The sequence below is a fragment of the Lissotriton helveticus genome, chromosome 1_1 (genome assembly GCF_964261635.1).
Source record: "Lissotriton helveticus chromosome 1_1, aLisHel1.1, whole genome shotgun sequence".
In the NCBI taxonomy this organism is placed as follows: Eukaryota; Metazoa; Chordata; class Amphibia; order Caudata; family Salamandridae; genus Lissotriton; species Lissotriton helveticus.
In genome coordinates this window covers 1,466,904,522-1,468,057,954 of record NC_136057.1, presented here as the reverse complement: position 1 = coordinate 1,468,057,954, position 1,153,433 = coordinate 1,466,904,522, and the positions used below count along the sequence as shown (strand labels likewise).

The window sequence follows — 1,153,433 nt, the reverse complement described above, 5'->3', positions numbered from 1 at the left end:
TTACTGCGAGAACTAATACCTAGGTACGGGGTTCCAGTCACAATTGAATCAGACAGAGGTGGGCATTTTCAGAATGAAATAATTGGTCAGATCTGTGAAGCATTCAAACTTACTCAAAAACTGCACTGTGCATATCGTCCAGAGGCTTCTGGAGTGGTGGAACAACTAAATGGCACTATCAAGTCCAGACTAGGAAAGATGTGTGAATCTACTGGTATGAACTGGATAGAGGCTTTACCTCTTGTCCTGATGGGAATCATAAGCATTCCAGACCGAGAAACAGGTCTGAGTCCCCATGAGATTCTGATGGGAAGAGTAACGCGACAAGCATGGGTACCAGGACACAAACTGATAAGCATTTCTGATGATTTGGTACTAGAGTACTGCAAGCAACTGGGTGACCAAGTGCGTTCTATCTCTCACCAGATTGGGGAAGACGCCGTCGCCAGCCCAGCAACTCCAGTCCATAATCTGAATCCAGGTGATTGGGTGGTCCTAAAGAAACACACCCGTTCAAGTTGCCTTGCACCGAAGTGGGGAAAACCAAGACAAGTGATTCTGGTGACCACAACAGCGGTGAAGTGTGCCGGTGTGCCAAAGTGGATCCATGCCAGCCATACGAAAAAGGTAACCGAAGACGAAGTAACTGACGCTGAAGGTTGTCCAGCTGAGGGGTCTCCAGACGTTGGTCCTGAGGTAGCTGATGACGAACAACCGAGCACCAGTCAAGATGGATGGATACCTGTAATCGACCTGACATTTGATCCCATAAGAACCAGAAGCCAAACATACTCAGACAGAGAGTGGGATAGTGAGGAAGAGACAGGAATAGGAGGAGACAATCAGATTATCGAAGTCCATGTCAAATCTGATGAGGAAGAAGATCATATAGGGACAGAACAGGTGATCGACACACCTCCAAGAACTCCTGAGATTGAAAAGGGACAGATAGAAATTAGGGCGAAAGTTCAAGCGGAAGAAAATCAAAGGTTCGAAGTGCTTGAACAGGATCAGATAGAATTAGACGAATGTGTTCAGGACACAGAAGTTGAAACATCTAAAAGTCAAATCCAGTCAGCACCTGAACTAGGCCAGCTTAGCAACCAGGCAGAAGAAACGGAAATAAGACCTGGAACTAGTCAGATAGAAAGGGAGGAAGCAGAAACAGAAGTGCCACAACAAAACGAAAATAAAAGAGCATTAGAAGAAAGCCAAACCACAGTGCCAGTTAAAAGATTCAAGAAAAAGAATAGAGAACCAAGGTACATCAAAAGACTGAGGCTAAGACTAAAAACAGTAGAAGAAAAGATTGAGCAAAGAAAACAGGGCTCCAGTAAAACAGAACAAACTGGAAAGAACTCCAAGCGAAGAAGTGACAGAATAAAGAGACTAAACGAAAAGTATCGGGGTCCTGAATGGACTTACCTGGTGTTGGAGGAATTTGAGGATCTTGAGATAAGTGACGAAAGTGATGAAGAATTGAATGCTGACCAGTCCGCCGAAGAAGAAGAACCAACCTGAAGTTGCCCAGTGTAAGCAACTTGTGCAAAGTTACAAAGAGGGGTTGGAAAGCTTCTTTTGAGCGAAAATGTCTGATTCAAATGTGAATGAAAGACCGAGATGAAGTTGTTGTAAAACATGCTGCCACGTATGTTTATGTAGTGTAGCAATAGTACTGATCCTTTGGATAGGACTAACAGTAACCCTTCCTTCTATAATGAGTAAGAACCCAAGTTTGTACCCAAATAATAATTTACCTGATGACACTGTAGAATCACACACTAGAATTACACCACGAAGAGTAGACACTTTGGACAAACCACTTAGTCTGAAACGAAGACAGTTGGATTTAGAAGCACCAGATGAGGAAGTATTACACTTTAACAAGATTAAGAACAAGACTCATTTAAACGTTTTCGCAAACCTGTTATTGCATTATGGAGAAACTATGGAAATAGACGACTGTTATGTCTGCATGAAGCTACCTACTTCTGTAGCTGAAGGCGTGACTTATCATCACTTGCCCTTAACCTATGGAATCTCCTGTAGTATACTAACTAGCTTATTTTACAAAAGAGGACCTTTACAGTATTACTATTCAAACTTTGACGTAACATTTTCTGAACTTCCTGTTCGAAGAAACCTGAACCCTGTACATACGACTAGAGATGTAGCTAAATTCATGAGTGATTATTTTCTAACTGTAGGAAAAATTAATATAGATGATGCACATAAAAATAACTTGACCTGTTCTTTACATGAAAAGGAAAAAGAATTCCTGGACATGGTAGAGAAGAGAAGAGAGAGTTTCCAAAAGAAGGCCAAAGACAAGAATCACAAGGTTCCTAAATGGGCAGAAAGTATAGGGAGCACCTCAAATGGTGGAGGAAATGCTGCTATGCTCCTTGATTTCGAAAAGAAGGGGAAGCTCTGTCTTAAAAGGGAAATGACTAGTTATTATAACAATGTTTTCATTGGTTCCAGTGAATGCGAACATAATTACAAGGTAATTGGAGGTTGGGGTTTCAAAGATGGGACAGAGCCTGTGTTTCCTGGAATTTATTTTATTTGTGGGAACAAGGCTTACTTCAAATTGCCCGACCATTGGTACGGGAGTTGTTATTTTGGTATTGTCTTCCCAAAGATATACCATGTGGGGAAAAACACTGGAAGCGCTGAAGAAACTAACCAATTAGTACGCAATAAAAGAGAAAGTGCTGGAGAGATTGTAGGAGATTTTTTTAGCGCAATAATACCTGCAGTGGGAGTGGTTCTGAACGCAAACAAAATTTGCAAATTGTCAACAGTAGTAGATCGGTAATCTACCGACACTGCTGGAGGTTTCTTGATGGTCAATACCGAACTGGTTGCGATCAGATCAATGGTTTTACAAAACAGACTTGCTCTTGATACTCTATTAGCAAAAGAGGGCGGAGTCTGCAGAATGTTGAAAGCGCAACATCGTTGCACTTACATACCTGATAAAAGCGTAGGAATCCAAAGGTATGTGAGGAACATTACAAATTTGGAAAAAAAACTTAAACCACTGGAGGTTGACAGTGCCTGGAAGAGACTTACTGATGGTCTCTGCTGTAGGTCATTGGTTTGCAAATTTAGGTAGAGGTTTATTGTTTAAGGTACTGATGCCAATTGCAGGAATAGGTTTTATCATATTCCTCATATTTGTCTGTTGCAAATGTCGCAAACACCAAAAGAAATATACTGTGAACAAAAGAGGAGTGAAACGGAACGTGGATGAACTTGAATTAGAGGAACTGAATAATCAGATTTATAAAAGGGTGAAGAATTCTCACCCTAACAAAGAAACAAAAGAGAAGTTGAATCGAATGTTGGAAGAGATTGAAATGGGCAAATTGTAAAAAGTTGGCATCTGATTCTATTGTTTTGTGATGATAGTAAATATCATCAAAGAGGGGATTGATGGAGCAAGAATTCGCACGTAGCGCGACTTGCTTGTACTCATGAACCTCGAATAACAATAATAGATTAACTCAACCTGTTTGTCTTACTCATTTCCCCGTTATTATGACATTTTGGGTGTCCCAGAGACGCTTGCCTATGTGTTTATTAACATTAACAACGCTTGTCATTAAAATGGCCGCTGCTTCGCGGGGTTTCTTCTGCGCATGCGTTGGTCACACTCACGTGACGTGACGTACTCGCAGTTCTGGTGGGAAATGTTTTCTCATGCGCAATACAGCTAAAATAGCCGCTTTGTTTCTCATATGCTCCGTGCTTGCAAAGCTGCTTTCGCAAAGTTGTTTGTTCTGCACTCACCCTAATGCTATAGTTATTATAAAGTAAGGGGTATAGAGTAGCTATTCATGGTATACAGTGTATTCATTTTTTCTGTATTTCTAAATTGTTTTTGCTTACTTTTCATGTATCGTATTATTTGGGGCCCGAGGAACACTCGTGATTCCATATTGAACAGCCTTTCTGCGCATGACTGTCTTCTGCCAGTGGCATTGAAACTGTGCCAACCCGAAGTCCCAGCCAAGATGTGCCTGGGAAGATGCACCTTCGCCTAGCAGAAGAAGCTGAACTGTTCTCAATGTATCATAATTCATAGATGCGCTATTGTAATATAGAAACTTAGGTCATGGGAACCCCAAATTCAATAGGCGGTCCCAGAATATGTTGCTTCCAAACTGCGGGTGCTGGTCTTACCTTGGTGGTCCTGTCCTGATCCTAATCTGGTTTTCCTGTCCTGTCCTGGGGGTGTCCCTTCTGCACCTGCTGGCCTACTGGCGATTGTCCTTCCTTGGGGTTCCTCCTGTCCTTAACTGACCCGTGGCCAGGGTTGGTCTTCACACCGTTCTAGGTAAATATAATTCTGAGGGAACCTGTCCATTTGCATTCTCCATTTCTTGCTTTTTGAATAAATCGCATTTGCATATTGTTCCTTTTCCTTACCCTCCCGTTGCTGACAAATGTTAAAATCCTACATTGTAGTTGTTATACTAGCATGTTCCAATTTTTCCCCATCCTATAAGTACTGTTCTATATACTACTCATACAATATATAGATGTTCCTTATCTTTACCCATCCTTTAGTAGATTCAAGTAATTGCACCGTTTTATTAGTATGGTCTATTCTCACTTTACCTATAGTTCCTCTTCATGGGGAAATATTTCACTGTGAAATTCTAGTATGTTCCTTATTTTTCCCGTCCTTTAGACAACATACTGAGTCCAAACCTTGAAACCTATATTAGTATGTTCTCTGTTCTTACCTTCCTTTATACTTATAAATAGTTGGTTTCCTTTACTTCCTTTATGGATACGTGCTCTTTATAATTTTAGTTATTGACAGCTTACTTGTTGTAAACCTCATGCTTACTGAACTTGATGAAAACTAGATAAAGATTTTAAAACTTCCAGTGTCTCTGGTTATTATATGGGTGCAAATAGAGTAAATAGTATTGTTGTAATTTGGTGTCTGCCTTTCATTTACAGCTAGCTCCCTGATCCATTGTGAGCATAGGTACCCGTAACGGTGGATTGGTAAGTCGGGTACAGTAGGAATAAATAGGAAGGAACAAGGGATACTGGTAGTAGAGTGTAAGGTTACCCGATTAATAAATATGGTAAATTGAAATATATGGGCCCGATACGTATGTGGTAAAATTGTTGGTCGGGTGACCTGCGCGCTCTATCAGTAGCAGGTATAAAGGTTGTACCCCTGAGCTATTTTTACCACATAAGATCCTCGAATTGGAAAAGGGATAAGCATTCCTTTATGCAGCCCATTAATAAGTGTACCTACAATATAGAAGTAACAAACAGATTTAGGCCCCTTCAGTCTCTAGATGAGAATGATTGACTCGCTGATATTAGCGATCATTCTAGTTGTGTAGATAATGCTGTACATCTACATCTCTGGGTGAATATGCTAATGACTAATGCAGGAGAATACAACGTTGCTCAAAGAGAGATAATTGATACTAGGGATGAAATGGCAGAACCACTGAATGTAGAAATTAGCGATGCATGCTTAAACGATGCTGTAGAAAGGGGCGAGACGATTGGACAGGCTCTGAGTGATTATGCTATTGATATTCCCAATGTTTCTGCCTCATAGAGAATTAGAGTTCTTTTCTGGAATATCGCTGGTCTACAATCAAAACTAAATAACTCTATCTGGACAGATTTTATATATAGTTTTGATATTTTATGCTTCCAGGAGACTTGGATATTGGACGAGATTAATATAGACGGCTATAAGACCTTTCATACGTCAGCTGTTCAGTCAGTGCACGGAAGACATAAAGGCGGGTTATGTTTATACATTTCGAATTTGATAAAGGTTACAAAAATTGAAATGATAAAATCAACTAGATACTATAAAAGTCTGGTAATTCATTTGAACTCAAACACAGCAGTATGTGTAGTTAATTTTTATAATAATATTGAAAAGGGGCAAATGGGTGATACTTTAAATTCACTCAGTAATGAACTAAGCAAAATAAGGGTCCCAAAAGACACTGATATGATTACCCAGTGGGGTGGGGATTTTAATGTTAGCATCTGTTCTCACGCTGAATGTGGGTTGTGTGGTGTATATGATGAAGAAAATGTACCTAGGCCATATTTTATACATACTACGAGGGGGGAGAAGTTCAATGATCTAATGGCCTCACATGACCTGGGTTTTGCAAACATGTTGTGTATTCCGCCTGTGGATTTTACTCACACGTTTATTGGTAGAGGATGTGCTTCATTAATAGATTTTATAATAATCCCTAATTGTTATGCATCATGGTTTGACAATTTCAAAACTCATTTTAACACCTTGAGTGACCACCTGCCCCTGAGTATTAATGTAGTCATCCCCAAACGAGTCGATCAAGCCAAGAATAATATTCTGGCTTGGACACAAAATATCGCTTTAGTCCGCCAAAACGGCTACTCTCTACGCTGGGGTAAGATAAACCCCGAGGCGGTCACCAAACGGATCATTGTTAATGCCTATGACCAGATAGCAGTATGCCTACAAGATAGTACCGATCATGATGACATCTTGAGGGCTTTTTCGTGTGTTACGGAAGAGATCCCAAACTCTTTAAGAGCATCAAATAAGGCAGCCCCGTGAGGATTAACAGTTGGTTTGACTCAACATGCACAAAAGCTTATACCCGCCTGAAAGACGCACTACATAAGATAGAGAGAAATCAAGAAGAGATTAAATCATGTAGGAAGGCTTACAGTTTGGCCAGGAAAAATAAGAAAAAAGAAATGAAAGACCAGGCTTGGGACTCACTCTATGAAGCATCACTGAGAAAGGACTGCACTTCATTTTGGCAGACAGTAAATGCTCCATTTCTTTCCAACAATGATGGAGCCAAGATCGAGGTTTCCATTGATGAAAACACATGGATCACATTTTTTTCAAATGTATATAGTATTAAGGAGGTTGATGATTCTCCCATTGATACAAATCCAGTGGAACAGGGAGGCACTGTAAGCTTTACTCCTATTGAGCTGCATATCACATTGGACGCAGTGACAGCGGCAATCAATGCAAGTAAAGATGGTAAAGCTCTGGGGCCATTTGGTGTGCCGATGGACCATGGTCCCTGTTGCTGACTCGGGTGTTGGAGGCTTGCTATGTGAAGGGCTTTATAAAGTCATTGTCTGAATCGGTAATTATACCAATTTTTTAAAAAGGGGAACGTAACAATCCTGCATGCTACAGACCCATTTTCCTTTTAGATTCTTTAGTAAAGGTAGTAAGCAGGATCGTCTTAAATAGATTACAAACTTGGGCGGCGGATAACAACATTTTAAGGCTGGTACAATACGGTTTTAGGCAAGGGCTGGGCACAAATGAGCAGGTCTTAAATTTCACTATTTTAATGGGTAAATATACCCAAGCTAAAGAGGGGAAACTTTACGTAGCATTTGTGGACCTCACAGCCGCATTTGACTGCGTTAGTCATAATAGACTCTGGGGTATTTTGCTGGATTTAAAGGTTGACCCACTTTTAGTTCAGTTATTGAGTCAACTGTATGCTGGGGCTTCTGCTAAGGTGAGACATGGATTGAGGGGCGAATGCACGGCGTCATTCCCCGTAGAGAAGGGAGTGAGGCAGGGCTGTGTCCTGGCCCCGTTCTTGTTTTGTTTTCTTTATATACTAATGCTCTAGAGCAGTGTTTCCCAAACTGTGGTCCACGGACCCCCCGTGACACATTGCCAGGGGGTCCACAGGCAGCAGTTGTAAAAGCACTAGAAAGTATCTTGTATAATTAGCTTTTTTCAAACAACAATAAAAGTGTCAAGATAACACCAGTGATTAATGTAACTGCTGGGGAGAGATGAGAGTTTTGTCCAGTGGCAGCTTTGAATTATCTAATTTAGCACAGAGGGTTAACATGCCTACTGCAAAGAACATGTATAATGCATTTTAAAAAACAGAGATTATTTTGGTACTGTGCAGTTCATAAGTGACAATCGTAATCTAGCACAGTGACCTATAAACTGTCACCAAAGAGCTGCTTGCAAACTGCAAGGTACATGTTAGTGACATGTTTTTCCCAGTCTTTCATTATCCTGATACTGCTAAAAAGGTTTATTTGGGTGGAAATACATTTTTATTGTTAAAGTCAATGCTAGCCACTGTTATTTTCTGAAACCTCAGTTTGTGCTTTTCCAGACCAAGCACTATTTAAAAATGCCTACCAGTATGAATGACGTGAATGCTATACCTTGTAGCCCCCTTTGCCTTATGTGGCATTTTCTGTACACTGATTTACATGTATAATTCACTGTCTCTATATATATGTGATATAAAGTGCTCTCTCTCTCATACAATGGTATGAGAGATGCTATAAAATATGTCATACATGTGACAGAGGGGTTATGGAGAGATGAGAGGTACTGTTGGAGGGTGATAGTGGGGGAATTATTTAAGAACCCCAAAAAAGATTGTCGTATTCTGGTGCATAGTAGGGACTTAATTTACTATTCTGTAAAAGCTAATACATTTCAATATGTAATGATAACTGTGTTGTAGACTGCACCATTGTTTCCTAAATGTTTTTTGGGGGGAGCATCCCAAAGCCCTCTTTGTAGTGGTCAGGCTCACTCACTGCACTTGGTGTGCACCCTATGGGGACTGGTCTGAAAACATTTGCCAGGGCTGCTTTGGGTTTCCAGTCTGGCCTTGGCAGGAGCAGGAGCCTCATACTGCGAAATAAAACCTACCATTTAAAAGTTAGTCACGGTGATGCAGCACCAACCTTCCCATCAATTTTCTTCATTTTTTCCAAATTCTTTCAATATAAAATACAACAGAAGTGGCAAAGAGAGTCATTAGCCTCCTTGGCTTCGCTCCGCCACTTTAGAAACACAGAGCTGCATGTTTATTTACAAGAATATGAAGCAGCACTGTGTTTCCCCTACGCTCACGCTAAACTTAACTTTGTGCCGCCAACACAGGCACCCTTGCACCATAGTGCAAGGGTGTCTGCATGCAGGTGAAGATTGTTTATGTACAGTAAGGTCCCCTTCCTGCACATAAACAATTTTGAAATGCCGTTTTGTTACTTCTATATGTGCTGCTTAATGCAGCACACATGGTAGTTATAAAATGTCACTTTTTAAAAAGATTGTTTATGTGAAGGAAGGTTTATCTTCCTGAACATAAACAATCGAAGGTATTTCGCAAAAACGAGGGGAATTAATGCATTTCTCCTTGTTTCGCCAAGTTGAGATCAGGTTTTCTCTGGTCTTAATTTTGGCGCTGCCTCCCATTTACGCTGCCCTTGTTAATAGGGGGCAGTGTCAAAATCAATGGGTGTTGCGGTGGAACACCCACCACAACACCCACTGCCCACCCCTTTCACTCTAAGCATTGGGTGAAAGGGGGTGTTATTGACAAGCCAGTGTTCAGCCATGTTAAGTGGCTTAACGCTGCCTTGTAAATAAAGCCAAGGCCCTGTCGCCATGGGAACGTCGCAAAAAGTGACATACTCATGGTGATAGGGGCTTGTAAATATGCCCCTAAAATACTTACTAATCTGAGTATTTGTTTTGTGGGCACACGTGTGTTTATTTTTTCAAATTACTGTTTTAATGTCTGAATTTTAAACCCTACAAATTGCATGGGGGTTCCCGGCTTCCAGTGGTGACTCAATGGGGGTCAGCAGGAGTCAAAAGTTTGGGAACCACTGCTCTAGAGGAAGAACTGGTGGCCAGGACAAGAGACCCACCATACTATAACAACAAGCCTATTGTTTATCTGCTCTACGCGGACGACGCAGTGCTAATGGCCAGAACCCAGTTGGGCCTACAAAGCGCCCTTAGAACATACATCAGTTTTATGAATTGTCGGGGCCTAAAACTGAACGTCAAGAAAACCTTCGTAATGACGTGCGGGAAGGGGGGAGTCAAATGTAAAAGCCTGCCACTGGGGAATGACAGCATAGATGCAACTAATACGTTCTCCTATTTGGGCATCCTGCTGGAACATACTGGCTCCTGGAACCCGGCGGTTAAGAGCAGGACTCTTCTTTTTAAAAGGTCAATTGGGGCTGTGGTCAATTTTGCTTAACAATTGGGCAAAAGGCCTCCCGGGATCCTACTTAAAATGTACCAAGCCAAATGTCTGAGTATAGCGATGTATGGGGCAGGAATTTGGGGCTATCAGGATGTATCCCAATTACAAATTGTTGAAAACATGTTATTAAGGCTTTTATTAGCAGTCCCACAGAGTTCGTCAGATTTTAATTGCCACAATGAATTGGGGATTTCCTATATGTCCGATATGATTAAAATGCAGCCCCTATTATTATGGCATAGAGTTTGGACATCTATTAGTACAAGGCTAAATTTAGATATCATTAGAGATGCCATGAGTTTATGCCAAGCAAATAAGATCATCTGGTTGAACTATATTAGAATGAAAATGTCAGTGCTTCCAAAATTGACATACATTTTAACGCAATTCCGCTAACCTTCCCCCTAAAAAATATAAGTAGGATTCAGGGAAAGATAGGTAGTTTTATCTGGGGGCAGAAAAGTGCAAGGATGTCTTGGAAAGGCTAAGGAGGAAGCTGCTCAAAGGTGGGTTGGCTCTCCCCGACATTAACTGGTATCTGATGGCCTTCCAATTTAAAGGTGTTAGGATGCTGCTGTCCAGTCCAGAGGAAACTGCCTGGGGCAGGGTACTGGGGGAAATGGTGGTGGCAGAAGGTGGCAGTGGGCAAGAAGGGTTTTTGTATAAATTTGGTGCCCCAAGGTTTTTTAAACGGGTTCTCCTAAAGGTCTTGAAATCCGCTTTGTCTACCTGGTATAAAATCAAGCGCATATGGGGCATGGGTTATTCTTCTGACTTCGCCCCTATTTGGAACTCACCTGGGACCCCGCCCTGCCTGTGTGATAGTTTGGCGATACCGATTAAAAATTCTGGGTTGGTGAGGTGGTCGGACCTGGTGGATTCAGAGGGCATTCTTCCCTGGGAAGTCCTGCAAGCCAAGATAGGTCCTCTTTTTTCTAGGTTGAAATATCTCCAAGTAAGATCATGGTATGAGGCAGAAGTTGGTGACATCTCTGGGAGGTGGGAACTTGAGCAGTTATTGCAAGACCCTCGACCTAGGAAGAAGGAGATATCTCTTTGGTATGCAAGAATCCAAGAAGCAGAGGAAGAAAAGCTCCCTTCTCCAAAACTATTCTGGAACCAAACACCATTCGCACCTCATATCGAGGAATTTTTTGAACTATCACTCAAGATATTGTATAAATATATAAAGCCGGCTTCCCTGAAGAAAAATCTTTTTTTGTGGTCAATAGGCTATATTATACCCCTGCCAAGATTGCAAAATTTGCCCCCGACCCGCCGCCAAGATGCCCCAGATGCAGTTTAACCAATGACAACGATATACATATCTTTTTCCAATGCCCGGAGTTAACTCTTTTCTGGAAAAATGTGGGAGACACGTTAAGATCTATTTTTGAAATTAACATCGAAGCAGATCTGCATCTGGTAATTTTTGGTAAGAATGATTTTACCAGTGTGCTCCCTCAGGTACAAATGGACTTGTTGTTATATTTAGTGCTCCTGGCAAGGAGAGAGATTTGTATTAAATGGAATGCCACTACTCCAGTGAGCGAAGACTGGCTTAAAGCTGTCCTTAAAATGGCATGTTTAGAACGAGATACAGGGGAAGATAGTCCACCCAGTGTCTGGCTGCCTTTTATAAGCTGGGAACGTCAACGGCATCTGATTAATGAGTAACATAGCAGAACGGCCCCAAATCAAAAGTCCTATGATTACACCAGTCCTCAAATACGTGAGGAAGGCCTGGGAGCCTAGACGGATGCAGTGAGCCGCAGGGCGTTACCCAGAAGCGGATAAATCGGCTTGTCAAACCTGTGAATGTCTTTGGTGAGATGAGGATAAAAAAAGGGTTCCACTAACAGCTTGGCAACACCAAATATGGTTTAATGGCGCCCTTCCACACCCAATAACACTGGTCCGTTTAGGCCCCTTATCAATTGATGGGGCCACTTGGCCAATTTTGGCTGGGTACACCCCACAACCAACTTATCTCACTGCTACGGTCCTTGAGCTTCGCGTATTACATATTTCCTTAATACGTATACATAGAGCTGTTATTCAGATTATGTCGCGTAACTTCCAGGTGGGACCACTTGAGCTGCTGCACAACCACCTGCACCTGGTGTTGTGACCGTCAGTCCTTTGATGGTTAATTCCATAATGGGCAAGCGTCCCCAGAATAAGGATGCACTTCCTAATTGGCTTGCCGAGAAATTTGGGCAACTTGAAGCTGTTTTTCCAAATACCACACCTGTGGAGAAGCACAGGATTTTGACAATAGGTCTACCGAAAAATCTGGTTCCCGAATTAGCTGATTGTGACACAAGGGGTAAAGTGTTTGCAGCAGTATATTCAACATGTTTCGGCACTTCCCCAATGACCGTTCTCCCATCCATAACCAAGAGTGTTCAGGAGGAACATGGGGCCGAAGTGGCCCTGGAGTTGGGAATGAGCATGTGGGGGTGTTCGACATTGTTTCCGATATGATCCTTGCTAATGTTAAGGGTGTTGCTGTATGCTTACAAGTGGCACAACGCTTGGAGGCTGTGGCAGACGCAGAAAAGCAACGCAAATTGCCAAAGATTATTGCTAAAGCTTATAAATCCATAGGGCGCAATAGTCTGGGAATCAAGCCTGTTACTCAACCACAAAATCAAATGCAAACTCAAAACCAACAAAAGGCACAGACTGATAAAGATGGGTGCCCGTTCTTTCCTAAAACGAACTGGAGAAATAAAAAACAGGGGCAGCAACAACACAGCAGGGTTTGCACGCTGGTTCGCCGACACCTGAGTCTTCTGAGCGTACTTATGACTTGCGCGATCGCGTGAAAATTAAGACGCCTGACAGAGTTCAAATCCCTGATCAGCGCTCTCCTCGTTCTTTATAGGACACATCGGGCTCTCAAGTCAGTGGTGGAGAACGCCAGGATTGTGGCAAAGGTCAGACCACATGACAGGGACGAGATCAACTTCAACAGTTTTACGTTAAAGCCAAACAAGAGGACCTGCCTCGTTTTAGACCCCCGTATCAGAAGAAGAAAGTCGCAGCTTTGACAGCGAAATATGCCTCAGACGGGGAGAACACAGCTTCTAGACTGGACATGGGTGGTGACTCTGCTAGCGCAGCGGAGGTTACCATTGTGCCGGAAGCACTGCGTCCCTGTCTGGAGGCGAGAGCAACTGATACATTCTTTACAGTAGAGACAGCAGATACATGAGTTGCCCCCCCACCCCCCCCCCCCCGGGATAGACTCTATGAAATAGTCTTGCAAATTGAATTTGATCTACAGCGTACAATCACAGCAGTTTTCTGGGAAAATCTAACCTCTACATATGACATTTTGTTAGCAGAGGCAGATTGGCCACCTCCATTTGTGCTAGCCGCTCCCAAAGGGAATACGTGATACTTCAGAGTTTATTGCGTTATGTCCCTGAGGAACATGCAAAGGTTTTTGCAGCCGAGTGTGCTTTGACATTTGCTCTAGCAGAGTACCGTAATCAGGTGGGCTGGGATAGGGATTCCGTAGCACATGAGATCCCGTTACGGTGTATGCCACGGCAACAGCCGCAATATCCAATCAAACGAGAAGCTAAGGCTCCTGTTTGTGATATACTGACTTAGTTGGAGTATCAAGGAGTGACTGAATTCTGCGTATCATGATGAATAATCCAATTTTTCCTGTATTGGAACCTGACGGATCATATTGCATTGTCTTAGATTATCGAAATTTGAAAAGTCATTGTCGTACATTTGTGGTACAAAATAAGCACAGCTCTGCGTTAGTGAACACACTAATCCGTAAAAAATATAAAACTACACTGGATATATCCAATCGTTTCTATAGTCACAACTTGGCTCCTGAGAACAGTGACTGGACAGCCTTCACCGCCGTCGGAAATTAGAAAAAATTTACATGTTTGTCTATGGGGTATAAGAATAGCTACATAGCATAAACCCTGATGCGTTCTCGTACGTTGATGACATTTATTTGACGGACGATGAACTGATGCCACATCTTGTCCGTGTCAACCGCATTATTTTGTAGTTTGCCGACTATGGATACAAATTCAATTTAGCAAAATCACACATCGCACATTTTGCGGTGCTCTTTCTGGGCTACGAGCTCAACAATGAAGGTAGGGGGTTAGCTCCCCACTTTCTGGAGTCATGTGCATAATTGCAACCTCCTTCTACGCTGAAAAAGATTCAGTCTCTGCTGGGATTTTTTCATTTCGGGAGGACATACATTCCTGATTATGCCCAGCATATCAAGCTGCTATACGCGTTGATACAACCTACATTTTCTTCGGCCATCTGGCTTCCGGAACATACTCAATTCTGCAATCTTTGCAATCAGATTTGCTTGCTACTAACTACTTGTTGACACGCGATAATGCCACGAACCTGGTGATATGTATATTACCGGGGACGGTTGGTTTCACTTACTTGACATTCAATGAGGGAGACACAGTACCTATTAGTTACAAATCACATTTATACACATCGGGCTGAAATGCGGTTTTCCAATACTGAAGAAGTTTTGTACCGATGGCGATTCTGAAGAACGCTCTCTGGCGCAAGGTAAATGCATTCTTATGGTCACGGATCTCCCTGCCTTAGAAGCAGTGACTAAGATGAGTGTACTAAACTCTAAGGCTTTACATCCCCGTTGGATTCAATGGGCTGCATCTTTGTCATCGGCTGATGTCACTTTTATTTTTGATCCTGCTCTTTAGACACTAGAGTTCTTACAGTATGTCAAAAAAAGAGAGAAAGGGACCCACCAACCAAAGGGAGGGGTACCACAAAAGACCTGAGTCAAAGAAAAACCCCTTTGGAGTAATGCACACTTACCACACCACTTATACACGAACAGCCTCACACCAGTAGAATGACAGTGGACACAAGGGATGCAATCAAAAAAAGACAAATCTGGAAAAATACAGATCTAAGAAAATACAAATGTATTCATAAATTAAAAGTACCATACATATAACATATGTATGGTAGTTTTAATCTATGAATACATTTGTATTTTCTTAGATCTGTATTTTTCCATATTTGTCTTTTTTTATTCCATCCCTTGTGTCCACTGTCATCCTACTGGTGTGAGGCTGTTTGTGTATAAGTGGTGTGGTAAGTGTGCATTACTCCAAAGGGGTTTTTCTTTGACTCAGTTCTTACAGTATGAACATATTCATCCTCCTCCTCTGTTCTTTCTTCCTTTGATTGAATATAAATGTATCATCTATACTGATGGATCGGCTCAACCGGACTTCGGTTCTAAACACTCTTATTCAGTGGCTTGCGCTATTGTGGATGGCACAGTTGTGAATGGAGAATTTAAGTCTCCCATAGTACATACATAGGCACTTGAATACTGTTATTGTATGCGATTCTTACTACTGTGTCCAGTCTTTTAATTACTACTTATTCTTTTGGTCACAAAATGACTATAGAGACTCTAAAGGCATAAAATGCTTTGGGTTCGAGTGGCGGAACTTAAAAAACGTCTCACACAGGTTATCCATACTCTTGGCCATCAGCGTATGGGAGCACATACTGTGGGTAATTCATTGGCTGATGAAGCAGCCAAATCTGCAGTAGCTACATGTTCCGTAGCAGCAGTTACAAGGTCCATGACTAAGATTAATAATGACATTTTGGCAGCTATTGCAGCCACGAAGGATGGAACTGCTCCTCCGCAGGGTTTCCCTTCAAGGTAATTTTATCATTTATCTCCCGAACAAGTTCCTTATGCTAAAACTCCAAATGTTGGGAATCTGCTGATTTGCAACATGGACCACAGACCTGCTTTGATCGTTGCCACACAAAAAGGCATGGCTTCTGCACATGCCAAAGTGTCAGCGACAGTTTCTATTTTACACAGCAATGTTACTGGTGGCGTGGTTTACATAAACAGACTCGTAATTATGTACTTTCATGTGTCATTTGTCAACAAATTAAGCCATCTATGGTCAAACTGCATAACTGATCTTAACTGATTCTGACCATGATATAACACAGATATATCATTCTGAACAATTGCAGGTGGAGCATGCATGGGACTGATCAATCTCTGGGCGGAAGATAGTATTGAAATCCCCTCCAATTATTTGGTGGCCCATAGACCAGTGTGCTGTTGTAGGCATGATTTTAGCGTAAAACTGCACTCTCACTTCATTAGGGGCACATCATTGACGTATGGTGAGGTGAAGTCCCCACAGTCCTCCCTGAATTCCCACAAGCCTGCCCTGATTATCCAAGTATTTAGATTGAAGCTAAAACTCTAGGCCTTGTCAAAGCAATATAGCAAATCTCTTGGTTTTTGTGTTAGCAATTACATGGAGGTGTGCGGAGAACAAGTAAGAGCAGACCATTTGCAAGTGAAACTGTTGAATTGTTTGTTTAGTCTTTGTTCCAATTAGGCCTTGCAGTGGGCACTATTATAGGTTATTTGTTAGCTTTTTCAGCCTTGTTATCTTTACTGGACTAACCGTCCTTGTTTAAATCACTGGTTGTGATGCAGTTTATTAAAGGTTTGGCAAAGTTTCCCTCCAAACCATTTGTGATGCCACAGTGACTGGATGCTCATGTTCTTTATGGGTTTGCCCATTGAGCCCATGTACAGCTGTAATTTGTGGCTGCTTAGATTGAAAACTGTATTCTTGATTGCCATTTTCTGGGCTTGGTATATTATTGTGCTGCGGGCTCATCCTCCTTTTACCACATTTTTTCTGCACAAGCTGGACCTTCAGACAAAGACATTTTTCTTGCTGAAATTGGTTATCCTGCGTCACGTGGATGAGTGCATCACCAAAGAAAAGAAGAAACTGCACCACTGGATCCTAGCATGGCCCTCAATTTTTACACTAAAGGATCTACCAGTACCAGATTGAGTAGGTTTTTCCTTGGCTATGCTTATTTCTTGAAAGGCAAGGTGATTCAGATGTAGAACATTTACAACTGGATCCTGCTGTGCATCAAATTCTGCTACACCCTTGCCAAAAAGGCACGTCCTGAGGACCTCTAGGCCCTATCCACCAGGGTAAGAGGCTCGTCTTCAGCAGTGTGCAGGGGTGTTCCTGTACTGCATATCTGCCAGGCTGCAACAAGGGCTTTGGTCCATATCATCACTATCACTCGGAAGTCTGCAAGGATGGTTCTTTTAACAGAGATGTGTTGTAGTACTTCTTGGTTTGATCATCTCCTCAGACCTGTCACTTTGGTGGTATTGCTTGAGAACTCATTCAAGAGGTGAGGATCTGCATGTACAGGTATCCATCAGAAAATCAAGTTACTTGCCTTCAGTAATGATCTGTCTGGTAGATACACAACATAACTGTAGTTCCCTCACTGATCCCGCCTGCCTAACTGTTCTGGAGAAGGATCATGCACCTTTTAATAAGGTCACAAGTTACTTTGGTACAGTGGAGTGTCAGCCCAATCTAATCTTTACTTCTGAGAGTTTGGACAAAAAGGAGGACAAGATAGGGATGTTCATGTGCTGGGGTGGTGCTTTTACACAGCTTCCTGATGTTGTATCTAGGGTGGTTTCCAAAGTTAAATCAGAGCAGAGGCACCACCTATTGGTGCAGAAGAGCTATTTAAACTTTCCGGATTCAGTCTGACACTTGGAGGTAGTTCAAGAGGCGACGACACATATTCTTCAAATTAGATTTAACATAATCTGTTTACAATTTAGTACTATTTTCAACAGTCCTAGACAAAATCATAATTTGCTGAAGAATGTCATGCTTTATGCATTCTCCACAAGTTTCTCTAATGCCGAACACATCGTAGTAGGAGACTTCAATACCCATTGGGGAGATAGAGCCAAAGCATCAATCAATCAATCAGACAATTTATATAGCGTGCTACTCACCCAAAAGGGCCTCAAGGCGCTGGGGGGGAGGGGAGTGTTACTGCTCGAAAAGCCAGGTCTTGAGTTGCTTCCTGAAGGAGAGATGGTCGTGGGTCAGGCATAGGTGGATGGGGAGGGAGTTCCATGTCTTGGCCGCCAGGTAGGAGAAGGATCTTCCTCCGGTGGTGGCTCTGCGAATGCGTGGTACTGTGGCGAGGGCGAGGCTGGTCGAACGCAGCTGGCGTGTGGGCGTGTAGAAAGTGAGGCGGTTGTTGAGGTACTTGGGGCCCAGGTGTGGAGAGCCTTGTGTGCGTGGGTGAGGAGTCTGAACGTGATCCTCTTGATGATGGGGAGCCAGTGCAGGTCTCTCAGGTGGACGTAGATGTGGTTGTGGCGGGGATGTTCAGGATGAGTCGTGCGGAGGCGTTCTGTATGCGCTGGAGTCTTTTCTGTAGTTTGGCAGTGGTTCCTGCGTAGAGGGTGTTCCCGTAGTCCAGTCGGCTGGTGACGAGTGCCTGGGTGACCGTCTTCCTGGTTTCGGTGGGGATCCATCGGAAGATCTTACGGAGCATGCGCAAGGTGTTGAAGCAGGATGATGAGACGGCGTTGACTTGTCTGGTCATCGCGAGGGAGGAGTCCAGGATGAAGCCCAGGTAACGTGCGTGGTCTGTTGGCTTAGGGGCGGTGCCCAGGGCAGGGGGGTCGTCCCAGGCGGAGGGAGATGATCCCAGGATGAGGACTTCCGTCTTGTCTGAGTTCAGTTTCAGGCGGCTGTTCTTCATCGACTCGGCGACGTCTTTCATTCCTTCGTGTAGGCTGGCTCTGGCGGTGGCGGGGTCGTTGGTGAGGGAGAGGATCAGTTGGGTGTCGTCGGCGTAGGAGATGATGTTAAGGTTGTGTTGGCGTGCGATGGCTGCAAGGGGGCTCATGTAGACGTTGAAGAGGGTGGGGCTGAGTGAGGATCCTTGTGGTACGCCGCAGATGACTTCGGTGACCTTGGATCTGAACGGGGGGAGGCGGACTCTCTGGGTTCTTCCGGCAAGGAATGAGGTAATCCACTCCAGTGCCTTCTCTTGGATTTCGATGTTGCTGAGGCGCTGTATTAGGGTGCGGTGGCAGACAGTGTCGAACGCTGCAGAGAGGTCCAGGAGGATGAGGGCAGCTGTTTCCCCGTTGTCGAGCAGGGATCTGATGTCGTCGGTGGCTGAGATGAGGGCGGTCTCAGTGCTGTGGTTGGCTCGGAAACCGGACTGTGAGGGGTCGAGGGATCCGTTCGCCTCGAGGAAGGTGGCGAGCTGTTTGTTGACGGTCTTCTCGATGACTTTGGCGGGAAAAAGGAGGAGCGAGATGGGGCGGAAGTTCTTGAGGTCGGTGTGGTCCGCTGTCGGTTTCTTCAGGAGGGCGCTGAGCTCGGCATGCTTCCAGCTCTCCGGGAAGGTGGCGGTGTTGAAGGAGATGTTGATGATGTCCCGGAGTTGGGGTGCGATGATGGAGTCGGCCTTGTTGAAGACGTGGTGGGGGCAGGGGTCGGTTGGGGATCCGGAGTGGATGGTGTTCATCGTGCGGGTGGTGTCTTCGCTGCTGACCGGGGTCCAGGCGCGCAGAGTGGTGGTGGGGGGCGTTGGTTCGGTGGTGGGGTGCGTGGTTGGTGCGCCGAAGCTGTTGTGTATGTCGGCGATCTTGCGGTGGAAGGAGGCGAGTGAGTCGCAGAGGTCTTGCGAGGGAGTGATGTTGTTGCTTCCGGCGCTGGGGTTGGAGAGCTCTTTGACGATGCTGAGGAGTTCCTTGCTGTTGTGGGTGTTGTTGTCCAGTCGTTCTTTGAATGTTGTCCTTTTGGTGGTGCGGATCAGCTGGTGGTGTGTGCGGGTTGCGTTCTTGAGGGCAGTCATGTTTTCTGTAGTCTGGTCGTGGCGCCAGGCTTTTTCAAGGGTGCGGCAGTTTTTCTTGGATGTTTTGAGTTCGTCGGTGAACCATGAGGATTTCTTGCTGCCGGGTCTGCTGGGAGGGTTTTTCAGTGGTGCGAGGTCGTCGGCGCAGTTGGTTAGCCACTGAGTGAAGATGCGGGCTGCGTAGTTGGGGTCCGTTGTGCTGGCGGGAGGGTTCTGGCTGAGGGAGGTGGTGAGCTGGTCGGCGGTGATCTTGCTCCTGCTCCTGCGGGGAACTTGTTGCGGGTGGTGGTGGGTCGTGGTTCTCCTGAAGCTGAAGTGGACGCAGCTGTGATCAGTCCAATGAAGTCCGCTGAAGTAGCTGAAGGAGATGTGCTTGTTGGAGAAGATGGGGTCGAGCGTGTGGCCGGTGTAGTGGGTGGGGGTGTTCACCAGTTGCTTGAGTCCGAGGTTGGCGAGGTTGTCCAGCAGGGTGGTGGTGTTGCTGTCCTTGTTATTCTCCAGGTGGAAGTTGAGGTCCCCTAGGAGGATGTAGTCAGAGGAGGTGAGGGCGTGCGGGCTGATGAAGTCTGCGATGGCTTCGCTGAATTGTGTGCGTGGTCCCGGGGGTCTGTAGATGAGGGTACCTCTGAGGGTGGTCCTGGGGTCGGTGTGTATCTGGAAGAGGAGGTGCTCGGCGGCGGTGATGGTGTCGTCGGAGTTGGTCGTGATGCGGATGGTGTTCCTGTGGACGATGGTAATGCCTCCTCCGGTCTGGTTGACGCGATCCCTCCGCGTGATCTTGTATCCGTCCGGGATGGCTATGGCGATGTCGGGTGCTGAGGAGGCGTTCATCCAGGTTTCCGTGAGGAAGGCGACGTCCGGTGATGTTGTGTCGAGGAGGTTCCAGAGTTCGACGGCGTGTCTGTGGACGGAGCGGGTGTTGAGCAGGATGCACTTGAGGTGGTTGTTGTTGGTGCCTGGCCTTTCGGGTGCGGTGCAGGTCCGGAGGCAGGTGAACTTGCAGGCTTGGCAGGTGAAGGGTCCGTGGGAGCGTTTCGGGGTGGCTCGGTAGCAGGCGGGATTCTGGCCGGGTTTGAGTGCGTTGAGGGTGGCGGCGTCGTAGGTCCATCGTGTGGGCTGGCATCGACGGGGGCCAGGGGTCCTGGCGCTGGGCGCGGTCCAGGCGCGGACGGGCGCAGACGGGCTTGCCTTTGGCGTGCCTTCAGCGCACAATCGGCGCGGCCGTTGCGCGTGACCGCTGCGCGTACGCGCGTGCTCCATATGAGGCGAAGTGGGAGGGAGAAGCAGCTGGGAGGCGGGAGCGGGGCGGCCAATGGGGTAACAGAAGAAAAAGGGGGCGGGCCGCGAGGGAGCAGCGGCGGGAAGCGGGGAGTGGCGCTGGGGCAGAGACGCGCTACAGCTGTGGAGCCGCGCGGCGTGGGGGGTGTCCTGGGACACCCCACACGCATCAGCTAAATCTTCTGCACCATGCCTCATAGAAAAGAACCTCACACGCAGCATGCATCCCACCCCATCTACAAGAAAGGCTCCAATTTGAAACAACCCTACTTAGATGAAGGTTTGCTCACCTACAGATCCCATTTGAAATCCATTTCTCCCTCTCTTCAGCACAAAGGTTTTCTCTTAGGTTGCAATATTTATAAACTCCAAAACCCTAGTCCAGACCATAATTAATAGCTTGATTCGTCTCTGATAATGAAATGTGCTTAACAAATTATGAAAAACATTGCTTCAGAAGCCCTCAATTAAATAGTACCACTGGTTCTCAGGAGTGAAAAACTGTAAAAATCAAACTCATGGTTCTCTAAAGAACTTAATGAACAAATAAAAACAGTGAGGAATTTGGAAAGGGTCTGGAGACAACAATCAATGATCCTCAGTTTAAATGCTCTCAAATTCGCCGGAAAAAATAATTTGATCCAAAGCCCTCTCCTTCCAAAAAAAGAAGATAAAGGTACTTACCTTTGGTAACGGTATTTCTTGTGGATACTTTATCTTTCTGATGATTCCTCACCTTATGACTTTTCTCCATGCGCTAGGCTGGATCCAGAAACGTTGTACCCCTGCAGGAGTTCTTCAACAAGTTGCCCCATGCTCCCACCGCACCCTCACCTGCCCAAGATGTACAACATCAAAATATGTAAAGTGATATCTGGCATGCTGTCTTTAAGTCATGTACTTGTCCGAGCCCGGTGGAGGTGTGCAGAGACAAGAAGAGAGTACAAAACCAGCAGCAATTAATTAGAGGATACATTTTCATTCCTTGGAATCATATGAAGTACAGCACTAACTCTAGGGGGCAGTGAGGAACATGTAGTAAGACATACTATCCATCAGAAGCATTATTACCGAAGGTAGGTAACTTTTTCTTTTGATGGATACTGTGTCCAACAAAATTGTCATCTTATGAATAAGTCTTAATCAACGAGCACCTCAGAAGGTGGTATGAAGTACTTCCAATTAACCAAGGAAATAATGTAACTCCTGCCTGAGCCTGTGAGGCAATAATATTTTTGCACATGTATGCAAGTACATTGAAGTAACTGCAAAGCAGATATCAGCCACCGGAACGCTTCTGGTGGGAGCAGTGCAAGCAGCCGTGGCCCTCGTGGAATTTATTTATTTATTTTGAAAGTTTTATATAGCGCGAACAAGATCCTTGCAGATATCAGAGCGGAATGTGCAGGGATAACAGCCAGAGGATCTTTCTTGGTCAAGGTGTAACAGATTTTTGTACAGGGTGTAACCCAGCACGATATTGTATACTTGGTTACAGCCCTGAACTTCTTTGTTTCAACAAAGCCCACAAAGAGCTGATCATCCACTCTGTCCTATTATGCAGTCTGTGTAAGAAGATATGACATTCCAGGGGTCCACCTAATGCAGTTTCTCCTCCTCCTTGATGGAAGGATGGAAGAGTAATGGACTAACGCACATGAAAAGCAGATGCCACTTTTGGTAGGAATGAAGGGCAGGAAAGAAGGATCAGTTTATCAGAGTAGAACATAGTGAAGGGTTAGCCTAGGGGCCGAAGTTATTGACACCACTAGTAAAAACTTAAAGAAGACTGGTTATGGAATCAGAGAGGACCATTTGGAGCAAAGTGTAAGGACTAAAACGCTTCCTCGGAGTGTTGTGGCTCATGGTGAAACGTTCCACCTGTGAGTATCCCAATAAGGAGTAGACTATTTCTGTCACTTTGGGATGAGGTTCCCACTAGCAGTACCGTAAGGACAGGTATCTCAGTCCTCATGTTAAAGGGTATCTGCTATATGTGCCACTGCTGGGAGGGTACCTACCCTGTTGCAGAGCTCACCATCCGAGGCGTATCTCCTAAGATAAGGACCACACATCACATTAACTGTTTGTATAATGGATGGCTGTCATGTTGCCAATAAACTTGAATGGTGCTCCCTAACATAAAAATTCCAAAGGGTGTTCAAATCAAGATGGACTACACTGAACTCCAGCACGTTTTTAGGCCTCGGCCTGCGTAGGCTGCGCTTGCGCAGTCTCGCTGGCGAGATCTCATGTTTTTCAGAGTGGGGCTTGAACCCGCCCCTCTTCTCCATTGGCTGGCTTTCTAAACGGAGGCCAGCCATTGGAGAAGAGGGGCGTCTGTCCATTTAAGCCCCGTCTTTTTGGGATTGAGGGGGGTGTTTTTTCGTTTCTTTCTCTCCTCTTCCCATTGGCTGGAATTCCAGCCAATGGGAAGAGGAGAGAAAGAAAAACACGGCCCCCAGTCGGAAAATGACGAGGCGTTTCTTCGAGGCATTTCTGCATGACCTCGGAGGAAGATGATGGTGTTCATGAGCCGCGGGAGTTCAGATTTCACTGAACCTGGTTGCAGCCCGTCTCCGCCCTCATGTTTACATTTTCCCTGGCTTGCTTGGGTTTGGCAGATTTAAAAGTCCCACCAGAGCTCGTTAAATAAAACTTTTTGGTCTGTCTTTCAATCCATCACTGGTTTCTCTTACGGCTTTTACACTTCCGATTCACTCTACTCTTTTGTATATATGACGCACCTACGTCGTACAAGCCACGCCCTTACCGGAAGTTTATTACCATTTGAAGGAGAGCGCAGGAGAGAAGGCCTTTCGGCACTCCAAACGCTGGTCATCAGGCAAACAGGTAAGCCTTATGATGCGCAGCATCACGCTCCCCTTTACCTTCTTAGGATTCCCGCTGATTGGGCTTAAATAGGATTTCACTTCTGTTCTCCTTAAAACTCCAGTACAACCATTACTTCCCTGAACGTATGTGTGCTGATGTGCTTTTCCGACATTGCTTATGATTACGTAGCGACACACTCACCTTTTCACTTTAGGACTCCCACGGAACGGACGTATATGTGGTTTTAAAATTTGTTCCCCTTAGATTCTAATACGGTAATACTTCCCCGATTTGAGGCGCGGTGACGCACTTTTTCAAATCTGACTAGGATTTTAAATGGCTCCCTTAAACTCTAATACGGCTGTAATCGATTGAAATGATGCACGGTGTAGCACACCTCCGACATGGCCTAGAATACAAACGGGCCTTTTTCATGATTGGATTTATACATAGCCATTCCCCTTGCGGTTGCGACTGAAATGATGCGCGGTGTAGCGCACCTCCGACATTGCCTAGAATACAAACTGCACTTTTTCATGAGTGGTTTATCCATAGCCATTCCCCTTTTGTTCTATTACGCCACACACCAATGTACATGCTTCTGCCTAAGCATCATTTTCACCTTTAGTGGTCGATCACCTCACTCTTAGCACTCCTTATGGCGCACACTTATCAAGGCTCTTTGATACAGGCTCCATTATTATGGAGACCTCACTGACGGCTTTCCCGTAATGGTGCTAATCCACCTAAGTGCACGGACGCAGGCACTGCCACTTATGTCAGCATAACTTGTGGCCCTCCTTCTGCTTTCTGACTATATTGTAAGAACCAATTATTGCTACTGTTTAACAGTGATAAAGTGCTTAAAGTCCTAAAGCCAGCAAAGTAGTGTCCAGAAAAAGGCAATTAATCTAGGGTGAATGTGCTGAAAATGCAAATTTGCATTAATTTGCTATTGATTTGTATGATTGGCTTTAAAAGTTGTGGCTGGTGTGTTTCTGCTTAGTCAGGACTCTATTGCATTATTTATTACTTCTGTCACGTGTGTGGCAAGCTTTTCCAGTGGGGCTGATATATTCTAGTAGATGTTTTTCCATGAAGGACGTCTGAATGGAAGACATTCTAGGAGTTTGTATCAGTCGAACTGTGAATTGCTGTAACATTTCTAGTTACTGCAATACTGCTGCAGAATGGATTTGTGTCTGAGTCCAGGACCTCTAGTAGTACCCGGATCTACAGGCAGGGTCGGATTGGGAAGGCGGGCACTCGGGCATTGGCCGATGGGCCGGTGCTCCAGGGGCACTTGTGGGCAGTTTTTTTTTGGCCTCTGCATACTGGCCCAAGAGACTTACAGTCTTCCCTAATCCACGACAGGCCACGGCACTTTAATGAGGCGCCAGCATCACGCTCTCTCCTGACCTGCTGCAATTTGAGACGGGAGGCCTGGTGTTGCTCTGGCCTTTAGAGCATTCTCGTCTCGGCCCCCTGCCTCGTGTTTCCTGCCTGTCCAGAAGCAGTGTCATCCCCTGCTGGGCCATAGTCTTCAGGTTATGGGGGCACTGGGGAGGGTGTGAATATGCGAGGGGGTGATTTGTAGCCTTTGTGCCATTCTCACCTCAGGCTATGGTGGGCTGGGAGGGGGGTAAGATAAGCGGCCTTCCTAGCAGCCAGGTGTTGTCACCTCAGCCCAGTGTCTTTTAGGCCTTGTTAGGGGGGGGGGTTGGGTGAGTGGCTTAAAGACTGGATATGGCATTAATGTCATACCTGAAGCACTGCACAAAATGTGTGTCTATAAAAGTACAGAAAACACTGAGTGGAACAGTGTCAGTGCTGTAAACGAACATTTAGAAGAGTTAAATGAACAATGCAGAACAGTAAGATGTCAGCGAAACATAAAGCAAGTGCACACATGTGGCAAAACCTGTTGGGCTCCTCATTATAGGTAACTGAGTAAAGCTGAATAGAGTATTATATCATGAAATGAGAGTCACCTGTAAACCATGAGCTTCTGTAGGACAAGCTTCCTAAATAGTAATTATCAGAGACTTCTCTGCTGTCAGAGAGAAAGGGTGTTAGGCAACCACAGAAGGGCTTACCGAACCAGTGTGTTATAAGATATTTGATGCAAAGGAGGGGTATTCCTTGCTTGTGAAAGGTCTGTGCAATTTGCACTTCTTGAAAAGTGGGGTGCGGTTTTTTTTTTAATGTATTATTTTTTTAGGATTGAGGGTTTCAGGAACGTTCAGGCATGGAAAACATCAGAGAATGGTAAGGGAGTGTTGACGTGTATCCAGATTTCTCATTGTTTAGTCACAACGCACATTTGTGACTACATCGAGGCACTGAGAAGGTCAAGGGGTGGCACTGTATAAAACAAATACATAACACATCAGCCCTTTGCATTTATAAAGAAGACATTGGGACACAGAGGGGGGCTTCCCCCAGCACATTTTCAGATTCTGTTCTTTGCAGCCTTGAGCAGTCCAGGGATATTGCTAAACCAGAAATATGAGTGCCCCAGCAGTACTCACTTATAGTGTTTATACCACTGGGGAAACGTGAGAGAAAGTTGTCAGTGGACTACTTTCCACTGTTTAAGAATAACACTATTACTGAGTTTTCGTATTTTTTTAAGTCCAGAGCCGCAACTGAAACCTAAAAAAAAACCTCTTTCCGCCTTGGACCATGTTGAAAATTTGAAAAGCAAGAAAAAAAGTGCAAAAGATATGGAGGGAGCAGCAGGCAGGGTAAGTTGGAGGGGGAGAGAAATAGTATCTCAATCAGTCGTGAGCAGCAGATGGGCATAGATTAACTTGAATCAATCTGTACCTCTGTCCCTACTCCACAGAAATGACCAGAAGTTATGTTTGGCCTGGTCTGGCCAATTAGGGAGCCTGTAAAGAAGACTGACATCAAATGCACAAATAGTAAGCAATGCCCGGGCTCCGAGCACTTTTTGTAAACAATAGTTAGGGCATGCTCTCACAGGCTCGACTCTAAAATTGAATTTAATCTTGTATAATGTATTGGCATAATCTTGTATACTGTAACTGGTGGCCATGTACATTGCTTTAATGACTCCAGGCCGAGTTCACACTATATAAAACTACAAAAAAATAGTAACAAGAAATAAACAGACAGATTCTGCAAAGGCTGGACAATTATGATTAAAGAGAACTCTTTATATTAAAAAAAGTCCCTATTCGATTGTAACGTATTTTTTCAGCTTTTCTTTTTTAAACTATCAGTCACAGAGTATTAAGCCAGCTTTAGAACACATTTTAAAGTGCTTTTGCCTTACATTTACTACTCATAGTAAATACCTGTCAGATGAAAAAATACCGGCTTTGGGTGATTTTCTTCTATTTGGTACCGTTCATGTGGCAACCCTAGCCAGATCAAGTGTTGTGGACCTAGGTTTATTTTATTTCTCCTCGCCAGTATGCAGAGATTCTAGTTTTGCCAATCTCAATGCTTCTAGAAGCATTAAAATATTTAATTTTCCAAACATTTCTCAAAAAAAATTAGTCTAAGGAGACTAACCAGATGGTGATCCATAAAAGGGACGATCCGGGAAAGTGGGACACTCCGGGCCGAATTGTGATCCCAATCCGACCCTGTCTCCAGGATATTGTGGTATCAATTACATTTGGGAAACATTTTTTGTGGCACTTAAGTCAATGTGTGTGTGTGTGTGTGGCTCTGTGTGTGTGTGGCTCTGTGTGTGTGTGTGGCTCTGTTTGTGTGGCTGTATGTGTGTGGCTGTGTGTGTGGCTCTGTGTGTGTGGGTGCAAATGCAATGTTTCGCATTTGCGAGAGATTAAGCTATTGGCATTGTAAATGACAATGCCATTTATTTACCTGTTTTTAAAACCTACTCATAAATAAAAACATTGTCATTTACAATGCCAATACCTCTAACTTTTGCAAAGGCGAGACTGTTGTACAGGCGCTGCTCAGAAGGAGACTACGGGCCCGCACCGTGAAGTCGCATAACTACGGTATCCTGCAACTACAAAGGGTTGAAGAGATGACCCACTGAACTCGAACGACGCTATTCCTCGTAAACGCATATATACACCCATGCAAAGTGAAGAAGGCAGTGAGGACCTCAACCCTTGTAGAATTAACAAAATCCGTGCAAAATCTATATCAGAATTTGCATGTTATAGTCATGGGGACTTCAATACCAGACTTTAAGGTCCCCTCTCCTTAGCTCGACTAGTATTTCTTAGCGAAGCTGGCTGGAGAAAATATTTTGAAAGCAACAACAGCCATAATAACGACTGACGTTGCACGCGCCAGTCTTCTGAGCAGTGTAGGTACAAAACACAGGAAGAGCCTCTCGTTCCCGGAAGTTCAAAGGGTAGATCTTAGCTTTCACTTTCACTTTCTGTATAACAGAAACGCTGTCGAGGAGTGACTGCAGACCTTGCTTCAGGCGTGGCGAGGGCAGCAGACGAGGAAGAGCGGTGCTTCCGGGGTACTGGGGCGACAACTGTCCAGGGCACCAGGGAAGCCCCGAAGGCGCAGGTACGTGCTGGAGAGACCCACCTCTAAAATTAGAACACAATAAGCCTACGATAAGCTCGGGAACGGATATTGCGGGCTACGGGCGGGGCTGCCGATTGGCTCCCAGTATTTAGCCACGCTTGGCTTCGTAGCCAACAACGATTTACCTGCCGGGGTGTTTTACTTTAGATACAAAATAAAACTGCAAGCCAAAAAATCCAAGAATGCACTTTGAACTTGATTAAAAAAAGAAAATAGTAATGGCGGAAAGTGTCACGCATGACGTGGACGCTTGACAGCTATCGCACGGGGTACGCAGGAGATCTTTAGGACGCGGGGGCCATCGAACCTGCAGGGCTTTAAGTGGGCCGGGTCTCATCGGTGCAGAGCACCGGAAGTATTTTAAAGGGGGCCTCGAAACGGTTCTCTATAGGGCTCGGTGTTGTGCCCTGGCGCTCCGTTTTTTTCTTCCGGACTGCTGTGACAGCAGGCACATCGATGTGCGCCTGCTCACACTGCTCACTAAAAGTTACAGCATGACGTCATGCCAGGTGGGCGTTGTAGGGGTAGGAAATCCTTTAAAGAGTAATTTTCTCTTTGGATTTCCCTTCTCTTTGAAACTCAGGAGCAGCAACATTGTCCTGGTGTCACCAGGGCTTTACGTGGAAGCTTTTTTAATATGATATACAAGTAATAGTTGCTGCTTATTTATCTTATGCAACTAACAACCATTGACAAAGCCAATTGTCCTGACATGTAGGTATGTTTTTTCTTGTTCTTTCATATATCTGGATGCAATGACAGAAACAGCAAAATCCAAGTCCGGCAGCACACTATGCTAAGCACAGATTTTTAGCTTGCGTGTTTTTAAGCCATAATTACATTGACCATGCCCCTTTGAGAGACGCCCCCCAGTTTTGCACCCCAGTTAAAGCCCTGCGTACCTGACAAGCTATATAAAATAAGGGGTAGTCTTCTTACTTGGACCAGTATGCCACGAGACAGCGGACTCATCTGAATAGTTATGGGGGCATACTTCAGCCCAGAGTTGACAAACAATAGACTTATAAAAGGACGTATCACTACCCTTCAGTTGCATATTGCGTGTAACTCTACTTTTTTAATCACGCAACTTACAGGCATACAACATTTTTTGATTACAACCTTGCACAGATTAGGAATGGAGGACTACCTATTTTGAGAATCGACTCATGAATTGTGACGAGTTCATGCCCATATCCTACGCTCTCTCTGACTAGCACTTTAATGCTTTAGAAGTATAGACTACATAAACTGCTGAGATAGTTTCTCCCTGTGGCTGTTCCGCGACGTTTGAAAGACATCAACAGATTTCAAACACCACATATAAGGACTTATTTCTTGGCTACTCTTTTTCGTTATAAAGACAACACAACATTGGTCTATTCTCTATGAACATTTGAGGATCGCTCCCCTTACATAGCTCAGCCTTGAAGAAGTTACAAATGTAACGAAACACGTGTCAGCTGTTAACTCTCTATTTCACTGTGCTACTCTGTTCTTCCGGCAACAAGAACTGGACCTAGAAAATATAACTGTATAAACATGAAATGTTTTTGAAAAAATCTTTTTCTTGTATGAATGTATGTACAGTATGTATTGACTAAATGTCACATTGATAGAACCCCAGTACAAATCAAAATATTGTCATATGCTGTGTTTTGAGCGATCAATAGAATACATTGATCTTGTGTTTTGATTGGAAAAAATCAATGTTGTAGTAATATTGTTGAGTGCCGGGATACACCTGTCTGTCTAAAGTACCTGATAAGCAACTCTAGCTCCTTGGTACACATTAAGTCGACATGGCGTTTTAGTCAAGAGTGCTTTGGACTCAGGGATTTTTGAGGCCATGTTTGCAATGTTAAAACATAACTTCAAGTCCCACAATGGAGAGGGTGTATAAGTTAATAGCAAAGATTAATCAATATAACAAAAAAGTATCCCACCAGAGTTCAAGGGGGGTTATTGCCTATAATGCATCGGACACGGTGAAGGGGGGTGGTTGGTCACCCCTCGAGCGTATGCTAACTCCGCATGACTTGTGCGGGGAAGGAAAAATCCTTTATATATATATATAACCCTCGCTTACCCTAGTCGTGTCATGCTTCATCATCGGGTTCACCCTGACTCCTAGAGGTCAACTTTTTAGGTCTCGCCTGTCGATGCGCATGCGCATCGAGCTTGCGAGACTATGGGGGCTTAAACAGTCTTTAACCAACTTGCAAGGAATCGTGGCGATTCCTTGCAGTGCCCGTGAAATTCAAGCTCAATGCGCATGCGCTTAAAAGCGCGTGCACATGCCCCCAGCTGCCTGCCTGCCCCTGCTGCTTTCACACCCTCTCCCCGCTCCGCCCCCTCCCCTGCCCGCCGTGTCGCATTTCTCCTCCCCCCTCCCCTTCTCTGCCTTCCCTCCGTCTTGTCTCTTTTGGGCCCCCTCCTCTTCCTACTCTCCTCCCCCTCCTCCTCCTACTCTCCTCCCCACTCTCTCTCTCACAGCCTCCCCCAGCTCCGCGCCCTCACTTCTTGGTTGCACGGCCGCTAGGCCGTGCCTCCCCTACTCTCCTCCCCCCTCCTCCTCCTCCTACTCTCCTCCCCCCTCCTAGTGCGTTAAAAAACAAAAGAACACTGCCATCACCTTAGCAACCGCACCGGGGCAATTTCTCATTGCATTCTCCTCGTGTCAGATCCTCGCAGCCATTGCACGCTGGATCTCTTACATAGTAAATTGTAATTGTATTTATGTAGTGCTTACTACCCCTAGTGAGGCGTCGAGGCACTTTACGCTGGCCAGCACGCAGCTCCAGAACCCAAGGTTAGTCCAGTGTTATGGGTTACTGTTAGTTATTGAACGTAGTCTTGTGCGCTCAAAGCAAAACATTCCATGTCGTCATTTCCGTTTCTGTGCAATGCTCTTTGTTTCACAGACGTCCTCACACGCAACTCGGCCAGCTCGGGCCACACTTCTGTCGCACAGTCCTTCCACGCCCCCTCATGCCACTGATCCGTCGTGCACACGGCAAGAACTGGCACGGATCCCAGGCACGCCCCGTGCCAGCCGTCGGTTACCAAGCGGCGCCCGGTGTTTAAATCAGGAAGATGAGATTATCTTAATTGCTGTTTACTGAGCTGCGCGGCAGGTGGTGGGGGGGTTAATTACAGCCCTTGGAAGGGGAGAATGTGTGCTTTACTCCTGCCCAGGAGGCGTGGGCATGCTTACCTCATTTTACACTGAGTGTTCCATTATTTCACTGCTGCTGGCTGTGTTTTTTTTCTTGACGTGTTTTGGCCACCCCCTCTTACAAAAGCGCACCAAACGCACGCCTACACCACCCTCAAGCTACAGATTTTGAAGGGGCCACTAATTAAGCTGAACAGGTCACGCAGGCATCCTTACCGCCATCTCTGCTTTAATTGGATGTATTTTATTGTGAATAGCGCAGTAAGGCACAGAGTTGGTGTGATCTTGCGTCACACATATAACCCAGCAAAGGACCTTGGGAAACATAACTTAGAATGACATTGTTATGACATAACAACGAATGCAATATGGGGGACAGAAAGGTGTTATCGATGCATAGGGTCAGAGGTCAAACCAGTTTTGGGCTACCTCTCAGCGAGTTATATTTGCGTTCAATAACACATCACACACAAACAAGCATACACTTCATTTAAAATAAAAAATAAAAGCCCGCCGTGTCGCATTTCTCCTCCCCCCTCCCCTTCTCTGACTTCCCTCCGTCTTGTCTCTTTTGGGCCCCCTCCTCCTCCTACTCTCCTCCCCCCTCATCCTCCTACTCTCCTCCCCACTCTCTCTCTCACAGCCTCCCCCAGCTCCGCCCCCTCACTTCTTGGTTGCACTCTCCTCCCCCCTCCTAGTGCGTTAAAAAACAAAAGAACACTGCCATCACCTTAGCAACCGCACCGGGGCAATTTCTTACAATTCTAGGTTTCCTTAAAATTAAAAGTGAAATTCTACCGGTGCTATGCCCATAACCTCACAGCAGGGCAACCCGTGCCAATATCAGAAAGGCTGACTGAAGCACAAACAACAAATATATATAGAATGAGCGAGTCTGCATGATTCAGACTGTTCTACTGTGTCCTTTCCTCCGTTCTACTCTCAACATTTTAAAAGTTTCCGAATGAAGCTCTGGTTGGAAATTCTTAGTACGAACCCTTCAGGTGGGCTGAAAAATGTGTGTGAGGGTTGCTCTGAAAAAGGTGCGACCCACAAATTGTAACTAGTAATGACGTAAGTAATTATATGTTTGGCTTACACGTGACCTAAAATACTGTGCATTATATGCTGTGCCACACGACCAGTTTTGGGCTACCTCTCAGCGAGTTATATTTTGGGTTCAATAACACAACACATCACACACAAACAAGCATACACTTCATTTTAAAAAAATAAATAAAAAAAGACAAACATTTTGGAATGTTTATGGCTTTTTTTATTTGTAATTCTTTACCATTGGCTACAGGAAACAAAAATGCTAAAGATTTACAACAAAAACCCATAAACAATTCTAAAAGCACTAACTCTAATGATGCGAGACCTATTGCATTTCCAATGCTTGTTTGTTATATTGATTTATCCTGGGAGGATGTATCCCTCCACTCCCTTCATAGTCGAAGGGCCCTCTCAACCCTCCATATCCGGAAGGCTCCCCTTGTTTGGATCCTTTTTGTTTATCACTAATAGCCAGGATTGACTGCATTCTCTGAGGCTGCTCAGTGCACGTGACGTAGATGTTTTGGTCAAGGAATTAGTAAACTGGAAGTCTCTAAAATGTCCGGGGGTGGGCTCACATGGTGGGGAGTCACTCACTGTGCTATACCAGTAGCGGTTCTTTGATAACAGCAGTTGTTTCCACCCTGCTGCCAATCAGAAGATAATGTTCCTGATTTACGAATTCATGCGCAGGCGATGGTGTGATGCCAAGCACCGTCTCACAAGTCAAAGTGGTGCAAACAGTAGTTGTCAACTTTTGTGAGCCAAAGATAATTTGTGCTGAAATACACAAGTGCAGCTTGGAAGTCGCTTTATGTCCGTAAAAGCGCAAACTCCATGACGCACATTCAGCCAACCTGGCATGTCAATCAACAGTGCTTTTCATTCTGGGAGTTACGTTTTAGTTATAGATTTTATGCAAAGCACTATCCAGTATAGTAACATCATCTAGCATGACAAGCTTCAATGAAATATCTGATAACATTACTGTGCTTGATGTGTATTTTTTGTGCATCGAGATCGGGTTTCCTTGAATTGAAAATTGTACTGGATCTGTACCCAGTAGTAAATCTCGTGCAATGTGCGCAAATTTACTTTTGTGACAAATAGCAGTGGTGGACGTTGCACTAAAACTACCTTTTTTTTGGTGCAAGCACGGCCAATGGCATCGTTGGTATATGCGACAACTTTTCGTGCAACGCTGCACTGCATAAATGCTACTTATTCTGGGCCCATGTATACAGTCAGTGTTTCTGTGCTTTTACAAACAGTTGCCCTCAATTGCAGTAGTCCAAGTAGTTTAGTACAAGCAACCGAGACTACGAGTACCATAATGCATTTTTTCTCAAAACCATAGCTCAGAACTAGAAATAACTGTCAATGTAGGCGCAAACATGTGTCTGAGCAGGGGAAAGCTCGAATGGGGGGGGGGGGCTGGAGGTGTGAAACAACCAATCTTCCTTTCAACGTTGTGGAACAGGCAGTGTCTTTAGGGAGGGGCAGAGATTCCCCCAAAGTGGGTGTATGTATGTGTGACTGTATTCACCTGCAAGGGGATGCTGTTTGCTCCCTGGGACCTACTGTCCTCATCTAAGTGGCACATTTGTGCTGTGATAAGCCACGACCACAGGCGAAAGTTGTTTCCTTACTTGCATGTGGTCTGGCCCCATTGCAAATGACAAAGCTCTGTCTTGCACGTGCACAAAATGTCTGCTATCAAGAGGAATATTATAGACAGGGCCACACAAGTGTCTGTGGCCCATTATCTTATCTTATACTGGAGTTCCTTTGGGTTCTCCCCTTTCGTCTCAGGTCTCTAGCTGTATAGTACAGCCCAGGGTGTGTTATAGTAACTGGGCCTGGGCGTAGTTTGTGTAGTTCAGCGTAGCGGAACTTCGCAAATTGACGAAAAAAACCCAGCGGAGTTCCGCAAGCAGAGGAGTGCAGTGCGAACTGCCGTTCATGCTGATCTTTTTGCCGCTTGGGTGCAAATTCTACCCGAGCGGCAGCTTGCACTCACCAACTTACCATTGACGTGTGTGAGCGGTGAAAAATCTCTGCTACACGAGCGGAGTTCTCTGTACTCCCGGAGTGCAGAGTGCAGAAAACACCGTGAACAGAGCGGAGTTCACTGCCCATGCTTAATAATAACTAGCGACACAGTGACCCTAACTATTGAGCACATTAATTATTTATGACCTCTGGTGGTTGTTCTGTAAATCGGAGGTGCCTAGATGTGGGAATAAACAGTGCACAGCGCTAAAATTAGAATCAACATACTAGAACAAGCAAAACCAACATGTCTCGCCTATAAGAGCTAATGGCTTTGCTGTGAAGCATGGCAAAAAATATTTTCTAAACAAGCATTGGCAAAGCCAATAGTTCGCGCTCATGCCAGATCTATTTGCTTTGTCAATGTATTGCAGCCGAGCCCAGTTGCACAGCAGCTCGGCTGCCGTACAGCATGGCTGGAAGTAAAGAAAACAATTGTGATGACATGGCCAGCATTGACCGCTTCATAATGCGTTTATTTTTTTACTTTCAGCCATACTGCACAGTAGCCAAAGCTTCTGTACAACATGGCTTAGGCGAGACATCTTGGCTTTGCCAATGCTTGTGCACATTAACACACTGTTATCTGCTAAAAGAAAATACACTTCCAGTTAAGGCCTTCATGATAAAACGTGCGTTTGTCAGTTAAAGTATGCATGCCTGCATCTTATCTACATGCCTTGATTTTGGGGAGGGATGATCCCTCCAAGAACGCATGCATAAATGTGTAATGTACACACTGTTATGGAGTGCGGACTGTGTATTTTGTGCCACTCACGTTGTTTTTACTCTTAGTGGTGTCTGTGGTTGTTGGACAGCTTTGAGATGTCTGCCTTAGACATATTCATTTTTTAGGTGACAATTGTAGGAAGCTGGTTTTGTATATACTATACCAAAGTAAGGTATACTTACTCCCCCCCCCCCCACCAGCAACAGGGATTTTCTACATCAGAGGGTGCTTCTGTGAGCTGTTTAAACTGTATTTACCAGGGGCCTGTGCACTTCGTTTTTTGGCCAGCAGGGGGAGTGAAGCTTTATTCAAACAGTATTGTTAGATTTCGAGTTAGTGAAGCCTTTACCTGCTGAAGTCCAAAGTTGTGGATTGAGAATGTCTGTCTCCTAGGAGATTCTGAACAGGAGTAAGCAGCTTCCCAGACCCCACCCCCAGGCCAGCAGACCATTGGCTATTCAGCTACCAGGCAAGTCTGAGCCCTCCTCTCATACCTGTCCAGGCCCCTTAAGGCCTTGCTGGGTGCACCCCAAATCATTCTCCTCCATCTTGTGTGTTGCAGCCTACATGTGCCCCAGATGGCAGTGAGAAGAGTCCAGGAAGTGGTAAGGAGACAGACCAGTGCTGTCTCTTCCCAAGACAAACAAGCATTTGCAATGCAATAGGTCTCGCATTAGTAAAGTTTGAGCTATTGGTATGGTAAATGACAAATTTTTTATGTATGTGTTTTTAAAAAAAATAACGTAATTAATAGCTTTGTCATTTACAATGCCAATAGTTATAACTTTCACAAATGTGACACCTATAGCATTGGTAATGCAACATGTTTTGTATTTACGTGACTTACATGTGTTGGTATTACAAATAACAATGGCTTTTATTTCTTTTTAATAATTAATACTTAAAAGTGATTCTAATTTATAATGGCAATAGCTTAAACTTTTGTAAATAACTTTTGTGAACATTATGTTCAGTGTATTTTATTGTGACGAAAATCCAAGAACAGAAGTGAAATATTAACATCTTTTTGTGACATTTGTAATAAAGCTTGAAACATTGAGAGAACATATTTGAACCAGTGATGCTGTGGTGGTGCTGAGTGATGCTGTGGTTGCGCTGAGTGATGCAGTGGTTGCGTGGAAAGTAAAGTGTGCCATACTGCGATTTCTACAATAGTTAATTGTGGATGCGTTAACAATTGATGTGTGCACTGATGGCTGGTGGTGTGTGTGCCTGTAGAAATGGTGCACTGATGGCTGGTGGTGTGTGTGCCTGGTGGAAGTGTGCACTGACGGTTGGTGGTGTGTGTGCCTGGTGGAAGTGTGCACTGACAGCTGGTGGTATGTGCCTGGCTAAAGCGTGCACTGACGGCTGGTGGTGTGTGTGCCTGGTGCTCGCTTCAAGTGTGTGCTTTTAACGAGCCCCAAAGAACACTCCGGGGGGAGGGTGGATTACAGGGCCTCAGCAAAATGTAATTCAAATGTACTTTATTAGTCATAGCAAGTCAGAGTCAGAGTCGGAGTCAAAAATACTTTATTCGATTAATTAAAATCATAAAAGTATACTACAGGCACAGAGAATAAGACATTTCTATTCAATACAAAATAAGCTATTTTAAAAACATTAAAAAACAATTAAGAACATTTATGCAGTGAAAAATCAGGTTCAATTTTGTTTTTTGTTTTTCTTTCTTGTAAACAATAGATCATGTATCTTAATTAATCCATCACTTTAAGTTCTTGTAGAAAATTTCATTGTCATTCCCCTATTACTTTGATTCCTCAGGGAACAAAAATATGCAATACATAAGGGAAAAGGTTGATCTAAACCTTACTATTTACAGAGTACATTCAATTGTTGAAGTATTCAATAATCTAAGCCGTTTGGCTCTCATTGCTGCGACCAAAAAGTTGGCAACCCCAAACATTACAAGAGGGGTCTCCATAAGTTGTAAAAACAACAGGGCGGGTTTCACTTGCATAAATCCCTTGTTCCTCAAAAGTGGTAAAATATATTTTTCCTCCCCTCCGCAAAAAAAGGACAGAAGAATACAAAATGAGTTAAGTCTTGGTCTTTAAAAGCATCACATTTGCATGGTGCGTGATCCCTTGGCTTATTCCATTTCAGGTATTCACCCAAAAGGAGATGAATCTGGTTAAAACGGAATTTCGTGAGAAGCCACCGGTGATATGGCCTGTTTACTACCATCAAATAAGGCTGGATGGACATAGTTGAGAGTAAAATGTAATGAGCCCTTACAGTGTTTTTCTCAATTTCCTTGGCTTCACGTTGCATGTTTCTATATTTTGGAAAGTGAGCTTTAATCCATGTAACATCATCTTTACATAGCTTTTCCGGATTACTATACAATTCAATACGGCCCAATTGAGTAGCAACAGATTTGATATAGTTCAGCCATTTTATATCTTTAACTCTGTCTCTCCCCATGCAGTCCCTGATGATTTGGCGGTTTAGAGTCAAGCTGGGGTTCAGCCATAGTTTCACCCAAAGAAGTAGAGGAGCCAGGTTAAGGGTGTCCTCGATGTATCCTTGCCCTAATTCCGACAAGACAGAGAAAGTGGGTGTAGACTGTGGTAGACCCAATAAAGAGCGCATGGACCTATTCTCTTCTTTCTGTATCGGGACTAGATCCCTATATCCCCAAATCCCAGCCCCGTATCTAGCCAGGGCCAGGGTTTTGGCTCTATACAGGGTGAGTATGGCTTCAGTAGGTTTCCCCCCCAATCTCTTTGCAAAGCCCAATATAGCTGCAAATGACCTTCGTATGGCCATCGCTTTATTTACAATCTGTGGGGTCCAGGTGCCCAAGTCATCAAAAATAACACCAAGGTATGTAAATGTTTTGACTTTGGTCAATATCGCTCCATTACATCGCAGGGTTTTTGTAATTTTCTTTCCTTTCCCAATGGACATAACGTGCGATTTTTCCATATTTACAACCAAATCTAATTTTAACATAAAAGCCCCAAAAGAATCAAGAAGCAACTGTAAACCATTAGGGGTTCTGGCAATGAGGACCGTGTCATCGGCATACATCAGTACAGGCAGAGGTGACCCACCCATGTTAGGTATATCTGGGGTAGCTGTTGATAAAACTGAATACAGGGAGTTGATATACAATGAAAATAACATGGGGGCCAAAATGCACCCCTGTCTAACCCCTCTTGCTGATCTAAAACCAGCGGTGCATTTACCATCCATTGTCATACGCACTGATGCAGTCAAGTCACTGTGCAGGTAGGCTAAAAAGTTTACCAATGCAAGGTCCAAACCCAACTCTGAGAGAATCGTCCACAGCTTCGACCTATTTACTAGGTCGAACGCTGTGGACAAGTCCATAAAAGCCAGATGGACCGACCCCCTAGCAGCGACAGTATATTTACAAATGGTCATGTGTAAATTAAGACACTGTTCCTCAGTGCCCCTTCCCATTCTGAATCCATATTGGGTGTTGCATAAAATTTCATTTTCCTTTTCCCACATGTTAATTTTATTTAAAATGACCTTACCAAGAATCTTAAATGACGAATCAAGTAACGATATCGGTCTATAACACCTAGGATCACCCCTTTGCCCCTTTTTAAAATTGGGATGATGACCGAGTGTGACCAAGAAATCGGTATGTCAGACGTGTTCATACATGCTAAATTAAAAACATTTGCAAGTACTAGGGACCAAATATAAGGGTGTGCTTTGTACATATCAGCGGGAACCCCATCCGGGCCAGGGGCTTTCCCGCCAGCAGTATTTTCTATGGCATTAAGTACTTCTTTAACCGTTATCCTTAGTGGAGTGTCTGTAGTTAAGGAATCTACAGGGGTAAAAGGAATAGTGGTGATCTTACTTCCATAGATGGTTTCAAAATGGTCTAGCCATTGTTTCTCGGTGATATTCACCTCTAGTGATTCATTCTCTCTACCATTAAACAAAGGAGAGTTCACTATAGACCAAAATTTGGCACTATCCTTTAATGTTAGATTATCATATAGTGCTTCCCAGGCTTTATCTTTTATTTCTCTTTTTCGAGCCTCGGTCGTACTTTTATATTCTTTCCTTAATTGGGACACTTCTATCGGATTACGTGGCTTGCATTTTAGGGCTTCTAGAAGGTTTTATGTGCCTTGGTACATTCAGCATTAAACCATCCCTGTGCTTTGCATAACTTATTAGAGGATTTGCATGTAAGAGTCACTGACACGTTTTTACATATGGTTTCAAAGGCTTTGGTGACATTCCCTCCTGTGGTCAATGGATCTCTGCATATGTTTAGTTCAACACTTAGTTTATCACATAAGTCATTAAAAAAGTCCTCAACATTAATCCTGGACCATTTAACTCGTCTACCTTGGTCGTGAGCCCGGATTGCGGTGGGGTAGGTTGACTGCTGACCAGTATTTATTATGGTAGGATTAATATTAGTCAGTTCCATAATAACTGGATTATGGTCACTAAATGCTGACAAAATGGCGTTATATGAGATGACATTTTTGAGAATACTAGGTGACCCAAAGATAAAATCAATGATAGTATTACTACCTCTAGCACTATAAGTTACCACTCTATCTTTTGGATTTGCAAAAGCGGGTTCTGACATATCCAAATTTATCAGCAATTCTTCTAGAGCACCCCCTTTTGCAGAGTGTTCGAAGTGCGGGTGAGTCAAATATTCATCTTCCTGAGGACCACCATTATAACAATTTAGATGACAAAGGTGTGTGTTAAAATCACCAAAAAATATATAGTGAACAAAAGTAGATTGACTCTTTGTAATTATTTAAAAATTCAGCCAACATTAGGATATTTTCACTTCCTTGTGACCCTTCTGTTGAATTATAAAAATTAACGTAGAGGATTTTTTCCCCCATATTCATCAAAACCTCTAGGATTAAACAGTTAGGAGAGTTGACATTAATAATTTTCATCGACCCCATATGACTTACCGAGATTAGGAGTGCTAAGCCTCCCTTACTTCTGCCCCTATTTGACTTTTGTGCTGCTACAAAGAAGGATACATATCCATCTACCCAAAAGTCACAATCAGTGTCCCAGGTTTCTTGTAATGCAACCACATCCTGTTGTTTAATAATTTCCAGCCATTGTGCATCACTCCTTTTGGCTTGTAGACCGGCGATATTCCATGTCATTAATTTCACAGTTCTGTTGACCACATTATTTCCTTGCCGTTCCTCCACCTCCCCCTGGGTGGTCAGTCAGATGTTAGTGTCAAAGTTTGTTAGGACATCAAAGCGGTTTCTTAGCTCCAAGCCAGGGGTCAAAGCCACTGGGTGTTTGCTATCTTGGGTCAGTTGGAAGCTTAGTGGTTGGGTTGCCCAGTTAGCTAGTTGTACTTTGTGTCTTGGGGTATTTTTCCTGTGTGTTGTGTCGTAGGTGATAAGTTGTGTTGTACGGGGGTAGAAAAAGCCCAGTGGGACCGCACGTATTTGTCCTTGGGTAATGTTGGTAGCGTCCCAGAAAAGCCTTGAGCAGACATGTGGATTTCTAAAGTTGATAATAACACAATCATCAGAGAAGCGTTTGGCTGTCGGCCCCAGCCAAGTAACTCTTCTCGCCAGGCTAATATGTGCGGAAACATCACTAGGGCCTGAGCAGTTTGTATCGCACCAGCTCTTAACGTTTTCCATAAGAGTTAGCTGAGATTCAGGTACTCCCGGAGTTAGCCTTGGAACGTTAACCAGTACTGCCACGAACGGGGTTGCCTCTGGGGGTAAATTTACCATAGGTTTAGGATATTGACCATTACCCGTTCTGTTGTTAGAAGTATTATCAGCAACCTCAACATTTACCTCGTTAGTGTGAGTAGTTTTAGAGTCCGAGGTATTCTGTCGGATAGAATACAATGTTTTGTCAATAATTTTAGAATTGATTGAAGAACTCACTTTTGGAATAAGTGGCAAATGTCCTGTGTTGGGCATGGTGTCAGCGCTATTAGTCTCCTCCATAGGTTGACTATGTTGTTCTATGGTCTGTAGTGGATCTAGAGCAAGGCGCTCTGTTACCTTTTGAAGCATCAAGGAGTTCATCCTCTCACATCGACTCATAATACCTGATACACAATCTTTTAGGGTTTCTACTATATCACTTGAGATCTTGATCAGTGATGATTCGATGGTATCAGTTAAGACCCTTTCTATCATATCTTTAATTGAGCCTTCAAACTTAATTGATGATTGTCGTGATTTAGTATTGGCTCTATATTGAATGGATCGTATTTTGTGATTTCTTGCTCTTTTTCTGCTTTTAGATATTTTAGGATCCCCCACCAATGTTTGGACACACACAGGGGTGTCAGATACTACTATAGGAGGCTCACAATGTACTGGGTTGTGGTCATCGGATAGAATATCATGGGGACTAGTGATGACAATGTTAGGTTCTAGGGGTATCCTTGACTCGGTTAGGTCGATAGATACCCCCTCCAGGCCGAGTTCGCGTTCTTTCTCAGCGATTTCTTTATTAAGCTTCCCCACAGCAGATGTTAGGTAAGTCAAGATACTTGCAGGTGCATTAGTTTTACGTGCTATTTTAACTTTACTTGTGCCCCCTGTGATCGAAGTCTGTAGTTTTCTCTTACCCATTTTTGTACTCTGGATGTTAGGGATCCGGCCTGTCCTGTCCTCTGACGTCCTCTGACGTCCCCTGACGGCCCCGCCCTTGTCCCGGGCTTCTCCCGGCGCCCTCCCGCGCGCGACTCGCGGGTGCGAGAGGCGTTCCCTGCTAATGAGGCGCCTCCTGGCGCGTCTCCGTCGTCACACCCGCCGCGTCCACCCCCGGGGCAGCTGGGTGATGTAGTTCCCCAGCTGCTGCTGCACCGGGTGGATGGCGGTGGATGGCGGTGTGAGCGCTGATGGTGAGAGCGCTGGCCGTTTCCCTCACGGCGCGGTTCTGGAGCTAAGCAGGGGTGAGTGCAAGGAGCGAGTTGGCCGTTCCCCTCACGGCAGATTAGGCAGCGTGTGAGTGTCCCCTCACGGCAGATTAGGTGCAAGTCAACTGGGACAATTCCAAGAACACCGCACTAGTCAATATTACTTATTTATGTATGCGATTTTATATAGTGCCTGCACTACCAGAGGCATCAGAGCACTCTAGATTGGAGCGAGGAGTGCTACATGAGAAGGTTTAAAGTAACAAGGTAGTAAGGAACCACATTTATGGCTACTACGGTTATTCGAGGTGAGAGTTACATATTTACAGATTACAAATTTAGGTGGCACGTAGCCTGCCCCAAGGGGAGAACCACCATGACTGACAGACGCCCCTGCTAGGATGCTATTCAGCAACGGAAACCGAGCTTAGTAGAGTTTGGGGTCAATTTGCGGCTAGGCGTAGAGTTAAGTGTGAACTTGATTTAATTTCAGCAAGGCTCGTCAGACTTCAGCGTAAGTGCTCCCAGCCCTCACGTTGATAAGGAAGCGTGGAACTGGAAATTACAGAGATTTGCCCAGTGTCAGACACTTTAGGTGAAGGGAGGGGAGCGCCAGGATTCGGCGGCTGGTGCCCTGGCTCCAAACTTTGAAACTGCAGGGCACCGCACCATCTCTGGAAAGAGATGCGTTTGGAGCGAATCGCGCCCCCCCCCCTCCCCCGTTCTTCTTTAATGTTTACTGACGATCCCCCGCTGAGGAGACTGGCATAAGGCGTGTCCCACCCAGTCGACCCACCATGAATAGGACAACTGAAAGGGCAGATCTCGGGTAAATACATCGCAGATATGCCCACAGGAGACAGACCTGAGGTCAGATGCACAGGACAGGGCAACTGCGGCGAGCCGACAGAGAAGGAAGGAGGGCAGCCACATTGGGCATGAGGGCACATACAACGGGAGTGATACAGCATGGTGGCGAGGGCACCCTCATGGTATAGGGAAGAGGGTAGCATCAGGAGTTGCAACAAAAGCTGAAAGGGCACAGGAATGGAAGCATAGAAATCCTATGACAGACCAGGGGGCAGTTTCGGGCGAGGAAAGGGGCAGCCTTGGGCGCCACCCTGAAGTTGCTGCTGATACCATGTGCCGTGCCAGGGCGCCTGCTGCCAGAGAGCTCCCGAGTCACAGGTGAGGAGTTTGCCAACTACGCACACTGTTGCATGCACTGATAGGGAAGGGCTCACCCACGCCACGGGCCTCTACATGAACACTTTCACCCTTAAACTACAGATGCATCCTGTGCCCGTGCACCCCTTAGCTTGGCAGAGGCACAGTTAGCACTGCAGGGGCACTGTTGGCAGTACAGGGGTAGACGACGTCCCATGTCACCGGTTCTCTGCTGCAACAGAGCATCAAGCAAAATCACAACAAGGGGGCTGCCCGCCCCCCAGCACCCAGATCTGTCCCATCCGCAGCTCTCCTTACCTGTGTAAGTCTCGCCTTCCCGCACCGCAGTCACAAGTCCAAGCAAAGTCCCAAGGATGGCAGCGAGCGCCCGCGCCATGGCTGCCGCCGCCAGTCTGGCGTTAGGGGAGCCCGGGAGCTTCGTCAGTGTTACAGGGGTGTCGGAACAATGCTCGATTTCCTGTATTCAAGCACAATTTAAAACGAGGCAGAAAGAGCACGGTGAGTAGGAGGGAGGGGGGGTTGTATCTGTGTAGAGGGCGCGTGACTGCAAGAACTGCTGAAGGCTGGGCGGGCTGGGCGGGCTCCCGCTGGATGCAGAGCGCGCGCAGCTCTAACTGTACAGGAGGCGCAGCGTTAGGGGAGCCCGGGGGCTTCGTCAGTGTTACAGGGGGGTCGGAACAATGCTCGATTTCCTGCAGTTCTGCAAACCTTCAGAACAGTATTCAAGCACAATTTAAAACGAGGCAGAAAGAGCACGGTGAGTGGGGGGGGGGTTGTATCTGTGTGTGTGTGCGCGCCCGTGAGTGGTAGGTGTGCGTGCGTGGCTGTGTGTGGGGGGGGGGCATGTGCGTGTGTGATTGTATGTGCCTGCGTCTGTGTGGGTGCCTGCCTGCGTGTGTGCCTGACTGCGTGTTTAGGTGAGAATCAGAGGCAGGGGATGTGCACGGCGCCGGCTGGGCGTGCGCGCACACGAGGTCCAATCTCCGGCAGGAGAAGCTCGTGACAGTCTGCTGTCTACATTCCCCCAAAAGTGATTACATTAGTTGTCTCGCATAGACCGCAAAAGCTTCGCTTTTGCTTTCGTCTAGCGAGACCTAAAAAGTTGTTTAAAAAACGATTTTCACTTTCTGTGTTTACTGTCTATGCCTGTGGTTGTTACAGTTAAAAATTGTAGTTTTAGCCAGCCTGTAATTGCATATTTTATCACCTGTGTTGTGTTTTAAATGTGTGGTTTTCTCTGCCCATGATTGCCTTCATTTAGTGTGTTGAATTGTGGGATTTGCAGTCCAACCTCTGTAGTTTGTCTCTCTCATTCCTTGGTGACAAATCGGTTTTCCCTCCAAATGTATCCTTTGCTCTGTGCTTAGGCCTGTGTGCTCAAACAGTGCACCCCCAGCCTCCATTTTGTGTTCACAAGCCAGTGAGGCCAGCCCCCTGCCTCCCACCACCCGCCCCCCCAGCAACAGGGATTTTCTACATCAGAGGGTGCTTCTGTGAGCTGTTTAAACTGTATTTACTGGGGCCTGTGCACTTCTTTTTTTGGCCAGCAGGGGGAGTAACGCTTTATTCAAACAGTATTGTTAGATTTCGAGTTAGTGAAGCCTTTACCTGTTGAAGTCCAAAGTTGTGGATTGAGCCTGTCTGTCTCCTAGGAGATTCTGAACAGGAGCAAGCAGCTTCCAACTCCCTGGCCAGCAAACCTTGTCTGAGGTTGCTGGGACCTTATATGGTGTGCTAGTGGTTGGCACATGTGTACACTGATTGGTGGTTGTATCTGGTGTTTCTATTGGGTTAGGGTTAATGTCCTCATTGGTTGGGTATTTGAGGGTTCTGATTGGTTTCTCGGTCTGTGATTCAATCATTGCAGGGTTGGGACTAGGGCTAGGGTTAGGATTTCTATTGGAAGTAGGGACTAGGGCTTCCTATGTTATTGGTTGTTGGGAGTAGGGTGGGACTAGGGCTAGGGTTAGACCTTTAATTGGAAGTAGCTATTTAGGGCTTCTGGTGTGATTGGTTGTTGGACCAGTTGTGGGACTAAGAGTAGGGGTAGGCTTTCCATTGGAAGTAGGGACTAGGGCTTCCTGTACCATTGGCTGCTTGGACTTGGGTTGGGACTAGTGGTAGGGCTAAGGCCTTTATTGGTCGTAGAGATCGGGGTTTTTGAACTGATTGGGTGCTTGGACTAGGGCTAAGATTGGCAGTAAGGTCCTGGTCTCCTATTGGTTTTAGATGTTAGGGCTAGTGTTGTGATTGGATAGTGTTGGGGCTACGGTTCCCATTGGCTGAAGGAGTCACCTGATTACTAGGGCTACAAAAAAGGCCAGGCTTAGGGCGTCTCAGCCAAGGGTGGAGAGGACAAGGGTAGTTGCCTGTTAAGGGTGGAGAGGACAAGGGTAGTTGCCTGTTTGAGCCTGTTAAGGGTGGAGAGGACAAGGGTAGTTGCCTGTTTGGGCCTGTTCGAGACTGGTCGGGACTAGGGTCAGAAATGCTGCCCTTTTTCTCATTTAACAATACCCAGCCCACACCATCCACAAACAGAGCAACACACTCACACCAAATATACACCACGCACAACACTGTGCACAGATTAATGTACCCGCATGCACCACCAACCCAACCAAACCACATCTACACACCCTACTATCCCAACTACCACACATATCCACCATCACCCACAAACAGTACACAACTCTATCCTATACCACTAACCAATACACTCATTACTAACACAACGCCAATCAACACCATAAATAACTACATCCCACTCAGACACACTCTCCCTGCTGTAATTACACCTAACAGTCCACCTTTTATCACTAACAAATATATAATGATCCTTCCATCAGTTGTCCAACAAACGCCCTCCTCTCCCTTCTACCATAATAACATTAACACACAACACACACACTGCACACAACCACACTTTGTAACTCTTGAAACAAACCAGTCTAAGATAAACACTCTCACCTCTACTTCATTCCCTCATACACTTTACACATAAACACATCACCACCCCCTCTACGTCACAACCTCCTCTCACAAACCATACTACACAACCAAATCAGGTGCATGAAACATATACATAAGCACCCCTTTTCACCACACCTCAAAAGCAAAACATATCACACACACCGGCACAACAAGATCTTCAGAGCGCAACACCTCATAATACTTACGATCACAAAATACATACATATACCCACCTTTCAAAGCACACAAAGGAACAAACTCCAATGCCAAGCTTTCACTCTTCCACCACACCAACACAGATACAGCAATACAGCACCTCTCTTCTAACCGCCGCTTATCCATTGTGCATCTATCTACCTTCCATGTACTTGGATCTGTGTGTCTGTTACTTTTCTCCTGAAAAAGCATATCCAATGCACTACCCTATTTCTCATCCTGTGCTTCTATCAATATATTTAATCTAAATATACTTACTTCTTTTATGTATCTATATACTTTCAATGTACTTCTGGATCTATATATTTATCACTTTCTTCTAATTTAGCATTTCCATTGCAATAGCCTATTTCTCAGCCTATACTTCGCTCAATATATCTTCTAGCCCAACCTTTCTGGCTCATCTCAAACTTCTTTCTACTACTCCTTCTAATGCACTACCCTATCTCTCATCCTATAGATCTATCAATATATCCTCTACATCCACTCTCTCATTTATCCCAAACCCCATACCACTACTATGATCGCCAAAATAACCTTTTCTAGACTCTCTCCTGCTCTACCCCTCCTTGCATCATCTGACACCTCTTTTTACTACACCGATCCCCTAAAACAAACATTTCTAAACTCTCCCCTCTGACTCCTTCCCTCCAAAACTCCTTTTACTCATCCAAAAGCCTCTTCCTACTGCTAATCCTTCACTCTTTTATCCCTCCACTATCCTTTTTCAATCAAAATTAACAGACTAACATGTTTCACTTCTCAAATTCCATATTCAACTATACTAATATACTGCCCAAATAACTGAATAACCTATCTACTACTCAAATTACTTCATATTTATACTATACTAATTTTCAACACTAATCCTATATGGGTTCCGGAGTGGCGTGCTACTCGCCAGAAAAGGGCTTCAACACTCATCAGGGGTAACAAGTGCTATATAAATGCAAATCTTTCTTCCCCTTTTATCCATCCGCTATCCTTCTCACATCAAGTAACAAACTAATATCCACCACTGAAATTACCTCATATTTCACCATATTAATTCACCACTAATCCTTTATGGGCTCCCTGAATAGCATGCGTCAACAAGCGAGTGATAAATAAATACAAACCTTTGTCCTACTCTATCCTTCTGCTATCATTCCAAATCCAAATAACTGACTAACCTATCCACCACTTAAAATGTACTTGCATGTTTCACTATACTAATTCAACACATCCTCTGTGGGTCCCGGAGTAGCGTGCTACCCGCCGAAAAAGCGTTTTGACGCCTCGTCAGGGGTAGTAAGCGCTATATAAATGCAATTACAATACAATACAATACAATACAATACAAGTACTAACAGCTCTTTTTGTGGTAGTGTGGGCGAGCAGTTGGGCTTATCAGAGGGTGTGTTAAGCATGTTTTGTATTCACTCAAGCAAGGACTGATTACACACACTCAGTGACAGAATCCAGACCAATTAGGTAAGTATAAAAAGGCATACTGATATTTTTAGAACCAAGCAGGACTTGGCACAGGTAAGTGAAATGTACTCTCAAATGCAAGGTTTTACAAGGAAATGCAGTTGTGGTTGAATTTGTAATCGTTACAGGTCTGTATTGTTAAAAAACAGTTTAAATTACACAGTAATTACTTTTGGATTACTTTTATATTACATCGACTACTCAGGGTGGTATGCCTAGATACCACACTGGGGATCTCACAATACAAGGTAGGTAAGACTTTTCTTGATTTAAAGCACAGTTATCTTCTTTTCATACAGAAGTTCAACTCGACAACATTTTGGGAACAAAACTCATAACATTGGTTCCTATGGTATTAGTTTCACAGGTAAGTAACAACTTACGAGTGGGAGTTTTTGTGGGTTAGGACTAAGGTTCCCCAAGGTCTAGGTAGTCACTCAAATTGCACCACCATTGGTACTGGGGCCGGCAACCTTTATAGGATTGCATTGGGCTCCCGACCTCTCCTAAGCACCTTGCGGTTTTGGATTTTGGCTGCAGGCTCGATCCAGGAAGTCTTCCGTGAGGAACCAACAGCTGCACAGGTAAGTTGGAGGGCTCAGAGACGTAGGTGCACCTCTGGTCGTCTTCTCCAGGACGCAGTGCGGCCAGATGCAGGGGTGCCTCTTGAAGTCTGATTACATCTTACCGGGCCACTCATGGTTGGGGTGGGTTCAGGGCAGAAGCTGCTGGGGATGTTGGGGAGTCCTGGAGGGGTCAACCCATGGTGCACTCAGACTCTACAGCGCTAGGGGACCTCACTGGGACCAGTGGGCTTCTTGGACTCGGGCTGCAGGCGATAGGTGAAGTGGTGGTCCAAGGCGTCGGGTTTCTTCATCCTCAGCAGGCTCAGAGCTTTTCTTTGTAGTTTCTTTTGAACAGAGCTGCTGTTCACAGGAGATCTGGTCTTTGTTGAAGGCAGTCAGTCCTTCCAGGGGTTCTGGAGGTCGTTGGCGGCAGTACAAGTCGACTTTTGGTGTAGGATCTCCGGACACTGCAGACGGCCGATAGGGCTGGGGCCAAGTCAGTTCTTCTCTGTAGTCTCCTCTGCTGTGTGACTTCTTCTGGGCTCACTGCTGCCCTCTAAATACTGTATTTGGAGAGCGATATTAGTGGTAGGGTGACTACACTCTTGGTGTGCTCACCCCACGTGGAGGAGTGGGCACAATCCCTAACGCTGATTGGAGAGTGTCTGCCGTCTGCAAGATGGCGGACACAAATAGTAAAACACACATTCTGGCTGATGACGGCTGATAGCCAGAAACCGGTCCTAGGATGCTTGATTCCGGTCCAGGGAAGACATGGCTTAGCAGTTCGGGCTGGATTGTTCCCATGAGGCACAGGGTCAGGACTGATTTGCAATAGGCCATGTCTGAACTGGGGTGGCTTGGCGAGCAAAATAACGATGGATTAAACCCAGATCTGTGACTGGGGGTGAATATGTTGCCATTGTGCAACATTCCGTCCATCATCTTGTGTGTTTTGCTGGACACTAAATAGTGGCCTTCACCTCTCCTCCCCCACCTCAGGGGTGGGGTTAGCAGAGCTGGGCACACCTTCTTGCTGTTATAATTTGTCTTGTCTGTCTTCCCACGGAAAAGGTGGTGAGAAAGGAATTAGGCCTGCTCCTCATAGCAGGAGAGGCTTGTGGTGGCAGGCTGGTGTTTACCCATCAGGGAAACCCACCAGAGGCTGGTGATTTTTCAAGGGGCATCTCTAAGATGCCAACTGAGTGCATTTTATAATAAATCCCACACTGGCATAATTGTGGGCTTGTTATGCTGAGAAGTTTGCCACCAAACTTCCCAGAATTCAGTAAAGCCATTATAGTTTTGTGGAGTTTGTAATGACAAACTCCCAGACCATATAATCTTTATGGCTTTACTGCACTTACAATGTCTAAGAATGGACTTAGACATTGTTGGTAGGGGTACAGTGCTAATGGGACTGTACCTCACCAGTGGTATAGTGCACCCAGCTAGAGGAGTGACTTACCTATACCATAGGCAGTGGGTTGCAGGCAGGTCAACTCTTCACTTTTCTCTACACCAAAACACGCAGCCTGCAATGGCAGTGTGTGTGTGTTAAGGTACAGGGAGGGCCTCTAATGATGGCACGATATTTGCTGCACCCCTGAGAGGCCTTCCCTGGCCCCAGTGCCCTTGGTAACCATGGTATCTTTTATAATGGACTTACATGTGGCCATAGAGGTGCCAATTGGGGGTTCAAGGGTACAGTTTTGGGAAAGAACACAGGCCCAGGGAACCTGATTGGCAGGGAACAAGGGCACATCAAGTCAATCTGCATCAGAAGTCTGGCAAAAAGTGGGGCGGTTACGTCAACAAAAACCCACTTTCCTACACAGATGTCTTTAGGTTAACATCATTCTGGGCTTTTTGATGGAAGCAGAAAGTAAAAGTTCAAAAGCACGTCCCAGCCCCCAGGCACTCAAACCTACTTAATACCGCTTTTGTCTTGATTTTGTTTTGGGTCTGTGTGGTGTGATGCGTTTATGCACACTGGGAACATTTTCATTTGTAATATCATCCCCAGCTGAGAGCTGGATTGGTTTAGGGGGTAAGATGGAAGGTGGGGAAAAGTGTACCTTTATTCTCACTTGCCTCCCCATACCTTTCGCAGCTCCAGGAACCATCATCTCAGATCTTGAAATGGAGTTAAAATTCACACATTTCCCTGAGTGTCAGATGTGATGGCCTGTCTGTGCCATGAAGTGAATGACGGGCCTGGAGTCACGATGGATAGATGAAAACTGTTCCTTTCTAATGACCCTGCCTTTTCCCACACAATTCCTATCTTTGGCTTGACACACACACAGGTATGCTCAGGGAAAAAATAAAATAGATTCAGATATTTACAAAGGGGTGAGCATGTACACATGAGCTTGAGAGCACACAATCATGACACGTGCCTTAAAACACAAGGAAGGGCATGAACAGACTGGCACAGAAGAGATCAAGTCTACTTTTATCCCCTGAGGGTTAACCATCCTTATGGTGAAATTGTTGTTGATACAAAATACAGCAGCTTTAAAACCTTTTAGATCAATGCATGGAGTTTTGCTATGGTCCTCGTGGAAAAGTCCAGTAGTCAAGAACAGTCAGTCTGATTCAACAGACATGACGGGAAAATACAAACAAAAAGGGTTATTTTATAGGCTTGTAAATTGCTCATAGGATGGGCCCGAGCGGATTCCATGGGGAAACTAATCTGCATTCCTCTATCCTAGAAATGCTCTCAGTCTCTCACTATGAAGTCAGCCGAAAGCAAAGTAAACGCCAAGTTCCTTCAAAGACACAGCTTGGCATTTGACCTCTGTCTTTGAATAAACAGCAAATGTGGCGAGATAACAACAAGATTTGGAGGCCTGTTTACAGAAAAGGAGTTCTCAGAAGGATACTGATAAATAAGGTTTTGGCTTCAGGAGGGACAAAGTGAACCTGGAGAGTGTAAGCCAGTAAATAGAGAGCAAGAAAATATGAGTGACAAACCACAAAGCCAATGGTAAGCAACAGGCAGAATGCATTTCCATGTCAACTTTCTGAAATTCCCCAAGATGACTTTCGCATATCAGACTAGGCTGCGGCCTAATAAGTGCTTGATGCGATCAGCGCTAAAGCTCTAGTGTCCTCGCTCTCTCTCTCTCTCTCTCTCTTTTTGTTTTTAAGCGCAGTAATGCTGGATTGCCTTGTTCCCAACCCACCTTCTTCTCCCACTCTCACACCATGTTGCCATGGCTATGCATCACTGAGGGAGGGTGGGAGAGAAGGATACAGGTGCAGGGACAGAATAGACTAAAGGGGATGAGGGAGCACACAGACAACGGAAGGTGAATGGGAGCGTCTAGGGCAAACACATGGACAACGGAGGCTGGTGGGATGGGCTGGGGCAAGCAAACGGGCAACAGCGTGGACAGGAAGGGCTGGGGAAAGCAAATGGACAGCAGAGGGTGGATGTGAGGAGCTAGGGCAAGCATGCGAACAACGGAGAGTGCATGGGAGAGGCTGGGGGAAGCACACGAACAACGGAGAGTGGACCAGAGGGGTCGGGGAAGCGCATGGACAGCAGAGGGTGTGTGGGGAAAGCTGGGTCGAGAACACGGAAAATGGATGGTGGGCAGGAGAGGCTGTGAAAGCTATTGGAGAAGCACAGAGACCGCAGAGGTTGGGTAGTAGGGGCTGGGGGAAGCACACAGACAATGGAGAGTGGTTAGGAGCAGCTGGAAAAATAAACAGACCATCTAGGGTTGGCAGGAATGGCTGGGGCAGCACACAGACAATGGAGGGTGGACTTGAGGGAAATAAGGACAAATACAGAGTGGGGAGAGTACACAAGGGAGACAGCTGACAAATACACTTATTTTCCTAGTGTGCCTACTTAAACAAAACGAAAAAAGTAGCCCCAGAAAAACCGAAAAGTAATAGGACACAGTAATTTATCTATGTTCCAGGCGGGGAATACACACATGAAAATTAATGAAAGCTTACGGAACTTGACAAATAAGAGCAAGTAAACGAGAGTGACAGTAAAGCCAACCAATGGTAAGCAACAGGCGGCCTCTTAGCCCAGTGTGAGGTAACAAAATGTCTCACAGGAGGCAGCACATGACCTGTCTTAGGAAAGACTTACTTATACTTAGAAAACTCTTTTTTGAGTAGAGTCTGCACCTGCCATTTCACATGTGTATTGTTTTTTAAATATCATCTACGTGCTTATGTCTAATTGACTATGTAATTTAATCGTTTTTTATTACATGTATGTATGTCTGCTTTTATGAGTAATACTCGAATAAAGCACTTTTTGAATTTGAAATTTGAGTAGAGTCTGCAAGAGGGGATTTAAAGCAAGTTGCAGACCTTCAAACTGTCACTCATTTTGTGCTAGACTAAAATATTTAGGAACTGTTTCTGTTGCACAGCAGTGTCCGTGATTAGAAATCCAAGTCAGCTGAACTCAGAAGCTGAAAGAAGGCTGTATTTAAGAAACTAGTTTCTAGAGTCCAAGTTTGGAGTTTCCATTTCTTCCTATGTCGTAAGGACACTGTTTCTAGTACTGGGCTTCATTTGACACCATAATGCATTCTGGGAGTTGTAGTCTTCCACTGAAGTAATTGGAAGAATGCGCATCTTGGCACCCCAGCACTGAAAATGTGAAGTCCTGACAGCTTGGAGTGTGGTGAATGACCTTTCAACCTAGTCCCTGCAGAGAAGGGAGTCTTAGCATCGCGGATGAAGCAGCAGTGCCCCCACAACCCCCACACCTCAGATAAGGACAACATGAAATATGTAAAGTTTTTCGAGCTCTACCTTGACAAACATGAAGTTCTGGTTCTCTGTTTCACCTTTGTCGTGGATGTACCTGTAGTGAACAATATATGCTGGTTGCCAGGATCTTGTGGAGGAGAAAGGGGATGAAGTGGTGTATCCACCATCTCTTTGAACTGTTACCCTGGTTTATGTGTGAAGAATTCCTTGTCGTAAAGCGTGCGGGGGACTCCTTTCTCCCATCAAGGGAAAGTGGCTTGATTTCCAGCTAAAACAAGATAAAAAAAGAACTGCAAAAGCCAATAGGTCTGGTGATATTCCCAGCCTTTTATCTTTGTCAATGCTTGTTTTGGCCTGGTTTTTGTACAGTTTTATTGTTGGATGAGCCGGCAGGTCTAAAATAAAACAAAATGTTTGGTCTCAAAGAGCATTCATTGCTGCAGTCGTCCCTGGCACTGAAGATAACTATTTTATGTGTGGATGTGCTCAATGTAAAATAGCAGAGTCCCATCACTCAGGATTGCCAATGGCTGAAGTGGACTTCTACATTGTCCCATGCTGTATTGCTGTAGTGGATGGAATTGCTGATTCTCCTAGCCAGTTTTGAAGACGCGTCCTGATTTTATTGAGGAAACGAAGCAAGTATTATCCATTCTCTTAACTCGCTGCTTTATTGGCAGCATTTTAATAGAAAAAAACGGCATTACTCATAATACATTTCTTTACACTGAGGCTATAAAAGGCCAACAACCCGTCCCCCTCCTCTTTTCTTGATGCATAAAGGACTTCAAGCTAATGAGTAGTAGTCCGAATCCAAACCAGATTGCATCGTCCCTCTAGGATTCAGGGTCGCTTGAGGAGTCCATTGGTGATCCAGAAAGCACTGTTCCACATTGACCTTGTTGATGATCAAATTGGAGTTAGTTTTTTTTGGTGGGCAAGGAAAGAACACACAAATTGTTAGGGTGGGTAAAGCAGCGAGGGATAATACTTGCCTAATGTATTTAATAAAATCATGACTCTCCTTCACAACTGACGAGGAGAATCTGCAGTTTTATAACAGGACAAAAGGCTTACTATTATGCATGTTTAAAGCAGATCTGCTACTTAGGGTAGTTGGAGAATAGGGTCTGCGCAAGGCTGTGTATAGGTGTGGCTGCAACGCTAGGCGAGACCTAAAAAGGATAGTCTGCCACAAACCTCTGCAAATGGTAGCGTGAGAACTCTTACTTGGGTTCTCCCTCCCGTTGCTTGTCTGGAGAAAGGCCCAAAGCATTATCTTCTTTGGGGAAAAAGGACAGATCTGGTGAAGCCTGTCTGATGTCCCAAATAGGGTCTGTAATAGGTCTGTCGACTGGCGAAATGGCCCCTGTATCCACTCGCTATGGGAGAGGCCTGACCAAAGACTCTGATGCGGAAGGAATGAGCTTTATCTAAAGTTGTAAATGCCTGTATGTATTTGTTAGTATCTTTAATATACTCGCTTTCCTGCAGCAAACCGCCGCAAATACGTACATTTTGAGCAGCAAGAGCGGAGTGGCATGTGGTTGTTGCTCCTTTTATAGCCCCAGTGTAAGAAAAAGCATTATGGGTAATGTCTGTTTTTTCTCTTAAAATGCTATCACTAAAGCAGTGAATGAAGAGCCTGCATTGTCGGAAACCTCTTGCTGTGTTATGAAGTTAAAATGTGACTGACACAACTGATTAATTGATGAATAGGGCTGACTGACAGCTCCTATGAGTAAGTATATTCTATATAAATGTATATAATTTTAGTAAAATCAAAAGTTCTGCCTTTAGACCTTGAGATGTAAGTTTCTGTCCCACTAATAAGGCATGGTGATAGCCTAAATGTGAGGGTGGTGGTGACCGTGCATGGCACATATAACATCCACAACGCTGGCATTATTATTATTATTATTATTATTATTATTATTATTATTATTATTCGATTAGCCAGTCTGACTGAGGTGGTGGAGATACCTCCTGTGGAGACACCTCTGGTTCCGCAAGGTCCACAGTTTACTCCGCCAAACACGGTGACAGAAGAATCGCCCTATCTACGGTGACAGGGCTGATACTATGTCTGGAGGAGTTAAGTCCATGACAGTCCACCATGGAAATGGTGGTGGACCTTCAAAGTAAAGTAGGCATGGGGCCCTTAAAGCTAAGTGTTGGCATGCATAACCCCAGCATTTGAAGGAGGTAAGATTTGTAGATCCTGAAAGTCTAGTCTCATCCCCCTGCCCCCCACCTCAAGAGAGAGCCCAGTTTACTGTTGGAATATCCACCGGCATTGATTGACATTGGTAGATTTTTCCAATAAAACTTAGTTGAGTACAGCAACTTCGGTGCAGGAACCACTGCCATCCTGGCAGACCCTCCCTAATATGGAAGTTTTCCAAGTCCCCTTATAGGGCAGATGGAAAATCCGCCAACTAAAACTCAAAATCAGGCTGCTTCTATTGTGGCACTTGCTCCCAGAGACTGATGATTTCGCAGAACGTTCATTCAAAATAGTGGTGCTCCTGACATCAGTTTCAGACCCAAAACTCCCTCCTCAGAACAGTTTGACCAGGCCAATGTTTCATATTTTTCTAGTAGAAATTTGGCTTCGATCTTCAGCAACCACATTTGTTTGTGTAAAAGATAGTATGCGTATATTCATATGCAGCAGTGCATTGCTGGTCACATTAAACACATCTGCAGCCTGTGCCAGAAGGGAAGTACATCTAGCCTGGATCTATGGCAAGTTCCTCTATCAATGGTCTAATGAGATTTTAGTTTAAAGATGGAAAACAAATTCCAACCCGACTCATCATTTGTTTTACCCTAGCCTTTCAACCCAGACAAATATTAATGCGGTGGGGCGGGGCAGAGATTGTAGATACAATAGACATAATCTTAATTATTTATGAGGACGTATTGTGGTATGAAGCGGCTTACACAGTTCAATCAGACATAAGGTGATGTCCGTGTCCCTTCACATGTCGCTGGGCCGTGGCAGAGGACATCTAAAGGACATCACACCTGAAACCCTGGAAACAGCTTTCTGGAAAATCCGAAGTCCCAGTCGGACAAGCAGTCGAGGCCTAGGCACATAACTAAACCCATTTTGGAATTTGATCTTCTGCAAAAATTGGGGAAATCACAGGGAATCGTAAAAAAAATGGACTCCCAGCTATTACTTGCCCTGTATATTCAGTTGGATACGAAATGTTGCCTTAACCAGCTTGGTTTATTTTCCGTATTTTACCCTTTCAAATTTTCCTTTCAAGATCATGATTGTGATTCGCCCCTGTTTAGATTTCTGTCATTCCGTCTTTGCCTTCATGAGATAGCGATGCAGAATCTGCAACACATCAAACATGCACCAGGCAGAACCAGTTTCGGTCTGAAAAAAATGACCACTTGACCTCTAAGTTAAAACAATTGCACAGGTTGTTTTTTACGAAAAGTACTACTCTTAAAGCGGCTTGTATTCTCCAGAGAATTTACCATCCAAACACATTCACTAAACATGTTTTTTTTGTGATCCCTTGTTTCTGTTTTCAGTTCTTAAAGTGAAAATAAACTCTTGGGTCTGCGTAGTTTTAGATTCAAATGTGTTTCTATTCAAAATGTCCTCATATTTATTTGACCTATTTATTTCTTCACAACATTGCTGAATGTTCCAACTTCAAGCTACTTGAAAAATGGAGGGTGTTGGTCCTACTGCAAATTCTCTGTCCCCCACTCTCCTCCTCCCCCGTCTTGTACTTTGTGTCTCAATGCTCCCTCCCACCCCTTGCCTCAGCCCACCCTTTGCATGTGTGACCCTCCTGCATCCAGTCATAAGGGATAGGCGAGCACCCTTACTAAGTGAATGTGTAATGCAGATAGATTGTGCAGACTCACTAAGCAAGCGCCCACAGCTCAGCCCAGCGCACAACTCAACTGGGGTGTCATCACAATCAAGAATTGGCAGTTGGCTGACAATCTTTTTACTTTGTAAATGATTGCTTTGTTTGGCTATGTTTTTTGCAAAACGTTATTAGTAGGGAAGCTGCCTGGCTCCTCAATCTAAAAAGAGCAAAATTGGCTAAGATCAAAAATAGATATTTTTTTGGTTTCAAATGGAGCACATTGCCATAATAATCACTGCCACCTAAAGGAACTACTTTGCATGTGGATGTGCTTCTTGTGAAAGGGAAGAATGATGTCAATGACAGTGAAGTTAGTGGCTGAAGTGGGCGGTCCCATTCTCTTATGCTATATGCTGCAGTTGGTGGTAGAAAAAATGTGATTGACACAATAATAGACCAATGGATTAAGAGGGATGGTTGAAACCCCCTATAAGTAGATATATTATATATTGAATGAACTAACCCCCGGCATACATGATAAGGATATTGCAAGTCACTGATGAGTTTTATTACCATATAGAGAAATAAGGCCAGAGGCCCAGTTCTTTTATAAGGTTACGGACCTCCAAGGTGACTTGCAATATGCTTATTATGTACGGCAGAGGGTAGTTTACTCTTTATAACACATAATACATGGTTGCATTATCACCTTTCCCACAAACCCCTTAAATTCTTGGTGCGTAGCTCTTCAAAAGAAAGAGAGAGCAAGTATGCAAACCTGAAGAATAAAAATAGAATCTCTTTTTTAAAATGAAACCGATCAAAATGCTGTTAGATATTTGTTGCAAAACTGTAAAATCGGTTTAATACAAGACAGATTTGTTTTTTTTAAACAGTGGCTCAGAATGTGCAGAATCATGCAGAAGATTCTTTTCTATGATTACCTAGGGAGTGCAAAAAATAAGCATAAAGGAGATATTTATTGGCAACATGGTTTCCAGTGTACAGTTGGAAAAACAAAGGAGAAGAAAGAAAAGCCATGTTGTTTCGTTCTTTTTAAACAGCTGTTTAGTAATGCGCTGTGGCATGGCCTGCCTTTCTCCTCCTCGGCTACTGTCTCTGGCAGCGGGCATTGCGACGTCAGTACTCAACTGAAATAAATTATTATAGTTGAGTTATAATTTCTTTACAATAGGAGACTGGGTGCTTTAGAAATTCCCTAATATAAAACAGTGTTTTTTATACAGGGATTAAAGAATCCCATAAGTTATACGTATAATTATAGTAAACCAAAATGTCGTAGCTAATGCCTGATCTAAAAACGAGCATTGGCACAGCCAATAGGTTTCACCTATGGGACCTACTTGCTTTGCCTATGTGCTTCTACCTTGCTCTACAGCAATCCCAATGCTGTGCAACATAGATAAAAAAAAATGATGCAGCAGTCGTTTCATTTTGTAGGTGTGAGCACCACATAAAATGGAAAAATAAATAATGTAGTTAAGGTTTTTTCCCCCAATATTTATCCTATTTTGATTTGGGGTGGCAACAGGGTGGGGGGAAGCAACTTGAGGGCGCGGGGGAGGGGAAACAATGTGGGTGGGCACAGAATTGACACAGAGGGTGGAGCTGTGAAGGAGATACAATGCGCGAGAGAAATGGGGAGGGGAAGCAACACCAAGGGCAGGGGAGGAAAAGCAACATCTGACAGAGGAGGGCACGTGTGGTGGAAGCAAAACGGAGGGTGGGGGTGAGGTGAGAAGCAACTGGTGAGAGAAGGGGGTGCAAGTGGTGGGAAGCATGGGCGCGGTTAGGAGGAGATATAACGGGGAAGTAAACAACATGGAGCATGCGGGAAGCTGAAGTACACGGGTGAAAAAGCAAAGAGGGAAGTACACAAGGGAAAGTGCAACATGAAGGGGTCTGAGAAAAAAGAACACTGGTGAAAGACAGTAACTAAGGAGTGCGGAGGAGAGAACTACACAAGGAAGCCAACTGGAAAACACATCCACTCCCATGGAGTGCTTAACCAAAAAGGAAAAAAAAAGTAGTAGTTGAAAAGCAAGAAGTGGATGCACAAATGCCTACCAGTCAAAAGCGATGGTAAAGAGGCTGTTCGCCATAGGAGGTTCAAACTTGACAAAATTGACAAGCAGGAACACAAATAACAAGCATTTGCAATGCAATAGGTCTCGCATTAGGAAAGTTTGAGCTATTGGTCTTGTAAATGACACCATTTTTATTTATGTGTTGGTTTTGAAAATAGCGAAATTAATAGCTTTGTCATTTACAATGCCAATACTTTTAACTTTTGCAAATGTGACATCTATAGCATTTGTAATGCAACATGTTTTGTATTTACATGACTTGGATGTATTGATATTACAAATAACAATGGCTTTTAATTTTTTTAAATAATTAATACTTAAATAAAAGTTATTGTAATTTATAATGGCAATAGCTTAAACTTTTGTAAATAACTTTTGTGAAGATTATTTTCAGTGTATTTTATTGTGACGAAAATCCAAGAACAGAAGTGAAATATTAACATCTTTTTGTGACATTTGTAATAAAGCTTGAAACATTGAGAGAACATATTTGTACCAGTTGTTGCTGAATGGTTGCACAGATTGATGCTGTGGTGGCGCTGAGTGATGTTGTGGTGGCGATGAGTGATGCTGCGGCGTTCAGTGATGCTGTGGTAGCAAATAGTGATGCTGTGGTGCCCCTGAGTGATGCTGTGGTGCCCTTGAGGGATGCTGTGGTGGAGCAAAAGATAGATAGAGTGACGGCGATAGATAGATAAATAGAGTGACGGCGATAGATAGATAGACAGTGAGGGCGATCGATAGTTAGAATGATGGCGATAGATAGAGTGAGTGCGATAGACAGAGTGAGGGCAATAGATAGACAGATAGATAGAGTGAGGGTGATAGAGTGAGGGCGATAGATAAGAGTGAGGGCGATAGATAGAGGGTGATAGAGTGCGATAGATAGATAGAGGGCGATAGACAGAGTGAGGGCGATAGACAGATAGATAGATTGAGGGCGATAGATAGAGTGTGGCAGTCGTGTTTGTGGTTGTGTGTGTGTGGTTGTGTGTGTGTGGTGATGTGTGGTTGTGTGTGTGTGTGGTTGTGTGTGTGGTTGGGTGTGGTTGTGTGTGTGGTTGTGTGTGAGATTGTGTGGTGTGGTTGTGTGTGTGTGGTTGTATGTGTGTGTTTGTGCGTGGTTGTATGTATGCGTGTGTGTGGTTAGAGAAGGAAGTATGTGGAAGAGAGCAGCAGATCAGCACAGCAGAAGAGAACTGGGAGTTAAAGAAGGAGGCGGGTGGGTGGAAGAGAGCAGCATAACAGCACAGGAGAAGAGAGCAGGGAGTTAAAGAAGGAGGTGGGGTGGAAGAGAGCAGCAGATCGGCACAGGAGAAGAGAACAGGGAGTTAAAAAGGAGGCGGGTGGAAGAGAACAGCAGATCGGCACAGGAGAAGAGAACAGGGAGTTCGAGAAAGAGGTGGGTGGAAGAGAACAGCAGACCAGCTCGGGAGAAGAGAACAGGGAGTTGGAGAAGGAGGTGGGTGGAAGAGAGCAGCATAACAGCACAGGAGAAGAGAACAGGGCGATAAAGAAGGAGGTGGGGTGGAAGAGAGCAGCAGATCGGCACAGGAGAAGAGAACAGGGAGTTAAAAAGGAGGCGGGTTGGAAGAGAACAGCAGATCAGCACAGGAGAAGAGAACAGGGAGTTAAAAAGGAGGCGGGTGGAAGAGAACAGCAGATCGGCACTGGAGAAGAGAACCGGGAGTTCGAGAAAGAGGCGGGCGGAAGAGAACAGCAGATTAGCACAGGAGAAGAAAACTGGGAGTTAAAGAAGGAGGCGGGGTGGAAGAGAGCAGCAGATCAGCACGGGAGAAGAGAAGAGAACAGGGAAACGGTTTCAATCATAAATGTCCGGAGATTTCTCTTGAGGCAAGATTTCGACTATCCAAATGTATGCTCCTTTGCAAATATTTAGTGATTCTATCTTGCTTTCACAGAAACACTTCTGCCATTCAATTAAGCATCCACAAAGTAGCTAATGCACCTACCTGTAGGTTTTAACCCAGTATTAAAACACTGTTGAAATAATTCAAGAATATGTATGTAAAGACCAGAGAGCAGAGCAAAATCAAGTACTGCAGGATCAGAGAACCACTGCCCCCTGGCTGGACTGAGGTGCAAAGTCTGAGCCAAGTACTAGAGAATTAAGGACTCCCATTGTCCAACAATGTGCCCACAGCAGGGCAAATAGTTAAGGGCCTCTGGGAAGCCCATTGCCACCAGGCACCTATAATGGCCAGCTGCCTGAGAAACAAACAGACTATCACTCTCTCAACGAGGCACTGGGTCTTTCAATACAATCGCCCGCTCCACCACAGAGCTTAAATGTCATTGGTACTGCTGAGCGTTGACTGCAAAGCCATGTTTGGGGGCGGCTTCCTGTCAAAAGAGGACCTTCAAAATTGTAAACATCTTCCTTGGTTTATTACTGACCCTGTTTTCAGGTACAGCACACGTTTTCATCAGGGGTGATAGTAACAACACGACTACTAACCATCACACTCCAACAAGTGTGATCATTCGGACTATTTCAGGCCCCCAAAGCTAGAAGAACGGCTAATAGTAATTTTTTGAATTTGGATTACATTATTGATTACCCGTTGCTGTGGTCATCTTTAAATTATCAAGATAGTGCCCCCTTGCGGCAGACTGTCACAAGCTCCGGTGTTGATAATTAAGAGCCGGTGCCGAGCCCCGGAAACCACCGACTCAAATTAAGCACTGTAACCAACCACATTGTGGCCATCCTTTTGCATTTGACCAGTGCACTTTTCCAGCTCTGCTGTCTACACCCACAACTGCCCCCTCCCGACAGCCTGGTCCATCAGCTTGACTGGAAGGCGCGCTGCCAGCTGAGAAGGGTTTCAAGGCCTCACTACTGGCGTTATCGGTGCACGTGCTAGCAGAGCCCCTGTTTCTGAGCGATGGGGGTCGGGGAGATGGCGGCTTGCTTCCCGGTTGCTCGTTTTATTTGCAAGATTCCAGAATTAAGTTTTCAATTTATATTTAACATATTAAAAAATGCCTGAATGTGCTCAAATAGTGGAGTGCTAGACAGGAGGGGCGCCAAAAGAGGTGGAAAGATACGGGGAAGGGAAGGCGGTCAGTAGTTTGCATCATGGTGGTCAGCAGGGAAACACCAGGCTATTACCTTGAAAAGGGTTCACAAATGGAGTAGCGGTGCAAACTGCTTCTCTGGCAAGCCCTTGCAACAGTACAAAGCTGGATGTGTGCCGCGGGAAAGGGCCACATAGGAGCATGCCAAACAAGCATTGGCAATATGAAATCATTTAAAAAAAATAAACGCGAGTTGTGCGAGGAAGAGGGGAGAGGGAGAGGGAGGGAGGGAGAGGGGGAGGGGAAGGGGGCAGGCGGGTTGTCAAGTCAAGTCAAGTCAGGAAATGTATATAGCGCGCTACATACCCAGAGGGTCTCAAGGCGCTTGAAGAGGGGAGGGGAATTACTGGTCAAATATCCACGTTTTAAGTTGCTTTCTGAATGCTAGGTGGTTCTGAGTAAGGCGAAGGTGAGTGGGAAGTGAGTTCCAAGTTTTAGCTGCCAGGTAGGAAAAGGATCTACCTCCCATGGTGGTTTTGTTGATGCGAGGTACAGTGGCCAGGGCTTGGTTGGATGATCGTAGCTGGCGTGAGGGGGTGTAGAAGGACAGTCTTGCGTTGAGGCATTCTGGTCCGATTTCGTAGAGTGCTTTGTGTGCGTGGGTTAGGAGCCGGAAAGTGATCCTCTTATTGACGGGGAGCCAGTGGAGGTTTTTCAGGTGACCAGAGATGTGTTCGTTGCGCGGGATGTCTAATATGAGCCTGGCTGAAGCGTTCTGGATTCGTTGGAGTTTTTTCTGGAGTTTAGCGGTAGTACCGGCGTAGAGGGCGTTTCCATAGTCCAGTCGGCTCGTGACCAGAGCGTGGGTGACCGTTTTCCTAGTTTCGGTGGGGATCCAACGAAATGTTTTTTTGAGCATGCGAAGAATGTTGAAGCAGGATGAGGAGACGGCGTTGACTTGTCTGTTCATTGAAAGTGAGGAATCCAGGATGACGCCCAGGTTCCGTGCGTGGTCTGTCGGGATGGGTGCTTTTCCAAGGGCTTCTGGCCACCAAGAGTCGTCCCATGCGGAGGGGGAGGTACCTAAGATGAGGACTTCTGTTTTATCTGAGTTCAGTTTCAGACGGCTGTGTCTCATCCATTCGGCTACTTCTTTCATACCTTCGTGTAGGTTAGTTTTGGCGGTGCTAGGGTCATTGGTGAGTGATAGGATCAGTTGAGTGTCATCCGCGTAGGAGATGATGTTGAGGTTGTGTTGGCGGGCGATGGCCGCGAGGGGGCTCATGTATACGTTGAAAAGGGTGGGGCTGAGTGAAGATCCTTGTGGTACGCCGCAGATGACTTCAGTGGCCTCTGACTTGAATGGTGGAAGGCGGACTCTCTGGGTTCTTCCGGTGAGGAACGAGGTGATCCATTCTAGTGCTTTTCCTTGGATTCCGATGTTTCTGAGGCGCTGTAGAAGGGTGCTATGGCAGACTGTGTCGAAGGCTGCGGAGAGGTCGAGGAGGATGAGGGCGACTGTGTCTCCATTGTCCAGTAGAGTTCGAATGTCGTCTGTTGCTGCGATGAGGGCGGTCTCAGTGCTGTGTTTAGCTCGGAAGCCGGACTGTGAGGAGTCGAGGGATTTGTTGGCTTCGAGGAAGGCGGCGAGCTGGTTGTTGACAGCTTTCTCGATGACTTTGGCCGGGAATGGAAGGAGCGAGATGGGGCGGTAATTTTTGAGTTCGGTGGGGTCCGCTGTGGGTTTTTTCAGAAGGGCGCTGAGTTCAGCGTGTTTCCAGCTTTCCGGGAAGGTGGCGGAGTTGAAGGAGCAGTTGATGACGTCACGGAGGTGCGGTGCTATGATGGAGTCTGCTTTGTTGAAGATGTGGTGAGGGCATGGGTCTGTGGGGGATCCTGAGTGGATGGAGTTCATCAGGCGGATGGTGTCCTCAGTGGAGATTGGGTTCCAGTCATTAAGGATGTTCGAGGGGGGTGAAGGTCCAGCAGATGGTTGGGTGGGTTGGTCTCCGGGTTGGTCGTCGAAGCTGTTGTGGATGTCTGCAATTTTGTTGTGGAAGAATGAAGCTAGGGAGTCGCAGAGGGCTTGAGAGGGGGTGATGTCGTTAGAGTTGGCCGAGGGATTGGTAAATTCCTTGACGATGTTTAAAAGTTCCTTGCTGTTGTGGGCGTTGTTATCTAGTCGGTCCTTGAAGGCGGTTTTCTTGGCCTTTCGAATCAGTTGGTGGTGTATGCGGGTGGCGTTTTTGAGGGTGTCCTTGGTGTTGGTGGTTGGGTCTTTTTTCCAGGCCTTCTCAAGGGAGCGGCAGAGTTTCTTGGATTTCTTAAGATCATCGTTGAACCATGAGGCCTTCTTGCTGCCAAGTTTGCTTTGTCGTTTTTTCAGTGGTGCTAGGATGTCGGCGCTGTTGGATAACCATAGGGTGAGGTTGGTGGCGGCTTGGTCGGGGTTTGAGGAGTGGGTTGGGGGTTTAGAAGAAGCGATGAGGAGATCTGGTCGATGGTGATTTTGTTCCAGTTTCTTTGCAGAGTTGGTTGGGGGTGGGTGTTGGGTTTGGGCTTGTTGTAGGTAAAGTGAACGCAGCTGTGGTCAGTCCAGAGGAGAGCCGTAGTGTGGCTAAAGGAGACATGGTTGCTGGAGGTGAAGATAGGGTCGAGAGTGTGACCTGCGATGTGGGTGGGGGAAGTGACCAGTTGTTTAAGTCCGAGGTTGGCGAGGTTGTCCAAAAGGGTGGTGGAGTTGCGGTCGTTGTTATTTTCAAGGTGAAAATTGAGGTCTCCCAGAAGGATGTAATCTTTGGAGGGGAGCGCGTGTGGAGTGATGAATTCCGAGATGTCCTCACTAAATTGTGCGCGGGGACCTGGTGGCCTGTAAAGGAGGGTGCCTCTGAGTGTGGTATTGGGGTCGGTGTGGATCTGGAAGTGAAGGTGTTCGGAGTTGGCGAGATTGACGTCAGAGCTGGTTGAGATGTGGATGGATTTCTTATGGACGATAGCGATTCCTCCTCCTGTGTGGCCGGTACGGTCCTTGCGTATGATCTTATAATTTTCTGGGATGGCAATGGTGATGTCTGGGGCGGAGGAGGCGTTCATCCATGTTTCTGTTAGGAAGGCGACGTCCGGAGAGATGGTGTCTAGTAGATTCCATAGGTCGATGGCGTGCCTGTGGACCGATCGGGTGTTGAGCAAGATGCATTGTAGGTGGTTGGGGTCGGGAATCTGTGGTGTGATCGTAGCGGAGTTGTTGACGGTGCCGATGAATTTGCAGGAGTAGCATGAGAAAGGTCCATGGGTGTGTCCAGGAGCGGCTTGGACGCAGTTGGGGTAGCGGCCGGGGTTAAGGGCTAGGAGGGTGGTGGCATCGTAGGTAATGCGGGAGGGCTGGGCAATGCGAGGGCCAGGGGGTCTGGCGCTGGGCGCGGGCCAGGCGCGGACGGGCGTAGACGGGCTTACCTTTGGCGCACCTTCGGCGCGGATTGGGCGCGATCGCTGCGCGTAAACGCTGCGCGCGGGACCGGCTTTCATATATGGAAAGTGGAGGGGGAGGGGCGAGGGCAGCTCAGCTGGGAGGCGGGCGGGTTTACTCGGACCACAACAACAAACAAAATGGCAGCGGAGCGCTGGGGGATAACGCGCAAACACAGACAAAGTTACACTGGCAATTAATAATGAAAACAGAGCAAAAGCGGCAATGTAAAATGTCTACAGAGCAAAACGCGGCAAGCAAGGCAGATTGCAGGCAATAACAGCGAGGCGCTGCACAACGATACCAGGTGTCGTCAAAGACACTGGGGAGCGACCACTCAGCTCGAGAGCGAAGAGCGAGTCACAGCGCTTAGAGGGAATGGAGCGCTGGAAGTAGTCTGTGGGAGGGCGGCTCAGCTGGGAGGCGGGGCGGGTTTACTCGGACCACAACAACAAACAAAATGGCAGCGGAGCGCTGGGGGATAACGCGCAAACACAGACAAAGTTACACTGGCAATTAATAATGAAAACAGAGCAAAAGCGGCAATGTAAAATGTCTACAGAGCAAAACGCGGCAAGCAAGGCAGATTGCAGGCAATAACAGCGAGGCGCTGCACAACGATACCGGGTGTCGTCAAAGACACTGGGGAGCGACCACTCGGCTCGAGAGCGAAGAGCGAGTCACAGCGCTTAGAGGGAATGGAGCGCTGGAAGTAGTCTGTGGGAGGGCGGCTCAGCTGGGAGGCGGGGCGGGTTTACTCGGACCACAATAACAAACAAAATGGCAGCGGAGCGCTGGGGGATAACGCGCAAACACAGACAAAGTTACACTGGCAATTAATAATGAAAACAGAGCAAAAGCGGCAATGTAAAATGTCTACAGAGCAAAACGCGGCAAGCAAGGCAGATTGCAGGCAATAACAGCGAGGCGCTGCACAACGATACCAGGTGTCGTCAAAGACACTGGGGAGCGACCACTCGGCTCGAGAGCGAAGAGCGAGTCACAGCGCTTAGAGGGAATGGAGCGCTGGAAGTAGTCTGTGGGAGGGCGGCTCAGCTGGGAGGCGGGGCGGGTTTACTCGGACCACAACAACAAACAAAATGGCAGCGGAGCGCTGGGGGATAACGCGCAAACACAGACAAAGTTACACTGGCAATTAATAATGAAAACAGAGCAAAAGCGGCAATGTAAAATGTCTACAGAGCAAAACGCGGCAAGCAAGGCAGATTGCAGGCAATAACAGCGAGGCGCTGCACAACGATACCAGGTGTCGTCAAAGACACTGGGGAGCGACCACTCGGCTCGAGAGCGAAGAGCGAGTCACCGCAGCCCTAAAAGGATGTTCTTTGAAGGAGAACTTCAAAGGGGCGCTGCTAAAGTGATTGCGGGGCAAGCGAAGGGAAAACAAGCATTGGCAATATGAAATAATTTTAAAAAAGAGTTGTGCGAGGAAGAGGAGAGACGTGCGTGAATAAAGGGTAACAGTAAGGTAGGGAGCGAAGGGGGGGTTGAAGGTGGGAAGACTGTCAATGGAATGAGTGATGCAGGGGAGATTGTGGAAGAGGGAAAAACATTCGGCGAGAAAAGAGAAATTAAGGATAGAAAGATGTTGCAAGGGAAGTAGGAGAGAGTGGGGAAAAGAGTGTAATTCCAATCAGTTTGAAATTGTGTCCCTTGTAGTGAGTGCCAGTGAGGAGAGGTAATACGGGGGCAATGGAAGGCTTTGGGAGTAAATAGAAAGGGAGAGTGGCGAGTAGAGGAGATGCTTCAATAGGGATAAGCAATGGACGAGCACTGGGAGCATAAAGGCGCCATTACAAATGTTGCTTTCCTATTTTAATTTGAATGCACATTGCTTCTACAGTTCGCCTTTTTGGCGACTTCGACGCCTCGTCAGGGCTAGTAAGCGCTAAATAAATGCAATACAATGCAATGACTCTGGCAAATTCAGACTACTATCGTGAGAGAGCGCCATGACCATTTTCCGCCTCCCCGGCACACTTAGTACCTGTGTGTGCATACCATCATCATGACAATTGCGATTTAACACCCTGCGGCTAAACAGTGAGACAGAAAGAAACACACAGGCTTTATCTGCACATGCGAGCATGAAAAAAGAAGTTGAACACAAAACAGCATCAATGTAATTCTGAATTCGGATGCTATATGTAGAAATAGTGAATATAAACATCTTCTGTGCATTACATCCACACGGCTCCACTGGCAGCTGAAAAATTCCTGCACACATCCACACAAAATGTGCAAAGTAAGTTTTCTCGTTTTACAAGGATGCAAATATATTCATTACCGACGTCAGGTACAACAAACAGCTTAAAGCCACAGCTAAATAATGCAGGGGAGGCTGCGTGAGATCCACTATTTGCTAAATATGTGACTTTCAAAGTCTACTACAAATCGGGTGGGGTTAATTGCATGTTGTATGTATGTGTGTGCGTGCGCGCATTTTCCTGGCAAATAGAAGGTGCGCGCATCAGGGGCCTAGTGGGCCTCTGGAAAAATCAATATTTTCCTACATTAACATCACTATCGTCACGGAACTGTACACTTAGAAAAGGGTACTGAGAAGGCTGCAAAATGGTTAAATTAGCCAAAAACGTGTAGCTTGACAAGTCTAAAGCGTCTTCGTCGCTGCTCCCAAAATGTCACATTAAAGTAGGACACGAACGCCTACCTAAGGAACCACGTCATTAACAGAAGTGAGCATGTGGCAGGTGTTATATAGCTTCTGCGACCCCTGTAAACAATTATGGATACGTCATCACAGCTCACTCTGCTGCCCTTTGAAGGATGAGAGTCTGAGTCGAACAGCGAGGGCCTGCAGGTGGCGCTAGGTTTGTTGCAGCCGGCTCAGCTTTCTAATTAGCTTTGGAATGCGGCAGCGGCAGTACTACACACAAGCCGGCCCCAGAGAGTTAATTGCACTGTAATTGTTCACTATCCTTTAATATGAGTCTCCATTTAACGTATATGTAGACAAGCTCTGCGAGGGTTCGGCTGAGGCCCTCATTAGGACTGACCCGAGGGTTTGCGATACTTATCTCACCTGAAAATAATCCCTGATTGCAGGGTATGGAAATTATCAGATACAATATATAGCACCCAGGGCTCAGCAACAGAAGTTGTAACAAGCTTAAAAGGAGGGATAGAAAGGAAAGAAGAAAAACAAGCATTTGCAATGCAATAGGTCTCGCATTTGCGAAAGTTTAAGCTATTGGCATTGTTAATGACAATGCCTTTTTTATCTGTTTTGAAACCAACATATAAATAAATGGCATTATCATTTACAATGCCAATAGCTCAAACTCTCGCAAATGCAAATGCTTGTTAAATTGTGGAAATAAATAGGAGCTGAAGTTGCAGCCCTTGCGTGTCCGATTATTACCCAGCAGATGGCACTAGAGGCTTGTTTGTGAACTTTGTCTAATTTATTGTTCCATTTACAGTTTATTTGAGCAAATTAGCTAATCTTTGGTGGCGGCTTTCGTGTGAACTATTGGTATGGGCTTCATCGTCTGTTGGTTGCTGGGGCTGAGGGCTCATGGAGAGTGGACCAAGTTTAAAAACACCCGTGTGTGGATTGTGGAAGTGATAGAGGGGTGACCAAAAGGAACCATGAGTGAGGTCGCCCTGGGAGAGAACGAATCACACAAAGGAGGGGCGGGAAAAGTTGAAGGCGATCCCAAAAGTGGGAAAAAAGCCCACCAACACATATGAAAATAAACTGAAGAGCACAAATACATGTAATCGAGCCAGTTGCAGCAACGGAGCAGGCTGTTGGAAATGTATTTGTATTTGTATTTGTGAGTATTTATTAAGCGCGGCCTATCGCTCCGGAAGGAGCATCTTGGCGCTGAGAAATTGTGTGTGGATGAAATTGGATGAAGGAAGCTCTAGATAGCGGCCATAACATAAGCATCAGATTGCTGATAGACCCAGGTCTTCAGTTGTTTCCTGAAAAGACTCTCAGTCTCGACCAGTCTGAGATTTAAAGGCAAGTTGTTCCAGGCCCTAGCTGCGAGGACTGTGAAAGTTTTTCTGCCCCTGGTTTTATATTTATACCTCGGAATCCTGGTAAGGTTACCACCGGAGGATCTCAAACTTCGTACAGGGTCATAGTGAACAAAGCGGTTGATAAGGTATTTCGGACCGATGTTTTTTAGTGCTTTGAAAACTGTTAGTAGAAGTTTGAAGAGGATCCTCTTGTGCAGGGGCAACCAATGAAGACGATTTAATGCTGCTGAGGCTGAGGATATCCTGGGAAGTTTTAACACTAATCTTGCAGCTGCGTGCTGTACACTTTGCAACTTCTTCAGTGTGGACTTTTTCACTCCAGCCATCAACCCATTGCAGTAGTCGAGTCGGGAGAGTATTAATGCGACCACGACCGATTTCCTGGATGCAATGGGGAGGAAGTCAAAGAATTTTTTTAAAGATTTGATAAGTCCGAAACAGCAGCCTGCCGTGATCCTGACGTGATCATCAAAGGATAGAGCTGTATCAAATTGCACGCCAAGATTACGTGCAGAGGTCACTGCACTAGGCGGGGCCTCTGAGTCTTTGGGCCACCAATCCTTAGGACAGAAGGGCAGATCTTTACCTAATGGTATGATTTCAGTTTTCCCACTGTTGCACTTCAAGTGGTTTTTGTTCAACCACTGAAATACATCCGTGAGACAATTCTGGAAACGCAGCTCTGTGTCCGTGCAGTTTTTGTCGATAGAGACGACAAGTTGTGTGTCGTCAGCGTAAGACGTGACTAGGATCCCATGGGACTCTATCACAGCTAGGAGGGGTGCCATGTAGATGTTAAACAATAATGGACTTAATGTGGACCCCTGCGGTACTCCCGATGTAATGGTTTTTACGCTGGATAGATGGGGGCCCAGTGACACAGATTGGGACCTATTGGTCAGGAAAGATGTTACCCATGCCAAAGCTGTGTCTGTCACGCCAATCTCACGCATCCTGTCAATCAGGATAGCATGAGAAATTGTATCGAACGCTGCTGTGAGATCAAGCAGGATGAGGACGGCTTTCCTCCCCTCATCCTGCAGGAACTTGATGGAGTCGGAGAGTTCTATAAGGGCTGTTTCAGTGGAGTGGCTGGGGCGAAAGCCAGATTGCTGTGGATGCAGAATGTTATGGTCCTCCACAAAGGCTTTCAGCTCCCAGTACACTATCTGCTCCGTGATCTTTCCTAGGGCAGGCAGGAGTGAGATAGGGCGCATGTTGGTTAGGTCTGTGGGGGATTTATTTAGTTTTTTCATCAAGGGTTTCACGATAGCCTTCTTCCATTCGTTGGGCACTACCCCTGAGTCTAAAGAAGCATTTATGATAGCGTTGATATTTGGATTGACTGCATCAATTAAGTGATGAAGTATACGAGGGGGACAGGAGTCAGTGGGTGCTCCTGATTTGCAGGCCATGATCGCTTTACGGGTCTGCTGGAGGGAGACGGGTTGGAACCTGCAGAGAGAAGGATGGTTATCGGCTACCTGCTTCTGGGGTTGTAGAATGGGAATGGTCAGGGGGGGCGGGAAATCCTTTTGAATGTTGGCTATTTTTTCCCCGAAGAAATTAGCAATATTGTTGCACAAGATTTCAGAGGGAGGGATTTCAGGCTGTAGGGCTTTGGGGTGGGTGAAGGATTTTACGATTGAGAAAACCGTTTTTTGTTTCTGGTGGGCATCGTTGATGGCTTTAGTATAATACTCTTTTTTAGCGGATTTTATGCTAGAGAGGTATAGTTTCCTCTGTTGAACATAGAGGGCTTTGGATGCCTCATCATATGTTTTCCTCCACTTCCTTTCTTTTATCCTGCAAAGTAGGTGGCTCTCAGTTAAGGCCTGGGTATACCAAGGGGCGTTCAGCTTCCTTCTGGAACACTTCACACGGTCACCTTTAGGATTGGAATTGTCTGAGATAATTTGATTTATCCAGAGATGAAAGTTACATGAGTCGACCGACACATCGCACAGTGAAAGCCCCTTCTTTTTATGCCCAACTTGAGTTGAGGAGTAGGTGGGAGTGATGCTGTTCAAACAAGTCCGTCCGTGAAGCAGGGGGCGGGGAGCGAGCCTGCTTAGAGGAGAAAAACAGATGGCCTGAGAAGAGTCCGAGAAGAGAGAGCAAGAGGAGAAATAATCAAGGTAACAGAGAGTCAATGAAGGGGAATGAAAGAGAGAAAGAGAAATAAGGTGATAGAGAGAGTAAATAAAGGGTAAAAAAAAAACCGAGAGAGAGAGAAAATGAAGGGGGAGCAAAAAGAGAGTGAGAAGATGCAATAAACAAGAGAATAATTAGGGGAGGAGAAGCCGCAGAGCGCACGCTGGGAGAAGCCCTTTGATGTGGTGGCGGCCGTGAAAAAATGCAATTAGGAGGGAGGGAGGGAGGCCGATGCGCGTGTTTGTTTGGTCACGTGATTCACGTGAACTCGAAGAAAACCGCACAGAAAAAAGCCTTAGTTTGACGAGTATTTTGAGCACTAGAATTCTCTCCATTTTCCATTCCTGCGGAATGGAAAAGGCGAGACCTAAAAACGCGATGTCAACAAACATGGGAAAACACGGCCGCACGGCCGTGAAAGTAATCGATGGTGACACGGCCGCGCGGCCGTGAAAGTGAAACAGCCTGAGGCCGAGCGCACGCTGGGGGAAGCTTCAGATGCCTGTGGGAGGGAGGCTGATGGCTTTGATGTGGACGCGCTTTCCGCTTCAGTAAGCCACACAAACTGTCTGAAATCCGCTGGTTTCAGAGCTTGGTTTGCCCACAATACTCTCGTCTATTTATTCCTTGCGGAATATAATAGTCGAGACCTAAAAAGCAGGCAAATTAGAGTGACAGGAAAGCCAATCCAAAGCAATAGGCAGGCTCCAAGCTTTTGTATGTTCTTGATAAACCCACAATCTGTTTTGCATCATTAGCTAGCAGGCTCCACCTAATCAACAGTATGAAATGTTCCAAGTGAACTTACCAGCAGTTCTCATGGTCAAACATTTGAAACCAGAGCTCATTTGGCATTCTACAAATAGTTATTGCAGGAATCATGCAGAGCAGAGCAGACTTGTGTACCAGGACACATTTGTCAGAAACTAGTCTAAAATTGCTGATGAACTGTTTGTACTGAGTTTCCATTAACACCCAAACTATCCATGGAGACCAGCATATTATGCAGCACTCTTACTAATATGTCATAAACACCATGTGTTTTTTTAGCTCAAAATTGTGAATGAGTGATGACAGAGTGGAATGCTCATTGGTTACATCCTGAAAGCAAAGGTCTGCCTCTAAGGGAATCCTTGTCATCAGTTTAAGCAGAGTGTTTTTTAAAGTCGAGTCCTTTAGGATGCATTTTGTGCAAATAAGGCTTTGCACAAGAACTCCAAAAATCTAAACAAACTGCCTTCTATTTACAGCAGGAAAGTAAGTTCTGTGACGACTTACTGGCTATTGCGATGTGTAGTATATGCAATACCAACTTAAAAAAATATAGGAAGAAGCAACACAGACTAGGGGGTGGGAGGAGGAAGAAGCAACACGGACAAGATGGAGTGAGGATGGTAGGGGAAGAAGCAACATAGACAAGTGGGAGTGTGTGGGGAAGAATTTACACAGACACAGGAGTATGGGGTTGGGATGGGAAGAAGCAACACAGAAGATGGGGGACGGGAGGGGAAGAAGCATCACAAAGTGGTGGGAGAGGAAGAAGAAACACAGACAGTGGAAGAGGGTGGAGGGGAAAAAGCAAAACGGACAAACAGGAGACCGCAAGAAGAAATAAAATACAAAATCACAATGTGATCAACAGGAGGATAGCATTCAAGTTGAAGCAGTCAGTACTTTGTACATGCTCCAGCCAAAAGGAGAGGAAGTGAGGCCAGCATGCTGGCCAATTAGAAGGCATCAAACACGAGTGGCAGTGAAGCCAATGAATGGTAAGGAATGGGTTGGCTGCAAGTGCCATGTTGAATACAATATCTCTCGCAAGCGAGAGGACATGCGGCGCATGAACTTTCTCAGGCAAGACCTAATGAGTGCCCCTGTGTGACTAGACTGAGCTGCTGCTAAGGCCATACTCCTTGGCGCCCGATCAGGTGACTACCTCACTACACCTCATTATGGATACATTCCCCAATTCTGAACTTTTCACATCATCTAATTCTAATTAGCTCCATGAAAGCAAATCAAGACTACAACATCCAGAAAGTGTTATACTGTTAAACAACTGAAAACAGCTGCCGTAATAATCAGGCGGGAGGTGGTCATCCATGCCCCTATCATTCTACCTTCTTATCTGAAGCTTTTTCAGGCTTCCTCTTTGCCTGAAATGCGATGTAGAAAGAGACAGGGTGAGAAAGGTGTTAAAGTTTCTAAAACCAGCAGCAAATTGTGAACATTTCCAAATATCTGTAGAAAATGAAAACACCTGTTGGGAATAAGGAAACTGATGTTCGTCATGTAAAAAAGCTTGTGCAACCGATTTCGACTATCATTAGTTATTACCACTGTTCATCTCAATCTGATCCCTTCGAGAAACAGGTTGCAGAAATAGACGAAGAAGAGTATGACGACCTCAGAAAGATGTACAAGGCGGCCTTTAGGTTGCTCTCAGTGTTAATGCATTCTGCCTTGATGATCTCTTCCAGGGTGAAACGTCTTTCTTCTGCCCTGCTTTGAACTTCAGTAGTAGAGTAACGACTGTCACTATTTTGACTGTTTTGTTGGGCTTTATTTAGAATTTTGTCTTGGATATTTAGAATTATATTTCTAAAATACTTCTGGATATTATCATCCCAGCCTGGAGACCAGTTATGGGGAAATTAAAATTCCCAGGACCTGCCAATGTTTTAAAAGTTCTACAGATCTCGGTCTTTCAGTTACAGTCGTTCTCTCTGTTGGGGGGAAATACAAGTTTCACTTCGTTGCATCTGTGTTTCTATGGCTTTATGTGGTCTCTTTTTTTTTTTTTATATATATTTTTATTGATTATAACACAAGAGTAGAAATGTACATTTCGGGCATCATTTAGTGAAACACATTACAGTGGTGAACGGGCAAAGGAATTGAGGTAATACACTACAATTATAGGCATCCGAAAATTATCAATACCAACGTAGAGTTGGGGCAAAACAATACAATGCAGATAGCCATAAGCAAACATTATCAAAACCCGCCCACCAAAGATTCAGGATATAAAGATTGAACACTCGACACCCGGATATGAGGAACGAAAAGCTCAGGAGAATCTGCCACATCTCTTGTGAAGAAGGGAAAGGGGAAAAGTAAGGTCATAGAACAAAATAAAGGAAAAAAAAAAACCCTCAACCCCCCACCCTGCACCCCTGCAAAGGGCTACGACCTAACCCCACTAGCAGCGTGCCTGTCGCCCCCTAAACTACACCCCAAGGAAGGGAAAAAGACGGAGGAGGAAATATCCTACAATACGAAATGGGCTCCTGGACTCCCCTCCCCCCCACCAAAAGCGGACAGCCCCTACCGTAGTACTAAGCGATGTAAAGCAGACTAATGAACAATCCGATAGGGGAGTCACCGAAAAAGGGAGAAAGACCTTCCCGCCCAACCCCCAGCACCACAGAGGCAGCAAATCTCTTTTCGAACAAAGCCATAGCACAAAACCCAGTCAATCAGAATTCTATATGGCCCGTACTCCCACAGATACAACCCAGCTGAGCCAAAAGAGAGTCACTGTACTGAATTCAGACAGTCAAATTCAGCCCTGGCCCTTACGATCCATCGCACAGACCCCATCCAATAGGACAAATATAGTAGCAAAAGAGTCAAACCGTTGTAGAAAAAGAAGAGCAATGTAGGCTGAAAAGGTAAAAAAGGTTAAGTCTCGAAGTCCTCAAGATGTACGAAAGTCAGTCCAAAAAGTATCGATGGAGGTCTCCAGAAACAAAGGAAGAAATGAGTCCTGTACGGGCGATAACGTTGTCGATCTTGCTGGTTGTTCAGGGGCTCCAGTAGCGTACCGCTGTAGTTGCGCAGATACAATTGGCACCAGGTCATGATTATGTTCGGGGTCCTCCTCTCGAGTTAGATCGAGCTTCGCGGGGGTCACCGTATGTTGCAGGTCTGACATAAGGCTGGAGTCCGGTCTCAAACAAACAGTCTCGATGCTTACAGTCAAGTTGTGGAGAGCAGCCTCCATTTGCTGATGAAGAGCCCCGATGGCGGCCATTACGGTTCCCAGTGTCGGTCCACACATCGTCCGACCCATCGCCGCTTGAATGATAACAAAGCAAGCCCTCAACCCCGGAGGCCGGCTACTCCGGGGAAACCAACAGGAGCGGGGTGGACGGAGGCGACTGGCGACTTGCTGGCTTGGCGATCTTTACACCGCTGCTGAGAGCGGGGGCCCACCCGCGGACCCCGAGGGATGCAACAGGGTCCCGGGACCTGGCCCCCCACCCACCGCGGCAACCACGTCACGTCGCCGTCTGTCTAGTATTCGCCGGGACCAGAGACCACCACCAGGATCGAGAATACGTTCCACACGATGAGACCGGACTCCGCCGGGTACCCGCGGCCGATGTTGTTCAACTGAAACCCGGCTGGGTCAGTACTCGAGGCCCCGGCTCACACACCGGAGTAGGCCCGAAAATAAAAGACGGTGTAACTTCGTCGATAAAAATTCCGGGATTGCCCCCCTGGGATCAGCAACGATTCAGACACCCGGGAGTCTGGCGGGAGGTCAGGATGGAGTTCAGGATAGGTTCGCCAGCGGCGGAGGTCGACGGAGCCGGGAGCTTATGCGGCCATCTTGGTTGCTAGCGTAGCTCCTCCTTATGTGGTCTCTTAATACCTTAAACTTTGCAGGCATATCCTGTCTGCCTTTAGGGTGCAGCTTATCATCTTCATTTTATTAATGGCATTAAAAAGCTAGTTATTCTTCTTACATTTGAAAATGACTTTCTAGAGTCAAAGGAATGCACTTTGTACCCACATGTGAAGTCAAAATTTGGTTCTACCTTCCCGCAACCTAAGGCACATTTTCTTTCAGCTTTATGGGCTGATGCCTGAGAATGCCATAGAATGTATCCTCTAGTTTCTTAATATTTCTATATTTTTAACCAATAAATCATTTTAATGCTATTCTTCGAAACATCATGATTGATATTGAATAAGACTAGGATAGGTTCTGATTCCATTATGCTAAATTTGATCAGGTTATTGATAAAGTTAACTTGTTATTTGTAAGGATTGAGTCTATTGTATGGCCCTTCTAGTAAGTGGGGTTTAAAAAATTAGTTTAAAAGCCTACTCTTGCATTGAAATTGAAGGTTTGGTATGAAAGTGGAAACAGGAACACCCACGTTTTCCTTATGTGCTGTTGATTACCTGTTTGGTGTTTTGCTAAATTGAAATCTCTTTGGTGTGTACCGATGCTGTTCTGAACTGAAGTCTATTTGCTGTTGGCGGGTGCAGTGCTGAAAATGAAATCTTTAGCATATCAATAGCAATCAAATGTCATTCCATCCATAGTAAATATATTCTCTTCAGCATATCACCCAGCCAAAGCAAACACAAGTCCTTTCAGCACTCCATCCATGCATAGAAAACATATCTCTGTTGGACATATCCATAGCAGATTTTGATTCGGACACAGCAGATTTCAATTCAGCATGTTATTCTTCCACAGCAGATTTCAATTCAGTATACAGCTCATCCACAGCAGATTTCAATTCAGCGTACCACTCGTACACAGAAGATTTCAATTCAGCATACCACTCCTCCACAGCAGGTTTCAATTCAGCGTAGCACACATCCACGGCTGGTTTCAATTTAGCATACCACTCAGCCACAGCAAATTTCAGTTTAGCATACCACTCAGCCACAGCAAATTTCAATTCAGCATACCACCCATCCACAGCAAATTTCAATTCAGCATACTACCTACCCACAGCAGGTTTCAATTCAGCATAGCACCAATAAACAGCAGATTTCTTTCGGCATACTACCCAGCCACAGCGGATGTCTTTTAGCATACTACCCATCCACAGCAGATTACTTTCAGCATACCACCCATCCACAGCAGATGTCTTGCAGCATACCACCCATCCACAACAGATATCTTTCAGCATACCACCCATCCACAGCAGATTTATTTCAGCCTACTACCAATCCACAACAGGTTTAAATTCATCATACCTTTCAACCCACAAATTGCAAAGTAAACACCCAGCAAACTGCTTTCATTGTACAGGTAAGCAAAAAAAGACTGACCTATGGTTTGCTGTGGCATTATATGGTTATGTACTTCCATATAAAACACTAATGGCCCACAATAATAATGAAACATTAATACACAACAGTCAGCAACAATTTGATACCTATTAAATATAGATCGTACATATCTGCTGTGAAGGTTGTCCATCCCCAGTACTGTACAGCCAAAAAACAAATATCACCAAATGAACAGGCATGAAATAACTGAAGAGATCTGTCACACATTACTGGAAGATTTTGAAGGACTTTAATACAGTTCATTCACTGCAGGTTCCAAATATCTAAAAAAATCTGATTGCTCTTTTTGTATCTCACAAAGGCACTCCGATATGGGATGATAATAAAAGTGCCCATCACTCTACAGATATCTCCACTTCTCTTTTACTCCAACCATGCCAGCTCAGGACCACAACTGTACACAAAATTTCATATTGGACAATCCAGTGCAGTAACCAGCATAGCAGACTATATCAGATGACATACCATAAAAGACCTGCAGAGCTGTTCAAAGCTAATAGCTTACTGAAAACCATAAAACTGTGCGTCTGTCTCTTCTACTTTAGCATCCAGCACACTGCTAAACTCTGCATCCCATAATACGATACCTGCATGAACCGCTGTTGTCACCGCACACAACATGGACACATTTCCCATATAGAATCATAACAAAAACAACACCCTTCCAACCACACACACACTACATGGTTTAGCATGCTACTCAAGTAGTCAAGTGCTTCAGCGCCCCACATAGGGGTAGTAAGCGCTATATAAATGCTGCAGTACAGTACCAACCAGCAGACTTCAATTCAGCACACTAGTCATCACAGCAGATTCCTCTTCAGCATACTACAACCCTTCAAAGCAGATTTCTCTTGAGCATACCACCCTACAAAGCAAATGGATCTCAAGCGATCCGTGATAAACATATCTCTTTGTTATGGATGGCTGGTATCCTGAGTTGAAATATGTTTGATGTGGTATTATTTAAACTAATTTAAAAAAAGGAGACCTTTTTGTCTATTTCAGCCGGATGCCTTGCTAGGGGCTAACTTGAAGAAAAGACAAATGCATCATGTAATGGAAGGCAGTGACACAATGAGCTAGTACATAACATTCGTTTTAAGCACTTGGAATGGGTGTGGCACTGGGTATGTTTGTGACGTATGCTTTTCTACTAGCGAACTTTGTATATTGTGTAACCTATTTTTGTGCAAATAAATTCGTAATGGCAAAGCGGAAAATAAGCATTAGGCTCCAGAAAGTTTAAGAAGGCCGATCAGTTTGTCCCCATGTTTTGAGCCTGATGCTTGCATTTTCTGCACACTCTGCAGTAACCTTCATAACTAGCTTGGTAATCAATGCAAGGGTGAAAATAGAGTTAAATCTGCGGAATATTCTCCAGCCTCTGTTTGCAGAGGAGTTTCAAACTCTCTTGTCTTTGGGCTGATGTCTTCATATATGTACATTTCTTTGGGACCGTTCCTCCCCTCAGCCGTCTCTTACCCTGGCATCATCGTCTCCATTAAGCAGAGCTCTCTCTCTCTCCTCCTCTCTGTACGCAGGGCTACTGAGGCGGGGAATATGGCAGCTGCTCGGGGTGCTGATGATGAATCCACACCAATGGTGAGTCTAAAATATCGTCTTCTTTGGAAAATCATGTTAGCCTTTGCCTCGGTTCTTTTATGTGTGGAATTCAATTTTTCAGCAATTAGAAACCGCCTATCTGCCAGTTCAAAGCGCTATAGTAATCCAGCATCAGCATCTCAGTAGTTTGAAAAAGGGTTTTAACCCCTTCGGTGCTGATGACAAAGCCAGCTCGTCATCAGCGTTACCTGCGCTGCGCGGATGACGAGCTGGCTTTGTCATAAACAAGCCATTTTTTTTTTCAGCGCACAGCGGGAAAACGCGATAGCGCGGTAGTGGTTAATCGAGGTTTCCTCATGCAAAGAATAGGCACCGGATGGATGGCAGCAGCAGTACAGACAGTACAGACAGACGTACACAGGACAGTAACGGTGCAGGCAGCAGCAATGCATTCCACCCCCACACACAGCATGTACAGGTGCAAACCAGTCTGCCATCACATACACAGGACAGTAACTGTACATGTAACTGCAGCAGCAATGCATCTCTCTCTCTCTCTCGCCATTGACCGAAGTGAAGTGTGTATTTACTATTCTAACTACTCGCGCGCTTTGATTGTAGCTTAGGGTACAAAGCATGACAGAGGCAAATAGAACTGCACTTTTAGTATTTTTGATACACTTGCTCAAAAGTACCTTAATGCACTACGGGGACAAGTTGTCCTAACGCAATTAGTGTTTGTCTGGATCTGTCAGGGTTTATACGCGCTATGAGGACCAATCTGGTCTTCGCAGCGTGGGAGATATCCCCCCCACCCCTCCACACACCATGTGCAGAGCAGACTACCATCACATACACCGAACAGTAATGGCACAGGGGCAGCAACGCATTCCACCCCACCCACCACACACAGTATGGACAGGTGCAGACCAGACCACCATCACATACACCGAACAGTAAGGGCACAGGGGCAGCAACGCATTCCACCACCGGCCACCACACACAGTATGGACAGGTGCAGACCAGACTACCATCACATACACCGAACAGTAAGGGCACAGAGGCAGCAACGCATTCCACCCCACCCACCACACACAGTATGGACAGGTGCAGACCAGACTACCATCACATACACCGAACAGTAAGGGCACAGAGGCAGCAATGCATTCCACCCCACCCACCACACACAGTATGGACAGGTGCAGACCAGACTACCATCACATACACCGAACAGTAAGGGCACAGGGTCAGCAACGCATTCCACCCCACCCACCACACACAGTATGGACAGGTGCAGACCAAACTACCATCACATACACCGAACAGTAAGGGCACAGGGGCAGCAACGAATTCCACCCCCCGGCCACCACACACAGTATGGACAGGTGCAGACCAGACTACCATCACATACACCAAACAATAAGGGCACAGGGGCAGCAACGCATTCCACCCCCCGGCCACCACACACAGTATGGACAGGTGAAGACCAGACTACCATCACATACACCGAACAGTAAGGGTACAGAGGCAGCAACGCATTCCACCTCCTGGCCACCACACACTGTATGGACAGGTGACAACCAGACTACCATCGCATACACCAAACAGTAAGGACACAATCGCAGCAACGCATTCCACCACACACAGTATGGACAGGTGCAGACCAGACTACCATCACATACACCGAACAGTAAGGGCACAGGGGCAGCAGCACATTCCACCCCACCCACCACACACAGTATGGACAGCTGCAGACCAGACTACCATCACATACACCAAACAGTAAGGGCACAGGGGCAGCAACGCATTCCACCCCCTGGCCACCACACACAGTATGGACAGGTGAAGACCAGACTACCATCACATACACCGAACAGTAAGGGCACAGAGGCAGCAACGCATTCCACCCCCTGGCCACCACACACAGTATGGACAGGTGCAGACCAGACTACCATCACATACACTGAACAGTAAGGGCACAGGGGCAGCAGCGCGTTCCACCCCAACCCACACAGTATGGACAGGTGAAGACCAGACTACCATCACATACACCGAACAGTAAGGGCACAGGGGCAGCAACGCATTCCACCCCACCCCACCACACACCGTATGGACAGGTGAAGCCCAGACTACCATCACATACACCGAACAGTAAGGGCACAGGGGCAGCAACGCATTCCACCCCACCCCACCACACACAGTATGGACAGGTGCAGATCAGTCTACCATCACATACACCGAACAGTAAGGGCACAGGGGCAGCAACACATTCCACCCCACCCCACCTCACACAGTATGGACAGGTGCAGACCAGACTACCATCACATACACCGAACAGTAAGGGCACAGGGGCAGCAACGCATTCCAGCCCACCCTATCACACACACAGTATGGACAGGTGCAGACCAGGCTACCATCACATACACTGAAGGGCAACGGTACAGGCAGCAGAATCAGTGAGTGCTGGCTTCTCCAGACACGTACGCACACTGAACCAACAGAGCGTGTTCAGCAGGCTTTCCATACATACGCATAACACAGAGGTGTGACCACACGCAGACATTACTCTCTGTGCCCTGACTTCCCTGAATGCTAAGCCCAAAATCCCTTGGAAGGAAACGTTGATTGTAAAATTCTAGATAGTTAAGTAAATCCTGTCGGATACTTCTGGGTAGTCTAACTCATTCAAATTGTTTATTGACTTCTCATTCTTATATTTATTATTTAAATTATTGACTGTATATTTAGTAGACTTACTATGTTGTGTTCCACACAGTATGATATTGACTCGACTCGTAGCAGTGGTTGACTAACAATGCATAAGCGAATTACAAATATAAAAAGTCTACAATAATTAGGTATCATTATCTTTGATACACTAGAGGACTTAAAAAGTCATCTTTTTATCTTCAGGGCAGCGAATCATACATCTCATAAAATTAGCGAAATATTTGTCTCTCCATACCTCTAAGAGGGGCAGTTTGGTTGGTTGGGCCAACGACAGCAAGACCCGTGACTCCAAATACAAGTTATAACTCACTGAAGCAGACCCAATTTTTTTTGGCAAATATAGGGATTTTAAATACTCCTAATCATAATGTAAGAAAATGTTTTCTGTAGGAAATTGGGCGTATCTTCAAAGTGAAGTTGCAACTGAAGGAGTCTTGTTTTGTAGAAACCTTGTTCAACATCGGGAAAGCCTCAGTTTTTCTTCAACTTGTAAGACGGTATAAGATGCATTTAACACGTCTTCATTGTACAGACATGTTGGATCCTTCGTTGCTGGGGTGTGTAGCAGTATAATATTTTTATAGGTGGGTTCCCTATAAAGAGCTTAAAACCGGATATAAGTACATATTTGGTACGCTGATTATGGCAATTTCAGTTGGGGCATTCTAGTGCAGGGTGGCAATGCCAGTACTTGATCGGTGAGAGACAATTGTTCTAGGAGTTAGATGAAAGGATTGTAAAAATGTACCTTAACTTATTATATACAGGCCATAGAAACTGCACAGATGATGACGTATTGAGGCAACTGACCAGTATTGCAGCAGGGTACTCCCTATTATTGTTCCAGTATTGCACAGTATACATTAGCCAATCCCATGCTATTAGCCACATTATTAGAGATCCATACCTAAAGCCCAGGCGAAACTCTTAAAGGACTAACTCAAAACACTATTTAATTAAGCTATGCCATACAAACCAAACGTTCCCGGGATGTTCTACACTCCCATTGTTGGGGAAATATACATAGATGACCAGGAGGAAGAGGCTATTTAGGTTTGAAGGGATAACATCATTGCTACACACTATAAACCATGAGGCAAAATATAATTGATGGCTGAATTACCGAAGAGCGAAATATACATTAAGGAAGGGGTAAAATCACCCAGGTAACCACCATTCAGCGTATAAACTGGTAACATTGAATAACGGAGGGTTTTTAACCAAGGGGATCCCAGCAACATCAGATAGACCACGAGAGCAAAGCTCGAGTTATTTATGATGTCACTCAGATCCCAAGATGAAAAACAACCCTGTTATTCACCGTGTACCCATCAGAAATGTTATGTAGTATATGCCATTCCCCCTTCCACCCAAGAATTATCTGCCCTGACTTTCAACACCTATGCAGGGGCATAGGAGTAAGAGGGGAGCCATCTGTATAATAGTTTCCTCTTCCAAATATAAAAAGACACTGGCCCCCTGCCACCCACCCCACACCACATTAAAATGCATTTCATACAGCATACTACATAGTACATATTTCATATCATATATTATTAATTATTAAAGGTGGATTTATAAAATACGATCTATGGGATAATAATGATGAAGTAGCCTCCTTGACATTCCAGGTGAAATATACCACATATGAGTAATGCACATTTTCTATAGCACTCTGCCCCATTGGCCAACCTATTTTCAAGTTAAAAACATTTATGTTACATCATGACTTCTTGCTCGTTTTTAAGATTGAAACCTCCACAACAATGTATACTTAGAATAAGAGCCTGACCTTAAAGCATACCTCTTTGCCATTCCCTCAACCCTGAGCATTTTATTTAACCACTTTGGAATGTTGGGGTAGATTCTGTTCGCCAATTCTGCAATATTAAAGATCTGGCAGCTAGTTTAATAATACATAGCCATTTCTCCTGTAGAGGACCAGTGCGTATATCTGGAGAGTATCCTAGAGCAGCGGCCTGCGCATCTAGAACTGATCCTGGTTCCAGATAGACCCAAGCCTGCTCCTTGAAGCTCTGGAGCAAGCACTCCTCCATGACCATCTCTGGAAAGTGTGACTGAGGTCTTTAAGAATTAAAGCTTCAGACTGGGGAAGTAACTCTCCCAATCTTTGTTTCATCAGAGCAATCTTAAGCATATCTTCCTGCAGAATAAGAGATTCTGCAAGCGTGAGGCAGACTTGCAAACAAATCACTTTCTTGAAAAGCAACTAAAGTCTTGGCAAAGTTTAAATGATATCTTGCATGCTGAACTGCAAGTATCCGGTGTTTGCCATGAATATACCTTCCTTTCCTGTTATGCTCAGGTGCTGAAACATGGAGGATTCTGTCAATGAGGCTCCAATAAACACATTGCGTCAGAATAGAGAGGGGTATTTGTCAGAAGTGGTAAATACCATGACCCCAGGATAAGGTATTTATCACGTGTAGTAAATACCTCAGATTACGTGTTTTTAAAAGTAAAATGAAGCAGAACCTGTGGGATCGTGTTTTTTTTAACAACTGTGCGGGTATGATAATTATATCGCAACTCGTAATTCTGGTCCCAGTGCAAACTCGTGTCTTCATAGGTATCTAAATGGAGCACTTGAGGGCCAAAGTCTTCCCTGGGATGTGGGGGTCATGATGCACTTGCCTGTAGCCCCAGCAGCAGCTAACTGTACGAGTGTGGCCATAACTGCAGCACTGGCTGTCCTAGAGGTTGAGAAACATAGTCCCATTAAAAGACCGTGATCCTGGGCACTATTTCCTGATTACTTTGTTTTCTTTTCAAAGGGGACTTCCTCAGCCAAATGTGTGAACTTTTAAAAAGAAAAAACACATAAGAATTTTCCTCCTGTTACATTTATATGATCAATTTGTGTAATACAAATGTGCTCTTCAAATAGGCAGAGCTATTCTAGTGTTTATGAATTCAAAGAAGATACACTTAAGGGAGAAATAGTAGATCCATCTTCACAACAACTTGTCAGACTTTTCTATTCAAGTCAAGCCAGCGCCCACATCTGACTTTGGATAACTTATGAAAATATTGTGTGTATGTATCTACACCTGCCTATATATACCTTGGTGATATACTAGATGCAAGATTTTTGTAGATCAGTTTTGTAGACATCACTATAGTAACCTACAACCAGGAGGCACTACTGTACCCTTCTGCTCAGTTCACATCAGTTTAGTGATGGGCCTCCTTGTAGTCCCCCTTGTTCTCTGTTTATCCTAAGCTCTATTTAAAAGGAATCATCCTACAACAAACATCCCCCTTCCTTTTCATATGGGAAAGGGAGGGATCAGTGTCTGCTCAGTAGTACGGAACCAGTGCCCTTTACTGTGCTGAAATGGTCAGGTGACTGGTCTCCCATGCAGCGATGCACTGGATCAGGTGTTATGCGGTGTACATAAGAGGGTCCTCACTCCATCATGTAGTGCTTGCATGATTGGGTGTCTGTATGTTGTACAGTTTGAGGGTCCTTACAGTGTAATGCAGTGCTGCAGTGATGAGGTGACTGCATAGTGCAAAGTTCAGGGTTCCCCATGAAGTCCTGCTGTGCTGCAGTGATGGAGTGGCTGCTTGTGGCACACTAGGGGCTCTTCACTCCTCCATGCAGTGGTTGGTCTACTGTGCAGTGTATAATAGAATGTCCTCACTGTGATTATACAATGCTGCTGTGGGTGTATAATTGCGCGGTACACAATGGAGGTTATTCATACTTAAAGTATGAAAACAATAACTTTAATAATACATATTTGAATTTTATATTAAAGAAATAAAAACATACTAGAAATGCGTGTTAGTGAAATCAACCTTGACCAAGAGAAAGAGCAACAGCGCAAAGGTATCTCATGGATGAGCGAGATGATGCTGCGGTGAAGGTGTATATCTGATTCCTGTTCTCTTGTCTCCACCTCCAGGACATGGATACCGACCAGAGTACACCCCAACCTGCATGCGGCAAGTTGCACCGTCTCGTGGTTCGAGGTCTCCCAGCTACGGATAGTCCTAACCGTAAACTGGAAAAGACTATTGGAAGTCTCTGCAACGTGCTCCAGCTAGGAGAGGTAGATGTGATATCGAAGGGGGTGAAGCCGGGCTGCCTACAGTTGAAGTTTACCTGCAGCAGAGGTAAAGATGATAATGTACTCTCTGATACCAAGAGTTCACTAAGACATCTATCATTTTCTTCACCTCATCTTTGGAGCGCCACAATCTTCCACTGAGACCAGTTCTCAACTAATCAGCCTTAAATCTATTCCACACCGTTAACGATCACCAACTCGATCACATGCAGTTTAAAGCACAAAACAACATACGCTTCCACTTCATTTAACTTCATACAATCCTTCAGCCAGATTACGTCCAACAACAGACCTCATCCACAAAACACCATCTATTTCCAATCCTACCATACAACAATGTTCTCCAGCTGACTCTCCAGCTCGAATTCAAAGCACCATCACCTTTCATCCAATCCCACAGCTCAAATTCAAAGCACCATCGGATTACCTCCGACCCCACTCCACTCCTTCCAGCTTCACAACTCATCCACATGACACCACAGCCCCTACAGCCGTCCTTGCAGCTTTCTATAATGCCCCAGAACTCATTCTCACAATGCCATAATTCTACTTCCAGCGCCACATCTCTACATCCCACCTAACAAAGCATCCAGCTAACAACCCTCCGCGCAGCCACACAGCTTAACATCCGACCCCATAGATCATTCACACTCCCACAATCCTCAAGCCAAGCACCGCAACTTTTGTCTTGCCTCAAAAGTCATTTACATGATGCCCCAAGTTGGACCCATCATTAAAGCTTTGCACCCTACATCCCATGAACATAGCATTTGAAAGTTCTACCAATCCCATAATTCAACCTCATAAGACCATTATCCTCCAGTCAACCAAACATTTTTCCAGTAGACCCTCACGACTCATTCACTGGATCCTGCAACACAACAACCCAGTGCATACCAACTATACAAACTATAGCTTTGATTTAGCATCAACTCATTCAGCTTACTTGCATCTTACACATGTAGCCATACACATAACACATCCACTTACTTTCACTCTTCTTCCATCACAAACGTACAACAGCGGGTTAACACCTCCATTTAATACATTCAACCAGCCCAGAGCCTTACATAAAGTGCAACACTTGAAATTAATTAACTAAAATACATCCACCTATCTTTTAACTCCTCCACTTAATCATAGCCCTCAAATAGCACCAAATGTCAGCCACCAAGTGCCAAAATGAATAGCTATGGCTATACAGATCATGAGGCGGACTCGCTATTTGCCTGCTTAGCTGCAGAAATTCACTAACCAGTCCCTTGAGTAATTCACCCAAGCTTACAACAAAAATAGCAACTAATTCATCAAGGGCAAAAAAGTACTCACTCAAACTCTCAGCTAATCCATCACAGCTCACAACTCATCCAACTGAACTGAGCAACTGTCCACCAATTACATGCCATCCAATCATAAACACTATTAACCCACTAAATCTCACAGCTCATCCATTTAATCCTGCCATTCACCCCCCAAAGTTCTCAATTTATCCATGCAAACCTATAAAATAAACGCTCAGCCTCCAGATTACAACACATCAATGACAAGTGTTTTAATCAAGGAACGTTTTAGCAGGTACACCACGCTTAATCAGGCGCCCACCTTATCAAGCCAAATGTATGCATTATCGACTCATCCTTATTGATCAGACCTCCATGAACCCCATAACCCTCTCTTTCCCGATTCTCTGTTTATGATCAATTTTTCATTTTGTTCACTAGCTGACACATGTGTAAAAAACATCACCTTGGAAATTGATGGAACGCGATATGAACCTGCTTTCAATAGAGAAAATGATCTTCAAGGTGCAAGAGCTGATGACCCAATACAAAAGACTCAAGACAGTCAAGTCCAAGAACTCCAAGATGTTCCAATGTCTGCGAGCCAGGGGTCTCAGGAACCCGCTAGAGCCACTGAGTATGCAGCTCAAAGCCAGCTAAGTCACAGCTGGCCCTCAGCGGCAGCCTCCACAGTTCAGGATTGGCAAATCCAAGGATGGTCCGGTGTCTCAGGGATCCAAAGTCCAGATCATAAAGCCAAGGTAAGCTTTAAGTACTGTTGTCTGTTAAGCCTTCTGCTGTTGAATTCGATAATGCGTTGGTATCTACTGGAAAGGCCAGAACCGAAGGGAAAATCCTTAGTCCCAATAGCTTTACAAATGACTGCTAACTCATGGTCAGAGCTGCAATCAACGACCTGCATTGAAGCCCAGAACCTTTGAGCCTATTTTAAAAGTCTAAATCCGCTGTCATTACTGTGATACAGTGGTTGCAGCCAATGGGGTAAGACCCAGTGGAATACTGTGATACAGTGGTTGCAGCCAATAGGGTGAGAGCAGTGGCTGCAGCCAAAGTGAATGATCAGTAACTTGGGGCTTGATTCACAAACCCGTTTGCGCATGTGTGTCAAATGTATGTGCTCAGCTGCCTAGATTTATGAGTGTAAAATCACATTGCACCAGTATGGTTACATTTCACATGAGAATACTCAGCACTTTTGGTGAGATATATGTAGGTGAACAACACGTTTGTGGGTATTTACAATCCGCTTTGGGAAGATTTCCACCCAAAATATGCTTCTAAATTTACTCTTGTCAAGAGTGTGAATAAATACGCGCTCCAAGAGAAGAAGTGGAGAGAATCCACTGAAACTAGTAGGACGACAGGGAAAGAGGATTTTCAGCAGGGGAAAAACAAAAGAATGCAAATGAACATTCGTGTTTTGTTGTCGTGTACGGAGGTGCATCACATGCATTAACACATGCGCAAATGGTAACGCTTGTATGTGACATGAAATTCACAACAAATTCTATGTCAACTTCTGGGAATTTGTAACTGCTGGGGATTCCCATGAGGAGTTGTAGAATCCTTTGTGAATATCCTAGTAGCTGGAATATTACTCCAAACATAGAAGAGAAACTAAGGAAGCACATTTTTTGAATCAGGTCCCAAGTGCTTAGATGCCAGCACCAAATACCCACAGAATGGCTTCCTGACCCATTGACTGCTGAACACTTCCAGTGATTCCTTATTACAGCATATGCCTGATCTTCTTAGCCAAGACCATATGTTTTTGAGGTTCTTCAGTTTCACGTCCAATACAAGTAAAGAATAACACAAAAGGGAGGGTCACTGTATGTGTCACATAATAATTTGCTTTACTCAAAGCTCTCAATATTCAGTGTTTGTTGTGATGTATTTCGGGTGGAGGAAAGTGGAAAAATGGAGAGAGTATCTCGGGTATAGATTGGTTTCGATGCAACACGTATGGCTGAGCGAAGGATGCAGAGGGTGGAAAAAGTAATCTAAGATGGAGTGGAGTGGGTGCCCTAATGCATTGCGGGCATCAGGTTGACATTGGGGTCACACTAAAAGACAAAACAAGCGTTGGCTTAACCCAGTAGGTTGCACCTTTGGGACCTATTGGCTTTGCCAATGCCAAGGCATAGCCAAAAGAGAAAAAAGGGCACCATGACGCAATCTCTACTGGCAAGCACTTAATTATTTAGGCATGTACATGCTTCACAACGCATACGCACACCTACAAAATGTCACAGGTGCCTAATATATTCATACATATACACACACACCCGATTCAAGAAGTAGTGAGAACGCGTCGTTTCTATGTAGAAGGTCTCGCAACAATCTGCCGCATATGCCTCTAAACAGTATACAGGTAAAATAAACACCACGGGTGTCAAGTACACCCAGTGGAGGTGGGAAACAGCACGAGGTAGATCAGCACCGGGCGGGAGGAGAAGCACATGAGGGAGAAAGCATGGAGCCTGAGTGCAGGGGGAGGTTGGTGGGAAGAAGCACACAAGAGAGGCAGCAACACCAAGCGCAGGTGTGGTGGATATTTGTTTTGGGAGGGGGGGCTGGAATAGAAGCCCAAGGGGGACAACATTAATGGAAAGTACATGTACTTTAATGGAGTGCGTGACCAAACAAACAAAACTCGGTCCCTAGGAGTGAGCAGTGAAAGATACAATTCAGCCAAACAACAGGATGGTAACGAGGTTATGCTCAGGAACAAACACAAGACGGACAAGCAAACACATAAGAAGCAAGCAAGCAATTGAGAGTGACAATAAAGCCAACCAATGGTAACCGGTGGGCAGGTTGTAATTCCCTGTAATAAGTCTTTTGCTCTGTCTGGTAGGCTCGACCTAACATAGATTTCTAGAAACCCACCATGTGCACTATTCCGAACCCAACACTAGTTGACAGGAATATGCAGAGCAAGTGAATCTACGACAGAGCAAGGTTATGGTTAAGGGATAGTAACATTCCCTTTTTTAAATTCGAGTTGAGAGTGAGATTTTTACTACTTTTTTGTTTGGTATATATATTTTAACTATTTACTGCATGCCTAATTATTGTATTTAATTTTGATTGATTTGATTTGCCCATCACTTATAGCTGTATTGCTTTGCATCTGTTTAGTGCTATGTTGTGTACATTTTAATGTGAAACAAATATGTATTCGCTGACCCAAAAAATCAAATCCATTAATATTTTCTTGTTTTGTCTGTCCTTAGTTTCACATGGTAACAGGTGTGCAGCTCGATCTCAAAGCCCTTCCTTCTAATCTGCACGAGGCAGTGTCTGAGTTGATCAGATTGAATGACCTAAGAAGGAGCTTTCCAATAGATGGGAAGATCACAATCGAAGGCCCATTTGAAGCTGTGGAATGCTTTTATCGTGGAGTGATTGCTCTTCAGAACAGTGTTCCAGGTGAACTTACACCTAGTGAAATACAGCAGAGAACACTGAGCGAGAATGAACCCATGACAGGTACTCACTACAGAGAGCAGGACAGCACCAAGGAACAAGACACAAACATACTGAGACTCCCCTTGTTCCACTATGAATACTTGAACAAAGTCTGCGCAGACAAGATCTCTGCAATACAGCAACGCCACCAGGTGGACATTCTACCAGAGGTGGTCCTCAAACTTCAGGACAAAGGGGGCCAAGGCTACGCTCAAGTCGAAAAAGCACTGGATGCCCTCACCAATGCCATCCAACCACTGATTACAGATTTGGGACAAACTAAGTTTTCTATTTCAGAGTCCGAGAGACAATATGTGGTAAACGCTTTCAGGCAAATTCAGAAGAATAAACCTTTGTACACATTAATGGAACTGGAAGAAGAGGTTGCTATCACTGGGCCGAAAAGCAACCTAAAGCAGGTGAAAGATGAGCTGTTGGAACTTGTAAAGTCGAAAACCATGCCAAAAGCAGTCCTGAAAATTGAGAATAAAATGACCACAATGGTGAAAGAGATGGATGTCCCAAAACTTCATTGGGAGATTCTGGAAAACCTCTTTAGGAAGGAACTGGATACCATTAATAGCATTTACCAGGTTCTAATAGAACCGGAAATCCTGTCACACAAAGGTAGTGTCAGGATCCTCATGAAGAATCAGTGTGCCACACAAGACCTCTCTGGAAATGCCCTTCAAGCATTTGTCAGCCTGTATCAGAAAGCTATGACCAGTTGCATTGTGAGGGCAGTTGATGGCAGGCGCAGGGATCGCGTCAGAGTGCTGTATGATGAGATTCGATTTAGTCACCAAGGAGTACGTTGCATCGTTCCAGAAGGAGGTGGTCTTGCTCTGATAGGCCTGCCACAACATGTAGAGGTGGCTGTCCGGGACATCGAAGAAAGGCTGGGTGAGAAAATATTCCCACATCTACCTTCTGGATCAGTGGGAGCTAGTGGCCTGCTCAGTTCAAGTGTATCAGCACAGCCAAAGAAAGAAGCAGCAAATGGCCTAAACGACGAGAAGGAGAATTGTTGTATCTGCATGGACAACTTCGAGGAGAAGATAACCACACCGTGCAATCACTCCTTTTGCAAGATGTGCTGGGATCGGGCTATGGCCTCAAAACCTGAATGCCCTATCTGTAAAAAAACATATGGGAAGATTGAGGGGAACCAGCCTGAAGGAACAATGACACACAGGCCGCTGAAAGACCAGCTCCCCGGATTTGGATATTGTGGAACCATAGAGATTCAATATCATTTTCCAAGCGGTATACAGTCGGTAAGTTTTTAAAATTGATTCGAAAGTACTAGAAGTGGTTGCTTGGTCCATACTTATACTGTATACGTAAAAAATGGTTTAGTAAGTGATACAATAAGTAATTTAGTTTGTTTTGTAATTTTATTGAAATATGTATTAGTCTTTCAGTTCTCCTGATTTCACATTTGATAGCAGAATTTCCTGTTCAAGCACCAAAAAGTTCCACTCAATAAAATGCGAAATGCTCGTTTGCCAATAAAATTGTTTATTATCAGTAAAATTCACACATGAGAGGGAATGAAGATGGGATTACGAAGCCACCAAAGGATTAAACTAACGACGCCTTTGCCAAGTACTTACAATCCTTATTAAAGTGAAAGAAATACAAATATTTCTGGTTGCATAATGTGGAATATTCTCTGCAAGAGTATGCAATAACAGTCAGGAACTTCAGAGGCAACTAAAACAGCATTCACATCTTTCAAGTAACAAGGGAGGTAGGTGGTAGAGTAGAATGCCTTGCAGCAGACATTTCCAACTTCTGTTATCAGGCGCAAAGGTTTAGGGTCATCTACTGAAGCATGTGTCGCATATAGCTTTAAGAAAATTCTAGTATTGCAAGTATTTGAAAACCGCTTAAACAGTGTCGTCAACAACAACGATAACAAGGATGTTTTAGTCCAATGAGAATGAAGTGGTAACACCCCACTGAAAAAGGTTCAGGCAGACATCTTCGATTTCACCAACTACAGGATGATTTCTATTATACTTTATCGATTCTAAACATTAAAACAAATTGCTGATGACCAACTGTAGAATTTTAAATGGCATTCTTGATCATAAGCAGGTAGAGTCCCTTCCCCTGGACTCTGTGATATCTTCGATCCAGGATAACAGCTGTAAAGCAGCAGTGTCAGTGCCTGGATCTTGTGTGACCGTTGGACACAATTGGACAATGGTGCTGTTCTTGGACTGCTCAAGATCAGAGGTTCTGTAGTTGAGAACTGGGTGAAATCTTTTCTTCACTGTAGTACTTCTATTTTGATCAGACCTCGTCTCTGGTGTAAACGAGAAACACAAAGCTGATGGGGGCCCTCAGGAACTGGCCTTTTGATGAGCCTTTTTAAGATTCCATTCATGAAAGTGCTACATTCTCAGGGAATGCCTCAACATTTTGCAGATGTTGCTGGTACTTCATCAGAAACTTGGGCATTCCTACTGCGGGAAGCCCAAATATCTGAACATTTAGCCAAACACTCATAAATCCATCATCCTCTCAACAAGAACTGGAAAACTTGCCAACTTTTAAACAAGATGGGGGTGCTAGAGGGCGCACGTCAAGATGGCTGCGCTGTAGTGCAGCTCCACCAGCCGATCTGCCAATCCGTCATTTATCCTGCTCCCTAAGCGCCATCCGAGCTGAATAACCGGTGGCATCTGATGCGGAACTGCATGGCGGCTGGCTGAGAATTATTTTCCGCGACCACCGACCCAAAGTGAGCGGATCTGCCTGCTGGGGTGGAGGCGGCTCCGTGAACAACATGGTGGCCGCATGAGCAGACTAGCGACCGTCTGAGTCCTACCGTGACTCAGCGTCTGCATCCCGAGGTACCGCTGGTTATTTCTTTGCCTGCAGGCACCTTGTGTGGCTCTGCTACTCTGCTGAGGCCTGTGTGGAGTGTACCGGGGCTGAATCCATACGGGCGGCAAGGAGTTGTGAGGAGAACCGGCCACCCGCCCCAGTGAGTGCTGCACCGCCCTGGTGTGACCCCGCGAGCCCACTGTGCGCTGCCGGAGTGCAGTGGGTGAACTGCTCGGCGGAGGGGGAGTGGGCTGATCCCGATTCTGCGGTGACCTCCATCTGGAAAGCTGCGGGCGCTGGTTGAGACCGCAAAGTGGGTGGACCTGCGACACAACATGGCAGCTGACTGAGAGGTCTCTTTGTTGTCGGAGGCCTGGGGCTGCCTGCAAGCCGGCGTCCACTGTGGGAGGTGCCGCTGAACAATGCCCTTGCCTGCAGGTACCTCGAGTTGCCCCGCTCCTCTGTGGAAGTCAGTGCGTAGCGGATTGAGGCTGGGTCTAGGCAGGCGACAGGGGGCTGTGGTGAGGGCTGGTCTCGCATCCCGAGCTGAGCTGTACAGCTCGGGTGTAGCCTGCGGGCCTGCGATGTGTCATCCGAGTGCTGCGGCGGGCTGATCGGAGGACTGGGGCAGTTCCCAATTTTGCAGCGTCTTCAATTTGGGAGGCTGCGAGCCCTGATTGGGATTGTGAAGCAGAGTGGGCCTGGGACATCGGATTAACAACGTGTTGCCTGCTATTGTGCACTGCAGATGTGGGCGCAGGGCCTGGAGGATGCGCAGGGCAGCAAAGCTGCACTGATTCACTGTTGTGGACCTGCACTCTCACGCAGGGTGTGGAGGTTCACCTGTGCCTGCTGTATGGATGGCGATGCCGGCACGGTAGCCCCTTGGCGCAGCACATAAGGCAAGACACTATGACTCTCTGAGAACTACATCAAGGTAGGCCCAGATTGATTGCTGCAGTGAAGGGCGTCAGCTAGAGTACAGTTCAGTTCAGTACAGCTCTGATGACCGCGCTGCATTGAGATGCTACATATATAGAACGTCGGACCTACTGTAGAGACATTCAGGAAGTGGTGTGTGTCAGGAGCGCCCTATCGAAGAGAGAGTGCGTGGGCAGGTGGCAGGTTCAGCTGACGTGCTGTCTTACAGGTATGCTGGACACGGCCGTGCTGCAGGCGCATATTCATCATGGGTAAACCAGACAAAAATCAGCCGTGCCTCACTTTTGACCTGTGGGGCCGAACTGTGGGGGTAAAGCAACCTTGCCCCATTGATTAATGCGCAAAATAAATGTTTAAGTGGCATACGGGCCTTCCAGCATCCACTCCCTTACTCCCCCTCTTCTATGATTTAGGATGTCAGCGCCTGGAGGATTTGGCTCGGTACAGACCAGTGGCATACTGGAGAAGATTGTGGGTCACCCCTGATCTCTCCCAGTACGCACAGGCATTCCTCGAAGTTAGAAACGCAGACAGGGCACACAAAATAACATGGATGAGGGAGGCAAGGGCAACATATATTGCCATGGGTTTAGTCTGTTTGTGGGAAGATCCAACAGAAAACATATTCCCGCCCTAGGAACATTTTTAGAGAATTGTATTGGAGTATGGTTTCCCTGAGACGGTTTAGTAGCTCCACTAGCCCGTCTTTAGCAGGGGCTTTTTTGGAACTAACATTTACTTGCTCTAGAGGGGTACTGGGATTACATTACTGTTCCTGGGGACAGGAAGAGGTACCACCCGTTTAGGATTGGGACCCTGCCTATAAATTCCTTTATTAGTAAATGGAACAGTAGTGTTAAACCCAGTTGTCCCTTTTGTCCTACACAACGGGAAAGTATTGCCCACATTCTATTTGTCTGCCCAGAGTATAAAGCACCAAGGCAGAAGTGGTTGAAGCCTATGTGCTTACAGATGGGTCTCACCACTGGCTGCGAGTCCTTGAGAGTTCTTAAAACTAATAGCTCTCAGCCCGTGGTCATTGCTGTTGCAAAGTTCTTACATTGGATGTGGATAATTCGAGCACGCTAACTAAGTTTACAATGATATACATTTTATGATCTTGCTGCTAAAAACATCATATAGGATATTAATACCATATGGACCTTTTGTTGTGCTGTTCTTATTTTTAATTCTTTAATAGTAATCAACATTGTATATAAATGATGTTAAAAAAAATTTTTTTACTCGCTTATTGCACATAAATTATTTTTTTAGATGATGGACGGATTGACTTAAACTAACTCTTTCCCCTGAGTGTAATGCAATTGGGCAAATGTAATGTAATGTATTATCTCTGGTTTTAACTTGCTATTTTTAGATTTACATTGTGTCTTTTATATTGTAAAAATCGAAATAAAGACTTTATGAATGAATGAATGACCTGTGGAAACCCGTTAGGCAGCACCAAAGAGCCACCCTGACTCTGAATTGGACGCCCCAACAGAATCTCCATCCTCACTGGAAACAACGCTAAATGCCATACAAGCAAGTCTGCAGTCCATCGATGGCAAAATCGAGGTCCTCAGTGGACGCATGGACCATATCTCTTCAAAACTAAATAAACAGACTCACGACTGGGAGAAGCTGAAAATCGCGTTTTGGGTGTGGAGGATGGACTGCGGCATGTGACTTCCAAGTCTCAGGAAATAGAGAAAGTGCTTGTGGTTATCAAAGAAAAGAATGAAGACTTGGAGTCCAGATCCCGCCGCAATAATTTACGCATCACGGGCTTGCCGGAGTCAACCAATGTTGGCAACCTGGAGACCTATGTCGAGAATATGCTGCAGAAGATCTTCGAAGCTGAAAGCCTGTCATAACTGCTGATAGTAGAGAAAGCGCACCGTTCCTTGGTGGCCCGCCCTCCCCTGAGGGCACCTTTTGAGGCCTATTATTGGCCGCCTACTGAATTATAGAGACTACAACTCGGTGCTGCGCTTGTCGCGCCAGAAAGGCACCATAACTTATCGGGGCAATGTGTTGGCTTTTTATCCTGATTTCAGGGCCATGGTCCAAGCAGCAAGGAAGGAATACCAACAAGTAAAAAAAATACTACTGGCAGAAAATGTACAATATGCTATGCAGTATCCGGCCTGGCTACGCATTGGATCAGATGACAAGTCCACGATTTTCACCAACCCCAAACAAGCCATGAAGTATGTAAAGATTATTTGGCGTAAGAAGCAGGCCGCCGAACTGCATGAGACGATGAGGGTGAAGTCAAGTGGAACACCTTTATGGGGGGTTTTCTAGTGGGTACTGTGACCACATTGGATATGTTTGACAGCTTTAACAACTGTTCTGCATTACGTATGTATGGGCAGGACCCCTCTGCTAAAAGATTAAACTACACAGGCACTATCTATCACAATGTATGTCTTTCTTTAGGTCGGGGGCATCGCACACTGCCAAAATGGGTGAGCCCCTCTGGCTGTGGTGTATCAATATACCTGTACCTTTTGTCATTCTGTAGGCCTTTCGGGGTTGGGGGTGATGTATATTGACAAGTTTCACTGTTTGACTAACTGAATGTTCCGCTATTTAAAGATATAAGGCGCTTTGAGAGTGTATTTCATACTGGTTGGCTACCTCCCTGTCAACCTAGGGAGTTAGTTGTGCTCCGGTGTTCCCAAATGGGTGCACCCCACACTACATTATGTTTGTGTTTCGCACTTGGGGTCTTCTGTTCAGTTCACAGGATGGCTTTGGCAAGATGGGTACGCTAAAGTGGGGGGGGGCTAAGGGGACCTGGTTACTGGGGTTTGTTGCATGTGGTTGGCTGGACGCTAAGACTGCTGTTACTACATACCTGTTTGGCTTTGCAAAAGAGAGAACTCTGCATCTCATTGATCAATACACGCAATGTCGATAGATAGAGACAGGGCCACATGCCTAACGTGGAATGTTCGAGGGTTGACGAACTCCCCTAAAAGAAATCAGACAAGTCTTTGCCTATCTAGACCTGCATGAGGTTAAGATTGCTCTTCTCCAAGAGACACACCTGACCAAACAAATGGAAGCCAAGGTTGCTCTCAAGTGGGCAGGTTATAAACTCGCTTCTTCATATGCGCGAGGGATCCTAACACTTGTAAAGAGAAGTCTTGTATTCACTGCAATTAAAACATGTATAGATGATGAAGGGCGTTACGCTATTGTGCATGGCAAGCTGGGTATCTCGCTTTTAACTATTGTCAATGTGTATGGGCCCAACACGGATGAACCCAATCTGTTTACAGGTATTTTTAAGATACTACATGATTGGCCGGAGGCCGAAATTCTTTGTGTTGGGTGCGGGGGGGGGGGTGATTTCAATACACACTTAGACCCTAGCAAGGATAAATCCAGGAAACACGGTGGGCGCATGCCCGAAACTGCCCAGCGGGTCAGCGATGGAATGCTTGAACTTGGTCTGGTAGACATGTGGGGGCTTTATAACAGTAATAAACTAGAAGGTACCCATGCCTCTGCTGTGTAAAGGAGTTGGTCCCGGCTTTATCATTGGTTATTAAGTGAAGGGGCAAACGCCTGGGTAACTGATATCACTGCACTTCCTCGCACTTTATCGGACCACACTCCGGTTAAGCCCACTCTACATGTCCCAACGAATATACCGCTCCAGTTCACATGGAGATTCCGCTGTGAAGCTCTACTAGACCCTGTATATGCCACCGCGATCAAGGAAGCCATAGTGAAGTTTTTTTTAACTTATATACAGGATCTGTAGACAGCGCTGCAACTGTTTGGGAGGCCTTTAAGGTCACTATTAGGAGCACGTGTATTAGCACAACGGCAGGTATTCTAAAGGACATTAGGTGACAAATAACATACATTGAGAAAGCACTGACAGAGCTTGAGAGAGAATATGAGTCGCGTCCATGTGCACACACACTGTCTCGAGTTAAAGATTTGATATTAGAACATGATGAGATGGCGGCGACTGAGATTTGCTACCTGTCCAGGAGACATGTGGCCCGTGCATATGGAGAGGGCGGCAGACCTGGCTATAATTTTGCGACAAAGCCATCAGGCCATAACAAAATTCACAGATGCTCAAGGTGAACATCACTATACACCGCAGGCCATAGTTGAACAGTTTTGCAATTGTTATGCCAAGATGTACACATCGCAGGAGAGGGCGGACCCACCAGTGCTGAATGAGTACCTGACAGATGTAGCCTGTGCATGGCTAGCTAAAGGACACCAAGAATACCTGAGCCAGCCGATTGAAGCAGCTGATATTTAAGAGGCAATACGTGCCCTGCCTATTAAAAAAAGCACCAGGGCCAGATGGCTTCAGAGCAGGATTTTATAAGGAATACGCAGAGTTATCGGTACCCCGTTTACTGGAAATGTATGGAGAGGCAAACGAGTCGAGCAGGCTTCCACCATCGCTAAGACAGGCACTAATAATAACTCTATTAAAAAAAAGATAAGACACCTTCTCAATGCGAGTCACACCACCCCTTATCTCTTATTAATCTGGACGCAAAAATACTAGCGAAAATTCTGGCCTCCCGACTGCAACTTTTAATGCCAAAATTGGTCCTACTGGATCAATCTGGTTTCATACCAGAAAGGTTCACGTCCCACAACTTAAGCACTTTATTTGTGATGTTTCATCTACTTGATCCTGCCCTCCCTGCTGCCGTTGTCATGCTGGACGCAGCGAAGGCATTCGACTCCATCGAATGGAGCTATATGTTTCAGATCCTCAAGCAAATGGGGTTTCCTGAGGTTTTTACCGATTGGGTGCGATTGTTATACACCAACCCCACTGCATGGGTATGAGCAGGCGGACTTACATTTGTGCCGTTCCAAATTAGCAGAGGCACTAGACAGGCGTGTCCTCTCTCGCCACTACTGTTCTCTATCATGCTGGAGCCACTGGCTTGCATTATCAGACAACGGCATAGAGAGACAGCCCTCAACTTGCGCACCGACCAGTCGGCATATCTCTCTAGGCTGATGACATGGTCCTGTTCATAAAAGAGTCGCAAAGATACCTAGCACCTGTACTGTGGGAATATATCAGATTTGCCCAGTCACAGTTTCAACTACTCTGGAATTTCCGCTGGTGTAGTTCTCTGACCCAGTTAAATACCTGGGAATCTGTCTGCATCGTGATCCCGAGATAGTGATCAAAGAAAATATGGAGGGGTGTGTGTTTTGTTGGAGCAGCAGGTGGACAGCATTGCCGTTATCCTTAGCAGATCGTATTACCCTCATTAAAATGATTGTTCTGCCTCGCTTTCTGTACCCGTTTAGCAACATTCCAATACAACTAACTAAGCATTCTTTTAACACTGTACGCTCGCTACTGGTGCGGTTAATTTGGGTAGCAAAACAGTCTCGTGGGCGGGAACACACGTACCCTGGATTGTGTTACGGGTGGCTTCTCTGTGCCAGATTTATATTTGTATTATCTCTGCGCACAGGCGCAATACGCATAATATTGGCACAGTCCTCACACTTTTATTCCACATGTGGCGGTGGAAGATGGTGACGCACACCCGATTCCTTTAAAATGCATCCTTACACACTCGCAGAGAGGCACACCAAAGCATGAAATCAATGCGATAGATACCACCATTGCCGCTTGGCATTCCATTGGTAGACTTGGGGCGAAACTCCCACTCTATGCTCCATCGCTCCCTTTGGCTTACCACGCTGCTCTCTCGGTGACGCAGGAGGAAGGCGTGTTGCATTCCTTGAGTAGTCGGGCATATACGCAGTGCAAGAAATATACCCAGGCGGGAGCTTTTTCACAACAGAGGAGCTGCGATACATTCATAATTCAACGCCGCTATTCAGGTTCACATTGCATAGATTAATGCTGGCGATACACGCGCATTGTGGCACATTCCGCACAGAACCACCAATCTTGCACTCTTTACAATTGATTCTGGTCACTCCCACACGTTGCAAACTAGTCACTAAACTGTACAGGGCAGCAAGGGAAGAAAGGGTTGGCAGTGCAGACAAAAGCCTCACTCGTTGGAATGTCTAACTCAATCCTCCGCTAACACAACTGAAATGGAAGCGCTGCTGTAAACTCACCAGCGCCCTCAAATATATCCATCAAGTTTACCACACACTCTTTAAATTACATAAGTACCGGCTCCAGGATAATAGCAAAAGGTGCGGGAGGCCGGATGCAGACTTCTGGCACTTGGCCTGGGAATGCAGGCTCGTGTCTGAGTTCTGGGAGGAAGTGTTGCGGCATGTACAAGCTATGTCACTGGTCCTTGTGCAATGCACACCGCAGGTTTGCTTACTATGCTACATACCACAGCTGAAGGGGGCGGTGGGCAAATTTATTAGAATCGCACTGGTGCTGGCGAAACGCTGGGTGGCACTAACTTGGGAGAGTGTTCTGGCCCCACAACCAGAGCAATGGATTGAGGATCTAGTATATTGTAAGGAAAACCTCGAACTCTATGCGGAAGAGCTGCCATCATCGTCAAAACCCAAGGATATCTGCAAACCTTTAAGACAATATTTGCACTCATATGACCAGCCATTGACATTGCAAGATGAAGTTTGATATTCTATGCATGTATCTCCGAGGTATGTTAAAGTCACTTAACAATGCAGGTGTATCCACAAGCAACGGGTCGAGGGATCAACCAATCACATGCTGTTTGTCTGTTTGGTATTGTAATGCTGTATATGATCCCACTGTTGTGTCTCTGATATGAAAATCAATAAAGAGAATTTAAATAAAAAACAACTATTAGACAAGATGTTTCTAGGCCAAATGGGTATGGAGGAGAGGCCCTACACTATCCATCTCATCTGGATTCATGTTCACATAGTTGTTCCTCTATTTTTAGATCAATAATAGCAAACATGTTACAAATTGTTGGAGAAAGGCAATTATTTTCAGCATAACTTGGGAACCAGTATCACCAGCCTTTATCAATCCACACTTTGTCTGTTGGGAAACGGGTGGCTATCTACCTTTCTTGAACTGGTTCTACAGTTCAAGAAAGGTAGATGTTCAAGAAAGGTAGATGGAGTCATTGCTTATTCTTAGGGCAGGCTGTCCACCCATAGAACTCTGATCCCCACAAAACTCTGACCCTCACATATAATGAAGTTAGAGGACCACCTTACTACAATCGATTCAATGGCCATTATAGTTGGGGTATTAGTCTCCATTGCGGCAAACCTCATCTCAATAGCAAAGCTTACGCATACAAAAACCTGTTAACATAAGATTTCTACTGCAGGCCACAGGTTCCAAAAATAAAGACAAAAATCACAGCAGCAGTGCAAGACTTTGAATCTTTCAGGAGTTTCTTTGCATATTTAGTAGATTTGAGCACATTTTGGAATGTTGTAACTGTCCTGTTTTGAGAAAATGTGAGCATCCCGTCATTAACTTTAGCCCTAATGGATTTTTTCTTCCCAGAATCCTTCCTGTACTCAGAATAACTGCACTATAATACTTCTGAATGGGAGGTCCTCTAGGACTACTTGATGATATTATCATAGGACTGGCTCGGTGGATGAACCTAATATCTTTGGCAATGAGAAGAGCAACCCTTTTCTAAGAAGCAAACAGAAAGAGAACACCCTGAAAACCATAGACTGGCGAAACTTTATTTAGGTAGATAAACAGAATAGAGAAGAATATTTCTTGAAAACTGTAAAGATTTTCACCACAAAAAGACTTCAACAGTATACACTGTAGATAAGAAAATGGCACAATTGAACAGTTGATGAGAAAAATAAACAAGGAAGGAAAAATGTAGTTGGGAGGTACTGTAGTAAACATAGGGGGTGAAGATACTTTGGTCTAAGAATAGATAAGCGGTACTAGGGGTAGCTAGAAGTTGAGGTACTAGAGTACCTGCAGAGATAGAGATGCTAGGTGATAGCTCGCTGTAGAAATACTGGGGCATACACAAAGGTAGATGAACTGTGGCATAGGTAGGATTGGAGATACTAGGCTAAAGGTACTGCACTTATCTAGCATTTCATATCCCTGACGGGTTGCCAAAGCACGTTATCGGACAGGTAGCATCCTACCTCGGGTGGGGGAGGGGTTGTTGGAAGGGTGTTTTATTACAGTGATGTCTATGTTAGAACTTTTTTGGTGCCATATGCGAATCACTAGAGTGGTGCTCTGAAACTGTCCAGGGTTGCAGCGCTTGATAGTGTGTTGAGAAAGAGCCATGAAAGTTAGTGAGGATGTAGTATGCATTAATCTTACTCTTTGACCTATTTGGCAGATCACTTATAGAGTTCTTGGATGACAACTGAACCACCAAACTTACATCCTGAGCTGGAATCAACCAGGATAGAAATTCTGTGTAATCCTGGAGGGGCTTATAAGATGGACTGTGTTAGTCATCCATGATACAAGACATTATTGTTGTGGGGGTGTTTACTGGCAGGCATAGAAGTAATTGGGTATAGGAATAACCTGTGGTCTAGGGCTTAGGTCATAGATAGAGGTATAGGTAGGAGTAGAGGTACTATTGTATTGGTAAGGGTAAAGGTACTGGGGTATAGACATTTGTAGAGGATGGAAGGAAAGTAGACAAGAACATATATGGGTTAGTCCGAGGGAAATCACCTCGGAAAATAGAAAAAGGGCAGAAGCAAGGACCAAAGTGGGAGTTGTGAGGGGAGGAAAAAGGGCAGAAGCAAGGACCAAAGTGGGAGTTGTGTGGAGAGGGGGGAGGGGGGGCGCGTTCTGGAGTTCTCGCCCCCACAAACACATCGAAGAGAGGATTCTCAGGAAGTCCCTTACCACATTCCCATAGAAGAGAAATGAGGGATCTATTTGATCATTTCCCAGGGAATTGTTTTGATATTAAGAATTCACACTTAGATGGATTCAATTTCCTGTAGTGCCATATGTTTATAAAAATAAATTAGAGACATCTGGTTCATGTTGAAAGTGTTTCCTGAAACAGTTTCCTGTACATTTTTATCCAGAATCACTTAACAGCCAAGAAGACCATGTTCTCTTAGACACCCTAACAGACCTAGTTGTTGCTTTCAGCACCTCTTCTACCTGTGAAGAGGATGCGAGATTCGCAGAGATACAGAGGAGGCTGAGAAAGACTGACATGGCCACTGGAACAAATGATTTTTTCCTCTTTGGCAATGTTGCTGTTATTTCTCTCTAGTTGAGCTTCCTAAAGAGTAAGTCAACAAGCATTAAAAATGCAATAGGTCTCGCCTTTTATTCAGTTTTTTTTTAAACCTTTATTTATAACATGTTTCAGGTTTAGACATACATTTGTACTTACACATGTGCCGAAATATATTCAACATTACCATTAAGGGCAAGCAAATACAACAATACAGGTGGTATACATGATCACGTAGCATCCGGACATTCGCCAATAGCGTTATTCTCGATAGTTATAGGCTGTACAGGGCAATTAGACAATGTAGCATAAATAATAATGACAGGTCAGAACATATGAAATAGAATCAAGACGGAGGAGCTGAGAAATAGTACATGTTCGCAAAGGTCTTCATTGTTACAGTCCGCAGTAGTGTGCAACATGTCTGTTATATCTCCGCATTACATAAAACACAATTCCACAAGCAGCGTGTCTACATGAAGTATAATGTGTGTGAGGTATGTTCTCCGAGTCTGAATCTGCAGCACACAGATGGTATGTTTTTAGTGGACCCATATATCTTTAGGCCTACAAGCCATCAGTTGTGTTTCAACGTAAATGACATTTTGCTCCTGACAATGTATAACATCATTGAACCAGTCCTTAAACTTCGGAGCCCTGCCCCTCCCCCAGCGACACGCCAATCGTCGCTTGGCCAACAATAAAACTATATCCACAAATTTTCTATCTTGCTTGGGGATATTCATGGTGTAACCTAATAGCATCAGTAGGGGGTTTCTCTCTATTGTGATCCCTATCATGGCCTCAAGGGCCACATGCACTTGTGTCCAATATTCCAGAATTGTAGGGCACTCCCACGCCAGATACAGAAACCCAGCACCCTCTCGTTTACATCTATCACATCTGTCAGTATCCGATAACTTGAACCTATATTTTTGGGCTGGAGTGTAATACATCAGTTGCAGGAATTTATAATTACCCACTTAGTGTAAAATTGGGCTCTCCTAGAGACCCTGCTCCACCTAAAGTGATGGGCTAAAGCTTGGATATTCTTGAGCCATTTATTAGACATGTGTTGGATGAAACGAGCCATTGTTCTGCCTATCATGAAGAAACCGAGTGTTAGTCAAGATATCCCAGAAAACCTGCGACCCATCTCCCTTCTGCCATTCTTGGCTAAGGTAGCGGAGAAGGTGGCGAATCACCAACTTATGACTCACTTGGAAAACGCTAGTCTCCTTCATCCCTCCCAATCGGGATTTCGGGCTGGCCACTCTACGGAAACTGCTCTACTACGTGCCACGGAAACTATCAGACAGGGGGCTGATGCGGGGCACACCATGGCACTGATTATGTTAGATCTCAGTGCAGCTTTCGACACTGTGGCTCATTACACTCTGCTACAGTGTCTGGACAAAGGAGGCGTCTCGGGGTCGGCCCTGAGGTGGCTAAAATCTTTCCTAGTAGAGCGCAGTTTCCAGGTCAGACAGGGTGCACACTACTCCGATGATATTAAACTGGAGCAGGGAGTTCCTCAGGGCTCTGCCCTTAGTTCCACCCTGTTTAATCTATTCATGTCCCCTCTGGCGGAGATAGTACAGGTCTTTGGAGTAGATGTAGTCTCCTATGCTGACGATACCCAGCTGTTGATCTTCCTATCCCAGGCACCAAAGGTTGCGGCATCTAATTTCAGAGCTTGCATGCAGGAGCTTGCCTCCTGGATGGATAAGAACTGCATGAAATTGAACGGCAGCAAGACCGAGGTGCTGGTGGTGGGTGGTGACACCTCAAGCAGGACCTCGGAATGGTGACCTTCGAGTCTGGACCCTACCCCAACACCTTGTAACGAGGCAAAAAATCTGGGGATTTGGGTAGACTCCACTCTCTCCTATGACGGACACATTCGGCGCATAGGTGGGAAATGTTCTGGAATACTACAAAAACTGCGGAAAACACTGGATCTCCTCCCTTAAGGGGCTCGGAAGACGATGATACATGCTCTTATTACATCTCGTCTTGACTATGGGAACATACTGTATCTGGGAGCCACGGCTAAGGGCCTTGGGAGATTACAGGTTCATCAGAATGCTGCCACACGGCTGTCTCTTATGCAGCACAGGAGGGCGGCTTCAAAAAAGGCCCTGGACTCATTGCATTGGCTCCCAGTCAAGAAAAGAGTTATGTTCAAGACACTACTGACCTGTCATCGTATTTCTCAGAATGCTAGCCCGGCATATCTGAGAGTCTTGGTCACCAGGTATGTTCCAAGAAGGTCTCTTAGATCCAGCGGGACTGGTCAGTTGGTAATCCCTAAGGTAAAGAAGGCTAAAATGGGAGGTCGTTCCTTTCCGGTCCTGGCTGCTCAGAACTGGAATAAACTCCCTCTAACACCTGTGTTCGAGGCATGTGGGCTGCTGAATTCATATCTTGTGCATAGATCGCCGCCTAGTGTTGGGTCCGGATGATTGCACATTGTTGTCCTGGAAGACGCTTCGAAGTATCACGAGATAGGTGGCTCCTCCCCCGGACTACAGTGCGCATGGGCATCCTCTCCATCCTCAGATTGTTTATTTCCGCCATTGGGTTCGGAAGTACTTTTCTCTACTCAAGTTCGGAAACTTTTCTACAAGGCCAAAAGGCCTTGGGGGTCGTCGGTATTGTTCTTTCGATCGGTGCCGAGTTCTTGTTCCAGTTCTTTTCCAGCAGGACGTCTAAGAGAGCCGCGTGGCCTTTTCGACACCAGAGGCCCGATTGTCGATGGAACGGAGCCCGTTCAAACAATGCCCCCTTTGTAACTCAAAATACCCGCACATCGATGTGCACCCGGTGTGCAAAAAGTGCTTATCACCCGACCACAATGAGGACAACTGTCTAGCTTGTGCTCAATTCCGGTCAAAGAAGACGCTCAGGCTCCGACGTGCAGCGAGACAAACAATGACGAAGCCAGCGCCCGACCCGGTGAATATCTTTGATGAAGACGACGATGAGGTCGTCGAGACTGAGGATCCAGAACAGCCGTCGGATCCGGGTTCGGAGCACGACTCCAACTATTATGAAGACGACGAAGAACACGTCGATGAGGAAAACGTCGACGAGGTAATGGATGACGCGTCCCCCATTGAAGCCGTCGATGACGACTCGAGCGATGAACCAGGCCCAGCAATGGGTACTGGGCCCGAAAAAGACACTATAAAACTTCCAAAGGCTCAGGTCAAGGCATTGCCAAAAGGCCTTAGCCAAGATCATGTCAAACATCCTATAGCCCCGCGTCTCGGCCCGGCTAAGAATATATCACACGATCCATCGGTCGCACTACTGAAAGCGAAACCGCAGCCAGGGCCATCAACACAAGTGTCATGCTCAGAAGGCATACTTGGTTGCGCATCTCTGGGTTCAAACCTGAGATTCAAACGACATTATTAAATCAGCCTGTGAACCCTGATTTTTTATTTGGTCCTGATGTGGACACAATCTTAGAGAAGATTAAAAAAGACACAGACAGCCAAATCTATGGGTGCCTTGCAGTCACAACAATTCAGAGGAGGCTCCTTTCGTCGCTCCAATAACAGAGGAGCTACAAGAGGCCAGGCTTCCCAGCAGACTCAATACAATAAAGGTAGCACGCAAACCACCTATAATAAAACAGGCAGAGGTGGATACCGTGGCAACAGCAGTAATGGCAGAGGACAAGGGAATAACAACACCAGATCCTCCGCAAATACTAAACAGTGACTCCTGGTCACTGCCCCCGGACCATGTAACACCGGTCGGGGGCAGGTTACAACAGTTCCTGCCAGTCTGGGAAAGCATTACCACAGACAGGTGGGTGAGACAACTTATTCAGTACGGCTATTGTCTAGAGCTAACCTCCACTCCACCCAACATACCCCCAAGACACCGTCCTATGTCCGCAGAGCACATACACTTATTGCAGCAAGAAGTCATCAGCATGCTCCAAAAAGGGGCTATAGAACTCGTCCCTATACAGCAACAAGGTACAGGGGTGTACTCGCTGTACTTCTTAATCCCCAAGAAGGACGGGTTTCTCAGGCCAATACTGGACCTCAGGCCCCTAAACCAATACATCTTGTCAGAACACTTTCACATGCTCACTTTACAGCAAGTTCTACCATTGCTCAGTCAGGGAGATTTCCTCGCAACACTAGACCTAAAAGATGCGTATTTCCACATACCAATACATCCAGCGCACAGGAAGTATCTCAGGTTTACCATCCAAAATCAGCACTACCAGTTCAAGGTACTGCCTTTCGGGGTGACAACAGCCCCCAGGGTGTTTACCAAGTGCCTAGCGACAGTGGCAGCGCATCTACGGAGAAACCATATTCACGTCTACCCCTATCTGGACGACTGGCTCAGCCAAGCAAAGTCAGCCCAACAATGTGCCAGCCACATGTCCCGCACTATTCACCTCCTACACAGCCTCGGATTCTCATTCAACTACCCAAAGTCTCATCTTCAGCCCGCCCATGTACAACAGTACCTGGGAGCAACAATAGACACTCTGGCAGCAAAGGCGCAGCCAAACTCAGCAAGAATCAACAGCATTCTACTACTGATTCAGAAATTCAGATCCCAACACTCGCTCACGGCACGGGTGTTTATGCAGTTGATAGGCATGATGGCCTCCTGCATCTTCATAGTCCCTCACGCGAGACTACACATGCGTCCGCTTCAGGAGTGCTTAGCACGGCAGTGGGACCAGGCTCAAGGACAATTAAAAGACCTAGTGTTGGTGACCGGTCGCGCATACAGCTCTCTGCATTGGTGGAACCCACAAAACCTTTGCAGGGGACGACCGTTCCAAGAGCCTGTACCACAAATAGTGCTAACAACGGACGCATCTCTCCTAGGATTGGGAGCTCATGTCCTCCATTACACAGCGCAGGGACTATGGACTACACAGCAAAAAAGGATGCACATCAACCTGCTGGAACTGATGGCAATCTTTATGGCAATGAAGGCGTTCAAGGTACATTTGTGCAACAAAGTCGTGTTGATCCGGACGGACAACATGACTGCCATGTACTACATACAGAAGCAGGGAGGGACACACTCTCCACAGTTGTCCCATCTAGCGCAAAGCATGTGGAAGTGGGCCATTCAGAGAAACATCTTCCTCATGGCGGAACACCTCCCAGGCAAGGACAACCAGATGGCGGATCTGCTCAGCAGACACAGCCACCAAATGCACGGCTGGGAGATACATCCCTCAGTGCTGCAACCGTACTTCCAGCGGTGGGGTCACCCAGAAATAGACTTGTTCGCCACAAGGAAAAACGCAAAATGCCAAAGCTTCGCCGCCAGGTTTTCACATCCGCAGTCTCAGGGCAATGCGATATGGATGAACTGGTCAGGCAAGTTTGCGTACGCTTTTCCCCCAGCCCCGCTCATACCACTAGTGGCACGCAAACTGCGACAACACTCGATGACACTCATCCTGGTTGCTCCAACGTGGGCGCGGCAACCATGGTACACCACGTTCCTAGAACTTTCCGTGGTTCCTCATCAAAGGCTGCGATTAACACCCAGTCTTTTAACGCAGAGCCATGGCGACATTCAGCACCCAGATCCGCAACAGTTGAACCTTGCGATCTGGCTCCTGAAGTCATACAGTTTGGTTACCTCAACTTGCCTCCTGACTGTATGAATATTATCAAAGAGGCAAGAAGACCTACAACCAGAGCATGCTATGCGGCGAAGTGGAAACGATTTGTCATCTATTGTAACAATAATGACATAAATCCGCTAGATGCATCTACTCAAAACATCATATGTTACCTGTTACATTTACACAGATGCAATCTGGCTTACAGTTCCATACGTATACATTTAGCTGCGGTGGCAGCTTCTCTTCAGAACAGGCAGCACCTTTCACTCTTCAGAGTACCTGCTATTAAAGCTTTCCTAGAGGGACTCAAACGAATCATTCCTCCAAGACACCCATCTTCACCTGTCTGGAACCTAAACGTGGTTCTAACCAGACTAATGGGACCCCCTTTTGAATCTCTACACTCCTGTGAGATACAATTCCTAACCTGGAAAGTGCCTTTTCTAGTGGCGATTACATCACTTCGAAGAGTTAGTGAGCTGCAAGCCCTAACTATTCAGGAGCCATTCATACAAATTCACGCAAATAGGGTAGTACTGCGAACAAACCCTAAATTTATGCCAAAGGTGGTATCCCAGTTTCACATCAATCAAGCTATAGAACTGCCAGTATTCTTCCCAAATCCAGAATCCGTGGCAGAAAGGGCTCTACATACCCTAGACGTTAAAAGAGCTCTCCTGTACTATATAGACAGAACAAAACTTTTCAGAAAGACTAAGCAACTGTTTGTTGCCTTTTCACCACAGCACAAAGGCAACCCCATTTCCAAATCAGGTATAGCCAGATGGATTGTTAAGTGCATACAAATTTGTTATCAAAAAGCTAAGCGCACATTAACAGTTCCCCCAAGAGCGCATTCAACACGCAAGTTAGGGGCATCCATGGCTTTCCTAGGAAACATTCCTCTAGAAGACATATGTAAGGCAGCCACATGGACTACCATACATACATTTACCAAACACTACTGCGTAGATGTACACTCCAAACAGCAGGCAGCTGTAGGGCAGGCTGTACTCAAGACTCTTTTTCAGACTGCTGCAGCTGGCACGGGCAACCGCCGCTAGGGGGAGACTGCTATACATTCTATGCACAAGATATGAATTCAGCAGCCCACATGCCTCGAACGGAATATGCTACTTACCAGTATGCATCTGTTCTTGGCATGTAGGGCTGCTGATCTTCATATCGCCCTCCCACCTCCCCGGTGCCTGTCGCAGCTGTAGCACTCAGAATTAATCTCTAGCATGGACATCACTTACTGTATCATACTCCATCCCTGCCACAATGGCGAAAAACAATCTGAGGATGGAGAGGATGCCCATGCGTACTGTAGTCCGGGGGAGGAGCCACCTATCTTGTGATACTTCGAAGACTCTTCCAGGACAACAATGTGCAATCATCCGGACCCAACACTAGGCGGCGATCTATGCACAAGATATGAATATCAGCAGCCCTACATGCCAAGAACAGATGCATACTGGTAAGTAGCATATTCCTTACTGCTTAGCACCTTGTGGCGCACTGCTGTGGTAATTGCCACCCCCCCTCTCACTTAGCGCGGGACACGCCGAGATGGCGTAACCAGGTGCTTTATACATTTCTTTATTATTATTATTATTATTATAATGAATAATCTTGAGTCTGCAGCTAGCTTCTATGTTCTCCGTGACCCCACAACAGTATTTCCACTGAGCGTCAGAAACCTCCTGTCCCATGTCCTCACTCCATCGCACATGAGCTGAACCCTCAACCCCCTTTTTCAGTGTCCTGATACCTCCACACAGTCTGGAAACTAGATGCTTTCCCTCCCTCAGACCTAACAGGTCCTGCAATGGGGAGAAATTCCCCGGCTCTTGAGGAAAGTTCGGTAGAACAGTTCTCATTCCCTGTCTCAGTCGTGCGTAGTAGAAAATATCTAGCGGCGTGGGATGAGTATCTTTAAAAAATGAATCCCTAGTACGGAACTGCCCCTCTGAGAACAAGCCCCCCCAAGTAACAACCTTGAGGTGTTGGCACATTGTTTGGAACCCCTTCTCCTGCAAGAGCACCATTTTAGGATGATAGGCGAGAGGCATCCGTGCCGAGTACAACAGTTGTAATTGGAACATCTTCGCTATTCTCTTCCAAGCATCTATCGTGCATGTCACTGTTGTAGGCGGGGTCTCAATGACTGCAGTAAAGCCATGAATCATGCCATTTAAGGGGAGGGGGTGCGCAACCCAATCTTCCACCGTTATTTGCGGCATGAAAGGCGTAGGTGCCATCCAATGATAGGCGTAATGTGCCTGCGAACTCAGATAGTTCCCTTCAAAGTCCGGAATAACAAATCCGCCTTTATCGTAGGGCTGTGTCAGTATCGACCACCCAATCCTCGGTTGTTGACCACCCCAGAATAGTCGTATCCGTTCGGTACGTAGTGTTTTAAAAAAGAACGCACCCGGGTGGTACGGGATATTCAGGAAGAGATACAAAAAACGCGGTAGGACTACCATTTTAATAAGTGAAGCCCTGCCAGCCATGGACAACAGCAACGATATCCATCGTGTAACACTAGAGTTCAGCTTAGTAATCTCGGTTCCATAGTTAAGCCTCATTGTCTCGTCCCTGTCCCTCGAAACTTTGATCCCTAAATAGCGAAGATCATCATGACACCATTCAATAGGATAGTCCAGAGGGAACTCTGATACTGCGGGGGTAAGCGGAAAAAATTGCGACTTTCCCCAATTGATTTGCACCCCGGATAGCCTACCAAATACCAAAAATTCACGGAGCAGTGGGTTCAAATTCTGCTGTGGGTCTACAACATATAGCGTCAAGTCATCGGCATATAATGAGATCGCAATTTGTTGCTGAAAACACTTAAACGCACTCTGGCGATGGAGTTGGCGTATCCGGCATGCTAACGGTTCAATTGCTATATCGAACAGCAAAGGGGAAAGCGGACACCCCTGCCTGGTGCCTCACGTTATAGTGAGTGGGGCGGATAGTCGGCCATTTATTAATACTCGAGCAGTAGGTTGAGTATAAAGGAGTTGTACCCATGAGATAAACAGTTTGGGAAATCCCATTCTCCGCAGCACGTCGAATAGGTAGCTCCACTCAACCTGAATGAAACGCCTTTGAAGCGTGCCTTTTATTAAGTTAAAGCCATTTGAATGCTATACAATACCATTAGCAAAGCAAATGGCTTTAACTTAACCAAAGGCGTGACCTGTTGCATTTTCAATGCTTGTTATATGTAGTTACCCGAAGGTGAAAGACCGAATCAGTTACCGATTATTTTGTTTTTTAGGCACGTCTCTGCCCACGCCCGAATGTTCACTCACCCCGCCCCCATTGCGTGCGGTATCCTAGTTCCCATACTTTTTTTAATGCACTTGGACCACTGCCCCTAAGACACACCTACAAGCGTCTCCACCCAACAAATAGCTAGACATCAGTGGCAAGGGGCTGATCTGTGTGTGAATCAGGAGAGCTGGGGGAGGTGCAGAGATGTTTGTGTTCATAAGCCAATCACTGCACTGATGTAATGAGCCAGGGGCTGACCTGTGAACTCAGAAAGGGATCCCAGTTTTTACATTGCAGATTTACATATCGCAAACAGTAGGTATTGGAGCACTTTACATAAGCACCAGTTACCTTACACAAGGACACATTCATTTTTTAGTAGGCACGGGGAGATTAAGTGATTTGCTCAGAATCACAGTGTTGAGCCAATGCCGAGGCTCCAACCTGGTACCCCCAGCTCCAAAGTCGGCAGCTCTGGCCATTATGCCACACGCTCTCCCCAGTTGCCTTGTTTATGCAGCGGCGAGGGCACCTTATTTCTTTCTGCCCAATGCGCCATCAGAGCAAGGATCGGTTCCTGTGGACGGTAGAGACCAGGAGCGGTGCGAAGGGTGATTGTTTGTGTCGTAGAGTGGATGCATCAAAGCTCCCAGGTTTTCAGTATTTCTTGCAATGAAAACATATAAACACAACTCGTAAATTCACAGGAAGTGATGGTGTCACACAAACGTTGACATCACTGATAACCAGTCGCGGCATGCATGACTCACGGGTAGGGGCCGTGTGGGAGGGTTCGCGCAGGCGATGAGGGATTTAAAACTATTTTTTTTAAAAACCTCACCTTAGCGGGTCCCCCGCCACATCCGATCCTGGCCGGGCCCCACATTTTCCTGATGCTTTCCTGCTCTCCGGCCTCCGGCAGGAACAGGAAGCAGGCAGCCTCCCTCCCCTTCCTAAGCCAATCACAACGCTGCAATAGCAGCTTTGTGATTGGAGGGCAAAGCACCCAGGCGGGCGTCTATGGGGAGGCCATTTTCTCCATGTATGCTGCATGCAGCCTACAGAGAGAAAATGCAGAGTGCGCATAACTGGTTTGGTCGGCCCCGGAGGGCCGGTCAAAAAGTCAGGGCCCACAAAATTGGGCAAGCCACTCCTTCCTGACCCCCCCAACCAGGCATACCCTTTTGCTTTCTTGCAGCGCGAGAAGCAGAAACATAATATGGTATATAAAATACCATTTTATGCTTCTGCTTCTCGCACTGCAAGAAAGAAGTGGAGCTATGCTCCTCCGCCCTAATGGAGGAGCCGCCCCTTCTGATAACATATGAAGAGACTGATGAAATAAAAAGTAATTTTTAAAAAACTAAAACGATGAAAACAGCAAAACTTCAGTAGAGTAGACACGTTGGTTCTAAAAGTAGTGGGCTAGGACTCTGCTATTTCTTAACCAGCTCTTCCTGTGAATCGAGAACTTTGGTAGGAGGACTTACTTTGGAATGAAATTGCCTTCTTGAGTATTCAGAGCTAGTATTAGCTGGTGTTGCGGCACTGGCTGAGAATATGTGACCTAAGGTCCAGGGCTGCTGAATTAGGAGTTGGGAGAACCAGGTTCGAGCCTTGGTGTGGGATCAACAGCCTGTGATTCTTGACAAATCACGTAATCTCCCCGTGCCTACCAAAAAAGAATGTGTCCTTGAGTAACGTAACTGGTGCTCGTGTAATGCGCTCCAATACCTTTGTGTAGAGTTTGCGCTATATAAACCTCACCCCCAAAAAAAATGCCAAGCACCCTATCAGCAATGAACCTACACCAAGGAGCAGCTGTCTGTACTCTAAAAAATAAAAATCCATTCCTGAGTGCGGAACCACAGTCCTCACTAAAATTAATACATTCTTATTGTTATGTTACATTTCTTTGTTATTCAATGTGAAACACCAGCATACGCGTTTCAATGAGTATCAAAGCTAAGGTCCCAGTTGAGGGGCGTGTCCTTTTAGGCGCTCCTGAAAGACTGGCCAGCCCCCGGTGCTTGGAGGGGTATGGGGACATGCTTCCAACAGATGCTACAGCTGCAGAGACGTGCGCTGTACGGGTTTGACATGGCTGCAGGGGGGTCTGCACAGAAATGTTGGACGCGAAGGCCTGGTGGAGCCCAGGGCGAATGGGGGTAGGGTGGGTTTAAAGACCCATTTCATAGACTCGCCCTTTGAGCTTAGCCCGCTACCAGCTGGGCCTGTGTTGTGCTTGTAGCCTGGGGCCATGTGCTCATCTGCAGCCCCCCTCCCCCCGCCAGTGAGGATAAAAACATTGAACGTACACTCTAACAGTGCGATCAATATACTCACTGATAAGAGGCCCCTCCCTGCTGCCCTCCCCTGCCACATTCTCCCCCCTGCCCCCCTCGACCCCCCCCCAGGTACGGGAGATTAGCTATCAGTAACTCCTGCGGGTTCGTTTGCCAACTCGGATAAGCAGCGCAGGGGGTTAATTAGGCTTATATGCATTTACATCTTAATGCTACTAATTTCTGATTTAAAAACAACCGCAGTGAAATATAAATAAAGAAAATGTAAATAAATGCATGACTGAATTCGACCCCATTTAACACATGCAAGGAAAGACACATATTAATAGCAACTTGTTCTTCTATCTAATAATCGCGATAACTTTTGCTATGGTTAAAGATCAGAAATCATTATGGTTGGCCATGATTGCTGTTTAAAAACAGCACAACATTCAAATGGTCTGCAGAAAATCGAGTTAATCGACGTCGACGATAATATGGTATTTTAGGAAACATTGTGAATGGAACGATCTCTGTTGACATCTGGCTGCTACATGGTGCCACAGGCTCAACCCGTAACTTCGCATTTCATCCTGCTGACCATCCATTGTAATTTGGGAAACAGTAACTTCTCTGTTTAGAGGAACCAGGGCTGCTATTTCAGTCTGTGAGGAAACCTACCTAGGTTTTTTGTACCAGGGGGTGGACTAGTTGGCATTGTGGGATATCACGGATCTGGTGAGGGGAGAGGATGTGGTCCGTCGGCTAGACTGCCGACTTTGGTGATGGGGTACCCGGTTCAAGCCTCAGCATCGGCTCAGCATCCTGTGATTTTAGGCAAATCATGAAATCTCCCCGTGCCTACCAAAAATGAATGTGTCCTTGTGTAAGGTAACTGATGCTCATGTAAAGCGCTCCAGTACCTTGGGGTTGAGTTTGCGCTATATAATATCAGCAAAAAAAAATCATGGAGGGCGGTGTGCCAATCTGGACGGACTGTGCCTATTCAAGAGACCTACTGTGTGGGCCAATCGGGGAGAGATACAGGGATCTTTCTGCAGAGCAGTGTGATTCTTGAGAGTTCAGGAAGACGGAGCTCGGGATGACGGCCTATACCCGCCAGGCTCAGGTGGAATCAGGGCTAGCGAGGCTGTCTGTGCCGATATCCCAGGAGCCCCCACCTTCACGGTGCCCTTATAACACGTAGTTCACGATCAGACCCCTTCTGCTTTAATGTCTGTGTGCCTCCGCCCCCACGTTGGGTATTTTAGTTCCTCGCGACGGAATGCCACCTTGCACCCTCACATAAAATATGCTCTTATGCAGGAGAGGTTCATCTCTCGGGCACATATCTTTATGGGGCCATGTGTTTTGAAACACATGACCACATAAAGATAACAAATCTTTTGCAGCAGAAGGAAGGCAGACAAACCTTTCCAAGTGGGCTGTCTGTAAAAGAGAAAAGTGTACGTCATCAACACCTCTTTCCCAATGGCTGACCACCGGTTGGCAGAAACGGTGTTGCCGGCCAATGGCAAAGTGGGGCGGAGCTTGAATCCCGATACTAAAGCTCCCTCTAAATCATTAAATCTCGCCAGCGAGACTGCACATGTGCGCAGCCTTACGCTAGCCGAGACCTAAAAACAGCAGGGTTAAACTTCTGTTTGTAGCATGTGTGGCTGTTGATACATATGCTCTGCATACTCTTGCCTTCTAGTGTTGGGCTCGGATGTTTGCTACTTGTTTTTCTTTGAAGACGTGCGGCGTGATGGAGAAGCAAGGAAGGACTCTAAAGTACTTTTGGTGCAGGATTTATTAAATTAACAAATGATGTCAGGATTGTTTGTCCATACAAAACAAATGGCAAAAGAAATGGTTCTCTTGGGGTCATGTAGGGACAGGCACCGTCTTCTTTTTCTCTTCCGTCAGAGGGTTTTTCTTTTGCGGTGGTTCAGTCCTTTCTCTTCTTCTTGGGCTTGTCAGGCGAAGACTCAATAGGAAGTCGGCCGGTTACCCATAAATAAAACAAAAAAAATGCCCCGTAAGGAATGGATTTGTGCTATACAGTATTGTGCTAAGGAACAGGGAGTGAAGGGAGATGCCATCTAATACAGCCACCAGTGTTCTCTAAGAGCCCAAAACACAGCGTTAAAGACTGGAGATACACCGCGTAAGGTTGGAGACACAGCACATAAGCATGAAGGCACAGCGTGAGCGGGGCAGAAAACTCCGCTCCCTCCACCCGCCCGGTCTTTGTTGGCTCTAGTCCCCCTTCCCCAGACGGCTTCCAACCTCCCTCGTACCTTATGGAGCCACGACCCTTGAGGGACGTGGCTGGCCTCAGCGTGGTACCGGAGAGGGTCCGCTCCCGTTCTGGGTCGTCCACATGGTTGGTGTCCTGGTGCTCTTGAGTCAACGTCGTCTCCTCTCCAGACTCGCTTCGTGCAGGTTCTTGGAGTCCGAGGCCCACAAAGAAGGTCTGGACGCTCTCCTGGTGTCCGCACAGCTCCTTCCACGGTCAGGCTTCTTTATACGAACACCAGCTTAGTGCTTCGTCTTCCGCTTTGTTTGACTAGGCCATCTGACCAAGTCACGTGATCCGGGAAAGAATCACCAAGCGTGTTTCCCTTAAAGGGATGGTCCCTGTTCTTCAGTGTCACATTCTGCGAAAAGAGGAGAGGATAAGGAGAAATAAAGGGGGGAAGTTCTCTGTGGCATTATCCGAGAATAGGGGGGAAGAGGGTAGCAGTTTGTCACAAGAAGCCTTTTGAGTCCTGCGATACAGTGACTCCTCCTTCCTTAGTTGGCAATAGAGATGGGCATCGGCTTCATAGTTCGATTTTTTTTTTTCACCATCATCAGGTTCCAATCGGGTTCTATGTTTGGCGCCTAATGGTGGTTGCCGTAGGGCCCATTTGATCGATAGACTCTATTGCTAACAGAAGAAATCACTGCATTAGATCTTCTATCCTGTTTTCCTTTTTCATTGCCACTCAGTGGACACTGAAATCCAGCCTCCCTTCAGTGCCTCACCACAAGGGCCTCTGACCACTTCTAGGTCCTTCTACCCATTGCCTGTTGAGCCCCATCAACGAGAATGCCAGGTCAGGAATGGAAAGGATTCCCTTGCAGTAGTGCCCCCGGTGCAACTCCAAGTTACCCTGGTTGGACCATCATCAAGTCTGCAATCTCTGCTTCTCCCCAGAGCACAATGACCTCACACACCAAGCCTGCCTCACCTTCCAGCTGAAGAAGACTCTTCCGTACTGATGCGTTTGGAGGTGGGCCCATCATAAAATGAAGAGGCAGGAGGCCCAAGACTCCCTGACATTTTCGAAGAACACAATGTCTAGGTGGAGGAAGAAGCCGGTCCCTTAGAGGCCCAACTCATCCATTACAGTTCAGAGGCGAGCTAACCCTCCGAGTCTAAGATAGAACAACATCAAGACCCAAGCCTTCACAATCCCGCAAGACTTAGTCTGTGAGTATGGTCGGCACCTACACATTATCAATGACCGCACAGCATCAATGCGTACAGGCTGACAGGCTGAGCACAACTCCAGAGAGGGCTCAGCTTTGAGTTCAGAGTCTCAACTGCAGCCTGATGAGCCACACTGCCGCCATGATTATCATTGATCAAAGGCTTCGGAGCTGACCCCTCCTTCCTACTACCACAAATATCCTGCATAATCCTTGGCTGCCTTCGGAGCCGACAGGGCCCTCAGCTCCGGCACCGAAGCCAACATGGAACCGAAGATGACATTGGCACCAAAGCCCATTTCAGTGCAGAAAACACTTAGTATTTCGAAGGCTCTCTCAACACTGAAGACACATTTGGTGCTGAAAACGCATTGAACACCTATTCTGAAGATTTGGGTCAACTGTTTATTCAGCCCTTACAGAAGGAATTAGATGCCCACAGAAAGTAGCTGTTTATTCATTCACAGACTGGCAGAATCTCCACAAAGCTACCACCGAAGCTGCAAGACACTCTTTCCACTAAGGGAAAATTGACTTTTGAGGAGCAGATCACTTTGGAGCCTCCTCCACCTGATATATATATATATATATATATATATATATATATATATATATATATATATATATATATATATATATATATACTTGGCATCTTTAGTCGTGTTTCCCCTGTTTTTGCTTTCTGACCTCCTGATTTTTAACTGTTTTTGCTAGCGTAGCGTTTCTGCGCACTTTTCGCACTGCTGATCAGTGGTAAAGTGCAGGTGCTCCTGTAGTAAGTTATGTTATGGATTGGTGTTTCCATGATTAGATATTTGATTTTATGTGTCAGTCCCTAGTAAAGTGCACTGCGTGTGCCAGGACCGATAGATCAAATGCTGTTGGTGGGCTGCAGCGCTGGATTGTGCCACCCATCCAAACAGCCCGTAAATGTGACTCTGGCCTGCCATTGCAGAGCCTGTGCGCAGTCTGGTACTGCGATCTCGACTTGGCAAGTGCACCCACTTGCCAGGCCCTAACCTTCCTTTTTAGGGCTCGGCTGAACGCGCGGAAGCGCGTCTCCGCCGAGAACTTATTGTGGCCGTGTCTCCTTTCCAGGAGACATTCCTGGCCGCGCGCATCGCCTTGGAGGCGATTCGAAACGAGCACGCGCACACGAACGCGCTCGCTGCATTCACAGGGCTCGGCTGAAGGCGCGGAAGGAATGGGGACTGTAATGCTATGCCCCTTGTCCTGCACATGGAGAAAGGATCTTTGCAGTACTTGCTTTGCAGACCAGTTGCTGCAGCCTGCACTGCATGCATAGCGCTGAAAAGTTAACTTTTCTCAGGGAGTCTCTATACGTGCTCCTTGTTCATTAGCAAAGGTACTACAAATTAAACGAATTAGTTATATCTGTCCTGTTGATATATGAGGTGCAATAATGCAGGAACCCTGATTGAACACATAAAAGAAACGAAGGGTTGCAATAGGCAGCGCCGCGATGGGAAGAGCTTCCGGGGAGGAAGAGGTTCCTATATTTACCCACCCTGTGCAGACCTCAGTGCTGAGGGAATTTGGTGGGCAGGGTGACGAGTGAGGGGCCTGTGCGGTGCAGCAGCAAAGGCAGATTGCTGTTCTCTTTCACAGGCGCGTCCTGTGCGACCTGTGCCACCAGAGGGGATGGTGCAGTCACAGCACAGCTCACATGCAGTGTTTACCTTTCGCCCGGACCCTACACTGCCGCTCCTCATGTCCAATCTATAAATGCGCAGAGGTGACCCCGCCCCATTCTTCTTACCTTGGTGAGCTGGGCGATCTTTTGCACATTTTCGTATGTATTTCGTGTCCGTATTCCTCGGCGGGGTCCGGGTGCTCGGTTTTCGAGCCGTTGCAGGTCGCGGGCGGGTGCACCTTGCCCGAAGCCATTCTATTTTCCGAGGTGGTTTGCAGTCCGGCTTCTGCCCTGTCCTCCGCGGGCTGGCAGCTGCTGGAAGGCTTCTCGCCCAGTGGCGGGCGAGCGGAGGCGGGGCAGGTCTCGCGCACAGGCTCGCTCCTCTCAGCAGCCGCCGTCTGACGCCCCTCGCTCCGGCGCTGCAGATCTCCAGACCCTTCATCAAAGCAGCCCGGACAGGGCGAAGCGTGCGCGAGGCTTCGTGGTGTGTTTTTTTGGTCCGCTCTCTGACAGAAGATATGCCTCCGATGGCCTGCGTGCTGCGAATTCCTGGGAGCACCCACTGCATTACTGTGCCCGAAGCCATTCTATTTTCCGAGGTGGTTTGCAGTCCGGCTCCTGCCCTGTCCTCCGTGGGCTGGCAGCTGCTGGAAGGCTTCTCGCCCAGTGGCGGGCAATGAGCAATGCCAATAACTCTACCTTTAATGATGCCGAGACCATTGCATTGTAAATGCTTGTTCTTACATGTCAGCCACCCCTAAGGTAGGCCCAAGGTACCCCTGTGGGCAGGGTGCAGTGAATGTGAAAGGTAGGACATGCCCTGATGTGTGTGGCATGTCCTGATAGTGAATTACTGCCAATTTAGTTTTTCACTATTGCAAGGCTACCTGTTCCCCATAGGACAGAATGGGAAGATTGTTAATCACATCTTATAAACATAACTGGCCCTGGGAACTAGGTATGAAAATAAAGTTTAGTATGCCTGAGCTCAGAATCTAAAGATGCATCTTTTAGGGAAGGTGATTTTTACATTCTGTGTTTGAAAATACCACTTTTAGAAAGTAGGTATTTTCTTGCTCAGTCATCCTGTCTGCCTCTGCTGGAGTGTGGATTGCCTGCAAGGGTTTTGGATGACCGAAGGCTGGGGAGCAGGATTGGCTCCAGATAGTCTAAGTGGGTCAGGGAAGGGGCAGGAGATTTCCTCGCACCTCAAAGGGCCTGGTCTGCCTCTGACAATGCCGTCATCACCTCCTGCCAGGAAGTCACACCAGTGAAGGCAGAACTGGCTCTGGCTGTGCACAGACACTCTCTGCCTAAGAGATCAAAGGATTTGGGGATATAAATATTGGGGCCCAGACCCCTGAACTTTAGAACTCTTTTGAATCCAGAAGACTGCCAAGAAGAACAGCTGGAGAAGCTGTGAGGAGGAACTACCACTTTGCTGTGTGCTTTGCTGTGTTGGCCTGCAGTGGCTGCTTCTGTCTTGGGCAGTGAAAGGACTGAACTGAACTTTCTGCAATATACTTTTGTAAGTTTTTCCAAGGGCTTGAGGTAGAGCTTACCCCCTGCTCAAGAAGTCTCAGGAACAGCAAAGACTTTAAGCTCTTCTGCCCTCAGCACTGGGGTCTTTGTGTTTTGTGCTGCAACAGAGGAAAAAGCAACACAACGCCGCTGCCGACTCCGTGTCCTGAAGGCACCGCAAAGGGGACCACTGCAACATCGCACCGCAACCCTGGTCTCAACGTCGTCGCCTGCTGACGCCGCCACCGAGCCGCTGCTCGCACTGCGACCTGTAGGCACCGTACTCCGCAACGCCTCGCTTCACCACGACGCCTTGGTATCCCCGATGACGACGCTCCATGCTGGAATCTACGCCGCTGCTTGCACCGTGGTTCGAGGGCACCGCTTGTAAAGTTACACGACGCACCGCCCTAATCCCGCACCGCAGCCTTGGCCTGCCAGCGCCATCGACTCCAGTTCCTCAGCCGATGACAGCGGTTCAGCAACAATGGCGCCTCTGCTTGCACCGCGACCTGCCAGCACTGCATTCACTTCGCACCGCGACCCTGGTCTCACCGATGCCGCCATCGGATGCTGCCACCGAGCAGCTGCTCGCACCGCGACCTGAGTGCGCCGCGCCGCTGCACTTCACACCTCGGCACTCGACGCCTGCCTACGCCAGCACTCCTGACTTCATCAGAGAGGAGTTCGATCTGCAACACGTGTGACTTCAAGGGCCCGACGACTCCTGCACCGTCCTCCGGAACAGATGCCTGCGGACGCCCTGCTTTCGGAAGCTCAGCGAGAGGTCGCCAATGCCGCACATTTCTAAAAGTTACTGTTTGCGGGTCTTCCCGACACCGCAGCTGGCCCGCAACGCTGCGGTCATCCAGAACTGATTGGATTTGTTTGTTCACGACTCCGCAATAGCCCCGGACGGAGCTATCGACATCAAGGAACTGTTTTTCAAGCATATTTTGATAACTGAAGATTTTTACGTACTGTATTGTGGATTTTTATCGTTTATGGTCTTGTCTTAAGTATATAAAAATATTGGATATTTTTCTAAACTGGTGTGGTGTTGTTTTGTAGTGCTTACACTGTATTATTGTTGGTTATGTGCAAATGCTTTGCCCACTGCTTCTAAGACAAGCCTGACTGCACGTGCCAAGCTACCAAAGGGGTGAGCAGGGGTTATTAGGGATTTCTAAAGTGGTGGTTTCTGCCCGACTTTGACAATTGCCTGAGCCGACCAAAAATCACATTTCTAACAAAATATATATCCATCCCCAAGAATCCGCTTTCCCAAAGTTCAGTTACATGGATAAACACGAACCACAATTGCAGCGCTTGGTATGTTTTTGCATCGAGATGTCCGTCATTACGTGTTTTGGCTGTCCTCAGTGTTGGTCACGTGACAACGCTGCCTATAGGGATCCGCATTTTTAATGTGACAAGTGCCTCATTCAAATTAATGAGTATCGATAACAGACTTTACAACTTCAATGTCTGAAATTACACCAGATTTTATATAAATATGTATCTGTGTATTCATAACTGTCACACAAACGTTAAAGCAACAAATTAATAAATAAATACTTAAATGTATGATTTCATTGTTGAAAAATGCTTGTCTTGGTACCATAATTGATAGTTGAAGCTGTGCAAAAATGTATCACTGTAAAATACCTAAAATCCAGCTCTGTCCATAATAGGCCATTAAAATGACTGCTATATAAAGTGAAAAATGGTTCATCCCTATCCACGTAATCTTATGGTTTACTATAAAGTGCCTAAGTTCTATGTGCTCTCTAAATATTCGTTCGTGCAGCAGCGGAATTCTTATTCATAAAGAAAATCTTTTCAACATTTACATTCGTCACAGGTTTGCACGGTAACGTCATACACTAATTGTGAAGATATACTCCTCTTTTATGATTTGATTAAATAACAACGTTCATGATTAGAGCAGCTAGTGAGAAATATATAGAATATAATAAAGGCAAAGTATATATATATATATATATATTACCTACTGGAGGTCGCCAGTAGGTAGTTATAGTTAGGACCTAGTTTCCATAGGAAATCCGCAACATTCTATTGAGAATAACTTTGGCGCCGGTGGACGAATCTTTGGGAATTTCTCAAAGAAGATGGCCTGCTCCGCTCCGCTTCTTCCCTGAAAGTTTGGGGGGGAATCGTCAAGTGGGGGCTGAGATAAAAGGGGGGTCCCAAAACGTGTTTTCCCAATGTTATTTTCCAAAGGACGTTTAGACACGGCTACAGCTCGAATGGCTGAATGGATTTATAAGAAATTTGGAAGAAAGGTAGAGTCCGGCTCGCAGATTACGCTTTTCTTTGAATGGTGTAAATCTGTTCAGTAGTTGCTGAGAAAATTAACTTTGAAAAAATATATATTGGGCTACATTGGGCTATATATATGTTAGAGCCCAAATGTAGCCCAATGTAGCCCAATGTAGCCCAAAGATGGCCACCAGAGACAAAAAAAAACAAATGTAGCCCAAATATCAGCCAGATGTAGCCCAACTATAGCCCAATGACAGAATGTCCCAGAGTGTTCTAAAGAACAACTAGAGCGCTAACAGTCTTACTTATGACAAAAGTATGGCACACCTGAAGTCATCTTGATTGGAATAAAGTGTTAACACTTAAAACATTTAATTTGCAAAGGAACAAAATGAGGGGGTTCATTTTGCCATAGAAATTATGATTAGTGCTGAAGAAAGACAAATTAGGGCACATTTTGAGTGACTTCTCAAATCCTCTCATATTTCATTAAAAAAATTCTGATATGCAGTCTCCCAAGATGGCCACCAGAGACAAAAGAGCCCAAATGTGGCCCAAATATCAGCCAGATGTAGCCCAACTATAGCCCAATGACAGAATGTCCCAGAGTGTTCTAAAGAACAACTAGAACGCTAACAGTCTTACTTATGACAAAAGTATGGCACACCTGAAGTCATCTTGATTGGAATAAAGTGGTAACACTTAATACATTTAATTTGAGAAGGAACAAAATGAGGGTTTCATTTTGCCATAGAAAGTTTTATATATATATATATATTCACTGAAAAAACCATAGGTTTTAAACACGTTATAGTTAGGAAGTAGCATTTAAAAAACCTATGAAATTCACTGAAAAAACCATAGGTTTGACACCAGTTATAGTTACCTGGAAATTTTACTCGCATAAAACCAATGAAATTCCCACGTTATAGTTAGTTGGACTCACTATAACTTGCGCGTGCAATGCACTGCTGATGACGTCACATATTACATCACTCATGACATGGTCAGTGACATCAGTCATGACATCACTGATGACACCATCCTTGTGACAGACCTCTTTTCACTGTAATGTAACCCTTGAAACACATATTCAAAAATAGAAACTAAAAGTTTTTTAAAAAATGGAGATACCCATACCAGTTACAACAACCAATTCAATAATTCCACCTTCTATATACACATCCACTCATTGATCAACAGTTCTATATAGTCACTCGTACATATACTCACTCATGATATGTAGTGATACACCTATACATCCTGTTACACACCGACAGTCATCCAAAAGATACTCTCACACATATTCACACATGCAAATAAACTATTGAACATCCATTTATTTGCATATACAGCTATACACACACAACCACCTTACTTCTAGGGAGACTTACACATACTTACTCTCTTAAACAATCACTTATAGAAACACATACTTATCTAAACAGGAACTCTTACAATCTCTTTCTCTCACATATACTCACTTATATACATCAATATTCACATATATTAGATTAAAACATATGTAGTTACTGATAAAGACACTAGTGAGACAGTCATTCACTCACTAACACACACATATACACACTCTTCCACCCATACAGTCCTGCACATATGCTGTCTTCAAAACACATACAAAGAGAGAGTCAGTCATTCATGCATCTATGTGTTAAGTAATACCCCCACCAAACCATACAAACACTCATACTGATACTAACAAAAACATCTAATAACCCATATACATACACATGTAGCTACTCACCAACCCATGCAACCACTTATACACAAAGTGAAACACTAATACATATATTTAAATATTTAAACATTACTCTCTAATATATGTATTCACTAAGATACACTTAATAAACCAGGTAACCAATCAATTAAAAAAAAAAACATCCAAGTAATCACTTATTTAAACATTTATTCTTCCATCAACTTTTACATATACATATATAACACATATTTATTTTTTAAAAAGACACATTCACTGGATAGTGTCATCAGTGATGTCATGACTGATGTCACTGACCATGTCATGAGTGATGTAATATGTGACGTCATCAGCAGTGCATTGCACGTGCAAGTTATAGTGAGTCCAACTAACTATAACGTGGGAATTTCATTGGTTTTATGCGAGTAAAATTTGCAGCTAACTATAACTGGTGTCAAACCTATGTTTTTTTCAGTGAAATATATATATATATATATATATATATATATATATATATATATACATATAATATATATATAAAACTTGAAATATTTCATGGTCTATTTACAATCAGCTATATAGAACTTCGGTGGTATTTAGTCCCCCATGGCTCTTGGTATCTAAATCAAGAATAAAGCGTGTTTCTAATCTTCTAAGTTTCACTTCCCTGTTACCTCCTCTTCTATGAATAGGGACTGAATCAATTAAGAAGTATTTAAAATCACTCAAATTGTTGTTGTGGGTATCTTTAAAATGCCGTGGTACAGGGTACGTAGGGTCCGAGTTGGAAATAGCCCTGATATGTTGGTGTATGCGTTTAGTGGCTTGTAGTTTAGTACTCCCAACATATTGTAACCCACATGTGCATTGCAGTACATAGACAACAAAGTCTGTTTTGCAGGTAAGATGTTTGCTGATCTTCTTTTCTCTCGCAAAATGCAGTTACATAAGAACTTTTATTCACCCCATACTTGCAAGCCTTGCAAGATGTACATTTGAAGAAACCGTTTCTGGCATTCATGCCCCCTTCCTCCACTACCGGACTGCTCCTTAACAGAGCATTGCTCCTAGATACTGTCTTCCTGTATGAAATGGAGGGTGCTTTAGGTAAAAGGTGTCCTATAACAGGATCATCAAGCACTAGGGGCCAATTTCGTTTAATAATACTTCTCAACTGGTGTTCCTGTTTGCAATACGTCAATATTAGTCTAATGGGGTCATTGCTCTGATCTGTATTAGTTGTCAAATCACCCCCAGGGACTCTACTCTTGCCAAATAGCAACGCAGATCTACTGTACTGTCTTGATTTGGCTATGGCTGTGTCCATTGTTTTAGGCAAATAGCCCCTTGCTAAAAAAACTATTTTTGCTCTTCTCTTGTATTGCAGTTAACTCAGAGTCTTTACTGCATATTTGCCTCAGCCTCAACATCTCCCCGTAGGGTATACTTTAAATTAGATGGATTGGGTGGGAGCTAGTGGCATGCAGAACTGAATTCCCTGCTGTTTATTTACGGTGCTGTGATGTTACCAATTTGTTGTTAATAATACTAACTTGGACATCAAGGAAATTGACTGTATCTGAGCTAACTTTAGCTGTAAAATGTAGGTTAATGTCGTTCTCATTAATCATGGACACAAATTCTAGAGCACTTTCTTCAGTTCCATGCCAGTCAACAAATAAATCATCAATAAAACGTAGCCAAGTTACTATATGCTCTCGTATTTGATGACTGTATTTGCCCCTGAGAACCAGCTCCTCCGACCAGCCTTTGTGTAGACATGAATAGCTGGGAGAAAAGCTGCCTCTCATTGCAATTCCCTGTAGCTATTGATAGACCTAATTTTGGAATAAAAATACATTATTTTCCAAACAAAACAAAGTCATATTCACAAGCATCCTGCTATGTTGTGCCAGACATGGCGGCCTGTTGCTGAGAACATTTTCCAATGCCCAGATGCAGTCTTTGTGTCGTATACTAGTATATAGTGATGTGACATCCAATGACATCAGAACATATCCTTCATTCCACTCTATATCATGATCCTATGCAGGAAATCGCTGGTGTCCTGTATGTAGGACGGGAGACTTTTCACATAGTCCTGCAGAGAATAGTCGATGTAACAGGATGTGTTTTCCAGTAACCCGTCACATGCAATATTATTGGTCTCCCTGGTGGCTTTCTAACATTTTTATGGACCTTAGGTATAAAATAGATCACTGGCATAACAGGATGTTCCTTTTTTAAAAATTTAAAAATATGACCAATTCTTGGTCATATTTATCAAAGGCTTTGCTAGGACTGCGAATCCCACAATCCATTGCCTGCAGTAACCTACAACCCCAAGAAACATTCTGATCTCTTTCTGAGTACGGGGTAACTGCATCTTTTGAATTATTCTGACTTTCTCTGAGGTGACTTTTCTGATGCCTTTTTCTATCTGGTGCCCCAGATATTTCACTGATTTTGAACAGAACTGCAATTTTTCAGGGGCCACTTTATGTCCCTTTTCACCTAGGTGATTCAGCAAGGCAATGGTGTCAATCACACAATCTCTATGACTTTTAGACGCCACCAAAAGGTCATCTATATATTGTACCAAAACAGACTTTCCAGGTAAGACTAGGGATTCGAGGCACTTTTTCAGGATTTGATTAAAGATAGAGGGGCTTTCTGTGTACCCTTGAGGGACCCTATTCCAAACGTACACGTGAATATTAAAAGCAAATGAGAAAAGAAATTTGCTGTCTGGATGCAATGGGATCGAAAAAAATGCGTGACACAGGTCTATCACAGTGAACCACTCAGCATCCCAAGGAATCTGATACAGGATCACTGCGGGGTTCGGGACAATAGGACAACAAGGAACAACGATCTTGTTTACCTTTCTCAGGTCCTGTACTACTCTGTACTTGCCACTAGGTTTCTTGATTCCAATTATGGGGGAATTACACGGGCTGCTCATCACCTCTTGTATGATGTTTGCTTCTAGCAATTTCTGTATTTCAATGGCAACTCCTGCTCTCACTTCGGCACTCATTCTGTAAGGCTTGGTATTGGGGTAAACTGCATTTTCTTTCATGGCTATTTGTATGGGATCTACATTTGCCATTAATCCTACATCCTTTCCAGTAAAGTCCCATACTTCTGGTTTAACTGTCTGTTGAAGTTCTTCGGGTAAGTCTTGTACAGTCATTCGTTTAATCTCTGAGTCAGGTCTGATTAACATTAACTTATAGATGCCATCTTCGTCTGGGGTCTGAATTTCGACGCCCTTTGGTTTGCAAAAGATAGTACAGTTCATTTTGCACAACAAATCACGTCCCAGTAAGTTTACTGGACTGGTGTCACAAACGACAAATCTATGCATTTCTTTAAAGTTCCCTATTGTAATCTCCATGGGCTCAGTAACTGGGGTACTAATCAGTTGATTAGATACACCTACTACCTGGATTGGTTCTCCCGAGAGGGGTAGGTTTGGAACGTCCGCTGTTCTCACAGTAGAACGGGTAGCACCAGTGTCCAACAAAAAGGTGACATCATTTCCATCAACCTTTCCTTCAATGTATGGCCCTGACTGGTCTACCGGCAAGGAGGCGCCAAGTACACACTCCTCGTCCTCCCCTCTCAGGCCCCATCAGTACTGGTCGTCACAGAGAAAAGTGTCATTTAACAAATACTGCGAAGTTGCTGCATTTCTGTTCTCATTGCCTCCCCAGATCTCTATGTCGTCACCCTGCGGTGATTTTCCCTTAAAATTAGGTTTTGGCGCTCGTGGCACTTGGATTGTTTTTACCTGCTGCTGGGTCTTTCTTGGTTTTTCATTCTGCGTCTGTGGAATTAAATCAGGGGTTTGGGTATTATCATGCTGTAAATACGGACACTCGTCTCGCCAATGTCCAATTTCCCCGCACTGGTGGCAGGGAAATTTCTTTTTAGCTTCTTCACTGCTCATTAGGTTTCGTAACCTGGCGAGGGGCGAAGCCCCTCCCAGATCGAAATCTGTTGTTTTTAATAGTGAGGTTAGGACAGCCTCTGTTTCCAATTGGCTAGCTCCATAAATGGAGGCTAGCCATTGGGAGGCAGAGGCTGTCAATCGCGTTTTCTCTCGAAAACGCGATTCGGGGGCGTTTCTGGTGCTTTTTTTAAGCCCCGCCCCTTTGTCCCAGGCCGCGCTGCCATTGGCTGCCGGCCCGGGACACCCCCGTGACGTCATTCCCGGGCCGCGCTGTGATTGGCTGCCGGCCGGGAAACCCCCGTGACGTCAGCCAATCACAGCGCGGCCCGGGACCTGACTTGTTATAATTTTCGAGGCCTGGAAGAGGGGTGATGTTATGTAGCCGTAAAGTCAGTGTTTTGCACCGCACCGATGGAATTTGCATATGTCATTTAGAATAATAAACAGGTCTGCTGGATTGCTCCTTCGAACAGCCACACGAGGGCCTCGGCTCCCTAATAACGGCTTGGTTTACCGTCTTTGTCCCGTTTGTACAAGAAGGTCCCTGGGAATATTCGGCATATATAATACATGACAGAACAACCCGTGCGGAGTCTGTTTAGAAAAGAGATACAGGGTGACGCGAGAGGAAAATGACGTCATCGACATGCCCCGTCCAGGATCCTCATTGGCTTTTCGTGCGCCAGTAAAAGCGTCCCATTGAAAAATGGACGCCATGTTCTTAGATTTCTGTCCTTGTATGTCGATACCTGATGTTAATGAAGTCCTTCCTTTACTCTTCCTTGGTCGTGCCTCTAGCCCTTCGAACTCGTATCGATGGCTCTTCCTGATGACGTCACATCCGTTGCAGCGGCTTGCTTCTGTTTGGACGGCGCTTTCGTTGGAGGCGGTGGAGGCTCGGGAAGGAAGAATGATACTCGGGGCCTGGAGGGGTGGACCACGGGAGGCCGGGGACCGGGCCTAGCCTGAGCAGGAGGCCGACGTCAACCAAGTGTACGTGACAAAGGGAGTCAGAGACGGCCTCAGCGGAGTAAAGAGTAGCGTAGGTACCGGGCATTCAAAGGGAGGAAGAAGAGTCCGTGGGACGAGCAGGCCACTGGAGAAGGTGAACGGTCTGCAATTTTGGGTCTCCACAAGGAGCTGTTTAAAGGAGACGGGTAGAAGCTAACGGTGATAGAATAATTAGAAGAATTTAAAAACACGCGTTTCGTGTGTGACCAGGGTTATGGGTAGTGAATTTGTTGACAGAAGGTGTTTTAAGTGTAGATATATTGTGGAATCTGTTTAATAGAGAATTGGAGCATAGCAGGATCTATCCGAAGAACGGATAAATATGCAGTGATCACTAAGTTCGATGAGGTTTAGTCTTTTTGGGACTGTAACAGTGATTAAAAAGAGTAAACAATTTATAACTTGCTCCATAGAATCCTACTTAGGATCACTTACTAATTTACGCCCAAGCGATACTTGCGCTTTAAATTCACGTTTATTGAAAGCTGAATACTCATGAGTTTTTTCTTTTTTCTACAATTAATGTTTGGGGAGCATGTGATTACAACATTTTAAAGAAAGAAATGATATCGGTCAGTTTAATGGTTATTTCTGCATTTTAAGGACCTGTATTTAGTTTGCTGATCTGTATCAAACATCAAAGGAATTCTAGCTGTGATGAGAGCTAAGGACTTCATTAAGATGCGACCTACAGTGATGATTTGGAATGTGTCCGTAAAATATAGTAATTGGTCCTCTTTTCCACCGTAACACCATAAATCCCTTTAATTACATCGTAAATCTTCTGTCATTGATGTATTACTACACAGTGCATACTCGTTGAAGCTGTGGGGTGTGCATATATAAGGTGACTACTCACTGAGAGAAACTGTAGTCCAGACAAGTACTTCATCATGGTTTTAAAGTAGGGAAAAGACTTCGAGAAATATCCGTAGTGTTAACATAACCAAAACTAGATACATCCTTGTTTTTAGTACACAAACCAATGTCATAATAACGTTCATTTAAACTTATTTTATTATGTCGCTTAAGTCATTTTTATATGATGACCTAGCCACAAGGGCAGTGGAGCGCTTCTAAAAAAAAACTGGCACAGTATGAGACTGAATAGAAATGAGTGCAAGTCAGATTGGATAGTCCGGTACGTTTTGAGCCGGTGTTTCATTAATGTTCTGGAACAATTGCGGTTGCTGTTAAAGCTTAGGTATACTTCTAATGTGTTTATGACCTCAAGTAAGATGTACTTTATTCTTAAGCAGTTGGGGTGCCGAAGGCTGAGGGATTTGTCTATGATGCATTTAATTTTGAAGTGAGTAAACATTTCTAAGGGTAGCCAGTAAATGTCTGCTTGAATCGGTGTGGTATTCTAAGTGCTTGCCGTCTGAAACAGCATTCGTAAAGTCCAGGCTGTGTAGCAATTCTGCTGTCTAGATGGTAAAGTGCTTTGGGCAGTGGCACCATAGCGGGAGATATAACAAATGTTGGAGAGGCCGCTCCAAGCTATTCTTCAACGTGGGAATTTTTGAAGTGCAGGCGGAGGAATTTAGTTTTTGTAGTGTTTAATATAAAATAGAAGATCCAGTCATGGGGTTGTCTATGAAAATTTTCAGGCTTACAGTTTGAGCAATTTTAACTTTTGTGATACAGGCGTGTATCGTCTGCAGATTGCTCCCGGTAATCGTTGTACTTTGCAACACTGAGCCTTGTGTTTGCATGTAGTGATTTAAAGACGGTGTGTGAAATAAAAGTGCCATAGGGTTCTGAGCATTTAATTGGAAAGGAGAACGATGTGATTGAGCCAATTTTTATTTACAAATTTGATTCTAGTTGATAAGAACCAGGTGAACTATTTCAGCACTTGAACGTTAATTCCCTAAGTGGATACTAAGATTTTGAGTAGGGTCTTCAAGTTGTTTCTGGAAGATGCTGAAAGGTCTAGTAGCACTATTGTTTGGGAATCCCCTTCATCAACTGTTAGACTATAATCCACATTTGTAAATGGTGCTCACGAGGTGCAACCTACACCCAGGGCAACTGGGATTGTGCGGCTGTGACGATTTTCGCATAGTTAAAGATTTGCCGCATAAACCATAATTTGCTGGTGTAAAACAAATATTTGTAGCTCAAACAGTTCAAAAGTTACTAAAAGCACTGCGCCACATGTTGTGGAAGGCACTGTGCAAACTTTAAGTGGTCACCCTTCTGTGGCTTATTGGTATATTTGGAGTTAAACTCATACTAAAGAGGTGCAACTAATGCCCAGACAGTGGTACATTTTTAAAAATTACAAAATGATGAACTAATACTGTCACAAAATGTGTTGCGCTATTCACCTTTTTCTTGCTGCATAATCTAATTAACCCTGCCTATACCTCGACAGTATTATCAAGTGTAAAAATATGGAGTAAAACTATCACAAAAATTGCCGCCCAATTAGGCTTTTCTTGCCCAATAATTTAGTCAACCCAGCCGCCGCATAATTTTAGTTTTCCTCCTTGGTTGTGGATGATGCCTCATTTGGCATCACAATCGTTGTCCGGTATGAACGTTGGATTTAGAATCCATTAGCAAAATAGTGTGGTTAAACATCCAGCAGAGCAGGTGCAAATAGGCCCACCTGTTAACTTCTTACCGAAATTAGACTCCCTTACAGGTATGGTAATACAATATTGTGTTTCGTCTAAGAGTACTTTAATAAAAGCTTTACAATTAAGAGCGAGAGACTGCAATCGGACAAAAAGGTGTGATTTCACGTGCCCCATCAAGTGCACGAGCAAAGAGAAATTAAGTGGAGATTGTGTTGCTATGGCACTGGTGCATTTTACTACCACATGGGAGGAATAGGCATCTCAATTTTGAGACTCGAGAAGCACTTCGAACATTATTTTTTAGCTCATTGAAATACAGTCAAGACATTTGTAATCTTCGCTGTTTTAACGTCTTTGAAATCGGACCCACGGTCTTGTGTGTTAATTCATGTCCCCCTGTGGCAAAAACAGCATATATAAATAAGTCTGTTCGTGTCTTTTTGCAGACACAGCAGCTGAAGTGTATCATTTGAGCCTGTGGATGTTCACAAACAGTTAATTGGTTGTTTCGTTAGTCAAATCAAGTAGCCTTTTCCAGGAGTTCTTTTAAACATAACTGAGATTTCCTACAACCCAGTCGGTTATTATTATCCTTTCATTGACACACTCCAAATGTATCCTCTAGCAAACCATGTTTGAGAAAAAAAAGGGGGGGGGGAAGAGGGAGTCATCAAAGTAACAGCTGCCACCCACTAGCTTACCAACTGTTTTATTTATGGCTGTCCTTGGCGACATCTAAAGAATGTTTCCACCCCCAAAGCTTTTGGGCGTGCCAAATTGTGAAGATTTTTATTCGGGACTGGTGGGTTTGTTCCCGGGAATTAATTGCATCTAACTTAGAGAAAAAGACGAGCTCAAATTCCGATTCTGCGGTGATCTTAACGGTACTTGAAAAAAAAAAGTTAATGTCTTGTTGCAAAATTAGATGAAATATTTGTCGGGAAAATGACATGACGCTTCCTGGAGAAAAATAAAACAATTATGTGGGCTATGAGGTTATCCAGTGTAATGTATTGTAGAAAAATAAGCTTTCCATGTGATTTAACTACATCCCTCAGACCTAGCTTTCAGTGACCTTCGTTTATAGAATTTAGTGTGCATTTAGACTGTGGCAGCAAGGACCTTTTTGAGCATCCTTAATTGTAATGGAAAAGTAGTTTCTGCACAGTGGCAAATGTGCTTATGACGTGTGTAGAGCCCTCATCTGTTTGGTTTGTCATTGCCCTGTCTTTAAAGGAACATTCAGTCGCTTTAATAAATATGGTGCCTATATGAATCCCACTTACTAAACACTGACTGTCAAGCCAATTAAAGATCAGGGACCGCTCGAGAAAAGTTTATTCAAATTCGAGGTAATGGCCATTCTGCTTACATGAGGGCCAGAGAATAACCGAGCTGTATTTCCAAATTATGCAAATGTTTATACAGTGAAGTAGGAAAACAAGTTTTCGGTTGTGCTGTCTGTGAGCAAAAATTGGGAAAATATTATCACTGGATTGAACCTACTGCTTCACGCCTTTTTGCATTACCAGCTGTCAGAAATGTGCAGCTGTTGAGGGTCATCAAGGCTTTCATCCTTCGCAGGTGGAACAGTTGGCACCATTTAGTTATATATTTTGTGAATGATATCCGTAATCCAGTTTGTGGCTGTGCACGGTAAAAGGCATATCATGTCATCATTCACTGCAATGTGGCAAGGTTCGAGTGAAAGTTCTGTGGTTGCATCTTTAAGTTACCCGTTTAGAATGCTCTGGTTTGAAGCATATAACCAACTGTGCAACAACCCAGTAGGGCAGTGCCGTAGATGAGCATTGGCATCTTGGAGAAGTACTACTGGTAGTTTAAACAAGCATTTACAATGCAATAGTCTCGGCATTATTAAAGGTAGAGCTATTGGCATTGCTCATGACATTTTTTTTCATATAGTTTTAAAAAAAACATAAATATATGGTATTGTCATTTACAATGGCAATAGGTGAGCATTAGAGAGTATTCGCGGACACAGAGACACACACACACACACACACAGAGCCCCACACACACACACACACACAGAGCCCCACACAAACCCTGGTATTTTGGATTAGAGTCCGGGTTCACACTCCCGAACCTCCCAGCCACCTCCTGTCTCATAACCTGACAATACTGCTGTGTCCCTTCTATACACCGAGACCCCAACACTTTACTCCTGCTCCCCTGCCTGTGTCATGTACAGAACACAGGCATCTCCCTCCAGCACGTGCATGGACAAGTTACTCACGACCCCTTCCACAGCGCTCATTAGCTGATCTTACTGATGTGTGCCCCTATACACCGAGACCCCATCACCTTGCTCCTGCACCACTGCCTGTGACGTACAACACAGAGACATCTCTCCGCAGCACGTGCATGGACCCAGGGAGTCGACTGGGAGCTTGTTATTAAAAAACATTTGCAACCATTAATGACAAATGCAGTGTGTTTTTCAGTCACTTTATTTGCGTTCCTTTCAGTGCTACATTTTGGGTCATTTCTGCCTCCCAAGAGGAAGGACTTTAAACAAGCATTTACAATGCAACGGTTTCGCCTTTGGAAAAGTTAGAGCTATTAGCAATGTAAATGACAATGCCATTTATTTATCTGTTTTCAAAACCAACACATAAATACAAATTTTGTCATTTACAATGACAATAGCTCAAACGTTTCCAAAGGCGAAACCGTTGCATTGTAAATGCTTGTTTTTACTTTGGGCTTTCCCCCACCCCCTGGGCCTTGATTTTGGGTACTTTTACTCAATTTACTTAATTGCTTTTCCTGTTGTTCTGCGAGCTTTACTTGTGCCCACATCACCTTTTCCTTGAGTGCTTTTTTCTTATCTGCCATCTCGTCCTCACAGTATTTTGCATACCGTAGGACCTCATCTATTTTCTTGGACTGCCAACAAATTTTATTATCTTTGATCCACTGACAAATTTCAGGTCTTAAACCGTTTACAAACCTGTAAATGAAGTGAGTCATATCCTTCATCTCGATGTTATCTATGCCACTGTATGTTTTAAACACCTGTAACAGTCTTTCATAAAAGGAGTGCACAGTCTCGTCCTTTTCCTGTGTGGTTCTATCTATTTTTGTCCAATCAGTTTCCTTTGCGGGCACTTTTAGCTTCAAATGTTGAATTACTTGTTCATATTTTCTCATCACTTCTTTAGAGGGTTCCCCTGTTCTAGAGTCCCTCGGGTACTCCTCACTAGGCCAAGCTATGGCTATTTTACACTCGGTCCATAAGTCTACCGGAACCACAATATCAAAGAACCCATCCAAATCTTTCCACATGCATTTTTGAACCTTTACAAACCTTTCCACCTGCCTGTACCAGTCCACAGGCTTCTCTCGTAATTTTGGGAAATCATTTGTAAAGGACACAATATCCTGTCTGGACCATGGAACATGTACGTATTTTCCACCTGGCACTTCACGCCTAGGACATAACTGTTCTGGTTTATCAGCTTCTTTTAGAACGAACTGAGGAGTCACTTGTTTAGATCTAGCCTCCTCTTTCTTTTTGGCCCACCTGGCTTTCCACCTGTCCACATCTCCCCATTTCTGTAATACTGTCAATAACTCTTTGACCTGTGCCTTTTTCCCTGACATGTTCAGGTTTTCCAAATCCTTGTCTGAGAAATCTGCTCTGTACGGTTTTTGCAAAGGTTTTGATTTCGAGATATCTATTCCCATACTAGCTGCAGTGTCAGTTAGTTTTTCATGGAGTACCCTGGCATTTCGAGTAAGGCTCTTGCAGATGAACAACAGCTCTTCTTCTGAGTAGGTATTTAATCAATCTAAACCTACATTTCCTGCCATAAGTTCTTCTATTTCTACTCTCAGTTTGTAGAGATCTAGAGGTTTCGACTGAAGAGTTTGTTTTTCTAATTCTCGACTCCATCTCTCAATTTCTTCAGGAGTTACTACCGTGACACTCTTAGTACCCAAAGTTGATTCCATTTGAATCTCCCTCGCATTGAAAGGATTATGTCTTTTCTGCATCCTTTTTCCTGGTTCCCTAATGGGCAGATCCATTAGCGACACTTCAGACTCACATTCACTTGTTAAGTCATCTACAATTAAGGGCTCTGATCTCGGTTGGACTACAACTGGGGTAATAACTGGAGTTCTTGGACTTCCCTGTCGATCCCCATACAATGGAACCACTGGTCCAATAGTAACCGGGATTGTTAAGGACTCAGGACTTGCATTTAACTGGGAAATCTTCTGAATTATTTCAGCTCTCTGCTTAGCTAGTGCCTCTCGTTCTCTGTCCTCCAATATCCTTTCGACTGAATTGTCATGTAATACTTGTGGGGTTAAAACTGGAGCACAACTCGGGGCAGTGGGAAGTGTCTCTCTGGGTCCTTCGTTATTACTAGGTCTTGAGGACAAATTACCTGTGCCTAGGGATCTTGGTTCTTCCTCATATGGAGGGTTTAGGAACGGCATTCCTGAACTGGATGGTCTTGCCTCACCTTCGTAGGGAGATCTAGAGCAAAAGTCTCTTTCACAGGAGTATCTTGCGTTCCCACTAGCTGGCATTCTTGGATAAATATCCCTTACATCTACGGGACCTAAACTCTCGGTATAGGGAGGTATGAAGCAACCCCCTCCTACACTGGCAGACCTGGCCTCTTCCTAGAGAGGAGGTCTTCGAGAATTATCCCCCTCACTGGAAGGTCTATTTCTTTCATTGTAAGGAGGCGGACTTCTCATAAACAGGTCATCTAATAATTCATCATCCGACTCTCCAATAGGTACCCAATGTTTGCATTTTTCTGTTTTCTTTTCCCCCTCGGGAGGACCACCCGCTGGCATCATTGGAAACAGTCCCTCTACAATCATATTCTGTCTCCACTGTTTCATCTTTTTGTCTCGGGTCTCTTGCTTCAATTTCGGATAATATTTTGTTAACCCTTTATCCATTCGGGGCTTGTCCCTTTGAAAAGCTTCGATTTCCCATTCTTCTAGTGCTTCGTATTGCGTTAATCTAGGTCTGGGATGTAAATCATTCATTCGGGTTCTCAAATTAAATAGAATCCTGCCATTAAATGTACCTTCTAATGGAAAAGCCAATACTCCGTCATCTTTCGTGTACTCCACCCAATTTTCCAACCATACACACGAGTGGTACCCTTTATCGAACATCATGAAAGATGCGGGAGTATTCGGTGGCGGGATGACAACACCTTCTCTGGTTCTAATCGGCTTGTCTTTTTTGAAATAATTCTTCACCTTATTTACAAGAGATAATTTTCTCTTATTTCCGTACATAATGCTAGTGTTATGACCTTTCCACTGATCGTTTTCAAATCCTAAATGTCTCGGATCTGGTCTAGTATGCGGTCTGTACGTATGCCACATATAATTTCCTTCAAGCTGGCTCTTTGTTTACAAATTACTTCCAATCTAAATCCGTCTCTTATTTTCGTGCAACCAATAGAGTGCACAAGTTCAAATAATCTCGACCAATGGGTGCGCGGCCTTTTTTTCGCGAGACAGTTCTCACGCTTCGGCACTCACCCCTCCTACAATTCCCGCTCCGCTACACACCCGCTGCGTCTACCAAGGTATACAACGGTAACCACGCATTTTTTACAACGCGGTACCGTTACCACGCTACTTTTACCACGCAAGTCGTTACCACGACTTGCGCTGGGGGGCGCTCCAGGATAGTAAATAGTTTAATTTACTATCCAACTCCTTTCCCTAGAGTCCACGGGGACTGGAGTTGGAATAGTAAATTTAAAAAATTACTATCCAGCGCCCCTCCACGCAAGTCGTTGTAACGACTTGCGTGGTAAAAGTAGCGTTGTAACGGTACGCGTTGTAAAAGTACGCGTGGTACCGTCATACATCCGTCTACCAATCCCAGCGCGGCACAGAGTGACGTCAGAGCAGCTTCGCGACTGACTCCCTCCTTCACAAGGTAACGGAAACTTTATTTCTTTTTAAAGTGCTAGTGCTTGGTTATTTAACAACGAATACACATTCGCCACTGTACTCAAGTGTCTGGACAGGAAAGATTTGTTTCACTGCAAGTAAACTACTTCCATTTACTTTTCACACACTACGGATAGATCTCTTCTGCCTACCCTTCACACAAGCATTGGAGAACCTGCTACTTCCCTAGACTCATCCACCTTTCCGGGATATATCCAAGTCTAAAGTTTCACCAGTGAACCCCTTTTGCTTTCACCCAAGCTCCGATGAACCTGCTACTTTTCCGGTGTGACCCTCACTAGGTTATGCCACAATAGGAATTTTGCCAATGAACCTCGTTGCTAACATTTATTCAAACATACATTCAGGAAAAAACCATAGTTAGTGCTTCCAGTTCTGCCTAACCTGCACTAACTTTCCTTAAAGTCAGTGACCTCAAAGCAAGTGGATTCTCTTCACCACTCGCTATTCAATTCCCCGGGGATTCCCAACAACATAGAAGACGTTTTACGAACGAATGGATTAATACATATAACAGTATAATAACAAGAATAACGATTTTAAAACATTTCATAATATTTCAAAGCAAACATTTCAAGTGAGTGATCAAATCACCTGAACTGCCTACCCTCTTAGCAGCAACAAGGTTTGTTACTTAGCAGCATCCAACGTATCTAACTTATCTAGTCCTACCTAACTTTAACTATTCCCTAACCATCCTCTGTGCTACCAGTAAATTACTGATAGAGATCGGGGTCACCTGACCAATAATTTCACCATATAGTTTTCGGGCCCATAAATTTCAATTCACCATATACATTAATCAGGTGACCTCACAAACCTACCATCAGCAACCCTAATTCCTTCCTATTATATTCTAATGTACCCGACTTACCATCCACCGTCACGGGTACCTAATGACCATGATAGATCAGGGAGCTAGCTGTAAAAGAAAGGCAGGCAAAATACAAACCCAACTTTAAAAATACCTTTGATTTTCATAAAATGACCACGGACAACTGAGAAGTTTTAAAGGTTTTATCTAGAAATCAGTTTCTGTGAGTATTAGGCTTACAGTTAAAAGGCAATCGATAATCATGATAACAAAAAGAACATAACCATACAAGAAAAGTGTAAGGGCAATCATTTAAGTTGTAAATAGTGCGACAGGGAACACTCTAAGTAGACTTAAACTGAAACTCAAGAATGGACATCTATAAATGAGCAAGCTTATTGCATGTACTAGAATTATACTATTGGGACGTACTTCATGAAAATGAGTGGAAAATTTGAATCCTACACATCTATCGAAAGGGTGAGAAGTGGAACACACTATAATTCAATTATTATTACTTCAAGAATAGAATTCAGGAGAAACTATGAACCACCTTTAAATTCATAAACAGTATGGAGAGAATTGTGCTAAAAAAAGGTAGGGTAACATAGGAACATGCTATAAAAATGCAATGATCATTCAGATTGCGAAAAACATGGAAATTATAACATGTGCAAAGGTATGTCTTTATTGAAGCAAAGGCAGAAAATAGAGAGGTGCAGTATAGAGTTCTCAGCCCTATCTATATATTTACCTAGAATGGTGTGAAAGCCAACCCTGGCCACGGATCAGTCAAGGACAGGAAATACCCCAAGGAATAGCAGTCATCAATGGGGCAGCAGGTGCAGAATGGACACCCCAGGACAGGACAGGAAACCCAGATTAGGATCAGGACAGGACCACCAAGGCACGACCAGCACCCGCAGATTGGAAGCAACGCCTGCGCTCCACCCTCTCTGCAGCTATCAGTCAGAACCCCGATTGGGTTAGCGAACTCCCCAGCAAAGTGCTCCGCCAGCACTTAAGGTTTAGTAAAATCTTTAAAGTCTAAGGTCAAATTCGGACAGAGTGCTCCGCAGCGCTCTGTATTCAGAAAAGGGGGTGGTGATGAACAGAGTGCCTGAATTAAGCAGACCACTCTTACCCAGTCCAAAGATCAGGGCTTGATCCATCACCGTTTTTTAGCTCACTGCACCATCCCAGCTCAGAACTTGGCTATATGCAAATTAGTCTGTTCCTGTCCCAGTGCATGATGGGAACAGGGCAAACCAAACTACCAAGCCAATTCTTATACTGGGAAGGAAACAAGCTTCCGGGGACCGGTTTCTGCCATTTCAGGCGTCGTCGGCCCGGTTTGCTTGAATCCTGATGGTGCAATGAGCAAGGGACTCACATCTGAGTATACCCTTCCACGCTTATGGTGGACAAAATGTTTCAGAAAAGGGGGTGGTGATGAACAGAGTGCCTGAATTAAGCAGACCACTCTTACCCAGTCCAAAGATCAGGGCTTGATCCATCACCGTTTTTTAGCTCACTGCACCATCCCAGCTCAGAACTTGGCTATATGCAAATTAGTCTGTTCCTGTCCCAGTGCATGATGGGAACAGGGCAAACCAAACTACCAAGCCAATTCTTATACTGGGAAGGAAACAAGCTTCCGGGGACCGGTTTCTGCCATTTCAGGCGTCGTCGGCCCGGCTTGCTTGAATCCTGATGGTGCAATGAGCAAGGGACTCACATCTGAGTATACCCTTCCACGCTTATGGTGGACAAAATGTTTCAGAAAAGGGGGTGGTGATGAACAGAGTGCCTGAATTAAGCAGACCACTCTTACCCAGTCCAAAGATCAGGGCTTGATCCATCACCGTTTTTTAGCTCACTGCACCATCCCAGCTCAGAACTTGGCTATATGCAAATTAGTCTGTTCCTGTCCCAGTGCATGATGGGAACAGGGCAAACCAAACTACCAAGCCAATTCTTATACTGGGAAGGAAACAAGCTTCCGGGGACCGGTTTCTGCCATTTCAGGCGTCGTCGGCCCGGCTTGCTTGAATCCTGATGGTGCAATGAGCAAGGGACTCACATCTTAGTATACCCTTCCACGCTTATGGTGGACAAAATGTTTCAGAAAAGGGGGTGGTGATGAACAGAGTGCCTGAATTAAGCAGACCACTCTTACCCAGTCCAAAGATCAGGGCTTGATCCATCACCGTTTTTTAGCTCACTGCACCATCCCAGCTCAGAACTTGGCTATATGCAAATTAGTCTGTTCCTGTCCCAGTGCATGATGGGAACAGGGCAAACCAAACTACCAAGCCAATTCTTATACTGGGAAGGAAACAAGCTTCCGGGGACCGGTTTCTGCCATTTCAGGCGTCGTCGGCCCGGCTTGCTTGAATCCTGATGGTGCAATGAGCAAGGGACTCACAGGGGGGCGTGGCTACGCACGCAATGGTGGTGGACGTGCACGGGTAGAGCTCCGTGCTGAGCTCCCCTTCCCTGGGCCAGTTATCCGCTAAAACAGCACGGAGCCGCCTGAAACTTTCAGCGGACCTTCCCGGGGCGATTCTCGGCACTGCGGCTGATTTTGGCATCGGAGACCCGACGGGCCGAGCCCCGTCCTTTCCTGAGACCCGCCTGCGGGGCCAGCGGTGACGAGGTTGGTGGAGTGATCACGGGAGGCCGCGGCTTGGGCCTACCACACAGGCCCCACACTGCGCACTTCACCGGGGCGGGACTGTACCCCGCAGAGCCCTTCACCGAGGAGCAGGCACGATAGCCACTAGACGCCCTGTCTGCCGCGTGGCTGGATGCCCACGGGGGGGCTGCTGTGGGTACGGAGCGGGCGCCTGGCGGGACCTGCCTGACCGCGGAGCTGCCGGGACCCGGGAGCGGAACACCCCTGCACGGCTGTGCGGAGACACACCTGGCGGAGTAGCGACCAGGGCCAGCAAGCCGGAGAACCAACGCGGCCTGCGGCGACCCTCCCGGTGGCTTCCGGAGACAACGGACTCCCCCCCGGCCGGGAGGGGAGGCCGGGGGTACAGGCCAAAAACTTGCAGATCCCGCACTGCGCTGAGCGACCCGCACGGCGGCTGCTGCTGCTCGCGGGGAGCTTTTGAGTGGAGCTGGGCTCGCCCTCCGGCACGGACCTGCCTGGCCCCCCCACTGCCGCGATCGGGGAGCAGCGCCCTGGAGTAGTGCTGACGGGGCTGCTGGGGGTGCTGGGGGGGACCCACGGGCCCACGTGGCAGATCTGCCGGATGACTGTTGGTGCTACCCTGGCCCTACGGACCCTTGCATAAAACTGAACAGCCTCGTACTTCGCTGCAGGGCGGCAACACCTGACTGCCGGCTGCTCACTACCTGGGCGCTCACGCCGGTGCCTGCGGCGCGGCCCTCACACTCCCGGCGAGGAACATTACCGCCCGCCTGGCGAGGCGAGCGGACAGAGGGCAGGGGCCGGGCCGGGCGACTGGCACTGAATGAACGGCTCACAAACATACCTGCCGCGGAAGGGAGCCCGCAAATAGTCCAGGCACACACTGAGAGCGGGACGGCGAGAGCGGCCCTGGGGAGGGACCTGCTGAGCCCACACACGAGACGACTGAGCTGTGGAGCCGCGTGTGACGCTGGAGGGACGCTGGGGAGGCGCCATTTGATGACAGGACCTGCCATGCGAACATTCCTGTCCTACAACATCTAGGACACTGGCAGAGAAGACCTGCACATGTCCGGTGGAGTGAGGACGCGCACCGGGACAGGGGGAGCCCCTCCAAAAGGAAAAACCGGCAAGCTACTGGACAAGATGGCCGCTGATCAGGTCGCTGCGAGGTTGGATAGCGTGCTTGCAGCTATGGAGCGCATGGAGCACTCGCTTCAGCAGACCAGAACCTCCCTGGAGTCGAAAATTGACAGTGTCGCGATTGACCTCACACACCTACGCGATGACCACAGGAAGCTGGCGGACCGGACCAAGACGCTGGAGGGTGCGGTGAAAGACATTGAACCCAGGGTCGCCCAGACGGACAAAGACGTACAAGATCTCCTCAACAGAGTGGATTTCTTGGAGGACCGGGCTGAGGATGCGGAAGGGCGGGCGAGACGCAATAACATTCGCCTGGTGGGAGTCCCCGAAAAATGGGAAGGGACCCGACCCGCACAAAGAGTGGAGGACTGGCTCAGGGAGCTGCTTCCTGCGGACACGCTCTCACCGCAATTTGTGGTGGAGAGGGCACACAGAGTCCCAACGAGACCCCACACCACGGGCATGAACCCAAGGCCGCTCCTCTTCAGGATCCTCAACTACAGAGACAGAGATGCAGTGCTGCGGGAAACCAGGCGTCTAGGCGAAGTCCGCATTGACAATGCACACGTCATGTTTTTCCCGGACTACACAATCCGAGTTCAGCGTCAAAGACATGATTTCCTGGAGGCTAAGCGGAGACTCAGGGAGGCGGGCTTGAAGTATTCCCTCCTATTTCCTGCCAAACTGAGGGTGGTGGCGCGGGACAAGACTTACTTCTTTAACACCCCAGAGGAGGTCGGTGACTGGCTGAACAGTGGTACTGATACGACGCCGAGACAGACGCAGGAGAACGGGAAGCGGCCGCGAAGGCGCGGACCGAGACGCCACCGTGGGAACAGGGACCAGCGGAACCGAAGACCGGAGGAACCGTCGCGTCACTCCCCACCAGCTGACCAAATGCTTATGGAACAACAGGATGCGCTCCGACGTATCTCTCAAATGAGCAACTCTCCTGGATCGGAAGTCGCCGTGGACCCTGGCCAACAGACCAATCTCAGCGATGAAGAAGCCATTTATGGACTGCCGGACTCCCAGATGTCTGTGGAACTCCCGGAGGTCGCACCGCAGACGGCAGACTTGCTCCACTGAAGGAAAAGTCGCACGTAATATGAGAACTCTGTTGCAGAGACGAGATCGGCATGGTGCCGAAGGGTCGCTTGGTGATGCTACATGCTGGGCATCTGTCGGGGGGGCCCCCACAGCTAGGTTGGCGGTCGGCCTCACCAGCGCACCGTGAGTACTTCTCCTATTCCAACGACCCTCGAGAAGGTAAGGTGCTGATGGAACACTAATGCCACGCTTCCCACTCCCCCCCCTCCCCTGGTCTGTGGCACCGTCTCCCTGGCTTCCCTACATGGCCGGGGATTGCATTGACCCCCAGCAGCATGTGACTTTCTCGCACTGTGCAGGCAATGTGTCAGCAAACATTTATATACCCAATCCAAAGACAGGCTGCAGGGGTGGGCCCCCCATGGAGCTAAAGACGTCCAGCTCTGGCGCGCTGACATTGGCTGTAACTGGACTGGCCTATGAGGCCCAGGGAAGGGATTAGACCATGGGTACTCACAAACTTTCTCTCGGGGGCCAAATTTACAGTGTGGTTTGTGTCCAAGGGCCGCACCAGTGGGGGCGGAGCCAGTGGGGGAGGGGGCGGGGCTAGACTAACCAAAAAAAACTGACCATGAGGTTGATCACTGGTCCCTGCAGCGGACACCTTCGTCCACTGAGCCACCAGACAACTCTCTCTCTCGCTCTCTTTCTCTCTCTCTCTCTCTCCCTCCCTCTCCCTCCCTCTCTCACTCTCCCTTACTCTGTCCCCCTCCCTCTGTCGCCCTCCCTCTGTCTCCCTTTCCCTATCTCACTCCCTCACTCTGTCTCCCTTTCCCTATCTCACTCCCTCACTCTGTCTCCCTTTCCCTCTCTCACTCCCTCACTCTGTCTCCCTTTCCCTCTCTCACTCCCTCACTCTGTCTCCCTTTTCCTCTCTCACTCCCTTTCCCTCCCTCCCTTTCCCTCCCTCACTCCCTCACTGTCACTCTCTTTCCCTCCCTCACCCTCCCTTTACCTTCCTCCCTTTCCCTTTCCCTTTCCCTCCTTCCCTCTCACTCCCTCACCCGGTCTCCCTTTCCCTCCCTCACTTTGTCTCAACTTCAGGGATTCCGCACTCCTTGATTTGTTCCATAATTTGCCTGCAGTAAGAAGAATTCACATTTATTACCAGTGTATTAGTATTAGGCAGAAACTATTCTTGAATCAAAGCTAATAGGATCTTGAATGCAGTAGACTCAAGTGCAAGGGACTCTGCAGTAAAGCACATGGCACCCTCCTAAACTTCACATAGTTAAATATGAGTAAAGATAAGCATTTTAAAATTCGTAATGCTGCCATGATAACTTTATCGCCTACTTTCAGCACTAATTTACCAATCCTGCAGGCTATACCAGTTATAGTTCATTCTTGTTCCAAACCTTTAACTTTGGTTGAGGGTAGCCAGTAAAGCCACTCCCTTTCCCTCCCTCACCCTCCCTTTCCCTTTTCCTCCTTCCCTCTCTCACTCGGTCTCCCTTTCCCTCCCTTTGTCTCACTTTCTTTCCCTCTCCCTCTGTCATCTCACCCTGCCTCTGTGTCAGCCCGGGCTGAGACAGCTTTGGAGCACACACAGACAGCCGCACCGAGCGCATTAACAGGTCTTTAAAAGACCATTAACATGTTAATGAGGCTCTGTTGTTCACCTCTTAACGCCCCTGCTCCACTCTAACTACGGCAGGAATCGCCCGGCCGGCCCCCACAGAGCAGCAGTCTCCGAGTCGCGCTTCTGCAACTTGTGTTGGCAGACACTATTTAAAAAAAAAAAAAATAATTAAAACGCCGGTACAATATGTGCAAGGTCCGCGGGCCGCCAGGGAAGGCTTGCCGGGCCGCTGTTGGCCCGCGGGCCGTACTATGAGTACCCGTGGATTAGACCTTTCCTCTTGCACACCTTATAGAACTGTCAGGACTGTGAGTAGCACACGATCCCCCCAGATTTGAATAGTTGTCCCTCTTTTTTATAGAGTATGGACGGTGGCCCGTTCTGCTACTGCCCTTTTGGTATTTCAGGGGTGTTTCCCTACAGTTGGGTTTTGTTACAATGTGTTTTGTATCCCCTTTTTGATGTCTTCCTGACCTTTTATGGGCGCGCTGAGGGGGGTGGTCGGGGGAGAGCTGGCGGTGGAGTTGTTGCGGATGGGCGCTGGGCTGCAATTGAGGGGACGGGATGGAGAAACACACTGCTGTTTGATGGAGTCTACCAAACTATGCACCTGGAACATTAGGGGTATGCACACACCAGCACGCCGCTATCAGATATATTCCTACCTGAAGAGACACCAGATACGCATCGCACTTCTGCAGGAAACGCACTTGAACAGGGCAGAGGTAGTCGCACTGCGGCGTAGATGGAGGGGGCAGCTGTATGCTACCGAGTACTCATCGTATGCCAGGGGGGCGCTCATATGGGTGCAGCCGGGTACTCCCTTTGCGATGTCCGAAGTGCAGACTGATCCAGAGGGCAGATATGTGCTAGTGAAGGGCCGCCTGGATGGGCAATCTATAGTGCTAGCGTCCATATACTCTCCAAATACGGAACAGGGGGGCTTCCTGGCGCGCGTTTCGGAAAAGCTGGCACCCTGGCATGGCATCCTCTGGGTTCTGGGAGGGGACTATAACACGGTACTGGATCCCGCACTGGACCGCTCGGCCCCGCCTGGGCCCAATGCCACCTCTCAGGGGGCAATTAAGGCACTCACCCAATGGGCGACACAGTGGGACCTACGGGATGCATGGCGCGCACACAACCCTAACATTAAAATATACTCCTATTACTCAGGGGCACACTCGTTGCATGTCCGCCTGGACAGATATATGGTGTCATCGGAGCTCTTGCCGCACATAACAGATACACAATACCTTGGTCGGACGCATTCTGACCACAACCCGCACACACTGCACATAGCCTGGGAGCGCCCCCACCCGCCCATCCCCATGTGGCGCCTACAGCCGGCCCTGCTGCTAGACGCCCCATTCCGAGACTCCCTGCAGGCACGCGCAGCAGACTATTTCACTGATAACGCAGGCACGGCGTCCTCCCCGCAGGTCGAGTGGGACGCATTCAAGGTGGTGATGCGGGGTCACTGCCTGGGGACACAGGGCGGTATACGGAAACAATTAGAGGCCGACCTATGCCGGGTGGAGGCTGAATTGCTCCGCCGGGAGCAGGAGGCGGTGGAGGGGACGGGCGCCGAGCTAGATGAGGCCCGCGCGGAACAAGGGGCGCTACTAGAACGCCTGCGACACATCAATTTTGCGGCACACTCGGCGCGAACGCACCAATACAGCGACAAACCCGGCAGATTGCTGGCCTGGCTAGTCAGACAAGAAAACCGCGCTGAGCCAATATCAGCCATCCGGACGACCATGGGGGACGTAGTGCACACACAGAGTAAGATACATCAGGCCTTCGTGCAGCATTATCAGGCACTGTATAGGTCACAGCTGAGGGCTTCGTCGGCGACCATAGCTGAATACTTGGAGCACATCCCACTACCAACTCTTACGGAAGTGCAGCGGGGGGAGCTAGGGGCACCTTTCACGCGGGAAGAGCTGCGTGAGGCTATCTTCGCACTGTCCAATGGCAAAACGCCAGGCCCAGACGGCCTGCCTGCCGAATTCTTTAAGACCTGTTCAGATATACTGATCCCGGAACTGCTCAAAATGTACAATGCTGCAATTGAGGACTCGGCGCTTCCTGCCACGCTGAATGAGGCTAACCTGGTTTCTCTTCTGAAGCCTGGTAGAGATGGGACCAGTATGGGCTCTTACAGGCCCTTGGCCATGTTGAATACCGACTATAAAATATTCACCTCTTTGCTAGCTCGCCGCCTGGCTGCGGAGGTCCCTGCCCTGGTTCATTCTGACCAAAATGGCTTCGTGCCAGCGAGAAGCACCTCGCGTAATATTCGTCGACTCTTCCGGGTACAGGTGGAAGCAGTACCCCAATGGCCGAGGTCGGGTTGTCTGGTCTTAGACCTCGAGAAGGCCTTCGACTCGGTGGAGTGGCCTTACTTGGGGGCAGTACTGGACCGCTTTGACCTGGGGGGAGCGTTCGAAGAAATGGTGGACCTTATCTATCGGCGGCCGGGTGTCAGGGTGCGTACGGGCAGGCTACTCTCTGAGGAAGTACTGGTGCGCAGAGGTACCCGACAGGGTTGCCCGCTATCGCCCCTACTTTTCTCTTTGGCAATTGAACCCCTGGCGGCGCTACTACGGTCGCGGGGGGCGGGATGGGGAATCCCGCTGGCGGATGGTACACATATAGTTTCACTATACGCAGATGATTTACTTCTGTATGTACGAGACCTCGCAGCAGTGCCAGATGAATTGTCGGACATTTTCCAGACCTTCGAAACAGTGTCAGGACTCAGGGTCAACTGGGTGAAGTCCGGAGTGTACTCCTTCAGCCAAGAAACGCAGGAGTGCGACGTGACCCTTGGAGGTGCCAGGCTGACCTGGTATCCCACCTCCTTTAAGTATCTTGGGATGCACATCTATAGAGACCCGGAGACCATATTGGAAGGTAACCTGGGACGTGCCGTGTCCTCTCTACGTGCGCAGATGGCTTTCTGGAAGACACTGCCCCTGAATGTACCGAGCAGGATTGCTCTAACTAAAATGATAGCATTGCCTAGACTGCTCTATCACTTTGCCAACATCCCGTCCTTCGTCCCCGCTAAACTCTTCCGCGAACTAGAAACAATGGTCCGTAACCTGATCTGGAATGGGGGGCGACCCCGAGTGGCCCTGTCGAAATTATACTCCCCGACAACAGAGGGCGGGCTGGCAGTTCCTAATATGGAACTGTATTATCTGGCTGCGCAGCTGCAATGGGTGACACACTGGCTGAGTGGCACGCACCTGGATGACACGGCCACCGCTACGTACACATGGACACACGCGCAGATATGCGCGCTGTTCCACCCCCTAACTAAAGGCCCACGCCCGCTGCCCCTGCATGTGGCTGTGGCCCGCAAGTGTTTCCTCCGCAGTTTAAAACTGACCGGGGAAGTAAAGCCATATGCCCCTGCGATTCCTCTGCTGGGCACGCCCAGGAGATGCGGAGCGGTAACAGCGCGCATCCTAGAGTGTTGGACGGCGGCTGGAGTAGAGACACTGGGTGACCTTTATGCGGACGGTGCTCTGCTTCCATTCGAGGAGCTGACAGAGGGCGCAGGTCTACCGGCGGGGCAGTTCCTGACCCATGCGTCCATACTAAGGGCATACGCGGAATCCTGGGGGGGAGTTGGGGAGGAACCGCAGATGCATCATGTGATGCAGTACCTACATGTAATGGGCAACGGCACCCACATAATCCACTGGCTGGCGCAGGCTCTCCTCCTACACACGCAGCGGTCCACGCAACCGGCGCGGGACAAGTGGGCGACCCACCGACAGCGGGAATGGACGGATAAGGAGTGGGCAATGATCTTAGCCAGCCCTATGAACATCCCGCGCAATGCCCGCTTCCGAACCATCCAATTTTATATAATACATCAGGCATACTTATCACCAGATAGGATCAACAAATACTTCAAGCTTAACACCGCCGCCTGTCCCAGATGCGACTTGATAGGTGCGGACATTTTACACTTGCTCTGGAATTGCCCCTCACTGGATTCATACTGGGGGGAGGTGGCGTCTCTCCTAACGCACAGCGCTGGCCCTGGGCTACCACATACCTGGGAGGCATGCATACTTGGTTTATATGGCAGGAACAAACTGAATAAGACGCACGCCAGGTTCTGGGATTTAGGCCTCATCACGGCCAAGCGGCTGATTACTAAACATTGGAAGGAGAGGAGGCCGCCAATCCCTAAATACTGGTGCGCCTCCTTTACTAACTGGGCTAGGGTGGAAAGCGTGGCTTTGCACAAGGAAGAAGTTGCGGGCTTGAGACAATTCCCCATTGCGCAGATTTGGGACGGGTTTGTGCGATCCCTACAGGAAGAAAGGACGGCCAGAGGGCTCATATAGGGTCAGTAATAAGCGCGTTGACACGAGCCACATAGCTGTAGGGAAGCTGGGTGTATGAATAGGTGTTCTCTCCCCCCCCCCCTCCCCCCCCACGTCATACACACATGGAGGGCACTGGTGGTGTGGCGTCTCTTGACCAGTGGGGACTGCCGCCTTCCCAGTTGTTTCGCCAGCAGGCGCTTGTGAGCACCCCATGTCCAATAAGCTAATCGATGGTCTGGATAGTCATTCACAAGCAGACGCATTACAGTACAGGCCTGCTGCGATGTCTCGCAGACCGCTCTCCGTGAGATCGCTCCCTTTAGCGCGCCCGCTCTCCCCACGCCCCCCCCCCCCCACACAACCACCCCCGTTTATATGTTCTGGACTCTTACCTCCCACACGTAGTCTGTCAGCTGGGATGCGCAAGCGATCACAGACTTAGGAGAGGGGACTGGCGCAGGCCATGTCTCTCTCAACAGCTGCATGTCAGTCTATAGAGCCACCCGCACGAGTCGCTGCACGAAGTAGAGATGGGAAGTACAGCTCTGCTATTACTTGGCAGGTGGAGCGATTCGCAGCGCAGGTAGGCCGCACAAGTGCCTCATCCGCATCCACATTATTGACACGCAGCTGAGGTCAGCGAGTACTCCTCCTGGGCTTGGTACCGAGGGTGCGGTAATGTTCGCTGAAGATACAACCGACAGAATGGGACACACAGATGAGACTTGTCCAGGTTCCTAAGTTGCAATGTTTTGCATATATATACATAATGAAAATAAAAAAAAAAATGACGTTCATTTTACACATGTTGTGCGCAGAGGCACCTATACCGTGAAGGATATTGTACATCATATGCAATGATTGTTGGCCGGCACGAAATTACATGCTTCTTGCTTGTGCTCATTTATCTCGTACATGCCTCCTCAAGTTGCGGCCGGCCCACAGGGTTGTAGGCTGCGCCATCTGTACTGTGCTATGAAAAATTAATAAACGTCTTTAAAAAAAAAAAAAAAAAAAAAAAAGGAGCAAGGGACTCACATCTGAGTATACCCTTCCACGCTTATGGTGGACAAAATGTTTCAGAAAAGGGGGTGGTGATGAACAGAGTGCCTGAATTAAGCAGACCACTCTTACCCAGTCCAAAGATCAGGGCTTGATCCATCACCGTTTTTTAGCTCACTGCACCATCCCAGCTCAGAACTTGGCTATATGCAAATTAGTCTGTTCCTGTCCCCGTGCATGATGGGAACAGGGCAAACCAAACTACCAAGCCAATTCTTATACTGGGAAGGAAACAAGCTTCCGGGGACCGGTTTCTGCCATTTCAGGCGTCGTCGGCCCGGCTTGTTTGAATCCTGATGGTGCAATGAGCAAGGGACTCACATCTGAGTATACCCTTCCACGCTTATGGTGGACAAAATGTTTCAGAAAAGGGGGTGGTGATGAACAGAGTGCCTGAATTAAGCAGACCACTCTTACCCAGTCCAAAGATCAGGGCTTGATCCATCACCGTTTTTTAGCTCACTGCACCATCCCAGCTCAGAACTTGGCTATATGCAAATTAGTCTGTTCCTGTCCCAGTGCATGATGGGAACAGGGCAAACCAAACTACCAAGCCAATTCTTATACTGGGAAGGAAACAAGCTTCCGGGGACCGGTTTCTGCCATTTCAGGCGTCGTCGGCCCGGCTTGCTTGAATCCTGATGGTGCAATGAGCAAGGGACTCACATCTGAGTATACCCTTCCACGCTTATGGTGGACAAAATGTTTCAGAAAAGGGGGTGGTGATGAACAGAGTGCCTGAATTAAGCAGACCACTCTTACCCAGTCCAAAGATCAGGGCTTGATCCATCACCGTTTTTTAGCTCACTGCACCATCCCAGCTCAGAACTTGGCTATATGCAAATTAGTCTGTTCCTGTCCCAGTGCATGATGGGAACAGGGCAAACCAAACTACCAAGCCAATTCTTATACTGGGAAGGAAACAAGCTTCCGGGGACCGGTTTCTGCCATTTCAGGCGTCGTCGGCCCGGCTTGCTTGAATCCTGATGGTGCAATGAGCAAGGGACTCACATCTGAGTATACCCTTCCACGCTTATGGTGGACAAAATGTTTCAGAAAAGGGGGTGGTGATGAACAGAGTGCCTGAATTGAGCAGACCACTCTTACCCAGTCCAAAGATCAGGGCTTGATCCATCACCGTTTTTTAGCTCACTGCACCATCCCAGCTCAGAACTTGGCTATATGCAAATTAGTCTGTTCCTGTCCCAGTGCATGATGGGAACAGGGCAAACCAAACTACCAAGCCAATTCTTATACTGGGAAGGAAACAAGCTTCCGGGGACCGGTTTCTGCCATTTCAGGCGTCGTCGGCCCGGCTTGCTTGAATCCTGATGGTGCAATGAGCAAGGGACTCACATCTGAGTATACCCTTCCACGCTTATGGTGGACAAAATGTTTCAGAAAAGGGGGTGGTGATGAACAGAGTGCCTGAATTAAGCAGACCACTCTTACCCAGTCCAAAGATCAGGGCTTGATCCATCACCGTTTTTTAGCTCACTGCACCATCCCAGCTCAGAACTTGGCTATATGCAAATTAGTCTGTTCCTGTCCCAGTGCATGATGGGAACAGGGCAAACCAAACTACCAAGCCAATTCTTATACTGGGAAGGAAACAAGCTTCCGGGGACCGGTTTCTGCCATTTCAGGCGTCGTCGGCCCGGCTTGCTTGAATCCTGATGGTGCAATGAGCAAGGGACTCACATCTGAGTATACCCTTCCACGCTTATGGTGGACAAAATGTTTCAGAAAAGGGGGTGGTGATGAACAGAGTGCCTGAATTAAGCAGACCACTCTTACCCAGTCCAAAGATCAGGGCTTGATCCATCACCGTTTTTTAGCTCACTGCACCATCCCAGCTCAGAACTTGGCTATATGCAAATTAGTCTGTTCCTGTCCCAGTGCATGATGGGAACAGGGCAAACCAAACTACCAAGCCAATTCTTATACTGGGAAGGAAACAAGCTTCCGGGGACCGGTTTCTGCCATTTCAGGCGTCGTCGGCCCGGCTTGCTTGAATCCTGATGGTGCAATGAGCAATGGACTCACATCTGAGTATACCCTTCCACGCTTATGGTGGACAAAATGTTTCAGAAAAGGGGGTGGTGATGAACAGAGTGCCTGAATTAAGCAGACCACTCTTACCCAGTCCAAAGATCAGGGCTTGATCCATCACCGTTTTTTAGCTCACTGCACCATCCCAGCTCAGAACTTGGCTATATGCAAATTAGTCTGTTCCTGTCCCAGTGCATGATGGGAACAGGGCAAACCAAACTACCAAGCCAATTCTTATACTGGGAAGGAAACAAGCTTCCGGGGACCGGTTTCTGCCATTTCAGGCGTCGTCGGCCCGGCTTGCTTGAATCCTGATGGTGCAATGAGCAAGGGACTCACATCTGAGTATACCCTTCCACGCTTATGGTGGACAAAATGTTTCAGAAAAGGGGGTGGTGATGAACAGAGTGCCTGAATTAAGCAGACCACTCTTACCCAGTCCAAAGATCAGGGCTTGATCCATCTCCTTTCTGGTGAAGAATTGGCTTGGTAGTTTGGTCTGCCCTGTTCCCACGATGCACTGGGCCAGGGACAGACTAATTTGCATATAGCCAGGTTCTGAGCTGGGATGGGGCAGTGAGCTAAATAACGGTGATGGATCAAGCCCTGATCCTTGGACTGGGTAAGAGTGGTCTGCTTAATTCAGACACTCTGTTCATCACCACCCCTTTTTCTGAATCGTTTTTGGCCACTATAGGTGTGGCAGGGTATACTCAGACATGAGTCCCTTGCTCACTGCTCCATCAGGATTCAAGCAAGCCGGGCCGACGAGGCTGAAATGCCAGAAACCGGTCCCCGGTAGCTTGTCTCCTTTCTGGTGAAGAATTGGCTTGGTAGTTTGGTCTGCCCTGTTCCCACGATGCACTGGGCCAGGGACAGACTAATTTGCATATAGCCAGGTTCTGAGCTGGGATGGGGCAGTGAGCTAAATAACGGTGATGGATCAAGCCCTGATCTTTGGACTGGGTAAGAGTGGTCTGCTTAATTCAGACACTCTGTTCATCACCACCCCTTTTTCTGAATCGTTTTTGGCCACTATAGGTGTGGCAGGGTATACTCAGACATGAGTCCCTTGCTCACTGCTCCATCAGGATTCAAGCAAGCCGGGCCGACGAGGCTGAAATGCCAGAAACCGGTCCCCGGTAGCTTGTCTCCTTTCTGGTGAAGAATTGGCTTGGTAGTTTGGTCTGCCCTGTTCCCACGATGCACTGGGCCAGGGACAGACTAATTTGCATATAGCCAGGTTCTGAGCTGGGATGGGGCAGTGAGCTAAATAACGGTGATGGATCAAGCCCTGATCTTTGGACTGGGTAAGAGTGGTCTGCTTAATTCAGACACCCTGTTCATCACCACCCCTTTTTCTGAATCGTTTTTGGCCACTATAGGTGTGGCAGGGTATACTCAGACATGAGTCCCTTGCTCACTGCTCCATCAGGATTCAAGCAAGCCGGGCCGACGAGGCTGAAATGCCAGAAACCGGTCCCCAGTAGCTTGTCTCCTTTCTGGTGAAGAATTGGCTTGGTAGTTTGGTCTGCCCTGTTCCCACGATGCACTGGGCCAGGGACAGACTAATTTGCATATAGCCAGGTTCTGAGCTGGGATGGGGCAGTGAGCTAAATAACGGTGATGGATCAAGCCCTGATCTTTGGACTGGGTAAGAGTGGTCTGCTTAATTCAGACACTCTGTTCATCACCACCCCTTTTTCTGAATCGTTTTTGGCCACTATAGGTGTGGCAGGGTATACTCAGACATGAGTCCCTTGCTCACTGCTCCATCAGGATTCAAGCAAGCCGGGCCGACGAGGCTGAAATGCCAGAAACCGGTCCCGGGTAGCTTGTCTCCTTTCTGGTGAAGAATTGGCTTGGTAGTTTGGTCTGCCCTGTTCCCACGATGCACTGGGCCAGGGACAGACTAATTTGCATATAGCCAGGTTCTGAGCTGGGATGGGGCAGTGAGCTAAATAACGGTGATGGATCAAGCCCTGATCTTTGGACTGGGTAAGAGTGGTCTGCTTAATTCAGACACTCTGTTCATCACCACCCCTTTTTCTGAATCGTTTTTGGCCACTATAGGTGTGGCAGGGTATACTCAGACATGAGTCCCTTGCTCACTGCTCCATCAGGATTCAAGCAAGCCGGGCCGACGAGGCTGAAATGCCAGAAACCGGTCCCCGGTAGCTTGTCTCCTTTCTGGTGAAGAATTGGCTTGGTAGTTTGGTCTGCCCTGTTCCCACGATGCACTGGGCCAGGGACAGACTAATTTGCATATAACCAGGTTCTGAGCTGGGATGGGGCAGTGAGCTAAATAACGGTGATGGATCAAGCCCTGATCTTTGGACTGGATAAGAGTGGTCTGCTTAATTCAGACACTCTGTTCATCACCACCCCTTTTTCTGAATCGTTTTTGGCCACTATAGGTGTGGCAGGGTATACTCAGACATGAGTCCCTTGCTCACTGCTCCATCAGGATTCAAGCAAGCCGGGCCGACGAGGCTGAAATGCCAGAAACCGGTCCCCGGTAGCTTGTCTCCTTTCTGGTGAAGAATTGGCTTGGTAGTTTGGTCTGCCCTGTTCCCACGATGCACTGGGCCAGGGACAGACTAATTTGCATATAGCCAGGTTCTGAGCTGGGATGGGGCAGTGAGCTAAATAACGGTGATGGATCAAGCCCTGATCTTTGGACTGGGTAAGAGTGGTCTGCTTAATTCAGACACTCTGTTCATCACCACCCCTTTTTCTGAATCGTTTTTGGCCACTATAGGTGTGGCAGGGTATACTCAGACATGAGTCCCTTGCTCACTGCTCCATCAGGATTCAAGCAAGCCGGGACGACGAGGCTGAAATGCCAGAAACCGGTCCCCGGTAGCTTGTCTCCTTTCTGGTGAAGAATTGGCTTGGTAGTTTGGTCTGCCCTGTTCCCACGATGCACTGGGCCAGGGACAGACTAATTTGCATATAGCCAGGTTCTGAGCTGGGATGGGGCAGTGAGCTAAATAACGGTGATGGATCAAGCCCTGATCTTTGGACTGGGTAAGAGTAGTCTGCTTAATTCAGACACTCTGTTCATCACCACCCCTTTTTCTGAATCGTTTTTGGCCACTATAGGTGTGGCAGGGTATACTCAGACATGAGTCCCTTGCTCACTGCTCCATCAGGATTCAAGCAAGCCGGGCCGACGAGGCTGAAATGCCAGAAACCGGTCCCCGGTAGCTTGTCTCCTTTCTGGTGAAGAATTGGCCTGGTAGTTTGGTCTGCCCTGTTCCCACGATGCACTGGGCCAGGGACAGACTAATTTGCATATAGCCAGGTTCTGAGCTGGGATGGGGCAGTGAGCTAAATAACGGTGATGGATCAAGCCCTGATCTTTGGACTGGGTAAGAGTGGTCTGCTTAATTCAGACACTCTGTTCATCACCACCCCTTTTTCTGAATCGTTTTTGGCCACTATAGGTGTGGCAGGGTATACTCAGACATGAGTCCCTTGCTCACTGCTCCATCAGGATTCAAGCAAGCCGGGCCGATGAGGCTGAAATGCCAGAAACCGGTCCCCGGTAGCTTGTCTCCTTTCTGGTGAAGAATTGGCTTGGTAGTTTGGTCTGCCCTGTTCCCACGATGCACTGGGCCAGGGACAGACTAATTTGCATATAGCCAGGTTCTGAGCTGGGATGGGGCAGTGAGCTAAATAACGGTGATGGATCAAGCCCTGATCTTTGGACTGGGTAAGAGTGGTCTGCTTAATTCAGACACTCTGTTCATCACCACCCCTTTTTCTGAATCGTTTTTGGCCACTATAGGTGTGGCAGGGTATACTCAGACATGAGTCCCTTGCTCACTGCTCCATCAGGATTCAAGCAAGCCGGGCCGACGAGGCTGAAATGCCAGAAACCGGTCCCCGGTAGCTTGTCTCCTTTCTGGTGAAGAATTGGCTTGGTAGTTTGGTCTGCCCTGTTCCCACGATGCACTGGGCCAGGGAAAGACTAATTTGCATATAGCCAGGTTCTGAGCTGGGATGGGGCAGTGAGCTAAATAACGGTGATGGATCAAGCCCTGATCTTTGGACTGGGTAAGAGTGGTCTGCTTAATTCAGACACTCTGTTCATCACCACCCCTTTTTCTGAATCGTTTTTGGCCACTATAGGTGTGGCAGGGTATACTCTGACATGAGTCCCTTGCTCACTGCTCCATCAGGATTCAAGCAAGCCGGGCCGACGAGGCTGAAATGCCAGAAACCGGTCCCCGGTAGCTTGTCTCCTTTCTGGTGAAGAATTGGCTTGGTAGTTTGGTCTGCCCTGTTCCCACGATGCACTGGGCCAGGGACAGACTAATTTGCATATAGCCAGGTTCTGAGCTGGGATGGGGCAGTGAGCTAAATAACGGTGATGGATCAAGCCCTGATCTTTGGACTGGGTAAGAGTGGTCTGCTTAATTCAGACACTCTGTTCATCACCACCCCTTTTTCTGAATCGTTTTTGGCCACTATAGGTGTGGCAGGGTATACTCAGACATGAGTCCCTTGCTCACTGCTCCATCAGGATTCAAGCAAGCCGGGCCGACGAGGCTGAAATGCCAGAAACCGGTCCCCGGTAGCTTGTCTCCTTTCTGGTGAAGAATCGGCCTGGTAGTTTGGTCTGCCCTGTTCCCACAATGCACTGGGCCAGGGACAGACTAATTTGCATATAGCCAGGTTCTGAGCTGGGATGGGGCAGTGAGCTAAATAACGGTGATGGATCAAGCCCTGATCTTTGGACTGGGTAAGAGTGGTCTGCTTAATTCAGACACTCTGTTCATCACCACCCCTTTTTCTGAATCGTTTTTGGCCACTATAGGTGTGGCAGGGTATACTCAGACATGAGTCCCTTGCTCACTGCTCCATCAGGATTCAAGCAAGCCGGGCCGACGAGGCTGAAATGCCAGAAACCGGTCCCCGGTAGCTTGTCTCCTTTCTGGTGAAGAATTGGCTTGGTAGTTTGGTCTGCCCTGTTCCCACGATGCACTGGGCCAGGGACAGACTAATTTGCATATAGCCAGGTTCTGAGCTGGGATGGGGCAGTGAGCTAAATAACGGTGATGGATCAAGCCCTGATCTTTGGACTGGGTAAGAGTGGTCTGCTTAATTCAGACACTCTGTTCATCACCACCCCTTTTTCTGAAGCGCTCTGTATTCAGTCACCTATTGAGTGCGTTGGGTCAGTGACAGGTCAGCTATTCAGACAAGTCGGACAATTTCTCTAGCTGAACCTAGGCTAGATATACTGTTTTGGGTCAATGTACCACCCCCAAATGTTACAATGTGTCAGAATCCACAATTTCGATTGGTCCCAAAGTAGGCTAGGTTAACACACCAATCAGAACAGACTACTGTAAGCCTAAATTTACATTCTAGGGATCCGCCTAGCAAGATTGGGGTTCCCACGAAAAGTTTCACAGAATACAATGAAGAATTACATTTGTTACAACCGAAGAACACATTCTGCTCCATCCTCCTAGGTCAGAGGTGGCTTTCACAGGAGCATCTTGACTGTGGGTGCCAGCTGGCTGATTTCCACTGTTCAAGGACATTTCTCTCTGGCTGCGCGACATGCGCAGAAGGGACCTTCAAGATGGTTCTCGGTTTTGGTCAGACCCCCCAGTTATCATGGTACATGAAAAGTAAGCTAAAACAAATTAAAACATAGAAATAAATGTATGTACTACATATCATGATCTTGTACTTATGGTTTACCACTAAAAAAAATATACTATGCAGTTATATATTAGTGCAATACACAATAACACGAGAGCATCTGCACAAGCTTCACCACATTATTACACAAGCAGCCATCTTGTGGCTATTACGCATGCGCACCCTTTCCCTCCAGAATTACAACTACGTCACGTCACGTGAGTGTGACTAACGCATGCGCAGAAGCAATATTCTAAACGACGGCCATTTTAAAGACACAGATTAATCGTATTAGTAAAACACATAGGCAAGCATCACTAAGATACACGCGCATTCAAAAGTGAAGGAAAATTAGTACAACATACAAATTGGATTACCGGGTTATAACAGATTCGAGGTTCATGACTCAAGGAAGTCGCGAAATATGCGAAATCTTGCTCTATCAAGCCAAACGGTCGAGGCAGCACCGAGGGGTGCTGGGGGACCTGAGATCATACTAGAAAGGAGTTTGCGGCTCCAGCGACAGAACTGAAAACTGATATGCCATGAGGATTATTGCACATTTCCACTGTAGCTACAGATTTTGAGTAATGTGGTAATGCCCGTTTCAAGTCTTGCGTATTCAGTGAGTTGTTGCTACAAGCAAACGCCTAATGATAATGTGCGCATCACTGTCATTGTTAGCAAAAGTTATACCTCCTTTTTACACTGAAATTGTAAGTACAGTGGTAATATTGTGCTGTACTGCTATTTACGCATCAGAGCATTACTTCTAGATTCACACAGGGCTTAGAATGAGCCTGCTGTATTAGTTGTATCCACGTTTCCAGAAAAGGCCAATTATGCTGCTGCTGGAAGATTACCTCCCATAGAGCCCCCCCCCCCAATCCTAACCCCACATTAATCTATGAGCACTGACACTTGTCCGTCTTTTATTTCTCCTAGCATAAGCACCCATACCCCGGCAAACCGTATACGGGAGCAACCAGATCTGCCTACCTCCCAGATAACACTGAGGGCCAAGACATACTGAGGATGCTGCAACAAGCTTTCAACCAGAAGTTAATTTTCACAATTGGGGAGTCACGGACAACGGGGGTTGAAAACACGGTGACCTGGAATGACATCCACCATAAGACCAACATATATGGTGGACCCACTGGGTGAGTATCCGAATATTCCACTTGATATTAGCGGTGTTTTTGGTGAGTTTGGGAAAAGAAAGGGATACTTTACGTATTTCAGTTCTCTCACAGTGCTTACCTTTGCAAAAGAGGATCTAGCGTTTTTTATTCAGGTTCTTTATAAAGTTTTGATTGTCATCTCACAATAACATCAGAGTGCTGAAATGGACTGAAATACAGGAACGAATGTCAACAACAGTAAACAAGGTAAGTGTAAGTCGTTAAAGTGCTGAAGGTTAAGGGGAGCATCCTATCTGACATTCTTCGTTAGAGACTTCTTATAAGAAGGCTTCAGTCACATTATTGCCTGAAAAGTTCAGTAAACTAGTACCATGCCTTCGACCATCATAAGTGTTTGTTCTGCACACCTGCAGAATATGGACCCACATTGATTTCATTTTTGCTGTGCTTCTGAAGCTTTACTTCCGTAGTTCTCTCCATGCACTGGCAGGCACAGGTACTGTTTCATGTGCCACTGGCCATGGTCTCAGTTTAGTATCTCTCGGTATCGGTAGATGTTGCTGATGAAGCACAAACTACAGATTTCTTCATAGACTGAATCACAGAAACATCTGTGTGGCTAGAATCCTTGCTGCTTCTGAAAGAATTTGAACCGAAAAAATGCTGCCCAGTGGCTAAGTGTTATGCTTGCCTCCATCAGCTAGTATGAATTTTGTTTAGCCAAAAAGCAACTTGCATTCTGTGGGCTGGAGTTAGAGTGGGTCAGGACTTCAATCCAGAAAATTACAGAATTCATAACCACTCACCTCCATTTTAAATATGGCCTGCTCTGCTAGCGTGAACAACACCAGGCAGCCATGACCTGGGGTTTCCATCCACTTAAGGCGTGCTACTCCACCGTCAATGTCAGCAGCACTTCCTCTGTGCAAGATCAGCATGTAAACCAGGATGTTGTTGGGCAGAGATCCCTTCAAATGTCACAGACATGATCGGGGAAACCCCACAACACATAAGAACATTTGTCACATGGGCACCAGAAGGATACAACGAGTGGCTGGTTATGCTGTCTGGAGTAGGACATAGCATTTAATGTGTAGTTAAGCCCATGGTCACCAACATTGAACTCCCCATTTATATTTCAAAATTAAAGTCTGAAATAGTAAGCAAGGGAAGGGGCAGAGGGAACTGCTACCTCATTTCCTTACATCCAGAGCTAGACATGTCATGGACACATAATGTTCTTGTTGTGGACGGTACCAAGATCACATGGGAGGTGCTCTTGCATTCACAAAATGCTTCTCAGAAGAGGACATGTTTGAGAGGCGGGAGAGTTTAGTAAGCAAGAGGAGGTCATTAAGGCGCAAATCTTTGCCTAACGGGATTCCGCCATTTTGTGTCAGGCAAAATTCTGAGGGGTTTTGGTGGTTTGAGAGCACACAATTTCATAAACCTCTGACTTGAAGAGGATAGAGATAGATCGATCGCACAATGAAACTAAACCTAGAGACTGGATATGGTTTCTATAGGTGCAGCAGCAGGTGGGGGAAATTTGTAGACTGAGAGATGGCTACAAGCTTACTTTTTGCTATTAACCAGAAGTGTCTAACCTTTTCTGTAGCACAAACTTCTGTGGGTTACTGAAAAGCATCACAAGCTACCACCTAAAATGTGAGTGTTAGATAAAGTCCACATAACTCAAACACTTTCCCTAGAGTATCACAGTCCTGCTCCAGTGAGCATACAACATTAATGCCACATGAGCTATATAGCAAATATTAACTTGTGGGGACTCTAAGGATGGGTTTTGTCCCTTGTTTATAAATCATACCGAGAGGTGAGTGTCTAATTTAGACTTTTATCATTGTCATCCGATTCGTAAGTTGACACTGCTCATTTTGAGAGTTAGGTTACGAAGGCTCACTGGCAATAATGCATTTTGTGAGGCCCTGCAGAGGTCCTAGTTATGTGGAAGTAAACATATCTTGGCAGTAACCTGTACACTGTATACCAGTCAGACAATAATGCCCCACAAATGAATGTATGAAGAGATTGCTTTAAGAAGGTAGGCACTCCTTAAACAAAGGTTAGAGAGAACAGAAGAAAGACAGAAATAAAGCAATTACGAATAGATGGAAAAGGAAGAGAAAGGAAGGAGAGGAAAATACATAAAAGGAATTAGCGGGACAAAATAAGGAAAAGTGAAAAACAAAAAGGAAAGGAAAGAAGCAAGCAACAACGAGAGAAAAAGTAAGGAGAGGTAGAAAGAGATGCAAGGAAGAAGGAAAGAAATAAAGAGACCGAAAGCCAGTGAAAGAGTGAGAGAAATAGAAAAGGATACAAAAAGAGAAAAGCAGTTAGAAAAGGGAGTGAATGATAGAGTAAGGTAGAGTAAGAGAAAGCATGAGAGAGGGAAGAGAGAAGAGAAAATGAAAGAAAACAGGAGCGGAAGAAAGAAGACAAGAGAAAAAAATGGGGAAATGAGAGAAAGAAAGGCATGGGAAAAGGCAAAGAAGTAATAAAGGAGAAAAGGAAAAATGAGTATAATAAAAAAGCAGACTAAGAAGTTTAAGGAGATGAAAACAAGACAAGATAAGACTGAAACAAAGAAAGAAGAAATCAGAAAAGAGGAGTGAAAAAAGACAAAAGAGCAAGTATAGTTCAGGTCGAGAAGGAACGGTCGATAAAAGTGGAACAAGAAAGAAAAAATAGAGTGAAATAAAAGGAAAACCAGCAACACAAGTAACACAGAAAGAGGGGATACCCTTCCATTATTTTCCTTTCTGTTATCGCTTCTGCAAAGCTGCGACTGCAGCCACCGATCATTCCTGCCATTACTGCCAAGCTGCCACCGCTTTGATTTTCCCACCGGCTGTTTACCGCTGACTGCCCCAGTCCATAACTTTCAGGGGGCATAGCGAACCTTGCAGGAGGAGCCGCGTCGCACCTGGGCGCCAGCCGGCGCATAAAGCATCGTCAGGGCTCTCGCCGCGCGGGACTCGCGTGGGATCGCCCGGGCAAAGCCCTGGCCAAGGGCGGGCCCGTGAGGGGCCGGATAAGGCCGGTCCGCCCCCTCCCCCCTCTCATGGTTTTTCATTGTCATAACTATGGAGTAATTAGATGCTAAGGATCTAGTGGTCTGGGTTATTGTATCTTGTTATTGCATCTGTCGAGCTGTTTGCCCGCAGAAGTGTACTGGTGTAGCCCCATTTCGTGGATACAGTAATACACCTAAGGGGTTATTCTATTGTCTTTTCTAAATATTCCGTTGTGGTCTGTTCAAATCAGGGCCCTAGGTACTGTGCTGATATTTGGGCTGTTATCTCATTGTGGGTGTAGGGGGCTTATCTTGGGTGTGCACCATGGGGAGAAGGAAGACTCAAGCATGTCAGGACCGGGCGACGGTCGCTACGAGGTCTAACGTCACTACTATGGATGACTTTCTGATAAGAGCTGCCTCAGTCATCGATAAGGAAATCGAACTAGTGAATTGGTGTCTTTCTAGATACCCCTCAAAAGGCCTATTCTCTCTCTCTCGGGGGGACCATCAATCCACCAAGGGAAGTCATTACAGAACTACAGAGTATTTTTTCATCCCCTGGGTCGGGTAACACCTCTGTTTACTGAAACTCAATCTCCTATGCAGGACGTTTCTCGTGAGGCACCCCATAGAGTACTTTCTCCCACTGTGATCATCGTGAATAGGGAGAGTGGTGCCTCTGCCCCAACGACAGGGATTGATGGGCCTGGTGGTATCTTGGACCGTGTGCCCCTGGAAGCCCCCAGCAATGCTGGCCTTTTACAAAATCTTAGGGGGGCCCCTAGGGCTAGTGAGAGCGAGTCAATAGGGAGTCAGGCCAAAAAAGTTAGACCAAATGTACTCCTTAAACCTGTCCCCAAAATCAAGGCAGCTCCTTTGCCAATGGTAAATACAGTCAACCCGGACATGATGGAAGCTTTCAAATCAACCATGAGCTGTATGCTGGAAGATAGGCTGAGTCCCATTTTAGATAAACTAAATCATATAGAGAAAATTCTAGTAGAACAAAATAAGCTTCTAGAACCCTCTTATACTTCGCAACTGGTGTCCCTGAACTTGAATACAGTTAATTTGGCGCCAAGATGTATTTCTCTACCTGGGGAAGTAGCAGAATCTTCGCCTCCCAGGAAGTGTCCAACATGGTAGTGTAAACGTGGTTGCCAATAACACAGATGGGCTGGTTGGTAGTGTAAGTGCAAGACCCTCATCCAAAGGGGACCCACCCATAATTCCACAGGGACAGGCTCCCCGGAGATCAGGAAGTACTTTGGTTGAATCGCAGGGAGTCGCCATCTCTGACTGCCAGAATTTAGCAGTTATCGATCTCTCGCCCCAATCCACGCCCTTGGTGGTAATCTTGGCAAACGTTCCGCCACTTTCCCAAGGGTCCAAGGAGAATTTTTCTCAGCTTAAAAACAAGGTAAATTATTGGTTATCAAGCAATACCTCCGTGGGCCCAATGGTGGAACGTAATATCATCCCGGTCCGCCATGTGGGGAGGATAGGGAGCATAAGGAAATCTGAAGGGGATGACTGTATCAGTGTGAATTTTAATAGTAGTTTCCTTGTGGATAGAATCCTCAGGGATGTTTATCTTAATTCTACTCACAGTGATGTTGGTACAAAGGCTCTGCCCCTGGGTTTTTTCTATAAGGCCGACCCCAGAATTCGATTGAATCCACACTTGTTGTATAACAGGCAGACTCAAAGACCCTCCGAAGTGTTGGGTGTGGGTCACTCTCAATCCATCGGAGTGTGTTGCGACCAGCTGGACACCAGCCGGTTCCACAGCTGGAGCTTTTGAATAGATGTTTAGCTCTTTCAAGGCTGGATGAGTGTAATTGACTGCATATGAATCCTGAGGCAGTAAGAGACCAATCTCAACAGCAGGAGTCTCCCCGCCCATCCACCCGGGATGTTGTGTCCTGTGGTATGGGGCAGTCTGGGATGCCAAGCCTTCAGCAGCAGTTGACTCCACTGGCTGCACATCAAGGAAAGCAGCTCAGTCTAGATACTTACAATGTCCTGTTGTGGAACATTGCAGGTTTGGCAGGGAAAATTCCGGATCCTCTGTGGGTGCAGTTCATCAGGCAGTTTTCTGTGATTTGTCTCCAGGAGACTAGGCTGGTAGGCTGTAACCGGTCTTTGGAGGGATATAAAGCCTTTCTTGTGCCGGCTTCCCCGTCAGTGCAAGAAAGAGCTAGTGGAGGGGCCTTGCTGTGTCTGAAGGTGACAATGGTTGTTCTTGAACCCTCAGGAACCCTGTGGGTTCCGACGTCAACATAATTCAGCACTCTGACCTTTCACCTCACAGACCCCACGCCAAACGCATGCTTTTTTAAACGACTCCAGCTAGAGGCCCGCCTAGTTCAGTGCCTTAATGCAGGACGAGTTCGTCTTATGTTCGAAATAGACCCTCTCTTGTGCAGAATAACCACTCACGCTTCTTTAACAAGCGGGGGTTGCTGTGATTCCTTCCCGTAATCACGGGGCTGTCATTGAAAATTGGGTTACTCCCATACAGACAGACCTCGGCAAAGATAAAAATAGGTTTGCCTGGACCCCAAAAGGCGCTTATGTATGATTAAACCTGACTGTTAGAGGTGAAAAATGCGCATCACACAGCTGTCAAAGTGACAGCAGCCCCCAGAGTGCAGAAGCAAACAATAGAAGGACTAACCTGGAGAAGAGCTGCCTCAGAAAACCGGGTGTGAGTGGCCATTTTAGAATGATAAATGTTAAGCAACACTGATTGACTAGATACTCTTACAAAGTAGAAGGAGGTTAATAGATACATGAATGGCAATTATTGTTTTTTCCCACTTCCGAAAATAGTCAAAATTACTGCAGTTCATTATTTCTTCAAAGCAATATTTGTAAGCATCTTAATGTGCACAAGATGATATTTTGCTTTGTGCACATATGTTTTCCTAGTTACCCTTCTTGTTGAAAGTGCAACGTTTCTGACAAACAACATAGCTGTTTCAAGTGAGCTGCGCTGGTGATGTCACACCACTGGCTGGCTGTGATCTTGCCAAAAGGGCATCCTTCTATTATGTCTACTTCAGAAACCTTTTTGGAATATGATAAACCGCCCGACTCGGAGTCACGTTTTTTTCTGCAAAGGGGCCTCGCTGCCCTTTTATAGCACCGCCTATGTATGAATATGTAGAAGCACCATAGAGAGCATGATCGGAACTGCGGGCAGCAATATATGTAAGCACCTTAATGTACATGACATTTGTTTGCTTTGCCCACATTATGATTTTCTACTTACCCTTTTGTTAGAAATGCAACGTTTCTACTAGCATGCTTCTGATATGCTGCTCAGCTGTTTAAAGTGAGCTGTGCTGGTGACATCACACCACTAGCTAGCCCTGCAATCTTGTCAAAAGAGCGTTGTTTTTTTATGTCTACTTCAGCAGCACTACTTGGATTCACGTTTTTTTTTTCTGCAAAGGCACCTACTTGCCCTTTTAATACCGCGCATATGGCGAAGAGCAAGCAAACCTTATAAATAAAACAAGTATTAGTGGAGAGGCTTTGGCGCTGCTGACGCGAGAGTGGGAGATCCCGACTCGAGTCTCTGCTCCGCAACATCTTGTGATTCTGGGAAAATCACGTAATTTCTCCTGGTGATAAGTTGTCAATATACATGTGCTGCAAGACAACAAAAGCACGGAATGAGCCGCTTTTATGGACGCTCTATTAAACAAGTGGAGGTAGCGGGAAATCAATGAGGGATTTACAGAATGGCTGCAAAAGAAGCAACAATGAGCGAGGCGAGGGGAGGACACTCCGGGAGAGAGAGGGGTGGCAGGGATGGGGACAGAGTGTGGGAGGAAACAGAGAGAGACAGGCAGAGATAGAAAATGGGAGGGATTGAGAGATGGAGAGAAAAGGAGAACACAGGCAGAGAGAGACAGAGGAGGCAGGCCAAGGGAGTCTGCGAAAGAGAGAGGCAAAACGAAAAGGAATTAACAAGGGGGAGCGGCATGCATAATCCTGATCTAGGAAGAAGCCCAGGGGAGCTTTGAAGCTCTCGGAGAATGAAGTGTGAAGCAGTGGGCGGGGAAGCGGAACCCTTTGAAGTGGCCTGGCGGCCTTGAAGAAATGCTGCTGCCAGGGGGAAGGCTCATGCATGAGAGCAGGTCACGTGATTGTGATTCACGTGAACTGTCCAAAATCCTCTGGAGGAGAGCCCTTGGCCTGAAGTTTGGTTTAACTGCATTAGGGCTCTTTTCCTATTCCTGCGGAATAGGAATGGGGCGAGCCCTAAAAAGGAGGCATCAAATATAATATTCAGTCAAGATTAGGGGGACAGCGGGAAAACAAGTACAACTGATTCAGGTGGCACACATATATCTCCTCTATAGCGATTCCAGGGGGCCCAGATTTTATGCCACTTTCGGGGGCGACCCGAGCCACATATACAGTCTTTTCCCTGAACATACACCAATCCATGTCATCCATCCAACCCTCAATAGTAGGAGGCCGCTGGGATCCCCACAATTGTGCAATATTGCGTTTAGCAATCATTGTTCCCAAGGTCACCCACTGAGTTTGGGCTACATTATGATCAGTGGGCTCCCAAACATTCAACAGGCAACGCCTGGCTTCAGGCAAAAGTGCAACACCCGTAACCTCCTGAAGCACCTTGTGGATCCTGCTCCAATAGTCGGCGACTTTCCCACACTCCCAAATGATGTGCAGAAACGTGGCCAACTGGCCACAACCCCGCCTACACAGACCCTCCTCCGAAAAACCCATTAACATGTCCCTTAAATACGGGGCAATCCTGTCGGGCCGAAGCTTGTATAACTCAATCGGCAAACCATTGGGGCCCATTGCTTTACCCGAACGCAAGGAACGCATAGCTAACACTATTTCATCCGCCGTGATCGCCGAGTCCATTAGATCCCTATCTTCCTCAGAAAGACTTGGAAGGGCTATATCTCGAAGCAGTAAACGAGAATCCTCCTCCGGTCTATCGGACACAGAGGAGTACACAGTGTGAAAATGATTGGCTAAGCACGCCACTATCTCCTGCGGGTCGGTAACCAGGGCCCCATCCGCCGTCTCAATCTCTGGCACCACACGACTCGCTCTATCTTTCCTATCCAACCAAGCTATCAATTTGCCAGCCTTATCTCCAACATCATAGATACGCCCCTGTTGCTCCCGGCTAAGAGCCTTTGCCGCATCCGACACCAATGACTTGTATTCAAGCTGCTTCAACTGTAAGACATGCAGTTCCGAGTGGGTCACCTCCTGCTCCAAGGCCAATTCCAAATCAGTTATTTCCGTCTCTATCTTTACCACTTCCTCCTCTTTCTGCTTTTTAACTCCAGCGATCAATGACAGGGCCTGACCCCTCAGGACGGTCTTAAAAGCCTCCAATAAAGAGACCGCGGAAGTAACTGAGCCTTCATTCTCTCGGAAATAATGATCCAGAGCCTTCACAAGCTCACTACGAATTTTAGGGCTACGAAGATACCAAGGGTTAATCGGGGCAACCCGACCCTCGGCACCCGGGACTAAGTCCAATCGGAGCCATAGTGGGGAGTGATCAGAAATTCCCCGAGCCATATGACGGACCTCTGTAACACCAAACCCCTGTGCAGCCGGTACTAACACATAATCAATCCTGGAGAGACTACCATGGGCTCCCGAGTGAAAAGTATATTGCCGCTGAGTAGAATGAAGCAATCGCCAACAATCCACCAGACCCAATGCATCAATAAAATCAGGCAGCCAACCATGCATCCCCTTGACGTCTCTGGGTGGATGTCTATCAAGCCTACCGGAAACCACTGCATTAAAGTCCCCACCCACGATCAGGGACCCAGCCGGGAGATCAAGCAACACCCGCCCCAGATCAGAAAAAGTAGTCGACTGTAAGCCTGGAGGAACATAGATAGATACCACGGTAAAAGTACGACCCTCCCACTGCCCCGAAATCGCAACATAGCGTCCCCTATCATCAATGACAGTGGATTCCACCTCAAGGGAGAGCAGTTTTAACAAGGATCCCAACTCCATGAGATCCAGAGGAGAACCCAGCATGGGCTACCAAACGATACCCCCTCCTGTTCATGGCGTGACACGTATGCCCCACCAAGTGAGTCTCCTGAAGGAGAACAATATCGGGGGAATGGCGTTTCAGGAACTGTAGTACCACCCCACGCTTTATCTTGTCCCCCAACCCATTGACATTCCAGCTCATCAACCTCAATCCCCTACCCCCATCTTAAAAGATCCAACCACGAGCTAGGTCCAATGCTTCGATGAAAATGTCCTGCAGTATAGCACCTTGCAAAAACAACGAATAAAACATCCACACCCCCAATCGCCCACCTCCAAACAACCCATTACAACACCCCCCACCCTGCACCCCTGCGTACGACTAAAAAGCCACCCCAACTTGTAGTGTGCCTGTCGCCCTCACACCCAACTAAACTACAAAAAGTAAGGCTGAGGAGGAATCAACCCCAACGATATCCCCACAACCCCCCGTGCAAAAGAAAACTGACAGTAATAAATCAGATCCGGAACCACCACATTAAAAGTCCTTTCGTAGTCCCCGGAGACCTGGGAGATGGCGCTCATTCCTGCTCTTCAAGTCCTCCCTCTGCTCCACTAGGCTGACTCTCAGGATCCTGTCGGGCAGACAGAGTGTCCAACCAATCAGCCACCACTTCAGGCTTATCAAAAAAGTGCACCCTTTCATTATATTCAATCCTCAATTTGGCAGGAAAGAGCATGGCATACTTAAGGTCCATATCTCGAAGTCTCCTTTTCACACCCATAAAACTGAGCCGCTGTTTCTGGACCATCTGTGTGAAGTCCGGGTAAAAACTGATGGAGGAGTTTTCAAACTTGAGAGGACCACCCGCACGAGAGGCATGAACGATAGCGTCTCTGTCCCGAAAGTTAAAAATCCTTGCTATCAGAGGCCGCGGCGGGGCTCCCACTTTCGGTTTTCCTACCGGGATCCTATGGGCCCGTTCCACCATGAAAAACTTGCTCAGTCCCTTAGGTGATTGATGATAAGGTCCTCAACAACAGGTCAATAGCTTGCTCCTCCGCCTTTTCCGGAACGCCAATTATACGGACGTTGTTCCGCCGGGCCCGTCCTTCAAAATCCTCCAAGAGACGAACAACCATGTCATTAGAGGCCCAAAGAGTACGGACTTTGGTTTGTAACTCAACGACGTCGTCCGTAAGGCTCAATGTTTTAATATCCAGCGATTTAACCCTTTCATTGGTTTTTGTGAGGTCTGTCCGGATGAAATTCACATCAATCGCCACCGTATCCAACTTGTGAGCAAGAGTCTCCATTTGCTGCCCAAGGGAAGACTGGATACCATCAATGGCGGCCATCACATCCTGTAGCGTCGGCTCCACCGCCGGTGTCGACGAAATCTTCACCTCCTCCAGCGACCTACCGGTCCCGCTGGGCGACCCCCGAACCTGAGCATACCGATCCATGACGTTGGTTTGGATATAGCTGCCCCTTCTGGTATTCTTCACCCTCTGTTTGTCTCCATCAGGTTTGCCTGCCATGTCGGGACAGTATCAAAAATTGTCCAAAGCAAAAGCGAGGGGAGGGGAGATACAGCATACCGAACAGGGAGGAAAGAACAAATTCCACCCGGAGGGACTGCCAACCAGGGCGTTAGAGCGGAAGGGGGCCGAGAGGGCGAAAGTCAGTGGGGCGTCACAAGCCCGAGGCAACAGCGATAATCAAAAACGAAAGTGAAATTGAACTGAACCGGGGCTCTTCGCTGCCCCAAGCCGTTGTTGTTCAATTATGCCCCGGGCACCATGTCAACTTGTGCGCCGGGCATCCAGGAGACAAAGGCCGCAAACTTCTCAGCGCCAAAATTCCGGCCCCCGGGGTCCGATCGGAACGGCGGAAACGGTTTCAGGATCACCGGTGGTTCATCCGCACAAAGATGTCAACTGCAAACATAAGTGACAGGATATATTCGGGAGGTTACGTGGGTCTCGGGAGCCCCTTGCTCACGCGGCCATCTTGGTTGCGGGCGAAGCTCCTCCTCCCTTACTGGCTTTGTTGGGGGCATTGCTGAATCGCCGCAGGACCGACCAAGCTCCACGGAAGCACCGCCAGTTTCGCCGCGGCTGAGAACTTCATTTCCCAGTGCGCCCAGGGTTGCGTACATCGATGACGTCACAGACAAGCACCCGGAGGCGCTTAAATCAAAACGCGCGGGACGCGCGCGGGCGAAGCCCGGGCCAAGGGGGGGCCCGTCCTTGCCCGTCTGTGGCTGGATGAGGCTGGGCTGGGCCCAACCTCTTGGTTTCCCGCCGCAACAGCATCGATCTTCTACAGCCAGTAAGACCCCAAGTATTGTCGTGTTTGTACTACTAAAACTTGTTGTGAGAAGTGAACTGTGATTAAGGACTATTCAGCTCACCAGAACTAGTGGTCTCTGATCCACGGGGAGGGCTGGTCCACAACCTTCATTGTATTTTGATTGTACACATTACGATATTTTGTGTTGTGTTAAGATAGGTACCCTGTAAGGATGATGGGGAAAAGAAAAATGTTAAGCCCAAAGCCTCCCTCTGGTAAAACAGGCACAGCTGCTACGCAACAATCCCTGTTGAGTTATCTTATGGGGCCTATGGGGGCCTTAAATAAGCAGATCATCTCTGTAGAAGAATCTTTCGAATCAGGCTCTTCGCGGCTATCTACAGAATTAGAACAACTAGCCGACCAAGTTTAACCAAGGCAAACTATAGGGCCTAACCCCCCCAGGAACGGTTGCATTCAAAACATTGATGACGAGATCTCGATAACTGATTCGGACTCCTACTCACAGCCCCCCCAGAAAAAACACAAGATCCCATCTGGTACTGACACCTCACGCAATGTAGCGCAAGATAAGAACTCCCCAGACGCAATCACATGCACAATACCGAAACCTACCCATCAAGGGTAAAAAAAGACATCTGTGAGAAAAGGTCCCTGTAGAGGGAAGGAGGATCCGTTAAAGAAATTAGAGGCACTAAGTGGCGATGTAAAGAGACTATCCACATTAGTGGAAAGATTAGATATTTATATAAGATTGAACCTGGAGCAAGTGCGGGCTAGATTAACTCTCATTGAGGATCATGTGTCCACCAACAAGGAAAACATTTCTGTCCCCACACCTAGCGTCCACAACACAATAGCGGAAAAGGAGGGAAACCATCCTCAGATTAGGAACCGTCATTATTTAAGAAAAACTGATTCTAATCTTAAGGACAATGACCCCTCGTTAAGTATCCCACCTACAATAATCGCTAGTGCAAGACATCCTGTAGCTGTCCTCATCCATCAGAACAAGAGCCTTTTTCCTACCTCTGTCATAGATGACAGGGATGGGAGTCCAGCCAGTCACCAAAAACTCATAGGTCATACACTTTAACTGTGCACCCTGCAGCCACGTCAACATCTACTCACCACCTCACTAGGCCAAAACTGGGCAAATTCAGGGACAGATCCAGTTCTCGATCTTCCACCGTGTGCCACACCACACGTAATTGTATTAGCAAATGTGCCAAGCAAGGGCCCAACAGAGATAGAATCCTGGGAATCATTAAGGAATAAAGCCCTTTATTGGCTTGGCTGGAGGACAGGCCAAGATGCCCAATTGTTTGATGAATTCAAGATGGCGAGAAGGGTTCAGTGGGTGGGCAGTACTAGGAAAACGCTGCCGGGAGACTGCATCGTACTTGCATTCAGATCCCCATGTTGGTTAAGAACATACTTTGGGGGCGGTAACAACGTCCTAGCAGTTGGTCGGATTAATATTCAACCTCTTGGTTTTTTCTACCCCCCTCGCATCAATCATACAGACATGTTGGGGACCAGATAAATCGCCCCAACCCCAGCCGACCATTATGGCGTCCCGACCTTTAACAGATTTAATCTGCTGTCCGGTTTGGAAGGCATTGATTGACTGGACAAACACAACTGTATAGACTCAGGGTTGGAGGAACCTGCGATTGTGACGCTTTAAAAAATATATATAACCATGTTCCCCCTTTTAAAACTTCCACCCAAAACAGGGCACAGAACATCAATTCTAAAATAGATACTTCAATCCACGAGCCTATAGTGGAGATCTCAGGATCACCTTTACTCGTGCTTAACAGTAATAATCAAAAAGAGATCAAATTTACCACAAATTTTTATTTTTGGGAAGGGTCCCCTAAACAAATCATCGAGCCCCTTTTACCCTCGTCTGATCCAGCCCTCAAAATAGTTTTCTGGAACGTAGCTGGTCTACGCTCCAATCTAACGAATGACATCTGGATTCAATTAGTGGGATCTTTCAATGTCCTTTGCCTCCAGGAGACCTGGACCTCGGCTCCACGTCATATAGAGGGCTACAAAACATTCTTTTCTAGTGCACTCCCCTCTGCTTCGGGAAGGGCAAAAGGTGGTTTGACAACTTTCATCTCCAATCTATTAGTCATCGAGAAAATCGTGCCACACAAAATTTAACCACATTTTCAAATAATCACACCAGACTTGAACCGGTTTGATACATAAGTTCTTGTCAATTTCTACAATAATCTTAATCAGACAGACTTGATAGTGATCCTTAAAAAAATATCGTCATTCTTACAGGATCTAAAAAATAACTCTGCCAAAAATGTTATCATTATTTGGGGGGGGGGGAGATTTCAACCTTACCTTATGCTCTTTGAATAACAATCGCAATTGTGACCTTTTAGATGAAAATGAAAATACACTAATACATTTTCTCCACACAAACACAGGTAGCAATTGAATTTAGTCCTTTGTGCCTTGGAACTAGGGTTGGGGAGCGAACTAGTGGTACCTTTGGTCCCGCTCACTAGAACCTTCAATGGAAGGAGAGCTTTTAGCATCATAGATTATATATTTGTTTCAGTCAATGTAGCGTCCCGTATTGTAAATTTTAACACCCACAAAATCTCTATCAGTGATCATTTTCCAAACAGTGTTACAGTATACTTTCCTTCTAATCGACATAAGCGGAACCCCGTGAGTATATATAGGTCAGGAACTTTATCCATGGAAAGACCGAACGGGTACTCGCTTAAATGGGCAAAGATTGACCCACTAGAAATAACTACTGAAGTAGTAAAAAAACTCACTACACTCGCTAAACAACTGTCTGGATTCTAATACTGCTGACATAGAGATCCTGAAGAGTTTTACTAATATAACAACAGCAGTAACGGTAGCCTTGCATAGGAATTTAAAAGAAAGAAAGGTGAAAAGTAAAGGATGGTTCAATAAAAACTGCACAAAAGCCTATTCAAACTTAAAAGCGGCCCTTCACAAAACCAAAAGGGATAAACAGGAAATTGCTCACTGTAGAAGGGAATACAATCAGGCCATTAAAATAAGGAAAGCAGAACTCAAGGAAGATCTTTGGGCCCAACTGCATAGTAGCTGCACTACCAAAGATAACATTGCTTTTTGGAAAGTTATCAGGTCACCTTTTTTGTTAGAGGATACCAACAATCCCAACATAGAAATAGCTATTGATGAAGCAGCATGGGTACAGCATTTCCTGGGCATTTTTGGCCTTCCTTCTCAGGTTCAGCACCTTTTCCCAACAAAGACAATGATACCCCGCTCACATCTAAATCAGTCTTTCCTATCTCCTTGGCAATAAACCATTTAGAAGTAGAATACGCTCTAAAGGTTAGCAAGGGAGGAAAGGCACCCGGCCCGGATGGGGTTCCAGTGGACCTTTTTAAGTACAATCTGGACCTCTGGACCCCCATACTGACGAGATTCTTGGCAGCATCATGTGCTGTGGGCCTCCCAGATTCTTGGTCAGATTCAGTTCTGGTGCCAATTTTTAAGAAAGGGGATCGTAACTGCCCATCGTGTTACTGACCGATATCTTTGTTAGACTCCCTGGGGAAAGTAGCGGGTCTGGGCAGAAGACAACAGAATACTTTCAGATCTTCAGTTTGGATTTAGAGAAGGACTGGGCACCACAGAGCAGGTGCTCAACTTGTCCCTGGCAAGTACGTAAATGCTAAAGGCGGCAACCTTTATATGGCTTACGTCGACCTGACCGCAGCCTTTGACTGCGTAAGCCACTCCAAGTTATGGGACATTCTAGTGGTCATGGGGGTGGAGCGCCCGCTGTTAGATTTCTTAAGGGAACTGTACACCAATGCCACCGCCAGGGTCAGGTTTGGAAATAAGGGGGTACTCACAGTCTCATTCGGCGTAGAGAGGGGAGTCAGACAGGGTTGCGTTCTGGCCCCCTTCCTTTTTACCCTTTATACGAATGGGTTGGAACAAGCCATGCTAGAAGGGTGACAGGCCCTACCGCTTATTAAAGGACAACCAATACCGGCTCTACTATACGCCGATGACGCCTTGATCCTGGCCCGCACACCAATAGAACTTGAACGTGCCCTGAAGAGATACCATCGCTATATGGCCAACCTTGACCTTAAAATAAATATCAAAAAATTTTTTACGATGTCCATAGGAAACAGACACAAGGCAATTAGTGACACCTTTGTTGAAAACACTAAACTTGAGACAACAAAGACTTATCCCTATTTAGGTATCCTGAAGGACGATAAATGTTCATGGAGACAGGCCATAGAGGCAAGAAAATTGCTCTTCATGCGGGCCACAGTAGCATTGGTTAATTTTACACAGAGGTTAGGCATAAGACACCCGGCGGAACTGATACAAATCTACCGGGCAAAATGCATAAGTGTAGAAATTTATGGAGCGGGTGTGTGGGGTCATGCAAAAGTTCAAGCACTACAAAAAGTTGAGAACAGTTTTCTTAGATTCCTACTTGCTGTTCCTCCTAATTCTTCCACCTATAATTGTCACCTAGAGCTTGGCCTTACCTATATAACCGACATAGCCAAGCTCCAATCTCTACTCTTGTGGCATCGCATTTGGTCTTCCACTACCGCTACTTTCAGTCGAGGGCTATTGGAGAATTGCCTCTCCCTCGAAAATGGCCCCAAGATCAAATACCTTATGTATATCAAAACATTTCTGCACGATATAGGTATGGAAAAGTATTACTATTCCCCAATACAAATATCCAAAATACCCAGAATGGAATTTAAATCACTATGTCTGTCCCACCTAGAGCAACTGAGGCTGGCCAACGAGGCAAGTAAATCTTCCGTCCAACATGTATTAACAATACAAACCACTATGGCCATTCAACCTTATTTGAATTTCAACCTAAGTGGTTATGAAAGATTTCTGCTGACCCGATTGAGGTGGAATATGTTCACCGTCTGGTTTCTTTTCCAGAAACAAATAATTGGGCCACTCATTTAATAACCTGTCCCTGCGACGATATTTCAACCCAATCCACCTTGCATACGGTCCTATTTTGTAAATTCTACAAGGAGCCTAGGATCCGTTGGGTGATCCCGTTACTAAAACTTCTGGGATTAAGTAGATGTCGTCCTGGGGCGTGGATTGCAGGGCTGCGAAATGGCCGCTAACTAGGCGAGCTCCGCCGGCCAAGCTAATTATCCTGCCATAATCCTTTGTAGACCTTCACTCTGAACGGCGCAAGTACTAAAACTGAAACCGGAGACATGGGCGCACCGGCTGATCTAACTTTCGACCAGTATGCGGAGGAAGGGAGCAAAATATAACCAAATATAGACGAGCGGGACGGAGATACAGCGGAGTGCCGGAGGCGGAAACCGGAACTCGGGCCCTGAGCTGAAATCGAGCCCGGGGCTGTGCAGGCCGCGCTGGGAGGCCACAGATGTGATCTGCCGTGCGAGGCGCAAAATCTACACGGCGTGAGTGCTGATCTCTGCCCGAGAGGTTAGTGCCGAGACCCCGCGGATTGCACTGAAATAACGGCCCAAAGTTGAAATCCTGCTCAAAGACACTGACGAAGAGGATCGGTGAGGCAGCCAGTTTCTCTGAAGCCCGGGCACAGCGCTGGTCTGATCCGTACAGAGCTGAGGGTGGGATATAATATGTGGTGCACCGTGTCTTCCCCCCCGGTGTCTTAGACTTGCTAGGGCTCTGCTACTAATTGCCATTGAGCCCCGATACGTTCCATATTGGGCCGATACTGTCCCGCTGTGTGGTGGGGATATGCCTGACTGCCTAATGGAGCATTGACGCTGTGGAGACGATCGCTAAGGCACAAGTGTCATTTATGTTGGAACTTGTCGTGAAATGATCACACGAACCCGGGGCCTGCGTGTTGGGCGTGATATTCCCTGCCGTTGTGAGCACTGGCGAGACGCCGTCCTATAAACTGCAATATACAGTGCCGCCATTTTGTCTGCTGAGGCGACTGCTGCGACTAACTCTGACATTGCCCTCCTTCCTGGCTAATTGGGCTTGGGTTCTGTGGTCGTGAAGATATCGTGACCCGTGCGGACAACACCAGCCGATACAAATAGGGGGATTGGTGGATTATGTGGCAGCGTCCTTGTTGTGGGACTTTTCCATGTGTTGCAGACATTAATTAACGCACGCCCATGATGTGACGACGGCTACTGACCGCTACCGGCCCCATTTCCGTGCGGAGTCCTGTGTAGCTGCCTCCTGCTGCCTAATCACGTGGCTGACTGCGGAAACCTGTGATAACGGGAGGGTGAGATTTTGGCCCACGTCCTGTTTGGAGATTTAGCTAAAGAAGCGCTGTGGGTACCTATACTGTGAGTACAGCGTCACACTGCGGGAACATCATGGGCAGGTCAGATGCCAGACAGTCCAAAATACCATTCCCGACTGCAAAGGGTGGGAAACCACCCGAACAGGACCAAGGGGCATCCGGGGATGGTGAAGCTATAGACGACCAAGGTGGAGACTTAAAATCACTAATGCTGGAAATGAGGTTGGGCTTGAAAAGTATAGACGCAAAACTAGACACCTTGACCTCGCAACTCGATTTGGTAAAATCACAGGTCACAACGCACGAAACCAGACTGGATTGCCTGGAAAACAGGCATACCGAATTCCATGAGTTCAGGCAGGAGACAAAGGAGCAACTCCTACAAATGGATAAACTCCTCACGGTCATCAGGGCGAAGAATGATGACCTTGAAGCGTGCTCTAGACGAAACAACCTTCGCCTCATAGGGATTCCAGAGACTACAGCTATGCCTAAGATGGAAACTTTTGTAGCTAATCTGCTTCACGAGTTATTCGACCCTCATCTGTCCCCGGTGTTTGCAGTTGAAAGAGCGCATAGAGCACTGGGTCCTAAGCCACGAGTTGGAGGTACGCCCAGGCCCATCCTCGCGAAGATTCTGAACTATCAGGACAGAGACACCATCCTGAGGCTGTCCAGAGAACGTGGCCTTATCACCCATAAAGGGAACAATATATCGCTCTACCCTGATTTCACCCCTGCGGTGCAAGCTGCGCGCCGGGAATTCCTTCCGGCCAAACGATTACTTTTACAAGCGCAAATTCCTTACTTTATCCAGCTAAGCTTAAAGTGTCACATGAGGGTACATCTCATTTCTTTGTGGATGCCAAATCAGCACTCCAGTTTGCTAAACATGTCTGTGGGCCCACTGCGAAGTGAAAAGGAGCCGGGGACGACCCTCTGGTGCACCGTCTAAGTGACAATGACTGAGTGCTGTCAGGGATCATGTGAGATTTGGCTGTGCTAGTCTAACTGCTTATAATGCCTTCTGGCCACTGAATATGTTGCCAAAAATTTTACATTAATGTTAATATACATTGAAGTTGGTTTTGACACTATGCAAATATCCTCTCCTTTCGTTTAACTGTGCGGGCTTGTTACATGTGTTCTATGTCTACATGCTACTATAAATGATTGGTCTGTGCTGCCGCTGGGGAAGGTCTGCTGCTTGGAAGCTTGGCCACCCTGTGTAAACGGTGGAGTATGCCTCTGTAACCTCGCTCCCACTGGAAATTTCCCATTCTTTGTAAGTTTCCACGCTCTGCGTGTTTATGGGGGGATTCAGACACGACCTGATTGGGGGGTTGATGTGGGTGGGGGAGGGTGGGATTAGTTGGGTGTTTGGTAAGATGTCAGTACGATAACAATATGTTTAACGTTGTCACGCATTGCAACGTTATTGAGAGCCATGATGGGGACGGAAGCGTTCAGTTTGCTAATTGCTCATGGGAGTGTCTAAAATCCTGACATGGAACATCCGAGGTCTAAATGATGGTAGAAAAGCGAGATTGATGCATGCATATTTACAGAGGCATGCCATAGATGTTTGCTTTATACAGGAAACACACATTAACTCTCAGCCTTCAGTAAAACTCAAGCATACCCGATGGGGGGGCCACATACTCTGCCATATTTTCGAATTATGCTCGAGGGGTAGCAATATTGATACGTAAGGGAATGGACTGGCGAGAACGTTCCTCATACATTGATCCGGACGGTAGATATGTTGTTGTGAATGGTGTGCTAAGTGGTAAGCTGGTAACTCTAGCAGCTGTGTATGGTCCAAACGTAGATGACCCTGAATTCTTTAGAACTGTCTGGGCTTGGATTGCTGGGATGGACTGTGCTACCATAATCTGGGGGGGTGACTTTAATGTGGTCCTTGATGATTCAGTTGATCGCAGAGGTGCATCTAGACCGCTACATCCACACGCCAACCAAGCCCTACATGACATTATGCTGGAAGGGGCCTTAACAGATATTTGGAGAGTGAGACACCCTAATGCGCGAGAGGGTACATGTATATCTAGTCACCATGCCGCCTGATCCAGATTTGATTTTTGGCTAGTCACCCCAGATGTGGCCGCCTGGACTGCACGTGTTGATGGTATGGCCCGCTCCCTATCAGATCATGCCCCCTGTTTATTGGAATTGAACGTTCCTGATGCTCCAACTCGTGCATTTAGTTGGCGACTGCCGCCGCATGCACTCCTTGATGAAGCCTTCAAGGAAGGGATTAGGAAGGATATCACAGATTATTTTGAGACCAACTCAGGCTCGGTGTCCACGGACACAGTACTTTGGGACGCCTTTAAGGTGGTTATAAGAGGACAATGTATTGCGCGGCAGGCTGGGGTCCTAAAGGCCATTAGAAGTACTATCAGTACAATTGAAGGCAAAATAAAAGATCTAGAGACTCTCAGATTCATCAAACAAAAGTCAGCTCGCAAAGGGCCAGATTCTGAGAATCTGGCCCTTTGCGAGCGGTATTTTTGCATTTGGGATGCATATTTGCATTTAAGGAATCTCAATTTGAGATTCCTTAAATGCAATGCATGAAAGTGTTTAAAATAGCGAATTCGCTAATAGGGCACGCAAATTACCATGAAGTACAACTTCGTGGTAATTTGCAAAAACTTTGAAAAATGCACTAAAGTGCATTTTTCAAAGTTCCATGTTGCGCACACACACATGCGCAACATATGTGCACATATCAATTTCAGGGGTGCAACAGGGTGTCCTTTGGACACCCCTGCACCCTTGAAATCGCAATCTCAATTTGCGAATCGCTAATTGCAATACGCAAATTAAGATTGTCTTCCCATTCATTCCTATGGGCCTCTAGGCCCATAGGAATGAATGGGGAGGTATTCCTTAATTGCGACTCGCAATTTGCGAGTCGCAATTAAGGAATTCTAAGAAATCGCTATTTTTGAAGTGATTTCTTGATGCATTCCATTTTGCAATTCCTTAATAGCGAATCGGTATTTTTCGCTATTAAGGAATCGCAAATTGGTTTGTTGATGCATCTGGTGGTCTATTCTGTGCGGACCCCACGCCGGAAATAGCAGCAGAGCTGAAGGCGAAGTTGCTGGACTTTTCGGAGGAGGCACAGCGGGAACTAAAATTCCTGGGTAAACATGCGGAAGCCAGGCGCTATGGAGAGGGTGATAGACCGAGCCGTACCCTGGCGAGACTGCTTGGCAATACCGCAAAAACTGAATACATACACACGATCAATAGCCCCACAGGAAACATCTTCGTAGGTCAGAATGACATTCTGCAAGAGTTCAAAAATGTTTATGCTGACTTGTACACAACTAAGCACACTACCTCTCCGGAACATCTTGAGGGCTTTCTTGATTCAATCGCGCTGGTTTGGTTTAGTGATGTTCACCGTAAATACATGGACCTCCCAGTGTCAGTTGAAGATATAGCGAAAGTGATTAAGGGTTTACCGTTAAATAAGGCACCAGGCCCGGATGGGCTCACCACAGCGTTTTATAAAACACTAGCAGCCCGTTCCGACGTTGTCCGGGTATGAAATAGAATGTGTGTAATGTGTGTATTTGGCAAGGGAAATTTATTTTAAAATCTCGCGGTAGACAACATTTTTTTGTTTCATTAGAATAGGGACGGAGAAGGGCCAGCTGCAGCCCAGGTTGATGTTAGCAGGCGCGTGTAATTGGTGTAGTGATCTGCCGCCTGAGCCCAGGTACAGCCCTGGTTGATGTTAGCAGGCGCGTGTAATGTCGTTGAATGAGAGAGTTCAGTGTCAGCGAGTAGGAGAGGCTGCAATAATTGTCCCAGCAGACACGCTCATTTGCGTGTTCCCCCGCTTGAGGCCCAGATGCAGGCCTGTTTGATGTTAGCAGGCGTGTGTTCCCCCGCTTGAGGCCCAGCTGCAGCCCTGTTTCTTGAAAAGTTAATAAAAACAATTTGAAAAAGAAAATGTATATGGTGGCCGTCTGCATAGCCTATGTCCTTCTGCTGCAACTGCCCTTTCCAACCCTGTATTGGGTGTTGTGATTGGTGCTGTGGTTACTGAGATTACCCGCCTCAAAGGTTTGGGCTCTCTCTTTATAATATTAGTATGGATATGTGGAGGAATTAGCACCTCGGTTACACGAGGTATTTGTGGAATCATTGGAATTAGAGATCCTCCCTGCATCGATGAGAGAAGCCCTGATTATTACTTTGCTGAAGCCAGACAAAGATAGCCAATCTCTAGACTCTTAAAGGCCCCTTTCCCTAATTAATGTTGACGTAAAAATCTTCGCGAAAATCATAGCTGACCGTTTGCAACCTCTCCTTCCAATGGTGGCCCTGCCGGACCAATCGGGATTCATACCTGGTCGCTCCACATCCCATAACCTAAGGACCATATTTTCAGTATTGCATTATCTCGACCCCACTGTCCATCCGGCTGCAGTGTTTCTGGATGCCACAAAAGCATTCGACTCACTTGAGTGACCTTATTTATTTCGCATATTACAACGTATGAGATTCAGCACGTTATTTATTAATCAGATACGCCTCCTATACACCAAGCCGACAGCACGAGTGAGAGTTAACGGTATGATATCGGACCCATTCGAAATCTCCCGGGGGACGAGACAGGGATGTCCCCTGTCTCCTTTGTTTTTCGCCATAGCTATGGAACCACTCGCAGCCCGAATACGGCAACACCACACTAGCAGGGGGATCGGTTTCAGCTCACGCAGTTTATTAATTTCCCTCTATGCGGATGATGTCACACTCTACGTCCTGAACCCAGCCGATAACCTGAACGCCCTGCTACGGGGGTTTGTAAAATTTGGTGGCCTATCTGGAGTGTCCATAAACTGGACCAAATCGGTACTATTCCCCCTAACAGACAACACACCGGAGGTGCATTCGGAGTTCCTGCTGCGCTGGGAGGCAGAGGAAGTAAAGTATCTGGGGATATGGATAAGCCAAAACCTCCAGAACATTTGGTCCTTGAATTTTGGACGGGCAGTAAATTGGCTCGAGGGTAAGGTGGCAATTTGGTCAAAATTACCGCTCTCTATTGCTGGTAGGGTGGCACTGGCGAAAATGATAATCCTGCCAAAGTTTCTATATTTATTTACTAACATCCCGATCCCGCTAACGAAACACTTCTTTGCTTGCCTTCGTTCTCATCTTTTATCCTTGGTATGGGCAGGCACACAGGCCAGAGTTTCCTGGGCCTTGCTGACCTTACCGCTAAGGCAGGGAGGGTTGGGTGCTCCGGACATGCATTTATATGCGCTATGCGCGCAATCCTAATTCTTGCATTTCTGGGCATACCCGACACCCTATCAGCCGTATGTGACGGTTGAGCTGGACTCGGTGGCCCCATTGCCCTTGAGTGTGGCGCTTTATCACAAAACTCCGTGACCCACAACAGACGTTGATTCAGCCGACACACTGCGCTGGGTATGGCGCGAGTTGCAGCGGCGAGCTAGACTCCCATTACTGTATGCACCGGCCATTCCACTGAAACAGAACCCGATGATTCCCTGTTTGGCGGAGAGTGGGGGTGAGTTGTCCCTGGCTAGCGTTCCGTTGCGTACATTCGCTGATGTGTACCCCAACGGGAAATTTAGGGACTCACAAATTGGTGAGGAGGGATCGACTATAACGTTCCGAGACATGTTTACCTATCACAAGTTGAAGTCCTCCTGCCGTGCACTCTGGGAGGGCTTTCCGGATGAGCCTCCAGCATTGCTAGCACTCCAAGACATATTAACTCGGGCTTCACCCAAAAAATTAGTGACTCGCATATATACCACCATGCAAGACCAAGCTCCGATCACACTGCCCACGTCTATGCAACTTTGGAATAGAGAGCTGGACCCGCCATTGAGCGAGATACAATGGTCCTTCTACTGCAAACAACTCCTAGAACTCTCACTAAATTACAAACTGCGCCTGATACATTTTAAATTCCTACATAGATATTACCGTACCCCTGTCAGCCTACAGCGCATGGGTTTGAGGGACGATGCTAGTTGCTGGAGGTGTGGAAAGGAAGATGCCACGTTCCTACACGTGGCTTGGGATTGCCCTTTACTAACTAATTACTAGACTGCAATTTTTGAAGCTATCAATCAGATAGTTGACAGATCAGATGACCCAACACCGCATATTGGTCTTCTGGGATTGATCACTGACACGGAACCCAAAAAGCGCAAACTACATCCTTGCTCCTGTTATATGCCAGGCGACAGGTGGCTATAGATGGGGCGCAGGGTCTTACCGACATTCGTAGCCTGGCTATCTGATGTTACATATGGGCACACACAACTTGGCACATACTGGGAATTGATGCCTACTGCATCTAGGCCCCGAGATATATGGGGACCATTTCTAGACTGGGCACGAGCCAGAGCGACTTCCACACCCTCTATACAACAGATGCCCGAAGTAGAGGATCATGTTAGTCAAATCGCTGTGCATGATTCAGGTTCGGAAAGAATGGAAATGCTGCTTCAAATGTATTCAGATGAAAGTGGCCTGTAGATTGATCACATGTTGTTGACCTGTATACAGGCAAATTGGCCTGCCATGTCTTGCAACTTTCCATGCACTGTTTATCTTTATATTTGCTTCTTATGATATGCGAACCCGTTCCTCTCTTGTGTTCTTATAGCTCATTAGGCATTAGATATTCTAAAGCGTGACTGATGCATACTTTTGATTGAGATATTGATTAGTAGTGCTGACAAATACCGGTTTCGTTAATTTGATCCTGATAAATGTTGCATGTCTTATGTATAACTCAGTGATATACAGATTGCATATATCCTATTTATGTGCTGTTTCAAACGAGATGTGTGCACTGTGTTTATATGAAAACTTTAATAAACAAAGTTATAAAAAAAAAAAGTAGATGTCGTCCTGCCTACCTTTCTCTACAACTACTGGAGGCTCCGCTTATGGCGGGAAATATTGTACGATTCTTGAAGTTCTGGCTTAAACACAGGGCAAACTTAGGGTAGTTTAACAAACAGTATAGTATTATTGATGTTAATAAGGTCATCTATTACATTCTACTTGTACAACCAACTTGTATTATGTTTTTCACATACTTGATGTGTTAGAAAGTGTCATCTATTAGCTGCTAAAATACTTGCCATTGAGCCTATAACCACCTACAGTGTTCCTTTCCCAATATTCACCATGCACTGCCACACTTTAATCACAGGATAAATACTTAGTTTTATAATATTGATATCCCTTGGGATATTTTATTCTTATAACCAATTTTTTTATTTTATGATGAATGTGTACTTTTATGGTTTTAAAATTTATAATCCGAATAAAGAAGTTTTGATTTATTTGATTGATTAAATAAGCAGGATATAACATATTCCCCTCCTTTTAAAAATGAAAAGAACAATAGAACATGAGAGGAACTATACACAAGAATGTACAACAGCAGAGAAAAGTTTAAGACTCAGACGCAAATTAAAATACAACTTCACAAGAGAGTCTGAACACTAAGTAACCTGAAAAGAAGGGTAAATATACTGACAAGCTACAATAAAAAATTGACAAGCAATATATCACATCCTGCCCAATAAAACAATATAGAAAAAATACCTAAAATGTAGCAAAGGGTGGACCACTCCCCTAGACAACAATCCCACCAACAAAGGAACCAGATGTGTAAACAAGGTTCCTAAAGTCAGGAACATGAAATACACTCGGAGAATGGGACTAAGAAACACATTGTGAACACACCCTGTGTGGGGGTTTAATGTAAATCGTGTAAATGGGGCTAGCACCCATACCCTACCCCTGACGTAAGGGTGAAACTTAATGTGAATGGAGAAAGACCCATCAGACCTACCCTATGTGAGGGAGAGAAACTAATGTATACGTGTAGCACCTGGTGGATTAGACACCGTATGTGCAAGACGTGTGGCGCAAGGCGAATTACACACCGAATAACATGCATTGCTTGCGGTTGACTAAAAATGATCCAACCCAGGAAAACCATTACGAGATAGACCGCAGACCCTCTGCTTGTGTAGTGCCACCATTTTCAAGATGGCAGCATGCTGGTACGGCAGCGCTGGGTGGTTCCAGCCGCATCGGTGCTGGAGAACGTTCCGCGGCAGCTCAGTGAAGGTGTGGATGAAGGAGCAGAGAATCCTCAAGAAGGTAAGACCGCGCGCACTGTAAACAGTACACGCCTCTTTTCCAAACTGCAACACTGCAGTTAAACTGACACTTGACATGGGGGGCTGCCAGTGACAAAAAAAAATGTAAAATAAGAATTGGCTCATCGCCAAAGATCCAAACCAGTAGCAGCCGGAATCTGGCAAATTTTCCCCTGTAGTACAACTCGTTTAGAAGTAGTATTCACTGTCATGTACTCGGGCAAAAGTCTCGCAAGTGCCATAAAAGCACTGCAAGCCCAGAACAAAGCATCAACAGTATTGTTTCACCGACGACGCATAAGACAGGCAATTAAAAACAGCATAATGGACAGCGTGCAGCATTTCTTTGATCTTGAGCTGGCGTTTTCCAAGTACAATCCCAGTGCCTTGTAGACCACAAATAACGCTTAAAGTTGTACTTTACTCCCATTTATGCTTCACCATTGCTGATGACACTTGTGAAATGCCATACCAATTATGAACCAACAGTACTTTCTTTAAAAGCCCTTGGAATTGTGGTAAACACCACAAAACCAGTTGATCCATCCAGATGTAGAAAGTAACCAAATTGAGATATAAAAGTAGTGAAGCTCATGCCACGTATGCACTTGCATCAATGTAATTTTTATGGTTTAACTCTTTTATTGGTTTTTAAACAGAGACCAAGAAAACAGGACCTCCTGCTCCTTAAAGACAGTGCAATACAGACATCAAATGTCATTAATGGTAGCATTACTGAGTAATATGCATGGAGCTAGTCTACAGGAGAAAACGCTCAGAAGGAACAAAGGAAACAGAATAACAAATACAACCCATCCCCACCCTCATCCTCCCGCCCCCTGTCCACAAAACAAAAGAATAGGGAAAGGGGGAAGTGCTAGATGTATGGGGAATCATCGTGGCCGTTTGGGTTTACATTCTTGTGGGATTTGTGTGTCTGCTAGGTGGAGAAGCCTAAGATATCGAGGGCATGTTAATTCCCAGAATTCCGTCATGAGCAAGGTTAGGAAGGGACGCCACAACTCTGGAAATTCATCCCCCTTGCCCGCTAGTGTGAGGGATAGTTTCTCCATATCCAGTACCATCCAGAGTCTCTGTAGCCAACCTGAATGTGGTGGGGTCTGGGGAGAGCGCCAATACGCCAGTATGTTCCTAGGGCAATGGCGATTAGGCAACTCCTCCGGGATTTCAAGGGATATGTTATCGGATTGGGTAGACCTAGAAGGATGTATGCTGGGAAGCGCGGGAGCTGTGTGTCAAGATGATAATCTATTTCATCGAGGATTGGTGTCCAGTATGGCTGGATGCAGTCATAGCTCCATAAAAGGTGCTCCAGGGTGCCCACATCCTCCCCAACACAGAGCGCTAAGGTGGGAGTCAAAGTGATGAAGGCGCTCCGCTGTATAATACCAGTAGGTGGCAAGCTTGGTCAGTGTCTCAGTAAGGCCTGTGTGGTATGCAGAGTGTCGGGCCCTGTAATATATGCCGACCCGTTCTTTGTGGGATAGAGTCCTGCCCAACTCCTGCTCCCAGCGTACTCGTCCTGCATTGTATGTAAGTGTAGTAATGGTTAGTAAGTGTTTATAAAGGTCAGAAATGAGTTTTTTGTCGGAGGATCGGGTAACCAGCCACTTCTCGTATGGGGTTAGGAGACGCTGAGCGCCAGGTTAAACTTGAGGCTGAAGTGCCCAATGCCTGAGTTGTAAATAGGGCAGGCGTTCCGTCTCTGTTATACCATAGTCTGTTCTAAGATGTGGGAACAGGATGGTGCCCTCTAGATCAAACAGATGTCCAAGGGACCGGCATGGGGTAGGGCGCCAGTTTGTGAAAGCCTTAGGATCCCCTCCTGGGTGGAAATCAGGGTTATTAAACAGTGGTGTAATGGGGTAGGGAAATTGTCAGCTCATGAGTAATAGCGGTGCGGTCCCAGGCCTCCATAATTGTACTTGTGATGTAGGACGCTTATAGATTAGGTGGTCTATGCTTCTTCCGAAGGAAGGGGATACCCTGCAGGGGCATGGCTGCAGCTGCCTGGTCCTGGAACAGCCAGTGTTTTTCGGATTCTAGGCAGCTCCATTCCACCAAGTAGCGAGCTGTACAGCGTAGAAGTAGAGCTGTAGGTCCAGTATTCCAACGCCTCCCCGTTCCGGAGGCAGGACCTCGATTGCGTGCTTGAACCATGATTTGCGACCTTACCATATAAATTGTGCCAAATCCGACTGGGTTTGCTGAATCGAGCCTGTAGGGGGGCGTATAGGGAGGGTCTGGAAAAGGTAAAGGATCTGGGGGAGGATTGTCATTTTGGTGGCTGCAATACTGCCCAACCAGGAGAAGGGATAGTGTTTCCATTTGCCCAGTTCCCTGCGAATATGGGTGCGGAGCCTTTCATAATTAGCAGTGACAGTGGCTTGTATGGTGGAGCCTAATTACACCCCAAGTAGGGACCGTGGTGACAGACCGCTGGATAGGTGGATAGGGTGCTCTTCCTGTATATGGGCTAGCATGGTCGCAGACAGTGAGATATTAAGGACAGTCGATTTGTCGATATTAATTTTAAACCCCGAGGGCTGCGGGAAGCTGTGCAGTTCAATAAAAAGAGCCCGTAATGCCTGGACAGGGTCAGTGATTGAGAGCAAGATGTTGTCCGCGTATAGGCTGATCGTGTGTGTGTCTCCACCAAATTGAATCCCAGTGATAAGGGGGTGGTGTCTGAATCTCAGCACCAGTGGCTCCATATAGAACGCAAAAAGGAGGGGAGAGAGGGGGCACCCCTGCCGAGTACCTCTGCTTATGGGGAATTGGGAGGATGTCTGACCATTGACTCGGACAGTGGCTTGGGGCGATCGATAGTAGTTTAGGATGCGAGTGCGCAGTTTTTCCCCGAAGCCAAATCTCAGTAGGACTTGTTCTAGATAGGGCCAATGAACCCTATCAAAGGCCTTCTCTGCGTCAATAGCCAATAGCATATATTTCCCTTGTGGGCAAGACGCTTTTTCAATAAGGTGTAGGACTCTCTTCGTGTTATCACTTGTTTGCCGTTGGGGTATGAAGCCTCTTGGTCCGGCTCCACCAGTTGGGGCATGTAGGGTGCCAGGCGTGTCGCAAGGATGCTCGTATATAGTTTAATATCTATGTTTAAGAGGGAGATCGGCCTATACACGCTGCAGAGGGTCGTGTCTTTTCCGGGCTTCGGGATAACTACAATCGATGCTTCCAGTATTTCCTCAGGAATAGCTCCGGATTATGCAAACATGTTAAAGAGGTCCGCAGTAAGGGGGCCACCTGATTGCAAAAGGTTTTATAGAAGGCTGCGGAATAGCCATCCGGGCCAGGTGACTTACCGAGCCGGAGTCGGGAAATTGGCGTAATAACTTCTTCCGTCCCGATATCTCTGTCTAAATGGGCGGCCTGTGCTGGGTTGAGAGTGGGTACCTGCGTGGCCTCTAGGTATTCGAAGCAGTGGAGCGTGTCGAGGGAGTCACCCGAATAAAGCTCAGCATTGAAGTCTCGAAAGGCTTCCGCAATGGCTACATCATCCGAGGTGGTATCACCCCCAAAAGGTCGGTTGGCTTGTACCCCCTGTCGTTGTCTCGCTTCCCCCAGTTTATGGGCTAGGAGACGGCCACACCTGTCTCCTCCAGTATAGTAGGAGTGGCGGAGACGGAGACGGAGAGCCGCATATTTGGCTTTGTCCTGATCCAGCGCCGCGAGCTGCTTCCGCTCCGTGCAAAGTTGGTGCCAGGCCCTGGCTGCCCCTGTGCGTTGGTGCATCTGCTCTAGCTCAGCGACCCTCTGAGTGAGCTCAGCCCTTTTCTGGCAGTTTTGTTTGTTTATGTTGATGGCCGAGGAGATGGCTATGAATACTCCCTGCAAGACAGCTTTAAGGGCAGTCTACTGCATCAGTAGTGAGTTGTCTAGGTTGGCGTTAAGGACTAGGTAGTTCGAAATTGTGGTTTTAATTTGATCAATTATGGAGGCCTGGTGTAATAGTGAATGGCGAAGGCGCCAGTGTCGCAATGGTAGCTGTTTATGTGGAAGCTGGAAGGAGGCTATGCCTGGAGAATGGTCAGACAGGGACGTGCTGAGGATATCGGCGTCAGTGGCTAGCGCCTGTAGCGGAGTGGAGCACAGGAAGTAGTCTAGTCTGGCATAGGTTTTATGGGCTCCTGAGTAATAGGTGTATGCTCGACTGTGGGGGTGGAAATGTCGCCATAGGTCAAGTAGATCAATTCTTGGATGCAGGCCAATCCTGATTGTGAGAGAGCTCCTACCTGGCCTGTGCGTTGGCAGGAGCAATCAGTAAGTTTGTTAAAGACAAGATTCAAGTCTCCCCCTAGCAGCAGGTGTCTTTCTGAGTTAGCCATCGCCTCAGTGAGTGCGTCGTGAAAGAATCTGTCCTGACCTTCATTGGGGGCGTACACCGAACCTATTATAAGGGATACCCCAGCCACTAGAAATTGGTATGTAAGCAGACGACCCCTGATCTCAGTGCTTTTCTGGAGTACCTTGCCCTGGAAGGAACGGGAGACAAGTATAGCCACCTCTGCTGATTTAGTAGAGTTGGAGGAGAACAACTGTGTGGGGAAGGCTCGGGATTTCATCCTGTGGTGGTCTTTGTACAGCAAATGTGTCTCCTGTAATAGGCAGACATCAGCGGTTGAGTGTTCCAAATAGTTAAGGACAGCCCTTCGTTTGATGGGGTTATTGAGGCCTCGGACATTGAGGGTCAGATTCTTAAGCGGTCAACATGGCATCTAATGTATGGGAGAAGCGTAGGCTATAATGAGCGCAGTATGAGCAAGCCATGTGAGCAACACTAGGAGGAGGGGGTCGTGCCAGGTCATCAGGTGATTCGTGCCAGTGAGATGAAGGGGAATGTGGACAAGGAGGACCCACCCGAAAAAGAAAAAAGGGGGAAAAAAAAACCCATGAGTAAAAAGTCACCATAACTGTCCCCAACAGGGAACAGTTTGAGCAAGTACAGTTAGCAAAAATAGTCCGTCGTCCCAGGACGACTGGTCAGTCAACAAAGTGGGGGCCGTCGTGTGACCAAGATGAGGGTTCATTCCCCCCGCCGCCCCCCCCACAACCAGCCAAGATGCAAGTAGAAGGTCCGGTGTTTGGCAGTCGAATCTTCTCCAGCAAGGGGCCCCGTCACCTGCCTTGACGCTGCCATCCCGACGGGGATACTTCGGGTCTTGAGATGGTGCTGTGGTTGTCGTTGTCTTCATTAGGCTCCGCCAGGCCCAGAAGGCGGCAGGCTTTTATGAAAGAGCGGATCTGGTGGAGCTTCCCATTATGACAAAAGATGAGGTGAAAGGGGTGTCCCCAAGAGTATGAGATCCCTTGTTGTCGAAGATGTTCAGTCACTGGGCGAAACTGTCGGCGTCTTTGCAGCGTGATCAGGGCTAAGTCCTGGAACAGTACCGGAGAGTGACCCTGGAATGAGATGGGATGGAGGGATCTCGCTTTAGTGAGTATGGTCTCTTTTGTCTTAAAGCCTTGGACGCACACCATGATGTCTGCTGGCGGAGCATTGGTAGCTCGCGGTGGCCCCACTCTATGTGCCCTATCCAAGACAACATTGGTATCGTGCGCGTCCCCCAAGATGTGGCAAAAGAGGGCCTGAGTGAAAGCGAAGAGGTCGCGGGTGTCATCCGGAGGCTTGACCCCGCGGATCAGGATGTTGTGCCTTCGGGATCGGTTTTCTAGGTCTTCCATCTGAGTCTGGATGTGTCACATTTAGGCAATAGGGGGTATGCATATGGTAGTTGGTGGGACAACATCTCCCAGAAACCCTATAGATGGCCTGTCCCACCTCTTTCTTTTCCCTATCTTAACCCCTCTCTCCCACTTCCTGGTGCTTGTCACCTGGTCTCGATGTTTTATTGCCACAGAGGAGTAGTTCTCTTAGTCCTGGACGCTGTTGTTTTGATAATTCAAAGAGAACTCGCCGCCAAGATTGGAACAGTTACGAGGTAGCGCTGGGGCGCGACCGCGTCAACCTTCACTTGTGTTTTCATAAAAAAGAAAGAAAACAGCGGAGCCGGTTGTTTTCGTTAATGCGAGGATATCCCCTGAAGACGCTCTCGGGAACAGAAGCTTGCTAACGTTGGAGCGCGAAGCTGTGTTTTAACCCCTTCCGCGCTCATGACGAGCTGAGCTCGTCATGAGTTGTGCCGCTCGCACGCTCACGACGAGCTCAGCTCGTCATGTAACGCGGCTTTTTCAAAACCGCCGCGCACAGCGGGAAAACCGCTAGCGCGCATGCGGTTAAAGACTTTGCCCCGACGGAAACCTACGCGCTGGATTGCGAAGCATAAATGTTATTTGGTTCAATTTCCGTGAGCCGTTGAGAGGCTCGGAGAGTCAAGGAGGGTGCTAGTCTTTTCCGCGCTGGAGCGCGAAGCATAATTCTTCATTTATTTTATTGCCGCATTCAGTGAGCCTTTGAGAGGCTCGGAGAGTCATTTTGCCTAAAGGAATACTGCTGGTTTAGAGCTACCTCAGGAATGCATTTTTACCAATGGACATTGCTGAGTCAGTAGTCGTCTGGTTGCTCTTCGAGATTTATGCCTCTGCAGAACTTCCAATTGCAGATAAGTACATTACCTTGAGCTCCTTTATTTTTTCTTAGCCAGGAGGATTAGGCTACTATTTTAAGCTTGATCTCTTACTCTTGGTACAGCAAAGACTTATTTGTTTCTTTACTTTATTTTTCCTTTCGTGCATTTTTTCTTGGGACATGTGTAGCAGCCTTTACTTGTAAGTGGGGCATATAGTATACATACATATATATATATATATATATATATATATATACATATATATATATATATATATATATATATATATATATATATATATATATATATATATATATATATATATATATATATATATATATATATATATATATATATATATATATATATATATATATATATATATATATACACACACACATATGAGGGAGGGTGAGGGCTCCACTCATGTGTTGTGTCTTATCTGCAGGAAATACGGGCCAATGTAGGAGTGAAGACTACAACTCCAAGATGCACGACGTTGAGTGATTTTGCTGCAACAACTTTATTGTTTCGTTTATCTCTTTTTTCCCTTTCCCCTGCAGTGGCATAATCTGTGGAGGTTATATACATATATACTCGCAAGTGGTGCCAGAAACGGGGAAGAGGTCACTTAGCATCAGTCATCGCTCCTGCTGTATCTGGCTTAGAGGTTAGTGAATCGTCTGTATTCTGACAGGATGTCTGCGTTTTGATCCTGGAGCTGGATTACCTCCTGCTGGAGTACGGTTATTTCAGATGCCGTGGCGTCGCTTTTCTCCTCGAGGGAATCCACCCGTTCTCCCACGCTGTGTACATCCCAGCGGATTTCTTTGACCTCTGCAGCAAATTCAGTCTTTACCGGTTGAATGTCCTCTCTAAGAGTGAGAAATAGCGATTCAAGGAAGGCTTTCGTTATTGGCTCATCACCGGTGGTCGAAGGGCGCTTCTCTGTCTCAGCCTCGGGAGTCGCGGTTGCCATGTTAGGTATGGATTGAGAGCGGCCAAAAATGTTTTCAAGGGGTTTCACTTTGTTGGTTCTAGTTTTGGACATGCTTTCAGTCTTCGTCGGCGGGTGTTAGTTTGAGGCCTAGGGTCAGGGGAGTAGCCCCCAGTGAGAGGGCCGTCTCCGCCGGTCAAGCAGATTCTCCTCACAGTATCCCTCAAAGCTATAGTAGCCCTTTATCGTCAGTCCAGAGGTAGTGCCCCTGTCTGGGCAGTTACCTTGTCGGTTGCGACCTCCTCTACTCGGTGTCTCCTCTAGTGGATACACTCCTGCCACATCCCGCCAGGAAAGGAGTTGATGTGGTGCTCGCCGGTGTCCCCCTGATCCCCGACCCCAGTAGTGTCTCCAGCGGCCAGGGCCTTGCTACTTCTTGAGCCAGGGGGCTGGTCTCTGCTTTCGCCTTTTAATTTGAGCCCTCACTGCACCCCATGGGGGGAGCCTCTCCGCTCAGTCCAGGAAAAGCGTGGTTCTCAGCAACGTACTTAGAGTCCCATTCAGGGCAGGCGCCGAGTGCAAACAGTGATGCTGGGGAAGAGCCCAGGGAGCACCCTGTCCTCCTCCGAACTGTCCAAAAAGGGCCCGGTAGCTGCAGTGGACCTAGCCCCCCGCCTTCTAGTCGCTGCGTCAGTCAGACCTGGTCACCGGGCACCTCGTGGCTGCTGTGGTGCTGTCCCAAAGCCACACCCGGTCCGTAGCAGCCTCTGCCGGCCTGGGGGCTTCTTCTGCGCTGTCGGCGCGGGCAGCACAGTCCTACCACGGACACTCCGGTGTGCTATGCAGGATAGCGGAGTTCGCCCGCTCTGGTGACACGTGGGCGGCTGGTCTGGCTGGCCGATAGGGAGGGGTAGACCACTGCATCCATGGGCGGGGGGGAGGGCCCCAGGGATCTCGGTCCCTCGCGAAAAGAAGCAAGGATGGTACCTCGGGCCCTCCTCGGAGCCTGCGGGCTTGCTTCAGCCGTCTCCGGTCTCTTCGTGTCCTCGATGGGCCTTAATTCACCCCAGACCGGGGATCGCTGCGGCCTAGGGCGCCGGGTGGGCCTTGGGCCCATTCTGCGTGCAGTCACAGTCGCGGGTCTTGCAGGCCCTCCCTGTAGCCTCGGAGGGCACTCGGGGTGTCGCTGAAGCAGGGGAGTCCCTCCACTCCCAGCGGGGACAGCGGGAGGATCTTACTGGCAGCATCCGCTTCAGCCTCTCCGGTGAGCAGTCCGGTTGTCTGCTACTGTGCTACCGGCAGGTCACTGGCCGATGGGTCGATAGAGAGGAGGCCGGGAGAAAGGAAGCGGCCTCGGTGGACCAGCCCTGGACTACCGCGTTGTCGGGCCGCCCTGGTGAGGGACGGCCGGGTCTATCTCCCCGCGCTGCCAATCCAGCTCCCAGATTGGATTCCGGGCTCAAACCGGGTCCGGTGTGTGTAGCCGGAGTTCATGGGGCCAGCTCATGCTTTTCGGACCCCCAGGGAGCCGTGCTGTGCTGTTACGGGCGGATGGCGGGCAGGAGACAGAAACAAAGCGTCCTACCTCGCCACCATCTTGGCCACGCCCCCCTCAATGTCATTTTTAAAATACCAATGAAGCATATCCAGGCTGGGGCTTTCTGCTGAGAAGAACACTGGCTGGCTGGCCTGGAGCTGAAGTCTTCTTTTTTTTTTTTTCTTCAATTTTATTAATATTTTCCTTAAAGCAACGTTAATACAATTAACATTTGCATGTGTTGGAAGCAAATTCTTGATAACATTAACATATAGAGGCATTGATACTTGCGACAGCGAAACATGAGTCACAGTTTTGTTCCCTTCAACTCCACCACGTCTCTTCCCCCCCCCCCCCCCCCCCCCCCCCCACCACCCCCTGCATCCTTTTATGCTATGATTGGGTGGCCAATTGTGAAACTTCCAGCTCAAGGCCGTAGTATTGTATCCACAGACTCCATATTTTCAGGAACTTTTTTGAGCAACCCCTGTCCGCATATGTGGTCTTTTCTCCTGTCATATACATATCCATCCCCCCTCTTCCATTCATCCAATGTAGGTCTGGCGTTGACCCCCTCTTACGCGCCAAATCTCTCTTGGCAACCACCAGGCCAAGGTTTGTTAGTAGTAGCTTTGGCTTAGGGAGGTCTACGTCTGTATGAATGCCCAATAGCACAAATTTGGGGTCTCTAGGTATAACATCGCCCAACACAGCCTCCAGCTCAGTCAGTACCTTCGCTCAATAGGCTTGTATCTCCCGACACACCTATATTGAATGGAAATATGCTCCAGATTCCTCGTTGCATCTGAGGCAATTAGGGGTTTCTGCCCTCCCCATTCTATGTAAACGAGATCTGTCGTAATATGCCCTGTGCAGGTGTTTGAATTGAATAAGTCGAAGCCTCGACTTAATGGCCACTTCCCTTGAATGCATCAGCGCAGTCTCCCAGTCTGGATCTTCTAGGACCCCTAGCTCGGTTTCCCACTTAGCCCTAAGTTTTAGGAGTATATCTGGCTGATTATCTATTATAGTTCGATACGTTAATGAGACTGCTTTTTCTGCTATCTCGCCCATGAGGAGTCTGCCCTCCAATGGGGCATATTCTGGGAGTTTCTCCATGTCTATACGTTGCGCCGCCCATGCATGGGCCAACCGCAGATATTTTTAATATAGCGTCTGGTGCAAGTCGTATTCCTTCTGCAGAGCGGGAAAGGTTACAAAGGTTTTTGTGATCTAGTATGTCTTTGATTTGGGAGATACACAGTAGATCCCATTTTTTAAACCCAGTCAATTTAGCAAATTCTTTGAGTCTTCCTCCTACCCGAGGGGGGTTTCTAGTGATGATATTGGTCCATTTAATTTGCCTTTCTGCTTTTTTCCAGGCGGCCACCACCACATGCATGGCGGCTAATAATTTTGCGACTCCCTTCCCTCCGTAAATGTAGTAGGTGTTTTTAAAATTGCGTCCGCTCTAACGCATAGGTCAGGTGATCCCCAGGCATATGTTCCCAGTCATTAATTACTAACAGATGGGAGGTCCAATAGTATGTTCTAATATCTTGTAGCGATATTACACCATTATATTGGTTACGCTGCAGGGTGGCTAAGGCTACCCTGGAGGGCCTTCCGTCCCAGAGAAATGTGCGGAGAGCATCATCAATTTTGACAAAGACGTCCTCTGGGATTGGGTAATAAGTGTTCTGAAGGATATAAAGGAATTTGCACAGTACTACCATTTTATATAAGGCGGCCCTACCTAGCAGTGTCAGAGGTAACGTCTTCCACCTCTCAACATCTATTTTGAACTCTCTGAGGACTCTGTGGTGATTACGGCGCAGGGCCTCCTGTCTGTCAGCGGTCACGTAAATACCCACATATTGCATCCCATTTTGTTCCACCTGGAGCTGACTCACACAGGTGAGAGGTCCCCATCCCTGATTTGCTGAATATAAGCAAGATTTCTCCCAGTTAATGTTATACCCGGCATGTCTACCATAGCACTCAAAACTGTCGTGGGAGTGTTACCTCGGGATTCGTGACATTGAGAACAATGTCATCCGAATATAACGATATTCATTCGTCCTTAATCTCAGTGTTGTTACACCAAAACCCAGTCATATCCGGATGCGCTTCAATGACGCATGCAAGGGGCTCCAATATAAGAGCAAAAAGAATGGGGGACAGGGGACATCCCTGTCTTGTCCTATGCTCTATCGGAAATTCCCCAGAGAGCGCTCCATTGACCCGTACCCAGGCTATTGGCTACTCGTATAAAAGAGTTATCCATTGCCTAAATTTGGGACCCAAACCTTTCCAATGTGGACATGAGATTAGGCCAGTGAACAGTACCGAACGCTTTTTCAGCGTCGAGTGAGAGTATTAAGTGTTGCTAGTTACCTCAAGCCAATTGTGTACTCTTCGCAGGTTTAATCTCGTGGACCTACTTGGCATAAAGCCAGATTGGTCACGGTGAATAAGACTAGATATAACTGTTGTGAGCCTGCCAGTGAGAATACGCACCAGTATCTTCGTCTCTGTATTTAGAAGCGCGAGAGAGCGATACGAGCTGCACTTCTGTGGCAGTCTATCTTTCTTAAGTATCACTACTATTGTGGCAGTGCGGAGGTCTTTTGGTAAACTGCCCACGTCTCGCGTCTCCAGGTATAGGTTCAACAGGTGAGGGCCGAATAAGGCAGCGTTTTGTTTGAAGAGTTCTGGCGGCAGTCCGTTGGGACCCGGAGCTTTCCCAGACTTCAGGTAACTGATAGCTGCCCCTACTTCCTCTAGTGTTATCTCAGCTTCCAACGCTCCAGCATTCTCTTTTCCTAGTCTGGGGACCTCTATCGCCTCTAAATAGCTTTCAATCTGTGACAGTCCGCCAGGGGACGCTTGGCGTAGAAAATCGTATAATAATGAGCGAAGGTCTCGGCTATCTTAACGGGGGTCACGTGCATCTGACCATCATCGGTCTCTATCTGGGTTACCCATCTGCTGTCCAGTTCTTTCCTACTGAGCCATGCTAGCAGCGTACATGCCTTATCCCCCACATCGTAGAGGCGCCGATGCATAGCCTGAATTGCCTGTTGTGCATCTTCCCTGGCCTTAGCCAAGTATTCCTGGCGTAAAGTCCTCATTCTCCGTAGCAATACGGGATCTTCGCTTGTGAGGGCCTGCTTTTCTAACTGGAGGAGCCTAGTTTCGATCTCCGAAATATCCTTCTGTGCCTGCCCTTTTTTATGTGCTATTATGTTCTGGGCCCTATCTCTTAGGACTGTCTTGTAGGCCTCCCAGATGGTTACAGTCGACTTCAACGAGCCCACATTTTCTTTGAAATAGAGCTTCAAATCCACTTTAATTTCATGAGCTACCTTGGGATCCTTAAGTTCCCAGGCGTGAAGACTCCAATCGTTACCCAAACGTTTCCTATCTTTTCCTACTGTTAGCCAGTGGGGCGAGTAGTCAGAGAGGCCTCTTGCTAAATATTCTGCCCTTTCAATCTCCTTCTCCTCTACCGCCCGGACAGGGATGTAGTCTATTCTCGAAAACGTTTTATGGGCTTCGGAGTAAAAGGAATACGCTCTAGTACCTGGGTGTTGCCTACGCCATAAGTCTGTTAGTGCTAGGGTGTCTGTGAATCTCTTAAGTTGTGCCTCGCTAGAACCTGCAAGAGGGACTGTGGTATGATCGCACCAAGGGTCCATTACGTCATTAAAATCTCCTCCGACTAGGTGGGTACTGGAGCCTGCCTCCAAGAGGATACCTGCCAATTTATCCAGCGTCTGCTTTTGTAGTCTTGGAGGAGCATATACGCTTATAAGAGTAATGTCCCTCATAATCCATATGCCTTTCTCTGCCACATATGTCCCATTCGGGTCTGTCCATGTGTGTTCAATTGTAAAGGGCTGGGCTTTCTTTATTAAAATGGCCACCCCCCCTTGCCCCGGAAGAAAAGCCGGCATGCACCAGTGTCTTGTAAGCACCTCTACGCAAGAACTTACACTGCGTGCCTTTCAGATGTGGTTCTTGCAGAAAAATGATCTCGGGGTTCAACCTTTTAATGTACGCTGAGACTAAGCCTCTCTTTACTTTGTCCCCCAACCCATTGACGTTCCAGTAGAGGACGAAGTGTCTGTCATCATTCTGTATGGCCATGGTGTGATTTTAGAAGGCAAGTATCAGTGTTGTGAACGCCCCGTATCAGTCCCTGCAAAAAGTCCAACACAACTTTACCCCAAAACCTCCCCCGAACTCCCCTCCCTTCCCACCCTTCCCACCTCTGTTCCCCCACCCCACATCCTCACATATCCTACACTTAACCCTACAATCACCAACATAACAACAAGCATAGGTGTCCTTGAGGTGTCTGTCGCTCATACCCTTCCCCTACCCCCTAGCCCCCAATAACAACCAAAACTATAAAGGATATGTCTCTAGTTCCGGAAGATGGTAACACAGTCTCTTCCTTGACTCAGGCACACCTGGGCGGGGTGGCCCTGTTGCCGTTGCTGAGTCTCCGATTGGTTCTTCCTTCTCGCCCAAGATTTACATTTTTTCGCCACTTTTGTGTTGCTGTAGTTGATGATCCGGTTCCACTTCCAGGCCCGCCGTCTCTGACCCTTCTGCCTGGTGTATTGCTTTGAGGAGAGGGTGGTCACCATCAGTATCCTCCGGGGAGTCCTGATCAGATTGGTCAGCATGCGTGCTGTCTCCATGGGTTGAGTCTCCAGTGGCAGCCCTAGCCCCCCAAGTCCTCTTCTGGGGTTGTCCCCCTCCGTCTATACGGTATCCCTGGCTGCATTGACCCCAGGCATCTCAAGTTTCTTGCCGTGAGACGTCGTCGTGGTCTCACCCTCCGTGGTGGAGGCTCCCATTTCGATTGCAAAGCTCCTGAGCGAGAAGCGTTACCGCTGGCCTTTGATCCAAGTCTAGGGCGTCCTTCAATCCAGGCCCAGGCATCCTCGGTTGTCTGGAAGAACTGAGTCGAGTCTTGAAAGATCACCTTGAGCTTGGCTGGGAATAGAAGCACATATTGAATGCATAAGGCCCAGAGTTTGACTTTCACGGAGTCGAAAGACCTCCGCATCTTCTGTACCTCCCTGGAATAATCAGGGAAGATCATGACCCTGGCATTGGCCAACTTAAGTTTACCCATTTTCCAGACTTCCCTTGGGATTACATCTCGGTCCTGATAGTTCAAAAAACGGGCAGTCAAGGGGCGGGGTGGAGCCCTGGGTGGAGGTCTCGCAGCCGGCATCCTATGCACCCTTTCAATGAGAACGCAGGTGGAGAACTTAGCCCCTGGGAGGGCATCACGTAGCCATGTCGTCAAGAAAGTGACGGGGACGGTGTTCTCTTGTCCTTCGGGTATACCGATAAAGCGGAGGTTGTTTCTCCGTGCCCTGTCTTCGCTTCGTCGACCTTCCACATGATGGGGGCGCACCCGACTCTGTTGCCCCCAGGGTGTCGCTTCCGGCCTACGTGGGAGAGCAGTCCGCTGCGGTCCGCAGGCACCAACAGGATATCACTGCAGCGGGAACGGAACAAGGGAGGCCCCACCTCGGCACACAATCTGCGACACTCCGCCGCCCTCCAAGCCGAGGAGGGCAGCAGCACCAGTCTTGTGCGCTCAGCACGCTCCCCTCAGCCTCCGGACTACACACAATGCCAGATCCACCCAGAAGGCAAGGTATGCGGCCACCGCAGATCGGCTCCGGGATGACTCACCCCCTCCGGGCGGGCTCCCCACGGGCCGTTATCTCTGCTAAAACCAGGCGGCCATCTTAGTGGCCGGGCTCTGTCGTCTCCTCGGCCATGCTGGCCTCGTCGCTCCACCTGTGGCGGCGTTTTGTGGTGTTTCTCCTGTGGGCCGGGGGTCAGTATATAAGCGGTCAGCAAACTTTAATCCTCAGCTGTGACTAAAAGACAGGATAAAGACCAGGATTTACAGAGGGCGGCCGGAGCTCCAGCAAACGCTGCTAGTCAGCCATGGTGTTGGCCACGCCCCCCTGGAGCTGCATTCTTGATGCTTTACTCTTTGTTTCTCTTGATTTCTTTGGGTTCTTCATGTCCATACCATTGACAAGTTCTTAAATCTTGTAGCACACTTAAGTCGTGGTCCAGGTCGTCACCAAAATATGTTGTATCTTAGCAGACATAGCCAAGTTGAATTTTAAGTATTACTTTATTAAGTTTAGGTTGCAGGATGGTAATAATGTACATCAGTCAATAAGCCTGGTGATCCTTATACGCTGTCAGCCCCACCAGGAGCAGCCTGCCTGCTGCTCAGCCCATCTTCCAACTGTCACCACTCATCCACACAGGTACCCAAGCATACCAAGCATCACAGTTACACCAACATTCCACTGTCAATACTCACACTGGCTGAGCAGCTAGGAGAAAGGTAAACTGGTATACATATGATTAAATCAATCAATTAATCATAGTATTTGGAAAGCGCACTACTTACCCATGAGGGTCTCAAGGTGCTGGGGAGAGGGGGGGAATGCTGCTACTCCTCAAAAAGCCAGGTCTTGAGTCTTCTGAAGGTCAGGAGGTCTTGGGTCTGCCGTAGGTGGATGGGAAGGGTGTTCCAGGTCTTGGCGGCGAGGTGGAAGAACACTCTGCTGCCAGAGGTTGCGCTTCGGATGCGGGAGACTGTGGCGAGGGCGAGGTCGGCAGAGCGAAGCTGGCGGGTGGGGGTGTAGAAGCTGAGTCGCCTGTTGAGGTACGCTGGTCCTGTGTTGTGGAGTGCTTTGTGTGCGTGGATGAGGAGCCTGAAGGTTATCCTCCTGTTGACGGGAAGCCAGTGCAGGTTTCTCAGGTGGGGTGTGATGTGGCTGCGGCGAGGGATGTCGAGGATCAGGCATGCAGAGGCGTTCTGGATGCTTTGAAGTCGTTTCAGGAGTTTGGCTGAGGCTCCTGCGTAGAGGGTGTTTCCGTAGTCCAACCGGCTGCTGACAAGGGCCTGGGTGACCGTTCTTCTTGTTTCGGTGGGAATCCACGTCTAGATCTTGCGGAGCATGCAGAAGCAGGAGGAGGAGAGGACGTTGACCTGCTTTGTCATGGAGAGTGTAGAGTCGAGGGTGACCCCTAGGTTGCGTGCGTGGTCGGTGGGTGTTGGAGCTGTTTCCAGTGCGGTCGGCCACCACCGGGAGTCGTCCCAGGCGGAGGGGGTGGAGTTGAGGATGAGGACCTCCGTCTTGTCCGAGTTCAGTTTCACTCCGCTGTTCTTCATCCACTCGGCAACAGCTTTCATTCCTTCATGGAGGTTGGTTTTGGCTGTGTGGAGGTCCTTGGTGAGGGAGAAGATCAGCTTGGTGTCATCGGCATAAGAGATGATGTTGAGGTTGTGCAGTCGCGCGACGTGGGCGAGTGGTGCCATGTAGATGTTAAACAGTGTTGGGCTGAGGGATGAGCCCTGGAGTACGCCGCAGATGATGTCGGTGGCTTTGGAGCGGCAGGGGGGGAGACGGACGCTCTGTGTTCTGCTGGAGAGGAAGGAGGTGGTCCAGTCCAGGGCTTTCTCTTGGATCCCGGCGTTGTGGAGGCGTGTACGTAATGTGCGGCGGAAGACCAGAAGGATGAGGGCGCAGTTTCCCCGTTGTCTAGCAGGGCCCTGATGTCATCGGTGGCGGTGCTGAGGGCAGTTTCGGTGCTGTGGTTGCTGCGGAAGCCGAACTGGGACAGGTCCAGGATGCTGTTCTCCTCGAGGTAGCGGGTCAGTTGTTTGTTGATGACCTTCGCCGGGAACGGGAGCAGGGAGATGGACCGGAAGTTCTTGAGGTCCTTGGGGTCTTCTTTTGGTTTCTTGAGTAAGGCGTTGATCTCGGCGTGTTTCCATCTCTCCGGGAAGGTTGCTGTCTGGAAGGAAATGTTGATGGCTTTCTGGAGATGGGGTGCGATGGCGGTGTTGGCTTTATGAAGATGTGGTGTGGGCATGGGTCTGACGGAGATCAGGAGTGGATGGTGTTTATGATTTTGATGGTGTCGTCGTCGTTTGTTTGTCCAGAAGAGCAGGTGGTTGGTGCGGATGGTGGTCGTGGGGGCTGAAGTCTCATTGGCTGTCGGGCGGTCGTGGCGTTGAAGCTGTCGTGGATGTCTGCGATCTTGCGATGGAAGAAGGTGGCAAGCGAGTCGCACAGGTCTTGCCAGAGCGGGATATTGCTGGTGTTGGAGCTAGGGTTGGAGAGTTCCTTCACGATGTTGACGAGCTCTTTGCTGTTGTGTGCGTTGTTGTCTAGGCAGTCTTTGAAGGAGGCCCTTTTAGCGGATCTGATGAGGTGATGGTGTCTGTGGGTGGCGTTCTTGTGGGCTGCGAAGCTGTCCGGTGTTCATTCACGGTGCCAGTTCTTCTCTAGCTTTCGGCAGGTTTGCTTGGAGTCCTGGAGGTCTTCAGTGAACCAGCTGGCTTTCTTGCTGGATTTCTTGAACTGGGCGAGGGTGTTGGGGCAGTCGTCGATCCAATGTCTGAGGTTGCGGGCGGCGGTGTCGGCGTCAGTGGGGTCGGCGGGGGGGCTTTGGGCAAGGGTGGTGGTTAACTGGTCTTCGGTGACTTTGCCCCAGCAGCGACAAGGGATCTGTTGGGTGCGGTGGTGCGTGGTGGGTTTCTGGAAGGTGAGGTGGATGCAGCAATGGTCGGTCCAGTGGAGTTCGGTGGAGTAGTTGAAGTAGACGTGGGGGCTTGCGGAGAAGATGGGGTCAAGCTTGTGGCTGGCGGAGTGGGTGTTGTCCGAGGTTGGCGATCAGGGTGGTGGAGTGGGTGTCGTCGTTGTTCTCGAGGTGGAAGTTTGGGCCCCGAGGAGGATGTAGTCCGTGGAGGCGAGGGAGTGTGTGCTGACGAGGTGGGCGATGGAGTCGCTGAACTGTGGTCGGGGTCCAGGGGTCTGTAGACGAGGGTTCCTCTGAGGGTGGTGTTGGGCTCGGTGTGGATCGGGAAGTGCAGGTGCTCGGCGGTTGCAAGGGTGTTGTCGGTGTTGGTCGAGACTCTGAGGGTGTTCCTGTGGACAATGGCGATTCCTCCTCCTACTTCGTTGGTGCGGTCCCTGCGGGTGATCTTGTAGCCTTCCGGGATGGCTAGGGTGATGTTGGGTGCCAAGGAAGGGTTCAGCCAGGTCTCTGTCATTAAGACGACGTCTAAGGAGGTTGAGTCGAGTAGGTCCCAGAGTTCCATGACGTGCCTGCGGGCGGAGCGGGTGTTGTGGAGAACGCATCTGAGGTAGTTGGGTTCTTTCCTGGTCGGTGGGTTGGCGGGCCGAATGCTGGTGAAGCTGCAGTTCCAGCAGGAGAAGGGTCCTTGGATGCGCTTTGGAGCGGCCAGGCAGCAGGTGTGTGATTGTCCGGCGTTGAGAGCGTGGAGGGTGCTGGAGTCGTAGCGGAGACGGGCGTCGTGGCATTCGCGGGGGCCAGGGGTTCCGGTGCTGGGCGCGGTCCAGGCGCGGACGGGTGCCGAAGGGCTTACCTTAGGAAAAACAGAACAGGGTGGCTGGACAGGATTATTCGTGAAACAATTCACCGGACACACAGTCAATCTGTATCGTGGTCACACGGTACAGATTGACTGTGTGTCTGGTGAATTGTTTCACGAATAATCCTGTCCAGCCACCCTGTTCTGTTTTTCCTATTGTTGAGATCCGGGTTGGTCAGATGTAGGATCCAATACCTTTACTGTTTCACAGAAGGGCTTACCTTAGGCGTGCCTTCAGCGCCACAGCAGGGCGCCGGCTGCACGGCCGCATGCCGCCATAAGAAGGGGAGGTGGGAGGGAGAAGCAGCTGGGAGGAGGGAGCGGATGAATGGGTGAGCGGGGAGCGGGCTGCAGGGGACGCAGCAGCGGGAAAACGGGTAACGGCAGGGGAACAGAAGGAAAAAGAGGGCACAGAGTACAACGGGAAGAAGAAAAATGAGTTAAATTAAACAGTGAAAACAGAGGCGATACAGTTTGGGACGGGATGCGGGGCAGGGGCACAGAGGCGGGAAAAACGGGGCAAGGAGCGGCGAGGGAACAGAAGGCAAAAGAGGGCACAGAATACAAGGAGGAAAAACGGAGTAAATTAATAGTAAAACAGGAGGAGGAGAAACAAGACAAAATGATTAGACAGTAACACAGAGGCAATCCAGTACAAGCATAAAACACGACAAGCAGTACAGTACAAGCAAGAGTGAACCTACAGCCAACCCAAGCCTCGAACTCGTGGCAGAGGCAGCAGTGACAGGGAACACGGGTACAACAGGTGGTGCTGTTGCAGCATGGGGAGCGACCTGCCTGAAGCAGGGTCAAGGGTCGCTGGATATAACAGAATGCCTCAAAGCATACACCATAGTTAACTTTCCAGAAGGCACGAGCTTCACACTCATGGTCTTTAAACCCCCCTAAAAAACAGAGAAAAAGACATACACTGTTGTGATATTTACTGTTATTATTTCTTACGGTGCATCAAAAGAGAACAGGGTGAGGAGGATCCTCCACTAGTTCAGTTCAGTTCAAAAGCTTTATTCGAAATGTTAAAAACAATTCATAAAAGCATACATACAATCAGGAAAACAGAAAAATTAATTCTTGTTACAAAAACAGTATAAAAAATCCATGTATATGCTAAAATTGAAACGACATGTGGGAATTATAAGTTCAGTAATAAATAGAGCATAACCTCGAGCGGAACCGTTGTATCATCATTATCCAGGGATCGCAATTTATTGTATGATTCTCTCGATTTTCTTATGCCCCACTTTAATAAAAGGGGCCGTAATATTTGTCGCCTCGGAAGTGCGTATAAAGTGCAATATAAAGTGCAGTGAATAATGGATTGGACTAGATAAGACCCAACTAAAAATAGTTTGGCATGTAAGCAGTTAAAGAAATAAAAACCCCAATACACAGAATCCCCCCTTTTCACCCGCTGTTATTGTGATTCGGTGCTCGAGGGCCAGGATAAAAGTCATGGAGGTCCCAGATACGAATGGAGCCATCACCAAGTTTTGGCTGGATAGAACGCAAATAGGGGGCAGTATTCCTGTCCTTAAACCTAACCAGAATCAGGTCCCCCGGAACATTTTTGGGCAGATGACCAAGCCACCCCACCCTTCTGACGCTCTGTATCCCACCGTCTAGCAGTGAAGGTAGTGGTCTATTGTTTTGGAGCCAGTATATGGCTTTGTTCAAAAGGTCCCGATGCAGTTCACGTTTTCCTGGTCGGAGAGCAGGGACCCCAGAGAGAATGGTGACATATGGGGCAGCTACGGGGGGTAAATCTATGCAGTGTCTTCTATCTAGTGCGATCACAGGTGCTCTTTGAGGGACATGCTCGTGAATACGGGTGATATTGTGATCACTTTGAGTCGGTGGTGTAACAGGGGAATCACATGTTTGTAAAATCCTGGGAGCATTGTCTGTAGGCCTTTTGTGGGTATTAGTGGGGGGAGAGCGTATGGGAGTAACAGTGATTCTAGTCGGTGGGTATGACTGAGATACCGTTTGTTCAATCCTGCACAGTCTATCTCCCAAATCATGTATTTTAGCAACCAGTGGAGAAAGAGCAGTAACAAGCAGTCGCTCGATTTGGGCCAGAAGAGACGATTGTAGGGGGGATCGAGACTCAGTCTTGTCCACAGGTGATGAGGCTGTACTGGGTCCGGGTACTGTGAGGCTGCAATTGGTAAGTGGAGGGAGGGTGGTAGCGGGGGAAGCCTGGGGGGAGCAGATAGTTTGAGCAGTGTCTCGAGACACTATGGGGGGGGATAGAGCATCCGGGATGTAATGTGTGCCACAGAGGGCATTCAGTTCTTCCCAGATGGACATTGAAGTTGAGTGACTGTGTACAGTTATCCTGATGATAGCTATCGGCAGTTCAAGGCAATAGGGATGGAAGTAGAGGAGCTTGACTGTACCTTATCCAAAGCAGGAGCCAGAGGGGGTGGCCCGTCCCGTCCTCCTCGTGCCTCTGAGGGCCACAGAGGGCCCGCCCTTTGCCCGGGCTTAGCCCGGCGCAGACCCGCGCGCGTCCCGCGACGCGGAGGGAGTGTCCAGTACAAGTAGCGCCTCCGGGCGCGCTGTGGCCGGAAACCGGAAGTCGGAAGTGGGCGAAAAGCACCCTGGGAGCTGTAGTCTCCAGCCGCAAGGTGGAAAGCGGCGGCGGCGAGACTACGGCGTCAGGAGCCCAGGAGCCCAGGAGCAAGAGAACCAGCGTCTGCCCACTGGTAGGTGTCCCTCCAAATGCTGATACAGCCCCCGCTCCACCGAGGGAGCGTCCAGTACAAGTAGCGCCTCCGGGCGCGCTGTGGCCGGAAACCGGAAGTCGGAAGTGGGCGAAAAGCACCCTGGGAGCTGTAGTCTCCAGCCGCAAGGTGGAAAGCGGCAGCGGCGAGACTACAGCGTCAGGAGCCCAGGAGCCCAGGAGCAAGAGAACCAGCGTCTGCCCACTGGTAGGTGTCCCTCCAAATGCTGATACAGCCCCCGCTCCACCGAGGGAGCGTCCAGTACAAGTAGCGCCTCCGGGCGCGCTGTGGCCGGAAACCGGAAGTCGGAAGTGGGCGAAAAGCACCCTGGGAGCTGTAGTCTCCAGCCGCAAGGTGGAAAGCGGCGGCGGCGAGACTACAGCGTCAGGAGCCCAGGAGCCCAGGAGCAAGAGAACCAGCGTCTGCCCACTGGTAGGTGTCCCTCCAAATGCTGATACAGCCCCCGCTCCACCGAGGGAGCGTCCAGTACAAGTAGCGCCTCCGGGCGCGCTGTGGCCGGAAACCGGAAGTCGGAAGTGGGCGAAAAGCACCCTGGGAGCTGTAGTCTCCAGCCGCAAGGTGGAAAGCGGCGGCGGCGAGACTACAGCGTCAGGAGCCCAGGAGCCCAGGAGCAAGAGAACCAGCGTCTGCCCACTGGTAGGTGTCCCTCCAAATGCTGATACAGCCCCCGCTCCACCGAGGGAGCGTCCAGTACAAGTAGCGCCTCCGGGCGCGCTGTGGCCGGAAACCGGAAGTCGGAAGTGGGCGAAAAGCACCCTGGGAGCTGTAGTCTCCAGCCGCAAGGTGGAAAGCGGCGGCGGCGAGACTACAGCGTCAGGAGCCCAGGAGCCCAGGAGCAAGAGAACCAGCGTCTGCCCACTGGTAGGTGTCCCTCCAAATGCTGATACAGCCCCCCTCCACTAATAAAATCACTTTAATAGTGTGCATTTTGGAGTTAACATTTAAGCAGGGGATTGACTTGTACTTTCTAAAGCCATTGCCTCCACACGACTTTAAACATTATTTCAAAGAGCAGCCGAACAGTATAGAACAGTATTAGAAGAGGAGAAAGAAGAGTCATGTTCCCTAAAAAAGTTCTTTATGCCAGAGCAGACCCAAGGCACCTCCACCTTTGATGCGGAGAAGGTAATAAAGCCAGCTAGGGAAGTTTCTAAAACACAGCATTACAAATGTGAAACTTCGTTGACTACAAAACAGGTAGGAATTTAACAATATAGCAAACTCAGATCCTCTAATATACACCAATGTGAAGTCCAGGAAAACCTCTTTAATTTAATTTCCATAGGAAACTTTAAAAAAAAAAGTAGAAGTTCTACTTCCAGGGGGCAAAGTCATCTTAAATGAAATGTGTTAAAGCTTCAGTCAGTGCAGAGGACGCAGCTTGTTTACAGGTGGCCACAGGGCTTGTGCTATGAAGGCATGCCTGGTTGAGACTGTAAGCCTGATTCAGAGTTGGTTGCTCTAATTTTTGACAGAATTCCTAAAACCGGAGGCGAGTGCACATTAAATTAACTTCTCTATTTTATCCCTATGGTTGATGAACATATACCAATGGATTCTCCGCCAGATTTAACATTTCCTCGCGAAGCTGGAGGAGTTTCCATTACTGCCAATCTCCAAATCATGCCCGGGCCTTTAACCTGAAGCATGGGCTCAGATCTTGAATATGCAATTTTATGTCAAAAAATCTTTCTGATAAGAAATGTGATATTCCTTTTGAAACAAATTGATACAGATACAGCAAGATCAATAGGGGGATTAAATATATTTCATACTTCTGATCCTAAATCTTTGCCCTCTGAACAGACATGTACAAATGCAAACAAGCATTTGCAAGGCAATAGGTTTCACATTTACGAGAGTTTGAGCTATTGGCATTGTAAATGACAATGCCTTGTATTTATGTTGTTTTTAAAACAGATAAATAAAAGGCATTGTCATTTACAATGCCAATAGCTTAAACCAGTGGTTCCCAAACTTTTTTGACCTGTGGCTCCCTTGACCTAATCGGCAGTTGGCCGTGGCTCCCCACCATTTTTTTACCGGTGGGCGGGATGTAAGCCGACCACGAGTGCCTGAAAAATTATGAATATGTCACACAAAGCAATCTGAAACCATGGCAGCTATGAGAACCGGACTATAATTTACCCTCACAAGTCACTTTTGTGCATTTTAGTTCAATGAATCACGAGTGCCGGCAAAATTATGAATATGTCACACAAAGCAATCTGAAACCATGGCAGCTATGAGAACCGGACTATAATTTACCCTCACAAGTCACTATTGTGCATTTTAGTTCAATAAATCACAAGTGCTGGCACAATTATGAATATGTCACACAAAGCAATCTGAAACCATGGCAGCTATGAGAACCGGACTATAATTTACCCTCACAAGTCACCTTTTATGTGCATTTTTGTTCAATTACGGCGGCGGACTTCACTTACCAATTTCCTAGAGCTGAGCAGAGGGTCTCCACAAGGCACGGCGGGCAGGCAGCAGAAACGAGGCTCAAACGCTGCTCACAACAGATATGGCCGTATGGAGACTATACCTTCGGAAAGCACGTACGACATGTACGTACGCACGCCACTCATGGCCCAAATCATCATACAGGATGATGAAAGGGGGGCATTTCTAACTCCCCCGTAGGTTCCCAAAACGTGCGCGGCGCCCCTGGCCACTCATTGCGGCGTACCGGGGTGCCGTGGCGCACAGTTTGGGAACCACGGGCTTAAACTCTAGCAAATGCGAGACCTATTGCATTGCAAATGCATTCGGCGCCCGTGCTATAAATATATTTTTTTAAGCAATGCTCATGGTGGGGGCAATAGAAACAGAGGTTTGTTTCTCACATGAGCCGAAAGCGGCATGTTTCGTACAGCCATCACCCCTCTGGTGTCGACACAATAAAATCCAATTCCAACCCATGTGTTAATGTGGGTTTCAGGCTGAAAGGAGGCGGTTAGGGTTTGTGAAAGGCAGATTCAGTACAAACACGATTCCGCAACTGTGCCAACCCCTCTGCCATTCGATGACTGAAAGAAGCTGTGAGTAACGAAGCACCATTTCTCTAGGGCACTTGCTTGAGAAGGGAATGTTACACAAGTAGGTGATGGGAGGAGAGTTGCAGAGGCCACCCCTGAAGGGGACCTCGAGGGCCGGCGCCATAACAGACGTAACAGCCGCGGAAGGATCCGATTCTAGCCGCCGGTAAGCGCCCCAAAGCAGAAGGGGCACTTCCATCGCGGTAAAACTCGTGCCAGGAAGGCGCCCAGTCGCCTGGCAAGTAGGGGGGCCAGGTGAGGTTCGATCCTCCCCCAATAGCAGCAACCACCAGTTCATGGCGGGAAAATTGTGGGGGGCTTATAAGACGCCGCTTCCCATACTGCAGCTCGTCACTACATCGTGGAGCTGGGGAGCGGCATAGAAGGATTTTCAAGTTTGGCAAAAGAAAATATGTCCTTAGAAGGAAGATATACGGATCAGTTTATCGGTTGAAAGCAGAAAACTTCAGCGCGAAGGACCCATTGCGCCGTATGGTGTTGGTAAGATCTCTCCCCAAGCTCCACGAGGGGATCAAGCGGCAGGAGAGGAGTGCCGCAGCGAAGCCCAGCTGGGGCAGAGTTGGCGAAGCACGCGGAGTCAGAGGAGCGCCCGGACAAGCCCTCGGCACTGACGTAGATTGCAGGTCGGAGAGGGGAAGTGTGTCACCTCAATGCCGCTGCCGCCTCCCGCCTCAGAAGAGCATTCTGATGTAGAACGGGGCGCCCAACGGGCGAGGCAAGAGATCCGAGATCACTGCTGCAACCTGTGAGCAAAAATGGTGCCCGATCAAGGAAGAATCACTCCCCCAGGCCTGTGGAACGGCTAAGGCAGCTGGGCGACGTTGGTTTAAGGCCTTAGGCAAAGAGCACGACTCCCCTCGCCACCCAGGGGCAGAGGGAATCCGGATGGCGGAGGACAGCAGCGGTGGCAGTGACGTAACTCTGCATGGCCGGCCACGAGGAGCCAGTGATTTTGGCGTCGCCGAACTCCCGCGATCCGAAAAGGAGGCAGAGCCCAGCTGCCTACGGAGAACACCATGAAAAGGCGGGCGGCGACAAAGGCGAGGTTGAGGTGAGCAATGGCCTGGGTCATGCGCAGAAGGTAATAGAGGAGCGTAGGGTGCTAATTTGATGTTGCTACATAATGAGTTTTTGGCCTTCCAGCCTGGGGTAAATAGTTTGCAATGCATAGACACTGGAGCTGGCAGAACGGGGGCCATAGCATGGACAGCGCACGATCGCTTACGAACAGAGAGATCAGGTGCGAGCCTCACGTTGGCCCAACGTCCTGGGATAGCTGTGTAATTTCCGGAAGTCATTCCTAAAAGAAGGGATGAAGTGTCCATGGAGGCACGGGCTCGTCGATCTCTCTGCAATGTTGCAAAAATGATTAGGAATATGGTTTAAAGCACTGAATATATTGTAGTGCACCATTCTATAGCGCTTTTGCTAGGCCTCGAATGGGCCTCAAAACTCTTTACAGATGGTAAGGGAAATAAGCGTTTTGTGGCACATGATGAGTACAATTGTGGGTTACAGTGCCAACAGTAAGCACAGGGTATTTGGTAGTCAACGCGAGGTTGGGAGATTCCGGGCAATTCTCATGCACAGAGCGAAAGGCAAGTGCCAGCAGATGAATAATTTGTATCAAAGAGTTTGTTGAATCACGGTTTCTGATAACCTTGTTTTAGGTGTAAGCGCAACAAGGAGCGCACGCGAGTTGAGAAAAAATGTAAAAGATACTTTCATTTATGTTGGACATGAAATATGCGTATCTAGTAGTGTTACCAGTTGGCTTCAGGTAACTGAGATCCAGACCGGGTCTTTCATTTTACTACCAAATGCACCCTTTGACTGGTAGACCTGGCGCTCGTTGATTTAATTTGAGCGAAACTGTCCTTCCTTGCATAACCCAATGTGCGACCTTCTAGATACATTTTTATGAGGGTTACTTGATGACTCAAGGGCAAGGGGAAATTGACTCCTCAACCTTACCTCGCTGTAAAGGTGCTCCAAAGGAAAGTCCTGAATTCAGATGTGCGGCGGTAGACTAAAGTGCCTTAGTGTTGCAATATGCACCCCGGTGGGGATTAAATGCAGCACTTTGCAGAACGTGTACAAAAAATCAAAATGCATAAGGTATTGAGTGACCTGGATCCGCTGCCTGCATGTGAAGGCTGAAGACGGGCCCTTCCCACTGTACCACAGAAGTTTCCGGGTACTGCAGACTTATTTTCACGAGGGCTCCTATTGCAAAGAGCAGGTGGAATGTAGCATTGAGGTTTTCGTGTAATAATATGGTAATATTATTTAATTTTAGCAGACAAGTACTCTGCACGAAAAACTATGCAAATAGGATATTTCTATGTAAACAGATCAAAAGTAGGTAGAGGTCCCTCACAAGGGAGTTAGTAGCCTGCATGGCGAGGGACGTGAAGTCAGGGTACTTTTTGGAGCAGGGCGGGCCCTGCACCGGCCTGGTGCGGGAGCAGGATGAGTTCAGACCAGCTACAAAGTCGCACATGCCTGCCAATATGGTTAGCCCATTCATTTAAACCGAGTACTTTTGGTAACAATGCTGGGGGATGTAAGTATGTGTTACAAACGTAGGTCGAAGCAGTCAGGACCGGGAGGGAATGACTTGCCCGTAATTTTCTGATTTATAAAAAAACGCTTCCTTATTTTTATGAAAGACAACCAGTTCTGGGACGGTTCTGCGTGGCTGGCTTCACATCCCACGCGAGAGGGGTACTCACTTGGGTTAACCCCAGATCAGGTCTGACATTGCACGATAAATAGATTGATCCTAATGCAGGGTTGTGGTGGTCAGGTGTTGTGCCGAAGGGTTTAGGGCCAGACTCGTGAACATATACGACCCTAATTATGACGATCCTCAATTTTCCTATCAATGGCGGCACGTCTGCTCAAAGTAGATGACCTCCCGCAAATCTAGGGGGGATTTTAATTGTATACTAGACCCCAACAGTGACGGGTTGAGGGGTCAACCTAGGAGACCGGCAGCGGCCGCTTGAGCTATCAGGGACTTAAGGGAGCAGCTGGGCCGAGCAGATGTCTGGAAGCAGCGCCCTCACACATCCCAGGGGTTCACGCATTGCTCAGCTCCACATGACACGCACACATGAATAGACTATTGGTTGGCGTCTAAAAGTTTTCTCCCTCAGATCACGAATTGCGAGTCTTTTCCCAGACCGATTCAGCCCACTCACTAGTTTAGCTGGAATTGGAAATTCGGGTAGAGCGCTTTGCACCATTCACATGGAGGTTCCCTCTTAATCTTTACTTGACCAGGTGTTTCGCTCGGAAATGGCAACGGCCGTTGAGACCTTTTTTAGGGAAACTATTGTGTCGGTCCCCTCCTTCTCGATGGTCTGGGAAGCTTTCAAGGTGTTTATCGGGGGGAGGCGATATCAAAACACGCAGGCGTACTGCGTTCGATTCAAAATAGGCTTACAAGGCTATGCATACCTGGAGCGGGAGCACCTATGGTCCGGCAACATCAAACACTTAGACACCATCAAAACAACCCTAGAAGAATGCCACAATAAAGCAGAGACTAAAGTTAAACATATGGGCAAATATGCAACAGCTAGAGCGTACGGGGAAGGCGAGCGTCCTGGGGCCCTGCTAGCCAACTTGCAACGTCCCCCTAGGGATGCCAGCACCATAGCAGAGATTCAGGGGGAGGATGGCAGACTGATATACAATTCGGCAGGAATAATAGACAGATTCCGCAGATACTATGTGGAGCTCTATAGATCCCGCATCCCACAGGACGGTAAAGCCACGGAGGAATCCTTAGCTCATATACAGATGGCGTGGCTCACAGACTCCCACAGAGAGTTTCTCAAGGATCCCCTAGACCCCAGGGAGGTAAGGGTTGCACTAGCATCAATGAGGGATGGAACGGCTCCAGGCTCGGACGGACTGACTTTCGCCTTTTGCAAAGCCTTTCAAGATCAGCTTATTCCACTCCTCATTTATTTGTATGAGGAGATGGCCGAGAGTAAAGTGATGCCCCCCTCGATGAGAGAGGCTATAATAGTCACCCTTCTCAAAGCGGGGAAACCCCCAATGGCTGTTCATCATACAGACCCCTGTCTCTGTTAAACGTAGATACAAAACTATTCTCTAAAATACTGGCCAACCGTCTTTCGCCCTGACCCTGGATTGGTGGTAGCAGAGTAGGCTGGTTTTGCTTCTGCGCTTAATTTAACATCCAATCTTAGGACAGTCTTTGCTGCAATTAAGTACATAAACCCGACAGTCAAAGCAGCAGCAGTCTTCTTAGACGCTGAGAAGGCTTTTGACTCGGGTAGAATGGTCCTTTATGGAAGCGGTACTGAGGCATGTTAGTGTGGGGGAAATCTTCCTCCAGCTAGTGAAAGGTTTTTATTAGGCTCCGGTAGCCAGAGTCAGACTGGGAAACAAAGTAACGTCTTCTATCCCTATCACTAGAGGCACTCTGCAGGGGTGCTCCCTGTCCCCTCTATTGTACAAACTAGTCGCTGAGCCGCTACTATGTGCTCTCCGGGCGTACCATAGCCATAGAGGGGTGCGCTTCCCAGGTTACCATTTGATAGCTTCAGCATACACAGATGAAATGCTTCTATACGTAGGCCGAGGTGGTATGCTCTGGGCAGCTGTCCGGCTTAAGGATCAACTGGACCAAGTCCCTGATTTTCCTGTTGACCCTGTCAACACAACTAATTCACATGGAATTCCCACTGCATCTGGGTATACAGGTACACACGGACTCAGAGGTAGTTCTCGCTGACAACTATGGAAGGGCTCTGGGAGGCTTGAGGAAGAAGTGGCCAGATGTATAAGATTACCCCTCTTGTTAATGGGACGGATCTCGCTAATGAAGTTGGTTGTCTTTCCTAGACTGTTATTCCTTTTTCAGAACATCCCCATGGTACTTCCGGCGCACATATTCTCCAAGATGAGATCACTCTTGATTAAGCTAGCCTGGGCGGGTAAGCAACCGCGTGTCAAATGGGAAATTCTCACTTTGCCATATTCTATGAGGGGGCTTAACGCCCCAGACCTAGATCTTTATTATGGAGCAGCTCGGTGTTCACACGCTTATGCATGGATACATGGTCCAGTGCCCCTTCCGCACATACACATAGAGAAAATGGCAGCTGATTCAGACATTCTCCCGTAGGTACTTTTTAAGATGCCTTCTACAAAACTTAGCTTACTGGATTCCCTCCATCCCACCGTACACGCCTGGCGCAATCTGCTAGATAGAAAGCCGGGTGCGTTATTATACTCTCCCTCAATTCCTCCAGAATAGTGTACAGGTAAAGAGAGGGAAGTATCCAAGGCTCTGCACAGAGTTAACATTACAGAAGTTGGAGATCAGTTCTAGAAGGGCTATTTCCAGAAATGGGAGCATATATTAGCTGAGGGGCATACTCCTTCACCTTTAGTTCGCTATCAGCACTTCAGGGTGCAGCACGCTTTAAAGGCGCTATTAGGAGGATGTCTGCAGGAACCACCTCACTCACACTATTCAAGCCTGCTCCCCCGCAAAACTAGTCTCCAGGCTCTATAATATCATACAAGACGCCAGAAGGTCGATGAACTTGAAAGTGAGACGGGATTGGCAAAGGGTTTTGGGGCATAGAATCGGAGACAAGGAATGGCAATATTTCTGCAAGGTGACTAGACATATATCGCTGATTGGCAGACACTGCCTTATACATTTTAAATATCTCAATCGAACGTACTATACTCCAGAATGGTTGTTCAGATATGGCCTACGAGACTCAGCATCTTGTTGTCACTGCGCTGTTCTAGTGGCTAGTTTTATGCATGCAGCTTGGAGCTGCCCAGGAATACTAAAATTCTGGGTGATGGTATTTCACATTATAAACGAAATAACCGGACTCACTCTCGTCCCAGACCCTTTCCTCGCGTTGCTGGGGTTCGACAAAGTAATCAAAAATGAGGTCGACAGCTAGTGGCGATGGGGATGTTGCTGGCTAAAAGGCGGGTGGCGAAGCGATGGGTCAGGGGCCTGATCCCAACTACGGAGGAGTGGACTAGAGACATGATTTATTGTAATACCCAGTCTGATGCCTATAGTGAACTTCTACCACCGCAGTCTAGGCCAAGGGCTTACTGGAGTATATTTCAGCAATACCTGGTGGGTAAGGAAACCGGAGGGAACAGGAGATGGGGTAGAGCAAACAGACCAAGCAAGTGGCAGAGTAGGGGTGGCAACCGCAGAGTAATTGTGATAGTATGGATACCTGTACTTTAAGGTGACAGGTGTAACCTTGTGGAGTTTCTTGTAATAACATGTATGGATATTCTACCTCAATGTATATCAAAAGGACTCACTAGTTGTACTCTGTCATCACAGCTTGAATTGTACTCCTGTATCGACAATGTATATTTGTTGTTTGTGTTGTGTTAACTGAAAAACAAATAAAGAAAAAAAAACTCTACCTGAAGTGCTTTACATAAGCGCCAGTTGCAATACAGATGGACACATTCATTTTAGGCACGGGAAGATTAAGTGGTTTGCCCAAAATCACAGAATGCTTGATCCTCCAGCCAGGCTCAAACCTCGCTGCTCAGCTTTAAAGTCCTCTGCTCTAGCCCTTAAGCTAAATTTGCGGTGAATAACTGCTGTGCACACTTGAAACAAGCGTTGGCAAAGCCACTAGGTCCCTCTCGCTTTTGGGACCTTATGAGTGTTGAGCCACAGCTATTGGCTTTTCCAATGTCTTTAAGCTATGTTGTAGAGCAGTGTGGCTGCCGTGACGCATGTTGAACAGTTATAATAAAAACGTGTTATAAGTATTTTTGTTACTTTATATATAACCAAGAAAACTTTATGTACAACTGAATAACTCTATTAAAAAAGAATTAACATAAAAAAATAAGAAAAACGTAGTTTAAAAAGATACACAAATGTTAAATCGGATCGGGTTTGAGGGACTAAAGTATATTATTTAACCCCCAAAACCGACAGAGCTACACCACTGTCAGAGAGCTCTGCTGTTTGAGGTGCACTCTACAAATGAGTAGTAACAATTATTATTTCTTTCTGTGCAGGTTTGGCTACCCGGATCCAAATTACCTGAAGAGAGTCAAGGAAGAGCTTCGGGCAAAGGGGATTGAATAAGGCAGTGGACCGTCCTATGGTCCCAACCTTCCCCTGCACTTCAGATTCTCCAGAACCTTGTTCCCTTATTTTTCCAGGCCCATCATAATATCATTGTAATTTCTGGCTGCAACATGTGCTGTTATTGGTGGCACAAACTCCACCATGGATGATTTTTGGTGCTTTGTAGAGGGGACTGGTCTATTGGCTTGAACACTTGTTGGAAAAAGGCAACTATGGGTTAAAACATCTCTGAAAATAACGTGTAACATCTTTTTGTTATATTAAAGCAATGTGTAACATTAGAGGAGGAATAAGGGTCTTCTTGTTACATTGAAGCAATGTGAAACATTAGAGGAATACGGGTCTTCTTGTTATATTGAAGCAATGTGTAACATTGGAGGAGGAATAAGGGTCCTGTTGTTATATTAAAGCAATGTGAAATATTGGAGGAATAAGGGTCTTCTTGTTACATTGAAGCAATGTGTAACATTAGAGGAGGAATAAGGGTCTTCTTGTTACATTGAAGCAATGTGAAACATTAGAGGAATAAGGGTATTCTTGTTATATTGAAGCAATGTGTAACATTGGAGGAGGATTAAGGGTCCTCTTGTTATATTGAAGCAATGTGAAATATTGGAGGAATAAGGGTCTTCTTGTTACATTGAAGCAATGTGAAACATTAGAGGAATACGGGTCTTCTTGTTATATTGAAGCAATGTGTAACATTGGAGGAGGAATAAGGGTCCTGTTGTTATATTAAAGCAATGTGAAATATTGGAGGAATAAGGGTCTTCTTGTTACATTGAAGCAATGTGTAACATTACAGGAGGAATAAGGGTCTTCTTGTTACATTGAAGCAATGTGAAACATTAGAGGAATAAGGGTATTCTTGTTATATTGAAGCAATGTGTAACATTGGAGGAGGATTAAGGGTCCTCTTGTTATATTGAAGCAATGTGAAATATTGGAGAAATAAGGGTCTTCTTGTTACATTGAAGCAATGTGAAACATTAGAGGAATAATGGTCTTCTTGTTACATTGAAGCAATGTGAAACATTAGAGGAATAAGGGTCTTCTTGTTACATTGAAGCAATGTGAAACATTAGAGGAATAATGGTCTTCTTGTTATATTGAAGCAATGTGTAACATTGGAGGAGGAATAAGGGTCCTCTTGTTATATTGAAGCAATGTGAAATATTGGAGAAATAAGGGTCTTCTTGTTATATTGAAGCAATGTGAAACATTGGAGGAATAAGGGTCTTCTTGTTATATTGAAGCAATGTGAAACATTGGAGGAATAAGGGTCTTGTTATATTGAAGCAATGTGTAACAATGGAGGAGGAATAAGGGTCTTCTTGTTATATTGAAGCAATGTAAAACATTGGAGGAATAAGGGTCTTCTTGTTATATTGAAGCAATGTGAAACATTGGAGGAATAAGGGTCTTGTTATATTGAAGCAATGTAAAACATTGGAGGAATACAGGTCTTCTTGTTATATTGAAAGTGTTGAAGGTAACAATCTTTTTGGTGAAAGTAATCCATTTTGGGAAGAGATCAAAAATTAATTCTGACTTACTTATACCTTACTATTTCCTTGGTTGTAATCAACATTTCTTAAACTATTGTTGTAGGGATAAAAGCCTGAACTGGTATTGTTCCCTATATCAATGTTCTGTGGTGCGGAGGTCTGGTAGCATAACATCCAACTTCTGAAACTTGTGAAGGGGTCATGGAAATGCTGGCAAAGGCAGGAACCCCCAGCATTAAAAAATTGAAACAGTATCCAGTCTGACTGCAGGTGCTCCAGTAAAATATATTTAGCTAAAGTTTAAAAGCAATGTTAGGGTGCAAAGAATCCCAAAATAATAACGGTATAAAAGATGGGGGGGGGGGGATTCCAGCCTGGGCAGCTGGTGGCACACTTCAAATTAGTAGAAACTTTTCATAGTTATTTTGCAGCCTGGATTATGTCAGATGTACGTCTGGGTTTGTACTAGTCGAACAAAAAAGGTTTAAACATCCGTTGAACTTCAGCACAGAAAAGTATTTCTAGCTTGACCTAATTTTTAGGTCTCACCTACACAGCGATGGAGAATGGAGTTAAGAAGCTATAAACAATAGCAAACAAATTTTATTCATGGTTTTTGTTTTCTGCCCAGAACAAAAATTATTTGCAAATTCTTTGCCCTAAATACCTGCTGAAGAACAGAAAATAAATATGATTAACTGGAGTAAGACTGTAAATGATATTTTCAAAATATGCATCATTTGTGATATTACTACCTTTGATTGCCTTCTTGTGGTGCTGGTCTACTGCCTAGGTAAAACAATAAAATAAATATGCAGCAAAATGACATCGAGAGATTATATTTTACACAGTCCATTGCAATGGAAGGTGAGGCTCCACCCTTAATCCTTAAGGTCCGACACTCTCAAAGTGCTGATTTTGTGATGTCTCCAGCAGGCTGATATTTCTGATGAGGATAGGATAGTCCTCGGTATTTTTTCACTAGTCTTTTAATCAGAACTTAATCTCTGGAGGTCATGTGTTTCTTGATGAGTTCTTCAGTCTGTTGTCTGTTCTAGAACATGTAGAGGCTGAAAGAACTGCATCGAGTTGGATGAATGCCTCCAGCGTGAAATAATCTAGCACAGTAAGAGACCCTTTTACATAGTGGTTATAGCCAGGTTACACTTTCACTGGTGAGAGAAATAAAAAAAAATTACTTCTAGACTTTGCATGATACCCCTAAAAACATTTACAAACCAAAGTCCAGCAAATGACCTACAACATAAGTGGTTTAATTCTGTCCCATAAGTTACCTGGTCTGCAGTCAAAGATGGTTGTCTGATAATGGGAATTGTTTGTTCTTAAACTTGATATCTGTCTGATCATGGAACTGTGTGTGATGGGAGGGTCTGCTTTCTATTGGTTCACTAGATTTCATGTGAAACCCATTAAGGGCCATATGAGAGTGCAAGTGCAGGAAAAAGTAGAAAGTGGTAACGTTAGCAAATATGTTGAAATGTTCTCTAAGTGCAGTGATATTCCCAAAGTGTAGTTCTGTTTCCTGATCTGTGCTTGTTACTGCATACAATTATCTCCCAAAAAGGAGCTCCTAGTAATGGTCCCACATGACGGGCAGAAGGGTGCTCCTCAATCTAAGCTTAGCACACCTACTGGAGTTCTCCTGACCTTTCCAGTCAACCTACAAATTCTCCAGTCCGACAGTCTTTATTTGCACCCGTCGTGAGTGAGGAGTTCAGTTAACAGTTCAGTTTTGTCAGGTTTTTATTGGACTACATATTCCTTGGCTCTGCCATCAGCAGATATTAATTTTTGAGGCCCATTGTTCCAGTTCTTGGACAACAGTCTTCTGTTACATTATCTCAAATTAATATGCACAAGAGACCTTTATAGAAGAAACAAAAGATTATAAAGCTCACACCTTGCGTGAAAAAAATAACCTACCGTCGTTATGTTTGGTAAAAATTACTGAATGCTTTTGAATGTAAGAATTTTAAAGCCTTCTAGAAACATTTTGAACAAGGCCATAATGTGACTTGAATGACCCCGTTGTAATATTTCCACTTGGGTTTAAGATTTCGCCACACTTTAGAGCTGCCACACGGAGATTCCATCCGAAGATCTGCATCTGTGGCAGCTCTCTATGACCACCTCAATAGGGGACTAAGCAGTATCACGCTCCAGAAGCCAAGTAGAAGCAAAGACCCTGGCTCTGCAGTGCTTGTTCTCTTCCGGGCAGACCCCCTTTTATGGGTTTCGTCTCCATTTGCCAATTCTAAAGCCATCTACAATATGCGGTGGTCACCCCTTTGTGGAAGCTAGGGCAATACTTGTGGTCTATGACCTGTACTCACTTTCTAATTCTGCCTCAAAACCTTTTTAAAACCTTTATTTAGGTTATTTCACAACATAACAGCCAGCATCAGGATTTCAGTGCACATCAGCATATCTACAGCAGTATCATATCCATACAACACAAAAGAAAGGGGGAGGGAGGAGGGCAGGATTGATAATCAACATCTTAACACGAAAGGCGGTTATAGTAGTACCAGGCCCTGTGAGAGTGTGTCAATCAGAGTAGGTGAGGGACATGCACATGTCCCTTCCAGCTGGGATGGGCTAAGAGTTGGTGTTTTACGCTAAGGGGTTCCTGATGCAGAGGGTCCCAAATGTCTAGTGGTCTGTTTGCCTGCAGCAATAAAGTTGCATAGACGTCAGAGTGTGTAGAGCATGTAGTTAGATTCCTCAATCACTGAGCATAGCGAGGAGCAGAGGGCTTCCACCAGTTCATTGCCACCAGTCGCTTCCCCAGCTGGAGTGCTGGCGCCTTGAAGCGTCTGTGTGCACTGGGGACATCTGTAACATAACCAAGTACACCAACCGTAGGGGTTGGAGTGAGGGAGAGGGTCGTCATACTGATGAGCTCCTGTTTCAGCTTGTTCCAGTAAGCCCAGATGGGAGGGCAGCCTCATGCCAAGTATAGGTAATTAGGATTTGGGACTCAGCATCTCCAGCAGTTAGTGTCTTTCAACGGACCATATCCGGTCAGAGGTGTAATAATATAATATTTCCAGTGTATGAATTGCAGATGTAACAGGCAAAGTGTGCCGTTAGATGAGACCCGTCTGCTCTGCTCACAGCAGTATTGCCAACTCTGGGCCGAGATATTGTACCCCAGTTCTGTTTCCCATTGCACTTTAGCAGTGAGAGTTACAGGTGTGGCGCAGTTGTTAATTCTAGTGATGATCTTACATGGGATAGGATTATTTATGTTCATAGGAGTGGTCACTCCGGTTGCTCCTCTGGAAAATAGGGTAGATGGCCCATAACGAACTACAGAGTCTATTATACAGTAAACTCTACATTGAACAGGTTAGGGAGCCCATCAGGAACTCCACGATTGAAAGGAACTTTCCACTGGGGGACATATCTCTCACCTCCCCATGGCCCCTATTGCGTAGTTGTCGGAGTACGCCGAATTCAGACATCATCATAAGCAGCCTAGGGTGATCTGCCAGGGTAGTGCGAGTACATGTCAGTATAGCCAGTATGTATGTCGAGGTGAGACCAGATCCAGGGCCGCGAGGCCCGTAACAGGATGGCTGCCTTGAGTAGAAGAGGGAAAATCAATCCCTCCTCTAAATTTCTGTGAGGTGATCGTTGGGTGTCATGGAACCAGTAGTGTGAGAACTGGATGTGTGCGTCAGATAGTATCACTCAAACTCAGGGGTGAAAAATACACACTGCCCATATGGTCTTATCAGCTTTGTCCAAGCAATTCTAGGCTTGCCGCCAGTCCAAACCAATCTGGTGATAATTTTCGTAAAATGTGAAAAGAACGCCCTCGTCAGTGGTTTCGGAAGATTCTGGTAGAGGTATAGTAATCTTGGGAGGATTACCATTTTAATTTTTGCCACCCTACCAACCAATGATAGGGGAAGCTTGATTAATCAGTCTACCTGCTGTTTCAATTTAGAGAGACATTTTTCATAGTTTTCGCGGAGCAGTGCTTCAGTGTCAAGATGAAGACAGATACCCAGGTAACGTATAGACTCTGTCTGCCATTGTAGCTGATAATCTAAATCTGGGAATTCAGTCTTTTCCGTCAGTGTGGACTATTAATAAACATATCCAGTTAATCTGCAGACCTGAATGAATTCCAAAAGCGACAATCTCCCCCACTACCAGAATCTGATTGTTGGGTTCTTTCAGTATCAACAGGATGTAATCTGCTTACAAGGATACGAGTAGCCTGCGTGTGTGGAACTGTAATCCTCTGTGGGATTAATGTCTAATTATGCACACTAGTGGTTCCATTGCCAATGCACACAGGATTGGCGGCAGGGGGCAACCCTGTTGCATTCCCTTTGTGATTGCAGACAGGATAGGAGATTCTTAACACGGTTCCTAGCTTGAATCTCTGTGTAAAGAAGCGTGACCCACCACACCAGTTGCATCCCCATATCCATACTCTCCAGCACCACCTTGAACTGAATGAAGGCCTTGGACGCATCTAGAAATACTGCTGCCACTGCCAAAGCTGGATTGAGTTGGTGAGCTAGTGCAAATAGTGTTCACAGATTATCTGAAGTCGACTTATTTGGCACAAATCCCACCTGATTAGGCCATATCATGTAGGGGCGCATGGGAAGGAGCCTTTTCGTAATATGTTTAGCTAAAATCTGTGTATCTACATTTATTAATGAGAGAGTTTGGTACGATTCACAGAGGTGTGCTGGTTTAACAGGTTCAAGGAGTGTGATGACCACAGCCTCTCATAGGGTGGGGGGAAACTCTCCTCTCAAGTGCTTCATTGAATGAGAGCAATCTGCTCAGTGTTGGTTTTATAGAGCTTAACTGGTGTTCCGTTCCCCCTAGGTGCTGCTCCATTTTGTAAATCTTTGTTGCAGCTTTTAAGCTCTTGGACCGGGATGGAAGAACAGAGGGTCTCTCTCTGGTATTGATCAAGCCAGACTAACATTACCCATTCCAAATATTCATGTATCTGGGACATTGTGGAGGATTGTCTGGCAGTGTAGTATATAACAAATGCATGCAGAATATCTTTTGACCTATAATTTGTAGTCCCACCATGGGACTGGATCTCTGCTATGTCTATAGCAAACGAGGGGGGGGGGCATTGCATCCAGGCCATAAATCGCTTGGATGTTCCCCCTCCCCATGCCGCTGGGCCGCCACGTATTTGCCTAAGAATTTAACCTCACGCTCCACAGCATCTCGGAACGCCATCTATTGGGTGCTCAACTGGGCCAACTTTTAGCAGTCCGTACAATCTCCTAGTCTGTTTTCAAGTTGAATGATTTCAGTCTCTAGTTGGATCAGTTCCCTTCATATGGACTTCACTATGCCCTGGGCTTTGGCAATACATTCTTCCAGAATTAACACTTTGAATGCTTCCCTGAGCATCCGAATTGTGTCTACAGTACCAGTAATTGTCTCAAAGTAGGAAGATATAGCCTGCCCAATCTCAGTCTTAAAAACCTAGTCCAGTAATTCCTCTGGGCATAAACGCCAGAGGGAGGATACCTAGGTCATATCAGGAACATGTATAGTGATGGCCACTGGTGCATGATCAGATAATATCTGTTTCATGTGTTTGATCTTGTCCACCCAGCCCAGCACACAGCAAGTGCCTAGCCTGTCGTCCAGTCTCAAGAAGGAGTCGTGTACTGTGGAGTGGAAGGTGAAGGCTCGTCCTTCAGGGAAGCAGGTATGGAGCATGTCCACCTGCCCCCACTGGGTCATTACACCCAGCATGCATGTTGTCTCGCTCCCATCCCAGTAATCTCTACCCCAGGCTGCATGGAGAGGTTGAGGTCCCCACCCCACAGTAGCGTCCAGTGGTCATCTAATAGAAGCTGTCGACCAAGGGTTCTATATCAATCAGGGTTGGCAATATTTGAGCCGTATACATTAACCATCGTAACACGATGCATGGAGTATAAGGTAACATCCTTGTGTTCGAGGCATGTGGGCTGCTGAATTCATATCTTAGCATAGATCGTCGCCTAGTGTTGGGTCCGGATGATTGCACCTTGTTGTCTTGGAAGAGTCTTCGAAGTATCAGGAGATAGGTGACTCCTCACTTGGACTACAGTGCGCATGGGCATCCACTCCATCCTTAGATTCTTTTTTTCCGCCATTGGGTTCGGATGTTATTTCCTATACTCCAACTTCGGAACCGAAACTAACTACTTTCTAAGGCCAAAAGTCCTTCGAACTCGTCGGTATTGTTCTCGCTCGGTACCCCTCGACTCCATTAAACTTTTCATCTTGATCCGTTCCTCGACGCGGGCCGTTGGACCTTATCGACGCCACGTGCGACTTTCGTCGATGGAAAGGAGTCCATTTAAAAGGTGCCCACAATGCCACTCCAAATTCCCGCATACTGACAAACATACAGTATGCAACAAGTGTTTGTCACCTGAACACAAAGAAAATTGCCCAGCGTGTGCCCAATTCCGATCCAAAAAAACCATCAGGAATCAACGGGCTGCCAGGCAAGAGATGCAGAAGTCGGCACCGGAACCGGAGAATATCATCGAGGACGAACAAGATCTCCCCGAAGCCGCCGACTCCGATCTAGAGATCGTCACCGTTGAGGACCAATCTGACTCCGATGACCAGATCACGCCGGGGCAAACTGTGAGTACTCAGGCCCCCACTCCACTCAGCCCAAAAAAGAAGGCTCCGGTCGAAGCATCGCCGAAAGGCCTTAGCCAAGATCGAGATATTACTTCGGAGACCCCACGTCTCGGCTCGGCTCCGTAGCCTAATGTAAGCGTGGAGTGGGAGCGGACCGGAATAACAGGCGTGGAGGCCGTATGTAGTGGGCTATCTCGTAGCCGGTTTTATTAGAGTACAGTGTTCAAGGGATGAGGTACAAGAGAGAAGAGGGTTCTGGATTGCGGCTGTTCCGGCTCTGTGGTGATGGTTCCTCGCTTGGGGACGGTCACAGGTCGTCAGCTGGGTTGGCTGGTCTGCTGAGGCAATGTTCGGTTCAGTCGCGGGACGGTGGCTCCTCGGAGGTATGTGGAAGGAGAGAGAAAAAGTGGCCGTTAGTTCTTCTGGTCAGAACTACTATTTTGACCTTTACCTTCACCGGGCGTGTGGGGAAGAAAGCAAACGTGAGGCAGGGTGGGGAGAGGTACGAGATGGGAGGAGGCAGCACGGGTAAGGAAGAGGGTGACTCTGTGCCGGTATGTGAGGGGTAATATAAACAATCGTGATAGTGACACACACGGATATATACACTATTTCACAGTGCGAGGTGTATGGTGAGGGAGGAGTTACTATACAGATTCTATATTTACAGGCGGTACTATTTACACAAATGGGGAACAGGTACTCACTTGGCCCGCCGCAACTCTGTCCTCGAGTTGCGGCCGCTCTCCAGCTTCCTCCTCTGGTCTCCACCAGTCCTCCGTCCAGACGTCGTCTCCTGCTTCCTCGCTCTGCTCCCGGGGTTCGTCGCACGCCGTCTCCTTCCACGAGTCTTCCTGCTTGAACGTCCTGTCGTCCGCTGTTCCGGCTTTTCTGTGGTCCGCCTCTGGACAGGGGGAGGGACTTCCAGGGTTACGGGAAGCACTTCCGGTCTCTCCCTCGTCGGGACCGGTTCCTGTAAGGAAGAAGAAAGGGGTGGAGTCCTGGTTGTTATGGATGCCCGTGTAGCGGAGGACTGCCGCCAGGACCGGGAGGGGAGGCGTGGCATCGACGAGGTAGGGATCGCGGTCCCATCACATCCCTTTCCCCTAGCTGTCTTTCTTGATCGGGTAGGAGGGCAAGGGTATCGAGAAAGATAATCTGCGTTCCCTTGGTCCGCGCCTTTCCGATGTAAGGTCCTGAACCTGAAGGGCTGTAGGGACAGGAACCAATGAAGAACCCGTTCGTTGTGTCCTTTGTTACGGGCCATCCATTCCAACGGGGCATGGTCTGTGTAAAGGAGAAAATCTCGTCCTTCGAGATAGTAGCGGAGGCTCTCTACTGCCCATTTGATGGCTAGTGCCTCTTTTTCAACTACGGCGGAGTGTCTCTCCCGGGGAAATAGTTTTCTGCTTAGAAAGAGAATGGGCCGCTCGTCTCCGTTGTGGTCCTTCTGCGATAGGACAGCCCCTAGACCCTGTTCGGAGGCGTCAGTCTGGAGTATAAAGGGCTGGGAATAGTCGGGGCTGATGAGTACGGGACTAGACATCAAGGTGTGTTTAAGGTTCTTGAAGGCCTGAAGTAAGGAGGGATGAGGCTGTCTTAGAGCCTCTTCTGTCTTTGTGGTCTTCTTTAGGAGGTCTGTTAGGGTGGCTGCGACCTGTGAGAAGTTAGGGATGAACCTTCTATAATACCCAAAAAGGCCTAAGAATGCGCGCAGTTCTTTCCGGGTTTGGGGAAAGGGAATGGAGTGGATGGCGGTGATCTTATTGTTTTGAGGGCGAATCAGTCCTTCCCCCAACAGATATCCCAAGTACTTCACTGTCTGAGCGGCCAAGGTGGTTTTTGAGGGGTTGATGGAGAACCCATAGGAACCCAGGGAGGAGATGACGTTGTTCAAGTGGCATAAGTGTTGGTCCCAGTCATCACTGTAGATGATTGTCATCCAAATAAGCCCCTGCATATAGGGAATGAGGGCGTAGCACCAGGTTCATGGCTCTCTGGAAAGTGGCAGGGGCCCCATGAAGCCCGAAGGGCATCACGGTGAACTGGTACAGTCCTTCGGGGGTGGAGAAGGCCGTTTTCTTTTTGTCTTCTGGTCTTAAGGGGATCTGCCAATAGCCTTTGCAAAGGTCGAGCGTGCTGATATATTTAGCCTTTCCTATGCGTTCAATCATCTCATCAACACGCGGTAAAGGGTAAGTATCAAAGGATGAGATCTTATTTATTGACTTCCCGGAAGTCGATGCAAAATCTGACCGATCCGTCGGGCTTTGGTACCAATACAATTGGCGAATTCCAATTGCTAAGGGAGGGTTCAATGATCCCCATATGGAGCATCTGCGCTATCTCCTCCTTTACAATGGGTCTTCGGGCCTCAGGGAGCCGATAAGGGCGCTGGCGTACTGTTTTTCCCGGGTCAGTCAAAATGACATGCTCGATAACAGACGTAAGGCCAGGATAGGAAGAGAACACCTGCTGCAATGGCTGCAAGGTGGTGCGGAGTTCCTGTTTCTGTTCGTCTCTTAGATCTGCGTCCATACAGGCCTCATAGGGGAGCTCCTTTTCTGGGATTCTGTTAGCGAGAACAGGACGGGGTCCCACCCATTCCTTCAGTAGGTTCACGTGGAATATCTGGGTGACTCGTCGGATAGGGTCAAGTTCTATTTCATAGGTCACTGGTGTCACCTGTCTCATGACTGGGAAGGGGCCTTGCCATTGGCCCAGCAACTTGTGGTCTGAGGAGGGCATTAGGAGGAGTACTAGATTGCCAGGTAGAAAGGACCGGGGTTTCGTTCCTTTATCGTATTGCTGTTTTTGTTTTGCTTGGGCTGTCACCAGGTTCTGTCGCACAATGTCTCTTATCTGTCCCAGATGGGTTCTAAGGTTTTCTACGTACTCGGGGAGGGGTCTGGTGCAGTCGGGTTCGGCCTCCCAGGCCTCTTTGGCCATGTCCAGCAGGGTCCGAGGGGGTCTGCCATACAGAAGCTCGTAGGGTGAAAAACCTGTGCTACTCTAGACCTTGCAGCGGATGGCAAAGAGAGCTAAGGGTAGCATCTCCTCCCACCTCTTGCTCTCCAGGGCTAAGAGTTTCTTTAGGGTGGTTTTTAGAGTGGCGTTATAACGCTCAACCAGCCCGTCGGTTTGGGGATGATAGGCGGAAGTTCTTATTTGTTTAACACCTAATTGGGAGCATACCTGCTTCATGAGTGCCGATACAAAGGGTGTCCCTTGATCCGTGAGTATTTCCCTTGGGAAGCCTACCCTGGAAAAGATGGAAATCAATGCCTTAGCTATATTCTGGCTAGTGGGTTGTCTGAGGGGTACGGCTTCCGGGAATCGGGTTGCGTAGTCCACCAGGACTAAAGCATACCGACACCCGCTTCTGGATGGCAGCATGGGACCTATTATATCCATCCCTACCCTACTGAAGGGAATGTCTATCAGAGGTAAGGGCTGAAGAGGAACTCTGGGGGGCCGATATCTGCTATTTTTTTGGCAAACGGGGCAGGCGCGGCAGTACTGTTTTACTTGTTGGTGGATGCCGGGCCAATAGAACTTTTCAAGGATCGCCTGCCCGGTCTTCTCATCGCTGAAGTGGCCCCTGAGAAGGTGACTGTGGGCGAGAAACAATACCTTATCGCGGAAGGGTCCTGGTACTATTAACTGAGGTGTTTGTTGGGTTCCCCCTTTTCTATATAAAAGGCCGTTCTTCTTATAGAAGTATGGACCTACGTGCAACGGGTCTTCGTTGTCCAGGGCCCTTCCCCATGCTTCCTGCAGGATGGGGTCCTCCTGTTGTGCAGCGCGAAATTCCCTGTCGGTTTCCCAGGGATGGTCCTCCACCCTAACCGGCAAGGCCATAGAAAAGTTCCTTTTCTCCTTTTTCTTTTGTGTTTTGGTTTTATGTAGCCTGGCGGTTGTGGGGTCTGAGGGAGGAGGGCCGTTGGAAAAAGGGGCCTCTGACCACCATGTTTCTAAGCTGGCGGTGGTATCGTGTAGGAGGCGAGGAAGTCCGGGATAAACACTGCCCAATATTACTTGCTCTGGCAGAGACGGTACCAGACCCACAGTTAGCATGCTTCCGTGGTCCAGGGGGTGTTGAACTCTGACCCTGGCGGTAGGATACACCTTCGTATCCCCGTGCACACACTGGATGGCTACGGTACCGGTCACAGGTCCCACAGAGTGAGGTAGCTCCTGGGGTCGGAGCACGCTCTGTCTACAACCTGTGTCGGCAAGGGCCGACACCGGGTGTCCATCTATCCGCACTGGGCGGTGGAAAACAGGAGGGGTGGAATCCGCAGAGAGGCACACATAGTTCCGGGCGAGTCCTACCTCCATCGGTTCTTCTTTCTGGGGACATACCCGGGCGATGTGTCCATAACCCCCACAATTGTAGCATTGAGGACCGGGTGGAGCTGGTCGGGGCATCACCGGGTAAGGAAAAAGAGGGGGAGGATCGGGTTTCCTGACCAAGAAAGGTCTCGGGGCTCGGCTGTGTCCATGCGCTTGGGGTCTATGGCTGTGTTCTTCTTTGGGTTTCTGATAGTCCTGGGCCCGGCTGTAAGCGCTGGCGATCTCTATCGCATTGTCCAGTGTCAGATGGGCATGCTGACGAACCCATTTGTGAGTGTTAGGATGGAGAGAGGATAGGAGCTACTCCAGGTATATTTTGGAGAGTATTTCTTCTTTGGTGGCCGTGGAGGATTTCAGCCAACGATCAGCCAGATCCAGTGGAGTGGTGTGGCTCACTGGTTAGAGGTGGCAGACCCGAGAGCAGAGAACGGCCTGGGACCAGGGTTCGATTCCCGACGCGGCAGGGTCTTGGACCAGGGTCAGCGGACTCGATAATTCTCACCTCGGTGCCTACTCTAACCAGGGATCACACTCGGCAACTCTGGGCATTAAGCTTGCCTCATCTTCACAACGGCCCCTCACAAACGCCGGGGATGCCTGGTTTCACCTTGGAGACTCCCAGGAGGGACCATCTCACAGGGAAAGCCAGGACGGGTTCCCCAGCGGTCTATAGCGCTACGAGGCCTGCGGTGCGGGTAGCAGTGCGCTTTACAAGACACACAATTTATTTATCTTTGATCCTGAAAGAGAGAGCTCGTGGAGTCTCTTGTGGTCCCTCTTTGGCTTGGCGTAGACGTACCCGATAGGTTTCATCGTCGATGCCTAGTCTTTCAAGGATACAGGTCTTGATGTCCTCATATGGGGTCTGTCCCTGTAGATTGGCCTGTTGGTATGCTGCTTGCAACTCGCCAGTCAGTAGGGGACCAAGATAATGACCCCAACGGTCAGGGGGCCAGGCAGCGGCTTGGGCCAGCCTTTCAAAATTAGTGAAAAAAAAGTCCGGGTCTTCTCCCGGTACGTACTTTTGAAGAACCACAGAGGGAAGAGTGGTGGTGGTCTTTGCCGACCTAGGACATCGGTGAGTTTGCCCAATGCTTGGTCTTGGGCCGTGCCCTGGCCCTTCAGGACGTCGTGTAACTGTCCTCTGTCCTCCTCGGCCGTTTTTAGGAACTGCTCCATCAGCTTACCCAGTTGTTCCTGGGAGTCCGCTAGTTTTTTCACCGCGGCCTCCATGCTTCCGGGGGATCCCACTTCTGACACCACCTGTAAGCGTGGAGTGGGAGCGGACCGGAATAACAGGCGTGGAGGCCGTATGTAGTGGGCTATCTCGTAGCCGGTTTTATTAGAGTACAGTGTTCAAGGGATGAGGTACAAGAGAGAAGAGGGTTCTGGATTGCGGCTGTTCCGGCTCTGTGGTGATGGTTCCTCGCTTGGGGACGGTCACAGGTCGTCAGCTGGGTTGGCTGGTCTGCTGAGGCAATGTTCGGTTCAGTCGCGGGACGGTGGCTCCTCGGAGGTATGTGGAAGGAGAGAGAAAAAGTGGCCGTTAGTTCTTCTGGTCAGAACTACTATTTTGACCTTTACCTTCACCGGGCGTGTGGGGAAGAAAGCGAACGTGAGGCAGGGTGGGGAGAGGTACGAGATGGGAGGAGGCAGCACGGGTAAGGAGGAGGGTGACTCTGTGCCGGTATGTGAGGGGTAATATAAACAATCGTGATAGTGACACACACGGATATATACACTATTTCACAGTGCGAGGTGTATGGTGAGGGAGGAGCTACTATACAGATTCTATATTTACAGGCGGTACTATTTACACAAATGGGGAACAGGTACTCACTTGGCCCGCCATCACTCTGTCCTCGAGTTGCGGCCGCTCTCCAGCTTCCTCCTCTGGTCTCCACCAGTCCTCCGTCCAGACGTCGTCTCCTGCTTCTGGTTCCTCGCTCTGCTCCCGGGGTTCGTTGCACGCCGTCTCCTGCCAAGAATCTTCCTGCTTGAACGCCCTGTCGTCCGCTGTTCCGGCTTTTCTGTGGTCCGCCTCTGGACAGGGGGAGGGACTTCCGGGGTTACGGGGAAGCACTTCCGGTCTCTCCCTCGTCGGGACCGGTTCCTGTAAGGAAGAAGAAAGGGGTGGAGTCCTGGTTGTTATGGATGCCCGTGTAGCGGAGGACTGCCGCCAGGACCGGGAGGGGAGGCGTGGCATCGGCGAGGTAGGGATCGCGGTCCCATCACACCTAAACACACGCCTTCCGGTAGCCCAGGCCCGAAGAAAGACATTGAGCCAAAAACAGTTTTCCAGCCAAAGGTCGTCGAAACGAAAAAGCTGGTCGACCCAAAAGGCGCAGAACCAAAAAGGGTGGTCCACCCAAAGGTCATCGACCCGAAGACGAAGGTCGTCAATCCGAAGGGCGTACACCCAAAGAAGGTCGTCAAGCCCAAGAAGACCTCTGCACGGAAAAACTCGGCACCGAAGTCCGTAGTCGAGCCCAAGAAGCCCTCGGAACCGAAAACCTCGGAACCGAAGAAGATTGTCGAGGCCAAGAAGGTCGTCGATCCTAACAAAACAGACAAACCAAGAAAGGCCGCTGATCCTAAAAAAGGTGCCGATCACACAAAAAAGACAATCGACCCGAAAACACCCCTTGCTTCGGACAAAAAACGTACCGAACCAAGAACTCCCGTAGATCCAAAAGCCGCCGTCGACCCTAAAAAGGGCGCACATCCAAAAAAGGAAGCTGAAAAGAAAAAAGGCGCCAAACCGAAAAAGGTTACCGACCCGAATTCGGCAGTTGAGCCCAAAGGAGCTCCACCACCAAAGGCCCTCGAGCCAAAGACTCCAAAACAAGTCAATAAATCAAAGCCTTCGACGCCAAAGCAACGCTGTCGAGGAAGAACGCTTCCATCCAGATCCGGTGATTGAAGAGTAATCAAAATTAAATATAGACCCTAAAACAGGACACGTGATAGTTTACCACCGAAAGAAGAGGCCTTTAACACAAGACACTCCTTCTCCTGTTCCTCCAAAGAAAAAAAATGTCAAAACACTTCCTATGTTTAAAGGGGTCCTAAAGCACGCTCCAGACATATTTAAAGATCCTGCTAGGGCGCGGGTGCTCAATCCAAGAATTGAGAAAAATATAAGGCAGCCCCAGCAGACCCTACTTAAATAAAACAACTGTTGCCTTTAGATTCATTAGTAGTTGCAAATGCTCGTAAAAGGGCCAACTCACAGACAACAGGAGATTCTCCCCCTCCTGATAAAGAATCTGAAATACTAGAAGCCTCAGAGTAGCTTCACTGGCTGCAAATTAATGGAGAATTGCGAATACACAAGCTCTACTAGCAAGATACGACAGAGCCCACTATGACCAACTCGAAAGTCTAATGCAACACCTACCAGAACCTTTTAAGGCACAGGCTAACGACCTCATTCAGGAAGGCAAGTTCATAACCAATGCCTCCATCAAATGTGCGCTAGACGCAGCCGATACATCGGCCAGGTCTATTAATACCAGCGTTCTACTGCGCAGACACACGTGGCTACGCATATCTGGTTTTAAGAATGAGGTGCAATCCACCATCCTCAACCAACCAGTAAACCAAGATTTCCTGTTTGGCCCCGCAGTAGACACCATTTTAGACAAAATGAAGAAAGACACTGAAACTGCCAAGTCAATGGGGGCACTTCAGTTCCAACAACATCGAGGTTCTTTTCGTCGCTCCTCATATAGAGGCGCAGGAAGAGGCAACACATCACACAGCTCCTCTGCCTTCAAATCTAATACCCAGAGCACTTTTTACAAAGGCTCCAAAAGAGGAGGTTATAGGGGCAACAATAACAAAGGCAGAGGACGTGGAGGCAATAACACCAGAGCCTCCACTGCCACAAAACAGTGACTTCATCACACTCCCTCCAGACCATCTAACACCAGTCGGAGGCAGATTCAATCAATTCCTACCTGTCTGGAAGGCAATTACCACAGACAGGTGGGTGAGACAAATTATCCAGTATGGTTATTACCTGGAACTCACTTCTACTCCACCCAACATACCACCCAAACACGTCCTATGTCCAAAGAACAAAAGGGCACCATAGAGCCAGTCCCTTTTCAACACCAAGGAACAGGAGTATACTCTCTATACTTCCTAATTCCCAAAAAGGACGGGTCGCTCAGACCCATACTAGACCTCAGACCTCTGAACCAATACATACTGTCAGAGCACTTCCATATGATAACTCTACACAGGTACTCCCGTTACTTCAGCACGGCGACTTTCTTGCCACATTAGACCTCAAAGATGCATACTTCCACATACCTATACATCGAGCTCACAGGAAATATCTCAGGTTCACAATAGGAGGTCAACATTATCAGTTCAAAGTTCTCCCTTTTGGAGTAACTACAGCCCCAAGAGTTTTCACAAAATGTCTAGCCGTAGTGGCAGCACACCTCAGGAGGCAACACATCCACGTGTTTCCATACCTCAACGATTGGCTCATAAAAGCCAAATCGTATGGCCAATGTGCAAGCCATACGTCTCAAACGCTCCAGCAGCTGCACAGTCTGGGTTTTTCCATAAATTACCCAAAATCTCATCCACAACCCTCCCACTAACAACAATATCTGGGAGCTACAATAGACACATCAGTAGCAAAGGCATATCCAAATCCAGTCAGGATAGCCAACATGCAGACTCTAATTCAAACGTTTCAGCCACAACACTCCTTACTAGCTCGAGTGTTCATGCAACTCATTGGCATGATGGCCTCCTGCATATTCATTGTCTCTCATGCCAGACTTCAGCTCAAGGACAACTAAAAGACCTAGTGTTGGTAGACCGTCGCGCTTACAACTCTCTGCAGTGGTGGAACCCACAAAACCTTTCCAAGGGGCGACTGTTCCAAGAGCCAGTTCCACAAATAGTATTAACAGCGGACGCATCACTGACAGGTTGGTGAGCCCACCTACATCAATACACAGTCCAAGGACTCTGGACAGTCAAGCAAAAGACACTGCATATCAACCACTTAGAGTTGCTAGCAGTATTTCTGGCACTGAAAGCATTCCAGAAATACGTATACAACAAAGCTGTGTTAATCCGGACGGACAACATGACAGCCATGTATTATATCCAGAAACAGGGAGGGACTCACTCTCTACAGCTTTCTCACCTAGCGCAGAGCATATGGAGGTGGGCAATTCCACAGAACATTTTTCTCCTAGCAGAACACCTGCCAGGGAAAGACAATCAAATAGCGGATCTGTTAAACAGACACAGCCAACAGATACACGAATGGGAGATTCACCCTCAAGCTCTCCAACCATTCTTTCTAGAATGGGGGCATCCAGAGATAGATCTGTTTGCCACAAACGAAAACTCAAAATGCCAGTACTTTGCCGCCAGGTTCCCACATCCGTTGTCACAGGGCAATGCGATATGGGTCAACTGGTCAGGCAGATTTGCGTACACTTTTCCACCAGCCCCACTGATTCCGCTAGTGACACGCAAACTACGTCAGCAGTCACTGACAATGATCCTAGTTGCTCCAACTTGGGCGAGACAACCATGGTACACAACATTCCTAGAACTCTCTGTGGTTCCACATCAAAGACTGCGTCTGTCGCCACATCTTCTAACTCAGAACCATGGAGAAATCAGGCACCCAGATCCCAATCAAGTGAACCTAGCGATCTGGCTCCTGAAGTCTTAGAATTTGGATATCTCAACTTGCCTCCTGATTGTATGAACATTATCAAAGAGGCAAGACAACCAATTACTAGAGCATGCTATGCAGCCAAATGGAAAAGATTTGCAGTATTATACCTCTACTTGTACTTTGTACACTTTTTGTAACCTGCATACATGTCACTTTTTTCTCGTGTAATGCACCGTTTGCTACCTCTTGTATTATGTTTGCTCACGATTGTCACTTTTGCCTCTTGTAATGTAACGTTTGCTTTTGTAATTTGTTCACTTGTAATGTTCTCTTGTATCAGTTCTGTTCCTATTGTGAAGCGCTCTGACACCTTTGGGTAAAGTCAGCGCTATATAAAAACGCATAAATAAATAAAATAAAATAAAAACACTGACGAAGGGAGAACCCGAAACGCGTTTGTGAAGCTCTACGGAATAAACTGGTCACAAACCTAAACACGCGAGTGCCACTACTTTTTCCCGGACGGGAGCGAGGGTTTTGGAGCAGGATATATATATATATTTCAAACCCTGGTCCTCCGTTCGACAACCACTTCAATCGAGTGCTCACAAAAAGCCATCCAAGGGGGTTTAAGGCAATATTCAAAATTTGATTTGCACTTCTGCAGCAAATTGACAAACGCGTTTCAGCGTTTCCGCCTTCGTCAGTATCAAAAAAAACTTTACTCCTTCGTGTTTAAATAAAAAGTGTATCTCAATTCATGAACATAGAAAGTGTCATGTGCCGTGAATACAGATAAAATTCAAATAAGAAATGGACTAAACCGTGGCGGCTATCTTGTAACGGATCTGTTATCATCCGAACCAGTCAATGCTTATCGTCTGTTACTTCCTTACACAATAGGCAAATCTATCATATTAAATACATTGCATCATTGGTGAAATGTATATTGAAAATTCATGCATACATACATATACAACAATGAACTCTGTTTGTAATTCGTTCATTACAACTACAATAGATTTATATGTATGTGTAACTGGCTAATGGTTGGCCGCTACGTTTACTATCATGCCCTAAATGGGCTGAATACAGTAGCATGTACGAGATTTCTAAGGAACATTTGCCCCTATATGAACTCAATTTTCAGGACTGTACCTATTACTTATGTGCTCTCTCTATTCGCAAAGAACTGTACGAGGTAAGGTCAAATTCTTATTACATCAGCCTACATGGACCCACATCTCTTCTTCATTGTTGAGTCCCTGAGGGGCCTTTGTCTGCAATTTAATAATATATTTCGACTCCAGTATACGAAGTTTTTTTACATTATCCCCCCCTCTCTCTGATTTAACCATTTGGTCCAAACAGAAGAAGGTCAGGAGGCTACTGTTACTGTTGTGTTCTTTTTCAAAGTGGCGAGTGACCAGATAATTGGAGTCTTTATTTGTGATCGCTCTTACATGTTCCAAAACTCTTTTTTTTGCGGGGTGGATGGTGCTCCCCACATAATTCTTACCGTATGGACAGGTTAAACAGTAGATTGTGTAGTCTGAATTGCAGTTTAACAGCTTGGTGATTGGCACTTTAGTTTTTGTTCCTGGTATTGAGTATGTTTTGACCTTACTGCTGTGCTTACACGCCTTGCATTTCATACAGGGGAAGAATCCCGTTACCGGATTGGATTTCTTTTTTCTGGGATCATAATGGCTATCTACCAAGTGGTCCCTTAACGAGTTTCCTCTCCTATATGTTACCAAGGGATATTCTGGAAGTGTCTTTCCAACTATATTGTCTGATTTTATTACCTTCCAGTTTTTTCTTAGAATCTGGTAGATTTCAGATGATTTTTCTGTGTAATTGCTTATTAGTCTTACACTTTTATCTTCTACCTTTATTTTATCCCTTAGTAAGGTTTCTCTTTCTGTTTCGTTACACCTTTGCTCCGCCTTCTCAAGGAAGCCTCTGCAATACCCTCTCTTCTTGAATCTTTCTTAAGCCTGAGCTATTGCCTTGTCACATTCTCTTGGTGTAGAGCAATTCCGTTTCATTCTTAGGAATTCCCCTACTGGGATGCATGGAGGATGGTATTCCCCGCTGTGACCTTACGGTGTAGTGTGGTTTCAAGTTTGTTGTTGTCAATGTATACCTTTAAATCCAGATAAACAACTTCTTTGGCACTAATGCAGCCAGTGAACTTAAGATTGAGATCGTTATCATTTAAGGCTTTTATGTAATTTTCAGCCTCGCTCCTTGGGCCACGCCATACGATGAAAAGATCATCAATGTATCGCGTCCAAAGAGCGATTTTATCCATCCATTGTTCATTAGACCCCGCCCAGGCCACGTGCTTCTCCCACCAGCCAACGAATAAATTCGCGTAGCTGGGGGCGAAGCACGTGCCCATCGCGGTACCCTGTTTCTGCAGGTACAGCTGCCCTGAAAACGTAAAGATATTGTTATGGAGACAAAACCTTGCGAGTTCATCAACATTTGGTTATGTGTACGATGTTTTAAAGATCTTTTGTTAAGGAAAAAGTTCATAGCGTGGAGGCCCTTCTCATGGTCTATCGAGGTATACTGACTCGTTATGTCCAGAGTTATCAAAAGCATTTCAGCATCTCCGCATGTTCCATCAATGATCCGTAGGAAGTCTTTGGTATCTTTTAGATACGAATTTAAATATTTCACTATCGGAGATATGAAGTGATCGATGTAAATTGATGTATTTTCTAGTAGACTTTTCTTTGACGAAACAATTGGTCTACCCGGCGGCCATGTTTTGCTTTTGTGCACTTTCGGCAAATGATAAAATGTTGCCAATTCGGGGTGTTCGCGTTTTAGGAACTGCCAGTCCTCCTGCTCCAATGTTCCTTCGTCTCTCCATCTCGATATTAGCTTATTGAACTCTCCAACACTGTCCAGATACTTCTGTTTGTTAATAGGAGTGTAATCTTCCTTGTTCCTTAATTGCGAGAGGGCTTCATCCTCATACTGTGATTTGTTGAGGACCACAACGCTTTCCCCCTTGTCTGAGCGTTTGATTATTACTGTGTCGTCCTCTTTTAATTTCTTTACAGCCTCCCATTGTTCTTTCGTCATATTTCTTTTTCACTTGTTAAATTTCTCAGTTTGTATTTTTTCAAGTCTTCTATAACCATCTCTTGGAATGTGTCTATGGCATCATACGGTGTCCTGGGTATGATTTTGGACTTCTTTTTCAATGTACTTTTACAACATTTTTGACTGATTCCTGTGTCTTCCAGCATTTGTGTGGCATTGTTCTCAATCGAATCTTCTTCCTCATGTATTTCATTTAAAATTTGAATGGTCTCCAAATCCGATCCCACTAGCCGAAAGAGTCCTTGATCTCCTGTTGTGTCTATTCCGCCTTTCCCAGGATGCAAGATATGTATTTTCATTGGTTTGACCTTCCTTATGAACAGGTACAGGTCTATGCGCATTTGTGTATAGTCATATGAAGATGTTGGGCAGAATGTTAAGCCCAACTTCAAAACAGTTGTTTCTGTCTGTCAGTATTCTATTTTACAGGTTAATCACTGTTTGTTCATTGTTCTTATTATCTATCTCCATTGCGCCCCCCCCCCGTTTGCTGCGTGTTACTACTGGGGTGGATCGTCCTGTTATGGCTTTTTTTGCCCCTCCTTGTTTTTCTCCTCTTCCTTCTGGTGGGTGCACTCGTGGGCCTGGTCGCTGTCTCAAACCCCTCATCAATTCGTATTCTTGAAAAAAAGGAGAAGAGGACGGGAGCGAGGGTTTTGGAGCAGGATATATATATATATATATATATATATATATATATATATATATATATATATATATATTACAAACACCAATTTGCGGCGTGCTTGAGCCTCTTGGTGCGGCGAGCATTCGGCGGGGTCGCCAACCCCTAAAATTAAGTTACTCTCCTGGTACACACGTTCCTTCTCCGGGGATGAAAAGAACCAGAGCCGAGGCCCAAATAGTGCTCAGTGCAGTAATTTAATGGCATACAAGAAAAAACACCCTGCGCATTTCGAAGTACTCAGACTTCTTGCTCACGGGTGAGGTGGAATCCGCGGCCATTCTATTTAAAGATACAGTGTTATTTTACAACGTGCACATGATCAATAAAGATAGAAAAGTTACATTGTTGCCAATTCAGTCCGATTTGAAACAAAGTTATAACACGATGTATATAGTGCAGTTACATAATTAAATGGAAAATATCATCATTAAATCCAAATAAAATGCAATGCGTTATTCAAAATGAAAAACATCCATGGTATTTCGACATGATTTTCGAGTCCGTTAATAAAGCACAAGTGGGCAAGTAAAGCTGACTCAATTCTTAATAGAACCTAAATAACGGTCGGCACTTTCTGAGTTTTACATGACATAAACTTTCCGCAATGTGCTTCAACGTTCAGCACCATAATATTTGCTTCATGAGATATTGCCCAAGTGGGTTATCCCTCTCCACCCGTACATAGCATCTTCCAATATCGTCTGTAAATCAAACGGACAAAAGGACACATTTACTATGAAATAAAGAGCAAATTGATCACCACTTTTGATTAAAAACACATTAAAATTCAAAGAATGAGATTCCTTGAAAAGACAGCCTACTCTCTTCGTCATATTTTTAAATCTGTAAGTGAACTGCCAGTTCCTCATACAAATTATGTCCTGTGGGGTGGGTCGTGTCATACTTGATAATGTATCTTGATTCAAGTTTACGCAATTCCAACAATCTGTTACCTCCCCTCTCACGGTATGCAACACAGTCTAGTACATAGAATTTGAGTAGGACTGGATTTTGTTTGTGTTCTGTTGCAAAGTGTCGTGCAATTGGGTATTGCTGGTTCACATTCTTGATGGCTCTCAAATGTTCTAGTACTCTCAATTTAGCTTTCTTAATGGTGCTCGCTATATAAAATTTATTACAGGGACATTGTAATGCGTATATCGCATATTCGGTATTACATCTCACATGCTTCATTATTTTATGTGGAGCTTGGTCTTCAGAGATTTTAAGTTTTTTGCAATTCGTACTATTCTTACACGCTTTGCATTACTTACCAACAAAAAATCCTTGTATTGGATTAGATTTTCCTTGTTCTTTAATTAAGGCAGTACTCAGTGTATCTTTGATTGACTTGGCCTTTCTAAAAGTTATGGATGGATTCTCACTTATGACCTCTATCAAGTCTTTATCCAGTTTTAGGATATTCCAAAATTTATTCAGGCTTCTCCTGACCTCCCAAGCTTGACAATCATAGTTAGTGATACATCTTATTTGTTCTTTATTATCCCTTTGCTTGGGGATAAGCAGATAATTTCTTACCATCTGATCTACTTTTGCCTCAGCTTGTTTGATCACAGTATTACTGTATCCTCTCTTCACAAATCTTTTGTGCATAGTCTTTTTTTCATAACCTGCCTGTGAGCTATAATTACGCTTAGCTCTAATTAGTTCACCAAGAGGGATGCTCCGAATTAAATTGGTCGGATGGCAACTCCCTGCATGGAGCAGGCTGTTTCCAGCTGTTTGTTTACGAAACAGGACACTCGTAAATACATTGTCTATTACTTCCAACCTAACATCCAAAACATCTAATTTTGTTCTGTCCATGTGACTAGTGAATTGTAAGTTATATGAGTTATCATTCAGGATGATTTCGAATTCTTTTGCTTGCTCTTCTGAACCATTCCAAATGCATAAAATTTCGTCAATGTAGCGGACCCAGAGAACGGCGTGGTCATTAAAGTGGGAGATGTTATTCACCGCCTGCTCCTCCCACCAGCCCAGGTATAAACCTGCGAAACTGGGGGCGAAGCAGGTTCCCATCGCCGTCCCCTGGGTCTGTTTATATAGTTGTTTGTGGAAGATGAAAAATTTATTTTTTAGACATTTGGAAATCATGTCCAAAATCATGTTGGTGTGGATCAGAAATGAGAGAGACCTGCCTCTGAGAAAGTGTTTGCAGGCATCAATGCCCGAACTCTGTGGTATACATGTGTATAAACTTGTTACATCAAAACTGAGTAACAGGTAATTAGGATTCCATGTGATCTCATTGATAATTCTCAGAAAGTCTGATGTATCCCTTACATAGGACGGTAGCGATTTGACAAAGGGCTGCAAGAAATAGTCGATATACCTTGAGGTATTTTCAAGGAGGCTCCCAGTGGAAGAAACTATTGGTCTTCCAGGAGGAACCTCTAAGTTCTTATGTAAGTTTAGGCAACAAATCCCTGCACTATATTTGTTGCCTAAACTACATAAGAACTTAGAGGTTCCCCCTGGAAGACCAATAGTTTATTCCACTGGGAGCCTCCTTGAAAATACCTCAAGGTATATCGACTATTTCTTGCAGCCCTTTGTCAAATCGCTACCGTCCTATGTAAGGGATACATCAGACTTTCTGAGAATTATCAATGAGATAACATGGAATCCTAATTACCTGTTACTCAGTTTTGATGTAACAAGTTTATACACATGTATACCACAGAGTTCGGGCATTGATGCCTGCAAACACTTTATCAGAGGCAGGTCTCTCTCATTTCTGATCCACACCAACATGATTTTGGACATGATTTCGACATGTCTTAAAAAATAATTTTTTCATCTTCCACAAACAACTATATAAACAGACCCAGGGGACGGCGATGGGAACCTGCTTCGTCCCCAGTTTCGCAGGTTTATACCTGGGCTGGTGGGAGGAGCAGGTGGTGAATAACATCTCCCACTTTAATGACCACGCCGTTCTCTGGGTCGGCTACATTGACGACATTTTTTGCATTTGGAATGGTTCAGAAGAGCAAGCAAAAGAATTCGAAATCATCCTGAATGATAACTCATATAACTTACAATTCACTAGTCACATGGACAGAACAAAGTTAGATTTTTTGGATGTTAGGTTGGAAGTAATAGACAATGTACTTACGAGTGTCCTGTTTCGTAAACAAACAGCTGGAAACAGCCTGCTCCATGTAGGGAGTTGCCATCCGACCAATTTAATTTGTAGCATCCCTCTTGGTGAACTAATTAGAGCTAAGCGTAATTGTAGCTCACAGGCAGGTTATGAGAATGAAAAAAAGACTATGCACAAAAGATTTGTGGAGAGAGGATACAGTAATACTGTGATCAAGCAAGCTGAGGCAAAAGTAGATCAGATGGTAAGAAATGATCTGCTTATCCCCAAGCAAAGGGATAATAAAGAACAAATAAGATTTTTCACTAACTATGATTGTCAAGCTTGGAAGGTCAGGAGAAGCCTGAATAAATTTTGGAATATCCTAAAACTGGATAAAGACTTGATAGAGGTCATAAGTGAGAATCCATCCATAACTTTTAGAAAGGCCAAGTCAATCAAAGATACACTGAGTACTGCCTTAATTAAAGAACAAGGAAAATCTAATCCAATACAAGGATTTTTTGTTTGTAAGAAATGCAAAGCGTGTAAGAATAGTAAGAATTGCAAAAAACTTAAAATCTCTGAAGACCAAGCTCCACATAAAATAATGAAGCATGTGGGATATAATACTGAATATGCGATATACGCATTTCAATGTCCCTGTAATAAGTTGTATATAGGGAGCACCATTAAGAAAGCTAAATTGAGAGTACTAGAACATTTGAGAGCCATCAAGAATGTGAACCAGCAATACCCAATTGCACGACACTTTGCAACAGAACACAAACAAAATCCAGACCTACTCAAATTCTATGTACTAGACTGTGTTGCATACCGTGAGAGGGGAGGTAACAGATTGTTGGAATTGCGTAAACTTGAATCAAGATACATTATCAAGTATAACACGACCCACCCCACAGGACATAATTTGGATGAGGAACTGGCAGTTCACTTACAGATTTAAAAATATGACGAAGAGAGTAGGCTGTCTTTTCAAGGAATCTCATTCTTTGAATTTTAATGTGTTTTTAATCAAAAGTGGTGATCAATTTGCTCTTTATTTGATAGTAAATGTGACCTTTTGTCCGTTTGATTTACAGGCGATATTGGAAGATGCTATGTGCGGATGGAGAGGGATAGCCCACTTGGGCAATATCTCATGAAGCAAATATTATGGTGCTGAACGTTGAAGCACATTGCGGAAAGTTTATGTCATGTAAAACTCAGAAAGTGCCGACCGTTATTTAAGTTCTATTAAGAATTGAGTCAGCTTTACTTGCCCACTTGGGCTTTATTAACGGACTCGAAAATCATGTCGAAATACCATGAATGTTTTTCATTTTGAATAACGCATTGCATTTTATTTGGATTTAATGATGATATTTTCCATTTAATTATGTAACTGCACTATATATATCGTGTTATAACTTTGTTTCAAATCTGACTGAATTGGCAACAATGTAACTTTTCTATCTTTATTGATCACGTGCACGTTGTAAAATAACACTGTATCTTTAAATAGAATGGCCGCGGATTCCACCTCACCCGTGAGCAAGAAGTCCGAGTACTTCGAAACGTGTAGGGTGTTTTTTCTTGTATGCCATTAAATTACTGCACTGAGCACTATTTGGGCCTCGGCTCTGATTCTTTTCATCCCCGGAGAAGGAACGTATGTACCAGGAGAGTAACTTAATATATATATATATATATATATATATATATATATATATATATATTTAAAACTCCAAACATCTTCCCAGGCATAAACGGAGAAATGGACACTTTGATGAGCTTGAAGTTGCAGGTACTTATTTATTTCATTTTTCAAGTGAATTGCATGTGCAAAGAAAAAAGACGCGTTTCAGCGATCTCAGTCGCCTTGTTCACTAAAACGCCAGTGCATTGAAACCAACAGAAATTTAAACACCCAAAAACGTCATGTGTTACGCTGTCACCTGATTGGTGATGAACATGGTAAAAAGACTTTGAGTGCTCGTCTAGTTCTAGTATGGCTAAAATCACATGGTTACATAGGCTAAAAGCAGTTGGAAGTTGAAACATTTGATACCTGTACAAATACATATGCAGTAACCCAATGATGTAAACATTGGTTCCCCCCCCCCCCAAATAGGTATTTTACACAAAATTCATAGGTTGAGGCATTATTAGTATTTCCTTCCAGACATTATACAGAGCCTATTCATGACCTAATCATTCCCACTGCAACTTAAATAGCGGTTGCATGTGAATTGGCCAAAAAAATAAATAAATAAATAAACACCATGTAAACATTGCCCTGTCTTTAGTAGACAACCACAAAAGTGAATAAAGTGCTGAATTATAAAATTATATATATAATACTTCACACATCCAGTCCGGGAACTAAAAATGTGAACTAGGATGTTGGACAGGGAGAAAGAGCTAAAATATAGTCTCTTTATATCAGTAACAAAAGTAGAACATTAATCAAAAGAGAGCTATAAAAAATTAATCAATTGAATTTCATAATCAAAAAACAGAAATGTATCGCTGAGAAGAACAATCAAATTCCACATTATTTACACAAGGGAGCCCCCTTGGTAATTGGATTCACGAATGTTTGCTGTTTGTCCAGAACTGAATATTATGACACTAATTTCATAAAGCACAATGTTATAAGACACCATTCCCCCTACTTTATGGTCATGCTGATATATCATGATAATAAATCTGTGCAAATGCGCCAATAAATAGTATAAAACCATCCATTCATAAAAAAAATATTAATAAATGGTAAAACACACATAAATCAGTCACACAGCAAAAGATTCAAAAGTTTTTGTAAAAGATAAAGTCTAAAAGCATGATTCCTGAAGGTGAAATCCATATAATGCCAAAGTGCATTGCTGTTGTAAACATAGTCAATATACTCCCCGAGCTGCCTGATTTGAGATCTAGAGATAATGGTGCAAATCTTCGCATATATTGAGCCCTCTCTGATTTTTAGTGTCAAGCTCAATAATGTATTTGGTTTCCAACTGTCTGAGGATATTTTCCCTGTTGCCACCCCTTTTGCTCTGTGGGACACTATCAATGACATAATATTGTAAGACATTGAGATTGTTGTTATGTTCCATTTTTACGTGGCAACAGGGTAAGTTGGATCCGAATTAACAGTGGCCCTAAGATGTTGCAAGATTCGTGCATGATCCTGAAGTTTTTTGCTTCCCACGTACTGTAATCCGCAGATGCATTTGAGGACATAAACAGCGTGATCGTATGACAGGTGTAGTGTCAACTGATTTGAATAGGGACATCTGAAAAAGCAGTAAAATACGAGTAGGTGTTCACCCCAAACTTACAGGCCCGGCATGTGCTACATTTAAAGAAGCCTTTTTTAGGGAAAGCCAATTGTTTTTGTTGTAAACTTCAGGACTGGTCTTGACTAGATCACTGCGGATTGAATGCGCCTTTCGATAAGTAAAATTAGGTTTGCTCGGGAGTACACCTTGGAGAACAACGTCTGTGAGAACAATAGGCCATTGGGCATGAATTATTTTTTTGATGGTATGAGACTGTCTACTGTATATAGATATAAATCTACATGGTTCTACTTTTGGTCTCTCTTGGTTCCCAACAATGTCAGTAGCTGTGGATGTACTAGTGGCGACCCTAGGAGCTGTGTTAACCGCATGCGTGCGGCATGATTTCCGCCCGCACGCTGAGAATTTGTAAAGCCCATTATTCATGACGAGCTGGGCTCGTCATGAGCGTGCGAGGAGGCTACCTCATGACGAGCCCAGCTCGTCATGAGCGTCGAAGGGGTTAAGTAATTCTGATCTGTTTTTGTTGTTGGCTTTTTTCATTGCCAGATCTAGTTTATGTGGATCATAGCCCCGTTCGAAAAGTCTGAGTTTAGCTGTTTCTTGGATCTCCATCAACGGAGACTCGGAACTACATGCTCTACGGATTCTTAAAAATTCTCTGTATGGTAAACTAGCAATAGTGTGGTGAGGATGGAAACTAGAGGCGTGCAGCAATGTATTACCTGCCGTTGGTTTCCTGTATATGCATGTCTCAACTACCTCATTATGAACTGTAACAGTAATGTCAAGAAAGTTGGTGGTTAAAGGGTCAATGTATGATGTAAAATTTTAGATTATATGCGTTGACATTAATGAGGTCCACAAATCTATTTGCCTCTTCTTTGGTCCCTTTCCATAGAATAAAAACATCATCTATAAACCGTCACATTTCAATCATATGTTGTTCATAAAGTGTCTTGTGCTTAACCTTGAGGACATGCTCCTCCCACCAGCCTACATGTAAACATGCATAGCTGGGGGAGAAGCATGCCCCCATTGCCACACCCTGTTTTTCTTATATATTTTGCCATCAAACATAAAAACATTGTTAAAAAGGCACCAATGTATCATTTTTAGTAACATCTGATTATGTTGATACATATCAATACTTCTGCATTTAAGATAGTAATCCACAGCCCGAAACCCATCTTCATGCTTGATGCTTGTATATAATATGGCAATGTCAAGGGTTAAAAACAAAGAATCTTTGGCCTACTGCACAGTACTTAACTTGGATAAAAAGTCACTTGAATCTCTCAGATAGGAAGGCAAGGTGGTCACATGTTCTTGAAGATAGTAATCCACATATCTGGAGGTACATTCAAATACACTATTGATAGCAGAAATTATGGGTCTTCCCGGAATCGGTTCAATGCCCTTATGTACTTTCGGGATGAGATAAAAGGTGGGTAGGGTGGGATGTTCTTTATATAAAAATCTAAATTCATCCTTGGAAATGAGACCCTCTCTTTGCCACCTTAGTAACTCATTTTTGAAATCACCATTCATTCTCTTAACTGCGACTCCATTGCTGGATTCATAGCATTGAGTGTCATTTAAATGTTTAAAAGCCTCTGTTCAGTACGCTGCTTTGTCCCACAGAACAATATTTCCCCCCTTGTCCGCGTTATTAATGACCAATGAATCATTGTTCTTAAGCTTATTCATGAGTTGAAAATACCCCTTGTTATTTCCTTTATATTTTGTATTTGACTTGCAGGTGTTTTTATACAAGGATTTTAATTCATCGGTTATTCGTTCATGGAAAATGTCCAATGAGTCCCTAGGCATAATGGGAACAAATGTTGAGGGGGCTTTAAAAGGGCTGCAACCAGGTGATGAGATGTTGACATCTTCTTCTTAGGCTGTCACCTGAATGTTAATTTCTTCAGGACTAGATGCCGGTTTGTCTCCCACAAAGCATTTAGCGTTGTTAATAATGGGATCTCCCCAGCAGTAAGGTTCCCACTAGATGTATGGATTGGAGGCAAGGTTTTACTCTTTCCATGATTTTTGATAGTATAATACTTTTTTTATTTCAGTTTCCGAATAAATTTATACATATCCACTCGAGTTTGTACAAAATTAAAGTTGCTCTCGGGGAAGTAGCTTAATCCCAAAGCCAGCAGCTGTTCTTCGGCATCATTTAATTGAATGTTGGTAAGATTGATGATGGTTTGGTTGGCCGTTGTATTTATTTCTGCGAGTTTTTTCTTTTGTTGCCCTCTGCCTTGTCCGCTTTGAGCACTTACGTCTCTCCCTCCCTCGACAGTTCCTTTCTTTGTTGTTGGCGCCTGTGGGTTTCTCAGTTGTAATGACTGTTATCTTTGCTCCTGGATAAAATCAATTTCTTCAGCATAAGAAAGCGGTCCCAGTGTCCCATCTGCACTTTGCTGCGATCCGAATCAGTGTCACTGAGCATGGCGCTAGAGTCAGAACTCAAGGCTAAAACAGTTGAGGTAGATGCCTGATTGCTGGACTGCATTCTCCCTTGCTGCGTGTCAGTTCTATTGAGCACTTTTTGTTTCTTCACATAATCATATTTTCGAGCAAAGTTAAAAACCTGCCCTTGCTCGTAGTCATTTTTGTCCCTGGCAAACTTCCATATTTTCCTCGTCTTGATGGTATCCGCTTGTTTGTTTATCCTTTCCTGCATTTCCTTTAAACTTTTATAAACAAAATCTTTATTGTTGGGATTGGTGTGCTTTTCAATTTCACTTTGGAAATGTGCTATTTCTTTAATGTCATAATCTCTATCAATTCTGGCATATTTGATGAGCAAACACACAAGCCTCATGGATGCCTCCAGGTTGCATTCCGCCCACTCTTTCAGGAGGAGCGGATTAGGACTTTCAAAGCTGGGGGCCAACATAATTCTTAGGCCTCTCGGCACCCGCCCAGCCTCGTTGTATTTTTCCAGAGATTTGGCCTCCCACCATTTTGTGGGTTCACTTTTATTATGTTTCTCCAGCAGTTTCAATAAGCTTCTGAGGTCTGGGTTTTGTTCTGTTTTTCTGTACTGGGATTGACCTTGTCAGCGACAATCGTTAAATTAAGAAAAAGCTCTTCCGCTACTTTCTCCCTGTTTCTGAGCGTTTCATCCATCTTTGCACAGCACAATTCTTTCACTTGAGTATTTTCAGTTCAAACAATATGGATATTGTCCACGAACACACCTCGCAACTTCTGGCACCTCCCAACCTGCTATCAATGATTATTTCGTTTCTTTCCCGACTAACTGCAAACAATGCCGATGTCCTTCCAGGTCCTCCGACCGGCCGAAACAGCACCACGTTGTATGCGGGACTCACAGGCGTAGTAATCAAGCGGGGGGCTGAACACGAAAAAAGCTCTACACGAGCTAACGATCCACTCCGGCTTGACGACAGCGTTCAGCCTCAGATTAGGGAGGGGTCCGTTGGAGAGAAACCACGCCGAGTCTCGCTGAATAACATCTTGTTAAAACTCCAAACAGCTTCCCAGGCATAAACAGAGAAACGGACACTTTGATGAGCTTGAAGTTGCAGGTACTTATTTATTTAATTTTTCAAGTGAATTGCATGTGCAAAGGAAAAAGACGCGCTTCAGCGATCTCAGTCGCCTTTTTCACTAAAACACCAATGCATTGAAACCAACAGAAATTTAAACACCCCAAAACGTCATGTGTTAGGCTGTCACCTGATTGGTGATTAACATGGTAAAAAGACTTTGAGTGCTCGTCTAGTTCACCACTGAGCACTGGCAATGTAAACAATGGCTAAAATCACGGGGTTACATAGGCTAAAAGCAGTTGGAAGTTGAAACATTTGATACCTGTACAAATACATATGCAGTAACCCAATCATGTAAACATTGGTTTATATATACACCAATAACATAACATTTATTTAAAAACATTCTATTATAAATTAAAACATTAAACTATTTAAAAATCTTTCAACTTAAATTTACCACTACAGTGAGTGCAACAGTAGGGCAAGTGTTGAATAGTGGAGGGGTAAAAATGACTATTCCCACTCCAGTGAGTGCAACAGTAGGGCAAGTGTTGGATAGTGGAGAGGTAAAAATTACTATTTTCACTCCAGTGAGTGCAACAGTAGGGAAAGTGTTAGATAGCTGAGGGGTAAAAATTACTATGCCCACTCCAATCAGTGGAACAGTAGGGAAAGGGTTGCATAGCGGAGGGGTTCAAACTACTATTCCCATTCCAATGAGTGCAACAGTTGTGAAAGTGTTCGATAGCGGAGGGGTAAAAAGTACTACTCCAACTTCAGTGAGTGCAATAGTAGGAAAAGTGTTGGATAGTGGTGGGGTAAAATTTACTATTCCCACTCCAATCAGTGCAACAGTAGAGTAAGTGTTGGATTGCGGAGTGTTAACAATTAATATTCTTACTCCAGTCAGTTCAAAATGAAAAGCAAAAAAAATATATTAACAAAAATATTTAAAAAAGAAATTAAAAAATATATAAATATGTTAAAAATGTAAATACAAATATCTTTATTACAAATGTAAAAAAATATAATGATAAATGCATATTACACATACTCACAAATATTATATTAAATACAAATATTTTCAAACAAATATTTTTAATTCGAAATTATTAAGAAACAAAAACATTAATTATCACAAATTTACTTTTTTCATTTCCCACTCTATAACACCACACAATTCAAAACACACATCTAAATAAAAAAATGTACTCACATAATTAACATAATTACTTACCAATTAAAGAAATATTAATCAAAAAACTCATACAAATTAATAAACTTACCACACTTTACCCATATAACTCCCACGAACCACAGCTAAAATTAAACTGTAAAACTTATTTGCAATGAATAAACTAATAGTATTTAACAACTAACTAGAAAGTAAAATGAATTTACTCCCCACCATTTACACTTATAAAAATAAAACCCACACACAAAAAAATCTAAACAATTACCCTAATTAAATATCAATTAAATAATTAATATTAATGATCAATGAATTATTAATTAGAACACATAAATTACTTCCCACCCTTTACCCCTATAAACCCAACAACCCACACCTGAAATTTATTACACAATTTCCATATTTATTTCTCAATTAATTAATATTAATTAAGAACTAATTCTTAATAATGAAACATAGATTTCTTCCTGCCCTTCACCCCTATAAACCCCACAACCCTCACGTAAAATTAAGTACACAAATCCCATCATTAATTTACAATTAATTAATATTTATTAACAACTAATTGTTAATTAAACATAAATTACTTCCACCCTTTACCCCTATGAACCCCATAACCCGCACCTAAAATTAAATACACCATCTCCATAATTAATCTTCAATAAAGTAATTAATATCAAATAACAACTAATTATTAATTAATCAAAAATAAATTTCTTCCTACCCATTATCCCTATAAACCCCAGAACCCACACCTAAAATTAATTACACAATTTCTATATTTATTTTTAAATTAATTAAATACTAATTAACAACGTATTAATTAAAAATAAATTACTTTCCACTCTTTACCCCTATAAACCCCACAACCCGCACCTAAAGAAATTACGCAATTACCATAATTAATTAACAATTAATTGATTAATATTAATTAACGACCAATTAATAATTAATTAATCATAAATTACTTCCCACAATTAACACTATAAAATCAAATAAATAATAATAAATAAAAAAAATCATCATTCATTTATTATAATTAAATTACTTCCCGACCTATTCCCCTATAAACCCACAACCCTCTACGGAACTAAAAAACGCAAAATGTTATTAAAATAAAATTGATAGCTACTAAAAATTTAACACATCTAATAAAAAACAAACTTTTCATATAAAAAAAAATACTTCACATACAAGTAAAATATATACTAAAATACATAACTAATTAAAAATCGATATTTTAAACAACTATATTTTTGCAAACTATATTAAGGACTTGTATATTGTTTTAAATGATATTTCTTACCCTAAAATTGATATTCTTGACCACGATATCCTTGCTGTCGATATTTCTAACTCACAATATTTAGGACTCAATATTTCTGTAGGTCGATATTTCCAACTCGATATTCTGTCTGCACACTTTAACTTAAGAGGCAATGTGTGAAGTATTTGTTCAACACTACAGAAAAAAGACCACAACAGTTTAGAAAAACAGATTAGTATTTTATACATAAGACAAAATAAAATCAAAATGACAAAAAAACAATATGTAGAAGTTCAGATATGAATTCAGTGTTACTAGCGCTTAGAAGCAATAAGCCCCTATGGGGGCTATCTGGTTGTGCTGGACCGGCCACTATGCAGCGCGGACCTGATACAGGAGCCATGCAAGGCCTGCTGAACAAAGTACCTTGATTCTGTTTGCAACAGCAAGATGCGGGTTGCAGCCAAGGGATGTGTCGGTGTTGTTCCCACAGTCGAGGTGATGCATCAATTTTCTCCACGGAATGATGGTGATCCGCCGATTATGGAGAAGAAGTGCTGAATCCAAGACGTGTTGGTTCCGAAACTTATGTGCTTGTTTTCTCCATACAGTCGAGGGGATGAATCAATCATCTCTCACTGCAGCAGCGGTTCCGATGTGTCAGTTCTGGAGGCGATGCACTGGCTGTGAATGCCATGCGCCGGTTCTGTTCCCACAACAGCAGGGATGTGTCAGCAGTGCAAGATAAGAAAAATGCCACTAACCTTGAGTATCGGCCAGCGGGGATGATGGCTGATGAGGAGCCCCCCCGCCTTCCCTAGGCGCAACCTCCCACAGAGCCATTTAGACTACTGTGTAAAGGAGCACCCCGGGGAAAAGGGAAGTGGATAAAACTAAAAATACTGCTGCAAGGATGGTTCCTCGTCTCCTTATGTCTTTTCTAGGGTCGTGGAAGTCGTCAACAGTCTCTTTACAAGGACTACTGTGCATAAAAGAAGAGAGAGAGGTATGAGAGCAAGTACAGAAAAGACCAGACATACACAGGCGACACTTCAATACTTTCAGAAACTCAATGTAATTGGCAGCAATAAGCACATAGCGGGCAAAGAGAACCACTCCTGGGGAGAGAGAGTCTGACACCAGGAAGCTCTCAAGAAAAACAAGGACTTACTTGCTGTGCTCCATAGAATAATAATACAAAAAGGTAAAAATGCCTGGTAACGGCCCTCGTATCATTCCTGTGACTCAGGCACGATGCTGTGCCCAAACGTGAAGAATGAGGTAATCCCAATATTGCACAAAAATGAAAATCGAATGTGTATCCCAAGTGCAGTTAAAATAAGCCACAGCGGGGAAAACAATAGTACTTCAAATGTCGGTGCACGCTGCTGCTGTTCTGAGACACAGCAAGAGGATAGCGCGTGACCAGGTTAATGGGTTTGTGGAAATGCAAGCGCACCGATCACTGTTCTGTCCACAGCGAGAGTTCCTGCACACTGCTGGGGCTGGAATCACCAGTGCGGGGGGAAAGCAAAATTGAGTCATGGGTGAGGGAGGAGCAATCCGGCGCCGCTCTCCAGACCGCTATGTACGATACCTGTAGCTTCCAGTGCCAGGAGTTGGGAGAGTGGCGCGACAGCAACGCAGCTGCAGGGAGCACGCCGAGCTTCAGGCCTCAGTCAGGAAAACAGTCGGGATACAGGAGTAGCGTGGAGAATATACGGGTCCGGAAACGAAGATCTCAGCAAATCCAGCGGGGAAAACCATCCGCCTACACGGAAATCAAAAACTGGTGAGATTGTCAAGCACCTTCTCCCGGAAGAGGAGGTACTTTATAGGAGCGTAGCACAGGAAAATGCTGAATCCAGTTTTTCATGCGGCAACCCAGGGACTTCTGGGATATGTAGTGCACTGGGCGCCTGCTACATCCAATTAGGGCATCATGCACACAGAGAATGGAAGCCTGGTGAGTGGGTGCATGTCCGCGCTGTGTGATCACGACAGAATCCCATCTCAAGGACAACCGGCTCGGCGGTCCTCCTGGCTTACCTGGATGTGCACATGAAAGTTTTCTAACAATGCAGGGCAGTGGAGGTTCTGTACGGGCTCCCAAGTTCTGTCCTCCACCCCAAAGTCTTTCCAATCCACTAGATACTGCACCCGCCCCCTCACCAGCCGGGAAACCATGAGCACCCGTACCTTGTACTCATCCTGACCGTCGATCTCCAGAGGTAAGGGTCGCTCCTGTAACCTCATGCTAGCAGGACAGGGCTGGAGCAGGGATACATGGAATACAGGGTGTATGTGCCACGAACGGGACCAGCACAACCTCATGGCCATGGGATTTATCACGTCCTCTACACTATAGGGACCTATGTATTGGGGTTTCAGTTTGTCAACCCCCTTGAGATGAAGGTTCTTAGTGGTAAGCCATACATTGTTCCCCACCTGGTAAACGGGTTCTGTGGCTCTTTTCCTATCTGCAAAGTGTTTCTGTGCTGTTTGTGCCGTGGCTAGATGTTGTCTGGCATCGATCAATACCGCTCTGGGATGTGCGTGATGTTCGTGGATGCTTGGAAGCCTGGAAACTATAGGCCATTCATAAAGGAGCATGTTCGGATGGTGTCCATAGAGGCAAAAGAAAGGGGAACAACTTAATGTAGTGTGATCCGCGTTGTTGTAGGCGAACTCTGCCATCCAGATCAGTGTGTACCAGTTTGCGTTATTTTGCAGGGTTAAACAACGTAAATACTGCTCCAGAGTTTGATTCAGGCGTTCGGTTTTACCATCCGTCTGTGGGTGGTATCTGGTGGAAAGCCTGGCATCCACATTCATGGTTTCACACAATGCCTTCCAAAAACGTGAGGTGAACTGAGTCCCCCTGCCAGTAATGAGAACGCTGGGTATTCCGTGGGCTCTTACCATGTGCTGAAGAAAAACAAGGACCAGCTCTGAAGAGGTGGGTCGCTGTTTCGGAGGGATAAAATGTCCCATTTTCGTCAGGTTATCTACTACCACCAGAATGGTGGTGTATCCCTCACAGGGGGGCATCTCCACAATAAAATCTATTGACACGGTGTGCCAAGGCCGAGCAGGAATGGGTAGTGGTCGAAGCAGTCCTAGAGTGGCTGGACTTCCCCTGCGCACACACAGAGCAATTCCTTAGGTACTCCTTGGTGTTGTTTAGTAACATAGGCCACCAAAAGGAGCGTTCAATGCAGGATACTGTCTTGTATACCCCCATATGTCCTCCTAACATTGAATAATGAGCGCAAGCCAGCACTTGTAGTTGCAAAGGGGTGTTCGGTACGTACAAGGCGTGATAGTGGTATAACAACTCTCTCTCTGTTCGGTGTTCGGGGTCCTCATGGATCCAAGCCCGGACATCCATATCCACTAGAGACACTCTTATGTCCTCTAGGAAGTCCTGTGATGTGATTAGTGCTAAGGATTTGTACCGGAAGGCTGAGTCAGAGAGTATCGAGGGGGGTTCTGTGGCATTCTGAGGTATACTCTCCCCTGGATCATCGAGGCAGGATAAGGCATACACCTTTCCGGTATGTTGTCCTGGACGGTACTTGATAACAAAATCAAAATCAGAAAAAATGAGGGTCCATCGCAATTGAGGGCTTTGGCAGTTTTCAGAAACATCAAGTTTCGGTGGTCTGTGTATATTTCAATAGTGTGATGCGCTCCCAAGAGATAATGCCTCTACTCCTCACAAGCCCTTTTAATGGCCAGCAACTCTTTGTCCGTGATAGAATAGTTAACTTTACAGGGGGTAAGTTTCTTGGAGAAGTAGGCCACAGGGTGAATCTGTTCTGTTTCTGGGTGTCGTGTAGACAATACTCCCCCGATGGCATACTGCGAAGCGTCCGTTTTGAAGATGAAGGGGAGCTGTGAGTCAGGGTGCCGCAAAATGGGAGCCCGAGTGAATCTCTTTTTTAGGGTCTGGAATGAGTGACCTGCTTCTTCGCCCCAAAGGAAGGGAGTGTTTTTTCTTAACAAACAGGATATAGGGTGTATGATTTTTGAAAAGTCCTTAATGAAACGCCTGTAGCAATTGGCGAACCCCAGGAAGCTCTGTACTAATTTGACATGGTGAGGGGCTTTCCATTGTGTAATTGCTTCCACTTTGCCCTTATACATCTGGAAGCCCTGTGCGTTGATTACATATCCTAGGAAGGTAACTTCCTGAATGTGAAACAGGCGTTCTCCAGTTTGGTATATAGCGAGTGTTGGAGTCTGTCCTAGACCGCCTTCACATGAGTCACGTGTTCTTGGGAGTTGGACGAATAGATGACGATGTCGTCTATGTAGACTACACAGAATGTTTCCAAAAACCCCCGAATAACCTTGTCCATGAAGTACCGGAAGGCAGCTGGGGCATTACAGAGCCCGAAGGGCATCACCAGATATTCATAAAGCCCGAACGTAGTTCGAAACGCCGTTTTCCACTTGTCTCCGCTTTTAACCCACACCAAATGATAGGCCCCTCGTAGATCCAGTTTCATGAAATACCGAGCACCCTTGAGTTGATCCAAAAGCACGGGTATCAGTGGTAGTGGGTAGCGGTACTTTATGGTGACCCTGTTGATCACTCTGTAATCTATACAGGTCCAAACTTCATCGCAGGCTTTCTTAGGGATGAAGAAGAGCGGGTAAGAGGCGGGTGACAAGGAATGTTTGATGAAACCAGACGCCAAGTTTGCCTCCAGATAGTTCTTCAGGTAATGTGTCTCTGGTTCGGTGAGAGCGTATACCCTGCTGCAAGTAATCACAGCTCTGGGCACTAAGTCAATACTGCAGTCATGTACTCGGTGCGGAGGGAGTTGAGTAGCCTTCTGTTTATCTTATACAGGTTGGTATTCTTTACAGACTTAAGGTAAGGTGGTGGAACAGCAGTATAGTTCCCTCTCACATCCAGTAGCCAGAAAACCTGCCTGTGTATCGCCGGTTCCTTCTTGACGTATCACTTGTTCAGTGCAATGCTCTCTACAAAACATGGAACTCAGGGATACAGTGTGGGCTGCCCATTGAATGACTGGATCATGCAGAGTTAGCCATGGCATGCCTAGGATGAGACGGAAATGCGGGGCATCTATGATGTCAAACTGGAAAGTCTCAAAGTGGTTTGCACGAACTGCATCATGGGGGGGAACGGTGTGATACCGTACTAGTCCAGAAGGCAGCGCTGTACCATCTACAGCCTTCACCGTTTCAGGGGTTTTCTTTTTCTCCCATAACACCCCGATGTTCTGGGCGTATTTCTGGTCTATAAAGTTCCCGGTAGCTCTGGAGTCTAGTAAAGCAGATATTTCCAAGGGGTTTTCTTTCGTAATCCATAGAGTGACACATACTTTCAGATGTGCCACTGTGGTTTGTATGGTGTTGGCTATGACTGGAGAGATCGTTTCCTGTCCAGTACCCGAACCAGTGATCTCGTCCTGACTCTGGCTCTTCAGTTTTCCAACAACTCTACTCTAGCCTCTTGCTGGAATACCGTTGCTTGCAGCTGTTGAGGGTTGGGTCGGTCCAGGAGTTTCGTCCAGGCTCTGCACTCCTTAATGAAGTGCCCACCCTTTCCACAATATAGGCAGAGCTTCATCTTCCGTCTCTTTTCTCTTTCTTCCGTGGTGAGGGGACCCCGGATACCCCCTATCTGCATGGGTTCGGGTCCTTCTTGGGGTGTGGCATGCTCCTCGAGGGTAGATTTGAGTCTAGGGAACAAAAAACGGTTTTCCCCCCTGTTTCGATCCCCTTTTCTTTCTTGTATACGGTGGTCCAGTTGTACGGTAAGATTGATAATTTCTTCACAAGTCTGGGGCAGCTGTACCACCTGTGACAGGACATCCTTTAGTTCTCTGCATAATCCCTGGTAAAACAGAGTGGTTTGCTTCTCCTGGGGTCAGTCGGTTTCTACGATGGACAATTGAACGTGGTTATATAGGTCAATAAATCCTGACATCTTTGTCGAAGGGTAATCAGCTCCCGATCCAATGTCATCATATGGGATTTCTGGCCAAATAGCTTCCTCATTTCCAAGCAAAAGTCTGTAAACTGTGCAAAACGGGTTCGTTTTCCCACATATGACATCGTAAATGCTGTTTTGGCTGCTTCGTCTTGGAAGACTTCAGGTTTGCACAAGAAATGCAGCCGGCATTGATTTGGGAATGTTTCAAATTTCTTTGGATCCCCATAGAAACGTTCAGGAGGTGCCAATGGAATTCCAGTGTTTTGTATTACGTGGACGGTGGGAAGCGAATCTGTGGAATGTGAGGGAGCGGGGATAGTGGAAAAAAACCCTGCCCCCTGTGTGGTGTCAGAAGAGGGTGTAGGAATGGCCTGCACCAGAGGGGGCAGAGTCCAATCTTTAATGTAGGAACCTGTTCCCCCTGCCATCAGTCCTGTCTTTTCCAGATAGACCAGCTACCTCCCTACGTAAAGTACCCATCTCTTTTCTAAGTTCATGTTTTTCTAATCAAGAGGTTTGTACCTCCTGCTGAAGAGGCAAAAGTCTCTCCAATAGGGAGGAAAATACCGTGTTGGTATCCATCGTCCAGGCTGGGTGACAATCTTGGGCTTGACAATCTGTCAGGATGTGTAAGCAGCGCAACATAAGAAAAATGCCACTAACATCGAGTATCGGCCAGCAGGGGTGATGGCTGATGAGGAGCCCCCCGCCTCCCCTAGGAGCAACCTCCCACAGAGCAATATACACTACTGTGTAAGGGAGCAAGTGGATAAAACAAAAAAAACTGCTGCAAGGATGGTTCCTCGTCTCCCTATGTCTGGTCTAGGGTCTTGGAAGTCATCAATGCTCTCTTCACAAGGACTATTGTGCATAAAAGAAGAGAGAGAGGTATGGGAGCAAGTACAGAAAAGACCAGACATACACAGGCAACACTTCAATACTTTCACTCACAGTGAAATTGGCAGCAATAGGCACATAGCAGACAGAGAGCACCACTCCTGGGGAGAGAGAGTCTGACACCATTAAGCTTTCAAGAAAAACCAGGACTTGCTGTGCTCCATAGAATAATAATACAAAAAGGTAAAAATGCCTGCTATTGGCCCTCGTACCAATCCTGTGACTCAAGTAAGATGCTGTGCCCAAACGCCAAGAACGAGGTAATCCCAATAATGCACAAAAATGAAAAATGATAGCGTATCCCAAGCGCTGTTAAAATAAGCCACAGCGGGGAAAACAATAGTACTTCAAATGTCAGTGCACCCTGCTGCTGTTCTGAGACACATGGAGAGGATAGCGCGTGACCAGGTTAACCGGTCTGTGGAAATGCAAGCACACCGATCGCTGTTCTGTCCATAGTGAGAGTGCCTGCACACTGTTGTCGCTGGAATCACTAGCGCGGGGGGAAAGCAAAATCGAGTCTCGGGTGAGGGAGGCGCGATCCGGCGCCCCTCTCCAGACCGCTACGTACGATACCTGTAGCTTCCAGCGCCGGGAGTTGGGAGAGTGGCGAGACAGCAACTCAGCTGCAGGGAGCACGCCGTGCTCCGGTCCTCAGTCAGGCAAACCGTCGGGATACAGGAGTAGCGTGGAGAATATACGGGTCCGGAAACAGAGAACTCAGCGAATCCGGCGGGGAATCCCATCCGCCCACAAGGACGTCAAAAATGGTAAGATTGTCAAGCACCTCCTCCCGGAAGAGCAGGTGCTTTATAGGAGCGGAGCACAGAAAAATGCTGAATCCGGTTTTTCATGCGGCGATCCAGAGGCTTCTGGGTTATGTAGTGCACTGGGTGCCTGCTACATCCAATTAGGACATCATACACACAGAGAATGTAAGCCTGGTGAGTGGGTGCATGTCCGCGCTATGTGATCGCGACAGGATGCATCGATTCTGCTTCATGCAGCAGAGGATATGTCGGTTCCACTGGAGCAAAAATCTGGGTCCACTTCCAATGGACTAGGCACTGGAGCGGGAGGGGAGACTTGGATATCCATTAGTCTCAAAACAAGAGGCAAGCCAGCATGCCCTTGGAGATAACACTGGGTAAAAGCAAAAGTCCAATTCTTCCTCAGCAGGGGCAGAGGGTAGCTGGCAGCAGGGCAGCACAGCAAAACATCAGTTCTTCCTGGGCAGCAGAGTGGCAGTCCTTGTAGTAACACAGTAGTCCTGTCTTCCTGGTAGAGTTTCTGTACAGGTCCTGAAGTGTCTGATTTGGTGGGGTCATTGGCCCAGTACGTATACCCAGTGGTGCCTTTGAAGTGGGAGTGACTTGAAATAAGGGCTTTTAAGTGCACAGAGTGTGATCCCTCCCAGGTGTGGCTCCAGGCTCCCCTAAGGGGTATGTAGCCCTTTGTGTGGGAACAGGGGACAGTCCATTCAGTTGTCAGCTTCTCCCTCCCATCCTGCCTAGGGTGACCCATCAGGATGTGGATGGCCACCCAGTCACACCGAAGCTCCCTTTGTGTGTGGCTCTTTAGAGGGAATGCACAAAGTCTAGCTGTCACACATCCCAGACGTGTATTGGAGAAGACTGCAGGCACACAGGGCTAAGAGCAACAAAAACAAATCAACTTTCAAAAAGTTATATTTTTAAAAGGATAATGATAAATGAAACTTTAGCATTAAAGAGGATTTATCATTACCATTCCAATTATATGAAACATGACAGATGTACTCCTTCTCAATCAGGAATCACAACGTAAAAGTGTACTAAGGAATTCTCAATTATAACCTATGAGAGGCGTAGGCTCATAGTAGTGAAAAACAAATTTTGGTATTTTTCACTACCGGACATGCACATCTTAAGAGCGCATGTCCAACCTTTTGCTTACACAGCACTGTGCCCTATGCGCTACCTTAGGGGAGACTAATATATAATAAAAGGGGAGTTTTAGGCTTGCAGTGGCAGGCCAGAGACATGTTTAAAGGGCTACTTGAGTGTGTGGCACAATCAGTGCTACAGGCCCAATAGTAGCATTTATTTTGCAGGCCCTGGGCACATGTAGTGCACTCTACTAGGGACTTAAAGGTAAATTAAATGTGCCATTTGGGTATGAGCCAATGTTACATGTTTAAATGAGAGAGCCCATGCACTTTGGCACTGGTTTAGCGGTGGTAAAGTGCTTAGAGTCTTATGGCCAACAAAAACGAGGTCAGAAAATGAGGAGGAAGAAGACAAAACGTTTGGGGTGACTCTTCAGAGAAGGGCCCTTTTTCAACACTTTTTGTGGCCCAGAATGCTTTATCTAAAATGATCATCCTTTTGAGAGTGTTCTTTTATTTTGCGAAACCTCTGGATCGGGATCCCTTAAAGTAGGTTTTGAGATTTAGAAATGCTTCTTAGGAAATTAATATGAGATGGAGCTGGACAGAGTATCATGGGGTATATTACAATGCCCAATATGAGACATGGCTTGGGCCCCAGATTTCAAAGCATACTATTTAGCAGCCCAAATGTAGTGGATGGCCAGGTAGATTGTGAATTTGAATCAAACAGAAATGGGTAATATTGGGAAGTCGGCCCAGGAAGAGACGTTGATCGCTGGGATGTCCTAGGGTAGCCATGTGCTATATAAATGCGTATTCATTCATTTGGGCACGCGAATAAAGGCACACAGCCAACCAATGTTCCTCAAAATAGTGAAGCGCTGTTGGAAACACAATAAACAATACACATCTGGGATCATGGTCAAAATGAACCACAGACCTGTGATTTCCTGCAGACCCTCCTTACGTTCGGCAGGTGGTGCAAACTTGTGTCTTGGGTATATAAAACGCTTGTATTAATGATTATAGACACACTGGGAACATGGACGTCAATTGGGGGGTCGCAAGGGGCCTGAATTGCGACCCCTAAGCCACCCATTGTGACCCCTGCCACCTTACTTGCGATCCCTGTCTGGAAATCACTCAGCCAGTGTGAGCAGTGCTTGATTTCACTGCTGTGAGAAAGTGCCCTCTTTCTGCATGGTTGTCCCCACTTTTTACTGAACTGCTGATGTGCTTTGACTGGGTGTGTCCTGGGCTCCTGCCAATCAGGTACCCAGGGCCTCTGTTCTTTCCCTAAAACTGCATTGAAAACAAAACCCAACTGGCATCTCTGGCCACAGGTCAGCCCCTAGTAAATGGTACCACAGGTACCCAGGGCACTGTGATCAGGAAAGGCCTCTAAGGGCTGCAGCACTTATTGTTCCACCCTTAGAGGTCCTGTACATTTACACTCACACACGGCCTTTGCAGGCTGTGTGTCTTGGTGCAGAACAAAGTGAAGAGTCAACATGGCACACATCCCTGTGTACCATGCCTACACTCCACTGCCCTGGCATAGATCTGTCACCCTTCTAGCTGGGTGCCCTATACCAGTGGTGAGAGTACAGGTGCATGAGCCCTCTACCCCTACAGTGGCTAAGTCAATTCTTAGACATTGTAAGTGTGGTGCTGCCATTAAGAGTATATGGTGCTGGGAGTTTGTCATTACGAACTCCACAGCACCATAATGGCTACACTGAAAACTGAGAAGTTTGGTATCAAACTTCTCAGCACATTAAACCCACACTGATGCCAGTGTGTGATTAAATGAAAAATGCACACAGAGGGCATCTTAGATATGCCCCCTGAAAAACGACTTACCACTAGTGTCCAGGCTGAGTGGTTGCTTTCAGGTGCCACCACCAGACATGTTTCAGAACCGCTGGGTTGAGAGCCTGCTGCTCTCGGGGCCTGAAACAATGCATATCCTGGGATGAGATGCCAAGCCTCCTCCCCCAGGATGGGCATGGCCCACGAAGGGGAAGCTTCAAAGGCTTGCCACCTTTGTGAGCTTCCCCAGGCCACTTGCTGCTTTCAGCAACTGGTCCCTACTGGTGCTGACCCCCCACTTTGGGCGGGAAAACTGGCGGGAAAAACAAGTGAGGAAGAGAGGTGTGCCCACCTCTGCCAACTCCACCCCTCAGGTGAGGGAGGAGAGGTGAAGCACAACTCTCAGTCCCCGCCATGTTGCAAATGGGGGAACCAGCCAACCAGGGAAAGTCATGCCCCCCTCCCACTGGAGGGTGGCCTATTAGGGGGTGTTCCCACCCCAGGGAAGGGACCCATTGGTCCCAACCATTTACCTACTTGTAACCCCCCTAAATCTAGTATTTAGGGGCACCCTTTAACCTTGCTTCTGCATAACAAGAAACCAGAAGAAGAAAAGAGGAAGAAGGACTGAACAGCCTTGCTGAAGCTAACAAGAGGAGGACGCCTACTGACTTGGACCCAGCCCTACCGGCTTGTCCCCACTTCGCACATGCAGAAGCGAAACCCTGGTGTGTTCTGCAGCCAGCAGCCTCAAGAACCCCGCGGACCTGCCATGCCTTCAAAAGTAAAGACTGTGTCTCCCTTGAACACCGGATTTGTTCACCAACAGACTCCAGCTCCGGCAGGATCCGCAAGTCTGCACCACTCTGCAACCGACACCCACGGCTCGAGTGGCCCAACACCAAGAGGAGGTCTCCCCGGCAATCCTGACCCGAGATCTGGTGACCCCTGACTTGCCTCAAGCCTCCAGCCTCAAACCAGAAGGTCCCCCAACCGCGACAGCTGGTAAAAAGATCCAACCCTAAAAGGCACCCCTGCACCCGATGCCCCACGGCCTTGGGTTGCCCATCTGATGGTGCCTCACCAAACTCCAGCATCCCAACTTACCTCTCCAACTGGTGATCGCCCCCAGAAGACCTTCGTCCCCGAGCCTGCAGTGTGTTTGCAAACCGGAGACTCCCCATTGAAAGCTACAGGGCTCCCGACACCAAAACAGCACTCTGCACCCGACCCCCCCCAGTGCCGCTGAGGGTGCACCTTTTGTGCTGGCTCAAGCCCCCATTTGCCCTGAGCTTAAGTCCAGGAGCTTTGCTCCCACAACCCATTGGCCTGCTCGTCAGCAGCCACCAACGGGAGGCCCCCTTATCCCCCATTGGATAACATTGTGCCTCAGCACTCTGCACTCGGCCGCCCTAGTGCCGCTGAGGGTGTAACAAGAGTGCATCCTTGACCCTGGGGGACCCGTGAGTCTAACCCCAGAATAACAACTCCCACAACAAAGTACTTACCTGATAACCGATAACACTATTTTCCTCCATAGGATAACATTGACTGTTTTTCTATGAAAAGTTTCTAAGTGTGGATTTGGAAAATCTATGAAAACCTTTAAAACTGTAACTAAATAGCCAAAGCACTTTTGCTTACTTGTTTACAGGAAATGTCCCAGTGCAGTATCCAGGTGTACTGCACTGTGTAAGAAAAGTAATTTGTAAAATAATCTACTTGACATTCTACTAAAAAGCCTATACAAAGTATATGTACAGTATGTCAAAAGCATTGCATTACCAGTACCTCAACTGTAACCAAACCAAAGTGCATATACAATTGCAATTCAAACTGTTGACAAACTGCATTACAACTGTAAAGTATTTCTTGCTTACCTGTGCCAGGCTCGCTTGGTTCTAGAAAATAAAATAACTAAAAGAACATTTCCATACAAAACCAATTGGTCTGAAGTTCAGTCTTTGAGTTTGTGATATCATTTGCTGATTGAGTGTGTACAACAAATGCTTAACACTATCCTCTTATACAGCCTTAATACTCGACCACACTACCACAAATAGAGTACGGTGCTATCTACTTTTACCTCTGCCTAACTTTGGGGGTTCCACTGGACTCTGTGCACACTATACCTCACTTTGGTATAGTATATACAGAGTCAGCTGCCTACATTGGTGGATCAGCTGTGGGATGTACAACTTTGCAATTGTTGGACTAACTTGGTTACCACCTGATCACACAACAGACCTCTTAAATTGCCTTTAGAATTCAGATTTTTTCAAATTGGCATTTTTGCAAAATTACTAAAAGTCTTGTTATGGCCTTGGTTAAGTCCCTTTAGACTTTTAGAAAAATAAAAGTTCACTTTCGCTAGGATTAGAGGGTTTAGAGATCTTTTTCAACAATGTCTCATAACAAGAACCCAGCTGTTAGTGAAAATAACCATAATGACAAAGAGGACCAGGTTGAGGAGCTTGACCTCACCCCTTACCTTCACTTGTCTTTCAAGGAGGTAAGGCCCCTATGTAAAATTAAAAACATAAGCTTTTGGCTGGGTATGCTAAGGACCACCCATCTGAAAATGGTGAAGACCAATCAGATGAGGAAGAAGATGGAGGGGATGAGAATGCTATCCAACCCCCCACCCCCCACTTCATAGGGAGAAAGGGGCCCAAGTGCCCCTGACTCCAAGAGTAAACCTCTTAGTACCTAGAAGCCACACAGGTGATGAGGTACTACTGAGGACAGCCTCAATGAAGAGGACAACCTGCTAGCAAGACTGACTGGGTTGGACCTAGAGACCCGACTCCTGGCACTAGAGAGAGAGAGAGAGAGAGAGCAGAGATGGGCCTAGCACCCATCAATGGTGGCAGCAATTTACTTAATAAGGATAAAGAACAATCTTATGATCCTAATATCCCCAAAGGGATTGTCCCTAAATATGAAGAGAACAATGATATCACAAAATGGTTCACAGCCTTTGAGAGAGCCTGTGAAATGAAAAAAGTGAAGAAGTCACACTGGGAGGGGGGGGGGGCACTCCTTTGGGAGCTGTTCTCTGGTAACTGCAGAGACAGACTCCTGACCCTTTCTGGGGCAGAGCTGGGTCTTATGACCTCATGAAGAGAACTCTGATTGAGGGATTTGGACTCACAACTGAGGAATATATAATTAGTTTCAGGGGGGCTCATAAAACCCAAAACCAATCCTGGATTGACTTCGGAGACTACTCAGTTAAAACACTAGATGGTTGGTTAACTGTACACAATGTGCATGATTTCAATGGACTTTACAATTTGTTTATGAAAGAACATATTTTTTAGTAATTGCACTAATGAAAAGTTAGGTAGTTGGTAGACCTGGGTCTAATTTTTCCCCAAGAACTGGGAAAGAAGGCAGACCATTGGTTCAAGACAAGGGTGACAACAATAACCAAAGGGGGTGACCAAAAGAAAGGGGTTACAAAACCTCCCCAGGGGAAAGGTGATGAGATTCCCCAAGATAAAAAAGCCTGAGTCTTCAAAAGTGCCCTAAAAAACCTGCACAGGGGCGGTGGGTCCCAAAACTCTTACCAATCTACTAAAGAGTACATGGGAAAGAACTTTGATCCTGCAAAGGCCTGGTATAACAGCTATAGAAAGTTGGGACACTTAACTGGAGATGCTACTTGTCCAAACAAGAAGCCCCTTAGTCCAACTACGGCTACTCCTGGTGTAGCCAGCCTCCTGATGGGATCAACAGTGTGCCAAGAGCAAATCGAGTTGCACACTGAAGCAGTTCTAGTTTCAGGAGGGGAAGTTGGGATTGCCACTTTAGCTGTGTGGCCACCCAACTTAAAGAAATATTTACAATACCCTTGGATTAATGGAACTAGGATAGAAGCTCAGAGGGATACAGGTGCCAGTGTCACTATGGTGAGAGATACACTGATTTCCCCTTAGCAATACTTGATTGGGAAACTTACCCAGTCACCAATGCTGACAGTGTTACCACTAACCATACAATGGCTATATTGACATTAGACTGGGGGGGGTTACTGACCTGAAACAGGTAGTGGTCTCTCCAAAGCTTTCAGCTGCATTTCTGCTTGGCAATGGCCTGGAAACCTCAGCATGGGCTGAGGTAGAATTGAAAACCCATGCAGCAATGCTGGATATCCCCGAGGTGGTGTGTGTAAAAACAAGAGCATAGAGCAGAAAATAGGGTGGAAAAGAAGTGTTGGAGCCTGAAAGTATGGCCCAACCTTCCAAGGGGAAAGGTAAGAAGTCTGGGAAACCAGCCTCTGTGCAGCAAAAGATCAGGACAACTCTCCCCAGGGAGTGGACTAGGATATCCCAGAGGGAACTGAGCCCATGGAGCTTGGCCCTTACCAGGTTGAACTCGTATGCCCAGGGGGACCTTCTAGGGAAGAGCTGTGCCTTGGCCAGAAGGACTGCCCAACTCTTAAACGCCTGAGGCAGCAAGTTGCTACCCAGGAAAAAGGAGATGTCAGTGGTACCCACAGAGTTTATTGGTAGGAAGGACCACTGTACACTGAGGCCAAAGACCCCAACCCTGGAGCCACTAGGAGATGGGTAGTGCCTCAGAAGTACAGGGAGCTCTTACTAACTTTAGCTCTTGACATCCCCCTAGCTGGACATCTGGGCCAAAACAAAACCTGGGAAAGGTTAGTTAGCCACTTTTACTCTCCCCAGATGTCTCAGAAAGTAAAGGAGTTGGTCAGCTCCTGTGTCATCTGTCAAGCCAGTAGCAAATAGGTGGACACCCAAAGGCCCACTTGATACCACTACCTGTGGTTGGGGTTCCCTTTGAAAGGGTAGGTGTGGACATAGTGGGTCCAGTTGAGCCTCCTACAGCATCAGGAAACAAATGTATACTAGTGGTAGTGGATCATGCCACTAGGTATCCTGAGGCGATTCCCCTTGGGACTACTACATCTCCTTCAGTAGCCAAGGCCCTCATTGGTGTCTTCACCAGGGTAGGGTCTCCTAAGGAGGTGGTTTCAGACAGAGGTTCCAACTTCATGTCTGCTTACCTCAAACACATGTGGAAAGAGTATGGAGTGCAGTACACGTTTATTACACCCTATCACCATTAAACCAATGGTCTTGTTGAAAGGTACAACAAGACATTGAAAGGCATGATTATGGGACTCCCTGAAAAACCCAAAAGGAGATGGGATGTCTCCTTACCATGCTTACTTTTCATCTACAGAGAGGTGCTTCAGAAGGGAGTAGGGTTTTCCCCCCTTTGAACTTCTGTTTGGCCATCCTGTCAGGGGATCAATCTGTTTTGTAAAAGAGGTGTTGGGAGAAGCCTCTCTAAGAACTAAAAAAAGACATTGTGGACTATACACTAGGCCTAAGGTCCACAATGGCTGAGTACATGGAAAAGGCATCCAAGAATCTTGAGGCAGTCAGGAGCTTCAGGAGCACTGGTATAGCCAAAAAGCTGCACTGGTAGAATTTCAACCAGGGCAAAAGGTGTGGGTTTTGGAGCCAGTGGCACCAAGGGCTCTGCAGGACAGATGGAGTGGCCCTTGCCCCATCTTAAGAAAAGTGGGTCACCTACTTGTTTGACCTGGGCACACGTTTGACACCCAAAAGGGTGATCCATGTGAACTGCCTTAAGCTTTTTCATGATAGGGCTGACATTAACATGCTAATGGGGACTGATGAGGGTCAGGAGACAAAGACTGAACCTCTCCCTGACCTCCTCTCATACAGCCCCAAAGATGGGTCAATGGATGGAGTTGTATTTTCAGACACCCTCACTGCCCAACAGCATACTGATTGCAAGCAAGTCTTGCAGCAGTATGCAAAGCTCTTTTCCTTGACCCATGGTCGGACAAACTGGTGTACCCATGATGTGAACACTGGTGACAGTTCACCTGTCAAAAACAAAATTTATCGCCAGTCTGATAAAGTCAAGGAAAGCATCAGAGCTGAAGTCAGCAAGATGCTGGAGTTAGGGGTTATTGAACCCTCCAAGAGTCCCATGGCTAGCCCAGTGGTTCTAGTCTCCAAACTTCATCCACAGGGTGGAAAGAGAGATATGAGGTTCACTGTGGGCTATAGAGTGCTCAACTCTGACAGATGTTCACCCTATCCCAAGAGCAGTTGAGCTGATAGACAAACTAGGTGCAGCCAAATTTCTAAGTACATTTGACTTAACTGCAGGGTACTGGCAGATTGGCATGGCACCAGGAGCAAAAGAAAAGACAGCATTTGCCACACCTGATGGGCATTATCAGTTTACTGTTATGCCCCTTGGTTTAACCCCTTCGATGCTGATGACGGAGCGGTTCCGTCATCAGCATCGGTTGGGCTGTGCTGATGACGGAACCGCTCCGTCATCAGTACAGCCCTGGGGGGGAGCGCTGGCGCTCCCCCCCCCTGTGCAGCGATCTTTTTTTTTTTGCAGGGGTGGCAGCGGAAGACTTTCCGCTGCCACCCCCTGGCCCCCCCACGCTTCCTGGTGACGTCAGCGCGCACAGCGCGCGCCGACGTCATCAGGAAGCGCTGGACGCGCTGGAAGCCATTTGTCCAGCAAAGAGGTGCGTGTTTGCTGCTCCGGTGGGGCGGGGGGGCGTTTTTCGGTGCCTTGAGGCATCGGGGGGGAGGAAACTGTGTTTCCTCTCCCCTGATGTCCCAATGCACGGCATTCCTGGTGCACGATCGCGCACAGCGTCGCGATCGTGCACCAGGACTGCCCCACTAGACACCAGGGATTGCTAGTGTTTGTTTTTTTTTGTGCAGGAAGCGACCCCTTGGGCAAGGGTCGCTTCCTTAGGGGGCCAAATATTGTTTTAGACTTTTCTGCCCCCCCTGGGGCAGATCGGCCGTTTTGTTTGGCCGATCTGCACCCGGGGGGGCAGAAAAGCCCACTAGACACCAGGGATTGTTTTTGGGCATATTTATTTGTCGAGGAAGCGACCCCTTGGGCAAGGGTCGCTTCCTTTTGGGGCCAAATTATGTTTCAGACTTTTCTGCCCCCCCTGGGGCAGATCGGCCGTTTTGTTTGGCCGATCTGCACCCAGGGGGGGCAGAAAAGCCCACTAGACACCAGGGATTGTTTTTTATTTATAAAGGAAGCGACCCCTTGGGCAAGGGTCGATTCCTTAGGGGGCCAAATAATGTTTTAGACTTTTCTGCCCCCCCTGGGGCAGATCAGCCATTTTGTTTGGCCGATCTGCACCCAGGGGGGGCAGAAAAGCCTACTAGACACCAGGGATTGTTTTTTATTTATAAAGGAAGCGACCCCTTGGGCAAGGGTCGCTTCCTTAGGGGGCCAAATAATGTTTTAGACTTTTCTGCCCCCCCTGGGGCAGATCGGCCGTTTTGTTTGGCCGATCTGCACCCAGGGGGGGCAGAAAAGCCCACTAGACACCAGGGATTGTTTTTTATTTATAAAGGAAGCGACCCCTTGGGCAAGGGTCGCTTCCTTAGGGGGCCAAATAATGTTTTAGACTTTTCTGCCCCCCCTGGGGCAGATCGGCCGTTTTGTTTGGCCGATCTGCACCCAGGGGGGGCAGAAAAGCCCACTAGACACCAGGGATTGTTTTTTATTTATAAAGGAAGCGACCCCTTGGGCAAGGGTCGCTTCCTTAGGGGGCCAAATAATGTTTTAGACTTTTCTGCCCCCCCTGGGGCAGATCGGCCGTTTTGTTTGGCCGATCTGCACCCAGGGGGAGCAGAAAAGCCCACTAGTCACCAGGGATTTGTTTTTTATTTGAAAAGGAAGCGACCCCTTGGGGAAGGGTCGCTTCCTAGTGGCCCTAATATTTTTTTTTTAGACTTTTCTGCCCCAGGGGGGGGAATAGAAAAGCCCACTAGACTCCAGGGTTATTTTTTTTTATAGGGAGCGACCCCTTGGCCAAGGGTTGCTTCCTTGGGCCCATTTGTTTTCAGTATGTTCTGCCGTGTCTTTATTTGGCCTCTCTGCCCTCCGTAGGGTTGCTTCCAGGGGGCCCACGTTTATAATGATTTATAATCTTCCCCCCTTGGGGACAGACACCCCATTTGTGACATACCCTGTGACATAGCCTGTTGTAATGTGTGTTGTTTTTGTTTCTTCTAATGTGTATTGGTTTTTTTTCTCTTTAGATTGTTGCAGTGTGCGGTTCTGTTACTGGTGGTTCTGTTGTTCTGCTGTTTCTGTAGTTGCATGTGTTTGGTAAGAGACCTTTTTTTTGTTCAATTGTAATGTAATTGTTTATTTTGCAAAGTGTGTAGTAATACGAGTATGTTTTGTTGCTGTTTGTTGTGATTGTAAAACATGTTTTGCATTTGTTTTTGATGTGTCCTTCTGTAGATGTAAGTTTTTTTTTCTTCTTTCTAGTGGGATATCGTTGCCTATTTGCTGTGTCTTTGCAGAGTAGGTGCTGGTGAGTGTAGTTGTGTCTTGTAAGTGAATTGTATATTTTTTCTAAATATATTTTTTTGTGAAAAAGTCTTACATTTTTATCTTACTTTGCTCAGTGTTGGGGTTGTTGAGTTGTTTGTGCAGACTCCTTTATTTGTAAGGATAATGGCTAGCTGCCGGATTACTGCTCAGCAAGTTGTTGGAATGCTTTTTGATTCTTCCTCTGACCATGGTCCAGAGTCTGACTCTGATTCTGAGCCAGAGGTGGGAGGTGAAGATTCAGGTAGTGAGTTTTCTCTACACATGGCTTCATCTGATGATGAAGACACTTTGAGTGCTGATGAAGCTACTTTTGGTGTGGATGATGTGCCTGTGGTTGGGGAGGACATTGCTGTGTTTACGGTTTGGGACGACATTGTTGTGCCTGTGGTTGCGGAGGACATTGATGTGCCAATTGTGCGGCAAGAGACATCTGGGCTGCAGCCTGGGGCTGCTAGACTTCCAGTTGGTGTAGTGAGACAAGAGGCAGCTGGGCGGCGGCCTGCGGCTGCAAGACTTGACGATGAAAGTTCTGACCTCTGGGTTGCACCAGGCATGGTGCAGCCGGCATTGCCTGAATTTACTGGTGTTCCAGGGTGTAGGGTGAACACTGAAAACTTTTTGCGTATTGATTTTTTCAAGTTGTTTATGGATGATGTGTTTTTGGCAGAGATTGTAGAGCAGACTAATTTGTATGCTGAAATTTTTTTGAGGGTGAACAGTGCCAGCCTTAAGCCCCACGCTAGACTCCCACCAATTTGGAGGAGATGAAAAAGTTTTTGGGTTTAACTCTTTTGATGGGCTTGCTTAGGAAACCATCAATGGCTTCATATTGGTCTACTAGTCCCTTGATGGCAACAGCTATATTTCCGGCAGTCATGAGTCGTGATAGGTATTTGCTTCTGCTGCGGATGATGCATTTTGTTGACAATAGTCTTGCTTTGCCACGAGATCACCCTGATTGTGACCGTCTTTTCAAGATTCGGCCTGTCATTGATCATTTGGTTGATCGATTTTCTGAGATCTTTTATCCTGGGAAAGAAATTGCAGTGGATGAGTCTTTGCTGTTGTTCAAGGGCCGCTTGGTATTTCGGCAATACATTCCTAGTAAGAGGGCACGCTATGGAATCAAACTGTATATGCTGTGTGACAGTGAGACTGGATATGTCTCTAATTTCAGGGTGTACACTGGTAAGGAATCCAGGATTAACCCCCCTGGTTGTCCGTCGACTTTTGGAGTGACTGGGGAAAATTGTGTGGGAACTTGGTCGTGGATTGTTTAACAAAGGCCATCATTTGTATGTCGATAACTTCTACACTGGTGTGCGGTTGTTCAGGGTATTGGCCAAAGTGGACACTGTTGCTTGTGGCACAATCCGCTCAAACCGTAAAGGTTTCCCAAAAGAACTTGTTTGTCGAAAGCTTGCTCGGGGACAGTGCAGTGCATTGCGTTGTGAGGAGCTTCTAGCTGTGAAGTTTACAGACAGGAGAGATGTCTACATGTTGACTACAATACATGATGAAAGCACTGAACCGGTGACTGTTTGGGGTCAGGTTGCAGAAGTGAGCAAACCTGTGTGCATACTGGACTACAATAAGTACATGGGTGGTGTTGACAGAGTTGATCAGAGGTTGGAACCGTATGCTGCTCTTCGTAAGGCTTACATTTGGTACAAGAAGTTGGCTATCCATCTTTTCCACTTGGCAACCTTTAATGCTTTTATTGTGTTCCAGAAATCTTGTCCCCAGTCAAAGATGACTTTTGTAAAGTTTCAGGAGTCTGTAATAGGCAGCCTTGTTTTAGTGGAACAGGCAAGTGTTCCTAGAGTTGGAGTGGTGGAGGATGTTGCCAGATTGAAAGATCGCCACTTTCCTGATACAATTCCTCCTACAACCTCAAAAGACTTTCCCAGTCGGAGATGTAGAGTCTGTTGGCGAATAGGTTTGCGGAAGGAGGTTCGCATGTACTGCCCCGACTGCCCTTCAAACCCCGGGCTGTGTGTACCTGCTTGTTTTAGATTGTACCACACGCAAAAGAATTTTTGGGAGTATCAATGAGTGGTAAAGTGAACTGGTTGGTCTTTATTCTGTAAAAGTTATTGTTCAGTTTCAAAGTTTGTATTTGTGTAGTCTTTTTAGATTTAGTTGTCGAGTTAGTAGATTTGTATCAATTTGCAATTTGTTTTTGTTTCTCTTTTATTTAAAAAAAAAACTAAAGTATGATGTTGGTTTGCGTGTAGTGTCCATTGTCTGACTGTGTGCATGGTTTGGCGCTTGGCTGCCGGTGTCTGTGGACTGGTGCTTGTCTTGCGGTGTCTGCGGACTGGCGCTTGACTGGCGGTGTGCGTGGTCTGGTGTTTGGTTGGCGGTGTGCGTGCTCTTGCGCTTGCCTGGTGTTGTGTTTGGATTTGTCTTTGGCTGGTGGTGTTCGTGGAGTGGTGCTTGGCTGGCGGTGTGTGTGGAGTTGTGCTTGGCTGGTGGTGTGTGTTGAGTGGCGCTTGGCTGGTCGTGTGTGTGGAGTGGCGCTTGGCTGGTGGTGTGCGTGGAGTGGTACTTGGCTGTCTGTGCACGGAGTGGTGCTTGGCTGGTGTTGTGTTTGTGGAGTGGCGCTTGGCTGGTGGTGTGTGTGGAGGGGCGCTTGGCTGGTGGTGTGCATGGAGTGGTACTTGGCTGTCTGTGCACGGAGTGGTGCTTGGCTGGCGGTGTGTGTGGAGTGGTGCTTTGCTGGGGGTGTGTGTGGAGTGGCGCTTGGCTGGACGGTGTGCGTGGAGTGGTACTTGGCTGTCTGTGCACGGAGTGGTGCTTGGCTGGTGTTGTGTTTGTGGAGTGGCGCTTGGCTGGTGGTGTGCGTGGAGTGATGCTTGGCTGGTGGTGTGTGTGGAGTGGTACTTGGCTGTCGGTGTGCGCTGAGTGGTGTTTGGCTGGCGGTGTGCATGGTCTGGTGCTTGGATGGTGGTGTGGGTGGACTGGCGCTCGGCAGGCGGTGTGTGAGTAGTTACTTTCTGTTGGTCACTACACACACTGCTAGTTGAGTGACACTCCACACAGTCCATCATTTTGTGTAGTTGCAGTGTCAGAAATGTGGGCGTGTGAAAGTGATGGGCCCTTGAATGGCGCTGTTTGCTGGTGTGAGTGTTGGAATGTGATGGGTCCGCGGCTGGCGGTGTGAATGTTTTGTATGTGTCACGCGTTCGAAAGGTGTATGAATGGCCTGTAAAGAGGTTGGTGCCTTGACGTGGCTTTACAGCTCACGAGCTGTGAGTCAGTGGTTCAGTTTATCATACTTTCAATTATACACAGTGTATTTCATTTTTGTGAAATTACTTGCGTATACAATTGTATGTACTGAATCATCACTCACCCTCGTGCCAAATCCAACCAGTATGTGTGTGTGCTTGCGGATTAGATGGGTGTGCAGTAATAATTGTTTTTTTTCTCTTTCTGCAGTAGGGTGTACCTTGTCCCTTATTGTGATTGTTGTTATGTGTTGCTTTTCCATTCGGATGGTGTCAATGGTCTGGTTTGTATCAGGTATGAAAGGTGCGTGAATGGCCTGTAAAACGGTTGGTGCCTTGTCGTGGCTTTACAGCTCACGAGTTGCGAGTCACTGGTTCCGTTTTTATGCATTTATTTATTGACAGAGCATTTCATTTTTTTTAAATATCTTGTTAATAAAATTTTATGTACTGAACCATCACTCGCCCTCGTGCCAAATCCAACCTGTATGTGTGTGTCTTTGAGGAATAGATAGCCGCGCTTGAATTGACTTTTGAGTAACTCTGTTAACGTGTGGTATCCTTTTAGTCGGGAGAACAAGGGGAACGCAGGGTGGTAGGACTTTTTTGCCGGCACGGCGATCCCACGCCAAAAAGTTTGGAAAAGTGCTATTTTTACCTATTTTTAAGGTTTGCAAGGAGTTCTGGGTAGGAAAACATTGGGGGTCCCACGCATGCCATACCTCCCTGGACTCTCCGGGGTGTCTAGTTTTCAGAACTGTTTGGGTTTGCTACTTTCCAAAGAATACCACCCAGCCCCGGGCCAAAAACTCAGGTGCCCCCCCCTCAAATCAAATTTATATTGCTTCAGGGTATTTTAAATTCACCACCGTACGATTTGGTCCTTTTCCTGTTGCAGCCACTATGGCTACCCACGCAAGTGAGGTACCGTTTTTATCGGGAGACCTGGGGGAACGCTGGGTGGGAGGTAATTTGTGTGAGCCCAGTGATGCCACGCTTTCCCAGACTACAACGTGTGAAAAAATAGATTTTTTTCTGCTAAAATTGAGGTTTGCAAGGGATTCTGGGTAAAGGAACGTTGGAGGATCCACGCAAGCCATACCTCCTTGGAAGCCCCCGGGTGTCTACTTTTCATAAATGTGTGGGTTTGGTAGGTTTACATAGATGGCTGTCTCGCACGGGGCCAGAAACCCAGGTAACCCTTCTTGCAAAAGCTGGTGAATTTAACAATGGTGAAAATGTCAAGTCCACCAGCTTTTGCAAGAGGGGTTACCTGGGTTTTTGGCCCTGTGCGAGACAGCCATCTAGGGAAACCTACCAAACCCACACATTTCTGAAAAGTAGACACCCGGGGGCTTCCAAGGAAGTATGGCTTGCGTGGATCCTCCAACGTTCCTTTACCCAGAATCCCTTGCAAACCTCATTTTTTGCTTGGAAAAAATCAGTTTTTTCACACGTTTTAGTGTGGGAAAGCGTGGCATCACTGGGCTCACACAAATTACCTCCCACCCAGCGTTCCCCAAGGTCTCCCAATAAAAATGGTACCTCACTTGCGTGGGTAGGCATAGTGGCTGCTTTAGGAAAAGGCCCAATTCATACTGTGGAGACCAAAACATTACCTTTAGCCAAATAATCTTATTTTTTGAGGGGGTCACCTGAGCTTTTGGCCCGGGGCTTGGCGGGCATCTTTGGAAACTACCAAACCCAAACAGTTCTGAGAACTAGACACCCGGGGGAGTCCAGGGAGGTATGGCATGCGTGGGTCCCCCAAAGTTTTCCTACCCAGAAACCCCTGCAAACCTGAAATTTTGGTCAAAAAACCCACTTTTCCGTACTTTGTTGGGTGGGATCTCGCTGCCGGAACAAATGTCCTACCACCCAGCGTTTCCCTTGTTCTCCCGAGTAAAATGATACCTCACTTGTGTGGGTGGGCCAAAGGCATGTGATTCAGGCTGGGGGGCTTAATTTGTAAAACTTAAATATGACTAAAAACTACTTTTTTCAAAATTCATTTTTGGCGTGTTCTGCTTTGGGGCACCCACACAAGTGAGGTATCCTTTTACTCGGGAGAACAAGGGGAACGCAGGGTGGTAGGACATTTTTGCCGGCACGGCGATCCCACGACAAAAAGTTTGGAAAAGTGCTGTTTTTACCTAATTTTAAGGTTTGCAAGGAGTTCTGGGTAAGAAAACATTGGGGGACCCCTGCATGCCATACCTCCCTGGACTCCCTCGGGTGTCTAGTTTTCATAACTGTTTGGGTTTGCTACTTTCTAAAGAATACCACCCAGCCCCGGGCCACAAACTCAGATGCCCCCCCCCCCCAAAATCAAGGTAGTTTTGCAATAAGGCAATGTAAATTAACCACCGTACGATTTGAACCGTTTCCTGTTGCAGCCACTATGCCTACCCACGCAAGTGAGGTACCATTTTTTTCGGGAGACCTGGGGGCACGCTGTGTGGGTGGAAATTTGTTGATCCACAAAGATTCCAGAACTTTCCACCACAGAAATGTGAGGAAAATTTGTTTTTTTTGTCAAATTTTTATGTTTGCAAGGGATTCTGGGTAACAAAACCTGGGGGTAGGCAGAGGAGTCACCCCATCCTGAATTCCCCTGGGTGTCTAGTTTTCAAAAATGTATAGGTTTGCTAGGTTTCCCTAGATGCTGGCAGAGCTTTGGCGCAAAAAGAAAAGGTAGTTTTTTTGTTCAAAGCATGCTAAATTTCACTGGGAAATTGAGGTGCGACCATGCTGCGTTTTGCGCTGTTTTATGTCGCAGCCACTATGCCTACCCACGCAAGTGAGGTACCATTTTTTTCGGGAGACCTGGGGGCACGCTGGGTGGGTGGAAATTTGTTGATCCACGCAGATTCCAGAACTTTCCACCACAGAAATGTGAGGAAAATGTGTTTTTTTGTCAAATGTTTATGTTTGCAAGGGATTCTGGGTAACAAAACCTGGGGGTAGGCAGACAAGTCACCCCATATTGCATTGCCCTGGGTGTCTAGTTTTCACAAATGTATAGGTTTGATAGGTTTCCCTAGGTGCTGGCAGAGCTACGGCGCAAAAACCAAAGGTAGTCTTTTTGTCCAAAACGTGCTAAATTTCACTGGGAAATTGAGGTGCGACCATGCTGCGTTTTGCGCTGTTTTATGTCGCAGCCACTATGCCTACCCACGCAAGTGAGGTACCATTTGTTTCGGGAGACCTGGGGGCACGCTGGGTGGGTGGAAATTTGTTGATCCACGCAGATTCCAGAACTTTCCACCACAGAAATGTGAGGAAAATGTGTTTTTTTGTCAAATGTTTATGTTTGCAAGGGATTCTGGGTAACAAAACCTGGGGGTAGGCAGACAAGTCACCCCATATTGCATTGCCCTGGGTGTCTAGTTTTCACAAATGTATAGGTTTGATAGGTTTCCCTAGGTGCTGGCAGAGCTACGGCGCAAAAACCAAAGGTAGTCTTTTTGTCCAAAACGTGCTAAATTTCACTGGGAAATTGAGGTGCAACCATGCTGCGTTTTGCGCTGTTTCATGTCGCAGCCACTATGCCTACCCACGCAAGTGAGGTACCATTTTTTTCGGGAGACCTGGGGGCACGCTGGGTGGGTGGAAATTTGTTGATCCACGCAGATTCCAGAACTTTCCACCACAGAAATGTGAGGAAAATGTGTTTTTTTTGTCAAATTTTTAGGTTTGCAAGGGATTCTGGGTAACAATACCTGGGGGTAGGCAGACGAGTCACCCCATCCTGAATTGCCCTGGGTGTCTAGTTTTCAAAAATGTATAGGTTTGATAGGTTTCCCTAGGTGCTGGCAGAGCTACGGCGCAAAAACAAAAGGTAGTCTTTTTGTCCAAAACGTGCTAAATTTCACTGGGAAATTGAGGTGCGACCATGCTGCGTTTTGCGCTGTTTCATGTCGCAGCCACTATGCCTACCCACGCAAGTGAGGTACCATTTTTTTCGGGAGACCTGGGGGCACGCTGGGTGGGTGGAAATTTGTTGATCCGCGCAGATTCCAGAACTTTCCACCACCGAAATGTGAGGAAAATGTGTTTTTTTGTCAAATTTTTAGGTTTGCAAGGGATTCTGGGTAACAAAACCTGGGGGTAGGCAGACGAGTCACCCCATCCTGAATTGCCCTGGGTGTCTAGTTTTCAAAAATGTATAGGTTTGCTAGGTTTCCCTAGGTGCTGGCAGAGCTACGGCGCAAAAACAAAATGTAGTCTTTTTGTCCAAAACGTGCTAAATTTCACTGGCAAATTGAGGTGCGACCATGCTGCGTTTTGCGCTGTTTCATGTCGCAGCCACTATGCCTACCCACGCAAGTGAGGTACCATTTTTTTCGGGAGACCTGGGGGCACGCTGGGTGGGTGGAAATTTGTTGATCCACGCAGATTCCAGAACTTTCCACCACAGAAATGTGAGGAAAATGTGTTTTTTTTGTCAAATGTTTAGGTTTGCAAGGGATTCTGGTTAACAAAACCTGGGGTAGGCAGACGAGTCACCCCATCCTGAATTGCCCTGGGTGTCTAGTTTTCAAAAATGTATAGGTTTGCTAGGTTTCCCTAGGTGCTGGCAGAGCTACGGCGCAAAAACCAAAGGTAGTCTTTTTGTCCAAAACGTGCTAAATTTCACTGGGAAATTGAGGTGCGACCATGCTGCGTTTTGCGCTGTTTCATGTCGCAGCCACTATGCCTACCCACGCAAGTGAGGTACCATTTTTTTCGGGAGACCTGGGGGCACGCTGGGTGGGTGGAAATTTGTTGATCCACGCAGATTCCAGAACTTTCCACCACAGAAATGTGAGGAAAATGTGTTTTTTTTGTCAAATGTTTAGGTTTGCAAGGGATTGTGGGTAACAAAACCTGGGGTAGGCAGACGAGTCACCCCATCCTGAATTGCCCTGGGTGTCTAGTTTTCAAAAATGTATAGGTTTGCTAGGTTTCCCTAGGTGCTGGCAGAGCTACGGCGCAAAAACCAAAGGTAGTCTTTTTGTCCAAAACGTGCTAAATTTCACTGGGAAATTGAGGTGCGACCATGCTGCGTTTTGCGCTGTTTCATGTCGCAGCCACTATGCCTACCCACGCAAGTGAGGTACCATTTTTTTCGGGAGACCTGGGGGCACGCTGGGTGGGTGGAAATTTGTTGATCCGCGCAGATTCCAGAACTTTCCACCACAGAAATGTGAGGAAAATGTGTTTTTTTGTCAAATTTTTAGGTTTGCAAGGTATTCTGGGTAACAAAACCTGGGGGTAGGCAGACGAGTCACCCCATCCTGAATTGCCCTGGGTGTCTAGTTTTCAAAAATGTATAGGTTTGCTAGGTTTCCCTAGGTGCTGGCAGAGCTACGGCGCAAAAACCAAAGGTAGTCTTTTTGTCCAAAACGTGCTAAATTTCACTGGGAAATTGAGGTGCGACCATGCTGCGTTTTGCGCTGTTTCATGTCGCAGCCACTATGCCTACCCACGCAAGTGAGGTACCATTTTTTTCGGGAGACCTGGGGGCACGCTGGGTGGGTGGAAATTTGTTGATCCACGCAGATTCCAGAACTTTCCACCACAGAAATGTGAGGAAAATGTGTTTTTTTTGTCAAATTTTTAGGTTTGCAAGGGATTCTGGGTAACAAAACCTGGGGGTAGGCAGACGAGTCACCCCATCCTGAATTACCCTGGGTGTCTAGTTTTCAAAAATGTATAGGTTTGCTAGGTTTCCCTAGGTGCTGGCAGAGCTACGGCGCAAAAACAAAATGTAGTCTTTTTGTCCAAAACGTGCTAAATTTCACTGGGAAATTGAGGTGCGACCATGCTGCGTTTTGCGCTGTTTCATGTCGCAGCCACTATGCCTACCCACGCAAGTGAGGTACCATTTTTTTCGGTAGACCTGGGGGCACGCTGGGTGGGTGGAAATTTGTTGATCCACGCAGATTCCAGAACTTTCCACCACAGAAATGTGAGGAAAATGTGTTTTTTTTGTCAAATGTTTAGGTTTGCAAGGGATTCTGGGTAACAAAACCTGGGGTAGGCAGACGAGTCACCCCATCCTGAATTGCCCTGGGTGTCTAGTTTTCAAAAATGTATAGGTTTGCTAGGTTTCCCTAGGTGCTGGCAGAGCTACGGCGCAAAAACCAAAGGTAGTCTTTTTGTCCAAAACGTGCTAAATTTCACTGGGAAATTGAGGTGCGACCATGCTGCGTTTTGCGCTGTTTCATGTCGCAGCCACTATGCCTACCCACGCAAGTGAGGTACCATTTTTTTCGGGAGACCTGGGGGCACGCTGGGTGGGTGGAAATGTGTTGATCCACGCAGATTCCAGAACTTTCCACCACAGAAATGTGAGGAAAATGTGTTTTTTTGTCAAATTTTTAGGTTTGCAAGGGATTCTGGGTAACAAAACCTGGGGGTAGGCAGACGAGTCACCCCATCCTGAATTTCCCTGGGTGTCTAGTTTTGAAAAATGTATAGGTTTGCTAGGTTTCCCTAGGTGCTGGCAGAGCTACGGCGCAAAAACAAAAGGTAGTCTTTTTGTCTAAAACGTGCTAAATTTCACTGGGAAATTGAGGTGCGACCATGCTGCGTTTTGCGCTGTTTTATGTCGCAGCCACTATGCCTACCCACGCAAGTGAGGTACCATTTTTTTCGGGAGACCTGGGGGCACGCTGGGTGGGTCGAAATTTGTTGATCCACGCAGATTCCAGAACTTTCCACCACAGAAATGTGAGGAAAATGTGTTTTTTTTGTCAAATGTTTATGTTTGCAAGGGATTCTGGGTAACAAAACCTGGGGGTAGGCAGACAAGTCACCCCATATTGCATTGCCCTGGGTGTCTAGTTTTCACAAATGTATAGGTTTGATAGGTTTCCCTAGGTGCTGGCAGAGCTACGGCGCAAAAACCAAAGGTAGTCTTTTTGTCCAAAACGTGCTAAATTTCACTGGGAAATTGAGGTGCAACCATGCTGCGTTTTGCGCTGTTTCATGTCGCAGCCACTATGCCTACCCACGCAAGTGAGGTACCATTTTTTTTGGGAGACCTGGGGGCACGCTGGGTGGGTGGAAATTTGTTGATCCACGCAGATTCCAGAACTTTCCACCACAGAAATGTGAGGAAAATGTGTTTTTTTTGTCAAATTTTTAGGTTTGCAAGGGATTCTGGGTAACAATACCTGGGGGTAGGCAGACGAGTCACCCCATCCTGAATTGCCCTGGGTGTCTAGTTTTCAAAAATGTATAGGTTTGATAGGTTTCCCTAGGTGCTGGCAGAGCTACGGCGCAAAAACAAAAGGTAGTCTTTTTGTCCAAAACGTGCTAAATTTCACTGGTAAATTGAGGTGGGACCATGCGGCGTTTTGCGCTGTTTCATGTCGCAGCCACTATGCCTACCCACGCAAGTGAGGTACCATTTTTTTCGGGAGACCTGGGGGCACGCTGGGTGGGTGGAAATTTGTTGATCCGCGCAGATTCCAGAACTTTCCACCACAGAAATGTGAGGAAAATGTGTTTTTTTTGTCAAATTTTTAGGTTTGCAAGGGATTCTGGGTAACAAAACCTGGGGGTAGGCAGATGAGTCACCCCATCCTGAATTGCCCTGGGTGTCTAGTTTTCAAAAATGTATAGGTTTGCTAGGTTTCCCTAGGTGCTGGCAGAGCTACGGCGCAAAAACAAAATGTAGTCTTTTTGTCCAAAACGTGCTAAATTTCACTGGGAAATTGAGGTGCGACCATGCTGCGTTTTGCGCTGTTTCATGTCGCAGCCACTATGCCTACCCACGCAAGTGAGGTACCATTTTTTTCGGGAGACCTGGGGGCACGCTGGGTGGGTGGAAATTTGTTGATCCACGCAGATTCCAGAACTTTCCACCACAGAAATGTGAGGAAAATGTGTTTTTTTTGTCAAATGTTTAGGTTTGCAAGGGATTCTGGGTAACAAAACCTGGGGTAGGCAGACGAGTCACCCCATCCTGAATTGCCCTGGGTGTCTAGTTTTTAAAAATGTATAGGGTTGCTAGGTTTCCCTAGGTGCTGGCAGAGCTACGGCGCAAAAACCAAAGGTAGTCTTTTTGTCCAAAACGTGCTAAATTTCACTGGGAAATTGAGGTGCGACCATGCTGCGTTTTGCGCTGTTTCATGTCGCAGCCACTATGCCTACCCACGCAAGTGAGGTACCATTTTTTTCGGGAGACCTGGGGGCACGCTGGGTGGGTGGAAATTTGTTGATCCACGCAGATTCCAGAACTTTCCACCACAGAAATGTGAGGAAAATGTGTTTTTTTTGTCAAATTTTTAGGTTTGCAAGGGATTCTGGGTAACAAAACCTGGGGGTAGGCAGACGAGTCACCCCATCCTGAATTACCCTGGGTGTCTAGTTTTCAAAAATGTATAGGTTTGCTAGGTTTCCCTAGGTGCTGGCAGAGCTACGGCGCAAAAACAAAATGTAGTCTTTTTGTCCAAAACGTGCTAAATTTCACTGGGAAATTGAGGTGCGACCATGCTGCGTTTTGCGCTGTTTCATGTCGCAGCCACTATGCCTACCCACGCAAGTGAGGTACCATTTTGTTCGGGAGACCTGGGGGCACGCTGGGTGGGTGGAAATTTGTTGATCCACGCAGATTCCAGAACTTTCCACCACAGAAATGTGAGGAAAATGTGTTTTTTTTGTCAAATGTTTAGGTTTGCAAGGGATTCTGGGTAACAAAACCTGGGGTAGGCAGACGAGTCACCCCATCCTGAATTGCCCTGGGTGTCTAGTTTTCAAAAATGTATAGGTTTGCTAGGTTTCCCTAGGTGCTGGCAGAGCTACGGCGCAAAAACCAAAGGTAGTCTTTTTGTCCAAAACGTGCTAAATTTCACTGGGAAATTGAGGTGCGACCATGCTGCGTTTTGCGCTGTTTCATGTCGCAGCCACTATGCCTACCCACGCAAGTGAGGTACCATTTTTTTCGGGAGACCTGGGGGCACGCTGGGTGGGTGGAAATGTGTTGATCCACGCAGATTCCAGAACTTTCCACCACAGAAATGTGAGGAAAATGTGTTTTTTTGTCAAATTTTTAGGTTTGCAAGGGATTCTGGGTAACAAAACCTGGGGGTAGGCAGACGAGTCACCCCATCCTGAATTTCCCTGGGTGTCTAGTTTTCAAAAATGTATAGGTTTGCTAGGTTTCCCTAGGTGCTGGCAGAGCTACGGCGCAAAAACAAAAGGTAGTCTTTTTGTCCAAAACGTGCTAAATTTCACTGGGAAATTGAGGTGCGACCATGCTGCGTTTTGCGCTGTTTCATGTCGCAGCCACTATGCCTACCCACGCAAGTGAGGTACCATTTTTTTCGGGAGACCTGGGGGCACGCTGGGTGGGTGGAAATTTGTTGATCCACGCAGATTCCAGAACTTTCCACCACAGAAATGTGAGGAAAATGTGTTTTTTTGTCAAATTTTTAGGTTTGCAAGGGATTCTGGGTAACAAAACCTGGGGGTAGGCAGACGAGTCACCCCATCCTGAATTTCCCTGGGTGTCTAGTTTTCAAAACTGTATAGGTTTGCTAGGTTTCCCTAGGTGCTGGCAGAGCTACGGCGCAAAAACAAAAGGTAGTCTTTTTGTCCAAAACGTGCTAAATTTCACTGGGAAATTGAGGTGCGACCATGCTGCGTTTTGCGCTGTTTCATGTCGCAGCCACTATGCCTACCCACGCAAGTGAGGTACCATTTTTTTCGGGAGACCTGGGGGCACGCTGGGTGGGTGGAAATTTGTTGATCCACGCAGATTCCAGAACTTTCCACCACAGAAATGTGAGGAAAATGTGTTTTTTTGTCAAATTTTTAGGTTTGCAAGGGATTCTGGGTAACAAAACCTGGTGGTAGGCAGTCGAGTCACCCCATCCTGAATTCCCCTGGGTGTCTACTTTTCAAAAATGTATAGGTTTGCTAGGTTTCCCTAGGTGCCGGCAGAGCAAGGGTGCAAAAACTACAGGTAGGCACTTTGCCAAAAAAGGGTCAATTTGTAACTGCAAAATTTAGGTGTGACCACGTTGCATTTTGCGCCGTTTCCTGTCGCAGGCACAAGGCCGACCCACACAAGTGAGGTACCGTTTTTATCGGGACAGTTGGGGTAATTAAGATTTGTAAATCAACTGTTATTACCAATTGAGCTTTCATGAATTTCTCCCTTTCAATGAAAGACATTGTGTAAAAAAAAAAATTCTTTATGAAAAATGACCTATAATTCTCATGCTAGTATGAGTATTCCCAACTTTGAAAATGTGCAATTATATACTGTTTCTGAACTCTATAATTTGTACCCAATTCAGAAATACATAGGTGTCTTCCATACAGATTATTCCATGTATACATTTTCCAAGACAAAGTGCACTATACCCAGTAAATGAAAAAATACCATTGCAAGTTGCTGCTCAGTTTTTGGATCTGGGTTCGTCGGGTTCTTGGTGAAACTACAAGTCCGACATATCCCCACAACCAGGAAGGTCTAACGGATGTAACGGTATATTGCTTTCCAAGAGCTGTCAAAATTAGAAAAAGTTATAGGTGAAAACGTTGAGACAAAAGGCTGTTTTTTTCAACAAATTTTCAAATATTCCAATATCTAACTGTTAGTTTCTATAACGAAACCTTCATGGATTTAGACAAATGACCCCTTTCTGAATTCAGAATGTTGTCTACTTTTTGAAAATGTAAAGCTTTCCAGGATCCATTATTGCTTTCAAACTCATTTCTACCATTAACTGGAAGGAGGTGGAAAGCTCTAAAAATAGCAAAAATAGGCTATGTCCGAGACAAATGCCAAAACTGAGTGAAAAATTTCGGTTCTCTGACAAAAGACTGTCATTCCCTGAAAGCTGAGAAAATGGAGATTTCAGCCCCACAAACCCTTTTGTGATACCATTTTCAGGGAAAAACCCAGAGGCTTTCATTTGCAGCCCGTTTTTCCCATTTTTCTGAAAAAAACTAAAAAATCACTATATTTTGGTTAATTTCTGGGACCCCTCCAAGGGAATCCACAAACCCTGGGCACCTTTAGAATCCACATGATGTTGAAAGAAAAGGACGCAAATTTGGCGCAGATACCTTATGTGGTCAAAAAGTTACAAGGGCCTAAGCGCGCACTACTCCAAAACGCCAAAAAAAGCCTTAGCACAGGAGGGGAAAAGGCCTAGCAGCGAAGGGGTTAAAGAATGTCACTGCCACCTCCCAAAGGTTGGTGAATCAAGTCCTTGCTGGATTGGAGTCCTTTAGTGCAACTTATCTAGATGATATTGCTGTCTTTAGTTCCATCTGGCGAGATCACCTGATCCACCTTGGGAAGGTTTTAAATGCCCATATAATCTGCAGGCCTGACTATCAAGGCATCCAAATGCCAGATAGGGCAGGGGCCTGTGGTGTACTTTTGACACCTTATTGGTGGAGGCCAAGTGCAACCCTTAGTTTGTCATTACAAACTCCACAGCACTATTATGGCTACACTGAAAATTGAGAAGTTTGATATAAAATTTCATAGCACATTAAACCCACACCGATGCCAGTGTGTGATTTAATGAAAAATACACACAGAGGGCATCTTAGAGATGCCCCCTGAAAAACGACCTACCACTAGTGTCCAGGCTGAGTGGCTGCTTTCAACTGCCACCACCAGGCATGTTTCTGGACCCCTGGGTCGAGAGCCTGCTGCTCTCGGGGGCCTGAAACAATGCCCATCCTGGGACGAGGTGCCAAGCCTCCTCCCCCAGGATGGGCAGGGTCCACGAAGGGGAAGCTGCAAAGGCTTGCCGCCTTTGTGAGCTTCCCCAGGCCAAATGCTGCTTTCAGCAACTGGTCCCCACTGATTCTGACCCCCACTTTGGGCGGGCGAACCGGCGGGAAAAATAAATGAGGAAGAGAGGTGTGTCACCTCTGCCAACTCCACCCCTTAGGTGGGGGGGGCAAGGTGAAGCACATCCCTCAGCCCCCGCCACTTTGCAGATGGGGGGACCGGGTCAACCAGGGAAAGGCTTATGCCCCCCCTAGCAGGTGTACCCACCCCAGGGAAGGGACCCATTGATCCCAACCTTTTACCTACCAGGAACACCCCAAAATCTAGTATTTAGGGGCGCCTCTGAACCTTGCTTCCGCAGACAAGAAACCAGAAGAAGAAAAGAAGAAGAAGGACCGAACAGCTGTGCTGAAGCTAACAAGAGGAGGACGCTACAGACTTGGCCCCAGCCCTACCGGCCTGTCCTCACCTCGAAGAAGCAGAAGCAAAACCCCATTGCGTCCTGCAGCCAGCAGCCTCAAGAACCCAGAGGACCTGCCCTGCCATCAAATGTAAAGACTCTGTCTCCTGTGAACACCGGATTTGTCCACCAACAGACTCTAGCTCCGGCAGGATCCCCGAGTCTGCACCACTCTACACCCGACGCCCACAGCCCGAGGTCGAGTGGCCCAACACCAAAAGGAGGTCTCCCTGGTGATCCTGACCCGAGATCTGGTGACCCCTGACCTGCCTCAAATCTCCAGCCGACGCCTGCAGCCTCAAACCGGAGGTTCCCCCCAACCGCGACCAGGAGATGATGAGAAGATCTGACCCTAAAAGGCACCCATGCACCCGACGCCCCACGGCCTTGGGTGGCCCAACCGACGGTGCCTAACCAACCCCCAGCATCCCAACTTACCCCTCCAAGTGGTGGCCGCACCCAGAAGACCTTCGCCCCCGACCCTGCAGTGTGTTTGCAAACCAGAGACTCCCTATTAAAAGCTACCAGGCTTCCGACGCCAAAACAGCACTTTGCACCCGGCCGCCCCAGTGCCGCTGAGGGTGCACCTTTTGTGCTGGCTCAAGCTCCCATTTCCCCTGAGCTTAAGTCCAAGAGGTTTGCTCCCACAACCCAGTGGCCTGCTCCTCAACAGCCACAAACCGGAGGCCCCCTATCCCCCTTTGGATAACATTCGGCCTCAGCACATTACACCCGGCTGCCCTAGTGCCGCTGAGGGTGTAACAAGAGTGCATCCTTGACCCTGGGGGACCCCTGAGTCTAACCCCAGAATACCAACTCCCACAATAAAGTACTTACCTTTAAACTGATAACACTATTTTCCTCCATAGGATAACATTGACTGTTTTTTATGAAAAGTTTCTAAGTGTGGAGTTGGAAAATCTATGAAAACCTTTAAAACTGTAACTAAATAACCAAAACGCTTTTACTTACCTGTTTACAGGAAATGTCCCAGTGCAGTATCCAGGTGTACTGCTCTGTGTAAGAAAAATAATCTGTAAAGTAATCTACTTGACAATCTACTAAAAAGCCTATACAAAGTATATGTACAGTATATCAAAAGCATTGTATTACCAGTACCTCAACTGTAATCAAACTAAAATGCATATACAATTGCAATTCAAACTGCTGACAAACTACATTACTACTGTAAAGTGTGGATTGCTTACCTGTGCCACGTTTGCTTGGTTCTAGAAAATAAAATAACTAAAAGATTATTTATATACAAAACCAATTGGTCTGAAGTTCAGTCTTTGAGTGTGTGATATCATTTGCTGATTGAGTGTGTACAACAAATGCTTAACACTACCATCTGATACAGCCTTACTGCTCGACCACACTACCACAAATAAAGGGTAAGGTGCTGTCTACTTTTATCTCTGCCTGCCTTTGTAGGTTGCACTGGACACTGTGCACACTATACCTCACTTTGGTATAGTATATACAGAGCCAGCTTCCTACAACTCCTGAAGGAAGCTATGAGGGACCGTATCATGATTGCAGATTTCCTGCAAAGTGGCTCGGCCCACCAGCCCAGTCCTGTGCAGAACGTGTCCTCTCTACCGCTGCTATGGTGACCCCGGGCCGGCTGGGGCGCAGTACTCGACTTCTAGATACATGTGTATGTATTTGCTGTGCTGCGTGCCTCGGCCTCACCTCAGTCACTTGCAGGGCCGTCAATCTAGTAGGGCACAAAAGCGCTCCTACCAATGACAAACCAGGCAAGATTTATTGGCCAGCCCACCTCCGATAGGCCTCTCTTGGAGTCGGCCTTGTGTAACGACGTGTGTCAGACTCCAGTGAGTGACCAGCAGTGACCATATTACGGCTGGGTATATAACCTCTGCACCTCTCTAATTACATAGGGCCTCTGTGTTTTCCCATTATATGATACGCTAAATGATCGGTTAGAATTTTTTTTCTCCAGAGGTTGAATTGGTGGGTGTTTCAGTTCATTGTAATTGGGAAAATGCCAGCTTTAATTTTCTAAATTTGAAGAGACATTTCATATTTGAAGCTTTCTGGGCCTCAAAACAAATGCAATGCAATGGATATGAAAAAGTACACTCATACCATTGTTTGATGCAGGAGTGACATTTAAACGCTATGCTAATTTTTAAAGATCAGTCTTGATAAAACAACCAATTTATTGGTAAGCATCAGGGTAATGTGTGTTTTAAACTTGGTTTAAAAGTCTGCCTGTTGGTGCCACTGCAAGGTGTCGTGGCTCACTGTTGTTTGAATTTTGTCAAAAAAGTTGGTAGTTCTGTAAACTATGCTAAGTGCCCCCAAATCTGGTTAATAAAGATATAGCAAATTACTAAATAGTTCAATGCTCAGGTGGATGGATGAGGACCCTGGTCAATTAACTTTATATGGTGGAGGCAATTAGTAAGGTTTTCCATCATTCATTTAGTATATGTTTGGGTTACATTATTTATCATAATACAATTTTTTGTTTTGGAGTTTTATATAGCGCAAACTTGACCCAAAGGTACCAGAGCACTTTAAATGAGCACCAGTTGCATTACAAATGGACACATTCATTTTTCAGGCACAGGAGATTAAGTGATTTGTCCAGAATCACAGGATGTTGAGTCTCCCGTTGAGACGCAAACCCGGTTTCTCAGCTTCAAAGGCAGATGCTCTTGCCGTTACCCACAGCCTCACATGCCGCTAATCAGAGCCGGTCTTTGCTAAGATAGTGCCCTAGGCAGAGAGAAATGTGGTGCCCTTGCTGGTGCTATTGAATTAAATGAGGCAGTAGGGTTCCCTTTTTTGTTCACTGGTCAGTGCCTGGCTGAGCACTGACTGGCACCTGAACACAAACATATTTGGACCTCCCTTGCTCACCTAAATCACTGATAGCTTTGCTGCTTCACACTGATGAGGGTGTTGTTCTGTGCCAGCAGGGTGGGAGGATGAAGGGAGGCCAAGGAGGGGAGCTAATTGGGGTGTTAAAACCAGCACCCACTTACTAATGAAGGATAAAACTGCTTTAAACTCGCAAACCACTTTAAACTTGACAATTAGACAGAAATGAGCGTGCAGGGGCACGGGCAAGACTGGAACAAGATGACAGGGTGCTGCACACAGATCTGTGTGCCCCCAGAATGTTGGCACCATGAGCGTCCGCCAAAGCTGCTCGCCCATGCCAAAAGCCGCCCCAGCCGCTAATCCAGCATAAAGTGTTAGACTTTATTGTTCACCTGCTGCTTGATAAACTATTTTTAACTGCATTCAGTTCATAAATAAACACTGCTACTTGCTACCTCCCAAACCTGTGTGCTTCTTGCCTCACGCCTGTGTGCTACTTGCCATTGTAGAACCAGTGTGCTGCTTGCCCCCTGAACTTGTAAACCATCAAAGCACCCTTAAACCTGTGTGCTCCTTGCCCTTGCTGGAGCCTGTTGCCTACCGGCCCTTGAGCCAGTGTACTACTTGCCTTTCCTCCAAATCTAAGGACTACTTGTCCACTCATGAGCCTGTGAACTTGCCCACCCCTGAACCTGTGAACTATCCACCTATCCCTGAGGCTGTGTGTTTCTTTCTCACCATTAGACACCTGTGCAATGCCAGTGTTAAAAAAAATACAGCAATAATCAGGGTTCAGTGAGTCCCTCAGACCTCTTGGCCCTGATGCCACTGCACCTGCAGCACCAATGGAAACTAGGCCCATTAAACCCTGATTATTGTTGTATGTTTTTATTCAAACAGCAGCCGGGGTGCCATTTTCTGTCTTGCACTGAGGAGCATGACTGGTGCTTTAAATGGGCCAGTGCTGTCAGGTTATTTTGAGAGAGTACCTGCACTTCTAGGCAGAGGTACGATATTTTTAATTGGTGAGAAATTGCATTTCTGAGAAACAAGCAGGCACTCTGGCTTAGGGTCTCTGCCCCACCTGCAACTCTATTTTTCCATTTCAAGCACTGCAAATGACACACTGTCTAGGCTACTAATTGATCGTGCACCCGTGAATAGGATTTAAAGTATTTCTGTTTATAGGGTACTTCTTTTGTATCTGTCGAGATTTTCCAGCCGCCGTGTGTAAGTAACTAAAAATTAGATGCCTCATTTCCTGTGATAGCACCAAGTCAAAGGTCATGCAATGTCGCTTCCTTTGATTTCATGGGGGTCTAAAGGATAGGTAATGTCACTTCCTGTAATGCCACCAGGCCAAAATGTGTGTGGCGTCACTTCCTGTGACAACTTCAGGGTGGGTCACCTGACATGTGATGTCAATTCAATTCAAAATATCTTTATTCGATTGTTTGGTGCAATCATAAAAGTACAGATAAAAACATTGCATAATTACAATATTTAAAAAAAGGTACATATATAAAAATACAGGAATACATTAAATTAATAGGAGTCAAGTACAAGGGGGAGAAACAATTACAATTATAAAGTGCAGTTATATGGCCATACGTTTCCTAATGATCATCACATTTTTTAAGTACAAAGTTGTTATTGCTACACATACATGGTTGTCTAGGGCTTGAATACTAATCATCACCACACGGCAATGACGAAGTCCTAATTCTCTTAAAAATGGCAATATGAAATGTGTCCTCATTTCATCATACAATTTACAAAATAGGAATACATGAATGGTACTCTGGGGTGAGATATTGTCACAAGGGCAAAGATGTAGATCGTGCGTCCAATCATTAATCATAGGGAAACTAACCAGTCTGTGGAAAACATTAAATCTAAAGCGCGAAAGTAAAAAGCGCTCATAGTTATTAGTTACATAGATTAAGTAGGGCTGAATCTTAAAAGTTGCTAAAACCAATTGATGCTGCTGGACAGAAGGTTTTAGGACCTCCGCTGCAGTCCTGTGGGAATCCAAAAGGGCTAGACACTCCTTCTTCAAATCTTTTCGTGAGATTGCTGAGATATCCATAGGGTTCAGAAAATATTCTTCTCTCCCAATGTGTTTTAAAAAATTAGAAACATACTTCACCCATGGTATTTTAATAGCACCCTCTAATTTTAAAATGTGATGCCACTTCCACTACCCCAGGCATTTTGATGAATTGACGTCCATGACTGGGGACGCTGCAAGCTGGTTGGGAAGAAAGAATAAGCAAGTCATCTGTGCCTGGGGTTTTACCTCTAGCCAGATCCTTAAGCGCCCTCCCCCTTATCTCAGCCTCTGTAATTGGCCTTCCTAATGATTCCCTGTCTTCGGTCGATTTCTGTGGAAGCACTGCTCTGCATAAGAACCCCTCTAAAGTTTCTTTCAGGATTGGGTTCTTTTCTCTACACAAGTTTTGGTAATGGTAGAAGAAGACCTCATGGATTTTGTTTTCGGAGTATTCAATAGAATACACTGTGTTCCTGATTTGAGTGAGGGGCCGGCCTAGGTCTCTGGGTGTATCAACCAAGCAATGAGTTTCTCCCTCTGCTCCCCCCACCCCCCAATTTGGGCAGTAATCAATTATTCCCTGTAAATGAGTTCTTGCAGACTTTCTAATGTCACAGTATATTTCTCCCATGCCTTCATTAGGTTTCGAAGAGCTTAGCAAAATGCCAACCAATCTCGTTTTAGCTTGCAGAGTAGGTCTACTATTGTGTTCATTTCCCTGTCCAGGGATTTCTTGACTCCCACCATGTGGTTCAGGCTGTTGCCTTGAACCACCACTTTAACAGCTTCCCATTCTGTGCTCACTTGTGTTGTGGTGTGCTGGTTTAGTTGAAAATATTCACTAATTTTGTGTGCTAGTGGCTCCCTTAATGGTGATCGCGTATGGATTTAGGCCCAGATCTCTGTACTGGAGGTGAATGTTTGACATTGTTTCAGCATTCCGTCCATAAATTGTTCTTTTTGCACTCATATAAAGTTGGCTTTTTCTTGCTTAACCCTTCTGTGCCTCGGCCTGTCTGTAGAATCCACATCTGGGTTGGCTGACTGTTGGGCTCTTGTGCATTCACTCTAGACAATCACACAAAGGGAGCTGAAGTGTGCCTTGCATATCCTAATGGGCCCTCACTAGGCTGACTGGCCTTTCTGAGCTAGAGTGGTGGGAGGAGTTGTCACTGACACCTTAATAAGGTTGTGCCTGTCCTCACTCAAAGCTGTCTTCACCCCATTGTAGTGTGCCTGGAGCCAGGTCAGGTAAAGGCAGAGTCTAGTGCACTACAGAGGCTTTCCTTTAAAGTTTGCCTACTTCATAGGTAGAAATGGGTATAAGTATTGAACCTCTAATACCCCAAAATCAGACCACTTCTGGACTGAGTACATTCTGCTAGGAAGAAGAGCTGGATGCTGTAGGAGGGACTGCCACTCTGCCTGTTGCTTTGTCGTGCTGGCCTGCAGTCTGCTGCTTCTGTCCTGGGAGGGAACGGACTAGACTTTGCTTCCTACATCCTGCTTCCAAGGTTCTTCAAGGGCTTGTGCGTGCTTGCCTCCTGTTTAGAAGTCTCAGGTGTGAGAAATTAGCCTGGCATATGTTGTCCACTATCCTAGTGGGCACCTTGCACCAGTCTAAACGACCCTTATGATGGTGGTTGTAAAGTCAACCTTATAGATCAGCTATCCTAGTGGTAGCATGGACCAGCAGTCTTAAACTACAGAGAGCATGATAGATATAGAACGTGAAGGTCCAAGAGTTCCATTTCAGAGTTTCAGTCCAGGATAATCTGATGCCTCTAGACACAGCTCCTATCTTTATACTAATCTAAGGGGCTGGATTACCTGCTAGGTCCCTCCTATGGGTGGACTTGAGAAGGGGGTGGCAGACTGTCACAAGTGTCCACCTCATGGGTGCACCAGTTTGTCTGACTTGGAGTCAGTGAAAACATATGTCTATAGGACTGGAGAACTTGTCTGCAGTCCTGTTGATCAGTGAGGCTGCCTGCCAAGGCTACACCATCAACTGACCCATCGTCAGGGTTCTGAGAAAGCAGGTCTGGGAGAGGGTCACTCTCCTCCTCCTGTCCCTCATCTGTAGCCATGAGCAAGCCCATGTCTGCCCTGTCAACATATGCCTTCAATCTGTTAACATGAAGCACCCTGTGGGGGCTCCTGGGAGTTCCAAGGTCAACCAAGTAGGTTACCTCTCCCTTTTGCTCAACAATAGTGTGGGGTCCAGACCATTTGTCTTGGAGTGCTACTGGGGCCACTAGCTCCAACACCCACATTTTCTGTCCTGGCTGGTAAACAGTCAGCACAGCCTTTTGGTCATGACAGGCTTTTTGAAGTTCCTGGCTAGCCTCAAGGTTTTTGGATGCCTTTTTCATGTACTCGGCCATCCTGGAGCTGTGACCAAGTACATAGTTCACAATGTCTTGTTTAGGCTTTATGTGAGGTAACTCCCATCCTTCCTTGACCAGACAAAGGGATCTTCTTACAGGATGCCCAAACAGAAGTTCAAAAGGGCTGTAGCAAACCCCCTTCTGTGGGACCTCTCTATAAGCGAATAAAAGGCAGGGCAGAAGGATGTCCCATCTTCGCCTAAGCTTTTCAGGTAAACCGTTGATCATGCCCTTTAAGGTCTTGTTGAATCTCTCCACCAGACCATTGCACTGTAGGTGATAGGGTGTGGTGAACTTATAGTTCACTCCACACTCCTTCCACATAGCAGTCAAATATCCAGACATAAAGTTTTCACCTCTGTCTGAGACAACCTCTTTCGGAAAACCCACTCTTGAGAAAACTCCCAGGAGGACTCTTGCCACAACAAGTGCTGTTGTGGTCCTTAAGGGAATAGCCTCTGGGTATCTGGGTATCTGGCTCCCGGTCAACAAGAGAATCACCTTCCGGCTCCTCACCCACGCACACAAAGCCCTACACAACCAAGGACCAGGATACCTCAACAGCCGCCTCAACTTCTACGCTCCCAAATGCCAGCTTCGATCGACCAGCCATGCCCTCGCCGCCGTCCCCCGCATCCGAAGAGCCACCACAGGAGGAAGGTCCTTCTCCTACCTGGCCGCCAAGACTTGGAACTCCCTTCCGACCCACCTCCGCCTGACCCAGGACCACCTCGCCTTCAGGAAGCAGCTCAAGACCTGGCTGTTCGAGCAGTAGCGGACCCCCTCCCCCCAGCGCCTTGAGACCCTCCGGGTGAGTAGTGCGCTATATAAATGCTCTGATTGATTGATTGATTGATTGGTGGCATGATCCACTACCACCAGAATAAACCTGTGCCCAGATTCTGTTTGGGGATCCATTGGTCCAACAATGTCTATCCCAACTCTTTCAAAGGGAACCCCCACCACAGGAAATGGTATTAGGGGGGCCTTTGTGGTGCCACCTGATTTGCCACTGGCTTGGCAGGTGACACAGGAGCGACAAAACTCCTTGGTATCTTCTGACATGTGTGGCCAGTGAAAGTGAGGGACAAGCCTGTCCCAAGTCTTGTTCTGGCCAAGATGTCCTGTAAGGGAATATCATGGGCTAAGGTAAGAAGGAAGCCCCTGAATGCCAAAGGTATGACCAACCCCCTGGAAGCACCAGGCTTGGGGTCTCTAGCCTCTGAATAAAGGAGCCCTTCATCCCAATACACTCTAAGGGTACCTGTAGCAATCCCAGCAGCCTCAGCAGCAGCTTGCTGTCTGAGGGGTTCAAGAGAGGAGCAGTCCAATTGAGCCTGCCTCAGGTCTGCCCTTGAAGGTCCCCCTGTCCATAGAAACTCAACCTGATCAGGCTCAAGCTGTTCTAGGACAGTTCCTTCTTGGGTCTCACAGTCCGCTTCCTTGGAAGACTGATCCTTATCCTGAGGCAAGGGGGAAGGCACTGCCTTAACCCTACTGCTCTTTCTCTTGGTAGGCAACTGGTCCATAGTTTCAGGATCCAGGGCCTGTTCAGTTTTGTACTTTTTGGCCTGTGACCTGGTCACAGCAAGGACATGTGCGGATATACCTAACATCTCTGCATGAGTCATATACTCCACTTCAGACCAGACTGAAGATTCCAGATCATTGCCCAACAAACATTCTACAGGGAGGTCTGAACTAACAACAACTCTTTTGAGGCCAGTTACCCCTCCCCAGGAGAAATTAACAATTGCCATACTATGGGTGGTAGTGACATTGCTTGCATTGGTCACTAGGTAATTCTCACCTATTATAAACTGTCCAGGATCCACAAAGTTAGGTGTCACCATGGTGACACTGGCACATGTGTCCCTGTAGGCCTGAGCCACTTTATTGGTAATCAAAGGAGTCTGCCTGTACTTGCCCAAGTTACTGGGGCTCACAGTGGAGAACATAGCCATGTCCACATCACAGACAAGAACAGCTTGAGTTGGTAGTCTGACTAGGCCAGAATCTATATCAGTTCCCAGGGTTAACCCTACAACACCCTTCTGTTGAGAACCACCACTATTAGCTGTACTAGGGGAACAGTTGCTTTAGGGGCAATGGTGGCTGGAGCTGCCTACTTCTTGGTGCAATCACTGGTCCATTGAGTATTACTTTTACAAAAATTACACCATGGTTTCTTTGGACCTTCTTTCTTTTTGGATTTCTTGGAACCCCCCTCATTAGAAGCTTTTTGGGGACCTGGCGAAGACTTCTGGTCTTTTGCTTTCTCCCCACCCTTTTGGTCTTGCTTCTTCTGATCACCACCTTGGTTCTGTACCTTCTTCTTCACCCTGGTTCTGACCCATTTGTCTGCCTTCTTTCCCAATCCTTGGGGAGAGGTCAGATCAGAGTCAATCAGGTGTTGATGCAATAACTGGTTCTGACAATTATTAAGAATTTGTTCTCTCATAATCAAATTATACATTGATGTATAGTCTTTGACCTTACTGCCCAGTAACCAGCTTTCCAGAGCCTTAGTGGCACAATCTACAAAGTCAGTTCAGTACTGAGTCTGTGTCTTCTGGGTGTCTCTGAACAGCAACCTATACTGCTCAGTGGTTAAGCCAAACCCATCTATCAGAGCACTCTTCAGGATAGTGTAGTTGTCAGCATCCTCATCTCTAACTGTGAGGAGCATATCTCTGCCTTTATCTGAAAAGGAGAGCCATAGTGTAGCTGCCCACTGACTCTGGGGTACCTGTTGTACTTTACAGCCCCTCTCCAAAGCAGTTATCCACTTGTGGATGTCATCCCCCCACTTGTAGGGAGGGACAATCTTACTTAGGTTTCTATGGTCATATGACCCTTCCCTATTCCTAGGGATATTGCTGCCACCAGTGGGTGTTAACCCACTCAATTTTCTCTCTCTCTCAAGAGCCAGGGTCTCTTTCCCAAGGGCAACTTCTTGCCTCCTGATTCTAAGCTTGGTTTCTCTCATCCTTGCCTTATGTTCTCTTCTCTCAGGAGAAGTCATTCTCCTGAGAACTGAGGCATCTGACCCTATTGAGTCACTAGAGTGGTTGGATCCACTGGAAAGTGATCTCCCCCTTCTGTGCTCAGTGTTAAACCTACCTGGGGGCCTGGCTTGGATTCTCTCCCCTCCAGCCCCATGTAGTCTTAGGTTGACCTGGTTAAGTTCTCCAACTTCGACCTGATCATCATCCTCTTCATCATCAGTACTCCCTTGATGGCTATGTGGAGAAGCGTGGCTCAATGGTTAGAGCGGCAGACCCTGATGCAGAGGTCTGGCCCGGGACCAGGGTTCAATTCCCGCCTCGGCGGTTCTTGGACTCAATTTCCCAGGACTTGATAATTCTCGCCTCGGTGCCTAGTCTAATCATGGGTCCCACTCTGTGACTCTGGGCAATAGATTGCTTAATCTCCACAACCGCCCCAGCAGCGCTTGGATGCCTGGCTTCACCTTGGGGGTGCCCAGGAGTGGACATTTCACAGGAAAGCCAGGATGGTCTCCACAGCGGTATGAATACAGCGCTACGAGACCTCTGGGTAGAAGTGCGCTATATAAATATAAACACACACAAACACACACACACATTTATCATGGGAATCCTCTGTTGAGGGATGCCCCCCTCCACTACCTGTCTGATCTGGGGTTGCTGCCTTTTCGGTATCATACTCCACTAATAGATCTATCAGGTGTCTCAAGGTTGGACTCTGTCCTTGTCTCAGTTTCCTGAGTGAACATAAACTTCTAAGTTCATTAAAAGTAAATGTATCGTAGTGAGAAGGTGCCCTGGGAGGGTCACCTTCTGCTGGGGGAGACACACTAGGCTCTCCTCTTAAGGACATTTTCTAGTGAGGTGTGGTGTGTGCACCTACCTACACTAAGTGTTACCTACTAGAACTTCTCTAGGAGTTGTAGTCAGGGTGTGTTAGGCCCTTTGCTTTACAACAACTAAGTTCAATAGAACTTAAGTATTATAAGACTTGATTTATATGTACCTCTAGGTACCTTAATGTGATCTTTCAAATGATATCTTAAGATTATATGGTAAAACAACAGCAAGCTCTTATCCCAACCGCTGCACACCAATGTGAGAAGTTAGCCTGGCATATGTTGTCCACTATTCTAGTGGGCACCTTGCACCAGTCTAAATGACTCTTATGAAGGTGGTTGTAAAGTCAACCTTATAGATCAGCTATCCTAGTGGTAGCATGGACCAGCAGTCTTAGGCTAAAACTTCAGAGAGCATGTGAAGCCAGCTGTTTTACCATATATAATCCCTTGAATACCAAATGAAAGGACACCACACACGGTATATATCAAATATATATGTATGGGGACGTGGCTAGCCAGCCACGATGGCGGTCGGCTGCTGCTAGAGCTCCGGGTCCGCCTGGGGGCTTTATCCCAATAAAGTATGACTGCGAGAGCCCTGACGGCAGCAGGAGCGAGGAGAACACCACTGGAGCCCTGCTGTAATTTTATGACCCGCTGGCGGAACAAATATGACCCGAATATGCTGACGGAGGGGGTTTGGGCCTGACGCAGCGCCAGTGGGACGTAGCCGGGAGCTGTAGGGCGTGCGGCGCCCGAGGAGGCTGGGACACGCTGCACCGGAAGTGCCCTGGCCTGAACTCCTGGAAGCCTGGGACGTTACTGAACCGAACTGGGGGCCTGCCAGTGGGACGTCTCCCTACAGTACCGAAAATATCGGAGAGGCGAGGGGGCCCGTATTCACAGCGGAGGCGAGGAGCGATGACCCCGGGTAGCTGATCCTGCATGAGCCCCGTCATGAGAGCTGAGCCCGGCCTAAGCCCGCCGGGGCCGTGAGGCACCGGAGGGCCGCATCGCCGTCCGTGGAAGAAAGAAGGTAGACGGACAGAAGAGGGGATGGGCAAGGAGCTTCCTGGAGACCCCCATGAGGCGACATACATAGAACGGCACCGGGGAGCGGGCAGAGCGGGGAAGAAGATTGCGGGTGTATAAACACCCCCCCTCACACAGATACGGCCCAAGCCAGCCCGAGAGATGGGGAAACACCGTTGAGACCCTGGCTGGACACGGAGAAGGTGATTGCTTAAGAAGGGGAACGTGTGACGTTGCTTGTTTTTCCCCCTTGCTGCTCCTTGCTGCCCTGGGGGGAGCTGCCTATAACAGATTATCGGCTTGGAGAACACAGTGATAAGCTTGGCGCGGTGCAGTGAGGAGGGTGTGACCTGTGGCCAAAACCGGACTGAACTCTTGAGCCTTAACACCCACAATACTGTCGGTACTGGACATAGTGGCCTGAAGCTTTGGAAGTGTGGAGCCCCGAAGAAGGCCTTCCTGTGCAGATATGAGGGGAGTCGGGGAGAGGCTGGTGGTGCCCTGAGGGGTGGCGACCTCACACCACTGTGGTGGGGGGGCTGAACCCCATACTTCAGTTTGGCAGAGCGCTGCCCCCCCCCCACCTGGATCTTCTGAGCTCTGGAGGCTGCTGCGCACCGGAGGGTATTACTGCGGCGGCGCTGTGGGTCGGACTCCTTGAGAAGGACCATTCCCCACGATAGAACCCTCTTCCCGCAGCCCCCACATTACTGAGCACCACTTAGTCACAAACTCGGAACATCATGGTGCGCAAAGGTGCGAGAGTGACTGAGGGACTGGGAGACCCCGAGGCCACACGCACTGCGGTGAACGCCGGAGATGGACGGGTTCTACCGGGAGCCTCTGAGCCGGGCCACGGCGGCGAACAACAGGCAGACAAACTGGACTTAATCCTAAAAGAAATACGGGATTCCAGATCGGCGATGGAGCAACAGCTGGGAGCCCTCACCACGAACTTATCACTGTTAAAGGCAGATCCCAGTAAACTGGCAGATAGGGTGAAGGATCAAGGACTCGCTATTGCAGAACTCACGCCGACGGTGACGGACCACCCCACCTCTATTAAGCAACTGCAGCAGCAGGTCACCTCCCTCATGGATCGAGTGGAGGATGCGGAAGGCCGAAATCGCCGCAATAACATCCGTGTCATAGGCCTTCCGGAGCATTGTGAGGGGGCCTGTGCTGCGGACTTTATGGAACAATGGTTCCGGGATCATGTCACGGTGGAAGGCCTATCGCCACACTTCTGTGTGGAGCGGGCACATAGGATCCCGACCGGTAGACCCAGACCGGGCCGCCCACCCCACCCTCTGATTGTAAGGATACTAAATTACCGAGACAGGGATGTTCTGTTGCAGTAGGCCCGAGAGAAATCCCTCATACAGTACGAAAACCAAAGGGTGTCCCTTTACCCGGATTATACCAATGTAGTCCAGAAACTGCGCTCTTCGTATATGGAGGTGAAGAAGAAGCTACAGAGGGCCAAGCTGAAATACGCGCTTCTTTTCCCCGCCCGCCTAAAGATCGTGCATGGCAGGAAAACACACTTTTTTGAGAGCCCCTCAGATGTCGAAGAGTGGCTGGAGGTGATGGGTATAGATGGGAGTCAGGACGTTACCCAAGAGACAGTCGCCAGTGGCTCGAGGGGAGACTCGGGGCGCGAGGATGAGGGATCCCCAGGGTCAAGGAGGAAGGCGGGATGACATGGCCCGTCGTGAGAACAGCAGAAGGAAGCCCAACTGGGAGCTTTGGCGATGGTGGGCACATTCCAGGAGGACTCGGGAAAGATTGCAACGGACTCGGACGACACTACGGTCCACTCGGACTCAGACCACAGTGTGGTCCTGTTCCCTACCGGATGATATGTTGGACAACTGAGAAGGAGGATGGCTCCGTTCGGAGCAGACTGGTTCAACTACAATTTATGGTATTCTTTATAATGTAATAATTGTCTATTGTTTTCACTGCTTTTTTATGCTATGAAGTATCTATGGGACTTGGGATATGTATTTACTGCTGGCCTACAATGCGAGAATTTGTTGGTCCTTTGCCCTGCTGGGATGACATACAGAGAGGGCGATCCCTGGTTGGACACAGTCCTACTGGGTCTGCTTGTACATACCGCAGGGATATCTGCAGTCAGCGATTACATGTACACTCTTACAGTCATGCCCCCGGGACGGTACGCCGTCGAGCCAGCGGTACCCGGTGCGACTGTTAAGATGAACGAAATAGTGCTAGGCCACCCCCCCATTGGCGTATGCACTGGTGCTTGGAATTATATGTTTATTGTTCTTATGTTCGGCCCAGCAACGTTGTTTTGCTGCGCCACGTTTGTTCAGTTCTTGGAAGGGAGTTTAGGATATGAAGTCTTCTGGTCGTTAACTATATGGGATCATGTTATGGGCCTACTGACACTACTGCGCTCGACAGCAGATGATTATGGCTGACACTGTAGGATCTTATAGATTCACAACCTGGAATGTGCATGGGCTTGGGGCAATACAGAAACGACACCGGATTCACTCATTCCTACTTAGACATCATACACAGGTCGCATTACTCCAAGAGTCCCACCTCACGGTATCGGAAGCTCAGAAATTGAGGAAGAAGTGGAGGGGTACTATTTATTCCACGACATACTCGGCCTTCTCTAGGGGGGCGACTATCTGGATCAGACATGGAACTCATTTTGAGGAAATAGAGAGGAAGGTAGACAAACAGGGCCAATATATTCTGGTGAAGGGCACCTTAGATGGTGCGCTGATAGTGATCGGCAGTATATATGCCCCGAACTTTGACCAGGACAAATTTTTACATACGGTGGGTCTGGCACTTTCGGATTGGACGGGTATCCCCTGGGTCGTGGGCTGAGACTGTGACATGGTACTAGACCTAGGCATGGACAGATCACATCCTCCCCTCCAGGCGGCTGCGGTGTCACGGCTGACTGAGGTATTCCTGGCATGGACAGAGGGCTGGGGATTGACGGATGCATGGTGTGAGTTGAATCCGGCTCTTAAGGAATATTCCTACTATTCACCCTTACACAACCTACATACTAGAATCGACCGATTCATGTGCTCACGATCATTAGTTTTGAAGATAGGAAGCTCTGGGTATTTGCCCAAAACTTTCTCCGATCACAGACCCCTGACGTTCAGTCTCCTCTAGGGCAGGATCCCGACCCCAGTGCCTACCTGGAGGCTAAATCCACTCCTCCTGGAAGATGGCCCCTTCCGTGCGACATTGTCCGATACTTTGACTAACTACTTCGAAGACAACTGGGACTCTGCTACCTCTAATTTGGTGGTATGGGATGCCATGAAGGTTGTAGTGCGGGGAGCAGCCATAGGCCAGTTGGTAGGTGCCAGGCAGGAAATCCACAAAAAACTCTGTGATGTAGAAGACCGCTTAAAGGTGCTTGAAAGGGAGGTGAGTGTAGATCCTGGGAAGAGGGGGGAGCTGCAGAAAGGGAACATTGATCACGCAGAAGTACTGGAAACACGGAGAACCATTGATCACAAAGAATATTTACGCCGTCAGCACACTGAAGCTGAAAGATCTGGTACCCTACTGGCCCGCCTGATACGAGATCAACCGGACTCCCTGGTGATAACACAGATATGCTCTATGTCGGGCGACCTGGTCCATACGCAATCCGAGATTAACAAAGCATTCCACGACCATCTGAGAGCACTGTATGCTCCCTTTGACCGGGAGGACCCGGAACGCGTGTCCGAGTTCCTACAAGATCTTCCCTTCCCGGTCCTGACGGATGATGTCCGGTGGGAGATGGAAGGGCCCATCACGCAGCATGAGATACGTGCTGCCATCAAGTCTCACAACCAAAATAAAACACTGGGCATGGATGGGCTCCCAATGGAGTTCTACACGACTTATTCAGACACCCTAGTACCTGTCCTGGACAAGGTGTGCAGGACGGCGTTTGAAGAAGGACACTTACCTGCATCGACGATGCAGCCTCTGGTCATATCAATACCTAAGCCCGGCAGGGATACTTTGGAAATGGTGAATTATAGGCCTCTGTCAATGCTCTCCACGGAGTATAAGATCCTTAGTAAGGCCATAGCCTTACGTATACAATCCCACCTTCCTACCCTTGTACACCGAGACCAATGCGGGTTTCTCCCGGGACGGAGTACGTCCCTGAACACACGGAGGTTACATGCACTTATGACGACCACGCCACGGGAATATCCTCGGGCGGGCTGCATAGCACTGGACCTAAAACAGGCGTTCGACTCCCTTTCGTGGACATTTATGTTCGAAGCTCTGAAACGATTTGGCTTCCCGGATTCCTTATTGAAGTGGATCAGATTATTGTACACGGACCCCTCGGCTAGGGCGCGCATGGGCCGGTATGTTTCAGATAGTAACTCGGTGTACAGGGGCACCCGACAGGGATGCCCCCTGTCCCCGATTTTATTTGTCCTAGCTCTAGAGCCCCTGGCTATAGCTCTTCGTACCCATTGGGACCAGATGGGCATCCCGATCCGAGGAACGCATAATTTGATATCCATCTACGCCGATGATATCTTCTTGTATTTCAGAGACCTAGAGGCGGATCATACTGCTCTCTACGATATTGTTTGCCGTTTTGAAGAGATATCGGGTTTGGCTATCAATCCAGAAAAATCGAATGGCTTCTATTTTAGAGAAGCACTACGTCCCTCCTCCATCCGCTTTGGGATGCATCTGATCCCGGTAGCTCAGACCACGTTGAAGTACCTGGGGATACAGGTGTATAGATCGCCAGAGGACCAACTTAATGGTAATATTAAACAAGCCATCACACGACTTCGCATCAGTGTAGGGTTCTGGACTTCCAGACGGTTCCACTGCGACCAGGAGACGGGAGGGAATAGGGGGGGGGAGTGTTGGGGAGGGTGGGAGGGGGAGTTGTTAGCTTTTTTGTTATGCATGACGATATTGAAGGAATATTACTGACCCTCTCTACAGCAGGTAATGAGTAGTATATCAAAGATGACTGAGGACATTATATTATTTGATCTGATGTGCGAAGTGATAATGTGATTACGGGAACCGTCAACGATTCTTGTTGGGGAGAAAACGGAAAATAATGACTGATAGATGCATATAATACTACTATTACTAACACAACCCCTCTGCACTCTTTATGAGGTCAGAGTTCGAGATACGTTACAAGTTACTCATTTAGCATACTATAAGTTGCACAAATACAATTCTGCCCTAGGGGCCTCATGAACCATATACTAAGTAAGTGGTATAAGGACCACTTCAGGAACAGTGAAGAGGCCTAGGGCCTAGGGAATCTTTGGGGCTACACTACAGAACCAAAGGTTAGGAAGTAGGAGACCCACGGGAGACGTGTGCAGTGTGGGAACACAGTCGCGAGTTACCATAGAGTTATAATGGGAACGTAAAAGTGACAAAGTAGTAGATTAAGGACACTTCCGGATGGACTACGGTAAAACCCTTTTAAACTAGGACACTTCGAGAGTCAACACCCACGGGAGCACCGGAGTACTCGAGTTACCTCACCCAGGGAAGCCGGGTGCATAGGTGTTCTTGGGAAACATCCTTTACAACGCAACTTTTACCACGCAGTGCTTTTACATCGCAACTTTTACAACGCAAACCATTACAACGCATTGCGCTGGGGGGCGCTCTAGGATAGGGAATAGATTTAATTTACTATCCAACACCTTCCCTACTATCCACGGGGACTGGAGTTGGAATAGTAAATTAAACTATTCACTATCCAGCACCCCAAAGCGCTATGCGTTGTAATGGTATGCGTTGTAAAAACTGCGATGTAAAAGCATGCGTGGTAAAAGCATGCGTTGTAATGTCATACATCCGTGTTCTTTCGTGTCGGGTTTTGACGCTGTTTCCTATGGGGAGCTGCAAAGAATTGCTGCAGGCGACCAGGAGAAAAGTGTCCGGGTGGATCCAAGGGTGGATCGAAGATGAGAAGAACCTGAAAGCAGAGGGGACAGAGTCTGGGTCACTAGCCAGTGACCAGGAAGGACCCAGGAAGGAACCAGGCGATGTCGAGATGCAATCAGGTGAAGAGGTGAAGCTTGTCTCTGCAGCCACGAGGACCAGGAGGTGTCGACGACAACCAGGAGCTGGATTCGAGCTGTCCCACAAAGGATCTAGTTGACTGCAGTATCGGTATCCGGATTGGACCCACCAAACCTTGGCAAACGCAATCCACGCAGGAAGGGAAGATTGGCTTCAGGTCAGACCAGCAAGGTCTGGAGAGCTTCTCCTTCACAGGGAAGCTTGAGCAAGCCCGGAGCAACCAGGCAAGCAGTGTAGTTTTAAAAGAAAGTCTTCGGAGGGCTAACTAGCCAACGGGCTAGCAACCGGGAAGACGCGTCAAGCTGAAATGCAGGAGCAGGCCCCATGCGGCACTCGTGGAGTGTGGAGGGCTGAGCTTCGGTGCAAATGGCGCTTGGGTCCAAGGCTTCTCAAACCCCAATGCACAACTTCGAGGGTGCCTCGATCGTTGCACTGTTAGTTAGCAAAGTGCAGGTAGTCCAGGGTGTCCGGTCCCACGTCTCTCGTGTCCGCCACGGGTCTCAGCTTTGCTGTGGATGTGGATCGAAGTCGGAGAAGTCTGGAAGTCCAGTTCCTGAGCATCGACAAAGCAAACTGGCAAGTTACTGGTGGTGCCTGTTTGCACAGGGTGGTCACTCCTTGACCACAAGGGAGATGTCTTCAGTCTTCTAGTCGATATAGAACGTCGAAGGTCCAAGAGTTCCGTTTCAGAGTTTCAGTCCAGGATAATCTAATGTCTCTAGACACAGCTCCTATCTTTATACTAATCCAAGGGGCTGGATTACCTGCTATGTCCCTCCTATGGGTGGACCCTGAGAAGGGGGTGGTTACACCCCTTTCTCTTTGTCCAGTTTCGCGCCAGAGCTGGGGCTGGAGTGCCCCAGCAACTGGTTTGAACCGGGCTATGCATGGGACACCTTGTGTGCCCCAGGCAGTGTCTCGTTTCATTCAGCCCTCCCTGCCCCAATCCACTATCTCCTGTTTGGCACCTCCCTGTGACAGGAAACCTATTGTCCAAGCCTCCCTCGCTGGAAGGACTCCCAGCAGTCGGAGGTCAGACTTGTGTCTGTGGCAGCAGCATCCATTTTGTGATGCTGAGGCTCTGGTTAACTTTAACCGCATCTTGTGTGCCCCAGGCAGTGTCTCATTTTGCAGCCCTCCCTGCCCTAATACACTAAAAGTCTGTCTGGGGAAACCTATTGTCCAGGCCTCCCCTGCCGGAGTTTCGTCCAGCAGCAGGAGGTCAGACTCGTGTCTGTGGCAGCAGCATCCATTTTGTGATGCTGAGGCTCTGTTTAACTTTAACCGGGTAAAGCAGTAACTACATGTCTTCTCCCTCTAGAAGGGTGGAATGCTACCCCCGCCGCCAGAAATGGCGGGGGGGTGGGTAGTATTCCAAAGTGTTTGACACCTTACATGACATGTTTTGATAAAGCCAAACCAAAGTTAGCATTAACCGCGAGGATTATAATGTACTTAAGAGTATATGGTATGGCTATATCATAGAACAGCTATAAGGAGATGGTTCCGAAAGCTGCAGAGGGGCTCAGCCCATGCTAGGGCACCCTCTCACATAAAACCAAGCACCCTTCCTTCAGGATTGTCAAGGTGTGCCATAGGAGTGACTTATAGGTATATATGTGTCTATGTATTAGGGTAGATATAGGTATACTATATCTAAGCAAGGGGTGATTACACCACCTTGCCCAGGCTGAGTGATCAGACTGTGGTGTCAGTTTGGATGGCCAGCCAGGGGCGGCATAATACATGCTGCAGCCCCTGGTAGGCCTTGGATGCTCCTATGCCCTGGGTACCTATGGGACACTATACAGGGGCTCACAAAGGTGACCCAATTCCCAATTAGGTATGTACCTAAAGTACATGGTATCAATTTAGAGTGAGAACAGCTGGGCTGTGGGTCTGATTAGCAGACCCACAGCCACACTAAAGTCGAAAAACCAGAAAATCACAGCAAAAAGTGGCGTGACAATAGGAAGCAGACCCTACTCTCCTACATCAGGGCCATTAAAGACTTCACCTGTCAGTGCCTGGACTCTTCTGCTGAAAGTCCTGACTTGCCAAGTGGTGCCAAATCCATTTCCTGGACCCTTGGAAGTAGAAACTGGTGATCTAAAGGAGAAAATCTACACAATGGAATCCCAGCGCCTGTTTTTTTGATTTATCGCTGCCCACAATCGACGCACCACCTGCTTGCGGCTGTGAAATCGAGGCAGTGCCTGCACCGTGGCTGGAAACTTGAAGCAGCGCCTGCTTCCCTACTATCATATCAACGCAGTGCATCTGGATTTTCAATGCATCATCCCTGGGCACCATTTGTTCATCTACACTGCACCGCAGTAAGGAACCCAGGCCGCATGTCCGAATACTGACGCATCACCTCCCCTACCAGTAAGTAACCAACAGATCACCTCCTCTGACAGTAAGGAACCGATGCATCACCTCCCCTGCCTAAGCAGTATGGAATCGACATATCACCTCCCCTGGCAATAAGGAACCAGTGCATCACCTCTTCGGTGGATATGGAAACAATGCATTGCTTTCCTTTTCCGGCGCCTCCCTCCCATGCGCCTGTTTCATCTTTGATTTTGATGCATCAAAGGAACTTTGTGCTGAAAGAAACGCATCCATAGATTTCTATAGACTGAACTTACATAATCTTTGAAAAGTGATATCTTCATTTGTGTATGTTGGATTTTTCTCGTTTTGGTCTTGTTTACTTCAGATAAATATTGCCTATTTTTCTAAACTGGTGTAGTCTCCATTTGTAGTGTTCTCACTGTGTCTGTGTGTATGTGCAAATGCTTTACACATTGCCTCTGAAAAGTGATATCTTCAATTGTGTATGTTGGATTTTTGTCGTTTTGGTCTTGTTTACTTCAGATAAATATTGCCTATTTTTCTAAACTGGTGTAGTCTCCATTTGTAGTGTTCTCACTGTGTCTGTGTGTATGTGCAAATGCTTTACACATTGCCTCAGAAATAAGCCTGACTGCTCGTGCCAAACTACCAAGGGGGGTGAGCTGGGGCTATCTTAGCCGTGTGACTCCCTTACCCTGACTAGAGGGAGAGTCCCTAATTGGTCAGGGAGCAAACCACTACCAACTAGAGACCCCATTTCGAACATTAGCAAATTATTAAAGTCTATGTACATAAAAAAAAGCAAAATGCAAAATTTAAAATTCTAAAATGCTCTGTAAGTGTGAAGGAATTTGAAGTTGGGAACTAAAAATACACTTGTTTCACATCCCTGCCAAGTGCCACACATCATGGGTTAGTATTACACATTGTTGTTCTGCTATCTGAAATAACACACCAAAATGCTTCGTCACTTCTAACGAAGCTTCTCTGAATTGCACGATAATTGAGGGGCAGTAGCTCTGAGTGCAGTAGTTGGCATTGTGCTTGATCTGCTGCCCCAAGCATTTAGAAAGTGAGCCTGGCCAAGGTCCAGAAGAGATGACTGCTTGTCCTCAATGCCAGCCAGGCGCACTCAGCCTGGGCTCAGTTTCTTTACTTCAGCGTCTGGTCATGCTGCACAAACAGTTAATTACAAAGTAAGAAAGGCGAGGCTGGCTTGGACCTTCATCACACGATGTGGTGCACTTACCGTCCTCAACAGTTCCTTGTGGCCAGAGTTTGGGATTGGCCCATAGTGGTGCTAGCTTTTTCCTAGTGGGCTGGCAGGGCAGGGTGGCGGGCTGTTTCACTGCTGTGGAGGCTGGCTTTGTTTCTGGTTGTCGGGCGGATTTGTTGCCTGCCTGCAGCACTTCCGAGCTTTACAAATAAACAATGCAAAGCAAATGGTTTTAAAGCGTGCCTTAAAAACATTAGTTTTGCATTTGGATGGTTCCTTTCTCCTGCAGGATTGCCACGAGCATTACTGACCTTCAGGGTATGAGTGGAGGAGGGGAGAACGTAAGGGTTTGGCTGTTGCTGGGCTCGGAGAGTCCAGTAAAAATATGATAAGGACTTGTCAAAATTCAAAACAGCGTATGAAAAGGGGGGGCCCTCGGCCCCCCCGCACGCATGGCGGCGCGGCGACCGTCGCCCCCCCTTTCCCCTTTGTTGTCATTCGGCGGTGGGGGCGTGCCCTGGGGGCGCGGCCCACCGCCGATTGGCCGGCGGCCTTCCTGACCCGGATCCAAGGTAGTGGGTCCGGGTCAGGGGGGGCGGGCGATAGGAGGGGCCGCCCGGCCCCTCGGGAATAAGAGGTGGGGAGCGCCCAGGAGACCCCCTTGTCCCTGGGCGCTCGGGGCTTCTTTGTTTTGTAATTCTCTCGTTTTTTATTTCAGGTAGCGGAGCGGTTCCCTGGAGCCAGCCATCGGATTGCTGGGCTCAGCCGCGTGGAAACAAAGAAATTGTTCTGCAGTGCCTTAAACTGAATGTCATTTTTAAGGCCAAACATGTCCCTGGTGTTCTGAACAATGCTGCTGACTCCCTCTCTCGCTTCAAAATGCAGGTTTTCAGGGAACATCTTCCCACAGCAGACCCCTCGCCAGCACACTTCCCAGCAGTACTTTGGCAGATTGGTGCCCCAGATTACAGGACCTCGTGGTCGCTAGCCTAGCCCCCAGGACCAAGACGACGTACGAAGGGGTGTTTTTGTCTTATTGTTCTTTTTTGGGGCAACAATGGGAAGTGCTTTGGGCAGAGGAGGATGGCTTTGCAGCCTATTTAGAATGGATGCATAAAGAGGGGCGCTCAGTGGCAGCGGCGAATAGACATAGGGCAGCGGTGTCATTCTTCGCCCAAGCTAGGGGCGTCCGGGATCCCACTAATACCTTTGTGATACGTAAGGCGTTGAGGGGATGGCGCCGTATTCAGGGACATCAGAAGGATAAGAGAAAGCCCATAGGATTGGCCCGGCTGACAGCTTTACTGGGCACGCTGGACACTGTTTGTAGCTCGGAGTGGGAGGTGCTTCTTTTTAGGGCAGCATTCTCTTTGGCATTCTATGGGGCGCTGAGAATTAGCGAACTTGTGGCAGGTTCTAAGTCAGACCTACTGGGCGGCTTGCAAAGGGCTAGTGTGACGATAAGGGAGGACACCATGTGGGTCACTATTCAGAAGTCAAAGACCGACCAGGAGTCTAGGGGCCACACCATAGTTCTTCAACGGGCCCCCGCCAACCCTTGCTGCCCAGTGAGGCACGTGGAATTATTGCACCGACTGTTGGTGGGCTCAGCGGGCAGGGCACTGCTTTGTCACGCCGACGGGAGCCCCTTGACCAGATATCAATTCAGGAAGGTGTTGGAGATGGGGGTCAGGAAAGCAGGTCTTGACCCAAAAGAGTTTGGCTCTCATTCCTTTAGGATTGGGGCAGCAACTGAGGCGGTGGCGGGGGGCCTCCCAGTGGAGAGAGTGAAGACAATTGGGAGATGGTCCTCAGATTGCTACAAACGTTATGTACGGATTGACATGCTGTGATTACATGGCACTCACGCTTAGTTTGTTTCCGCTCTCTTACAGTTTCTCAGACCTGTTACGCAGGGGAGGAATTTGTCGTCGGGCATCAGCAACATACGTCAGCACGGAGCGGCAGCCAGGAAACAATGAAGAACAGTGTTTGGATTGTGGGTCACTCCTATGTAAAACGAGCAGAATGTGTCTTTATGTCAGGTGACAGGGGGAAAAGGGCGGCACAACTAGGGTTGGACATCACGTTCTTTGGCAGAGGGGGGTTGTGTCTGCACGAGTTTAGGGGATTCTTCCAAGGGCTTTTAGCACGCCGGCAATCTCCACCGTCAGTGGTGATACTTCACCTTGGGGAGAATGATTTGGCAACACTGGGTAGGCACATTCTGATCGAGGAGATTATCTCAACGGCGGGTTGGATGGCCAGGACCTGCCCGGGTTGCACACTAGTATGGTCACAACTCATACCTCGACTACAGTGGCGGGGGGGACATTCGGTCAGGGCGTTGAATCACTCGGTAAAGAGGATCAACACACGGTTGGATAAGTTGTTTCGAGCCCCCGTGTTACAGTCAATACCTCATGGGTGCATCTGGGGCGACAAGTATTACCTGAAGGACGGAGTTCACTTAACAGAGGAGGGGAATGTCTTGTGGTCTGACAATATCTGGGCCTGGCTAGAGGGTTTTGCAAGTAGGAGGGTTTCCTTAGGTAGGGGCTAGAGGGGGGAGGCCAGATCGTCGGTTAACAATGCTGGCCTGTGGCGGTAAGGTCCTTATCGGTGAGCACATATTTGAGGTCTGAGGGGGCGGGCATCATCCTATGGAGGTTCCCGCCCAGGTGGAGGGGCCTGCGGGCCACTCCCAGAACTCCAGGGGCAAGGTAATGGATGCTGCAAAGCAAAGGAGTGCGGGTAGGAGTAGTTCACGCTTTCCTTAGGCTGGTAGCCACCCCGCGCGCGTGGACTCATGACGCCACCGGCGCAGAGTAAGGGCCCTCCTTTAGTGGGTAAATGGAGTTCAGGGCGTAGACCGGGCAATTCCCGGGGTAACACTGCGCATGCGCACGTCTCTAGGGGAGGCGCAGCTTGTAGGACCTGACACCGGTAGTGACCCTGCCATATGGCCAGAAATGTACAAAAATCAAGATAAGGATGTTTAGTCTCGGTTAGGAAACAACATGTATTAGAGTTTTGTTAAGGTCAGGCTCTCAAACTTGTTGATGAAAATTGTGTATCTAAATGTCCTGCTGATTTTTGTATAAATTGTTGATTATGCAATTAAAACCTTTTTTAATTTCATACTTTAATAAATACGGCCGGGCGACTAGCGCCCGCCTTCCAAAAAGTAAAGACGTCTCGTGTCCACGTTCCTGGGTGTTGGGTGCCGGATTGGGGGGGAGGCGGCAGCTAGTCGCTGACCATGTGAAAAGGGGGGGCCCTCGGCCCCCCCGCACGCATGGCGGCGCGGCGACCGTCGCCCCCCCTTTCCCCTTTGTTGTCATTCGGCGGTGGGGGCGTGCCCTGGGGGCGCGGCCCACCGCCGATTGGCCGGCGGCCTTCCTGACCCGGATCCAAGGTAGTGGGTCCGGGTCAGGGGGGGCGGGCGATAGGAGGGGCCGCTCGGCCCCTCGGGAATAAGAGGTGGGGAGCGCCCAGGAGACCCCCTTGTCCCTGGACGCTCCCTCGCTGAACGTTGCGCCCCGCGCTCGGGGCTTCTTTGTTTTCCCACCCACCATCCCTTGGAACAAAAGTCTTGTAGCAGTTCTTATGTCTGGTTGAATGGTAAGTTTTGAAGGTACGGTCCACAGGTCTCACAGGGTAGTAAAGATGGATCTGTTGGTATATTTTGTGATGCTTTTGTTTAGGAATTTTTTCCCCTTTTTTAGCAAACCATGTGTGAAGTGAATTGTATTTGATGCCATGTGTCTTTAGGCCTTTTTTCCCTTTGTAGCTATACGTTGATACTGTTATTTATTAGCCAGTGTAGCTGTCCTTTAGAATTTTTTCCCATAGGTCGTCGTATTTATTAGGTATGGGGCATGCGGTAAGGTCATTATCGGTGAGCACATATTTGAGGTCTGAGGGGGCGGGCATCATCCTATGGAGGTTCCCGCCCAGGGGGAGGGGCCTGCGGGCCACTCCCAGAACTCCAGGGGCAAGGTAATGGATGCTGCAAAGCAAAGGAGTGCGGGTAGGAGTAGTTCACGCTTTCCTTAGGCTGGTAGCCACCCCGCGCGCGTGGACTCATGACGCCACCGGCGCAGAGTAAGGGCCCTCCTTTAGTGGGTAAATGGAGTTCAGGGCGTAGACCGGGCAATTCCCGGGGTAACACTGCGCATGCGCACGTCTCTAGGGGAGGCGCAGCTTGTAGGACCTGACACCGGTAGTGACCCTGCCATATGGCCAGAAATGTACAAAAATCAAGATAAGGATGTTTAGTCTCGGTTAGGAAACAACATGTATTAGAGTTTTGTTAAGGTCAGGCTCTCAAACTTGTTGATGAAAATTGTGTATCTAAATGTCCTGCTGATTTTTGTATAAATTGTTGATTATGCAATTAAAACCTTTTTTAATTTCATACTTTAATAAATACGGCCGGGCGACTAGCGCCCGCCTTCCAAAAAGTAAAGACGTCTCGTGTCCACGTTCCTGGGTGTTGGGTGCCGGATTGGGGGGGAGGCGGCAGCTAGTCGCTGACCATGTTGCTTTATACGTGATGTTTGCAACGCATTTCAGTTTAGTATATTAACTTATACCATTGCATTCTGTGGCAATTGTTAGAAGAGACCGGTTTTAATCATGAACTTAGAATCATTTAATTATTATTATTAGTGAACCAGGAGGCAAGCAGTCTTGTGTCCCTTGCACGTAACAATGCTTATCTGCAGCGCACACTCTTAGCTGATGTACTGCAAGGTGCTCTCATGTGATGATGACAAAAAAATGAGGCACTTCGAAAAAAGTAACTGCCTAGGATCACACATTGTGCCCTTCAGCCTCTACATAGTTCTCTCATTCTCTCTCCCATTTTAGATCAAAGCTTAACGCTTTGTGTTTAATTCTTTGAGGCAAAAGTCAGAGCACTGTGTTAAATAAATCCAGACTATACAAGCTTCATAAGGATTGGTGGGAGCATCGTTTGGGGAGAGCGATGTATTAATGCTGAAGCTAAAAATGAAAAGCAGAGCACCCACCCTTGGTCAGTACATTGAGGCCGTTTGCTCCACATAAGCTATAAGCCTTTATTCGTTGGCATCCATTTTTAATTAAATCACCCACCTGCTACTCTATTTAATGATTGAACAAGGTTCGATAATGAAAAATGTGTTGTGAAATGCACCATACTTGCAATTGTTCTCAGATATTTCTTGGGGCAAGAACCTTCCGCGCCGTCCCCCACCGCCAAACCCCTCGCATGGGACAGGCTCACTCCCTAAAAGCAGCTTAGGGGCTGGAGTGAAAACATGTACAAGGCCTGCTTTTAGTTCCCAGTCTTGCCCTGATAGGGGTCTGATGTTGTCTGCATCCCCGGGATTTTGGATCGAAACTTCTACGGACTGCCTGAGCGCTGTTAAAGGCTCACTCATTTGTTTGCTGCCTGCCTGACACCGGATTCGAACCACCACTTGCCGGACCCGCTGCGCGGGTCCCGCTGCGACCTAGGACTCCCTGTGGGGCGCTGGAGGGGAGCTCCACACCTTGCTGAAACTTCGTTGGGGACCGGCAGGGCTGCGAGCAGCCTAGCAGGGACTCCATTGTCCAGGAGTCCCTGCGTGCTACACCTGTGGCCGCTCTCCCTGCCGGCAACGCCCCCTGACTGCTGCTGAAAGCGCAGCGCCTCTGCTTCCTAAGCGGGAAACTTCTACGGACTGCCTGAGCGCTGTTAAAGGCTCACTCGTTTGTTTGCTGCCTGCCTGACACCGGATTCGAACCACCACTTGCCGGACCCGCTGCGCGGGTCCCGCTGCGACCTAGGACTTCCTGTGGGGCGCTGGAGGGGAGCTCCATACCTTGCTGAAACTTCGTTGGGGACCGGCAGGGCTGCGAGCAGCCTAGCAGGGACTCCATTGTCCAGGAGTCCCTGCGTGCTACACCTGTGGCCGCTCTCCCTGCCGGCAACGCCCCCTGACTGCTGCTGAAAGCGCAGCGCCTCTGCTTCCTAAGCGGGAAACTTCTACGGACTGCCTGAGCGCTGTTAAAGGCTCACTCGTTTGTTTGCTGCCTGCCTGACACCGGATTCGAACCACCACTTGCCGGACCCGCTGCGCGGGTCCCGCTGCGACCTAGGACTCCCTGTGGGGCGCTGGAGGGGAGCTCCATACCTTGCTGAAACTTCGTTGGGGACCGGCAGGGCTGCGAGCAGCCTAGCAGGGACTCCATTGTCCAGGAGTCCCTGCGTGCTACACCTGTGGCCGCTCTCCCTGCCGGCAACGCCCCCCGCCCCGCCCTATATCACAGAGAGGAGTCCCCGCTGCGCGGGAGCGAGCGGGAGCGACCGGGCGAAGACCGGGCAAAGAGCGGGCCGTCTGTGGCCGTCCGGGGCCGCAGGAGGCCGGGCCGGGCCCACCCCCCTTTTTTCGCGTATCTGATTCCTGGACACACTTCTGGCCACAATCCCCGGCCGAATATAACTTTGTACTTGTATAATGCCGTCCCCTGCAAAGGAGAGTACTCCACTGAAGCCGGGAGGAGTGAAAAGCAGGACCTTAGAGAATTATTTCTCGCGGGCGGGGGGGGAGGGGGACAAAGAGTGTAACCTGTCTCGACTAAGGGCTGAAAGGAGACGCTCAATAGACAATTTGAAAAACACCCCCCTTGGAGATCAATCTACTATGCCCAGGGATGAGCTCTCCTTAATAGACGATGTCCCACTCCTGTTGAGGGGTTGTATGAATACATCACCAGTTGAAGCTATGAGTATAGTTCCAGTTACCAGTCCCAGCCCCACTAGGGTGACTATTGACTTAGTCTCCCAACCACCCCTAGGTCCTAAGGCTAGTAAAGTCCAACCTATACCCGCCATTGCGCAAGGAGCACTTGGGCCTCCCCCTAATAAACGTAGAAGAAAGTCGAAGGGCGTGCAGGGAAGGAATAAACCAAAAATCTCGCGTTTGGACTTTGGGAAGTCTTCTACTAAACCCCCTGTACTAGTAACAAAGTTACCGGTTGATCCACACCCCAAATCTACTGCCCAGGATAACCTAGCGCCCGCCTCAACAATAAATGTGGGAACTAATATCGCTAATCTTCCCCTTTCTGTTGTACCGCTTGGGAACATGGAATTCTTGCTAAGGTCTCTATTACTACCGATTAGTGAGAGTATAAAAAAGATCGAGATCAGACTAACAATACTGGAGACCACATTAGGTAGTCTGAAAATCCCGGCTGATCACCAGAAAAGGAACTTAGAACCCACTCCCATTACTTTAGCCCCCCAACAGCCTGTAAATAGGGCTGCAAATACAGTCCCCTTACAAGCCGCAAATACGGCGGTTGTGCAACATCCTTTAAAAAACAACCATGTATCAACTAGGCCCCCTAATTTTAATATCCCCATTCCCCCGTCAGGCCCGGTTAATTCGGCACAGCAGGTAGACAGTACCACATTGATCCCCCTAATGAAACTTCCCCCGAGAACACGTAGGCCCAACCTACCCCCCGAGACTAATGATTTTACTGTAGTCTTGGCAGGTGTTCCCCCACTTGAAGTAGGTGAAACTGAGGATTTTTGTGCTTTGAAAAGTAGGGTCATTAAGTGGCTAAATATAAATAGACCCCTCCCGTTACACCTTAATAATGAAATCATAATGGTAAGAAGGGTGCCATGGGTGGGGAGAACCAAAAATCCATTATTGGGGATTGCATACTGGTGAGTTTTAGGGACACAGACACAGTGACCTATATATGTCAAGGGAAAAATAGATCTAGGGAATCTACTATTCAAACCCTTCGGGTGTCTTTCTTTTTTCCCATCACTCCAGTCCCATTGAAGCCGCCACAAATGCAAAATAGTTGGGAGAGAGTTGGCAGGAGGGGGAGACACCAGGATTCTAACTATAGGTCTTCATTTGGCCGACCAGAACCACCCATCCACACCTATAATCGGTTCAATTGTCTGAATGATCTAGAGGGGGTTGATTGACAGATGGATAATGCCCCCCAGGGTCTTATGGAAAAGAGTGCCCTGGTAGAGGTGTTGGGAGTGCGGAGCTCTTATGTTCAGCAGACTGAAATGACTGGTGTTGGGAAACCAGGGTGTGTTGAACCCAAGGTTACAGCCACAGAATGTACAGGAGGGGGACAGGGGCTGGCTATGCAGGGGCCAACACAGGATATTTTATCAAACCCACAGGAGGGTTTAGAAGGGAGGGGGGAGGGATTGCGAATGATTTCCTGGAATGTAGCGGGGATAGCGGGTAAATTCACCAACAAGGAATGGGTCGATTTTATTAGGAAATTTCATGTCATATGTGTTCAGGAGACATGGGCCTTGGTGAGCGATTACCACCTACAGGGGTACAAGTGCTTTTTTGTTCCTGCCCGAAAATCCAGATCCGGGAGAGCAATGGGCGGGCTGTCCATTTACATAGATTTAGATCTCCCAGGCACCTGGTCGTCTCCAGACTGGAACTCATATGGGATCCAGGTAGCTTGGTTCCTTGGAAAGGGGCTAAGACTCTCTATCTTTAACATCTATAACACTGAGTCAGCAAACAACCATACCCCGTTACTAGCTGAATTAGACCAGAGGCTGGAACAAGAAATAACATCCCAAATTAAAGGGCAGTCTTATGGGCTGCTATTAATGGGAGATTTTAACTGCCATCTCTGTCCGGCATTGGTCACGGCAAATTCAGATTGGTCACAATGCCCATTGGAAAAGGGGCCGCATTTCTCTCACACACCCACTGGGTCGGCCCTTGGTCTACTTCGGCTGAAGTATGACCTAGAACACACCATTACCATGATTGAACCACAGTTGGATGGTACACTTCCTCCAACTTTTAAGGGCAGGGGCTGCTCATCCATTATAGATTATATTTTGGCTTCGAGATCCCTGATAAACAAAATAGTCAGGGCAGGGATAGAATGGAGCAGCTTTAGCGACCACAACCCTCTCGTTTTGGAGCTCTTATATAGGTTGGGTGCTAGATCTAGACCCCGTGGTATAATTGAGGAGAGGGTCACAGACCAAGGTAGGCGACTGAAATGGTCCAAAATAGATGGGGCAAAGTTTTTTAAAACTCTGGGTGACAAGGGCCTACCGGCCATTAACGATTGTCTAGACTTAGAAGTTCAGGGATCAAGGTTGCTGGAAGCATTTGAGCAGATCGCTAACCTGATCGATGGCCTACTTAAGTCTAGTACGCCCCCTCGTAACCTGGTCAATCCTCGGTGGTTTGACAAAGACTGCTCTAAGGCACTAAGGGAGCTGAAATGCTGCCTAAAGCTAAAACCGAGGGACCCTCAAAACATTAGGGCGTGCAGAGAGAAATATAATAAAGAGATCAAAAGGAGGAAACTTGCCCTGCAGGCAGAAGCTTGGGCAGACTTAAGAGAGGCAGGGGAAAGAAAGGATCTTGCGGGCTTCTGGAGAATTATTAACAGTCCGACTTTTCAAGAAAATGATTCCCCGGTCATAGGGGCTAATATCCTACCGGAACAGTGGATCTCTCATTTCAGAGGTTTATATAATTATGAGTCCGGTACCTCTGTAGAGCCACCAGTAACCCTAAGTCAGGTTCCTCCGGTAGTATTTACTCTTAAAGAGATCACTGTAGGGATGGAGGGTCTGACTAAAAATAAAGCTCCGGGCCCGGAGGGGATCCCCCCTGACCTATTTCTCAGTAATATAGATTTATGGGCCCCCTTGATGACCAGGGTCATAAATACTGCCATCTCTTGTGACCTGCCACCATCCTGGTCAAAAGCAATTATTGTGCCAATTTTTAAGAAGGGCAACAGGGATGACCCTAAGTGCTATCGGCCGATTTCCCTGATTGACGTATCGGCCAAACTCTTGGGGAGGGCAATCCTTAACAGACTGTCCGAGTGGACCGATGAGAATAACATCTTCTCGGACACTCAATACGGGTTCAGGACAGGGAGGTCTACCAGCGACCAATGCCTGAACCTTTATATGCTGACTGCCAAATACACTTTGGCTAGTGATGAACCTATTTACATGGGTTTCATGGATTTGGCAGCAGCATTTGACCACGTCAATAGAGGAAAGCTATGGGACATGATGTCAAGTATGGGGATTGAGAGTGGCTTAATCACCATACTAAGGGAATTACATAGCGACACTACGGCCAGGGTTCGATTTAACAGGGAGGGAGGTTTGTCTGACTCCTTTCCATGTAAGAGCGGAGTAAGACAAGGTTGCATCCTTGCCCCTTTTTTGTTTTCCCTTTATATTAACAACTTGGAGCAGTTTCTTTTGGGTTTAAAGGCAGATTCCCCCAGGGTCGGGCAGAGGCATATCCCCGTCTTGCTTTACGCGGATGACGCGGTTCTGCTCGCGCGCACCCCGCGTAGCCTACAAATCCTGATTGACGGGTTTGTTAACTTCATGAGCACCCTGGATCTATCTGTTAACCTGGGCAAATCTTATGTGCTCCTGGCCGGCAAAAAACCTTCCTCTAAATTTATTTATACAATAGGTACTCATATTTTAGAGGAGGTCAAAACGTTCACTTATCTCGGAGTGACTTTCGATGGCGCTTTACAGTTTAACTCCTTGGTGACGGAACGTTGTAGCAAAATGATTGCCTCAAATGGGGCCATAGCAGGATACGGCAGGAGGCTAGGTAGATGGAGCCTGGAACAGGTGGTGAACTTGTATTGTTCCGTATCATGCTCCAAAGTAATCTACGGGGCAGAAGTATGGGGCTTTGTGAACACTATTAGAATCCAACAGGAAGAAAACAAATATTTGAGATCTATCCTGAGGGTACCAATCAGCACCACTGGATTTATAGCTCACAGGGAGCTAGGGAGGCCATACCTGGATGACCTGTTAAAATTTAGGCCAATTGCGGCCTAGTTAAAAATATGGGCTAACCCAGAGGCGCATCTAAGCAGAGAAATTCTATTGGACTGCTTAGATAGGACCAACTGCATGCGTATCCCTTGGCTCAAATATGTGAAAAATACCCTCGAAGACTTAGGTTTTGGAAACCTCTTCACGAACCCCACAACAATTTTAGCCCAGCATAAGAAACAAGTAGGGGAAATTTTCCTAGAGCGGAAAACCCATTACAGAGCTGAGGCAGAAACACTTAAAAAGACTGTGAGGGCGTATAATCTGGTGAAGAGTGTGGAGGGTATGGAGCCTTATCTGTATCTCATGCATAATGCACAGGATAGATTTCTTATGTGCCGTTTTAGACTGAATCTACTTCCCTTTATGTTGGCTTTCCCAGCAGGTTTTTCCACATCAATTGAGCAGAAGGGACCCTGCGGCTGCGACAATAGGTCTCCGCAGGACTCCCTTCATTTTGTTTTGCTCTGTCCCTATTTTTCTATGCCCAGGCGCAGTTTTCTTGTAAATATTTTAAAAAATGCCCATCAGGAACATGCCAGGGATGCATTAATCTTTCTGCAAAAAGCTTCCGATCCCCTTACCCTGTGTTGTATCATGAATTTTATTAAGGTTGCGGTCCGATTAAGGTTGACCAGGGGTTAGGTATGAAAGACTTTGGATTCTCTATTTTATGCTTATGAATTTGTATATCGATATCTTTTTATCTATGTTGCCTTTGTATAAGGATCTTGATTAATGTTTAATAACTTTTTACCAATGTATATATGTCTGTGCTTTTATGGTGTTTTTTAATCACCGAATAAAGATTCTTAATTGAATTGATTGGATCAAAAACAGTTGACAGACCGTGATCATCATGTGTGTGCACCCAGCTCCGTGCCGGACGAGCTTGTGTAGTTCAATGCAGCTGTAACCTCAAGATAATCTATTTCAGCAATGCAGTGCCTGTTTACATTTGACCTTTTACTTAATTTAGCATTCCTTAACAGTATTTGTATTTTTGGGACGTTGCTGTTTCTGTAGTTTTTTCATGAGGCTTGCAAGCATCACCTTGTAGGCTGTTGGAACCTGTGTGCAGCTGGGTGCATGCTTTCTCTTCGGCGATCAGTCAGATTATTTAAAAAAAAATTTTTTTTGTAAAGTGCAAACTAATCACCCTTAAGGGTCTCAAGGCGCTGGGGGCCGTCTGGAAGATTAAGCGAGCTATTGCCCAAAGTCACATGGTACTGGGCTGAGCTGCCGCCGGCGATCGAAACGTGAGCCCCGTGCTCCGGAGTCAGCTGCCCTGGCCACTGCACCACACCTCTCCTCTATCTACACCACTCCGCTGAAGTCGCTGTGGAGAGGTTTGTGGCGAGGCATGGGACCTGTATTAGCCGTGGGTAAAGACAGGAGTTGGACATGAGACCTGGGGCGACTCATGGTAATGGACTAAGACCCCTTGTTCAAGGCTACCCCTGCTACTCTTACCCATGAACATTGGGGATAGTGCAACAGAGAACCAAACAAACATCCCACTCTCCTAATTTTTCGACGTGCATTATCATGGGCGTCACCCCCCGAACAAGACATTATCAGAAACCAAAACCTTTACTAGAACATTTTACTTTATGTTGCATTCCCTAAGAGTATACACATTATCCAGATGACAGTGCTTCTGTAGTATTTTCATTAAATATATCACGCATGTAGAGCGCACACTTTGAACTGAGTGGGCTATAGGGTGTGCATTCCAGGGGTAAATTTAGTATGCTTTTAGACCCCCGTCCACTTGGTGTACCTTGTGGTAGGCCAGTAATAGTTGTGACTTCGTGCGGAGGTCTGCCCCCACCTACCGGGTCGGGTTTTGTTTTATTTATAACCTAATGTCCCAAATTGAATTTATTCTTTTGGGCATTCCCCTGGGGCGCAAGTTCCCATAGTGTGGGAACCAACAGGTTATTATTTGCGTTATTGTGAGGGGGCTCTTGAGAGGAAACCCAGGTATTTAAAGTAGATGTTGCTCTTATAAGGGCCACCCCACTTGGAGCGGCACTAGAAAGAGCAACATCCAGCCCTTTATCTGTGCCACTTGGTTGGGTTGCCCTGTCAGTCTGCTTTTTTGATGATTAATTTTCCCCTAAATTCTGCAGAACTCGGACAAGTTGCTCTTCCATACAAACCAATCGAGATCGGATAGGTGCCATGGCCTACTGTACTAATTTGCTAAATTTTTCAATCAAGGTATCAAACCTATCCTGTACTGTGCTTCTTCCTGCTCCTACACAAGATTTACATGCATTTCCTATTATGTGAATTTGTTTAGTTCTCTTAACCCTTGGCGAGTGGCTCTTCAGTATGTGGTCGACCCCTGCCAGCTCAGTTTGTTTCCTCTTCCCCCTGATACGATCTTTAGACCAGTCAGTTCTGCAGTTGAGCAGGAGGTTGGCTCAACTTCATCCCGTGCGGCACATGGGTCACCCTGGCTCAAGATTATAACAGTGGGCGAGAGTGGAGCTTGTGGCCTCTGTTCAGTTACTATTTCAGTCATATCAATCTGAGGGTCGATGTTAACAGAAACAAAAACAAGCATTGGAAATGCAATAGGTCTCGCAATAACGCGAGTCTGAACTATTAGCATTGTAAATGATAATGCCCTTTATTTTTGCGTTCTGGTTTTTGGAACATAAATAAAAGGCTTTGTCATTTACAAGGCCTATAGCTTAAATTAGCGTTAAAACGAGACCTATTGCATTGCAATGGTGGTGGTGCTGCTGAGTTTTCTCTGAATCTGCACCCACAATCTGCACCCACAATCTGCACTCTGAATCTGCACTCTGAATCTGCACTCTGAATCTGCACTCTGAATCTGCACTCTGAATCTGCACCCACAATCTGCACCCACAATCTGCACCCACAATCTGCACCCACAATCTGCACCCTGAATCTGCACCCTGAAACTGCACCCTGAATCTGCACCCTGAAACTGCACCCTGAATCTGCACCCTGAATCTGCACCCTGAATCTGCACCCACAATCTGCACCCACAATCTGCACCCACAATCTTCACCCACAATCTGCACTCTGAATCTGCACCCACAATCTGCACTCTGAATCTGCACCCACAATCTGCACTCTGAATCTGCACCCACAATCTGCACCCACAATCTGCACCCACAATCTGCACTCTGAATCTGCACCCTGAATCTGCACCCACAATCTGCACCCACAATCTGCACCCACAATCTGCACTCTGAATCTGCACCCACAATCTGCACCCACAATCTGCACCCACAATCTGCACTCTGAATCTGCACCCACAATCTGCACCCACAATCTGCACCCACAATCTGTGAGTGGCGTTGCGTGTGTGAGTGGCGTTGCGTGGATGAGTGGGGTTGCGTGGATGAGTGGGGTTGCGTGTGTGAGTGGCGTTGCGTAAGTGAGTGGCGTTGCGCGTGTGAGTGGCGTTGCGTGTGTGAGTGGCGTTGCGTGTGTGAGTGGCATTGCATGTGTGAGTGGCGTTGCATGTGTGAGTGGCGTTGCGTGTGTGAGTGGCGTTGCGTGTGTGAGTGGCGTTGCGTGTGTGAGTGGCGTTGCATGTGTGAGTGGCGTTGCGTGTGTGAGTGGCGTTGCGTGTGTGAGTGGCGTTGCGTGTGTGAGTGGCAACGTGAGTGGCATTGCGTGTGTGAGTGGCGTTGCATGTGTGAGTGGCGTTGCATGTGTGAGTGGCGTTGCGTGTGTGAGTGGCGTTGCGTGTGTGAGTGGCGTTGCGTGTGTGAGTGGCGTTGCATGTGTGAGTGGCGTTGCATGTGTGAGTGGCGTTGCGTGTGTGAGTGGCGTTGCGTGTGTGAGTGGCGTTGCGTGTGTGAGTGGCGTTGCGTGTGTGAGTGGCGTTGCGTGTGTGAGTGGCAACGTGAGTGGCGTTGCGTGTGTGAGTGGCGTTGCGTGTGTGTGTGGCGTTGCGTGTGTGAGTGGCGTTGCGTGTGTGAGTGGCGTTGCGTGTGTGAGTGGCGTTGCGTGTGTGAGTGGCAACGTGAGTGGCGTTGCGTGTGTGAGTGGCGTTGCGTGTGTGAGTGGCGTTGCGTGGGTGAGTGGCGTTGCGTGTGTGAGTGGCGTTGCGTGTGTGAGTGGCGTTGCGTGTGTGAGTGGCGTTGCGTGGATGAGTGGGGTTGCGTGGATGAGTGGGGTTGCGTGGATGAGTGGGGTTGCGTGGATGAGTTGCGTTGCGTGTGTGAGTGGTGTTGCTTGGGTGAGTGGCGTTGCGTGGGTGAGTGTGGTGTTGCGTGGATGATAGTGGGCTTGTGTGGGTGTGAGTGGCGTTGCGTGGGTGTGAGTGGCGTTGCGTGTGTGAGTGGCGTTGCGTGTGTGAGTGGCGTTGCGTGTGTGAGTGGCGTTGCGTGTGTGAGTGGCATTACGTGTGTGAGTGGCGTTGCGTGTGTGAGTGGCGTTGTGTGTGTGAGTGGCGTTGCGTGTGTGAGTGGTGTTGCGTGTGTGAGTGGCGTTGCGTGGGTGAGTGGCGTTGCGTGGGTGAGTGGCGTTGCATGGGTGAGTGGCGTTGCGTGTGTGAGTGGCGTTGCGTGTGTGAGTGGGGTTGCGTGGATGAGTGGGGTTGCGTGGATGAGTGGGGTTGCGTGGATGAGTTGCGTTGCGTGTGTGAGTGGTGTTGCTTGGGTGAGTGGCGTTGCGTGGGTGAGTGTGGTGTTGCGTGGATGATAGTGGGCTTGCGTGGGTGTGAGTGGCGTTGCGTGTCTGTAAGTGTTGCTGTGTGGGTGAAAGTGGCACAGAGCCTTTGATGTGGCCTGGCGCAGGAGAAATGCTGCTGCTGCTAATTAAATACAAGAGCGGCCGGGAAGCGGCCGGGAAACACAAGTACGGCCGGCCACATAATTAGGGGAGGAGAAGCCGCACAGCACACGCTGGGAGAAGCCCTTTGATGTGCTGTGTGGCCGCGATGCGCGCTCTGTGCTGGGGGAGGGCCATTAGCCTGAACTCGCGGCAAGATCAAACGAAGGGTGGGAGGGACATTGAGGAACAGATGGCCATGAAAGTGTATGGGCCAAAAGCGCGTGCCTGTGGCCACGTGCACTCGAAGAAAACGGCACGAAAAAATGCGGTGGTTTGACAATCAGTTCGAGCACTTGAATTCTCACGCTTTCCCATTCCTTCGGAATGGTAAAGGACGAGACCTAACAAGTGGGTCAGGGATTGGAACGAGTGAAAGTCTATCCTCAGCAAGTTCAATTTCCTTACTAATGGCCCCTACCGCCTTTTTGAAGCACCCATCCGGGGTAGTATCTGTGGCTTTTGGGGCAGGCATAGGTTTCCGTTTCCCATGGTACAGTTTGCCTTATATATGCACAATTAGGGGAGATTAATAATGTTACCTTTTGCTGTCACGTAGCTTCGTAAGGCTGAATCTTGCCACCAAAATCCTCGGATCAAAAGTGAGGATAAAAGAAGTAAGAGGATAGGCCCAGCCCAGCCTCCTCCAGGCTCTGACAGGTGCAGATGGGTGCGGGCACGGACCGAGCACGTCCGCTCTCGTTCCACACCACTGGAGCCCTGGTGCGGCTAAGAGCGCTTCCTGGCGAGATGATAAGGTGGCGTAGCTGCCGCGATGCGGGGCAGCCGCAGTGCAGGCTGGGGGCTGGAGCTCCTCTTTCCCCGGTCGATACCAAAGTTCGTTGTAGGCTCCTGAGCCGCGGGAGCCCTGGTGCGGCTAAGTGCGCCGCTGTCAAGAGTCTTACTTGAAAGTTCCCGGTACTTCACAGGAGCAGAATGATGACTTTTCCCAATACCTCTCTGAGTTTCCCTCCATGCTCCCAAAGAGTCTTTCTTAGGAGGATGAAGAAACACCCAGGGGGAAAGGGGCATGGGACAGAGAAGAGACAGCCTTGTCTTCTTATCTTGGGTGCCTTGTCTGAACCGCAACTTCTAGTTTCTTCTTGCGTTTCAGTAAACGGACACTGTAACATAAATAAACAAATTACTCAGGTCCAAACAATCTTTAAAACACTCAACTCATGAGCTTCCTGTTCCTGGTTTTCTTTATTTACGTGCCCTTTTTAGACTGGGCTAATGCCTCTCTTCTATGGTCTTTTAGGATGTGGTTTAATTTATTTAACACCTTTAAAAATAAATAACAATCACTCAGTATTAGGCAATTCTTAATTATTAGCTGTGTATTTTCACTTTATCAAACCTTCCATACCCTTTAGACTGGACTAAGCCTCTTTGCAGTTGTCTTGTTTTTGAGCATAGTATTCCCTAACTGAAAACTAACTTATTGACAATTATAACACCCTACTTTAGCCTTAGAGAGTGCTGACCCTTTTTAGCAAACTAAAACCTTTTTCTTTTCTCGTTACTGGAACTCAAGGAATGTGAAATGCTCGGTTGACACGAAGATTCTGTGATAAGTATATTTGAACTAGAAACAATATTTCTTAGTAACGTCTTTCAAAACTAAAACTCTCTTCTTTTAATTTACAGGTGCCCAAGACTGCGGAAAAGCTTTGTCTGGCACAAGAATTTCGGGTAAGAATGCTTAACTTTACAAATCTCTTTTTACACTGATTTATGAGTACTTGCATCACAGGAACTCTTTCACTCGATGACAGCACGCTCCGAGAAAGACTGAAAGGTCAAACGGAGTCACGGATGACTGGACTCTGCCCGACGCGTAGTGTTACCTAACACTGCCACCGTAAACGCTATGAATTATCTCTGACTACTCTGACTCTAAACGCTGAGGACGCTGAAGCGCTGTTCCTTCTCCAACGGCTTCAGTGAAGTGCAAACAGCTGCGGGGGTCTTGAGTAGGATTCATGGTCTCGCGCTCAATGCAGGAAGGCTGAAGCGCTGACCTCAGAGCTTCCAGCCATCTTAGAGGAGCATAGTTGTAGCAGCTCTGTCCAAGACAGATGATGTCTATTTCTACCATAAGTAGAGAGGGCCTCCACAAGACAAGCTTTTTCAAGCCTCTTGGCTTGACTCCTGACAGCCGCCTGGAGAGATGACGATGCGGTGTAGCTGCCATGATGCGGAGCAGCAGCAGTGCTGGCTGGGGGCTGGAGTTCCTCTCCCCCCGGTTGATACCAAAGTTTGTTGTAGGTTCCCTTCAACTTACTTGAAGGGACCACAATGGCAATGACGAGGATGACCAAAATCAGCACCACAGTAGCAGCAAACAACCGCCAATTATCTTTGAAACTTTTTAGCACCTGGTGAAAACCTCCGCCCACTTTCTCTCGTCCTCTTCTATCATTCAGTGTATCTTCTTCGCAATTCAGACTCCTTCCTCAGTTTCTCCTTTCTCTTCTCCCCCCGAAAGCTTCCTCCATCTGTTTGTCTCAGACCTTTCCAGTCACCCCAGGGCAGCTCTCCCCTTATGTCCTTCCTCTCTCCTTCTTTTCCTTCATAGTCCTTGTGCCCACAGGAGGCTCCGCCTCCACATTCGTCACGCACCAACAAGGTCCAACAGGAATTTGGAATATATTTGATAATAAGATGAAGTGGGAACAACTCGCCATTCCAAGAGTTCAGCAGACAAGCAAGGTCTGGAGGGGCTTTTCTGCTTTTCCTGTAAGCTAGGTCAAAAGCCGGTGACAGTGCTAGTTACCCTATACAAAGCAAAATGCTTGTCTGTTGCTTCCTATGTGGCAGGGGTCTGGGGCTACCATAAAAGTCGCCCCCTACAAGTCATGGAAAACAAGTTTATAGAAAGGCTATTGATGACCCCAAATAGCACCCCTACACTCTTTTGCCACAGAGAGTTGGGGCTGGAATATGTAGAGGATCGCATTGCCATTGCCCCGTAGCCAGATATTTGCCCATAGGAGCAATCAGAGGAATTATTGTTCTCAATGGAGGTGACTGTAGATTGTATTAACTTGTATAGTGCACTGTCGATCATTTGGCTCTGATTTGTGAGAGATAGGCTCTTTGAAATAGGCCTGGGACATTACTATGATAACCCTGCGAGTATTCGCACAAATGCTAAAGCCATTATAAAAGAGGCGCATTATTCTTGGGCAATTATGCGCCACACACAATCTGAGGCAACAGGTCCCTCTTGCTCGTTTTTGCCCAACAGCAATTTTATCTATCCTTCACCATTTATGCATAGACATCATTTTTTTAAACTAGATTTCGTTTAAGCACTCTGCACTTTTTAATGGCATTTCCAAGACAATCTAGGTGGGTCGACAAGCTTACACCCTGTGCATGTGATAATATGGCAAGTCAGAGCACGCTGCACTTTACGTTATTTTGCCCCCTTTACAAAGAGCTATGGGGAAAGTTTTTGCCCCACTCCTCAGGGATATCCAACCTTGTACTTACATCGAAGGTTTTAATTATTTGCAATCTTTGGATAATTCTGTTATCTGTATTGCGGTCTCTAATTATATCAAAGTTGCAATGGCTATTAGGCAACGCTATGAGCTATAGCAAATAAATAGGAATATTGTAATTTTTTATGCGCAATTTTAATTCCCATGAAATTCTATGACTGATGATATTTATCTTGAGTCTGCTTTAGGTATCTGGGTATTTTCTAGTTATGGATGGCTGTTTATGATGGGACATGATTAAGAGCACTGGAATGGAGGCTGAAGGAAGTGAGACTTTCTCACAATATCTGTTGTTGGCCATAAAGGTGTTCAGTCTACATGCTCATCCAACCCTTGACCTCTATGCAGAGTGCACAAAGCGAAATTCATATATGTGGCAATATTAATTACCATTATATATGAAATTGTGCATAGGAGGTATACACAGTTGTTGAGATACTAACAGCACAAGAGGAAAAAAATGGAGGGCAAGATATACTAAGGACTTGCATTGTCCCTGTGTAACGCAAGTCATCACAAGCCACACAAGGGGTGACTTGTGCTGCTTTTTGTGACTTTGTAAAGAAATGTAACGCAGCGGCTTGCACTGCAATACATTTCCTTGTAGTAGGAGTTCAATTAGCAGTGCATGAGCTTTCCTGCGCATCCACCCGTAGAATTTGACGCAGTCCCAGATTTACTAAAGGCATAAAACCTATGATTGTGCCAAAATTACATGCCTATGACATAGAGGAGTAACGAGGAGAGTTATCTTTATTCTCTTTGTTATTTCCTCTTTCCATGTGCGCTGCATTCTGCAGCGCACATGGAAAGAGGAATAAGCCTCAAAGGATTGCTTTAGTACAGGAAGGTATTTCTACCTGCACAAAAACAATCCTGTCCGTAATGCAGGCATCCTTGCACCATGGTGCAAGGGTGTTTGAGTTGGCACTAGGCAGCACACAGTGCAACAGTGCTAGGAGGAAGCAGAGGTGTGCCATATGTTTATTGACAAGGCGCATTTCTGCTCTTGACTTAACATGCAGCGCAGCAAGCTTCTTTACTCAGTTGCGTCTCCTGAAACATTTCCAATCCAATCCAAAAATTCTTTATTTCGGCCATTTAAGACCATAAAAGATTCATTTATACATTTAAAAAACATAAAACATACAGTAAAAACTGGGCGGGGTGCAGCTTACATAGTGGTCATTTTCCTGACAATCATGGACGTGAATAAAAGGTTAACTGCGATTCATTTACATAACATTGCACATAAGCGTAGCATTAGTTCTTTAACATTTTCCCCCTTATCTGCCACATAGCCATTAGATATTTAGCAACTGCGAAAACTATGTGATCCAGAGTACTTGTCTTAAGGATTCTCAGTGAATGTAAGTAGTTTCTAATGCCCAAATTCCTACATAATGGTAAAAGCCAATATTTTCTCGGTCTCATGTAGGCAGGGCAGAAAAATAACACATGTGGTTCGTCCTCCTCATACTCACTACACCCAGGGCAGATTATATTGTTCATCATCGACCATTTGCTAGTGAAGGTTTTAAGGGGCAGAGTACCCAGCCTCCATTGGATAAATAGTTTCCTTGCCTTAAGAGGGTAAATAATGTCCATAAAACCTTCAAAATGGAATGAATTTTTGATGTCCAAGAATTGATCAGTTAAAGGGCCAACTCTAGAAGCACACACGAGCGAGGCTAGTTTTTTGTCCTTGTAGATCTTGACAAGCCTCTTACGAGCCATCCCGAGGGAGCTTCTTTCTGGATCCTCCCACATCTCAGGCAGACCCAGGCGATAGAATTCTCGTTTGACATATGCCAGCCAAGGAATTCTATCAGAGTAGGTAAGATTCAGAACGTGCCTAAGATCTTGCCTGTAGTGGGAAAGTTCGCCAGTAGACCAAAGCCTGTGCCAGAAACTCAGTGGTTTTAACGCCAATTCCTCCCCTATTGAAGGGAGTCCTAGATCTAGTCTCAAGGGTAACCAGGGTGTGCCTTGGGGAAGGGCCAACAGGCGTCTAAGGAAGTTGTTTTCTACCTTAACAAGATCTGGCCCAGCCTTATGGCCCCACAACTCACCACCATAAGAGGAGGCAGGTCTGTCCTGTGTTTTGTACATTTCTAAGGCTGGGCTAATAGGCTTAAAGGTTGATGAATTCGTTACCTTCAGAATTGCTCCCGCCATCTGGGATAACTTTAAACGGGATCTGGCCATCTGTGGACCCCAGGATAAATTTTCATGTAAAGTTACCCCCAGATACTGAAACGTTCTGACCCTTTCAAGCCTCTCGGATCCCAAGATTGGGTTGGGCCTTGTTGTTGTGGAGGGATTAAACTCCATGAATTTGGTTTTTTCTGCATTAATCTCCAGGCCATGAGTCCTGCAGAAATCCCCAAACCCATCTAAAATCCGTTGGATCCCCATCGGGGATTTGGAAAGCAGGAGGGTATCATCGGCAAACATAATAGCCGGGACCCTCCTGCCTGCCAACCTAGGTGCATCATTGTCCCTGACACTGTCAAGATGGGATATGACGCCGTTAACAAAGAGGCAAAACAGGGTCGGCGCAAGAACGCAACCCTGTCTTACCCCCCTGAGAACCGGGAACCTAGAGGACAACAATCCATCCCTCCCGCACCTAACCTGGGCAAAATTGCCATCATGGAGCCTAATTATGGCCTGGAGCAGTTGTGGAGGTACACCCAAGTCCCTTAAAACCACCCAGAGCATCTTTCGGGGCACCAAATCAAAGGCGGACCTCAGATCCACAAACACCATGTACAGACTCCCCCCCCCTCGATCCCCACTGTTTTCCAGTAGAGAAGAACGAGGCGGAAAATCTGATCCATGGTGGACGTGTTTTTTCTGAAGCCCGCCTGAAGGGGACTGAGGATCGCGTTGTCCTCCATCCAATCAAGGAGATGATCCAGGAGAAGGCGAGCAAAAAGCTTTTGGGGTACGTCTATAAGACTGATCGGCCTGTAGTTGGCTGGGAGCAGAGGAGAGCCCTTTTTGAAGATTGGTACTATCTCTGCCCCCAGCCAAGTACAGGGGATCTCCATCCCACCCAGGATAGAATTGAATATAATTAAAAGATACGGGCCCCAAATCTCAGGGTGGAATCTGAACAAATCTCCTGGAATTTTATCGAGACCAGGTGCCTTCGCCAGCCTCTCCATTGCGTTCAGTACTTCCCCCAGAGTAAAATCTAGTTTATCAACAGGCTCGGTGGGGTGGCAAGGACTGCCTCATTGGCGAATTCAAAGGTGTCTTGGTACAGTTTACTAAAGTGTGATTCCCAAACTGAGGCAGCGATGTTTGGCTCGACTGCTGCTTTGGGTTCACCTGTACCTGTGGTAACAAGGGCCCAAAATGTCCTTAGATCCCTGGTTTTCAATGCCAGAGATATATCCTGCCATCTCTCCCAGTCCCATTCAGACTTTGCTTGGGCAATTGCTTCCCTATATTTGCGTCTCGCAACGGCTACATTATCCCTTCTGGTACCCGACTTTATCATAGAGATCAGCTCGGTTTTCAACTTTTTACAAGTGCCATTGTACCAAACTGAAGTGACTGTCCTCTTCTTTTTGGTCACCACCTCTGGGAAAAGGACATCTCTTAAGCTCCCCACTAGGTCTGCGTTAATTTGGGCGAGTTTCTGGTTAAAGTCAGTGGTTATGGATTTACTGATTAGTTCCTCCACTTCGACGAACTTTGGGAGTACCAGCTCGTACATTTTTGCAATAGACTCAGTTGAGCTTACTAGTTTCCCCCATCTCACCCTGCGTCTGTTGTTGGTTAGAACCAAGTCCCCTGACCCATCACTTTGAGCTGCAATTGACAACTGTTCTTCGAGGGCAGGATGTACCATATCTAGGCAGAGGACATTATGGTCGCTATCTGACCTTTTGATTACCCTGAAGTCCTGAACCTAGGACCACAAGCTTGTATCTACAAAAATGTAGTCCAGGTGCGATTCGTGGCCCTTCCTATTAAAGGTGCACAACGAGGGAGTATCAGATGGAGTACGCCCATTACAGGCCCTCAGGGCAAAATTCAAGGTCAGAGACATAATCTGGACTGCTAAAGGCGACCAAGATTTTGGATTGGGGGTTTGACAAGGTGGAATCCCCCAGTGATCATCTTCAGCAGTTAGAGCGCCCTCCTTGAGACCTTGCAAGGGTTCAAAATGACAATTAAGGTCACCGCCCAGCAGTATCTTACAGTCGGCCGGTAGTTGCCCCAAAAATGAAGATAGATCATCCAAAGTGGATGATTCCATCGACACGCTTACTGGGCGCGAGTACACATTGACGATCGCCAAATTAAAGGCGTTTGGCCATTTAAGAAGGACACATTGAATGTCCTCTGAGAAGGTTGGTATTATCTCTGCACTACAGCCAATGTGGCTAGCCACCCAGATCGCGAGTCCGCCAGAGGGCCTCCCTTTCCCATTCCACCTAGCATGGATGTAAAAGGTTGCGTATCCTACCCAGGGGAGCGGTTCCCTAGCCCAAGTCTCCTGGAAGAGACAGATAACATTTTTGGCCACTAGAGAACACCATTCATTGGAATCTATTTTGTTGGCAATGCCAGCAACATTCCAGGAAAGGACTTTCATCGGCCTTAGAGGTGGCTTAGGTTCCATACTCCTTATCCTCTCTGCGCCGCTGTCTGTGGGTAATGATATCGGCCTGTCTGATGTTACTTGCTCCACTGGAAACCCCAGATCGATTGAGGCTTGAGATGTTAGACCTCCTAGGGATGATGGCCCGGAGCTTGGTAGATTTCCCTTGACACTCATTCGACCCAGATCTAGATGGGAGACCAATGCCCCTTCCACAGATGTCAGTCCCACCCGAGGCTCGGTATCTATTGTATCTGGGGATGGCGTGATCAGGGGGAGGATTCCTGGTACGTCAGTGCCAGCCAACGTGGTGGCAAGGTATGTGCGATCTGTGTGGTCAACCGCCACCTCCCCTGGAGATTCAGCCTGTATAAGTCAGTCAACCTGGTCGAGGCAACTGTACCTAGTAGCATGGGTAAAGTTGCTCTGCATTGTAGTTTCCTGGCGTCGGGGCCTATATCTTGTACCGTCAATGGCGAAGCCCACCCTAGTCCAGCCGTCATTCCCTCCCAGATGCGGGTTGCTGTTTCTTGGATAAAAAAAAGACAGCGGCACCAGCTGTATGGATGAATTTCCTAGGCTCCCCAACCAATTACAAATGTGAGAGACAATGTTAGGGTTCCTAAAACTTACCAAAACACAATCACCCCCAATTTTCTTTACAGTATGACCTACCCAGGGAACCCTCCTGACCATCAATATTTCCCCTCTCATGTTAGGTGGGAGTGGCCTATGAATGTTCAGCCAGCTGGTGACTTTATTCCTAAGTGAATCAAAGGGTTCCTGTACAGAGTCGGGAAGCTCAGGGACCCCAATCAAGGTCACGGTGTGAGCTGCCGCCTCTGGAGGTAAATTATCTATATATGGGTGCTTTGAACAATTGGCTGCCCGTCGCGGGGGATCGTCCACCCTAGTGGGCGTCTTTTCTTTCCTCTGGGTGGGCACTGTAATAGGCAGCTTAGACTTCCGCACTAAAGGCACAGGTGGAATTTGCCTTTGTGGGGGTGTTGGATTGGAGTTAGTTGTGACCACCATAGATACACTATCACTGGAGGGAGCCGTGATCTTCTTCACCATTGGGGTACTAGAAGCACTGAGGGAGGAAAGAGACCCCATACTCATCATGGTTGTACCTTGGGCGCTTGTCAGAGTCCTTAGCTGATCCTCCATCCCCCCGGTCGATACTTCTAGAGCTTGTAGTCTAATGTCAATATAGTCAAGCCTGGCGAGCAGGGGATCTAGAAGTTTCTTGACAGCATCAATGATAAAGTCAATGGACTGTGCCCTTGCAACACCGGACCCTTCACCAAATATAAATGGACCAGCTGATGCGTTTGTCTGCGCGTCAGCAAGGAGCATTAAGCTTGCTGTTTCAGAAACCATCACGGTAGCAGGATGATCCGTTGTTTTAGGGCCAGTGCCAGTAAGGTTAGGGATTTGATCAAGTTTGGGTCTTTTTTTGCCCTTCGGCTGTCTAGTTCTTTTCCTCTTTGAAACTGCACCCTCTCGAAGCCCCCGTGAATGCGCTGCAATTAAGTCACTACCCTCATCCATGGTAATGGCTGGGTTAGATGTTAGAGTAATGTGGACCTCAGATGGTATAGAACAGGAGACTCTACGTGGGTTTGAAGGGGTCCGCAGCTGCTGTAGAACAGATTCTATAGTTTGGTCTATACTATCCAACAGAGAAAAATGCGGGGCGCTCTCAATGTCTGGAGTTTTGGCAATCATGGATAAACATGGTGATGTTTCAGACCCTTCCACAGACTGGTCTTCAGGGGATGTCGTGCTATTATTTACTGCTGTATTGAGCTTAGTGAAAAAAACATCCAATGTACCTGAAGCCTTGATAGATGACCCCAGTAGGTTGTTTCTGGTCTTCCTTGATGCCATGTTCATGCAGAACTGACTTATTCCCGTCCCAGCGTTCACGATCAGTCACTGGAGGACCAAAGGGGGTAGCCCGGTCCGGTCTCTACCGGGCTCGAACGGGCTACAACGGGCCCGCCCTTGGCCTGGGCTTAGCCCCGGGCTCCGACCCGCGCGCGTCCCGCGATGCGCGGGATTGGGCGTGTTAATCTGATGGAAAGTGGAGGGGGAAGGGCAGGGGGCGGGAAGAGACACCAGCTGCGCTGAGTTGATAAAGCGCTTAGGATGCTGGTTCTCGCAGTCCCGGCCCGCGCTGCTGCTGCTAGTTGATATCCCCACAGTGCGCCCACCTCAGCGCTGTTATGGTCCTATTGTTGCTGAAATCCTTATGGCAAAGTCCGTGGTAATTAGCAGGCTCCCGGCAAGAGACCCAGTGGCAAAAACGGCTGCGAGCGGCCTGAAACATTTGTAAATCTGGCCCAGTGTGTTCATAGGTAATTAGCAAGAGAGTGTATGGGTCTGTGGTGAAGGGGGCATCACAACAGAGTACAGAGTGAAGGACAGAGTGAAAAGACAGTGATGTACAGGAAGGCAATGACCTCTAAAAAGATATGCAGATATAGGATTTCATATAGATGCAGAGATAAAAGGGGTGCAAGTAGATAACAGTGAGCGAATGCAGAGGAAATCAGTGATAAAAGGAAGAACGAGAGTGATTCAGACACTATGAAGACTACTACCCCTTCCACAGACATGGTAATTTTTAATTCACTGTCTCATATTTTCAGAATTAAAGCATTTTGAAATCTAATTTTTCAGAACAATATCCATGCCAATAAGTCTAACTTCAGTGGCGTCTGGCAGAGGACAGGGGTGGCGGGGCTGGGGGCAGTATGGAGGGGATCGGTAAAAAAACTATTTTTTTTAAAACGAAGCTTTTGTGAGCCGGACGTTTCTTCTCTTCCTGGCGAGTCCCAGAATCCCCTAAGCCAGTGATTCCCAAACTTTTGACTCCTGAGGACCCCCACTGAATCACAGACCCCAAAACAGTTTGAACAATTTAAATTTCAAACATTAAAAAAGTAATTCGAACAAAATATACACACCTGTGAACACCAAACAAATACTTGAATTACTAAATATTTTAGTATTTTATATTGAAAAAAATGAAAGAAATCGGTTGCTGCTTCATCTCAGCGACTAACTTTTCAATTTTTGGTTTTATTTCACAGTACGAGGCTCCTGCCAAAGCTGGACTAGAAACTCAAACAGCCCTGTCAAACGTTGTCAGGCCAGTCCCCGTACGATAAACACCTAGTGCAGTGAGTGAGCCTGCCCACTACAAAGGGGGCATGGGGGGCTCTCCCCCAAAGAAAATTTGGGGGAAAATGGTGCATTCTATAACACATTTGTCATTATTTATTGAATTGTATTCGCTTTTAAAGCATAGCATAATGACCTTACTATGCACCATGATACAACAATCTTTGTTGGGGCTCTTTAATGATTCCCTCACTATACAACAGTGCCTCATCTCTCCACAGCCACTCTGTCTCATGAATTTAATTTGTTTTATAGCACCTCTTATACTAGTGTAGGGTGTGGGGCACTTCACATCACATACATACAGAGACAATGAATCATACATGTGTAAATCAATGTATAGAAAATGTTACATAAGGCAAAGGGAGCTAAAGGTGTAGGATTCATGTCATCCATACTGGCAGGCATTTCTTAAGAGTGCTTGGTCAGGAGAAGCACAAACTCAGGATTCAGGACATAACACACTGGTTAGCATTGATTTTAATATTAAGAATGTATTTCTACCCAAACAAACCTGTTTAGCAGCATCAGGATAAGGAAAGACTGGGAAAAAAACATAGCTTACTAACTTGTAGCATGCATCTCTTTCATAGCTCACTGTGCTAGATTACACAAGGAACTTTGCAGTGCTTTTAAAACTGCTGCCTGCGGACCCTCTGGGAATGTGTCACGGACCAGTGGGGGTCCGCGGATCACAGTTAAGGAACCACTGCCGTAAGCCAAACCCAACGCTGGAATGCAGTGTTGTGATTGGTCAGGGACTGGGAACCTGTGCAGGTTCCTCACCAGGCTGTGCATTACAGCCTGGTGGGGAATATGCAAAGCACGCATGACTGTTCGGCTGGACCAAGACGGCAGGCCAAACAGTCATGCCCACTTGGAGTGTGCAAGCCACTCCTCCCCCTAGGCTACCAGCCCCGCCCCAGCCCAGCCGCTACAAAAAAGAAAATGATAATCATGAAGTGATTATCATTTTATTTTTTCCTTTTTTCACGGCTCTGAGAGTGGTAAGTCGAAGCTCCTCTACCTTAGCAGAGGAGACGCCCCCGTCTAGTTTGTTTTAGGCATATGATCATTTTTGTGTAATATGTCTGGATGCAACTATAGAATAATATAAATCTCAGAGAGATACAAGCAAATAGTCATTGCTTTGATTTACGAGAAAGTCAACGTCAGAAATGGCTAAATTTACTGTTTCAATGTAAGTCAATGGGGAAAATAAACTCCCCCTTTTTTCACTATCTCCATCTTTGCTGTTTCGTAATGTTGGCATGCACGGTTTTGCCCCCGAGCCACCCTAAATATGCCTCTCTCCTGCGGAGCGTGAGTCTCCACACGCCGCCTCCTCTGCGTCCTTCCTGAACAGTGAAGGCGGAGTCAGCAGCTGCAGTCTAAGCTGGTCTTAGCTTTCACTTTCACTTTCACTCTCTTTGGAATAGAAACTTAACTCGATCCACGGTGAGAGACTGAGACCAGGAGAAGACGAGGGTGGACACTGGAGCACCGGAGGAGCAGCAGAGAACTGGAGCACCGGAGGAGCAGCAGAGAAACGCATCGCCTTACAGCAGAGTCAGGTAGGAACGGAGAGAAGGCTGCCCTGGGCGCCAGCACGGGACACCAGCAGGAGCAGAGTCGATAATAACCCCAGCTGTGTCGTCTGTCAGGTTTCACAATTACCAACACAAACGACGTACGATGTACCAGTCTCTGAAATCTATTTACAAGCCCCTTGGGCCGCCAGTACGTCACTTTTTCCCATAATAAAAGTGACGCACCGGCGGCGCAAGGGGCTTGTAAAAGTCCCTTAGAATTTCAGTTTGCCAGGTTCCAATCCTTAATTTAGTAGTGGTGTAAAAGAACGTGGAACTGAAGCAGATTTTACTCACTCATCCACGTTACCTGCGTATGGGAAACCGAGAAAGCGCCTCCAGCACGGGGGAGGGCGGGGCAGTGGCACAGGGTGGTCCAGCTTCAGTACAAACATTCGGGCAGTGGGGGAGCGCATGGGCAGTGGCACCTTCATATGTGCGCAATCATCGAGTGCGCTCAAAAACACAGAATAACTCTGTCCTAGTTTTAACTAGCGCCGGGACACTCCTCGGAGCACCTGCGCGCTCTACAAATCCCATTCATCGTCATCCTCAAATCTGAAAACCTTTTTTTAAGTTTCTTTTTTTTTAATTTCTGCAATTTTTTTTTTATTGAAAATAAAGAGCATATTTACATGGTACTGGGTGGAGAACACATGGGGAAAGAGAAAGAGGAAAAAACGCACCGGGAGGGGGGGGGGCTCCACATTTCTCTGTTCTTTTCCCTCGATGGGTGTGGCTTGCGTTTGGTGCCTTCCCCCCACTAAAAGTGTCACCAAGGGGTATTGTACACCCCCCCCCCCCCTACTTGCTGCTACTAGTGCTAGTACTAGCTGCCTTCAAACTGCCCAGTGTCACTTTGTTGATGAGCGCTGGGGCACCATGTGCCTTCTGTCAATCTGAAAACCTTTGCTTCAAATTCCTCCCTTTTATTTATGTCATCCATGTGAATGCGCGTGACGTGATCTCTCTGTCACTTGTAAACTGTGCCTCTGGCCAGTGAGCAAAACACTGGAGTACAGGGAAGGACAAACAGGCAGGTAAGACAGAGTGACGGATAGCTTCTGAGCAAGAGACTAGGCTCTGAAGCAGAGGCAAGCAAAGCACAGCACACTACTACACCAGGGCACAGCAGGACGTGTGATCGAGCGTAATGATGTTTGCTGCCTTTTCCCTGCTTACTACCATATTTTATGTCTCCACGGTAAAGTTCTTTAGGCAGTGTCTTACTAGCTGCCTTCAGTGTTTCCTTTTCGTAGCACCGCCATCGTAGGAAGCTATTGGGGAGCCCCTCCCAAGGGCCCAGGCAAGGAGGTACAGACAACTGTTGTCTATAAAGGAAGCTATAGCTCGCTCGATTATTATGCACAGTTGCACCTTTTCTTTTTATCCAATTGTAAGTCGCTATATAGATTGAATTGTAATAAAACGATATTGTTGTAGTTTTAAATAACTGAAACAATAAATTTAATTGGCATTTACAGTTTAAGCGCCAGATTATAAATCTGTTAGGATGGTGATATTTGATAATTAGAATGAAAATGACTCCCTGTTGATAGCAGTGTCCAGGGCAGGGGAGCCACCATGGGCAACCTCTTGTCTGGCCATGTGGAACTGGAAAGAGACACAAGAAATATGATTGTGAATAACAAAAACTCTTATCAAAGAAACAAATCGTGAAAGGAAATATGCAGGGTTCCTAGCTTCTTTTGTAATGCAAGGTACTGTGCGGTGTTTCTTGGGGAAGAATAGGGCTGATCCATGTTGTTGCACAGGACCAGAAGAGAGCTGATAACTCCACACACTGTTCTTCTTTTGCTGAAGAACAATTAGGATTACCTATATGTACCAAGGCGTATGCGATTTACGAATGCGTGACGAACGCTATGCTGCAGTAGCAAAGGCCCAGTGTCTCGGACCCTGTTGGATGGCCTCCTTTCCTACTGTGCAATCTCGTTTTCCGTCACATACTATGCACTCCCATTAATTAGTGCTATGGACTTTGCTCTGCTTATCTGAATCTCTCTCTCTCTCTCTCTCTCTCACTCTCTCTCACTCTCTCTGTCCTTTGGTTTATGCCTTGCATTCTCCGCCACTTTGCATGGGTTTGGGAGTGGTATCTCTGACTACATGTACTATTGCTGGCACAATATAATATGTCAATCACGGGATTTAGGTGATTCGAGCACTGCAAGGGTACTTCGTAGGTTTAAAACGATCACTGTGCTCCAGGAACACCCTCTACCCAAGGGTGTATTGTGTACTAAATGAATAATAACAAGTTCGTGATCAACTCGTATGTCCGGGCACAAGTATATGCTGCAACCAGCCAGAATTTTCCATAGAACACTTAATCTCTTATGTAGTTGCAAAATATTTTCTTTATTTGTAATCCATAGATCAAAACGACATCCAAATGTTACTCCACATTAAATGTCTCCCCCCGTAGTGTAGCACGCAGTTTTGTTGGTAGCTTACTACACAGTGGTAATTATCGTTGTTTAAACTTGCAGATCCCTTGACAAAGGCGCTGGTTTGCGCCGAAATGCATTGGGAGGCCATGGGAGGCCAGTTTTTGGCGATTAACATGAAAGAAGTGTAATTATCAATCTTTCTGACGGAGACATTTAATGTGGAGTAACATTTGGATGTCGTTTTGATCTATGGATTACAAATAAAGAAAATATTTTGCAACTACATAAGAGATTAAGTGTTCTATGGAAAATTCTGGCTGGTTGCAGCATATACTTGTGCCCGGGCATACGAGTTGATCACGAACTTGTTATTATTCATTCAATATAATATGTCCTCATATGTAAAGCGCAAACATATCACCCCTCAAGGGTTTCAAGGCGCTGGGGGCCTAGGGGGAGATTAAGGGAGATATTACCCAGAGTCAAATGATGCTGAGCTGAGCTGCCGCCAGGGATCGAACCGTGAGCCCCGAGCTCCAGAGTCACCTGCTCTGGCCACTGTGCCACACCTCTCCCCCATATACTGATGGATTATTGAGCATATCGTCAACTTTATTCTATTCCTCTTTCCGTGAAAGGATGCTCGAATTGTAGCACCAACGCCCTCAATGGCAGTGCAGTATGTAGTTTGTCGTGTGACGTGCAGGGGCATCTTTTAAAGTGCAATAAATAATTCCTTTTTTGTTTGCTGGCCTTCCTGACTCATGAACTAAACAGCTTCATTGACTTCAGTATCTAACAACAATTTAGAATACAGCCCTGGCGTGTGTTCCAGGACTGCCTGAGCCAGTATTAGGAATTGCCACAGGATTTTGAGTGATAGCTGGGAATGAGTGACTGTAAATATGGCCTATCAGAGAGAGAATTGCTGCGGAGCTAGTAGTACTCAGTTTCTGTAGAAGGCTTTGGATCTCAACTCTAGAGGCAACAAACCAAGCTGCCTGTGCCGAAGACTTGTCTTCATGCTTTTACTGGGTGCATGCTGCAGTAGGCAGGCGCATCGACAAGGCTAGTGATTCTGCCATTTTCTTCTCTGCAGGGTGTATCCCGCCCTCTAGAGCACAGACCCGCCACCTTTCATGACACTGCTGATGACATAGTGCCAATAAAGGCAACTCACCCAACATGAAGAATATAGCATGCACATCAACAAATAAACTCACAAGACTTGTTTGTTGGGAAACATATTGCAGGAGGTTTATTTCATACACAAAATATGCCAACGTGGCGGGTCAACTTAAGGGCGATCCAAGGGCAGGAAGCGGTGACTAACCTAAGCTGCCCTGCCCGCCTGATGAGCCAACTGCACCGTGGCCAACCCAATCGGTGCTACCATTTTGTGGGAATTATCCCCCTTAAATACCATAGACCACCAGTCCATCCCTTTACTCACGCCTTTATAGGGGCGGAGCGTGTCCAGGCTAGCCCCCTGTTGCTCAGGCTTACAACTGCCAGAAGGACTAGCGGGTGCTGTCGTTTTCCTCCTGGGTCTTGCTAAAGACTTCTGGGGTTGGTTGGCATATGCACCCTTATTGTGCTCCTGAAGAGGGTACCCCTATGTACCATTCTGCCTCCGGATTGCCTTGTAACTCTGCCAAAGTCCTGGATGTGGCCACTGTCATATCCAGGCCCCGCCTGTGGTTCTGAAAATCTGGATTCATATAATAGTACTGGACTCGAGAATAAAAACTTCGTCGAAATAGGACGAATTTGGTGTCAAAAGACCGAGAATGACGAGTACATCATGTACATGTATTTTCGGCGTATTCGAGTGACGATTTCACCTCGAAATCGTCATTTACATTCTGAACCCCACTCCCATTTATATGTTGCCCTTTACATAGGCCTTAATCCAGTTGAATTTGATTCCACAAGGACACATACTCCTTAATCGACTTCTCCCTGACCTCAGTGCAAGTTAGAACCATTGCCCCAGGCCGAACTCGTTAGGTCAGTTCCCTCCCAGTGGCCGAGCAAGACAGCATCTAGGCTCAACCAGCCATAAAACCATTTCAGCGCGCACACCTGCCATATCTCGCTCACATCTTTTCTCCACTCCTTTTCTTCACTTGCTTTATGATGGGGAGGTGACCGTTTTTATTAGGGGTCCAGCGATATCTGATGAAATGTTGGGCCTTGCCGGATGATTTGTTATGGGCAGCACGACGTGAAATATGTACATGTCATCATGACTCTGTTTTTCTTTGTAACCAGTAACTATAAATGAAATACCACGAATTCAAAGAATGTTTTGCCCAAGGCTGAAAATCATGTATAAAGAGAGAAGCCTGACTTCGTGAAAGTGTGCAGTCTCCTGAGAATATACCCGTATTGTACTTCTAGGACCCTGTTACCTTGGTTGCAGCCAATAAACTAATCTTTGACTTCACCTAGAAGACTCTGAGTTTCTGTAGGTCTGACTCAGGAAGAACCCGAGGTCTCTGGGTGTTGATTCCCTGACACCGCTGGGTTACCGGTTCTGTGCCGGTTCTTAAAAACCCAGTACCTCAATTGGCGCCCAACGTGGGGCGATTCCAGTGGTACCAGTCAGCCTGAAGATCGTGAGGAGCTTCGTGTGGAAATTCCGGAGGAGGGCCCACCACCTCATCGGCCCCTGCATGTCGACGTGGTCCGAAGGTGTTTGCTGCGAGGTTCCCGCTTCCCGACGGCTACAAGGACTGCTGCCCTGGCTATCGCCCTGAGTTGGACCCTTGAAGTTTTCGGTAGAGCGAAACACTGAGACGAGTCTTCTGGTGACGCCATCGATATTTTCAGTTAAGTATAAGTGGAGCGTCTCCCAGTCCTTAGTTGGACTTACTTTGTGGTATCTTTGGGATACAAAAGGTTTTGTATTGGTACTTGCAAGCACCATAACCGAAGGACTCGTGTATTCACGAGAAATATCGTAATCGATAATCCTTTGAAGTTTTGGAACTAGACTAGAGAGCGAGGATGCCTAGTCTTAGACTCGGGAATTTGTTTTGTCTTGGTAATAATAGGGACTCCCTATTGGAGGACTCATGTCCGGTTCCTCCAGTTGGAACTCCGACTTACAAACTGTATGTAAAACATGGGGTAGGCCCCATCACCTACAACGAAGTATGGATTAAATACACTAGGAGAGATGGTGTTTTAAAATGGCCCCAATATGGTAGCTTTGATTCTGAAATCTTAGACAACCTTGAAGTGAAACTCTTTAAAAAGAAAGCCCGGCCGGCGATGTTTGACTCTTTCCGCTTATGGCGCAAAGAAGCCAAACAAAAAGAAATTAAATTAGCTAAGAAAAATAAGAGAGAAGGAGGACTTTCAGTAATGCAAGCTGCAGTGCAGTTTAAAGATAATGAAGAAGAGCAGATAAATGAGCAGTTGCACAGGCAACGTAAAATGGCAATAGATAAGTGTTATCCAGTTTTGCCGTCTCTTCAGCAAGAGGCAGCAAAAGAGCGTGAAAAAGACCCATTAATGTCGCAATTATTAACTTCACCACCCCCCTATGCGCAGAATGCCACAGCACCCCCGCAACCTTTAGTTGCACAAGCTGCGCCTCCTGCTCTTCCACAGCACCCACCAGCTGTTCTTCAGCTGGCTCCTACTTCTTCGGTGCAGCCTCCTCCAGGCCCACCGACCACTTCTGTTTCACCTGTGTTTTCTACGATTTTGCCTACTGTACTTTTTACATCTCCTAATGCTCCCTCTACGATTCTGCCTAGTACCACATCTATTTTCCCTGATACCTCTTCTGCCATCTCTACCCCCGCCTTATCTCACCCCGTTTTTCCATCTGTTTGTCCTTCAGTTTCACCTTCCATTCGGCAGAAAATGGCCAGCACTGTTACTAATCTTCTTTCACCTCTTTTCGGGTCGCCTGCTACGACCCCTAACATAGGAAGAAGACAGTTGCGAAGTCAACTGCCTGATTATCAAGAGAGAGATTCCCTGAATAGTTTAGCTCGGAAATGGGTCATGGACACTGCAAAATATGATGTACAGTCTGTCATGGAAGTCTTCCATCAATGGGAAGCAGCGACACAGAGATATGTATTCGAACAGATGTGTGTCTTTCTTGGCGAGGATTTGGAAGACAATGATCAAGAATGCATCCCACAAGAAATGTGTCGTGTACGATTTAAGTTTGGAGAGGGTATGATTGTAGGTCCAGATGTGGAAAAGGCAGTTGAAATGTTATTATCATATCGAAGTAAGGGAAACAGTTCTGGGTCACCATCGGAATCTAGTGCATCTAGTAGGAAAAAGGCACGACAATACCCTATGAGAGAAGTTCCCCCACAGTGGAGAGAGGGTGACACGACTGCTGTCCCACCTGTCCTGCCACACTTTCAGCGTGTATGGGTACATGTCCCATGGAAGCGAGCTGAAGTTTTAGCACTCAAACAAACATTACCAGATCCGCGTAAAAATCCTGCAGGGTACTATAAAGAATTGTCACAAACTGCTGGGTCATGTATAATGAATTTAGCCGATATCGGCATGTTATTTGGGAATGTTGTTCCACAGCCTTTATGGGGTAAAATTCGTCATGTAGATCATGACCAGGAATTAGGTGACACGTGGGCTAATATTACTGCTACAGATGCCCGCCAAGTTGGTGGTGCCAAGCCTGAGCCTTTGATAGCAGAACTCCCTGGTAGAATAGTAGATTACATGAAAACGATAATGCCTGCAATACGCGTAAATTGGGATAAGTTGTCTGCATGCAAGCAAAAGAAAGAAGAAACTGTTTCAGATTTCTTCACCAGATTTGAAGAAACATTCATTGACCATAGCGGTCAAGATATGACCACGGAAGGTGGTCAGAGATTGTTTGTCGATAAATTCGTGCACAATCTGCTTCCAGAATTGTGTAGGAAATTAAAAGATTCAGAAAGTTCTTGGTCATTCTCATCTTCAGCGCAAATATTAGCTACTGCACAATACTACGAGAATAGAGACAAAGATGAGAAAGATAAAGTAGAAAAGAAAACTAGAGAACTCAAAACGAAGGTTTTGCTACAGCAAGCCTATCCGCCACGTGGTGGTGGTAATCAAAATAATAATGGTCATCAAAATAATAATGGTCAGAATCACTACCAAAATACTTTTCAGCAGCCTCAACAGTATCAGAGAAACTCGCAAAGATTCGAGTATGCTCAACCCCGTGTAGGCCCCAACCAGTGTTTATATTGCAAACAAGAGGGTCACTACAAATATAATTGTCCTGCCCTGCCAAAACGTACGAATGGAGTTCCTGGCGTTAGAGGTCGTGGCAGTCAGCAAGCACCTAGAGGTAGAGGACGTGGAAACGCCCCTCAGGACGCGCGCCCCCTTCCGCCACAAAACTCTATGAACAGGTTTGATCAGCAGAATAACGTATCTGACAGGACCGCTCAATACTATGTTGATGAGTATTACACAGAAAATGAGCAGTGGGAGAATAATGATTGCTAGGACAGCCATAGACAAAGAGAGGGAGTTGTTTCAGTTCCAGTAGATCAGAGTGGACCTTACGTTGAGGTGATTACATCAGGTGTGTCAGAACCTTTTCTGTTGGATACTGGTGCTACAAAGAGTTCTATTATGCACTCCAAACTCCCTGGCGCACCTTTGTCTGGCGAAATGAACGTTTCTGTAGGTTTTTCTGGCGCCCCAGTTAGAAATCCGATTTCTGACCCTTTATCTCTTTCTGTTGGTCCTTGTGAATTCGAAGCACCCCTTATTCTGACGACAGGTTGTGGTGAGAATCTGCTAGGATTGGATTTGTTAAAGAGATTGTATGCGACTTTGTATTGTTCTCCTTCAGGAGTACAACTCACTTTAGGCAAGAAAGTGGTTATTATTATTATTATATTTATTTTTATAGAGCGCAACAGCTACCCTAAGGTTTCCCGGCGCTAAGAAAGAGGCTGAAACAGGTAACAAGGGGAAAGGGACAGTTGAGCAGATGAAGTTTAGTTATTGGTTAAACAACCATGTCTTCAGGTTCTTACGGAATTGCAAATAGCATTCATTTGTGCGGAGTTGGATTGGAAGGGAGTTCCATAACAAGGGGGCCAGATAGGAAAAAGAGCGACCTCCTTGTCTAACTCGATTGATCCTGGGTACCTGGAACTTATGTTGAGTCGAGGAGCGTAGAGTTCTAGTAGGGACGTATTGTTTAACCAAGGAGCTCAAATATGCAGGGGCCTTACCGGCCTTAATTCTATGCATGAAACATAGAGCTTTAAATTTTGCTCGTTGTTCAATCCGGAGCCAATGGAGACTCCGGAGACCAGATGACGTAGAGGATCTTTTTGGTAACATGCATATCAGTCTCACAGCTTCATTTTGCACTGTTTGGAGTTTCTTGGTAACATCCTTGCATACTCCCAGGTATAAGATGTTGCCGTAGTCCAGCCTAGAAGTAATTAGAGCTTGGACTACAGTTTTTAGTGTATTCTGGGGGAGCATCCACCTGATTTTCCTTAGCCACTTGAGTATGGTAAAACACGTAGCTGCCACTCTGACCGTTTGCTGTTTCATAGATAGGTTTTCATCAAAAATGATGCCCAGGTTGCGAGCATTGGTAGAGGGGGTGGGTGTCGGCCCCATCTGAGAGGGCCAATGTTGTGGGCCCCACAAGGAGGTTTGTTTTCCAAATAAAAGTAATTCCGTCTTTCCTCCATTGAGTTTTAGCTTATTCTCAAACATCCAATTGGCAATGTTGGAGAGGCCCAAATGGAGGGAAGATGGGTTGGAATGTGCATTTGCCGAGAGTGAGTAAACAATCTGGGTGTCGTCAGCGTATGAGTAAATTGTCAACCCAGATTGTTCGGCTAAACGGGCAAGGGGACTGACGTATAAATTAAATAATAAAGGGCTGAGTATCGAGCCCTGGGGAACCCCATAAGGTTGATTATGGGGTTGAGAAGAGGATGTGGCCGAAAATACTTGAAAAGTTCTCTCAGAGAGAAAACTACTAAGCCAAGCCAGTGCTGGTCCTGTGATACCATAGGTTTGCAAGGTGTTAAGGAGGATGGTGTGGGAGACCGTGTCAAATGCGGCACTTAAGTCGAGTAATATAAGTGCCACGGTCTCCCCTTCATCCACTTGCCGACGTATGGTTTCAGAGACACCAAGTAAGGTGGATTCCGTTGAAAAACCTGTCCTAAAACCGGATTGGGATGTGTGAAGAAGGTGATTGGATTCTGTGAAGTGAGTGAGTTGGGAGACAATATGTTTCTCCAAAATTTTGGAGAAAAGGGGCAACAGCGAGATTGGACGGAAATTAGAGGGGTCGTTTGGATCTGCGGTAGATTTCTTTGGAAGAGGTGAGACCATGGCATGTTTCCAAGCTTTAGGGACTTCAGCCTCTCTCAAAGAACTGGTTTCTCCTATGTATTTGTCGAGAGATGCACTTCCAGCAGAATTGGCACTTCTCCCAGATATTCTTTGGGCTACTGGTCCTAATGATGTAGGTCTTTTAGAAATTCCACCATATGTTGTAACATTGAAGTCGAATGTCAAAATGCCACGAATTCCCCAATACAGAATATCTAATGAGGGTGAAAAAGCTTTGCTAGCGATTGTTTACGAGTTGATTGAAAAGGATGTGATTGAAGAAACACGAGGCAATGTTTGCAATAGTCCTGTTCTGCCTGTTTTAAAACGAACTGACCCTTCTCAGCCACCTGTGTATAGATTCGTGATTGATCTTAGAGAAGTAAATAAGATAGTTGTGCCACAATTCCCAGTTGTCCCCGACATTACCACATTATTAACTATGATTCCAGCTTCTGCTTCATGGTTTTCAGTGATTGACCTAAAGAATGCTTTCTTCAGCATCCCAATTGCTGAGGAGAGCAGGGATATTTTTTCCTTTAGTTTAGGAGGTCGAAGCTTCCGCTTTAAACGCGCTCCTCAAGGCTACTGTGAAAGCCCCTCAATATACAGTCAAGCTCTGAAAACACAACTTGACACGATTGTTTTACCTAAAGGTGCTACTCTTGTACAGTATGTGGACGATTTGCTCGTTGCTGCAGACACTGAGAAAATGTGTAGAAAGGCCACATTGACATTATTGCGTCATCTATGTGATCTGCATCACAAGGTGTGACTTTCCAAGCTCCAATATTGCCGACAAGAAGTGACCTACTTAGGTCACCTCTTATCGAAGGAGGGAAGGAAACTGACCCCAGAAAGAATTCAGGCAATAGCAAAATTGAGTGTGCCAAGAACACAGAGAGAAGTACGTGCTTTCTTGGGCATTACATCGTACTGTAGACAGTGGATTCCAAATTTTTCGTTATTGGCCAAACCCTTGGTGGCATTAACGTGTCAAAATACACCCAATCCCATTCCTTGGTCTGAAGATTGTCAGAAAAGTTTTCTCGAATTACGCACAGCATTATGTTCGGCTCCTGTGTTAGGTAACCCCAACTACAGTAAGCCTTTCACATTGTATGTCCACGAGAAGGAAGGTTGTGCATTATCTGTGCTGACTCAGTTATTCGGAGATAGACAGCGGCCATGCGCCTATTTTTCGGCCACTTTGGATCCGGTAGCACGAGCATTGCCAAGTTGTTTAAGGGCCACAGCAGCAGCAGCTGTTTCCATTCCACAGTCTGCTGGTCTAGTAATGAATAATACACTAATCGTGATGGTCCCGCATGCAGTAGACACATTGTTAAATAGGACCAAGACACAGCATTTAACTAGTGCTCGACTGTCCAGTTACGAATTGACACTGCTAGCGAGCCATGTGCACATAAAAAGGTGCAGTACCTTGAACCTAGACACATTGTTACCAATTGCAGAGGAGTCAGATGCTTCAGAACAGCACAATTGTTTTCTCACAACAGAGGAAGAGACAAAAGGGAGAGTGGATTTGTTCGACACTCCTCTTGCTGAATGTGATGGTACATTATGGGTAGATGGGTCATGCTTTAAGCTCCCAAATGGTAACGTGACTGCAGCATATGCTGTCACAACTTTGCACACAGTCATTGAAACTGCACGAATACCACATGGTTCAGCTCAAGCCGCAGAACTAGTAGCACTGACGAGAGCATGTGTGTTGTCTAAAGGAATGAAAGTGACTGTCTATACCGACAGCCAGTATGCATTTGGAGTGGCTCACAGTTTTGGACGATTGTGGAGAGAACGTGGGTTCCTGACTTCGCATGGAGCTAAGATTCAGCACGGTCAGTTGGTGAATGAGCTTCTTGAATCACTGACCTTGCCCCTGCAAATGGCGATTGTGAAATGTAGTGCTCACAAGAAAGTGACTGATGATGTTGGTCGTGGAAATGCATTTGCTGATGAAACCGCTAAGGAAACTGCAAAGAATGTGATGAGCCGAATGTATGTTGCGAGCCCAGAAAGATGGACTGGTGATGTTGGAATATGTGAGGACACGATAGAGAGCGTGAAGTCCATCCAAGCTGAGGCCACGGAGAAAGAGTTGAGCACATGGAGAGAGAGTACAGGAAGAATGGATGCAAATGGTTGTTGGATTGAATTGACAGAGCATCAGAGACGGTTGTTACCCGATGCATATGTGCTTGCAGTGGTTACAATGGCTCATGGAATGGCCCATATCAGCGTGAAAGGGATTTGCGAGTTGTTGGCCCCAGTGTGGAAGAATTCGGGGATTCCCAAGTGTGCAGAGAATGTTGTCAAGAATTGCATGGTATGTCTGAAGCACAATCCTGGTAGGGGAACCCCAACTCCAGCTGGTCATTTTGCACCTCCTACGTATCCGTTCGAGGTTTTGCAGCTAGATTTCATACACATGGAGAGGTGCAACAACTTAAAATACGTGCTCGTGGTTGTTTGTGCCTTCTCAAGATGGGTAGAAGCCTATCCCCTAAAAGACAATACTGCCTTGTCCACAGCAAAAGCCCTTGTGAAAGAGTTCTTCCCCAGGTTCGGAATGCCTAGAATGGTCTGGTCTGACAACGGAAGTGAATTTGTGGGTCGTGTGATGAAAAGAGTGTGTGAAGGGCTAGGCATTAGGCAGAAGTTCCACGCTGCAAATCACACCCAATCAGCTGGATTAGTAGAATGTTACAATGGCACGCTTAAACTTAAATTGGCCAAAATCCAAGCGAGCACAGGTCTTAAATGGCCTGACGCTCTACCCTTAGCACTCCTATCCACCAGAATGACTGTGCATTCGCGAGTGAAACTCAGCCCTTATGAAATAGTCTTTGGTCGGCCAGCCAACATATGGGGAGTGCCTAGGCCCACGAAATTCAGCGAGCTGCAACACCCTATTTTGCTTGATTACTTGTATGAATTGCGTGTTTTATATCAACAGGTCCACAACACCTTGCCTCCGGTCTCTGAGACTCCGGGTCACTCCATTGACCCCGGTTCATGGGTTCTCGTCCGCAACTTTCAAAGAACAAGAAACGACCAGCCCAGATGGACCGGGCCTCACCTCGTCCTCCTGTCTACAAGGTCGGCTGTTAGGGTGGAGGGGAAGGCCAATTGGGTCCACGGGATCCATTGTAAGAAGATACCCTTCCCTCTGCCATATGACCAATGGGTCCAGAAAGGAGGCACTGACTCACAGCGCACAACTGATGAACGTGTAAAAGAAACTAACCCTGACTGTGAAAGCGAGAACATTTTTCGAGAAACTGTGCCACCACCAGAACAATTGAACCCTGTGGAACCTGAACTACTATTTCTGGACCAGACAGTACCCGGGAAGAGACGCTACAATTTACGACCAAGAAAAACAGACTAATTAAAAGTGATTCCTTTTTGTGATCCGAGAGAAAACCCTATGGACTAATAAAATGTGTATTTTCCCCAAATCCTATTTTTGTAAGTGCAGATCTCCCATCTAGGTAACTTGCTTATTTTTGTTTTTCGAACCGCCATCCGGGTTCCGCTGCTAGGGTCGCGGTTGATTAAAGACTTTTGGGTGCAGCTGACGACGTTAGGTCGGTAGTTCTGGTTGGTCCAAGGGAGTTGCCCTAGACTGACGGAAGCATCCTTTAGCAGAGGCAACCTACCACCGCAGGCAGCACCTTAGAGAGGATGGAGTTTCCTGATGTGGAGAGGCCTGCCAAACAAATGAACTTTAAGCAGAGACTTTTTTACACGATGACGAAGAAAAGTTTTATAATAGTGTGTATTTTTATGCTATCCAGCGTAATGGTCTTTTTGATAAGCTATGTTTTATTCTCTTTTCATGTGACATTTGCGCCCACTACATCACCCATACCTCCTCCGACTGTTTCCTCTCATTCTTTCCACCCTCTGCCTGACCACGAATCGAATAGGAGATTAGAGTTCATTAATAACTCCTTTGTTCAGTTATTACACCAACACCAACTTGTAATGAACACAACTAACTGTTGGGTGTGTGGTCTCATGCCCCACACCACGGATAAAGGTATCCCCTATTTGGTCCTGCCATTTAGTCACAATGGTTCAGTCCGGGCATATAGGACAATGTTCATATATGCACGAGAAATCCAACCCCTACGTTCTGTAAAAGACAACCTCAAGACTAGCGCCCTAGTCAAAGGTATAGTTGACATGATCAAGGAAGTAACTTCCTATGAAGATACCCCGGATGATGAGATACTTGCATATGTAGGTTGGAACGTGACAGGATATGGCACTACATTAAGTGAGAAACAGCAAGCCAAAAGATCGTCCCCTATCTGGATCGTACCCCATCAAGGTCACCTGTGTCTGCAAGGTATTGGCAAGAATCCCAGAGCTCAGCTAGGGAAGAGTGTCTGTACAGAAACGCATGTTTTTGGATCTCAGACTTCCCCTGCGTTTTTAGCCGCTAAGGGTACTTATTTCATCTGCCATGATAGAGCCTATACATGGTTGCCCCCTGACTTCTCGGGCTCATGTTTTGTTTCATTCCTGTTACCTCCCACCTACACAGCAGCGGCGGATTACCATCGAACAAGGGTAGTTAGAGGTGTTTTGAGTAAAGAAGACACTGCAGGTCAAGAATTTGGTGACTTTGCAATGGGTTTTCTGCCGTTCTGGGGAGCCATGGCTAACAGCAGGAACATAAGGCAATTGACAAGGGTAGTTGAATCCACCGTGACTGAAACTGCTGGTGCCCTTAGTAACCTGACTGCTGAGCTCCAGTCGGATCGACTTATGACCCTTCAGAACCGGGTCGCTTTGGACGTAATACTTGCGGACCGAGGTGGAGTATGCAAATTGATCCAGTCTAGTTGTTGCATTTTCATCCCAGATAATGCTCCGACCGTGTACAGGGCCATCTCCAAACTACATAAAATTTCTGAATCCATTCATGTGGATAAAGGAGATTGGTCGTTAATGGGATGGGTCTGGGAACTGATATCTGCCTGGGGATGGAAAATTCTGATGGTCATTGGGATGGTCTTAGCCATTCTTTTTCTGTTCTGTCTATGCATACAGTGTGCTCCTGCAATATGTGGCCTCTGTGCTACATCATGTGTAAGGAAGCCTGTGTCAAGAAATGAACTAAGCACTAGAATGATGTTACAGCAACATCTCAATGACTTTAGGAATATAGATCTGGACTCAGACTAACATGAGGATAGATTAATTGCCTATGTAAGGGCAAAAGGAGGGTCTGTGGTTCTGAAAATCTGGATTCATATAATAGTACTGGACTCGAGAATAAAAACTTCGTCGAAATAGGACGAATTTGGTGTCAAAAGACCGAGAATGACGAGTACATCATGTACATGTATTTTCGGCGTATTCGAGTGACGATTTCACCTCGAAATCGTCATTAACATTCTGAACCCCACTCCCATTTATATGTTGCCCTTTACATAGGCCTTAATCCAGTTGAATTTGATTCCACAAGGACACATACTCCTTAATCGACTTCTCCTTGACCTCAGTGCAAGTTAGAACCATTGCCCCAGGCCGAACTCGTTAGGTCAGTTCCCTCCCAGTGGCCGAGCAAGATAGTATCTAGGCTCAACCAGCCATAAAACCATTTCAGCGCGCACACCTGCCATATCTCGCTCACATCTTTTCTCCACTCCTTTTCTTCACTTGCTTTATGATGGGGAGGTGACCGTTTTTATTAGGGGTCCAGCGATATCTGATGAAATGTTGGGCCTTGCCGGATGATTTGTTATGGGCAGCACGACGTGAAATATGTACATGTCATCATGACTCTGTTTTTCTTTGTAACCAGTAACTATAAATGAAATACCACGAATTCAAAGAATGTTTTGCCCAAGGCTGAAAATCATGTATAAAGAGAGAAGCCTGACTTCGTGAAAGTGTGCAGTCTCCTGAGAATATACCCGTATTGTACTTCTAGGACCCTGTTACCTTGGTTGCAGCCAATAAACTAATCTTTGACTTCACCTAGAAGACTCTGAGTTTCTGTAGGTCTGACTCAGGAAGAACCCGAGGTCTCTGGGTGTTGATTCCCTGACACCGCTGGGTTACCGGTTCTGTGCCGGTTCTTAAAAACCCAGTACCTCACGCCCCACCATGGCAGGCTACATAACCTCCTGCAAATACCAGTCCTTCCAGCTAGACCAATTCCCTATCAACCTCTGGCAGGTGTGGCCCATCCCTGTTGCAGTACCATGATGTGTTTGTGCTAAAGAGGCAATGCCTAATTTACCAAGCCCGTCTTATTTGGTTTGATTTTGAATTCGGGTTGAACCAACCGCTCCTGCTTGTTGGGCTTTTACTCGGCTTATTTTACCCATCTTTAGGAAGGTTCAATGGCCTCCCTGGATGTTGGGAACTACTGTTCTCCTCTTTAACCACAGTTCAAAGCGGCCATGCCTAATTTACCAAGCCCTTCTTATTTATTTTGATTTTGAATTCAGGTTGACCAAGCCCTCCTGCTTGGTGGGCTTGTACTTTGGCTTATTTTATCCCTCCGTAGGAAAGTTTGATGGCCTCCTCAGAAGTTGGGATCTACTGTTCTCGTCTTGAACCACAGTTCGAAAAGGCCATGCCTAATATCCCAAGCCCTTTTTATTTTATTTTATTTTGAATTCGGATTGAACCAAGCCCTCCTGATTGGTGGGCTTGTACTTGGCTTATTTTACCCATCTGTAGGAAAGTTCGATGGCCTCCCGGGAAGTTGGGAACTACTGTTCTCCTCCTTAACCACAGTTCCAAGATATGTTTGTGAGAAGAGCCTTTTTATATGCATGGTATGCCCCCACTTTTAGCTGAATTGCTGATGTACTTTGACTGAGTGTGCCCTGGGTTCCTGCCAATCAGGTACCCCGGGCCTGTATTCCTTCCCTAAACTGCATTGAAGCCTAAACCCAGTTGGAATCTCTGGCCAAAGATCAGCCCCTGGTAAATGGTACCCTAGGTGCCCAGGGCACTGTGACCAGAGAAGACCCCTAAGGGCTGCAGCACTTATTGTGCCACCCTTAGGGACCCTGTACCCTGACACACACACACTGCCATTGCAGGCTTAGTGTCTTGGTGCAGAACCAAACAGAGTCTCGACATGGCACACATCCTGTGTGCAATGCCCACAAACACACTGCCCTGGCATACTTCAGTCACCACTCTAGTTGGGTGCACTATGCCAGTGGTGTGGGTACAGGTGCGTGAACCCTATGCCCCTACAGTACCCAGGGCCATTCCTGGGCACTGTAAGTGCAGTGATGCCATTAAGAGTATATGGTGCTGGGAGGTTGTCATCACAAACTCCACAGCACCATGATGGCTTCACTGAAGACTGAGAAGTTTGGTATCAAACTTCTCAGCACATTTAACCCCTTCGCTGCTAGGCCTTTTCCCCTCCTGTGCTGAGGCTTTTTTTGGCGTTTTGGAGTAGTGCGCGCTTAGGCCCTTGTAACTTTTTGACCACATAAGGTATCCACGCCAAATTTGCATCCTTTTCTTCCAACATCATGTGGATTCTAAAGGTGCCCAGGGTTTGTGGATTCCTTTGGAGGGGTCCCAGAAATTAACCAAAATATTGTGATTTTTTTGTTTTTTTCAGAAAAATGGGAAAAACGGGCTGCAAATGAAAGCCTCTGGGTTTTTCCCTGAAAATGGTATCACAAAAGGGTTTGTGGGGCTGAAATCTCCATTTTCTCAGCTTTCAGGGAATGACAGACTTTTGTCAGAGAACCGAAATTTTTCACTCAGTTTTGGCATTTTTCTGGGACATAGCCTATTTTTGCTATTTTTAGAGCTTTCCACCTCCTTCCAGTTAATGGTAGAAATGAGTTTGAAAGCAATAATGGATCCTGGAAAGCTTTACATTTTCAAAAAGTAGACGAACTTCTGAATTCAGAAAAGGGTCATTTGTCTAAATCCATGAAGGTTTCGTTATAGAAACTAACAGTTAGATATTGGAATATTTGAAATTTTGTTGAAAAAAACAGCCTTTTGTGTCAACGTTTTCACCTATAACTTTTTCTAATTTTGACAGCTCTTGGAAAGCAATATACCGTTACATTCGTTAGACCTTCCTGGTTGTGGGGATATATAGGACTTGTAGTTTCACCAGGAACCCGACGAACCCAGATCCAAAAACTGAGCAGCAACTTGCAATGGTATTTTTTCATTTACTGGGTATAGTGCACTTTGTCTTGGAAAATGTATACATGGAATAATCTGTATGAAAAACACCTATGTATTTCTGAATTGGGTACAAATTATAGAGTTCAGAAACAGTATATAATTGCACATTTTCAAAGTTGGGAATACTCATACTAGCATGAGAATTATTGGTCATTTTTCATAAAGATTTTTTTTTACACAATGTCTTTCATTGAAAGGGAGAAATGCATGAAAGCTCAATTGGTAATAACAGTTGATTTACAAATCTGAATTACCCCAAGTGTCCCGATAAAAACGGTACCTCACTTGTGTGGGTCGGCCTTGTGCCTGCGACAGGAAACGGCGCAAAATAAAATTTTGCAGTTACAAATTGACCCTTTTTTGGCAAAGTGCCTACCTGTAGTTTTTGCACCCTAGCTCTGCCGGCACCTAGGGAAACCTAGCAAACCTATACATTTTTGAAAAGTAGACACCCAGGGGAATTTAGGATGGGGTGACTCGACTGCCTACCACCAGGTTTTGCGTGGGTCCCCCAATGTTTTCTTACCAAGAACTCCTTGCAAACCTTAAAATTAGGTAAAAATAGCACTTTTCCAAACTTTTTGGCGTGGGATCGCCGTGCCGGCAAAAAAAATCCTACAACCCTGCGTTCTTCTTGTTCTCCCGAGTAAAAGGATACCTCACTTGTGTGGGTGCCCCAAAGCAGAACACCCCAAAAATGAATTTTGAAAAAAGTAGTTTTTAGTCATATTTAAGTTTGACAAATTAAGCCCCCCAGCCTGAGTCACATGCCTTTGGCCCACCAACACAAGTGAGGTATCATTTTACTCGGGAGAACAAGGGAAACGCTGGGTGATAGGACATTTGTTCCGGCAGCGAGATCCCACCCAAAAAAGTACGGAAAAGTGGTTTTTTTGACCAAAATTTCAGGTTTGCAGGGGTTTCTGGGTAGGAAAACATTGGGGGACCCACGCATGCCATACCTCCCTGGACTTCCCCGGGTGTCTAGTTTTCAGAACTGTTTGGGTTTGGTAGTTTCCAAAGATGCCCGCCAAGCCCCGGGCCAAAAGCTCAGGTGACCCCCTCAAAAAATGAGATTATTTGGCTAAAGGTAATGTTTTGGTCGCCACAGTATGAATTGGGCCTTTTCCTAAAGCAGCCACTATGCCTACCCAGGCAAGTGAGGTACCATTTTTATCGGGAGACCTTGGGGAACGCTGGGTGGGTGGTAATTCGTGTGAGCCTAGTGATGCCACGCTTTCCCACACTAAAACGTGTGAAAAAACTGATTTTTTTCCAAGCACAAAATGAGGTTTGCAAGGGATTCTGGGTAAAGGAACGTTGGAGGATCCACGCAAGCCATACCTCCTTGGAAGCCCCCGGGTGTCTCCTTTTCAGAAATGTGTGGGTTTGGTAGGTTTCCCTAGATGGCTGTCTCGCACGGGGCAAAAAACCCAGGTAACCCCTCTTGCAAAAGCTGGTGAACTTAACATTTTCACCATTGTTCCTCAAAGACACACACATACAGGTTGGATTTGGCACGAGGGCGAGTGATGGTTCAGTACATAAAATTTTATTAACAAGATATTTCAAAAAAATGAAATGGTCTGTCAATAAATAAATGCATAAAAACCGAACCAGTGACTCGCAACTCGTGAGCTGTAAAGCCACGACAAGGCACCAACCATTTTACAGGCCATTCACGCACCTTTCATACCTGATACAAACCAGACCATTGACAGCATCCGAATGGAAAAGCAACACATTACAACAATCACAATAAGGGACAAGGTACACCCTAATGCAGAAAGAGAAAAAAAACAACTATTACTGCACACCCATCTAATCCGCAAGCACACACACATACTGGTTGGATTTGGCACGAGGGTGAGTGATGATTCAGTACATACAATTGGATACGCAAGTAATTTCATCAAAAATGAAATACACTGCGTATAATTGAAAGTATGATAAACTGAACCACTGACTCACAGCTCGTGAGCTGTAAAGCCACGTCAAGGCACCAACCTCTTTACAGGCCATTCATACACCTTTCGTACGCGTGACACATAAAAAACATTCACACCGCCAGCCGCGGACCCATCACATTTCAACACTCACACCAGCAAACAGCGCCATTCAAGCGCCCATCACTTTCACACGCCCACATTTCTGACACTGCAACTACACAAAATGATGGACTGTGTGGAGTGTCACTCAACTAGCAGTGTGTGTAGTGACCAACAGAAAGTAACTACTCACACACCGCCTGCCGAGCGCCAGTCCACCCACACCACCATCCAAGCACCAGACCATGCACACTGCCAGCCAAACACCACTCAGCGCACACCGACTGCCAACTACCACTCCACACACACCACCAGCCAAGCATCACTCCACGCACACCACCAGCCAAGCGCCACTCCACAAACACAACACCAGCCAAGCACCACTCCACACACACCGCCAGCCAAGCATCACTCCACGCACACCACCAGCCAAGCGCCACTCCACAAACACAACACCATCCAAGCACCACTCCACACACACCGCCAGCCAAGCATCACTCCACGCACACCACCAGCCAAGCGCCACTCCACAAACACAACACCATCCAAGCACCACTCCACACACACCGCCAGCCAAGCATCACTCCACGCACACCACCAGCTAAGCGCCACTCCACAAACACAACACAACACCATCCAAGCACCACTCCACACACGCCGCCAGCCAAGCACCACTCCACACACACCGCCAGCCAAGCACCACTCCACTCACACCGCCAGCCAAGCACCTAACCATGCACTCCGCCAGCCAAGCAAAAATCCACGCACCCCCCCCAGCACAACTCCAATCCATGCACTATGCCAGCCAAGCACCAGACCACGCACACCACCAGCCAAGCGCCATCCACTCACACCACCAGCCAAGCACCTAACCATGCACTCCGCCAGCCAAGCAAAAATCCACTCACCCCCCCAGCACAACTCCAATCCATGCACTATGCCAGCCAAGCACCAGACCACGCACACCACCAGCCAAGCGCCAGTCCACGCACACCAACAATCCAAGCACAATCCTGCACACACCACCATCGAAATTAGAATTTTTTAAAGTAATACCACAAATCAAATGTAGAAACCTACAAATCTGCTAACACAAATTCAAAAACTAAATGCTTTGCACTAATGCAAACCTAAAAGCAAACTAAAAAATATTACAGAAAACAGACCAGACAGTACACTTACAAGCTCAATGAAACTCCCAAAACTTCTTTTGTGTGTGGTACGATTTAAAACAAGCTGGCACACACAATCCAGGATTTGAAGGACAGTCAGGACAGTGCATACGAGACTCCCTCCGCACTTCTCTTCGCCAACAGACTCTACATCTTTTAGTGGGATTGTCTTTTGCAGTTGTGGGAGGAATGTATTCTGGAAAGTGGCGATCTTTCAGTCTAGCCACTTCCTCCACCACTCCAAATCTTGGCACAGTTGCCTGTTCCACTAGTACAAGGCTGCCTATTATACTCTCCTGAAACTTAACAAAAGGCATCTTTGACTCAGGACAAGATTTCTGGAAAACAACAAAAGCATTAAAGGATGCCAAGTGGAAAAGATGGATAGCCAACTTCTTGTACCAAACGTAAGCCTTTCGAAGAGCAGCATAAGGTTCCAACCTCTGATCTACTCTGTCAACACCACCCATGTGCCTATTATAGTCTAAAATGCACACAGGTTTACGCACTTCAGCAGTCTCACCCCGAACTGGCAGAGCTTCAGTGCTTTCGTCATGGATAGTAGTCAGCATGTAAACATTTCTCCTGTCTGAAAACTTCACAGCTAGAAGCTTCCCACATCGCAATGCAGTAGACTGTCCCCGCACAAGCCTTTTGCAAACAAGTTCTATTGGGAAACCTTTCCGGTTACTGCGCATCGTGCCACATGCAACAGTGCCCACTTTGGCCAACTCCTTGAACAAACGCACACTAGTGTAGAAGTTATCTACATATAAATGGTGGCCTTTGTTAAATAATCGTCTACCTAGTTCCCACACAATTTTCTCAGTCACTCCAAAAGTGGACGGACAAGCAGAAGTGTTAATGCTGGAATCCTTACCGGTGTACACCCTGAAATTATAAACATATCCAGTATCACTGTCACACAGCATATACAGTTTGATGCCATAGCGTGCCCTCTTACTAGGAATGTATTGCCTAAAAACCAAGCGGCCCTTGAACAATACCAAAGACTCGTCCACAGCTATTTCTCTTCCAGGTGCAAAGATCTCAGGAAAACGATCAACAAAGTGATCAAGGACAGGCCGAATCTTAAAAAGACGGTCACAATCAGGGTGATCGCGTGGCAACGCTAAATCATTATCAACAAAATGCATCATGCGAAGAAGAAGCATATATCGATCACGAGTCATAACTGCTGGAAATATAGATGTTGCCATCAAGGGACTAGTGGACCAATAAGAAGACATTGATGGCTTCCTTAGCAAGCCCATCAAAAAAGTTAATCCCAAAAACTTCTTCATCTCTTCAACATATGTGGGAGACCAATGGGTAGCTCTAGAATGGGGCTTAAGGCTGGCACTGTGGTCCCTCAAATACTGCTCTGCATACAAATTAGTTTGCTACACAATCTCCTGCAAAAACTCATCGTCAAAAAACAACTGAAAAAATTGAATTGGCAAAAAATTGTCAGTATTCACTCTACACCCTGGAACACCAGTGAAGTCTGGCAATTCCGGCTGCACCATGCCAGGGGCAACCCAGACGTCATCAGTAACATCAGAAGAAGAAGCCACCCTAGCCTGCAGGCCAGATGCCTCTTGCTACACTACATCAACGGGAACACTAGCATCCCCAGATGCCTCTTGCATCACTACACCAACAGGAATACTAGCATCCCCAGATACATTTTGCATCTCTACACCAACAGGAGAACTCACATCCCCAGCTGCCTCTTGCATCTCAACATCAACAGAAGAACTCGCATCCCCAGATGCCACTTGCTGCTCAACAACAACAGAAAGACTAGCAGCACCAGATGCCTCATGCTGCTCTACAACAGGAAGACTAGCAGCACCAGATAACTTTTGGCGCACCACAGCAATGTGAAACCTTTTGGGCGCAGCCTTTACCACACTTGCCTCTTCCCGACGAGAAAAAAAGGGAAACCTTGAGGACCTAGGCTGCCGCTCACATGGCTCTTGCCTCTCTACCGGCACATCAATGTCCCTCTCTACCACAGGCACTTCATCAGCACTAGAAGAAGAATCATCATCCGATGATACCATGCAAAGAGAAAACTCACTGCCTGAATCTTCTGCACCTACCTCATGCTCCGAATCGTAGTCAGTGTCTGGACCATGGTCAGAGGAAGACTCAAAAAGCAAACTAACAACCTGCCTAGCAGTCATCCTGCGAGCAGCCATTATCCTTACAAAGCAAGAAGACTACACACACAAGTGAACAACAACCTACACTGTGCAAAGTAAGAAGTAAACAAGGTAGAGTTTTCACACAAAAATCAATACACTCAAAAACAATTCAAATCTAACCAAATATAAGAACACTCACCAGCACCTACTCTGCTGAAACACAGCAAAAAGAAAGGAAATCCCACTGGAAAGAAAAAAAAGTATAGATTAGACGAAAGTACACATCAAGCAGCAATACAAAAAAAAAGTTAACAATCAAGAAACACAAAGCCACACAAACAGCAATAACTTCACTTTTCATAAAAACACATTCATCTAGGAAGAGTAGTACAAAAAACATTTACTTACCAAGCACATGCAACTACACAAGCTGCAACACCAGCATTAACTGTACCACAACCTACACCAATACAAGCAGCAAAAGCCTGGATCAAAAACAAAGAAGAAAAAAAAATTAATACTATATTTCACAAACAACATAACAAATGAATAAACAACACACAAATTTACCCCCAAAATCACATCCACACAGATGGGCCATCAAAAAGGGCAAAACGGACAAAAGTACAGGTTGATTTGCCCACCGGGGGGGGGGGGAGAGAAAATCTAAATTTAAAATCCGACCCACCTGGAAGCGACCCTTGCCCAATGGGTCACTTCCTACAATCTAAAATAAGATCCCTGGTGCTAGTGGGGGCATTTCCACCACACAATCGCAATGCTGTGCGCGACCGTGAGGCAGAAATGCCCTGCAAAGAGACATCAGAAGAGAGGAAATTCACTTACCTCTCCCCTGATGCCTCTTTGCAGCCCCAAACCCCCCCAAATATCTCAAAACCAACCTAACACCTCCAGGCGCAGGAAGCAAATGGCTTCCCGACCGCCTGGGAATCCCTGAAGATGTTGGCGCGTGCTGTGCGCGTTGACGTCATCAGGGATTCTGGTGGGGAGGGGGACAACAGAATTACTGTGGTTAACTGTGATGCTGGACAGAGGAACTTGCATCCTTGATTTTCACAAGCGCAATCCAAAAACAATTCCTATGACCAGGAGCTTCTTTCTCCCCATCTGCTGCTCTCATCAGTCTCTGACCATTTATACACATAAGAGGCATGTGAACTCACACAGAAGATCCCCGTTTGGCAACGCCCACCAACTAGCAGAGTGCACCATCTTTCCTAAATTTACCCACTATGATGGACAGCTCACTCAAGGGACCCCTGCGCACATCGGTGCAATTGCATAGTAACGCACACATGGACACTGGAGACAAAGATGGCGCTCGAGTTGCAGCACAAATTCAGGAAAACAATCCTCAGCCCAAAAACATTTGTGAGCTTCCCACTATGATGGACAGCTCACTCAAGGGACTCCTGCGCACATCGGTGCAATGGCATAATAACACACACAAAGGTCACTAGAGACAAAGCAGGTGATCGAGTTGCAGCACAAATTCAGGAAAACATTCATCAGCCCAAAAACATTTGTGACCTTCCCACTATGATGGACAGCTCACACAAGGGACCCCTGCGCACATCTGTGCAATTGCATAGTAACGCACACATGGACACTGGAGACAAAGATGGCGCTCGAGTTGCAGCACAAATTCAGGAAAACAATCCTCAGCCCAAAAACATTTGTGAGCTTCCCACTATGATGGACAGCTCACTCAAGGGACCCCTTCGCACATCGCTGCGATGGCATAGTAACACACACATGGTCACTGGAGACAAAGCATGTGTTTGAATTGCAGCACAAATAAAAAAAAAAAAAAAATCAGCCCAAAAACAATAGTGAGCTTTGCCTAGGAAGGACAGGTGTGTTTTTTAGCCACTTAAGATAAACACAAACTAATAGAAATGAAGGACAGAGGCACTTGCATCCTTGATAAATATTAGCACAATAACACTATTTTCAAAATGTCCCCCATAAGCATTTTCTTTTGAAAAAACGAACATTCCTCAACATATGAGGCACACAAACACATCTAAATAATGATCCCCCAAAAAGGGGAGCGACCCTTCCCCAAGGGGCCGCTCCCCGAACAACGAAAGTGGCAAAAAAAAAAAAAAAAGAATTAAATCCCTAATATTCCAGCTGCACGATCGCACGATCGTGCAGCAGAAATGCTCTAAAATTACATCGAGGGAAAGGAAAGGCCTTTCCTTCCCCTCGATGAACGTTTCAAAATATTCCCCCCTGCCCCAGCCGCAAAACAAACCTCTTTCCTATCCGACGCGCAGGAAGCAAATGGCTTCCCTGCGCGTCGGTAAACAAAAGGAACCCCCAGTGACGTCAGCGCGCCTCGCGCGCTGACGTCATTGATGACGCGGGCGGGGAGGGCGGGGGGAGGCAGGGGAAGGTCTTCCCCTGCCATCCTGGCTGAAAAGCAAAAAATCGGGCAGACTCGGGGGGAGCGCTGGCGCTTCCCCCGAGGGTGGGGCTCATGACGAGCTGGGCTCGTCATCAGCGTGCGAGCGCCCTGCTCCATGACGAGCCCAGCTCGTCATCAGCCCCGAAGGGGTTAACCTGCACTTATTGATGCCAGTGTGGGATTTAATGTAAAATGCACGACAGAGGGCATCTTAGAGATGCCCCCTGAAACCTAACCAACTCCCAGTGTCCGGACTGTGTGGCTACCGAGGCTGCCACCACCAGACATGTTTCTGGACCCCTGGGTCGAGAGCCTGCCGCACTCTGGGGCCTGAAACAATGCTCATCCTGGGATGCGGTGCCAAGCCTCCTTCTCCAGGATGGGCAGGGGAAGCTTCAAAGGCATTCTGCCTTTGTGAGCTTCTCCAGGCCACTTGCTGTACTTAGCAACTGGTCCCCACCGGTTCTGACCCCCACTCTGTTGGGAAGAAGGGCGGGAAACTCTAAGTGAGGAAAGGGGGTGTGTCAGCCTTTGTCAACCCCACCCCTCAGGTGGGAGAGGCGAGGTGAAGCACAACAGCGGGCTCCCGCCATCTTGAGTATTTTCTTTTTTTATTTTATTTATTTATTTAATGCGATTTTGTATAGCGCAAACTTTACCCGAAGGTGTCAGAGCGCTTTACATAAGAACCAGTTGCAAAACATAAGGATTTAGGATTACATGCGTTACATTAAAGATACGAACAAAAAAAGTGCAAATGTACAAGATGTAAAGTCACACAAGGAGATACATACAGAAAGAAAAATTGCAAATGTACACGTAGTAAAGTCACTCAATTAAGAGATACAAATGGATATACTCCGAGAGTCACATAGGAATGGTAGAGTACAATGGTCTACTGCATATACTAGTGATTAGAGTTAGCTCTATATACATTTTTTTTGTTTTGTTTTGTTTTTAGAGACCTTTATAATTGGATTTGTACAGTACACAGCGTTTAGCTTACAACCCATCCGGGCTAGCCGCATATTATCAATGTCAATTCTTACGTATGGAGTGAACACAGCCACTAGGCCGACAACCCTGGCGTTCGGCGGCGTTCAAGGGATGTACTCGGAACTTTGCAATCATGTAACCAGTCAACAGATCCCAATTTTGAAAGAAGAAGAAAGAAGAACTGCGTGCAGCTGCTAACTAAGACGACACCAACTGACTTGGCCCCAGCCCTACCGGCCTGTTGATCCTTGAACTGCTCCTGCTAAACCCCGGCGTCTCCTGTGGTCAGCAACCTTGAAAACCCCAGAGGACCTGACTGCCTTGCTCATCTATAGACTGGGACTCATACGAGCAGTGGTTCTGCTCAAACAGCAACAACCCCTGCTGCCAGCCAGGAACCGTGAATCCAGCACACTCTGCACCCGCCGAGGCCAGCCTGTGCCTGAGTGAACAAAGACCCTGAGGACGTCTCCCTGGCGACTGTGACCAAGAATCCGGCACCCAGGGACCCTCCTTGACGATCCTGATGACGCCTGCAACCTCACAACAAGGGACCCCTCCAACCGCGACGAGCAGAGGGTAAGATTTCCCGACGTCAAAAGACACCCCTGCACCCGGCGCCCCACGGCCCCCTGTCCCAATTCCTGGGTGTCTACCTATTCTCCAAGATCCCAACTTACCTCTCGAAGTGGTGGTAGCACCTGAAGAATCTCCGTGCCCTAGCCTGCAGCCTTTGTTCATCTCCAGCTTTCCTATTGAATAACATTCGGCACCCGAAGGCCCAAAAGCACCCGGCACCCAGCTGCCGGAGTGCCGCTGGAAGTGCAGCAGCTATCCTACTCTACTTCCCTACTTGCCCTGTGTAAGTGACCAGGAACTCAGTTCCCAAAGCTGTGTGGTCTGCCTGCAAGCAGCCACCAATGGAAGGTCCCCTATCCTCCATAGGATAACATTGGGCCTTCTCACTCTGCACCCGGCTGCCCCTGTGCCGCTGAGGGTGTAACAACTGTACTTTCCTGACCCTGGGAGACCCCTGAGTCTATGCCCAGAACCTTAACTCTGCTGGCCGAGTACTTACCCAAAGACCGATAACTTGATTTTCTCCATAGGGTAACATTGGCTGGGTTTCACTCAGAATTTCTTCTAAGTGTCAAGTTTTGCAACTTTAAAATATTCACAAGAAATCAGCCGATCAATGAAAACGATATTACTCACCTGTTATCAGGAGAGATCTCAGTGCTGTATCCTTGAGCCCAGCACTGACCCTACAAAGTAATTATAACCGTGATTTACTATTAACCTAATTTTCCTCCATAGGAATACATTGTCTGGTTTTTGCCAGAAATTCTTCTAAGTGTCGATTTTCCAAACTTACAAATAATCCTTAAAAATCGCTGTGTAACAAAAACGATTTCTTTCAACTGTTTACAGGAAATGCACCGGGGCTGAATCCAGGATCCAGCCCTGAGTAAGAAAAACTATCGTAAAGTGATTTTATTGCATTTACTTAAAAACTCCCATTGAGCTCAATGTTATTTTGTGTTTAACTTGTGTTACATATTGCAACAACTGGATCAATTGCATTTAAAAGTCAACTGCTATTTGAAAGTATTCAATTGCAACATCTCATTCTGAGAAAGAATTTATGATACCGACTGTGGTTCTAAAGTAAACAACTATATATTTAAAAAATATACAAAAACAATTGGCCTAGAGTTCAGTCCTTGAGTGTGTGAGACCATTTGCTGACTGAGTGTGTACAACAAATGCTTTACACTGTCCTCTGATACTGCCTTACTGCTCGACCAAACTACCAATTTAGAGAGTAAGGTTATATCTAACTTAATTTTATTGAATCAAAGGAGAGAGTGAGGACTAGGTAAGCTAGTCCGGATCCCCACTTTTATATGTCAAAATCAAAGAGGACTAGCTAAGTTACATAAGAGGGGACTCAATGGAGTACGTGTGTCAAGCAAACCAGTAGGTTTTTTAGAAAGCCCTCACCCACCAACCTAGTTGGTGGCATGCTTCATCATCGGGCCCACCACAGTGACACCTAACGTGCCCCGGGTGTGCTTCGACGCCAGATTACTGCGGAGCTGGTATACTTGCTGAGTGTGCAGTGTAGTGCGTGTGAAGGTGAAAATTAAAAAACCATACAGATGGTCCCAGTACCCGAGGGTAAAACAATATTTTAATTTACTGGGCCTCTGTTGGTATATTAAAAGGCAGACGGACGCGTTGGAGTATGGATTATGACCTCCAGTGTCCTGTGTGGTCTACATGTTTCAGCCTGGCCTTTCTTAATTTAAAACAGGCTTTCCTCAGGACCAAGTGAGTAGGTGTAAAAGGTGAATTAAATAAATAGACTAAATTATAGTGAGTGTGTTTATTTTGCTATGTGTAGCACTCCCTAAGGTGCTATATGGGTGAGAGGGGGGATCCCTCTCGCTTTGACAGTATTTTTCTGTACAAAGCCTCCTTGGGTCGCCTGGCAGAGAAAAAGACCGAAATTGTCGGCCTGGTTCCCCCTTGGACCTGTCGTCCTTCTACTGGTTTGCTTGACACACGTACTCCATTGAGTCCCCTCTTATGTAACTTAGCTAGTCCTCTTTGATTTTGACATATATCTAACTTAAGCCTTTGCCATACCTGTGGGGACTGTGGACTCTGTGCACACTTTACCTTACTTTGGTCCAGTATATACAGAGTCACTTTCTTACAATGTCCCTCTGTGCTAGTGGGCCTTCAGATTGGGGGTTGGCTGGGCCCTGTATTTACACCTCACTGCCAGGCCCGACTTTAGAATTCACTGGTAAACATGAAGGTGTCCACCTTCAAGGCCACAAGTATGTTTGTTTCAACAGGTTAAGGATGTGGCCAACACAATACCCTTATCTTTATCCACTGAACTCCATTTGGGTAAGAGAACAGCACCGGCCAGAAATGGGACTCCATGGGTATATAAAACAGCTCTCTTCATAACCACAGTTATGTGTGATACATCCATTACGAACTGAGTGCAAATTTGTGCATTTTCATTGGGGGTTGACAAAGCCCTTGTTTGTCCCCATTCCTTGGATGATCCCAATTATGTGGGTGCAGACTGATTACCATGTGTCACACGAGCAAGTGGACCTGTAGACATGGATCGAACTTAAGCTGTACCATGTCCTTTCAAGGAGGCCAGGTGATCTCCTCACCTAAACCGAGACAAAGGTGGATTTAACCACAGGGGGTGAGCCCTGGGGCCCCCTAACTGTACTCCTAATATTCTGCTACATTTCATGTTCTATTTCCTGCATAGCCCCACAGCCTGACTGCGATCACAGATGCTGTGTCGCCACATTGGTGTCCCCACCCCAGCGATTGTAACCCATAGACAGGTTTTGCTAAAGGTATACCAGAGTGCCAAAAAGGTTTGCCAATGCTTTTGGATTTTGGGGACAAGGAGTAAAACATATGAGCAAATTTACCTGCCCCACCTTAAAGGAAAGCCAGAAGGGTGAGGGCAGGTATAAGTACTTTGCCCCCACCCACCATTGCGCCCGAAGTGATGATTGGCCAACGCCAGACTTCGGGTCTCCCAGAGGGTCTCAACCACTGGTCCTGTTGCAGTGCCTAATGTGGCACTAGGGTTGCCGCCCTCCTTAATGGGCACACTTCGTGTGCCGCGTGCAGCCTCAGAGTTCAGCTTTGGGAGGAATATGGCCAACGTGTCATCTGCTCAGGGGTGCATCTGAAAGGGAAGGGACAAAAGTTACATCCGTGTGTGATAAAAAAAAACACTTTAGCTCTAAGAAAATAGTTTTAGAAGGACATATGTGTTACAAATACCTTTTTGATATGAAAGAAATTTTAGAATGAGTGTTGTGGACTCTCCAGCGATGTCCATGTTGCTCACAGGGTGAGAAGAGAAATTATAGCACCCAGTGCGTTCGCCAAATAGACTATGTGTCAGACCGTGTCATTCCGTCATCATGACATCATCCATAGCTTCACGGACATGGTGGAAAGTTTGAGCGGGCTCCAGTCACACGCATGGAACAAGTCCTTCCTCGTGAACAGAGTCCCAACACCTGACATGTGTCTGCACAGGAATAGGGGTTTAGGATGGTAGATTTAGTGAGAGTGTGACCGATGTGCACCTTAAGCACAGGGGTGCCATAACAGGACGCAAAGAAGCACAGGAGGCCACAAGAAACCTAAACTTTGAATAAGATGTGGCTCAGAGTGTCTGAGAAGGGTACGCAGTTAGGGCCAGTACACAGTTCTGACCTATGCAGTCTCTTTGCAGTTCACCCAGTGCAACTGAACATTCTGACAGCATGTATTTGAGGAGAAGAGACAGAAGCTGTGGTTGAAGGGAGCCACCAACGTTATTAGTCCGTCTTCCTAATCACTGTTCCACTACACATATTTGGCACCTCCCCTTCCTGCCACCATCAGCAGGCTGAGTCGCAATGCAGAAAAAAACAAATGTGCAGAGGGTCAAAAGGGGAATAATTTAACGACCTGTCCACTCATGCCCTTATACTCAAGATGAAAACACAGAAAGAGAAGACCAGGTCCAAAGTGGTGTGCTGTCCTGAATAGTGAACGAGGATCACACGGACACGTGTGTGGAAGGAAAAGTGTGTTGAGTCACATTGGGCTAAGAAAATCCCATCAGACCACCCTCGTGGCGGCATTTCATCATGTGGGAATAGGTAGTACCTCCATGCACCACCCGTAACATCGAGTGACGGTGCGAAAAATGGAAAGCGGCGCATTTAGCCCCAGTTGTGCTCAAAGTGAAGTACAGAAAGGGTGCAGTGCTTAAGAAAAAGTGCTGGTTAAAAATGACTACCTAGACTGAAGGAGTTCCTTATCAAAATAAGTGTAGGTGTCAAGATTAAAAACACGCCTAGTAGTAGAAAAGTGAGACTACATTATGGCGCTGTGCAGGGTGGTCAACTAGTTTCAGCTAGATGGAGTATTACTCCAGCTTTCATCAGGACCTTGAAGATAGTAGGCTACTGCAACACGGTGTGAAAAGTATACAAATGTGAAAGAGCATTAGTAACATCAGTATCGTGCAATTTACTTTCAGGTAGACAAATATCTCCCAGGAAATTGGAACCTCAATGTTTACTGAAGACAGGAAAGAGATCTTCTTCCCAGCTTTGTGTGGGTGAAAGCCTCACCTCGCCCGGCAACCGCTCGGGAAATTGAGGCCCCGCTCTATCCGTCGGTGCCCGTCGCTCTAAGCCGAGCGGATGGGATTTTCTTAGCCCAGTGTGACCCAACACAGTTTTCCTTCCACACACGTGTCCGTGTGATCCTCGTTCACTATTCAGGACAGCACACCACTTTGGACCTGAGTCGCAATGCACCCAACCGCAGCATACTCCCGCTGTGCAACCACACCATACTCCCACTGTGCAATCACAATGTACTCCAGCTGTGCAACCACAGTATCCTCCCGCTGTGCAACCACAGTTTACTAATCGCTGTGCAATCACAGTGTATTCATCGCTGTGCAACCACAGTATACTCCTGCTGTGCAACCACAGTATACTCCTACTGTGCAACCACTGTATACTCCCGATATGCAACAATAGTATTATCTCGCTGTGCAATCACATTATACTCCCGACGTGCAACCACAGTGTACTCCCGCCGTGCAACCACAGTATACTCCCGCCGTGCAACCACAGTATACTCCCGCCGTGCAACCACAGTATATTCCCACTGTATACCCACAGTATACTCCCACTGTGCAACAGTATACTCCTGCTGTGCAACCACAGTATACTCTCGCCGTGCAACCACAGTATACTCTCGCTGTGCAACCACAGTATACTCCCACTATGCAACCACAGTATACTCCCACTGTATACCCACAGTATACTCCCACTGTGCAACAGTATACTCCTGCTGTGCAACCACAGTGTACTCCTGCTGTGCAACCACAGTGTACTCCTGCTGTGCAACCACAGTGTACTCCTGCTGTGCAACCACAGTATACTCCTGCTGTGCAACTACAGTATACTCCAGCTGTGCAACCACAGTATACTCCAGCTGTGCAACCACAGTATACTCCAGCTGTGCAACCACAGTATACTCCAGCTGTGCAACCACAGTATACTCCAGCTGTGCAACCACATTATACTCCTGCTGTGCAACCGCAGTATACTCATCACTGTGCAACCACAGTATACTCTTGTTGTGTAACCACCGTCTATTCCCACTGTGCAACCACAGTATAATCCCACTGTGCAATGACCGTATACTGCAGCTGTGCAACCACAGTATAATCCCACTGTGCAATGACAGTATACTCTCGCCGTGCAACCACAGTATACTCCTGTTGTGCAATCACAGTATACTCATCACTGTGCAATCACAGTATACTCATCACTGTGCAACCACAGTATACTCCTGCTGTGCAACCACAGTATATTCCTACTGTGCAACCACTGTATACTCCTGTTGTGCAATCACAGTATACTCATCACTGTGCAACCACAGTATACTCCTGTTGTGCAATCACAGTATACTCATCACTGTGCAACCACAGTATACTCTTTTTGTGTAACCACCGTCTATTCCCACTGTGCAACCACAGTATACTCCTGCTGTGCAACCACAGTATACTCCTGCTGTGCAACCACAGTATACTCCTGCTGTGCAACCGCAGTATACTCCCGCTGTGCAACCGCAGTATACTCATCACTGTGCAACCACAGTATACTCTTGTTGTGTAACCACCGTCTATTCCCACTGTGCAACCACAGTATAATCCCACTGTGCAACCACAGTATAATCCCACTGTGCAATGACAGTATACTCCAGCTGTGCAACCACAGTATACTCTCGCTGTGCAACCACTGTATACTCTCGCTGAGCAATCACTGTATACTTTTGCTGTGCAATCACAGTATACTCATCGCTGTGCAACCACAGTATACTCCCGCTGTGCAACCACTTTATACTCTCGCTGAGCAATCACTGTATACTTTTGCTGTGCAATCACAGTATACTCATTGCTGTGCAACCACAGTACACTCATCACTGTGCAACCACAGTATACTCTTGTTGTGTAAACACCGTCTATTCCCTATACTCTCACTGTTTACCCACAGTATACTTCCTCTCTGTACCCACATCATACTCCCACTATGAAACCACTGTATACTACCACTGTGCAACCAAAGTATACTCCTGCTGTGCAGCCGCAGTATACTCCAGCTGTGCAACTATAGTATACTCCAGCTGTGCAACCACAGTATACTCCCACTGTGTACCCACAGTATACTCCTGCTGTGCAACCACAGTATACTCCTGCTGTGCAACCACAGTATACTCCTGCTGTGCAACCACAGTATACTCCCGCTGAGAAATCACTGTATACTTTTGCTGTGCAATCACAGTATACTCTCTTTGTGTAACCCCAGTATATTCTCCTTGTGCAACCACAGTAAGCTCACATTATACTCCCGCTGTGTACCCACAATATTCCTTCCGAGAAGAGGGATTTTGTAGAAGTAGTGCTATTGTCAAAAGATAGAAGTTGGGTGTCATCTGCGTATAAAAAGGGGATAAACCCAAAATCTCTGACAATCTTGGCGAGGGGAGCCACATACACATTGAATAAAGTAGGCCTGAGACATGAGCCCTGTAGCACACCCTTAGTGTGCTCAATGGTGCGAGAGCGGAAAGGACCAAAGTTAATGGTCTGCGTGCGCTGATTTAAGAAACTTAAAAACCATTGAAGAGCTAGTCCACAGATCCCTATCTCCTTCAATCTTTTGAGTAGTTTGTGATGTGACACCAGCACAAATCTCATCCAATTGATGTAACAGGAGATGGATAGTTTACCTACTTTTCAGTTTGGGCAACCGCTCCTCTTGTTTGGAAGTGCAGGGAGTTGGAAAGCAAGATGGTAGTAGGCAGAGCCCCCCTTTTCAAGAATGGAGGTTGCAGGACTGACTTGTCTGGGTCGGACCAGCAGGGCCAGTAACTCTCTGACACCATTGCCCAAAACAGTCGCCTCCAGAAGGACAGAGATAAAGTTTAAAAGATAACTAGAGCGATTGTGCATTGTTTTAAACGGTGATGCCAAGAAGTAGATCCGAGCCAAACTGAAGTCCCTGTCATGTTCACCAGCGTTATTGGGTTACAGATTACAAATATTATAAAGCAGTAAGAAACAAATAGAAATAGCAAAAAAAATTCATCTAAATTGTTTTGCTCGGATTGTCGTTTTACCAGATACGTCTGGTCGCAGGGATATTAAAAGCCCTCACTACAAGTTTCTTGGAATAGGGTGTGGTATTTATCACACGTGGTTAAAACATTTCACCTGGGTGAGTTATTTACCACTTGTGTTAAATACCTCCTATTCTTAGTTTTCAACAGGAAACTAAGGCGCAACATGCAGAATAATTTTTGAACACATGCAATTCTGCTTGGTTTGCCTTTTTTCCGGGCCTTTTCTACTACTACATTACAGAAGGTTTGTCTTGCTGGAATTTATCACAGGAAAACAAATTGCAATTCTGATCCTTGTGACAAAATGTGTTTTTGCTGAGGCTGGACTTCAGCCCTGAACTCGAAAAGAGGGCCATACTGTTTGATGGCTGTCCAAAAACACGCGATACACAGAGCCAACAACTGAGCTGCAACGATTGTTCAGTGTACTGAATATACTTTTCTTCATATGGTAAAATGTAATGATTTTAAAATTGGGTATGAAGGAAACCTATGCATTTTTAGGTCTCGCCTGGCGTTAGCAGCGCTGCTCTCGCCATGCGAGAGCTTCTTGGAATCAATACGGACTCCAAAGCTTTCAGAGGCGGACTTGAAGCACCGTCCATCTTTTCCATTCGTGGGCGTCATCCTCCATTCTAAACGCTGGCTCATGATTGAAAAGGAGGCTTCTTAGTCCCTCCTTGTTACCGCCCTGTCCATTTTTACCCCTGCCCACCGGTATTGGATCTCTGACTTGCGGCGTTACACACTCTCGTTCATTAGCTGCGACTCACTATATTTTTCGCACAACGCCAACAGCTTGTTTAAAATGCGCCTCGGCGTGCTCCTGTTGCCACCTCCCTCGGGCCAAGCCTCGTTATTCAGTGCGCTTTTAGTTTGACAATGGCGGCCGGCGCCGCACAGTACTCTCTAGACGCTGCCTCCGCATTCTCCACCAGGCCAGTCACAGGATTTGGCCCCCCATCATAGAAGAGGATAAGGAGAGTGACTGCTGGCAGTCTAGCCCCGAAGAGAGGTTACAAATTAACGCAGTTCAACCAGTATTGGTCAAAGAAATCCGCTTTCGCCTCCTGAAGGAATTTAACACAGCTCAGAATACCACCAATATTTTAACCAAAGGGGGCCTTTGCTTTTCCCAGACTCCCTTGACCATTGAGAAATGCCATACACGTACAGGCGAATGTTTAGATGGTGCCTGGGCTGGAGTCATCTTCGTTTATTGTGTCCTCTCCCCCAGCTGCTGGTTTGAAATATTCCAGTTGCTGTCGAACCGAATATTCTCTGTGATAGCTAGACATCCCTAAGTTATACCTGCCGCTACGCCTACCAAGGTGAACAAATGCATACTTGCACATTGATTCCAATAATAACTATTTACCGAGTGCACACCAGAAAAAGAAGTGCCTCTAGCTAGATCAGTGGCAGTTTATCAACCACAGAATGGTGAAAGGCCGGACTTGAAAGCATGTGGTGAAGTGCCGAACAGTTTTACGAGACTTGTGTGAAATTGCTGTACATGGATTGATGCGGGGTCCCAAACGATGTTTGACCTAGGTGATGTAACTGTGAAAATCCCCCTAATAAAAAGAAAACAAAGTCTCTCTAAAATAGATTGTTTAGGGGGATGCGAGGACTTGGGAGCTCGTCACCCATTGTGTGCTGAAAAGATTCTTTCCGAAACAAGGTGCTTGAACCAGATTTGGGTCTGTGGGTGACTAGGGGTTGGGGAATTTCACGTCAGGAATGCAGCTGTCTTCACGGCAGCACGGGACATATTTCAACATGCCTTTCTTGGAAGACCAGATTGTGGCTCTGTGCGGGTGCCGGGTATCATGTGGCCTGTTTGTCTCTGCTCCGTGTCCCCTGCCCGGGTGGCATGGGCCTCCGCGTGTTGCAATCAGTTGGTGCACTGTGGCTTCAGAATGAACTCGGAAAATATCAGGTCTGTGCTTGTTGCAGATGTACATATGCATCAGCTGTCAGTGACGAGAACTGTCTGAGCATGGGCCTCTCAGGGGCAGGTTCCCGCGGTAGCACATATCAGTTCTTCATTGCTTAGTATGTCCTTTTGAATTTGGCAATGCTTCTTTGTTAACATTATTTATGATGGAGTTGCCGAGCGCTCGCAAATGTTAAATGGTTTTGGCTAAAACCAGAAATAGTATAGATAATTCCCAATGCCTCCAAAGGTTATCCTTTCTACCTTCTTTTTACTGTAGTTCTCCCTACTCTTCTACCTAACTCAGTTTGTCTCACTTTCTTTTCCTCTTCTCACTTTCTGCTTCATTCATTCCATACCTCTTCCTATCGCTCTTGCTCCCTCCTCTCACCCTTTCCTACCATCCTCTCTACTTCCTGGTACCAACATCTTCACCCCTCTGCAGGCTTTCTTTTCGTCGCCCCCTCCTACCTCCATTGCACTGGCTATGTCCGTAGTGTCCGCCCCCTTTCCTCTTTTCGGGACTCTGTGTCCATCCCTACTCCTCCTGCTCTCCTCCCTCCCCACCCCCACCTTCCATTCCCTCCCCTTACCTCACCTATTTTTACATCCCCTCTCCCCCTGTTTTTACCCCTCACCTTTTCTCGGTTTATAATTCTCTTTCTCGCCCCCTCATTTTCTTCACTCTTTTTCCTGGCTCTCCTTATTTCAGGTCTTGTGGGCGTTGGAGCGCGCATGCGCTCCTCGCCTGCGAGATATATTGGAATAGATGAAATTTCTCAAAAGAACTTTAAGCCTCGCCCATGGTTTTCACTGGGTAGCGTCATAATTTAAGTAAAACCCTGGCTTCCGATTGTTAGCTAGGGTTTTTGGTTACCACCCTGTCTGCTTTTCGGACAGCCCCTATGGACACAATGGCCTGGTTTACGGCAGTCGTAACTAACTTTCTTATCAGTGGAGGCGTGTTTTATTACTTTGTTTACTACTCCGGCCAGGCATGGAGCTCACAGGCGTGCAGGGGTTCACGGGGAGGACAGGGTATTCCCTCCCTCCCCTCGCTACTCTACCTCCACCCCACTCTCTGGCATCCTGCATGGCTTCTTCCATTGCTGTTCACTCCTATGCGCCCCTTTTTATGCAGAGTCCGTCTGTTCGTCCGTTCTATTCTCTTTTCTCCTGCAGACCTTTTAATGGTCACCAAGATCCTTATAATTCCCGACCGCCACCTCCCCCACCTCCATGACGAGTGGTGGCAGCATTTGCAGAGAGGCCAAGGTATGAATAGGCCTTCAGAGTGCTGAAGTTTATCTCTTAGCCTGTTGTGTGCTATGTGGACGAGTGTGGCCCGGGGGCAGTGTGAGTAGTTGGCATTCCTTTCACCAACACCAACAAGCACGTACTGATTCTGGCAAGCTCCTCGAGGCGATTCTGCTCCAATTCCGCCTAATGAAAGAAAAGTAACAATTCTTTATCCTGTTAGCAATAACACCATGCTAGCAACAGCGCTGTGCCCCAGGGTTTTTATTTAAGCACCTACGGCATTCTGGGAGTTGTAGATAACTGATTGTTCACATATGTAATCCAGTGTAAGGTACAGCGGAAAAACAATCATTTGTTTAATAACAGCACAGCCTTTCGACCGGATGCATGCAGCGGTGCTGTCGTAGTCGTAGATGACTGGCGTCATCTGCAGTAGTGACGCGATGAAGACGCAATCCCATAAAGTGCATTAAGATAAAAACATTCGCACTCGTCGAGAACCAGGTCAGCAGAGCCGTTCTATAGCCAGAGAACCAGGTCAGCAGAGCTGCTGTAGAGCTAGAGAACCAGGCCAGCAGAGCTGCTCCAGAGCCAGAGAAACCAGGTCAGCAGAGCTGTTGTAGAGCCAGAGAACCAGGTCAGCAGAGCTGTTGTAGAGCCAGAGAACCAGGTCGGCAGAGCTGCTTTAGAGCCAGACAACCAGGTCAGCAGAACTGGTGTGGAGCCAGAGAACCAGGTTAGCAGAACTGCTTTAGAGCCGTAGAACCAGGTCAGCAGAGCTGCTCTAGAGGCAGAGAACCAGGTCAGCGGAGCTGCTTTAGAGGGAGAGAACCAGGTCAGCAGAACTGCTCTAGAGGCAGAGAACCAGGTCAGCAGAGCTGCTCTAGAGGCAGAGAACCAGGTCAGCAGAGCTGCTCTAGAGCCATAGCACCAGGTCAGCAGAACTGCTTTAGAGCGAGAGAACCAGGTCAGCAGAGCTGACCTAGAACCAGAGAACCAGGTCAGCAGAGCTGCTCTAGAGCCAGAGAACCAGGTCAGCAGAGCTGCTCTAGAGCCAGAGAACCAGGTCAGCAGAGCTGCTTTTGAGTGAGAGAACCTGGTCAGCAGAGCTGCTCTAGAGCCAGAGAACCAGGTCAGCAGAGCTGCTGTAGAGCCTAAGAACCAGGTCAGCCGAGCTGCTGTAGAGCCAGAGAACCAGGTCACCAGAACTGCTGTAGAGCCAGAGAACCCGGTCAGCATAGCTGCTGTAGAGCCAGAGAACCAGGTCAGCAGAGGCGCTCTAGACCGAGAAAACCAGGTCAGCAGAGCTGCTGTAGAGTTAGAGAACCAGGTAAGCAGACACCAACAGTACCACCACCAGTAGCACCACCAGTACCACCAACACCAGTACAAACACCACCACTACCACCACCAGTACTATCACCAGTACTACCATCAGTACCACCACCACCAATACCATCACCACCACCAATACTACCAACACCAGTACTAACATTACCAGTGCTACCACCACACCTACCACCACCACCAATACCACAACCATCCACCAATAACAAGTACCATTACCACAACCAATACCACCAGTACCACCACTAACACTACTTGTATCAGTACCACCAACAATACCACCAGTACAACCACCAATAACACCAGTACAACCACCAATACCAACACCACCACCACCAATACCACCCCACCAATAACACCACCATCAGTACCACTGCCACCAGTACCAACACCACCATTACCACCAATACCACCTCCACCACTACCAGTACCACCACCACAAAAAGCACCACCCAATACCACCACCACCACCTCAGTGCTTGTTACTTACTTATAATAACAGGGGCACTATAGAAATCCAGAACTACAACCAAAACAATACATTCATCCCTCCAACCATATAAAAAACATACCCCACCCTGCAACAAAAATTTAAGGCAGGACCCTAATACAGCTTCAACATTTACTAAGCAAAACATAGCAATAACATTACATATTTTTTAAAACACATACATAAAATGCATTATCATTTACTATACCAATAGCTTCAACTCTCATAAATGCAACACCTATTGAATTGCAAATTTTCAATGCAATAGGTCTCGTATTTGCCACACTTCCAGCTACTGACATTGTAAATAACAAACCTTTTATCTATGTGTTGGTTTTTAAAAACAAATACATAAAAGACATTGCCATTTACAATACCATTAGCTTTAAATTTCGCAAATGCGAGACCTGTTGCATTGCAAATGCTTGTTCTTATTCATCTTTCCCAGCCCTTGCTCCACCTCTTCTCTCGTTTTCTTTCCTCCCTCCAGCTTCCCTCTATACTGTATCTGTCTTCTTACTTGCTTTCTCGTATTTTCTACCCTCCTCCGTTCTTGTCTTCCCACACCTCCTTTGCTACCACTCAGCGTCTTAGCAGCTCTCGTGGCTTCTCCTTGGTCTGCTGTTGGTGGGACAAACAGTCACTGGGGTTCCTGATGGAGGGTTTTTTGTTGAAAGTTGGGCGCAGGGGAACAGGGCACAAGAGACATCTCTTTTGTGGGATCTGGTCAGGGAAGATTTTTTAAAGGGGTGAGAGGAGGAGGGGCGATAAAGATGCAAATCTGACATCTCGCTGAGCAGAAGAAAAATTTGAGTTTGATTTGAGGACTGGCCCTGGGGTGACCTTGTGGATGCTTAGATAAATAAGACAACACGTCAGCGGGGTTGGGCAGTACCCAATGGGGGGATATCCATTTGAAAAAGATGCAAGGCCGTATAAGAACAAGGAAACCTGAAGTGAGGTGAGAGATAAGAGTAGAACTGGAACCAAAAGGAAAACAAGCATTGAAAATTCAATAGGTCTCTCCTTTAATTAAGTTAAAGCCATTTGCTTTGCTAATGGTATTGTATAGCAAAGCACATGGCTTTAACTTAATAAAAGGTGAGACCTATTGCATTTTTAATGCTTGTTAAATGTGCCCTAGACACTGACTTTAGGAATAGCAGTGATTTGTACAGTTCTGAATTTGAGGTTTCCCATACAGAGGGTGTTTTTTAGGTCTCGCGACCTATCGATGCGCACATGCGCATCGAGCGGAGCGAGAATTCAAGTGGCGAAAACATCATGAAACCACCAGCTTTTTGCTGGCGTTTTCATGCAGTTCATGTGAACCACGTGTTCAAACATGAACGCGCATCAGCCTCCCTCCATTTGCCGCACAGCACATCAAAGGGCTTCGCCCAGCGTGCGCTCTGCGGCTTCTCCTCCCCTAATTGAATCATGGCCGGCCGCAGGCCGGCCGTACTTTCAGTTTCCCGCTCTGCATTTAGCTTCTCCTCCCCTAATTGAATCATGGCCGGCCGCAGGCCGGCCGTACTTTCAGTTTCCCGCTCTGCATTTTTGTTGTTGTTGCTCTCTCATGTCAGCTTTTAATTGCGTTTTTGTGGGGACTGCCAAAGTGTGCATATATTTATTTTCTTACTTGCGTGTTCTTTCTCCTGTTTCCATATTCCCAGATTCTTCTTTTTCATCGCTTCCACCTTTTTTCTTCTACTCCTCCCCTTTTAGTTTCATTCTTCTTATTTCAATTTCCATTTCCTTGCTTCTTGGTCTCCTTTTCTTAGTCTCCATGCTTCCCCATGTATTCAATATTCCACCCATCTCTTCTGATTTCTCTAGTTATTCATGTTTGTACTTTATCGTCTATAACACTCTTATTTTCCTTAACACCAGTACTCCCTTTGGTGTATTTTCTCCTTTTCCGTCTGTCTAGATATGTTGTCGTTCCCATGCCTCTTGTTCTCTAACTCTTCACTCTGGCTCTCGTTTGTATGTTAATCTGCGTTCTACCCTCTCACTTACTTGCTCATCCCACACTTTTATCTGGCACCCCCTCTTTACCTCACATCTGTTGCTTTTATTGTCCCCGGTTCTACTTCCCTCTGTGCCATCTTCGTTTCTCCCGCGCGCCTCCTCTTCAGTGTCCTGTCCTGCAGCCGTGTCCTGGTGACGTAACGCTTCGCCGCGCGGAGGAAGTGTCAGCACGAGAGCTGTGAGCACATTGTGAAACAGCGTGGTATCCGTAAAAAAGATTTATGCCACCAAGTCCAGGCTGCCTGGGGCGGCTGCCATGGCGAAAAGTCCATAGCCGTAGATGCCTCTCAAAGGCTGTTTTGTAGAGCTTTTTATGTATTTAATTGTTATGTAGCGCGGTCTTAGCCTAAACCTGATCCACGGCGTGAGAGCACTTAATGTATTGGATAAATAACAAGCATTGGCATTGCCAATAGGTCTCGCTTGTGGGACCTTATAAGTATTTAGTTTTGCAGCACAATATCCTTGTTGCATAATCGGATATTGTGCTGCAAAACTAAATACTTATAAGGTCCCACAAGCGAGACCTATTGGCAATGCCAATGCTTGTTTTGTACACTGGCTTACATTTGGAAGGCAAAAATGGAGAGAAATTCAATAGATAATAAAAAATGTTCTACTACACTGTGTTTCGACACATCTCCTGATAAAACAGTCCCAACTTATGCTACAGGAAATCCTCTTAAACGCACTGTGGGGACATCAAATTTTCCACATCCAAATTGATCCATTTTAGTAATGTGGTTGCTGCTTCATTTGGGCCAGGCTAGGTCACCACTCAAGGAAAACTACAAAACCTAGACATTTAAAAAAACGAGATACCCTGGGTTGACCAGGGTGTTGTGACTTGTGTGGACCCCACTACATTTTCTTACCTGGACTGCCCTGCACATCCCAAACTTTGACTAATGTATGTGAGGATCTGCCAAAATTCCTACCACTCAACTTTCCCACTTTTCTCCTAATAAAAACAGTACCCCCCACCTATGTGGCTGGACCTAGTGCCCGTGACAGGAAAGGCCCAGAATGAAACGTGCAGCTGTCACATTTTTTCCATCAAAATTGACCATTGTTGGCAGTGTGTGTATCAGCACAGGCTTGGTTGCCTCTGAGGACAACCTACTAAACCTAAACATGTCTGACACAGGTGATTTCAGGCTGGTGTGACTTGCTTGCATCCCACTACATTTTCATACTCAGAACGCCCGGCAAACCTTAAACTTTGGCTAAAATCATGCATTTATTCCCTCATATTTGTGTGAGGGAAAGTTCTGGAATCTGCAGGGTCCACAACATTCCTATAACCCAGTGTTCCCATATTTCTTCCAATAAAAACTGTACCCTACTTTTGTGTAGTCAAATTAAAATGTAGCAAGGCCTATGCATCATATAACATCACATTTATATTTAATAAAATCTAGTCTATACACATCACCATGTAGAAAAACAAAAGGTGTGGCTGGGAACATGCATAACCAATCTTTTAAGAAGTTATACACGGGCAGACCACTGACTCATAAGGAATGGGAGCACGTACACTATAGGGCACATCACACTGCACATAACACAGCGGGGGCGGAGTCTGCCTTTGAGGTGGTTACATATTGGTATTACACGCCTGCTCGGGTTCCTGATCTATGCTGGCGGGAATGCGGGCCGACTGGTACTTTAGTTCATCTGCTATGGCATTGCCTGAAACTGGTACGATATTGGACGGCGGTCCTAGATGAAATTAATGAAGCATTCCAGATTACGCTGCCTCGCTCTCCGGAATACATGCTGCTGGGTCTTTCTCACCCTAAAACTTTCCCCTTGAAGTCTACCAGAGGCAGACAGATTGCACTGGCGCTGCTTGCTGTGCTGCAGGTCATTTTGTCGAAGTGGGGAACATCGTCTGCCCCTGAGAGTCTGGACTGGATACAACGCCTGTGGCAACTGTTAACGATGGAGCCAGGGTCGGATTGGGATCACAATTTGGCCCGGGCACTGACGAAAAAAGTGGCCCACGTTCAAGGGGCGTGGCATACATGTAAGGGGCGTGGCCTACAGTTAAGGGGCGTGGCCAACATTCAAGGGGCGTGCCCTTTCATGAAACACTATTTGGTTACTCTTTGAGGTCTAATTCGTAGAGAAATATTTAGTAAATTAAGCCTTTTAAAGCTTACAGAGCAAGTAACATTGGTAAAGACTAGGAGCACTGCAGGTCTGATAACTGAATACTTACATGCAGTCTTAACGCCCTGCACAAGGTCGTTAGATACTCTTTCCCAACCAGCTAATCATCACATAAATCAGAAATCTAGTACAAAGTCAAGGAGAAAGGGTAAGACTGGAATCTCTGGGAACAGAACATGTAATAACAAAAGTAAGAATTCACAAATGAGGAAAAGGCAGTCTGGGGTGTAAAGAATGCTGAAAAAATGTATCTGTACAATCTAGTCATAAATTTATTTCACAGCCAGCAAGTGATGTCTATATACAAAAAACACAGTTTTATTCACATCTGTTGCTGCCTTCCAGTCTGGGCCATGAGGAGACTGAGGATTACTCAATTAACTATGAAAATGATATAAAATCTGCAAAAAGGAATTCTAACCTGAACATGCTAGAAAAGTTAATTCTTCTGCACAGAGAAAGAAGTGCCAAGTTTGCAAATTTTGCTTAGGCCTCGAACAAGGCCTAGCATAGAATGAGGCTAAACAGGTCTCTTTTGAGAAATCACATTACATAAAGTCTTAGACATGTCCTGAAATCAACACACAAACATGTTGCCACATTCTGGCCTAGGACCTAAAATAGAGTGCAGTCAGACCTACACACTACAAACAAAAACGAACCAAAACTTACTAATTAATATGTTTCGCATATAGAGAAATATGCCCCTTGTCTGCATTTTGGATGAGGCCTTTAAAATAAAGTTACATTATTAACTGCCACACAAATGAATCAGTAAATTGTGCAAAGAAATGGTAAACAAAATGGTTCCTACCGGTTCCTTCTTGCTTCAGAGGAAGGGATCGGCTAGCAACACATTGCATTTCTGGGGGCTGGATGTGGCAAGTCAAGTAAACCTTTGAGGAAGACCTACTGAACTGAGTCTAGTGCAGTATTTTCTGGATTCGGTGGGATGACAATTGAGGCACACTCGATGTAGCTTTGAGTACTTAGCTACTAGCTTTACTCAGCCTACTTTGGTCAGCCCTGTGGAGAGTGGGATGCCAAGGGGATTAGATGGCCCCTCTTGAGTTAGAGCTTGGCAGTGTGGTGCATCTGGTTACAAGAGTAACCAAATAGAAAAGGCAGGGTGAACACTCTGTAGTTCTGTATGGGAGTGTCAGGACTAGGGTGACCAACTGGCATGGATGCAAATTCAGGATGGGGAGTGTAAAAATTCAGGACAAAGGGTTAAAATTCAGAACAAACCTTCTGGACAAAAGGTACGTTTTACAGACCCATCAGAGGAGGTTGCGCATTAATATGTAAGTAAGTAAATAGACAACCATTTAAGCACTAGTCAAAATAAGTTTATATCAGGTTGAACCAATCGTGTACTTCACGGTTTTTCGGTATGCACACAGCTTTGATCAACTGTGCAGGTCTTTTTGTGATATTTCATATGATAATAATCTATATATATGGTTACAGCACTGGGTTGTCCAGTCTGATATTTTGTTTACAATTCATGGTTCTGAGCAGGCATGTTTGGTGAGAGAAATGGTCGGGAAGATCTGCTTGGATAGTCATTGTGAGATGTAAAGTGGCAAACATAAGATGCCGCTAATCCAGATCCAAACATATTCAACCATTTGCAAACCTATCCATCATGTATTCTTCCATCCATCATTTCACTCATCCATCCCTCCATCCACCCTTTTACTCATCCACCCATTATCCACCCATTCATCCACTCTTCCACCCATCCATCCATTCACTCATCCATCCATTTACCCTTTCACCCATCCAGCCACCCTTTCACTTACTCATCCATCCACCCAGTCACTCACCCTTAGACACATTCACCCTTTCAGTCATCCACACATCCATCCTCACTTTTTCTCTCCATCCACCCTTTCACCCAATTCATCTCTTCACTCATCCATCTAGCCATTTGCCCTCTCACCTATCCAGCCATCCTTTCACTTTCTTATCCATCCACCCAGTCACTCATCCTTCCACCTATTCACCCTTTCAGCCATCCATTCTCCCTTTCTCTCTCCATCGACCCTTTCACTTAGCCATCCATCCTTCCTTCCATCCACCCAGCTATCCATCTACTCATCCACTCATGCATCCATCCATTGACCCTATCACTCATCCATCCTTTCAATCATCCATCCATCCATCCATCCTTTCACTCCTTCACTCATCTATCCAATCTTTTGCCCATGTACCCTCCCTTTCACTCACTCATCCATTCTTACGGCCACCCTTTCACACATCTGTTCAGCCACTCACACTTTCACTTATCAATTAATCAATCCATCCATCATTTCACTCATCCATCCACCCATTCTCTCTCATCATCCATCCATTCACCCTTTCATTCATCCATTCACCCTTTCACTGATCCATCCAGCCATCCCTTCACTTACTCTCTCACCCACCTTTTCACAATAATTGTGAGCTGAGCCTTTGTAAGCAGCGTTGCAGACAGAAGAGACTCATCAGGAACTCACCCCTCGCTGTAGTTCCTAAAGCAAAGGGAGGCGTTCAAGATGCCCCTGCACATAGTCAATCTGAAACCTTGGAAGTCATGAGTCATGCATGATGCACAGTGCCAGGCCCTGAGGTGTCTGTGACATGGTGTTGTTTCCAGGGCTTTAAGTGGGATGACAAAACTGAGGGGTCTCTCCAAAGGGGGTGTTCAATGTAATTATGGGCGTAGCTTAAAACACCTAAGCTACAAATCTGTGCTTAGCATAGTGTGCCGCCCGACTGGTATTTTGCTGCTTCTGTCATTGCGTTCAGATATATAATACAGCAAGTAATGTTACACCTACAACAAGCCAGAACTATAGGTTTTGTCAATGGTTGTTAGTTGCATAAAATAGAAAAGCTGCAACCATGACTTCCTTGAATGTAATATTGAAAATGCATCAGTTCTAAAATGACACCGAGAAAGAACTATAACCCTTTTTTTTTTTAAACTTCTTGCACGGGGGGGCAAGGGGGGGGGCTAAGGTGAAGATTGTGCGCTTTCAAAACATCACCTGGCCCCCACAGCCAGACCCATTCTTCCTCGCCCACTGTGCCCTGAATGTGAGGGGCTGTGGGCGAGGTGTTAAGACTATCACTGTTTCCCAGGCAGCGTGGGCCCCAGGGGGGCCATGGTGAAAATGGCTCAAAAGGCCTGAGAAACACCTGGCCCCCAGGGAGGCCGATTCTTGTAAACAATCACCCCCTCCCCAGCCACCCTCAGCGTGATTGCTTTGCAGGGCAGGGGGTGCAGTAGAGGCCACAGCTGATAATCGCTGTATGGCCTGCACAGTGAAGCGCTTTCATTTCTGTCTCTGTCTCCGTGCTGTGGGACGTTTTTTTTCTCCCATTTCCCAGTCGACAGAGAGCAGACAGCAGAGAGCACTCTCTGTGGACTGGGAAAGGGGAGAAAAAAAACGGCCCACAGAGGGCACTGAAACAGCGGCCCTTCGGCCGATTCCCGAATGCCCGCAGTGCCAATCCGCCCCTGGATGGAGCGTATGTCACTCTGCGTGGCGGGTAAGGGCAAAGAGTTTGCGAAGTTGGTGGGTCCCTTTCCTGCAAATACTCACGAAAGATTTGAGAGAGGTGACCTGTCCGAAATACCTGCAGTTCCTTCGACTTCTACCACTAGAGCCCCTTACTAATATCTAGAGCTCTGTATGCAGAGTTTGCCAGGTATCGGACACGGCCCTTGGTTAACGCTTTTAAGAGGGTACAGCAGAAGTGCTGCAGAGATGGGGGTGGGGCTTTTGTGGGGAGGGAGGTTTGTTCTATTTTTAGGGCTCGGCCTACGCCCACGAAGGGGGTGGAGCTTCGAGCTCCTAATGCTAAAGAAGAAAGAAATTATCTCTAGGGCTCTGAACAGACACATTCCTTAGTGTATTCTGTCATCTGCCTAGTGATTCGTCTTCGCTGTGCTGTGTATGTAGTAGCGTTGACGTGATAGGCTGTAAGTAATTTACGCGTGCCCGATGTGGCATTTTGTGTGCGAGAACGAGCACGGCAGAGTGATTAATCTTAATTACGAGCTGTCAGAGTGCCCGTGTAATGCAATCCAGATGGTGCGAGCGCGTTCACCATTGCATGCAACAGAACAGTGACACGGTAAGCGAGCTAAGGACCCTTTGTGGGAGCGCTGAAAGATTCTTCAGTGAAAGATGCAAATGTATGCATAGGCCGCGACTTACATCTCCTGCCACCTCAAGGCGCACGGGGGCGAATTCCGGCATTGACAGCCGCTCCTGCGAGTAATTAACATTTTTCTTTAGTGTTACACTTTACGATTGCTAAATTTCGAGAACAGATTCAACCGAAGCGCAGCTATTTAAATGAGACGTTTTCTTCAAATAGGAAATGCCTCATCAATGGTTCGAGCCAATTAGGAAGTGAAATTCTAGTCCTCTTTAAAAATGGAGAGGGAAAGGTTTGTGAGCGCTCGTTTAGCCGAGGTTATGGAAACTATAAAAAAAAATGTGACGATGAAAGAATGCTTTTAAGTAGGACCTTAAAGCATAATTCTGTGAATGGTATTCCTCTACCGTAGGCTTCTCTTCCGTTTATTAAAAATAATGATTTACCTACATGCCATTAATAAGTTAAAAAAAAATGTTTTCGAAATGCAAATAAAAGCCACAGTATGGCTCTTGCAACCACAAGGCGCTGCGGCTAACTGGAGATCTGACCTGCATCCCTCGGAAGCAATTAAAAAGCAGCTCTGTGGGGGCTTACCGAGCTTTAAATCAGCAGCCCGGGAGAAGTTTGACAATGTGCATGCACCCAAAAAAAATAATAATAACATTCCATTCTTTGGCCGTACGTGGAAAAAATGCCATGTGGAAGTGGTTTCGAGTCCTCTCCTGGGTCGCGATTCAGCTCACAATCTCGGCAATAGACTGGGATGTGAATAAAACTGCCAGAAATGTGAGGTGATTTGCCTGGATGTTTGAAACCTTCTTGCTCTGCTGAAAATGTCTCTCTCTCTCTTATATAACATGCATTTACAGAGCGCCACTTTACCCCACAAGAGCTCGCGTGCTGCTGTTGACAGATAACAGATGTTTACTGTTATCCGACTCGGTGGTACTCATTTTATCAACCTCAGAAGGATGAAAGGCTGAGTGGAGTCACACGTGCGACAGGCTAGTGAAGCCAATGCATATCTACAGGCTAGTGAAGCCAATGCATATCTACAGGCTAGCGATGACAGTGCATATCTACAGGCTAGCGATGACAGTGCATATCTACAGGCTAGCAATGATAATGCATATCTACAGGCTAGCGACGACAGCACATATCTACAGGATAGCAATGACAGCGCATATCTACAGGCTAGCGATGACAGAGCATATCTACAGGCTAGCGATGACAGTGCATATCTACAGGCTAGTGAAGCCAATGCATATCTACAGGCTAGCGATGACAGTGCATATCTACAGGCTAGCGATGACAGTGCATATCTACAGGCTAGCGATGACAGTGCATATCTACAGCCTTGCGATGACAATGCATATCTACAGGCTAGCGATGACAGTGCATATCTACAGGCTAGTGAAGCCAATGCATATCTACAGGCTAGTGATGACAGTGCATATCTACAGGCTAGCGATGACAGAGCATATCTACAGGCTAGCGATGACAGTGCATATCTACAGGCTAGCGATGATAATGCATATCTACACGCTTGCGATGACAGTGCATATCTACAGGCTAGCGATGACAGTGCATATCTACAGGCTAGCGATGACGGTGCATATCTACAGGCTAGTGAAGCCAATGCATATCTACCGGCTAGCGATGACAGAGCATATCTACAGGCTAGCGATGACAGTGCATATCTACAGCCTAGCGATGACAGTGCATATCTACAGGCTAGCGATGATAATGCATATCTACAGGCTAGCGATGACAGCGCATATCTACAGGATAGCAATGACAGCGCATATCTACAGGCTAGTGAAGCCAATGCATATCTACAGGCTAGCGATGACAGCGCATATCTACAGGATAGCAATGACAGCGCATATCTGCAGGCTAGTGAAGCCAATGCATATCTACAGGCTAGCGATGACAGTGCATATCTACAGGCTAGCGATGACAGAGCATATCTACAGGCTAGCGATGACAGTGCATATCTACAGGCTTGTGAAGCCAATGCATATCTACAGGCTAGCGATGACAGAGCATATCTACAGGTTAGCGATGACAGCGCATATCTACAGGCTAGCGATGACAGTGCATATCTACAGGCTAGCGATGATAATGCATATCTACAGGCTAGCGATGACAGCGCATATCTACAGGATAGCAATGACAGCGCATATCTACAGGCTACTGAAGCCAATGCATATCTACAGGCTAGTGATGACAGTGCATATCTACAGGCTAGTGAAGCCAATGCATATCTACAGGCTTGCGATGACAGTGCATATCTACAGGCTAGCGATGACAGAGCATATCTACAGGCTAGCGATGACAGTGCATATCTACAGGCTTGTGAAGCCAATGCATATCTACAGGCTAGCGATGACAGAGCATATCTACAGGTTAGCGATGACAGCGCATATCTACCGGCTAGCGATGACAGTGCATATCTACAGGCTAGCGATGATAATGCATATCTACAGGCTAGCGATGACAGCGCATATCTACAGGATAGAAATGACAGCGCATATCTACAGGCTACTGAAGCCAATGCATATCTACAGGCTAGCGATGACAGTGCATATCTACAGGCTAGTGAAGCCAATGCATATCTACAGGCTTGCGATGACAGTGCATATCTACAGGTTAGCGATGACAGTGCATATCTACAGGCTAGCGATGACGGTGCATATCTACAGGCTAGTGAAGCCAATGCATATCTACAGGCTAGCGATGACAGCGATGACAGTGCATATCTACAGGCTAGTGAAGCCAATGCATATCTACAGGCTAGTGAAGCCAATGCATATCTACAGGCTAGCGATGACCGTGCATATCTACAGGCTAGCGATGACAGAGCATATCTACAGGCTAGTGAAGCCAATGCATATCTACAGGCTAGTGAAGCCAATGCATATCTACAGGCTAGCGATGACAGTGCATATCTACAGGCTAGCGATGACAGAGCATATCTACAGGCTAGCGATGACAGAGCATATCTACAGGCTAGCGATGACAGTGCATATCTACAGGCTAGCGATGATAATGCATATCTACAGGCTAGCGACGACAGCGCATATCTACAGGATAGCAATGACAGCGCATATCTACAGGCTAGCGATGACAGAGCATATCTACAGGCTAGCGATGACAGTGCATATCTACAGGCTAGCGATGATAATGCATATCTACAGGCTAGCGACGTCAGCGCATATCTACAGGATAGCAATGACAGCGCATATCTACAGGCTAGCGATGACAGAGCATATCTACAGGCTAGCGATGACAGTGCATATCTACAGGCTAGTGAAGCCAATGCATATCTACAGGCTAGCGATGACAGTGCATATCTACAGGCTAGCGATGACAGAGCATATCTACAGGCTAGCGATGACAGTGCATATCTACAGGCTAGCGATGACAGTGCATATCTACAGGCTAGCGATGACAATGCATATCTACAGGCTAGCGATGTCAGTGCATATCTACAGGCTAGTGAAGCCAATGCATATCTACAGGCTAGCGATGACAGTGCATATCTACAGGCTAGCGATGACAGAGCATATCTACAGGCTAGCGATGACAGTGCATATCTACAGGCTAGCGATGACAGTGCATATCTACAGGCTAGCGATGACAATGCATGTCTACAGGCTAGCGATGACAGTGCATATCTACAGGCTAGCGATGACAGAGCATATCTACAGGCTAGCGATGACAGAGCATATCTACAGGCTAGCGATGACAGTGCATATCTACAGGCTAGCGATGATAATGCATATCTACAGGCTAGCGATGACAGCGCATATCTACAGGATAGCAATGACAGCGCATATCTACAGGCTAGTGAAGCCAATGCATATCTACAGGCTAGTGAAGCCAATGCATATCTACAGGCTAGCGATGACAGTGCATATCTACAGGCTAGCGATGACAGAGCATATCTACAGGCTAGCGATGACAGAGCATATCTACAGGCTAGCGATGACAGTGCATATCTACAGGCTAGCGATGATAATGCATATCTACAGGCTAGCGACGACAGCGCATATCTACAGGATAGCAATGACAGCGCATATCTACAGGCTAGCGATGACAGAGCATATCTACAGGCTAGCGATGACAGTGCATATCTACAGGCTAGCGATGATAATGCATATCTACAGGCTAGCGACGTCAGCGCATATCTACAGGATAGCAATGACAGCGCATATCTACAGGCTAGCGATGACAGAGCATATCTACAGGCTAGCGATGACAGTGCATATCTACAGGCTAGTGAAGCCAATGCATATCTACAGGCTAGCGATGACAGTGCATATCTACAGGCTAGCGATGACAGAGCATATCTACAGGCTAGCGATGACAGTGCATATCTACAGGCTAGCGATGACAGTGCATATCTACAGGCTAGCGATGACAATGCATATCTACAGGCTAGCGATGTCAGTGCATATCTACAGGCTAGTGAAGCCAATGCATATCTACAGGCTAGCGATGACAGTGCATATCTACAGGCTAGCGATGACAGAGCATATCTACAGGCTAGCGATGACAGTGCATATCTACAGGCTAGCGATGACAGTGCATATCTACAGGCTAGCGATGACAATGCATGTCTACAGGCTAGCGATGACAGTGCATATCTACAGGCTAGCGATGACAGAGCATATCTACAGGCTAGCGATGACAGAGCATATCTACAGGCTAGCGATGACAGTGCATATCTACAGGCTAGCGATGATAATGCATATCTACAGGCTAGCGATGACAGCGCATATCTACAGGATAGCAATGACAGCGCATATCTACAGGCTAGTGAAGCCAATGCATATCTACAGGCTAGCGATGACAGTGCATATCTACAGGCTAGTGAAGCCAATGCATATCTACAGGCTAGCGATGACAGTGCATATCTACAGGCTAGCGATGACAGTGCATACACTCCCAAGGAGACCACAGGCAGCTGAGGTGCAATCTTCTCCCACTCACAAGAACGACATCACAGGCAGCAGCAGTGCAAGCTTCTTACACTCACAAGGAGACCACAGGCAGCAGAGGTGCAAGCTTCTCACACTCACAAGAAGGACATCATAGGCAAGTGGTGCAATATTCTCACACTCACAAGGAGATCACTGGCAGTACACACCACATGAACACACTCCATAACACATAGCAACAATACATTGGCATTTACAATGCCATTAGCTCAAACTCAAATAAATCCGAGCCCGATTGCATTTCTAATGCTTGTTTATGTTTGCCATTGTTGTTGTATGGTAGCTTCCTTAAAAGGGATAAGGTATGGTGGTAAATTGTGATTGCCTCTTCCACGACCGGCCTCCGGGTTGTTGGCTAGACCGCTGTGTATTCCTGTATAGTGGTTCGCTCTGCTGGCCTAGTGATGTAAGCAGAAAGCTGTGTTTTGCAACCTGATTCCCGTGCAATAAAAATGATTGATTGTAAGAAGTTATACACACGGGAGAGTTTGAGCTAAGAAAGCTGCCTAGGGGGTCACAACAAGGCAGACAGCACAGGCAAGTACCATTTCACGGTAGATACTACCAAACCTTGTTGAGCGAGGCACTGGGTGGAGCACATAACACCTGCCAAAGCCTGGCATCATGAGACAAAATTGTCTCACCACCCAGAGTAAACAGATGCGGCTGCTGGTTTTCAGTCACCCAGAATGACACCCGCTACCTCTGGTGGGGGACTGAAGGCCTCTAATTGAGACTGCTCAATTACCACAAAGGACTGACCCTGATACTGCTGTTCCGGAAGGAAGAAGAGGAGGCTGAATGCTGAGTTCAACAGTCTGGCGTGCCAAACGAGAATCAGCTGTGTGACTCACTCGCACAATTTCTGCAGAACAATCGACATTAATGTAATTAGAGGGAATACATGGAGTAAGTCCTGTGACTAGTTACTGCAAATGGCATCTTCCAGAGAACCACGTGATGGAAAGTGCAGGGCTCCTAGCAGGGGGCATTACCTTATAGAGGCGAATGCAGGGACGCCCCAACATAGAGAAGACAACCCCTGTCACCTCAGGGTGTAGTTATCATTTATGATCCTCGAGGAACAAACAACTCATGGCTCGTGCCCCTGCATAGTCCTCACTGCCATCTGTATTTTGTGTTCTGTTCTGTTGTTTCAATTGTATTAGCGCTGTTGTCTGTTGCTTCGTTTCTCCCTCTGTGACCGCTTATTTTTTTTTGTGCCCTCTATTGCCTTCTGTACCCCCGACCGCTCCCCCCTTCGTCTTCCCGCCGCTGCGTCCCCTGCGGCCCACCCCCCTGCTCTCCCATTTGCCACCCGACTCCCAGCTGCTCCTCCCTCCCACATCCCTTGATATGAAGGCTACTGCGCGGTGAAGCGAGCAACCCTTGACCCCCTCACCAGGCAGGTCGCTCCCCTCGCCGCACTGCACCACCTGTGTGACGCTGCCCTGAGCCCACTTCTGCCGCTCGCATTGGCTCGTGCCCCTGCATAGTACTCACTGCCATCTGTATTTTGCGTTCTGTTGTTTCTATTGTATTAGTGCAGTTGTCTGTCGCTTCGTTTTTCCCTCTGTGACCGCTTATTTTTTTCTGTGCCCTCTACTGCCTTCTGTACCCCCGCTCGCTCCCCCTTCGTCATCCTGCCGCTGCGTTCCCTGCGACCCCGCCCCCCTGCTCTTCCATTTGCCGCCCGCTCCCGCCTTCCAGCTGCTCCTCCTTATCACATCCCCCCCTCATATGGAGGCCACTGCGCGGCCGCGTCTGCACCTGTCTGTGCCTGGACTGCACCCAGCGCCAGATCCCCTGGCCCTCATGAACGCCATGACGCCCATCTCCAATACGACGCCAGCACCCTCCTCGCACTCAACACCGGACGATCACACACCTGCTTTCAGGTCGCCCCGAAGCGCACCCAAGGGCCCTTCAGCTGCCGGAACTGCAGCTACACCAGCTTGCAATCCACAAATCCACCCACCGTGAAAGAACTCAAACACCTCAACTGCATTCTGCTCAACACCTCCTCCGCCCGCAAACACGCCGGTGAACTCTGGGACCTACTCGACTCAACCTCCCCAGACTTCGCCTTCCTGATGGAGACCTGGCTGAACCCCTCCTCGGCACCCGACATTGCCATCGCCATCCCGGACGGCTACAAGATCCCCAGCAGAGACCGCACCAACGGAGTAGAGGAGGAATCTTCTTCGTCCACAGGAACACTATCAGAGTCTCCACCAACACCAACGACACCCTCAGCACCGCCAAACATCTGCACTTTCAGATCCACACCGATCCCAACACCACCCTGAGAGGAACCCTCATCTACAGACCCCCCGTACCCTGACCACAGTTCAGCGTCACCATCGCCGACTTCGTCAGTACATACGCCCTCGCCTCTACAGACTACATCCTTTTCGGGGACCTGAACTTCACCTCGAGAACAACAACGACTGTAACTCCACCACCCTGATTGACAACCTCGCCAACCTCGTACTCAGACAACTCGTCACAACGCCCACCCACTCTGCCGGCCACACGCTTGACCCCCATCTTCTCTGCAAGCTCCCATGTCTCCTTCAACCACACCACCGAACTCCACTGGACCGACCATCGCTGCATCCATTTCACCTTCCGGAAACCCACCACTCACCACAAGTAAGGGCGGGCGAAAAATTGGACTGGGCCGGCGAAGGTTGCGGAGTTTTGCCCACTCCATGCAGAGCGCAGAGTTCTGAACAAATCTGCAAAGTGACATGGAATGGAGTTTTTTCTCTTGAGCGGCTCGTCGTAGTTAAGTTGGCAGCCGCTCATGAGAATAAAATCACGTGCTAGACCTCCTCCTGGCGAGATTTCTCAACATAGGCAGTCACGGCAGGTCACGTTTAGAAATCTGCTGCTTGCATTGAGGAAGCATCTGCTCGAATAGAATGTCTACTCGAGTGGCAGAAATGAGCAGCGCCCTCTGGCATGACAGGTAGTGCCATTTGTGCTGATTTTACAACATAGCAAATTATGAAAAAGTGATGCCACGGTATTTTCTTCAAAAAGTTGATAGTTACGAAGACAAAAACAATTAATTATTTGTCTCATCACAACATGAATTGTATGATATATTTCTTTATTATATTTGTCGTTCATCCATTGATTATTACCAATATATACAAAAATTAAACACAGAAAAAAAATATATATATAACAGAACAAAAAATTCAATTTGTCACTTCTTCTAAAGATCCTTATTCATTTTATACGTTGTTTTTACAAATCAGCAAGCCAAACAATGTTTAATCTTGTAAGGAATGACGTGACAAGTAGTCCAATTATCCTATTGTTGAGGACCCTTACTCCAAGGGTGTGTGAGAAGCCCAATGATATTACTTATTTACAAGGAAAGAATGGCAATGTCTTTTCTTAGCCTGATTTCCTTTACAACATAGGACAAACTTCAGGTGCTAAAATCAGTGCGAGCAGCGCAACTTAACAGACTCGGCTGCTAGCGGAACTCCGCGGAGCGTGGCAGAGTTTTTCCGGCATTTTGCAGAGTTCAGTGGAGTAAAACTTCCACCCATTACAGGGTCTAGAAACAGTCTCTGCCCTGTCTTTTGAGATAATGTATGGCAGTGCCGTTGTTCGGAAGAACCTGCACAACATATCCCAAGATGAATGATATAGCAGGTGTGATGCTGCTAGGAGTCTTGGTGCTCTAGAGAAATTTCCCTGGCCTGGTAGTGGTGCCATATTTTATGGTTTAAAGTGCAAAACGGCGATGCCTACTTTGTGCCTGCCTTGATATGATATAGCACAGATACTGTAGGAGAGCACACAAGAGCTCAACCCCAGAGACTGGGCACAGAAGCAAGGACCACAAGAAGGCATGTTACTGACAAGGGAGCAAATGAGTCCTCGAGAGAATTCCACCTGTGACTGGGATATTTGCACCACAAACCCTATCCAAGGTATCCGAGTCATTGATGCACAGTGTGAACCTAGTTCTGTTATGTGCCCTCTGCCTGCTTGTGCATCGGTGCAATACAGCCTCATCATAGTGCACATGTGAAGATGAGAGACAGACGTCTTTCCTAAATTGATGAACTTGGCCCATTACTTACTCGTCCGTCTTCCTTGTCAAGGTACCACTACCATCTTCCATCACCCCAAATGTTCGCTTGCTCCCCTTCCTGCTGCATAAATGATGCTGACGGGCGGCCCTCTTCCCGAGTCCCACAGATCCCTACCAGTGTGTGTGATCCATATACTCTTGACAGGAGAGGGGGGTCGCCAGGACGCTGACGAGAAATCTTCAACTTGGAGTAATGACGTTTACTGTTCAGTAATCACAGCAGTAGCGATGGAACAGAAAAGAGCAGACCAGGAGAGCGGACAGGATAAAGGTCGCGTAGGTGGACCCAAGGAAACGTGAAGGTGGCATGGAGTTGCATAACCTTTGCTCAATGGACTCTTCTGCAAAGCACAAGTGGGGGCAGAGGAGCCCAGACTGCCCAAAAGACCAAGCACAGGAGCACAACACAACAGTGGCAGGGCGTCCCTTGGCAAAACGTTCAGCCTGTGGCGCACAGCTGGGTAAAGGGCAACCCAAACCCCTTTCTGCCTCTGGAACACCATAGAAGCCCAACCTTGGCCTATGCGCCCAGTTCCTGAATCTCAGCAAACACACAGAACCATGCCGTGCCCAGGGGTTTGGAGCACATTGGCATCTATTGGAGCTTATCCTTTAACCAAGGGTCCTATTACTGTAGAACAACTGGGTACCTTTGTGCCCATCTTCTGCCCGATGGCTTGGACAATGGCATCCATGAGAGCACATAGAATACCAGTCTCTGTTCATCTTTTCAGACATTGAATGGAGCACAGCAAGACAGGTGTGAGCCTAGCATCTTCCCAATGGTGTATCACAGTAGAATAATTGGGCACCTAGCTTCTACTCAAGGGCCCAGGCACAACAATTCTAGGGAGCTAATCTAGGCACTGGAGCAGAGGAGTGTGAGAAGTTGGCCTGGTATATGATGTTCACTATTCTAGCGAGCACCTTGCACCAGTCCAAACAACCCTTATGGTGATGGTTGTAAAGTCAACCGTATATACCAGCTATCCTAGTGGTAGCATAGACAAGCAGTCTTAGGCTAAACTCAAGAAGGCATGTGAAGCCAGCTGTTTTACCATATGCAATCCCTTTAATACCAAGTGAAAGGACACCACACAGGTTGTATATCAAAATATATATGTATTTATTTCTAACACAATCCTCTGAACTCTTTATGAGGTCAGAGGCACAAGCACATAACAAGATGCTCAGTTATAATACAATAAGTTGCACAAAATACAGTAATGCCCTAGGGGCACTTCGAACCATATACTAAAATAGTGGTATAAAAACCACATCACGGACAAAGGATAGGCCTAGGGCCTGGAGAATCGCTGGGGCTACGCTGTACTACCAACGGATAGAGAGCAGGAGGCCCACGGGATGCGTGTGCAGTGTCTTTACACACACACGCGAGTTACCATAGAGTTAGAATGGGAACGAAAGAATTGGAAACTAGTTCTTTTAGGTCACTTCCGGATGGACAAGGGGAAAGCTACTTGAAAGTTAGACACTAGGATAGTAAAAACCCACAGGAGCACTGGAGTACTCGCGTTACCTCACCCACAGGAAGCGGGTGCATAGGTGTCAAAGTGTGTCGGGTTTCGTCGCTGATTCCTATGGAGCCTTGGAGAAAGATGCTGCAGGCGACCAGGAGGGAAGTGTCCTGGTGGATCCAAGGGCGGATTGAGGATGAAGAGTACCTGAAAGCAGAGGGGACAGAGTCTGGGTCACTAGCCAGTGACCAGGATGGACCCAGGAAGGAACCAGGCGATGTCGCGGAGCAATCAGGTGATGTCGTAAAGCTTGTCTCTGCAGCCACGTGGACCAGGAGGTGTCGACGGCGACCAGGCGCTGGATACGGACTGTCCCACGAAGGCTCTCGCTGTCGGCGGTGTCGGCTTCCGAATTGGAGTCAACAAGCCTTGGCAAAGGCAACCCACGCAGGAATCGAAGATGGCTTCTTGATCAGACCAGCAAGGTCTGATGGACTTCTCCTTTTCAGGGAAGCAAGGGCCAGTCTGGAGCAACCAGACCATTGGTGTAGATTCAAGGTTTCGTCGTCACAGAGGCCACTAGCCAACGGGCAAGTGACCGGACAGACGTGTCGAGCAGGAAAATGCAGAAGGGCCCCACGCAGAACTCGTGGAGTGTGGGGGGCTGATCTTCGGTGCAGCTGGTGCTCGGGGCTGGGGCTTCTCAATCCCCAATGCACAACATCGAGGGTGCCTCAGAAGTTGCACGGAAAGCAATTTGCTGGCTTTCCAAGATGGCCGGTCCCACGTCTCTCGTTGCCTCCACGGGTCTCGGCTCTGCTGTGACTGTGGATCGGGCTGTTGGAAGTCTGGAAGTCCGGGTCTTGTCAGGCTCTGTGCTCGGGCTCCGGCGGGAGCGTCAACAAAGCAAACCGTTGATCGCTTGATGGTGCCTGCTTGTGCAGGGTGGTCACTCCTTGACCACAAGGGAGATTCTTCAGTCGTCTTCTTGCAAAGTAGATCGTCGAAGGTCCAGAGTTTCGTTTCAGAGTTTCAGTCAGGATAAATCTAAAGTCTTGGGACTCAGCTCCTACCTATATACCAAATTTAGGGGCTGAATTACCTGCTAGGTCCCTCCTATGGGTGGGACCCAGGAAGGGGGTGTTTACACCCCTTTCCCTTTGTCCAGTTTCGCGCCAGAGCTGGGGCTGGAGTGCCCCAGCACCGGTTTGAACTGGACTATGCATGGGACACCTTGTGTGCCCCAGGCAGTGTCTCATTTCATTCAGCCCTCCCTGCCCCAATACACTATAGCCTGTCTGGGGTGGTGCTAGCACCTCCCAAGACAGGAAACCTATTGTCCAAGCCTCCCTCGCTGGAAGGACTCCCAGCAGCAGGAGGTCAGACATGTGTCTGTGGCAGCAGCATCCATTTTGTGATGCTGAGGCTCTGGTTAACTTTTTTTTCCAGGAATTAGTAGGAACAACATGTCTTTTCCCTCTAGAAGGGTGGAATGCTACCCCCGTCGCCAGAACTGGCGAGGAGGTAGTATTCCAAAGCGTATGACACCTTACACGACATGTTTTGATAAAGCCAAACCAAAGTTAGCAATAACCGCGAGGATTATAATGCACTTAAGAGTATATGGTATGGCTATATCATAGAACAGCTATAAGGACATGGTTCCGAAAGCTGCAAACAGGCTCAGCTCATGCTAGAGCACCATCTCACATAAAACCAAGCACTCTGTCTCCAGGATTGTTAAGGCCTGCCATAGGAGTGACTTATAGGTGGATATGTGTCTATAAATAAGGGTAGGTATAGGAATACTATACCTAAGCAAAGGGTGATTACACAACCTTGCCCCAGCTGAATGATCAGCCAGTTGTGTCAGTTTGGATGGCCAGCCAGGGGTGGCATAAGATATGCTGCAGCCCCTGGTAGGCCTTGGGTGCACCTATGCCCTGGGTACCTATAGTACACTGTACAGTAACTCATAAGAGTGACCCAACATCCAATTAGGTATGTACCTAAGGTACATGGAGTCCATTTTAAAGAGAGAGCAGTTAGCCTGGGGCCCTGATTAGCAGGATCCCAGTCCAACTAAGTTGAAAACCAGCTAAACACAAGGCAAAAAATCTGGGGTAACCATAGTCCGGTATCCACCTTCCTGCAAGGAGCTCCATACTTCTACCTAACGGCTTCAAGGTGCTGAGTGCTTTATCTATAGGTCCACACACTGGCACACCAGAGAGCACACATAAGGACCTGATCTCATGTCCAAAGAAAGACCACACTAATGATATCAGCATAGCCGCATAGCTGTTCCCGTAAAATATGAGACACCTTCAAACATTCCTGGCTTACCAGTCAGTTGCAAAATGTTGCACTCTGCTTGGGGATGTGTAAGCTCCTTGTAAACTAAATTATACCAGTGCTTCTTCCACTCTCAGCCTAGAAAGTGGTGTTGGCTAATAAGTCTGAATTCGTCAATGACTTAACAAACCAATCGTCGCTGCTTGAAAAATGACAACACAACACTCAGTAGTAAGGGCCATTTTATAGTGGGAAAATGAGAAGTGGCGTCATCCCTGCATATTCAAAGCAACATGGAGGCGTGAGTAGGAACTCATTGGTCTGTGCATCTCGATAGGATATTATAGAAGCCAGTAAGTAAACAATGGTCAACAATAAATGGGAGGACCAACTCCTCTGTCCCATCAAATAGCAGTTGACCATGGCCTCATTCTTTACACAGACTATTTCTGGGCCCCGTGTGTTCTAGGACCATTAAGCCATCATATGTAGTGTCTTTACCATATTAGCAGATTCACGCCTCCAGTAGTAGCTATTATGTATTCTCAATAACCATGGTTTTGCTCTGTGTTTTTAGCAGATGTTAAACCACAAGGGACAACAACGGCTCCCAAATATTTTTCTAATACTCACTATGAGGTTGTACAACTATGCGAAGTAATTCTTTTTATTTTTAAACCATTTTTTAGATGAATGTTACATTTTAACTCACTGTGATGATACAAACGGACTAAAACGGACATTCACAGGAATATTCTTAAAGGAAAAATTTTTTTTTTAGAGATTGGACAAGTGTTTTTTTTTCGTTTTTTTTTCTCGTTGATGTATGTTTCCTATTGTAATGATTTTAATTAATCAAACAATAAAGTTCTCTCTCCCCCCCAGATAGGATATTATAGGATTTCTTTTCTTTTGAGGTTCTCCTTTGAATATTTTTGTCTCTACCTTTTTAATTTCTTCTTGACCTTTAAATTCCCCAGTATTTAATATTTTTTATTAAGACTCGTTGCTCTACATGTTACAGGGCCTGTCGAAGGAGTGAAAATGGCGGCCGCTGAAGACGAACATCCAGAACCAATGGTAAGGGACAATTTTCCTGAGGTACTGTGGGACCTCACTGTTGTGTGTGTGGGGGTAGTGCAATACAGGATGTCTGTCTTCTGTTCATCTGTCAGTGGGTTTAATGTTTGCTTGTAATGAAACTATCTTAGTTGTTTTCTCATTTGCAGTAAGTGATTTTTAAAGTTTTTTATGTACCTTTACCTTTACCTTCAAGACTCAGCTAGTGTCCTCTCCTATGCTTGAAATTTGGTCACAGAAACATATATGGTACTCAGACAAAGCATGTTAATATAAACACTAAATAGGCCTTTGATCAAGTGAGTTAAAGTATATTTTATGCTCCTCTATAAATTGAATGATGCAAAATTAGGTCTTTTGTTGCGTAGTTTGAAAAGTATAATGCTGGCCTGTAACTTAAAAGTTGAGTGGTTTATTGGTTATTGAATAGATCTACAGTTGGACCTCATCATTAAATTATTTTTCATCATATGAAAGTTTTGTAAGAACCCGATCATATGCAAACACGTTCACAACAATGGGGTGTGGTTTAGATTTGGGAGATGTTATCTGAGAAAACTCCTTTCACACTCTCAGAACTACCTACATGAAACTAAAATTTGCTGATACAGAAGGTGGTCAAACAAAAAGTATAACAATAGTTCTTTTGCAAGGATATCCTCCGCAGACTCATAACTTTAGAATAATACCCAATGGCTATTCAATATGAACACATTTGAAAAACAGTTTTTCCTCACTTTTTAATTTAATCTTTCCCCCAAAAACTAGAATTTTTTTTTTAGCAAAAAATACCCTGTTTATTTTAATGTTTCTAATGCTAGTTGGGCGTCCAACATTCAAGAATTATTAGCATTAAATAACAGTTTTAGTTAATTTTCAGATTTCGTCAAGACAGTATTTGCGTTGTCTCTGTAAGACATTTTGTTTACATACTGTGGGCTTACAGCCCACCCATAGCTTGCCATTTATTAGCTTCTGCTTTGCTCTCATTTCTTTCGTCCCAGTTTGTCACGGCATGCGGGCGTCATGTTCTCTTCTTGTGTTTGGCCCTTCCCAGGAGCATAGACCAAGTATTTGTGTTCAGCCACTGCTCCCTTTTCTGGAGCTACGTTTTTCTTTGTGTTCAAGCACTCCCTGAAAATGCTTGCGTTTTCACTCCGTCTCCAATATCACCGTCCATGTAGCTTCTATTCTCCCCCCATCTGTCCCCCTTCCATTTTGCTTCTTTTCCCTCCCACCTTACTCGGTCATGCTGTAGAGTGTCATAGAGTGGAATGGCATACAATGGAGTGGTGTTGAGTGGAGTAGAGTGTCGTAGAGCTAAGTGACCTAGAGCAGAGTGGAGTAGAGTGGCGTAGAGTGGAGTAGAGTGTTGTGGAGCAGAGTGGTGTAGGATGGCGTGGCATAGAGTGGAGTTGTGTAGAGGGCGTAGAGTGGAGTAGAGTACTGTGGAGTTGAGTGGTGTGGAGTAAAGTAAAGTGGCGTATAGTGGAATAGAGTGTCATAGAGGGGAGTGTAATAGAGTGTGGTAGAGTGGAATGTCGTGGAGTATTGTAGAGTAGAGTGGAGTGGTGTAGAGTGCATGCATAGACTGGACTAAAGTGGAGTGTGGTGGCATAAAGTGGAATAGTGTCTTAGAGTGAGTGGTGTAGAGTGTCGTAGAGTGGAGTGGAGTGGCATGGAGTATGCAGGGTGTGGTAACGCACTGACATTACAGACAACACTTATTCAATTTAAATTACCATTACATTTACGCAGACATACAGTTTTCCTGATACAACCATTCAGTACACAAAGAAGAATGTGTGGAAATTGGCATCACCTAGTGTATCGATTTGTTTTGATAGTTTTAAAATATTTGTTTCCACCACACTTCAGCAGTACAAAAAAGTGCTTTATTTATACTGTCATAATTCTACGTTATTTTGATATATTTGTACAGTTCATTTACATTTTGTCGTGTGCTAGAAAAAGTAACATCCTACGGCCTTTCCCACTCCCAGCACCCAGCAAGATTGTCATATAAAACCTCTAACTTTGCAGTCAGAGAAATAAAAGTGAACACCAAGCTCCCGCAGCAGACCGCGCCTAACATTTGACCTCAGACCTTGAATGCACAGCAAATGTGCCAAGATAAAAACACAAATTAAAGGCTGAGTATTGCTTATTTACTTCTAAACTCCAGCAGGGTTATTTTGGGGGTGCTTCACCCTCCCCCCCACTCGCCTACAGCATGGGCGTGAAATTGAGGAAGAGGATTGTTTAAATTATGCTGTTAGTAAAGAGCACTGATCAAAATAAACCAGCTTCTAGACAGAACATTGTTCCTCACATGCATGCAAGATTGATGGTCCAAGTGGCAAAGATAAGTAGAATCAGTCAAGGAGAAAGACAGGAGGCAGGACACCTCTTCCAAGAAATATGGCACATTTACAGATTTTTAGGTCTCGCCCTGCGACGCATCGCGAAGCGATGTCGCAGCGAGACCTATAGCTGTCAGCTCAGCTTACAATGAGGCAAGAGGAGACAAGAGATGTGCACGCGCCGCCTGCCGTAATCGGATCAGGTCGCGCACGCGTTCACCATCTCCTGTCTCCTTTAGCCTCCAACACACACAGGCACACCTCCCCCTGCTTTCGCACACTCACGCGCACACAGACACACACAGAGAGACACACACACGCGCACACACACGAGCGCACCTACACGCATGCACACACACGAGCGCACACATACAGAAACACACACCACACCTACCCCCGCCACCCCAGCCCGCACACACACATGAGCGCATACACGCACACATACAGTGCAACACCCCCCCCGCCGCCGCACCACCCGCACACACAGAGACACCCCCCCCTCCGTACAACTAACCCCACTCACTGCATCGGCGCCACTCCGGACTCTGCAGCCTCCGCAGGGCTCTCCCTCAGGCATGGTAGCCCCGCGTCACCACTGCTCCTCTCTGGGCCAGTCACTACGTGGGCGCGGGCTTCAGAAGACAGAAGTCCCGCCCAACAACAGGTTTCGGTTTCGCGCACAGCTTTCTTCAATGCTTGTTAATGGAAAGTTGGAGAATTACGATATCCTTTTACAAATTATTTTGTTATTTAAGAAAGCACAGGCTGTACACACTGAATCTAATTTCAGCTGTGGCTATATACATATATGCCAAAAAAGGCGTGCAAGGAGGGAGGAGATATTTTCATTTTTTTATTGTCAATTGAAGATTTAGTGGTAAACTTTAACAGGTTGTTTATTGTTTTTTTATTGTTTTATTATTATTTTATTATAAAATAGAGGAATGTTCCCAAACGAACGCGCTGATAGGTTGATCAACCGGAATAGCCAACACACGATTAACTCGATTACCTCCAATGAGTAGACATGTGTGATTGGAGCGGCAAATTATCTCCTTCGGGCGGCGGGTGTCGGATCGGTTTTCAGTCTCCACCATGAGTCAAAATTGAGCACAATAACGGATTCAAAGAGACATAACTTCTTTTTAAGAAATAGGAAATGCCCCCAATCTTCCCGAAACTGACACAGTTTTGTAAACACTATATGTGTGTGGTTCAAGTTAAAGAAAGTGGGAACATACAAGGGGGGGCCAATAGGCCCCCACGCAAGCATGGCGGGGCCCGGTCCCTCCCACACCCCGTCCCTTTCGGGGCCGCTTTCCCCGCCCCCTCGCCCCGGAAGTACTGTTGTGCTTCCGGGGCGAGGGGGCGGGGGGCCGCGGCGGCGAAAGGGTTAAAAGCCTGGGGAGTGCGGGAAGCGGCCTCTTTGTGCCCGCGCTCCCAGGCTTGCTCCTCGCCCCACCGTGGGGCCGTTTAATTTTCGAGGAGCACAGACCGGCGCCTTTCGAATCGGAAGCGGGAGACCTTGTCGGGTGATCGTGGAGCCGTTGCTGCTGCCGAGCGGTTGCTGCTGGAAGGCGGGAGAACGCGGGACAAAGAGTGAGAGGCGTCACACAGCCGTGCGGTGGATACCGTTTAAGGAGAGGCAGAACACGAGGTATTTTGCGGGGCGGGGGCAGCGGCAGGAAGGCTTAGCGCACGTCGGGGAAAGCCGGTTTTAAACGACCCATCACAGCGGTGCAAGTGCTGTGGAAGTTAATTGGGCTGAGTTTGAAGGAAATGATAAGGAAGGTTTAGCGACCTTATTGAGTGCATTCTTGTCGATTTGCCGGTTTGCCTGCCTTTTTTGCTCACGATACTTAACTGCCGGTTTGCCTGCCTTTTTTGCTCACGATATTTAACTGTTACCAAAAGCTTAGCGACCTGAGTGATTACATGCCTGTTTCCCTGCCCTTTTGCTAACAGCATTTACGATTAACGATAATAGTGTCTACTGTGCTCGAAATTGCGGTGCATATTCTGCGTGAAATGTGTATTTAACAACAGGGACAGCTAAGGCGGAGGGTGCACGAGAGAACAAGGAGGCTTGCCTTTGAGGTAAACGTTGTTGGGGCTGACTATGCAGTAAAGGTTCTCCATAGCATGCAACTGGTGACAACTTAAGTATTTATTAGCTAGTCACTTATTTATTAGCTAATGAGGTAAATGCTCTGATATGTGTATTGTATTTACAATTTAAATAGGTTAGGCAGGGTATGTACAAAGTTTGATTTCTTTTTCAAGGCACTCAGGACAAACATTTTTAATTTTGCTGTTATCATACAAGGACGTGACTTAGCTACAAGATACAGGTTGCAGGGGTATATACGTGATCTGAATGTTTATGATCTGATTGCATGTCTGACGGTGGTGGTAGGTCTAGCCTCAAGGCACCCTTGGAATTAAGGTTGTTTCACACATATATAGGCTAGACGTGGCCCAGTCTACCGCAATTGGAAAGCTAACGAAATTTCTATTTCAGGACAACAAGACTAGGATCTCGGTCTGTATTGGACGTGAACGAACCTAGGCCTTTGGTCCACGTATCCCAGCTCGGGCACCGTCAACTGGGTCAGGTACGGAGCACGGTGTGCTCATAAATATGTCTCAAAGAAGGGGGCGTGTCAATCCAAATGTGGGTGTAATGTTACAAAAAATGATGCGCAGAATGTCTGCAATGGATAAGAGACTGGGGAAGGTTGATAAAATGGATAAGGCTTTAGCGGACCTGGGGGCCAAAGTAGATGCCCAGGCCGGTCCATCTGGAAGACCCAAGCGGACGATAGTGCCGCCCAAGCCAAGGGGCGTCTTTGTGACACCACCCAGGCGGGCAAGAAATAAGAGGGTGGGGGGGCAGCCACAGAGTGTTATTCCCATCCTACCTCCCGCTGCACCAATTCTGCCACCACAGGTACCCCCTGCTGCCCCACTCCCGCCACCGCAGGTCCCGGTGCCCGTTCCGGCGCCCCAGTTGCCAGTGGCAGTACCAAATGTGCCAGTAATACCGGCAGCGGCACCAGTGCCACCCGTCGCGCCACCACTGGCGCCCATTCCCGCGCCAGGGCCAGTGCCAATAGACCTGGCTGCTCAGGTGGCGGCTATTCTGCCTTGGTTAGGGGGGGGTGCGTTGCCGGTCAATACTGCCCTGACAACGGAACAACAAACATTGCTGACTCAGATATTGTTGGCTAGTGGTAGGGGCGCAACGCCGCCTGCACCGGTTTCTCCCCAAACAGGTCCAGCGAATGATGGAGGCAGTGCCAAGACCGCGGAAGCAATGTTACTCAACGACAATGGGAATGGTAAGGAGATTGCCCTGCCTTTGCTGGGCGAAGGAACATTGCCCTCTAGGGGTGAGTGCTTAGCACAGCATGTGTCGCAGAGTGTAAAGGAAATGATATGGGCCGACAAGTATGTGAACATGTTTTCATTGCTGATAGATAACAGGGAATGGGAATATGCAAAATCACAGAAGGAAATGTTGTTGCCCAGTGAATGGAGAGCGAAGTTGTACAAGTTTAGGGTGGAAGAAAACCTCATCAACTGGCTGAGGGCTTTTGCAGTGTTCGGCGCAGTAATGGGCGAACGTTTTAAGGGAATGCAACCAGCCATGAACTGCTATCAAAGTAGGATAACAATGTTCCATGAGAATCATGCAGGGGATGTATGGAAGGAATATGATGTCGCTTTCAGAAAGTCCAAAGAATTTGATAAAACTTTATCATGGGACAAGGTGGATTCTATCTCATGGCACAATCAATTCGAGAAGGGTCAGGGGGCAAGCACAAGCACAAATGCGGGTAGAGGTTATTTCCCCAGGCCGCAGCAGCCGTTTCAACAGCCCTTTCGATCAGCACCGGGAGGGGAGACAGCCCAAAAGCAGAGAGCAAATGGAGGGGCGAAGGGGGTATGTTGGGACTTCAATAGGCGGACATGCAACAGGGCACCAGGTACCTGTAAGTTCAGGCACGCATGTAGCGTATGTGGCCACCCTTCCCACCCCGAAACAACATGCCGAAATAAAAATAGTGGTGCAGGAAACAGGGGTAGGAGGAAACCTGAATAGTAAGATCCACCCTCTAATAGCACATTCACCCATTCAGCTGTCAGCATTGATCCCCTGGTTGAACAGGTACCCGAATCACACATCTGCTAGGTTATTACAAGAGGGTTTCGCACATGGTTTTCGAATTCCTGCTGGGGGGTATGTCGGGAGACCACAGTGTAGGAATCAGCTATCAGTCCTTGCCAATCCAACAGTGGTGTCAACAAAAATAGCTAAAGAAGTGCGTTTGGGGAGGGTAGCGGGACCATTTCACGTCATTCCCACGCAGAATTTTGTGTGCTCTCCTCTGGGGGTGGTGCCTAAGAAAGAACTAGGGGAATTTAGGCTCATCCACAACTTATCCGCACCAAAGGGGACATCATTGAATGATGCGATTGATGATACAATTTGCTCTGTGAAGTATGCGTCCTTCGATCAGGCAGCGGGCATGCTGAGGAGTTTGGGCACAGGAACACTGATGGCTAAGTCAGACATTGAGTCAGCCTTTAGACTACTCCCGGTTCACCCAGAGGACCAGCACCTGCTGGGTTTCTCCTTTAAGGGGAAATACTACATGGATAAGTGTATGCCCATGGGTTGCTCAATTTCATGTGCTTATTTTGAACAGTTTAGCTCCTTTTTGGAATGGGCACTAAGACAACATACGGGTCACCAGTGGGTGATGCACTACCTGGATGACTTTCTTTTTCTGGGCCCGGCGGGTTCACGGGAGTGTGCGTCAGCATTGCAGGAATTTTGCGTGCTCATGCGCTCTTTCGGGGTCCCGTTGGCACAGGGGAAGACTGTGGGACCAGTGACATGCCTGGAATTTTTAGGCATCGAACTGGATTCTGTTGAGGGGTGTTTTAGATTACCAGCAGAAAAGATCCAAAAATTCAAACAGACTCTAGGACTGTGTTTACAAGCGAAGAAGGTGAATTTAGGGCTGTTGCAGCAGACAGTGGGACAGTTGAATTTTGCGTTGAGAGTAATTCCTATGGCTCGCCCATTTTCACGCTCAATTGCACAGGCCATGAGGGGTCTTCGTGAAAAACATCACCGGACACGGCTGTCTGCTGAGGTGCGCCAGGACATGCGGATATGGATGGCATTCCTGGCGGATTTCAATGGAAGAGTGCTGTGGGGTGCACCCACGGTGTCTTCGGAGGACATTGGTTTATGGACCGATGCGGCGGGCAGTGTAGGGTTTGGTGCCATCCTTGGCAAGAAATGGGTGGCGCAGAAGTGGCCCGCCTGGTGGGAGGAGAGCGGGCTGACGGTGAACATTGGTTTCCTCGAGCTCTTCCCAATCTGGGTGGCACTGAAAGTCTGGCCCGAGGAGCTGGCCAACAGATCGGTAATATTCTGGTCAGACAATATGTCAGTGGTTGAATGCATCAACCAACAAGCTGCAAGGTGTCCACTCATTTTACGCTTGATCAAAGAGATTGTGCTGTGTTGCATGACGAGGAATGTACTTTTCAGAGCAAAACATGTCCCAGGGGTGTTAAACAATGCAGCTGATGCCCTTTCTCGCTTTAAGATGCAGGTGTTCAGGGATCACTTGCCGGAGGCAGAGACAGCGCCAGCTCAATTCCCGGCGATTCTTTGGCAAATTGGTGCCCCCAACTACATGACCTCGTGGCAGCCAGCCTAGCACCCAAGACCAGGACGGCATACGAAGGGGCGTTCAGGTCTTACTGTCACTTTCTGGGACAGGGCTGGGAGAGTAGTTGGACTATGGAGGCTAGCTTCAATGGGTATTTAGGCAGCCTACACAAGGAAGGGCGCACGGTGGCAACAGCCAACAGGCACAAGGCCGCTATCTCCTTTTTCGCACGGGCACGAGGGGGCAGGGACCCTACACACAGCTTCCAGGCCCAGAGGGCATTAAAAGGATGGCGGCGCATGCAGCCCCCCTCCATAGATTCTAGGAAACCCATAGGTTTTGAACGTCTGTCAGCTGTTCTCCTCGCGCTGCCGGACACATGTAGCTCTACATCTGAGGTGGGCCTATTTAAAGCTGCTTTCTCTTTAGCCTTCTATGGGGCATTCAGGGTAGGTGAACTCGTGGCGGCCAACAAAGGTGATAAGATAGGCGGCCTTCAGCTGCAGGATATCAGCATAAGGGGCGACACTATGTGGATCAGCATCAGGAAATCTAAAACTGATCAGGACGCTAGGGGCCAAAGTTTGGCGTTACATCGGGCAAGGAACAATCCCTGCTGCCCGGTGACACATGTGGAGGAACTGATAAGGCAGCGGGCACAGGAGTGTGTGGGGTCACTGCTAATGCATGGGGATGGGACTCCTCTTACCAGGTTTCAGTTCCAGAGGGTACTAGCCATGAGCATGGCAAAAGCTGGTTATAATCACAAAGAGTTTGGGACACACTCCTTCCGGATAGGGGCAGCCACAGAAGCAACAGCTAGGGGTTTGACCACAAATAGTGTGCAAAGAATTGGGAGATGGTCCTCAAGCGCTTATAAACGCTACGTGCGGTTGCACATGTTGTGAGAGCTGCCGCCATGGGGAGTATTGCTAATACCTGCTGTTTTTCTGGTTATTTACAGTTTCACGGGCCTGTGACGCAGGACGGAAACTACCCATGGATCATCAAGGCAACTTTACTACAGCATGGAGGAACCAGGAGGACAGACAGAAGACCGTAGTCATTTGGGTAGTGGGGCATTCATATGTCAAACGTGCTAACAAAATTTTTCTTGCAGGTTCAGGCAAACAAAGGGTGGAAAGTAGGGGGTGCAGGGTCTCCTTCCATGGCAGGGGGGGGCTCCGCCTCAATCAGTTCAGGGACTATATGTCGGACTTACTAGCGCGACATACTACACCACCCTCGGCGGTAATACTTCACTTAGGGGGGAATGATCTGGCAGGTCTGGGCAGAAGGGTCCTCCTGGAAGAAATTATATCTGCAGCGGGTTGGCTAGCAAAGCGGTTACCAGGTAGTGTTGTAGTATGGTCACAACTGATACCAAGGATGCAATGGAGGGGGGGAAACTCAGTCAGCGCGTTGAACAGCTCGTTAAAGAGGGTCAACAACAAGCTGGACAGGTTATTTAGGACTCCGGTCTTACAGACCATCCCTCACGGGTGCATTTGGGGGGAGCACTTCTACCTGCGGGATGGGGTTCACTTAACAGAGGAGGGGAATGCCCTTTTTATAAGAAACATCCTGGCATGGGTGGAAGTTTTTGCAGGAAGAGAATGACCTTTCTGGAAGGGGGGTGTTCTGGGGGGGGGGCCAGATAGTCGGTTAACTACCTGGCCTGTGGCGGTAAGGTCATTAATCGGTGAGCAGCATTTTAAGGTCCTTACGGGGGGGGCGGACCCATTCACGAAAGGGGCCGCCCGCGGGAGGGGCCATTTGGTCTCTCTCAGAACTTCAGGGGCAGGATATGATCTCCATTAATTTAAAGGGTGCGGGGGAGGGAGTCTACGCTTTCCTCAGGCTGGTAGCCACCCCTCACAACACTATGACGTCACTAAGGTGCGCGAGTGTCTGGGCCCTCCTGTTATGGTTAAATGGAGTTCGGGGAGCGCACGTGGGTGTAACGTGCCCTGGGTTGCGCATGCGCATCTTCAACGTGAGAGCGCAGCTGTAAAAGGATCTGACACCGGTTGGCGACCTTGCCGTAGGACTTTATTAAAGGTATTAAAAGTATTAAAATATTAGAATGCAGTTTAATTTTCAGGATGATTAGATTACGTTAGGAGACATGCTGTATTAGCTATTTGTTAAGGTTAGCCCATCATACCATGTCGAAACGGATGTCAATCTAATATTCTGAAAAGTGTGCATTTTAATAATTGTCAGAAATGTTTATTTGATTAAAATTTTTGATTTGTTTTTATATTTTAATAAATACGGCCAGGGGGGGGGCCCCGTACCCCCCCTTGACTTCCAAAGACCCCCATGTGTTGACTGGTTGAATTGGGTAATTCAGTCGGTGTTCAAGGGGGGAGGTGGCCGGCAGTCCAAGACCATGATACAAGGGGGGGCCAATAGGCCCCCACGCAAGCATGGCGGGGCCCGGTCCCTCCCACACCCCGTCCCTTTCGGGGCCGCTTTCCCCGCCCCCTCGCCCCGGAAGTACTGTTGTGCTTCCGGGGCGAGGGGGCGGGGGGCCGCGGCGGCGAAAGGGTTAAAAGCCTGGGGAGCGCGGGAAGCGGCCTCTTTGTGCCCGCGCTCCCAGGCTTGCTCCTCGCCCCACCGTGGGGCCGTTTAATTTTCCCCACCCTCCATCCCTTTTTAGCAGACCTTGGGGCTTGGCAAATGGTGAGTATCAGGTTTGTCAACGTGCCGGAACATAGATTTAAGGGGGGCTTGATCCAGTAGGCCTTGAATTCCCTGTGTACTGGAAGGAAGAACAGAATTTAAACTTGTGGTGCAGTGTCGTGATATTTAACTAATTCTTTCCTTAGGCCCTTTTTCCCGCTTACAGGAGTAACTATATATGTAGATGTTTGTACTTTGCTGTGTGTTAACAATTTTATCCTTAGGCCTTTTTTCCTTTTAGAATAGCAATGTCGTATTTATTATGTGTGTCTGGCGGTAAGGTCATTAATCGGTGAGCAGCATTTTAAGGTCCTTACGGGGGGGGCGGACCCATTCACGAAAGGGGCCGCCCGCGGGAGGGGCCATTTGGTCTCTCTCAGAACTTCAGGGGCAGGATATGATCTCCATTAATTTAAAGGGTGCGGGGGAGGGAGTCTACGCTTTCCTCAGGCTGGTAGCCACCCCTCACAACACTATGACGTCACTAAGGTGCGCGAGTGTCTGGGCCCTCCTGTTATGGTTAAATGGAGTTCGGGGAGCGCACGTGGGTGTAACGTGCCCTGGGTTGCGCATGCGCATCTTCAACGTGAGAGCGCAGCTGTAAAAGGATCTGACACCGGTTGGCGACCTTGCCGTAGGACTTTATTAAAGGTATTAAAAGTATTAAAATATTAGAATGCAGTTTAATTTTCAGGATGATTAGATTACGTTAGGAGACACGCTGTATTAGCTATTTGTTAAGGTTAGCCCATCATACCATGTCGAAACGGATGTCAATCTAATATTCTGAAAAGTGTGCATTTTAATAATTGTCAGAAATGTTTATTTGATTAAAATTTTTGATTTGTTTTTATATTTTAATAAATACGGCCAGGGGGGGGGCCCCGTACCCCCCCTTGACTTCCAAAGACCCCCATGTGTTGACTGGTTGAATTGGGTAATTCAGTCGGTGTTCAAGGGAGGAGGTGGCCGGCAGTCCAAGACCATGACTCGTTCTTATCTATATTTCAATTTCCTATAGTGTGAACTTGGCCCGAGGGCACTGGAGCTATTTACCGGAGACGCAGGCTAGATACATAGATGTATAGGGAATGAGACATTACGAGATTTGTCAAGAATCACAGGGTGTTGTTCCGATGTCGGGATTTAAACCTAACTCCCCTGTTCCAAAGTCGGCACCGCTAGGTTTGTGTATATGGCTTCAGTGAGCTGTAAAACGGGTTCCTTGGATTTCGGAATTCTCCTTTGGGGGCGCATGGTGTGTGCGCGTTGTGGGGAGCTGTTTGCACATGCCTGGAGCTAATTACAGGCCGTGGCAGGCATGTCCAGCCTGGGATAATAGCAACAGGGAAGCATCTGTCTGTCCCAGGGCAGCGCTCGGTGGCTCATTTTCACAAACTAGAAAGAAAATCTAAGGACAACACACGGGTGTTAAGGAGAGTGGTCGGGACGAGACAGACGTACCGCCATCTCTGCAGGGGGGGGGGGGCGAGGACGTGCATTAGCATCTGCTCAAGCAGCATCCCCAATCATTAATCCTTTTTGTTGGGTTCCGGAGTAGCGTGCTACTCGCCGAAAAGCGCATTGACGCCTAGACAGGGGTAGTAAGCGCTACATACATGCAACTAAAATACGATAATATCATGCGCGCCAGGTAAGTACCCGTAAACAAAAATACTCACACTGCCTCACAAACACTCCCACCTGAAAACCAGTCACAGAATGGCATGCATGAACGGGTAGCATTACTCAGACGAAAACATTCCTGCCTGACCAGTGCATGCAATGCAGTATTTTACGTGGAGATACAGAAGTGCAGGGACTCATTTTCCAGAGTGCTGCTTGCTTCTGGGAAGTGACGGTACTCTCCCATTAAATGCATTGCAGCAGTACTGGAGAATACTGGTACTGTCCCTTTCAAATGAAGAAGATCATGTACTCGGTACATGCCTGCTATTGGGAAGTGCTGGCACTCACCCCCCACCAGTTCCTTCCTGCTTTTTGAAAGTGCTGGTACGCTCCCATTCAAAGTATTATTACAACTCTATTGAGAAATTAAGGTACTCTCCCTTATGAGTTCTAGAGTCGCAGGCACTGAGTACCGAACAGTACCTGTCCACTCATGTCACTATGCTCAACCGGAAGCTATATGGGAATGCACGTGCGTATGTTCTTTCACATATGAAGCAGAGCTTTGATGACTGTAGCGCCTCGCCTTCTTCTCGGTATCAACTTTAAAATGGGTGTAATATTTTGATTTCGTTATTTTGTGTTTAATGGCGGAAACGGAAATGTCGAAACCGGCAATGGATTAATGTGTACAACAGCGCACTCCGCCAACATAGTGGCATATATATTTTTTCGGTTTACACATTGTCATGTCTGTTCACAAGAATTTGACCCAAATTACAAAAACATACAGAGGGATTTGCATGCAGACCGCTTTCAAATTAACTCTTTCAACAGAGTGTTTATGATTTTTTACACATTTTGTTTAGCGTGAACTTGACCCGAATGCACTGGAGCAGTGTGCAGGAGCACCAGTTACATTACACAAGGGCACACATTCATGTTTTTTTTGTTTTATGGTTAAGTGTCGGGACTTTAAGTGATTTGCCCAGAATCACAGGATGTTGAGCTGCGGAGAATCGAGCCTATCTCACCACTTCTAAAATCAGCACCGCTGGCCGTAAGCCCACATTTTCTGGCCATTTTCTACAAACATTTTTTTGGGCCAGTGCACTATATCGAAATATTCCATTTCAGCAGACTTTGCACTTATTCTCCCATAGTAATCACAAATGTAATTTTCCGTCTCGGTGCTTGAAAATAAGTGTGATTAAAAACTCACTTCTACACTCTATATCAAAGGTTTCCAGCCACCATAAATGAGTGTCAATAAATGGCCGTCATTGAGAATACAAAGATATTGTGTCTGGTGAACAGAGGGACTTTTTTGCCCCGTTTTTTGTGGGTGCCCTCACGCTATCTATCTATCTATCTATCTATCTATCTATCTATCTATCTATCTATCTATCTATCTATCGCCCTCACTCTATCTATCGACCTCACTCTATCTATCTATCTATCTATCTATCTATCGCCCTCACTCTATCTAGCTATCGCCCTCACTCTATCTATCTATAGCCCTCAGTCTATCTATCGCCTTCACTTTATCTGTCTTTCTATCTATAGCCCTCACTCCATCTATCTATCGCCCTCAGTCTATCTATCTATCTATCGCCCTCACTTTATCTATCTATCGCCCTCTATCTATCGCCCTCTATCTATCTATCTATCTATCTATCTATCTATCTTTCTATCTATCTATCTATCTATCGCCCTCTATCTATCTATCGCCCTCTATCTATCTATCGCCCTCTATCTCTCAATCTATCTTCCTATCTATCTATCACCCGCACTCTATCTATCTATCGCCCTCACTCTATCTATCTATCGCCCTCACTCTATCTATCTATCGCCCTCACTCTATCGCCCTCACTCTATCTATCTATCACCCTCCCTCTATCTATCACCCTCACTCTATCTATGTATCACCCTCACTCTATCTTTCACCCTCACTCTATCTATCTATCGCCCTCACTCTGTCTATCTATCGCCCTCACTCTATCTATCTATTGCCCTCACTCTATCTATCTATCGCCCTCACTCTATCTATCTATTGCCCTCACTCTATCTATCTATCGCCCTCACTCGTATCTAGCGCCCTCACTCTATCTATCTGTCTATCTCCATCACTCTATCTATCTATCTATCTATCTATCTATCTATCTATCTATCTATCTATCTATCTATCTATCTATCTATCTATCTATCTATCTATCTATCTATCTATCTATCTATCGCCCTCACTCTATCTAGCTATCGCCCTCACTCTATCTATCTATAGCCCTCAGTCTATCTATCGCCTTCACTTTATCTGTCTTTCTATCTATAGCCCTCACTCCATCTATCTATCGCCCTCAGTCTATCTATCTATCTATCGCCCTCACTTTATCTATCTATCGCCCTCTATCTATCGCCCTCTATCTATCTATCTATCTATCTATCTATCTTTCTATCTATCTATCTATCTATCGCCCTCTATCTATCTATCGCCCTCTATCTATCTATCGCCCTCTATCTATCTATCGCCCTCTATCTCTCAATCTATCTTCCTATCTATCTATCACCCGCACTCTATCTATCTATCGCCCTCACTCTATCTATCTATCGCCCTCACTCTATCTATCTATCGCCCTCACTCTATCGCCCTCACTCTATGTATCTATCACCCTCCCTCTATCTATCACCCTCACTCTATCTATGTATCACCCTCACTCTATCTTTCACCCTCACTCTATCTATCTATCGCCCTCACTCTATCTATCTATTGCCCTCACTCTATCTATCTATCGCCCTCACTCTATCTATCTATTGCCCTCACTCTATCTATCTATCGCCCTCACTCGTATCTAGCGCCCTCACTCTATCTATCTGTCTATCTCCATCACTCTATCTATCTATCTATCTATCTATCTATCTATCTATCTATCTATCTATCTATCTATCTATCTATCTATCTATCGCCCTCACTCTATCTATCTATCTATCTATCTATCTATCTATCTATCTATCTATCTATCTATCTATCTATCTATCTATGTATCTATCTATCTTTCGCCCTCACTCTATCTATCTATCTATCTATCGCACTCACTCTATCTATCTATCGCACTCACTCTATCTATCTATCGCACTCACTTAATCTATCTATCGCCTCACCACAGTATCACTCAGCACCACCACAGCATCACTCAGGGGCACCACAACATCACTATGCGCTACCACAGGATCACTGAACGCCACAGCATCACTAGTCGCCACCACATGATCACTCAGCGCCACCACAGCATCAATCTGTGCAACCATTCAACAACTGGTTCAAATATGTTCTCTCAATGTTTCAAGCTTCATTACAAATGTCACAAAAGATGTTAATATTTCACTTCTGTTCTTGGATTTTCGTCACAATAAAATACACTGAACATAATCTTCACAAAAGTTATTTACAAAAGTTTAAGCTATTGCCATTATAAATAACAATACCAATAATATTTAAGTATTAATTAATAAAAAAAATTAAAAGCCATTGTTATTTGTAATATTAATACATCTAAGTCACGTTTGCGAAGGTCATAACTATAGGCATTGTAAATGACAAAGCTATTAATTTCGCTATTTTCAAAACCAACACGTAATAATAAATGTGTCATTTGCAATACCAATAGCGCAAACTTTCCTAATGCGAGACCTATTGCATTGCAAATGCTTGTTGAACTAGCTTTCAAGGCAGACAACACTCTCCTGGAGTGCCTCTCAAAAAAGAAAAAAAAGAGCTCGCAGAAAGCAAGCATGTGATGAGGAATGCAAGGAGCCAGTCCTAGAGGTGGTATACAGGTAGTGCTCCACTGGAGTTACAAAGGCATGCTAGACTTTCTAAAACAATGAAACCCCCCCAAATAGAAAGCACAGCAAGCAAATGTGAGTTACAAAGCACAAGGCCAGTGGTAAGCAAGGGGATGTATGCATTCTTAAAGAAGTTTTAAAAATGTCTTCACTTTGTTTTTCCCAACCTGACAGCTGTCTGTCTGGTAGGCTCCGTCCTAAAAAAGGAGCTGTCAGCTGAGCACATCTCAGGATGCTAGTCTGCAAACATGCAGCTTACACTAACCTATTCAAAACAACTGCTTTCATGTGAGGGCAAGGCTAACTTTCTTATTCTCACATATGTAAGTCTTTCACAGCACATGTGCCAATCTAGTTTTTAGGTCGAGACTAGGCAGTGCGCATACGCTGTCTCTCTGCAAGACCTTTTGTAATCTCCTCCATCGGCTTTTGGCATGCCCATGAATTGCCATGTTTGTTGTTGTGCCATTTAGAAATACGGGGTCTTTATTGGTGTATTGGGTCTGATCCTCCCCCCCTTTGTGTGCTGAGTCACACCCAGGTGATTTCACTCATTGTTTGCTTGCATTGGCCATCCCAATACGTCCACAGTTCCTCCTGGTCATCTTGGTCTGTCTTTTTATTTTGTAGGTTATCAACATCGTTTTAGGCTTTCAGGCCATTTCACGGAGGAATGCTCTGTTCGGCACCTGCAAAGTGGCAATTTCTGTCTGGTAGTTGTTGAGCTATGCCAATAGCTCTAACTCCAAAAAACGCAGACCTATTGCATTTCTAATGCTTGTTTGGCAATGGTGTGAGACAAATGGACTTCACATGCACATAATCAATAGCCATTCAGGGAGGAATGAAGATATTACCAGTCCACAGCCTTCACCAGTCAACCCACACATGACATTGTTCTGCGTTCCCTTTGAGAGGATGCAGGGGTGTGTAGCAACCGACATGAGGTGCGTCCACAGTCCAAAAGCAACACCAAACTTAGAATGACAAGCGGTTGAACTGCAGGTCTGAGGAGGTGACTGCAGTCTTAGAAAGCTGCTTACAGAACTCTCCAATCATTTGTCCTCTACCATGTCTCACCTTTGCTCCCTACATAGGTATAAAGCCTTTACAAGCAGAGTGTAGCAATACAAATATTCAGTGTTTCAAGAGTGACTGCCGTTGTTACCTGACCTGCTTAGGTGCTAGACATGTCATCAGCTGCCCCTTTGAAGCTAAGGCTGAAGTCATCTTCTAGAAGAGAGTGAAGGTACTTTAGGGACACAGCTGGTTTTATTTGATGTTGTTCTTGTTATTTCACTTACAGGAAGTAGATTCACCTCAGGATGACGCCCCTAAAGAGCCCCGTCTACTGGTCAGAGGCCTCGCAACCACTCACCTTAATAATGCTGAGATACGTCAACTACACAAGAAACTGCAGAGTCTATTACAGGCATGTAAGCTAGGAGAAGTACACCGTATATCATGGGAGAAGGAGCTGGACTGCTTACAAGTAACATTTTCTTGCCACAGAGGTAAGTGAAGGCAACATGTCTGTGTGAACCAGTAGAAGGATCTTCTTTTTCTTCAACAACACAGCCACTGTTACTATACAACAGTCCTCCAAATAACCTTCCAATTTCTTAAGACACAACATAACCTGAATGCTTCATTCCAGCAGCATACATCATCCACCCAAAAATTAACTGCAGGAATAATTAATTTATGTTGGCTTCTTTTAGGGCCTAAGCACTCTTTTGCCCTTCCACTTTGTGGTGGGGGCCCTCCCCTCCTTACTCTTATAATGGCTGGCTACTACTCCACTCTTGCCTACAATCCACCAGCTCTCTGTGTTTGTGTAATGTGATGTAGAGCCACATAACGTTCAGCAAACAAGCTAAGGAAGGCAATCCTTGCAACCCTGTTAGGCCTTGAAGGACCAAGGGCAGGTGTTCCCTGCACAGTTCCTCCCCCATTACTTCCACCCCTCCTCCAGCTGCCAACCTGCCAACCACTCAGGAAAGAAGGTGTGTAGAGGAACACCATGGTTGCTTCACAACTGGAGGACATGTGGATTGACACATCTATCCAGAAGAGGAGTCCTCCTTGTTTTTCCCCACTTTAACTAAGCCTTGTTTCCCTGTACACATAGTAGGACTGGGGTAGGAAATGCTTAACTAGTGGCATAAAGCATCTGATGATGTACGACATGAGCAGAGTAGGTGCTGAGGTAAGGGTACCGTTATATACCAAAGTAGAATATACCATACCACCCACTTCACACTTACCAATATCTCATAACATTAAACCACACCATTTTTGCTGATCACCATACACTTTAATACTGTCTTACTGTACAACACAACATAAGACAGCACGTCATACCCAACTCACTCCAGAGTACCCTGCTCTACAGTCACACCAGGGCACACTGCATTACATTGCACTCCACTATTCAGCAGTACACCACAGTGCCATGTACAACACCACCTGCTGTATCACCAGTGCACATTCAGACTGTATGACCTGATAGCTGCAACACACCATAAAACACACAATAATCCTACACATCACACAATTTCACAAAACAACACTCCGCCCTGAACAATCCCAAACATTGTACTGTTCAACACCAAAGCAATCCTTTTAGTGGTTATCTCTTTAACACATCAGAGTCATGCCAATTGGACTACACAATACATATAATAACGGACGGGGTGGGGTGTCCTCTCCTGGACTTTATCTCTCTGAACACCTTCCTGTAGAAGGACAACCTCAAAATGCTCACATAGTTTCAGATCATTTCTGGACCCGGGAGACTGGACTTAGACTTGCAGGACCTGAACTTCTGTATACCCGTCTTGCCGTACCACAGGTGTTACCTACTGGTCAAGGTGAGCCAGGAACATTTTCAGTTTGACATTCTCTCCTTCAGCCTCACAAGACCCCTTAGGTGTTCACAAAAGTGACTGCATTGGTTGCTGCAAATCTTCAGAGATTGGGATTTCATGTATTCCTGTACTTCGACAACTGGCTGCTGAAGGCGCAGTATGTTGTGAAGCACCTCTTGATGATAGCAGAACTCGTGATATATTTGGGATTTACCATAAACAAGCCGAAGTTCACCTGATCGCAACTCTGGCTTCCATTTATTGGGCCGATCCTGGATGGGTTGAAGTTCAAGGCAGATCACAGAAGTGGAGTGGTTCAAAGGGGTGGGGGGGCATTAGCTATGTGATAACTACATTCAAGTTCTACATGGGGCTGGGGGTGTTTTGAGAGATATAAGACTATTAATGGCTTCCTTGGAAGCTATAACAACAGGCATTTTGAAAAGAGATGCATTTTCCCTGTTCTGCATATATGCTGTGGTTGCAATTAAATTCAGGACAAGGAAATAGCAGGAGGAAGTAGTGGGAATAACAACCATGTTCGAGGCATGTGGGCTGCTGAATTCATATCTGTGCATAGATCGCCGCCTAGTGTTGGGTCCGGATGATTGCACCTTGTTGTCCTGGAAGAGTCTTCGAAGTATCACGAGATAGGTGACTCCTCCCCTGGACTACAGTGCGCATGGGCATCTTCTCCATCCTCAGATTGTTTTTTTCCGCCATTGGGTTCGGATGTTATTCCTATACTCCAACTTCGGAATCGAAACAAAACTTTTCAAGAGGCCAAAAGGCCTTCGACTTCGACGGTATTGTTCTTGCTCGGTACTTCTTGACTCGATCAAGCCTTCCATCTCGACTTGGTAGTCGACGCGGGCCGCTGGGCCTTTTCGATGCCACGTGGGCCTGCTGTCGATGTAAAGGAGCCCGTTCAAAAGGTGCCCACAATGCCACTCCAAGTTCCCGCATACTGACAGACACACAGTATGCAACAAGTGCCTATCACCAGACCACAAGGAAGAAACATGCCCAGCCTGCGCCCAATTCCGTTTGAAGAAAACGATCCGGATTCGACGGGCCGCTAGGCAAGAGATGCAGCGACAGGCACCGGAACCAGACAACATCTTTGAGGATGAACAGGAACTTCCAGAAGGAGAAGATTCGGATCTAGAGATCGTCACCGTCGAGGACCACTCGGACTCCGATGACGAAATCCCACCGGGGCAAACCGTGAGTACATTGCCCCCGACACCAATTAGCCAGTTACCGAAGGCTCCGATCGAGGCATCGCCTAAAGGCCTTAGCCAAGATCCGAAACATCATTCGGCAGCCCCGCCGTCCGGCTCGGCTTCGAAAATAAAGACCAAGCCTTCAGATACCCCAGGTCCAAGTAACGTTACCCCAAAGAAGGCTCTACAGCCCAAAAAGGTCGTCGAACCGAAGAAGGCCGTACAGCCTAAGGGCGTCGACCTGAAGAAGGCCGTCGAGCCAAAAAGCGCAGAACCAAAGAAGGCAGTCGAGCCAAAGAAGGCCGCCGAAACAAAGGGTGCCGACCCGAAGCAGGCCGTCGACCCAAAGAAGACCTCTGCGCCGAATGTCGTCGAACCGAAGAAGGTCGCCGACACAGAGGGCGTCGTACCGAAGCCTGTGGCCCAGCTGAAAAAGGTTATCGAGCCAAACAAAGGCACCGACCCGAAACCAAGTGCTCCTAAAAAACCAGTCGATCTGAGAAAAATCGTCGACTCGACAAAAGACAGTCAACCTAAAAAACCTGTCGAGCACAGAAAGCGCATCGAACCGAACGATCCGGTCGATTCGCAATCAATCGTCGAGCCGGACAAACAGCCCGAGCTGAAGAAGAGCAATAAGGAACTGAAAGTCGTCGAACCAAAACAGGTTGTCGACACGAAGGCAACGGGAGACCCAAAAAAGACTGAGCCAAAAAAGTAAAAGACACAGCCACGGACAGTGGAAGAGGAACTCTTCCACCCAGAGCCATCAGAGGATCAGGCAAAAATATACATCAACCCTGACACTGGTAAAGTCACTATTTTACATAGGAAAAAGAAGCCATTGGACACTGAGCCTCAATCCCCCATTCCTCTGAAGAAAGAGGACTTTGGGACTTCTCCCTCTAGACTCTTCATTCCTTTCTATCCTACTATGCCTACTACACCTTTTGCTCCCTACTCTCCTACTCACTCTGGGGACAATGAGGGCGACACAGGGGAAGAGCCCCAATATGATATTAACTATCCTGAGGATCCTAACCCTCAAAATGAACCATGGGTAGAGCCCACTGATCCATATGACACACATCCCATCCCTGACACCTCCTCATACCCAACAAGGCCATCACCTACTGACGACACCATTGTCTTCAACCAGGGCAGCGCAGTACCACAATGTAGACATGCACAATGAGCCTATAGAAGAGGACTTTTTATTTGACACATTCCCTACTACTGAGAAAAATGTCAGAACACTTCCTATGTTGAAAGGGGTCCTAAAACACGCGCCAGACATATTTAAAGATACAGCCAGAGCACGTGTAATCAATCACAGGATTGAAAAGAAATATAGAGCGGCCCCTACAGACCCTACTTATATCAGAGGTCATTTGCCATTAGATTCACTGGTGGTGGCCAACACACGCAAACTGGCCAACTCACAGACAAAAGGAGAAGCTCCACCTCCTGATAAAGAGTCCAAAATACTAGAGGCCTCGGGTAAAAGAGTAGCATCCAGGCCTCCAATTCATGGAGAATTGCAAATACACAAGCTCTTCTAGCTCGTTACGACAGGGCACACTACGACCAGCTTGAAAGATTGATGCTACACTTGCTTGAGCCTTTCAAGGCACAAGCTACTGACCTCATACGGGAGGGGAAATTTATTACAAACGCCTCCATTAAATGCGCGCTTGACACAGCAGACTTTGTAGTATGTTTATCTAGGGACCTGTATCGATACTCCTATTTCTGACCCTTGTCCGGTTATAAATCACTAATATCCCTACAACGGCACAGAAAACCGTTTCATAAATTAGTCATAGCGCATGCTGTCGCATTAAGCAAGCACTATTCCTCCAGCCCCCTAGAAAGCACACCGAGTTCTTAAACAAATCCAAGCCTCGAGCAACCTGGGAAATCCCCGCCTGCTATGTTTTGATTTAGTCCGAGAACTCCTGTAAAGCACTGCAAGAACGATCAGTTCTTAGCGACATCTTTATTGACGTCTTATGTCCATCCTTACATCAAACCCAGCACCTCTCAGGTATAAATATACCAACGCTGCCCTCAGCAGGACACGGTGGTGATGAACCTGGAGGGGTGACTACTTGCCGGAGAGCCCAGCTGATGCGAGAGCCCACGGACGCTGCCCCTCCCCTTTTGACGCGCTGAGGAAGACGCTGTCTTTTCTCTTGCCGAGAAATCCAGCTTCCAGCGTTTCCAGCCCACCTTCGCGGGTGACTGGGATACCGAGTCCTGAGAGAGAGATACCAGTCCTCCAGCCTTCTAAATCCCAGGTACTGAACCGACTAAACCCTAGTAGAGAATTCTTGAGTCAGATTCTTGGCAAAACAAACTTAACTTAAACTGCTACTTACTTACTCCCTCCCATGTATTAGGCTTAGGTCAGGTACACCGGGGTAGGCGTAGTTAGAAGCACCAGTTGAGTACGATTAGTCAATGTATATATGTATGTATATCTTCTATCCATTTTAAAGTATCATATGGCTAGGAAACCATATCAATGCTTTTACAGTATTATTTTATAATCCTGCTTTTACTATATGCATTCTACTTAACCCTAAGTATTGCAATTGTAGCGATTCATTTCTCTTGTATGAGAAAAGAGACTGATCAATAAATAACACCTTTTATTGAAAACGCCCGTCTCTTCTTTTCTCTACAATCTGGTGAAACTAAGTATGCACGTATTGACTGAGTAAAATAGCTGTCTGTTGTTTTCACACGACTCTAGAGATATACTCTTGATCAGGGAGAGCAAAGTTGTCATGTTCTATGGTTGTCAGAAACTAAATCCCTTCTTGTCTATCCAGGGAGGTTAAACTCCTCCTCGCCTATTCGAGAAAGTTTCTAGTGAACTCTGAGCTAGCTGGCACACAAAACTTAAGTCTAATATAGTCAGTAGAAGACCTAGTTAACCTCTGTCCTACGTCTATACTATTGAAGATATTATTCCAATGCGCAGAGCCTATTGGGAATATAGGAACTACACTAAATGGCGCCCAACGGTTTGGTAAGGCGATAAATATAACGCAAGACATTAGAGTAACTCAGTCGTGCTTTTTCACACAGACCCTTTCTCCCGTAAATACTCCAAAGACGTCTGGAGTGGGTAAAAGGTTAAAATCCGCCGGAACTTAGTAGAAAGAGATTTCTATGTATAGTTTTTGGTTTATTCAACATTGAAGGATACAGTGTTCCAAAATATTGTGCACCTAATCTTTGTTTCCTTGGAAACCTGATCTGCAACAAAACAAAAAAAACCTTCCTGTCAGTAAAATGTCAGACAACGAAGAAGAAAGGGAGGCAGCTAGAATAGCAGCTCAACTCCTAGCGGATGACACAAGTCTCCTGCAGACTGACCCGGACGCAATACTCATCCCGGTCAACATAAGAAAAACTATAACTCCTAAACTAATAGAAAATGGACTGACATCGAGAGGTGGTACAGTCATATTCGTAATTGAGGCACATGAATATCGGCAGACAGAGGTATTCTATTCATGGATAAACTTTCCAGCAGCAAACGCTGTCACAAAAGAATTCCACTATTATAAAATAGAGGAACCTCCGGATGCGTACACTCCTTTCGAGGAGGTGGAAATCCCATTAAAATACCAAGAGCACCTGCTCTGGTTTAAATGCGCCCTAAAACATAATAATCACATCACCAGGCTCGGTCCACTAGGTAGACCGGGAGCGACGTGGCCGGTTCTAACCAGCTACACACCACATCCTGACATTGAAAACATGTCAATACCAGAACTTTTAGCACAGCTAAAACAACTGATTAAAATACATAGACAATTAGTCCAATATGTAATGCGGACTTCAACAGTCCAACCAACTATTAACATTCCACAGCTGACCCTCATCAGGGGAACACACAAATAAAATCACACCACAGAACATACAGTCATGTCTGGGTAAAGTACCCATAAAACGGGAACAAATTCCATTCTGGTTAGCACAGAAAATCACTCAAATAGAGGCAGTATTTCCGGATACTACCCCTACTGAGAAACACAGAATTCTGACTATCTGCCTTCCAATGGGAATCGCACCACACGTGGAGGACTGTGACACTTGGGGCACAGTCTTTGCTTCCATTTACACAAAAACACATGGTGTTCCGCCCATGGCGGTAATACCTGATGTGCTAAGACAGATTCAAAATGAATACGGTCCAGAACCTGCTTTAACTCTGGGTATGAAATTACTGAAAGACTTCAAGCAGGTCTCAGCTTTATTATTATCTAACATAAAAGGGGAAGCAGCATCTGTGGCGATCCGCCAGAAGTTGAAAGAAACAGATATAGCAGAACAACCATTTGAACTTGCCAGAATCATAGAAAAATCCTATGAAGAACTAGGAAGAGATAGTTTGGGTGGGAAACCAGTAAAACCCGAACTAACTGAAAATCCTGAAAAGATATTTATTAAAAACAATCTAAACACTCCAAAAAAGAGCTGGGATGGAAATAAACAATCCACTCCCAAAGAAAAAAGATTCCAGTCCAGAGGAAGGTCTCCTCGGCGGAGAGAAAGATCTCCGGACCAAGGACACAAGTCTCCCCAGAGGGAGCCCTCTGAAAAAAGATATAACCTTAGAAATAGGGATAATCTAAAGAAACCTGATAGATATCAAGATATTGATACACGTCCCTCTCGATCTTTTCAGACTTTCTCGCAGAAATCGGAAAGAAGAGGACGGTCAGAACACAGGGAAGAGCACGTCAAGTCCAAAGACAAGGAACCTGCTCATCAAAGTAAAAAGTAACAATTTCCAAAGAAGAAGGTAGCCAGTATTAAAGTAATCAAACATGCCGAGGATACTGAGGACACAGCTGAAAAACGGAGAGTGGGCTCAGACAATGCTAGACAGCGCAGCAGAAGTGAGCATAGCTCGCAAGATCCTGATGAATCATCTGGAGACAGTGGACACGAATGAATACATTCAGGTGGAAACTGCAGATACCAGAGTTAGCAAACCTCATAAAATATACGAAATAACATTACGTATAGAGGGAGATAAGACTAGGAAAATAAGGGGTCTATTTTGGGATAACGTCTCCAAAGGTCATCACATCCTTTTAGCTGAAAAAGACTGGCCACCGGAATTTGTCAGGGAGTGCCCTCATGGCGAAGAAATGATTATGCCTGCCTTCTCAAATCACATTCCAATTCATAAAAAATATACACTTGCAATAAAGTGGGCAGTAGCCCAGGCTCCTGCATTATATAAAAACCACGTGGGATGGGATGAGGACTCTTTTCCTCACAAAATCCAGTTAAAATCTCAACCGACTGCACAAAGGCAGTACCCAATTAAGCAAGAAGCTAAAAAACAGGTCAGGGAGATCTTAGATCAACTCATGTTGCAAAACATTTGCAGTACAAAACTCACACAGTGCAGCACTAATGAATAACATAGTGCGCAAAAAATACAAAACAACATTAGACATCTCTAATGGATTCTTTTGTCAAAACATAGCACCTGAAAGCAGATATTTGACCGCTTTCTCAATAAATGGCTCGCAGAAAATTTCTGTCGTTTGCCACAGGGGTTCAAGAACAGCCCAGGATTATTCTCAGCAAGAGTAACAGAGTTACTTCAAATGTATGATGATGAGGCATTATCTTATGTCGATGACATCTATCTAACAGATGATGACTTGGATACTCACTTGAAAAGAGTGAACACCATAATACTTGGGTTTGCAGCAGAAGGTTACAAATTCAACTTCAAAAAGTCAAGAATTGCCCATCTAACTGTCCTGTTTTTAGGATATGAATTATCAAGTGAAGGCAAAAGCCTGGCTGACAATTTCTTAGAGAAATGCGCTGTAATCCAAGCACCAAGAACGCTGAAAAACTTACAATCAATTCTAGGTTTCCTGAATTTCGGAAGAACATACATTATAAATTATGCAGAGAGGGTTAAACCTCTCTATGACCTAATAAAACCAGATTTTAAAACAATCAATTGGACTCAAAAACACACAGAGATTTTGAGATCATTGCAAACAGATATGTTAGCTAAAACAAAATTGCAAACATGCGATAACACACGCAACCTTGTGATTCGGGTCATCCCAGGAAGATGCGGATTCACATACCTGACCTCTAATGAGGGAGAAACTGTACCAATAGCATACAAATCACATTTGTACACAAAAACTGAAATGAAATTTAGCCCAACGGAAAAAATTCTAACCGCGGTCCAGACTGCTGTAGCGAAAGAAAGAGCCCTAGCACAAGGTAAACGAATAATCATCGTTACACCAATACCAGCCCTAGAGGCAGTAACAAAGGCAAGCATTCCAAATGCTAAAGCACTACATCCCAGATGGATACAGTGGGTTAATTCTCTTGCTGCAACAGACGTGGTATACAAATTTGATCCTAATTTAAAAACACAAGAATTTCTCCAATATGAATTTGAATGTCCTCTGCCGACCGAAATCCTGCCTCTCGAACACTACGGCTGTATAATATATACAGACGGATCAGCACAGCCCGCAGTTGGGGGTAAACAAGCATACAGTGCAGCGTGTGCGATTGTTAAAGGTCGTTGGCACGAAGGAAAATTTAGACCACTGGTCACTAAAACACAATCTCTAGGAGATTGTACAGCTCAGCGAGCTGAACTACTAGCATTTAAGATGGCGCTTGAGAATACCGATCGCGAATTCCCCACACTCATAGTGTGCGATTCATATTATTGCGTTCAGTCTTACAATGAATACTTACAGAAATGGGTTCAAAACGGTTTCAGAGATGCAAAAGGTGGCACAATCAAGCATAAAACGCTTTAGGAACAAGTAGTTCTTTTACAAAAGGAACTACAAAAGACTCCCGTGATACATACACTGAGTCATCAACGTGATGGCGTTCACGTTGCAGGGAATTCATTGGCTGGTGAGGCCGCGAAGGCAGCTGTGGAAACGGCTTCCGTAGCTGCCATCACCCGGTCAAAAACAAAAATAGACAGCGAAATATTACAAGCTGTCAGCGCTACAGTAAAAGAAGCGATAGAAACACTCCCAAAAGGCTTTCCAGTAAAGTACTCATACATAACTGATGCAAATAACGTTCCATTTGCTCGAATCCCTGGAGTGGGGGATAGGGCAATTCCAAACATGGAATATAGGTTAGGACTAATTATAGCGGCACATGAAGGGCTCGCTTCTGCACACGCTGGTGTCTCGGCCACAGTATCATTATTAAAACAGAGATACTGGTGGCCACATATGAGAAGACAAACTAGGAACTATGTTCTAGAATGTGAAATATGCCAAAGAATGAAGGTATCAACAGTGAAACGACCGGCACAGACGCCCCTTCTAATCTCGTCTCTGGTCTCGATATTCCAGGCTGCCTGCGAGGGCTACCCGGAAGCGCCGGAGCTGGATTTCTCGGCAGGAGAAAACAGCGTCTCGTTCTCAGCGCGTCAGGAAGGCGGGGCTGCGCCAGCGGGGTCTGCTCTGCTCTGGGCTTCGGCAAGTCTGGCTGCTCCGATCTCGTCACCACCGCGTGTGTTTGCATAGGGCAATATCGGTAATATTTATACCTTTAAGGTGCCGAGATTGACGTAAGGATGGACATAAATACGTCAATAAGGATGTCATACGACCTGGTCGTTAGCACATTCTTTTGCTGAAGTTCTCGGTGAAATCAAAACAATGGCCGCAGGGTTTTTCCCAGGTCTGTCATAGGTTTGATTTGTTTTGAGAACTCCGTATGCCTTATCAGGGGCTGGAGGAATATCGCTTGTCTAATTAGATGGCAAGCGTTATGACCTAATCAGATAACACGTTCCTGTGCCGTAGTGTGGCTTAATCAGATAACGGTTCCTGCATCATGGGGGCTTTCTGCATCACGGGATGGCTGCTAGTTAACTTGTTAACCAGAATAGGGTCAGGAATAGGGGGATCGATACAGAACCTATAGGAATACATCACAAAACCATTAGCTTGTGTTTACCTGGACCACTGTGGTCCCTTACAAAGGGATGGCAACTATAAATACATCATGGTCGCAGTGGATTCCTGCACGAGATTCATTTGGATGTGGCCCCAGCGCTCGGCTGACGCCAGAACGGTTATAAAAGATTTGCGAGTCTTTATCGGCACATACGCAATTGGCATGCTACATTCTGACCAGGGTCCTGCTTTTAGCTCTCGAGCTTATAGGGAGGCCATGACCAGCATGGGCATTGCATTGCGGTACTCTTGTCCCTTCCATCCTGAGGGAAACGGGATTGTGGAAAGAAAAAACTGTGACATAAAGCAATCTATAACGGCAAAGGTATTAGGTTCGGGGGCTTGGTGGGGTCAAACATTTAATAAGTGTCCAACGTAGTCCTAATAATCTGCCAAGAAATTCTCTAAAAGGTCTCAGTCCGTATGAACTATTGTTCGGGACTAGAATGCTAATCCAGGACCTCGATAGTCAAACTTCAGTGGTGAAAGAAAAATGCTTTGATATCAAAGATCGTTTGGCTATTTTACAGGACTTAAACGAAACAAGAAAAGACCTGAGCAACTTAAAGTTAAAACAACAGCCAACAGCCACTGAAGAGAAACCACCTGTCCCAGCAAGGCCTGTCTGGATTCCAAAGATTGGGGATCTGGTCAGAGAGAAAATCGCGGTGAAGAAGGAATTTGGGCCTTTTTACAGAAAAGCAGTACCTGTCTTAGCTATCAATGGAACAAGATCAGTTGTACTACCGCCCCTTGCTGGTAAAAAGGAGAACCGAGTTGTATCCATCGACCTGGTTAAACCACAATCATGTGGCCAATAATAAGTAGTAGGCCAAGTGGACTCCCAAGAAGTAGCAGAACACCAAAGTGTGCTACAAACTCAGAGGTTCAAACTGAGAGACTAATCACATTTGATAAACCTACAGTGAATCAACAAGGACTATGCAACAAAGCCATGGAACTTAAACCTCGTGAAACCCAAATCGCAATAATGCATCAAGAAACACCAGTCTACAATGATGTAACCACTGACTATGCTAATGAAACAAAGAAAATTCCAAAAGCAAAAAGAAATCCAGAAGCAATTGAAACAATTGACAGAACTGCATCAGGCTACTTCATCAACTTCGATGACTTTTCTGAGGATCCGAGCGAACCTGAGGAACAGCCGACAAGATCAAAGACTTTTAAAGACAAAGCAAAAGAACTCTTTCATCAACTACAAGAAACCTAACTGATTTCTCCATGGATTGAATTTTGGGTGGCACAAGGTGTATTTGTCCTCATACTTTGGCTCATCATGGTACTATGCTTGGGACATTTCATTGAGGGAAAATATGTTGCAATGGACACAGCAAGTCAGAATATCAACTTGGTCCTAAAACCACACAAGTCTTCACACATCGAGAAAAGAGAACTTTCTTCAGTAAACTTCACAGCCAATCCTATACCCGGTGGGGTAGCATGGGACAAAACTGATTACGACATATATGGTCCGGTTGAACTCTTGAAGTATCCTTATCAATTTAAGGTTTCATTAAGTGACTTTGTAAAATTGAGCACATTTTCTGATGATTGGGACTTTGAAAGTATTAATGATATGATGTCAGACCTAGTTATGTCAGCTAAATTTACAGAACATGATTATTTACAGGGTTCATCTATTTATGGCCAGATGTACTGTTACAACCACTATGGTAACCATTATCTACATAAATCTGCTCAACCTAGAAATGTTTTTAATTATAATCAATGGGAACATTGTGTAACTCCGCCAAAAGGCAGTTCAAAAACATTTTATGATAAATTTTCATACTTCTCAGGGTTTAACCTAAGTAATGCAGAAACATTTTATTTTAGAATGTTAAATAAGACAGGAATGAAAACCATGCTTACAAATACAAAATTAATCTATTCAGAAACATTTTTTGAAAAAATGGAATACATTCGGTTTTGATTTCTGGAACAATAATATTGAAACGAAAACAATCTGGGGTACAAAAGATTGGCAGGTCCAAAGTATAGAATCATTATTTAGAGCCTGCATGATCCCGGAACAAATTATATTTTTGAATGACACAATTCAACAGACAACATGTCTCGGCCTAGCCAAAATTAAAGATTTAAACAAACCGTCTATTCCAAAGCCAACACATGAAAGTAATAGCACTACAGATGTTGAGATAGACGTATCCCATATTTTAAACCAAAACAGAACACATCCTGATTGGAAAAAATGGTTGATCTGGCCCACAGACACAAATAACTGTCAAGATAGATTCCTGAATAAAATACAGGGGTTCACATTGACCAGGCCAGACCCAAGATACTCCCAGAGACAACATCCAGGGATTGTAACGACATACAGTGTAGGAAAACTCTGCCTCGAATGGCTACAGACATCCACACTGGTTGAAATTAAGCAACACTTGACTTTACTTAAAGAAGGTGCTGACTTGCGTGATTTCATTATGGGACCACGCAAACAGCGTCAAAAACGTTTCATAGCGGCCTCTATATATGCAGCTTACAACGAAGCTTGGAAAGAAACTCAAATTGAGACAGCAGAGAAAATACGGGAAATTGACCGTGTTAATTTGGAAAAATCACTTTCTGTTGTGGACAATGGGTTAATGACTCTGTCTTCCAGAATATATTCACTGGACAGTATTGTATCATCTGCAATCGATATAATAGAGCAGGACTTACTAATGTTACAACATGGTCAGTCTCAATTGCGTTCTATTGTACAGCTTGGCTGGACGTTACAAAATCTGCGTTCAGGCTATGTGCCTTGGCGTTTAATCAACTCAATCATTATTCACTATCTTTAACCTTACTGATACACAAATCAGCTTGGCACAAAAGGTAGCAGAATATACAATTCTGAGCATTGAAAAACTTGAGAGATTACCATTGACAATGTCAGAACGACCTGTCATTGAATGGATAATACACGGAATCATAACTATTCCGATAACGACTTTCCAATTTCGATACTGCCAAAAGTATATACAGGCAGGCCAGTATGAAAGGTTGGGTAAAGGATACATTAAGTCAACATGGAACCTACCTTATACACACAGATGTTATAGTAAAAAAGGACAGAGTGTATTTCTTAGTGGAAAAAATTGTGAAAAATCACTAAGTGGTATACTTCTGTGTCAGGGTATAAATTTGCATGGGGCCTGTGAGGGGAATTCAAATAACCTTTCATGTCACCAGCTCGGCACACCTGCAACTCGAATAGAGCCATTCTTTAGACGGCTTTCTAACGGGAGCTACATTCTAATTGTGGATCACAGATGTTGTGGCTTGCTGCCAGGAAAACCTTATCTGGTAAGCGTGAGTTCCATGGTCACTTGCTGTGAGCGAGTATTTTTTTTTTTTTTTTTGAAAACCTTTATTGAACAATGAAAGCTCACAAATACTGGCCTACAACCCCACGGGCTGGCCAGAACAGAATGGCCAAATAACCAGCACACAAAAAGAAGATCTGCACAGGATATAACATCAGGAGCATTGGTGAAGCAATAAAAACCATCGAGCGTTCAGCAAGAGCAGGATGATAAAGGTTAATTTTCTAGCACAGGGAGGGGACCAAAGGAATAACGGGCCGTATATGAGAGTACAAGGGAGGGACCGCGGCAAGCCGCCATTTTATAAACACAACGTAAGAAAATGAAGCCATATAATCAAATCTAGCAAAGGACAGAAACAGAAACAGACCATCAAATAGCGACAGTGGCAACAGTCAATCGTGCTCACTCACCTCCGCCCCTACCCGAACAAAGAAGACGTGGTCAAAAAGCCCCATCACAAAGACTATGCAATACGCACCCCAACGGAAAAAGGGGACCTCCATAAAGGAGGAAGGGAAAGAGGGAGAAAAAGACAACAAAAGGAACATCCGCCAGACCATGCATCCCCAGGGGGAAAAACAGGACAATAAAACCGGCATGCGATGTAACAGAAACACGATACCAGAATAGGCAGCGAACCACAATCAGCCACACACCGGAAGAAGGACAGAAAACCCCCGGGGGAGATACGAGGTGACAGAGTCCCGAAAAAGTGAATACACAAGAGCCATAGAACAAAAAAGGGGAAAATAAGGGGGGAAAAAGACCCCCCGACACAAACAGACCCCCCCCACCCACCCCTAAGCCCACCCTGCACCCCTGCAGAAGGCTACGGCCTACCCCCCCCGCAGCGTGCCTGTCGCCCTAAGTAGAACCCGAAATTTAGTGGAGCAAGAAAAGTTGGAATTAAAAGACAAAAAAAGGGGGGGGGGAAGGAAGGGAAGGAAAGAAGGGAGTAAAGACATACAAACATACACACGGGGGAGGGCCAAAGACAGGAGTAAACGCACCCATCCACCCGCCCGGGTTAAAGGTCCAAGTCCTCGGGAAGCCAAAGAGTATCCGGCCAAAGTCCAGGAGCACTAACCAGTTACGCAGAACCATATCAGGACACAGAGATCATCCAAACCGTTCATGAGCTACCGCATATAAGAGTCAGTTTTCATCAGCCCTGACCCTTTTTATCCAAAGCAGTAAGGGTCCGATCCAACGAGGACCCTGCCAGAAAGAACAGAAGGCAGGCAGCAGGAGAGTCCAACGGCAGTCCAAAAAAGTCACAGGAAGAAAAGCACGGAAGATCCAGGAAAATCACAGAATGTAGCAAACGATGCAGGCACAGTTCCAAGGATATATCCATAAAAACCGACCCATCCGGGCCGGCACAGGAGACGTCATCGGGCAGTGGTGATTGAAAGGGACCAGGAGAATCATGAAAGTCCGGCGAAACAAAATCCAGCTCCCGGGCCAAGGGCAGAGGAGGCAGCACAGGAGGAGAAGGCGCCATCAGGTTGCGCACCTCCGGGGCGGCAGCCGGGCCCGAGTCCGCCAGGAGAGTACCAGCCACACCCCGCGATATCAATGCCTCATCCGGTCGTGGGGGCCCGGGAGGCCCGCAGTGAGGAACCGTCTCCAGAGCCAGGAGTGGCGCGGCCACCGAAAGCCGCCAGGATAGCAGGATGTTCAAGATCCCCTTAAGTGCAGGAAAACCTTCACAGTATCCGACACCCGGGCCTTGCGGCGGGCCCCCAGTGCTCGTCCGGGCCCGGCCCAAACAAATGGGGTTGGTCGCCATCTTGAGAGCCCGAACAGGCCGCGCGGCCAACAACCTCCGCCGGGGCGGCAGTCAAGCAGATGAAGTCCCGCCGACAGGCAGAAGAACACCCCGGACAGGAAGGGGGGCCACCAGAAGAAGGGGATTCGCCGGCCCCCCAATGTCGCCAGTCCCGTTCTCCGAGTCCGGGCGGCAAAGAACAAAATGGCCGGACCGGAGAACAAAGGGGGGAGGAAGCTGAACACACGAGGAACCCCAATAATGAAGGGCAGCGACACCATCCAAGGCTGCCGCCACACAGGAGTCTCTCAGCCAGGAACCTCCGTCTCACACGAACAGCGGCTCTCCAGTCACCTCCAGCGCGCCCCGAAGGGCAAGCCCGCAGGCTGCATCCGGCCCAGGAGCCGGGACGAAGAACCAGGCCAGTCCGCCCTCGAGTCCCGGGAATGGTCGGGGGCACTGCACCGGACCCACAGCAGCCAGGACAACCGGAACAAGTGGTAAGTGCCTGCAGCGCGTCGTAGCAGTATCACACAGCAAGGAGGGCTTCCCGGGGCAGGATAAATGCAGGATAAATGTGAAAAACACAGGCGGGCGAACGGAGCCGAGCTAAAGCGCGGCCATCTCGGTCGCGAGCTAGGCTCCTCCCCCTGTGAGCGAGTATTGTTTCCAAATGACACTCCAGACAGGGAGGGAAAAATTTGGCCAAGTTTGAATATCTCTACTATTCGAATTGATACTTTAAGCAGAATGAAGACTGTGCTTCTACAGACGCCAGTACACTTGACGTCATCAAAAGAAACGTATGATCTCCAAGTTGCAAGGACAACGGCAGAGATACATGCATTATTATCAACAAATTGCCCCCTACACTTCGCAGGAATGCTAAACGAAATCTTAAACATTTCTGATACGAATGGTATCGCGAGTGTATTTAAGCCAATTTTTTCGGGACTATTGACACCATTCAAAGCAGTCCTGGGTATTTTTCCTAATTTTGTCCATTCTGTCTTTGGCGGACTTCCACTCCTGTTGGGACTCGTAGCAGGCATCTTATTTTTGCTACTCCTGCTTCGTTATGGCAAGCCATGTCACGGACAAGACTCCAGCAACAATGGAAGAAACGATCCTAGCTATACGCTATCGGGACCGCATAACTAAAGTCCTTGGATTAGCCCGGCTACGAGATCTGAATATGACCTGGTTTCTTTCATTCAGACCCATATGGCATAACTGTGTCTTACCTGTGTTAAGATGTATGCTATGCGGCGAAGAATGCGTGTTGGACACCTGTCTTACACTACAATCAGAAGTACCATTGGATACAGATACTTTGTTGGGTCCAGTAAAGGCTCATTCATCGTGTTGTCCCCAGCGGTTACCTATCCTGATGACGGCATTCGTGGAAACTTCACCACTGCGATTAAAGGGTAGTGAAGTACAAGATGAGAGCAGCATCAGCCAGGTACGACCTTCTGTAAGCAATACGGATCGAAACATCATTGAAAGCGATCATGCGCACGACTGCATAGTAGCGACATTCTCCAACTTGGTCAAACTTTCACCTGAGGCAGTAGACTGTTTTTTGAAAGTCTGTCTGAAATTATGTTTTCCCCAGAACAAAAGGAATAACTTTAAGCAAACGAGCACACAGCGTTCCCTGAACTCTGAATTTGGCTTCAGCTTTGAAAAACAAAAGCTACCGGGACTATTTGGAATTTTTTTCTCTCTACTTCCCTTGAAAACGAAAACATGTTCTCGATTCCAAAATATTTACTTTTTTTTGGCACTCATCTTCTGCTTAAAGTAGAACTACTCTTAGAGAACAAAGCTTCTATTTTTAGGAACTCTAGAGACAATACATTACCTCAGCCTCTAGCATATTTACAAATAACTGTATTTACATGTGATGGAGTGGTCTCGCACTTTTCTTCTGTATTAAGAGCCATTTCATGTGTTATTTTTCGCAAATCATTCATGCTGATATAAATATGCATCTTTTTTGAATGATTACACTGCTTGAAAGCATACAGTCCCTATACTCATTTTCGTGTATTTTGCATATGCCATTTTTCAAATGCAGATAATGTATTTTGGGGTGGTTCGGTATACACATGCGCTATTAGTTATGTTTACTACTGCTTAGGTTAGTAACTATGGACATGAATGTGTGGAGTGGGTGTAGTATGTTTATCTAGGGACCTGTATCGATACTCCTATTTCTGACCCTTGTCCGGTTATAAATCACTAATATCCCTACAACGGCACAGAAACCCGTTTCATAAATTAGTCATAGCGCATGCTGTCACATTAAGCAAGCACTATTCCTCCAGCCCCATAGAAAGCACACCGAGTTCTTAAACAAATCCAAGCCTCGAGCAACCTGGGAAATCCCCGCCTGCTATGTTTTGATTTAGTCCGAGAACTCCTGTAAAGCACTGCAAGAACGATCAGTTTTTAGTGACATCTTTATTGACGTCTTATGTCCATCCTTACGTCAAACCCAGCACCTCTCAGGTATAAATATACCAACGCTGCCCTCAGCAGGACACGGTGGTGATGAACCTGGAGCAGTGACTACTTGCCGGAGAGCCCAGCTGATGCGAGAGCCCACGGACGCTGCCCCTCCCCTTTTGACGCGCTGAGGAAGATGCTGTCTTTTCTCTTGCCGAGAAATCCTGCTTCCAGCGTTTCCAGCCCACCTTCGCGGGTGACTGGGATACCGAGTCCTGTGAGAGAGATACCAGTCCTCCAGCCTTCTAAATCCCAGGTACTGAACCGACTAAACCCTAGTAGAGAATTCTTGAGTCAGATTCTTGGCAAAACAAACTTAACTTAAACTGGTACTTACTTACTCCCTCCCATGTATTAGGCTTAGGTCAGGTACACCGGGGTAGGCGTAGTTAGAAGCACCAGTTGAGTACGATTAGTCAATGTATATATGTATGTATATCTTTTATCCAGTTTAAAGTATCATATGGCTAAGAAACCATATCAATGCTTTTACAGTATTATTTTATAATCCTGCTTTTACTATATGCATTCTACTTAACCCTAAGTATTGCAATTGTAGCGATTCATTTCTCTTGTATGAGAAAAGAGACTGATCAATAAATAACACCTTTTATTGAAAACGCCCGTCTCTTCTTTTCTCTACAATCTGGTGAAACTAAGTATGCATGTATTGACTGAGTAAAATAGCTGTCTTTTGTTTTCACACGACTCTAGAGATATACTCTTGATCAGGGAGAGCAAAGTTGTCATGTTCTATAGTTGTCAGAAACTAAATCCCTTCTTGTCTATCCAGGGAGGTTAAACTCCTCCTCGCCTATTCGAGAAAGTTTCTAGTGAACTCTGAGCTAGCTGGCACACAAAACTTAAGTCTAATATAGTCAGTAGAAGACCTAGTTAACCTCTGTCCTACGTCTATACTATTGAAGATATTATTCCAATGCGCAGAGCCTATTGGGAATATAGGAACTACACTACAACTTCAGCCAGGTCCATTAACACGAGCGTCTTATTACGAAGACATGCATGGCTACGCATTTCTGGCTTTAAGAACGAGGTGCAATCCACCATTCTTAACCAACCAGTCAATCAAGACTTCCTTTTCTGGCCAGCTGTCGACACCATTTTAGACAAAATGAAGAAGGATACTGAAACCGCAAAATCAATGGGTGCATTGCAGTTTCAACAACACAGAGGTTCCATCCGACGCTCCTCATACAGAGCAGCTACACGAGGCAATACTTCACAAACCTCATCTGCATACAAAAGCAACACACAAGGTTCCTTTACCAAGAACTATAACAGAGGAGGTTATAGGGGCAACAATAATAAGGGACGAGGACGTGGAGGCAATAACACCAGAGCCTCCACTGCCACAAAACAGTGACTTCATCACACTACCTCCAGACCATCTAACACCGGTCGGAGGCAGAATCCAACAGTTCCTACCTGTCTGGAACTCAATTACCACAGACAGGTGGGTGAGACAAATTATCCAGTATGGCTATTGCCTAGAACTCACCTCTACCCCACCAAACATACCACCCAGGCACCGTCCTATGTCCAAGGAACACATCACCCTGCTACAACAAGAGATGAGATGCATGCTGGAAAAGGGGGCCATAGAGCCAGTCCCTTTCCAACACCAAGGGACAGGAGTATACTCACTATACTTCCTTATTCCCAAGAAGGACGGTTCACTCAGACCAATATTGGACCTCAGACCCCTAAATCAATACATACTGTCGGAGCACTTCCATATGATCACACTACAGCAAGTGCTCCCGCTGCTACAGCAAGGAGACTTCCTAGCAACATTGGACCTCAAGGATGCATATTTTCACATACCCATAAATCCAGCTCACAGGAAATATCTCAGGTTCACAATAGAAGGTCAACACTACCAATTCAAGGTTCTCCCCTTCGGGGTAACCACGGCTCCAAGAGTGTTTACAGAATGCTTAGCGACAGTAGCTGCACATCTCAGGAGGCAACACATCCACGTGTTCCCATACCTAGACGATTGGCTAATACAAGCAAAATCGTACGAACAGTGTGCAAAGGACACGTCTCAAACACTTCAGCTGCTACACAGCCTAGGCTTTTCGATAAACTACCCAAAATCCCATCTACAACCATCCCACACACAACAATATCTGGGAGCTACTATAGACACCTCAGTAGCAAAGACATATCCAAACTCAGCAAGGATAACCAGCATGCAGATGCTCATTCGCAAATTCCTGCCACAACACTCTTTGCCAGCTCGAGTCTTCATGCAGCTCATAGGCATGATGGCCTCCTGCATATTCATTGTCCCCCATCTCCGACTACAAATGCGTCCATTGCAAGAATGCCTAGCACGGCAATGGAACCAAGCTCAAGGACAACTAAAAGACCTGGGGCCAGATGTAGGTAAATCATATTTACCGACTCTTAAATACCGAATTTTACCGATTCGGTATTTAAGAGTCGGTAAATATGAAGTACCGAGATGTAGGTAAATCCAGATGTGGATTTACCGATTCTTTAAAAGTCGGTATTTACCGATTCGGTAAATACCGACCGGTAATGCTCCATTCATTCCTATGGGCTTTGAAGCCCATAGGAATGAATGGGGCATTACCGGTCGGTATTTACCGATCGGTAAATACCGACTTTTGGCAAGGGTGCAGGGGGTGTCACTTTGACACCCTCTAGCACCCCCAAAAAAGGTTCGGGGGCCATATGGCAGGCATACCTGCCCTAAGGGCAGGTCTGCCTGTCATATGGCACAGGTGTGCATGCACACATGTGCATGCACACCTGAATCGGTATTTCACCATCAAATTGAATTTGATGGTAAAATACCGATTTCTTAGGCCTTGTGGGACTCATAAGAGTCCCACCTACATATCGATTTTACAGATTCTGTAAATATACCGGTCGGTAAATTTACCGACCGGTATATTTACAGATTCGGTAAAATTACCGATCGGTAAATTTACCGAACGGTAAATTTACCGATTCTGCCCCCTACATCTCAAATTCCTTTTACCGGTCGGTAACGGCCGAATTCGGCCGTTACCGACCGGTAAAACCCTACCTACATCTGGCCCCTAGTGTTGGTAGACAGTCGCGCTTTCAACTCTCTGCAGTGGTGGAACCCACAAAACCTTTCCAAGGGCCGACTGTTCCAAGAGCAGGTTCCCCAACTAGTACTAACAACAGACGCATCACTGACAGGTTGGGGAGCCCATCTACTTCAATACAGAGTACAAGGGCTCTGGACAATCAAACAAAAGAAACTGCATATCAACCAACTAGAGTTGCTGGCAATATTCCTAGCTCTAAAAGCATTCCAAAAATACCTGTACAGCAAGGCTGTGTTGATCCGGACGGACAACATGACAGCCATGTACTATATCCAGAAGCAGGGAGGAACACACTCCCCACAGCTATCCCACTTAGCACAGAGCATAGGGAAGTGTGCAATTCCAAAAGACATCTTTCTCCTGGCAGAACACCTCCCAGGGAAAGACAATCAAATAGCGGATCTGATCAGCAGACACAGCCAACAACTTCACGAATGGGAGATTCACCCCCAAGTTCTCCAGCCATTCTTCGAACAGTGGGGCCACCCAGACATAGACCTGTTTGCCACAAACCAAAACTCAAAAATGCCGGTACTTTGCCGCCAGATTCCCACATCCGCTGTCACAGGGCAATGCGATATGGATGAACTGGTCCGGCAGATTTGCGTATGCTTTTCCCCCAGCACCACTGATCCCGCTGGTGGCACGCAAACTGCGGCAACAGTCACTCACACTAATCCTAGTTGCTCCCACATGGGCAAGACAGCCGTGGTACACGATGTTCTTGGAACTTTCAGTAGTTCCTCATCAAAGGCTGCGCCTCGCACCCCATCTTCTAACCCAGAACCATGGAGAAATCAGACACCCAGACCCCAATCAGATGAACCTAGTGATCTGGCTCCTGAAGTCTTAGAATTTGGATACCTTAACTTGCCTCCAGACTGTATGAACATCATTAAGGAGGCAAGACGACCGACCACTAGAGCATGCTATGCAGCTAAATGGAAGAGATTTGTTATTTACTGCAACAATAACCAAATCAACCCATTAGACGCTTCCATTCAAAACATTATGTTCGAGGCATGTGGGCTGCTAAATTCATATCTGTAGCATAGATCGCCGCCTAGTGTTGGGTCCGGATGATTGCACATTGTTGTCCTGGAAGAGTCTTCGAAGTATCACGAGATAGGTGGCTCCTCCCCTGGACTACAGTGCGCATGGGCTTCGACTCCATCCCCAGATTGTTTTTTTCCGCCATTGGGTTCGGATGTGGTTTCGACGTCTCCTGTTCGGAATCGTGATAGAACTTTTTCAAGGCCAAAAAGCCTTCTTTCCCCCATCGGTATTGTTCGCGTTCGGTCCCGTCTATCTTTCGGCTCGTGGAGTCGGATATCCGGGGGGTCGTGTGACTCTTCGGTGATCGGGGCCTAGTCGACGCAGCAAGACTTCGACGGCATGGAGCGGAGTCCATTCAAGAAATGTCCCGTGTGTGGATCCAAGTACCCACACATTGACGTCCATCCTGTGTGCAACAAGTGCCTGTCACCGGACCACGACGAGGCCAACTGTATGGCCTGTTCCAGATTTCGATCGAAGAAGACGATCAAGCTTCGGCGCGTGGCGCGCCTGGAGGCCCAGCGATCGGCTCCGGCACCGGTGGACATCTTTGACGACCCCGCGGAAGACGAGCAAGTGCGTCACCTGCAGATTTCCCCTACCCCGGTGGAGGTCGAGTCCGACGACGGAGCGGACATCCACAGTCAAGACATTGAGGAACTCGTCGAGATGGTAGGGTACGACGACGAAGCATATGGGGCCATGGAAGATAGCTCGGAGGAAGAGCTATGCCCCGTTCGTACTCTTACAAAGGCTCAGGTCACGGGATCACCACGCGGCCTTACCCAAGACCTTACACCTCGATCCGCGGCCCCGCCTTCCGGCCCGGCTACGGACACCTCCGCGGAGCCGCCATTACTGAAATTGAAACCAAAACTGAAACCCTCGGTATCGATGAAAACCAAAATGGCCGACACGCCATCGAAACCGAAGACGTCTGCTCCGGTGCCGACGCCGTCGTCTTCGGGGGCCTCCAAACCGATGCAAGCTGGCGACCAGGCAAAGGTGCCGAAAGTGGTTAAGGAGCCAAGCTCGAAGAAGCCCGTCGAGCCGGTGTCCACCAAGGTAGACTAGCCGACGTCCAAGAAGGCTGTCGAGCCTACATCGGGACAGTCTGTCGCGCCGAAGACCAAGGGGCCCGTTGACGCGAAGTCGGTGAAGGGCGCGGAGACCAAGTCTGGGGTCGTTACTCCTAAAGGGAAACCCGTCGATCCGAAGCCGTCGGCATCGACGTCTGCAGCGGTGGACGGTGCTCATAGCGCACCAGTCAAGGGTGCTCCTGCGCCTCGAACAGACAAGCACAAGTCAACCACGCTCGGGTCTTACCCTGGGAGCGGACCGAGGACATTGGTCGGATCGACGAAGCCGTCCGCTTCCTTTACGAAGCAGGTCTCGGACTCCCTCAAGCGCCTTAAGGACAAGGCTTTGGCATCGGAACCGAAGACTCCTTCCGCACCGAAGCCGGCAGACACACCGAAGACCACATCGGCCCCGCTCCTCTACACGTTGCCGCCTAAGGTGGCGCCGAAGGCCTTTGCACTGCGGTCGGTGCCCAAGGACACTGTGTCGACGTCCGCTCACCCGGCTGTGAAAGTGGGTCATCGACACCCTTTGGTTGAAGAACGGTCGGAGCATTTCATCGATGCCGACACCCGGAAACTCACGCTATACAAGAGGAAGATTACTTCACAACCTTTGCAGTCGTTTACCATTCCTCTGAAACGTAAGAAGCCTGCAGCAGAAACACCGGTTCTGGTGGAGCAAATTCTTCCTCAGCATAGGAGGAGTGCGACACCTTCACCCACATACTCTGATGGGGATGGAGGGGAGCAAGATGAGGAGTACAATTTTCCTGCTCATACAGAGCCTGATGAGCAACAGGTCTCATGGATGGACTCTGGTGATCAAGGGGACCAGCAAACGGTCCAGGATCCTCAGGTTTATAACATGAAGCCGTCTCCCACTGAGAACTCTGCGGCATTCAATGCCTTGATCGAAAGGGCAGCTACAAACCATAAGGTGGAGATGCATGCTGACCCCGTGGAGGTGGACTCCTTTTTGACACTTTCTCTACTGCTGAAAAAATTGTCAAGGACAAAGAGTCAAAAGTGCTGGAGGCATCTGGGAAAAGGGTGGCTGCTCAGGCGGCCAACATATGGCGCATCTCAAACACGCAAGCTCTGTTGGCCAGATACGATAGGGCACACTACGACACCCTAGAGCAGTTGTTACAACACCTCCCAGACCAGTTTAAAGAGGGAGCTGAAATGCTTATCCAGGAGGGGAAGCTCATCTCCAACGCTGCTATAAAGTGTGCGCTAGATGTTGCGTACACAGCAGCGAGAGCGATCAACACTAGTGTGATGTTGAGGCGTCAGGCATGGCTCCGCATCTCGGGATTCAAGCCAGAAATACAGACTACTATCCTCAACCAACCCGTTAATCCAGACAGGTTGTTTGGCCCAGAGGTGGACACCACCCTGGAAAAGATCAAGAAAGATACCGAGACTGCCAAGTCCATGGGAGCTCTCCAGTCGCAACAATTTAGAGGGAACACTTTTCGTCGCTCAGGCAATCGAGGTGTTAACAGAGGGCACATGTCGCAGCAGACGCCATTCAATAAAAGTGGTGCGCAATCCTCCTACAGCAAGCAGGGCAGAGGTGGATACAGAGGAAACAGTGCCAAGGCTAGAGGCAGAGGCAACAACAGTTCCCGTTCCTCTGCCACCAACAAACAGTGACTCCCTGTCACTGCCCCCGACCATCAAACACCTGTCGGGGGGAGACTCCAACAGTTCCTGCCCGTCTGGAAGTCCATCACCACAGACAGGTGGGTCAGGAAACTTATCCAGTTCGGCTATTGTTTAGAACTAACATCCACCCCACCACCCATGCCCCCAAGACACCGTCCTATGTCAGCAGAGCACTTGCACTTATTGCAGCAGGAGGTTCTGGTGATGCTGCAAAAAGGCGCAATCGAGCTCGTGCCAGTGGAGGAAGAAGGCACAGGGGTTTATTCCCTGTACTTCTTAATCCCAAAAAAGGACGGCTCACTCAGACCGATTCTAGACCTACGCATCTTGAACCAGTACATTCTTTCAGAACACTTCCACATGTTGACACTGCAACAGGTTCTCCCCTTGTTACAACAGGGGGACTTCCTCGCAACCTTGGACCTCAAGGATGCTTACTTTCACATACCACTCCACCCATCCCACAGAAAGTACCTCAGGTTCACCATCAACAACAGGCATTACCAGTTCAAGGTACTCCCCTTCGGAGTGACCACTGCTCCCAGAGTGTTCACAAAATGTCTGGCGACAGTGGCGGCACACCTCCGGAGACAGGGTATACATGTCCACCCTTATCTGGACGACTGGCTCGTGCAGGCGAAGTCAGCCCAGCAGTGCGCCGCAGACATGTCCCACACCATTCACCTCCTTCACAGTCTGGGATTTACACTGAACTACCCAAAGTCACACCTTCAGCCGGACCACGTGCGGCAGTATTTAGGAGCGACGATCAATACCCTGGCTGCCACAGCTCAGCCAAACCCAGCGAGGATCGACAACATTCAGACGCTGATCCAAAAGTTCAGACCGCAACACTCACTCCCAGCGAGAGTGTTCATGCAGTTGATAGGCATGATGGCCTCCTGCATCTTCATAGTCCCACACGCGAGACTCCATATGCGTCCGCTCCAAGAATGCTTGGCGCATCAGTGGACTCAGGCTCAAGGACATCTAAACGACCTAGTGTTGGTGACGGGTCGGGCATACAGCTCTCTGCATTGGTGGAATTCACACAACCTTTGCAAGGGCCGACCGTTCCAGGAGCCTGTGCCACAGATTACACTAACAACGGACGCATCTCTCCAGGGATGGGGGGCTCATGTGCTCCACTATACGGTGCAGGGTCTATGGACAACGCAACAAAGGAAGATGCACTTCAAGCTGATGGCAATCTTCATGGCACTCAAGTCCTTCAAAGTACATCTGTGCAACAAAGTCGTGTTGATCCGGACGGACAACATGACAGCCATGTACTACATTCAAAAGCAGGGAGGTACCCACTCTCCACAGTTGTCTCATCTGGCTCAGAGCATGTGGAAGTGAGCCATTCAGAGGAACATCTTCCTCATGGCGGAACACCTCCCGGGCACGGACAATCAGATGGCGGATCTGCTCAGCAGATACAGCCACCAGATGCACGAGTGGGAGTTACATCCATCAGTACTCCGCCCGTACTTCCAGCAGTGGGGTCATCCAGAGATAGACCTGTTTGCCACGGAGGAAAACGCAAAATGCCAAAGCTTTGCCGCCAGGTTCCCTCACCCGCTATCGCAGGGCAATGCTATATGGATGAACTGGTCAGGCAGATTTGCGTACGCTTTTCCCCCAGCACCTCTCATTTCGCTGGTGGCAAGAAAGCTAAAGCAACACTCGCTGACGCTCATCCTGGTTGCTCCAACGTGGGCGCGACAACCATGGTACACCACGTTCCTCGAACTCTCCGTGGTACCGCGTCAAAGACTGCACCTCACACCCCGGCTCTTGACGCAGAACCGTGGCAACATTCAGCACCCGGATCCGCAGCAGCTCAATCTGGCGATCTGGCTCCTGAGGTCTTAGAGTTTGGCTACCTTGATTTGCCCCCTGAATGCATGGACATCATCCGGGAGGCAGGGAAGCCCACTACCAGAGCTTGCTATGCAGCAAAATGGAAGCGGTTTGTCATCTACTGTACCGAGCACGCTATCAACCCGCTCGATGCATCCATTCCTAATATCATCTGCTATCTGTTGCATCTTTACAAATGCAATCTAGCATACGCTTCCATTCGGATACACTTATCCGCCATAGCGGCTTATCTCCAAAACAGGCAGCATCTCTCTGTCTTCAGGGTGCCTGCCATTAAGGCATTCCTAGAAGGGCTAAAGCGGGTCATCCCTCCCAGGACCCCGCCAGCTCCTGTGTGGAACCTCAATGTGGTGCTCACCAGATTGATGGGTCCCCCATTTGAACCTCTGCATTCATGTGAGCTTCAGTTCCTCACATGGAAAGTGGCTTTTCTCATTGCCATAACGTCTCTAAGGCGTGTTAGTGAGCTACAGGCACTCACCATTCAAGAGCCATTTATACAAATTCATTCAAACAGGGTGGTGCTGCGCACTAACCCCAAATTTCTCCCTAAGGTCGTGTCGCAGTTTCATGTCAATCAAACAATCGAACTGCCCGCATTCTTTCCCAACCCGGAAACGGTGGCAGAAAGAATGCTCCATACACTTGATGTCAAAAGAGCGCTTATGTACTACATTGACAGAACACAACCTTTTAGAAAGACACAGCAACTCTTTGTTGCCTTTGCAGCTCAGCATAAAGGCAACCCCATTTCCAAAGCAGGAATAGCCAGGTGGATCGTTAAGTGTATTCAGATTTGCTATCAGAAGGCTAAACGCACTTTAACGGTCCCCCCCAGAGCACACTCCACACGCAAGTTGGGGGTCTCCATGGCATTCCTGGGTAACATTCCTTTGGAAGACATTTGTAGGGCAGCCACATGGTCTACACCACATATGTTTACCAAACATTACTGTGTAGATGTGCATTCCAAACAGCAGGCAGCTGTAGGACAGGCTGTTCTTAAAACACTTTTTCAGACTTCTGCAGCTGGCACGGGCGACCGCTGTTAATGGAGGGACTGCTATGTATTCTATGCTACAGATATGAATTTAGCAGCCCACATGCCTCAAACTGAATATGCTACTTACCAGTATGCATCTGTTCTTGGCATGTAGGGCTGCTAACATTCATATCGCCCGCCCTCCTCCCCGGCGCCCGTAGCGGCTGCAGACTTTTCTTGCATTTAATCTCTAGCATGGCCATCACTTTCACTGTTAAACTCCATCTTTGCCACAATGGTTAAAAACAATCTGGGGATGGAGTCGATGCCCATGCGCACTGTAGTCCAGGGGAGGAGCCACCTATCTTGTGATACTTCGAAGACTCTTCCAGGACAACAATGTGCAATCATCCGGACCCAACACTAGGCGGCGATCTATGCTACAGATATGAATGTTAGCAGCCCTACATGCCAAGAACAGATGCATACTGGTAAGTAGCATATTCAATGTTACCTACTGCATCTTCAAAGATGCAACCTAGCCTACTCTTCAATGAGACTACACCTTGCTGCTATAGCAGCATACCTTCAAAACAGGCAACACCTTTCACTGTTTAGAGTACCAGCAATCAAGGCTTTTATGGAGGGTCTTAAAAGGATGATTCCTCCAAGACACTCACCTTCCCCAGTCTTGAACCTAAATATAGTACTTACCAGACTTATGGGGCCCCCTTTCCAACCTTTACACTCATGCGAATTGTAATTTCTAACATGGAAGGTGGCATTCTTGATTGCCATTACCTCACTCAGGCGAGTTAGTGAGCTACAAGCATTAACAATTCAAGAACCATTCATGCAAATACATTCTAACAAGGTAGTTCTTAGAACAAACCCTAAATTTATGCCAAAAGTCGTTTCAACTTTCCATATCAATCAGTCTATAGAACTGCCAGTGTTCTTCCAAAATCCACAGTCAGTAGCGGAAAGAGCCCTACACACACTGGACGTAAAGAGAGCTCTGCTTTATTATGTGGACAGAACGAAATCATTTAGGAAGACAAAGCAATTATTTGCAACATAAGGGGAATCCCATATCAAAGTCAGGAATAGCCAGATGAATAGTTAAATGCATTCAGATTTGCTATCAAAAGGCAAAACACACTTTAACGTACCCCCAAGAGCACACTCTACTAGGAAAATTGGGGCATCCATGGCTTTCCTAGGAAATATCCCCCTTGAAGACATATGTAGAGCAGCCACATGGACTACCATACACACTTTCACAAAACAGTACTGTGTAGACGTGCAAGCAAAGCAGCAAGCTGCTGTAGGTCAGGCTGTCCTCAAAACTCTCTTTCAAACTGCTGCAGCTGGCACAGGTAACCACCGCTAGAGGAGATACTGCTATACAGTCTATGCACAGATATGAATTCAGAAGCCCACATGCCTCGAACGGAATATGCTACTTACCAGTATGCATCTGTTCTTGGCATGTAGGGCTGATGACATTCATATCGCCCGCCCTCCTCCACCGGTGCCCGTCGCAGCTGCAGCATTATCTTTTGCATGGACATCTCTTACTTTACTATCTCCATCTCTGCCACAATGGTGAAAAACAATCTGAGGATGGAGAAGATGCCCATGCGCACTGTAGTCCAGGGGAGGAGTCACCTATCTCGTGATACTTCGAAGACTCTTCCAGGACATCAAGGTGCAATCATCCGGACCCAACACTAGGCGGCGATCTATGCACGATATGAATGTCAGCAGCCCTACATGCCAAGAACAGATGCATACTGGTAAGTAGCATATTCCTTTCTCTGAATATGGGTTTTGCTTTATGGCACCCTTGGAGAGCAACAGGTGGACCTCGTGCAGCAGGATGGACAGATTCTCCTTCAAACTTTGCTCTGGTGTGGGAGGAATATTGGGTGGGGAAGAGAGAAATGAAAGGGTGTAGCCCTTTTGAACCACCTGCAACACCCAACTGTTGGATATGATGGCTTGCCAACTTCGGAGGAATTGTTGAATCCTGTAAGGAAGTGGGTTTCTGTTGCCGTAACCCCCCCCCCACACACTTTTTGCCTGATACCTGATGCACTTTTCCTTGGTGTGCCCTGGGTCCCTGCCAATCAGGCACCCAGGGCCTGTGTGCCTTCCCTAAAAACTGTACTAAAGCCTATACCCAATTGGCATCTCTGGCCACATGTCAGCCCCTGGTAAATGGTACCCTAGGTACCCAGGGCATTGTGACCAGAGAGGACCCATAAGGGCTGCAGCACTTATTGTGCCACCCTTAGGGGCCCTGTACCCTGACACACACAGCCTTTGCAGGCTGAGTGTCCTGGTGCAGAACTAAACAAAGAGTCGACATGGCACACATCCCTGTGTGCCATGCCCACAAACCCACTGCCCTGGCATACACCAGCCACCTCTCTAGCTGGGTGCCCTATGCCAGTGGTGTGGACACAGGTGCATGAGCCCGGTGCCCCTACAGTACCCAGGGCCATTCCTGGGCACTGTAAGTGCAGTGATGCCAGTAAGAGTATATGGTGCTGGGAGGTTGTCATTAGGAACTCCACAGCACAATAATGGCTACACTGAAGACTTACAAGTTTGATATCAAACTTCTCAGCACATTAAACCTACACTGATGCCATTGTGGGATTTAATGTAAAATGCACTACAGAGGGCATCTTAGAGATGCCCCCTGAAACCTAACCTACAATGCACGTCTTGTCTGAGAGGCTGCCTAGGCTGCCACACAGCAGACATGTTGCTGGACCTCTGGGTGGAGAGCACCCACTCTCCTGGGCCTGGAACAGTGCACATACTGGGACGAGGTGCCAAGCCTCCTCCCCCTGGATGGGCAGGGGAAGCTTTAAAGACATTCGGCTTTTGTGAGGTTCTCCAGACCACTTGCTGTATTCAGCAACTGGCCCCCACCAGCTCTGACCCCCACTCTGGTGGGAAGACTGGCGGGAAACCCTACGTGAGGAAAGGCGGTGTGCCAGCCTGTGCCAACTCCACCCCTCAGGTGGGAGAGGCGAGGTGAAGCAGGACTCCAGGCTACAGCCATCTTGAGGATGGGGACCCCTACCCACTCACAGCTAGGCTCCTGTCCCCCACTCACAGGAGAGGAGCTGGTTAGGGGGTGTACCCACCCCAGGACAGGGACCTATTGGCCCCTGCCCTCACCCTACCTGTAACGCCCCTTAATTTAGTATTTAGGGGTACCCTGAACCTTCCTTCCTGAGATCCAGATTCCAAAACAAGAAAGAAGAACAAGGAACAAGAAGACCTGCCGTGCAGCTGCTAAAAAGAGGAAGACACCAACTGATTTGGCCCCAGCCCTACCGGCCAGTCCACCCTCGAACCTGCTCCTGCTAAACCCCGGCGACTGCAGTGGTCAGCAACCTCAAAAACCCCGGAGGACCTGACTGCCTTGTAACTCTGACTATCTGGGTCTCCCACGAGCAGTGGTACTGCTCGCAGCAAGTAACAAGCCCTGGCATCAGCCTGGAACCGCGAGCCCTGTACACTATGCACCCGCCAAACCTGGCCTATGCTGGAGTGAATCAAGACCACGAGGACGTCCCCCCGGCGACTGGGACCCAAAGTCCAGTGCCCAAAGACCCCCTCGATGAACCAGACGACGCCTGCAGCCTTAGAACCAGGGACCCCCCCACCGGGACCAGCTGAGGGTAAGATTTCCCGAATCCAAAAGACACCTCTGCACGCGGCGCCGCACGGCCTCCTGTGCCCAACACCTGGGTGTCCACCCCTCCTCCAGCTTCCCAACTTACCTCTCGAAGTGGTGGTCGCACCTGAAGAATCTCCGTCCCGAGCCTGCAGCCTTTGTTCACTTGCCAAGATCTCCATTGAATAACATTGAGCGCCCGACGGCTCAAAAGCACCCTGCACCCAGACGCCCGAGTGCCCCTGGGAGTGCAACCTCTATCCTATCTCACTTCCCCACTTGCCCTGAGTAAGTGACCAGGAGCCCAGCTCCCACAGCCGTGTGGCCTGCTAGCCAGCAGTCACCAACCAAGGGCCCCCTGCTGTTCATAGGATAACATTGGGCCTAACTACCTCTGCACCCGGCTGCCTCTGTGCCGCTGAGGGTGTAACAACTGTACTTACCTGAACCTGGGAGGCCCCTGAGTCTATGCCCAGAACCTTAACTCTGCCAGTCGAGTACTTACCCAAAAGCTGATAACTCACTTTTCTTCCGTAGGGTAACATGGACTGGTTTCACTTGAAAATTCTTCTAAGTGCGGAGTTGGGTATAAGCCACTGAGGACAAGCTAAAGTAGATTCTTGGCTATTATGGTAGGGGAAGAGGCACTAGAGTATTGACACCTCTGCTAGTCTGTGAGATGTCTGCTAGTTCCATGTCCACGGCCCGAAAGGAATGGGCTGTATGCTGCATCAGTGGCTGAGAAGGTTGTCACTGCCTACATACAGGCCGCCTGGGGTAGCCCCTAAATTTGCAGAACTGATGGGGAAATTGCTTTACAAGGGTCAACTGCCCCAAGGGGCATGCTTTTTAGCTCTACTATCTTTAGAGCATTCCAGAGTGGGGGCCGCCTTCTTTGCGAAGAGGCGACACCCATCAATGGGTCGGTTCATTAGCAATGTTTGTACATCACCAGAAAATCTGATTGATCTCATCCAGGCGTGTCTGTAGAGCACAACCCTGGTAGTGACTGCCCTGCCAATGCAGTCTGTATGTAGGACATACTTTTCTGTGCCCTGCCTGTCATGGATTGTCTGACCCAAAGTGGCCCTAAGGTTCTTCGGTACTATTGACAAGTGTCCCAAAGGGCATGTGTATATCAGCCCCACTGACAGACTGTTTACCGATCTCAGTACCAGGCTGAAGGAACATTTGCTTGCCAAAGGCATTAATTCTTGTGAATTCTCTTTCTGGGGGATTGATCAGAAATGAATTAGGCTTTCACCATAGAGTGCTTGGTGAGGAAACCTTTGTGTGCAGGTCCATGTCGCCTGATCACCTGACTGCTAACAGGCGGGCAAGACCATGATTTCCACCTGGTAGCAATCTAACTATCCATGAGGGTCTCATTAAAAGGAAGCAAGGACTCTGATGTTGCTGGACCAGGGTGCACTATTTCTGTTTAAATGTTCATCATAGTCTCAGTGAAGGGCACCCGGATTCCAAGGAACCAAAAGGAAAATGTAACATCTGTTGATAACTGACTCATGGTAGAGCACTAGATTAGAGTCAGGCTGCATGAAAACTGATTGCACTTTTATAGTTTCATACCGTGACATTGGTCGAGCTTTGGCCAGTGTATTTTCGGGGTGTGACATATGTTAGTGGATGCATCAGCATCAGGGAGATGGAAACTAGCATGTATCTTAGGGCTGGAGTGGAACTATGTACTGGAGTTGGTGTGGGGTCAGTAAACGGTTACAGACAACGCTGGAGAAGGACCCACCAGTGGTAATCTGATTGGAAGGTCTGTGGTTCTGCGGGGCCTGAAGGTGCGGAAGAAGGAGCAGAAAGTGCACTAATGATTTGTAGCATTGCCTCTTGGAAGGCCTCAAACCTCTGTGGGGTTGAAGGCAGTCCAGTGGACTCAGGTAAAACAGGGCTCATCGGTACCAATTGGATTATTGATTCTGTAACTGGTTACCTCAAGGGGGTGTGAGTCAAATCTCGACTGGACTTAGACTGGAGTTAGCTTGCACTTGGACTTGGACTTACCAAAAATATCATGCGGAAAGTGGAGCAGTCACAGGAACTGTCTCCTGTCTGGACCAGGCCTGCAACTTTTGTGAAGACAGTGACTTCTTATATCTTATGTTCTGTGATTTACAACTTTGCCTTGTGGTGTCAAATTGCCTTTGGGTGCATTAGAGCACATTAGACACACACCTTTGAGTCATGTCTGGAGCCCAGGCACCAAATGCACATCTTGTGCGAGTCCATGTCCGCCATCTGCTTTTTACATTCGCTGCAACGCTTGCATCCTGTCATTTTTGTTCCCTAGCACACTGAAGAGTTGTTTAGACTTGCCAGAAAAATGACAAAAGTGGGTGTGGAGCTTCGGATTCACGGTAGATAGTGCGGAAAGGAAGGAACTGAAGTCAGCGTGCAGGGCTTTCACTCCATTCTGTCACTTCCGGGGTGGTATGGAGTCAGTGCGGAGCCCCACGATGGTGGGAGAACTGCTACAAAATTCTATTTTTTTCTTAAATCTTTTATTTGACACATAAACCACAAAAAGAAACATATGACATTGATCTTTTGCTGTGCATGCATACAATTTCAAGTATTTAATTACTTAAAACAGGTAGGAACAGTAATAATGCAAGGTTATTCAGCCAGACACAGATATGCTTCAATAGCATTATTCCTTTTGCGCGGGGGTCCGTAACCGGCATACATATTATACCTCTACTTTTGTTCCATTCCCCGCAGATCTTGGTCCATTTTTGTGGGCAACCTCTCCCATCATAGACTGCCCTCTCAGCTTGCATACACCAGTCCATGTCTGTCCCCCAATCTCGAAACTTGGGCCTGAATATTCCTTTCCATGTCCTTGCAGTGTTACGCTTAGCAACCATACACCCCAGGGAGACCCACATTATCTCTTTCGCCGTAAGATCTGTGGCCTCCCATATATTGAGGAGACACCATCAGGGTGAGACCTGCTCGTTTTTCCCACACAATGTTAACAGACTTGTTATTTTCTCCCAATACATCTTAACAACTGGGCATTCCCACCATTGGTGTATAAACGTCCCTACTTGACCACATCCTCTGGGGCACAATGGTGAGATTAGCAGACCCATTTTGACTAGTGCTGTACTGGTGTAATAGGCCCTATGTAACATTTTTAATTGTATCAATTTAAATTGTGAGCGTATCGCCACCTCCCTCTGGGATGCCAGAGCCTTTTGCCACTCTTCGTCCCCCATGTCACCCACATCCTCGATCCATCTTTTGTGTAATTTTCCAACTTTTCGGGGGAGTTGTTCAATATTTTCTTGTATGTTAATGATTGTGCTCCTTTCGCTATGTAGAGTCCAGGAGATATGGTGTATTGTGCAGAGCATAAACAAACCGGGGAAGTGCCATCATTTTGTAGTGGGCAACTTTGCCAAGTAACGTAAGGGGCAAGGACTTCCAGTGTTGCGCATCATTTTGTAGTCACCGCAGCGGGGGGACTAGATTTCTTTCATAGAAACCTATAGGGTTTGTGGTGACATAGATCCCCAAGTATCGGAACCCCTCCGTAAGTGGATCTCCCCTCAGCCAGATCGCCAGAGGTTCCAAGACTAGCACAAATATTAGTGGTGAGAGTGGACAGCCCTGTCGCGTACTTCTCTGCAACTTGAAGACCGATGACCTTCCTCCATTTACAGTGATTTGAGCCAGGGGTTACATTATAATAGCCGGACCCATGAGAGAAACTTGTCTCCGAAACCATATCTTTCAAGGGCAGCAAACAAAAAGGGTCATGCAATCATATCAAATGCTATTTTGGCATCTGATGACATTATCACTGCCACTTCTTTAATAGTTCCTGATCTGCCGAAAACTCCATTGAGAAGTCTTAGATTAAGCGTGGTTAAGATTGATCGGGGTGGACCAGTCTATGCAGCAGGGAGGACAAGCGTGTAGCAAAGATTTTGGCAAGACTCTTACGCTCAGGATTTAACAGGGAAATTGGACGATACGAAGCATAACTATTGAAGGGCTTTCTGCTTTTATGTATGACTACAATATTAGCTAGTCTTTGACTAATCGGAAGAACGCCTTTGCTTGCGCTCTTGTGGTACATTTTCACCAACTGCGGGGTAACTTAACTTATACAATTCAATTGGTAGCCCACTTGGGCCCATTCCTTTCCCTGCCTGCAGTGCCCCGATCTCCCATAACACTTCTTGCTCAGTGAGATCAGATTCGAACTCTTCTTTATCTGTTCTTTCCAAGGTGGGCAAGCCGAGGGTAGCTAACAATTCACTGCACACAAGTAGAGTCGATGTCTCTGATGGGGCGTATACCTGTTTAAAATAATCTTCGAAGGCTTCAGCTATTTTTTTGTCTATCTCTAATTAAAGTGTTGTTGTTTGTCTTAATCTCAAACACCCATATAGTGGTCATTTCTCGCTTATCCAGCTATGCCAACAGTTTACTTGCCTTAACTCCCACCTCATATACCCGAAACTGGGTAGCTGGGTTCTGGCCGCCTCCTCCGCAATATCCCTATAGTCTCTTTGTTTGATCTACAGTCTATGTTTTGTGTCTGGGAGTCCAGGGATATCAGTTCACTTTCTTACGTGGTAATTTCTTTCTCTACTTCTAGAAGCTGTTTCTGTTTTTCTTTCTTATGCCCACTAATTGTAGAGATTCCCTCCCCCTGATAACCCTCTTGTACGCTTCCCATAGCGTCTGGGCTAAGTCCACAGACACTTCATTCTCTTGGAAGTAAAGAGTGGTAGCCTCGATCAGGTGTTCTCTTATACTCGGAATTTTAAGATACCATGGGTTGAGTACCATCCCCAAATTTTGATATGACGGCTTTCCCCTGTAGCGCGTCAATATGGGCGAGTGAACTGAGATGCCCCTTGTGATGTGCCCCACCTCATCGAACATAGAAATCTGCTCTGCCCTTCCAAATATGTAATGAGACTCCCATGGACCCTGGAGTGGAACGAATACAGGAGAGCAGAGGGGTTTTGGGTTCTCCAGACGTCTATTAAGGCCATTGCTCTTATAAAGTCTTCTAGGGCTTTCCCTGAGGCCTCCCTGGACTTGGTTGGGTGTCTATTTAGGCTTGCATTAATAGCTGCGTTACAGTCCCCCCCCCCCCTCCTATTAGTAACTCTCCCTCGGGCGGATTGATTACATGTGCCCCCAGATCAGCAAGAGTGGGGGAGTGCAATCTCGGTGGTATATAGAGAGAGATAATATTGAACGATCTGCCCTCCCAACAGCCGGATAAAGTCATGAACCTGCCCATCGCATCCTGTGTTAACTGCTTGTACCTTAAAGGGTAATGTGTTACGCAGAAGGATACCCAAGCCCCTTGGTCCTCTAGTATAACCTGTGTGGGCAACCAGCCTACAGCCCCATCCATTAGACACACAGTAGGAGGTTCCCTGTATGTGGGTCTCCTGTAGCAGTACCACATTGGACAGTTGCCGCTTTAGATATTGCAATACCATCCCCTGTTTGGTTCTATCCCCCAACCCATTCACATTCCATGAGATTATCTTAAAACCGTCAGTTGGAGGCGTCGATGTCAAACCTTCATGCATTTTGCCCTATCCACTGGGAACAAGGAGCTGTGGTACCGGACCTGGGTTCCCCCAATTCCCCGGAGTACCTAAATATCTCGCAACTATCCAGTTAATTATTCACGTCTTCGTTAGTCCTATCCATGTTTCAAGCATTACACATGTATTACAATTTTGTTTCTTCATTATTAAGTAAAAACACTTGGCAACGTTATAACTAACCCTCGTGTAACTACCCACCCCAACCCCACTCCCTGCCTCCCTGCAGCATGGACTTAAAACTGCCTACCCCCCAGCTGTGAGAGTGCCTGTAATCCCTTACCCAATACACACATCATAAGGGGGTAAACTGTGGCTCAATCGGCTCTTACTACTCTTGGTAACCCCTTCTAAATTACATTATTTCCGCCCTGCGTCATTTTTAACGTAGGGCAGTTTACCCCGGACAGGTTCTATAACCAATCCATGGCTCCTTGGATCGGAACTGATAGTATAATGAGCCAACTAACATAGCCTCCCGCAATCCAACCATCACATTTTAGTATACTTAACAGTCTCCAGTATTCAAAATGTGGATTAGGCGAGGTAGTCAGCGTCCTTATGGACGGGCAGCACTTCAGCAAGCATCCTGAGGGTTCCGCCATTCTCAGTTTTATCATCTTAACCCACTTCTTTATCAGATCCATCTCTGTGGCCACGTGTGTCTTGGCAACTCTCTTGCCCTTGCGTGTGTCTCTGAGTGTGAGGTCTTTGGGGTCCGGAATTCCTCCACCCTTCTAACCATTGACAGGCGTCCTCCGGAATCACAAAAAGCATGATTTTCCCTCCGCCATCACCGGAAGCGTGGCTGTGAAAAGCATGGTGTATTTTATGTCTTTATTATGCTGTGTTCGTTTCACTTCCAAAAAGGAACGACGCATCCTTTGCACTTTAACAGTGGAGTCTGGGAAAAAGGATATTGTGGAATTTTCAAACTTCAGTGGAGGAGCCAAATAGGCAGTTTGCAAAATGATGTCTCTGTCCCTATAATTAAAGATCCTTGCAAGAATCAGGCGTGGGGCGCACCTGGTTTTGGAGGGCCTCCTGGTACCCGGTGGGCGCGCTCGACGCAGAAATATTTGGAGAGCGTCCAGGGTTGCAAGTGCTTCTGCACAAGATCTTCGATGAACGGTTCCACTGTTTGGCCTTTTGCTTGCTCGGGCACTCCCAAAATCTGCACATTATATCTTTGAGTGCGACCTTCATAACCTTCAAGCTTTGCTTCCATTTCTGCCGCCATGATCTGGAGTTCTTTAACGTCTGGTTCAAGCATTTTAGTGGATTTCTGAAGCGTAGAGATTGAGTCCTTTGCAGCCTTTACTCGGTTACCCAGATTTCTCTGATCAGCACGTATCAGAATTACTTCTGTCGCAACTGTATCTATTTAGTTCTCCAGTGTCGAACGCACTCCTTGTATGGCCTCCAATATATGTTGCAGGGTCGGAGTGGCTCCCTCTCCTTGTTGCTTCAATTCGGGTGCTGCACTTTTGTCCACTGCAACCTCCGCTTTGGATTGTGCATACTTAGCCATTTTTGTCTGGTGCTCAGGCTTTGGCCCTTTCTCTGTCGACCTTTTGTCAGGACTCAGGCAATTTAAAGCAATATTCTTCACCCAATGACACTTTGAAATATTCTAGTCCTCTCACTTTGGACGCGCGTCTGTCTGTAGCGCTCCGCTGTGCTCCCCCCTCCGCCTCCATTTTGATTGTTGTTGTCGTCCTCGTGTGCCCGCCCCGCCTCCCAGCTGAGACGCCCTCCCACTGACCAGATACAGCGCTCCTCTACCTGAGAGCGCCGTGACTCGCTCCTCTCTTCGAGCTGAGTGGTCGCTTCCAGCGCCTCCTGCTGCCAGTTGGTATCGTAGCGCTGCTTTGCCTCAGAAATTGCCAATAATTATTTCCTGCTATCTGCCTGACTGCCGCTTCGCTTAATTAGCACTTTAGTTATTTATCACTGCTGTTTTCACTTTGGACGCGCGTCTGTCTGTAGCGCTCCGCTGTGCTCCCCCCTCCGCCTCCATTTTGATTGTTGTTGTCGTCCTCGTGTGCCCGCCCCGCCTCCCAGCTGAGACGCCCTCGCCCCTCCCCCTCCACTCTCCATATATGACAGTAGCTCCCGCGCGCAGCGTTCACGCGCAGCGACCGCGCCCAACCCGCGCCGAAGGTGCGCCAAAGGTAAGCCCGTCTACGCCCGTCCGCGCCTGGACCGCGCCCAGCGCCAGACCCCCTGCCCCTCGCGTTGCCCAGCCCTCCCGCATTACCTACGATGCCGCCACCCTCCTAGCCCTTAACCCCGGTCGCGCCCCCAACTGCGTCCAAGCCGCTCCTGGACACACTCATGGACCTTTCTCTTGCTACTCCTGCAAATTCATCGGCACCGACAACACCTCCGCTACGACCACACCACAGATCCACGACCCCAATCACCTACAATGCATCCTTCTCAACACCCGATCGGTCCACAGGCACACCATTGACCTATGGAATCTACTAGACACCATCTCTCCAGACGTCGCATTCCTAACAGAAACATGGATGAACGCTTCCTCCGCCCCAGACATCACCATTGCCATCCCTGAAGACTATAAGATCACACGCAAGGACCGTACCGGCCACACAGGAGGAGGAATCGCTATCGTCCATAAGAAATCAATCCGCATCTCAACCAGCTCTGACGCCAACCTCGCCAACTCCGAACACCTTCACTTCCAAATACACATCGACCCCAAGACCACACTCAGAGGCACCCTCCTCTACAGACCACCAGGACCCCGCGCTAAATTCAGTGAAGACATCACGGACTTCATCACCCCACACGCGCTCCCCTCCAAAGACTACATCCTTCTGGGAGACCTCAACTTTCACCTTGAAAAGATCAACGACCGCAACACCACCACACTCTTGGACAACCTCGCCAACCTCGGACTTAAACAACTGGTCACTTCCCCGACCCACATCGCAGGTCACACACTCTACCCCATCTTCACCTCCAGCAATCATGTCTCCTTCAGCCACAGTACGGACCTCCTCTGGACTGACCACAGCTGCGTTCACTTCACCTACAACAAGCCAAAACCCACCAACCACCTCCAACCAACTCTGCAAAGAAACTGGAACAAAATCACCACCGACCAGATCTCCGCATCGCTCCTTCTAAACACCCCAGCCCACTCTTCTAACCCAAACCAAGCCGCCGCCAACCTCACCCTATGGCTATCCAACACCGCCGACACCTTAGCACCACTGAAAAAACGTCAAAGCAAACCTGGCAGCAAGAAGGCCTCATGGTTCAACGATGATCTTAAGAAGTCCAAGAAACTCTGCCGCTCCTCTGAAAGGCCTGGAAAAAAGACCCAACCACTAGCACCAAGGACGCCTTCAAAAATGCCTCCCGCACTCACCACCAACTAATCCGAAAGGCCAAGAAAACAGCATTCAAGGATCGACTTGACAACAACGCCCACAACAGCAAGGAACTCTTCAACATCGTCAAGGAATTTTCCAACCCCTCGGCCAACTCCAACGACATCACCCCCTCTCAAGCCCTCTGCGACTCCCTAGCCTCATTCTTCCACAACAAGATTGCAGACATCCACAACAGCTTCGACAACCAACCCGGAGACCAACCCACCCAATCATTCGCTGAACATTCTCCCCTCGTGAACACCCTTAACGACTGGAACCCAATCTCCACTGAGGACACCATCCGCCTGATGAACTCCATCCACTCAGGATCCCCCACAGACCCATGTCCTCACCACATCTTCAACAAAGCAGACTCCATCATAGCACCGCACCTCCGAGACGTCATCAACTGCTCCTTCAACTCCGCCACCTTCCCGGAAAGCTGGAAACACGCTGAACTCACCGCCCTTCTGAAAAAACCCACAGCGGACCCCACCGAACTCAAAAATTACCGCCCCATTTCGCTCCTTCCATTCCCGGCCAAAGTCATCGAGAAAGCTGTCAACAACCAGCTCGCCGCTTTCCTCGAAGCCAACAAATCCCTCGACTCCTCACAATCTGGCTTCCGAGCAAAACACAGCACTGAGACCGCCCTCATCGCAGCAACAGACGACATTCGAACTCTACTGGACAATGGAGACACAGTCGCCCTCATCCTCCTTGACCTCTCTGCAGCCTTCGACACGGTCTGCCACAGCACCCTCTTACAACGCCTCAAAAACATCGGAATACAAGGAAAAGCACTTGAATGGATCACCTCGTTCCTCACCGGAAGAACACAGAGAGTCCGCCTCCCACCATTCAAGTCCGAGGCCACTGAAGTCATCTGTGGCGTACCACAAGGATCTTCACTCAGCCCCACCCTTTTCAACGTATACATGAGTCCCCTCGCGGCCATCGCCCGTCAACACAACCTCAACATCATCTCTTACGCGGATGACACTCAACTAATCCTTTCTCTCACCAATGACCCCAACACCGCCAAAACTAACCTACACGAAGGAATGAAAGAAGTTGCCGAATGGATGAAACAAAGCCGTCTGAAACTGAACTCAGACAAAACAGAAGTCCTCATCTTAGGTACATCCCCCTCTGCATGGGACGACTCTTGGTGGCCGGAAGCCCTGGGAAAAGCACCCATCCCGACAGACCACGCACGGAACCTAGGCGTCATCCTGGACTCTTCACTCTCAATGAACAGACAAGTCAGCGCCGTATCCTCATCCTGCTTCAACATTCTTCGCATGCTCAGAAAAACATTTCGCTGGATTCCCACCGAAACAAGGAAAACAGTCACCCATGCTCTAGTCACGAGCCGACTGGACTACGGAAACACCCTCTACGCAGGTACTACCGCTAAACTCCAGAAGAAACTCCAACGAATCCAAAACGCATCAGCCAGGATCATATTAGACATCCCGCGCAACGAACACATCTCTGGTCACCTGAAAGACCTCCACTGGCTACCCGTCAATAAGAGAATCACCTTCCGACTGCTAACCCACGCACACAAATCACTCTACGACATCGGACCAGAATGCCTCAACTCACGACTGTCCTTCTACACCCCCTCCCGCCAACTACGTTCTTCCAGCCAAGCCCTCGCCACTGTACCTCGCATCAACAAGACCACCATGGGTGGCAGATCCTTCTCATACCTGGCTGCTAAAACATGGAACTCACTCCCCGCTCACCTTCGCCTCACCCAGAACCACCTAGCATTCAGAAAGCAACTTAAAACGTGGATATTTGACAAATAATCCTCCTCCCCTTTCTAAGCGCCTTGAGACCCTCTGGGTATGTAGTGCGCTATATAAATTCTCTGACTTGACTTGACTTGACTCTGCGTGGGCCCTACACCGGAGTATAATGCTTCACCCCACTCTCTGAGAGCTTAATGGCATCAGGCAGGGGGGGATAATGTCACCTTAGACATTCACTGCTTTTCTCAGGTCCCATCTACACCTCTACCTCCCACCACCATCCACCAAAATGGCTGCGTGCCAAACACTTCTGGTCGTTCTTTTGTTTTCTATTAGTCTGCTTTTTAGGAGATTCCTTGATATTCTCCCCTTGTTGCTGTATTCTTTGCTTGCTCTTGACCCTCGGGCCCTGCCCGCTGCAATTATCGGAAGAGTTAGGCAGCCCCGTCACAATGCGCCAATTCGGGGGCCAAGTGCCACTTCAGTTCACTAAGCACCGCCGCCTGCCCCAGTCTTTAAGTTTGTGGATTACTGTTTTAACTTTTTATGAGGGAGGAGAACAGGAGCCCGTGTTTAGGGCTCCCAGATGTGTTGTTACCGTGTTCTGACTCACCATGCCGTACCAAAGCAGTCCGAGCCCTTGAGCAACGCATTTCACCCAATGCCGCTTCTTAAGTCACAGCCAATGCCCATTCCTCGTTGACTGTGACAGAGTTCAGGCGCCGCTTATTTGCCTGCCTCACGGCTCAGCAACTGGGGCCTCTACATCGATTTAGGGAGGGTAGGAGAGAGGAAGCGAAGAGAGTGGGGCCACTCCCGCTCCCCATTCCAGAGCCCTCGATGCACCACCTCCATTCTTACAGCCTCTTCCACCTTCGTAGGTGGCTCAGCTCCTCCCGCAGTGCAACCGCTCCCTTCAGTCGGCCGCGATCGATGTTTGGAGGCGACAGGCGATCTTCTTTCCTGGATCGCCTGACCCCGGCGCTTTGAGGATCACAGGAAGCGATTTCTTTTGGGGCAAAACCGGATAGGTTTAGTGGATTTTGGGGGTTATTTGAGCGCAAACTCTATAGCTTTACCCTGGTGTAGCCATCTTGGTAGCCAGCCGACCACGCCCCTGCTACAAAATTCTCTTAATCCAATCTGGCAGCTGGGTGATATTCTAATCTGAGGAATCTGCGTTGAAAAGTAACTTTCAGAAAGGAATACTACTACTTGATCTTTCATCAGCATTTGATATAGTTTATCAACCTAAATATCAAAACAGATCAGATAACTTAGGAGTTTAACAAAGAATGTTTATACAATGGATTGTCTCTTAACTCACTAACAAATCCTTCATCATCAAGAGGACGTGCCTCCTTTCTGTTTGCTGTCATTCAAATCCCCAGCTAGAGTACTACCAGGCTAGACCATCGGTCAACAGTTGTTAAATGTTTACCTTTGCCCTTTAACTGATGGCACACAAATCATATTCCAACTTGGAAAGCCACTAATTAATTGATTCCAATACCATCAGCCATTGCCTTGAAGGAAGTGACCCGATTAGGGTCACCCGGGTCACTCACGACCACCACTCAGCCTTCCATACCAAATGAAGAGTCGGTCAGACAGTAGAGATTACAAACCAATATCTATTTATTCAGGTACATTTAGAGTGGAGCCCAGTCTGCCCAGTCTCTTAGGAGTGCTGCGGAGGGACTGACATAAGCAAGTATAAAGTTACATTATGTACATTTCAGAACCAACAAAGGCACGCCCACAATTTTCCAAGCAGATACAGTAAAACAGTGAATACAAAAAATTAGGTTTCGGTTCTGAGGCCGGGCACACATTATCTATTATTCAAGGTCGTTCTGCCTGTGCCCCCCACTAGACAAGTGGGTGAAGGGAAAGGTGTGCGCTAATAAGAACAGTGTATTCATTAGTGAGGTGAATTCTGGCCCAGGGGAAATGAAACCTAACTGAGGTCTCGTCTCAGAAATGACAAAGGATAATTTTCGATTATAACACAAAATGGCGCCGAAAAATAAAATGGTGCAGCAAATGCTAGCATACATACATTTTTTTTTAACTTGTTTTTATTGGCATTTCGTTATCATAGCAGTACAGACCATGTAAGTAATCACATATGCTAGAAAACGTAGGATAAAAAAAAATTCAAGGTGAAAGGAAAAGGCGCAAGCATGTGAATCAACATCATGGGGAGCATTGGAGTGGGTATGCAGAGGCTGTACTGTGGTGTTGCCAAGTAACTGGGGGGACAGAACTCGGGGAAGGAGCATCTGGGCGTGTGCACAGGCATATCGAGAAGAGATGGGGGTAGGGCGTTAGAGGGGTCAAAGGCTCATGCTTACAGTGGGCCGGGTTGCTAGAGGGCGGGAGTATTGTGTCAGATTGAGCATCGGGCCAGATACCCCGGGAGCAGGGTAGAAGTGTGGGACTGCGGGTCGCCAGCGTCCGGCACTAGTCGTTGTTTAGGGGCTGTAGGTTCGCGGGGGTGGGGGGGTTTGCCGGGGTGGGTGTAGTTGTAGGGGTGGGTGTGCTCGGGTCATCGGGGCGCGTCAGCTGTCGGAAACTATGCAATAGCATGGCCCATTCCATAGAGATGGGGTTTTTACGGGTGCCCTTAGCTTCCTCCTCCCGCAGGGCGTCTTCTTCCGCCGCTGCCCATTTACATACTGCCCCTCTCCATGCTGCTGTGGGGGGGCCCTCTGATGACCGCCAGTGCATAGCTATACATCTTTTCGCTAGTAGTAACGCCAGGGATACAAAGCGCTTGTGTGCCGGGAGCTGTTTCGGAATGTGGAAAATGCCCAACGCGCTGGATTCCCAGGTGTCTAGGGTTGTGAGGCCCGTGAGGTCTTTCAGTGTGTCGTGTACCATCCGCTAGCATACATACAATAATGCGTGAGCATGATTTTCTATTCTAACAGACCCTCCTTTTAGCATGAGCTAAACATTTTGTTCGAGGCATGTGGGCTGCTTGTAGGAGAGTAGGGTCTGCAATCCTATGATCACCCAGATTTTTGCTTTTTGCTTCATTGGTTTACGACTTTCCCTGGCTGTGGGCCTGCTAATCAGACCCACAGCCTAGCTGTTCTCTCTACTCCAAATTGTACCCAGGTACTGAATTGGCACTGGGCCCTCTCCAAGTCCCTGTACCCAGGGCAGAGGTGCACCCAGAAGTCTCCCAGGGGCTGCAGCATGTATTATGCCACCCCTGGGCCGACTAACTAAACAGACACAACTGGCTGCTTGACAGCTGGGGCAAGGTGGTGTAATCACCCTTTGCTTTAGATATAGTATACCTATATCTAAACCTAAAATGGGCACACAGATTTCCTATCAGTCACTCCTATGGCAGGCCTTAACAATCCTGAAGGCAGAGTGCTTGGAATCGTGTGAGATGGTGCTCTGGCATGAGCTGAGCCTGTCTGCGGCTTTCGGGATCTATCCCTTAGCCGTTTCCATGATAGCGTCAGACCATATACTTTTAAGTGCCTTATAATCCTCGCGGTTATGGTAACTTTGGTCTGACAATATCTAAACATGTCGTGTAAGGTGTCATACGCTTTGGAATACTACCCCCTCGCCAGTTCTGGCGACGGGGGTAGCATTCCACCCCTCTAGAGGGAGAAGACATGTTTGTAGCCTGTAACCCCGGTTAAAGTTAGACATAGCCTCAGCTCCACAAAATGGATGCTGCCACCGAGACACAAGTCTGACCTCCTGCTGCTGGGAGTCCTTCCAGCGAGGAGTGCTTGGACAAAGGGTTTCCTGTCGGGGGCGGTGCCAGCACCATCCCAGACAGGGTTTTGTGTATCCCAGGTAGGCAGGGCTATAGAGGAAGGTGACTGCAAGTGGCACCCCGGTGCTCACTGTGCATATGCCGGCTCAAACCAGTTCCTGGGGCACACCAGCCCCTGAGCTGGGGAGAGACCGGACAAAGGTGAGGGGTGTTACCACCCCCCTCCTAGTCCCACCCATAGGGCAGGACTTAGTCGCGTGCCAGACCCTTTTCTCAGGATAAAGGTAGGAGCAGGCCCCCTTCCAAATTAGATCATCTTTGAATCCTGAAACTACTTTCTACGAAAGGAACTCAAGACTTCTTCCTAAGATTTCTCCCTTGTGACTAAGGAGTATTCACCCTGCAGCAGCAGGCACCAACCAAGCATCGCGGTTGGCTGTAAGTCTCTCCTCCGGATCAAGACTGCCCAGCTCGACGAGAACCGGCTTCCCTGGCACCTCTGACCTCTACCTGCATCATCAGCCCAGCTGAGATTTGTGGGTGTGACGAGACCTCAAGGGACCGACCATCTTCAAGACTGCAAGACGCTTGCCCAGCACGACCACCGAGGGATCCTTGAGTGAGTGCTTTGGGGTTTGAGAAGCCCCAACCCTGAGCAGCTCCAGCACCGAAGTCCAGCCCTCCAGCATCCACGAGATCTGCGTGGGGCCCTTCTGCTCTTTGCTGCTCACCGCGTTGTCCAGGACACTTGCCCGTTGGCTAGTGGCCCATCTGACGACGAACCACGACGACAACACCGCTGGTCTGGTTGCTCCAGACTGGCCCTTGCTCCCCTCCAACAGAGGAGCACCCCGGACCCTCCTGGTCCACTCCAGACGCCATTTTGAGTCCACCGCGTGGGCTTGCATTTGCCAAGACTTGTTGCCCCAATCCTGGGTCCAGCGACGTCGACAGTAGATACCACCGTGGGACAGCTCGCACCTCCATCCTGGTCGCCGACAACGCCTCCTGGTCCGAGAGACTGTAGAGCCCAGCGTCGCCCACTCACCTGGTCGAGGTGACTTCGCCAGGTGCCATCCTGGTGCCCACCTAATCACTGGCTAGTGATTCAGAACTTGGTCCCCTCTGCTTACAGGTCTTCATCTTCATCGATCCAGGCTTGGATCACATCGAACTTCTTCACTGGTCGCCTGCCAGCAACTTCTTCTTTCAGGCTCCATAGACTGCAACGAGGATTCCCGACGTCTTTTCAGACCTATGCAGCCGCAGCCCCTGGGCTAGGTAACCTAAGCATTTCGGTGCTCCAGCATAGCTTAACTATCTAAGTGTCCAGATCCTTTTTCGTTTCAGCTCTACCTAGTCGGATTCGTCCGATAACAGTAACTTTGCATTTACTAGCCTCCATAGACTTTGTTCCGCATCCCGCGTGAGAGTGCACACTCTGCACCCGATCTCCCTAGGCCTCCTGCTAGTAATCTAAAGGTTCAGTAGTCTAGTCCTAGCGATCCCAAAGCCTCTGAGAATAGTTACTTACCTGCTAGTAATTCGCATTCCACTTTTGTAGTATATGGTTTTTCGTGCCCCTCGGGCATTTGTGTAAATTGTGCGACTTTAAGTATTTTCTTAAGAGTTTTGTGTTGTGCTTAGCTCCCTGACTCATAAAGAGTTCAGGGTAGTACTGTTATAAATAAATATACTTTTATTTTCATAACAACTTGTGTGGTGTCCTTTCACTTGGTGTTCAAAGGGTAAATGTGGTGGTAAACGGCTGGCTTAACACGCCCTCTAGAGTTTAGCCTAAAGACTGCTCTTGTCCATGCTACTAGGATAACTTAGCTTAGAATACTCTGAGTTCTACTGAACCAGCTGTTGTAGTGTCATAAGGCTGCGCCCCCTAAACTACAACTCTAGCAAGGGATCAGTAGGTATACCCGTAGTGTAGGTAGGTGCATCACTTACACCACACTAGAAGCATGTCTACCCAGGGAGAGTCTTCAGAGACTCCCCTAGTGGCTAGTGACCCTCCACAGGTCATCTCAAGATATGCAGCTCTCAGTTTCCAGGAGTTGAGACACTTGTGTACCTCCAGGAAATTGAAACTGGGGTCTAACCCCACCACTCCCTTTCTGTTAGGTCTCTTAGAGACATATGATGCTAGGAAAGCTTCTCATACAGATGGGAGTATGCCAGCCTTAGAGGGTACCCTTGGTGATCCAGACCTCCTTGACACTGAAAATGCAGTTGAGGAGGAGGAAGAAGAGGAACTCTCTGGGGATGAGGCAGACAATAGGTCTGAGCTAGTCAGCAGACTTACTAGGGCCAACTTAGACCTACTTAGGGAAGGATCTGGGGGACCCCCAGTACTGACCCTAATGAGGCCTAACCTTGGAGTTAGGAGAGATAGATCTCCTTCTAGGGACTCCAATAGATCTCTGCACTCTAATGCCTCTTCTCAGAGGAGAAGGAATTCTCCCCAGAGGAGATTGACTTCCCCTCAGAGAAAAGAGCATGAAACAGGCTAATCTAAGGATTGAAAGGGAAGAACTTGCCCTGGCCAAAGAAAAGCTTGCCTTTGCTAGAGAGCAGCAGATGAGTGGGATAGTTCCCACTGGTGGCAGCAATCTCCCTAGAGATAAAGAAAGGAGTTTAGACACTAAACACCTGAGTAAGATAGTGCCCCCCTTTAAACAAGGGGATGACATCCACAAGTGGATGGCTGCTTTGGAGAGGGCCTGCACTGTCCAGTGCATCCCCCAAAGTCAGTGGGCAGCTATACTGTGGCTCTCCTTTGAAGGCAAAGGTAGAGATAAGCTCCTCACTACTAGAGTTGAGGATGCTAACAATTACCAAGTCCTGAAGAATACACTGGTTGATGGGTTTGGCCTAACCACTGAGCAGTACAGGTTGCTGTTCAGGGATACCCAGAAAACTCAGTCTCAGGATTGGTCTGACGTTGTGGATTGTGCCACTAAGGCTTTGGAAGGCTGGTTGCTGGGTAGCAAGGTTACTGATTACACAGGGTTAACTTTGGGAACTGAGGGGTCTGACAACTTAGTTGGCACACTCACTCAGGCTGTCCTTGTCTGTACAGGGGATGTGGATATATCCCCTGATGCAAGTCCCAATACTTTGGGCAAATACAGGCAGACACCTCTAATTAATGGAAAAATGGCTCAGGCCTACAGGGACACTTGTGCCAGTGTCACAATGGTGACACCTAACTTTGTGTTCCCTGGACAGATCATGCCAGGTGCAGATTACCTGGTGACCAATGCCAGCAATGTCACTACCAATCACAGTATGGCAATTGTTGATTTCTCCTGGGGAGGGGTAAGTGGCCCAATGAAGGTTGTGGTTAGTTCAGACCTCCCAGTAGAATGTCTGTTGGGCAATGATTTGGAAACATCCCTATGGTCAGAAGTGGAGCAGAGGACTCACATGGAAATGTTAGGCTTGCCAGCACATGTCCTTGCTGTGACTAGGTCACAGGCCAAAAGATGCCCCACTGAACAGGTGCTGGATCCTGGAACAATGGACTAGACACCTTCCAAGAAGAGGAGCCTTCCCCCTTGCCCCAGGTTGGGGATCAAGTCTCTGAGGAGGCTGATCTCAAAGAACGGAGGGAAACTGAGCCTAAAGAGCTTGAACCTGATCAGGTTGAGTTTCTGGGCTCAGGCGGGCCCTCCAGGGAGGACCTGGGAAAGGCACAGTTGGACTGCCCCTCACTTGAACCCCTCAGACAGCAGGCTGCTGCTGAGGCTGCAGGGAATGCCACAGGTACCCACAAGGTATACTGGGATGATGGACTCCTGTACTCTGAGTCAAGAGTCCCCAAGCCTGGTGCAACCAGGAGGCTGGTCATCCCCTTGTCTCAGAGAGGTTTCCTTCTTACCTTGGCCCATGAAATTCCCCTTGCAGGTCACTTAGGCCAGAACAAGACGTGGGACAGGCTTGTCACACACTTTCACTGGCCCCATATGAATGAAGATACCAAGGAGTTTTGTCGCTCCTGTGTCACTTGCCAAGCCAGTGGTAAGTCAGGTGGCACAACAAAGGCCCCCCTCATACCACTACCTGTGGTGGGGGTACCCTTTGAGAGAGTGGGGATTGACATTGTTGGTCCAATGGAACCCCAGACAGCATCAGGGCACAAGTTTATACTGGTGGTAGTGGATCATGCCACCAGGTATCCTGAAGCTATACCCCTTAGAACCACTACAGCACCTGTTGTGGCAAGAGCCCTAATTGGAGTGTTCTCCAGAGTGGGGTTCCCTAAGGAGGTCGTCTCTGACAGAGGTGCAAACTTCATGTCAGGATATCTGACTGCAATGTGGAAGGAATGTGGTGTCAACTACAAGTTCACCACACCCTATCACCCACAGTGCAATGGGCTTGTTGAGAGATTCAACAGGACCCTCAAAGGGATGATTCATGGACTACCTGAACCTCTCAGGAGGGGATGGGATGTCCTGATACCCTGCCTCTTGTTTGCTTACAGAGAGGTCCCACAGAAGGGGGTTGGCTACAGCCCTTTTGAGCTTCTGTTTGGGCATCCTGTAAGAGGACCCCTTTGTTTGGTAAAGGAAGGATGGGAGAGACATCTCAAAAAGCCTGGAACAAACATTGTGGACTATGTACTTGGTCTCCGCTCCAGGATGGCTGAATATATGGAAAAGGCATCTAAAAACCTTGAGGCAAGCCAAGAACTCCAAAAAGCTTGGCATGACCAAAAGGCTGTCCTGACTCTGTACAAGCCTGGACAGAAGGTGTGGGTGCTGGAGCCAGTGGCCCCAGCAGCACTCAAAGACAAATGGTCTGGGCCCCACACAATCATTGAGCAAAAGGGAGAGGTCACCTACCTGGTGGACCTTGGAACTCCCAGGAGCCCCCTCAGGGTGCTCCATGTAAACAGGCTCAAGGCATATGTCGACAGGAAGGACATGGGCTTGCTCATGGCCACAGATGAGGGACAGGAGGAAGAGAGTGACCCTCTCCCAGACCTGCTCACTCAGAATCCTGATGATGGATCAGTAGATGGTGTTGTCTTTTGTGGCAGCCTCTCTGAACATCAGCAACAGGATTGTAGACAAGTTCTGCAATCCTTTAGACATATGTTCTCTCTGACACCCAGTCAAACTAATTGGTGTACCCATGAGGTTGACACTGGGGACAGTCTGCCTGTCAAGAGTAAAATCTACAGACAGCCTGATCATGTCAGAGACTGCATCAAGACAGAAGTGCAGAAAATGTTGGAGCTGGGAGTCATTGAGCCCTCAGATAGCCCTTTGGCTAGCCCAGTAGTTCTAGTGCCAAAGCCTCACACCCAGGGTGGTAAGAAAGAGATGAGGTTTTGCGTAGACTACAGAGGCCTCAATGCAGTCACTAAGACTGATGCCCACCCAATACCAAGAGCAGATGAACTTATAGATAGATTGGCTTCTGCCAACTACTTAAGTACATTTGACCTGACAGCTGGGTATTGGCAAATCAGGTTAGCTGAGGAGGCCAAACCCAAGACAGCATTTTCTACCCCTGGTGGGCATTAACAGTTTGTGGTAATGCCCTTTGGTTTGAAAAATGCACCTGCCACCTTCCAAAGGCTGGTGAATCAAGTTCTCACTGGGTTGGATGACTTCTGTGCAGCATATCTTGATGATATAGCTGTCTTTAGCTCCACCTGGGAGGATCACCTGGTCCACCTGAGGAAAGTGTTAGAGGCACTGCAAAAGGCAGGTCTCACTATCAAGGCCACTAAGTGCCAGATAGGGCAGACACAGGTTGTATACCTGGGCCACCTTGTAGGTGGAGGCCAGGTTCAGCCATTGGAGAGCAAGATACAGGCCATCGAGTACTGGGCTCCGCCAACCACCCAGACTCAGGTTCGAGCTTTCTTGGGCCTGACTGGTTACTATAGAAAATTTGTCAAGAATTATGGGTCCATTGTGACTCCACTTAATGACCTGACAAGTAAAAAGATGCCAAAGAAAGTTCAGTGGACAGCAAGCTGTCGGAAAGCATTTGATGACCTAAAGCAGGCCATGTGCACAGCACCTATCCTAAAGAGTCCAGACTACTCCAAGACCTTCATTGTCCAAACAGATGCTTCTGAGTTGGGTGTGGGAGCTGTTCTATCTCAGCTGAATTTTGATGGTAACGACCAGCCCATTGCTTTTATTAGCAGAAGGCTGACCCCCAGAGAGAAAAATTGGTCAGCTATAGAGAGGGAGGCCTTTGCTGTGGTGTGGGCCCTGAAAAAGTTGAGGTCATACTTGTTTGGCACTCACTTTAAGATTCAGACCGACCATAAGCCCCTCTTATGGCTAAATCAGATGAAGGGTGAAAACCCCAAACTACTTAGGTGGTCCATTTCCCTACAGGGGATGGATTTTACAGTGGAGCATAGATTAGATCATCTTTGAATCCTGAAACTACTTTCTACAAAAGGAACTCAAGACTTCTTCCTAAGATTTCTCCCTTGTGACTAAGGAGTAGTCACCCTGCAGCAGCAGGCACCAACCAAGCATCGCGGTTTGCTGTAAGTCTCTCCTCCGGATCAAGACTGCCCAGCTCGACGAGAACCGGCTTCCCTGGCACCTCTGACCTCTACCTGCATCATCAGCCCAGCTGAGATTCGTGGGTGTGACGAGACCTCGAGGGACCGGCCATCTTCAAGACTGCACGACGCTTCTAGAGGGAGAAGACATGTTTGTAGCCTGTAACCCCGGTTAAAGTTAGACATAGCCTCAGCTCCACAAAATGGATGCTGCCACCGAGACACAAGTCTGACCTCCTGCTGCTGGGAGTCCTTCCAGCGAGGAGTGCTTGGACAAAGGGTTTCCTGTCAGGGGCGGTGCCAGCACCATCCCAGACAGGGTTTTGTGTATCCCAGGTAGGCAGGGCTATAGAGGAAGGTGACTGCAAGTGGCACCCCGGTGCTCACTGTGCATATGCCGGCTCAAACCAGTTCCTGGGGCACACCAGCCCCTGAGCTGGGGAGAGACCGGACAAAGGTGAGGGGTGTAACCACCCCCCTCCTAGTCCCACCCATAGGGCAGGACTTAGTCGCGTGCCAGACCCTTTTCTCAGGATAAAGGTAGGAGCAGGCCCCCTTCCAAATTAGATCATCTTTGAATCCTGAAACTACTTTCTACGAAAGGAACTCACGACTTCTTCCTAAGATTTCTCCCTTGTGACTAAGGAGTATTCACCCTGCAGCAGCAGGCACCAACCAAGCATCGCGGTTGGCTGTAAGTCTCTCCTCCGGATCAAGACTGCCCAGCTCGACGAGAACCGGCTTCCCTGGCACCTCTGACCTCTACCTGCATCATCAGCCCAGCTGAGATTTGTGGGTGTGACGAGACCTCAAGGGACCGACCATCTTCAAGACTGCAAGACGCTTGCCCAGCACGACCACCGAGGGATCCTTGAGTGAGTGCTTTGGGGTTTGAGAAGCCCCAACCCTGAGCAGCTCCAGCACCGAAGTCCAGCCCTCCAGCATCCACGAGATCTGCGTGGGGCCCTTCTGCTCTTTGCTGCTCACCGCGTTGTCCAGGACACTTGCCCATTGGCTAGTGGCCCATCTGACGACGAACCACGACGACACCACCGCTGGTCTGGTTGCTCCAGACTGGCCCTTGCTCCCCTCCAACAGAGGAGCACCCCGGACCCTCCTGGTCCACTCCAGACGCCATTTTGAGTCCACCGCGTGGGCTTGCATTTGCCAAGACTTGTTGCCCCAATCCTGGGTCCAGCGACGTCGACAGTAGATACCACCGTGGGACAGCTCGCACCTCCATCCTGGTCGCCGACAACGCCTCCTGGTCCGAGAGACTGTAGAGCCCAGCGTCGCCCACTCACCTGGTCGAGGTGACTTCGCCCGGTGCCATCCTGGTGCCCACCTAATCACTGGCTAGTGATTCAGAACTTGGTCCCCTCTGCTTACAGGTCTTCATCTTCATCGATCCAGGCTTGGATCACATCGAACTTCTTCACTGGTCGCCTGCCAGCAACTTCTTCTTTCAGGCTCCATAGACTGCAACGAGGATTCCCGACGTCTTTTCAGACCTATGCAGCCGCAGCCCCTGGGCTAGGTAACCTAAGCATTTCGGTGCTCCAGCATAGCTTAACTATCTAAGTGTCCAGATCCTTTTTCGTTTCAGCTCTACCTAGTCGGATTCGTCCGATAACAGTAACTTTGCATTTACTAGCCTCCATAGACTTTGTTCCGCATCCCGCGTGAGAGTGCACACTCTGCACCCGATCTCCCTAGGCCTCCTGCTAGTAATCTAAAGGTTCAGTAGTCTAGTCCTAGCGATCCCAAAGCCTCTGAGAATAGTTACTTACCTGCTAGTAATTCGCATTCCACTTTTGTAGTATATGGTTTTTCGTGCCCCTCGGGCATTTGTGTAAATTTTGCGACTTTAAGTATTTTCTTAAGAGTTTTGTGTTGTGCTTAGCTCCCTGACTCATAAAGAGTTCAGGGTAGTACTGTTATAAATAAATATACTTTTATTTTCATAACAACTTGTGTGGTGTCCTTTCACTTGGTGTTCAAAGGGTAAATGTGGTGGTAAACAGCTGGCTTAACACGCCCTCTATAGTTTAGCCTAAAGACTGCTCTTGTCCATGCTACTAGGATAGTTGGTCTATCAGGTTGACTTACAACCAATCATCAATAAGGGTCGTTTGGAATGATACATAGTGATCACTAGAATAGTGAGCACTGCATATCAGGCCAACTTCTCACACTGCTGAATTCATATCTTAGCATAGATCGCCGCCTAGTGTTGGGTCCAGATGTTTGCACCTTGTTGTCTTGGAAGAGTCTTCGAAGTATCACGAGATGGGTGACTCCTCCCCAGGACTACAGTGCGCATGGGCATCTTCAGATTGTTTTTTTCCGCCATTGGGTTCGGATGCACTTCGACAGCTCCAACCTCGGGACTGAAGTTTTCCAACTTTCTAAGGCCAAAACCTTCTACATTCGACTTTATTGTTTCCGCTCGGTATCCCTCGACTCAACAACACTTCCACTTCTATCAGGTCGTTGACGCGGGCCGTTGGGCCTTTTCGACGCCACGTGGGCCTCCTGCTGATGGAAAGGACCCCGTTTAAAAAATGACCAGAGTGTGGATCCAAATTTCCACACAGTGACACGCATATAGTATGCAACAGGTACCTATCTCCGGAGCACAACGAAGAACACTGTCCAGCTTGTGCTCTGTTCCGGTCAAAGAAAACTATCCGGAACCGAAGAGCTGCTCGACAAGAGATGCAGCGGCAGGCACCAGAACCGGAAAACATTTTCGACGACGAACATGAACTCCCAGAGGCGGAGGGCTCAGAAGATCTGGAAATAGTCACCGTAGAGGCCCAGTCAGACTCCGATGACCAGATCACACCGGAGCAAACCGTGAGTACCAAAGCCCCTACCCCGCCTCCACCTCCATACAAGGCTCCGGTCAAAGCATCGCCTAAAAGCCTTAGCCGCGACCGAAACACCGCTTCAGAAGCCCCGCCTTCTGGCTCGGCTCTGAAGACCACACCCAAGCCTTCCAGTACCCCGGGAACGAGCAAAACAGTTCCCAAAGTGGCCTCAGCATCGAGCAAAAACGCTCAACCCAAAAAAGTCGTCCACCATAAAAAGGCTGTCGACACAAAAACGCCCGTCGACACCAAGAAGGTCGTCGATCCGAAGAAGGCCGTCGACCCTAAGAAGATCGCAGATCCGAAGAAGACCGACGATCCCAAGAAGGTCGTCGATCCGGAAAAGTGCGTAGACCCCAAGAAGGTCGTCGATCCGAAGACTGCCGTCGAGCCGAAGAAGGCAGTCGAGCCGAAAAAGGCTGTCCAGCCCAAGAAGGCCGCCGAGCCGAAGAAGGTCGTCGAGCCAAAGAAGGTCATCGAGCCGAAGAAGGCCGTCGACCCTAAGAAGGCCGTCGACCCTAAGAAGGCCGTCGACCTAAGAAGGTCGCAGATCCGAAGAAGACCGACGATCCCAAGAAGGTCGTCGAGCAAGAGAAGGTCGTCGAGCCGAAAAAAGCCATCGAGCCGAAAAAGGCCGTCGAGCCACAGAAGGCTGCCCATCATACCAAAGACGTCCAACCTAAAGAGACACTCGACCCGAACAGATCGGTCCAGCCGAAAAAAGCTCCACACCCAAGGGTCCTCAAGTCCGAAACTCACCCGAAAACAAAGAATAAAGACAAGCAGGCGACCGACCCAAAATCCTCGGCGCTGAAGCCACGGACAGTAGAGGAAGAGCTTTTTCATCCAGATCCAGTGTCCCAGAACAACAAAGACTGTATATAGACCCAGAAACAGGACATATATCAGTCTACAATCAAAACAAAAGAAGACTGGACACTGAAGCCCCTTCTCCTGTTCCTCCTAAGAAAAAGGACTTTGGCACATCCCCTTCCAGACCTTTCACACCTCCTCCTTTCACTCCTAACATGCCTTATGTTCCATATTCTCCTCCACCTGTAGATTATGATGAGGAAGAAGATATGGGTGAAGATCCTCAGGATGATTTTATACAACCTGACGATCAAGGAAACCAGGATGACACATGGAGTGACCATAATGTTTCTGATAACACAGATTATACACAACCCATACCCAATCCCTCTCCATTTCCCACAAAGCCATCTCCTACTGACGACACTGTCGCTTTTAACCAACTAGTGGACAGAGCAGCTCAGTATCATGGCGTACACATGCACACTGACCCTATAGAGGAGGATTTTCTATTTAACACCTTCCCAACATCAGAGAAGAGTGTACTTGTACTCCCTATGCTAAAAGGAGTACTAAAGCACGCACCAGACATCTTTAAAGACTCAGCCAGAGCGCGTGTCCTCAATCCAAGAATTGAGAAAAAATATAAACCGGCCCCAACAGACCCCTCTTATATCAGGTCTCAGCTACCACTAGACTCCCTAGTTGTATCTAATGCTAGGAAAAGAGCTAATTCACAAACAACAGGTGATGCTCCCCTCCTAACAAAGAGTCAAACATTTTAGAAGCATCAGGGAAAAGAGTGGCCTCTCAGGCGGAAAGCACCTGGAGAATTGCCAATACCCAAGCTCTCCTACCCCGCTATGACAGAGCACACTATGACCAACTGGAGGGATTATTACAACACCTTCCAGAACCCTATAAAGCAGAAGCAAACAACCTAATACAGGAAGGGAAATTCATCACTAACACGTCCATAAAATGCGCCCTTGATGTAGCTGATACAGCCGCTAGGTCTGTCAACACTAGTGTATTGCTACGCCGGCATGCCTGGCTCCGCATTTCAGGATTTAAAAATGAACCGCAATCTACCATACTCAATCAACCTATTAATCAGGATTTCTTATTTGGCCCTGCGGTTGATACCATCTTAGAAAATATGAAAAAAGATACTGACACCGCTAAGTCCATGGGTGCACTTCAATTTCAACAGTCTAGGAGCTCTTTTTGTCGCTCCTCCTTTCGAGGCTCAGGCAGAGGCAACACATCCCAAACTTCTTCATCATTTAAAAGCACTACACAAGGCACCTTTTAATAGAGGCTCCAATAGAGGAGGTTATGGAGGGAACAATAACAAAGGCAGAGGACGTGGTAATAATAACACCCAAGCCTCCACCGCCACCAAACAGTGACTTTTTCACACTCACTCCAGACCACTTAACACCAGTCGGAGGCAGAATAACGCAATTCCTACCAGTCTGGAACGCTATCACTACAGACAGGTGGGTGAGACAAATTATCCAGTATGGTTACTGCCTGGAACTCACTTCTACTCCACCCAACATACCACCCAAACACCGTCCAATGTCCAAAGAACACATCACGCTGTTACAACAGGAGGTGCTATCCATGCTAGAAAAGGGTGCCAAAGAGCCAGTCCCATTACAACATCAAGGGACAGGGGTATACTCTCTATACTTCCTCATTCCCAAAAAAGACGGGTCACTCAGACCAATATTAGACCTCAGACCTTTGAACCAATACATACTCTCAGATCATTTCCATATGATCACTCTGCAACAGGTACTCCCACTACTCTAGCAAGGCGACTTCCTCGCCACATTAGACCTCAAGGATGCATACTTTCACATCCCCATACATCCAGCTCACAGGAGATACCTCAGGTTCACAATAGAGGGTCAGCACTATCAATTCAAAGTTCTCCCCTTCGGGGTAACTACATCACCAAGGGTTTTTACAAAATGCCTAGCAGTAGTAGCAGCACACCTCAGAACGACGATTGGCTCATAAAAGCCAACTCATACGCACAGTGTGCCAGTCATACCTCACAGAAAATCCAGCTACTGCACAGTCTAGGGTTTTCAATAAATTACCCAAAATCTCATCTGCAACCCTCCCACCTACAGCAAAATCTGGGAGCAACAATAGACACCTCCGTAGCAAAGGCATATCCAAATCCAACCAGGATAGCCAACATACAATCTCTCATTCAAAAATTTTAGCCACAACACTCCCTACCAGCTCGAGTGTTCATGCAGCTTATAGGCATGATGGCCTCCTGCATATTCATCGTCCCTCATACTCTGCTTCAAATGAGCCCCTTACAGGAATGCCTAGCACGCCAGTGGAACCAAGCTCAGGGACAACTAAAAGACCTAGTGTTGGTAGACAGTCGCACTTACCGCTCTCTGCAGTGGTGGAACCCACAAAACCTTTCCAAGGGGCGACTGTTCCAAGAGCCGGTTCCACAGGTAGTACTAACAGCGGACGCATCACTGACAGGTTAGGGAGCCCATCTCCTTCAATATACAGTCCAAGGTCTCTGGACAGTCAAACAAAAGACACTACGTATAAACCACTTAGACTTACTAGCAGTATTCCTAGCAATGAGAGCCTTTCAGAAATACTTGCGCAATAAGGCTGTGTATTTAATCCGGACGGACAACATGACAGCCATGTACTACATCCAAAAACAGGGGGACACACTCTTTGCAACTGTCTCACCTAGCACAGAGCATATGGAAGTGGGCAATTCCACAAAACATTTATCTCCTGGCAGAACACCTCCCAGGGATAGACAACCAGATAGCAGACCTACTAAGCCGACACAATCAGCAAGTACACGAATGGGAGATTCATCCTCAAGTTCTCCAACCATTCTTCCAAAAGTGGGGACATCCAGACATTGATCTGTTTGCCACAAAAGAAAACTCAAAATGCCTGTCCTTCGCCGCCAGGTTCCCACACCCGTTGTCACAAGGCAATGCGATATGGATGAACTGGTCAGGCAGATTTGCGTACGCTTTTCCACAAACCCCAATGATTCCATTAGGGGCACGCAAACTAAGGCAACAGTCACTCACAATGATCCTGGTTGCTCCCACATGGGCAAGACAGCCATGGTACACAACGCTCCTAGAACTCTCAGTGGTTTCTCACCAAAGACCGCCTCTCGCCACAACTGCTAACACAGAACCATGGAGAAATCAGACACCCAGATCCCAATCAGATGAACCAAGCGATCTGGCTCCTGAGGTTTTAGAGTTCGGATATCTTAATTTGCCTCCACACTGTATGAACATTATCAAGGAAGCAAGGTGTCCCACTACCAGAGCATGCTACGCAGCTAAATGGAAAAGTTTGTTATTTATTGTAATAATAACTAAATCAATACATTGGATGCCTCCATCCAAAATATAATATGTTACCTGCTACATCTTCAGAGATGTAACCTAGCATACTCATCCATAAGGCTACACCTTGCTGCTATAGCAGCATATCTTCAAAACAGACAACATGTGTCGCTATTCAGAATCCCACCTATCAAAGCTTTTATGGAGGGACTTAAAAGAATTATCCCTCCAAAGCATCGTTCTTCTCCAGTCTGGAACTTAATCATAGTACTTACCAGACTCATGGGACCCCCCTTCGAACCACTTCATTCATGTGAACTACAATTCTTAACATGGAAGGTGGCATTTTTAATTGCTATTACCTCCCTCAGGCGAGTGAGTGAGCTACAGACACTAACCATTCAGGAACCTTTCATGCAAATACACCACAATAAAGTTATTGCTTCGTACAAACCCTACATTTAAAAAAAAAAAAAACTTTATTTGGATTCTTTTTCCAAAGTACAAACCGTTAAGTAACATACATGTTGTACATCCTTGCAGCAATAATACCATATTTATGTATGCTTTCCCTAACCCAGAGCTATCCCCCAACATCTCCCCCCGCCTTTACCCTTCCCTTGTATCATTCTAGATTCTGTGAATGTATTCCTCCGTTAAGTGAGTAAAGTCCGGCAACAAGTTCATAGTAGAGTCCAGCAAGTGAGTTTCATTATCCTAATTACCAGCAAGCAGCAGCCTCGATATGAAGGCTACCTGTTGCCACACACCCCAAAGTTGGCATCTATCCCCTCCATCACTACATAACTCATTACTTCCCCTCACCCCATCCTCCTCCCCGCCCCGCGCATCCTCACATCTCATGCAAAAGTGTCTTCTACCTCTGCTCCCATATCGCTTGTGTCGTCCTCTCCCTGCTGCCTTGCAAGGTAAGCTATCAATGGGCCCCAAATATCCTTTGTCCGGGACTTCAACGGTAATTGTTCTGCATAGGCTTGTAAATATTCCTGCCACGTGGTCATATCTTGTATCCATCCCTTAAATTTAGGCGCCCTGCCCCTGTCGCATCTACATGCCACTTGTCTTCGAGCTAGCATAATGCCCATAATGAGAAATTTGGGCTGTGGTGTCTTAATATCTGCCACCAGGCCCGGTAGGGCCCTGGTGGGGAGTGGCTCAATATGGGTCCCCAACATCTGTCAGTCCCGCAAAAACCTCCCTCCAGTATTCAGCAACTCCAGAGCAGTTCCACGCCAGATGCATGAAGTCTGCAGGGCCTTGCTTACATCTAAGGCTTCTGTCATCATCCCGGAGTTGCAGCCTATGCAGGCGCGCTGGCGTGTGATATAGTCGGTGCAAGAATTTAAACTGCAGCAGTCGTAGCCTGCTACTACCAGATACTAGTTCCGTCTGCTGACATGCCTTTTCCAACTGATCATCAGTAAGTGGGTCAGCCAGGTCTCTGTCCCATTGTGCCCTGGCCCTGACTTGTGTATTAGGAGGAGCAGTGCGTACCCTAGCATACATCATAGATATGACATGTGCAGGTGCGTCCTTCTGCAGCCCTAACGCTCTGCCTAAGCCTGGTGTACTGAAAGAGGTCCATAAATGTGTATGGGGCTTCCCCAAAGAACTGTTCCTTAGTCCGGAATTTACCCCCAAGGTATAAGTCCCCCCAAGTCAAATAATTCAGTCTAGTCAGTAAGTTCTGGCAAATCTTTTCAGTCGTAACCTGTAGATACGGGCAGTTACTCAGAGGTATTCTTGGGGAGTAAAATTGAGGCACTCCTTCAGCTTTCGCCAACCATAGCCAGGCTTTGACTGTGCAGTCCACAGTAGTCAGGTCCCTGTCCCTTTCCTTATAAGGCATAAACACATACCCCGATGGTGGGACTGGAGCCATATGCCCATCCTCTACCGCAAGGTGGGGCATGTAGGTAGGGGGGTGAAACCAATACACTGCGAAATGCGCCTGTGCACTGTGGTAATATTGTTCAAAATCGGGCACGTCGAATCCTCCATTACGGTACGGTAGTGCAAGGGTATCCAACTTCAACCGTGCTTGTTTTCCGCCCCATATTAACCTAACTAACTGAGTTTTCAGCATTGTGAAAACATGAGCTCTCGGGTGGTAGGGGATGTTTATGAATAAGTATAAAAATGTGGGTACTATGACCATCTTGATTAGCGATACTCTCCCGGCCATTGATAGGGGCAGTTTGAGCCAACTCGTGATGTTATCCGTTACCTTAGTCAAGGCCCGCCCATAATTCGTTCTCATTAAGGCCTCTTTATCCCTGGCAATGTGGATCCCCAAATACTTAAAATCCTCCTCCTCCCATTTTAGTGGGTAGTCCAGAGGGTGTGAGGGCGTGCGGTCGGTTAGTGGGAATATTGCCGACTTCCCCCAATTCATTTGTACTCCGGCGATTGACCCCACCCTTGGAGATGCACCACCCCCTCACAGTCACCTTGAAGGCCTCCCAGACCATTGTGAGGCTAGCTACAGATCCCGTATTCCTGGGGAAGAATTCCATTATCTCTTGTTTTATCTCTGCCTTAAAAACAGCATCTTGCAGATGTAAAGGATTAACCCCTTCCAGGCTGATGAGGAGCTCAGCTCGTCATGAGCGTTACACCGCGGCTTTTTTTAAAACCGCCGCGCACAGTGGGAAAAGCTGCCGCAGCGATGCGGTTAAGCCTCCAATTAGTGTATGGTGCCAAGTCTACCGGGAGCCTCACGTTAACTAACACTGGGGAGTGATCCGAGAACGTTTTGGCCATATGGGTCACCCTGCCCACCCAGTGTGCCATGCCTTTCGTGACAAATACTTAATCCAGTCTGGCCCAGGTATTGTGCACGGCTGAGTGGTGCGTTCCTGCCTTACTGGATGGGTGCATGTGGCGCCAAGTGTCCACCAAGCTATCTGTGTCTACATTGTCCTGCAAGGTACGCTGTGAGGTGGTGTAATGCGCCGCAGTGGCATGGGACCGGTCCAAGCTGGGGTTTACTACAGTATTGAAGTCTCCCCCCCATACAGTATACCTGTAGTCAAGCATATGCAGTTTGCCCCTTAGTGTGAGGATGTGGTGCGTTTCATCAATGTTCGGCCCATAATAAGTTGCAAACACTATATCGTGCGTGTGAAGCCTACCCCACATCAGGCAATACCTCCCTTCAGGGTCCAAGTCCGTCCCGCCCTCCACAAATCTGACTCCACGTTTTTTTTTTTTTGTTTAAAAACTTTTATTGAGCAATCAAAGAAAAATCACAGAGATGGGCCTACAACCAAACGGACTGGCCGCTAATAGCAACGCACAACATAAGAAGCAAACGATTACTTCCGAGGCCAGGCACAAATCAAATACCAAGTATTGCTCAAAACATAGGACAGGACATAACAATTTTCTGTAATAAACATAAAAAACCACAAACTCTAAACAAGGCGAATGCACATTAATCAAGGTCAGCCCAGAAGGCGGAGGGGAAAGCCACTAATCAGGAAGACGAAAGCACAATCAGTGGGACTTGGCAAAGCTGGGGGGGGGGGGACAGCGGGGAGGACAGGAAAATCCTAGAACAGCATGAAAAATTTCGGGAACGCCAGCCTAGGGAGATAGGGTAACATCGGGAGTGTCAACCAAGGGAAGGGTACAAATGTCTCCACGATATTCGTTCCACTGACCCCAAATCTTCGTCCACGCCCTGGGTCTGCCCCTAGCTACATAGACGGTCTTCTCTCGGAACATGGACCAGTCCATGTTATCCTCCCACACCGAGACGTCGGGAGGTCTGGACGCGCCCCAGAGCTGCGCAATGTCTCGCTTCGCGACCATGTATCCCAAGGTCGCCCATCTGGTCTGGGCCACAGAATAGTCGGTGGGTTCCCACACATTCAACAGGCATCGTCGGGCCTCAGGCCGGAGGGTAATGCCAGTCACAACAGTCATCACCGCAAGCACATCAATCCAGTAGGCCGCTACCACCGGGCACTCCCAAAGAATATGCAGAAATGTAGCACTCATCCCACAACCACGTTTGCATAAGCCATCCGGGGAAAAAAACATTACTACCAGACGCGGACCAGTTACATACACCCGGTGAAGGATCTTAAGTTGAACCAAACGAAGACGGGCGGGGATGGCAACCTCTTTCGGAGAAGAGAGTGCCGACTGCCAATCCTCGTCATCCAAGTCCAACCCGTCACCGACCCAAACCTCCCGAAGTCGGAGCAGTAAATCAGCGCGATTATTAATCAGTTTTTTATAAATCAGGGAGATAGTGCTATCGGGCAGGTGTCCATCCAGTATGCGATCCTCAAGGGGGGAGGACTCGGGTAGGGTCACATCAGGAGTCAGTACTGAGGCCAGAGCATGCCGGACCTGCAGATATCGAAAAAACTCTCTATCACTCAAGTCATATTCGGCCTTAAGGGCCTGGAAAGACTTCACTCTACCCTGCACACAGACATCACCCACTTTACATATCCCAATCATATCCCAGCGGTCAAAGCCCTTAGTAGACCAGAGACATCCCAAACGTTCGGAAGCATAAAGCGGAGTCGCCATTGTCAGTCGGTTCTCCCATCCCAAACTCACATTCGCGGCGCGCCACATATTGACTGCTATCCTGGACGGGCCCGTAAGATGGCGCCCAGCCGATCTGGAATAAAGCGCTCTATTAAAATCCCCTCCCGGCAGCTGGAGTCTATCCATCTCAAAGGCCGGATCTCGACCCGGGGAATACATTGCGTGGTTAATGGCAGACAGCTGGGTAGCCCAATAATATCTCTTGATATCGGGGAGCGCCATGCCCCCGTCGTACCAAGGGATAGTAAGTTTCGCAAGGGCGATACGTGGACGCCCGTCCCAGATCAGTTGCCTTTGAAGACTCTCGATCTCTCGGAAATAGGTAGCGGGAACGTCGTCAAAAGAATTTTGAAGTGCGTATAGGAATCGTGGCAAAGACATCATTTTAAAAAGGGCAGCCCTGCCCAGAGGAGACAGGGGTAGTTTACGCCAGCGGGCCACATCCAGTCGCAGTCTAAGAAGCGGGGGGAGGAGATTACGCTCGAACCGAAGTGAAGAGTCCAGTGTAATAAAGATCCCCAAATACTTGAAGCCTGACTGGACAACCTGGATAGGAAATCTGTCCGGTAATGGGGGCAAAACACCCGAGAGAACATACACACAGGACTTAGCCCAATTAATCACCAGACCTGAGTTAGCACCAAACGAAGTAAGAACGTCAAATAAGACATTTAAAGATTTACGCGGGGAAGTAAGATACAGAAGAATGTCATCCGCGTAAAGCGAGACGCGGTCTTCAAAATCCGGGGACCAACGGATCCCTTTGAGTGAAGGTTCCCATCGAAGCCACGCACTCCACGTTTAATTAGTATGGCTACCCCCCTTGAGTAGGATGAATAGGATGCAAAGCAGCTATATGATGCCCATCTGGATGCAAAGCGAGGAGCACTCCCCTTTGCTAAGTGTGTCTCCTGTTGGAGGGCGATGTGGACGTGATGCCTATCCAGGTAGCCTAACACCTGCCGTCGCTTTCTAGGGTCATTCAGCCCCTCACGTTCCAGGAAATTATGTTGAGATCTGTACCGTCCCTGCTCACATCAGTCATGACTATCGGGGTGTGCCTGCTGTGGGAAGTCTTGGTCGCCTCTTTTACTCACATACTCACGGTAGAATCCCTGCCCATTATTTCGTCCCATGTCCCTCCCCCCATCACCCACACCGGCTACCCCAACTCGCCAGGAAGAAACACCCCTCCCCCCCTCTAATCTCCCCAAAACAGAGCTGCTGCGCTCTCAACCTTTGAACCATTTAGAAGAAAATGGAAACTAGGGGGAATGCCCACAGGGGCCACTAGGGGCTCCCGCCATCACCACTCAGCCTCACTGTCTCACCCATCCGCAACCTCCTGAACCTCAGGGGTCGGTCTGACGGGACAGAGGCGAGCGGCCGGGCGACCATCTGTGCCATCTCGGCAATAACTGAGTTTATACATCACCAGTCAGCATAGCGTCTTTAGTAGCCCCTCTGCTGGCCGCCAAGCTCCTGGATGCAGGTACTCCGCAATCCTCAAGAAGGCTCCGACAGCCCTACATGCCAAGAACAGATGCATACTGGTAAGTAGCATTTGCCTTATTAATAGCAAAGAACATATAATTCAACAAATCATAAGTGAACTTCTTGGGAGCACTCCATGTTTTCAGTATCGGGAAGGGAGACCGTAAGGAGAGAAGAAGTCTTAAAAATACCTTCATCTATTTGCATGAGGTCATCAATTTCCTTCTGGATCATAATTGTCACATTAGTATCATGAATTGATATTTTCACCTTAGGAGTGAGAAGGGTGGTGCAGTAAGAACAACAGACGGGAAGGCATTGAACAAGGACGCAGCAAGAGACCAAAATTATGATGAAATAAATCACCTTTTCAAGGATCCAACCCTAGCTGGCAAAAAGTGACCAACTCCAATTCCCACTTTCCATTCCTTTAATATTTTTCAAAATATCTAAAATATGCTGAGTGATATTCCTTTCCGTATTAGTGATCCTGACTACACACTGGTCTCCTACTACAAGTGCACACACCACCACTCTTAGCTAGGATGAAATAGACAGCATATCTAGTCTGCTCAGAATATATCCGCATACTTTCCAATTGGGTGGTGATGTCACACCAAACTGCTACTGTAGAGTTAGACAATATCTGCAGCTTACATCCAAAGTCTTCTCGAGCTCTCTCACCCCTGGCCATAGCAATACCACCAAATGTAATTATGGCAGAGAGAATATATCAGAAAGTAGTACCATTGCTGTAATTATTGACTTAAAGATCTGTGACTCCTTCACAGAATTCCCTGGTCAATGTCCTTTTAACCCATCTTATTTTAGGCTTTGCATGTTTGCAAGGCAAACTCAAGGGCAGCACCATCTCTAGTGCAACATCATGTGTACTATTATGAACATTTGAATATGTTCCATTCGACAGAAAGAAAAACCCAAGGTGTGCATAAAGTGCCCAATCATAATCTACAGCAGAATACCTGGAATTCCACCCAACGGCACTGGGGTCCTTTGGATTTACCAAAGAATGTGTACCCTTACACAACACTATCCCTGAACAATTGACATACAAGATGAGTTCAGTAAAATTGACTATTGGGCAACATGCAGGGTAATAACCAGCTTTTCGGGCAACTGTCAACTCCTTATACTGATAACCCACCAAAGTGACATTCTGTTTTTCAACATAGGAGTTATTGCCACACCCTGGTTAACCCATGCCTCGGGGCTTTCTATCTTACAAACAAGGACCTGGATAACCAAACCCAATTACTACTTGTAGTTCTACAAAATTAGGGGGCCGAGTATAGGTATAGTTGACCATCAACAATGGAAATGCTGTCCATAAACTAGTGACAGATTCAGTAGCATAACAAGCAGTACCTTCTCCCAAAAATCTGTTATGTGTATCTAGAAATATGTTACTCAGGGCTGTCCATTTCATTCGAACTTGAGAAATAACCTTTTCCTTAGTACAGAATGGTACAGTCTGATCACGTTCCAATACCCATGACACCCCTCCTAACATCAATAGCAACACAATCATGAGAACAGCACATAATATCTTTTTCTTTGCAGACCAAAATACCTGTGTATAAACAGGGGGAATCACTGGCTGCTCTTCCTCAGCAACCATTCTGCCAAAGGGATGCGTTATAAATGAGGAAATGGGGGCAAAATGTAAGCAAAAGAAAAATACAAGTTCCTAGTGTCAGTCAGAGCCTCACTGGTACAGGCTCCTATTGTCCATCAAAACGTTGGCTCTCTTGAGCAGCGGCGGTAGAGCTTGCTCTGTCCTAAGCTTATGTTCCAACGTCGACCAGGATAATATATCCCGAAGGGGATAGGTTTGATCTATCCTGTTCAGTGTTCAAACAGCGCACACATCTCTCATCACCCTAAACTAACTCTGTTGATACTATAGCAAAGTACACCCTAACTTTCACAGTGCGTCCCTGTTAGAGTTGGGGCTCTCTAGTTGGCACAGGTAGGGACTTGTGACAAATAGGGACCCTCTCCTCTAGTCAGGATAAGGGGATTACACACCCAAAATAACCCCTGCTCACCCTCTTGGTAGCTTGGCACGAGCAGAAGGGCTTTACTTCAGAGGCGTTGTAAGTTAAGCAGTTGTGACCACAAACAGTAACCCAGTGACAACACTACAAATGGACACCACACAAGGTTTTATATAAAAAATAAGTAGACTTTATATAGAGTTACCACAAGACCATAAATGACAAAAATACACACTATGATTACTTTAAGATGGTAGTTTTAAGCTTAGTTCAGTTCAGTTCTTAGATGCGACACTCTGCGTCAATGTACCTTAGGTTGCGTTGCGCTTCCACGACAAAAAATGTCGCAGCGATGGGAAATGCGGCAAAGTTCAGATACAAAGAAATAAAGACGCGAAGATCTTCCAGATGCGGCATGCTTCTCGGGGATGCGAGAAGGTATCGGTTCGATGCGTGGACTGCAGCGGCGACACCCTTCCGATGCGACGGCAGCAGCTCCAGCGGCGACGCTCTTCTCCCACGATGCGTAAAGCTTCCGCTCGATGTGACAACTACAGTGGCGACATCCAAGATGCGACGGCAGCAGCTCCGACGGCGGCGCGCTTCTCTGGGATGCGAGGTGCTCTTGGTCGATGCGGTGCAATGCGACAGTTCCAGCGGCGACACCCTCCTTTGGAGTTGCGACGTCAGGCACAGCGACGGAGACACGCTCTGACCTCGTTGCGAGATTCTGCTCCTGATGCGGTGTAGTGCAACAACTACAGCGACGACTCCCTCCTTCGGAGTTGCGACGGCAGCAGCAGCAACGGCGACACTCTTCCTCTTTGTTGCGGCACGCTTCTCTCCGATGCAGTGCAGTGCGACAGTTCCAGCGGCAACACCCTCCTTCGGAGTTGCGACGGCAGGCACAGCGACGGCGACACGCTTCTTCTCGTTGAGTTGCGCTTCCAGCTCCTTGCGACACGCAGTTCCTCAGAAGTCCCAAAACAGCAACAGGCACTTCTACAAGAACTCTGGAGAGCTGGAGGGTGAAGTTTGTTGTCCCTGAGACTTCAGCAGGAGGCAAGCTCTTTTCCAAGCCCTTGGAGATCCTTCACAAGTTTAAAGCAAAGTACACAAAGTTCCTTTCTCCTTCCTTTGGCAGTAAGGCAGCCACTGCAGGCCAATCCCCCAAGCAGCACGTCAGCTTGGGAATAGCCTCGCCTCAGTTTCTTCAGGTTCCTCTCCTCAGTAAAGGTTTCTTCTTGTAGTCCAATAGTGATCTAATTTCATGGCATCAGGGTCCCAATATTTATACCCCAAAATCCTTTGTTCTCTGAGGGGAGAGGGGCCTTTGCCCAGTCCAAACCAGTTCTGAAGCACTCTGTTTACCAGACTTCTCCTTTCCTTTCACAGTGCAGGGCAGGCACATCAGACGCCCCACAGGAGGTGGAGCCAGCATTGTGGAAGGCAAGTACAGTCCTGGAGCACTTTATTTACAGGACTCTTTCTCTTCTTTCAGTGTGCAGGGCAGAGACATCAGCCACTCCCCAGAGGGTGGAGCCAGCATTGTGGAAGGCAGGCACAGGCCTATTCAAGGTTCAGGTGCAACTCCTCCCTCCCATCTAGATGCAGATCTCTCTATTCACCACTGGGTAACTCAGCCTGTCTCCTGGAATTCCCCTGCCCTTTCACTCACAAAACCAGACATAAGAATACACAACCTAGCAGAGGCAGGTTTGAATGGTTAGACAAGCAAATACCTACTTTCTAAAAGTGGTATTTGCAAACACAGAATATTAAAATAAACTTTACTAAAAGATGTATTTTATTATTCAGAGTTCAGGCATACTAAACTCGAATTTCTACCATGTTCTCTGAGACAGTTAGGATTATAAAATGCAATAACTCTAACCGCCCATTCTGGCCTATGGAGAACAGGTAGCCTTGCAATAGTGAAAACTGAAAATGGCTGAAGTTCACTATTAGGACATGCCACACACACCAGGGCTTGTCCTACCTTATACTTACAATGCACCCTGCCCTTGGGCCTACCATAGGGGTGACTGATATGAAGAAAAGGGAAGGTTTAGGGACTGGGAAGTGGGTGCACTTGCCCAGCCAGCATGACAGTCCAAGACTGCACGAGGCTCTGCAATGGCAGACCTTAGACACATTTTACAAGGCTGCTAATGTAAGTGGCACAACCAGTGCTGCAGCCCACCAGCATCATTTGGATTTACACGCCCTGCGCACACTCAGTGTACTAGACTAGGGTCTGACAAGTAAACCAAATAGCCAAACATGGAACCACTGATTTATACATCAATTTACAACAGTGAGCAATTGCACTGTGGCACTGGATAGCAGTGGCACAGTGCTCAAAGCATCTAACATCAGCAAAAACACATGAGGCAACAGCAAAAATGGAAGGGAGACCCACGCCAATGGTGCCAGGTCTAACAGTCCCTGACTAATCTTACTTCTCCTTTGGTGCTCTGTCTCCCAGCCTAGGGTGGAAATTGTACCTAGTGACTCCAGGCACAGAAGGATCAACAAAAAGAGGCTCCTGGATAGCTCATATTTCTGGAGGAACTGCTGCATTCCTCATCTCTTTGCATCCAGGTCAGCTTGGCATCACTAAAGGGGACAAATCGAGGCACCGGCTCACACTCGGAGTCCCCTATGCCATCCTTCACCCACTGATCATAGGGCAAAGGTAGTGGTATTCTGCGACAATACGTCTCATGAATCCAGTTCTTACAGCCAGCGACCTTGACAGCTGTGCACGTAGCTAGAACGACGCAGCTCCAAACTCTTCTTCCACTGAACATTTTTCACAAGGATATAATCCCCAGGCTGAATGTTGTGTCTGGGCTCCTCTGGTGTAACTGGCAGGGCTTCCCGGACCTGTTGGTGAATAAAACGCAAACCTTCAGTTAACTGGGCAAGATAGTCAATTAGAAATGGATACTCAATATCAGAGAACCGCCGAGGCCGTAGAACGCCCCAGACATTTGCCGGACGTCCAAACACGACCTCATACGGTGACTATCTTGTCCTAGAATGTGCTGTCATTCTCGTTGGTAAAAGAGCTAATAGTAAAGCATCTAGCCACTTTAACCCTGTAGTCTTCCGAATTTTTGCCAGTTTGAGTTTGAGAGTACCATTGTACTTCTCAACCAAACCTGCTGACTGTGGATGATTGGCAGCATGAAACTTCTGCTTAATACATAGACCATCACAAATCAATTGAATCACACTTACATTAAAATGACTTCCGTTATCACTCCAGATCAAATGGGGCGAGCCAAAACGAGGAAAGAACTCCTTCAGGAGTACCATTGCAGTCTTAATGGCTGGATTGTCTTTGGTGGGATAAGCCTCAACCCAATATATTGAATGCACAGACAACCACCAAAACATACTTCAAATTATTGCATCTTTCTAATTCTGTATAATCCATTTGACGGACCTCAAAAGGAAAAGTGGGTGGTGCAAAATTACCAGCCGGAGTGAGGGGTACCCTTTCCAGGATTGGGCATCATGCACATCATACAGTAATTCACTTGGGGCCAGATGTAGGTAATTCCGATTTACCTACTCTTAAATACCGAATCATACCGATTCGGTATTTAAGAGTAGGTAAATAGGAAGGAGGTAGATGTAGGTAATTCCGATTTCAGAATTACCGATTCTGTAGGATTCGGTATTTACCGATACGGTAAATACCGACCTGTATTTCCCATTGATTCCTATGGGCCTTGAAGCCCATAGGAATCAATGGGAATACCGATTCGGTAATTACAGAATCGGTAAATACCGAATCCTGGCAGGGGGAACGGGGTGTCACTTTGACACCCTGTAGCACCCCAATTGCAGGCTTGTGTGCCATGTGGCACACATACATGACCTAAGGGCATGTCTGTGTGTCACATGGCATAGGTGTACATGCACAGATGTGCATGTACACTGGAATTCGGTATTTTACCACCCAATAGGATTGGGTGGTAAAATAAGAATTCCTAAGGGCCTGTGGCACTGAAAACTGTGCCACCTACATATGGATTTACAGAATCGGTATATTTACCGATTCGGTAAAATACCGAAGTGGTAAATTTACCGAATCGGTAAATATACCGATTCTGTAAATTACGACCCACCTACATGTCAAAAGCCAAATACCGGTCGGTAACGGCCAAAATCGGCCGTTGCCGACCTGTATTTGGCTACCTACATCTGGCCCGAAATGTGCAGCTATTTTCTGAATATTGTCATTTTGCCATACAGGGTCTAATAGCTTGCAAATACCTTTAACGCTATTACGGGCTAGGCCATGGGCTATTGTTTGACTACAGGAAGAACATATGCATCAGGCAACATCCATCTCTGCTTTCCTGACTTATTAATCAAACTCTCTCATCGTTTAATTGTGCTGTACTTTCCTGCCACACTGCTAACTCTTCTATTGTGGCTTCACTTTGTATCTATTTCACATTCTCAAGTGTATCTTCAAACATGGTAACTTCAGGCACCCACCAAGCCGGGCCTGCTACAAACAATATTTTCATTTTAGTTCAAGTGGTTTTCTTAGCTGTCTGATCCGCAAAAGCATTTCCCCTTCTTACATCATCAATGACTTTCCAGTGAGCACTACACTTTAAAGTGCCCATGTAGGATTTTGTTGCCATGCGAAGTAAGAAACCCTCTCTCAGCCCTGAGTGGCCCAAAATTATGCGCAACCCCAAAGGCATACACACAATTGATGAACGGAATGAAGAACAAATCCAAACATTCACCCCCAGTCAAGAGATCCGGGTTAAATCCATCATTCGCTTGCTCACCATGCCACACCAGTTTAGACCTGGCCATATGTAAATCAGTCTTGACTCTGTGCCTCATGGGAACAGTCCAGCCCGAACTGCCAAACCAGGCACTCTCTGGACCGGAAATAAGCATCCTACGACTGGTTTCAGGGTTTCACCCCTCTTCAGCCAGGATAGCTTGATTCCAGTGGCACAGTGAGCCCGGGACCCACATCTGGGCACACCCGGCGCACCTAGGGCGAGAAAGCAAAAGACACACAATTGATGGACGAAATGCAGAACAAATCAAAACATTCACCCCCAGTCAGAAGATCTGGGTTAAATCAATCATTCTTTTGCTCACCATGACACCCCAGTTTAGACCTAGCCAAAGGCATACTGGCTGTCAGTATAAATATTGACAACCAGTCACTCACTTAATTTGCAAGCTCGAATAAGGGCAGCAAGCTCAGCAGCTTGAGCCGGCTGATAGGGGACTTGTGATGTCTCTACTACTGTACGCAGTGTGGTAATAGCATAAGCAGCAGTTGTAGTGCCATCTGGTAATTTGAAACCAGAGCCATCTACATCTAATTTCCCTTGTGGGTCAGATAAAGGAACATCATTCAAGTCTACCCATCCTTTCGTCTCTTCTTCCGTGCAGAAGATACAGTCATGTTTGTTGACTTCATTACTCTCAGAAGGGAGGGGAAATAACGTGGATGGATTTAGAGTGGCAGATCTTTTGATCTTGATATGCTTAGCCAAGTGTCAATTCATAACCAGTCAGACGTGCACTGGTGAGGTGCTGTGTGTAAAAAAGTGGCGTTGTATATATTGGACCAAAGTAAGGTACAGTGTGTACATTGTACACAGTCCCCAGAGGTTTGTCAGATGCTAAAGTTAGATATAACCTTACTCTCTAAAGTGGTAGCTTGGTTGAGTAGTAAGGCAGTATCAGAGGACAGTGTAAAGCATTTGTTGTACACACTCAGTCAGCAAATGGTCTCACACACTCAAGAACTGAACCCTCGGCCAATTGTTATTTTATCAAAATATATAGTTGTTTTATTTTAGAACCAACAAGGTATCAAAACATACTTCCTCAGAATGAATTATTTTAGTTTAAATACTTTGCAAATAGACAATAGACTGTTTATGTACAGTAGTTACAGTTGTTGCAATGGGCAACACAATTTCAAACACAATGCAACATTGAGCTCAATGGGAATTTCTAGTTAAATGCAAATAGTTACTTTATGGATTACTTTTCCAACCCCAGGACTGGATCCTAGATTCAGTTCTGGGACATCTGTAAATAGTTGAGTAAAAGCGTTTTGGTTACAGTAGTGATTTTTAAGTAATAATATTGTATTTTAAAAGTTGACACTTTGAAACTTTTTCACATAAAATCACCAATGTTATCCTATGGGAGGCAATTCACTTAGCAGGTACTTGCTCCTGCTGACACGGGATGCTTATGGGAGGAAACTAGGGCAGCAGGGATGGAGAGCTGAGACACCCGATTTATCGCCCTGCCTCTGGATACTAGGACTTTACAGCTGCCCCTGGGATGCATGCACCCTGCTTCTGAATGACACGTGTCACTCACCAGAAGTCTGGAGAGCTGCTGGGCAGTCAAGCCAGCGGTGGTTCGTGAGCAGAAACCGGCAGCGTGGACGATGCTGCATTTGCCTGTCTATTTGTGATTACGGAGAAACAAGGCAGTTGGACTGAGCCCCGCCGGGTGGGAGCCGCTGGCGCCGAGAACCGGAGAGCTGCTGAGTTTCGGCGGAGTGAGTGCCTCATTTCAGCGGTGGATTCTTGAAAATGGCGCCTGCTTCCATGACTTGTGACCCAGTGAAGCAACTTTAAGCAAGGTAAACGGGGATACTGGCATTCGGTGAGGCGGGAGGCTATCAGGTAAGGGTTGGGGGCAGCTAGCTGTTCTCTCCGTCCGCCCTCAATTGCTGAACGGTATTTCAGTATTGCTCAAAACGATTATGAAGGGGTCTCTGGTCTTTGTAGTTCGGCTTGAGTGGGAATCACGAGGAAACCATAGAAGAGATTCTGAAAAGGTTACCGGAGTTTATGATTCCGCTCTCCAAGCAGCACTGATAACGTCTCATCTCTCCACCTAAATTAATTTTGCGTCAGGAACAAAGTGTGTGTCTATACAAGGAAGCAATTTGTTACTTGCAACAACGTGATAACGACTTCAGAACACCTATTAAATTAATCTGTGGGACGGGACGCAGCTATCACGTAGCCGCTGTGAAATAATCCTTGGAATAAAAGTTTACGATTGAATGGTTTCCGGAATGTTCATCCACTATTTCTGATTAGCATTGAACGACTCTCACAATTTGTGGTCTCCATTTTTTAACAGCATTGGCAATGTGGTAAAGCAACCAAAGCGGTCCCGCTCAATTTCTACATTTAAAAGCATTGCGCGTCCGACACGAAGCTGGCGTTTACACAAGGGAACAGTTTGCAAATTCGTAGTATAGTGTAGTAACAACGGAACAACGAACCAAATACATTTAGTAATTCATGAAATAAGATCGGCACGTCAGGAACCAAGCTGACATTGACATTGACACAAGGGAAGAATTGGTAAATAAATAGTACAGTTGACATTAACGGGACAAGGAATTAAACACATCTTTCAGACCAAAGCGTGTGATACAGTTGTCACTGCTGCCACCGAAGTCTGAGTCATCCTGTGTGCCTGCCAAGGGAGGTGGGTTGAAGGACGCTGTGCTGCCCAGCCACAACTCGCCACAAATCTGACGCCAGACGCTCCAACACCCCAGGTGAGGACCATAGCCCCCTGGGTGCACCAGCAAACCCACACCTGCCGCAAGTGAGGGGGATGCTATTATTTGTTTGTCTGCTGACAGGGACCAATAGGTCCCTGTCCTGGGGTGAGTATACCCCCTATCCTTCTCCTCTCCTGTGGGAGGGGTCAGGAACCTATCTCTGATTGGGCAGGGCTCCCCATCCTCAAGATGGCCGGAGCCCGGGGTTGTGCTTCACCTCGCCTCTCCCACCTGAGGGGTGAAGTTGGCACAGGTTGGCACACCCCCTTTCCTCACGTAGGGTTTCCTGCCAGTCTTCCCGTCAGAGTGGGGGTCAGAACCGGTGGGGGCCAGTTGCTGGGTACAGCAAGTGGTCTGGAGAAGCTCACAAAGGCGGCATGCCTTTGAAGCTTCCCCTCCCATCCTGGGGGAGGAGACCTAGCACCTCGCCCAGACGTGCATTGTTGCAGGCCCAGGAGAGCTGATGGCTCTCTACCCAGGGGTCCAGCAACATGTCTGCTGTGTGGCAGCCTAGGCAGCCTCTCAGAAAAGACGTGGATTGTAGGTTAGGTTCAGGGGGCAACTCTAAGTTGCCCTCTGCCGTGCATTTGGCATTAAATCCCACACTAGCATCAGTGTGGGTTTAATGTGCTGAGAAGTTTGATATCAAACTTCTCAGTCTTCAGTGAAGCCATCATGGTGCTGTGGAGTTCGTAATGACAACCTCCCAGCAACATATGCTCTCAATGGCAGCACTGCACTTACAGTGCCCAGAAATGGCCCTAGGTACGGTAGGGGCACAGGGCTCATGTACCTGTGTCCACACCACTGGCATAGTGCACCCAGCTAGAGGGGTGACTGATGGATGCCAGGGCAGTGTTTGTGGGCATGGAACACAGGGATGTGTACCATGTCGACTCTGTTTAGTTCTACACCAAGACACTCAGCCTGCAAAGGCAGTGTCTGTGTCCAGGTACAGGGCCCCAATGGCAGGCACAATAATTGCTGCAGCCCTTATGGGTCTTCTCTGGTCACAATGCCCTCGGTACCTACGGTACAATTTACCAGTGGCTGACAGGTGGCCGAGATGCCAATTGGGTTTTAGTTTCAACACAGTCTTAGGGAAGCAACACAGGCCCTGGGCACCTGGTTGGCAGGAGCCCAGTGCACGACTCAGTCAAAGCACCTCAGCAATTCAGCAAAAAGTGGGGGCATACCAATGCAAGAAAGATGGCACTTTCTCACAAACCCCCCCCCCCCAAAGAAGGGTGATTAGACTAACCTTGCCCTAGGGAGTCTTCATTGTCTAAGTGGAAGAACCTGGGAAGTCCATCTGCGTTGGCATGGGCTGTCCCTGGTCGGTGTTCCACTTCAAAGTCCATTCCCTATAGGGAGATGGACCATCTCAGTAGTTTTGGATTTTCCCCCTTCATCTGCATTAGCCATCTGATTGGTCAGTGGTCAGTTTGAACCAGGAAGTGAGTTCCATACCGGTAGGGCCTCAACTTCTTCAGGGACCAAACCACAGCAAAGGCCTCCCTCTCAATGGCACTCCAACGCTGCTCTCTGGGGGAGTAGCCTCCTGCTTATAAAAGCAACAGGTTGGTCTTGGCCTTCCTCATTGATCTGGGAGAGGACCGCTTCTATCCCCAGCTCTGGGGCATCAGTCTGCACTATGAACTGCTTGGAGTAGTCTGGTGCTTTTAGAATGGGTGCTGAGCACTTTGCTTCTTTCAGGGTGTCAAAAGCCTTTTGGCAGCTAACAGTCCAGTTCACTTTCTTGGGCATTTTGTTGGATGTGAGTTCTGTGAGGGGAGTCACAATGGACCCATATTCCTTCACAAACTTCCTGTAGTATGCAGTCAAGCCAAGGAATGCCCTGACTTGGGTCTGGGTGGTTGGAGCTGCCCAGTTCAGGATGCTTTGGATCTTAGGCGGTAAGGGTTGGACCTGGCCTCCACCAACAAGGTGGCCCAAGTACACCACAGTGCCTTGCCCTATCTGGCATTTGGATGCCTTGATAGTTAGTCCTGCAGATTGCAGGGCTTGTAGGACCTTCCCAAGGTGGATCAGGTGATCCTGCCAGGTGGAGCTGAAGACAGCAATATCCTCCAGAAATGCTGCACTAAAGGCCTCCAATCCAGTCAGGACTTGTTTCACCAACCTCTGGAAGGTGGTAGGGGCATTCTTCAACCCAAAAGGCATCACAGTAAACTGGTAGTGCCCATCAGGGGTGGAGAATGCTGTCTTTTCTTTCGTTCCTGGGGCCATGCCAATTTGCCAGTATCCTGCAGTTAAGTCAAAGGTACTTAGGAATTTGGCTGTCCCTAGTTTGTCTATCAACTCATCTGCCCTTGGAATGGGGTGAGCATCTGTCTTGGTGACAGAGTTGAGCCCTCTATAGTCCACGCAGAATCTCATCTCCCTCTTTCCACCCTGTTGATGAGGTTTGGGGACCAGAACCACTGGGCTAGCCCAGGGGCTCTCAGAAGGTTCAATCACCCCTAGCTCCAGCATCTTGCTGACTTCAGCTTTGATGCTTTCCTTGACTTGGTCTGATTGTCGACAGATTTTGTTTTTGAGAGGGTTACTGTCACCAGTGTCCACATCATGGGCACACCAGCTGGTCAGATCATGGGTCAAGGAAAAGAGGCTAGCAAACGGTTGCAAGACTTGCTTGCAGTCAGCCTGGTGTTGGGGAGTGAGGGTGTCTGAAAAGACTACTCCATCCACTGACCCATCTTTTGGGCTGGAAGATAGGAGATCAGGGAGAGGTTCACTCTCTGCTTCCTGTTCCTCATCAGTCACCATCAGCATGGTGAGGTCAGCCCTGTCATTGTAGAGTTTGAGGCGGTTCACATGGATAACCCTTTTGGGTGTCCTACTGGTGTCCAGGTCCACTAAGTAAGTGACCTCACTCTTTTTCTCCAGGATAGGCTAAGGGCCACTCCATCTGTCTTGGAGAGCCCTTGGTGCCACTGGCTCTAAAACCCACACCTGTTGCCCAGGTTGAAATTCAACCATGGCAGCTTTTTGGTCATACCAGTGCTTCTGCAGCTCCCGGCTGGCATCAAGATTTTTGGATGCCTTATCCATGTACTCAGCCATTCTGGACCTTAGGCCAAGCATATAGTCCACAATATCTTGTTTGGGCTCTTCCCACCCCTCTTTCACGAGACAAAGTGGTCCCCTTACAGGGTAGCCAAACAGAAGTTCAAAGGGTGAAAACCCCACTCCCTTCTGAGGCACTTCCCTATAAGCGAAAAGCAGTCATGGCAACAGGACATCCCATCACTTTTCGAGTTTTTCAGGGAGTCCCATAATCATACCTTTCAATGTCTTCTTGAACCTCTCAACAAGACCATTGGTTTGTGGGTGGTATTGGCTAGTAAACTTGTACTGTACTCCACACTCCTTCCACATATGTTTCAGGTAAGCAGACATGAAGTTGGAACCCATGTCTGAACCATCGCCTTAGGAAACCCTACCCTGGTGAAGACACCCAGGAGGGGCTTGGCAACTGCAGGAGCTGTAGTCACCCTTAGGGGAATTGCTTCAGGGTACCTAGTAGCATGATCCACTACTACTAGAATGAATTTGTTCCCTGAGGCTGTGGGAGGTTCCAGTGGACCCACAATGTCCACACCTACCCTTTCAAAGGGTACCCCCACCACTGGCAGTGGTATCAGGGGGGCCTTTGGTTTGCCACCTGTCTTGCCACTGGCCTGACAAGTAACACAGGAGCTTACAAACTCCTTTACTTTTTGGTTCATCTGGGGCCAGTAGAAGTGGCTAACTAGCCTTTCCCAAGTCTTGGTCTGCCCCAGATGTCCAGCTAGGGGGATGTCATGAGCTAAAGTTAGGAGGAACTCCCTGTACTTTTGTGGCACTACCACCCTCCTGATAACTCCAGGTTTGGGGTCTCTTGCCTCAGCATACAGTAATCCCTCTTCCCAATAAGCTCTGTGGGTACCACTGACATCTCCCTGGGCTTCTGAAACAGCTTGCTGCCTCAGGCTTTCAAGAGTAGGGCATTCTCGCTTACCCTGGCACAGCTCTTCCCTAGTGGGTCCCCCTGGGCCCAGGAATCTATCCTGGTAAGGCTCAAGGTCCATGGGCTCAATTCACCCTAGGGTTTCCAAGTCCTCTCCCTGAGGATAGGGGGCCTGAAGGTTTTGCTGTGTAGAAGCTGGTCCCCCAGTCTTCTTGCTTTTTCTCTTGGTTGGTTGGGCCATACTTTCAGGCTCCAAACCTATTTGTTCACCCTTCTTTTTGCTCTGTGCTCTGGTTTGCCCACACACACCAGTCTAGGGATACCCAGCATGGCTGCATGGGTTACTTGCTCAACCTCAGCCCAGGCTGAGGTTTCCAGATCATATCCAAGCAGACAGTCAGCTAGCAATTGTTGAGAGACCACTACTAGTTTCAGGCCAATAACCTCCCCCCAACCTAATGTCACCATAGCCATAGGGCGTTGGGTGTTAATGCTGTCAGCATTGGTGACTGGATAAGTTTTCCCAACCAAGTATTGCTCTGGGGAAACCAGCATTTCCTTCACCATAGCGATACTGGCACCTGTATCCCTCAGGGCTTCTACTCTAGTTCCATTGATGGAGGGGTATTTCATATACTTTTTACAGTTGGGTGGCCACCCAGCCACAGTGGCAAACTCCATTTCCCCCAAGGAGACTAGACTAGCTTGAGTGTATTCCCAGATTTGCTCTGGGCACTCCTCTGATCCCATCTACGGATTTACTGTCCCTGGAGTAGCTGTACTGGGTGCCTTAGGGGCTTTGTTGTAGGGGCAGTTTTTGTCTACAGTTAAATGTCCCAACGTCTTACAGTTGTTACAGTAGGCCTTGTTAGGATAAAAGTTTCTTCCCCTATAGGGCTGAGGCACCTAGGGAGTAGTTAGGGACCCACCCACCTACACAGGTTTTTGGGGCCCTTTGGAAGACTCAGACTTTTTGTCTTGGGGATTCTCACCACCTTTTCCCTAGGGAGGTTTTGTGTTCACCTTCTTTTGGTCACCCCCAGTGGCTGTCCTTGTCACCCTAGTCTTGACCTAGTGGTCTGCCTTCTTTCCCAATTCTTGGAGAGAAATTAGACATAGGTCTACCAAATGCTGATGCAACTTTTCATTTGTGCAATTACTCAAAATGTGTTCCTTCATAAACAAATTTTAAAGTCCAGTAAAATCACGCACATTGTGTCCAGTTAACCAACCATCCAGTGTCTTTACTGAGTAGTCTACAAAATCTATCCAAGATTGTGTCTGGGTTTTGTGAGCCCCCCTGAACCTAATTCTATACTCCTCAGTAGTGAGTCCAAATCCCTCAATCAGAGTTTTTTCTTCATGAGGTCGTAGGACCCTGCATCTGGCCCAGAGAGGGTCAGAAGCCTGTCTCTGCAATTACCAGAGAACAGTTCCCAGAGAAGTGCCCCCCAGAGAGGTTTCTTTAATTTTCTGATATCACAAGCCCTCTCAAAGGCAGTGAACCACTTGGTGATGTCATCACCTTCCTCAAATTTAGGGACAATCCCTTTGGGGATTTTAGGGTCATAAGATTGCTCTCTATCCTAGTTATTGGTATTGCTGCCACCAGAGATGGGGGCTAAGCCCATCTCTTTTCTTTCTTTTTCTAGGGCCAGGAGTCTGGTCTCTAGTTCTAATCTCTTGGCCAACTTTGCTAAGAAGTTGTCCTCTTCATTGGGGCTCTCCCCAATGGGTTCTCTGGGGCCCAGTCCACTTGTGTGGTTCCCAGGCTCCCAAAGGCTGACTCTTGGAATCAAGGGTACAGGGACCCTTTCTTCCGTAGGGATGATGGGGGGATCATTATTATCCTCCTCATCCACTTCTTTTCTCTCTGGCTAGGTGTCACCCTTCTCAGAGGGGTGGTCTTTTGCATATTCAGCCAGGAGCTACTGGAGCCCTTGTTTGGTTGGATGCAGACCTACAACTTTTTTTTAACTTTGCATAGGGCCCTCAATTCCTTGAAGTCCAAGTGCAAGTAAGGTGTGAGGTCGAGTTCCTCCACCATGTCTCAAGTATCTTCACTAATGGCTGGGTTTTTTTGAGACATTCTAACCTGACAGTTCTAACCCTCTACCCTAGCTTATAGTGACGTTTATTTTTCAAAAATTCTAATGGGACTTAAGCAAGGCCCTACCAGACTTTTAGTATTTTTGGAAAAGACCAATTTCAGAATTCTAAAGTCAATTTATGAGTTGTGTTGTGTGATCAGATGGTAACCAAGTAGTCCAACAAATGCAAGTTTGTATCCCACCGCTGATCCACCAATGTGAGAAAGTGGCTCTATATATACACTCGACAATAATGAAGTACAGTGTGTATAGAGTCCACAAACCCCAAAGGTATAACAGAGGTTAAAGTCAGGACTGACCTTACTCTCAAAAGTGGTAGCTTGGTCAAACATTAAGGCAGTACCAGAGGGTAGTGCAAAGCATTTGTTGTACACACTCAGTCAGCAAAAGATTTCACACACTCAAAGACTGAACTCCAGACCAATGGTTTTTATATGTAAAGATATAGGTGTTTTATTTTCAGAACCAATAGGCATAAAAAATATACTTTGCTAGTTATGAGTACTCTCATGTAATTACTTCGCAAGGAAGCAATAAAATTTGTGAACACAATAGGTGCAGGGTTTACTGAATGCAACTCAAGTCTTTAAACACTTTAGCATTGAGCTCAATGGATTAGCAAAAACGTTTTAGTTACTGTAGTGAATTTTCATGAATATAAAGCTGTTTTAAAAGTTCACACTTAGAAACTTTTTAATGGAAATCTGACAATGTTATTCAATGGGAGAAAATTCAGGTTGCAGGTAAATTACGATCGCGTTACTTTTGTAATCCAGCACTGGTCTCCTAGGGCCAGCACTGGGGTCTTAACTTAAAACAGGTAGGCAATCGTGTTTCAGTATTTCGTATGATTTTTAAAGAATATTTCAAGTTTTCAAAAGTAGACACTTGGAAGAAATTTCATAGAAAAGCAGACAATGAGTTCCTATGGAGAAAATACAGGTTACTAGTAAACCCGGTAAGGATTACTTTTGCGGTTCAGTACTGGCTGAAAGGTACAGTACTGGCTTCTCCCCTGATCACGGGTAAGTACTTCGGAATTGGGAATTCGGCTGATTTTATATGAATATTTTCAGTTTTCAAAACTTCACACTTTGAAAATTTTCGAGTCAAAATTGGTCAGTGTTATCCAATGGCAGGTAAGTGAGTTACCGGTTTCCAGGTGAGTACTTGGCTGGTGAAGTTAAGGTTCTGGGTATAGACTCAGGGGTCCCCCAGGGTCAGGGAAGTACAGTTGGTTCAGCCCCAGCAGCTCAGGGCTGGCCGGGTGCAGAGGTAGTTAGGCCCAATGAAATCCAACGAGGGAAAGGGGGCCTTCGGTTGGTGGCTGCTGGTTAGCAGGCCACGCGGCTGTGGGAGCTGGGCTCCTGGTCACTTGCTCAGGGCAAGGGGGGAAGTAGGATAGGACAAAGGTGGCACAGCCAGCGGCACTCAGGCGGGTGAGTGCAGGGTGCTTTTGAGCCGTCGGGCGCTCAATGTAATCCAATGGGAAAGGTAAAAAAGGAACAAAGGCTGCAGGCTCGGGAACAGAGACTCTCCAGGGGCGACCAGCACTTCGAGAGGTATGTTGGGATCTTGGAGCACAGGTAGGTACTCCAAAGGGAGGCACAGGGGGTTGTAGGGTGACGGGTGCAGGGGTGTCTTTGGGTGTCGGAAAAGCTTACCCTCAGCTGCACGCGGTTGGGGTGGCCCCTGGTTCTGAGTCTGCAGGCGTCGTCTGGTTCATCGAGGAGGGTCTTTGGGCACTGGACTACGGGTCCCAGTCGCCGGGGGGACGTCCTCGGGGTCTTGGTTCAGTTGGGCTCGGCCCGGGCTCGGCAGGTGCAGAGTGGGCTGGTCCGGAGCTTCCTGGCTGGCACCAGGGGGGGTTCTTGCAGCAGAGCCTCTGCTGATGGGAGTCCAAAACTTCAAGAGGGTCAAGGTAAGCAGGTCCTCTGGGTGTCCCAAGGTGGCTGTCTGCAGGAGTCGCCGGGATTTAGGCAGGAGCAGGTTCCAGGATCAACAGGCCGGTAGGGCTGGGGCCAAGTCAGTTGTTGTTGTCTTGTTGTTAGCAGCTGCACGGCGGGTCTTCTTCTTCTTGATCTTCTTTCTTCTTTTCTTATCGGTATCTGAGGAAGGAAGGTTCAGGGAGCCCCTAAATACTGAATTTAGGAGCGTTACAGTTAGGGCAAGGACAGGGACCAATGGGTCCCTGCCCTGGGGTGAGTACACCCCCTAGCCTTCTCCTCTCCTGTGGGAGGGGGGCAGGAGCCTAGCTGTGATTGGGCAGGGCTCCCCATCTTCAAGATGCCGGAGCCCGGGGTCGTGCTTCACCTCGTCTCCCCCACCTGAGGGGTGGGGTTGTCACAGGCTAGCACCCCCCCCCCCCCTGACGTAGTTTTTCCCACTAGTCTTCCCGCCAGAGTGGGGGTCAAGACTGGTGGGGGCTGGTTGCTGGGTACAGCAGGTGGTCTGGAGAAGCTCACAGAGGCGGCATGCCTTTGAAGCTTCCCCCCCTGCCGATCCTGGGGGAGGAGACCTAGCACCTCACCCAGGATGTGCATTGTTGCAAGCCCAGGAGAGCGGGGGCTCTCCTACCCAGGGGTCCAGCAACATGTCTGCTGTGTGGCAGCCTCTGCAGCCACTCAGCCAGACGTGGATTGTAGGTTAGGTTTTCAGGGGGCATCTCTAAGATGCCCTCTGGTGCATTTTACATTAAATCTCACACTGGCATCAGTGCAGGTTTGATGTGCTGAGAAGTTTGGTACCGTCAGTCTTCAGTGTAGCCATTATGGTGCTGTGGAGTTCGTAATGACAATCTCCTTGCACCATATACTCTTAATGGCATCACTGCACTTACAGTGCCCAGGAATGGCCCTGGTACTGTGGGGGCACAGAGCTCATGCACCTGTGCCCACACCACTGGCATAGGGTACCCAGCTAGAGGGGTGACTGAAGTCTGCCAGGGCAGTGGGTTTGTGGGCATGGCACACAGGGATGTGTGCCATGTCGACTCTTTGTTTAGTTCTGTACCTAGGCACTCACCCTGCAAAAGGCAGTGCGTGAATACCAATGTACAGGGCCCCTAAGGGTGGCAAAATAAGTGACGCAGCCCTTAGGGGTCTTCTCTGGTCACCATGCCCTGGGTACCTAGGGTACCATTTACTAGGGGCTGATAGGTGGCCAGAGATGCCAATTGGGTTTTGTTTCAACACAGTTTTTAGGGAAGGAACCCAGGCCCTGGGTACCTGGTTGGCAGGAGCCCAGGGCACACTCAGTCAAAGCACATGAGCAGTCAGAAAAAAGTGTGGGCATACCAATGCAAGAAAGATGGCACTTTCTCACAACAAAGGCTCGCCCACAATGGTAGATACAGTAAAACAGTGAACGCAAAAAAATTACGTTTCGGTTCTGAGGCTGGGCACACACTATCTATTATTCAAGGTTGTTCTGCCTGTGCCCGCCACTAGACACGTGGGAGAAGGCTTCTATCTAAAGGGAAAGGTATGTGCTAATAAGAACAGTGTATTCATTAGTGAGGTGAATGCTGGCCTCAGGGAAATTAAACCTAACTGAGGCCTCTTCTGAGACATGACGAAGGATATGTTTCGATTATTACCCAAAATGGCACCGGGAAAGAAAATGGCGCAGTGAATACTAACATACGTAGAATAATGCGTAAGCATGATTTTCTATTCCAACAGCCTACACACAATTGTCAACTCCATGCTAATGAACGACTTCAAAACTGAAATAAAGGCATTAAGGAAAAGGGCCAACTATCACCCTTCTCTTATCTGGCTTCAAGAAATAGAGCCTTGAATATCCCTTTGATCTGAAATAAGGAGTCTAGGGATGATTATGAGCTCAGGCTCTTGCTCATACAAGTAAGTCTGGTCTCCTAATAAATCTTCTACATCAGGTACCAGTGTCACATCTTATACCTGGGCTTTATTTCAAATGTGTGAGGTACCATTGCTTTAGTATTTTAAAGTCTTGACTACACCAGAGGACTGTGGCCTATTAATTCTTCTGGAATTACAGAAAATGTATAGTGCTGCTGCAAGAGAGCTCCTCAGCTTACTGATCCAGACATGCTTCATATTAAGCATAATTTCCATAAACTGGCTGCTTCTTGCTAGGTGCATCACCTACAAAGCAATATCCATTGTTCACAGAACAGTCCAAAGAACGGGACCATTTCCTTCAATAGATTCTCTGCATCTAGCCCCTAACAAAATCATTATGGCCAGGATGGCTCCTCTTCAGAGCGGTGCAATCTGGAGGAGCTTTTTCTCTTTTCAGAGGAGCAAGCTCTGGAACTCGATGCCTCCTTTAAAAAGAATTGACTATCACCTTGAATGCTGCAGAGTACTACAAAACTCACTCGTCCCATCACGTTGTATGTCAAAATGCTAATAACAGAAGTATCTGACATAAATATTGTGCCCTAAATATCCTTTACAAAAATATTGCTCCACTGGGTGTGGATTTTCGATTTATAATTTAAATAGTTTGATATTTTTGTTATGTATCGTTCTCATAGAGAGCAACTGACATGAACAATTGATGTCTAAATCCAGTAATTTACTGCTGTCGCATAGCAACATTTATTAACAAAAACTATTACTCACTGTTGCTATGTCATAAAGGAATTCCAGGCTGCACTGGCTGGGCTGTCAGAGAGCAGCACTGGAAAACCAGGTGCAAAGCTTCTGGAAGAGAGGGAATTAAAGGCACATGGGGGTGGGAGTAGGTGGCAGGAGGCCATGTTTTAAAAAAAATCTAGGACTGGGAGCAGTGGACGTGTTATGTTTAGTTTCCCCATTGCTCTTCTGCCCCTGTGTAGCAGTTGAGGGCCACACACATAACATAAAATTATAGATGGGTAAAATGTGAATCACAGGGAAGTTTTCACTTCTGGGCTCTGGGTGACATCTGATGTCACTCAGAACCCCGAGGTGAAAAATATACCCGTAAATCACTGTCACCCATCTATAATTATTTATGTAAGCAATATTTAGGGCACTATATATTTTTGTCAGATATAGACCACAATATTCTGGTAGTATATGTTCGAGGTATATGAGCTGCAGATTGCACACTATACACAGATGGCCACCTAGTGTTGGGCCCGGATGTTTGTAGTTTGTTTTTGTTGTAGAAAGTCTTTGGAAGCCACGGATATTTAACCCCCGCTAGGGTGATACTGCGCATAGGCATCGGCTCCATCCCCAGATTGTTTTTTTCCGCCACCGGGCTCGGATGTGGTTACAGCGCTCCGTGTTGGAACCGATTACCATCGGCACGCAATCCTGATCTGCTTCAAGAAACTACTCTAGAAAGTGTTTTCCTGTCGATACTACTCTTCGAGACCAAGAACGTCCATTCCGGTCGTCGACTACGGCCTTCGGGCCCAACTAGGCCTCGACTCCAGCTAATGGAAAGGACGCCATTTAAAAGGTGTCCTCAATGTGGGTCGAAGTTTCCCCACACCGACCTCCACGAGGTCTGTAACCTCTGCCTCTCTCCGGAGCACGAGGCCAAGGACTGTTCAGCCTGTGCCTCCTTCCGTTCCAAAAAGAGTATCCGGGACTGGAGAGCCAGACGAACAATGGCTCAAAGATCTTCAGCTTCGATTCCGGACGACATTTTCCATGAAGGTGTCGACGACCCAGAAGAACACGATGTCGACAGCAATTCGGAGGAAGAGGATTTTGATGTCGAGGATGTAACTCCAGCGCAGCGGGTCGTAAGTAAGACCGTCGTCCCCAGCCCTCCCTCGACACACACAAAAAGGCTACGGTCACACCCTCGCCCTCTGGTGCACACCGAGACTCTACTTCCACGGCCCCACCTTCGGGCCCGGCCAAGAAGTCAATAAGTCCTTTGGCGACTCGGGCTCGAGTCGACCCCCACTCGGTGCCGACACACACTCACTGGCACCGAAAAAAATGCCTGGTACCGCTCCGAAGCCATCGGTGCCGAAGCACTCAGTCCCCTCGGCACCCAAACCAACTTCGGAGCCGACGAAAGCTTCCGGCACCAAAAAAGCACCGGAGCCGAAGCACGCACCGCAGCCGAAAAAAGTATCGGACCCTAAAAAACACCCGGAATCGAAAAAGACCCCGACTTCCCCCGTTAAAGATAAAAAGTCGAAAGAAGCCGCTGCGGTGCTGAAACAGCCTTCCACGTCAAAAGGTCACACTCCTGAAAGAGACTTGTTTGCTCCGGACCCAAAGCAAAAGACTCTCATAAAGGATCCCAAAACTGGTCGATTAACATTATCAAAAAAACGACCAGCAGAGGCACCAGCACCAGTACCGGCCCCAAAGAAGAAAAAGGACATTGCTACCTCACCTATGCATTTACCTTCCCCGCCTCCTACACCCAATCCCCCCCATATTTCACCACCTCTCTCCCCTACACCATCTAGCACACATGATGATAATGGGGATGACATATCAGATACAGGAATGTAAGACAAATGGTCCAAGACAAAGAACATACAAATTCAACAAATCATTCACAAAGAATTTGAACAGCCGTTACTTCATACAAAACGGTTTAATCAGTTCTGTATTTTTCTGTACATTAGATATTATTCATATTATACGGTTCATTGCAACTGAGACACAATGTCAATTAGCATAGGTGCCCACATTCACAACGGGAAAAGGGGGAGTGAAGGTGAAGTGAGGGAAAGATGGGATCGCATAACAGTGAAAGTCATTCGGTGACACAAAATATTACAAATTTTGAAGAAACAATACACATGGTCCCCTGGATCACCAAGGACCAAGAAACAACAAGCATTTGCAATGCAATAGGTCTCGCATTTACGCGAGTTTGAGCTATTGTCATTGTAAATGGCAATGCCTTTTATTTATGTTTTGTTTGTTTTGTTAAAACAAATAAAGGGCATTGTCATTTACAATGCTAATAGCTTAAACTCTCACAAAAGCGAGACCTATTGCATTGCAAATGCTTGTTTGCTTGTAGGAGGTGCATCGAGCTTAGCTCTTTCATTGTACGAAATCTATTCTTGAAAGCGACTAAAAGCCGTATTTACTGTGTAGTATACAAATAATAATAATAATAAAACAAAAAATATAAATCACATTTTATAGGAGTTGGCAAGGTGTTAAGTTTCTGTCCAAAGTAAATAAAGGGATGTGCTGGTTAAATAGGCAGACAGCATTTTCCAGGCACGGCCGGGAACGCAGGGCTCGTGTCAGAAACTTAAGAAGGCAAAAGCCCCCTCGGGTCCCACGAGTGCAATCTGTCGGTGTCTTTGAAAACGTTGTTCAATGTCTTTTTGTAGTAATGCATGTTTGGGGGTAAAAAGTGCATTCACGGATGTCCAGCTGGGAAAGGCAGGTTTGTGGACGAAATTGTGCGTGTGTGATGTGTGAGGGTGTATTTGTAGTGTGTGTGTGTGTGTGTGTGTGTGTGTGTGAGAGAAGTGAGTGGAGAGCGTGCGCTTGTGAAGTCAGCGTGAATGTGTATGTTTCTGAGTGTCCGTGGAAAGACTTTAATTACCAAAACTGTACTGCACATACATGGTTTCACAAACTTGGAGCAGCAGACCGAGGAGTCACAAAGTGTGAAGCCACTGAGAGCGGAGTCTGACACTCAATATGTGATCGAAGTACACTTAAAAATAAAAAATTTAATGAAAAGCAGTGGACGGGTCAGGTAAATTCACAAAAACTGCACCCGTCCAAATGATAACAAACTAAAGGGCAGAAGGTGGAAGCAACATGCGCATTAGTAAATGCACTCGCCCAATGAGGAGAAACCGGGAACACATTAGCGCCGCCCGTGACCAAAGCAGCTGGTGTCTGCAATTTACAGCATGCAGTGATCTCCTTTTGTGGCGAAAGAGCTGCCTGGGCAAATAAGGACAAACTGGGACGTAAAAAATAAATAAATGAAAATAAGCAGGACAGATACATTAAATCAAACTAGAGTCCAGCAGCGTGGCGTACATAAAAAAAAAATCAAACTGGTGTCCAGCAGTGTGGCGTACATAAACAAGCTCTCGGCATTGCGTGGCGGGAGGGGGCGGGGGGAACGTCGAGGGCAGGCAGGATGACTCAGGGGAGGGGGCGGAGCGGGGCAGAGCGGCATGTGGGTGTGAAGAAGCCGGGCCTTTGAAGTGAAGCTAAGCTTCACTTCAAAGGTGTCGGAGGAATGCGGGCGGCTGTGCACGCGCTTTTAAGCTCAATGCACATGCGCATTGAGCTTAAAAGTCACGGGCACTGCAAGGAATCGCCACGATTCCTTGCAAGTTAGATAAAGAGTCGATGAGCCCCTATAGTCTCGCTTGCTCGATGCGCATGCGCATCGACAGGCGAGACCTAAAAAGCGCTCAAAAAGAGTCAGACTGTTAAATGTAGCAACACAGATCCAAAATCCCTGATAACCGTCAATGTTCTGCTTGGGAAAGGGGATTTGGTCGTATTAAATAAAGTCGACGTTTCGACCCGTAAAAAGGTAGGTATTTGGTCCTTACACGGTGGGTCTTCTTCAGGACAGTATAAAGTTGTGGGCGGGCAACCTCCACAGTGGTACAGTGGTAGCTGTACAACGTCAACGTGCACGGATTGGTATCACATCTAAAATCACAATCAAAATATCCTGTCACTTGTCCTATGATCAGACAGCCGAAAGATATAGACGACAAAGGTTCTTAGGTTACGGGGTCGTACCTTGATGGAGGGTAGTAATTACCTCCAAATTGGAGCCATTAATTGTCAAATTTGGTCAGAATAGCGCTGTAGTTCCTAAGTAAAATCCTCATTCGGAAGATATTGGGTAAGTTGTATTGTTTGATCCTAAGTGCAAAATGTATTTGCAGAAATTGGCCAGACTGCCGCCATCAAATGGAAAAACGATCGTTTCACTTCATGTCGGTTTCCAACGCGGACACGGGGACTGATGGCTGAGTAAATGTCAAATTAGTGCCCCTGTAGGGTGAGACTCCAAAGACAATCTCGGCAGTCAAATCAGATACAGGGGCTGATCCACAGGACCCATATTATCCTCCAGCCTCACCAGACCCATGGGAAGACTATACTACACCAGATGTCCCAAATGTACCACAAGATGACATATACCCGTCTAGGCCCTCACCACCAGAAGACACAATGGGGTTCAACCAATTACTGACTAGAGCAGCACAATACCATGGGGTAGACATGCACTCCGATGCAATAGAGGAGGACTTCCTGCTAGACACAATTGACACTGCACAAAGGTCTTCAGCAATTTTGCCTATGCTCAAAGGCGTGGTTAAACATGCCTCTCAGGTCTTTAAAGACCCAGTCAGGACACAGGTTATAAACCCAAGGGTGGAGAAAAAGTATAAAGCGGCGCCATCTGACCCAGCATATATAAAGGGACCAGTTCCCCTGGACTCTCTAGTCGTATCTAACGCATGTAAGAGAGCTAACTCTCAAACATCAGGAGAAGCTCCCCCACCAGACAAGGAATCTAAACTCCTTGATGTGTCAGGGAAAAGAACGGCCTTACAAGCGGCAAATATGTGGCTCATTGCTAACACGCAAGCCTTACTAGCACGCTATGATAGGGCACACTATGATGAGCTCGAGCAAATAATGCAACATCTTCCTGGCAAATTTAAAGATAGAGCTAGTGAACTAATTCAGGAGGGAAAAGTTATCACTAACACATCTATCCGCTGCGCGCTAGACGCAGCAGACACAGCCTCCAGAGCCGTCAACACTAGCGTCCTGCTGCTCAGACATGCTTGGCTACGTATATCTGGATTCAAGCCAGAGGTCCAAAGTGCTATACTCAATCAACCATTCGATGAGCAACACTTATTTGGACCAGAGGTTGATGTCTCTCTCAAAAAAATGAAAAAAGACACAGACATGGCAAAATCTATAGGAGCCCTGCTGTTGCAGGCTCCCAGGCGTTCATTTCGTCGCTCCACATATAGAGGTGCAAACAGAGGATATTCATCTGATACACCTTCCACAACATACAAAAGCCCTACTCAGTCTACCTACAGTAAGGGCTACCAAAGGGGAGGTTACCGCGGTAACAATAACAAAGGCAGAGGCAAGAATAACAACACACGAGCTGCCTCCACCCCTACCCAATGACTCCCCTCCCCTTCCCCCGCCCCATTCCACTACTGTCGGGGGAAGGATACAGCAATACCTGTCAGCCTGGGAAGACATCACTTCACACAGGTGGGTACTTCAAATAATTCAGTCAGGTTACTGTCTAGAACTAACATCTACCCCCCAAACATACTAACCAAACAGCGCCCAATGTCACAAGAACATTTAACGCTGCTCAAACAAGAAGTACTTTCTCTCCTGCAGAAAAATGCAATAGAGATAGTTCCAAAACATCAAAGGAACAAAGGAGTATATTCCCTGTACTTCTTAATTCCAAAGAAGGACGGATCTCTGAGACCTATTCTAGACCTCAGACCTCTAAACGCTTACATACAATCAGATAATTTCCATATGGTCACACTTCAGCAAGTCCTTCCACTCCTGTTGCAGAACGACTTTCTTGTCACACTAGATCTCAAAGACGCCTACTTCCACATTCCAATTCACCAGGCGCACAGAAAGCATCTAAGATTTGTGTTAGAAGGACAGCACTACCAATTCAAGGTACTCCCATTCGGAGTAACAACAGCGCCAAGAGTGTTCACCAAATGTCTAGCAATGGTAGCAGCACACTTAAGAAGACAGCACATTCACTTCTTCCTATATCTAGACGACTGGCTCATAAAAGCACAATCGTACAATCAGTGTGTACAACACACTCACAATACAATGCTATTACTCCACGATTTAGGCTTCACAGTAAATTACACCAAGTCACATCTGCTACCATCGCACACACAACAGTACCTAGGAGCCACAATCAATACTCAACTAGCACAAGCTTATCCCTCTCCAGCAAGGATAACAAGTGTGCAAACGCTCCTAACAAAATTCAAATCACAACACTCGCTTCCAGCTCGAGTGTTTATGCAACTCATAGGGATGATGGCATCTTGCATATTCATGTACCTCACGCAAGACTGCAAATGCGTCCACTTCTAGAATGTCTAGCACGCCAATGGAACCAGGCTCAAGGTCAGCAGTTAACAGACCTAGTGTTGGTAGACAGTCGGACTCATCGCTCTCTGCAATGCTGGAACACAAAAAACATGTCAAAAGGCCGACTAGGGGGCGTGGCCAAGATGGCGGGCTGAGAAGACGTGTCTTCCGTGAGCTCCCGTGATCCTGGGCCCTTGACCTGTTGATACTTGCTGATCTCCCCCCATCAGTGCGGAGATCGGCACCGGAATCGAAACGCTGCACACCGGCGCTGCCGGGAGCTCTGGGTGACCCGGCGGAGGCAGTGGCGAGGACCCGGAGTGCGCCCGGGTGTGAAGCAGGCTAGAGGAGCTGACCTAATGCTGCACAAGGCCGGAGACACGGCGCCACGAACGAACGGACCCGACGGCACACGGACCATCCGAGGTGTCGAGCGGTCACTGCTCAGCCTAGCGGGGGTCCGCTGGAGGGGTCCTGCCCGGTGCGTGTCATCCCCGGGACTGGCCTCGCCACGTGAGGGACCGGAGTGGAGTGCTACGGCAGGCCGGGGTCTGGGCCTGTCGGCGGGCTTGAGTCTGCCAGTGGTCCCCCTGCTCCAGCAGAGATCGGCCCAGGGGGAGAGAACGAGGGGGAGCCGCTCTGAAGACCCTCTGCTCAGCACAAACTGCCATACCGCGACTGCCGGGCGTCGCTCCGACCCTGGCGGGAGCCCGCGGCGGTTGGGCCTGCATATCCCGGGGAGAGAAGCGGCGGGCTGGCGTGAGGTCGCTAGGCGAGCCCGGGGACGCGGCCGGAGGTAGGCCCTCGATTGCGCAGTTCCCCGCGGCCTGTCCCTACCTGGCACCGAGGGTGGTGCTGCCCTGGCGTACCCCCCGTCACAGCAGGGAGGCCGAAACCTGCTATTGTGAGGCCCAAGGTGACTGTGGAGACAGTGGGAGCAGCGCTGCTGCAGGGGCTGGAGCACACGGACTGCGCCATACCCGCTCCCGGGCCGAAGAGGAGCAGCACAGCCGAGGTGTCGGCCAGTTGAGGTGTACCTCGGACTCTGCCGGACACGACTCCAGCGCTCTGGCGAGAGGGGTTACTTGGCCGCGTGGAGGTCAAGCGTGGCGGACCGACCGCGTCTCGAACGACCGGTCGCACATTGGCGACGGGCCTTGACTGCTGCGCGGCCCCGGTCTCAGAACCAAACAGGTGCGGTTGCGACCGCCGAGGGCGGTGGGCCCCCATCGGCCCCTACGGAACAAAACTCGCGGTGCGCCCAGGAGACCCGCGGGCGGGGGCGCGAGCCGTTGAGGTTCCAGCTGAGGTGTCTTGGGGCCCGGACCCCGCCAGGAGGTCGCCGCCGACCGGAGTGCCCCTCTGATCTGGTGCCGGGTCAACCTATGCTGCAGATAAAGTGCTTCGGTGCCGGCCGGCGCGCTGGTGACTTGACCCACCCCTAGGTGCTCACTCACCGCCCTACCCCCACCACACGGACCTTTGGACATTGCTACTATGACCTGCACCAGATGTGGTCCATGATCGCCTCCCCGGTACCGACGCCCCTGGTGCTCTGATAACCCGCAGGCGGGGGTGTGACTTGGCGGTACTGCCCGCTGGAGTGACCTTGGGCGCGGACTCCACAAAGGGATTTGCCCGCGGACGCGGAGACGAGCCCCGCGGCTCCTTCCGGGCGCTGTGCCGCGCGACGTGCCCCCCCACTCATACGATGGCCGGGAATAGAGGGGGCAAGAAGGGAGACCGCACTCTACCAGAAATGCTGGGCAGGGGTGCCCCACGGCCGGATAGGTCTCAACCAGCCCCGAGCCCTTCGAACAATGCCCGAGGAGCAGAAGGAGGGGAGCCTCCAGTCACTAGATCGTTCCTGGAATCGCTGTTCAGTTCCCTCCGGGAAGATTTCCAAACGCTCAAGCAGGAGGTGGCCGGAGAGGTCCGAGAAGTGCGAAAGGAGGTCGATTCCTTAGGCGAATGCGTGGCTTCCGTTGAGGAGGCCGGGCACTCCCGAGATGAAGAGATCATACAACTGCAACAGGAAGTGCTGCGACTCAAGGACCAGCAGCTCGACCTCCAGGCCCACGCTGAAGATCTCGAGCATAGGTCCAGGCGCAATAACATCCGGGTCCGTGGCGTCCCATCGAAAGAGGAAGGAGATGACATCGCTGCATACCTGCGAGACTTATTCAGAGAAATACTGGGTGAACCCGGAGACTTCCCTGTCCGAATCGACAGAGCTCACAGAGTGGGCCTACCGCGCCGGGCCTCGGCGCCGCCCCCGGACATCTTAGCCTTCTTACCAGACTATCCCTTGAAAGAGCGGATTCTTCGGGAAGCACGGCGGCAGCAATCCCTGCGCTTCCGTGGCCACCAGGTGGCCCTTTTCCAGGACTTGTCGACCATCACATTGCAGAAACGCAAAGCGTTCAAAATAGCCACGGACTTCCTGCGGGAACATGACACGCAGTACTCCTGGGGTCACCCCTTCCGGCTCATCTTCCGTTGGAATGGGACCTTGCACCAACTCCGGTCCCTCCAGGACACCTGCGGAGTACTGGGGATCACCGCAGCGGAGGAGAACACACCTACGCCCCGCCGCCGGCGCGGCTCTAGAGATGGTTGGCGGACGATTCCGGAGCGACGATCCCCACCTGCGCCCATGAGACCGGACTCGCCCACTATCCGGGCGGAAATGGACAGTGCAGTGCATGCGGTGACCAGAGACACGGCGAATGGTGATATGGCCCTGACGGCCTGAGCATCCTCCGGGGGGAGATCGACAAAGCCTCTTCATCTTTGCAGGCTCGGGGGTTCCGGGGTTGGGGGGCGGCGGGGGGGCGCGTGGTGGCTGGACGTCCACTTCAATAACTTTCCACGGACTTGTCCATTGGGACCAGACTGGGACAATGGTGCTCTTTGCACAGTTGGTTGGGAGGCGGGTGGGGGAGGGGGGTGGTTGGAGAAGTTTTGGGGTTGACGGGGTGTGTGGTGGTGTTGGGGAGAGAGGCAGGGGGGAGCGGGGGAGAGAGGGGTTGCGGAAGCTGGTTGCTTGCATGGAGGGTTTGTTGAGGGGGGGAGGTCGGGGGGGTCTGGGGTAGACGGAAACGGTCTGTTGGGGAGAAGTTCTAGGGGAGTGGGAGGGGGAGGGAAGGGTACCGTACTGTATTGTTGACACGTTTGCTCTGCCCTCGCACCACCTTTGCACACCATTGACACGGGCGCCGTCCTTCCCGGGCCGCGACCTACTGACTGAGCTGCGCTCTTACCCACATAGATGTTGGCCCTCAAGGTTGTTACTCTTAATGTAAAAGGACTGAACAACCCTGTCAGGTGGAGGGCAGTGTTATCCCTACTAGAAAACACGCAAGCGGATATTTGTCTTTTGCAGGAGACACACCTCCTGGCCAGGGACTGTCAAAGGATGCGGTCCCCGAAATTCCCGACATAATACTTCTCCTCTAACACTACTAAGACGGCGGGGGTCGCAATCCTGTTGTCTAGAACGTTTAAAGGGGAGGCCTTGCATTAAGTGGCGGAACAGAAGGGAAGGCTCCTAGCTTACAGGGTCAAGACGGGAGGTCTGGTGTTTACGGTTGCCTCGATATATAGTCCCAACGACCACCAGGAGCGTTTCCTCCACTCGGCCTTGGCAGACGTAGCGACCACCCCGGACAGACATATAATTATTGGTGGAGACCTAAATATGGTCTTCGATTCGTCCTTGGACAGATCGGCGCAGCGATACCCTCAAACAGGGGAGATCTCGCAGGCGGGCAAATCCCATATGGAAGACCTTGACCTACACGATCTGTGGCGTCGTCTCCACCCAACCACCCGAGCTTACTCCTACTATTCACACGCACACAAGACCTATGCGAGACTGGATCATCTTCTGGTCACGAGACCGGTCTGCGATCTCGCCACAGCCTCGGACATAGGGGTTCTTTCGTTGTCGGATCACGCCCCCATTGAGGGCATTTTCCATCTGCCGCCGGCATCTCCCTCCCGAGGGGTGTGGCGCCTCAGAGACACCCTTTTGCATAAAACGGCTGTAGTGACACGTGTACGGGAAACACTTCACGACTATCGGCGGCACAATGATAATGACAACACCACCCGGGCGACACAGTGGGCCGCATTGAAGGCGGTGCTCCGTGGCGAGTTTATTGCCATCTCCTCGGCGGAGAATAGGGAGCGGCAGCAGAAGAGAGACAAACTTACCTGCCAGGTCTGAGAACTGGAACAGGTGCATCAGAGAACCGGGGCTCCCAGAGTCTGGAAGCAACTTAAGGCAGCTAGGAAACTCTTGTCTGCATTAGACATGGACAGGGCGGAATACGCTGCGCTACGCTTGAAACATGCATACTACACCGGCGGCGATAGGTGTGGCCGGCTCCTGGCGAATAAGCTTCGGGTAACGCCCCAAAAACACCTGGTGAAGGAGCTGTCGGTTTCCGCTTGGGTGACGGCCACAGAGGATAGTCAGATTGCAGACGGCTTCCGCCGATTCTACGCCGACTTATATGCAGGCGCTCCCCCCTCTGCACAGGCCGAGGCAGACTATCTGGACTCGGTGGACCTTCCCTCCCTCGCCCCGGAACAGGCAGAGCACTTGGAACGGGACATTCGGGTTGAGGAGGTGATCACGGCTATCTCCCGGCTAAAAGACGGGAAGGCCCCAGGAACTGACGGGTATACGCCTCTTTTCTATAAGACGTTTTGCCCTGAGCTAGCACCGCTCCTTACGCGCCTTTTTAACTCGTTCTCCGAACCGGGAGCCATCCCTCCAGACATACTCCAGGCGATGGTGTCGGCTATCCCCAAACCGGGAAAAGACCGGACTCTATGCGGCTCCTACCGACCGATTTCCCTTCTGAACGTAGACCTCAAGCTGTACACCGGGATCCTGGCGGCACGACTGGCACCTCATCTGCCGGGACTGGTGGACCCGGATCAGGCGGGATTCATCCCTGGGAGACAAACGGTAGACAACACCAAAAGAGTGGTCCATGTGCTAGAGAAGGCCTCCCGAATCCCCGGGGAACGGATGCTGCTATCGATCGACGCGGAGAAAGCCTTCGACCGGGTACACTGGCCCTACTTGGAGAAGGTTCTGTCGAAGATGGGTATAGGGGAAAAGTTTCGCACCATGGTATTCAACTGCTATAAATTTCCGTCCGCGGTGGTGCGGGTGAATGGCTGTAGCTCCCAGAAATTTGCGATAGAACGGGGCACCAGACAAGGGTGCCCGTTGTCGCCGCTGCTCTTTGCTCTCTATATGGAGCCCTTTGCCCAAAGGGTACGCCAGAATCCGAACGCGACTGGCGTGCGGATGGGGAAGTATACCCACACCATTAGCCTCTACGCGGATGACGTTATACTGACCCTCGATGATCCGAGAAGGTCACTTCCTGCTTGTATCGCCGAATTAGAGGACTTCGCCGCAGGGGCGGGTTTCAAGATGAATATGGGGAAATCAGCGGCCCTTGACGTCTCGCTGACCGCCGCCACGAGAGCCGAACTGCAGGGCCTCTTCCCCATGCGCTGGTCCAAAGACCTGGTGCCTTACCTGGGCATTTTGTTGGCACCCTCTTTATCTTCCATGGTGACCGCCAATTATACGGCCTTAGGCAAGAAACTTAAGGAGGAGTTAACACGCTGGAATAGGGGAACACTGTCTTTGCTGGGCAGGATAGCCGCAGTGAAGATGACCCTCCCGTCGCAGGTGCTATACCTATTTCGAGACCTACCGCTTCAACCCCCGAAAGGGTGGATCCGGCAGACTCAAGCGGACATTGCACGCTTCGTCTGGCAGGGCCGCAAACCCAGACTCAAGAGAGCCTTATCCACACTGGCCCCTGAATCCGGGGGATTGGGCATACCGGATCTTCATAAATATTTCAAGGCGGCGCAACTGCGGTACCTGGTGGAGTGGAGCAGGTGGGAATCTGATAAACACTGGCTGTTCCAGGACCAGGCGGTTGCGGGCAGGACCCTGCAGGAGGTGCCCTTCCTGCGCAGAGCTCACCGCCCCCCCAACCTATACGCGTCCTCCATCACGCGTGTCCCGATGCGAGTCTGGGACGCCACGACTGCTGCGCATAATCTTACCACCTTCCCTTCGCCGTTCACACCGTTGGTCAGGAACCCAGATTTCCATCCCGGGATGGAGCCCGGGGCCTTCACGCACTGGCAGACGGCTAGATGCAGTGCGCTGTTCCACATGTACGGCCCGGAGGGTATCCTCCCGTTTCAGGATCTTAGGCGAGAATACCATCTGCCGGAGACTGAACGGATGCGGTACACGCAGGTGCGTCACTGGGCGCATCAGCCGCAAGTACGCGACTCGGCAGACCGGAAGCTCACGCCTTATGAGAAATGGCTCGTGGCGCGCACCTCAGACTCCAAACTCATCTCGGATCTATATAAGCTTTTGCAGCCTTCCTCTTTTCATATCTATAATCCAGGGCGAGAACGCTGGGAACGTGAATAAGGTAGGACTTTGAGTCACACAGAGTGGGACCACATTTCATACCGGGCACGACACTCCGCGTACCATACCGGACTCACCGAAACGTTCACCAAGGTATCCACGTACTGGTACTATACACCGGAGAGACTACATGAAATGAACCATAACATCATGAACACCTGTTGGCGAGATTGTGGACAGATAGGCACACTTACACATGTTTTATGGGACTGCCCCCTACTGAGCCCCTATTGGAAGGAGGTCTTGGACGAGATCGACCGGTGCTTTGACATTGAACTGCCTCGCCTCCCCGCATATGTACTACTGGGTCTGCCCAACGGGCTGATGTACCCTCTGAGATCTCGCAGGGGCAGGCAGATTGCGATTGCCCTGGGCTCTGCTGTCCAGAACATACTCATACATTGGCGCACCACCACCCTCCCCACGATTACCGGGTGGTTACATAGGCTGTGGCATGTCTTGGGGATGGAGAAGCTATCCCTTATGGTGTCGGGGGTGATGGCTAGGATTGAAGATCTGTGGCTGCCATTCCACTCCTTACTAGTGACGGAATTTAAAGAACTCACCTGTCCTCGATATCTCCGATTGTTGCGGCTAACGTCCCCGGCGATCCCGCCTAGCTGATGTGTCTGGAATTTTTGACGGGTGGGAGGGGAGGGCGCACCACGGGAGTGGCACGGGAGGGCGACTTGAGCACAGTACGGGAAGAGGGTGGGGGGGGATCGGGAGGGTGGGAATGGGGGGGAGAGTTGGGAATGGGGTTGTTGGTCCTTGAAGTTGTTGTCACCGCATGCGCACCCAGCACAGTGCCTTGAAGGACATCACTATAGCAGAGCCGTACGCGCTGGTTGCGCTCCCGCATAGCGGAAGCTTCACGCTACCTCTTCGAGACCACTGTATTCATTTGTTTGTATTGTTTTCAAACCTGCAATAAAATACTTTAAACCTAAAAGGCTGACTATTCCTAGAGCCAGTTCCACAAATCATACTAAGAGCAGACGCATCGCTCTCCGGCTGGGGAGCCCACCTACTGCATTACACCACGCAGGGAAGGTGGACACCAATGCAAAAACTACTCCACATCAACCATCTGGAGCTATTAGCTGTGTTCCTAGCTCTGAAAGCATTCCAAACACAAGTGGCAAACAAAGCTGTCTTAGTCCGCACAGACAATATGACAGCCATGTATTACGTAAACAAACAGGGAGGGACACACTCTCTGCAGCTCTCTCAACTAGCTCAGCAGATATGGAGGTGGGCTATACCTCAGAACATCTTCTTAATAGCCCAGCACGTCCCAGGGGTTCAAAACACCATGGCAGATCTGCTAAGTCGGCAGACTCAGCAGATGCATGAGTGGGAACTTCATCCACAAGTTCTTCATCCGTTTTTTCAAATGCGGGGACAACCTCAAATAGACCTCTTCGCTACCCACGAAAACGCAAAATGCCCACACTTCGCCGCCAGATACCCACACCCATTGGCCAAAGGCAATGCGATATGGATGAACTGGTCAGGACTATTTGCGTATGCTTTTCCTCCTCTACCAATGATTCCTTTACTAGTGCGCAAAATGCAACAACACTCGCTGACTCTTATACTAGTAGCGCCAATGTGGGCCAGACAAGCGTGGTACACCACACTGCTACAGCTATCTGTGGTACCACATCAAAAACTAAACCTATCTCCACATCTTTTGACTCAGAACCATGGAGAGATCAGACACCCGGACCCAGCTCAGCTCAACCTTGCGATCTGGCTCCTGAAGTCATAGAGTTTGGTTATCTTAAACTCCCTCAAGAATGCATGAATGTTATCAAGGAAGCAAGGCGTCCCACCACTAGAGCATGCTACGCTGCTAAGTGGAAACGTTTTGTAATATACTGTCAAAACAACAATATAAATCCACTAGATGTATCCATCCAACACATTATAGGCTATTTACTGCACCTTCAAAAGTGTAATTTAGCCTACACATCTATCAGGTTGCACCTAGCTGCCATTGCAGCTTACTTACAAAATAGACAGCATCTGTCTCTTTTTAGAGTGCCAGCCATTAAAGCTTTTATGGAGGGTCTCAAAAGAATAATACCTCCAAAGCTACCACCTTCACCTGTGTGGAACTTAAACATAGTGCTCACACGTCTCATGGGACCTCCATTTGAACCTTTACATAAATGCGAATTGCAATTTCTCACATGGAAAGTGGCTTTCCTAGTAGCCATTACTTCGTTAAGAAGAGTTAGTGAAATGCAAGCATTTACCATTCAAGAACCTTTTCTGCAAATGCACCACAATAAAGTTGTTCTTCGTACAAACCCTAAATTCCTGCCTAAGGTAGTTTCTCCTTTCCATCTAAACCAGTCTGTGGAATTGCCAGTTTTCTTCTCGCAGCCACAAACAGTAGCAGAAAGAGCTCTGCACACCTTAGATGTCAAAAGAGCATTACTATATTACATAGAGAGAACGCAAATCTTTAGGAAAACAAAACAGCTTTTTGTATACTTTTCACCACAGCATAAAGGCAACCCAATATCAAAATCTGGTATTGCCAGGTGGATTGTTAAGTGTATCCAGATATGTTACCATAAAGCTAACCGTACACTAACAATTCCTCCAAAAGCCCATTCTACAAGGAAAATAGGGGCTTCCATGGCATTCTTAGGGAACATTCCCTTGGAAGACATCTGCAAAGCAGCTACATGGTCTACACTATAGGCCAGGCTGTACTTAAAACACTATTTCAATCAACTGCAACAGATACGGGTGGTCGCTGCTAGTGTGGGTACTGCTATACAATCTATGCATAGTGTGCAATCTGTAGCTTATATGCCTCGAACGTTAAATGCTACTTACCAGTATGCATCTGTTCTTGGCATGTAGAGCTGCAGAGTTGCACACGCCCACCCACCTCCCCGGCTACCTTTACCTGTTCCAGTATTATTCTCATTAGATACAAACACACATGGTCATCACTATCTCTTAGCTCCATCACTTCCCTAATGGCGAAAAACAATCTGGGGATGGAGTCGATGCCCATTCGCAGGGATGGAGTCGATGCCCATGCGCAGTATCACCCAAAGGAGGAGTCACCTATCCTGTGACTTCCAAAGACTTTCTACAACAAAAACAAACTGCAAACATCCGTACTCCAACACTAGGTGGCCATCTATGCCTTATGTGCAACTCTGCAGCTCTACATGCCAAGAACAGATGCATACTGGTAAGTAGCATTTTCCTTCCTATTCACATAATCACAAGATGGAGATGGACAACTATAAAAGTTGGAATAATAATAATAATAATAATAATAATCCACATTTGTAAAGCGCACAATCACCCGTAAGGGTCTCTAGGCGCTGGGGGCCGTCGGGAAGATTAAGCAAGTGTGAGACGGCATCCCGACAAACCCGACCAGTACTCCGCCCTTTCCCGAACTTACCTCCTTCACCGCCCCCGGGACTGTCTCCCCGGTCTCATTCTACCACCATACGGACTCGACCTGAGACGCCAGCAACCCGCCAGAGAGTCACTCGCTTCTTTTCCCCACAGGGACCAACCAGAACAACGGGCCAGAGCGCCTCAAATATCGCGGACTCCGGAAACCCCGCCCCTTTGGCAGCGACAGCACCGGATAAAAAGGAGAACCCGGAAATGCAAGTCGTCGGAGATTTGTGGCAGAAACCTCGGACTGGTGGACGCGAAGGAGAAGACGAAGGTGACGGAGAGCAGTCGGCTGAAGCAGACGTGTGGACCGAAGAGTGGTGGAGTCCACAGGAGGTGGCTGTAGAGCGGCCGTAACTCACCTGGAGAGTTACGGCGGACCGCGTGAGTGCCCTTAACCTCAGTTATTCTACTCACTAGGAGTCCCCTGTATAGTCCTTGTAAATTCCCCTTCTCTTTGGAAATTCACGTCCCCTGCACTGTAATATAATTGTATAGCACTGCACTGTATTGAAATCCCCTTTTTTTCACCTCCCGACCAAGCACCCTTTTCTTCCTCCAGCCCCGTATCCCTTCCTCCCGGGCCCTTCCTTTCCTCACTGACTCCGTTTTCCGATCCTTCCTCACACACCCGGGTGACGGTGGAGATAGCTGTGATCCTACAACTAGGATAGGACTAACGGTCCCTTTTGTTTCTCTTTTGCTCCCTGCCCTCCGTGGATCCTCCCCATCGCCGGACCCTCCGTTGGACCCGCCGAAGACCAAAAGCAGCAACATCGACCCGGAGTGGATCCAGCCCCGGACTTCCTCTTGTTTTCCTTGTGTTCTACCTCTGTGACATTGCCAATAAAACCCCTACTATAGCACACTACATACGGCCTCCTCGCTTGCTTTTCCGGCCCGCTGTACACCCACCCTCACATTTGGTGTCAGAAGTGGGATCAGCCGGAAGCATGGAGGCCGTAGTGAAGAAGATGGCGGAGTCCCAAGAACAGTTTGCCAAGTTGATGGAGCAGTTCCTAAAGACAGCCGAAGACGACAGGGGCCAACTACACGACGTCCTAAAGGGTCAAGGGACCGTCCATGGAGAGGCCATGGAGAAGTTAACAACGGCCCTGGGTCAGCAGAGACCCCTAGCCTCCCTCCCTTCCGTTGTGCTGCAGAAGTACGTCCCGGGGGAAGACCCGGACTACTTCTTTACTAACTTTGAACGTCTCGCCCAAGCCGCCAATTGGCCCGCGGACCGTTGGGGGCAATATTTGGGTCCCCTTCTCACTGGCGACCTGCAAGCCGCATACCAGCAGGCCAACATACAGGGCACCACCCCGTATGCAGACATCAAAAGGTGCGTGTTGGAACGGCTTGGGATCGACAACGATACCTATAGATTGAAGCTACGCCAGGCCAAGGAGAGGCCCCAAGAGAACCCACGGGCCCTCTCTTTTCGAATCAAAGATCTTGCAAACCGTTGGCTCCGGCCAGAAAACTCAACCAAAGACGAGATACTTGAGAAAGTATATTTGGAACAGTTCCTGAACTCTTTGCATCCTGCCACACAGCGGTGGGTGAGACAGCATTCCCGACTCACCCTGGAAACCGCCATTGAGATTGCTTCTGCCTTCAGCCGGACACAGGAACTCCAGCGGGGCAAGGACGAACATCCGCACCGGTCCTTGAACGCCGGTACCTCACGGCCTCTCCGGCCCCTTCTACAGCGACGACCAGACCCAGCACCTCTGTTGCCCCCCCCGGTTCTGTTCCGTCCCCCTAATCCAGGACCCCAGTGCTTTGCCTGTGGTGGGTACGGTCACATCGCCCGGATGTGCCCGCAAAAGGAAGAGCCTATGGAGGTCGGGCTCGTAAGGAACTATCTATGCAACCCTCCGGGCACCACACCCCCGGCTTTCCATTATCCTGTCTCTATTAATGGCCAAAGAGTTATGGCCCTTGCCGATAGTGGCTGCCGGCAGAGCGTCCTGAGGCCTCAAGATCTGGCTCACCCAGTCATTCCTACGGGGACGGTTGCCATTCAGTGCGTCCACGGGGACACCAAACAATACCCCACGACCCGGGTGCATGTCCAGCACCGGCATGACCCCGGGACCTCCCTCACCATTGGTATGGTTCCCGCTCTCCCCGAACCGGCCATTCTGGGGAGCGACTATCCGGGACTGCCTACGCTTCTCCAGGACACCTCAGCCTCCTTATCCCAGTGGTGGAAGGACGCCCCATATCCAGACCAGAACCACCCCACAACGATTCCGAAAACCCCCAAAACCAGAAGCCAGAAGAGAAAAGAGAAGAAGGAATACGTCAGCGCGTTCCCCGCTTTCTCTGACGACCATCCGTGGCAAACGGATAGGGAATTCCGAGCGGCCCAGCAGGAGGATTCCCTTCTTCAAGAGGCGTGGGGAAGGGCCCTCGATCAAGAAGACCCTTTGCAAGTAGGTCCCTACTTCTTTAAGAAAAACGGGTTACTATATAGAAAAGGAGGGCCCCAACAGAACGCCCAGTTGCTTATCCCAGGTCCCTTCCAGGACAAAGTCCTCTTTCTTGCCCACAGCCACCTTCTGGGAGGTCATTTCGGCGACGAAAAGACCAGTCAGACCATTTTAGAGAAATTCTTTTGGCCCGGGGTGTACCAGAGGATCAAGAACTATTGTCAGGAATGCATTATATGCCAGAAAAACAGCCGATATAGACCACCCAGAGTGCCATTGCAACCCCTCCCTCTCATAGATGTCCCCTTTAGCCGAATAGGGATGGATATCATAGGTCCTCTCTTGCCCTCCCGTAGCGGGTGTCGCTATGCCCTGGTCATAGTGGACTACGCCACCCGCTTTCCTGAAGCCATACCCCTGAGACAACCCACTACCCAAACGATAGCCAAAGCCCTGATCTCCCTGTTTTCCCGGGTAGGGTTTCCCCGGGAAATCCTGACCGATCAGGGCACACCTTTCGTTTCGGCCTTGATGAAGCAAGTGTGCGCCGAATTGGGGATAAAACAAATTCGTACTTCGGCGTATCATCCGCAGACGGACGGATTGGTGGAGCGATACAACGCCACCCTCAAACAGACCCTCAAGAAACTCCTGGGCCTGGAAGCTAAAAGGTGGGAGGACCTACTGCCCTTAGCCCTCTTCGCCATCCGCTGCAAACCACAGAGCAGCACAGGCTACTCACCGTATGAGCTACTGTATGGGCGTCCTCCGCGTACCCTGCTAGACATGGCACAAGAGGCCTGGGAGGCCGAACCGGATCGCACTCGTCCGCTCCCGGAATACCTTGAGAACCTGAAGACTCACCTCTCCATGATGCGGGATATAGTGAGACAGAATCTCGAGAAAGCTCAAGATAACCAAAAGAAGCAGTATGATAAAGGTACCAGGCCCCGTGAATTCGCCGTCAACGACTTGGTGCTCCTCATGATGCCCTCATCGGACCAGAAGCTCCTGGGACAGTGGCAAGGGCCTTACACCATCCTCAGAAGGGTGACCCCTGTTACCTATGAGGTTGAGATAGACTCCACCCGTGGAACCTCCCAGATATATCATGTAAACCTGCTAAAAAAGTGGGAAGGACCCCGTCCCGTCCTACACGGAAACCCCGCTCACCAATGTCTCTCTTTTGACTCATGTATTGATCCGGACCTGACGTCGATACAAACCCAGGAATTACGGGAATGTCTGGCATCCCTGAATACGGTCTTTTCCTCCTCTCCTGGTCGAACCAACATCACAGAGCATGCCATAGAAACAACGCCAGGAAAAATAGTCCGCTTAAGGCCCTATAGACTTCCCGAGGCACGCCGAGAGGTCATACGACAAGAGATAGCCGACATGCAGAAAATGGGAATCATAGAACCCTCAGTGAGCGACTGGAATTCCCCAATAGTCCTTGTCCCCAAACCAGATGGATCGGTCCGTTTTTGTATAGACTTTCGGGAGGTCAACAAGGTCTCTACCTTTGACAGCTACCCCTTACCCCGGGTCGATGAAATGATCGAACGGATAGGCAAAGCAAAGTACATATCGACCCTGGATCTATGCAAAGGGTATTGGCAAATACCCCTCAGGGAACAAGATAAAAAGAAGACCGCCTTTTCCACCCCTGAGGGGTTATACCAGTTTTTGGTTATGCCCTTTGGTCTACACGGTGCCCCCGCCACCTTTCAGCGCGCTATGAACTGCGTTTTGAGACCCCACGCACAATACGCTGGCGCGTATTTGGATGACATCATCATCTTCAGTGACAGCTGGCCCCAACACTTGACACATCTGTTTGACGTCGTCACCTCCCTGGGGGCCTTTGGGTTTGCCATTAACCCCGCCAAAACAACCCTGGCGGCGAAAACGGTTAAGTACCTGGGGTACCTTCTGGGAGATGGCTTAATCCGACCCCAAGAAAGCAAAACAGCAGCTATCCGATCCCTTCCCTTCCCTCACACCAAAAAGGATCTTCGAGCCTTCCTAGGTCTCCTGGGTTATTATCGACGGTTTGTGCCAAACTTTTCCCAGAGAGCAGCAGCCCTGACGGATCTGCTGACGAAATCAAACCGATCCGAGGAGAAACTACGGAACCCCTCTCCCGAAGCCTGGCAAGCCTTTACTGACTTGAAAGAAGCCCTGACATCCAGCCCTATCTTAACACCCCCCGACTACTCCCGGCCTTTTATCCTACAAACGGATGCCTCCGATCATGGGTTAGGGGCTGTGTTATCCCAGAAGGATTCCCAAGGTAACGAAAGGCCTATTCTGTATGTCAGCCGCAAGTTGTTTCCCCGTGAAAAGCATTACGCAGTGGTGGAGAAGGAAGCCCTGGCCATCAAGTGGGCGGTTGACCATCTCCGCTATTATCTGGAGGGCAGAGACTTCGTCCTCTACACGGACCACGCCCCTCTGGAGTGGATGGCCCGGAACAAAGGTCAGAACGACAGAGTCCTCAGATGGTTTCTCTCCCTGCAGCCCTTCCGCTTCACTACCAAACATCGGAAGGGATCCGAACAGGGAAATGCTGATTTCCTTTCGCGATACCCTGCGTCTTCCCCCCCTACAGGAAGGACAGCTAGGGAAAGGGGATGTGAGACGGCATCCCGACAAACCCGACCAGTACTCCGCCCTTTCCCGAACTTACCTCCTTCACCGCCCCCGGGACTGTCTCCCCGGTCTCATTCTACCACCATACGGACTCGACCTGAGACGCCAGCAACCCGCCAGAGAGTCACTCGCTTCTTTTCCCCACAGGGACCAACCAGAACAACGGGCCAGAGCGCCTCAAATATCGCGGACTCCGGAAACCCCGCCCCTTTGGCAGCGACAGCACCGGATAAAAAGGAGAACCCGGAAATGCAAGTCGTCGGAGATTTGTGGCAGAAACCTCGGACTGGTGGACGCGAAGGAGAAGACGAAGGTGACGGAGAGCAGTCGGCTGAAGCAGACGTGTGGACCGAAGAGTGGTGGAGTCCACAGGAGGTGGCTGTAGAGCGGCCGTAACTCACCTGGAGAGTTACGGCGGACCGCGTGAGTGCCCTTAACCTCAGTTATTCTACTCACTAGGAGTCCCCTGTATAGTCCTTGTAAATTCCCCTTCTCTTTGGAAATTCACGTCCCCTGCACTGTAATATAATTGTATAGCACTGCACTGTATTGAAATCCCCTTTTTTTCACCTCCCGACCAAGCACCCTTTTCTTCCTCCAGCCCCGTATCCCTTCCTCCCGGGCCCTTCCTTTCCTCACTGACTCCGTTTTCCGATCCTTCCTCACACACCCGGGTGACGGTGGAGATAGCTGTGATCCTACAACTAGGATAGGACTAACGGTCCCTTTTGTTTCTCTTTTGCTCCCTGCCCTCCGTGGATCCTCCCCATCGCCGGACCCTCCGTTGGACCCGCCGAAGACCAAAAGCAGCAACATCGACCCGGAGTGGATCCAGCCCCGGACTTCCTCTTGTTTTCCTTGTGTTCTACCTCTGTGACATTGCCAATAAAACCCCTACTATAGCACACTACATACGGCCTCCTCGCTTGCTTTTCCGGCCCGCTGTACACCCACCCTCACAGCAAGCTATTGCCCAGAGTCACATGGTGCTGGGCTAACCTGCCGCCGGAGCCGGGGATCGAACCGTGATCCCCAGATTCCAGCGTCAGTCGCCCTGGCCGCGCCGCCACACCTCCCCCTTAGACATGATCAACTGCATCTGTTCACAAATGTTCGGCTTATGCTTATACACAGCCACGTATGCCACAATTTATTTGAGTTTAAGAAAAAGAGGGGTTCTGTCCTAATTAGCGCTGGGTAGGACACCGTAATCATGTATATCAAATGAGAGGCACCCAGTCGCTTTTTGGTTCTGCTACTTATTTTTATTTGAGCAGATTTTTCCACCCTCCGTTTTTTAATTCGTGGGTGTTATGATTTATTTATAACCACAGTCACAAGTTACTTCACTTGGATCACCAGGTATAATAGTCCGAGGATTTTGCTTTATCAAACACAGGCTCCAAGTTAGTATATACAATTTTTACAAATAACATCAAAACAAACAAATTAGAAAATGACTATACATTACTGTACAAGATTTACACATATTATACACAAAATTGAGATTGAACCCTACTAACAATTTTTACCACCATAGCTATAATCTCTTTGTTGTGCGCTTTACAAATGTGGACTTTACTTTACTTTACTTTTGTTCACTCCAATATATGAACACTCAATGCGCAAAGGGCTATTTATAGAATGTTTTGATTTCCCATCTTAACGTTTAGGAAAAACGCATGGCCTTGCGCAACCAGTCCTTAATCATATACAAGTTATACAACAACGGCCTGGTGGTAAAAATTGTTAGTAGGGTTCAATCTCAATTTTGTGTATAATATGTGTAAATCTTGTACAGTAATGTATAGTCATTTTCTAATTTGTTTGTTTTGATGTTATTTGTAAAAATTGTATATAATAACTTGGAGCCTGTGTTTGATAAAGCAAAATCCTCGGACTATTATACCTGGTGATCCAAGTGAAGTAACTTGTGACAATTTATTTGAGGCAAGTATTTGAATATCTTCTGCCTCACAAAACTGTTCCCAATAGAGCCAAACGCTTACCTAACATTTTTGCAAGCACCCACACCTAAAAGGTGTCCAAAAACGCAATGCAAACTGAAATGCTTTGTTTCACTGTAATGGGTATGACGGGCTATAAATTCTTTGCAGTACAATACAGTAAATTGCTCTGCACCACACCATACTGCATAAAACCACATCACCTAAAATCACTTCATACCCCACGTAATATCATCACACAATACCAGTTGAAACACATCTCGTAAAGTATGCTCCGAGTCTTCTTGGGGTTTTTGAAGATGAATTTATTGTTAAGTTAATAAGGATTAAGTATACAGGTATTGAGGGCTCAAGGAGGCAAGCCCAACTGACACAAAAGAATTCTAAGACTTGCCTCATACATTCCAGTAGTAACAATGCACATAATAAAGGCTCAAGAGAATACAGAGATTCCGCATATGTCCTGTAAAACAAGGTAAGTAGAAATAACACAGAGACATATATTAAAAGTGTGAACAGCATGAACACCACATATCTCCCCCTTTTACAACAACGAAGAAGAAGGGAGAGAAGTAAAAGAAATATGTTCAATTCTTTAATTTTACAATGCACTCTTCTGATCCTTGAACTTCTGACAATTAAAGGGTCAAGACTTTTCTTTTGCATATTGGAGAGATTGTCAGTATTCTTGACCTGGCTAAGCGTGAAATATTCCACCATTGGCCATTGTCCAATTTAATAGCCTGACCTCTAATGTTAACAATGTGTGCAGGGTCTCTAAATTTAGGTTTACCTTTTTGCAGTAATAAAGGTTCTTTGACTTGAACCCAATCACCAATGGAAAACTTGATCACCCTTTTATTGGTGGGTAATTTGGATTTTTCATACCTCTGAATACTAGCTTTATCACTCCAAAACTTAGCTTTGGAAGCTTCTTGCAGCACTGTACATTCCTCATTCAAAGCTTCTACCTTCCAAAAAGGAGTGAGGGTGGATACAACCTTTCTTCCTCTCATTAGCTCGAAAGGGACCGACCCAGACACAGAGTGAAGGGTCGTGCTGTATGCCCAGACAACATCTCTAATTGCAGTCTCACAATCCATTCTCGCCTTGATAGAACTCTGTATGCATTCAATCAAAACCCTGTTGACCCTTTCAACTTTTCCATTGGCTTGGGGAAAATACAGTTGAGTGCGTAAGTGTTTCACTCCGACTTTGGTTAAAAAATCTTGCATGGTGGTGGAGGTAAACTGAAGACCGTTGTCAGTTAATATTTCTTCAGGAGCCCCTTCCCTACTGAATACACCTTGTAGAAAGCGAATGACCGACTTTGTATTGGGTTCTGAAACACCTCTAACATCTTCCTATCTGGAGAGATGGTCGATGAGAACAATAAAATATTTCATGCAATTGGGGAGTACGTGGAATGGTCCTAAAAAATCTAGTGCGACCCTTTGCCAACCTTTGCTGGGGCATAAAACAGGTTTAGAGGCTGGCGAACATGTGGATAAGTGTTTGTCACTGTACCAGCATCGAGTACATTCTTTCAAAAGTGCTTCAACTTCACTATTAACACTAGTCCACCAAAAATCGTTTTGACTCCTACGTTTGGTAGCGGTCATGCCTAGGTGACCAGAGTGGGCTGTTCCTAGAATTCTTAACCTGAAGCAGGAAGGAGGTACCAATTTTCCATCAGGTTCAGGTTTTAAAGTCTTTATTTCGATTTAAAAAAATCATAAAAGACACATTATAACACACATTAATAAGTAAATTTCATGGTTTTAGCTGGTATTATCCATATACAAATATGGGTGTTATTGTTTAAGATACCGCTATGGCAACGGGTAGATTCATTTATGTAAACAAAACAAAGCAAGACAAACTAAAAATAAAAATAATCTAAACAAAAATAAACTATGCAGTACAAAACTAGACCAATTTAAAAAAAATTTTTAATTTAAAATGGTATTAAACAGCTTGAAAGACAGACCTGACCCAAACATGCTAAAAATTAGCAGTTAGATTCCAAACATCAACATTTAATAAAGGAAAAACCATTCCAAATGTAAAATACATAAGATGCTATCATATGTTTTACAGGAGCAAAAAGCATACGGCCTTTTAGTGGGGCATCAAAGGACACTATCGGGGATTGATCTGATGTTTTGACCTGATTATCCAAGCCCACCCTAGGTATTTGGCTAGGCTCACTACAAATACCTCTGAGGTGTTCGTTTTTAGCGCCCAAATGGCCTCTGCGGATTTTTTGAAAGGCAGGCGCTGGAGCAGCGGTTTTAGCCATTTGGTTCGCGGCGCTGAATAGCTAGGGCAGGCAAACAAAAAGTGGCCTACTGTTTCCTTCTGACTTGAGCACCATCTACAAAGATCCGTGGCACCAATGGACCAGTTTTTTGTAAAGGTGTTCAGCGGCAAGGCTCCTACCCGAAACTGATGATAGAGTTTCTTGTCCAGCAGTTTGGTAATGATATCCCAATAATATTCACGGGATGGATCCAACTTGAAAGTCAGGAACCTACCCGTGAGGCTAACAGAGCTGGAGGCAGTGACTCGAGTTTGGCGGAGCGTGGCCCAATATAATTCTTTAAAATCTTGTTTGGAGGGAAAGGTGCTGGTTGAGGGAGATGTCCATAACTGTTCTAACCCCTGTCTCCCAAAATGGTTTTTACCATTTGGAGCCAGGGGATTTTCCCAGAGCCCCTAATTAATCTGACTTCTGCTACCTCTTTTGCAAATAGAGTGAGATCGGGAGAAGTCCATAAACGCCTCCAAAAGGCCACCAGTCTAAATCTGGCCATCTCATTAATCGGAGGGCATCCCAGATCTAAACAGAGAGGATTTGAAGGGGACGACTGTGGCAATCCTACTAGATTCCGCAGAAATTTACACTGGATTTTAAACAGACTTGAAAGGTCCATATAGCTTAGAGATCTGCACCATATAGGATTGCTGGGTTGATCTTGGCGTCATAGATCTTGAGAGCTGGGGTAACCCGCTTAGTGATAGATCTCTTTTGCTCACTTATTAGGCAGCCTGTAAGTCGGGCAAGCTTAAGGGGTTGTGCACCGACTTGTGCTTTCCATCTCAAACGGCTATCTAGAGTGACCCCCAAGTATGTCATGGTCTCCACTTGATCCAAATTAACTCCACCCATGCTTACTGAGCTCCGGACAGGGTGGTTTCTCGTAAGGACCATAAACTTTGTTTTGCCCACGTTTACCTTGAGATCATTAATGGCACAGAACTCCTCAAAGCGGTCCAACGCCCGCTGTAGTCCGCAACGTGTTCTAGAGAGGAGTAGGGTGTCATCGGCAAAGATGAGCATTGGGAACCGTTTCCCGGCCAACATTGGGGTGTCCGTGGGAGTGTCTACGAAGAATTTAACCACTTGATCAATAAACAGAAGGAAAAGTGTTGGCGCCAGGACGCACCCCTGGCGGACACCTCGAGTTACGGAAAAGGGTTCCGTCACTTGTCCCTGGCCTCCCCACCTCACCCTCGCATAGTTGTCCTCATGCAGTTTAATTATTATGTCAAGTAGCTCCTCAGGTATTCCTAATTTCCTCAGGACTCCCCACAATTTGTCCCTTGGCACAAGATCGAAGGCGGACTTCAGATCGATGAACGCTGCAAAGATGATACAGCCACCAAGCTGGACCACCTTCCAGTAGATCAGACAAAATCTGAACACCTGGTCGATGGTACTCGTTCCCGATCTGAAGCCCGCCTGCATAGGAGATAGTATGTCCTCTGATTCGATCCAGCCTTGGACCCTACCCAGGACCATACGCGCAATGATTTTTTGTATGGAGTCGATGAGGCTAATCGGGCGGTAGTTACCTGGATTAGACCTATCGCCTTTTTTATATATTGGTAGTATCTCCGCCCCCTTCCAGGACTTGGGGATTCTCGCTCCTTTAGCTATTGAGTTGGCAACCTTGGTTATATAAGGCGTCCACAAAGCGGGATTGGCTTTAAACAGATCGGCGGGGATGAGATCCATCCCCGGTGCTTTCCCTCGCAGGGTCAGGCTTAGTGCTAACTCAACCTCTGTTTCTGAGAAGATAAGTTTCTCCCCATGGATGGGTGGCAGAAGTGCCACGCCCAAGGTACATGGGGGATTAGGATTCTCATCACAGAATTGAGTCGAGTAGAAAGTCACCCACTCTTCGGGGGGCACATGATTTGCGGGGGTGCGTGAATCAGGATCCTTCCCCCACTTAACTAAATCCCAAAATTTAGTCGGATTATTCGAGATGGAGGCATCCAGAAGGTCCGACCAATGCTTGTCCTCCCACTCCCGTTTGGCTTCCCACTGTGTTTTCCTATATTGCAGCCTAGCTACTTTAACTGCACCCATATTCCGGGATTTGACTGCTTTAATAAGACAGGTATGGGCCTTCCTGCATTTTTTGTTATACCATTTCTGATGAGGGACATTTACTTTGGTGGCTCCCTTCCGACACGGAAGAGAAAGTAAAGACTTTAACTCGTCGAAACAACGGTCATGGAGGTTAATGATATTATTTGCCATTTCAAGACTACCCCCCAACAAATCATGTGTCAGCATTTCATTAAGCATGTTTGTAACCACTGTATTAACATTGTCCCTTAGCGTTTCGTCCTCCACGATCCTGGACCATTTTAACCTCTTCCTGTCATTGGTTAGAAGGACATCCCCTGTCCGTGAGGTACTAGGCTCCTCCAGTCTCTTTATTCCTGGTAACCTTAGTTGGAGTGACAAGGGATTGTGGTCGCTTTCTGGGCGGGATACTACTTCCATGTCCACCAACAGGGGCCAATCTTCCAATTTTAGCAAAATATAGTCAATACGGCTTCTCCTTAGGCCATTGTCAAAAGTGTAATTGGCTCCTTGGTCTGATCTTGTACGGCCATTGCAGGCCCGAAATCCCCAGGTTAAACAAAGAGCCATCCAGTTCAATGCTGCCTCAGTCGCGATAGCAGTTTTAACAGGCATCAGGTCAGGAATATCCCATACAGCGTCCTCTGCTGAACCCCAGCTGTCCCCTGAGTCGTGGAGCGGCTCAAAGGTACAGTTTAAATCACCTGCAAGGAGGATAACATTTTCGCTACCCAGACCAGCAAGGTTGTAGTCCAGTGCATCCAACAAGGCAGGAGAGCGGCCACCAGGCAAACCTCGAGCATATATATTAAACATGATCAAATCCCGATGACCAGTCTTACTCAGCTTAATTATTAGAAGGTCCGCGTTCTGTACAATTAGCTCTGTAGGGTAATATCCCAAAGACTGCTTCACCCAGATCAATAAACCCCCTGATGCGCGCCCTTTACCACCTCTTATCGCAGGTTTAAAAAAGTTAACATATCCCAGCCTGAAAATTGGGTCAGGTGCCCAGGTTTCCTGGAATAGGATAATATCGAATTTATCCACAAACTCCAACCAGTCTTCAGAGAGCATTCGGCCCTTAACCCCGGCAACGTTCCAGGACACTATGTTGAGTTTTTCTGTGGAGGGGACCACAGGGGGAACCATCGGACCTAGAGCTACAGAAGTACCCTGTTCACCCCCACTACCCCACCTATTCTCAATACTCCCAAGAGTATCCGGGATGTTCCCTGCCTTCATGGTCTCTCTTACATCCTTGGGTGCTAATATGGCAACCTCTGTCGTAACTAAATCCCCCATGCACTCCTCTGCATTATTTATAAACTGTGGGGCCTCCTGACTCCGCCTCGCTGCCTGATACCCAACATTTTCGACAAGGTTAGTCAACATAGGTGGTATATGATGTCAATCTATGGCCTCAAGATCAGATAGGGGACCAAAATGGTTGAAGAGGAATGGGAATCGCTGGGTTTGGGGTGTCTTTTCCATGGGGTGCCTCCTGGCAGGGGGTCGCCCAAAGATAGGGCCTGTTAAGATGGAACTTTGTCTATGTGGATAGAAATATGATAGCCCCAAAGTTTGGACATCCCCCTGTCTAGCAAACCTGGCTTCTCTACGAATAGTATCCACCACCCAGGGACCCTTAAACGAGATTAGGATACAATCGCCCTCCAGATCCTTGGTGCCATGACCCACCCAGTCAACTCTTCTTACAAAAAGGATTTCGGTTGGCGAGGATGAGGGCAGGGGTCGATTTTTATTTAGCCAAAAGATCACCTTGTTGCGTAGGTCCCCATATGACTACTTCCTACCAGGTTTTAAGGGGGCAACACCAGTTAATACTATTGTATATTGTGTTGCCTCCGTGGGGAGGTCAGCGCGTGGGGTGGTATGCCTAATGTGTTTTTCTACCGTTGGATTGGTAGTGCTTCGGTGGTTAACCGAAGACCCGTGGGGAGGCTGTCGGTGAGTAATAAGGTCGGGTTTTGCTAGTGAGGGTGGCCTGGTGGTGTGAGGTCTAGCGAGATTAGATTTGTCAGTGGCCTTCATCTTGGGGGCATGTAGTAAGGAGCCCTCAGGTACCTTGCTGGTAGTTGTTTTTGGCCTTTCTCTCCCCGTAGGCCTATTGATACCTGGCCCTGTAGGTTTTAGGTTAGTGGGATTACTGGTGGAAATATTGTTAACGCTTGTTGTCTTTGGTGCTAGCTGTGTTGTGATAACTCCCCCAGGGCTGGTGCTGATTAATTTTTGTAGCATGCCCAAATTTGTGTTTACTACAGCCTGCAGTATGTCTATTTTTGAGGTCATCAACCTGGTCCGCTCCAAAACAGGCAGTAGGAGGGTTTTGATCATGGCCTCCATCTTTACTAACAAGGACTCGTCGCTATTGAGGCACATTGGACAGGGGTTGGAAGATCCCAGAGAGATGAGGGAAGGACATAGCACATTAGGGAATACACAGGGTATAAGTGTATCTGTGGAATGCCCAGGAACCAGGATATCATTGCCAGGTATATCTTTTATTTTGGGCATCTTACATTCTCTCCCCCCCATGGGGCTCGAATCTTGCTTTCTCTTTCTAGATCTTATATCTGTGCCTAAAGGATCTGCCTCAACTAGCGAGTTAGATACAGTGTTGGAGGCATTTGGAGGTGAGTGGGTAAGTTCCAAACTAGTATCAGATGCCACACTAACCTGGGATCCAATTCCCTCACTAACTTCGGAATCATCTAAATTGTGTTCAACATTATCCAATAAGCGGACAGAAGGGCCCTCCCCCTCACTATCTATATGAACTATTGCCTCAGTGGTGACAGAGTGTATACAATTGAAAGCTGCGTGTGCTACAGGGCTGGGGATAGTTGCCAACCCACCCAGCGAGGAGCGCTTCCCACTAACAAGATCAAGCGAGAGTCGTTTTTCCACCATCGCAATTTCTTTTTCTAATATCCCCGTGGCACGTGTGATGAAGGCGTCCAACGGACCCGAAACAACTCCCTTAGATGTTTGAATTTGAACTGTGCGTTCTTTGCCTGATCTTAAGGGCATGGTAGAATCTAATTGGCACCAACAGCAGCTACGATGGACTTGACACGCTGATCGACAAAATGTTATGGTGACTTTACGGCCCTCTCAATCGGTAGGCTGTTTCTTATGTCCAAACACACATTACCATAGGATTTTGGTGCTATATAATTCGCCTACCTTGGGTGCGTCGAGATAGGGCAAGGAGGATAGGCCTGGGCCGGACTCTGCTGTACTCGAACGGCCTCAAACGGCCCGCTCTTTGCCCGGTCTTCGCCCGCGCCTTCGTCCGCGCGCGTCCCGCGTTCGCGTCAGGGCTCTGGGCTAAGTGGGAGGAGGTGGGGGCGGGAAGAGGCACCAGGTGCGCGGGATGGTGTTGCGCAAGCACTCCTGGACCTCGCAGTCCCGCTCCCGGTCACAGAGTTTGATTTCCTCCCAGCTGTTGGTGACTGAGCACACAGGCTCCCAAGTCACGGGCAGGTTCCCTTTGGTGCAGAAATACAGGTCAGAAGGGCAGAAGGGCTTCTCCACGCTACGACTGCGAGCGGCTCCCGCGAAGCGGGGGCCGCGAGTCGTTTTGAAGCTCAGAGGGAGGAGGGGGCGGGAAGAGGCACCAGGTGCGCGGGATGGTGTTGCGCAAGCACTCCTGGACCTCGCAGTCCCGCTCCCGGTCACAGAGTTTGATTTCCTCCTAGCTGTTGGTGACTGAGCACACGTGCTCCCAAGTCACGGGCAGGGTCCTTTGGTGCAGAAATACAGGTCAGAAGGGCAGAAGGGCTTCTCCACGCTACGACTGCGAGCGGCACCTCCATCTCTAACCAACAAATTATTTTCGATGGATAACTCATTGGTAACTTTGCTGAAGTGTTGTAGGATGGGATCAATGGACCTTTCTTTAGGCCAACCCGCTACTACAAAATCCATGTCTTTTTTGAGAGTGAAATCACTTTCTAAAGCTTTGCGCCACTCCTCCATGTTGGCACAAATGACAGTATCATCAACTGCAGCAATGATACATTCTTCAATGTCTTCCCCATCCTTTGCACTAAAGGTGGGATTTTGGACGGGGAGTCTAGACAAAAAATCAGCTTTGATTTTTTTACCTCCAGCTATTTGTTGGACAGAAAAATTAAACTCCAAGGGCCAGATGTAGGTTGCCAAATACCGGTCGGTAACGGCTGAATTCGGCCGTTACCGACCGGTATTTGGGATTTGACATGTAGGGGGCCTCATATTTACAGAATCAGTATATTTACCGATTCGGTATATTTACCGATTCGGTAAATTTACAGAATCCGTAAAATACCGAATCGGTAAATTTACCGATTCTGTAAATCCATATGTAGGTGGCACTTCAAAGAGTGCCACAGGCCCTTTAGGAGTCGGTATTTACCACCCAATCCTATTGGGTGGTAAAATACCGAATTCCAGTGTACATGCACATCTGTGCATGTACACCTATGCCATGTGACACACAGACATGCCCTTAGGGCATGTATGTGTGCCACATGGCACACAAGCCTGCAATTGGGGTGCTACAGGGTGTCAAAGTGACACCCCGTTCCCCCTGCCAGGATTCGGTATTTACCGATTTGGTTAATACCGAATCGGTATTTCCCATTGATTCCTATGGGCTTCAAGGCCCATAGGAATCAATGGAAAATACCGATTCGGTATTTACCGAATCGGTAAATACCGAATCTTACAGAATCGGTAATTGCAAAAGTAAAATTACCTACATCTGCCTCCTTCCAATTTACCTACTCTTAAATACCAAATCGGTATGATTCGGTATTTAAGAGTAGGTAAATCGGAATTACCTACATCTGGCCCCAAGAGTTTTATGGCCATTCTAGCTCATCTGGCCGTAACTTTTTTTTTATCTTGTGCTTGATAAAATATCCACTAAGGGTTTGTGGTCTGTTCTTAGCCAAATTTTCTCCCCCAAAGATAAAGTTTAAATTTCTCCACTCCCCATACACAAGCAAGCATCTCTTTCTCGATGACCGAATATCTTAATTCCACATCGCTCATCCTACGTGAGGCAAAGCCAATGGTAATTTCATCATTGCCCACCATTTGTAAAAGACACCCATGCCATAAGCACTAGCATCAATGGTAACAAAAGTATCGCAACCTTCGCCTGAAGTGCTGGAGCAGATAAAATACTCTCCTTAATGAGTTGAAAATATTCTGCACATGTTGAAGTCCAAACAAAATCAGTGACTTTCTTTAACAGACTCCTGAAACAGTCAGTAAGACTGGCAAAGTTTTTGATGAATTTGGAGTAAATTCACTCAGGCCAATGAAAGATCAAAGTTGATCCTTGTCATCAGGGTGAGGAGCATTGACAATACCATCTACAATACTTGGCTTGGGTTTCACACCATCTTTGGAAAGAATATGTCCCAAATATTAAATTTCGTTGACTGCAAAAATACATTGGTCATCCCTAACTGTAACATTGTTGTTTTGCAAAATAAACAGCACTTGTTCAATTACAGCATAATGATCTTCCTCCAAAACAGTATGAATTAAGATGTCATCTTGCAATACTACGACATCAGATACACTTTGTAACATATTGCTCATAACTTTTTGAAATACCGAAGCAGCTGATGCCAGTCCAAATGGCATCCTCTAAAATTGAAACATACCATCAGGGGTAACAAAAGCTGTTAAGTGTCTAGATGACTTATCCAGTTCCACCTGATGGAAAGCGGCACGTAAGTCCAGCTTTGAAAACCATTTGGACTGACCAACCGCTGTGATGAGATCGTCGATGCGTGGCAGGGGAAACTTCTCCACCCAGATAGCGTTATTAAGTGAGCAAAAGTCCACACAAGCGTAATTCAAAATTCTTCTTTTTGGCAAGAACTATGGGAGAAAGCCACAGGGTGGCGTCGACTTTCTCTATGATATTCTTGTTCTGCATTTTTCAACATTAGAGAAAGCTCAGGTCTAATGCTATGAGGAACATTGTGTAGTTTGTGTTTTATGGGTAAAACACCTTCCTTGATCTTGATGGTGTTGGAAAAACCTTTGATGAAACCAATTTTTTGGCTAAAAACATCCATGAATTTTTCTTTCCATAACGTGTGATCAGAAATTGAGTTAATTAGGGAGACCGGGTGCTTGTGACCTGGTTTAATAATCATGCCAAACTCTGCTTGGTGCCACCATCCTAGGACATTAATACCTTTGAGGGCTACGTACATTTTCCCAAAGATGGTTTTTGTTTCAAAGGTAATGTTGGCGGTGAAGTACCCTCCAAATCAATTTTAATGCCTTCAAATGCAGTGGTGTTGACATCAGGAGGAAATAAAGCTTTGTGTGACCACAATTGTTTGTATTTGTCAATAGAAATGATGGTAATTCTTGTTCCTGAATCAATTAAAAGAGAAATATTAACATCATCAATTTTTATCTGAACTAAAGGGATGGTAATATCGTTGTCAGTTTGGATATTGTTGATGTTGATAGAGTCAACAGCTAAAAGTAATTCTTCAAGTTTCTTTTCAGCCACCCCATGTTCATTGTCTACAGAATGGTCTTGAACATAACGGACCAGGGTGCGTTTACCTACTCTACAGACATTGCCAAAATGGCCAACTTTCTTGCACTTCCAGCATTCCTGCATTGCGGCAGGGCAGTTCTTAAACCTAGAAACATGAGAAGTTGAACCACATCTGTAGCATATAAACTTGGAGCGACCAGACAAGGCACCTCTCCCACCACAGTAATTTTGGGCTTTCTAAAAGCAGAATCAGAGGTGTTAAAAAAGCTTAAGAATCTTTGTTCGAGGATTTGATAACACTAGTGGTTGAGGATTCAACCTCTAGTTGTTTGGCATCCAACTGGGAGCATTCAATGCTTTTAGCTATGTCGATAGCCTCATCAAGAGATGGGTTCTTACAGGACAGCAATTTTTGTTGAATCTTTTTGGAGTAACACCTACAACCTATTTGCTCTCTGATTAACTGTGATGTGAATTTTTTGAAGTCACAATACCCAGCAAGGACTTTTAAAGCAGTTACATAAGTGTCAATAGATTCATGTGTACATTGAACGCGCGTAAAGAACTTATGTCTGTGGACAACAACATTGACTTTTCCATTCAAAACAAATAGACCATTTATTAATAGCTAATTGAAATTCATCAAGATCGCCTCTGTCGCCACCTAAATAAGCAGGCAAATGATCAAAGACATTTTGGCCTTCAACACCCAACCCAAGTAGTAATACAAAAGACTTCGTTTTCTGTCCTGTTTGAACTTCAAACCATCAATGGCTCCTAAATATTCATAGAAAGACCCGTACCAGAGGCGCCACTTAACAGGTGGTTCCCCAGGTTCCTGTAAGAAGGGAGTCGGAGGGGTGACTGATTCCATGTTGATCGAGAAACAAAAAGCAAGAAAGAGAGGAGAAGAAAAATAATATTTTGGAGAGAACAACAAGAGAAAATGCAGGAAATATTAAAGCGGAAGAAGTTTTAAATGTGAAAAATACCAATAAAAGCAAAAACAATATGCACAATAAAGTTTTGTCCTTGTTTTAAAGCATGTTAATCGCTGTTAATGGCGGAAAAAAACAATCTGGGGATGGAGTCGATGCCCATGCGCACTGTAGTCCAGGGGAGGAGCCACCTATCTCGTGATACTTCGAAGACTCTTCCAGGACAACATTGTGCAATCATCCGGACCCAACACTAGGCGGCAATCTATGCTAAAGATATGAATGTCAGCAGCCCTACATGCCAAGAACAGATGCATACTGGTAAGTAGCATATTCGGTAGCATCGTGTTAATTGCTGTTAACACGATGGATGAAATGTACAGGTGAAGCGTGTTAATCGCTGTTAACATGATGGATGGAGCACACAGGTGAATCGTGTTAACTGCTGTTAACGCGATGGATGGAGCACACAGGTGAAGCGTGTTAATCGTTGTTAACACAATGGAGCAAGTAAAAAGAAAACCTGTGAAATCAGCATGGGATGTAGTACAATAGTACACCATAGGAGGCGCTGTGATGAAACTTGCTGACGAATGGAGTGCTTGAAGATTGTCTGGAAATAGAGGGCCTTGTCAGTTCCTTTGGAGCAGAAAAACAAATCACAGGAGGAGCTCAGCAGAGAAGCGCTGGCATAGAAGAGGTTGCAGGGAGGCTGAAAACTGCGTCCATAAAATACGCGTGAGCTGAGTGCTCAACACTGATGCAGAGATTAAGCTATGGCATCAGGTAGGCTTGGCAGCACGTACTTGTTCCTGCAACACTTCTAGTGGTGTGCTTTTCTTTAACAACCGTTGTACACAACATTTATGGAGGGGCACACCCTTGCGTTGCCAACATTGCTGCAATGAAAACGTGTCCCTTCAAACTTTTTAAAAACTTTTTGGTCCAGTTTTTTTCCTTAACCACACACACTGTCTCCTTCCTATCCTTGCGTAACTCTTTAATTCACTGAAACGGTTCAAGTATTGAGTTTTGTAACTGGAAGATAATGCAAGTCTAACTTTCTAATACACACTTCATATTCATTAAAATTCCTCTTTTCCTCTTGGCTTGGCTCTGGTCGTTTTTTCAAAATACTCTGAGCCTCTGCATCCCAAACAGTTTAGCAACAAAGTGTATTTCCCCTCTGCACTTACATTTATACCACATACACTTGACTAGCTAGCATACTGCTTTTTCCTTTGCTCCATTGAATGTTGGCCTCACCTGGATTGGGAGAGATAAAAGGAGGACGAGTACCATTCTTACTCCTGTACAATTCCTTAGCCCCCAGCAGCAGAACGACTTCAAACGTAGATATGTAGGTTAGAAAATACTTTCTTCTCAACAGTGCAATTCTATCATTGATAAAAGTGACAGTTTCTTGTATACTAATTCTATAATGTAACGCATACTAATATTCACAGACCCAATCCAGTGTGCTACTCACAGTTGTGTAGGTACCTACATTATGGTGTTCCCATTATCCTGAATGTCAAGCACTAGTCACATAACACCTATTGAAATGTCACTCAGAGTTCCCAATTCCACAACTAGATGTTCCCTTAAAGACAAGTAACTAATCCAAATGTACCTCAAATTATAGGTCACCAGTTTTCAGTCTCGTTTGTTTTTTTCTTAACTTGTAAATCAACACACTTAAAAATGTTTTTACCTTAAAACCTTGACCAGGGAATCAAGTCCATTGAGCTCAATGTCATTGATGCCTTCCTTTCTCCATGGTAGGAAGGCTGATGCCTTCCACTTGCATTCAATGCATGTCCTCGTCTCATCCAATATGGCAGCACTTAGACGTTGGCGTGATTCATCCCTGAAACATACGACACGCTGATAAAAGCATAGTAATGTGTGACTGACAACCACGGCAACGTGATGTTCTTCGTCACTGTCCTTCCCTTCAGCAGCACCTGATTGTTATGGAAAGCAGCAGGCCCCAAGGTCTGCCATATTGTAGCCTAATTTATGGATCAATGCTCAAAACTGTGCACAACAGAAAAAAATATATATAAACCAAAGCACAACTCCTCACCTATAACCCAGAGGCCGGCGTGTGTGGTATCGTATGCATCAGGCAAGAAAAAAAAGAAAGATTATCTGTTAACAAATAACCAACCCCACCACAATTTCTCCCCTCCCAGCACTCACACGCTCCCTGGGCCGAAACAAGTGGAGTGGCCTTAGCAGGTCGCTTCCTCAATGGTCCCCCCTGTTCCTGCCTCAATCAATCAATCAAGAATTTGTAAAGCGCGCTACATACCCGTGAGGGTCTCAAGGCGCAGTGGGGGGGAGCTGCTACTGCTCGAATAGCCAGGTCTTGAGGAGCCTTGAGGTGTCGGGTTTTTAAGAACCCGGTGGTGCCAGGGGATAACACCCGAAGACCTCTGAGTTCTCCCTGTTCCGGACCACAGAAACACGGAGTCTTCTAGTCGAGTCAGAGATCAAGTTTTATTGATAGCTACCAAGTAACAGGTGTCCTAGAAGCACGACAAACACGGGTCATGTGTTCTCAGGAGACTGTTCGTTTTTACAGAACCAGCCTTCTCCTTATATACAAAAATAATAGCTGCAGGCAAGAATTCTTGAGTTTATGATATGGCTATACACATATTTCTACAATAATACAAAAGAGCGAAGTCATGTAGGCAAGCCCGTATTTTAGATGTCCATTTCGTGATAGATTACCTAGCCAGGCCCGGAACTCCCATCAGATATCGGTGAAGCCCCAATAAAAGAAGGCACCTCCTAGTCATAAAACTGGCCATAAACAGGGAGCGTGGACAGGTGCGTATGTGTGTAGAAAACATGATCTGTATGTGGTGAATGGTTTGTGGTATGTTGTGCATTGATGCTATCGTGTTTGGCCACTGGGCGAGGAGCTGCCCAAACAGGTTTGGCTGGAGGCAAGGGAGTCAGTTGGGACAGGTCAGGGGGAAGTCAGGGAAGGTGGACGTGTCCTTTTAGATCAAGCTCGACCTTTAATTGACTTATCATGAGGGCAAGACACAAGATGGATACCGTTTACAAAATGGAGTCTGAGGGGTCGGGACGGAAACTACGATTCGGGGGTGTTAGCATGTCTCGATCATGATGCAAATGCATAGGAATGATGTCCTAATCATTATCGGTTCGTCGATACCAAATTCGTCATGGTACGTTGATGTTTCGGGATACGGGTATCGGACCTCGATACCGGGACAACAGTAGGGTCCAGAATTTCAGAACCACAGACCCTCCTTTTGCCCTCATATAAGGCAATAATTCGTGTTAATCCGAGTCTAAGTCTGTATGAAGGAATTCGTGGAGATGCTGCTGTAGCATCATTCTGTTGCTCAGTTCGTCCCTTGACACAGGCTTCCGTACACATGAAGTAGCACAGAGGCCACATAGTGCAGGAGCGCACTGTACACACAGGCAGAACATAAACAGAAGTGCTAAGATCATCCCAATGAAGATCAGTGTTTTCCATCCCCATGTAGCGATCAGTTCCCAGAACCACCCTAGTAAGGACCAGTCCCCTTTTTCTACGTGAAGGGAACCAGATATCTCGTGTAGCTTAGAGATGGCCTGGTACACTGTCGGTGCGTTATCAGGGATGAAAATGCAACAACTGGATTGGATCACTCTACACACACCACCACGATCGGCGAGTATGATATCTAGGGCAACTCGGTTCTGAAGGGTCATAAGTCGATCCGACTGAAGTTCGGTCGTCAAATTGCCAAGGGCTCCGGCCGTTGTAATCACGGCGGATTCAACTATCCTTGATAACTGGCGAATATTCCTGCTGTTCACCATAGGCCCCCAAAATGGCAGAAAACCCTTTGCGAAGTCAGCGAATTCCTGACCCGCGGTGTCGTCTTTACTCACGACACCTCTAGCTGTCCTTGTCCGATGGTAATCTGCTCTGGCCGTGTAGGTGGGAGGCAGCAGAAATGCGATAAAGCATGTACCTGAGAAGTCAGGGGGCAACCAGGTGTAAGCTTGGTCATGGCAGACGAAATACGTGCCTTTGGCTGCTAATAGTATAGGGTAAGTTCGGGAAGCGAACACATAGGTTTCCGTGCATATACTCTTTCCTAATTGTGCTTTGGGATCCCTGCCGATACCTTGTAAACATAAGTGACCTCGGTTGGGTACTATCCAAACTGGGCGGGATTTCTTTGCTGTCTGGCTCTTACTCAGGTAAACCCCATATTTAGTTACGTTCCAACGAGTGTACGGAGTGAGTTCATCTTTGGGAATCGTAAGATAGGTGTCGAACTCTCTACTCATATTTCTTATCCCTGCTATTAGTGCCTTGTTACTGGAATCACTTTCAGTAGAACGGGTCGGGTATGGTTCTAGGGCGAATAGGAATATCGTCTGGAAAGCCCACAGAGAACCATAATAACTGAAAGGCAGGATGAAGTATGGGATACCCTTATCCGTTGTGTGTGGCATGAGTCCACATATCCAACAGTTCGACGTGTTCATTATGGACTGGTGTTGGTGTAGAAGTTGAATGAAGGAGTTATTTACAAATTCGAGTCTTCTGGCAGACTCGTGTTCAGGTAGAGGGTGAAAGTAGTGTGGAGAGATAGTAGGAGGAGGCTGTGGCCGGGTGTCATTTGAAAAAGTAACTTGGAATACGAATAGAGTATAACCAGTTAAAAACATCGTTATGCTACACAACATTAAAATACATGTTATCAAAAACCTTCTTTTGGCCAGTACAGTGCATAATTGTCTTTCAATGTTCGGGAGTCTGGTAGGTCTCTTTACCCTAGGAAACTCCATCCTCTAGTTGCTGCCCGCGGTGGTAGGTTGGTTCTGCCAGGGAGTGCGCTCTGTTCAGTCCGGGGTAACTCCCTTGGACCAACCAGAACCGTTGACCTAGACGTCCCCAGTTGCACTCCCCAGCCTTCAACCGCGACCCTAGCAGCAGAACCGGATGGCGGTTCGAAAATCAAAAATGAGCAAGTTTCCTAAGAGTGAGAGAGAGCTGAAAAATCAAAAATAGTTCTTGGGGGAAGGGAAAATCACATTTTTTTTTTTTTTTATTAGTCTCTTTGTCTTGACCTTAGATTATATTGTTCTTTCCCAGGTACGGTGTGGTCTTCAAACAATGTCTCAGGTTCGGTAGTGTCCAACTGCATAGACGGTGGCACAAGTCCTTGTAAAATATGATCACTCTCCTTTTCGGTACCAGTTTCTTTTAAACGTGCATCGCTGAAAGGGATGAAGCGAGGTATGGATTCTGTCTGGGAGTCGGCAATTCCTTCGTTGACCCACCGGTCGTATGGAAGGGGCAGAGGGACCCGTTTACAATGGGTCCCGTGCACCCAGTTCTTTTTGCCTTCCACCCGAACCGCTGATCTCGTGGAAAGAAGTACCAGGTAAGGTCCGGTCCACCTCGGCTGTCCGTTGTTTGTGCGCTGGAAATTCCGCACCAAGACCCACGTGCCGGGTGCGATGGAGTGACCTGGATCGTCAGAGGCTGGTGGAGAGGAACTGTGAACCTGTTGGTGTAAAACACGCAATTTAGTTGTCAATTCGCACAAATAGTCAAGCAGTATGGGGTGCTCTATTTCGCTGAGTTTGTTTGGTCTTGGCACGCCCCAGACGTTGGCTGGGCGGCCAAACACTATCTCATGGGGGCTAAGTCCTAACCTGGAATGGACTGTCATTCTGGTTGACAAGAGTGCCAGAGGCAAGGCGTCAGGCCATTTGAGACCTGTACAGGCTTGGATCTTGGCTAATTTGAGCTTTAAAGTGCCATTGTAGCACTCTACTAATCCAGCTGATTGGGGGTGATTCGCCGAGTGGAATTTTTGTTGTATGCCTAAACATTCACACACTCTCTTCATCACGCGTCCTACGAATTCACTTCCATTATCACTCCAGACGATTCTAGGCATGCCGAATCTCGGGAAGAACTCTTTGACAAGAGCTTTGGCAGTTGACAAGGCAGTATTGTCCTTAAGGGGGTATGCTTCCACCCACCTGGAGAAAGCACAAACAACAACGAGCACATACTTCAGATTGTTGCATCTCTCCATGTGAATGAAATCGAGCTGCAAAACCTCGAACGGATACGTTGGAGGCGCAAAATGACCAGCTGGAGTTGGGGTTCCCCTACCGGGATTGTACTTCAAACATACCATACAGTTTCTGACCACATTCTCTGCATATTTCGGGATATTGCTGTTTTGCCATACTGGGGCCAATACTTTACAGATTCCTTTCGAACTGATGTGCGCAAATCCATGAGCCATTGTTACTACTGCAAGTACATATGCGTTAGGTAATAGCCATCGCTGGTGTTCTGACAATTCGACCCAACAACCATTCGCATCTAACCTACCCTTACTTTCTCTCCATTCATTCACCTCTTTCTCAGTTGCCTCGGCTTGTATATATTTCACGCTTTCGATGGTGTCCTCACACATTCCAACATCAGTAATCCATCTAGCGGGACCTACAACATACATTCGACTCATTGTGTTCCTTGCAGTCTCTTTTGCAACCTCGTCTGCAAATGCATTCCCGCGGCCAACATCATCCTGAATCTTTTTGTGTGCACTGCATTTTACTATGGCAACTTGTAGTGGCAAGGTCAGTGACTGGAGGAGCTCATTAACTAGCTGACCATGTTGTATCTTTGCACCATGTGACGTAAGAAACCCACGTTCACGCCACAATCTCCCAAAACTGTGAGCCACACCAAAGGCGTATTGGCTGTCAGTGTACACATTCACTCGCTTTCCTTTCGCTAACACACATGCTCTGGTAAGCGCAATTAGCTCTGCAGCTTGTGCAGAATTATGGGAAATGCGCGCGGTCTCTATAATGGTGTGTAATGTCGTTACGGCATATGCGGCAGTCGTATCACCATTCGGCAGCTTGAAACATGAACCATCAACCCATAAAGTATCGTTGCATTCAGGAAGGGGAGTGTCCTGTAAGTCTACTCTCCCTTTTGTCTCTTCTTCTGTCCTAAAACAGCAGTCATGGTTATCAATCTTGTCTGTTTCTGTCGGAATGGGTAATAACGTTGCGGGATTCAGTGTATCGCACCTCTTTATGTGGATGTGACTTGCTAGCAGCGTAAGTTCGTAACTGGATAGTCGAGCGCTGGTAAGGTGTTGTGTCTTCGTCCTGTTTAGTAAAATGTCTACTGCATGCGGAACCATAACGATCAGAGTATTATTCATGACTAATCCAGCGGATTGTCGAATGCAGACAGCTGCTGCGGCGGTAGCCCTCAGACAACTTGGTAGGGCTTTAGCCACAGGGTCTAGAGTTGCCGAAAAATACGCACGTGGGCGCTGTCTGTTCCCAAAATGTTGTGTTAAAATTGATAATGCACAACCTTCCTTCTCATGGACATATAATGTAAAAGGCTTACTGTAGTTGGGGTTTCCCAACACAGGAGCCGAACACAATGCATCACGCAACTCGTGGAAACTCGTCTGGCAATCTTCAGACCAAGGCATAGGATTTGGCGTGTCTTTACAGAGTAGTGCCAGCAAGGGTTTAGCTAGTAGTGAGAAATTCGGTATCCATTGTCTACAGTACGATGTAATGCCCAAGAAGGCTCGAACCTCTCTCTGTGTCCTTGAGGCACTCAGTTCTGCAATTGCCTGTATTCTCTCTGGTGTCAGTCTCCTTCCCTCCTTCGACAAGATGTGACCTAAGTAGGTTACTTCTTGTCGGCAAAATTGTAGTTTGGAAAGAGAGACTTTGTGCTTCATGTCACATAAGTGATGCAATAATGATAACGTAGCTTTCTTGCAAATCTCTTCAGTGTCTGCAGCGATCAGCAGATCGTCTACGTACTGAATCAGAGTTGAACCATTCGGTAGAACAATCGTGTCTAGTTGTGTTTTCAGGGCCTGACTGAATATTGATGGGCTTTTGCAGTAGCCTTGAGGAGCGCACTTGAAGCGGAAGCTTCGTCCTCCTAAATTAAATCCGAAAATATCTCTACTCTCCTCAGCAATCGGGATGCTGAAGAAAGCGTTCTTCAGGTCAATCACCGAGAACCAATTTGCTGAAGCTGGCACCATCGTCAATAAAGCAGTAATGTCGGGGACAACTGGAAACTGTGGGATAACTATCTTGTTCACTTCTCTGAGGTCGATCACAAACCTATACACAGGGGGCTGTGAAGGATCCGTACGCTTTAAAACCGGTAAGACTGGACTGTTACAAACATTTCCTGTCGTTTCTTCAATGACGTCCTTATCAATCAGGTCATAAACAATCGTCAATAACGCCTTTTCACATTCGCTAGATATTTTGTATTGGGGAATGCGTGGCAACCTAACGTTGGCTTTCAATGTTATGACATACGGTGCTATCTCCAAACGACCTACATCATTAGAGCCATTAGCCCAAAGTATATCAGGAAGTGATGACAATTCAGTTGCAATATTTTCTTTTGACACATACATTGGAGAAATGACTTTCTTACCTAAAGTAAGTTGTACTCCCAAGGGTGAACAGTACAAAGTCGCATATAACCTTTTTAGCAAATCCAAGCCTAACAAATTTTCACCGCAACCTGTTGTCAAAATGAGGGGTGCTTCTAATTCGCATGGGCCAATAGAAAGAGATACAGGACTGGAGATCGGGTTTCTAACAGGGGCGCCAGTGAAACCTACTGAAACATTCATTTCGCCAGACAAAGGTGCGCCAGGAAGTTTCGAGTGCATGATAGAACTTTTTGTAGCACCAGTATCCAGCAGAAATGGCTCTGACACTCCTGACGTAATTACCTTGACATAAGGTCCATTCTGATCTACTGGAACTGAAACAACTCCCTCTCTTTGTCCATGGCTGTCCTAGCAATCGTTACCCTCATTTTCGTGTTCGGTGTAATAGTTGTCAGTATAGTACTGAGCTGACCTGGACGACGCATTATTCTGTTGGTCAAAGCTGTTCATCGAATTCTGAGGCGGAAAAGAAGTTGTATTTTGGGTGAAATTTCCACGGCCCCTACCTCTAGGGGCATGTTGAACACCTCTTCCCCTTACACCTGAAGCACCGCTCAAACGTCGTGCAAGAGCCGGACAATTACCTTTAAAGTGACCCTCTTTCTTGCAATACGCACATTGATTCGGGCCATAAGCAATACGCTGATGGGAAAACTCATTTCCTTGCGCGTTTCTCGAATACTGCTGTGGTTGTTGATAATTGGGCTGACTAGCCGTACGAGGCGGATAAGCTTGCTGGAGAAGAACTTTAGTTTTTAAATCTTTTGTCTTTTTGTCGACTTTATCTAGCTCGTCTTTTCGCCTATTTTCATAGTACTGGGCTGTAGCTAAAATTTGCGCTGACGTAGAGACAGCCCAAGCACTCTCTGAATCTTTCAGTTTATTACACAGTTCAGGAATTAAATTATGTACGAATTTGTCTACAAACAATCTTTGGCCACCCTCGGTAGCCATATCCTGACCACTATGATCGGTGAAAGTCTCCTCAAATCTTGTGAAAAAGTCAGACACATTCTCATCTTTCTTCTGCTTGCACGCAGATAACTTGTCCCAGTTTACGCGTACTTCAGGCATTATCGTTTTCATGTACGCGATAATTCTACCAGGAAGTTCAGCTATTAACGGCTCAGGTTTAGAACCACCAATTTGTCTAGCATCTATAGCGGCAATGTTCGCCCATGAGTCACCTAGTTCTTGGTCATGGTTCGTATGACGTATTTTGCTCCATAACGGATGTGGAACAACGTTCTCGAACAACATGTCTATATCCGCTAAATTCATTATACATGAGCTTGCAGTTTGCGGTAACTCCTTATAATACCCAGTCGGGTTTTTACGAGGATCAGGCAGTGTCTGCCTGAGTGCTAAGACATCGGATCTTTTCCAGGGGACATGTACCCATACACGCTGGAAATGAGGCAGAATTGGCGGATTCGCATCACCTTCCCTCCAAACCGGAGGAACCTCTCTCATGGGGTACTGTCTCGCTCTTTTCCCGCCTGATACATCGTCTTCGTGACATGATCTAGAGACGTTTCCCTTACTCCTATAAGAGAGCAATAACTCTATTGCTTTCTCAACATCTGCACCTATAATCATACCTTCATAGAACTTAAAGCGTGTACGCCATAGTTCGTTCATTGTGTATTTGGGATCATTTGTCTTCACATCTTCGCCCAGATATACACACATTTCTTCGAATACGTATCTCTGAGTGGGTGCATTCCATTGACGGAAAACTTCCATAACAGACTGAACATCATATCTAACAGTATCCGTAATCCATTTACGGGCTAGTTCATTCAGCACTTTTCTTTCCTCGTAATCAGGCAGTTGACTACGTAACTGTCTATGTTCTGTTTTAGGGGTCGTTTTAGGCGACCCGAAGAAAGGTGAAAGCAGACCAGTGACAGTACCTGTCACTCTTTGTCTAATAGAAGGAGAACCTTGCGGAGGAGCAAGTGCATCGGAAAAAACAGGCTGAGGCAAAGAAGAAGTAGAGGCAATAGCAGAGGAAGCTGAAGTAGTAGCAGACGTAGTATCATAGACAATAGCTGGAGCTGTAGGCAAAGTCGTAGAAGTAGATGGAGTATGTAGCAAAGATGGCGGCCCTTGAGAAGGCTGCGCCGCAGAAGTAGAAACCAGCTGAAGAGGAGCTGGCGTTCGTGCAAGAGCTGGGTTACGTGCGCCGGGGCGCGGTATAGTAAAATGCTTTGGTGTTGTAGTAGCGTCTAACGCATACGGTGGAGGTGAGTTTAATAAGTGGGACATCAATTGATCTTTCTCGGATCTCTCCTCTTGACCTTGTCCCTTATTTGGTAACATCGGGTAGCATTTATCTACTGCTAGTTTCTTGCTCCTAAGCATTTGTTCGCTTTCTTGCTCTTCCTCGTTATCCCTGTATGCAATGGCAGCTTGCACCATTGACATACCTCTCTTATTCTTTTTTGCTAATTTTATTTCTTTCTGTTTGGCTTTTTGCGCCATAAGCGGAAAGAGTCAAACATCGCCGGCCGGGCTTTTCTCTTGAATAATTTGACCTCTAAGTTATCTAATATTTCTGAGTCGAAACTACCATATTGGGGCCATTTTAAAACACCATCCTTGCGGGTGTATTTTATCCACACTTCATTATATGTGATAGGACCTACGCCGTGCTTTACATAGAGCTCGTATGTTGGAGTTCCAATCGGAGGAACCGGACAGGAATCCTCTAATCGGGAGTCCTTACTATAACCAAGACAAAACAAGTTTCCAAGTCTGCTGAAACCAGGCATCTTTGCTCACTAGTCTAGCTTCAAACTTCAAAGGATTATCTGTTACGATATTTCTCGTGAATACACGAGTCCTTCGGCTTTGGGGCTTGCAAGTACCAAATCAAAGCGTATCTCAAGGATACCAAAAACTAAGGACAAACTAAGGACTGGGAGACGCTCCACTTATACTTAACTGAAGTATTTGAAGATCGGTGACGTCGCTAGAAGACTCGTCTATCGTTTCGCTCTACCAAGGATCACTGGGTCCAAAACAAGGCGATAGTCAGGGCAGCAGTCCTTCGTAGCCGTCGGGACGCGGGGAACCTCGCAGCAAAGACCTTCGGAACCACGTCGACATACAGGGGTCGCTGAAGTGGCTGGCCGTCCTCCGGAATTTTCACACGAAGCTCCTCACGAACATCTGGCTTGGACCGTCGCCGCTTGATACCGCCCCGAGTTGGGCGCCAACTGAGGTGTCGGGTTTTTAAGAACCCGGTGGTGCCAGGGGATAACACCCGAAGACCTCTGAGTTCTCCCTGTTCCGGACCACAGAAACACGGAGTCTTCTAGTCGAGTCAGAGATCAAGTTTTATTGATAGCTACCAAGTAACAGGTGTCCTAGAAGCACGACAAACACGGGTCATGTGTTCTCAGGAGACTGTTCGTTTTTACAGAACCAGCCTTCTCCTTATATACAAAAATAATAGCTGCAGGCAAGAATTCTTGAGTTTATGATATGGCTATACACATATTTCTACAATAATACAAAAGAGCGAAGTCATGTAGGCAAGCCCGTATTTTAGATGTCCATTTCGTGATAGATTACCTAGCCAGGCCCGGAACTCCCATCAGATATCGGTGAAGCCCCAATAAAAGAAGGCACCTCCTAGTCATAAAACTGGCCATAAACAGGGAGCGTGGACAGGTGCGTATGTGTGTAGAAAACATGATCTGTATGTGGTGAATGGTTTGTGGTATGTTGTGCATTGATGCTATCGTGTTTGGCCACTGGGCGAGGAGCTGCCCAAACAGGTTTGGCTGGAGGCAAGGGAGTCAGTTGGGACAGGTCAGGGGGAAGTCAGGGAAGGTGGACGTGTCCTTTTAGATCAAGCTCGACCTTTAATTGACTTATCATGAGGGCAAGACACAAGATGGATACCGTTTACAAAATGGAGTCTGAGGGGTCGGGACGGAAACTACGATTCGGGGGTGTTAGCATGTCTCGATCATGATGCAAATGCATAGGAATGATGTCCTAATCATTATCGGTTCGTCGATACCAAATTCGTCATGGTACGTTGATGTTTCGGGATACGGGTATCGGACCTCGATACCGGGACAACAGTAGGGTCCAGAATTTCAGAACCACAGCCTTCTGAAGGTGAGCAGGTCTTGGGTCTGCCGTAGATGGGTGGGGAGGGTGTTCCAGGTCTTGGCGGCGAGGAAAGAGAAGGAACTGCCGCCGGTGGTCGTTCGTTTGATGCGTGGTACGGCAGCAAGGGCGAGACTGGCGGAGCGGATCTGGCGGGCGGAGGTGTAGAAGTTGAGTCTGTTGTTCAGGTAGGCTGGTTCGGTGTTGTGGAGTGCTTTGTGTGCGTGGGTGAGGAGTTTGAAAGTGATCCTCTTGTTGACGGGGAGCCAGTGCAGGTATCTTAGGTGGGAGGAGATGTGGCTGCGGCGGGGGTTGTTGAGGATCAGTCAGACTGAGGCGTTCTGGATGCGGTGTAGTCGTTGCAGGTATTTGGCCGGGATACCTACGTAGAGTCCGTTGCCATAGTCTAGCCTGCTGCTGACGAGGGCCTGGGTCACCGTTCTTCTTGCTTCGGTCGGGATCCACTTGTAGATCCTGCAGAGCATTCGGAGGGTGTTGTAGCAGGAGGAAGAGATGGTGTTGACCTGCTTTGACATGGAGAGGGAGGAGTCGAGGATGAATTCCAGGTTGCGTGCGTGGTCCGTCGGTGTCGGGGCTGCTCCCAGTGCGGTCGGCCATTAGGAGTCGTCCCAAGCAGAGGGGGCGGGACCTAGGATGAGGACTTCCATCTTGTCCAAATTCAGTTTCAGACGGCTGCTCCTCATCCACTCGGCGACAGCCTTCTTTCCCTCGTGGAGGTTGGTTTTGTCGGTGTGCAGGTCCTTGGTGAGGGAGAGGATGAGCTGGGTGTCGTCGGCGTAGGAGATGATGTTCAGGTTGTGCTGGTGGGCCACTTGTGCGGGGGTGCCATGTAGACACTGAACAAGGTTGGGCTGAGGGATGGGCCCTGGGATACACCGCAGATGATGTCGGTGTCTTCAGGTCGGAAGGGTGGGAGAAGGACTATCTGGGTTCTACAGGAGATGAAGGACTTGGTCCAGTCCAGGGCCTTCTTCTGGATTCCGGCTTTTTAGAGACGTGTTCTTAGTGTGCGGTGGCAGACCGTGTCGAACGCGGCTGATAGGTCCAGGAGGATGAGGGCTGAGGTTTCGCCGTTGTCTAGCTGGCACCTGATGTCGTCTGTGGCGGCGATAAGGGCAGTCTTGGTGCTGTGGTTGCGTCTGAATCCGGACTGGGATGGGTCTAGGATGCTGCTGTCCTCGAGGTGGTGGATCAGCTGCATGTTGGCGATTTTCTCGATGACCTTCGCCGGGAAGGGGAGCAGGGAGATGGGCCGGAAGTTCTTGAGGTCTTTGGGGTCCGCCTTGGGCTTCTTGAGTAGGGCGTTGATTTCGGCGTGCTTCCAGCTTTCCGGGAATGTCGCAGTGTCGAAGGAGATGTTGATGATCTTTTGCAGCTGGGGCGCGATAGTTGTGTCAGCTTTGTTGTAGACGTGGTGTGGGCAGGGGTCTGATGAAGATCCTGAGTGGATGGAGTTCATGACCTTGCGTGGCTCTTCGTCGTTGACGTGTGTGCAGGACGACAGCTTGTTGTTGCAGGTGGCTTTCGGGGAGTGGTCTGTTGCGGTCGGGGTGGGTGAGGAGATGAAGCTGTCGTGGATGTCGGCGATCTTGCGGTGTAGGAAGGTGGCCAATGAGTCGCACAGGTCCTGTGAGGGCGGGATGTCGTTGGTGTTGGCGCTGGGGTTGGAGAGTTCCTTCACTATGTTGAAAAGTTCTTTGCTGTCGTGTGCGTTGTTCTCCGGTCGGGTTTTGAAGGACGACCTGTTGGAGAGTTCCTTCACTATGTTGAAAAGTTCTTTGCTGTCGTGTGCGTTGTTCTCCGGTCGGGTTTTGAAGGATGACCTCTTGGCTGTTCTGATGAGGAGGTGGCGCCCTTGTGGGCTGCGTGGCTGTCTGGTGTGTGGTCGTGGAGCCATTTCTTCTCCAGTTTCCGGCATGTCCGTTTTGAGATCTGGAGTTCTTCGTTGAACCAGGTGGCTTTCTTGCTGTGGTGGGTGGTGGAGGGTTTCTTGATCGGGGCGAGAGTGTTGGCGCAGTCGTCGAGCCACTGTCTGAAGTTTCGGGCGGCGGCGTCTGTGGGGTCAGTGGGTGGGTTCTGCGTGAGGGTGGAGGTTAGTTGGTCTTCGGTGACTTTGCTCCAGCAGCGTCGAGGCAGTTGTTGGATGTGGTGGTGCTTGGTTGGTTTCTTAAAGGTGAAGTGGATGCATTCGTGATCAGTCCAGTGGAGTTCGGTGGTGTGGTTGAAGGCGACGTGGGTGCTTGTGGAAAAGACGGGGTCGAGCGGCGTGGGTGGGTTCGGTGACGAGTTGTCGGAGGCCGAGGTTGGCGAGGTTGTCGATCAGGGCGCTGGAGTTGGCGTCATTTTTGTTCTCGAAGGGGAAAATTCAGGTCCCCGAGGAGGATGTAGTCCGTGGAGGCGAGTGCGTGGGTGCTGGCGAGGTTGGCGATGGAGTCGCTGAAGGGGTCCAGGAGGTCTGTAGATGAGTGTTCCTCTGAGGGTGGTGTTGGGGTCGGTGTGGATCCGGAAGTGAAGGTGTTCGGCGGAGTTGAGGGAGTCATCTGCGATGGTGTGAATCTGGAGGGTGGACTTGTGGACGATGGCTATTCCTCCTCCCATCCCGTTGGTGCGGTCTCTGCATGCACGTGGAAGTCCCGATCGTGGGCAGTAAATGGAGCAATTTGAGAAACTTGGGGCATGTCAACTCATTAAATTCAGAGAGTAATGTATGGAGCCGAAAATCCCAATATACCTCAGGTTCTGGTGTCGCAGAGAGCGATAACTTCTCCATCCCTAAAAGGTGCCACATTTTGTGTAGCCATATATTGGGTGACCAACTGGCATGAGTGCAAATTCAGGACAGTGAGTGTAAAAATTTAGGACGAAAATTCTGGACAGAAGGTCAGAATTCAGGACAAAACTTCGGGACAAAGGTACGTTTTACAGACACATCAGAGGAGATCGCGCAATATTAAATAAGAAAATAGACAACCAGCACAAATCAAAATAAGTTTATATTAGGTTGAGAGAACCTTGCACTGCATCTGTTGTGTGTGTGAGTGAAACTTAAACACCTGCGTTTCCATATAAAAAAAATGAAGAAAAAGATCAAAGCTGAAGGCTTCTTAGATCTTACATGCCCCTTCTCCCCCATTGAAAAAAAACACCCGATCCGATCAATCATCCCAAGGCGATGTTATGTGTAAAAGCTTAGGGGTGCTGGGGGTGGTGGGCTTGGGAGGGTCGACATGAAAAAACAACACAAATGCAGAAACTTTGCACTATTGGAGCAAAAGAAATAAATTTGTATTTGTACCATTATCACTCCTTGTGTGACAGTTTAAGAGGCTAACAGTAGATGCACCTGGGTAACATGCACCAAAATGAAACCTCCACCTCCCTAGAGCTTGGCCCCTGGTGAGGTGCCATGCCCTCGGCTCCCGCAGGAGGAGGCCCAGCAAATGCTGTCTCTGCACAGAGAGGCCTATTATCTTTCTGTTTGTGATAATTAGGCTGACATACAGAAAGACAAAGGCTTACAGCAGTGTGTGCCAGGTTGGGGAGGGGCTGCTGCAGGCCACTGATCACAGCAGGAGTGCGAGCTGCACCTGCAGTGATAGTTACAGAACTCTTAGGTGGCTTGCAGGGGGACAGCTCGCTTCAATGTCTGAAATTAAGGACAAAAGGCGTCCATGGAAGAAATCCTCACGGACAAGAGGCCCAAATTACTGGTGGTTCGTGAAATTAACGGACGGTTGGTCACCCTAGCCATGTAGTATATGTGGGGGTTCTATCTGGGCCCCAGAGGGAGAAAATAGCCTGTTGTCCTGCCCCCAAAGCTAAAGCAGTTTGTCGTCCTCTCAGGGATTTCAAAGGGTAGATTAGGGGGTTGGGTAACCCTATAATAATATATGCCAGAAAGGGAAGGAGCTGGTTACCTAGAAAGTTGGCAACGTCGTCCAATACCGACTCCCAATATTGAACCAGCTTTGGGTAATGTTATAGGAGGTATAGCAGAGTGGCGGTTGTGCAGCAGTTGTGCTAGCATAGCTTGCTGCGGTCTTCACACTGCAATCTGTGCACCATTTATATATGCATGTTGGGGTCATGTACCAATATGTTGCAATCCATGTTACTGTTTCTGTACTGGAAGTGTTCTGTATGTCGTTTGGGATAGTAGATGTCTTCCCATTCTTTGTGTGCCCTGCTTTCTGCTCACGCGAAGGTGGTTGTGATAAGGGCGTAAAGTTCAGTTTTCACTCGTTTGTCTCCCGCCTACAGAAAAGCCATTTCTGTAAGGGAGTTGGTGCTCTCTGAGTGTGTTTTCGACCGACGAGTGTGTGCCCCAGTGCTGGATCTGAATGTAGTGTATGTGTGCAGTGTCGTGGAGCCCATGATCAGATTTCAGTGTGTTAAAAGGAATGATACAGTCTTGGTCAAAGAGTTCTCAGCTCTCTTACATCCCTCCTTCTGCCACTGATGGAAGGCATTTGGTTTGAGACCTGAGAGGAAATCCTGGATGTCCAAAAGTGGCGTCATCAGGGAGAGTTAAGAGGTCAGTTTTTTGCGCAGTGACACTCTGTGCCAGACCAGGAACGCAGTCCGCATCATTGGGTAGGAATAAAGGTCCCAGGCTCCATTTAGCCAAGGGGCCTTCCAAATGTGGGTGCTGGCTAATCCCTGATCCACAAACCACCAATGCTTCTCTGTTTCGAAGGCAGCGCCCTTCGACCGTGGTACTCCGCTTCACTGCCCGTTAGTATTGAGTGATGTTGAGCACTGTCAGTTCCCCTTTGGCCACGGGTCTGAATAAAAGTGTGTGACATAGATGTTGCCCCCCCCACCCCACCCCAAAACAATTAATTTCAGACTCCAGCATTTTTAGGGCAATGGGCGGGGGCGTCAGTGGGAAAGCTTGGGATGGGATTAGCGCCCTGGGTAGAATTGTCATTTTCAGGGCTGCAGTGTAGTCCAGCCAGGAGAGGTGGTATTGTTGTCATTGATTGCGATAGTACTTGACCTGTCGCAAGAGGATGCGATAATAATTTGCTACCATATCGCTATCAGCCGGGGCAATCTGAATGACCAGGTGGGGCACAGATGTGGTGGCCGAGGCTATTAGATGTTGGGCAGACAATTGGGCCAGGCCCTCCAATGTCAAATCCGAGGGGCCCTGCATCTACCGTCGGCACCAAGGAGGTATGTGAGTCCACTCTCTGTCACTCCACTCATCCATCACCACCAGACGGGTCATGCCCTGCCTACTACAGCCTCGTGGCCTTCCATCTTGAATTGCGCTACCGGAGCATGGCTACATAGGGTTCCATTTGCCGCTGCAGCGATTTTCACTGCGCCCGGAAGCACCTCCGGTGTGTACAGGGCTCTTTCACACGCCCAACTCTGCATGTCTGCCCCACTATGCTCTGCAGGGGTGACACGACAATCTCGTCGTTGGACTGCCTCAGAACAGCAGGGCACAACTTATATATGGCCAACATCTTAGCCATGGGCCTCCTTTCCAGTCCTATTTAAAATTGCAGCTGCATGTGACACTGCAGTAGTTGGGTGCCAACGACAGTGGGAAGCAGATGAGTGGGTGATGAGACTGTCACTCATACTGGAGAAGTAGTTCCTTCTCCAATTCACTTGCAGCTCTCTCATACCCAACAACTCATTTAGTCAGTCAGTCAGTCATCATCTTTATTCGGTCAAAAAATATTAGACCATAAAAGCACAAAACAAATATATAACATAAATATAGAAGATAAAATGCTATTGAAGCTGTTGCATATCATATCGACTCATATACTAAAAAGCAGAGCACCAAATACATGTTAATCATCCTTCGTTCATAAAAAAAAGTCATTTCCATACCTACTTAAAAATCATCTAGAGGTTATATTGACATGTATTCATTAAAAAGTTCTAAGTACAAAATCGTAGAGCAACATAGAGGAGGGTAAGAACCTCAAAGCTGGGCGATCCTGATGTGCTCGCCCGATCCAATACCATTTTGTTACAATGTATATAAATCATCAGTAACTAACATATCATAAAAATTGATAAAACAGACTTCCTGGTATAGCGAATGCGCTACTAAAAGGATGACATTCTTGCACAAATGTCGATTGTTGATAATGACAGCAGGAATAAATATGCTTTGCTGCCTTGATAAAAATCTAAGTGCTTTAAATAACTTTATATGCAACGCTTCCTCCACTTTTTATAAAATTTACAAAAAGAGAATAACATGCATTGTCGTCTGTAATGAAGCATTATCACAGGGACAGTTCGATAGAGTAGGGGACTAATCATTTAATTCTGAAAACATAACCATCTTCTTCTTCTTCCTACATATTCTTCTTCTTTTTCTAGAGTTTTATATAGCGCGAACTAGACCCGAGACATCAGGTATCAGAGCGCTTTACATGAGCACCAGTTTCGTTACATGAGGACACATTCATTTTTGTTAAGCACGGGGAGATTAAGTGATTTGCCCAGAATCACAGGATGTTAAGCGTGTTTGCGAGACTCGAACCCAGGTTCCCAGCTTCGGGGTTGACCGCTCTAGTTGTAAGGCTACATCCTCTCCCCAAACCATGCGATGAAAGGTGTCCATCCTAAAACGGGTTAAAACGTATCTGTGCTTTTGGTGTGGGACCTCCCTAAGATATAATTGCATATCGTAGCTGGTTAGAATTAGCTAATTTCTTTGAACATAAGGTTTTACAAGTTCTGCAGATGTCCTGTTATTCTCATGGTGTGCTAAACAGTCAGCTTTTAGGTCTTCCCTGTTCAGTTTGACTAGGCTTTCAGGATTACTAAAATATTCAGGGTGACCCAGCTCCTTGCAAAAACACTCTACATAATTTAACCAGGGAATGTGTGCATAATGAGTAGAATTTAAGCAATCCCTGATGACTAGTTGATTTAAGACGTTCTACTCAGATGTCCATGCTTTATGCCACAGCAGGATCGATTGAGTCTTAATTAGATCCGCAAGAAACGATAGTCCCAGCTCTGCATGACAAACAATGGTTGGTGCGGATTTGGGAGTAGCAAGTAGATATCTTAAAAAATCATTCTCCACTAATTGTATTGGCATTCAGTATACATGGCCCCATATGCCTGCCCCATATACTGCTTTGCTGACACATTTTGCCTTGTAGATGGTGAGCATTTCCCTCGGAGGATTAGTACCCAACCTTAAAGCAAATTTACATAAGGCCATACAGGCACTTCTAAAGAGTAGTGCCCTTGTTTTAATAGCTTGACTTCAAAAGTCACCGATGTCAAATAACACGCCAAGATATGAGAAAGTGTTGGTATAGTCAATGGTATTATCCTGGATTCTCATAGCTCGGGAGCTGCCTGATTTCCTCCCACACTTCATTGATTAAAGCCTTGGCTTGATTCTAATGTAGGTCAAGATCCTGCATGTATTTGACAAAGTCATTGAGAACCAGCTGCATTGAAATTGGGGTGTGCGCCATCAGTACGGCGTCGTCAGCATAGAGAAGGGCGGGCTCAGGTCGGTGTCCCACCTGGGCCAGATCTTTTGGTTGTAGTACCAGGGCAGTATCCAAGTTGTTAATATACAATGAGAACAAGAAAGGTGCAAGGATACAGCCCTGCCTCACCCCTCCCACTATGCTGAACGACTGAGTGCATTAGCCGAGGGTTCCATACCTAATCCTCGCCTTGACTCCTGAGTATAGGTCCCTTAAAAAAGAAATTATCTGGGGGTCCACACCCATCTCACCCATAATCACCCAGAGCTTGAAATGGTTAATACAGTCAAAGGCGGAAGAAAGATCAACAAAACCCAAGTACAGGTTGCCGCCTTTGATCTTCGTGTACTTCCCTAGGAGGATGGACAAATTAAGACTCTGTTCGATGGTCCCCACTCGGGTACAAAACCCATATTGTAAATCAGTCAACACACACTCGCAATCAGCCCACTCTTGTAGTCTATTCAAGATTATTCTACCAACTATTTTGACTAAAGAGTCGAGCAATGAGATCGGACTGTAACAGGCAGGGTTGTGTTGATCCCTTTTTTTTGTAAATAGGTACTATTATAGATTCCTCCCATGTTGGGAGAAATGCTGACATACAGCAGGCTTTTAACCCCTTCGATGCGGATGACAAAGCCAGCTCGTCATGGGCGTTACCTGCGATACGCGGATGACGAGCTGGCTTTGTCATAAACAGCGCATTTTTGAAATTCCAGCGCACAGCGGGAAAACACGGTAGCGCGGTAGAGGTTAAAGCAATGGTTAAAATGGTTAAAATGGGCCCCCACAACGGAATGTTACCTTTATACAGATCCACCGGAATAGCATTAGGGCCAGGTGCTCTGCCCCCTTTGCTAGAGGTTATCGCCTCAATCACCTCGTCTAAGGTAAAGGGGGCAATAATTGGTAGCAGTTCAGTGTCTGTATTACCATCATTGGTAGTAAATTTAGGAGGGGTCTGTGCGGCATAAATAGCAGAGAAGTGTTTGATCCAATAATCCTCAGGGATTGCGACCACAACCCCAGGACCAATACCTTCGCTCAATGGTGCAGAATTTACTAACCTCCAAAATGTATTATTATCGTTTAACCGACTTGCTTCGCACAGTGCAGCCCAGGCTTCTTCTCTTAGCCTTATTTTCTGCTTTTTCAGGGCCTGTAGTTAGATATACAGTGCAAAACCTCGTTTCTGTTCCTGGGGTTTCTGTGGAGTGCCTCTTTAAGTTTCGTATTTTCCTTAGTGCAATGTGTGTCGAACCAACCATCTCTAATCCTCTTTGTTTTTGTTGTCGACTACAGATTCTCTTTCACAGTCCTACTAATAGCTATGAAGGAGTTAATGATGTCTATTGGATGTGCACTGGCGTCAAGGCATATCTCAAAGGCTTCCCCTGCGTCTCTACTTAATTTTCTGAGGCAGTCCTCTGGGGTGATCTTGAGCCAACGCAATGAAAAACCGTTAATAGTGGCTAGCTCTAGGTCACCGCAGGAAGCCTTGACAGGGACATTATTATCTCTGATGAGTAGTGTCTTTGTTATTTGAGCAGATTGAGGATAGTGGTCACTTAATGGGATGGAGTGGGTTTTAAAATGAGAAACTTCTGGGCTCAAGTTGTTCGAGCTTAAAACGTAATCAATAATACTGGGGCTACTACACCTGTTAAAAGTACATTTAAAAGACGCATATGGTACTGACATCTCATTAGAAAAAGATAAATCTAGTAAATAAATCAATTCATTTAACTTGTTTCCATATCTATTATGTAAAAAATGTGTTTTACTTGAACCATCTAAATTATTCATACTGCTTTTTTTCTCAAACAGAGAACAGCACATTTGAATATTAAAACCACCCACAGATACACAATCAATAGCTTTTTTTTGTTAGTATTGTTCAATTTTTCCAGTCACTCGTATAGTTTATTCAGAGGGGACACCATATCTCCATTTGATGAGTTATTGTACAAATTCACCACAACCATCATGTGACCCTTCACATATGATCGCATCGTAGTAAGGGTTAGTTTGCCCTGTGACTGGTTTGACGGATGGTAAGCTGTTAGAGGCAAAAATACATAAACGACCTTTAGGTCTACCATGACTCACTGGGACAGCAGAGACAAAAAAAAATCTAAAACTATTTATATGTTCGGGTTCTGTCAGCCAAGTCTCCTGCAGACATATAAAATTATACCTTGTTACAAAGTCTAACCATTATTGATTATTAATTTTATTCTTAGGCCCTGCCACGTTCCAACACAGTAATCCAAAAAGTTCATCGGACGAGGGGGATGGATCTCCCTGCCTCCCCCCTCCCAGGTGATTAAGTACATTTGTCCCCAATTGACTCCGCTCCATTCCCTCATGACCCATCGCTGGTGGTCAATCTATGTCCTCTAAATTTTCAAGGCCCTGAAATCTGTTAAAGGTTGGGACGTTATAAAGCTGATGAAAAGGAGGTATTTGGGTACTTCATGGTGTAGGCCATTGGATGGGCCCCAATAGACCTGGTTGGTAGGAGTAACCCAAAGGGAGTGCAGAGATCGAGACTGAAGTAATATGGGATGGCCTAGTTCTGTTTAGCACAGTCTCCACAAGTTTCGGTGTTTTAAAGGACAGGACTATGGAATCTCCTGGCAATAATTTCTGTGATCCACCCACCCATTTGATTCTTCTAGCCATCTTTAGGTCTACAAACAGGTGTTCAGTTAGCCCTGATCTTACCCACAGCCAATTTAAGGACTTATTTTTGAGAGAGGGCCAGGATTCAGTGGTCTTATGATTTAAAGGCGGGACATTTGATAGAATTATAACATATGGGGTGGCAGCAGGTGGGTGATATAAAAACTCAGTTGGGTGCACAGACGAAGCATCTGTAGGAATTGGGTTATTGTACGAAGGCAAAGGTCTAACCGGGATTGTCCCCTCTTTCCCTGATATGCTTAATTGATCCTGCGATGTAGAGCATTGTCAGGTGTATGTACGCACATTGTTTTGTTGCCTCTCTAGATTAGTTTCATTTGCATTACTGTTAGCCTTCTCAAGCCTCGTGGGCTCGTTTATTAGTTGGGAACCCATTTTATCCAAATAGGTCGCACATTTGGCTTCAATCTCAGTTAATCATGTGTTGATACTTTCTACGCTGTTTCTCATAAATAGCTCAAGGGATTTAACAGCTGCACACAATGTAGCCAATTTCCCATTATTTAGACCGCCGCTCTGCTTAGACCTATCGGAAATATCTATAGTTACTTTTTTGGCGGTTTTACAATTATTTATTTATTTATAGTATTTATAAAGCGCTCTGCAACCCTACGGGCATCCTGGCGCTATATGAATATAGCGGAAACGCTGTGCATCATGAGTAGAAAGGGTGTCATTTGATTCTGGGCAGTTAGATTTTAGGGAAAAGCCATGTTTTTAGCTTTTTTCGAAAGGCCATCAGTTCATCTGTTTTCCTGATGGCGATAGGTAGTCTATTCCACAGATGAGCTGCCGCTATACTGAAGGCTCTGCCACCATAAGTGGCTTTCCTGATCCTGGGTATACTAATGAGGTTAGTAGAGGAGGATCGAAGGGTCCGAGTGGGTTCATACCATTTGAATTTGTTTTGAAGTTGTAGGGGGCCCATCCCATGCACTGCCTTAAAGACAGTGCATAGGGATTTGAAGAGGATCCTCTGGTGTACAGGCAGCCAGTGTAATTCAGCCAGTGCAAGAGTAGTGGAGGATCTTCGCCCTTGGGAAAGTGCCATTTTAGCTGCAGCCGCCTGGATGCTCTGAAGTCTGGAAATCAGGTAAGCAGGAGATTCCAGTAGCAGAGCATTACAATAATCCAGGTGGCTAAGAATGGTACTCCTGACTATGGTGGCTCTGACCTGTGCTGGTAAAAGGGGCAGCAGCTTTCGAAGTCCTCGCATTAAGGCGAAACAACTGCTCACCTGCTTATTGACATTGGTCTCTAGACTCAAACTGTCATTAAAACTGACTACAAGGTTCCTCACTGATTTCCCTGGGGTTAGTAGCTCCCCTGCCTCCAGAGGCCAAAAGTCAGTGGGCAGACTTCTAGTGATTCTACCTACTTTGCAATGCATTATTTCGGTTTTATCACTATTAAACTGTAATGAGTTCTGATTTAACCAGGATGTCATTTCCAGCATGCAGGTATGGAAGGTCTCGAGTGAATCTGCATGGGCACCATCAAGAGAGATCATCAGCTGCGTGTCATCCGCATAGTTGATCACGCTAATGCCGTGAGCCTTGATGATGCCCATCAGGGGTTGCATGTACACGTTAAAAAGTATCGGACTAATTGCAGACCCCTGTGGGACCCCGTGTGGAACTGTAGCGAACTCTGACTGGTATGGAGGGATTGCTACTGCTTGCCATCTGTCCGTCAAATAGGAGCAGAACCAGTCGAGCGCAACTCCCCCAACTCCAATGCTTTTCAGTCTTGTCAGCAGAATATCGTGACTCACCGTATCGAATGCGGCGGACAGGTCCAGCAAAATTAAGATTGCTGATTCTCCCCTGTCCGCCCTCATTCGTAGGTCGTCCAGAACCGTCAGCAAAGCTGACTCGGTTCCATGAGCTGGTCTGAAACCGAATTGCTCCTCTTCAAGGATATTGTTAGTTTCCAGGAAGAGGGACAATGACCTGCTGACCAGCCGTTCCATGATCTTAATTGGATATGGCAGGAGCGATATAGGTCGGTAGTTTTTATGGCAGTTCGGGTCCAAATTTGATTTCTTCAATAGGGGGGTGACAACTGCCAATTTCCAATCTTTCGGTACAGTACCTGTGTTGAGAGAGTGATTACACAGCTGTCGAAGTACTGGAAAGAGTTCGTCCCCAAACTCCTTTACTATTTTGTGAGGTAGAGGGTCCAATGGGGATTCCGATGTTATATTAAGGGCTGTTTGTGCGAACTCTTGTTCTGTCGGAGTCTCGAATTTCTCCAAGATAGCCTTTGGTATGGGGTGTGTTACATTTCCTTCGCTCTTCTCTCCATTCTCGGTATTACTATTATACTGCACTAGAGGGGTGGGGACATCCTTCATGCACTCAATGATTTTAGTCATTTTTTCCTGGAAAAAGGACGCCAAACCGTCACATAGTTCCTGTGAGGGCTTGATTTGGCTATTAGCACATTCAGGATAGGACAGCTCTTTAACTATCCTGAAGATGTCACGTGATTTGTTGGAACTATTTAGTATTAGCTCTGCATAATAGTTTGCTTTGGCTATGGTGATCTCTTTCTTGTACTGCACAATTGTCTGCCTCCAGAGCAGTCTCTCCTGCTCTGAATAATTTTTCCTCCAGTGCCTGTCCGCCTTTTTACAGGCGTTTTTCAGTTCTTTCAATTTATCCGTATACCAGGGCGCGGAAGGGTTTCCTCTTTTTCTGATTACTTTCAATGGTGCAATACAATCAAGTTTTCTAGTTACCTCATTGCATAGTAGGTGATAATTTGTGGTGATATCGTTCTCTAGATTAAACGAGTTCCCCACTTGACGGAAGTCAGACTTCCCTTCCTCTTTCCTTTTTAGCAGACCCTTCCAGTCACGACTAATGAAGGTCCTGATCTGCGTGTTTGCTGGTCCTGTATTAACCAAGGTATGGATATTAAATAATAGGAGAAGGTGATCTGACCATCCTACTGATAGTATTGTTCCCATGGTGATAAGATCCTCTGCCGCAAATATTAGATCCAGTAAGCTTCCTTCCCTATGTGTGGGGGTAGTTATCCATTGTTTTAATCCTAAGTTGTTACAGGATTGTAAGATATTATGAAAAGCCGTGTCTAGTTGGCCGTTAGCCCACAAGTTGAAATCTTACAGTACCAACAGTCTGCTATGTGAGATTGACAAGTAGTTAATGACAGTGATCAATTCCTGCTGTTGCATTGCGTTGATATGCCCCGGTGTCCTATAGCAGATTAGGCCCGTAAGGCAATGGCCTGAGTCATGTTTGATCGATATCCCGAGAACTTCAACACATGAGACCATATCAATATCCAATGTTACAATGTTTAAATCTTCCCTAAAAATGATTCCTATTCCTCCCCCTCGTCCCACGATCCTGGGCTTATGAACAATCTTGTATCCTACTGGACATGCCGGCCCCAGCTCTGACTCTAGTCCAGCCGCCGTTCATGTTTCGGTTAGAAACAGAATATCCAGGTTATTGGATTCGATCAGTAGCTGTATTTCGGTGGCATGTTTTGGGAGGTATCTAACATTTAATAGCCCACTTATTAATTCTCCCTTAGTTGTATGCCTATGTTCTGCATACTTTAGCGGGATATGCCTATTGCCTGAGGTCTGATCGGATTTAGATAATAATTCAAATGGGAGGGAATTAATATGTGGCAAGCACATTAGGCAGTTGGGGCAGGGATTCTTGTCCTTAGATGTTATATTAGGGGCTAGGCGTGAGCAGGTTGCTCTGCCGGCCAGTGGATCCAGCATCATCAATGCTTCCCTACTATATCTATATGCCTCAATATCCGGAGTAAGTCGGGCAAGGGGGGTTGCCCTGGGCCCGATCTCGGCGCGGACGAGCGCAGACGAGCTTGCCTTAAGCGCGCCTTCGGCGCGCAATCGTTGACCCGCTGCGCTCGTCCGCTGCGCTTCCGGTAAATGCACATCCTTTATGGAAGTGAGATAGGTGGAAAAAGGGGGGTGTGGCTAGTACTAGTGGGCGTGCCTTGTTATTCCGGCCAATGGCGTCCGGACTGCAAAAACCACCCGCCCGCGTCAGCGTTCTATCCGCTGTGCGGTGATGTTAGTGCCTGAGATTTCAGTGCCCTGGATATCGGCGAGTCTTGTATTGCTTTAAAAGTAAACACAGTATTACAATCCTCAAATGTCCCTACTCCCGGCTGTGCCTCAGGAGATTTCAGCTAAGACGCCGCGCTTGTAATCAGCGTGCGTTTTGTACCTGGTAAGGGGGCGTGGCTAGTACTAGTGGGCGTGCCTTGTTATTCCGGCCAATGGCGTCCGGACTGCAAAAACCACCCGCCCGCGTCAGCGTTCTATCCGCTGTGCGGTGATGTTAGTGCCTGAGATTTCAGTGCCCTGGATATCGGGGAGTCTTGTATTGCTTTAAAAGTAAACACAGTATAACACAACGTTAAAATCCTCAAATGTCCCTACTCCCGGCTGTGCCTCAGGAGATTTTCAGGCTTAGCCCTTTTGCTACTGGTTATCTCTTTATTTTGCGTATTGGTTGTTGAACACATACATAGCTTTTTAATCCGTTTAGCTGGGTATGGCAAATCTGATTTAGAGGATAATGGTATCAGATATATTCTGAATGCACCCATTTACTTCTTTATCAGTTGGTAATATCATTCCCCATGTAAGCTTTGTGCTATAGCTGGGGGTGTCAGATTCTGTTCTCCACATACTAAAAGTAACTCTTCAAAATTAGTAATCTGTTTTTCTATTGCACCCGTGGCACCTGTTATAAACTTCAGTAGTGAGGTCTGTCTATGTGTCTGTGCCCGATCTGGTGAATTGGGCTTTCCTTGCTCCGGTGGTAATTTCCTTTTCCCCATACTTCATTTTAGTAACAACTATTACAATCGCAATAAATAATATATGTGCAGGACAGTAAATCGTTTAACAACCTTGTGCAATTTGTATAAAATCGATCACAGTATAAAAGCTTAAGTTTAAAATGACATAATGAAGATATTATCTGTCCTTTTGAATTTGTTCAGGCTTACTGCCAGTCCATTTAACAGCAAATAAAGTCAGTGGATTATCTTAGGCCAAGGCGGGGTACAAGGCACAAATATAATAGCTTTGTTTCACTGCTCTGCTTTTGTGTCCACCACAATATATAGTCGACCCCAGAGTTATAAGACAAGTACAGATCTACAATAGTCTTATTCAGGTCTTTTCGACTGTCAAGAATATATAATAAAAGTTCTTCACCCCAACATTAAACAGACAATATAGATTCCCAGCGTGTAGGGGCGGGGCGTCACACAAAGAAAAATACCTGCAACCTGCTGTTTACTCCACCAGGTGACCGCTTACTTGGCTGTTTGAAGTTCACCACCTTGTAACCCTCACTTACGACCACTGAACACCTATCTCAAAAGGTTTTTCTCTGGGGCAGTGGTCGAAGTGGAGGAAAAAAAGTAGGGAAACTGTGGGCAGAGCATCAGGAGGCGGGAATAATAGAGGATTGGGTCAGTGGGCGGAGTCAGAGGTGTGGCTAAAAAGAGCAAAACATACCAATTTTTAGTATGTTTGACATTTCACTGACCAGTTACAGTTTATAACGAACGTTATGTTCGAGGCATGTGGGCTGCTGAATTCATATCTGTGCATAGATCGCCGCCTAGTGTTGGGTCCGGATGATTGCACCTTGTTGTCCTGGAAGAGTCTTCGAAGTATCACGAGATAGGTGACTCCTCCCCTGGACTACAGTGCGCATGGGCATCTTCTCCATCCTCAGATTGTTTTTTTCCTCCATTGGGTTCAGATGTTATTCCTATACTCCAACTTCTGAATCAAAACGAAACTTTTCTAGAGGCCAAAAGGCCTTCGACTGTATTGTTCTCGCTCGGTAATTCTTGACTCGATCAAGCTTTCCATTTCGACTCGGTCGTCGACGCGGGCCGTTGGGCATTTTCGACGCCACTTGGGCCTGCTGTCGATGGAAAGGAGCCCGTTCAAAAGGTGCCCACAATGCCACTCCAAGTTCCCGCATACTGACAGACACACAGTATGCAACAAGTGCCTATCACCAGACCACAAAGAAGAAAACTGCCCAGCCTGTGCCCAATTCCGTTCGAAAAAAACGATCCGGATTCGACGGGCCTCTAGACAAGAGATGCAGCGATAGGCACCGGAACCAGACAGCATCTTGGAGGATGAACAAGAACTTCCAGAAGGGGAAGATTCGGATCTAGAGATCGTCACCGTCGAGGACCACTCGGACTCCGATGACGAAATCCTACCGGGGCAAACCGTGAGTACATGGCCCCTGACACCAATTACCCCGTTACCGAAGGCTCCGATCGAGGCATCGCCTAAAGGCCTTAGCCAAGATCCAAAACATTATTCGGCAGCCCCGCCGTCCGGCTCGGCTTCGAAAACAAAGAATAAGCCTTCAGACACCCCAGGTCCAAGTAACGTGACCCCAACGAAGGTTCTAGAACCTAAAAAGGTCATCGACCCGAAGGGCGTCGAACCGAAGAAGGGCGTACAGCCTAAGAGCGTCGACCCGAAGAAGGCCATCAAGCCAAAGAGCGCAGAACCAAAGAAGGCCCTCGAGCCAAAGAAGGCCGCCGAACCGAAGGGCGCCGACCCGAAGAAGGCCGTCGACCCAAAGAAGGCCGCTGCGCCGAAAGTCGTTGAACCGAAGAAGGTCGCTGACACAGAGGGCGTCGTACCGAAGCCTGTGGCCCAGCCGAAGAAGGTTATCGAGCCAAACAAAGACACCGACCCAAAGAAAAGTGCTCCTAAACCAGTCGATCCGAGAAAAAACCTCGACTCGACAAAAGACAGTCAATCTAAAAAATCTGTTGAGCACAGAAAGCGCATCGAACCTGAAGATCCGGTCGATCCGCAATCAGTCGTCGAGCCGGACAAAGAGGCCGAGCCGAAGAAGAGCAAAAAGGCGCCGAAAATCGTCGAACCAAAACAGGTTGTCGACCCGAAAGCAACGGTCAATCCAAAAAAGACTGAGCCAAAAAAGTCAAAGACACAGCCACAGACAGTGGAAGAAGAACTCTTCCACCCAGAGCCATCAGAAGATCAGGCAAAAATATATATCAACCCTGAGACTGGTAAAGTCACAATCTTACACAGGAAAAAGAGGCCATTGGACACTGACTCTCATTCCCCCATTCCTCTAAAGAAAAAGGACCTTGGGACTTCTCCCTCTAGACCCTTCATTCCTTTCTATCCCACTATGCCTACTACGCCTTTTGCTCCTTACTTTCCTACGCACTCTGGGGACAATGAGGGCGTTACAGGGGAAGATCCTCAATATGATATTAACTATCCAGGGGATCCTAATCCTCCAAATAAACCATGGGTAGAGCCCACTGATCCATATGACACGCATCCCATCCCTGACACCTCCTCATACCCAACAAGGCTGTCACCTACCGACGACACCATTGTGTTCAACCAGCTACTAGATAGGGCAGCGCAGTACCACAATGTAGACATGCACAATGAACCTATAGAAGAGGACTTTTTATTTTACACATTCCCTACTTCTGAGAAAAATGTCAGAACACTTCCTATGTTGAAAGGGGCCCTAAAACACGCGCCAGATATATTTAAAGATACAGCCAGAGCACGTGTAATCAATCCCAGGATTGAAAAGAAATTTAGAGCGGCCCCTACAGACCTTACTTATATCAGAGGCCAGTTGCCGTTAGACTCACTAGTAGTGGCCAACGCACGCAAACGGGCCAACTCACAGACAACAGGAGAAGCTCCACCTCCTGATAAAGAGTCCAAAATACTTGAGGCCTCGGGTAAAAGAGTAGCATCACAGGCCTCCAATTCATGGAGAATTGCAAATACACAAGCTCTACTAGCTCGTTACGACAGAGCACACTACGACCAGCTTTAAAGTTTGATGCAACACCTGCCTGAGCCCTTCAAAGCACAAGCTAATGACCTCATACAGGAGAGGAAATTTATTACAAACGCCTCCATTAAATGCGCGCTTGACGCAGCAGACACTGCAGCCAGGTCCATTAACACTAGTGTCTTATTACGAAGACATGCATGGCTACGCATTTCTGGCTTTAAGAACGAGGTGCAATCCACCATTCTTAACCAACCAGTCAATCAAGACTTCCTTTTTGGGCCTGCAGTCGACACCATTTTAGACTAAATAAAAAAGGATACTGAAACCGCAAAATCAATGGGTGCATTGCAGTTTCAACAACACAGAGGTTCCTTTCGACACCCCTCATACAGAGCAGCTACACGAGGCAATACTTCACAAACCTCATCTGCATACAAAAGCAACACACAAGGTTCCTTTAACAAGAATTCCAACAGAGGTGGTTATAGGGGAAACAATAATAAGGGACGAGGACGTGGAGGCAATAACACCAGAGCCTCCCCTGTCGCAAAACAGTGACTTCATCACACTACCTCCAGACCATCTAACACCGGTCGGAGGCAGGATCCAACAGTTCCTACCTGTCTGGAACTCAATTACCACAGACAGGTGGGTGAGACAAATTATCCAGTACGGCTATTGCCTAGAACTCAATTCTACTCCACCAAACATCCCACCCAGACACCGTCCTATGTCCAAAGAACACATCACCCTGCTACTACACGAGGTGAAATGCATGCTGGAAAAGGGGGCCATAGAGCCAGTCCCTTTCCAGCACCAAGGGACAGGAGTATACTCACTATACTTCCTTATTCCCAAGAAGGACGGTTCACTCAGACCAATATTGGACCTCAGACCCCTAAATCAATACAAACTGTCGGAGCACTTCCATATGATCACACTACAGCAAGTGCTCCCGCTACTCCAGCGAGAAGACTTTCTAGCGACATTGGACCTCAAGGATGCGTATTTTCACATACCCATCCATCCAGCTCACAGAAAATACCTCAGGTTCACAATAGAAGGTCAACACTACCAATTCAAGGTTCTCCCCTTCGGGGTAACCACGGCTCCAAGAGTGTTTACAAAATGCTTAGCGACAGTAGCTGCACATCTCAGGAGGCAACACATCCACGTGTTCCCATACCTAGACGATTGGCTAATACAAGCAAAATCGTACAAACAGTGTGCAAGAGACATGTCTCAAACATTTCAGCTGCTACACAGCCTAGGCTTTTCGATAAACTACCCAAAATCGCATCTACAACCATCCCACACACAACAATATCTGGGAGCTACTATAGACACCTCAGTAGCAAAGGCATATCCAAACTCAGTAAGGATAGCCAGCATGCAGATGCTCATTCGCAAATTTCATCCACAACACTCTTTGCCAGCTCGAGTCTTCATGCAGCTCGTAGGCATGATGGCGTCCTGTATATTCATTGTCCCCCATGCCCGACTACAAATGCGTCCATTGCAAGAATGCCTAGCACGGCAGTGGAACCAAGCTCAAGGACAACTAAAAGACCTACAGCCAGATTCATGAAGCAAAATTGCGATCGCAATAGCTGCAAATTAGATATTGCGATCGCAATTTACAGAAAGCAATTCATTATGTGAAAAACACTGTGTTCGAGGCATGTGGGCTGCTGAATTCACATCTTATGCATAGATCGCCGCCTAGTGTTGGGTCCGGATGATTGCACATTGTTGTCCTGGAAGAGTCTTCGAAGTATCACGAGATAGGTGGCTCCTCCCCTGGACTACAGTGCGCATGGGCATCCTTCCATCCTCAGATTGTTTTTTTCCGCCATTGGGTTCGGATGTACTTTTCTTTACTTAAGTTCGGAAACTTTTCTACAAGGCCAAAAGGCCTTCGGGGTCATCGGTATTGTTTATTCGATCGGTGCCGAGTTCTTGGTTCAGTTCTTTTCGAAGCAGGACGTCGAAGAGAGCCGTGTGGCCTTTTCGACACCAGAGGCCCGATCGTCGATGGAACGGAGCCCGTTCAAACGATGCCCCCTTTGTAGCTCCAAATACCCGCACATCGATGTACACCCGGTGTGCAACAAGTGCTTATCACCAGACCACAACGAGGACAACTGCCTAGCTAGTGCTCGATTCCGGTCAAAGAAGACGCTTAGGCTCTGACGTGCAGCAAGACAAACAATGACGAAGCCAGCGCCCGACCCGGTGAATATCTTCGATGAAGACGACGATGAGGTCGTCGAGACTGAGGATCCGGAACAGACGTCGGATCCAGGTTCGGAGCACGACTCCAACTACTATGAAGATGACGAAGAACGCGTCGATGAAGAAGAAAACGTCGAAGAGGTAAGGGACGACGTGTCCCCCATCGGAGCCGTAGATGACGACTCGAGTGATGAACCAGTCCCAGCAGTGGGTACTGGGCCTCAAAAAGACACTCATAAACTTTCAAAGGCTCAGGTCGAGGCATCGCCAAAAGGCCTTAGCCAAGATCTTGACAAACATTCTATAGCCCCGCGTCTCGGCCCGGCTAAGAATACATCACACGAGCCATCGGTCGCCCTACAGAAAGCGAAACCGAAAGCTATCGAGGCAAAAACGAAACCAAAACTGCTAAAAACAGTCCTCGGATCGAAGAGTGTGACCACATCGGATTCGACGTCGAAGAAAAGTGTCGACGACCCTGCGGGGTCAACCACAAAGGGTGTCGAACCGAAGATTGGTGCGCTAAAGTCTATCGCTAAAGCCAAATACATCGAACCGACGAGGTCGGCGTCAACGGACAAAGACAAGGGACTCGAGTCTCCGAAGGCCCTCGAACCAAGGCATCGAGTCGAAAAACAACAGCTCGTCAAAGCCCTCGAGCCAAAAACCAAAGGCGCCTCGAAAGACCAACTCGGATCGAAGAAAAAGAGCGCGCCTCCAACGCAACAAGCACCGAAGTCGACGCAAGCCCAAAAGCACGACGACAGGGCGAAGTCCGTCGAACCGATATCGACGCCGGCCCCAAAGCCGCTGATAAAATTCGGACTGCCCCCAACGGCACGGCCTAAGGCAATCGATCCGACAACAAGGATCGAACCACCCAAAACTGTGTCACTTGGGAAAAGGAGTCATCCTCTAGAAGAGGACGGTATGTACCAGGAGCCCTCCTATGATGATCAGTTAAAGCTCCATATCAACGCCAACACAGGCAAACTTACTGTTTATCACAGAAAGATCAGGTCGGAAAATCCACTGGAATCATATAAAATCCCACTAAAGAAGAAAAGGGATTCTTCAACATCGCCTGTCCATTTTGAAGCTGTGAGGTACCATGGCCAGGACACTTCTGCAGGCTCACCCACACGCTCTAATGAGGATATGGGGTATGACTATGATGAACAATATAGTTACCCTGCCGGCGATGATCAAGATGACCAGACTCAAGCCTGGAAAGACCCTATTGACCAGGGGGAGTCACAAACTATCCCTGATACTCCTTCTTATCCTGTAAAAACTTCACCAACAGAGGATACAGCGGCATTTAACGCATTAATAGAAAGGGCAGCACATAATCATGATGTGGACATGCATGCTGACCCAATTGAGGAAGATTTCTTGTTTGACACTTTCTCCACTTCAGATAAATCAGTTAAAACATTGCCGATGTTAAAGGGTGTCCTAAAACACGCAGGAGACATTTTCAAGGAAACCACAAGAGCAAGGGTGGTTAACCCCAGAATTGAAAGAAAATACAGACCGGCGCCTGTGGACCCTACATACATTCGGGGACCGCTGCCGTTGGACTCTTTGGTGGTATCCAATGCTCGTAAACGTGCCAACTCCCAAACTACTGGTGATGCTCCTCCTCCAGACAAAGAGTCTAAAGTATTAGAAGCTTCTGGAAAAAGGGTGGCTGCTCAAGCAGCTAACATCTGGAGAATTTCCAACACACAGGCCCTATTAGCCAGATACGATAGGGCACATTATGACACATTAGAGCAACTGCTACAACATTTGCCTGATGTCTACAAGGAAGGAGCAGAAACACTAATACAGGAAGGGAAACTGATATCCAACGCATCCATTAAATGTGCGCTAGATGTAGCAGACACTGCAGCCAGGGCCATCAACACAAGTGTCATGCTCAGAAGGCATGCTTGGTTGCGCATATCAGGGTTCAAACAACAGATTCAAACAACATTATTAAATCAGCCTGTAAACCCTGATTTTTTATTTGGTCCTGATGTGGACACAATCTTAAAAAAGATTAAAAAAGACACAGAGACAGCCAAATCTATGGGGGCCTTGCAGTCACAACAATTCAGAGGAGGTTCCTTTCGTCGCTACAATAACAGAGGAGCTACAAGAGGCCAGGCATCCCAACAGACTCAATACAATAAGGGGAACACGCAAACCACCTATAATAAAACAAACAGAGGTGGATACCGTGGCAACAGCAGTAAAGGCAGAGGACGGGGGAATAACAACACCAGATCCTCTGCCAATAATAAACAGTGACGCCTTGTCGCTGCCCCCGGACCATGTAACACCGGTCGGGGGCAGATTACAACAGTTCCTGCCAGTCTGGGAAAGCATTACCACAGACAGGTGGGTGAGACAACTTATTCAGTACGGTTATTGTCTACAGCTAACCTCAACTCCGCCCAACATACCCCCAAAACACCGTCCTATGTCCGCAGAGCACATAGACTTATTGCAGCAAGAAGTTATCAGCATGCTGCAAAAAGGGGCCATAGAACTCGGCCCTATACAGGAACAGGGTACAGGGGTGTACTCGCTGTACTTCTTAATCCCAAAAAAGGACGGGTCTCTCAGGCCAATACTAGACCTCAGGCCCCTAAACCAATACATCTTGTCAGAACACTTTCACATGCTCACTTTACAGCAAGTCCTACCATTACTCAGTCAGGGAGACTCCCTCGCAACACTGGACCTAAAGGATGCGTATTTCCACATACCAATACATCCAGCACACAGGAAGTATCTCAGGTTTACCATCCAAAATCGGCACTACCAGTTCAAGGTACTGCCCTTCGGGGTGACAACAGCCCCCAGGGTGTTTACCAAGTGCTTAGCGACAGTGGCTGCGCACCTATGGAGAAACAATATTCATGTCTACCCCTATCTGGACGACTGGCTCATCCAAGCAAGGTCAGCCCTGCAATGTGCCAGCCACGTGTCCCGCACTATTCACCTCCTACACAGCCTAGGATTTTCATTGAACCACCCAAAGTCTCATCTTCAGCCCTCCCATGTACAACAGTACCTGGGAGCAACAATAGACACTCTGGCGGCAAAAGGGGCGCAGCCAAACTCAGCAAGAACCAACAGCATTCTGTTACTCATTCAAAAATTCAAACCCCAACACTCGCTCCCAGCAAGAGTGTTTATGCAGTTGATAGGCATGATGGCCTCCTGCATCTTCATAGTCCCTCACGCAAGACTACACATGGGTCCGCTTCAGGAGTGCTTAGCACGGCAGTGGAACCAGGCTCAGGGACAATTGAAAGACCTAGTGTTGGTGACCGGTCGCGCATACAGCTCTCTGCATTGGTGGAACCCACAAAACCTTTGCAAGGGACGACCGTTCAAAGAGCCTGTACCACAAATAGTGCTGACGACGGACGCATCTCTCCTAGGATGGGGAGCGCATGTCCACCATTACACAGTGCAAGGACTATGGACGACACAGCAAAAAAGGATGCACATCAACCTGCTGGAACTGATGGCAATCTTTATGGCAATGAAGGCCTTCAAGGTACATTTGTGCAACAAAGTCGTGTTAATCCGGACGGACAACATGACTGCCATGTACTACATACAGAATCAGGGGGGAACACACTCTCCACAGTTGTCCCATCTAGCGCAAAGCATGTGGAAGTGGGTCATTCAGAGAAACAGCTTCCTTATGGCGGAACACCTCCCAGGCAAGGACAACCAGATGGCGGACCTGCTCAGCAGGCACGGCCACCAGATGCACGAGTGGGAGATACATCCCTCAGTGCTGCAACCGAACTTCCAGCGGTGGGGTCACCCAGAAATAGACCTGTTCGCCACAAGGGAAAACGTAAAATGCCATAACTTCGCCACCAGGTTTCCACATCCGCAGTCTCAGGGCAATGCGATATGGATGAACTGGTCAGGCAAGTTTGCGTACGCTTTTCCCCCAGCCCCGCTCATACCACTAGTGGCACGCAAACTGCGACAACACTCGATGACACTGATCCTGGTTGCTCCAACATGGGCGCGACAACCATGGTACACCACGTTCCTAGAACTTTCCGTGGCTCCTCATCAAAGGCTGCGATTAACGCCCAGTCTTTTAACGCAGAGCCATGGCGACATTCAGCACCCAGATCCGCAACAATTGAACCTTGCGATCTGGCTCCTGAGGTCATAGAGTTTGGTTACCTAAACTTGCCTCCCGACTGTATGAATATTATCAAGGAGGCAAGGAGGCCTACAACCAGAGCATGCTATGCGGCCAAGTGGAAACGATTTATCATCTATTGTAACAATAATGACATAAATCCACTAGATACATCTACTCAAAACATCATATGTTACCTCTTACATTTACACAGATGCAATCTGGCTTACAGTTCCATACGGATACATTTAGCTGCGGTGGCGGCTTATCTTCAGAACAGGCAGCATCTTTCACTCTTCAGAGTGCCTGCTATTAAAGCTTTCCTAGAGGGACTCAAACGAATCATTTCTCCAAGACACCCACCTTCACCTGTCTGAAACCTCAACGTGGTTCTAACCAGACTAATGGGACCACCTTTTGAACCTCTACATTCCTGTGAGATACAATTCCTAACGTGGAAAGTGGCTTTTCTAGTGGCTATTACATCACTCAGAAGAGTTAGTGAGCTGCAAGCCCTAACTATTCAGGAGCCATTCATACAAATTCATGCTAATAGGGTGGTGCTGCGAACTAACCCTAAATTTATGCCAAAGGTGGTGTCCCAGTTTCACATCAATCAAGCTATAGAACTGCCAGTATTCTTCCCTAACCCAGATTCCGTGGCAGAAAGAGCTCTACATACCCTAGACGTTAAAAGAGCTCCCCTGTACTATATAGACAGAACAAAACTTTTCAGAAAAACTAAGCAACTGTTTGTTGCCTTTTCACCACAGCACAAAGGCAACCCAATTTCAAAATCAGGTATAGTCAGATGGATTGTTAAGTGCATACAAATCTGTTATCAAAAACCTAAACGCACATTAACAGTTCCCCCATGAGCGCATTCAACACGCAAGTTAGGGGCATCCATGGCTTTCCTAGGAAACATTCCCCTAGAAGACATATGTAAGGCAGCCACATGGACTACCATACATACATTTACCAAACACTACTGCGTAGATGTACACTCCAAACAGCAAGCAGCTGTAGGGCAGGCTGTACTCAAAACTCTTTTTCAGACTGCTGCAGCTGGCACGGGCAACCGCCGCTAGGAGGAAACTGCTATACATTCTATGCATAAGATGTGAATTCAGCAGCCCACATGCCTCGAACGGAATATGCTACTTACCAGTATGCATCTGTTCTTGGCATGTAGGGCTGCTGATATTCACATCGCCCTCCCTCCTCCCCGGTGCCTGTCGCAGCTGTAGCACTCAGAATTAATCTCTAGCATGGACATCACTTACTGTATCATTCTCCATCCCTGCCGCAATGGCGAAAAACAATCTGAGGATGGAAAGGATGCCCATGCGCACTGTAGTCCAGGGGAGGAGCCACCTATCTCGTGATACTTCGAAGACTCTTCCAGGACAACAATGTGCAATCATCCGGACCCAACACTAGGCGGTGATCTATGCATAAGATGTGAATATCAGCAGCCCTACATGCCAAGAACAGATGTATACTGGTAAGTAGCATATTCCTTTTGCGAGTTTGCAGAAAATAATTTGCAAATTCGCAAAATAAATCGCAGAATTTAGGAGGACCCCCAATAGCGAATCGGAAATTGCGAGAATCCATGGATTCTGCAATTCATTTTGCGATTCCGCTAAATATCCGCAAACGCTATTCATGAAAACTCGCAAATAGCGAAAAACCCGAAAATCGCTATTTGCGAGCCGCAATTTAAGGAGAATCAAAAGCAGGTGGTAACCATTAAGGAAAACCAAAAAAAAATAATAATAAAAAAAATGAGTCACAGGTGCTGCCCTGAACAAACACACTTAAGGAAACACAGCAGTAGCATGAGGACTCTCACAATGCCAGGACTCTACATGGTGGTCAGGCGGCGCAGGCTCCAGACTGCAGCACGGAACAGACGCCGGATCCAGGAGAGAATATTCCGCTTGCGGGTCACCCTGCTGGGCCAAACAAGGGAGCAAATTTATGCTAAGTACTGCCTGAATGGGCCAATGATTCTTAAGCTGATCCGGGACCTTGACCCCCTGATGCAGCACCCAACAAGGAGGACCAATTCCGTGCATACACATGTCCAGGTCTTGTGCTGCCTGCACCTACTGGCCTCTGGAAGCTTCCAGGGGATAGTCGCTGTTGCAGGGGGGATATCCCAGAGCACCATGTCCCGCTGCCTAAAGAGTTTCCTGGAGGCAATGCTGAGCCGCCTTCACCACTACATCTCATTCCCCACCACCCAACAGGACTTGAATGAGGCCAAGGTTCAATTCTACAACGTTGCCCAATTTCCACAAGTCATCGGATGCATTGACTGTACCCACATCCACATCTGCCCACCAGCACAAACGGAGTACATGTACGGAAACCGCAAAAACTACCACTCCCTCAACATCCAGATGGTGTGCAACGCAAAGACTTCCATCACGGACATAGTGGCACAATACCCGGGGAGCACACATGACTCCTTCATTTTCAGGCACAGCGGCATTCACACACGACTGGCCAGGGGAGAATTTGGCGAAGGACACCTACTAGGTAAGTACACATGCCCCCATATAATGCACTGTGATCATGTAGCTGCGCAGAACATGCACTCACCCTCTGCTCCTTTCATGCAGGTGACAGCGCCTACGGTCAACGTGAGTACCTACTCACCCTTACCTCAACCCTGCAACACCACAGCAACGGCGTTATAATGCAGCACACATCCGCACTAGGAATTGCATTGAGAGGACATTTGGGCTTTTGAAGAGCCGCTTCCGCATACTGCATAAGACTGTCGGTGCCCTCAAATACTAGCCTGAGGTCTGCTGCCGCATTGTTGCCGCCTGTGCAACATTGCTACCAAGCGCAGGATACCTGTTGAGATATCTGGCAGTGAGTAGGAAAGGGGACAACCGCCCACCTCCACATGCGCGTCATGCACCTGGGGAAAATCCTGCAGAAGGACACAGGCGCCGCAATCACATCACTAATAACTATTTCTAGTGCACCCATTCCCCTCACACAACACTGCACTCATGCATGACAAATGTAATAATGACATGAGTTGGAGTTAAAGGGAGAACACACATTTTTATTGTTAATTCACAATAATGTGGGCTATGTTTTTCTTGGTGTCACATGAGGACCGTATTTCTTCATACCTTCCCATGCAGGGGTAGAGGGCTTGCTTAGGTGTCCAGCATGGCCCTACAAACAGTGTTCAAGGTGTCACTGGCGCCTACGTCCAGATGCACCGATTTGTCTTTCAGGGTCCTGAGGGACGGTGTTGGGCCGTGATCCTGCTGTGGGCCTGCTGCTGCGGTGGCGTTCAGGCACCGGCGGCAAGGACATGCTGCTGTTGGACGACGCCACCTCGCTGACATCGTCAACCCCCCCTGGTTTACCATGGGCAGTGGGCTGCATGCGGAGCACTGCTGCTGTCAGCAGATCAAGTGACCTGGCCACCTCCTGGCAACACTGTACCATTTGCCCCTGCATGGCAAGTGACCTGCGTGAGAGTTGCGATGTCGCATTGCCTACTATGTGGTTTGACCTGGTGTAGGCCGACAGGCGGGCTAGTAGTTGGTGGTGGCGGCGGCGGGTCATGTCCTGCTGGGCTACCAGCAGCTGACTATTTTCACGGACAGCTGCGGTCATCTGTCCGACATTGTTGGCAGTCTTCTGCAGCTGAAGATGTATCGCTGCCAGGTGGCGCGCCTGCGTTTGGTGTACCGCCAGCATGCGGAGTTCAATGGCCAGGCCAGGTTCAGGTATATCGAGTGCTCTGCCCGTGCCTGTTGAGCCTTGACGTTGCTGGCACCTCAGTCCGCTGGACTGGGATCTTGCTTTGGCTGTGCGCCTCGTCTGCCTCCTAGCCGCTGGTGGTGTGGCCTGTACAACTGCCGTGGGTGTCTGTTGGGGTAGTGGCTGGACACCTGTGGCTGCAGGGGTGGCCCTGTCCACACGGGGTGGTGGTGGTGGAATCACTGCAGGTGGCTGGGATGGCCCTGTTTGGAGGTCAGATTGGACCTCACCTCAGTGTCCTCCGGGAACTCCTCGATCTGTAGGGCCTCGCTGTCAGTGCTGGGTTGGTTGGCAGCACCTGTGATGTGAAAGGGTGCATGATTAATGAAATGTATATTACACATGAAATGTTGCTACATGCATGCAGGCTTGCTTTCCCTGACTGGCTTTTGGAATTACTTTGATTTGACAGGTCTGGCTGTGTTGGGCTATCTGGGGAATTATGATTACACTACAACTACCACAATGCATTGGGGCATTTCAGGTGTGCATGGCCTGCATTACTGGGGATGTATGTATTTATTTTGTATTTGTATGTATGTATTTATTTATTTGTTAAGCGCGGCTGCCACCCAAAGGGTATCCTGGCACTGAGACTGCGTCTGTACTACAGGCAGGACTGCCATTACATTTTTCTTGGGAACAAGAACGTTTTAAGATCCTTTTTAAAGGAAGGGAGATCCTGTCTGCTCCTCAGCGCCAACGGGAGTGTGTTCCAAAGAGTAGCGGCCGTGAAACCAAACGCCCGACCGCCCATCCTCACTCTATTGATCCTTGGGACCGTCACTAAAAACGCGGAGGAGGATCTTAAGGATCTAGTGGCGCAATACCAAGAAAAAAGATTTTGAATCGGCGTCGGCCCCTGTCCGTGCAGGGCCTTAAAAACAAGACATGCTGCCTTGAACGAAATTCTCTGCTGGACAGGTAGCCAGTGAAGATCAGCCAATGCTCCAGTGGAGGAGGCGGATCGAGGACGCGCTAGGGCCAGCTTATCTGCCATATTTTGTATCCTCTGGAGTTTTAGGATTAAGATTTTTGGGGCCCCCAGAAGCAGTGCGTTGCAGTAATCTAAACGACTAAGAATAGAACTGCGCACTACTTCTGTTCTAGCCTCTGCAGGGAGGAGTGGTAAAATCTTGCGTAGGGCGCGGAGTAGGCCCATACAAGTCGCTATGGTTCTGTTCACTGAAGCATCAAGCTGCAGGTTGAATTCAAACAGGGGTCCCAGATTACGGGCCGACTCAGCGGCCTCTACCGTACCAGGAATAGATACAGGCCAAAAGTCGTCCGGAAGCGGGCGCGGTGTGCGGTCTAAGGAGCAATGAACCACTTCCGTTTTTGAGCTGTTAAATTGGAGCGAGTTCGCGCACAGCCACTCGGCTGTAGCCGACATACAGCGATGAAATGTGTCTATTGACACTGCCTTGGCGCCCTCGAATGAGAAAATCAACTGGGTGTCATCGGCATAATTGATGACCGATATGCCGAATGACTTTATCAAAGCGATCAGAGGTTGGAGGTACAGGTTAAATAAAATTGGGCTGATCGCCGATCCCTGGGGGACGCCTTGTTCCACACGGTGAGTGGCAGATTGATAAGGTGGTAAAGCCACTGCCTGCTGTCTGTCACTAAGATAAGATGTAATCCAACTCAAAGCCGAGCCAGTTACTCCTGTCATCTGCAGACGGCTCAACAATACTGCATGGTCCACCGTGTCGAACGCGACCGACATGTCAAGCAGCACTAAAAATGCTGATTTGCCCATGTCGACTCGCGCTCGTAGATCGTCCAACACGGCGACCAATGCAGTTTCCGTGCCGTGCGCCGGCCTAAAGCCAAACTGTGATGTGTCCAGGCAGGAGTTGTTTTCCAGGAAACTGGATAGAGTTCTTGTGACCCACTTCTCTACAACCTTTATTATGAAAGGCAAGAGCGAGATGGGCCTGTAATTGGCCGGAGTTGAGGGGTCCAGAGAAGCCTTCTTCAGCAAAGGTCTGATAATTGCTATTTTCCAGCTTTCTGGAACCACTGCTGTACTTAGTGACTGACAGCAGATGGTGTGGAGCGGCGGGAACAGCTCATTTTGGAAAGCCTTCCAGATTTTGTGAGGCATAGGATCAAGTGGTGATCCAGAGGACACACCGTTTGCCAGAAGGCAAAATTCTTCCAAGGAGGGGCACGGAAAACAGGACAGCTGAGCCACCATGAGGGGTGATTCTATCGGGGAGAGCAAGGAAGATGTTAACTGAGCAGAACTCTGAAGTCCACTCAGAATTTTCCTAATTTTCTCCTCGAACGCATCAGCCACCGAATCACACAGGTCCTGGGAGATGGGAATGGTCGAGGCAGCACAAGGCGGGTGGGCTAGGTTGTTTACCAATTTAAACAATACCTGCGATTTATTGGCGGCCCTGGTCAAAGTATCCGCCAAAAACTGGGCCTTGGCTTTCTTCAGCTGGATCTTATATTCCTGCAAGGTCGCTTTATATGCAACCTTGTTAGCTTCCCTATATTCTCTTCTCCAGAGTCGTTCCGCCTGCTTACAGCGAAGTTTTTGCTGGCCCAGATCCTCCGTAAACCAGGCATTGGTTCTTCTAGGTCTGTCCCCCACTTTTCTTAGAGGGATCAATTTATCCAGAGATGTTACAATCTGCTGACAGAAGACCTGATAACTTTTATCCACATTGTCCTCCACCACAAAGGGCCTGGACAGCAAGGTAGGTCTAGTTGAAAATTTCAAAAGACGAGACCACTGCCTGCCAGTCCTAACAGCACCTGGGCCGCCCGTCTTCCGTGTACTAGGTAAGAGGACAGACAGCAGAACCAGTGAATGGTCGTTTTAGCATTGAGCCATGACTTCTCCCACATGTCATTTTGCTAGCTCAGGAGTCATGGGCATTGTTAGGGACTGGGTCGCAGTCGCATGGCACTTACCTTGTGATTGTTGGCTGGGTCGCGACGAGTCCAGCTGTGTAACATCGACGCAGGCTTCTGGTGTGAGGGTGCCCTCGACAAGGTCCTCCAATGGAGTGTTGGGTGTGGCAATTGGATCCCCTCCACCGGTGGCAGCTCGCTCCCCAAGCCTCTCCGCAATGCGCTCCTTTGCACGACCTCTCAGGTCGTACCAACGCTTTTTCAAGTCGTCGATTGACCTCTGTGTCACCCCGACTGCATTAACTTTTGTGCGGATGCGCAGCCAGATCCGGCGCTTCTCTACCTCTGGCACCCTCCGGGAGTCCTTGCCGAGGAGGCGTACATGGTCTTTAACTACCCCCTCTATGAGGTACTCAAGTTCTTGTTCAGAGAACTTTAATTTTCTCTTCCTTCCTTGGCCACTGCTCCCTGCTGCTTCCTGGGACATGTTGGTGGTATGTGTCCTGCTGGGGTGCTGCAAAATCACAGTTGTGGAGCTCTTCACAAGGCTACTTCCACTGGCTGGATCACTGATCTGTTTGTGGGAGGGAAATGCCTACTTCCTGGTTGCGATGTCATCAATGGCCTCGAAATGCTACTTCCCGTTTTTGCGATCTTGCAGTTAGCAAGATCGCAAATTGCGATTTCGCTAATTGCGATATCGCAATTTCAACACGGAAAACGGGCAAATCTGCGAAATTTAAGCGGTTGTGGCAAAATCGCAATCGGAAATTGCGGCCGATTGCGATTCGTATTTTTCAATCTAATTTCTTCATGAATGCCATTCTGCGATTTCAAATTGCGAATCGCTATTTTTCGCTATTTGAAATTCGCAGAATGGCACTTTGATGAATCTAGGGGCTAGTGTTGGTAGAGAGTCGCGCTTACAACTCTCTGCAGTGGTGGAACCCACAAAACCTTTCCAAGGAACGACTGTTCCAAGAGCAGGTTCCACAACTAGTACTAACAACTGACGCATCACTGACAGGTTGTGGAGCCCACCTACTTCAATACACAGTACAAGGGCTCTGGACAATCAAACAAAAGAAACTGCATATCAACCAACTAGAGTTGCTGGCAATATTCCTAGCTCTAAAAGCATTCCAAAAATACCTGTACGGCAAGACTGTGTTGATCCGGACGGACAACATGACAGCAATGTACTATATCCTGAAACAGGGAAGAACACACTCCCCACAGCTGTCCCACTTAGCAGAGAGCATATGGAAGTGGGCAATTCCAAAAGACATCTTTCTCCTGGCAGAACACTTCCTAGGGAAAGACAATCAAATAGCGGATCTGCTCAGCAGACACAACCAACAACTTCACGAATGGGAGATTCACCCCCAAGTTCTCCAGCCATTCTTCGAACAGTGGGGGCACCCAGAAATAGACCTGTTTGCCACAAACGAAAACTCAAAATGCCGGTACTTTGCTGCCAGGTTCCCACATCCGCTGTCACAGGGCAATGCGATATGGATGAACTGGTCAGGCAGATTTGCGTACGCTTTTCCCCCAGCACCACTGATCCCGCTGGTGGCACGCAAACTGCGGCAACAGTCACACACACTAATCCTAGTTGCTCCCACATGGGCGAGATGGCCGTGGTACACAACGTTCCTGGAGCTTTCAGTAGTTCCTCATCAAAGGCTGCGCCTCACACCCCATCTTCTAACTCAGAACCATGGAGAAATCAGACACCCAGATCCCAATCAGATGAACCTAGCGATCTGGCTCCTGAAGTCTTAGAATTTGGATACCTTAACTTGCCTCCAGACTGTATGAACATCATTAAGGAGGCAAGACGACCAACTACTAGAGCATGCTATGCAGCTAAATGGAAGCAATTTGTTATCTACTGCAACAATAACCAAATCAACCCATTAGATGCTTCCATTCTGAACATTATATGTTACCTACTGCATCTTCAAAGATGCAACCTAGCCTACTCTTCAATAAGACTACACCTTGCTGCTATAGCAGCATACCTTCAAAACAGGCAACACCTTTCACTGTTTAGAGTACCAGCAATCAAGGCTTTTATGGAGGGTCTTAAAAGGGTGATTCCTCCAAGACACCCACCTTCCCCAGTCTGAAACCTTAATATAGTACTTACCAGACTTATGGGGCCTCCTTTTGAACCTTTACACTCATGCGAATTGCAATTTCTAACATGAAAGGTGGCATTCTTAATTGCCATTACCTCACTCAGGCGAGTTAGTGAGCTACATGCATTAACAATTCAAGAACCTTTCATGCAAGTACATGCAAATAGGGTAGTACTTAGGACAAACCCTAAGTTTATGCCAAAAGTCATATCCAATTTCCATATCAATCAATCAATAGAACTGCCAGTGTTCTTCCAAAATCCACAGTCAGTAGCGGAGAGAGCCCTACACACACTGGATGTAAAGAGAGCTCTGCTTTATTTTGTGGATAGAACGAAGTCATTTAGGAAAACAAAGCAATTATTTGTTGCTTTTTCACCACAACATAAAGGGAATCCCATATCAAAGTCAGGAATAGCCAGATGGATAGTTAAATGCATTCAAATTTGTTATCAAAAAGCAAAACGCACTTTAACTGTACCCCCAAGAGCACACTCTACGAGAAAAATGGGGGCATCCATGGCTTTCCTAGGAAATATCCCTCTTGAAGACATATGTAGAGCAGCCACATGGACTACCATACACACTTTAACAAAACACTACTGTGTAGACGTGCAAGCAAAGCTGCAAGCTGCTGTAGGCCAGGCTGTCCTCAAAACTCTCTTTCAAACTGCTGCAGCTGGCACAGGTAACCACCGCTAGAGGAGATACTGCTATACAGTCTATGCACAGATATGAATTCAGCAGCCCACATGCCTCGAACGGAATATGGTACTTACCAGTATGCATCTGTTCTTGGCATGTAGGGCTGCTGACATTCATATCGCCCGCCCTCCTCCCCGGTGCCTGTCGCAGCTGCAGCATTATCTTTTGCATGGACATCTCTTACTTTACTATCTCCATCTCTGCCTCAATGGCGAAAAACAATCTGAGGACGGAGAAGATGCCCATGCGTACTGTAGTCCAGGGGAGGAGTCACCTATCTCGTGATACTTCGAAGACTCTTCCAGGACAACAAGGTGCAATCATCCGGACCTAACACTAGGCGGCGATCTATGCACAGATATGAATGTCAGCAGCCCTACATGCCAAGAACAGATGCATACTGGTAAGTAGCATATTCCTTATTACAACCAATTGATACACGTTCATTTGAGGTTTAATATATGTGTTAATGACATTAAAATACATTTACAATGTGGGATAGGTTTTCAATCACAGAATGTCCCAAATACGCTTACAAGTGGAACCAGACCCAAGTTGGCTCAGAGGCATTCAGTTTCTTTCATCAGCACTGCTCCCTTTTTTTTAACCGTTTCTGAACATAAAATTTGGGTTTAAATTCTATGACAGGAGGCGCAACGTGTTGGGGAGTACTGTTGATTACATCGTTCTGTCAATGCAAAATTGTAGTTCTACATTTTTTATGTGCTTCACGCAACATTTCATGAAGCCAGCATTAGTTGCCTCCTGGTTTCCTGTTATTGGATCTAGAAATAGCACTCAAAAATGAATATATACACCTAAAACAACCCAGAACTGTTGGTTTTGCAGATGCTTTTAGCAATATCAGATGAATGTGAAACAATTATTATAGTAGTAGTTTGTGAAATTACTACTCAAGTTAGTTAGCAATGATAATTAGAAATGTATCAATTCTGAAATTATGAGACTCAAACAGTGGAATAGTCAAAAATAGATAGTGGACCTCGGATTATCTCAATCAGTTATTTTCTCCTCTTCAGACTAATATCCTCTGCAATCACTGTTAGACAACGTCATCCCTTGTCTCTCCACAAGCACTGTAGGTGTCTAGAAATACCACCCAACATAGACTGCATGAGGAAGTTTAAACATGAATGGCAAAATAGCCTATGTTTTACACATAATTATTTATAGCTCAGCCATATTTACCACATAATACATCATCCTTTGCATAATCTGATGGTTCTAACAAAAAAATTGTTTGTAGTTCAAACGGATCAAAACATGTGCCTTGCGTTGCTGAGAAGTAGAAGGCCCTTTACAAAGGTTGACTGGTCACCGTTGTCACTGCTGCACTTATATGTTAAACTGGTATTAATGAGGCAAAAGCTTTGCAGAGACTGTTAGTATGTGAAAAAAGTCAAAATAATAAAGTATCCAAAAATTTACCACACATTACGCTGCAGCCTTTCTTTGCTACATAATTTAGTCAACACTGCAACATAATTCTGTACTCCATTGCTGCATAATTGCAGTGCCCCAAAAGCAGGCAGTACATGTTCAAAGTGTTTGTGCAAGAAGCAGAGAGACCGTGAAATTTGCGCAATTAGATGCATATGTACGGGAATAGTGGCGCAGGGCAGCACAGCAAGTTATTCTGCTGTGGTGCCCTGCGTCACAGGGAAAGGGCAGGAATGCACCGTAGTTATCCAATATAGCCAATTTCTGTCTTTTCCCCCTGCACTGGCGCTGTTTGTCAGCCTAGAGCCAATGCAGGCACCCTGTTGCATTCAGGATTGTTTTCGTGCAGGAAGGGGCACCTTCCTGCACAAAAACAATTCTGAGAGGCTTTTTCTTCTCTCTAAGTGTGCTGCACATATAGAAAGAGAAAAAAACAGGGAGAAATAAAGATATTTCTCCTTGTTGTGCCTCGTAAGATTTTGATATATTCCCGGGTGTTCAAGTCCTTGTAAATTTAGAAATGCATAAAAAAACATGGGAGTTGCATGGGAACACCCACCACAAACACCCACCACAATGCGTCCCTTGTGCAGAGGAAGGCAAATCGGCGATTTGCTCTGTGTCTCATTACTCCATACTTATGAAACTATTCAAAACCATGCAAAGTTGCTATGAGTGGCTTCATAAATATGACTTTGAGATTTGCGTCGTGCATTTACCACGTTCCGTGGTGCAAACATGATGAATGGTCCTCGTAAATTTGCCCCTTAGTTTTATGTGCATGCAAATCCTGCATTGCGATCCCTGGTGAGTTTCACTACTACTGCTGGAACAAAGCCAGTGGAGGCACCAATGGGTGAGACGGGCTGGCCTCAAGGGTCCTGTGACCTCAGTGACCAAGTCTCTGTTCATCTAGGGTGTGCTGCTTCGCAGGCCTGCCGGCAAAACTGGAGGTGAACTTCAGTATGGATTGTGTTGGACAGGGCTTCAAGGTTAACCCACCCTGGCTACCGGAAGGGTCCACCTGCTGGTGCTAAGAGACTAGGGCTTCTATGGTCTAGTACGTATGTGCTCCCTCAGGAGAGTGGTCTGGTCATGAAGCCTGATCCTGGTTCCCCAGTTTCAAATTTGGTGGTTCTGACCATAGTGCTACATCTCTCCCCCCCAACACCTTTCTGCCGCACTGAGATAAACTTGCACTGCCTTCAGCTTCAACCCAATTGTGACCAGTTATAAACACCTGGATGTGAGAGTGAGAAGTGAGTCATTGTGCTGGACAGTCCGGCTGGTTTTGTTACTAAGGGCCGGTTTTTCAGCCCCCAGTAACAAAACCAGTCTCTCACCCCTCCAGCCTCCTGCCTCCCACCCGATGCCCATTACGCCAGTCCTGCCTTGGTGCCTGGACCTATTTGTTTTCACAGTCCCACCCTGTAAGGGGTACACAGGTGGCTCAGGTGTCACAGAACTAGACACCTAGTGCTGCTTTTTATTTCATATCCTTAAAAAAGGTAAATAGTTATTTTTGAAAAGACCCCATCCCTGAACACAGAAAGAGCAGCATTACACATTTTGTAAAATAAAATAAAATAAGGAAAACAGCTGATAAGACATAAAGGGCCCGATGTAGGTAATCCCAGATTACCGATTCTTAAATACCGAATCATACCGATTCGGTATTTAAGAACAGGCAAATAGGATGTAGGTAATTTTTCTTAAATAATTACCGAATTGGTAAGTTTCGGTAATTACCGAATCTGTATTTACCGATTCGGTAACTGCCATTCATTCCTATGGGCCTGGTGGCCCATAGGAATGAATGTCGGGGGAAACATTGAAGGGTGGCAGGGTGTCACTTTGACACCCTGTTGCACCCCTCAAATGTTTTTGGGTGCCCATGTTGCAGACATACATGCCCTAAGGGCATGTATGTCTGCAACATGGCACTGTTGGAAAAGCAAAAAAAATGATTTTTTTTTAAGGTTTCATTATTTACCACCAACTTTTAGTTGGTGGTAAATAACCAATCCTAAGATGGGAAAAGCACTCATTTGAGTGCTCCCTACATTTCAGATTCGGTAATTTACCGATTCAGTATTTTTAAGAATCGGTAATTTACCGAATTCTTAAATACCGATTCAGTAAATTACCGAATCTGAAATAAAGCTACCTACATATGAAAAGCCTAATTCCGGTCGGTAAAAGCCGAAATTCGGTAATTTCGGCCGTTACCGACCGGAATTACGCTTCCTACATCTGCACCATATGTTTTCTACAGTCATTTTTACGTTTTGGCTAGGAAGCGCTTCAAGACATGCTGTATTGAGCTATAGATTTGAAGCTGCATCCACTCTCCACCCCGATTTTGTATTGGCTTTTGTGACTGTCCTTTGTAAATGTTGGGCTCTGATTTGTTAATAGGCTTATTAGTCCTTCCTTAGTACCTCCCTGTCTCCTGTTGTTACCTACCATCAGGACTGCCCCTCATTCATGTGTCCCGGCACTTTCATTAAGAGGTTGGATATACTATTTACTAAATTCCGGTCTTGCTGAAGCAAGAACATTAGAGCGCATAGAAATGGCACCCTTCTTGTTTGTATTTGCAGCAGCGCACCATGTGCGCTTTCACTTTAATAATGCCTGCCACTTACTTTAAATACACTCAGGGGACGCCAGCTTCAAAGCCAGTGGTTGTTTTGAGCTCCCCCGGCCTGCTTTGGCAATGTCGGCCGTGTGTTTCTTTTTGTATAGTGCTTTCACTATATTTAGTTTTAAAACTAAGGATAGTTATTTGCATAACTGCTAGTAGTAAACACAAATGATTTGAGGTGTTGCAGCATTGCACGTCCATGTATATGAATATGATAACGCTCTTACTGTTATATACTATACATACATACTTACATTTAAGGACTGGGCTAGTGGTGGGAGGTTGAAGGTCGAGTTAGGTCTCGCTTGAGTGAGGTGAGTTATTTATTTATTTAAATTACGTAAGGAAGAGCGTGCACCTGATGTGATTTGGAAGACATTTATTTACATGGAAGAGTTCTGAGTAGTCAAAAAAGTTAGAACTTTGAGGGAGCACGTAGGAGGGCAAGACAGGGCTTCTCGTGGTGAGAGGATGATGGTTAGCTGATCTCATGGAACGAATAGGGGTATTCCAAGCCACTACCCGTTCGGCGAGGTAGAAGGGAATGACTGAGTTGCTTTGTAGGCTAGGCTTGAAAGACTCTTGTAATTCACTGTGAGAAAGTGGCTCTATATATACTGGACCAGAATAAGGTACAGTGTGTATAGAGTCCACAAACCCCAGAGGTTAAAGCCAGGTGTGACCTTAGTCTCTAAAGTGGTAGCTTGGTCGAGCAGTAAGGCAGTACCAGAGGACAGTGTAACGCATTTGTTGTACACACTCAGTCAGCAAAATGTTTCCCACACTCAAAGACTGAACTCCAGCCCAATTGTTTTTATATCAAAAGATATAGTTATTTTATTTCTAGAACCAACAGGCATCGAAAATATACTGCTCTCAATATGAGAGGCCTTAGATGAGTACTTTGCAGAAAGGCAATAAACTTTGGAAAGACAATAGGTACAGGGTTTGCAGCAGGCAACACAATTCTACACACAATTTAGCATTGAGCTCAATGGATTTCCTTATATAAACACAGGTGATAACTTTGTAGATTACTTTGGTAATCCCAGGACTGGCTCCTAGGTTCAGTCCTGGGGTCTAAGCTGAAACCAGTTTAGCAAAAACGTTTTAGGTATTGTAGTGATTTTTCAGGAATAAAAAGCTTTTTTAAAATTCACACAAAAAAACTTTTCAACAGAAATCTGGCAATGTTATCCAATGGGAGAAAATTCAGGTTGCAGATGAAGTACAATCATGTTACTTTTGTAAACCAGTACTGGTCTCCTGGGGCCAGCACTGGGGTCTCAACTCAAAACAGGTAAGTAATTACGTTTCAGTATTTCGTATGATTTTTAAAGAATATTTCTAGTTTTCAAAAAAAGACACTTGGAAGAAATTTTATAGAAAAGCACACAATGGATTTCTATGGAGAAAATACAAGTTACAAGTAAACCCGCTAGGGATTACTTTTGCGTTTCAGCACTGGGCTACAAGGTACAGTACTGGCTCCTCTCCTGATCACAGGTGAGTATTTCGGAATTCGGATGATTTTATAAGAATATTTCAAGTTTTCAAAAGTAGACAGAAGATTTTTCGAGTCAAACTAGTCAATGTTATTCAATGGCAGGTAAGTGAGTTACCGGTTTCCTGGCGAGTCCTCGACTGGTGAAGTTGTGGTTCTGGTCATAGACTCAAGGGTCCCCCAGGGTCAGGTAGGTACAGTTGGTTCACCCTCAGCGGCGCAGGGGCGGCCGGGTACAGGGGTAGTTAGGCCCAATGTTATCCAATGGGGGACGGGGGGCCTCCGGTTGGTGGTTGCTGGCTAGCAGGCCACGCGGCAGTGGGAGCTGGGCTCCTGGTCACTTGCTCAGGGCAAAGGGGGAAGCAGAATAGGACAAAGGTGGCACAGCCAGCTGTACTCGGGCGGCTGGGTGCAGGGTGCTTTTGAGCCGTCGGGCGCTCAATGTTATCCAAAGGAAAAGGTCAAAAGGGAACAAAGGCTGCAGGCTCAAGGCGGACACTCTCCAGGGGCGACCAGCATGTCGAGAGGTAAGTTGGGATCTTGGAGCACAGGTAGGTACCCCAAAGGGAGACACAGGTGGCTGTAGGGCGTCGGGTGCAGGGGTGTCTTTGGGTGTCGGAAAAGCTAACCCTCAGCTAGTCGCGGTTGGGGGGGCTCCTGGTCCTGAGTCTGCAGGCGTTGTCTGGTCCGTCGAGGAGGGTCTTTGGGCACTGGACTTCAGGTCCAAGTCGCCGGGGGGACGTCCTCGTGGTCTTGGATGACTCGGGCACGATTCTGGCTTGGCGGGTGCAGAGTGGGCTGGTCCGCAGCTTCCTGGCTGGCACCAGGGGGATTGTTGAAGCAGAGCCTCTGCTGATGGGAGTCCCAGTCTTTAAGAGGGTCAAGGCGGGCAGGTCCTCTGGGTGTCCCAAGGTTGCTGTCCGCAGGAGTCGCCGGGATTTAGGCAGGAGCAGGTTCCAGGATCAACAGGCCATTAGGGCTGGAGCCAAGTCAGTTGTTGTCGTCCTGTTGTTAGCAGCTGATCGACGGGTCTTCTTCTTCTTGATCTTCTTTCTTCTTTTTGTATTGGGATCTGAGGAAGGAAGGTTCAAGGAGTCCCTAAATACTGAATTTAGGGGCGTTACAGGTAGGGCAAGGGCAGGGACCAATAGGTCCCTGTCCTGGGGTGGGTACACCCCCTAGCCTGCTCCTCTCCTGTGGGAGAGGGGCAGGAGCCTAGCTGTGATTGGGCAGGGCTCCCCATCTTCAAGATGGCCGGAGCCCGGGTCGTGTTTCACCTTGTCTCCCCCACCTGAGGGGTGGGGTTGACATAGGCTGGCACCCCCCTTCTTGACGTAGTTTTTCCCGCCAGTCTTCCCGCCAGAGTGGGGGTCAGAACTGGTGGGGGCCAGTTGCTGGGTGCAGCAAATGGTCTGGAGAAGCTCACAGAGGCGGCATGCCTTTGAAGCTTCCCCCTGCCCATCCTGGGGGAGGAGACCGAGCACCACGCCCAGGATGTGCAATGTTGCAGGCCCAGGAGAACGGGGGGCTCTCCACTCAGGGGTCCAGCAACATGTCTGCTGTGTGGCAGCCTCTGCAGCCACTCCGCCCAGATGTGGATTGTAGGTTAGGTTTTCAGGGGGCATCTCTAAGATGCCCTCTGGTGCACTTTTCATTAAATCCCACACTGGCATCAGTGCGGGTTTAATATGCTGAGAAGTTTGGTACCAAACTTGTCAGTCTTCAGTGAAGCCATTATGGTGCTGTGGAGTTTGTAATGACAACCTCCCAGCACCATATACTCTTAATGGCATCTGTGCCCACACCTCTGGCATAGGGCACCCAGCTAGAGGGGTGACTGAAGTATGCCAGGGCAGTGGGTTTTGTGGGCATGGCACACAGGGATGTGTGCCATGTCAACTCTCTGTTTAGTTCTGGTTCGAGGCATGTGGGCTGCTGAATTCATATCTATAGCATAGATCGCCGCCTAGTGTTGGGTCCGGATGATTGCACATTGTTGTCCTGGAAGAGTCTTCGAAGTATCACGAGATAGGTGGCTCCTCCCCTGGACTACAGTGCGCATGGGCATTGACTCCATCCCCAGATTGTTTTTTTCCGCCATTGGGTTCGGATGCATATTTGATCACTTAAGATCGGAATCGATAGAAACTTTCCTTTAGGCCCGAAGGCCTTTCCTTTAGCATTGGTATTGTCTTGCGTTCGGTGCCCAGCTCTGTTCCGGCTCAGTTCCCGAGTCAGACATCCAGAGGAGTCGCGTGGCTCTTCGGTGCTCGAGGCCCAGGCGACGCAACCAGACTTTCGACGACACATCATGGAACGGAGCCCGTTCAAGAAATGTCCAGTGTGCGGATCGAAGTATCCCCACATCGACGTCCACCCGGTGTGCAACAAGTGCCTGTCGCCGGAGCACGACGAAGCCAACTGTATGGCGTGTTCCCGTTTTCGCTCGAAGAAGACGATTCGACTTCGGCGCGTGGCGCGCCAGGAGGCCCGGCAGACGGCCCCGGCACCGGTGGACATTTTCGAGGGGGAAGAAGCGGACGAGCAAGAAGTTCGACAGCCGCTTTCTACTCCGGCAGAGGAGATCGACTACAACTACAACGCAGACGTCGAAGTGATCGATGCTGAAGAAGTCGTCGAAGAGGTAGGAGACGACAATGAGGCCTATGGGGCCACGGAAGATAGCTCAGGTGAAGAGCTATGCCCCGATCGAACAATCACTAAGGCTCAGGTCGAGGGATCGCCACATGGCCTTACCCAAGACCTTACACCTGGATCCACGGTCTCGCCTACGGGCCCGACTACGGACACTTCTGCGGAGCCGCCATTGGTAAAATCGAAACCGAAAGTGAAAGCTTCGGTCTCGACGAAACCGAAAGTGATAGAGACGCCATCGAAACAGAAGACGTCTGTCGCCCCGGTCGCCTCCTCGTCTTCCGCCATGTCGGGGCAGCCAAAGCCGAAGAAGGTTATCGATCCGGTCAAGTCGCTCAAGGGCGTCGAACCAAAGTCGCTCAAGGGCGTTGAGCCCAAACCGCTCAAGGGCGTCGAGCCGAAGACTGGGGCACCAAGACCAATTGTCAAGACCGCCGACCCGAAACCGTCGGCGCCGTCAGCCGTCGTCACGGAAGGAGGACATGGCGATCCAAAAGCGGCAGTTCCTGCACCTCGAACGGAGAAGGCCAAAAGTTCGGCACTCGAGTCTGCACATGCGGGTAGACCGAGAACGCCTGTCGGGTCGACGAAACCGTCCGCCTCCTTCACTAAGCAGGTGTCGGACTCATTGCAACGCATCAGGAACGAGGCTTCGGCGGTCGATCCGAAGGATACTTCCACCCAGAAGCCCGCTGCCAAAACACCAAAATCTTCGGCGCCGATCCAGTTCACGCTGCCGCCGAAAGTGGCGCCAAAGGCGTTCGCACCCAGGACGGTCGACAACGCGCCCATGCAGGTGTCCACGGGGTCGAAGCCTCCACAGCCAGTGATGAGCTTGAAGCATCGACAACCCCTAATGGAGGAGCAGTCGGAACACTTTATCGACGCCGACACCGGTAAACTTTCACTCTACAAGAGAAAGATCACGCCGGCACAGCCTATGGAGTCCTACATCATTCCCTTGAAACGAAAAAAGCCTTCTACGGATTCCCCAGTTCTGGTGGAGCCGATTGATCCACAGCCTCGGACCATTGCTCCATCCTCACCCACTTATTCAGATGTGGAGGCTGGGGAGGGGGATGATGAGGAGTACAACTTCCCTGCCAACACTGATCCTGAGGATCACCAGGACTCATGGGCAGATGCAGGGGACCCTGATGATCCGCACACTGCCCAGGACACTCAAGTGTATAATGTCAAACCCTCCCCTACTGAGGATTCTGCGGCATTCAATGCTCTCATTGAGAAGGCGGCTAAAAATCATGACGTCCAGCTGCATGCTGACCCTGTTGAGGTGGACTTCCTGTTTGATACCTTTTCCACCTCTGAAAAAACTGCCAATGCTAAAGGGGGTTCTGAAACATGCTGCAGACATTTTTAAGGTACCCACACGTGCCAGGGTTATAAACCCCAGGATTGAGAAAAAGTATAAGCCGGCACCTGGCAACCCTACCTACATCAAGGGCCAGTTGCCGTTGGACTCTTTGGTCGTTTCTAATGCCCGGAAGAGGGCAAATTCTCAAACCACCGGTGATGCTCCTCCCCCTGACAAGGAATCGAAAGTGCTCGAAGCATCAGGGAAGAGGGTGGCGGCTCAAGCGGCCAATATCTGGTGTATTTCAAACACTCAGGCACTCCTGGCCAGATATGACAGGGCACACTATGATACACTTGAGACCCTGTTACAGCACTTGCCCGATGAGTATAAAGAGGCAGCAGAGATGCTCATTCCGGAAGGGAAGCTCATCTCGAATGCTTCTATTAAATGTGCACTGGACGCAGCAGACACCGCGGACAGGGCAATTAACACAAGTGTGATGCTGCGGCGTCAGGCCTGGCTCAGAATCTCCGGGTTCAAACCGGAGATACAAACCACCATCCTCAATCAGCCTGTAAACCCTGATCACTTATTTGGACCTGAGGTGGATACCTGATAAAAGCACTAAATCCAAGAGAAGTTGGAATTGTAGAGTAGCTTTAATGTACAACCATCAACAGGAGACAGAAACAGCAAACTGACAAGCTAGCATTGGAATGTCATCATTCTAACAATGATGTAATCAGCCAGGAGAAACTCTTAAAGATACAGTGAACATAACACATCCCCCATTCATAGTAAAGGAAATAAAACAAGGTTTGTAAAGACAATGTAGAGCATCAATAATAAAGAGAACACAGTAAATAATTAAACTATAATACGGAATACAATTAAACTAACGCAATATATAATCATTGAACTTCCTAGGATTAACTCTCTGAAAGCTAGTAGAAGGAACTGAGGTAGGATCAGTGGAGAGACTGGAATTGTTGTTGAAATGATGTCTGACATCATTGCATTTGGCTAATTTGGACATGTTCCACGTGCAGCCATTATCTAAAGTGACTATTTCAAAAGAACAAAGGTCCTAAGCTTAGAACAATTTCTAGAAAAATAAGATAACATAAAGACCACAATCGGACAATATGTACAATTCTTCTTCTACCCAGCCGGGCAAAGAATTTATTTAAGGAATGTTTGACAGGGAGTCAATTCAGGTATTACAATATCATATCAAACATAATAGTGTTTGAAGTAAGACACAAGCCTGTGCCGTACTCATCAAGATAGAGAAAGGTTGTGAAAAAGGGGTGCAGGAAAAAGAATAGTTTACATCAGGCAAAGGAAGAGTTGAGCAAAACAGTGGTACTGCTTTAGGATTTAGATTTGCAGTATTCCCTTTAGTAGATCATACAAAAATAAATCACAATACTAGAAATGTATGTCTACATAACAGTGTCGACGGCGTTTCGATCCTGTGCTCTACAATAAAAGGATCATCATCAGGACTTAATATGTGCCTGGAATAACATAGAACAATCAAGCCTGTAAGGAAAAACAGGAGAAAACAGAGAGGCAAAAAAATATTTTTAGAACGCTACTCTGTGTTTTAGCATATAAGAGGTCAACTTAGTCATACTCTAAAAGACATGCAATTCGGAATCGCAGTGCGGTGAAGGTGTTTTCATTGCTGACGGCGATCAATTCCGTAAGTTGTGGCTGGGATGTGCCTATTTCGTGAAAGATAGTCATTTCTGTGAGAGTGAAGAAATGACAACTTGTGTTTGTATCAGCTATTCAATCCAAGTCGATAAAGATGTGAGACAATAGTGGAGGAGTGCAAGTCTTACAATTATTAGAAGTGGGAATGGCTAGATTAAATAACTCGCCGACGTACCCAGAGGCGGGTTTGAAGAGGCGCTTTCAGTAAATGCTGACCTCAATGCGGGGGTACATTGGGGGCGTTTGTGATGTGCTTCAGGAGGCTGTAAAAGAATGGTCATTATAGGTAACTCAATCAAGCCGACATCGGTGCTCGTTTCTAGCTGACTATCAAATAACGGCTCTTACCAATATATTCTCAGCGTCCTGGGATGGCTGCCCAGTCTAGAGTGCTCGATTAGAGGAAATTATGGGGGAACAATCTGTTGGGAAGAAGTTGCGGGATATTACCATGAGGCGAAATTAATTAATTGCGTCAAGGGGCGGAAGCGGGAGCTTGCTCACCTCGGAATGAGATAAGTTAATCCGTAACAGCATCGGATAGCTGAATAAAGTTGAGTGAGCGCCTCGTTTGGCGTTCTCACCCGGTTTCCAGGGACTCCGTAGCAGCGGTCGGAAGATTACACGATCCGCTATGGTTGAGAGAGGGAGAGTGAAATTAGGGTGTGCCCACATACTTGCCGTGTTCGAGTTAAGAACTTGGGCAGGGGCAGAGTCTTACCTCGCAGCAGGCAGGATGGCGGTGCATCTGTTCCTCGCAAACGTTGTTGCATCCAAGTTGGGAGGCGTAGATTCAGGGCTTTGAAGGAGCACGGTCATGTGACGTTAGTCATGTGATCGTTCGTGAATTGTGGCCGCCATGTTGTAGTGGTGTTTTGGCGCTCTCAGTGCGTGTCTAGGGGGTGAACATGCATATACACAGATCTATAAAAGTAACATTCGCATGACGCAGTGTAATATATATTGAGTGGTTACGAACGTTTAAAAAGACGCTTGGCAATTTCATAAGTGACCAGACAGTGGTCATGTGGCAACCTGTAGATTGTGGTGGCCATTTTGGAGTGGCGGGGGAGTGAATTACCGCGCTTTGGGTACGTGCCTAGCGGGTGAACAAGCCCGCATACAGTTTTATCAACATATAGCTGAAAAGGCACAATATTATATACAGAATGGGTATGTACATCCATGCATGTTTTTAACAGAAGCCTGGCGAATATTTGCACTACCAGATTTGTTGCGTTACAATCAGAGCAGATTGGTCCAGTCCTCACTCCTATTCAAACCAGTCCTGATAGTATTGAATTGAATGATGGACTTAAGTTCCTCTCTGTTCATAATTTGAGCCAAATTCCCACCTCTTTGTGGGAGTTTGATGGATTTCAAGATGGTCCACTTGATGTCATCAGCTGTGTGGTTCATCTCTGCGAAGTGTTCCACCATGGGAGCATTCGGCGTGTTGCATCTTATCCTACTCCGATGTTGGCTGATTCGCGTCTTGGCCTTTTGAACTGTCTGACCTATATACATTTTATTGCATGGGCAAAAAATCGCGTATACAACATTACAGGTGTTACAGTTTGTGAACGATTTCATATCAAAATTTACCCCATTGTGACTGATATTCCTGGTTTCAATTGTGAAATCGCAGACAATACAGTGTCCACATTTGACATGGCCCCTCAGTGGTGGCAACCCCCAATTAGAATCAAGAGTGGTACGGGGAGTGGGGGTCGGTAGGGCTGCCCTCACCAGATGGTCTTTCAGATTCTTATTTTTTCTGAATGCGAAAAGGGGTCTCTCCAGGGTAAGGACTCCAGCATTTATGGTGGGCCAGTGCTTCAGGATTGATTTTCTGATTTTGTTAGACACGGGGCAAAATGTGGTCACACATGCGATTCTGTCTTTATTTTCTTTTGGCTTTGGTGTCAGTAGGGCATCCCGTGGACAGTACCACGCCCTTTTTGAGGCTGTTTTAACTATTCTTCTCGGATAGCCACGCATTTTCAGTTTGTTTGATAGGATTTTGGCCTCCCTGAAGTAGTCAGTTTTGTTGGAGCAATTACGCCTTATTCGTAGGAACTGCGAATAGGGTAATTAGTCTTTTAATGCTCTCGGATGACAGCTCTTGTAACTGAGCAGAGTGTTACGCTCAGTTGGTTTCCTGAAAAGGCGCGTGAGTAATTCGCCTTCATGATGGTATATTGACAGGTCAAGAAATGCTATTTGTGATTTGTCATGGGTCATGGTGAAAGTTAAATCCGCACAATTGTTATTTAACCAGTGAAGAAACAGGTTCAGTACATCAATGTCATGGTTCCAGATTAGAAAGATGTCGTCTATGTAACGACGCCAAAGGGAAATTCCTGCAAAGAATGGATTGCTGTTGTGTAAGATGACGCCAGTCTCTAATGCATCCATGAATAGAATGGCTAGGTTGGGGGCAAAAATGGCCCCCATGGATGTCCCCTTGATCTGTTGGTAGTATGAGCCTTCAAATGAGAAAAAGTTCTTTGAGAGACATACTTAAAGAAGTTGAAGAATAAACAGGCTTGGGACCCTGTGTGGGCGGGGTCGTGTGTCTAAGATTTTTTGGATCACCAATAAGGCAGCTGTTTGTGGGATATTGGTGTAAAGAGATTCTACATCTAGGGTGCACAGTGTATTAATGGCAGGATCGAAGGGATGATGCTCTATCAGATTGATCATTGCCATGCTGTCCCTAACGTAGCAAGCAGTATTGGGAACAAATTCTTTGATGAAGAAATCCACGTATGCCCCTAGCGGTTCCAAGATCGACCCACAGGCTGACACAATGGGTCTACCCGGTGGGTGGTCAATGTTCTTGTGAACTTTGGGTAGGGTGTAGATTACAGGTATGCGTGGACTTTTTACATTCAGGAAACTATATTCCTTTTTGCTGAGGAACCCTTCATTTCTAGCCTTGGTGGTAATTTCCATAATGGTGGCTTGGATCTCCTTGGTAGGGTTCCCTGGGAGGCGTTGGTAGTGGTCAGTGTTGCCAAGTTGTCTGAGGACCTCTGTTTTATATGCGTCGATGTCTTGGAGGACAATCCCGCCTCCTTTATCCGCACTTTTGATTACGAGTGCGGAATTTATTTTTAATGTATCAATTGCTTCTCTTTCTGATTTGGAGATATTGTATGGTATGTAGAGTTTCTTTTTCTCTAGTTCTACCAGATCATTTATGACCAGTTTCTCAAAGGTCATAATTTCTGCGGGGATCATACTAGCAGTAGGTAAGAATGTGGAGGGGGGGTGAAAGGGGGTATTCGAGCTATTCACATGTGAAGGGTGTAACTGAAAAAAGGCTTTAAGGCGGATAAGTCTGAAGAATTTCAGTAATTCCGCCTGTAGGTCCATAAAGTTTGGACGAACAGTTGGTACGAATGAGAGACCCTTTTTAAGGAGTTCTAATTCTGGGCCACACAAATTGTGTTGAGACAAATTAAAGATGGGGATTACCTCAGTTGGAGGTTCAATACTAGGCGCACCAACTACCATTGGTAGAAATTGTTGCGGGTCTTCCGCTCGCCGTGCGCGTTGAACCAACGCTGTGGTTTCTTCACCCTCCCTCGTTGGGGGGTGTTTGGTTGGCCTCGAGATAAAAAATTAGATTGTGCCCCACCACCTCGTCTTGAGTTGCTTCCACCTTCACCAGGGTCCGAACTATCGGAGGAATCTCCCGAGGTCTCTGAAAAGCCCACAAGATTCTGTCGCTTATTGTATCTACCCCAAGGTCTTGTGTTGGGGTTAAAATGGGGTTTGTTTGTATAGAAATCTTTTTGTAGATATGGATAATTATTTTCTATACTGTAGGATTTTATATCCTTCTTTACTTTGGTTGATTTTTTATTTTGTTCAATTCTATGAAATTCTGCTACAGTTTTGTCCACTTGTTCCAATAATTTTTTACACTCAGCGGACAGATCAGAGTCATTTATTTGTTTCAGAACCTCTGCTATTTCTTTCTCAAGGGATTCTAGTGTCTCTGTGGCAATATCGATTCCCAATGCGAGCCAATGTCGTGAGCATGTGGTTCCGATGTAGCTGAAATTTGTTGTGTACTTAGGGTTGTCAGTGAAGATTCCAGGGATATTGCGGACCTGCAGGCCTAGGGGAATCACCTCTGCTTTTAAATAATCTGTGAGCATAAGAGCCATTAGTTGTAGACGAACCTGTTTCTTCCTAAGCTTTTCCAATTGATCAGGAAGGGAGTTGCTAGTGGGGGACGGAACATCTGGAGTTTCTGATAGCAAGGATGGTTTTGTTATTATCTAAAGTGACAACATTTTTTCTAATGGAAACAATGGTGAAAGGCCCTGTGAAATTTGAAACACCTTTGTGACCAAATGTCGTTTTTTTAACAAGTACACTGTCACCCACGTTCCATTTCCTGAGTTTGACAAACATCTTAGCATCATAGCGTTGTTTATATCTCTGCTGATAGTTAGTCAAAGCTTCTCTCCTTCTTGCTACCTTTTCAACACCGTCATCACTCCCTTTCTCTGGAAGCCAAGCAGGATTGAGCTTAGAGCAAGCTAATCTACCCCTTAAAGTTTCAAAAGGCGATTTCTGCATCACAGCATTGGGAGTCGTGCGATGTGCCCACCACGTCTCCCTCAAGACACTGGTGAAAGAAACTTTGGACTCTAAAGCCCTCTGTGCACAACTCTTCACTACTCTGTTCATCCTTTCAGTGAGACCATTCGCTTGAGGAGAGTAAAGAGCCGTCTTCTGGTGAATGATCCCCAAACTATTCAAAGAACAACACATTTCATTAGAGGTGAATTGCACCCCATTATCAGTGAGTAAATACTTAGGCACACCTTCGGATACAAATACTTCTTTCAAAAATTCAATTACAGTTTTAGAACAAACAACACTCATGCATTTTGAAACTACCCATTTGGAAGTGTAATCCACCAACAACACAACAAATCTTTCATGAGAAGGCATCAGTTCAAACGAACCTGCAATATCCAGTCCTAACTTGGTCCAAACAGTAGTTGGAACCTCAATAGGAGAAAGCGGAGCCTGACTGGTGGTGTGTGATTTGTCATTGACAGCACATAAATGGCAATCTTTGACTACGGATTCTACCATTCGGTCCGTGCCAGGCCACCAGTATCTTTCTCTCAACCGGGCCTTCGTGAGATTTCTACCCAGATGTCCTTCGTGAGCAAGATTAACCACCCTATCTCTCAAACAACTTGGGGGCACAATTCTGTCACCTCTCAAAAAATTACCTTCGAAAAAAGACAATTCATCCTTCACTGTCCAATAAGGCTTCAAAACAGACTCACGGGTATCATAACTTGGCCATCCGTTCTTGACAACATTCTTCAACAAACGAAACACATCGTCAATCTCAACACATTGAAACCATTCCTCCTTAGATATGCTAGACTCTAACACCCAATTTATACATGTTGTGACATCATCAACAACACAATCACTTTGGTTGGGAAGACGTGATAAACAGTCAGCTGGTTTATTATTCTGACCAGGAATATATTGCACTCTGAAGTTATACTCCTGTAAACCTTCACTCCATCTTTTTAACCTAGGTGTCATATGATCACTTTGATGACAAGAGAAAATTTGGACTAGAGGACGATGATCAGATTTAATAATGAACGGTATTCCCCACAAGTAGAATTTAAAGTGGAGTACAGCCCAATATACAGCTAACGCCTCTCTCTCAATACACGAATAGTTAAACTCAGCTTCCTTCAAAGCTCTTGAAGCGAAAGCCACCACAACCTCTTCACCATTCACGACTTGAGAAAGTACAGCACCCAGACCTTTGAGGCTGGCATCAGTTGTTAAAATGGTCTTAAGCTTGGTGTCAAAATGACCCAAAGTAGGCATTTTACCAATTTCTCTTTTTACCAATTCAAAAGCCTTGTCACAATCAACAGACCACAAAAATTGAACACCATTCTTTAACAGAGATCTAATGGGTTCAACTAGACTAGCAAAATCTTTAACAAATTTGGAATAAAATTCCGCCATTCCTAAGAAGGATTTAACTTGTTCTTTATCCACGGGTGTAGGTGCGTTCACTATACTTTCCGCCAATTCTAATTTAGGCTGAATCCCATTCCCAGAGATTACATGTCCCAAGTACGTGACTGACTTCAAACCAATACAACATTTTTCTCTTTTGACAGTAAGTCCACTTATATTTAGTTTATCCAACACTGATCTTAAAACTCTGTCATGCTCACACTCATCTACTCCATAAACTAAAATATCGTCTTGAAAAAACATTGCGTTGGAAAGGCTGCCAAGGACCATTTTCATTACTCTTTGAAAACACGCAGCAGCCGAAGCTAGACCAAAAGGCATCCTAAGAAATTGGTATACACCTAAAGGTGTGACAAAAGAAGTTAAGTGTCTAGAATCTTTATGTAATACAACCTGGTGGTAGGCTGAGGAAAGATCAAGTACACTGAATATCTTTGCTCCTTTTAAAATGCTAATACTCTCTGCTATGTTGGGTAAAGGTTGTCGATCCACCCAGATGCATTCATTCAAACCACGCAAATCTACACACATCCTGATAGACTTTCCCCCATCCTTGGATGCCAAAACTACGGGACTTAACCACTCAGAGGATTCAATCTCCTCAATCACTTTCAAACTCAACAATCTTTCAATCTCAAGCTTGAGTGGCTCCAGCATCATGTTAGGTACCTTCCTGACTTTGTGTACACATGGTTTGGCAGACTTCTTGAGAATGATCTTGTGTTCAAATCCCTTCAAACACCCCAAGGCATCAGAAAAAACATTAGGATAATCAGCAAAATACTTATCAGTCTCGCTCACTAAATCTACTTGAGTGGGAAGAAAACTCGAAAGAAATTCTTCCATCAACATGACTTGGTTCTTGGGGTCTTCGGCTCCAGGATTAAGAATGATACCTAAATCATGTTGATGACGCCAACCAAGCAGATTGTCACCTCTGACAGCAACATAAACTTTACCACTGATACTTTTGCCTTTGAAAGAAATGTTGGCCACAATGTATCCTAAAATTTCTATTTTAGACTTATTATAGCTTATAGGAGAAATGTCAGGAGGTAAAAGTTGAACATTATCTAAACCTATAGCTTCATCCCAAATTTTGTTCCCAATTAAAGTGAAAGGAGACCCTGAGTCTGCCATGAGCTTAAACTCAAACCTGTCAATTCTAATATCACAGAACGGCATAAAGATATGTTCCGTGTCAACCAATTCATCCTTAACATTGGAAACTACGACAGTACGTACAACATCAGAATTAGTATTAAACTCATTGGCGTCCCTTATCTTACCAGACCTACACATGCGTGCATAATGTCCTTTGATGCCACAGTTATTACAGATACTGTCCTTTGCAAAACAATGAGGAAAATTAGAAGTGTGGGAATAACTACCACACCTAAAACAACGTATTTTTTGATTGTTAAAAGGGCGTTGTTGACGAAAATCACGTTCTTTAGACAAATTGGGTTCTTTAGAAGAAAGACGATTTTCAAAGGAACTTTTCTGAGGCATAGAAGTCTTCAGAGATGGTTTGTTTTTAGGACCTGCACTGACTTTGGCAATCTCCTCACGACTCTCACTATTGAATTCATCTTCATCCAACATGTGTACAGAATCTGAAGTCTTTTTTTTATTTTCACTAACAGTATGACCTTCATCCTCTTTATTTTTCCTTATCTCCTTGACCCAAGTTGAAGTGTTCTCCATGCCTTCAACAATATCTACAGCTTCTTTCAAGGTGGGGTTCTTAGACAATAACTTCTCTTGAACCCTAGAACTGTTTGTGCAACGAACAAGTTGGTCTCTGACAAGAGATTCAGCTAAATCTCCAAAATCACAGGTACGAGATAGAGTTTTCAAAGAAGCAACATACGTTCCAACACGTTCACGAGAACCTTGAACACGAGTAAAGAATCTGTGTCGTTCAAGAACAACATTAATTCTTGGACCAAAATATTGTTCTAACATAGTCATGGACATTTCAAAAACATCAGCAGGTTCACCATCAGCTCCTCCAACAGGTATACTGTCCATGCTATCATACGTATGTCTGCCCTCAACTCCCAAATTGTGTAACAAAATGGCTTGTTTCTTAAAAGCTGAAAAATTTTCTCCTCCAATAGCAACCAAGTAGGAGTCAAATAAGTTTCTCCATCTCTTCCAAGGAAGAATAGGTTCTCCTTCTTCCGAAAGAAATGGAGGTGGTTGTGACATACTAGATGTCGTAGCCATAATTGGGAAATAATGAAAGAAGACCAAAAAAAAACAATTGGTGAAATGTAGTAACCTCCAAGAAAGAAAATTGGTCCCTAGAAACAGTAACTAGTATCTACTAGTCATACTAAATTTACCAAAATTTGTTTGTGCAGAAAGAGATAAAATGTAGTGATGAATAATGTCTGTTTGTGTACTGTAATGTAAAATAAGTGATATAAAATAAACTAATCACACGCAAATATGCTCACTAGTGTGGGAATTACTATTCAAGAAATAATAAATGTTTAGCTGTGTATATCAGCGTAAAATCCGCAGTCCAAACCTCAAAAGAATTGATGTGCAGCTGTGCATATCAGCGCGTAGTAGGTGACTTGACTTGTAAGAGAAGGTTAGTTTTCTTCTGTGTGTGTCCTCTATTAAGAAAGTCGATGCGCAGCCGTGCGCATCGGCGTTAAAGTAAAAATGCGCTTAATTAGTAATTACACCCTGTCGTGTGCATCGGCGTGAGACACGTAACCAAGGAAACGTAGGTGGATGATAACTCGGTGATCCAGGACGTTGTGTTGACGCGGCATGCGTAACCAAGGAAATCCAAAAATGGCCGCCAACGCGATGACGTTGCACGTTGCGTTGAGGCGTTGTAAGAAGATGTCAGACGTTCGTGGTTCCACAGAGAGGCTGTACTCGCGCAGACTGTACTCGCGCAGGCTGAAATCTCCGAATGCCGAATGGAGGTCGCGAAGGAGATGTCTCTTGCATGCGACGTGATGCGAGGTAGTGTAGCGTTTTAATTTAAAAGTCAACAAGGCTGTAAAAGATCACTGAAAATCGGAGATAAAGCCCAGTGCGTAAAATGTCAGAATTTTCCCAGGGCAAGCAGCAATCACCTCTAGTTTAGCCAGGAAACGTTGACATAGGAAGCATGTACACCAAGATAATCCAAATTAGTTTTTTTTTCTATAAATTCAAATACAATTTAAGGAGATTTTGAGTAAGATCAGGCCAAGTAATCCAAGAGTACAGATGGAGATAAAAGTCCAAATTAATATATTGTACCTGAATGAGTCCAAGAAGAAGTCCAAATCCAAATAAAAATAAACGTTCAAGGTTTTGTAAAAATAGGTCCAATTTCACGTCTAGGGGAGTTGATGGTTGTGGATGCTTGTCCCCAATCATGCCTTGACCCTCGTCGCCAGTGATAAAAACACTAAATCCAAGAGAAGTTGGAATTGTAGAGTAGCTTTAATGTACAACCATCAACAGGAGACAGAAACAGCAAACTGACAACATAGCATTGGAATGTCATCTTTCTAACAATGATGACACAGAGACTGCAAAGTCCATGGGAGCTCCCCAGTCCCAGCAGTTCAGGGGTAGTACTTTTCGTCCCTCAAGCAATAGAGGTGTTTCCAGAGGCCAAATGTCCCAGCAAACACAGTACAATAAAGGTGGGGCGCAGACCTCTTACAACAAGCAGAATAGAGGCGGCTATCGTGGCAACAGCACCAAGGGCAGAGGTCGTGGAAACAACAACTCCCGATCCTCCGCCACCAACAAACAGTGACGCCTTGTCACTGCCCCCCGACCATATAACACCGGTCGGGGGGAGACTCCAACAGTTCCCTCCAGTCTGGAAATCCATCACCACAGACAGGTGGGTCAGAAAACTTATCCAGTACGGTTATTGTCTGGAGTTAACGTCCACTCCACCCAACATCCCACCAAGGCACCGTCCTATGTCAACAGAGCATTTGCACTTATTGCAGCAGGAGGTGCTCGTCATGCTGCAAAAAGGGGCAATAGAGCTCGTGCCGGTGGAGGACAGAGGCTCCGGAGTGTACTCCCTGTACTTCCTGATCCCGAAAAAGGACGGGTCCCTCAGACCCATACTGGATCTCAGACCCCTAAACCAGTACATTCTCTCAGAACACTTTCACATGCTCACGCTGCAGCAGGTTCTTCCGTTGCTCAATCAGGGAGACTTCCTCGCAACATTAGATCTCAAGGATGCATATTTTCACATTTCACTACATCCGTCACACAGAAAATACCTCAGATTCACCATTCAGAATCAGCATTATCAATTCAAGGTCCTCTCTTTCGGAGTGACCACAGCGCCCAGGGTCTTCACAAAATGCCTGGCGACAGTGGCTGCGCACCTCAGGAGGCAGAACGTTCACGTCTACCCTTATCTGGACGACTGGCTTGTCCAAGCAAAGTCGGCCCAGCAGTGCGCTACCAACATGTTCCACACCATTCACCTTCTTCACAGTCTGGGATTCTCACTGCATTATCCGAAGTCGCACCTTCAGCCAGCCCATGTACGGCAGTATCTGGGCGCGACAATAGATACTCTGGCAGCCACAGCTCAGCCAAATTCTGTGAGGATCAACAGCATTCAGTCGCTGATCCAGAAGTTCAGACCGCAACACTCGCTTCCGGCACGAGTGTTCATGCAGTTGATAGGCATGATGGCCTCCTGCATTTTCATAGTCCCGCATGCGAGACTACATATGCGTCCGCTTCAGGAGTGCTTGGCGCACCAGTGGACTCAGGCTCAAGGACAGTTGAAAGACCTAGTGTTGGTGACCGGTCGGGCATACAACTCTCTGCATTGGTGGAATCCACACAACCTTTGCAAGGGCCGACCGTTCCAAGAGCCTGTGCCACAGATTATTCTGACAACGGATGCATCTCTCCAGGGATGGGGAGCTCATGTACTCCACTACACAGTGCAGGGACTATGGACAACGCAGCAACAGAAGATGCACATCAACTACCTAGAACTGATGGCAATCTTCATGGCGATGAAGGCATTCAAGGTACATCTGTGCAACAAAGTCGTGTTGATCCGGACGGACAACATGACAGCCATGTACTATATTCAAAAGCAGGGAGGTACACACTCTCCAAAGTTGTCTCATCTGGCTCAGAGCATGTGGAAGTGGGCCATATAGAGGAACATCTACCTCATGGCGGAACACCTCCCGGGCAAGGACAATCAGATGGCAGATCTGCTCAGCAGGTACAGCCACCAAATGCACGAGTGGGAGATACATCCATCAGTACTCCGCCCGTACTTCCAGCAGTGGGGTCATCCAGAGATAGACCTGTTCGCCACAAGGGAAAACGCAAAATGCCAAAGCTTTGCCGCCAGGTTCCCGCACCCACAGTCGCAGGGCAATGCGATATGGATGAACTGGTCAGGCAGATTTGCGTACGCTTTTCCCCCAGCAACCTCTCATACCGCTGGTGGCAAGAAAGCTAAAGCAACACTCGATGACACTCAATCTGGTTGCTCCAACGTGGGCACGCCAACCATGGTACACCACGTTTCTAGAACTCTCCGTGGTACCGCATCAAAGGCTGCACCTCACACCCAGACTTTTGACGCAGAGCCATGGCGACATTCAGCACCCAGATCCGCAACAGCTCAACCTGGCGATCTGGCTCCTGAGGTCTTAGAATTTGGCTACCTTAACTTGCCTCCTGACTGCATGGATATCATACGGGAGGCAAGAAAGCCCACCACCAGAGCATGCTATGCAGCAAAATGGAAGAGGTTCGTCATTTACTGTGCAGAACACAACATCAACCCGCTAGATGCATCTACTCACAACATCATTTGTTATTTGTTACATCTTTACAAATGCAATCTGGCATATGCTTCCATTCGGATACACTTATCCGCCATAGCAGCTTATCTCCAGAACAGGCAGCATCTCTCCGTTTTCAGAGTGCCTGCCATTAAAGCCTTTCTAGAAGGACTGAAACGGGTCATTTCTCCCAGAACCCCGCCAGCTCCTGTATGGAACCTTAATGTGGTCCTCACCAGACTGATGGGTCCACCCTTTGAGCCTCTACATTCATGCGAAATCCAGTTCTTAACATGGAAAGTGGCTTTCCTTATAGCCATTACGTCACTGCGACATCTTAGTGAGCCTAACCCTAAATTTCTTCCTAAGGTGGTTTCACAGTTCCATGTCAATCAGACTATTGAACTGCCTGTGTTCTTTCAAAACCCAGAGACAGTGGCCGAAAGAATGCTCCACACTCTTGACGTCAAACGAGCTTTGATGTACTACATCGATAGGACCAAAGATTTTAGGAAGACGAAACAACTCTTTGTTGCCTTTTCTGCCCAACACAAAGGCAACCCCATTTCCAAAGCAGGTATAGCCAGGTGGATCGTTAAGTGTATTCAAATTTGCTATCAAAAAGCTAAGCGTACCTTAACGGTCCCCCCCAGAGCCCACTCCACCCGCAAGTTGGGGGCCTCCATGGCTTTCCTTGGTAATATCCCTTTGGAAGACATTTGTAGAGCAGCCACATGGTCTACCCCACACACATTTACTAAACACTACTGTGTAGATGTGCACTCCAAGCAGCAAGCAGCTGTAGGGCAGGCTGTTCTAAAAACACTTTTTCAAACGTCTGCAGCTGGCACAGGCGGCCGCCGATAATGGAGGGACTGCTATATATTCTATGCTATATATATGAATTCAGCAGCCCACATGCCTCGAACTGAATATGCTACTTACCAGTATGCATCTGTTCTTGGCATGTAGGGCTGCTGACATTCATATCGCCCGCCCTCCTCCCCGGCGCCTGTAGCGGCTGCAGAATTTACACTTACTTTTAGCATGGTCACCGCTCACACTGTTACACTCCATCTTCGCCACAATGTCTAAAAACAATCTGGGGATGGAGTCGATGCCCATGCGCACTGTAGTCCAGGGAAGGAGCCACCTATCTCGTGATACTTCGAAGACTCTTCCAGGACAACAATGTGCAATCATCCGGACCCAACGGCGATCTATGCTATAGATATGAATGTCAGCAGCCCTACATGCCAAGAATAGATGCATACTGGTAAGTAGCATATTCATTACTTAGACACTCAGCCTGCATAGGCAGTGTGTGGGTGTCAGAGTAGAGGGCCCCTGAGGGTGGCACAATAAGTGCTGCAATCCTCAGGGGTCTTCTCTGGTCACCATGCCCTGGGTGCCTAGGGTACCATTTACTAGGGGCTGATAGGTGGCCAGAGATGCCAATTGGGTTTTAATTTCAACACTGTTTTAGGGAAGGAACACAGGCCCTGGGTACCTGGTTGGCAGGAACCCAGGGCACACTCAGTCAAAGCACATTAGCAGTTCAGAAAAAAGTGGGGGCATACCAAGGCAAGAAAGATGGCACTTTCTCACATTCACCCAATGTGTGGCTGGCTCACTACTTTGTGTGGATTTCCTGGGGTAGAGGGCTGTCAGACCTTGTGTGCTGTATGCCATGTCAGAGTGGTCACCACATTAAACAAATACTATTATTTCATACAGTAGTTCTGTGAATTGTCAAAACTTGTTTAGAATCAACCTTTGTTAAGCTTTAAATTGTTAGTTTGTGGTCAGGTGGCTGACCGTGGTGAAAATTCTACTTGAACAATTATAAATGGTTATACTTGAACAGTTATGAAGTTGTTTAAACTGGATTCATTTACATCCTATTAGTTGTTTATCGTGTATTATTGTACATATGATAAAATACAAAATGTATAAAATAAATAATGTATGTAATTGAGAAGGGATTTTGTACTGGTTAAACACAAATACCAGTTTAAATCAATATAGACTAATAGATCCCAATTCTCCGGTGTAGCTGCAGTGAACTTAGAAGTTCTCCATTTTGTTTTTAGCCTATTCCAAAATCCAGCTGGGCAACGTTGGTTCTTCTTGCCTTTTTTTTGTTGTCACCTTTTAAACCTTTTTCTTTGCTGTTAACGATAGCATTGCCTAATGCTTCCAACCGGGTCCCAGTGAAACTATTTGTAATTAATAGAAGTGCAGTGAGGCAGTTCAGTTCAATAACTGCTGACCATGTGTCTGTAATGGTTTTTTTCAGGGCAGATTTTGTACATTGCTTCATGAGAAGGTTTATAAGGGTCGGTGCAGTTGGAAAGAGATCATAATAATTTGTATGGGAACCCCTTGTGTTCTCTGTACGTTTTAAATTCCTGCTTTGTTTCCTGTTTTAACTTGTATATTGTGATTTTCTTTGTATGTGATTTCTTAACTTCAAATTTACTAAACAGCGCTCAGTATACAAGTTTGTCAAGGTTTGCTCTTCACAAACATAGCCAAGCATTAACAGTGGAATAGGTCTCATATTTGCAAGACTTTAAGCTATTGGCATTGTAAATGACAAACCTTTCATCTGTGTTGGTTTTGAAAACAAATAAATAAAAGGCATTGTCATTTACAATGCCAATAGCTTACAATTTCGCAAATACGAAACCTATTGCATTGCAAATGCTTATTTTTAAAAGCGCCAATGTTAGGGCACAAATTCCACACCTGGAGTGCTCTTCCTTTACTTGTGGCGGGTGGCTTTGTCAGTCTGAGTGAGCAGATAAAGAGCAGATGAGGTCAAGGGTGGTGCCGAAAATGCATCCTGATGTGACCATTGTTATGTTCACAGTGGGGGCAGGCCTACTCACTAAATGAGGTGTAAATCACTGCAGCAGCAAGGCCACCAAAGGAAGCCGGTTTCGCTGCTGATTGATTACTCCTACAGTGAAACACTTCTCCTACAGTGTGGCCTCAGATATAGAGGGGAAGGGGTGGAGGTTTTGGCGACTTCGGAGGCCTTCATTAATCTGCATCACACAGGGCTGGACCATCACGCAATACTTTTTACATTCAGACCATCCCTGCCGTCCTGGGACGCATTTTTAAAATAAAGAAGTAGGGGAACAGACTGAGTTAAATGTAAAAGTAGGGGCACGCCGTGCCCATCCGATCCCGCCACTTCTACCACTGCTCTGGGGCACCTTTGCAGACAACCAAGAGGGGTGGCCCTGCCCTGCCTCCGCCGGTCGCTGACATGCTTGGAACGCCCACGCAGCCGGAGCCCTGCCACACATTTAAGTGCCTCCTGGTTCGCTCTGCTGCCGTCGTCAGCCCCAAGGGATGCTGGGCTCTGTAGTCCTGTGGCCCAGGAAAGTGTGGTGGCAACAGCAGCCTTCTTGTTAGGAAGTTAAAAAACACTTAATGTAACTTTCTCCTCTTTGCTACACCTGATATGTAATACCAAATCCTATTGCTGATAATTTTAGGCATGGACCGATATAAAAATGATAAATTTGGGATTCAACTTGATCAGGGTCAGGAGTAGCGTGCTCAGCAGCCGAACACTATCTAAACTCATTCATCGAGGTGTAACCTGTCCTATCAAACAGCCTTTCGCTCATCATGGCATGCAGCCACCTAACACAGCATTGCTCACTTTTTAGTATGTATTCATTACTGTTTAACGTAAACATTGTATGTATAATGTCCTGGATCCTAACTGTCATGAAATAAATAGATAATTCAAAGTGTCTGCCCAAAGGCGTGCTCTAAGAGAATGACTAGTTTTGAGGAAGCAATGTGTGAGCCTTAGATTCACAACTAACCCTGTGTAAAGCACTATGCTACGCTCGCGTAACATAGTGTTCGAGGCATATGAGCTGCAGATCGTATACTGTGCATTAGATCGCCACCTGGTGTTGGGCTCGGATGATTGCAAGTTGTTGTCTTCTTGGAAGAAGTCTTTGTAGTCACGAGATAGGTGACTCCTCCCTTGGACAATACTGCGCATGGTCATCGACTCCATCCTCAGATTGTTTTTTCCACCACTGGGTTCGGATGAAAGTTTTCCGCTCCAGCTAGAAAATACTTTTTCTGCAACTTCGAAGTGAACAACTTTATAACAAACATTATAGACATCGAATAAACAACTTTCGACATCAACTACATCCCGGTGCGTCGACGCGAGCCGCTGGGCCTATTGGCGCTGTACGGCCTACGCCTCATGGACAGAACTCCATTCAAGAGATGCCCGGTATGTCGAGCAAAGTTCCCTCATAGCGACCATCACGAGGTCTGCAACCTCTTGTCTATCGCCGGAACACGACGAGTCGACCTGCACAGGTTGTGCATCCTTCCGATCGAAGAAGACAATTCGGGATCGGAGGGCGCGTCGACACCAGATGAGGAGATCAGCACCAGCACCGGAGGAGATCGGCACCAGCACTTTGAGGAGGAGGTCGTCGAAGAAAACGTCTCCTAGGACGAGGACCAACTCGAAGATATCTCCGAGGACGAGGCTCCACTCGTCGCCGAGGAAGACTCGCCTGATCTCCAGATCATATCGGGGCAGAGGACTCGGACGATTCGATTCCATCTCGACAACCCGTGAGTACCTCTGTCCCTGCACAACAAACACTACTCAAACCAAAGGCAACGGTCAGCACTCCGCCCATAGGCCCAGTCGAGACCAAAATACCCCCTCCGACGCCCCGCCTTCGGGCTCGACTTCAAGGAAAACAACTGCGCCTTCCGGTGCCTCGGCACCGACAAGACCACGCGTGCCAATTCCACCTCTCCCATTGGCACCGAAGCACACACATCCTTCGGTACCGAAGGATTCCTCGACACCGAAGCCAAAACGCCATTCGGTGCCCAAAGACAAAGATCCTTTGGCACCCAAACCAAAAGACACATCGGTGCCGAAGCCTAAGGCTGTACCGGATCCGAAAAAAGCTCCGACTCCGAAGCCTTCCGGTTCCAAAAATAAAGATGGGAAGCCAGAGTCCGACGCCGCAAGGCCAACGAGACGTGTCTCTACTCCAAAATCTCCAACCTCGGTACCAAAGATTCTTACCAAGCGGAAACCACCTTCGGCACCGAAAACTTTGCCAAAGGACTCAATAACGCCTCCTAAAGCAAAACATACGAAATAACCCCTATCAGCACCGAAAAAAACGACGCCAAAGAAAGTTGTAGAGGAGGAACAACTGTTTAAGCCAGATCCTAAACAAAGGAAAGTCCATGTGAACCCAAAAACTGGACATGTAGTGGCTATTCCTTATAAAAAGAGACCAGCAGAAACACCACTTCGACCTGTGGTTCCTGCCAAAAAGAAGGACTGTCCAACTTCCCCAATGCAACCTTCCTCTCCTTCACCTTCTTCCTCTCCTATCCCTCATTACATTGAACCTACAGTTTTTCCTGTTCAATCTCCTGCATCATCACACCCCACTGATGAGGAGTATGATATAGGTGGGGGAGATGACATACCACAAGAAGACCCCTTAGATGAGGATGTCAATCCTGAATATCCTAAGGACGATGACATGTATGACTTCACACCACACAATGCGCCCGACATTCCTGATCCACAGTCTTACCCAACAAAACCTTCCCCTCCAGAGGATACTATTGGGTTTAATCATTTATTGAATAGGGCAGCCCTTTACCACGGGGTTTCAATGCACTCTGATGCCATTGATGAGGATTTTTTACTGGATACATTTGAGCAGTCACAAAGGTCTAACAAATATTACCTATGATCAAAGGAGTCATTAAACATGCTCCAGAAATATTTAAAGACCCGGTACGCGGTAGAGTACTAAATCCAAGAGTTGAAAAGAAATACAGACCAGCACCATCTATTCCAGTCTATATTAAGGGACATCTGCCACTAGACTCTTTAGTAGTGTCTAATACACGAAAAAGAGCCAATTCCCAGACTTCTGGCGACACGCCCCCGCCTGACAAAGAATCTAAAGTTATTGATGCGTCAGGGAAAAGGATTGCTGCGCAAGCAACAAACATATGGCGCATAGCAAACACACAAGCACTGCTCTCACCCCATGATAGGGCGCACTACGACCAACTAGAAAAACTAATGGAGCCCCTCCCATATCAGTACAAAGATCAGGCAACAGAGCTCATACAGGAAGGCAAGGTAATATCCAATGCCTCAATCAAATGTGCACTAGATGTAGCGGACACAGCATCCAGGGCAGTCAATACCAGTGTCATACTCAGACGACATGCGTGCCTACGCATTTCAGGTTTTAAAACCGAGGTACAGACTACCATCTTGAACCAGCCCTTCAATCAAAAACAATTGTTCGGTCCCGAGGTAGACAACACACTGGAAAAAATGAAAAAGGACACAGACACAGCTAAGTCTATGGGTGCATTACAATCCACACAGACTAGAAGTTCTTTTCGCCGCTCCTTCTATAGAGGAGGCTCAAATCAAACCGGCGCAGACACAACGTCATCTTTTAAAATAAATACACAGACCTCCTCTAAAAAGAGCTACTTCAGAGGAGGATACAGAGGAAATAATAACAAGGGAAGAGGTAGAGGTAATAACAACAACCGCTCCTCTTCCACTCCCAAACAGTGACCTCCCTCTGACTCCCCCACAGCATTCCACCCCTGTGGGGGGCAGATTATCACAGTTCCTACCTGTCTGGAATTCCATTACAGCAGACAGGTGGGTAAGACAAATTATCCAACATGGTTACTGCTTAGAACTCACAGCAGCCCCCCCAAACGTACCTCCCAGGCAGCGTCCAATGTCCACAGACCATATTACCCTACTTCAACAAGAAGTTCTAGCACTTCTACAAAAGGATGCTATACAAGTAGTTCCTTTAGAGGAACAAGGAACAGGAGTTTACTCCCTGTACTTCCCAATTCAAAAAGGACGGGACACTAAGGCCAATCCTCGACTTCAGGCCACTCAACCATTACATACAGTCAGATCATTTCCACATGATCACTCTGCAGCAAGTACTCCCACTACTACAAGAAGGCGATTTCCTTTCAACACTAGACCTAAAGGACGCCTACTTTCACATTCCTATACATCCTGCTCACAGGAAGTACCTAAGGTTTGTCATACAAGGACAGCACTATCAATTCAAAGTCCTTCCATTCGGGGTCACAACAGCACCACGAGTGTTCACAAAGTGCTTAGCAGTAGTAGCGGCACATCTCAGAAGACAACAGATACACGTCTTCCCTTACCTAGACGATTGGCTCATAAAAGCAAAATCATACAGTCAATGTGCCCGTCACACAAAGCAAACAATTCAGACACTTCACGAATTAGGGTTTACCATAAACTACACCAAGTCGCACCTAGAGCCTTCACACGTTCATCAGTATCTAGGAGCTACCATAGACACATCTACAGTTCAAGCGTATCCCAGTCCAGCCAGGATACAGAGCATTCAGACCTCAGTCTCCATTTTTCAACACCAGCAGTCTCTCCAAGCCAAGGTGTTCATGAGACTAATAGGAATGATGGCATTTTGCATCTTTATAGTGCCAAATGCAAGACTGCAAATACGACCATTACAAGAATGTCTAGCACAACAATGGAATCGGGCTCAAGGTCAGCTCACAGACCTTGTGTTGGTGGACAGCCATACATATCTCTCTCTGCAATGGTGGAACACCAAAAATTTGACAAAGGGACGACCGTTCCTAGAGCCTGTTCCACAGATAGTGCTCACAACAGACGCATCCCTCACAGGATGGGGAGCCCTTCTCCTACATTATACCACACAAGGCCAATGGAACAACCAACAAAAACTGTTCCATATCAACCATCTAGAGCTGCTAGCAATATTCCTAGCACTCAAAACATTTCAAGTACAAGTACAAAACAAAGCTGTTTTGATCCGGACGGACAATATGACAGCCATGTACTATATACAATAACAGGGGGACACACACTCTCTGCAATTGTCCCAGCTTGCACAGAACATTTGGAGATGGGCCATTCCTCAAAACATACTTCTGACAGTAGAGCACCTTCCAGGAATTCACAATCAGATAGCAGATCTGTTGAGTCGACAGTCACAACAAATTCACGAATGGCAGATACATCCACAAGTTCTTCAGCCATTCTTCCAAATGTGGGGGCATCCACAAATAGATCTGTTTGCCACCCACGAGAACACAAAATGCCCAACCATCGCCACCAGGTTTCCACACCCAAGGTCGGAGGGGAATGCAATATGGATGAACTGGTCAGGCAGATTTGCGTATGCTTTTCCGCCTCTCCCACTCATTCCACTAGTAGTGCGCAAACTCAGACAACAGTCTCTCAAACTGATACTAGTAGCGCCCACATGGGCACGCCAGCAGTGGTTCACCACACTACTAGATCTCTCACTAGTTCCACATCAAAAATTAAAGCTTACGCCCTCCCTGGTAACACAGAACCATGGAGAAATAGACACCCAGAACCAAGCCAACTGAATTTGGCAATCTGGCTCCTGAAGTCTTAGAGTTTGGTTACTTAAACCTACCACCAGACTGTATGAATATAATCAAAGAGGCTAGAAAACCCACGACCAGAGCGTGTTATACCGCTAAGTGGAAAAGATTTGCGATATATTGCAACAATAATCACATTGATCCGCTGGATGTTTCCATGCAAAATATCATTTGCTACCATCTACACCTACAAAGGTCCAATTTAGCTTATTCTTCCATAAGACTGCATCTGTCAGCAATAGCAGCCTATTTACAGAATAGACAACATCTATCTCTATTCAGAGTACCTGCTATCAAAGCTTTTATGGAAGGATTAAAACGTATAATCCCACCTAGGTTACCACCTGCTCCAGTATGGAACCTAAACGTGGTCCTTACAAGACTTATGGGACCCCCTTTCGAGCCTTTACATAAGTGTGAATTACAGTTCCTAACATGGAAAACTGCTGTTCTTGTGGCCATCACCTCTCTCAGGAGAGTTAGCGAAATACAAGCATTCACAATACAAGAACAATTTTTTCAGATACACACTAACAAAGTGGTTCTTAGACCTAATCCAAAATTCCTGCCAAAGGTTATTACTCCTTTTCACCTAAACCAATCAGTAGAGTTACCTGTGTTTTTTCAAATCCCGGACTCTGTTGCAGGAAGGGCTTTACACACCTTAGATGTTAGAAGAGCCCTGTTATACTACACAAATAGGACTAAAACCTTCAGAAAGACAAAACAATTATTTGTATCTTTCTCTCCTTCACACAAAGGCAACCCCATCTCTAAGGGGGGAATTGCCAGGTGGATTGTAAAGTGTATACAAATATGCTATCAAAAGGCTAAACGTACACTAGCAGTTCCTCCTAGAGCACACTCTACTCGCAAACTAGGAGCCTCTATGGCTTTCTTAGGAAATATACCACTAGAGAACATATGCAAGGCAGCCACATGGTCTACAATACACACCTTCACTAAACACTACTGTGTTGATGTGTAAGCCAAGCAGCAAGCTGCAGTAGGCCAAGCTGTCCTTAGAACACTTTTTCAAAATACTGCAACGGATACAGGCGACCACCGCTAGGGGAGACACTACTGCACAATCGATGCACAGTATACGATCTGCAGCTCATATGCCTCGAACGGAATATGATACTTACTAGTATGCATCTGTTCTTGGCATGTAGAGCTGCAGAGTCGTATACGCCCGCCCGCCTCCCCGGGACTTGTATCCGTTCCAGTTATCATCCTATTTAGATGCACACGCATGGACATCCTTTCTTTATCTTTACTCCTACTAACTCCATCATTTCCCATCATGGCGAAAAACAATCTGAGGATGGAGTCGATGACCATGCGCAGTATTGTCCAAGGGAGGAGTCACCTATCTTGTGACTACAAAGACTTCTTCCAAGAAGACAACAACCTGCAATCATCCGAGCCCAACACCATGTGGCGATCTAATGCACAGTATACGACTCTGCAGCTCTACATGCCAAGAACAGATGCATACTGTTAAGTAGCATATTCCTTGCGCAACTTCGCACTACGCGAACTGCATGTAGCACAGTGCAAACACGCGTAGCGTAGTGCAGCAGTCATTTTTTGCTTGCTCGCGGTCCTCAACGTCAAGTTGGCTGCCGCGAGCAAGCAAAATGACATCCTGGTGAGACTTTTTCCTTGTTCGCGATCAGCAACATCAAGTTGCCGATCGTGAGCGTTGAAAATAATCCTCCCGACAAGATTCTCAACACGGGGAGGTCAGGTTTCTCATTGCGAGTGGTCGCGCATGCTAGCGACGGCTTGCGATGAGAAACTACCAGTCCGCGTTGAGAAAGCTGCCGCTCGAGTAAAAATATACTCGAGCGGCAGAAAAGTACAGCTCGCACTGTGCAAGATGCCGTTTTCAATGATTGCACAGTGCTTGTCCGCACTGTGCAATCATTGAAATCGGCATCTTGCACAGTGCGAACATGCTACTATGCAGTTTGCGTAGTGCTACGCTTAGCTCGCGTAGTGCGAAATGCACTTTGCATAGTTACGCGTAGCGCTACTTCGCGAACTAGGGTTAGTAGGTTGTTGCACATGGATCCTGCAATTATTAGATGGTTGAACTCTCCATGAACTACTTTAGGCTGTAACTTGAAGGAGAGTTTAAAGTTAAAGTGGATCCTTAGAATTCTAGCCTTACTTACTGACGGGGTATGGTGTGATCCTTGGCTGCTAGGTTGTCTATGAGCAGCTACTTGGAAAGAACAGAGTGAAACATCACCAGAATTTCAGCTATATGTCTATTAAAGGTCATTTACATTTCCTTGATCAAAAGCTGATAAACACGCTGACCTTTTAACATGAGACCCAGAGCCATCCTCGATCTGGAGGCGAAATCAGTTGTCAACTGCATTCATACAATAGTCATCACTATCAGTTTTTGCCCAGTGTGTCACTCTAGACAGAGACCACCCATATGCAAATCAGTCCTGGTCCTGCTCCAATGGGAACAGTCCATCCCCAATTGCCAAGCCAGGTGCCCCCAGATGGGAACACAAGCAACCCCAGACCTCTTTCGGCTCACTTACGCCTCTTCTATGAGGTGTAGTTTGAGTCTTGGGGCACTGTGAGCATGGATCCTTTTTGGGCAAACCCGTAGCACTTAGGGCAACAGACAGCATGATGATAGAAGGAATGTATCGATTAATCTCAACCACTGGTGATCTCTCAGGCTACATTCCAGTTCATCATTTTTCTCCCACCGTATCACACAGTCCAGCCTGAACTGCCAGGCCAGGCCCAACTCCAGATGGGAACAAAAGCAAACTCGGACCCGTTTCAGCCTACTTAGCCCTCCTCAACTGCTGCAGGTGATCATTAAAACGTAGAGGTTAGAATGCGGATCTCTGAGGAGCCTCGCAGTTAATATTTGGTATTTATAGATGACGAGCAAACCTGTGGGTATCTTTTTGTACTGTTAAAAAGAAAGTAATTCATGACACTACCTGTTCTGTCACCCACAGTTGTTTAAAGACAAGCTAACTGATTGCTTGTCCACATTATTAAAAGACAAAGACAGTTTCAATAGGATGAGAGTTGGTCATCCCTAATCAAACTCTCATAGTGTCATATTTATAAATGTATTGTTTATGCTCAGTAGCACACAAAAAACTGGACATAATTCACAAATGTTTTTCTCTAAATGAATCCTTCGGTTCCCGCCCTTCTCTCTTTCTCTTATTGTCTGTGCACTGAATGACATGTTTCATATTGAGCAATTGTAGGTGGGAGGTGCAGAGTCTGAATGATTTATGTTTTTTTCTATTTTCATTTTTACAATATGTTTAGAAAATGTTAAAAACATCACTATGCAGTTTGAAGGAGAGCCAAATCTCACTTGGTCCAAAGGGGAATTACCTTCACCAGGATTAAACTCAGGAGGCCACCCTACCAGAACGTCTGCAAGTGCAAGCAGAACATTTAAGGTAAAGTTTAAACATTGTTGCATGTATGAAAGAACTTGGGCAGAGTCGTCATGCTTGCAGCTGAAGGTTTTCACTTTACGGTGTGGCACAGACCTTGGCCTTAATGTTGGTAACTCTATGTGTGATCCTTCAGACGCAACAATTTTTGCCACTGTAAATTACTTTGTTGTTTAAGCACCTAATTGTTTTAGTAGTTAGGTTATTTAAAATAGTGTGAAAGTGGTTAGAAGGTGCTACCTCGGGTACGCGCAAACCTCTGATTTGACCTTTGAAAAGGATCTACAAGCTCATTCTCCTACTACTGATTGGACAAGGACCACTGCAGAACGTCTTGTAGATTCTCAGTTGGGGGAAAGCAGGGCAGCATGACCTTCTTGTAGATTGTGAAGTTTAATCTGCGCACAATCCAGCTGACTTCCACAGGATGTGACACTGACGATATGGCAAGTTCTGGAAAGGACGTCGTAGATGCTTGGAGGATCCCGCCTGTTGCAGATCCTTTTGTTTGGCCTGTCATGAGTGGAAGCACCCTTTGTGAGTGGTGTGCGAATTGAAAAGTAATCGAAAGGTAACATGTAGCATTTTATAATACTCATGATTAGGCGCTGCCGGGGTCTAGAGCTTAAGCCACCATCTTAGGTGAGGAGCAAGCGAGCGGCACAGTGCTCGGCCCCTCCCACCCCTACGTCTACGTCTACAATATGAACCCCCCACCCAGGAAGCGCAGCGGACGAGCGCTGCGGGCGCGTCGACGGCGCGCCGAAGACGCGCCAAAGACAAGCCCGTCTGCGCCCGTCCGCGACCAGCCGGGACTAGGGGCAGCCCATGCCGGCCGACCTATCCACTATCCCAGGGTCGACCTTATAGAATACAATAACAATGGTCAGGGCCACTTACCGACGGAGACACTCAGTCGGCTCTGCAAGTATGGCATTCTGAACCAGGGAAGTCCTCTGATAGCCCCTGTAAACAATCAGGTGCATTCTGAGCCACTTCCCCCTTTGCTTACTATCCTTTATTTAAATACCCGTTCCCTAGTAAAACACCAAATGGACATTTTCCTTTTGCTGGACACGGAGAAACCGGACATTCTCCTACTTACGGAAACGTGGTTAACCACTGATTCCGCCCCCGATATAATAGCGGCTCTTCCACCTAATTACTACATTATTCTTGCAGACCGTGTCGCGGGGAAAGGGGGTGGAGGAGTTGTGGCAATTATCCGCTCAAATCTGGATGTCACCACTCTGACCTGCTTCACGTTAGTAAACACAGACAACCTAGTGTTAAAAATTGCCACCACCCACACGACGATAGCATGTGTCCTCTTGTATAGACCCCCCAACTCGATGCCATCATTCCCTATGGCCCTGAGCGATCAAGTTGCTAATCTAGCACTCGACCATGCCAGGATCTTCCTAGTAGGTGACCTAAACTACTGGTTTAATGATCCCTTGGAGGGCCCTCAATCGGCCGAACTGATTGACCTCATGTATAACTTAAACTGCTCTCCCCTACCCACTGCAAGGGTCACATCCTAGACCAGGTGTGGACCAACACCACCTGTGTAACAACCCCCGAAAATGCTGCAATGTCTCTGGTCAGACCATCTAATCCTCAAATTCCAATTATGCTTCGTCCCCGCTAGGACTACCATGCCAGCCACCGGCGGGCTAGCTAGGAACTGGAATGCAATGGATAAAACTGCATTTCTACAATCACTAGCTAATACCACTCCTCTCCTTCATAGTGATATCAATTCTTCGGTATCCACTCTCACAGGCTGGCTACAAGCTGCTAGTGATCTTCACGCCCCTTACAAAAAAGTCAGACTGGCACGGCGAGCTGATGCCAATAGATGGTTCTCCTCTGATTTAAAATCCAGGAAATCGGCTCTGCGGCAGTTTGAACGCCAATGGCGCCGTGACTACGACCCTGAGTTAAATATCAAATACACTAGGGTCAGAAAGGAGTACATGAATGCCATCTCTGCTGCAAAGGCGGCTTATTTTTCTTCCCGAATCCTAAAATCTTCAAATAGATCTAAGGATATTTTGTCTATCCTTAATGAATTGACGAATTTCGACAATGTCCGCCCCAAGATAACTCCCACCCAGTCTCTCTGTGACTCACTCAACACTACTTTAGCGACAAAATAGCAGACATTAAAGCTAGCATTCCCCAACCGGCGATCCAAATCACTACCGGTATGGCAATCAAGATGAGACCTGAGACCCTTAGTAGTTTCTCGCCCATAACCCAGGACCAGTTTCTGGAACTACTGACAAGAGTAAAATCCGGTTCCCCCTCGGACAGCTGCCCCCCCCTACATCCTGAAAGAGTGTTTATGACTCCCTGACTTCCGGCATAGTTCCTTTAACGTTTAAATAAGCCACGGTCATACCGCTCCTGAAGAAACCCGGGGCTGACCCAGCTTGTAAGGCTAACTACCGGCCCATTTCCTTATTGCCCTATTTGGCAAAAGTCCTGGAGGCCCACGTGGCTAAATGCCTCTCTAACTTCCTTGAGGAGTCTTGCTGCTTTGACCCCCACCAGGCTGGATTTCGGCCGGCACATTCAACTGAGGCAATAGTAACCACAGTCCTGGACACGCTGCGGGACTCCGCTGATAGACGTTCCCCTCAGGCTCTGGTGCTCCTGGACCTGTCGTCCGCGTTCGACACGGTCGATCACAACATCTTGATCGACCGTGTTGGACAGGCCGGCATACGGGACACGGCGGCCTGCTGGCTGAGGTCCTTTTTAGAGAATCGCACTCAAGCAGTACGCCTGGGAGACCTAGCTGGTGCCAAACAGTCCATTACATGTGGAGTGCCACAGGGCTCCTCCCTGTCACCCCACCTATTCAATCTATACATCCTCCCTCTGATCCAGACCCTTAGAGACGAGCAGGTGAGGGTTTTCAACTATGCAGATGATTTACAGTTACTCTTCACTATCGACAACACTGAAAACTCCATCTTGCACTTCCAGTCGACCATGAGGTTCATCAAATCCTGGATGGACCAAAACCAGCTGAAACTGAACCCAGGAAAAAACGAGTTGGTCCTTACTGGGGACTGCGCCAAGCACTGGGGCCCCCACTATTGCCCATTAGAGCTAGGGAAAGCCCCGTCCCCTTCACCATCGGCTAAAACACTTGGGGTCACCGTGGACTGCGATCTCTCATTAAAAGCACAAGTGGGCCAGGTGGTCTCCAAATGCTTTTTTCAGTTAAAAACATTTCGAAAGGTCTGGCGTCTACTCACTTCGGAGGCAATCACCCAGGTCGTGATCGCCACTGTTCTGTCCCATCTGGATTACGCGAATTCCATTTATCTAGGTCTCCCCAGCTACCTATCTAAACGTCTCCAGATGGTACAGAACTATGCCGCGAGGTTGATTTTGAATCAACCGAGGTGGCATGCAGCCACTGCCCTACTCATGAAACTGCACTGGCTTGCTGTCACCCAACGCTGTGCCTTTAAAACAGGATGTATGATCTTTGATCCCAAATTCATTGACCAACTAATCACCAGGTACGTACCATCTCGCAACCTCCGCTCACTCCACCAGGGCCTCCTCCAGACGCTCCCTTTCAAACTTAAGCGTTCTGGAGGCCGTAGGTTTGCAACACTTGCCTCCTGCTTGTGGAACACCTTCCCTCTTGAGATCCGGACCTGCCAAGACCTCCTCTCATTTCGAAAAGCATTGAAGACCTGGCTCTACAGACAAGCATTTCAATAACTCCCCACCCCTCATCCACGTTTATGTTACTGTTGATCTTAGCGCCAAGAAACTAATCGGTGATAGTGCGCTTAACAAATGCTTTATTAACATAACATAACATGAATGCATATTTATTGAAAGCTGTTCATTGAAGTACCTCAAACCAAACCAAACCATTGATCTCATAGAAATACAATAGATTCTCATCTGAATTGCAGCTTATATACGTATCCCCCTTAACCGTCCAACATTCACAACCTGTGTAGTTGTGCAACTTTATAGACTGCATCAGAAAATGTGCACAAATTGAATGTAGTGATCTTAAAATACAGACACTCTCCTGGAAACTGCCACTCCACCATCTACTTAAATAGCTGAGTGTTCTTTTGGCCTCACTTTAACCACCATTGACTAGTAGAGTAAATGTAAGTGACTGAAAGCTGTGAGGAGGGATTTTAAATAAAAGCTGGAGAGTCAATGTTAAGACTTTCCTTAACCTGCTCCTTCTTGGTGTTACCAGATTATAGGAATAGTCTTCTCTTTCCTTAAACCACTTTGCAGCTTCTTTACTTTTCTCAAAGCGCTCTTAAAAAAGACACTACAAACTGGTACCCGAAGATGAGGGAAGATACCTCTTGGCAACAAGTGCAGGTTTAAATCGAGAGAAGTGAAATCAGAGAACCTCTTTCAATGTGGATGAAGGATTGGCCATCTTTACGATTCTCTATCCATAATGATATGTGGGTTGACCCTGTAGAATTACAAGAAATGCAGAGAATTCCACGTGGGGTAATCTTCCTTGCATTTGTCTAAGGTAAATATTTGGCAGGTGCAACCTCTCAAAATTCACCTGGGGAAAAATGTCTGGTAATTACAGAGAATGCAGATTTTACCTCAGAAAGCAACAAAATCTGCATACTATTCCAGATTATTATGCGGTAACTTGTAATTGGAGACGTTTAATGTAGGGATCATGGTTAAACCTGATAAACCACGATCCCTAGGTTATTGTAATGTTCGAGGCATGTGAATTTATCAGGTATGACAAACATCACATCAAATACTAGACCACTCGTAAACAAGGGCCTTGGTGAAATTTTAATAGAAAACTGATGATCAAAATTGAGGGAACAAAATAGGGATGACAATATTAATTGTTCAAAAGCAGAAAAACACCACAAACCACGTTTCTTTTACAGCTGAATATTATAGTGTTTGGTGACGTGGTTCTCATCCATCCTCTTGGATATTACCCATATGCTTCTTATCATGAAATTGTGCTGGCCACATTAATAAATACTGCATGCTTCAGTCTGGCTACTGCCTTGTAAGTTTAAAATCAATTTGTTTTGATGTTCCGTGTAATGTTATGTTCGAGGCATATGAGCTGTAGATCACATGCTTTGCATAAGATCGCCATGTAGTGTTGGGTCCGGATGTTTGCACTTTGTTTTTCTGGAAGAAGTTTTCCCTAGTCATGAGGTAGGTGACTCCTCCCTTAGGTGACAGTGCGCATGGTCATCGATTTCATCTTCAGATTATTTTTTTCCGCTATCGGGTTCGGATGTAACTCGCTGCGCTCCGGTTCGACGTCAATCCTTCGGTCCTTCTCGGTGCGTGTCACATTCACACTCAACTGTATTGTTTCCGTTCGCGTTCCACCTTCTTCGCAGATCGTGATTCCTAATGAAAATTTCGATCAGAGAGCCGGTGGTAGGCTGTCAGGACTAGCCCCTGGTTGACTCGCAGGCGATGGAACAAAGTCCTTTTAAGTTCTGTCCTCGGTGCCACTCGAAATACCGAAGGCACTCAACTCGCACGAGGTGTGCAACTTGTGGATGTAACCCGACAACGATGCACGCTGAGCTTTCCGCTCCAAGAAGACTCTTTGCAATCGTCGGGCCCGACGAAGCGACATGCAGAGACAACAAACAGGTTCCATTCCGGACCTATTCGGACCTAAATTGGACGAGCGGGCAGGCAACAAGCCCATCAGAGCCGATTAAGATCAGGGAAACATCTTTGTTTCGGAAGACAGCTCTGAGGAGGATGAAGACATCCCGCATGGACAACGTACCGTGAGTACAGTCCCTACCTCGCCCCACCTTACACTTCCACAGAAGAAAAAGGCTCCAGACCAACCTGCGTCCTCGGGCCCCGATGGGCGCAGAGAACAAGCTTCAGAAACCTCGCCTTTGGGCTCAGCACCGAAGCATAGTAAAAAGTCTTCAGAATAAAAAGTCTGGCACCGAACATCCTCCATTGGCACCAAAGCAAATTTCGGATCTGAAAACTCTGGCCAAAAAAGTCATCGGCGCCGAAACACATGGAGACGCCGAAGTCACCCACAAACATGCTTTCGGTGATCCGCACGACAAACCGGATCTGAAACAACATTTTTGGGTTATACACCCAAAGACTGGACTTATTACCACTAAAGTGACTTTAAAGAGAGGTGCTACTAGAGAAGATGAATACCACATGCCATTGAAGAAGAGAGCTGTCGGGACAAACCCCACCCCCTTCCTCTTCCTTCACCTTCTCTACCCCAGACTATACCTCTGCCAACTTCACCTGAGCACTCACCACAACACACACCTGACAATCAGTGTGATGGGGATAATAATGATGACTATAATACTGATTCTCTCACTGACAAAGACCCGGACATATATCCTACCAGGCCCTCTCCAACAGATGACAGTGTAGGATTTGTCGATTTGTTAAGTAGAGTGGCTAATTACCATGAAGTCCTTCTACACAGAGAATCCCTTGAAAAGGACTTCCTTTTCGAAACACTACACAACACACAATACACACATGTTGCCCATGTTAAAAGGCATGACCAGACATGTAGACAACATTTTTAAGGATCCGATTAGGTCAGGTATCCTTACTCCAAGGGTAGATAAAAAATACAAGTCTGCCCCATCAGATCCAGTCTACATAAAAGGTCACCTGCCATTAGATGCACCAGTAGTTTCTAACGCACGGAAAAAGGCAAACTCCCAGACTGCTGGAGACGCACCACCACCAGATAAAGAATCTAAACTCCTTGATGCTTCAGGGAAAAGGATAACCTCCCAGGCTGCTAACTTCTGGCGTATTTCCAATACACAGTTGTTGCTAGCACGCTATGACCGCGTACTCTGGTATGAAATGGAGCAGCTCATCCAGTTTCTCCCTCAAGAACATAAAAAGTGCAAGACCTGGTTCTTGAGGGGCAGTTAATGTCTAACAACCAAATTAGATGATTCCTAGATGCTGCCGATACATCTGCCAGAGTGGTAAACACTAGTGTTCTTTCTAGGAAGACACGCCTGGCTATGCATATCCGGGTTTAAAATGAAGGTTCAAACTTCCATACAACACACACCCTTTGATAAGGAACACCTTTTTGGGCCAGTGGGAGACACTTCATTGGATAAAATGAAGTAGGCTACTAAAGTGGCTAAATCCATTGGCGCACTTCAGTCTCCAAAAGGGCGTGGTTCCTTTTGTCGCTCCTTTTATCGAGCAGGATCTAAAAATACTTCCTCTGACACTGCGTCCACCTACAAGGGCAATAACCAGCCCTCGGGTTACAAGGATTTCTTTCAAGGCTATTACAGAGGGAACAAAGGCAAGGGCAGAGGTAGAGGTTCCAATACCCGTACCTCGCCATCCAACCATAGTTCCTCCCGACCACTTAACACCTGTAGGGGGACAACTTGTCACAGTTTCTACCAAAGTGGCAGTCAATAACAACAGACTGCCAATTATCCTTTCTGGTTACTGCCTGGAGTTCATTAACACACCTCCAAACATTCCCTCAAAGCCACACAGACTTTCACCGGATCACCTAGACCTTCTCAAACAGGAAGCGAAATCCCTGCTACTAAAACAAGCCATAGAGTCCGTACCACCGCAGCATCAAGGGTCGGGCATGTACTCCTTTTACTTTCTAATTCTAAAAAAGGACGGCTCTCTGAGACACATATTGGATCTCAGAGATCTCAAACTTTACATACAGTCAGACCACTTCCACATCGTAACACTGCAACAAATACTGCCTCTTTTGCAAAAGGGCGGTTTTCTTTCTACTCTAGATTTAAAAGATGCCTACTTTCATATTCCAATCCATCCGGCTCACCGCACATTTCTCAGGTTTGTGGTAGCAGGTCAACACTACCAATTCAAAGTGCTCCCATTCGGAGTCACCACTGCCCCCAGAGTCTTCACAAAATGTCTGGCAGTCACAGCTGCGCATCTCAGAAGACGAAGCATACATGTCTTTCCCTATCTGGATGACTGGCTCATCAAAGCCAGCACATATCAGCAATGTTGCAAGCACACTTCGGTAATCATTCAGTTGCTTCAACAGCTAGGGTTCTCAGTCAATGTGTTAAAATCACATCTTCAGCCAAACAAAGTTCAGGATTACATAGGACCCACTCTAGATACTCGGACAGCTCTAGCGTATCCCAATGCAGCCAGAATTCGAAACATTCAGGCGCTCATTCTCAAATTTCAACCCACTCCGTCACTTACGGCTCGAGTATTTATGCAACTGTTGGGAATGGTGGTGTTAGAAATGGGGTAGCGTGGTGCAGAGCAGGCGTTCCAAACTCCAGAGGAAATGTCTAAAGCATCCGCACAGTACACACAGGCGACACACATGGTACATTCCAAAAAGAGACGCTACACAAGGTTAGGTAAAAAAAATACCTTGTGTATTATGTACAACACAGCAAGAGGTAATCACGGGTGAACACGGTGCCAACCGGCACCCAGTAGTCCTGTACAGAGGGGGACTATTTACAGGGCAGGGCCAATCGGGCCGCTGCCAGAACCATCACAAGAGAAAGTGGAATAAAGGTAGGTGCAAGGAATAGATGAAGAGTCCGTCAGCCGTAACCTTAGGGGCAAAACATTTTCAGCATCACTGTAAGAACATTAGCACCACAGTGTTGTCGTCAGGCCTAAACCTGTGGGCATAAATCACATTCGCCTCAACCCTGCAATAAAAAAACACCATGGCATGACATTAGGCCTTAACCTTCTACATGAGGCAACTCCATAGGCATAAGCATGTGAATCTGAAGCATATCAACAATACTTCAGTGGCCTCAATAGCCTTAGCACGAATCGGGAGCATGCAGGCATCCTAACATGGCATCGGGCAGGATCACACGGCGCATACACCAGCATAAATCAAGGTATGAGCCCCCCCTAGGCACATAACATATCTAGGTATAAGGCATTAACTGTCAGGCTCTGCTTTCTGGCCTCTTCGGGGCTGTGTTGCTATGCCTATAACCTCCCCTATGAACGGCCTCAGTGTCTGAAGTATGAAACACAAACAACCGAGGGAGTCCAACCGGGGAGGGAAAGGAAGGGGACAGCAGGGAGGGAGATCTGCAACGACAAATAACAACTTGTTTAGAGAAACCCCCCCTGCTTGAACCACCCCACGTTTGTAGTTGTCCCCGTATCACCTAGAACTCCTTACAACCCCTCACTCATACCTGTAAAGGAAGATACAAGGATTGTATCTCGAGAAGACACGTCTTGAGGTGGTACCAGGCACTCTCACCCAACTGTGAAATAATCAAACATAAAGTTACCTCCTGAGACTCCTGACTATTGTGGGTGACGTTTGTATACAGGGAGGACCGACCCACCTACCTAATACATGTTATAAACATTCTTTAAAGGTGGTGCTTAATCCCTCTGATTTTGGTACCCCTTTTGTGTCTCCTGAGCAAAATAAAGGATGAACAACAATTGTGAAAAAACGAGCTTCCAAAGGATAAATAAGCAATTATGCACTTGATCCACTGTTAGGCTTCACATGAACCGTAGGTCTTTAGGTAAACGAGTGTTCAAACACCACACCCATTTATCAGCACAAAGTTTATAAGCAACCAATGTTCTCACGAGGTCACTGCCTCGTTACCCAGTGAAAACTGCCAAGAAGTACACCAGCGGTGAACTGGTCAAACCCCCTCATCCGAGAGGAAAACACCGCTTGTGAACCATTTGCCACTATTCCTGCGTGGCTCTTTTGACAATCTCCCCAAGTTCGATAGCGCTTCCGCTTCCTCCCCTCATCCGAGAGAAAGAATGAGAAGTCCCAAGCGGCTCCACGCTACTAGCGCGGATAACACAGTTCAGGCGCAGCGCGCCTCTGAACACAGGAAATTTCGGAATAAATCAGCTTTCTTACCGCTACCAACAGCTCACAAACCGTCCTCCGCTCGTCACCAAGAATTATTGGCAAAGCCGCGATTGCATGGGCTTCTTTTGTTTGCGTGTTGCGCACTTCCGTGCTTTCTTCACGTCTCCGCCCATTGCCTGTCGGGGAATGTAGTTTCACAGGTATGCGGTGTGCGTGGAGCGCAGTTTTTCAGCCTGTTTGTGACTTGTGGCCCCACGGGGCATACGAAACCTGACAGTACATCCCCCCTCACAAGGGGACAGCCCCGGGTGCAGGACGGTCCGGACACAAACGGTGAAACCGGGCGACCAGGCTGGGCGCGTGGACTGCCCCAGCCGATTCCCAGGAGTTCTCCTCCGGACCATAGCCCTTCCAAGAGATCAGGTAGTATAGGCGCCCCCTCACCATTTTGGAATCTAAGATCTTCTGAACCTCATATTCCCTTTCCTGCTGTACCCATATAGGCAGGGGAGCACGGCGTACGGGACAGAGAGAGGGCTTCAAGAGTGACACATGGAAAACAGGGTGGATCCGAAAGTGGGCAGGTAACCTCAATTTCACAGCAACAGGGTTGACGTGTTTTACCACTCTGTATGGTCCAATGAAACGGGGATTAAATACACTGTGTTTCTTGAATTTGATGTGCTTGGTGGACAACCACACCAAATCCCCCTTCTTGTACACAGGGTTCGGCCTGCGGTGTTTATCTGCCTGCGCTTTGTAGCTGGCCTTGGCTCTGCTCAGATTGTTGCGTGTGGCCAGGAGCACCTTGCGAACCCGCAACAGCCTCTCCCTGACCTCCGGTATTTTTGTGTTCGTATTCGGCAACAACATAGGATCAAACCGTGGATGATGCCCATACGAACAAAAAAAAGGCGTATGTAGTGTCGAAGAGTGCTGAGTACTGTTGTAAGCGATTTCCGCTACCCACAACCAATCCACCCACGCATCAGAATTGTTTTGGACGTAACAACGAAGATACTGCTTCAGGGTTTGATTCAGCCTCTCCGTTTGTCCGTCGGTTTGGGGGTGGAAACTGGTAGAGAGTGAGGACTTGATCTGCAGCTCTGAGCACCACGTTTTCCAAAAACATGCTGTAAACTGCGCTCCCCTATCGGACACTATGTCCCTGGGTAGCCCGTGTACCCTTACTACATGTACTAGGAGTAGGTGTGCTAGCTGCCCTGCCGTTGGTACCTGTCGACAGGCTATGAAGTGCCCCATTTTGGTCAGGTAATCCACCACTACCACTATGGCTGTTTTCCCCTGATCTTCGGGAAGACCCACAATGAAATCAACCGAAAACCTTTCCCATGGGAGAGCGGGTGTAGGCATGGGTCGCAGCAGTCCCTGTGGTTGTTGACGATCCGACTTCATCTGATTGCATGTAGAGCATTCGGAAACCCAGCGACGAAGGTCTAGTCTGATCGAAGGCCACCAGAACTGTCTTAATGTCTTCTCGAGGGTTTTTCCATACCCCATGTGTCCTGCGCAGGGGACGGTATGGCACCAGGAAAACACAAGTTTGCGCAACAACACCGTAGGGACCAGGACTTGAGTTCCTTTCATCGGTACGCCATGTTTCATCCTCTATTCTGGGTGATGTCGTAGCCACGTTCTCCACACACAGGTTTGTATTCCTTTGTACACCCCTTTCAGAAACTCGTGCGAATGGGTTGTGCTTATAACCCTGGAAGGTGGAATAATTGCTCTGTTGGGGGTAGAGGTGTGTAGAGTCGGGTTCTCTTGTCGTGTTAGGGCGTCTGCCTTTCTGTTGAGGGCTCCGGGTCTGTAGGTGACTATGAACCGATACTCCTCAAAAAACAACATCCAACGTAGTTGTCTGGGCGTCAAATGTCTGGCAGCCCGCATGAACTGCAGGTTTCGATGGTCAGTATATACGACGACCTGATGTTTCGCTCCCAACAGCCAATGTCTCCATTCCAAGAACGCGTCACGAATGGCCAACAGTTCCTTCTCCGCGATCGTGTAATTGTTCTCGGCAGGACTACGTTTTCTGGACATATAGGCGATGGGATGTAACTGGCCCGTGGCTTCCTTTCTCTGGGACAATACTGCCCCCAAAGCTGCTTCGGAGGCATCGGCTTCAACCGTAAAAGGCAGGTCAGGGTTGGCATGAGTGAGCACCGGGGCCGAAGAAAATGCGTGTTTCAACTGATCAAAGGCTCCTTGAGCTTCAGCACCCCACATAAAAGGCTCGATCTTTCTCGTCAGTCGGGTCAAAGGGGCCACCATGCCCGAGAACCCCTGAATGAAGCGCCTGTAGAAGTTTGCAAACCCCAACAGACTCTGAATGTCTTTGACGTTGTTCGGTCGGGGCCATTCTTTTATCGCTAGGATCTTTCGTTCTGCCATCACTTGCCCGGAAGGAGTGAGCATCACTCCCAGGAATTCCACCATTGTTACATGGAACTCACACTTAGTAATCTTACAATATAAGTGATGTCTCTGTAGGGCTCCCAAAACAGACCTAACATGAGCAATGTGTTCTTCTGTGGAGTTCGAATATATGAGTATATCGTCGATATATACCACGACGTAATGGTCCAGGTATTCTCGCAGCACTTCATTCAGAAAGAACTGAAACGCGGCTGGGGCGTTACAAAGCCCAAAGGGCATTACCAGGTATTCATAAAGCCCATACCGCGTCTTGAAGGCCGTCTTCCACTCGTCCCCTTAAATCATATATACGAGGTGGTAGGCGCCTCTGAGGTCCAGTTTGGTGTAGATTTTTGCGGATCGTACCTGTTCCAGCAGAACCGGGATTAACGGCAGGGGATATGAATTCCTTATAGTGATGGTGTTCAACGCCCTGTAATCGATGCAGCACCTTTTTTCGCCGTTCGCTTTAGGAATGAAGAAAAGCGGCGATGCTGCAGGAGATCTAGAAGGACGGATAAATCCTAGCGCTAGATATTTGTCTAGATATGCCCGCAACGTTTCGTTTTCTGGCACCGTGAGTGCGTATATCCGACCGTTGGGGATTTCTGCCCCTGGTACCAGCTCAATACGGCAATCGTATGGTCGATGCGGTGGGAGTACCTCAGCTTCCTTGTCACTGAACACTGTTTCATACGTTTGGTAGAAAGCCGGAAGAGACACCTCCTTTTCTGCGGCCGTGGCTATTCTCTGCAGAGCGGCCAAAGCTTGAGATGGACGAGTTAACCCTTTACTACAATGCTCCTGACAGTACGATGACAGAAACTGAACGGTTTTTGTAGTCCATCGTATTGTAGGTTCATGTTTCTGCAGCCAGGGAAGCCCCAGGATTATCCCATATTGGGGTGCTTGAATGATGTTGAACGTCATTTTCTCATAATGTGTTCCTCCACATGAAAGTTCGTACTCATGCGTGTGGTGTGTAATGGGTCCTGCCTCCAATTCTTTCCCATCCACGGCATATACGACTTCCGGGTGTATTTTGGGGATTAGACTCACCCCCAGCCTCCGGGCTTCCTCAGCATCCATAAAACACCCCGTGGCACCGGAGTCAATCATGGCCCGCACGTCTTTTTCTTCGGAATCCATCACCAACACCATCCTTAAAAACAAATGATTCCTTTCCTGATCCACGTCAGGCGTAATGGAAGGGATGACTATTTTGCTTGATGGCTCCCCTTCCCTTGCCTTCAAGCTTTGGAGTTTTCCGGCTCCTTCCCAGCGGCGCCTACAGCAGCTTGGCCAGTTCGGTATCTACCCGGTTTGGGCTTTACGGTGCATTCCCGCAAGAAATGGCCTTTTTTGCCACAATAAAGGCACAATCCGTGTTTTCGACGGTAGTCCTTCTCGCTCATGGTTAGAGAGGCCCTCACGGTTCCTATCTCCATAGACTCCGGTATCGAGGTGGGTTTTTCTCCCAGACTCTGGCTTTCGTAGGGAGTAACCGGTCTGTCTTTTTTCTTGTGGTCACCCTTTCTTTCCTTCATCCTGTGGTCCAAGCGTAGAGTCAAATCTATGAGAGCAGCACAGGTACGTGGCTGAGGGTCAATTTGGGCTAAAACGTCTTTTAGTTCTTCGCACAGTCCTTGATAGAAAATGGCTGTTTGCTTGGTCTCAGGCCAGTCTGTTTCCGCTACCAACCGACGAAAGTGGTTCAAGTAGGTTACTAGATCGGAATCTCCTTGTTGTGAGTTTTAACAGTTCTCGGTCAGCGGTGAACGTTTCTGCCCTTCTGTCGAAGGTCTTTTCAAATTCTGCTAGAAAATCGTCCCATTCGTAAAGAAGGGGATCGTCTCTTTTAACCACAGGGACTGCCCATTGCGCAGCCTCACCCCCCAAGTAAGAAATTAGAAAGGCCACCCTTGCCTGGTTAGTGGAAAACATCTTCGGTTTACACATAAAGTGTAACATCACTTGTGTCATAAACACCTGCACCTTTTTATTGTCCCCGTAGAATCGTTCAGGAGGGGCCAAAGGTATCTGAGAGGGCATTTCCACCACCACTGAGGTGGAGGCTGAGGAACCTCCTCCACCCCCGTAGAGGAACCTGGCAATCTATCCAAGCGGACTCTCAATTGAGCATTCTCAGCCCGAGAGGCAGCCACCTCTCTATTGAAAGCCGTTAGTTCTATCTGAACCTGCGCTAATGCGGCCAATACATCATCTAAAGTCGTCATGTTATAGGGGTCAACACAGTCAAGAAGTGGATAAAATTCTTGGGCCGATAATTCTGTCAGGCTCTGCTTTCTGGTCTCTTCGGGGCTGTGTTGCTATGCCTATAACCTCCCCTATGAACGGCCTCAGTGTCTGAAGTATGAAACACAAACAACCGAGGGAGTCCAACCGGGGAAGGAAAGGAAGGGGACAGCAGGGAGGGAGATCTGCAACGACAAATAACAACTTGTTTAGAGAAACCCCCCTGGCTTGAACCACCCCACGTTTGTAGTTGTCCCCGTATCACCTAGAACTCCTCACAACCCCTCACTCATACCTGTAAAGGAAAATACAAGGATTGTATCTCGAGAAGACACGTCTTGAGGTGGTACCAGGCACTCTCACCCAACTGTGAAATAATCAAACATAAAGTTACCTCCTGAGACTCCTGACTATTGTGGGTGACGTTTGTATACAGGGAGGACCGACCCACCTACCTAATACATGTTATAAACATTCTTTAAAGGTGGTGCTTAATCCCTCTGATTTTGGTACCCCTTTTGTGTCTCCTGAGCAAAATAAAGGATGAACAACAATTGTGAAAAAACGAGCTTCCAAAGGATAAATAAGCAATTATGCACTTGATCCACTGTTAGGCTTCACATGAACCGTAGGTCTTTAGGTAAACGAGTGTTCAAACACCACACCCATTTATCAGCACAAAGTTTATAAGCAACCAATGTTCTCACGAGGTCACTGCCTCGTTACCCAGTGAAAACTGCCAAGAAGTACACCAGCGGTGAACTGGTCAAACCCCCTCATCCGAGAGGAAAACACCGCTTGTGAACCATTTGCCACTATTCCTGCGTGGCTCTTTTGACAATCTCCCCAAGTTCGATAGCGCTTCCGCTTCCTCCCCTCATCCGAGAGAAAGAATGAGAAGTCCCAAGCGGCTCCACGCTACTAGCGCGGATAACACAGTTCAGGCGCAGCGCGCCTCTGAACACAGGAAATTTCGGAATAAATCCGCTTTCTTACCGCTACCAACAGCTCACAAACCGTCCTCCGCTCGTCACCAAGAATTATCGGCAAAGCCGCAATTGCATGGGCTTCTTTTGTTTACGTGTTGCGCACTTCCGTGCGTTCTTCACGTCTCCGCCCATTGCCTGTCGGGGAATGTAGTTTCACAGGTATGCGGTGTGCGAGGAGCGCAGTTTTTCAGGCTGTTTGTGACTTGTGGCCCCACGGGGCATACGAAACCTGACATTAACCATGAGCCTAGCATAAACCGTCAGGTCAGCATATGAACACAATATGCCCAGGCCTGAAAGGAAAACATCATGAACCACAGGCCCACTATACATAGAAACATGGATGTAAATCACATTGGCCTAAATCAGATCAGGCCTAAGCATGTGAGCACAGGGCATCTCCTCAGCAGAAACAACATGAGTAACCCATGAGGCAGGAAAACATCATTGCATGACGTGGGTATGAGGCATCCGCCGCACTAGGTGGCAAACCATCGGGGTAAACCCTAGGGATGGAAAGTATTATCAGCATGACGGCATCAGCATGAACCCCAAGTGCATATAGCATAAGAGGCAATAGGCCTCGCAAGCATAGAGTACAGGGTGCCCCAATTGTTGCAACTGCCCACTATCCAGCAGGGTAGTTGAGTCCGGTAAAGTTAATGCGGGTCCCTCTTAGGGACTCGGAAGCAAAGTCTGCCCAACGTTGCAGGTGCCTGCTGACAGACGGGGCACCTGTAAAGTCAGCACTGTAACCGGGTGCGGGCACCGGCAATGTGCCCCGACACACCTCCACCATGGTTGGCTTGGGCCCCCTTGGCCTCCACGTTGCCGCTAGAGGCCCCCACTCACCGGGACTCACCTCGCTCTGCTCCGGCTCAGTCTTCTCCTCTGCGGAGGTTGCGAGGCTCTCCCTCCGGATCCCGGGAGCCCCGCCTCCCTCTCTGCTGATCCCTCGCTTCATCCGGGCCCCCTCCTGGGACCAGGGACTTCGAGGCGGCCTCTAGGAGGCTGCAGACGCCTTCGCGTGCTGCTGGACCAGTGCGGGGGTAGGCTCCCGCCTGGCTCCTCTGCTACCACGGGGCTCCCTCATCACCCCGGGAGCCCTGTAACACCACCACTTGCTTCCCGCTCCCACTAGGCTCTGAATGTCTTGCGGCAGGCCCCGCCCTCCACCAGGCGGCCTCGGCTCTGCTTCCGGGTTGCCACTCTTCTTCTGGCCCCGGGCTGCGGCAGTGATTCCACAGTGCAGCGACACGCGGGGTGGGCTACCGCTAGTTCTTAAGTATGCAGGTACGCGACACGGGCCACGGCGGTGATCTTGGCCATTATAAGGTGTGGCCGAAACGTGGCAATAGTGCGGGGTGGGCACCCGCTTACTTTCAAACGTTTAGGGGCCACGCACATGCAGGGTAGGCACCCGCTGTTTTCTATGACACACAATGCGGGGTGGGCACTCGCGAGAGCGGCAAAATGCGGAGTAGGCTCCCGCTATTTCCGGAGGCGATGGGGAACTGGAAATGCAGCGCTCCCTTCTCCTGGCATCCAAGCAATTGGTGTCCACGAGGCGCTAGGGGAGCAGGCAGGAAACAGTCAATTGAAGTGTAGCGCCCACCAAATATAGCGCTCACCAGGCGCCCACGCTCCTCACCTCTTTCTGGGGCACAGTAACTGCTGGTATAAGGTTGTAGTGCCCACAAAGCGCTAGGTCCCACACAATAACGTAGCGCCTCGGAAGTACAGCACTGCAGGTGTCAGCCCCTTACTCCTGGGCAGTCAGATAAAGCGCTCTTCCTTTCCAGGCACTAGCCAGCAGGCAGGTCACAGATGTAGCGCTCGCCAGGCGCTAAGTAGGAGAGCAGCAGGTACTGCTAGGCCAGGTCAGCGGTCAGTGGGTACTCATCAGTACAGGACAGCAGCTCCTAGGAACCATCGTCCCCTGTATCGTGGCACTCCTCCTGGTACAGCAGCCTGTACTCCAGCGGCGGGCTCTCACTGGCCCTGTGGTCAGTGGAGGGGTACAGATGGGCTCAGGGGCCAGTACACAGGCCCATGCGGCGGTATCCCCTGGCAGCAGGTCCCCTCACATTCACGTCTATGCTCTGACTGACCACATGGTGGCACAGCCCCTTATTTATACGCCCCTCACCCCACCTACCAGACAGTGCCAGAAGCTTCTAGAAGCGTCTGGGGAAACTGGTTCTAACTGGTCTAGGGTGAGGAGTAGAGCACCCTGGGTGCCAGGTTTCCCTCCAAACGCTGGGGCTGCTGGGAAACAACAACTAGACTAGTAACCTACCTCAGTCTGGCGTCAGAACACACAGCCATGGCACCCATTCTAAAAGTGACATTTCACCAAGGTGCATCCTTACAATGGGGAATTACAGGTGCGTACACCATTGCGTCACATTCAACATTTGTATTTCACATTCAATACATGACATGTTTAAATAGGGAAAATCAGTCTGCGCACGCCATTGTGCAGCTGTATTATGGCATCTCACACCACATATGGCCTCTACATTCCTCTACCACGGGGGAGATATCCTCAAATAGAGGGGTAAAAAGCGAAAAAAATCAGGAAAAAGGGCCAAGTCCAACAGGTGGCATCTTGCATCATAATCGTTTCTACACCAGGGGACACATGTGTCCACTTCAAGAGTGTTTAGCCAGTCAGTGGAGCTAGTCTCAAGGTCTGTTAATCTATCTAACGTTGGTAAGCAGCCCTACTCATCAATCAATCAATCAATCAGAGCATTTATATAGCGCACTACTCACCCGGGGGGTCTCAAGGCGCTGTCATCACTCTCTGCAGTGGTGGAACACATAACACCTATCAAAAGGGCAGCCGTTCATAGACCCCATTCCACAGACCGTGTTAACAGCCGACGCATCCCTTACTTGCTGGGGAGCTCATCTGCAACAACACACAGTGCAAGGGCTGTGGATTCATCAGCAAAAGATGCTCCACATAAATCAAATTAGAGCTCATGGCAATCTTTCTAGCTCTCAAAGCCTTTCAAGATCACCTTTCTGGCTAAGGTGTGTTAGTCCGAACCGACAACATGACCGTTATGTATTACATACAAAAACAGGGGGGGGGACACACTCTTTCCAATTGTCGCACTTAGCCCAGGACATCTGGAAGTGGGCTATTCACCATAACATTTATCTCCTAGCGGAACACCTCCAAGGAGTCAACAATCAGATTGCGGACCTCCTCAGCAGGCAGAGGTATCAAATACACAAGTTGGAAATTCACCCTCAAGTTCACCATCCATACTTCCAAGCTTGGGGAGTCCCTCACATAGACCTGTTTGTAACACTCAAAAACTCAAAATGCCAAAGCTTCACCTCCAGGTATCCACACCCGTTGTCCAAAGGCAATGCTCTATGGATGAACTGGTCAGGGATATTTGCCTATGCTTTTCCGCCTCTCCCACTCATTCCATCAGTGGTTCTAAAACTCAAGCAAACATCACTCACGCTAATACTAGTAGCTCCAACATGGGCACGTCAACCCTGGTTCACAACCCTGTTGGAATTCTCTCTGGTACTACACCAAAAATTACATTTAGCTCCCAGTCTCCTCACACAGAGCCATTGAGAAATCAAACACCCAGATCCTAAACAGCTGAACCTTGCCATCTGGCTCCTGTAGTCATAGAGTTTTGCTATCTCTACCTTCCACCAGACTGTATGAAAATTATTAGAGAGGCCAGGAAGCCTACCACAAGGGCCTGCTATGCAGCCAAATGGAAGCGTTTTGTTATCTATTGCAATAACAATCACATCAACCCTCTTTTTTTAAAATCTCTTTATTATCGACTGCAGATGAATCATGATCATAAACAGATATATACAATTATCACAGTCCGTTTTGATTTTTTCCTCTTTCATTGCATAAGTTGTATATCTTCATCCCATACAGATTACAAATAAAAGTATTAAAGGGTAGGTTAATCGTCCTAGACATATGTTGGTTTATCATTGAATAGATGATCTAACACAATTCAGATATAAGAGATCAATTATCATCTTGGAACTTAGTAAACTCCCACCCTAACAATCCCCCCAACCCATCCCCACCCACTCCTCCTGTTCGATCAGTTGTCAATGATTTAGCTTCCCTTAGGCAGTCACTAGAGGCTGTCAGTCTGCAGAGCATGGGAGCAAGTATCTCGCATCACTTCGTGCTGACGGGGGCCCACCTCTAGATAGGACCCTATAGATTGTGCATGTTATTGCGACCTCACCACCTGAGATGGGATCAAGTCGAGCCCTTCCAGTTCCAGCAACATGGCTTCTCACTCTAACGTTATGGGTTGTTTTCGGTGACCTCGCTCCTCCTCCCTCCTGAGGGCCGCTCCCTCCGCTCGTCCCCACTGCACTAGATCTGTCTGCCATGTAGACACCATAGGAGACCTAGGGGACTTCCACCTCCACATCAACCCTATTGATGCTTCTATACAGAACATACTGTGCTACCTATTTCATTTGCAGCAGTCAGCATTGGCCTATACATCCATCAGACTGCATCTTGCTGCCATAGCAGCTTACCTTCAATATGGGCAATGTTTATCGCTATTTCGAGTGCCAGTCATCAAAGCATTCATGGAAGGGCTAAAAAAAGTAATACCACCAAGACTTCCACCTGCCCCAGTATGGAATCTTAACATAGTCCTCACAAGGCTAATGGGTCCGCCATTTGAACCCATGCACAAATGTGAACTACAGTTCATTACTTCGAAAACTGCTTTCCTCATTGCAATCACTTCATTAAGGAGAGTGGGTGAACTACAGGCACTAACCATAAAATATCCCTTCTTCCAGTTACATAAAGATAAAGTGGTTCTTCGTACCAACCCTAAATTCCTACCTACGTTTGTATCTGCATTTCACATCAATCAGTCGGTTGAATTACCTGTAGTCGTCCCTCAACCTGACTATGTTGCAGAACGAGCTTTACATACCTGAGATGTCAGAAGAGCTCTCTTATATTACACTGAAAGAACAAAATCATTTTGTAAAACCAAACAACTCTTTGTAGCTTTTCCACCACCTCACAAAGGTAATCCTATCTCCAAATCAGGAATTGCTAGGTAGATTGTCAAGTGTATTCAGATTTGTTATCAAAAAGCCAAAAGGACTCTCACAGTACCCCCTCAAGCACATTCCACTCGCAAGTTAGGGGCTACTATGGCTTTCTTAGGGATTATCCCTATAACTGATATCTGCAAAGCTGCAACATGGTCTACACCACACACATTCACCAAACACTATTGTGTAGATGTGTTAGCAAGACAACAAGCTAATGTGGATCAAGCAGTACTTAAAACGTTATTTCAGACAACTCCAACAGTTACAGGATAGCCACCACTTTGGGGAGACTGCTGTATAGTCTATGCAAAGCATGTGATCTACGGCTTACATGCCTCGAGTGGATAATGCCACTTACCCAGTATGCATCTGTTATCGGCATGTAGAGCTGTAGAATCTCATGTGCCCACCCACCTCCCCGGGTACCTGTAACTGCTGTGGGTCTCTGTTTTACTGAACATACTTATGCATGGACATCTCTATTCTTTACTACTCCATTCTCACACCCTCTGCGGAAAACAATCTGATGATGGAGTCGATGACCAAGCGCACTGTCCCTAAGGGAGGAGTCCCCTACCTCGTTACTAGGAACAACTTTTTCCACAAAAACAAAGTGCAAACATCCAGACCCAACACTAGATGGCGATCTTATGTAAAGCATGAGACTCTACAGCTCTACATGCCAAGAACAGATGCATACTGGGTAAATGGCATTTTCCTTTCCATATCTTACTAGAGTGCAAGTACTTTTTTTCTCAAAACTCTTTTTATTAAGTAAGCAAATATAGTAATTGTAGACATTACAAAATCAGTATAGTATACAAGTACTCGTATATCGACTATTGAGCAGATGACTATTCCATATTTGTAGTAAAACAAAAAATTGAACCATTCGGGCCCGTGAGCAACAGCCCTAATTATTTCAAAACCCTGTGTCGTATACTGCAATACAATATCACGGTCAAGTCCCTCCAGCCCTTCCACCCGCGTCATATCTAACTGTACATCCTAACTGCCCTATGTTGCATCTCTATATATTTTCGATTTCGGCTGGGTGTGGCGGAGCGGGTTCCAATACAAGGCCCCTATAGTCCGCCCATCTTTTCCATATTTTAAAGCGTTTCTGAGGGCACCCTTGCGCTTTAAAGATAGGTTGTTCCTGTCCCATACACCAGTCGAGACCCGCCCTCCAGGCACCCAATTTGGGTGAAGACGGATCCTTCCACGCCTTCGCAATATCCCTCTTGGCCAGGGTAAGACCCAAGAACAATAAATGCCTTTCATAGATGTTGCCCCCAATTTCGTCTGTAATATGCAGGAGAACCAACCCAGGCGAATGAGGTATAACCCTGCCCAACACCTCAGATAAACATTGACGAACCCTCCTCCAGAACCGACCCAGCGAATCACAGCTCCAAACAGTATGCAATAGCGTACCCTCAGCGCCATCACATCCTAGGCACCTAGGGAAGTTGATTAGTCCCGCTCTCCAAAGCAGGTATGTAGTGAAATGAGTGCGGTGTAAATACTTGAATTGAATAAGCCTAGGACGAGATGCAATCGCTGCGTATCTGGGGGACTCCATGGCTTTTCTCCAGTTGTCCCTGTCCAGGGAACCCAAGTCTGTCTGCCATTTCTCATGAAGGGGATCAAGTGTCGTGCTGAGATTTTTCACTAGCATTTGGTAGATCTTCGCGGTTTTATGATCCCCCAAGTCCCCCATAAACACTTTAGCCTAAACAGGTTTAAATTCAGGAAGGGAGTCCAGGTGAGCAGTATATGGGGTCAATGTCTCAGCTGTAAGTATTTGTAAAATTGAGTATGTGGCATCATGTCTAAGATCTTGAAACAATTTCAACGTGGTACTATGCATAACGTCTACCAGGGTAGATATACCTATAGCGTCCCATTGTTTAAAATCTACCAGCGCGGTTACCTGCTGCATAAGGCCACTCTGCCAGAGGAGGGTCTCCCCTGTCAATCGCCGCAGCCATCCCACCCGACGCAGCGAATCGGTCAACACACGAAAAACAACTCCAGTAGCAGGCGGTAGCTTGCGTTGCTCTCTCTGCGTGTATAGCGATCGGTGTGGCAACATGTCCCCTACAAGCCATTTCTCAATTTGATATGCCGGATCATTGCTAATACCATTCCACCAGTCGTTTAAGACTAAAAGGTGGGAGGCTGCATGGTATGATTGGATATCGGGGTCGCGATACCCCCCAATAGGTTGATTGGAAGCACGTCCTAAGGAACACCCTAGCAGTTTGATTGTGCCATAAAAAGCGACTGAGCCTGGAGTTTAGCTATCGGAACCAGGAGGGTGCTATCTGAAAGGGGTGATTCTGTAGTTTGGTATAGGAGACGAGGAAGGGATACCATTTTTAAAATGGCTGATCTGCCCAGTATAGAGAGGGGCATACGCAACCACGACTCCATCTCGGCCTGAGTGCACGTCTAGATAGGGGCTATGCTCTTTTCCCATGAAATCGATTGGGTGTCCGAGATGTACACCCCAAGGTACTTAAAATCCGTGGTAGCCATCGTCACCTCCGCCTTCCAGGCGCCCATATCCGGGCCACCACGTATCGGCCATAGTATAGATTTCTTAGTGTTCATATACAAGCCAGTATGCTGGCCGAAAATCTGCATTATGCGTGAAAAGAACAGGATGTTGTCAGCCTAGAGAGCGATCCGATCTGAGAGTCCCCAGGGCCATTTAAAGCCCTCAACCTGGGCATCGATATGAACCTATACGAGCAAATAAATACGGGGAGTGGGGCAACCCTGACGGGTACCGCGTCCTAGGGGGAAAGGAGCGGATACTCCACCAGCTATTCATACAGAGGCCGAAAGGTCAGTATATAGGAGTTTATTAAGAGTCGGGGACCAAGGTTCAAACGCTGTAAGAGAGCGAACAGATATGTCCAATCTAGCGAGTCGAATGCCCTGTCGATATCCGCTAAGAGCAGGGCCGTCGGGCTCTCGAGGTGATCAATTCGCATTATGCACCCCTCTGATGTTGTGGTGGGTAGACTGCTGGGGCATAAAGCCGGCCTGGCCCGGACGAACCAGTTCTGGCATATGTGGTAGAATGCGGTTTGCCAGTGCTTTGGCCAACAACTTGGCCTGAACATTTAACAATGAAATTGGAGGATATGAGGAGTATTGTTCCGGGGGCCAACCCAGCTTGGGAAAGACTGCGATTTTAGCATGCCGCCAATCCGGAGGAAGCTTCCCATCTCGGAGGAAGCTTCCCATCGTCAAGGGCCACATGTAGTGCTCCCAAGTAGTGAGGGAGTAATTGAGTCTGAAATGATTTTAAAAATTCACCGGGGAAGCCATTTGGGCCTGGCACCTTCCCGGACCATATGTCTACCAACGTTGCACTCAACTCGTCCACCGTCAGCGGAGCATCCAAGTCCCCCCTCACAACGTCCGAGGGGTCCTTGGGAGGCAAATTGTCACGGTATTGCTGAATCAAGGTTCTGGGAGAGCGTCCCTAGGTGCATAGAGCTCTGTATAGTATGTTGCAAAGCTATCAGCAATTTGTGTAGAATCCGTAAGTACCTGGCCATCCCCATCTAGAATCCCCAGTACACTCACTAGGCGGAGAGCGCGATGGCACATGCGGTGCAGAAGAGAGCTGGATTTGTCACCCCATTGATAAATTCTACTGCGGGATGCAAGCCAAGCCTGTCTGGCCTCGTCGCGCAGTGTGTCCACATAGGTTTGTTGAAGCAGAAGCAGCTGGCGGCGGTTGGACCCACCGTGCACGCCCCTACATGTCTGATCCAATAGTACGATCTGGGCCTCAGTCTGGAACAGGGTCTCCCTGTGTGTTTTCCGTTGAGCGGCACAATATGCATTATCCCCCCCCCCTGCATTATCCACCCCCTTGATGGTGTGCTTCATAGCCTCCCAGTGCGTGGCCGGAGAGTCCACCATGCCCGAGTTTTCAACAAAATATGTTGTGAGTGCCTGATGGAGGTGCAACGTGTATTGCGGGTCTTGGAGATGCCACGGAGACAGGCACCATCGAAAAGGCGGGTGTGCCACCTGTAGGTGCAGTGTTTAGGCCTCTGGAGAGTGGTCCGATAGACCTCTAGGTAGGATGTCAGACGCAGCAATTTGGGAATAATAGGAGTGCGGTATGAATATATAATCTAACCTGGAGAAAGAGACATGGACGTCCGAAATACATGTTTAGCCACATGTGTCTGGATACAGATGCCTCCATGTGTCCAACCACCCCATATCCCCCACTAGTGTATGAAGTCGCATATGCCGAGGTACCTTGGGTGCCGTGTGTGACCTCCACCTGTCCAGTGACACATTTGCCACATCATTCCAGTCTCCACCTATAATAGAGAGGCCTATAGGCATTTCTAATAGTAATGTCGCCAGTCGCTCTACAAACGAGTCTGAGAGTGAGGAGAATAGCCTCTCTGTGTAATGTCCCTAACACGAAAATGTATCTGCCTTGGGTGTCAGTCCACGTTTTAGAGTGTAGATAAGGCACACAGCAGTGAATGAGGATAGCCACCCCTCTGGAACCCCTAGCGAATCCCGCATTATAGACTTGTACATAGCCAAAGCGAGCAAGGCACAGCACCTTACTACCCATAAGATTCGTCTCCTGTAGTAGGAGAACATCGGCCGATGCGCGCTTGGCCTGCCGTAGGACCGCACCCCGTTTGATCTCACTTAACACCCCACGTTCATTCCAACTAACCACCTGAAGCCTACCAGCCGAGTCTGTTAGAGGACAGGGCATTGAAGACGATGGGAGCGTTTTGGGATGTCCTGGGACATACAGACCACAGTAAAAAGCGAGCAAGACACAGTGTAATCAACAATCTTGAACAAACGGAAGCCCTCCCACACCCCCCCTGCCCAATACCTCATAACAGCTGAAGCATCTGTCGTGGTATGTGTCACGCCACTGCCCCAACAGGAGCAGGACCCAACCCCATACCAAGAAGTCCCAAACAAACTGTCCCCAAAGATAGATATAGTTCTCAGATACTGAGAAACAAATTATGGGGGGTAGGCCCGTGACAAGGCAGATATCATCCGCACTGTAACCATTATGATAAAGGTCTTCCAGTCTCCAGTCATGTTGGCGACGGGGCTTGCTGACCATTAGCTATTCTTGATTCAGACGCACTCTGTGACTAGGAATGACGTCACGATCGCGATCCGTGAGTGGGTTTTGCCTTAGGCTTCACCGTCTGCCGCGTGGTCTCTCCAGACAATGATTCGGAATCAAATTGCGGTGGTGTATGCGGCTTGTGGCACTGTTTCTCATCCGCCCAGTCAAAGACCTCCTCCGGGGTATTTTAAAAAAGGGTGCGTGACTTGTAGATGACTCTCAACCTCGCCAGAAAAAGCAAGGCATATTGGATCTTTAGGTCCCGCAATCTGGCTTTGGCAGCAGTAAAAGACTGGCGTCGTTGTTGCACCAGGCATGTATAGCCCGGAAAGATTAGGAGATGGTGAGACTCGAAGTGTAGTTTGCCGGCCAACCTGGCCTGAGCCAGAACAGCATTGCGGTCATTAAAGTTCAAAATTTCGCAATGACCGGCTGCGGCCGGGTCCCCGGCGGTGGTTTTTGCATCAAGGCCCCATGCAAACGCTCGATGATGAAGCACTGCGACAATGCTGTCTGGGAGATCCAGCTCGCGATCCATTCCGCGAGGAACCGCTCCATGTTGTTGCCTTCCCACCCCTCCGGAAAGCCTACAAATCGAAGGTTGTTCCGCCGTGCCCATCCCTCGGCATTCTCCTCCCTTATTGCCAGCCCCTTCGTGATGGTTTCCAGTGATGTTCCTCACGCCTGGAGGGATGTAGTTGTGTCCTCCACTGTGGAAATGCATGTTTCAGCCTCAGTAATTCTATCCACCACTTTATGCAAATCTTGACGGATAAGGGCAACATCGGATCCCACCTCTCCGATCTTGGCCTCAAGTGCCTCACGGGACTGGGTTATCGCCGCCATCAAAGCCGCGCTATCCGGGGTCTGGCTTAACGTCTCCGGTGCGTGTGCCCCAGGGCCCGCATAGCGATCCAGGGTGCACTTCTTCGATACTTTGTCCCTGGTCATTGTGTGTCAGGTGAGTAGGTATGGGCCCAGCAACGGAGGGTATGGCGCAACTGTGTGGGTTTAGTCTCAGATCTACAGCCCCAGCAGATACGCGATGGGCGTCCGAACCCTCGCTCCACAGCCGCAGGGCGGGAAGACAGGCCCAGAGGCACTCTGCCCCCAAGCCACACCAGGCCTAGCCCCGCCGCTTCCGCGTACAGTTGCCCCCGCACCCCCCTTAGTGGGTGTCACCCATCTGCCCGGTCGTTGCACTGGCCCCTGTGTAGTGCTCACCGCCGCGTCCCAGAGAATGTTCCACTGGCTCTCTTAGTTATGTTATGTTATGTTATATGGTCTCTTTTATAGCGCACGGCTACTCCAAGGAGTGTCCCGGCGATTTGGCAAAGAGAACTGGAAAAAGTACACAACACAGCAACTCACAGAGGGCCGAAAGAATATCATTGAGAGAAAAGCCAGGTCTTCTACTCCTTTCTAAAAGAGAACAGACTGTTGGCTTTTCTAAGGGAAACGGGGAGCTCATTCCAGCATCGAGGTGCCAAGTATCGAAAGGAGCGACCTCCAATCCGAGCGCGTCTGATAGGGGGAACAACGGCTTTGGCCAACACGGCCGACCGTAGAGTCCTCCTAGGCGCGTAGAAGGCCATGCGCTTCCCAATGTATTTAGGGCCAATCGAATGAAGGGCCTTAAAAGCAAGGGTCAGAACCTTAAAAGTAATTCTCTTAGAGACAGGAAGCCAGTGCAGTCTCTTGAGCAGCTCCGAGGCTCTTGCCCTACGCTGAAGACCAAAAATGGCTCTTGCAGCAGCATTCTGCACAATTTGCAGACGTGCCAGAAGATATTTGGGCAGACCGAGGTAGAGGGCGTTCGCGTAGTCCAAACGCGAGCCTCAGTGGCAACAGGGATCTTCAGCCCAACAGGTGGAAACTCTCAATGGCACAGTTCCGGATCTCTCTTGGAAACTTTCTTGATTCGCCTTCAAAGAGGAAACCCACTCAACTGAAACAGGCAGTTCTTTTTCCTTCGGTCTGTTGAATGCTGTATCTTTTTTAAAAAAACATATCATGGAAGGACATTTCAGGAGTAATGGTCTTGATTGTTTAAGAGTCCTGGTTAACAACCCACAGGCTTCTTTTTTATGCAGAACAGTCACCCAGCTTGAGCAATATTTTTTACTAAGTTAAGGGGGAGGTTTTGGAGAGAGGGAATTAGGAGAGGTGGTGACAATATCAGTATTTTCCAGGTTGCGAGGGATCTGAAACTGCTGCAGTAATATTTTACTGGTGTCGGCATGCTAGTTACATCATTTATTATTTTGGCAAAAGATTCATAGAAGGCACATTCTCTAACATGACCATTACCTCTAAAATGAGATGCCAAGTTGACAGATTAGTGGGCAAGGGAAACAAACAAATTCTCTCTTGTGTACAGAAAGGATGAGTTGACATTCTGAACAAAACAAATAGGTTAGACACAGAAGCAAATGGCTGACCCAGGCTAAGCATGCTTGTGGTGCTTAAACACGGAAATCACCAATACTTGAAGCAAAATTACTTCAAAATGCAGCAAGAAAAACCACAGAAAAATTGGACAATGAACTATGTATTGACAATGAACAAGTTACTTACCATCAGTAATGCTCTTTCTTGTGCATATTCTATTTAACCCCATATTTCTCACCTTGTGAATACTCACAGATGTCAGACTGTATCCATAGATTTTTCTCAGCAATTCCCTCGTGGTGTCATGCGGCTCCGTGTCATATCCTTCCATCCTCAGAAGGGAGGTTGGGCCACAATAACTGTTGCCTCCGCGCATCGATGTCAGTTTCTTTCTGATTTTTGTCTGCACCGTACAATGTGAAGCCCTTAGTAATCAGAGTGCACCAGTGTGCCTCTAGTTAGAATTTTTTTTTAGTATGGATCAAAAGAGTGCATTACACAGAACGGGGAGGAGGGTTGGTCAGTGAGGATTCTGTGGTTAGATATAATATCTACCATAACTTTGCTAAAGAGAAGTAACTTGTTCCTCTGATGGATACTTCTAACTACAGAATCCTCATCATTTGAATAGATATTGGAGTAGTACCTCCCTGGGTGGTGGGTCTGTGAAATAGCTCAGACCAGGAAATCCTGCAGAACTGTTGGGCAAAGTGCCCCACCCACCTAAACTGACTATCCAGGCAGTAGTGCCTTGTGAACATCTGAACTGACACCCTTGTCATGAGTGGCAGATTTTCAGAATGGGCGCTCCATGTCCCATTGTGCTGGTAGCAGCTTTGGCACTGGTGGAATGAGCCCATGGGTATTCTGGAGGCTGGTTCTTGGCCAGTCCTTAGCAGCCCCTTACAGAAAGGACAGTCTATCTGGAGATGTTCCGATAATGCACTGCTTTTCGTTTTTTGCCCTAGAAAAACCCACAAAAAGCTGATCGTCCACCTGGTGATCCTTGGTGCAATCTATGTAAAAGCTCAGAGCTCTAGTTGGATCTAGTTGATGGTGCCTCTCTTGCACCTTCAATGAATGAAGCGGAGCAAAGAATGTCAGTAGGGCGATAGACTGCTAAATGTGGAAAGACAGTACAACTTTTGGGATGAACGCTGTCTTTGTCCGTAGCACTAACTTAACCGGGTATAAGAAGGCGTATGGTTGCTGGACAGCAAGTGGTTGCAGTTTGCTCATGTGACGAGCTGATGTGATCGCAATGAGGACACTGTTTTTAATGTAAGCAACCTTTGAGGTCAGCTGTGCATTGGCTCAAATGGAGTGCGCATCAAGAATGTGAGGGCCAGGTTGAGCTCCCACCGGGGCATCATAAAGGGTTTTATCAGTAACATATAGATCACCCTTTTCAAAAAATACACCTCAGCAGGTTATTTAAGCAGAGATGGCTGATGAAGCAATCGTAGAAAAGCCGATAAGGCAGTCACATAATTTTTAATAAGTGCCAAAGCAAGGCCTTGCTAGGCTAGAGACAGGGAGAAAAGGAGAGCATCCAACAATTGGGTCTGTTCATGTTGGATATGCTGGGACGAACACCAAGCAACAAACTTCTCCCAGTGTCACTCGTAGATGATCTTAGTAGAGGGATACCTGGCTGCCAAAATCATATTCACCACTTCAGGAGGGAGACTGGAGGCTGTCAATTGTTGCTGCTCTGTCCCCAGTCATAGAGTTGCTAGTTGTACATGCTCGGGTGCAGGCCCTTGCCCTGCTGATGTGACAGTAGGTCCTACCGAAGAGGCAGCTGAAATGGAAGGCAATGCTCATGGCCAGAAGTTCCGGGTACCACGCTCTCCTGTTCCAGTCCACCGCCACTAGGATGACTTGGGCCTAGTCATTCCTGATCTTCTTCGGAATTGTGAGCAGGAGAGGTAGAGGCATGACGGTGATGCAGCGGTTCTCCGAAAATAATTTCTAAAACCATGACACCTTTCCCTGAAGTACAAAATCATACATATACTCGAAAGTGGGGCCCATACACCGCGAGTCACTCATAATGCACTTACACCCTACTTCATGGACCGGTGAGATTCAAAGGAGAGCTGCTGTATCATAGCGGGATGTCTAAAACTATAACTGAATATTTATACTATTTACACCTGCAGCTTAAATGAGTTTCCCATGGTTTTCATTTACAAAGTATTTATTTAGACACGCCGCCACTGTGGTCAACGGATCTGCTAGGAAAAAATTAGGCGTAGGAAAACTCAAGACCAACTTAATTCTCCATTTATCTAATTTTTATTAAAAGCAAATTTTAACATGTCTAAAATGTATTCACTTTATTAATTCTTTATTCAAAACGGCATTTAAAAAGGAAAATAAGGATTTTATTTCATAACAGTTAATTTCATTTATTTTAGAAAATTCAGAAATAGACATTTATTTAGATTTCAGAAATGCAAGTATTTTAGCAAAAGCCAGATAGTTCCCAAATGTCATCCTATCTCCTAACTAACAACCTCACCTAAAGTTCAGACCTCATTCAGAAGAAATAGAAAATTATTAAAAGTCTTACATCTCAGGACAAATCAGCATATGGACAGCATCTCGGTAGGAAATCGAAAAGGAGTTTTTTCCTCACTAAAATCAGCACTTTTTATACCTTTTTCACTAGTTCTATCTATCTAAAAGAGTAACTTTCAGCATAAATTCGAGTTCTGATTGGACAATTTGGGGTGGATGAGCATCACCTCATCATTACAACATTCATTCCGCTTCCGTCAGCTAGATTTTAAATGGGTCATTGTTTTGGGCCACGTCCGGCCTAGTCCTGTTCTCAGTTGGTAACTTTACCAAACTTTCTCATGTTCATAACCATTGTGCTCATTCTTTTGGCAGCATCTGGACTTCCAGGCCACTCTGTCCTTGAACCGCATTCACTCCAGGCACAAGCAGCTCGCATTCTAACTCGGACTTGGGCTTGCGCATGCTCTGTTCATTTTCTATTCGCAGTTCAACAAGTCAGCCATCTTTTGCAAGGCCTCACAGGCCAGAATGGGAACTATCATAGAAACAAACACAAACGAACGTTAATTATTTTATTTTTTTAACCTTTCTGTTTACCTCCCCCCTTACTAAGCTTTTCCCTTCTTCGTTCTGGATTTTCAGGTTCAGGCACACAGATTGTATGAACCATCAACAAACATCACATAGTCAGATTCAGGCAATGGCTCATCTCTGATGTCTGGTCTTGGTTTGGTACAATATTCAAGAACATCTAGGCATTTGTGATCAACCTCATTTCTCACTTCTGTTTCCATGGTATCAGGCAACAATGTGGAAGGGTTTACATTTACACATCTAGAGATCGTCACATTTTCTGCTCCCAGAAATACGTTTTCATATTTGGTCATCCTATTGTTGGTCAAGTACTGTGTTTTGTCCTAGTGAGGAGAATCTCCACAGAGTGGGGTACATACACTCTCACAGGAAATCCCATCACTATTGCTTCACTTTGTTCTAGACTGATGCTTGTGGCTGCTACTGCTTTCAGACAACCTGGCAATGCTTTTGCAACAGGATCCAAAACAGCTGAGAAATATGCTATTGGCTTTCTCAGTTTTCCATGTCTCTGGATTAGTACTGACATTGCACATCCTTCTCAATCACTGCAGTACAGTTCAAACTCTTTTTCATAGTCAGGCATCCCTAACGCTGGAGCTTCACATAAACTCGTTTTTAACTGTTCAAATGCTTCCATCTCAGTTTTGGTCAAAACTATAGGGTCTCTGATATCTGCCCTCGTTAATCTCTGCAATGGCTTTGCAATCAGTGAGAATCCACTAATCCACTGTCTACAATAACCTGCCATTCCTAGGAACATTCTCACTTGTCTTTGATTTTTTGGTGGCTGCATTCCTTGTATCATTTTAATTCTTTCTGCAGTAACTTGTCTTTTTCCTTTGGCAATCTTATGACCTAAGTATTGCACCTCTTTCTGACAAAATTGTAATTTAGATGGAGACACTTTATGTCCCTCTTCTGCCAAATGATTCAGCAATGCAATAGTATCTGTTACACGTGCATCTTTTGTCTTTGATGCCACTAGGAGATCATCGATATATTGAACCAATACAGACTCTCCAAGCATGCTCAAACTTTCTAATGATTTCTTTAGCAACTGATTAAAGATAGATGGACTTTCAGTATACCCTTGAGGGATTCAGCAGCATGCCAGATACGATCTCCGAATCTGAACGCAAAAATTGTCTGGCTTTCTGGGTGCAATGGTACTGTAAAGAACGCATTACACAAATCGATTACAGTGTACCATTCTGCATCATGGGGAATTTGATATAAAATCACTGCTGGATTTGGTACAATCGTACAACATTGGACAACTATTTTATTTACCTTTCTAATGTCTTGTACAATCCTAAATGTTCTGTTTGGCTTTTTCAATCCCATTATTGGTGAATTACAAGGACTACTTTCTATCTCTCTCAGTATTCCTTGCTCAATCATTTTGTTTATCACTGGGGTTAGTCCTTCAATTATTTCTGCAGTCATTTTGTACTGGGGAATATTCAGGTAATTTGCACCTTCTTTTACAGAGACTTTTACAGGATCTACATCTTTCATCAATCCAATATCTTCTCCTGTGAAATCCCACACTTTCTCTTTCACTACTTCTTTTAATTTATCAGGTATCTTTTCTCGATCAAACACAGGGAACAATTTGTTTTGCTCTGCTTCAATCATAAGCATTGTCATTTTATACAGGCTATCTTCATATGGGGTTTGCAACTCTATGCTATCTGGGGAACAGTATATGGCACAGTTCATCTTACACAGAATGTCTCGTTCTAACAAATTTACGGGGCTATTATCACACACCACAAATCGGTGCATGTCTTTGAAATTTCCAATTAATACTTCAACTGGTTGTGTCAAAGAAGTTTTTTTTTTTTTTGTGTCAAAGAAGTTTTAATCTGTCTTTTAGCTACACCTACAACGTGGATGTGGTCTCCCGAGAGAGGAAGATTTTGACCTAACACTGACACTGACACTGACCTAACAATAGAACGGGTAGCACGAGTGTCCACTAGGAAAGTTATTTCTACATCATTCACTTTTCCGTTTACAAATGGACCAGACTGATCTACCTAAAGAGTGGCTCCAAGCACACACTCTTCTTCCCCTCTCAGGCACCGTCAGAAACTTTCATCCGACTCACTCCCACCTTCCTCTTGTAACCAATACTGGGGACTCACATTCACTCTGGGCGATCTATTTACCTGCTCGTCTCCGCTGAATCCTGTCTCTGCACTGTATCTTTCATGGTTTACACTGTGTGGAAGTGGCGGTTGTGGCACCTGACTTTGCTGATTAACTATCTGCTGCTGTTGCGGTTGCTGTTGAATTACCTCATTCTGCACCTGTGTATTCAATGATGTATTTTCTGGATTAACTCTTGGTGGATACTTACACTCTTTTCTCCAATGCCCTATCCTGCCGCAATTATGACAAGTCAACTTTTTCTTAAGCTCTTCTATATTTCCTACTAATTTCGTTTTGTTGAAATTTCCTTTAATTTTTCCTTGATTTATATCGGTGTTTTTATTTTCCAATTGTGCCACTTGCTGCTACCTTCACCTGTGCCCACATAGCTTTTTATTTTAATTTCTTTTGTTTGGCATCGATTTCTTCACTACAATGTTTTGCCTTTCTTAAAACGTCATCTACAGAACTTGACTGCCATCCTATCATACTATGTCTAATCATGTCTCCAATTTCTGGCCTTAATCCATATACAAATTGATATATAAAATGACTCATTTCTTTTTCGCTCAACTCTTCATATCCACTGTATTGTTTAAATACCAACAACAATCTTTCATAAAATGCATGTACAGATTCTTTTGGTTCCTGTGTAGTTCTGTCTATTTTTACCCAATCTGTCTCTTTTGGTGGAATTTTATTTTTCAAAAACACAATCACTTGTTCATATTTCCTCATCACTTCAGGTGACGGAGCACCTGTTACTTTATCTCGAGGATATTCTTCTTTTAGCCAATTCATAGTTATTTTGCATTCGGTCCATAAATCTGCTGGCACAACTATGTCAAATAATCCATCTAAATCAACCCATAGTACTTTTGAAACTTTCACAAATCGATCCACCTGTCGATACCATTCTACTGGTTTTTCTCTCAATCTGGGGAAATCATTTGTAAATGATAATATATCCTGTCTACTCCATGGTACATGTACATATCCTCCTCCAGGTATTTCTCTCATAGGGAACTCATTTGCGACTGTCTCTTTTTCTCTGACTGGAAATGCTAATGTGGATTTATCACTAGCCTCCTCTTTCTTCTTTGCCCATTTCACTCTCCATTTATTCACATCCCCCCATCTTCTTAACAGCACAATTAATTCTTTTATTTGGGTTAACCTTCCGGCAGTATTCATATTTTCAATGTCTTTTTCTGAAAAATCCACTCTATAGGATTTCTGCAATGTTTTATTCTTTGCAAATTCTATTTCATATTCATTTGCCAAGCCTTCTAGCTGATCATGTACAGACTTCACTTTCCATGTTATGCTTTTACACATGAACATAAATTCATCATCTTGGTACGTTTTTAATTTGTCTGTTCCAATTGTTCCAACAATTAATTCTTCCATGTCAATTTTTAATCTCGCTACATCCAACACTTTAGGTTCATGCTCTTTTAATTTCAGGGTTTTAATCCAATCACTTAATTCCTGATCTGATAGTCCTACAGGGGTTTGCGTTAAATCTATTTTTTCTATACTCTTTTCAGGTGTAGCAGAGTCAGACTCTGCTCCGGTTGCATATTTATAGGGTAAACTCTGATTGAAAGTTTAGTCAGGCAGCCAAGAGGGAGGGAAATGTCAAGACACTGCTGGTATCCTCGATATTTTCACCACACATTACGCTCAGCTATACACCACGCAAACCATGGGAGAGATAGATATTGAGGGATTTATGGGAGATATTGCCCTATGCTGGTTGAGTGATGTACATAGGGAATTTCTTAGTGCCCCTCTGGAGCTTGATGAGATTAGGGAGGCGATAATGTCACTCAAGAATGGAAATGCACCGGAACTCAACGGGTCGCCTGCCGACTTTTATAAATGCTATATTGATATTATGGCTCCGGTGCTGCGGGAAGTGTTTACAGAGTCACTGGAGATAGGGATTCTTCCTCAGACGAGGCGTGAAGTAGTGATCACGTCCCTTTTGAAGCCTGGTAAAGCTCCCGAAAAATGTGATTCCTATCGCCCACTATCCTTGATTAATTGCGATACAAAAATACTAGCTAAAGTACTTGCAACTCGGCTATCCCTATTGATGACAAAGATTATACTCCCGAATCAATCGGGATTTGTCCCTGGCAGAGCCACTAGTCATAATCTACATACACTTTTTTCTGTGATACAGACTGTGGCGCCTGACTTTCCGGTTGCAGCGGTGTTTCTTGATGCCTCCAAGGCTTTTGATTCTATTGAATGGAAGTACTTGTTTGCAGGTCTGCAGAGAATGGGGTTCCCTAAGATGTTTATATCTTGGCTGCAAATGCTTTATAATCAACCCACTGCCAAAGTGCTCATTAATGGTCATCTGTCTTTATCACTTTCCATAAAGCGGGGCACGAGGCAGGGTTGTCCCCTCTCCCCTCTCCTTTTTGCTATAGCAATTGAGCCTTTAGCATGTCGACTGCGACAACTCCATAGAGATAGTGCATTCAGATGCTTTCAACGACAGATCTCTATTTCTCTCTATGCAGATGTAATGCTTTATGTTAATGACCAACTACGCAATCCAAATCCGTTGTTAAGGGAATTTTTGGTGTTCGGAAGGCTTTCAGAGGTGCAAATAAATTGGGGGAAGTCGCTATTCTTCCCATTTACACTTGCAGTGGCTAAATTTCCATTGGATTACCCTCTTGAATGGTGTCACTCTGACCTTCGCTATCTAGGGATTCAAGTGTCGAGGAATAGGGAGGAAACTCTCAGACTCAATTATGGCACTGCCATCATCACCAAGCTGAATACCAATGTCACATGCTGGATATCATTGCCCTTGTCGATGGCGGGCAGAGCCTCACTCATTAAAATGATCATTCTGCCACGTTTTCTATATTTTTTCCAGAACATTCCTTATTATCCGGGCGCATTTAAAAAAAAATTCTTATGCATGGAATTGATACGCTTATTGTGGGGAGGCAAACAGCTGCGGCTCAAATGGTCGGTTATGGCGCAGCCTTACGAAAAGGGCGGGTTTGATATACCTGACTTTGAAGCATACTACATTAGTGCACAGGCTCAATATGCTTATCATTGGATAAAGCCCACGCCATATATGCCTCAAATAGCAGCGGAGGATTGGTTAGCACGCCCCCTGCCCTTAAATGGTCTTATATATGGTCCTATTGAAGTACTGGACACGCCACCCACAACGGTAACAGGTACGATTGATGCTTGGAGACAAATGGCGAAGATATTGCAAGTTACATTATCGTATTCATCACGAATGCCTCTTACGTACCATCCAATATTGGTGCTATTACAGAAAAGGGGGTTTCAAGCAATGTGCCAACGCCTTCATGTTACAACATGGGGCGATTTGTTTATAGGGGGGGCCTTCCGATCCAAGGCCCTTTTTTTTAAGGACCTACGTCCCACGCCGCTGTTTTTTATTTATTACATACGGCTGAGGCAGGGTATGAGGAATATCTTACCGGACTTTCCTCAGGAACCTGAATGTCTACCTCAGTTGCATCTCATGCTCAGCTCTGAAGATGGGACTCATTTAGTATCTAGAATATATGACCGTATCAGAAGGCAGAAGCAGCAGATTGAAGGGTCGGCTTGTGGACAATGGAGCGAGGACATGGGTAAAGAGATGATCGAGGCATGTGGGCTGCTGAATTCATATATGTGCATAGATCGCCGCCTAGTGTTGGGTCCGGATGATTGCACATTGTTGTCCTGGAAGAGTCTTCGAAGTATCACGAGATAGGTGGCTCCTCCCTTGGACTACAGTGCGCATGGGCATCCTCTCCATCCTCAGATTGTTTTTTTCCACCATTGGGTTCGGATGTACTTTCCAGCACTCCAAGTTCGGATTCGAAATAAACTTTTCAAAAATGCCAAAAGGCCTTCGGATTCGTCGGTATTGTTTTCGTTCGGTACCGAGAAACTTTCTTCACCATTTGCTTGCACTCCGGTCGTCGAATCGGGCCGTTAGGCCTTCTCGACGCCACGTGGACCGACGGTCGATGGAACGAAGTCCATTCAAATACTGCCCGCAGTGCAACTCAAAGTTCCCGCACACAGATAAGCATCCTGTGTGCAACAAATGTTTATCTCCAGATCATAATGAAGATAATTGCCTAGCTTGTGCCCAGTTCCGGTCCAAAAAGATGATCCGGATTCGGCGGGCGGCAAGGCAAGAAATGCAGAGGTCGGCACCGCAGCCCGAAAATATCTTCGACGATGAGGAAGAACTAGTTGACGCCAAAGACTCGGATCAAGAGGAAGATCAATACTCCGAGCACGACTCTGAATATTATATCGATGAGGAAGAACAAATCGTCGATATCGAAGAATACGATCAAGACATCGTAGCTGTCGAAGACGACTCCGATGACAACGGGGGGGCGAACCGTGAGTACACCGCCCCATACAGACACTACACCTATATCAGAGACTCGGGTCGAGGCATCGCCAACAGGCCTTAGCCAAGATCTAAAAACTGGTTCTATAGCCCCGCCATACCGCCCGGCTAAGAACATACAAAAAGAGCCTTCTGAGACACGTAATCCAAAGCCGGTTCCATCGAAACCGAAACTCATCGACACGACAGTCTTCAGACCGAACGTCGTCGAACCGAAGGTGATCAAGCCAAAGGGCGCCGACCCGAAGGCCACCGTTCCATATAAACCTTCAAAGCCTAAGGCCGTCGAATCGACCACATCGAGTTTGACTGCCGAAAAAGGAAAGAAGCCTGTCAACGAAGGCAAAAAGGCTACGCCCAAGGCGGTCGTCGAACCGAAAGCAAAACCTAAGGGAGACCAACCGAAAGCGGTTGAGCCGAAGCCCATAGATCCGAAGAAGGCCATCGAGCCAAAGCCGCAGGCTCCGAGGACACCTCTACAACCTAAAGAAGTTACCGAACCGACCAAACCGCTCCGTCCGAAAAAAGTGGTGAAACCTGTAAAAGACATCGGACCGACAAAACCTGTCGGTAAGCCTCAAAAACCGATCCAGGCACCAAAAGCGGTCGAACCGATTAAAGGCATCGAACCGAAGAAGGTCAAGCCTAAAACTACGGCGCCAAGGCAAAAGACTGTGGAAGAGGAGATCATCCATCCAGACCCCTCCACAGAAGATCAGTCCAAGCTATATATTGACCCAAATACTGAGAAAGTGACTGTTTATACAAAAAAGAAAAGACCAGTGCCTGCTGAAGACTTTTCTAGAATTCCACTCAAAAAGAAGAGAGACTGTGCAACCTCTCCTATTCTTTTCCAACCTATCTCTCCAGCTATGCCTACTACTCCATATGCCCCATACTCGCCTGCACGCTCTGACTACAAACCAGATGAAGATCAGGATGCAGATGTGGGTTTCGGATATCCACAAAACCCATATGTAGACCCCAATTCACAGCCATGGGGTGGGGGGGTGAGCCAGACACTGAGGGGGCTCTACCCATTACAGACCCTAATGTATACCCAGCTAAGCCATCACCCACAGAAGACACAGTGGATTTTAACTCTTTAATAGATAGAGCAGCAAGCTACCATAATGTAGACATGCATTCAGATACTATTGAAGAAGATTTTCTATTTGATACGCTGGCAACATCAGAAAGAAGTGTCAAAACACTCCCCATGTTAAAGGGCGTCCTAAAGCACGCAAATGACATATTCAAAGACAGTGCTAGGGCACGTGTCATCAACCCTAGAATAGAGAAGAAGTATAGGGCTGCACCAGTAGACCCTCCTTACATCAGAGGACAACTGCCTTTAGACTCATTGGTGGTATCCAACGCACGAAAGCGTGCTAATTCACAAACTACTGGAGAGGCTCCTCCTCCTGACAAGGAGTCAAAGATTTTAGAAGCATCAGGCAAGAGAGTAGCATCTCAAGCAGAAAACTCATGGAGAATAGCCAATACACAGGCTTTGCTGGCCAGATATGACAGGGCGCACTATGATACTTTAGAGGGACTTCTCCAACACTTACCTGAGCCTTACAAAGACCAGGCAGATGAACTTATACAGGAGGGAAAGCTCATCACCAATGCCTCCATTAAATGTGCTCTAGACGCGGCAGATACAGCTGCCAGATCTATCAACACAAGCGTACTGCTTAGGAGGCACGCATGGCTTCGCATATCTGGATTTAAAAATGAAGTACAGGCCACAATTCTTAACCAGCCTATAAACCCAGATTTTTTGTTTGGTCCAGCAGTTGACTGAATTCTGGACAAAATGAAAAAGGACACTGAGACTGCAAAGTCCATGGGAGCTCTTCAGTCCCAACAACACAGAGGCTCCTTTCGTCGCTCCAGTTATAGAGGAGGAGCGCGAGGTAACACATCGCAGCAATCCTCCACAAACAAAACTAATACGCAATCCACATACAATAAAAACACAAACAGGGGTGGATACAGAGGAAATAATAACAAGGGCAGAGGTTTTGGAGGCAATGCCAATAGATCCTCCACTAACACCAAACAGTGACTTCTTGGCACTACCCCCAGACCATATAACACCGGTCGGGGGAAGACTACAACAATTCCTGCCAGTCTGGTTAAACATCACTACAGACAAGTGGGTCAGGCAAATTATCCAACATGGCTATTGCCTAGAACTCACATCAACACCACCCAACATACCACCCATACACCGTCCAATGTCACAGGAACATATAACATTACTGCAGCAAGAGGTCATCAGTATGCTGCAAAAGGGGGCCATAGAACCAGTCCCACTCCAACATCAAGGAACAGGAGTATACTCACTATACTTCCCCATTCCAAAAAAGGACGGGTCTCTCAGACCAATAGTGGACCTCAGGCCCCTCAACCTGTACATTTTATCAGAGCATTTTCATATGCTCACTCTTCAACAAGTCTTACCACTGCTTCGCCAGGACTCTAGACCTCAAGGACGCATACTTTCATATACCAATACACCCTGCTCACAGGAAGTATCTGAGGTTTACTATTCAAGGACAGCACTACCAGTTCAAAGTCCTACCATTCGGTGTAACAACAGCTCCACGGGTGTTCACCAAATGCCTAGCAACAGTGGCGGCACATCTCAGGAGACAACACATTCATGTGTACCCATATCTGGACGATTGGCTAATACATGCGCCATCGGCCCAGCAATGTGCCAGCCACATGTCAAAGACCATTCATCTCCTGCACAGTCTAGGGTTCTCGCTAAACTACCCAAAGTCACACCTGCAACCCTCCCACGTCCAACAGTACCTGGGAGCAACAATAGATACACTAGCAGCAAAGGCATATCCAAACGCAGCACGGATCAACGGAATGCAAATGTTAATCCAAAGATTCAGACCACAACACTCATTGCCAGCTCGAGTGTTTATGCAACTAATAGGCATGATGGCCTCGTGCATATTCATAGTCCCTCATGCCAGACTACACATGCGTCTGCTACAGGAGTGCCTAGCAAGGCAGTGGAACCAGGCTCAGGGACAATTAAAGGACCTAGTGTTGGTGACCAGTCGGGCATATAACTCTCTGCATTGGTGGAATCCACAAAACCTTTGCAAAGGACGACTGTTCCAGTAGACTGTCCCACAAATAGTGATAACAGCGGACGCATCCCTGCTAGGCTGGGGAGCCCATGTCCTGCATTACACAGTCCAGGGACTATGGACTATACAACAGAAAAAGATGCACATCAACCTTCTAGAGCTGATGGCGATTTTTCTAGCCCTAAAAGCGTTCAAGAAACACTTATGCAACAAGACTGTGTTGATCCGGACGGACAACATGACAGCTATGTATTATATTCAAAAACAGGGAGGAACACATTCCCCACAGCTATCGCATCTAACTCAGAGTGTGTGGAAATGGGCCATTCAGAGGAACACCTCCCAGGCAAGGACAATCAAATAGCCGACCTGCTCAGCAGGCACAGTCAACAGATGCACGAATGGGAGATTCACCCCAATGTGCTCCAACCATTCTTCCGGAAGTGGGGTTAACCGGAGATAGATCTGTTTGCCACAAATGAAAATGCAAAATGCCAGTACTTTGCCGCCAGGTTCCCACATCCGCAGTCGCAGGGCAATGCGATATGGATGAACTGGTCAGGCAAATTTGCGTACGCTTTTCCCCCAGCTCCATTAATACCGCTAGTGGCACGCAAAATGCTTCCAACATTCGCTGACGCTAATCCTAGTTGCTCCCACATGGGCGAGGCAACCATGGTACACAACGTTCCTAGAACTCTCAGTGGTGCCTCATCAAAGACTGCGACTCACACCCAGTCTTCTAACTCAGAACCATAGCGAAATCCAACACCCAGACCAGCAACAGCTGAACCTGGCGATCTGGCTCCTGAAATCCTAGAGTTTGGATACCTGAACTTGCCTCCAGACTGCATGAATATTATCAAAGAGGCAAGAAGACCCACTACAAGGGCATGTTATGCAGCTAAGTGGAAACGTTTCGTCATTTACTCCAGTAACAACGATATATACCCATTGGATGCTTCTACACAAAACATCATTTGCTATCTCTTGCACCTACAACGTTGCAATTTAGCCTACTCATCCATCAGGATACATTTAGCTGCGTTAGCAGCATATCTCCAAAACAGACAACACCTTTCACTGTTTAGGGTGCCTGCAATTAAAGCATTTATGGAAGGACTCAAACGAGTAATTCCACCAAAACACCCACCTTCACCAGTCTGGAATCTAAACATCGTTTTAACCAGACTTATGGGACCACCTTTTGAACCACTACAGTCATGCGATCTACAATTTCTTACTTGGAAGGTGGCTTTCCTTATTGACATTACTTCACTTAGAAGAGTTAGTGAGCTGCAAGCCCTAACTATTCAAGAGCCAGTCATTGAAGTACATGCAAATAGAGTAGTTCTCAGAACAAACCCTAAATTCATGCCAAAAGTGGTATCCCATTTTCATATAAATCAAACAATAGAACTGCCAGTGTTCTTTCAAAATCCACAAACAGTAGCTGAAAGGGCCTTGCATACTCTAGATGTCAAAAGAGCTCTGCTATACTATATAGATAGAACTAAGGCATTTCGAACGACAAAACAGCTGTTTGTGGTTTTCTCACCGCAACACAAAGGCAACCCTATTTCAAAATCAGGTATAGCCAGATGGATTGTTAAGTGCTTTCACAATATGTTATTTAAAGGCAAAACGCACCTTAACAGTTCCCCCTAGAGCGCATTCTAAACGCAAACTATGGGCATCCATGGCTTTCCTAGGAAATATTCCTTTACACGAAATTTGTAGAGCAGCCACATGGTCAACCATACATACATTTACCAAACACTACTGTGTAGATGTACATTCCAAACAGCAAGCTGCTGTAGGACAGGCTGTTCTCAAAACTCTTTTTCAGACTGCTGCAGCTGACACAGGCAGCCACCGCTAGGGGAGATACTGCTATACATTCTATGCACAGATATGAATTCAGCAGCCCACATGCCTCGAACGGAATATGCTACTTACCAGTATGCATCTGTTCTTGGCATGTAGGGCTGCTGACATTCATATCGCCCACCCGCCTCCCTGGTGCCTGTCGCAGCTGTAGCATTCACTCTTTGCATGGACATCTCTTACTGTACTATACTCCATCTCTGCCACAATGGCGAAAAACAATCTGAGGATGGAGAGGATGCCCATGCGCGCTGTAGTCCAAGGAAGGAGCCACCTATCTCGCGATACTTCGAAGACTCTTCCAGGACAACAATGTGCAATCATCCGGACCCAACACTAGGCGGCGATCTATGCACAGATATGAATGTCAGCAGCCCTACATGCCAAGAACAGATGCACACTGGTAAGTAGCATATTCCATCTGACAACCAATGGGCATATTGCTGTGGGGTCACGGAGACTATCTCTGCGAGCAGTAGATTCAAAATTATTCATTATAAATTCTTGCAACGGCTATACTATACACCTGAAATACAGATTTCACCTGTCTGACAATGATAGATGTGAAAGATGTAAGAGAACCGGATCGGGGTTTATTCATTTGGCTTGGGAATGCCCAGATATATGGGACTATTGGACACAAGTACACAAGGCCCTTGAGGCCATGTTGGCATTCTCGCTTGAAAGAGACCCCTTACTCATGTTGTTAGGATACACTGCGCAAATACCCAAACATTGTAGGAAATTCCTAGACATTACGCTACTGCTTGCTAAGAGGAGATTAGCCTGTCGCTGGGGTAGAGGAAGGGCTCCGAAGTTTAAGGACTGGCTAAATTATATTATATATTGTCAAGAGCAAACTGTCATTTATGCTGAAATGCAACCCCTAGCAAGTAGACCCAGAGACATCTGGGGACCGCTACAGAGTTATCTTTTACTTGCAGTAGATCGAGATTCGGACACGTCACCCCAACTGCTGTGCAGGACTGAGAAGGTGGGGGGGATATGATCGCAGCTGAAAATTTATAATTGTAATGACTCTGCTGATTTATAGAATGTGATGTCACCGAGAATTATGGATGCTCCAGAATATTCGTTTACTAACTTTAACTGATGTGAACTGTTTTTTCTTCCTACTCAGTTAGTATTATGTATGCCATGCTTGCACTGAATGTTCAGATCCGACCTCGCACTCCTGAGATAAGTGTTATAGAAACTGAATCATCTTCTTCAATGTAAAATATATGTACAATTTTTATTGCTCCATCCTCCGATGATGTATGAAGCACGTGGAAGAGTATACGGATGTATAACTGTGTTTGTATTGCAAAAAACTATTAATAAAGTAAAAAAAAAAAAAAGTTAAGTCAGGCAGACATTGGTTTGTCCGATTTCTGACAAATCTGGATAAATATTTCCTCTCACTTTTTGCAAACTCTGTTGTAAAGGGATTCCCCACTTACTAGCACACACCCCTCTCCGTCACTCTTCCCGGGGAACTTTGTACATCCTTTTTGTGTCACATTGTCAAACTTGGTTCTTTTATTCTTTGGTTTTCAAACACTGGAATCACAGGTCCTATCGTTACTGGGACTATTACTGCTTCTATATTTTTCGTAAGTTCTTGATTCTTTTCTGTCAATGCATTTGTAGTCCGTATATATTCAGCAGTACTTGCTTGTTCCTCAACTCGTTTTTCTACCCTATTTACACTTTCTCGCTCATTAATTTGCTTTGGAGTACCTGTAAGTCTTGATTCTGTTATTGAAGTACTCGGAATATATCTCACTTCTACTCTTTCTGGTTCATCTCTGAAATTAGAAAATTGGCTTGGGGTTTCATTAATTCTTTCATCTACGGGTGGAGCATTAGGTGTAGTCCATAAAGAACCTGGTTGATATGGTGGCGGTCTCCTATTTAATATTTCTTCTAACACAGCATCCTCTGATTCACTTTCACCATAACCTTCTTACACTGTCTCTATATTTTTCCTCTTTTCTGTGCATTTCCGCTCTTCATAATCATCCACTAATCTGACTGGATACATGCCATCACACATGTCAGCATTTCTCCATCTACGCATTCTACTCTCATGTGTCTCTCCCCATAAATTTCGAAATCCACCTCTTGGTCTGATATGTCCTTTCAACCTTTCTCTTTCCAATTCACGCATCTCATCCTCCCATTCAACTAAAGCTTCAAACTGAGTCGGTCTAGGTCTTGGGTCAAGTTTCATCATCTTTTCTCTCAGATTTCTCAAAACTGCCACATCAAAAGATCCTCCTTCTGGGAAAGCTAACACACCATCATTTCTGGTATACCTTACCCAATTCTCTAGCCACACACATGTATGGTAACCATATTTTGACAACATATAGGAAGCAGGCGTTTTTGGCGGAGGAAGTAATTTTCCCTCTCTTGTGACTATCGCCTTGTCCTTCACAAACACATTTTTCAATTTCTTAAACCATGAAGGTTTCTTCTTTTCTTCTTCGTAATAGTAATCCATTTGTTTGAGGCATATGAGCTGCAGATTGAACACTATGCATAGATCGCCACCTAGTGTTGGGCCCGGATGTTTGCAGTTTGTTGTTCTGAAAAGTTCTTTGGAAGTCACGAGATAGGTGACTCCTCCTTAGGACCACATTGCGCATGGGCATCGGCTCCATCCCCAGATAGTTTTTTTCCACCATCGGGCTCGGATGGATCTCCTGCGCTCCGGTTTGGAACCAAATTTCCTTCGGCGCGCAATCCTCATACAGTTCGACGGTATTGTCTCAATCGCGATCTACCGCGCGATTCTCAACTAACTTCGAAGTCTTCGATTCCGGTCGTCGACGAAGGCCTTCGGGCCTACCTAGGCCTCACTTTCTGGCTCATGGAAAGGACGCAATTCAAGAAGTGTCCTCAATGTGGGTCGAAGTTTCCCCACACCGACCTACTTGAGGTGTGCAACCTGTGCCTTTCACCGGAGCACGAGGCCAAAGACTGTTCGGCGTGTGCCTCATTCCGCTCCAAGAAGACGATCTGGGACCGACGAGCTCGAAGAACTATGGCTCGCTCGTCAGCTCCGATTCCCGATGACATCTTCGAAGAGGGTTTCGACGTGCCAGAACACCAGCACGCCGAAGAGAGTATCGGATCATCAGATGCCGAAGACTCCTACGTCGAGGAGGTCACGCCAGCTCAACGGGTCGTAAGTAAGACCGTCGACCCCACCCCTTCCTCGACACCATCTAAAAAGGCTTCGGTCACACCCTCGCCTTCGGGCTCAGGTGCACACCGAGAGACTGCTTATAACGCCCTGCCTTCGGGCCCGGCATAGAAGACCATAAAGCCTTCAGGCAGATCGGGCTCGAGCCAGCCTACTTCCGGTGCCGACCCAGTACCGACACCGAATAAAAAGCCATCTTCCTCTTCCACCTCGACCGTTGCTTCGACATCCAAGCATACGGCGCTGAAGACTGGCAGCGGTTCATCGACACCGAAACCGCACTCGGAGCAGAGTAAAAAAATCAACCAAAGCTCCAGACTCACGCATCGGAGCCGAAAGAACCCTCGGAACCGAAAAAACAGGTTGCTATAAAAGACACTTCGAAAGGGCACACTCCTAAGCCAACTGCTGACTCGATGCCTAAAAAACCTACGGAGCCGAAAATTTCGACGCCAAAGGATTTATCAGGTTCACACCGGACCCACAACAAAAAACTCTTGTAAAGGATCCCAAAACTGGACAATTGACTCTCAGCTCCAAGAAGAGACCAATGGAGGCGCCGGCACCTCCTCCCCCTGCAAAGAAGAGAGACATTGCAACCTCTCCATTAAGGTTCCCTTCTCCTCCACCTCCCCATATTGTTCCTACTCATACACCTCCTCTACCACAGCATTCACCTACACCATCTCCCAACCAAGACGATGATGTACACACAGACTCTGATTATGAAGGTGGGGGTGCACATTACCCACCACACACTAATAGTCCCCCTCTGTCACCTAATCCATGGGATGACTACAACACCCCTGATGTGCCTTATGTCCCACAAGACGATAAATACCCTTCTAGACCTTCCCCACCAGAGGACACTATAGGTTTTAACCTACTATTTCAAAGAGCTGCCCAATATCATGGGATGGACTTACACACTGACGCGGTGGAGCATGGACATCCGCAGAAATTTTTCCAGGGGGGGGGGGGCTAACCTGGCAAATGAAGGGGCGTGGCTAATGTTAATCAATAGGGGCGGGGCTAAAAATGGCAGACAATCAGGATCGGGTAATGCTCAGGCCAAGCTAAGAAAAAAAAAGTGGTGAATTCTGCATTTGAAACTGGACAACAATTAGAGCACACATATGAACCCTAATATTACACCCTGGCCCCTTAAAACTCATACATTCCCTAATCCCTGAAATTAGCCCCCTGCCACCCCAAAATCCATAACCCATACCCTCCCTGACCCCTAAAATTGTCCCCCTGGTACCCCAAAACCCATACCCGCACTGAACCCTAAACTGTCCCCCCTTGCAACCCAAAACCCATACCCACCCTGAACCCTAAAATTACCCCCTGGTACCACAAAACCCATACCCACCCTGAACCCTAAAATTACCCATGCCCCCCAAAACTCATACCCACCCTGAACCCTAACATTACCCCTGGCACCCCAAAACCCATATCCACCCTGAACCCTAACATTTCCCCTAGCACCCCAACCCCTTACTCGCCCTGAACCCTCAAATTACCCCTGGCACCACAAAACTCATACCCACCTTGAACCCTAAAATTATCCCTGCCACCCCAAACCCATACCCACCCTAAACCCTAAAATTACCCCACTGGCATGCCAAAAGCTGAACGCTATGGGGCAGATTTACAAGCCCCTGCGCCACTTTTGCGTCACTATTAACATGGGAAAAGTGTCGCAGAAGTGGCCCAAGGGGCTTGTAAATCTACCCCTACAAGCTTACACTACATTCGCATATTCGGAGGGGACTGTCCTCCTTGAGATTTCCATGCATGTAAGTCTAAAACACTGTAACCTAGATATGCAGCCAGTAGGTAATGCTGGTGATGCTGCAGAATGCATTAAAGTTACTGGAACTTACTTAAAAACTGCTGCCTGCTCTTCTGATACTATTCGGTGGAGTCGGGCTGATCAGCAGCACTGTCGTCCTGGCATCCAGCCCCTCCCGAAGGTCTCACTTTCTAGATAGGTGTTGGTCATATGTCTCCTGGATTCTCCTTGCCTGGGCCTCCTCTGCTTCTTCGTCTGTGCCCTTGGATGCAAAAAGAGACAGATCCATGGCTCTGTTCACCATTTATCTGGTGAGCAGCGCCATGGATGTGTATTCCATACAAGTGCACAGACAGCTGGGTGAAAAGGATGGCAGTGCAGGTGACGCTTTTCCTTTGTAAAGTCATTCCTGCTGGCGTCATAGCCCATGGTTTGCTGTCTGTGCACTTGTATGGATACACACCTATACAAGTGCACAGACAGCAAACCCTGAGCTATGATGCCAGCAGAAATTCCTATACAAAAGAAAAGCGTCACCATCCCTTTCCCCTTGCTGTGCACATCTTCTCACTCCCACGCCATGACCAGGCAGCTAGAAGTGGTGATTTGTCATTCTGAGGGGTGTGAATGTTATAAGAATGTGTGTGCCCGGCTAAGACAGCTTCCCCGCACACCACACACACACAGCTGCACCCGAGTACTTCACACAAGTCTTTAAAAGACCATTTACTTGGTAATGAGGCTTTGTTGTGTTTTCACCCCTACTTAGAGCCCCTGCATCTCCACTCTGCACATGGCTTTGGCTGGATGAATTAGCCCCCCCCCCCCTCCCGAAATTTGAGGGAGAGGAGTTGACGTGAGGTTTAAAAGAGGGGTGAACATGGGATTGAAGACACTGAGTGGTGACTGTGATGGGGCAGAAATTTAATGCAGTTTTCTTTACAAATAGGTTTATTGTACAAATCTAATTTGACATACTCGCAGACAGCAAAAGCTGCTGCCTTTCCATGGTGTCTGAAAGTTTTTTTCAGGAAGTTGGGTCGACGAGCTGATCGGGTTATTTTCTTCCTTCATGTGGTGGTGATGAGTGGGTTGCAGGGCGCCTGCACTTGTCGCCTCTGTCATTGGTAGTCCCCTCCATCTGAACGCCAAGGATCACCGCCCCCCAACCACCGGTACCTGGAGGGGGCGCTGTGATGCCTAGAGTGACCAACTGGCATGGGTGCAAATTCAGGAGAGTGAGTGTAAAAATTCAGGACAAAGGGTCAAAATTCAGGACAAAAATTCAAGACAGGAGGTCCAAATTCAGGACAAAAGGTAAGGTTTAAAGACACATCAGAGAAGGTTGTAAATGAAAATGTACAGGAATTTATATAGCGCAAATCACCGAGCGGTTTCTAAGCGCTTGCTTAGGGAACCCGTCCTGGTATTCCCCTGTGAGATAACCCCAGCAGGGTATCCGCAAGGTGAAAGCCAGGCATCCCGCCGCGAGGGGCCGTTGTGGAGATTAAGCAAGCTGTTGCCCAGAGTCGCAGAGTGTGAACCCATGAATCGAGTAGGCACCGGAGCGAGAATTGTCAAGTCTATGGACATTTTAGGACTCAAGACCCCGCCGAGCCGGGAATTGAACCCTGGTCCCGGGCTGACCTCTGCTTTCAGGTCTGCCTCCTCTAACCAGTGAGCCACACTTCTCCACAGGTTGCGCAATAGTATATAAGTAAGTAAATAGACAACCACTAAAGTACAAGTGAAAATAAGTTTATATTAGGTTGAGACAATTGTGCACTTCATGGTTTGTCAGTATATGTGCAGCTTTAAGCAAATGTGCAGGTCTTTTTATGGTAACAAAACCGCCCCCACCTTTCCAGCTCCCAGAGAAAACGCCTGGTGCCCGTTCCGGCCAGTCTGGCCTTGATACCACCCTCCAATGGCGCCCCTCATCTTCACATAGACCCTCTCTCATGTGTATTTAATTTCTTGTATAGTGCTACTCATCCCAAATATGTGGGGCAGAGTTTTGGAGTGCGTTACAACACACACATATTATATAGAGACAATCACTCATATAAATGAGAAAGTCAATATATAGGAAATGTTGCTTAAGATAATGGGGCTTACAATGTGTAATCATACTTTCCTCCATCATTCAGTCTTTCACGATTCATTCTGTCCTTCCATCTGTGTGCCGATCCATGTCTATATTCATTCATTTACAAACCTATCCATCACGTTTCCTTCCATCCATCTGTACACTCATTCATCCACTCTTCCACACATCCATCCATTAACTCATCCATCCAGCCATTCACCTGTTCACTCATCCATTTACACATCCCCCTTCCTCTTTCAATTCCCCTTTCACTTAGCCATCCATCCTTCCATCCACCCACCCATCCATCTACTCATCCACTCATGAATCCATCCATTGTACCTATCATTCATCTATCCTTTCTCTCATCCATCCACCCTTTCTCTCATCCATCCACCCTTTCACTCCTTCACTCATCTATCCATCCTTTTGTCCATCTACCCGCCCTTTCACTAACTCATCCAGCCTTACATCCACCCTTTCACTCATCCGTCCATCCATTCACCTTTTCACTTATCAATTCATTAATCCACCCTTTCACTTATCAATTCATCAATCCATCCATCATTTCACTCATCCATCCACCCATTCACTCGCCCGTCATCCACCCTTTCACTCATCCATCCATCCATCATTTCACTCACCTATCCAGCCATCCATCCATCCACTCATCCCTTAACTTACTTACTCACTCACCTTTTCACATTAATTATGAGACCCATCAAGGACTCCACCCTCGTTGTAGTTCCTAAAGTAAGTAGTGGGGTGGAGCAGGGTTCACTATGCCCCTGCACATAGGCAATCTGAAAAAGTGGAAGGCATGAGTCATGCATGATGCGCAGGGCCTTGACGTGGGGCGACTGTGACATGGTGTTGTTTCCAGAGCTTTAAGTGGGATGAGAAAACTAGGGGGTCTCTTCAAAAGGGTGTTTGATGTAACAAAATGTGTGCCTTAAAACACATTAGCTAAAATTCTGTGCTTAATATAATGTGCCGCCTGACTGGTATTTTTGTTGCTTCTGTCATTGCATCCAGATATATAATACAAGTAACGTTACACTTAGAACAAGTAACGTTACACCTACAACAAGCCCGAACTATTGGCTTTGTCAATGGTTGTTAGTTGAATAAAATAAAAAAAGCAGCAATCATGGTTGCTGTACTAAAACTATAATCCTTTCCTTTCAACTTCTTTCACCGCCTTCCTTTGGTTAAGTGGATTCTCACCTAGCAGCAGAATGGGCGTTTTTGCACTTTCATGTGACAGAATGCCCTGCCCTGGACCGAGGCTGGATGAGGCCACCACATGCTGTGCCAGCCCAGACTGACCCATTGTCATTCTGTATGGGGCAATCAGCCCCACACAGAATGATAATGGGCGGGTTGGGGCTGCTCTTGTGCTCAGAGGAGCGCGAGGCGCCCCATCAGGGAGCTGAGGCCTTTTGCAGGGGAACAGCTCTGTTCCCTGCAATGCTTAAAAGCCCCAGCGTCAGGCCTCACTCCTGGATGCATTGGTACAGATGTGCTTGCACAGGGGGGGGGGGCAAGGAGAGGCGCTCCAGGGGGGGAGCAAGCGCCCCTCCTTGCCCCCCCTGCGGACGCCCATGCGGTGGAGGAAGATTTCCTACTAGACACTTTTGATAACACACAAAGGTCTACTGCCATTTTGCCAATGCTTAAGGGTGTCATCAAGCATGCAGCAGAAGTTTTTAAGGATCCTGTCAGGGCTAGGGTCCTTAATCCTCGCATTGAGAAAAAATATAAAGCTGCCCCCACAGATCCAGTCTATATTAAAGGTCCAGCACCATTAGACTCTTTAGTAGTGTCTAATGCACGTAAACGTGCTAATTCTCAGACATCAGGTAAGGCCTCACCACCAAACAAAGAATCTAAGCTACTTGACGCCTCCGGCAAAAGAACAGCGTCACAAGCAGCTAATATCTGGAGCATTGCCAATACCCAAGCGTTGCTGGCCAGATATGACAGAGCACATTATGATGAACTAGAGTCCATAATGCAACACTTACCAGACAAATACAAAAATAGGGCCAACGAACTTATACAGGAAGGTAAAAATATTACTAATACTTCCATTAATACTTACATTCATTGTGCCCTAGATGCTGCAGATACCGCCTCAAGGGCAATTAATACCAGCACCCTACTACGTAGACATGCTTTACTACGTATTTCAGGTTTTAAACCTGAAGTACAAAACTCCATCCTTAACCAGCCATTTGATGAGACACATTTATTTGTCCCAAATGTCGACGTGTCTTTAGAAAAGATGAAAAAAGACACTGATACAGCAAAATCTATTGGAGCCTTGCAGCAGCAAGCTCCCAGACGTTCTTTTCGTCTCTCATCATACAGAGGCAACACTAGAGGCTACTCCTCGGAAAGTCCCTCCACTTCTTACAAGACCCCTAGCCAATCCACATTCACTAAGGGCTACCAGAGAGGAAGTTACAGGGGTAGCAACAACAAAGGCAGAGGCAAAACCAACAACTCCTGTTCTGCCTCTACCCCTTCCCAATGACTTCCCCCCCTCCCCCCCAACATTCCACTCATGTGGGGGAAGACTGCAACAATTCCTTCCTGCCTGGATCAACATCACATCAGACAGGTGGGCGCGACAAATTATTCAGTCAGGTTACTGTCTAGAACTAACATCTAACCCCCCAAACATACCAACACAAACAGAGTCCAATGTCACAAGAACATCAATCACTGTTAAAGCAAGATGTAGTATCCCTGCTAGAAAAAAGTGCAATAGAACCAGTTCCTCTGCACCAATAAAACAAGGGTGTTTACTCTCTATATTTTCTAATCCCAAAAAAGGACGGCACTCTAGGCCTATTCTAGACCTTAGACCGCTAAACATATACATACAGTCAAGACCATTTTCACATGGTCACACTCCAACAAGTCCTTCCGCTCTTGTCACAAAACGACTTCCTTGCTACTTTAGATCTCAAGGACGCATACTTCCACATTCCCATTCACAAGGCTCACAGGAAGTATCTCAGATTTGTGATAGACGGGCAACACTATCAATTCAATGTACTCCCCTGCTGAGTCACAACAGCACCAAGAGTATTCACCAAGTGCTTAGCAGTAATGGCAGCGCATTTACGAAGACAACACATCCATGTCTTCCCGTACCTCGACGATTGGCTCATAAAAGCCAGCTCATACAACCTATGTGTGGAACACACTCATGCCACGATACAGCTGCTCCACAAATTGGGATTCACAATAAACCACGCCAAATCCCATCTACAACCATCCAAGGTACAACAGTACCTCGGTGCCACAATAAACATCTCAACAGCGCTAGTTTATCCCACTTCAGCAAGGATAGCCAGCATGCAAACTCTTCTAACAAAGTTTCAGCTACAACACTCCCTTCCAGCACGAATGTTCATGCAACTCATAGGGATGATGGCCTCTTGCATTTTCATAGTGCCCCATGCAAGACAATGCATCCGCTACAAGAATGCTTATCACGTCAATGGAACCAGGCTCAAGGTCAATTACCAGACCTAGTGTTGGTAGACAGTCGGACTCATCGCTCTCTGCAGTGGTGGAACACCAAAAATCTTTCCAAGGGACGACCGTTCCTAGAGCCAGTTCCTCAGATAATCTTGACTGTGGACGCATCGCTCTCCGGCTGGGGAGCCCACCTCCTGCAACACACCATGCAAGGCAGGTGGACACCCCAACAAAAGTTACTCCACATCAATCATCTGGAGTTACTAGCAATATTCCTAGCACTAAAAGCTTTCCAAAAGCAAGTATCAAACAAGGCTGTGTTAGTCTGCACAGACTTGACAGCCATGTATTACATACAGAAACAGGGAGGCACACACTCCCTTCAGCTCTCTCAACTAGCACAAGACATATGGCGGTGGGCTATTCCTCAAAACATATTCCTTCTAGCCCAGCATGTTCCAGGAGTACAGAATACCATAGCGGATCTGTTAAGTCGTCAAACACAACAGACCCATGAGTGGGAACTTCATGTACAAGTTCTTCAGCCATTCTTTCAGATGTGGGACAACCTCACATAGACCTATTTGCCATCCACGAAAACTCCAAATGCCAAAGCTTCGCCGCCAGATATCCACACCCACTGTCCAAAGGCAATGCGATATGGATGAACTGGTCAAACAGATTTGCGTTCGCTTTTCCACCTCCACCACTCATGCCACTAGTAGAACGCAATCTACAGCAGCATTCTCTCACCCTCAACCTAGTTGCTCCAACGTGGGCCAGACAGCCGTGGTACACCACACTGCTAAAACTGTCGATAGTACCACACCAAAATTTGCACCTGTCTCCACACCTCTTAACACAGAACCGTGGAGAGATCAGACACCCGTACCCAGCTCAGCTCAACCTTGCGATCTGGCTCCTGAAATCCTAGAATTTGGATATCTGAACCTTCCTCAAGACTGCATGAATGTCATTAAAGAAGCTAGACGTCCAACCACTAGGGCATGTTATGCAGCCTAGTGGAAACGATTTGTAATATATTGTCACAACAACAATATTAATCCTCTAGATGTGTCCATTCAACACATCATATGATACTTACTGCATCTCCAAAGATGTAACTTAGCCTATACCTCTATTAGACTACATCTCGCTGCAATAGCAGCATATCGGCAAAACAGACATCTATCTCTATTCAGATTGCCTGCCATTAAAGCCTTTATGGAAGGCCTTAAAAGAATAGTTCCCCAGAGGGTACCCCCTTCACCTGTGTGGAATTTAAATGTTGTTCTCACACGGTTAATGGAACCTCCCTGGGAACCCTTACACAAATGTGAACTACAATTTTTAACGTGGAAGGTTGCGTTCCTAGTAGCTATTACTTCTCTGTGGAGAGTTAGTGAATTACAAGCACTAACCTTTCAAGAACCCTTCTTGCAAATGCATCACAGTAAGGTAGTTCTGCGTACTAATCCAAAATTCTTGCCCAAAGTCATTTCTCCCTTCCATCTGAATCATTCTGTGGAACTGCCCGTTTTCTTCTCGCAGCCACAGACAGTAGCAGAAAGAGCTCTTCATACCCTAGATGTCAAAAGAGCATTTCTATACTACATAAAAAGGACACAACCCTTTCGTAAGACAAAACATCTTTTTGCGTCTTTCTCATCACCACACAAAGGTAATCCCATTTCAAAATCTGGGATAGCTAGATGGATTGCCAAATGCATACAGATTTGTTACCACAAAGCTAAACGTGCGTTATCTGTTCCTCCTAAAGCCCACTCTACAAGAAAAATAGGAGCTTCAATGGCATTTTTAGGGAACATTCCCCTAGATGACATCTGCAAAGCAGCTACATGGTCTACACCGCACACATTCACAAAACACTATTGTGTAGCTGTGCAAACTATACAACAAGCTAATGTGGGCCAGGCTGTTCTCAGAACATTATTCCAAACTACTGCAACAGATAGGGGTGGTCGCCGCTAGGAGTGGGTACTGCTATATAATCTATGCACAGTGTGAAATCTGCAGCTCATATGCCTCGAATGGAAAATGCTACTTACCAGTATGCATCTGTTCTTGGCATGTAGAGCTGCAGAGTTGCAGACGCCCACTCACATCCCCGGCTACCCATGTCTGTTCCAGTATTATCTTAATTAGATACAAACTATATGGGCATCCTTCCTTTTCTTGCAAAGCTCCATCATTTACCTATGGCGAAAAACAATCTGGGGATGGAGCCGATGCCCATGCGCAATGTGGTCCAAAGGAGGAGTCGCCTATCTTGTGACTTCCAAATAACTTTTCAGGACAACAACAAACTGCAAACATCTAGGCCCAACACTAGGTGGCCATCTATGCACAGTGTGCAATCTGCAGCTCATATGCCCCGAACACATGATTTCAGAGACATCAGATGGGTAGTGCTTGAGAAGGTCTGGGGCGATCCATTATGCATTGAAAATAGACTGATTTCCAAAGAGGCACGTTGGATATATCAGGAGAGGGCTGACAAGACTGGACTGAATGATGTGATTGAATGGAACAAAGGAATAACACACACATAGTCACAATTAGAACAGCATTCCTATCATCTGGAGTAATGGATGGTGTCGCCCCTTATGGATTTCCTCTTAAAAAATAAAAAATAAAAAACATCTTGGTCTCTGGGAGGCAGTATAAGTCGACACACAACCCTACACTTCTGTGACTTTAAGGTAGGATGTTGTTAAGTAGGCTCTCCGTATGGCTGGGGGTAGGTTGCCCGGCAGGGCACCCTATAAATAACTGTAAGATCCATGCACATAAAATACATCCGGGGTATGGAAACATAAATATGGGGGAGGTCCCGGTATTTGTCCATCAATGGGACGTTTATTCCAATGCACACTTAATTTTAAAGCCGGATTCCATAAGAGAATATTAAGTCACTCCCTTGTGTGTGTTTTTGCAAATGGCACAGTGAAAAGTTGCGAATCGGATTTATTAAAGACAACGTTATGTAATTCACACGAGTATTGGGCAAACACGAGAGGGACAATGTATGTTATTGCCTACTCCAAACATGCAAACATCCGGGCCCAACACTAGGTGGCGATCTATGCACAGTGTGCAACTCTGCAGCTTTACATGCCAAGAACAGATGCATACTGGTAAGTAGCTGTGGGAGTGCGGGCTGGATAAACCAGACTAGGAGGCTGTATGTAGTGTGCCAGTTGGGAGCTTTTATTAACAGTTTTTAAGACGGTAGGTACGAAGTTAGCGGGTTTCCAGGCTTCCTCAGGATCTTCGGGTCTTTGTTTTCCCTCAGGGGAGAAGTCACCTTCCGTATACTCTTCCTCACTCCAGTCTCCTTCTAGATCAAGGCTTCTCCCACGGAGGCCCATGAGAGGAAAAGAAAGAAGGAGCCGTCAGTCCTACCTACTATCCTATGTCCCTATACTAGGGCTATCCCGTCGCCATGCACCGTTGTGTGTCACCCTGCTTTAAAAAAAGGGTTATTGTGTGGGGTAAGGGTTCTTTATCATGGCTAAAGAAACAGGGTTAGGGTGAGAGGCAGGCTTTTTAGACTGGCACCAGGTCTGTATCAACGCGAATCAATATGGCGTTTCAGATAGGGGTCGTGAAAAGAGGTCGTGCAAACAAAAGTAACATTCGTGCCCGTGTTGTCCCCTCTGCGTCTTTACCACCCCCTCCATAATCACCCCTCTGCCTCCCCCTCCTCTTCCCGTCCCGAGTGACTCACCGGCTCTGCCGCAACTCTCCAGAGTTGCGGCCGCTATCCAGCCTCCTCCTGTGGGGTCCACCAATCCTCACACCACGTCTCGTCCTCTTCTCCGTCTTCTTCTTTGCTTCCTCTGAGTTCCTCGATGTCCTTCAGCTCCGCGTCCTCTCGTCTCTTCCGGCGCCTTCCCCTTCACCCCGGTTTCTTCGCGCCTGCTGAGAGTTGATTCGCTCCTTTTCTCCGCCCGGGTCATTCCTTCCGGGGTAACTCCCTCCTCCTCCTGTGACGTCACGCGGAACTAGTTCCTGTGTGGGCAGAGTACGGAGGGGTGTGTTTAGCCTCCGGGAAAGCGAGATTGGGGTCCTGGAGTCTACAGGTAAGCGGGTTCCCTTCAAATGTATGTGCAGGGACGTGTCTGGTTCAGTGTCCCCTCACATCCCCTTTCCCTTGCTGTCTTTCTAGTAGGGGGCCCCCCTTGAGGGTAACGGGAGAAGTCTACATTAACCTGTTCAGTCCCTTTCCGATGTTTGGTCTGGAATCTGTAAGGCTGCAAAGCTAGGAACTATCGTAAAACCCTCTCATTGTTTCCTTTGTTGCGAGCTAACCACTCCAAGGGTGCATGATCTGTGTATAATATGAATTCACGTCACTCTAGTTAATATTTCAAAGAGTCAATCGCCCATTTAATGGCCAGTGCTTCTTTTTCAATGACCGCTTAGTTTCGCTCTCGGGGAAACAATTTTCTACTGATATATAAAATGGGCTTTTCCTCTCCCTGTCTATTTCTTTGTGAGAGTTCTGCCCCTAACCCTTGTTCAGAGGCATCTGTCTGTAAGATAAAAGTCAAGGTATAATCAGGGCTAGCCAGTACTGTGTCGGAGGTTAGAGATGCTTTTAACAACTCGAATGCTCTAGTTACCTCATGGCTAGGATTTCTCAGTCTCTCTTCTGTTTTTACTGTCTTGTGTAGAAGATCCGTGAAAGGGGCTGCCATTTGGGAAAACTGTGGTATAAATCTGCGATAATATCCTAGCAACCCTAAAAAGGCACGGATGTCCCTTGCAGTCTGCGGAAAGGCTATTTGGGATATTGCATTCATTTTCTTGCTTTGTGGTCGTATGGCGCCTTCCCCCAAGAAGTAGCCTAAATACCTCACAGTTTGGGCAGCTAGATGGCTCTTTGCAGGGTTGATTATTAGACCATGCCCTCCCAACGCTTGGATGACTTGATATAAATAGACAAGATGTTGTTCCCATGTCTCACTATAAATTACAATGTCATCAATATAAGCCCCAGCATACTTTTCATGGGGCCGCAAGATTATATTCACGGCCCTCTGAAAAGTAGCAGGTGCCCCATGTAACCCAAAGGGTAATACTTTAAAGTGGAATGAACCGTCAGGGGTAGAGAATGCTGTTTTTTCTCTATCCTCAGTTTTCAGTGGTATCTGCCAGTAGCCTTTACACAAGTCAAGGGTACTGATGTATTTAGCTCTCCCAATCCGTTCTATCATCTCATCTACCCTCGGAAGAGGGTAGGTGTCAAATTCCGAGATTCGGTTCACCTCCCTGAAATCAATGCAAAAACGCACTGAACCATCTGGTTTAGGTACCAGTTCTATTGGAGAATTCCACTCACTAGTGGATGGTTCTATAATATCCATTCCCAACATCTGTTGTACTTCCTCTCTGATGATGTTTCTACGGGCCTCAGGGATTCTGTAGGGACGGAGTCGTACTTTCTTACCTGGAAGAGTTTTAATGGAATGTTCCAATAAAGTGGTTCTTCCGGGTGTTACAGAAAAGATCTCTTGCAATGGTGATAATGCCTTGACTAACTCAGTTTTCAATGAGTCAGGTAGTTCAGGATCAATACATTGGTCATATAAGGGTCTGTTCACCTCTATAATACCTACGATGGTCGGTAGGGGTCCCTCCCATTTTTTTTAGGAGGTTAACATGATATACTTGTGAAGTCCCTCTATTTTTGTCAAGTTCTAATCTATATGTAACAGGGGTCACTTGTTCAAGCACAATATATGGTCCTTGCCATTGTCCTAGAAGTTTGTGGTCGGAGGATGCCATCATTAATAACACTGGGTCCCCCACTTCAAAAGTTCTAGGCTTGGTTTTCCTGTCATATTGGGCTCTCTGTGCCTCTTGAGCCCTTTCCATATTATTCCTGACTATGGTGCGGATTTGTTCCAAGTGTGTTTTAAGGTTGCTTACGTATTCTACTAAAGGGGTAGTGGTATTTGGCTCTGTCTCCCATTTTTCCCATACCATATCCAACAAGGATTGTGGTTGATGTCCATATAAATGCTCAAACGGGGAATACCCCGTGCTTTTCTGAGTTTTACACCGAATGGCGTACAAAGCTAAGGGCAACATGTCTTCCCATTTTTTTGATTCCAAAGCCAGGAGTTTCTTTAGAGTCATTTTAAGAGTCGCATTATAGCGTTTAATCAGTCCATCAGTCTAGGGATGTTATGCCGCCGTTCGTATCTGTTTGATACCCAGCTGGGTACATACTTGTTTCATTAATTTAGATACGAACGGGGTCCCCTGATCGGTCAGAATCTCTTTAGGGAATTCTACTCGGGAAAAGACAGTAATCATGGCTTTGGCTATGCTAGACACATCAGGATTCCTTAAGGCAATGGCCTCCGGAAAGCGTGTAGCATAGTCCACTAGGACCAGGAGGTAACGACATCCACTTCGTGAAGGCAAAAGTGGCCCAATAATGTCCATTCCTACCCTCCTAAAGGGTTCATCGATGATAGGTAGGGGCTGGAGTGGGCTCTTTGTTGTCCCAGGGCATCCGCGATTTTTCCCATGGCAGTGTCGTGTGATTGGCCTTGTTCAGAGATGACCTGCTGTAGTTTTCCTCTGTCTTCTTCTACCACTGATAGAATTTTTTCCATTGCCTTCCATAGGCTTTCTTGATTTTCAGCCATTTTAGCGAGCACAGCCTCCATGTGTCCGGCAGATCCCACTTCTGACACCACTTGTGGGAGTGCGGGCCGGATAAACAGACGAGGAGGCTGTATGTAGTGTGCCAGTTGGGAGCTTTTATGAACAGTTTTTTAGACGGTAGGTACGAAGTTAGCGGGTTTCCAGGCTTCCTTAGGATCTTCGGGTCTTTGTTTTCCCTCAGGGGAGAAGTCACCTTCTGTATACTCTTCCTCACTCCGGTCTCCTTCTAGATCAAGGCTTCTCCCATGGAGGCTCATGAGAGGAAAAGAAAGAAGGAGCCGTCAGTCCTATCTACCATCCTATGTCCCTATACTAAGGCTATCCCGTCACCATGCACCGTTGTGTGTCACGCTGCTTTAAAACAGGGGATATTGTGTGGGGTAAGGGTTCTTTATCGTGGCTAAACAAACAGGGTTAGGGTGAGAGGCAGGCTTTTTAGACTGGCACCAGGTCTGTATCAACGCGAATCAATATGGCGTTTCAGATAGGGGTTGTGAAAAGAGGTCGTGCAAACAAAAGTAACATTCGTGCCCGTGTTGTTCCCTCTGCGTCTTTACCACCCCCTCCCTAATCACCCCTCTGCCTCCCCCTCCCCTTCCTGTCCCGAGTGACTCACCAGCTCTGCCGCCACTCTCCAGAGTTGAGGCCGCTCACCAGCCTCCTCCTGTGGGGTCCACCAATCCTCACACGACAAGTCGTCCTCTTCTCCGTCTTCTTCTTTGCTTCCTCTGAGTTCCTCGATGTCCTTCAGCTCCGCGTCCTCTCGTCTCTCCGTCTCTTCTGGCGTCTTCCTCTTCACCCCGGCTTCTTCGCGCCTGCTGAGAGTTGATTCGCTCCTTTTTTCCGCCCCCGGGTCATTCCTTCCGGGGTAACTCCCTCCTCCTCCTGTGACATCACGCGGAACTAGTTCCTGTGTGGGCAGAGTACAGAGGGGTGTGTTTAGCCTCCGGGAAAGTGAGATCGGGGTCCTAGAGTCTACAGGTAAGCGGGTTCCCTTGAAATGTATGGGCCAGGGACGTGTCCGGTTCGGTGTCCCCTCACAGTAGCATTTTCCTTTTGTACACGGTAAGGTACTACTAAACGAGTTGTCAATTTACTGGCTTTAATAGTGCTCAGGTGTTCCTGTATGCGTATTTTGATCTTTCGTGTGGTTAGACCAATGTAATAGAGCCCACAAGAGCAAGTCAAACGATAGATAACATTGGCCGTGTTACAATTGGTGAATTTATTCAAATGCCATGTTTTTCCATCCTCCAATTGCACACAATTCACTTGCTCCGTTAAATCACACACTGAGCAACCGCCACATGGATGGTGCCCTGCTAGTATGTCCAAGGTTTTCAACACTTTTCTGGTGCGGGAATGTACCAATCTGTCCCATAGGTTCTGGGATCTTTTAAAGGCAAACCTCGGGGTGGCATCGTAAAGCTGTTTGTGCTTAGGAGGTGCCAATGTCTCCTGATAATTTGACACATTTTTGTGGACAGAGGATCAAATGTGGTAACTACCAGGAGTCATTCTCCTTGCTCTTTTCGGTTTCTTTCCAATAGTGCTATTCTTGGTGTATTTAATGCCCTCTTCCATGCATTCTTCACAACCTTTTTTGGATACGCACGATTACCCAGTTTCTCAGCCAACTCGTTCGCTTGTTCCACAAATTTTTCGGTTGTGCTACAATTCCTCCGGTACCGGAGGAATTGGCCTACTGGTAAATTGTCGCGGAGGGCACGCGGATGGAATGACCTATAGTGGAGAAGGGAGTTCTTATCCGTTGGCTTTTGATGAACATTAGTACATAACAGTTTGTCCACTGCAAAGATGTCCAAATCCAAGTATGTTACTGTGTCCCTGCTCACCTTCCAGGTGAATTTGAGACATTCATCTAGGCCATTCAGCCAGACAAAAAAATGCTGTAGTTCTATCTTTGTGCCTGTCCAGATGCATAGCACATCATCTATAAACCTCTTCCACAGACAGATGTTCTTCTGGAAGGGGTTAGATGAATGATGGATATAGTGAGTTTCGAACTGGCCCATGTATATGCAGGCCAGGCTGGGGGCAAAAGTAGCCCCCGTTGAAGTTCCAGACACCTGGAGGTACAGCTGATCTTTGTATTGGAAAAAATTCCGGGTGAGGGCTAACTCCACACACTGGAGTACAAATGATTGAGGCTTGTCATAAAACCACTCACATCCCGCCAGGGCACACGCTGCTGCCACCAGCGTGGCATCCTGGGGTATGCTTGTGTATAACGATTCGATGTCAATCGTTACCAGGTATTGATGACTGGGATCATATTCCAGCGTTTCTGGGATATTTAAAATATCCGTGGTGTCCTGCAACTAGGAGGGTTGGTTCACAACACATTCCCTAAGAAAAAAGTCAAAGAACTGTGATAGCGGCTCCAACACCGACTGGATCCCCGAAACTATTGGGCAACCCGGAGGGGGCATTTGTGCTTTGTGGATCTTCGGCACTATATAGAACTGCCCTACTTAGCGCCTGGATACCCTCACGGGTGATTAGCCGTGCTCTACAAATTCACATAGCATAACATAATGTAACATGCTCCGGCCCCTAGCACTATAGGCACAATTTATGAGGCTCTGTTACTGACAGCTTTTTGCGACTGTCCCTTCACAGCTTGAAAATGTTGTCCTAGGGGGTGACATTTTCCCTTGCACACTGGTAAAATATTTCCCTTGCATACTTATAAAAGTTTCCACAAAAAAGAGTGTAGAAAGACAACGCTGTAGCTCCGGATCCATGTCTGAAGGCATGGAATGTAAGGAACTATCATCAGCGTGCGTATGTGGCACTTATATGTAGCTCCGCTTATCATTTCCTGAGTGGAATGATGTTGGTGTGTAACTGCATGATGCCACCTATCAGCATGCAGAAGTACTACTTTAAAATTTCTGGATCCAGTCTGACGCCTGGGAAATATTCACAAGTTGAGAAATCTGTTGTTACAAGTATCTATTAGAAATGTATGAAATGTATAGCAGAGGCATGTATCCCATAAGTCATTCCTCAACTTCCTAACTGTCCAAATTCAGATGAGTAGCTCCTCTATGGCACTGCTTTTCAGCATCCTTCAAGGTTGATTCAGGTGAAGGCCACTCTGAATTCAATCCTTCTAATCTTTTGGGAACCCACTGCATCTAAACCATGTGCACTGTGTGAATAGTGATAGAGCAATCTCGGGTATCATAGGTTTTAACAAAGGCTCAGTGAACAGACCAGCCTTGATCTTCTTAAAGACTTGGTCCTGTTCTTTTGACTACACATATTCTTCCAAATCAATAGAATTGATGACTCGTGAAAAACGTATGTTTAATGCATATGAGCTGCTGATTACACACTGTTGCATGGATCACCATCTAGTGTTGGGCCCGGATGTTTGTACTTGTTTTTGTCCTGAAAAGTCTTTGGAAGTCACGAGATAGGTGACTCCTCCTTTGGATCACATTGCGCATGGGCATCGGCTCCATCCTTAGATTGTTTTTTTCCGCCATCGGGCTCGGATGTGTTTCCTGCGCTCCGGTTTGGAATCGATTCTTTCGGCGTGCAATCATTCACCCGTTCTGATGGTATTGTCTAGAAGGCGTTCCCCCATCGACGCGAGTCTCAACAACTTCGAAGTCTTCGATTCTGGTTGTCGACAAAGGCCTTCGGGCCTACCCAGCCCGTATCTTCTGGCTCATGGAAAGGACGCCATTCAAAAAATTTCCTCAATGTGGTTTGAAGTTTTTCCACACCGATCTCCATGAAGTGTGCAATCCTTTGCATCTTACTCGAGCACAAGGCCAGGGACTGTTCAGGTTGTGCCTCCTTCCGCTACAAAAAGACAATTCGGGACCGATCAGCTCGAAGGACCATGGCTCACTCGTCATCTTCGATCACCGATGACATCTTCTAAGAGGGCATCGACGTGCCAGAACAAGAGTGGGTCGAAGAAGTCGTCAGCTACTCTGAAGCCGAGGACACAGACGTCGAGGAGATCACTCCAGCACAGTGAGTTGTGAGTACACACGTCGACCCCGACCCTCCCTCGACATCCTCCAAGAAGGCTTCGGTCACACCTTTGCCTTCTTGCCCAGGTGCACACCGAGAGACTGCTTCCCATTCCCCGCCTTCGGGTCCAGTAATGAATCCTACTTAGCCTTCAGGCGACTCGGGCCCAAGTCAGCCTACTCCGGGTACCGACACACACCAAGCAGCACTGAAAAAGAAGCCATCCTCTTCCTTATCCACGCCGAGCGCTGCTTCGACATCCAAGCACTTGGCGCCGAAGACTAGCACGGGCTCCTCGACACCGAAAAAACACTCGGAGACGACCAAAAAACTGCCACCAAAGGGCCTGACTCCCATGCCTCTGAGCCGATATAGGCCTCCGAACCGAAAAAACAACACGTTTTACCGGCCAAAGATTCTGCAAAAAGTCACGGTTTCACCGGCCAAAGATTCTGCAAAAAGTCACGGTTCAAAATCAAAAGAACCTAGACCAGCTACGAGTCTGTGCTGAAAAAGCCTCCAGAACCGAAAACCTCGACACCGAAGGATATACCTTATACAGAACAACTGTTTCGACCAGATCCTACCCAAAAAACTCTTGTGAAAGATCCTAAGACTGGTCAAATGGCTCTTAGCTCCAAGAAAAGACCACTAGATGCGCCTGCACCGGCTCCTCATCCTAAAAAGAGAGACATTGCAACCTCTCCATTAAGGTTCCCTTCTCCTCCTCCTCCACCTCCTCCCCCACCACATCACTCTTCTACACCATCCCCATCTCCAGTAGAAGATGATGATGATGTGGATAACACCTTTGATGATACAGGGGGAGGTGCGGACAAATAACCACTAGGTAATACTAGTCCTCCTGACTCCCCTGACCCATGGGATGATTATATCACCCCGGACGTCCCTAACGGTCCCCAGGATGACATATACCCCTCCAGGCCTTCCCCCCTCCAGAGGACACTATGGGATTTCACCAACTCGTCAACAGAGCTGCCCAATACCATGGGGTTGACCTACACACCGACCCCATGGAGGAAGATTTTCTCATGGACACTTTTGACACCACACAAAAGTCCACATCAATTCTACCCATGCTTAAGGGGGTCAAAAAGCATGCACCAGAGGTATTTAAAGATCCAGTCAGGGCCAGGGCCGGACTGAGAACCAAAACCGGCCCTGGCAAAGTGCTCGGCCGGCCCCTTGGGGATGCAACCGAGCTCTTTGCCAGGTCCGGTTTCGGCCGATTTTGTTACACTGCCGATTTTGCAGCTATGCTGCTAAAACGGCCCTGTAACAAAAACGGCCCCCAAACCGGCCCCCACCCTTGCGGCGCACCAGGGGATTGCCCGGTGCTCGCAATGGCCAGTCCGGGCCTAGTCAGGGCTCGAGAAAAAGTATAAGGCTGCCCCTACAGATCCAGTCTACATTAAAGGAGCCGCATCACTAGACTCCCTTGTAGTCTCCAATGCGTGAAAAAGGGTAAATTCCCAAACATCAGGTGAGGCGCCCCCACCAGATAAGGAGTCTAAACTCCTGGACCCCTCTGGCAAATGAACGGCATCACAGGCAGCAAACATATGGCGTTCATCGCCAATACTCAAGCGCTGTTAGCAAGGTATGACAGGGCACATTATGATGAACTGGAATCCATAATGCAGCATCTCCCAGACAAATATAAAAATAGGGCCAATGAACTCATACAAGAAGGTAAAACTATCACCAATACCTCCATCCGTTGGGCCCTAGATGCGGCAGATACGGCTTCAAGGGTAATTAACACCAGTGTCCTTTTGCGTAGGCATGCCTGGCTACGTATTTCAGGTTTCAAACCTGAAGTCCAGAGTACCATCCTCAATCAACCATTCGATGAGTAACACCTATTTGGCTCTAATGTTGACGTATTCCTTGGGAAAATAAAAAATAATTACCGACACAGCTAAATCTATGGGAGCCTTGCAGTCGCAAGCTCCTAGACGCTCCTTTTGTCGCTCATCCTACAGAGGCACCACCAGATGCTACTCTTCAGATAGCCCCTCCACTTCTTACAAAACCTCTACCTAATCCACCTTCACTAGAGGCTACCAAAGAGGTGGTTATAGGGGTAACAATAACAAAGGCAGAGGCAAAACTAACAACTCCCGCTCTGCCTCCACCCCACCCAATGACTTCCCTCCACTTCCCCCACACCATTCCACTGCAGTCGGGGGAAGACTACAACAATTCCTTCCTGTCTGGACCAACATCACATCAGACAGGTGGGTGCGACAAATAATTCAATCGGGTTACTGTCTCGAACTAACATCTACCCCCCCAAACATACCACCCAAACAGCGTCCAATGTCACAAGAACATGTGTTACTGCTTAAGCAGGAGGTAATATCCCTCTTAAAAAAAGTGCCAAGAACCAGTTCCCCTGCACCAACAAAACAAGGGAGTTTACTCCCTGTACTTTCTTATCCCAAAGAAGGACGGCTCTCTAAGACCTATTCTAGACCTCAGACCCCTAAACCTGTACATACAGCCAGACCACTTCCACATGGTCACACTCCAGCAGGTCCTTCCTCTGCTTTCACAAAACGACTTCCTTGCTACCCTAGATCTCAAGGACGCCTATTTCCACATTCCCATTCACACAGCTCACAGGAAGTATCTCAGATTTGTAGTGGACGGTCACCGCTATCAATTCAAAGTACTCCCATTCGGAGTCACCACAGCACCACAAGTGTTTACCAAGTGCCTAGCAGTGGTGGCAGCACACTTAAGAAGACAGCACATTCACGTCTTCCCTTATCTCGACGACTGGCTCATAAAAGCCAGCTCATACAGCCAGTGTGTACAACACACTCACACAGCAATCCAATTACTCCACGACCTGGGGTTCACAGTAAACCACACCAAGTCCCATCTCCAACCGTCCCAAATACAACAATACCTCGGTGCCACAATAAAAACCTCAAAAGCACTAGCTTATCCCTCTCCTGTCAGAATAGCAAACATGCAAGCTCTTCTAACAAAATTTCAACCGGAACACACTCTTCCAGCTCGAGTGGTCATGCAACTCATAGGGATGATGGCCTCTTTCATATTCATAGTGCCTCACGCAAGACTCCAGATGCGTCCCCTTCCAGAGTGCTTAGCACGCCAATGGAACCAGGCTCAAGGTCAGTTAACAGATCTAGTGTTGGTGGACGGTCGTACTCACCGCTCTCTGCAGTGGTGGAACACCAAAAACTTTTCCAAAGGGCGACCGTTCCTAGAGCCGGTTCCTCAAATAGTCATGACAGCGGACGCATCGCTCTCCGGATGGGGAGCTCACCTAATGCAACACACTATGCAGGGCAGGTGGACATCTCAACAAAAGTTATTCCACATGAACTTCCTGGAGTTACGAGCCATATTCCTAGCCTTAAAAGCATTCCAAAAGCTAATATCAGGCAAGGCTGTCCTAGTCCACACGGACAACATGACAGCCATGTACTATATACAAAAACAAGGCGGGACACACTCTCTGCAACTCTTTCAGCTAGCACAGAACATATGAAGATGGGCTATACCTCAGAACATTTTCCTCTTAGCCCAACATGTTCCAGGGGTACAAAACACCATAGCCGATTTGTTAAGCTGTCAGACACAACAGATCCACGAGTGGGAACTTCATCCACAAGTTCTTCGACCGTTCTTTCAGATGTAAGGACAACCTCAGATAGACCTCTTCGCCACCCATGAAAACGCCAAATGCCCAAGCCTCGCCTCCAGATATCCACACCCACTGTCCAAAGGCAATGTGATATGGATGAACTGGTCAGGCAGATTTGCGTACGCTTTTCCATCTCTCCCACTCATTCCACTAGTGGTGCACAAACTACAGCTACATTCCCTAACTCTCATTCTAGTTTCTCCAACTTGAGCCAGACAACTGTGGTACACCACATTGATACAACTTTCCGTAGTACAGCACCTAAAGTTACACCTATCTCCACGCCTCTTAACCCAGAACCATGGAGAGATCAGACACCCGGACCCAGCTCAACTCAACCTTGCGATCTGGCTCCTGAGGTCCTAGAATTCGGTTACCTTTACCTTCCCCCTGACTGTATGAACGTCATTAAAGAAGCTAGACGTCCCACCACTAGGGCATGCTATGCAGCCAAGTGGAAACGTTTTGTAATATATTGTCATAACAACAACATAAATCCCCTAGATGTGTCTATCCAACACATCATAGGCTACTTGCTACACCTCCAAAGATGTAACTTAGCCTACACGTCTATTAGACTACATCTTGCCGCCATTGCAGCATACCTACAAAATAGACAGCATCTATCACTTTTCAGAGTACCTGCCATAAAAGCCTTTATGGAAGGCCTCAAAAGAATAATTCCTTCCAGAGCACCACCTTCACCTGTGTGGAATTTAAACATCGTTCTCACTAGGCTAATGGGACCTCCCTTTGAACCTCTACATAAATGTGAGCTACAATTCTTAACATGGAAAGTTGCTTTCCTGGTAGCAATTACCTCTCTTCGAAGAGTTAGTGAACTACACGCACTAACCATTCAGGAACCTTTTCTGCAGATGCATCATAATAAGGTTGTTCTCCGAACTAATCCTAAATTCCTTCCTAAAGTAATTTCTCCCTTCCATCTCAAGCAATCTGTGGAACTGCCTGTATTTTTCTTGCGGCCACAAACACTTGCAGAAAGAGCTCTTCATACCCTAGATGTCAAAAGAGCATTGCTTTACTACATAGAGAGAACACAACCCTTTCGTAAAATCAAACAACTTGTTGTGTCTTTCTCACCACCAGACAAAGGCAACCCCATATCAAAATCTGGGATAGCTGGGTGGATTGTCAAATGCATACAAATTTGCTACCACAAAGCTAAACGTACATTATCTGTCCCTCCTAAAGCCCACTCTACAGGAAAGATAGGGGCTTCAATGGCATTTTTAGGGAACATTCCCTTAGATGATATCTGCAAAGCAGCTACATGGTCTACACCGCACACATTCACAAAACACTATTGTGTAGATGTGTAGACTAAACAACAAGCTACTGTGGGCCAGGCTGTACTCAAAACACTATTTCAAACTACTGCAAAAGATACTGGTGGTCGCCCCTAAGAGGAGGTACTGCAATATAATAAATGCAACAGTATGTAATCTGCAGCTCATGTGCCTCGAACAGAAAATGCTACTTACCAGTATGCATCTGTTCTTGGCATGTAGAACTGCAGAGTTACACACACCCACCTGTCTCCCCGGCTACCTTTATCTGTTCTAGTATTATCTTAATTAGATACAGCTTACATGGTCATCCTCCCTGTTTTCTTACAAAGCTCCATCATTTCCCTGCTGGCTAAAAAACAATCTAAGGATGGAGCCGATGCCCATCCGCAATATGATCCAAAGGAGGAGTCACCTATCTTGTGACTTCCAAAGACTTTTCAGGACAAAAACAAGTGCAAACATCCGGGCCCCACACTAGATGGCGATCTATGCAACAGTGTGTAACTCTGCAGCTCTACATGCCAAGAACAGATGCATACTGGTAAGTAGCATTTTCCTTTCTGAACAGACATAATCTCACAAGCCACAATTTTGATAAAATACTACAATCTTAACATCTTAACACAGCAGTCATTTCTCAAGGGTCTTTGCAAGCATCTTTTTCTTTACATACAGGTAATAATGGCAAATGGTTCTGTTCTGATCATTTAAATTCCACCAAATAACATGGTATGGATTCGGTGGTCATCTGTCGCGTGTCAGTCTGAGCTGAATTAGTGTACCTGGTATAGGCCCTGGAATTGAAGATTAGTCATTTGTAAAAAGATGGAAGCCGGTTAAGGAGGCTCACTCCTGTTCTAAGCCCTCCCGCAGGTACGAGGACCGCTGTTCCCTGTATTAGTGACCATCCAACCGTCGGTCTTTATTCATGCCTTTATGAAGTCAGAGATTTAGACATTGTTCCTAAGTTCTTTTTCATGTGTTTCCCCAACTGGGGTCATGAAGGGTTGGTGCTTTTTATTACGCACACGATCTGCTACTCAGTGACTTCACCCAAATGGGCTTCTGAGATCTCTTGAAGCATGGTCTGGTTATGCTCTGAAGAGAAACTGTGACAAGTGTCAAGGTACGGTGTTTGGTCGCATGAGGTTTAGTGGCATTTGGTGTATTGAGGGTATTCGCCTCTTGAATGTGGTATCTATTTCAATAGCAAGGTGTCCTGCAAACTACTTATACCATCTATGAAAAGCTCACAATTTCATTTGCGTAATTAGCGTCATAGCTAAAATTACAATTGTTACGTTTTAATACTGTGCTCATTGGTTAGAGACTATCATGCCATTGATACACCTGTTGTCAGTTATGGCGGCCCAACCTGGTTTCCACTTTCCACAATCTCGCTGAGTCCTGAGGCCCAGTTTGGCACTGGCTATGTGTGTCAAGGAACTCTATTTGGAGCTGTACCATAACTATTTAAACCTCTTACTACAGCATAGAAGTCCAATTTTAATGCCCCATTGAGAATCAAGACGTGCATGCAAATTAGATTTGGGCAGCTACCGATAGGAAGTACTGTTTATGTAATAAATTACTGTAAACTTTTGAGACTATTAGATTCTCTCTTAGAATATTGTGTTGTCATTTAAAATACAATCATTATCTGTTTACTCCTTGCTTCATTGGTGATGAGCATTATAAATGTTCTAGGATGTAGAAAATAAGGGCAGACTCCAAAATAACACTGTTCGAATATTGAAATATTTGTGTACATTCTGTTGATGATTTTGGTGATGTAAATACTTCCTGTAACTAGTTCAAATGGTTTATTTTGTAACCATGAACAAGCTGTAAGTAATTAGTAACAAATAAAAATAATAAAGTATTTGAGTATTAAAATTATATTAGTTACCCCCCAAACAATTCATAAAATTGTCATGTTTTTCTCTTTTTCAAATAAAAGATTAAATAAGTTTTCTGTTTTTTTTTCTTCATTCCGCTTGCAGGAGGTTCACGCTCTGCTGGTTAGAGGTATTGCAGAAAGCGAGATTGATAACATTGCCAAAGTGGAAGAGAGTATCCGAAATCTCTGCCATGTGCTTCAGCTAGAAGTTCAGAAAGTATTAAAGGGCAATGAACCGGGCACTCTAATTGTGGAATTTAACTGCATTGCAGGTAAATATACTGATATGCCTCTGAGAACAAACAGAATGCAAATTCCTTAATTCCTTCCATAACTCCACCCCGGAGCTCCACAACCCACCGACTACATGATTTGACTACCTGACTTTAAATACGATAACTCATACCCAGAGCAACACTGGTGGCACCACTCGTCCACCCACTACTACAGTCCCGCAACAAGTCCCTCACCTCAGCCATCCAGAGCCATAGTTACGTACATTGCCTCGTGTAGGAAAGTGGGTTTCTGTTGCAGTAACCTCCCCACTTTGTGCCAGACTACTGATGCACTTTTACTTGGCGTGCCCTGGGTCCCTGCCAATCAGGTTCCCAGGGCCTGTGTTCTTTCCCCAAAACGACCCCAATTGGCATCCTTGGCCACAGGTCAGTCCCTGGTAAATGGTACCACAGGTACCCAGGGCCCTGTGACCAGAGAAGGCTTTTAAGGGTTGCAGCACTTATTGTGCCACCCTTAGAGGTTCTGTACCACTACACTCACACACTGCCTTTGCAGGCGCATGTTTGGCGCAAAACAACGTGAAGAGTCGACATGGCACACATCTCTGTGTACCCTGCCTACAACCCACTGCCCAGACATAGGTCAGTCACTCCTCTAGCTGGGTGCACTATACCAGTGGTGAGGGTACAGGTGCATGAGCCCTGTACCCCTACAGTGTTTAGGTCCATTCTTAGACATTTTAAGTGCAGTGCTGCCATTAAGAGTATATGGTGCTGGGATCTTGTCATTACGAACTCCACAGCACCATAATGGCTACACTGAAAACTGAGAAGTTTGGTATCAAACTTCTCAGCACATTAAACCCACATTGATGCCAGTGTGGGATGTAATGAAAAATGCACACAGGGGGCATCTTAGAGATGCCCCCTGAAAACTAACCCACCACTAGTGTCCAGGCTGAGTGGCTTCTTTCAGCTGCTACCACCAGACATGTTTCTGGACCCCTGGGCCGAGAGCCTGCTGCTCTTTGGGGTCGGAAACAATGCACATCCTGGGACAAGGTGCCACGTCTCCTTCCCCAGGATAGGCAGGGTTCACAAAGGGGAAGCTTCAAAGGTTGCCGCTATTCTGAGCTTTCCCTGGCCAATTGCTGCTTTCAGCAACTGGTCCCCTCTGGCTCTGACTGCCCCCCCGCCCCCTCTGGGAGGGAGAACCATTGCAGATGGGGGGACTCAGCCAACCAGGGAAAGGCTTATGGCCTCCCCTCCCACTGGAGGGTGGCATCATTGGAGGTTTACCCACCCCAGGGAAGGGACCCATTGGTCCCAACCCTTTACCTACCTGTAACGCCCTTAAATCTAGTATTTAGGGGCACCCCTGAACCTTGCTTCCTTAGACAAGAACCTGCAAGAAGAAAAGAAGAAGGACCAAACAGCCATGCCAAAGCTAACAAGAGGAGGATGCCCACTGACTTGGCCCCAGCCCTACTGGCCTGTCTGCTCCAGCAAAATCCCGGTGTGTCCTGCTGCAAGCAACCTCGAGAAACCCGGAGGACCTGCCTGCCTTCAATCCCAATGACTCTGTCTCCTGTGAACACTGGATTTGTTCAAACACCAGACTCCAACTCCACAAGGATCCACAAGTTTGTACCACTCTGCACCTGACGCCCACGGCCCGAGTGGCCCAACACCCAGAGGAAGTCTCCCCGGTGATCCTGACGCGAGATCCGGTGACCCCTGACCTGCCTCAATCCTACGCCTGCAGCCTCAATCCAGAAGGTCCCCCAACCGCGACTAGGAGCCGATAAGAAGATCTGAACCCTAAAAGGCACCCCTGCACCCTTCGCCCAACGGATTTGGGTGGCCCAACCAACGGTGCCTAACCAAACCCCAGCATCTTGACTTACCTCTCAAAGTGGTGGTCACAACTAGAAGACCTTCACGCCCGAGCCTGCAGTGCCTTTGCAAACCAGAGGTTCCCCATTGCAAACAAGGCGCCCAACATTGAAACAGCACTCTGCACCCGGCCGCCCTAGTGTCGCTGAGGGTGCACCTTTGGTGCTGCTTTGTTTCCCCATTTACCCTTAGCTGAAGTCCAGGAGCTTTGCCCTGACAACCAAGTGGCCTGCTCGTCAGCAGCCACCAACCGGAGGCCCCTATCCCCCTTTGGATAACATTGGGCCTCAGCACTCTGCACCCAGCCACCCTAGTGCCGCTGAGTGTGTAACAAGAGTCCATCCCTGACCCTGGGGGACCCCTGAGTCTACCCCCAGAACATCAACTCCCACTACTGAATACTTACCCTAAAACCAATAGCACTATGTTCAAGGCATATGAGCTGTAGATCATATGCTTTAGGCATAGATCACCATCCGGTGTTGGGTCCAGATGTTTGCACTTTGTTTTTCTTCAAAGAAGTGTTTCCAGCCACGAGGTAGGTGACTCCTTTCGGTGATAGTGCGCATGGGCATCAACTCCATCCCCAGATTGTTTTTTTCCGCCATTGGGTTCGGATGTGTATTGTTGCGCTCCGGTTCGGTATCGTTTTCAAACCCCTTTGACGCTCAGTCCTCTACCCTCTACAGTATTGTCCATCGATCGCGATTTCCCATTCAACGCGCACCGTGTAAATTGTGAAAACCTTTGATCGGGAACTTCAAGGTGGGCCGTTGGGCTGACCTGTTCCGACCAAGCCAGCAGTCGATGGAACGGACTCCATTGAAGCTATCTCCCAGTTTCCACGCACTGACTTACATGAGGTCTGCAACCTCTGCTTATCCCCAAAGCAGAACGAGAAGGACTGTGAAGCATGTCGATCATTCTGATAGAAAAAGATCATTTGTGATCATCGGGCTCGATGCCACGAATGCAACGCGGCAGCGGCTCCGTACCAAACATCTTCAGTGAAGATTTAGAATTTCACCATCCAGCCGCAGAAGCCGAGAAAGAAGAACAAGTCTCCATGTCCAAAGCTGACTCCGACATGGAGGAAGACCTGAACGTCACTCCGGGTCAGCGTACCATGAGTACAACTCCCCATGTACCCCCGCAATCAAAATGGAAGACACCCCCGCCCTTGGTTGACACTGAGAAAAGTTTCAGATGCCCCGACCTCCAGCCCGGCTATGAAACATAAAGATAAGCCTTCCGACTCGGGCTCGAGCCGGCCCCATTCTGGTGCCGAAACAACACCTTCGGCACCGAAGCATAAGACAAAACATGTGCCACTCTACAAAGTTGGCATCAAAGACACCTCGGATCCGATATAAGTTCCGGAACCGAAATTGTTCAAACCAAAATCCTCCACACCCAAGAGCTAGGAAACCTTCAGACCCTAAACTGGCAAAAACGAAACACTCTGATTCGAAACATTCGGCGCACAAAAACTCTTAGCCCAAATCTTCCAAGCCGAAATCCACTCCTAAAGAGAAAGATAATTCTTCCAAGGAGCCTCCATCTGAAGACGCAGTTTTGTATCCAAAACAGAAGAGATTTACTATTGACCCTGAAACTGGATACCTTCGGGCCGCTCTTCCTAAAGAACGGAAACTGGATCTCTCAGAGGATTCTGCTATACCTCTGAAGAAAAAGAACATGGGTACTAACCCTTCTCCCCCTTACCTCCCTCTCATCCTGGTAATCTCAATCTAATGATTACACCATCAAATTCAACACCACCTTCACTTTCACCTGACCCACAGGATGAAAATTATGGGCATGGGGAGGAAGATCAAAATATGCCAGGCGACGAAAACATACCACAAGACACTGATCCCTGGGAAGATTATAATAAGGATCCAGATCAAAATAAGGACCATTACCTGTCTCCCTCCAGACCCTCCTCACCTGATGACAATAATGGCTTTGCGCAGCTTATCAACAGAGCTGCTCAATACCATGGGGTGGAGCTCCATACAGACCCTCTAGAAGAGGATTTCCTTGTGGAGACATTTACGCTCTCGCAAAGGTCTATTAATACTTTACTAATGATAAAGGGCCTGTTAAAACACACAGACGAGGTATTCAAAGACCTGGTTAGAGCCAGAATACTCACACCTAGAGTGGATAAAAAATACATGCCCGCTGCTACAGACCCTGTATATATAAAAGGCCAGTTGCCCTTAGACTTTCTTGTTGTATCCAACACTCGCAAGAGAGCTAACTCTCAAACTACAGGCGACGCCCCTCCTCCTGATAAGGACTCTAAACTCATTGATGCCTCAGGCAAACAAGTAGCTTTGAAGGGTACTAACCATTGGCGTATTGCCAATGCTCAGGCCCTGTTAGCATGCTATGATAGGGCTCACTATGATGAGTTGGAAAAACTCATGCAACACTTGCCTAATGAGTATAATACAAAAGCTAACGACCTCATTCAGGAATGTAAGCTTATCCCCAACACTTCCATTAAATGTGCACTAGATGCAGTAGACACAGCATCTCATGCCATCAACGCTAGCATACTGCTGCGCAGGCACGCTTGGCTTCGAATCTCTGGATTCAAGCCGGAGGTCTATTCCTCCATACTTAAACAGCCCTTTGATAAGGAGCATCTTTTCAGACCAACAGTCGATACTTCACTAGAAAAAATGAAGAAAGACACAGAAACTGCTAAGTCTTACAATTGCCTAACAGAGGTACCTTTCGCCTCTTTTTTTACAGGGGTGGCTCAAAAACAGTGTCATCAGACAATCCCTCCTCCTCTTATAAAAATAACAACCAATCTACCTCCTCCAGAGGATATTTTCCAGGAAGCTACAGAGGGAATAATAATAAAGGAAGAGGCAGAGGTAACTCCACCCACTCTTCTCCTGCTAATAAACAGTGACTTCCCTCCACTACCCCCGATCATCCCACACCTGTCGGGGGATGTCTCTCACAGTTCCTACCTGTGAGGAATTCAATCATCTCAGACAATTGGGTAATACACATTATCCAGTATGGTTATTGCCTGGAACTTACTTGCACTCCCCCAACTATCCTTCCAAGAGAATGTGCAATGTCACCAGAACATTTCACCCTCTTAAAACAAGAGGTTCTCTCTCTGTTACAAAAACATGCGATATAACCAGTCCCATTACATCATCAAGGGACAGGAGTATACTCCCTATACTTTTTTGATTCCAAAAAAGGACGGATCTCTCAGACCCATACTAGACCTCAGACAGCTAAACCTATATATTCAATCAGACCAGTTCCACATGGTCACACTACAACAGGTGCTCCCATTTCTTCAGCATGGAGACTTTATTTCCACTCTGGATTTAAAGGACACATACTTCCATATTCCCATTCACCCTGCTCACAGGAAATATCTCAGGTTCTGGTGGACGGGCAGCATTAGTTCTCCGGTTCAGGGTAACTACAGCACCCAGAGTGTTCACCAAGTGGCTAGCAGTAGTCTCATCTCATTTACGAAGACAACACATTCACGTCTTCCCTTACTTGGACGACTGGCTAATAAAAGCCAAGTCACAACACATCTGCATACACCAACTCACAAAACAGTTCAGCTGCTTCACGCCATGGGATTCACTGTGAACCTCACTAAGTCTCATCTCCAACTCTCCAATACGCAAGAGTACCTGGGAGCCACAATAGACACTTGCAAAGCTCTAGCATACCCCAAAACACTCAGGATACACAACATGCAAACCCTGATATCACTCTTTCAGACTCAACACTCATTACCATCCTGAGTGTTCATGCAATTGATCGGAATGATTGCTTCTTGCATTCTAATTGTTCCATACGCAAGACTCCAGATGCATCCCCTACAGGAATGCTTAGCACGTCAGTGGAACCAGGCTCAGGGTCAGCTAACCGATCTGGTGTTGGTAGACGGCTGCACACATCACACTCTGCAGTGGTGGAATACACAAAACCTTTCCAAGGGGCGGCCATTCGTCGACCCGGTTCCATAGATAGTGCTAACAGCAGACGCTTCGCTCTTTGGTTGGGAGCGGGCTCATCTTCAAAAACATACTAATCAGGGCATGTGAACCCTACAACAAAAACAACTCCACATAAACCATTTGGAGCTTCTAGCAATTTTTATAGCATTTAAAGCCTTCCAAATGCATCTAGTAGGCAAAGCTGTCCTAGTTCGTACAGACAACATGACAGCAATGTACTACATACAAAAACAGGGGAGCACACACTCTAGACAAATTTTACAACGAGCTCAAAGCATATGGAGATGGGCCATTCCTTAAAAGATATGTTCGAGGCATGTGGGCTGCTGAATTCATATCTATAGCATAGATCGCCGCCTAGTGTTGGGCCCGGATGATTGCACATTGTTGTCCTGGAACAGTCTTCGAAGTATCACGAGATAGGTGGCTCCTCCCCTGGACTACAGTGCGCATGGGCATCGACTCCATCCTCAGATTTTTTTTTTTCCGCCATTGGGTTCGGATGTAATTTCGTTCTCTCCAGTTCGGAATCGGTATAAACTTTTCAAGGCCAGAAGGCCTTTTATTCGAACCGTCGGTATTGTTTGCGTTCGGTCCCAGTTCACTTCCAACTCAGTTTGAGTCGGATATCCAGGGAGTCGGGTGACTTCTTGGTGATCGAGGCCCTGTCAACGCAGCAAGACTTTCGACGACATGGAACGGAGTCCGTTCAAGAAATGTCCCGTGTGTGGATCGAAGTATCCTCACATTGACGTCCATCCAGTTTGCAACAAGTGCCTGTTGCCGGACCACGACGAAGCCAGCTGTATGGCCTGTTCCAGGTTTCGTTCAAAGAAGACGATTCGGCTTCGACGCGTGGCGCGCCTCGAGGCCCGGCGATCGGCCCCGGCACCGGTGGACATCTTTGACGCCGAAGAAGCAGACGAACAAGAGGTTCAGATGCAGATTTCACCTCCAACGGTGGACATCGAATGCGACTACGACGCGGATGTCGAAGGCCAAGACATAGAGGAAGTCGTCGACGAGGTAGGAGACGACGATGAGGCCTATGGGGCCATGGAAGATAGCCCAGAGGAAGGGCTATGCCCCGTTCGAACACTTACAAAGGCTCAGGTCGAGGGATCGCCACATGGCCTTACCCAAGACCTTACACCAAGATCCACGGCCCCGCCTTCCGGCCCGGCTACGGACACTTCAGCGGAGCCGCCATTGTCGAAACCGAAACTGAAACCATCGGTGTCGACAAAAACAAAGATGGTCGAGGCGCCATCGAAACCGAAGACGTCTGCTACCCCATCGACGCCATCGTCTTCAGAGGGGTCGAAGCCTAAAAAAGGTGTCGACCCGGTCAAAGTGACAAAAGTGGTCGAGGCCGTCGAGCCAAGCACTAGAAAGGCCGTAGACTCAGGGTCGAGCAAGGCAGTCGAGCCGAAATCCAAAAAGGCTGTCGAGCCGAAGTCGGACAAGGCCGTAGAGCCAAAAGCCAAACGGTCCGTCGAGACGACGTCAGGCAAGGGCGCCGAGCCGAAGTCTGGGATCCCGGCGCCGGTAGTCAAGGCCACCACCCCGAAGCCGTTGGCGTCGACGGCTGCTGCCGTGGATAGAGATCGTAGCGCCCCGAAGAAGGTTGCTCCTACGCCTCGATCGGACGAACCAAAGTCATCGATACTCGGGTCTTCCCCTGGGGGTGGACCGAGGTCATCTGTCGCGTCCACAAAACCATCCGTTTCCTTTACGAAGCAGGTCTCGGACTCCCTCAAGCGACTTAAGGACAAGGCTTCGGCATCGGAACCGAAGACACCTTTCGCCCCGAAGCAAGATGTCCCGACGCAAAAAACTTCGACGCCAATCCTATTCACGTTACCGCCTAATGTGGCGCCGAAGGCCTTCGCTCCACGCTCCGTGCCCAAGGACTCTGTGGTATCGAAACCGATGCACCCGGCTGGGGGCTTGAAGCATCAACCACCCTTGCTAGAGGAGCAGTCGGAGCATTTCATCGATGCCGACACCAGAAAGCTTACGCTTTACAAAAGGAAAATTACAGCATCGCAGCCTTTGGAGTCATTTACAATTCCTCTAAAGCGCAAAAGACCTGCACCAGAAACACCAGTCTTCGTAGAACCAATAGTTCCACTGACTCAAAAAAGTGCAACACCCTCACCCACTTATTCTGATGGAGAGGATGAAGGGGAGCAGGATGAAGAATACGACTTTCCTACCAATACAGAGCCTGATGAGCAACAGGACTCGTGGGTGGAGGCAGGTGATCAAGGGGATCAGCACACCGTCCATGACCCTCAGTTGTACACCGTCAAAACGTCTCCCACTGAAGATTCTGCGGCATTTAATGCCTTAATTGAGAGGGCAGCTAAAAACCACGCTGTTCAGATGCATGCTGACCCTGTGGAGGTTGACTTCCTTTTTGACACTTTCTCCACTGCTGAAAAGACTATTAAGACTCTTCCAATGCTGAAAGGGGTCCTTAAGCATGCTGCGGACATTTTTAAGGAACCTACAAGGTCGAGGGTTGTCAACCCTAGGATTGAAAAGAAATATAGACCGGCACCTGGCGATCCTACCTACATCAAGGGCCAGTTGCCGTTGGACTCCTTGGTAGTCTCTAATGCCCGCAAAAGGGCGAACTCGCAAACCACGGGTGAAGCTCCTCCCCCAGACAAAGAATCAAAAGTGCTGGAGGCATCAGGGAAGAGAGTAGCAGCTCAGGCGGCCAACATCTGGCGTATCTCAAACACGCAGGCACTGTTGGCCAGATACGACAGGGCACACTATGACACCCTAGAGACCCTGTTGCAACACCTACCAGATCAGTTTAAAGAGGGAGCTGAAATGCTTATACAGGAAGGGAAGCTCATCTCCAACGCTGCTATAAAGTGTGCACTAGACGTTGCAGACACGGCAGCACGGGCAATCAACACTAGCGTAATGTTGAGGCGTCAGGCTTTGCTCCGAATCTCCGGGTTCAAGCCAGAGATACAGACTACTATCCTCAACCAGCCGGTGAACCCTGACAGGTTGTTTGGTCCAGAGGTGGATTCCACCCTGGAAAAAATAAAGAAAGATACTGAGACTGCCAAGTCCATGGGAGCTCTACAGTCCCAACAGTTTCGAGGGAACACTTTTCGTCGCTCAGGCAATCGAGGTGTTAACAGAGGCCACATGTCACAGCAGACACAGTTCAATAAAGGTGGGACACAATCCTCGTAACACCAAGCAGAGTAGAGGAGGATACCGCGGCAACAGCACCAAGGGCAGAGGCAGGGGCAACAACAACTCCCGTTCCTCCGCCACCAACAGACAGTGACTACCTGTCACTGCCCCCGACCATCAAACACCTGTCGGGTGGAGACTCCAGCAGTTTCTGCCAGTCTGGAAATCCATCACCACAGACAGGTGGGTCAGGAAACTTGTCCAGTTCGGCTATTGTTTGGAGCTAACATCCACTCCACCCAACATACCACCAAGACACTGTCCTATGTCAGCAGAGCATTTGCACTTATTGCAGCAGGAGGTTCTTGTCATGCTGCAAATAGGCGCAATAGAGCTCGTGTCAGTGGGGGAAGAAGGCATAGGGGTTTATTCCCTGTACTTCTTAATCCCAAAGAAGGACGGGTCCCTCAGACCTATTCTGGATCTAAGGCCCCTAAACCAGTACATTCTCTCAGAACACTTCCACATGCTAACACTGCAGCAGGTTCTTCCATTGCTAAATCAGGGAGACTTCCTCGCAACCTTAGATCTCAAGGATGCTTACTTTCACATCCCACTCCGTCCATCCCACAGGAAATACCTCAGGTTCACTATCCAGAACAGGCATTACCAATTCAAGGTCCCTCCTTTCGGAGTGACCACAGCCCCCAGAGTGTTCACGAAATGTCTGGCGACAGTGGCGGCGCACCTCAGGAGACAAAACGTCCACGTCTATCCTTATCTGGACGACTGGCTGGTTCAGGCAAAGTCAGCCCAGCAGTGCACCGCCGACATGCCCCACACCATTCACCTTCTTCACAGTCTGGGTTTTTCACTAAACTATCCAAAGTCGCACCTTCAGCTGGCCCATGTGCGGCAGTATTTGGGCGCGACGATAGATACTCTGGAGGCCACGGCTCAGCCAAACTTAGTGAGGATCGACAACATCCAGTCGCTAATCCAAAAGTTCAGACCGCAACACTCCCTTCCAGCGAGAGTGTTCATGCAGTTGATAGGCATGATGGCCTCCTGCATCTTCATAGTCCCGCACGCAAGATTGCATATGCGTCCGCTCCAAGAATGCTTGGCACATCAGTGGGCTCGAGGACAGTTGAAAGACCTAGTGTTGGTGACCGGTCGGGCATTCAGCTCTCTGCATTGGTGGACTCCACACAACCTTTGCAAGGGCCTACCGTTCCACGAGCCTGTGCCACAGATTACCCTGACAACGGACGCATCTCTCCAGGGATGGGGAGCTCATGTGCTCCACTACACGGTGCAGGGACTATGGACGACACAGCAAAAGAAGATGCACATCAACTACTTAGAACTGATGGCAATCTTCATGGCGCTCAAGTCCTTCAAGGTACATCTGTGCAACAAGGTTGTGTTGATCCGGACGGACAACATGACGGCGATGTACTACATTCAAAAACAGGGAGGTACACACTCTTCACAGTTGTCTCATCTGGCTCAGAGCATGTGGAAGTGGGCCATTCAGAGGAACATCTTCCTCATGGCGAAACACCTCCCGGGCAAGGACAATCAGATGGCGGATCTGCTCAGCAGGTACAGCCACCAGATGCACGAGTGGGAGTTACATCCATCAGTACTCCGCCCGTACTTCCAGCAGTGGGGTCGTCCAGAGATAGACCTGTTTGCCACAAGGGAAAACGCAAAATGCCAAAGCTTTGCCGCCAGGTTCCCTCACCCACAGTCGCAGGGCAATGCGATATGGATGAACTGGTCAGGCAAATTTGCGTATGCTTTTCCCCCAGAACCTCTCATCCCGCTGGTGGCAAGAAAGCTAAAGCAGCACTCGATGACTCTCATCCTGGTTGCTCCAACGTAGGCACGCCAACCATGGTACACCACGTTTCTAGAACTCTCCGTGGTACCGCATCAAAGGCTGCACCTCACACCCAGGCTCTTGACGCAGAACCATGGCGACATTCAGCATCCAGATCCGCAGCAGCTCAATCTGGCGATCTGGCTCCTGAGGTCTTAGAATTTGGCTACCTTAATCTGCCTCCGGAATGCATGGATATCATCCGGGAGGCAAGACAGCCCACTACCAGAGCTTGCTATGCAGCAAAATGGAAGCGGTTTGTCGTTTACTGTACAGACCACAACATCAACCCGCTAGATGCCTCCATTCCTAACATCATATGCTATTTGTTACATCTTTACAAATGCAATCTAGCATATGCTTCCATTCGGATACACTTATCCGCCATAGCGGCTTATCTTCAAAACAGGCAGCATCTCTCTGTTTTCAGGGTGCTTGCTGTTAAAGCCTTCTTGGAAGGGCTCAAGCGGGTCATCCCTCCCAGGACCCCGCCAGTTCCGGTGTGGAACCTCAATGTGGTCCTCACCAGGTTGATGGGCCCACCTTTCGAGCCTCTACATTCATGTGAGATTCAGTTCTTAACATGGAAAGTGGCTTTTCTCATTGCCATCACATCTCTACGGCGTGTTAGTGAGTTGCAAGCGCTCACTGTGCAAGAGCCATTTATTCAAATTCACGCCAACAGGGTGGTGCTACGCACTAACCCTAAATTCCTTCCTAAGGTGGTTTCGCAGTTTCATGTAAATCAGACCATCAAACTGCCCGCATTCTTTCAGAACCCTGAGACTGTAGCAGAAAGAATGCTCCACACTCTTGATGTCAAGAGAGCGTTGATGTACTACATTAATAGGACCAAGGACTTTAGAAAGACACAACAGCTCTTTGTTGCCTTTTCAGCCCAGCACAAAGGCAACCCCATTTCCAAAGCAGGGATAGCCAGGTGGATCATTAAGTGCATTCAGATTTGCTATCACAAGGCTAAGCGCACTTTAACAGTACCCCCCAGACGCACTCCACCCGCAAGTTGGGGGCCTCCAGGCGCTCACTGTACAAGAGCCATTCATACAGATTCACTCAAACAGGGTGGTGCTGCGCACTAACCCTAAATTTCTTCCTAAGGTAGTTTCACAGTTCCACGTCAATCAGACTATTGAACTGCCTGTGTTCTTTCAAAACCCAGAGACAGTGGCCGAAAGAATGCTCCACACTCTTGACGTCAAACGAGCTTTGATGTACTACATTGATAGGACCAAAGATTTTAGGAAGACGAAACAACTCTTTGTTGCCTTTTCTGCCCAACACAAGGGCAACCCCATTTCCAAAGCAGGTATAGCCAGGTGGATTGTTAAGTGTATTCAAATTTGTTATCAAAAAGCTAAGCGCACTTTAACGGTCCCCCCCAGAGCGCACTCCACCCGCAAGTTGGGGGCCTCCATGGCTTTCCTTGGTAATATCCCTTTGGAAGACATTTGTAGAGCAGCCACATGGTCTACCCCACACACATTTACTAAACACTACTGTGTAGATGTGCACTCCAAGCAGCAAGCAGTTGTAGGGCAGGCTGTTCTAAAGACACTTTTTCAAACGTCTGCAGCTGGCACAGGCGGCCGCCGATAATGGAGGGACTGCTATGTATTCTATGCTATAGATATGAATTCAGCAGCCCACATGCCTCGAACTGAATATGCTACTTACCAGTATGCATCTGTTCTTGGCATGTAGGGCTGCTGACATTCATATCGCCCGCCCTCCTCCCCGGCGCCTGTAGCGGCTGCAGACTTTCTTGCATTTACTCTTCAGCATGGCCATCGCTTACACTATTACACTCCATCTTTGCCACAATGGCTAAAAACAATCTGAGGATGGAGTCGATGCCCATGCGCACTGTAGTCCAGGGGAGGAGCCACCTATCTCGTGATACTTCGAAGACTCTTTCAGGACAACAATGTGCAATCATCCGGACCCAACACTAGGCGGCGATCCATGCTATAGATATGAATGTCAGCAGCCCTACATGCCAAGAACAGATGCATACTGGTAAGTAGCATATTCAATCTCCTTGCAGAACACCTCCCAGGAGTAAACAACCAGATTGCAGATCTGCTCAGTCGTCCAAGACAACAGATCCACGAATGGGAACTACATCCTCAAGTTCTCATCTCATTCTTCCAAATGTGGGGCTACCCAGAAATAGATCTCTTCGCCACACACCTAAACGCGAAATGCCCAAAAGGCAATGCGCTATGGATGAACTGGTCAGGAAAATTTACTTACGCTTTCCCGCCTCTCCCGCTAATTCCATTAGTGGTTCTGAAACTCAAACAACATTCCATGACAATGATCCTAATTGCTCCCACATGGGCTCGACAACTCTGTTTCACAACCCTGCTGGAACTATTAGTGGTCCCTCACCCAAAATTACACCTCTCCCTCAAGCTTCTCACTCAGAACCATGGAGAGATAAGACATCCAGATCCCAGTCATCTCAACCTTGCGATTGGGCTCCTGAAATCCTTGAGTTTGGTTACCTCAGTCTTCCGCCTGACTATATGAATGTAATCAAAGAGGCTAGACGACCTACAACAAGAGCATGCTATCCAGCTAAGTGGAATCGGTTTGTAATTTACTGTACAAACAACTAAATCAATCCACTAGATGCTTCAATCCAAAACATCATCTGCTATCTATTACACCTACAACATTCTAATTTAGCGTATACATCCATACGCTTACATCTCGCTGCAATAGCTGCTTACCTACAAAACAGGCAGCACTTGTCTTTGTTTCGAGTACCCTCTATCAAAGCTTTTATGGAAGGACTCAAAAGAATCATTCCTCTTAGGCTTCTACCTTTACCAGTGTGGAATCTCAATATAGTTCTTATAAGACTAATGGGCTCAGTGTTTGAACCTTTACACAAATGTGACCTACAATTTCTCACATGGAAGGTAGCCTTCCTTGTAGCCATCACATCTCTTAGAATGAGTTGTTGAGCTTCAGGCATTAACCATAAAAAGAACCATTTTTGCAAATACACCAAAACAAAGTGGTTCTTAGCACTAATCAAAAATTTCTACCAAAGGTAGTCTCTGCCTTTCATATTGATCAGTCCGTTGAGTTAATTGTGTTCTTCCCTCAACCAGACTCAGTGGCAGAACGTGCTCTTCACACATTAGATGTCAAAAGAGCCATACTATATTACATTGAAAGAACTAAACCCTGTAGGAAAACAAAACAACTTTTTGTTGCTTTGGCACCACTGTATAAAGGCAATCCCATATCAAAAGCAGGTACTGCACGGTGGATAGTTAAGTGCATTCAAACATGCTACATTAAAGCTAAATACACATTAACAATTCCCCCAGAGCGCATTCTACACGCAAGCTGGGGGCTTCTATGGCATTCTTAGGGAATATACCATTAGATGACATCTGCAGGGCAGCAACATGGTCTACACCTCACACATTCACAAAGCACTATTGTGTAGATGTGTTAGCAAGACAACAAGCTAGTGTGGGCCAAGCAGTTTTACGAACACTATTACAAACCACTGCAACAGCTACAGGTTAGCCACCACCAGGGAGATAACTGCTAAAGCATATGATCTACATCTCATATGCCTCAAATGGAAAATGCTCCTTACCACAGTATGCATTTGTTCTTGGCATATAGAGCTGTAGATTCATGTGCGCCCACCCTCCTCCCCAGAAACCTTTATCTGTTGCCTTATGACCTTACATAAATACGTTATACATGGACATCTCTTTACTACTCCTATTAACTTCATCATCACCCTTATGGCAAAACAATTTGAGGATGGAGTCGATGCCCATGTGTATTATCACCGAAAGGAGGAGTCACCTACCTCGTGATTGGAAAGACTTCTTCGAAGAAAAACAAAGTGCCAAACATCCGGACCCAACACCAGATGGCGATCTATGCTAAAGCATATGAATCTACAGCTCTATATGCCAAGAACAGATGCATACTGTGGTAAGTAGCATTTTCCTTTCCTCCATAAGTTAACATTGACTGTTTTTTCTTGGAAAAGTTTCTAAGTGTTGAGTTTGAAAACCTAAAGAAATTCTTTAAAATTTTACTAACTAACAAACACGATTTTACTAACCTGTTTACAGGAAATGTCTCAGTGTAGTATCCAGGTATACTGCACTGTGTAAGAAAAGTAATCTCAAAAGTAACTTACCTGTAATTTTACCAAAAATTCCATACAAAGTATTTGTACTGTATTCTGAAAAGCATGGCATTATCAGGAACTATACATTTCAAACAATTTCAAACTGCATTACTACTGTAAAGTATTTATTGCTAACCTGTGCCAGCCTTGCTTGGTTCTATAAAATAAAATAACTAAAAGAATATTTTTATACAAAAACAATTGGCCTAAAGTTCAGTGTTTGAGTGTGTGAAATCATTTGCTGATTGAGTGTGTACAACAAATGCTTAACACTGTCCTTTGATAAAGCCCTAGTGCTCAACCACACTACCACAAATAGAGATTGAGGTGCTATCTACTTTACCTCTGTCTACATTTTGGGTTCCACTGAACTCTTCAGATATGAAATGGGAGGTTGTCACTTGCACACCAAATGATAAAAATCGATTGTCCTGATAGTAAACAAACTGCTTTGAAAAAATGAATCGGACTGGAGCGTGCTACACAGTATCAGAGGGCTGCCAGTCCCTCATGTGAGGTGAACGTGTTATGTTTTTTTCTAAACAAACTTTATTATGCCATTATTCACGGTGCATCACATCATAACAAATGGTCTCGGCATTTTACATTTTGTTGTAACATGAACCCATCAGTCATCATGAGTAAGTGTACAGGCTACAGGTTTTGTATCGATCATTTCTATAACATAGAACTTACAATGTAATAAATGCAACATGTGGATTCATCCAGAATAATTACGAATGTCCCTAATAGGTCATGACATGTATCTGTGTTTTCACAACCTTAAACTAAATTAATTGCCCTCTCCGCCCCACCTGGTCTGTTTGTATGTTGTCGTCTATTCCGTCTCATATATATGCAAGGTCATGAGTGTCAACCTATACCTTCGGTATACTTTGGGCCTTCTTCAGAATACCCTGATTGTCGCTGGACCTGTGATGAATGACAAAGTGTATCAGGGTGGCGGGTCCGGAAATGTAAGTGGGATGTCTAGTTGTGTGAAGTCCTCAAGCAGAACGTCGCATTCCATAGAAATGGGATGCTTCCGCAACCCCCTTGCCTCTTCTCGTCTAAGTGCTGCGGTTTCCGCGCTACCCAATCTGAGTACTTCCTCTCGCCATATGTGTAGTGGGGGGCTCTTTGGAGATTTCTACCTCATAGTAATAGCTTTGATTGCCAATGCAGTCGCTAAGTCCAGGAATCGTATGTGCACCTTCTGAGCTTTGGTGCGCCTGCGTAAACCCAAGAGGCCCTCCAATATGTTGTCTGTCATTGGGGGGGGGGGTGATTTTTCCCAGCATATTATGAACATGTCCCCAATAATCCCTTAGATGTGGGCAAGCCTGTAACATATGCAGAAAACCAGCCTCCTCCTCCCTACATCTCGGACAGTGACTCTGGGCCTCCGGGAACATGCAGTGTATCCGCTTCGGGGTTAGATACGCTCTATGGAGCACCATATACTGTATGAACTTGAATTTTGCGTTTTGAGAGACCCGCTTGGGGTGTTCCAAAATGCCATCCCAGGCCTTATCAGTAATTACCATGTCAGTAGTTTCTGCCCATTTCCTGCAGAGATCTGTAAGGTAGATAGAGGCCTGCGCTCGGATGCCGGTATATAACCACTTAACTAGGTGTCCACCCCTCCCCATGTACTAAAGCAGATGCACCAGTTCATGTTGTGGAGGCTCATTACGTTGAGATGCCCATGTGGTCCTTATGTAATGTACTAACGTTGCATGCAGGAGGTCGAGGCGGTCAGAAGCCCCAGTAGTCCGTACAAATGTTTCATGGTCCAGAAGCACCCCCTCTCCAAAAAATGAACCCACCTCCACAACTCCCGCGTCCTCCCATGCCTGTAGTCTGGCCCTTGTAAGTCTGCTGCCCATGGCTGGCAGCCCTAGTAGGGGAATATTGGACGTGTAGGGAATCACAGTCGATGTGTACTGTAGGGCCCCTTTCTAGCAGTGCAGTGCCGTCGTAATAGTGGTGGACCGTCCAATGGTATTTTCGCCTGTGGAAGCAGCAGACTATGTAGTGTACCTCTTTCCAGATCCTGTGTAGTATACTTTTTCTTGCAAGTTCCTGCCTGCTCTCCAAAAAGACAACCAGTGCAGTTGGGATGCATAATAGTACGCTCAGAAATCAGGGACACCCAACCCTCCATTGGTAGATGGCAGCTGCAACTTCTTGAGACGTACTCTGCGCCTACCACTGCCCCATATGAGTTCCAACAAGAGTGTGTCCAATAAGCGAAACGTAACAAAGAAATACAACAGTCGAAGAAGCATCACCATCTTGGAGATGACTATCCTCCCCATCACAGACAGTGGCAGGGACGTCCAAAAGGAAATACTGGGGCTCAAAGAGGCGATGGCTTTCAACAAGTTACCGTCTAGTTGGTCCGCAGGAGTTCTATATATGTGAATACCCAGGTACTTAAAAGTATCCAACGCTACAGGTATCTGATAGGTGCCGAATTTGATTACATCTGGACGAAGACCTTCTTATAAATAAAAAGCATGGGACTTCCCAGCGTTAATAGCCAAACCCGATATAGTCTCAAAGGCGGAGAATACCGTAGGAAACCGGTTCGCCTCTCTCTCTCCAAATCTCGCAAATATATGAGGATGTCGTCTGCATATACTGAGATAAGATGTGTAGCATCCTGGATGGGAATTCCCAAAACTTCAGACGACCGCCTCAAAGCCATGGCCAGCAGCTCCACCGCAAGCACAAACAGGAGAGGGGATAATGGACATCCCTGCCTGGTGCCCCTGTGTACCGTATATTCCGAGGAGATATACCTCCCTGTACGGGCCCTCGCGGTAGGTTCCGCATAGAGTAGACGCACCCACCGTAGGAAATCTGGGGCAAGGCCAAAATGCGGTAGGGCCGCGAACATACATTCCCACGTTATCGAGTCAAATCCATGACTTAGATCTAACGCTAGACATCCCGCCCTATCATACTCACTGGGGATGGATCTCATTATATGATGTAGTCTCCTAGTGTTGAGTGATGTGCTACGCGCAGGGAGAAACCCACATTGGTCACTGTGTATAAGGGTAGGGAGAGCCGGGACCAGCCGGTTTGCCAGGGCCTTACTGAGAATTTTGTATTTGGTGGCCAAGAGCGACAGTGGCCTGTAATTAGACATCTCTGTGAAGTCTCGACCTGGCTTGGGGAGTGACACCACCATAGTTGCATCGTGGATTGCAGTAGTTTACCAGTTTCCCAAGCTACCTTATATAGCTCCTCTAATTTAGGAGCGAAGATATGTCGCGTAGAATTCCACAGGTAGGCCATCTAATCCCGGGGCTTTATCACGGTTAAGGCCTTTTATCACTGCTCTTATTTCCTGTTGAGTGATGAGACCTATTAGGTCCTTTCGCATAGTCTCTGTGATCTTGGGGAACTGTAGACCGCCGAAGAAGGCCTCCATGAGGCTATTATCCTCATCCGGTGGTGCCGCGTATAGGGTACAAAGATAATCACAAAAAGCTTAATTAATCTCACTTTGAGTATGAAGCAACCCATTCTGCGGTGAACGGATACAGGTGATCAAAGGCGTTTCTAGGCTATCCCTCAATATTCGAGCTTGCAACGTTCCCGATTTGTCAGCTGCCGTATGTTTCAGTTGTGTATACCCTTGATAATCCATGAGTCTAAGTGTTTCCAGAGTCTCTGCGTGTCGAATGCAAGCCTCTTGGAGAGATTTCTGTTTTTCGCCGTCTGTCACTGCAGCTGGTTCTAAATTTACCATCAGTGCCTCCATATCTACAAGTCTTGTATGCGCTTCTTGACGCGCCCCTAGAGTAGCACTAATTGTTGAGCCTCGGACCACCACCTTAAACGTGTCCCAATCTACTAGATTAGAGGATGCTGTATTCCAGTTATCTGTGAAGTAATTAGTAATGACATCTAGCAATGTGGCCCGAAAGGGGGCATCCTCAAGGAACTGAGGCCATAGTTTCCAGGTTGGCACAGGGGTCGGGACCCTGCCCCACGTAAGAGTAATTTCCAGGGGATTGTGATCGGAGAACGTCTTTGCTAAATATGTCGAGTGGTGTACTTGTGCAGCTATTGTGTATGAGCAAAGAAATCTATCGAGCCTAGTGTGTAACTGATGGACTGGGGAGTAAATAAAATATTCCTTGTGTGTAGGATGTAACTTTCGCCATGCGTCTACGAGACCCCAGCCCTGCATCCAAGTGTTCAGGAGTTTAGCCTGTTTGTGTGTACTGGCCCCGTTCAATGGAGGATGGGATCTGTCCAAGTCTATGTCTAAAATCGCATTACAGTCTCCCCCCAGGATCCAGGGAATGGTATTCCACCCCACCAGAGCTCTGTCCAGTTCAGAGAAAAATTTGTCTTGATCAAAATTTGGCGCATATATACACCTGAGGACTATGGGTAGACCGTCCAACGTGCCTCTCAGAAGTATATACCGCCCCTTATCATCCGTCCGTCGCTTAACTTCCACAAATGGTACTCCGTGACGTATCTAGATTGTCGCCCCCCTAGCGAAGGCTGAATAATTTTTTTTTGAGTTTTCCCTACTTCTACCTCCGTCAGGTGGGACTCGTGTAAAAACACAATCTGCGCTTGTCTCCTAATAAGGTATGCGTGTACTCTATGCCATTTGGCCACAGCACCCAGCTCCCGTACATTCCAGGTCAATAGCTTGTATGAGCCTAAGTTGGCTTGCTTATGAGACATATAGTCACTCTTTGTGTTGTTTCCCGTACAGAACAGGGCCCATGTGTATGTTCCAACCATGAATTCCCCAACCCCTGCAAACTATCCATATACGGCGCAGCCAAACCAAAAACTGAAACATATAAGAACCACAGAACAGTGCTTGAGCTTTGTGGGGGGGGGGGGCGCACCGCCAACCATACTGTTGCCTCAGTAAATGTAGAACGCCAGTGGCTCTACTGGGCCCGGGGGAGGGGGGGGTTCTTGTTTTCATGTTTTATCACTTAAATCATATTCCTCAGTGCTCTTTATAGGGAGGGGGTTTGTATACAAGATAATGGGGGGGCTGCTAGAGCATTATGATTACCTGGGTGTAGCTTCGGGCTGTTGATCTAGATTGCCAATCACTGTGGGAGCAATACATGACCATAATAAAAACGGAACATAATACAACCATAATATACTGTGGCATATGCTTAGCCCAATCAGTGCAAGGAACAGAAAAGGATACTGTCCAATGTTCGGCATAGTGTTCATGCTTGAGCAGTCAGCCCCATGCAATCCCAGTGTGGAGGGTATTCTCTCTGCCCATCCTTTAGTTGTCAAACAGGCCAGTCCCCTGTTTGGGGCGTCGCCGAGGGGAAGAGGGTGATGCTATGTTCCGAGTCTGAATGTATAGTACTTTCTTCCTAGTCTGTCGAAATCTTTATATTGTCCTCTCGGAAGAATCCAGCCACCCCCAGCGCATCTGTTCTGTCCGTCTCCTTCTGGGCTGCAGTCGGACCCAGCCCCACAGAATTTCTTGAGCCTCCTCCTCGACCTCGGGTAGCTGTTGCTGCAACTGTACCGGGCTATGCCTTACCGAGCCAGATATCCTCTCTTGGCTGTGTCCCAAGTCCATTACTTCAAGCCATTCTTCCACATCATTGGGACTGTCAAAGAAATAAGATTTCTTATTGTGCATAACTTTGAGCCTGGCTGGGAACAACAAGGCATATTTGAGTTGTGCCGCTCTCAGTTTTTTCTTCACTGCTTGGAAAGAGGTCTGTTGGCGCAGTACCATGATCGTGTAGTCTGGGTACAATGAGATCCTCAGATTCTCAAATTGGATGTTTGTCTATTCCCTTGCTTTTTGGAGGAGCATGTCTCTGTCTCTGTAATTCAAAATATTGACGATCCGAGGTCGCGGGGGCTCCCACTTTTGGTGCACCAGTTGGAATCTGGTGCACTCTCTCCACACAGAAATATGGGCACAAACCTTCAGGAGCGACATGTTCTCTGAACCACGCTTTCATGAAATCCACTGGTCTCACTCCGTTCCGGCAGACCAATAACTCATACATTATTTCGTCTATTGCGTCCCTCGGCGTCCTCAATCCGGTCCTGGAGTCCGGTAACTTGGCGTTGCAGTTGTTTTATTTGCGTTTCATGGTCCCTGGGTTGGGGGTCAATACTTGTCAATGCCTTCTCGTGATCCCGCACTGTATCGGCAAGCTTCCCATGATCTGCCCGCATTAGAGTAAGGCCAGTCATGAGGGCCCCTATCAGCTGTTCCATTAACTTCATGGAGTTCATGGAGTCTCGGATCTCCTTTAGTATTAAATCCAGTTTCTCTGAGTGGAAGTCAGTCGGATCAGTGGCAGAGGTGCCCGGCGCCGGGTCTTTATCCGTTAGAATCAGCCCCCCCCTTCCCGCCGCAAGGCTGGCATCCAGAACCTTGCCTTTAAGCCTGCCCATCACGAACACCCGTCTATTGCCAGCCAGGACCCTGAGTATATGGGCTTTTGCCGTGATCAGTATGTCAACCGGGCATGACCAAGTCTGCAAATCCCACTCCACACCAGGCAGTAAGTCGTTGCGCAGTCAGTTCAGCATGTGCGCCTCTCGACCTCCGCGTCGCACTGTCCTTATGCCTCAGGACTCCGGTCTTCACAGCAGCCCCCGAGGGCACGCCCTGTAGCAGGCTGTCATTCACTTCACTGCAGTGTGATCCACATCAGCTGCCGACCTCACAGTACCCTCTGATCGTGTCCCACCTGGTTCTGGTAGCACTGAGCCGTTATTGGGTATGTTTGCAAGAACTGTAGGGAGGCAACCGGTCGCCGAGGTGAAATAAAAAGGGGAAAGTCTGCCCACTCCAAGCCCAATTCACTACATCTGTGCTTCTCACTGCTGCGACAATGCGTAGTCACACCAGGCAGCAATCTGCAGTGAGCCACTGCTCACCCCCCGCCTGGAGGTGTTGCCTCTCTCCACCGCGCCCCAGTCCGTATTACAGTCCCTGGGGGTCCGCCGTATTGCAGGCCGTCACCCGCTACTCTGTATTCACACCTTCCTCAGCATAGGTCCTCCCAAGTGTTGGTAGCGCGGCCTAGCGGTCATCAGGTGTGCCTAACCTCGCTCCTGCCAATGCGTGGGGGAGGGGGCATGGGGGGAAAGAGGAATGGTGGTTGCTTGCGGGAGTTTGCACACTCCGCCCAGCCAGGCGTCAGGAAAGATCACTGGGTCGTACTGTGGGGGGCGCAGGGGGGAGCCCTCTCACGGCGCTCCGCCAGGCGCCACTGACGATAGGTATCCTCCACATTATTTACTGCAAGCCAAGCTCTGTACCCTCAGTGTCCCCACCGCTCAGTCCCTCAGAATGGCAGCGGCCACTGATGCGACATCTAGTGCAGACTGGGCCGCCCGCTCCCAGCCCGATCCACCTCAGCTGCGCCTCTCACCGCCTTAAATTGAGGTGTCGTCATTCGGCATTCCTCGGTCCATCGTCGACCTCCGGTGCTTACAACTTCAGACATCGGTATGCCGGTTCATTGTGGCATTCTCCTGTCGCATTTCCGTCCCCCTCCGGCCACGGTCAATCCAAAACAGCTCGGCCCCCAGTCTGACTCACGGTCCTCTTCGGCCTCCACCTCCAGGCCGCAATTCGCCCAGCCAGCTCACAGCCACCGCAGTTCCACTCCGCAGCCACCGTGCCGCTGCAAGGTCGAATTTCGGCACCGGGCAGCAACCTGTAGGTGCCGAAACCCCTCAGGCAAAATGTAGGATCTTCAGAGCTGTGAGGTTACCGGATATTAACCCCCCCAGGGTGAGGAGCCTCACCAGGTCGCGTCCGACCATCTCAGACGGTCGGCCACGCCCCCCCACGAGAACATGTTATGTGATTCAAGACAGTGTGTCTGGAATGAACCGTGTGCACAGCTGAGAGAAGGTACACTAACTATACTAAAATGTTCACAAATTTAAGCGAAATCTCATGTAACATATGACAAAGACAATGATCTCACAATATCACCATTGTTTTTCATTTGCTTTCAATGAAACAAACATTTAAACGTCATTCAATATATACAAGGATATGGATCCAGCTTCCTACAGCGCCGCAATCAATTTTGCCAATGTCTTATTGTCCACATTTATCATGGAAAATGGGCGATACGAGTCGCATTGTGATGGGTCCTTGTTGGCCTTTAGTATTGTGATAATGAGAGTCTCCCGGAGCGATCGGGGAATGACCCGCACTCCATCGAATCTTGGCACATGTCGATCAGTCGGGGGCAAGTGAGTCAGCGTACTCCTTGTAGAAGGCGGCGGATAGGCCGTCTAGGCCCCGCGTTTTCCCAGCCGGAAGGGAACAGATAGCACTGATCACCTCCTCTTCCGTGAAGGGTTCGTCCAAGTATGTTCTGTGATACGCCTCGAGCCATAGCAGCTGCAAGGTATCGACGTATTCCTCCACCTCAGAGGCATCAGTCTGCAGCTGTGCCTGGTACAGGGAGGTGTAGAAAGAGAACATTTCCTCTTTTGCCTCTTTTTACCAGTCACCACCTCACCCTCCGCTGAACGCAATTCAGAGATATAGTCATTGGCCCATGGTTTCCTGAGCAATCCCACCAGGGTTTTGCCTTCCCGGTCTCCTTCACTGTATCGCCGCGCCCTGGTCTCCCTGCTCAGGAATAGGACCTCTCTCCGGGTAGCTTCCTGAAACTCAGTCATTTTGGTACGTATGTCATTGAGCGTGTTTGTGATTTTGCTAGTAAGAACTCTCTCTCGAGGACTCCTATGTCTTGTTCCAACCGTCGCAAATCTCCTCTTAGAGACCTGAGAACACCTGCCTGCTTCGATATACACTCTCTCTTATAACAGTTGTGAAGGCCTCCCATAGGGTCGATGGAGACTACACCTAACCTTCGTTCCTGCAGAAATAGTCAGTAATCACCTGCCTGATGGATTCACGAAATACCTGATCTCTCAATGCTCCCGCTGAAGCTTTCAGGACAAGGCCCTGGTAGGGTAGTCTGGTATGTCCAAAGAGAGCAATATTGGGGCATGATCAGAAAGGGTGCAGGCGAGTGCTGGGCCTCTGTCGCCCAGCAAGCTGCACCCCGGGATATCAGCCAGTAGTCTGTGCGCGACAACGTAGGGCCCTCTGCGTTCATGCATGTGCCGCTTGCCTCATCGGGGTGTCTCTGGTACCAGATGTCTGTCAACTGCCCATCCTGCATTATCGTCCGGAGCTGCGCGAGCGCCGGGAGTCTCCGGACCTGTGTATGGGGTTGTCTAATACTACATTGAAGTCTCCTCCCCATATAATGGCCCCAGGGCCTAGAGAGTCCACCACTCTCCAAAGCTCTGCAAAAAAAAAACAGGATCGTCCACATTCGGCCCATATAGAGATAAGCCTGACCGGGTGTCCCCCTAGTGTGCCAGCTAGCATAGCATACCTGCCCTGTTTGTCTAGAAGTGAGACTTGAGTGTGCCAGTGGAGCCTCTTCCTAATGATGATGGCAGCCCCGTGGGCGTAGTTTGAGTAGTGTGCTACATGCATCTCGCCGAACCACCCTACTCGCAGGCACCCCTGTAGGAACCCTATGTCAACTTTATGCCTGTTAAGTTGCGCCGCCACAATCCTAGCTTTGCGCGCATCATTCAAGCCACGTATGTTCCAGGAGATGCATTTGATTCTGGTCATGAGGCTTCAAGAGGCCAGGTGGCCGGTTGTACCGTTTGCAGTGGGCCATAGAGGAGGGGACACCCAGGGATGAACATGGGAAGACAGGAGAGAAGACACAGTCGATCGTTCATGTACATGTAACCCTCAAAACAATACCACCCCTCTCCCACTTCAGCCCCCCAATGAGGCTTAGCATATTTCCCATTAAATCTTCCCCCCCCCACAATAAGAAACCATAACACAGTGGCAGGGAATCATCCCTAGGAGGTAAAGATAGGAGCTCAACCCGACCACCCGAAGTGGTCAAACAGCAGGACTCAAAGCGACTGGTGACACAGTCTCATTAAACAGTATAGAAACGGAGTTTAACATTTTGCAACAATTCAGTGTACACAGAAAGGATACGGGTAAAGAGCCCAGATGCAGTCCTTCATGCAGTTTGCATTAAGACAAAGTTCAACAAGCGCAGCTTCTCTTAACTGGTGTGTGCAGCTTGCCGACTTGATAGTCATTGTCGCTGGCCCAGTCTCCTTCCTCCAGGTTTGTGCTGTGTCGATCGGGTCTTAGCGTAAGGCACAGTTCTTTCACATAATGTGCAGCCTTTTTTGGGTCAGTGAAAAAGTTATCTTTCGAGCGTGGAAGATCCAGAGCTTGGTGGGGTAGAGGAGTGAGTACTTGACCTCCAGTTGTTGAAGGGAGCATTTGAGTGGGATAAAGTCCCTGCGGGCTGTCTGGACTGCCATAGTGAAGTCGGGATAAAAGTATATTGAGTTCCCCTGGTACAACACATTTTGCATTTCCCTGGTAAGGCTGAGCAACATGTCCCTGTCCCGATAATTGAGTATTTGCGCAATTATGGGTCTGGTGACTGCAGTGAGCGTACTCTACAATGCACACAGCGGACAGGGACTCACCAAACATCGCACGTAGCATCTCCTAAACATAGTCCTCCACTCGCACAATGGCTGTGGATTCGGGCACCCCCATGATTCTTAGATTATTGCGTCACGACCTGGCCTCCAAATCCTCATTCTTGTGTCAGATCAGCTCCAACACCCTCTCCATCTTTAGGAGCTTTTTCCCTCATGTCTGCTCCTTCATCCTCAAGTGTGGAGGTGCGTTAATCCACTTGTTCCAGCCGCTCTTCATGGTTTGTTACTTTTTTCTTGAGCCGATCAAAGCGGTCGGAGAGGCAGTCTATTTTGCAATCTATTGCGATAAGGGATTGTTTTAGGTCTCTGAACATTTCCCATATAACATCTTCTGGAGGGGGAGCCTCAGATGTTTCCGATGCTCGGTGGGAATCTTCAGGGGCCAGGGGGCCGGGTGGGGTCCTTCGCAGTTCAAAAACGAGCTTTGGCTGTTTGGCATCTGATTTCCCCATGCTTACAGTCTCGCCGTAGCAGGAGGCCCCCGGTCTATTGCGGCGTCCAAGTTCTGTGGTTTCAGCCTTGTCCCACGTAGCACATTTCCCATGATGGCCGTTGCCCGGAGGGCCCAGACTGTGTCTACGCCAAGCTCTCAGATGATCATAGGGCTTAGGCGCCTGTGTTGGTGTTGGCAGCCCCCACCCCAGGTATCCATGGGGCTCCTGTCTCTCATTGTCTGTTGACCACGCAACTGTGAGGGCTCATACGCTTCAGTGCGCCTCTCCAGGCCCACACCGCTGCACAATCGCGGCCTTTGTTGTGCGGTGTGCCTAGCCCAGGACCTAGGCGTCACACAGGTGCTCATTCCAGCCTGTGTCTACACTGAGAGTTGGCTACTGCCAGTGCAGTAATGTCCTTCCGGCGGTCACCCGATTAAGGGGTGCAGTCCTTCAGTGTTGCAGCCGGGCCGTTGACTGTCAGGCCCGCATGTGTAGGCCCGGGCACCCCCAGATCAGTGCTCGAGTTGGATGATAGGCCGCGCTCGCCCTGGTAACAACGCCGCGGCATGGCGCAGCTGGGGCAAGTGGGCGCTGCTTTATCGGGGAGAGAAGGGGGCTGAGAGGAAGAGGAGCCCAGCCTCCCTGCGCCTCTTACCGGACTGTTCCTCCAGGGCCCAGCGCCACCGACTTCTCAGCCCACCTGGCCTGCCATGCAGGATCCAGGGGCCCCGGGCACACCTCCATGCACCCTCGGGGCAGAAGCCGCCACACATTGCCATTTTCTTCCTGCTGGTGGGCCTCCAAAGCGCCCCTCATCTGCTCACCGCAAAGCACTCCCAGGTGTGGCGTCCCTGGGCGCCCCACCTCCGGTGCGGCCTTGAGCCTCGCAGCCCTGGGTTGCCTCACAGCTCGGTGTTGCAATGGTTTCCGTGGCTCAGCAACAGCGTTTTCTTGGCACCAAGTCGACTGTTGGTGAGGATAACTGTCGGATTAATAGTCCCACTGTTTGAGCCGATGTAAGGAGTGGCTATCATGGATCGGGCCCTGTAGCGCCCCTGAAAGGTACACTATTCAATCCTTGTATAGCGATAGAATTATATGATGTTCGAGGCATATGAGCTGCAGATTGTACACTTAGCAATAGATCGCCACCTGGTGTTGGGCTCGGATGATTTCAGGTTGTTGTCTTCTTGGAAGAAGTATTTGTAGTCACGAGATAGGTGACTCCTCCCTTGGACAATACTGCGCATGGTCATCGACTCCATCCTCAGATTGTTTTTTTCCGCCACTGGGTTCGGATGAAAGTTTTCCGCTCCGGCTAGAAAACATTTTTTCGACATTTTCGAAGCGTGAAACTTTAGATAAACACTTTTCAACATCGAATAGACTTTTCGACATCACCAGCTACATCCCGGTGCGTCGACGCGGGCCGTTGGGCCTATAGGCGCCGTACGGCCTATGCCTCATGGACAGAACTCCATTCAAGAGATGCCCGGTATGTCGAGCAAAATTCCCTCATAGCGACCATCACGAGATTTGCAACCTCTGTCTCTCACCAGAACACGACGAGTCGACCTGCACAGCCTGTGCCTCATTCAGATCGAAGAAGACCATTCGGGATCGGAGGGCCCGTCGACACGAGATGAGGAGATCAGCGCCAGCACCGGAGGCCATCTTTGAGGAGGAGATCGTAGAAGAAGACGTCTCCGAGGATGAGAACCCACTCGAAGATATCTCCGAGGACGAGGCTCCACTCGTCGCCGAGGAAGACTCGCCTGATCTCCAGATCATATTGGGAGCAGAGGACTCGGATGATTCGATTCCATCTCGACAACCCGTGAGTACCTCTGCCCCTGCACAACAGACACTGCCCAAACCAAAGGCAACGGTCAGCACTCCGCCCATGGGGCCCAGTTGAGACCGAAATGTACCCTCCGACGCCCCGCCTTCGGGCTCGGCTCCGAGGAAAAAGACTACGCCTTCCGGTGCCTCTGCACCGAAAAAACCACATCTGCCAATTCCACCTCCTCCATTGGCACCGAAACATCCTTCCACAAGGACTCTTCGGCACCGAAGCCAAAACGCCCTTCGGTGCCCAAACATCCTTCAGCATCCCAACCAAAAGACACATCGGTGCCGAAGCCAGGAACCGTACCGGACCCAAAAGCTTTGATTCCGAAACCATCCGGTTCCAAAAATAAAGAAGGGAAGCTAGATTCCGGCGCTGCAGGCCCAACAAAACCTGTCTCCACGCCAAAATCTTCAATAGTGGTACCAAAGACTCCAAGGCCTGATACAGGCAAGCCTAAACCACCTTCGGCACCGAAAAAATTGACACAGGACTCAATCACTCCTCCTAAGGCAAAGAACACTAAGCAACCCCTATCGGCATCGAAAAAATCGACACCGAAGAAAATTATAGAAGAGGAAGATCTGTTTAGACCAGATCCTAGACAGAAAAAAGTCCATATTAATCCAAAAACTGGACATGTGGAAGCAATTCCTTACAAAAAAAGGCCAGCAGACACACCACTTCCACCTGTGGTTCCTGCCAAAAAGGATTGTGCAACTTCTCCAATACACCCTTCCTCTCCTTCACCTTCTTCCTCTCCTATCACTCCATATATTGAACCTATAACTTCTCCTGCTCAATCTCCTGCATCATCACACCACACTGACGAGGAGTATGATTTAGGTGGGGGGATAATGTACCAGAGCCACATACATACCCTTTAGATGAGGATGAGGATGTCAATCTAGAATATCCCAAAGATGACGATGCATATAATTTTCCACCAAATAATGCACCAGACATCCCTGATCCTCAGTACTACCCAACAAAACCTTTCCCTCCAGAGGATAGTATTGGGGTTTAATCATCTATTAAACAGAGCTGCACTTTACCATGGAGTTTCAATGCACTCTGATGCCATTGAGGAGGATTTCTTATTAGACACTTTTGAGCAGTCACAAAGGTCTACTCAAATATTACCCATGATCAAATGAGTCATTAAACATGCTCCAGACATTTTTAAAGATCCAGTACGGTGTAGGGTGCTAAATCCCAGAATAGAGAAAAAGTATAGACCAGCACCAGCTGATCCAGTCTACATTAAAGGTCATCTGCCATTGGACTCTTTGGTAGTGTCAAATGCATGTAAAAGAGCCAATTCCCAAACTTCTGGTGACACCCCCCCGCCTGACAAAGAATCAAAAATTATTGATGCGTCAGGGAAACAGATTGCTGCGCAAGCTACAAACATATGGCACATAGCAAACACACAAGCTTTACTCTCACGCTACAACAGGGCTTACTACGACCAACTAGAAAAATTAACGGAACACCTACCAGATCAATACAAAGATCAGGCAGCAGAGCTCTTACAAGAAGGCAAATTAATATCTAATGCCTCATTTAAATGCGCACTAGATGTAGCTGACACAGCATCCAGAGCAGTTAACAATAGTGTTATTCTCAGACGTCATGCATGGTTACGCATTTCAGGTTTCAAACCAGAAGTACAAACTACCATCCTGAACCAGCCCTTCAATTAGAACCAGTTGTTCGGGCCGGAAGTAGACAACACACTAGAAAAGATGAAGAAAGACACGGACACTGCTAAGTCTATGGGTGCATTACAATCCACCCAGACTAGAAGTTCTTTTTGCCGCTCCACTTATAGAGGAGGCTCCAAGCAGACCAGCACAGATAACACATCATCTTTTAAGACACACACACAAACCTCCTCTAATAAAGGCTACTTTAGAGGAGGATACAGAGGCAACAACAATAAGGGAAGAGGTAGAGGTAATAACAACAACCGCTCCTCTTCCACTCCCATTACTAGAACAGGGAGATTTTCTTTCAACACTAGACCTAAAGGACGCCTATTTTCATGTTCCTATACATCCTGCGCACAGGAAGTATCTAAGATTTGTCATACAAGGACAACACTATCAGTTCAAAGTACTTCCATTCGGGTCACTACAGCACCACAAGTGTTTACAAAGTGCTTAGCAGTAGTAGCAGCACATCTCAGAAGACAACAGATACATGTCTTCCCTTACCTCGACGACTGGCTCATAAAAGCAAGATCGTTCAACCAGTGTGTACAACACACAAAACAAATGATTCAAACATTACACGACTTAGGGTTTACAATAAACTTCACCAAGTCGCACCTAGAGCCTTCGCACGTTCATCAATATCTAGGAGCTACCATAGACACATCGGCAGCTCTAGCGTATCCCAGTCAAGCCAGGATTCAAAGCATTCAGAACTTAGTCTCCCTGTTTCAATGCCAACACTCTCTTCAAGCCAGAGTGTTCATGAAACTAATAGGCATGATGGCGTCTTGCATCTTCATAGTTCCTCACGCAAGACTGAAAATGCGCCCACTACAAGAATGTCCAGTGGAATCAGGCTCAAGGTCAGCTCACAGACCTGGTGTTGGTGGACAGCCGTACATATCGCTCTCTGCAATGGTGGAACACCAAAAACTTGACAAAGGGACGGCCATTCCTAGACCCTGTTCCACAAATAGTGCTCGCGACAGATGCATCCCTCACAGGATGGGAAGCCCATCTCTTGCATTATACCACACAAGGCCAATGGAACAACCAACAAAAACAGTTCCACATCAACCATTTAGAGTTGCTAGTTATTTTCCTAGCACTCAAAACTTTTCAAATACAAATACAAAACAAAGCTGTTCTAATCCGGATGGACAATATGACAGTCATGTAATATATACAAAAACAGGGGGGGGACACTCTCTGCAACTGTCCCAACTTGCACAGAACATTTGGAGATGGGCCATCCCTCAAAACATACACCTCACAGTAGAACACCTTCCAGCAATTCACAATCAGATAGCAGATCTGTTGAGTCCCCAGTCACAACAGATTCACGAATGGGAGTTGCACCCACAAGTTCTCCAACCATTCTTCCAAAAGTGGGGGCATCCACAGATAGATCTGTTTGCCACCCACGAAAACGCAAAATGCCCAACCTTCGCCGCCAGGTTTCCACACCCACGATCGGAGGGAAATGCGATATGGATGAACTGGTCAGGCAGATTTGCGTACGCTTTTCCGCCTCTCCCACTCATTCCACTAGTAGCACGCAAGCTCAGACAACCGTCTCTCAAACTAATACTAGTGGCCCCCACATGGACATGTCAGCCGTGGTTCACCACTCTACTAGATATCTCACTGGTTCCACATCAGAAATTATGGCTCACGCCATCCCTGTTAACACAGAACCATGGAGAAATAAGGCACCCAGAACCAAACCAACTGAATTTAGCGATCTGGCTCCTGAGATCTTAGAGTTTGGCTACTTAAACTTACCACCAGACTGTATGAAAATAATTAAAGAAACTAGAAGACCCACTACCAGAGCATGTTATGCTGCTAAGTGGAAAAGATTTGCAATATACTGTAACAACAATCCCATTGATCCATTGGATGTTTCCATCCAAAATATTATTTGCTACCTTCTACACCTACAAAGGTCCAACTTGGCTTATTCTTCCATACGCCTGCATCTAGCAGCAATTGCAGCCTATTTACAAAATAGACAGCATCTATCTCTCTTTGGAGTACCTGCAATAAAAGCATTTATGGAAGGATTAAAACAAATAATCCCACCTAGGTTACCACCTTCACCAGTATGGAACCTAAACGTGGTCCTTACAAGACTTATGGGTCCCCCTTTTGAGCCTTTACACAAGTGTGAACTGCAATTCCTAACATGGAAAACTGCCTTCCTTGTTGCCATCACCTCTCTCAGAAGAGTTAGTGAAATACAAGCATTCACAATAGAAGAACCATTTTTTCAAATACACCCTAACAAAGTGGTTCTTAGACCCAATCCAAAATTTCTGCCAAAAGTTATTACTCCTTTTCACCTTAACCAATCAGTAGAGTTACCAGTGTTTTTTCAAAAACCGGACTCTGTTGCAGAAAGGGCTTTACACACCTTAGATGTTAGAATAGCTCTATTATACTACACAGACAGGACTAAATCCTTCAGAAAGACAAAACAACTATTTGTATCTTTCTCTCCCCCACACAAAGGCAACCCCATCTCTAAAGGAGGAATTGCCAGATGGATTGTAAAGTGTATTCAAATATGCTATCAAAAAGCTAAACGTACACTAACGGGTACTCCTAGAGCGCACTCCACTCGCAAACTAGGAGCCTCTATGGCTTTCTTAGGAAACATACCATTAGAGGACATATGCAAGGCAGCAACATGGTCTACAATACACACCTTCACTAAACACTACTGTGTTGATGTGCAAGCCAAGCAGCAAGCTGCAGTAGGCCAAGCTGTCCTTAAAACACTATTTCAGTATGCTGCAACGGATACAAGTGACCACTGCTAGGGGAGACACTGTTGCACAATCGTTGCTAAGTGTACAGTCTGCAGCTCATATGCCTCGAACGGAATATGCTACTTACCAGTGTGCCTCTCTTCTTGGCATGTAGAGCTGCAGAGTTGTACACGCCCTCCCGCCTCCCCGGGACTTGTATCCATTCCAGTACTCATCTTACTTAGATGCACACGCATGGACATCCTTTTCTCTTTATTTCTACTAACTCCATCATTTCCCATCATGGCGAAAAACAATCTGAGGATGGAGTCGATGACCATGCGCAGTATTGTCCAAGGGAGGAGTCACCTATCTCGTGACTACAAAGACTTCTTCCAAGAAGACAACAACCTGCAATCATCCGAGCCCAACACCAGGTGGTGATCTATTGCTAAGTGTACAACTCTGCAGCTGTACATGCCAAGAACAGATGCATACTGATAAGTAGCATATTCCTTCTAGCCACCTCTCTTCCCAGTACTACAGCCCTCTTTGAAGAGGTTCCTGATGTAACAATGATAGGAAGTCAATGGGCAGAGGTGAATTTCTTGAGGGGAGTGGTGAAGCTGGGATTCAATCCTCAAGGCAGGAAGGCAACAGCCTTCTGTGCTCAGGTATGTGCTTCCCCAGCTTCTGAACCTTGTATCTGGCATCAACTATGGGTGGCATTGAATGGATGTTCAGAACCAGGATAACTGTGATGGCCTGATGATGGGTCCCTGGAGCAGTGCAAGGGGAGGTTGGCATTAAAGTGTTGGCCTTGCCTTTATTCTACCAGTGCAACAAGGGTAGTTTTTGTAAGAGTCAGTTTCTCCTTTTCTGTTCATTGCAGCTAGGTTTTGGAAACTGCTCTTAGTGATTTTTTTGTCGGCTGGAACACAGATGTTTAGTAGTAAAAGTCTGTTTGTTGCAAGCGAGGATAGCTAGAATCAAGGGATCTTTCTACATGTGTTAATAAAGTGGTTCCAGGTACCCACTTTTAGGTCTCGCCTACGCAGCGCTGCATAGGAGACCTTTAGCCGTTGTGCAGCTCTTTTTCAAAGCACATACTCGTGCTTGTGGCAGCATACGCCTTGCAGGAGTGCGCAGCGTGCGCCACAAGCACGAGTAAAAGCTTTGAAAAAGAGCACACTGCACGCGCACGCATACACGCACACACCACTCCCGGGCCAGCAAACACATGCGCGCACCTCTCTCCTCGCCCACTCAACACCGCAGACAGTTGGGTTTCCAAGGATGTCTTGCTTCTTTTCCTTGTCTTTCTGTATGTCCTATTCTTCTTTGCCTCACTGTGTGTATCTCTCCTTTTAGCACATCCTTTCTCTTGTGTTCCCCATGTTGTCTTTGTCATCTGTGTGATGAACATTGCAGCTATGAACGTAAACATCCCAGCATGCACATTTTTTCTTGACTGGAAATCTGGAAATGTAACTATAAACGTGCACCGTGCCTTTCTACACCCGTTAACCCTCGCCTTCTGGATTCTTCTACAGAAACAACTCCACTTTCTTCACCTACTACCCCTTATAAATGCCAAACTATCGATAGCCACGTATGTTACAACTGGAGCCTGTGATAACCTGTCCCACACCACCAGGCACGTTCAGCCAGAGATGCCTCTTTCACATCTGCCCTGGGCATGCTACTCTCTGCTTCCGGATGGTGAAAGCAGAATTGCAGATTATGGACTACAAGTGTGTGGGTGGGGGGGGGACGTGACACGTGCAAGGAGCTGCTCAGTGGATGCACCCGCTGCCAGGGCTTTAAGTGGGCCGGGTCACGAACCCGGTAATTTAACCCCTTCCGCGCTAATGACAAAGCCAGCTCGTCATGGGCGTTACCTGCGCTACGCGGATGACGAGCTGGCTTTGTCATAAACAGCACGATTTTCAAAAATCATCGCACAGCGGGAAAACCCGCTAGCGCGCATGCGGTTAAGCGGGCATTGGGAGGGGTCCTATGTTCATCTCAAACTTACTGGCAATAACACTGACATTTCGGCAATTAATGATAAAAACACTGAATAATTCATGTCCCTGAATTAGTGTCTGGGTATAGTTTACATGTTTAACACTATTAGGCAAGGCTAGCTTAAGCTACTTCCAGGGTGTTGTAGCTTATTACTTTTAGTGTATTCTTTCAAATAGATTGCCTCTAGCTGTATATAAAGGCCAAGGTTGGTCTGGAGTGAAGCAGAAGGCAGTGTTTCTCACACTGCCGGCCAGTGGCTCAAAAATGTGTTTAGAATTCATGGCCATCCAATCCCTGGCCTCTCTGCAGAGTGCACAGAGCAGTGGTCACCTATTCCTGTTATTCTGTGCCAATGTGTGCCTACATTTTCTGTGTGTGTTTTTTAGGTCTGTCGTTAGCTAGGGCCTTTTAATTTAACCTATTTTATTTTTATAAAATACCTACTTATAGTACCTACTTGTGTGCAGCATAGCTAACCACTTATACAGTCCCAAAGGCGAGACCTATTGGCTATGCCAGTGCTTGTTTAAATCTTCTGGTACATGTTGAGGCAGAGCTACATGTCCGACAACAGCTAGAATCCTGGCATAGACGCTGTTTTGGAGTGAGTATTTCCTCTGTCATGGTGTTGGATCAGATATTTGCACTTCATCTATGTAGCACCACATCACATTCACAAACCAATATTGCAAGTAACCCTAATCTAACCTAGAAATAACCACAACTCATCCACCTAGTTAACCACTTCGACGCTAATGACAAAGCCAGCTCGTCATGGGCGTTACCTGCCCTGCGCTCATGACGAGCTGGCTTTGTCACAAACAAGCCATTTACTACTTTTTCAGCGCACAGCAGGTAAACGCGGTAGCGCTGAAGCAGTTAAAGAATTAGTCAACAAACGTACAAGAGTGGGGTTAGAGCTAGGTGGAAATTGAAAATCCTCCCATCTTTGGGGGAAACACAAAATAGGTAGCAACATCCACTTCCTGATTTTTCTCTGTTGCTATGATGGAGGAAATTTAGCCAGTCGTTTCTACTCCATAGTTCTTCAGAAATTAGGCATTTTTCAGATACCATCAAAGACTGAAAAGTCTAAATATGACCTATCAATCCTTCCATTGTACTGATTAACTTTTCTTAAATGCTTCTTCTGACACGGCAGCATGATGGGCGACAATATATATTTTTTGTTTTTCAGACACAAACCACGAAAGTAGAAGCTTGTTTTGGGAAAAACTCAAAATAACTTACTGTTAGATGTTTTTATCATTTCCACCCATTATTTGAACAGTCTAAATGTTCAGTGGGTTACATATCTTACACTGTTCACTAAATGTGGCAATTTATACATTTAGGTAGATTGCCAACATTTTGTGGCATCCTGTTCTTTTACCTTTATGAACTAGTACTGCACCTTTGCTATAGAAGTGTTTGGACAGACCAGTGATTTATCAATTTAATTTTTTCAATAGGTAAAAGATGTGTTAAAGACATCATTTTGGAAATTGACTTAAAGGCAAAACTCCCTGCTTCCAGGGGAGAATTAAACCCGAGAGGAGATGGATTTATTTACACACAAGAGCAAAACCGAGACCATGGAGAACAAAGAAGTCACAGTGTAAGTTCTCCAGGGACAGGAGGACAACACTATGTAAGTTTTATATCCTTTTTCATGCAAAACAAATTCAGTATCATAAGGTAGGGTAAGAGTATCTTTGTCAACTAATCAAGATTTAAAACCTAAGCAAAAGTCCAAAGTCCCATTGTCTAAAGAGAACAATTTCAAGTTTTGCAGTGTGAATCTATTGTCATTTACAGGCTGTTGCTAAGTACGGCATCTGGGGCCTGATGTAGATAAATCTGAAATACTGATTTCTTAATAGCGAATTTTACCGATTCGCTATTAAGAAATCGGTATTTCCTATGTAGGTAAAGATTCAGTAAAAAATACTGAATCCTTAACATTCCTTGTTACCGAATTGAGATTCGGTAATAAGGAATACCTACCCATTCATTTATATGAGCTTGGAGGCACATAGGAATGAATGTGAAGACATTCACCATTAGCGATTCGGTATTACTGAATCGCTAACAGTGGGAGCACTTTCAAGGGTGCCAGGATGTCACAAGGACACCCTGTTGCACCCCTGAAATGTGCATGTGTGCACATGTGGCGCACATACATGCCCTAAGGCCATGAATGTGTGCCACATGGCACTTAACAAAAAACTAAAAAAGTAATTTTTTTAAAGGAAATCGGTAATTACCACCAACTTGAAGTTGGTGGTAATTACCGATTTGTTAAGGCGGAAAAGCACTCTTTAATGTGCTTCCTACATTGCATTTAAGGAATCGGTATTACCGATTCCTTAAATGCGAGAGCAATAAGGAATCGGTATTTACTGATTCCTTATTTACCGATTCCTTACCTACATTAGGAATGGCTAAATACTGGTCAGTAACGCTGAAATTTACTGAATTTCGGCGTTACCGACTGGTATTTAGCCACCTACATCTGGCCCCTGGTGATTAGCTTGGAAATTTCCTGTTTTTGGGGTTGAAATTTAAAAAGCTGTGTGTTAGCAATAGGTTTGTTGTGATGACTCAAAACGTCAACTTGAAGTGTCCACTGCTTCGTACCTCTACAATATCTCAGTGATCTTTTTGAGACCATTTTGGAGATTCGCTATGAAAAAATTCTATGGAGTTTTTGCACTCCTTGCATTACTAAATTCCTGCACGGATTTATCTTCCCATCAAATCACAACAAAACTATGTGTAAGGTCTCTGCCTGTATCTAGTAAAACAGTTTGAAAGCTCTTAATTGGGACTGCTTATGCAAAGACCACGAGAAAAAAGTCAGCAGAAATTGTTTCCACTTAATATAGAATAGGTCCAGTGTACCAGCGGCCGGTGATGACGCCCGACACCGGGAGGTGGTGGATGACAGCAGTATAGCGGTGCATCGAGGACAGAGGCGAGGCACACTGTGTTAAGCCCTGGTGCGTGAGGTCCAGTGCGGAGGTACTGAAACGCGTGACTGTTCCCAGAGAACGGACAGTAAGTGTGTGCCTGCGACGAGAGTGGTGCGGCTGGGGACCAGGGGCTGTATCGAGCCTAGTCCTAGTAGCAGGGTGCACAGAGTACAAGGACTCAGCACGCAGGGCTTAGTTGGGAGGCAGACACCCTTATTGGTAAAGAAGTGCGGAGCCGAGACAACACCGGAGCGAGCATCGTAATTGGGAAGAGCAAGGCAGAAGTGAGAGAAACGAGAGGGAGGCCCAAAGGTGACACCGCACCGGGCCACACCTCAAATTGAGTTGCACTCAAATAACAAAGGCGGGTGGCGGGGTAGCCGAAGAAGCTTGCACACCAACGCCCCCCCTAAGTGCAGGAGCACAGCCATACGGGGGAATAAATCAAGACTGGGCACTGCGAAAGTGGCCTCATCACCTGGATAATAGCGACCTGCACCGCCAAGGAACGAACCACAGAGGGCGATCATCTTGTGACTAACAGCGAGGCCTGCCATCAATGGAAAGCAGTCTTGGCAGTAAGAGTCCTTGAGACTTGAATTCTGTGGAGTGGCAGCTCCTGCTAGAGAGGGCGCCCACTCATTGGAAGAAGATCAGTGCGAAGGTGAAGGGAGGTGACACGGGAAACAGGCGAGTCACACTCTCCAGAAGTGAGAGTGGGAGAAATTGTGCAGGGGCCACCATCAGATGCTATTGGAGACTAGCAGTGTCCGTGGATGGAAGGAGCAGAGTGTTCCTATGCCCAGGGTGAAAACGCGCAGTCAGGAGCAGCGCGCACAGACGCAGTGGACCAACAAGTGGCAAACGGCAATACCACTGACACCACCTTATTACCATAACGTGCTAAGTGCTTCAAGCAGAGGGAGTAGTGGCTGACCCATCACGTCCATAATCCACTTACCTTGTATATACCCAGTCGGCAAAGATAATGGGCAGACAGTAGGCAGGAACGAACATGCAGTCCACTCAATCCACAGCGCCACCCAAGCAAACAGAACACGAAAAGGAGACTGAAGAGAATGCGGGGAATCCCACATTGGGATCTAAGATAGACACTGTACTGCAAGCGGTGACTCAGCTAAGTGTGTCCCTGGCGCAAACTCGCACGTCTTTAGAGGGACGAATAGATAAAATCACATCAGATTTCACAATACTGCAAGAAAGCCATTGTAAACTAGCAGAGAGAGTAGATGTGATAGAAGTGGAAATGGAAGAGATCCTCCCTACCACTAAAGCCTTGGCTAATGAAGTGCGGACACTGGGGGAGAAAGTGCGCATTCTGGAGGGCGAGATAGACGACGCAGAGGGGCGCAATAACGTCTGGATCATAGGTCTGCCCGAGGGAACGGAAGGACGAGATGCAGTGACTTACACGAAGACCTACCTGGCTGAGGAACTTGATGCCACCAAACTCACTCTCCCCCTTTTTCATAGTAGAAATCAATCAATCTATCAGAGTACTTGTAGAGCGCACTACTTACCCGTGAGTGTCCCAAGGCGCTGAGGGGAGGGGGGGGGGGGGTGCTGCTACTGCTCGAAGAGCCAGGTCTTGAGGAGTCTTCTGAAGGGGAGTAGGTCTTGGGTCTGTCGTATGTGGGTAGGGAGGGTGTTCCAGGTCTTGGCGGCGAGGTAGGAGAAGGATCTGCCGCCGGAGGTCGTTCGTTGCATGTGGCGGACAGCGGCGAGTGCGAGGCTGGCGGAGCGGAGCTGGCGGGGGGGGGGTGTAGAAGCGGAGTCTGCTGTTCAGGTAGGTTGGTCCGGCGTTATGGAGTGCTTTGTGTGCGTGGGTGAGGAGCTTGAAGGTGATCCTCTTATTGACGTGGAGCCAGTGTAGGTCTCTCAGGTGGGGGGTGATGTGGCTGCGGCGGGGGACGTTGATGATCAGTCGGGCGGAGGCGTTTTGGATGCGTTGTAGTCATCGTAGGTGTTTGGCTGGGATTCCTGCGTAGAGTGCATAGAGTTCCTTCGGGCCGACGGCAACCAGGAACTGGGCCCGACCTTTCCTAATCCAACTCCTAAACTACAAAGATTGGGATGCAATACTGCAGGAGCTACTCAAATTGGAAGAGGTCAGAGTTGATGACACTAAAGTGCTGTTCTTTCCGGACTATTCCCTTGGAGTCCAGAAACAGAGAGGCACGTTCATGGCAGTCAAAAAGAAGATGCGAGAGTTAGATATAAAATACTCGCTCCTCTTCCCTGCCCGACTTTGAGTGGTAAAAGACGGCTCCACTCAATTCTTCAATGAAGTGGAAGAGGCATGGGACTGGCTTGAAGCTGAAGGACACAGCATGTCACCGGGTAAACGAAATACAGTCACAAACTCTCAACAAAACAGTTTCAGGATCTGACAGAGGCCTCGTGGAAAAGCCGGGAAGAATCCGACGCAGCTTAAGGCTTCTCCCAACTTAGAGCAGCGACTACAGGAACACCGTGCTGTTCTGCAGACTGCAGCGACCATGCGACGAAGCCAAGAAAATAGAGACATGGATGCTTCATCAGAATGCTCCATGAGTGCATAAGCACTCATGGTGGCCACTGGGCGAAGACTCGCAACCATTGCCAGAAGTGACGTCCCAAACAGCAGATGAAATTATGTAATACAGGAATAGAGTGTCACAGTCATTTTATAAAGAGCCCGATAAGGTCAGTAGTCCCGGAGAGGCAAGTGTAGCTCAATGGGGCGGTGATCTGACTGTATGAATTGTGAATTTAAACACAGGTGAGCCTTCTGTCTCCCCCCTCGCTGCCCTCTCTCCCGCCACGGGACAGTAGGTGCTGAAATATAGACAAGTACTGAGAAGGAGGGGTCCCAGCGTAAATATAAGAATGAACACACAATTTACAAAATAATTTATAAAGACAATGAATCAATCCGCATTGTTTTTATTCACAATGGGTATAAGTTTATCGAATATGGTAGTACAAATTATAATCAGTTGTACAGAGCCCCAAGGGAAGAGGGGGAGGTGATGAGGTGAGGATAGTGCGGTAAAGGGAATCGTGACAGTAAAATCAACCAAGTATCAGAGATGCAATTGTATGTCAATTTCAATATACAAAACAAAAGACCATAGGTTCAATGCATCACTAAACATATATCATACTTCACAAATTACATTTAATGTTAAAATATTGGCATAAAGCTGATAAACAAGGAGCAATTGTCGACGTTTCGACCCTCAGTAGTTCGCAGGGATTAGTAGTAACCTTGCTGTGGGGTCTTCATCAGGACAGGGTGCGGGGCAGGCAACCTAATCAATATATATTAAAGGATTATTTAATTATAATTGCTCAACTGGTCGTAAGACACAACACGTTTCGTTCAATTAAAGTTATAAGCACACAATGAGGGATAGATAGAGCATACCAATTTAGTTGATGCTCATCTTGTAAATAAAGGCCTGGAATAGCGTCTCAGGAAAATTGTTCAATTCTTAAAAGAGAAGAAAGTAAAAGAATTCATTAAGTTGATAACGACCGGTAGGTCTGGAAGTGGAGGAATAGACATGTCGTTTATAGCACCATTGCTGAGCATGGTAGTGCATCACATGGCCAGTATATGTGAATAAAATTGACTTATAATGAGGGCGTTCTGGGAGCGGTGGAGGTCGAATCTGGCCCAAGGACGGTGGATATGGCAATATCTGGAACAAGATATTCAATTAGGATTTGAGGCCATGCGGGACAGTTATAGTCGGCATCACTAGTGAAGTAACGCAGCTTACCCGGAAACTGAATTGCGGTTCCGCTTTGGTCCGAGGGTATTTTGAATAAGGGAAATTCAATCCACGGCATCTGTGGGGGAACACGAAAAGCGTGTCATAGATTTAGTTATAAATTACAATTACGGGCTGCCTAGGGCCGAAATCACAGGGAGATATGACTCACCGTAAGCCGAATGAATCTGGTGTGTTGTGTCGCTCGTGTTTGCAATGGCGAACCGAGCTTCCTGGTTTTACCGTAACTATGGTGACGGCGTCACGTGACCCTGGACTGGGGTGTGGACATAGTAGAAAGACCATCGGTTGTATAAGATCTTAAAATGACTGAAACATTTAATATAAATTCGACAGGGTTGGAAATGATTAGACGTAATTGTAGAATGTCTACATAAGATGTTTGTCATAAGGAACACTCAATGCGTGTTAACTCTACAGAGTAATACCAAGCAAGGGGAGTGCGTTCCAGCGCACAGTGAAGGCCGACCAATGACACCTTGGAATGATCACAATGTTAATATTAATTGGCATGAATGCATACTCAAGAAGCATTAGAGTGACAAAAGCGATGAGACTTGATGTACTCGCTATTTGGTGGTAAAATTCCGCACGGGAACAGATTAGTACAGTGCATACATTTGTAATCACAAAACAATTACAGACAGGGTCAAAGAAACCATATATATCCGTATGGCGTACCTGTCGTACGATGGTAAGGCCATATATTGACACAGTAGAAAACATGACAAATGATTAATAATTAGACAAAGAATGTTAATGATAAATTGCACATGATCACTTTTTTAGGGGTGTGCATGTATGGCTGAATTGCTGCAATGGCGTAGCTCTCACAGGAGGGTATAGGCCAATTCTGGTCAGCGACATTAGGTCAACAGGCCTAGCAGTTTAATATTAGATGTGTGGCCTAGGAAGACCTTAAGGCAGGGTTGCTAGTTGGGAAAATGAACTATCCTGTTCATTGAGACCTTTGAGGATTGAATCAAAAAAGAGCATCCACTTCAATTCGCGTGTGTTAAGGATACTGGAAATGTTGCCCCCACGAGGTCCTAACACTGCCTTTTCTAACACAACCCATCGGAGACTTTCTGGGGGTGTGCAGCAAGTTTGAAGTGATCTACAAGCGGTGCGCCCTGGACCTCGCACCTAATCCGGCTGATATGCTGAAGGATTCTCACTTTGGCCTTCTGTTGTGTTTGACCAATATAGATCAATTTGCATGGGCATATCGCGTAGATAATATTGGATGTGTTGCAGTTACTGTGCGATCTGAGCTGGATTTTATGTTGATGATACTCAAATTCCTTAGTTTGTATTGCAGTGTCGCAGGCCTTGCAGTGGCCACATCTGAAGTGGCCTACCACTGGTGGAAGGTTCCATAGTGAAGTAATAGTTGGATCATCAGGAGTTCGTAGGAAGGACCGTACTATATAGTCTTTAACACTTTTTGCTTTCTTGAAAGCATGTAGTGGTGTACCCATTAGGTTGACATCATCAGCGATTAGTTTTCAATGTTGATTCACAATGCGTTTGATCTTGTTGCTTTTGGTGGTAAATGTTGTTACGCGCACAATCCTGTCTTCTTGTTGGCCAATATTAACTTTGGGCGAAAGTAATTGCTCTCGCGGATAAAACCAGGCACACTTCCTTGCTCTTCTGACAAGTCGTCGAGGGTATCCACGTTGCTGGAGACGATTTGAAAGAACTTCAGATTCCTTGAAATAGTGGTCTTTATTTGAACAGTTCCTACGGATACGTAGGAACTGCCCGAAAGGCAAATTGTCACGAAGTGCTCGAGGATGATGGCTGTCGTGTTGTAACAAAGAATTCCTTTCAACCGGTTTGCGGTAAAGTGTGGTAAGTAAGGTACCTGAATTCTCATAAATGGTAATGTCAAGAAAATGTATGGTCTGATTGAATCGTGAATTTAAGATGCGGAGATTGTTGATTAAGCCATGTGAAGAAGGAAATTAGTCCATCCGAGTCCCCGTCCCAGATTAACAGAATATCATCAATGTATCTCATCCAGAGACTGAGTCGGTCTCTGAATGGATTGAAATCATTGAGGACAGTGTCATCCTCGAAGGCTGCCATATAGAGAATAGCCACGTCTGGAGCAAAGGGGGCCCCCATTGCTACCCCTGATGTCTGGAGATAGAACTGATTTTTTAATATAAATTTTTTTTTTGTCATGGCTATCCTAAGAAGGGCCACAATGAATTCAGTAGGAACTGGTGCAGGAGCGGGTCTTCGTTGTAGACATCTGGTTATCACAGCTAGAGCTTCTTGTTGAGGAATACAGGTATACAGCAAGACCACATCACATGTTGCTAACACTTGATGTTGAGAGTCGAAGGGTAAATTCTCGACGATGTTTATTGTGTGCATGGTGTCACGTAAATAGGATTGGGTGGATTCAACAAGGGGTTTTAGGAAAAAGTCAATGTATCTGCCAAGAGGCTCAAGCATGGAGCCACAGCCCGAGACGATGGGGCGTCCAGGGGGGTCTACCATGCTTTTGTGAATTTTGGGTATGGTGTAAATGGTGGCCAGTCGAGGGCTTTTTTGATTGAGATAGAGAAACTCGTTTTCAGTCAGGAAACCCTGATCAAGGCCGGCTTGTGTCAATTCCAAGATTTCCAGGGCAATAGCTTTGGAAGGATCAGATCTCAGTTGTTGGTAAATATACCGTCATTCAATTGACGAAGAATTTCAGATTCGTATTTTGACACATCCTGAACAACAATGGCACCGACTTTATCGGCTGGTTTGATCACAACCTCGTTATTTCGGGCCAGGGATTGAAGTGCCGCCTTCTCTGTTCTACTTATATTGTACTTAGTGTATGATTTCTCTAGTAGAAGTTGTTGTACATCTCTCCAAACCACGGCCTCATAAGCCAGGATCTTGTGTGACATCGTACTGGCAGGAGGAACAAACGTGTAAGGTATTCTGAGACCCGTTAATGAGGGACTGGAATAGGGTCCGGAGTTGCGAAAAAAGTATTTCAGCCGAATCTTACGAAAGAACTTGAATAGTTCGGTTTGTGTTGTAAAGTTATCCGGTTTGTTGGTGGGGACATACGATAACCCTTTGCTTAGTACTTTAAGTTCATCGTCATTCAAGTTGTGTTGAGATATGTTGACCACGGGACTGGGAGTCTGTTGGGAATTTACCACCGGTAAGTTTTGTTGCGGGTTACCCTCTCGCCATGCTGTTCCGGTTGGAAGTGCACTTGCTTCTGGGTTTGGCCGCGACCTCCATCCCAATTGCTCGTATTATGCTGTTGGCTGCGTTGTTGGCCGCGCGGCCAGTTGTTGCCCCTGCCACGTGGTGGACGCCATGGTCCTTGTCGCTGTCCTAAAAAAGGATAGTATTGGTTTGGCTGATATCCGTAGTCTTGAAAGTTGTGAAAGTGACTTGGGCCTGCTTGGTCCTGTTCGCCCTCCGAGCTGTATGATGAATCAGAAAAGGTGGTATAATTGCGTCTTCCTCGGTAGGACCCATGTCCTCTGTTGGTGAAGCGCCCTTGGTTATCCTGACGATAATAGTCTTCTTGCAGGTAGGGGTATGTTTTTTTCTTGTTGTATAAACGTATGTCGCGTGCTAATTTTTCCAATTTGCGATTCTGTGTGGTAAGATCGAAGTCCTTGAGGGAAGCTTCAAGATTACTTAGAGTGTCCTTGGCACTCGCAAAGTTCGCGTCGGCCGCTATCTCCGCCTTGAGTGTTTTGATTTCTGCGGCGATCAGCTGGATCTGTTCGGCTGCGGTTTCCACACCCAACACTATCCAGTGGCGAGAGCAATTGTTGGCAACGTGACTTAATCCCTCTTTAAACTTAGGTACCTCAATGAAGATGGCTGGTTCTATTTTGATTTGTAGGCCCATGGAATGATGTTCTCTTTAAGGTATCTTGTCAGAAGGTGACCATGCCACCTGGTATGGACCAGTTTCTTCTCCAACCGCTATAAACGTGATATTTTGTCTTTAAGAGTATCTGCATTTTCAAGGAGTCTGTCAATATATTCCTCTGAGTATGAAAGAAGTTCTCTTTCAACCATGGTGTGCTGGAAGCGAAATGAATTCAAGAGAAGAAGACAACCTCGCAGACCAGCGTCTGCTCTAAGTATTGTATATACGAAATATAGAAAAGACAAGGCGCAGTGAGCATAACAAGCCATAGTTATAGGGCCTAAGCTTTAGTCAGCTTGCAATACGCGTGACTAAGGCTACCCCCTCTACACACTAAGTAGCATGGCACGTATGTCTGGCAGTTGCCGAGAGGCACAGTTCAAAGTTTGGGCAGACATACGTTGTCCCTCTGCCCAGTCCCAGTTACACAACACAATGTCTAATCCCCCACATTACATCTCACAAACACAACATTGGGAATTACGCATAGAGAGATTGCAGATTAGACCTCGGCTACATGTATGCACCATTCACCCCCCTTATAGGGTAGTAAGCCGACTGCCCATACACATATATCATGTAATTGAAAGATGCTGCCGACAATAATAATTACTTGGAATTTCAGGGGTATGAATACGCCAGAGCGCCTGTATAACACCTATGCGTACTTAAAGAGACATGCGGCCCATATAGCATTTTTACAGGAAACGCATATATCGCAACCCGACATACACAGACTACAGCGTAAGTGGAGAGGACAGATATTTGCCACAGGATGCTCCTCATACATGAGGGGAGTGCTAGTGTGGGTCAATTCAGGCACACAATATGTGTCTGAAGAAACGTAAATAGATACTCATGGCCAGTTTGCATTGACGAAAGGCAGGCTGAATGGTAGACAGATAGTGCTGGGTTCCATATATGCTCCATTCTGACACGCACTATCAGCAAAGCTGTCCCGATGGTGTGATATCCCTTGGTTACTGGGGGGAGACTACAACACAGTATTAGACACAAATTTGGACAGATCATTCCCGCCGCTGCAACAGACAACTGCTGCATCCATTGCTAAAGGCCTGAGTGATTGGTTACATAGATGGTGTGAGAAAGTGCCATCCTTCTTGCATTGGTATGCCCCCACTTTTTGCTGAACTGCTGATGTGCTTTGACTGAGTGTGCCCTGGGCTCCTGCCAACTAGGTACCCAGAGCCTGTGTTCCTTCCCTAAAGCTGTATTGAAACAAAACCCAATTGGCATCTCTGGCCACCTATCAGCCCCTAGTAAATGGTACCCTAGGTGCCCAGGCCCTGGTGACCAGAGAAGACCCCTAAGGACTGCAGCACTTATTGTTCCACCCTTAGGGGCCCTGTGCCCTGACACACACACACTGCCTTGTCTGGCTGAGTGGCTAAGTACAGAACTAAACAGAGAGACGACATGGCACACATCCCTGTGTGCCATGCCCACAGAACCCACTGCCCTGGCATACTTCAGTCACCCCTCTAGCTGGGTGCCCTATGCCAGTGGTGTGGGCATAGGTGCATGAGCCCTGTGCCCCTACAGTACCCAGAGCCATTCCTAGGCACTGTAAGTGCAGTGATGCCATTAAGAGTATATGGTGCTGGGAGGTTGTCATTACGAACTCCACAGCACCATAATGGCTAAACTGAAGACTGACAAGTTTGGTATCAAACTTCTCAGCACATTAAACCCGCACTGATGCCAGTGTGGGATTTAATGTAAAATGCACCAGAGGGCATCTTGGAGATGCCCCCTGAAAACCTAACCTACAATCCACGTCTGGTCTGAGTGGCTGCAGAGGCTGCCACACAGCAGACATGTTGCTGGACCCCTGGGTGGAGAGCCCCCCGCTCTCCTGGGCCTGCAACAATGCACATCCTGGGCGAGGTGCTAGGTCTCCTTCCCCAGGATGGGCACGGGGAAGCTTCAAAGGCATTCCGCCTCTGTGAGCTTCTCCAGACCATTTGCTGTACTCAGCAACTGGCCCCCACCAGTTCCAACCCCCACTCTGGCGGGAAACCCTACGTCAGGAAGGGCGGTGTGCCAGCCTGTGCCAACCCCACCCCTCAGGTGGGAGAGGCGAGGTGAAGCACGACCATCGGGCTTCGACCATCTTGAAGATGGGGAGCCCTGCCCAATCGCAGCTAGGCTCCTGTCCCCTCCCACAGGAGAGTAGCAGGCTAGGGGGTGTACCCACCCAAGAACAGGGTCTTGCCCTACCTGTAACGCCCCTAAAGTTAGTATTTAGGGACACCCTGAACCTTCCTTCCTCAGATCCCGATACGAAAAGAAGAAAGAAGATCAAGAAGAAGAAGACCCGCCGTGCAGCTGCTACCAACAGGACGACACCCACTGACTTGGCTCCAGCCCTACCGGCCTGTCGATCCTGGAACCTACTCCTGCTTAATCCCGGTGACTCCTGCAGACAGCAACCTTGGGACACCCGGAGGACCTTCCTGCCTTGATCCGCTTAAAGACTGGGACTCCCATAAGCAGAGGCTCTGCTTCAACAGCCACCCCCTGGTGCCAGCCAGGAAGCTCAAGACCTGCCCACTCTGCACCCGCCGAGCCCGGCCTGGGCCCGAGTGACCCAAGACCACAAGGAAGTCCCCCCGGCGACTGGGACCCAAAGTCCAGTGCCCAAAGACCCTCCTCGACAAAAGCCGACGCCTGCAACCTCAGAACCAGGGACCCCACCAACCACGACCACCTGAGGGTAAGATTCCCGACACCAAAAGACACCCCTGCACCCGGCTCCCTGCAGCCCCCTGTGCCTGCCTTTGGGGTACCTACCTCTTCTCCAAGATCCCAACTTACCTCTCGGAAGTGGTGGTCGCACCTGAAGAATACCCGTCCCCGAGTCTGCAGCCTTTGTTACCTTTTTACTTTCCCCGTTGAATAACATTGAGCGGCCAGCGGCTCAAAAGCACCCTGCACCCAGCCGCCCGAGTGCATCTGGCCTTGCACCCTGTGTCCTATCCTACTTCCCCATTTGCCCTGAGCAAGTGACCAGGAGCCCAGCTCTCAAAGCCACGTGGACTGCTAGCCAGCAGCCACCAACCGGAGTTCCCCTGCCCCTCATTGGATAACATTGGGCCTAACTACCTCTGCACCCGGCCGCCCCTGTGCCGCGGAGGGTGAACCAACTGTACCTACCTGACCCTGGGGGACCCCTGAGTCTATGCCCAGAACCCTAACTTCCCCAGTCGAGTACTCACCTGGAAACTGGTAACTCACTTACCTACCATTGGATAACCGTGACTGGTTTGACTCGAAAAATCTTTTAAGTGTGAAGTTTTGAAAACTTGAAATATTCCCATAAAATCAACCGAATTCCGAATTCCGAAGTACTCACCTGTGATCAGGGGAGAAGCCAGCACTGCATCTTGTAGCCCAGTACTGAACGCAAAAGTAATCCAAGTCGGGTTTACTAGTAACTTGAATTTTCTCCATAGGAATCAATTGTTTGCTTTTCTGTGAAATTTCTTCTGTCTACTTTTGAAAACTTGAAATATTCTTTAAAAATCATACAGAATACTGAAACGTAATTACTTACCTGTTTTAAGTTGAGACCCCAGTGCTGGACCTAGGAGCCCAGTACTGGATTACAAAAGTAACCAGATCATACTTTAACTGCAACCTGAATTTTCTCCCATTGGATAACATTGGCAGTTTTTCATTGAAAAGTTTCTAAGTGTGAACTTTTAAAATAGCTTTATATTCCTTAAAAATCACTGCAATAACAAAAACGTTTTTACTAAACTGTTTTCAGCTTAGATCCCAGGACTGAATCTAGGATCCAGTCCTGGAACTACCAGAGTAATCTACAAAGTAACCAGCGGTATTTATGTAGAAAACCCCATTGAGCTCAATGCTAAATTGTGTTTAGTATTGTGTTGCCTACTGCAACCCCTGTACCTATTGTGTTTACACAATTTCTTGTCTTTCTGCAAAGTACTCATCGGAGACCTCTCATATTGAGAACAGTTTATGTTTGATACCTGTTGGTTCTAAAAATAAAACAACTATATCTTTGATATAAAAACAATTGGCCTGGAGTTCAGTCTTTGAGTGTGTGAAACCTTTTGCTGACTGAGTGGGTTCAACAAATGCTTATTACTGTCCTCTGGTACTGCCTTACTGCTCGACCAAGCTACCACTTTAGAGAGTAAGGTCACACCTGGCTTTAACCTCTGTTATACCTCTGGGGTTTGTGGACTCTATAGACACTGAACCTTATCTTGGTCCAGTATATATAGAGCCACTTTCTCACATTGGTTGATCAACGGTGGGATACAAACTTCATTTGTTGGACTACTTGGTTACCATCTGATCACACCACAGAACTCATGAATTGCATTTAGAATTCTGAAATTGTTTTTTCCAAAAATACTAAAAGTCTGGTAGGGCCTTGCTTAAGTCCCATTAGAATTTTAGAAAAATAAAAGTCACCTTTAGTTAGGGTAGGGGGTTAGAACTGTCAGATTAGAATGTCTCAACAGAACCCAGCTATTAGTGGAGATAACATGGATCTGGTTGAGGAGCTCGACCTCACACCTTACTTGCACTTGAATTTCAAGGAATTGAGGTCCCTATGCAAACTTAAAAATATAGTCCTGGGCTTGCATCCAACCAAACAAGGGCTCCAGGAGCTCCTGGCTGAGTATGCAAAAGGCCACCCCTCTGAACAGGGTGACACCCAGTCAGAGGAAGAAGAGGAGGAGGAGGAGGAGGAGGAGTATGATACCAATCCCCCCCCCTCTCTCTAGAGAAGTAAGGGTCTCTACGACTTTAAATCCAAGGATCAGCTTCTGGGAAACTGGGAACCACTCAGGTGGACTGGGCCCCAGAGAACACATTGGGAAGAGCCCCAATGAAGAGGACAACTTCTTAGCAAAGTTGGCCAAGAGATTAGATCTAGAGTCCAGACTCCTGGCTCTAAAAAAAGAAAGTAAGAGATGGGTTTAGCTCCCATCTCTGGTGGCAGCAATGCCAATCATAAGGATAAAGAGCAATCTTATGATCATAAGATCCCTAACGGGATTGTCCCTAAATTTGAGGAAGGTGATGATATCACCAAGTGGTTCACAGCCTTTGAGAGGGCTTGTGATATCCGAAGATTAAAGAAACCTCTCTGGGGGCACTCTTGTGGGAACTGTTCTCTGGTAACTGCAGAGACAGGCTTCTGACCCGCTCTGGGCCAGATGCAGGGTCCTATGACCTCATGAAGAAAACTCTGATTGAGGGATTCGGACTCACTACTGAGGAGTATAGAATAAGGTTCAGGGGGACTCACAAAACCCATACCCAATCCTGGATAGATTTTGTAGACTACTCTGTAAAGACACTGGATGGTTGGTTAACTGGACACAAATGTGCATGATTTTATTGGACTTTATTATTTGTTTATGGAGGAACACTTTTTGAGTAATTGCGCAAATGAAAAGTTGCATCAGCATTTGGTAGACCTAGGTCTAATTTCTCCCCAAGAATTGGGAAAGAAGGCAGACCATTGGGTTAAGACTAGGGTGACAAGGACAGCCACTGGGGGTGACCAAAAGAAGGTGGTTACAAAACCTCCACAGGGGAAGGGTTTTGAGAATCCCCAAGATAAAAAGTCTGAGTCTTCCAAAGGCCCCCAAAAACCGGTACAGGTGGGTGGGTCCCAAACTACTCCCTATGTGCCTCAGCCCTATAGGGGGGAGAACTTTGATCCTAACAAGGCCTATTGTAACAACTGTAAGAAGTTGGGACATTTAACTGTAGACAAAAACTGCCCCTAAAATAAAGCCCTAAGGCACCCAGTACAGCTACTCCAGGGACAGTGAATCTACAGATGGGATCAGAGGAGTGCCCAGAGCAAATCTGGGAATACACTCAAGCTAGTCTAATCTCCTTGGGGAAAATGGAGTTTGCCACTGTAGCTGGTTGGCCACCCAACTGTAAAAAGTATTTGCAATACCCCTCCATTAATGGAACTAGAGTAGAAGCCCTGAGGGATACAGGTGCCAGTATCACTATGGTGAAGGAAATGCTGGTTTCCCTAGAGCAATAATTGATTGGGAAAACTTACCCAGTCACCAATGCTTGACAGCATTACCACCCAACGCCCTATGGCTATGGTGACATTAGGTTGGGGGGAGGTTACTGGCCTGAAACTGGTAGTGGTCTCTCCACAATTGCCAGCTGACTGTCTGCTTGGAAATGACCTGGAAACCTCAGCCTGGGCTGAGGTTGAGCAAATAACCCATGCAGCCATGCTGGGTATCCCGTAGACTGGTGTGTGTGCAAACCAGAGCACAGAGCAAAAAGAAGAGTGAACAAGTAGGTTTGGAGCCTGAAAGTATGGCCCAACTAGCCAAGAGAAAAAGCAAGAAGACTGAGGGACCAGCTTCTACACAGCAAGCCTCTCAGGACACCTCTCCTCAGGGAGATGATTTGGAAACCCTAGAGGGAACTGAGCCCATGGAGCTTGAGCCTTACCAGGTTGGACTCCTGGGCCCAGGGGGACCCACTAGGGAATAGCTGTGCCAGGGTCAGCGAGACTGCCCCACTCTTGAAAGCCTGAGGCAGCAAGCTGTTTCAGAAGCACATGGAGATGTAAGTGGTACCCACAGAGCTTATAGGGAAGAGGGATTACTGTATGCTGAGGCAAGAAACCCCACTCCTGGAGCTACTAGGAGGGTGGTAGTGCCACAGAAGTACAGGGAGTTCCTCCTAACTTTAGCTCATGACATTCCCCTAGCTGGACATCTGGGGCAGAACAACACTTTGGAAAGGCTAGTTAGCCACTTCTACTGGCCCCAGATGCACCAAAAGGTGAAGGAGTTTTTGAGCTCCTGTGTTACCTGTCAGGCCAGTGGCAAGACAAGTGGCTACTCAAAGGCCCCCTGATACCACTGCCAGTGGTGGAGTACCCTTTGAAAGGGTAGGTGTGGACATTGTGGGTCCACTTGAACCTCCCACAGCCTCTGGGAATAAATCCATTGTAGTAGTAGTGGATCGTTCTACTAGGTACCCTGAAACAATTCCCCTTAGGGTTACTACAGCTCCTGCAGTAGCCAAGGCCCTCCTGGGTGTCTTCACCAGGGTAGGGTTTCCTAAGGAGGTGGTTTCAGACAGAGGTTCCAACTTCATGTCTGCTTACCTGAAACAAATGTGGAAGGAGTGTGGTGTGCAGTACAAGTTTACTACCCCATACCACCCACAAACTAATGGTCTTGTGGAAAGATTCAACAAGACATTAAAAGGTATGATCATGGGGCTCCCTGAAAAACTCAAAAGGAGATGGTATGTCCTGTTGCCATGCCTGCTTTTCGCTTATAGGGAAGTGCCACAGAAGGGAGTGGGGTTTTCACCCTTTGAACTTCTGTTTAGTCATCCCGTAAGTGGACCACTTTGTCTTGTGAAAGAGGTTTGGGAGAGGCCTCTCCAAGAACCCAAGCAAGACATTGTGGACTATGTACTTGGCCTAAGGTCCAGAATGGCTGAGTATATGGAAAACCTCGACAAAAAGAGAGCCACCCAATTATCCCACAAGGACTGGGTATATTCAATAACAGAAAACAGATGTCCCTCCAGGAATCATTTCATTCAATGTAATTGTTCCAAAAAATGTCACATTCGTAATCAATATTTTTCATTATTAAGCAGGAGACAGTCAACCAACCAAAATAGCTGTCTGTATAAAAAACAAATTTTATTCTTATATTCACTTTTTTCTTATTTATATTTTCTTTATACTAGGCAACACACACATAGCTGGATAAATACAATTTGGTTTCAGTAGTGTGAAATCACCATTTACCACAATTATGGATATTGTCAGATTACCATAATATGAGACACAATCGCAATCATATGTGTATTTTTATGTATTCAAATTACAACATATTTAGCAAAATGGTGATAAAGTGTTGACGTTTCGGTCCTCCATTGGTCTATCCGATCCATAGGACCATCATCAGGACGATGTAGTTGCACATGTATATATCTAGTGAAAAACAAGCTACAATTTTAAGATGTTCCCTGCATATTTAATATAATTGTGCTGCTTCACACATCAGGACAACAAATGCACCCATATAAAACCGGACTACCCAGTGAGTGAGATAGTAAAAGGTGTAAATCACCCAACTAGTGTGAGACAAAAACACACGTGAGAACTTATTGCATATCAATAAAGTCCCTTTAAAAACCAGTTAAAAATGTCTGAACTTAAATATAGCATCAATTCACCTTATCCTTAGGCAATTCAATCCACAAAGCGATCATAAATTAGATCACTCAGCAGGCTCCTTATATGTAGATCTGCAATACAACATAACCTTAGTGAGCGTCTGAGAGGTTCCCATACTTATGTCTATATGTACACAAGACGGGGGGACAGCAAAACCCAAAGATACTTACATAGCGAACACTGAAAAACATCAATGACCTATGAAGAAACATAACAAGGCTTCAGTACCCAAATATTTACACAATTGACTATAACCACCAAGTCATATACCAACACCTCAAGGTGACTGAAGGAAAAGGTACTCACTGAATTGAAGTGAAGTTTAATCAATGACCTAAGTATGGGAAACATACGGTCACAATAATGAAATGAAAAAAAACCTAAAAAATGTGAAAATGTCATCATCTAATCTACAGAGAGGTCTCTCTAGGTATTTACACTTACTAGGATATAGGACTGGACACGTCTTAACGATCGCTCCGTCGACCCAGCTACAACGAGACCGAGTGACCCAAACGCCGACGGCGCCATCTTTTTGAACACTAGGTTCTACGGAGTTCACAACACGAGTTCTGACATCACCACACTGAATTACAGGTGGCTGCCATCTTGTAATGGATAGATAGGCATTTCTTCGCATGTGTGTTATTTATATATCACACAAAGTTTAATGAAAATGAAATAAACAAAATTGTGAAGCCCACAGTTGTCTGTACTATACGGTCACATATTATTATACATGGAGTAATGCGAGCCCATCACAACCATGCTCCGCGCATGTTCGAGCGTCATCACGCTGTATAACCGGTGGCGGCCATCTTATAGTGGATAATGCCTATGAGTAATTTACAGGTTCTTGTGATAACAAACGAAAAAGTTTTGTCACAATACGACAGAACAACACATACAAATGTGAATGCACTTTAAAGTCATGTATGTATGTAACAATTCGGACCTCTCACGCAGCTCAATTGATTACAGCATCAGCCTTCTTCCACTATATATCAATATTTTCCTGCAGACATGTTCCAATGTATATAGCTAAATAGCCAATAATGATCTAACGTGAAGTAGCTAGAGTATGCCATTCAATAAGCGAGTTCAGTCCTTTCTCCACTGTTTTATATTTCCAGATGCATTTGTTCTCCCTCTGTGTAAGCAAAAAATCAACATTAGTACATCTTCTAGTATTCTTGATGACTTCCAAGACAAACCATTTCATTTGTGTTGGACTATGTGAGAATGCTCGGTAGTGTTCTACTAATGGTGCAGTTAATACATTACACAGAATACGCGATTGGTGCTGTAAAATTCTCTTTTTAACTGCCTGAGTTGTTTTACCAATGTATGATAGGTCACAAGGACACTGCACACAGTAAATTACATTTTTGGTTAAACAGTTTGAGTGGTCACGTAACACAATTGCATTTCCATTGATATTACACATTTTTACAGTCAGAGTGGTGGCACAAGCAATACAGTTTCCACATGCATAATGGCCTATCACAGGTGGCATTCCCCATAAATTCTGCAAAGTAGGGGGTACTGGATCTTTGTATGCCCCTACTAAGTGATCCCGTAAGTTTTGACCTCTTTTGAAGGCAAATCGTGGAATTTGTAGCTGAGGTTCAACTTTCCTAATTAAATGCCAATTATGTTTTATTATCTTTACTATGGCATTGGATTCAGTTCCAAAGGTGGTCACACATGTGATAGGTTGTAGAGCCTGTGTGTTTATATCAGCATCTCTTTCTTTGTGTAATAATGACTGTCTGTCATAATACCATGCGCGTTTCATTGCATGTTTTGTTAATCTGTAGGGATATGCTCTTGTGACAAGCTTGGTCATCAACAATTTTGCCTCTCTAAAATAATCCTCCCTTTTGGTACAGTTCCGTCGTAATCTGAGGAATTGACCAAAAGGGAGGTTATCTCGTAGATTCCTGGGGTGGTGACTGTTGTACCTTAACAAAGTGTTACGAGCAGTTGGTTTCGTATAAAGACTCATTGACAGATGTCCCGCATCATGTGTGATTCTTAGATCCAGAAAACTCACCGAGTTTTGATCACTTTCCATTGTAAATTGAAGATGGTCATTTTGCTCATTAAGCCAAAAATGGAAATCATTTAGTTCAGATTCTGAACCTTCCCACACAATACAGACATCGTCTATATATCTTAGGTATTCTATCAGATGGGAACTGAACGGGTTATTGTTGTAAATTACATTGTCCTCAAAAGCAGCCACAAACAGGTTGGCTATATCTGGGGCAAAAATTGCGCCCATTGCCACACCCTTCACTTGAGCATAAAAGTCAGTATTGAATAGAAAATAGTTCTCTCCCAATGCTATATGTGCACACGCGACAATGAATCTTGTTGGCACTTGATGGGGACGTGGTCGTGATTCAAGTACCTCCTCAATTACTCTTAGAGCTTGATCTTGCGGGATGCTTGTATGTAAGCTCTCAATATCCATTGTGGCCAAGATATTATACTGAGGATTGTACTCCCTGCCTTCCAATTTGTTAATGACTTCTCTGCTGTCCTGCATATAAGAGCGGGTTTTTGGGACTAAGGGCCAGATGTAGGTAAATCCATTTAACCGATTTTTAAATACCGAATTTTACCGATTTTTACCGAATCGGTATTTAAAAATCGGAAAATGATATGTAGGTAAAAAATCTGTATAATTTACCGATTCGGTAAAAGTCGGTATCGGATGATCGGTATTTACCGATCGGTATTACCGATCGGTATGTACCGATCGGCATTTACCGATCGGCATTTCCAATGCATTCCTATGGGCCTTTTGGCCCATAGGAATGCATTGGAAATACCGATCTGTAATACCGATCGGCAAATACCGATCGGTAATACCGATCGGTAAATACCGATCGGTATTACAAACAAACGTGCAGCAAACAAAAGTGAAACTTAACACAACAGCCAATCAGGTGCAACCACCCTCCCCCTTCCTCCCAGGAAGTGCCTGCCCAGCCAGCTGCAACTCATTAGAAAGTTCTGGAGACAGGCAGAGCAGAGCACACAGAGAGAGGAGCAGGGGGAGAGTTGTTTGTGTTTAAAACCCAGGAATAATGGCAAGCAGCACTGAGAGAAAGAGAAAAATTAAGTTCAGCAACACTGAGCTTCAACTCCTAGTTGAGGAGGTGGTCAGGGTGCACACCCAACTATTTGGGAAGCTGTCCCTCACCCTGGCTGAGTCAGCTAAGCGAAAGCTGTGGCTGCACATAGTGGAAAGGGTAAATGCAGTGGGAGTCACCAGCAGGAGCATGGAGGATTTAAAGAAAAGATTTTATGACCTCAGGAGCCAAACCAAGAGGAAGCTTGCAGAGCAGCATAAACAGGCTGGTGTCACTGGAGGAGGCAGGAATCCAGCCCCCCCCCTGACTGAGCTGGAGGAGTTGGTGGCGTCTACCATCGAGCCAGACAGTGTGGTGGGACTGGGAGCAGTGGACAGCTCAGCCCGAGCCAAATCAAAAGGTAAGATGCATGCGCAGCACAACACCCCATACCAAGCAGCATCCCTTAAACCTCTGAGCACAGGCCAAGCCCAGTCCAGTACTGCTAGCACTATACAGGAGCAATGCATGATGGGCAATGTAGTCAGCTAATATTAGACCATGTATAACTGAACAGACATCAGCAAGGCAGTGAAAGTATTGCAGAATCATGAAAGTTAAATGTGTAAAGATTTATTTATAGTCACTGTGACACAGTAACAATCAATGTACATACGCTTATTTACACCTAGGGGCACCATCAGCCAAGCAAGGCACATCGACACTAGGGACTGCAGCAGCGAGGGAGGAGAGTGAGGAGGCAGGGCCAAGCCATGTGCAAGCATCGCAAGATGAGGAGGACACAAGTGGCATTGCACAGGAGGAGGAGACAGGCCTCACCCCCGACCTTCCACACTCCCCACACCTGTCACAATCACCTGCATTAGTATTCTCACCGGAGACTTCCCCAGTAATGCAACAGGCTGCACCTGCAACACCACCAGCCAGGAGGCGACTCGTGGCCACACTGCCCTTGATGGAGGCAGCATTAGATCAGGCTGAGCAAACTCCACCTATGCCTCATGCTGCACTGCAGGCAAACACTCATCAAGACACCATGCACAGACGTCGCCGCATGCCCAGCACTGCAGGAGGCACTGGAGAAGGCACTGTCTTCCGGGGGCTGGAGGGAAGCATGGTGCGCATCCAGCGCATGCAGGGCAGATCCATCCAGGCCTGCCACCGGCAATTCCGTGCCCTCAATCAAACTGTAGGAGAGATGGGGAAGGGCATTAATGATATAGCCAATTGCAGCAGGGACATGGTAAAATCGAATGACAACCTAGCTGCTGGTATTACGTCTGCTATCACGCAGCTGTGCGATAAGATGGACCACATCGACAACGCAAGGCGCAGGGAAGCCCGCGCTACCAACAGGGCGCTGAATCGCCTTGCCACTGCCACTGCACAGCTATGCAGGAGAGGAAACAATATGCAGGAAAGCCTAACACAAAATACGGCAGAGGTCACAAGGGGCATAGCCAAAATAACCAGTGCCCTAGAGGCAATGATGATCACTAATGCTGCTCACAATCCTGCCCTGGATGTGGCTGAAGGAGAGGACAGTAGTAGCCGCAGCAGCTTGGGTAGTGCTGTGGTGCCTGCTCGTAGGAGCCGGAGGCGCACAGCTGAGCCTTCAAGCCTGGAGGAAGGCAGTGGGGATAATCCCAGTGTGTCTGGGAAGGGGCAGAGAAAGTGACTCTCCAAGTTTGGGTGAAGTAACCCTGGACATGTTGTCCCCACCTTTGTACATTTTAATTTGTTGCACCTAAGTGCTGTAAGTTCGTGCCAACAGATAAATACTTTACTTCCATTCACAACCTGTCTGTGTGTCATTACTTACTCAGAAATAGTTGCTTGTTATTTCCTCACGCCTGTATCTCCCATCACTTGGTGTTGTGACTCCAGCAGGTTGTATGTCAGGCACGGCATTGTCGTCGTCATGGTCCTCGTAGTCTGACAACTCCACCTCTGTACCCTTTCTCACAGCCAAGTTGTGCAACGTGGCACAGGCAGCTATGATTTTGCAGCATGTTGTGGGGGTATACTGCCTTGCGCCTCCACTCTTGTGAAGGCATCTAAATCTGCTCTTCCAGATGCCAAATGTCCGTTCTACCACATTCCTTGTACTTTTATGTGCCCGGTTATACCTCCTTTGGCTGGGTGTGGAGGGGTTGAGGTAGGGAGTGAGAATAAAAGAACGTAGGGCATATGCACTGTCTCCTAAAAGGGAAATGGGAATACATTACTCACATGCATACTTGTAAATCTCACTGCAATATGTGTGAATGCTGTCGCAGACTCTGTCTTACCTAGGAGGTATCCTTCGCCAAATTCCCCTGCTGACAGCCGTTCATAGATGCCGCTGTTCTGAAATATATAGGAGTCATGTGTACTTCCAGGGAATTTAGCTACAAGGTCTGTGATGACGTACTTTGCATCGCAAATCACCTGGACGTTGATGGTGTGGCTTGACTTCCTATTGCGGTAAATGTATTCTGTGGCAGCAGGGGGACAAATGGGGATGTGTGTCCCATCAATGCATCCGATGATATGGGGAAATCTTGCCATCTGGTAGAAGTCAGATTTTGTTTGTACCAGTTCAGCATGGGTGGATGGAAATGAAATGTAATGCTCCATCCTGTGCAACATGGCGTCAAGGAATTTGTGAAAAAACCTTGAGAGGCTGCTCTGGGTCACCCCTCCCACCACAGCAACCATGCTCTGGTAGCTCCCTGACGCCAGCAGGTGGAGGCTGCACAGCACCTGTACATGTGCTGGAATTGCATGTGCCCTTGGGGTGGGGTGCTCCAACAGTGGTTTAAGGTCCCTGATGAGCTCCATGATGGTTACTGGAGCCAACCTGTACCTTTGTAGTATCTCCTCCTCTGTCAGCATGAACAGGGTGACCCTCTGCCTGTAGACCTGCTCCTGTCTCAGCCATTCCCTCTCTCCTTCCTCCCGTAGCCGTAGACGTCTTGCTATTACATAGAATGCCGCCATTGTGCAAACTGAATTGCATTTTGGGTCCTTTTTTATAGGCTGCACCTGGTTACCACCTGATTTGAATCCATGGTAAATTCCGACTCTCAAATACCGATTTTGAGGCAAAATCGGTATTTCTGGGCCTCCCTACATCTCAATGTTCAATTTTACCTAATCTTATTTACCGATCGGTAACATTACCGATCGGTAACATTACCGATCTGTGACATTACCGATCGGTAACATTACCGATCGGTGACATTACCGATCGGTGACATTACCGATCGGTGACATTACCGATCGGTAACATTACCGCTAGGTAAAATTCCATTATCTGTATTTTACTGATCGGTAAATATACCGATCGGTAAATTTACCGATTCTGCCTATTTTTGGTCACCTACATATCGAACGCTCAATACCGATCGGAAACGGCCGAAAATCGGTATTTTCGGCCGATTCCGATCGGTAACGGCCTACCTACATCTGGCCCAAAGGGTTTTATGAAGAAGTCAACATATTCGGCTAACGGCTGTAAAACCGATTGGCAGCCCGCCACAATTGGCCTTCCAGGAGGATTTTGCCTACATTTATGGATTTTTGGCAGTGTGTAAAATGCCGGAATGGTGTAATCCTTTTTATTTAGATAATCAAATTCCTTTTTGGTAAGCCATAATCCCTCCAGCCCCTCTGTTGTTAGAGTTAAAATCTCCTTTCGGATTCTTGGTGTAGGGTCACTCAGAAGTTTTTTGTAGTGTAGTGGGTTCTCCAGTTGTCTCAACACTTCACTATCATAATCAGTCTTGTTCTGTAAAATTATTCCCCCTCCCTTATCCGCGGGTTTTATAATTAAATCCTCACGGATTGAAAGGGATTGAACAATGTCACGTTCTTCTTTTGAAAAGTTATATTTAACAAACTTTCTTTTTTCTTGAAATATCTGTTCCACTTCCATCAGAACCACATTCTCGAATGTGATAATCTCTTTCGGCATTGTATTATTTGCAGGGAAGAAAGATGAAGGACACCTAAGACCACTTGTGCCATTACTTATTGTACTAGATGGTACTTTGGAGAAGAAATGTTTCAGACGTATTGATCTGAAAAATTTATGCATCTCAACAATGGTCATAAAGGCATCATTTCTATTTGTCGGGACAAAGGAAAGCCCATGGCTCAATACTGTGATTTCTTTACTGCTAAGTTCATGGGAGGACAAGTTAAAGATCGGTACCACTTCTAAATTCTGATTATCAGTGTTCCTCATTGCAAATGTTGGTGCACCAGTTACCACTCGTAATAACTGTTGCGGGTCTGGCGGAACCCTGGGGTGTATTGGTTCCTGTACCAACCTCTCCTGGGGTTCCGCGAGCGCCCTCTCTGCGGCTGTTGGCCCCTGGATAAAAAAGAAGAAGTAGATTGGTTGCCAGAAGGGTTCTGACCTCTTGTGGATCTGTAGTTGGAAAACAACTCACGGGGAGCTAGTTCCAACTACAGATCCACAAGAGGTCAGAACCCTTCTGGCAACCAATCTACTTCTTCTTTTTTATCCAGGGGCCAACAGCCGCAGAGAGGGCGCTCGCGGAACCCCAGGAGAGGTTGGTACAGGAACCAATACACCCCAGAGTTCCGCCAGACCCGCAACAGTTATTACGAGTGGTAACTGGTGCACCAACAATTGCAATGAGGAACACTGATAATCAGAATTTAGAAGTGGTACCGATCTTTAACTTGTCCTCCCATGAACTTAGCAGTAAAGAAATCACAGTATTGAGCCATGGGCTTTCCTTTGTCCCGACAAATAGAAATGATGCCTTTACGACCATTGTTGAGATGCATAAATTTTTCAGATCAATACGTCTGAAACATTTCTTCTCCAAAGTACCATCTAGTACAATAAGTGATGGCACAAGTGGTCTTAGGTGTCCTTCATCTTTCTTCCCTGCAAATAATACAATGCCGAAAGAGATTATCACATTCGAGAATGTGGTTCTGATGGAAGTGGAACAGATATTTCAAGAAAAAAGAAAGTTTGTTAAATATAACTTTTCAAAAGAAGAACGTGACATTGTTCAATCCCTTTCAATCCGTGAGGATTTAATTATAAAACCCGCGGATAAGGGAGGGGGAATAATTTTACAGAACAAGACTGATTATGATAGTGAAGTGTTGAGACAACTGGAGAACCCACTACACTACAAAAAACTTCTGAGTGACCCTACACCAAGAATCCGAAAGGAGATTTTAACTCTAACAACAGAGGGGCTGGAGGGATTATGGCTTACCAAAAAGGAATTTGATTATCTAAATAAAAAGGATTACACCATTCCGGCATTTTACACACTGCCAAAAATCCATAAATGTAGGCAAAATCCTCCTGGAAGGCCAATTGTGGCGGGTTGCCAATCGGTTTTACAGCCGTTAGCCGAATATGTTGACTTCTTCATAAAACCTTTTGTCCCAAAAACCCGCTCTTATACGCAGGACAGCAGAGAAGTCATTAACAAATTGGAAGGCAGGGAGTACAATCCTCAGTATAATATCTTGGCCACAATGGATATTGAGAGCTTATATACAAGCATCCCGCAAGATCAAGCTCTAAGAGTAATTGAGGAGGTACTTGAATCACGACCACGTCCCCATCAAGTGCCGACAAGATTCATTGTCACGTGTGCACATATAGCATTGGGAGAGAACTATTTTCTATTCAATACTGACTTTTATGCTCAAGTGAAGGGTGTGGCAATGGGTGCAATTTTTGCCCCAGATATAGCCAACCTGTTTGTGGCTGCTTTTGAGGACAATGTAATTTACAACAATAACCCGTTCAGTTCCCATCTGATAGAATACCTAAGATATATAGACGATGTCTGTATTGTGTGGGAAGGTTCAGAATCTGAACTAAATGATTTCCATTTTTGGCTTAATGAGCAAAATGACCATCTTCAATTTACATTGGAAAGTGATCAAAACTCGGTGAGTTTTCTGGATCTAAGAATCACACATGATGCGGGACATCTGTCAATGAGTTTTTATACGAAACCAACTGCTCGTAACACTTTGTTATGGTACAACAGTCACCACCCCAGGAATCTACGAGATAACCTCCCTTTTGGTCAATTCCTCAGATTACGACGGAACTGTACCAAAAGGGAGGATTATTTTAGAGAGGCAAAATTGTTGATGACCAAGCTTGTCACAAGAGCATATCCCTACAGATTAACAAAACATGCAATGAAACGCGCATGGTATTATGACAGACAGTCATTATTACACAAAGAAAGAGATGCTGATATAAACACACAGGCTCTACAACCTATCACATGTGTGACCACCTTTGGAACTGAATCCAATGCCATAGTAAAGATAATAAAACATAATTGGCATTTAATTAGGAAAGTTGAACCTCAGCTACAAATTCCACGATTTGCCTTCAAAAGAGGTCAAAACCTACGGGATCACTTAGTAAGGGCATATAAAGATCCAGTACCCCCTACTTTGCAGAATTTATGGGGAATGCCACCTGTGATAGGCCATTATGCATGTGGAAACTGTATTGCTTGTGCCACCACTCTGACTGTAAAAATTTGTAATATCAATGGAAATGCAATTGTGTTACGTGACCACTCAAACTGTTTAACCAAAAATGTAATTTACTGTGTGCAGTGTCCTTGTGACCTATCATACATTGGTAAAACAACTCAGGCAGTTAAAAAGAGAATTTTACAGCACCAATCGCGTATTCGGTGTAATGTATTAACTGCACCATTAGTAGAACACTACCGAGCATTCTCACATAGTCCAACACAAATGAAATGGTTTGTCTTGGAAGTCATCAAGAATACTAGAAGATGTACTAATGTTGATTTTTTGCTTACACAGAGGGAGAACAAATGCATCTGGAAATATAAAACAGTGGAGAAAGGACTGAACTCGCTTATTGATTGGCATACTCTAGCTACTTCACGTTAGATCATTATTGGCTATTTAGCTATATACATTGGAACATGTCTGCAGGAAAATATTGATATATAGTGGAAGAAGGCTGATGCTGTAATCAATTAAGCTGCGTGAGAGGTCTGAATTGTTACATACATACATGACTTTAAAGTGCATTCACATTTGTATGTGTTGTTCTGTCGTATTGTGACAAAACTTTTTCGTTTGTTATCACAAGAACCTGTAAATTACTCATAGGCATTATCCACTATAAGATGTCCGCCACCGGTTATACAGCGTGATGACGCTCGAACATGCGCGGAGCATGGTTGTGATGGGCTCGCATTACTCCATGTATAATAATATCTGACCGTATAGTACAGACAACTGTGGGCTTCACAATTTTGTTTATTTCATTTTCATGAAACTTTGTGTGATATATAAATAACACACATGCGAAGAAATGCCTATCTATCCATTACAAGATGGCAGCCACCTGTAATTCAGTGTTGTGACGTCAGAACTCGTGTTGTGAACTCCGTAGAACCTAGTGTTCAAAAAGATGGCGCCGTCGGCGTTTGGGTCACTCGGTCTCGTTGTAGCTGGGTCGACGGAGCGATCGTTAAGACGTGTCCAGTCCTATATCCTAGTAAGTGTAAATACCTAGAGAGACCTCTCTGTAGATTAGATGATGACATTTTCACATTTTTTAGGGTTTTTTTCATTTCATTATTGTGACCGTATGTTTCCCATACTTAGGTCATTGATTAAACTTCACTTCAATTCAGTGAGTACCTTTTCCTTCAGTCACCTTGAGGTGTTGGTATATGACTTGGTGGTTATAGTCAATTGTGTAAATATTTGGGTACTGAAGCCTTGTTATGTTTCTTCATAGGTCATTGATGTTTTTCAGTGTTCGCTATGTAAGTATCTTTGGGTTTTGCTGTCCCCCCGTCTTGTGTACATATAGACATAAGTATGGGAACCTCTCAGACGCTCACTAAGGTTATGTTGTATTGCAGATCTACATATAAGGAGCCTGCTGAGTGATCTAATTTATGATCGCTTTGTGGATTGAATTGCCTAAGGATAAGGTGAATTGATGCTATATTTAAGTTCAGACATTTTTAACTGGTTTTTAAAGGGACTTTATTGATATGCAATAAGTTCTCACGTGTGTTTTTGTCTCACACTAGTTGGGTGATTTACACCTTTTACTATCTCACTCACTGGGTAGTCCGGTTTTATATGGGTGCATTTGTTGTCCTGATGTGTGAAGCAGCACAATTATATTAAATATGCAGGGAACATCTTAAAATTGTAGCTTGTTTTTCACTAGATATATACATGTGCAACTACATCGTCCTGATGATGGTCCTATGGATCGGATAGACCAATGGAGGACCGAAACGTCGACACTTTATCACCATTTTGCTAAATATGTTGTAATTTGAATACATAAAAATACACATATGATTGCGATTGTGTCTCATATTATGGTAATCTGACAATATCCATAATTGTGGTAAATGGTGATTTCACACTACTGAAACCAAATTGTATTTATCCAGCTATGTGTGTGTTGCCTAGTATAAAGAAAATATAAATAAGAAAAAAGTGAATATAAGAATAAAATTTGTTTTTTATACAGACAGCTATTTTGGTTGGTTGACTGTCTCCTGCTTAATAATGAAAAATATTGATTACGAATGTGACATTTTTTGGAACAATTACATTGAATGAAATGATTCCTGGAGGGAGTATATGGAAAAGGCATCCAAGAATCTTGAGTCCAGCCAGGAGCTTCAGAAGCACTGGTATGACCAAAAAGGTGCCATGGTTGAATTTCAACCTGAACAAAAGGTGTACATTTTGGAGCCAGTGGCACCAAGGGCTCTCCAAGAAAGATGGAGTGGCCCATACCCTATCCTGGAGAAAAAGAGTGAGGTCACTTGCTTAGTGGACCTGGGCACCAGCAGGATACCCAAAAGAGTTATGTATGTGAACCGCCTTAAACTCTACAATGACAGGGATGACCTCACCATGCTGATGGTGAATGATGAGGAACAGGAAGCAGAGAGTGAACCTCTCCCTGATCTCCTCTCTTCCAGCCCAAAAGATGGGTCAGTAGATGGAGTGGTCTTTTCAGACACCCTCTCTACCCAACAGCAGATTGACTGCAAGCAAGTCTTGCAACAGTTTGCTAGTCTCTTTTCCCTGACCCCTGGTCTGACCAGCTGGTGTACCCATGATGTGAATAAGTAAAAGGGAGGTCTCCTCTCAGATCCAATCAGGGACGAGGAGAAAGCAACAAGGAAAACAAAGGAAAGGTCCCTAGTAGGCCTAGATTTTAGGCAGAGAAAATAAATATTTTTAGACGATGTGGAAAAGGAATGAAGGGGAGTGAGCCGGCAATTAGCCTATAGGTGCCATAACCACATGAAAAATAAATCACAATAACTGAGGAAAAAGGTACAAAAAACAATTCATAACACAAGATTTAGGAAATTGTACAATATTTAATTCACGAAATACAAAAAAATATAAATATATAGTGCCAGTAAAATACAATTTAAAAATGTACTTTGAAATGTACATGGATACACAAATGAATTAAAAAACATGAACACAAGTTGTCGACGCAGCGTTTCGGTGTCTAAGATGTAACCTTCATCAGGACAGGTTTCTAGAAGAAGAAACATTCTATTAAACATGGCTGTGTTTCTTTTTTTATATACAAAGTGAGAGCATTATCCAACATAATTAAAAATCACATTTTTACACAAATCACTAGCAGCTATTGTTTCAGCATGCTGGTTTACAAAGACGAGCACATTTTTTTCTCCTCTTTTATTAAGCATGTGGTATGGACTTGTGGAGTGGGTGCAAGTACGCTGGGACTTGTCTATCTTATGCATATGGGCGATAGCAAGAGCAAGGGGAAATAGAGTGGGTCTTGGTACACTGTTATATCTATACTGTACCATGTCGACCAGTCTTTTTAGTACTGGTTCTTATGGGGGTTTATAATCCCATGCATACATCGGGGCCAGAAACCAAGTAGTGGATTTCAACAGATACCTTAAAATGGAGAAGTATAGATCCTCTCTGTTTGATTCAGTGTTACTATCGTAACATCACACCAGGTGGTGGCACATTCCTTTGGGTGATAGGATGGTTCTACACAGGTAGAGAATTTATAAATGAAAACGATTAGAGTTTGAATCAAGCAGTTATTGAATTGTTGCTTCAACGTAATCACAGGATATGGATTTACCTTAAAAAGGGGTCTCTCGGTGTACGCTTGAATTAGAAACACCGCTGAAATGGTTCAATTTATTCTATATAGTATTACCGTAATCAATTGGTAATTTTCTATAATGATGCTGTTGTCTCCTAGATTTTAGAAAAACAATATAGACAACATGTAATGTTTCCGTTTCATACATGTGTTCATATTAATGAAGTGCTTTAAGTAATCTAGTTACCTCAAGATTAAGAAGCAGAGATGGAGAGTGGAGGTAGCCACCGTTGATAAGTTGCTTACTGTTAGTATCAAAAATGAAAGGCAATTGACATACTTTTAGCGTGTTGTATTATTTTAGGCATTCCTAAATATAGGGTACTGGTCTCTTGTAACTTACCAGGTCATATAGGTTTAGTTGAATTCCTGCTTGTAGGGATATGTTAGTCCCCTTTGTACTGGATTATCGCAGCATTAAATTGGTGCGACGCACTCATTTGTCTCCAGATCAGGTAAGTTTGTTCACCAGGCTAGGGAAAGAGATGCATAATGTGCATTTATTCTGTTTCTATGCATACTTCTGATGATAATAGAATCTATGCGTTCAGGTTATTTTAAACACTTTTTCTGTATAGAAACTTTAAGTTTTACTTTTATTTACCAAGAATATTGTGGAAAATCAGATTATTATTTATATTAGTTTGTCAGTATTTGCTGGTTATATATTAAAGTATGCTGGTCATTACACCTATTCTGAATAAGGCTACTGGCTGTCTTTACTGATCTACAGCTTGGCATAAGTATAATGAGTTATCTGAAGGGGCAGCTTCAAGAATCAAGAAAGGCTCGATTACAGCGGGTTTCTCGTTCTCATTAATGTCACCTAGGCAGGTTCTCTTACCTTTTAAGAATGCTCCGGCCTCCCTGCTACCTCGCCTCTCTGTTCGTGAATGAGGCGGGGTGCTTGCCAGCCGGGTTTATAAGACGCCTGGAGACACAGCTGGCGCCTATTAGTATTAATTGTTTTGCGCGCGGAGTTGTCAAGCGCAATGAACTACTCCGGTAGTTTCAATGGGAGAAGAACTACCCGTGTAGTTTTCTGGGCTCATTGCATCTATCGTCACTTCCTGTAAGATCGTGACTCCTCCTCGGAGTGATAGAAATACTACTCTGGTAGTGTTTTGATGGTCCATGGGCATCACGTACCTGTTGCCATTTTTTGCATAGTATAATGCACCATGTTCCAAAGATTGGAAAACATGCAGGGAAAATGCAAAAAATGAATAAATTTGCGCGCATTCAGTACGGCGTCTTGGACTACTTGGGTAGTTCCCTTGAAATAAGGACCGCCCATTGGGTCCCGGCCAATCAGGAAGGAACTACTCTAGTAGTTCGCAAGTGGCTCGTTTTTCTGCACTTTATAATAAGTATGTTAAAGATAGTATATTAGGCGAGTCTAATATTCCTCGAGTGGTTAAGTGATCTTGTAGTGTGAAGATACTTAATAGTTCTCTTGGTTATGGTCCCCAGGCCTAAGTGGATTGCTTCAATTAGGGAGTGGGAAAATCTGAGAGTCAGGCACAGATAAGAGTACTCTATTGAAAAATATTGAAAAATATAAATATATACTGGGCGGGGTGATTTATTTTTCATGTGGTTATGGCACCTATAGGCTAATTGCCGGCTCACTCCCCTTCATTCCTTTTCCACATCTTCTAAAAATATTTCTTTTCTCTGCCTAAAATCTAGGCCTACTAGGTACCCATGATGTGGACATTGGTGACAGCAACCCTATCAAAAACGAAATCTATCGACAATCAGACCAAGTCAATGAAAGCATCAGAGCTGAAGATAGCAAGATGCTGGAGCTAGGGGTGATTGAACCCTCTGAGAGCCCCTGGGCTAGCCCAGTGGTTCTGGTCCCCAAACCTCATCAACAGGGTGGAAAGAAAGAGATGAGGTTCTGTGTGGACGTTAGAGGACTCAACTCTGTCACCAAGACAGATGCTCACCCCATTCCAAGAGCAGATGAGTTGATAAACAAGTTAGGGGCAGCCAAATTCCTCAGTACCTTTGACTTAACTGCAGGGTACTGGCAGATTGGCATGGCCCCAGGAGCCAAAGAGAAAAGAGCATTCTCCACCCCTGATGGGCACTATCAGTTTACTGTAATCCCTTTTGGGTTAAAGAATGCCCCTGCCACCTTCCAGAGGTTGGTGAACCAAGTCCTGACTGGATTGGACTCCTTTAGTGCAGCTTATCTTGATGATATTGCTGTCTTTAGCTCCACCTGGCAGGATCACCTGATCCACCTTGGGAAGGTTCTACGAGCCCTGCAATCTGCAGTACTGACTATCAAGGCATCCAAATGCCAGATAGGGCAGGGCACCGTGGTGTACCTGGGCCACCTTGTTGGTGGAGGCCAGGTCCATCCCTTACAGCCCAAGATCCAGAGTATCCTGGACTGGGCAGCTCCAACAACCCTGACACAAGTCAGGACATTCCTTGGCTTGACTGGAAACTACAGGAAACTTGTGAAGGGTTATGGGTCCATTGTGACCCCCCTCACAGAACTCACCTCCCAAGAAAATGCCCAAGAAAGTAAATTGGACAGTTAGCTGCCAAAAGGCTTTTGACACCCTGAAAGAAGCAATGTGCTCAGCACCCATTCTAAAAGCACCAGACTACTCCAAGCAGTTCATAGTGCAGTCTGATGCCTCAGAGCTGGGGTTAGGAGCGGTCCTTTCCCAGGTCAACGAGGAAGGCCAAGACCAACCTGTTGCTTTTATAAGCAGGAGGCTACTCCCCAGAGAGCAGCGTTGGAGTGCCATTGAGAGAGAGGCCTTTGCTGTGGTTTGGTCCCTGAAGAAGTTGAGGCCCTACCTGTTTGGAACTCACTTCCTGGTTCAAACTGACCACAGACCTCTCAGATGGCTAATGCAGATGAAGGGGGGAAATCCCAAACTACTGAGATGGTCAATCTCCCTACAGGGAATAGACTTTGAAGTGGAACACCGATCAGGGACTGCCCATGCCAATGCAGATGGACTTTCCAGGTTCTTCCACTTAGACAATGACGACTCCCTAGGGCAAGGTTCGTCTCAGCACCTTTTCTTTGGGGGGGGGGGAAAGTACCATCTTTCTTGCATTGGTATGCCCCCACTTTTTGCTGAACTGCTGATGTGCTTTTGACTGAGTGTGCCCTGGGCTCCTGCCAACCAGGTACCCAGGGCCTGTGTTCCTTCCCTAAAGCTGTATTGAAACAAAATCCAATTGGCATCTCTGGCCACCTATCAGCCCCTAGTAAATTGTACCCTAGGTGCCCAGGGCCTGGTGACCAGAGAAGACCCCTAAGGGCTGGAGCACTTATTGTGCCACCCTTAGGGGCCCTGCACCCTGACTAAGCATGGGCGGATTTTGCGGATTGGCAATCCGCGAACTTGCGTATTTACGGATTCGCAATCCGCGAAGATCCGCGAACTCTAGCGGATTTGCGGATTTTTCCGTTTTTTGTGTTGGCGCGTGTTCGCGCCGATTTTGGGACAAGTTCGCAATTGCGAACTTACTTTTCGGCTTGCAACGGCCGCGACTATGTTGTTTCTACGTCTGGTTTATCATCACAGGTTCACAGCACCCTCTGTTTCACCACTGCCACCCTCTGGGACACCCATGCCACCCTCTAGTACATCCTCACTGGCACCTATTAGGTTTATTTATCACTGTAGATTATGGTGGTTGAAAAAAGCAAGCACACCTGCCCTTCTTCAACTGCCATCAATTAATTTGTGTTTCATTAATGTGTCAGTAATTTTGAAAGTTCCAGTCTGGCTGGCACCTGCTTCCTTCCTTATCTGTAATTTGCTTTTTGTTGCAGTGAATTTTTTTTTTCACAGGACCTTTATGGTGCTATTCTATGAGCCTGCTGTTTGGGTCATAGCAGGGTCATAGAATAGTTGCAAACTCTGGAGGGGCCCATCAGGAAGCACTACCTTGAATGTTACTAATGTTAAGTTTGAACTTTTGCACCTGCTCATTGCTTTCAGTTTAGCTAAAATCGTTTTTTCTGCAATTTCGCGCGTTTTTTGGGGCGCGAATCCGTGCGAGATCTATTTCGGAAGCCGCGAATACGTGCGAATACAAAATTGTTTTTGTTGCGACGTGTATGTTCGCGTGATCTTGCGCGTGTTCGCGAGGCGCTTCTAGCTATACGTTTGCCAAGTTACCCTATCGGTCGTACACAGGCGCGGCCATCTTGTTGGCGTGACGTAATTCCGTTTCCGCCCGCTATGTGTAATCTCGCAAAGTGTGCTGCTCGCTAGTACAATTTCGCGCGTACTCGCAAGGAAAATCTCGCGCGAACTTACCCACGCGGTCGTGAACGGGCGCGGCCATCTTGTTTCTCATTCATTGCTATGGTTCTGGGCATGCTTTCTCTATCCTCTCTCAATCTCTGCCATCCTTTGCTTGTTTGAAGTTTTTTTGATCTAATTTTACTTATTATCTAACCCTCTATTTTTCTAGCTCTATATTTTTGTGTTTTCTGCAGCTTTTAGTTACTTTTAAACTACTTTTTTAAACTCTTTTCTTTTCTTCTTCACTATTCTATTTCTTCTTTATCATTTAAGTTTATTTCTGCCCAGACCATGGTAAAGGGAGCCGGGAAGCACCCTGAGAAGGGGAAGGGTCCCGCACCCCGTGCCCGGCTCCCGTGCGGGCGTTTAAGGGGGGAGCAAGTGGTCCCGAGGGAGATCTTCAGCGCGGAGGAAGTGGCGGCACTGATCTTCCACGTCCAGCGCCGCCTCCCCAAGACGATCCTGGGAGGCGGCAAGATCGCGACCGGCTATGGCATCCGGGAGCGCCGCCAGCGGTGGGAGAAGGTGTGCCGGGCCATGTACAAGATCTCTGGGGTCCGGCGCACATATAACCAGGCCACCCACCGCTGGACCGATGTCATGGACCGGGAGCGGGACTTGCTGGACGCGCTCGGCGTAGAGGTCCCCGGGCTTGGTGAGTAGTAGTAGTAGTACATTTACTACTCTGTTTTATCCTGCTCTGTTATTTGCAAATCTTTGTTCTTTACCAAGAGCAATAATGCTGCCGATTACATTGAGGTAAATTATATTTCAAAATCTTCTATGCATTTCATTTTCAGGTGCACTGCTCTCCTTCTCAGTAGCCTTGCTTGCTACTATGCTTCTTTGTTTTGTATGTTGTGTTCAGAAGCATTTCATTGGCCTGAGAAATTATGTATGAGTGTACTGTAAAGAAAAGAACTGCGTAATGCTAGACAGTAAGGGTCATATTTTCAATTACCGGCGCATCCCTGCAAAGTAGCAGGGATGCGGCAGTAATTGTGTGCCATGCCACCACCACCCATTGGCCCAAAACGTCACAGAAGCCTTACGCATCTGTGCCGTAAAGGCAGCGCATTGCTGGAGTTGCGTGCCAACGATGGCGCAGCTCCAGCAATGCTCTGGGGTACCCTATCTCCCCAATGCTGCATCAAGCCGTACGTCGGCTTCAAGCGCGCAGGGTTTGAGTCATGCATCATTGTCCTAAAAGTGACTGATTGACATCTTGTAGATTTCCCTCAGCCACTTTTAGGATTCGTTCCTGCGCAGGTACGCCCTCCCTTGCGCCGGAACGCCCCCTGATGGCGCAGGGCTTTACAACGTGATGCATCGCCCATATGCCCATATGTGTTTTTTTTTTTAATATATACGCCGCACCAACACCATGGCGAGTCTTTTGTTCTGCCGCTGCGTCAGAAAAGGCACGCAACAATGGAGGAAAATCAGCCGCAACTTCCGCAAGGGACTTATAAATCAGCCCCAACAGACTGAAGTCCAGTCCTTCCTTTAGACAGTCACATGGCTATCAGAAGAAATAGTGGCGGTGGTGGCGGGTGGATTGATAGTTTGAGTATTCACTGATCTGCAAGCAGGATGGACTTTGTCTGTCACGTGTTGCGCACTGCTGCCTGCAGTGCCAGGCCTAGGCAAACCTCTTTAGTAGTCTGTTTTTTGAGTTACATAGGAACTTTCTAAGTCAACGTTCCGCAAATCAGGCAATACGAATAACGTAGTATACCACATGAGATAGATCCCGTGGAATAGTTGTCTATCTATTTGCTATTTTTCCAAAATATGTTGTTATTGTTCTTTTCAAATGTTTGATTTGGTTGAAAAATCTCATCCATGTTTTCTGGTTTTTCTTTCTTTCATGTTGTACATCAGCTCCCCCCAAGGGCAAGAGGACACAGGAGGAGGGTGCTGAGGATGCAGGCCAGGATCGGGCAGGCGAGGGCTCCTTTGCTGGCCCCAGTAAGTTTACATTTTAATAAACAGTACCTATTTTTTCCTAGCGTTCCTCATTCGATTTTTTCTAAATCGTCTTTGATCTTCTTGTAGACTGGATATAAATTCTTATCCTGCCTCGAATATGACTCCCTGTGGTATTACTAGACTATTCTTATTAGTCTGTCTGTGTAGCTAACTAAGATTGGACATTTGGCAATTCCATTGGACTCCCATTATATTCAGCAATACCTCTATGCACTGTCTCCTTACTGACTAGATAGTGTGGCAGAGTCATTCAGCTCCCGAAGTCACCGATTATAGATCCCCAATGATCTCTAGATTATCGTACGCAGGACAAGAGAGTAGTACGGAGTCACAGCACAGTCAAGAAGTGTCAGAGGCACTCATGCTTGCAAAAATTCCAAAACCTTTAGCTCATCCACTCTAGTCTAGAGGAACAAAAACCACAGAGTCTATTTAAGTGTAAAAGCTTTATTAAAAGTAAACACATTTATTAAAATCTACTTTGTCATAAAACTATTTAACTGTAAACGGAAAAGTGGTTAGTGCTGACGATTAATTGGACACATTTCTTGTGGTCGAGCCGAACTCTCACCTAGTTTGAACTTGATCCTGGTCGTGTTCTTAGGACTCAGGAGTCAAGCTTCTGTCTGTTAGGAGAAAAAGTGGTGCGTGTTAAAAATCAAAAGCAAGCATTCATCAGTTGTGCATAAAAGTGCAGCAAGACAACAGCCTTCCCTGGAAAATGGGACATTTTTACTATGGAGTAGACAGTCACAAATTATTACATTGTATTCTGTTTTTTTAACATTTCTCCTAGACCAAATATTATATAGTAGTGAGTGGTGTATTCTAACATTCTTAAATGTACTTTGTAGGTGTAACATCTGGTGACGGGGCCAGCGCGGAGGTGGCTGTGTTGGACTTGGACTCGGAGGCCTCTGGGGAGGAGGCGGCGTTAGAAGAGCTGGTGGCCGTTCCTGTGGGGGATCAAACGGTGGTGGCGGAAACAGGTAAGCTATATATTCCTTACTTATTGAGATTGAAGACTGCATAGTGTGCTTTCTGCACGGGTGTATTACAATTACAAATCAACCAGGTAGTAGCCTCCTCGAAATGTACTTCGACTTAGCTGTGAAGTTTTTGGTGAGAAGAATCCCAATAAGTTCTTAGACGAACGTGATGGATGGGATGAACGAAAAGCGAAAGAAGGGTGTAAGTAAGTGGGACGCGAACTTGTATGATGGCTGGCAAAGAAGAACGATATGTGTTTGCTTGGACCCAGAGGTGGCTGGGAAGGAAAGAATATGGTATGGTGCATGGCTGGGTCAATGATGAAGCAAGGATGGGTGGAAGGACAGCAGCCTGGGTGGGTGAAACAGAAACTGTATGTGTGCGTATACTTTGACTGAATGGATGCCTGGAGCATGGTATTCTCTGACTCTTACATAGCACATGTGTATCTAGAGAGAGTAGATGGTCGCCAGGTGAAGTAAGTGTTACCTTGAAGAGCATGTACCACCGCACCCGCACGTCCGTCCCAGTGCAGGGAAGGCAAGGAAAAGAAATTGTAAATGTGTCCAATACTACCATGAATAGTAGCAGTACTTTGTATTGCGTTTGCATTCACAGCATATATCTGGTTATTACGGTGGACACTCCGTACCTCTCTTAATAACTTTAGTTTACTTGTAGTACGTCATTCATGTGTGGGTGTATCACTGTTCACTCAATATTAAGCAAAGCACCTAAAGTCATCTCATCTGTCATTAAATACGTCCCATGTGAAGTGATAGATAATCAAATTAGTTAGCTTCTTCAGTTTCCTTTTCTAGTACTCATTTGCACTGTAGGGTGAAAGGTAAATTAATTAAGCAGTAGCCCTTGTAACAGAGTATTCTCAGTGCCACCCGTAATAGAAAAGTAATAGCTTCACCACCTGCATGTACTGGACCGGTACAGTAACGCAAGTCTGTCTCCATCATCATGGTGTGCAACTTTTTTTCTCGGGTGCAACTTCACTGTGCTGTGTCCATGTCATTCTGCCGGCTTGCATAAGATAACGTACCCATTTCCCTAAACAAGAGAGAAGAAGAAGAATAAGACTGGTGTACTGTCATAGTCGACTGTAATGGAAGTCCATAGTGGTCGTAGAATTAGTTCATTAAACTACCACTACTGTTAGAGCAAGGATGCAGAAGTGGGAGGTTACATAGATACTGTCCTCAATAGTTATGTACTGTGCTTTCAATTTGCTACTTGTACTCTGTGACCCAACTTTCGGCTCAATCACTTTGTGTTATTAATAAGGAGCATTGGTTACAGACTATGTCTTTCTTTCTTCATATAGTTGCTCCTTCCAAATCAACAACAAGGAGGGAGCAGGCTAGATTGGCCCGGCAACGGAGGCTGGAGGCCACAGTCGCCGAGTATCGGCGGCTGGTGGCCCTGGAGGAGGAGGAGGACACGCAGTCGAGCGGGGCAACATCTTCGACTGTGACCACTGCATCCTCCTCCGTGACTAAGCCAGCGGGACCGAGCCGGGCTAAGAAAGCCGACCGCCACCGCCAAGCAACCGAAATACCAGCTGCCCCCCACAGGAGCTGCAAGGAACGCCAACGCCGCCTACGAGTCCGCATGTCCAACCTGGAGCAGGAGGTCCTGAGGTATAAGACCTTGGTTAAGGGCCTCCGCTCCGAGCTTGCCACCCTCCGCAAGGAGTATGATGCCCATGCCGCATCATGCACCAGCACCAGCACCCTCCAGTAGTGGAGTGTCCCTTGCCCTTTTTTTATAGACTTTTGGGGGGTGGGATTTGGGAGTTGGGATCGTTTTGGGACGTTTCAGAGACAATCATTGGGGTTAGGGTGGGTGAGGGAGATTATTTTGTTAGGGATAAATAAATATATTTTTCAACTTTATCTGACCATACCTGTTTTTTACTGCTTTTCAGTCTGGTGGGTGGGGGGCGGGGGTGTAACAGTAACTTTGTTTTCCTGAACAGTCGTAGGACTTTAGTAGTACAACCGTCAATCTCTTGTCTACTCCGAAATAATACTCCATTATACTACCTCCCACCAAACGCTTATCTTACCTGTAATTTGTGTTAGAAATTAGGGCTAGGCCCAGGGCTGGCTCCAGGTGAAATGGGGATTAACGTTGTCATTCCTGGGCGGGTGACATTTCCTCATTGCGGTGGTACTAGTGGTGTGACACAGTGGCAGTTGCATGCCTATGGAAAAAAAGAAAACGAAACCTTGTTTGTACTCCTTACTGTAGCATTACAACGGTTACGGTACGATCGAGAAAATAGCAGGTGACAGTACACTAGAACAGTGCCATAATGTAGCCTAACAAATGGTAAAGTATTGCAAGTATAACTAGTACTTGCGTTGAATTTATTTGACATTGGCTACTACTACTAGAAGATATAGTACTGAAGCTGAGTAAGTCTAGAAGATATCCTCGTATTCCTTCACCAGCCTGTTGCTGCTATCACCTTATCCTCCCCAGCAAGTGTGTGGAATTATTGATGTCATTTTAGTCAGACATCAAGCAAAACAACACAGCCCGGGGGAAGAGGGTTAGGGTTTGTAAAAATGGATGGGAATGGGGGTTTCTTTTTGGGTAGGTTTTGTTGAGAGAAGAAAAAAAAAGCAGAGCATGGACAAACAATAATTGAAGATACAGAGTTTACAGACAATCTTTGGTTACAAACTAAAGGTAAGCACATGCAGTCACACTCATAGAATAAAAGACAACAATGGATACTGTATCTGTATTGCGTATGTTGTTGGAGTTGTCCTGTTGAAATTGGTAAGTAAGTTGCATGCAGCAAACAATTCCTCTTATTGGCGGCACTCCTCCATTCCAGCTGACGCTTCGTCCATCAATGTGGTGGTGACCACTGACAGAAGAGACACCCTGTCCACTGCCTGCCTGGCGGATGTTGACTGAAACCCGGCCTGTAATTATTGAACGGAAAACAGGAAGTGCTATTACAATACCACTGATAAATAAATAAAAGGTATGTACGCTGTGTGGTTCAAAAAGTGACACTTTGATTTCCCTAATAGACAGTACAATATTTTTGAAATTGCGTGCTCTGTCTGAGTCACCTTTTTAAGGATCAATAAGTATGGCCAAAATATTATAGCGGATCTTTCCCCTCAAGGTGGGTGTACTACTGTGTTTTAGAACAAAATTTGACCTTCCCAGCAATGCTCCCACCAAGACCCTTACTAAAGCCAGTCGCAAAAATGTAGAAGAACCCAATCATATCTCCAAAAACGATGCCTAGCAGAAAAATGGTTACAAAACGTACTTTGAAAGTAACAGTAGACCCAAATACAGACCGTGGATTGTATTCAAACCACTTGCCTGCAAGCAAAAGTATCCATAGCCAGCATCGCTCCAACAGTGCTCTACAACAACAGAACCGCGTTGCAATAGAACCCCCCTAAACACATGCAATCCTGCTGCTAGGGCTAACCCTAACGAACCCTAACTTACAAAAAGTGCCAAAACTGGTGTTTCCTTATGGATTTTGTCCAACAAACTTCTAGCCGGTATTAGACCTTCCCAGGAATGCCCCAGGCAAGACCCGCCAACCCACCCGCAAAAAAACACGCGACAACACCCCCAAACAGCGAAAAAGCTAAATCTCATACTTACAATATCTCTCGGCCTTCGGTCCAAAGTAACGCGCTGTGCAGCTAGGTCATCATCAATCATCATAACTCCTGTTTTCCACCACGGATTTCCTGAAAAGCAAATGCAATCAAGATTAGACTGTCGCAGCAGTGCTTCGACAGAGACCCCGGCCGCAACCCACCCACGAACAGCAGGAAGCCCCCCAAAACGCTACATTGAGCAAGATGTCTGAAGAAATGGCAAAAAAAAGGCTTTTCCTTAAGGATTTTGTCCAAAACACTTCTATCCGGCATTAGACCTTCCCAGGAATGCCCCAGCCAAGACCCGCCAACCCACCCGCAAAAAACACGCGACAACACCCCCAAACAGCGAAAAAGCTAAATCTCATACTTACAATATCTCTCGGCCTTCGGTCCAAAGTAACGCGCTGTGCAGCTAGGTCATCATCAATCATCATAACTCCTGTTTTCCACCACGGATTTCCTGAAAAGCAAATGCAATCAAGATTAGACTGTCGCAGCAGTGCTTCGACAGAGACCCCGGCCGCAACCCACCCACGAACAGCAGGAAGCCCCCCAAAACGCTACATTGAGCAAGATGTCTGAAGAAATGGCAAAAAAAAGGCTGTTCCTTATGGATTTTGTCCAAAACACTTGTATCCGGTATTAGACCTTCCCAGGAATGCCCCAGGCAAGACCCGCCAACCCACCCGCAAAAAAACACCCGACACAACACCCCCAAACAGCGGAAAAGCTAAATCTCATACTTACAATGTCTCTCGGCCTTCGGTCCAAACGCGGCGCTGTGCAGCTAGGTCGTCATCATCATCAATCATCATAACTCCTGTTTTCCACCACGGATTTCCTGAAAAGCAAATGCAATCAAGATTAGACTGTCGCAGCAGTGCTTCGACAGACACCAAAAATTACACACAAACCCCCGGAACCCCGCCAAAGAGCACCTCAAAGGCAAGCAAGTCAGCAAAAACGGCAAGAAATTTCCACCTCATATTTGGTCCAAAACACTTTTGTCCATTATTAGAGCTTCACAGCAATGGGCCCAAAACCGTCAACTCACCCGCAAAGAAGTACAACACCCCCACAAGTGCTGAGTCTTTCTTCATTGTGCGTAATCCAGCACTCTGCTTGGAGGGAAATCGCAGTCTGGAGGAGGAGGATAGAGGAGCATGTTCTTCAGAACTTGTGAACCTGAGGAATGTAGACTGCGGCACCTTCAAATCAATAAGCAAACAAGTGAAGACAGTTCTGATGATGGTCTTGTTTTTGGGATTAGGTGATTAAAGTTTGAATTAAATTAACTGTGCAAAACAAAGAAAGAGAGACACAAAGCACACAGGAATAAAAGTGAATAAGGACGAAAAAGAAAGTTCTTGATTGATTGTCTCATTTTCAGGGCTCGGTGTCAGGGAATAAGAACAAGATTTCGTCATCATACTCTGCGAATTCAGGCTGGATGAGGTCCGTGGCACCAAACAGAGAAAAAATCCCCTCATCTACGTTGCTGTCCTCCTCGTCTTCATGCGGCGTGCTTTCTCGTACTTTGTAATCTGGTGGTATGAGGTGCTGATTCATCTTGATCATTGTCAGCCGCTCCACATTTTTGGGCGAGAGGCGGCTCCGTTTGGGAGTTACAATGCCACCAGCAGCACTGAAAACACGTTCAGAAGACACACTTGCGAGTGGGCAAGACAAATAGTTTATAGCCAGGTTGTAGAGCTGTGGCCACAATTGTTTTTTGCCATGCCAATACTGCAATGGCTCCTCATTAAGAAAGACCACTGTTGAGTCATTCAGATAGTCCTGCACCATCGACTCAAGGTCATCAACTGTTCCTCCACTTTGCTTACTTTTTGCTGTGCTGGCTGTGACATTTTTTCGAGAACCATACCCCATCAAACTTAGCCAATCCTCCTCCCCAGCCACTGTTAGTGTTGTCATTGTGTGTGGTGCAGATGATCCAGTTGCCGGTGTCTTTAACGGCTGAGAGGTCACTTGTGCCCCAGCCACAGGTGCAGAAGTGGATTCTTGTGACTGCGGATGGCCTGCTGATGCTGATGTACTGGCTTCTCCTTCAATAACCTGCCGTTCTTTTTCAAACCTCTTGGCTGACCAGGCTAACCAATGTTTGTACTTTTGAACATCTGCATCAGCGAAAGGAAAGAATGCGTTGTCTGCCAGCGCCTTTTTGTAGCGTGGATCCAGAATAGTAGCACAAATGTAATGCTGATCTGAGTTGATGTTTTTAAGACGTTCATCACCACGTAGGCGATGTAATAATTTCTCAGACAAAATGAAATGGGTTTTTTTTTTTTCATCTTTTTGAAACTCAGAAGAAACCGCCATCAGTTGGTGCTCCAGTATGCACAACAATGGGATAGCTTTTCCCAAATTACAGTCCTCCTGGCTGACTGCACGCGTGAAGAACTCAAAAGGACGAAGCATGTCTGTCAGGCTTTTAACTATGGCCCATTGCGCCTTACTCATCCGCAGGTCCTCCTTCTGAGATGTAGCCTCTGTCAAGAAATAGTGATCGAGTACCGTATACTGCTCATACAGACGCTCAAGCATGTAGAAGGTTGAGTTCCAACGTGTTGCCACCTCCTGGATGAGTGCTTTCACTGGCATTCCACGTTCAAGTAGCAGTCTCCGCAGATGCTTCCGGGCCTTAAAAGAATGGCTGAAATGGTTGCACATTTTGCGGCAGGTGGCCATTACCTCGAACGCTGGACTCTCTTTATCACTCAAGAATTTTTGAACTACCAGGTTGATACAGTGCGCCAAACACGGCACTCTAACATGGTCACCCTTCGACATGGCCTTAACTACATTGGCGCCATTATCCGTGGAAACATAACCAATCTTGCGTTTTAGGGGGGATAGCATTGTCAAGACCTTTTTGTCAAACTCTTCCAAAAGGTTTTCTGCTGTGTGACTTTTCTCCAAGCCAAACATGGCTAGTGTTGCATGTTTCCGAGCAGCTTTGAAAACTTGGTCCGGGTCAACACCTGCGTTTAGCTTTGCTATAACACCTGAAAAAGAGACCCAGTGTGCAGTGATGCACATGTAATCATCGCCTGGGCCACTGGTCCACATGTCTGTTGTCAGATGTATTGTGTGAACAGCACTCTTCTGCAAAGCTGCCCCAATCGCCTGCAGCACATCTTCATGTAGTGCTGGAACCGCAACTCTGGCAAAATAGAACCGGCTCGGAACCTTCCATTTAGGGCAGAGCGTTGCCACTAATTCAAGAAAACCTACCGCTTCTACAAAAGAAAAAGGTAGAAGGTCCACAGCTAGCATTTTAGCCAGCTTAGTGTTATACAGACGCGTCAGTGGGTGGTTGCGTTCATATGGCACGTCTGAAGTAAGCATTGTTCTAATGTTGCCCTGGACCAAGCATTTACGGGCTGATAATGACTTCGTTGACCCAATTTTGCTCGCTGGTGAACTTTTGTGCGTTGGTGTCTCACTCGCTCCAACACTCTTAGTGTGCCTCACATTGGGTGTGCTGCTGACAGGGGTACTGGGTGTAAGGGAAGTGTTTGACACGTCTTCTTCCTGCTCGTCATCATCAGATGAAACATCAACGTTTCCTTGAATTTGGCCTTTCTTGATCGCATCTAGGTGCGCAAACCATTTGACAGTGTGCTTTCTCTCAAGATGACCTCTCTGGCCGCCGGTACCATAGTTGGTACCTGACTTACCACGACTAACTGCAAGCTTACAAAGGGTACAAATGGCAAACTTTGGATTTTTTGGACAAACAGTAAAGAAGTCCCAAACTGGGGACTTGAAGTGTCTGTGGGACATGGAGGAGGCGGCGATACTGGTGGTGGTGGTCATGAAGCTAATGCCAGATGAAGTGGAGGATGTGGATTGCCCAACTTTTGTACGTTTTGCACTTTCACCGCCACTAATTAAGGTCGAGGTTGACGGAGGTCTCTTCTTGCCAGAAAGAAATATGGAAGCGGGACGAGTTGGTGTACTACTTAACTCCAATGATTGTGGTGTTTCCACTGCCTCCTCATCGACAACATCATCATCACGCTCAGCAGCTCTTCGGGCTAGGGTCAAAATGTCTGTTTGCTGCATGCCCGCTGGGGCTGCAGTGACCTTTATGATGACTGGGTCGTCGTTGGCAGAGTCTTCATCAGCAGCAGTATCCGCCACTTCTTGTTGAGACTCATCACACTCCATAACTCTGAGACTTTGGACGAGCTTCCTTTTACGCTTAACTACCTTTGTTTGTTCCCAAGTTTGATCCGTATCATCAGAAGGAGGTGTGCTTGAAGAGGATGTAGACACCACCCTTGATCTCTTCCTTGCTAGGGGTGTGGAAGACAATGAAGGATCATCAGGAGGAGTGGCTTCCTCAAATGATACCTCGCCTTGATTGTCGATTTCCTGATGTGCCCCTACTTCGGGAGGAACAACTATTGTGGGCACTTGTTGTGACCCTCCATGCACCTCTGCTTGCGCATCTCCTTGCGCTGCCTCTCCTTCCACATGTACTTGGGCTTGTACTTGCACATGTGATTGTTGTTGCCGCTGTGGTTGTTCAACACTCGTCAGATGAGCTACAACAACCTGTGTTGATTGAGGGACATTGCTGCTGCTTTCTTGCGATGAGCCAACATCACTGGTCGATGGTGATTGAAGAAGTATACTGGCTGCCTCTGCAGCACTCAAGGGCTTGGACTTAAGTTGGCGTGGTGGTGGTGGTGGCACTGAGCCCAATGGAGCGGGGGTGCTGCTGCCAGCTTGGTCCCCAGCAGATCCCGCTGCAGCTGCTGCAGGCATACTTTTTTTTTTACTCACAAAAAAAGGGGCGGGCGGCACACCAGTGTCCTTGGTAACTTGCTTCTTCTGCTCCTTACTGGCACCTTTCTTGCTAGAGGAGCTACGGGTTACTTTTTTTGGGGCCATCTTCTTCAGAGCAGGTCAGCAGGCAGCAGTTGCACGAGTTGCAGAGGGTTCTGTGTCCAGACGTGACGTCGCGTGACGTTATGCTGCACACACCGCTGCAGGACTTCTTCCTGGCACTGGTGGTTCTATTGAGTCTTCTTGTGCACCTAAAAGCAATGGAAGACAGAGGAACATCAGTTCAGTTATACACCCCAAAAAATCGACAAAACACAGAAAAATGAGCACAATCCCATGCCATCCATGATGTTTACATTGAAGACACCCCACAGAAAGACTAGGGACATGCAAGTATGCAACACTCACTACCCCTGGGCATAACGGATGAAAAGTAGGCAAAATAAGTGCAGGCCTCAGACACTGCCTCTCCTCAAAATGGCCCCCTTACACCCCAAGCACATGTTGCCTGTACCAGCCAGCACTCAAGATGGCCACCACCACCACCCACATGGCCAGTCCACATCAACAGTACACCCCCAAAAACCAGAAAAACAGCCAGAAATCACCACAATCCAATGCCATCCATGATGTTTACATCAAAGAGAGTGAGACAACACCACAGGCACACTCAGTCCATGCACCACCACCACCCCTGGGCAAGCAAAAGGCCACACCAGCAGCCCCCCAAAAACGACAAAAAACAATAAAATAAGCACAATCCCAGCCCATCCATGGCCTCAATTATGTTTAAATTCAAGAAGACATCCCACAGAAAGACTAGGCCCATGCAACACTCACCACCCCTGGGCAAAGGGCCACACCAGCAGGCCCAAAAAAACGACAAAAACCAATAAAATCTGCACAATCCCAGCCCATCCATGGCCTCAATGGTGTTTAAATTCAAGAAGACACCCCACAGAAAGACTAGGCCCATGCAACACTCACCACCCCTGGGCAAAGGGCCACACCAGCAGGCCCAAAAAAACGACAAAAAACAATAAAATCTGCACAATCCCAGCCCATCCATGGCCTCAATGGTGTTTAAATTCAAGAAGACACCCCTCAGAAACACTAGGCCCATGCAACACTCACTACCCCTGGGCATAAGGGATGAAAAGTAGGCAAAATAAGTGCAGGCCTCAGACACTGCCTCTCCTCAAAATGGCCCCCTTACACCCCAAGCACATGTTGCCTGTACCAGCCAGCACTCAAGATGGCCACCACCACCACCCACATGGCCAGTCCACATCAACAGTACACCCCCAAAAAACAGAAAAACAGCCAGAAATCACCACAATCCAATGCCATCCATGATGTTTACATCAAAGAGAGTGAGACCACACCACAGGCACACTCAGTCCATGCACCCCACCCCTGGGCAAGCAAAAGGCCACACCAGCAGCCCCCCAAAAACGACAAAAAACAATAAAATAAGCACAATCCCAACCCATCCATGGCCTCAATTATGTTTAAATTCAAGAAGACACCCCACAGAAAGACTAGGCCCATGCAACACTCACCACCCCTGGGCAAAGGGCCACACCAGCAGGCCCAGAAAAACGACTAAAAACAATAAAATCTGCACAATCCCAGCCCATCCATGGCCTCAATGGTGTTTAAATTCAAGAAGACACCCCACAGAAAGACTAGGCCCATGCAACACTCACCACCCCTGGGCAAAGGGCCACACCAGCAGGCCCAGAAAAACGACTAAAAACAATAAAATCTGCACAATCCCAGCCCATCCATGGCCTCAATGGTGTTTAAATTCAAGAAGACACCCCTCAGAAACACTAGGCCCATGCAACACTCACTACCCCTGGGCATAAGGGATGAAAAGTAGGCAAAATAAGTGCAGGCCTCAGACACTGCCTCTCCTCAAAATGGCCCCCTTACACCCCAAGCACATGTTGCCTGTACCAGCCAGCACTCAAGATGGCCACCACCACCACCCACATGGCCAGTCCACATCAACAGTACACCCCCAAAAAACAGAAAAACAGCCAGAAATCACCACAATCCAATGCCATCCATGATGTTTACATCAAAGAGAGTGAGACCACACCACAGGCACACTCAGTCCATGCACCACCACCACCCCTGGGCAAACAAAAGGCCACACCAGCAGCCCCCCAAAAACGACAAAAAACAATAAAATAAGCACAATCCCAGCCCATCCATGGCCTCAATTATGTTTAAATTCAAGAAGACACCCCACAGAAAGACTAGGCCCATGCAACACTCACCACCCCTGGGCAAAGGGCCACACCAGCAGGCCCAAAAAAACGACAAAAACCAATAAAATCTGCACAATCCCAGCCCATCCATGGCCTCAATGGTGTTTAAATTCAAGAAGACACCCCACAGAAAGACTAGGCCCATGCAACACTCACCACCCCTGGGCAAAGGGCCACACCAGCAGGCCCAAAAAAACGACAAAAAACAATAAAATCTGCACAATCCCAGCCCATCCATGGCCTCAATGGTGTTTAAATTCAAGAAGACACCCCTCAGAAACACTAGGCCCATGCAACACTCACTACCCCTGGGCATAAGGGATGAAAAGTAGGCAAAATAAGTGCAGGCCTCAGACACTGCCTCTCCTCAAAATGGCCCCCTTACACCCCAAGCACATGTTGCCTGTACCAGCCAGCACTCAAGATGGCCACCACCACCACCCACATGGCCAGACCACATCAACAGTACACCCCCAAAAAACAGAAAAACAGCCAGAAATCACCACAATCCAATGCCATCCATGATGTTTACATCAAAGAGAGTGAGACAACACCACAGGCACACTCAGTCCATGCACCACCACCACCCCTGGGCAAGCAAAAGGCCACACCAGCAGCCCCCCGAAAACGACAAAAAACAATAAAATAAGCACAATCCCAGCCCATCCATGGCCTCAATTATGTTTAAATTCAAGAAGACACCCCACAGAAAGACTAGGCCCATGCAACACTCACCACCCCTGGGCAAAGGGCCACACCAGCAGGCCCAAAAAAACGACAAAAAACAATAAAATCTGCACAATCCCAGCCCATCCATGGCCTCAATGGTGTTTAAATTCAACAAAACAGTTGTATCATGCACCCATAACCAACCCTGGTCCTACTGGATACTGTGGCTACCCACAATATAATTTATTTAATTTTCTGAAAAAGTTCCAAAATTGTACTTGCAGCAACTGTAATGCCCCAAACAAACTTACTTGTGAAAGTTGATTTCTAATCCAAAAGTGATCCAAAGACAGTCAAAAAGGCCTCAAATCCAAATATCCAGCAGCACCCACAAAAAGTAATCCTTCCAGCTCCAGATCCAAATGAAAGTGACCAGGAGATGGACAAAGCACTGGGAGGAGCCTGCTGGACAGGAACAGGAAGTTGGAGACTGTGGGGCACTTCCTTCCTCCCCCCCCCCAAAATAGACTCCTTGCAAAAAAAAAAAGCCATGCAAATGTCAACCTGAGGAGTGATTCTGATAAAAATCATAATTTTCTGAAGGTTTATCCTGTTTGCTGGTGATTTTCTTGTGCGAAATTGCAAAATCTCTATTTCGCAAGTGCGAGATTGTTCCTTTCCGCCGCAACTACGTGTTCGCAATTGCGAACTCTCGCGAGGTGTGCTGTGCAAGGTGGCAAGCCGCGAGTACGTATTCGCGGGCGACAAACTCCCGCGGGAACACGCAGCAAGATCTAAAATGGCACGTCACTCGCAAAGAAAAACAACTCGGCAAACGCTAAAATGACGGAAAGTGAACGCCGTGCACCACGCCGCGCGCCGCAACCAAGCAAAAAATCCGCCGCGAGCGGATTCACGGATTTTCGACAAATTCGCGAGCGTTCGCGGATTGCGGATTTGCCGAAAATCCGAAAAATCCGCGAGCGGAGCGGATTTTACGCCCATGCTTAACCCTGACACACACACACACTCCCTTTGCAGGCTAAGTGTCCTAGTGCAGTACTAAACAAAGAGTTGACATGGCACACATCCCTGTTCAGGAGAAAGTTGTTAGCGGCAGGAGAGGGTGAGGAATGAGAGGTGTGGTACAGTAGTCAGAGGGGTGGTTTTGACCCGCCGGGGAAAGAAGTTCTTAAATTTATGGGGTAGATAGGAATTTAATGGTGAGGAATAGGGGAGTTGAAAGCTAATTACTCTGAAAGAGGAGGAGTATTTCTACTAGGAAGCAGATTGCATTAAAGTGAATGTATATTTTAAAATAACATGTCGTTTGAAATAAAATGTAAATCATAGTAAATGTTTTCCTATTGTTTGTTGACAGTGTTTCCCTGACGAAGGACCTATGCATAGGTCCGAAATGCATTGGATAATAAATTAACTGCTAAAACAAAGAACCATGCTTCTGTTCGTGTTTTGGGGAGAGAGGTTCTACGGGCCCACCAAAGCATGAGAAACTTTGAAAAATAGCGAACCCCTGCTTGAGGTCAAATTAAGAAGGATTATTTACACAAGATCAAGGAGTATAACTGTGAAAAATGGACGGGTTTAAAACACGAAGGAAAGAGAATAGAGTTAAAGAAATGGATGCAAATGCAATTGAAAAAAGAGGCTGTGGCCACTGGAGTGGGGCTTAAACGCAGCCCCACAGTTTGGATGTTTATGTTCGTCACATGTGGAGTGGGCTTGGCATGTCAAGCAGTGAGCACGCCGAATCATGAAACTAGAATTAAAAATTGTTATTAATAAATATCAGGTGAAACAAGAGGTGTGCAACCCGTAACAATGTTAATACACATCCCTGTGTGCCATGCCCACAAACCCACTGCCCTGGCATACATCAGTCACCCCTCTTGCTGGGTGCTCTATGCCAGTGGTGCGGGCACAGGTGCATGAGCTCTGTGCCCCTACAGTTCCCAGGACCATTCCTGGGCACTGTAAGTGCAGTGACGCACTAGGAGTATATGGTTCTGGGAGGTTGTCATTACGAACTCCACAGCACCATAATGGCTACACTGAAGACTGACAATTTTGATATCAAACTTCTCAGCACATTAAACCCACACTGATTCCAGTGTGGGATTTAATGTAAAATGCACTACAGAGGACATCTTAGAGATGTCCCCTGAAACCTAACCTACAGTTCACGTCCTGTCTGAGAGGCTGCCTAGGCTGCCACACAGCAGACATGTTGCTGGACCCCTTGGTGGAGAGGCCCCCCACTCTCCTGGGCCTGCAACAATGCACATCCTGGGCGAAGTGCTAGATCTCCTCCCCCAGGATGGGCAGGGGGTAGCTTCAAATGCATGCCGTCTTTGTGAGCTTCTCCAGGCCACTTGCTGTACTCAGGAACTGGCCCCCACCAGTTCTGACCTCCACTCTGGCGGGAAGACTGGCGGGAAACCTTCAGGGAAGCACGGGGGTGTGCCAGCCTCTGCCAACCCCACCCCTCAGGTGGGAGAGGCGAGGTGAAGCACATCGCCGGACTCTCGCCATCTTGAAGATGGGTAGCCCTGCCCAATCAGGAATACGCTACTGCCCCCCTCCCACAGGAGAGGAGCAGGATAGGGTGTGTACTCACCCCAGGACAGGGACCCATTGGTCCCTGCCCTTAGCCTACCTGTAACGCCCCTAAACTTAGTATTTAGGGGCACCCTGAACCTTCCTTCAAGAGATTCCGATACGAAATCAAGAAAGAAGATCAATAAGAAGAAGACACGCCGTGCAGCTGCTAACCAAAGGACAACACCAACTGACTTGGCCCCCGCCCTCCAGGCCTGTCGATCCTTGAACCTGCTCCTGCTAAATCCCTGCGACTCCTGCGAGCAGCAACCTTAAAATCCCCGAAGGACTTGCCTGCCTTGACCCTCTAAAAGACTGGGACTCCCATGAGCAGTGGCTCTGCTCCAACAGCAATACCCCTGGTGCCAGCCAGGAACCGCAAATCCAGCCCACTCTGCACCCGCCGAGCCTGGCTTGTGCCGGAGTGACCCAAGACCACAAGGACGTTCCCCCGGCCACTGAGACCCGAAGTCCAGTGCCCAAAGACCCTCCTCGGCAAACCAGACGACGCCTGCAGCCTCACAACCAGGGACCCCCCCAACCGCGACCAGCAGAGGGCAAGATTTCCCGACGTCAACAGACACCCCTGCACCCGGCGCCCCACGGCCCCCTATGCCCAACTCCTGGGTGCCTGCCTAATCTCCAAGACCCCAACTTACCTCTCGAAGTGTTGATCGCTCTTGAAGATCCTCCGTCCCCAAGCCTGCAACCTTTTTCCACTTTCCAAGATCTCAGTTGAATAACATTGAGCGCCAAACGGCTCAAAAGCACCCTGTACCCAGCCGCCCGAGTGCCCCTGGCAGTGCAACCTTGGTCCTACCCTACTCCTCTATTTGCCCTGAGGAAGTGACCAGGAGCTCAGCTCCCGCAACCGTGTGGCCTGCCTGCCAGCCGCCATCAACCAAAGGCCCCCTGCCTCTCATTGGATAACATTGGGCCTAACTACCTCTGCACCCGGCTGCCCCTGAGCCGCTGAGGGTGTACCAACTGTACCTACCTGACCCTTGGGGACCCCTGAGTCTATGCCCAGAACCTTAACTCTGCCAGTCAAGTACTTACCCAAAAGCCGATAACTCACTGTTCGAGGCATATGAGCTGCAGATTGTACACTATGCATTAGATCGCCACTTGGTGTTGGGCTCGGATGATTGCAGGTTGTTGTCTTCTTGGAAGAAGTCTTTGTAGTCACGAGATAGGTGACTCCTCCCTTGGACAATACTGCGCATGGGCATCGGCTCCATCCTTAGATTGTTTTTTTCCGCCACTGTGTTCCGTGTTCGAGGCATGTGGGCTGCTGAATTTATATCTGTGCATAGATTGCCGTCTAGTGTTGGGTCCGGATGATTGCACATTGTTGTCCTGGAAGAGTCTTCGAAGTATCACGAGATAGGTGGCTCCTCCCTCGGACTACAGTGCGCATGGGCATCCTCTCCATCCCCAGATTGTTTTTCTCCGTCATTGGGTTCGGATGTAATTTCCTACTCTCCATGTTCGGAATCAAGAAAACTTCTCAAAAGGCCTTCGGTTCCGTCGGTATTGTTCAGCGCTCGGTGCCGATATACTTTTTACAACTCGGTTGCACTCCAGTCGTCGAATCGGGCCGTGAGGCCTTCTCGACAACACGTGGACCGACCGTCGATGGAACGAAGTCCGTTCAAGTACTGCCCTCAGTGCAACTCGAAGTTCCCGCACACAGACAAGCATCCAGTGTGCAACAAAGGCCTATCTCCAGATCACAATGAAGATAGTTGCCTAGCCTGTGCCCAGTTCCGATCAAAAAAGACTATTCGGAATCGACGGGCGGCGAGGCAAGAAATGCAACGGTCGGCACCAGAGTATTACCCCGAGGAGGGTGAACTGATCGTCGATCTCGAGGACTATGAACAGGACATCGTAGCAGTTGAAGACGACTCCGATGACGGCGAGGGGCGAACCGTGAGTACACCGCACCATATAGACACTACACCTCTATCAGAGACTCAGGTCGAGGCATCGCCAGCAGGCCGTAGCCGAGACCAACAACCTCGTTCTACAGCCCCGCCATACCGCCCGGCTAAGAACATATCGAAAGAGCCTTCTGAGACACGTCACACAGCATCGGTTCCATCAAAACCGAAAGTTGTCGACAATACAGTCTTCGGACCGAATTACGTCGACCCGAAGGTATCGAAGCCGAAAGGCGTCGATCCGAAGGCCACAGTACCACTGCAACCTTCAAAACCAAAGACCGTCGAGTCGACATCGAAGAGCAAAGCTGTTGAGTCGAGCTCCAAGTCGAAGGCCGTCGAGTCAACCTCGAAGCCAAAACACGTCGATTCGACACAAAAGCAAAAGCACGTCGAATCGACCCCCAAAAAGCACGTCAAATCGAGCAAATCAGCCTCAGGTATCGACAAGGGGAAGAAACCAGTCGACGACAGAACAAGGCCTACGCCCAAACCTACCGTCAAACCGAAACCGAAGGTGGACGAAAACAAATCGGTCGAGCCGAAGCCCATCGACCTGAAAAAGGGCGTCGACCCGAAACAGCAGGCTCCAAAACAACATAAAGAGACTGTCGAACCGACAAAACCGCTCGGTCCGAAAAAAGTTGTAAAGCCAGCAAAGGACGTTGAACAAACAAAACCCGTTGAAAAACAACCGAAAGCCATACAACCACCTAAAACGGTAGAGGCCCCAAAAACCATCGACCCGAAAAAACCAAAACCAAAGTCTGTAACACCAAAACCAAAGACTGTGGAAGAGGAGCTTCTTTACCCAGATCCCTCCACAGACGACCAGTCAAAAATATACATTGATCCAAAAACTGGTAAAGTGACTGTCTACACTAAAAAGAAAAGGCCTCTACCAACTGAAGACCTTTCCAGGATCCCCCTAAAGAAAAAGAGAGACTGTACTACCTCTCCTATACTCTTTGAACCTATCACTCCTGCTATGCCTATTACTCCTTACACCCCAACCTCACCAACACGCTCGGACTACAACCCTGACGAAGATCAGGACGCAGATGTAGGTTTTGGTTATCCACAAAACCCAAATACAGAGCCAGACACACAGCCATGGGGTGGAGGAGGGGAACCAGACAATGAAGGGATTCTGCCTATTAGGGACCCTGCATTATACGCTACTAAGCCATCACCCACAGAGGATACAGTTGCATTTAATTCTCTGTTAGATAGAGCAGCAACCTACCACAATGTAGAGATGCACTCTGATGCTATTGAGGAAGACTTCCTCTTTGATACACTCACAACATCTGAAAGACACGTTAAAACACTCCCAATGCTAAAAGGGGTGTTAAAACACGAAGGTGACCTTTTTAACCGCATGCGCGCTAGCGGTTTTCCCGCTGCGCGCTGCGTTTTCGAAATTACCGCGTTACGTGACGAGCTCAGCTCGTCATCAGCGTTGGGCACGTTACGCTCATGACGAGCTCAGCTCGTCATCCGCCCCGAAGGGGTTAAGGACACTGCTAGAGCCCGGGTCATAAACCCTAGAATTGAGAAAAAATACAGAGCTGCACCTATAGATCCTACATACATCAAAGGACAGCTACCCCTAGATTCCTTAGTGGTATCAAACGCATGTAAGCGTGCAAACTCACAGACTACTGGTGAGGCTGCACCTCCAGACGAGGAATCTAAGATATTTGAGGCATCAGGCAAAAGAGTGGCGGCTCAGGCAGCAAACTCCTGGAGAATAGCCAATACACAGGCCTTGCTAGCCAGATATGATAGCACTACGACAGTTTGGAAGAAATTCTCCAACACTTACCTGATCCCTACAAACAGCAGGCAGATGAACTTATACAAGAGGGAAAGCTCATCACCAATGCATCCATTAAGTGTGCACTAGACGCGGCAGACACAGCTGCCAGATCCATCAATACCAGCGTGCTCATAAGGCGACACGCATGGCTTCGTATATCAGGCTTTAAGAATGAAGTCCAATCTACAATTCTTAATCAGCCAATCAACCCAGACTTTTTATTTGGTCCAGCAGTTGATTCAATTCTGGACAAAATGAAAAAGGATGCAGAAACTGCAAAATCTATGGGAGCTCTTCAGTCCCAAAAACACCGGGGCTCCTTTCATCGCACCAATTATAGGGGAGGAGCACGAGGAACATCGCAGTAATCCTCCAGCTACAAAGGTAACACACAATCCACATATAACAAGAACACCAGCAGGGGTGGTTATAGAGGAAACAATACCAAGGGCAGAGGTCGTGTAGGCAATGCAAATAGATCCTCCACTAACACAAAGCAGTGACTTCTTGACACTCCCCCCAGACCACATAACACCAGTCGGGGGAAGAATACAACAATTTCAACAAGTCTGGTTAAATATCACCACAGACAAGTGGGTCAGGCAAATTATCCAACATGGCTATTGCCTAGAGCTCACCTCAACTCCACCCAACATACCACCCGTGCACCGTCCTATGTCACAGGAACCTATAACGTTACTAGAGCAAGAGGTCATCAGTATGCTGCAAAAGGGGGCAATAGAACCAGTCCCACTGCAACATCAGGGAACAGGAGTATACTCCCTATACTTCCTAATTCCAAAGAAGGACGGGTCTCTCAGACCAATATTGGACCTCAGGCCCCTCAACCTCTACATTCTGTCAGAGCATTTTCACATGCTCGCTCTCCAGCAAGTCATACCATTGCTTCGCCAAGGAGACTTCCTAGCAACTTTAGACCTCAAAGATTCATATTTTCATATACCAATACACCCTGCTCACAGAAAGTATTTGAGGTTCACCATTCAAAGACAACACTACCAATTCAAGGTCCTGCCATTTGGGGTGACAACAGCTCCAAGAGTGTTCACCAAATGTCTAGCTACAGTAGCAGCACATCTCAGAAGGCAACACATTCATGTGTACCCTTATCTGGACGACTGGCTAATACACGTGCCAACAGCCCAGCAATGTGCCGACAACGTGTCAAAGACCATACACCTACTGCACAGTTTAGGATTCTCACTAAACTACCCAAAGTCACACCTACAACCCTCTCACATCCAACAGTACCTGGGAGCGACAATAGATACACTGTCAGCAAAAGCATATCCCAACACAGCACGAGTCCAGGGAATGCAGACGCTCATACAAAAGTTCAGACCCCAACACTCACTACCAGCTCGAGTGTTTATGCAGCTAATAGGCATGATGGCCTTGTGCATATTCATAGTCCCTCACGCCAGACTACATATGCGCCCACTACAAGAATGCCTAGCAAGACAGTGGAACCAGGCTCACGGGCAATTAAAAGACCTAGTGTTGGTGACCAGTCGGGCATACAACTCTCTGCATTGGTGGAATCCACAAAACCTTTGCAAACGTCGACTGTTCCAAGAGCCTGTCCCACAAATAGTGTTAACAGCGGACGCATCCCTACTAGGATAGGGAGCCCATGTCCTACACTACATAGTGCAGGGACTCTGGACTGTACAGCAAAAGAAAATGCATATCAACCTCCTGGAGTTGATGGCCATCTTTCTAGCCCTAAAAGCTTTCGCAACACACTTACGCAACAAAGCTGTGTTGATCCGGACGGACAACATGACAGCTATGTATTACATTAAAAAACAGGGAGGAACACACTCGCCACAGCTGTCGCACCTAGCTCAAGCAATGTGGAAATGGGCCATTCAAAGGAACATTTTTCTCATGGCAGAACACCTCCCAGGCAAGGACAACCAAGTGGCCGACCTCCTAAGCAGGCACAGCCAACAGATGCACGAATGGGAAATTCACCCTACAGTGCTCCAACCATTCTTCCGGAAGTGGGGACACCCGGAAATAGATCTGTTTGCCACAAGCGAAAACGAACAAAATGCCAGTACTTTGCCGCCAGGTTCCCACATCCGCAGTCGCAAGGCAATGCGATATGGATGAACTGGTCAGGCAAATTTGCGTACGCTTTTCCCCCAGCTCCACTAATACCGCTGGTGGTACGCAAAATGCATCAATACAAAAGGGGCCCCCCTGAAAATAATATAGGGCAGACTACAGGGGAATATAACACTACTGCACTAGAGATAGTCAACCCTATCCAAATAGAGAAATGGCCCATACAGGGTCCGCAATTTTAAACAAGCAACATTGAGCTCACCAACATGCGACGAGTAGGCCTCAGGATAGATTAAACTCCAGATAGAAAATGTACAAAATATTTATTTTCTTTTTTCTATTTTCATAGTATACATTAGGTCAAAATATTTGATACTGTGATCAATGGATTCATCAGTTCATTTAAACAGTACATAAATCAATAAATACATTTCATATAAAAACCCCACATCAACCTCTCATCATACACATTCATCTTCTCATCCAAACACTCACAAGCATCCACTTCAGCATAAGACACTATATATACATTCCTCAGCGTAATCCCCAGAGTGACACATGAATGGGATCCTGCGGAGTTTTCTCAGCAAATAGCCAGAGAGTCCAGATCGATGTGGCAGGACCCCAGAAGGTAACGCCAACGCGCGTTTCAGTGCTAGGCCTAGTTCTACGGCCGCACCTTCATCAGGGCTCTCATGCAGAGGGAGTGGGGAAAGCACAGCACATAAGAACCATATCCGTGACCTATCTGCTGTAAACAAAAATTCAATTTTAGCATCTCAGGCTTCATAAGATATTAAGGGCCAGATGTAGGTAAATCTATTTTACCGACTCATAAATACCGAATTTTACCGATTCGGTATTTATGAATCGGTAAAATAGAAGTACCGAGATGTAGGTAAATCCAGATGTGGATTTACCGAATCGGTAATATTCGGTAAATACCGATCGGTAATGCCCATTCATTCCTATGGGCTTTGAAGCCCATAGGAATGAATGGGCATTACCAATTCGGTATTTACCGAATCGGTAAATACCGAATTTCACAAGGGTGCAGGGGGTGTCACTTTGACACCCTCTAGCACCCCCAAAACAGGTTCGGGTGCCATGTGGCAGGCATACATGCCCTAACGGCAGGTCTGCCTGTCATATGGCACAGGTGTGCATGCACACATGTGCATGCACACCGGAATCGGTATTGTACCATCAAATTGAATTTGATGGTAAAATACCGATTCGGTAAGGCTTGTGGGACTCAGAAGAGTCCCACCTACATATCAAATTTACCGAATCGGTAAAAATACCGATTCGGAATTTTACAGAATCGGTAAATTTACCGATCGGTAAATTTACAGATTCTGTAAAATTCAGTGCCCTACATACCATTTCTGCAATACCGGTCGGTAACGGCCGAAAATACTGATTTTCGGCCGTTACCGACCGACCTACATCTGGCCCTAAGTGACTCTCTTATTTCAATTAATACAAGGGAGGTACATATTCCTAAAGTTAAAAAAGATCAATTCACATTTTATGCAGACGTCATTAAATTAAATAAACATATACAGTTCACTGTTCAATTCTTTATAAATGACATCTTCCCTTCAATCGTCACCCCATAGGTAGTGAGCTCAACTGTTGCTAAGAAAGAGGATTAATGGTATACTCTAATTAAAACATAAACAAACAACATACTGGAATCCCTGGTGGAACCAAATACATCACATTTCATTCACAGACGTCTATTCAAACACCATTCTCCCATTGCATGTTCGAAAGGTCATCAGGGCGTGGCAGATCTCCTGGAAGAACAATTCCCTACTGCAAGACGAGATGGAAACTTTCCACTATTGAGAAAATCCATTTCCTCGAAAAAACACTCAATCTCTCAAACATTCTGCTCATGATTTTACCTATGTCCCGGCTTTAAAGGTCCAGGATATTCTCAGCTGTCTCAAAGATCGTAATCATGGGCCCAGAGGAAGTAACTCCGAAGCGGGCAATCGTCAAGTTCGGGTCTGTTTAAACTTCCAAAATAAATGAATAGAAAGGTCTTGATGGAATTCGAGTAGGAAATATACTCCGTCCAGGGGGGACCCCCACTGTTCGGAGTTAAGGCTAAAGGTAAAGAGTCCCTCAATAAACTTACCCGTTGTAAAATTCTTTAGCGAAGAGCAGGTTTCTTCGTTTCGGGGGAGTCACCGCTTCCTGCACCGAACAGCAAAAAATCAGATTGCCTGGGCAAAATAAATACAAATAAATCAAACACAAAAATCCTCGGATAGCGCGATGATAAATTCATTAAGGGTAACAGCCCTAATCGAGCATCAATTTCCGGGCCCGGTAAGGCCCGACTAGTTCATTTTAAGGTAATCACGTAGGTCAAAGAAAAAACTTGACCCAGGCACCACAGTTAGAACATCAATTCACGCGCCCGGTGATGTCCGACTAGTATACTTCAAGGTAGTCACGTGGGTCAAAGAAGAAACCCGACCCCGATCTCACAATTCCTTGGGGTTCCTAAACACAGGACTCAATAGTTATCAGGGATATAACATACCGTCAAACAACGGATACACTGTGTTGCACAATTCCAGGCGCTCGGTCGAGGAAGTCAGCTAGGGGATCCGCGCAGAACTGCAGATCCTGGGTATTCTGGAAAGGATCAAAGAAACACACAATACAGCCGATGCGAGCTAAATGACGGAGAAACATTTCCAAAAGCTCGTACGCATAAATCCTTATAAGAATCTCCATGTTAATGGCTCATTTGTCTATACCGTCTTTTGGAACAGAAAAACGCGTCCTAGAATGAACGCGACCCTAATCAAGTAATTCAATAACCTTTAAAGTGAGTCAGAATTACTTTGGAAACAGAGAGAGACAAAGCGACAGCACATCAACGCTCACTTGTCCGGCCATGTACTCCCCTTACCTCAAAATGGAGTAATCTAGAAGCGACTTTCTCCTCGTACCGGGTCCTCACAAGTAGCAAATGGTTCCAACCGACCCCGGTGTAGGCGTTCTCGTGGTTTAAATAGGCCCGCCTTCAGCCTTCAAGTGAAGGCACCTGGAATCAACCCTTCACGGCATCCCAGGGTTCGATGTAAAACCCGGGGCGGAATCGGGTCCAGAAGCTCACACAAGGGTACAGTATGCCAATCAATACCGCCGTCATGTGTAATTAAGACCCATTATGTCCGGGTCATAATCCTTAAATACGTCACGACACATAAGGCGATTCACAACGAATACAGGATGAACATATTTTTGCAAAATAAACAGGGAGGGGTAGGAAAAGGGGGGGTTTGGAAGGGGGAAAGAAATATATATTTTTCAGTAAGTCTCATTTAAGGGGAATTTAAAAAAAACAGATTAGGCAGATAAGATCCCTCCAAGAGAAGAAATAAGAGGTACAATCTCACGGAACCTCACAGGATGGCATTTTCCCATGGGCACAAATCATTCAGGCCGGTTTTCGAGGCATCCAAGAGAAAGATCCAAAAGACCTCTCTTTTTTTCCTAACAGCGGAAACATCTTTTCCAGGGATGCTGCGGACTTGTTCAAGGACCGACCATTTCAGGTCAGTATCACAATGCTTAGCTGTGCTCCAATGGGCTACGAGTGGGGCCCCACTCTTGCGATTGCGAATATTGGATTTATGCTCACCCATCCTAATTCTGCACTCACGTCCAGTCTCTCCCACATAGGGGAGCCCACAGGGGCATATGATGACATAAATAATGTTCGACGTCCGGCAATTACTCATACTGTTGAGTTTGATAGTGCGATTTCCAATTAGCAAGGTGCTGCCAGTAAGGGCTTGCGGACAGGCATGGCAATTCCCACAACAGTGGTTGCCCACCACGGGGGGGAGGCCAAACACTCCGACTTGTTTGGGTTCCCTCGTGGTTTCTACTGTCCCTTTCACCAAGTAGTTGCGCAGATTCTTATTACGGCGAAAAGCGAAAATGGGTCTAGGTATCTGTTCTTCAGAGTCATTCGTTTTTAAAATATGCCACAAAGAGTTGACTACTTGTCGGAGTTTATTATTCACCACAGAATGTTTTGTAATACACACCAGACTTTTAGAATTTGTACGGTCTCGCTCAAGGAACATGCTGTCCCTGTTGAAATACCTCGCTCTTTAGAATGAGTCCCTGATAAGGCGTCGAGGGTATCCTCTTTGGTTGAGCTTCTCCTTCAAGATATCAGACTGAAGGAGAAAATCACTCATCTGGGAGCAATTCCTCCTTAGTCTGAGAAATTGACTGAATGGAATAGAGTCATGTTGACTGCGTGGATGGAAACTTCCATACTCCAGCAGCGTGTTCTTGGCAGTGGGTTTCTTGTACAAAGAAACGTAGAGTGTTTTGTTTGCATGCCTTACCAAGACGTCAAGAAACTCCACTTGCACACAGCTGGCATTGGCAGTAAAGCGGAGATTTGGGTCAGCAGCATTGACCCATGCAACGAATTCATCCAACGAGACCTGGTCGCCGCTCCAGATGAAACAAATATCATCAATGAAGCGCGACCAGGCTCAGATGTTCTCAAAGAATGGCGCCATCTCGTTATGGATGTTAAGCTCTTCGAAGTGGCCCATATATAGACAAGCCACACTGGGGGCACACGAGGCCCCCATGCTTACTCCCTTGACTTGGTGAAAATACTGTCCATTGAACTCAGAGTAATTTTCTCCAAGGACGATCCTAAGGAAGCTTATTATGGTGGCTGCATTGGTGAGATTCGCTTTCCTAGTTACGATCTCCTCCACAACAGCAAGTGCTCCTTCCTGGGGTATGTTAGAAAATAATGACTCTAGGTCCATAGTTACTAACAACTCCGTATCGGGATCAAAGGGAAGACTCTCAACTTTAGAAATAAAATGACCAGTGTCCCTCACAAAGGACCGCAATTCATTTACTAAAGGTTTCAAAAATGTGTCGATATATTTCGACAAAGGTTCTGTGGCAGCGCCAATTGTGGACACAATAGGGCGCATAGGCGGGTCCTTACTGTCCTTGTGGACTTTGGGCAGCCCATAAATAATGGGCATTCTCGTGTAGGTTGGGGTTAGATATTCTGCCTCTTTGGTACAGATGTGACCCTCATCGACAGCCTTCGTCACTTGATGGAGGATACGTTGTTTAAGAGATTCCTCAGGGTTTCTCAAGATTCATCAGTAGTGGGTGTCTGAGGATAAAAGGGAGTTCATTTTGTTGATATATGTGGAGGTTTTAAATACCACAATCCCCCCTCCTTTATCACATGGCTTAATGGTAAGTTCGGGGCAATCACCCAGTTCCCTCAGGGCCGTGTTTTTATCGCCAGGAAGATTACTGGCGGGATGCGGGACAAACTTCAACAGTTTACTTAATCTGTTGATCACAGCTTTCTCGAACACCCCTACCTCAGGGCCTATTACATCTAGGCTCGGGGTGAAATTGGTAGGGGGTTTGAAACCCGAGACATTTTCAGACTCATCGGGTGAGGGTCGACAGAGAAAGAACTTCTTTAGGCGGATCTTTCTAAAAAATGTATGGACATCTTTCATCAATTAAAATCGATCAAATTTAGTGGTAGGGACAAAGGAAAGGCCATGGGAGAGGAGAGCCATCGATTCCGGGGAGATGTGAGTTCCAGATAAGTTGAATACTGGGATATTGCTCACCTTCTCCAATATTGGATATTCCTGGTCTGAATGTATCTTTGAGGACGGCCCTGGCCTTGGTTGAATTGTGACACTTGAGGTGTCCGGTTCCGTCGTTTGTGGTTGCCTCCTCGGTTGGATAAAAAATGGTCCTGGTCATTAGATCTTTCAAAATGATCTGGGCGTTGCTGAAAACCACCATTGTAATGGGGGTCCTGGTTAGGACCACTCTCGCCCTCCTAGTCTGTCGTATCGGAAAAGGTCTGTACTCTCCTGTTGTTTCCTCTGGAGTTGGTCTGATATCTGCTCCCATTCTCTGAGTTAGTATAAAATTGGGGGGTTAAATAAGGATAGGCCTTCTCCTGAGAGAATAATCGTACATCCTTCCTGAACTTCTCCATTTTCCTTTTGAGAAGGTATTCAGCAAAGGAGTCGATTTCCAGACTGATTTGTTCTAACCTCTTCTTACCTAAATCCACCGCATTCTCTTTCTTGAGTTTCTCTTCGAGCTCTTCTATTTCTTTGGCTAAAGTAGCCAATACTTCGCGAGCAGTCTCTATAATGAGCATCATATAGTGGCGCAAACACCTATTAGAGATCAGTGCCCACTTCTCCAGGAAATGGCGTAGCTCAACAAATAGTCCAGGGATATTCTTAACTCTAAGGCCAATCGGGATAGTCCCGGCCTTTAAGTACTCAAGTATGAATTTGGCATGTGCCTCAGTGCGGAGGGATTTTTTTCTGAGGTTGAACAGCTTATCCCATTCGCCCTCTATCCCTTTCGAAAGGGTGAAATGACTGTCTGTTCCTTCTGTGGCGCCAATCATCCGCGCGAAATCATCATCCGAAAACCCAAAGGTTTTGATGCTTTCCATACTAGAAGATCGTTTCAACCTAGGCACTAGAGAAAAGGGGGCCAAGGATTCGTTCTTCGTTTGAGATTGCCACAATAACCATTCACACAGACATTCCACCAAGTAGATTCATTCCATACAAATCAGTTCACTCAAACATCCAGGGTTCCAAGTAGGCACACACACACCCCACAGCACAGGGCTGGGAAAATAGATCAAAACAAAAGGGGCCCCCCTGAAAATAATATAGGGCAGACTACAGGGGAATATAACACTACTGCACTAGAGATAGTCTTCTTTGAGCTCTCCCTAGCGAGAGACACTAGGGCTGCGAGCACTTTTAGCTGGACTTTCATGTTGGCACATTTAACGGAGGAAATTGTATTTTAAAGATTGAAAAATAGCGTTTTTTAGCATCTGTACCTGGGGGCTCTAAATACTTTGTTTTAATTGGGGAATTCGTTAGGCACACTGACACCTGCTCACACGCTGTACTGTACCCTCCCTGCCTCGCCCAGTCGTTTTATTGGAACTGTTGCTAGCGCCGGCGGGCGCCATCTTAGGTAGGGCTGGGGGTGCGCTCTAGTCGCGCCGCCCTCCCGCCCTCCCAGGTTACTTAGGGCTGCTCCTCAGCACTCTCGCTGCCTTCTTTGAGCTCTCCCTAGCGAGAGACACTAGGGCTGCGAGCACTTTTAGCTGGACTTTCATGTTGGCACATTTAACGGAGGAAATTGTATTTTAAAGATTGAAAAATAGCGTTTTTTAGCATCTGTACCTGGGGGCTCTAAATACTTTGTTTTAATTGGGGAATTCGTTAGGCACACTGACACCTGCTCACACGCTGTACTGTACCCTCCCTGCCTCGCCCAGTCGTTTTATTGGAACTGTTGCTAGCGCCGGCGGGCGCCATCTTAGGTAGGGCTGGGGGTGCGCTCTAGTCGCGCCGCCCTCCCGCCCTCCCAGGTTACTTAGGGCTGCTCCTCAGCACTCTCGCTGCCTTCTTTGAGCTCTCCCTAGCGAGAGACACTAGGGCTGCGAGCACTTTTAGCTGGACTTTCATGTTGGCACATTTAACGGAGGAAATTGTATTTTAAAGATTGAAAAATAGCGTTTTTTAGCATCTGTACCTGGGGGCTCTAAATACTTTGTTTTAATTGGGGAATTCGTTAGGCACACTGACACCTGCTCACACGCTGTACTGTACCCTCCCTGCCTCGCCCAGTCGTTTTATTGGAACTGTTGCTAGCGCCGGCGGGCGCCATCTTAGGTAGGGCTGGGGGTGCGCTCTAGTCGCGCCGCCCTCCCACCCTCCTAACACCCTATATAATGTGTATTCCGGCCAGACGGCGCAGCGGGCTGGCGCAGCGGGCGCGCCGGATGCGCGCCGAAGCCGCGCCTAAGCCAAGCCCGTCTGCGCCCGTCTGCGCCCGTCTGCGCCCGTCTGCGCCCGTCTGCGCCCGTCTGCGCCCGTCCGCGACCGGACACGGCCCAGGGCCCGAACCCCTGCCCCGACTAGCAGATTCACTTGGAGCAGGAATGAACTTGTAAGTTACTCGTTTAATGTGTGCACTCCAGGACTCCACAGTATGAGAGTGGGGTTGGACGATGGGTGCCGTCACTGTCACTTCCGCTTCCACACAGGGAAAGCAGATAGTAAGACTAATAACTTCTCCTTGTCCTGTGGCCTCATTAACGTGAGATCATTGAGCTGTCATAAATATGATGTACATGAACTTCTTACTGATAAAAACTTTGACTTAATGTTCATTACAGAAACATGGCTTGATTCCACCTGTGACCCTGACATTATACAGGCCCTACCTGAGAACTATCAGATGGTCCGCCTGGATAGATCGAAAGGCAGAGGAGGTGGAATTGCGATTGCCTATAAAAAACATTGGGCCTGCAAACTTGAATCAATCTGTCTGCCAAGTTGTGAGGCGGGCTTTTTCACCATAACAATTGATGGTAATACAACTCTAAAAGGCGTGTTAGTTTACCGCCAACCAGGGCCTATGTCCAGATTTAAAGGCAATCTGCTAGAGTGTATCACTGAAACAGCGTTAAGAAGTGATAACTTTTTGCTGCTAGGTGACTTAAACACACATCTAGAAGATCCACTTGATAAAGGAGCGATGGAGCTCTGTGAGGAATTGAATACTTTACAGCTAGAGCTTAAGGGTCAACTCCCCACACATAACCGTGGGCATTTGTTAGATCCTATATTTGCTAACTGGGGGGATGTCCTGGCGGCACCTCCAGAGCCCCTGCCCTGGACAGATCACTTCCTTGTCCCGTTTGTCATTCACCTGCCTAAATATAAGGCTCATGCTTCCGCCCCTCTCAATTACCCTTGTCGAAGGTGGGCAACATTTTCCTTGCTAGAGTTTAATAGGGCTCTCATTGCGGAAGGACCTCCAGGAGGTAAGGATGTGACATCAGCAAACAAGTTGCTTAATGATCGTATTATAGCCGCTCTGGACTGTACAGCCCCATTGAGTCGGCTTAATAAAGGTGCCCGCAGACAGATAACTGCTCCCTGGTTCAGCGAGGCATTGCGTCTCGCCAAAAGGGACTGCAAGCGGGCAGAGAGACAATGGAGAGTGGCATATGAGGGTTCGATGAAAGAAGTCTACCTTATCAAGAGACGCTTCTATCATAACAGAATCCGTATTGAAAAGGCCACATACTATGCAGACAGAATCCAGAGGGCAGAGAATTCTGCTAAGGAACTGTTTAGCATATATAAGTCTCTAGCCACCCCCAAAACTGCAAGTCTAGATAAAGATCACTCAGTAGCAGCATGCAACCGCATCGCTACTTATTTCGGAGACAAAGTGTCGAAAATCTACGCCGCCTTCCCCGAAATACCCTGTGCAGCGGAAGAGCCAATAGACTTAGCAGTAGAGGAAGATGACCGTAATCGGCTGCTTAACTTTATCACCCCTTTACCGGAAGAGCTAATTAAAATCTGTAAGTCTGTTAAATCAGGCTCCCCTCGAGATCCCGCACCCCCTAAAAGATTGAGTGACAGTCTGGAGACCCTGGAACCCTACATCAGGCATGTGCTGGATGTTTCCTTCCGGTCCAGTTCAATACCTGATGATTGGAAACAGGCGGTGGTGCTCCCCCTCCGTAAGAAGCCCAATATTAGTTTCGAGAACTTGGACAATCTACGCCCCATCTCCTTGCTGCCCTATCTCTCCAAAGTAGCGGAGAAGGTGGCAAATAAACAGCTAATGGCATACATGGAGGAAGGCAACCATCTTCATCCTACCCAATTTGGGTTTCGGCCCCGTCATTCGACCGAGTCCGCCCTTCTGAGGGCCACCGAAGCCCTCAGGCAGGGTGCTGACGAGGGACAAACAATGGCGCTAATTCTATTAGACCTTAGCGCTGCGTTCGACACTGTAGCACACTCCATCTTGCTACAGTGTCTGGACAAGATCGGGGTGAAAGGAGCGGCGTTGAAGTGGATTTATTCATTTCTCACTGGCCGAGGTTTCCAAGTGAGGCAGGGTGACTACTACTCGGAGCGAATTTCTTTGGACCAGGGGGTGCCGCAGGGCTCCTCCCTGAGTCCAACACTTTTCAATCTTTATGTCGCTCCGATTGCCACCTTAGTAGAGAGTCACGGCCTCAGCTTGGTGTCGTATGCCGACGACACGCAGCTGGTTATCTCCCTATCGCGTGCACCCGGTCTTTCGGCGGACACCTTCAGAGCATGCATGCAAGACCTTGCTGCCTGGATGTCCGCCAATTGCCTCAAGCTCAACGGGGGCAAGACCGAGGTGCTGGTCGTGGGGGGCTGCCAGTCTGCGTGGACGTCGGCATGGTGGCCATCCTCCCTGGGCCCAACACCCATTCCGTGCCAAAAAGCGAGGAATCTGGGCATCTGGTTTGATGCAGCCCTCACCTTTAGCCCTCAGATCAACCAGGTGGTCGGACTATGCTTTGGGATTCTTAAAAGCCTTAGGAAGACGCTGAAGTTCTTGCCTGTGCAAGCCCGACAGACCTTGGTACATGCACTAGTCACATCAAGGATGGACTATGGCAACCTTCTCTATTTGGGCACCCTGGAGAAGAATCTTAACCGCTTACAGGTCCTACAGAACGCCGCTGCCCGACTGGTGCTCAGACTACCCAGAAGAGCTGCTTCTGCAGCGGCTCTCCGTTCTCTGCACTGGCTCCCAGTCAGAAGCAGGGTAGAATTTAAAGCACTTTGCACATGCCATCGGATCATCAATGGGAGATCCCCTCTCCCTTTACAAGAACTTTTGACACCTTATGAGCCTCCCCGCTCCCTGAGATCTTCCGGTTCTGGACTCCTGGCGGTTCCTAAGGTGTCCAGAGCGCGGATGGGGGGAAGATCTTTCAGATGCCTTGCAGCCGCTAGATGGAACAAGCTGCCTATGGCGCTTCGACTTGAGCCATCTGAATCAATCTTTAGAGCTAAGCTCAAAACTGCTCTATTTGCTTAGTTGATGCGCCGTTTCTATAGGGTCCAGTAATGAAAGTAGCTCCTTAGCGCGGGGACACGCCGTTGTTGCGTCACCATGCGCTTTACAAAACTCCCTAAATAGAAATAGAAATAGTCAACCCTATCCAAATTGAGAAATGGCCCATACAGGGTCCGCAATTTTAAACAAGCAACATTGAGCTCACCAACATGCGACGAGTAGGCCACAGGATAGATTAAACTCCAGATAGAAAATGTACAAAATCTTTATTTTCTTTTTTCTATTTTCATAGTATACATTAGGTCAAAATAGTTGATACTGTGATCAATGGATTCATCAGTTCATTTAAACAGTACATAAATCAATAAATACATTTCATATAAAAAACCCACATCAACCTCTCATCATACACATTCATCCTCTCATCCAAACACTCACAAGCATCCACTTCAACATAAGACACTATATATACATTCCTCAGCGTAATCCCCAGAGTGACACATGAATGGGATCCTGCGGAGTTTTCTCAGCAAATAGCCAGAGAGTCCAGATCGATGTGGCAGGACCCCAGAAGGTAACGCCAACGCGCGTTTCGGTGCTAGGCCTAGTTCTACGGCCGCACCTTCATCAGGGCTCTCACGCAGAGGGAGTGGGTAAAGCACAGCACATAAGAACCATATCCGTCACCAATCTGTTGTAAACAAAAATTCAATTTTAGCATCTAAGGCTTCATAAGATATTAAGTGACTCTCTCATTTCAATTAATACAAGGGAGGTACATATTCCTAAAGTTAAAAAAGATCAAATCACATTTTATGCAGACGTCATTAAATTAAATAAACATATACAGTTCGCTGTTCAATTCTTTATAAATGACATCTTCCCTTCAATCGTCACCCCATAGGTAGTGAGCTCAACTGTTGCTAAGAAAGAGGATTAATGGTATACTCTAATTAAAACATAAACAAACAACATACTGGAATCCCTGGTGGAACCAAATACATCACATTTCATTCACAGACGTCTATTCAAACACAATTTTCTCATTACATGTTCGAAAGGTCATCAGGGCGTGGCAGATCTCCTGGAAGAACAATTCCCTACTGCAAGACGAGATGGAAACTTTCCACTATTGATAAAATCCATTTCCTCGAAAAAACACTCAATCTCTCAAACATTCTGCTCATGATTTTACCTATGTCCCGGCTTTAAAGGTCCAGGATATTCTCAGCTGTCTCAAAGATCGTAATCATGGGCCCAGAGGAAGTAACTCCGAAGCGGGCAATCGTCAAGTTCGGGTCTGTTTAAACTTCCAAAATAAATGAATAGAAAGGTCTTGATGGAATTAGAGTAGGAAATATACTCCGTCCAGGGGGGACCCCCACTGTTCGGAGTTAAGGCTAAAGGTAAACAGTCCCTCAATAAACTTACCCGTTGTAAAATTCTTTAGCGAAGAGCAGGTTTCTTCGTTTCGGGGGAGTCACCGCTTCCTGCACCGAACAGCAAAAAATCAGATTGCCTGGGCAAAATAAATCAAACACAAAAATCCTCGGATAGCGCAATGATAAATTCATTAAGGGTAACAGCCCTAATCGAGCATCAATTTCCGGGCGCGATAATGCCCGACTAGTTCATTTTAAGGTAATCACGTAGGTCAAAGAAAAAACTTGACCCAGGCACCACAGTTAGAACATCAATTCACGGGCCCGGTGATGTCCGACTAGTATACTTCAAGGTAGTCACGTGGGTCAAAGAAGAAACCCGACCCCGATCTCACAATTCCTTGGGGTTCCTAAACACAGGACTCAATAGTTATCAGGGATATAACATACACCGTCAAACAATGGATACACTGTGTTGCACAATTCCAGGCGCTCGGTCGAGGAAGTCAGCTAGGGGATCCGCACAGAACTGCAGATCCTGGGTATTCTGGAAAGGATCAAAGAAACACACAATACAGCCGATGCGAGCTAAACGACGGAGAAACATTTCCAAAAGCTCGTACGCATAAATCCTTTTACGAATCTCCATGTTAATGGCTCATTTGTCTAAACCGTCTTTTGGAACAGAAAAAACGCGTCCTAGAATGAATGCGACCCTAATCCAGTAATTCAATAACATTTAAAGTGAGTCAGAATTACTTGGGAAACAGAGAGAGACAAAGCGACAGGACATCAACGCTCACTTGTCCGGCCATGTACTCCCCCTTACCTCAAAATGGAGTAATCTAGAAGCGACTTTTTCCTCGTACCGGGTCCTCACAAGTAGCAAAGGGTTCCAACCGACCCCGGTGTAGGCGTTCTCGTGGTTTAAATAGGCCCGCCTTCAGCCTTCAAGTGAAGGTACCTGGAATCAACCCTTCAAGGCATCCCAGGGTTCGATGTAAAACCCGGGGCGGAATCGGGTCCAGAAGCTCACACAAGGGTACAGTATGCAAATCAATACCGCCGTCATGTGTAATTAAGACCCATTATGTCCGGGTCATAATCCTTAAATACGTCACGACACATAAGGTGATTCACAATGAATACAGGATGAACAGATTTTTGCAAAATAAACAGGGAGGGGGAGGGGTAGGAAAAGGGGGGGGTTGGAAGGGGGAAAGAAATATATATTTTTCAGTAAGTCTCATTTAAGGGGAATTTAAAAAAAACAGATTAGGCAGATAAGATCCCTCCAAGAGAAGAAATAAGAGGTACAATCTCACAGAACCTCACAGGATGGCATTTTCCCATGGGCACAAATCATTCAGGCCGGTTTTCGAGGCATCCAAGAGGAAGATCCAAAAGACCTCTCTTTTTTTCCTAACAGCGGAAACATCTTTTCCAGGGATGCTGCGGACTTGTTCAAGGACCGACCATTTCAGGTCAGTATCACAATGCTTAGCTGTGCTCCAATGGGCTACGAGTGGGGCCCCACTCTTGCGATTGCGAATATTGGATTTATGCTCACCCATCCTAATTCTGCACTCACGTCCAGTCTCTCCCACATAGGGGAGCCCACAGGGGCATATGATGACATAAATAATGTTCGACGTCCGGCAATTACTCATACTGTTGAGTTTGATAGTGCGATTTCCAATTAGCAAGGTGCTGCCAGTAAGGGCTTGCGGACAGGCATGGCAATTCCCACAACGGTGGTTGCCCACCACGGGGGGGAGGCCAAACACTCCCACTTGTTTGGGTTCCCTCGTGGTTTCTACTGTCCCTTTCACCAAGTAGTTGCGCAGATTCTTATTACGGCGAAAAGCGAAAATGGGTCTAGGTATCTGTTCTTCAGAGTCATTCGCATTTAAAATATGCCACAAAGAGTTGACTACTTGTCAGAGTTTATTATTCACCACAGAATGTTTTGTAATACACACCAGACTTTTAGAATTTGTACGGTCTCGCTCGAGGAACATGCTGTCCCTGTTGAAATACCTCGCTCTTTTGAATGAGTCCCTGATAAGGCGTCGAGGGTATCCTCTTTGGTTGAGCTTCTCCTTCAAGATATCAGACTGAAGGAGAAAATCACTCATCTGGGAGCAATTCCTCCTTAGTCTGAGAAATTGACTGAATGGAATAGAGTCACGTTGACTGCGTGGATGGAAACTTCCTGGTCTGAATGTATCTTTGAGGATGGCCCTGGCCTTGGTTGAATTGTGACACATTCGCTGACGCTAATCCTAGTTGCTCCCACGTGGGCGAGGCAACCATGGTACACAACGTTCCTAGAACGGTCAGTGGTGCCTCATCAAAGACTGCGACTAACACCCAGTCTTCTAACACAGAACCATGGCGAAATCCAACACCCAGATCCCCAACAGCTGAACCTAGCGATCTGGCTCCTGAAATCCTAGAGTTTGGATACCTCAACTTGCCTCCAGACTGCATGATTATTATCAAAGAGGCAAGAAAACCCACTACAAGAGCATGTTATGCAGCAAAGTGGAAACGTTTCGTCATTTACTGTAATAACAATGACATTAACCCACTTGATGCTTCCACTCAAAACATCATTTGCTATCTCTTGCACCTACAACGTTGCAATTTAGCCTATTCATCCATCAGGATACATCTAGCTGCGTTAGCAGCATTTCTGAAAAACAGGCAACACCTTTGGCTATTTAGGGTGCCAGCAATTAAAGCGTTTATGGAAGGACTTAAACGCGTAATTCCTCCAAGACACCCACCTTCACCAGCCTGGAATCTAAACGTTGTTTTAACCAGACTTATGGGACCACCTTTTGAACCACTACACTCATGCGAACTACAATTTCTTACTTGGAAGGTGGCTTTCCTTATTGCCATTACTTCGCTTCGAAGAGTTAGCTAGCTGCAAGCCCTAACTATTCAAGAGCCATTCATTCAAGTACATGCAAATAGAGTAGTTCTTAGAACAAACCCTAAATTCATGCCAAAGGTGGTATCCCATTTCCATAAATATCAAACTATAGAACTGCCAGTGTTCTTTCAGAACCCACAGACAGTAGCCGAGAGGGCATTGCATACTCTAGATGTCAAAAGAGCTCTGCTATATTACATAGACAGAACTAAGGCATTTCGGAAAACAAAACAGTTGTTTGTTGCTTTCTCACCACAACACAAAGGTAACCCTATTTCAAAATCAGTTATAGCCAGATGGATAGTTAAGTGCATCCAAATATGTTATTTAAAAGCAAAACGCACCTTAACACCTTAGGGCGCATTCCACACGCAAGCTAGGGGCATCCATGGCTTTCCTAGGAAATATTCCTTTACACGAAATTTGTAGAGCAGCCACATGGTCAACCACTCAAACATTTACAAAACACTATTGTGTATATGTACATTCCAAACAGCAAGCTGCTGTAGGTCAGGCTGTTCTCAAAACTCTTGTCCAGACTGCTGCAGCTGACACAGGTAGCCACCGCTAAGGGAGATACTGCTATATATTCTATGCACAGATATAAATTCAGCAGCCCACATGCCTCGAACGGAATATGCTACTTACCAGTATGCATCTGTTCTTGGCATGTAGGGCTGCTGACATTTATATCGCCCACCAACCTCCCCGGTGCCTGTCGCAGCTGTAGCATTCACTCTTTGCATGGACATCTCTTACTGTACTATACTCCATCTCTGCCACAATGGCGAAAAACAATCTGGGGATGGAGAGGATGCCCATGCGCACTGTAGTCCGAGGGAGGAGCCACCTATCTTGTGATACTTCGAAGACTCTTCCAGGATAACAATGTGCAATCATCCGGACCCAACACTAGGCGGCGATCTATGCACAGATATAAATGTCAGCAGCCCTACATGCCAAGAACAGATGCATACTGGTAAGTAGCATATTCCTTCTCCGCTCCGGCTAGAAAAACACTTTTCAGCAACTTCGAAGTACAGAACTTCCTCAAACTTCTACAAACTACCCTCGACATCGACTGCAATACTTTCGACACCATCAGTTCCATTCCGGTAGTCAACGCGGGCCGTTGGGCCTACCGACGTCGTGCGGCCTACACCATATTGAAAGAACACCGTTCAAAAGATGCCCGGTATGTCGAGCAAAGTTTCCACATAGAGACCACCACGAAGTCTGCAACCTCTGTCTATCGCCGGAACACGACGAGTCGACCTGCACAGCTTGTGCATCCTTCCGGTCGAAGAAAACCATCCGGGATCGGAGAGCACGTCGACACGAAATGAGGAGATCAGCTCCAGCACCGGAAGACATCTTCGACGAAGAGGTTCCCCTCGTTCCCGAAGAAGACTCCCCTGATCTCCAGATCGTATCAGAGGCAGACGACTCAGATGACTCCATTCCATCGGGTCAGCGTGTGAGTACTACTGCTCCTGCACCACATATTCTGTCCAAACTGAAGGCAAAGGTCAGCATCCCGCCCAAGGGGCCCAGTCGAGACCGAATACCTGCTTCGAAAGACCGCCTTCCAGCCGGCTCCGAAGAAAACAACTAAACCTTCTGGTGCCTCGAAACCAAGCAAGCCTCTTCTATTGGCACCGAAAGATAAACATGCCTCGGCGCCGAAGCCAAATGACCCTTCAACACCGAAGCCTAAGATAGTACTGGCACTGAAACATAAAGACGTACCGGTACTGAAACCGAAAGAAGCACCGGCTCCGAAGCCATCCACTTCTACATCTTCGGCGCCAAAGAACACAAAGCCTGATTCCGAGCTGCCCAAACCCTCGAACATGCCTACGAAGCCGAAAACAACACATTCGGCACCAAAAACTATGCCACAGGACGTTATAACACCTCCCAAGGCTAAAGACACATGACAACCTCCCCCGGCACCAAAAAAATTGTCGCCCAAGAAGGTTGTAGAGGAGGAGGAACTATTTCGACCAGATCCTCGACAAAAGAAAATCTACATAGACCCAAAGACAGGTCATGTAGGTGCTACGCCTTACAAGAAGAGACCAGCAGATGCACCACCCACACCTGTGGTTCCTGCCAAGAAGAAGGACTGTGCAACATCTCCTATGCACCCTTCCTCTCCCATACCTCCCCTCTCTTCTTCTCCTGTTCATCCTCACATATCACCTCAAATCTCTCCTGTACATTCTCCACTATCATCACATTCCCCACAACAAAATTATGATGAATGCAATTTGGGTGGAGGGGAGGACATGCAAGAACCTGATTCATACCATGTAGATGAGGGTATATGGGATTTTTCACACCCAAAAAATGTGCCTATGTGGGATTTTACAAACCCACAAAATGTGCCTGACATTCCTGAACCGCAGTCATACCCATCAAAACCTTCCCCTCCAGAGGATACCATTGATTTTGGGCACCTGTTAAACAGAGCTGCTGTTTACCATGGAGTCCCTATGCATTCCGATGCCATTGAGGAGGATTTTCTCCTAGACACCTTTGAGCAGTCTCAGCGGTCTGCTCAAATTCTTCCCATGATCAAGGGGGTCATCAAACACGCTCCAGAGGTATTTAAAGACCCTGTAGGCACTAGAATATTACACCCTAGAATAGAGAAAAAATTTAGACCTGCACCCACAGATCCAGTCTACATTAAAGGCCACCTACCACTAGGCTCATTAGTTGTGGCCAATGCTAGAAAGAGGGCAAACTCTCAAACTTCTGGAGAAGCACCCCCACCTGACAAGGAATCACAAGTGATTGATTCGTCAGGTAAAAGAATAGCTGCACAAGCTACAAACATTTGGCGTATAGCAAATACACAAACCCTCCTCTCTCGTTACGATAGGGCTCATTATGATCAATTAGAAAAACTACTTGACCACCTACCAGATCAGTACAAAGATCAAGCAAATGACCTTATAGGAAGGCAAGCTAATATCCAATGCCTCTATAAAATGCGCGCTAGATGTCGCAGACACAGCATCTAGGGCTGTACATACCAGTGTCATACTTAGGAGACATGCGTGGCTACGCATTTCAGAGTTTAAACAAGAAGTGCAAACCACCATTTTAAACCAACCAATTAACCAGAACCCAGAGGTAGACATTACACTGGAAAAAATTAAGAAAGATACCGACACCGCAAAGTCTATGGGGGCTTTACAGTCCACACCAACTAGAAGCTCCTTTCGTCGCTCCTTCTACAGAGGAGGCTCCAAACAAACTGGAGCAGACATTACAACATCTTTCAAATCACAGACGTCCTCTAACAAGGGATACTTTAGAGGAGGATACAGAGGCAATAATAACAAAGGAAGAGGTCGCGGTAACAATAGCATCCGATCCTCTTCCGCCACAAAACCGTGATTTCCCTCTGCTCCCCCCACAGCATTCCACTCCTGTAGGGGGCGGATTAACACAGTTCCCGCCTGTCTGGAACTCCATTACAACAGACAAGTGGGTAAAACAGATTATCCAACATGGCTACTGCCTAGAACTTACAGCAACCCCTCCAACCATACCTCCCAGGCAGCGTCCAATGTCTACAGACCATCTGACTCTGCTTCAACAGGAAATACTATCACTTCTACAAAAAGATGCTATTCAAATAGTTCCTTTAGAAGAACAGGGGACAGGGGTTTTCTAATTCCCTAGAAGGATGGAACACTAAGGCCAATTCTCGACCTCAGACCCCTCGACCATTACATACAATCAGATCATTTTTATATGATCACTCTACAACAAGTGCTGTCACTTGTGCAGCAAGGCGACTTCCTTACAACAGTAGATTCAAAGGACGCCTACTTCCATATCCCCATAAATCATGCTCACAGAAAGTATCTAATGTTTGTACTGGAAGGACAACACTATCAGTTCAAAGTCCCTCTATTCGGAGTGGCGACGGCACCACGAGTATTCGCAAAGTGCCTAGCAGTGGTAGCAGCACATCTCAGAAGACAACAAATACATGTCTTCCCTTATCTAGACGACTGGCTCATAAAAGCCAAGTCATTCAATCAGTGTGTCCAACACACACATCAAACAGTTCAAACATTGCACAACTTAGGGTTTACAATAAACTGCACCAAGTCGCACCTGCAGCCTTCACATGTACATCAATATCTAAGGGCTATAATAAACACGTCTACAGCCTTGGCGTATCCCAGTCCAGCCAGGATACAAGCCATTCAAGCCTTAGTCACCACTTTCCAACACCAACAGTCTCTGCAAGCCAGGGTGTTCATGAGATTAATAGGCATGATGGCATCTTGCATCTTCATAGTACCACACGCAAGATTGCAAATGTGTCCACTACAACAGTGCCTAGCACAACAGTGGAACCAAGCTCAAGGTCAACTAAAAGACCTGGTGTTGGTCGACAACCGCACGCATTGCTCTCTGCAGTGGTGGAACACCAAAAACCCCACAAAGGGGCGGCGTTCCTCGAGCCTGTTCCACAAGTAGTGCTCACAACAGACGCATCCCTCACAGGATGGGTAGCCCATCTCTTACATCATACAACTCAGGGTCAATAGAACAATCAACAAAAACTGTTCCATATCAACGATCTAGAGTTGCTGGCGATATTTTTAGCACTCAAAACTTTTCAACTTCAATTACAAAACAAAGCTGTCTTAATCCGGAGGGACAATATGACAGCTATGTACTATATACAAAAACAGGGGGGGTACACTCTCTGCAACTGTCCCACCTCGCACAAAACATTTGGAGATGGGCTATTCCTCAAAACATACATCTGTTAGTGGAACACCTTCCAGGAGTTCACAATCAGAAAGCAGATCTGTTAAGTCAGCAGTCACAACAGATTCACGAATGGGAACTACATCCGCAAGTTCTTCAACCATTCTTGCAAAGGTGGGGGCACCCACACATAGATCTGTTTGCCACCCACGAAATGACCAGCCTTCGCCGCCAGGTTTCCACACCCACTGCCCGAAGGCAATGCGATATGGATGAACTGGTCCGGCAGATTTGCGTACGCTTTTCCGCCTCTCCCACTAATTCCATTAGTAGTGCGCAAGCTCAGACAACAGTCTCTCACATTAATCCTAGTAGCTCCCACATGGGCACGCCAACCGTGGTTCACCACACACTAGATCTCTCTCTAGTTCCACATGAAAAGCTACTGCTCACACCCTCCCTGTTAACACAGAACCATGGAGAAATCAGACACCCAGACCCAAACCAACTGAATTTGGCGATCTGGCTCCTGAAGTCTTAGCGTTTGGTTATCTAAACCTACTACCAGACTGTATGAACATCATTAAAGAGGCTAGGAGACCTACTACCAGAGCGTGTTATGCCTCTAAATGGAAAAGTTTTGCCATTTATTGCAACAACAACCAAATTGATCCCCTGGATGCTTCCATCCAGAATATCATTTGCTACCTTTTACATTTACAAAGGTCGAATTTGGCATATTCTTCCATACGCCTGCATCTTGCTGCAATTGCAGCCTATTTACAAAACAGGCAACATCTGTCTCTCTTCAGAGTACCTGCAATAAAAGCATTCATGGAAGGATTAAAAAGAATAATCCCACCCAGTTTGCCACCTTCTCTTGTGTGGAACCTAAATCTTGTCCTTACAAGACTCATGGGACCCCCTTTCGAGCCTCTACATAAATGTGAACTGCAATTCCTAACATGGAAAACAGCTTTCCTTGTTGCCATTACTTCTCTCAGAAGAGTAAGTGAGATACAAGCTTTCACTATACAAGAACCATTTTTTCAAATACATCCTAACAAAGTGGTTCTTAGACCTAATCCAAAATTTCTTCCAAAGGTCATCACTCCTTTTCACCTAAATCAATCCGTAGAGTTACCTGTGTTTTTCCAAAACCCAGACTCTGTAGCAGAAAGGGCTTTACATACATTAGATGTTAAAAGGGCTCTTTCATACTATATAGATAGAACTAAATCCTTTCGAAAAACAAAACAACTGTTTGTATCTTTCTCTCCCCACACAAAGGTAACCCCATCTCAAAAGGTGGGATTGCAAGGTGGATTGTAAAGTGTATACAAATATGTTATATTAAAGCTAAACACACATTAACAGTTCCTCCTAGAGCACACTCCACTCGCAAACTAGGAGCCTCTATGGCTTTCTTAGGAAACATACTCCTAGAGGACATATGCAAGGCAGCAACATGGTCTACAACACACACCTTCACTAAACACTACTGTGTTGATGTGCAAGCCAAGCAGCAAGCTGCAGTAGGCCAAGCTGTCCTTAAAACTATTTTTCAAACAACTGCAACAGATACAGGTGACCACCGCTAAGGGAGACACTGCTGCACAATCAATGCAAAAGTGTATATCTGCAGCTCATATGCCTCGAACGGAAAATGCTACTTACCAGTATGCATCTGTTCTTGGCATGTAGAGCTGCAGATCACTACACGCCCTCCCGCCTCCCCAGGACTTGTATCTGTTCCAGTTTTATCTTACTTAGATGCACATGAATGGACATCTTTTTCTTTACTTCTACTAACTCCATAATTTCCCATCATGGCGAAAAACAATCTAAGGATGGAGCCGATGCCCATGCACACTATCGTCCAAGGGAGGAGTCACCTATCTCGTGACTACAAAAGGCTTCTTCCAAGACGACAACAACATGCAATCATCCGAGCCCCACACCAGGTGGCGATCTAATGCAAAAGTGTAGTTATCTGCAGCTCTACATGCCAAGAACAGATGCATACTGGTAAGTAGCATTTTCCTTCCATTTCCAACACAGTGTACAAACATCTCTAGATAAGAAGCTCACTAACCAAAAATCTCTTTCTAAGATGACACTTCTGTAAAACAATTGCAGCACCATCTTCCATCACACCTTGAGAAAGTTAGCAGGAGGCCTGTGGAGACATATGCTCAACTTGACATGACATCAATTGTGGATCGATGCTATATATTAGGCACTGAGCACGTTTTAGAGACCAGTGTTTCTGATAATATCATGAATTTATTACAAACATGCCTCTGGTTGACAGTACAACAATATAACTAAAACTCTAAGGGCGAGCTAGTAGGTTGTTGTACATGCTGCAGTGATGAGTGTACGTCAGTGCAGAGAGAATGCATGACACACCTGAGTAGACTGTGCCACCAGAAGTACCAAGGAAATGTGTCTGCCAGGATGAGCGCGTTGCCTTGAGCGTTTTCCAAGTTCTTCAGCTGGAGATAGGCAGGGGCCATTATTTCAGAAAAAGAGAGGAACCTTTGATCGCCCAAAGGACTAGGGTAAAGCTGAAAATACAAAGAAGACTTCCTCTGGGATTTATTTAAGAATTAATGTGCACACCTAATCACACATCACCAATCCAACTGCATACACACCACAATTATTCCTGAAGGACCCTGCCAACCTGGTGGCTACAATATATTGGCACAGAAATTCATACATGGTCAATGGTGTTTGCAAATTACTAAGTTCATTTATTACAGCTAATATTAAAAAACAGGAAGTCACTTAGTTAAAAACATTTGTATTAAACGATAGTCACACACACTTAATTCACAATTTATGGACAATTAAGCACATGAATCACAGTTAAAATCAATAAAACCCAAACAAAAAAACCCAGCGAGATAACCCAGACAGTTATCTTTGTCTTTAGTGGCCACACCCCAGAATTCTAATCATGTACATACTCCCTGATATCTTGAAACCATCAATATCTAGGGTGCTTGTCCGTACAGCTGGGTATGTGGCAACAGAAAAAGTGCGTCTACGTGTTTCGAAGGCTTTATCTTATTCCACCTTCTTTATCAAGACAGAAAATGTAAACCTCTTGTTTCTTGCAAATATTTCGGTGGGTCCTTGTTAAAACCCTCTCTAGCTCGACTATCATGATCCTAGGGCGTTGTTACCGATTTAAATAATCCAATGACTTTTTGCAGGCTTATAAAAAAAGGATGATGTTTTTGGTTCTCGAATATTCCCACTACTCCCTTTGGTCTATCCTTATTATTTCAATTTCTTATTAAAAAGGTGCCGTCTCCTGGCTTTTGTTTTTAATTTCAATGCCAGGATATTTTCCCTTGAGGGAATCTTGTACCTTCATGCGATTCCTCCCACTTTTAAACATTGTAGAGCATCATCCAATTCAGCTCTCTATTATTCTTTATACCGTCGGTCCCTCGATCCGTCCTGGTCTGTTTGTGGAGTTTTACAGCATTAACTGTAATAAATGAATTTAGTAATTTGCAAACACAATTGGCTGGATAGGCAGGGGCCACCAGGCTGCAGCAGAAGGTAGTGCTAATTAATGTAAGGCGAAGAGCTGCTGACAGTCTAGGCCTGAGCAGCCAGAAGAGTTACCTGTTCAGACTGGAAAGGAAACATTCCCCCCGCCAGGGCCGGACTGAGATTGAAAATAAACTCGAGCACAAAAGTAAAAGTGCCCCCCACCCCCACATTAGCAAATGAGACAGTGAAGAGTGGCCTACATTTGCACATTGGGGTTGTTTTGTACGCTGTAGTAGTGTTTTCAATTTATAAGAGACTCAGGGGCAGATGTATCAAGCCTTTTGCGACTCGCAAAGCTTTGCGAATCGCAAACGGTCTATTTGCATGTTTTGGCATGCATCAAAAATTCACAAAATAAGAAATAGCAAAAATTTGCGATTCCTTATTTTGTCATAGCATTTAAGGAATCGCAATTTTGCGATTCCTTAAATGCTATGTATGTAGCATTTTCAAATTGCGATTTTTGGTTAAGAAATCGCAAATTACCACCAACTTGTAGTTGATGGTAATTTGCGAAGTCTTTAAAAAATGCTCAATTTGGCATTTTTGAAGGTGGCATGTGACACACACACATGCCCATAGGGCATGTATGTGCGCCATATGCACACACATGTACATTTCAGGGGTGCAGCAGGGTGTCTTTGAGACACCCCTGCACCCTTGAAATAATTCTCAAATTGCGATTAGCAAAATGCGAATTCGCAATTTGAGAATTACTTCACAATCATTCCTATGGGCCTCCTGGCCCATAGGAATGCATGGGAAATTTTTCCTTATTTGCGAATTCGCAAAGTGCGAATTCGCAAATAAGGAAGATTAAGGAATCGCAAAAAAATAGCGATTTTTTACATACATTCCATTTTGCGATTTCTAAATAGCGATTTCTTAATAATCGCTATTTAGGAATCGCAAAATGGAATCTTGATACATCTGCCCCTCAATGTCTATAAGCTTGCTTATGCTGCACGCACTGGTTGTTGTATTATTAGGAACATGCACAGTAGAACCTGCTGCACACCTACTTTAACTTCCCTGGGCCGGATCCCGGCTGGGACTTCTACACCTATATCACAGGAATGGCTGCATCAGTCCGACTAGACTCTGATCCATACCAGGCCAATAACCACAGGTGCTTTTTAACCCTGTTTCACCAGCCAGTAAAGACCTGCTGTGAGACACTCACCAAAGCGGCACTAAAGAAGAGCTTTTCATCGGCAGAGCTCATTGAAGTTTAGGGAAATCAGCTTACAGGTTCCAAAGTGACAATTAAAAATACCGCGGCCGGGGTACTGTATCATGTCTGTGAATTAATGCCTTAGGTCTTAAGAGGTCCACCAACAGAGCAACAAAAATATCAGCACACACTCTGACCGGTCGAACAAATACATCAGTCACATGACTGGGTACCAAACTTACACTTGCGGGGGTGAGAACGACGACAACGACGACAAGGGATGTGCTGGCGGAGGGCAGGGCAAGGAAAGAGAAAGCTGCCTCCTCATGTGATGTATATGTGTTTTGCAAGCTATGAGAGACTGCCATCCATTTAAACTTGATGCAGGCAACGTTTTTGCATTAGGACAATCAACAGCACCTAGGCTGACAAGCACACAAAAATAAAATCAGCCTATACAGTCTGACCTCTCTCACGTGTGCCTTCTCGAGACAGGGCTGCACCGGTGCTAGCATGGCAACGAAACAGAAACTGCAGCCCACAAACTTGGCGTCTCCGGGGACAAATTCAGCGTGGTTCTCAGCTATGCCAGGCGCACTGACAAATCCATGTGGTATCTTATAATCAATCAATCAATCAACAAAGCTTTATTTCGATATGAAATATCATAAAAGCATTTTTACAATTTAAAACACATTTCATAATAAATACATTAAAAAAAGAAATTTCATCTAAAAATCATTTTTACAACAGTATGTTAAAAAATATATTAAACTATAGCAGCTTTGAGGAGATTTGGAATTATTAATTAAACATATTCGTCATATAGCCTTCTGTCTTATCAGCCAAGCCCAGCTTAAAAATGTTGCCACCCCACAGGCCAAGGTTGTACTGGCGTCAGCTTGGAGTATTCTACGAGCAACAGAATGGTTCCTAGTTTCAAGCTGTAGGCATACATTTTTAAGCCACTTCAGTTTGGGTTTGGTATAAGCAGGGCATACGAAAAAAAAGTGAGGAAAATTTTCAATAACACCTACACAAGTTGGGCAATCCGAGGACGTTTGGTGCGGGGGCTTCCATTTGCTTGTGCGATCGCGAAGAGGAAGGGTACCCATTCTAAACTGGATAAAAAGAGCACTGTCTCTCGGCTTCTGAATAAAATCTAGATAAGGCTCCAAACGAGGCACTTGCTTATGCTGACGAAATGCGTCAGTCAGCCTGCCCAGATTAGGGTCCCTATGCTCCTGGTTATCAACCCATGCCCAAAAGGCTCTCTTAGTTTCTGCCTTGGTCAGTGCAACACCAGACTCCCATGCAGTTTTAAGGCCAGTATCCAGAAGGAGCTTTTTTATATTTAGTAGCCAGACAATATAAGCGGGAGGCCAGGTTCAGTTTAATTGAAGCCCCGGGTGGGCAGGCTCAATGCTGCTCCTGCTGGGGTCGCATTGGTAGGTAGTCTCTCTCGCCTCCAGGAGTGGGTGGGTCTCTGTTCTTTGAGTTTAGTCAGCCACAATGGAGGAGAGTCAGTACAGAAAATGTGTAAACTGGCTGGTGATTCAGTATCTGGGGGCCGGCGTGAGAGACAGAGCAGAGTAATCACAGGGCTCTCTCTGGCGCTGTTAAACACCCTGGGGCAGATTTACAAGCCCCTTGCGCCACTTTTACGTCACTCTTAACATAGGAAAAGTGACGCAAAAGTGGAGCAAGGGGCTTGTAAATCTGCCCCCCCCTGTGTCGTCCTGCAGTGCAGTACTTGCTCAAGCAGTCTTAAGAATAAGCAGCAACCACGCTGCTCTTATCCGGAGAAAGGGGCTTGGGGCTTGGGGCATGAATGAGTCGGGCTTCCTTAATGAATATTCAGCAGTGCATTATATTCTCACCAACAGTTTAACAGGTGTGAAACCTAAGCATCGGTACAGTAAGAAGACGCATGTCCTGCTGGGAAGCATCACAGCTTGCACAGCCGTGCTCTGCGGTAACCCCAGACTCGCTCAAGGCGGAGAATAGTGGAAGCGGTACTGCATGCTGAAAGCCTGCATAAGGCTCATGCAAGCCTCCATATAGCCCCTCCAAGCGCAATTGAGCAGGAAACACTCTGGCGAAGGAGCTGGCAGGGGAGTACATTTCACATGAGCAGAGCTGCATTACATCAATTCTTCACATTCCATACACGCATCGGGCAAGATTTCTTTCAGCGTGAGCTACACACAATAATCTCTAGTAACAATCCACAAGCGCCATAATTAAATGTAAAAACGATTCGGTTCAGTGCATATGACTCCATTGTGAAAGTGAAAGCACGCATAGTGCGCTGCATATATACGAAAACAAGCTTTGATCTCTTGTCTTTATGGGGCCATGTGTTAGAGACACATGGCCCCATAAAGATAAGAAAGTGCTTTGCGACAGCAGCAAAGCAGACGACCAAGTCGGGATCGGAGGCCAAAGGGCATGAACCAAAAACCCTCATTTCCAATGGCAGGCCACCGTTTAGCATAAACCATGACTCAGTCAATGGAAATGACGGGTGGGGCTTCAAGCCCTCTTCTCAAAGTCCTCTCTCACAAAATCACTTGCCGAGACGAGCAGCGATTTGCGCTGCAACACCACCCGAGACCTAAAAAACGAAACTCGGCCACTCCCACTCAAACACACTGACCTATGCACAGGAATATTTGGAGAGAGGATGTGGCGCAACATCCAAAGCTGCCGACTTTGGAGCTGGGGAACTGGGCTCAAATCTCTGCGTCCATGCCTAGTAAAAAAATAAAATATAAATAAATACATGATTATGTGTTGAAATAAAAACATGGCAAGACAACTGTAGAATACTGTTACGTGTATGGCAGTAGGAATGTGTAAACGCTTACCGGAAAAAAGTGGACTTTTCGAAAACAGGAGCAGTTTATAGAAACAAAAAAATATGTGAAGCATGACGCACAACACCGAGCTGTGTGGGCTCCAAAACCACGCCATTATTCAAAGTGCAATAAGAGTGCCCGGTGTCCATGAGGAATGATCAAACACACGGTGGGAGAGCGGCAGCCATACTTCAAGATAAAGAGAGGCATGCCACGCAGCACGAAAACAAATAAAATACATTAAACATACCATTAGGGCCAGGGAAGTGGTAGGTTTGTGCCTGCAAAAACAGCTTATTACGTAACTAGGGCAATTGTAAATGAAACACATAGAGTAATAGCAGATGCGAAAGGGCCCTTCCTTATGGGAGGTTACAATAGTAGAAAAGGAGGGACTCAGGAGAGACTACTAAGTAAACTAACCAAAAAAAGAAAAGCATTTACAAAAGACAGTCACAAGAGCAAAATTAAAACATGAGCGGGCAATAGGCGGAGCTTAAAGCCCAATAACCTGTACCCAGCATATCTCAAAGAGACTGCACAAGCGCTGCCTAGGCGAGATCTAAGAATGCAACAAATGAAGGGACAAAAAGGTAGAAAGAGGGATGATGAACACATCAACAAAAAGTTACCAGAGCATTTGAGACACACAATACTCTGGAATCAGACTACTTAAATAGAGGATAACAGGAAATGGACACATGAGGACGTGACCTCCAGGAAATGGGCTGCCATGATGCACAATGTGTCCTGTAACAATGCAGCATGAGGAGGTGGCCATCTTGGATTAAGCTTTATTAAAATATTCACTTCCTGTTTTGGTGATGCCAAAAAGGGAGGACATATTGGACTCCAACACATTAACCATGCCGGGAAGATACACTGCTAGAAAATTGGTCCATGCAAAGAAGGTGACAGATCTAGCCCCTTGAAACCCAGGCCAAGCGTGGAGCATGTGTGGCAGTATGTTCAACTCCAAGATCCACTAACAGGGAGTTACCCCATGTCACCTGAGAAGGGAATGGTGACTGTGCCATCCGCTCCTCACCAGGAGAGACTACGTTGCCGGACCGAATGGCTTTGAGAAGGGCACAGCTGTTGTGCCGTATTCCAAAGATGTACGCAGGGCACAAATCCTAAAAAAAGAAGTGGGGGGATGCTAACGTCACGACAGGAAGTGACGTCAAGAAAGGTGGCTTGCACCATCAGACTCATTGCCTCCCCTCGCTCACCCCTTAGATGCGATTGCATCAGAGAAGCCAGCGTGTGAGTAGCATTCTGAATGGACTCCGATCTCGCCCCAGAGAGGCCAAAGAGTGAATGTGTGGCTCCATTTGCTCCAGTTATCGAGCTCCCGGTAAAATAAGTGGGGGGACGCCGTCCACCTGCGTGGTACCCCGACTCGAGCTCTGGATGTACGCACCCAAGATAACGGCTGCACCTGGCAAAGGCTATCACCGCCATCCACCTGGAGACACAACAAGAGAGAGGAATTATGCACAGCATGTGTATCTGTAATTACTGCAAGTAAAATACAAAATAAGGATCAGACAAATAATGTTTTTGGGATGTGGAAGACACCTAATGCTTACAACCAATTCAGTAATAATCTTATGCATGGGTTGGTGTCTTTTCTTATTAAACCTTTAGTTCCCCATACTTTTACTTCTCTACCTTTAGTCTTACTCTTTTATTTAGTCAAACTATTAAATTCATTTAATTATTCAAAGCACACCCTAAACTAAATTTTGTTGTACATTTATTAAAATAAAATATTAGCTTATTCTTATCTCCAAATTACCACCAAATTAATATTGATTCTTCCCCTAACCCTATTTTACCTTATTTATTAAACATTTAATAACATTGTAATGCTTGGATAACCTTAGCTCTATGAATAATGCAATTTAAATCATGTTAGTGAAAATTAGATAAATTCAAATTAAAGTAATAATAATGCTAAACTTTATTTTCTATTTCATGAAATACATTTATTTCAAATACATTTTGTTCAATTATTTTAAAACTCGCCCTAAACCTGGCTCTATATACTATTGGTTTGCTTTAATTAAATATCTCGAAATATTATTTTAACCATAATAATAAATTGTATTCAACCTATTTTCACGTAATTTCTGACATTCTAAACGACACATTATATTAAACAAAAGTGAATTACTATGAATTGTTCTCCAGTACTAAATTACACTCATTTTAAAAAGTTACTTTCATGATACTGTGTGTGAAGTGATGATGTAACTCTATAAATGCAAACAAAATAAAACGCTGGTGGAGGAACAGACGGGCACCTATGCTTCCTGTTAAAAGATCCAAACGTGGTATGGTCCAGAGCCCTAATACCTATAGTCAGGTCAGCGATGAAGAAATGTGCCTAAGTCCTAATTCCTAAAAACAACGGGCATCACTTAGAGGTTGGTGACATGGGGGACCTGCCAAATAATGGAAGTTGCCCTTTCTGCCAGCCTCACAATTAATCTGCCCCATTTAATTGCTCGTTGGGTTTCCACTGGTAAATCCTTAGCCATTTTCCCAGCCAAAACTCTTCATCCAACAGTGGTCCGCCACAAGGCCCTCTGCGGCATAATGAAGATCACTCCACCCCATCTCAATCAATCAATCATGGGTTTGTTGAGTGCGACTACTCACCCGTGAGGGTCTCAAGGTGCTGGGGAGGTGCAGGTACCAGTCCATCAAGGGGGCGGTCTGTCGAAGAGCCTTGTTATGAGGTTTTTCGTGAAGATGGGGAGAGATGTTGTCTGTCTGAGGTGGAGCGGTAGGGTCTTCCAGGCTCTGGCCGCGAGGAAGGAGAAGGAGCGGCCTCCCGATCTGGACTACCTAGTGCGAGGGACCACGGCTTAGGAGATCTGGGCTGATCATAGGGTCCTTTGGGGTGCGTGGAATGCGAGTCAGCTGTTCAGGTATGCAGGTCCAGTGTTGTGGTGGGCTTGTGTGTGTGGGTGAGAATCGTGAAGGTGATTCTAGCCTCAATGGGGAGAGCCAATCGAGTGTGCACAGGTGCTGGGAGATGTGGCAGTGTCTTGGCAGGTTGAGGAGCATTTTTGCGATGTTCTGGATGTTTTGTAGCCTTTAGGTGCGTTTTTTTTGTTTATTCCGGGGTAGAGCGCCTTGCCGTAGTCAAGTCTGCTGATGACAAGGGCGTGAGTGACGGTTTTTCTGTGCTCGAGGGGGATCCATTTGAATCTTGCGTAGGAGGCGGAGGGTGTGGAAGCTGGAGGATGCAACAGAGTTGATGTGGCGGTCCATTTTGAGTTCGGAGTCCAGGATGAATCCGAGTTTGCTTGCGTGGTCCATGGGGGTGGGCGGGTTTCCAAGGGCGGAGGGTCACCAGGTGTCATTCCAGGCGTCGGGGTGTGGGCCCATGATGAGTACTTCTGTTTATTCAGTGTTGAGTTGTAGGCAACTGCTTTTCATCCATTTGGTGACTGCTTCCATGCCTTCTTGAAAGTTGTGCTTGGCTGTGTTGGGTTCGTTGGATAGGGAGAGGATGAGCTGGGTGTCGTCTGCGTATGAGACAATGTTGAGTCCATGTGTTCTGATGAGGGCGAGCGGAGCCCTGTAGACGTTGAACAGTGTGGGGATGAGTGAGGATCCCTGTGTGACTGCGCATGTGGTTGGTGTAAGGTCCGAGAGGAAAGGAGTGAGTCTGAACCACTGCGTTCTGCCGGAGAGGAAAGAGTGGATCCAGTCGAGGGCCTTGCCCCGAATCCCTGCGTCGTGAAGTCTGCATGTTAGGGTGCGGTATGAGACTGTGTCGAAGGCCGCTGAGAGGTCGAGGAGGATGAGGGCTACTGTTTCTCCTCTGTCCAGGAGGGAACGGATGTCGTCTGTAGCGGCGAGGAGGGCGGTTTCTGTGCTGTGGTTTTTTCTGGAGCCGATTGGGAGGGGTCGAGGATGTTGTGCTCATCGACGAAGGTGGCGAGTTGGCTATTGATGGCTTTCTCGATGACTTTCGCTGGGAATTGGAGCAGGGAAATCAGTCTGTAGTTTTTGCGGTCGTTGGGGTCTGCTAAGGGCTTCTTCAGGAGGGGGTTGATCTTTGCGTGCTTCCAGTCGTCAGGAAAGGAGGCGTTTGCGAGGGAGCAGTTGATGGTGTGGCGAGGCATGGGTGCGATGGTGTTGGTGGCTCTGTTGAAGATGTGGTGGGGGCAGGGGTACATGGGGGCCCTGGAGTGGATTGACCTCATCGTCTTCAGGGTGTCTTCGGTGGTGAGGGCTGTCCAGCTGTCAATTGTTGGCTTCAGGGTGTCGGGGGTGGATGACGAGGGTTCAGTGTGTTGGCTGTCTTCGTTAAAGTTGTCATAAATGTTCTTGATCTTGTGGTGGAAGAAGGTGCTGAGTATGTCGCAGTGGTCTTGAGAGGGAGGGATGTCTGTAGACTCACTGGTGGGTTGGGCGAACTCCTTAATGATGCGGAAGAGCTCTTTGCTGTTGTGCACATGTGTGGAAATTCTGCCTTTGATCGCTGTTTTTCTCGCATTTCTGATGAGCTGGTGGTGGGCATGGGTGGCAGCTCTGAAGTTGTTTAGGCTTCTGTGGATTTGGAGTTCATCCAGGTCTTTTCAAGGCGGCGGCATGTGCGTGTGGACTCTCAAAGTTCGGTGGTAAACCATCCGGCTTTCTTGGCGCGTGTGTTGTAGTTCTTCTTGAGGGGGGCTATGGTGTTGGCGCTGTCGGACATCCATCTGTGCAGAGTTCTGGCTGTCGTCATTGAGGTCGTCCTCTTCCACGATGGTTGGGGTGGAGTAGCCAAGTGAGGGGGTGATCTGGTCATCGGTGATTTTGGTCCAGTTACTTCGTGGGAGCAGATGCTGGTGTCTGTGGGTGTTCTGAAGGAGAAGTGGACGCGTCAATGGTCTGTTCACGGGAGTTCGGTGATGTGGCTGAAAGTGAAGGAGTTTCCTGTTGGGAAGAGGGGGTTGAGGGTGTGTCCTGCTGAGTGTGTTGGTTCGGTCACGACCTGGCGGAGTCCAATGTTGTGGAGGTTGTCCAGGAGGGATGTGGTGTTGGGGTCTGGTTGGTTGTCTAGGTGGAAGTTGAGGTCTCCCAGCAAGGTGTAGCTTGCCAAACGTCACAGGATTTCCTTGCCTTGGTTCACTATGTGAGGCATGGTGGACCCAGACTGGGAAGACAAACAATCACAATGACAAACAGAGAGAAAGCTCTTAGTACGTCAGGACCAGCCATATTATTGTTTTTCTGAAACAAACTCCCCATTTTGGTAGTTTGTTTCAAGAAAACAGAAAAAAAATCTCAGCAGGGCCAGCAAAACATGAGACACACCCGGCATTCTTCCCTGCCTGCAGTGAATCTGCAACACTGGCTAATGCACTAAAGGCATAGAGATCTTTGTCGCACAGACAGCGATCTCTCACAATGGTCGATGGTTCTCTGCCATAGTTACAGGGCGGCCTGCTAATCTCAAAATAAAGCCCAAAGTTGACAATTTAGATAAAAGTCACAGCCCTATTGTTTGTAGTCACAGCCAGCAACCAAGGCATAGCTGTAGCTCCAAAGCCTGCAGTCAAGGCAGATAGCCAAGATTTGGGCCAGAGCCCTGACCTGTAGTCAGAGCTAACAACCCAGGCATGGGCAAAAAACGTGGGACATGGTTAAGTTTGGCGTACTCAGTACTCCGTCACAAATGTGACGGATTAGTCTATCTAACTCTTAGTCTGCCATTGACCGGGTCCCTGTTGGCTCTTCATTTTTCAACCGCAGATAACAAAATGCATATAAAAAGCAGTATACTCGGTTAAAAAAAACCATACAAAATAGTCAATCAGCAAACTCTTGAAAACTCAAAAAATATCTCATCTCAGGGTCGTAATTATACAGACAAGAGCAGCTATTCAGCTTTGCAATGGTTGCCCATGAACAACATTTGAAATCGTGTCAGCCACACTGTGTGCAAATACTTGCCCTGTATCCCAGCTTAACAGTCGCCACAAGAGCTGTCTTGGAGGCCCTGCAAGCAGGTATAAACCATTCCTGGAACCAGGGTCTCTAGGAACAGGTTTAAAGCTTTTCTGAAAAAATCTTTACGTTCTGCAAAGAGGATACCACGGGTCTCTAGGATTAAGTTGGGCTAAGCAATGTTCTCAATTAACTAACTTAAAGTGTTTGATACACCCTTATAAAACTTAGAGATCACTTTATTGGAGGTGGAAATGGCATCCGATTTTAACAGTCCAGCGATAGTTACTTGTTGTCAGAGTATCTATACTGGAATGAGGGATACACACCTGAGCAACATGCAATAAACTCTGAATTTCAAGAGATAGGGAAAGTAGTTACTCCTTTGTCTGCTGATGGCCATCATATCACTCATGTTTCTCCAAGACCTAACATCCAGAATAATATAATGTCCGAAGCATGTGAGCTGTAGATCACATGCTTTGCATAAGTTTGCCAGCTAGTGTTGGGTCCGGATGTTTGCACTTTGGTTTTTTCAAAGAAGTCTTTTCCAGTCACAAGGTAGGCGACTCCAACTTTCAGTGATAGTGCTCATGAGCATCGACTCCATTGTTAGATTGTTTTTTTCCACCATCGGGTTCGGATGTTAATTGGTGTGGTCCGGTTCGACACTGTTTCTCGGGTTCCCCTCGGTACGAAATCCACTAGCCCTCGACGGTATTGTTTCTCGATCACGTTTCCCATTCTCCGCATATTGTATCGGTTCAAAGTCTTCGATAGGAAACGTTGTGGAGGGCCGTTGGGCCTAACCGCATCGGGTCAGCTCGTAGTATATGGAACGGACTCCATTCAAATTCTGTCCAGAGTGTCGGGTTAAGTATCCGCGCACTGACTTGCACGAAGTGTGCAACTTGTGTCTATCCACCAAACGCAACTAAAAGGAATGCGATGCGTGCCAATCTTTTCGATCCAAGAAGACACTACGTGATCATCGGGCTTGACATCACGAAATGCACCAAGAAAGCGGCCCTGCGCCAGATATCTTCGGAGAAGATTCCGACCATGAAGTCTTCGACGCACAAGGAGTCGAGGAAGAGGGGACACACATTTCCGCGTCCGAAGCCGACTCCGACATGGGGGAAGACGTTCCGCTGGGTTACCGGGTCCTCCTCTGCCTTCGGACCAAGGTCGGCACCAAGATCATGTTTCAAGCACCCTGCTTTAGATCTCGGGACCGAAACACACTCCAAAGCCTTCCGGCTCGGGATCAAGTCGACCTCATGCAGGCACCGAAATGAAACCTTCGGCACAGAAATCCAAGCATGTCATTGTGACCATCCCTTCGTCACCAAAACCTAAGTCTTCGGATCCAAAAGCCTTTGAGTCAAAACCTTTGGCACGGAAAATTCTGGCACCAAAAGACAAAACAGCTCCTCCCCCATCCAGTGAGCCTCGTTTCGACGTCCCGCCTTCCAATACTTACCCGAAACAGAAAGAACTAGTGATTAATCCGAAAACTGGATATATTCACATAAAAATCTCAGTTAAACAATAGCCAGCGTTGAAGGAAGCTTACTACATTCCACTTAAAAAGAAAAATGTTGGTATTAATCCTTCTCCTCCTCCTCTAACACCTCCTTCCCCACTTGACCCAAATTTGTTAATTACTCCTACAAATTCACCACTACCATAGTCACCAATACCACAGCACTGAGATTTAACCTTAAATCAAAGGGTGGTAGAGCTCTGTCGGTCCTCCTTCCTCAAATCTTGCCCTTCAGAAAGTCTTTAAAGATCCACTTGTTCAAAAAGGCAACATCTTTACTTTAAATCGTCAGTGTGGTCGCGGGTGGTCTACCGGTGGCTGTTTGTTGTATTCCTTTTCTTTAAAAGCGCTTAGAGACCAGTGGTGATTTGCGCTATATAAAACTATAGTAACATAACATAACATAACCTGACCACCAACATAACGAAGATGGGGAGGTACCATGGGACATTACTCCTGATCCATAGACTACAATACAGATCCTAATACAGACAATGATCCTGATATATACCCTTCAAAACCCTCACCACCAGACGGCAATGTAGGGTACATAGAGTTACTCAATAGGGCTGCCGAATATCATGGGTTCCAACTTCACTAAGAGGCCCTTAAAGAGGATTTTCTCTTTGAGACCGTACGTTCTTCTCAAAGAGAAACTCACACACTGCCCATGCTCAAGGGTATGCTCAAACACACAGACAAACATTTTAGGACCCTGTGCGAGCGAAGATTGCCACACCCAGAGTAGACAAGAAATATAAGCCAGCACCTACAGACCAAACCTACATCAAGGGTCAAATTCCCTTAGATTCCTTAGTAGTCTCTAACGCTCGCAAAAGAGCAAATTCTCAAACGACAAGAGATGTCCCTCCTCCTTTATAGATGCATCGGGCAAGAGAGTAGCTGCTCAGGCAGCCAATCACTGGCATATGGCCAACACCCAGGCTCTTTTAGCACGTTATGGCAGGGCTCATTACGATGACCTGGAAAAATTGCTCCAATTCTTGCCAATCAATCATAGCATTTGTAAAGCGCACTACATACCCGTGTGGGTCTCAAGGCGCTGGGGTGGGAGGGACCCTTCTACTGTTCGAAGAGCCAGGCCTTGAGGAGTTTCCTGAAGGTTAGGAGGTCTTCGGTCTGCCGTAGGCAGATGGGGAGGGTGTTCCACGTCTTGGTGGTGAGGTGAGAGAATGATCTGCTGCCGGCGGTCACTCTACGGATGCGGGGGACAGTGGCGAGGGCACGGTCTGCCGAGCGGAGCTTGCGGGATGGGGTGTAGAGGCTGAGTCGGCTGTTGAGGTACGCTGGTCCGGTGTCGTGGAGTGCCTTGTGTGCGTGGATGAGGAGCTAAGTCACAGATGAACATAAAAGTAAAGCGAATGATTTAATTCAGGAAGTAAAGCTCATTTCTAATACAAACATTAGCTGTGCTTTTGATGCAGCTGACACTGCAGCTCGCACAGTTAACACTATCATTCTTTTAAGAAGACAGACCTGGCTCAGAATTTCAGGATTTAAACCCGAAGTCCAAGCTTCCATTTTAAATCTACTTTTCAATAAGGAACACTTCTTTGGACCTGTAGTAGATACTTCCTTAGAAAAAATGAAGAAGGATACAGAGGTAGGGGCGTGGCCACAGAGGGGACCAAGATGGCCGCATCCACTTGAACTTCCGCCGATTGGGTTTTTCAGTTCCTTATTAGCCCTATGTAGGAACGTCGGAATGTCAGCGGACATCGCCTGGCGGTCCCCAAACATTGTGGAGATCGTGCCGGTATCCAGTGTGACCGCCTGAGGCCCCGGTGGTCGGCACTCGAGGGGTCTGCCCATCGACCCGGTGCGGCCCAGCTGCTTCCCCCGGCGGATGGCCCTACTGTGGTGGGTCCGGTGAGTGGCTGCCTCGGCGGGTTTCTGGCGCTGCCCGGTGCTTCCCCCCCTGCTCCCCGCCACGGGTCCTTCTTCCCCTGCCCCCCTGCTCTGGTCCTGTCTGGGTCCCGCTATCGGCGCGAAGCTCCTGGGGCATGATAGACCTTATGGGCGTGTTCGTGCCGGGGCCTCGATTGCGGATCATGGCGGGGGGGAGTGGCGGGTTAGTGGGGAGGGCCCGGCTCGTATCTCTGGAGTTGCAGTGGCGCCGGATCCCGTCAGGTGCGCTGGCTCCCCCCTGGCCCCTCCTCTGCTTGTCGGCCCACTCTGGAATGGATGCCACGACGCAGGATTGTACCGCCTGACCCCCCATCAACTCTGGTGCTGTGATTTTGCTGATGCGGCTGGCTTTGGGCCCTTGATATTATATTGACACCTGGTGCTGCTTGTTGACTTTGGTTCCTGCGGGAGGGCTCTGGAAGCCAGTATTCCATTCCTGGTTAATCGCCTACGCAATTACAGTCCGCGCTGTGCTCCCTGCATTGCACTGGGCTCCCGTTCCAGGTGTTTGGGGCCTGATGGTCTGTGACATCCCTGGGGCTCCGCCCGGTGTGTCCTGAGGGCCCGCTGTGACTCCATCTTGCTAGGAGGGCCTGCCTGGTCGCCGGCTGCTGTTTCGCATTGTGTATCTGCTGCTGGAATTGTGTTGGGGTCGTTGGATTTCCCCATTTTGTGATCCCACTGTTCACCACTCACGTGCCCACCTCTCACCTTGCTGCCTCCTGACCCCTGCGAGTCCCACTGTCCGGCTCACTTTACACCCATGCCATTTTCTCCTTCTCTCACGATGGTGAAGAAGGACCCTAAGCAGAGCAAGCTGCAGTTTGATAAGTCTGCTGGCAATGCTTCGGAAGTTCCCCAAGAATTGCCTGATGGGGCTGCAGGTCAAGATGACTCCGGCGACTCTTCCTCCCTGGCCACAGCTATGTTGGCTGGGATGCGGGCATTGGATGGACGATTCGACGACTTGGACAAGAAGCTGGCGGACATGGGTACCAAGATTCAGGTGCACGACCGACGACTGGCCGTCGTGGAGGCGAGGGTATCGGACATCGAAGACGGCGTGGCAACCTCCCTGAAACGGCTTGACGGAATGGAAAAGATTCTCAAGGAAGTAGCTATCAAAAATGTAAGATCTAGAAGCTCGCGGTTGCCGGAATAATATCCGCATCATTGGCGTGCCGGAGACGACGGCCACTGGGCGTATGGACACCTTTGTGGAGCCGCTGCTTACTGAACTGTTCGGCAGGGAGACCTTCACACAGGGCTTTGTGTTCGAGCGCGCTCACAGATCGCTTGGTCCTCGACCTCGGCCGGGCCTCCCCCGAGGCCCATTATTGCTAGGCTTATGAACTTCAGGGATAGAGATGCTGCTTTGAGATCATCCCGTGACATGGGCGACGTCCAATGGCAGGGCAACAGGCTGGCCTTTTTCTCGGATTTTACCGTCATGGTTCAGGAGGCAAGGCGCAAGTATCAAGGAGTCAAGGCCACTCTAAACAATTTGGGTATCCGGTTTGGCATGTTGTACCCAGCCAGATTGAGAGTTGTCGTGGACGGAAAACCTCGCATATTCGACACTCCAAAGGAGGCGCAAGAATTTTGCCAGACTTATAAGAAAAATCGTTCTGGGTCGCCGGTGGTGCCACACCCGTCCTCCGCATCCCCGGGTGCCTCACAGGACAGTGGTGAACTTTTCTCCCAACCGGGGACTGGTTGACTGCTTTTATTTTTGATTTGTTCAATTCTGCTGCACTGTATTCATGCTTCATGCTCGTTTATTCCCTATGTTTGCTTCTCCTACATACAGTCATGATTTTTCTACTGCCCGACCGGCGTGGCGTTGTCACGCCCCATTGTGTATACCACATTGTTCTCTGCTATGTTCTTACTACTCTGTGCTTGCTTGGTTCTTGAAAAGAGTGTACTATGTTTATTGCACAAGCATTTCGTTTACTGGGGAAGGGTGCGCCTCTTATGTGGTTCGGGAGGCTGGGTGGTGGGTGGAGGGGGGATGGTTGTTTTGTTCTTGTGATTTTTGCTGGATTATTGGTCATAGTGCGAGTTGGCGGCGAGCGTTGGATGTGCATTGCAGTGCAAGGGGGGTATCACCTCCACTATGGTTAAGCTGGGACAACAGCCCGGTCCTTCCGGACTTTCTATGATATCGTGGAATGTCAGGGGGTTAAACGATACTAGGAAGCGCTGTCAGGTCCTCAATTATGCCGCTAGGCATCATGCTGGCATAGTGTTTCTTCAGGAAACACATCTGTCCAGTTCCGACCACGCTTCCATGACTCTGAGCTGGGGCATCCATAGATACTTCTCCAATTTTAGTCGGTATGCCAGGGGGGTGGCGATATTAATACACAAGCGGATCCCTTTTGCACTACACAAAACAGTGGTTGAGCTCGTTACTGGGGCTCAAAATTACTTTTGTAGGAATTTATGGCCCTAACACCGATTCCTCATCCTTTTTCCATGACATTCAGGTCCGGCTCCTGTCCCTTGGTCCCGGGCTCTTGATATTGGGTGGGGATTTCAATTTGCTATTGGATCCGTCTAGAGACAGTACTTCCCTTGCCCCTGACACCAAACCCCATGCCCGACAGGCCTTTAGGGACATATGTTCTCATTTTTCTTTGATAGATGTCGAGCAGCATCTTTGCCCTTCCCTTCCGAATTTTAAACACTGTTAAGGGTTTCACAATACATGGGCCAGGATAGATTATTGGCTGGTTTCTCCCGAGGTAGCGGGCTGATTGGAAGATCTGATTACCCTTCCGCGCACACTTTCAGATCACTCTTTTGTTATTCTCCACCTGAAAGTTCCTAGACGAGCGTCAATGGCGCTTCCCCGGTCACGCATTGTTAGATCAAGTCTTTTGTGAAGAGGTTCGGCAGGCGATTGAAGAATATTTTGAACTAAATACTGGAACGGTCGACACCTGGGCGGTCCTCTGGGAAGGCTTCAAGGCCTATATCAGAGGAGTCTGTATTGCCAAACACGCCGGGGTCCTGTGGGACCTCCGTTCGCCTTTAGGTCGTATTGAGAGGGACATCGCTGCATTGGACCGGGAACTATTACTCTTGGCCTCCGCCTCTGGTGAGGCCAAGCACCTGGCCCTAATGCTGGAATTTAGGGAGACAGCTGATCGCGAGCTGTTATTTCTTAGCAAATGGTGTTCTGCGTGACGCTATGGTGATGGTGAGAGACCGGGAAGGGTGTTAGCACAAACCTTGCGCCCCCCAGCGCGACTCTGCTTACATCACGGAGGTGACTGGGCCTCACGACGACTTGCTCCACTCTACCCCATGGATCTTCAAGCATTTTCTCTCCTACTACAATACGTTATACACTTCCAAGATCACTGGTAATATGCGAGAGCAGGAGGAATACCTGTCCGAAATTGCATTAGTGTATTTAGAAAAATATATGCAGGATTTCCTGTCCGTTCCTATTTCTCAAGACCGCATCATTGAAGCCATTGACGCACATCGGGGCTCCTCTGCGCCTGGACTAGACGGCTTCTCGGACGATTTCTATAAGTCCTACAAAGATATTTTAGTCCCGAAACTGGTTGAGGTTTACGCAGAATTGCTCGAGTCCGGTATTCTCCCCCCGTCGCTTAGGGAAGCGGTCATTCTTCTTCTTCCTAAGCCGGGAAAGCACCCCACACTATGCAGCTCTTACAGGCCGTTGTCATTGTTGAACACCGATTATAAAATTCTGGCCAAGGTCATTGCCATACGATTGTCATTACTCATGGAATCCATTATTGCTCCGGCGCAGTCTGGTTTTGTCCCCCATAGATCCACCTCCCTTAATCTTCGCACTTTATTTACGGTATTACATAGGATTGACCCTGCCACACCAGCGGCTGCTGTCCTTCTAGATGCTGAAAAAGCATTTGATTCCCTCGAATGGCCCTTTTTTTGTCATTGATGCGACGCATGGGCATGCCGGAATGCTTTGTTTCCACGGTAGCGCTTCTATACACCAAACCTACCGTTAGGTTGCTTTTAAATGGTACACTCTCCGAACCTTTCACCTTATCTCGCGGTACTAGACAAGGCTGTCCTTTGTCTCCATTATTCTTCATTCTTGAGATGGACCCTTTAGTCCGTCATTTTCAGGAAAAACACTTACACCGCGGTCTTCAGTTTCGTACAGGCCCCCTATTGGTTTCGCTCTATGCGGTCGATATTATTTTGTATGTTATAATGCCTCATCTGAACTTGGAACCCTTGATATTGGAGATTAAGCGGTTTGGTAAATTCTCTGGACTCAGCATTAACTGGCATAATTCGGTCATCTTCTCACTCATGGCTGGCACTACCACCTGGCCTTGTGAGTTCCCGCTTGAATGGTGCACTGACGCGGTTAAATATCTTGGTGTTTATGTTTAACTTGATACCGCCACCATCTTCAGGCTGAATTACGGCAGAGCCATTGGATCCCTGGAGTCACAAATTTGAAATGGCTACGCCTGCCCCTATCTATGGCTGGTAGAGTTGCCATAATCAAAATGGTGGTGCTCCCCCGTTTTTTATATCTTTTTAATAATATCCCCATGCCCCTTACCAAAACCTTCTTTATGCAATTGCGCTCATTGCTATTGCGCCTTGTCTGGGCAGATAAACCACCCCGAGTCTGTTGGCGGACCTTGACTTTACAATATGAGAGGGGAGGCTTTGGGGTTCCTGATTTTCATTTGTATTATCTCATAGCACAATGCTGTTATGCACATGTGTGGTTTCACCCCGACGCTCGCATTCCGTATGCTAAACCGGAGGCCGACTTGGTGCACCCACGCCTCCTGTCCCATATCCTGCCCACGGGATCCCCGGGACATTCAAACGGTCTCCACCACGTGTTGGGCATGGATCCAACTGCGAAGGCTGCTCGGACTCGACTTGCTTTATTCTCCCGAATTACCCCTGCCCAACACTACTTTGTTTCCAATCACCTGCGAAGTTCTAGTCCAGCGAAATCTGGAAAAGTTCACATTCGTACAGTGGGTGCTCTGTTTCCTGACGGTCATGCTTTCTCTGTGACCGAGGAGGCCCGATTTGCGGATCGTACTTTTATGGATACTTTTGTCATGAAACGGGTCCACTCCATGCTTTGTGCCAGTTTCTCTTCCTTTCCTGCTTCCCCTGACCCTACTCCTCCGTTGACACTGCTGATGCAAAGTTCCACTGGAGCACACTTGGTCTACAAACTTTACAGGCAATGTGGTTAAGGTGCGCACGGCTTGGGAGGAGGATTTGGGTAAACCTGTCACTGATGACCAATGGGAGTGGTGTTGTAGGGTTACCAAGGAGGTTTCATTAAACAGTAGGCACAAGTTGCTACATTTTAAATTTCTTCGTAGGATATATCACACCCCTGCCCGCTCTCACAGAATTGACCCCAATAGGCCTCACCACTGTCCAAAAAGCTTGTCTCCCTTTGCCGACTTTGCCCATCTTGCCTGGACCTGCCCCAAAATACACCAGTATTGGTTACTAGTTCACGCCACGGTGGGAGACATTTTGTCCATGCAGCTACAGCCCACCCCGGAGATTGCGCTGTTAGGCTACGTAGCGAACTTCCCCCAAAAAGTCAGAAAGTTGACAGCTCTGGGTTTCCTGTTGGCCAAGCGCGAAATTGCTTTATTATGGGGCAGCAAGAGAGCCCCCTCTCTGCAGGCTTGGCTCCATAGCCTAGCTCACTATAATGTTAATTGTGATGAGTATTCCACCTTGATACCCAGTGCCTCCCGCCCTCTAGATATCTGGGGACCATATCGGACCTACATAGACAGAAAGAGGGCTGAGCACGACACACCAGCGTTGAGCGGCATTACACCTGAGGGCATTGGTTGATCACCCGCCCCATGTTGGGTACCAGCCTTCCGTTCACACCTGTTGCCTATTGTATCAGACTAGGCTGCCCTGTACGATGCCGCATGATTATTGCTGTTATTATTGTTCACGTATTGTATGTATACCCCTGCTTCTCAATGGTATTGTACAATTTTTTTTTCTGCACAAGATTGCACCTGTCCATTGTATACGATGCTCCTTTCTGCATGTGATTTGATGCCACTATTGCCCCAAACTGCACTATAATGCCAATTCCTTTATTATGCAAAATTCTGAAAATAAAGTTTAAAAAAAGATACAGAGGTTGCAAAATCGATGGGGGCTCTGCATTTCCCTTCCAATCGGGACTCCTTTCGCCGCTCATTTTAGAGGGGGGGCTCAAAGAACATATCCTCGGACAATACCTCTACGTCCTACAGGGGTAACAATCGGTCACCCTCTTCTAGAGGCTACTTTAGAGGAGGAGTTCGAGACAACAATGCCAAGGGAAGAAGTAAAGGTAACTCAACACGTACTTCCCCTGCAGCCAACAAACAGTGACTTAACTCCTCCACCCCAATCATTCCACACCTGTGGGGGATGTCTTTCTCAATTTCTACCCGTCTGGAATACAATAACTTCGGACAAATGGGTTCCACATTGGAATTAGTCTCAGGGTCAGTTATCAGATCTAGTGTTGGTGGATGGCTGCACTTATCGCTCTCTGCGGTGGTGGAATCCACAAAACCTTTTTAAAGGGCGGCCCTTCATTGACCCGGTTCCACAGACAGTGCTAACAGCAGACACATCGCTCGTTGGTTGGTGAGCTCATCTCCAAATTCACACCATTCGGGGCATGTGAAGTCAGCAGCAAAAGCAACTTCACATAAATCATCTAGAGCTCCTAGCAGTATTTCTAGCACCCAAAGCCTTTTAAACTCACCTTGTAAGAAAAGATGTCCTGATACGCACAGACAACATGACAGCCATGTATTATACACAGAAACAGGGAGGGACACACCCTCGCCAACTGTCACACCTTGCACAGACCATTTGGAGGTGGGCCATACATCACAAAATCTTTCTCCTAGCAGAATACCTTCCAGGAGTAGACAACCAGATCACAGATCTGCTCAGCAGGCGGAGACAACAGATTCACAAGTGGGAACTCCACCCTCAAGTTCACCTATCGTTCTTTCAGATGTGGGGCTTCCCAGATATAGATCTGTTCGCCACACACCAAAACGCAAAATGCCAAAGCTTCGCCTCCAGATATACACACCCATTGTCCAATGGCAATGCACTATGGATGAACTGGTCAAGGATATTTGCCTAGGCTTTTACGCCTCTCCCACTTATTCCACTAGTAGTTTGGAATCTCAGGCTAATGTCCCTCACACTAATCCTAGTAGTTCCCACGGGGGACTTGTCAACCTTGGTTCACCACCTTGTTGGAGCTCTGAGTAGTTCCTCATCAAAAACTACATCTCACATCCAATCTCCTCATGCAGAGCTGTGGAGAGATAATAAACCCAAATCCCACACATCTCAACCTAGCAATCTGGCACCTGAAGTCATAGAGTTTGGCTAGCTCAATCTTACGCCAGACTGTGTGAACATTATTAAAGAAGCTAGACGACCTACTACAAGAGCTTGCTATGCAGGAAAATTAAAGCGGTTATTTATTGCAATAACAACCATATCAAATCGCTTGATGCTTCAGTTCAAAATATCATTTGCTATTAACAGCATTTACAATGGTAAAATTTAGCATACACATCTATACGCATACATCTCGCTGCAATAGCTAGATACCTTCAGAATAGACAACATCTGTCTCTTTTCAGAGTGCCTGTTATTAATGCCTTTATGGAAGGACTCAAGAGAGTTATTCCCCCAAGACTTCCACCAGCTACAGGGTGGAATCTTAATATTGTTCTTACCCGACTAATGGGTCCACCCTTTGAGCCATTGCATAAATGTGAACTGCAATTCTCACTTGGAAAGTTGTTTTCCTCATTGCTATCACATTGCTGTGGAGAGTGGGTGAGTTTCAGGCACTAACTATAGTAGAACCATTCTTACAAGTACAGCAAAACAAAGTTGTTCTTCGTACTAACCATAAATTTCTATCCAAAGTCCTTTCTGCCTTCCACATCAACCAATCTGTTGAGTTGCCTGTGTTCTTTCATCAACCAGATTCTGTGGCAGAACGTGTTCTACACACCTTAGCTGTTAAGCGAGCATTACTCTATTTCATAGAAAGGACTAAGCCTTTTAGTAAAACTAAACAACTCTTTGTTGCTTTTACTCCACCTCACAAAGGCAATCCCATTTCTAAATCAGGTATTGCATGGTGGATAGTCAAATGTATACAGACATGCTATGCAAAAAGCAAAAAGGACTTTAACAATTCCCCCTGAAGCGCATTCCACTCACAAGCTGGGGGCCTCTATGGCTTTCTTAGGTTACATTCCCATAGCTGACATCTGTAAAGCTGCAACATGGTCTACACTTCACACATTCACAAAACACTGCTGTATAGATGTGTTAGCAAGACAACAAGCTAATGTAGGCCATGCAGTTCTTCGTACACTCCTTCAAACCACTGCAACAGCTACAGGTTAGCCACCACTTTGCGAGATTACTGCTGTTCGAGGCATGTGGGCAGCTGAATTCATATCTATAGCATAGATCGCCGCCTAGTGTTGGGTCCGGATGATTGCACATTGTTGTCCTGGAAGAGTCTTCGAAGTATCACGAGATAGGTGGCTCCTCCCCTGGACTACAGTGCGCATGGGCATCGACTCCATCCCCAGATTATTTTTTTCCGCCATTGGGTTCGGATGTATATTCGTTATCTCCAGTTCGGAATCGATATAGACTTTTCTTAAGGCCTGAAGGCCTTTTCCTATACCGTCGGTATTGTTTTGCGCTCGGTGCCCAGCTCTGTTCCGGCTCAGTTCCCGAGTCGGACATCCAGAGGAGTCGCGTTGCTCTTCGGTGCTCGAGGCCCAGTCGAGCAAGACTTTCAACGACACATCATGGAACGGAGCCCGTTCAAGAAATGTCCTGTGTGTGGATCGAAGTATCTCCACATCGACGTCCACCCGGTGTGCAACAAGTGCCTGTCGCCGGACCACGATGAAGCCAACTGTATGGCTTGTTCCCGGTTTCGATCGAAGAAGACGATTCGACTTCGGCGCGTGGCGCGCCTCGAGGCCCAGCAGTCGGCCCCAGCACCGGTGGGCATCTTCGAGAGAGAAGAAGCAGACGAACAAGAAGTTCATATGCAGATTTCACCTCCAGCGGAGGAGATCGACTACGACTACGACGCGGACGTCGAGTTGCTCGATACAGAAGAAGTCGTCGACGAGGTAGGAAACGACAATGAGGCCTATGGGGCCACGGAAGATAGCTCAGGCGAGGAGCTATGCCCCGTTCGAACAATCACTAAGTCTCAGGTCGAGGGATCGCCACACGGCCTTACCCAAGACCTTACACCCAGATCCACGGCCTCGCCTACGGGTCCGGCTACGGACACTTCTGTGGAGCCGCCGTTGGTCAAAACGAAACCGAAAGTGAAACCTTCGGTGTCGACGAAAACGAAAGTGATGGAGACGCCGTCGAAACAGAAGACGTCCGTCCCTGTGGCCGCCTCCTCGTCTTCCGATATGTCGGGGCAGCCGAAGAAGGCTATCGACCCGATGAAGTCGACCAACGGCGTCGAGCTAAAGTCGGTCAAGGGCGTCCAGCCAAAAGCGGTCAAGGGCGTCGAGCCGAAATCGATCAAGGGCGTCGAGCGGAAGACTGGGGCCCCAAACCCAGTAGTCAAGGCCGCCGACCCAAAGATGTCGGCGCCGAAGGCCGTCGACACGGAAGGAGGACACGGCGCACCTAAGAGGGCTGATCCTGTGGCTCGGCCGGAGAAAACATCGACGCTCGAGTCTTCACACGCTGGTGGACTGAGGACGTCTGTCGGGTCGACGAAACCGTCCGCTTCATTTACGAAGCAGGTGTCGGACTCACTGCAACGCATCAGGAACAAGGCTTCCGCGGTCAATCCGAAGGATGCTTCCACCCCGAAGAAGGCTGCCAACACGCCAAAGTCTTCGACGCCACAACCTGTTCACGTTGCCGCCGAAGGTGGCACCGAAGGCCTTCGCACCAAGGTCGGTCGCCAAAGCACCCGTACAGGGTTCTGCAGGGTCGAAGCCTTCTCAGCCGCTTGGGAGCTTGAAGCATCGACAACCCTTGATGGAGGAGCAGTCGGAACACTTTATCGACGCCGACACCGGTAAACTTACCCTCTACAAGAGGAAGATCACGGAGACACAGCCTTTGGAGTCCTACACGATTCCTTTGAAGCGCAAGAAGCCTTCTGCGGATTCCCCGGTTCTTGTTGAGCCACTTGCTCCACGGACTCCAAGAGTTGCTACACCCTCACCCACTTATTCAGATTTGGATGCTGGGGAAGGTGATGACGAGGAGTATAACTTTCCTGCCAACACTGATCCTGAGGATCACCAGGACTCTTGGGCAGATGCAGGGGACCCAGGGGATCCGCAAACTGCCCCGGACACTCAAGTGTATGCTGTCAAAACCTCTCCTACTGAGGATTCTGCGGCATTTAATGCTCTAATTGAGAGGGCGGCTAAAAACCACGACGTCCAGCTGCATGCTGACCCTATTGAAGTGGACTTGATCTTTGATACCTTTTCCACAGCGGAAAAAACTGTCAAGACTCTCCCAATGCTGAAAGGGGTTCCGAAACATGCTGCAGACATTTTTAAATAACCCACACGTGCCAGGGTGATCAACCCTAGGATTGAAAAGAAATATAAGCCGGCACCTGGCGACCCTACCTACATCAAGGGCCAGTTGCCATTGGACTCTCTGGTCGTTTCTAATGCCCGGAAGAGGGCGAATTCGCAAACCACTGGTGATGCTCCTCCCCCTGACAAGGAATCTAAAGTGCTGGAGGCATCAGGGAAGAGGGTGGCGGCTTAAGCGGCCTATATCTGGCGTATCTCAAACACTCAGGCACTCTTGGCCAGATATGACAGGGCGCACTACGACACACTAGAGACCCTGTTACAACATCTACCAGACCAGTATAGAGAGGCAGCGGAGATGCTCATTCAGGAAGGGAAGCTCATCTCCAACGCTTCTATTAAATGTGCACTGGACATGGCTGACACCGCGGCCAGGGCCATTAACACCAGTGTGATGTTGAGACGTCAGGCATGGCTTAGAATCTCCGGGTTCAAGCCGGAGATACAGACCACCATCCTCAATCAGCCGGTAAACCCTGATAGATTATTTGGTCTTGAGGTGGATACCACCCTGAAAAAGATAAAAAAGGATACCGAGACTACAAAGTCCATGGGAGCTCTCCAGTCCCAACAGTTTAGGAGCAGTACTTTTAGTCGCTCAGGCAATAGAGGTGTTTCCAGAGGCCAAATGTCCCAGCAAACGCAATACACTAAAGGTGGGGCGCAGTCCTCTTACACCAAGCAGAGTAGAGGCGGCTATCGGAGCAACAGTACCAAGGGCAGAGGCCGTGGAAACAACAACTCCCGTTCCTCTGCCAACAACAAACAGTGACGCCCTGTCACTGCCCCCCGACCATCCCACACCTGTCGGGGGGAGACTCCAGCAGTTCATGCCAGTCTGGAAATCCATCACCACAGACAGGTGGGTCAGGAAACGTATCCAGTTCGGTTATTGTCTGGAGTTAACATCCACTCCACCCAACATGCCACCAAAACACCGTCCTATGTCCACAGAGCATTTGCACTTATTGCAGCAGGAGGTACTTGTCATGCTGCAAAAAGGGGCAATCGAGTTCGTGCCGGTGGAGGAAGAAGGCACAGGAGTATATTCCTTGTACTTCATCATCCCAAAGAAGGACGGGTCCCTCAGACCCATACTGGACCTCAGACCCCTAAACCAGTATATTCTCTCAGAACACTTTCACATGCTAACGCTGCAGCAAGTTCTTCCGTTGCTCAACCAGGGAGACTTCCTCGCAACCTTGGATCTCAAGGATGCATATTTTCACATTCCACTACATCCATCACACCGAAAATACCTCAGATTCACCATTCAGGGTCGGCATTATCAGTTCAAGGTCCTACCTTTCGGGGTGACCACAGCGCCCAGGGTGTTCACCAAATGCCTGGCGACAGTGGCTGCGCACCTCAGGAGGCAGAACGTTCACGTTTACCCTTATCTGGACGACTGGCTTGTCCAAGCAAAGTCGGCCCAGCAGTGCGCCGCCAACATGTCCCACACCATTCACCTTCTTCACGATCTGGGATTCTCATTGAATTATCCGAAGTCACACCTTCAGCCAGCCCATGTGCGGCAGTATCTGGGCGCGACAATAGATACTATGGCAGCCACGGCTCAGCCAAATTCTGTGAGGATCGACAGCATTCAGTCGCTGATCCAGAAGTTCAGACCGCAACACTCGCTTCCAGCACGAGTGTTCATGCAGTTGATAGGCATGATGGCCTCCTGCATCTTCATAGTCCCGCACGCGAGGCTACATATGCGTCCGCTCCAAGAATGCTTGGCTCATCAGTGGACTCAGGCTCAAGGACAGTTGAACGACCTAGTGTTGGTGACCGGTCGGGCATACAGCTCTCTGCATTGGTGGAATCCACACAACCTTTGCAAGGGCCGACCGTTCCAGGAGCCTGTGCCACAGATTATCCTGACGACGGACGCATCTCTCCAGGGATGGGGAGCTCATGTACTCCACTACACGGTGCAGGGGCTATGGACAACGCAGCAAAAGAAGATGCACATCAGCTACCTAGAACTGATGGCAATCTTCATGGCAATGAAGGCATTCAAAGTACATCTGTGCAACAAAGTCGTGTTGATCCGGACGGACAACATGACAGCCATGTACTACATTCAAAAGCAGGGAGGTACACACTCTCCACAGTTGTCTCATCTGGCTCAGAGCATGTGGAAGTGGGCCATTCAGAGGAACATCTTCCTCATGGCGGTGTCAGGATTATGGGTACTGTCCGGGGCTCTAGGTCAGAATCTGTAGCAAGGTTGAGACAGCGCAAAAAGGTGCCATTAGTCCCCCGTGGGAGAAGAGGGTTCATCGTGTCCAATCTGATGTGGAGACTATGTTTAAGGGCACTATGCAATCCTCATCAATATGGCCGCCAAAAGTCCAGGGACCGCTGTCCAGCGGCAGCGGTCTAGTGTTCAGGAGCTCGCGCTGGCAGTACAGCTGAAGCTCCGTTTCGAACTAAGGAATGATGCACTTCAACTGAATTCGCACCGTAACGGTCGCGTTATCTGAGAAGTCCGCTGTTCCAGTTTCCTGTTTCTTGTCAAAACTTTCAGCTTCCAAGTTTTCTACAGTATTCAGAATCTTCTCCAAGCAAGTCGCATGCGCTACGTGGGATCACCAGTGTCATTTTCAGTTCGGAGCCAAGTAAGCGTTTTCGAATCCAGTTTTGAGGCACAGGACGTTGGTGCCATCCACAGGTACTTTTCAAAAGACAGTTCGTCAAAAGACTAGTATTTAATTTATTTCATTTCCTGAAGAAACCATTTATTACTGAGGTCTTTAAGAGCATTCCTAAGGTACAAACTTTAACGCCACAATAGTGTGAGGTGTAACTCTTCTTAGACACTCCCAGGGTTTTTCATTCAGTGATCTGGACTTATCGTTTCCACAGTTGAAGTTAATATACGAGGAACTTTTAGTTAATTCCTGGTAATCTTCAAGGCAACAAAACATACAGAGTTGGTGAGTAAGGTTATGACAGAAAAATTCTGAGGTGAAGTGAAGTTATCAACATATAGCAAAAGTATAGATAATAATATATTATACATATATGTTTTGCAGACACAGAACAGTTTAGCCAAACAAGTAGCTGTCAGTCACTCATCAGATAAGAGAGAAGCATATAGCCAGGTCTTCCAGGTAACGTTAGTAATAATTAGACTTGTCATTCTTTGAAAATTGTTAAAGCATCAGAGAAGGTTAAGTGTGTGTCTTACTGCAGGTGCCAGTGTTATTCTTCGACGTTGGCAGAAGACCCGTGAAGAAAACCTTCAACCAGGCTGTCTCTCTTTTTCAATCCACTTCCCCTTTCCCTTCTGCTTCAGAGGCGGCTTAGATTTGTTTCTGGCCGTTGCTGAGGTGGTGGGGCATTGGTAGCATCGTCGGCTTCGATGGACTTGGAGTAGCCTCTGACAGGCGGAACACCTCCCGGGCAAGCACAATCAGATGGCGGATCTGCTCAGCAGGTACAGCCACCAGATGCACGAGTGGGAGATACATCCATCAGTACTCCGCCCGTACTTCCGGTAGTGGGGTCATCCAGAGATAGACCTGTTCGCCACAAGGGAAAACGCAAAATGCCAAAGCTTTGCCGCCAGGTTCCCGCACCCACATTTGCAGGGCAATGCGATATGGATGAACTGTTCAGGCAGATTTGCGTACGCTTTTCCCCCAGCACCTCTCATACCGCTGGTGGCACGAAAGCTAAAGCACCACTCGATGACACTCATCCTGGTTGCTCCAACGTGGGCACGCCAACCATGGTACACCACGTTTCTAGAACTCTCCGTGGTACCGCATCAAAGGCTACACCTCACACCCAGACTTTTGAGGCAGAGCCATGGCGACATTCAGGATCCAGATCCGCAACAGCTCAACCTGGCGATCTGGCTCCTGAAGTCTTAGAATTTGGCTACCTTAACTTGCCTCCTGACTGCATGGATATCATACGGGAGGCGAGGAAGCCCACCACCAGAGCTTGCTATGCAGCAAAATAGAAGCGGTTTGACATTTACTGTGCAGAACACAACATCAACCCGCTAGATGCATCTACTCACGACATCATTTGTTATTTGTTACATCTTTACAAATGCAATCTAGCATATGCTTCCATTCGGATACACTTATCCGCCATAGCGGCTTATCTCCAAAACAGGCAGCGTCTCTCAGTTTTCAGAGTGCCTGCCGTTAAAGCTTTTCTGGAAGGACTGAAATGGGTCATTCCTCCCAGGACCCCACCAGCTCCTGTATGGAACCTTAATGTGGTCCTCACCAGGCTGATGGGCCCACCTTTTGAGCCTCTACATTCTTGCGAGGTTCAGTTCTTAACATGGAAAGTGGCTTTCCTAATAGCCATCACGTCGCTGCGACGTGTAAGTGAACTCCAGGCGCTCACTGTCCAAGAGCCATTCATACAGATTCACTCAAACAGGGTGGTGCTGCGCACTAACCCTAAATTTCTTCCTAAGGTAGTTTCACAGTTCCACGTCAATCAGACTATTGAACTGCCTGTGTTCTTTCAAAACCCAGAGACAGTGGCAGAAAGAATGCTCCACACTCTTGACGTCAAACGAGCTTTGATGTACTACATTGATAGGAGCAAAGATTTTAGGAAGACGAAACAACTCTTTGTTGCCTTTTCTGCCCAACACAAGGGCAACCCCATTTCCAAAGCAGGTATAGCCAGGTGGATTGTTAAGTGTATTCAAATTTGTTATCAAAAAGCTAAGCGCACTGTAACGGTCCCCCCCAGAGCGCACTCCACCCGCAAGTTGGGGGCCTCCATGGCTTTCCTTGGTAATATCCCTTTGGAAGACATTTGTAGAGCAGCCACATGGTCTACCCCACACACATTTACTAAACACTACTGTGTAGATGTGCACTCCAAGCAGCAAGCAGCTGTAGGGCAGGCTGTTCTAAAGACACTTTTTCAAACGTCTGCAGCTGGCACAGGCGGCCGCCGATAATGGAGAGACTGCTATGTATTCTATGCTATAGATATGAATTCAGCAGCCCACATGCCTCGAACTGAATATGCTACTTACCAGTATGCATCTGTTCTTGGCATGTAGGGCTGCTGACATTCATATCGCCCGCCCTCCTCCCCGGCGCCTGTAGCGGCTGCAGAATTTACACTTACTCTTAGCATGGTCATCGCTCACACTGTTACACTCCATCTTCGCCCCAATGGATAAAAACAATCCGGGGATGGAGTCGATGCCCATGCGCACTGTAGTCCAGGGGAGGAGCCACCTATCTCGTGATACTTCGAAGACTCTTCCAGGACAACAATGTGCAATCATCCGGACCCAACACTAGGCGGCGATCTATGCTATAGATATGAATGTCAAAAAACACAGTTGATGGACAGAATGTAGAACAATGTCATACATTCACCCCAGTACAAGGATCTGGGCCTAAATCCATCGTTTATTTGCACTCCACACCACCCTGGGTTAGACACTGGCTATATGCAAATCAGCTCTGACCCTGTGCCTCATGGGAACAGCCCAGTCCGAACTACCAAGCCATGTCTTTCCCAGACCGGAATCAAGCATCCAAGGACCGGTTTCTGGCTATCAGCCTTCATCAGCCTGGATAGCTTGACTCCAGTGGTGTGGAGAGCCTGGGACTCACGTCTGAGCATCCCCAGCACATTCAGGGTGAAATTGCAAAAAACACAGTTGATGGACAGAATGTAGAACAATGTCATACATTCACCCCAGTACAAGGATCTGGGCCTAAATCCATCGTTTTTTTGCACTCCACACCACCCTGGGTTAGAAACTGGCTATATGCAAATCAGCTCTGACCCTGTGCCTCATGGGAACAGTCCAGTCCGAACTACCAAGCCATGTCTATCCCAGACCGGAATCAAGCATCCAAGGACCGGTTTCTGGCTATCAGCCTTCATCAGCCTGGATAGCTTGACTCCAGTGGTGTGGAGAGCCTGGGACTCACGTCTGAGCATCCCCAGCACACTCAGGGTGAAATTGCAAAAAACACAGTTGATGGACAGAATGTAGAACAATGTCATACATTCACCCCAGTACAAGGATCAGGGCCTAAATCCATCGTTTTTTGCACTCCACACCACCCTGGGTTAGACACTGGCTATATGCAAATCAGCTCTGACCCTGTGCCTCATGGGAACAGTCCAGTCCGAACTACCAAGCCATGTCTTTCCCAGACCGGAATCAAGCATCCCAGGACCGGTTTCAGGCTTTCAGCCTTCATCAGCCTGGATAGCTTGACTCCAGTGGTGTGGAGAGCCTGGGACTCACGTCTGAGCATCCCCAGCACACTCAGGGTGAAATTGCAAAAAACACAGTTGATGGACAGAATGTAGAACAATGTCATACATTCACCCCAGTACAAGGATCTGGGCCTAAATCCATCGTTTTTTTTGCACTCCACACCACCCTGGGTTAGAAACTGGCTATATGCAAATCAGCTCTGACCCTGTGCCTCATGGGAACAGTCCAGTCCGAACTACCAAGCCATGTCTATCCCAGACCGGAATCAAGCATCCAAGGACCGGTTTCTGGCTATCAGCCTTCATCAGCCTGGATAGCTTGACTCCAGTGGTGTGGAGAGCCTGGGACTCACGTCTGAGCATCCCCAGCACACTCAGGGTGAAATTGCAAAAAACACAGTTGATGGACAGAATGTAGAACAATGTCATACATTCACCCCAGTACAAGGATCTGGGCCTAAATCCATCGTTTTTTTGCACTCCACACCACCCTGGGTTAGACACTGGCTATATGCAAATCAGCTCTGACCCTGTGCCTCATGGGAACAGTCCAGTCCGAACTACCAAGCCATGTCTTTCCCAGACCGGAATCAAGCATCCAAGGACCGGTTTCTGGCTATCAGCCTTCATCAGCCTGGATAGCTTGACTCCAGTGGTGTGGAGAGCCTGGGACTCACGTCTGAGCATCCCCAGCACACTCAGGGTGAAATTGCAAAAAACACAGTTGATGGACAGAATGTAGAACAATGTCATACATTCACCCCAGTACAAGGATCTGGGCCTAAATCCATCGTTTTTTTGCACTCCACACCACCCTGGGTTAGACACTGGCTATATGCAAATCAGCTCTGACCCTGTGCCTCATGGGAACAGTCCAGTCCGAACTACCAAGCCATGTCTTTTTTCACCCCGAGTGGGCTGGGTATGCTCAGACGTGAGTCCCAGGCTCTCCACACCACTGGAGTCAAGCTATCCAGGCTGATGAAGGCTGATAGCCAGAAACCGGTCCTTGGATGCTTGATTCCGGTCTGGGAAAGACATGGCTTGGTAGTTCGGACTGGACTGTTCCCATGAGGCACAGGGTCAGAGCTGATTTGCATATAGCCAGTGTCTAACCCAGGGTGGTGTGGAGTGCAAAAAAACTATGGATTTAGGCCCAGATCCTTGTACTGGGGTGAATGTATGACATTGTTCTACATTCTGTCCATCAACTGTGTTTTTTGCAATTTTCACCCCGAGTGGGCTGTGTATGCTCAGACGTGAGTCCCAGGCTCTCCACACCACTGGAGTCAAGCTATCCAGGCTGATGAAGGCTGATAGCCAGAAACCGGTCCTTGGATGCTTGATTCCGGTCTGGGAAAGACATGGCTTGGTAGTTCGGACTGAACTGTTCCCATGAGGCACAGGGTCAGAGCTGATTTGCATATAGCCAGTGTCTAACCCAGGGTGGTGTGGAGTGCAAAAAAACGATGGATTTAGGCCCAGATCCTTGTACTGGGGTGAATGTATGACATTGTTCTACATTCTGTCCATCAACTGTGTTTTTTGCAATTTTCACCCCGAGTGGGCTGGGTATGCTCAGACGTGAGTCCCAGGCTCTCCACACCACTGGAGTCAAGCTATCCAGGCTGATGAAGGCTGATAGCCAGAAACCGGTCCTTGGATGCTTGATTCCGGTCTGGGAAAGACATGGCTTGGTAGTTCGGACTGGACTGTTCCCATGAGGCACAGGGTCAGAGCTGATTTGCATATAGCCAGTGTCTAACCCAGGGTGGTGTGGAGTGCAAAAAAACGATGGATTTAGGCCCAGATCCTTGTACTGGGGTGAATGTATGACATTGTTCTACATTCTGTCCATCAACTGTGTTTTTTGCAATAGATATGAATGTCAGCAGCCCTACATGCCAAGAACAGATACATACTGGTAAGTAGCATATTCAGTATAGTTAATGCAAAGCATGTGATCTACAGCTCACATGCCTCGAACAGAAAATGCTACTTACCCAGTATGCATCTGTTCTTGGCATGTAGAGCTGGATATTAACATGCGCCCGCCCGCCTCCCCGTGTACCTATACCTGTTGCAGTAATATCTTACTTAGATGCATACACATGGACATCTCTATTCTACTCTTACTAACTCCATTCAGTCAATTCCCATGCGCACAATAACCGAAAGGAGGAGTCACCTACCTTTTGGCCGGAAAAGGCTTCTTCGAAGAAAAAACAAAGTGCAAACATCCAGACCCAACAATAGATGGCAGACTTATGCAAAGCATGAAGATCTACAGCTCTACATGCCAAGAACAGATGCATACCGTGTAAGTAGCATTTTCCTTATTTTAGTTATGTAGTCCCCTTTCTGAAATGTAGGCGCAGTACTGCTATCAGAGGGGGAGCGAGTATTGCATGCACGTAGGTCATGAGTTAAAGTTATATCAACCTAAATTGGTGTGCTGATCTGCTCAGAGTTTTCCTGGTGTGACCTATTAAATCTGGGATACCCCAAAATGCAGCCTTGCCTTCAGTCAAATTCCAAATGAGTATTGATGGCTCAAACTTTATGTTAAAGTCACCTGCAACAATGACGTACTTGTGTAATAACCCAAGAATGTTGAGAAGTTGAAGGGTGACATTCAATTTGGGTGTTTGTGCTTCTGTTATAGTTGTTAATTATAAGAAGCAACATCTGGGGATCAGAAATAATCTGCAGTCCCTGTATATCTGGCACACCTGTGGAGATTTATTTACAAAACTCTTTAAAGAAGCTTTCATCCATACTGCTAGGCTGCCAGAAGCTCTCCCTACCCTTGTTGGTCAATTTTTTGTATCCCATATAGAAAGTGATCCCAATCTTTATCTTTCAATTTTGGTTTTAATTTGGCTACATTCCAGCTGTTGATTGAGATAGTTTCCCCACAAAGGCCCCTCCTATATCTAGCCTTGAACCTGATAATTACTTGAATGCTGATGATTACTAGGGCTTACGCTGGGCTCCTCCCCTCCTGTGGCCCCCTCAATTTTAATAGAGGGGTACCTAGACTCAAACTGAAAAATACCAGGAGTGTCAGTGTTGGTGACTATTATTCAGTCATTCTCCTGTAAGTTCGAGAGCACAGAGAATTAGAGAAATAAGGTTAATATAGGGCACCCAGATTTTAAGTTCCGAATGGAACAAAAGTCAGGGGACTCTGTCCAAGCCTGGGCCTTTCCCTGCCTCTGGAAGAGATAGGCAGTAGGAATGTGTGGAAAAGTGGGTGTTGCAAGTGAATGTGAAGTAAGTCTCTGTGATTCTGGGTTTAGATGCCTATAAAAAAAACAAAGGCAAAAGCTTGACTGAACCTGAGTAATTGGGATCCAAGTGAGAATGGTATGAAAGAGCTTTAAGAATGTGTGAATGCCTAAAGTTCACAATCACTCAATCACCTGTGAAGTTCTTGATCTGTGGGCCAACCCATCCAACCCTTTGTTCCAAAAGAATATCATTATGGAAAGTGAATATTAGTTCTTAAATTCCTTTGCAGCCAATGAGTTGCATTGTTCCTCAGCTGCTCTGGTGCTTCTAGTGCATGTGAGGTAAGTGATGGGACATTTGCCAAACAGTAGCATATGGGCGGGCCATAGGGGGACAGATGAATTGTGGGACAAGGAACATCAGACCGCTGTTGTGCCAGTCTCTTTCTTGTATCCCTCCTGTCTCAAGCCTGGAAAGAATGACCTGGTGGGGGAGGGGGCATGATTTATGATCAGAGCGTCTGCATTCCCCACCCGTGGCTCTACCTCATAATTGGGGGGGGAGTTCTGGACAATTACTGGTGTGCGGGACAGATTCAAGAGTGTCTGACCCCACCCCTAGTATTTTGTAATAACCTCCTATTAATCCCAAACGATGGTAAATGGGCCTAAAGACAATTTTCCAAGATGGGTGTAAATGCTGCCCAGAACGGCTGCTCAATCATGTTGGATCCATCAGGATCTACTATAGTGGATGTGGCAGGCTTGTGTCCCCTTGATTCCTGGCAGTCTGTAATGTTTTTTGTCACTTGCCCGCCTGGCCTACAGTCAGTAGGGGAGAGCACGCAGACTCAATAAAAGCGACTATAGTAGGAGGGACAGAAGACCCTGGGTCAGGGCCTCTGGTTGGACCAGGACCTTGCTCTCCTAGGGCTTCCAAAGAGTGTGGGAGTAGAGGGGGAACAACTCATCCGCTGAGAGCAACAAGCGTCTTTCTGTTAATTCGATCTCTTTGGATAAGACCCCAACTGCTTGCAAAAAAAAGCCCAACTTGAGTCAAGTTTTTGGGTGTTTTTTGTTGGGTAATTCCTATCTTGGTGTTCCCTATTGTAAACTGCTCAGAAAAACTGTTGATCAATAGCCCAAAGTTGTCTCTGGGGGTTAAATTGTGTTCAGCCAGTGCCTACAGTCCAATCCAATGTTTTGAAATGCAAGTATCACAAAACTATCAGCCGTCTCTCCGCTTGAACCAAGAGAATGGAACACTTGAGAGTCAGTTAATTAATTCCTTGATATCAAACAGCTCTTCCCTCCGTGACCACAGCTCTTCTGAAGGTACAGAGATGAATGCTGGGCCAGCAGCGATCTCTAAATTTGGCGGCTAGTAGTCTGTCAGGGTGGCCGGCGTAATGGCCTCCACCATCCTGACAGAGAGCAGGCTGCCCAACAAAACCTAAAGCAGGCCCTTAATATCTAAAGTCAAGACCTGTGATTAAGGTCTGTCAGAGCTTTTTGCTCTTTAAACAAGACTAGACAGCTAGACAGGAGTTTCAGCCCTCATACTTACTGTCAAGGCTAACAACCACATGCAAGTAGTAAAGCTTTGATACTTGAAGTAGCGGCTAACAAACAAATAATAGGACTGTGCCCTATTGCCTACTGCTAAGGCCATTATGAGAACCAGAGCCATAATACCTACAGGCGTGACTAACAACCATGCCATGGTCCAGAGCACTGTCTGCAGACAAAGCAAACAACCAAAGTATGGTCTACAGTCCTGATTTCAACAATGAAGGCAAACCACCAAAACGTGCTACAGCCTTACCTTTTATGACCAAGGCATCAAAGCATGTGTTACAGTCTTAATCCAAGGCAAGAACGAGCCTTGTTAACGACTTCCAGGGTCAGCAACAAAGGATTGGCTACAGTCCTAGGGGCATATTTACGAGTTTGTCACACAGTGCAGCAAGTCACCTTGCTGCGCTGCACTGCTCGACAGGGAAAGGGCAGGAATGTGCCGTATTTAAAAGAATATGGTGCATTTCTATATTTTGCACTGCGCTGGTGCCGCTTTGGCTGCCTGCAAAAAACACAGTTGATGGACAGAATGTAGAACAATGTCATACATTCACCCCAGTACAAGGATCTGGGCCTAAATCCATTGTTTTTTTGCACTCCACACCACCCTGGGTTAGACACTGGCTATATGTAAATCAGCTCTGACCCTGTGCCTCATGGGAACAGTCCAGTCCGAACTACCAAGCCATGTCTTTCCCAGACCGGAATCAAGCATCCAAGGACCGGTTTCTGGCTATCAGCCTTCATCAGCCTGGATAGCTTGACTCCAGTGGTGTGGAGAGCCTGGGACTCACGTCTGAGCATACCCAGCCCACTCGGGGTGAAAATTGCAAAAAACACAGTTGATGGACAGAATGTAGAACAATGTCATACATTCACCCCAGTACAAGGATCTGGGCCTAAATCCATTGTTTTTTTGCACTCCACACCACCCTGGGTTAGACACTGGCTATATGCAAATCAGCTCTGACCCTGTGCCTCATGGGAACAGTCCAGTCCGAACTACCAAGCCATGTCTTTCCCAGGCCGGAATCAAGCATCCAAGGACCGGTTTCTGGCTATCAGCCTTCATCGGCCTGGATAGCTTGACTCCAGTGGTGTGGAGAGCCTGGGACTCACTTCTGAGCATACCCAGCCCACTCGGGGTGAAAATTGCAAAAAACACAGTTGATGGACAGAATGCAGAACAATGTCATACATTCACCCCAGTACAAGGATCTGGGCCTAAATCCATCGTTTTTTTGCACTCCACACCACCCTGGGTTAGACACTGGCTATATGCAAATCAGCTCTGACCATGTGCCTCATGGGAACAGTCCAGTCCGAACTACCAAGCCATGTCTTTCCCAGACCGGAATCAAGCATCCAAGGACCGGTTTCTGGCTATCAGCCTTCATCAGCCTGAATAGCTTGACTCCAGTGGTGTGGAGAGCCTGGGACTCACGTCTGAGCATACCCAGCCCACTCGGGGTGAAAATTGCAAAAAACACAGTTGATGGACAGAATGTAGAACAATGTCATACATTCACCCCAGTACAAGGATCTGGGCCTAAATCCATCGTTTTTTTGCACTCCACCCTTGCAGCATGGTACAAGGGTGCCTGCATTGTACAGTGGATTGATTTTGTGCGGGAAGGAGCACCTTCATGCACAATAACAATCCCTTGAGGTATTTTCCTATTTCTATGTGTGCTACAGAATCCATCACACCTAGAAAGAGAAAAAAACGAGAAGAGAAATAAACATATGTTCGAGGCATGTGGGCTGCTGAATTTATATCTATGCATAGATCGCCGCCTAGTGTTGGGTCCGGATGATTGCACATTGTTTTCCTGGAAGAGTCTTCGAAGTATCACGAGATAGGTGGCTCCTCCCCTGGACTACAGTGCGCATGGGCATCCTCTCCATGCTCAGATTGTTTTTTTCCACCATTGGGTTCGGATGTACTTTCTTAACTCACGTTCGGAATATATATAAATACTCTTTCTCAAGGCCAAAAGGCCTTCCGGGCATCGGTATTGTCTTTAGTTCGGTGCCTTGTACTTGTTTCCAGTTCTTCGAACAGGACGTCGAAGGCCAATTGCTTTTCGACACCAAAGGCCCCATCAACGATCGACGATGGAACGGAGTCCATTCAAGCGCTGCCCCGTTTGCAACTCGAAATACCCTCACATCGATGTGCACCCGGTGTGCAATAAATGTCTCTCACCGGACCACGACGAAGCCAGCTGCATGGTCTGTTCCAAATTCAGATCGAAGAAAACTCTTCGTCTTCGGCGCGCTGCACGACAGTCGGCGTGGGAGTCGGCACCCGAACCAGAAAACATCTTCGGGGGTGACGACGAGGAGGGTGTACAAGAGGAGGATCCTGATCAGCACTCGGATCCCGCATCGGAGCATGACTCCAACTACAATGAGGACGAGGAAGAACTCTACGTCCATGATGAAGACATCGTCGAGGTAGGAGACGACGCACAACCTAACCTATCGGAGCCGTCAACGACGACTCAAGCGAGGAGCTAGACCCAACCGCAGTAGCGGGGACCCATACAGACTCTTCCACGGCTCAGGTCGAGGCATCGCCGGAAAGCCTTAGCCAAGATCTTCATCCACGTTCTCTAGTCCCGCTTCAAGGCCCGACTAAGAACATTTCCAAAGAGCCATCGGTCGATCGGCCACAATCAGCGGAGAAATCGAAACCGAAACATAAAGACACTAAATCGAAACCGAAAGTGGTGAAAGCAACCATCGGCTCGACGACTTCGGAACCTACCAAGTCGAAACGTGTGCTAGACCCCTCAGGGTCGAAAGAGGGCGTCGACCTGAAGATCAAAGCGACAAAGCCTTGGTCTACAGTTAAACACGTCACGCTCACGTCGACGTCCGGCTCCAAAGATGGCGACTCTTCCAAAGGACTCGAGGCCCAAAAAGCCATCGATCCGAAGATTCGGAAGCCGCTGTTAGTCAAGGCCTTCGAGCCGAAATCCAAACTCGGCCCGAAAGAACAGACCACGTCCACGCACACGAGCGTACCTGCTGCGCAACAACGGCTCGAGTCGACAAAAGGCCACAAGCACACGGACCTATCGAAGTCGGTCGGATCGAAGACAACGCCTACATCGAAGCAAGTCAGTCCGTCACCGATGCTTACGGCGCCGATAAAATACGGACTGCCCCCGACAGCACGGCCTAAAACTGTCCAACTACCAAAGGCTACCGACTAATCCAAGTCACCATCAGTAGCCGCACCCACTCAGCCTAGGACGGGAGACGTTCTGTTCCAGCCACCGTCCTACGACAACCAGTCGAAACTATACATCGACTCCGAATCAGGTCGACTCACCGTTTATAAACGGAAAATCATGCCTGAAACTCCTATGGAGTCTTACAGGATACCACTAAAGAAAAAGAGGGACTCTACCGCCTCTTCTACCCTTTTTGAACCCATACAACCATATGGGCAAGACTATAACTACTCTCCCACACCTGTCACTGAGGATGTGGAGGAAGGGGACAATGAGGACCAGTTTAACTATCCCATTGACACAGATCAGGATGAGTCCCAGCCATGGGCTGACACTGTTGACCCTGATGAACCACACACCACCCCTGACACTCAGTCATATGCGGTCAAAACTTCGCCTACTGAAGATACTGCTGCGTTTAACGCACTAATTGAAAGGGCAGCCATAACCATGATGTCGACATGCACGCTGACCCTGTGGAGGAAGACTTTCTCTTTGATACGTTCTCAACATCAGAAAGATCTGTAAAAACTCTGCCTATGCTCAAGGGTGTGCTCAAACATGCTAGCGACATTTTTAAAGAGCCCACTAAAGCGAGGGTGGTGAACCCCAGAATTGAAAGGAAGTACCGGCCTGCGCCTGTGGACCCTACGTTTATCAAGGGCCAACTCCCCTTCGACTCCTTAGTGGTGGCTAATGCTCGTAAAAGAGCGAACTCTCAAACAACTGGTGATGCTCCTTCTCCGGACAAAGAATCCAAGATCTTAGAAGCTTCTGGGAAACGTGTAGCAGCTCAAGCAGCTAATATTTGGAGGATCTCAAATACACAAGCCCGGATTGGTGTCACTACAACGCATGCTTTTACCACGCATGCCTTTACAACGCGGTTTTTACCACGCAGTCCATTACAACGCATAATGCTTTTAGGCGCTGGATAGTGAATAATTTAATTTACTATTCCAACTCCAGTCCCCGTGGATAGCAGGGAAGGTGTTGGATAGTATATTAAATACATTCCCTATCCTAGAGCGCCCCCCAGCGCATTGCGTTGTAATGGTTTGCGTGGTAAAAGTTGCGATGTAATGGTAGTGCGTTGTAAAAAATTCGTTGTAACCGTGCTACACCACAAGCCCTGTTAGCAAGATATGACAGGGCCCACTATGACACGTTAGAGCAGTTAATGCAACACCTACCAGATGCTTATAAGGAGGGAGCAGAAATGCTTATACAAGAAGGGAAGTTGATCTACAACGCGTCCATTAAGTGTGCGTTAGATGCAGCTGACACAGCGGCTAGGGCCATAAACACTAGCGTAATGCTCAGAAGGCATGCGTGGCTCCGCATCTCTGGTTTCACGTCGGAAATCCAAACTACTCTACTTAATCAGCCAGTTAACCCTGACTTCCTGTTTGTCCTGAGGTAGACACCACTCTAGAAAAGATTAAGAAAGACACTGAAACTGCAAAATCCATGGGAGCTCTGCAGTCTCAACAGTTCAGGGGCGGTTCCTTTCGTCGCTCCGGTAACAGGGGAGCTTCTAGAGGACAAGTGTCGCAACAAGCCCAATACACCAAAGGAGGCACACAAACCACCTATAACGAGAACAATAGGGGTGGATACCGTGGAAACAGCACCAAAGGCAGAGGACGTGGAAATAATAATGCCAGATCCTCCACCACTAACAAACAGTGACGTCTTGTCACTGCCCCCTGACCATAGAACACCGGTCGGGGGAAGACTTCAGCAGTTCCTGCCAGTCTGGGAAAGCATTACCACGGACAGGTGGGTGAGACAACTTATACATCACGGTTATTGTCTGGAATTAACCTCCACTCCACCCAACATACCCTCAAGGCACCGTCCTATGTCCGCAGAGCACATGCACTTATTGCAGCAAGAAGTCATCTCCATGCTGCAAAAAGGGGCCATAGAACTTGTGCCTTTAGAACAACAGGGTACAGGGGTGTATTCACTGTACTTCTTAATCCCAAAGAAAGACGGGTCTCTCAGGCCCATTCTAGACCTCAGACCCTTAAACCAATACATCCTATCAGAACACTTTCACATTCTCACTTTACAGCAAGTTCTGCCACTGCTCAGTCAGGGAGATTTCCTAGCAACCCTAGATCTGAAGGATGCCTATTTCCACATTCCCATTCACCCCAGTCACAGGAAATATCTCAGGTTCACCATCAACAACCAGCATTACCAGTTCAAGGTCCTGCCTTTCGGGGTCACTACAGCCCCCAGAGTGTTTACAAAGTGCTTAGCGACAGTGTCCGCGCATCTTCGGAGACAACACATCCATGTCTATCCGTATCTAGACGACTGGCTTGTCCAGGCAAAATCGGCCCAGCCACATGTCCCGCACAATTCACCTCCTACACAGTCTAGGATTTTCACTAAATTACCAGAAGTCTCATCTTCAACCCGCACCTGTACAACAGTACCTAGGCGCAGAAATAAACACTCTCACTGCCACAGCGCAACCAAACTCAGCGAGAGTCAACAGCATGCAGGTGCTGATTCAAAAATTCAGGCCACAACACTCACTCCCAGCGCAAGTGTTCATGCAACTAATAGGCATGATGGCATCCTGCATCTTTATAGTCCCTCACGCGAGGCTACACATGCGTCCGCTTCAGGAATGCTTAGCAAGCCAGTGGAACCAGGCTCAGGGACAGCTGAAAGACCTAGTGTTGGTGACCGGTCGTGCATACAACTCTCTGCATTGGTGGAACACACAAAACCTTTGCAGGGGACGACCGTTCCAGGAGCCTGTACCACAGGTAGTGCTAACAGCGGACGCAACTCTCCAGGGCTGGGGAGCTCATGTCCTCCATTATACTGTGCAGGGACTGTGGACCACGCAGCAGAAAAGGTTGCACATCAACCTACTGGAGCTGATGGCAATCTTCATGGCGATAAAGGCATTCAAGTTGTATCTCTGCAACAAAGTCGTGCTTATCCGAACGGACAACATGACTGCGATGTATTATATTCAAAAGCAGGGAGGGATACACTCTCCACAATTGTCACACCTAGCACAGTGCATGTGGAAGTGGGCCATTCAAAGGAACATGTTCCTCATGGCGGAACACCTCCCAGGCAGGGACAACCAGATGGCGGACCTGCTCAGCAGACACAGCCATCAGATGCACGAGTGGGAGATACATCCCTCAGTGCTACAACCATATTTCCAGCAGTGGGGTCATCCAGAGATAGACCTATTCGCCACACAAGAAAACGCAAAATGCCACACCTTCGCCGCCAGGTTCCCACACCCGCAGTCTCAGGGCAATGCGATATGGATGAACTGGTCGAACAGATTTGCGTATGCTTTTCCTCCGGCACCACTCATACCGCTGGTAGCACGCAAACTGAGGCAGCACTCCATGACACTCATCCTGGTTGCTCCAACGTGGACGAGGCAAGCATGGTACACCACGTTCCTAGAACTTTCAGTGGTGCCCCACCAGCGACTAAAACTCACACCCAGTCTCCTCACTCAGAGCCATGGAGACATTCAGCACCCAGATCCGCAACAGTTGTGCCTTGCAATATGGCTCCTGAGGTCATAGAGTTTGGCTACCTGAACCTGCCCCCTGACTGTATGGACATCATCAAGGAGGCTAGACGACCTACCACCAGGGCATGCTATGCGGCGAAATGGAAGCGTTTTGTCATCTATTGTTCCAATAATGACATAAATCCACTGGATGCTTCCACGCAAAACATCATATGTTATTTGCTGCACCTATACAGATGCAATCTAGCGTATAGTTCCATCAGGATACATTTAGCTGGAATGGCAGCTTATCTTCAAAATAGACAGCACCTCTCCCCTTTGAGAGTGCCGGCTTTTCTGGAGGGACTCAAAAGGGTCATTCCTCCAAGACACCCGCCTTCGCCTGTCTGGAACCTCAACATAGTCCTCACCAGGCTCATGGGTCCACCATTTGAACCTCTTCACTCTTGTGAGATACAATTTCTCACATGGAAAGTGGCTTTTCTGGTGGCGATCACGTCGCTTAGTGAGCTGCAAGCCCTCACTATTCAGGAGCCTTTCATTCAAATTCATGCTAATAGGGTAGTGCTGCGTACCAACCCTAAATTTATGCCCAAGGTAGTGTCACAGTTCCACATTAACCAAACTATTGAACTACCAGTATTCTTCCCAAATCCTCATTCAGTGACAGATAGAGCACTACACACATTAGATGTTAAAAGGGCTCTCCTGTATTACATAGACAGGACTAAGGATTTCAGGAAACCTAAACAACTGTTTGTTGCCTTCTCTCTACAGCACAAGTGCAACCCAATTTCAAAATCAGGTATAGCCAGATGGATTGTTAACCGCATGCGCGCTAGCGGGTTTTCCCGCTGTGCCCTGAAATTTTTAAAAAACGCGGTTTGTGACAAAGCCAGCTCGTCATCCGCGTAGCGCAGGTAACGCCCATGACGAGCTGGCTTTGTCATCCGCATCGAAGGGGTTAAGTGCATACAGATCTGTTATCAAAAGGCTAAACGCACATTAACAGTTCCCCCAAGAGTGCATTCCACAAGCAAGTTAGGGGCATCCATGGCTTTCCTAGGTAACATTCCTCTAGAGGATATATGTAGAGCAGCCACATGGACCACCATACACACATTCACCAAACACTACTGCATGGATGTACACTCTAAACAGCAAGCTGCTGTAGGTCAAGCTGTTCTCAGAACTCTTTTTCAGACTGCTGCAGCTGGCACGGGCAACCGCCGCTAAGGAGGGTACTACTATTTATTCTATGCATAGATATAAATTCAGCAGCCCACATGACTCGAACGGAATATGCTACTTACCAGTATGCATCTGTTCTTGGCATGTAGGGCTGCTGACATTTATATCGTGCGCCCTCCTCCCCGGTGCCTGTCGCAGCTGTAGCACTCAGAATTATTCTCAAGCATGGTCATCACTTACTATATCATACTCCATCTCTGCCACAATGGCGAAAAACAATCTGAGCATGGAGAGGATGCCCCTGCACACTGTAGTCCAGGGGAGGAGCCACCTATCTCGTGATACTTCGAAGACTCTTCCAGGACAACAATGTGCAATCATCCGGACCCAACACTAGGCGGCGATCTATGCATAGATATAAATGTCAGCAGCCCTACATGCCAAGAACAGATGCATACTGGTAAGTAGCATATTCCTTCTCCTTGTTATGCCTCATCTGGAAGGCATTTGTTTTTGAAATCCATGGATGTTGTGTGGGGACACCAATGCAGCACCCATGGAACATCTCCCTGGCACAGAGTAAGGCAATGCAGCGATGGTGCTGCGTTGCTTTACTTGAGATTCATGAAGCCACTCAAGCTTCATAAATCAAATTTTTTAGATGTGTCAGTCTTGCACCACGTTGCATGGTGCAAGAGCAACACAATGGTGCTTGTGAATATGTTCCTTAATGCTTACAACCAAGGCCAACAATCAGGGATTAGGCTGCAGCCATAATACTTACAGCTGAGGCCAATGCTCCTTATAGGGAAAAGGACTTAATAGCTGGAGACAAGAGCCACAGCTATGGTATGTGATAGAGCAATATTGTCTGCAGCCAAGGTCAATGACAAAGGCATAAGCTGCAGCAGCAATGCTGACAACCAAAGCTAACCAACAAGGCTTGGACTATAACTTTTACTGTTTCTGCCATCACCCAAGACATGGGCTATCAGCCTAATTCATGTGGCACAGACCAACAACCAAGACAGAGTTAGAGATCCTATTTCTTATAGCTAAGCCCAGCACAGGGTAGAGTGCTAAATCTTGAAACTAATGCTCACAAGGCAGGTATTAACCCCTTCCGCACTCATGACGAGCTGAGCTCGTCATGAGTTGTGCCGCTCGCACGCTCATGACGAGCGCAGCTCGTCATGTAACGCGGTATTTTAAAAAAGTCAGCGCACAGCGGAAAAACCACTAGCGCTGATGCGGTCAAGGCCAGCAGTCCAGCGTAATGGTCAGAACCTATCACCTACAGCAGTGGTTCTTAAACTGTAGCCGTACCCCTGCGGATCTGCAAAGTCTTCTCAAGGGGTCCGCAACTGATTAGAAAATTAAATACGTTCGCGTGGCTAGGACGCGAATGGAGTAAGACGTTTCTTGCTGAGTCTCCACTCCACCGCGGCCTGCTAAAGCTGGGCACCCCGATCTACACCGAGGGCATAGTCTTCTCTTGGACGGATGAGGGACACCCCCGCCTACCTGTAATCTGCCAGCCGAACATCGAGGGGGCTGCAGATCGCCGTCGGAGGGAGCTGTCACCAACTGCGCTGTCACCTTTTTGATCTGGGAGCAGCAAAAAGAATCCTTTCCCTGTCCCTCGTTCTTGGACTCGCTGCTGTGTCGTCTTGCCCAGAGGAACGTTTGAGGGTGCTTAAACCGCCAGGGTAGCTGTTAACCCCCGGGGCCTGTATCCTTAACCCAGAGTTTCTGCGGCGAAGTGAAGCAGGTGGGCCAGCTGAGCCATCCACTTAGCTGCCTTCTACACGCCAGGACCCGCAACAATCCGAGGCGCCTCCTGGACATAGCGGCCTGCCCTCTGGCACGCCGCGATATAGGTGAACTTTGTTTGTTGGGGCTTGCTCCACCCTATGGCTGCCGGGGAGTCTGGGCGACCTGCTAACTGGAGCTCCGGTGGATCATACCTTCCCGTTGAGGGCCTTAACACCTCAGCTTGGTACCCGGGGGATCATTCCAGACGCGGCTGACCCACATACAGGTACGCGCACTCAGTGTCGTGCGGTCGTGGGGCTGCCTAGCTGTTAAGCCTGCTTTTCTGGGTCACATCTTGAGAGGGGCGATACACAGGCTGATCCCTGGTAGAGTCGGACCCGTGAAGCTGAAGGGAATAGTGCAACGCGCTCCCCAAACCAACGGGAGGCCTCTCCTGCAAACCAGGGGGCAAATGTGAACTGGGGCTGCTGCTTGAAGACAGTGGGAGTCCCCGGTGCAGTCGTATGCTGAAGGGGCCGGCCGGTCAGGCCTGTGAAGGTCTGTGTCATCACTGAACACCAGGCACCCCTGAGGTTAGCGTGCATTCCCCCTGTGTAAGGCCTTGGTGACCTAGGCTTGGCGGACTCTGCTTGCTGGGGACCCCTTATTCCTTTTGTCTCTCCATGCTGGCTTATTGTGACCTCATTAGAGTATATTAAGCATGGGACCCTTCGTTCTGCTCGCAAGACTGTGGCTGCCCAGGAGGTTGTGCTAGCGCTGAGGGAGTGTTGTCAATCATAATTGGTGATTCTGACAGCCCAGGAGGTCCAAGCCCTCTGTTTGACTGGGCAGTGAGGGGTCTTGGCCCTGGCAACCTGTTTTGCGGTCATACCTATACCCCCTTGCTGCCTATAGCCTCTTGCTGGATTGCTCTCCACAACTTGAGCCATACCTGAACCTGACGTATAACTGGCAGTGCCATTTCTAACCCTGAGTGATACTTAATTTGAAGCTGCTGTGACATTGTCAAGGAGTAATAATTGGCTATGCCCCTTAAAAATAAAGCCAACAAGAACCCAGATCCTACCTCGACCAGGTACAACCCGGTAGTTTCTCTATGGTCCAAATCCAGTTCACAGCCTCATGCTACAGCCGTCTCTTTAGAGCCTGAGCAGAAAGGGCCCAGCTTCATACACCTATCACTCAGGCCTCTATGACCACATTCTCCAAGAGATCAAGAATGAAATTGGGTCTCTTAACAAGACTTCAAAGCCAGGCTGCAGGACATCCGAAGGGATGTCACGGAAATCGGCGGGCTGGTGGACGATCTTGAATGCACCATGGATGCCAGATCTGAGGACCATGAGAGCCTATGGCGGTGAATGGCGGAACTGGAAGACCAACACATTAGCCTACAGCTCATACACGAGGATCTTGAGCTTTGAAGTAGGCTTAACAACCTATGTATCAGAGGAGTTCCCCAGGGGGCGGAAGGCAAAGACATCATGACCTTCACGGCAGATCTTCTCCAGGCGATCCGCGAGAACGAAGATGCATCCCCATCCGTCCTGGACAGAGCACACCGGGTCCCGGGCCTTAGAAATCGTCCTGACTTCGTCCCGAACATACTCACACTGGTCAATTTTCTCTCTGAATAAGAAGCCATCTTGAGAAAGATTCAGGGAGTTAAAACCCTCTGTTAAAATGGATTCTTGATCCAAATCTTTCAAGACATTTCCCCAGCCACCTTTCGGAGGAGAAAAGACTTTAAGTCAGTTACGGACAAGCTCCGTGAACTCGACATCAAGTACCAGTGGGACCATCCCTTTGCTCAATTGTTCAACTGGGAGGACAAACGGCGCGTCCTCCGCTCACTGAAGGAGGCAAAACAGCTCATGCATCTTCCACTGGATCCCGGAGACGGAGATCCTCCATCCGCGCTGGAGGGCCCCCGCCTGGAACTGGCTACTGTCCCGCCACCTAAAGATAGTGAGTCTTCTATGCAATCTCGACTTGGAGTGCCCAGCTCCCTGTGTTCCCTGTACCTACCACTGCAACATGGTGAGTGGATAAACCTGTGTGAATCTAACTTCCTACAACTGTTCTAGCCGTCTCTCCGCCTTGGGCAGAAATGGTCCCTTGCAGGAAAATAAAAATGCACACGGCCACATCCAACATGGTTTTGGGCCTTTGGACCCGCTACAGCGCCGGCTGGAGGACGACTTCTATCCTTCACCTCGCAACAGGCCTTTAGAAGCGGTGACCTAAGTACTTATTGGCAACTGTTACCCCCCCCCCCGGTCTACAGGGTCCCTTCGAAGAGTCACTTCTTCAGAATGGCCCGTGCTTTGGACAATGGGCTGTTCCGAATAGTCATTGACCTTGTCTGGCCCTGTTGGCCTACCCCTGTTGGGACTGTTATCTCTCCCTTTTCCCCCCTCCTTGTCAATCTTTCTGTGATGTGCTGCTATTGGGGGGCCGAGATTGGGTACCGTCAGTCTTGGAAGTTTGGTTGTTGCTGGGGGTTACCCTGTTTCCCCGACTGCCTTGCATAATCCTCTATCTTCCATACTATGTTGGGGAATGACGGGATGGGAGGTTGGGACCCCGCCGTCATTCCTGATGGGTTTGTTGTGCGAAACACCTTTTAGGATTGACCATGACTAATTTCTTTTAATTCCTTTCGCTTAACGTTAAGGGATTTGACTCCCCTAATAAAAGACGCCAAGTCTGGCGATATCTCCTCCTTCAGGACCCATATGTTATATTTCTGAAAGAGACCCACCTTCTTCCCTCTGACATTCGTCTAATGTCACACCCCAAGTATCCTACTCAATACTGGCCTGCTCCTCTACTAAAACTGCTGGAGTGGCCATATTACCTAAAGCTTGTCGTGTGAGGAATGTCCCCAAGGTTGTGAAAGATCCGGACGGGAGGTTCCTAAAAATACAAATACACTGGGACACACAGCCCCTGACCCTCGTAAACATCTATGCCCCTAACCAAAACCAAGATCCATTTGTATGTCCTACATAAGCGATCTCTTACAACCGGTTAAAAAAACAGCGATTATTCTTGGGGGGATTTTAACCTAGTATGGGACATGGAATGGGACTGTACTGCACACGCATATCAAAGCATTGGTGCTATGTCCGCAGCTCTTAAAAACGCTATCACTGATCTAGGACTACTCAATGCCTGGAGGTATATACATCTTGACTTTAAAGACTTTACATTTTTTTCTCATTCGCATCGCTCATACTCACGTATTGACTATTATTTTCCCTCCCTGCCCCTCCTCCATTCACTAGCTGCTGCAGAGATATCTGACCAGGGCCGGACTGGCCGTTGCGGGCACCGGGCAATCCCCCGGTGCGCCGCTAGGGTGGGGGCCGGTTTTGGGTCCCTGGGGGCCGTTTTTGTTACAGAGCCGTTTTTGCAGCATAGCTGCAAAATCGGCCCTGTAACAAAATCGGCCGAAAACCGGCCCCAGCAAAGAGCTCGGTCACACCCTCAACCTGCCCACGGGGGCAAGCCGAGCACTTTGCCAGGACTGGTTTTGGTTCCCAGTCCGGCCCTGTATCTGACATTTCCCTATCTGATCATGCCCATATTTTGATATCACTTCAGCTTCCCACTCCCCAAACAGCACACAATCCAGGTGGAGATTACCTCTTCAGGCCCTCCAGGACCCTGTCGCCTTTGAGGATATTCAGAAAGAGATTGAGGCCTTTTTTATTGGCAAACAACATCAACAGGGAAAACGCCTGGCCCTGATGGCCTCCCTGTGGCCTTTTATCGCTCCTTCTACCCACAGCTCCAAGACTACCTTCTTCTGCTTTTTAACGGCTTCACGGATGTCACAGGACGTACTCCAACTATGTCAGAAGCAGAGATCGTGCTTGTCCCAAAGCCGGGAAAAGACCCTTCCTGCCTACCTCGTACCGCCCTATCGCCCTCTTCAATACAGACGTGAAGTGAAAATCTATACTAAGATCCTCGCGAACCTCTTGGAGCCCCATCTTCCAGGTCTCATAGACCCGCATCAAGTCAGTTTTATTCACCAGCGCCAGGGGGCAGACAACATTCGCTGTATAGCCCACCTTATTGAAAATCCCAGGTATAGAGATATACCTGCCTGCAAGGTGTCATTAGATGCTGAGAAAGCCTTTGATTGGGTGGACTGGCGCTTTCTTAGTGAGGTTCTTCGGGGAGTGGGGATGGGCCCCACCATGATTTCCAGGCTGATGGCTCCTTATACGCAACCTACCACACGCATTTGCCTAAATGGTTGCCTTACTGCCCCTATTCTGATATACCCTCTCCTGCTTGCCCTTGTGGTAGAGCCTCTGGCGGTTGCTATCCACCGTTTACCTGCTATCTCGGGCATTCGCCTGAGAGGATACAAACATACAGTTTCTCTCTTTGCAGATGACCTCTTCCTATCCCTAACTACCCTGTCCTCCTCTCTCCCAGCACTAGCTACTCTCCTGTGATCTTTTGAGGGTGCTTCAGGCTTTAAGATTAATCTAGCCAAATCTCATGCCCTCAATCTCACCCTTCCGGCCTCGGAGATACAAGACTTACAAAATCTGATCCCTCTCAAATGGTCTGATTAGACGTTGCGATATTTAGGCCTGGACCTTGCCCCTTTGCTATCCTCCTGGACTCCAACTAATTGGCCTTGATATAGAAGTGCCATCCAGGAAGAGCTACGCAGATGGTGTGGCCTTCCCCTTTCTTGGCTTGGACGCATTAATACTGTCAAAATGTAACTTCTCCCAAATATACTATACTTATTTCAAACCCTCCCTACCTCAATCCCACAGTGACATCTTATCTCTCCAGCAAGATTTTACTAACTTTTTCTGTGGTAAGTCTCGCCCACGCTTTTCTAATAAGGTATTGATGCTGCCTCGAGACCGGGGGCGGGGGGGGGGGGGGGGGGGTTCGCATGTCCTAACCTCCTGGAGTATTATTGGGGTTGCCACCTCTGCTACATTTCAAAATGGTTGGTCCGAGAGAGTGAAAAGCATTGGTTCCATATGGACCGGGCGGTAGCATGTAGGCCTCTATCGAACCTAGCTTGGCTCCCTCGGGGGGCTCGCCCCCGTAGGGCATACATAGCCACTCCCACAAAAACAGTCTCAGACATATGGGATAAATCGGCAATACTTCGGGGCCTGACCTCGTTCCCTTCTCCTAACACGCCCATAGCACGCAACCCCATTTTCCCGACCTGTTGGAGGGGCCAGGGTGATAGAGGTGATTTCATCCACATATGATGGTTCTGTCCCAGCATAGCGGTATTCTGGAAAGAAATCCTGAGTCTTATCAAGGACATGGTGGTTTCCCTATTCCTAGCTCCCCGATAGTGACTCTGCTAGGTATTAGACCTTCGACATTGGCTGCTATGACTCACTCTGATTGGCGTTTAATGTCACAGATGTTAGGAGCAGCACGACAGTCCATAGCCTTATTCTGAAAGAAGCCTAACCCTGCACCTATTGCCGTGTGGTTTCTCCGCTCATGGCATGTTCTAGCCCTTGAGCTACATTCCGCCCGCATTAACCTCATAGACACCAAATTCACTCACATCTGATAGCCATTAATTCAACATTTCTCCGAGATAGAGCATTACCGTTTGGTCCTCCCTCGCCTGCGAGCTCCACAGATCCTCCTGTGTCCTACTGTAGAAGTCGACAACCGGCATCCCCAAACCCATCGAAGGTGTAGGAGGATGTCTCACCCCCCCCCCCCCTTAAGTGGCTTTAATCCCCCCTCAAAATATTCTGTGCACATCCTCCCTTCCTTGACCCCCTTATTTGGGTTCTGTTTACCCCTTCCTTGTTAGCAGTTTGTGATATACACCTATGTTTCCCACACTGCCCTAGCAATAATATCTAGAGATGAATACACGTATAAAACATTACATAGACATACTTGAACCTTATTCATTTTGGTTTTTCCTTAGGGGTGGGCCCACACGACTCTCTAGCATTAATGCGTTATTGCATTGGGGCGTCTTATCAAAAGCAGTGTCCGCCTATAACCTATGCTAGGGAAGTAGCGCATTATCCTCCTCCTTTTCTAATTTTGCCCCCACATTCTGCTTTGCTTTATAGTGTAATGTCTATTTCTTACCGGATTCCAATGCTGTATTTTGCTACTGGTGATGGGTTTCTTCCTTGCTTTATTCATTTATTTGTTTGATTTTCTCAATTTTCAATATATCCAATAAACAGATTAGAAAATGAGAAAATTAAATAATGCTAGCAGTTTAATATTATATATAAACAAAGAAGCAAAATGTACAATTGAAAATTATAAAACGTTAATTAAATGTGAAGGAATGTGAAATTGGAGGCAAAAAATTAAGGGGCTCATTTATGAGCATTTTTGCGCCGCCGGAGCGCTGCTCTTTTAACGTTTCAGTGGTGCAATGTGCCCCGGCATATTTACAAGGCAACATAAAGCCACTTTACATGGCTTTTCATGACCTCGTAAATATGTGCCCCTTTCACGCAGAGCACTGAATGAAAGGGGAATTCCATGGGTGTTGCTGTGGGTGTACCCACACAACACACATGGAATCTGAAGCTTTCCCAGATTTACAAGAAATCGTAAACCTTTGTTAGGGAGGCTCAAAGTTTTTTCCTTTTTCTATGTGTGCTGCTTCCGGAACAAACTCAATCAGTCCGGCAATGCAGACACCCTTGCACCATGGTGCAGGGTTGCCTGCGTTGGCGCATGGCAGGTCATTGTGTGCCAGCGCAGGGGAAAAGGACAGGAATGTACCATATCGCACAGATATGGCACATTCCTGCCATTTTGTTTTGCCGTAGGGCAGCGCAGCAAGATTCCTTGCGGCACTGCCATACGTCAAAACCTCATAAATGAGACCCTAATTTAGTAACTTCAGATTGCTTCATGAGAGCAGTGCAAGTGCATCAAACAGAATATAGTGTGGCCGATGAGTGGCCTTGATTGAAAGTAGAAAAGCTCAAACATTTGTGTTAAAATTTTGTTTTTGTAATATTTGTTAATGAATTAAATAAAATGTTTCATCATTTGTTTAGTTATTTGATGAATGTATGTTTCTGTATTTGTTGTGTATTTTTTTGTGGTTCAAATCATCGAAAAGGCTTCGGCTGGGGTGTCTGGCTTCCATTAATGACACACTGGTGGTCCCCAGATTCCAACAATAATTCAGTGGGGTTCCCTTGGTTCTAGAATGATTAAGTGAGGGTCCACAGAAGTCAAAAGGTTGAGAACCACTGACCTATAGCCATGGTTAACAACAAAGATGTAGGCAAGAGTCACAGTGCCTCTAGGTAAAGCCAAAAACGAAAGTATGGGCTAAAGTACTAAAGTATATAGCTTCGACCAATAACCAATGAATGAACCTGGGACATACTGGTTATGGTGTAGGCTAACAGTAGGCCGTTATGCCTATGGACAAGGCTAACAACCATAGTATGGGGAAAAGTCTTAATGCCTAAAACTAATGCCAACTACTCAGTGTATTGGCTAACTGTCTTCTGACTACGGACAAACCTAACTACCCAGTGTTTGGGTCTTCATATCTGGGTAAATAAGACACATTTGAAGCACTGATCGTCAGTGATTGCAAAGAAGGCCACAACCAACAACCCTGTATAAGGGCAGTGGCTGTGGCACGCAATGTATGGATTAACACTCGAGTGGCTACAGTCAGGCTCATGAACCAATAGGAATCAGTGTCCAAGGTCGGTAAGATTAAGAATGACTGTGTCAGATAACTGCAAACTATTAAAGTAATGTAAACATTCGTCTTTTGTACCTCCAGAAATAAAACCAAAATCAAATGTTGTTTCTGTCCTCAGCTTCATATGCAGACAACTGTAGAGTGGGACCTGCGTACCGGTGGACTGTCTTTACGTGACAAAGTGCTTGAACTGATCCAGTCAAGCAATTTGAAATATAGTGTATCAACAAATGATATTGTGAAACTAGAGGGCTCATTTGAAGATGTGGCCCTTTTGAATCAGTTGGTGAATAATCTTTATAAAAATGTTCGTGGTGAAAAGGTACCCGACGGAGCAGAGGGCAGCGCTAGGACACCGCATGGGACCTTCCCGGAGGATCAGAACACGGAAGCCATCTTGTCAGAGAAGCAAGCACAGAACCAGCTGAGGCTTTCTCTCTTCCATTATGAATACCTAAGACAAGCATACCCAGATGTCTTTTCCATTTTCATGAATCGCCACAAGGTGGACATCCAGCCAGAGGTGCTCTTATCCTTTACAGACACATTTCCAAGTGGACCACATCATAATTCAGCTGCACAGGAGGCCTTCACACAAACAGTTCAACCAATGATTAAAGATCTGGGACGCAGAAAGGTTTCCATTGCAGATTCTGAGAGAGCAAAAGTTGTGACTGCATTCAAAGAAATTCGGGAGAAGAAACCCTTCTTCATCCTGAATGAACTAGAGGGAGCATTCGTCATTACCGGACCGGCGGATGGCTTAAAACAGGTGGAAACTGAGCTCATGAACCTGCTCAAGGCAAAGTCCACGAGGAAGGTGCCTCTAAGAATCAAGCATGAATTGACGGCTACATTCACAGCTATGGAAATCCCAAAAGCTCATTGGGAGCTTTTGGAGAACCTGTTTCAGAAAGAACTTGATGCCATCAGGGCCAACTACCAGATTCAGATAAAATGCCAAGGCAAGTCATCTGGGGGCAATGTTCAGATTGTTATTGAGAACCAGAATGGTGACACTGACCTCTCTGGAAATGCCCTGCAGGCGTTTGCAAGTCTGTATCAACAGGCTATAACCAGCTGCACTGTCGTGCATGTGGACATTGACCACAGGGATCGTGTAAGAGAACTGTATAGGAAGATGCAACCCGCTCACTCAAGCATCAAGTTGATAAGATCCAAAGGAGGCGAGGTCTCTCTCATCGGCATATCACAACCTGTGGAGTCAGCCATCCGATACATTAAACAGCAACTGGGTGACAAAGTGTTTGTAAATCAGCGTGGTGATCTCTGGGAAGCTCGTGTCCAGTCTGGTTCAGAGGCAGCGACAAAGGAATTGGCAGCAGCAGGCAGTTCGCAAGAAGAGGAGAGTTGTAGTATCTGCTTGGATGCCTTCACAAATAAGATGACCACAAAGTGTAAGCACTCCTTCTGCAAGGATTGCTGGGACAGAGCAATGGATGCAAGTCCACAGTGTCCTATCTGTAAAACTGCCTATGGGAAGATGGAAGGTAACCAGCCCAAAGGGACTATGACACATACAATAAGAGACCGCCTTAATCTTCCTGGATTTGGGTACCAGTGTGGAACCATAGAGATCAGCTATGTCTTCCCAGAGGGTGTGCAGTCGGTGAGTAAATAGAAAATGCATCTGAATAAAATAAAAAAATATTTATTTCTATTGTTTCCAGAAGAAAGAGACCAGGAAGCAGGAGGAACAGGAACAATTATCTTCATGGCAACTTCTTTGCTCTTAGCTCTTGCTGTCACTCTCAGTACGGTTCGGAATTACCTGTGCTAGCATGACTGGGAAAAGTTTCTCTTAAACAGAACGCAGTCACTTTAAAATATTTTGTTGCTTTCTATGCAGTAAACTTTCCTCCACATATGTGGGCCATCTCTATATGGGCATCTACAAACTAGTTTCTACAAGGGTTTTCCAATATGTAAGTTGTGCACCACAAACCATGCTGTTGATGGGATGGAGAGGTGGTTGTTTGGAATAAGGGAGGGAACCACTAACAGTACCTTAATCCCCATGGAGCTAATTTATCCTTACTCAGTCATCCTGTGCTCTTTCCTGAATGGTTCGCTAAACAGACGCAACAGCTTAAAACCCTTAGAAAGGGGGCGACAGCATAGGCCCAGCCAAGATTCAAACAGAATGCCTAGAGCTCGCGAGAAAACATACATTAGCCCATTTTGCAGCCTTTCACATGGATGCAATAGGGATATCCTTTCGAAAGTCCATTGATGCTCCCTTTATTCAAGTAAAATAGACATTCTGTAAGGCTTAGAAATGTAAGCTACTATCCATCGACAAGAGATGCTTTAACGGTTTTATTGCTTGGAATAAAAAGATCATGATGACAAACAGATGGTGAGAGTGTGTCAAAGATTAGGACTCTGATGCACTAAAAACAGGTCATAAAAATCTGGTCGCAATTTTCAACCAGTATTTTTGCGACAAGTAAAGAATTTTATAAACAGGCCTGTCTCCTCCCAAACAAACTTCTTATATTTACAAAGGGAAAGAGACCCTAAAGGGACTCTGTCTCTTTTGGGGATTTCTTACCACCTCCACCTCAGGAGTCAGTAATTTTTCAGTGTTTTGTGACTGGATTTTGATCACAAAACAATGATACTTCTCATGCTAATCACATCTTGTTATGAGATTTATCAGTGTTTTGCGATCGAAATTGCAAAATATTTACTGACATTTTTAGTACATTGTAAAAAACATTTTGGTAGTCGCAAAGAGCAACTCAAACTGTTTGTGAATGTAAAAGGTTTGGTACATCTGGCCAGTTGTCCTTTCTGGATAAAGCTTTAGAGGCCTCAATACATCCCGATTGTAGAGTTTCTTCAAACACAAAAAAGAATAGGGTAAAAGGGCAAGAGGACTATTTATTGATTTCAGTGATTTTGTTTGTAATACCTGCAGTGTGAAAGAAGGAACTGTTGAAGGACAATGTTGGCTTGGTGGAAGATGATGTAAGGACCTTCAGAAAAAAACTTGGCTCGCACTGAACCTTCTGGCAAAGTTAATCTCTAACAAAACGGTCACCTTGTAGGTTAGCAGATCTATGCATGTAGTCCATTGGTTTGAATTGTTTAAACATGCACACAGTCAGAATTTGTTTTAAGTCCCACTAATGGCTATTATACTAATCGGGGGAAGGTCATGGAGAAGACCATCAAAATGGCACCTAAAAGAGCTGCATGTCTTATTGAAAAAATATTTATTTCGGATAAAATTCCATAAAAGACAACATTTCATATCAAATAAAAGGGTTGCAAGATAAAAAGAGATTAAAAATATAAAAGGAATTAAAAAGAAATCCATGTCCAGGGTTACAGTTAAAAATTCATTGGAGTTTTAAGAATTGCATACGAACCCACCCCATTGCAGCAAGAAAACGAGATGTAGCAAATACTATGTGCAGGCTAGTATCGTGTTTTAGAAGCCTGAACACATCAATGCAGTGGGTTGCACTAAGATCCCTACATAATTGCTGGAGCTCTCTTCTTCTAATCTTATGGTAACCTTGGCAAAGAAAGAAAACATGCAATTCTGTTTCTTCCGCCAGCCCACAGGCGGGGCAGAGCAAAGTAACATCTTTGGACCATTTATTAGTAAGTGAATATAGGGGGAGACAACTATGCCGGAACTGTATATAAAGTTTCCTTGCTATGATTGGTCTTATGGAGTCTAAACACAGCTCTATTTGGTAGCAGTATTTAATATCCATGAACTGGCGGGTCAAAGGGCCTGTGTTGCGGTCCCTTAAGGTGTTATCAAATTTACCCTTCCAATAGTTGATACTCAACTCTGTACGAGTAATCCTAGGATGGATGGTTTCGGGACTCTCCCAGAGCTCAGAGCAACCTATCTCGTTAAGGCATTTCTTTATGTAAACTAGCCATGTTATCTTTCCTGCCCCCGGTAGGCTAAGTACTTCTTGCAGTTCAGCTCTGAACTCTGCCAGTTCTGTTGTTGCCCACAGCCGACGCCAATAAAGAAGCGGACGCCTACCAATTTCTTGTGCAATGGGTCTCACCCCCAGATCCATGTGCAAGGGAGAACTTCCCGGAAGCCCTGCCAGCTGCCTCAGAAAATAATTTTCAGTTTGAGCGATTGAGCTAAGGTTCATATATCCCCATAGTTCAGCCCCATACAGAGCCGAACTTCTGGTCTGTGTCTTGTAGATCTCAATCACCGGACTCAGAGGTTTATGACAGGACTTCCTAAAATGCTTAGCCAAGCCACCCGTTGTCTGTGTTAATCTCAGATTAGCTCTAACCACCTGTGGTTTCCAAGACATGTTTTCATTAAGTGTAAGGCCTAGTTAAATTCTGAGACCCTCTCTAGCGGTGCACCGTTCATGCAAAGATTGGGACGTACGTTCTTGCTAGGGTTAAAAACCATACATTTTGTTTTTTCTATATTAATTTTTGGACCCCTACCCCTGCAAAATTCGCAAAAGGCATCCAGAATGTTTTGCAGGCCCATAGGGGATTTGGAGAGGAGCAAGGTGTCGTCTGCGAACATCATAGCTGGTATGCTCTTATTCGCTAGCTTGTGGGCATCGATGTTCTGGCATTTATTTAAAACATCCACCAAGCCATTGATGAAAATGCAGAACAAGGTAGGAGCTTATACGCATCCTTGCCTCACTGCCCTATTAACTGGGATAGAATTGGTATGTTCCCCTTTCTTCCTAAATCTAATTTGGGCATAGGTGCCATTATGCAATTTCCTAAGTAGGAGTAAAAGATAGGAGGGAAGTCCCAACTCCTGAAGCACATTCCATAGTGCCTCTCTAGGGACGAGGTCAAAAGCACTTTTGAGGTTGACAAAGACCAAATATAGGCTTCAGCCCCCCAACATTATTGATTTCCAATAGAGGAGCTGCATCCTAAAAATGTGGTCTATTGTCGATATTTTAGCCCTAAATCCCGCCTGCAGAGGAGAGAGAATATTGTTATCCTCCATCCATAACTGCAGGCTATTCAATATGATCCTGGCAAAAACCTTTTGGGAGACATCGATCAAACTGATCGGTCTGTAATTGATAGGGAGGAGAGGTGAACCCTTTTTGAATATTGGTATCACCTCTGCGCCCAACCAAGTCTCGGGGAGATCCATCCCTTCCATGATGGCGTTATAAAGTACCCAAAGGTAAGGGCCCCAGATCCTAGGTTCAGCCCGATAAAAATCACCGGGGACCTTGTCGAGCCCCGCCGCTTTCCCTGGCACTATTCTTTGAAGGGATTTGTGTACTTCCATCAGGGAGATCTTATGTATATTTGGCTCTTGGTCTAGAGAGATTACATTTTCTTGCCCCTGGGTAATACATTCATCAGAGCTTTGAGCATATAGGGATTTGTAGTGTGCTTCCCATTTTTCTGCTGCTATGTTAGGTTCAACAGCGCCCTGCCCTCTTGTGGTTCCTGTACTAACTATATTCCAAAAAGATTTTGGGTCTTTATTTTCCAAGGCCTGTTTAGATTGACCCACTGCTCCTCTCCCCAAGAGATTTTTGCAGCATGAATGGCATTTTGTAGGCAAGCCTTGCCGCTTTTATAGAGGAGCTACATTTGGATTTTATTGCCTCTGTCAAGGCACTTTTCGTTTTCCTACATTTAGAATCAAATCAAGATTGTCTAGTTGATTGGGTGCCGGTCCTATGACATTCTTTCCAAAAGACATCTTTCAGTCTTAGGAAAGCATGACGATTAATTTCAGCTACCTGATTGACGAGGGATACTGTATTTTCAGAATTCCCAAGCTCTAGCATAGCCTTGAGATCAGGAAATACATCCAAATATAATTTTGCCATTTTCTCCTGGGATTTCTCAAGCCATGACCACTTCACTCTCCTCCTATTATTACTTAAAAGTAGCCCGTCATCTGGGATGGTATGACCTGAACTATGTTTAGCCCCAATAGGAATATCCAAGCTTACCATCAATGCGTTATGATAGCTATCCTCGCGAAGTATAACTCTAAAATCGGTAGCTAAGGGCCATACTCAAGTTTCCCAAAGAATATATTCTAAAATAGAGGAATGGCCAGGTCTATTATAGGTGTGTCTGCCCTGGGGAGTCTAGGGGAAACAGCCCATTGCAGACCCTCAATGAGTATCTTAGAGTTAAAGCTTTAAGTTGGAGAGCTAAAGGTGACCATACCATGATCGGAGGAATATTGGGCTCTGGTAAAGCCCATGTCTCATCCTCATCTGAACTGTCAGCAATCTCAGATTCCAAGAGAGGCTCAAACTGACAGTTCAAATCACCTCCCAAGATTAATGCCGCATCTTCTGTAATGTCCGAGAGGAATTTTTCTAGGTGGATAACTGCAGTAGACTCCCTTCCTACTTTAACAGGCCTGGAATAGATATTAACTAAAAGAAGTTTAAACATTTTTGGGAAAGACAATAATAGGCAAAATATATCAGGACTATGTGAATCTACTTGCCTAACATCACAACACAGATGACTTCCCACCCAGATGATGAGACCACCCGAGGGCCTGCCCCTAGGTCCAGCGATAGCGGGTTTGTGAAAAGATGCAAAGCCTCTGCGAACGGGGTGTTCTATAGACCATGTTTCCTGGAATAAACAGATATCACAGGAATCCACAAAGGCTCCCCAAACTAGGCAAAGTAATTTGTTTTTAAGACCAGCCACATTCCAGGAAACTATCTTAGTTCTATCGATAGAAAGATGATTGTCACCTGTAGCCTTCATAGTTGGTTCCCTTATGGCTACTTCAAGATTTTGGGAAGGGAACCCTTTAAGCTCTTCATTTTCTTCTAGAACTATTGAAGATTTAGACGTACTTATTTGGGACTGCTCGGGAATGGATAGCTTCCTTTTCACTTCCCCTGCACTATCAGTGGAGATCTTCGTATTTCCCTTCAGCCACCCAATATTGGCTTCAGGCATGGCTAACCCAGGGTTGCTATATGCGGTCCCTATGATCGGGAGTCAATCCACCTCCTCCAGAGTCTCATATCTGTTATGAAGAGGTAGGTTGAAAGATTGATTTTGTTGCATGCCGTCCAACTGCTCCCTCCCATGTCGATGTGAAAACAATTCCCCGTTCCAATTGCGCAAGCCAGCCCCTGCGCCGGAAGAAAAGATGTGGTTATAAAAATATGTAAGAGAAAGACGTTTGATGTTAAAACCCCCATTTCCCAGGTGTAAAACTTGTTGGACCAAGTCGGAATTCCAAAAGTTGACAACCACACAATCCCCATTTATGTCCTTTGTCCGATTGCCAATCCACTTCACCCTTCGTTTCATCAGAATGTCAGCAAAATCTGCATAGGAAAATTGATGTTGTCTAACGAGCAGATGTAAGTACCAGATGGGTTTACGTTTTACCTTCTCCAAGAGAGGGCACACCGGCAAGGACTAGTACATAAGGTATGCTTTCAGGGGGCAGATTAATAGAGGGTAGCTCTCGGCGGCCTTGAAAAGTATGGCGAGTTCTAGAATCTTGATCTTCTGGGCAGTAGAGCCGTCAATCTCTGCCCGCTTATTACGTGCTTTAATATTGCCAGAGGTATTTGTTTCAACAATAGTATGGACTATGTGGCCATCCCCTCTTGATCCCTCAGCAGCTTTGTTACCTGGACCAGTGCACGAGATTGGATCCAATGTTCTTCCTTGTGCAAGTTCTCGAGATGGAGAGTTTATTTTGGCCGTACCTTTGCATGTGCAGGGCTTGGTCATATTGTCCAGAAGTGCATGGATTAGGGCGAATTCCTCCTTTACAAGTCCACTGATTTGATTAAAAAATGCATTTGAAAAAGATGCGGCCCATACAGGGGGTGACAGGTCCGTTTGCAATGGGGAGTCCAAAACATCCTGATCGATTTCTACAGGTTGGGCAAGGCCATTATTTATTTTTCTCTTTTTCCCTCCCACGATCCTTGTTTGAGGAGGAAGGCTGATGGAACTGGTTTTGGCGGCAATTTTAGTACGCCCCCTATTTCTGGTGATTCTCTTCTGTACTGATCCAGTAAATGGAGCAGGTGACTTAGGCAGAGAAACCTGTGATGGTATACAGACACCACTTTCAAGCGGGAGTAGAGAGTTAGATGGAGGCATAGCTAATGGGAAGTCCGGTGTTATGGACAGTCTGCGCTCAGTGGGTTCGATTTCTGTGGCCACCACTCCTATCGTCCTTTGGAGCATCCGATCAATTGAAGTCTGGGGAAGAAGTGGAGGGGTGGACGAAGCAGGTGCATGACATATGGCTTTTATAATATGTGTCCCCATATTAAACTTGTATGTTAATGGGTACTGAATATCATGAAACTTTAAGGAACAGCTGTAAAAACAAAGGTTTAGTGTCACTTACAGTTCATCCAGATGGACACTCCTGCTACTTCACTTCTCCGGTCCCTTGGCTAAAACCCAGTATTTCGAACACTTCCTTAGTGGACAATTTTGCAGCCAAGGGGGGTGGCCCAGCCCGGTCTCTTTCGGTCCCTGATGGGCACAGATGGGCCCGCCCTTGGCCCGGGCTTCGACCGCGCGAGTCCCGCGCAGCTGGAGAGCCGCTCGGAATTTAAAGCGCTATGATGACGCTCTCAGCAGGCGTCCAGCAATGCCTGCTGCGGCTTGTTGTCCAGATATGCCGTTCCCCTCCCGGCGTTGATGGCAAGGAGCAGCCCGTTTCCCTCACGGCAGGAAAGCAGGTAAGTAAGGAATAGCTGTTCCCCACACGGCAAAACCCAGCTCAGTGAGCATGTCTTATTAAAACCGTTCTACAATGGCAGGAATATAATGCTTCCAGGACCTAGTTAGTTAGCCCAAGGCTTAAAGTCAGTGGGCTCATATAGAGGAGTCTTTCTTTTCCAGTCCAACTTGAAATTACCAACCATTTCTCCAGTGGACTTGTCTTGGGCCTTCTTCCTTAGGCCCAGTGGAGTTCTACACTGCAAGTGCAGCAGGAATTATCCCTGGATGGTCCTTAAGCCTCTTATAACTCTTTTATCACTGGAATGAACCCAGACTTCCCCAAATGGTTTCACTCAGGGTGCTCTGCAAGGGTTTCTGGACCCGAAACTGTGTTGTCCTGGATTTGAGGTTTCTCCTCTTCAGTAGGTGCTGCTACCTCAATACGCGCCTCTTCTGAACAAAGCTGACAAGAACGTTAGTAAAGGATGCCAGCTATACCTATCTTTTCTTACTTCAGTGTTCACCTGGAGCTTGCCATCTATTTCCACATTCCCCCTTTTAAGGGAATAGACAAAGTAATCAGCAGAGGCTGCTAAAGCAAAGCCTTGGACTGCATGGAGAATCTTTTCATGGTTAACAAAAGCCCTCTCCTTTGTGATTTGCATGCACCAATGGCTCTAATGACAGGGACCTTCCTGTCACCTTAATTTTTTTTCTGAGCCTAGCACTTAGATTGAGGATGCATGTTTCTTAGCTTTTGGTCTACAGATGCTCTTGGCAACCTGGGACAAGTCAATTGGTCCTTCTTTGGTACCTTCAGTGGCGAAAAGTAAGTTCCCTATGACGGGAAAACACACAAAGAATCTTTCACTGTACAACCCTTCTTTTAACGAACTTGACTGTAATTTAAAGCACCCTCTGGTTTTGGAGCTGGAGGAAGCAGCCATGCCGCTATGCCTGCTTTGTGGTCCTCTCCATTGGACTCATATCACAAGGGCTTCTGCTGGGGGCCCTGAGAATTGCCACTGCCAATCTTCTCAGGTGTCGGTCCATGCTTTTGGGAGCTCTTGTCACATTGGACAAAGAGCCCTCAGCCTCCTGTCACTTCTGTCCAACATGTTGGCTATCCACTTAACGACAGCTACAGCAAATTGTTTGGTATCATTATGCATAAGGTCAGCAGATACTGCCTGAGATCTGGTGGACACTTTTCCCTGAATTTCTGAACAAATTAAAAAGATATCAATGAGTCAAAATCATTACCACTTAAGGGATGGTGACAATGTAGAGCTGCTGCCTGTGCATCATATCAGCAGAGCCACCTTCTGACAACTACAAGCCAAGCCAAACCACTCTAGCCAAGCTACGGCATCTAATGATGTGGGAGGATACAAGGTCCTTGGGAACATTCATTCTGGAAGGATGGGGGTCTCCGACTATATCATCAGGGACTGAAATGGGAACTGGGTGTCAGGGACTGTCCGGGACTATGTGGGGAACACAGTCAGGGACTTGGGCAAGGACTGGGAACTGGGTAGAAAACTTACACAGGAAGAGGAGTTCCTGCGCTGCCCAGGATCATACAGGAGTCAGAGGAGAAAAAGGGATCCAAAGGGGAAGCCTGTACAAGTGAACAAGATGGGTAAGGCTCAGAAAGGAAGGGCACTCACAAGGCAATTTAGCATTCAGACTAACTACACCCAGGACAGACGTGCAAGACATACATATAATACAACATTAACAATAAAGGGGGTGTGGGGTAAATGTAAATGTATTTGAGCTTGTAAAGCGCACTGCTACCCGCGCTGTATAACTCTGGGGAACCCGTCCTGGCTTTCCCTGAGGGATGGTCCCTGCTGGGAGTCCCCAAGGTGGAGCCCGGCATCCCTGGAATTGATGGGGCCGTTGTGGAGATTAGGCAAGCTAATGCCCAGAGTTGCCGAGTGGAACCCCTGATTAGAGTAAGCACCGAAGCGAGAATTATCTAGTCCACTGACCCAAGTCCACGACCCTGCCGCGCCGGGAATTGAACCCTGGTCCCAGGCCGACTTCTGCTCCCGGGTCAGCCGCCTCTAACCAGTGAGCCACACTACTCCACAAGCACTCAGGAGCTCCACATGGTAAGACTGAAGCTCAGTAAGTTTCTTTCCCGCAATTGCTGTTACAGATACTGACTGCAAATACCCACATGTAGGATATGCATGCAAAGGCAGGGTCTGTGGAGCTTATACCTATAGTGATGTTATAAATGTAACTCAAAGACAAAACTCACAGTGAACAAGAAACACCACCTAGGTAGTCAGCTGAGCCCACGGATCCTGGCGATCAAACAGGAACGCGCAAGGCAGTAACAGAAAAGGGGTAGAACTAAACATAAGCACAATAGACAAGGAGCTAGCAAGGAGGAGTGTGTAACAGGAAAGGAAGGAAATGACAGGGCACACTTGGCAGAAAGCAGGTAACAAACATACAAGGTAACAGTAGTAAGACAGCAGCAGAGAAAGGCAGCTAACTAGAACTGCAACCAAGGAAATGGGAAGCAAGGCAGGGACTGGAAACGGATATACAGAAGGGGAGGCTACAAGGGTATACTAGAATGGTGCAGGTTAAGGAATCAAGAAAACAAAGTAGCATAGAAGGCAGTGCTGGGGCAGGAACAAGAAGTGAGCTAAGGCTCAGGAGTCAAGGCAGCACTGCAGACAGTGCTGGTTCAGGAACAGGGAACTACCAAAGCTTCAGGAGTCAAGGTAGCACTGCAGGCAGTGCTAGTTCAGGAACAGGGAAATTACTAGAGCTCAGGAGTCAAGGTAGCACGACAGGCAATACTGGTTCAAGGAAACAGGACATAGCTACAGCTCATGAAACAAGGAGTCAAGAGAGCACTGTAAGCAGTGCAGATCAGGAACAAGAAATAGCTAAGCCCAGGAACAAAGAATAACTATAGCTCAGGAACTCAGGAAACAAGTTAGCACTGCAAGCAGTGCTAATTCAGGAGAAGGGAAACTGCTGCAGTTCAGGAACAAGGAATACTAAGGCTATGGGGGGGTCAGGGTAGCACTGTAGGCAGTGCTAATTCAGAAACAGGGAAAACAGCAGCAGGTCAGAAACAAGGCATCATTAAAGCTCAGGAAACCCTGGAAACAAGAATAGCAAAAGCTCAGGGAACTCTTAAACCAAGGATTGGTCTCACCGGTAAACAGCTACAATGACCAACCTTTGCCTGAAGGGAGCTGGGGCTTAAAAGAGCTCACAGTAATCACATGCAGCTGGTGTGAGCAGGCTAGCAGCAGCCAGACACAGGTGAGCTGAATTCCTCCACCCATCCTTGGCCTCCAGGGGTGGAGACAAAGCAGTGAGCAGGGAATTCTGGGTAATGGATTTCAGGCATGAGTAGGCGGCTTTAAGTCTAAGCAGGCTGGCTTTCACAAAACCCGGCATGGATTGGGAATGGATGTCAATTCCCAAATAGTGTCCAAATGGCTGGAAGTCAAGATATGCATGCAGGGGAGTGTCAGGAAGCATATTAGAACACTGGAGAGTCCCACGGATCAGCCCCCTGGTGGTGGACACAAGAACATAGGGAGCGAATCGTGACACTGGGGTAACATTAAGCATCTCTAGTTTTAATTATCTCTCTTTTGTCTTAGCCTATCTATAACCTTTCTTTTTAAAACTCTCCATCTTAGTTCTCCTTTCTATCTCTCTCTCTCTCCCCCCTCTGGGCCATTAATCCTCTTTCTCCAAGGATCTGCACTAGGCTTCCTATGATATTAACCTCACATTTTGTAAATCAAAATTCAAGTCTTATCCTTTGTCTAGGAATTTGCCTGGAGCAGGTCGAATTCCTGTAGATTTAGAGTATCCTCCCTGTGTGTTAATAGGAATGCATGTTGTACTTCTACAGTGTTAACCTAGCTAAAAGACACTAGATTGTCTGTACTTAATGTTAGGCCCACCTCAGTTACTGAACCCTGGGTATGGGGGAGTAGAAGTAAGTAGGGGAGGTGCGGTATCTGTCAGGAGACTCAGCAGTAGGGAACTTTGTGTGGAGGCAGCCGGGTTAGCGAGATGTCTTTTGCATTTCCTATACTAACTCTACAGCCCTAGAGTCACAAATAGTATCCCTGCTGGGCTAAGAGGCCAGGATAGAAGCCACTAGTTGATCTTTGTTTTTGTTAGGAGTGATAAGTCCCTTTGCAGAACAAACTTCCTTCCACCAGGCTACAGTCAGATCTCCCAGCTTAAATTAAACCCAATTCCTACCTGCCATTTGAAATGTAGCTTAGCTGTAAGTCCTGGACTTATTAAATGCTGTTTGGTCTCTCTTAACGTGGAGTCTAATGAACCCTCTGCTTTCACCCCGGTGAGGAATATTTTTTGGTCTTAAAAGCAGTCAGAGGTTACTTGGCATTTGCTATTAGGAATATTGTTTACCATTTGTATCCTGAGGCCACAGTTCCATTGCACTTAAAATGAATGACCAGTGTTCTTTTTTAACACTAGACTCTCTCAGGGTAATGGGTCGATCAATCAAGGTTCATAACAGGAGGTGGTGTAGGGCTAGCAACAGAGAAACAATAAGACAGCATAGATAACACTTAAAATTAAATTAAAATCAGGTCTTTAAATAAAACTGATGTATCACCCTTTAACAACAGATTCCCAAAGTAAACCAGAACTGTCTTGCACCTTGTGAGCCAAATGTATAACCCAAAAGTGTTTCTAGGCTTTGCATGCAAAGCGCTACATTTCTACTCAGCTGAGCACCATGGCCAATGTTATTCTATGTGTAACTGTTTTTGTCGACTCAGGACTCATGGGAAGCTTGTGGGTCCTCAGTTTGTCAATGACAAAAAGGCACCAGTCAAAAAGTTAAAAGAGGCAAGTACATGCACCTGACTTATGCAAGGAAGGGTTGGAGTCAGAAGAGATTTATACATCTTGGCTTAAAGACATGGAGTGGCTCCCCGACCATGATGGTGTTGATGGTGGCTGGGAGGATGGCTTGGGCACCCTCGTGGGCCTTGGGTAATCTCAGTACATCAAGATCTTCTTCAGGCTGGTCTTTGCAGTCAGCTGGGCCTTTGCTTTCATTGATGTATCGGGTTATATCCCCCTTGCAGGAGTCCTTCAGCTCCTTGTGCAGGCAGTAAGTTCTACCTTCTATCCACCGCAAGGAGGATTTGCAGGCTTCCCATACTTAGGCCCCATCTGAGGTAGAGTGGCAACCCCACAGAGGTTCTACTCTTGGTAATGACTCACAAATTGAACAAGTTACTGTCTGGGGAGACCTGGCAAATCAGGGATGTTGCACTGTTAGCATTTCTGGGGTCTCTACTAATCCTTGAGGTGCATGATTCTGGTGTGATAGTCCTGGGGTTAGCACCCAACCCTGCTGTTCCTCCTGAGACCAGTTGGGCTGGTTCAGTGTGAGGTAGGTGCCTTCAGAAAGGCAGGCCATGTCACAAGAGAATGCTGATCACAAACATGAAAGGGGATGGGCTAATTTTCACTTTGACAAGAGAGTTACAGCTACATTATAGTGTTCTGGCTAGCAGCCTCTTCAAAAGGAGAAATAATTCTAAGAACTGTTTTAGGCTTAAATGGGGTTATTCGAATTAGTGAGGATTTCCACGATTACTTAAGCTATAGAAAAGGCCAATGATTTAGGGCGGAAATGAAAGGAATTTTAGAGGATGTTTCACCGACCAAGCAAACGGACAGCATCTTCTGAGGACGTTTTCCTTAACCCTAGAAGAAATAATAACTCTGGATATTGAGTGTTGTTTTTCATGGTGAAAAGATCTACATATGAAAACATCCAGATATTGAAGATATTCATTAGACATTTTCGGTTCATCTCCTGCTCATGTGAAGAAAGTTGCAGACTCTTAATATCCTTTCTCTTCTCTTCTTTCCCAAAAATGTAGAACACTACTGCAAAAATGTAGTTGCCTCGAGGCCAGCTTCAGATCTCTTCCACAAGTCTGACATACTAACGTTCAAAGGTCTGCCATATTTTTAAAAATAAGCCATGGTTCTTGAGGGATAGAATAACTTCTACCGAGCAGAGGAACGAAATGCTAAATCAGACAATTTATTTTAGGTTACTGCAACAGTCAGTAGTCAAGGTGGCTGTAGGAATCAGGGTATTTACATTTGGGGACCTTCAGAATGTTGGACACCAGGGTTTCTAAATTAATAAACTCTCGCACTTGGCTGGAAATTACAATTTTTGTATGGCAAATAGACAGACTAGGTCAGACTAAGCAATTATCTCAATCCATACTTCACCTAGTTTTATTTAGTAAATTTTATCTGGAGCTAAGAAAGATCTTGATAGTTCCAATTAAAAAAATTTTGGGGCTGAGACAATGTCGCCCGGCTTTTATTAAGCTGCAGCTCTTAGAACACAAACACGTAGCTTGGAGGATATCTATGTTTCTAAAAAAAGTCCTTTATCAGAGAAAGAGTACCGTAAATCTAGTACTTAGGAGGTGGCTCCTTTTAGATGTTTGGTTTTCTTATCCTTATTTTTTAGGTTTTGCCTCGCCGAAAGCTGCGCAGCAGACTTTCGCGCAGGGCGAAATCTTTTGAGTTACAGTATGGATGTTTGTCCCTCCTCTGTTTCCCATTGGCTAGCTCCATAAATGGAGGCTAGCCACCCACCGCCGCACTGACGTCCTTAAAGGCGTCCGTCATTCTGCGAGGCGACTCGTGGGCGTTCCTGAGATTTGTTCTCATCCAGCCCCTTTAAGGACGTCAGTGCGGCGGTGGGTGGGGTTTATTTTTTTGGTCGTCCATGTTTCTTTTGGTCATTCCGCGGCCGACTGCCGCCGGAGGACGTCCAGGTCCAGGTGAGTGCTTTTGATTGTGGCCGTTCCCGCCGCACCCCCTCCCGCTGTCCGTGTTCCCGTTCCTGCCCCCCCCCCCGCTGTTCGTGTTCCCGCCCCCTCTCCCGCTGTCCTTTCCCGCCCCCCTCCCGCTGTCCGTGCCTTTCCTTTCCTCCCTCCCTCCCGCTGTCCGTGCCTGTCCTTGTTATCATAGGCTAGCAACCTGGTCATCTGTCTGCAGCCTAGCGTCACTGCTGCTTGTGTGTTTATTTAGGACTTCGTCACGCTTTTTATCACTTTTTATCCGTATTCCCTCACTGTTACCCCTCGCATTCCTTCCTATCTCCTCTCCAGCAGACCCAGACCTCTCTCTTCCTCCTGCTCCCTGCCAGGCACTTAAGATCAGCTGCTCAACACGCATTAGCCTTCTGTCCATTATGCTGCCGTTAGTGTTTGCGGGACAAGCGCTGATTCCGCACATCTCATTCCCTATTTATTTTTCCTTCAGGTTTCCGCACTTTTCTTCCTTGACCAGCGCTCTGAGGCAACCTTATGGTACCGTATAGCGCTATACAGATAAGCGACATAACACAAAGTCGTCTTCTACCTCCTTTGAAATTGCAGAGGCTTGATTGACGTTTGTTGCCTGCTTTGTGTCGAATAAGGTGTATACTCACAAATGTCTCTGTGTCTTGTGGCACCACTGTCCAGTAAACCCCTTTCATGCAAAAGGTGGCTATCACGATTTTGAACACACTCTTTTATCGGGAAAAATGGAAATACAGTGTAACTTGCAACAATCAGTCGGCGAAACAATTAGCATGTCCGACAACTCAGCTCAGATTTTGTCACTCTAACGAAGGACCTCTCCCTGGAAGAAATCTCACAGCTAAAGTTCAGGGTACTGTACTTCTTTGATGGATTTGAAAAATGACCACTGTGAGCTTTGAATCTCCCTAATTGTGGCCGTTCCCGCCGCCCCCCCCTCCCGCTGTCCGTGTTCCCGTTCCTGCCCCCCTCCCGCTGTTCGTGTTCCCGCCCCCCTCCCGCTGTCCTTTCCCGCCCCCCTCCCGCTGTCCGTGCCTGTCCTTGTTATCATAGGCTAGCAACCTGGTCATCTGTCTGCAGCATAGCGTCACTGCTGCTTGTGTGTTTATTTAGGACTTCGTCACGCTTTTTATCACTTTTTATCCTTATTCCCTCACTGTTACCCCTCACATTCCTTCCTATCTCCTCTCCAGCAGACCCAGACCTCTCTCTTCTTCCTGCTCCCTGCCAGGCACTTAAGATCAGCTGCTCAACACGCATTAGCCTTCTGTCCATTATGCTGCCGTTAGTGTTTGCGGGACGAGCGCTGAATCCGCACATCTCATTCCCTATTTATTGTTCCTTCAGGTTTCTGCACTTTTCTTCCTTGACCAGCGCTCTGAGGCAACCTTATGGTACCGTATAGCGCTATACAGATAAGCGACATAACACGAAGTCGTCTTCTACCTCCTTTGAAATTGCAGAGGCTTGATTGACGAGTTCTGTCGAGTTCTGGCTATTTTTAGAACTCTCCGCAGAAACCATCGCTGAAAATCTTAGAATTAGAAGCAGCTGATCGGCCTGGCTGCCGATTCTCCGGCCCATGAATTAGCACCGGTGACTACGTTAACAAGGTATGCTGTCCTAGCTATGTACCGTGAGTGCAGAGTGAGTGTGCAGAGTACAGAGTGTTAGGGAGTGCTAGGGAGTGCAGAGTGTCTAGGGAGTGCAGAGTGCTAGGGAGTGCAGAGTGCTAGGGAGTGCAGAGTGCTAGGGAGTGCTAGGGAGTGCAGAGTGACTAGGGAGTGCAGAGTGACTAGGGAGTGCTAGGGAGTGCAGAGTGCTAGGGAGTGCAGAGTGCTAGGGAGTGCAGAGTGACTAGGGAGTGCTAGGGAGTGCAGAGTGACTAGGGAGTGCAGAGTGCTAGGGAGTGCAGAGTGCTAGGGAATGCAGAGTGTTAGGGAGTGCTAGGGAGTGCAGAGTGTTAGAGAGTGCAGAGTGACTAGGGAGTGCAGAGTGCTAGGGAGTGCAGAGTGCTAGGGAGTGCAGAGTGCTAGGGAGTGCAGAGTGCTAGGGAGTGCAAGGGAGTGCAGAGTGCTAGGGAGTGCTAGGGAGTGCAGAGTGTTAGGGAGTGCAGATTGTTAGGGAGTGCTAGGGAGTGCACAGTGCTAGGGAGTGCAGAGTGTTAGGGAGTGCTAGGGAGTGCAGAGTGCTAGGGAGTGCAGAGTGTTAGAGAGTGCTAGGGAGTGCAGAGTGCTAGGGAGTGCAGAGTGCTAGGGAGTGCAGATTGACTAGGGAGTGCTAGGGAGTGCAGAGTGACTAGGGAGTGCGGAGTGACTAGGGAGTGCTAGGGAGTGCAGAGTGACTAGGGAGTGCTAGGGAGTGCAGAGTGACTAGGGAGTGCTAGGGAGTGCAGAGTGACTAGGGAGTGCAGAGTGACTATGGAGTGCTAGGGAGTGCTAGGAAGTGCAGAGTGACTAGGGAGTGCTAGAGAGTGCAGAGTGACTAGGGAGTGCTAGGGAGTGCAGAGTGACTAGGGAGTGCTATGGAGTGCTAGGGACTGCAGAGTGACTGCAGAGATTAAGCTAATGGCAATGTAAATGACAATGCCATTTATTTATCTGTTTTCAAAACCAACACATAAATACAAATGTTGTCATTTACAATGCCAATAGCTCTAACTTTTCCAAAGGCGAAACCATTGCATTGTGAATGCTTGTTTATATCTTCTTTTTTAAACAAAAAAAATATATATATATCAAACAAGAGTAGATGCCTGCTGTAGAAAACTCCGCTCACACAGGTAAAATAGTGCCAAATTTCGTTTATTGCAGGAAAAGGCATGTGATCTCGAACCGGAACTCACAAAGTCATATCACTCCCAACGCGTTTCGTGTTCAGAAAACACTTCATCAGGGGCTCTGGGACCAAAAGTTAATGGCGATGCACTTTAGGGAGGTAACCTTTGTATTCAATTACTCTGCCTCAGTGGGCGTGGCCAAAGATATGGCCTGCTGGTAATCGTGGTCCTCGTAGTTAACCTTCAGTGAGGGGCATCAACCATTCCTTCGCATTCTGTGTGTATTATCCAAGTGGATCTGTGGCCCAATTGAAGTACATCGTGCTGCTTGCTTTCCCCCACACAAACACGGCACCTGTGTCCATTGGTAAGTCTGTCGTTTGACATACTCACTGGGGTGCCGAAACAGCACCGGGAAGTCTTCCGCGACTCAGGCACAGCTGCTTAAATCCAACAAGAGTAGATGCCTGCTGTAGAAAACTCCGCTCACACAGGTAAAATAGTGCCAAATTTCGTTTATTGCAGAAAGTGGCGTGCAACCTCGAACTGGAACTCACAAAGTCATATCACTCCCAACGCGTTTCGTGTTCAGAAAACACTTCATCAGGGGCTCTGGGACCAAAAGTTAATGGCGATGCACTTTAGGGAGGTAACCTTTGTATTCAATTACTTGGCCTCGGTGGGCGTGGCCAAAGATATGGCCTGCTGGTAATCGTGGTCCTCATAGTTAACCTTCAGTGAAGGGCATCAACCATTCCTTTGCATTCTGTCTGTATTATCCAAGTGGATCTGTGGCCCAATTGAAGTAAATCGTGCTGCTTGCTTTCCCCCACACAAACACGGCACCTGTGTCCATTGGTAAGTCTGTCGTTTGACATACTCACTGGGGTGCCGAAACAGCACCGGGAAGTCTTCCGCGGCTCAGGCACAGCTGCTTAAATCCAACAAGAGTAGATGTCTGCTGTAGAAAACTCCGCTCACACAGGTAAAATAGTGCCAAATTTCGTTTATTGCAGGAAGCGGCATGCGACCTCGAACTGGAACTCACAAAGTCATATCACTCCCAACGCGTTTCGTGTTCAGAAAACACTTCATCAGGGGCTCTGGGACCAAAAGTTAATGGCGATGCACTTTAGGGAGGTAACCTTTGTATTCAATTACTCGGCCTCGGTGGGCGTGGCCAAAGATATGGCCTGCTGGTAATCGTGGTCCTCGTAGTTAACCTTCAGTGAGGGGCATCAACCATTCTTTCGCATTCTGTCTGTATTATCCAAGTGGATCTGTGGCCCAATTGAAGTACATCGTGCTGCTTGCTTTCCCCCACACAAACACGGCACCTGTGTCCATTGGTAAGTCTGTCGTTTGACATACTCCCTGGGGTGGGGGAAAGCAAGCAGCACGATATACTTCAATTGGGCCACAGATCCAATTGGATAATACAGACAGAATGCAAAGGAATGGTTGATGCCCCTCACTGAAGGTTTAACTACAAGGACCACGATTACCAGCAGGCCATATCTTTGGCCACGCCCACCGAGGCCGAGTAATTGAATACAAAGGTTACCTCCCTAAAGTGCATCGCCATTAACTTTTGGTCCCAGAGCCCCTGATGAAGTGTTTTCTGAACACGAAATGCGTTGGGAGTGATATGACTTTGCGAGTTCCAGTTCGAGGTCGCATGCCGCTTCCTGCAATAAACGAAATTTGGCACTATTTTACCTGTGTGAGCAGAGTTTTCTACAGCAGGCATCTACTCTTGTGAATGAGCGAGTCTTGACCAGCCAATCTTTTAAGTTAGGATGCATATAGATGCGTTGCAGATGAAAACGAGCCACCACTACTTAGAGAACTTCTTTGAACATTCTGTGGGCAAAGTTCAGTGCGAAAGGCAGACACTGGTATTGTCAAATTTAATCTGTGATTGTAAATGAAAACGTTCCTAGCTTTCGTAATGAAACTTTAAATTCTATTAAGGGCATGGAGGTGAGTATTAGGCTATTCTTTCTTCTTTATTTTAACACAGCAGCCATTTTCTATCGTAAACATCAAAATAGGACTTCATTTCCCATTGAACCTAGGCAAACCATGAAGTTCTGTTTTACAATAAGAGGGAGAATTTTATAAGGTAGGGCGATTACCACTCATAAGGAGTGGAAGGTCCAGCTACAGCATGTGCCCTGTAATCGTATGTAATACAACAGAAGCTGAGCTGTTCCTCAGAGCTAAGGAATGTACTAGTCGTGCCGGTGTGAGTGGATTTTGTAGGGTCTCGTTGGGAGCTACAGTTGGGCATCCATATTGTTGGATGTAATGCCCTCACACACCCTTGCAGGTGTCATGCTTCATCATCTGGGCTGCTCCTCGTTGGGTCGGCGGTGCAATACCCAACGGGCGACACCTCAAAGAGGGGCACTTTGGTGGAGATCTTCTATCCAACTGCCGTATGGTGAAGTGGGGGTGTGGGGCCAGAATAGCGTAGACGTGGTCTGTGAATTAAAATAGAGCTAGGAATACCAGGATCAAGTTTATTCTGGGGGTCCCCTGCTCTAATTAAAAATGAATAACTAACTGGTACTCGTTGGAATTTTATGTTTCCTATCCCGAGTCTAGGTTTACTGTGTGCTCTGATTGATCGACAAGTTTCTCTCCTATTTCTAGTGACTGGCGATTCTTCAGGACCCAGAAATTGAAGAGATTATCTTGGAGGAGCTACTGTCTACGTCAGTATGATCTACCTTGGTATCTAGTGTTATGACTTATGAACACATGTAAAGGGATAATGATCCGTGTGTTATACCTGTGTTGCGCGTCATCTACCTGGATAGGGAGACAAGAAAGCAATTCACTACAGGTATACAACAAACAGACCAGGGTGACTTTGTACATTCCAAGTGTCATGCTAGGTGTAGTGCTACTAGCATGTGAATTAAAACCACTGTGAACAGTGTTGGAGTATCTCGTCAGTGAGCAAGTTTGTGAGCATGCCTCTGTGGAGATTCTGATTAATTCACAACTGTAAAAATAACAATTAAAAATAGCAGCAGCTATTGGTTGGTGGTCACATCGCAAAACTCACCTAATGGTTAGAGAATCTAGGCAACAGCAGTACCCGGCGGTCTTTACATCGGATACAGACTTCCAGTATATTGGCTGGGTGTAGGAGGGAATATAAGGTTTAAGCTAGCTGTAGTCTCATGCTGGTAGACTGTATTGTGATGCTGGCTAAATCGTTAGAAGTGCGTCAGCGCTCTTAGTAGGATCTTACTTGTAGGTGTACGTATATCTACAGGTATGAATGTAGTTCATGTGGGTCCCCACTGTATGTTTAATATCAGATGTTACACACACAGTGACTCTCGAGGTTGTGGTAGCGACGCCTGTATAGTCTGGGTCAACAATGCAGACGTTATAAATTGTGACCGATTGCTTAATTAGCGTTCCTCACCATCACCTTCTCAACCTATTTAGAGCGAACTTATTGCGTTAATCTCTGTGTCATGGAGGGTTATTCATATTGAATAGTTCGGTAGTGGTGGCACCGGTGGTTGCACTCCTAATTACCTTGAATCCTGTTGCTACATATTAGGCATGCCTGGTGGTATAACGGGCAATACCCTAGTCACGGGCTTGCGTGTAGGATATATGTAGGTGGGATGTTTTGTTATGGACCAAGACGTAAACCCCATGTGTGTCTACACCCTGTATATGTGCATGGTAAGGTCGTATTCTAACCCGGAGGGCGCCCCGCTTCATACGCTAGTGTGTCACCACCCGCTTGGGAGCGTGTGTTCCTCTCGTTATTCTGATTGCAGCGTGGAACGGGCACCTAATAAGTCTATAAAGGCCCTGCGTGTATTCGGAAAGACTAATTGTGTTGGCCTCAGTTCACTCGTTTGCTATCACTCATCAAGCTTACAGGGAGCGAACTTCATGCTAAGTACTCAATATGTTGGCGCTGATTCACTTGTTTCTAATTTAAACGTGAAGAACTCAGGGAGTGACATTCGCGCTAGGTACTTACATTTAGTCGTCCGTGTAGTCAGCCAAGATCACCTAACCCACGCCGCCGGGTCAGGGAGGTAACTGGATCCCCGGCAGCCATGAGTATAAAATGTTTTTTTGTGTCATTTGACTCGAGGGCGGGAGTTCAATGACGGGGCAGACAAGGCAGGTCATGTGATTCTAGTGTAATCTGTGGCGGCCGTGACAGAGTGGAGCTGTCTGGCCGTTTTGGTGCCGGTAAAACTGTGTATATATTCCTCGTGGCTGTTGACAAGGCCTCATTAAGGCTCGTATCCCAAGAGGCATATAGCGGGGTATCAGTGGTAATTAATGGTTCGAGGCATGTGGGCTGCTGAATTTATATCTATGCATAGATCGCCGCCTAGTGTTGGGTCCGGATGATTGCACATTGTTGTCCTGGAAGAGTCTTCGAAGTATCACGAGATAGGTGGCTCCTCCCTGGACTACAGTGCGCATGGGCATCCCCTCCATGCTCAGATTGTTTTTTTCCGCCATTGGGTTCGGATGTACTTCTTAACTCACGTTCGGAATTTATAATAGTTACTCTTTTTCGAGGCCAAAAGGCCTTAGGGGCGTCAGTATTGTCTTTCGTTCGGTGCCTTTTAGCTTTACTGTTCTTTGAACTCGACTTCGGAAGACTTTTAGTCTTCGACGCCAAAGGCCCGTCGACGATCGACGATGGAACGGAGCCCGTTCAAGCGCTGCCCCGTCTGTAACTGAAATATCCCCACATCGACGTGCACCCGGTGTGCAACAAATGCCTCTCACCGGATCACGACGAGGCCAGCTGCATGGCCTGTTCGAAGTTCAGGTCGAAGAAAACTCTTCGTCTTCGACGCGCTGCACGACAGTCGGCGCGTGAATCGGCACCAGACCCAGAAAACATCTTCGGTGATAACGACAGCGAAAATGTGCTAGAAGGCAAAAACGGAACATTCGGACCCCGCGTCAGATCAAGACTCCACCTATAGTTAGTCCGATCCCTCTGTCCTGGCTTGGCTGTGGTTGGGGTGGTGGCATGTGAAGATGATAATGAACACGTGTAGATTATGTCTAAAATGTCCCTGTCTCCCGGTGTGTATTGTGTTGCCTCTCCTGTATTACGGCCCCATGCCCCCTTATTGTCGTTGAGGATGGTTTTGGGAATTCGGACACCTTTGTATTGAAAGTGAGCCCATCGTACTCCTTGTCCCCATATTATAAAATTAACCTTTTTTACTCCTGTTTCTTGGCCGTCTGGTTCCTAGGTGTTTTCTCCCTTTTTATGATTGTTTTGCCGCTGCTCTTTGTTGATTGAATCTGTACTGTTTGCCTTGGAACCTTTGACCGCTTTACACATTGATGCCGGCCGATTTGGTTGTAGGCCTAGACTTGTATATCCTTTTGATGCTAATAAAGGTTTAAAAAAAAAAAAAAAAAAAGACTCCACCTATAACGAGGACGAGGAACACCTCTACGTCCATGATGAAGACATCATCGAGGTAGGAGACGACGCACAACCTCTTGGAGCCGTCGACGACGACTCAAGCGAGGAGCTAGGCCCAACCGCAGTAGCGGGGCCTCATACAGACTCTTACACGGCTCAGGTCGAGGCATCGCCGGAAGGCCTTAGCCAAGATTTTCAGCACCGTTCTCTAGTCCCGCTTCCAGGCTCGACTAAGAACATTTCCAGTGAGCCATCGGTCGATCGACCACTCTTGGTGGAGAAATCGAAACCGAATGCAAAAGAGCCAAAATCGAAACCAAAACTGTTGGAAACAGCCCTCGGCTCGAAGACCTCGGAGCCGTCCAAGTCCAAAGGGGTGCTCAACCCCTCGGAGTCGACAGGGAGCGTCGACCCGAAGATCGGAGCAACAATGACGGTGTCTGCTGTTAAACACGTCACGCTCACGTCGACGTCGGCATCGACGCACAGCTCCAAAGATGGCGACTCTTCTAAAGGACTCAAGGCCCAGAAGGCCGTCGATCCCAAAGTCCAGAAGCCGCTACTGGTCAAGACCTTCGAGCCAAAAACCACCATCGGCTTGAAAGAAAAATCCTCCGCCACCAGCACCGGCGTCCCTGCTCCGCAGCAACGCGTCGAGTCGACGAAAATGCACAAGCACGCGGACCAGTCGGTTCGAAGTCTTCGAAGCAGGTCGCCCCGTCACCGATGCCTTTGGCGCCTATCAAATACGGACCCCCCCCCCCCGACGGCTAGACCTAAGGCTGTGCAACTCCAAAAAGCTACCGACTCATCCAAGTCCACGTCAGTAGCTGCACCCAACCGGCCTCGGACCGAAGACGTTCAGTTCCAGCCACCAAGCTACGACGAACAGTCAAAATTTTTCATCGACTCCGATTCAGGCAGGCTCACCGTTTACAAACGGAAAATCAGACCTGAAACACCTATGGAGCCTTACAAGATACCACTCAAAAAGAAGAGAGACTCCACTACCTCTCCAATTCTTTTTGAGCCTATACACATATATGGGCAAGACTATACATACTCACCCACACCAGTCACTGAGGATGTGTATGAAGGAGACAATGAAGAGCAATTTAACTACCCCATATACACAGATCAAGATGAGTCACAGCCATGGACTGACACTGTTGACCCTGATGAACCTCACGCCACCCCTGACACTCAGTCATATGCGGTCAAAACTTCCCCTGCTGAAGACACTGCTGCGTTCAACGCGCTCATTGAAAGAGTGGCACATAACCATGACGTAGAAATGCACGCTGACCCTGTGGAGGAGGACTTCCTTTTTGATACATTCTCCACATCGGAAAGATCTGTAAAAACTCTACCTATGCTCAAGGGTGTGCTCAAACATGCAAGTGACATTTTTAAAGAGCCCACTAAATCAAGGGTGGTAAACCCAAGAATTAAACGGAAGTACCGGCCTGCGCCCGTGGACCCTACCTACATCAAGGGCCAACTCCCCCTAGACTCCTTGGTAGTGGCTAATGCTCGCAAGAGAGCGAACTCGCAGACAACGGGTGATGCTCCTCCTCCGGACTAAGAATCCAAGATATTCGAAGCCTCTGGGAAACGTGTGGCTGCTCAAGCTGCTAATATTTGGAGGATCTCCAATACCCAAGCCCTGTTAGCAAGATATGACAGGGCACACTATAACACTTTAGAGCAGCTCCTTCAACACCTGCCAGATACTTATAAGGAGGGAGCAGAAATGCTTATACAGGAGGGAAAGTTAATCTCCAACGCCTCCATTAAGTGCGCGTTGGATGCAGCCGACACAGCAGCTAGGGCCATTAACACTAGCGTTATGCTAAGGAGGCATGCCTGGCTCCGCATCTCTGGATTTAAATCAGAAATCCAAACTAACCTGCTCAATCAGCCAGTAAACCCTGACTTCCTCTTTGGGCCAGACGTAGACACCACTCTTGAGAAAATTAAAAAGGACACTGAAACTGCGAAATCCATGGGGGCTCTGCAGTCTCAGCAGTTCAGGGGCGGTTCCTTTCGTCGCTCCGGTAACAGGGGAGCCTCGAGAGAACAAGCATCACAACAAGCCCAGTACAACAAGGGAAGCTCGCAGACCACCTATAGCAAGAACAATAGGGGTGGATACCGTGGAAACAGCACCAAAGGCAGGGGACGTGGCAATAATAATACCAGATCCTCCGCCACTAACAAGCAGTGACGTCTTGTCACTGCCCCCCGCCCATATAACACCGGTCGGGGGGAGACTCCAGCAGTTCCTGCCAGTCTGGGAAAGCATAACCATGGACAGGTGGGTGAGACAACTTATAGAACACGGCTATTGTCTAGAGCTAACTTCCACTCCACCCAACATACTCCCAAGGCACCGTCCTATGTCCGCAGAGCACATGCACTTATTACAGCAAGAAGTCATCTCCATGCTGCAAAAAGGGGCCATAGAGCTCGTGCCTGTAGAACAACAAGGAACAGGGGTATACTCTGTACTTCTTAATCCCAAAAAAAGACGGATCCCTCCGGCCCATCCTAGACCTCAGGCCCCTAAACCACTATATCCTATCAGAACACTTTCACATGATCACGTTACAGCAAGTTCTGCCGTTGCTCAAGCAAGGAGACTTCCTAGCAACCCTAGATCTGAACATCATCCGGACCCAACACTAGGCGGCGATCTATGCATAGATATAAATGTCAGCAGCCCTACATGCCAAGAACAGATGCATACTGGTAAGTAGCATATTCCTTTCGCCTAGCATAGACTCCATTTAACCGCTTCACCATAAGTTGTTGTAAGATCTGTCGTTAGTGTGATTAGTGTGTATTGTTCGGCGGCCATGACAGGGTGGAGTTGTCTGGCCTATCACAGTGTTTTTATACTTCCTGGGAGCCAACGGGCCTATAATATGGCAGGTACAGCTGGGGCACCCATCGGGCTATCCATAGTAAATGCAATATAGTCTAGTACAACCCAATTTAAGATGTCTTGTCATCAACTGCGGTGGACAACAGAGTGGATAGTTGGAGGCATAAGCACATATTCCAGTTGAGACATATGTGTTAAAACCTGAGTTTAGGCAGTGTAAACAATGAATGCGACATATCTCAACGCATGCGTGTTAGAGTCTATATAACACAAGGTAGTATGGCCTGACTTAATGTGTGGCATATTGGATTAGTTTACAGGATACTGGATTCGTTTAAAAGGTACTCCACGGTATTTCCTCATTGAGGCCTATACTATCAGTGGATAAGCGGTGTATCCATCTTTGTTCTTTATAGAAAAGACTCTGTTTGGATGTCTTTGGGTTTGCTTCCAGGACCAGCCATTTGAGAGAGTCAGCAGTGTGGTTTTGTTCCAAGTAATGTCTACACATCTTGGCGTTGTTCTTTTTACACCGAAAGTTACTACGGTGCTCAGAAATGCGTCCCACCTACATATAGCCTACACGCAAGCCCATGACTAGGGTATTGCCCGTTCTACCACCAGGCATGCCTAACATGTAGCAACAGGATTCAAGGTAATTAGGAGTACAACCACCGGTGCCACCACTACCGAACTATTCAATATGAATAACCCTCCATGACACAGAGATAAACGCCATAAGTCCGCTCTAAATAGGTTGAGAAGGTGATGGTGAGGAACGCTAATTAAGCGATCGGTCACAATTTATAACATCTGCATTGTTGACCCAGACTATACAGGCGACACTACCACAACCTCGAGAGTGACTGTGTGTGGAACATCTGATATTAAACATACAGTGGGGACCCACATGAACTACATTCATACATGTAGTTATACGTACACCTACAAGTAAGATCCTACTAAGAATGCTAACGCACTTCTTACGATTTAGCCAGCATCACAATACAGTCTACCAGCATGAGACTACAGCTAGCTTAAACCTTATATTCCCTCCTACACCCAGCCAATATACTGGAAGTCTGTATCCGATGTAAAGACCGCCGGGTACTGCTGTTGCCTAGATTCTCTAACCATTAGGTGAGTTTTGCGATGTGACCACCAACCAATAGCTGCTGCTATTTTTAATTGTTATTTTTACAGTTGTGAATTAATCAGAATCTACACAGAGGCATGCTCACAAACTTGCGCACTGACGAGATACTCCAACACTGTTCACAGTGGTTTTAATTCACATGCTAGTAGCACTACACCTAGCATGACACTTGGAATGTACAAAGTCACCCTGGTCTGTTTGATGTATACCTGTTGTGCATTGCTTTCTTGTCTCCCTATCCAGGTAGATGACGCGCAACACAGTTATAACACATGGAGCATTTTCCCTTTACATGTGTTCATAAGTCATAACACTAGATATCAAGGTAGATCATACTGACGTAGACAGTAGCTCCTCCAAGATAATCTCTTCAATGTCTGGGTCCTGAAGAATCGCCAGTCACTAGACATAGGCGAGAAACATGTCGACCAATCAGAGCACACACTAAACCTAGACTCTGGATAGGAAACATAAAATTCTAACGAGTACCGGTTAGTTATTCGTTTTTAATTAGAGCAGGGGACCACCAGAATAAACTTGATCCTGGTACTCCTAGCTCTATTTTAACTCACAGACCACGTCTACGCTATTCTGGACCCACACCCCACTTCACCATACAGCAGTTGGATAGAAGATCTCCGCCAAAGTGCCCCTCTTTGAGGTGTCGCCCGTTGGGTATTGCACCGCTGACCCAACGAGGAGCAGCCCAGATGATGAAGCATGACACTTGCAATGGTGTTTGAGGGCATTACATCCAACAATATGGATGCCCAACTGTAGGTCCCAACGAGACCCTACAACATCCACTCACACCGGCACGACTAGTACATTCCTTAGCTCTGAGGAACAGCTCAGCTTCTGTTGTATTACATACGATTGCAGGGCACATGCTGTAGCTGGACCTTCCACTCCTTATGAGTGGTAATCGCCCTACCTTATAAAATTCTCCCTCTTGTTGTAAAACAATCCTATGCACGGCTAACCGCCGTGGGAATCACTCTAAGAGGGTAAGACCTGTTCTATCCCCCATTTCTCTCACACCCCTTGACTCTTTAGCGGCTTTACACCGTCCGTATTGGATTGGTTTTTATTATATTGTCCATCTTCACTCAGAGAGTTCCCTAACCACCGAAATATGGATGGACAAGGTTTGAGCTTTGCAGAAGATGATGCAGCCGCTATTCTTAGGACACCCTCCATCCTTGGTCTAGAGATTGATAATGCCACAGGAAGCAACTCAGCTGACTGGCAGACTCTCTCAGATTTGAAAAGAGAATGGGTGCGGATCACCCTTTATGGCGCACTCATGGCGGAATATTTCAAGGCCAAGATCGCCCCCAACGGACTAATCGTAAAAAACTTCCCCAGGATCTTTTGGGAAGATGGACAGTTCAAAATTGAATGGTCACAAATATCCTGGAAGTGCACACATGATCTGTTAATCTTGATCGTTAATACAGCTAAACGGTTAGTGGACGAACTACTAGTACGCATCCAAAATGCAAAAAGTGCACTCAAAAGCACGGTCCCTAACCCTGGTTTCAAAACCAAGCTAGCCGTACTCAAAAAGGAATTAGCCGAACATAAGGAATACCTTATGAAACAAAAGATTACAAAATTGCAGAAGGACATCCAACGCTTCTCGAAGGAGAAGGTGTACCCATACCTGAAAGCGGACTATGTCCCTCCAGGAACGGCTACCTCTCAGACTCAAGCGCTACTTCCTCAAGGAGAGGCTCCAACAGTGATAGCAACTCGAGCGGAGATGATTGGCAGCCCAATCAACGCAGAGGGAGACGAGGTTATAGACGTGGACAATATAACTATCCACACGCTCCCTACCAGGGACCGCCTTTTTGGCAGTATCCTCCATTCGCACAAACAATACCACAATACGGCCCCCAATACCCGCCGCAGTTTGCCCCACAAGGTGGTAACCAACCTTTTTTAGACAGAGGCTGGGGCAGAGGGCACGGGCGAAAGAGAGGCTACGGGCCAGACAAGAGAGTACAATGGGAGGACACCCCAGCACAAGGAATGGACACCAGGAGCAAAACCAGCAGGAAGTAAGTTTGGTAGTGAATCTATCTACACGCCAACTTACACTAGAGGAGGAAAGGGTTCTACAGAAGGGTCTCGGATTTGTTCCAACACCGAAAACAGATAGTTTCCAACAAATCTGTGAAATACAACAGTTCTTCAGAAAAATCAGACTGAAGGCGTTTTTTGAGGGCAAACCCAAGGAAACCATAGAAGACTCGGGCCTCCGTAATGCATCGACCTTTACACCCCACCGTGGGATGGTGCCAAATGAGGTTTTGACCTATGAACAGGCAGTGCTTAAGGATATCAGAGCACTCCACGGGTACAACAACCACACCAACATCTCCAAAGCGGAGATGAGGGTATTGGAGTCCCTGGCCAGTGACTCCACGATCACGATAAAACAGGCGGACAAGGGGGGAGCCACAGTCCTCATGACTACAACGGACTACGACACAGAGTGTCTTAGACAACTGGGTGATAGACGATATTACACACCCATCCCCCTTAATCCAACTACACGCCTCAAATGCACAATCAGTGGAATGGTTGAATCCGCCGAATGTCAAGGGTGGATCAGCAAGTAGGAAGCTGAATTTTTGGTGAAGAAAGACCCAAGGGTGCCATATTTCTACATCCTACCCAAAATACACAAGGGGATAACACCTGTCCCTGGCCGCCCGATAGTATCAGGCATTGACTCTGTACTTGAATCCCTTTCGCAATTTTGCAACCATTTTCTACAACCCCTGGTGAGACACATCCCTTCATACATCCAGGACACTAATGACATGCTACGCCTGCTACATGACTTTGAGGACAGCACCCAAATTGACTTCCTCATCACCCTAGACGTGGAGTCCCTCTACACTAACATCCCCCAGAGGGCCACACTAGAGGTCATTGAGGAAGTCTTGAATGCAGGTCCTTGGGAATCACAAACATCTACCGCATTTATCATGGAATGCGCAACCCAAGCCCTTACTGAGAATTATTTTGAATTCAAGGGTCAGTACTACCACCAAACACAGGGCACCTCAATGGGCAGCACCTTTCCCCGGAGTGTGGCCTGTCTTTATATGGCTGACTTTGAGCGAAAGCACATCACCCAACAGACCAACCCATACCATTCCAACATAAGACTATGGAAACGCTTCATAGACGACATCCTGATCCTCTGGGTTGGCAATAGGGAATCCTAAAATGAATTCTTTGGGTGGATTAACACACTCAATCCATACCTCAAATTCACAATGACGTCATCAGCTTCCCAGATTGCATTTCTAGACCTTACCATCATTATTGAAGGAGGTAAACTCAGCACAACCATGTTCAGAAAAAGCACCGATCGTAACAGTCTCCCACATTTTACCAGCCACCACCCGAAAGCGCTAAGGGTCAATCTCCCCTTTGGGCAATTCTTGAGGGTCAGGAGAAATTGTAGCGATACACAGAGCTACAAGTCAGAGTCCAAAATACTCTCTAGGAACCTAGCAGACAGAGGCTACCCCACTAGGGAAGTTTCCCAGGCCAGGAAACGAGCGCTTAATAACCACAGAGAGAGTCTCCTAGAGCGCAGAGTCAAGGATCCAATTGAAAACCAACCAATGACATGCATGACCACGTTCACACCAGCTTCCAATGGAGTGAAAAAAATCTTGAAACAACACTGGCAGATTCTGAACACAGGAATCCTTGAACTGCAACCAACCTGGTTCACATTCAAGAGATCCAAGAACGTCAAAGACATCCTTGTTCAAACCAGACCAAAAACCAAACCCTCAGTGTCACAGACCACTCTATGGCAACTACCCGCAGTTACGGGACATTACCCCTGCGGCTCATGCAGTGTTTGCCCCTTCACAAACATACATAAAACCATCACACTGACCGACTCCTTCACCTGGGAGCTAAGGGGCTACACAAATAGCAACAGTACAAATTGCATCTATCTTTTGATTTGCCCATGTGAACTATACTATGTGGGAATGACGACTCGCACAATCAAGACACGCATTTCTGAGCACCGTAGTAACTTTCGGTGTAAAAAGAACAACACCAAGATGTGTAGACATTACTTGGAACAAAACCACACAGCTGACTCTCTCAAATGGCTGGTCCTGGAAGCAAACCCAAAGACATCCAAACAGAGTCTTTTCTATAAAGAACAAAGATGGATACGCCGCTTATCCACTGATAGTATAGGCCTCAATGAGGAAATACCGTGGAGTAGCCTGTAAACTAATCAAGTACCCTGTAAACTAATCCAATATGCCACACATTAAATCAGGCCATACTACATTGTGTTATATAGACTCTAACACGCATGCGTTGAGATATGTCGCATTCATTGTTTACACTGCCTAAACTCAGGTTTTAACACATATGTCTCAACTGGAATATGTGCTTATGCCTCCAACGATCCACTCTGTTGTCCACCGCAGTTGATGACAAGACATCTTAAATTGGGTTGTACTAGGCTATATTGCATTTACTATGGATAGCCCGATGGGTGCCCCAGCTGTACCTGCCAAATTATAGGCCTGTTGGCTCCCAGGAAGTATAAAAACACTATGATAGGCCAGACAACTCCACACTGTCATGGCCGCCGAACAATACACACTAACCACACGAACGACAGATCTTACAACAACTTATGGTGAGGCAGTTAAATGGAGTCTATGCTAGGCGAAACATTAATTACCACTGATACCCCGCTATATGCCCCTTGGGATACGAGCCTTAATGAGGCCTTGTCAACAGCCACGAGGAATATATACACAGTTTTACCGGCACCAAAACGGCCAACAGCTCCACTCTGTCATGGCCGCCACAGATTACACGAGAATCACATGACCTGCCTTGTCTGCCCCGTCATTGAACTCCCGCCCTCGAGTCACATGACACAAAAAAAAATTTGTACTCATGGCCGCCGGGGATCCAGTTACCTCCCGGACCCGGCGGCGTGGGGTAGGTGATCAGCGCGAATGTCACTCCCTGAGTTCTTGACGTTTAAATTAAAAACAAGTGAATCAGCGCCAACATAATGAGTACTTAGCGTGAAGTTCGCTCCCTGTATGCTTGACGAGTGATAGCAAACGAGTGAACTGAGGCCAACACAATTAGTATTTCCGAATACACGCAGGGCCATTATAGACTTTTTAGGTGCCCGTTCCACGCTGCAGTCAGAATAACGAGAGTAGTACACACTCCCAGGCGGGTGGTGACACACTAGCGTATGAAGCGGGCGCCCTCCGTGTTTCAATACGACCTTACCATACGCATATACAGGGTGTAGACACACATGGGGTTTACGTCTTGGTCCATAACAAAACAACCCACCTACATATAGCCTACACGCAAGCCTGTGACTAGGGTATTGCCCGTTCTACCACCAGGCATGCCTAATATGTAGCAACAGGATTCAAGGTAATTGGGAGTACAACCACCGGTGCCACCACTACCGAACTATTCAATATGAATAACCCTCCACGACACAGAGATAATCGCCATAAGTCCGCTCTAAATAGGTTGAGAAGGTGATGGTGAGGAACGCTAATTAAGCGATCGGTCACAATTTATAACGTCTGCATAGTTGACCCAGACTATACATGCGACGCTACCACAACCTCGAGAGTCACTGTGTGTGGAACATCTGATATTAAACATACAGTGGGGACCCACATGAACTACATTCATACCTGTAGATATACGTACACCTACAAGTAAGATCCTACTAAGAGCACTGACGCACTTCTAACGATTTAGCCAGCATCACAATACAGTCTACCAGCATGAGACTACAGCTAGCTTAAACCTTATATTCCCCCCTACACCCAGCCAATATACTGAAAGTCTGTATCCGATGTAAAGACCGCCGGGTACTGCTGTTGCCTAGATTCTCTAACCATTAGGGGAGTTTTGCGATGTGACCACCAACCAATAGCTGCTGCTATTTTTAATTGTTATTTTCACAGTTGTGAATTAATCAGAATCTCCACAGAGGCATGCTCACAAACTTGCTCACTGACGAGATACTCCAACACTGTTCACAGTGGTTTTATTTAACATGCTAGTAGCACTACACCTAGCATGACACTTGGAATGTACAAAGTCACCCTGGTCCGTTTGTTGTATACCTGTTGTGAATTGCTTTCTTGTCTCCCTATCCAGGTAGATGACGCGCAACACAGGTATAACACATGGAGCATTTTCCCTTTACATGTGTTCATAAGTCATAACACTAGATACCAAGGTAGATCATACTGACGTAGACAGTAGCTCCTCCAAGATAATCTCCTGAAGAATCGGCAGTCACTAGACATAGGCGAGAAACATGTCGACCAATCAGAGCACACACTAAACCTAGACTCGGGATAGGAAACATAAAATTCCAATGATTACCGGTTAGTTATTCGTTTTTAATTAAAGCAGGGGACCCCCAGAATAAACTTGATCCTGGTACTCCTAGCTCTATTTTAACTCACAGACCACGTCTACGCTATTCTGGCCCCACACCCCCACTTCACCATACGGCAGTACGATAGAAGATCCTCGCCAAAGTGCCCCTCTTTGAGGTGTCGCCCGTTGGGTATTGCACCGCCGACCCAGCGAGGAGCAGCCCAGATGATGAAGCATGACACCTGCAAGGATGTGTGAGGGCATTACATCCAACAATATGGATGCCCGACTGTAGGTCCCAACGAGACCCTACAACATCCACTCACACCGGCACGACTAGTACATTCCTTAGCTCTGAGGAACAGCTCAGCTTCTGTTGTATTACAAACCTTGAAGTTCAACAGCAAAACAAGTTCATCCAATCAGGGGCCGTCAGTCCCATTAACTGGCATTGTTCCTTGTCAAATTTCCTCTATTTTCCTGCGACCAAGCCAACAGGGGAAGATCATCACTCCTGCTTCAAAGGTTCTTAACCTATGAACAGAAAACATTTGTGGACCTTGGGAGAATGCTTTGGTTTCAGCACCAGCAATACCACTAGTCAACAATCATTACAGAAACCAGGAATGTGTTTTACTTACACCCAGACATAGATCCGATAACCCGGGTGGGTCATGATTCATCTATGGGCAGGCTAATCCTTCCCTCTGTGCCCTTAATAGAATTGAAACATTCCATTACGAAAGCTAGGAAATGTTCATTCTATGTCAGGATACGGAGGCAAGGATTAGGCTGGTTCAAAGCTTGTCCACCACCAGAGCTGCAATGGAGGAGACTGGCTTTAAAAAAAAACCTTTTGCAGGTTGAATCTGACAACCAATCTGCTGCATTTAGAATGTCCTCCAAGCAAGCTCCCAGAACAAAGGCTTTCAAAGCCATCATGCCTCGTGTTGTGTGCGCGCCAAAAACTTTGTTATCAATGCCAACCTCCATCATCAGCCACCAGACCCATCTCGGTATGGTCAGTGATTAGACTACCTTAAAGGGCTTCCTCAGAGCAATCAACAGTTGCTGTTCTCCATGAGGCCGCAGTTTCTCCATCATTGATTCACAGGCCTCAGTACACCTCACCACACACAACTTTGGCATGTCTGGAAAGGCCAGGTGAGAAATCACCTGAGACAGGCACTTGGTATGACACGTTACATGGAAAATGACCCCATCTGGAGTGAAGGAGCGACCCGTAATATCCAGGGCCCTGATGTCCGACACTTGCCTGCAAGATATCAAACATAGCAACATGGCCAGTTTAGCCGACAACTGCTTACATGAGATGTATTTATTGCTTGGCCATCCTGACAATAAATTCAAGACCTTATTGATGTCCAAAGGACTGAATATCTTGGCTCTGGTGGGAGGGACAACTGAATGCCACGTAGCAACTTCCTGACCAGCGGGTGTTCCCTGACTGGGAGGTACTCTACATTCGCATGTCCTGCCGAGATCACTGACCGAAAGGTATTAACAGAGCGATATGCCATACCCTCAGAGGCGATGGATGCTAGGAAATTTAGGACGTGGACAATGCCTGCCCCCACAGCATCCAGACTTCGTTGCAGACACCAACCCATCTAACGAGACCAGGCCACTCTGTATTTTTTAACTGTTTAACTGTTTCGTCAGTCCAGGCTCAAGAGAGAAGTTCTGCTGCGCTTCTCGAAAGCCCCGGGATTTGCCATAAGGCCCAGTAATCCTCCACGCCATAAGCGGAAAGGAGTCGTTCATCACCAGAGAGTGTGGATTGCCTGCCGGATCGCTCAATAGATGAGGCAACAGGGGTAGACTGATTAGAGAAGCCCAGGAAAGTTCCATCAAAACTGGAAACCACACTTGTGACTTCCATACCAGGGTGATCACCACCAGTCTGCCTTCAGTCGTTAACCTCCTGATCATGGAGAAGGGGGTAAAGGCATAGCCCCAATTCGTTGCCCAATCCTGGAGGAAGGCATCCATGGCCACCGCCCTTGGATCGGTTCTCCAACTGAAGTACCGAGGAAGCTGGTGGTCGAGGCGCGATCCAAAAAGATCGATCGTGAAAGGACCCCAGCGTGATAGAAGGGCTTGGAACACCAGAGGTAACAATTTCCACCAACTGAAGTCTGGAAGTTGGCGGGAGTGCCAGTCTGCCATCTGGTTGAACAACCCTGGGAGGTGTTCTGCCAGCACTGGGTCCTGGTATTTGAGACAATATTCCCAGAAGTTCTTGGCAAGGTCTACTAGGGTTTTGGACCACATGCCTCCCAGATGGTTGATGTAGTGGACCGCTGCCACATTGTCCATCTTGAGTGGGATACAAGATTGCATCTGGTCCCTAGTCCAACATCAGACCACAAAGGAGCCCACCATCAGCTCTAGACAATTGAGGGCGATTTTACAAGCGTGTCATACACTAATTCCACTAAACTGAACCTTACGGGCCCCACAGTGCATACGGTGCAGATATGGCGGATGGCTAGCAGAAACATGGCTTGGGAAGGGAATATAGCACGTGCTACCCCACTTTGGGATACAGATGTCTTTGGCAGTGTCAGGAAAACCAAGGGTTTTGACCGATGGGATTTGATTGGTATCTCTAAAGATGGGAATCTGTGGAAGGCAGGAGATATCGTCCCTTTTTCCCAACTGCAAGAGTATGAGCTGGTCAACACAGAATACTTCAGGTACATACAGATCAGACATGCACTACAGACTGTGATCACTAAGGGGGAGACACCACCGGATTCCACCCCACTAGAAAATAGAAAATAGACTCCTAGACGGATACATGCCGGAGAAATCAATAACCTTGACCTATAGGAATAATTTTCCGACCCCATCCTCCGGCTTTGATCAAAATGGGAGCACAATGTGGCGGAGTTGGAGGACGAGGAATGGCTCGAAGCGCTGGCTTCCACTAGGGAGGTAGCTATCTCCTCTAGATTGAGATTAATACAACTGAAAGTGCTCCATAGAATATATTTTGCGGGCCCTGTAATGGTAAAGATGGGCTATAGATTGGAACCAGGATGCATGAGAGGGTGTTTACAGGAGCAACCTTTCATACATACTCTCCGGGAGTGTGCATGTATACAGGAGTATTGGTCCGAAGTGTATGGCGGAGGTGATGGGATGGGAGGCCGACTATAGTATAAAATTGTTCCTCCTGAATATTGGGGTCCCATGGACCTAAACACCAAAGAGAAAATATGAGTGACCTTAGGTATGATAATCACAAAGCGGAACATTGCACAATTTTGGGGAGTGCAAGAGCCACCATCTCTGGAGGCATGGAAGAGAGATATGGACTGGTGCATGTTGAGAGAAAGGACAGTGTATGAGAATAGAGGTTGTCCCCGCAGGTGGTCACAGATCTGGGATAAGTGGGACACCTACAGGGGAGGTATATGCAAACCCCCCAGTAATGAAAGAGACCCAGAGTAAATATGAGACAATGTATGGAATGTATTACTCTCACAATACTACCGGGTAATTTGGGATCCATGGGTTAGTTAACAAGGTTGATGCGCTCTTATTAATTAATGTCTGTATAATGTGTATTTTCTGTGACTATGTCATCAATAAAAAGAATAAAAAAAAAAAAACTCTAGACAATTGATGTGGAGGAACCTTTCCGCAACGGACCATCCGCCGCCGGTGGTCAATTCACCACAACCGGTTCCCCAACTGCTGGTGTTTGACTCGATCACAAGGACTGGCTGGGAGTCAAAGAGGGCATGCCCGTTCCATGCCTCCATATGAGAGAGCCACCAATTGAGCTCTTCTCTTGCCTCGTCTGACAAAGGCACCTGGTAGGCGTATGTTAGACCACGTCGCAGATGACGTCTCTGCAGAGCCCGAAAATGTAGGGGCCCTGAAATTTGGCCTGTATTGAAGCCAACTAGAGGCAGACCACTCTGGCAATGCTGCACTGTGAGGTCTGAGGCTTCCATAGTATCTTCTAAACCTCGTGTCGGATTTTCGTTTTCTTCCTGGATGGTAGACTCAGCATGGCTCTTGCTGAATCAATCACAAATCCTAAAAATTTGATTGAGCGAGAGGGAGTGAGACTGGACTTAGCCAGGTTGATTAAGAACTCCACAGACTGGAGGAGCTCCACTGCGGACCACAGTTTGTGAGATAGAGCCTGTGGACACTGGTTCATAAACATCATGTCATCCAGATACACCATCATTCATATGCCCTGCACTCGCATGCGCTCCACCACCGTGTGCAGGACCTTGGTGAAGCACCTAGGTGCTGAAGATAGGCCGAAAGGAAGTGAGATGAACTCAAAGCTTTCATCCCTCCACTGGAAGTGAAGTAACCGGCAATGCGGTGGAAAGATCAGGACCGTAAGGTACACATCCTTGAGATCCAACCAGGCCATTCAGTCGTTGGGACGAAGGAGGCCCCGAACAAATGGATACCCTCCATTTTGAAGTGATGGTATTCCAGCCACTTGTTGAACTCTCTGAGATTTATCACAGTTCTTTGACCCCTGTCCTGTTTCTGCACTAGGAACAGATTGCTCAAAACCCTGCGGGGTGCGGGGAAGAAAGGCAAATCGCCCCTTTCCCCAATAACTCCCATACTTCTTGCTGGATGAGCCTGGCCGCCTGCCCTGAGAATTGGAGCGGGCAGGGAAATACCAACTGGTAGGACGATTCATAGAACTCTATATGGAACCCTTCCACCGTTGGTAGCACATAGGCATCAGTTGTAAGAGCCCGTGAGTTGTTCATGAACTGAGCTAACCGGCCCCCCAAGCAAAATAATGAGAGAATCAAAGAACTCACCATGGGATGTGTTGGCTCCACCCCCCTCAAGGGCCGTTGCATTGTCCTATGTGGCGGGTTCGGCCGCTGGATGATAGAATCCCCCGAAGCATGGCGACACCTGCCACTGTCCTCTCAGAGAAGATTGGCCTCTGCCGGAGGCAGGTTGAGAGAAAGGGCCAGCCAATCGCCCCCTACCACGGCCGGTCCCCGGAGAAAACATGCACCTTAAATATGCATTTCACAGTTGACTGGGTTATTTCCATGGAGTTAAACGTGAAGACAATTTGCTAAACTCCTTGAGGCCACAAGCCCGCCAAGAGCCACGTGACCGGCCTCCGATGTGGCTAGCTCCCCCAATTTAGTGTCTAATTTAATAAGCATCGACCTGCGCCTCTCGGTAGAGATGGCACAGTTGGCATTACCTAAGAATATGATTACTCTCTGAGCCCAACTGGAGAGGACATCTAGCTGGATTAAGGTCCCGGCCGACTTAGCGTCTTCCGCCATGTCGAATATCTTTATGATGTGGCCCGTGATGTCATTGCACCATCAGGATTCAAGCAAGCCGGGCCGACGAAGGCTGAAATGCCAGAAACCGGTCCCCGGAAGCTTGTTTCCTTCCCAGTGTAAGAATTGGCTTGGTAGTTTGGTTTGCCCTGTTCCCATCATGCACTGGGACAGGAACAGACTAATTTGCATATAGCCAGGTTCTGAACTGGGATGGTGCAGTGAGCTAAAAAACGGTGTTGGATCTAGCCCTGATCTCTTGACTGGGTGAGAGTATTCTGCTTAATTCAGAAACTCTGTCCATCACCACCCCTTGTTGTTAAATATTTTGTCCACCCTAAGCGTGGAAGGGTATACTCAGATGTGAGTCCCTTGCTCATTGCACCATCAGGATTCAAGCAAGCCGGGCCGACGAAGGCTGAAATGCCAGAAACCGGTCCCCGGAAGCTTGTTTCCTTCCCAGTGTAAGAATTGGCTTGGTAGTTTGGTTTGCCCTGTTCCCATCATGCACTGGGACAGGAACAGCCTAATTTGCATATAGCCAGGTTCTGAACTGGGATGGTGCAGTGAGCTAAAAAACGGTGTTGGATCTAGCCCTGATCTCTTGACTGGGTGAGAGCATTCTGCTTAATTCAGAAACTCTGTCCATCACCACCCCTTGTTGTTAAATATTTTGTCCACCCTAAGCGTGGAAGGGTATACTCAGATGTGAGTCCCTTGCTCATTGCACCATCAGGATTCAAGCAAGCCGGGCCGACGAAGGCTGAAATGCCAGAAACCGGTCCCCGGAAGCTTGTTTCCTTCCCAGTGTAAGAATTGGCTTGGTAGTTTGGTTTGCCCTGTTCCCATCATGCACTGGGACAGGAACAGACTAATTTGCATATAGCCAGGTTCTGAACTGGGATGGTACAGTGAGCTAAAAAACGGTGTTGGATCTAGCCCTGATCTCTTGACTGGGTGAGAGTATTCTGCTTAATTCAGAAACTCTGTCCATCACCACCCCTTGATGTTAAATATTTTGTCCACCCTAAGCGTGGAAGGGTATACTCAGATGTGAGTCCCTTGCTCATTGCACCATCAGGATTCAAGCAAGCCGGGCCGACGAAGGCTGAAATGCCAGAAACCGGTCCCCGGAAGCTTGTTTCCTTCCCAGTGTAAGAATTGGCTTGGTAGTTTGGTTTGCCCTGTTCCCATCATGCACTGGGACAGGAACAGACTAATTTGCATATAGCCAGGTTCTGAACTGGGATGGTACAGTGAGCTAAAAAACGGTGTTGGATCTAGCCCTGATCTATTGACTGGGTGAGAGTATTCTGCTTAATTCAGAAACTCTGTCCATCACCACCCCTTGATGTTAAATATTTTGTCCACCCTAAGCGTGGAAGGGTATACTCAGATGTGAGTCCCTTGCTCATTGCACCATCAGGATTCAAGCAAGCCGGGCCGACGAAGGCTGAAATGCCAGAAACCGGTCCCCGGAAGCTTGTTTCCTTCCCAGTGTAAGAATTGGCTTGGTAGTTTGGTTTGCCCTGTTCCCATCATGCACTGGGACAGGAACAGACTAATTTGCATATAGCCAGGTTCTGAACTGGGATGGTGCAGTGAGCTAAAAAACGGTGTTGGATCTAGCCCTGATCTCTTGACTGGGTGAGAGTATTCTGCTTAATTCAGAAACTCTGTCCATCACCACCCCTTGTTGTTAAATATTTTGTCCACCCTAAGCGTGGAAGGGTATACTCAGATGTGAGTCCCTTGCTCATTGCACCATCAGGATTCAAGCAAGTACGGGCCGACGAAGGCTGAAATGCCAGAAACCGGTCCCCGGAAGCTTGTTTCCTTCCCAGTGTAAGAATTGGCTTGGTAGTTTGGTGTGCCCGTTCCCATCATGCACTGGGACAGGAACAGACTAATTTGCATATAGCCAGGTTCTGAACTGGGATGGTGCAGTGAGCTAAAAAACGGTGTTGGATCTAGCCCTGATCTCTTGACTGGGTGAGAGTATTCTGCTTAATTCAGAAACTCTGTCCATCACCACCCCTTGTTGTTAAATATTTTGTCCACCCTAAGCGTGGAAGGGTATACTCAGATGTGAGTCCCTTGCTCATTGCACCATCAGGATTCAAGCAAGCCGGGCCGACGAAGGCTGAAATGCCAGAAACCGGTCCCCGGAGCTTGTTTCCTTCCCAGTGTAAGAATTGGCTTGGTAGTTTGGTTTTCCCTGTTCCCATCATGCACTGGGACAGGAACAGACTAATTTGCATATAGCCAGGTTCTGAACTGGGATGGTGCAGTGAGCTAAAAAACGGTGTTGGATCTAGCCCTGATCTCTTGACTGGGTGAGAGTATTCTGCTTAATTCAGAAACTCTGTCCATCACCACCCCTTGTTGTTAAATAACAGCTTGTCTTGGCACGCTGCCAAGACCAATGGATTCCCTTCTTAGGATCCTTAATATACTTGGTTAAGAAGGTCGCCATCTGGGCATCAATCTGCGACGTGACTGCTACCTTACCCTCCAAAGAAGGCTACAGTTTCATTATTGAAACAACGTTATTAGTGGCCGGGTCTTTCCAAACAGACCAAGGGCTTTGTCCTTAAGTGTGACATCTGCCAGCAGATGAAGGGTTCCACCGTAGCACGTCCACAGCAGACACCTTTACTGATATCAGACAGACCTCTCGCATGTGTCTATTTGGACCACTGCGTCCCCTTACAATCTGATGGGGCTTACAGCTATATCCTGGTGGCAGTGGATTCATGTTCTAGATTCCTGTGGGTCTGGCCCCAGCGCAAACTGCTACAAAGGATTTGCGAGTCTTTATAGGGCCATACTCAATTGGCACATTACATCCTGACCGTGGCCCTGCGTTTAGCTCACAGGCTTATAAAGAGGCCAAGGGAAGTTTGGGTGTTGCATTGCGGTACTCTTCTCTGTATTATCCCAAGGGAAATTTGATAGTGGAGAGGAAAAACTAGGACTTGAAGCAATCCTTAACAGCAAAGGTATTAGGCCTGGGTGGCAGTTGGGTCAATTACCTATATGTGGTCCAGAGGGCACTTAATAACTTTCCAATGAGTTCCCTGAGGTGCCGAACTCCATTCGAAGTCCTGTTCGGGATTAGAATGTGGGTACCTGACCTCGAATGTGACAGCACCGTGGCAGATGAAAAATGCTTGACATCAATGATCATTGGCTGTTTTCCAGGAATTCAATGAAATCCAAGCATTACAATGCAACATCCAAGTAAAACGCACAGCCACTGGGGAAGTGAAAGCTGTTCCAGCAAGACCTGCATGGATCCCCAAGATTGGAGACCTGGTCAGAGAAAAGATTGTGGCCAAAAAAGAATTTGGGCCATCTTATAGAGTGCCTGTACCTGTCCTGGCTATCGAAGGAACAAGAACAGTACTTCTTCTGCCTCTTGCCGGCAAGAAAGACAAAAGATATGTCTCAATTGATCTGATCAAACCACACTATGTGGCCGATACTCAAAAGTAGGCCACCTGGGCTCATGGGTCGCACCAGAACTCCTCTCGCTACCATACAGGAAGTTCAGACAGAAAAATTAATTACCTTTGCAGATTTTACTCTATGAAGTGAGGGATTTACCAACAATGGAATGGAACTCGTACTGGTTAACATAGAACAACAACAAAGTACAAATGTAACACATATCTCAATTCGGCCTAATACCAACATCTATGTGAATATGTTTTGACAGGAAACATCTGTCTGTTCTACAAAACCTGCTGAGCTACCAAAGATAGATCGAACTGCGTCTGGCTTCTTCTTTGATTTTGATACTTTCTCATTGGATCCAAGTGAACTAGAGTTACCGTCGCTGTTTCCCACAAGCAACGATTGTGTGATTTGTACCTTTGGCTGAAAAGACTTGCCTTGCTTTTCCCTTGCTACAGCTCTGGATTTCTATTGGTATACTGTTCCTAATACTCTGGATAAGTGTAGTGAATGTCTTTTTCCTGATCCTGAATGGACATTACCTCCCAGAATGCTCCGCAGTACATGTGAACGTGGTTCTGAAACAGCATGCAATATCACACCGTGAACAGACAGACCTGTCCTTAGTGAACATTACAGCAGTTCCAATTCATTAAGGAATAGTTTGGGACAGGGTTTCATGTGATGTATATGGTCCAACTGAACTTTTAAAAATACCACACTTTTTTAACATTTCTTTTAGTGATATCATCACCTCCAGTACTTTCTCTGATGATTGGGACTTTGAAACTGTAAATACTATACTGTCTGATATAAAACAATCAGCTATATTTTCTAATGATGAATTGTATGATGACACATCTAATTTTGACACCAAGTTGTGTTACCTATACTATGGTAATTATTTCTTGCACAAAGCAAGTATCCCACGTAAAGTTTCATTTCACCATCAATGGGAACATTGCCAAACACCGCCAAAAGGTAGTTCAGCTACGTTTGCACAAAGATTTGCTCATTTTTCTGGGGTTAATGCATCAGACCCAACCACTTTTTATGATAAGGTTGCACCTACAACTACAAAGAAAAACATGCACACTAACACAAAACAGATATACTCTGCTTCCTTTCTTTCCCTGCTGTCTGTACAGGGTTTCGACTTTTGGAAGGACACTATAGACACAAAATCTGTGTGGGGGACTAAAGATTGGCAGGTTCAGGGAACTGAGGCCTTATTTAGAGCTTGCCTCGTACCACATCAGATAATATTCCTGAAAGAGACAGTGCAACAGACTGCCTGCCTGGCTAGCCAAGATCAAGGACTTAAACACATCACTGATTCCCTCACTTACACGCTTTGAGGGATGGCAAAATTACACACAACATAGTGAGGGTACATTAGATGACATTCTGCATGATGATTCGTACAATTTATCTGACCCCAATTGGAAGGGATGGTTGGTCTGGCCTATCGACACAAATAGGTTTCATTCAAGATTCAGCGGTACGACTGAAGGGTTTAGTCCCCATAGGCCTGACCAGAGCTATGTACAAACTGAACATTCGGGGCTGGTGACATCTTACAGTGTTGGAAAGTTATGCTAACAGTGGCTAAGAACCTCAACACTGTCACAGGTGAAATAACACTTGTCCTTACTGTCAGATGACATGGATCTCAGGGATGTTTTGTGAGGTCCCCAGAAGCCACATCGGAAATGCTTCTTATATCAAAATCTTAAATCAAAACCCTTGGAGTATGGCTCGAACCGGAGCTCACCATGAAGACGCAAGCGGCCAAAACTGCTGGCACCTGTTTTGGGCTCATGCGCACCACCCGTAAGATCCTCCCATTACTTCCTCCTCCCTCTAGGAAACTTTTCATCCAGGGGCTAGTTTTGTCCCGTCTTGACTACAGCAATATGGTCTACCTGGGCGCCCCAGAGGCCACCCTGACTAGACTACAGCGGACACAGAACGCTGCGGCCCGTCTGCTCACGAACCTTCCTTCGAGAGTGTCAGCAAAACCAGCCCTCAAGGCCTTGCACTGGCTCCCTGTTCGCCAAAGGGTGGAATTCAAAGCCATGTGTACAACACACAAACTTATCAACGGATCTGGCCCTACTATCCTCAGCAGCCTGGTCACCCCCTACAAAGCATCCATATCCCTCCGTTCAGACAGTGAGCACCTAGCCAACGTCCCCAAATTCAAAAGGACCCGCACCGGAGGCCGACGATTCTCAGTGCAAGCGGCCGTGAGATGGAATTCCCTCCCACGCACCCTCAGACTGGAAGCCATCTACCTGACCTTTCGCAAAAAACTGAAAACGCACCTATTCCCGAAATAACTGTTCCTCCTCCCTCCCTCTCCTTACAGGATAAACAATCTCCTTACAGCGCGGGGATGCCCTTGGGTCACTAGGCGCTATACAAATCGCTAAAATAAAAATAAATAAATAAATATATGGTGTGTACAGTGAGATTTGGAAAACCTCTCAACAGGAAGCTGCTGAGAGACTACGTGAAATTGATAGTGTTAACCCAGAAAAGGCTTTGGCAGTGGTCGACAATGGTATGACCACATTATCTTCCAGAATTTATTCATTGGGCAACATTGTGTCTTCTGAAATAGATATAATGGAACAAAGTTTGTCTATATTACAACATGGACAATCGCAATCCATTCTATTATTGAGCGGGACGTCACACTCATTGCGTTCTGGTCACGTGCCCTGGCGGTATATCAACAGTACGACTCTGTTTTCCGCATATAATCTAACAGAAAGACAGACAACAATGGCACAGTGGTGGCTGGTGAAGTTTTAGAGTATTGGGGCTGGGCGAGGGGGCACATGGGCAATATTCAACTGAAATGTGAAAATCAACCTTTTAGATGTGCCCTCCTTTGCGAAGCAACAATGACGTTGTATTTAGTAACGTTTGATCTAGAAATATTTTTTTTGTTGTAATCTTCAAATTATGCAGTAGATAGATTATGTGGCAAATGCAGGAAGTCAATAATTATGCAAAAACACCACAGCCACAAACGCACATAATTCCAGTAGCCCTGCATAGGCATCTTCCCATCTCTCCCAAAATAAGGCACAGGAAAAAGAAAGGCTCCTGTCTGTCCCAGACAAAGCACCCCATCCACATGAGCAGGCAGGATTTGTGAAGCCACTCCAACTCTCAAACAAAGGGTTGAAGAGTAAGTCACAGCCTATTTCTCCAATACCAAAGTCCATTGGGGAAAAGCAACTCTTTCTCATTTCATTGCCCCATAGTCCCTAGCAATGTTGTTTACACCAACAACAAGCCAGGTCACAAGCCCTTCACAGTCACTGGGCAGAGAAAGAGATCTCTTAGCCTATAATGCCCCAACCAAGGTGCGGGCAGAATAGTCGGCTATCTCGCCTTGTACCAAGAAGGGCAGCAGGTCTAATGTCTACCTTCCCCCCCCCCAAATCCAGACTGCTATGCCTTTACAAGAATGAGGAACGAGGCTGTGATTTGAGCCTGGTGTGACGAGTTGAACTGCCACTATGGAAAGAGGAATCACTTCCTGTCCCACACCGAAGCCCCCAGATACCCTCTGTTTACAGAACAATGTGGTCCAGTGGAGACACACTGAATAAGAATTATTATCATTATAGGCTGTGTGTGCACCCAAACTGAGCACAATTCACTACAGCTGAGGTACACGGAGAGCCTGTGATGTGCACTATTTGAAGTGATGTCAAGGGTCGCTAATGTTAAAGCTCAGACCTTTCTCCAGTGCACATAACCTGTTGCACCTAGCACGGAGATCTGCTCTCCTTCCACCAGCTCTATAGGAACGCACCGACCATCCATGAGGTGTCCGGTCATAAATGTATCAAGCCCCTTCACCACCAACCCCCTGAAGTTTAGAAAATGACCTGAAGAGTTTGACAGATGTCAGAGTTACTCAAGCCATGGAATGGAATTGGATTTATAAAGCGTGTGGCTACCCGTGGGCATCCCAGCGCTAACCATGCCAGTGACTTGTTATATGAGACTCGGTTACACCGCCACAAACCTTTAGACTTCCTAGGTCATTCATCATCTGGCTATCTCACATTTGAGCTGTTAGAAGTGTATTTGTGAATGTTATTAAACCAAAACATCCACAAAGACTACCTTGACCCAGCAACTGCAGGACCGGACGCATACACTTCTCTCATCCCACCCTGTTCTCCAGTGATAAGAAACCATGGGATCCCTGAGAAACTTATATTTCTGTGGCGTCTGTGCCACTCACACATCCACATGATAATCACACACTTCGACGAACACACACCCAGGAGTTGGGGCACTCTGATATATTACCACACCTTTTTGACACACATATACAGAGACATTCATATTCTTTAACATAAATACATGAATTACATGAATAACAGACATGTGCATTTCAGTTGAAATAGCTCAATTAGTCAATTTGCAGCTAAATGCAAGTAGCATGAAGGACAGGGGTTGGCATCATAGTCAGCTGTTGTGATGGACTCTCACCCTCAGAACTTTGCTTCGTTGCAGTGCAGGAAGAAGCCCAGAAGGGCCACTCTGTGCCCATGTAATGTTAACACTGAATGCAGAGTGCCACCTCACAATGCCAGGCAGTAGGGCTAGGCGGGGGCAGAAGAGTTTGGGAACTCACCCTGCACTGAGAAGAGCAAGGGATCAAAGACTCAAGAATCAGGACAAGGACAGGAACAGCTGGGCCTCTCTGCAACCCGATGATTACTGGCGCATCCCTCACTCGGACACCTCAGCCTACGCAACCCCAACGACGTCTCCTCTCCTTTTCTCTAACTGACGTGCGCTCTAAAAACCACACCCCTAAAGCACCTATTCTTATACCCTAAAAAACACATGTCCATCCCACTATGGTTGCTAAGTGTATAATTTCTCGCTACGAGATTCACTAGATTCTTGGGGTGGATATGTCATCCCACCATTAACTCATCTTCTTTTGACAACACCATTGTTTAAACAGTTTCTCACATAGGGGCAGATGTAGGTAGCTAAATACCGGTCGGATACGGCCGCAAATCGGTGAATTTCCCATTACCAACCGGTATTTAGCCCTTTCCAATGTAGGAGCCGTAAATAAGGATTCGGTAATTTACCGATTTCTTAATTTAAGGAATCTGTAAAATACCGATTCCTTATTTTAAGGATTCGGTAAATTACCGAATCCTTAAATCCTATGTAGGTAGCACTCAAGTGAGTGCATTTTTGCTTTAAGGATTCGTTATTTACCACCAACTACAAGTTGGTGGTAAATACCGAATACCTTTTAAAAAGCAATTATTTGCTTTTTTCAAAGTGCCATGTGGCAGGCATACGGGCATGTATGTGCGCCACTTGTGCACACATGCACGATTCAGGGGTGCAACAGGGTGTCAATGTGACACCCTGCCACCCTTGAATATGCTCCCGCTATTACCAATTCGGTATTTACCGAAGCGGTAATAGTGAATGGCTTCCCATTCATTCCTATGGGCCTTCAGGCCCATAGGAATGAATGGGAAGGTATTCCTTATTACTGAATCGGTATTACCGATTCGGTAATAAGGAATTTTACCGTTTTTTTTACCTACATCTTATTTACCGATTCCTAAATACCGAATCAGTAAAATTTGGTATTTACGAATCGGTAAATTGAGATTACCTACATGTAGCCCATAGTTATTAACACCCCTTCTCTCTCATGAGTACATATACAACAATTTATTGTTCATTTTAATACATTCAGCAACTTTGGAATCCGTTCCCACAATGACACTAGCGTTGGTCCCTTGTCAAATGTTCTGTCCTTCACCAGGTCACGCTTTTCATAGCAGTTCAATCACTTGGTCACATGGTTCATGCGCACTCCCAGCTCCACCCGCTGCTGTTAGGCTAAGTTGAAGCAAAATGGAGAACTCGTCCATTACTAAAAGAATGGGAAACAGACATTTGTTAATTATGTGATAATGCATTTTCACTGTTTAACACCTACCTTATCTCTACTTCATATTAGCAGTTAGCCTAGCATAGCATAAGCAGGAAAGCTGCATTATTTATTAGGATAAAGCAACACACGTCATGCTTTTTACTACATACACATGCGGCCTTGCCATGCAAACCTTATTTACGTATGGTTTAAGGCTAATTCAGAAAATATTTGGTTGGGGGGTGCACTCCTAGACTGATTAATTAAAATCCCTGTGATTCAAGTTTATCTAAAGGTTCTGCGACTGACAAGGGCTGTCACTGAAATGAGCAATAATCACAAGCTGCGTGGCTTGAATCAATCGCGCACTGTTCACCTGGTGTTGAAAACACCTATTGCATGTAATCAAAATGAATAACTCAATTTTTCTATTCATACACTTGTATTTACAACCATCATTTTCAAATTCAAATAATGATTTTACATAACCTTTCAAATTTCCGAAAAATAACAATACATCTTCTTTCTCAATAATGTATAAATCACAACACAATATATTTTGATCAAATAAACATTGTCTTTGAAGGTGCCCGTTGCATTTCGGAACCTAGCTGGTCCCTTCTTCAGGGGATGATCTGCAAATGAAATAAGTGATATAGCATGTTAATGCCCATGGTACGCAAACACCTGAAATGTCTAAATGTCCGTAGTAATATGTGTATATTGGCCTACCTTGTTGGTGTTATGTGGGGAGAATGAGAAACCATTTATCTAAAATTACCAGAAAAACCATTAGTAAAGACTACCATCACATCACACAAACAAAAATGATGTGTTTATTTCAAAACCACAAAATTGCTGGAGGCTTACCGCAAGGTTCGCGACCAAGTATCCTATTGAACTGTCAACACAAAAGCAATATTGTATATTAAAACCCATCGCCGCGGAACTAAAACGCTGATCAAAAAACATCCTGCTTTTTTCAATGTCATACCTGGGATGCTTTGTCGTTATTCTATTCTGTGAACAAAAAATGCCGGTAGATACATTAGAACCCAAACTGCATGTTGATGTAACACGTCATGCACTTAAAGGAGGGAGCTGTTATAGCCATACCTTAACTCCTCTAACTTGCTGATGCACCTTGGGGGAAATACCAGAAAAAAATATATATAAGCTCAGGACCTACCGGGGTAATAAATCGGTGTCACGCGCTTAATCAAAAATGTTGCGGATTCAGCGCGGCTCTTACCTCTGACTCTAGTCAAATCCGGCGTGTAAACACGGCGAGTAAACAAACGCTCTAATTCCGCGCTGAAACGACGCGGCGCCATATAACGTACTCTGATGCTAGAATCAACACAAACGACGGACTAACGGTTGTGCCCATAACCAAATAGACAAGAGCTCCGGCGGCCATATTTAAATGGAATGCTCGAGACATATGAGCTGCAGATCGTACACTTTTGCAATAGATCGCCACCTGGTGTTGGGCTCGGATGATTGCAGGTTGTTGTCTTCTTGGAAGAAGTCTTTGTAGTCACGAGATAGGTGACTCCTCCCTTGGACAATACTGCGCATGGTCATCGACTCCATCCTCAGATTGTTTTTTCCGCCACTGGGTTCGGATGAAAGTTTTCCGCTCCGGCTAGAAAAGACTTTTTCAGCAACTTCGAAGCGTAAAAACTTTATACAAACATTTTCGACATCGAATAGACTTTTCGACATCACCAGCTACATTCCGGTGTGTCGACGCGGGCCGTTGGGCCTATCGGCGCCGTACGGCCTACGCCTCATAGACAGAACTCCATTCAAGAGATGCCCGGTATGTCGAGCAAAATTCCCTCATAGCGACCATCACGCGGTCTGCAACCTCTGTCTTTCGCCGGAACACGACGAGTCGACCTGCACAGCTTGTGCATCCTTCCGATCGAAGAAGACCATTCGGGATCGGAGGGCACGTCAACACGAAATGAGGAGAACGGCCCCAGCACCGGAGGCCATCTTCGAGGAGGAGATCGTCGAAGAAGACCTCTCCGAGGGCGAGGACATCTCCGAAGACAAGGCTCCGCTCACCGCCGAGGAAGACTCACCTGATCTCCGGATCATATCAGAGGCAGAGGACTCAGATGACTCGATCCCATCTCGTCAACCCGTGAGTACTCTTGCCCCTGCACAACAGACATTACCCAAGCCAAAGGCAACGGTCAGCACTCCGCCCATGGGGCCCAGTCGAGACCGAAATATTCCCTCAAACGTCCCGCCTTCGGGCTCGGCTCTGAGGAAGACAACTATGCCTTCCGGTGCCTCGGCACCAATCAATCAATCAAGATATTTGTATAGCGCGCTACTCACCCGGAGGGTCTCAAGGCGCTTGGGGGAGGGGGGTCCGCTACTGCTCGAACAGCCAGGTCTTGAGTTGCTTCCTGAAGGAGAGGTGGTCTTGGGTCAGATGGAGGTGGGTGGGGAGGGAGTTCCAAGTCTTGGCTGCCAGGTAGGAGAAGGATCTTCCTCCCGTGGTGGCTCTTCGGATGCGTGGAACGGCGGCGAGGGCGTGGCTGGTCGATCTTAGCTGGCGGGTGGGAGTGTAGAAGGTCAGGCGGTTGTTAAGGTACCTGGGGCCCAGGTCGTGGAGGGCCTTGTGTGCGTGGGTGAGGAGTCGGAACGTGATTCTCTTGCTGACGGGGAGCCAGTGCAGGTCTCTCAGGTGTCCGGAGATGTGGCTGTGTCGGGGGATGTCCAGGATGAGTCGTGCGGAGGCGTTCTGGATGCGTTGGAGTCTTTTCTGTAGTTTGGCTGTGGTTCCGGCGTAGAGGGTGTTCCCATAGTCCATTCGGCTGGTGACGAGTGCCTGGGTGACCGTCTTCCTGGTTTCGGTGGGGATCCATCGGAAGATCTTTCGGAACATGCGTAGGATGTTGAAACATGACGATGAGACGGCGTTGACTTGTCTGGTCATCGAGAGGGAGGAGTCCAGGATGAAGCCCAAGTTGCGTACGTGGTCCGTTGGTTTGGGTGCGCTGCCCAGGGCAGGGGGCCACCAGGAGTCGTCCCAGGCAGAGGGTGATGATCCAAGGATGAGGACTTCCGTCTTATCTGAATTCAGTTTCAGGCGGCTGTTCATCATCCACTCGGCTACGTCTTTCATCCCTTCGTGTAGGTTGGTTCTGGCGGTGGCGGGGTCGTTGGTGAGGGAGAGGATCAGTTGGGTGTCGTCGGCGTAGGAGATGATGTTGAGGTTGTGTTGGCGTGCGATGGCCGCGAGGGGGCTCATGTAGATGTTGAAGAGGGTGGGGCTGAGTGATGATCCTTGTGGTACGCCGCAGATGACTTTGGTGGCCTCGGATCTGAACGGGGGGAGGCGGATTCTCTGGGTTCTTCCGGTGAGGAACGAGATGATCCACTCCAGTGCCTTCTCTTGGATTCCGATGTTGCTGAGGCGCTGCACTAGGGTGCGGTGGCAGACAGTATCGAATGCTGCGGAGAGGTCCAGGAGGATCAGGGCCGCTGTTTCCCCATTGTCGAGCAGGGCTCGGATGTCGTCAGTGGCTGCGATGAGGGCGGTCTCGATGCTGTGGTTGGCTCGGAAACCGGACTGCGAGTGGTCGAGGGATCCGTTTGTCTCGAGGAAGGCGGCAAGCTGTCTGTTGACGGTCTTCTCGATGACTTTGGCAGGAAAAGGGAGGAGCGAGATGGGGCGGTAGTTCTTGAGGTCGGTGGGGTCCGCTGTTGGTTTCTTCAGGAGGGCGCTGAGTTCGGCATGCTTCCAGCTCTCCGGGAAGGTGTCGGTGTTGAAGGAGCAGTTGATGATGTCCCGGAGTTGGGGTGCGATGACGGAGTCGGCCTTGTTGAAGACGTTATGGGGGCATGGGTCGGTTGGTGATCCGGAGTGGATGGTGTTCATCATGCGGATGGTGTCTTCGGTGCTGACCGGGGTTCAGGCGCGGAGGGTGGTAGTGGGGGGCGTCGGTTCGGTGGTTGGGTGCGTGGTCTGTGCATCGAAGCTGTTGTTGGCGATCTTGCTGTGGAAGAATGAGGCGAGTGAGTCGCAGAGGTCTTGCGAGGGAGTGATGTCGTTGTTTCCGGCGCTGGGGTTGGAGAGCTCTTTGACGACAAAACCTCACGTGCCAATTCCACCTCTTCCATCGGCACCAAAGCATACACATCCTTCGATACCGAAGGATTCTTCGACACCGAAGCAAAAATGCCCTTCGGTGCCCAAAGACAAAGATCCTTCGGCACCCAAACCAAAAGACGCACCGGTGCCGAAGCCGAAAACTGTACCTGATCCGCAAAAAGCTCCAGATCCCAAACCTTCCGGTTCCAAAAATAAAGATGGAAAGCCAGCGTCCGAAGCCTCAAGGCCAATGAGACCTGTCTCTATTCCAAAAACTCCAACCTCGGTACCAAAGACTCCAAGGCCTGATTCAGAGACACCTAAACCCTCTAACAAGCCTACCAAGCCCAAACCACATTCGGCACCGAAAAATTTGCCACGGGACTCTGTAACGCCTCCTACAGCAAAAAACACGAAACAACCGCTATCAGCACCGAAAAAAATCGACGCCGAAGAAGGTTGCAGAGGAAGAAGAACTGTTTAGACCAGATCCTAAACAAAAGAGAGTCCATATCAACCCAACGACTGGACATGTGGAAGCTATTCCTTACAAGAAGAGACCAGCAGACACACCACTTCTACCTGTGGTTCCTGCCACAAAGCAAATGCACCCTTCCTCTCCTTCACCTTCTTCCTCTCCTATCCCTCCTTACATTTCACCTGCAGTTTCTCCTGTTCAATCTCCTGCATCATCACACCACACTGATGAGGAATATGATCTAGGTGGAGGGAATGACATAACAGAGCCAAATGCATACCCTGTAGATGAAGATATCAATGCAGATACATATCCTAGAGAGGATGATTTATATGACTTCTCACCACACAATGTGCCCGACATTCCTGATCCTCAATCCTACCCAACAAAACCTTCCCCTCCAGAAGATAGTATTGGGTTTAATCATCTCTTAAATAGAGCTGCCCTTTACCACAGGGTTTCAATGCACTCTGATGCTATTGATGAGGATTTTTTACTTGATACATTTGAGCAGTCACAAAGGTCTACACAAGTAAAACCCATGATCAAAGGAGTAATTAAACATGCTCCATAAGTATTTAAAGACCCGGTATGTTGTAGAGTATTAAATCCAAGAAAAGAAAAGAAATATAGACCAGCACCATCTGATACAGTCTATATTAAGGGAAATCTGCCACTAGACTTTTTAGTAGTGTCCAATGCACGGAAAAGGGCTAATTCCCAGACTTCTGGTGATACACCCCCACCTGACAAAGAATCCAAAGTTATTGATGCGCCAGGGAAACGGATTGCTGCGCAGGCTACAAATATATGGCGCATAGCAAATACACAAGCCCTGCTCTCAAGCTATGACAGGGCTCACTACGACCAATTAGAAAAACTGCTAGAGCACCTCCCAGATCAATACAAAGATCAGGCAACAGAGCTCATACAAGAAGGCAAATTAATATCTAATGCCTCAATTAAATGTGCACTAGATGTAGCTGACACAGCATCCAGAGCAGTCAATACTAGTGTTATACTCAGACGACATGCGTGGTTACGCATTTCAGGGTTTAAGACGGAGGTTCAGACTACCATCTTGAACCAGCCCTTCAATCAAAACCAACTGTTCGGGCCGGAAGTAGACACTACACTGGAAAAAATGAAAAAAGACACAGACACTGCTAAGTCTATGGGTGCATTACAATCCGCACAGACTTTTCGCCGCTCCTTTTATAGAGGAGGCTCTAAGCAAACCGGCGCTGATACAACATCATCTTTCAAAACGCACAGACAGACCTCCTCCAACAAAGGCTACTTTAGAGGAGGATACAGAGGCAATAATAATAAGGGAAGAGGTAGAGGTAACAACAACAACCGCTCCTCTTCCACTCCCAAACAGTGACTTCCCTCTGCCTCCCCTACAGCATTCCACTCCTGTGGGGGGCAGATTATCACAGTTCCTACCTGTCTGGAATTCCATCACAACAGACAGGTGGGCGAGACAAATTATCCAACATGGCTACTGCCTAGAACTCACAGCAACCCCCCCAAACATACCACCCAGGCAGCGTCCAATGTCTACAGACCATATTACTCTGCTTCAACAGGAAGTTCTAGCTCTTCTACAAAAGGATGCTATTCAGTTAGTTCCTTTAGAAGAACAGGGAACAGGAGTTTTATTGAGTTATAACTTTATTGTGTGATTTAAAAAACCATTGCAAGTACAAAATTAAAAAAATGTCAAAGATTCATTTAAATACTAATTTAAAAGTCCATTTAAAAGGGAGGATAAGTAATGTCCGATATGGGTAGTAGTGACAGGTGTGGCCTGCCAAGACGTTATCCCAACGGGTGATCGCAGACGATTGGCCCCTCACAAAGTTTTTTTACTGCGTGATACATGAATCTTACAAGGGCACAGTTTAATTTAGTGTTCCTAGGATCGAAACTGGCTAGGACCGCTGCCCTACACGTTCTGATCATTTTTGTATTCCAGAGGTGTTTTGTAGTGTAGTTCCTATTATCCCAATAGGCTCTGCGCATTGGAATAATACCTTCAATAGTATAGGCCTAGACCAGACGTTAACTAGGTCTACTACTGTCGATATTAGACTTAAAGTTTTGGGTTTGCCAGCTAGCTCAGAGTTCACTAGAAACTTTCTCGAATGTTCAGGAAGGAATTAACTTCCCTGATTAGACAAGAAGGGATTTAGTTTCTGACAACCATAGAACATGACAACTTTGCTCTCCCCTAATCAAGAGTGTATCTCGAGAGTCGTGTGAACAAAAGGCAATTTATTTTACTCAGTCAGTACGTGCATTCTTAGTCTCATCAGAATGTAGAGAAAAGGAAGAGACGGGCGTGTTCAATAAAAGATGTTATTTATTGATCAGTCTCTTTTCTCATACAAGAGAAATGGATCGATATTATTGCAATACTTATAGTTAAGTAAAGTGCACACATTAAAAGCAGAAGTATAAAATAATACTGTAAAAACATTGATATGGTTTCTAAGCCATATGAAGGTTTAAAATGAATAAAATATATTACATACACATATACATTTGACTAAACGTACTCAACTGGTGTTTCTAGATACGCCTACCCCGTGTACCTGACCTAAGCCTAATACGTGGGCGGGAATAGAAAGTTACAGTTTAAGTTAAGTTTGTTTTTGCCAAGTGACTGACTAAAGAACTCTCTGCGAGGGGTTATTCAGTTCTGTACCTGGAAGTTAGGATGAATGAGTGATGGTATCTCTCGTCTCTGGTCTCTGGTCTCGATATTCCAGGCTGCCTGCGAGGGCTACCCGGAAACGCCGGAGCTGGATTTCTCGGCAGGAGAAATAGGCAGCTGCTCGATCTCAGCGCGTCAAGAAGGCGGGGCTGCGCCAGCGGGGTCTGCTCTGCTCTGGGCTTCGGCAAGTCTGGCTGCTCCGTCCTCGTCACCACCGCGTGTGTTTGCATAGGGCAATATCGGTAATATTTATACCTTTAAGGTGCCGAGATTGACGTAAGGATGGACATAGATACGTCAATAAGGATGTCATACGACCAGGTCGTTAGCACATTCTTTTGCTGAAGTTCTCGGTGAAATCAAAACAATGGCCGCAGGGTTTTTCCCAGGTTGTCATAGGTTTGATTTGTTATGAGAACTCCGTATGCCTTATCAGGGGCTGGAGGAATATCGCTTGTCTAATTAGATGGCAAGCGTTATGACCTAATCAGATAACACGTTCCTGTGCCGTAGTGTGGCTTTATCAGATAACGGTTCCTGCATCATGGGGGTTTTCTGCCTCATGGGCTGACTGCTAGTTAACTTGTTAGTTTGCTAACCAGAATAGGGTCAGGAATAGGGGGATCGATACAGAACCTATAGGAATACATCACACCCACTCCACGCTAACTATGGTCATATTTACTAATCTATGCATAGTACAACATACTGTAGAGTATTGTGTATACCTTACCACCCCAAAATACATAAATGCATTTTGAAATTATCAAATATACGGAAAAAATGCAGTCATATGTATAGTATGCACTCAAGCTGTAGAACAATGCTAAAGTAATCACGCATTTGTATACATTATTGCTATTTTGTATATGAAAATTTACACATGAAATGGCTCTTAATACAGAAAAAAGGTTCGAGACCATTTCATCACAGAATAATAATAACTATGAACATGCCAGCGGGCAGCTAATGTCTATAAGCTATCTAAATTTAGAAATCTTAGTTCTCTAAGAATAGTTCTTACTTAAGCAGAAGATAGTGTCCCGAAAAATATGCAAAAATATTTTGGGGCTGCTGAAAAAATTGCTGTCCGTGAACTGGAGGGAAAATTGTTCATGTGACTTTATTATTAAAGTTGAAGGCCAAATTCAGGGAACGCCGTGTACGGGCTTGTTCAAAAGTCTCTATTTCTGCTCTGGGGAGAACATCATATCATTTAGGCTTTCGAAAAAGTTGTCAACAGCTTCCTGGGAGAGTTCCACTAACTCGGAAATAGGTGTAACCATGCATTCGTGCGCATGATTGTCTCCATTGACATTCTGATTTGGATTGCTGACAGAAGGTCGTACCTGATCGATGCTGCTTTCATCTTGAACTTCACTACCCCTTAATCGTAGTGGTGAAGCTTCCACGAATGCCGTCATCAGGATTGGTAGCCTTTGAGGGCAGCACAAAGCGTGAGCCTTGATCGGACTCAACAATGTTTCTGCATCCATTGGCGCATCCGATTGTAGCGTCAGACAGGTGTCTAACACGCATTCTTCTCCGCATAGCAGGCACCTTAATACAGGTAAAACACATCGTTGCCACATTGGTCGAAATGATAGAAACCAAGTCATGTTCAGGTCTCTAAGCCGGGATAGTCCCAGGATTTTTGATATCCGGTCCCGGTATCCAATGGCTAGGATTGTTTCTTCCCTTGTCGCAGGTGTTCTGTCTGTGACATGGTTTGCCATAACGAAATATAAGGACTAGGAATAGGATTCCTGCAATCAGTCCTAAAATGAGGGGAAGTCCGCCAAAAATCGAATGGACGAAATCTGGAAAAATACCCAGTATGGCTTTGAATGGTGTTAATGCCATCGAAAATACTGTCTTAAATACTTTTGAGACTCCATTGGTATCAGAAATATTTAAGATTTCATTCAGGATTTCTGCGAAATGTATGGGGGAATTAGTTGATAACAATGAATGTATCTCTGCAGTCGTCCTTGCGACTTGGAGATCATACGTTTCTTTTGATGACGTGAGCCTTGTCGGCGTCTGAAGAAGCACTGTTTTCATTCTGCTTAAAGTATCTATTCGAATAGAAGTAATTTTCAAGTTGGGCCATGCCCTTGCCTCCCTGTCTGGAAAGGAGCTGGGGAACAATGAGTGTCCACAGCACTTGACCTTCGCAGTCATAGTTACGAGATAAGGAGTCCCGGGCATAAGACTACAACATCTGCGATCTACAATTAGAATGTAACTCCCATTATAGAGTCTTTGAAAGAATGGTTCAATCTCTGTTGCAGGTGCGCCTTGCTGGTGACATGAAAGGTTATTTGAGTTCCCTTCACAGGCTCCATGCAAACTAATTCCGTTACACAGAAGTGTACCGCTTAGTGACATTGCACAATTATTGCCACTAAGAAACACTTTCTGTCCTTTATTACTGACACATGCATGTGAATAGGGCAGGTTCCATGTTGTTTTTATGTACCCTTTTCCCAATTTTTCGTACATGCCAGCCTGTATATATTTTTGGCAGTATTGAAACCTGAAGGTTGATATTGGAATATTTATTATCCCATGTATTATCCATTCACTGACAGGTCGTTCTGACATTGTCACTGGTAATCTCTCAAGTTTCTCAATGCTCAGGATTGTATAATCAGCTCCCTTTTGGGCCATACTGATGTGTCTATCAGTAAGGTTAAAGATATAGAATAGTGACGTTGTGTTGATTAAACGCCAAGGCACATAGCCTGAACGCAGATTTTGTAACGTCCAGCCAAGCTGTACAATAGAACGCAATTGAGACTGACCGTGTTGTAGCAACAGTAAGTCTTGCGATAATATGTCGATTGCTGAAGACACAATGCTGTCCAAAGAAAAAATTCTGGAGGACAGAGTCATTAACCCATTGTCCACTACAGAAAGTGATTTTTCCAAATTAATACGGTCAATTTCCCGTATTCTCTCTGCTGTTTCAATTTGAGTAACCTTCCAGGCCTCATTGTATGCTGCATATACAGAGGCTGCTATGAAACGCTTTTGACGCTGTTTGCGTGGTCCCATAGTGAAATCACGCAAGTCAGCACCATCAGTAAGTAAAGTTAGGTGTTGCTTAATTTCTGCCAGTGTGGAAGTTTGTAGCCATTGAAGGCATAATTTGCCCACACTGTAGGTGGTTATTATCCCTGGGTGATGTCTTTGAGGATATCTAGGGTCTGGCCTGGTCATTTTGAACCCCTGTGTTTTGTTCAGGAATCTGTCTTGACAGTTATTAGTATCTGTGGGCCAGATCAACCACTGTTTCCAATCTGGATGTGTTCTGTTTTGGTTTAATACATAATTTACATCTATCTCTTCTTCTGTAGAACTATTGCTGTTCATTGTTGGTTTTGGAATAGACGGTTTATTCAAGTCTTTGATTTTGGCTAGGCCAAGACAGGTGGTTTGTTGAACAGTGTCATTTAAAAATATAATTTGTTCTGGGATCATGCAGGCTCTAAACAAAGATTCTATACCCTGTACTTGCCATTCTTTTGTACCCCAAACACTTTTCAATTCAACATTTTTGTCCCAATAATCAAAACCAAAAGTATTCATTTGTTCAAAGAATGAGTCTGAATATATCAATTTTGTGTTTGTTATCATGGTCTTCATCCCTGTCTTATTTGACAATTTGAAATAAAATGTTTCAGCATTACTTATGTTAAAACCTGAAAAGTATGAATATTTGTCGTAAACGGTTCTTGAGCTTCCTTTTGGAGGGGTTGCACAATGTTCCCATTGATTATAATTTAAAACATTTCTAGGTTGTGCAGATCTATGTAGAAAATGGTTACCATAGTGGTTATAACAGTACATACTATCATAATTTGTAGAACCCTGCAAATAATCATGTTTGGTAAATTTAGCAGACATTACTAAGTCAGACATCATATTATTAATGCTTTCGAAGTCCCAATCATCAGCAAATGGGCTTGGTTTTACAAAGTCACTCAATGAGATCTTAATTTGGTGTGGATATTTCAGGATTTCAACCGGACCATAGATTTCGTAGTCTGTGTTGTCCCATGCTACCCCACCCGGTATAGGATTGGCTGTGAAGTTGGCTGAAGAAAGTTCTCTTTTCTCGACGTGTGAAGATGTGTGTGGTTTGAGGATCAAGTTGATTTTCTGACTTGCTGTGTCCATTTTAGCATATTTTCCCTCAATGAAGCGTCCCAATGTTAGTATCATGATGAGCCAAAGTATGAGGATAAATGCACCAAAACCCACCCAAAATTCGATCCATGGAGAAATTAGATATGTTTCTTTCAGTTGTTTCAAAAGTTCTTTAGCTTTATCTTTAAAGGTTTTTGATGATGGCTGTGTCTTTGATTCACTGAAGCCTTCAGAGGAATCATCGAAGTTTATGAAGTAGCCGGATGCAGTTCTGTCAATAGTTCCAATTGCTTCAGGATTAATGTTTCTTGCATTATCATTTGGTACTTCATTGTAGATTGGTGTGCCTCTGCTAAATGTTTTTATTTGGGTTTTCAGAGGTCTAAGTTCCATTGCATTGTTGCATAGTCCTTGTTGTTCTTCTGTAGGTGTTTCGAAAGTGATTAACCTCTTTGTTAGAACCTCTGTACTGGTAGCAAACCTTGGTGTTCTGCTACTTATTGGGAGTCCACTTGGCCTACTATTTGTTATCGGCCACATGATTGTGGTTTTACCAGGTCGATGGATACAACTCGGTTCTCCTTTTTACCAGCAAGCGGCGGTAGTACAACTGATCTTGTCCCGTTGACAGACAAGACAGGAACTGCTTTTCTGTAAGAAGGCCCAAATTCCTTCTTTACCGCGATCTTTTCTCTGACTAGATCCCCGACTTTTGGAATCCAGACAGGTCTTGCTGGGACAGGTGGTGGTTCTTCAGTTGTTGTTGGCTGCTGTTTCAACTTTATGTTGCTCAGGTCTTTTCTTGTTTCATTTAAGTCCTGCAAAACAGCCAAACGGTCTTTGATATCAAAGCTTTTTTCCTTCACCACTGAAGTTTGACTGTCAAGGTCAGAGATTAGCATCCTAGTTCCAAATAATAATTCGTACGGACTGAATCCCTTCAGAGAATTTCTTGGCAAGTTATTTAGACTACGTTGGACACTTATTAGATGTTTGACCCACCCAGGTCCCGAACCTAATACCTTTGCCGTTATAGATTGCTTTATGTCACGGTTTTTTCTTTCAACAATTCCGTTCCCCTCAGGGTGAAATGGACAAGAGTACCGCAATGTCACGCCCATGCTGACCATGGCCTCCTTATAAGCTCTAGAGCTAAAAGCAGGACCGTGGTCTGAATGCAGCATGCCAATTGCGTATGTGCCGATAAAGACTCGCAAATCTTTTATAACAGTTCTGGCGTCAGCCGTTCGCTGGGGCCACATCCATATGAATCTCGTGCATGAGTCCACTGCAACCAAGATATATTTATAGTTACCATCCCTTTGTAAGGGACCACAGTGGTCTAGGTAAACACAGGCTAATGGTTTATCCGAGATTAGAAGGGGCGTCTGCGCTGGACGTCTCACCGTTGATACTTTCATTTTTTGACATATTTAACATTCTAAAACATAATTCCTTGTTTGTCTTCTCATTTGTGGCCACCAGTATCTCTGTTTTAATAATGATACTGTGGCTGAGACGCCAGCATGTATAGAAGCAAGCCCTTCGTGTGCCGCTATTATAAGTCCTAACCTATGTTCCATGTTTGGAATTGCCCTATCCCCCACTCCAGGGATTCGAGCAAAAGGAACATTGTTTGTATCAGTTATGTATGAGTATTTTACAGGAAAGCCTTTCGGGAGTGTTTCTATCGAATCCTTTTCTGTAGCGCTGACAGCTTGTAATATTTCGCTGTCTATTTTTGTTTTTGACCGGGTGATGGCAGCTACGGAAGCCGTTTGCACAGCTGCCTTCGCGGCCTCATCAGCCAATGAATTCCCTGCAACGTGAACGCCATCACGTTGATGACTCAGCGTATGTATCACGTGAGTCTTTGGTAGTTCTTTTTGTAAAAGAACTACTTGTTCCCAGAGCATTTTATGCTTGATTGTACCACCTTTCGCATCCTTGAAACCATTCTGAAGCCAGATCTGCAAGTATTCATTGTAAGACTGAACGCAATAATACGAATCGCACACTATGAGTGTGGGGAATTCTCGATCGGTATTTTCAAGCGCCATCTTGAACGCCAGTAGTTCAGCTCGCTGAGCTGTACAATCTCCTAAAGATTGTGTTTTAGTGATTGCTGGTTTAAATTTTCCTTCGTGCCAGCGACCTTTAACGATCGCGCACGCAGCACTGTAAGCTTGCTTACCCCCCACTGCGGGTTGTGCTGATCCGTCTGTATATATTATACAGCCGTAGTGTTCTAGAGGCAAAATTTCGGTCGGCGGAGGACATTCAAATTCATATTGGAGAAATTCTTGTGTTTTTAAGTAAGGATCAAATTCGTACGCCACGTCTGTTGCAGCAAGAGAATTAGCCCATTGTATCCATCTCGGATGGAGAGCTTTAGCATTTGGAATGCTTGCTTTAGTTACAGCCTCTAGGGCTGGTATCGGTGTCACGATTATTATTCGTTTACCTTGTGCCAGGGCTCGTTCTTTTGCTATAGCTGTCTGTGTTGCGGTAAGAATTTTTTCCGTTGGGCTAAATTTCATTTCAGCCTTAGTGTACAAGTGTGATTTGAATGCAATTGGTACCTTTTCTCCCTCATTAGAGGTCAGGTATGTGAATCCGCATCTCCCTGGGATGACTCGAATCACAAGATTGCGTGTGTTATCACGTGTTTCTAATTTTGTTTTAATTAGCATGTCTGTTTGTAAGGATCTCAAAATTTCTGTGTGTATTTGAGTCCAATTGGTTCTTTTAAAATCAGGTTTAATTAGATCATAAAGGGGTTTGACCCTTTCTGCGTAATTTGCAATGTATGTTCTTCCGAAATTTAGGAAGCCTAGAATTGACTGTAGGTTTTTTAGTGTACTAGGTGCTTGGAGGACGGCACATTTTTCTAGAAAATTGTCAGCCAGGCTTTTGCCTTCACTTGATAATTCATATCCTAGGAACAGGACTGTCAGATGGGCAATTCTGGATTTTTTAAAGTTGAATTTGTAACCCTCTGCTGCGAACCCAAGTATTATGGTGTTCACTCTCTTCAAGTGAGTCTCCAAGTCATCATCTGTTAAGTATATGTCGTCGACATACGATAATGCTTCGTCGTCATATATTTGTAGTAATTCTGTTACTCTCGCTGAGAATACTCCCGGGCTGTTCTTGTACCCCTGGGCTAACCGACAGAATTGCTTTTGAGTGCCATTTATTGAGAATGCAGACAAATATCTGCTCTCTGGTGCTATGTTTTGACAAAAGAATCCATTAGAGATGTCTAATGTTGTTTTGTATTTTTTGCGCACTATGTTATTCATTAGTGCAGCACTATGCGAATTTTGCACTGCAAAAGTTTTGCAACATGATTTAAGGTGTCGGTAATCCAAAACTAGACGATATGAATTGTCTGGTTTGGAGACCGGAAACAAAGGGTTGTTCATTTGTGAGGTGCAAGTTTCAATCACCCCCTGGTATTCTAGCTGATCTAGAATTTCTTTTACCTGTTTTTTAGCTTCTTGCTTAATTGGGTACTGCCTTTGTGCAGTAGGTTGTGATTTTAACTGGATTTTGTGAGGAGGAGAGTCCTCATCCCATCCTACGTGATTTTTATATAAAGCAGGAGCTAGAGCTACTGCCCACTTTCTGGCAAGTGTGTATTTTTTATGAATTGGGATGTGATTTGAGAAGGCAGGCATAATTACTTCTTCGCCATGAGGGCACTCCCTGACAAACTCTGGTGGCCAGTCTTTTTCAGCTAGAAGGATGTCATAGCCCTTGGAGAGATTATCCCAAAATAGTCCCCTTATTTTTCTAGTCTTATCCCCCTCTATACGTAATGTTATTTCATATATTTTGTGAGGTTTGCTAACTCTGGTGTCTGCAGTTTCCACTTGAAGATATTCATTCGTGTCCACTGTCTCCAGATGATTCATAAGGACTTTGCGAGCTATGCTCACTTATGCTGCGCTGTCTAGCATTGTCTGAGCCCATTCTCCGTTTTTCAGTTGTGTCCTCAGTATTCTCGGCATTGTTAACTACCTTGATACTGGCTACCTTCTTTTTTGGAAATTGTAATTTCTTTTTTAGCTGAGCAGGTTCCTTGTCTTTGGACTTGGCGTGCTCTTCTCTTTGTTCTGATCGTCCTCTTCTTTCCGATTTCTGCGAGGAAGTCTGAAAAGATTGAGAGGGACGTGTATCAATGTCTTGATATCGAATAAGGCTTTTTATATTATCCCTATTTCTAAGGTTATATCTTTTCCCAGAGGGGTCACTCTGGGGTGACCTGTGTCTTTGGTTCGGAGATTTTTCTCTTCGCCTAGGAGACCTTCCTCTGGACTGGAATTTCTTTTCTTTAGGATTGGATTGTTTGTTTCCATCCCAGCTCTTTTTCTGTGATGTTGAATTATTATTAAAAAATATTTTTTCAGGACTTTCAATCAGTTGTGGTTTTACTGGTATTCCACCTAAACTATCTCTACCTAGTTCCTCATAGGATTTTTCTATGATTCTGGCAATTTCAGCTGGTTGGTCTGCTATATCTGTCTCCTTTAACCTCTGGCGGATCGCCACGTTTGCTGCTTCTCCCTTTATTTTGGCTAATAATATAGCCGAGACCTGCTTGAAGTCTTTTAGTAATTTCATACCAAGAGTTAAAGCTGGTTCTGGACCATATTCATCTTGAATTTGTTTTAGCACATCTGGTATTACCGAAATGGATGGAACACCGTGCGTTTTTGTGTAGATGGAAGCAAAGACTGTACCCCAAGAGTCACAGTCCTCAATGTGTGGTGCGATTCCCATTGGAAGACAGATAGTCAGAATCCTGTGTTTTTCTAATGGGGTGGTGTCAGGAAACACCGCCTCTATTTGGGTGATTTTCTGTGCCAACCAGAATGGTATTTGTTCCCGTTTAGCCGGTACTTTACCTAGGCAGGACTGTATGTTCTGTGGTGTAATTTTATTTGTGTTCCCCTGGTGAGGGGTCAGCTGTGGAATTTTAATCGCTGGCTGAATTGTTGAAGTCCGCATCACATATTGGACTAATTGCCTATGTATTTTTACTAATTGTTTTAGCTGTGTTAACAGCTCTGCTGCAGACATCCCATTGATGTCTGGATGTGGTGTGTATCCGGCTAGGACCGGCCACGTTGCTCCTGGTCTACCTAAAGGACCGAGCCTGGTGATGTGATTATTATGTTTTAGGGCACCATTAAATAAGAGCAAATGCTCTTGAAATTTAAGTGGTACTTCCACCTCCTCGAAAGGAGTGTACATTTCAGGAGGTTCCTCTATTTTGTAATAGTGGAAGTACTTTGTTACAGCATTTGCTGCTGGAAAATGTATCCATGAATAGTATACCTCTGTCTGCCGATATTCGTGTGCCTCAATTCCGAATATGACTGTGCCACCTCTAGGTGTCAGTCCATTTTCTATAAGTTTTAAAGTTATAGATTTCCTTTTGATGACCGGGATGAGTATTATCTCCGGGTCTGCATTTTGTAGTGCAGTATCAGCTTCTGCTATGTCAGCTGCTAATCTAACTGCCTCTCTTTCTTCATCACTGTCAGCCATTTTACCGACAGGATGGTTATTCCTTTTGTTTGCAGATCAGGTTTCTTATGGAAACAAAGATTAGATGCACAATATTTTGGAACAGTGTATCCTTCAACGTTGACTAAACCAAGTACCATACATAGGAGTTTCCTCCTGCGAGGTTTGTCGGATATTACCTTTTACCCACTCCAGACGTCTTTGGAGTATTATGGGAGAAAGGGGTCTGAGTGAGAAAGCACGACTGAGTTACTCTAAATGTCTTACGTTAGTTTTATCGCCCTTCCAAACGCGTTGGGCGCCATGTAGTGTAGTTCCTATTATCCCAATAGGCTCTGCGCATTGGAATAATACCTTCAATAGTATAGGCCTAGACCAGACGTTAACTAGGTCTACTACTGTCGATATTAGACTTAAAGTTTTGGGTTTGCCAGCTAGCTCAGAGTTCACTAGAAACTTTCTCGAATGTTCAGGAAGGAATTAACTTCCCTGATTAGACAAGAAGGGATTTAGTTTCTGACAACCATAGAACATGACAACTTTGCTCTCCCCTAATCAAGAGTGTATCTCGAGAGTCGTGTGAACAAAAGGCAATTTATTTTACTCAGTCAGTATGTGCATTCTTAGTCTCATCAGAATGTAGAGAAAAGGAAGAGACGGGCGTGTTCAATAAAAGATGTTATTTATTGATCAGTCTCTTTTCTCATACAAGAGAAATGGATCGATATTATTGCAATACTTATAGTTAAGTAAAGTGCACACATTAAAAGCAGAAGTATAAAATAATACTGTAAAAACATTGATATGGTTTCTAAGCCATATGAAGGTTTAAAATGAATAAAATATATTACATACACATATACATTTGACTAAACGTACTCAACTGGTGTTTCTAGATACGCCTACCCCGTGTACCTGACCTAAGCCTAATACGTGGGCGGGAATAGAAAGTTACAGTTTAAGTTAAGTTTGTTTTTGCCAAGTGACTGACTAAAGAACTCTCTGCGAGGGGTTATTCAGTTCTGTACCTGGAAGTTAGGATGAATGAGTGATGGTATCTCTGGTCTCTGGTCTCGATATTCCAGGCTGCCTGCGAGGGCTACCCGGAAACGCCGGAGCTGGATTTCTCGGCAGGAGAAATAGGCAGCTGCTCGATCTCAGCGCGTCAAGAAGGCGGGGCTGCGCCAGCGGGGTCTGCTCTGCTCTGGGCTTCGGCAAGTCTGGCTGCTCCGTCCTCGTCACCACCGCGTGTGTTTGCATAGGGCAATATCGGTAATATTTATACCTTTAAGGTGCCGAGATTGACGTAAGGATGGACATAGATACGTCAATAAGGATGTCATACGACCAGGTCGTTAGCACATTCTTTTGCTGAAGTTCTCGGTGAAATCAAAACAATGGCCACAGGGTTTTTCCCAGGTTGTCATAGGTTTGATTTGTTATGAGAACTCCGTATGCCTTATTAGGGGCTGGAGGAATATCGCTTGTCTAATTAGATGGCAAGCGTTATGACCTAATCAGATAACACGTTCCTGTGCCGTAGTGTGGCTTTATCAGATAACGGTTCCTGCATCATGGGGGTTTTCTGCCTCATGGGCTGACTGCTAGTTAACTTGTTAGTTTGCTAACCAGAATAGGGTCAGGAATTGGGGGATCGATACAGAACCTATAGGAATACATCACAGTTTAAGGAGGGCCCGTCTTTCAGTCAGCAGTTTTGGGCAAAGACAAATGATGTGTATTATGTCTTCTTTGTGATTCCAACAGAGTCTACATAAATCTCGTCCTTGCTCTCTTTTCCATTTTGGCAAATGAACCAACAAGTTAAGAACTCCCAGTCTCAATTTTAAAAAACTTAGTTTCGTTCGTGCCGAAAAGGATACGGTTAAGTACTGCTGTGGGATTAACAAGGAATAGGATTGCAGGGTCAGCCACCCGTGACTTCTTTTAGCTAGGCGAAGAACAGGGAACAGGAGTTTACTCCCTGTACTTTCTAATCCTCAAAAAGGACGGGACACTACGGCCAATTCTCGACCACAGGCCCCTCAACCATTACATGCAATCAGATCATTTTCACATGATCACTTTACAACAAATACTCCCACTACTACAACAAGGCGATTTTCTTTCAACACTAGACCTAAAGGACGCCTACTTTCACATTCCCATACATCCTGCTCACAGGAAGTATTTAAGGTTTGTCATACAAGGACAGCACTATCAATTCAAAGTCCTTCAATTCAAAGTCCTTCCATTCGGGGTCACAACAGCACCACAAGTGTTCACAAAGTGCTTAGCAGTAGTAGCAGCACATCTCAGAAGACAACAGATACATGTCTTCCCTTACCTAGAAGATTGGCTCATAAAAGCAAATTCATTCAGTCAATGTGTCCAACACACAAAACAAACAATTCAAACACTGCACGACTTAGGGTTTACCATAAACTACACCAAGTCGCACCTAGAGCCTTCACAAGTTCATCAGCATCTAGGAGCTACCATAAACACATCTACAGCTCGAGCGTATCCCAGTCCAGCCAGGAAACAGAGCATTCAGACCTTAGTCTCCATTCTTCAACATCAGCAGTCTCTCCAAGCCAGAGTGTTCATGAGACTTATAGGCATGATGGCGTCTTGCATCTTCATAGTTCCACATGCAAGACTGAAAATGCGTCCGTTACAAGAATGTCTAGCACAACAGTGGAATCAGGCTCAAGATCAGCTCACAGACCTGGTGTTGGTAGACGACCGTACATATCGCTCTCTGCAATGGTGGAACACTAAAAACTTGACAAGAGGATGGCCGTTTCTAGAGCCTGTTCCACAGATAGTGCTCACAACAGACACATCCCTCACAGGATGGGGAGCCCATCTCTTACAATATACCACACAAGGATAATGGAACAACCAACAAAAAATGTTCCATATCAACCATCTAGAGCTGCTAGCAATATTCCTAGCACTCAAAACGTTTCAAGTGCAAGTACAAAACAAAGCTGTCTTAATCCGGACGGACAATATGACAGCCATGTACTATATACAAAAACAGGGGGGGGGACACTCTCTACAACTGTTCCAGGGAATGCGATATGGATGAATTGGTCAGTCAGAATTGCGTACGCTTTTCCGCCTCTCCCACTCATTCCACTAGTAGTGCACAAGCTCAGACAACAGTCTCTCAAGCTAATACTAGAAGCTCCCACATGGGCAGCGCCAGCTGTGGTTCACCACACTACTAGATCTCTCATTGGTTCCACATCAAAAGTTAAAGCTCACGCCCTCCCTGTTAACCCAGAACCATGGAGAAATAAGACACCCAGAACCAAGCCAACTGAATTTGGCGATCTAGCTCCTGAAGTCTTAGAGTTTGGTTACTTAAACCTGCCACCAGACTGTATGAACATAATTAAAGAAGCTAGAAGACCCACTACCAGAGCGTGTTATACCGCTAAGTGGAAAAGATTTGTAATATATTGTAACAATAATCACATTGATCCACTGGATGCTTCCATCCAAAAATATCATTTGTTACCTTTTACATCTACAAAGGTCTAATTTGGCTTATTCTTCCATACGCCTGCATCTGGCAGCAATTGCAGCCTATTTACAAAATAGACAACATCTATCTCTCTTCAGAGTACCTGCAATAAAAGCATTCATGGAAGGATTAAAACGAATAATCCCACCTAGGTTACCACCTGCTCTGGTATGGAACCTAAACATTGTCCTTACACGACTTATGGGACCCCCTTTCGAGCCTTTACACAAGTGTGAATTGCAATTCCTAACATGGAAAACTGCTTTCCTTGTTGCCATCACCTCTCTCAGAAGAGTTAGTGAAATACAAGCATTCACAATACAGGAACCATTTTTTCAAATACATCCTAATAAAGTGGTTCTTAGGCCTAATCCAAAATTTCTGCCAAAGGTTATTACGCCTTTTCATCTTAACCAATCAGTAGAGCTACCTGTGTTTTTCCAAAACCCAGACTCTGTGGCAGAAAGGGCTTTACACACCTTTGATGTTAGAAGAGCCCTGTTATACTACACAGATAGGACTAGATCCTTTAGAAAGACAAAACAACTATTTGTATCTTTCTCTCCCCCACACAAAGGCAACCCCATCTCTAAAGGGGGAATCACCAGGTGGATTGTAAAGTGTATACAAATATGCTATCAAAAAGCTAAACGTACACTAACAGTTCCTCCTAGAGCACACTCCACTCGCAAACTAGGAGCCTCTATGGCTTTCTTAGGAAATATACCACTAGAGGACATATGTAAGGCAGCAACATGGTCTACACCACACACCTTCACTAAACACTATTGTGTTGACGTGCAAGCCAAGCAGCAAGCTGCAGTGGGCCAAGCTGTCCTTAAAACACTGTTTCAAACTACTTCAATGGATACAAGCGACCACCGCTAGGGGAGACACTGCTGCACAATCGATGCAAAAGTGTACGATCTGCAGCTCATATGCCTCGAACGAAAAATGCTACTTACCAGTATGCATCCGTTCTTGGCATGTAGAGCTGCAGAGTGGTACACGCCCTCCCGCCTCCCCGGGACTTGTATCCGTTCCAGTTCTCATCTTACTTAGATGCACACGCATGGACATCCTTTTCTCTTTACTTCTACTAACTCCTCATCATCATGGCAAAAAAACAATATGAGGATGGAGTCGATGACCATGCACAGTATTGTCCAAGGGAGGAGTCACCTATCTCGTGACTACAAAGACTTCTTCCAAGAAGACAACAACCTGCAATCATCCGAGCCCAACACCAGGTGGCAATCTATTGCAAAAGTGTACGACTTTGCAGCTCTATATGCTAAGAACAGATGCATACTGGTAAGTAGCATTTTCCTTCTACCCGATGTTAGCCGATAACCATATGTTGTACCAAGTGTGGTACTAAGGTGAGCCTGCCAACCAAATAGTGGATTTTTAACAAAAACGCGCTATGTAATAGGAAACATAACCAATCTGTGTGCTCCAGAACCGGTACACCAAACAATCTACTGTAATTTCGAAATATTCCAACCAATCAATGTTGTAGTACAATAGAAAGATCAATCCTTGCTGATACCTAGAACCTGTCCTGGTCATCAATATGTATGTGTGTGAACAAAGGGGAAAAAGATTGTGGAAAAAAAGTGATGGTGTGCTTCTAATAATGAGGGAACAAATGATCTGTTGATACTCTTGACATCTGTATTCTGCTAAACTAATATGCATACGACAAATGATCAGTGTGATTCCTAAATGTAACATGACAGATCAAACCTATCATTTAAACCAATTGGGGTCATGGTATTCAAGATTTTTATCCAATATGCCTCCCGTTGTAGGAGTCTTTTGTGATTGTCAACTCCTGTTCTCAGTGACACTTGTTCTATGATAAGAAAACGTAATTGGGAAATAGAGTGTTTCTCTTCAAACCAATGGGTAGCTAATGGTGAGGTCATATTTTGGGTACGGATCCGGCTCTTGTGCTCTGTGATTCTTAATTTCAATTTACGTTCTGTCTTACCGACATACATTTTACCACACGGGCATTTTATGCCGTAAACGACATTTTGCGTATTGCAGTCGCTGGTGTGTCTTAAAGCTATTGGAGATCCTGTTGTCGGGTGAGTGAATGTATTTCCTGATATGACATTATTACAGTGGGTGCAGTTGTGACATTTCATGGTTCCTTTAAAAGACTGGTCAATGGTTCGCGTGTTGGTCTGGGATAGTAATTGTTGTAAATTCTTTCCTCTGGTGTAAGCATGGATGGGAGGGTCCTTGTAAATATAATGAAGGTTAATTCATGCATATTGCAAAGCAAAACTCCCACGTGTAATGTAATGTGTACATAAGTCATTTTTAACACTACTTTCGATTAGTACATATTATAGGGGTGTTCGATTGAGAAGATTTCTTTTGTGAAATCCTGCTCCATTAGTCTCCCCTGTGATGGCTTTCAGGAGCCATGATAAATACCTACCATACCGAGTGCCACCTTTTTATTTTATATAAAGTTTATTTTCCTTTTCTTCTATCATGGCACCCTCATTTAGCTTTTTCATCATGTCATAATATTCTTCATTTAATTATTCTAATTCTAGCTCTTCTCTTTTTTTAATCCCTTTCTTTATCCCTTTCTTTTGTTCTTTTTGTCTGTTACATCTTTTTTTTCTTTTATGCATTTACAACACTTATACGCTGTTAATATTACTAGAACTGCTATTGCTACTTAAAATACTGGTATGATTATTTTTTCTAATAAACTACTTCTAAAGGTAGAGAAGGGCATACTTACTGCGGAAAAACTCTTACCAATTCTCTCCCATACACCAATCACCTCTAGTTGTGTTAAATGTTTATGTAATTTTGTAATATTTCTAATATACCCTTCTATGCCTTTACTTTTATCTGGTATATATATGTACAGCAGTATTGAATTCTCAACATGGCACAGACTCCACCCTCTTTTGCCAAAATAATATCAAGGGCAAGTCGATTTTGCAAAACCATTGATCTGATTGCCACCATTTCGGTATCAATCATCAAGAAACCACCAGCAGTATCTGTTGATAAAGGATAAACCACTGTAGACAATTTTCAAATTTTGTGTGAATTTAAAACAACTCCAACTAATGGCATCAGTGTGCTAAAGATATCACCTACTTTTTCTGAAAAACTTGCTCTCTTACTGCGTATTAGTCCTTGCTTTATTTCATTGACACTATTTTCCTTACGGCCTACATGGTAGACATTTGGAAAAACAATCCAAAAATAACAACTCCCGTACCAATGTGCAGGTCACCTCTAATATGCTTTCCTACCACACACATAATATATCCCTGGGGAAACAGGATCAGTTCCACCCTTCAATCCCCAACCTCCAGTAATTTGGAAAGTATGCTCACTTTCACTAGTGCCAATGAAATACTTGTTATAATTAGTCTTTGATCTAAACAAACATAGATTCCCTTTCTGTGACCAGTCCAGGGACATCACAGCGTATGTCTCACCCTTCTCACAATTTCCTTCTCTAAACGTCCAAGGTGGTGCCTGTGATTTCTGTTTATTAGCTTTCTTCTGGAAACTTTCTCTTCTATTTTCTACCATGTTCAAGAATAGCTTGTCTTCTATATGCAACCCACAAGTTAAATTATTTTTGTAAGCATATTCTACATCTAATCGTTTAGTGATATCGAAAATTCTCCCATATAGCGGGTGTTTTTACCACTTACTACTTTATTTAGTTCCCTTACAATTGGTACTTCTGAAAATACTAAATCTATATCAGTGTATTGATACTCCAGTTTACCTGTTATGTAAAATAGACTACTGAGTACACTACATGAAACACCATATGTTAGTGAAAGGTGATGGTATTTTATACCTTCAGAGACAGACAATGGTAATTTCATGCAAACATAGCAATCACTCACATTCATAGTATTGGTATACTTGTATAACAATTTAGTAAAACCATTTAACAAAAATCACTAGTTGATTTGTTATGATGAAGAATGCTTCCATCTATTTGTTCTATATTAGTTTCCATATGTTGTTTAGAAATATCTTTTATTCCTTCAATCGACACATCATTATTATTATTTCCAATGCTATTCACATAAAAAATTTGTATGTCAACTATGAACAGGACCCACATGATTGTTAGTAGAAAAACACTACATAGCATGTTTTAACACACCTACGTTTTAGACTAGATTTTTGTTGTCCAGTCACTTCTGTTTCTGTCATTTTGATATTCTACAAAAGAATGCAAAACATCTAACAATCCTTTAGTCTATAATCTAAGGAGTCTAGATAAACTCGATTCTAAAGGAAAAATCACAAAGAAAAATAGATTTTGTGTAATCCTACGCTTAATGACTTTCTTCTTCAACCCTTTCTTTTATATTCTGTCCCTTTGGTCTTCTTGTGAGATTTTGTTTCAATTTCATCTGACATATTTTTCACCTTAATCTCTTCACAGTTCCTTTTAAGGTGGTCTCAGTTTGTTCTCATCCTCCTTTTCAGTATCACTACTGTCATGTTCTTCGCTTAAACCTAAACTTTTAAATTCTTCTAAAATGACATAGGTCTATTCAGGAGTCTTGTACTTTCTACATGGAATTCTCGCTCTTTTTTGATTTTTGAGTTGTTTTTCTCCCAGTATTTTCTTGTTCTGTTTTACTTGAGACTTTGTTACTTTGCTCTGATCTTTTTCTCAATCTTCTTTTTATTATTTTATACTTTAGTCTTCTTGCTCTACTTGGCCAATTGTCTCCCTTTCTAGGCCTCTTTTTCTGTACTACCCTTTCACCTTCTGTGTTCTGTTCACCATTTCTTTTACATATTCTTCTTTCTAATTGTTTTTCTTTGCTCCCTTGTATTTCAGTTTCTGTATGTTCAATGCTTGATTCTGATTCACAAGTGAGTTCACCTTCTTCTAACTCTTATGTGATTTCATTTCCTTCTGGTCCTACTTCTACAGCAGTTTCTCCTCCTTTGTTTCAACAGCTGCTTCACTTCCTCCTGGTTCGATGGCAGCCTCACCTTCTGCCAACTCAACAGCAGTCTTTTCAGTCCCGGGATCTGATGCCCACTTTACTTGACTTGTGCTTGGCTGTTCATTGTCAACATGTTAATCAGATTCTGTCACTCCAGACTTTTCAGCTTTGCACACTTCAGCTGCTGGTTCTTGGTTTTGATTTACCAGTTGCTGTTCTTTAGGTCTTTCAGTTGGACCTGGGACTAGGTGGGTATGGCTTGCATGTATCCAAGTTGGTAAGCCAAAACACTTCACTGCTGTGGTCGTCACCAATATGATCTGTTAAAGGCTGCTCCAACCGGGTTCTAGGCATGTTTTCCTCACGTTTCTTCACTAGGACCCACTCACCAGAATTCAAATCATGTGCTTAGTTCCGCTGTGTCAGTGTGGCATCTCCTCCAACCTGGCGGGACACAGAACTCACCAGATCAGCCAGTCCTTTGCAATAATTTAGCAGACGATCATCAGACATATTCATCAGTTTGTTCACAGGTATATATGCTTGTCTCATGGCTCTTCCAATTAAGACTTCATGAGGACTTAATCCAATCTTTTTGTCAAGAATACTTCTAAGGCTCATCAATATAAGGGGTAAAGCGTCAGGCCACTTCAGTGTTGTGGATGCACATACTATTCCTAACCTACATTTTATTGTGCCATTTATCTGCTCTTCAATACCAGATGCTTCTGGTCGATAGGCACAATGCAGCTTCTGTTCAATTTGTAATGCTGCACAAATAATCCGAATCATTTCATTATTAAAATTCAATCCTCTATCTGATTCCAAAGTGACTGGAAAGACAAACCTAGGGATCCGTTCTCGCAACAACAGTTTAGCCACAGTGAGGCTGTCATTCCTTCTCGTCGGATAGGCCTTTACCCAGCGAGAAAACAAACAGACAATGGCAAGGACGTACTTCAGCCCGTTACATGGAGGCAGTTCTATGAAATCAATTTGGAGTCGAGTGAAAGGGCCTCCTGCTTTCCCAATTACACCCCAGCTTAAACTGTCTTTCTTCCTGGATTTCGTTTTTGGCATATGGCACATCTTTGACATAAACTTTCTGCGATGACCATGAACTTTGGATTGTACCATGACTGCTTAAACAGTCTTACAATGGCTTCTCTTCCAATATGTGCATGTCCATGGTAGATCATAGCCATGTGAGAAAGTAAAGAATCTGGTAATATTGGTCTTCCATTGTAATAGACCCATGTCTCATCTTCTGGATTTTTCCTACAACCTATGCTTTCCCATTCTTCCTTCTCCTTATCACTGACTTCTTCCTGCATTTGCCTTACCTCATCCAAAGTCTCAAAAGTGGTTGTGAACATTAGGTGGCATTTAGTATTTCCTTTTTCAATTGATCTGTTTATGGCCATCGTATTTTTTGTACAGAAACGCGCCAATTGGTCTGCATATCTGTTGCCTTTTGTCATATTATCATCTCCTGATTGATGTGCAGCACATTTTACAACTGTAATTCTTTTGGGTAACTGTAAAGCATCCAATAATTCCTTTACAGTTTTTCCATTCCGAATTGGGGAACCTGAGGAAGTCAGACATCCTCTTTGCATCCACAGCTGACCAAAGTCATGTACGACACCAAATCCGTACTGACTGTCAGTGTAAATCGTTACATTTAGACTGTTTGCCAATTTACAGTTTACCCCTTTCAAACAGGGTGCTTCTAGTGCTCCTGATAGGGTGCAGACAGCATAACCAGCACACAATTCACCCTTTTCATTTCTCAAAAATGATCCTTCCACAAACAATTCACAATCTGATTCTTCCAAGGGTTCATCCTCTATATCAGGACGGGGCTTAGTACAGAGTTCTGTTGCTTCCAGACTATCATGTTCTGCTTCTTCTCTCACCTCCTCACATGTTGAATTTGGTGACTGTAGCAGGGTTCACAGTAGTGCACCTCACCACTGTCATATTTTCAGCACCTAAAATTACTCTTTCATATTTAGTCAGTCGACTTGAGGTCATGTGTTGAGTCGGAGTACGAGCTAAAAGGATCTCAACAGAATGTGGTACATACACCTTTACTGGGTAACCCATCATAATTGCTTCACTCTGTTCCAAACTTACACAAGTGGTGGCCACTGCTTTTAAACAGCCTGGTAATGCTGAAGCCACTGAGTCCAAGGTAGCAGTAAAATATGCCACTGGACGTCGTGCCATTCTGTGTTTCTGAGTTAAAACTGCAAGTGCACATTCATCTCTTTCACAACAGTACAATGCAAACTCTTTAGAGTAATCTGCCATTCCCAAAGCATTAATCTGTAGAAAGATTCCAAACTCTCTTCGTCCAACACAATTGAATCTTTCACATCTTTTTTTGTTAATCTCTGTAGAGGTTTTGCAATCAATGAGAAACCACATGTCCACTGTCTGCAGTATCCAACCATGCCCAAGAACATTCGCACTTCCTTTTGATTTCTGGGTGGATTCATTTTCTCTCTGGCGTCACCTTTCTAACTCCTTTTTCAATCTTGTGACCTAAATACTGAACTTCTTGTCTACAGTATTGCAAATTAGATAGTGACACCTTATGTCCTCCTACAGTTAAATGGTTCAGTAAAGCAATTGTGTCTGTTACACATGCTTCTCGTGTTTTTGATGCCACCAGTAGGTCATCAATATACTTAACCAAGACAGAGTTTCCGGGCAATTTCAAGGTGTCTCAACACTTTTTCAAGATCTGATTAAAGATAGAAGGACTCTCAGTGTACCCTTGAGGGACTCAGCACCATGCCAAAACATGGTTTCCGAGCCGGAAGGCAAATAAATATTGACTTTCCGGGTGCAAAGGAATGGAGAAGAATGCCTGACACAAATCAATGACAGTGTACCATTCTGCATCACAGGGAATTTTGTAAAGAATTACTGCTGGATTTGGCACTACTGTACAACATGGCACTACAATTGTATTCACATTTCTCGGGTCTTGACCTATTCTATATTTTCCATTAGGCATTTGGATTCTAATAATGGGTGTTACAGGGACTGCTCATTATTTCTTTAAGAATCCCTTGTTCAATCATTTGATCAATCACAGGTGTGAATCCAGCAATTACTTCTGGACTCATTTTGTACTGTGGGGTATTGGGATATACAGCACCATCTTTTACTGTAATTTGAATTGGATCTACATTTCTCATTAACCCAATCTCTCTTCCTTAAAAATCCCACACATCTAATCTCACTGTACTTTTTAATTCGTCAGGCAAATCTTCCTCAGTGAGCATGGCATATAACTCATTCACTTCTGACTCTCGTTGGGCCATCATCACTTTGTACTCAACATCCACATCCAGTGTCATAAATGCAGCACCATCCCGTGTGCAATAAATATTGCAATTTATCTTGCTCAACAAATCTCTGCCCCAGAGATTAACGGGACTGGTATCACATACTACAAACCGATGCATGTCTTTAAAGTTTCCAATATGCCCTTCTATTGCGGCTGTGACAGGAGTTTTAGTCTGTTTATTTGCAACACCTACAACTTTGATAGTTTCACCCAAGAGAGGTAGGTTTGGAATTTCTGCTGCTCTCACAGTAGAACGGGTAGCACCAGTGTCCCAACAAGAAGGTGATGTCTTTACCTTCCACCTTTACATCAATAAATGGACCTGACTGATCTACCGCTAAATATGCGCCAAAGACGCACTCTTCCTCCCCCCTCAGGCACCGACATTGAGATGAATCCGAATCACTCTCATTTCAACGCACAAAATACTGCGAAACTAGTGGATTCTTACCAAACTGCTCTTCTCCTCAGAATCCAGAACTTGCACTGTACATCTGTATATGGGTACTCACATTACAGGGTATAGGAGGTTGTGGCACCTGTAACTGTGGAGTAACTACCTGCTGCTGCTGATGTTGATTTCCAACCTCCTCCTGCATCTGTGGATTTAAATTTTGATTTATTTCATTACCCTTTTGTCCAGCTCTACCCTCATTCTTCCAATGTCCAAATTTTCCGGATGCATGACAAGGATACTTTTTTTTAGCCTCTTCCTTACTCATTTAGCATTTTCCCCTATTTCCACTGTTTGCCTGTCCTACCTGACTCTGATCTTGTTGCGCATTACTAACTTCTTGTTCTTGTTCTGCCATCTTCACTTGTGCCCACATAATGTTCTCCTTCAACGTTTTAATTCTTGACTCAATATCATCACTACAATATTTTGCATACCTCAAAATGTTGTCTATTGACGTACGTCGCCAGCAGAGCATATGCTGCTGTATCATTGCACTAATCTCTGGTTTCAATCCATATATGAATCGATACACAAAATGTCCCATATCTCCAATATTTTCAAATCCACTGTACTGCTTAAACACCTGTAGCAATCTCTCGTAATATGCATTCACTGACTCTTTAGGCTCTTGAGTCGTTCTGTCAATCTTAACCCAATTCGTTTCTTTAGAAGAGATCTTTCTTTTCAAGAAAGTAATGACCTGATGATACTTCTTCATCACCTCTTCAGATGGTGCACCTGTTTTTGCATCCCTTGGATATTCCTCTTTTGTCCAGTCAACAGTAATTTTACATTCTGTCCACAAATCAGCCGGAACCACAATTTCGAAAAGACCATCTAAATATTTCAACAACACTTTTGAAACTTTTACAAATCTGTCCACTTGTTTATACCATTCACAGGCTTCTCTGGTAATCTGGGAAAATCATTTGTGAATGACAATATACCCTGTCCAAGGTACATGAACATATCCACCACCTGCAACCTCTTTCATGGGACATGCCCTCTCAACTTGCTTAGTTTCCTTTAACGGAAACATGGAAGTTCCCTTACCAGTAGTCTATTCTTTCTTTTTCATCCATTTACTTCTCCATCGTTCTATTGTCCCCCACTTCTTCAAAATATTCATAAATTTTTTTTTCTGCAACCTTCTCCCTGACGTATTCACACTCTCTAAATCCTTGTCAGTGAAAGCCATTCTGTACTATTTCTGCAACAATTTCGACTTTTCTATGTCTACACCAAATTCACTAGTAACTTCCGTTAGCGTTTCATGAAATTTCTTCGCTCGTCAAGTAATTCTTTTACAAAAAAACAATAAATCTTCATCACTATATGTCCCTAGTCTATCTGGACTTACCGTTCCAATAATCATCTCCTCTAAGTCTACTTTCAATTGGCTCACATTTAAACTCTGTGGTTGAGCTTTTGGCTTTTTTATTTCTTTTATCCAATTAGTTAATTCTTCTGGAGAAGGACCTGCAGAACTCCCTGCTATTGGAATAAAATATGGCCCTATTTTTCTTGGGTCTAATTGAATGTTTCTCCTCGGAGTTCCAATTAGTAAGTCACCAACTGGTAGGTCTAACAGTGTGTTATTTTGGTCATCTTGTCTATTTTCATTCATACAGACACTTCTCTTCACTCCTTACATTACTTGGTGGAACTGACAATGTATGCACTTTTTGCAAAGTTGATTTCTCTCCAAATAATGGAACGACTGGACCAATTGTCACTGGCACCGTGAAAGCTTCTGCATTCAAATTCATCTGATTTAAGTTTTGTACCTGTTCCATTCTAGCTTTATTTAACAAGCTTACTAGCTATCTTGGGACCTTGGGGAGTCAATGGAGTTACCATTTGTGGTGCACTTGGAATCCCCTCCCCTGAATTTTCTTCATATGGCGGAGGTCTTTTAGTCATCATATCTTCTAATAATTCATCATCAGATGCATACAAACCTTCTCCTGATGTTTCTATATGTTTCTGTTTCTGCTTACACTTCGTACCCGTCTGACTCCCTACTGCCAAAACTGGATACAAACCTTCAGTCACTACAGCTCTTCTCCATCTTTTTATTTGATCTTCCCTCCTCTCAAATGATATCTAGGCATAAAACCTCTAAATCTTCTACCACTTCGATCCTTTTCTCGCTCTTAAGCTTCTACTTCCCATTCTTCCAACGCTTCATATTGGGTAAGTCTCGGATTTGGCTCTAGTGAATTCATCCTAGCTCTCAAATTCTGTAAAATCCTTACATTAAATGTACTGAACTCAGGAAAAGCTAACATCCCATCATCCATGGTATATTTCATCCAGTTCTCTAACCAGACACACGTATGATACCCTCTCTCCATCATCATGTAAGATGCAGGCGTTTTTGGAGATGGAATTGGAATTCCCTCCCTCGTCACAATTTGTTTGTCCTTCTTAAATAAATTCTTTATTGTCTTTATCAAACCCATCTTCAGACTCTTCTTTAGTATTTCTCAATCAGGCAAACATAACAAGACTTTTCCGTATTTCTCCTTTCCCTATTTGTTGGATTCTGTCCTATACCCGTGCGACTTACACCAACTAGACAGTACACTACGTAACTACAGTCTTATCCAATGTCAGCATGACTCACACTAACCAACCAATCACAGCTCTGATCCCACCCGCTGTCTGGCCAGCGCTGCTTTTTTGTGACGTCCGGTTTACTCCTTCTGCTAACCCTCCCTTTACAATTTGCTCCTCGATACACACCCGCTGTTTCGTCCAATACCAGTGCGGCACTCTGTGATGTCAGTATCACTCCTTCTACTGACCCCTCCTTTACAAAATCTTACAGCAATAGTTTTTCTTAATCAAAAATTTGTTAGTAACAACATAAAAAGACAATGCTACTTTGTCTGCTCCACTAAATGAAGAGATAGTCTTCACTTTTCAAAGAGATTTTCTTACATTGCCAGCAATTATAACGACCAGCGTTTTCTCACTTCTCTAACAAACTCCGGGGAGACCTATCTCTTGGGATAAAACCGAGGTTTCAAAAGAGGACCTTTTGACATAAAAAAGCGTGTCCTGTTACTTCTCCCGGAGATACTACCAGAGTTTCAAAAGGGACCCTTCGCTATTTCAGACACTCTCCTTACATATGAAAATGTTTCCCTATTTATAACCCTGACAGCCCTATGTAGAGATTTTCAGTATTAGTACAACAGACAAAGTGCATCTGCAGTTGGATTTCTATACCACACTCTTATTCTGCCTACTTTAGGCAAATTCCGTCCCTGGGATTCCTCAGGCAACTCCGTACCTGTACTTCTAGACAACATAGAAACGGGACACTAACTCTTCATGTTAAGACATATGATCAATATTCAATAACCATTACCAAACTAATCAATAATATAACCGTCCTCTGCTGCCAAGAAACTGATCCAGCGCAAACCCAATAAATTGATCAGGGATAAACATTCAATAAATCACATACTTTGGCACATACACATTCACCCAAATCCCTGATGCGCTGGGGTCAAGTTTGTTAACCTTGCCTCAATTTACTCTGCTACCCAAACAAAATGTTTATATTTATATTTTTGCATATCTGAACAAATAATAATCAACTTTTCATCTACTTGGTTGATGGACCAATTAGTTGAAGAGTTGATGGCAATGGAAATTCTAAAGGTAACGTTGATCATAAAACTGGCTAAAATAACCACAGACTCTCAGTATGATTTAATACATTTTATCTAAAAGCTCAATGCGATATTTTTTCATAAATTCAAATTCTGGAGAACCTCATTAGAGAGAGAACAATCTAATCAATTCATCAAACAAAACAATCATTTCAAAATATACGTAGCAAAGAGCGGAAAGATTTAGAGACATTAGACAAATGTATCGATTTTTAAATCAACAATCGGAGGGATATATGAAGAGACAAAAGGTTAAAAAACAAGGAAAAATATGACTGATCAAATACAAACCCAAAGGATCTGTAAGAGGAAACCAACACCCAGGCCTAGATAGCAGTGGGGGAACCCCTGGACTGAGAGCCAGGGATCAAAGACTCAAGAATCAGGACATGGACAGGACAGGAAAAACTAGGCCTTACTGCAACCCGACGATCACCGGCACATCCCTCACTCAGACACCTCAGCCTACGTGACCCCAACAACGTCTCCTCTACTTCTCTCTCACTGATGCGCACTCTTAAAAACCACACCCCTAAAGCACCTATTCTTATACCCTAAAAAACACATGTCCATCCCACTATGGTTGCTAAATTCATAATTTCTAGTTACGGGATTGGCTAGATTCTAGAGGTGGATTTGTCACCCTACCATTAACTCATCTTCTATTGACTACACCATTGTTTAAACAGTTTCTCACATAGTCATCAATACCCCTTCTTTCCCATGAGTACATATGCAACAATTTATTGTACATTTTAATACAGTCAGCAGCTTTGGATTCCGTTCCCTCGATGACACTGTCATTGGCCGCTTGTCAAATGTTCTGTCCTTAACCAGGTCACGCTTTTCATAGCAGTTCGTTCACTTGGTTACATGGTTCTGTAGTAGGTGATCTCTGTGTATAGTCATAATCTAGTGAATAGTCCCGCCCATGTGCGTGGACCCCGGAGCAATCAAAAATAATCTCTTAAGGTGTCGAAAAATGCAGAACTGCACAGACACTTAAGAGAGAATTTAAAGACAGATAATGCAGCCTGTATCAACAGGCTACACTGTCCAGTACTTCAACTAGAAATTCCCCCAAAAATCCACAAACAGCGAAGCCTGTCCAGATTTCCCTTGCTTTAAAAGCAAAGACCCCTCTGGAATGATAGAGAGGACGACATGGACAGACAAGCCCCATAGGCTGCCATTATGTGGCTCAGAACAGGATACTGTGCCTTTAAGAGAACTTTCCAGAACTTCACAGTATCCCAGAATGCACTGCAGGTCCCTTTTACTTTCAGTTCTTTTTTCTGTCTCCTGCAAGCAGGACCCTGGAGCATTGAGCTCTCCCTTTTCAAGGGTTTATTGGTGATTTTTCACTTTTTTCAAGTTATTTGAGTACTTTTCTGAAGTACTTTGGTGGTTTTTCTTCCTGTTTGTCTTTTGGTGCACTCTTTGATTGTCGAAATGCCTGCATTATTCGACAAATGCCCTGAGTGCTTCAGGAAGAAGGCCAAGTCGGACCCACACGAGGTGTGTATCATCTGCCTTCCTTCATCTCATGTCCCAGAGGAGTGTGACATCTGCCAGGGTTTCTCTGGCAGGACCCTGAGGGTTAGAATGAAGATCAGGCTTCAGGGCCTCGAAGACAGAAGACTGAAGGCACAAGGTGGGTCTGGAGGTGCTTCCTCTGCCCATGCTGAGGCCTCTGGGAGGCTCCCCAGGGGCAGGAAGACCAGCAAACGTCCCCATTCTCCGCCTGCGTCGATTGCACCGATGACGGCGTCGAGAGGGATGACTGCAGTCTGTTCCCCGTCTCCCCAGGGCTCTGGGTCGAAGCGACGTCGACGCTCGGCGTCGACGGAACTGAACAGACCGCCGTCGAGGTCTCCGGTGACGATTTCGTCATCGGCGTCGTCGTCGAGGATTCGACGGCGAGAGGTGGACCGGCGTCGGCGCTCGCCGTCACAGCGACACCGCCGTTCGCTGCCGTCGAAGAGGAGAAGGTCGTCCGTCGAGGAGACGATCGCTGCCGCGGTGAAGGTCGCTGTCGAGGCACAGGAGATCGCCGTCGAGGCGTAGAAGGTCGCCGTCGAGGCGCAGAAGGTCGCCGTCGAGGCGAAGGCATTCGACGTTGAAGAAAGGGCGCTCGCCGTCAAGAAGAAGAAGCTCGACGTCGAGGGGCCAACGCTCACCGTCGGGTCGCCGTTCTGCGACGCCGAAAAGGCGTAGAAGGAGTTCTGGTGCCAGGAGTCAGTCTGGCAGGCGTCAAGTGCCTTTGGGAGACTCTCCAAAGTCCCAGCTTAGTAAGGAGGGCGGGTCACCGGGCTCGGTGTACTCTGTTGTGTATACCCCTGCTACGCCGAAGACAGTTACTCCTCCTCCGTTACCGAGAGGACTTCCTCCGCGGGCTCCCACTCCGCCTCCACTTCCACCACTTCCGCCTCCTCCTCAACCTCAGCCTCAGCCTCAACCTTGACCTCAGCTGCCGGCTGACAAGCCTCCTCCGATTCCTCCGAGGACAGGTTCATTACCACGATTTCCGACTCCTCTGAAGGGGACCCCTCGGCCGAGGGCCCCAGCCAAGCCAAAGTCACCCGCCCCGGTCGAACCGGCAGGGCGACCGAAGCCAAGGAGGTCGCGATCCCGCACCGGACGGAGGGGGAGGTTGCGCAGTCGTCACAGATCCTCCACGAGGTCGAGACGGCGCCACAGGAGGCGCGGATCACTGTCCTGCACGGACTCTTCCAGGACCAGGTCCTACTCCCGGACATTGTCGGACTCCCCGGGGACAAGAGTGTCTCCTGTGGACGATATCAGTACGTTCCAGGATGTCCTCCTGAGGGGTGCAGCGAAATTGGGAATCACGGTGACGGCTCCAACACCTACGACGTCCGTGATCTTTGAGACGCTGCATAAGAAGCATTTGTCTCGTCCTTAACTACCGCTCGTACCAGGATTGGTAGAGCCTGCGGAGGAGCTGTTCCTCACGCCTGCAGTGAGATTTTCCGTTAGATTTAGATGCAAGAATGAGGAAACTGAAGTTTTTCTAAGTGTTTCCATCGACCTACACAGTTAGGGAGTCAAAGCTGTGGCCTTCATTGGATGTTTCCTTTATACAGTTTAATTCTCTGAGCAGACTGAAAGCCATGCTCTTACAGCCCAGCAACTTTTGATCTCCAGGTTGCAGGGTCTTCGTCTGAGATACAGGCGCTAGAGCAAACAAACTTCCTGACCCATTTAGGAGAAATAGTATATTGTATCTTTAACAGGTCTGATACGTGTGGGATCATGCACCTATTTAAGAGCATAGGTTCTGGACTATTAAGCACCTTTAGAGTTATTCCAGCATTAATATACACTGTATTGGGAGGCAGTTTTGGAGGGCTCCAGCTGGTCCTACAACTCGTAGTGGGTATCCTAGTTTTAATCTTCCTGCTACGCAATGAATGGCCCAGTTCAACCAGAGATGGAAAAAGCACTTCTTGTGCGATGTTGCCATAAACTCATGGTACTCCATCTGGGCGCAGGGGCTTCGGCAGCTAAGCGAGCATTGGTTTCTATTGTTTAGATCAGTCTAGGTTGACCGCATGTTGCCTGTGCTCCGCTGCCTATTCTGCGGATACAGACACTGGGGCTTTAGTCGCACAGGAGCAGGATCCGCAGGGGCCAGGCACGGTGGGAGGACCAGGCGTAGCACTTTTTTCAGGCAGGGCCAAGCAGCGCCTACTTAATGCATGGGTGTTTAGTCCCATCAAGCAGCTGGCATTGACTGACTGGAGGGTAAGGCTGACCGGGGAAAATATCATCTTCCCTAAAGTCTTCTAAAGGCAATTTGACTCTCTGTCAGGAGGAGCCATAGGAAAATAATCGTGGTTCCGCCTACAGGTGGAGGCCTAAACCTCCATACTACGTGGTGCAAGGAACTGTGTCAAAAATCAGGGTCACCTGGCGCTGGCCTTTGGCATCTGGCACTCTACCTGTTTACAAGAGGGCAGGAATAGATCTTAGACCAACCAAGTGTGTATAAGAAAGTCAGTCAGGGCCTCATTAAAGAGAGTAACTGTTCTGATGAAGTTTGCTTTGGTAGTAAACCTGTGTTAGAACATTGGTTTTGACTTCCACAGTGGGCAATTGCAGGGCTGAAACGTCTGCCACGCATGGTGAAGGAGGCACTCTCTTCTGTCCATGGCCCAGGAGGTGAACACAGTCCAGTGTCTGGGATAGGGGGAAGTGTCTAACTCAGTGGCATCATGTAAATCTATATATAAATTGGCGTCCTCATAATGTGGAGGAACATTTACCCCTTCATCACCATCACTTTCTTTATTCGATCTACTTAAAATACAGATCATAAAAGTACAAAAATACATGTAAAGAAATATACTCATAAATATGTAAACATGTTTGCACAAAATCCATTTCTAGATACAAAATCAACTTGTAAGTGCAGAATGCCTTGCAAAAAGGCTATGATTTGCCCCACAACCAGTCAATACATTAATGATTCAAACCAAATCGACTTGTGGGTAAAAACACCTCAAAGTGCCAATTTATAAAATGCTAGGGTGCAATGTTTTCCTTCTTCTAATGCAAGCCCATAAAATGCAAGCTGTTGAACAGCATATAAAAGGATTAGAAAGTCTCTTTAAAAATAAAGTGCTACACTGCATTGCTTAAAATTAAAACGTCTTAAAATTGGAAGGATAAATCTTGCACGTCTTCTTTGTAAAAACCACAGAATAAAACTATATGGAGGTCAGACTGCATTGAAACCTTATCATAGGGGCAAGGAGACAGATCAGAATGGCTGATTTTTTTTTTGCAGGAAAGCCCATCGGAGGAATTAAATTCATTGGACCCCCATTAAGATGTATCTGTGCTGTGGTATTTTAGTAATTCCTAAATAAAAATACTCCCCCACTGGGATAGAAGGTATTTGTTGATAAAATGCAACTAATTTCTTTGCTCTGTTAGCTTACTGACAGTCAAGGTCAGCCTCATTTAAGTAGATATTCTTTAGTTCAAGCTTTGAGATCTTCCGGTATGCGCTAGGGTCATCAAGCAATTCCCTTAGCCCAAGTGCTGTCAAGGTTAACTTCACACACTGAGGCCAAGTAATTTTGTGAGAGTTATCTAGATTTATGCAATTTTTTATTATAGATTGGGTAAGATTTACTAAGTCCCTGCGCCATATGTAGTACCATAACATGATCGATGGAGCTTAATTCGATCAGACACATAGGGCAATCCTAGCTCTAGATGGCAAATATCATTTGAAGAAAATCTGGGATGTGAGACAATGCCCTTGAAGAATCTGTCTTCCAGTTTTTGTAGTTGATCTGCGGGCTCAATGCCCCACACACCTGCCCCGTAAGAGACGGTGGATACTGTCTTTGCTTGATAGATATTTTTGATTACTTCAAGAGGTTTTGATTTCAGCTTTTTGACGAAGCCCAAGATTAAGAGGCCACGGGTAAAAGACCAGGCGCACTGGTTTAATAAAAATTGTAGGGCGGCTAAAAATACCCTTATAAAGGAAGTAAAATCAGGGTCTCTGTCGAGTATTAGAACAGCTAGGCAAAACTACAAAAGAATGACTACGGATGCTAGGTCGGAGTGGGACGCCTCAAGGTGGGAAAGCATAAAAGTTGCCCTGGACGGAAGAGATTACAGGGCCTTTTGGAACCTAGTTAGATCACGTTCAGCAGAGGGATCGTCAGCCATAACTCCTAACCTTAGTGAAGAGGTTTGGCTAGCCCCCTTTGGGCCCCTCTACTCATTCTCTGACCTCGCATTGGTAGTAGATCTAGCCCCATCAAAGAAAACACCTGATTTAGCTCACCCGGATGCTATGGGTCTTGATTGCCCACCCTGCACCCTGCTTGAAATCCAGGCGGCCCTAAAAAGTTTGACTACTGGGAAAGCTCCGGGTCTATACATGATCCCTGGAGACTTATACCTGAGTGAACAGAAGGTATGGGCTCCCTACCTCTGGTTATACTTTAATGCCATCCTACTGGGTATGGAGATCCCCCACACCTGGTTAGGTGCAGAAATTATACCCATCCACAAAAAGGCTTCCCCTCTCAACCCGGCTAACTTCCGCCCCATTAGTCTTATTGATATCATCCAGAAATTATTTGCCCGCCTTTTTCTAACAAGGTTGCAGAGTTGGATGGATGAACATCACATCTTAACCTCCCTGCAAGCAGGCTTTCGAGCGAAGGTCTCCACCATCGACCAACTGTTTAGACTACAGTTGGTATACTGGAAGACGGTATCCCTGGGGGCGGGTAGTTTGTACTTGATCTCTGTGGATCTACGTTCCGCATTTGACCTGGTCCAGCGGGACAAGCTCTGGGTAATACTACTAGAGATGGGTGTTCCGGCATATCTGTGCCACCTATTTAAACGCATGTACCAAGGTACCTACGCTAGGGTGAGGTTCGGGAGGAATGGGGAGCTCTTGGCTCCGTTCCCAGTGGATAAGGGAGTGAGACAGGGGTGCGTGTTGGCCCCCACGCTCTTCTCCCTCTTCCTCAATGGGCTGATTGGGCTGATTGAACGTCTAATGGGAGCGAGGGACCTAGATTCACCAACTTTAGCAGGCCGTAAGATACCAACCCTGATGTTCGCGGATGATACGCTTTTGTTATCAAAATCTTCTATGGGTATTCAGCTAACACTGGAGGCGTTTTGTTCCATTTGGAGATTAACCTCTCCAAAACTAGGTTTATGATTTATAACGCCAGAGCATCCAACTGTCCCCATCCTCATTTGGATGGTCGGGGGTTGGAACGAGTGTCTACCTTTGACTATTTGGGGGTAACTCTAAACGATTAATTGGATTGGGGGTCTCACATGGCTAAGACGAACCTGAAGCTGGCCCAATCCTCTGGCGGTATCCTAAAGGTTTATAATGAGAGTTCTCTTAAGCCGCTGGGACCGCCCGTGGAAATTTACAAAGCTCAGGCGAGAAGAGGAGCAATTTACGGTGCAGATCTGTGGGGTCATCTCTGCGCCACCCCTCTATCCCATACTGAGAACAGCTTTATTAGGCGCCTTCTGAAACTACCCAAGAGTTCCCCTCTGACCCCCTTACGGTTAGATCTAGGTCTGGTTCCCATTCAGGAGATTGTTTCTAACCGTCCCCTGCTGTACTGGAGGCGACTGTAGTCCACCCCTGAGCTTTCAAGCTACAGGGAGGACCTAAAGGACCTTTTGTCCAGAGTGGGTGTGGGAAAAATCCCCTGGCTGATGTACATCAAACAGCTCTGTCACGCACTTGGCAGGGGTGACTTGTGGTCCTCCCCTGAGGAATCCCGCGTCTTGATTTCCAAGAGGTCAATGAGTTTGCTACTCAAGCAATATTGAACGGAAACCATGTTAACGAATTCCGCTTTGGGTAGGCTGACCATCACCTTCTTGAATATTAAGGTTATTCCCTACTTTGAGAAATTTTTGGACGATATCCGGCCCTTACTGGCTAAGAAATTATATGTCCAGTTTAGACATGGAACTTTGCCTCTAAGGGCTGTAACACATAAGTGGTCCAATGCTCTTCAGACACCGAGTTCTTGCCCAGGGTGTGAGGGTAGTGAAGAGACGGATCTGCACGTTCTGCTTTTCTGCCCTTCCTACTCTAGGGCTAGAGCCAAATGGATCATCCAAGCTTGCAAGTCTAGGGGTCTTAGGACTATAGGGAGGTATTCAGAATCTTAAAATATGACACCTCCCCTTTGATTGTGTTTGCAACAGCTAGATTCCTTCTGTCTATGTGGTGCTCAAGAGGTGCTAAACTCAAAACGACAAATTGTTAAATTGCTGCTTCTGTGCGTTCACTAAACATTGTAATACAGTACCTACTTTCCAAATAATTAGCCTAGGGACTGCGTACGATTACCTAATTTTTAACTTGTACAGTTCTTTATGTTTTTAATATTGTGCTCTTTTCTAATAACATATGAACTCAGGCTGTTTTATGACTGTTATACAGTTCAGTTCATGAAGCTTTATTCGGTACATGATAAAAATGACCATAACAGCATAGCACAGGCAACAGAATTAAAAATACAAACGTGATTAAAAACTCATACTTTTTCTAAAAGCCATTGAATTACATATAAAACTGGCAGTATAAAAACATACATCAGGGTGGTCCAAGTTATATAACAAACACATAGCATCCTCCACATTTAAAACTCCATACTTAAGGAATAGTGGTTTTAAAATGGAGATCCTAACATTCTGAAATAGGGGACAAAAAAGCATAAAGTGCATTGTGCTTTGTTTAGAATGTCCATCACATGGACATGGGCCCACAGGGGGCTTTTTAGGGTGAGGGAAGGCCACCAATACATGAGCAATACCAACTCTTAGTCTGGTTAGTACAAATCTGTGAGTTGGCCTAGTTACAACTTTCAGATAACCTTGAAATCCCTCAGTAGAGATATATTTATTGTAAATCTTAACAGAAGCAAGGGAATTGGTTATTACTGAACGTTTTTGGGCTTTAAGTAACATAAAGATATTTTTGAATTCCTGTTTCGCAAGGCCTCTAGGGGGACAATGTTCTGACAGCAAATTAATATCAAAGATACTTTTGTAGCAATCTACCACATATTTGAGCCAAGGTATCTGCATACAATTGTCTAATGCAAGGCAATCCCTGATTATAAGTTGATTGAACTCTGTCTCTTCCTTAAGCCAAATTGCACGATAAAGTAATAGAGGCGTAAGTGAGGCGAGCTCAGTCAGGTGAAAAACCCCCGCCTCTCTATGGATCAGCTCTGTTGGAGCGGACTTAGGGAGGCACAATAATTTCTTCAGAAAGTTATTTTCTTCTAACTGTAGGCAGTCGGTTTTGCAGTAACCCCAAAGCCCCGCCCCGTAAAGGGCAATGGATACGCTGCGAGCCTTGTAGATTTCCAGCATATCCTTGATACGTCTTTCCCCTAACTTAGATGCAAATTTAAAAATACCATAAGAGCTTTTGCTCATCTTAGATCGAACATTCATTGATTCATTCCCCCACCTGCCATCACTGGTAAAAGTTACCCCCAGGTAACAAAAACTACTCACATTCTGCACTTTAACCCCTTCTATAAAGAAGGAGTGGTTTCTGCCCCTCTTATTTCCACATATCATCGTGTGAGTTTTGTTCTTATTGATCAACAGTCTCCTGCTCCCGATAAATTCAGTGAATTTTTCCATTAAACGTTGCAGACCAACGGGTGTCCGTGACAGGAGCACCGCGTCGTCTGCATATAGCAGGACTGGTACACTATCCCCTGCAACCTGTGGGGAATCGGCCTTAACAATTTTCAGGGCGGCTTCAACCCCATTAATAAAAAGGGTAAATAAAAGGGGCGCAAGGACACAACCCTGCCTAATTCCCCGTTTCACTAAAAAATTTCTTGTACATTCCCCACTAGCACCATAGCGGACACATGTTTCCAGCTTGCTATAGAGTCTGGCGAGGAAAAAGATAATTTCTTTCGGGGCACCCATATCAAGCAGAACTGACCAAAGAAGTGAGTGATTAACTAAATCAAAAGCACTGCTAAGGTCAGCAAAACAGAGATAGATGTTCCCAAGTTTGGCTCTGGTGTACTTGCCTATCAACAGCTCTAAATTCAGGCATTGATCAAGGGTCCCTCTTCCCTTCCTAAATCCATATTGGGAGTTTGCAAGAACTCCATTTTCATCAGCCCACTCCTCTAGTCTGATAAGCAGAACTCTGCTCATGATTTTGACAGACGAGTCGAGCAGGCTGATGGGCCGTTAGTTACTTGCCAGGGCTTTATCCCCTTTTTTATAAATTGGGACTATGATAGAATCGCCCCATGTTGGTGGAATCATGGTGGTTACGGCAGCGTTGAGTACCAAAGTAAGTATTGGACCCCAAAGCTGCGGTTGGTCCCTATAGACATCTATCGGGACACCATCTGGTCCCTGGGCCTTACCACCCTTACTATTCTTAATTCCATTCTCCACCTCTCCCAATGAAATATCTAAAGGCACTACAGGCCACCTTCTATTTTCATTGGGCATCATATCATTATCTGCGAAAATTGCGGTGAAATGGTTCACCCAATCTTCACTCCCAACATTGGATGAAAGTTGCGGGGTTTTATCGTCTTGGAGGAAGGGTGAATTAACAGTGGACCAAAACAGGCGACTATCCGCAGTTTCTGCTGCCTGAGTAAGATGCTCCCAGGCCTCCTGCTGTAGTTCCCTCTTTCTTTTAGACAGTGCCTGTTTATAATCAAATCTTAATAGTTTGACTCTATCCTTATCCCTTGGGGTAATAGCCAAAGCTTGTTTAAGTTGGGAGAGAAGAGACGTACAGGCATGGTCAAACCATCCAATCCCTTTCCCTCCTTTATCTAGTTTTTTCCCCGTAAAGATGTTACTAATAGCAATGTTAATTTTAAGAAAATGAGTCATAACCTGATAAGACGGACATCCTAGAGATAGAATAATATCAATGTCCATCTTACATTTATTTATGATTAAGGGTACCACTGTAACCGATTTTTCGCCTTTCCATCTTAGCCTAACCCCGTTAGGCCCGTGAGGCTCTATATTTGCCAATACTCTAATGGGTGACTCAGTTCTAACCATCCATGTAATTATTTGCAAGCTAATACAATTATGGTCGCTCAGGGAGGATGTATCCCTCACTTTAATTATGCAGTGGGGTACCAAGTTAGATGAGACCATAATATGATCAATGATGGAGTTCACATTCCTACCAGTAAAGGTCGGAATTGAACCCTCACTCCTGGACAGTGCTCAGTAGCTCTAGATCATACGAGATCATAGTGCTATTGATAGCCTCTCCATAAGCATTATGCGGGAAGTGGCACATATTCTCCCCATTATTCATTAGGATCCCACAGACCCTAGAGGAGGATAAACTACAGACTTGTACATTAAAATCTCCCACCCAAATGAAAGTAAAATTGCATGTTGCTTTGCTTACCAGCTTCATGAGGGCACAGGATAATTCATCTATCTCTTTGTGCCGGGAATTAGTAAAATTATTATTATAAAAATTAATTAGGAGCACATCAGTACCATCCGGTAGACGTGCCCACAGGAATTGCGAATGAGGTTCAACTACCAGATGTTTAATAACAGTCAACTTTACATCTACTGAAATAAGGATAAGGAGACCGCCCTTGGCCCTGCCATGGCTAGATACGGATGCATCTAAACTGTAGCATGTATACCCTTCCATGTTAGGTTTATCTACACACCACGTCTCTTGCATGCACAGTACATCATATGACCTTACAAAGTCCTCCCATTCTAGTTTATGTGCCTTAGATGCCCATCCGGCAATGTTCCAACTTGCCAAATAAATCCCCGTAGAGTGGCTGTTGTTGACAGTATCAACAGTATTATTGGAACCATTACTCATCTTACTATGTTCGAATACCGGCCCGCCTATGTGAGTACCTATGGCACTCCCAATAACATTCCCAGAATCCTCAGTAATCTCAATAGTACGCTGAACTACTAACCCACTTTCGGGATTACCCATAATGGCAGGGGATAGATCTTCTTTTACCTCCCTTAAATTAATCTTGTTAATACTCAATATAACGTCCCTTTCAGTCCCAGGTCCTATCTGATGTCAATCGTTTTGGTCCATGAAACTCAAGGACTGGTACCTGTTCTGAACTGGGACTTGATAGACCATCCCATTAATAGGCGAGAAAATACTATCACAGGTGGGTACAAAATTGGGAGTGTGTGTTACAAATCTGTTCCCACCAGGAACAGGGTTCGACATAGGCATAGGCAAAATGGATCTGCCTCCAGTAAGATCAGGGCTGAAAGTGGGCAACAAAGATCTATTTCCAGTGGACAAAAAATTAGAATTGAAAGCCCCCTCTCTACAATTAGCAGAGGGCAACCTGTTAAGGTGGTTATAGAAATAGCCCAATGATCTTGCGACGACCTCAGTCTCTAACTGCGTTAATGCAGCTGCTCTAAGTAAGACCGTCGCAACATGTTGCGGGTGTTGGAAATTAATAATCACACAGTCACCCCCGCAGGTCTTCCGAGTATTCCCAATCCAGTTAACCCTTCTGATAGATAAAATTTGATCAGAGTAGCCAACTGGATAACCGCAATGGCGGTTTAACCATGATACCGTTTTGTTTTTTAAAGAAACTCCGGACTCCTGGGGATATGGGGCCTGGTCTAAAGCCGGGACGTTAGGTAGAACCACAACATAGGGCACACACTCTGGGGGGAGGTCTACTGGTCGACTACTTATCTTTGCAGGCACCCCATCGGTGCCCCCTATGGCAGCTGGCTTAGCTGACACAGCTGGCGCCGGCATGGTCCTGGCTCTTTTTGGTACTGGTGATGTTCTTACAACAGAATTTACACCTGCAGGTGCTATGGCCGCTGATGCAACCACCGGCACCTGCATGGGTCGACCCGTATTGCGTGCTGGTGGAAGTTTGGGGAAGTTCAATATAGGTGTTGTCTGTGATGGTTGTTTTCCCACATTAGTGCCAGGGGGGGCAGTATTCACGTTGCGAGGCCTTTCCTTATCTGGATTAGGTACAGATTGAGGGCATGTAACATCTCTTACAGTTAGTATAGGTTTATCAAATTTGGCTACATGCTGGTCCACCACAACCCCCAATCTCAGTATTTCAGCCGACAATGCATCAATTTTAGCTAACAAAGGCTCCACAACCAACTTCAATTTGTCATCAATGGAACTCACTAACAAATTGAATTGGTTAATATTAATGGAAACACCGTTGTCCTTAGTCGGGGCCCCTTTATCGCCAGTATTCTCCTTGTGTGTGGTGTCCTTTTTTCCCCTAGCCGAATGGCTTCCCCGTTTGAGAACAGGTTTCCTGCATGCTCTCATAAATCGTGTAGCCCTGGCGGATTGTAGCGGGGTACCTTCCGGAGTCTCAGATGGATTTGGTTCGCCTTCCACTGCAGTAGATTCATTATGGGCCTCAACAGCAGTGGATTCAACATTAATACAGGTATTATCAGTCTCGGCTGGCATATTAGTGTTAATAGTGTCAATATTACCCTCGTTAGTGGGGTCCAATGGTGAGGCCAAAGGGAGATCAGGTAAGTTATCTTTACCTAGCGATTTCCTTCTGTCGCTATTAATTCTGGTGACTACTTTCAGCAGGTAGTTATCTGGTAGCGTGGTTTGAATAGACATGTTGGCGATATCTCAATAGCAAAAACAGTTAGGAAGCCATACACAAGAGTTTAGGCAATTGTTGGCCCGTGTAAACAAGCACTGGTACCCACAATTATAACTAAGGGGGCTGGCCCGTCCCGTCCCTGGTCGTCCCCGGACTGCCCGGGCTCAGCCCGGCTCCGCCCGCGCGCGTCCGCGACGCGGAGGAAGCTCTCGGTATTTCAGCGCCTCCGGGCGCGCTCCGCGGGAAGTGGGCGGTGTTAGGCTGCAGGGCAGGCTGGGAGTTGTAGTTCTCCCCACTCAGCGGCCGAGTGATGGTAGCTACTCGGCGGCGGGGGAAACCAAACCACAGCGTCAGGAACCCAGCGCTGCCAGGGACCACAGGTGAAGCGTGCTACCCCCTCCGATATCCTCTCCGGTTTGCAATGCCTCCCGCTCCTCAGTGGAAGCTCTCGGTATTTCAGCGCCTCCGGGCACGCTCCGCGGGAAGTGGGCGGTGTTAGGCTGCAGGGCAGGCTGGGAGCTGTAGTTCTCCCCACTCAGCGGCCGAGTGATGGTAGCTACTCGGCGGTGGGGGAAACCAAACCACAGCGTCAGGAACCCAGCGCTGCCAGGGACCACAGGTGAAGCGTGCTACCCCCACCGATATCCTCTCCGGTTTGCAATGCCTCCCGCTCCTCAGTGGAAGCTCTCGGTATTTCAGCGCCTCCGGGCGCGCTCCGCGGGAAGTGGGCGGTGTTAGGCTGCAGGGCAGGCTGGGAGCTGTAGTTCTCCCCACTCAGCAGCCGAGTGATGGTAGCTACTCGGCGGCGGGGGAAACCAAACCACAGCGTCAGGAACCCAGCGCTGCCAGGGACCACAGGTGAAGCGTGCTACCCCCTCCGATATCCTCTCCGGTTTGCAATGACTGTTATACACCATTTGCCTAAATTGATTTTTTACCTAAATGTGTATATATGTGCTTTTATGGTTTTTAACCAATAATAAAGCTTTTTGACTGACGGACTGATTTTTGATTACTTCAAGAGGTTTTGATTTCAGCTTTTTGACGAAGCCCAAGATTGCTCCTAGACTCCTCTCCACCACTAAGGCCCTATTCTCTACCATGGTTGACCAAGACTGGTTTTTGTCTAACAATAACCCTGAGGTATGAGAAGGACTCTACCACCTCCAATTTTCATGTGCCAATATGGAAGTGGGGTGTTCTTTTAGCTATAGGTGCCCCTGTTATTAGAACAAAGGATTTGGATTCATTGACATTCAGGTCCAAAGAGGACATAAAGGCTGCATATTCCTTTATTAAGAGCTGGCGGGTCAACCCTGTTCTGGCGATTAAGACCGCATCGTCCGCGTATACCAGTATTGGTACTTTAAGGTTATCAAAAACAGTATTGTCTTGTGTTGACCCCCTAAGGGCTGCCTCAACCCCATTTGTGTAAATTAAGACAAAAAAAGGGCGAGGACGCACCCTTGTCTTACCCCTCTTGTGATCTTAAATGGGTGTGTACATGCCCCGTTTTTGCCATAACAGATAGAAGCTGTTGCATTGACATACTATTGATGACTGACATTTATTATTGCTGCCTCGATCCCCATAATCTCCATTAAATTGCATAATGTAGAGTGGTCACAGAGTCGAATGCAGCAGTGAGTTCCATAAATGCCGTACAAGTTTGGCCTCTCTTTGCTCTGGAATATTAAGCTATTGTCAAGCTCATATTGAGGCACTGGTCTATTCTATTGTGCCTCTCCCGTTGTGAAAACCATACTGCACTTAGATAAATAAATTCTTCTCTTTGGCCCACTCCTCCATCCTGTGTGACAATAAACTTTGCGGTAGTATCCAGCAAAGAGCTGGGTCTGTAGTTTTGTGGGTTTCTTTTTATCACCCTATTTAAAAATCAGTATAATTATGGTAGAGTTCCACGATGCTAGGAGACCATGTTTTGCTATTGCATTAAGCACATTTGTTAGCAGGGGGCCCACAGGTCCTGGTATACTAAGAAAAGATTGATGGAAACCCCATCTGGCCCGTGGCCTTCCCGCCAATACATTTCCCTAGCCCAGATTTTATCTCATCAGGCGTAAATGTTAGGTGCTCCGTCAAGGGAAGAGTCATGGGGGGCTATTCTGAAGACAGGCTATCCGCCGAGCCAAATACCCCCTCAAAATGGGCCACCAAAGCTTCTTCGCCCACATGGGTGTCCAAAGTGGGATCTGCAAGATGTTTGAAAAGAGGGACATTGATTAACTTCCAAAAATCACTACTGCTTTTAGTGATAGCTGTGTTTTCTAGGTTTTCCCATGCCTCTTCCCTCAGGACTCTTTCACTTAACTTCCTTACTTCTAAATAGTTTTTCTTGAGGGAGAAAATCAGAACACTATTCCCCGGGCGTACTTTAAGTGCTATATATAATGCTTTTAAGGATTGTGTGCAAGTGTGATCGAACCAACGATTTGTTGGAGCTACAGCTTTTGATTTAGGATGGGTTAGGACCTTTTTAACTTCCAAAAGGAAGTCCATAAAATATTGTATGATTGAAACGGGAAAACTATCAGGGTCCAGGCAATTTAGCACAATCTCCTTACTGTTGGTTATAATTAGCAGAACTAGTTTAGATTGATCAATTTGGCTCCATTTTAATTGGTAGCCATTTTTCATACCCAGGATTGGTTTCTGGATTTTTTTGTGTATGGATGCTATTCTGTGGGGCCATTGCCAGCATAGTAAAAAGGATTGCGTGGTCACTAAAACCGGAAAATTGGGTGTCAACTTGTTCAATATTACTCTGGAAGGTATCTGACACTAATACATAATCAAGGGTAGATTCATACTAATTTCGGGAAAAGGTGTTACACAGATTACCCGATATAGGGTTAGTCTTGTTAACTTTCAGGTTTCTAGCAATTATTTATTTAGGCTATTGCCATAATCATGGTGAGGAAAGTGGCGGATAGGGCCCCCCAGAGTATCCTCAAGACCACAAGCTTAGTTTAGATTGTACTTACGTGGCTGGGCTTTGAAATTTCCTACCTGTGGTACCGTTAGCGTTGACGGGAGTGACAACCTAGGCCACAGAGTGGGGCCTAACTCGTTTGACAGAAAAGCACGCAGAGACTGACTATAGTTATGGGCCGAAGACCTTGAGCAGTCTCGCGCCCGTTTATTTTACCCTGAGGGCGGTCCCGCCCCCAGAGTGCGTGCGTGCGTGCATGCGTGCGTATCTGGACGGGCCGGGTGGCTCCGTCAGTACATCCCTCCAAACTCACGAATCAAACAGTCCAACCTAGGGAGATTCAGAATTTGTGCCGAGATCCCACTCATAGTCTTTTAGTCTCTGATTGGGAGTTGGGTTGGGTCGGAGGTTGTATTTCTGGCACCGAGGCCTCTCGGCTGGTCCCTCTTCTCCAGATTGGCTTGGTGGACTTCCGGTCTCCTCAGGGGGCTTGTCTCTTTGAATGTTCTGCTCTGTTTCAGGCCTCGGTAATGGTTCCTCCCTTGTGCACTGAGTTGTTGGTATCTCGTTGTTCCTTCTGTCCCAATCTTCGCACTCTGTTTCTTCCGACATCTGTTGAGTAGTACCCTCTTCTCTGGGTACACGTTCAAACCATGACACATTTCTTGTTACTGCTTTCATGCCATGGGTCGCAGATATCATAGTTCCTTGTACATTCCCGATTTCCCATATCTCAGGTTCGTAAGCCGTATGATATTTCCAGTTAGGATATCTATTTTTGAGAATAACTTTGTCGCCGACCACCAAAGACCTTGGCTGTGCTCTTCGGGCCCGACTGGCTCTTTCATTGGTGCGTCGTCTCCTCTCTTGAGTGGAGTGTTGGTCATGCACTGGTGGACGCCACGTGGGGCCAGTTAGCACTCAGTCTCTTTGTACTCTTCGGAACAGCAGATGCGCTGGAGCGCACTTTGTGGTGCAATGAGGCGTTTGTCTGTATGCGCCCAGGAACTTAGACAGGCACTCCTCTGCTCCTTCCCCTTTTTCTACTCCAATCTGCAGGGCTTTGTTCATTGTTCGCATGAACCTTTCGACCTCACCATTTGCCTGAGGCCACTGTGGGGTGATCCTTCTGTGTCGGGTGCCTCTGGCTGCCAGGAAAGTTTGGAAGTCTTTGCCCTGAAAAGGTGAGCCATTGTCTGATTTTATTTCATCTGGGAGGCCCATCATCGCAAATATTTTCTCTAATGCCACCTTGACATGTGTGAAAGCGGTGGAGGGTACCACCTCTACCACTGGGAAACACGAATGGGAATCAATTACCACTAAAGTGTTCCGTCCATCTGGGAAAGATCCGAAGTCAATGCTCAATTTTGACCACGGAATGTGGCATGGGTCTTCGGTGATGACTGGATGTGGCACTGGGTCTTGACTCGTAATAGTGCATGAGTGGCAGTTGCGAACTTCGTCTTCCACAGCATAGTCGAGGCCAGGAAACCACACCTTGGTACGCAAACGCGCTTTTGTTTTAGAAGCTCCTTGGTGGCCTTGATGGGAGAGTCGCACAACTTCTTTCTGAAGACTTGATGGGATCACGATGGCTGCACCGCGGAGAACTACACCATGGGGTGCTATGCTTAATTCACTTTGGGCCCTCCAGATCTGTTGCCGGAATGTCTGTTTTGCAGTCGTGAGGGCGCTAGCCCCGTCAAGAAAGTGTTTCCAGCTACGGTTCATCAATGTGGTCTTCACCCGACTGAGACATTCGTCTTCGTCCGTGGCTTTCCCAATTTCTTCCAACGTGAGGGCGGCTGGGCACGCTTCTTGCGTTATCATTTTGACGAGTTTCTCGACCTCCTCTATTCCTTCCCGGTCCTGTGTTTGGGACATGGCGCTTGGGTGGCGTGACAGGAAATCCGCCGGGTTATCTGCTCCGGGGCGGTAAATTACCTCAAAATGATATGTTTGTAGCTGAACAGCCAACATTTCTATGCGCGGCGGGGCAAGTCTCATCGTCCCGGCGAATAGTGGCACCAGTGGTTTGTGATCAGTCACCACTTTAAATTCATGGCCATATAAATGAAAATGCTGGCATGCCCATTTAATGGCCAGAGCCTCCCTTTCGATCTGGGCATACCTCATTTCTGTTGGGGTTAAGGCCCAACTGGCGTAAGCGGTGGGCACCCACTTGTGTGCTTTCGTCTCTTGCATGAGGATGGCCCCAAGTCCCACTGGGCTCGCATCCACGACAACTTCTGTGCTTCGATGAGGTCTAAAGTAGGCCATAATCTTGTCGTTGATCAAAGCGTCTTTGACGGCCATAAATGCCTCGTCTTCTTTCGCCGTCCACGTCCATGGATGTCCTGTCTTGGTCAGTACGCGCAGGGGCTCCGAAAGGGACGCCAAATTTGGGATGAAGCGACTACAATAAGTGGCCATCCAAAGAAAACTTCTGACCTCAGTCGCTGAAGTTGGTTTCGGTGCAGATCTTATTGCCTCCGCTTTCTTTGGATCGACCTGCAGTCCATCTCTCGAAGAGATATATCCAAAGAACTCTACCGATTCTTGGTAGAAAGAGCATTTAGCTCGATGGAGTGTGAGCCCATGATCAACTAGGCGCTGCAAAGTGGCCCGGAGGTGTACGTGGTGCTCCTCGAGTGTTTTGGAGAAAATTAAGATATCGTCACTTAGGTTTATGACGCCCGGCAGTCCAGAAAGTGTTTCTTTTATGGCATTCTGAAAGATTTCTGCAGCGGAGGATACGCCAAAACTCAAGCGTTTGTAGCGTCGAAGCCCGACATGCGTCGAAAATGTGGTAATATTGCGGCTGTCAGGATGCAGTTCGAGCTGGTGGTAGCCTGTATTAAGGTCCAATTTTGAATACCACCGAGCCCCATTTAAGTCTGCAACTATATCGTCCATTGTGGGCGTCAGATGTCTTTTTCTCTTGACTGCCTGGTTTGGAAGGCGCATGTCTACACATAGCCGTATTGCGCCAGGTTGCTTTGGTTTGGGCGCGACGACAAGAGGGGAGACCCACGGCGTTGGGCCTGATACTTTTTCTATGATGCCGAGTTCTTCAAGTTTTTGCAACTCTTCTTCCACCTGCGGCCGCAAGTGAAAAGGCACCCTTCTGTGCCTTAGCGCTGTTGGTCGCACCGTGTGATCTATATGTAGTTTGAAAGTTTTTCCTTTTAGGCATCCGAGCCCTTTAAATAGTGTTGGAAAATCCCTCAACAGCATGTCGGCATGAAGTTCGTGCACTTGATTTGCAAAAAACACCAAATGGAGGTCTTCTGCCGTGTGGCAGCTGAGTAGGGTTCCGCGTTTCCCACCAGTCACATGGAACTTCGTTCTCACTTCTTGGCCGTTGCAGGCCACCGCCACCTCCATGACTCCACGCAGGGGAAGTGGTTCATCGCTGTCATATGTGTAGATTTTTGCCTTTGATGGCGCAAGGGGTGGGCGCGGAGAGAGCTTTTCATACTGAATGCTGTCCATCACATTCACAGATGCTCCTGTGTCAATCAATGCTTGAATTGGAGAACCAGCAATGCTGACTTCACACATCGGCGGTGGTCGTCTTCTGCAACCTTCTCTTCCCACGAATGAGACGAAGTAAACTTCATCGTTGTCATCTTCCAGGTGGAAAGCGGACCGTGACGCGTCACTGCAGGGTCCTGGATCTTCGAGTGACAATTGACATATAGCTTGGGTTGTGCCTCTCACGTTTGTCCCAGGTCTGCGTCGACCACTACTACGGCACACTTTTGCAAAATGGTTGAGTTTTCCACAATTTGAGCATGTTCTTCCTTTTGCGAAACACCTTCCACTACCAGAATGTTCGATTCCACAGTTGCCGCATACAGGGGTTTGCGTCATCGGGGTGTTCCTTCTCGGCGCTTGTGTCCGCCTGCGAATGACATCTACCTGTTCCTCCTTAATGACCGGGCTCCGTGTAGTTACTTCAGGACGGTTCAGGGCAGCCTGCATTTCGTCGACCCATGCATTGGACAGTTCGTGCGACCGGGCTAGAACAAGGATTTCATCAAGCGTGATGCGTGGCTGTCTGAGGATGAGGCTTCTGAGCTGTACTGATCTGCATCCCTGGATAAGTTGCGCACGTATTTCCTGTTGTTGATCCGGCAGTTCGCAGGCCATCGCAAGCTTCATAAGCCTAGAAGGTGTCGATGGACTCCGTCTCTCCCTGGCGGGCTTGGCGCAGTTTGAACCATTCATAATCAGGATTGACGCGGGGGTCAAAGTGGTTATTTAAAGCAGTAACTGCGGCATCATAGTCATTGTCATCACCTCTATCTGGCAGTGTCTCAAACAGCTCGTAGAGCTCATCAACCCAATAGCACAACAGAAGTGAACGTTTAACCTTTCCATCCGTTTCTCTTACGCCTACAAAATAGTGATTAAGTCGACCGATCCACAGGCGCCATCTCGGCGCCGCCGTAAATGGGTCTGTCAGTTCACTGAAAGGCGGGAGAGGGGCAGCCATTCCATGACTGGGTGGGGCAGGCGCGTTGATTGCGTCTGGGTTAGGTGCAGGTATGTTGTGTTGAGGTGCTGCAACGTTCAGTGGTCCGACCGGCTGTGTAGTGGGTGCTGCCGCTGCCCCAACGTCATCTGTGGCCGGTGTTTGGTTCATCCTGCTTGTTTCTGTAGCACGCAGTTATGTGTGAAAATTTTGTGTGTGTCGGTCCGTCAGGCTGCGTGTTGTAATACTGTGCGAGGGCAGTTTTAGCCCTTTTGATCTTCGTTCTGTCTCTCTTTTCTTTGATGCAGTGAGGGGTCCGCAGTGGAGCACGTGAAGGGGGGCTGGCCTTTAAAGTTGTTTGCTACGTTTCCCTGATGTGCCTGTGTGTGTTGTCGTTGCAGTTTGATGCTTGTGCCGGTAGGCATACGTGCCACTACGTGAGTAGGCCTGTGCACTAGGCCTGAATTACTTCCGCGCTTCTCTGTTTCTGTTGTAGCCAAACTGTCTCCTCAAGTGACAAGGTGTTTTTTTCTGGTGAGCGACTCGATGTATTGTTTGCACTGTGTTGTTGTTTTTTTCCTGGTGCGGGTAATTTTGTGGTAATTTATTTTTTTAAGTCTGTTTTTTTTTTTTTGCTTCGCAAATGCCAACCGTTGGATTTTTTTTTTGATTAGCAATTCCCCTGTGAGGGGTTCACCTTGGCGCTAGGCAGGCGCGGAGACAGTGATCGCCGCGGTGGGCAGATCGCTGGATAGGTGCAGTTGACTACGCACCCGCAGCAACTCTCCTCATGCCGCGAGCTCGAACGCCGGGTGCACGAGTTCAGTGGCCGTGAGACCGGCACAGCTGTTCGTTTTTTTTTTCCTTGGGCGAGGCGTTGGAGATCCCGCCCTTCGTCGCCAACATGTGGTACCGGTAGGATTGAGGGGAGTGACAACCTAGGCCGCAGAGTGGGGCCTAACTCGTTTGACAGAAAAGCACGCAGAGACTGACTATAGTTATGGGCCGAAGACCTCGAGCGGTCTCGCGCCCGTTTATTTATCCCTGAGGGCGGTCCCGCCCCCAGACTGCGTGCGTGAATGCGTGCGTATCTGGACGGGCCGGGTGGCTCCGTCAGTACACTACCCACAAGATGTTAACACCTTTGTTGTGGCAAGCTCTGTTGATTTTGATTATCTCTGCACCTAGGTAGACCACTAATTCCTTCATATTGCCCCCAAAATTATCATTATAAAAATGTACGAGCAACCAGTCCTGGTCATTACCCCCTCAACCAGATGAAGGTGGAAATGGGAACTGAGGCATTGTAAATTCTTGATTCTCAGTGGCAAAGTGTTTGAGATCAAGGTCAGTAGCCGGCCCCCGCTCTACCTGAGAGGGAAGGCAATGCCCCCGTTTAGAAAGAGCAAAACCCATCGATAAATATGGTATCAGTCGCCTACGTCTCTTGCAGACATGAGATGTCTGAGTGGGGATCGTCCAGCTTTGACCCAATGCCTAACACATTCCATGAGCCTAATTTAGTAATTACTTTAAACCCCCCTTACGTGTCATTTGTGGATTTTAAATTACACCCTGATTGTTAGCCTCATTTTCCACCTTCCGGGACTGGGCTGAGGCCTCCCTTCTTAGTTAGTCACACGATTCCAGGTCTGTCAAGTGGGCTGAAGGCTCAAATCTCTTTGCTGCCTTCGGCGAACCCTAAACTCAATGTACCACTAGCCATTTTACAGGATGGTAAGGGGTGTCTATAGAAGTACTCCAACGGGAGTGCAGAAATCTGTGTTCTAGATAGAAATTTGTGTAACAGGGACCTTGTAACATATTTATTTTTAAAATGTACTACTACCCAATCCCCCTGAAATGCTTTGAATGAGGGGCCCACCCATCCCACTCTCCCGGCCATCATGATGTGTCTGGCCAAACCCTCCGTACTTCCAGACTTTGCAAAATGGGTGTTTGGCCAGTGGAGTAATGTATCCATGAGTTGAGCTGTTGATTCCCTTTGCCATTCTCTAAGCATTGGGACATTTACAAAAACGATGGCTAGAGGGGAGGCAGTGCGAGAGAGTTCTAGTGACTGATAATTTTCCTTTCTTTGGGAAACTTGACCCATTTGACGCTCCCTATAATCGTCTATCTCTTGACCACCCCCCTGGAACATTTGGGCCATCATAAAGGTTTGGTCTACTTAGGGCCAAATTGCTGCCTCCCATGAGTTTTGCCTGCTGGGTCAAGGACACAGAAGGTTGTGGATCTATTGAAGGTTGAGTGGGTGGGACAACGACTGCTAACAAGATCATATGTGTCCGGATTAAAGACCCTGCTGTGTGACCCCCCTTGAGCAGGAAAAACCTCACCTTGGGTGGAAGTAGGTGGAAAGGCCATGCCTATTAAACCATTTTTATTGATAAAGGCTAGCCTTTGCTCTATTTTCGTTAATCTTTTGTCTACGGGACAAGTAGAACATTAATCATATTTTCTAGTCGCAACCAATTAATTTCGGCATTTAAAAGTCGAGAGAATTTCTCAGTGAGGGGTTGAGGCTTACTTCTCTCGTTATCTGTTGACAGCCCACTTCTGGTAACTCTCATGTTCCTCAACATTTTTGGTTTTTGGACCCTACCCCCCTTTTTTTTCTCTTGGCCGCAGGCTGGAGAACTGAGTTGGATAAGTGTGTCTGGGGTGCGGGGGAGGATTTAAAATTCAGGTTTCGCAACAGTCACATAAGAACTATTTAAATGTGCAGGAGGAGGTTCGCATCTCAACTTTTCCGAGGGCTCAGAAGGCACTTCGAGTAAAGTTTGAGAGAGCTCCGGGTTTCGCCTACCCTCCTCCAGAGAGAACCGACGCTCGGTGAGTTCCATCTCCTGGGATAACACATTTGCAGCCCTTGACAGAAAGGCATCTAATGTGGTAATTATTGCCCCGCCTCCATGATCATTTATGTTCTTCTTCTTACCCATTTCTCTCCGGACTCAGCTTTGCAATCCTTTTTGCGATCCACGACTTAGAGGGGGAACCCAGCCCAGCCTCCTCTGGGCTCCGATGGGTGTAACACAGCTTTCTGGGATTGGAAGACCTTTGATAAGTGGCAGCAACACTCCAATCCATGCGTCCTGTGTTGCGGTGGATGTTGGTCGCGGGTATTCTGGGACTGCTACTCCAATATAAGCTTCCCCCTTTGACTTCAATACAAATTCTCGAGCATCCAGGAAACACTTAGGTACCACCTCTGGCAAAATCTGCCTCTTATGGCACCATGGAGGATGAAAACTGGTCCTACGCAGGTGGAGCTCCCCAGATAGTCTCTCTGTTGAGGCCTCCTCTCTACCAGAGGGGGGACCTGGCCTGCGGAAGGGTCCAGGAATCCGCTATGGGGATTGGGACCGAAGCCACTGGCCTCCAAAACCACACCTCGGCAAATGTCCACCTACTAGCAGCCGTGGAAAGAGAGCACCAAACAGGTCTCACCCCCTGGCACCACAAGCAGCAGGGGGGAGGTGCCCAGTAAATGACCAGGCCCTACAGCAGCCTGCCAGTGCACTGAAAACTTGTAGGAGTGCCCTCCACAACAGCTCCCCGAGGGCCCTCAAGAAGGAGGTTCGTTCCCCCCGCAACAGCCACTCTCACTGCTGCAGCAACACTGGAGAAGCTATCCCGCCTGCTCACCTCTCCTCTCGCAGTCCCCTACCATCAGGGGACGGGCTGCAGCCCCTGAATTAAGTCAGTGTGACAGCGGGGGCGCTAGGTGGCGCCGGTCTGTAATTGCCGCACTGCAGTGAGGCTCCCTTAGCCACGGGCGGCTTTCTGCACATCACCCCCATCCTGGCCGATAAAACTGCTTAGCCAACATCACCATTGTGAAGCGGCAGACTCCCGGAGGCGACAGCTCCGGCTTGGTGCCCGAGGGAAGCCCATCAGCTGAACGCCGACCTGCGGAGCCTGGCAGCGGATCGCGACCCTTCCCGTCTGGAGCGCTCGGCCGGCGGCAGAAGCTAGGCGAGCCCGAGGCTGACTAGGCCAGCCTGCGGAGGCCGGCTTGAGAGAACTGCTGAGGGGGCTCCTAGACAGTGCTCTGCACCTTTGCATGACAGCGGCTCTACCACAGTGAGAGAACAGACCACGCGCCCCCCGCGACGAACAGGACTCCGTCCCCGACGCCTGGACACAACTACTGGGGCCCAGACGGGAGAGCGTAGGCCCAATAACGGTGGGGCCGGGTGTTGGAAGGCCCTGCTGCCATTGGAAGGTGTACACCGGGGGGGTGTACCGACGGAGCCGCCCGCGGATATATAATTAGCGCCCGCATTGCTGCATGGGGAGCAGGATTTAGTAGGCGACAGAGCTTGAGCCGCCATGTTACGCAACCACGAGGATCGGACTTTCCCGGCCTGAGACGCGCTTGGAGGGGAAACGCGGATGCATTTAACGGCCCCGCTGATATCACTGATGAAGGCACCCATATCACTGTGGAGACTGACTGGCTGTAAGGGGGCGAGATACTGCAGCAGTAAGCGGGAGACCTGTGTGCCTGAATGTTGAGACTGCTGCCGCCATTTTCTGCAAGTTTGCTGATTGAGGCCCCATGTTGCATTAAGCGGCGACGAGGGATATCCTGGAGCTGTGAAGCTACTGGAGGAGCGACTTAGGGCCGGAGTAACTGCTGGAGCCAGAACCCTACTGTGGAACACTACGGGAGGTGTTGAAAGTTGGGCTGAGACCGTCAACATTATCGGCGCCCTCTTGCTCTCCTTAACCTTTTTGTGCGCGTAAAACAGCCGCCATTTTGAACACCATGGTTTCCCTGCTCTCGCCGAGAGCCAGCGCGCCTCTCTCCCCCTCCTAGCTTCGCCGGCATCCCCCGCATACTGACAACCCCCCTGCCTGCACCTGCCGCGAATCATAAAACCCCTCTTCAGCGCTGCTCTGCCCCGGGCCCTCGTCCTGTTCTCAGCGCAACACCTCCCCTCTTCCCATTTATGATCCCCGGCTCTTTGATGCAAACCCCCTTTTTCCCGTGTGCCCGTTCGTCCTCCTCGTTCAAAGGCCGACACCCAGCTCTGCCGATACTGTCCCTTGCCCCTCCCCGTACAATAGAAAGTTCCCCCCCAGCAAGGGATCCCCGGGTTGATCAAAAGCCCCCCCGCCCTACGAGATCCGATCGAACCCCACACACTCCGTGAATCGGCGGAATATCCAGCTGCGCGATGATCACCACCTGTTGTGAACGGGGCAGGGACTTCCACTGTAACCTTGCGTGGGAACGGGTTGGGAAGGGGGGATTCTGAGGATGTCTTTCCGTACATCAAAGTACCGACGAGAATGTGTTACGTGCAATAAAGAGATAAACTTGTGTATAAGAGGCCAGGCCTCAGGGATGCAGTTAGAGCACCTCAGAACGATACCTTCTGTCCGTTTCGTTGTGTTCTCCTCCGGAGAGAATAAAAATCTTGTTTCCTGCCTTCCAGTCTCCAGCGCCTGCCTCTTCAATAGTTTAACTTCTTTATGGGTTCAAGAGGCGACACCGCCGGGCAATACTTAAGGATCGTATATTCTGGTTGGTAGTGCCACCCTTTTTTTTCAACAATTGGCGTCCCAAGCGTGGGGCCCATCAGCGACCCATGGATCCAGTGGGAGAGGTCCTGACGACAAAGTGAACGACTGCAACGATCGGGAACGCGTCTGTCCGATAGACCCTCGTCTGACAGCCGATCATCCGAACTTCACTGGTTCCGAACAGACCTCTCTCGAGTGATCTACGGTCCTGACTGGGAACCATAAGGAGTGCCGCGAGGATAACGGAGAAGAGAGGACGATCGGGCGCTGGATTCGGAAGACAAGAAACTGTCCATGCGGTCCGGGTAAGGTCGTGTAATCACGACAAGTTGCGAAATGATTGCTTGATTGCTTGATTGTTTAAAAATACTAGTATTGCTCTTTTTATTTATTTGGAGATTCACTGTCTGCAAACGGAGAAACAACGGGCTCTCTCTTTGCAAGCAGTGGAGGATAGGTAGGGCAGCAGCCGTGCTTATTTTTTTCTCCCCCACTCAATAATTACTTGAAACTGAACTGTTGTTCGCAAAACTATTGTTTCCTGGAGATTCCCTGTCTGCAAACAGGGAAGAGACCACCCTTTTTGCAGACAGTGAAAAGGGTAGGTAACGCAGATCTTTGCGGACCTACTCATTCTCCCCATTGTTATTTATTGGTCTTTTGTTATTTTGATCCATGAGGTATTCACTGCCTGCAAACAACGTAGAATAGAAATATTCTGTCCAGTCTTTGCACCTAGTGATAAGATAGGCAGTGCTGACTTTTTAGTCCCTCGTTACGAGCCGTCATGTCTGTCTTCTCCCCACTGATTAGTAGCCTGTTTAGCCCGGACCGCTTATTAGAGATGGACCATCCAGCCCCACTGGAAGGCACCCCTAATAAGGACATGTTCATGAAGCATGGATTGACCGCTATAGCCTATAGTAAACTATGGCATAAATATACGAAAAAGGGTCAAGAAAGTCAGTGGCCCCTGATAGGATCCTTCGATGATGATAAAATAAAAACGCTAGAAACTGCCCTGGGTAAAAACAAGACAACACCCACTATGCTTGACAGTTTCGGCATGTGGCGAAAAGAAACTGAACAACGTAAAAAGAAAACTGAGAGTAGGCTGGAAAAAGAGCTGCGAAAAGCAGCCCACCTAGCTGCCCAGAACTTAGAAAAAGAGATAAAGGAAAGAGAGAAAGCTAAACAGAAACTAGAAATGGAAACGCCAAGCCAGTGTCCGGTTAGAACTCCCTCCATGCTCTACCCTGATTTACCCTCGAAACAACGAGCCAATGAGGACCTGCTGTTAGGTCCTCGTATCATCTACATGCCCCCTCCATATGCCCCTTCTCAACCCTTGGCGCAGCACGCGCCACCCCCAGGTACAAACGAAGGTACCGCCACAGCGTCGGCCCCAATGGCCTCTGTGCCAGCCGAACCCCTTGTATTAAAACCCGCATCAACAACAACGTTAGACGACCATGAGACTCGAGGGGCTGGCCCTGCAAGAACAAACAGACTAGACAAAGATGAGCGAGCGGGGATCGACAAAATAGCAAGGACACTGGTAGAAAGGAAGGATGATGAAGAGTACATCACAGATATGTTCAGCTCGTATACAGGGAGTCACAGACGACATTTTACCGTACGACTGTGTTATCATGTCTTGAATGCATACGAGGACCGATATCGAGACAAAGGTCCCGAGAGCCTAAGGACTCTGTACCGGAAGGTCGATATCGGGGATGAGGGCGAGTGTGATGTGTCGGACCTCCTTACGCGTACGCTTGAGGTTTTCCGCCACCTCACTGAACGAAAGCCGGGAGCTAAATCCGCAACCTCCGTAGTGACCGAACCACCAACCGAGCAATCTAACACCATGATGCCGATACGAGAGGCTGCCCCTTACTGGGTTCCTCCTCGGGGTACAGGGACTCACGATGATGCAAACAACCAAGATGCGAAGGGAAGGGTAGTGTACAACTGGGTCTACCAGCCATGGGACCGGCAAGAGATACTGACATTCCGGAAATCTCTACCCGACCTACGTAAAAACCCCACTGCCTTCTATACTGAATTGGGTACAGCCCTGGGCTCAACGATTATGACCCTGGCTGACATCGACTTGTTCTTCGGGTTATGTCTACCAGCTGATGTGTGGAAGCAAATCCGGAAAGTCGACCACCTTGAGCTGTTTGGACATACCTGGTCACAACTCAATGACCTGGATAAACAACGGGGACCAGGACAAAAGCCTTTGAAATCCATTCTAGACCTTCCAGATAAAATCGTAGAGAAATTAAAAACCCTAATCCCAGAAAAGAAAGTGGACTGGTCGATAGTAACAGCCTGTCGCCAAAAACCCCAGGAGGATGTATCGGAATACTTCTCCCGGTTTGAAACGGTGTTCTCCGATTACAGCGGCCAGGACATGACCACTGCAACCGGACACCATCTGTTTGTCCAGAATTATGTTAAGAGCCTATCATCGGAAATCTCCCAGAAACTACAGGCCAGCGAGAGTAGTTGGGCAGCCTCCAAACCTACAGCGATTCTCCAAATGGCCCAATATTATGAGCATCAGAAAAATGAAAACGATAGGGCGACAGAGAAAAAGAAGAAGGACTTAAAAGAGAGGGTGATGATTGCCAAACTGCAAGGGGTGACTATAGGACGAGACCAATACCGGGGAAACTACCAGACAAACGTCCCTAAGACTACATTTCCCCAGGACCGCACTCTGACTTCCTACAGTGGACGCACAGACCTTAGAGAAAACCAGTGCGCTTTCTGCAAAGGGACTGGCCATTGGAAATCCCAGTGCCCAGTTCTTCTGGAAATTATCAGAAACAAAGACCCCAGGGATGTAGCAAACGGACCGAGACCTAAGGGACAACAACGAGGGCCCCCAAATGACGCGACTAACGACAGATCAAGCAGACCAAATACGTTCGATCGACCCAGGCAGAACCAATATCAACAATCTGACTATGACGACACTCACACCTTCGCATAGGACAGCCAAGGGCGAGGGAGGGATCCAGTCGAGCTCTATGTTGACCAGCAGGGCCCTTATGTCACTGCTAAGGTCCTGGGTACCAAGTCTCCATTTCTGGTAGACACTGGCGCAACACGTAGTGCGTTATCTAAACGACTGATTCCAAGGGCACCCTTGTCTGGCTCACTCATAACATCGACAGGTTTCGATGGAACGCCCTCCACCAACCCTTTGTCTGCCCCGATTCTCTTTGACGTAGAAAACAACACCACCGACACCACGTTCTTGCTTTCCTCCAATAGCCCTGACGCCATTATGGGACTTGACTTACTGAAACACTTCCGAGCGACAATCAGGTGTTCTCAAGATGGAGTTCGAGTGTTTCTTTACGACAACCCCGTTCTGCTTAGACATTGCTCTCCCCGACACATGTTTTCCATCACCGACGTTGACGCGTCCCTGCTTGACACTCTACCTCCGTATCTGTGGGCCAAAGCGGATTCGGACGTAGGGCGTATGTTAATTGACCCAGTGCACATTACTGTCCGACCAGACGCAACACTCCCAAAACTCCCACAATATCGGATATCGCCAGAGGGCGAGAAGGCATTGGTAATGATTATCCAGTCACTGATAGACGCAGGAGTGGTAGAGGAAGTAGTTAGCAACGTTTGCAACAGCCCTATCTTGCCCATTATCAAGAAGCAGGGAGAGGGAGATGAGAAAGCATACCGTTTTATCATCGACCTCCGAGAGATCAACAAAGTGGTGGTACCCCAGTACCCTGTGGTCTCAGACATCACCACCATCCTGACTTTGATTCCATCCACTGCCACCACCTTTTCCGTCATCGACCTCAAGAACGCATTCTTCTCCATCCCCATCCACCCAGACAGCCGATATCTCTTCGGCTTTACCCTAAAAGCCCGCTCATATAGGTTTTGCCGAGCGCCTCAAGGCTACACGGAAAGCCCTAGCATTTACAGCCAGGCCCTCAAAAGACAACTAGACCAAGTCCAGTTACCCGACGGAGTGGTGTTGGTATAATATGTCGATGACATCCTTTTGGCAGCCGACACCACCCCTCTAGCGGTTACCGCCACCATTCAACTCTTGCACTTCCTTGCGGAAAATGGCCACAAGGTCTCCAAGAAGAAGTTGCAATTCTGCCTACCCCAGGTCACTTACCTAGGCCACCTTTTGTCCAAAGATGGAAGAAAACTCACCCCTGATCGAATCCAAACCATTCTAGATACCCCTGTCCCTAAGACCCAGAAGCAGGTTCGCTCCCTATTAGGCCTCACCTCCTTCTGCCGACAATGGTTACCAAACTTCAGCCTCGTTGTAAAACCACTGCTTTCTCTGCTAAACAAAGACGTCCCTTTCCCACTCCCTTGGACCCCTGAGTGTCAAACTTCCTTCACAGAACTGCGAGATGCCCTTTGCTCAGCCCCTGTCCTAGGTACCCCTGATTACAAAAAGCCCTTCTCCCTTTACACTCACGAAAGGGAGGGGTGCGCTTTATCTGTCCTGACCCAGGCCATCGGCCCTAAGCAACGACCGTGCGCTTACTTCTCTGCCACTCTTGACCCTGTCGCCAGAGCCTTGCCTGCCTGCCTTCGAGCTGTAGCTGCTGCTGCAATCTCTATCCGACAGAGTGAGGGGATTGTACTCTCGAATTCCCTCACGGTACTGGTACCCCATGCAGTCGACACCCTCCTGAACCAAACCAAGACGCAACATCTGACGAGTGCACGACTGACTGGATACGAACTGACCTTGCTTGCCCCCCATATCACCCTGAAAAGATGCACCACACTGAACCCAGCAACTCTGTTACCCTTGCCAGAGAACGATCCCAATGTGCACCCCGTACATGACTGCGTGACTCTTACGGACGAACAGACCAGGAGTAGGGTCGATCTCAGAGACACGGCTTTCCCTGACCCCGACGGGGAGCTGTGGGTGGACGGTTCTTGCATCAAACTCTCCGATGGTACCACTTCCGCTGCCTATGCAGTCACCACGGCTCGAACTGTAGTAGAAACAGCCCGCATCACCCAGCGATCTGCCCAGGCAGCGGAACTGATTGCTTTGACGCGAGCCTGCATCCTGGCAACAGGAACCACAGCGAACATTTACACCGACAGCCAGTATGCCTTCGGGGTGGTTCACCATTTTGGGCTCCTCTGGAGGGAGAGGGGATTCTTGACCTCACACGGCACACCCATTTTGCACGGGGATTTAGTCTCCGCCTTAATCGAAGCTGTCCTCCTCCCCAATAAACTTGCCGTTATCAAATGCCAGGCACACAAGAAAGTGACAGACATTATTGGACAGGGAAATGCACTAGCCGACATCACCGCCCGAACGACAGCTGAAAATAGAACGACAACACGTATGTACGTGACCAGGTCACAAGCAGAAAACTGGACTGACGCCAAGGACACAATTGGAGACATACAAACGGCTAGCACACAACACGAATTGACTGAATGGACACGGGTGGGATTGAAAGACGATGAAGGCTGCTGGCGGACAAAAGACACGAACAGATGGTTGCTACCTGATTCATACTTGATTCCCATATTAACCATGGCACACTCCCCTGCCCACATAGGATCAGCACCCATGATCGAACTTGTCTCCAGGGTTTGGCACAATGACACGATCCCAGATTCCGCCAAACGCCTGGTCCAACAATGCTTAATATGCCTGCAACACAACCCCGGGAGAGGAACTGTAGTACCCCGGGGGGGATTTGGGGTCTCAAACCACCCATTTGAAGTCCTGCAGATGGACTACATCCAGCTAGACAGATGCCAAGGCTTGAAATATGTGCTCGTCGTGGTGTGCGCATTTAGCAAGTGGGTGGAAGCATATCCAACCCGTGACAACACCGCTATGGCTACTGCAAAGGTTCTGTTAAAGGAGTTTTTCCCCCGTTATGGCCTCTGTCGTGTTTTATGGAGTGATAATGGCCCCCACTTCGTAGCCAAAGTTATCCAGCTCATCCTAAATGGGCTGGGTATTAAACAGAAATTCCACGCAGTCTTCCACCCTCAATCTGCTGGGCTTGTCGAACGACACAATGCCACACTAAAGCTTAAACTGGCCAAAATAGTGGCTACCACGGGCCTGAAATGGCCAGACGCCCTCCCATTGGCATTGCTATCGATGCGCTCTACCCCCACCCGACATCACTTAACCCCTTATGAAGTTGTCTTCGGTCGACCCATGAGCGTCTGGTCTGCCCCGAAACCAACTTCCATTCATGACGTTCCGGACGTCCTAATGTCTGATTATCTGTACAAATTGACTGAAACTTTGTCTGTCCTTCATCAGCAGGTGCAGCAGGCCATCCCCGATGCTTCCAGGGGTCCGGGTCACGCCATCCAGCCGGGGGACTTCGTGCTGATCCGAAATTTTCAGCGATCAAAGAGTTTGGAACCCCGGTGGACGGGCCCCTGGCAAGTGCTGATCACCACTCGGACCGCACTTCGAGTGGAGGGGAAGAAACACTGGCTGCACGCTCATCACTGCAAAAAGGTCTCTCCAGCCCTGGCCACGACAGACACCGTCAACACCCAAGAAGAGCTCCTGAACCAGGACCGACCATCGTTGAACTGCTATCCTGATACTGAGACACTTGAACTTTCAAAACATCCTGACCCCACTGTGCCATCTCGAGAAGGGTATTTCCTGCGTCGAAAGGAGGGAGCTTCGGCTAAGTAGGCCACGGACTAGGTTAAAGGATCTCAGAACGGTGACCCAAACTACCAAGGGTTACCTGGAGAGAAGCTAAAACTAAGTCTGTGGTCCTGCCCACTACCGAGCACCTTGAAAACGAAGATGATGGAAGCGCCAGATAAGAAGATGATGGAAGCGCCAAACAAGAAGCCGACGGGGACAGCAGGAAATACCCACTACAGAAATCCGAGAACAGACAGACTCCATAGCTCAAAGACAATTGCACTCTTCATCACAATCCTCTTCTGTTTTCTCCTCATGACCACGCTCTGGATTTTGGAAGAACATGCACCTGCTCACGAAACATTCCTAACCACTGCTCAGCCTACCACCATGAAGGACCATTATCTAATTTCGCTCTCTCCTCAACTAAGAGAGAGGCGAAAGGAGTTTTGGAACAACTCTTTCGTGCAGCTACTTCACCAGCACAATCTTGCCACCAATACCACCAACTGCTGGATCTGTGGGTTGCTAACCCATGCCACTGGACATTCAATACCATTCATCCCTTCACCCTTCTCTGTCCACGGCTCCTGCCTTGCTTGGCTGATCCTCCTGCAAGAAAGCTATACGGGCAATGCCACCTCCAGCAGAACTGCAGCACATTCTTCTCACGGGGCCGGGCGAAACAAGACAAAGACACACTTCTGCCCGCTGACCCCCAGCGACTCGACCCAAATAGACATCCCGGCTAAAGAACGAATCGAAATGCAGGTGTTCAACAATCCAACCAGACCCACCTTCTCCTATCTGCGGAAACGAACGGCTGCCACTCTGACTGTGGCCCTGTCGGTCATCAACGTCACAGGCCACATGTGTGTAGAAGGACTTGGGACACAGCTGGTGGGTCGCAGCGCTTGCCGCTTTACCAGAACTTTGGATTCCACGGATCCACCTTCCTTTGTGTCATCCCCAAACATGTATTTCATCTGCGGCACAAAGGCCTACACCTGGCTCCCCAAAGGCTGGGGGGGCACTTGCTACATCTCCTTCGTCCTTCCTCCGACTTATGTAGCCCCAGCGAATCACCACAGGCAAAAACGAGCCAAAGACATTGAACAAGCCGACTCAACAGGGGCGCAGTTCCTCGATGCTATGAAAAGACTCGTCCCCCTCTGGGGCCCGATGGCAAACAGCCGTGCCATCCGACATTTGACTCAGGCAGTCGAGACGACCATGAACATCACAGCGGGCATCTTTGCCAACAACACTGCCGAGCTCCAAGCGGTCCGTTTGGTGGCTCTTCAGAACCGCCTCGTTCTAGATGTGGTTCTGGCGGACCGTGGAGGAGCATGCCGCATAATTGGGTCCAGCTGTTGCACATACATACCGGACAACTCACCCTCAGTGTACAAAGCCATCGAACATCTTCACAGACTCTCTTCGGAAGTTCACCAAGAGCAAGAAGAATGGTCGCTTGGTGGTTGGTTCTGGGACACCGTCAAAAGCTGGGGCTGGAAGCTGCTCACCATTATCATGATTCCCGTAGTTGTAATATGTGGCCTGTGCTTGGGAATTCAATGTCTGCCACCTATGTGTTCTTTATGTGCGAGTTGTATTTTTCCCAAAACTGTGGACTTTGGAAGCGAACACATGAGAGCATTGTATGATACCGAAGTTAGGAATTTGATGAAAATTGACATTGAGTAAAGCAAGTTGGCTAGATATGTTGAAAAGGGGGGACTGTTGAAAGTTGGGCTGAGACCGTCAACATTATCGGCGCCCTCTTGCTTTCCTTAACCTTTTTGTGCGCGTAAAACAGCCGCCATTTTGAACACCATGGTTTCCCTGCTCTCGCCGAGAGCCAGCGCGCCTCTCTCCCCCTCCTAGCTTCGCCGGCATCCCCCGCATACTGACAACCCCCCTGCCTGCACCTGCCACGAATCATAAAACCCCTCTTCAGCGCTGCTCTGCCCCGGGCCCTCGTCCTGTTCTCAGCGCAACACCTCCCCTCTTCCCATTTATGATCCCCGGCTCTTTGATGCAAACCCCCTTTTTCCCGTGTGCCCGTTCGTCCTCCTCGTTCCCAGGCCGACACCCAGCTCTGCCGATACTGTCCCTTGCCCCTCCCCGTACAATAGAAAGTTCCCCCCCAGCAAGGGATCCCCGGGTTGATCAAAAGCCCCCCCGCCCTACGAGATCCGATCGAACCCCACACACTCCGTGAATCGGCGGAATATCCAGCTGCGCGATGATCACCACCTGTTGTGAACGGGGCAGGGACTTCCACTGTAACCTTGCGTGGGAACGGGTTGGGAAGGGGGGATTCTGAGGATGTCTTTCCGTACATCAAAGTACCGACGAGAATGTGTTACGTGCAATAAAGAGATAAACTTGTGTATAAGAGGCCAGGCCTCAGGGATGCAGTTAGAGCACCTCAGAACGATACCTTCTGTCCGTTTCGTTGTGTTCTCCTCCGGAGAGAATAAAAATCTTGTTTCCTGCCTTCCAGTCTCCAGCGCCTGCCTCTTCAATAGTTTAACTTCTTTATGGGTTCAAGAGGCGACACCGCCGGGCAATACTTAAGGATCGTATATTCTGGTTGGTAGTGCCACCCTTTTTTTTCAACAGAGGAGCTTGGGGCACATAGCCGCCCCCCTCTTCACTGGGACTCGGGAGTGCTGACAGTCGACTGGCCTATACGAGTAGAGGTACAAAAGGGGGCGGTGATGGACGGAGCATCTGAACCAATCAAACACTCACACCCAGTCAAAAGATCGGGGTTTGATCCATCACCGTTCTTTAGCCCACTCTGCCACCCCAGTTCAGACATGTATATATACGAATCAGTCTGACCCTGTGCCTCATGGGAACAGTCCGGCCTGAACTGCCAAGCCATGCCTTCCCTGGACCGGAAACAAGCTTCCGAGGACCGGTTTCTGGCATTACAGCCGTCATCAGCCCGGCTTGCTTGAATCCAGTGGCAAAGTGAGCAAGGGACTCACGTCTGAGCATACCCTGCCACACTTATGGCGGCCAAAGCGGTACAAAAGGAGGTGGTGATGGACGGAGCATCTGAACCAATAAAACACTCACACCCAGTCAAAAGATCGGGGTTTGATTCATCACCGTTCTTTAGCCCACTCTGCCACCCCAGTTCAGACATGGCTATATGCAAATCAGTCTGACCCTGTGCCTCATGGGACCAGTCCAGCCCGAACTGCCAAGCCATGCCTTCCCTGGACCGGAAACAAGCTTCCGAGGACCGGTTTCTGGCATTACAGCCGTCTTCAGCCCGGCGTGCTTCTCACCGCTGCTTTGCCTCCTATTCCAGCTACTCCAGGGGGGTTGCCATCCTCATCAAAAGAGGGGTGCGATTTGTACAGGGTGGCATAGACCTAGACCCAGAAGGGAGATACTGCCTAATGTGGGGAAAGCTGAATTCGCAGGAAGTAGTGATGGCAAATTACTACGTGCCTAACATAGATGATGTAGGAGAGTAGGGTCTGCTTCCTATGGTCACCCCCACTTTTTGCTTTTGCTTTACTGGTTTTCGACTTAGATATGGCTGTGGGCCTGCTAATCAGACCCACAGCCCAGATGCACTCTCTCTAAATTCTAACCATGTACTCTAGGTACATACACAATTGGGAATTCGTCCACCTTATCAGCCCCTGTAGAAGTGTACCTTAGGTACTCAGGGCATAGGTGTAACCAAGGCCTACCAGGGGCTGCAGCATATATTATGCCACCCCTGGCTGGCCACTCAAACTGACACAACTGGCTGATCACTCAGCTGGGGCAAGGTCGTGTAATCACCCCTTGCTTAGGTATAGTATTCCTATATCTAACCTTAAATATAGACACACAGTAACCTATAAGTCACTCCTATGGCAGGCCTTAACAATCCGGGAGGCAGAGTGCTTAGTTATGAGTGAGATGGTGCTCTAGCATGAGCTGAGCCTGTCTGCAGCTTTCGGAACCATGTCCTTATAGCTGTTTCAGGGTATTGCCATACCATGTACTCTTAAGTGCATTATAATCCTCGTGGTTGTATGCTAACTTTGGTTTGGCTTTATCTAAACATGTCGTGTAAGGTGTCATACGCTTTGGAATACTACCCCCTCACCAATTCTGGCGACGGGGGTAGCATTCCACCCTTCTAGAGGGAGAAGACATGTTAGTTCTGACTATCCCGGCTAAAGTTAATCAGAGCCCCAGCGTCACAAAATGTATGCTGCTGCCACAGACACAAGTCTGACCTCCTGCTGCTGGGAGTCCTTCCAGCGAGGGAGGCCTGGACAATAGGTTTCCTGCCTGGAGAGGTGCGAGCACCACCCCAGACATGATTTTGTGTATTAGGACAGAGAGGGCTGAAAAGAAACAGACACTGCCGGAGGCACACTAGGTGCTCCATGTATAGTCCAGTTCAAACCGGTGCTGGGGCACTCCAGCCCCAGCTCTGGCGCGAAACTGGACAAAGGAAAGGGGGTGTAACCACCCGCCTTCCTGGTCCCACCCGTAGGAGGGACCTAGTGAGTAAACCAGCCCCCTTTAGTTGTATAAAGGTAGGAGCTGACCCAGGAGACTTTAGATTAATCCTGATGAAACTTTGAAACGAAACTCTGGACCCTTCGACATTCAACCGACTTGAAGACTGAAGAATCTCCCTTGTGGCCAAGGAGTGACAACCCTGGGAAACCAGGCACCATCCAGCAACTCAACGGCTTGCTTTGTCCCCGTTCCCGCCGGAACTCGAGCGCAGAGCTTGACAAGACCTCGACTCCAGGACTCCTCTGACCCCACTGCACGACTCCACCACAGCTGAGCTCGGTGGAAGGCGTCGGAATCCGTGGAACCAGGCAACTTGGAAAGTCTTCAACTTGCTAACAGCGCAGCTCCTGAGGCATCCTCAAAGCTGTGCATTGGGGACTGAGACACCCCGACACCGAGCTCCACCTGCACCGAAGACCAGCCCTCCACACTCCACGAGATCTGCGTGGGGCCCTTCTGCTTGTGTTCTGCTCGACGCGTTGTCCCGGTTGCTGGCCAGTTGGCTAGTAGCCCTGTGACGACGATCCTTTGAAAATCCATCGCTGGTCTGGTTGCTCCAGACTGGCACTTGCTTCCCTGAAAAGGTGAAGTACCTCAGACCCTCCTGGTCTGCACCAGAAGCTCTTTGTGTATCCTGCGTGGGCTGCCTTTCCTTAGGCTTGTTGGCTCCAATCTTGAAGTCGACCCCTCCATCTGCGAGAACCTTCGTTGGACAGCTCCTCTCCAGCACCTGGTCATCCTCGACGCCTCCTAGTCCGCGTGGCTGCACCGACAAGCTTCACATCCGCACCTGATTGCTCCTCGACGACGTCTGGTTCCTCCCTGGTTCCACCCGGTCACTGGCTAGTGACCTAGACTCTGTCCCCTCTGCTTTCAGGTCCTCTTCATCCTAGATCCGCCCTTGGATCCACCCGGACATCTTCCTCCTGGTCGCCTGCAGCATCTTCTTCCAAGGCTCCATAGGAATCAACGAGAAAACCTTACACACTTTGACACCTATGCACCCGCAGCCCGTGGGTGAGGTAACGCGAGTACTTCGGTGCTCCTGTAGGGATTGACTATCCTAGTGTCTAGTTTTGTTAGTTGTACATTCCTAGTTAGACCGGAAGTGTCCTAAATCTTCAATTACTTACCTTTAAAGTTCCCATTGACTTTCTATTGACTCTCGCGTGAGTGTACTGACACTGCACGCGCCGCCTGTGGGCCTCCTACTCCTAACCTAAGGGTCAGATAGTGTAGCCCCAGCGATTCCCTAGGCCCTAGGCCTTCTCCTTTCCCAAGTCGTGGTTCTTATACCACTTACTTAGTATATAGTTTTACGCGCCCCTAGGGCCTAACTGTAAATTGTGCTATTTAAAGTATTTCTAAGTGTAACTTGTTATGTGCTTTTGCCTCTGACCTCATAAAGAGTTCAGCGGAGTGTGTTAGTGAATAAATACATATATATTTTATATATATCCTGTGTGGTGTCCTTTCATTTGATATTCAAGGGGTTACATATGGTAAAACAGCTGGCTTTACACGCCCTAACTGTTCTGTCTACGCTACCACTAGGATAGCTGGTCTATAAGGTTGACTTACAACCATCACCATAAGGGTTGTTTGGACTGGTGCAAGGTAATCACTAGAACTAGTGAGTACCATATACCAGGCCAACTTCTCACAGATGACGCGCATCCCCTTCTGGTACTCCGTGGTAAACTCAGTACGCTAGGGATTGCTCATGTCATGTGGCGGGGGGGGGGATTTCAACACTGTTATAGATCCTGACCTTGACCGCTCCCATGCTGTGGCTGCGCACTATACCGCTACACATCGCACACTACGAGACATCTTACAGACGGACTATTTTTTAGATACATGGCGTCACCTACACCCCTCCAGGAGGGTAGGGACACATCACTCAACAGTGCGTAACACATGGGCCAGATTAGATTATGTGCTGTTGACATTAGGAATGGCGCACTGGATAGGTAAAGCCACTCATCTGGCTCGCACTTACTCGGACCACTCCCCAGTACTTGTGTCTCTTAACCCTCCCGTAGACAGTTCCCCCTACCTGGGGTGGCGGCTGAACCCACGACACTTACAGGACATGGTGTTTAAAACAGAGATGGAACTGGATATTCAGGACTTTTTTGTTAGGAATGTTGACTCTGTGGGTAGCCTTACCACTGTTTGGGAAGCATTTAAGGTGACAGTGAGGGGTTGGTGCATTGCTAAAGGAGGAGGCATACTCCGTGACCTTAGACAGGAGCTGCACAAGCTGGAACGGGAATTGAAAGCAATAGAACAGGATATAAGTGGGGGGGGGGACCTCGGGGTACTGCGCGCTCGATTGAGGGAGAAGCTCTCGGAATATGAGGAGGCAGCGAGCAGAGAATGTAAATTCCGGGGGAAACACCACGTTGCCCGGGTATATGGGGAGGGAGATCGACCAGGTAAAGCACTGGCGGGTGCGATATGAACTCCTCGGTTTCAGAATTACATTATGGAATTGAAAGATGAACACGAATGTGTGCGTCGTAATCTCCCTGAGCAAATGGAGATCCTTATGAGATATTACAAAACGCTATATACATCGCAAAGGGGCGCTCCTTTAGAGCTTTCGACCTATCTGGAGGATGTGGCGCTGGCTTGGCTGGGGGACGTGCAGTGAAAGTTCCTAGATCTCGACCTTGAGGTTGACGAGATCACAGAAGCCATCATGTCTATGTCCTCGGGGAAGGCACCGGGGTCTGACGGGCTTCCCATAGAATTTTACAAAACCTTTGTGACAAAGACAACAACAAACGTCTATTACAACGGGAACTTTTTTGGATATACCGTTTGCAGGCTCTACAGCCCAAAGGATTGAACGAAAGACTGGAATTTAGTTGTCATGTATAATCCCTCTGAATATTCAATTTGATATCACTACAAGATACCTCTCTTCTAGCTGTGACTTATACAATGTGGTACCCTCTCCAATTCATTTAAGTGTACATTATGTTGCTTTTTTGCATATTATGCTTTAGTTGTTTACTGTGTATTCACCTGGAGGGTTGAGTTGCTGGCACCCCTATATGTTCATATATTTCTATATATATTTTTTCATTTTTTCCATATTTTCCTGTTACACTATCATTACCTTTATATTCCTTTCTTTTATATCCCATATTTCCTACTGTTCATTTTTCTCATGTTTTCCATTATCACATATTGTTCTATTTACCCTCGGCTCTTTGGATCCCTTTAAATACACACCCTCCGGATTATTTTTTTCGACTTTTTATGTATAGATTGGCGTTTCTACTCCCTTGAACCCGCTTTGGTGTTTACTCGGCGAGTCTTTCTTTAATGTCCAGGCTTAAGCCTCATTTATACACACACCACGCATGCGCGGCGTCTTCCGGGTTCGCGGTACTACGGGACCTGGTTTCCACCGCTAATGGTTCGGACGAATACTTTCACTATACATATTCCACGGGTAAGAAATCTCCGATATATGCTATCCTCCTATTACTTTTTAGTGTACACAAGGGACCACGCTGCATGTTAGCATTGTCACTTCGCTCGATTTCCTTGCACCCTCACTGTCACCTATCGCGCGTTCCGTTTCACATTCGGGTGCCGACCTATTATTTTCACTACCATTTTTTACGACCTAGTGTTTCCTTTACACAGTCCATCAACTATTGGTTTCAACGTTCTGTGCACTCCTTTTTTCGACCCTCATGTGTCTAGTCATTCACTTCTGTTTTCTTTCATGGTGATTCCCTTCACTATGGACCTTTTAGATACTCTTTCCGCTCCGGTTACTCAGTATCTTTACAACATACTGTAGTGTGCGCACTAGTTTATGCACGTCACGTAGACGTGACGTGCGGCGGCCATGTTGGCGAGATGCGCGCGCATCCCCATTGCGCGCCGAGCACTAAGAACGATCGGCAGCGCCGGCCGGCGCTCCTCTAGAACTTTGTAACATTGGTTAATAAATACTTCACGAAACCTTATCCAGCAGTCTGCATGTTATTGCGAACACCAACTTTACAGTGGCGACGAGGTCGGGAGGTACCAGCCGGCAAATTCGAAAACACGGACCCCCCCCACTTGGGCGGCAGCAGGGAAGGCAGCCCTCCAACCACCTAGATCACAGCGCAGAGCTGCCCCACACAGCCCAGCTTGCAGATGGCATAAGGGGGCACGGCTGAGCCCACCAAAGGTACGACAAGTTTGAGGAGCGTGGCAGAGCCACAGCCACCCAAGAGGCGGCGAAGGGGCCGGAGAGGCAGCACCGACGCCCCACAGTAGATAAGCCCACCGCGCAGACCTTCCCACGACACCGCGTCAGGGAGGAACAGCGCTGGCTACCAAAGAGGAGGAGGCGGGGACCAGCACTAAGAGTCCCCAGGAGGACACCAATACAGAAGCGAAGGACAGCACCCCAGGGAGTCCCACCAGCAAAGACGTCAAAGCGACAGCGATCAGGGAGGTGAGAATGAGCACACCAGCAGGCTATGCAATTGCACCAGTGCAATTTCTACCGAAACCTGGGGACCCCCTGATGAAGTGGGAGGATTGGAAAGAATATATTGATAATTTCATAGGGGTCCAGGAGGACGAAAATGAAGAAAAATTCACCCCCCAAAGAAAGAAACGTATCCTGTTACTGAACCTGGGACCGGAGGGTCTCAGGATTTACAAGAGTCTGGTGTCCAAAAAGAGAGAAGACACCGATAAGGACGTGTATGCCCATGCATTGGAAGACCTGGATGAACGGTATCGCCCCACTATCTGTGTGTCAGTGGACAGGTTTAACTTCCAGCAGAGAAAACAACGGGCTGGAGAAACCATAGAAGAATACGTAGCGGCCTTGAGGAAGCTGGCTGCCCCGTGTAAATACGCACTGTGGGAAGACGAATTCATAAAGGATCAGATCGTGATGCATACTACGAGCACAAATGTCCAAGACAAGTTATGGGCAAGCGGCGACACCACACTCAACGACGTAATGGTCATCGTAAAGAGGGCGGAACTCGCAAGGAGGTGCGCTGACGCAACCAAGAAAGACGTAGCCACCCCAATGATGGTGAACAGGATACAAGAGGGAGACCACCGCAAAGACCAGAGAGGCAAAGACCCAGCGGCCAAAGGAACTAACAGATGGCAAGGGAAGCAAACAGGCAATGACGGCAGGAAATCATGCTACAGATGCGGCAGTTGGTCCCACGACGCACGCGATAGAAGATGTCCAGCGTTCCGAGCCAAGTGCCTACACTGTGGCATCTTAGGCCACTATGAGAAGGTGTGTAGGAAGAAACATCCCAAGGGAATGGTGAAATGCATCGATCAAGGCGAAGAAGATCTGGAGGAGGTTGCAGAGGAAGAGGTGGTCACCGTCTTATGCATATATGACCAGGTACTGAGCGTAGAAGGGAAGAAATCTACAAAACCCATCCTGGACATGTCTATGGGCGGGATCACCATCACTGTGGTGGCAGACACCGGATCTCCATTCACCATTGTCCAATGGGCAGTGTGGGAAGAAACGTTCAGACCCAAGTTGGGCCCAGAGTTGGAGAAACTAGACATTCGGCCGGTCACCTACAATGGCGACCGCATTCCAATGGTGGGGTTCCGACGCCTGTTGTTCAAATTTAGGGGCCGATCAGCATGGTGCAAGCTGTACATTGCAGAGAAAGGACCCTCCGTTCTAGGATGGCTAGACCAGGGCGACCTAGGAATAAAGCTGGATCCAGGAGGAAAGGAGCAAATATTACTCACAGAGCAAGAGGAATGGCCGGACCTGAACAAATGGAAGGAGAACTACCCAAAAGTGTTTGGAGGCACGGTGGGAAGGATGGAAAAATTCCAACACAAGATCGTGCTCAAGGAAGGAGCCATCCCGGTAGCTCACAAAGTGAGGAACGTACCGATTGCGGTAAGAGAAGCAGTCCAGAAAGAACTCCAAGATTTGGAAAAGAAGGGAATAATAGAACCGATAACCTGTGCAGAATGGTTGGCGCCCTTAGTGGTCGTAATGAAGCCCAACGGGAAGGTCCGGCTCTGTGTGGACCTGAGAGAACTGAATAAAAATATTGTCGTGGAGAAATTTCCCCTCCCCAGAATCGAAGAAATGTTGGCCAAGACCAGAGGAGTAAGGTGGTACTCCACTATCGACTTGACCTCGGCCTATCACCAAATAGCACTTCATCCGGACAGCAAAAGCCTTACATCCTTCATCACTCCGTTTGGGTGTTACCAGTTCTGTCGTATGCCGTTTGGGCTGGCCTCGGCGGCTGCAGTCTTCCAGAAAAGGATGCACCAACTATTCAGAGACTGCAAGGGCGTCCAGTATTTCCAGGACGACATCCTGGTGATGGGGCGTGACAGGCAGGATCACGATCAGAAGCTGGGAAACGTGTTACAAACGCTGGAGAACAAAGGCCTTACAGCGGAGTGGACTAAGTGCCGGTTGGGCCTACAATCGGTAACGTACCTAGGACACGAGATCGGACAACAGGGCGTCACACCCAAGGCGGAAAACGTAAAAGCCATCGCTGAAGCACCGCCCCCCAGGAACAAAGAAGAGGTCAGGTCGTTCTTGGGGATGGCGGAGTACTACAGCAAGTTTGTGGTACACTTCGCCTCCAAGACCCACAACATGAGGCTGCTGACCAGGGAAAGCACTGCGTTCCAGTGGACACCGGAAGCCCAAGCAGAGTTCGAAACTATCAAGAAGGACGTCACAGGAGCTGTTCCTCTCAAGGGTTACGACCCACAAGGCACCACCGTACTGACGACTGATGCCAGCGACAAGGGCCTGGGCGCTGTACTCATGCAAGACCGAGGAAGAGGGGAAATGGAGACAATCAGTTTTGCATCCAGAGCATTGACGGATACAGAGAGCAAATACAGCGTGATTGAGAAGGAGATGCTGGCGGTGGTATGGGCCATGACGAGATTCCGGCAATTTCTGTGGGGAACCCGTTTTCTACTCAAAACAGATCACAAGCCATTGGTGAAGGTGCTAACATCGAGCGGACACGCCAGTGCCACACCCAGGATATCCAAAATGTCCCTAAAGTTACTCGAGTTCAGGTACGACGTGGAGTACATTCCTGGGAACCGGAACCGAGTAGCGGATTACCTGAGTAGAGCAGCCGCCATGGAGCCTGGAGAGGAAGACCCTGCAGGCAGTGGGGAGTTGGTAGCTCTCATAGAAGACCAAGAGAAATTAATCAGCCAACAAGAATGGGCAGAGGCATACGAGGAGGACACCGACATGAAGGAAGTAAAGGTGCACATCGTACAAGGATGGCCAGACAAAAGAAATGTGAGGGCGAGCCTCAGGCCCTACTACGAAGTGCGGGAAGAACTGTCGGTAGGAGACAAGGGGGTATTCATTTACAGAGAAGACAAGGTGATCCCCCCAAGGAACCTCACCACAAAACTTTTGGACCTGCTACATGAGGGACACCTGGGCATAGGGAAACTCAAGGCAAGAGCTAAACAAAACTACTGGTGGCCAGGCATGGACATAAGGGCCGAAAGGCATGTCAGGGAATGTCCACAATGTCAACGAGCAGACAAGACCTTAAAACCTCTGAGGCCAGCGCTAGGGAAGTTTGACCCCCCTTTAAATCCATGGGAAGAACTTTCCGTAGACATTTTGGGACCTGTCCTAGATGACCAAGGCACACAGAAATATGTGTGTGTACTCATGGATCGATATTCCAAGTGGCCGGAGTTGAGAGTGGACGAGTCCATGGACACAGAGAACATCATAAAGTTTCTGTCAGAGACCTTCACTAGGGAAGGAATACCCAAATCGATCTTGAGCGACAATGGCCCCCAGTTCACGTCGGAAAGGTGGAACAAGTTTATGCAAAGAAATGGCATCACTGTCAAACACACGGCAATCTACCATCCAGCTGGTAACGGCCTAGTGGAGCGATTTAACAGGGTAGTGATGGGAGCCATACAAGCCGCCATATCAAGTGAACAAAACTGGGAGAAAGCGCTAGAGAACATGGTGTGGGCCTACAGAATAACCCCCACTGGCACGGGGTACAGCCCATTCCAAATATTGAGGGGGCGAGAACCATTCACGCATGACAACAGGATCTGGAAGGAAAAGGTCGTCACCAGCGAATGGTCCCCTGCAGTGGTGCGGGCCAACCTGGAAAGAGCACAGACAATTTACAGCAATCACTACAACAAACGAAGGAATGTTAAAGGGACAGGCCTGGAAAAAGGAGAGTGGGTGAGAGTAAAGTTAGCCACTCTACAGAAGAAAGGAGACAGCAAGTATAGCAAGCCTATGCAAGTCATGGAAGTGTATGATCGAGCGGCCCTGCTGAGTGACGGAAATGTGTGGTCCCAGGACCGCATGGCCAGGTGCAACAAGGTTTTGGGCTGGGAGCAACCTGGAACTGAATGGGAAGACACGGACGATTCGAACATGGAGAGGAGACAAGGCGCTAGTGAGCAGCAAGGCGGAGTAAGCGCCGGGACGGAAAGTGAAGAAGAAGAAGAGAACGTAAGTCAAGGAACAGAAATGGACAGGTTGGAGAGAAGCATGAATGAAGGTGGAGCTGTGAGTGAAGGAGCAGAAGGCCATGAGATGCAGAGCCAAGAGACTATGGAGAACCCTGTCAGGGTTACAAGGAGTGGAAGGCAGGTGGTAAGGCCCTCCAGATTTCGAGACTTCGAATTGGACACTGAACTGTAAGTGACTCAGCAAAAGCTTGGTAAAAGGGGGAGATATGTAGTGTGCGCACTAGTTTATGCACGTCACGTCTACGGCGGCCATGTTGGCGCGATGCGCGCGCATCCCCATTGCGCGCCGAGCACTAAGAACGATCGGCAGCGCCGGCCGGCGCTCCTCTAGAACTTTGTAACATTGGTTAATAAATACTTCACGAAACCTTATCCAGCAGTCTGCATGTTATTGCTAACACCAACTTTACACATACTCCTGTTTATACTTTTTTCAGACCCCCTGACGAAGCGCCTTGTAGCGCGAAATGCATCGGGGATTAAAAAACACAGTGGATGTATATTTATGTACCATGGATCAACATTAATGGATATGTCTTTACAAACTTCACCATATGAAACTAATATGATGGAACAATAAGGATTTGTTGAATAAACCTGTGAAAAATATTTGAGCAAGAAACTTTATTGCTACACCTATAATTACGGATTTACTACACTAACAGTGTGTGCAAGAGTGCTCCGGGGTATTCTTACTCATAGTAAGATTTTTCAGACATTTATGTCCTCGGGGAAGGCACCGGGGTCTGACGGGCTTCCAATAGAATTTTACAAAACCTTTGTGACTATCCTGGCGCCCATACTTAAGGGGGTGTTCTATGCCGCATTGGAGGAGGGTCGCTTACCTGACACAATGAGAGAGGCACAAATCCTGTCACTACTAAAACCTGGTAAGGCACCCCAGTTTTGCGATTCATACTGGCCCTTATCTCTCCTAAATACTGACACCAAGATCATGGCTAACGTCCTTGCGACGCGGCTTAATCTCCTTCTGGAAAAATTGGTCTTGCCTGACCAAGCGGGCTTCGTGCCCCACAGGGCCACAGCCCACAACCTACGCACACTTTTAGCAGTTGTACAAGACATTGATCCGAATAGCAAGGCAGTGGCGGTCTTTTAGACACCACCAAAGCGTTTGATACGGTGGAATGGGACTATTTGTTGGGGGTCCTTCTGCACATGAGGATGCCATTCTCCTTTATCCACTGGATCCAGTTACTATATATCCAACCATGTGCCAGGGTCCTCCTTAATGGATCCAGAACTGCCAGCTTCCCAGTGTCCAGAGGCACTAGGCAGGGGTGCCCGCTCTCCCTGGTCCTCTTCGCCCTGGTGATAAAGCCCCTCGACGCAAACCTGCGGCAGCACCATAACCACAGGAGCCTTATCTACCCTTCTAGACAGCTACTAGTGTCCCTCTATGCATATGATATTACATTGTATGTTTGCAACCCGCAAGATAACCTAAATCCGATCCTGAGGGAAATCACCAAATATGGAGCATTGGCTGGAGTGCAAATCAATTGGAATAAATCGGCGGTTTTCCCTTTGACTGAACACACTAGGCCACACCCGCTAGATTACCCCCTAGCGTGGGAACCGGATGATTTTAAGTACTTGGGTATCCATCCACGTTTCCAGAGACAAGGACCTTCTGATGAGGCTTAATTATGGGCAAGCCATGGACAAGGTGACAGACAATGTCACTACATGGATTAGATTGCCTTGATTAAAATGAACATTCTCCCCAAATTCTTATATCTCTTTGTCAACATTCCGTATCATCCTGTATCCTTCTTCTTCCACTCTCTCAATTCACAATTAACCTGGCTAATCTGGGGGGGCAAACAGGCCCGACTGAAATTGGCCACACTTATGCTGCCATACCGTGAGGGCGGCTTTGATGTCCCCAATTTCGAGCAATACTATTACAGTGCCCAGGCCCACTTTGTGGTGTATTGGTTTCACCCACCCCCTTACATGCCTCACCTTGCGGTTGAGGACGGCTACATGGCCCCTATCCCTACGACCGAATATGCATACATGGCCCTTAAGGAGCGACAGGAAGACCCTGCCACTGTGGACTGTACCGTCCAGGCGTGGAAATGGCTGGCCAAAACTGAGGGTATGCAGCTGATGTACTCCCCCAGGGTGTCCTTGCGTCACTGCCCTCTACTACCTGTGACAGGGGAAAATACTTGCCAACGGCTGTTCGACAGATTGAAGCTGGAGACGTGGGGAGACTTATATATTGCAGGGAAATTTTGCACGACCGAACAGTTTTTTGAGGACTCGGAGTATTCCTTTATGGATATGTTTGTATACACCCGCCTGAGGCAAAGTGTCCGCGCTTTAACCTCGGACTTTCCGCAGGAACCGGAAACATTTGCGTCATTACACCTCATGTTGCAGCCTGAAGCACCCACACATGTCATCTCCATGCTATACAAAAGGGTGCGTAGTGCCCCCTCCAATTACTTAGTCCGAGTCCGCGGGGAGTGGGATGCGGACCTAGACAGCCCCCTAACAGACGAACAGTGGGAGATGGCCTGTCTTCAAACAGAAGCCAAATCCGGTAACTGGCGACTGCGCCTAGTACACTATACATTTTTGCACCACCTCTATCACACCCCAGCGTGCCTTTACCGGATTCACCTTGGAGACCATGACAGATGTTTACGATGTGGACGGGGGGGGGGGGGGGGGTGGATTTTATGCATTTGGCATGGCGGTGTCCTAGTGTTGCCTCCTTCTGGGATGAGGCATTCACGGGGCTGACCAGTATGGTGGGCCAAACCTAGACTCTGACACCTTTGAGAGCCCTACTGGGACTGACGGGGGATATAAGCACACCACACAAACAGTTCCTTGCCATAGGTATTCTACTAGCGCGTAGACAAGTGTCATGCAGATGGGGCAGAGGGAGAGCCCCCAAATTTAAGGATTGGCTCCATGAAATGTCCACCTGGCAGGAGTACCTACATGCGTTTTCAGAACAACTACCATTGCGGTCACGGCCGCAAGATATCTGGAGGCCATTGCTGGCGTATTTGATGCGGATGCACAGTGACGGGGAGGGAGACGAGGGTGGGACCCGGGAAGCTGAATGAACGTAGAGAGTGACTGGAGGGCAATTGAAGAGTGAATGGGCACCGAGATACCAAGGAGGAAGATCATGGGACGAGAGGCTTGTAGACCCTAGAATGTTGCTGGCCGAGGATACCAGGACACTACCCGGCCACGAGAGTGGACTTTTGTACCTTGCATTTATTTTGTCGGCTAGATGAACTAAGTTCTACTTAGTGTGCAGGGGAGGTACTGGGGTAGACAGGGATGGGGTTTGACTTAAGGGATTGAGGGGGAGGGATCTTTTATTTCTGACAAAGGATTATTAATTGTATGCTGATGTAGTCTGAATGACTCTGTATCACACTATCCGGCATTCAATAAATGTTTATGGAAATGTATTAAAAAAAAAAGGTCAGTGTGACAGCGATTATTTGTGGAGTGGCTGCAGAGATAACATAACATGCCTACCTCAGCAGCTTGATACTTCAACTAGGTGTTTGCTTGCGGTGCCGAGAAACGACCATCAACCTGCTTTGCCTCTCTATGCCGACTTGACCGACCTGCTGCCTCCGAAACCTTGAGACACAGAAGCTCACAATCGGGCCCCTGAAGCCATCCGTGCAATGGCTCACCTACCACCGGATGCTTATAAATGAAAACCCGCACGTACTCCGTTTTTCACTCATCCTGAAGAGTCCTTCAGTTTCAAGGCCGAAACACGTCAACACTTTTAATAGGAGGCAGCAATCTAAACCTCGATCTTGTTTGACAGACATTGTTTGATACACTCCAAGGATACAGAGGGCAAAACGGCCCCTCGTGTGCGTACACTCCACAGACTATCTCCTATATGGACTGTGTAAGAAGCAAAGAACACAGCCATATCTGTTTAAAACAACTGGAAGACTGAAAAAAAATGTTCTAGTTGGCCCATTTATTGTTTTCATTTGATATATGGTTTATGTATGTGCAACTCTGTGCGATTATTGTCCTTTTTTATAAGTTTTTCCATTTGCTTTATTTATGTATGTTTAATATGTTTTACATCCTCTATACGCTCCAGGTAACTCCTCCAGGAGTGAGCGATTGTAGGTCTAGATAATAGGGTTAAAATATATTTGTGTAGACTTCGAATACATCTCCAGTGACTAATTCATGTACTCAATGAAAAAAAACATAAAATAATTTGCTTCTGCATTATATCATTGTTTGTTTACATGGACACTTCAACTACTGCATCTGAAGAAACGAGTGATTTGAGGGTGTGCGGGCTCCTGTGCTTGCTTTCCCTCATCAGGAAAAAGAACTTCTAAGTACATAGAGACACTTTTCGGGAATTCCTTCTTGTCGTCGGATTTTTTTGGTTCAGTTGGCAAGGTAGTACTTCAAGTCTTGGATTCTGAGGCAATGATGTGCACATGAAAATTGTCACCTAGTAAGTAGACAGTCATCAAAAGACTCATGATGTATGTTGAACATACTTGCTAAAGAAACAATTAAGCTAGCGCACTAACCACCAACATACTAAATACAGTTTAACGCTACCCACCAAGAACATTCAATAGTATGATTGTCAACAGAAAGGAGAGACATTAATATGAACATTAATTGATGTGAATATCTAGAAAAGTGTGTTTGTGTATATATACATATAATATAATGTATTTGAGTGTGTCTATATATAGATACAGCATATAGTCCGATAGAATTTATTTATGTAAAAAGTTTTATATAATGCAAACATGACCCATGAGGGTATCAGAGCGCTTTACATACATTCAGAGAGCAAATACATATGACCGCAAGATATAGAAACAAATGGATACTGTAGTACAAAACAAACCCATAGGTAAAATAAAATCAAAACAATAACAGCCAGCAGTAATGAGGGAATAATAGACGCATCGAGAAGGGTACTGGGAGAGGGGATCCTGGGATCTAGGGCTGAAATGTATTCATGAGTAATCCTTCAGCTTCTTTTTTAAAGAAGCAGTTGAGGGATTCAATCTGGTTTCAGAGCGCAGGGAGTTCCAAATTCTCAGGGTAATCCCTGAGAAAGCTTAGTTATAGGTTTTCTTTTTAGAGAATCTCTGTGGTTTCAGCAGCAAGGTGCTAGAGCTCCTGAAGGATCTACCCCCATCAGAATATTGTGAACTGGAGGAGATAAGAACTCCCGGTTGTAAGGTATTTCACATCATTGAATGATACTAAATTGTAAAGAACTTGTTAAGATTAATGCAAGATTAAAAGAAAATATTTCACCCGAGCAGCTATGCATGGAAAAGCAGACAATCTACCCTCGAAAGAAATAGCAAGAGAGGAAAACCAAAATAAGAATCAGCTGACCTAGAACCAGAGGCAGCCACTTCTCTCGTTCAGGTTTCCCTTTCTTCCCATCTTCTCATGCACAGCTTACAGACCCCCTTTTAGAGGGCCACTGGGCAAGCAGGAGCTACTGGGCCCAACAGTGGGGGATGAGGCCTTTTTTCACCTGGTTTCCTTAGGCACAACCTAATATGGGTTATGAGCAACTGGGCAAAGTACCCCTTCAGCACTTGACCCTCAGTGGTAGAGCAGCTCAAGCAGTACAAGGCTTATTGGGGGATGAAAGATAAAGGTGTTGAACATAGGTTCACAACTCAAAGTATGTTCAATAACAGCAATAATTTATTGTCCAATACTTTCCTTTATGAGAAAAAGAGTATTTGTACATAAACACAAAATTAAATACAGCTTACATAAACAATAGACACTACAGCATTAGGTCAGGGCTTTAGTGTTCAATAGGCAGGTCCCTGAGCCCCGCTTCCCTCAGCAATAGTGGTTATTCCCCATTCGCTATAGGTGACATTCAGGGTAGGCCCCTCTAGTAGTCTGAGTCCCAGGAGTCCCACGCTGACTCTTGATAAAAGTAAAAAATGTTCTAGCGCTCTAAGTGCCACGTAGCAGAACAAGATCCCCCGGGGCCTTCTGGCCCTGCGATCAATCTTACCTGCTCCTGCGATGATGGTCTAACCGGAGTCTCAGCTGGGAGAGGCAGTGACTGCTGTTCCTGAGTACCTCTCGTAGCTTGCCCAGGTCAGTGGCTGGGTTTCCAAGGTGCATTCTCCAATGAGACACTAAGTTCCATTGTTCCTTCCCACCAGTAGAGGGTTAGTTGCTCCCGTTCCTATCGTCAGTTGGGTATCCGGTCCCCACAGGTCATCACGGTGGCCTCTCCTCCTGACGATGACTTGAACTAGCCAACGGTCCTTATCCCTTCCGCTGGCCCCACCTGACATACGGGGTCACTGACCTTACTCCATACAGTCGACAGCCTGCTGTTCATGTCAATAATCTTTCTAACAGTCTCACCTGGCATCCGGGGTCACCAACTTTCCTCTGCACATGGGCGATGGCCTGATCGGCACTGCAGTAATCTTTGTGGCAGCCCCACCTGGCATACAGGGTTGTCGACTCTCCTCCGGACATTTGCTGTGGCCCAATCTGCACCGCAATGATCTTCAACGTGGTCCCACCTGGCATGTCTCCGAATTCACTCCACACACGGGTACCCCGTGATCAGCATGGCAGTGATGCTGACCACAGCTAACTTGATGTATGCAACCTCTTGCATATGGCTTCACCAACATGAACCTGCACACCAGCATTGACCTTATCGGTGAGACGCCTTGCATAGCTTCTCCTCCTCACACAGTCTGACTGGCTGCTTGATAGTTGACAATTTTTAGAGCCTCGAACACCCCTTCTTATAGTCCCTTTCCAGACACCAAATGTGATTAAGTATCTGTTTATGATCCTATTATCAGCCCCATCTTCTTCCTGAGATGGGCCCAAGCCCCTTTCGAATGACCTTTCTCTGAATCAAAAAGCATCTTTTCTCTTTGAAGTGTACTGAAGAGCCTGGCTCTTCTTCTTCCAGTGTGTGTCCCACCCAGCTCACAGGAATGCAGCAATGTGCTGCACAGTGCTACATACTAACTTGATGTAGGCCAAGGGTGAGTTAAGAACACAGCAGCTGATCTTAACATGAGTGAGCCTGTAGCCATTCCAGTGACACCATTACAAAGGCCTGTTCCCTTCTACTGACCACCCTTCCTCTGCCACCCTTCCTCTCCCAACCTCCTGAATCAACTGCGGAGTCCCACAGGGATCATCACTCAGCCCTACCCTCTCTAACGTCTACATGGTCCCCCTTGCCGCCATCGTCCGACGCACGGTCTCAGCATAGTCTCCTACGCCTATAACACACAGTTCATCTTCTCCCTCACCAAGGACCCCGCCCCCACCAGACTCAACTTCCAGGACGGAATGCAGAACGTTACTGCCTGGATGAACAACAGCTGCTTAAAACTCAACTCAGAGAAGACAGAAGTCCTCGTCCTCGGAACCACTCCTGCGGCGTGGAACAACACCTGGTGGCACACTGCCCACGGCAGCCCCCCGACCCCCACTGACCACGCCAAAAACCTTGGCATACTCAACTCCTCCCTCTCCATAAATCGACAGGTCAACGTCATGACCTCCAGCTGCTTCAACACTCTCCGCATCCTCCGTATAACCTTCAAATGGGTCCCACCCAAGGCAAAGAAGACAGTCACCCACGCATACATCACCAGCAGGTTGGACTACGGAAACACCCTCTACACCGGCATCAAGAAGTCCCTACTTCTCAAGCTCCAGACAATACAGAACACCGCCGCCAGACTTTTTCTCCGGGTCCCTCGACGCGAACACCTCGGCCAACACCTACGCACGCTCCACTGGCTCCCCGTTGAGAAAAGAATAACTTTCAAGATACACACCTTCGCCTACAAATGCCTACACAACACCGGACCTCAAAACCTCAATGACAGAATCCCCCTCCAAGTGCCCAACACAACCTCCGCTCCACCAACCTCCTCCTTGCCGAAACCCCACGCATCTGCAGAGCCAGAGCAGGGGGAACATCCTTCTCCTACATCGCGGCCAAAACCTGGAACGAGCTCCCCATCGACATCAGGAGTGCTCTCTCCCTGAACACCTTCAGGAAGGCCCTGAAAACCTGGCTTTATAACCAATAAAGAACTGCTGAACCACCCCCACCCCCCATTCCCCCCTTCAGCGCCTTGAGACCCTCACAGGTGAGTAGTGCCCTTAGAATTCCCCTGATTGATTGATTGATTGACTGTACCCTGCCACCACTGCACTCTTGCTGCTTAACTCCTAGCAACGGCAGTGGCCTTTCACCGCTATGAGGGTAGCGCTTTGGGTGTCCCTTCCGGTCCACCAAGACCGCAATCCATGAGGCAGGCCTATGTCATGGCACACACACACACATGATCCGTGTTAACCCATTACAACACAAAATCAGCAGCAGAGATCCAGAATCCATTACAGCTGGGGCACTCAGGGCAGGGGTACACATCTATTAATTACAATGCAAGGGACTTTTCCGTCCCAACACATAGTCAGGTTTTTGTAAGTGAGAGGAGCACTGGGAGTTTATTTTGACTGTTCCTACGGAAGAATTGTTGGATTCCTGACAGAGTAAGGGTCATTCATTTTAATCTTCCCCTTGCCACAGGCCATACACACCTTGAAGAGAGATTCCTTTCAGAAGCTTCTCACATGCTTGGAAATGTCTAAGTATCTGAGTCCAATAGAAAACAAGCATTTACAATGCAACGGTTTCGCCTTTGGAAATGTTAAAGCTATTTGCAATGTAAATGACAATGCCATTTATTTATCTGTTTTCAAAACCAACACATAAATACAAATGTTGTCATTTACAATGCCAATAGCTCAAACTTTTCCAAAGGCGAAACCGTTGCATTGTAAATGCTTGTTAAATATTGCCTGAGCGCAATAACAGAGGAAACGCACTGATACGCAAATATGGCGATCGAATTATAATGATGTTTGGTTGTGTTTTGCATATTCGTCCCTTTTTAGTTTCAATTTCAGGTAGGTTTAGAGGAGGGAAGGGGCGGGGTTGGAGTAGACGAACCGGAACTCGCTTTTACAAACGAATGCTGAAAGAATGTTGAGACAAGTCAGGTCCTGGGCCGCGCTGTGATTGGCTGACGTCATGGGGGTGTCCCGGGCCGGCAGCCAATCACAGCGCGGCCCGGGAATGACGTCAAGGGGGTGTCCCGGGCCGGCAGCCAATCGCAGCGCTGCCCGGGACAAAGGGGCGGGGCTTAAAAAAAGCACCAGAAACGCCCCCGAATTGCGTTTTCTGGAGAAAGCGCGATTGACAGCCTCTGTCTCCCAATGGCTAGCCTCCATTTATGGAGCTAGCCAATGAGAGGCAGAGGCGGTGCCGACATCCCTACTGTAGACAATAGTTTTCGATCTGGGAGTGGCACTGCGTGCCCCTCGCCAGGTCGAAACCTAATAAATAACTGAAAACGAGATTAATCGCAATATGATCTCATGTCATATAAAAGGTGTAAAGAGAATGAGTATGAGAGTCGAAAGTACATAAATAAGAATGGGTCATGGGGTGAACATTTTCTAAGACTAATAAGAAGGAAAAAGTGAGATTGAAAATACATAGGAAGACATCGGAGCTGTTTGGGACAAGGAGAAACGTGTGCTTGACGAGGAAGAGAGACTAGAACATGACTGTATGAATATTACATATACTGAAGTGGGACAGTAATATATTTGGGCAGGCCGACATGAATGGAAAAACAGTAGTTAAGACGAGAAAGAACAAAAATGTTTTGAGAGACAAAATGATGGGGAAAGATCTGCTTCTGTCCACATTACAGATATTAATGTGTCCACTTTCAGTAACTGAGGAGATCTTTTGTGAAAATTTGAGTAAACTATGTGCAACAGTCTGTAGACAAATTGAGGTGATATCTCATTTATAAATGCCTGCATCTGCTAGCAAAAACACCCTAAAAGTACCAACAATTCCGGAAAGGGTAAATGGTTAGCTGTCTGAGGCCCTCGCCCTTGTAATTAGTTTATTCCTGCTATTCAATTTGTGCTAAACAATTTATCATTTACCACTGAATGAACATATCTATCCGGACAAAAAGTTAGAATCTAGCAGGCTATTTAAGACTGGGTGCTGCATAAGGGGTTAACATGTTAAAGACATTAGTCTACACCCGGGCTGATTTGTAATGTCTATTAGACTAATATCAGTACAGCGACCATCCCAGCATCCTGGAAAGAATGACTGTTTAGAGGACGTCAGTGCCTTCCAATTAGAACTTGGTGTCATGTTATTTATATAATACCCCATATCGTGGAATCCTAATAAACATCATCCACAATTTGTATGAAACAATGCTTCATAATATGTAATCGACTCATTTTATTTCTGTTCTGATTCAGAATATCCGATCTATAAAAAAAACTGCCAACACTTGTTATACAAAAAGTCACTCGCCAACTTAGGGCTCACTTATTTCTTCTTCAAAAAAGTTTCCATCATAAAAGTTATTATCTGTTTTTTTATCATTGACTTTTGCAGATATGCATTTCATGACAGCTTTAAATTGAAAAATGTCTTTGAATTGAGAACGTTTGCCAGTCCATGGCCTGTGCTAATGTAACAGGTAATTAGGCAGCAACTTCTGGCATGGGTCGAGGGGTTAGATGCTTTGCAAATGGGCAGCCTTGTGGCAGAATGCCTAGAAAACATTGCACAACGTATGTATATTCTAAAAGTTCAAATCCAGGTCTATTGCAAGCTTGTAATGTTTATTTTCTCCACACCTGAATACCTATTAGGCTACTTTCAACATTTGTTTGGTCGAGAGTTTTAGACAAGAATGGCCTTTCAGGAATGCATGTCTGGCACATCTCGTGTCCTTCCCTGCATGTCGGTTTAACGTAAACTTTATTTTTGTGTGCAAAAATAATTATGTTTTCCGAGTTGATTACTCAAACATCCTGTCCAGCTTGTTTATAAATGCATAGTGAGAAAAAAAAAACAGAAAGCCTAGGTGTTTATATTCTCAACAAACAATACCGGTAAAACCATCAAAACCTGTGGCTTTAAGAATATTGTTGCAACTTTCAGACTAGATCTTGCATTTCACTGAAACAAAAAGCAACAGCTCTTAACTAGGCACCACCAGAGTGACTGTCAATAGCTGTACAGAGGCTGCAAATAACTGCGTAAAGTACAAATTAGATAAGTAGAACGTAAATGTTTACGCATAATGTGAAAATGTTTATATGCCATTATAGGTTGCAATGTGATATAATCCCTACTCAAACAAAACTCAAACTAATTTGTATCCAGTGATATTACAGGGAACCCCCAGGGACGACCACGGATATTCATCCAGAGTCACGAACAGCAGCATCAAAACGTGACTTTGAGCTTGGGCACTTTTGAGACCGGCCTTACTTGGAGCTGGCACGTTGTGGTAGCCTCACGTGCAACTCTGCCACCTTTGCGAGATTGTCCCTGCTGTCTGAAAGTGGCCTGGTGATGCGGGAGGGCACAGTGCCCTCACCACAGGGACTCAGCCACCAGCTCTCCTAATGCACATCGCCCAAGCTAATGACAAGCCTTCCCGGGGCAGGTTGGGACGACTCCTCTGTCTACCAAGTACCAGCCACCCTACTGGCAGCAGTTTCCTTACTGCGCCGCCCGCGCGCCCTGCACAGCGCCTCTGTCCCTACCACGCTCGCACTAAAGTTTCAGGAATGCTGCCAGGCAGAAGTTGTGGCAGAGTTTCATATCTCCCTTAGTTACCTGCTGATGTACCCGTCTTCGTCCCCGTCGCACGTCTGGAACAGGCGCCTCATGCGCTCTTCCTCGCCAGTGCTCGAAGTGTCGCTGCTGCCGCTACTGCTTCCCACCGGCTCAGTGGCCATGGCCCCGCTGCCCCCGGGACGTTGCGCCTCGCCCTGGTGGAGGAGAAGCACTGCATCCAGCAAAGCAAGCTGCAACCAACGGCACAAAGCAGGGTCAGGCGCGCCGCCGCCCGCAGGTCCGGGCGCGCGCTCCGCTGGCCCCCGCTGTCAGCGCAGCTGGAGCCCCTTGGCAAGCGCGTGCGAGCAAAACCTTCACAAGCACACTCTTCTTCGCGGTTACTTCAGAGGGGGTTCGGGCCGCTGAGCGCATTTGCTTGTTTTTGACGGGGAAAGGGGGGAGTGACAGACTGAGAGTAGTGAGGAATGTACAGAGGGCAGAGCTGCCAAAGTGTGAGTGATGCGCTACTGCTCACAGCTGCGGAGCACGGAGCTGGGCTCGGGAGGCAGCAGCCCCCAGCTGCGATCGTCCCATGGAAACCATAACTCGCAGTGGAGAGCAGGAAGTTTTAAGAGGTATACAGATTACATATGGTAATTTGTTGAAAAAACGTGATTTATGCCTTGGATGACGAGGCATGGAGGCAAATTGCTGCGGAGGGAGGGGGGGGGGAGTGGGACTGAGGAGACCTGCGGGCGGAGGGAGGGGGGAAGCGGGAATGAGGAGAGCTGCGGAGGGAGGGGGGGAAGCGGGACTGAGGAGAGCTGCGGGGGGAGCGGGACTAAGGAGAGCTGCGGAGGGAGGGGGGAGCAGGACTGGAACAGAGCAACAGGTCGTTTCGCGATTCGGGGGCGTGTTTGCGTGCTCTCCCCTTCCCATTGGCTGGAAGGTAAAATTCCAGCCAATGGGAAGAGGAGAGGGCGGTACTTAAAAAAAGACCCAGAAACGCCCCCGAATCGCGTCAAGGCGGGCCCTGAACTTAGTGACGCTCCTCTCCTCCAATGGCTGGCCAGCATTTACGAGGCCAGCCAATGGAGAAGAGGGGCGTGTTCAGCCCCCGTACTACAGACAAAAGATTTCGGCTCCGCCCACTGCTTACTCAGTGCGACGGTAGCCGAAACCTAAAAACTCTTGAAAAGGTTGAATGGAGAGAGAGCTCCATAGGATTCCCTTTCACTGATGTGTGGTATGAAATCTGCCAGTTGAAGGACTTTGTCAGAGAGGAGATGAGGTTGCTGGACTCTGTTTGACCGAAGTTTGAAGTTTGGGTCACACAAATTGGTTGACTGGTTGTGTGTAGTCTATCGACGTTTTTCAATATTATTGAGTGCAGTGTACATCGCTCTGCTAACACAGATGAGTGTTCCGAGCCTAATGATGGGCAGTGATTCAACTATGTGAATCTATGATAGATCCAGTGCTGGAGAATCTAGGTTTCTCCGATCATGTTGATGTATTTATGTGGGCTTGTGGAAGGATGACATCGAAGGCTGGGAAAAAAATATGAGATAAGGTGGATATTCAGTAAATTTAGGCTGAATGGTTTAGAGTACAGGAATTAAAAGCCCATCTTGAACCAAATCTTTAGTGCCTCCCTGCTCATTCTAGTTCTTAATGTCCACTGTTGATGGTCTAAAATACTGCCCAGTCAGTGCTGTGCTGAGCTTTGTTCCAGCAATAGCACCACCCACAAACATTGGAACTAGCAGGCCACAGAAGACATATTATTTTAGCACATAACAAGGTTTCAATCCCCCAAAAGTTACATCCAACCACCTCCGGGAAAGCATATGCATTCCCGTCTGAAAACGACTAAAGATGCATGTATATAAATAGTTCAGGAAAAATCAAATAAGAGCAATTGGACTGTGACACTTTGTTCTATGGATGCAGACTGACTGTAAGCCCTTCAAGATGTCAATCAATTCCATGTGCTGCCCGCTGGGTATCCTTGTTGCACCAGTTTCATTTGCTTGACCTCAGTGTCATCCTGTAGTCGACCACTAGGTGGTGATGTAGCCACAACGCTCGACCTACTAATTTTTTTTTTTAGGTCTCGCCGGAGCCAGCGCATGCTGGCCAGTTTATGACCTGGTAATGTCCCACTATTTCTGCCTGATTGTCTTTATGCTAACCAGCTTGTGGTAAGAACGCAAGCGCGGAGATACCCCTTCGGGGGTCGAATTCCTGCGCTATAAAAGCAAATAAATAAATAAATAAATGCGCTATCTCAAGCCAGACATTTAGTAAGCGGGTTTTGAACGTGCTACCTAGAGGCTTTTGCCGGCCACCAGCTTGCTGTTACGTGCACAAGCGCGCGCGACTTGCACAGCTGCCATCCGGCAGCTTGTTTTCTTTCACTTTCGCGCCGCGCGCGATTCCCCTCCCCCCTCCTCCCACTTCCTACTCGTCAGCTCTGTTTGTGTGTGGTTGGTGACAGAGAGCATTGTTCTGCTGCCATCTGTAGTCCTTTTGGTGATGTGCTGGTTGCTCGAGTTTATGATCTTCTCTCTGTTTGATTGGGTGTTTCTGCTGATCATAAGTATATACGCTATCATAGATGACAGAGACGCTACTCTCTCACGCTCGCTACTTGCACTTTCGTTTTCTTTTGTTTCTTTTTTTTTTGTAATCCTCATCTGCCCGACACAAGTTCCATAGATGCCAAGAAAAAGGAGACACACCAACCACCTCTCTGTCTTCGGGAGCAAGGCCCTGATAGTTGAGCCGCTTCGCGAACTAGGCAGAACTTATTGCGGATTGGCGGGAGATGTGTTGCACCTTGTTGATACTCCTCTAGGCAACTTCATGCCTGTTAGGCCAGTAAACAGATATCGGGATCGGGGCAAACCATTAGACTGAGCCATGGAGTAGGTGGGCATAATCATCGGACATTTGGGGGGGGGGGGGGGGGGGGAAACCCCATCGATAAAAGGGAACAAAATAGAGAGAAAAAAAAAGGGATTCACTTCCAGTCTGTCAAGAGTTTCCAAAAGGTGAGGCACCGGGTACTGCAAGATCTAGCCAAATCTGTCTTGGATGTTTCATAGAGAGACGTTAGCGTATACATATCATCCGTCTTGCCAAAAGGATAGCATAGAATAGGAGAGACCGTGCAACCCCGGTGATGTTCTGATCAAAGCCGAGTATGACCAAAGGTAGCGTAAGAGGAATGTTGGTCTTAAGAATTGAGCCCAGGGTGACTTTAACCTCTTTCCAATAAGCATTGATGTGGGGGCATTCCCAAAACATGTGGATATCTGAAGCTGCCGGGAGTTGACATTTGTTACAGCATTTCCCTTCCTGATATTTAGATAGACGTAAAGGGGAGAGGTATGCTCGGTGTAAAGTGAACAAATGGTTTCGTCTCAACTAGGCGGGTTTAACCAGTCTATACAAAAGAGAAAAAGATTTTATCCACAAATCCTCATCCAGTGACACGATATCACTTCCCCATAGCTCCATTGGCAATTTGAAGTCTCCGTCTATTTCCTCCAAGATGGACCAGTACCAAAAAGCAACTTCCTTGCCTCCTGTCTGTTTCTCGACTAAGTGCTGTTCTAAGGGGCTAGGTCTCCCAATATTCGAATTTTTCCTAGTTAGTTCTCTGGCCCAACTGCTGATTTCGATGTACTTAAATCTTGACAAGGTTGGCCCTACTTTCTCCTTAAGCTCCTCCCACTCTATCAGGAGGCCTCCGAATATCAGTTCACCCCATCTTGAGAGCCCAGCATCGATAAGTGGGGCTGCCAAGCAGTCTTGTAAACACAGCGGGAGCCCGGGAGAGTCCCATATCTGGGCATAGTTAGAGAAATATGCCAGCCCCACTCTAAGTTTAATTTGCACCCAGGACTTCAATATTGTTAAAAGAGTCTTGAGCCTCACTTTTTAAAAAAACTTTCGATCGCCGAACTTAAATAGAAACCCGTCTAACGGAAGGTTTGCCCCCACCAGCATTGCCTTGAACAATCTCCCATTCGAAGATGTATCTGGTGACTTCAAAAGCATTCTTGTGTGGGACAGTTGGAATGCCCACGCGTAGTACTGTAGGTCTGGCAGAGCAAGCCCTCCTTTTTCCCTCCTCCTCCTTAATTTTTTCCAGGCCAGCCTTGTAGCCTTATTGCCCCAGATGAAAGAGTTGATTTCCTGCTGACATTTATGAAGTTGCTTGGGATCAAATGCCAGAGGGATGGAATTAAAAATAAAAGTCAGTTTCGGAAGGATGGACATTTTCACGATATTTACTTTCCCAAAAATTGACAGTCGAAGACCCGCCCAGGATTTCAATAAGGCTCTACAATCTTGGAAGACCTGTTCTAAATTAGCCTTAGCCAAGGTGTCTATTTCTTGCGTGATTTTAACTCCAAGGTAATGAATTGAGGGTGTCACCACAACACTGGGATTAATAATATTCCATGTCATAAGCTCTGTCTTGTCAGCCTTAATATCATAGCCCGATATATGTCCAAATTCTTTGGCCATTTCTACCACTATGGGAAAGGCAGTTGCTGGGTCACTAGTATAAATTACTATGTCATCAGCATAGAGCCCTACCCTTTTTTTCCAACCTCCATATTCAAATGAGGCAATTCTTGGGTCCTCCCTGAGAGATTGTGCAAATGGTTCAATATAAATATTGAAAAGAAGGGGGGATAGGGGGCAGCTCTGTCTCGTTCCCCTACTAATCTGAAAGGACTGGGTACGTATACCATTCACCAAAATACCAGCACTAGGGTTAGTATACAGTAGGCCTATGGCCCTACAGAAGTTAGGCCCAAATGCGAATTTCCTCATGACTTCAGCTAGATATGACCAGTTTACTCTGTCGAACGCTTTTGTTGCGTCGAGGGTCATAATGGCCAAGGGAAGGGAGAAAGTTGAGGCGATGTCCACTGCCCCGATTAAATCATAGGTGAGGTCTGAAAGCTGTCTACCTCGAATAAAGCCCTTCTGGTCCGTGTGGATAATTGAGCCGACTTCGCGTCCCAGCCGCGTCGCCAACACCGCCGCAAAGAGCTTGTAGTCGCTATTCAGAAGTGAAATTGGCCTATAAGAGCCGCATTTGGCCGGGTCTTTCCTGGGTTTTGGAATCAAGACAATTGTAGCCTCCCCCCAAGATTAAGTTGGGGTGGCCCCCATTAATAAAATATCGTTGAAGAGTCTGGTAAGTGCTGTGACGATTTCGGGAGCCAATACCCGGAGTAACTCACCAGGGAGACCATCGGGGCCAGCCGCCTTGCCCCGCTTCACCTTTTTAATAGCTTCGCTCACCTCTATCTCCGAAATTGGGCTATCGAGACGGTCTCTTTGTTCTGGGGTGAGAGTGGGGAGAATTATCCCGTCTAACCATCTGAGCCTAGTCACCGGGTCGTCCGAGATCTCCTCTTTGTATATTTGTTGAAAAAACCCAAGAAAGGCTTCCCCGATGTCTATGGTGGAAGTTCTTCCATTGGTCTCCCCCTCTACTCTGATAAGTTTGATGTGTTTTTTGGCCTGGTCAGATTTGATTTTCCAGGCTAGGACTTTACCCGAGGATTCTCCATATTCAAAATTTGAAAGTTTACTTGCTGCCCATCTCTTTGCGACCCTCTCTTGGAGGATATTTTCTAGCTTCTCTTTTAATTGCTTCCGTTGTTTCTTCTCTTTGTTAGTACCAGTTCCGGAGCCAATACGTTGATCGAAGAGAGCAATTTCCTGTTCTATATTAGTAATCATTGCCCTGTACACTTTCCCTCGATGAGAGGCCCTGTTGGTAATATGGCCTCGTAGATTAGCTTTGTAAGCCTCCCACACAATATCCAACCGAGCAGTGTTTATGTTAATATCCATAAAAAACTTAGTTGCTTGGATAAGGAGGTCAGTTTCCTCCTCCTCTAAAAGAATGGTGCGGTCAAATGACCAAGACGTATGTGTGGTTAGCTGACCTGATTTTAAAGAAAAGAAGATGGCCGAGTGATCTAATAGGTGTGAGGGTAAGTAAACTAGTTCCTCCAGGGAGTCTCGTAATGAATTACTAAACAGAGCATAGTCAATCCTAGACTTATGGTTGTATTTGAAGTTATGGTAGGATATGCCAGGTGCGTTACCCTCTCTCTCCCTCCACGAGTCTACTAATCCAAGCGTTGACATGATCACCCCAAGCGTTTGCCTGGATTTCACATAAGTTACTGCCCTAGAGTTGGGGGATTTAGTACTAAGTTAAAATCCCCCATCCAAATTATTGGGTCGTGGGTTGTTAATAAGTGGTTCTGAATTTTATACAGGTATGAGGGGTCATCCTGATTGGGGCCATAATAACCCACCAAGTTGTACGGTCTACTCTCTAAACTTACTTTAACATAGAGCCACCTACCACTGTGATCTTCTTCATGGTCTATAATCTGTGCTCTTACTTGCCTTTTAAAAATGATTAGGATACCCCGAATATTAGCGTTGTGGTTAGTACAAATAAAGCTGTCAACCCATCTAACCCTCCTCAACATGTCCTTCACTTCTTGCTGAAGAAGATGTGTTTCCTGGATGACAATGACCTGCGCTGGGGAGTCCCTCAAATACTGTAGAATTCTGTGCCTCCTCCCACTTACCCGCAGGCCATTGACATTCCAGGACAAAAATTTTATCCTAGACATCTGATGTCGTTCCCCCTCCACCAACTCATCAAATCTATCAAGAGTATACGACTCCCAAAGTAAATTAAGTGAAGCTGAGTTGTGTATGTTGTGGATTGTACAATTAGAACGTTGTCTGACAAATGAGGATTTTTTGCAATTTTACCCCCCCTCCCCCTCCCCCTCCCAGGAAAACCCTCCCTTACTTGACCTGGCCGATGATGCCAGATTTGTCCCTCTGGGGAGCCCCCCCCGCCCGGCCCTGATACGTGTTACTAATGTAAGCGGTGTGATCCGACAGAACCAAGGTTAATGTTTTTAGAGGAATCTTCATATGAAAGGTATCCTATACGAATAAGTGCAAAGGTGGTGGAAGTAGAAGTAAATACCACTTAGAGAATACTTCCCTTTCTAAGAGCTTTACCCTGAGTCCCACCTCCCCCACCTATTCCAAGCCCGTATCATTATTTTGTTTGTTTTTTATTTTACTTTTCCCCCCCTTTTTTTTTTTTTTTTATATTTTTTTTTCCTTTCCTAATCTTCTCTATCCCTCTTAAGAAAAGAAAAAATTTCACTACTATATATATATTTTTTTTGTTTTTTTCTTTAGAAACACCCTCCCGTGATTTTTTTTTTTTTGTGTTGATTATGCTCCTGCTATACAAGCTACCAGATAGGGTTGTCAAATGGAGCTGTCTAAATTAAGTTCACGTATCAGAAACGCAGATACTGTCGTCGACACGAGCAGGCAGCAACTATAAGGTACTATAAAGTGCTAGCAAACTAAGGGAGTAGGAAGGGGGAAGAAAGTTATAGGGAGCTTAATCTCATGATCTCTTAATCTTTCTAGTCTATTAGTCTATTAGTCACTACCGGGCTCCCTGCTCATGGTTCCTTATAGAGGCTAAGAGTTCATCTGCCTCCAGAGGGGAACGGACGTTATGCATTTTATTATTGTACATGACCCTCAGGAAGGCAGGAAACCTCATCTGCACAGTGGCCCCCAGACCCCTGAAATGGTCCATTCTCTGGCCCAACTCCCACTGTCTATCGAGGGTTGTCTTAGACAGATCAGACCTAACCACAAATGAGAAGTCTGGGGCTTTTAAAGATGTAGCTTTAAGTGCCAAGTTTAATATTTTTTCCTTAGTGGAGTAGGTTAGAAAATTCACTAGGATCTTTCTGGGTTTTGATCTCCCCGAGTTTAAGCGAAACGGGTCTCTGTGGGCTCGCTGAATATCCCTCTCTAGCTCTTCAACAGATTCCTCCAAATTCAGGGACTCTTTGAGCAATGAGGCTATGAATTTTTTCATTTCTCCCCCCTCTTTCCCTTCCGGAACCTTCAAGAGTCTAATATTGTTTCTCCGTGAGTAATTTTCCAAAGACTCCACTCTTTCCTTTGTTGTGTCACTTTCACGTCTTAGACATTGTATCTTTTCCTCTGCATATTCCAATTTAGCTTTTAGTTCGCCAACAGTACTTTCTAGAGTATCTGTCCTTTCGGCGAGCAGGTCTACTCTCTTGTCAAGGGCGTCGAACGCTGCTTTAATCTCGTGCTGGTTATGTTTAGATTCAGCAAACCCAATCTTGATCTCATGTAGGAGTGTCTCCAGAGATACCTCTTCCCGGGTTTCACAGTCTAAGGGTGCCGGCTCATCGTTGCTCCCGCCAGCAAGTAAATTTAGGGACCCTAGCTCCTCTGAGATATTGTCTGCTAATTCCAAGACCGAAATCGCCGGGATCGGGGACGGGGACGTGGCCCCTTGGGTATTATCTAGACCACTCATCTCTTTATCTTGAGGGCAACTCTCCCCCGCTCTACACGTAACTTCTAAGACCTGCGGCAGTACCTTGAAGAATGTCCTAAGCGAGGGTGTAAGTCGTACAGCGTTGTTATAATTGTTTCTGGGTTTTGATTTGGCCATAAGCTTAGGGTCGGAAACCCGGGGGACGATGGCAGTATGTTTGCTGGTAGGTTTGCTGGCAAAAACAAAGATGGACTGCCCTGGAGTACCCTCCTTAGTAATAGCTTCTACTTCGCTCCCTGCACTAAGACCTGGCTTATGATCAGTAAGAATGTCAGTAACAGTATCTGGAGTGTCTATAACCCTCAATTCGCTGTGCCCAACCTCGGTGATACCTTTGGGACCCCCACGCCCAGTCTCCTTACTTGAAAAATGTTCAGGTTCACGATCACAGCTGATGTCCGCTGCCCGTTCTGCTCCTTCCGTTGCAATCCTCGCCTCAGGTTTAGTTCTAGGGCGGCGTGTCCGTGGCTTAGGTTTATCTACACGGCGGGGTTCAACCCCCGATCGCGTTAATTTTGGGGGATCGAGGCAACCTCCCTTCAATGCAGCCGAGCCCTTCTGGACTAAATGAAGGCTTCCACTGCCTCCGAGGTTTCCGCGAGCCGCCGCCCTGCGGCTCCGTCGCAGCTCCACGGCTGCCTCGGCCCACCGCGGAAGAGAGGTGGGAGGTAGGACCTCGAAACCACACATCCGCCGGGCAGTTGCTCCACACACTGACCGCCGACCCACCAAGCACAGGGCTGGATTCAAATATGTGCCACGCTGGGTGCCGCCGCGCAACGCTGCACTGTGAGCCTCGTCCAAGGGGGACCGAGGGGTCTAAGGATGCCAAAACAATCAAGCGGCGGGGGTGAACGCCGCCTCACAACACCGTGTGTACCGTGTGCAGCGCTCGATAACCTGAGGAACTCTGGCGGACTCAGTCTCAGGCGGACGGGAAGGGGAGAAAAACAAAAGGCATACCGCAGAAAGTCAAGCGGTAGGATGTTCCGATTTTACAGTTTCTGCCGAATTTCCGCTATGTTTTCACCGGGATGCGGGATACGGGAGCTCCGCTGGAGAGACGCGACCTGCCCTAGCCGGTGGCCGCCATGTTTTCCATCGTCGGGTTTTCTTTTGTTTCGTTTCGAAAACTTTTATTTCGGTCACAAGGACTATAAAAAGTGACAAGATAATAAAAACAACATACTTCTTAAAACAATAAATGCAGAAAAGAGCAATCCGCAGTGAGGACAAAGGCATTTGGGGGGATGACAGAGAGGCGTTGTTTGAGCACAACACAAAAATGTATAAAAGGCATGAGTATCCTGCAGCTATCTTACAATAAAATCCAATTCATCAAGATAAAAATATGTGCAAGGTAGTATAAGAATAAAAGACCAATTGTATGGCAATTCTCTAGAATTCAAATATACAATTTTCTTCTGCAAAACATTTTGTGCTTATTTTTCCTTTTGGATAAAGGCCCATCTCCTTCGCCATATCGTGTTTAAGTATCTAGAAACAGCAAACACCATAGGGTTTGATGTATCGTATTTTAGAACCCGAATAACCTCCCTACAGTTAACAAAACCCAAATTACGGCAGAGCGGTACGAGCCAGTACCGCCTCGCTTGTTGGTAGCCCGGGCAAAAGAATAGGATATGCATTTCAGTTTCGTCTTGAGTATTGCAAACTGGGCAGCCTAGCACTTCATGCCCAGCCCATTTGTTGGTTACAACACGTACCGGCAAAGTACTATATCTAAACTGTAAATATAGTTTTTTTGCTACCACAGGCAGGATATCATCCAGAAAGGTTTCCAGCTTGTAGTTGTCCTTAACTGTGAGAAACTGTGTTGTTAGAGGACCAAATTTCGAATTAGTCTGTATGCCTTCAACCTTTAGGGTGCGGTAGGTCTTAGGTAGAAAAACTCGGGGGACTAAAGTGCTGGTAATGTCTGGGGTACTCCACAAGGAAGGTAGGCCGAGCTTTTCGCACTTGTGTTTTACGTGAGCAAACCAGGGTACCCTTTTCAGCAAACCTGGGTGCGATAAAAGCTCTTTGGTCTCTACCTGATATGCTGCTAGTTCGGGGGTTGCCCATTGTCTTCGCCAGAAGGTTAATGGTTTTAGGGCAATCTCGTCTTCTATTGGCGAGATCCCCAAATCTACTCTTAAGGGGATTAGCGGGGTGCCCATTGGTAAGCCCGTTAATTGTTTTAGGAATCTGTTCTCGACTACGGCGATGGTGGAGGACGAACAGTGCCCCCATAGTTCCGCCCCGCAGAGAGAGGCGCCGCGCGCTTGAGCCCTATACATTTCTAGCGCTGGACCAATAGGTTTGAAGGGAGATTCCCTGGCTAATTTGGCTATACTCCCGGCAATCTGTGTTAGCTTGAGCTTAGCCTTAGCTAGTTGGGGCTCCCACTGCATATCTTCGGACAGGGTTACACCCAGATATTCAAAAACAGTCAACCTTTCCAGGCATGAGCCATTCAATCGTGGGTTAGGGCGTGTTGTCTTTGGGGGGTTGACTATCATACATTTAGTTTTTGTGGTGTTAATCGTCAGGCCCCTCTGGTGTTACAGAATAAGGCAAAGCAATCAATGCTCGTTCACATGATTTGTGGGTGTGAGTACTCTAGGACTCCGTTCTCCCTCCGAGTCTTGAGCCCTCCCCTCCGCAGATGAGCGCATTCATTTGAGAAACAAGCAAAGTTTCTGCGTGATTAGGTCTCATGAAGCACCTGCCAGGAATACTGAGTGTCGCCCCAAGATCACCACTGCCTATGACCCCCTACCCGAAACCCCTGAGTGGCGCCCTAACAGCACTGCTGCTTGTGACCATAAGCCCAGCATTGCCTGTGACACCCGGCCCGGGTCTGTCACCCTAAACCCAGCATCGCCTGACCCCCAGCCCTGGCCTGGCTCCCGATGGTCAGCGCTGCCGCTGCCTGAGATTCCCCAGCCGAGGCTTAACGCTGCTTGTAACCTCCGGACCTGCCTCTTACCTCAATCCCAGCGCAGGCTGAGACCCCCCAACCCCAGGCCTGTCACCCCCACACTAACTGCAACCTGCTGCCTCTATCTGCCACCCAAGTCTCTACGCTCTACCCGGGCCCGTCACTGAATGCTCAGCGCTGCCTGCGACCCCCACTTTGGGACTGCCCCCAGAAGCCCAGCACTGATCGCAGCCCCCATGTTCCCTACCCACACCCAGCACTGCCGCTGTTCCCTCCACCAGCCTAGACCTGTCACCACAAGACCAGTACTGTGTGAGTGTGCACAGATAGTGCTAGTGCATACAGACGCTGTGTTTGAGGTTACCCCGTAATCCGTATCTGCTTGTAAATGTTTAAAGGAGGCTTCACTTTGCCATGGTGCACCGATTGATTCACCATCATTTATTGAGTGGGCATTTTGCGCGTGTATTCGACCTGGAATGAACGGGTGCATGATAATGAGAGGCGTGTTTGTGTACGTGTCTAATAACTACAGTCCTTCTGCAGTTTTAAAACGCCTGTTCTGTAAGGTAGCGGGAGTTGAACTTTTTTACTCTATTACTTTTAATACCCACACGCCGTAGATTTCATGTATTTGCATTGTGATAGACATAATATGTATTCTCCTCACTGTAGTAAACAATGACATTCTAGTCATATGTGTTTGTTAAACTACATGCCCTATTAGTTCTGTGTGTCAGTGATTTGCCGCAGGGCATTATGGGAAGAGGCAGGGGGAGACGAAGCTCTGCTAGACTGTGCTATTTGACTCGCGTCTCACGCAAACCTAACACCAGCTGCTTGTCATACCGATGAATGTTAGTGCGTTATACTAGGACACAACGAGGGAAGACTCCTCTGGGGGGCTGGGGCTGAAGGCGGAGCAAAGATTTCTGAGAGATAGCCAGGGATGTAGCTAGCATTAGTGCAGAAGGTGCAGTGGCACAGAGGTCTAAAGGGGACGGGGTCATCAGACCTCAGAGTGGTTGACACCTTCCTGCTTTCTCAAATTTGCTTAAAAATGCACAATTTGCCCACTCTTTTTTCAAAAGTTTCTCTGGGGAGAACCCCCCCCCCCTCCGGATCTACCCCGTAGGTGGTTCAGGCTCACTGGCTACGCTCGCTCGTCGCAGTGCAGTACAACAATTGGTTTACGGCCACAACTTTCAAATGTCACCAACCGCCACTGTTTCCCAGTACCCATTAAAAGTTCCTGTGCCGCCCAAGACCTCACCCTCTGGTACTCTCACCCGTCGCTCACCTTGCCAATATCAAAATACTGCTATTCACTCTCAGCAACAATGTGCCCTCGTTTTCCTTATCTCAACCCATCATAAATTATCAGGTGTTCTGGCACCCTCCCTACCCACGCTTGCACTACCCTCCCCTGACCCTTAAGTACCAAATATGTTTCTCTCATCCTGCTTCTCTCCAGCACAACATTCTGCGCCTTCCCTCCCCCTCTTTGCAAAAAGCTGTGCTCTCTGTCCGAAGCCGTGCTGCTCTCAGTGTAGCAGTAAAGCCATTCAAAAGCTTCTGATCAGTGTAGCCTTCTTTTCTTTGTCAGAACAGGTCTGCACAGATATGTAGCTGATGGGGAGATGCCATTTGGTGGGGCTAATGTGCCAACGGAAGCCACCTGCAGTGGTCAGGTCTTCAGAGACCTGGGAAACACTGGGTAACCCAGACATGTTCAGAGCTCTGCTATAATTAAAACGCATGCATGATAAAAGTGCTGGCATATTCAAAGCCCTACTGTTATCCTAAAGCTGGCATAAGAAAAAACAAGCACTGGCATAGCCAATAGGTCTCGCCTTTGGGACCTTATAAGTATTTATTTATGCAGCACAATATCCTTGGTGCAACATCAACTGTTGCATGGCTAAACACTTATATGGTTCCCAAGGGGAGACCTATTGGCTATGCCAATGCTTGTTTTTTTAAATGCATTTTTATATAGCACGGACTTTACCCACAGGCGTCAGAGCGCTTTACAATAGAACCAAGTACGTTACATGAGGAGAATTTAACATATTTACACGTTACAGATTCAAACGAGAAAGAAGGTAAAATAAAACAATAAATGGCAGTCACACAAAAAATACATTAGGATGAAGATCGTACAGGCATGAATTACAAATGTACAATATTGAAAGCACTTCCTTGAGGGACATGAAAAGGGATGTATTGGTTCATGTCCCTCAACATTGCACTACACCACTAATATCGAGTTTCTACGGTATCTTCTTATTGCATAGTGTGGCATTTACTCATTGTTTTAAATGTTGTTTTTCATTCCTCACAGGATAACCACCCAAACCCTGGCCAGCGGTACAGTGGCACAACCCGGACTGCCTACCTCCCCGATAACCCAGAGGGCCGGGAGGTGTTGAAGATGCTGTATCAAGCTTTCAAACAGAAGTTAACGTTTACAATTGGAGAGTCGCGGACCACAGGGGAGAAAAACACTGTGACCTGGAATGACATCCACCACAAGACCAGCACTCATTCCGAAACGTGAGTGTCTTTAAATCACATCTACTTTGGCTCAATAAGATTGTAAATGTCGATTCTTTCTAGATGTGCAGAAGAGCTCGTTTCTTCCGTTGTGTGTTATTTCTTCTTTTATGATCGAAAGTAGGAAATAACAAGCATTGGCATAGCCAATAGGTCTCGCCTTTGGGACCTTATACGTGTTTAGTTATCCAGCACAATATTCTTGGTGCAACAACATCAACTGTTGCATGGCTAAACACTTATAAGGTCCCAAAGGCGAGACCTATTGGCTATGTCAGTGCTTGTTTTACATGTAAACACCTCAGTAGGACCAGGTATTCCGATCACCGTTTAAATCTTAGTGTTTGAACCACTAAAACACAAGTCTGATTCGTAACTTGTGGCTCTCGAACACGTCTGCACCTCTTTGCTCCCGAACTAGATTTCTGCTTCCCAAATGCATATTAAACTTTTTGGCCAGCGCAAATGTAGTGAGCTCTACAAAATCTTAATTTATGAAAAAATATGAATTCATTAAAATAATCATATTGTTTGTATTTCTAGTGATGTCACGTGATTATTTACTCTGTAACGAAATATGAAGAATACAGAAGTTGGATAAAAGAAGTAACAAAGGTTTACTTTGAATTGCGCACTCCTGCAGCAACACTTGCCTTCGGGTGCCAAGTTTTAGGAAAACAGCAGGGAGGTTGATACAGTAAATAAATGAACCTCAGTGGAGAACCAGGTTGCCGTGTGAATTGATGGGTTTATGGCCAATGACTAGTATTCCTGAAACCTGTGGTGCAGCTCGTTGCGAGCCCAGGGCCCTAATGAAATGGCATCCATTTGCAGAGTGAACCCGTGTGACTTTTAACCTATGGGTAATTCCAATCCAAGAACTTCAGCTGCCTTGAAATATTGCAACAAAGGTATGAAAATCCAAGGCCACTATGGACCCGCAAAGATACTCTGCTACAGCAACACCTAAACTGGAAAAAAAACAGAAGGGGCGAATAGACATGGGAAATAAGACACAGACACTAAGCACAGAAGACACAAACTTTGGCCATGTAAGATAGATAATGGGACCAAGAGGCATAGATACTGATCTTTGGAATGATAGACTAAAAACATACACAACTGCTGATAGTCTCAAAACAACAAGCATTGACAAAGCCAACAGGTTTCGCCAATGCAAGATCTATCTGCTTCATCAATGTTTGTTTTATTTTTTATTTATAGTTACATGCCTTGTATGATATAACAGCTGATATGTTTATATTACTAATGATAGGTCTGCACTAGGAGGCTTAATGCATTTTAGATTCATTTGCTCAAACCATTGTAAAACAAACGCATACATTTTTTGTGGTCTTTGTTTTGCCTAAGTGCAATTTGACTTAGCTGGCTGCTTCGGAACATCTAGTCTTCTAATTCATCTATTTGAGCTTATGATTCGTCACCAGTGGGTGTTGAAAGTTCCTAAAAAGCAGCAAGCAGTGCGTGGCTACACACCTGGAAACATGGGACTGCGGATTAGGCACAGGGAAGGGCATTCCTGCATCGGGATGGATAGTCGCGGCTCTGGCATGTGGACTGGAGGTTTGGGGATTTTAATTGGAAGCCATGAGATGGGCACATCATGGCCTACGAATGTGGACAGTGACCCCTGCAATGGGCATTGGCAGCCCTGGGATTTGCAATGGAAGTCCTGTGACAGGCGATGGCAGTTGTGGGATGTGAACTCAAGGAGAATTCAGCCTTCTGAGTAGGGGGCGCTCCGGTCATACTCTTGTTCCCCACAATGCCACTTTTACTATACTGCAATTAGAGTTGCACTTTGTGTTCCTCTGCATCTGGTTCTTCACAGTGTACAGCCGGCACAGTACTACCCTCTTTCTGACTGCCTATGGCAAGAAGGAAGAGTTGGTGAGATAGCTCAGTGAGCTAATGTCTCTCTTCCAGAGATCTACATTTTAATTACTGTTTCAATTACAATAAGTCATTCACTGCATTGATGTGCACCTGCTTCAGAGGTCAAGGTGTAACGTGCAGGCCAAAATTTTGAACCCCAGTAAAATAAATTGTTCATTGGATTAATCGGCCTGCTACAGAGATAGAGAAATCTGAACATTAGAAAATCAAGTCCCAATAAGATAGCTCCCCGGGTAAAGACACCTTCAGCAAAGATCAGTGAGTAGCAATCGGGGTCAAGTTTCCTCGTATGCTTGTGTGGATCTAATATTTCAGACCCTTACTGAGAGCTTCTGAAAAGAAAGAAAATTAGCATGATGATGCAAAAGCCTCATCCCTTGTGGCCGATAAATGAGCCAGAAAGCAGGAAAGAAAACAAGCGCGCGCGCCTCGCGCTGCAGTGGGAGAGAGAGGCGGAGGGATGCACCCGCGAGTGGTGCGCGCGCGCTGGAGAGAGCATTCTGCTCTTTTTCAAAGCACATACTCGTGCTTGTGGTGCGCAGCGGCGCACTCCCGCAAGCTGTATTCTGCCACAAGCATGAGTATGTGCTTTGAAAAAGAGCTGTACGGCGGCTAAAGGTCTCCTATGCAGCGTATATGCGCTGTGTAGGCGCGACCTAAAAAATAAACATCTGTTTTGCTCCGCACTCTCTAGCACCCTGTGCACCGGTGGTAAATTGCTATGTTGTATGCAATGTTGTCTTCGCATGGCTCTGGTTGCTGAAGGCTCTTCTGCCATGAATTGACCTCGTATTTTTTCTTTAACTTTCCATTTCCTGTTAGCATTGAGGTAAAAAGGCAGAATACATGTAGAGGGATCGGTGATCTTTTTTCGGCGCATTGATTCATATGTCTCGCATCAAGTTAACAGTTTACCTGTGGAAATAGTGAATGTTTGTAGGGAAGTGGGTTTCTGTTGCAGTAACCCTCCCACTTTTTGCCTGATAACTGATGTGCTTTAACTGGATGTGCCCTGGGTTCCTGCCAATCAGGTACCCATGGCCTGTGTTCCTCACCTAAAAACTGTACTAAAGCCTAAACCCAATTGGCATTTCTGGCCACAGGTAAGCCCCTGGTAAATGGTACCCTATGTCGCTGTGACCAGAGAAGACCCCTAAGGACTGCAGCACTTATTGTGCCACCCTTCGGGGCCCTGTACGCTGACACACCCACACTGCCTTTGCAGGCTGAGTGTCTTGGTGCAGAACTAAACAGAGTCGACATGTCACACATCCCTGTGTGCCATCCCCACAAACACACTGCCCTGGCATACCTCAGTCTCCCCCCTAGCTGGGTGCACTATGCCAGTGGTGTGGGCACAGGTGCATGAGCCCTGTGCCCCTACAGTACGCAGGGATATTCCTGGGCACTGTAAGTGCAGTGATGCCATTAAGAGTTTATGGTGCTGGGAGGTTGTCATTACGAACTCCACAGCACCATAACGGCTACACTGAAGACTGAGAAGTTTGGTATCCAACTTCTCAGCACATTAAACCCACACTGATGCCAGTGTGGGATTTAATGTAAAATGCATGACAGAGGGCACCTTAGAGTTGCCCCCTGAACCTAACCCACAACCAGTGTCCTGACTGAGAGGCTGCCTAGACTGCCACACAGCAGACATGTTGCTGGACCCCTGGGTAGAGAACCATCCGCTCTCCTAGGCCTGCAACAATGCACATCCTGGGTCGAGGTGCTAGGTCTCCTCCCCGAGGATGGGCAGGGAGAGCTTCAAAGGCATGACGCCTTTGTGAGCTTCTGCAGGCCACTTGCTGTACTCAGCAACTGGCCCCCACCGGTTCTGACCCCCACTCTGGCGGGAGGACAGGCGGGAAAAACAAAGGGAGGGAAGGGGGTGTGCCATCCTCTGCCAACCCCACCCCTCAGGTGGGGGAGGCAAGGTAAAGCGCAACTCTAGGCTCTCGACATTTTGAGAATGGGGAGCCCTACCCTATCAGAGATAGGCTCCTGCCCCCCTCCCACATGAGAGGAGCAGGATAGGGGGTGTGCTCACCCCCGGACAGGGACCCATTGGTCCCTGCCCTTACCCTACCTGTAACACCCCTAAATGTAGTATTTAGGGTCACCCTGAACCTTCCTTCCTCAGTTCCCGATTCCGAAAAAAGCAAGAAGATCAAGAATCAAGAAGACTTCCATGCATCTGCTAAGAAGAGGACAACACCAACTGACTTGGCCCCTGCCCTACAGACCTGTGGACCCTCAAACCTGCTCCTGCTAAATTCCGGCGCCTTCAGTGGTTAGCATGGACAAAAACCCCGGAGGACCTGACTGCCTTGAGACTCTACAAAGACTGGGACTCCCACGGGCAGTGGTTCTGCTCAAACAAGCAATACCCCTGGTGTCAGCCAGGAACCGTGAATCCAGCACACTCTGCACCCGCTGAGCCCGGCCTGTGCCTGAGTGGACAAAGATCACGAGGACATCCCCCCGGCGATTGTGACCACGAATCCAGTGCCCAAGGACCCTCCTCGACGACCCAGACGATGCCTGCAGCCTCACAACAAGGGACCCCTCCAACGCAACCAGCTGATGGTAAGATTTCCCGATGTTAAAAGACACCCCTGCACACGGCCCCCTGTGCCCAACTCTTGGGTGTCTACCTATCCTCCAAGATCCCAACTTACCTCTCGAAGTGGTGGTCGCACCTGAAGAATCTCCGTCCCCGAGCCTGCAGCCTTTGTTCAACTTCCAGCTTTCCCATTGAATAACATTGAGCGCCCGACGGCTCAAAAGCACCCTGCACCCAGCCGCCCATGTGCCCCTGTGAGTGCAACCTTAGTCCTAATCTACTTCCCCAATTGCCCTGAGCAAGCGTCGATTTTTGAAACTTACAAATATTTGCTAAATATCGCCTGTCTGACATAAATGCATTCTTTCAATTGTTTACAGGAGATGCACCAGTGGTGGATCCAGGATCCAACACTGAGTAAGAAAAAGTAACGATACCACTACATATTTGCTAAGTGAATTTCCTCCCATAGGATAACATTGGTGATTCTATGTGAAAAAGTAAAGTGTCAACTTTTAAAATACAATAATATTCCTTAAACATCACAACTGTAAGCAAAATGTTTTTACTACACTGTTTACAGGAGATGTCCCAGGACTGAATCTAGGATCCAGTCCTGTGGTTAGAAAGGTAATCCATAAAGTAATTAATTGCATTTAACTAGAAATTCCCATGAGCTCAATGTCACATTGCTTGAAATTGTGTTGCCTATTGCAACAACTGTAACTATTGTATACAAAAGTCTATTGCCTATTTGAAAAGTATTTAACTAAAGTAACTCATTCTGGGAAAGTATATTTTGATACCTATTGTTGGTTCTAAAATAAAACAACTATATGTTTTTATACAAACCATAGTCTAGAGTTCAGTTCTTGAGTGTGTGAGATCATTTGCTGACTGAGTGTGTACAACAAATGCTTTACACTGTCCTCTGATACTGCCTTACTGCTCGACCAAGTTACCACTTTAGAGAGTAAGGTTATACCTAACTTTAGCCTCAGCCAAACCTCTGGGGACTGTGGACTCTGTGCACACTGGAACTTACTTTGGTCCAGTATATACAGAGCCACTTTCTTACAATGTTACTTACCATGGTAAATACAACAGGCTTAGTCACTGAGTCTGTGTTTTCTGAGCACCCGTTGAATCAGCCAATCTCTTACCTGCATTAATGTCAGACTCTGCTTCTGAGGATGAAAGAACTTTGCATAATTTTGCACAATGTGATGTAAAAATCAAGCTTCAGTGTTTGTTACCTTTATTTAAATATGCCCATGCCTGTTAGTCTCACTTTAGGAACTCTATCCATGATTATCCAGATGTTAAGTTCTTTTGGCATTGGAAGCAGCCTTTGAAATAAGGTAAGAAACCCTATTGCCTTTCAGGATCTCAATAAGACAAGACAAAAGGGGAAGGTGTTTGTAAGAAAGTAGGATCTGCTTTCATGGTCACCCCCACTTCTTGCTGGTGTCATTATGTTTTACTGACTAGTCTAACTGGGATCCTTCTAATCAGGACCCCAGTCTCTTCACTTCTTCCCTAAATTGGACATGGTGAGTACTTAGGTACCCTCCAGGTTGGCTACTGGTGTACCCTTATAAGTCCCTAGTATATGGTACTAAGGTATTCAGGGCATAGGTACACTAGGGATCTCCCATGGCCTGAAGCATGTATTATGCCACTCATGGGGGACCACTCAAAGTGAGACTACAGGCCTGTCATTACAGCCTGTGTGAGCTGATGCTAGCACCACTTGCTACAGATATAAGTTTCCTTATATTTGACGTCACTACTCTTAAAATACCAGCATTTGTAAAGCACACAGCTACCTCCGGAGAGGTGTCCCGGCGCTGGGGGCCCTCAGGAAGATTAAGCGAGCTATTGCCCAGAGTAGCTTGGTGCTTGACTAACCTGCCGCCGGCGCCGGGGATCGAACCGTGAACCCTGTGTTCTGGAGTCAGGACCCAGGCCGCTGCGCCACACCTCTTCCACTTGAAACCTACGTCACCCTTTAGGTAGACCTTTCAATCCCGAAGGCAGGGTGCTCAGTTCTAAGTGTGAGGGTGCCCCTGCATGAGCACGACACCCCTACGACCCTTGAAGTCCATTCTCTCAGGTTGTAAGTGCATCAGTCATTACGATACATAGAGTGGCCATGCGTCATTACACAATGGCTATCTCTAAACTGGTTGTAACGAACCCTGTTGTGTTTGATATCAAACAATTTGGAACTGTAAACGGTGTGGGAGGTATGTCAATGCACTGTAAAGCTTCTCCGGGAGCCCTCAGTCCCGGTTCCAATCTTCTCGACCCAGACATCAAACTATGGCTGCTGCCGACCAGAACACGTTTCGGCCCTCTTGCTGCTGAGCCAAGCTTGAGCAGGGAGAGGCAGGGCAATAGGTTTCCTGTCACAGGGAGGTCTGTCCACCCCCTAGGCAGGACTTAGCGTATTGGGACAGAGTGAGGGTGCTTGCCAGCGCTACTACACTGCTTTGTAGGTCACATTTGGTGCCCTCCCTGCATATTCCAGTTGAATCCAGTTCAGGGAGCTGTTGGCTCTCTTTCTGGTGTAAAGCTGGACAAAGGACATGGGAGTATCTCCTGCTGCCAAGATCTTCGCCTACACCACATCCTTTGCACTGTGGGCCTTCATCCTTTGGTGAGCTTCTCAATGCCCTCTTGCGACTCCAGTGCTTCCGGCCTGTGGATTCTCCTGAGGGTCTTTTTTGGCTACAGTGGGCTCCCCTGCTTGTTCGGGGCCTGCTCTCACTTACCTGCTAGTGGGGAGCCACTTGGACCTTACTGGTCATGACGCTGCACCTTTTTTGATTACTACTTTATTTGCCACTGCCAAGGCTTGTTGGTGGCCCTGCTGGACACTGACCTCTTGCCTTTGACATCCGACATGGTCAGCTTGTGAACGGCTCCTGGTCTTCCTCTGCGCTGCCTAGTCCATACAGCTGCAACTTCAAGGGCACTGTCAACTCTTCTGCATCCCTGATATCGTGGGCATTCATCTTCTGTGCCTCCTGGTCACTCCTGAGTGGCGTAGACTCTGTCCCCTCTGCTTCAAGTACCTCTCATCTTGAATCCACCTTTGGGTGCCACCGGACACTTTCGGTTGGGTGACTCTTCAACTTTAGATCTTCCATGGGGTTTCTTCAGGGTCTGCTGGTAAGGGTCTTTCTTTAAAATTGCAACCGCGACTTACCCATTAACATTTTTTTGAGCACGCGGTCTTGTTCCCACTCTGCACACGACCTCCGTGGGGTTCCTAGATACTCACTTTGGTTGGTTCCTTAGGTCCTACGGGTCCAATCTTGACTAGAGTCATGGTTTGCATTCCACTATTTTAGTACATGGTTTGGCCTCCCCTTGGAGACCACCGTGTATTAGTGCTGTTTACGTATTCTATTGACAAAGTATTGTGTGTAATGTGTTTATATCATGGGGTATGAGATATTGCAATGTTAGTGAGTGTTAATAATAAATAAAAAAAATATAATTACACTGTGTGATTCTTTTTCATTTAACTTATACCATAAGTACTTTTAAAACAAGCTGCTTTACACTCCTTCTGGACTAAGCCTGAAGGCTGCTCTTCATAGCTACCACTTAGAGAGCTTTATAAGGTTGTCTAAGACCACTAAAATCACATTAAGGGTTGTCTGGATTAGTGCAGGGTGCTACACTTACATTTGTGAGCACCATATACGAAGCCAGCCTCCTACAGTGTTTTTCAACCTGTGGGAACAAACTATAGCTTCCAATGTCTCTTCACTCCCTCATTTACCTCATTTTAGAGATAAATTAGCTGTTTTGGTGTTCTCTTTTTGGACCGTATTACTGCCTCATAAGCCTTACAGCACGAGCCCTGCTGCCGGCCAGAAGGCTGATGACCTGCTGCTGGGGACGGGGAATCCCTAATATATAAGACATATATATTGAATGGACAATTTGTTCTCTCATTTGGGGCCGCTTAAGTTTTTCTTCTTTACCACGATTACTTAGCACACTGGACTTTGTGCACTGAGACATTGCATGGCGCAACACTCGCTGAGCAGAGAAGGGACTGGCAAAGTGTTGAACTTAGCAATGCAGTCAATATTTATAGGGTCTGTGGGGAGGGCGGGCGAGAATGTAAAATGTGCACAGTGCATGCTGTCTTACCTGGCCTATTGTGGAGATGTGGCAGCCTGTAAGCCATAAACATGTATGACCTATACGTGTATTCTTTTCCTGTGCTATTGTTGTACAACTTCTATCATAAAAAAATAAATTAAAAGAGGGACATCTAGTGGTAGTCATCCACCCTGAATAGGGCAGAGAGACTTCAATGGGCCCTCGTGGCCCTGAGGTGGGCGGGCCATCGGGTCTAGGTTTCCCTCTGGTGAAGATAACGGAGGCTGTGTCTATGGAAACCCTGCAGATCGCAAACCTCGAAATGGGTGTAGGGAACACCCTCCCATAAAAAATAATGGAGACAGGGACTTAAAATAAAACCGGGAACACCCTCCTATAAAAAATTATGGAGACAGGGACTTAAAATAAAACCACATCATTAATGTAACCTATTAATAATAACATTCATTGTTGCATTATATTTTCACTTTAAAATAGATTATTAAATATTTTATAATAATATTTTACATATGTACTATTTTTACATACACCCGACACCAAAAGGCACCTATGCACCCGGCTTCCCTGGGTAAGGTAACACGAGTACTCCGGTGCTCCCTTGGGTCTTGACTCTCGAAGTGTCCTAGTCTAAAAGGGTTTCATTGTAGTACACCTAGAAGTACCCTTAAACTGTAACTTTGTAACTTGTTCGTTCTGCATAGAAAGTCAATGGTAACCTGTGGCTGTGTTTAGACACTGCACGCGTCTCCCGTGGACCTCCTACATCCTTACCTTTGGTGATTCTAGGCAGCCCCAGCGATTCCACAGGCCCTAGGCCTGCTTTCTAGTCCTCACGTGGTTCTTATACCACTATTTTAGTATATGGTTTGTGAGGCCCCTAGGGCATAACCTATACTGTGCAACTTATCGTATGCTAATTAAGTTCCTTGTATTGTACTTTTACCTCTGACCTCATAAAGAGTGCAGAGAGGTTGTGTTTAGAATAAATACATATATATTTGATATATACCTTGTGTGGTATGCTTCCATTTGATCATTATAAATGGTAAAACATCTTGCTTAACTCGTCTCCAAGTCTCAGCCTGAAGCCTGCTCTCCACAGCTACCACTAGGATAGCTTTCTATAAGGTTGATTTTATAACCTACCATCAATAAGGGTTGTTTGGACTGGTGCAAGGTGCCCACTAGAATAGTGGACATCATATACCAGGCCAACTTCTCAAAGACCATGCCGCCATTAGGCTATGGGAGGATGTTTTTGTACCAGTATGTTCGAGGCATATGAGCTGCAGATTACACACTGTGCATAGATGGCCAGCTAGTGTTGGGCCCGGATGTTTGCAGTTTGTTTTGTTGTAGAAAAGTCTTTGGAAGTCACAGGATAGGTGACTCCTCCTTTGGATGATACGGCGCATGGGCATCGGCTTCATCCCCAGATTGTTTTTTGCCGCCACCGGGCTCGGATGTGTTTCCAGCGCTCCATGTTGGAACCGATTTCCTTCGGCGCGCAAACCTTACCAACTTACAAAAAACTAGATTTGAACGCTTTCCCAGTCGACGCTACTCTTCAACACTGAAGATTTCGATTCCGGTCATCGTCGACAGCCTAGGCCTCGAGTCCAGCTCATGGAAAGGACGCCATTTAAAAAGTGTCCTCAATGTGGGTCCAAGTTTCCCCACACCGACCTTCATGAAGTGTGTAACCTTTGCCTCTCGCCGGAGCTCGAGGCCAGAGACTGTTCCACTTGTGCCTCTTTCCGCTCCAAAAAGACTATCCAGGACCGAAGAGCTAGGAGAACAATGGCTCGATCTTCAGGTCCGATTCCGGACGACATCTTTGACGAAAGCGTCGACATCCTAGAACAACACAACGTCGACAGCAACTCCGAGGCAGAAGATTCAGAGGTCAAGGACATCACTCCAGCGCAGCGGGTCGTAAGTAAGACCGTCGACCCCGACCCTTCCTCGACACACCCAAAGAAGGCCCCGGTCACACCCTCGCCCTTGGGCTTGGGTGCACACCGACACACTGCTTCTACTGCCCGACCTTCGGGCCCGGCTAAGAAGCTAACTAAGCCTTTAGGCGACTCGGGCTCGAGTCGCCCTTCCCACGATGCCGGCACACACCTACCGGCACCGAAAAAGCCAATGTCATTGGCCACGCCGACATCCAAACCACCGGCGCCGAAGCATACCACTACTACCTACGGCACCGAAACCCAGGTCGGAACCAAGCAAACCCGCTTCGGATTCGAAAAGACCACAGGAACCGAAAAAACCATTGGATCCAAAAAAGATACCGGAGCTGAAAAAATCATCGGAACCAAAAAAAATCTTCGGAGCCGAAAAAGACCCCTGCTTCTCCGGTTAGACATTGCCAAAAAACCAAAAGAAACCGCTTTGGTGCTGAAACCTCCCTCCGCACCCCCTCCTGCAGAGGACTTGTTGCAGCCAGACCCTGCACAAAAGACTCTAGCTAAAGACCCAATCACTGGGCAGCTGACTTTAGCTTCCAGAAAGCGACCACTGGATACACCAGCGCCAGCTCCTCATTCAAAGAAGAAAGACATGGCTACCTCTCCCTTAAGACTTCCTTCCCTTTCCCCTCCACCTAAACCACCACCACCTGCTCCCCTGCCACATCATTCACCTACATCCTCTCTCATACCAGACGATGACAATAGGGATGATAGCTCTGATGACATAGGTGCTAACACAGATAATCCATCTGTTCCTCCAGGCTCACCTGGCCTGTGGGACGATTATAACACCACAGACGTCCCAAATATCCCCCAAGATTACATATACCCCTCAAGGCCTTCCCCACCAGAAGACACTATGGGTTTTAATCAGTTACTACACAGAGCATCGCAATATCATGGGGTAGATATGCATACAGACCCTGTAGACGAAGACTTTTTAATGGATACCTTTGACAATGCACAAAGGTCCTCATCCATTTTACCAATACTTAAAGGAGTGATTAAGAATGCTCCTGAAGTCTTCAAAGACCCAGTCAGAACTCGGGTCATTAACCCTCGAATAGAGAAAAAATATAAAGCTGCCCCTTCAGACCCAGCATATATTAAAGGTCCAGCCACTAGACTCACTTGTAGTTTCCAATGCACGCAAGAGAGCAAACTCACAAACATCAGGTGAAGCTCCCCCACCAGATAAAGAGTCTAAGCTACTTCACGTATCAGGGAAAAGAACTTTGTCTCAAGCAGTAAACATGTGGCGTATTGCCAATACACAAGCATTATTGGCCAGATATGACAGGGCACATTATGACGAATTAGAATCACTAATGCGGCACCTCCATGATAAGTACAAAGACAGAGCAAATGAGCTTATCCAAGAAGGGAAAAATATTACAAACACGTCTATCCGGTGTGCACTTGACGCAGCTGACACTGCCTCCAGGGCAGTTAACACCAGTATTTTATTGCATAGACACGGCTGGCTACGCATATCAGGGTTCAAACCTGAAGTCCAAACTGCTATACTTAATCAACCCTTCGATGAGCAACACTTATTCGGACCCAATGTAGATGTATCACTTGAAAAAAGAAAAAGGATGCAGATACAGCCAAATCTATAGGAGCCCTGCAGTCGCAGGCTCCCAGACGTTCATTTCGCCGCTCATCTTATCGAGGCGCCACCAGGGGATACTCTTCGGACACACCTTCTACCTCATACAAAGCCCCTACACAATCCACCTATAGTAAGGGCAACCAAAGGGTAGGCTACAGGGGTAACAATAACAAAGGCAGAGGTAAAAAACCCAACTCCCGCTCAGCCTCTACCCCTTCCCAATGACTCCCCTTCCCTTCCCCCGTCCCATTCCACTCCTGTCGGGGGAATACTACAACAATACCTGCCAGCTTGGGAAAACATCACATCAGACAGGTGGGTGCTTCAAATAATTCAATCAGGTTACTGTCTAGAACTAACATCCACCACCCCACGCATACCACCCAAACAGCGTCCAATGCCACAAGAACATTTAACACTGCTCAGACAGGAAGTAATATCCCTCCTGCAGAAAAACGCAATAGAAATAGTCCCAAAGCATCAGCAACACAAAGGAGTACACTCCCTATATTTTCTAATCCCAAAGAAGGACGGATCTCAAAGACCTATCCTAGACCTCAGACCTCTAAACATTTACTTACAGTCGGATAATTTTCATATGGTCACACTCCAACAAGTCCTTCCACTCCTGTTACAAAACGACTTCCTTGTCACGGTAGATCTCAAGGACGCCTACTTCCACATTCCTATTCACATAGCGCACAGAAAATATCTCAGATTTGTGCTAGACGGGCAGCACTACCAGTTCAAAGTGCTCCCATTCGGGATCACAAGAGCGCCAAGGGTGTTTACCAAATGCCTAGCAGTAGTAGTGGCACACTTAAAAAGACAACAGATTCACGTCTTCCCATACCTAGACGACTGGCTCATAAAAACCAGCTCATACAGCCAGTGTGTACAACACACTCACGCTACTTTTCAACTGCTTCACGACTTGGGATTCACAGTAAATCACACCAAGTCACATCTGCAACCTTCACACATACAACAATATCTCGGCGCTACAATAAACACCCAACTGACACTAGCCTATCCCTCTCCAGCCAGGATAACAAGTGTACAAACTCTCCTAACAAGATTCAAGCTGCAACACTCACTCCCAGATCGAGTGTTCATGCAGCTCATAGGAATGATGGCATCTTGCATATTTATAGTACCTCACGCAAGACTGCAAATGCGTCCACTTCAAGAGTGCCTAGCATGCCAATGGAACCAGGCTTGTGGTCAATTAACAGACCTAGTGTTGGTAGACAGTCGGACTCATCGCTCTCTGCAATGGTGGAGCACCAAAAACCTTTCAAGGGGCCGACCGTTCCTAGAGCCAGTTCCTCATATAATCCTGACAGCAGACGCATCGCTCTCCGGCTGGGGAGCTCACCTACTGCATCACACCATGCAAGGCAGGTGGACACTGCAACAAAAGTTACTCCACATCAACCACTTGGAGTTACTAGCTGTTTTTCTAGCCCTAAAAGCATTCCAAAAACAAGTATCAGGCAAAGCTGTCTTAGTCCGCACAGACAATATGACAGCCATGTACTACATAAACAAACAAGGGGGAACACACTCTCTGCAGCTCTTAAAGTTAGCACAGCAGATATGGAGATGGGCTATACCTCTAAAAATGTTCCTCTTAGCCCAACATGTTCCATGAGTACAGCACACCATGGCAGATCTGCTAAGTCGACAGACACAGCAGATCCACGAATGGGAACTTCATCCACAAGTTCTTCACCCGTTCTTTCAAATGTGGGGACAACCTCAAATAGACCTCTTCGCCACCAACGAAAACGCAAAATGCCCAAACTTCGCCGCCAGATATCCACACCCGCTGCCGAAGGGCAATGCGATATGGATGAACTGGTCCAGAAAATTTGCATACACTTTTCCTCCTCTCCCACTACTTCCGTTAGTGGTACGCAAGCTACAGCAACATTCCCTAACACTCCTTCTAGTTGCCCCAACTTGGGCCAGACAACCGTGGTACACCACGCAGCTGCAACTATCTGTGGTACCACACCAAAAACTAAGCCTATCTACACGCGTCTTAACCCAGAACCATGGAGAGATCAGACACCCGGACCCAGCTCAGCTCAACCTAGCGATCTGGCTCCTGAAGTCATAGAGTTTGGTTACCTCATCCTCCCTCCACAATGCATGAACGTTATTAAAGCAGCCAGACGTCCCACTACCAAAGCATGTTATGCAGCTAAATGGAAGCGATTTGTAATATACTGCCATAACAACCACATAAATCCTTTAGATGTGTCTATTCAACACATCATAGGATACCTATTACACCTTCAAAAGTGTAATTTAGCTTACACGTCTATCAGACTACACCTTGCTGCCATTGCAGCATATTTACAAAATAGACAACACCTATCTCTGTTTAGAGTACCGGCTATAAAAGCTTTCATGGAGGGACTCAAAAAAATAATCCCTCCCAGAACGCCACCTTCACCAATATGGAACTTAAATGTTGTTCTTACGCGGTTAATGGGACCTCCCTTTGAACCGTTACACAAATGTGAATTGCAATTTGTCATAGGGAGAGAAATGCTTTCCAACATCATAGGGGACGATCAATAGACCATTGTTTACCGTACGGGGAGGAGGCTGGCTGGGAAACGGTCACAAGGAGGAGGGGCGGTGGTGGGGGATATAGGAGAGAAATTCCAGGGCCCCACAGAACACACTATCCAGCCTATCTACCTATTCATAACAGATATAGTAGTCTGGAGATGGTAGATTGACAACAGGACGAAGTTGGGGGCGATCTCCAAGTATCTCCTAGGATGAGACTAATGTACTTCCATCACCTAGTATACAGATAAGGGTAAATAATAATAATATAGTGGAACTTAATTCGGCTCTTGAAGGAAGTACGGAGGACCCTATTGTGATCCCCACTAATATAACATCCGACACGAGCCATTCCCCTACAAGTCAATTGGCGCCCATGGAGCATAATGCTAACAACTCTGGAATTATAGGACCAGCCACTACCAAATTGTACCCTATAACCATGATCTCATGGAACGTGGCAGGTCTAGCTAACAAAATTGACTCCACGGAGTGGGGCTCTTACATCAGCTCCAAAAACATATTACTTTTCCAGGAGACTTGGGCACGCGAGGAATTAACATTCCAGGGCTATGCAGCCTTTTCTAAGCCCGCTAAGTGGGGGGGAAGGGGTAGGCCATCGGGAGAACTCACGACCTGGGTAGCAACGGATCTAGGCTGCCACGCTACCTGCATAGAGACCGCCTCAGATGATATATTGGCTGTCCTACTAGAGTGGTCAAACTCCTTGAAGTTGTTAGTTATCAATATATATTCAAGGCCGGTATCCATGTTAAAAGAATCAAGTACCATAGATGAACTATCTGTGTTCCTAGAAGGCATTCCATGGGAACTCGCATGCTTGGTGGGTGGTGACTTAAATTCACAGTATGAACCACTACCCGGCCTACGAGATGGCCCTTCTTTTGAGGAAGATTCATGTTGGCTTGTCCCTGAGACGGTGTCTCCCCCTCTCAGGGCATGGAACCCTCTGGCCTTGCAGATAACTGCCCTTACCTTAAACCAAGGCCTAAGGGCCTGCAATGGCCGCTGCAAATCGGATATTCCCAGCATTCACACCTACAATAAAATAGGTAGTGAATCACGACTGGACTATATCCTGGTGAAATTGTTTATGTGGCCACAAATAGTCGATTTTAAAGTCACCGAAAGAAGGGATAGTGACCATAACGCCTTGGAATTGACTTACTCTATACCGGGGCGGGGGGCCACATCCTATGGAAAGGATAAAGACAAGTCGGGGCTACTACTCGAAAACAATCGGAGGAAAGTGAAGTGGGAGAAGCTGATCAATAGTGCAGATAGAATACCACAGCTATATGCAAGGATTATCCCGTTTTTGGAGAGGGCCTTCCAGATAGGGAAGGAGGCGCAAGATGTTGACAACAGAGGAAAGCTTGCACAGGTACACGCAGATATAAGTAGTACCTTAGAGCTGGACCTGTTCTCATCGACAGGGAAAAAGAAAGGCCTCCCGGCTAAGATGAATTGGTATAATGCCACCTGTAGGGAATCCAAGGCCCAATTGCTACTTGCTATAAAAGGAAGACATAGTAAGGAAGAAATACAAGCCAGGAGAAGATCCTATAAAAAGCTCCTAGAGAACGCGAGGGCGGAATGGGACCAAGATTAATGGGAAAACCTTGTTAGATCACTCACCAATAGAGACTCGCGCAAATTTTGGCGTATAGTCTCTAATGGTACTGAGGTTTTATCTTCACCAATTGAACCAAACATAGCTCCTACGATTTGGCAGCGCCATTTCGAGGCGCTGTATTCTGAAGAAGAAGGGGTTCCCAACATATCCGGCAGCATAAAGGCTTCTGATCAAACTGGGGCTCCTTTTACCGAAAAAGAGGTGAGGGTGGCCATCACCGGCCTAGCCGCAGGGAAAGCCCCTGGCCTCGATGGGGTGCCCGGGGATCTGTTTAAGCAGGAACCAGGGATATGGGCTCCATATCTCACATTGATATTTAACGCCATCCTGGAGGGAATGGAGGTTCCGGATACTTGGCTGGGAGCAGAGGTGGTCCCAATTTATAAAAAGGGGTCCCCTCTGCTCCCAGCCAACTATCGTCCAATCAGTCTAATCGACATATCCCAAAAGCTTTTTGGGAGACTGATATTGAACAGACCTGGATAGATGAGATGGGCATCTTATCCCCCTACCAGGCGGGTTTTAGACAGGGTGTATCGACAGTGGATCAAATTTTTAGGTTGAATCTCCTTTACTGGAGAACAGCCGTACTTGAAGGTGGCACTTTATATACTGTTTTTATAGACTTACGTGCCGCCTTTGACTTGGTACCCAGAGCGAGGTTGTGGAGAGTCATGGAAGAGTTGAACGTTCCTGGAGACATCTTGGCAATCCTGATGAGATTACATCATAACAACTATGCCCGCGTGAGGTGTGGCAGAGGTGGCAAATTAACCGAAAGGTTCCCCGTTCGCAGAGGGGTAAGACAGGGTTGTGTGCTTGCACCGACCCTGTTCTGCCTATTTGTGAACGGGGTTGTTGCCCACCTGAACAGGATTGCCAACACCGATGCCCCAAAACTGACAGGCAGCAGGGTGCCTGCAATTATGTTTGCAGATGACACCCTGCTGCTGTCTAAATCCCCGATGGGCATTCAACGTGTCCTGGACGGATTCTTACAGTTCTGCTCAGAGCAAGGACTTGAAATTAACCCACAAAAAACCAAATATATGATTTTAAATCCTAACCCCCATAATCGAGCCCCACCTAGGCTAGGCACAGTTCAATTAGAACGAGTACATACTATTGAATACTTGGGGATCACTCTCAACGAACATCTAACGTGGGCGTCTCACCAGACAAAAGTGACCATCAAACTGGCTCAGTTGGCGGGTGGCACCATGCGACTGGCGAATAAATCTCCCTACCGGCCACTTACCCCAATTATTCACATTTACAAAACTCAAGCCCGGGCGGGCGTCATATACGGGGGCGAGCTGTGGGGACACACTCAATCCTCTAAATTACAATCAACTGAAAATAAATTTCTGAGACAGATTCTAGCCCTCCCACAGAGCACTCCACTTCTTCCCCTTAGATTGGACTTGGGAATCCGACCAATAACGGAGGAGTTGGGTCTTAAACCCCTGACATTCTGGAGGCGTTTATGGAGTAGCCCAGATCTTATAAACTATAGAACTGAGCTACAGGAATTCCTGCAGTTACACAATGCCGGGAGAATTCCGTGGTTGATTTATATTAAGGGAATGCTGGAGGATATTGGTATTCCGGAACTATGGTCGGACCCTATAAACACCTGCCCAAAGATTCCAAAAAAGGAACTTGTGAGAGCCTATCAAGATCTGAAGCTCACCAGAGCCATGGATGGTACACGAGAGGGATCTTTGACCCATTTGTTCACAAAAGCTAAAGACTCATATCTTCTTGAAAGTGCTTTAGACGCCATGTCTCCCGTTCTAACGAGGAAATTATTTCTCCAATGGAGATATGGAATTCTTCCCTTAGCATCATTCACCGCGTCTTGGTCTTGCCGCTCCTCAACAGAAACTTGTCCGGTATGTGCACATCCAAAGGAGAATGATGTTCATGTAGTTTTCTTCTGCAAGGGCTATGAGAGGAGCAGGAAATACTGGCTAGTCCCCTTACTCAGAAATTTGGGATGTAGATCCTTCCAAACTGCCTACAGAGTTTTAAAAACAGACCTATCCTCTACTGTGGTTTTTGCCCTGTCTAAATTTCTGACTTCTATGTGGTTCACTCGAAGCCGATGGGTAAAAAGGCTTGTATAAAAGATTTGTTGATTTATGATAGATTGAAATCCCGGCACTTACTCTATCACTTTTTTAATTTTCTAATTATGCGATCACCACTGTTGTTTAATACTTTTTAAATTTTGTATAAATGCAATGCATCTTTTATGATCTGTGATCGAAATAAAGATTTCTTGAAATGAAAAAAAATGAATTGCAATTCCTAACTTGGAAAGTAGCTTTCCTAGTAGTTATTACTTCTCTCAGAAGTGAACTACAAGCATTTGCCATTCAAGAACCCTTTTTTGCAAATGCATCATAACAAAGTGGTTCTACGCACTGATCCTAAATCCTTTCGAAAGTCATTTCACCGTTCCATCTAAATCAATTTGTTGAACTGCCCGTATTTTTCGTGCAGCCACGAACAGTCCCAGAAAGAGCTCTACACACCTTAGACGTCAAAAGAGCATTACTATACTACATCGAAAGGACGCAACCTTTTCGTAAAACTAAACAACTTTTTGTGTCCTTTTCACCACCACATAAAGGCAACCCCATTTCAAAATCGGGGATAGCTAGGTGGATTGTTAAATGCATACAAATATGTTACCAAAAAGCCAAACATACGTTGACAATTCCTCCAAAAGCCCATTCAACAAGGAAAATAGGGGCTTCAATGGCATTCTTAGGGAACATTCCCCTAGATGATATATGCAAAGCAGCTACATGGTCTACACCGCACACATTCACAAAACATTGTGTAAATGTGCAAACTAAGCAGCAAGCCACTGTGGGCCAGGCTGTACTAAAAATTCAGTTTCAAACAACTGCAACCAGATACTGGTGGTCGCCGCTAGGTGTGGGTACTGCAATACAATCTATGCACAGTGTGTACTCTGCAGCTCATATGCCTCGAACGGAAAATGCTACTTACCAGTATGCATCTGTTCTTGGCATGTAGAGCTGCAGAGTTACACACGGCCACCCGCCTCCCCGGCTACCTTTATATCTGTTCCAGTATTATCTTAATTAGGTACAAATCACATGGACATCCCTACTTCTTGTACAGCTCCATCACTTCCCTAATGGCGAAAAACAATCTGGGGATGGAGCCGATGCCCATGCGCAGTATCATCCAAAGGAGGAGTCACCTATCCTGTGACTTCCAAAGACTTTTCTACAACAAAACAAACTGCAAACATCCGGGCCCAACACTAGGTGGCCATCTATGCACAGTGTGTAACTCCGCAGCTCTACATGCCAAGAACAGATGCATACTGGTAAGTAGCATTTTCCTTACCCATGACCAATGCTGAAGTAAGTTACTAGAAAAGTGCAATTCGTAAATAATGAAAAGTGGTCAACTTACTCAAATAACACAGACGTTGGATCGTCTTTTAGACTGGTGTGATGAAAACCACATTCTTTCAAATCTTCAGGCAGGTGTCAGATCCAAAACTGGTGCTATTGACCAGGTTTTTTAATTTCTACTGGTCAAATGGAAAATAGTGGATATAGGGAGTGGAAACCTTTTTGTGGCATTCATCGATCTTCTGGCTGAATTTGGGAATCGACTCAGGCTATCCCAGCTGACCAAGGTGTGCGTCAAGGTTGCATCCTAGTACTGACACTTTTTCTTTTATATTTCAAATACTGTGTAAGTTACTTGTGACTCCCCCTTTCTGGAGGGACATAAAATCCCAGCACTCTTCTTTGCTGATGACAACCTTTATTTGGTCAAAAATTAAGAAGGGGCTACAAAACTTTATTGATAGTTTCAACCAGTTCTGTTTGGAGTATGGACTTGAAATTAATACCACTAAAAGTAAGCTGATTGCCTAAGCGAGGTAGGGAGATGGGTGGTATCAGCACAGGAATGGAACCATTAGAAAGGGTGGAGGAGTTCGATTAGTTAGGAATTCAGACAGCAGAATCCAGCTTTTGGCAACTGCAAGATTTTAAAAAACTCTACTGTGGTCCAACATAGAGTGAGGGCTAGATGCATGTTTACAAAAATGGCCACTTGGTCACCAATCCTTCTGGCTATGGAAAGCTAGAAGTCTCAAGCAAGGGGGCGGCGTCATATGGAGCTGAACTCTGAGGCCATTGCAACATGGGTACATTAAATGTTGCTGAAAATACTTTTCCTAGAGTCCTCACAGGCTTAGGGAGCGGCACATCATTAGTGTTGCTTCAATTGGATTTAGGTATTATTAAAATTCCAAAATAGGCCGCATTGAGACCATAACTATATTGGGCATGTATTTGTAGTAGACTACCATCACTAGCAGTGATCCAGGACATTTTTCAGCCTGTGATTCTATTGGAAAGTCTGGAGTAAGGTCCTCCATGAGCAAGGAAGAGGTGGTTTCAAGGACTCTAGGGTCCTCGATCAAGAATGCTTGTCTTGCTAACCTGGGAGGTGACCTCTTGAGGCCAGCACCTTTCAGTGCTGTCACTGCTTCTGATCCAGCACCAATCAGGTATCGATAATCAATATCAATACATGGACCCATACACACTCACTCAAACACTTTCAGCTGAAATGACGCTGGGGGAGTTTCAAGACTAATGAACACTCTTATTCAGTTGTTCATTATACAGGCTTACATCTAAAACTCTAGATACCTAACTGCATATCAACTTCTTGCCTCTGGCCGATGGACCTTAAAGTTGAGAAGTTGATGGTAATAATAATAACTGTCTATCTATCTATAATTTCTGAATAACCACAAACTCAATGTAAAGTCAATAAATTGTATCACCATATAATGTAGTAAATATCAGCTCAACATTTACAGATTCACAAGACAAACAATGCATTAATTACTGAGGGAGAGAGATTATTTATAAATGCAGCAGTCTCAAACTCATATCAAAATGAACAAATGCAATATGAAGGAGTGGATAGGTGAAGAGACAATAGTTTCAGAGACAAAATACATTTGCAAATGATTATGCAAAATGCGGATCTTTTAGCTAATACTAACTTGAAGAAATAGAGAAATACTACCTCCTGGCCACGTAGATAGTAGGAGTTGTCTGAGATAGCTTCAGGGAACAAAGATTAACAGGAGAGGAACAGGAAACAGGTAGGCCTCAGCAACCCGATGTACAGCGACAATCTCCCTCTAAGCTTCTTCTCAGTCGCGTCTTCCCCTCAACCGCTCTCTCCCACCACACCACCTAGGGCACCCCAGTTACACCCTAAAACCTACATGTCCAACCCACAGTAGTTGAAACATTTAAGAAAACTAAGTCTCTCATTGGCTAATTCAGAGGGTGTTCTATCACACAGCCATAGTCGTGATCATGTTTTCTTAGTGTTTTTTGTCTAATACACTTTCTCATTACACTATCCACACATTTCCTTAAGAAGGCAACATGTTACAATTTCTATATTGTTATTATTCAGCACTGCCGCTTTCGACTGAAGAAGTTGTACATTTCCTCTCTTTCTCATGGCAGTCTTTCCATTGGCAGACAAACAAATGCCTTGCGAAGTTCAACAGCCTTAGCCTTCTCCACTCTCTCTCAAAGCTCGATTTTTTGGTTTATTAAATGATTTTCTCTTTAACCCAGCACAAACATGCAGAAATGTAGGCCCATGCGTTTCTCTATAAAAAATGGAACACAGACATTTATTAATTTCACGAAAAATACTTTCACTGTTTACCACCTACCATTGTACTAACCCATATTATATTCCTAACAAGAGCATTAATGTGCAAAAGCAGACTTACTTTTATTAAACTTAAAAGCGGAACGCAAATGTGGCCTTGTCTGTCATGCATTAGTCTCCGCATTAGTGCACGCATGCGCAAAGCAATTTCCCATGTGTTTATGTTGGTGCATGTTAATCTCACAGCACACTGTTAATAAATGTTACAGAGGAATCAATCCGAGCAGGTTTTATTTTCTCAAACCCTGCTCCATCAATTCCCCACTTTGATGGCATTTTTGAGCCATCACAAAATACCCACCATACCAATTGTCACCTTTAATGTTATCTAAAGGTCTGTACTCTTTTCATCATTCTCTCGTCTAAATCTTTCATTATTTCATAATCATTTCCTCTCATGTCTTCTAGTTCTATCGCTTCTCTCTTTCTTTTTCTGGCTTTCTGTTTGTTGTCTGATTCTATCATTTTCTTCTTTCCACATCTACACTTACAGCATGTTCGAGGCAAATGAGCTGTAGATCATATGCTTTAGCATAGATCGCCCACAGGATGATGACTTTGGGGATGGGAATGGGGATGACGACCACCATACCCCACAGGATCTGGACTCACCACATGTCACTGATCCCTGGGATGATTATGATAAGGATCTGGACCATCCTAATGACCCTGACCTGTAACTCTCCAGACAGTCCCCACCTGACTACAACGTTGGTTTTACACAACTTATCCACAGGGCTGCCCAATGTCACGGGTTTGAACTACATACAGAACCTCTAGAAGAGGATTTCCTTGTAGAAACATTCACCCACTCTCAAATGTCTACTAACACTTTACCCATGCTGAAGGGCATGTAAAAAACATACCAGTGACGTATTCAAAGACCCAGTTAGAGCCAGGATACCAACACCTAGGGTCAATAAAAAATACAAGCCGGCTTCAACAGACCCTGTATACATTAGAGGTCAGCTACCTTTAGACTCTTTTGTTGTATCTAACGCCCACAAGAGAGCTAACTCTCATACTATAGGCGACGCTCCTCCTCCGGATAAGGAGTCTAAACTTATTGATGCCTCTGGAAAGAGAGTAGCATCACAGGCAGTAAATTATAGGCGTATTGCAAATGCTCAGGCTCTGTTAGCACGCTCTGAAAAGGCCCACTATGATGAGTTGGAAAAACTCATGCAACATATGCCAGAGGAAGGGAAGCTAATCACCAATACTTCCATAAAATACGCCCTAGATGCAGCGGACACAGCTTCTCTGGCTGTAAACACTAGCACACTTTTGAGGAGACACTCTTGGCTTTGAATCTCTGGATTCAAGCAGGAGGTACAATCCTCCATACTTAATCAGCCTTTTGATAAAGAACATCTTTTTGGTCCAACAGTAAATACCTCATTAGAAAAGATGAAGAAAGACACCGAAACGGCAAAATCCAGGGAAGCCCTACAACTACCTTACAGCAGGGGTTCCTTTTGTTGCTCCTTTTACAGGAGTGGCTCAAAAAAACTGTCTTCAGAAAATCCCTTCCTCCTCTTACAAGGGGAACAACCAATCTAACTCCTCTAAAAGGCTATTTTCGAGGAGGTTACAGAGGAAAAAATAACAAGGGAAGAGGCAGAGGTAACTCTACCCGTACTTCCCCTGCCAATGAATAGTGACTTCCCTCCGCTACCCCCGATCATTCCACTCCTGTTGGGGGACGTCTCTCACAGTTCCTACCTGTCTGGAATTCAATCACCTCAGACAAGTGGGTATTACAAATCATCCATTATGGTTACTGCCTGGAACTTACCAGCACTCCCCCAACTATTCTTCCAAAGAGAACGTGCAATGTCTCCAGAACATCTCACCCTCCTAAAACAAGAAGTTCTCTCTCAGTTACAAAAACATACCATAGAACCAGTCCCATTATGTCACCAAGGGACAGTAGTGTACTCCCTGTACTTTTGGATTCCAAAAAAGGACGGCTCGCTCAGGCCCATATTGGACCTCAGACAGCTAAACCTAGACATTCAATCAACAGGTGCTCCCTTTACTTTAGCAAGGTGACTTTTCTTTAGCAAGGTGACTTTCTGTCCACTCTGGATTTAAAGGATGCCTACTTCCATATTCCCATTCACCCAGCTCACAGGCAATACCTCAGGTTCGTGGTCGACGGACAACACTACCAATTCAAGGTTCTCCCATTCGGGGTAACTACAGCACCCAGGTTTTCACCAAGTGTCTGGCGGTAGGTGCAGCTCACTTAAGAAGACAACAGACTCATGTCTTCCCTTACCTGGACAACTGGCTTATAAAAGCCACGTCGCAGCACAGCTGCATACACCACATGTACAAAACAGTACATCTACTTCACGACTTGGGGTTCACTGTAAACCTCACCAAGTCTCATCTACAACCCTCCAACATGCAAGCGTACCTAGGATCCACAATAGACATTTGCAAAGCTCTAGCATACCCCAACCCAATCAGGATGCGCAGCATACAAACCCCGATAGCACAATTTCAGCCACAACACTCGTTACCAGCCTGAGTATTCATGCAATTGGTCGGCATGATGGTCTCTTGCATTTTGATTGTCCTTTACACAAGACTTCAATGTAGACACCGAGAAAAAGTTTCAGATGCCCCGCCCTCCAGCCAGGCTATGAAAACCTAAACACAAAACTTCCGGCTCGGGCTCAAGCCGACCCCATTCCGGTGCCGGACCAATATCTTTGACACTGAAACATATGGAGAAACATGTGCCACTTCCAACGTCATCGGCACCCAAGACACCTTCGGCACGAAAACCTCAGAGCCGTAATCCTCTAAAGCAAAAGACTCGGAACTGAAACTGTCCAAAACTAAATCCTCGGAGCCAAAAAGCTCCACGCCTTAAAACTCGGAGCCATCACCCTCCCCGCCGAAAAGTTCGGAGCCGAAGCATGCTATTTCAAAGACTCCACAGCCTAAACAGGCTAAAACTAAACATTCAAACTCCAAACACTCGGCAGCCAAAGACACTGAGCCCAAATCTTCGATGCCGAAATCCACTCCTAAAGGAACAGATACTCCTTCCAAGGAACTTTCATCCGGTAACACACCTCTGGATCCAAAACAAAAAAGACTTACTATTCTTCCAAAAACTGGACACCTTTTGGCTACTCTTCCAAAAAAACGGAAGTTACACCTCTCAGGAGATGCCCCTATACCTCTAAAGAAACAAAGAGATTATAGGTACTAACCCTTCTCCCCCTACATACCTCCCTCTCCCTCTCCTATTCCAAAATTACACATTACACATCAAATTCACCACCTCCAATGTCACCTGACTCACTGGACGACGACTTTGGGGATGGGAATGAGGATGACGACCACCATACCCCACAGGATCCGGACATACCACATGACACTGATCCTTGGGATGAATATGATAAGGATCCGGACCATCCTAATGACCCTGACCTGTATCCCTCCAGACCTTTCCCACCTGACGATTACATTCGTTTTACACAACTTATCCACAGGGCTGCCCAATTTCACAGGGTGGAACTACATACAGAACCTCTAGAAGAGAATTTCCTTGTAGAAACATTCACCCACTCTCAAAGGTCTACTAACACTTTACCCATGCTGAAGGGCATGTCAAAACATACCAACGACGTATTCAAAGACCCAGTTAGAGCTAGGATACAAACACCTAGGGTCGATAGAAAATACAAGCCCGCTCCAACAGACCCTGTATACATTAGAGGTCAGCTACTTTTAGACTCTCTTGTTGTATTTAACGCCCACAAGAGAGCTATCTCTCAAACTACAGGAGATGCCCTTCCTCCGCATAAGGAGTCTAAACTTTTTGATGCCTCTGGCAAGAGAGTAGCGTCACAGGCAGCCAATTATTGGCGTATTGCAAATGCTCAGGCTCTGTTAGCACGCTATGACAGGGCCCACTAGGATGAATTGGAAAAACTCATGCAACGTTTGCCAGAGGAGTATAAAACCAAACCTAATGACCTATTTCAGGAAGGGAAGCTCATCACCAATACTTCCATAAAATGCACCCTAGATGCAGCGGACACAGCTTCTCGGGCTATAAACACTAGCTTACTGTTGAGGAGACACGCTTGACTTTGAATCTCTGTATTCAAACAGGAAGTACAATCCTCCATACTTAATCAGCCTTTTGATAAAGAGCATCTTTTCCGGCCAACAGTAGATACCTCATTAGAAAAGATTAAGAAAGACACCGAAACAGCTAAATCCATGGGAGTCCTACAATTACCTTGTAGCAGGGGTTTCTTTCGTCACTCCTTTTACAGAGGTGGCTCAAAAATGCTGTCTTCAGAAAATCCCTCCTCCTCTTACAAGGGGAACAACCAATCTAACTCCTCTAGAGGCTATTTTTAAGGAGGTTACAGAGGAAATAATAACAAGGGAAGAGGCAGAGGTAACTACCCGCACTTCCCCTGCCAAAAAACAGTGACTTCCCTCCGCTACCCCCGATCATTCCACTCCTGTCAGGGGACGTCTTTCACAGTTCCTACCTGTCTGGAATTCAATCACCTCAGACAAGTGGTTATTACAAATTATCCAGTACGGTTACTGCCTGGAACTTACCAACACTTCCCCAACTATTCTTCCAAGAGAACGTGCAATGCCACGTAAACATCTCACCCTCTTAAAACAAGAAGTTCTCTCTCAGTTACAAAAACATGTCATAGAACCAGTCCCATTACGTCACCAAGGGACAGGAGTGTACTCCCTGTACTTTTTGATTCCAAAAAAGGACGGCTCTCAGGCACATATTGGACCTCAGACAGCTAAACCTAGACATTCAATCAGATCACTTTCACGTGGTCACACTCTAACAGGTGCTCCCTTTACTTCAGCAAGGTGACTTCCTGTCCACTCTGGATTTAAAGGATGCCTACTTCCATATTCCCATTCACCCATCTCACAGGAAATACCTCAGGTTCGTGGTGGACGGACTACACTACCAATTCAAGGTTCTCCCATTCGGGGAAACTACAGCACCCAGGTTTTCACCAAGTGTCTGGCGGTAGTTGCAGCTCACTTAAGAAGACAACAGATTCATGTCTTCCCTTACCTGGACAACTGACTTATAAAAGCCAAGTCGCAGCACAGCTGCATACGCCACATGTACAAAACAGTTCATCTCCTTCACGACTTGGGGTTCACTGTAAACCTCACCAAGTCTCATCTACAACCCTCCAACACGCAAGCTTACCTAGGAGCCACAAAAGATACTTGCAAAGCTCTTGCATACCCCAACTCAATCAGGATACGCAGCATACAAACCCTAATATCACAATTTCAGCCGCAACACGCATTACCAGCCAAGTGTTCAAGCAATTCATCTGCATGATGGCCTCTTGCATTTTGATTGTCCCTTACGCAAGACTTCAAATGCTTCCCTCACAGGATTGCTTAGCACGTCAGTGGGACCAGTCTCAAGGTCAGTTAACCGATCCGGTGTTGGTGGACGGCCGTACACATCGCTCTCCGCAGTGGTGGAATACACAAAACCTTTCCAAGGGGCGGCCATTCATCGACCCGGTTCCACAGATAGTGCTAACAGCAGATGCATCGCTCTCTGGTTGGGAAGCGCATCTTCAAAAACATACGTTTCAGGGCATGTGGACCCCACAACAAAAACCATCTTGAACTAGTGCCCATTTTTCTAGCGTTGAAAGCCGTTCAACTGTATCTAGTAGGCAAAGCTGTCTTAGTTCGTACAGACAACATGACAGCAATGTACTACATACAAAAACAGGGGGGAACACACTCTCTACCACTTTCACAACTAGCTCAAAGCATCTGGAGATAGGCCATACCTCAAAAGATTTATTTCCTTGTGGAACACCTCCCAGGAGTAAACAACCAGATTGCAGATCTGCTCAGTCGTCAAAGACAACAGATCCACGAATGGGAACTACATCCTCAAGTTCTCCTTCCATTCTTTCCAATGTGGGTCTACCCAGAAATAGATCTGTTCGCCACACACCTCAACGCAAAATGCCCAAACTTCATGTCCCGGTATCTTGACCCATTATCCAAAGGCAATTACCTATGGATAAATTGATCAGGAAAATGTGCTTACACTTTTCCGCCTCTCCCGCTAATTCCATTAGTGCTTCAGGAGCTCAAAACACATTCCCTGACAATGATCCTAGTTGCTCCCACATGGGCTCGACAACCCTGGTTCACAACCCTGTTGGAACTATCAGTAGTTCCTCGCCAAAGTCTACACCTCTCCCCCAAGGTTCTCACTCAGAACCATGGAGAGATAAGACATCCAGATCCCAGTCAACTCAACCTTGCCATTTGGCACCTGAAGTCATAGAGGTTGGCTACCTTAATCTTCCGCCAGACTGCATGAACGTCATTAAAGAGTCTGGCCGCCCTACCACAAGAGCATGCTATGCAGCAAAGTGGAAAAGATTTGACATTTATTGTACAAACAATAAAATCAATCCACTAGCTGCTTTCATCCAAAACCTCATTTGCTATCTGTTACACTTGCAGCGTTCTAACTTAGCATATACATCTATACGCTTACACCTTGCGACAATAGCTGCGTGCCTACAAAACAGACAACAGTTGTCTTTGTTTTGAGTGCCCGCTATCAAAGCCTTCATAGAAGGACTCAAAAGAATCATTCATCCTAGACTTCCACCCTCCCCAGTGTGGAATCTTAATATAGTCCTTACCAGAATCATGGGTCCATCCTTTGAGCCATTGCACAAATGTGAATTATAATTTCTCACCTGGAAGGTAGCCTTCCTTATAGGCATCAAATCTCTCAGAAGAGTGGTTGAGCTCCAGGCACTAACTATACAAGAACCATTTTTACATATTCACCAAAATAAAGTGGTTGTTAGGACTAACACCAAGTTTTTACCTAAGTCGTTTCTGCATTTCATCTCAACCAGTCTGGTGAGTTACCCGTGTTTTTTCCTCAACCAGAGTCAGTAGCAGAACGTGCTCTTCACACACTGGATGTAAAAAGAGCCACACTATATTACATTGAAAGAACTAAATCATTTAGGAAAACCAAACAACTCTTTACTGATTTTTCACTACATCACAAAGGCAATCCCATATCAAAAGCAGGTATTGCACGGTGGATAGATAAGTGCATCCAAACACGCTACATCAAAGCTAAGCGCACTCTAACAATTCCCCCTTCAGGGGACTCTACACGTAAGATAGGGGTCTCTAAGGCATTCTTAAGGAACATTCCCTTAAATAACATCTGCAAAGCTGCGACATGGTTTACACCACACACATTCACAAAACACTATTGTGTAGATGTGTTAGCAAAACAACAAGCGAGTGTGGGCCAGGCAGTTTTAAGAACACTATTTCATACCACTGCAACAGATACAGGTTAGCCACCGCTTGGGAGAAACTGCTATATAGTCTTGCTAAAGCATATGATTTACAGCCCATATGACTCGAACGGAAAATGCTACTTACCCAGTATGCATCTGTTCTTGGCATGTAGAGCTGTAAATTCATATGCACCCAACCGCCTTCCCGGGTACCTTTATCCGTTGCATTGTTATCTTACTTAGATACACTATACATGGACATCTCTTTCTACTCTTACTAACTTCATCATCACCCTTACGGCAAAACAATCTGGGGATGGAGTCGATGCCCATGAGCACTATCACCAAAAGGAGGAGTCACCTACCTCGTGACTACAAAGACTCTTTCAAAGAAAAACAAAGTGCAACACCAGATGACGATCTATGCTAAAGCATATAAATCTACAGCTCTACATGCCAAGAACTAATGTATACTGGGTAAGTAGCATTTTCCTTCCAATCTCCAAGGTTAGGCAGCAACTACCACCATCCCTTTTGTGAATACCTGAGAAGCACTGTTTGTTTGGCAGCGGTTTCCATACGTTTTGACTCAGTCTGGCAGGGTGGTCAGAAACTCATTGGTCTTTAATCGGCTTGCCGATTCCTGAACTACCTTAAATTCTGGCATGGTAGTTGAAGGAGAAAAGCAGGGTCTCCTGGAGCAGGTCTCTGTCTCCTCACTATTTGGTGGCTTCCAGGTGGGTAAGATCCTGGTTTTGCACTGGTGCCCAGCAGTGTGTCGGTAAGGGCCTCATTGAATGACAGGAGATGTCATTCAGGATGACCTGTGACTTCTGTCCAGGCTGTAGGACCTCAGTGAGGACATTAGTTTTGACTTAAGTTGTTGGTCATGCCAGATCAAGGACCCTTGCTACTCTCCTTGTTACCAGTGTAAAACAGGCAGACTTTTTCAAGGCATGTGAGCTGTAGATACACATACTTTGCATACTCCTGCCATCTTATGTTGGGTCAGGGTGTTTGCAAGTTGGTTTTCTTCGAAGAAGTCTTTTCAGTCAGGAGGTAAGGTGGCGACTCCTTTCGGTGATAGTGCGCATGGGCATCGACTCTATTGTTAGATTGTTTTTTTCCTCCATCTGGTTTGGATGTGTATTGTTGTGCTCTGGTTCAGAGCTGGCCTTCGGGTTTCCCTTGGTGAGTGATCCACTTTACCCTCGACGGTATTGTTTCATAAGTGTTTCCCACTTCTCCACGTGTATCGTTTCGGTGAATGAAATCTCCGAAACGCCCAGCCAAGCCTTCCGGCTCGGGACCGAGGTGACCCAAATCCTCTTCGTAACTGAACCCCTCCGGTTAGAAGCCCAAATCCTGCTCGGAGCCGAAACCCTACACGCCGAAAAAGAAATAGCATTCGGAGCCAAAACCTTCCGCATCCAAATGCCATTCCATCTCGGCACCAAAACCAATGACGTCAAAACCGAAAAATTTCCTTTCTGATCCAAATTTAGACAGTACCCTTCCAAATTGGATCCCAAATAAAAGAGGCTTTATATTAACCCAGATACACAGCATATTCACACCAAACTGCCTCTTAAACACAGGCTTCCTGATAACGAGTTTCCTTTAAAGAATGTTGGTACCAGTCCTTCTCATCTACTACCACCCTCTTCTCCAACTTTTGAACCTTTTCACATCACACCTCAGGATTCTCCACAATCTGAGTCTGACAGGGATGATATTGATGAGGAGGACATGCGTTTACCAGTAGATCCATGGAGTTATTACACAATTGACCCTCCATTAGCCAATGATCCAGACCTTTATCCTCCCAAACCATCTCCACCTGACGATAATCTATGTTATCAAGAACTCATTGCTAGAGCCGCAGAACACCATGGGGTGGTACTACACATAGAATTCTTAGAGGAGGATTTTTTATTTGAGACACTAGGATCTACACACAGTTCAAGCCAATGCTCCCTATGCTTGAGGGTATGATGAGACACAGTGACAACATTTTTAAAGATCCTGTGCATGCACGCATCATGACTCCTAGAGTAGATAATAAATATGAACCTTCCTCCACAGATCCTGTATTTATCAAAGACCGGTTACCACTAGACTCCCTGGTGGTGTTCAATGCTCGTAGGCGAGATAATTACCAAACCTCTGGGACCGCTCCTCCCTCAGATAAAGAATCCAAGCTAAAAGACTCTTCTGGCAAATGCATTGCTGCTCAAGCTGTCAATCATGGGCGCATTGGAAATACGCAAGCCCTTTTAGCCAGATATGACAGGGTGCACTGGGATGAAATGGAACAATTGCTCCAATATCTCCCAGGTGAGCATAAAGCAAAAGCACAAGACTTGGTACAGGAAAGAAAGCTAATTTCCAATCATTCAATAAGATGTGCTCTAGATGCTGCTGACACCGCGGCTAGAGAGGTCAACACTAGCGTCCTACTCAGAAGGCATGCTTGGTTAAGGAGTTCCAAGTCCATCTATTTATTTTAAATACCCCCTTTGATGGAAAACATATGTTTGGTCCCAAGGTAGATCAGGACACCGAAGTGGCAAAGTCCGTGGGTGCGCTCCAGTCTCCTTCAAATAGAGGCTCCTTTTGTCGCTCCTTTTATCTAGGAGGGACCAAAACCACACCCTCAGACTAGAATGCTTTCTCTTACAAAGGTAACAACCAGTCCTCTTCCTCAATAGGTTTTTATAGAGGTGGGTGTAGAAGAAATCACTCTAAAAGCAGGGGTAAGGGCACCACACCCTGTAACTCCCCTTCCCCTAACAAGCAGTGACTTCCCCACACTTCCCTCCGACTATTCATCACCTGTCGGGGGAAGACTTAAACAGTTTCTCCCCATTTGATAATCTATAACAACCGACAAAGGGTTAATCGGAATTATGCAACATGGTTATTGCCTGGATCTTACTGCCAATCGTCCAAACATTCCACCTCACTCTCACAAATTGTCACAAGACCACTAGCAGTTGCTCAAACTCTTACTAAAGGAATCCATAGAACCAGTTCCACTACAGTACCTAGCTTCAGGGGTTTACTCTCTATACTTTCTGATCCCAAAAAAGGGCGGCTCCTTAAGACCTATTCTGGATCTCAGAGAGTTAAACCAATACAGACGTTCTGAGAACTTTCACATGGTAACCCTTCAACAGGTACTTCCACTTTTACAGCAGGGCGGTTTTATGTCTAATCTAAACCTGAAAGTTTTTTCACATTCCAATTCATCTAGCTCATTACAAATACCTCAGATTTGTGATAGCAGGCAAACATTACCAGTTCAAGGTACTCCTGTTCGGAGTGACCACTACTCCAAGAGTATTTACCAAATGTCCGGCAGTAGTTGCAGCTCACTTCAGAAGACAACATAGTCATGTCTTCCCCTACCTGGACGACTGGCTCATCAAAGCTAACACTTAACAAAACTGTCTTCTACACACTCAGACCACAACAGACCTACTTGATCAATTGGCCTTCACGGTCAATGCACAGAAATCTTACCTGCATCCTTCACAGATGCAGTCTTATCTAGGGGCCACTATTGACACTCTCAAAGCTCTAGCCTCTCCCAATGTAGCCAGAATTCACAACATTCAGTCTATGATACTACAGTTTCAACCCAACCAAACATTACCAGTTAGAGTATTCATGCAACTGCTGGGAATGATACCGTCTTGCCTCCAGGCTCAGAACCATGGTGAAATCCGGCATCCAAAACCCAAAGAACTAAACCTAGTGATCTGGCTCCTGTCGTAGAGTTTGGTTATTTAAATCTACCACCAGACAGTATGACTATTCTAAAGGAAGCAAGAAAGCCTACTACCAGAGAGTGTTATGCAGCAAAGTGGAAAAGATTTGTTGTCTATTGTAATAACAATAAAATCACTCCTCTAGATGCTTCTTTACAACACATTATCTGTTACCTGTTGCACTTACAGCAAACTGGACTGGCGTATACATCTATTAGTTTTAACCTTGCAGCAGTAGCTGCAGATTTGCAGCACAGACAGCAGTTATCCCTATTCAAAGTTCCAGTAATTAAGCCGTCATGGACGGCTTGAAAAGAGTAATGCCACCAAGAATTGCCCCTGTACCAGTGTGTAATCTTAACATTGTCCTTAAAAAGATTAAAGGTCCACCTTTTGAACGTTTGTATAATTGTCGTTTACAGTTTCTTTCATGGAAGGTTGCTTTCCTCATTGCAACCACTTCATTGAGGAGAGTTGGTGAGCTACAGGCATGAACCTTAGAAGAACCCTTCTTTCAGCTCCACAAAGAGAGGGTAGTTCGCTCCAATACCAAATACCTTCCTGAAGTAGTTTCTGCTTTTCATATTAACCAACCAGTTGAGTTACCTGTGTTTTTTTCTCAATCTGATTCAGTAGCAGAACAAGCCCTTCACTCGCTTGATGTTAGAAGAGCCTATTTGTACTACATAAAAAGGACAAAAGATTTTCACAAAACAAAACAACTGTTTGCTGCATTTGCTCCACCTCACAAAGGCAATCCCATCTCTAAATCTGAAATTTTAAGATGGATAATGAGGAAAATGAAATTTTACATGACCAATATGTCCCCTGCGTGTACCCTATGTTTAATGTATGTGCATGTCACCCATGCATTTTCCCTTAGTGGCCTGAATAACGTGGCCTCTGCATTTACGTCCTGCATTAGGATGCCAGTCATCAAGTCTCCCATGTAAGAAACGTTAATTTTACATTTAGGCCCATGTGTTTGCATTGTGCACTCTTAAATCAAGATGAACCCATTTTTGTGGCTCAGCCTGAGCCAGTCTCTGAATTAGGGTTTCATGACTCCAGACACTCTGAGAGCTGCAGTTACGTATCCCTGACCTCGAATACTTCTGGCTCAGCCGAAAGAGGCCCAGCACGGGGTGCCAAGACAGTATTTTGCACAACAGTTATCTGCTTGCTCTACAGAATCACATTCCTGCCTGGTGAAGAAGGTAAACAGAACCCGTCTGCAGAGATAGGGCCTAGCCTTTCTGTCTCCGTTTACGTGACTTACAGAGCTTGCATCCGTAGAAAGCCCACGGCCCCCACGCAATGAACGAAGAAATATATGCCCTCTCTGGCTCTTAGTGATGAGCGACCTTTGTTTCAGATAATACATCCCCGGACTCAAGATATCAGATAATACAAGACGTGCTGATCGCCCTGACACTGACACTGAAGGCCTCCCTACTAGACTGAATGTCAGCTCCCCCCAGTTACACGTCAGTTGCACGTCATGATCAATTTGCGCACACAAGTAGGGCAAAGTTCCAGCTGGCCATGCAACCCCCTCCCTGTATCCACCCACCTATGACCCACCTATGACTCCTCAAATGCACGCCCACATGCTCTTATCTCTCTTTCTCTTGCTCTGCCTGGAGCGTTCCTCCCTATGTACGAGATTGTAAGTATATATATATGGTACTCAGTAAATAAGATTCAGAAGACCCTTCCTGAACCTTAGTGGTGATGGAACAGATTCTCCCCTAACTCGAGTTATGGAAATAAAGCCCTTTTGAATCGGACACCACGGACTCTGCCTCTCATTTAATGCATGACACTTTGTTTATTTATAGAAATTATGACAGGGTAATATTTTATTTACCACAATTGTTAAATACATTCAAACATGCTATGTGAAAGCTAATATAACTTTATCTATACCCCTTAGAGAGCATCCACTCGCAAAATAGGGGCTACTATGTTTTTTTTTAGGTAACATCCCTCTAGCTGACGTATGTAAGGCAGCAACATGGTCTACACCACACACATTTACCAAACACTATTTAGTAGATGTGTTTGCACGCCAACAAGCTAATGTAGGACAAGCAGTGCTTAAAAAACTTCTTTAACCCCTTCGCTGCTAGACCTTTTCCCCTTCTGTGCTAAGGCTTTTTTTGGCGTTTTGGAGTAGTGCGCGCTTAGGCCCTTGTAACTTTTTGACAACATAAGGTATCCACGCCAAATTTGCGTCCTTTTCTTCCAACATCATGTGGATTCTAAAGGCGCCCAGGGTTTGTGGATTCCCTTGGAGGGGTCCCAGAAATTAACCAAAATATAGTGATTTTTTTTGTTTTTTTCAGAAAAATGGGAAAAACGGGCTGCAAATGAAAGCCTCTGGGTTTTTCCCTGAAAATGGTATCAAAAAAGGGTTTGTGGGGCTGAAATCTCCATTTTCTCAGCTTTTAGGGAATGACAGTCTTTTGTCAGAGAACCGAAATTTTTCACTCAGTTGTGGCATTTTTCTGGGACATAGCCTATTTTTGCTATTTTTAGAGCTTTCCACCTCCTTCCAGTTAATGGTAGAAATGAGTTTGAAAGCAATAATGGATCCTGGAAAGCTTTACATTTTCGAAAAGTAGACATAATTCTGAATTCAGAAAGGGGTAATTTGTCTAAATCCATGAAGGTTTCGTTATGGAAACTAACAGTTAGATATTGGAATAATTGAAAATTTGTTGAAAAAAACAGCCTTTTGTCCCAACGTTTTCACCTATAACTTTTTCTAATTTTGACATCTCTTGGAAAGCAATATACCGTTATATCCGTTAGACCTTCCTGGTTGTGGGGATATATAGGACTTGTAGTTTCACCAAGAACCCGACGAACCCAGATCCAAAAACTGAGCAGCAACTTGCAATGGTATTTTTTCATTTACTGGGTATAGAGCACTTTGTCTTGGAAAATGTATACATGGAATAATCTGTATGAAAGACACCTATGTATTTCTGAATTGGGTACAAATTATAGAGTTCAGAAACAGTATATAATTGCACATTTTCAAAATTGGGAATACTCATACTAGCATGAGAATTATTGGTCATTTTTCAAAAAGATTTTTTTTTTACACAATGTCTTTCATTGAAAGGGAGAAATGCATGAAAGCACAATTGGTAATAACAGTTGATTTACAAATCTGAATTACCCCAAGTGTCCCGATAAAAACGGTACCTCACTTGTGTGGGTCGGCCTTGTGCCTGCGACAGGAAACGGCGCAAAATGCAACGTGGTCACACCTACATTTTGCAGTTACAAATTGACCCTTTTTTGGCAAAGTGCCTACCTGTAGTTTTTGCACCCTAGCTCTGCCGGCACCTGGGAAAACCTAGCAAACCTATACATTTTTGAAAAGTAGACAACCAAGGGAATTCAGGATGGGGTGACTCGACTGCCTACCACCAGGTTTTGTTACCCAGAATCCCTTGCAAAGCTAAGATTTTGACAAAAAAAAACACATTTTCCTCACATTTCTGTGGTGGAAACTTCTGGAATCTGCGTGGATCAACAAATTTCCACCCACCCAGCGTTCCCCCAGGTCTCCCGATAAAAACGGTACCTCACTTGTGTGGGTCGGCCTTGTGCCTACGACAGGAAACGGCACAAAATGCAATGTGGTCGCACCTCAATTTCCCAGTGAAATCTTGCGCTCTTTGGACAAAGAGACTACCTTTTGTTTTTAAACCCTAGCTCAGCCGGCACCTAGGGAAACCTAGCAAACCTATATATTTTTGAACAGTAGACACCCTGGGGAACTCAGGATGGGGTGACTCGACTGCCTATCACCAGGTTTTGTTACCCAGAATCCCTTGCAAAGCTAAGAATTTGACAAAAAAAAACATTTTCCTCACATTTCTGTGGTGGAAAGTTCTGGAATCTACGTGGATCAACAAATTTCCACCCACACAGCGTGCCCCCAGGTCTCCCGAAAAAAATGGTACCTCACTTGCGTGGGTAGGCATAGTGGCTGCGACATGAAACAGCACAAAACGCAGCATGGTCGCACCTCGATTTCCCAGTGAAATTTAGCACGTTTTGGACAAAAAGACTACCTTTTGTTTTTGCGCCGTAGCTCTGCCAGCACCTATGGAAACCTAGCAAACCTATACATTTTTGAAAACTAGACACCCAGGGGAATTTAGGATGGGGTGACTCGTCTGCCTACCCCCAGGTTTTGTTACCCAGAATCCCTTGCAAACCTTAACATTTGATAAAAAAACACATTTTCCTCACATTTCTGTGGTGGAAAGTTCTGGAATCTGCGTGGGTCAACAAATTTCCACCCACCCAGCGTGCCCCCAGGTCTCCCGAAAAAAATGGTACCTCACTTGCGTGGGTAGGCATAGTGGCTGCGACATGAAACAGCGCAAAACGCAGCATGGTCGCACCTCAATTTCCCAGTGAAATTTAGCACGTTTTGGACAAAAAGACTACCTTTTGTTTTTGCGCCGTAGCTCTGCCAGCACCTAGGGAAACCTAGCAAACCTATACATTTTTGAAAACTAGACACCCAGGGGAATTCAGGATGGGGTGACTCGTCTGCCTACCCCCAGGTTTTGTTACCCAGAATCCCTTGCAAACATAAAAATTTGACAAAAAAAACACATTTTCCTCACATTTCTGTGGTGGAAAGTTCTGGAATCTGCGTGGATCAACAAATTTCCACCCACCCAGCGTGCCCCCAGGTCTCCCGAAAATAATGGTACCTCACTTGCGTGGATAGGCATAGTGGCTGCGACATGAAACAGCGCAAAACGCAGCATGGTCGCACCTCAATTTCCCAGTGAAATTTAGCACGTTTTGGACAAAAAGACTACCTTTTGTTTTTGCGCCGTAGCTCTGCCAGCACCTAGGGAAACCTAGCAAACCTATACATTTTTCAAAACTAGACACCCAGGGGAATTCAGGATGGGGTGACTCGTCTGCCTACCCCCAGGTTTTGTTACCCAGAATCCCTTGCAAACATAAAAATTTGACCAAAAAAACACATTTTCCTCACATTTCTGTGGTGGAAAGTTCTGTAATCTGCGTGGATCAACAAAGTTCCACACACCCAGCGTGCCCCCAGGTCTCCCTAAAAAAATGGTACCTCACTTGCGTGGGTAGGCATAGTGGCTGCGACATGAAACAGCGCAAAACGCAGCATGGTCGCACCTCAATTTCCCAGTGAAATTTAGCACGTTTTGGACAAAAAGACTACCTTTTGTTTTTGCGCCGTAGCTCTGCCAGCACCTAGGGAAACCTAGCAAACCTATACATTTTTGAAAACTAGACACCCAGGGGAAGTTAGGATGGGGTGACTCGTCTGCCTACCCCCAGGTTTTGTTACCCAGAATCCCTTGCAAACATAAAAGTTTGACAAAAAAAACAAATTTTCCTCAATTGTCTGTGGTGGAAAGTTCTGGAATCTGTGTGGATCAACAAATTTCCACGCACCCAGCGTGCCCCCAGGTCTCCCGAAAAAAATGGTACCTCACTTGCGTGGGTAGGCATAGTGGCTGCGACATGAAACAGCGCAAAACGCAGCATGGTCGCACCTCAATTTCCCAGTGAAATTTAGCACGTTTTGGACAAAAAGGCTACCTTTTGTTTTTGCGCCGTATCTCTGCCAGCACCTAGGGAAACCTAGCAAACCTATACATTTTTGAAAACTAGACACCCAGGGGAATTTAGGATGGGGTGACTCGTCTGCCTACCCCCAGGTTTTGTTACCCAGAATCACTTGCAAACATAAAAATTTGACAAAAAAAAACACATTTTCCTCACATTTCTGTGGTGGAAAGTTCTGGAATCTGTGTGGATCAACAAATTTCCACCCACCCAGCGTGCCCCCAGGTCTCCCGAAAAAAATGGTACCTCACTTGCGTGGGTAGGCATAGTGGCTGCGACATGAAACAGCGCAAAATGCAGCATGGTCGCACCTCAATTTCCCAGTGAAATTTAGCACGTTTTGGACAAAAAGACTACCTTTTGTTTTTGCGCCGTAGCTCTGCCAACACCTAGGGAAACCTAGCAAACCTATACATTTTTGAAATCTAGACACCCAGGGGAATTCAGGATGGGGTGACTCGTCTGCCTACCCCCAGGTTTTGTTACCCAGAATCCCTTGCAAACATAAAAAGTTGACAAAAAAAACACATTTTCCTCACATTTCTGTGGTGGAAAGTTCTGGAATCTGTGTGGATCAACAAATTTCCACCCACCCAGGGTGCCCCCAGGTCTCCCGAACAAAATGGTACCTCACTTGCGTGGGTAGGCATAGTGGCTGCCACATGAAACAGCGCAAAACGCAGCATGGTCGCACCTCAATTTCCCAGTGAAATTTAGCACGTTTTGGACAAAAAGACTACCTTTTGTTTTTGCGCCGTAGCTCTGCCAGCACCTAGGGAAACCTAGCAAACCTATACATTTTTTTAAACTAGACACCCAGGGGAATTTAGGATGGGGTGACTCGTCTGCCTACCCCCAGGTTTTGTTACCCAGAATCCCTTGCAAACATAAAAATTTGACAAAAAAAACACATTTTCCTCAATTGTCTGTGGTGGAAAGTTCTGGAATCTGTGTGGATCAACAAATTTCCACCCACCCAGCGTGCCCCCAGGTCTCCCGAAAAAAATGGTACCTCACTTGCGTGGGTAGGCATAGTGGCTGCGACATGAAACAGCTCAAAACGCAGCATGGTCGCACCTCAATTTCCCAGTGAAATTTAGCACGTTTTGGACAAAAAGGCTACCTTTTGTTTTTGCGCCGTATCTCTGCCAGCACCTAGGGAAACCTAGCAAACCTATACATTTTTGAAAACTAGACACCCAGGGGAATTTAGGATGGGGTGACTCGTCTGCCTACCCCCAGGTTTTGTTACCCAGAATCACTTGCAAACATAAAAATTTGACAAAAAAAACACATTTTCCTCACATTTCTGTGGTGGAAAGTTCTGGAATCTGTGTGGATCAACAAATTTCCACCCACCCAGCGTGCCCCCAGGTCTCCCGAAAAAAAAATGGTACCTCACTTGCGTGGGTAGGCATAGTGGCTGCGACATGAAACAGCGCAAAATGCAGCATGGTCGCACCTCAATTTCCCAGTGAAATTTAGCACGTTTTGGACAAAAAGACTACCTTTTGTTTTTGCGCCGTAGCTCTGCCAGCACCTAGGGAAACCTAGCAAACCTATACATTTTTGAAAACTAGACACCTAGGGGAATTCAGGATGGGGTGACTCGTCTGCCTACCCCCAGGTTTTGTTACCCAGAATCCCTTGCAAACATAAAAATTTGACAAAAAAAACACATTTTCCCCACATTTCTGTGGTGGAAAGTTCTGGAATCTGTGTGGATCAACAAATTTCCACCCACCCAGGGTGCCCCCAGGTCTCCCGAAAAAAATGGTACCTCACTTGCGTGTGTAGGCATAGTGGCTGCCACATGAAACAGCGCAAAACCCAGCATGGTCGCACCTCAATTTCCCAGTGAAATTTAGCACGATTTGGACAAAAAGACTACCTTTTGTTTTTGCGCCGTAGCTCTGCCAGCACCTAGGGAAACCTAGCAAACCTATACATTTTTGAAAACTAGACACCCAGGGGAATTCAGGATGGGGTGAATCGTCTGCCTACCCCCAGGGTTTATTACCCAGAATCCCTTGCAAACAAACATTTGACAAAAAAAACACATTTTCCTCACATTTCTGTGGTGGAAAGTTCTGGAATCTGTGTGGATCAACAAATTTCCACCCACCCAGCGTGCCCCCAGGTCTCCCGAAAAAAATGGTACCTCACTTGCGTGGGTAGCCATAGTGGCTGCAACAGGAAAAGGTCCAAAACGTACGGTGGTGAATTTAAAATACCCTGAAGCAATATAACTTTGATTTGGGTGGGGGGGCACCTGAGTTTTTGGCCCGGGGCTAGGTGGTATTCTTTGGAAAGTAGCAAACCCAAACAGTTCTGAAAACTAGACACCCGGGCGAGTCTAGGGAGGTATGGCATGCGTGGGTCCCCCAATGTTTTCCTACCCAGAACTCCTTGCAAACCTTAAAATTAGGTAAAAATAGCACTTTTCCAAATTTTTTGGCGTGGGATCGCCGTGCCGGCAAAAATGTCCTACCACCCTGCGTTCCCCTTGTTCTCCCGAGTAAAAGGATACCTCACTTGTGTGGGTGCCCCAAAGCAGAACACGCCAAAAATGTATTTTGAAAAAAGTAGTATTTAGTCGTATTCAAGTTTTACAAATTAAGCCCCCCAGCCTGAGTCACATGCCGTGGGCCCACCCACACAAGTGAGGTATCATTTTACTCGGGAGAACAAGGGAAACGCTGGGTGGTAGGACATTTGTGCCGGCAGTGAGATCCCACCCAAAAAAGTACGGAAAAGTGGGTTTTTTGACCAAAATTGAAGGTTTGCAGGGGTTTCTGGGTAGGAAAACATTGGGGGACCCACGCATGCCATACCTCCCTGGACTCCCCCGGGTGTCTAGTTCTCAGAACTGTTTGTGTTTGGTAGTTTCCAAAGATGCCCGCCAAGCCCCGGGCCAAAAGCTCAGGTGACCCCCTCAAAAAATAAGATTATTTGGCTAAAGGTAATTTTTTGGTCTCCACAGTAAGAATTGGGCCTTTTCCTAAAGCAGCCACTATGCCTACCCACGCAAGTGAGGTACCATTTTTATCGGGAGACCTTGGGGAACGCTGGGTGGGAGGTAATTTGTGTGAGCCCAGTGATGCCACGCTTTCCCACACTAAAACGTGTGAAAAAACTGATTTATTCCAGCGAAAAATGAGGTTTGCAAGGGATTCTGGGTAAAGGAACGTTGGAGGATCCACGCAAGCCATACCTCCTTGGAAGCCCCCGGGTGTCTACTTTTCAGAAATGTGTGGGTTTGGTAGGTTTCCCTAGATGGCTGTCTCGCACGGGGCCAAAAACCCAGGTAACCCCTCTTGCAAAAGCTGGTGGACTTGACATTGTCACCATTGTCAAATTCACCAGCTTTTGCGTTGTAGTGTGGGAAAGCGTGGCATCACTGGGCTCACACAAATTACCTCCCGCCCAGCGTTCCCCCAGGTCTCCCGATAAAAACGGTACCTCACTTGCGTGGGTAGCCATAGTGGCTGCAACAGGAAAAGGTCCAAATCGTACGGTGGTGAATTTAAAATACCTTGAAGCAATATAACTTTGATTTTGGGGGGGGGCACCTGAGTTTTTGGCCCGGGGCTGGGTGGTATTCTTTGGAAAGTAGCAAACCCAAACAGTTCTGAAAACTAGACACCCAGGAGAGTCCAGGGAGGTATGGCATGCGTGGGTCCCCCAATGTTTTCCTACCCAGAACTTCTTGCAAACCTTAAAATTAGGTAAAAATAGCACTTTTCCAAACTTTTTGGCGTGGGATCGCCGTGCCGGCAAAAATGTCCTACCACCCTGCGTTCCCCTTGTTCTCCCGAGTAAAATGATACCACACCTTAACAGAGTTACTCAAAAGTCAAACATTCAAGCACGGCTATCTATTCCTCAAAGACACACACATACAGGTTGGATTTGGCACGAGGGCGAGTGATGGTTCAGTACATAAAATTTTATTAACAAGATATTTCAAAAAAATGAAATGCTCTGTCAATAAATAAATGCATAAAAACCGAACCAGTGACTCGCAACTCGTGAGCTGTAAAGCCACGACAAGGCACCAACCGTTTTACAGGCCATTCACGCACCTTTCATACCTGATACAAACCAGACCATTGACACCATCCGAATGGAAAAGCAACACATAACAACAATCACAATAAGGGACAAGGTACACCCTACTGCAGAAAGAGAAAAAAAACAATTATTACTGCACACCCATCTAATCCGCAAGCACACACACATACTGGTTGGATTTGGCACGAGGGTGAGTGATGATTCAGTACATACAATTGGATACGCAAGTAATTTCATCAAAAATGAAATACACTGCGTATAATTGAAAGTATGATAAACTGAACCACTGACTCACAGCTCGTGAGCTGTAAAGCCACGTCAAGGCACCAACCTCTTTACAGGCCATTCATACACCTTTCGTACGCGTGACACATACAAAACATTCACACTGCCAGCCGCGGACCCATCACATTTCAACACTCACACCAGCAAACAGCGCCATTCAAGGGCCCATCACTTTCACACGCCCACATTTCTGACACTGCATCTACACAAAATGATGGACTGTGTGGAGTGTCACTCAACTAGCAGTGTGTGTAGTGACCAACAGAAAGTAACTACTCACACACCGCCTGCCGAGCGCCAGTCCACCCACACCACCATCCAAGCACCAGACCATGCACACCGCCAGCCAAACACCACTCAGCGCACACTGACAGCCAAGTACCACTCCACACACACCACCAGCCAAGCATCACTCCACGCACACCACCAGCCAAGCGCCACTCCACAAACACAACACCAGCCAAGCACCACTCCGTGCACAGACAGCCAAGTACCACTCCACGCACACCGTCCAGCCAAGCGCCACTCCACACACACCGCTAGCCAAGCGCCACTCCACACACACCGCCAGCCAAGCACCACTCCGTGCACCGACAGCCAAGTACCACTCCATGCACACCACCAGCCAAGCGCCCCTCCACACACACCACCAGCCAAGCACCACTCCACAAACACAACACCAGCCAAGCATCACTCCACAAACATAACACCAGCCAAGCACCACTCCGTGCACAGACAGCCAAGTACCACTCCACGCACACCCCCAGCCAAGCGCCACTCCACACACACGACCAGCCAAGCGCCACTCAACACACACCACCAGCCAAGCACCACTCCACGAACACCACCAGCCAAAGACAAATCCAAACACAACACCAGGCAAGCGCAAGAGCACCCACACCGCCAACCAAACACCAGACCACGCACACCGCCAGTCAAGCACCAGTCCGCAGACACCGCCAGACAAGCACCAGTCCACAGACACCGGCAGCCAAGCGCCAAACCATGCACACAGTCAGACAATGGACACTACACGCAAACCAACATCATACTTTAGTTTTTTTTTAAATAAAAGAGAAACAAAAACAAATTGCAAATTGATACAAATCTACTTACTCGACAACTAAATCTAAAAAGACTACACAAATACAAACTTTGAAACTGAACAATAAGTTTTACAGAATAAAGACCAACCAGTTCACTTTACCACTCATTGATACTCCCAAAAATTCTTTTGCGTGTGGTACAATCTAAAACAAGCAGGTACACACAGCCCGGGGTTTGAAGGGCAGTCGGGGCAGTACATGCGAACCTCCTTCCGCAAACCTCTTCGCCAACAGACTCTACATCTCCGACTGGGAAAGTCTTTTGAGGTTGTAGGAGGAATTGTATCAGGAAAGTGGCGATCTTTCAATCTGGAAACATCCTCCACCACTCCAACTCTAGGAACACTTGCCTGTTCCACTAAAACAAGGCTGCCTATTACAGACTCCTGAAACTTTACAAAAGTCATCTTTGACTGGGGACAAGATTTCTGGACCACAACAAAAGCATTAAAGGTTGCCAAGTGGAAAAGATGGATAGCCAACTTCTTGTACCAAATGTAAGCCTTACGAAGAGCAGCATACGGTTCCAACCTCTGATCTACTCTGTCAACACCACCAATGTACTTATTGTAGTGCAGTATGCACACAGGTTTGCGCACTTCTGCAACCTGACCCCAAACAGTCACCGGTTCAGTGCTTTCATCATGTATTGTAGTCAACATGTAGACATCTCTCCTGTCCGAAAACTTCACAGCTAGAAGCTCCTCACAACGCAATGCACTGCACTGTCCCCGAGCAAGCTTTCGACAAACAAGTTCTTTTGGGAAACCTTTACGGTTTGAGCGGATTGTGCCACAAGCAACAGTGTCCACTTTGGCCAATTCCCTGAACAACCGCACACCAGTGTAGAAGTTATCGACATACAAATGATGGCCTTTGTTACACAATCCACGACCAAGTTCCCACACAATTTTCTCAGTCACTCCAAAAGTCGACGGACAACCAGGGGGGTTAATCCTGGATTCCTTACCAGTGTACACCCTGAAATTAGAGACATATCCAGTCTCACTGTCACACAGCATATACAGTTTGATTCCACAGCGTGCCCTCTTACTAGGAATGTATTGCCGAAATACCAAGCGGCTCTTGAACAACAGCAAAGACTCATCCACTGCAATTTCTTTCCCAGGATAAAAGATCTCAAAAAATCGATCAACCAAATGATCAATGACAGGCCGAATCTTGAAAAGACGGTCACAATCAGGGTGATCTCGTGGCAAAGCAAGACTATTGTCAACAAAATGCATCATCCGCAGCAGAAGCAAATACCTATCACGACTCATGACTGCCGGAAATATAGCTGTTGCCATCAAGGGACTAGTAGACCAATATGAAGCCATTGATGGTTTCCTAAGCAAGCCCATCAAAAAAGTTAAATCCAAAAACTTTTTCATCTCCTCCAAATTTGTGGGAGTCCACCGGGTAGCTCTAGCGTGGGGCTTAAGGCTGGCACTGTTCACCCTCAAAAAAATTTCAGCATACAAATTAGTCTGCTCTACAATCTCTGCCAAAAACACATCATCCATAAACAACTTGAAAAAATCAATAGGCAAAAAGTTTTCAGTGTTCACCCTACACCCTGGAACACCAGTAAATTCAGGCAATGCCGGCTGCACCATGCCTGGTGCAACCCAGAGATCAGAACTTTCATCGTCAAGTCTTGCAGCCGCAGGCCGCCGCCCAGCTGCCTCTTGTCTCACTACACCAACTGGAAGTCTTGCAGCCCAGATGTCTCTTGCCGCACTATTGGCACAGCAATGTCCTCCGCAACCACAGGCACAACAATGTCCTCCCCAACCACAACCACAGCAATGTCCTCCCCAACCACAGGCACATCATCCACACCAAAAGTAGCTTCATCAGCACTCAAAGTGTCTTCATCATCAGATGAAGCCATGTGTAGAGAAAACTCACTACCTGAATCTTCACCTCCCACCTCTGGCTCAGAATCAGATTTAGACTCTGGACCATGGTCAGAGGAAGAATCAAAAAGCATTCCAACAACTTGCTGAGCAGTAATCCGGCGGCTAGCCATTATCCTTACAAATAAAGGAGTCTGCACAAACAACTCAACAACCCCAACACTGCGCAAAGTAAGATAAAAAATTTAAGACTTTTTCACAAAAAACTATATTTAGAAAAAATATACAATTCACTTACAAGACACAACTACACTCACCAGCACCTACTCTGCAAAGACACAGCAAATAGGCAACGATATCCCACTAGAAAGAAGAAGAAAAAACTTGCATCTACAGAAGGACACATCAAAAACAAATGCAAAACATGTTTTACAATCACAACAAACAGAAACAAAACATACTCGTATTAATCTGAAAAATATTACATCCCTCTAAGGAAGCGACCCTTGCCCAAGGGGTCGCTTCCTTTATAAATATAAATCAATCCCTGGTGTCTAGTGGGCTTTTCTGCCCCCCCCCCTGGGTCCAGATGCGGCCCAAAAAAACTGCCAATCTGCCCCCAGGGGGGGGGGGCAGAAAAGTCTAAAAAAATATTAGGGCCACTAGGAAGCGACCCTTCCCCAAGGGGTCGCTTCCTTTTCAAATAAAAAACAAATCCCTGGTTACTAGTGGGCTTTTCTGCTCCCCCTGGGTGCAGATCGGCCGAAAAAACGGCCGATCTGCCCCAGGGGGGGCAGAAAAGTCTGAAAATTATTTTATCCCCCTAAGGAAGCGACCCTTGCCCAAGGGGTCGCTTCCTTTATAAATAAAAATCAATCCCTGGTGTCTAGTGGGCTTTTCAGCCCCCCTGGGTGCAGATCGGCCAAACAAAACGGCCGATCTGCCCCAGGGGGGGCAGAAAAGTCTGAGAAACATTATAGCCCCCAAAGGAAGCGACCCTTGCCCAAGGGGTCGCTTCCTGCACAAATATTTATTGTCAAATACAATCCCTGGTGTCTAGTGGGGCATTCCTGGTGCACGAAAGCGACGCTGTGCGCGATCGTGCACCAGGAATGCCCTGCATTGGGACATCAGGGGAGAGGAAACACAGTTTCCTCCCCCCCCGATGCCTCAAGGCACTGAAAACCGCCCCACCGGAGCACAAAACACGCACCTCTTTGCTGGACGCGCTGGAAAGAAATGGCTTCCAGCTCGTCCAACGGTTCCTGATGACGTCGGCGCGCACTGTGCGCGCTGACGTCACCAGGAAGCGTGGGGGGGCCAGGGGGTGGCAGCGGAAAGTCTTCCGCTGCCACCCCTGCAAGAAAAAACAAGATCGCTGCACAGGGGCGGGGGGGGCGGTTCCGTCATCAGCACAGCCCAACCGATGCTGATGACGGAACCGCTCCGTCATCAGCATCTAAGGGGTTAAGCAACTGCAACATCTACAGGTTAGCCACCGCTTGGGTAGCATGCTGCTTTATAGTCTATGCAAAGCATGTGTATCTACAGCAAACATGCCTTGAACGGATTATGTTTCTTACCCAGTAAGCGTCTGTTATTGGCATGTAGAGCTGTAGATTCACATGCCCCCACCCACCTCCCCAGACGCCTATAGTTGTTGCAGTACTTACTATATACATTCATACGCATGGAGATCTATATTCCATACTAAATGACTCCATTCTCACCCTCTTGAAGGAAAACAATCTAACAATGGAGTTGATGCCCATGCGCACTATCAATTCAATTCAATTTAATTGTCTTTATTCGATCCCCTGAGGACAGATTATAAAAGATACACACAATAATAGATAAAAAAGGTAAACAAAATTATAGTCAAAACTTATTTAAGAAATAGCAGCCACGTTTTCCATTAAAATAAATAAAATAACAGGGCAAGAAGGATAATTAGGCCGTAGCTAAAGTGGCAGTGCAACAGTACTGGATCCAGAAACAGCAGCGAAGAAGCAGATAAGTATTATAATTTAGCGTTGGTGATGAGCATATAAAATCATTTTTATAGGAGAATAATTAAAAGTAGCAGCAGCAATGAACATTAAATCGTCATTACAAAAGCAAAAATTACTGGAGCCACTGAAATGCTTTTTTAATTAAAACAACATACTCCTTCTCTTTGCTAAAGTGCACTTCAGGAAACTTGCGACTGCAAAGCAATCATTGAATTGCAGTAGGAAGTAAAGGGCGGCTTTGCACTTATAAAACTTATGTCTGCGCGGTAGCAGTAATAAAAATTTCCCGGTAAAAGGGAAATAAAATTGTCACAAAAAAAAGACAAAGTGTAAAATGGCTTGGCTCGATTGCTCATCACATGGACAAATGGCAACAGTTTCAGAAGAATACTGGCCCAGAGGAAAACATATCATCCAGCCAAAAGACCCCAATCTCGATCTAGTTAGCAGGGTTCTTTCGTAGACATTGGTCACATATAATAAATATGGAGCAATTGAGGGAGATACTTGATTAAGGCAATAATCTCTGACTGAGGGCTTAAGCACTTCAGATAGTTACCTAGAGCAGTGGTTCCCAAACTTGTGACGCCTGAGGACCCCCATTGAGTCACCACTGGAAGCCGGGGACCCCCAAGCAATTTGTATGAGTTCAGAATCAGAATCAGAAAGTACTTTATTCGATTAAAATCATTAACCATAAAAGTAACAACATGAAAATTACACTTTATACGACTATGATTAGAAAACACACAAAATCATTGTATTTCATTTACACCAATAGTTTTCTGTAATTTCAGCACATGTATCCATTCTCTGACATTCTAAAAAGGCTAAACGACATCTGTTTAGGTTCATGTATTTAAGAAAGGGGATTAAAACTTTTCTGCGAGGTATAATATAAAATTTACAGAAAAATAAAATGTGAATATCGGATTGGGTTGAGGAATCATCACAAGGGCAGGTGGGTAAATGTTGCGACCATAAATTCATTTCTGGGAAGGACAGGAGTCTAAAAACAAGATTTAGTCTAAAGCGGGTTAAAAGAAATCGATCATAATTTGACATCGACAGGGTCAAATAGGGCTGTACTTTTACACCAGTCAATATTAAGTTGTGCAAGGTGACTGTCTTTTTACTGGCTTCCGCTCACCTTCTTTTGTCCTCAAGGTATTCCAGACTCAGTTTTTTCAGAAATTTTCTGGATATGTTTCCCATCGAGGGTGGGTCCTCATAGTATTCGCGGTGTCCAATATTAATCATAAAATGTTTAATATATACTAGCCAGTCAACGGAACCCATATTTTCCAAGTTCAATATATCCTGTATCACAGCCCGATTAACTACACATTCGGTAGTGGTCCATGCCCTGTGCCACAAGAGAATGGACTGTATTCTAATTAAGTCTGATATGTGGGGTTGGCCCAGTTCCATATGACAAATATAAGTTGAAACACTCCGCGGTACAGCTAAAACATCCCGCAGGAATTTGTTTTTAACAATTTGTAATGGTTCAATGTTAGAAAAACCCCAAAGTCCCGCACCATAGAGGGCTACGGATATACATGTAGCATTGTATATAGTCAGGATTTCTTTTATAGGTTTATTACCCAGCTTTTTTTAAAAAGACTTGATGGCCATTATAGTTTTTTGGAACAAAAGAGTTCTGGCCTTTATAGCACTTATCCATCCCCCCAGTTCATGGAACAAAATACCCAAATAGGGGAAAGAAGTAATATTTTCCAAGGGAACATTTTTTATAAACATGCTTTTCAGTTTTTTCCCCAGATTTTGTACCACAGTTCATGGAGTATGTTTCACCACAATTAATTTTCAAGTCTAAGCTCAACATGAACTTTTCAAATGATAATAACAATTTTTGTAAGGCCAAGGGGGTACGAGCCATTAGGACGGCATCGTCCGCGTACATGAGCACAGGGATCAACCTCTTCCCCACCCTGGGCACATCCCTGCACTCCTGGAGGAGGCGTTGTTCAAGTCCATTAATGTAAAGAAGAAATAGGAAGGGGGCCAGAACACACCCCTGGCGTACTCCGCGTCCCACTCCAAATCTTCTAGTACATTCTCCCCCACGGCCGAATCGGACTGAGGCTGTGGCTCCTGAGTATAAATCTCTCAGGAAACAGATTATGGAAGCTTCCACGCCTAGCCCTTTCAGAATATCCCACAATTTAGTGTGTGATACGCAATCAAATGCCGAGGACAAGTCAACGAACATAAGATATAACCGTTCACCTTTAACCCTTGTATATTTTTGTTGGATAATCATTAGATTTAAACATTGTTCGACAGTTCCCATACCTTTCTGGAAACCATACTGCAGGTCGCTCATTATTTCATTTTCCTCCGCCCAGTTCTGGAGTCTTCCCAAGATAATTCTACCAAGAATTTTTACTGATGAATCAAGAAGGGAGATTGGCCTATAACAAGCACAATTTTGTCTATCACCCTTCTTGTAAATCGGCACAATTATCGAAGTAAACCAGGATGAATTTAAACCATTGGCAAGTGCGGCATTAAAAAGCTGTACCAACACATGACCCCAGATCTCTTTGTTTGCTTTATATAAGTCTGCGGGGATCCCGTCAGGTCCCGCAGCCTTTCCACCCTTCATTGCCTTCAACCCTGTTAAAACTTCCTCCAGGGATATCACCAGATTCTCATCACCCATTCCACCATTCACCAGTTTAAGAACATTTGTAGTGTAGGGAGCATCCGGCGAGCTATATAAAGTTGAGAAATGTTCCACCCATTCGTCTTCGGTAATCGCCGTCTCTATGCGGGCCTTATGACTATCGAAGAGGAAGGGAGTGTTAACAGCCCTCCAAAAAGCAGATGCATCCTTTGACTGTGCAGCCTCGCAGAGGGCTTCTAGGGCCTCCTTTTTTATAGCGTTTTTTCTATTTTTCAGGGCCTTATTATGGGTTTTCCTCAACCCTCTTATTCCTAAAAGATCCCGGGGAGACCTGTGGATAGCATGTTTCAGATCACTTAGTGCCCTGGTGCAAGCGGTATCAAACCAGCTTTTAGTACGCCTAGTCCTATTTTTTACCTCCTCCCACAGACTTTTCTTAATTTCGAGAGCTATTCTATCAAAATGCTCTAAAATCTGATTGGGCTGAGACGTCTCCCCAAGACAAATAGAAAAACTATCTGAACAGGCATTTAACAGCTTTGCAAGAAACATTTCTGGCATCACTTTGCCCCATTTTCGTGTGTACCCATTTTGCCTTCCCAAACTCACATCAGAGGCGATATATGAGGTAAGAGTATGTTCAGAATGATCATAGAAAGCGTTCTCAACCTCTAATGATAGGGGCAAATGATCACTTAGGGGTAGCTCTAAAATCTCTAAGCTATTGATCCTATGGCTATAACTATTTGATACAAGAATAAAATCAATAGTGGACATAGCTCCTCTGCCAATGAATGTAGGCCCAAAAGAAGTAGGGTTCTGAGCTATTTCGTTTGCAAAGCCCAGATCATACATACATACTAATTCATTAAGTAGATCCCCAATCAGGGAATGATCAAAGTGTGTTAGATTTATATCTTGTTCTAACATTAAGCCACAGATCCCCTTTTTTCCCTTTGTACAGAGTGGACAGTTAAAATCCCCCTCCCATAAAATTACCATTTCCTTATTTGATTTGTCTATTTCATGTTGTATATCTTCCCTAAGTGTTTTTAAGGTTTTCGGGATTTCATCTTTCAAAATGTTATTGTAGAAATTTATCAAGACTACATTAACTCCCTTTTTTAAATTTAGGGTTATTACTTGGTAGTAACTAGAATTAGACTTAAAACGTACTTTCTCATATTTAAGCTTATTAGAAAGAAGTGTTATTAGACCTCCCTTCGCACGTCCGTATTGGCCCCCCTCGGCCGAGGTAAAGAAGGTTCTATACCCACTTATAAACACCGGGTCCGTGGTCCAAGTTTCTTGAAGAGCCACGACATCCCGCCCATTTAGGATTATCTCCCAGGATGGATTGTTTATCTTGTTCTTTAGTCCTACTACATTCCAGGATAGAAATGTGCAGGAGTTCCCTTTTTTATTATTTAATTCCAAATCTACCGAGGGGGTATCACAGGATGTCTCCTTACATGGAGGGCTTACTCCTCCACTAGTATCCCCCACCTCTGCCTCCTGGGTGTTCAAGATGTTACAGGGAGGCTCTTCAACTTCTACCGTGGGGGTATCACAGGATGTCTCCTTACATGGAGGGCTTACTCCCCCACTGTTATCCCCCACCTCTACTTCCTGGGTATTCAGAATGTTTCGGGGAGGCTCTTCACTACCACCATAATTTATATTTAGGGACAATTCTGAAGATAAGGTAGATTTACAACCCTCCCCCATGGCCGACATTTATGGTTCTTTTTGGAGTCGGTCAGATTTCCTGTACCCAGAGTAATTTTCTGGTCGGCATCCTTTTTTTTCAATCGACATAATCAAGGCCCGATAAAACATCAAATCTATTATAAATTGGTAGATTATAAGCTGAAAGGGGGAAATCTCTATTCTCCCAAAAACAATTATAATTTCCATAATCTAAGCCAGACATTGTTGGAGGAAATTGTCTTTGATTAAAATTAGGCTGTCTCCGGGTTTGGAATAGAGGAATCGGGCCGTATCCACGTTGATTTGAACTAATCCAATCTGCAGGATACCTTACTTTATCCCTATCTCCAGGGTTTTGCCCTGGACAATAAGGATAAAAGTAGCTGAGATAGTGGGTGGTAATAGAGTCACTACTTCTTGACTCATACCAATCTCCTATATGGCGGACCGCTCTATGATCTTTGAAATTTACAATAATAACATCCCCTTTCTTGTCTTTGGGTCTAGAGCACACCCAAACTGATCGCCTCACATTGAGGATTTCTCCATTAATATGCGCAGGCAGGGGTCTATTATTATGTAGCCAATGTGTCACTTTGTTTCTTAAGGCTCTATGATCTTCCCTAATATCCATAAGTAACTCGGGGACACCCGCCATGATTATTGTGTAAGGAGCAGCTTCAGGTGGTAGGTCAACAATTCTCTGTGGGTGCCATTTTCTATTGTTAGAGTTAGCTGTACCATTCTCCTTTGTGGCCTTAGTTTGCAATATCTGTGGCCTTTCTTCCACAGTCATGTTTTCCCCGCCTTGGCCACCTACTATACTTACAGTTTTAATTTCAGGGTCGGGCTTCTTTTTTGACAAAGATGTAGTTGGAGCATTTTTTAGTGTCGGCCCAGTTGATTTCACCCCAATTTGAGCAGTTTTTGTAGGGGGAGGTAGACAAGGTGGGGGTTGTTTAGGAGCAATCGTCATTGAAACGGATGGACCACTAGATTTTATAAGGTTCCTCCCCTGTACCAGATCAGCTAGTAATAGCGTATTTTCCCTCCTTTACCATCTAGCTGGTCAAGTCTAGTATTACACAGATTTATTTTTTCTAGCAGGGGCTGAATTAATACTTTGAACAGGCTTTCTAGTTTTACTAATAAACCGGTCTCACTAAGAGAACAAGGGTGGGTTATCATTTGAGGTAAGGTCGGAAGGGATGGTAAAGTCACTACTGGAATTGGACTCCTCTTCTGTAGTTTAGCTTCCCTAGTCTTCATTGGACAACCCCCTCCTTTTTTAGTGATGTTAGTATTTGTTTTAGGCGGTGACACCTGAGTTGTATTTGGCGATGATGCTGGAGAAAATCTAGGGGAGTTTGATAACCCTTCATCCACATAAGTACTACACAAACTCGTGTGGGGAGGTTGCAAACTAACAGGAGTACTTAAAATGGAGATCTCAGCGGTAGAATAATCTGATACTTCATCTTTATCCCCCCTGTCTCCTAAATTAAGTGACCTATTTTCTTCCATACTGCTATGTATATGGGTTATCGATGGGGCCGTCCCTATATGATCCGCAAAAGTACTTTTATGTATTATATTAACCACTTGTGTGCTCTTTTTAGCTATTTGTACTTTGTAATTTTGCTTCCCCCTTCTTTTTCTTGATTTTGCCTTTTTAAATATTCTTACTGGGGGTGTGAGATGTTGTTTTTCCACGATATCTAAGTGATCGGCAAGTTTTATAGCATGCACCTGTGCTATCGCAGTGACCACTTTTCCACAGGCAATAGGGGGATTTTTAGGCGTAGATATATCAATTAACTGCGCCTCATCCTGGGTCACGGATAGATTCACCTGACCTAGAGAGGCCCGTCTATTAGAATTAATCTGAGTAATTTTCTGAATTAAGTAATTATCCATAGGCCCTTTGTCTAATTTCTCCTTAGACATCATACTAGCTTAAATTCATACAGATTCTGAAAGGATAAGTAAAATAGTTAAAATAGATAATAATAACAAGACAATAGAGCTTCAACGCTCAAAACCTACACCCAAATGAGTATAACAGGAGTTCACATGCAGTACCTGTCTATAAAGTGTCCCAAAAGTACCAGCGTCTAGTGCCCAGTCCAGTCTCCTCAGGCCTCTGAGGGCCTAAGAGGGCCCGCCCTTCGCTCTGCGCTTTGCCCCGCGCGCGTCCCGCTAGCGCGTCTAGGGCTGTCTCTAAATAGCGTGAGGGGGCGGGAAGAGGACCAGCTGCTGCGAGTCTCAGAACGCAGCGCCCGCTGGTCCTCGCAGTCCCGAGAAGGTGTTGGCGTCCCTTGACGGCTCCTCTCCAAGATCAGGGAGTCCGGCAAGGTAATTACCTCGAGCGGCTCCCGCGAAGCGGGGGCCGCGAGGAGTGGGCAAATAGGCAGCAGAAAATCCAATTGGGCACAAAAACTACCGTTGACAGCAGCACAGGGCAGAGCCAGCCCTCTGTTATTATAGTCCAGGCATGAGGGGGCTGGAAGAGGACCAGCTGCGGCGAGTCTCAGAACGCAGCGCCCGCTGGTCCTCGCAGTCCCGAGAAGGTGTTGGCGTCCCTCAACGGCTCCCCTCCAAGATCAGGGAGTCCGGCAAGGTAATTACCTCGAGCGGCGCCCGCGAAGCGGGGGCCACGAGGAGTGGGCAAATAGGCAGCAGAAAATCCAAGTGGGCACAAAAACTACCGTTGACAGCAGCCCAATTCAATTCAGATAGGTGAGGTTGGCAATTTTGTTTATAGCAAGCACTAAGTAAGGATCCCTATTCCTTTAGTTATTACAAATGTTATTTAAACAGGTTGAAAGTATATACTAAAAACTGCCGGTAGCCTGAGTCGTCAGCTCCGACCTATATCTAAAATAAGACCGCTGTTCTATAAATTAAGGATGGGAGGATTTAACTGTAATGGAAAAACTGCGCTTTTCAGTAGCCAATACAAAGACAATTAAATTGACATCGCAACCTACAGCATTCCTTCCATGAATACGCCAAGTCAGTCAGACTAAATCTGACAATAACCCCTTCGATGCTGATGACGGCCCCCAGCCGTCATGCATCACGGTGGGCGTGTGCTGAAGACGGCTAGGGGCCGTCATGAACCCGCCCACGTCAAAAAACGCCGCACAAGCGCAGAATCGCGGCTGCGCCCAAGGGGTTAAAACAGTAATTCGAAAAAAATACAGACGTGTGCACACAAAACAAATACTCAAAGTACTAAGGATTTTGGGGCCAGATGTACGACCATTTCTTTTAGCGCCTCGCAATTGGCGGCACATTGTGAGTGGCAAATTGCGAGTTGCTAAATGAAATGTACAACAGTGTGTTTAACACTGTTTGGGATTCCCAATGGGGTCGCAAATTGCGAGGTTCATTAATATTAATGAGCCTCTCGCAATTTGCGAGCCCATTGGGAATGCCTGCCCTCCCAGCGATGGTGGCCTGCTGGGCTTTGCAGGCCACCATGTCTCGGACTGCTTTTAAATAAAGCAGTTTTGTTTTTAAAAGGCAGCCTGTTTACCATGCATTTAAAAAAAAAGGAAAATGAAACATTTTCGTTTCATTTTCTAAGGGCAGGCAGCTGCCTGCCCTCAAAAAATAATTTTGCATGCTTTTGCAAAGGGGATTGCGAATGCATTACCATCTAGTTGAAGTAGGTGGTCATTGTGACTGTTTTGCAACCGCAAAACATTTGTACATGGTTTTGAGACTCGCTATTTGGAAGGGAATGCCCCTTCCAAATAGCAAGTTGCAAAACCTATTTAGAGAGCCGCAAACAAATTGCGACTCGCAAAATAGGCTATGTACATGGCCCAATAGGTTTTTGCATGCACAAGCAGGTTTGCGAACCCGTTCGCGCATATAAAAACAGATCGTACATCTGGCCCTTAGTATTTTATATTGAAGTAATAGCCCCTCTGTCACATGTATTTCATTTGTTTTATAGCATCTCTCATACCATTGTAGGATGTCAGAGCACCTTACATCACACACATATAGAGACTTTGAATCATACATGTAAATCAGTGTGTATATAAAATGTTTAAAGAGTGCTTGGTCTGGAAAAGCACAAACTCAGGATTCAGAACATGACACAGTGGCTAGCATTGACTTTAACATTAAAAATGTATTTCCAACCAAATATATCTTTTTAGTAGCATCAGGATAATGAATAACTGGGACAAAATATAAGTTACTAACTGGTACCATGCAGTTTGCAAGCAGCTCTTTGATGACAGTTTATAGGTCCCTCTGCTAGATTACGATTGTCACTTATGAAGTGCACAGTCACAAAAGAATCTCTGTGACAAAAGCAGTAACTACGAACCTAGGCACATAATATACTGCTTTTTAAGATGCATGTTACACATTCTTTGCAGTAGGCACATTAACCATCTGTGCTACATTAGTTAAATCAAAACTGCCACTGAACAAAACTCTCCTCGCTCTCCAGCAGGTACATTAATCACTGGCATTCTCTTGACACTTTTATTGTTTCTGGAAAGCTGCTAATTATACAAGAAAGGTTTCTGTGCTTTTAAAACTGTTGCCTACGGACCCCCTGGGAATGTGTCACGGACCCCTGAGGGTCCGCGGACCACAGTTTGGGAAACACTGACCTAGAGCATTGCTTATGCAAGCTATCCATAACCCGCTTTCTGTCCCTTTGCCAATTGACTCTGAGTACTCCGACAATGCGGCACAATCAAGTGCCGAGAAGCAGGTTTTAATATATTGGAGGTAAGGGATAAAAAGGCCACGGGCACAACTTAAGCAGTCTCTGATAACAGCCCGGTTAAAATCAGCTTCTTCATTGGACCTGATTGAACACCAGGTGGCTAAAGGGGCTGCATTTATTGTATCTTGGGCATAGTCCATACCTAGTGCCAGATGGAGGGAGAAATGCGCAGATGAGGGGGTAATTCCTAAAACTCTACGACAAAATGTGTTCTCCTCAATCTGCATGGTGAGTACATCCCTACAGCCCCTAATACCCATTCCGTATGTTAAGATCGGTAGACATTTACGATTGTAGATCTCTAATATTGGAGCAATGGGCTTTTTACCAATGGACATTGCAAGTGAAAAAGTGATCCCTACAGCTTGTGTATATTAAGTTATTCTGTTTTTTATACAAGTGAGCATCGTACAACATTTGTCAAACTCCAAACCTAGGTAAGGGAATGAACTAACCCTCTCCAGAGGTTTGCCCTCTATGTTTAGACTACGAGTTTTAGTATTTTTAGGGCCACATATCATGGTAAAGGTTTTCCTATAGTTTGGCTCAAGCCCAGGTCCTTCATGAAACTAACATAGCTGACAATAAGTTTTTAAGGCCATTCGCAGTCCTTGCCAGAAGGACTGCATCGTCAGCATATAGTAGCGCGGGCACTGCCTTATTCTACACTTGAGGGACGTCTGCCCCACCCGAAACTAAGGTGTTCTCTAGATCTTTAGTATAAGGAAGAAATAGGATTGGGGCAAGGACGCAACCTTGGCGCACCCCGCGCTTGGTGCTGAACGGCTCTGTACATTCGCCTGTAGCAGAAAGGTCATAATGGAGAAGCCTTAAGAATGTTACCAGACCCGCATCAACTCCCATGTTTTTAAGATGTCCCACAACTTAAGGCGGGAAACGTAATCAAATGTGCTGGTCAGGACCATAAATGCCAAGTGAGTGGATGCGCCCTTCGTGTATTTGTATTTTGCCAAAAGGAGATGGAGATTGAGGTACTGTCAGATTGGGCCAAGCCCCTTTCTGAACCCATACTGACTAGGGGCCAGTATGTGGTTGGCATTTATCCAGTCCAGTAAGCAGTCCAAAACAACTCTCCCAATTATTTTAACAGAGGAATCCACGAGGAATATCGGGCCGTAGCATTTAGCATTGTGCGCATTTCCTTTTTTAAACACATTCACAATTACAGATGTACACCACGACCTTGGCACTCCCTCACTGCAAGCGGAATTAAAACCTGAAGTAAGCACCAGGGTCCAGAACACTGGATCTTCCTTGAATAAATCAAGTGGAATACCATCTGGTCCTGGAGCCTTCTTGCCTCTGCTATTAACAATTGCTTTTAGGACCTCCTCTTCATTAAAAACAAGGTTTGGGCACGTTGTACTCAACTGTACTGGGGGGTCAACAGCCCTGGAATCAGGGGAATACAATCCAGCATAAAGCGCCACCCATATCTCAGCCAAAATATGGACAGTTACTTTATCAGCTGGTAAGGCGGGGGATAAAACAGACCGTGCGGCTTTCCAGAAGGCTTGTGGGTCTTTAAAATGGCATGCACCCACTATAGAATCCCACTTCTCTTATTTCATGGCCGCCTTTCTTATTTTTATGGCATGCTTGTATGCCTTCCTACTTTCCTTAATCATAAGCTGGTCTCTAGGGTGTTATTGGCTTCCCTACACACGTTTTTAAACCATGATTGTACATGGTAAGGCGGCTGGCTAATGGGACTAGAAAGCAGAATTTTAATCTTGTCTAAGAGAATTGCGAAGTCAGATAGGATGCAAGTCGGATCGCGGGGTATGCAATTGCAGCTATGCACCAGGGCAGAACTATTGCATAACACCTGGGACATTATGCTGTTCATGTTCGCAGTTTGCCATACCTCCCTACGCCCTGTGTACTTAGTAGCAAGGACCTGGGGAGGTAGAGGCTTGAGCTTTTGTAGGATGTGTGGTAGCACTATCTTAACATAAATAGGAGTGAGGTCACTATAAGTCTTGATGAGGAACTCACAATTCTTAATAAATGGAGACATGCTCCAGGTGGCAAAAATATAGTCCATAGTGCTTCCTGCACCCTGTCCTATAAAGGTTGGAATGTGTTGGTCAGTAGATTTAGGACCCTTATTGACCATGCCCCATTATGCAAGATGAGAGAATTAGACCCGCCCCCTAGCATCCATCACATTATAATCTGACTCTCGAAAAAATGAATCAAAGGGAGTTGGAGAAAGGGGCGGAGGGTGCCCAAATTTTGCAATAAAGTCCCCGTCACCAACAGCTTAAGTGGGCATTCCACTCGAGCCTCTCTCTCCACAAGCATATCAATTAACACGAATAGTCATTGAAAGTCTCCCTTGGATGAGAAGTTGTTATTATAGAAGTTTACCAAATATATCTTATGGGTGGTTTTCCAAGTGAGGCAGAAGGCCTGCGCCTCCCCCTTTTCCTGGAATAGCAGTACAACCGAACCCCCAATATCCACTTTAAACCAGGCCGACAAGCCCCCTTTGGCTCTGCCCGATGAGGATTGAATCGCAGGCAAGCTAAAGCACATAAACCCATCAAATGCAATGTCATTAGTCTCGCATGTTTCTTGCATGAATACTATATCATAATTCACGATGAAATATAGCCATCCATCAGTCAGAACTTTGTTCCAGCTTAAAAAGGTCAAGCAAGCATTATCTTTTGGACCTTCATCCATACATATGCTCACACTGGCCCCTAAGGGAGGAGGGTTCTGCATAGGAGTGATGGACCAGGAGACAGCAGGGATTGAACTAACAGGTGTCTCGTCAATATTCAGAATGCAGGGTCCTGCACATAAGTGGTTCTGGGAGAGGATAATATTTGTTTGGGCTGCGGGAATGGAATTGTAGGGGGGCCCACCCTTCTCTAGAAAACCCGGAACCATAGGCAGAGGATTCTGTAGGGGAATGGGGGGCATTTGGGCAACAAAATTTGGACTATCAAGTGCTCTGCCTGCCTCCTGAGAATCGGAGCAAACAAGCTCCTCCCTAAACCATCAATCAATATCCTCCAGCCCGGCTAGGGAAGAAAATCTGTTGTTCAAAGGGATTGACACTTGGGGGGGGGGGGGTCGTCTGGGCAGCATAGTTGTTTGGGGATTAAGACTGCCAGGGGTACAAGATCGATTGGCAAGGTCCTGGTAAAAAAAAAGCCAAGTGGGACTATCTAGACAGGGCTGGTTTTAACCATTCTTATACTTGCTTTATGCAATATTTGTAAGAAAGTGGCTCTGTATATACTGGACCAAAGTAAGGTACAATGTGTATACAGTCCCCAATCTCCAGAGGTATAACAGAGGTTAAAGGCAGATCTGACCTTACTCTCTAAAGTGGTAGCTTGGTCGAGCAGTAAGGCAGTATCAGGGGACAGTGTAACCATCTTTTGGGCTGCAAGAGAGGAGATCAGGGAGAGGTTCACTCTCTGCTTCCTGTTCCTCATCAGTCACCATCAGCATGGTGATGTCAGCCCTGCCATTGTAGAGTTTAAGGCGGTTTACATGGATAACCCTTTTGGGTGTCTTGCTTGTGCCCAGGTCCACTTGGTAAGTGACCTCACTCTTTTTCTCCAAGATAGGGTAAGGGCCACACCATTTGTCTTGGAGAGCCCTTGGTGCCACTGGCTCCAAAACCCACACCTATTGCCCAGGTTGAAATTCAACCAGTGCAGCTTTTTGGTCATACCAGTGCTTCTGAAGCTCCTGGGTGGCGTCAAGATTCTTGGATGCCTTTTCCATATACTCAGTCATTCTGGACGTTAGGCCAAGCACATAGTCCACAATGTCTTGCTTGGGTTCTTGGAGAGGGTTCTCCTAACCATCTTGCACAAGACAAAGTGGTCCCCTTACAGGATGACCAAACAGAAGTTCAAAGGGGGAAAACCCTACTCCCTTCTGTGGTACTTCCCTATAAGCAAAAAGCAGGCATGGCAACAGGACATCCCATCTCCTTTTGAGTTTTTCAGGGAGTCCCATGATCATGAACATGTTCTGCACACCACATTCCTTCCACATGTGTTTCAGGTAAGCAGACATGAAGTTGGAACCTCTGTCTGAAATCAACTCCTAAGGAAACCCTACCCTGGTGAAGACACCCAGGAGGGCCTTGGCTACTGCAGGAGCTGTAGTAACCCTAAGGGGGATTGCTTCAGGGTACCTAGTAGCATGATCCACTACTACTAGAATGAATTTGTTCCCTGAGGCTGTGGGAGGTTCCAGTGGACTCACAACATCCACCCCTACCCTTTCAGAGGGGACACCCACCACTGGCAGTGGTATCAAGGGGGCCTTTGGGTGGCCACCTCTCTTGCCACTGGCCTGACAGGTAACACAGGAGCTCACAAACTCCTTTATCTTTTGGTGCATCTGGGGCCAGTAGAAGTGACTCACTAGCCTTTCCCAAGTTTTGGTTTGCCCCAGATGACCAGCTAGGGGGATGTCATGAGCTAAAGTTAGGAGGAACTCCCTGTACTTCTGTGGCACTACCACTCTCCTGGTGGTTCCAGGAGTGGGGTCTCTTGCCTCAGCATACAGTAATCCCTCTTCCCAATAAGCTCTGTGGGTACCACTGACAACTCCCTGTGCTTCTGAAACAGCTTACTGATTCAGGCTTTCAAGAGTGGGACACTCTTGCTGACCCTGGTACAGCTCTTCCCTAGTGGGTCCCCCTGGACCCAGGAGTCCAACCTGGTAAGGCTCAAGCTCCATGGGATCAGTTCCCTCTAGGGTTTCCAAGTCCTCTCCCTGAGGAGAGGGGGCCTGAAGGTTTTGCTGTGTAGAAGCTGGTCCCCCAGTCTTCTTGCTTTTTCTCTTGGTTGGTTGGGCCATACTTTCAGGCTCCAAACCTACTTGTTCACCCTTCTTTTTGCTCTGTGCCCTGGTTTGCACACACACACCAGTCTAGGGATACCCAGCATGGCTGCATGGTTTACTTGCTCAACCTCTGCCCGGGCTGAGGTTTCCAGGTCATTTCCAAGCAGACAGTCAGCTGGCAACTTCGGAGAGACCACTATCAGTTTCAGTCCAGTAACCTCTCCCCAACCTAATGTCACCATAGGCATAGAATGATTAGTGGTAACAATGTCAGCATTGGTGACTGGGTAAGTTTTCCCAATCAAGTATTGCTCTGGGGAAACTAGTAAATCTCTCACCATTGTGACACTGGCACCTGTATCCCTCAGGGCTTCTATCCTAGTCCCATTAATGGAGGGGTATTGCAAATGCTTTTTCAAGTTGAGTGGCCACACAGCTACATTGGCAAACTCCACTTCCCCCAAGGAGACTAGGCTGGCTTGAGTGTATTCCCATATTTGCTCTGGGCACTCCTCTGATCCCATTTGTAGACTTGCTGACCCAGTCGTAGCTGTACTGGGTGTCTTAGGGGCTTTGTTGTCTGGGCAGTTTTTGTCTACAGTTAAATGTCCCAACTTCTTACAGTTGTTACAATAGGCCTTGGCTGGATCAAAGTTCTTCCCCCTAGAGGGCTGAGGCACATAGGGAGTAGTTTGGGACCCACCCACCTTTACAGGTCTTTGGGGCCTTTTGGAAGACTCAGACTTTTTATCTTGGGAATTCTCACCACCTTTCCCCTGGGGATGTTTTGTAACCACCACCTTTTGGTCACCCCCAGTGGTTGTCCTGGTCACCCTAGTCTTGACCCAATGGTCTGCCTTCTTTCCCAATTCTTGTGGAGAAATTAGACCTAGGTCTACCAAATGCTGATGCAACTTTTCATTTGTGCAATTACTCAAAATGTGTTCCTTCATAAACAATTTGTAAAGTCCAGAAAAAGCATGCACATGTGTCCAGTTAACCAACCATCCAGTGTCTTTACTGAGTAGACTACAAAATCTATCCAGGATTGGGTCTGGGTTTTGTGAGCCCCCTGAACCTAATTCTGTACTCCTCAGTAGTGAGCCCAAATCCCTCAATCGGAGTTCTCTTCATGAGGTCATAGGACCCTGCATCTGGCCCGGAGAGGGTCAGAAGCCTGTCTCTGAAGTTACCAGAGAACAGTTCCCACAGGAGTGCCCCCCAGAGAGGTTTCTTTAATTTTCTCATATCACAAGCCCTCTCAAAGGCTGTGAACCACTTGGTGATATCATCACCTTCCTCAAATGTAGGGACAATCCCTTTGGGGATTTTAGGATCATAAGATTGCTCTCTATCCTTTTTATTAGGTTTTGCCTGGCGAAAAGATGCGCTCTGCGCATCTTTTTCGCGCAGGCGAAAACCTGATGAGAACTGTAGCGTGGGTTTGGGTCGGCCCTCGTCATTCATTGGCTGGCTCCATAAATGGAGCCTAGCCATTGGACGAGGGGCCTGTCCGTCAATGCCGGACCAGATTCGGGGGCGTTCCCGAGATTCTTTGGCTTTTGCCGACGTCACGCGACGTCAGCCGAAAGCCGGGAACGCCCCCGAATCTGGTCCGGCCGGGCCGCAGGCAAGCCGGAAGTCCCGCCGCCGGTCTTTCTACGCCAGGAGAAAGGAGTGCGGCTGCCAGCGAGGCCCCGGTGCAGGAGAGCCCCGCCCGCGGCACCCGAGAAGAGAGCCCAGGCCCCGGCAGAGGAAGGACACCGCAAGCGCCCCCGCCGCCTCCTGGGAGCAGTCCGGTGAGTTTTCAGGTTCTCCGTGTCCCTCCTCCCGCCGCCGTCCCCCCTCCCGCTCTCCCCCCTCCCGCTCTCCTGGTTTGGATGGCTCCAAGAGGACGTGTTATTTTGAGAGGACCCTTAATTGATACAGAAAATACATTTTTAATCTGGTTCTCATCAAATGTTTATCCCCTTTGATGTCATTCAGTAGCAGCTCTCAACAGCTCTCTATCAACACACCTTCAGGGTCAGCTGCGCCACCCGCGCTCACTTGCAGGGTTAATGCGACCCAGGCCGCAGCCACGGCTTCGTGTGAGTTGCTTGTGCCTGGAAGCGCCACTTTCCTTCGGCTCGGCCCCAGCGGTCCGGCACTGGATGTAGCTTCTATCTGCCTTCTACGAAAGTGCTCAAACTTCGCCTGCAGCAAGACCACACACCATGAGATGCCGTAGTACCCTCAGAAGATTTGGGCGGATGAAGTTAGACTGATGTTTTCGGGAGTGGCGCAGCGAAGCTCGGCTACCCTGCGGCCATGATTCCTGTCGGCAGTTCTGCAGGCACTTTTTCAGTGGAAACATTCATCTTCTGCCCAATCAAAATCTGTAATCAAGGGAATCAACATTTGGTTGTGGCCAAAGCCTAACTCTCAGTAGTGCTTCCTAAATCTCTTTTTCTATTCGTCAGGCATGGTTTGATGACAGCTATGCTACCAAGCCAAACTTAAAAGTGCTCTTAAGCTGCCTGAAAGCCAAAACAAACTAAGTAAGATCTGCTGGACACCCTTTCCCCAGTAACTATTTTTAGCATAATAATTTGTTGTGAAGAGTTGTGCTTCCACGAAGCAATACACCCACATCTGGAGACAGCAAGACTGTTGTGGTCTTCCTTTTCATACAAAGATCACAAAGGGGGAGCCAGGTGACAGAGGCTTTCATACAGAAGAAATTCTCGAGCAATCATCTCAACTCACAGGAGGGGAAACTGTGTGCAGAACAGGAAGAGGGGGTAGTTCCTCATTCGATATAGTTGGATCTGGGAGGGAACTCAGAACACATGAGAGGGACACTCCCTTCTGCCATCTTGAATGTGTGGGGGGGGGCTTGCAGTGTGTGTGGGGGCTTGCAGTGTGTGTGGGGGCTTGCAGTGTGTGTGGGGGCTTGCAGTGTGTTGGGGGGGGGGCTCGCAGTGTGTGGGGGGGGCTTGCAGTGTGTGGGGGGGGCTTGCAGTGTGTGGGGGGGGCTTGCAGTGTGTTGGGGGGCTCGCAGTGTGTGGGGGGGCTCGCAGTGTGTGGGGGGGCTCGCAGTGTGTGAGGGCTTGCAGTGTGTTGGGGGGCTTGCAGTGTGTTGGGGGCTTGCAGTGTGTGGGTGTGTGTGTGGGGGGCTCTGTGTGGGTGTGTGTGGGGAGGCCTCTGAGTGTGTATTGGGGGGGCTCTCTGTGGGTGTTTGTGGGTGTCATTTGCGAGAGATCAAGCTAGTGGCATTGTAAATGACAATGCTATTTATTTATGTTAAAAAAAACATAAATAAAAATATTGTCAAGAGCAATGCCAATAGCTCAAACTTTAACAAAGGCAAAAAAATTGCATTGTAAATGCTTGTTGGTATTGCTGCCCCAAGAGATAGGTGCTAAACCCATCTCTTTCCTTTCTTTTTCCAGAGCCAGGAGTCTGGACTCAAGATCTAATCTCTTGGCCAACTTTGCTAAAAAGTTGTCCTCTTCATTGGGGCTCTCCCCAATGTGTTCTCTGGGGCCTAGACCACCTGTGTGGTTCCTAAGCTTCCAGAAGCTGACTCTTGGAGTTAAGGGTATGGTGAGCTTCACTTTCCTAGAGACATCCTCCTCTTCCTCCTCTTCTTCCTCTGATTGGGTGTCACCCAGTTCAGAGGGGTGGCCTGTTGCATACTCAGCCAGGAGCTCCTGGACCCCTTGTTTGGTTGGATGCAGGCCCATGATTATCTTTCTAATTTTGCATAAGGACCTCAATTCCTTGAAGGACAAGTGTAAGTAAGGTGTGAGGTCAAGCTCCTCAACAACCAGGTCCATGGTGTCATCTTCACTAATAGCTGGGTTCTGTTGAGACATTCTAATCTGACAGTTCTGACCCTCGACCCTGACTATAGTGGCTTTCATTTTTCTTAAAACTCTAATGGTACTTAATCCCTTCCACGCTGATGACGAGCTGGGCTCGTCATGAGGTAGCCTCCTCGCATGCTCATGACGAGCCCAGCTCGTCATGTAAAGTGCGGTTTGTAAAAACTCAGCGTGCGAGCGGAATTCCGCCCGCACGCATGCGGTTAAGCAAGGCTCTACAAGACTTTTAGTATTTTGGAAAAAACAATTTCAGAATTCTAAAGGCAATTCATGAGTTCTGTCGTGTGATCAGATGGTAACCAAGTAGTCCAACAAATGCAAGTTTGTATCCCACCGCTGATCCACCAATGTAAGAAAGTGGCTCTATATATACTGGACCAAAGTAAGGTACAGTGTGTGTATAGAGTCCCCAATCTCCAGAGGTATAACAGAGGGTAAAGTCAGATCTGACCTTACTCTCTAAAGTGGTAGCTTGGTTGAGCAGTAAGGCAGTATCAGAGGATAGTGTAAAGCATTTATTGTACAAACTCAGTCAGCAAAAGGTTTCACACACTCAAGAACTGAACTCTAGGACAATTGTTTTTATAGCAAAATATATAGTTGTTTTATTTTAGAACCAACAGGTATCAATCAATATGAGTGACTGTAGGTAATTACTTTGCAGAAAGGCAATAGACTTGGTAAGTACAATAGTTACTGGGGTTGCAATAGGCAACACTATTCTAAACACAATTTAACATTGAGCTCAATGGGATTTTCTACATAAGTGCAGTTGATTACTTTCAGGATTACTTTTCTAACCACAGGACTGGATCCTGGATTCAGTCCCGGGACCTAAGCTGTAAACAGTTAAGTAAAGGCGTTTTGGTTACAGTTGTAATTTTTAAAGAATATAAATGTATTTTCAAAGTTGACACTAGCAATGTTATCCTATGGAAGGAAATTCAAGTCAAAGGTGGTAAAGTAGGTTCTCGTTACTTTTGTAATCCAGTACTGGACTCCTAGGTTCAGCACTGAGACCTCTACCTAAGACAGGTAAGTATTTATGTTTCAGTGGTTGGTAGGATTTTTAAAGAATATTTGTAATTTGCAAAAATCGACACTTGGAAGAAATTTCAGAGAAAACCAGTCAATGGTTTCCTATGGAAGAAAATGCAGGTAACTGGTACGTACAGTTAGAATTACTTTTGCGGTTCAGTACTGAGCTAGAAAGTACAGCACTGGCTTCTCTCCTGATCCCAGGTGAGTATTTCGGAAATCGTTTTTCGGCTGATTTTAGAGGAATATTTTAAAGTTTAAAAACTCCACACTTAGAAGAAATTTCAGTGAAAACCAGTCAGTGTTAGCCTATGGAAGGAAAGTGTGTTATCGGCTTTAAGGTGAGTACGCAACTGGTGAGGTTAAGGTTCTGGGCATAGACTCAGGGGTCTCCCAGGGTTGGAAAGGTACAGTGTTTACACCCTCAGCGGCACAGGGACAGCCGGGTGCATAGAGAGTAGGCCCAATGCAATCCAATGGAGGGTAGGGGGCCTTTGGTTGGTGGCTGCAAGCAGGCAGGCCACGTGGCAGTGGGAGTTGAGCTCCTAGTCACTTACTCAGGGCATGTGGGGAAGTAGAGTAGAGTAGTAGTTGCACTTCCAGCGGCACTCGGACGGCTGGGTGCAGGTGCTTTTGAGCAGTCGGGCGCTCAAAGTTATCCAATGGGAAAGTTACGAAGTGAACTAAGGCTGCAGGCTCAGGAACGGAGATTCTTCAGGTGCAACCACCACTTCGAGAGGTAAGTTGGGTTCTTGGAGAAGAGGTAAGTACCCCTAAGGAGGGCACAGGGGGCCGTGGGGCGCCGGGTGCAGGGGTGTCTTTGGGTGTTGGGAAATCTTACCCTTCTGCTGGTTGCGGTTGGGGGGGTCCCTGGTTCTGAGGCTGCAGGCGTCATCTGGGTCATCAAGGAAGGTCTTTGGGCACTGGAATTCGGGTCCCAGTTGCCGGGGGAGACGTCCTCGTGGTCTTGGATCACTCGGGCACGGTTCAGGGTGCCCCTAAATACTAAATTTAGTGGCATTACAGGTAGGGCAAGGGCAAAGACCAATGGGTCCCTGTCTTGGGGTGGATACACCCCTAGCCTGCTCCTCTCCTGTGGGAGAGGGGCAGGAGCCCAGCTGTGATTGGGCAGGGCTCCCCATCTTTAAGATGGCCGGGGTCGTTCTTCACCTCGCCTCTCCCACCTGAAGGCTTGAGTTGGCACAGGTTGGCACCCCCCCTTCCTGATGTAGAGTTTCCCGCCAGTCTTCCAGCCAGAGTGGGGGTCAGTACCGGTGGGGGCCAGTTGCTGGGTACAGCAAATGGTCTGGAGAAGCTCACAAGGGAGGAATGCCTTTGAAGCTCCCCCTGCCCATCCTGGTGGAGGAGGCTTGGCACCTCGTCCCAGGATGTGCATTGTTGCAGGAACAGGAGAGCGCAGGCTCTCCACCCAGGGGTCCAGCAGCATGTCTGCTGTGTGGCAGCCTAGGCAGCCCCTCAGAAAGACGTGGATTATAGGTTAGGTTGCAGGGGGCATCTCTAAGATGCCCTCTGTAGTGCATTTTACATTAAATCCCACACTGGCATCAGTGTGGATTTAATGTGCTGAGAAGTTTGATATCAAACTTGCCAGGCTTCAGTGTAGCCATTATGGTGCTGTGGAGTTCTTAATGACAACCTCCCAGCACCATATACTATTAATGGCATCACTGCACTTACAGTGCCCAGGAATGGCCCTGGGTACTGTAGGGGCACAGGGCTCGTGCACCTGTGCCCACACCACTGGCATAGGGCACCCAGCTAGAGGGGTGGCTGAGGTATGCCAGGGCAGTGGGTTTTGTGGGCATGGCACACAGGAATGTGTGCCATGTCTACTCTTTGTTTAGTTCTGTACTTAGACACTCAGTCAGCAAAGGCAGTGTGTGGGTGTCAGGGTACAGGGCCCCTAAGGGTGGCACAATAAGTGCTGCAGCCCTTAGGGTCACCAGGCCCTGGGTACCTAGGGTACCATTTACTAGGGGCTGACAGGTGGCCAGAGATGCCAATTGGGTTTCAGTTTCAACACAGTTTTAAGGGAAGGAATACAGGCCCGGGGCACCTGGTTGGCAGAAGCCCAGGGCACATTCAGTCAAAGCACATCAGCAGTTCAGCAAAAAGTGGAGGAATACCAATGCAAGAAAGATGGCACTTTCTCACAATATTTCATGAAGAACCATGGAATTATGAAGATTGACCACAATGACATCCCCATGGGCCCATGTCCCCCACCACCAATCCCCCTACCCGGCTTGCCTTTAAGATCTCTTTTGATATGTCTAATTGCCAGCATTGTTGTTCTTCTACCAGTGGATAGATTTGTTCATTAGGACCCTGGTGGATTCCATAATATCTTCTGGGAGCCTGGGGACATTAGTCAGGGCATTAACGTACGGGTCAAATGCAAGGGGAAGATCTATCACAGGTAAAGGGTCCTGGCTTGGGGCACGGGTAACTGGTTGTTTTACAGGTTGGTTTGCTGGTAATTTGACATGTGGCTTATGTACGTTCATGCTCCGGACAGATATAGTAGGGGGTAGATCAGAGGTCAAATACTGAATACAAAGGGAAGTCCTAGGATCCTAGGGCTTCACCAATTTAGATTCAATTATTGCTAGTCGCTCAAGGATGGGGCGAAATTTGGAATCCCAAAGATACACCCTTTACGTTTGCTCAGTTTACTCCAGGTATTTTTATTTGCCACTGCTGAACCCTCAATCAGATCGTCATTGCCAGCCCTAATACGTGAGGCCATTTTGCTAGTTGAGGCAGAGTTTCTAGACTTTGTTGATTTGACAGTTTTCCTCCTGCGCTTGGCTTTTGGGCCACTCTTCCCACCAGAGTCACAAAGCTGATCACCACCCTCCGTGCTGGTTCGCCCGGGCACAGGCCCCCCTCCTGGTGCAGGGAACCCAGCCCCCATGCAATCTGGACAGTCACACACATTTTAGACTGGCTCCATAGAGCAAACGTGGCCCATTGACGCTGCAGTTTTGTTGCTATAGATAAACTCTGCATTGGTAACAGCTCACAGGAGCTTGGATCAGTGGGTAAATGAGTGATCGCTTTGGTTGTGAGTGAAAGGCGACATTCCACCAGCCGTATTTCATTAGTGACCGTGTCCACAGCCCGAGTTAGATAATTGTCAATAGTTGAGCGGGTGCGGGGCGAGGTTTCACGCTGGGGATGCTTGAAGCACCCTTCCTCTTGCCCATTCTACAAGCCTCATTGGAGTGACGTGGACTAATGGGCAAAAAAACAAATAGGCAAAAACTAAACCAGATACGGACGGTGAGCCACAGCTCTCAGAACGTTAAAAAGAGGATAAAAATATGGTACAAAATAAAAGACAGTACCTTATTCCGTAATGGCTGCTTATACAGCTCTGTAGAATCCTGAAACAGGCCTTAGGGAGGGGGGCCAGCCCAGCCTCTTCCAGCTAAGACAGGCGCAGACAGGCCCACCCTTGGCCTGGGCTTCGTCCGGGCACGTCCTGCGCTGCGGTATGCTCTGCCGGCTTTTGTGCGCCTCTGGGCTCATGCAGGTGGTCACGTTTGGCGGCTCACAGCCGCGTTGGTTGCCGGGAATTGTAGTCCCAGGTGGTGGTACTGGTGTTGTCCTTCCCACACTGCGGGATGCTCTGCTGGCTTTTGTGCACCTCCGGGCACGTGCAGGCAGACACGTTTGGCGGCTCACAGCCGCGTTGGTTGCCGGGAATAAGAGCACCGGGTGGTGGTACTGGAGTTGTCCTTCCCGCTCTGCTGGATGCTCCGCCGGCTTTTGTGTGTCTCCGGGCGTGTGCAGGTGGTCACATTTGGTGCCTCACAGCTGCGTTGGTTGCCAGGAATTGGAGTTCCGGGTGGTGGTACTGGCGTTGTCCTTCCCGCACTGCGGGATGCTCTGCCAGCTTTTGTGCGCCACTGGGCGCATGAAGGCGGTCACGTTTGGTGACTCACAGCCACGTTGGTTGCCAGGAATTGGAGTCACAGGTGGCGGTACTGGCGTGGTCCTTCCCGCACTGCGGGATGCTCTGCCAGCTTTTGTGCGCCTCTGGGCGCGTGTAGGCGGTCACGTTTGGAAGGTCAAAGCCACCTTGGTTGCTGGCAATAGGAGACCCGGATTGTGATACTGGCTTTGTCCTTCCTGTGCTGGGGGATGCTCTGCCGGCTTTTGTGCACCTGTGGGCGCGTGCAGGTGGTCACGTTTGGCAGCTCACAGTTGCGTTGGTTGCCGGGAATTGTAGTCCTGGGTGGGGGTACTGGTGTTGTCCTTCCCGTGCTGCGGGATGCTCTGCTCGGTTTTGTGAACCTCCGGGCGCATGCAGGCGGTCACGTTTGGCGGCTCACAGCTGCCTTGGTTACTGGGAATTGGAGTCCCCGGTGGCGGTACTGGCGTTGTCCTTCCTGCGCTGGAGGATGTTCTTCCAACTTTTGTGGGTCTTCGGGTGTGTGCAGGTGGTCACGTTTGGCGGCTCACAGCCGCGTTGGTTGCAGGGAATTGGAGTCCGAGGTGGTGGTACTGGCGTTGTCCTTCCCACTATCGCCAAAAGGAGGAGTCACCTGACCTCATGACAGGAAGGACTTCTTAGAAGAAAAACAACTTTCAAACATCCAACCCCAACACTAGATGGCAGGAGTCTGCAAAGCATGTGAATGTACAGCGCTACATGCCAAGAACAGATGCTTATCGGGTAAGTAACATAATCTTTCTGTACCTAGTCCTGGTGTGGGTGAATGTAGGCTAGTATCAAGGGAGGTATCAAGTCCTGTAGGTCCACAAATAGATTTCCATCATAGGCGTATACCTGACTCTTATCATCCTTGCGCTAAGGGATGTCACAGTGTTTTGGTAGAATCAAATAGGTGAGATGTTGGGGGTTGCAGCTTCGGCTGAGATTTCAGCGGATTGGTCAAGTCATTATTTCGGTCTCACAAGACCATAAAAGCACATATAAAACATTTTCAAATCCATTGCAATTTATCAATATAGAAATGTTTGTATACACATAAATATAAAAACAGCTGAAAAAAGTTAAAAAGATAAAAGATTAAAAAGCTTGGTGGGCAATAAGTATCATCATAAAAAACAAAATCAAATGAATTAAGAGGTGGAAGTAAATAAAATGAGGTGTCCGGGGTCTTTGGAAAGTATGGGGAATGGTCAGTTTAAGCTTGTACTTTCTTTAGAACTGCACGCTGAACACACCACATTGAAAAAAGATAATGGGACACAGAGTAAACAATAGGCATGCCACTTATGGATGACTTTTACAAAAAAGGGGGAGTGTGGCCCGTTCGGACATGAGTGGGGTAAGGGCCCATATAGTTTATGAAAACAAAGAACCCACACTCAGAAAACTTTTCACACCGTTTTGACTTAGGCTGAAAAAAGGATAAACAAAAATGAATATGTTTATCTCGGCAATTACTTTCGCCGGTTTATTCAAGAATTTTTAGAAGTGAAAAGAATTATTTATATCAAGAGAAGTAACAATGTCTTATACTTAATTGCCAAACACGTAAAATTATATAGATTCAAAAAAATACGTGAATGAGCAAACATGTGCAAAAATACATATGGGTTAAAGAATCAAATCCAACATAACATAATTGCGCAATAATTTGACACAAAACATATAAATCATGTGAAACATAAAACAAATATGCATTACAAAAATAGGTGCAAAGGGAATACTCATTACATCATCATATGGTATTTACAAAAATAAATGACCAGAAAAGAAGCCTTTTGGTGTGCTTCCAAGTAACAAAACGACCTCTCGGTGGCAATGTTAACAGGCGTAATGTTCCTAACAGTCCTAATTAATTCCAAAAATAGCTAGGATTTAATCCTGCACGCCTACGCGTTTCGAGTTTGAGAGGGGTCTTCACAAACTCTCTTCAGGGCCAAATATATTTCATTCCCCTTTCGATGACCTAATGATAAAAAACACAAAAATTGAAGGTACTTATTACTGAAAACTCCCATCAACCTGCTCATGTTCTCTCTCTTGTACAACAATGAAAAGGAGGGGGAACATACCTCTAGGGATTTGAGGTAGTTCAAATCGTCCAGAATAGTCTTGCAAATCAAAACGGTCTGTGCTGTGCTCTAAAAAGATTTACATAAAATTTGATGTAACCTTATAAGTCAAATAGGCCTTTCAATTCTGAATTAAATATCACCAAAGCGTGTGGTTCCTACCTGCTTAATAGCTGCATGAGAAACCAATTTATCCTGTAATTTTTCAATTTGTGTAGATATCCGTAAAAAGCCTGGCGCGCTGAAAACCAAAATGAGCGCATTACATATATTAAAAGCGGTTCATAAAGTGGCTGTCATGAGATTCAAATATTTAAAAAAATTATAACTTACTGATAGCGCTTTTGCTGTTTTGGAGTTCAAGCGTCTATTAGTTCACAGTGAACTCAGTAATTAATCCGGGGTCCTTTCCTTGTGGATATCTCTATTTCCGCGGTTCTGTGTAAAAAACGCGGGTGATTATAAAGAGAGCCTTATGCGTTGTGTGGGCAGTTCAACGCATGCCGGCTGTCTAATGGCAACAAAGCCGCGGTACGGTTTCAGAAAGTAACTTTGCCAAACATAGAATATTTTGAAAGACAGAACGTGTGGTGCAGTACAGCTGTTAGCGCTGCTGCTTCCCGTTTCTTTATTAATGCAGACAATTGACCGCGTGCTGTCTATCTAATGCCAACAACGCCGCGAAGGTGTTTAAGAAGATTGTTGGCGGCTAAAGAGCCGAACATGAAACTTTCAAAGAAATAAACGCGCGGGGCAGTAAGGCAGTAAGCGCTGCCATTTCAAAATTGCTCATACCTGTCAGCGCCGCAGTCGGCGTTTCTGCCACATTCCTTCACACAACGAATGCGCGTCAGTGCTCTCTGAAGCACGCAAGGTCCCTCCTGGTCAGGATGGGCCAATCAGAATTGGGTTGGTGTTTAAGCCCCGCAATGGGGCATTATGGGATATGTAGTGCACTAAGCTCATTCTCAGATGCATATCTCATCAATCTATCACCATTCACGGGCTATAAGTGGAAGACCGCTCTGGTGAGTGGATTAAAGCCTAGACAGCTCACTCATTGAATTGAGGCCAGTATTAATTGTATCGAACCGCATTATTAAGTATGCCTCTTTACGCAGTAAGGCTTGCTCTACGTTTGGCGATTTGTGTTGTGGATCCATTCCAGACAGGACGGTCCATTTGAAGTCAGTTTCTTTGTGGTTTGCATAAGCAAAATGTTCAACCATAGGTGCATTAGGAACCTTTTTCTTAAGCCGTGAGCGATGTTGGGTGATTCGGACATTCACTTGTTGGCATGTTTTGCCTATGTACAATTTGTTACAATTACACAGAATCCCGTAAATTACATTCTTACTCTTACAGTTTGTGTGTAAACTGTGTCTCCATTTCGTGCCATTGTGGCAAAATTCATCTCCTTCTACAACACTGGCGCAGGCGACACAAGTACCACATTTATGGTGGCCTGTGATGGGTTTGAGGTTCCATTTGGAAATGAGATCACTTTTGGGTTTTTGAATAAAGCTATCTGCCCTTATGATTTGTTGGCCAACGCTCAGATTTTTCTTCATGGCAAAAATGGGTTTTTGTAAAGGGAAACCCATCCCCTCCAGCAGATGCCAATTGCGCAGAATTATGTTGCGGAACTTGTTCGTGTGTATCCCATATGTAGTGACACAAACGAGTTTGTCCAAGTCTTTCTTAGTTTTGGTTTTAAGGAGTTCTTCTCTCGGGGTGAAGCGTGCTCTTTTTTTTGAGTGTTTTAACAACTTACCCAAGAAAGACTTGGACAAACTCGTTTGTGTCACTACATATGGGATACACACGAACAAGTTCCGCAACATAATTCTGCGCAATTGGCATCTGCTGGAGGGGATGGGTTTCCCTTTACAAAAACCCATTTTTGCCATGAAGAAAAATCTGAGCGTTGGCCAACAAATCATAAGGGCAGATAGCTTTATTCAAAAACCCAAAAGTGATCTCATTTCCAAATGGAACCTCAAACCCATCACAGGCCACCATAAATGTGGTACTTGTGTCGCCTGCGCCAGTGTTGTAGAAGGAGATGAATTTTGCCACAATGGCACGAAATGGAGACACAGTTTACACACAAACTGTAAGAGTAAGAATGTAATTTACGGGATTCTGTGTAATTGTAACAAATTGTACATAGGCAAAACATGCCAACAAGTGAATGTCCGAATCACCCAACATCGCTCACGGCTTAAGAAAAAGGTTCCTAATGCACCTATGGTTGAACATTTTGCTTATGCAAACCACAAAGAAACTGACTTCAAATGGACCGTCCTGTCTGGAATGGATCCACAACACAAATCGCCAAACGTAGAGCAAGCCTTACTGCGTAAAGAGGCATACTTAATAATGCGGTTCGATACAATTAATACTGGCCTCAATTCAATGAGTGAGCTGTCTAGGCTTTAATCCACTCACCAGAGCGGTCTTCCACTTATAGCCCGTGAATGGTGATAGATTGATGAGATATGCATCTGAGAATGAGCTTAGTGCACTACATATCCCATAATGCCCCATTGCGGGGCTTAAACACCAACCCAATTCTGATTGGCCCATCCTGACCAGGAGGGACCTTGCGTGCTTCAGAGAGCACTGACGCGCATTCGTTGTGTGAAGGAATGTGGCAGAAACGCCGACTGCGGCGCTGACAGGTATGAGCAATTTTGAAATGGCAGCGCTTACTGCCTTACTGCCCCGCGCGTTTATTTCTTTGAAAGTTTCATGTTCGGCTCTTTAGCCGCCAACAATCTTCTTAAACACCTTCGCGGCGTTGTTGGCATTAGATAGACAGCACGCGGTCAATTGTCTGCATTAATAAAGAAACGGGAAGCAGCAGCGCTAACAGCTGTACTGCACCACACGTTCTGTCTTTCAAAATATTCTATGTTTGGCAAAGTTACTTTCTGAAACCGTACCGCGGCTTTGTTGCCATTAGACAGCCGGCATGCGTTGAACTGCCCACACAACGCATAAGGCTCTCTTTATAATCACCCGCGTTTTTTACACAGAACCGCGGAAATAGAGATATCCACAAGGAAAGGACCCCGGATTAATTACTGAGTTCACTGTGAACTAATAGACGCTTGAACTCCAAAACAGCAAAAGCGCTATCAGTAAGTTATAATTTTTTTAAATATTTGAATCTCATGACAGCCACTTTATGAACCGCTTTTAATATATGTAATGCGCTCATTTTGGTTTTCAGCGCGCCAGGCTTTTTACGGATATCTACACAAATTGAAAAATTACAGGATAAATTGGTTTCTCATGCAGCTATTAAGCAGGTAGGAACCACACGCTTTGGTGATATTTAATTCAGAATTGAAAGGCCTATTTGACTTATAAGGTTACATCAAATTTTATGTAAATCTTTTTAGAGCACAGCACAGACCGTTTTGATTTGCAAGACTATTCTGGACGATTTGAACTACCTCAAATCCCTAGAGGTATGTTCCCCCTCCTTTTCATTGTTGTACAAGAGAGAGAACATGAGCAGGTTGATGGGAGTTTTCAGTAATAAGTACCTTCAATTTTTGTGTTTTTTATCATTAGGTCATCGAAAGGGGAATGAAATATATTTGGCCCTGAAGAGAGTTTGTGAAGACCCCTCTCAAACTCGAAACGCGTAGGCGTGCAGGATTAAATCCTAGCTATTTTTGGAATTAATTAGGACTGTTAGGAACATTACGCCTGTTAACATTGCCACCGAGAGGTCGTTTTGTTACTTGGAAGCACACCAAAAGGCTTCTTTTCTGGTCATTTATTTTTGTAAATACCATATGATGATGTAATGAGTATTCCCTTTGCACCTATTTTTGTAATGCATATTTGTTTTATGTTTCACATGATTTATATGTTTTGTGTCAAATTATTGCGCAATTATGTTATGTTGGATTTGATTCTTTAACCCATATGTATTTTTGCACATGTTTGCTCATTCACGTATTTTTTTGAATCTATATAATTTTACGTGTTTGGCAATTAAGTATAAGACATTGTTACTTCTCTTGATATAAATAATTCTTTTCACTTCTAAAAATTCTTGAATAAACCGGCGAAAGTAATTGCCGAGATAAACATATTCATTTTTGTTTATCCTTTTTTCAGCCTAAGTCAAAACGGTGTGAAAAGTTTTCTGAGTGTGGGTTCTTTGTTTTCATAAACTTATGGATGACAGCATTTAAGGGGAGTACGTCATGCCTAAACTGCATGTAGAGTTTTTTGGCTAGAAGGTGATGTATATTGTTGATGCTAGGTTCTAGGAGGTATGAGAATTTTACATCTAGGAAAGATGTAGTAAGTGTACCTGTCCTGTGGTCCCTCTGGAGTAAATTTAGGTGATAGTACTTAATGTTTTTTATCAGGACTTTTCTTGGTGTAACCAAAGAACTTTCTTCTGGGCTATTGCATAAGTCTCCCATTCCAATGGCTACAAAGGAATTCTTAATGTGGGTGAGTCAGGAGATTTTGCTTGCCACCCTGTGATTGGCCACTTCCCTCAATTCCTCCTTATACGCGGATAGCTCTGGGGTGCTCCTTAGTCGGCACCAGTAAAGAAGGGGTCTGAGCGCTACCTCCTGTGCCATTGGGCTTACGCCCAAGTCCATTCGGAGCGGGGTTAAAGGAGTGCTTTTAGGAAGGCCCACCTGTCTGAGGAAAGAATTTTCAATCCTTGCAAGTTGGTTGGTCGGCCTATGACCCCATAATTCGGCTCCGTACAAAGCAGCCCCTCTAGCTTGCACATTGTAAATTTTCAGCACCGGCCCCAGCATCTTACATACACACTTCCTCTGCTGTTTCGCGAGGCCCCTTGACGTTTGCGTCTGCTTTAAACAAACCTTCCTGGTTTGGTCACCCCACTCCATATTCTTGTTGAGGGTTAGGCCCAAATAGTCACAGACAGTGACTTTCTCTAGAGATTCTCCGGCTAGATGTGGGTTGGGACGCTTTGAGTGGCCTGCATTGAACACCATATATTTAGTTTTCTGGGTATTTATTTCCAGGCCCCTGTTCTTACAAAATAGGTAAAAAATATCCAGTGCCCTTTGAATACCCATCGGTGATTTTGACAGCAGGAGGGTATCGTCTGCGAACATCAAGGCAGATACCTTACGGCCCGCTAGTTTTGGTGCATCTAGATCCCCTCCGGCTGCCAAAGCTTCAACTAGGCCATTCATAAAGGGACAAAAAAAGGGTGCGGGCTAAAACACACAAGCACTCGGGCGAAGATTTTATGTGCAACATCGATGAGGCTAATGGGCCGATAATTTTCAGGAAGGAGGAGTGAGCCCTTCTTGTAAATAGGGATAATTTCAGCCCCTAGCCATGTGATGGGGATCTCCATTCCCTGTAGTATAGTGTTAAATATGCTCCAGAGATAAGGAGTCCAGACACTAGGTTCATTTCGGTAAAGGTCTCCAGGGATCTTATCGAGCCCCGGGACCTTAGCAAGTATTACTCTGGCAATTGCGTCCGTAACCTCTTTTAGAGAAATTGCCGGAGTTTTTGAACTGACTAGATGTGGGAGAGAAGTGAAGATTTCGGCTTGCTCAAGGGCACCCTATTCCCTGGAGTAGAGTGACTGAAAGTGTGCCCTCCAGACCTCAGCGCCCAAGTGAATTGGACTCCAAGTCTGGAAGGACTGTCGGCTCCCCTCTGGCATTGGAGGAGTTGATGCTGGCATCTACAAAATTGGTTGCAGCATCGGTCTCAGTTTTGTAGAAGATATAGGGTGTGACAGGACAAGAAACACCAAACCCACTAAAATAGGTGTTTTATGGAATTAATTCATTCCTTTATTTCACACCTTTAAAGCCAAGTTAGTCACTCCATAGAGAACTAGAATAAATCATTCATTCCTTGTTGAACTTGGGGTTCTTTACGCGTTCATCTATTCATATCCGCGAATTTTGTTCGGCATCCACTCCCTCTGGAAAATATAAAGACAAGGCTATTAATAGCCATGTTCCTTATCTATATAGCCCTCACCTATACACCTTTTCTTAGCCCAAAGTTGTCAAAAGAAGTCTGTCTCTATCATACAGTTCCCAAAGACAGTGTACACACTTGTACTCAATCAGATCAGAGGAAAAAGTGCCATTCGTTATGTCACACCAAAATAAAAGTGTATCTATTTGATATTTAGTTAATGGACAACCCCCAGGGAAACATTAATTTCCATACAGACAGTGCAACATAGAGTATTAGCCATGCTCCAGCATGTAGACACAAGTTGAATACACTTGCCTGAAGCCGTGACCCCAACAGGAGTCACAGCTGCCTCAGCCAACGCACAGTCCCTCAGGTGGGCTTGTCAATGAGTCACGCTCTTCGTACCCGGTTCACAATCTGCGTCTCCATGCCTTCAAATCCTCTTTTGCTGATTCTGCCTCAAACGCTGTTGCTCCCTCAGCCCGCTCTCTGGCGTCCTTCAACTCCTCATGAAGACCTGCTTCTTCCTCCTGCCAGCCTCTTTCACTGCCTGCTGATGACAACTGTCCTGACTCCAACCAATCGGGGGTTAAGATGTTCATACCTTCAAGGTTATTCACAAAGAGAATGCTAGACTGCTCTTCTGGCTCTTCTTGGGTGCCCGGAGCGATCCTTACATGAAATCCCACTCTACAGAAAAACCCAATCATCGCTTGGGCCACCACAGCTTTCGTCGTGCTAGTTAGGGAAATGGCTTTGGGGTATTGGGTCGCATAATCAATTAATACCAATATGTATTGATACCCTCATGTTGAATTAACCAGTGGGCCTACTAAGTTCATACCCACTCTGGAAAAAGAATCTCAAAGATAGGCAAGGTTGTAATGGAGCTTTTGAAACTTGTGGTGGATTCACTCGGTAGTACCTCTCACAAGCTGCACAAAAGCGTCTAACACCAGAAAACACCCCAGCCCAATAAAACTATCTTGCTTTTATCTCGTCCATAGTGATCCCCCCACCACCACCACCAGCACTCATTTTGGGCCAAGCACCTGTTCTCTGTAGGGTAACGGAACCAACAACTGAGTGACTGTTTCATTTGTTTTCTGTACTTTCCTATACAGCATACCCCTGGAAGTATGAAAATAGGCTCCTACCTGCCTAGTTTCCTCACCTGTTGCTTGAGCTCATGACCGTGGTAAATTGGGATCATCTTTTTGTGTCACTCTAAAACAGCGAGGTACAGCTGCGTCCCCATCTCTAGAAGAGAAAGTAGAAACATTTGGGAGGTTAGCCAAACCGTTTAGTATTACCCGTCTGTTCTGTACTCGTTTCTCATGGTGGGACATTCTAGTCTTATACCTACCCATAGTCAATTCCTCATGCACAAAATGGGTTTCTTCCAGCCACAGCAGTTCCTGCGCCTCTTTCATAGCAGTTGTTAGTAAGAGGGGAAAATCTACAGACACAGTTCCTAGAATCATTTCATCCACCAACTACGCTATTCCTCCCATCAAGATTTTCTCCATGTGTCCACCCTGTTCCAACTCCACCAGAGCCAGTGGATAGGGTTTACTGTCACCATGCATGCAAGTAATGACAAGTGACTCCCCTGACAACCAATGACCATCCCTCACTCTGTCAGAACTTATCACGGAGTGGCGACAACCTGAATCAATGAAAACCTTTGTAGGAACCTGGTTGACCTGCAGCCACATGTGATAATTCATAGAGCCCATTCCTGCCCACAAAACCTGTCGTCTAGAGTATCCTACTTCCATTGGTTCAGTTGTGGGAGCCCTTTGAGGACAATTTCTTACAATATGGTCCCATTCTCTGCAATGATAACATTAAGGTCCTTGACCTATCTCTCCACCAGAAAACCGGGAGGTGGGTCTAGCATCTATGGTAGGTCGGGCATAGCTGTAGGAGAGGAGAACCACCAACATAATGCCGCAGGAGTGGGCATTCTCGGATGAGATACCCCTACCACAGAGGGACGGGGTTGAGTAACCCTACCATCGGTCTCCTTATGATAGGCTTAGGCCAGGTCAATAGCAGTACCAACAGTCACGTTTGGATGTTGTTTAATCCAAGCCCTGGTAGGATTAGGAAAGGCATCCAGATATTGTTCAAGATATACTTTATCCAGTACCTTCTCAATTGTTGACAAATTTGGCCATAGACAACGATTTCCTACGTCCTGTACTAGGGTTAGCATGGGAATTCCACTGTTCCCAACAAAATCTATTCTGATAATACGCACTATCATATCCCAGTCTTTTCAGAATACTTTTAATTTCAGGAAAAGGAGTGAAACCTGCTGGGTTCGTAGCTTGGTAGGCCATCTGTAGTTCTCCTTACAACAGAGACGCTACATACCAACCCTATAATTTGGTGGCAATGCGGCAGTACTAGCCACTTTTTCGAATGAAAAAACGAATGCGGCACATTGGGGTGGACTCAAGTATTAGTGATAGTGTCAGTTTGCCTCTGAATGGCTGCATCTTGGACCACTTGATTGTTAACCAGGACACTTACCTGTGGCTGTGGGGTTTCATGTAAGTGCTCCTGATCCTTCTGTACTGTGGTGGCTTGTCCTTCCACCACCAGCTGCAAATGCCTTTGGCCTTCAGCCAATTGTTTAATCATGTCATCATAGTTACAGGTTGGGTCATTGTCTTGTCCTGTCAGGAACCAAAATCCCACTTCTGACACCACTGTGACTGGACAAGAGACACCAAACCCACTCAAATAGGTGTTTTATGGAATTAATGTATTCCTTTATTTCACATCTTTAAAGCTCAGTTAGTCACTCCATAAAGAAGGAGAACAAATCAGTCATTCCTTGTTGATCTTGGGGTTCTTTCCGTTCATCTAGTCATATCCATGCGTTTGGTTCGGCATCCACACCCTCGGGGAAAACATAAAGACAGGCTATTAATAACCATGTTCCTTATTTATATAGCCCTCCACCTATTCACCTCTGTGGGGTGGAAGGTGGGGGGAGGGGGGAATGGGTACGTGAATGTCAAGGTCAGAAGAAAAAGAAAACCTAATTTCTCCTTTTCTTTGCGCAACGTTGTCAGACGTCTATCTCTATCATACAGTGCCCAAAGACAGTGTGCATGTGTACTCAATCAGATCAGAAAGTGCCAATCATTATGTCACACCAAAATAAACATGTACCGATGTGGTATTTAATTAATATACAACCCCCAGGGAAACATTAAGTTCGAGGCATGTGGGCTGCTGAATTCATATCTGTGCATAGATCGCCGCCTAGTGTTGGGTCCGGATGATTGCACTTTGTTGTCTTGGAAGAGTCTTCGAAGTATCACGAGATAGGTGACTCCTCTCCTGGACTACAGTGCGCATGGGCATCTTCTCCAGCCTTAGATTGTTTTTTTCCGCCATTGGGTTCGGATGCAAACTCCTATACTCCAACTCGGAATCGAAAACAAAACTTTTCTAAAGGCCAAAAGGCCTTCGACTTCGTCGGTATTGTTCTCGCTCGGTACCTCTCTACTCAATCCAAACTTCCATCTCGATTCAGTCGTCGACGCGGGCCGTTGGGACTTTTCGACGCCACGTGAGCCGACCGTCGATGGAAAGAAGCCCGTTCAAAAGGTGCCCACAATGCCACTCCAAGTTCCCACATACTGATAAACACTCAGTATGCAACAAGTGCCTTTCCCCAGACCATAGGGAAGAAACCTGCCCAGCCTGCACCCAGTTTCGATCCAAAAAAACTATACGAAACCGACGGGCTGCTAGGCAAGAAATGCAGCGACAGGCACCGGAACCGGACAACATCTTCAATGATGACCAGGATCTACAGGACGCCCCAGACTCGGACCTAGAAATCGTCACCGTCGAGGACTACTCTGACTCCGACGACGAAATCCCGTCGGGGCAAATCGTGAGTACACTGCCCCCGACACCAATTAACCCGTTACCAAATGCTCCGGTCGAGGCATCGCCAAAAGGCCTTAGCCAAGATCATAAAAAACTTTCGCCAACCCCGCCTTCCGGCTCTGCTCCGAAACCGAAACCTTCAGAAACCCCAGGGCCCAGTACCATCGTCCCGAAGAAGGTTCCAGAGCCAAAGAAGGTCACCGACCCGAAGAGCGTTGATCCAAAAAAGGCCGCACAGCCAAAGAGCGTCGAGCCAGAGAAGACTGTCGACCCCACCAAGGACGTTCAGCCAAAAACCGTCGACCCCAAGAAATTGGTTGACCCGAACAAAGGCACACAGCCCAAGGGCGTCGAACCGAAGGAGGTCGCCGACCCGAACAAGCCTGCTGTTCCGAAAACCGTCGACCCGGCAACCGGTGCGCGAACCAAAACCAGTATCAAAGCCGGACAGGCCTATCGACCCAAAGATAACTGCTCCAAAGACACCAGTCGATCCAAAAAAGAAAGTCGACTCGGTGAAAGACACTCATCCAAAGAAGCCAACAGAGCACAAAAAACGCGCCGACCCGAAAGTTCTGGTCGACCCGAAACAACTCGTCGACCCGAAATCAGGGCCCAAGCCGAAAAAGTCCAACAAAACTCCAAAAGTCGTCGAAAAACCAAGTGTTACTGACCCAAAAAGGTCGAACACTAAACCCTGGACTGTAGAGGAAGAACTATTCCACCCAGATCCATCAGACGACCAAGCAAAAATATACATTAATCCAGAGACTGGTAAAGTTACCATCCTGCATAGGAAAAAAAGGCCTTTGAAACCGATTCACCTATTCCACTGAAGAAAAAGGACTTTGGGACTTCTCCCTCAAGACCCTTCAGCCCTTTTCAACCTATCATGCCTACCACACCTTTTGCTTCTTCCTCACCTTCTCACCACGGGGACGATGAGGGGGACACAGGGTATGAGCCACAGCCTCAATATGATTTCCCTCAAGATCCTAACCAAGAGGAACCTTGGGAAGAGCCAACAGACCCTTATGACACCCATCTCATCCCTGATGTAGCCACTTATCCTACTAAGCCATCACCTACAGATGACACAGTAGCCTTCAACCAACCCATAGACAGGGCAGCACAATTCCACAATGTGGACATGCACAGTGACCCTGTGGAGGAAGACTTCCTGTTTGACACATTCACTACTGCAGAAAAAAGTGTCAAAACGCTTCCCATGCTGAAGGGAGTTCTAAAACACGCACCTGACATATTTGAGGATACAGCCAGGGCACGGGTAATCAATCCCAGAATAGAAAAAAAGTATAGGCCAGCTCCTACAGACCCTACTTACATCACGGGACAGTTGCCACTAGACTCACTGGTGGTTTCTAACGCCTGAAAAAGAGCCAACTCTCAGACAACAGGTGAGGCACCTCCCCCTGACAAAGAGTCAAAAATTCTAGAGGCATCAGGCAAAAGGGTAGCTGCACAAGCCTCCAACTCATGGAGGATTGCTAATACACAAGCCCTACTAGCTCGTTACGACAGGGCGCACTATGATCAGCTCGAAAGCCTTATGCAACATCTACCTGAGCCTTTTAAAGCACAAGCCAATGATCTCATCCAAGAGGGAAAATTCATATCAAACACCTCCATCAAATGTGCGCTCGACGCTGCAGACACCGCAGCTAGGTCAATTAATACTAGTGTCCTGCTACGCAGACATGCATGGCTGCGTATTTCCGGTTTTAATAATGAGGTGCAGTCCACCATTCTTAACCAACCTGTCAATCAAGATTTTCTATTTGGCCCTGCTGTCGACACAGAAACAGCTAAATCTATGGGTGCATTGCAATTTCTGCAACACAGGGGCTCCTTTCGACGCTCCTCCTACAGAGCAAATGCACGAGGGAATGCTTCGCAAACATCTGCCTCATGCAAAAGTAACACACAAGGTTCCTTCAATATAAACACAACCAGGGGAGGGAGTGGAGGCAATAACACCAGGGCCTCCACTGCCACAAAACAGTGACTTCATTACGCTGCCTCCAGACCACTTAACACCGGTCGGAGGCAGACTACAACAGTTCCTACCTGTCTGGCACGCAATTACCACGGACAGCTGGGTGAGAGAAATTATCCAGTCTGGTTATTTCCTAGAACTGACTTTTACGCCACCAAACATACCACCCAGACATCGTCCTATGTCCACAGAACACATCACCCTGCTACAGCAAGAGGTCAAATCAATGCTGGAAAAGGGGGCCATAGAGCAAGTCCATTTCCACCAACAAGGGACAGGAGTATACTCCCTATACTTCCTTATTCCAAAGAAGGACGGTTCCCTTAGACCAATATTGGACCTCAGACCCCTAAATCAATATATACTATCGGAGCACTTTCATATGATCACCCTACAACAAGTGCTCCCCTTGCTACAGCAAGGAGACTTCCTAGCCACACTGGACCTCAAGGATGCATACTTTCACATACCCATCCACCCAGCCCACAGAAAATACCTCAGGTTCACAATAGAACGTCAACACTACCAATTCAAGGTTTTGCCCTTCGGGGTTACCACGGCTCCAAGAGTGTTTACAAAATGCTTAGCGACAGTGGCGGCACATCTCAGGAGGCAACACGTCCATGTGTACCCTTACCTGGACGATTGGCTAATACAAGCAAAATCGTACCAAGAGTGTGCAGCACACACGTCCCAAACGATACAGTTGCTACACAGCCTAGGCTTTTCAATCAACTACACAAAATCGCATCTGCAACCTTCCCACATACAGCAATACCTGGGAGCCACTATAAATACCTCAGTGGCAAAGGCATATCCAAACTCAGCAAGGATAGCCAGCATGCAGATACTCATTCGCAAATTCCTGCCACAACACTCCCTGCCAGCTCAAGTCTTCATGCAACTCATAGGCATGATGGCCTCCTGCATATTCATTGTCCCCCATGCCAGACTCCAAATGCGCCCATTACAGGAATGCCTAGCACGGCAATGGAACCAAGCTTGTGGACAACTAAAGGACCTACTGTTGGTAGACAGTCACACTCACAACTCTCTGCAGTGGTGGAACCCACAAAACCTTTCCAAGGGGCGACTGTTCCAAGAGCCGGTTCCACAATTAGTACTAACAGCGGACGCATCACTGACAGGCTGGGGAGCCCATCTCCTTCAATACACAGTACAAGGGCTCTGGACAAACAAACAGGGACAGCTGCATATCAACCAACTAAAGTTGCTAGCGATATTCCTAGCCCTGAAAGCATTACAGAAATACTTGTACAACAAGACGGTGTTGATCCGAACGGACAACATGACCGCAATGTACTATATCCAGAAACAGGGAGGAACGCACTCTCCACAGCTGTCCCATCTGGCACAGAGCATATGGAAATGGGCGATTCCCAAAAACATTTTTCTCCTTGCAGAACACCTTCCAGGGTAGGACAATCAGATTGCCGACCTGCTCAGCAGGCACAACCAACAAATACACGAATGGGAGATTCACCCCCAAGTGCTCCAGCCATTCTTCGAAGAGTGGGGTCACCCAGAGGTAGACCTGTTTGCCACAAAAGAAAACTCCAAATGCCAGTACTATGCCGCCAGGTTCCCACATCCGTTGTCACTGGGCAATGCGATATGGGTTAACTGGTCAGGCAAATTTGCGTTCGCTTTTCTCCCAGCACCGCTAGTAGCGCGCAAACTGCGGCAACACTCGCTCACACTAATCTGAGTTGCTCCCACATGGGCGAGACAACCATGGTACACAACGTTCCTACAACTTTCAGTAGTTCCTCATCAAAGACTGTGCCTTGCTCCCCATCTTCTAACTCAGAACCATGGAGAAATAAGACACCCAGATCCCAATCAGATGAACCTAGCGATCTGGCTCCTGAGGTCTTAAAGTTCGGATACCTTAATTTGCCCCCAGACTGCATGAACATCAGTAGGGAGGCAAGACGACCAACCACACGAGCGTGCTATGCAGCTAAATGGAAGAGATTTGTTATTTACTGCAACAATAACCAAATCAACCCATTAGACGCTTCCATACAAAACATTATATGTTACCTGCTGCATTTACAAAGAAGTAACTTAGCATACTCTTCTATACGGCTACACCTTGCTGCTATAGCAGCTTACCTTCAAAACAGGCAACACCTTTCACTGTTTGGAGTACCAGCAATCAAAGCCTTCATGGAGGGTTTAAAAAGGGTGATCCCTCCAAGACACCCCCTTCCCCAGTCTGGAATCTGAATATAGTGCTTACCAGACTCATGGGACCTCCTTTCGAACCTTTACACCCATGCGAACTACAATTCTTAACGTGGAAGGCTGCTTTCTTAGTTGCCATTACCTCACTCAGAAGAGTGAGCGAATTACAATCACTAACAATTCAAGAACCTTTCATGCAGGTACATGCTAACAGGGTGGTTCTTAGAACCAACCCCAAATTCATGCCTAAAGTTGTATCCAATTTCCATATCAATCAAGCAATTGAACTGCCAGTATTCTTTCAAAATCCACAGTCAGTAACTGAGAGAGCCCTACACACACTAGATGTAAAAAGAGCTCTACTTTATTATGTGGACAGAACTAAATCATTTAGAAAGACAAAACAACTATCTGTTGCTTTTGCACCACAACACAAAGGAAATCCAATTTCAAAGTCAGGAATAGCCAATGGATTGTTAAATGCATTCAAATATGTCCCCCCTAGAGCACACTCTACACGGAAAATGGGGGCATCCATGGCTTTCCTAGGAAATATTCCTCTTGAAGACATCTGTAAGGCAGCCACTTGGTCCACCATACACACTTTCACTAAACACTACTGTGTAGACATGCAAGCAAAACAGCAAGCTGCTGTAGGCCAGGCTGTCCTCAAAACTCTTTTCCAAACTGCTGCAGCTGGCACAGGTGGCCACCGCTAGAGGAGATACTGCTATTCAGTCTATGCACAGATATGAATTCAGCAGCCCACATGCCTCGAACGGAATATGCTACTTACCAGTATGCATCTGTTCTTGGCATGTAGGGCTGCTGACATTCATATCGCCCGCCCTCCTCCCCGGTGCCTGTCGCAGCTGCAGCATTATCTCTGGCATGGCCATCTATTACTTTACTATCTCCATCTCTGCCACAATGGCGAAAAACAATCTAAGGATGGAGAAGATGCCCATGCGCACTGTAGTCCAGGGGAGGAGTCACCTATCTCGTGATACTTCGAAGACTCTTCCAAGAACACAAAGTGCAATCATCCGGACCCAACACTAGGCGGCGATCTATGCACAGATATGAATGTCAGCAGCCCTACATGCCAAGAACAGATGCATACTGGTAAGTATCATATTCCTTCCCATACAGACAGTGGAGAAGTGTGGCTCAGGGGTTAGAGGCGGCAGACCCGGAATCTGAGATCGGTCCTGGACCAGGGTTCAATTCCCCGCCCCGGCGGGTCTTGGGCTAAAAATTCCACGGACTCGATAATTCTCGCCCCGGTGCCTCCTCGACTCACGGGTTCACACTCTGCGACTCTGGGCAACAGCTTGCTTAATCTCCACAACGGCCCCTCGCGGCGGGATGCCTGACTTTCACCTTGTGGATACCCTGCTATCTCACAGGGGAATATCAGGAAGGGTTCCCTAAGCAAGCGCCGGGAAACCCACTGCGGGTAGCTGTGCGCTATATAAGCTCAACTACATTTACATTTACAGTGCAACATGGAGTATTAGCCATGCTCCCAGCATGTGGACACAAGTTGAATACACTTGCTTGAAGCCGTGACCTCAACCAGGAGTCACAGCTGGCTCAGCCAATGCACAGTCCCTCGTGTGGTCTTGTCAATGTGTCACGCACTCCGCACCCGGTTTACAATTCGCGTCTCCGTCCTATGAACTGCATTCCCATGCCTTCAAATCCTCTTTCGCTGATTCCACCTTGATCGATGTCACTCCCTCTGCCTGCTTTCCGGCGAACTTCACCTCCTCATGATGACCCGGATCTTTCGCCTGCCAGCTTCTTTCACTACCTGCCCATGACTCCTGTCCTGACTCCAACCAATTGGGAGTCGAGATCCTCATAGCTTCCAGGTTATTCACAAACAGAATGCTAGACTGCTCTTGTTCGGTGCCCCGTGGCAATCCTTACATGTCCGCAAATTCAAACCGTCACATAGGGCTTGGTGCCGATCTCGGAGTTTGGGCTCACCCCGCAGAGGGGTCGAGGGGCACAGTAGGTGTTGGGGAAGGATCCGCTGGCCGTTATCTGACTGGAGCCCCTCAGATACTTAAGACCTATAGGCACTTCAAGTGGGGTCACAAATAATTGCAACATGGGGTCTTAGAACTCCTGAATCTGTTTCAGAGTCGCTGATGGACCTGGGAATATGGGTTGCATCGGACGAGGACCAGAGTCATTTCCAATGTCGGAGAACGGGTTTGCGGTTTGGAGGTACCCAGGACATTGTGGGACTCAACGTGGTGGGAATGGCAGGATGAAGGGAAACCATGCTTGGATTTTTTGTTCTTCTCCTTCTTTGACTTACCTGATAACTTGGATTTCAAAGAAGAATGGTCACGGGATCGATCTCAAGATCAAAAACATGTCAGAGTCTTCAACTTCCAGCAGAACCAGGCCTTCCTGGCCTTTTGTCGATGTTCTGCAACATATAACATGGCCTCACTATCTCGAATAGCCTTCAGATTCATCTTCATGGAGTTGTTGCACTGCAACAAATTGTGTGAAGAGTCTACATATCAGAGCCAGACCTCGTTTAGGTCTGTCACCGGCATCTGTTTGTGCCAATCTTTACATGATTTAAATCCTATCATTTTAGGAGGATACTTGTCTCTGGTACACTGGGGAAATTGGAAGAAAAAAGGCTGTCAGGCCTGAGAGAATTTGAGGAAGCAAGCTCTGTATCTTCATCAGAAACCATAGAATGAAAGAGACTGATGTCAGGATTTGGAAGTGGCAGCTAGATAGGAGCCCCTATGTTACTTCTGGTGTGGGGTGCAATTGCTTTGAAAATTCTCCAGATCGGGGTATTCAGAAGGTGAGGAATCTGACAATAGAAGTAGCCATCAAATTCAACACTTTTAGGTCGAACCTGAGCAGCGCATGCGCTGCTCTGCAAGGCATCCTGTATTCGGGTATGGACCTGAAACTCTGCCCATCTTTTCAATTGGCTCCTGCTACTGTTCTTTCTCAGTGGTTGCATCTGATTCGTTAATAGCTTGTTAGTCCCGCATTAGTAACGACATGTCTGCATTTGTAGCCTCCCATGAGGACTTGACTTTTTACTAGAGTTTTTACACAGTCTGTTTTATCTGCAGTCTGTAAGCACTATTTTCTTTAATGTCTTTAATCTAGCTGCTTTTGGAAGCTCAACAGGCTTTCCCTAACCCACCCTGTTTTCATGACAGCCTAACGCCCGATCTTGGACGCTGCGCTTTATATTTCAAAAATGCTCCCTGCACACCGCTGCACTTCTGCAAGCGCTATGCTGCCTAAAAAATGTTTTTTATTTTTAAAAGCACCCCATCCCGTGCTTTTACATTAATGGTGGCCGCACCTTTCTTTAGAGGAGCAGTGTCTTAAACAAAGGGTCGTGGCCGACACTAAAGTGAAAGCGTGGCATGGGGCACTTTTACAAAAACAATTTGTCAATTTAACAAATGCTTTTTTTTTGTGAAAGTGCCCCATAACGCGTTTTCACTTTAATGGCGGTCATGCACCTTTCTTCAGACGCGGGTCGTCTAAAGAAAGGGGCCTGGCCGCCTTTAAAGTGAAAGCGCGGCATAGGGTGCTCTTACAAGCAAGCATTTGGAATGCAGTAGGTCTCGCATTTGCGAGAGTTTAAGCTGTTTGCATTGTAAATGACAATGCTTTTTATTTATGATTTAAAAACCAAAACATAAATAAAAGGCATTATCATTCACAATGCCAATAGCCCAAACTCGAGTAAATGCGAGACCTATTGTATTGCAAATCCTTGTTTATTTTGCCATTTACTACTCAGATATTTTCTTTTTAGGAGTAGACAGCTTAGAGGATGGCGACTGCTTGTGAGCTGACTTTGGTTTACCTTTTTTAGTCAGCACAGCCACCTCAGTTCAGCATCTCTGGTGGATTGATTGTGGGTTTTTCTTGGCAGTTCCACAAATGTTGAGGATTTACACTGTTATGTTGAATTTGAAGAGACTGTGAGTAAACCTTTTTTTAATTTTCTTAAGGACTTTGAAATACCTTCATAATCTTCTTTAGGACAGTGCACAATTGCTGATTTAGATTTTTGGAGTCGTAGTAAAAGTCTACCCTCTCTATCTTTGAGGGTTTTGTAGAAAATGTTTGACATATTTTGTACTCCCTTGTCTTGTGATGAAGAACTATACAATATATGCAGTCTTTCTGAGGATCCTTAAAATGAAGCCTTTTTCTGCCATAGATTCCGCAGCATCAAAAAAAGAAATTCAGACATGCCGTAGTCTTGTCAGTTTTAGAAAATCCTAGAGATGATGGATATCCTTTCAGAAAGCTACCAGGTTTCTTTCCACAGCCACAAAGAGTGGCTAAAAGAGAATTACACACATTAATCAGAAAAAATCTCGAATGCTCAAAATAAATCTAGAGAAATTTTCAGGGTTGTGAATGATCTATGAAATGATGCTAGAACTTCCCCCTCTCAAGCCCCTACCCAAAAACTGTGTAATCAGCGTAATAATTTTTTCAAGGACAAGATTGCCATCATAAAAAAAAGCATCCCGATCAATTCTAGCACGGTGGCCATAGAGGACATCTGCAGAAACCCTTCCGAATTGGAGGCTTTTCCTCCGATAGACCAATTAAGGTTAGCAGAACTGATGACCCGTGTGAAGTCCTGCCCCCCGCATGTACTGAAGGAAGTTTACTCAGCACTCCCGCTTGGCATACTTCCTCTCTTGAACGAATCCCTAGTACAGGGAATAGTCCCCAGCTCGTTTAAATACGCCATGCTGGTACCATTAATTAAAAAACCGTGTGCCGATTCCTCTAATCTTTCGAACTACCGGCCCATATCCCTCCTCCCTTTTGGAGCGAAGATCCTGGAAGCCCACGGGGCCAGCTGCATTTCCAACTTCATTGAAACATCTGATTACCTGGAGCCCAACCAAGCCAGTTTTCGCCAGGCGCACTCAACCGAGGCAGTGATCCTCGCTGTCCTGGACACAATGAGGTCTAATGCCGATAGGGGCATACATCAGGCCTTGGTGCTCCTGGACCTGTCAGCAGCGTTCGACACGGTGGACCACACCATCTTATTACACCGTGTCGAACAAGCCGGCCTGCGAGGCCCGGCCCTCGGCTGGGTGAAGTCTTTCCTGAGCAACCGGTCCCAGGCAGTTAAGCTCGGGAACTTCACAGCGTCCAAACTATCCACCACCTGTGGCGTCCCGCAAGGTTCGTCATTGTCTCTCCTCCTGTTTAATTTGTACCTTAAACCTTTATTGCACTCTTTAAAAAACAGGAGGGTTACGATTTACAACTATGCAGACGACCTGCAGCTAATTTTTCCACTGGACTCAATCGACTCTGCCGCGGAATTTCAAGCCACCATGCTGCACATTCAAGGGTGGATGGAGTCGAACCATTTAAAACTCAACCCCGGGAAGACCGAGTTGGTACTCCCAGGTAAAAGTTCGATTAGTTGGGGCCCTCATTTCTGGCCGCCAACAATGGGATCTCCCCCCTCTCCCTCTCTCTCGGTGAAAAGCCTCGGGATCACCATCAACTCCGATCTCTCTCTGAAAAGCCAGGTGGGAGCGGTGATCTCGTCCAGTTTTCTTCAGTTACGTAAGATTAGAAAAATCGCTCATCTACTCACACACCCTGCTCTCATTCAGGTGGTTCTCGCATTGGTCCTTTCCTGATTAGATTTCTCAAATTCTATTTATCTAGGCCTTCCCCTGTTTTTGTCTAAACGCTTGCAAATTGTGCAAAATCAGGCGGCCAGATTAATCTTCAAAAGCCACGGCAGGAGCTCGGCGAAACCACTGTTGGCCACACTTTACTGGCTACCCATAGCCCAACGGGTAACATTCAAAGTAGGATGCTTGGCCTTTAAGGCTCTCCACAGAAAAAGCCCCATGTTTATTAACAGCCTTATAACCAAACATGAGCCGACCCGCAATCTCCGCTCTGCCCATCTGTCCCTCCTCACTTTGCCTTCCTTCAAACGGAAACGTCTTGGCGGGTGTCGATTCGCTTACCTGGCTCCAAAGGTTTGGAATTCTTTCCCCGTGTCGCTCAGGAGATGCACTAATCTCATGGAGTTCAGGGGCGCACTGAAAACCTGGTTATTCAAGCAAGCGTCAGATTAGGTCAACTGCCTGTCATCTATCCTCACTACCAGCGCCATGAAACCTCTGGGTTCCCGTGCGCTTAACAAATTCTGAATAACATAACATAACATAATCATTAAAAGGGTCTTCTTGTTTTACATTGACAGAAAAAAAGTTAATCTGCAAAACTGAACAGCTCTTCATTGCATTTACAGAGGCCCACTTCACAGTCAGGTTTAGGAAGGTGGATAGTCAAATGTAGGTATGTATGCTAGACAAAGGCAAAACATGCTGCGTTTTCTTTGTCAAGTGCACACAATACGAGAAAGAAATTAGCTACAATGGCATTATTGGGTAACACACAGATAGCAGACAAATGGAAAGCAGTTGCTTGGTCAATATTACACACTTTTACTAAGCACTGTAGTGTGGATATTCAAGCCAGTTAGGAAGTTCAAGGTTGCCAAACAGTACTTAAAACCTTGTTTCACACACCTGCTTCGTCAGCCCACTAGCCACTGCTTATAGAGAGGCATTGCTTCAGACTATGCTGAGCATGCGATGTAGAGCAGCACATGCTACAAACAGAAAGTGTTACTTTCTAACTATTGGTCTGAACAGGTAAAATGCCCTTTCCATCGAACAAGGCTTTCAAAGAAGTAGTGCTTTGTGAATGTGTGCACTGACACCCACATTACAGCCTGGTAGATACCAAGGACAGGCACTCTGCATGCCAATGCAGTGGTAGCAGCCTCAGCCCTGGTAGAATGATCTCTCAGTTCTAAGGAAGTCTGCATTTTGCCCAGAACATGTATTCCCCTAAAAGTCGCCATTTGTTTGCAATTTATGTCCTGAGTTGATGAAGGGAAACAATTAGGATTAACTTTGCTAGTAGATGCCTGCCCTACCAAACCTCCTGGAGTATGGTACTTAATGAGAAAGTCAGGGTCTCCAGGTGCCGGCCTATGATACATGGCCACCTGACTGGAGGACAGGAACATGGTTTTGGCCAATTCTCCATCAAAGAGTCTGTAAGGGCCTCATTAAAAGGAAACAATGGCTCACGAATAGCTTGCCCTATGTGTAAGCTTTCTGTAAGAATATTCGTTTTGGTTTCAATAAAGGGCAAGAGTAAATACAGCACTTCAGCTACCCTCTTGTAGGAAAATTGAATATTATGTGGTATGACTAGGTAGCCTTACCATGTAATATTATAACAATACCCCAAAAATGGTCCTTGGGCTCACTCTAATAAATCCTTAGCTCACTACTGTTAGAGTGGCAAAGAGCAGTTAGGCTTTACTTGGAGGAACATGTATTAAGCATTTCAGAGTACCAATATAGACGATAAGTAATTGACATGCCTCAAGAAAAATCCAACACCAATTTATAAAAATTTAAAAAACCTTAATTTAGACACTAAAGCAAACTTGATCAGGCACATATAACCGGAGTTATGAATTTTTAAAGCAATATAAAATCAGCGCCGTAAAATAAATTGAACATTGCGGTCAATGCAAAAAACTACTAATGAAAATCTGCCACTTAGAGGTCAAGTTGCATTGTACCCTCACAGGGTAAAAGCAGGTCCCTGGAGCAAGACACACCAGTCAGTTCAATTTTACCTCGCCTTTAGAGCCCGGGTGCAGCTTTGTCCTGGCCATCCCTAGTGCTGACCAGAAGCCGTGAGGATGCTGTTTTTTTTTTTTTTTTTAAACCTTTATTGATGCAATCAAATCAGTACAGGCGCAGACCTACAACCACCGGGGCCGGCCGCAAACTCAGGAGATAGAGACAGGAGCAGTGCAAACGTTTGCGGTTCAAGGATGAATCACATTTTAGTCATAATACGTGGTTGTAGCACAACAAAGCACAAGGATAAGAGAGGTTCATTTTATAATATTGAAAAATAAGCGGAGGCGATATCATCAGAGGCATCATACTACACAATATACAAAAGAAGACGGGAGGGGCGTATCCCTCCAAGCAATCGGGAATTAATGGCGAGCAATAAAGTCTAAAAACACACTACGCCCGCCGAAGGCAGGCCAGGAGTAAAGGTCAAACAATGGCGAACAAGTTAGCAAGAACATCATATGGAAAACCCACCCGTCCAAGACAAGAAAATAGAAGCAAACGCAGATGCCGACAGTAAAGAGATAAAAGAGGGAGATACAGCAAACCCCACTAAGAAGGAAGAGAGAAAGGGACCATAGAACAAAACAAACTAAAATAACAAAACCCCCCCCAACACCCACCACCCTACATCACTGTAATGGCTATGGCCTACCCCACTAACAGCGTGCCTGTCGCCCCAGAATTACCCTAAAGAAAGGAAATAAAGATAAGAAAGAGAGGAAAACAATAAAGAAAATTCTGAGGAGAAGGGCCGGCGATTCAGATACCCAGTCCCTCCCACCCCCGCATACTAAAATCGTATAAACCGAAGCCATAGAAAGTACAAATATCAGCAAGCACTTAAAACGCAATCAATTACAGTCCCAAAAGACGTGTCCTTGAATCGCCATGAACCAGCAAGAAGCCCCTCCAAGTCCCAAACGAGGTCACCCCTGGCCACTTCTGTTAATAGTAGAAATGTTATACAGCCTTGCAGTCGGGAGACGACTCGATGCAAAAGATTCAATCGTCCCAAGCAAATCAGGTAGCGCTGCCGCCCAACATCGTTCCAGCCACCGAGAAACAAATGGCGATGTATGGCGGAGGCCAGAATGCAGAAATACACAGATCAACAACAGTTCCAAGTCCGAAAACAGGTCCGTCAAGCACGGAAAGGAAAGCACGGGACGCGGGAAGCATCGCAGCACAGCCCGGGCCCCATGCGCCATGGATCGTTGGAGCTTCTCCACCTGCTGGTCAAAAAAGGGGGGCCCCGATGAGACAACCACCTGCGGAACAGGTGTGACGACAACTAGTTCAGGAACCACAACCATTCTCGCCCCCAAGACTGTAGACTCAGCCGGGGAGCATGGCATCGCGGCAGAAGGAGACTCATCGGCACCGACTCGGGGGTAAACCACTATGCTACAAAATGGCGGGTCAGCAATGGCGACGATCCGTCCCTCCAAGTCCCGGGATCTCCGGAGCAGAGCAGTCCGCAGGTTTATCAGTGCAGCCAGTACGTGGCTACGCGAAAGCGTTTCCCCATGTAGTCCAATTCCAGGGGTCCCAAATTCAGCGGTTTTTCCGGCCCCGGGAGGGGTGCATTCCAAGACGCCATCCGCCATTGCAGCCATTTCGTTCTCCGTCACTTCCCCTCCACCTCCGAGTCCAGTCCGACCATCAGAGTCAACAGGTCTCACGGCTGAAAGTCGACAGGCGGCGCTTGGTGCAGAAAGGAGAGTCAACAAAAGGCCGGGTGTGCTCCCCGCATCTCGCCGGGGGCCAGTTGCCGGTTCCCGGACGGGATAATTAACATGGCCGGGCTTCACACCCAGGGGGAACCGGGCGACACGGCCCTCTCCGGCTCGGCGATATCTCAGGTTCACGGGGCAACCCACTATTGGGAGTGGGTTGACACCAACTCTCCCGGCTCGCGGCTCTCAGGCTCCCACGGACCGGCTTCTCATCCAAACCGGGGCCGCCAACACTACGAACTCTGCAATCGAGGCCCCGGCGTCAGCGCCGCGAAGGCCGGCAAGGAGACGGGGACAGGTCTTCGGATCTACTGCACGGTGGAGCCCCAGAAAATGAGGGTGCTGGTTTTGATGCTTTACATGGTGCTGTGGAAACAAGATTCAAAAACACAAGAGTGGGATCATTGCTGATGTCGGTCACAGGTGCTGTGCAATGCCCTCCTGATATAGTGTCAAGTTAATGGGTCAGTTACCTGACTGGTGACCAACAAGCCTTGGTAGCGGAAGCTCAGCTTGGAGCTGCTTCAATGTCTGGAGGTCAAGGGAAATGTGGTAGAGGCTTGAAACTTCAGTGAAGGCTGGACTGCATGTCCCATAATGCACTAGTCCATTTGGATTCTGTCACTCCCTCAGATGGTCCTATGGCCGGTGATTCTTTGGTTCCTGCAGTTTGTGGGGGACGAGTCTCACTAGTCCAATGAAGTCTAAGCTTACGTCAGGTTCTCCAAGAGGTCCCTCCATCTAGGGGAATCGACCTTTATCCTAGGAAAAGCATCATTCATACAGTTCCAGGAAGTGTAGGCTCAGGGTATCCTTCCCTTTGTTTGTGCAAAGTCTTGAAGTTGATGACACAGTTTCTTCATTTGTCCTCTTGATGCAAGTTGGATCAGAACTGAGTTACTGGTGCCAGGAGGGTGCTTAAAATCCTGGATTTAGGGGGGGTTGAGGGGTGTAGAACCTAGTAGCCAATAAGCAGACAGTCCCTACAATGAATCTGCTCCTGAGGTGACCACACCCGGGAGTGTAGGTAGCCTTTACTACCCAGTACCTACTATTTTTGCCACTCTAAAGTTGGCAGAATACTATTTTAGGTGTACAGATCAGGCAGCTCACCCTGGTTGTGTGACCAGTCTTCCTGGAGGTATACACCTCCTATATACCTAATTTCCCACCTTGCCAGGACACAAAAAAGCCTGGGGCACTGGAGGGCTGTTTCATCCTCTGGGAGTCGGCCTTGATGCATATCAGAAGTGGTGCAGTCTTTGAAGTTCACCATTCTTGATGTGTCACTTCACTAGCCTTCCCGAGGTGAAATAGATGACCTCCTTCCTGTCCAGGCATTTGTTCCTGACTCCTGTGAGTAATCACACTGGCGGGAGGTCATAACCCTGTCTTTGCAGCAGCAGTTGCGGGGAAACACACACTTGCCAGCCAGAGAACAGAGAAACTGGGACAACCAGGTGGGCACCCTCTAAGGTAACCACCTGGGTGCATGCTAGCCTTCCCTCGACACCAGATTAATATCAGGGGAGAGAAGGCACGTTGCTTGAAACCAAACTCAACATATTTAGGTAGCACCGTCATGGAGCTAGCGACCCTGGGTCTGTCTAGGTGCAAGCCCATGTTGTCTTATGACCCGCCTATCACTTATAGTGTACTTTAATGGGAAAGTCACTATAGATACATATAAGCTTGCACTTTACATGTCTACACTCTTAACATACTGCACCCTGCCTCCAGGGCTCAATAGGCATACCTTAAGGGTGATTGACATATACTAAAAGTAGCTCATTAACTTTTCCACACTTGGTGAGGGCAAAGTCGAAATGGAGCAGTTGACACTGTTCCTGCAGTCTGCAATGGCAGACCTGCTGTCATTAGTTTATCTGGGTCACTCAGGGTGGCACAACCAGTGCTGCAAACCCTGGGAACCCCTTTAACACCCATGCCCTGGGTACCATTGGTACCATATACTAGGGACTTATAAGGTCCTTGCTAATTGGGGTTACCAATTCACATATTACAGTTTTGGAGAAAAAGCACTGGCATTGGGGCCTGATTGGTACAAAAGGGGGTGGTGATGGACGGAGCATCTGAACCAATCAAACACTCACACCCAGTCAAAAGATCTGGGTTTAATCCATCACCGTTCTTTAGCCCACTCTGCCACCCCAGTTCAGACATGGCCATATGCAAATCAGTCTGACCCTGTGCCTCATGGGAACAGTCCAGCCCGAACTGCCAAGCCATGCCTTCCCTGGACCGGAAACAAGCTTCCGAGGACCGGTTCCTGGCATTACAGCCGTCTTCAGCCCGGCTTGCTTGAATCCAGTGGCAAAGTGAGCAAGGGACTCACGTCTGAGCATACCCTGCCACACTTATGGCGGCCAAAGCGGTACAAAAGGGGGTGGTGATGGACGGAGCATCTGAACCAATCAAACACTCGCACCCAGTCAAAAGATCTGGGTTTAATCCATCACCGTTCTTTAGCCCACTCTGCCACCCCAGTTCAGACATGGCCATATGCAAACCAGTCTGACCCTGTGCCTCATGGGAACAGTCCAGCCCGAACTGCCAAGCCATGCCTTCCCTGGACCGGAAACAAGCTTCCGAGGATCGGTTTCTGGCATTCCAGCCGTCTTTAGCCCGGCTTGCTTGAATCCAGTGGCAAAGTGAGCAAGGGACTCACGTCTGAGCATACCCTGCCACACTTATGGCGGCCAAAGTGGTACAAAAGGGGGTGGTGATGGGGCCTGGTTAGCAGGCTCCAGTGCACTGTCCGAGTTGAAAACTAGCATCTCGTAGTCAAAATGGGATCAAAAAGTGGGGAGACACCTGCAAAAAGGTTCCTTTTTCTTACACCTCTGAACTACAACTGTGAATAAAGCACTTTCCTACGTAGGTGACCCATTTAGAGAATTCCTCCCTTATAAGGGGAACTATCAAGACCATTGGCTCGCTGAAACTCTGCATAGAAAGTTTCATCAGTTTAATGAGGAGGGAGATCACCATCATAATCTCCTTTGGTATGCCTTGGGCAGAATTAAAGCCAAAATAATAATGGAGCCTCTCTTAGCACAACTGCCTTGGTCAAGGTGCCCTTGCAGAATAAGGCTGTATAACAATTGGTTGCACTTTCATAATTTTGTAGCCTGACATCGGTTGAGATTGGGCTGAAGTTGAATCAGGGTCGAACATCGGAACCAAGATCATGTTGGCTCTTGTCACCGGTGCTGGAAACATCAGCTCCTGTGTCAAGAAGTTGCGTCCTTCTAGTGTATGTGCCAGGCTAGGCGCCAGTACCGGAGTTTGTACTGGACTGAAAAGGATGAGCCGGTAGAGCACCAATGATCCGCAGCACTTGGAGACCCCAGAGGAGACAAGCTAGTATCCTGACACAATTTTGCCACCTCCTTGGACTTGGAGAGGCAGTGTGAGGACACATGCCTCTTAATTCTTTTGCAACATCTTTTTGATTTCAGCTTGGACTGACCGGAAGACTTTGACAACAATAAGGAGGCTCTTTTGCAAGACCAGCCTGAAAGCGGGACTGGGCCTGCGCCTTGGGAGTATGTGGGGTGCATAGGCTTTGATTTCTTCTGGTGTTCGACCACATACAGCTTTGCCTCCCTGTCCAAGATTGCTTTCGGAAGAGTAAGTGGACACTTATCGACAACTTTGAATCATGGCCCGAAACCAGGCACGAGAGACACACCTCCTGGCGGTCCATGACTGACATCCGTTTCCTACACTAATGACTGAAGATTGTCATTTTAGGAGGGGATCTCATGCCCTAGAACAATGGTTTTCTTGTTTTTAGAAATCGTTGAAGACCCGATGAAAATTAAAAATGAGCTACGGTTACTAGTTGGATGGCATGGAAAGAAAGGAACTGACGTCAGCACGCAGGAGTTTAGCGTATATGTGGCTCTTCTCTGTCATTTCCAGAGCAGCACGGAACCGCACAGCGCCATCTGACTGCATGCAGGAGTATTGCCAAAACCTTCTCGATCCGATCTGGGCCTGAGAAATATTCTGGTGTCTGAGGAATCTGGTGTTAGAAGTATCCATCAAAACTGGACCTTCTTGTCCACCGAGGAACATTTCTCCTGTTTGTATTTTTGGTTCAGCGGAACCGATCCTGGTCCCTCATGACAGAGTGATCTGGCTGCAACTGAGAAGAAAATGTTGTGGCCAGCGCTACAAGACATGGTCCCCGTGTTATGAAAGAGTTTTGGAAATAGGGATTAAGGGGGGATGGTAGGGACACACTGATGCCTAAGCACTGATTGGAAGAGATGCAGAGGGAATCCCCAGAGGGCCAACATTTAAAAATTAAATGTTTTTTCAGTAAGGTCCTTTCTCAGGGAAGATGCATACTACTGTGGTACCTAGAAGTGTATGTTTGGGTGTCTGTGGGGGGCTGGGCAACTGTCAACGTTGGGTACATGCCAGTTCCCTGCTGCACCCAACCAAAGTCCATGCACAGCTGGGATCTGGCTGGCTACGTCCGGGTTGGGTGTATGACAGTCCCTGCAGTCAGTCGTGTGAAGTGGGGGAGTTGGGCTCCAGTGTGGGTTGTGCGCATGGCCTGGCCAAAAGGACAGTCCCAGCAACTATACCTCTGCTCTGTACATCTGTTGGGTGCCCGCAAGCTTGAGCACATGGCCTGGCAGTAGGCCAGTCAGTGCGCCTAATTCCCTGTTGCGTACGGCCAAAGGCCTGATGGTGAGGAAACACAGAGGAAAAGAAGATAAGCATTAACTAGAATAACTTACATTTTCCTTAGAAATGGAGGCCAAAGAGGAATGCCTATTTTATTAAAGCTCATGTATAAAAAAAACAGCTTTTTTGGTGGGGACTCCCGACCAGTGAATCAGCGCAGTGTCATTCTGCCATCCATTGATGGAGTCCTTAAGCTGTGTAGATTTTGAGAATATAGGGCTGTGGTTATGTTCCATATGGCCCAAGTGTGATACCTTTGACCAAAAGAAAGGTACAGCAAATCGGCATTTCACTTTCAGTGGCTCTCAAAATTTCATGAATACACTGCTACCATTTTTTTGCTTCCTGGACTCTCAAATGCATTGAAAACTCACACATATCTATTACGCTTTATGATCAGGAGAGCCAAGGGTATGTAGTTGCGTGTCAAGCCTTGTCAGGAATATGTTCCTGTAAGGGGAAAGTTAGAGGGAACTAACATTTTTTGCAAATAAGACAAACGCCTAATGGTGGAAACCTCAGGATGTGTAGATGCTGAAAAGCTATTGATGTGGTAGGTTTCAAAAAGTCCTGGGGTGATATCTGCGACCAACGGACCTGCACCTCGAAAAGCACTTCACGTTCATTTAGTTTCAGAATTCCCCAAATTCAATGCTACCACGTTTGTTGCCTTTGGCCCCTGAAAATCCGTATAAGACAAAGGGGAACACAAATGAATGGCAGGGACATGTTGATGTGTGTGGGAGATTGGAGGAAATTACCATGTTTTGGGGCAAAGTTGTTCAAAATCTGACAGACATCATGCTCAAAGCCTTCTCTTAGTCAGCCAGTCAAGGATGAAGAAGGCCTAGTTTGCAACAGTAAATTCCTTACGATAAACAGAATTATCAAATATATGGGGCCTGATGCACTAAGATTCCATTAGCTTTTGGATTGCAGATTGTGTACCGACTTTTTGCGAATGGAATCTGATATTGCGAACCGACCAATGTACAAAATAGATGGCAAAATCATGTCCCAGGCCTTTGCTTTTTAAAAATTCCACTTTGGGAAAACTTGAGAAGGAGCAAGCAGTTGTCCCTTTTTTGAAGAGTCGATAATTGGTCAGTGGCTTGCAGCTATAAACTAGTGATAATTTGGCTACCAAATTGCAGTTTGTAAGGAACGCCCCTTTCACACTGAAATTCAGTATGGGTTTCAAAACTGATTGTTTGGGTTGGGAAAAAACGTTTCTGACTCCTAAAACAGATTTTGTACATAACACATATGGATTTTGGTGCCACAAACCTAGTGGTTGTGAGAATCACAGGGCTTGTGAACACAAAATCCTTCCGTACTTCTGCACAATTCTTAACCCTCCAATACTGCCCTAGTTTTGACATTTGCTATTACATACACAGTGATGCTTTCATTATTTATTGATTTGCACTATAATTACATATAAAAAGTAACTCCGGGGGGGGCGGAGCTAGCCGGGAAGCGAGATGGCCGCTGCTTTAGCGAGCTCCTCGCCTGAATCCTCGCCATGAAATCCTTTAAGAAACATCTTTTCCCTCATCTACACCCGCACTGCTGCATACCGAGAGCTGTTGGGGCGTCGGCACATCGAGCAACTGGACACTGGAGGACAGTCGCGGCCCCAGAGCCCTGTGAAACTGTCCGGAAGACGGGGGCCTAGCAGCACCGGAGCGAGAGTGAAGCCTCGGACTCGAGTGCGGGGCTGACCCGTGACGCAGGTCACGTACGGCGGCTGCGACGGCTGGTGAGTCCCGCCTGCCGCCTAGTGGATTTGCGCCATGCTGTCCCGGGTCACGGCAGGTGCCAACAGACCCAGGGACGCGATATATTGCCCCCGCGCACCGACCAAGAGCCCAGGGAGCATGCAGGCTATGTAGATGGCCTGAGTTGGTGGCTACATCGTGGAGGCCCGCAGAGACCGTACGTCGGCAGTGGGCCCGGTATTGTTGGATGCGGCTGACACGGCGCCCTGACCCCCCCCCCGGTCTGGCTCCTATGCAACCTATGCAGTCGGGAGCTTGAGGCGGACCCAGTGGCGAGTTGGGGCTACATTTGGGTGGGCTCGGACCCCGGGGCCTAAGTGGTGGGTTGCGGACTGCATACACAGCTGGAGTGCTGGCTGTCGCAGTGTGAGTCGGGGCGGCCCTGCCTTCACGGCGCAGAGGGGTGGACATCCAACGCTGGGCCGGTAGTGCGTATGAGGCACCCCACTCCTCGATATTAAAACATCGGTGGGGTAGAACACAGCGGTAATATACTGTGTGTGTCGTCGAGTCCACAGGTTGCCTTGCACTAACGACGCTGACGATGCTGGTGAGCTATACTGCCGCATTCGCTTGAAGACACTGCAGACCGTCAGTTGTGCGGTACTGGGCCGGATGCCGGGACCACGCCAACAGAATACACGATAAAAGGATATTCGGCGCCTACGTGGGCGTGGGGCGGCGGAGCAGACCTGATAGAACACTTGGAGGCCGGGGTGTGAACGACTGCAGATTGGCGCCGAAACGGATGGAGATGTGCCACTACCACTAGACTGCACTGCATTACATACACGCTAGCGACACTGCCTAGAACCGGGCCCATAAATAATCCCAAACGGTGCATTTACTCCTCCAGTGCCTTCCTACATATCGACCATCCAAATCAGACTTTTATAAAAAAATAACTGCTGCATTATGGGGAAGCCTGACCGCAACCAATCGAAGATAACCTTCGACCAGGCCAAAAAGCAAGAGGACAACACAACGGAGGCACAGACCCCGCTCCCGCTCACGTCAACAGATGCTGGAGTGATTATGAATGACGCCATACAATCCTTGTTCCACACCATACAGACCTCACTTTCAAACATAGATGGAAAGATTGACTCCCTAACCTACAGGGTAGATAGAAAGTCAGAATGTCTAGATAAACACACTGAACGTTTGGATATGGCGGAACGACGGCTATCAGAGGCCGAAGACTCTCAGGTACAAATGGAAGTGAAACAAACGAAGCTAGAGAAGCAGTTAGCGGCATTGGCATCGAAGACGGACGATTTGGAAGCCAGGTCCAGGAGAAGTAATATCCGCCTGATGGGCGTTTTGGAAAACGACAAATACAGGCCCAATGGAGCACTATGTAGAGAAACTGCTGATCTCTATGCTGGGACGAGACACTTTCTCGGAAGTGTTCATTGTAGAAAGAGCACATAGAACTTTGGCTCCGAAACCACCTACCGGGTCCAGACCGAGGCCCATCATAGCCAAACTATTAAATTACAGAGATCGCCGCGCGGCACTGCGGAAGGCCAGAGAACTGGGGACGCCAACCCATGAAGGGATGGACATCTCTCTCTGCCCTGAGTTTACCTCAGCGGTACAAGAAGCGCGTTAGAAATTCATGTATGCAAAGCAGAAATTGCGGGAGCTCAACAAACCTTACGCAATGCTAGATCCGGCAAGACTCAAAATCACTGTTGAGGGCAAAATGCGGATCTTTAACGACTCAGCAGAGGTGCATAAATTCCTAAAACAAAAAGGGGAACCAGGTGCGCAGAGAAGATCACCACAAAGCGAACAAGGCGAACAGCCCACAATGTCTGATGTGGAATAGTTTGGACTCAGGACTGCATATTGACTGCTGGAGGGCTGCGGCTGAGGGTGTGACCCGGGGCTCATTGGCTGATGAACACTGGAAATGTATGCTTATGATTGCCGCAGAACGCGACTCCAGATAAGTGGACAACTGCTAAAATATTCTATGGGAAATGCTTGTTATATGAAGATTTGATAATGCTGATACTAGGCACGTAGAGATGTTACATGTTGCTACCCAAACGGCCTCATATATGGGGAAGGAAATTAATGGGTGTGGGTGAGATGATGTTATGTTGCAGTGGGCTCAGACTTATGTAACCTAGGTTACAGGTAAAGGGTAGGCAGCTCTGACCCCCACGCGTGAACCGCACAGTTTATTGCACTATGCTTTTTCTTTGTTCTTTTTTATATTGTTTGTTGTGGGACAAGATGGCTATTGTTGAAAAGGATGTCTCCACTAGGGTGGGGGTAGTGGAGTGGTTGGGGGTGGTTCTGGGTAAACGGAAAACTCTGACCAGCAACTTGACAACTGAAATGCTTGAGACTGACCCTCTCCGACAGCACGAACATATGGGGTTGATACCTGACTTCACCGCACACTACGGGTGATCCCTTTAAGGATCATAGACTACTGACTCTCCTCTCATGGAATGTAAGGCTTGCCTACAGGAGACACATTTCACTGATCTTAGGGAACAGCATATTGGAACAAGGTGGGCCTCCTTTCTATTGGCATCCTCCTATTCGTCATACGCTAGAGGTGTCTTAATATGGGTAAAGCGCACTGTACACTTCACTCACCTTAAATCAGTGCGAGACGACCAAGGGCGCTTTGTGATATTACAAGGTAACTACAGGGGCTCCTTATGAACTATAGTGAATGTATATGGCCCGAATACAGACGACCCCTCTTTCTATGCCAAAATCTGGTTGACACTCAGGGAAATACAACCAGGCACTATAATCTGGGGGGGGACTTTCAACACCTGCTTAGACCCCGTGATAGATAAGTCAACTGGCCTGGATAGATATGGTAAACGTTCGGCCAAAGTCCTGCGGGATGGGATGTCTGACTGGTACTTAGTGGATATATGGAGGCAGAGAAACCCAAATAAACAGGAGGGGACGTGCTTTTCATCAACACATCTCACATGGTCCAGACTCGATTACTGGTTAGTAACACAAGATGTATGTACATGGGCTACAGAGATATCACATATGCCTAAGACATTGTCTGACCATGCACCGGTCAAACTCAAACTAGAAATTCCGACCACTCTCCACGACAATTCACATGGAGATTGAGACAAACGGCATTACAGGATCAGGTATTCAGAGAGGCACTGCGTCAGGCCATATTGAGTTTTTTCGAACAGAATACTGGCTCTGTTCAAAGTACAAGAACCCTTTGGGAGGCATTTAAGGTTACCATATGCGGACACTGTATTGGTACAAATGCGGGTATGTTGCGGGACATACAGAGACAATTGGAGAAAATTGAAATTGACATTTTGGCATTGGAACGCAGGTATGAGGAGAACCCATCTGACTCCCTACTGGCTGATATAAGGAAACACATTGACACATATAACGAATTTGCTGCTGATGAAGTCAAATACATCTCACGCATATATATAGCGTGGAACTATGGTGAGGGAGGCAGACCTGGTAGGGCACTATCATACAAAGTTAGACCTGCACACTCCACAACACATATTACCGAAATAAAACATGCTCCGAATGTTCCTGTGTACGACACGCCGGCCATACTAAATTGCTTCACTGAATACTATACTCAATTGTATACGGCCCGGGTAACACCCCCGACTCCAGACATATGGCAATACCTAGACGATATAGGACTTGCATGGCTGTCTGATACTCATAGACAGTATTTCTGTCTTCCAATCTCTAAGGATGAAATAATAGATGCTTTTAACTCCCTAACCAATAATAAGGCTCCTGGTCTGGATGGGCTCCCGGTAGAGTTCTACAAAGAATACCGAGATATACTTGCGCCACACTTTGCAGAAATGCTTGAAGAAGCGTATGAGGAAGGCACACTACCGACCACTCTCACTGAAGCATTATTGATAGAACTCCCAAAGCCGGGTAAAGATCCCCAAAGATGTGACTCCTATAGGCCCCTATCCTTAATTAATATAGATGCGAAGATTTTGGCAATAATAATAGCGAACAGGATACAACCACTCCTTTGCAACTTAATCCTACCGGACCAAGCGGGCTTTATGCCGGTGCGGTCTACTGCCCAAAATTTGTGCACCATATTTTCCCTCTATCATCAATTAGAGCCGGAGGAGCAAGCGGCTGCAGCCCTGCTGGACGCCACTAAGGCATTTGACTCAGTGGAATGGAGTTTCATGTTTATAACTTTGCGCAAAATGGGGTTCCCCGAACCTTTTTTAAGTGGATTTCCTTATTATACACAGCACCCAAGGCACGAGTAAGAATAAACGGCTTAACATCTGACCCTATATTAATCACAAGAGGCACGAGACAAGGGTGCCCAGTGTCACCAATGCTCTTTGCCTTGATACTTGAGCCGCTAGCCTGCAAAATTCGTCAAAAACATTCCACCACGGCTTTACAATTTAGCCTCCGACCAATTGGCATTTCACTATATGCCGATGACATGGTCCTCTATACTACGCATCCGGATAAGAATTTGAACCCACTAATCAGAGAGTATGTTCAATACGAACATTATGCCGGTCTCTGCATAAATTGGGACAAATCGGTAGTGATCCCACTCACCACAGTTACAGAGGAGCCAGAGTTAGATAATCCCCTAAAATGGTGCACTGACCTGGTCAAATATCTGGGGATATGGATACATAGAGATCCAGAGATAGTAATCAGGGAAAACTATGGTAAGGCAATGACCAGATTGGAGGATCAAGTCGATAAGTGGATAAAAATGCCCTTTTCAATGGCGGACAGCATAGCCCTTCAAAAGATGATCATATTACCTAGGTTCCTGTACATGTTCTGGAATGTTCCAATTTGGCTGACAAACGCCTTTTTTGATAGATTACGTTCTGTACTCCAGAAACTAACATGGGCCTGTAAACAGGCTAGAGTAAGCTGGAGAGTCTTTACCCAACCATATCACCTGGGCGGTTTTGAGGCACCTGATTTTCAGTTATATTATATTTGCTTACAAGCTCAACACGCACATTATTGGACGAGGCCCCAACGCATATATATCACATGTTGCGGTAGAGAGCGACAGCATCTTTCCTGCGCCGCTGATGGCGCTGCTGACCACCCCATACGTTATACACAATATGATACGATACATACAGCCAAGACCACTTCGAGAGCGTGGCATGCATTGGCTTGCAGAGCAAACAAATTGCCGATATATGCGTGGGCTCTACCAACAACAAAACACCCTCACCTCACGGTGACACAAAAACCCAAAATGCAGAAGCTTCTTGAAGATATGGGTTTCCAGACTATGGGCCAAGCGTTCCCTCATAACACATTTCTCAAATAGTCAGATCCCGCCTTAAGCGCACACCAGACCCCAATGAAAAATGTTGTATACCTACGTTCCACATGGCTATGAGGGCACTATACAATACGTTTCCTACTGAACCTGAGCAACTGTCGACTTTGCAAGTGCTGTTAACGGCCCCAACCCGCAAGAACTTAGTAACACGACTATACACCACAGCTCAAAGTGAACAGGCTGACGGGCCCATAGTGGCGAAGGGCAGATGGGAGAGGTCGCTAGGCATACCAGTTGATGAACAGGATTGGCAATATAGTTGTACGCAACTTACAATTCTTACATCCAATTGTAACTTGCGCATTATACATTTTAAATCCCTTCATCAAATATATTACACGCCAGCAAAATTACACACACTAGGGCTTTGGGCCATTGACTCTTGCCATCGATGCAATGCAGCAGGTGCAGACTTCTTACACGTGGCATGGTCTTGCCCTGGCTTGCAGATTTACTGGCATGCAGTCACTGATGCGTTAAGCACCATGCTCTCGGAACATGTCCCAAATACCCCTCTGACATGCCTATTGGGAATCAAAAAACTTAAATACGCTAGACGTAGGAAGTTCTTGGCAGTGGCGTTACTTCTTGCGAAACGACGAGTAGCGATCAGATGGGGCAACAAGAGACCACCTAGACTAAAAGACTGGATCAAAGACATGACCAATTGCAAGACGACACTAGAGACCTATGCCGAAGACATACCAATGGCGTCCAGACCCAGAGACTTCTGGGAGCCACTTCTGCAATACTTGCAGGACGCTTTGGACTAAATATTCTGTACAAATGTCGATTTCTTCACATAAGGATGCGGTGTCTGTAGTAAACAATGCATGTAGAGGACCGGACGAGATGTGGGACTGGACGGGAAGTCGAGAAGGGGGGCTTCAAGAATAAAAAGATTATAATTATTGCTGTCCGACGTACTTTGTGGTGTAAAGAATAACTGCTTGTATGTAACCTACAATGTAATAAGTGTCAATTGTATCTCGAAAACAACTGTTATATGATGACACATGCTGTGTAGTTGCAGGTCAGGAGGAAAAATAAAATACAAAAAAAAAAAAGTAACTCCACATATTTTGTTTTATCAGCATGCAGTGAGATATTAATGAAAGGTTTTTGGCAATAGAAAGCCCTGAATGAATTTAAAAAACACATACTTGTGTGAGTGCATAAAAAGACAAAAGAGGTACATGGGTCAGAACAACCAACCATTGTTTTTTGGGGGAAAAATCTCTGGCACATGAGTGCGCAAATACCCAGGAAATGAAAGGGTTAAGAAGTAATTGCCCGTTTTGTCTATAGATAGCAGTGTGCATATCACACTAGTTGGTACTAGAACACCGTTGACTAGGAGGAACAGAGGAGCCATAAAGGTAACTTTTCCCTTCTTAGAATTTGAACATGTGAAAAATAGCAGACCATGGGGGGCGTGGCTAGCAGCCGTTGAAGATGGCCGCCAGTTGATCACGCTGCACTAGCCGACAGCGCAAGAGCCCGTAAAGTCTGGCATAATCATGGCCCAGCAGGCTGATTTCAGGAGCTACTGAGGCGGGGAACAGGTGGTGACTTTGCGGTTCTTTCAAGCACCGTGGAAAGGAGCGAAACAACAAATGAGCGAGCGAGAGATGCTGCTTGAGACCCGCGAAGACAAGATGGCGCCCTCCCGGGACTCTTAAGCGGAGGCACTCCATCGCACCAATCCGCCGCTGCAGAGATCAGCTGCCTCAGACAGGCTTCCGCGGCTTCGCTGCTGCCGTCGGAGAGTTTCGGGGCCAAGGCACACACTCCCTGGCGTGTGGGAGGCACTGACCGTGATCGGCTGCAAGAATCACCGATGGAAGGTCGAGCTACGGCCGAGAGACCATGCTGTTCCCCCAGTCCCCAGCCGAGTGTGTTGTAAGCCCGGCACTTGCGGGCGTGCATATTTACATACTGTGGCCTGACTGCGCTCCAGATACTGGACATTGTTTCAGTCATTACCACGGCCCGAGGGTGGATCAGCGGCGGTGGCCCCTTCCCCCGCCAGGCGTACATGTGGGCAGGGCCTCCTGGTCCCGGGCAGTGATGACTGTTGTTACAGTCCCGCAACTCCTGCGGAATTCCAACACTCAATGGTGTAGTGGCCCGGGCCTGTTAAAGAATGGGGGGGCTGTAACCTGTCTAAAGAAGAGGCCTATCTCTTGCTGACACTTGAGTGGGGTGTGGACCCAGTGGCCCTGTGGTTGTGGAGGCGAACAGCGGAACAAAATCCTGTACGGCCTGGGGTGAACTTCTTGCGTGCTGACCTCCGCAAAATCTCCGAGAAGGTCTCCACAGCGGAGGCGGGCATTGGGGCCCTACAGTCCACAACTAAACGTCTTGAAGGTCAGGTTGCCACTCTCGCAAAGAATCAATCTGGCATCCATGCCCGGCTTGCAGACCAGGTATGGAGGGCCCGGCGCAAAAATAGTCGTGTGGTGGGAGTGCTGGAGGGAATGGAGGAACTGTCAATGGACTTGTTCCTGGATAATCTAATCTTAAATCACCTGGAACCCAAATGCCTATCGAACTTTTTCTCAGTAGAACGTGCAATTAGGGCTCTGAGAGGCAGGTCTTGCCCTGGGGCGCCCTGCTCACAATCATCGGAGGCATCCTGAACTTCAGGTATAGGGATGCTATCTTGCAAGCGGCACATATGCATGGTGATCTCCGGCATGAGAATGCCACCATCCGTTTTTTTTCCAGACTTTACACTGCATGTTCAACGCCAGAGGCGCTCCTTTGATGCTGTCAAAAAATCCCCCGGGAACAAAACGTGATATACATGATGCTCTTCCCAGCCAGGCTTAAAATCCTAGACGGAGGAAAGAGTACTTTTTTGATACGCCGGCGGACGCGAGCGACTGGCTGGAGGGCTGGTGAACTGTCTGTAGCAAAGGAGGGCCGCACCGGACCGGGACGAGCAGGGCTGCGAAGAGATCGAACAAGAGACTGAGGTCAACCAGTGGCCAGACGCAACGGCAGCGGACAGTTAAGTGACCTGTGGGACATGCCTCAACTTGTTGAAACTGAACTAAACACTTATGTGAACACAATTTAGGGACTCAATGGGTCCTGGGAGGGAGGCTTTGGGACATGGTGCCTCCGGTCACATGGGCCTGCGACCTTTGTACTGACTACCGCAATGCACGGCCCACCTAACCTTTCCTTGTCTTCCATGAGGGTAGTTGGGCCGCCTCTGTGGTTTGCTATTGAGGGGGGCCTTTGAACTTCACGCTATGGGCTTGTAATCTCCGTCAGCAGACATATACTGCTTCAGGCAGGAGGCTAGTCCACAGCTCCTCATAAATGTTTCTTTCTGCACAGTTTGGGCGACAGGCACACTGCACGTTTGGGAGGTGGGAGGTTGGAGACTCACCCAGCCAGCAGGGTTGCAGGGATGGGGGAGTTGGGTTCATTGTTTATTTTGTTTGGGGGGAGGGGAAACACGCTTGAGACCTTGATATCCAACAGCTACTGGAGGTTGACACAGAGGGTATTCCAATGGGGAGGGAACACCTAATTATTTCCGGCCCTACTTGTAACCATGGGAGACCCATCTAGTATGCCGATATGGACCTGGAACGTGAATGTTCTTGGGAGCAAGATCAAATGCACGTTTGTTTTGCAACATATTAAGAGGTACTCCCCAGACGTACTTCTGATCCATGACTCGCAATTGCGTGTAAGTAAATGTAAGGCCTTAAACCGTTTTGGTTATAAAAGGATAGCCCATTCTGCGTTCACGTATGAGGCACAGGGGTGGGGATCCTGATGCGTAACACACTACCCCTAGTTATAACAGGAACGTGGACGGACGATGCAGGATGTTTCGCTGCGAGAGCGGGTAAATGGGAGGGGCGCCTGATTGTACTCTGCTCTTCCTATATACTGCCGGGTCTACACTCAGTGATCCTTCCCAAGTTTAGCTCATTCCTAACAGACCTTCCCCTAGGTGTTCTCCTTATTGGTGGGGATACAAACGCAGTCATGGACCCGAAAAGGGACCAGTCTGGTTCCCAGACAGGCAGACAAGGGGAACGAAACCTAGCAGACTTCGTTATGGCTATGTGTCAGGATCCCTAACACTTTAGATTTAAATTCTATGAATGTCTGTCCCCAAAGAGACTCTTGCGGAATTAGTAGGCTGAAGACTGGGCACCAGTGGTCGAGTTGGTGGCATTTGCGCAACTGCAAGATGGCCGCCAAAGTGCTGAGGTCAGTGTTCTAGTCTTTTAACAGATCCTGCGTGAGGCTAGGTGACGCGCGCACACCTGCGGTATTGAGCACTTCACTAAAGCTTTTCCCCGAGTAGGTTGAGTAAGCGCCCGTAGAGTCTTGAAGTATTAGGTTTCCAGTGAGTTAGAGTATTCCTTTGAAGAATTCAAGAAAAAGAATTAGATATAGAATAACGCTTTTTCAGCGAAGACAACGATTCCTGAGTTCGTAGTGAAGAGACGACCGCGACGAGGCAATGGAGCTTCGTTATCGTGAGGCGAAGGCTGACAGAGCTTTCATTTTTCGGCAGCGACAAATAGACAAAGAGATAAGTGACTGAACAAGAGTTATCTTTTGAACTGTGTGACATAAAAGGTTTAACTCTTCTAAACTATTGTGAGGACAGAAGGTGTGACTGTGAACTTACCTGCTTTTCCAGTATACACAATTTGTAAACAGCCTGTAAAAGAACAGACAGTGAAAATAAGGACAATAGACGCACGAGAGCTGCGCAGAGAATGCAAGTTATAGAAAGTGAGAGAAGATGGAGGAGACTTACCTGAGATAAAATTAGTTGTGCTTTAATGCTAGGAGAGAAAGAAAAGAACGCAGCATTAGAGTACCAAGTCCTAAAGAATAACAATTAGAAGATTATCGATCAAGCTATCAACAGAAGGAATAGGTTTAAGGAACCCCCCTTCAAAAATCCTGGTAGGTCATAGAATTAAAAGAAAAAACATTAATAAGGACATAGGGAAGTACAGGTGATAATTCCATTCTTAATGTCTTGTAGATGTAACACCCCCACTACATATAAAATCAGAAAGACCACATCAGGCAACAGAAGAGAGGCAAGGTGCTAAGAACTGTGGGTAGGTAGTTATTTACAAGAAACTAAATAGGAGATAAGACACTAGAATAGAGTAGTGAAGGGAAATATATAATTGTCGTGTGCTTAGTTTCCTAGGTATCTTCAATAGGCTGGGAGAGAGCAGCAGAAGAGTACCTGGCGGAAATCAGAAGGTTCTGAACCTGTCTCTTCTTGTTCTTAATTATTTTATCCACTTTTCCCCCTTCCCCCTTGCTGATCAGTTAGCGCTCTGAATGGTTGGTAGTGGAAGTCGGGAAGTTAGCAACTTCTGTTCCTTTGCAAGAAATACAGAAAGAGCAAGAAATATATAAGGTGAGCTCTGACAGAGTGAAGTGCCCACGTCTTAAATCTTGCACCTGAACAGAAATGGTTGAGGGAATAAATTTGCAGACCTTAGGGTCGCTCTTAAAAGCAATTCAGAAGGAACTAGTAGCTGTTAAAGAAGAGAATCAAAGTTTAAGGCAGGAGGTCTTGAATTCTAGGAAAGAGACGGCAGAATTAGCACAGAGAATGAGACAACCGTACCCAGTTGGAAGGGAAGGTCCGACAACATCTATTGGAGACTCAAATAAGTTAACAACACAGGTAATACATTCCTTATCACCAGTTATACCTTTGGCAGCACCTGAGAGATTCAGTGGGGACCCACAAAAAGCGCAGATATTTATCACACAATGCTCACTCCATTTTATGTGTCGCCCTTCTATCTTCCCTGATGCGCAATCCAAGGTAGCCTTTATTCTGTCATATTTAAGTGGTGATGCGGCGGCATGGTCGATTCCGATAGTTTCACGAGATGATCCATTGTTGCAGAATTTTGACGAGTTCAAAAAAGAATTTCTGAGAATCTTTGACCGAAGACGAATCTCTCAAGCAGTGGATAATGAGTTATTGGAACTGAAGCAGGGAAATAGAGACTTAGTGGCTTATCTGGCTCAGTTCAACAAACTTATAATGGAAACAGATTGGCCTGAAAGCAAGAGAACTGCGATATTTTATTGAGGTCTGCGCGACGAACTGAAAGATGGTTTGGCCCAGATACTGAATCGACCCACTGAGATATCTGCTCTTATAGATCTGGTCTTAGAATTGGATTTCAGACAACGGGAGCGGAGAGGAGAGAAGAAGCGAGAGTACAGAGGTACAGTTCCACGGTTTGATAGAGCTAAGACTGAAGTTTGGAAAGACGCGGACAGTTCCTCTGGATTAGAACCGATGCAAATTGGAACTATACGGGGGCCACTTACAAAAGAAGAAAAAGAGAAAAGACGAGTCAGTAACTTATGTATGTACTGTGGATCCAGTGGACATTTCGTACGGAACTGTCCAAAGAAGCCAAAAGGTTCATTTAAGCCGAAGGAAAACTTGCAGCACCACCTGCAGAAGGAGTTGTGCAGGTGGATGCGAATCAAGAATCAACTCCACAACAATGTTTGGAGGAGGAGCTACGCGGGCATCCAAGATGGTCGCGTGAGCACAGAGCTCCCCGGACCTGTGCCACCTCCTACGATTATCCTGGCAACATCCTGATTTCATCGACGGGCTTTTGTTCGCTTATCCTCGCTGATCATCAGACACTTTGAAACATCGAAATCGGACGTCGGGGTCCACTTTTACGCTGTTTCTACATTCTGTGGCCCACCCCGAGGCGGACCGGGGGTTTGGTTTTGGAGCGAGCCGAGGAGCAGTTGATCAACAACGGCTGCGAGGGTCCCGCCGGGCCGACCCCTCCTGACATTCGGTTTCGTTTCCTCAACTCCACTGGTAAGGGTGCAGCCTTTCACTGGCTTCAATCGTCCCGTTGCCCTCTCTCCTGTGTGGGGCTCCCTGGCTACCTGCCCAAGGCTCAATTTACTTTGGTCCGCAAGTCTTGGACTTGGGCTTATTGATTGTTGGACGCTTGCTCCCGGCCATTTTCACCAGGTCGCAGGGACCCCTTTTCCAAGATGGCTTCCGGTCAGCCTCTCGAGAAGCGGAAGACCAAGGCGCCTCTGCGTGGCGGCCAACATCAAACCAACACCATGGACCACTATGCACATGCCAAGGGTTCGCCCGGCGCCGTGAGCCGTGTTTCGGACGCCTCTAAGACCCTCTTTCCGGAGACTTCAGACCCGTCCTTGAAGGACGTTATGGGAGCCATTGCCGCCATGCAGGCATCTGTGGGGCAACAATATGAGGCCTTGGTAACCAAGATCGACACGGTGGCCATCGATATCACGCTGATTAGGGCGGATCTTTCGAAAACCAACGAGAGAGTGGAATCGTTGGGCTTGAAGACCTCTAGTTTGGTCACTGATGTCTCTGACGCCCAAGCGGAACTTGGTAATCTTCGATCCTCCCATGACCAACTGGCCCGCCGTCTTGAGGACTACGAAAATAGGGCCCGCCGCAACAACGTACGTCTTATTGGCGTTCCGTAGGATTCTGAGACCGAGGGGGCTGATCTCCTGGTTGAAGACTTGATTTCCAATCATTTGGCTCCCGCGGGACTTAGTAGATTTTTTGCGGTGGAGCGGGCCCATCGTGTTCCCGGCGGGAAGGCCAAGCTGTGTGCTCCTCCGAGACCCATCATCGCCAGGCTGTTCCATTTTCGAGATCGAGACGCTGTGCTGCAGGCTTCGCGAGACAAAGGACCGGTGAAATTTGAAAATGCCTCTATTTCCTTTTATCCTGACTATTCGCCGCTTGTTCAGAAGCAGAGACTTGGATTTCAGGGGGTCAAGAGGCGCCTGCGAGACTTGGGTTTGAAATACTCCCTATTGTTCCCCACCAGACTGAGGATTGAGTATCGGGAACGTACATTCTTTTTTGACCGCCCTGACAATGTCAGTGACTGGCTTGATACACTCCCTGAGGGACAGGATCGTTCCGGACACCCTGGCGGCGCCGACGGGGGTGTGGCCGAGTGAGGATTTTGCCGGTGGATCCTGACGTCTGGACTTTTTGTCAGCTGAGTTCGTCCTTGGGACCTTTTAGACCCTGTTCAGCCCGGGGGTGGCGGGGGGTAAACGGGGACTCTTCCTCCTCCTGGGTTCTTAGCGTAGTTAGTTTAGATATGGGGCGACAGGCACACTGCAAGTTGGGGTGGCTTTTTAGTCTTACGCAGGGGTGCAGGGTGGGGGGAGTATCGTGGGTAAGTTTGTGTGTTTTTGTTTTTTCACGAGGCATCGTATTGATTGTGGTGTTCTATGTGGGTTCTGCTCCTCTCCTGCATTGGGGATGGGGGGCGGTGAGTTGAGACTCTTATCCTGGAACGTCAATGGTTTGGGAGACAGGATTAAGCGGGGTATTGTCTTGAGATACCTTAAGCGGCATTCCCCCGATATTGTCCTTTTGCAAGAGACTCATTTAATAGGGAACGCTTGTCAGGCTCTTAATCGACGTGGTTACCGCCTAGTGGCCCACGCAGGGTTTACCTCTGGGTCTAGGGGAGCTGGCATCCTTCTTCGGTCCTCCCTTCCCTTTGCAGTCGATGACGTCACGCTTGATGACAGGGGGCGCTATGCTGTGCTCACTGGTAAATGGGAGGGGAAGACCTTGTCCATTCTCTCGGTTTATGTTCCCCCGGGCTTGCAGACCTTAACCTTCGCTGACTTATGTGGTGTCCTTTTGGGTTTACTGGAAGGGCTTCTGATCCTGGGTGGGGACTTTAACTCTGTTGTATCTGGCGCCTCTGACTGACATCCACCCAGGGACCTGCCTAGGGCGCACAGGTGGCTTAACGACTTGCTGGAGACTTTTGGGCTTGTCGATGCTTGGAGGCTGCTACACCCTACACAGTTACAGTACACGTTCCACTCTGGGGCCCATGGCAGTTTGTCCAGACTGGACTACTTTTTATTGCCCGCAGTTCAGTCTACTTCTATCAGGGAAATTCGTCAGCTCCCCAGGGGTATCTCGGACCATTCCCCATTATGGCTCCATTACAAGGTTGGTGTGGGAGTCGAGGGTAGAGTGGCTCCGATTAACCCGTGGTACTTTCATGATCCCCAGACCCGCTCCGGCCTTGTTAAAGCCATCGAGAACTATTTTGATGAAAATGTGGGGTCGGTCTCTTCGTCTGTTTCGTTGTGGGAAGCGTTTAAAACTGTGATACATGGCCAGTCCTTGTCCATGATTACCGCAGCTAAAAAGGCCGTCACTGTTGAGGTTGTTCGGATGGAATCTGAGATTGCTGCTTTGGAGGAGGATCTTAGTCTTGATGTATCTAGCGTAAAGCTTCACACTATTGCTTTGAAACAGGCGGACTATAAGGCTCTGGTGACGGATGCAGCAAAAGTGATGTACAGGGAGCAGCAGGGACGATTGTATGACGTGGGTGATAAAGCGGGCAAGTTGTTGGCGTGGTTGGATAAGAAGGAGCGAGTGAATCGTGTTGTCCCAGTGGTTGAGAAGCTTGACGGTGAGTGTGTCACAGACCCCGTTGGGATCGTTCAGTGCTTCGCGGATCACTTTGAGACCGTGTACACCTCAGTCTGTGCTCGAGACGAGGAAGACTCTTGTTCACTGCTGCGGGACATAGCTCTGCCTTGCCTTTCTGACTCAGATAGGGATCTCTTGGATGCTCCACTAACGGTGGATGAAATCGAGGTGGCGATCCGATCACTCCGCTCGGGTAAGGCGTTGGGCCCCAATGGTTTACCTATTGAGCTTTATAAACTGCGGCCCGACAAAATGGCGCCTTATTTACGAGACATGTTTCTCGAGTCCCTGGAGTCGGGCTCCCTCCCCGTGGACCAGCGACTTGCCACTATTGTCGTTATTCCTAAGGAGGGTAAACCTCGAGACCGTTGTACCTCCTACAGGCCTATCTCTTTGCTCAACGCCGAACCCAAGATATTGGCGAAAACTCTGGCTAATCGATTGGTCACTGTGATCGGGGACCTGATCCATCCGGATCAGTCCGGTTTTATCCCGCACCGCAACACTGCCTTGAACCTGCGTAGACTACATGGGGTTCTCGCGAGAGCTGGGACACTTACGGAACCGGCCATTTTGGTCTCTCTCGACGCTACCATGGCCTTCGACACAATCGAATGGCCCTACTTATGGGCGGCCCTCCTGAAATTCGGGTTTGGGCCCGGCTTTATAGCCTGGGTGAAACTTCTTTACGCACATCCCCTGGCCCAGGTGGTTGTTAACGGACGAGTTTCTGGCGTCTTTGAGCTTGGACGGGGTACCCGGCAGGGCTGTCCGTTGTCTCCACTGCTCTTTGCTCTCGCGCTTGAACCGCTGGCGGAATGGCTCCGTTGGGAACCGTCCATGCGGGGCATTCGATGGTCCCCTGATTTCGAGGATCGAGTCTCTCTATATGCAGACGATATCCTCCTATATCTTACCTCGCCGCGGAGATCCCTTAACGTACTTTTCGATGTGCTTGCTTCCTTTGGCAAGAACTCCGGTCTCGTTATCAATTGGGCTAAATCCTGCGTCTACGTTTTGGCAGGAGATCTCCCTCCTTTGCCCCGTAGATTTCCAATTCAGGTGGCGAAAACCGGTTTTAAGTACTTGGGGATCTATATTTCCCTAGATCCCGTTCTGCGCTATGACCTCAATCTGTTGCCCCCCCTTCAGCGGCTTAAACTTGATGTAGCTCGCTGGCGTAAGTTGCCATTGTCGCCCCTCGGCATAGCGGCACTCTTTAAAATGATGTCTTTGCCCCGTTTCTTGTACGCGCTACAGAACTCCTTTGACCCGGTTGCCTCCAGCTACTTTCGTGAAGTGGAATCTCTGCAGAGGCAACTTATCTGGGACGGACGTGCCCGTATTGCCCTATCCAAGCTCACACTTCTGTGGTACGATGGCGGTATAGCCCTCCCGGACATTAGACGTTATTACTGGGCGTCCCAACTCAGCGCGATTAACCACGCAACTTACGCTCCGGGCCCGTCTCCGGCTTTTTCCATGGATAGGCTCATCCTTCCGGGAGGATCTTTTAGTAGAACACTGTACTCCGGTGGTCGCCGTGGAGCGCTGACCGGTCCCACTAAGATTGCTGTGAGAGTGTGGCGTGATGCGACTGCGGCCCTGGGCTGGAATGGCAGATTCACTCGGGCCACCCCCCTGTATGACTTGGAATGTTTGGGTTCTTTGTGGCGGACGAAAGGCTTTGACAAATGGGATATGATTGGTATCTGTAGAGTGGGTGACTTGTGGTCGAAGGGGACGGTCAAGTCCTTTGATGCACTGCGTCTGGAGTATGACCTGGGCGGCACTGAATTCTTTCGATACGCTCAGGTCCGCCACGCTTTGTTGTCAGTGTTCCCTGTGGGTACTGATATCCCTGAGTCCTCCCCTTTGGAAGACCGCATTCTGGATGGGCATGTGCCTGATAGTACGATCTCCTTAATTTACAAAAAGCTCATTAATAACAGAGCGGATTTACTGGTTCGCCTTAGAGAAGCATGGTGCTCTGACGGCCTGGAGTTAGACGACGAGGACTGGCAATCGGCTTTGTCATCGCCTAAGGAGGTCGCTATCCCTGCCCGTTTGCGGTTTGTCCAATTGAAGATACTACACAGGGTGTATGTCACTGGGCCTTGTTTGGTTCGGATTGGGTTTTCCGTGGATGGGTCCTGCAAGCGTGGCTGTGGTATGACCGGTACCTTTTTTCACATATTGTGGGAGTGCCCGGAGATGGTACGATTCTGGGCCCGAGTGCATGATGTTATGAGGATTGTTACGGGTGTGTCTTTGCTGCCCGAAGCCAGGCGTTGCCTGCTTAATGTTTGGGAGCCTAATGATTATAACTCCGCACAAATTATCTGGGCGACCCTGGGTAACATGGTTGCTAAAAGGGACATTGCCCAGCTTTGGGGTTCGCATAGGCCACCTACCCTGTCCGCCTGGAAAGACAACATGGATTGGTGCATGTTCCGAGAGAAGACTGTGTACCTTTCCCGGGGACGTCCCAAGAAATGGGGTCATGTATGGTCCCAATGGAACGCATATGGGGGTACTATATGCACTCCCCCCCATGATCTATCTACTGATGTGTCCTTATCCCCCTAATTGGCGTTCATTTGTTATCACTGATGCATTTGTTGCTTGTCTCCTCGCTTGCCCCTACCCTTGTTTTAACTGATCGTTATGTGTTGATTTTCTCTGAGCTCTGCCCACATGAATCCATGACATTGCTCCATATATATTTTCTACCTCGTGAAGTATTGTTTGTTGTTTGTTATTGTTCAATAAAAGTTTATAAACAAAAAAAAAAAAGAATCAACTCCACAAGAACATCGGTTGGCAAATACCTTGCAGTCTTCCTCACCACATTTGATTTTATCTATGACAATCAGATTTCGTCAAGAAACTATGAAGGGAGTAGCGGTTATGGTGGACTCAGGGGCCACAGATAATTTTTGTGACCTGAAATTCGCGGCAAGGATTGGATTACAAGCAATCGCCAAGGCTAAGAGTGAACCAGTTAGAGCCATTGACAGAACAAATTTATCTTCAGGGCCAATAGTCAGTCACACTGAACTGGTAGAGTTGATCCGTGAGGATGGACATAGAGAAGCTATACACTTTAACTTGATCGATGCCCCCCAGTTTCAACTCATCTTCGGACTTCCATGGCTCACGGAGCATAATCCTTCGATCAATTGGAACGATAGAACTATCAAAATGAATTCAGCCTATTGTAGAGAGAATTGTTTTAGAAATTTACAAGAAACGAATAAACAGAATCCAGCGCATGCCTTATGTTCGGCAGAAGACTCAGTGTGTGTAATCAATACCCAATCAATACCACCGGAATACCAGGACTTCGAAGATGTGTTCAATGAGCAGGAAGCTGAGCAATTGCCGCCCCATCGAGTTTATGATTGTAAGATAGATCTGGAACCGGGGGCGAATTTGCCATGCAGTTGTGTGTACGCCTTGACGGAACAAGAACACCATCATTTGAGAGAGTATCTTGACAAGTATTTGGCTAACAGGTTTATACGTCCTTCTCAATCCCCAGTGTCTTCGCCCCTATTTTTAGTGCCCAAGAAGGAGCAGGGTGAGTTGAGGATGTGTATTGACTATCGAGCCATAAACAGAATAACAAAAAAGAATAGATACCCTCTTCCTTTTATTTCTGTCCTGTTGGATCAAATCAAGGGAGCACAGATCTTTACAAAATTGGATTTAAGAGGAGCTTATCACCTTATTCGAGTTAGAGAGGGAGATGAGTGGAAGACGGCCTTCAGGACTCGTTTTGGGTTGTTTGAATACCAAGTGATGCCCTACGGGCTATGCAACGCTCCTGCAGCGTTCCAACACTTTATTAATGAGGTACTTAGTGAATTCATTGATCAGTGCACAATTGTGTACATTGATGACATACTAATTTACTCAGTTAATACTCAAGAGCACCAGACACAAGTTCGAGGAGTTCTTCAGAAGCTCCGAGAGAACAGATTATTTGTTAAATTGGAGAAATGTGCCTTCAGTGTTACAAAGGTGGAATTTTTGGGCTTCGTGATTTCGCCGACAGGATTTCATATGGACAGGCAGAAGATTCAGGCAGTTCTAGATTGGAAGTCTCCAACTAGCGTCAAAGAAGTTCAAGCGTTCATCGGATTTGCAAACTTCTACAGAAGATTTATTGGAGAATTCTCTCGACGAATACTACCTCTGACGCGATTATTGAAAAAAAGAGCACGATTCGAATGGTCAGAGGAAGCGGAGCAAGCCTTCAAGGAATTGAAGTGTGAATTCACTTCTGCACCGATCCTCCTTCATGCTGACCCAATGGAGCACTTTTATGTCGAAACGGATGCTTCGGATTTTGCAGTTGGAGGAGTTCTTTCTCAAAGGAATAAGGAAACCGGCCAATTACATCCAGTGGCCTATCGGTCTAGAAAATTGACGTCAGCTGAGATCAACTATACGATTACGGAAAAAGAGTTGTTGGCAATAAAAGACGCCTTCAAGGAATGGAGACATTTACCTGATGGGAGCTCATCATGTAGTAACAGTTTACACAGTACATCGCAATTTAAAATTCCTGAAATCTGCCAGAACTCTGACACCGCGGCAACTTCGTTGGTCATTATATTTCGCTGATTACGATTTTGTAATAACTTATCGACCAGGAACTCAGAACGGAAAGGCGGATGCCTTGTCCAGAATGGGAACAGGAGAAGAGAAGAATTTAATCAGTACTCAAGCGATCATACCCGATTCTAAAATTATCTGCGCTATTGATATTCCGGAATTTAAAGAGAAGATAGTTCAAGCCTTAACCCCTGAGGAGATGCAAGATTGGGCTCAGCAAGGAAATGGTAGAGAAATCCTTGATAATTTACCTTACAATGAGGGTGCATTGTATTTGCCAACTACAGAATTACGGAAGCAAGCATTGCGGGAATGTCATGATCATCGATTAGCTAGACACAAAGGAGAACTCAAAACTGCGGATCTAATTAAAAGAAAATATTGGTGGCTGCAAATGAACAAGGATATTGAACAGCATGTAAAAACCTGTGAGGTATGCGCTCAGGGAAAATCAGAACGGCATGCTCCCCAGGGACTATTGCAACCTTTGCCCACTCCTCCCCATCCTTGGCATATGATTACCTTAGATTTGATAACAGATTTACCAACTTGTCATGGGGTAAACACAATTCTAGTGGTGGTAGATGCATACATGAAGATGACACATTTCTTGGGCTTAAAAGGGATTCCAACAGCGAAACAGTTAGCAAGTCACTTTAATGCTCAGATTGTAAGGTTGCATGGAATTCCTAAAGTGATAATATCGGATCGTGGGACTCAATTTGTCTCGCACTTCTGGAGGGCCTTTATGAAAGGGTTAGGTGTAGAAACTCGTTATTCCACCAGTTTCCCTCCGGAAACAGACGGGCAAACAGAAAGGGTGAATCAAGAGCTGGAACAATATCTATGATTGTTCTCTCTGAAACAGGATGGTGAATGGCCGGACTATTTATGGACAGCAGAATTTGCTCACAATAATGCTAAGAACGTGTCCACCGGTTATTCCCCGTTCTATTTAAACTATGGTAGACATCCAAATTCCACAGTACAGGATGTTGAGCTTTCAGTCCCAGCAGTTAAGGATTTGGTGACTCATTTAAGTTCAGTACATGAATCGGCATCAAAGAACTTAGAACAGGCCAAGGAAAAGTATAAGATGTATGCTGACAAAAAGAGGAAAATTCCCCCCCCCCCCCTTTAGTGATAGGAGATGAGGTCTGGTTGACTACTAAGAATCTGAGATTAAAGGGAAACTGAAAGTTCCAGCCACGATTCATTGGTCCGTACCCTATTGCTGAGCAGGTTAATCCAGTGACTTATAAATTGACATTACCATCAAAACTCAAAATTCATCCAGTGTTTCATGTTTCCCTATTGAAGAAAGCAGTCCCAAATCTGAGAAAGGGATTAGTTCCACAACCAATTCAGTTAGACACTGGGGAGGAGTTTGAGGTCAAAGAAATTTTAGACTCTAAGCTTGTCAGAGGGAGACTGTACTATCTCGTTGATTGGAAAGGTTACGGTCCAGAGGAGCGATCCTGGGAGTTAGATTCGGATGTTCACGCTCCTAGACTGATAAAACTTTTTTATCAACGCTATCCTACTAAACCAAGAGTGAGAGGACCATCTTTGGTGGGGGGTACTGTCAGGATCCCTAACACTTTAGATTTAAATTCTATGAATGTCTGTCCCCAAAAAGACTCTTGCGGAATTAGTGGGCTGAAGACTGGGCACCAGTGATCGAGTTGGTGGCATTTGCGCAACTGCAAGATGGCCGCCAAAGTGCTGAGGTCAGTGTTCTAGTCTTTTAACAGATCCTGTGTGAGGCTAGGTGATGCACGCACACCTGCGGTATTGCGCACTTCGCTAAAGCTTTTCCCCGAGTAGGTTGAGTAAGCGCCTGTAGAGTCTTGAAGTATTAGGTTTCCAGTGAGTTAGAGTATTCCTTTGAAGAATTCAAGAAAAAGAATTAGATATAGAATAACGCTTTTTCAGTGAAGACAACGATTCCTGAGTTCGTAGTGAAGAGACGACCGCGACGAGGCAACGGAGCTTCGTTATCGTGAGGCGAAGGCTGACAGAGCTTTCATGCTTCGGCAGCGACAAATAGACAAAGAGATAAGTGACTGAACAAGAGTTATCTTTTGAACTGTGTGACATAAAAGGTTTAACTCTTCTAAACTATTGTGAGGACAGAAGGTGTGACTGTGAACTTACCTGCTTTTCCAGTATACACAATTTGTAAACAACCTGTAAAAGAAAAGACAGTGAAAATAAGGACAATAGACGCACGAGAGCTGCGCAGAGAATACAAGTTATAGAAAGTGAGAGAAGATGGAGGAGACTTACCTGAGATAAAATTAGTTGTGCTTTAATGCTAGGAGAGAAAGAAAAGAACGCAGCATTAGAGTACCAAGTCCTAAAGAATAACAATTAGAAGATTATCGATCAAGCTATCAACAGAAGGAATAGGTTTAAGGAACCCCCCTTCAAAAATCCTGGTAGGTCATAGAATTAAAAGAAAAAACATTAATAAGGACATAGGGAAGTACAGGTGATAATTCCATTCTTAATGTCTTGTAGATGTAACACCCCCACTACATATAAAATCAGAAAGACCACATCAGGCAACAGAAGAGAGGCAAGGTGCTAAGAACTGTGGGTAGGTAGTTATTTACAAGAAACTAAATAGGAGATAAGACACTAGAATAGAGTAGTGAAGGGAAATATGTAATTGTCGTGTGCCTAGTTTCCTACGTATCTTCAATAGGCTGGGAAAGAGCATCAGAAGAGTACCTGACGGAAATCAGAAGGTTCTGGACCTGTCTCTTCTTGTTCTTTATTATTTTATCCACTTTTCCCCCTTCCCCCTTGCTGATCAGTTAGCGCCAAGATATTATCTGGCTCTGAATGGTTGGTAGTGGGAGTCGGGAAGTTATCAACTTCTGTTCCTGTGCAAGAAATACAGAAAGAGCAAGAAATATATAAGGTGAGCTCTGACACTTTGGGCATGGTAGACTTGCGGCGGGCACATAACCCCTCATTGAGACACTACACGTTTTACTCGGCACGACATGGGTCTTTCGCCAGGATAGACCATTTATTTACCTGCAACAATAAGGTGGGGGATTTCCTAAATTCCAAACACATGGCACAGGGGATTTCGGATCACTCTCCAGTGTGCGTCGCTCTCAGAGGACCGATTATTGATAGAGCTGCATTGCCGATGATTGACCCTTGGCGTCTCCGAGACCCAACAATTGGAGACAAGCTCTGAGAGGACTCAGAGGTATACTTTAAAGAAAACAAGGGGTCTGTAGAGTCACACATTACTTTGTGGGAGGCCTACAAGACAGTACTGAGGGACAGGCACAGGCGCTGATCGGAGCGCAGAAAAAAGAGGAATCCTTGCAGATTCAACAACTGGAGCAGGAAATTAGCCAGATGAAGGGGGATAGTGCAACAGCCTCCAGTGCGGAATTGTGCCATAGGCTGGCACTGAGACAGTGAGACCTCAGGGCCCTGGCAGATGGCGAGGCACTGGCTTACGCGCTAGCTGCGCAACATTGTGTATATGACGTAGGGGACAAGGTCCTGAAGCTCCTGATGTGGCTGGAACTCTGCGATCGGAATAGATCATGGATGACAGGGAGTGTGATGCGTCTGGGTCGCTCAAGTCTACAAGCAATGATGTAGCAGAAGCCTTTGCCGCACACTTTGAGCGAGCTTACGCACCAGTCTGCGCAAGATCGGAAGAGGACTGTGCAGAATTTCAGAGAGATTTTGCCCTACCTATGTTATCCTCGGAGGCGTGCGAACAGCTCAAAGCAGACCTTACGGAGAAAGAGCTGGGTAAAGCTCTTACCTCCCTTAAATCCGGGAAAGCATCTGGTCCCTATGGGCTCCCAATAGAGATCTATAAAAGGCAGGCATCGATCATAATACCTCCGCTTCGAGAAATGCTGCTAGAGGCGTGGGAATTTGGGCAACTCCCGTCGGACCAGAGGTCAGCGACGATAGTAGTCATCTTTAAAGTCGGAAAGCCACCTGATCAGTGTAGTTCCTACCGCCCTATCCCCCTCATTAATTTTGGGGCCAAGGTCCTCGCCAAGGCCTTGGTACACGTAAATGTAAATGTAAATGTCAAGGTATTTGAAGAGCGCACTGTCACCAAGCGGTTTCCTGGCGCTATTACTCATACCGCTGTGGAACCCTTCCTGGCTTTCCCTGTGAAGTGTCCACTCCTTGGCACCCCCAGGGTGAAGCCAGGCATCCTAGTGCTGTTGGGGCCGGTGTGGAGGTTAAGCAAGATATTGCCCAGAGGGGCAGCGTGGGGCCCATGATTAGAATAGGCACCGAGGCGAGAATTGTCAGGTCTGAGGAAATTGAGCCCAAGAACTGCCGAGGCGGGAATTGAACCCTGGTCCCGGGCCAAAACTCTGCATCAGGGTCTGCCGCTCTAACCATTGAGCCACACTCCTCCACCATTGCAGAGTTGGTACACGTGGACCAATTGGGGTTCATGCCCAGTAGAAGTACCCAACACAATCTATGGAGACTAGTGGAACTGAGACCCAACAGACTGCATTGATGGCGCTGGACACATCAATGATTGAGTGGCCCTATCTGTTCATGTTCCTCCAAAGGCTGGGTTTCGGTCTCAACTTGGTTGGGTTAGACTCTTGCATGAGATGCCCACGGCCCGAGTGCGAGTCAACTGGGCACTATCCAGATGCTTTCGATTGCGTAGAGGCGCTAGACGGGTCCCTTGCACCCACTCCTGTTTGCTCCTGCACTGGGGCCGTTGCCACACTGGATCAGGAGGGTTCAATGATCTGGGCTATAGCGACACTAGGGGGGTGGGAGGATCGTATTTCCCTTTACGCCGATGATATTGTTTTGTATCTTGCACGACCTTACTAAATAGCGCGAGTACTACTTATTTTCAAGCTATTCTGTAGCTATTCCGGCTACAATATTAATTGGTCAAAGTCAGTGATTTTTTCACTGTCGGTCCCCCCTCAGGGTTCCTACATGGTGTTCGGCTCCAGTGGTGTCAGAGAGCTTTAAATACTTGGGCGTCTACGTTACGTGAGACCAGAAGGTGTACCTGGACAGGAATCTTGGACCCCAAATGAGTCGCCTGGGTGCAGATGTAAGTCATTGGCACACTCTCCCACTCTGACTCATGGGTAAGGTGGCTCTCTTTAAAATGATGACATTACCAAGGCTTCTCTATATTCTCCAGAATACTCCATACCCGGTCCCCCGGCAGATTTTAAATGAATAGCACAGGTAGTTTGAACATTATTGTGGGAGGGTGGCTCCCCAAGAATTGCGCTCCACAAGTTGCAGAAGGTAGTATAGGATGGTGGCCCGGCAATTCCAGACATCAAGCTATACTACTGGGCCTCGCAGCTTTAGGTTATAAATGATTGGGTATATGTAGACGTGAAGGAGCCGGCCTACAGAGTAGATAGAGCCGTCATGCCAGGAGGGAATTGTGAACCCCACTTATATTCTAGGGGAGCGCGTCCGGAGTGGCCTGAACACACTAAAGTAGTGCTACAGTGCTGGAGAGAGGCTTACAAACTTTTAGGATGGCCAGGAAAACTGACCGCAGGGACCCCGTTGTGGATGGGTGATCCGTTGCGTGAAGTGTCCTCACTGACTGGTTTTAAAGGGTGGAAAATGATAGGTATTGAATATCTGGGGGATGTATGGTAAGGGGATTCCCCCCTCACATTGAAAGATCTCCGGAGGGACTATAACCTACACCAGTCCCAGAGATACCACCATATGAGACTCCTGCATGCTCTGCGTGCCCACATACACAGTAATACCTCAGTTCCGTACTACTCCCCGTTAGAAGACAGGCTGCTACTTGACCCCATCACTGAGAAACCAACCTCCACGATATATACCACAAATTGATGAATAATGTACCAAATCCCCTGATTACCCTTCTAGAGACCTGGGTCAAAGATCTTGGCAGCATCACGACGAAGAGTGGCAGGTGACAATTCAGAGCCCTAAAGAGATTGCAATACGCTCCAGATTTAGACTAATGCAGCTTAAGAGTCTACACTGCACTATTTTCCTCACACCCACCTATACACATGGGGTAGCATCCCGACAGTGCTGTATGTCAGGGGACGTCAGCGGGAGGGTACCTTCCTGCATATTCTATGGGAATGTCCCGAGATAGTTCAATTCTAGCAGGCAATCACTGATACTATGCCTAGAGTGGTGGGAGAGACTGTCCTTTTGGATCCAAAGTGGCTTTTATCGATGATCAAAGGTGAATCTGACTGGTCCAGATATGTTGGAATATGGTTGGCTCTGGCAGCGGGAATAGCGAAGTTTAATATTGCCAGGGGGTGGGGGCGCCTGTACCTCCCCAGTTGGAGGAGTGGAAACATGATCTTGATTGGTGTCAGCGGGCCAAAGAAACTGTATAAAAGTAGGGGATATGATAAAAAATGGGAAAGAGTGTGGGCGCCCTGGAGAAAGTACAGAGGGCTGGGTATGGGTGAATAGACGTTTGTTGGATGTGTAGATTTCTTTTTTACTCCCTCATGAACATACTGCTATTGATCTTCTGTGGTCGCTCCACGATGTATTAGTTGTAATGTTCTTGTAATGTATGGTCTCTTGGGCTTTTTTATTTTTTTATTTATAGTTTCACGTCAGCAAGATCACATAAATAAATATATAGTATACAGTACATACCATTACACAGAGGAAAAAAAGAGTAGAAAGCATAAGCCAATAATTACAAAAATAAGCAATTCAATCAATAATTGGGTCAGCCCTCTTAATATTCACGAAAAACGCCCCAAATATTTATACCCATCTGACGTTTCTTAAACGCCATTCCAACTTGTATAAATTATAATTTTTGCTCGCCAGAGTTCAAATGATGGGGGATCTTTCTGCAGCCATTCACCAGCCGTACAGAGGCGAGTGACAGTCATAGCAAAGGAGACCAGATATCGATGTTGATATAACACATTCAGAGGACTGCTTGCGAGCAGCTTCCCTAGTACCATCATAGCGGGAGTAATAATCAAAGGGTGATTTATAACCAAAGACAAAAACTTTCCAGTATCTGTAATAAATCTATGCAATGTATCACAACTAAAGAAAATATGTACGCTATCCGCATTGTCATCCCCACAACGGAAACACTTCCCATCATATCCATCCCCCCATTTAGCCATCCATGCGGGGGTGTAGTATAAATCAAATAAGGTCTTAAAAAATTGAACTTTCAAATTTGCTGACATTAATGACTCCCTAGACATTACAATAACTTCCTTAACCGCAATATCTGGTTCTCCCAACTCTCTAGACCATTTACTATTGTATTTGTCCAAATCAGCTGGTCTATCAGAGAGCAATAACTGGTATAAAACACCAATTTTAGGTTGTCATCTAACCATCTCGACAAGAGAGTGGGGTACCATATTGGCATTGATTCGAGATAAAAAATCCATAATCTGCAGGAATTTAAAAAACTGTGCTTTAGGGAAACCATCTTGTAAAGCTAATTCGTCAATAGATTTACACACCCCATTAGCAGAATAGAAATCCCCTAAGTCCCTTATACCTTTCTTTCTCCAGCCCTGAGAAATATTATCCCCGAATATTCCCGGTAAGAGCTTTACTGCATTCAGGGGCGTGTAATATGATATTTTCCCCAATGAATTCCACATACGTAGTCGTTTCCACACTTTAAAAGCACTATTCAGAACTTTAAATCGTGTTCGTTTGTAATAGCTGCCATTCACTTCTGTAAATAAGCACTGTCTGGCAATTGGGCACATAAGAATTTCAAAAATTGTAGGTGCAGTGGCACTATTAACAGCTCCTTCCCCAGTAATTGGCACCTGCATTTTCAAGAGAAAACATGTGACAAAATATAAAGCAAAATCAGGTACCGCTAGGCCCCCTCTCTCACGCGGCAAGGTCATAAATCTCATCGCGCGTCTGGGCCTACCCGGACTCCATATACATTTCCCACAAATTGATTGCAGATATTGTAGTCTAGCATTTGAAACTTCCAAAGGTACTGAGCGGAATAGGTAAAGAACCTTGGGTATGACATTCATTTTAATGATATTACAACGTCCTATTAATGTAAAATACAGACGACCCCACCTATCCAAAGAGCGTTTAACTTCATGAATAAGCAAATTCCAATTCACTTCCATCAGTTCTGACATAGAAGATCGGATTTGTATACCCAGGTAGGTCACCTCTTTAACTACCCGCTCATCAATCCATGAAATACTGTCAGAGCACAGAATTTGTGTTTTTGACTCCTTAAGCTTGTACCCAGCAATCAGGCCAAATACTTTAGCTAACCGCTCGATCTCCTCAATATCGCGAAGGGGATTCACAGTGGTCATGGCTATGTCGTCCGCGTAAGCAAAAACAGAAAATTGATAATCAAAAACCCGAAACGGAGGAATGCAGACATTATGAGATAATTGTTCTATAAAAGTATTAATATAAAGGGCAAATAAAAGGGGAGAACAAGGGCAGCCTTGCCGAGTACCCCTAGTTATAGTCACCACATCTGATAGCAAACCCATTACAGATATTTTAGCAGTAGGGTCACTATACAGGGCTTGCAAAGCTACAATAAATTTTTTATCAAAGCCAATTTTAACCAGCAATTGCCACATATAGTCCCATTGCACGTGATGAAATGCTTTCTCTGCGTCCAATAGGATCAGTGCTAAATCCCTCTGTTCGAGGCATATGAGCTGCTGATCGTATACTGTGCATTAGGTCGCCACCTGGTGTTGGGTTCGGATGATTGCAGGTTGTTGTCTTCTTGGAAGAAGTCTTTGTAGCCACGAGATAGGTGACTCCTCCCTTGGATAATACTGCGCATGGTCATCGACTCCATCCTCAGATTGTTTTTTTCCGCCACTGGGTTCGGATGAAAGTTTTCCGCTCCGGCTGAAAGAGACTTTTCAGCAACTTCGAAGCGCAAACAACTTTAACAACATTATCAACATCGAATAAACTACTTTCGACATCAAACTACTTTCCGGTCCGTCGACGCGGGCCGTTGGGCCTATCGGCGCCGTACGGCCTACGCCTCATGGACAGAACTCCAATCAAGAGATGCCAGTTATGTCGAGCAAAGTTCCCTCATAGCGACCATCACGAGGTCCGTAACCTCTGTCTATCGCCGGAACACAACGAGTCGACCTGCACAGCTTGTGCGTCCTTCCGATCGAAGAAGATCATTCGGGATCGGAGGGCACGTCGGCACGAGAGGAGGAGATCAGCACCTGCACCGGAGGCCATCTTTGAGGAGGAGATCGTCGAAGAAGACGTCTCCGAGGACGAGGATCCACTCGAAGATATCTCCGAGGACGAGGCTCCACTCGTCGCCGAGGAAGACTCGCCTGATCTCCAGATCATATCGGGGGCAGAGGACTCAGATGACTCGATCCATCTCGACAACCCGTGAGTACCCTCGCCCCTGCACCACAGACACTGCCCAAAACAAAGGCAACGGTCACCACTCCGCCCATGGGGCCCAGTCGAGACCGAAATACCCCCTCCGACGCCCCGCCTTTGGGCTCGGCTCCGAGGAAAACAACTACGCTTTCCGGTGCCTCGGCACCGACAAAACCACATGTGCCAATTCCACCTCCTCCATTGGCACCGAAGCACACACATCCTTCGACACCGAAGGATTCTTTGACACCGAAACCAAAACGCCCTTCGGTGCCCAAAGACAAAGATCCTTCGGCACCCAAACCAAGAGAGGCGTCACAATTAAATAAAGAAATTGGACTATATGATCCCACTAGCTCCATAGGTTTGCCCTTTTTACAAAACACCGCGATCGTGGCTTTGACCAAGATTTGGGTGGATGCCCTAACTGAGCCATTTGAAAAACCTTTAGCATCTCATCTTTAATTATATTGAAAAACAACCTATAAACCTCTACAGGAATCCTATCGGGTCCTGCCGCTTTCCCTAAAGCTAAACTTTTTACTACATTTTGTAATTCCGTCATAGAAATCAGAGAATCAAGTTGCTCTGCAAGGGAAGGATCTAATTGTTTCAAACCCTGCTGGAAAAATACACTCTGATCCCCAGCCGATCCCCTCTGCTGAGTATAAAGAGTGGAATAAAACTGCTGAAAAATCGAGAGTATCTGTTGAGGGTCAGACTGCAACAAACCATTCCGATCCTCCAATGCCTGAATATTACGAGCGGATTCCTTCATGCGGAGTCGCACAGCCAGTCGCCTCCTGATAGTTTCCCCAAATTCATAATTTTGCCGCTTGAATATCAAATGTTTTCTAGCATTCTCGGCACTCCAAAACCCCAAAACATTAGCGCGTCGTTTAGCGGCATTATTCATTAACCCAGAGACATCATTCTGACATGAAGCAATCCCCGTGGTCAAAGCACCTTCTGCCTCTCTCAGAGCCTCATAAAGTCGAACTAACTCCAACTTAAGTTTCCTCTGTTGAAATAAACTAAAGCTAAGGACTTCCCCCCCGGAAGCAGGCCTTAAAGATATCCCACACAATGATATCAGATGCTGGCTGACAAATTGTTGTTTACAAAGAAATACTTAATCCAATTACACATATGTTCCTTAAACTCTTCATTTATGCACAGTTTCCGATCAAATATAAAAGAATTGAATATAGGCCTCCTCCTAATTAAAGCTAGTTCTAGAACAATAGGAGCGTGATCCGATGAAATCCTTGAAAATACTTGAATAAAATCAGTTAACAGAGAAGTAGGTGCAAAAAAATAATCCAATCTTACTAATTTTTTGTGCGAATAAGAATAACAAGTAAAACCCCTATCGTGTTCCTTTAATTTGCCCCAGACATCCACCAACCCGTGATCACAAATTAAATTATAAAGTGCTTTAAAAACTTTTGGTTTTCGTCCACTATATTTCTGAGGGCCATCCTGTAGAGCTTGATTAGTTAGATTGATGTTTATATCGCCACAAATTATCAAAGGGTTCGACCAAGTAGCTAATTCGGTGTTTAATTTAACTAAGATCCCAGGATCATCAAGATTAGACCCATAGATGGTGCAAAGCGTGATCTTATATCCTTCAAACCCACATTCAGCTATGGCCCACCGTCCAAATGTATCCGTCAATGTCCGACCAATAGTGACAAATTACGTCTAGGTAGAACGGCTACACCATGGATCATACCAGTCTGGCAGGAGGCAGATATGAATGAAAATCCCAATTCATTCAATATATCTCGCTTGCCCCAAGGTATATGGGTCTCCTGAATACATAATGAATCCGGCCGAATGTGTCGTAGTTCTGCAGCCACTTTTTGTCGCTTAGCAACATTATTAAGACCCGACACATTCAGTGAACACATTTTTATTCCATCACGTGACATTTGCTATCATTATATTCACAAGCACCCAGTACGGCTATAAAGAAGCTGGGCTCCCTACCCTTTGATACCAAAGTTCTATCTTTTTCTTGTTTCTTGCAATTTAAACATTTTCTTGCCGCTGTGTAATTCTTGCTGCTGTGATGGTCTCTTGAGCTTTGTTAATAAAAAGAGTTTATAAAAAAAAGAATAGCAGGCCATAATAAAAATGCTGAATCACCTTTATATTTATTGACAATTATTGACAATTCTCGTGATTCTTGTGATTATCTAAGGTGAGTTGGAATATGAAGCTGTGCATGCAGTCTAAGGATATCTCTGATTCTTTTCCTTCCATCAGGTTTGGTTACCCAGATCCAGATTACCTAAGAAGAGTCAAGGAAGAGCTTCGAGCAAAGGGAATCGAATGAGGCTATGATCCTACCTACTCTCAATGTTTCTCAATGAGCACTCAGTTTTCCTCCCTCAATTTCCAATCTCCTTTTGGAATTTCATTTAGATCAGTCATTTCCCCTTCTCATTCTTAACTTTTGAACAGGCAAAAACAACTGCAGCAGGACGATTTAAGAGTCCTTTCTGGAGGTTGGTGTATGGGATCTACTGTGAAAAATATGGTGGAGAATGCCAATTAATAAAAAGAAATCTGAGAAAACAACAATGCCTGAAAGAAAGTGGGGCGACATTACACCCCACATCGGACGCACAGCCGTCGTTTGTGCATAAAAATGCAAAATTTGTTCCATTTTTCGTCCAAACAACAATGCCTTCATAGGGACTTTTGGTCCAAACAGATTCAGGTATTGCAAATTCATTACATGCTGTTTTTCACACTTTTATAGGAATTGAGTGATTTTGTTTTTCTCTCCATAGACCCTTTTCATCATAATTTTGCCAACGTTTCCTCGATTCTTCGACTTTGGCTTCGGTGTATGCGATTTTACTGGTGGAGTTTACAATGAAAGAAACAAATTGTTTTGATTTTTTAATGTGGCATATTACTCTGAATCTCTGGGAAAGTCTACAGTGATGCTCACAAGATGAGGAGAGAAACAGAGACAGTAATGTGAAATGCTTGAGAAGAAAGTGCATTTTCTCAGTGTCATTGCTTTGCTGAGGCCCCTTCCGCCCCGATAAAGACAGCTTTTTGAAGGTCAGAAAAACATTCTCGCCTATTGCAACTCGTGCATCTCTGGTAATAGGTACTCTTATACTAATATTTCAGGATAAAAGTTGGAACTAGTCTGACCACTTGTTAACTATGATGCTAGGGAATGGCAGAAAAGCCCCTGAGTTATAAATGAATAGCGGGGTGGGCTAGTTCACAGCTTGAAAACCAAAACAGTGTTCACCCTTTTTCCCAACGCTCCTATCTGCAATGTGGTAGGCAAAGTACACTCGAACATTTAACAGCAAAAACAGTAATAGGATGAAGGTGGTCTCGAGCTCCTTGATTTAATCTGAAGTAGCCCTTGGATTATAGGTGGTGCTCTATGAATCAGCAGCAATATAACTTATATTTCAAACTGGACCTTTCACAATTTCGATTTGCATACTTTTTCCAACTTGTATATGGATCTCACTTGTCTTTGAAACATATTTAACACATCCTATAGGTTTTGGCTGAAAGCTGTAGCCAAGACCTGTAAACAAAGTGATAACTTTCTCTTTGATACTTTCATCTTATTCCCACCACTAGATTTGAAAAAAGTTGAAAATACAGCAACACACTTTGTACACTGTGGCTTGAAAACTGATGCTTGTCAAGATGATCAGGTTTACCAAGTGAACATGAACAATCTGTTCAATCATCCATTCCTCACGTATAGCACAAACCCTTTTTTCAGTTTGCTAACTGTTGCAAATGTTTTTAACATCCATCTACCGAGTAATGTGGTTTCATCAGGAGCAGGAAACATTTTCCAGTCAGAAGGTTTTCTGTTGCTGAGAAGTGGCCTTTCATGTGGAAGGAAAAGGGCAGTCTTTGACGCACACGACGTCTGTGTTGTATGTCTCTCAGCTTC

The 1,153,433-nt window shown here is 46.9% G+C and overlaps 2 protein-coding genes across 3 annotated transcripts; both read left to right on the top strand.

The window, feature by feature from the left end:
* Positions 1-28,333: 28,333 nt before the first annotated feature.
* Positions 28,334-219,257, top strand: LOC144828146 (E3 ubiquitin-protein ligase DTX3L-like). Its single transcript, XM_078686260.1, has 7 exons — positions 28,334-28,484; positions 79,887-79,947; positions 86,571-86,781; positions 88,457-88,776; positions 91,276-92,787; positions 161,249-161,466; positions 218,763-219,257. Exons 2-7 carry the CDS (start codon positions 79,906-79,908, stop codon positions 218,830-218,832), a joined length of 2,373 nt encoding a protein of 790 aa, XP_078542386.1. The 5' UTR covers positions 28,334-28,484; positions 79,887-79,905; the 3' UTR covers positions 218,833-219,257.
* A 118,718-nt stretch (positions 219,258-337,975) lies between these two features.
* LOC144828139 (E3 ubiquitin-protein ligase DTX3L-like) lies at positions 337,976-1,152,067 on the top strand. 2 transcript variants are annotated; one of them, XM_078686255.1, is made up of 9 exons: positions 337,976-338,113; positions 400,528-400,583; positions 418,103-418,310; positions 621,644-621,780; positions 693,058-693,226; positions 729,204-729,382; positions 863,573-865,084; positions 1,016,957-1,017,168; positions 1,151,753-1,152,067. In XM_078686255.1, exons 2-9 carry the CDS (start codon positions 400,548-400,550, stop codon positions 1,151,820-1,151,822), a joined length of 2,523 nt encoding a protein of 840 aa, XP_078542381.1. In that variant the 5' UTR covers positions 337,976-338,113; positions 400,528-400,547; the 3' UTR covers positions 1,151,823-1,152,067. The 2 variants fall into 2 exon arrangements, with proteins under 2 accessions (XP_078542381.1, XP_078542383.1); XM_078686257.1 differs by lacking the exons at positions 621,644-621,780; positions 693,058-693,226.
* Positions 1,152,068-1,153,433: the final 1,366 nt, after the last annotated feature.

Excerpts from the sequence above, each read along its gene's own strand:
- LOC144828146 (XM_078686260.1), top strand. The coding sequence starts at position 79,906 with ATGGCAGCTGCTCGGGGTGCTGATGATGAATCCACACCAATG. Across the intron at positions 86,782-88,456 it reads GAAGTTTACCTGCAGCAGAG|CTGACACATGTGTAAAAAAC; the intron begins GTAAAGATGATA and ends TTTGTTCACTAG. Across the intron at positions 161,467-218,762 it reads ATATATGGTGGACCCACTGG|GTTTGGCTACCCGGATCCAA; the intron begins GTGAGTATCCGA and ends CTTTCTGTGCAG.
- LOC144828139 (XM_078686255.1), top strand. The coding sequence starts at position 400,548 with ATGGCGGCCGCTGAAGACGAACATCCAGAACCAATG. Across the intron at positions 621,781-693,057 it reads GTGCAAGCAGAACATTTAAG|GAGGTTCACGCTCTGCTGGT; the intron begins GTAAAGTTTAAA and ends TTCCGCTTGCAG. Across the intron at positions 865,085-1,016,956 it reads TCCCAGAGGGTGTGCAGTCG|GATAACCACCCAAACCCTGG; the intron begins GTGAGTAAATAG and ends CATTCCTCACAG.